The following is a 1081635-nucleotide window of genomic DNA, read 5'->3' as shown; positions in this document are numbered from 1 at the left end:
TATTAAATCATTCCCAGTGAAGAGATTATTTAAATAATTGACTTGCACTCTTCTATAGATGCAATACAGAGTATTATTGTAAAAGTCTTCACCCATGCAACCAAAACAACATTGAAATTTGATAATTAATTAAATTAATCATTATGAATAATAAAACACAATGCATGTTTAGGATTGAATTATTCATATTGACTAATCTACAATAATTACAGATATTCAATTCAATTTGTATATTATACACATGACATCATAACTTGAATATAAGCTTCAGGTTTTTATTTTCTTAATTACATTATTTAATATAACAAGATTAACATTGAAATAATTATCCAAATCATGGATACACAGCAGCTGTATCTACGCTTGTATATACATATTTTTTTTTTCAAGGGGGCCATTGTCAATGAGTTACATTTCCTTGCAGATATTTTTAGTGGACAGAGCTGGAAATATGAATTCTTCAAAATCACGAGTGAAGCTAATACTTCTGATTTAAATTTAACTTCAAAGGGACTTTACCTAATACTTGGATTTCACCTTTGCATCATAATATTTCATCTTCCAAAACTCTTGTTTGATAACAACTGTAACCTAATTTATTTGCTTTATCAAGATATAGATGTAAAAATTGTGAATACATTTAATACACATATAAAATACATACCTATGCTTTTTTTTTTTTTTTGAGACGGAGTCTCACTCTGTCGCCCAGGCTGGAGTGCAGTGGCGTGATCTCGGCTCACTGCAAGCTCTGCCTCCCAGGTTCACACCATTCTTCTGCCTCAGCCTCCAGAGTAGCTGGGACTACAGATGCCCGCCACCACGCCTGGCTAATTTTTTTGTATTTTTAGTAGAGATGGGTTTCACCGTGTTAGCCAGGATGGTCTCAATCTCCTGACCTCATGATCCTCCCACCTCGGCCTCCCAAAGTGCTGGGATTGAGCCACCGTGCCCGGCCACCCATGCATTTATATTATATGCTTTATATCTAAAATGGTTTATCTATTATATATGCAATGGTTTAGCAGTTAGCAATCCCATGTTCCTATGAATGACAAGACTACTGAATAAGGTTAAAGCTCTATCTCTTTGCAGGTCTGCTGCTGTCCAGAAGAGTTTCCATTAAGGATGGGTGGTGTAAATACTGTGTTTTAAAGTCTCTTAAAATAGCCATTTTCTCTGGGTGCATGTGTCAACAACCATACAGGTTCATTCATTTCAGTTTCTTTTTAATTTTTAAGAATTGTTCTTGCTTTTAGTATTTTAAAAAAATATATGGTACTTACCTGACCCCAAAGTCAAAATCCTATTGCACGCTCTATTGAAAGAAGCCTCCATCTCATATCCTCGTCCTCTTCACTCTGTCCCTTCCCTCCCGGGCAGATTTTGGTTTATCCTCCAATGTTCCTTTTTGTGAATACAAGCAAGTTACTAGAACGTATTCATGTTTCTCTACCTTTCTTAGCAAAAGTGAGCATCGAACACACACACCTCTGCATCTTGATTTCCACTTAGCCACATTTTGAGCTCTCCCTTTTCATCCTTGCACAGTAGTGCCTGGCCCTCCTCGGGGCCTCAGCCCCACTGTGGGTGGACTGTGGTTCACCCAGCCAGACCCCTGCTCACAAGCAGCTTTTGTGTCTACAAATGAGGCCACAATGAGCAACCACGTGCCTGAGTTATTTGGTATTTGTACCTGTGTGGCTTTAGAATCGAGTCCTAAAACATTGTTAACATGAAATTTAGCTGAAATGTCTGATAGTTAAAAGAATCTCAAAACTTAATTTTGAAACCAAAATGAGCCTAAAATATTTTCCTAGCTCTTTTCCTTCTAGGCCTGGTCTATGGCTGCACAGCATCTCGGACCCCTGCTGGGCTCTGGGCCCAGGGCCCTTGCACAAAGGGACCACAGCAGCCTGGTGATCCGGCCGGGGGGGACCACAGTAGCCGGTGATCTGGCCAGGCTGGACCACAGTAGCCCGGTGATCCGGCCGGGCGAGACCACAGCAGCTGGTGATTCGGCCGGGCGGGACGCAGCCCGCAGCCCGGTGATCTGGCCGGGCAGGACCACAGTAACCCAGTGATCCAGCCGGGCGGGACCACAGTAACCCGGTGATCTGGCCGGGCGGGACCACAGCAGCCGGTGATCTGGCCGGGGGGGACCACAGTAGCCGGTGATCTGGCCGGGCGGGACCACAGTAGCCGGTGATCTGGCCGGGTGGGACACAGCCCGGTGATCTGGCCGGGCGGGACAACAGTAGCCAGTGATCTGGCCGGGCGGGATGTAGCCCAGTGATCTGGCCAGGCAGGACCACAGTAGCCGGTGATGTGGCCGGGCAGGGACACAGCCTGGTGATCCGGCCGGGCAGGGACACAGCAGCCAGTGATCCGGCCGGGCGGGACCACAGCAGCCGGTGATCTGGCCGGGCGGGACCACAGCAGCCGGTGATCTGGCCGGGCGGGACGCAGTCTCCTCTGGAGCGAGCAGGGCAGCTCATTTCTGGAGGATGCCTCAGTGGCAAAACACAAAAACATTTCTCCTAAATACAAGAAGTAAGCTGAAAAAAATTAGAAATCAGGTTCCAACTTTTATGTAATTCACATCCTTTAGTGAGGTAATAATTATTGAAGAACTATAAATACAAAGAAGAAAACACACACTGTAAAATTCACAAAATGTAATGCATGCATATGGAGGAATATCTCATTTTCGTCACGGTGTTTATATTTGGCATGTCATCCTTACACCTGCATGTCATGAAGAGTCACGTTAAAGAAAACAGAATTTTCTTAGCTCACAGCATGACTTGGAAAATAATATTGCTCCCTTATTCCATGAAATCTCTTTCTTCCCTTTCTCTGACGGCCTTTGTTTAAAAGTCACAGGTAAAAACTACTAACTCCAGTTCCTTCCACAGTAATTCCACAGTCAGCCTCCAGGAGCCAGGCCTCCCTGCACAGTGCCTCCCACACCAACAGTAAATACGCAGTGGGTTTTTTACAGTGGCGTTGCTTAAACCCACAGGCATACATGACAGTTGTGATCAACAAACAAGGGCACCGAAGTTCAGACGGATTTGTTTTCTCCTTGCCAGAGTGTACCTGGCTCACAATTTTTCCCTGGGAGCGAGGTGAGCCTTTCAGGCACGTGAAAAGATCCATCAGGTTTCCGGGGCACGCGGGGCACTGTGTCATAGTCGGGGGGTGCTGGGGAGGGGAGAGGGGTGTGACTTCTGGGTGCTGCTCGCATCTCACCCATGGTCCAGCAGCTCTGGGCCCTTGGCCTGCGGTGAGGCAAGAATGACTGATCTGGCAGCACCCCTGGGTGCTGAAAGTTGAAGAGTTTATTCAAGGGCAATCTTTGGGATGAAGGCCCTGCGAAAACCGAAGGTGTTTTCACCTCGCACCTTCCTGTAAGTCTCGGGCTTCCTGAGGACAGGCCTTTGCATCCTGAGCCCAACTGTAGCCCTGGGCAGAGCCTGAAGCCCACTCGCTGAGCCTTTGGGCCCCAGAGCTGACGGGAGGGTCTCAGCGGGATGCGATCATCCTGGGCCAGCACTGCCTGAGGCACTGGTGGGCAGCCAGGTGGACCTACTAACCCCTACCTGTGCCAGGCCCTGTGGACACAAAAATAAAGATGACCCAGCTCTAAAGGAGCCACCAGGGCAAAGGGAGACAAGTCAGGGAGTAGCAGCTTCCAAGGAAGGGACAATGCCAGGCACAGACGGGATGCGGTGGGCCCAGGACCCCGAGGTATTAGGTGAGAGCCTCCGCCTCCCAGATGGGTTCCTTCAGCTGTGTTTTTGGGAATGTGTGGCTTAGAACTCACTTCAGGGAGACTACTCCTGTGCATCGGGGGACCATCCTGGCTGCTTGCTGTAGGAGCTGCTAGCCGCCTGTCCACGCCTTACTCTCCCTGGGCCTGGGCTGGGTGACAGAGGCCTGTCTCCTCCACTGGCCTGTACTCCACCTGGCCAGGCTGTCCCGAGACACAGCTGAGTGCACACTCGGCCATGGGCCAGCGGCTGCTCCACAGCCAGAGGATGCCTGCATGTGGCTACAGTAGAGTGGCTGTGGCCGCCCCCAGAGCCCACAGCAAGGGCAGCTGACCCAGCCAGGAGGCCTTGCTGCTGTTTGTGTCGTTTGGGTGTGTGGCAGTGCTGGCTGATGGCAGTGGAGGCTCTGCTGATTCTCCCTGCCACCTTCTGAAGCCCCGACCTTGGCAGCCCTCATTGCCAGAGGAAGGGAGGGGAGGTGCCCAGGCGGGAGCTGTGTGTTTTGGAACAGGATTGCTGATCATGACCAAAACAGAGTTGCTCAATTCCAGCTGGAATTTACGCAAATGGGTTCACCTACCTGCAACCGTTGTAACAGCAGCAAACACGCACCCAACAGTGTAGGGGCTAATGCTCTGCTTCCATGATCTTGCTCATCTCTGAGCCCAACATCTCTGCAGGTGGCACCATTCTTATCCACCCTGGTTTCACTGAAGAGGAAACTGAGGCCTGTGAGGAGATCAGAAGTGCCCTCAGGCCGCTCCAGGCTTCAGACACGGGACTGTGGCGCCAAAGCTCAGCCCAGCTACGCACAGACTTCTCTGCTGTGAGCGAAGCCTTTGGATTCTCCAGCGAGCAGTTAAGGGATCCACGTTTGCCTCTGTTTGAGTCCTGAAGGCCCCCTTGGCTCTCTGTTGTGGCGCTGCAGGCTCTCCAGTCGGTGGAAGTGCCTTCTCTTTTCCTGGATGCCTGACACCCTGCCCTTGAGGGCTCTGGAAAGCAACAGGGAAGCCAATTAGGCCCAGTCCCTGCTGCTCAGAATCCAGCCCCAGCACAGACTATGTTCCCAGTGCCAAGGATCTCACTTTGATCCAGGCACGGAGCCCGGACACCTAAGCTGCAGGGAGAGGTTGCAGCTCCAGGAAGCGCAGGCCTGGGTGCACCTTCCGGCCGCACAGAGAAGCCTCAGGGCAAAAGCCTCACCCCCCAAGTGAGGGCAGCGCAGCCTGGCGTGCCGGTCCCAGCAAGCCCCCCCACCAATTCTTACTCCACCAGCCAGGCCTCCCTGGGCCACGTGGCTCCTTGCCGCAGGCCCTTCACAGTTCTGCCTCCACCTCCTCACCTCGTGTACTGACAAGGAAATGTCCTCGCATGCTCCCAGTCTCCCGGGCATCACCAAAGGCTTAGATCCCTAAACTCCATGGCCAATTGCTCCTAGACCCTCATGCTCCTCACTGCCAGGCCCTTCTCCTGCCTTCACCCCTCCTGGAGACCCCACAGCAGTCAGCCACATTCCCATGTGAAAGATGTTCAGTGCACACCAGGCTCGCCCTCAGGAGAGAGGGCCTCACTCCCCCATCACCCCTCCTTCTGGGGACAGCCCCCATCCAACCATCTGTTGTCTTGGCAGTGTGAGGGCCAGGCCCCCTCACCATGGCCAGGATAATTCTGAAGGCCATCCACACCACGGCACTCTGCAGGGATGGGTGGAGGCCACCGTGGGGATGGCAGGTGGCCCAGCGTCCCCGGCCCACAGCGCTCTTCCCCTTGCTGAGCACCAGCCTGTTTCAGAGCCGCTTCCCAGAGAACCCACCTGGACAGTATCAGCCCTTGCTGGACCTTCTTAACTCCCAGAAGAGCAGAGCCTGTCGCCCCGTCCCGTATTCTCTTCTCACCTGACTTGACTTGGCCACCTGAATCCCCGAGGCTCACCCTGTCCCATCCTCACCAGTAACCCTGCAGAATTGCATCTGCAGCCACAGCCTTCCTCCCCAGCTCCACACGACGCACGCAACCTGTCTTCTGTGTAGGCCCAACTCGGCCCCAAGTTAAATATTCCATTCGCTCCCACTGGATGGCTAGCCGGGTTCTCCACGTTCATACCCAGTCAATGAATGCATATGAAGCATCTTCTACCTGTGGGTGATAGCAAAGTAGCCATTTATCCACATGCCCTCAAGGCCGCACGCGTTCTGAACTCTCTGTATGTGTGTTTCAGGCAGCCCTCCCCACCTCCACGAGCTAGGCGCTGTTACTCCTTCATTCTTACAGAAGAGAAATGGAGGCTCGAGGTCAAGCGCCCTGCCCACAGTTACACAGGCAGTGAGGAGGGAGGCAAGATGCCAGCCCAGACAGTTTGGCTCCTAGCCACTAACCTATGCCAGGAACAGCAAGAGGCAGCCACCCAGGGGCCAAGGACGAACTCGGCTGTCTTGTCCAACATGACACTGTCCCCAGCCTCTCAAGTGGAGGTTAACGCTGTCTGCATCCTGGTACTCTGTCATTCACTTCACGCTTTCCACTTTGCATAGAATTGTCCGAATTCTGAGGTGTGCCTCCAGTAGACAGAAAGTCCTCATGGCAGGAACTGTCTGTGTCCCGTTTTTCTTTCTATCTCCCTGAACAGGTTCTGTAGGTTCCTAGAAAAAGCACGGGTGACCATGGGCAGTCACTGTCCACATCTGTCACAAGGTCATCACGGTTTGATATGAAACTGGTGAGCTCTGAGCGGGGCTGGGAGTGTATCAGTGTGTTATCTGGCTGTGGTAGTGGACGAGTTATGCTAAATATTTCTGCTGGGGAAAGTGGGTGAGGGCATATGGAATTCTGTCTGTGTTAATTCTTGCAACAGTGTGTGAATCTACAATTATCTCAAAATTAAAAGTTTTAAAAAAATTATCCTAGTTCAAAAGATAAATTACATGGTCACCCTAATGGTAATAGCACCCTGTCTGATTCCTCCAATTTTCATCTGTCTTTCCTATTCCTTCTACACAGCAACTAATTTCATGTGTGCCTACCTCTATTCATTTTTATTTTTTACCATCTGCTTCCCCAATAAAGGATGACAACAGAAGTTGTATTTGTCTCTTTTTTTTTTTTTTTGAAACGGAGTCTCTCGCTCTGTCGCCCAGGCTGGAGTGAAGTGGCTGATTCTCAGCTCACTGCAACCTCTGCCTCCCTGGTTTAAGCCATTCTCCTGCCTCAGGCTCCCGAGTAGCTGGGATTACAGGCGCCGCCACCACAGCTGGCTAATTTTTGTATTTTCTTTTTTTTTTTTTTTTGAGACGGAGTCTCGCTCTGTCGCCCAGGCTGGAGTACAGTGGCCGGATCTCAGCTCACTGCAAGCTCCGCCTCCTGGGTTTATGCCATTCTCCTGCCTCAGCCTCCCAAGTAGCTGGGATTACAGGCGCCCGCCACCTCTCCCGGCTAGTTTTTTTGTATTTTTTTAGTAGAGGCGGGGTTTCACTGTGTTAGCCAGGATGGTCTTGATCTCCTGACCTCGTGATCCGCCCGTCTCGGCCTCCCAAAGTGCTGGGATTACAGGCTTGAGCCACCGCACCCGGCCAATTTTTATATTTTCTGTAGAGACAGGGTTTCGCCATGTTGACCAGGCCGGTCTCGAACTCCTGACCTCAGGTGATCCACTCGCCTCGGCCTCCCAAAGTGCTGAGGTTACAGGTATGAGCCACTGTGCCTGGCCGTATTTGTCTCTTTATTTCAAGCACCTACAGGCATGCGGTCACTGTTTTAGGACCACAAGAGCAGAGCGGCAACCTCCTCGCCCCCGACTCCCTCCCTGTCCCAGAAGCTGCCAGGCGTTTCCTGTGTCCCCCTCTAGGCTCTGATGGGAAATCAAGGAACTCGGTATGGAACACCTTTAAAGATCAACATATTATAGGTGGAAATATAAAGTCCTAATCATAAGCCTAAGTTAATGGAAAATAACAAATTATTCTACTAAAAGCGAACTCCTAATTTCAACTCCATTTCATTTGCGGCTGGTTCATTTGTTTTATTACTTTCTGGTAGACGGTGACAGACAAGCAACAGCTCCCACAGAAGCCATGAGAAACACACATGAGAAAGGGGGAGCATCCCCTTCAAGGCTCGGGCCTGTTTGCTTCTAGTGGAGGCGGGTCCAGGGGAGCAGCTGCAGGGGCTGTGGGGGCCGCACGCCATTGGCATATCAGCCCCACCACACGCGTGACCGTAGCCCCCCGGTCTTCGGGTCTGGGCAGCTGAACTCCAGACGCTAGCTGTGTTCTCACCGCTGGCTGTGGGGGCTACAACAAGGAATAACCACTCTGGAAGCCAGCCTGGCCATTCTCAAGAAGTTCTGATAGACCCATCTTATGACCTCACCGCTCCACCCCCAGGTATTTACCCAGGAGAAAGGAAACACACAGCAGACACCCCTTATCTCGGTTTCTGCACTTTCAGTTACCCGCAGTCACCTGTGGTCTGAAAATGTTACATGGAAACTTCCAGAAATAAACAATTCATGTCCTAAATTCCACGTCATTCTGAGTAGCGTCACTCAGCCTGCCCTGTCCCGCTCGGTCCTGGCGGGGCGTGAATCCTCCCTTTCTCCAGCATGTCCGCACTGTCATCGCCTCTGAGGAGCTGTCTCGGGATCAGATTGATGTGTGTCACGGTACCACAGTGCTTGTGCCCAAGTCACCCTTGTTTTACTCCATAGCGGCCCCAGAGTGCAAGGGGACTGGTGCTGGCAATTGGGATACGCCAAAGAGAAGACATCAGTTGCTTCCTTCAAATGAAAAGGTGAGCGTTTTTGACTTAATAAGGGAAGAAAAAAAATCACACGCTGAGGTTGCTGAGCTCTACAGCAAGAACAAAGCATCTATGTGTGACACTGTGAAGAAGGAAAAGGAAATTCATTTGAGTTTTGCTATTGCTCCTCAAATTGCAAAAGTTACTGCCACAGTGTATAGTGAGTGCTTAGCTAAGATGGAAAAAGCGTTAAGTTTGTGAATGGAAGTCCTGAGTGGAGGCGTGTCCCGATGCACGGCAGTCAGCTTTAGTACTACTGGAGGTTTCGGTCACCCACTGTCGGGGGCATCTCGGAAGGCATCCCCCATGGATAACAGGGGACAACCGCTTATCCATATAGACTTGCACACAGTTGTTCATAGCAGCTATATTTGTAAGAGTCCCAAACTGTAGGCAACCCAAATGCTCATCAACAGATGAATACAGAGACTGTGGTGTAATCAATACCGTGGAATACTACTCGGCCATCAAAAAGAACGACTTATTGACATGCGTATTGCGTACGGCCTGGAAGAATTTCAAAACAACACTACGGAATTTTAAAAGCCAGACAAAAAAGAAATACACCATATGTTTTCATTTCTATAAAAAGGCCAACGAATCTCTAATGAGAGAAAACAGACCACCAGTTGTCTGGGGACAGGGTAGGGGGCAGGGAGATGCTGGAGATTAGGACTGGGCAGGAGGGAACTCTGGGGCATGGATATTGTAAACCAAAAAGTATCTGAAACAGGTCTCAATCCATTTACAAGTTCATTTTGCCAAGGTTAAGGACATGCCCGGAAGAAGAAAAGACGGAATCCCAGAAACAGTCCGTGGTCTGTGCCTTTTTCCAAAGATGATCCTGAAGCTTTAATATTTAAAGGGGAAAAGTGGGCTGGAGGGGAAAGAGGAGGGGTGTGGTAATCCACGTGTTGCAAGAGAAAAGGAGCAGGTAGGGCAATAGTCAATTATGTACTGGTCTCCTGCTAAGTAGACCAGCACTTCACAGAAGAGACGGTGAACACAGAGTAGCTCCCTGCGGAGATGTCGAACCTGTTTTCTGCAGCTGTCTGCTCAGGAATAGGAGGAAAGGCAGCTTCTTGCAGGACTCAGCTTTCAGCTGAGTTTTGTTATTTTTCCTTTTGTCAGAGTGAACTGGGGTCCCTTTCGCAACATGTCCACTGTTTTGATTACGGCTTTCACAGGGGTGCGCCCGTGCCCGAGCTTGGGCAATTGTGCTCTTTAAATCAGGGCAGTGTGGCCGGGCGCGGTGGCTCACACCTGTAATCCCAGCACTTTGGGAGGCAGAGGCGGGTGTATCACGAGGTCAGGAGTTTGAGACCAGCCTGGCCAACACAGTGAAACCCTGTCTCTACTAAAAATACAAAAATTAGCTGAGTGTGGTGGCAGGTGCCTGTAATCCCATCTACTCGGGAGGCTGAGGCAAGAGAACTGCTTGAACCCGGGAGGCGGAGGTGGCAGTGAGCTGAGATCGTGCCACTGCACTCCAGCCTGGGCGTCAGAGCTAGACGCCATCTGGAAAAAAAAAAAAAAAAATTGGTGCAGTTTATTATATGTCAATTACACCATAAGAAAGCTAGGGGTTTTTTTGTGTGTTTTTTTAATCACCAGATTCTGCCCCTTACTGGCTAAGTGGGGGGATGTTGGACAAGCTCCTGAACCTCACTAAGCTTCCTCATGCAGAAACAGCGGCGTCTATCTAGGGCCCCTAAATGGGATGGGGCACAGAGGGCTCCGCAGAGCAGCCGTGGAGACGCGGTGGTGGTACCGGTCATCAGCACTTCTGTAAAGAACGGCTTGATCGAGCTGTAATTCACAGGCCACACAATTCACACATTTAAAGCACGTAATTCCACTGCTTCTACTGTCACACAGCTGTGCAACCAGCAACACACTCAGGTTTAGAACATGTCACCTCACCCCAGAAAGACATCCTGTGCCCTTTACCCACCTCCCTACTCCCCACCCTCCCCAATCCCCCGCCCGAGGCAACCTCGAATTTACTCTCTCTGGATTTGTCTATTGCGGACATTTCACAGAAGTGGGGTCACATAGCACACGGCCTTTGGCTTATTGACTCAAGCACGAGGCTCTCGACGTCCGTGCGCGTGGCAGCTCGTGGCCGCCCTTCATTCCTGCCCGTGGCTGAATATGCCGCAATACGGAGGCACTGCCCTTCGTTTACCCAGACACCAGCTGATGGGACATTTGGGTTGTTCTACTTTTTGGCGATCATGAATAATGCCGCTGTGAACTAAGTACAAGTTTCTACGTGGACGTATGTTTTCAGTTCTCCAGAAAAGAAACTGCTGGGTCATACGGTAACTTCACCTGTAGCTTTTGGAGGAGCTGCTAGACGGTTTTCCAAGTCAGCTGCACCATTTTCATTCCAATCAGCAGTGTACAAGCGTTCTGATTTCTCCACATCCTCACCAACACTTGTTATTACCTGGCTTTTTTTTTTTTTTTATTACAGCCATTCTGGTGGGTATGAAATAGAAACTCACTACAGCTTGGCTTTGATCATTTTCTTGTCTGTATTCCTGCAAGAGTGATCTGGTAGTAATGGCCATGAGGAATTGTGGTTTGTGTCCGTTATCATGATTGTGGTGATGGTTTCACTAGTGTATACAAATGTCAGAATTCATCAAATTGCATGCCTTACATATGTGCAGTTAATTGTTCACTTGAACCTTGAACAATGTGGGGGTTAGGGATGTCAACCTCCCACGTGGTCAAAAATCTGAGTATAACTTTTGACTCCTCCAAAATGTAACTACTCATAGCTGACTGTCACCCAGGAGACTAACCTATAACATAAACAGTCAATGAACATTCTGTATGCCATATAGATTATATGGTATATTCTCACAATAAAGTGAGCTAGAGAAAATAAGATGTTATTCGAAAATCATAAGAAAGAGACAATATATTTACTATTCATTAAATGGAAGTGGACCATCATGAAGGTCTTCATCGTCTTCGTCTTCACATTGAGTGGGCTGAGGAGGAGAAGAGGAAGAGGAGGGGTTGGTCTTGCTGTCTCAGAGGTAGCAGAGGCCAGTGAAAATCCGCATGTCAGTTGGACCTGGCCGTTCAAACCTGTGTTGTGCAAAGGTTGACTGTGTATCAATTACATCTTAATGAAGCTGTCAGACAAACAAATAACCACTCCCCCTACTCCAGAAAAGCAGTAACACCACATGCCAGGGAGCTGGAATAATTACATTTCTTTTTTCCAAAAAGTCTCTGGACTATTTTTGTCTGAGAGCCCTTTTGCCTCTATGTCTTAATACTATAAAGTGTCTCAGAAAACTTTTTGGAAATAGGCCTCATAAGAGAACCGAATGGAAGATGTGCCTCTGGGGGGTGAGGGCCTGCTGGGACCCCCTAGAAGGTGCAAGGTGCCGGGCAGTGCACTCAGGCTCTCTGTAGCCCCCTCACGGTGGGGCACCCATCCTGGGCCCCTGGAACAGGCCTCAGGCTAAGTTCTTTCTATTCAAATCAACTCCATGGTTGCAGGGACAGACAACAGATAATCTCAACCTGGAAACAAATCTCTGTCCATAACATTCACAAACCGCTGGAAGCTTTAGTCATATTTATACGTCCTCTATGGCTTGATCAATAGTCTCATATACTGAAGACACTGACAAATGCAATTAACAATGAAAGCCAAAGAATTACAACATGATAATAAGGTCAGTATTATGTATGTATTCCAATCAGGGAGATAATTATGAAACTCTAAACAAAGGAGAACACAGAAAATAGCTCATGTACACTCAATTATCTTAGTCCTACTTCAAATTAAATTCATTTAGGAAGAAACTTTTTAAAGGATGATAAAATTTAAAATGCCATCCAGGTATGGTGGCTCATGCCTGTAATCCCAGCACTTTGGAAGGCTCAATCACTTGAACCCAGGAGTTTGAGACCAGCGTGGGCAACACAGGGAGATCCTGTCTCTACAAACTATAAAAGATTAGCCAGGCACGGAGTGGCACGCCTGTGGTCCCACCTATTCTAGAGGCTGAGGTGGGAGGATCGGTTCAGCCTGGGAGGTCGAGGCTGCGGTAAACAGTGATCGTACCACTGCACTCCAGCCTCGGCAACAGAGCGAGACTCTGTCAAAATATTATAAAAATAAAAAAATTTTAAACATCATATTCTTTACAAGAAATTTAGAACTCCAGGAGAACATGCAACCACACAAACAAAATGGCCTGCTCTTCAACGATGGTACAGACCGAGTTTGTCCGTCAACACAAAAGGTGAGAGCCGCGTGCGTGACAGACGACCGACGCAGCATGAAGACGCGAGCCCTACAGATCTGCTAGGAATAGGAACATATGGATGTCTGCTGTCGAGAAAATATAACCACACGCTAAATAATAAACACATGTATTAAATATGTATGTGAAGCCTTTATATTAATTAAAGGTATAAGATGTGTACATGATTTTTTAAAGCCACTATAAATATGGCCTAGTCAAAAAAAAAATCTGCACATTGTGCTAAGTGATCCAGTCGCTAGTGTGGAGACCGCGCTGCTGACCTCACAGCACAGAGGAACGTGTGTCCCAGCCACTGGCCACAGGTGAGCATCTGTGAGACCTGCCTGTGCCCGCCTCACACAGACTAGCGGCCGGCTGGCCCCTTCCTCACGCTCCTCGTGGAATCGTGAAATGGTTTCTCATGCTGGTCATTTGTTTCCCAAGTCCGGCAGCAAATATCGCTGAGCTACAGTAACACTTTCAGTTCCACAGTGACACCTTTCAATCCACTCGCAGCGTTCAGGCGTCGCTTACACAGGCTCCGCTTTCGCCGGAGTGAGGATTGTGCCTTCACTGAGCAGAGACGCGCTCCCACCTCAGCAGGCAGGCACCAAACATGCCTGCTAAAGCCCAAACCCCTGACTCATTTTCTCAGAGTCCTTGTATTTTGATAAGATATAGTTTACATACCTAATACAGATGTAGAAACTGTCTTTCAACATCCGTGCTTAGGACAAAATCCCATCTCCTAGGGCCCGGGAACCCTGTCAGGGCCTGAGTCCAAATCCTGGCGTCTTCACCCAGCAACCCCGCAGGTCACTCAGCCTCTTGTGGCCTCTGTGTCCTCACAGTTGAATGCACAGAGATAGAGAATAACATGGTGGTTCCCAGGGCCGGGGAAGAAATGGGAGACAAAGCAGGTAAGGAGGAGGCCAGTCCGGAGGGCAGCATGAGGGCTAGAGGAATAAGACCTCACGGTATTGGGGATTTTGGCTGAAAAAGTAGATTTTAGGTGTTCTTGCCACACAACAAATGGGTAACTATGTCAGATGATGGATATGTTAATTTGTTTGACTACAGTCACCGTTTCACTATGTGTATATATACTCAATTTCTGCCAATAACCAGTTTCTCTCAGCATAATTTCAGAATAAATAACATCACCACATCATGATACGCTGCTAGGCCATGTAGATATTGTCAAAAAGTTTACAAAAAAGGATTTTCTTAAAAAAAAAAAAAAAAAAAAAAAGAGACTTCATTCTAGCAAGCAGTTTGCCAGCTGGAGAAACACAGCCTTTGGTACAAAACATCGGTGTGCGCCAAGAAAACCGGGAGAAGCATCGTCTTGTACAGACGGTTTCCACCCCGGTTCCCACTCTGGTCTGCTTATTCAAATGAGGGATGCACGCTTGCTTAGTTTTGATTGGCCAGTGCTTGTTTAGTCATGACTGGTCAACGTAGGTACCGTCTGTGGGTTAAGGTCCAGGAGGTGACATGGGATTTCCTGGCAGCTGTTGATTCGGGTGGCGTGGGAACAGGAGCAGATCCCGAAGTTCCACAAGCATGTGGGTTTTCCAGCCAATGGCCCCGTGGCTCTATTTTGAATTTAAGACCAGTCAGCCACTCAGGATCTGCCTTGAAGGACTGACTCAGGCTCACAACGTGATTTTTAAAACTCGTGAGGTATGGCAGTCGGGAGGCTGACTGACGATTTTGCTCAACTTTGCTTTCAGCCCAGCTGGGGCCTCGTAAGTCAAGCCTAGGATTACAACGGTGACTAGCGTAAGGGCTGTGCTGACTATTCGTGTCGGGAGATTGAGATGACCACGGAAGGTAGGACTCCCCTTCTCTGGCTTTCTCCTTTCCTAGATTTCTGAGCTGCCCAAATTCTGTTCTTTGGCTCTTCGAGGCAGTAAGTTGCAGGCTTTTAGTCCAGATTCTTGCTGCCTCTGCTTGGCTTGGACTGAGGCCGTCCTCTAGGGAAAAGCAGCAGAAAGAAGGCGGCTGGCCCTGCCACCCCTTCCCTCAGGTGTGGGCTCCGTCCAGGGTCAGCCTCCTCAGGGCTCCCTCCGGCGCTCCCCACAGTTGTTTTTTATTTTTGTGTCCCGAGTTTGTGACTGTTGCCTGTGGGAGGGTGGGTGGCTGAGGGGCCACCTCTCCAGGGCTCAAAGTGCCCTTGGGCGCCGGCTGAGGCTGAGGCGCAGGTGGCCCTTAGAGACGGACACTGTTCCTCTGAAACAAGTCCCCTTCTCCCTGCAGCCTCAGCTAAAGCCTCTGAGGATAAAATTACCTCATGTATAAATACATTCATTTTTCTCTATGTATCCACACGCTGGCTTTTATGTTAGTACAGTGACGTTTTCCCATTTTCCAGTTGCTTGGGTCTACCTGCCCCCTCTCTCGCAGCTCCACTGACCTCAGCCCTGGGTTTTGAGAGCACTTCCCGTCTTACGAATACTTCGACTTGGAGGATCTTTATTGGGTTCTTAACATTTCTCTGTGAAAAAGCAGGGCAGGCTTCACTGTGGCTCTTTCCCACTGCCAGAGGCTCCCCGTATGTGCTTCTGTTGGACGATGGCCTCACATGCCTGGAAAAGGGCGACACCACCGACAACGCAGGCTTTGCATCCTCTTCCAAATGGACCCTCAGAATGCAGCAGGCTTCAGAGAGCAGGATCCAAAGCCAGCTGGTTCCTCCACGCGCTGTTCCTGCAGGCGCAGCCATGAGGGACGGTGGAACCCTTTCATTTCTAACTGAGGTCAGGTGCATGGGGAGGCCGTGACTGAGTCCAGACTTGCTCTGCTGGCCACACGGCAGCCAATAATCGAGAGACACGGAGTTGGGGCAAGGAAGGAGACTTTATCTCAGAGAGTCAGAAAATTGAGAAGATGGTGGAAACTAACGTCCCAGAGATCCATCTCGGAATTATGCGGGCTTTGCCTTGCTTGTCTTCTATGTGAGAGGGAAAGAAGGCGACTGACAATCGCAATTGTCTGGGCTCCAACCAGCGTCTGGGGGAAGTTTGCAAAACTTCTTTGTCCGTGCGTAATGGTCTCTCACGTGACGGTAGCTAAACCTCCCCGTCTCTATAAATCCTTAACAAAACATAGTTAGCTGTTTACATACTTCCCTTTTAATCCCAGAGTTAGTTTCAAAAACTGCATGATTGCTGTTTTTGTGTTTTATCTCAGTGCTCTAAAATTATCCTGGCCTACGTGCAGGAGTGGGTAGAGGCCCCTTCAACAAAAATGGAGCTAGTTGTGTCCGTTCTTTAGCTGTTTCACTGTCACAGGCCCATGTGGAGAACGTGGTCAAGGAGTTCTGGAATGTTCTGCCACCTTGTAGGAACAGTCAGTGTGACTTCTTGTGTAAACTCTCAGACGCAGCTCAGCCCACCAGAAAGATATTTCAGACGAGGAACATGGGCGCGAGCTGCAGCCTCCTTCTGGCTCTTCGCTAACGAGCTCACTAAATCCAGGACACGTGTTCACTCTATATTTGTAGAAAGTTATGTTTCATCTTTTTGCAAATTTGTTTGAAGGTTTTGGGGGTCCCGCCAAGATGCCTCTGCGACTCCCCCAGCAAAGCTACAGAACTCCACCTGCCGGCCGGGCCTCGAGGTCGCTGAACCTGCTGCGGACACTGAGTCTCAGCCCACGGCGGACCCCACATGGCACAAGCCCTTTCCCTTGCTGACTCCCCGCGCTGCTGTGTTCCTTCCTGCTGTGGCGCCTGCCTCGGTTCTGGCTCTGGTTTGGCCCCGTCCAAGGTGCAAGTCCTCTCAGCAATGACTGACAGTCGGGTTTTCCGGTCTGCCCTGGGGGGATCTGTCTCTCCTGGGGCAGGAGGGGTCCATTCTCCACGGAGAGAGGACAGAAAATCCGGCTTGTTCTTTTCCTCCTGTCCTCCTGCGAGCTCAACTCCATCAAAAGAATGGATTGCGCCCCCTGGAAAAGAGAACAGGTTTTAGGATGTGGACCCATGAGTGGTGCTTCTGGGTTGGCTGAGGACGCATCACACAAGCCACACGCACTCAGCGGGTCTGGGAGCCTCCAGCGAGAAAAGCCTTTACCTCTCCTGGTGTCTGAAATCTTTTCTTACATCAACAATGTATTGATAAATTAGATTGCAAAGTTTCTTACAGCAAAGGAACTTTGTCCTGAATGGCTGATAAGTGCTTATATGAATTTAATATCCTCAAAATCCCCAGAAAATACAGAAACTGAACTTCTAATATTTTATTTTTTATTTTTATTATTTTTTTAGAGATGGGATCTCACTATACTGCCCAGTCTGGTCTTCAGCTCCTGGCCTCAAGCGATGCTCCCACCTCAGTCTCCTAAAGTGCTGGGGTTAAGGTATGAGCCACCATACCTGGCCTTCTAATATTTTAAATGTGTTAGTCTTTCAAGAAAAAATATTTCTCCTCAAAATTACTATCCCTCATAGCATTTTTTTCCATAAGAAACTAAGTTCATGTAATCAAAGTGATTAAACAAATCAGTTTGATAAATTTGGTTTAAAGACAGTGAATACACCTTTTTCTTCATTTTTTTCTATGTTGCATATAATGCAGGCATATATTTTATTTTTGATAAGATGTAAATTTGTTTGTGTTTTTAGGTTTAAATTCCCCAGTTCTTTTCCCTTTTTTTGTTTTATTTTCAAAGCTATACACAATTTCACACATATCTTTATGATCTAGATATATTTACCAAGACATTTAAGCATGTCTATTTCCTGTTTTAAAATCCCTATTAGCGGCCAGGCACGGTGGCTCATGCCTATAATCCCAGCACTTTGGGAGGTTGAGGCTGGTGGATCACTTGAGGTCAGGAGTTCGAGACCAGCCTGGCCAACATGGTGAAACCCCATCTCTTCAAAAAAATATGGAAATTAGCTGAGCGTGGTGGTGTATACCTGCAATCCCAGCTACTCGGGAGGCTGAGGCAGGAGAATCACTTAAACCCAGGAGACGGAGGTTGCAGTGAGCTGAGATCACAGCACCGCATTCCAGCCTAAGCAACGAGAGAAACCCTGTCTCAAAATAAATAAATAAATCCCATTAGCTTCCTAAATAAAATATCCATGCATCATTATTAGTAATATTTATTTGTTTTATAAATGTATTTTTATGTTTTATTTCCATAGGTTTTTGGGAAACAGGTGGTATTTGGTTACATGAGTAAGTTCTTTTTTTTTTTTTTTTTTTTTTTTTTTGAGGCGGAGTCTCGCTCTGTCGTCCAGGCTGGAGTGCAGTGGCCAGATCTCGGCTCACTGCAAGCTCCGCCTCCCGGGTTTACGCCATTCTCCTGCCTCAGCCTCCCGAGTAGCTGGGACTACAGGCGCCCGCCACCGCGCCCAGCTAGTTTTTTGTATTTTTTAGTAGAGACGGGGTTTCACTGTGTTAGCCAGGATGGTCTCGATCTCCTGACCTCGTGATCCGCCCGTCTCGGCCTCCCAAAGTGCTGGGATTACAGGCTTGAGCCACCGCGCCCGGCCAAGTTCTTTAGTGATGATTTCTGAGATTGGGTGCACCCATCACCCAAGCAGTGTACACAGCACACAGTCTGTAGTCTTTTATACCTCACCCCCTCCCACCCTTTCCTCTGAGTCCCCAGAGTCCATTGTGTCCTTCTAATGCCTTTATTTCCTCATAGCTTAGCTCCCACCTATAAGAACATACGATGTTGGGTTTTTCTATTCCTGAGTTACTTCACTTAGAATAATGGTCTCTGGTTCCATCCAGGTTGCTGCAAATGCCATTATTTCATTCATTTTTATGGCTGAGTAGTATTCCATGGTGTATACATAACACAATTTCTTTATGTTGATTGATGGGCATTTGGGCTGGTTCCATATTTTTGCAATTGCAAATTGTGCTGCTATAAACATACATGTGCAAGTATCTTTTTTGTATAATGACCTCTGTTCTTCTGGGTAGATACCCAGTGGTGGGATTGCTGGATCAAATGGTAGTTCTACTTTTAGTTCTTTAAGGAATCTCCACACTGTTTTCCATAGTGGTTGTACTAGTCTACATTCCCACCAGCAGTGTAGAAGTGTTCCCTTTTCACCACATCCACACCAACATGTATTATTCTTTTGATTTTTTTTTTTTTTTTATTGCGGCCATTCTTGCAGGAGTAAGGTGGTATTGCATTGTGGTTTTGTTCTTTTTGTTTGTTTGTTTGAGACAGAGTTGCACTCTGACACCCTGGCTGGGGTACCGTGGCACGATCTCAGCTCACTGCAGCCTCCACTTCCCAGGTTTAAGCATTTTTCGTGCCTCAGCCCCTGAGTAGCAGGCATTACAGGTGCCCACCATCATGCCCAGCTAATTTTTGTATTTTTAGTGAAGACAGGGGTTTCACCATGTTGGCCAGGCTGGTTTCAAACTCCTGACCTCAAATGATACTCCTGCCTTGGCCTCCCAAAGTGGCATTATGGTTTTGATTTGCATTTCCCTGATAATTAGAGAGGCTGAGCATTTTTTCATGTTTGTTGGCCATTTGTGTATCTTCTTTTGAGAACTGTCTATTCATGTCCTTAGCCTACTTTTTGATGGGACTGTTGATATTTTTCTTGCTAATTTGTTTGAGTTCCTTGTAGATTCTGGATATTAGTCCTTTGCCAGATGTATAGATTGTGAAGATTTTCTCCCACTCTGTGGGTTGTCTGTGTACTCTGCTGATTGTTTCTTTTGCTGTGCAGAAGTTTTTTAGTTTAATTAAGTCCCATCTATTTGTCTTTGTTGCATTTGCTTTTGGGTTCTTGGTCATGAAGTCTTTGCCTAAGCTAATGTCTAGAAGGGTTTTTCCAATGTTATCATCTATAATTTTTATGGTTTTGGGTCTTAGATTTAAGTCTGGATCTATCTTGAGTTGATTTTTATATAATGCAAAAGGTGGGGATCCAGTTTCATTCTACCACATGTGGCTTGCCAATTATCCCAGCACCATTTGTTAAATAGGGTGTTCTTTCCCCACTTCATGTTTTTGTTTGCTTTGTCAAAGATCAGTTGACTACAGGTATTTGGGTTTATTTCTGGGTTCTCTATTCTGTTCCATTGGTCTATTTGCCTATTTTTTTTACCAGTACCATGCTGTTTTGGTGACTGTGGCCTTGTAGTATAGTTTGAAGTAGATAATGTGATACCTCCAGATTTGTTCTTTTTGCTTAGTCTTGCTTTGGCTATGCAAGCTCTTTTTTGGTTCCATATGAATTTTAGGACTGTTTTTTCTAGTTCTGTGAAGAATTATGGTGATATTTTGATGGAAACTGCATTGAATTTGTAGATTGCTTTTGGCAGTGTGATCATTTTCACAATATTGGTTCTACCCATCCGTGAGCATGGGATGTGTTTCCATTTGTTTGTGTCATCTATGATTTCCTTCAGCAGTGTTTTGTAGTTTTCCTTCTAGAGGTCTTTCACCTCCTTAGTTAGGTATATTCCTAAGTATTTCGTTTTATTTATTTATTTTTACAGCTATTGTAAAAGGGATTGAGTTCTTGATTTAATGCTCAGCTTGGTTGCTGATGGTGTATGGCAGAGCTACTGACTTGGGTGCATTAATTTTGTATTCTGAAACTTTGCTGAATTCCATCAGTTCTAGGAGCTTTTGGGGAGAGTCTTTAGGGTTTTCTAGGTATATGATCATATCATCAGCAAACAGTGACAGTTTGACTTCTTCTTTACCAATCTGGATGCCCTTTATTTCTTTCTCTTGTCTGCTCTGGTTAGGACTTCCAGTACTATGTTGAATAGAAGTAGTGAGAGTGGACATCCTTGTCTTGTTCCAGTTCTCAGGGGAGATACGTTCAACTTTTCCCCATTTAGTATTATGTTGACTGTGGGTTTGTCACTGATGGCTTTTACTACATTAAGATATGTCCCTTCTATGCCTATTTTGCTGAGGGATGTAATCATAAATGGATGCTGGGTTTTGTCAAATGCTTTTTCTGCATCTATTGTGATGATCATGTGATTTTTGTTTTTATTCTGTTTATGTGGTATATCACATTTATTTACTTGCATGTGTTAAACCATCCCTGCATCCCTGGTGTGAAACCCACTTGATCATGGCGGAGTATCTTTTTTACATGCTGTTGGATTCAGTTAGTCAATATTTTGTTAAGGATTTTTGCATCATTATTTGCAAAGATTCAATAAGAATCTGTCCTCCTTTTTCATTAGGATATAATTGGACTAATTGTGTGACCAAATTGTTTGGATTTTTATGGTGTTATGTTTGAGAAAAAATTGTGTGTGATCAGGCGTGATAAATGCCTCATGGAGGACCAAAGGCAGAACTTCGGACTGGTGTCCACGCCCCTAAGGCCCTCCCTCTACCCAGAGCAGGCTGAGGGCCCACATGCCGTGGGAAACAGCGGGGACACTGGGAATGTTTAGACCTGGGAGGAGAGGCATGTGGAGGGCTCAGCAAATGTCTTCAAAGAGGCACGGCTGGAGGAACCCTTCCTGGCGTTCTCTGCCATTACATACGGGCCACACCCTGAGGCGGCTCCTTCCCTTCAGTGTTCCCCACCAGACACATCCGGGCGACCCGATTTTCTGTTCCCTTGAACTGGGCTCCTCTCCTGCAGACCCTCTGTCTGCCATTTGTGCCGGGACTCCCAGAGTGCCAGCTTCCCCATGGGGCGAATCGGATCAGCCATTTGCCTCAGAAAAACCCTTTCTCATACTCGGGAGGCTGAGGCAGGAGGATCGCTTGGGGCCAGGAGTTCAAGGCTGCAGCGAGCTGTGATCGCACTGCTGCACTCCAGTCTGGGCAACAGAGCCAGCTTGATGTGGCCTCCCGGCCTTTCCTCTCTCCTCCGGGACTCTGACGCTTCCATTGCCACAAGGTATGGGGTTTCAAACACTTCCAGGTCTCAGGGCTTGTAGTGCCCACCTCCCGCCCGGTGTGCCCCTTCCTTGGCACAGACGCTCCCAACTCCCTCACCAGGCTGCTGCTGTGGAAGGGGCTTCCCGACCCCATGGCCTCCGTGGCTGTGCTTTCACCCCGTCCCACTTATAACCATGGTGTGTGGCTCAGGCCCCTGCCTGGACGTCTTCTCATTTTGGCATCCAGCAAAGAGCACAACCTATGGAAAATGCACACAACTGTGCTAAAAAACAAATCAAATCTGGTCTAAGTCTCTCATTTTGCAACAGAAAAAGAGAAGTTGTTAAGAAGTAGCGTGACTTGCCTGAGATCCTACAACCAGTTAGTGGCAAAGCTGGGATGAAATCCTAACTCTCTCTGGGCCACTCCTACCTGCCTTCTCTTAACACCTGCAATTCCTGGTGGCTGTGAGGACCAAGCTGGAACTGATGCCCTCAGCTCCCGGCAGGTACACGGGGTCTGTGTGCGAGAGAAAGCTGCTTAAATAGCAGTGATGCCAGGGCACAAAGCCCGACAGGTGGGGGACCCAGGCCCCGCCCTCAGCCCTCCCCACTGCCTCCACCTCCTGGGATGTGTGATCTAGGCAGAGTCTTCAGTGCTGCAAGGCACAGGATGGTGCTGGGATAGGAGGAAGAGGTGGAAGTAGAGAAGAGGATGGTGACGATAGATAATAGCTATTACCCAACATCAAAATTCTTGCCTTCCAAAAGTGGGTCTCTCACTTCTGGGACTATACGGCCAAAGGCCAGGACCCCTGTGGGAGGCAGGGAGAGGATTCTTTCCTTAGGGAGAGAGCTGGGCCACGTGGACTCTGCACCCCCTTCAAAGCCAGGGTTCCCACTAGGACTGGACACACGGACCTGAGTACACTGCCGTGGGGAGGCTGCCCAGAGCTGAGAGTCGGGCTCCAAGGCCAGGCTGACTTCACGTCCTGCTGCACGGTTCCACACAGGGGTCCCAAGGAGCCCATGCCCACAAGGCTTCGAGGTCATCTCAGCACTTACAGAACAGCCACGTATCCCCGGACTCCCAAGATCTATTCTTGAGACTTTTTATGGCTCAGTGTATTTGAGCCAGCAGGCAGCTCCTTCTCTCCGTGTTTCCCTGGCACCATGTGCCGACGGTGACATGCTGACTCCCCTGGCAACCAGCACCACGCAGAGGGTCTCACTGTGAATCACAAGACTGAAGGGACAGTGCTTCCCAACAAACGGAACGCACAGAAACACGAAATTCAAACCCCTCGTCTTGACATGCTAGGCCCTGTCCTCATTGATGGCTAGAATGGAGCGGTGATACCCTGACGACAGAATGTGTGGCTCCAGTAGCTTGGAGTCCAATCACTGCTGTTAACCTGCCGCTAACCAACTCTGGAACCCTGCATTCTCAGGAGGTAATCTTGTACGTAGACCGAGAAAGAGTCGGTTTAGGGGGCAAGCCAGCCATCAAGGGGGAGAGAAAAGAGGCCTAGAGGAAGGATGTAGAGACCTGGGCTCTGGTCCTGGATACACCCCCACGTCCTGTGCAATTAGAGCCGGTCACTTAATCACACCCTCAGCTTCCTTACCTGGGAAGTGGGGATAATAATACTTGCTTATCTCACTTTGCAAGATTATTCAAGTCAAATGATCATCTCCTTAGCCAATACTATAAGCAGTGCACACTTGTTTAAGGATTTATTACCTGGTAAGCAGCCCTTTTATTTTTTTCTCTGAAAGGATTTTAACCCTTTAGCCATTGAGAGAGCCAACCCTGGATTACCTTTGCCAAAATACATCACTTTCTACTCAAAAACACACCTCACTTCACACCACTGAACTGGACACTTAAAAATGGTTAGAATGGTAAATGTATGAGGTGTATATTTTACCACCCTCGCCACACACACACATCACTTCCTATTCCCGCATCTCACCATGGAATATTCCTCCCACTACTGCACTTTTGGAGTCCCCCGGCAGCTGGCTCCAGCCCCGCCCTCCCATGGTGCCTCACTGGCCTGCATCCGGCCACAGGCCCCTCCTTCATCCCCACATCGGGACACCTCTCACCCAGTGACTGCAACTACTGGGGACCCTTTGCATCCCCAACAAGAGTGCCACCGCCAGAATGCACAGACTGGGACCCTTAGCACATCGGTCAGTACTTTATGCAAGAGAGACACTCAGTGTATGTTTGGCAATTGGCCGAGTTCTTTGTCCACAGTGAAGGAAGGAGACGAGGCTCAGGCCTGCAAAGGACATGACTCCTTAGAAGTAGTGGTCCTGTAGCTCCTCACCATGTGGGTTTTATTCACCGCTTCCCTGTGACGCTCATACTTGTTTTCTATTGCTGTCATAAAAAGTCACCACAGGGAAGTGGCATCGCCAACACGGTGGAATAAGACACCTCAAGTATCATTCCTCCCAAGACGCCGACTTAACAATATATGGTCCAAAAAGTCTGAATGAGAACTCCAGAAACCACTGAAGAAGTGGCAGCGCCCTAGGCAAACTCAAAGCCAGAACAGCCACTTTGAAAAAGGTACGAAAAGCCATTTTATTTCAACCCCGAAAGCCATTCCTCAAAGCAGCACAATCAGCAGAAAGCACCCAGTTCACAGCTTCTCCCTCAAGGGAAAGAAGAGACTGGAACATGTGTCCAACATTCCGACTTTTCAGGGAGGGGCTGCCTGAAGCAGTGGTTTTTGTCCCACTGGAACTGGACCGCCCTGGAGCTGATGACACACTTTGGACATCCTGGGAGCCACAGGGAACCAAGAGCTCAGCGGCTTCAGCAGCCCCAAGTGACCTGCGATACTTCAGGCAGACACCAGAGGGAGTAAGAGATCACAAGCTCCTGAAAGAGAAACCAGAAACCCTGGGAAATTACACACAGGCCCAGAGAGGACACATCAAAGGCTGGACAGGCCTCTGGAATCTCCCACCCAGATGACTGGTGAAAGTTTTCCCTTTATGAAGCCAGACCTAAAAGACTGCAATAGGTGGCTGGTGTTCCAAATGCACAAATCACAGCGTGAAATAACAAGACCCACGGAGAAGCAAGAAAACATGGTTGAATCAAAGGAAAAAATAAACCTCCAGAAACTGACTCTAAATGAATAGAGGTCGATGAATTACCTCAAAAATAATTTCAAATATTTCTCTTAAAGAAATTCAATATACTACAAGAGAACACAGATTAACAACTAAATTAAATCAGGAAAACAATGCATGAACAAAATGAGGTTATCAACAAAGAGATAAAAACTGCAAAAAAAAAAAAAAAAAAAAAAAGAGAGAGAGAGAGAGAACTAAGCATAAATTCTAGAGCTAATGAATCCAATAAGTGAATTGAAAAATTCCCTACAGGGGCCAGGTGCAGTGGCTCAAACATATAATCCCAGCATTTTGGGAGTCCAAAGCAGGCAGATAACTTGAGGCCAGGAGTTCAAGACCAGCCTGGACAACATGGACAACATGGTGAAGCCCCATCTCTACCAAAAACATATAAAAATTAGCCAGGCATGGTGACATGTGCCTGTAGTCCCAGGTACTTGGGAAGCTGAGGTGGGAGGATTGTTTGAGCCCAGGAGGTGGAGGTTGCAGTGCGCTGACATCATGCCATTGCAGTCCATCCTGAGTGATAGAGCCAGACACACACACACACAAAAAAAAAAGAAAAAAGAAAGTTTACTACAGAGATTCAACAGCAGACTTGATCAAGCAAACAAAGAACAAAAGAATAAGCAAACTTGAAGACAGGTTTTTTGAAATTATTAAAGTAGAGAAATGAAAGGAAAAAGAATGATGAAAAGTAAAGAAAGCCTAAGGGAATTATACAACACCATCAAGCCAACCAATACATGTCATATGAAAGTCCCAGACAGAGATAAGAGAGGGAAAGGGGCAGAGAGCTTATTTGGAAAAACAGTGGCTGAAACCTTTCCAAATCTGAGGAAGGAAACAGATATTCAAATTCAAGAAGTTCACAGGACTCCAACTTGGATGAACACAAACAGGTCCACAGTTTGGTTATAATATATAGAAGTCAAAAACAAAGAAAATTTTGAAGGTATCAAGAAAAAGCGACTTGTCATATACAACAGAGCTTCCTTGAGACTATCAGTAATTTCTAAGGAGAAACATTACAGGCCAGAAGGTAGTAGAATGATCTATTTAGAGTGCTAAAAGAAAAAAAAAACTGCCAACCAGGAATACTACAACCAGTAAAATCGTCTTCAGACTTGAAGGCAAGAACTTCCTGTTTCAAAATGGCAGTGTAGAAGCAAGCTGGCTTCACTCCCCTCAACCTCCTGCCCCAGAAAACTGAAAAATATATCTATACGGCACTGAGATTCTCCCAAGCAATATCTCAGAACTCAAAAATGAAGGTGAGACAGTTCCCACAGCCACAGATAAAGAAACTCTGAGCAGACAGAGAACTGGACTTTCACATTTGTGATGCCCCTCCCCCCATTCTGCCTATCACCAAGCACATGGAAAAATCTCCTCTCAACTCATAGTTTCTACACTGGAAAAAGTGAGATCGAGGTGGACAACCAGCTCCCCCACTGTCTTGGAATCTCTGGCACATCTGACCCTGCCTTAGCCCATGGAAAGCATTATGAGCGCCTGAAGGGAGAAATATCCTTGAGGACAGGCAGAGACAAAATAGGCAGGCAGGACAACCATCCCCAGCCCTGGAAACTCTGCTCTGTAACCTGGCTAAAGAAGACACCAAATCAGAGAGGCTGTTCAGCAGCACCACATGTAAAAGATTCACTTCACAGGTCTCCTGGGCACAAACCCTTTGCCAGCCTTCCCATACTGGCGGAACATCCTCTTTGGGGCCTCCCCCATTCAAGAAGGGCAGCATTCATGTCGTTCATTACAGCTGGGTGGACCTGGATTTAAGGCACCACCCACAACTGTAAAGGAACCAGGCAACCTAGTGGTAAAGAAGCTCTGCAGACACAAACCCAATACAAGCCAGACAAAGACGACTTACTTAAATAGCCCCTCAATGCAAAGATGTAGACTACATCCACAAGAAACAACCGTGAACAGGGAACCATGACCTCCCCAAATAGAAAAAGCAAGGAACCAGTGACTGACCCCAATAAGATGGCAATATGTGAGCTCTCTGACTGAGAATCCAAAACTGCGGGGGCTTTTTGTTTGTTTTTAGAGACAGAGCCCAGGCTAGGATGCAGTGTCATGATCTTAGTTCACTGCAACCTCAAACTCTTGGACTCAAGCAATCCTCTCAAGTAGCTAGGACTACAGGTGTATGCCACCATACCTGGCTAATTTCTTTTTTAATTATCTTTATGTAAAAATGTAGTCTCACTATTTTTTTCCAGCCTGGTCTCAAACTCCTGGCCTCAAGTAGGTCTCCTATTTCAGCTTCTCAAAGCACTGGGATTATTGGTGTGAGCCATCATGCTCAGCCCAAAACTGCAGTTTTAAAGAAACTCCATGATCTTCATGATAACACAGAAAAGCAATTGAGAAATTTAACAAAGAGACTGAAATAATTAAAAAGATCACACACAACTCTTAGAACTGAGAAATACATGTGCTGAACTGAAAAGTTATTAGAGGCTTTCAACAGCAGAATGGATGAAGCACAGGAAAGAATCAATGAGGTCAAAGTCAGCCCATTTGAAAATACATAGTATGAGGAGAAAAGACAAAAAAAGAGTGAAAGGAACAAAGATTACCTATAAAATATAGAAAATTACTTCAAAAAAACAAACTTAAGAATTATTGGTGTTCAAGAGGGAGTTGAACAAGAGTAAGGGGAGTAGAAAGCATATTCAAAAAGAAAAATAGAAAACTTTCCAAAACTTGAGAAAGATATAAATAACCAGGTACAAGAAGGTAAGAGATCACCAGATTTGACTCAACTAAGACAAACTCTGAAAGGTCAAGAACAAAGAAAAGGTCCTAAAACCAGCAAGAGAACAGACGTAAATCACACAAAAAGGAGCTACGATTTGTCCAGCAACAAACTTCTCAGTGGCAACCACACAAGCCAAGAGAGAGTGAGACCACATTGTCAAAGTGATGAAAGAAAAAAACCCTGCCATTCAACAATACTGTACCCAGCAAAGTTAGCCTTCAAATATGAAGAAGAGATAGCCTTTTTCAAACAAAACTGAGAGTTCACCACCACCACACCCATCTTACAAGAAATACTAAAGATAGTTCTTTAATCTGAAAAAAAAAAAACACTAAAATGCCAAAAGAAAAAAATAAAAAATGAAAAACATTTGAAGGTATAAAACCTACAGGTAAAATTAAATATTCAGCTCAGACAAACCCAGTATACCCTAATATTGCAATTGTGTTGTGCAGTCCACTCATAGCTCTAGCATGAAGTCCAAAAGACAAATATATCAAAAACAATAATAGTTATTATAGCAGCCTGTTAAGAAATAGATAATGTAAAAATATGTAAATAGAGACAACTAAAAGTTAAAATATGGGGGGATGGAGTTAAAGTGCAGAATTATTTTTTTTCTTTGTAATCTAAGTTGTCATCTCTTTAAAATAACTTATAAGATGCTTTTTATAAGCTTCATGGTAGCCATAATCCAAAACCTATATAGATTTCCTAAAAATAAGAAGAAACAAATTAAAACATGCTACAAGACAAAATAAGTTAACAACAAAAGAAGGTAGTAAGAAAGGAAGAAAAGGAGAAAGGATGTACAAGACAATCAGAAAACAAGCAACAGAATGACAGTAGTAAGTCCTCACTTATGATTAATAACACTGAACATAAAAGGACTCAGTCCTCTTAGATAAAAGGCATAAAATGGCTGAATCAATAAAGAAACAAGACCCAAATATATGCTGCCCACAAGAAACCACCTTCACCTATAAAGACACACATAGATTGATGGTGAGGGGGTAGGAAAACATATTCCATGGGACTGGAAACTAAAAAAGAGCAGATGTAGCTATATTTATCTCAGACTACAAATCAAAGACTAAAAAGATACAAAGAAGGTCACTGTTTAATGATAAGAGTAAATTCAACAACAGAATATAACAATTATAAATATGTATGCACCCAATACCAGAGCACCCAAGTATATAAAAGCAAACATTAACAGATCTAAACGGAGAGACAGACTGAAATGTAATAGTAGGGGACTTTAACACCCTACTCATTAATGGACAGATCATCCAGACAGAAAGCCAAAAAAATTAAAAAAATTTAAACTATACCCAAGACTTACTAGGCCTAACTGACATTTACAGAACATTTCACCCAATTATTACAGAATACACATTCTTTTCATCAGCACATGGGAATAATCTCCAAAATAAACCGTATCTTAGGCCACAAAACAAGTCTCAACAAATTCAAAAATGCAGAAATCATATCAAGTATGTGTTTCTGACCATGATGGAATAACAGTAGAAATCAATAAGAGGAACCTCAGAAACTTCACAAGCACATGGAAATTAAACAATGTGCTCCTGAATAATCAGTGGGTTAATGAAGGAATTTAAAAGGAAATTTAAAACTTTCTTGAAACAAATGAAAATGAAAATACAACATACCAAAATCTATGGGATGTGGCAGAAGCAATACTAACAGGGAAGTTTATAGCAATAAATGGCTATATCAAAAATGTTGAAAGACTTCGAATAAACAACCTAAAATACACCTCAAGGCATTAGAAAAGCAAGAAAAAACCAAACCCAAAATTAGTAGAAAGAAAAAAATAATAAAGATCAGAACAAAAATAAACAAAATTGAGACTTAAAAAAAATACAGAAATCAACAAAATGAAAAGTTGTGTTTTTTTAAAAAGAAAAGACAAAAGTCTTTAGCTAGACTAAGAGAAAAATGAAAGAAGACCCAAATAGATAAAATTAGAAACAAAAAAGGAGACATAACAACTAGGCCACAGAAATACAAAGAATCATTGGAGACTATTGTGAATAACTATATGCCAACAAATCAGAAAGCACAGAAGAAATGGATACATTCCTGGACACATTCACCCCATCAAGATTGAACCATGAAGAAATAGAAAACTTCAACAAACCAAAAATGAGTAAGAAGATTAAAGCCATAATAAAAAGTTTTCTGTGAAAAAAAGAAAGAAAGTGGTCAGGCACAGTGGCTCACGCCTGTAATCCCAGCACTTTGGGAAGCCGAGGTGGGCAGATCACGAGGTCAGGAGATCGAGACCATCCTGTCTAACACAGTGAAACTCCATCTCTACTAAAAGAATACAAAAAAAAAAAAAATTAGCCGGGCGTTGTGGCGGGCGCCTGTAGTCCCAGCTACTCGGGAGGCTGAGGCAGGAGAATGGCGTGAACCCGGGAGGCGGAGCTTGCAGTGAGCTGAGATCCGGCCACTGCACTCCAGCCTGGGCGACAGAGCGAGACTCTGCCTCAAAAAAAAAAAAAAAAAAAAAAAAAAAAAAAAAAAAAAAAGCCCAGATATAATGGGTTCACTGTTGAATTCTACCAAACGTTTTACAAAGAACTAGAGCCAATTCTACTCAAACCCCTAAAAAAAAATTGAAGTAGAGGGAATACTTCCTAACTTGTTCTCTGAAGCCAGCATTTCCCTGATACCAAAACCAGATAAGGACACAACAAAAAAAGAAAATGGTAAGTCAGTATCACTGATTGAACATAGAGGCAAAAATCTTCAACAAAATACTAGCAAATTGAATTTAACAACACAATAAAGTGATTCACCATGGTCAAATGGGATCTATCCCAGAGATGCAAGGATGGTTTAACATATGCAAATCAATAAATGTGATACATCACATTAATAGAACCAAGAACAAAAACTATATAATCATCTCAACACATCCAGAAAAAGCATTCAATAAAACTCAGCATCCCTTTGTGATAAAACCCATCATCAAACTGAGTATAAAGGGAACATACCTCAAAATAATATAGGCTATATATAACAGTTCCACAGCTTATATGGTACCGAATAGGGAAAAATTGAAGGCCCTTCCTCTAAGATATGGAACAAGTCAAACACCTACTTTCAACCCTTTCTTTTTTTGAAACAGAGTCTCACTCTGTCACCCAGGCTGGAGTGCAGTGGTGTGATCTCAGCTCACTGCAACCTCCACCTCCTGGGTTCAAGTGATTCTCATGCCTCAGCCTCACAAGTAGCTGGGATTACGGGCATGCACCACTGTTTCTGCCTAATTTTTATATTTTTAGTAGAGACGGGGTTTCTCCATGTTGCCCAGGCTAGTCTTGAATTCCTGGCCTCAAGCAATCTGTCCCCCTCGGCCTCCCAAGAGTGCTGAGATTACAGGTGTGAGCCTCTGCACCTGGCTACTTTCACCATTTTTATTCAACATAATACCGTAAGTCCTAACCAGAGCAATTAGGCAAGGGAAAGAAATAAATGACATCCAAATTGGAAAGAATTAAGACAAATTAGCATTTTTCACAGATGATGTGATCTTACACTTAGAAAAATCTAAAGATTCCACCAAAAAACTGTTAGAACTGATAAACAAATCCAGTAAAGTTGCAGGATACAAAATCAGCATACAAAAATCAGTAGGAGTTACATATGCCAAGAGTAAACAATCTGAAAAAGAAATCAAGAAAGAAATCTGGGAGCCTGCATTTTCTCCAGTACTCACTGGGGGCCAACTGCTGAGGTATTTGGCTGTTATAAATAAAGTTGTGATGAACACGTGTACAAGTGTTTGTATGGACATAAGTTGTTATATCGCTTGAGTAAATACCTAAAAGTGGGATTTCTGGAGTTTTACTATCCTTGGATGCTACTGTTGATATGGAAAAGACTGAGGAACAGTTTACTAATCTGCACATTGTTAAACATTCCTCAGCAACCAAAAAGCCCACCTAACTTCTTGGCATAGACATACCAGAGACTGTGCAAGCAGGAAAATAAAACTTGGTTGCTGTTTTATATTCTAATGGATCGATCAGAATCTGTGATAGAGAAAGATTAAATGTACTCTGAGAATTTAGTGGATATCCTGGACTTCTCAATCGAGTGAAATGTGCGAATTCCTGTGACAGTGTATATTCAGGATATACTGATGGCACTGTAAAATGTTGGGAAGCTCAAGCAGCCAGTGAAAAACCTGTCCAGCTCTTCCAATACTTTTATCCATTTTGATATTAACCGTAATGATCATATGATTTGTGCTGGTACAGAAAAGTTGATGACGATGCATGGTTGGTGTTTTGGGATGCAAGGATGAATTCTCAGGATTTACGTACAACTCAAGACGTGATTGGTGCATATTCAGAGACACATAGCGATGATGTCACTCAAGTACGTTTCCATCCCAGCAATCCCAACATGGTAGTCTCAGGTTCACCTGATGGCCTGGTAAATGTATTTGATATTAATGTTGATAATGAAGAGGATGCACTGGTTACAACCTGAAACTCAATTTCATCAGTCAGCTGTATCAGTTGGTCTGGTAAAGGTTACAGACAGATATACCGCATGACACATGGTGAAAGATTTTATTGTGGGATCTTAATCATCTGGGAAAAGGGAGAAAGGAGTTTTTCCTCAATGGGTCTAGAGTTTCAGTTTTACCAGGTGAAAATTTCTAGAACTCTGATGCACACAAGGTACTTACAGTGAACACGACTCAACTGTGTGCCTAGAAATCGTTAAAATGGTAAAATTTATATGTTTTTGTCCACAATTTTTAAAAAAGAAGTTCTATGATGACATAGAACACTACTATATCTCCAGGGTCTAACACAAGTCTGGCACGTAATAGGTGTGAACTAAATACTCGCTAAATGAAGGAATTCATAACTATAAAGCCTATGCTCTTAGTTATTGTGGAATATTCTCTTTCTAAAATAGTAATAACCATTATATATATATACATATAAAAATTGTTATTTATAGAATGAGGGAGGGAACTGGGTATTGGAAACAACAGATGGAAGTTAGACTAATCGGAATGTACTTTCCTTTGTTGTTGATTTCAATTCCTTGGTTTTAGATTTTATTTTAGAACCATGTAAACATTTTACATAATAATTAGAAATCAATATTAAATAAAAAATGTAAAAGCAATCCACAAAAATAAAAACAAAATAAATGAAACTAACATTCAGCATTTTTCTTTTTGTGACTGGCTTATTTCACTTAGTGTACTATCCTCAAGGTTCAAGGATTGTATGTTAATTCCACTTTTAATTGTTTGAGGAATCTCCATACTGTTTTCCATAGCAGCTGCACTGCTGTGGTTTGGATATGGTTTGTTTGTTCCCGTCAAATATCATGTTGAAATTTAATCCTCAATGTGTCAGTGTTGAGAGGCGGGGTCTAGTGAAAAGTGTTTGGGTGATGGGGGCAGATCCTTCATGAATGGCTTGGTGTTGTTTTTGCCATAATGAGTTCTTGCTCTGTTAGTTCCTGTGGGAGCTGGTTGTTAACTAGAGCCTGGCACCATCCCCTGTGCCCTCTTGCTTCCTCTCTCACCGTGTGATCTCTGCACATGCTGGCTGTTCTTCCCTTTCTGCTTATGGCATTCTTCCCCCTGCTAAGTTCGTTCTTAGTTTGTTTTTGTTTTTCTAATTTCTTGAAGTGTAAAGTTAGGTTGTTGATTTGAGATCTTTGTTATTTCTTAATGTACATGTTCTGTGCTATCAACTTTTTCTTTAGTACTACTTTTGCTACTCCCATAACTTTTGTTATGTTGTGTTTTTATTGTCATTTTTTCTCAAGATATTTTGCAATTTCCTTTGTGTTTCTTCTTTGACCCATTGGTTGTTCAGAGTGTGTTGTTTAATTTCCACATATTTGGGAATTTTCTCCTTGTCCTACTACTATTGGTTTCTAGTTTCATTCCATTGTGGTTTAGAAAGATGCTTTGTATGACTTTGATCAGTCTCGCTCTGTCCCCAGGCTGGAGTGCAGTGGCACGATCTCAGCTCACTGCAAGCTCCGCCTCCCGGGTTCACGCCATTCTCCTGCCTCAGCCTCCCGAGTAGTTGGGACTACAGGCGCCTGCCACCATGCCCAGCTAATTTTTTTGTACTTTTAGTAGAGACGGGGGTTTCACTGCGTTAGCCAGGATGGTCTTGATCTCTTGACCTCGTGATCCACCCACCTCGGCCTCCCAAAGTGCTGGGATTACAGGCGTGAGCCACCACGCCTGGCCCGATCTTCTCAAATTTGTTAAGAATTTCTTTTGTGGCATAACCTGTGATCTATGTACATCTGTGTACATTTGAGAAGAATGAATATTCTGCTGTTGTTGGGTGGAGTGTTTTGTATGTGTCTGTTAGGCTCAATTGGTCTACAGCGTTGTTAAAGTTCTTTCTTTTCTTCTTCTTTTTCACTTAAGATAAAGATGGGGGGGTCTCTAATACTAAGTAAGTGTGCCTGGGATGAGCAGGGCCTCTCTTAGGACCAGGGGACATCTGCCCAAGCGCATTGTGAAATTGAAGCACTAATGCCCAGTGAGGGCCAAGTCAGGACAGTCACAGTACTGCCAGCAATGGTGACCTTTCCTTCCCAAACCTCTAAGGGGCCCGCTGGGTTTACATGGGTCTGCAAGTCTGCACCGACTCGGCGATGGCCCTGGAGGCAGCCTGTGTGTCAGGGAAACGTCAGGGGCATGGCGGCCACCTGCTGTAAGAATAGAAGGCCCTGGGAGCCTAGACAGCCGGCACATCTGACAGAAGCCTGGAACCCGAGCCGCTTCTTCATGTCCTGGCAGAGACCCGGCGGACATCCATCAGGGACCTCCCACCATTAAACACTGTGCTAGCTTTTGCCTGTTTGGTTGTTTAGTAGGAAAAAAAGAAAAGAAGAAAGAAACAGAAATACATACATACATACATACATACATACTGTCTGAGGATATCCGTTAGTGAGCAGAACAAAACCCTGCCCCCACAGTTTCATTCTGTGACACAGGACCTCAGTGGGTGAAAGGTACTTTGGTGTCAAACTGGAGGGGAGAGGGATCGGGAAGAGGAGAAGAGGGAGTTCTATTCAGAGAAGTCAAGGAAGACGTCATGAAAAAGACACGTCAGGAACACACAAGGAAGGAGGTGAGAGTCAGATGCAGGGGTCTTGGGTGAGAACATTCCAGGCCAAGGGAGCAGCAGGTGCCAGGCCCCGAGGCCAGGCAGACCTGGAGCACCGGGCAACCCACGTGCTACATGGAGGTAGTGGCTCTCACCCCCATCCTGGCCTCTGGAGTCCTTCATATGAGTCACAGAAGAAAAACTTGTTATATCTGAGTATCATTTTTGTGATCTTACTCTTCAACTTAAAACATTTTTTATTGCAGACATTTTATTGATTGATTGATTGAGATGGAGTCTCGCTCTGTCGCCCAGGCTGGTGTGCAGTGGCACGATCTCGACTCACTGCAACCTTTGCCCCCAGGTTCAACCAACTGTCCTGGCTCAGCCTCCCTAGTAGCTGGTATTACAGGTGTGTGCTATCACGCCTGGCTAATTTTTGTAATGTTGGCCAGGCTGGTCTCGAACTCCTGACCTCAAGTCATTGGCCCACCTTGGCCTCCCACCATGCCTGGCTAGGTTTTAAAATTTTCTGTAGAGTTGAGGTCGTGCTATGTTGCCCAGGCTGGTCTCAAACTCCCGGGCTCGCGATTCTCCCGCCTCAGACTCCCAAAGTGCTGGGAGCCCTGGCTCACCACAACGCCCAGCCAAGAAATTTTAAAAACATTATCACTATCACGCCCAACAAAATTAACAGTACTCCCTTAATATCTAACCCCTTGTCAGTGTTTCCATTTCTCTTGTCTCAAAATGTCTTTTGTCAGGTGGCTTGTTCCAGTCAGGATTCAGACAAGGTCTTTGTGGTTGCTTCTGTTGTGTCTCCAAGTCCCTTTTGACCTGGACTCCCTCTTTGGTGACTTCCTGTCTGGTGCCGCAGCTCCTGCGTGCTGAGCGCCTCTCCTTGCCCCTGAGACAACACTCTGAAAACTTCACACACACACACAGTCTAGGGGCTGGGGGGTGACCTTGAAGATTAGACACCTGCGTGCTGGAGCAGCCAGGATGACCACAAAGCAAGACGCACAGGCACCCACACCGGGGCAGGTGGCGGCGTCTCAGGGCATGGATTCACAGCCGGCTGCACCCCAGTGTTCGGGCCGCGGCTCTCCAGGGGCGCCACTTTCTGCCCCTGCCCCACCAACTCCCACCAAACCACCAAATGAGCAAAACCAAAACAGAACACAGCGCTTCCAAAGGGCAGATCCGAACCCAGCGCAGCCCAGCCTCGCCTCCTGAGCTGCAAGAGCGGGGACGCATGAGACCCCGACGATGTGGCGGCCAGCGATGGCCATCCCTTCTAGGACTCACGGGTCTGAGTGAGGCAGAATAGGGTATGGGGGCAGGGACCCTAAAGCCGTTTCACGCCGGACTTTCTAGAACTAAATTGAAAGGAAAACTAACTTTCCACGCCTAAGTAACAAAAGGACCAGAGGTTACTCCCTCTGCAAACCCCCCACCTTCTCTGTGCGGCGGAAAAGAAATTGGCTGCCCACAACCAATCGGACTCACTGCCGCCAGTCTTCGCTCGCATATTAGCCCAACTTTGCACCTTTCACTTTAGCCTCTTAACGTCAGCTTTTTGCCACCGATCAGATGTTTGCGCAGGAGCGACCTTTGTAACTTCAGCCTGGGGTTAGCTGCTTTCTGCAACCAATCAGGCCGATTCGGGCCACCACTTTATGTACAGGAGGGAGCACGTGAGTGGCCGTGGGAAACCTCCAGCGGGTATCTGGACAGAGAAGATTCTGGGGCAGCCCTTGAGCCTGCTCAGGCCGCCCCCACACTGTGGAGTGTACCTTCGTTTTCAATAAATCCCTGCTTTCGTGGCTTCCTTCTTTCCTTGCTTTGCCGCACGTTCTGTCCATTTCTTTGTTCAAAACGCCAACAACCTGGACCACGCGCAGTCACGACCCCTTCGCTTGTATGAGCTCATTTGAGGTTCAGCACCTGCAAGGTCGGGCTAATACGAGCTCTACTTTTCAGATGAGGAAACTGAGGCACAGAGAGGTTAAAGTACCATAAGTCTGGTGGACAGACCCTTAAACCCAGGCAGCCCGGCCGCGGCGCCCTTTCTTTACCCCAGAGCTGGGGTGGGACACAGATGAAGCCCCCGGGGAAGCCCCCGGGAGAAACAGGAAGGACTGGCTTTAGGAGAGAGAGGGCAGAGGGCAGAGGGCAGAGGGCGAGGGCGAGAGGCAGAAAGCCGGGGGCGCAGCGGGGCAGCCCTGGCGCTGGAGCCAAGGAACGCGGCAGCGCGGCTGCGGCTGGGCCCGGCCTCCCCACCCGAGCCTCTGTCCGTCCGGAGCGGGCTGAACGGCTCCCCTCCGCCTCCAGCCCCTGAAAAGCAGGACTAGGCTGAGCCCGGAGCACCCGGCCGCCCCCACAACCCCCGCCAGGCCGGGCGTTTCCTCCCGAGGTCCCCCGCAGAGGGGTCGCCATTCCCGCCTCGGCCTGCGCCTCGGGCTGTTCTCGCCTCCGTCCGCCCCGCCGCGACCGCGGTTGTCCGGATCCGGATCCTCCCGGGCCGGCGCCTCCTGCTGCTGCCCGGGAACCCCGCGGACGCGCCCCCGAACCCCTGAAACACGCGCCCACGGGGACCCCCAGCTCTGCAGCCTCAGCCCCGGGCCCCGCCAGGCGGCGACGGTTCGCTTCTGCCCGGGCCTCCCTGGGGCTCCGGCCGCGGAGGGGAAGGTGCGGGCGCCCCACACCGGGGGACTGGACCCCGCGCTCCGGAAGAGGCCCTGGGGCCGCCCCGCCCCTCTGGCGTTTTCTGGCACCGAGTGCGGAGCGAGCCCCAGCCCAGCACGGCTGACTCGGTTTCCCCGGCACGGGCTGCTTGCCCGGCGCCGACTCGTTTCCCAGCGGCTGGCTCCCGAGGGGCGCGTCCCCTCGCTCGGAGCCGGCGTCCCCGCAGCGCGCCCAGGCCCGGGGTGTGGCTCCCTCCCGCGGCCGCGCCGACTCCCCCGACGGCCGTGCAGACGGCCCGGCCCTGCGATCTGGGATTCACGGCGCAAACCGGCATTTGAATATTCATTGTGCGCACGCAGCGTTTTCCAGAGAACACAAAGATCTCGCACCACAATTATCTTGCTCCAGCTTTAAAAGATGAGCTGTCACTTCTTTCACGGATCTTGTGAGAAAGGAAAGTCTTTTTTTCTTTAACTCTTTTTCCCTTGAACGCAATTACCACCTCATTCACGGCTCTTTGTGGCCACCTAATCTTGGGATTACGCCAGTGACATGACCACAAAGCGGCGTGACTGACGTACCTGACAGCTCTGGCGGTGACACGGCGGCCGCAGTGAGAGGCAGCCTTTGTGGAGTGAGGTCCACTGCCGCCCGCCTCGCAGGGAAGCCGGGCAGGAAGGTGTAGCCGAGAACCGCCCAGGGCCCGTCCCCACCCGCGGGGACGCTTGCTTTCAACTCCGAGGAGCAAGGATGCCGAGGCACACCGACCTGATTCCCCTATTGTTGGCCAACACAAAACACCTGCACCCCCATTTGATTTGTCACGTACAGTAAAGCAGCCAGGTCTGAGGACTTGTGTCCCACAGTGGAGGCCCTAGTCGGCCTTCCCCAGGCCCTCCCCAGACCGCCCCAGCCGGTACCAATGCAATCCCCCTGTGCAGGCACCGCACGTGCAGACACGCCAAGTGCAGGCACAGCACACCACGTGCTGGCAGCAGATCCACTCCATTGTGCATGCACCGGGCGCCATGAAGACCCCACACTTTTGATTCCAGCTTAGCACATGGGAACTTACCCTGGGATCAGCCATTCAGACGGCTTCACTAGCTTCTGGTGTGTTGGGTTGGTTATATTCTCTGACTTTTGGTCTCTCCCCCACCTTTTCAGACCACAGAAATAATACATATTATTCAAAAATCAAACGTGACAGAAAGACGTAACATGAACAACAAACATCCTGCCATCCGCCTTCTCAAAGGCACCCTGCTTTCTCCACCTGCAGATGTTCCCTGAAGTGTTCTCGGTGCACCTGCATCCAATATGAGTAATTTTCCTTACAGAAAAGTATCACACTTTACATACTGTTTACATCATTTTTATTTTATTCTCTTGGTCATCTTTGCATGATTCACATATTTTAGTAACTGATCTTTAATCAGTTTTAGGGGTAGCCTCAGGCTTAGGCTCTGGAAGGGAACTGGCCCACCACCCTCCTTAGCACCCTAGAAAACAATGGCTTTCTTCATGGTCTAAAGATTTAAATAACTGGAAACATTTAAAACCTCTTAAGTGGCTTAAGATTGCTATTAAACTAACAGAAGGAGGGAAAGGCAAACATTTGTCTGCAATACAGCAACCAGCAGCCACACCACTGAAGGCATCCTAGCAAGGGCGGGTGCTGGACAGCAGTACTGAGCTAAAAACGACCAGAGAAACCTGTCCAGATCTCTTTCTCACAGAGGACCTCCCGGGTGACCGGCCCAGAAGGTAACTAAACCGCTTCGCTTGCTCAGCCTCCGTTTCCTCACGGTGTACACCAAATTAGAACACACTTCATGTGCAAAGCTAACATTCCTGCGTGAAGCTACCTGGTTAATTCTGAGAACTCACATGCTGCGCTGGTGAGAGAAAACTTTAGTTTTGTTTCTGATTGGAAATGAATAACTGAAATTGTTCTCTCATATTTTCTTCAGGGACTCTTAGTTTTATTTCTAACATGTGATTCACCTGGAAGATATTTTGGGGTAACCCATCTCTTTCTCACTGAAATGTTGCCATTTACCATCTGCTAAATTTCTGTGTGTATCTGAGTCTTTCTGGATTCCATTCTGTTTCACTGATCTTTTCATAAGCCAGTCTCACTCAGGCTGCTTTACTTACTGTTAGGATTGGATGTGGCCCCACGAGTTTGCACTGAGAGAAGACCTGGGATTCCAGCAGGCAGAGGCTGACATACAAGCTTAGTTGTTGCTATGCTTCTTCCTAATAGCTTCCCTCCTGCATTAAACCCAACCACCAAGCATGGCAGAAATGGACCACCAGCAGAAGGTGACACACGTGAGTCCTGAGGACTGGTCCCTTCCAGAGAGAAAGCCTAGGAACAGGAGGCTCCCGCCATCTCTCAGAGGGAGCACACATTTCCTCACCTTGATGTCAGCACAGGAGGCTGACAATGACATCCTGTGTGGTGTGCCCGGGAGAACCAGACGCCATCAGTCTGCCTCTGCAGCACATCCTGGCTGTCCTGTCGGCACTGCCATGCCAGCCTAAGAACCACGTTTCTACTGGAATCAACACCTTGTAGGTATCAATACTGGAAAGGCATTAAATGTAGAAATTGGTTTAGAGAGAATTGACAGCTTTAGTTATTGTTATCTTCTACTTTAACACAAAATACGCATTCCTGATAAGCTTCACATTCCCCGGGTAAAATCGGGCTAATGGGTAGAGTTAGGGGCTGACTACTCAAAATCTATGCAACTTTGTAACTAACACCAAGAACTGGGCCAGACCAGTAGCTCACGCCTGTAATCCCAGCACTTTGGGAGGCCAAGGTGGAAGGATTCCTTGATTCCTTGAGCCCAGGAGTTTGAGACCAGCCTGGGCAACATAGCAAGACCCCTTCTCTACAAAAAATACAAAAATCAGCCAGGTGTGGTGGTGCACCCTGTAGTCCCAGCCACTTGAGAGGCTGAGGAAGGAGGATCGCTTCAGCCCAGGAGTTCAAGGTCCCAGTGAGCTATGATCGTGCCACTGCACTCTGGCCTGGGTCACAGAGCAAGACCCTGTCTCTCAAAAAAAAAAAAAAAAAAAAAAATTTGCCATAACAACCCTCATAAAATTCTGGCACAGTTAAAAAGACATGTAAAATCCTAATATAGATAGATGTAGACGCTAAATGTAGGATTTCTTTTTTTTTTTTTTGAGATGGAGCCTTGCTCTGTCGCCCAGTGCAGTGGCGTGATCTGGGCTCATTGCAAGCTCCACCTCCCGGGTTCACACCATTCTCCCGCCTCAGCCTCCCAAGTAGCTGGGATTACAGGCACCCACCACCACACCCGGCTAATTTTGTTTTTATATTTTTATTAAAGACGGGGTTTCACCATGTTAGCCAGGATGGTCTCCATCTCCTGACTTTGTGATCCGCCCACCTCGGCCTCCCAAAGTGCTGGGATTATAGGCGTGAGCTCTGCCAGCTAAATGTAGGATTTAAACAAAGGACAGGTGATGCTTAGACCCAGTGACAGCAGGGACGGGTGGCTGGGCCACTATCCGTGTCTGGAGAGTTCCTAACAAGCTACTGAAACAGCGTGGGAGGCTGGGCACCTGCAGAGCCCCCCCTCTGCTGGGGGAAATGCTGCCTGGACTGCTGTGGCCCCAGCCCCATCCCCACTCGTGGGCGCTGCTCATGCTATGGAAGAAGGCCCCGGTGCAGTCCGGCAAGTCACTCCAACTCAATTCTCCGATGTGCTCTGGGGGACCTGACAGCTTCCTGTGTATACACTTCACACATTTCTAAGCTTATTTCTGCTGTTTTGTCTTCCGCTGTTTTCTGGCTGACCATTATTTCCTTGTGTAGAGGAAGACCATTGATTTGTGTACATCAATTTGGCACCGTCGCATTCCTACGTACACATCTCTTACTGCTTATCATTTCCAGGAGGAATTCTCTTGGAATTCCCTATCAACAATGAAGGAAGCTGTGAATGACACGTTGGCCCCCCTCATTCAGACCTTACGCAGCTCATCTCCTCCCGTCCTCCAGGGCCAGGTGGCCATCAGAGGCCCCTCCTGTCATGTGGTACGCGGCTGTGGTGAACAGCGTCCTGGCCTGCTTCCGACTGCAGTTTTACGCCTCTCTTCACTCGCATGGTGCGCGTTTGGCTTGAGATATAAATGCACTGTTCTGTTAAACCAGTGTCCACATCCTCTTGACATTTCCATTGCCTAAAGACACAGGCCTCCTGGACGACGCGTCCGTTCTCTCACAAGGTCTGAGCCCCGCCACAATGCTGCTTCTGCTCTGGGCACCAAGGCTTCGGAGGTGACCGCAGCCCTGGTCCCTACCTCACGGTGCTTCAGGTTTAATGAGCAGAACAGACGCTCAACGGAGAATGGCCCAGCAGTTCCTCACTAGTGGGTGGACCATCTTCCCTGAGGACCTGGCAGGCAGGAAGGAGACATCCTCCTGCTGAGGAAGGTGTCCTGGTGGAAGACAGGACGTGTTGGGGCCCAAGTCGGGAAGAGGCTACCCCACTCCAGGCGTACGAGGGCGGACATGACCTAAGGAGCAAGTGAGGGGAAACGAGGCTGCAGAAACATGGGCGAGGGCGAACAGGCTCCACCAGCAGAGCACATGGAGCTCTCCAGACGCTTCCATAAAGACAGGGCCAGGGAGGCTGCTGAACACCAGCTTCCAAGACTGAGAATGTACATGTCGCACGGACACAGAGGTGGCCTCTGCAAAACTGTGATACGGCAAGGCCTGGCCTCTGCACCCTCCCCAGATCTCCCCGCAGCCTTTCTGTCCACGCTAGACACATCCTGAGGACGCCCCTGGGAGTCTGCTCAGATGATGAGGGTTCCTTCCCTGCCCTGCCTCAGCGTCTCGTGCATAGCAAGGCATAAATGACTGCCTCTCCTCACAGATTTGACAGAAGGGCGATTTCGTGGGGCAACCAAAACGTAAGCAGAATCTGGCTGCACCCAGTGGGGTTGGGGCTGGTGGAGTCCTTCCCCCTCTGAAGTCATACTGGGAAGAGGGCTGCCTGGCCTGGCTGTTTATGCCAACATGCTCGCAGAACCTACCCGCCAGTGACATGTGCTCCTGTGCATCTTCTGGGTGGGCACAGGACACAGCAGGATGAGAACAGTCATGAACACGCCAGGGAGGATTCCGGCTCCAACTGTGGCTTTGCTTGCTCAACTCTACCTTCACTCAGAGCCACTCTCCAAAGCCCAAGGCCTTGGCTGTCAGCCTCCAGAGTCGGGCTCTCTTTTGAGGGGTACTAGCATCCTCACTGCACCCCTCTCCCACCTCGACAAGCAAATCCCTTAAAGACCAGATGGGTCATGTTTTCTTTCATTTCCATAATCTCCCTTACTGTACCCTAAGTTCTGAATCCTTCTAGTCCTTTACACTGGCATGAATTTAACTTACAGGATCTTTTATCAGTGTGCCTACATTTACACTGAGGCATAAAATTAAAACTGTGGCCCGGCGCGATGGCTCACGCCTGTAATCCCAGCACATTGGGCAGCTGAGGTGGGCGGATCACGAGGTCAGGATCCAGCCTGGCCAACACGGTGAAACCCCATCTCTGCCAAAACTACAAAAATTAGCTGGGCATGGTGGCAAGCACCTGTAATCCCAGCTACTCGGGAAGCTGAGGCAGGAGAATCACTTGAAACCAGAAGGCGGAGATAGCAGTGAGCCGAGATCCCACCACTGCACTCCAGCCTGGGTGACAAAAGCAAAACTCCGTCTCTTAAAAAAAAAAAGTGAAAGTGAAACAAAAGATGGGAGTGTGTTTTTTGTTAAAGGTTAAAAGAGTTTTTAATCACAAAACATCAACAGTTGTTGGCTTGTCTCAATCTTTTATAAGCAACTATTTGCCACCAAAGTGGCCGATTTCAAAGAGCTGGTTATATCTGCAGTGATGTTTCTCTTTAATTAAACACCCGCTGTGTTAGTTATCTGATGCTGTGGAATGAATTTACACAAGTGCCAAGGCTTCAAACAACAAGCATCGATTTTCCAGCGTCTGGGATGGGGAATCCGGGCACAGCTTAGCTGGGTCCTCTGCTGTGGGCTCTCAGGCTGCAGTTGTGGTGTCACCCGAGATGGGGTCTCATCTGAGGCCCGACTGAGGAACGACCTACTTCCAAGTGCCTTCACTTGGTGCCAGCAGGATCCACTTCCTTCCGGCCTGCTGGGCTGGGAGCCTCAGTTCGCTGCCAGCTACCAGTCAATTCCAACCTCACTTGATTCCTTGCCCTGTGGCCCTCCCTGGGATGGCAGCTTGCTTTACTGAGCCCAGTAAGGGAGGGTCTGGTAGCCAGACAAGAGTCGGAGTCTTTTGTGATGGGATCAGGCAGGTGAAAGTTCCCTCAATGTGGAGGCCTTCTACTGGCTGGAAACAAGGGGCTGGAGGGAAGGACTGCACAAGGCCATGTGGGGACCATGGTGGGCCCCCTTAGAAGCTGCCTGGGCATCTGCCTATTTCTTACTCTAATAATCCTGTTTGCAAAGGAACTATTTTAGAATGGCACTGCTCTGAACATTTTCATAGTTATCTGTTCATTCTCCTATCCATGCTCAGGTAATACAGGAAATAGTGTAAAAACACAAAACAAGTCAACAAACTAATCCTTAAAAATAAATTCGTATCAAACAATTTCCCCTAACATGGTCCTGCGGGATTTTTGGACCTGGAAGGGGGTGTGGAGCAGAGTTCCAAGTGTGTATGGCTGTGACACAGACAGGTGAACTGACAAGAAGCTGGGCCTGTGTTTGTGGGGTTCGCTAAGCGGCATTTTGAAATTCAATAAAAGCCAACTAGCAAACCTAAAAACTTGCATAAAGGTTAAAGAGTGAGTAAAATTTATCAGATGCCAAGTGAATCTGCTCTGAGAGTTTAGGAAGCATCAATATGAAACTCACACATCCTAACCGAGTTGGGTATCAACAGCGTGCAGTGGCCAGGAAATGTACCTTTAAGAGAACTGACAAGCGGGTTTTCATTAATGAAAAAGACATATTAAAAAATGATCTAATTCAGGAAGAGGCTGGGAAAACAGTTTTTCACTTTAGAGCAAAGCTTTCATCAATCTTCTATGAAATAATCTATCATGTTAAGTATCAAAGTTTAAAAACTTAATACTGAATTGAAAAGGGGGAATGTTAGTTAAGAGAACAAGTTCACAGTTGTGAGAAACAGCCCAGTGTAATTCTGCCCAGAAATCTGTGTCCCATAAAATCTATGTATTGCATATAAAGAATCATCCCAACCTCAGTTTTACTGAAAACTAAAAACAGCTGCCCTCTTCCACAGTCTCGTCTCTGGACTCATTAAATCAGTAATGATGCACATTCATCATCACTGAGCTGTACAGAACTTTAAGTTTTGCCTGTGGAATGTCTTACCTGCTTGACAAGAGAAGTATCCTCACTCCTGTGGACTCCAGTAATCTTAACTGCAGGACACATTAATTTGCAATCTTAGGTCTGCTTTACAACCAAACACAAACTTTTAAAAGCAGCCGTACACCAATGCTCCATGTTTTCTATGCTGAGAACAGTTTCTACCATCTGTGACTGGGTACCTAAGTCAGAAAAAAACAAGGTTTGAATCCCAGCTCAAACGTTTTAACTGTGTGACTTCTGGTGAATTACTTAACCCCTCTGAGCCTTACTTTCTTGACGTAATAGAATTATCAACTCTGTGGGCCAGACCAGCCCCAGCCTCCTACAAATCCATCTCTGTCCACAGATACCACTGTGGACAGACCACCGTAGGAGGAAGGGCTGTGTCCCTCCTCTCCACTCTCAGGTCCCTCCGCCATAAAAAGCCCACTCTCCATAAAGCTGTTGAGAATTAAGTACCACAGCAGACACAGAGCACTTAGGACACTGCTTGGCACATTGAAGCACCAGAAAACATTTAGCTGTTACTACTAGGAAATATGTCCTGGAGACGCATAAGAAACCAGTAAGAAATCTTGGGGCAAAGGTGGAGGCTCTCTCGAGAAGAGTGTTTACTGGGAACGGGGAGAAACAGCTGGGCATCTGCAGCAGGCGGTGAGCAGACAGCCTTCCAGAACAGAAGAGTGTGGCACACGCACCAGAGCCACTCGGCCGTCAGTCACACTCCCGCAGGCCACGCGAGGCTGTCCAGGTGCTGAGGATGTGGGCGCGCAGGGTCGGCCAGGTGTCCTGTCATGCAGACCTTACATTCCACAGCAGGGAGAGCAAACAAGTAGGAACACATGCGCGGACACGAAGGCCACACCACAACGGACGGTGTGACGCGCGGAGGAGCTTGCCTTGGATGGGGCAGGAGAGCCTCTCTGAGAAGCGGAGCTGGCCACGCCAAAGCCTGGGGAAGAACCTGAGACATGAGCACTGAGCTGGCTGGAAGAGCAGGGAGGCCACTCAGCTGGAGCTCAGGGGGGATGGCAGTGGCCGGGGGTGAGGACCTCTAGACCACAGGGATGAATCTGGGCTTTATGCCATGGGCAGGTGACTAGCCTCACATATGAGCAGGGAACCTAGGCTCTGGTTTAACTCTTTCAAAAGATAACCTTGTCTTCCGTGGAGAGAAGGATCTGGAGCTAAGAGCAAGCAGATGACTGCAGTGGCCTCAGCGATGACTGAGCTGAGGCTGCTGTGGCCAGTGCTGAGATGGATGGATGAGGATTTGTCAGAGGCACCACTTAGAGGGAGCGACTTGAGGGCTTAAGGGTAAGGAAATGGGTTGGTAGAGTGAGGAAAGCAAGGCGAAGCCCATGAGGCAGGGAGAGAATCACAAGTCTGAGCCGCCTACGTGACAACCAAATGGAAGCATCTGGCTGGACCCACGAGTCCGGAGCTCAGAGGAGAGGTGGAGACTGAAGATATCAGTGTGGGAAGGGACGGGGAAGAATGGAGACAGATTTCAGATAGAAGGCTTGCTAAAGCCAAGCTTCTGCGACAACCTTGCCCGGGCACTGCTCTCACGCTGCCAGCTGTCTTGAAGACAGCGTAGTCTGCATTTGCTTTAGGAGTGGTGACTGGTTGCACAAATCATTTGTTCATACCCACCTGCTCTTCAAACACCAAGCATCATGTTTCCAAATCACGGAGGCATAGGACAAACTGCAGATCCCTAAAAGTCACTTTTAAAGAAGAGTCACCTTTGGCCAGGCACAGTGGCTCACGCCTATAATCCCAGCACTTTGGGAGGCAGAGGCGGGCAGATTACCTGAGGTCAGGAGTTTGAGGCCAGCCTGGCCAACATGGCGAAACCCTGTCTCTACTAAAAACACAAAAATTAGCTGGCACAGTGGTGGGCGCCTGTAATCCCAGCTACTCGGGAGGCTGAGACAGGAGAAACATTTGAACTCCAGGTGGAGATCGTAGTGAGCCGAGATTGTGCCACTGCACTCCAGCCTGGGCGACAAAGATAAACTCTGTCTTAAAATAAATAAATAAATAAGAGTCACCTTTACAGTTTTGTCGTTTAACCCTGTTTTTTGACCTTCTGAGTATAAACTGAAAGGCAAAGTTAACAGTTGCACAGAATTGAAACTATTATGACTGCTATGAACTGACCTTGGCAAACACTTAAAAGACCATGGCAAACAGTCTTAAAAAGCAATAGCACGGTTTTAAAACTTTTAAGGCTGAATGTTGTCCAATAAGCACAAATTCAAGCATGAGGTCATCCCATATTTGATGCACAAAATCTAGAAGTCAAGCAGTATCAGTAAAAGTACCACCTGTTTAACTTGTGAAAAAAAATGTTTTTACAAATTTGATTTCTAAACAAAAATTACTCAGCAAAAGTCAAGTGAAGTGGAAAAAGGAAAAAGGGATCTGTTTTTCTCTCGAGCTCACAGTCATTGCTCTTAAAATGTAATTGGTTTAAGTCTTCCGGCCAGCTTTCCACAAGCCCCGAGGTCTTTCTGCTCCACATAATATCCAACTGTGATCATCCCCGAGCAACTACACAAATCTGGGATTTTGTTGCTTCAGTCAAAGGCAATGAGCTGGGGCTCAGAAAGCCTCATCAGGAGACTCTCTAATAATGGTGAGAAGAGCAATTAATAACTACGTCCCTCCTGGGTAAAACCGTGTCACTGGCCGGGCGCAGCGGCTCACGCCTGTAATCCCAGCACTTCGGGAGGCTGGGATGGGCGGATCACGAGGTCAGGAGATCGAGACCATCCTGGCTAACATGGTGAAACCCGTCTCTACTAAAAATACAAGAAATTAGCCGGGCGTGGTGGCGGGCACCTGTAGTCCCAGCTACTCCGGAGGCTGAGGCAGGAAAATGGCATGAACCCGGGAGGCGGAGCTTGCAGTGAGCTGAGATGGCGTCACTGCACTCCAGCCTGGGGGACAAAGCGTGACTCCGTCTCAAAAAAAAAAAAAAAAAAAAAAAAACAAAACCGTGTCACTGCCTCGACCTCAAGCCTACCATAGACAGCTCTCGGGGCCTGCTGTTTCCCTCCCTGCGTCCCACTGGAACCTACCCCATCTGTACCAGCTTCTGCAGCAGTTGTCCTGTCTAGCTTTACATACAGTATGTGAGGTCAAAGGAGTTGTAAAGACTCAAGATACCAACGTGGGAACCTCTTCACTGTATTTGCACAGACTACGAAGGCTCCCCCTCTTGGTAAAACAATCAGCTGCTTGAAAAGCAAATTGTCCTTTCTACTCTGGGCAACTGGCTAAAAGTGGAACAGAGAAGGAATTTCTTAGGAGAAAGGAAACTGCGATGGAGGATAAAAATCACAGAACAGACACAGAAGCTTGAAAATAATTAACAGAATAAAGTGATATTTAATTTCTGTATGACATTATAGAAAAAGACAAGCTTACTGAAAAACTTCTGGATATACATTAAAATATATTCCATATTTATTCAGAATATCATAATCAGTGCAAACAGAGACTCTCTTCTCACCTGTAAAAGTTAAGTACAATACTGTAGGCTAGATACATGATATTTCAGTCAAGTCTTCAGTATTAGCTTGTAAAAAAAAAAAATCTACAATTATAGATATCCAATTTATCATACAAAATATATATACAAAAGCATAATTGTAGTGTAGAAAGATAAAGTTAACAAAATACAACTTATGTAATTTACTTTACACAAAAATGTATTCTAGTTAATTTTTTCCAAGAGCTTCACCAATTAGTCGAATAGCAATACTCTTGCCTTCATCTGTTTGAATGACAAGCAAAGCTTCAAATTTGCCTGCGGACTTCGGTTTGAACTGCACGGGCATGTTGATGTAATGCTGGGCTCTGGAAAGAGAGAGGCACATGACAACGGCATGTCGTGACAGTACCCGCAACCCTGTCCCAGGCAGCACAGCGCCTGGCTCAGGTGTTGACGAAAGAGCTCGGTCAAGCCACATTCAGCTTAAATGTATTTATAATTTCTTTGATGCTATTATTTAACGAGAAAATGACACAAAGGAGAGAAAAATCTAAAATTGGATTAAAACAGTATTACATACATATATATTCCTGGCTATCCAGCAACTATTAATATACAAAAAGGAAAATAAGATGTCTAAACTATCATATATACAGTTTTATATTCTGCCTGCAAAAGCTATCTACCTAAGAAAGGGTTCGGGAACACCATAATTGCCCGTTTTACTCAGTCCAGATAGCATATTGTACTGAAAAGATTAAAACAACTTGTCCCAACCCTATCATTAATGGGCTGTGCAGGTTTTGCTCTAAAATTCATATGAAACTTTTTTTTTTTTTTTTGAGACGTAGTTTCACTCCTGACGCCCAGGCTGGGGTGCAATGGCACCCCACTTCGGCCTCCCGGGTTCAAGCAATTCTCCTGCCTCAGCCTCCTGAGTAGCTGGGATTACAGGCGCCCGCCACTGCACCCAGCTAACGTTTGTGTTTTTAGTAGAGGCGGGGTTTCACCATGTCGGCCAGGCTGATCTCAAACTCCTGGCCTAAAGTGATCCGCCCGCCTTGGTCTCCCAAAGTGCTAGGATTACAGGCGTGAGCCACCATGCCCGGCTCGAAACTTTCATCAAAAATATTCTAGAAACTTTACTTTCAGATTACAGTATATAGAGGCAGGTAATGAGTGCCCTATGGTTAAAAATAGTATTCTGGGGGGTTTGTTTTTGTCCCTAAAACTATGTCCTAAGAGCTTCAAAATACACCTCAAAATATGCAATTTAACAAGTTATTCACAGTGTGAATGAGGCTACACACGTATTACACACAGTCCACGTGATGTCATCAACCTCAAGGCTTAGCCGTTTTTAAGTGGACATTCTGAGCTCAGGAGAAGGAACTTCACCCCTTAGTCTTGTCTCAGAGCTGTGTGTTTTAAAGCCTGGCAACCAGAAGTGATGTACATTTCGGTTCCAGCATCTGTCCTGAAAAACCCAGCAGTGTCGGCTCTTGGGTGCACGAGAGTACACCGGGCACGAGGTTTAGAAAACAGCTTCAGTATTTCAAAGCCTTTTCCTGGATATAACTGATAACACAGATAACGTATGTTCTTAAATATATCTATATAGCGCACAGGTGTGTATGTATATCTCTCTCTATTTTTATTTAAAGGCTGGGTTATTTTTCCCAAATGCATTACACTTGTTTTACCATGTCAAAGATAATGTACTTTTTAAAAAAAATCTAATCTGGCCCATGGCATTAGCTAAAATTTTCTGTTTCATGCTGGTGGTCAATACTTGGATATATATAGTACCATTTGCCTATTTAAGAGGCATTATAACGTATGAATTACTAAAAATAATAAAATATCCCAAAACAAATCTCTGGAAGAACTCATTATTAACAAATTTCATCACAGAATATAGAACTGTTCTATATTAAACTGAAAATTTAAGTCTACTGTGATTAAAATATATCATCTGCTTTAGATTTACAGATACACGGAATAAACTGGAATGCAATTTAGAAAGAACTACAACATTTAATACAGTTATAGAACACTCCCAGCAAGACAGATATACTTTAAAAAGTACTTTGTAGTACTATTATTAAGAACTAATTTAATCTACACACACACACACACACACGGGAAAAGGTAGCGGGAAAGTCCTCTGAGCCCAGTGGGGAGGTCTAGTTCAGATCCTCTCTCTAGCTATGACGGATTCACCTGCAAAGGCACGCAGAGTCGAAACACATCTGGGGAGCAGAGAGGTCATCAGGCTGTGCACACCCAGCCCCCAACTCCCTGCAGGCCCCATCTACGTGGAAAGCGCTTAGTGGAACCTACAAATTCTAGCAACTACACTTCTTTCTTTTCTTTCAAAACATTTTTTTTTTCAGATGGATTCTTGCTCTGTCGCCCAAGCTGGAGTGCAGTGGCGCAATCTCAGCTCACTGCAACCTGTTTCCCTGGTTCAAGCCCATCTCCTGACTCAACCTCCTGAGTAGCTGGGACTACAGGCATACGTTACCAGGCCTGGTTACTTTTTTTTTTTTTGAGACGGAGTCTCGCTCTGTCGCCAGGCTGAAGTGCAGTGGCACAATCTCGGCTCACTGCAACCTCTGCCTCCCGGGTTCAAGCAATTTTTCTGCCTCAGCTTCCTGAGTAGCTGGGACTACAGGCGCCCGCCACCATGCCCAGCTAATTTTTGTATTTTTAGTAGAGACAGGGTTTCACCATGTTGGCCAGGATGGTCTTGATCTCTTGACCTCATGATCTGCCCTCCTCGACCTCCCAAAGTGCTGGGATTACAGGCGTGAGCCACCGCATCTGGCCTACTTTTTGTATTTTTAGTAGAGGCAGGGTTTCACATGTTGGCCAAGCTGATCTTGAACTCCTGACCTCAGATGAGCCGCCCGTCTTGGCCTCCCCCAAAATGTTGGGATCACAGGCATGAGCCACCATGACTGGCCCGAAACATTTTTTTAAAGGAACACTTTCTACAGAAAAAAAAGCCAGTACATTAGCACATGCAAGGTGACACCATTATCAAAGAAACTGAAAAAGGTAATAAAATTTGTTCCCACACATGGGTGAGAAGTCACTGCAGCTCAACGATAACTCTGTTCCTTGGCTTGTCACTTTTCTTGGATCTGTCCTTCTCTCTCAAATGACAGGCAAGGTCTGCCAGGATTGTGCACCCTGCACTGTGCAAGGACATGAGGGCACAGCTGAGGCGAAACCTATTAGCTACAACACCTCAGCTGGGATTAGATGTGCATGAAACAATAGGTTAAGAGAAAGATGCTTTTTGGGACTAAGTAGAAACATAAACAAATTCTTTTTAAAAAGATATAAGAAAGAGATCACTTAGAACCCTCAAAAAAGAACCCTTACAAAAAAACCTGTTAGCAATGTTTCCTTTTCCCGATTACCTTACTTACAAGCTATCATACATTCGTGCTTACTGACCTCCGCACTGGGCAAAACCCCTGTGCCTTCTTGGGGGACTCTTCTGCCTCCTTCAGCTGGAACCAGTTGACAGCCTACGAGGAACAGCCACTTTCCCGGGCTAGTGCCGGGACTTACAGAGAGCAGCCCCACGGCTCCCGGGGCCTTGGAAAAAAGTGCTTCTTTGTAAGTATCTCCTGTACCCTACAGATGACTATATTCCTATTATTACTTTGGAAATGTGTAGTTAATGGTGTCATAGAGCACAGAGTGATCTAACAAATGAAAAATGTGATTAACGCAAGGCTGGGAATTGCTTCTCAGGGCTTTAAGAACACAGATTTTGTTCCACTGCCAAGGCAAGCTAACTGTTGCTCTCATCTGGCAGTTATGTTTTGTGAGCCTTTGTCTACAGTCACAGCATCTCGTGTTTGGGACAAATACCACAGCACACAATGCCGGAAGTGCCTTTGACTTCAGTTCTGTGGTAAGAACTGTCACTGGGGTTCCTGTGGCATCTGCCTCTACTGTCCTGCTGCTTCTCCAAGGTCAACACAGGCCATTCTCTGTTATAAAGGAGCCGGTGTTTCCACCTTTCTTTGCCTAAAATTTACTTAAAAAGTTTCCTGTAACCCAGAGTTTAGTTCATTTGGTTAAACAGATCACAGAATTAGTACTTCATACACACGATTTTCTTACTCATACTTTACCAAATTTACAATGAGCTGCTGCAATTAAAGCTATTGCTGAAATCAATACTATTATGCATTTACCCTATAGCCCCATAGTGACAGTATCGATGAAGATTTTCTGGAAACTCACCATAATCGGAATAACAAGTGTCTGCCACTAATAAAGTATAAAATTATTTCATTCAAATTTATCTTCAAAGCATCAAAGTTTAAAAAGATTTAAATATGTTCAGAGTACAAACTATGCACCTTGCGATACTATTTTAAATGCTAACTTAATTGAACTGTCCAAATTTTGCTTATTTTAAAAATAGTTTCTCATGTTTCTAAGTTCCTTCTGATGCCATTAACATGACACAGGCTGCACAGGAAGGCAGCGCTGTAATCTGTGACTCTTAATTTCAAGCACTGGAACGGCAAGTTCACGTCCACAAAAATGTCTCCTTTTACACATTTCATCTCTCAAAAGTGGTTTATAGAAAACAAGCTGAAGCGAAGCAAAATGTCATCTCATTTATAAATTTGAGCTTCTCATTAAAAATGTTCTAGGCATCTTTCAAAAATCCCCTTGTCTGATTCCCACTCGGCTGGTCTTGTCCCTACACTCCATGTTAGAAATAGACTCCGCCATCTGTAGCACTATTGTGATGAAATAGGTTTAGGTTCTTTCTCTGCAAAGAGTCAAATCTGAATTGGCCCACAAATTTTGGCAGAAAAGCAATTCTTTAAAAAAAATCTGTGAAGGCAAATTAAGCAAAGAATATAACATCAAAAAAGAATCTGAAATGACGACGTATTCAATAATGGAAGTTGGAAAATGAATGTTTAACTGCAGGAAAGTTTTGACTGCCTCATACCTAGCCATAAAATGGAGAACAGTGACATAAAGCTGCAATTTAACAAGTTATTTTAAATAATGATGCTTTATCAAAACTACAGATGAGGATGGGGTATATGTAAATATTCTTTTTTTAAAGTTGGTACTATTCAAGATAATTTTTTAAATGAAACTTTGTTTAGAAGCTTTGAAAAATATTTTATTTATTTATTTATTTTTTAGACAGAGTTTCACTCTTGTTGCCCAGGCTGGAGTACAGTGGCGTGATCTCAGCTCACTACAACAACTGCCTCCCAGGTTCAAGCGATTCTCCCGCCTCAGCCTCCGAAGTAGCTGGGATTACAGGCGCCTGCCACCATGTGTGGCTAATTTTTGTAGTTTTAGTGGAGATGGGGTTTCATTATGTTGGCCAGGCAGGTCCAAACTCCTGACCTCACGTGACCCGCCTGCCTCGGCCTCCCAAAGTGCTGGGATTACAGGTGTGAGCAACCACACCCGGCCTAAAAAAATATTTTTTAAGGTAAGAAGAGCTCCTTGAAATAAAAATCTAAAGTCCTTCCAATTTGTGACAGATGTATGCCAGTTTTTACAGAAGTATTCCATTGATCCACTGCATGTTTAAAAATATACCCTGCAAAACATTTTACTGGTGAAGATGTAGGATGTGACCCAATCTGAGGAAGCAGAATGAATAATGCAGTTATGATAAAATTTGAGTTTAGATAATAACAGTGTTCAGGATAATTTATTCAGTATCTATTTGTACTCAGTTACTAAAAATAGTTACAACAATTAGAAATTTAAATGATCTTTTTCTGAAAAAACTAATTGCCTCTGCAGTCGTGCTACCATGTATGTTAGTAGTTCCAACCTATTATGACGCACACTAGAGCGTTACTCACTAGTCTCAAATCAATTGGGGCAGCCTACAATAACTGGAGAGATCCACAGACTACTATGAGAGGAGAACTTGGAGAACAGAAGTTGGAAAACTTGAATTTGGCTGATTTTTAAACTTGGGCCTTTCTCTTCTATGTAGTTGTCACAGGGATTAAATGAAGACACACTGATAATAAAATGAGGTTCTATCAAAATCTGTAGAGTGAGCGTTGATGCATCCTGCCAGCCAAGGTCACCTACAGGGGAGATTTGATGACGATGATGATGATGATGATGAAGATATTGACACTGACACTTGCTATGTCTGGGCATTATTACCACATCTCTTATATTCCTCACAATTCTATGCTGTCAGTAGCTAGCACTGGCATCCCCATTTTACAAATAAGGAAATTGAGGCCAAAGAGTTTATCAAGTTTATGATAATTTTTAGATGTATTCATTGTTGAATTTTCAGAACTAAAATCTATAGTTTGTGCCTTCAGTCTCCTGGGAGCGAAAGGAAGGGTTTAGCCCTCAAGCATATTAAAATATTTTATAGTCCATAGAAGGAAGAGGTGGTGTGAGAGATAAAAGAATAAAAAGAAAGAGTAAGGTAGAAGGAACAGTCTTCAATCAAGCCATCTTTCCAGTATCCAGGGCTGTGAGTGAGCTTCAATTGTAGAGCACCACTGGTCTTAGTAAGTGAATAAATGGCAGGCCTAGAATGTTTGCAGAGTGGTCCAAATTTTCACAGAATAGAACATGTTTCTGGAATAGTCTCCTAATGCTAAAATCAGAGACTTTACAATAATTAAATGACTTAAAAGATTCAAAGATGAAATTAAAACTATTCTTCAGCATTAAGTCCAACAGAACCCTACTATTAAGTTCTAAATAACAATGACAACCAGTTCGAGAGTTCAACCTAAACGTGCATCATATAGAAAAGAAAATTAGCAAGGATGATAAGAAAATGAGGCCCTGATTAAGAATAGTAAGCGGTGTCTGAAGAATGGCAACTGAAAAACACAATAAAAGTTTTCCCAATTAACCTGGAAAGGTTTTTGTCCCAATTAATGAAAATCTAAGTCCTTGACTCTCAGCGTACCAGTGAAATAACATTTGAAACAGGAATTACTCTAAAAGTCAATCTTAAGATAATTACAGCTCTAAGATTTACGTGGCTGCAAATCCTGGGTGGGAGGAGTCACACCAGCCCAAATGCTGCACCCTGTGGCACCGCTAAGTGCACCACGGACAGTCAGGAGCTGTCCCCTGCAGGCTCCTTTTCTCTGCTTCTACTTGCGAAGACTCATTTGATTAAGGCTGTTCGGTGCTGGTGAGGAATCTGGAGGACCTACAGCAGAGGAGACCTCACAAGCCCCAACTCCCAAGAAACAAAAGTCCTGCATCGCTGATGAGAACCCTGTGATCTGCGATAAACTTACCTCAGAGAGTACTTGGAATGTTTGACTGAGAACCCTGTGATCTGCCATAAACTTACCTCAGAGAGTACTTGGAATGTCTGACATAGAATGGCTCTCTGGGACTCAAAAACTTCAGCTGGAATTTAATAGAAAGCACTTTATAAGGTTATGAAAATTAGATCTTTTAGCATATATAAGCATACCATGCATTTATTTATTACAGATACATTTCGTAAATTTAGGTATTGCCACAAAATTAGGTAGGACAACAAATGCTAATGCAATGAAAACATATTTAAGAAAATTTTAACATGAATTTAATCTAGTTTTAACTAAAGTAAAGGCTGTCCAGAAATATGGGTGTATAATAGTACAGAAGAAAAAGAAAAAGTTAAAAATTAAAATATAAAAACAAATTTTTGATTTTCAAGTAAAGGGTTATTAACTTCCAGTGAGTTTATTTTCAAATAAAACATTAAGGAACTCTGGGGGGGATGGGAGCAGGGTCTTGCTCTGTCACCCTGGCTGAAGTGCAGTGGCACAATCACGGCTCACTGCAGCCTCACCCTCCCAGGCTAAAGCGATCCTCTCATCTCAGCCCCCACCCAAGTAGCTGGGACTACAGGTACGTGCCACCATGCCCTGTTAATTTTTTTTTTTTTTGGTAGAGATGGAGTCTTACTATATCGCCCAGGTTGGTCTCAAACTCCCAGGCTCAAACAATCCCCCTGCCTTGGCCTCCCAAAGTCCTGAATTACAGGTGTGAGTCACTGCACCTGGCCTTATATTGCATTTTTAAAAATTACCTCATTACTACAACTTAAATATAGTCTATAGAATCATCAGGAAAATGTTTGTTATCTGAGTTGAATGCATTTATTTTTCCAAAACCATAGTAATATTTCCAACTTACCGAGTGTGTAATAAAAGAATTATTTCGCAGATTGACTTTGAGTGTCCGTGATTCCCCCACACTAGTCGGCAGGAACCTGTATACATCTTCTGGGGCATAAACTCCACGAGCAGTCACATCAAACTGCCTGCTTTGGGAATAGATGTATAAGTTAAGAATTTGAAATCTACAGTAACTTAAAACTATTTTTATACATTAAAATTATGTGGTATTGCCATTAATTGGTGTTTTTCCTGGCGATTTATTTTCAAATATAGGTTTTGTAATGACAACTTATCTAATTTATGTGAAGAAGATGACAGCAGGAATCCTCTCACGAAGTGTGCGGGGTAGGCCTCCCTCTCCTCATGGCCTGGGTCTCTACCGGCCAGAAGCCCAGTTCATATGAAGGTGGCCCTTTACCTCAGTTCACTTCACCTGGCCCCTCACGCTGCAGTACCGACTGTACTTCACTATCACGGGGACACAGGCTGCTCCAAGCGCCTGATGCAGGTATGGCCTCCAGGCAATGTTTGCTGGCGGTGGCACTGGCTCTTGCCTGGGCTTCCTGAACCCTGCACATCTGCCTCCCCTTTCTCCGACCACTCCCGGGTCTCCGCAGGCTCCCCTCCACCCCCAACTCTCTGCGCATCTGACCTTCTCCTCACAGTGGCACCCCCCAGCTTGGCACCCCCCAGCAGCCCTATCTATTCAGTCACTACACAATGGTCCCTCAGGATAGCTCAAACACCTTCAGTCTCCACAAATACAAAAATGAACTTGTGATTTTTGTCCCCAAACCTGATCCTCCACTTGTGTTTGCTGAATGGTATCCGGAAGCCGACCTTCTCACAGCCATCACCCTTCATCCAGTCCATCGCAGAGGCCCTCCTATCTCCAGTCTGCCCGTTCTCTTCCTATTCCTTGACACTATTTTACTCCTGGACTCCTTTAAAATAGCCCCTCCTTACCTCCATCCTATCAGTCACACCACAGCCAGAGGATTGTCCTATACACGCACACCTGATCATGTCACTCCCGGCTTCCCAGCTCTCCAGAAGAGCAACCACCTCCTAGGCCCAGCTCTGGCCTTGCCCCCCGACTCCCCTCTCACACTGAACTTCTCCTGGGAACTTCTCCCACCCTCCTCACCTAGGCCATTTCCACTCATCCTCCTCAACTTAAATGTCCCCTTTCAGGCAAGTCCTTCCCAGGTTTCACAGACCAAGCTGCCTCTGTAACTTCTCCCCGTTTCTTGTTTGTTTCCCCCCCAGCCAGTGTGAGCTGTGGGTTGGCGAGGCTGTGTCTCCAGAAGGGAGACGTGGAGGCGCGGGGCTCAGAGAGCGAGAGAGAAGTGAGGCGTAACAGCCCAGAGGGAGTGTGCCAAGAACACGCATTCTTTAAAGGGCTCTAATTTCTTCCAAATGCATTATTGGCTCCCAAAAAATAAATGACTAAATTTATATTAAATTCAGCAGATATTTAACATATATTGTCTTTCCAGGCATCTTCCTCCAGAACTTAATTAGACCTAATTACTAATTAAGGATTATAAGAAATATTTTCATTAGGTATGATACTAAATAATATTCTCATTAAAGCTATATATGCGGCTGGTATAAGTTTTACATTTTAAAGCTTTTTAAGAATCTACTTTCGGCCGGGCGCGGTGGCTCACGCCTGTAATCCCAGCACTTTGGGAGGCCGAGGCGGGCGGATCACAAGGTCAGGAGATCGAGACCATGGTGAAACCCTGTCTCTACTAAAAATAGAAAAAATTAGCCGGGCGCAGTGGTGGGCGCCTGTAGTCCCAGCTACTCGGGAGGCTGAGGCAGGAGAATGGCGTGAACCCGGGAGGCGGAGCTTGCAGTGAGCCGAGATTGCGCCACTGCACTCCAGCCTGGGAGAGGAAGCCAGACTCCGTCTCAAAAAAAAAAAAAAAAAAAAGAATCTACTTTCATATGCTGTTTATGGGAACATAAAATGGTACAACTATTTAGGGAAAACTATTTGGCAGTTTATTTTAAAGTTCAACACATGGTTATCATGTGACCCGGCAATTTTGGGTAAAATTAGGTATTTTTACTCAAAAGAAATGAAAATGTATGTCATCTTCAGAAATGCACATAGAGTAATGTTCACAGCACCTTAATTCATAATAGTTCCAAATTATAAGACATCCAAAAGTCAACAGGAAAATGAATAAATTGTGACATGTTCATTTAATGGAATACCAAACAATAAAAAGAAATGAACTATAGGTACATTCAATAACATGAATGAATTCTTAAAAATAGTATGTGGAGAAAAAGAAGCCAGACACAAAGAATATATACATACATATGTATATATGTGAAGTTCAAGCAAAACGAATCTATGATGACAGAAATCAGAACAGGACAAATCTTGACTGCAAAGGGACAGGTAAGAAATTTTTGGGCGAGAGGAATATTCTGTGTCGTGGTTGGAGTGCTGGTAACGCATGTGAACTCCGGTAAAGTCATCAAGCATTTTACTGACTCTATTCCTCAATAAAGACTGGTAAAAAACTCGTAAGAATGACAAAAACAACATACTCAGGTATGCGAGCAGAAGCCTCTGACACAGCTTGTCTTCGGGGCTTAACTAAATGATCTATTTTAATGAGGGAATCCGTGGAAAGGGGTGCGTTTTCAGGCTCATTTTCTGCTTCGATGCTCTGTACAGAAAAATCACAGGATAAGGAAGAAGAAATAAAAACTAAGAAATTATATGAACAATTACTTATTTGAACTCTACCATTTCCTTTAAAAATTTTTTAAAGGAGATTTAAGATTTTTAAATCCCCTAAATTGCAAGCTCTGTACTCTGTACTGCCTGGTTCCTCTCTCTCTCTCATGTGCCCACATGCATGCATGATGCACACGCACACAGAGTTTCTTACATGATTAAGTCAAACATGGGTTTCATGGGCTGTATGAAAAATACAGCCAAACCCAGACATCAAACATGCCAATTAATAGAGACAAACAAGAAAATTAGGATTATGGGACTATATTCTGCATTTTCAGGCCAATTTTTCTTGTTAACTTCCTTTCTGTTTTTAAAATACACACAATGATTTACTTAAATTCAGTGTACTACTCACCTGTCCAGAGAGTTGGAATCTCAAAGTGTGTTTCATGTGAGGCTCCTTAAGAGGGTGACATTCAACATCCCAAAACTGGGCATAATCCCCTCTACCTCTGGGCAAAAATGTGATGGAGACCTACAAAATACACACAGAAGAGAAACTGAGACACTGATCATTCAACACAGTGGCAGCTAGATTACCAGTTCGAAGACTTGGTATGAAAAAAATTAAACGAACAAATGCTTTTGCACTGGCTAGTTTTCCCACTAATTGAAAGAATTTGGACAATTTCATTTCTAACAGGTTACTATACCAGATCCAAAACACATTTTTGCTTAAGGCTTTATATGACATATTCCTTAAAATGTACAATAAATGCTTTACTGTGGGGGGGACATGTTATCAGAAAGCACTAAAGCTGTCAAGTACAACACCTACACGAGAAAGGTCCAACCACAGATGCACAATTGTCTTCCCTCGAATGCTTATGGAACCCTCTGCTGGCCAAGCAGTACCAGCACAAAGGCCTCACAGCGGCCAGGAGCTGTGGAAGATGGACAACAGGGAGGGCGGCGGCGGCTACAGGAGGCAGAACAAGACAAGCACCAGACACTCCACAGTGGCAGCTCACGTTATGATTAGCTTCCAAATGTCAGTCACAGCCAGTGACCCTGGGCACATAGCTCAGTGATAAACACACCCTGCATGTGTACAATCTGTAAAAAGCTCAATCATGGGACAATTGTAATGTTTAAAAGCAGCATTTTATAACAGTTACCAATATTAAGAGCCTTAGCTTTATCAAATAATTTAGTGTTGATAATACTGATCACTTAACAATCAATCAGTTAACAATGAATCAGGTTAACAATGAATCAGTATTTCTGAGTCTGGACTTAAACATTAAAATACGTAAGCGGCCTAATTTCTGCCCACGCAGAACCTTAAACGTAATAACCCAGTCAGCCTGAGCTCAAGGCTTTTGAGAGCCTGGAGGCAAAAGTAGGACTGGTCAGGGAGAGGAGAGCATCTGACTAGAGAATTACACCACTATGGACTTGGACTCTGAGAAGATGAAGGAAGGAAAGGGTAAAACCAAAGGAAAGGGTAAAAACCACCACTGGGCACTACGGGACTACGAAATCCTAACTATACCCCTTCAAATACCAAAAACACGAGAGAACAGAGGAGGGGAAAACCAGTATTACTGCATGTTACACCCTAGGCACATACTGGGAACTCTTAACACTCAGTATCTCAGCTAATCCCCTAGCAAGCACACTCCACTTTCTCTCTGTAGATCTGCACATCCTAGACATTTCACATAAACAGAATCACACATCTGTAGGCTTCTGTGACTGGCTTCTCTCACTTAGCACCATGTTTTCAAGGCTCATCCATCTGGATATAGCATGTACCAGTAACTCCCTTCCTTTTCACTGCCAAATAATGTTTCATTTGACAGAGATACCAGATTTTGTTTATCGATCCATCAGACATTTGGGTGGTTCCCACTTTTTTGTCTACTATGAACAACCTTGCTGTGAACACGTTTTTGTTTGAAAATCTGCTCAACTTTTCTAGTGTATATCCAGAGGTGGAACTGCTGGGTCATACAATAATTCTACGTTTGGCTTATTGAGAAACTGCCCAATTATTTTCCGCAGCGGCTGTACCATTGCACATTCCCTCCAGCAATGCATGAGGGCTCCAATTTCCCCACATCCTCACCAACACTGGTTATTTTCTGTTTTTCTAAAACTCACAGCCATCTTCGTAGGTGTTAACTGATACTTTATTTCTCATTTTGATTGCATTTTGCTAATGACTAGGAATTCTAAGCATCTTCTCACATGTTTATTGATCACCTGTCTTTGGGAAAATGTCTATTCAAATCCTCTGCTCATTTAAAAAATTGGGCCATTTGTCTTTTTACTGGGTTGTAAGAGTTCTTCACGTATTCTGGATACAAGTCCTTTGTCAAAAATATCATTTGCAAATTTTTGTCCCTATTCTGTGTCTTTCATTCTCTTGATGGTTTTGTTTGAAGCACAAATGTTTTTGATTTTGATAATTCACCTATTTTCTCTTTTGTGGCTTGTGCTTTACTGGTGTCAAATCTAAGAAACCAGTGCTTAACCTAAGGTCATGAAGATTTATTCCTATGTTGTCTTTTAGAGGTTTTATAGCTTTACGTCTAAAGTTTATGGTCTATGGTCGATTTTCAGTGAATCTCTGTATATGGTACTAGGTAAGTGTGATGGTTAATATTAGATGTCAACTCAGGCCGGGCGCGGCGGCTCATGTCTGTAATCCCTGCACTTTGGGAGGCCAAGGCAGGCGGATCACATGGTCAGGAGATCAAGACCATCCTGGCTAACATGGTGAAACCCTGTCTCTACTAAAAATACAAAAAATTAGCCGAGCGTGGTGGTGGGCGCCTGTAGTCCCAGCTACTTGGAGGCTGAGGCAGGAGAATCACTTGAACCCGGGAGGCAGAGGCTGCAGTGAGCCAAGATTGAACCACTGCACTCCAGCCTGGGCAAGAGAGCGAGACTCCATCTCAAAACAACAACAACAAAACCCCACAAATACTAGGTGTCGACTCAATTGGATTGAAGGAGGCCTAGATGGCTGCTAAAGTATTGTTTCTGGGTCTGTCTGTGAGGGCGTTGCTAGAGGAGACTGACACTTGAGTCTGCGAATTGAGAGAGGAACGCCCACCCTAATGTGGGTGAGCACATCCAATCAGCTGCCAGCAGGCTAGGAGGAGGCGGCTGGAAGAAAGTGAGATAACCTTGCTTGCTGAGTCTCCTGGCTTTCATTTGTATCCCGTGCTGGATGCTTCCTTCTGTTCCTCCAAGTTCTTCAGCCTTTGTGCTGTGTGTGTGGCCAGGGGCCCTCTGACAGTTTGGCCACAGACTGAAGGCTGCACTGTTGGCTTCCCTCTCTTGAGGCTTTTAGACTCAGACTGAGCTGCTACTGGGCTTCTCTCTTCCCCAGCTTGCAGACGGCCTATCCTGTGACTTCGCCTTGTGATCGTGTGAGTCAATTCTCCCTAATAACCTCCTTTTCTTTTCTTTTCTTTTTTTTTGAGACGGAGTCTCGCTCTGTTGCCCGGGCTGGAGTGCAGTGGCCGGATCTCAGCTCACTGCAAGCTCCATCTCCCGGGTTCACGCCATTCTCCTGCCTCAGCCTCCCGAGTAGCTGGGACTACAGGTGCCCGCCATGTCGCCCGGCTAATTATCTGTATTTTTTAGTAGAGACGGGGTTTCACTGGATTATCCAGAATGGTCTCAATCTCCTGACCTGGTGATCCACCCGCCTTGGCCTCCCAAAGTGCAGGGATTACAGGCGTGAGCCACCGCGCCCGGCCAGTTTACTCGAATTCTTTTGCATGTGGCTATCCAGTTCTCCCAGGCACTATTTGTTGAAAAACATTCTTTCCCCATTGAACTGTCTTGGTGCCCTTATTTAAAAAAAAAAAAAAAATCAATTGACTATAAATATCAGGGTTTATTTTGGGACTCTCAATCCTATTCCATAGTTCTATGGTACTGTCAAAACCACACTGTTTTGTATAATGTGGCTTTGTAGTAGGTTTTGAAAACACGGAGTGTAAAATCCTCCAACTTTGTTCTATTTCAAGATTGTCCGATTATTCTAGGTCTCATATATCTATATAGATTTCAGAATCAGTCTTTCAATTTTAAAACAAAAGTCAGATGAATTTATTTTTAAACTAGTTTTTCTATGTTTTATTTAACTAAATTTGGATTAATTACAACTGTGCACTAAATCTTAGAATGAACAAAGAATAAAGTGGGCTTAGATTTTGGTGCAATTTTTTGCAGGGCAGGGGAAAAAGTTATACAATGGTATAAGGTGTATAAATTCACAGGACAACCCGTAAAGACCATTTTGGAAAACATATTTGAGGGGTCTGTGAAAGAGGCATTTAAAAAATCTTTGATATTTAAGTCATTCTTTTTGTAACACATTTATTTTCCTTTAATTCTTTAAAAATATTTTTGAATTTTTGATTAATCTCATTCTGCTAAATTCTCATGTGACAGATGCTTTTTATGTAAAATTGTCTTTTTCCTGCTGTGGTCAACTTTGCCAAAGGTTTGTCTATTATTATTATTTTTTCCAAAAAAGCAGCTTTGGGGATGTTAATCTTCTCTCATTTCTTTGTTTTTAATTTCCCTATGTTTTGCTTTAGAACTTTTTTTTCTTTCTTTGGATTTATTATTTTCACCATTCTTCAACTGACTGCTTAGCTTATTAATTTCAATTTTTTTTCTTTTTAAAATAGATGTAAAGACACCTATATCTTTACCACTATGGGCCCATTGTTGTTCCTTTTTTCTTTTCCAACTTTTACTTTAGATTCAGGGAGTACATGTGCAGGTCTGTTACCTGGGTATACTGCACGACGCTCGGGTTTGAGGAATGAATGATCCCATCACCCAGGTACCCAATCGTTAATTTTTCAGCCCTTTTCCCCCTTCTGGTAGTCCCCAGTTTCTATTGCTGTCATCTTTATGTCTATGAGTACCCAATATTTAGCTCCAACTTGTAAGTGAGAAAATGTGGCATTTGGTTTTCTATTCCTGTGTTAATTCATTTAGGATAATCGCCTTCAGCTGTATCCATGTTGCTACAAAGGACGTGATTTGATTCTACGGCTGCACAGTAGTCCATGATATACATGTACCAATCCACCATTTCTTTATCCCATCCACAGGTGATCAACGGTGGATTGATCCATGCCTCTGACACTGTGAATAGTGCTGTGATGAATGTGCAAGTGCATGTATCCTTTTAGTAGAACAATTTGCTTTCTTTTGGGTATATATCCAGTAGTGGGATTGCTGGGTTGAATGGCAGTTCTAAGTTATTTGAGAAATCTCCAAACTGGTCTCCACGGTGGCTGAACTAATTTACACTCACACTAAGTGTAGAAGCATTCCCTTTTCTCTAATTTACATTCACACTAAGTGTATAAGCATTCCCTTTTCTCTGCTGACTTGCTAGCATCTATTGTTTTTTGACTTTTTATTTTATTGTTTTGAAGACAGGGTCTCACCCTGTCACACAGGCTGGAGTGCAGTGGTACAATCTCGGTTCACTACCACCTCTGCCTCCTGGGTTCAAGCAATCCTCCCACCTCAGCCTCCCAAGCAGGTAGGACTACAGGTGTGTGGCACCATGCCCAGCTAATTTCTATATTTTTTGCAGAGACAGAGTTTCACCATGTTGCCCAGGCTGCTGACTTTTTAATAACAGCCATACTGACGGCTGTGAGATGGTATCTCATTGTAGTTTTGATTTGCATTTCTTGATGATAAGTGATTGGAGCATTGTTTCATGTTTGTTGGCTGCTTGTATGTCTTCTTCTGAGAAGTGTCTGTTCATGTCGTCTGCTCATTTTTAATGGGGTGAATTGTTTTGGGCTTGTTCAATTGTTTTAAGTTCCTTATAGATCCCGGGTATTAGACTTTTGTCAGATGTACAGTTTGTGAATGTTTTCTCCTCTTCTGTAGGTTGTCTGTTTACTCTGTTGATAGTTTCTGTTGCTGTGCAGAAGCTCTTTAATTAGGTCCCATTTGTCAATTTTTTTTTTTTTTATTACAGTTGCTTTTGAGAATTTAGTCAAAAATTCTTTCCCAAGAACAAAGTCCAGAATGGTGTTTCCTAAGTTTTCTTCTAGGATTCTTACAGTTTGAGGTCTTATGTTCAAATATTTAATCCACCTTGAGTTAATCTTTGTATGTGGTGAAAGGCAGGGGTCCAATTTCATTCCTCTCCATATGGTGAGCCAGCTATTCCAGCACTGTTTATTGAATAGGGAGTCCTTTCCCCATTGCTTATTTTTGCTGATTTGTTGAAGATCAGATGGTTGTAGGTGTGTGGCTTTATTTCTGGGTTCTCTATTCTGTTCCACTGGTTTATATGTCTGTTTTTGTTTTGCTACCATGCTGTTACGGTTACTGTAGCCTTATAGTATAGTTTTAAGTCAGGTAGCACGATGCCTCCAGATTTGTTCTTCTTGTTAGGACTGCTTTTGTTATTCAGGTTGTTTTTTTGGCTTTGTATGAATTTTAGCATAGTTGTTTCCAGTTTTGTGAAAAATGACGTTGGTAGTTTGATAGGAACAGCATTAACTGTAGGCTGCTTTGGGCCCAGCTTGGGTTTTGACTGGGACTGTGTTGAACATGTAGACCAATTTAGGGAGCGCTGCTGCCTTAACAAGGTTAAGTCTTCTGATCGACTGACACGGGATGTCTTTCTTGTTGGGTTTCTTTTTGCGATACCTCCTCATACGCTGAACTCTATTCGAGCAGTGTGTTTATCCCGCCTCATACGCTGAACTCTATTCGAGCAGTGTGTTTATCCCGTTCTGCTTTGCTTCTGTTGTGGTTTGGGAAACGAACTAAACTACACGTGTAGAACTGTGTGTCTTTCCAAAAAAAGTGAGAAACCCTCTGAAAGCCTCTTATACAGACCCAGTAAAGTGTGTAGTTTGCAACAACTGCTACAGCAGCTTCAAGATTTTTTTACGGTCATTTCTGAGTTCACAGCTACATTCTATAACTTACTTTCAGTCTGAATGTCTAATAAATGAGCCAGTGAGCTTCAGCAATTAGAATGAAAAAGTATATTGCTGAGGCCAGGTGGGGGATTAGTGTTATTAGGAGACATTTGAAGGGAATATGTCAGGTATAGAAATGAATTAACATTTAAGAGGGTCATAGTAGCTGGAGCAATCTGTCACCCATGAAGATACACTGCTGACTATGCCACAAACACTGAACTGTTTTTGGGTAATGGCAGGTTTTTCTGACTACGGCTGATAGACAAAACTCTCATCTCCATCAGTGCAGTATGACTGTAAGCACTGGCAGTCTATGGTCTTTACTGCTAAGTGCGCCACTTTGTTTAGCGGACTGCTTCTTCACACTGAGACTGCCCGCTACAGCGCACTGTGAGTGAGGCAGGCTCTTCTCTCGGGTGCACACTGGCTCTGTGAGTAGCACTGCTCTGGGTGAAACAAGCTAAATGGGTGGAATCAAATGAGGCACTCCTGGACAATTTACATGAAGTTCTTACTAACTGCCTATGGAAAAAAATATCGAAACCTACTTTTTGGATCCCATGGCTTTCCAGTAGACCAGAAATAGGAGAACACCTGAATGCTGCATAGGTGGCTCTAAAAACGTCTCCACTTTCATCAACTCCCTGCAAAGCAATCATTTAAACAAATTAAAAACCATAAAGCCAACGGATCAATCCCACAGAGACACTATTACCTCTCTGGCTGCTGAGAACACACCACCACACTTAGCAGTGGAAAACGAGAACGCCAGGTATTCCCAAAATGGGAGTGCTACCTGACTGAGCTCTGCAGAAGGCCATCATGCTGACTCACATCACCAAAGGAGAGGTCACACAAGGCGACTTTTGTCACTTCCCTGGCTATAGTGATCTTTATGGTGAGGCTCACAATGTCAAACAACTATCTTTTGCTCAAAGACTCTGAAGACCCTGTTGAAAGTGCATTTTAATAACTTATGCAATACCAGTTTTTAATTTGTATTCACTTATTTTTTTAAGACAGGGTAATACCTGCTCTGCTGCCTAGGCTGGCGTGCAGTGGCGCAATCATGGCTCACTGCAGCCTCGACGGCCTGGGCTCAAGCAATCCTCCCACCTCAGCCTCCCAAGTAGTTTTAAATTTTTTCACAGTAGGTCCAGAAACTGTTTTTTGTACACATTTGTTTGGTATTATGGCTCAAAACTGTTACTATCACACAAAATATATGGCAGAGACCACAGCCCTGTTCTAAACACCACCAATGACAAACCCACTGAATTCAGGCGGTGCCCTGGTAGAGACGACTGCCACAGACAGTAGGCTACCACTCACTGGCAAAGAGCGCTCAGCTCCCTTTCCTGCACCGCTGGCTGGGAACATACGACAGCACTCAGAACATGAGGGGAAAGCCATGCATGTGTACATACAATGCTCAGAAATACGGTTTTTACGTATTTCTCAAAATAAAGTTATTTCAGATAAAATTAGAGCTAGGAGACAGCATTAAATGGAGCAAACATGTATTTCCACACATATTCTCTAATTTGACTCTCAAAACCATCTTGTGAAAAAGACTGGGCATATATCATCCTCATCCAAAGAGAAAACCAACTAAATGAATTGGTGGAACAAATAACCAGCAAGGCCAGGTGCAGCAGCTCACACCTGTAATCCCAACACTTTGGGAGGCTGAGGTGGGAAGATCACTTGAGATCAGGAGTTCGAGACCAGACTGGGCAGTGAAGTGAGGCTCCATCTCTACAAAAAAACAAAAAGTTAGCTGGACGTGGTGGTACACACCTGTGGTCCCAGCCACATGGGAGGCTGAGGCCGGAGGATCACTTGAGCCTGGGAGGTTGAGGCTACAGTGAGCAGTGTTCACACCACTGCACTCCAGCCTGGGCGACAGAGCAAGACTTTTGTCTCAGAAAACAAACAAGCAAATAACCAATAATATCAACCTATGCTCATAGTCAGTTTTTAGAACGTCCTGGAAAAAGTTTAAACATTAAAACGATTATATCTGAGGCAGTCATGACTGACCTTGACATAAGGTGGAGCTAAAGATGACAGATGCCATTTCACGTCTGTGGTGCCGTGATTCTCGAGTTCCAGACAGCTCTCTAAAAGGAACACATGTATCATAACCCAAACCCAGAGAGACTGGAGAACAAGCAGATGACTGTGACAGGCCTTACTACCTCATACTGGGGTTAAAAGAACCCAATCACTAGATCCCTAAAGGAGTTCAACAAGAACCACAGTATTTTCTTTAAAAATCAGGTATGTGAGATATTCTGTTTTAGGTTTTATTACAAGTATAATGCAAAGATACCAAGGGGCTTATGCAGAGGAGCAATAAGATGATTTACATTTTTAAAGCGTTACAGACTGCTCTGTAGAAAAGATACTACAAGGCATTGAAGTGGACGAGGAAGCCCAGGTAAGTCACGGCTGCAGCAGTTTGGCTGTGACATGACGCACAGGGTGACTGCCTCCAGCTTGGACAGTGGCAAAGGGGAGAAACAGACGTGGGCATGTGTGGCCTCTACTTGGAAGACAGGCTTCACAGGACTTGCTGACGGACTGAGTGGGAAGAGGGAGGAAGAAGAGAACTCAGAAATAACAACCGATGAACAGACAGTGGTGCCACCTACTGCCATGGTTGAGCCTGGAGGAGGTGTAGGGCTTCTCCTGGGCATACCACACCTGATGTGCCCGTGAGACGCCCACATGTGGGAGCCAAGCAGGGACCGGGGGGTGATGCCTGGGCCCCAGCACACGGGAAGTCATGACAGCCACAGGCCACAGGCCACAGGCCATCATCACACAGGGGAACACAGAGAAAGAAAGGCACAGGGAGGCCGGTCCGGGACCCTGCCAGTCTTCAGAAATCGGGGAGAGGAGTCAACAAGGGATCGGAGCAGGAGCAGGTGAGGCAGGAAAACTTGAGCCCCAGGGCATAGCAGCTGCACGGAGGAGTCCTCCAACGTGGAGGAGCAGTCGACAGTGCTGGGAAGTCAAGTCAACCAAGACACAAAACAGACCCTGGATTTGGCACATGGAGCTCTTAAGTGACCTCCACAGGATGGGGTTCCGGGCATGAGGTGATGGCAGCCAAAGCCTAAGGAAGTGAGGGCAGGGGGCTGCTGAGACGGGGGAAGCCACAAGGAAAGGGTGTGGGGGCCAAGGAAGATGCTTCTTAACCCGGTAATGGTGGAGTATGCTGGGTGCTGGTGGAGACGCATCAACAAGGAGGGAGAAGCTGATGGCTCTGGAGAGAGAGGGGACCACAGGAAGCCCCCGAAAGGTGAGAAGGGACAGGCCCGGTTCCAGGCAGAGGGTTCATCTGCGACGGAAACAGAAGCCGTTCACTGAGTCTCAGGGCCTCTGTATTTTTCATGTGTGAGGCAAAGTCAAGGGTTAGGAAGAGTGACAGCAGGAGCAGGGGAGCGGGCAGAAGCTCCCAGTGGAGAGAAGGGCCCCCAGTTGCGGGGGGTGGCGGGAGCTGCAGGACACACAGAGAAGCAGAGGCAGCAAAGCCTCAGGTGGAGGGGCACCAGGAACCCCCAGCAAGGCGGAGCAGCTCCCTCCAGCGTGGTTTCACTGCAAGGGTGGAGGCAGGAGGAGCCAGGCTCCTGGGACAAGCCAGGGCTGGGATCTTGCCAGGCAGGAACAGAGAGGGAGAGGAGCACCCTACAGTCACGGAAGCCTGGGAAACAGCAACTATGAGGATAGACTCAGGAGTCAAGGGAGTGACAAGAGGAGAGGGGCATGGGCAGGCTGGGAAAGAGCACAAAACAGGCAGGGCCCTCGGGCAGGGGGGCTCTCAGGGAGGACAGAAAACTGCTGTGAGCCCTGGGTGAGTGAGCTGAAGAGATGGGCGACAGTCAGCAAGTGCCAGGCTCAGAGTGGGGAGCTCCAGAGCTGAACAACAAGGTCTGGGAGGAAGACCATGGAAGCAGGAGGCTGAGGCTGGGGGTAGACAACATCAGTGGAGAGGCAAGGAGTTAGAGGGTCAGGCAAGAGATGCACCCATATCATTTCTAACAGGTCCCCCGACAACACTGCTCATTTAGCCTGAGCCAGCAGAGAGAGAGACAGACAGGGACAAAAAGAAATGATCTCAAGACTCTCGAGGAATGTCAGCAATACAGAGTGCCTAACGGACAACAAACAGCATGCTAACTGCTGTACATGTATCACTACCACTGAACACGAATGCTCCTCACGTCCCAATAAACCCATCCTAAGTTGCAATGAACCTAAGTGGAAAATGCATTTAATCCCCCTAACCTACCCAACATCATAGCTTAGCCGAGCCTGCCTGAAACGTCTGAGAACACTTACCTGAGCCCACAGATGGGCAAATCCTCTAGCACAAAGTTCATTTTATAACACGGGGTGGAAGATCTCAGGTCATTTACTGAAGACAGTGCACTGCAGAATACAGTATCCGCCGTTCACCCTTGTGATCGCGGCTGACTAGAAGCTGTGGCTCAGGGTTACCGCCGCTCAGAATCACAAGAGGGTGCAGCACCGTGTGTCGCTACCCAGGGCAAGGTCAAAAATCAAAGTGCGATTTTCATTGAATGCACATGGCTTTCACACCACCACTAGGTCAAAAAATGGTAAATCGAGCCACCGTAAGTCAGGGTCTGCCCATATAGGAATTACTGAATTTATCCTCGAAGGCTTCTCTGGAAGGAGTTAATTCCAAAGGCCATTTTACAAACGGGGAAACTGAGCAAGTCTACTGGACCTGTCTGGAGCCTCAAGGTCACGTGAGTCAGTGATGAAGCCGGGCTCCACCACTGGCCTGCCTTCTTCATCTGCTAACTTATTAACAACTGTGGTCAAGGATCTTGTGAAAGTTGCACAGGAAAGATTCTGACCATCAAATAAAACCTAGGATTCCTGGAATACACACAGTTAGTAAATGCCAAGATTTCACATTTCAAGATTGTTTAGATCCCAAATCCAGCCCATCATGGAAATGATTGCTAGTGACCACTTTCCCCCTGAAGGAGGAGGAAATCTGTATTTATCACCAACTTATTATGGCTAAGAATTAAGCATAGACTCAATATATCAGCAGACATTTGAATTACAAAATTTTGTGATACAATACCTGAAGTTTCACCAGGTTCTGTTGTAGGAAAAGTAATACTCTTCTTTCTTATTTCAACTTTTGTGGAAGGCGGTTTTGTCATTGGTTTCACCAAATGACTAACTGAAGGCTCAGATGCTGGGGAAAGAATTCCAAATGGTTTGGAGGTCAAACGAGTTAAAAGTTCCACCTGAGTTAAATCTTCTCGAATCTGAACTTTCACAATTTTCTGAAATGAGCCAAAGACAGGGATAAGCTACAAAAAACGTACCTATCATTTTAAACGAAACAATTCCATTTTTAAATCATGGTAGAGAAAAGAAATGCCAAACAAATGAAACATCAATAAATTTAGGAATTAAAGTTTATTTATTTAGATCTCAAAGTAAATCTGTGACTCTATCTCCTCTCTCCCACTACCTTTGTTTTTAAAGCAAATTTCGAAAATTAGTAATCACTTCTAGGCTCCAATCTCCACACCCATTCCCCAGATAACTGTTCTGATCACTGTGGAAAAATTCTATACCAATGCTCTAACTAGCTGGCCTCAGAATACAAATAATCATGCCTCGGTATCCACGGCAGATCAGTTCCAGGATCCCGAGGACGCTAAAATCCTCAATGCTCAAGTCCTGTATATCAAGTGACACAGTATTTGCACATAACCTACATACATCCTCCCATATACTTTAGTTCACCTCTAGGGTACTTATAATACCTAATACAGGGCAAATGCTATGCAAACATTTGTTATACTGTATTTATTTGTATTTTTCCCCCAAATAATTTCAGTCTGTGGTTGAATAATTTCAATCCTTGGATGTGGAACCCACAAATATGAAGCGCCAAGTATACCTCCATTTGATTTCTGAAATTAGGTGCTAATAAGGATTATGAAATTGAAGCTACACACTAACAGAACTGTCACTAAAAGAAAAACCAAACCACTTTTAAAAGTACCTTCTGTCCAGCATCACAGTGTATATAGATCAAACCACTCCACGGGAACATTGACTGTTTTGTGGATAAGGAGGAATTAGGACTCACAAGAATTTGTAGTTTACTCCTTTAAAAAAAATTAGTAAGAAAATTAGAAAGAGCCTGCATTTTAACAGCAGTAATCACAGGAGTTATAAATACTGTCTACCAGCCAATGGCCATTTCCTCACTGCTCAGGCAGAGCAGAGAACAGAGCTCACTCCACGCGGCTCCCACGCGCTCAGCCCACCTCCACCCGACTCAACGGCTAACAAGGAGCTCGCCAGTGCAAACCCATGACGCAAGGGCAAAACTCATGTGAAAACAAACCATGACTTAGGAATATCATTTTAAAAGCAACTCACGGTAAAAATTTCTAGAGCAAAAGACCAAGACTACAAAAGCTCTGAGCCACATGAGAATAAAGAAGAATGTAGGTGCAGCACGGAGAGAATGAAGCAGCTGCAGAGGAAACTGGAAAAAAGGGTGGGGGAGACGGAGAAGAAATGAAGAAAAAAATGTGTTTCTATATGACCCGGCTGCTCATATTTTCTGGGCTCAATATTCTCTTCAAGAGCCAGGGGATGCCAGAGAAGAGTTTAAAAGTGGAAAATGGGATCAGACTTGTGATTTTTTAAGAAATTACCAGACTGAAAAGCTATTTCAGTCAACATGTCAAAAATGACAGGGCAAGATTGTCTTCCCCTGACAAACACACGGGGCTACAGAAAAAGCGGCCTGTGAGGAACCTGCTCTACCGTTAGCTGAAAGGGTGTGTGGCACATGAGAAACACTTGCTGCATGCCGAATTGACTGCTCTGGTTCCCACAACGTCTCTCTGGAGTATCCCTAACCATGCCTCAGCTCAAAGTCTCAGTCAAGTAAACTCTCCTAAAATTTCAGCATATCATTTTGCAAAAACTAAATAAACTTCATGTGGTCTCTCTGCAAAGCTGCTAATCCCAGATAGAAGGGAACACGCAGCCGTGGGCGCCACGCGCTGGCCAGGTGAGGTCCCGAAACGCCGCAGAGCTGTGGCTTTCCCACCTATCGACAACCAGGCTGTGGACAGGCTGTGGCCGTGTGTAAACAGCTGGCCCCAAGAGACGTCCTTCTGTCCTAGAATACTCTACGTAGAAAATGGTCAGCAAGGTTATGGCTCATACATACTAAAAGCGAGGAAGCTTTGTCTGAAAAACATTCAGAAAAAGCTAGCAGAACACACAACCCAAACCAAGATAAGAAGCGGCAGAAGTGTTTGGGCTCGGGACACATCGCGACCCCTCATCCCATGTCCAGCTGCATTCCTTGCTTTGTCATTTTGTGGGCAGAGTCCTAAGAAGGAAACGCTCTGAAGTCTTCCACACCAGGGACTCTGTTCCACCTCAAATGTGTGTGTCCCTTTACCCTCCTGGGTGACAACATAACCAGCCGTGTGCAGATCTCTGCTCCACTAGTCCGCCTGCCGCTTGAGCCCACAGCTGACCTGCAGAACCATGCACGTGCTTTGTGCAGAGTCAGCACGGTGCAAAATTTAACTGGATAAACTACAATGACATATTATTTGACCTTTAGAAAGTCACCAAGCCAGCATCTAAGTAACACGCAGAGGAACACAGAAGTCAGACTTACTCTGGGGCAACACATCCATGCTGCGGTGTGACTGTGAGGCAATGCGCTGGCCAGCACAGCTCAAATCTCAATAACCTCACAGAGTTATTCACAATCTGAAAACATCCAGTTTTTGCCATGTCACCTATTTTGTCAGATAAATAAAATGTTACTTACATTTAACAACAGTGAAAAAGACAAATGTTAACAACTAATAAACCAGAACCCTAAATAGATACATGAGTATGCTACTGCTTTCTCAACTGTGCAATTACAGAAATTTCCAATCCTTGGTAGTAAACAAAAGGAAAAAGGAAACCTGGAAATTGTCACTGCTTGGTCTTAACCTGAGCACACACCTGCATAGCAGATTCACTCTACTCTGCACCAATGCTGTATCTCTGTGGGCAGGGGTATGGCTCTGCCACTGGGTAACTGGGAGCCTCGTTGAGGAGTGTGGCCCTGGGACAAGGACTCTGCTCTAGGCAAGTCTGAGTGGGGTCTCCAACAGTGGAAGCAGGACCTGGGCAAGGCACAGCTCAATGTGCAAGAGCCCATGTGTGTCTTGGATGGGCCATGGGTACAAAGGAAGTACAGGCCCAGACGCCAGAACAGACCTCTGAGGTATCACAGCTGACATACTCACAAGGAGAAGGAGCTACTAGAATCAAGTGCTCGGGCAGGACAGTCCACGGCTCTTCGGAGGCCAGCTGATCCGGAGGCGGGCGAGCCGCCTGTGAGAGAAGAGGAGAACCTTGAGGACCTTTGACTGGTAAAACATCCAAAGAGATGTTGCCACCATGTCTCCCAGAAGCTCCCAAGTCGCTAAAAAATTATTTAAAAATGAAAAAGTTAGACAAAAAGAGATAGAGACAGAAGTTAAAAATGATAAAAGGCCAGATTGTATCACATACTTTTATACTAATTCTTCATAAATCTAAAAACATTAAAAGTTAAAAGTGCATTATATATCAGGTATTTTTTAGCGAATAAAAATTATTCATATTGTGTATAGTTTACAGTGTGTATAGGCTGCGTGTGGTGGCTCATGCCTATAATCCCAGCACTTTGGGAGGCCGAGGCGGGAGGATCGCTTGAGGCCAGGAGTTTGAGAACAGCCTAGGCAACATAGCAAGACACCACCTCTACAAAAAGATAAAAGAAAAATTAGCTGGGAGTGGTGGCAGGTGTCTGTAGTCCCAGCTACCAGGAAGGCCGAGGCAGAAGAATTACTTGAGGCCAGGAGTCCAACCTGGGCTACACAGCAAAACCCTGTCTTTAAAAAAAATACATGAAGTATAGGGGTGACAGGCGTGGGTGGTTGCACTGGGACTTGCAGGGAACAGTTAGCCAGTCTGGGTCAGCGGCACTGAGCTCAGGGAGACAGCCGTGCAATGGAAAGATTAGTTAAAAAATTGGAGGATTAAGTAAAAGCGTAAATATGTTGAGGATAATGGGGCCAGGGTTCCCAGTACTGGAGAAAAGGGTATAAATGTGGAAAGGCACTGTGGTGTTAGACTAGAATTGGAGGCTTCAGAGGAAGCTCATTTAACATATTTATAAACACAAGTAAATACAGAAGTGTGTGGATTTGTGTATTAGTCCACATTTCCTGGGTTTGTCCACAGGGAGAGCCTAGAAGCAAGGGTATCTCAACAGCATGAGTACACCTAGTGCCTGCACCCTGGTTTCTAACACCATTCATTCTCTACTCTCAGCTTCTGAGAGAAATGGTTATTCTGGGGGGCGGGGTGGGGAGCGCAAGGAAAGTATAGGATGAGCCTAAACATCCTACTGTGCTAATGAGTAAGAAAGTGCTCAAAGAAGGACGGGGGACCCATCAAAAGGACCGCAAGCCAGAATGCAATGCAGGACCAAATAACGACAGCGAAGGACCCACACTGCACCCTGCACCCACGAGCCCACTCCAGTATCAGTGACTCATTACACAAAAAGGCCAAAAGCAAATCTCTTCCTCATAGGAAAAAGCCAATTAATACATGTAGAAAGATAGAATTAGAAATCACCCTTTGGTAACCATGATGAAAATAATTCAGGCAACAAGCATCAATGGATGCTCACAGTTTGATAAGGAACAGATAATCATGATCTTTAAGGAACTCCCTCTAAGATATTCATCAGCTTTACAGTGGAGAAATCTGGCAGGCACCGTTTTTAACTAAGTGATAGCACAAATTAGCATTGTACACTGCCTGAGAAGATGCACCGAGAAAACAAACAGCATCATTCCTGCCAAAAGTGTGAAAATTGAATCTGCAAACTGAAATTGTGGGATGTTTTACAAAGTAACTGGCCTGGACTCCAAAAAAACATCAAGGTCATTGGTAAGAAAGGGTTAGCAGTTGGCCTGCAATCTATTTTCTCCTTTCTACCAAGGAATGCTCAATAAAAAAGAAAGGTGATTTGGTGAAATCTGCTAGTGATCTTGCTAGTGACAGATCTCCTAGCAAACACACTAATGTCCTTATCTATGGAATGCTTTTCGCAAGATGTATCTGCTCTGTCTAGAATTATTTGTGGTAAAGAAACCTGAAGCTTCTGATTTTATGGGATACAGTTATTTGAAAAATTACCACATAAGTCATGTAATTATCAAAGTGCAAAATAGAACTTTCATGCTCAATACAGCTCCTCCTTTCGGGTAAGCCATGTAGCACACGCACAATTTAGAGACCTTGTGTCAAAACTGAACAAGACCTCAAGTATTAATGCGGCCAAAAGGACCTAGGAAGCGCCACCGCCAGTCCCAGACTTCTCCAGGCTTCACCTAAAGTTACTAGTAAGCTTAATTCTGGGTGAAGTCTTTGATTTCGTGGATCTGATACAATAATCGAACCTTCAGTATTATCTCAGTCAGGAAAGATAAGGAAAGGCTAAGGAACTCTATTCTGAAAGAGAGTAAGCAGACAGCGTAAGTAAATGCAGCATGTGATGTTAGATTACATTCTGGACCAGAGAGGAGGCGGCAAAGATGAAGGTTATTTTTTGTTGTTGTTTTGTCATTTAACTATAATATAAAGGACATGATTGGAACAAACAATAACGTGTGGATGGAGCCTGTGGACTAAATGATTGTAGTGTATTGCTATTAAACGTTCTAATTTGGATGAGTTTTCCAGGGCTATGTAGGAGATTGTTTTTCTCATTTTGTTTTTGAGACGGAGTCTTGCTCTGTCGCCCAGGCTGGAATGCAATGGCCTCATCTCAGTTCACTGCAAGCTCCGCCTCCCGGGTTCACACCATTCTCCTGCCTCAGCCTCCCCTGTAGCTGGGACTACAGGCACCCGCCACCTCGCCCGGCTAGCTTTTTGTATTTTTTTTTAGTAGAGACGGGGTTTCACCGTGTTAGCCAGGATGATCTCGATCTGACCTTGTGATCCGCCTGCCTTGGCCTCCCAAAGTGCTGGGATTACAGGCGTGAGCCACCGCACCCGGCCTCGGCCTCCCAGAGTGCTGGGATTACAGGCGTGAGCCACCAAGCCCGGCCTCAGCCTCCCAGAGTGCTGGGATTACAGGCGTGAGCCACCAAGCCCGGCCTCGGCCTCCCAGAGTGCTGGGATTACAGGCGGGAGCCACCAAGCCCGGCCATAGGAGAGTGTTTTTAGGACATTTAGGGCTAATTGGTTATCATGCCTGAAACTTACTCTTAGATGGTTCAGAAAAATGTTCCATATAAATAGAGGATGATAAGGTAAAGGTGGTAAAACAACGTGAGTCTGAGTGCAGCATATATGGGAGTTCTCTGCACTATTTCTAAACTTTCTTGAAAGTTTGAAATTATTTCAACTTAAATTTTAAAATAAAGGTGAAATAAAAATTTTGAGACAAAATAATAATAATAGTAAAGTACAGGAAAAAAGATCAGCTTTGCTATGAATCGAATCATCCTGAAATCAGGTCATTTATTTTACCTTGTAGATTCCAAGCTAGCTTTGGAAGAAGGCTGAAGGAATTCTCTGCTAGAAATGCAATCTCTGAATTCTCCAATTACTGAAAGTATAATTTTACACATGCTTCCATAAAAGAGCTGAACATCATTAGGCCGTTGGGGAAGATCATATACTGAAATAGGAAATAATGTTTGAAATACATTAATGTTCACACAAGCACACCACAAAGTAACAGATACATTTGCATATTTACAGCTGTAGAATATTAGTTTCCTGGGTTGGGGGAGGTAACATTAGGATTAGTAGTACACCTCCTGGCACAAAATTACAGTGAATTCAGCACCAATGGCTGACAGCTCAGACTTGGAACCTGAATTTGAACTACCTTTGCCACTCATTTACTTTGTGACTTTTGGCAAGTTACTTAACCTCTCTGAACTTAGTTACCTCAACTACAATACAGAGTAACGATCTGTATCAGGGGTTGTGAGCATTAAAATAAGAATGCTTTTGCAGATATATTCGGCAACAAACATTTATATGAAGCTTAATGTAGACATTGTTCTAATCCCTTTATATATATTAATTTAGTTAATTTTCAAAACAATTCTTTGAGATAGGTACTGTTACCCCTACTGCAAAGAGGAAGAATCTGAAGCACAGAAGTTAAGGGTCCATGATTTTTAAGTAGCAGTCTCACAGACATTCAATTTAAAGTAAATCTAGAAACCAGCACTACTAATATTGTTAGATTAGTGAAACAGTATTCAAGATTAACATCTCTAGATTAGGCCACCCAAATTTATATATACAAGAAATGTTAAATTAGATGGTCTTTGAGTATCATATATTTTGACGTGGAAATTTTAAAAGAACACAGTAACTATAAATTTAGATTTATAACTTAACCAAGACTCTTGACTGAAAAAGTTTAAATCAACTACAAAAATATGTGCCATAAATTACACATTTTGTAAAAGCAAGATTGTTACAAATCTTTGGAACAGTAACATGCTCAAGGAAATGTTACTGAAATTCATCACATAAAAGCTTCAGCTGCAGTGTCCTCACAGGTGATCTATGGTACAAACCAACAAATAAAGTGAAACTGTTTTCTCCGTTCATCTGGACAATAAATATATAATCACAAGGAATACAGTATTCCTTGAGGTGAAATTCTGGTGTCCCAAAGACCTGGCCTGAGTCCCAGCTCAACCCCATCTTAGATGGGTGATCTTGAAAGCTACTTGAGCTCTTGGTTGGCTGTGTCAACACAACTCTTCATATAATATGTGTACTTAATGTTTGGACATGCAGCTCTACCTGGAGCATTCGCCCTTATTCTGGTCTCATCTTCACCTTACCACCTCCTCCTTTTTCTTCAAGTATACCACAAGAATCATCTCATTCTAAGTGAGGTGCCCTCCCAGATTTATAAACACAGCTCTCTCTATCACAGCACTTTTCACATCACACCTGAGTCATCTGTCTTCCCCTGAGTCTGTAAGCCCCTCATGGACAAGGACTGCATCCAGTACCTCTGCATCCAGTGTCCATAGACCTACTGGCACTCTGTCTTCTCAGGATGCATCCATCATTCAACGAGAGGACTATCGTTGTATGGTGGGGCTATGCCACCTTCTGAACCACTGCAAACTCTGGCTCCCTACAGTCTTCACCACAGTTGCACCGTGTTACTAAGTGTTTGTGTTCCATCTCCACAGCACAGTTCAGCTTATCTCGTATTTGGATCCTTCCTCTGAGGAAGAGGCAGGGCTGCAGTGGGACGGATGGGTCTTCAGTTTCCACTTCAAATCCAAGGCTTTTTTCCTTTGCTCTGGTCCCCTAGCACACTCCTAACAAGACCATTTCAAGTCTTTTTGTCATTTTTAACTAACTCATCCTTGTCTTCCCTTTGAGCAGATGATCTAGACACCCACTTATTGAAAAGTTCACAGACTATTCAACATCACCCCTACCAAGGCATAAATGTCCTTTCATCACTTCATATTTCAGAAGCAAAATATAATCCATCACTAAAAAAGTAGAAAATAAAAACAGGGAAAAGCTACCACCAGAAATTTACCACCAAAACTAGCCACTTATTCTTTTGGTGTGTATATGCCTGTAATTTTACTTATGTAAATATATGTAATAATTTTTAGCAAAATAACATCTTACTATGCAAACTTCAAAAAGGTTTTGTGATAAATGAAGAGCTTTCCATGTCATTCAGAACAGATTCACATTATTGTTCTAATGGCTTCAAAATACTCTACTGTGGCCAGGTGCGGTGGCTCACGCCTGTAAAACCCAGAACTTTGGGAGGCGGAGGCGAGGGGATCAAGAAGTCAGGAGATCGAGACCATACTGGCTAACATGGTGAACCCCCGTCTCTACTAAAAAATACAAAATAATTAGCTGGGTGTGGTGGTGGGCGCCTGTAGTCCCACCTACTCGGGAGGCTGAGGCAGGAGAATGGCGTGAAACCGGGAGGCAGAGCTTGCAGTGAGCAGAGATCGCGCCACTGCACTCCAGCCTGGGGGACAGACCAAGGCTCAGTCTCAAAAAAAAAAAAAAATTCTACTGCATAATTAAATGACTCCCTATTCTTGGGCATTAAGGTTACTTCTAGCTTCTTGCTATTATAAACAACACTATGGTGAAAATCTGTATATACATTTTTACACAGTCTGTATGTCTCAATATAATTATATTTTGTAGGAATAATAAATACTATTAAATATTTGAAATGTTTAGTGTAAACAGGGCTAACCATCTAGGTTAGTGTCACCTTATTACTACCTATTTTGAAGATTTTTTGCCACCACTACATCTTCCATAAATCTTACAATAGGCACGATAGGACAGTAACCTCAAAATGAGTGCGAGTTTACAATCAAATCTAAGTAGCAATTAATTTGATTTAATAATGACCATTTACTTCTTCCTGTTTACAAGGTTGCCTAGAGAATAAGTGCAGAAAGTATTAGTAACATGTAACATTTATACAGCTGCAAAGCTCTTTCACTGAATCCTTGTTAACAACTCCGTATGGATGAAAAGCTAGATGTCGATCCTCTTCCCATTTACAAGATAAGGAAACTGACATTCAATAATGTAATTTGTTCAAACTCGTACAGCAGGGCTGTGGCTCAAACTCTGCCTGACACTGTATCTAAACTAACACTTCCTTCTTATATCACATTACTGGACCTAGATAATACTATAAATGACCCAAAAGATTTAATACATCAAGACACGCCGAAATTCTTACCTTCAGTTACTAATAGCTCATCTTGAAATGCTTCAACAAAATTGATGTTTTGAAACACACTGTGTTCTGGAAGTATCTCTTTTATCATCTCTGGTTTATGTAACAGGGCCCTGGCATGAGAGATTTATTTATTTATTTATTTATTTAAAAGTGCCATTATATATAAAATAACTTTAATTAGATTTTCACTAATGCATTTGGCAAATCCCACTAATACTGAAATATCAGTACACAGACCTTACACCTAAAAGAAAAATCTGTTTTGGAAGTTCCCTTGAAATTTACACATGGTAGTAAAATTATCAGTTTCAGTTAAATATTAACATCAAACAAGAATTCCCTAAAAGAAGAGTAAAACTAGATTCTTTTCAGGTCCTACATTTTCATTATTTGTGATAATGTGGTCATAGCTAGAAATTTGTCTCAGAACACAAAAGAACATGCTAAAAAATGGGAAGATTTGAAGGGGAACATCTCAATTACCATATAACCATGTTTATCTGGCTCCTTCCAGAGAATCTGAGGTGAGAAAACCGAAATGTAAATTTCTCTATAATACTCAGATGTCCACAAAGAAAATCTCACTACTATAATTTTATGTCAAAGAGGAGTTTGAAAACAATACGCTGACTTCTCTATCCCAATTGAGAAAAAGAAAAACATCAGAATACCTCATAATATGATTTCTCCAAATGTCAGTTTCTATTTCCAAAATACTTAAATAAGAAACAAAACCAGGTTCAAAGGCAAGCTTTTTATTTGGTCTGTTCTAACATCATGTAGCAAGCCGCCATTAAATTCCCTCTTGTAAAACATTCCAATGACCCTCAACAAATTAAAAACAAAACAATTTCCCAAATTCTGTATCAGAATAAAACACAGCCAAGCACAAAGGGTTGGAAGGAGACAGGCGTATTCCTCCACATCCCCTTTCTAATGATTTTTTATTAGCAGGTGACACACTATGAGCTGCACTCATCCTGTGTTTAGGTCCTTTAGTCTAGGAAACTACACTTTACAATGAGAGAATTCATATCTTTGAATCACACCTAAACCTAAATCAACATTCTAAATTTTCCAACAGTTCAGCATATCAAACTATGTTTAAATTATCTATTTATTTATTTATTTGAGAGGTCTGGCTCTGTCGCCAAGGCTGGAGTGCAATCATAGCTCACTGCAGCCTTGAACTCCTGGGACTGTGATTTTCCCACCTCAGCCTCCGAAGTAGCGAGGACTACAGGGGCACACCACCACACCCAATGGAATTTTCTATTTCTTTTCTAGAGACAGGGTCTCATTATGTTGCCCAGGCTGGTCTTGAATTCCTGGCCTCAAGCAATCCTCCCACTTCAGCCTCCCAAAGTGCTGGGCATGAGCCACGTAGCCTGCCCTATATTTACATTAGATAGATCAGATTTTACAGTAGTTTGTACTTTTTAAATAGCTGCAAGTTAAACATCTTATACATTTCAAAAATTCGACTTTATCCTTTCAAATAATTCACAGCATTCCCAGAAATATTACTAACTAGTCATCTGTTTATACAATATAATCATTCAGTAGTTTTAATCTTTTATAAAACTGACACGGTCACTTGACATGTCGTCAAGAGTACATTATGAAAATGGTCCTATTATGAAGTATGACGCAGCTAATGAGTAAGGGAAGAGTGGCACAATACATTCATCCAGAAAAGAAGGCACATTCTGAGGAAATATAGGAGATGAGTTTCCTACGGGTATTTTTTCCTCACATTGTGGTAGCTCATCGCCCACATAAACTCTACCATGATTTTTCATCTACCAATTCACTAATAGTGAAATGTTCTAAAAATTCCAAATCCCAAGCCACAGAAGCCTTCATCATTTCTACTGAATGGTTCCCAGCATTGTGTAAGATAAGTCAACTACCTGCGATACTGCTGTCTTGAAATTTCATCTCCACCAAATAAGTATACAGTTGATAGTTCTGTTGCAGTTTTATTATTGATTCCTCTGTCTGATGGATTATATATTAAAGTAACATCCTGATGCCAAGAAAAAAAATCAGGAGTAAATATTAAATATTTTTAAGTAATTTCATTCTGATTCAACAATCTTATGAGTCTAAAAATCTGACATAGACACAAGTGCATGTGCATGGCATTTCCAAGATCACATAAGTATGTCCACTCCTACATTATATTCAAATATTATTTTAGCTTTTGGCTTTAAAATACAAAATTATTAACTTAATTTTAAAATGAGCTGATGTTGTTAGCACAGAAACTTTTATACTTACTTCTTGTGTTCTTTCCTTGAGTACAAATTTATCTGGAAAAATCCTCAATACTTTAGGATCCAGCAAAATTTTTTTCTGAGAATCCTTAAAACCTACTGCTTTAACAAAAGCTGCTCGGGAGCCAGTGTTGCGGACAGAAAAAACAATTTTACTTTCTTTGCCAGGTACTAAGCCATTCACTGTTACCATGTAACTGTCAGATAATTTTTTAACGCCTTCCAAAATAAGATTGCTTGTTCCTCCATATCCAGACAAAGGTATCTAAAAGAATATACATATCCAAAATTATTTTAATGTTAAGCAGAAAGCAAAACACTGAATTACAGTCAGAAGAAAATTCAGAAAGATTTAATACAATTAAAAATTTTAATGTTTGTGTACTTTGAGTAGTAGTTCCTCATTTCCACTTCAGCGGTATATTAAAGACTTTGTTTTAAGGAAAAAACAAACAAAAGAGCAGCAAAATTATTTGGCTTCTGAAATGCTAAGAATTAACTATTTCAAAAGCCAAGCTTAGATGACAGAGGAATAATACAAAGATTAGTACAGATATGCTTAAGAAGTTTATAGGGTAAAATACACTAATATTTTTAATTTACTTTGAAATGCATTAAAAAGATGAACTGGGGGCTGCCAAGGTAGCCGAAACGGAAGAGCTCCCGTCTGTAGCTCCTAGTGAGATCAACACTGAAAGCGGATTATTTCTGCATTTCCAACTGAGGTACCTGACTCATCTCATTGGGACTGGTTAGAGAGTGGGTACAGCCCATGGAGGGTGAGCCGAAGCAGGGTGGGGCGTCGCCTTACCTGGGAAGCGCAAGGGGTTGGATGCCCTCTCTCACCACTCCTATTCAATATAGTATTGGAAGTTTTGGCCAGGGCAATCAGACAAGACAAAGAAATAAAGGGTATTCAAATAGGAAGACAGGAAGTCAAATTGTCTCTGTCTGCAGATGACACGATTGTATATTTAGAAAACCCCATCATCTCAGTCCAAAATCTCCTTAATCTGATAAGCAAAGTCTCAGGATACAAAGTCAATGTGTGAAAATCACAAGCATTCCTATACACCAATAATAGACAAACAGGGTCAAATCATGAGTGAACTCCCATTCACAATTGCTACAAAGAGAATGAAATACCTAGGAATACAACTTACAAGGGATGTGAAGGACCTCTTCAAGGAGAACTACAAACCACTGCTCAAAGAGATAAGAGAAGGCACAAAGAAATGGAAGAACATTCCATGGTCATGGATAGGAGGAATCAATATTGTGAAAATGGCCATACTGCCCAAAGTAAGTTACAGATTCAATGCTCTTCCCATCAAGCTACCATTGACTTTCTTTATAGAATTAGAAAAAAACTACTTTAAAGTTCATATGGAACCAAAAAAGAGCTCATAGAGATAATTGCAAGACAATCCTATGCAAAATGAACAAAGCTGGAGGCATCATACAACCTGACTTCCAACTATACTACAAGGTTATAGTAACCAAAACAGCATGGTACTGCTACAAAAACAGAAAGACAGACAAATGGAACAGAACAGAGGCCTCAGAAATAACACCACACATCTACAACCATCTGATCTTTGACAAACCTGACAAAAACAAGAAATGGAGAAAGGATTCCACATTTTAAAAATGGTGTTGGGAAAACTGGCTAGCCATATGCAGAAAACTGAAACTGAATCCCTTCCTTACAACTTATACAAAAATTAACTCAAGATGGATTAAAGACTTAAATGTAAGACATAAAACCATAAAAACCCTATGAGAAAACCTAGGCAATACCATTCAGGACATAGGCATGGACAAAGACTTCATCACTAAAACACCAAAAGCAATGGCAACAAAAGCCAAAATTCACAAATGGGATCTAATTAAACTAAAGAGCTTCTGCACAGCAAGAGAAACTATCATCAGAGTGAACAGGCAACCTACAGAATGGGGGAAAATTTTTGCAATCTATCCTTCTGACAGAGGGCTGATATCCAGAATCTACGAAGAACTTAAACAAATTTATAAGAAAAAAACAAACAACCCCATCAAAAAGTGGGCAAAGGATATGAACAGACACTTCTGAAAAGAAGACATTTATGCAGCCAACAAACGTGAAAAAAAAGCTCATCGTTACTAGTTACTAGAGAAATGCAAATCAGCCAGGCATGGTGGCTCACACCTGTAATGCCAGCACTCTGGGAGGGCGAAGTGGGCAGATCATGAGATCAGGAGATCGAGACCACCCTGGCTAACAGGTGAAACCCCTTTACTACTGAAAAAACACAACAAAAAATACAAACAATTAGTCGGGCGTGGTGGCATGCACCTGTAGTCTCAGCTACTTGGGAGTCTCGGAGGCAGGAGAATCGCTTGAACCTGGGAGGCGGAGATTGCAGTGAGCCAAGATCGCACCACTGCACCACTCCAGCCTGGGCAACAGAGCAAGTCTCTGTCTCAAAAAAATAAATAAATAAAAAATAAAATAAAAACCACAATGAGATACCATCTCACATGTTAGAATGGCAATCATTAGAGATTCTGTTCCAAGATGGCCAAACAGGAACAGCTCCGATCTGCAGCTCCCAGCATGATTGACACAGAAGATGGTGATTTCTGCATTTCCAACTGAGGTACCTGGTTCATCTCATTGGGACTGGTTGGACAGTGGGTGCAGCAGACGGAGGATGAGTCAAAGCAGGGCGGGGCATTGCCTCACCCAGGAAGTACAAGGGGTCAGGGGATTTCCCCTTCCTAGCCAAGGGAAGCCATGACAGACTGCACCTGGAAAATCGGGACAGTCTCGCCCAACTACTGAGCTTTTCCAATGCTCTTAGCAAACGGCACACCAGGAGATTATATCCCACGCATGGCTGCACGGGTCCCACGCCCACAGAGCTTTGCTCACTGCTAGCGCAGCAGTCTGAGATTGACCTGCAATGCAGCAGCCTGACACGGGGACGGGCATCCACCATTGCTGAGGCTTGGGAAGGTAAACAAAGCAGCCAGGGAAGCTTGAACTAGGTGGAGCCCACTGCAAGGCCTATAGCCTCTATAGAGCCTACCTCTGGGGGCAGGGCATAGCTGAACAAAAGGCAGCAGAAATTTTTTCTGACTTAAATGTCCCCGTCTGACAGCTCTGAAGAGAGTAGTGGTTCTCCTAGCACGGTGTTTGACCTCTGAGAACAGACTGCCTCCTCAAGCGGGTCCCTGACCCCTGTATAGCCTACCTGGGAGACACATCCCAGTAGGGACCAAATGACACCTCATACAGGCTGGTGTCCCCCTGGGATGAAGCTTCCAGAGGAAGGATCAGGCAGCAATATTTGCTGTTCTGCAATACTTGCTGTTCTGCAGCCTCTGCTGGTGATACCCAGGAAAACGTCTGGAGCGGACTTCCAGCAAACTCCAACAGACCTGCAGCTGAGGGACCTGACTCTTAGAAGGAAAACTAACAAACAGAAAGGAATAGCATCAACAACAACAAAAAGGACATCCACACAAAAATTCCATCTGTAGGTCACCAGCATCAAAGACGAAAGGTAGATAAAACCACAAAGATGGGGAGAAACCACAGCAGAAAAGCTGAAAATTCTAAAAACCAGAGCACCTCTTCTCCTCCAAAGGATAGCAGCTCCTCGCCAGCAACGGAACAAGGCTGGACAGAGAATGACTTTGATGAGCTGACAGAATTAGGCTTCAGAAGTTTGGTAATAACTTCTCCAAGCTAAAGGAGGATGTTCGAACCCATCGCAAGGAAGCTAAAATCCGTGAAAAAAGATCAGACGAATGGCTAACTAGAATAAACAATGTAGAGAAGACCTTAAATGACCTCATGGAGCTGAAAACCATGGCACATGAACTACGTGACACATGCACAAGCTTCAATAGCCGATTCGATCAAGTGGAAGAGAGGGTATCAGTGACTGAAGATCAAATTAATGAAATAAAGTGAGATGACAAGTTTAGAGAAAAGAGTAAAAAGAAATGAACAAAGTCTCCAGGAAATATGGGACTATGTGAAAAGACCAAATCTACATTGACTGGTGAACCTGAAAGTGACAGGGAGAATTGGAACCAAGTTGGAAAATACTCTTCAGGATATTATCGAGGAGAACTTCCCCAACCTAGCAAGGCAGGCCAACATTCAAATTCAGGAAATACAGAGAACACCACAAAGATACTCATCGAGAACAGCAACCCCAAGATACATAATTGTCAGATTCACCAAGGTTGGAATGAAGGAAAAAATGTTAAGGGCAGCCAGAGAGAAAGGTCGGGTTACCCACAAAGGCAAGCCAATCAGACTAACAGCAGATCTCCACAAGCCAGAAGACAGTGGGGGCCAATATTCAACATTCTTAAAGAAAAGAATTTTCAACCCAGAATTTCATATCCAGCCAAACTAAGCTTCATAAGTGAAGGAGAAATAAAATCCTTTACAGAAAAGCAAACGCTGAGAGATTTTGTCACCATCAGGCCTGCCTTACAACAGCTCCTGAAGGAAGCACTAAACGCAGAAAGGAACTACTGGTACCAGCCACTGCAAAAACATGCCAAATTGTAAAGACCATCGATGCTAGGAAGAAACTATACCAACTAATGAGCAAAATAACCAGCTAACATCATAATGACAGGATCAAATTAACACATAACAATATTAACCTTAAATGTAAATGGGCAAAATGCCCTAATTAAAAGACACAGACTGGCAAATTGGACAAAGAGTCAAGAACCATCAGTGTGCTGTATTCAGGAGACCCATCTCACATGCAGAGACATACAGAAGCTCAAAATAAAGGGATGGAGGAAGATCTACCAAGCAAATGGAAAACAAAAAAAGCAGGGGTTGCAATCCTAGTCTCTGATAAAACAGACTTTAAACCAAAAAAGATCAAAAGAGACAAAGAAAGCCATTACATAATGATAAACGGATTAATTCAACAAGAAGAGCTAACCGTCTTAAATATATATGCACCTAATACAGGAGCACCCAGATTCATAGAGCAAGTCCTTAGAGACCTACAAAGAGACTTAGACTCCCACACAATAATAATGGGAGACTTTAACACCCCACTGTCAACATTAGACAGATCAACGAGACAGAAGGTTAACAAGGATATCCAGGAGTTGAACTCAGCTCTGCACCAAGTGGACCTAATAGACATCTACAGAACTCTCCACCCCAAATCAACAGAATATACATTCTTCTCAGCACCACATCACACTTATTCCAAAATTGACCACATAGTTGGAAGTAAAGCACTCCTCAGCAAATGTAAAAGAACAGAAATTATAACAAACTGTCTCTCAGATGACAGTGCAATCAAATGACAACTCGGGATTAAGACTCACTCAAAACCACACAACTACATGGAAACTGAACAACCTGCTCCTGAATGACTACTGGATAAGTCATGGAATGAAGGCAGAAATAAAGATGTTCTTTGAAACCAATGAGAACAAGGACACATGTCAGAATCTCTGGGACACATTTAAAGCAGTGTGTAGAGGGAAATTTATAGCACTATATGCCCACAAGAGAAAGCAGGAAAGATCTAAAATCAACACCCTAACATCACAATTAAAAGAATTAGAGAAACAGGAGCAAACACATTCAAAAGCTAGCAGAAGGCAAGAAATAACTAAGATCAGAGCAGAGGAGAAGGAGACAGAGACACAAAAAAACCCTTCAAAAAAATCAATGAATTCTGGTTTTTTGAAAAGATCAACAAAATTGATAGACTGCTAGCAAGACTAATAGGGAAGAAAAGAGAGAAGAATCAAATGGATGCAATAAAAAATGATAAAGGGGATATCACCACCGATCCCACAGAAATACAAACTACCATTAGAGAATACTATAAACACCTCTATGCGAATAAACTAGAAAATCTAGAAGAAATGGATAAATTCCTGGACACCTACACCCTCTGTAGACTAAACCAGGAAGAAGTTGAATCTCTGAATAGACCAACAACAGGCTCTAAAATTGAGGCAGTAATAGCCTGCCAACCAAAAAAAGTCCAGGATCAGATGGATTCACAGCCGAATTCTACCAGAGGTACAAAGAGGAGCTGGTACCATTCCTTCTGAAACTACTCCAATCAATAGAAGAAAAGGCAATCCTCCCTAACTCATTTTATGAGGCCAGCATCATCCTGCCACCAAAGCCTGGCAGAGACACAACAAAAAAACAGAATTTTAATCCAATATCCCTGATGAATATCGATGGGAAAATCTTCAATAAAATACTGGCAAACCGAATCCAGCAACACATCAAAAAGCTTATCCACCATGATCAAGTGGGCTTCATCCCTGGGATGCAAGGCCGGTTCAACATACACAAATCAATAAACGTAATCCATCACATAAACAGAACCAATGACAAAAATCACATAATTATCTCAATAGATGCAGAAAAGGCCTTCGACAAAAAATTCAACAGCCCTTCATGCTAAAAACTCTCAATAAACTAGGTACTGATGGAACATATCTCAAAATAATAAGAGTTATTTATGACAAACCCACAGCCAGTATCGTACTGAATGGGCAAAAACTGGAAGCCTCCGTCTCAAAAAAACAAAACAAAACAAAACAAAACAAAACAAAACTGGAAGCATTCCCTTTGAAAACTGGCACGAGACAGGGATGCCCTCTCTCACCACTCCTATTCAACATAGTGTTGGAAGTTCTGGCCAGGCAATCAGGCAAGAGAAAGAAATAAAGGGTATTCGATTAGGAAAAGAGGAAGTCAAATTGTCCCTGTTTGCAGATGACATGATTGTATATTTAGAAAACCCCATTGTCTCAGCCCAAAATCTCCTTAAGTTGATAAGCAACTTCAGCAAAGTCTCAGGATACAAAATCAATGTGCAAAAATCACAAGCATTCCTATACACCAATAACAGACAGACAGACAGCCAAACCATGAGTGAATTCCCATTCGCAATTGCTTCAAAGAGAATAAAATACCTAGGAATCCAACTTACAAGGGATATGAAGGACCTCTTCAAGGAGAACTACAAACCACTGCTCCACAAAATAAAAGAGGACACAAACAAATGGAAGAACATTCCATGCTCATGAATTGGAAGAAACAATATTGTGAAAATGGCCATACTGCCCAAGGTAATTTATAGATTCAATGTCATCCCCATGAAGCTACCACTGACTTTCTTCACAGAATTGGAAAAAACTACTTCATATGGAACCAAAAAAGACCCCGCATTTGCAAGACAATCCTAAGGCAAAAGAACAAAGTTGGAGGCATCAAGCTACCTGACTTCAAACTATACTACAAGGCTACAGTAACTGAAACAGCATGGTACTGATACCAAAACAGAGATACAGTCAATGGAACAGAACAGAGGCCTCAGAAATAACATCACACATCTACAACCATCTGATCTTTGACAAACCTAACAAAAACAAGAAATGGGGAAAGGATTCCCTATTTAATAAATGGTGCTGGGAAAACTAGCTAGCCATATGTAAAAAGCTGAAACTGAATCCCTTCCTTACAATTTATACAAAAATTAATTCAATATGTTTAAAGACTTAAATGTTAGACCTAAAATCATAAAAACCCTAGAAGAAAACCTAGGCAATACCATTTAGGACATAGACATGGGCAAGGACTTCATGAATAAAACACCAAAAGCAATGGCAACAAAAGCCAAAATTCACAAATGGGATCTAATTAAACTAAAGAGCTTCTGCACAGCAAACGAAACTACCATCAGCATAACAGGTAATCTACAAAATGGGAGAAAATTTTTGAATCTACCCATCTGACAAAGGGCTAATATCCAGAATCTGCAAAGAACTTAAACAAATTTACAAGAAAAAAACAACCCCATCAAAAAGTGGGCAAAGGATATGAACAGACACTTCTCAAAAGAAGACATTTATGCAGCCAACAGACACATGAAAAAATCTCATCATCACTGGCCATCAGAGAAATGCAAATCAAAACCACAATGAGATACCACCTCACACCAGTTAGAATGACAATCATTAAAAAGTCAGGAAACAACAGGTGCTGGAGACGATGTGGAGAAACAAGAACACTTTTACACTGTCGGTGGGACTGTAAACTAGTTCAACCATTGTGGAAGACAGTGTGGTGATTCCTCAAGGATCTAGAACTAGAAATACCATTTGGCCCAGCCATCCCATTACTGGGCATATACCCAAAGGATTATAATTCATGCTAGTATAAAGACACATGCACACGTATGTTTATTGTGGCACTATTCAAAATAGCAAAAACTTGGAACCAACCCAAACGTCCGTGAATGATAGACTGGATTAAGAAAATGTGGCGGCCGGGCGCAGTGGCTCAAGCCTGTTAATCCCAGCACTTTGGGAGGCTGAGATGGGTGGATCACTAGTTCAGGAGATCGAGACCATCCTGGCTAACATGGTGAAACCCCGTCTCTACTAACAAATACAAAAAACTAGTTGGGCGAGGTGGCGGGCGCCTGTAGTCCCAGCTACTCCGGAGGCTGAGGCAGAGAATGGCGTAAACCTGGGAGGCGGAACTTGCAGTGAGTCGAGATCCGGCCACTGCACTCCAGCCTGGGCGACAGAGCCAGACTCCGTCTCAAAAAAAAAAAAAAAAAAGAAAAGAAAATGCGGCACATACACACCATGGAATACTATGCAGCCATAATAAAGGATGAGTTCATGTGCTTTGCAGGAACATGGATGAAGCTGGAAACCATCATTCTGAGCAAACTATCACAAGGACAGAAAACCAAACACTGCATGTTCTCACTCATAGGTGGGAATTGAACAATGAGAAACATCATACTTGGGGGCCTGTTGTGGGGTCGGGGGTAGGGGGAGGGATAGCATTAGGAGAAATACCTAATGTAAATGACGAGTTAATGGGTGCAGCAAACCAACAAGGCACATGTATACCTACGTAACAAACCTGCACGTTGTGCACATGTACCCTAGAACTTAAAGTACAACTAACAACAACAACAAAAAGAATGGCGATCATTAAAACGTCAGGAAACAACAGGTGCTGGAGAGGATGTGGAGAAATGGGAACACTTTTACACTGTTGGTGGGAATGTAAATTAGTTCAACCATTGTGGAAGACAGTGTGGTGATTCCTCAAGGATCTAGAACTAGAAATACCATTTGACCCAGCAATCCCATCACTTGGTATATACCCAAAGGATTATAAATCCTTCTGTTATAAAGACACATGCACACATATGTTTATTGCAGCACTGTTCACAATAGCAAAGACTTGGATCCAATCCAAATGCCCATCAATGATAGACTGGATAAAGAAAACGTGGCACAGATACACCATGGAATACTATGCAGCCATAAAAAAAGGATGAGTTCATGTCCTTTGCAGGGACGTGGAAGAAGCTAGAAATCATTCTCAGCAAACTAACACAGGAACAGAAAACCAAACACCGCATGTTCTCACTCATAAGTGGGAGCTGAACAATAAGAACACATGGACACAGGGAGGGGAACATCACACACCGGGGCCTGTTCGGGGGTGAGGGACTAGGTGAGGAATAGCATTAGGAGAAATACCTAATGTAGATGACGGGTTGATGTGTGCAGCAAACCACCACTGCTCGTGTACACCTGTGTAACAAACCTGCACATTCTGCCCATGTATCCCAGAACTTAAAGTACAATAAAAATAAGTAAATAAATAAATAAATAAATTTTAAAAAGATGAGCTGATGGATGGATATGTGGGAGAAGAAATACAGCAAAATGTTAACTATAGAATCTAAGTGATAGAGTATGTGACTGTTTACTATATAATCCTTTCAACTTTTCAGTAATTCTGAACCTTTTCATAATAAAATGTTTTTGGGGAAAACTGTATTTATAATCCTCTTAGTGTGCAGTCTAGCCAGTGTCAGAGAAAAGCATGCAAAAGGGACCAAGCTAAAGAACTCAAACAACTTTTCAATGACAGACACACTGTCAACAGGGGAAGCAGCACACTAGAGTCAGGCTTGGGGATCCATCTGCTGCTGCTTCCACAGGGCTCAATCCTTGCAGGAAGCAAGGCTTCACAGAATACATCCCATAAATTCGAATGTAAGGAAAACATTCACCCTGCTGGAAACTTTCCACACTCTTTGAAATGCACACCTTCAAAAATTATCTTTCATTCCTAATTACAGGTTGAGTATCCCTTATTCAAAGTGCCTGGAACCAGAGGTGTTCCAGATGTGGGAAGGTCTGCTTTATACTGGCTGAACATCCCTAATTCAAAAATCTAAAATCCAAAATGCTCCAAAGAGCATTTCCTTTCAGCATCGTGTCGGCACACAAAGTTTCTGATTTTGGGCCGGGCGAGGTGGTTCACACATGTAATCCCAGCACTTTGGGAGGCCGAGGCAGGCGGATCACAAGGTCAGGAGATCGAGACCAGCCTGGCTAACACAGTGAAACCCCATCTCTATTAAAAATACAAAAAAATTAGCCAGGCGTGGTAGTGGGCACCTGTAGTTCCAGCTACTCAGGATGCTGAGGCAGGAGAATGGTGTGAATCTGGGAGGCGGAGCTTGCAGTGAGCCAAGATTGCACCACTGCACTCCAGCCTGGGCAACAGAGCAAGACTCCGTTTCCAAAAAAAAACAAAAAATAAAAAATAAAAAAATAAAAGTTTCTGAATTTGGAGCCTTGTGGATTTTGAATTTTCAGATTAGGGATACTCAAGTTGTACTAAAACAGGTTGCAAATACTTCCTTGCAAACTTGAAACCATCATAACTTATTCTGAGTTGGTATGTACTAAACCAAAATAACATTTTGAAAAATAATTTTTTTCATCAGTTTGTACTGTCTTGACTTTTAGTGCAAATAAACAGCATTTCAGGCTTGGCACAGTGGTTCACGCCTGTAATTTCGGCACTTTGGGAGGCCAAGGCAGGCGGATCACTTGAGGTCAGGAGTTCGAGACATGCGTGGCCAACATGGCAAAACCCCATCTCTACTAAAAATACAAAAATTAGCCAGGCGTGGTGACGGGCGCCTGTAATCCCAGCTACTCGAGACGCTGAGGCAGGAGAATCGCTTGAACCTGGGAGGTGTTTAAGTTGCAGTGAGCCAAGATCACGCCACTGCACTCCAGGCTGGGCGACAGAGCAAGATGATGTCTCAAAATAAATAAATAATTACATAATAAACAAACAAACAAACAAACAACATTTAAAAGGGTTTCAGATTGGAAGCCCCTACAAATCCTCCCTCACTCAGTGACCTCTGGTAGTTTCAATAGCAAAAATGTTTCTAATTTTTCTTTACCCATAGAAATGTACAAGTAAATTTCATCAATGAAACTAAATAGTAAAAAACAAGGGAAAAGGTACCTTTGAAAATACTCATTATTTAAGTATTCTGCCTGTATTTTCAAAGCCTAAGAAATCACAAATCACTGCTGAGTAACGAGGTTAAGAAAAAAGAATGATTGCCTGGCTGCGGTGGCTCACACCTGTAATCCCAGCACTTTGGGAGGCTGAGGTAGGCGCACCATGAGATCAAGACCATCCTGGCCAACATGGTGAAACCCCATCTCTACTAAAAATACAAAAATCAGCTGGGCGTGGTGGCGGCGCCTGTGGTCCCAGTTACTCGGGAGGCTGAGGCAAGAGAATTGCTTGAACCTGGGAGGCAGAGGTTGCAGTGAGCTGAGATCATGCCACTGCACTCCAGTCTGGTGATGGAGCAAGACTCCGTCTCAAAAAAAGAAAAGAAAAAAGAATGATTAAATGAAACAAATCTGACTCACACCGTAAATCCACAGACTAAACAGGAAACACTATTGCTCCTGACCTCAGTACTACCGAAATGTTGAGCTGTGTGATTCTTTGTGGTGGAGCTATCCTGGGCTTCCTCGGATGTTCGGCAGCCTCCCTGGCCTCACCCAGCTGGTGCCAGTAGCACTCCTGTCCTGCCCCCAGTTACAACAAACCAGAATAACTCCAGATTCTGCCAACGTCCCCGCGGGTAACACAAGCTCTGGTAGAGAACCACTGCTCCAGATGACAATACGCCGAGCTGTTATTAGCACCCTAGAGACTGCACGGTACATAAACGTCGCTCTGCATTCAGCCAGACTGAATCTGAACCTTGTGTCTACCACTGACCAGCAAGCGAGATGCAAAATCACAGGCACGCATCTCTCGCAGCCTCAGTTTACACAAGTGCAAAATGGCAAGAGTGGTCGTATCTCGGACGGTTGTTTTGAAGATAAAAATGTGACAATCCACCATCTCAGTCTGTTTGTGTTGCTATAACAGAATACTATAGATCGGGTAACTTATAAAGCACAGAAATTTACTCTTCACAGTTCTGGAGGTTGGAAGTCCAAGATCAAGGTGCTGGTTTCTGGTGAGGGCTGCTCCCTGCTTCTTTTTGTTTGAGACAAAGTCTCGCTCTGTTGCCAGGCTGGAGTGCAGTGGCGCAATCTCAGCTCACTGCAACCTCTGCCTCCTGGGTTCAAGCGATTTTACTGCCTCAGCCTCCCGAGTAGGTGGGACTACAGGCGCCCACCACCACGCCCAGCTGATTTTTGTATTTTTAGTAGAGACGGGGTTTCACCATGTTGGTCAGGATAGTCTTATCTCTTGACCTTGTGATCCACCTGCCTTGGCCTCCCAAAGTGCTGGGATTGCAGCCGGCCGGGCGGCTCTCTGCTTCTAAGGTCTCACCTTGAATCCTGCATGTTCCAGAGGGAGAAATGCTGTGTCCTCGCATGGCAGAAGACAGAAGGGCAAAAAGGCCAAACTCCCCCCTCAGGCCTTTTTGTAACACCTTTAATCCATTCCCGAGGGCAGAGCCTCAGGACCTAAACACCTCCCAAAGGGATCCATCTCCCAACACTGTGGTACTGCAGAGTAAGTTTCCAATACAGAAATTTGGGAGACACATTCAGATTACAGCATCCACACAGTGATTGAGGGTAGTGCCCAGAATACAATCAACATGAAACAAATAATCAATACATTTTTATTGCAGTCCTATCATGTTTACGGTATTCAAAACACAGATCATTTCATTTGTTCCTCACAATCAAACTGGCAAGTTGGGACAGCAAGCAGCTTCTGATGAGTGAGGAAATGCCAAGGTGAGTGTAAGTAACAGAGACAGGGCTGGCTCCCTGGATTCTCCTGTCATGTTAACAGCTCTTCCGCCATTCTGCCAGGCTACTTTATCTTTACAAAGGCACAGCAGTGTTAATTCTGAGTCTTCTTGTGAAATAATAGCCATATTCATCCCACAGGCAAACCCCATCCAGTCCACCTCTGTGACAGGACAGGGCAGCCATCTATGCAGGGAGGAATCCCACCAGGATCCTGGTTTGTCTTCAAAGGATGCCAAACCCCTGCTTGGTTGATTATTAAATCAAATGGTTCTGCCCTAAATCACTAGAAACTTATCAGAGATTCTTCCTTGAGAACAACCTCAAAATCATGGCTAGTAAACCTAAACAAATCAGAATATATTCAAGAGGTCTGAAAAATAGAGTCCATTTAGTCCGCTCCACAAACCAAGTTTTATCCTTACACAAAATCAGATCGTCAGAGACCTTGGAGGCTCTGACAGTGTCTCTTGGGTGCACGTGGAAGGACGACAGTTGTAAAAATGACCACTAACATCTTTAAACAACTTTGTCCACCGCAGCTCATGGGGCCAATCAAGTGACTCCACAGAAAACAGAGGTCAAACTTCAGTGTCAAATAAAGCTGTATTTGTCATACATATCTAATTCTAAAAACTTTTAGATATTGTTAATCTTATAATTTATCACATCCCCTCTTTAACAGTAGGATATAGAACCAAAATGTGAGCTCCAGTCCAACTGCCGAACACCTGTGCAGTTATAAGGCACGCACAACCACGTAGCTGGAGTTTCTTCCGACTGCCTTGCCGTTGCTTCCTTTCCTCTACGATTTATCACTTTGATCTCTAATTGCTCTGAATGTGTCTACACAAATGGCTTCAAATCCTTTTTACATATTATGCTGGCAATTAAAAAGCATAAAAACTCTTGTCTTGGGGTTAGCAAATTCGGTCAATGGGTATTTGGTATGGTCTAAATGGGGATGTCCCCCAGCAAATTCACATGTTGAAACCTAGTCTCCAATGTGACAGTACTAAGAGGGGGGGCCTTTGGGGAAGTGATTAAGCCAGGAGGGCTCCGGCCCCATGCATGGGCGTGGTGCTCTTATAAAAGAGGCTGGAGGCAGCACTCTCATCCTTCTCACCATGTGTGGGCACAAAAAGGCAGAGGGCAACCCTCCCCAGACGCCGCATCCGCTGGTGCTCTGATCTTGGGCTTCCCAACCTCCAGAACTGTGAGCAATACATTTCTGTTGTTTATTATAAATTACTCAGTGGTATTTAGCTATAGCCCACTGAACAGACTAAGACAGTATTTGTGCTGATAATTGATAAAATAAAACTTAACGTGAAAGTTAGTATTTTAAACAGCTCCACGTGGATTTACCCAAAGATGTGTTCCTAAAAAGCTGGGTACATTTTTAAATGTCCAAATTAAAATGAAACTTAAGATATACCTAATGTAAATGACGAGTTAATGGATGCAGCACACCAACATGGCACATGTATACATATGTAACAAACCTGCTGTTGTGTGCATGTACTCTAGAACCTAAAGTATAATAAAAAATAAATAAATAAATAAACAAACACCCAGGAGCGCTGCTGGGCCTGCAGGTCTCTGACGAGTCTCCGTTCCACAGGATGAGGTTTGTTAAAGTTGTTGAGAATAAGGCCTACTTTAAGAGGTACCAAGTGAAATTTAGAAGATGATGATAGGGTAAAACTGATTATTATGCTCAGAAGCACTGGAGATACAGGATAAAAAAAAAATACAACAAAATAAAATGAAACTTAAAAGCATTAGAAAGACTAATACCTATAAGAATACTATGCTGGCAGCTATTATAACTTGCCAATTCTACAAAGCATATAAATTACTCCTTAACTTGCTTGTAAGTCTAGATAATTACATATTTTCACTTATAAAAGGCAGAGTATATAATTTACAATGTTAAACCAATAGTTATAACACGCCATAAACTCCAAGGGAAGGGAAAAGCAATAAAATGATCTTACTGTGAACTTTACTCCTGGTTGTGATCGGTTTCCAAGTTGTTTGATTTCTAGTCTAGCCAACATGCAAGATAATCGAGTAGGTGCAAATAATACAGAGACGACAATGTCTTCCTTTGGGTGAATTCTGATCTCACAGTTACTGGTCAATCGCTGTTCTGAACCAAAAGTGTTCTGAAGCTACAATTTAAAAACAGTAACTGCATAAAACAAAGCAGTAGCACAAATAAAACATACCATTAACACCAATTCTTAAAAGGTAATAACATAAAAGGGTCTGCATAGGTAAGTGTTGCAGACCCAGACAGAAGACACAAGAACCCACGTACTCTACGAACCTGAAAGCAGTCCTGATCTTGTCCTCTAACTAGCAGTCGTAAATGTTGCGTTGTGGATGCAGAATTATTTCTCAAAGCTAGTTTCTGAAGCCTAAAAACAATTACACATTTTAAATATAGTTTTTCTCCATAGATATTGCTATCGTTATAAGAACAAAGCCAATTAAAACCAACCACAATGTCTAGAGAAGAACTGACTATACGAGCCATGTCAGCAGCCTGCAATTGTCTCCCCACAGTCCTAGACTCTATGTTTCTGAAAATGTAGGCTCAAGACTCACCTTATAGAGGCTTTTTGGTTTAATCTCTCTCCCGATATAGCTCTGCAGCTGACCTTATTATTTATACTATGTGTATAGGTGTTATCTGTCATATCAAACATCACTCAATGAAAATCCAGGTGAAGACATTCATCAAGTCATTAAGTCAATATCACACCTAGCTGGAATACCTAGCTTATCCAAGCGAGCTTTCAGGGAAACAAGGGGGCCTAGGCTAAGAGGTTCATTTGCACAAAGTAGTCTTTTAAACAGTATATTGAATTAACTCTACTTTTAAAGAGGCTACAATGCAAAAGAATGGACATATAATAGCACCTGCCTGATAAAAACACTTCAATTGTGGAAACTATGTGAATCCTGTCTTCATTGGAGAACAGAGAATACATGAGTAAATCTCTGTTTTACTCAAAGCTGGAGAAGATCAGCAGCCAATAAACCAGCAGCTGAGGTCTACGTCTCATATACCTCGTGTTAAGAGAAACGCAGACAACTTTGGCGATTGACACCTCCAGGAAAAGCCTTCCACAGGGACAATGACTGGGGAAGAATTATCTGAAAGAAACATTATTTTGTAAAGTTTTCATTCTCGCGTATTTATTTTATAACTTGTAAAGCACTGTGGTTATCATTTTCAAGCACAGAGCTAGGGCGGGATGGGAGGGCCAGGTCTCCACAGAGTCACGTCATCAGTGAAACGCACTCGAAAGCCAAGCACAAGCAGTTACTGCTCGAGCGACGTGTGATTGCTTCTGTCACAGGCTTCCCAGAGACGTTTCTTCCAGATCCTTTTAAAGACAAACCTGTACAGTACAGGGAGTCTCAAAAAAAAACCCACCAAACAATTTTACAGTAAATACTGCCTCCCATTTCCTAAGGTGCCCCTCTCCCCTACATGCTCCATTCAGTGTGCTCGGGAAGTTTGACACCCAAGTCTGGTGCATTAAAAACACTTCTATGGGTTTTGCTAAAACCATGCGGTTGCTGACTGAGAAATTCAGACCACTCAGAAGAATGGATGTACTGCATATTCTCTGTGCAGCTCTCCATAAACCTCTCTCTCAGCTGGCTCCTGACAACTACAGAGTGGCAGTGAGTTTAAGGGGATACTCCCTCCTCAGCAGCAACTGTACTGTTGGTCATGTGTCAGGTGCTCTTTGCAGGACTGGAATATATGTGAAACAAAAGCTGAACCAGGACACGTGCCCATCTAGGAGGTTTTTCCAGTTCTGCACAATTGAGCCTGAAGAGTGTCTATTATGACAAAATTTCCCTGCAAACATTAATTTGTGGTCTGCTCCAAAATATGTATAAATAGTGGACTATTTGTCAGTCTTTGACACTTACTGTGTTCTACCAAGAGGGACGCCTCCCCAAGCCAGAAATTGTTTGTTGGACAAAATCGATGGAATATCTAAGCAAGGTCCAGGTGACAGAGGTTTACTTCCTGAAGAAATGACTTCACCTTTCAACATGACTTCATACTGAGGTCCAAATGGCTGCACAAGTATTTTCAACATCCTAAGAAAGAATTCTGAGTTGAAGGTCCTGTATTTGATTCTTTTCCCAACTATTTCCTACATGTTTCCATTGTTCAAAAGACTGAGCTAGGTGCTGGGGATATGATGCTATTCCCACCCTTAGAGTTTGTGCTGCAGAGAAGAATACAGACAAGGAGAGAGACGATCACAATGGCACCTGCACGTGGGGGGTGTGAGAAGCCATCGTGCTTTGGAAATTCTATTTATGAGACATTTGGGAACAGTGGAGAAAGTCTCCCAGAAGGCGCCAGCCCAGGGAGGCTGAGAGCAAGCATTCCAGGCAGAGGCATTCACGCTGGTGCAGACCAGACTCTTCTCTTCTGTACGGTCACAAGAACAGACTGAGCACACGGTGAAGTGTTCTATAACCCAGGCAGAGGGATAAGCCATGTGTGTGTCAGAGGAGAGTATGCTTTAAGCTAGGGTAACACAAGCAAGCTCAGTACTCATGACAGTGGGGCTCTGACTCTAAGTTGATACTCACTTATGATTTGGGTGCCAAGAAGTCATGGGCTTAGAGAAGAAATGGAGAAAGATCTTAACAGCTGACACGGTCAACTAATACTTTCGGGAGAAAAAGTGAGAAACATCAGGCCGGGCGCGGTGGCTCAAGCCTGTAATCCCAGCACTTTGGGAGGCTGAGACGGGCAGATCACGAGATCAGGAGATCGAGACCATCCTGGCTAACACGGTGAAACCCCGTCTCTACTAAAAAAATACAAAAAACTAGCTGGGCGAGGTGGCGGGTGCCTGTAGTCCCAGCTACTTGGGAGGCTGAGGCAGGAGAATGGCTCAAACCCGGGAGGTGGAGCTTGCAATGAGCTGAAATCCAGCCACCGCACTCCAGACTGGGCGACAGAGCGAGACTTCGTCTCAAAAAAAAAAAAAAAAAAGTGAGAAACATCAAATTGATCTTTTATTACTTACTTTTGTCAGAATATACCTGAAAATAATAATTTCTTCATTTCTATTCAGCTGGTTTAAAAGAAGATTTTTAGTTAAAAAAAGAGAAGACAATCTGAAGCTAAATGAAAGGAGATTAAACAGAGTCATACCATCTGTTAGGTAAGAAATATATGGACTTTGTCATTCAGGCTGTGAAATTTTGAAGCACATGTGAGTGGCTGTTTTGAGAGACGAGTAAAACTGTCATTAAAACTTTTTTTTTTCAGACGGACTCTCGCTCTGTCGCCCAGCCTGGAGTGCAGAGGTGTGATCTCGGCTCACTGCAACCTCTGCCTCCTGGGTTCAAGTGATTCTCCCGCCTCAGACTCCCGAGTAGCTGAAACTACAGGTGCACACCACCACATCCTGCTAATTTTTGCATTTTTAGTAGAGACAGGGTTTGGCCATGTTGCCCAAGCTGGTCCTGACCTCAGGTGATCCACCCACCTCGGCCTCCCAAAGTGCTGGGATTACAGGCGTGAGCCACTGTGCCCGGCCCATTATAACATTTTTGTATTACCTTTCCTCACAGGCTTCAGGATCCTTTGGAGTAAATGAAACAATAACCTCATGTTCTTCTCCAGGTTTAAGGAATAGATTCTTTGGATCCACTGAAAAGTGACTTCCTTGTTCTGGGACCTAAATATAATTATATAATCATAACTGAATGCCAACTTATAGTTACACAATCATAACTGAATGCCAACGTACAAACCTCAGCTTTCACTCAGTGCTCACTGGCTCCTGCCGTACGTGCCCTTCTCACTTACTAGGACAGGTTGTTTATCCTCTTCTCATCTGTCATGGTCTCAACTTGCCCTGTTCTCTTGGAAAGGATATTTCTTTCTCTTCTACAGCAAACCTTATCTTCCACCTCACCCCCAATTTTGGATCACTAACCCCCTCTCACTCAGCCTCAGATCTCAGAAATGATGTCAATGTGTGTGGATCACTCTCCACCAACTCCAACCAAAGGGTGACATGCGTGTTTTTCAGGAACTAATCTAAGAACTTGGTTCTCATATTCAAGACACTGGATGTGTGTGGATCACTCTCCACCAACTCCAACCAAAGGGTGACATGCGTGTTTTTCAGGAACTAATCTAAGAACTTGGTTCTCATATTCAAGACACTGGACTTCAAACTTAAAAGTGCCACAGCATACATTTTACGTTATATAACACCCAGTTTTTAAAAACTCTCAGTGATTCTTTCATCTGAGGCTCAGGGCACTCTGTTGGGCCAGGAAGGGCACAAGAGCCCTGCAGAAAGCAAGGAGCTCTCGCAGTCTGAGGAAAGCCTATCGTATGGCACTCTGATGGAAGTGCATACCTTGATATCCAAATAAACTTCAATGTTCCCAGCATTTTTCAAAGGTAAGTGCTGCTTTGTTGAGGAAGCCACTTTGGCCAAGAAATGCATCGTCTGGAGGATGGGGCAAGATAGACATTTCAACGAACTGTCACAAAGTGAAATCAGCATGAATGAAAGCAGTAACGGCAGAAAGGAGGACTGAGGCTACCTGCAAGTCCCTGGGAGCGTGGATCCTAGCTATTCCCGCTCTTGCTCGGAGACTCACACTTTTAAGAACTGGCGTAGGGTTTGGACTGTCTACTTCTATATCAACTTTTGCGGAGAACTCTTCTGCTGAGTCCAGAACCTCTAAAAAAAAAAAAAAAAAAAAAAAAAAAATACATTCTTTTGGCTCAGAGACCAGAGAGTTATTTAATTCTAAATGCCATCAGCAGTCCCACACAGTGCCCTTAGGGGCAATAAGAACATTTAGGCAAGAAGATTTTTAAGAGTTAAAAGAATAGAAATGAGTGAAGAGAAAGGTGGAAAAAGAAAGAAAACATTCAACTGGTAAATGTGATAAGATCAATTAATAGAAAACATTTGAAAAGGTTTTCAGTGCTACCTGCAGGAGTTACCCACACTTACACAGGATTGACCCAAAACAGCATGCCATCTGCCTCAATTTCAAAAAAAAAACATAAAATACTTGACAAATTTTGAGGTACTGACACTTACTGACAAAGGAAATACATCTTAAATTTGTAGTTTATTTAGCTACAGATTAAAGCAGTTCCCACACAATGTAAACATGATACCTGAAGAGCTGATCTGTTTCTTTGGACTATGGAAAAGAACCCAAATCATCAGAAATTCTGGATCCTATTAAAATTAAAAGAAAAATTTGACTTAATGTAAACTGGTGTTAAGATTAAAATCTTAATGAAAGAAAAGCAGTTGAGAAGCTTAATCTCCTCTTTAATTCTAAGCCAGTTCTCTCCCACCTGTCCATCATAACTAGCAGGCATCATGTGGTTGACCACAGAAGGGCCTGCTAGCCGGGTGACCACATCAGTGCAAGGAGCAACTTCCACAGGAGGTCGGACGGGTTCCTTGGAAAACATGAAACAGCGCCAGGCTACGGCGTTCTGTTTAGAAATACAAGAATCAGTTCAGTAAAGCCAACAGTGTAATGCTAAGCTTGTTAACAAAATCCTTAAAACAATGTACTTTCATAAGATCAGTGCATTCTGTAAACAGTTTCTTACTGTATGTTCGTACTTACAGCATTAATAATCAGTCTAATTGGCACAGTGGCATGCGTTCGGTTTATCAATTTTAGTGGGAGAGCTTTCCAGCCTCCATAAGTCAAGTCACCAAAATCAAGAACATCTTTCTTTTCTGTTTCTACCTAATTACCAAAAAAAGGGAATGATTGAAAATAGCACATCAATGTTAATAAATAGCACAACATGTATGTTCATATGACTGCCATTTCTAGCCACAAATTATGAGTTAGCATTAAGTAAAACTTACTACATTTTCCCAGGCTATTTAACAACTGCTTATTTTCTACAAAAATAAATGTTAATTTATTCTTTTGAGGTAGTTGACGTACCCAAATATACTATAGAATTCAGCTGCTGTTACTTTGAAAAGACTGTATCTTAAGATGAACTGATAATTTTATAAAATTATAGACCCCTTTTCAATGAGTTCTATTATTAGAATAATGACTTCTCAATTCCTTTCAAAAATACTATGAATATCTTGGCATTTTCAGATGTAATCTGCAAATGTTAAAATGGTATCAAAACAGACATATCAAAAGTTTAAAACAAGTGCCTATGATCATGACAGACTCACTTCCCTAAATGCGGGAACCAATCAAACTCAGACCCTCATACACCCATATGTGGAAACATGTGACACTACAGGAACCCCCACTGGATATCAAAATTCGTGAATGTCCCTGACAGGAAATGTCACAGTATTTGCATATAGCCTAGGCACATCCTCCTGTATACTTCAAACCATCTCTAGATTACTGACAGTACCTAATATAATGTAAATGCTATGTAAATAGCTGTTATACTTTATTATTAGAAAATAATGAAATAATGACAAGAAAAAAATGTCTATACATGTGCAATACAGAAGCAACTACCCCTTTTTTTATTCTGAGTATTTCTGATCCAAGGTTGGTAAAACACAAGAATGCAAAACCCACAGATTCAGAGGACAGACTGTATTATACACACACACACACACACACACACACACACACACGTGCACCCATTTTGTTTTGCGCTAGCCAAACACAAAATAAGTGGAGACCAAAGGCAGACCACTAAGTGGGAGCTGATTTCCATGGTGGCCCAGGAAGGTCTGGGTTCCAGACTTGCCCTCAAGGTGGTAGAGCTTTAATACGTTCCAGAGAACAGAAGATGTGACTTCAAGCTTGTTATGAGCAGGGCAAGGCTAGAATGGAATTTGAAATCTGCACATAAAGCCCAGAAATTCAAAGGAATGAAATGAAAAGGGAACTGCAAAAACTGTTCACATGTCTATGGAGTCAGCAAGGAACCTGTCCAGAGATGGGTGGCATAGAAGATTATTTGCAAGAACATGAAAGCCTAGGCCTAGGCCACATGGGACATGGGATCCCCAAGTTGAAAAAAATCACAAAGGCTTTTAACACCTCCAACATTTCTGCAAAAGTACTCTCTAGAGACACTTCCAAAGACTAAGACACGTCATGGGATTCCTAAAGCAAAAAGCAGCCTCAATGAATGTGAGCTCACATTAAAACTTTTTAAATATCAAAAAATTAGAAGCCACTGGAAGAAAATCAGAAAGACTCAGCAAAAGTAACTAGTAGAAGCATTAGTAACCCAAGAACTAGAAACATGAAATAAACTATGAAGTAAATTCACTTTAAATGTAGATAACAGGGCCGGGCACGGTGGCTCACGCATGTAATCCCAGCACTTTGGGAGGCCGAGGAGGGTGGATCACAAGGTCAGGAGATCGAGACCACCCTGGCTAACATGGTGAAACCCCATCTCTACTAAAATACAAAAAAAAAAAAAAAAAAGATTAGCCGGGCGTGGTGGTGGGCGCCTGTGGTCCCAGCTACTTGGGAGGCCAAGGCAGGAGAATGGCGTGAGCCCGGGAGGCAGAGCTTGCAGTGAGCCGAGATTGCGCCACGGCACTCCAGCCGGGGTGACAGAGCAAGACTCTGTCTCAAAAAAAAAATTTTAAAAACTTAGATAACAGAGTCCATAACAGAGGGAAAAGCAAGAGATTCATGAAGCAATGGTGAGCAAAAAGATGTATAAATAGCTTGATAAATCTGTTAACAATGTTAATGTTGGGACTGTAAAAACCGTTTAGAACTGAAACACTAGTCAAAGGTAATACGGAAGGAAAAGATGAGCATTTAAATGAGATGCTGTCTTCGCCTTGTTGGAGGAGTTTGCTTTAGTTAGACATCTCACTATTGAAGTTACATATTAATGTTGAAAGTGAACTATTTGAGTGAGTTCAGATGGGAACATGGCATTTTGAATACTGACTTCCTTTCTTGATTTGCCTGGTGACCGAATTACTAGTGACTAGTTTACAAACTAGGCCATTCCAGGAAGTCAAGTTAACGTAAAAGAAACATGTCACCTAAATGCACATGATGGTGTTGAAATGTCTACCTTCTTAAACTGTGTGATGAAATTAGTTCTAAAGAAGATACCAGGCCAACCCTGTAGTGCCCCCTGTTTGTTGCAGAATCTCATGTTTTAGATGTTATATAAGAGTCCTATTTGCACCAGTTAATGCCTGTCTTGTGGACTGGCTGGCTCTTTTAGAATTCTGTCCAAAGAGTGCATGGAATATAACTTGTAAAGCCTCCCACAACTGACAGTATGTATGTGGGTGTCTTTAAACCAAATCTTGAAAGCTTACAATAGAGCTGCATAGTAATAGTATTTATTAAAGAATCACAATTGTAAACATGAGCATAACTTACGGATTCTAGCTTACTTCTTTTGTAACTACAGACTATATTTTTGCTGCTGTTATATTAGAATAATTTGTAAATGTTACCTTGAAATAGAAATATGTATTTTAAGCACTCATGGAAAAAATGAATGCTTTTTAAATGTGTGTTATTTTCTCCGTAAGAAGTGTAAACATTAAACTAAACAAATTACCTGTAATGAAACTGATGAAAGTCTTCTGAGCAAGCTGGTTTGGCCAGAGAGCATACACAAACTTTTATATAGTACAGAATGCTATGACACTTGGGAAACTATCTTGTCTAACCTGAATTTATATCCCATGGTGATAACACGGTATATGTATTGTTATTAAAGTAAGTGACCATGTTTAAAAAAAAAAAAACTATTAGAACTGATTTTAAAACTTTCAGTAAAGTTACAGGATACAAAATTAATATATAAAAGTCAGTAGCATTTCTACACGCCAACACTGAACTATGTGAAAAAGAAATTTAAAAAGTAATCCCATTTACAATAGCCACACATAAAATTAAATACCTAGGAATTAACTTAATCAAAGAAGTAAAAGACCTCTATAATGAAAACTATAAAACACTGATTAAGGAAATTGAAGAGGACACAAAAAAATAGAAAAACATTCCGTGTTTACAGACTGGAAGAATCAACATTGTTAAAATGTCCATACTACTTCACAGAAATAGAAAAACAAAATCCTAAAATCTACATGGAACCACAAAAGACCTGGAATAGACAAGCTATCCCAACCAAAAAGAATAAAAATGGAGGAATCACATTACCTGACTTCAAATTATACTACAGAGCCACAGTAACCAAAACAGCATAGTACTGGCATAAAAACAGATACACAGACCAAAGGAACAGAATAGAGGACCCAAACACAAATCCGCACACCTACAGTGAACTCATTTTTGACAAAGGTGCCAAGAACATCCACTGGGGAAAAGACTGTCTCTTCAACAAATGGTGCCGGGAAAACTGGATATCCATATGCAGAACAGTGAAACTAGACCTTGTCTCTTGCCGTATACAAAAATCAAATCAAAATGGATTAAAAACTTAAACCTAAGAGCTCCAACTATGAAACTACTACAAGAAAACATTGGGTCCAGGCACGGTGGCTCACACCTGTAATCCCAGCACTTTGGGAGGCTGAGGAGGGCAGATCACAAGGTCAGGAGATCAAGACCAGCCTGGCCAATATGGTGAAACCTCGTCTCTTCTAAAAATACAAAAATTAGCCAGGGGTGGTGGTGCGTGCCTGTAATCCCAGCTGCCAGGGAGGCTGAGGCAGGAGAACAGCTTGAACTCGGGAGGCAGAGGTTGCAGTGTGCCGAGATTGTGCCACTGCAATCCAGCCTGGGCGACAGAGCGAGACTCCGTCTCCGAATGAATGAATGAACGAATGAATGAATAAATAAATAAATAAAAATTTCAGGAAAATAAATAAATAAATAAATAGATAGATAGATAGATAGATAAATAAAAATTTCAGCAAAATCTCCAGGACATTGGACCGGGCACCAAAACAAACATGGACAAACGGGATCAAGTTAAAAAGCTTCTACACAGCAAAGGATGCAAGCAACAAAGTGAAAAGACAACCCACAGAATGAGACAAAATATCTGCAAACTACCCATCTGACAACGGATTAATAACCAGAATAGATAAGGGGCTCAAACAACTCTACAGGAAAAAATCTAATAACCCAATCAAAAACTGGGCAAAATATTTGAATAGACATTTCTCAAAGGAAGACACACAAATGCCAAACGGGCATATGAAAAGGTGCTCGACATCACTGATCATCAGAGAAATGCAAATCCAAACTACAATGAAATATCATCTTACCCCAGTTAAAATGGCTTATACTTAAAAGACGGGCAATAACAAATGCTGGTGAGGATGTGGGGAAAAGGGACCCTCGTACACACTGTTGGTGAGAATGCGAATTAGCACAACCACTATGAAGAACAGTTTGGAGATTCAAGACACTAAACATTGAGCTACCATGTGATCCAGCTGTTCCACCACTGGGTGTACACCCAGAAGAAAGGAAACCAGTGTATGAAAGAAACGTGGTTGTGCAGCGCTGTTTACAATAACTAAGATACACCCAGAAGAAAGGAAACCAGTGTATGAAAGAAACTTGTTTGCTGCAGTGCTGTTTACAATAACTAAGATACACCCAAAAGAAAGGAAACCAGTACATGGAAGAAACGTGTTTGCTGCAGCGCTGTTTACAATAACTAAGATATGGCCGGGCACGGTGGCTCAAGCCTGTAATCCCAGCACTTTGGGAGGCCGAGACGGGTGGATCACAAGGTCAGAAGATCGAGACCATCCTGGCTAACACGGTGAAACCCCGTCTCTACTAAAACTACAAAAAAACTAGCCGGGTGAGGTGGCGGGCGCCTGTACTCCCAGCTACTCGGGAGGCTGAGGCAGGAGAATGGCATGAACCTGGGAGGCGGAGCTTGCAGTGAGCTGAGATCCGGCCACTGCACTCCAGCCTGGGTGACAGAGCGAGACTCCGTCTCAAAAAAAAAAAACACAATAACTAAGATACACCCAGAAGAAAGGAAACCAGTATATGGAAGAAACTTGTTTGCTGCAGCGCTGTTTACAATAACTAAGATACACCCAGAAGAAAGGAAACCAGTACATGGAAGAAACGTGTTTGTTGCAGCGCTGTTTACAATAACTAAGATACACCCAGAAGAAAGGAAACCAGTGTATGAAAGAAACTTGTTTGTGCAGCACTGTTTACAATAACTAAGATACACCCAGAAGAAAGGAAACCAGTACATGGAAGAAACGTGTTTGTTGCAGCTGTTTACAATAACTAAGATACACCCAGAAGAAAGGAAACCAGTACATGGAAGAAACGTGTTTGTTGCAGCGCTGTTTACAATAACTAAGATACACCCAGAAGAAAGGAAACCAGTACATGGAAGAAACGTGTTTGTTGCAGCGCTGTTTACAATAACTAAGATACACCCAGAAGAAAGGAAACCAGTACATGGAAGAAACGTGTTTGTTGCAGCTGTTTACAATAACTAAGATACACCCAGAAGAAAGGAAACCAGTACATGGAAGAAACGTGTTTGTTGCAGCGCTGTTTACAATAACTAAGATACACCCAGAAGAAAGGAAACCAGTACATGGAAGAAACGTGTTTGTTGCAGCGCTGTTTACAATAACTAAGATACACCCAGAAGAAAGGAAACCAGTACATGGAAGAAACGTGTTTGTTGCAGCGCTGTTTACAATAACTAAGATACACCCAGAAGAAAGGAAACCAGTACATGGAAGAAACGTGTTTGTTGCAGCTGTTTACAATAACTAAGATACACCCAGAAGAAAGGAAACCAGTATATGGAAGAAACTTGTTTGCTGCAGCGCTGTTTACAATAACTAAGATACACCCAGAAGAAAGGAAACCAGTACATGAAAGAAACTTGTTTGTTGCAGCTGTTTACAATAACTAAGATACACCCAGAAGAAAGGAAACCAGTACATGGAAGAAACGTGTTTGTTGCAGCTGTTTACAATAACTAAGATACACCCAGAAGAAAGGAAACCAGTATATGGAAGAAACTTGTTTGCTGCAGCGCTGTTTACAATAACTAAGATACACCCAGAAGAAAGGAAACCAGTACATGAAAGAAACTTGTTTGTTGCAGCTGTTTACAATAACTAAGACTTGGAAGCAACCTAAGTGCTCATCAGCAGATAAGCAGATCAAGACAATGTGGCACATACACACAATGGAGTACGATTCAGCCACAGGAAGAATGAGATCCGGTCATTTGCAATAACATGGATGGAACTGGAGACCATTATGTTAAGTGAAATACGCCAGGCACAGAAAGACAAACATCACATGTTCTCACTTATTCGTGGGTTCTAAAAACCAAATCAATTGAACTTACAGACATAGAGAATAGAAAGATGGTTATGAAAGGCTCAGAAGGGTAGGGGTTGGGGGTGAGGTGGGGACGGTTAGTGGGTACTAAACAAATAGAAAGAATGAATTAAGACCTACTATTTGACAGCACAATACGATGACTATAGCCAATAATAGTTGTGTATTATTTTTTTTGAGACGGAGTCTCGCTCTATCCCTCAGGCTGGAGTGCAGTGGCGTGATCTCAGCTCACTGCAAGCTCCGCCTCCCGGGTTCACGCCATTCTCCTGCCTCAGCCTCCCGAGCAGCTGGGACTACAGGCACCCGCCACCGTGCCCAGCTGATTTTTTGTATTTTTAGTAGAGACGAGGTTTCACCAGTTAGCCAAGATGGTCTCGATCTCCTGACCTCGGGATCCGCCCGCCTCAGCCTCCCAAAGTGCTGGGATTACAGGCTTGAGCCACCGCGCCCGGCCAACAATTGTGTATTTTAAAATAACTTAAAGTACGTAACTGGATTATTTGTAACTCAAAGGATAAATGCTTGAGGGGATAACCTATTCTCCATGACATGCTTATTTCACATTGCATGTCTGTAACAAAACATCTCATGTACCCCATAAATACAAACACCTATTTAGACACCCACAAAAAAAAAAATTAAAATAAAAGAAAAATTTAAAATTAAAAAAAATTCCATACCACTCCAGAATGATTAAAAAAATAAAATAAAATCTAACAATACCAAAGATTAGCAGTAACAGGAACCTGCATACATTTCTCCTAGGAACGTAAGTTAGACAGCAAATTGGCAATATCTAGCCAAAACAAAGGTGCACATACTTTAAACTGTAACATTTGCATTATGTACCTGGGAGACCCTTTATCACGCTGAGAAAGTATCTGACAGTTTCTATGCATGGGGTCTCTGTATAAAATTCCCGAATGCTCTCTCATAGGGAATGTGGCTCCCCAGTCAAACCCTGCTGAGCCATCAGGGCCTAATTCCTCTAGTTCCACTCCTCCAAGAAGGCAGCTTCAACTAGCTTGATTAATACTGAGCTATTCCCTACACCAGTGGTTCCCAAACTTGTCTGTTTGTTGGATTCAAAGCTCAGACACAGACATCAGCAGTGTTTGAAGTTCATCAGGGGACTCCAATGAGCACACCAGTAGGGAACCACTGCCTTCTACTACCAAACACCACTGATATGTGAGCCGCTCGGGACACGGCAATGCCAAATACCGCATAAATGTGATTTATCATGTCGGCTACAGGAAGGTAAGCTGCTTAAAGGCAGGCTCAACAGCTGGTTTAGTGAAATATACTGAAATGCAGGAGGTTAACAACAACAGTTCCCAGTGGTTCCTATCGGGGCTGGCCTGACCATGTTTGGAGAAGTTACTGGTTACCACAGTGGGGAAAGAGGTATTACTGACACCCAGCGGGTAGAGGCCAGGGCCACTGCTAAACATCCTACACTGCACAAGACAGCCCTCCCTACCCTCAAAGAATCTTCTAGCCCAAAATGGCACTAGTGTTAATGCTGAAAAACCTTGACCTAGAGAAAGGCAAGCAGAGCAGAGCTGACTGAGAAGTATATAAAACGGCATTTAGCCAAAAAGAAAAAAGATCACTAAAAGTTTATAGTATGTGCAGATATCAACGTAAGGACACAGGAACATGAAAACATGAAAAAAAAACTTTATGAGAACATTTCCAATCGACTTCCTCCTCTATGCCCTAGAAAATAAAGTTGTTGAGCTAGGTTACTAAGCATCCCCTGGAGAACGTGTACTGTGGGGAAAACGCTGGTGATTCTCACCCGTCTCCCAGAGTGGCTACCCTGTGTCTCATCCCCAATACCCACTTCTAAACTGCAAGTCACAATTACAGCTTTGCAGAATGAAAAAACTAATTAACTTTATCTTTTTTTTTTTTTGAGGCAGAGTCTTGCTCTGTCGTCCAGGCTGGAGTGCAATAGCATGATCTCAGCTCACTGTAACCTCCGCCTCTCGAGTTCAAGTGATTCTCCTGCCTCAGCCTCCTCAATAGCTGGGACTACAGGCGCCCGTAGCTAATTTTTGTATTTTTACTAGAGACAGGGTTTCGCCATGTTGGCCAGTCTGGTCTCAAACTCCTGACCTCAGGTGATCCGCCCGCCTTGGCCTCCCAAAGTGCTGGGATTACAGGCATGAGCCACGCGCCTGGCCTGAAACAACTAATTAACTTGAGGAGGATATCAGTAACACCTGTTAAGTGTGGTTAGCTAAATACGTTAAGTTCAATTCACATATTAGGAAATTAATTTTTTTTCTTTTGAGACTGGGTCTCGCTCTGTTGCCCAGGCTGGAGTACAGTGATGTGATCATTTGCTCACTGTAGCCTCAAACTCCTGAGCTCAAGTGATCCTCTCACCTCAGCTTCTGGAGTAGTTGGGATCATAAGCATGCACCACCACACCCAGCTGATTTTTAAAATTTTGTGTAGAGACGGGGGTCTCACTACGTTGTGCAGGCTGGTCTCGAACTCCTGGGCTCAAGCAATCCACCCACCTTGACCTCTCAAAGTGCTGGGATTACAGGTGTGTGCCAGTGCCCAGCTGAAATCAACTAATTTTTAATTAAAGTCACATGCTACATAATGATGTTTTGGTCAATGATGGACTGTATACAGGACAGTGATCCCATAAGATTATAATGGAGATGGAAAATTCCTAACACCTTGTGATGTCAGAGCTATCATAACATCATAGTAAAACTTTTTTACAATGAATTTGGTATAGCCTAAATGTGCAGTGTTTATAACGTCTACAAGAGTGTACAGTAATGTCCTGGGCCTTTACCACTGACTCACAGAGAGCAACTTTGAGTCCTCTGGTAAGTGCTCTATAAAATGTACCATTTTTAAATCTTTTATCATGTATTTTTGCTGTACCTTTTCTACGTTTAGCTACAGAAACACTTACCATGGTGTCACAACTGGCCTACAGTATTCAGTACAGTAACAAGCTGTATGGGAACAAGGGTGCATAGCCTAGGAACAACGGACTGTCCCAGTATTCAGCACAGTAACCAGCTGTATGGGAACAACGGTGCATAGCCTAAGAACAACGGACTGTCCCAGTATTCAGTACAGTAACCAGCTGTATGGGAACAACGGTGCATAGCCTAAGAACAACGGACTGTCCCAGTATTCAGTATAGTAACCAGCTGTATGGGAACAACGGTGCATAGCCTAAGAACAACGGACTGTCCCAGTATTCAGCACAGTAACAAGCTGTATGGGAACAACGGTGCATAGCCTAGGAACAACGGACTGTCCCAGTATTCAGTACAGTAACCAGCTGTATGGGAACAACGGTGCATAGCCTAAGAACAACGGACTGTCCCAGTATTCAGCACAGTAACAAGCTGTATGGGAACAACGGTGCATAGCCTAGCAACAACGGACTGTCCCAGTATTCAGTACAGTAACCAGCTGTATGGGAACAAGGGTGCATAGCCTAGGAACAACGGACTGTCCCAGTATTCAGTACAGTAACCAGCTGTATGGGAACAAGAGTGCATAGCCTAAGAACAACGGACTGTCCCAGTATTCAGTACAGTAACCAGCTGTATGGGAACAATGGTGCATAGCCTAGGAACAACGGACTGTCCCAGTATTCAGTACAGTAACCAGCTGTATGGGAACAACGGTGCATAGCCTAGGAACAACGGACTGTCCCATAAGGCCTACGTGTGCAGAAGGCTGTGCCGTCTAGGTTTGTGTGAGTACACTCTGCGATATTCACACAATGACAAAACTGCCTAAGGACACATTTATCGGGGCATACCCCTATTGTTAAGCGACTCATTACTGTATCAAGGCCTGCTCTGCTTTTCCTCTGCTCTGCACCCTCCCATCCCTCCCTCTCACATTCCTTAATTTTTTTCAATATGTTAGTTCTGATTTCACTATAACTAAGAGGAGATAGCTCTATAAAGCAGTGGTTGTTAACTAAGGCTATGAATTATAATCATCTGGGAAGATTTAAAAATTACCGAGAGGCAGCCACACCCTCCCTCATTCTGATTCAGTCAGTCAAAGTGGGTACTGGGGTACATTTAAGAGATCCCAGTGTTATTCCAATGTGCAGCCACGTTGAGAGTCATCATCCTAAATGAGCACATAATCTAATAACCACTTACTATCCTAACTTGGCCAGACTTAATTTCTTTGGCTCCCAGAAAATAGGTGACTAGAGAAGGGAAACTTTTCTAGCTGGCAAATAATCTCCAGGTGCAGAAATATAAAAAGAATATGAACCACTGGCACGTTGCTAAGTGGACATCGAATTATACAATAGAAATCAGTTGGAAAATACTGCTTAACCTTATACTCTGCTTTATAGATATCTTAGCAAGTATACTTGTGTTTCTGTAAAACTAAAAATAATTTTAAATTTTGAAATAAAAAGATACTAAGAACTAAAGTTGAGTTTGAAACTAATTTTGTGGCTCCTTTGTCCACAAATTTCTTCTTCCCAAATTTTACTTCTAACGTTAAACAGTCTTCTTTAAAACGCCAGGTATGACAGAGATTCATTTACAAACGGGTACCTCGATAACAGGACTCTCGGCAATGGCAGTTAGAGTGACGGTGCTGGCCAAAGCTTCCGCCTGTACGATGGTCTCAGCATCTGTCGAACATGGCCAAGAAGCAACACTGAATGTGCATCTGAAAACCCCAGGACTGGATGGGATAAAAAGCACTTTTATCTCTTCTGTGGTATGAGGCCTTATGATGGCTTTATTCTTGAAAACTAAACAACGATATGTTGAAAGATCCACCTTCAAAAAAGAGCCACAAAGTTCGTTATTAATGGCTTCACAATGAAAATCAAGTAGAATCACCTAGTTTAAGATTCCTTTTCCCAATCACTCAAACTTCCAAATTAAGACATTTATTATCCTTCAAAAATGTCAAAACCTTGTCATTCATGATCTCTAAAGTACGAGTCAAATCCTTCATGAGTTGAATGTTCTTGCTGCACCAGGGCTGTCTCCCCAGTCCATCTCCAAGCAGGCACATTGACCTGTACACTCACTTGTCTTAAAAAGGACACTGACAAGGGTCACTCTTTCACAGCCCTGTAAGTCTCTCTAGGACACACAACACAGTGGTGGGAGGGGGCTGGGGGGAAGAAGAGTCAGGCTAACCACTGAGGTCCCACAGCCCTGACTCTGCTTCAACTGCAGTGACAACTCCAGCCACCCTCCCTCCTCACTGTCGATGGGGACCTTCTTTTCTACTCTCCACTTCCACAGACAACACTGCTTCATTCACAGACTCCAGGATGCCCCTCAAAAGTCTTCACAGCCCACCTTCCACTCTCAACCCTCTCCTTCAATCACCTGCTTTTCATTTAACCTGAGGACTGGAAGTAGAGGGGAAAAGCCAAGAAGGCGTGGGGGGGAGGCGATCTTATTTTACCAGGCAAACAATGGCCAGTAAGAGGCCGGAGGGAAGAGGAAACCCATCCGCCAGTGCTGATTCACAAGTAACAGTCATAAAACTGGGACATTTCAAAACAGCTGCTGACCATATTCCCCGCTCCCCACTCACGGACGTTCAAATGTTCACTGTAACCAGGAGACATTTAGAGCCCAGAATTATAGGAACTATAATGGATCGTGTAAGGGACATTTGTCTTAGGAGTTCATATTGAAACTGCGTTTCCAGGTATTTCAAAAGCTCATGTAAGAAAATCATCAGATAAATTAGTCAAAAAGACTTCCCTTGCCAATGAAAGCATAAGCTCCAAGAGTAGCTGCTTTCTTCTTTTTTTTTTGATAAGTCATGGTTACTTATATTCAATCATCTTTAACAAAACTGACAAGTAGCAACGAGAAACTCAGAGCTTTGGATGATTTAAATAACAGCACTAAAAGCAAATTTATAGGATTTTACAAATAAATAACAATAAAATATAAACAATAAATGATGGAAAATGCAAAACACTCTTTCACTTTACACTCTACAAGCACTACAACAAAAGGGGTCTGAGAGAAAGAGAGCATGGCAATGACTGTGAGCATTAATAAAGGGGTGAAGGGAGAACCTAGCACCAGAGATGGGGGAAACCAAGCACCTAATCACCATGCAACTGTTAGGTTAAATGAGAAAGACATAGAAAGCTACCTTTTCACCATTCACACTAATGCTGAGGACCCCGATGCTGACTTGCAGCCAGCGGTCGGTTGGATTGAGCACACTGAGGAGGGTCTGGGAAGCGATCCCGACACAGCAAACATGAGGAAGCTTCAACTCCTCCGGCACTCGGACACTCCCTGGGTGAGAAGAAGGCACAAAAATGCACGTTACAGCAAACCCCTGATTATAAGCCAAACCTGTTAAATGGCAGTGAGTTCACATGACGGCCCGTTTACACTTAAGAGCCTGAGTCACGGTGCTCCAGATGAAGGAGTCCCTGATGTTGCATGAGCCTCAGAGACCTGCCAACAATTTTTTCCTGCTTCCGTCCAGCCCAGGAAAAGAAAATTAAAATTGGATCCAACTCACAATTACAGCTAATCAATTCTTTGAGGTTACTGCCTGTAAGTAATCTCCTTTCCTCTCATAAATTATAAGTCACTGCTTATCCTAAAACAAAACAAAACAAAACAAAAAACAAAAACAAAGAACTCCAGAGGCTCTAACTTTCCAGACGTAGACACTTATCAGATTTTACTGCTGCCACCTATCTTCCAACGTCCTCATGCAGTTGTTCTGGAGGGCAGAGAAGACAGTACCCCAGTGGCCGTGTGTACCGTGTCAGTAAAAGCACAGCTCCCAGAGAGAAGTTGCCCCACACATGCACCTGAGAGTGCTGCCTCTCCCCACAAAAGCCACCCAGAGACTCACAAGGTGGAGGCACTCACTCATTCTGGGATTCAACTCTAAACTGGACATTTCCTAGGTGAAATAATCACAAAACTGCAACGGCAGAGCAAAAGAGAGATGAGGAAGGCAGAGCCATAGAGAGCCTGTCAACTGCATAAGTGTAGCATTTTTCTAAGCCAACTTCAGGGACGTTTGCACAGAAATATATGGTGTTCTCAGTTTAGGAAGAAGCACAAAACTTACAAGGAATTAATGTTAACCAGTAACTCCTTGGAACAAACCAGCTTTGTGGTGTCATTTGAGAAAATAATACCAAGCAACAATAACAGAGAAAAAGCATCTTACCCAATCCTGATGTCATTCCTGAATCCCATGTTTCAATTCCACAGTTGGTACCAACAGACGGCACAGGAAAAGGTTTTGTTGCGCTTAGCAGGTTCTGATTTAAGGTATTAGAATACGGGTTACAGAGGGAAGAGGTACCCATCCATCCAGAGCCGATATTTGATCCTAGACAAATCCCCACAGCCAGAGAGTTCTGCACAGGCTCTCCTGCGACAGCTGGATAGGGGAGGCCTCCTGAGAAGCCACAGACTGTGGCACTGCCAGCATGACACTGAGGCAAGGTGTTGCTTCCAGCTGAAGGGAGCGTTCCCAAATACCGCTGAGCAAAGGGAGCTGTGCTGAGAGAGGGCTGCGTCAAGAGTGCGTGCACAGCAGCAGGCACGTGCTGCATGTCAGCCACAGAGCCGCGAACTGTGCTGCTGGGAAAAGGAGTGCACTGGTTTTCAGAGGTGGTCTGATGAGAAACCTGGCCCCTGAACTCACGGCCAGCAGTTGACTTATCTTTAGGAATTATTCTTTGATCTTCGTCTACAGGCTCCTGGCAGGACACAGGACGTGATGTGGCTGACCCCACCTGACAGCTCAGACCTGACTTGCCCAGGAGAGCCAGCCTGATCAGGTCCACTTCTTCAGGGTTTGATGTCAAACCTACCTCATTGGTTTCCAACAGATTTCCACTTTTGGAGGAGGGATCTTTACTCCATTTAAAGTCAGGTTTTACAGATTCAGCCTTGCTACTCAGAGAAGTGGTTTCAGTTGCTTTTCTTGTATCAGAGTTATTCTGGATAATAGATGATAATGTTCCTTTTCCTCTATTCTGAAATGGAACTTTTTCTCTCAATTTTTCCATAGCCCGTTCCTCCAATGCAGCTGGACTGCCTTGAATAATTGTGGTACTTAACTCGCTGGTGATATCACTCTGAGTGCAAGAAAATTTGTTTTTAATAATCCACAGATAAACTTAATACAACAAATTGAAACCATGCTGGTAAAAGCTCAAGTAACAAAGAGGTGTGCACGAGGTTTCTCTTTGAAAAAAAATTGTTTTACACAAAAATAGTAGAGTCTTGCAGTTGTGAAATGCAGACTTACATTAGAAAATGTGTGCTTGTTGTTTTGTAAAAGGAATTATACTATGAGGAAAATAGGTATACACTAAGAATATCTGAAAATTTTGCACAGATAAAGGACTAGAGTCTAGTAACTTTTTGAGGATTTAAGGGATTTCTATAAACTTTACAATAAAAATCTAAATAAATTAGTAGCGAAGGAGTGGGGGCCGAGCAAGCTTGAAATGATAATGACTTTGAGGTCAGGCGGCAGCTCAGCAGGCTGGCAGGGCCCCACCCCACCATCTGTCCATGCTACTGCCTGGGCTTGAACACTCAAAGATGTTAACCTTTTTTTTTTTTTTTTTTTTTTTTTTTGAGATTGTCCCTCTTGTTGCCCAGGTTGGAGTACAATGGCACAACATCAGCTCACTGCAACCTTCGCCTCCCGGGTTCAAGCCATTTTCCTGCCTCAGCCTCCCAAGTAGCTCAGATTACAGGGGCCCGCCACCACGCCCAGCTAATTCTTTGTATTTTTAGTAGAGGCAGGGTTTCACCATGTTGGCCAAGCTGGTCTTGAACTCCTGACCTCAGGTGATCTGCTTGCCTCAGCCTCCCAAAGTGCTGGGATTACAGGTATGAGCCGCCACGCCCGCCCAAAGATGTTAATTTTTATGTGTTCTAAGTCCTCTCCCATTTCTAAACTTGTGTGGCTCTATGAAGCATGAAGTTAACAGTCCTGGTAAATGTCCACACTCATTTCTTTGTACATAATGCATAATCTGAGGACAGACCAGCTGAAATTTACAGACTAGACAGACGTAACCTTCACTGATTGCTCTGGTACTTGGTTTATAAATTTCTCCTGGCCAAACCTTCAGAAATAAAGACACTAAGAAACAAAGACTATATTATTTGCCAAGTAATAATAACAAATAATATGTATCCCGTGGTGACTTACTAGGTGACAAGCACTGCCCTCACATACTATTCCTCCTTACAGATGAAGAAACAGGTTGAGGGAGGTTTAGTAATCTGTCTGAGGAGGCAGCAGAAGATAAGTTATCTGACACCATAACCCAGCTCTCAACCACTATGCTAAGAACACGCAGACTCAGTATCTAACAACGACATGAAAAAGACAGCTTTCAAAGGAAGGGGTGTAACGCCCTAACACTGTGCTGTGTATTCAGTAACTCTCCAGCAGCTTGGTGGAGGAAGACTACGCAGCATACCCACAGCAGTCAGTCAGCTCATTAAAAAACTGAACAATGTCACATCCACAACTTCCATACACAAAAACAGGTAACACTAGCTTCTCCCACATAACTGTCTCTGATCTTCTTCTATTCTATCCCCACTGTTACTGTCTTGGCCCAAGCATCCACTGTCTCTTGCCTAAACCACTACAGTGGTCTCATGTCAAATCTCCGATTTTAATTTTGCTCCTACTGGTCCCTCCTTCCTCATGGCTGTTGGAGTGAGCTTTTAAAACATCAAACCAGCCTGGGCTTGGTGGCTCATGCCTGTAATCCCACCACTTTGGGAGGCCAAGTCAGGAAGATCGCTTGAGGCCAGGAGTTCAAGACCAGTTCTGGCAACATAGCAAGACCTCACCTCTAAAAAAAATTTTCTTAATTAGCCAGGTGTGGTGGTAGGCACCTGTAGTCCCAGCTACTTGAGAGGTCAAGGCAGAAGGAACACCTGAGCCCAGGAGTACAAGACCAGCCTGAGCAACATGGCAAGACACTGTCTCTACAAAAAAAATGAAAAATTAGCCAGGTGTGGCAGTGCACACCTGTAGTCCCAGCTACTTGGAAGGCTGAGGCAGGAGGATCACTTGAGACCAGGAGTCCCAGGCTGTAGTGAGCTGCGATCGTGCCACCATACTCCAGCCTGGGTGACAGAGCAAGATCATCTCTAAAAAATACAAAAACAAAACGAAATCAGAACAGATTACGACAGTGACCTGCTTAAAAGCCTTCAAACTCCCAGGTTTTAAACCCAGCACCCTTCCCAGTTTGGTCCCCCCTCTTCCAGCCTCATCCACTTGTCCCCATTGACATGATTCACTGTGGCTGTTCTAAACTTCCTGGAGTGCCTCAGATACAGTTTGCATCTTACAACTCTCCACCTCCCAATGTGTTAACTCTGCTTCCCTGTTGCCTAACGCCTAGCAGTCGGGCAAAGTGTGGCTTCAGTGTATTTATCCCTGCAGAAACCTTTGCTGAAGCAAAGGCAGTGAGACTTCCAACCACCACCTTCTGAGTCCCCATGGTACACGCGCAGCATGACGCACTTCATTACACAGTGTGCCTCACCAGACAGAGCTCTTCCAGGGCAGATCCTAAAATGTTTGTACCTCTGTGCCTACCAGCATGAGTAGGGATTTAATATGTGCACACAAATACAAAAATCATTTTAAAGGTAAAAGAGTAGCACAGAAGTTATATAGGCTTGAACTGTTGTCTGAATCAAACATCTGTAACACTTTTAAGAGCTGAAAGCCTTAGTAATAAATAATCCAAGTGGCTGCCCACCTTGCGGTCCTCCAGGGCATCATCTGTGGTTGTGGCAGGACAGGAGCTCTCTGGTTCAGACACGTACGTCAGCCTGCTCACCCCAGCAGGCGAGCACGCCAAGGGAGACAACTCCTGCTTACAGGGAGGCTGCTGCTGCTGAGCTGCTGCACCAAAGGACTCTAACGCACACCTGAAAGAGAAGAGGAGCTCACACCTGCAGTTCTCCAGTCCTTCAACTATCTACATTAGCAAAAAACCATTCCTATGAGCCTATAATCTTGCAAATAACTCTACCTCAAATTCAAGGTTTACACTTAATTATCTAAAACTATAAAAAATATTCCCATTGAATGAAGCCTCTGTTAAGCAACTGTAAAATGTATTGTGGCATTTTCATTAATAAATACCATATAAAGACACACAGCAATGTTAGCTATTCATTCTATAAAAATTTACTAAGTATCTCATACAGAGAAATGAACAGAAGAATTCCAACCCTCAACAAGCAAGGAGGAAAAAAAAAATCATGCAGATAAATGCAAAGAAATGAGAACAGTCACACACCACTGTGGGACTATCAAGTGGTACAACTTTCAGTTGAGTAATTAAGCAGTATATATCAAAGGCCTCTTGACTCAAGATATTCTACATCTAGGAATTTATCCTGAGAAAAAAAATTAATGATAAATATAAAGACTTCACAAAAAGGACATGTCATCACATCACTGTGGACAATAAGTGGGAAATCTTTTTTTTTTTTTTTTTTTTTTTTTGAGACGGAGTCTCGCTCTGTCACCCAGGCTGGAGTGCAGTGGCCGGATCTCAGCTCACTGCAAGCTCCGCCTCCCGGGTTCACGCCATTCTCCTGCCTCAGCCTCCCAAGCAGCTGGGACTACAGGCGCCGCCACCACGCCCGGCTAGTTTTATGTATTTTTAGTAGAGACGGGGTTTCACCGTGTTAGCCAGGATGGTCTCGATCTCCTGACCTCGTGATCCGCCCGTCTCGGCCTCCCAAAGTGCTGGGATTACAGGCGTGAGCCACCGCGCCCGGCCTTTTAAGTGGGAAATCTTAAATCCGATTCCCCAGGAGGAAGTGAGCTACAGAAATTAGAGCACAAACATGCAATACAACACTATGCAGTCATTCAAAAGCATGCTGTTCCAGTCTTGCTTCAGAAAGATGTCCCTGCTATACAACGTGAAATGAAAAGATCAGAAAGCGACAAATAGAGAGCCTCACATCTATCTGCAAACACACCAGGCTTACTTCCTCATTATTCTGTTCATAAGCATCTTTCACAGGGCTGCCAGCCGAGACGCAAGGAGCGGGAAACAGACTGCACCTCCTGAGGGAAAGCGGCAAAGTCACAGTGCAAAAGAGCACAGGGGATAGGAAATAAGTGTCAAGCCACCTTTGGAAACAGTCTCCACACCTATGCTCTGCTGGTTAGCTTGAATTCAGCCCTTCACTTGACTGGATTCCACCATCTTTCTCTTTTGTACAAAGTTCAGAATACTCAGCTAGGCAATGGACGCACACGGAAAATTCAAATTTGAATTCTGAACTTTTAAAAAATTCCAAATTGGCCAGGTATCGTGGCTCATGCCTGTAATCCCAGCACTTTGAGAGGCCGAGGCAGGTGGATCACGAGGTCAGGAGATCGAGACCATCCTGTCTAACATGGTTAAACCCCATCTCTACTAAAAATACAAAAAATTAGCCAGGTGTGGGCTGGGCGCAGTGGCTCACGCCTGTAATCTCAGCACTTTGGGAGGCCAAGGCAAGCAGATCACGAGGTCAGGAGATTGAGACTATCCTGGCTAACATGGTGAAACCCATCTCTACTAGAAATACAAAAAAATTAGCTGGGCTTGGTGGCGGGCGCCTGTAATCCCAGCTCCTCAGGAGTCTGAGGCAGGAGAACGGTATGAACCCAGGGGGTGGAGCTTGCAGTGAGCCAAGATCGTGTCACTGCACTCCAGTCTGGGTGAGACTGTGAGACTCCGTCTCAAAAATAATAATAATAATAAATAAATAAATAACTACCCGGGCGTGGTGGCGGCGCCTGTAGTCCCAGCTACTCAGGAGGCTGAGGCAGGAGAATGGCGTGAACCGGGAGGCAGAGCTTGCAGTGAGCCGAGATTGCACTACTGCACTCCAGTCTGGGCAAAGAGCAAGACTCTGTCTCATAAAAATAAAAACAAAAATAAAAGTAAAAAGTCCCAAATCAAGACGGTATTGTCAAAATACCAGTTAGTAAGTTTCTAACCAATGGCAACAAAGTATTACTTACCAAACTGCTTCAGGCCTTCTCTAGCTCCCCCATGACATGCACCTACATGGGTTTCTGTATCCACATGCACACCCGCACAAACGCACGCACACACACACAAACACATACACACAGCATGATATAGCACGGAAAATGTTCTGAGTCACTGGATGATGTGTTGTATTCATTTGACTCCTTTGGTTAACAAGAACAAATGCATTTAGGTGAAATTACCTAAAATAATGAAAAGTGAACTGCAAGAACACATGCAAAATAAAAGGGGAGACATACTGAAAGGGTATACTGTATGATGATAGAGCAAAGTAACAATGAAGAACCAACACAGACATATAGCCTAATACAATTATTAGACTTGAAATATAAAGAATTTTGGCAAAAACTTGCAAAAACATCGAGTCAATTCAAAGCCAAAAAGAACCAGGCTAGTCTCAGATATCCCTCTAGTCTTCCATAGGGAGAGTAAAGCAATACCGGTAAGAAACATAAGGGAAGAACGTGTAAGCCAAAAATTGTAAACATACTACACCGTATCACAGCCAGATCATCTTCAAATTTGCTTTGGGCTGGATGACTAGTAATACATCTGTTAAAATATGCAGGTCGAGCACAGTTGCTCATGCCTGTAATCCCAGCACTTTGGGAAGCTGAGGCAGGTGGATTACCTGAGATCAGGAGTTCAAGACCAGCCTGGCCAACATGGTGAAACCCCATCTCTTATTAAAAATATAAAAATTAGCCAGGCATGGCGGCATGTGCCTGTGGTTCCAGCTACTCGGGAGACCGAGGCAGGAGATTTGCTTGAACCTGGGAGGCAGGGGTTGTAGTGAGCCAAGATTGTACCACTGTACTCCAGCCTGGCCCACAGAGTGAGGCTCCATCTCAAAAAAAAAAAAAAAAAAAAGCAATCAACTATTAAATAAGAAGTGACTGTGTATATGAAAGTGTTTCAAACTGAGGCATCCATAAGGAGTCATAGAAAGAACTAAACTCTCCATTGACATTCAGCACCAGCTGAACCATACCATGTCGCTTCAGATGAACATGAAAAACTTTAATGGAGCTTGGGAAATAGCTAATAGGTATCTTTGAAATCTGATATTTTGAAACAAATCAAAACTATATTTAACATATTTGATAATTTTGCTGGTTAGGCAAATTTTTCCATTTATTAGACTCTTTCAATAAACACATAAAAGATCTTTTATAAAGCCACAAAAGACATTCATAAAATTAAAATTTTATAAACAAAGTTATTCACTCCAATATCATTTAGATAGCAAAAGTTAAGATATAAAGCATTCACCAGAAGCATCAAATGAACCACGACAGATCCATTAGGTAGTCTGTAACATTACTAGTTTTCTTTTAAATTCAGAGAATGATTGTTATAATGAGTAAAAGAAAAAGCAGTATACAAAAATTTGCACAGAAAAATAGCCAGAAAGAAATTCACAGCTTACAAGAGTTACCTTTGAGAGATGAATGCATAGATGAGTAATTTTTCTTCTTTACACATTTTTTCCCCCAATTTCCTATACTGAGCACAAATTTTTATTTTTATTTTTTTAAAAAGAAGGTACACACTCACCCTGATGAACTCGTTCCGGAAATTTCACTAGGAGAAGAATGACTCAGTGGTGATGTGGAAGGTCTGAAGCTCTCCTGCTCATCCTCTGAGCCACGTCCACCATGCTCAGGAGAGAGATTTTTCAAATCTATTAGAAAGGGGTATTTTCCAGTGAGAAGAGAAAATAAACTTTGTAATTTTATGAACGTGACCAACAACTCAGACACTTACCACTATTTTTAGGTGAGACTATGCAATGGTTTTTAAAAGTCTCATGCTTCTCACTGTTGCTTATTTCACTGACACACTCACTTTGCCTCTGATTTTCTCTACTATCTCGTATTTCTTCACACTCTTTTAACAGACAAAGGGATGTTATTCTGGAGTTCCTCACTGATGAATAACTATCAGATGGAGTGGAAACTGAGGTAGTTTTTTCACTGTTACCAACATCTTGTAATTTGTCGTCAATGGAACATGTCTTCACGTCAACTACTGCACTGCTATTCTCTCTCACATTTGTAACTGAATTTGAAGAGTTTACGGTTCTAGATGACTCTTGACTCTCACTCTCTCCATTTTCAACATAAACAATAGCTGCTGTGTTTTCTTCTGGTTCCCTCACACTTACACTAGTAGCACTTAAGTCCACTGTATGAATGTCTTGAGTAATTTGTTCTTTGGGCAAAGACAAATCCCAAGTATCAGACATACCAGTCCTTGAAAAGTTTTCCAATGCACTTTCATATCTACTAACTTCAGTTTTTTTAAGGTATTTCTCCATATCAAACGCATTGGATCCATTACTTTTTTCTAAATCATAAGGTAAGAAATGACACACGTGAGAACAGTCCTTTTGTTTCTCATCTTCCTGAAAAGTCTTGTCTCTGGTTTTATTTGAAAGTGCCTTGATCATAGCAGCAAGTTGGGAAGGATCAGTATTAACTGATGCCTCTGCAATGGCTGACGCAATGGTGCTGATCCTAAGCACAGAATCACCACTATCTGGTAGCTTGTCTTTGTATCTTTGGGGTGTGTTGCTCATAAAGAAAGTGTCCTAGAAGTGAGAAAATTAAACATCAGATCAATTTACCCGCGTTTCATGAACATTCATTAGTCCCCCATTATCGCTGGGAGATGTATTTCAAGACCTCCAAGTGGATACCTGAAACCTCAGATAGTACCAAATCCAACTGCCGTAAATCAGAGCATGTTTCTGTTCCTACCTTCCACCCACAAATGTAATGCCTTTTCCATCTTAACTAAGCACTTATCACTCACTGTGGCTGGAACGTTTGAAGTCTGGAGTGCAAAGCATGAATTTCTCTATCCTTCTTTGTAATTTCACATAAAGAAGATCATTCTTACCATAGGTCTCAGCAACTTCAGCATTTTTTTTTCTTTCCTTATTAAGTCGAGAACCTTCACCTTTTCACTTGAAGAAAGCACCTGACAGCTTCTCTTTGGTGTATCCAAACTGCACGCAACACTACTCTTGCACTTTGGGGCCATTATGAAATAAGAGTGACTTTAACACAAGCACTGCAATATCACTAGAGTTGATCCGATCACCAAACACTACTAAGTGACTAACAGGCAACAAGTGAATACAGGTGGAGAAGCTGGACAAAAGAAAGACTCACATCCTACCAGGATGGAGCAAGGTGGTGGGAAGATTTCATCATGCTACTAAGAATGACATATAATTTAAAACTTACGAACTATTTCTGGACTTTTCCACTGAATATTTCTGCACCACAGTTGACCATGGGTAACCAAAACTGCAGAAGGCAAAACTGTGGAAAAGAGGGGGCTACTGTACTAATTTGATCTTTATAACCACGATGTAGGATTTAATGGCAACAAAAAAATTAAGGGCATACCAGCTAAATATCCTAATGAAAAAGACAGCTGCCATCAACTTTAATTATATAGTACCAGGTTATTTATCAAATTGATTACCTTTGTTTTTAAAAAATCATCAGGGGCCGGGCGCGGTGGCTCATGCCTGTAATCCCAGCACTTTGGGAGGCCGAGACGGGTGGATCACGAGGTCAGGAGATCGAGACCATCCTGGCTAACATGGTGAAACCCCGTCTCTACTAAAAAATACAAAAAACTAGCCGGGCGAGGTGGCGGCGCCTGTAGTCCCAGCTACTCGGGAGGCTGAGGCAGGAGAACGGCGTGAACCCGGGAGGCGGAGCTTGCAGTGAGCTGAGATCCGGCCACTGCACTCCAGCCTGGGCCGCCACAGAGCAAGACTCAGTCTCAAAAAAAAAAAAAAAAAAATTCATCAGGAATGAAAGACATGGTAAAATTGAATCAGATAATAATTTAAAACCAAAAACTTAAGATATTGAGATTGAAAAGCCACTGAGTCATTGTGACGACAAGTATAATTCTTGGTAATTTCATTCAACTGTTAGAATTATTGATAAGCAAGACATAAATAGGAACCATGAGTAAAAAACTGAAATGGGCCCAACAGTTAAGAAACATAAACCATTTAACAACAACAACAAAAATACTTGTTAACACCTCTGCCTCCAGTAATAGCAGACTAGGTAAAGCAAACCAACCTCCTGCTAGGAACAATTAGAACTGACTAGCATATGCAAAAACTTATCTTTGAAAGGACTAGCAAGCTTAAAAAGCCGTGTAAATTTATGGGGCCAAAATCTAAGAGAAGAAAGCAACCCAGAGAGGTAAGCCCAACACTGGGGATGCTGTTCCCTAAGCGTATCTGCTGCTTCAAGAAAAGGCTAGGCAAAGTTGTTCTTGTGGGAATGCAGGTATAAAAAACTGAGTCTGCCAGTCCCCCCACTGGGGGATTAGGAGGTGCGTGTGTGTGTATGTTTGAGGGAGAGAAAGATACCACAGTAAAACATCCATGCTTTGGGATGAGACGACAAAGGGCTACACTCCAGCCGTAAAGGTAAATCAGCATCTGACTGGTTCTCATAAGGATGAGGCTCAGCTCCAATCGGCTTGATTCCAATAAATGAATGAAAGTGATCTGCAATTGCTAGTGTTCCTTGCTCCCTGTCAGAAGCAGACATAAATCCAGTCTGGAAGATATCATCTCCCTTAGCCTCAAATTATTTCAAAGATTTTTCCTCTAAACTGTAGGGTAACACAAAAGCTACCCAAGCACATCACAGTAAGATGGATAAAAACCAAAGAGAAAAATAACAAAAGACCAACAGTCAACTTTTAAAATGAAATGACATGAAAAAATACATTCAAAGTGCTAAAAGTTGCTCCTAACAATTCTATAGTAAGCAAAAACACACAGCAAGAATAACAGGGAGATAAAGACATTTCAGAGAGACAACAAACAAAATTCATTATCAGCAGTACCTTACCAAAAAAAAAAAAAAAAGTAAGGATATTCTTTAAGAAGAAAACTAATCTCAGATGAAACATCAGAAATATTGGTTATTTATAAACCATCATCATATCTTAGTGGGTTAAGTATAGAAATAAAACATTAATACAAGAAAAGCTTTTAAAGTATGGAGTAAATTGAGTATTTTGTGATCCCTGGAATGCCAAGTAAGACATTTAAAAGAAAACAAAGAATTTTTACTAAACATCAGTAAGCCAAGAGACAGGTTATAATTATTTGGGTAATCATTAAAATAATATAAATATATATAATTACCAAATCAACAGAGGAGAAAACTGGAATCATATAAAACTCTTAAACGATCTCAAAGAATGCCAGAAGAAAAAGAGCAAAGTCTAGGCGAAACAAATAAAAAGCAAATAAAGTGAGCAGATTCAAACCCCCATGTATTGGAAATTCCATTAAGTGTAAGTAGAAAGACTGTGATCTAGTTTGGATGCCCCTCCAAATTTCATGTTGAGATGTAATCCCCAGTGTCGGCGGTGAGGCCAAGTGGGAGGTGTCTGGGTCACGGCGGTGGACCCCTCATGGCTTGGTGTTATCTCGCGGTAGTCAATGAGCTATCCTAAGACCTGCTTGTTTAAAGTGTGTGGCACCTTCCCCATCCCTGCTTTGGCCACGTGACGTGCCTGCTCCCGCTTCGCCTTCTGCCATGATTGCAAGCTTTCTGCGGCCTCCTCAGAAGCCAAGCAGATGCCCACACCACACTTCCTATACAGCCCACAGAACGATGGGCCAGTTACATCTCTCTTCTTTATAAATTACCCAGTCTCAGGTATTTCTTGATAGCAATGCAAGTAACAGCCTAATACAGACTGCCAGACTGGTTGAAAAACAAAATCCAACAGTATGTCCCTATAACATCTGAAATATAAGGACACAGAAAGATTAAAAGTAAAATAATGGCAAAAAATATAACATGCTAACACTAACCAAAGAAAGCTGGTATTGACATTGTTAATCTCAGACTAGATTTAGGAAACAAGCATTACTACACGCTGAGGGAGACATGCTCAATAAAGGATTTGATTTGTCAGCAACAACAATTTTTATGCACCAAAACAATTTTATGAAGAATTTAATGCAACAAATTTTATGCGCAATTTGTATGCACCTAAAAATACAGCTTCAAATGTTTAAAGCAAATGTTGATATACCTCTAATGATTAATGAACAAACCCACAATCACGGTGGGAGATTTTAAAAGAGTAGCACAATAATTTTAAGAATGCAGGCAGCTTGAGCATCCCGATTTAAATCAGTCTCACCTAAGTGAGACACACATTACGTCACATAACAGACATTCCCTACAAGTGTACAGAAAACACTTCCAAAAACTGAACAGACGCTGAGCTGTGCATCATACTTAAACGAATTTCAAAGGTCTAAAACTAAACATTCTCTGACTACAGTACATTTGGCCTAAAATCAATTATTTCAAAAATTAGAAAATCTACACGCATCCGATGCACTTACACCACTGAAAAAGCAGGAAGGCAGAAAAATAAGCACACTAGGCATCCATCTCAAAAAGTTAGAACACCGGCCGGGAGCGGTGGCTCAAGCCTGTAATCCCAGCACTTTGGGAGGCCGAGACGGGCGGATCACGAGGTCAGGAGATCGAGACCATCCTGGCTAACCCGGTGAAACCCCGTCTCTACTAAAAAAATACAAAAATCTAGCCGGGCGAGGTGGCGGGCGCCTGTAGTCCCAGCTACTCGGGAGGCTGAGGCAGGAGAATGGCGTGAACCCGGGAGGCGGAGCTTGCAGTGAGCTGAGATCCGGCCACTGCACTCCAGCCTGGGCGACAGAGCGAAACTCCGCCTCAAAAAAAAAAAAAAAAAAGTTAGAACACCACCATATTAAATCTATAGAAAGCAGAAGGAAATAAATGAAGACCAGAAAATATGAAATAGAAAGACAAAATTGAGAATAAATAAAATTGACAAATTAACAAAACTGAAAGTATCTGGTGAGACTAAGAAAAAGAGAGGCAAAACTGTCAATTATAGAAATAACAAAAGAGACATAGTTTAACAACCTAAAATATTAATCACAAGAGGATATTATGGTCAGCATGATAGTAAAATAAATTTTCAAGTGTAGAGGAAGATTATAATCTCTAGAAAACTACAATTTACTAAAACTGACATAAAAAAATTAAAACATCAGAATAGTACTACAACTATTAAAGAAAATTGAATCTGCAATTAAAGGCATTAGATAAAGAATATACCAGACTCGGCTGGGCTTGGTGGCTCACGCCTGTAATCCCAGCACTTTGGGAGGCCGAGGTGGGTGGATCACAAGTTCAGCAGATGGAGACCATCCTGGCTAACACAGTGAAACCCTGTCTCTACTAAAAATACAAAAAATTAGCCGGGAGTGGTTGTGGGTGCCCGTAGTCCCAGCTACTCAGGAGGCTGAGGCAGGAGAATGGCATGAACCTGGGAGGCAGAGATTGCAGTGAGTCGAGATCGCGCCACTGCACTCCAGCCTGGGCTACACAGCAAGACTCTATCTCAAAAAATTTTAAAAAAAGATAAAAATACACAAAAAAGAATATACCAGACTCAAGTGATTTCACTAACGTATTCTACCAAAATCTTTTAAAAAGCACCAACCTTACAAAAACTCTTCCTGAAAACAGAAAAAATGAGACCAGTAAAATCTTGATACCAAAACCAGACAAGAACATTATATGAAAAGTCATTCATCTCACTCACAAAAATGCAAAATTCTAAGCAAACTATTAGCACACCCAATCCAATGATATATCAAAAGATAACACATTACAACCCTAGTGAGGTTTATTCCAAGTATAAAAGAATAGTTTAATATTCAAAAACCATTTGATAAAATTCATCACATCAACAAAACAGAGCAAGCTCAAGTTCTTCTTAACAGATCCAGAAAAGCATCTGACACCAAAACAGAACAAAAAACTAGTGAACAAAGATTAGAAGACCACTTTGTTGATCCAGTAATTTAAAACAAAACAAAACAAAAACCTTACAGCATGCATCAAATTTAAAGATGAAATACCAAAAAAGAGTTCCCAATGAATCAGGGAAACCCAACATCATGACATCAACACTGTCCTGAGGTCCATCCAGTCAAGGAAGGCAAGACAAAGAAACAAAGGTATAAAAATTAAAAATGAAGAAATAAAACTTCTATTCTCAGATGAAAACTATGTATGTAGGAAATCCAAAGAGTTGATAATTAGAGTTAATAAGTAAATGTGCTGGATATAAGGTGAGTATATTTAAAAAACAAATACAATTGTGTATTTGTTTAGCCAAAACAAACAGAAAATAAAGTTAAGAAACATAATACTAAAATAATGTTTCATTTGATAGCACAACAGGGTCAAAATAACTGTACATTTAAAAATAACTGAGAGTATATAATTGTATTGCTCATAACACAGAGGATAAATGCTCGAGGGGATGGATAACCCACTTACCATGATGTGATCATTACGCATTGCATGCCTGTACCAAAACATCTCGTGTGCCCCATAAATATATACATCTACTATGTACCCACAAACATTAAAAATAAAAGTTTCAACAACTTGGGAAGAAATCTAACAAGATGACGTGAAAAATCTGCACAAAACTCACAATATACAAAGGGAAATTAAAACATATAAATGAAATAATATGTAAGTTTCATGGATTAGGAAACTCATTATTATAAAGATGTCAATTTTACTGTTCCATAAATTAAATTTAATCCCTAAAAAAGTCCAACAGGGTTGTTGGTGGTTAGTGGTTGGTGTGTAGAAGCTGACCACGTGACTGTAAAGCACACATGGAACTGTAAAGGGCCAAGAATAGCCAAGATACTTTTAAAGAAAAATAGGAGAGTATTTACTCTTCCAGATATCAAGACTTATTATAATAAAGTTAAAATATTCAAGTGTCATCTTGACACAAGATAAACAGACCAAAGAAGCACAACAGAGACTCTAGAAATATACCGACAATGTCATGGAATTTGATTTATGACAAAGTTAACACATAAGAGAAATAATGAAAGCATGAACTAATCAACAAATAAAAATACCACTAAAAACGTGAAAAGGCAAGCCACAGACTGGGAGAAGACACATGGAACACTCATAACTGACAGAAGGCTCCTACCCAATGTAAACAACACCTACAAATCAAATAAAACAAACTGTCCATTGGAAAAATGGGCAACAGACTTGGACAGGAACTTTACAAAATAAGCCTCCAAATGACCAGCAAACATGAGAAAGAACCAGCTTTATTAGTAATCAGAGAAATGCACATGAAGACAAGAAGGCCCCACTGTGCACCCACCAGAATAACGAGTAAAGCCAGGTGCTGGCGAGGATGTGCAGTGACAGGAAGCACACACTCCTGAACAAATCTATATGGTACAACCACTCTGGAAAACTGTCAAAACCACTGAAGTGAAGGTACGCAAGCCCTACAACATACACACACAACTCACATGAATGTGTGCACACTTCCCAGGTACTAGGCTGTTCATGGAGCATTGTTTTATAATTGTCCAGCAGTGGAAATATCCCAAATGTTCACAAATGGATTCAAAAGCAACAGAATACTCATATAACAGAATACCATACAGTAATAAAAATAAGTTTCTATTATACTCATCTAAACAAATGCACGGTGAGGTGAAAAAAGTCAAAGAAAAGGAACACATCCCACATGGTTTCTTTTATGTGAAGTTCAGAATCAGATAAAATTAATACAGGGTTAAAGGTCAGGTAACTGGTGGCGGCAAAAAAACTTGTTTCTGGGCTGTTGGCAATGTTCTTTCTTGATCTGACGTGTGCACCAGTGTATGCCTTGTGATCATTCATTGACTACAAATCTGTTTTATAAACTCATCTGTGTGTATATCACAACAAAAACTTCAAAATAAAAGTTTAAAGGACACTTGCAAGAAATTTGAAGCCAGGAAAGAAAACATGCTAAACTGCATATATTTTTCACAGGTGATCTCGTCTTGATCCTATATAAGAACTACAACAAGACAATCTTAGATTTCCTTACGAAAGGCTTAAGCTACCTCTGGTTTGCCTTTATCAGTCATTAACGTCACATCATTTTCATCCACTTGTGAAGTACTCTCCACTGCTTCAACCTGAAGTGTAATTGATCCTTCACTTAGTTGTGCCTGGGACTGTTCATTTAAATCTCCTGCAGGAAATATATAAAATTCAACTTATAAGTATACACTATTTGGCAAACACAGTCTGTGGAATAAGGATGAGGCAAAATGATTAATTACCAAGGAAGATGTCTTTGTACCCCAAATGTCAGCTGCCTTCACTGAAACGGTTTAAATGTATAGTCACTTGGACAGAGAACACCAACACAGTTAATTTGGCTCAATGCTGCAGAGTCCAAACTTTGAAGGAGGATTGTGGATTTTAATATCTCCCTTGCAAATGCACATATAAACTCATTTAATATTTTTCAGCTTTAAACATTTCACGAACATACAATAAGTTGAATCTAAAACTGAGCACTACTTGGTCGGGTGCAATTGCTCAAGCCTGTGATCCCAGCACTTTGGGAGTCTGAGGTGGGCAGATCACTTGAGGAGTTTGAGACCAGCCTGGCCACCATGGTGAAACCCTGTCTCTACCAAGAATACAAAAAATTATCTGGGCGTGGTGGCGTGAGCCTGCGATCCCAGCTACTCGGGAGGCTGAGGTGGGAGAATCGATTGACCCAGGAGGTGGAGATTGCAGTGAGCCAAGATCACGCCACTGCGTGACAGAGAAAGACTCCGTCTCCAACAAAAAAAGACAGACTGTCTCAAAAAAAAAAAAAAAAAAAAAAAAAAAAAAAAGAGAAGAAAAGAAAGAAAGAAAGAAGTGAGTGCATCTTTAGAGAAATGGAAAATGAGCTGACTTTGTATACACGGACCCCCCATCCCAACTTCCCTACTGGAATACAGGCTCTTTAAGGAATGGAGCTTATCTTATACAAGTTTATGTGATATGTAGCACAAGACATTGTACTAACAAAAGTACCTGCTTGATAATTCTAAGTTGACCAAGAACATGTGATTGAAAATATTATAGATATTCATCATAAAAATTTATCATAGATTATCACAGTCTAAATCTCAAAACATCTCTTTAAAAGTCAACCTAAATAATAAATATATCTACAATTAACTAACTCAATAATTCAACAGCCAACATTAGCCCATTTGAAATTATTTTATTTACTGTGGTTTTTACAAATTTAGGTAGATTTTGGCTGACTTGTTTCCACTTTAGATTTAAAAGGATATATGAGGTTACATATGAATCAAATCTATAACTAACACTGAGAAACTACAAAGTGTTATATACATTTTCACTCATAAAGAACATGGTCACACATTTAACCCCTAAGTTACACATTTAAGGAAAAAAAAAGATTCCTAAAAGCCCCTTCTTTGAATCCTTTACCTGAATATAGATCATGGTTAAGATGAGCCATTTCTTTTTCCAAATCACCTCTCGATACATCGGATTTTCTTATTAAGGCAATAGGTTCTGTCTTCTCTGGTGATCTAATAAAATAGCCAAATGATGGCTACAAAATAATTAAATGTAAATTATTTCTTTGATTTTCAACTGCTTTGAGAAATTCTAGACTATTTTATCTAATAGTGGTAACACAGCTAAATGACATCAAAAAACTGTTCTTCCCACTTAACCTCAAATTACTAGAGATGACCTTCAAAGGTCCAGGTAGAACCTTTCATTTCCTTAATACTAGCTACCTTTTAATCATTAGAACTCATATTGTCAAATAAATTGCCCTTACTAAGAAATTCAAATTAAAACAACACAGAAATGAGGCCAAGCACAGTGGCTCACACCTGTAATTCTAGCACTTTGGGAGGCCACGAGTTCAAGACCAGCCTGGCCAAGTTGGCAAAACTTGATCTCTATTAAAACTATAAAGACTGGCCAGGGATGGTGGTGCACGCCTGTAGTCCCAGGTACTCAGGAGGCGGAGGCACCAGAGGTTGTGGTGAGCTGAGATCAAGCCACTGCACTCTAGCCTGGGCAACAGAGTAGACTCTGTCTCAAAAAAACAACACAGAAATGATACTTTATTCCTCCAATAATTATTACTGAACACCTATTATGTGTTAGGCACTGTTTAATCATCAGTGACACATTAATGAGAAAAAAGATAAAAACTCCTGCTTCCTGGAAATTACAACAAATGTACTTTCTTTTATAGAATAAACACATCCTTGAAAAATGTGTATTAGGATTAGGGACGCTCCTACCAACTTACATGAAAGTTTCTGGAAGGTTTGCATTCCAGGAGCTTGCTAAAGAGTAGGCAGTTTCCACTTGGCTTTCTTATACAGCAGTCACCCGACAGAACTAAAATGTGACCTCATTAAATGCACTCAATTTTTTATTGGTCTCCACTTGGGAATTTCTTCCCTTGATTCAGTAACTTGAATGCAAATAAAACTTCATTACTTACACCAAAACAAAAATTCCAAATAACAGACCAATTTTTTTTCATGATCCAGTGCTCTGTCCATCTTTCCTTTCCTTACTGTAATTCCATTAATAAGGAATTCAGTTACTCTTCAACTTCTGTCATAATCTCAAAGTCACAATCAATCCAAGCAGAAAAATCTACCTTTCTAAAGTATTTATTTTCATTTTTCAGTTCACTGCACTAAGCAAGACCACAGTTCAATTTCAAAGTTCTATGAATGAGCTGTGACTTCTAACACTACGTCTATTATTTCAAAATCATACTCTTAATGAAATCCAGTTTTGATAAACACTCCCTCCAATAACCCTAATTCCCTCTGTGGAATTTATCAACAAATTCTTTGACTCTATAGAATAAATCTTGAATTATTGCCCTTTTCTCTGCTTCTACTAGGTCATCCTTGTCCCCAGCCTTCATCACGTCTCTCCCATTTCCTAAGCATTTGCTGGCTTCTTTCCCTCTTCTGTCTTTTGCTGACTCTCACTACCTGGGCACGTGACATATAGCGGCAGCCTGCTGCACTTGGAGATGGGCCAGCACCACAACGAAGTTGTCCCGGGCCTCTAAGCACTTCCCCCTAGTTCATCTGAGATAAAACCCCCTCCTACCAGGAGCCCTCATGATCTGGCCCTTGGAATCATCTGCCATTCTCCCTTCACACCCTTCCACCCTGCTCCTCAGAGCAGCTCTGCCTGCCTGCTTTCCATTCCTCCAATACGCATCCCTGGTTCCTGCCTCCAGGCCTGCACACAGACAAAGGCCAGGTCACTAAGGGAGGGAGAAGTCTTAATTCTTCTTACAAAAAAAAACAGTTTTCTTTTTTTAGATGGAGTCTCACTCTGTTGCCCAGGCTGGAGTGCAGTGGTGTGATCTCGACTCACTGCAACTCTCCACCTCCCGGGTTCAAGCGATTCTCCTACCTCAGCCTCCCGAGTAGCTGGGATTACAGCTACGCACCACCACATCCGGCTAATTTTTTCTATTTTTGGTAGAGACGGGTTTCACCATGTTGGCCAAGCTGGTCTTAAACTCCTGACCTCAAGTGATCCACCCACCTCAGCTTCCCAAAGTGCTGGGATTATAGTCGTGAGCCACTGTACCCAGCCTGCTGCCTCCTTTTCATCACTAAGATGCCAACTCAATGTCCTCCCCCAAATGTCAACCTGACCAGCACAGCTAAAGTAACTCCTTCTCCTCACTCATGCTTTATAGGACTTATCACTACCTGAATAACTTGTGTCTTTTTAATTGTACATGCATTACATTTAATTACATCAAAACACTTCTATATTTCAAAACATCTCTTTAGACAATAGTTTTTAAAAATCAATTTTAGAATTCTTCACACCAACCAACAATAATAATAGCAATGAACAACTATTAAATACTTACCACACGTTGGCTTAGCGCTAAATGCTTTACATGAACCATCACATTTAAATCTTACAAAGCCCGATAAAACTGTGCTATTAAGAAATGGGAAATTAAGGCACAGAGGAGTTAAACTGTTCGATGTCCTAGAACTAGCTAAAAGACAGAGCTAGAACTGCAGTAAAGGTCTGACTGACAATGAAACCTAAGTTTTTTACCACTCTTCTGTCCCATCCTGTTCTATCTCCATTTTAAAGTCACTCTGCCATCATAATACTCAAAATCTGAAATCTGGTGACTTTGAGTACTCCCAGCAGATTCCATACTTACTCTTTTCACATTGTTACCACCACCAAGGCAACCAAGCGCTTCAGATCTTTGAGCAAAGAACTCTCCTAAAGATAGACGTAAATAACTGGCATCATCTTTATCCAAATCTGATGTGCTATGTGATTTCCTCAACAGACTGTGATTAATTGTAGCTCCCCAGGACATATCGCCCAGTGCGACCGAAGCATTATGAGCATCTATGTTTTCTTCCTAGGGAGAAAGTTATTGTTTCGTTTCTTTCCCCCAGCAAGTCACTTTTCTGCTGTCCTAATATACAAAAACTAAAAAAGGCTTACCAAGAAAATTTTAAAAGTAATTTTTTAAAAACTAGACAAAAAAAATTGGACAAACTGAAGCGAAATCAGCTACCACAGCTAATGAAGTCCAGTAGAGGAAAATGAGTATTTCTGAACACTTGAGTTATAATACACACGATCTTGAGTTGCTCATGACAGCACTTTCCTGTAATCCCAGCTACCTGGGGAGCCAAGATGGGAGACGTGTGTGAGCCCAGGAGTTCAAGACCAGCCTGAGCAACATGACGAGACCCCATCTGAAAAATAAGAATGTTATCTTCATCTATTGCTTCATCAAACACTGTCATAAATTTTGAATCTTCAAAATAAGATTGAAATAAGATTGTCATAAATAAGAATCTTCATAAAAAACAAACAGGAGGTGGGACTGCCTCACTTTAAAACGTATTTTTAAAACTATAGAAATACAGCCTGGCACAGTGGCTCACACCTGTAATCCCAGCACTTTGGGAGGCCAAGATGGAAGGATTGCTTGAACCCAGGAGTTCGAGACCAGTCTAGGCAACGTAGCAAGACTCCATCGCTACAAAAAATAAAAAATAAAAAAACAGCTAGGTGTGGTAGTGCATGCTTGCAATCCCAGCTACACAGGAGGCTGATGCAGGAGGATCACTTGAGCCCAAAAGCTTGAGGCTGCAGTGAACTGTGATCACCACTGCACTCCAGCCTGGGTGACACAGCAAGCCTTTGTCTCAAAAAATAAACATAAACTATGGAAATATCCATTAATACCATTAAAGCAATTTTAAGTGAATTAAAGATATATTTCACCATGTCAATGATCTTCAATTAATAATTTAGAGCATGAGGGAAAAAGCAGAAGTTGTCTAGCCATAAGAAAAATATGAAATAATTCTATACTAACTGTATATTCAGAAAGAAATGAACATTTTGCCTACACTTACATAAATACAGGAAAAATTTTAAATTTTGGATAAAACAAATACAAACCTGTATAAATTGATGCTCTTTATTAAATTCTTCTTCATCTTGTGCAATCAAATCAAATGCTTCAGCTTAAAAAGAATACGTTTATATAAATAAATTACACTAATACCTAAACAAACACTAGCATACAGATACAAGTTAGGAAAATGAAATACTAAGGAAATAAAGTTGTAACAAGTATGTAAAAGCTTGCACTCATGATTGATGCATCTGTATTAAATGCTGAAGTCTACGGTTGTCAAACTTTTGCTAAAGAACACCTTGCTGCAGTTGATTGTGTCACTAACTTATCCCAATTTACTCAGGGGCTTTACAATGAAAGCTTTTTCTTTCTAAAATTAATTTTTGCTTTGGAGACTTAGGCACTCTTGCATTGAGGCACTCGTCCATGAATGCTGGTGGAATTACATCGGGAGTCATCAGACTGATAAGCCCTCTATAAGCTTGTCATGAAGATGGCTGCAAGGGTGCCCCAGGACCCGCTTGCAACCCATCCCAGGAAACCCTGGTCTGGACAAAGACTAGGAGTCCCCTAATGTCTGCCCTCAAGGTTCCTGCCGAGTACCTCAGTTCCCCCTGGGAAAGGAACACCAGCCTAAGCACACTCAACCCCAGGCAGAAGACCATCACTGAAATGCCTCAGAGGGATGGGGCAAATGGGCAAAGAGGGCGAGGGCCAGAAACACAACTGGGAGTGGTGGATTCGTAGCAAACTAGGAGGCCCAAGACCCTGCTTGAGGCATCCGAATTGCCAAGAACTTGAAATGTGTTGGTGAAATGTCTGCCAGCCAGATGCCAGACTGCCTGGCTGCAGCATTCTGGGCCTCTGCCTGGCAATGCAGGGTTGGAGCAGAAAGGAGAAAAGTGAATGGTGACCCAGAGGGCACAGTCCACTCATGGCCCAAACATGATGGAGGCTCCCCACTATCATGTGTCCATGAGGGACCAATCAGATCCACACTGCTCCTTTGGGAACCTAGACTGTATCCCACATTCACAACCTAAGACAAAAGAAAAGCAGACACACGATATTTCCGTTCAGGAAAAGCACCAAAGACTGCTGAGGCTTCCTACCTGTCAGAACAGTACTAGTTCTTCACCTTGTTAAGTGACCATTTCTTATCACACACACACAAGAAACTTTTTTTTTTTTTTTGAGACAAGGTCTGGCTCTGTTGCACAGGCTGGGGTGCAGTGGCACAATCTCGGTTTACTGCAACCTCTACCTCCTGGGCTCAAGCGATCCTCCCGCCTCAGCTTCCCCAATAGCTGGGCCTATAAGCACGTGCCACCACCCTTGGCTAATTTTTGTATTTTTTGGTAGAGATGGGGTTTTGCCATGTTTCCCTGCCTGGTCTCAAACTCCTGGGCTCAAGCAATTCACCCACCTTGGCTTCTCAAAGGGCTAGGATTACAGGCATAAGCCAAAATGCCCAGCCTAAAAAAAACCACATTCTTAACCTACAGCATAGAACCTAGGAATGAGCATCAGAACCATGAAGCCCTCAAAATAGATGCAAAATCATACATTCCACATAAATATATTTCTATGAAGATTCACTGTGGAATCTATGACTCAAGCTAAGTTAAAAACCACTGCCCTAAAAGATGAAAGGATCAACCAACCAAATCTGACAGCCAAGAGAAGGGAAGTAGGAAACTCGGCCCCAAAGAGGGGAATATGGTTTGGCTGTGTCTCCACCCAAATCTCAACTTGAATTGATCTCCCAGAATTCTCACGTTGTGGGAGGAACCGAAGGAGAGGTAACTGAAACACGGGGGCCGGTCTTTCCCATGCTATTCTCATGATAGTGAATAAGTCTCATGAGATCTGACGGGTTTATCAGGGGTTTCCACTTTTGCTTCTTCCTCATTTTTTCTCTTGCCGCCAACACATAAAAAGTGCCTTTTGCCTCCCACCATGATTCTGAGGCTTCCCTAGCCACATGGAACTACAAGTCCAAGTCAACCTCTTTTTGTTCCCAGGTTCGGGTATGTCTTTATCAGCAGCATAAAAACGAACTAATACGGAAGGTAATCCAAAAGAAACTTAATGTACTTTGAGGAGTTAAATATCACCTGGTTTTTAAATAATTAACCGAGCAGCTCAAAACAGTATTTATTATAATCCTAAGTGCTTTTTCTCTGAACTATAAGGGATTCTTCAAAGAAACATCTATATTAACACTATGCTGTCTACTCAGCAGAAATCAATCACAGCCAATAAGAAAACAGAACTTCGTATTTTACGAGAATCTATGCCAATTCTTCGGCACACCTAAACAACAAGCCTCTGGTGCTGAATGCTTCCGAGACCAAACGTGGAAGCCGCCCATTTGTGTCCCCCACTGCTGAACTCTCAGGTCACAAGCAGCAGCAACGGAGCACCTGGAATAGAGGGAGCTGAGCTATCAGCAAGGAGGAAGGCAGGCACGGGGAAGAAGAGGAGGCAGGCTCTCTTTTTTTTTTTTTTTTGAGACGGAGTTTTGCTCTGTCACCCAGGCTGGAGTGCAGTGGCGTGATCTCAGCTCACTGCAAGCTCCGCCTCCCGGGCTCAGGCCATTCTGCCTCAGCCCACCGCTGCCCCCCCACCGACCCCCAAGTAGCTGGGACTACAGGCACTGCCACCACGGCAGACTAATGTTTTGTATTTTTTTTTTTTAGTAGAGACGGGGTTTCACCGTGGGTTAGTCAGGATGGTCTCGATCTCCTGACCTTGTGATCCGCCCACCTCAGCCTGCCAAAGTGCTGGGATTACAGGCATGAGCCACCGCGCACGGCCGAGGCGGGCTGTCTTAAGGAACTGTCCTGAATAAAGTTTGTAAGGAGGCAAATTTTCATTTAAAATGACTTGGACGTTATAAGATTACACCCTTTTTTCCAACCTTCCTCTTCTGAGTATCTCCTTCTATTACATTTTTAAAGTTCCTTTCTCCTTTTCAGTACAAAGGCTCCCATTTCATTAATGCTACCTCCACCCCTATTTCCCTGGATCTAGTCCATTCCTCCCAGCACCCATCAGCTTTTTCTGTCCACCAACCTTTTTAATAGCTTTCCATCTCCCCGTCTCCCTTTCCTCCCCACCCATGCTAGTCATCCTTTCCAACCAGACTAGCACTCATTCCCTAAGCACAAGGTTGGTTTCATTCAATCTTTCCAATACCATTTTTTATTTTTTAATAGTAATACATCTAATAATTCAAATGTAAAAGGTGTATGTATGATACCACATTAAAGAGCTTTTCAAAGTTAACCAAAGACTTACAAGGGTATACACTGAAAACTGTCTCCCCATCCCTGACCCTCGTTTCCCACGCCCTCAGATGCAACCAATAGCTAAAATATTTCTGAAATGTCTATCTGAATTTTTGATTTTTGAGTTCGAGTAGCTAGAGATTCCTGTAGTCAGTATCTTGCTTTATCTTTCCATTGTATGTCTTTACAAATGTCTATATGTACATCTTCTCCTCTCCTACCTTTCTACACAAATGTTACAATACTTTATGTGCTTGGAGGTGGATTTTACATAATTTATTTTGGTGATCATTCCATTTCAGTAATTAAAGAGCTCCTTTACCATTCTGTATGGCCACAGGGTGCTTCCTTGTATGGATGCACCTTGATTTATACCCTATTTTGTCCATCTACATTGCTTCCAACCTTATTATTACAGACAATGCTGCAAGTAATGAGCTTGCACATACATCATGTACCATTTGTACAAGTGAATCTGAAGAATAAATTCCCAGAAGCAGAACTACTCGGTTACAGGACGGTGCGCGCGTAACTTTGCTGGATGCTGCAGTGTCGTTATACCCAGAGGCTGTGCCAAGCACGGACTGGTACACCTGTGTCTCTCATATCTTTGCTGAGACAGTTTTACTGCCGAACTTTTGTCACTACCACGGAAGTAACTGAAAAATACTATGACTGGGTGGATTTACACTGCATTTCTTTCCATGAGTAAAAATGAACATTTTTTGTTGTACATTTAACAACCATTTTTCTTTTTCTATAAATTGTTTCCAATTTTGAGGTAGTTGGTCTTTTTCTTATTGTTTATTAGAACTGTTTATATATTAGCAGAATGGGCTCTAAACCTGTAATATGAATTACAAATCTTTTATTCTCAGTTTGATTGCTAATTTTTAAAAACTTTTTACAACAGAGAGGTGAAGTGCACAGCTCGAGGAATTTTCACAATCTGAACACATCTGCGTAGCCAACAGCACAGATTAAGAAGCGTAACACTGTCAGTGCCCAAACCACCCGAGTCAGTTTCCCATGCTACCTCCCCATCCACACGTAACCACTGCCCTGCGGCGGGCTCTGCAGGACTGCACTGCTGAGCTGTACACAAATAGAACTACAGAGTCTGCATTCTCAGTCAGCTTCATGTCATTCCACGTTACTGAGATTCATCCAATGTTGTTACATGTAGCTTCACATCTCATTCCCACTGCAACCTAATATTCCAGGGTATGAATAAACATAATCCATTCTACGGCTGGGGGAGGGGAGGGTGGTTCCGCAGCGACTTGGAAACTTCCACTGCTAATGCGAATTTGAGAATTTGGGGCTGATACAAATAGTGCTGCTATAAACATTCTAGTATGTCTTTTGGTGAATATGTACACCCTATTCTGCTGTGTATGTACTCAGGTATAGAATTATTAGGTCATAAAGTATGAAGTTCATTAAGTTCACCTTTACAAGACACTGCCAAACAGGTTTCCAAAATGGCTGTACCAATTTACGCTCGCACCAGCAACACATGAGAATTCCATGATCTTATAAGTGATAAATATCCACCATCCAGTCTGCATCATCATTTTTAGATCAAGATATCACTGAGTAAGTCCTAACTGCAACTCAGCTTCACACTTCTCACCCCTATTTCCACTAAAGACTACTTCTGCCTCAAACCACAATCACCCAAAATCTACATGTTCTTCTGATTCCCTGCCTCAGGTAACAGTATCGCCATTGCCCCAGGTAACTCAGACCACAGACCCTCCTCTCTTCCTGCCTCTCTACCATCCCCTGAAATCCAGCCATGAAATCCTAACCATTTTACTTCTGTGTCTTTCATTAGCTACTCTCTTCATGTTCACTGGGACACCTAGATTTCGACAACATCCTAAGAACTCTCCCAAATGACCCTGACTGCCAAAAGAAGACTCACCCAGCAAGTTCCACAAGCAACAAGTCCTGTCGCTTCCCAGACAAGCCTCAATCCTGGGCATGGTCGTCAAAACTCAATCCACTCCTGGCCCACTGACCTCTCCAGCTTCACCTCCTAGCCCCTGGCCACCCTCCCTTTATCCTGCCATACAGGCTGGCCACACCGGACCATGCACCTTCTCAAACATGCCCACACTTCACCATCTCACTCCCTTCCAAACTGGGCTTTCTCTCCATCTGAAATTTCTCGTGCCTCCAAAGGATTACCTGTGAAAACTCTACCTCAAAAGTGGCTTCCTATTCTTTTGCTACCTATTCACGCAACGTTTGTTTCTTCTCTGAATTCCATTGCTTTGGGTTTGAGTTTCTCACGATGCCGATGACTGTGTACTGCATTCCTGTCTCATCATTCTGGGCTGATAAACAGTTAAGGGCTGGCATACTACCTCATTTATTGCTGTAATTCCACATCAGGAGACTTTTTGAAAGAAGCTTAGTGCAAGCAGTAAGTGGGAAAATTTCTTCCTCTGGCGCAAGCCTATGAACAAGCCCAGGCTTGACAGGCCCATGAGCAGCGTGGCTCCTTCCAGTTACCGCAGAGCTCAGCCCGGAGGGCTGCGGCACAACATCTTCACAGGCTGCGGCTCCAAATCCCGTGGCCTGGCGCCGTGTAGACCTAAACCACTTTCTATATTCACCGTCAGGGATGATGCTGATCAACAACCTAACTGCTTCTGTTAACGCTTTTATCCCTTGAGATTTCATTATCTTTTTGGTTACTCTTCTTCCATCATTTCTACCACACTTTCTACCTTTCATGGACTGGTTTTTGTAACTGCTGATTTATCAGGACATTTCCTTTGCTCGAGTCAGAAATTTTAAAGGGACAGGCAAAACCTGAAGTCCCTTCCAGCCCTGCAATACTAGGGTGTCTACACAGCAGTGTACAAAGGCTGTTCTCACTCACTGGCTTTGCTTAAGGAGATGGCTCGGCTCATTCTACAATGATTAAGACTGGCTAAAACCTGAGGTCCTATAAAAACAAGTGAAGCGCTTCCAGAATACAGTGATAGTCCAGAAGGGATCTGATGTGACTGACCAACATATAGAGAGTAATCTTAGAAAGATCAGAAACAGTGAAAATGTTATAATAAACGTTTATCCATATACTTACAACCAGATCTGAAGTCTTCATTCATCTCATCACTTAGAGACATATTTAAATTTTGTTTGCTATTAAAAGATGTGTAATAGGCAAGGTCTGTGACCCACCTACCCTCTTCATTTTGATAGACCACACTCTGTGGGAGATCTGTTTCTAAAAAATAAAATTCCCAAAATATCAAATGACACATGTAACAATTAAAATGATAAAACATTCTCAATTTTTTTTTAATTTAGATGACTACCTTAGTTACCAAAAGTACTGAAGTCTGTCAAAGCTAGTTAGAAAAAGGAAAAATCACTTCCCCAAAAGAAAAGTATCTCTTTGACAGAAGGCAAGCAGCTTTACTCACAAAAAAGTCTATAATGGAGAATGAGGAATAAAGGAAAAGAATGCTAAGACTTAGCTAGAAAGGTACGTTTTCACCAGATCTCTGAGAAAAGATACCACTTCTGAGCAATCCTCCCTGTACTAGTAGATTTAAAATTTTCTTTAAACTATAAAACACTAAAATATTTCAATAGGAAAGACTGGCCCATTTCACATGAAAATATATCCTATTAAGATGTACGAACATTTATTTCTTTCATTCTATTTTTTTAAAAGTACACTTACTGTCTTTATTCTTTTCAATGGATTCGTGACATTCACATGTTCGCCTTTCACAAGTTGGTGACCAAAGGGCATCACTGAAATTAATTCCACTGTCACTAATAGGCTTCAAAGAGGCTACATCCACAGCTTCTTGAATGGACACTGTAGAAGTCTCAGTGTCTAAACATCCATCCATGTGCAAAACTGTCTTATTTTGATGAGGACACTCCACCCCCTGTTTTACAGGGTCAGTCGGGTCAAAACCACCTCTATTGGCATTTGCATCATGAAAATTATCAGAGTTAAGTTTCAGGTCAGTAGTCCTGAGGGTCTTCACCAGAACATCTTTATTTGTACTTTCCTTTAAAAAAAAAAAAAAATTAAAAAAACAGATTTCTTCACAGAGCAACAGTAAGTCTTGTTTTTTATAACTTATTTTAAAACTTATGGGAAAAATTATACAGTTGATACAAAATGTTTATTATATGAAGGAACAGAACACACAGTATTCACTGTATTCTAGACTATATGTGAATATATGAACCATTGATAAGAAACTTACCAAAACCAGACTTTGTGATGTGGTCATCAGAAACACATCAAGAGATTTACATACCAAAAGTGGGCTCTAGGTGTGCATTACATTACAGGATGATAGAAACGTTGTCAGCTCAACTTTTATCATTACCAATAAAAGTCTCTACAAACATGGTAAGCCTATATTAGTGTGACTAGCCTCATAAAATTAATATGGATAAACAGCCCTTGATATTAATATCTTTTAATAGAAGTAAAGTAATTTATACTACAAATGTCCCTGGCCAGTCCAATAAAATTTGTATCAGACAGAGCAAATTTATCCAGTGCCTTCAAACTATGCTCTCCAAAACATTTTTCCAAGTGGCACTTCTTATTCTTTCCTACAATAACAACTGCTGAAAAGGGGCTCAAGTGTCTTCAATACTGTTTGTGGATATTTGGCTGCCACCACGGTATCACATGCCAGTGAAACTTATTAACAGCAGTCCTTTCTGCTATAATAAGACAAGCAATAAGAACAACCTGATAAGGCACAGTTTCTGAAAGTTACAACACTAAAAGGAGGTCATTCTAAATAAATGATGACTTTCAAATAAGAAAGACATAGGTTCAAATCCTAGTGCCGCCATTTATTAACTGGGTGCTTTGCCAACTTATTATATAAAAATAAACATCAAGGCCAGGCGTGGTAGCTCACACCTGTAATCCCAGCACTTTGGGAGGCCAAGGCGGGCGGATCACCTGAGATCAGGGGTTCAAGACCAGCCTGGCCAACATGGTGAAACCCCATCTCTACTAAAAATACAAAAATTAGCCAGGCGTGGTGGCGGGAGCCTGTAATCCCAGCTACTAGGGAGGCTGAGGCAGGAGAATCACTTGAACACGGGAGGCAGAGGTTGTAATGAGCCAAGATTCTGCCACTGCACTCCAGCCTGGGGGACAAGAGCGAGACTTCGTCTCAAAAAATAAATAAATAAAATAAATAAACAAACATCAAAACAAATTGCAGATGACTTAAAGATTTAGATATAAAAATACTAGGAAAAAATACAGATGGATTGTCTTTTATTCTTCAGTGAATAACATCTTCTAAGTGTAACACTCTCATGTCCTGAATTGTGTCCCCTCAAAAAGGTACATCCAGGTCCTAAGCCTGGTAACTATAAATTGTGATATTATTCTAAAACAAAGTCTCTACAGATGTAATTAACTTAAGGATCTTGAGACAAGACCATACTGGATTGGTCACAATGACCAATGTCCGCATCAGAGACAAGAGAAGAAAATTTCAGACAAAGACACAGAGGACAAGGCCGCATGAACACACAGAGAGATATCTGAGTGCTGCTGCTGCAAGCCAAGGAACACCAGGAGCCAGCAGAAGCTGGGAGGACCAGGAAGGATTCTCCTCTAAGAGCCTTAGGAGGGAGAACCACCCTGCTAACACCTTGACTTCAGACTTTCGGCCTCCGTAACTGTGAGGAAATAAATTTCTGTTGTTTTAGGCATGCCTGTGGTAATTTGCTCTGGCAACCTAGGAAGCTCATACACACATTAAAGCCTAAAACATATATAAAGATCAATATATTTCCATAACATAAAAACCTTATAAAATTAAGTTAAAATACAAATACCCCAAGAAAAAAAAACGACAAATGCCACTTAAAACGAGATAACTGCTTTTCATATACAACACTTGCAAAGATTAAAAAGAAACATAATGTGGAAAACTGGCTGTCTCATCCGTAAAGCAACTTAATCTTGAATAAAGAAGGCAGTTACAACTTCTCGCTTCCAGTTCTGCGTGCAAAGCGCTTGGAAGTCGCCACTCCATCCTGACAAGAAGTAAAAAGATGAACAAACTGACAAATCAACTCTTCGTAGATCCGTAAGAGAAGGTGACAGGATAAACTGCTGCCTCCAGAACGGGAGAGACAGGCAAACACAGAGAATTCTAACCTACAGGGGATATACTCCCAAGCAGAAACCTCCACAGCAAGCAGCAGAGAAGGAACACCTAACATGTAACTGAGGAACTGCTGCGGGCTCAGTGTGGAAAAGTCTGAGTTAAAAACTCCAGGGCATCCAGTCACAGGTGGGTCCCATGCTTTTGTGAGTTTTACCTCCAGCACGACCAAGTTCTCACAGCAAATAATGGAGAAAAATCCCCTTGGGCTTCCAGTATGGGGAGGAGAAAGGGGTCATTTTGAAATACAACAGGGCACTTTGTTCTTAGATCCGCCCTCAAGAAAACCTACCCCTGCTGGGGTTTCATCAGCGCCTAAGTAGACTGGGGAAAGGGAAATACCCAACTCCAGCTCCCTCTAGCCTCGCTGTCCATCCTAACGGGAGGAGAAACCTGAGAAACACTTGTGGAGCGCACAGTCTACAGGCACAGGCTCACTGAAAGACTGAGACCGAACCACAGAATTATGGAATACTTTCCCTCCCCAACATCTTACCACAACATAATGAAAGGCCTATTTACAGTAGTTATTTTACTTGGTACATCACGTACAGCTAACAAGAAAAAATTAAACGGCAAAAAAACACAGTTTGAAGAGACAAGGCAAGCATCAGAACCAACAGAACCAGATATGGCAGGGATGTTGGCATCCTCAGGCCAGAAACCAAAAACAATTATGATGAATATGCTAAGAGCTCTAATGGATACAGCAGACACCATGCAAGAACAGAGTGGCAATGTAAACAGAGAAATGGAACTTAGGAGAAAGAATCAGAAAGAAATGCCAGAGATCAAAAACGGTAACACGTGAGGAATGTCTATGCTGGGCTCATCAGCAGACTGCACACGGCACAGGAAAGATACTCCGAGCTCCAGGATATGCCGATGGGCTCATCAGTAGACTGGACACGGCACAGGAAAGATACTCCGAGCTCCAGGATGTGCCGATGGGCTCATCAGTAGACTGGACACAGCACAGGAAAGATACTCTGAGCTCCAGGATGTGCCGACAGACTTCTAAAACTGAATGCAAAGACAACAAAGAATGAAAAAACGATCTCAAAAAACTGCAGGACAACTACAGAATGTAGAACAGAGACATCAAAAAGAGAAGACAAACAGAAAGCAACAGAATATCTGCAACACTAATGAATGAGAATTTCTCCAAATTAATTCAGACAACAAGCCAGATATCCGGGAAGCTCACAGAACACCAAGATAAAGGCCTACCGCAACAGGGCTGCACATGGAAAAAAATCAATAAAAGCCAAAACCAATACTTCACCTAAGCCTATCATTTTCAAACTACAGAAAATCAAAGACAAAGAAAAAAATCCTAAAGAAAAACAAGAGAGGAAAACAATCACCTCACTCACAGAGAAACCAAGAGTGACATTTGGCGTCTCCTCAGAAACCACCAAGCAAGAAGGCAATGAAGTGAACTATTTTAAAGAGTTGAAAGAAAGAAACCATCAATCTCTAATTCTGTAACCTGAGAAATTATCCTTCAAACATGAAAGGGAAATACTTTCTCAGACAAGCAAAAATTGAAGGTATTTATTGCCAGTAGACCTGCCTTGCAAGAAATTTTTTAAAAAGTTACTTTGAGAGAAGAAAAATACACAGGTCAGAATCTTAAATCTACAAAGAAAGGAAGAGCATCAAAGACAGAATAAGGTAAAACAAAAATTTTATTTTTCTAATTTTTAATTGGTTTAATAACACATTGTTCAGAAAAATAATGGCAACAACGTATTCAATTATGTATGGTTACATGTGTGTATGTATAAGTATATATATGTGAGGGTGTGTGTCTATATATAGACACACATATATGCTTATATATACTTACATGTAAGTGAAATGAATGATAGCAATGATACAAGGAATGGGAGGGAGGAATTAGGAATATTTTGTTATTATCAATACTCAAACTACCTGTTAAGCAGTATAATGTTATCTGAAAGTGAATATGGATTAATTGTAAATATATATTGCAAACTCTAGAGCAACCACTAAAAAAAGTGGGACGAAAAAGAATTATATCTGATATGCTAATGATGAGAAAATACAATCATATAAAATGCCGCATTAAGACCACAAAGAGGCCAGGCACAGTGGCTGGCCCCTGTAATCCCAGTACCTTAAGAGGCCAAGGTGGGAGAATCCCTTGAGGCCAGGAGCTCAAGACCAGACTGGGCAACATAGCAAGACCCTAGCTCTACAAAAAACTTAAAAGTTAGCCAGGTGTAGTGACATGTGCCTGTTGTCCCAACTACTCAGAAGGCTGAGGCAGGAGGATCGCTTGAGCCTGGCAGTTCGAGGCTGTAGTGAGCTATGATTCTGCCACTGCACCCCAGTCTGGGCAACATAGAGACCCTGTTTCAAAATAGAAATAATAATAATAATATTCTTAAAATAAAACCACAAAGAGAATACGACTGGAAGAAAAAAATAGGGGGAAAAAGCCAGGAACAACATGGTAGACATTAATCCAACTACATCAATTAATCACTTTCAAAGTCAACGGTCTAAATGCACCAACTGGCTGGGCGCGGTGGGTCACGCCTGTAATCCCGGCATTTTGGGAGGTCAAGGCTGGTGGATCACTTGAGGTCAGGAGTTCGAGACCATCCTGGCCAACGTGGTGAAACCCCATCTCTACTAAAAATACAAAAAAAATAGCCGGGTGGGGTGGCACACACTTGTAATCCCAGCTACTCGGGAGGCTGAGGCAGGAGAATTGCTCGAACTCAGGAGGTGGAGGTTGCAGAGAGCTGAGATCGCACCACTGTACTAGAGCCTGGGCAACAGAGTGAGACTCAATCTCAAAAAAACAAATAAATAAAAATAAACAGGCCGGGCACGGTGGCTCAGGCCTGTAATCCCAGCACTTTGCGAGGCCAAGGCGGGCGGATCACGAGGTCAGGAGATTGAGACCATCCTGGCCAACATGGTGAAACCCCCGTCTCTACTAAAGATACAAAAATTAGCCGGGCGTGGTGGTGCGTGCCTGTAATTCTAGCTACTCAGGAGGCTGAGGCAAGAGAAACACTTGAACCAGAGAGTTGGAGGTTGCAGTGAGCCGAGATAACGCCACTGCACTCCAGCCTGGCAACAAAGCAAGACTCCACCTCAAAAAAATAAACAAACAAACATGCCAACTGGAAGAGATTTTCAGAGGAGAATCAAAACACAAGACCTAAGTATATGATGTCTACAAGAAACCAGTATGTAGATTAAAAGTAAATGGATGGACAAAGATATGGCATTAAAACACTAATCAAAAGAAAGCAGGAATAGCTATATTACTTTCAGACAGAGCAGACTTCAAAGTAGGAAAAGTTATCAGAGATAAGGCAGGGTACTACATAATGATATAGAGGAATCAATTCTCTAGGAAGATATAACCATCCTTAACGTGTATACACCTCCCAAGAGAGTATCAACATACAGGTAGTAAAAACCAACAGAACTACAAAGAGAAATGGATAAACCAACTATCATAACTGACGATCTCAACACTCCTCTATCAGAAACATCCAGTGAGAAGAAATTCAATAAGAACACAGCTGAACACACTAACAATCAACTAGATATAACGGATGTCTAGGGAATTCCTCACCCAAAAACAGCAGAATACACATTCTTCTTATCAGAAAAAAACTCACACAACAGAAACACAATTTGAGTAGGCCCCTATCTGTTAAAGAAATAAAGGCAATAATGAATACCCTCCCAAAATAGAACACACCATGCCCAGATAGGTTCAATAGTGAATTCCACCAAACATTTAAGGAAAACATTATACTAATTCTCTACAACCTTTTTCAGAAAATAGCAGAGGGAATACTTACTAACAGATTCTATGAAGTCAGCATCATGCTAATACCCAAACTAAAGACATCACAAAAAAATAAAATGAGTGACCAATTTCTCCCATAAACACAAATTCAAAACTCCTCAACAAAATATTAGGAAATCAAATAATATATAAAAAGAATTATATATCATAACCAAGGAGATCCCAGGTATGCAAGCCTAGTTCAACAATCAAAAACCGGCCGGGCGCGGTGTAATCCCACGCCTGTAATCCCAGCACTTTGGGAGGCCGAGGCGGGCGGATCACGAGGTCAGGAGATCGAGACCATCCTGGCTGACATGGTGAAACCCCGTCTCTACTAAAATACAAAAAAAAAATTAGCCGGGCGAGGTGGCGGGCGCCTGTAGTCCCAGCTACTCGGGAGGCTGAGGCAGGAGAATGGCGTGAACCCGGGAGGCGGAGCTTGCAGTGAGCCGAGATCGCGCCACAGCACTCCAGCCTGGGCGACAGAGCGTGACTCTGTCTCAAAAAAAAAAAAAAAAAATCAAAAAAAAAATCAAAAATCAATTAATGAAATCTATCACATCAACAGACTACCAAAAAAAAAATCATGTGATCATATCAATAGATGCAAAAAAAAAAAAATCTGACAAAAATCCAACACCCATTCATGATAAAAATTTCCAGTAAACTAGAGAGAAACATTCTCAACTTGATAAAAATAAAATAAAAGTTAAAAAAAAAACCTTAAAAAAACCATAGCTAACATCACACTTAATAGTAAGAAGCCAGAAGTCTCTCCACTAAGACCAGGAATAAGGCAGGGATGTCTCCGCTCACCACTGGTTTTCAGCATCATATGTAAGTCCTCGCTAATGCAATTAAGACACGAAAAGGAAATAAAATGTATACAGATCGGGAGGAAATAAAAACTGTCTTTTGCTTGTGGATGACATGATCACCTATGCAGAGAATCCAAAAGAACTGACAAAAAAATTCCTGGAACTAATAAAAGATGACAGCATACATATTTATTACATAAATGTTAACTGCTTTCCTATACACTAGCAATGAACTAGTAGAATTTGAAATTTAAAACAATACTATCTACATTAATACCCCTATATATGAAATAAGTTAGGTATAAATCTAACAAAATATATATAACATCTATATGCGAGAAAACTACAAAACTCTGAGAAAGAAATAAAAGAAAATCAAATAAATTGAGAGAGATTCAATGTTCATGGATAGGAAGACTCAACACTGTCAAAATGTCAGTTCCTCCCAACTTCACCTATACATTCAATTTAATACCAATCAAAATCCCAGCCAAGTTCTTAATTTAGATACTGACAAACTGATTTTAAAGATTACACACGCTGGGCATGGTGGCTCATGCCTGCAGTCCCAGCACTTTGGGAGGCAGAGGCAGGTGGATCATTTGAAATCAGACGTTTCAGACCAGTCTGGCCAACATGGTGAAACCTCATCTCTATTAAAAATACAAAAATTAGCTGGGCACGATGGCGTACACTTGTAATCCCAGCTACCTTGGAGGCTGAGGAGAGAGAATCGCTTGAACCCGGGAGGTAGAGGTTGCAGTGAGCCAAAATCATGCCACTGCACTCCAGCCTGGGTGACAGAGAGGGACTCTGTCTCAAACAAAAAAAAATAATAAATTTTTAAAAAAATAAAGTTTACACAAAGAGACAAAAGACCCAGAACAACCAACTCAATCTTGAAAAATAAGAATAAAGTGAGAAGACACTGCCCAATTTCATTACTTAATAAAGCTGTAGTAACCAAGACAGTGATGTACTGGTGAAAGAATAGACAAACAGATCAGCAGAATAGAAATTCGGAAAACTGACCCACATACATATAGTCAAACTAATCTTTGACAAAGGAACAATGGCATCACGATGAAGCAAAGATAGTCTTTTCACAAATGGTGCTGGAACAATTAGATATTTGCATGCAAAAAAATGAATCTCAACAAAGACATTACACCTTTCACAAAAATTAACTGAAAATCACAGACCTAAACGTAAAATGCAAAACTATAAAACTCCTAGAAGATAACACTGGAGAAAAATCTAGAAGGTACAAGATCAGCACACAAAAATCAGATGTTTCTAAATACCAGCAATAAACAATCCAAACTGTAAACTAAGAAAGCAATTCCATTTACAACAGCATCTAAAAGACTAAAGTACTTGGGAATAAATCTAATCAAGGAAGTGAAAGACATACTGAAAACTACAAAACACTGTTGAAAGAAAGAAGACCAAAAGACCTAAAAGAATGGACAGACAACCTGTGTCTTCATGAATATGAAGACTAACATTGCGAAGGTATCAATACTACCCAAAGTGACCCGTAGATTCAACAAAATCCCTCTCAAAATTTCAACAGCCTTTTCTAAAGAAATGGAAAAGCTGATCCTCAAATTCATATGGAATTGCCAAGGGCCTCAGACAAAAAAATCTTGAAAGAGAAGAACTAAGTTGAAGGACTAACACTTCCCAACGTCCTACAAAGACACAGTGATTAAAGCAGCGTGGCGCTGTCAAAAAGACAGACAAATAGACCAATGGGCTAGAACAGAGAAGCCAGAAATAAACCCTCACATACATGATAAATTGATTTCTGATAAAAGTGCCAAAACCATTCAATGAAGAAAGAACAGCCTTTTTAATAAATAGTGCTGAGAAAATTTAATATCCACATGCAAAAGAACGATGTTAGTTAGACCCTTACCTAACATCACATATAAAAATAAACTCAAAACAAATCAACAGGCCGGGCGTGGTGGCTCACGCCTGTAATCCTAGCACTTTGGGAGGCCGAGACGGGTGGATCATGAGGTCAGGAGATGGAGACCATCCTGACTAATACGGTGAAACCTCGTCTCTACTAAAAATACAAAAAAATTAGCCGGGTGCAGTGGCAGGCACCTGTAGTCTCAGCTACTCGGGAGGCTGAGGCAGGAGAACGGCACGAACCCAGGAGGTGGAGCTGGCAGTGAACCCAGATCGCGCCACTGCACTCCAGCCTGAGCGACAGAGGGAGACTCTGCCTGCCTCCAAAAAAAAATAATAAATAAAAAATAAAAAAATTCAACCATCGTTTTCTCTTTTTCCCTTTTTTCTTTTTCTCTCACAAAGTCACAGTTCAACAATCTAAATGTAAGAGCTAACTCTATAAAACTCTTGGAAGAAAACAGGAAAATCTTCATGACATTGAATTTGACAACGATTTCACAGACATAAAAACAAAAGCGCCGGGCGCGGTGGCTCAAGCCTGTAATCCCAGCACTTTGGGAGGCCGAGACGGGCGGATCACGAGGTCAGGAGATCGAGACCATCCTGGCTAACACGGTGAAACCCCGTCTCTACTAAAAATACAAAAAACTAGCCGGGCGAGGTGGCGGGCGCCTGTAGTCCCAGCTACTCCGGAGGCTGAGGCAGGAGAATGTCGTAAACCCGGGAGGCGGAGCTTGCAGTGAGCCGAGATCTGGTCACTGCACTCCAGTCCGGGCTACAGAGCAAGACTCCGTCTCAAAAAAAAAAAAAAAAAAAAAACAAAAACAAAAGCACAGCTAGTAATATAAAAATAGATCACACTACATCATAATTTAAAATTTTTGCACATTAAAGGACAATATCAAGAAAGTAAAAGACAATCTACAGAATGAGAGAAAAATTTACAATTCAGACATTTGGTAAGGAATTAATATCCAGATGACATAAAGAACTCTACAATTCAACAACAACAAAAAAACTCAATTAAAAAGTGGGCAAAGGCCTTAAACGAACATTTCCCCAAGGAAGACATACATGAAAAGATGTTCAGTATCACTAGTCTTCAGGACAATGCAAATCAAAACCACAACGAGATACTACTTCATACTCATTAGGATAACTGTAATTTAAAAAGGGAAAAAAGTAAAGAGTGTTAAATAGGATGTGGAAAAATTGGAATCCTAGTGTTTTGCTGGTGGATGTAAACTGGTGCAACTGCTATGAAAAACACTATGGCAACTCCTCAAAACATTAAACACAGAATTACCACACGACCCAGCAATGTCACTCCTACATATATACCCAAACAAACTGAAAGCTAGGACTCGAACAGGTATTTGTACGCTGATGTTCACAGCAGCACTACACTCAAAAGCCGAAAGACAGAAACACCCAAGTGTCCACTGAAGGATGAGGGAACAAATAAAATGTGGTATATATAATAGAATATTATTCGGCCGTAAGAAACAATGAAATGTTGATATATGCTATCACATGAACAGACCTTGAAAACCTCATGCTTAATAAAATAAGACACAGAAGGCCAAATATTGTATGATTCCACTTATATGAGCTTACCCAGAGTGAGCAAATTCATAGAGACAGAAAGTAGAATGGTAGTTGCCATGAGTTGGAAGGCAGGAGGGAATTGAGGTTTGTTGTTTAATGGGCAGAGTTTTAGTTTTACAAGATGAAGAGTCCTGAAGATTGGCTGTACAATGTAAATGTACTTAACATTATTGAACTGTACACTTAAAAATGATTAAGATAGTGGCCAGGCGTGGTGGCTCACTCCTATAATCCCAGCACTTTGGGAAGCCAAGGCAGGCAGATCACTTGAGGTCAGGAGTTTGAGACCAGCCTGACCAACATGGTGAAACTCCATCTCTACTAAAAATACAAAAATTAACCAGGTGGTGATGTGCGCTTGTAATCCCAGCTACTCGGGAGGCTGAGACAGAATTGCTTGAACCTGGGAGGCAGAGGTTGCAGTGAGCTAAGATTGCGCCATTGCACTCCAGCCTGGGCGACAGAGTGAGACTCTGTCTCAAAAAAAAAAAAAAAAAAAAAAGAGATTAAGATAGTAAATTTTATGTTATATGCATTTTACAAGTTAAAATTTAAATTAAAAATATATTTAACATACAAAACAGAGATGCACAGAATAAAGCAAAAAACCAAGCATTATTTTAATCAATACTGGACAAGTGGGTCTAAGTCAGAAAAAATTAACCCACATGCAAAATTCAAATCACAGTTTATAAAACTGTAACAACATTACTAAAAAAGGGGCATAAGGAATACATATGACTCCGAAATAACTACCAAGCTTCAGGCACAGGAGAAAGGGGGTACTATTAAGAAACAGAAAAAACTGAAACAATGAAAAACAAGTATGTTTGAGCAAAGTAAAAGATCCGTTTGCTTTTTCATTTAATGACTGGACACTGAGCTAAAGAACTTTCCAAATGACTAATCTAAATGCAAGTCATTAAATACTTAAATGCAAGAAAATGTATAATTGTATGAAAGATACTTACAAACATATTGAAACATTATCAGTAGTGAGTTTTTTACTTTTTCTATATTTTTCAAAAGTCAACAGTAACTGTTACTTTAAAAAAAAAAACATCATATAAACACAAAAGATACCTTGTTCCTTTTTTCATAGGAAATATAAGAAAAATGCATAACTTACGCTGCTGAGATCTGGAACGATACCCTTCACATTTTCTATTTCTTTCTCAATTCCCCAAGTACCAGAGGAAAATGGTAACATACCACCTGTGTGCCTTCTACTACCTCCAGCACCTACAGAATTCCCTGAAAAAATAAAGAAAAACGTTAACGGAGCCACATCAAATCTGAGGAATCTAGCATAATAACTGTTTCTTGCTAGACAAATTATTTTCTGTAAACCTAATACTTAGCACTCCTACGACAAATTTAGCCATTTTCTTAGAGAGAAAATAAGCAACAGTAAGAGGCAATAATAAACATGATAAACTGCTACCATACAGAAAGAATTCATATTTAATTATTGATGTCTGGATAGAATATAATTATTTGTAATATTCAATCCAAGAAATATATACTACGGTATTTCTAGTAACACTAATTTACTTAGCTATTATTAAAAGCTCTTCTGAAAAGTTTTAGACTGTCTAAAGACCTGAGGGACTAGAAGAGTTAATATATGCTAAATCATACCAGAGAAATTTTTTTTTTTCCCCCAGAAAAAGGTAAAGCCGGTTGGGTCCAAGATGGCTGAATAGGAACAGCTCCAGTCTACAGCTCCCAGCGTGAGCAATGCAGAAGACGGGTGATTTCTGCATTTCCAACTGAGGTACCAGGTTCATCTCACCGGAGCTTGTCAGACAGTGGGTGCAGGACAGTGGGTACAGCCCACCGAGTGTGAGCTGAAGCAGGGCAAGGCATCGCCTCACCCGGGAAGCTCAAGGGGTCAGGGAATTCCCTTTCCGAGACAAACGGCACCTAGAAAATCAGGTCACTCCCACCCTAATACTGTGCTTTTCCAAGGGTCTTAGCAAACGGCACACCAGGAGATTATATCCCACGCCTGGCTCAGAGGGTCCCACGCCCACCGAGCCTTGCTCATTGCTAGCACAGAAGTCTGAGATTGAACTGCAAGGCGGCACTGAGGCTCAGGGGGGGCAGCCCGCCATTGCTGAGGCTTGAGTAGGTAAACAAAGTGGCCGGGAAGCTCAAACTGGGTGGAGCCCACTGCAGCTCAAGGAGACCTGCCTGTCTCTGTAGACTCTACCTCTGGGAAGAGGACACAGTGGAACAAAAGGTAGCAGAAACCTCTGCAGACTTAAATGTTCCTGTCTGACAGCTTTGAAGAGAGTAGTGGTTCTCCCAGCACAGAGTTTGAGAACTGAGAACAGACAGACTGCCTCCTCAAGTAGGTCCCTGACCCCCAAGTAGCCTAACTGGGAGGCACCCCCTGAGTAGGGGCAGACTGACACCTCACAGGGACGGGTATCCCTCTGAGACGAAGCTTCCAGAGAAGCTTCCAGCAACATTTGCTGTTCAGCAATATTCACGGTTCTGCAGCCTCCGCTGCGGATACCCAGGCAAACAGGGTCTGGAGTGGACCTCCAGAAAACTCCAACAGACCTGCAGCTGAGGGTCCTGACTGTCAGAAGGAAAACTAACAAACAGAAAGGATATCCACACCAAAACCCCATCTGTAGGTCACCATCATCAAAGACCAGATGTAGATAAAACCACAAAGATGGGGAAAAAACAGAGCAGAAAAGCTGTAAATTCTAAAACTCAGAGCGCCTTTCCCCCCTCCAAAGGAACGCAGCTCCTTGCCAGCAATGGAACAATGCTAGATGGAGAATGACTTTGACGAGTTCAGACAAGAAGGCTTCAGATGATCAAAATTCTCCAAGCTAAAGGAGGAAGCTCAAACCCATCGCAAAGAAGCTAAAAACCTTGAAAAAAGACGAATGGCTAACTAGAATAACAAGTGTAGAGAAGTCCTTAAATGACCTGACGGAGCTGAAAACCATGGCACGAGAACTACGTGACGCACGCACAAGCTTCAGTAGCCGATTCGATCAAGTGGAAGAAAGAGTATTGGTTAGTGAAGATCAAATGAACGAAATGAGCAAAAAGAGAAGTTTAGAGAAAAAAGAGTAAAAAGAAACGAACAAAGTCTCCAAGAAATATGGGACTATGTGAAAAGACCAAATCTACGTCTGATTGGTGTACCTGAAAGTGACGGGAAGAATGGAACCAAGCTGGAAAACACTCTACAGGATATTATCCAGGAGAACTTCCCCAACCTAGCAAGGCAGGCCAACATTCAAATTCAGGAAATACAGAGAACGCCACAAAGATACTCCTCGAGAAGAGCAACTCCAAGACACATAATTATCAGATTCACCAAGGTTGGAATGAAGGAAAAAATGTTAAGGGCAGCCAGAGAGAAAGGTTGGGTTACCCACAAAGGGAGGCTCATCAGACTAACAGTGGATCTCCCAGTAGAAACTCTACAAGCCAGAAGAGAGTGGGGGCCAATATTCAACATTCTTAAAGAAAAGAATTTTCAACCCAGAATTTCATATCCAGCCAAACTAAGCTTCATAAGTGAATGAGAAATAAAATCCTTTTCAGACAAGCAAATGCTGACATTTTGTCACCGCCAGGCCTGCCCTACAAGAGCTCCTGAAGGAAGCACTTAACATGGAAAGGAACAACCGGTACCAGACATTGCAAAAACATGCCAAAATGTAAAGACCATTGAGGCTGGGAAGAAACTGCATCAACTAATGAGCAAAATAACCAGCTAACAACAAAATGACAGGATCAAATACACACATAACAATATTAACTTTAAATGTAAATGGACTAAATGCTCCAATTAAAAGACACAGACTGGCAAATTGGATAGAGTCAAGACCCATCAGTTTGCTGTATTCCAGAGACCCATCTCACATGCAGAGACACAAACAGGCTCAAAATAAAGGGATGGATGAAGATCTACCAAGCAAATGGAAAACAAAAAAAGGCAGGGGTTGCAATCCTAGTCTCTGATAAAATAGACTTTAAACCAACAAAGATCAAAAGAGACAAAGAAGGCCATTACATAATGGTAAAGGGATCAATTCAACAAGAAGAGCTAACTATCCTAAATATATATGCACCCAATATAGGAGCACCCACATTCATAAAGCAAGTCCTTAGAGACCTACAAAGAGACTTAGACTCCCACACAATAATGGGAGACTTTAACACCCCATTGTCAATATTAGACAGATCAACGAGACAGAAAGTTAACAAGGATATCTAGGACTTGAACTCAGCTCTCCAACAAGGAGACCTAACAATCTACAGAACTCTCCACCCCAGATCAACAGAATATACATTCTTCTCAGCACCAGATCGCACTTATTCCAAAATTGACCACATAGTTGGAAGTAAAGCACTCCTCAGCAAATGTAAAAGAACAGAAATTATAACAAACTGTCTCTCAGACGACAATGCAATCAAACTAGAACTCGGGAATAAGAAACTCACTCAAAACCACTCAACTACATGGAAACTGAACAACCTGCTCCTGAATGACTACTGGGTACATGACGAAATGAAGGCAGAAATAAAGATGTTCTTTGAAACCAATGAGAACAAGGACACAACATACCAGAATCTCTGGGACACATTTAAAGCAGTGTGTAGAGGGAAATTTATAGCACTAAATGCCCACAAGAGAAAGCACGAAAGATCTAAAAATGACACCCTAATACCACAATTAAAAGAACTAGAAAAGCAAGAGCAAACACATTCAAAAGCTAGCAGAGGGCAAGAAATAACTAAGTTCAGAGCAGAACTGAAGGAGATAGAGATGCAAAAAACCCTTCAAAAAAAATCAATGAATCCAGGAGCTGGTTTTTTGAAAAGATCAACAAAATTGATACACCGCTGGCAAGACTAATAAGGAAGAAAAGAGAGAATAATCAAATAGATGCAATAAAAAATGATAAAGGGGATATCACCATCGAACCCACAGAGATACAAACTACCATCAGAGAACACTATAAACACCTCTACACAAATAAACTAGAAAATCTAGAAGAAATGGATAAATTCCTGGACACATACACTCTCCCAAGACTAAACCAGGAAGAAGCTGAATCCCTGAATAGACCAATAATAGGCTCTAAAACTGAGGCAATAATTAATAGCCTACCAACCAAAAACAGTCCAGGACCAGAAGGATTCACAGTCGAATTCTACCAGAGGTATAAGGAAGAACTGGTACCATTCCTTCTGAAACTATTCCAATCCATAGAAAAACAGGGAATTCTCCCTAACTCATTTTATGAGGCCAACATCATCCTGATACCAAAGCCTGGCAGAGACACAACAAAAAAAGAGAATTTTAGACCAATATCCCTGATGAACATCAATGCAAAAATCCTCAATAAAATACTGGCAAACTGAATCCAGCGGCACATCAAAAAGCTTATCCACCATGATTAAGTGGACTTCATCCCTGGGATGCAAGGCCGGTTCAACATACGCAAATCAAGAAATGTAATCCAGCATATAAACAGAACCAAAGACAAAAACCACATGATTATCTCAATAGATACAGAAAAGGCCTTTGACAAAAAATTCAACAGCCCTTCATGCTAAAAACTCTCAATAAATTTGGTATTGATGGGACGTATCTCAAAACAGTAAGAGCTATTTATGACAAACCCACAGCCAATATCGTACTGAATGGGTAAAAACTGGAAGCATTCCCTTTGATAACTGGCACAAGACAGGGATGCCCTCTCTCACCACTCCTATTCAACATAGTGTTGGAAGTTCTGGCCAGGGCAATCAGACAAGAGAAAGAAATAAAGGGTATTCGATTAGGAAAAGAGGAACTCAAATTGTCCCTGTTTGCAGGTGACATGATTGTATGTTTAGAAAACCCCACTGTCTCAGCCCAAAATCTCCTTAAGCTGATAAGCAACTTCAGCAAAGTCTCAGGATACAAAATCAATGTGCAAAAATCACAAGCATTTCTATACACCAATAACAGACAGAGAGCCAAATCATGAGTGAACTCCCATTCACAATTGCTTCAAAGAGAATAAAATACCTAGGAATCCAACTTACAAGGGATATGAAGGACCTCTTCAAGGAAAACTATAAGTCACTGCTCCACAAAATAAAAGAGGACACAAACAAATGGAAGAACATTCCATGCTCATGGATAGGAAGAATCAATATCGTGAAAATGGCCATACTGCCCAAGGTAATTTATAGATTCAATGCCATCCTCATCAAGCTACCAATGAGTTTCTTCACAGAATGGAAAAAACTACTTTAAAGTTCATATGGAACCAAAAAAGAGCCCGCATTGCCAAGACAATCCTAAGCCAAAAGAACAAAGTTGGAGGCATCAAGCTACCTGACTTCAAACTATACCACAAGGCTACAGTAACCAAAACAGCATGATACTGGTACCAAAACAGAGATATAGACCAATGGAACAGAACAGAGCCCTCAGAAATATCACCACACCTCTACAACCATCTGATCTTTGACAAACCTGACAAAAGATCCCTGAAAAAAGGATTCCCTATTTAATAAATGGTGCTGAGAAAACTGGCTAGCCATGTATAGAAAGCTGAAACTGGATCCCTTCCTTACACCCTACACAAAAATTAATTCAAGATGGAATAAAGACTTAAATGTTAGACCTAAAATCATAAAAACCCTAGAAAAAATCCTAGGCAATACGAATCAGGACATAGGCATGGTCAAGGACTTCATGTCTAAAACACCAAAAGCAATGGCAACAAAAGTCAAAATTCACAAATGGGATCTAATTAAACTAAAGAGCTTCTGCACAGCAAAAGAAACTACCATCAGAGTGAACAGAAAACCTACAGAATGGGAAAAAAATTTTGCAATCTACTCATCTGACAAAGGACTAATATCCAGAATCTACAAAGAACTCAAACAAATTTATAAGAAAAAAACCACCCCATCAAAAAGGGTGTGAAAGATATGAACAGACACGTCTCAAAAGAAGACATTTATGCAGCCAACAGACACATGAAAAAATGCTCATCATCATGGGCCATTAGAGAAATGCATATCAAAACCACAATGAGATACCATCTCACACCAATTAGAATGGTGATCATTAAGTCAGGAAACAACAGGTGCTGGAGAGGATGTGAAGAAACAGGAACACTTTTACACCGTTGGTGGGACTATAAACTGGTTCAACCATTGTGGAAGACAGTGTGGCAACTCCTCAAGGATCCAGAACTAGAAATACCATTTGACCCAGTGATCCCATTACCGGGTACATGCCCAAAGGATTATAAATCATGCTGCTATAAAGACACATACACACATATGTTTACTGTGGCACTATTCACAATAGCAAAGACTTGGAACCAACCCAAATGTCCATCAATGATACACTGGATTAAGAAAACGTGGCACATATACACCATGGAAAACTATGCAGCCATAAAAAAGGATGAGTTCATGTACTTTGTAGAAACATGGATGAAGCTGGAAACCATCATTCTCAGCAAACTATCGCAGGGACAAAGAACCAAACACCGCATGCTCTCACTCATAGATGGGAACTGAACAATGAGAACACTTGGACACAGGAAGGGGAACATCACACACCGGGGCCTGTTGTGAAGTGGGGGATAGCATTAGGAGATATACCTAATGTAAATGACGAGTTAATGGGTACAGCACACCAACCTGGCACATGTATACTTATGTAACAAACCTGCACGTTATACACATGTACCCTTGAACTTAAAGTATAATTAAAAAAAAAAAAGTTAAAAAAAAAAAAGGTAAATTCAAAACTAGAACTTAAGAACAAAAGAATCATATTTCTATACTTACTAGTCCCAGGTAGACAAAAAACTTGGCTTTCCTCAGACCCTTTGTGAGTTGTTTCAGAAGAGTGTGAGTCAAGGGAAATCAGAGAGCTGTTATTTTCTGATTGAAACTTGCAGTTTAAGCTACTATTTTCATTTTCCTGTTGAAAAAAAAAAAAAATTTAATTAAAATGAAATATTTTGAGGGAGAAAATGTGGCTTTACTGAAGGATGCCAGAAAATAAATGTAGAAGGAATTAGAAAAATCGCCATTGTCACCACGAGAGCAATCAGTATTTCTACGAGTCAGCAAGGACACTGAAGCCAGCTAGTGAAGGGTTGTCGGGGAATAAGATGATCAAAGGGCTGATATCTCATCCCACAGATGACTTATTAATAACAAACAGGAAAAGCTACCTTCACAAGGAGACATACAGCTGACATCACCTTAGCCAAAATTATCAACAACAGTTATCGCCAATTGTGGGAGAGAGAAACGTCTCCTGGTGTCGGGCAATGAGAAGTACACAGCACTGCCTGGTTTACCATGAATCCACTCATGAGAAACTGTTTAATCTGTATTCTTGCCAAAATGTTTAATCTAATCCAGTTGGGAGGGAAAACAGATTATGGTTATTTTTCCCTCCTGACTAGATTATGGTTCACTCTATAAAACAAAGGGCCTAGATTTTACAAAATAGATCACGTCATGAAAGAACTACCCCAAATTAAAAGAGAATAAAGAGACAGGACAACCAAAGCCAAGGTTAATCTTTGATTAAATTGTAGACAAAAAATGGTAAGAAGAAAGGACAGTCTGGGAACAGTTGGGTAAATGTGAATATGGACTGTACAGTAATTTAAATTATTATATCAAAGTTAGGTAACAGAATTGTGGTTATGCAGGAAAATGTCCTTATCTACAAAAGATAAATGCTGAAGTATTCCAGTGAAATGTCATACTCTCTGCAACTTACTTTCAAATGATTCAGAGAAGAAAGTATTTATGGAGAGAGAAAGAAAACACAAAAGTGGCAAACTTTAGCAACTGGCTAACTGGAGGAAGATGGTGTAGCTGTCCACTGTGTTACTCCTTTAATTTTCTGTAAGTGAGGGAAAGGTACCAAGAAGGAAGAAAGGGTAGGCATATCTCATCAATTCATACCTGGGAAACACAGAGTCCAAAGAAAACCAAAGGCTTACATTTCATGTGAACATCCAAGGAGACCAATAGTAATTTTCTAATGTCAAATTTCTGAAAAATCAAAAAGACTGGAACACACCTGACTAAGATCATTTGTGGGTAACTTAAAACCTTTTTCTGGAGGTTCTGGTCCTTCTAGGTCTTCATATATCATTCCTGGAATTGCCAGTTGTTCAAAATAAGCCTCCAAATGATCATCATAAAACATTTCATCATCGATATCATCATCTATTGATAAAATCGAGAAAAAATAGAATATGCTTAAAGTGGTGACTAAGCAATAACTGGTAATTAAAAAGGCTGATAAGACATAAATGAGTCAATGGACTAAGATTTTGGTGGGTTTTTTTGACATGAGAAAACTATTGTAACTTTAGTCAATTATAAATCATTATGAACATTTTAATACAAGATAAATATTTAACCTCTTTGAGAAGACAGGACAGAAACAGACCCTGGCATGTTACCAAAAGTTAGGATACAATAAATGTGGCACCACAAATCAATGAGAAGAGAGGAGACTTTTCAGAAAATGGTGTGGCAAATGGTTACCTCTATCAAAAAAGTATACATGAGCCTATCACAGGAGAAGTAAAAGGAAAAAACGGAGGAAAGAGGGAGGAGGGAGGGAAGGCGAAAGGCCACTGCAGGGGTTTTCAATGCTGTAACACTCAGCTCAGCAAGCACAAAATAAAACATGAACTCTCAGGCCGGGCGCGGTGGCTCAAGCCTGTAATCCCAGCACTTTGGGAGGCCGAGACGGGCGGATCACGAGGTCAGGAGATCGAGACCAACCCAGTGAAACCTCGTCTCTACTAAAAAAATACAAAAAACTAGCCAGGTGAGATGGTGGGCGCCTGTAGTCCCAGCTACTCGGGAGGCTGAGGCAGGAGAATGGCGTAAACCCAGGAGGCAGAGCTTGCAGTGAGCTGAGATCCGGCCACTGCACTCCAGCCTGGGCCACAGAGCCAGACTCCGTCTCAAAAAAAAAAAAAAAAAAAAAAAAACATGAACTCTCAGTCAGTCCTGGTCTTCTAAGTCGGCAATGTCATTTCAGAGGTCAATTTTGTAATCATTAAGAGTCTCAACAACACTCATCACCTATGTCTTAGCAATTCTGTCTACAAGAATCCAGCACACTAAAGCACGCAAAGAGTGGATACATTCAGGTCAATAATTATTTATCCACTATTCCAAAATCCAAAAACGTCTGAAAACTCCTTTGGTGGCAAAACCTGCTCTCCATGAATGTGATGCTGACTCAGCTCGTCAGCCTGGCTTTCAAAGCCATGCATAATGTGGCCCCATTTCACACTTTTCTGGGCTTATTTACCAATGTGACCTCCTGTAGGTGCTGTAAACTTGCCACACAAAACCCCTGGCTGTTCCCCAAAACACAACCCGCGTGCTTACAGCAGGGCCGTTGCTGATGCTGTTCCTGCTACCTGACATGTCCTTCTCCTCCCATATCTAAGGCCTGGCACAAGCTCCATCCTTTTTCTAGAAAGCTTCAGTACCTGCCTCAATCAGAGTTAATTTCTCACCCCCTATAATTCCCAGGCACACTTGGGGCCTGTTGGGTTTATGCAACCCAATCTGACAATTGGCTCTGCATCTCTTCTCTGCACCTAAGGTGTCTGAGAGCAGAGGCCAAATATTTCATGGTTCTGACCGGGTGCGGTGGCTCACACCTATAATTCCAGCACTTTGGGAGGCCAACGCAGGCAGACCACTTTGGAGTTCCAGACCAGCCTGGCCAACATGGTGAAATCCTGTCTCTACTAAAAATACAAAGATTATCCAGACATGGTGGTGGGCACCTGTAATCCCAGCTACTCAGGAGAATCACTTGAACCCGGCAGGCGGAGGTTGTGGTGAGCCAAGATCACACCACTGTACTCCAGCCCGGGTGACAGAGCGACACCCCATCTCAAAAAAAAAAAAAAAATTTCATGGTTCCCCCAATTTCTAAACACAGTGCTATATACCAAAAGGCACCTCCAGGTGACTACTTTATACCCTAACAATGTTAAACTGAGGATGAGTATAATCATATCAGGATAGATAAATAGAAATAAATTCTTGAATTCCATCACTTAATAGAAGTGGCCATTTGAGTGCCGGCAGGTAGGAAGAAAAAGTAAGGACAAAAAACCCAAAAAGTTGGCATCATAACTACTGCAAAAAAGCAGAATAAAGTGGAGTGGCAAGGTGAAGACCAGGGAAACACAGGTTACTTGCAGTACCAGAAGAATCTTCCAAGCTTGTCGGTAACAGAAGTTTCTCATTTTCTAATAAGCTAGTGTGGCTTAGGTCACTGTTCAGAGTCTTGTCTTCAAAATGTTTTCTAGCATCAAGCACAACAATCTGTAAGAAACAAAATGGTAAGTAAGAGAAGCACATTCAAGGCTCTGAAGAGCACAGTACAAGGCTACAAAAAGGATCAAGTACGTTCTCAAGTTCCAATGTGTTCAGTTATCTATAAATCACAGCTTAGGCAATAAAGGGCTAGCAATTGTACATGTATTAATAACTTTCCTTTCCCCCATGCCACCTTCCTCACCTGACCTACCCAAGAGAGCATCCTTAAAACTTAAGGCTTCTCTCAAACTGTGCACATGCTCAGAGAGGCTTGTAATATAGTAAGTACACAAATACATAACTGAACTTCAGCAACACAAGGCTTACAAGAAAGTGAAGATAACAAAGCTAGAGACGGCAGCCTGTATCTAAGGAACTCTCTGCACCATTACATTGGAATAATCAATTTCTCTGCTCCACAACCAGGGAACATGTAACCCTAAAGGGCACACAGCCATTTAATAAGCATACTCAAGGCCCAGAATGAAAATGTAATTATATGTAATATAATGTGATTATATGTCATATATACTACATACATATATGTAAATAACACCAGCATAGGAATTATATTGCAAAATGCACACCAATTTTTAAGACAGAAACATGGAATCTTAATCCAGTTTTACATTTAGAGAGGACAGTGCTGAGCTATTCTCACAAATATTTAAGCACCAGGGGCATCAAAGACTACTATAATCAACTGTTATTTAAAATAGATGATCACTTAGAATATGGCAAACGTTAACAGCTGTGCAATGTAAGCTCTGTGCTTTGAAAGTTTTTATAATATAAAAATTGGGGAAAAACCTATATGGGAAAGAACAATATGTAAAATGTCCCTGTCTTTTTGGTCACATTGGCTAATGAGAATGCCGTGTACTCTGCCAGGCTTGGTCCCTGGAAAATGTCTCCATTCTGATAAAGTGCGCATACCTCCACAGGTGAGACGCGACCTACATGTGGTAGCAGCTCCCTTCAGTCTGCTTTCTAACACATTTATTTTCCCCTATTCTCATTTCTTCCTCTTTTTAATCAAGCATCTCATGTTTCTATACTTCTGTTGCTTTCCAGTTTTACTGTCCCTTATATTATTAATTCCAAAAATTAATTTCAACTTCACTGCACCTGCACTTCCTCTAAAGAGCATCTCTCACACTTGAAACTTACTAGGGGTCACATACAGGGTGAGCACACAGGGCAGGGCCAACCAACACTTTGTGTAAGGGCCAGACAATAAATAGTTCAGGCTTTAGGAGCTGTACAATCTCTGTCACAACTTCTCAACTCTGCTATTGTAGCACAAATAACAAAACATACACAAATGGGCACAACTGGATTCCAATAAAACTTCACAGAAACAGCCAGCAGACTGGATACAAGCCATAAACTACGGTTTGCCAATCACTGGCACAGGGAAATAACTTTTACTTTAGACCCTTTTGCAATCATTCTATAAACTTTACAACTCTTACAAAAGTAAAACAAAACGTGTACCTCTTTTTTATCAGTTTTAACAGTGTTTAGTTTATATTTTGTAAGCAAGTCTCATAAATTCATGACTGCATGCCCGAAATTCAGGTTTGGTGGTAATGTTGGGCATAAACTGTTTATCTTCTCAGCATCTCTCTTCTGAAGAGACCATCCTTTATACTTCACGTGGTCCAGTAGGGCTGTCACTTGCATTCCTCTATCTGTGCATGTATACACACTCATGCACAAGCACACACACAGAATTGGACATTAGAACCAGGCTCATCCCAACCCACCCCTTGGCACAGCGATATGCAGAGGGGAGGACATATGAGCCAAGTGAGCTCGTTAGAGCTGTCTTCTTCCTCTTTTCTGATCACAAGTGTTAAGAGTATAGGCTTGTGTTGCCAACAAATGAGACAGATGGCTTATCATTTGACAAATTATTAAGTGGCAACTAAGGGCCAAGAACCATTCGAGACACTCAGGCACTCAGGATACAATGAAACACACGCGCGCGCGCACACACACACACAGAAATGCTTGCCCTCGTGGAGCTAACATTCTAGATGAACCCAGTACAGAGTGAAGCAGAGCAAACAGGTGGACTCAGCTCCGACATCACACAAGCCCAAGAATATGGTCCCAGGCACCAGCACTACCCCTGAACCTTCTCATTACTTGAGAGAAACTCCCATTTTTACTGAAGCTGGGTAAGTTAGAGCTCTACTAGAAAAAAGTAGATGACGTCTAACTCATATTAACACTTATATATGTGAAATATGAACTTTCACTCCCCTATAATACTCCAGAAAACGAGAACAAATACATAAAAAGTTACCTTGGGTTCCTTATCATTCATCCATGACTGTAAATGAAAATCGATAGGTGAGTCTGTATAAGAAAAACAAAAACAGAGAGACCAGGTTATTTTATCAACTAAATACCCAATGATACCTAAAAATAACAACAAATATTTTTCTCTTGAAATAGAATAGAAGCACTTTTAAATGATGTATACGACTCCATCATAGGTTGGTTGAATGTTTTTAAATGTTAGGGTGGGGATTCATAAAAAAACTGTACCAAAGAATTTGAATATGTATCTAATCAAGACTTTACAGCTAACATTTGCTTTGAAGGAGATGTGGAGAGAGAAATAAGAGAAATGGCACCTCATGACTAAGCAAAGGGACAAACCCAAATAGTGGGACAAACTGCACTGTGACTGACCTACAGTATTTCAACAAGGCACTGACACATGAGACGCAACAAAGGTGCGCAGCATAACAAAACCTCTCTCAGCTCCCCATTCACACAAATCAATACGAACAACTCTATCAGATGATAAAAAAAGAAGCACTAAGTTCGTTAGCTGTGTTAATAGCACTGTGGTTATATAAGAAAATGTCCACCCTTTAGGAGACGCATACTGAAATATGCACAAATGGCAACAGAAATTTTAAAATATCAGAAAAAAGTTGGGCACGGTGGCTCAAGCCTGTAATCCCAGCACTTTGGGAGGCTGAGACGGGCGGATCACAAGGTCAGGAGATCGAGACCATCATGGCTAACAAGGTGAAACCCTGTCTCTACTAAAAAATACAAAACAAAAACTAGCCGGGCAAGGTGGCAGGCACCTGTAGTCCCAGCTACTCGGGAGGCTGAGGCAGGAGAATGGCGGGAACCTGGGAGGCGGAGCTTGCAGTGGGCTGAGATCCAGCTACTGCACTCCAGCCTGGGCAACAGAGCGAGACTCCATCTCAAAAAATAAAAATAAAAAATAAAAAAATAAAATAAAGTATCAGAAAAAAGTAGTAAAAAGGAGAGATGATGCAAGTATGACAAAATCCTATACCAATGGATAAGTACATGGGAGGTGTTTTTAATTGATACATACAATTCACATATCATTAATTCATTCTTTTAAAGCATACAATTCAGGGGCTTTTAGTATGTTCAGGTTTTAGGTTGTGCAGCCATCACCACTATTTCCATTATTCCAAAAGGAAACACTATACGCATTAGCAGTCACTCCCCATTCCCGCTACCTGCCAGCCTCTGACAACCAATAATTTACTTTCTGTTATTTGCTACTCTGTATCTATAGATTTCCCTATGGATAAACAGAGTCATACATTTTGTGGCCTTCTGTGTCCTTCTTCTTTCACTTGGCATGTTTTCAAGGCTCACCTGTATTAAAGCACGTATCAGTACTTTGCTCCTTTTTGTGGATGAGTAATACTCCACTCCTGTAGCCATACTACATTTTCTTTGTCCATTCATCAGTTTATTAACATCTGAATTGCTTCCACTTTTTGGCTGTTGTAATGGTGCTATGAATATTCACATACAAGGTTTTGTGTGAGGTCGGACACAGGGGCTCATGCCTGTAATCCCCGCACTTTGGGAGGCTGAAGTGGGTGGATTACTTGAGGTCAGGAGTTTGAGACCAGCCTGGCCAATATGGTGAAATCCCGCCTCTACTAAAACCACAAAAATTAGCTGGGTGTAGTGGTGCATGCTTGCAATCCCAGCTACTCAGGAGGCTGAGGCAGGAGAATCACTAGATCTCAAGAGGTGAAGGTTGCACTGAGCCGAGATCACACCGCACTTCAGCCTGGGGGACAGACCAAGACTCTGTTTCAAAAAAAACCACAAGTTTTTGTGTGGACATACGGTTTCCTTTCTCTTGGGTATATACCTAGGAGTGCAAATGCCGAGTCACATGGTAACACAACAGTTAACGTTTTGAGGAACTGTCAAACTGCTTTCCAAAGTGGCTGTGCCACTTTACATTTCTACCAATAATGTAGGAGGATTTCAATTTCTCCATATCCTCGCAAACACATTATTTTCCATTTTTTTTTATTATAGTTAGCCTAGCCTATAAAGTGTGAAGCAGCAGCTTACTGTGGTTTTGTTTTTACTGTTTCTTTTTTTTTTTTTTTTGAGATGGAGTCTCACTCTGTCGCCCAGGCTGGAGTGCAGTGGCGCAATCTCAGCTCACTGCAAGCTCCGCCTCCTGGGTTCACGCTATTGTCCTGCCTCAACCTCCCAAGCAGCTGTGACTACAGGCGCCCGCCACCACGCCTGGCTAATTTTTTGTATTTTCGGCAGAGATGGGGTTTCACCATGTTAGCCAGGATGGTCTCAATCTCCTGACCTCGTGATCCACTCGCCTCAGCCTCCCAAAGTGCTGAGATTACAGGCGTGAACCACCACGCCCAGACTTTTTTTTTTTTTTATCTCTTCTTGAGACAGTCTCTCTCTATCACCCAGGCTGGAATCCAGTGGCACAATCTCGGCTCACTGCAACCTCCACCTCCCAGGTTCAAGTGATTTTTCTGCCTCAGAAAAATCACCCGAGTAGCTGGGACTACAAGCGTGCACCACTACACCCAGCTAATTTTTGTAGTTTTAGTAGAGGTGGAGTTTCACCACATTGGGCAAGCTGGTCTCGAACTCCTGACCTCAAATGATCCACTCACCTCAGCCTCCCAAAGTGCTGGGATTACAGGCATGAACCATTGTGCCCAGCCTCATTGTAGTTCTGAATTGCATTTCCTGGATGTCTAATGATACTGCATATATTTTTCATGTGTTTACTGGCCATGTGCACAACTTCTTTTTTTTTGAGATGGAATTTCGCTCTTATTACCCAGGCTGGAGTGCAATGGCGCGATCTCAGCTCACCGCGACCTCCGCCTACCATGTTCAAGCGGTTCTCCTGCCTCAGCCTCCCACGTAGCTGGGATTACAGGCATGTGCCGCCACGCCCAACTAATTTTGTATTTTTAGTAGAGACGGGGTTTCTCCACGTTGGTCAGGCTGGTCTCAATCTCCCGACCTCAGGTGATCCACCCGCCTCGGCCTCCCAAAGTGCTGGGATTCCAGACGTGAGCCACTGCACCTGGCCCAGTCTTTTCCCTTTCTTGATAGTGTCTTTTGAAGCACAAAAGTTTTCAATTCTGAAGTCCAATTCACCTATTTTTTTCTTTTATTGCTTACTTGAGTTATAATACCCCTCTTTTCTTTCACATATATAACATTTTTCATCAAGAGAAACACAAACCTCCCTTAAAATTTTTCTAACATACAATGTGCACTCATTCATCAATCTTACAACATACAATCAGGCAAGTCCTTCTGAGTACTGAACTAGTTTGGAGTTATAGAATACCACTGCTATGTAAGTACATAAAATGTACTTTTCAATTTCCAGTTTTTATTTCTTTGACGAAAGAAAGTGAATGCAGAGTACTTAAGAGCAATCCGACAGCAGAAACCTATAATTTTTTTAAACAACTTTCCCTATATTTTTATTATTTATTTATTTTTGAGACGGGGTCTGGGTCTGTCTCCCAGGCTAGAGTGCAATGGCATGATCACCTTGACCGTCTGGGCTTAAGCAATCCCACCTTAGCCTCCCAAGTAGCTGGGACTTAAGGCGCACAGCACTATGCCCTGCTAATTTTTGTATTTTTTGTAGAGACAGTGTTTCACCTTGTTGCCCAGGCTGATCTTGAACTCCTGGGCTCAAGCCATTCACCCACCTCGATCTCCCAAAGGCTGGAATTACAGGCATGAGCCACTGTGCCTGAACCCCCATATTTTTGTAGGTTCTTCTCCACATCTAATTTGAGAGCAATTTTTCTTTTTGAGACAGAGTCTCACACTGTCACCCAGGCTGGAGTGCAGTGGCACAACCTCGGCTCACTGCAACCTCCACCCCCCGGGTTCACGCAACTCTCCTGCCTCAGCCTCCCAAGTAGCTGGGATTACAGATAGCCACCACCATGCCTGGCTAATTTTTGTATTTTTAGGAGAGACAGGGTTTCGCCATGTTGGCCAGGCTAGTCTTGAACTTCTGACCTCAGGTGATCTGCCCACCTCGGCCTCCCAAAGTGCTGAGGTTACAGGCATAAGCCACTGTGCCTGGCCCAAGGGTAATTTTTCAAATGCCTTACTCTTGAGTATTTCCAATACATTCAACCTAGTTTTCTTAGAAACAATAATTTCTTTTAGAACTTATAATTCACCAGTTTTATTTAAAAAAATAAGCTTAGAAACAAAATTTACTCTCAATAAGAATATAAATTAAATAGTGGGAGAAAAGTGGAAGATGCACTAAAAATAGACTTGTCTTGAATATAAAGTATGCTGTGGCCATCCGACAGCATGGTTTCCAAAGCAAAGAGAATTTCAGCTTAAATCAGTCAACAAGGTTAAGAGGAGACCTTTTCCTATAAAAGTACTGTAAACATGATATTAATAGGTACAATGCAAACCAAAGCATTTTCAGTTTACGGTATGATAGTACAAAATCAATATATCCAAGCCAGGAGTGACGATGCATGCATCCAGTTCCAGCTACTCGAGAGGCTGAGGTGAGAGAATTGCTTGAGCCCAGGAGTTCATGACCAGCCTGGGCAACACAGCTAGAATCCATCTCAAAATTAAGGAAAAGGGAAAAATAAAAAGGCCAGGCACGGTGGTTCATGCCCATAATCCCAGCATTTTGGCAGCCCAAGGCACAGCAGATCTCTTGAGCCCAGGAGTTCGAGCCCAGCCTGGGCAACATGGCGAAACCCTGTCTCTACTAAAAACACAAAAAGTTAGCCCAGCATGGTGGTGTGTGCTTTTAGATTCAGCTACTAAGGAGGCTGAGTTGAGCAGCCCAGGAAGTTGAGGCTGCAGTGAGTTGTGATCACGCCACTGCACTCCAGCCTGGGCCACAGGAGTGAGACTCTTCCTTTAAAAAAAAAAAAAAAAAAAATTCCAAAGCTCGGGAAATGAAAAAGGAAATAAAAACATATGCATTAAGAAATAATTTCCAGTAGTTCGTTACCTTGTGCTTGTTCCAGTGGTGAAGCCCTGTTGAAGAGATCTTGGTCCTGCAAGGATTCTGTAGCTCCGGCTGGCTCCTCTTCTGCTCCTCCTGTCTCCACTTGGAAAGCCGACTGTTTGCTGAGAGCATTCCACAAATGCTGACTCTCCACATAGCTCTTTTTCCTAGAGATGGAACTTTTTTATTAGGAAATAGAAGAATGATAAAATGTTACTTACCCTGGGTAAATCTACAAAATATCTATTAGTCAGTTATGTGTTTCATCTCTTAAAAAGAAAAAATGGAAGCAACAAAAAGAAACATTTGAATCTAGACAGAAAACTGCAGCTGCTAACACTGCACGGTATTCTGGGGACTGAATCAACCTTTTGGGTCCAGTGATATACAGTCTACCAAAATCAAAGAGAACGCCATACAGCTGCTCTTTCTCTCAAGCAGCAAAAAGTGGTTTTTTTATTTCCAGAATAAGTATCCTTGAAACCAGGCTACATAATACAGCTTTCTAAAATCTGCAGACTTAAAGGATATTGCTATATTTGCCAAAATAGCCAAATCTCTGAATTAATAAAGGTTTCCATTGTTTTTACTTTTATCCCTAGTCCTGGTTCTTGTCCTTATCTTTCTTTCTGCCTCTGCTGTCTTCTGTGTGGATGAAAGTATTTTTCTTACAGGCAATTTTCCTCCCACCCTACTCCAAAAGCTCTTGGGTCTAGAGCAGCTCACCACAGAAAGAGGAGGAGTGGGAATGGAACTTCAGGAAAAAGCCTCTAAATGCAACAAATTCATTACATGACATACTGATACCAAGAGCCAGACTCAAATTTGGCCAGGATGAATTTTTTTTTTTAAGCCCTTCCATATTTCTCAAATCCCAACCTTTCATGCCTGAGGCAACACTCCAACCCTAACTACAATTTACTTCCCAGTTTCTCCATCTCTTTACTGGAGCTGTAGTACATACAAAGTCACTACCTTAAGCCAAAGGTGCGCTCGTGGGTAGGTACAGGAAAATTTCATTGAGCACAGGAAAGGAAAGGTATAGATAGAAAGACTATACATAGTTACAAAGTCAAGGGGTAGCAAGGACAGAAAGGAAAAGAGGTGGGGGAGCAAGATGGTGATGGGAAAGAAATAAACAACAAGTCAGGATGTTTTGGTCCATTCCATATTTTAAAGCCCCACCCTGAGAAAAAGCATGCAGTATGACCACTAGAACTTTAGAATGACAGGGACAGTTGAGAGCAGGGCACTCTACATTCACCACCATCCCTCTAAAAAAGCTACTTCGTCAAAACTACAGATATCCTATACTTTTATTAGCTCAAAACAACTTTTCAAACTAAGTCACAAGTTTCAAGTTAAACAGGAAAGAGCAACTTCCAAGTGTCCAATAAAATGACAGCAAGGAAAGCTATAAAAGTGAGGCAATCTGGGTAAGAACTACCAGTCCTAACCCATGCTTACCCCAGATTCTGGAATCCGAAAAGCAGATGGGGTGTGCAGGGGGAAAGAAAGCCACAATCCAAGAACAGAAGGGCCCAGAAGCAGAAAAGGAAACAAATCTGCCAGGAAGAACCACAAAAATGTTCCGTGACTACAGTAAGAAGGAGGGCAGGAGGGAGTCGGGGAGGGCAGGCGAGAGGGGACTGAAAGCCCGGCATGAAGTGTGGCAGGAGCGCCCACCCTTCTGCTCCACCCCAGAGACAACAGCCATGCACACACGACAGCGAACACCTGGCAAGGGGGAGGGAAGCGCTTGCCTGCAATCAAAGTACAGAAAATGCCTGTGGAGAACGAAGTGACAGCAGTAACAACGGCCCAGAAGAAAGCATTAAACATCTGGCATAAAATTTCAGACTCTAGCCTGCGCACTCTACAGGAAACGGCCAGGAACAACGTCCCTCTTGCGGGGAAGTCAATGAGAAACGAGAGTTATATACACAACAGGTAAGGATGCCCACACTAGGCAGCCTAGAAGACAGCCACAATATCAGACAAGAAAAAAAGGAGCAGCTCAAGAGACAAAAATAAAAATGAACAAACTATACAAGCAGCGCTGGAGAAAAGGAACAGTTTACAGAACTTTCAAAATTTCTAATTAGAATCTTCAGAAGTATCCATGTAGCTGTTACAGTCAACCCTCGGTACACATGGGGGACCGGTTCCAGGACCCCCGCATCTACCAAAATATGCAATATTCAAGTCCCACAGTTAGCACGGACTACATTAAGGTTTCACATCCACAAATACTGTATTTTCCATCCACGTTTGGTTGAAAGAAATCTGCTTATACGTGGAACCACACAGTTGAAACTCGGGTTGTTGGAGGGTCAAGTGTACATCCACAAAAAGGGCACATTTTTAAAAAAAGGTCAAAAAAAGAGCTCTCATGATTAAAATTATGACTGCCAAATGATTTAATGAGCAGGAAAAAAAAAAGAAACTTATCTAGAACAATGTCTTTTTGCACTAAAACAGAAAAAAAGGGAAAAAACTAGAAATAGAACCACCCAGGCAATCCAAAACAGTAGTTCTGGAAAAAGAAAAGGAAAAACTAGAAGAAAAACCATAATTATCTAGAACTGATCTCCAAATCAATGCCAATTAGAATTTAGTGAATGGGGGAAAATAGCCCCACCCACAAGGGACTCAGACGGGATTCTAAAATTTCCAGAGAAAACATAGTTCAGATAAAAAACCAAGTATCGAGATTACACCAGACTTCACGTACAATGTAGCAATATCTTCAAAATTGTGTGAAAATTTATTTTCATCCTAAAATTCTGTACTCAGCTAAAGTATTAATTTATTCCAAGATTAGGATAAAGACATTTTGAAACACAAATTCCCTCCTCCCCAAGAAGGGGTCAAAGAAGTCACCCCTCACCAGGAGACTGGGGCTTTGCCTCTCCCGGCTGCTGGCCCTCCAGTACAGTGTCCAAGGAAGCCCTATACTCAGACCAACAACTCAGGGCTTCAGACTGTTCCAAAGCCAAGAGCTAGCTCCAAGCACTTACCTCTCCCCAGGCACTGAGTCTAAGACTCCATCTCACCAGGCCTCCCGTCTTCCATCAACAAGGACCAACAGGACCAGTTTCCAGAGCTCCTGGCCTCCAGCAAGAGTCAAGAGGATACCCTCAAGATGCCCTCCCATCCCTGACATTTGCGGTTTCCTCACAGCAACAGGTGAGTGGGACTACCTTCCCAATGCCCTTTAACCACCGATTTTCAGCTCCTAAAACCAGCCAGGATGCCTCACTGCTGGCACTCCAAGCCCCTTAAGACTGCCCAGCCCTTCTACTCCCCAACAAACAAAACCCTTCTACTGTGCCTTCTGTATTTTACAGAGCTGGGTTGACAAGATCTGCCATTCCTGAATCCCTTCTCTGAACATTCCTTTCACCTTACTGCTTTAATGAAAGTCTGAATATCCTGTGAGGACATTACTACCCCCAAGCTCTGACAAGGGGGGACCCTCATCTCTCCCACAGCCGTGACATCACCACCTGGTGTGGAGATGGAATATATACGCCCTTCTTGCCCTCAGTGCCACTTCCAGGTCACTCTCCCTAGAGCCTCACAGCTTTGAATCACCTACTACCCCTCTTGCCTCTAGTACCACAACTATATGATGCTGACCCCACCTGCACGTCCAACCCCTCTGTAGCACCACATCACTCTCCCTCCCACTGTCCATACCCTCTCCTCCTCCTTAACCTAAAGCCCATGGCCAATCTTACATCCTCAGCAACCTTGTCCCTCTCTCCTTTTATAAACTACAACCCTGGTTAAATCCAATTCTCTGCCTCCTCTTCACCGGCACTCCTAAGCTCAATGTGGCTGGAGAAACACCACAATCACCCTGAACAGTCACGCCCACGGCCCTCAAGTTGGGCCCTTGATGTCGTCTAGGAATCCTAACATTTCAACCCTGTCCATTCATTTTCCTTTGCTCCCATGTGATAATTTTACATCTTTCTTTTAAACCACCAAACTCCTCCTCCTCCACCCTCACTCTGACTTGATGATTATGCTTCCCACTTCACTAACCCTACTTTCAGCCTGAAGCACTGAAAAGGCAACTTCCACAGATTCTTACCACTACATGCACCCACCCAGGCCATCCTCCCACCTGTTCCCGCAGAGGAACTGTCCGAAGTCCTACCCAGCTAAAGCCACTCCCCGCACTGCACATTGTGGCCTACCCTCTCTTACTGACACAGACACTACTGCAGCAATTCTCTTCCCTTTCTACGTCGGCAAGTTTTACCCTTTCCAGGAGATTATTCCTGTTATCACGTAAACATGCAGCAACTTCTCCCACCACAAAAAAAAAAAAACTGAAACTTCTCTTCACCCACTACAACCATCCAGCTATCATAACCTCGTTTCTCTACTCCCTTTCACAGCAAAACTCCACACGCTGTCTACTGCCTCTAACAGTAACTCCCGTTCTCTCTGAAACTCACTCTGAGTAGGCCACCACGGTGCCTGTCCCTACTTCCACCAAACTACTTATTGGGGCTCCGAATGACCTAATCTATGCTAATTCCAAGGGTCAATTCTTTACCCTCATTTTATTTGACATAGTTGGGTAACTCTTCCTTTATACATGCTCTTGACATGGCTTCCAGGATGCTGTTTTCCTCCTGCCTCTGATCACTAACTCTTAATCTCGCTGTTGATTCCTCCTGTCCCCAGCTTCTCACCGTGAAGCATCCTGAGGACCAGGCCTGGTTGCTCTCTTCCATCTGCCTCACTTCCAGACAATCAAGACTCAGTGCCATGCTGCTCCCTCTCGCCTCCTACAGTCTCTTCCACGTAACAGCCAGAGTGGGCCTTTTTTTGAGACAGGGTCTCACTCTGTCATCCAGGCTAGAGTGCAATGGTGCAATTACGGCTCACTGCAGCCTGGATCTCCTGGGCTCAAGTGATCCTCAGAGTGGGCCTTTTAAAACAGAATTCAGATGTAGCCCTTTAGCGGCCTCCCGTATCTCTGAGTCAAGGTCCTGCTCACCACCTCGCCAGCCTCCCTGTGCTCTGTGGACCACACGGGCTACGACTCAAGGTCCTGCTCACCACCTCGCCAGCCTCCCCGCTGCTCTGTGAACCACACGGGCTACGAGTCAAGGTCCTGCTCACCACCTCGCCAGCCTCCCTGTGCTCTGTGGACCACACAGGCAACGCTCCTGCCTTAGTTCCTTCAGGCTGGCTGCACCTTTGGCCTGAAGTCCGCCTCTCCCGGTGTCCACACAGTTAACTCCCTCTCTCAAATCTTGGCTCAAATCTTTTTTTTTTTGAAACGGAATCTGGCTCTGTCACCCAGGCTGGAGTGCAGTGGCCAGATCTCAGCTCACTGCAAGCTCCGCCTCCCAGGCCCACGCCATTCTCCTGCCTCAGCCTCCCGAGTAGCTGGGACTACAGGCGCCCGCCACCTCGCCTGGCTAGTTTTTTCGTATTTTTTTTTTACTAGAGATGGGGTTTCACCATGTTAGCCAGGATGGTCTCGATCTCCTGACCTCGTGATCCACCCATCTCGGCCTCCCAAAGTGCTGGGATTACAGGCGTGAGCCACCGCGCCTGGCCTCTTTTTTTTTTTTTGAGAGAGTCTCACTCTGTTGCCCAGGCTGGAGTGCAGTGGCGTGATCTCAGCTCACTGCAACTTCCACCTCCCACGTTCAAGCAATTCTCCTGCCTCAGCCTCCCAAGTAGCTAGGATTACAGCCACATGCCATTACACTTGGCTAATTTTTGTGTTTTTGGTAGAGACAGGATTGCACCATGTTGGCCAGGCTGGTCTCAAACTCCTGGCCTCAGGTGATCTACCTGCCTCAGCCTTCCAAAGTGCTGGGATTGCAGGCATGAGCCATTGTGCCCTTGGCTCATATCTTATGTCCACAATGAGACCCATACTGAACACTGCCTTCAGCCTTCCTAATAACCCTCCTTATCATATTCTATTTTTTCCTAGCACTTTTCCCTTCTAATATACTATAAAATTAGCATGTTTTAGTGTCTTGTGTAACATCGTTTTAATCACCGGCATTTCCTAACCATCTGGAAAATGTGTGGCGCACACAGTAGGCACTCAGTCAAAACTGCACAGCGAAGGAATGAATACACTAGGGTTAACATCTTTAATACAAAGAAAGCACTTATATATAAAGACTATCAAGAGGCAATTCACAACATAAATATAAGTAATGAACAGACATTAAAGTAGGTTCAATTCCACAAATACTCAAATACAAATTTAAACACAGAAAACAAGATTGTCTATAATACTACCATTATCATTTTGGTTTTTTAGACTTCCAGACTTTCTTCCATGCATATACACGTGTATTATATAAATTATTTTTCCCTCCAAAAATCAAAGATTAAAAATAGCACCATCAAATGTTGGGCAGGGCTGGGGGAAGCTGGCATTTTCATAATATGTATACTAGGAGAATAAACTGGCACAAGTTTTCTCAAGAGCAATGTGTTAATTTGTAATGGTCTTTAAAATAAACTATTTTTACCTCAGCAATTTAAACCCTAGAAATCTTAATAATATCCTAGGTGTGAAAAATGTATATATAAATGTACATATAGGGAAGTTCATTACATTTATAATAGCAAAACTGGAATAATCTAAATGACCAACATAGACCTGAGTATACAGTCCATTAACATTATGACACAGATTCATATTGATAGTAATTGAAAGCTGAAACATAATACTGCATCTTAATTTTTTGTGTAATAAACAGAATAAGAGTTTAACTTATTTTGTTAAAAAAATTTTTTTAAATTTCATTTTTTTTGTCTCTAGCTTCATATTAGAAGTAAAAAGAAGATTTAAAGGCATAAATGCACATACAAAAATTTATAGTATGGAAGACTACAAATAAAAATGTACTAAATGGCTGTTCTCTATTTAGTGTGATTATAGACCTTTACTGTCTTCAAATAATTTTCTATATTCTCTGTTTTTTTCAATAGCACACGGTAATTTTAGAATAAAAAAAAATGTTCTGAAAGACTAAAAATGTGATTAAAAAGCATAAAGAAAACTCTTGGCCGCGTGCGGTGGCTCAAACCTGTAATTCTAATTCCGGCACTTTGGGTGGCCAAGGCGGGCAGTTCACTCAAGGTCAGGAGTTTGAGACTAGCCTGGCCAACATGGTGAAACCCCATCTCTACTAAAAATACAAAAACAATTAGCTGGGTGTGGTGGCACATGCCTGTAATCCCAGCTACTCAGGAGGCTGAGGCAGGAGAATTGCTTGAACCAGGGAGGCAGAGGTTACAGTGAGCCAAGATCACACCATTGCACTACAGCCTGGGCAACGGAATGAGTGAAACTCCGCCTCAAAAAAAAAGAAAACTCTTAAAGATTCTTAGAATTGGCCGGGCGCGGTGGCTCACGCCTGTAATCCCAGCACTTTGGGAGGCCGAGGCGGGCGGATCACCAGGTCAGGAGATCGAGACCATCCTGGCTAACACGGTGAAACCCCGTCTCTACTAAAAATGCAAAAAAAATTAGCCGGGCGAGGTGGCGGGCGCCTGTAGTCCCGGCTACCCGGGAGGCTGAGGCAGGAGAATGGCGTGAACCCGGGAGGCGGAGCTTGCAGTGAGCCGAGATCGCGCCACTGCACTCCAGCCTGGGCGACTGAGCCAGACTCCGTCTCAAAAAAAAAAAAAAAAAAAAAAAAAAAAAAAAAAAAAAAAAAGATTCTTAGAATTAATCAGAATTACTTACAGACACAATCACATTGTCACTTTCCACAAGACTGCGTAAGACCTATTTTTAACATAGTACAAGCAAATGAAGGCATGAACTTACTCGTCATCCTGGAAGCTAAGCTGTAACCTCTCTCTTGGTTCAGCATCACTCTGGCTTCCAGGAGATGACCCGGATGGAACTGATAATCTCCCTTCTACTAAGTAAGATGACTGGACATCAGGATACCTACACAAGAAAAAATTTTGTTTTAATTGTTAAGAATTAAATTACTCCTATTTAAATGTCATCATGACATAGGGCTGCACGACAGTAAAAACCACCACCAGGGACAAAAACAAACAGGGCCCCTACATTTCAAATCATCATCCTCTGTGCAAAGCTCGGAGACCTGTGGCTCAGCAACGGGGAGTTTATCTGTATTCAACAATACAGTCACAAAAATCTTAAAGCTATAAAAGCTGACAGCGTTAATAAAACCCCTTCGCCCCAAAGGTCAAGATGATGCTCCTCACTAAATGTTTAGGTTGAGAGAAGACGGAAAAGTTTAAGCATACGCAAATTTTAGACGTTACGCAAGACCCTACATGTAATGGATATATAAACTGTACACAGTCCAGTTGAAGATACAAAACAAGGTGTATTTAACCAAACATCAATCTGGTAATAAAACAGAAATTTTAAAAGTAAAGAAAATAAAAGCTGGTTGAGTTTTGGGGGTTTTTTTGAGACAGTCTCCCTCTGTTGTCCAGGCTGGAGTACACTGACCCAATCTCAGCTCACTACAACCTCCGCCTTCCGGGTTCAAGTGATTCTCCTGTCTCAGCCTCCCGAGTAGCTGGGATTAGAGGCATGAGCCATCACACCTGGCTGATGTTTGTATTTTTAGTAAACAGGGTTTCGCTGGCTGGTCTCAAACTCCTGAACTCAAGTGATCTGCCCGCCTTGGCCTCCCAAAGTGCTGGGACTACAGGCATGAGCCACGACGCCCAGCCTGGTTGAGTTTCTAAGGAAGAGAAACTTGAGTTCAGGAGATGAAAGTTGCTAGAATGACAAGAGTTACTTGAAGAGTTACTTCACAAACCTAGGACAGACTGAAAGCTGGAAGAGAAAGAGAAAGACAGCCATACAAGTCCAGTAAAGAGTAAACCTGGCTGAAATGAATTAAAAAGTGAGACTCTGTCAGACCTCTAAATAGATCCAATGACCCAAAACTCTAGTCACAGGTGACTGGATTTGGAACAGACACCTCACCTAAGATGGACCAGAAACTCATGAGACATTAGGAGACAGTTCAGTGTAGCTAAAAATGTAATTCATAGATGTCTTTTGAGAATTTGTGTTGCCATATTCTGTAACTTGAACAGAAAAGCAAATAAAACCAATGTATTGAAAAAGAGAAGAGGCCGGGTATGGTAGCTCACACCTGTAATCCCAACACTTTGGGAAGCTGAGGCATGAGGATCACTTGAGCCCAAGAGTTCAAGAGCAGCCTAGCTAACACAGCAAGACCCTATCTCTACAAAAAAATTTTTTTTAATTAGCAAAAAAAAAAAAAGAGAGAGAAGAGAATGAGTTATACAGAGAGACATAGAGTGGGATGACAAAAACCCAAGTCCTGATGGCTTCCCAAATTTCAATCCCCGTCCCTTCTTGCAGCAAAGCTCTGCACTCCTCCCCTGATGACAAGAGGTACTCCTATACCCTTACGATTAATTTTCCTTTGAACTTCGCTAACACAACTTGTTTTACATTACTAGCCATTACTATGACTGAATTAATACAAATCCAAAACACTATAGACAAAAAAAAAAAAATAGACCAAAATAGGTAACTGGTGCTCAAATCCCAAACCTACCCACTGAAAAGGCAATGCAATGGGGAAAGAGACAGTAAATTCTGTCTTTTCCATATTCATTTCACATATTTGGTCATCTCCCTCATAGACAAAACAAAAAGCTCAAGCTTGACTGAGAAACATAACGTAAGAATCAGCATGCTGTCGGCTTTATGGACCTGGAAAAAATCTGCTCAAACAAATCTTACCTGTTATCAGTGCTGGATCTATTCCTAGCAAGTGTGGAAACAGCAACTGGCAAGCCAAGATTTGAAGAAAGAGTGACATTTTCCAAAATCCCACTGTTACCAAATAATGAATTGGTGAGAAAGCTTGGAAATGATTCTTCTGCTATACCTCGAAAATCTTCCATCTCACTGCAATAACAAAAGTATTTCAATAGGTCACATATTTCTATAAAATGTTTTTAAATGATTAAAAGCATCATCTTAGAAAACTAATAAATCTTAGGAAAAAAATCCTTTTTGTAGCATCAGTGAGGGGGAAATAGGCAAATAGTCTGAGGTAAAATAAATCTCCAAATACTTTGCTACTTTATAGATGAGAATAGAAACCTTAAACACTAAACTTATCTTCTTATAATTAACATAATAACGCAATACAACACATTTTAATTTGCTCTTTGCTTGATGTAGCAAGGAAAATGAATTACTACAAACTTATCTAGTAAAGAAAGCAAAGATGGCAGAACACCGATGGTATATACAAATGATTTTAGGGCATATTTAAAAGTTTGGTAGTTACATACTCATTCTAATACAGAACAGAAAAAGTACAACTAGCAAAAATCTAGCCCGGATCTCAGAGTGTCGTTAAGAGCGAATTAAAAAGTGAACGAACACATTCAAAGAAAAATTTTCAGTTAAAGTATAGTTGGCACATGGACAAGGTAAAAGGGGTACACAAATGACTAAATCTGGAAAACACCAGCACAAAACCTATGCTATTACTAGAGGACTTGACCACGGTACTCTGAAGATATTAGCCAGTCTCAACAATTTTTCAGAGTACGTATCATATACACACTGCAAGGAAATCAGTAAAGGAAATAATGACAGGAGGACAAAAAGAGAAATAATCAGGAAAAGCTAAAAAAAAGAGAGGATATTGGCAATGTGCCTTGAAGACTGAGAAGAACTTTTAAAAGGCAGAGTATGGGATAAGAGAGTTTATTTAGGATGACAAAAATGAGCCAAGAAGGAAAAGAATTAAATTTCATTGCATATCTACTAACGTAACTCACTGAATCCACAGAAAATCTTACAATATAGGTATTACCCCATTTTACAGATGAAGAAACAAATTGAGAGACTAAATTAGCTCAATTTTCCCAAGGTTGTAATTCGTAAGATTCAAACCCAGGTCTGACTCAAAAACCAAGTGCTATGTCTACGCCGGCAGTAGCAAATACTCCAATGTATTTTGGCAGCAGGTGAACAAAATAACACAGTAAACGGAGCTAGAATGCCAGAATGGAGCCAGATTCTGAAAGTCTGAAATGGTGTATTGGAAAGTTTGAACTGTATTCTGGAACCAACGAAGGACTGGCAAAATCAACCTATAATATGGGAAGGGAGAGGACTTAAACACCTGGAAGACTATTGAAAGAGCTACTTCAGTAACACAGGAGTGTACTGGGATCAACGACAGCTTGGATTAAAGCACAGATTTTAGACAGTATGGACTAATTACTCTACAAAATATAAAAAGAAAAAGAGAAAGTCTTACGACCACTAAAGAGAGTATGGGGCAGGTGTGATGGCTCATGTCTGTAACCCTGGCATTTTGGGAGACTGAGGCAGGCGAATCACTTGAGGTCAGGAGTTCAAGACCAGCCTGGCCAAAGACGAGGTGAAACCTCGTCTCTACTAAAAATACAAAAACTAGCCGGGCGTCATGGCGGGCACCCGTTACCCCAGCTACTTGGGAGGCTAAGGCAGGAGAATCACCTGAATCTGCGAGGCGGAGGTTGCAGTGAGCCGAGATTGCGGCCCCGCACTCCAGCCTGGGCGACGGAGTGAGACTCTATCCCCCACCAAAAATAAGAACTTACTTGTTTTGGAATAGGAATTAAAACAAATTAAAGAATGTGTAAGCAGAAACTCAGTTCTATGTAAGAAAACCCAATTCCCCCTGAGAAAGAGAAAAAGCTGGAGCCCTTCAAAAATTATCTGCCTGTTTTTCTGTGGCTAGTGAGTCTTCTCTCTCCTCCTTTCCACGGCATTGTGAAGACCGTTTCTCTGGCTGTGCAGCTGCAAGGTCACTAGACAGATAAACTCAAGCCGTAAAACACGTTTTTCCTTGGAAAGTAAGAAATGATGTAACGCATGTCTCAATTAATTGAATAACTGTCCTTGTTTCTTGCTTCTGTAATACGCTATTCCCTGTACAGATCCCCCCCCGGCCGCCCCACGAAATGCTTAAAAGGTAGCTTAACTCTTTGAAGGGCTCAGACTTGTCCAGGGCTCAGACTTTTTGGATGTTAATCTGACTGGGCTGGTGCACCTAAATAATAAATCCTCCTCAATCCCTCAGTCTGATTCCTAAACTATCCCACAACAGTTTATGAAGTATCCATGCCCTGTCTGAAGCCCACCTCTCCACTTTGCACTCGATCCCAACCCCTCACGGCACTGACAACTACTCTACCAACCGGCCCCCTTTCTTAACGTGATCGAGTCTTCTGTCTGTGCAAGCCCTCCCATGCTGGGCATGCTGCTATTTCTCCCACCTTTTAAAAAAGCCTTCCTCGCCGGGCGCGGTGGCTCAAGCCTGTAATCCCAGCACTTTGGGAGGCCGAGGCGGGCGGATCACAAGGTCAGGAGATCGAGACCATCCTGGCTAACACGGTGAAACCCCGTCTCTACTAAAAATACAAAAAAACTAACCGGGCGAGGTGGCGGGCGCCTGTAGTCCCAGCTATTCGGGAGGCTGAGGCAGGAGAATGGCGTAAACCCAGGAGGCGGAGCTTGCAGTGAGCCGAGATCGCGCCACTGCACTCCAGCCTGGGGGACAGAGCAAGACTCCGTCTCAAAAAAAAAAAAAAAAAAAAAAAAGCCTTCCTCTTCATTATCCCCTGAACTGCCACCACACCTATCCATGCTCCCTTTATCACAGGCTTCCAGAGGAATCATGACTGGCCATCCAGTTCCACTCCCATCCTCTCCTGAATGCACCCCAATCTGGCTTTCATTCCACCACAGCACCAAAAAAATGCTTGTCAGCACCAGCCCTGACCTCCCTGTTGCCAACCTGTAGCATACGATAATCTACCTCCAGTCCTTTTTCTGTAACCTAACATTCAGGTGATTACTCCTCTCTTGGGGAAATATTTTCTTGGCTTCGTTTCTAAGACACAGCTGTCTGGTCCTCCTCCAACTCCACCAGCTGCTACTTTTCCTTCTCCTTGGCCAGTTCCTCCTTATCTCCTGGACCTCCGCATAGTGGAAGCCTCCAGGGCTTGATCTTCAACTTCTTCCATCAACTCGCCCTCTCTGGGTGATTGCCTTCAAAGCTTCAAATATCACGTGGAATGTACACCTCCATCTTGGGCCTTTCCCCGAACCTCAGATATTCAACCACCTAAATAACACTTCCACTTAAATGTCTAACAAGCACCTACATTTGAATCTTGATTCCAATTCATTCCCATCCCCTCAAGAAGTGCCTGCCCTTCAGCCTTCCCCACCAGCGAAATGACAACTCCAACACCTAGCTGCTTAGGCCAAAAACCGTAGTCATCTCTGAGATCCCTCTCCCACCTCGTCATGTGCAATCCCTTTGCAAATCCCTGGAGTTATACATTAACAACATGCCCAGGACCTCGTTGCATCCCCCCCACCCTACCCCTCACCCTGCTATCACCTTGGTCAGGCCACCACCACTTCCTGCCTGGACACTCACTGCAATAGCCTTTTGTCTCCAGGCCTCCTCTCTGCCTCCCCTAGTCTATTCTCCACACACGAAAGTCACCCTACATTAGTGAAATGTCCTCACTCCTTAGCTCAAACCCTCCCTCCACTGGTTCCCCACCTTATTCAGAGTAAAAGGCAGTCTTTAAGATGGCCAACCAGGGCCCACATAATCTGTGACCTCCTCTCCTCTACTCTTCTCCCTTGCTCACTCCATTCCAGCCATCCTAACCTCCCTGCTGTTCCTGAAACATGCTAAGCCAGCTCTGCTCCAGGACCTCCACCCTAGCTCTGACCTCTGTCCAGCTCCTGATGCTCCAGCTATTCACACATCTTGTACCTTCACTTCTTTCAGATCTTTATGCAAATGTTCACCTAACTGTCAGGCCTTGCCTCATCAACCTACAGATTTGAACAGGGCACTTCCCAACCCCCTTTCCCTGCTTTCTCTGTTCTATAGTACTGACCACCACCTGGCATGCTATGTAACTCACTTGTTATCTCTTTTTCTCTCCACATTAGAATGTAAGCTCTATGAGGGCAGGGACTTCACCCACTTGGTTTGCCACTGCATTCCCAGCTAGAACAGTTCTGGCACAAGACCCTCAATAAACTTGAGTGAATAAAAATTTTCAAATTATGTCAGTACACAGCAAATTCATCATCATCATATAAGCACTCTCCTCTCAGATCATGCCCCAGCATTTTCTTCTCTTTGATATTTCCAACAATTCTCTCTTCTTGATTTCTGTAACATGTTAAAAATTCTCCCATGTTAAGACGGAGGAGGCAGGTAACAACCTGCCCTGATCTTCATTTGCATGTCCTGCCACCACCTTCTCACCGTCCCTTCATGGCCAAGCATCCTAGGAGAACACTCCACAATCACACTTTCACAACCACCTGATATCCTCGTCTTTTATTTGCTCCTCATATGTTAGGGTTACCCAGGATTCTGACCTCAGACTTTGCATCATGCAATTTACTTCTTACACACTAGGGATCTCAAATCAAACGTCTCTGGGAACAAATACTGTTAGAAAACAGAATTGTAAGGACTGAGGTCAGCTGGAAATTACAGGCTCTGCCTAAAGCCAGTTAAATTCAATATAAACACTGCTGTCAAACAAAACACATGTACTGGTATAGTCCATTCCTGAGGGCAAAACATGTCTATGTTCCAAATATATCCTGAAATAGTCTATATCTTCCTATCTCCATTACTACCACCTTACCCTACTGAAAAGCCTCCTCACCCCCTCCATGTTTTTATTCTTGCCGCCCTACCATTAATTATCCAAGAAGTGAGCAAAAAGACCATTAAATATGAATCAAGTGCTGTGCCTCTTCTGAAAATTCTATGAGGCCTGTCACTCTCTCCCACCTTCTCAGGCTCATTCACCACATACTGGATTTTCTATTCTTGTAATACCCCCAAAGCCCACTCCTACCACAGGGTCTAGAACATTCTTCTCCCAGATCTTTGCCTAGCTAGCTCCTTCCTTCCTGACATTCACCTCAATTTATATGTTACCTTCTAAGAGAAGTTTATCTCTTATTAAGTCAAACAGCGCTACAGTCAATCACATTCATCCTCCTCAATCCCTCGGTCTGATTCCTAAACTATCCCACAACAGTTTATGAAGTGCCCATGCCCCTGTCTGAAGCCCACCTCTCCACTTTGCACTCGATCCCAACCTCTCACGGCACTGACAACTACTCTACCAACCGGCCCCCTTTCTTAACGTCATTGAGTCTTCTGTCTGTGCAAGCTCTCCCACGCTGGGCATGCTGCTATTTCTCCCACCTTTCAAAAAAGCCTTCCTCTTCATTATCCCCTGAACTGCCACCACACCTATCCATGCTCCCTTTATCACAGGCTTCCAGAGGAATCATGACTGACCATCCAGTTTTATCACTATTTATTCTTGCATTTATCTGTCTTCTTCCAGTGAAATAATTTCTCCCTAAGAGCAGGGGCCTTGCCTATCTGTCCATCAGTATTTCCTTAACACTTAGAACAATGCTTAGCACACAGCAGGTGCTCAGTAAGTATCTATGAAACTAATGAATGACAACATTCTCAGGCAGTGGGTAACCTCAACTTTAACTTTAACCCCTACATATTTAGAAGAGCAGCTTCTTGGGGAAATGTCTATCTTGTTTATCCATATATTCCCAGTACCTGACAGAGAAGTGGAAATACGAATTGAAAAAATGAGTCGTAAGGAAGAATCTGTAACCCCTAGTTTGCTGATACTCAGTGTCTATTATCAAGTAATGTGCTAATTATTTCACATTCATTTTTCTAAGCCCCATGTCAAATTTGTAAGGTAGCCATCATTCCTATTGTTGAGGGAAATGAGGCTGAGAGAATTAAGAGACGTTTCCAGTGCACACAGCACAAATGAGGCCAGAGGATTCCCACCCAGGCAAGTCTGGCCGCAGGGTATTCTTTCCTCTGCACTAATTCCACCTCCCAGAGGTGCCTGAAGTCCCAGCAACTCAGGAGGCCACCATGGAAGGGCAGCTTGAGCCCAAAAGTTTGAGGCTGCAGCAAGATATGATCACGCATGTGAATAGCCACTGCAATCCAGCCTGGGCAACAAAGTGAGACTCTGTCTTAAATAAATGTACAGGAGCGTATGCACCAGTCATATGCAAATACTACACCAATCTACGTAAGGAACTTGAGCACCTAGAGGATTTCAGTCTCCGGGGGCAGGAGCAGGCCCTGGAACCAATTCCATGGATAACTTGAGGAACAACCACACTTCCAAATGGCTCTCCGACATCTCCCTGACCCCCCAGTGCAATACAAAATACAAAAGCAAACTTGTTACCTTTCCTCCATTTATTCCTGCCGTTATCTTTAGTCTTCGCCCAAATCCATCCCTATTAACTGGCAATACGAGACGGACACCGAGGACCATTCTGATCCCTCCTGCTCTCTCACCAAATTCTAATGCTTCTAACGTCAAATACACCTCTGGAGCTGAGCCCCACTTCTATATTCCTAATGCCGGTTGCCCATCACTTTTTATTCTGAACTATCACACAAGTCTCCCAACTAGCCTCCCCAAGTCTAGCCTTGTAATTACTAAGTTATTCGTTCATCTACAGACATGTAAACTATTAAAATGTATACAAAACACTTCAACAGTTGTTCCTATTTAGAAGGGGCCTAATCCAAAGAAAACTCAGAAATTATGCAAAGATCATTCATGCAACAATCATTATGAAACACAAACCACGAAGAACACTCTACTTGGCCCCAAGAATGCAAAAATAAGTAAGGCAGCTCTCCTCAGGGAGCTGACAATCCCTATCAACTACGATAGTGATAAGTGCTTCAACAGACCTTTGCTAAGGGTGCAAAGGTATCAAAACCCACGGGAAGATTCCTCAAGATGTAACCTAATACCTAGTCTCTTCTCCAGAAAAGATTGCACTTGTAAACCATTCAAGGACGTAACACATTCCTGAAGGAAATTTCCTTTAATTTCTCACATTATTGCATTACCCACCCCTCCTCCATCATCTCAAGTGAAGACAATATGTTATCTCTTCTTCTACTATATTTGAACTGAGTAGCTATATTTACAACTTCTCTTGCTATTTCCTTAAAGTAGTGACCTCAAATTTCACATCTGGGTTCACTAATTACATTCCTAGGTACATTACATTCCATAGTACATATGACTATAGTCAGTAATCGTAGGTCTAGGTATACGATTAAACACATTTAAAAGCACGTGCCGTGGAACCCAAAGCCGAGCCAAACTTCCCCAAAACTCATCATTTACTCTTGGCACTTTAAGATATACTTTAAAACTAGGTAGGCATTTGGTATATTATTGTTCAAGGCTTATCGTTTTTGCCCAGAAAGCTGCAATTTGGAGAAAAAGTTGATTTTGGAGCAGTAAAAACGCCAGTCGAATGACCTCAAAATACTAACAGCAAATGGGAATACGGTCATATGAACAGCTGTTCTCCAAACGACTGCCTTGAAGAGGTTCTCACGTTTTACTAAACAATCTCTGAAATTAACAGCAAAGTACAAGCAGAGTGTATTAACATTCGTCTCATTTCACGCTCTGTTGATAATGAAATCACAGGCAAGAAATGCAGGTAAACCATTAGGAAGAAATGAACGCAATCTAGCAGAAACCAAAGCAAGCGAGTGCACGGAAGACAGGGGCATTCAGCATTAAGCTCACAAAGTTACTTCCTGGGTCAGAATTTTAAACAAAAAAGAGAAACAGAACCGCCCAACACAATGCACAGAAAGCAACCACCACCGGCCGCTGCACAGGCACCTGGCGAGACGCTCCGGAGGGAAGCACGGAGAGGGCCGGTCCCTCAACAGGTGGGAGTCCCCAGGCAGGAGGGAGGAGAGACAGACGCGATCCCCTGACAGTCTATCTCATCACGCCCGGCCAAAGCCCAGCGACACACGGGCGTGCAATTAATCCCAACCGGGCGGAGCTCGGCTCGGAGGCCGGAGGCCGGCCAGGCGTGGAGGCGCGGGGAGGGCGGCAGCCAACCCGCTCGCGCCCTGTCGGCCTCGCCGCCCCCCAGCCCGCGCCCCCGCCCGGCCCAACCGTCACCGTCCCGCCGGTCCGGCAGCCGAAACGTAGGCCAAAGGGGCATGCGTCTGCCTCCCGCCCAGGCGCAGGCCGAGCACCGGCGTCCCTCCTCACCGAGCCCGCGTCCCTCTCACCGAGCCCGCGTCCCCGACTGCGGAGGGCAGCGCGAAGCGGGAAAGTCCACAGAGCGAAGGGGTGTCCCAGGCGCTGCAAGTGCGCGTGCGCACGGCCCCCGCCCCGGCTGCGGCCCCGAACGGCCGTACCGCGCCCGCCTCTGGTTTACGTCTGTTCGCAGCACCAGGCAAGGGGAGGAGACTGAGCCGGCTTTTGATTGGACAACAGGAAGAAATGGGGCGGGAAGAAGCCCAGTGATTGGTGAGGACCGCGCGTTCCTGGATTTGAAGCGAGGAAGCCGCGCGCCCTGCGCGTCCGGGGGAGGGGGAGGAGGAGGAGCTGGAGCTCTGCGCTGCCTGGGATCCGGGGGATGCTCCCGTTGGCGCCGCCTTCAAGGTCTTGGCGAATTTGAAAATAATGCTTACTTCATTCAGTTTGGGGCTCCAGGGCACCGCCAGTCACTCTATGCGCAAACAAATCCCCCCCATAGGTTTCGTCCTTCCGTGGGCAGATGCAGACCTTCCTGTTGGTAGACCTGAGAGGCGTCGGGTTTCACCTTCAGTCAGTTAATTCCTCGGGATCCAAGTCTCATGACAGTTCGCCACATCTAGTCGCCTCTCTGTGACACAGTAGGCTTTGTCTCGATTGGAAAAAAGTGAGGTGAGGCATAATTTGTCCCTAAGTAGCTTCCTACTTTTGTCCATCCTTCTTAGGCCACAAATCCCATCCCCGCCATCTGCTCGGCACAAGCCCTTAACTACTACACTGCTTCACTGAGACCATGCCTTTCACTCAAAATGTATCTCAGTCTTTTTCAGTAAGGTCCCTTATCTCAAAATTTATTCCATAGAGTCACAGAGGGAAAAGAGTCCCTCTTTTCCAAAGCTAACCCCTTAACTTCATTCAAGTTACTGAAAGATGCCCGGCGCACTTCGGAGGAGAGAATAGGGAAAATGCAAAGTTTAGAAGTCCCTAGACCTGAGGTTAGCTCGGTGGGGAAAGACAGACGTCTGTTTACTTGACCGCTTTCTACCTCCTGCAAACATGGCTCAGCTGTCATTCTTGGATATCCTCTCCACTGGTTTCCTTCTCTCTGCCTACAAAAATGCAGCACCTCTCTATCCAAACACATACACCACACATGCCACACACACCACTCACATCAAACACACCACACACTGCCACACACACCCACATACAACCCCCCACACGCATACACACCACATCCATACACAACACACACCCACATACACCCCCACACACACATACACAAGACACACTTCACCCACACACAAATACACCCACACACCACACCCCTTCCTTGATTCTGTTTCATCACCTAATGACCATTCTTGGCTCCTTCCCTTAGTGGTCTCCACTTTTTTTTCCATAGAGGAAGCCAGGCTTCCACTTTTTACACCTGATTTTGACGCATTTCATGGTGTCTAGCTGGGTCCTGAAAACTTTAACATTTATCAGGAATAGACTCCTAGTTGTCAAACTCAGTGATTATCTCCACAGTTCTTTACACCTCTTCTTGGAACCCTGCGGCCTTGGTATTTGCAAAGAGTAATTACCTTTATTCTACCTTTGTTCACACTCAATGAGCAAAGATGAATGCAGAAAATCTCAAGATTTTCTGAATCCCAAAAAAGTAAGGCAAATGCTTCGTTAGCCCTAGAGCTGAGAGGGTATATTGAAGTGTAATGGGCCACACTTCTTTCTCAGAGTATCTTAACCTCTTTCTACAAAGCGGTCACACAGTTAACTGCTTAAATATGTCTACATGTTCCAGACTGTCACTCACACCAAGTCCTTGTTAATAAAAGTCCTTCCTCCATAAATATCCTCACGTCACCAAAACACTCCGCACAACACTCAGCAACCTGATAGGACTCTACTGACAGAGATCTCTGATTCAGAGTCTCGGCAGCAAGACAGCCTGGACTCTGACGCCAGGCTGCCTGGATCTGAATCCTGGCTCTACCTCCCTCTTCCAAACTGTGCAGCCTTGGGCAGGTAACTTTAACCTGCTGGTATCCTTGTCTGTAAAAAGGGGATAAAGCGTTTGCCTCAGAGGCTTACTGTGAGGATTTAAAGCTACTCCTGTAAGGTATCTAGAAAAGTACTGGCTCATGGAAATACTCAGCAAACATTAGCTATTATCTCATACCTCAGGATCTCACCTCACGTGCCGACTGGAGAGGAGGAACAGGACTCCCACGGTGATTTCCAAATCTCTTTAGATGCTGAGTAGAGCCTGCAAAGGCCCCATGACCAGGGTGCCTCCCAGGGAATTAGAAGTGAGGCCTATCCAGTTTTAAGTTCAGACATCTCTCAGCTCCCCTTTTACCAACTGCTTAAAGTGGTATGCCTCAGCCACCAATACCCAAAACCTTCTCCCATGTAACCACAAGGTATGATTCCATATTAACGTCCCACTAGTTCCCTAAATGAACCAGACTGTTACTTATATCCTGTTCTGTAAACATACACCTACCCTTTTACCTATTGAAATCAGACATCCCTTCCAAATTCTGCCAGTTCAAATAACTTCTTTTATGCCTACTATACAATTTCTACCATTATTACAAAGCCGAACCCATTACCTTTTGTAAATTCTAGAAATGCCTTCTCCCACGAGTGTAAATTTGTGTGCAGACTACCTTTCTATTTTTTTACATACCCCAGTGTTTGGCACAATATCTTGCACATGGTAGATGCTCAGGATTCACTACATTAAATTGGAGAATGGTCTCCATTTCATCATCCCATTCTTACCCCAGGTACCTCTATGACTGAAAGCTCAAAGACATGCCTTCTCATTCTGAGTAAGATTCAGCATTAAGATTTCTTGTTTGATCCTCCATAAGGCTACAAGCCTAGCAAGTCAATTAACCAGAGGAAGACCTTTGAGAATTATCTGAAAGAGATATTTACATAGAAATGCTAACTTTTGAGACAAAACACTTTGATGATTAGACAATAAAACTCCAATGTTCCTTAAACTAAAATGAATAGGCTAGGTGAGGTGGCTCACGCCTATAATCCCAGCACTTTGGGAGGCCAAGGTGGGATGACGGATTGAGCCTAGGAGTTTGAGACAGCCTGGGCAAAAAGTGAGACCCCCTCACTACGAAAAATTTTTAAAAAATAGCCAGGCCATGGTGGCGTGCACCTGCAGTACAAGCTACTCAAGAGACTGAGGTCGGGGGATCGCCTGAGCCCGGGAGTTCAAGGCTGCAGTGAGCCATGATCATGCCACTACACTCTAGCCTGGGCAACAGTGTGAGACCCTGTCTTAAAAAATAAAAAAATAAAATAAAATGAATAGCTCTTAATCCTTTGCATATTAAGAAGTACTAGAGATATGACAGTATTCAAGGAAAGGTGTCTTTGAAAATTAGAATAGTTATAACAATTATGTCACCTATGTGATTACCTGATAAGACACATGAAATACTGTTCAGAGCACCTCTGTCTCTCTAGCCCTGATAAGAGGTTAAACCCTTGACAATTCCTGACAGAACTGAACCAACAAGCATATTACTAGTTTTAACCATTTTATCACAATTTCTGTCAAGTACATTCTCATCTTAGAAAAGATGAGAAAATATTCTAATGTTGACTAACTAGGTTGAAAGTCAACATCTGTGCATTCTAAATGTTAGTCTACATACTGACTTTCTACCTTTTAAATAAATCTAATATTTTTGCTCACATCTCCTAATTTTTGTTTGGGTTTTTTGTGAGATAGTGAAAGGAGAGTAAGCCTTAGCAACTATCTTAAACAAAACACATTCTGTTTTTATAAGGCAAGAGATTTGTGTATTTTAAAATATATTTTATTACATAACCTACTTGGATAATAATTACAAAAGCTTTAAACAGTAATTCCAAGTAGTGAAAGACAATTTCCTTTAAAAAAAAAAAAAAAGACCAAAAAGTCCACATTGGGTTTTGCTGCTTTATACACAGGAATGATTTATTTTACATACTAGTCAGTTGCAACATTAGCCTGTAAAATGAAATCCATTTTCTAAGGTCTCAAAGACAGAATCAACTTCGTAAGAATATGCTTTCACATTAGCCAGTCCGATAAAGCATAAACAACTTAAGACTATGGTAACAGTTCAAAATAAAATTTACAAAACAGGCACTTTGAAGTCAGCTACTGTGTGTAACTTCACAGTTAACGTTACTTGGACATATCTCATTTCATCAAAGGTTATCACCCAGTGAAGCCAACGTTCCTTTGATGGAGACGCACAAACAGATTTAGGTTCGAAACACCGTATTCCAGTTGTAATACATGCAAGACAGACCCTAAGTTAGAAAAATCTTCTGAAAGAAAGTGAAGAAAAACAAAAAGCAGCCAGAAATGAAAGCATTTACAAGCACTTGAATAAGGCCTTTCAATGTTAAATCAGTGTTTTAAACCCCTTCATTCTCAGGTAAGGGATTAAGAGGCCGAGAGAGATATCGTCTGCGAGGGTGAGGATACTGGAGGTTGGCAGTGTCAGCATCGCAAGAGTGCTCTACCAGAGGAGGAGGAGGAGGAGGAAGGAGCTGGGCATAACTGGACCATCTCGATCCAGCCCGTGGGGAATCCAGAGGGGGAAAGAAATACCTGAAACAATGAAGACAGGAACAAAACACCAAACAAAACAAAAACAGGGAAAAAAAAAAAAAAAAAAAAAAAAAACACAAGAAAAAGAGAAAAGTAGTAAATACAGAGAGAACCAAAGAGGAGAAAACACATGCTAGAAAAAAAAAAAAAAAAAAAAAAAAGCTTTAGTATATTCATGCCAAAACTAACAGAACATAATAGCACAAATCAAGACCCTTACTCAAATCAAGATTGCTTAAGCAAGTATAGAAACTTGAAAGGAATACAATCTGTTAAACTTAAAATGTCAAAAAAAATCAATATAAATGTTACAAAGAAAAACATTAATTTTATAAATTCAAAACATTTTCTAATCTCTCAGAAACATCTGATGCTAGTCTGTACATTTACAAATCTAATAAGCTTTTTCTCTTAAGCAATGGTTCACTCACAACAGCAGCAAGCACACAGTTTTTTTAGTGCATACATGATACTGGGAACACAGTATGGCTGGCTACTGCAACATGCGTTTGAAGAACTACAAACACTGAACACTTATTTTTCTGCAAAAGCCTTAGAATAGCTACCAAATTTTGAGAAGTGAAAGGACTCACAGAATGACTGTGCCCTACTGTTACTCTTCTTCCATTTTGTAACTTACCAGTAATACTTACACATTTTAGCAAGCTTAAATATTTATAGCTTTGTTATCAAGGTCAGAGCTTTACAGGATATGAACTAATTTAAACAGCCAACTAAATTAAGAAAATCTTGAGACATGGAATGCTGACATTAATTTACATGCACAATTTTAGTAAAATTTTAATGGCTTCTCTTAATAGTGTGTGTCCAAACTTTGATTTGAAGGAAACTAACCAATGGAATAAACACCATAAAAATATACAAATGTATATAAGAAACATTTCTCTCTTTAGTGACTATGAATTAAAAACTTATAAAAAAGTGTTTCCATCTTACTTCCAAATTGTAAATGAAACAATACCAAATGCTTAACCTGGCTACAACTGTACAGTCAAGTTCCTTTCATTTTACTATTACTACTTTACTAATTCACTCCTTCACTAATATTCTTTAAATACTACAAGGAAATGACAGAGTTGTACTGAATATCATGTATAAAGCAATTCTACAAAAAGTAAATCACTCAAAACAATCTTTATAAAAAATATTTATTCAATCTTCAAATTAAAATTATAAAAGTTCATCATTTTAAGCTGTTTTAAGAAAGCAAAAGAAATATGTCTATATTTTCCAAATGAAATAAAGTGATATTTCCCCTCCTCCCAACTACTTAGATAAGAATGGTAACAACCCTTTTAATCTTTAAACCCAAATCAGTTTCAGGAATATTTCAAAAAATTGTTTTGGTGACAATGTCTCAACAGAAAGCCTCTCCATTTATATTTCAAAAGTTTCAAATAGTGTCAGTAAACTGACTAGTACAAAAAAATATACACTGTATTTTTAAAGGCCTTTTGGATTGCGTTTAGTAGTAAGCAGGCTGCTGGTGTATCTTGGGAGAGGTCAAACGGCGCTGGGGAAGGGGAAAAGGAGCTCGCTTTCCATTCCTGTGTGCATGCAACAAGCAGCAAAACAGCAAAGTTACTCCAGTTAGCTTGTACTCAGCTGTGCTTTCTGTTAAAGGACATAATACAAATGGAAAAGGGAAATGCATCACAGATCTAACACAGATGGTTATTGGCACAATAAGAATACAGATCAAAAAACAGAAGCTATTTACAAAAGAAAATACGCAGTACAGGCAGTGACCAAGAACCAGCCTTAAAAAATCAACTCTACTTATTTGTTTCATGAAATAATCTTTATAATCTGGTATCTTCCACGGTAACCTGAAATCGTTTTGATGCACATACTTAAAACCTCGAAATCAAAAGCAGGACTTCTTTATAAAAACATAACAATATAAAAATAGTTGAAATTTTAAATACAATTTTCTTATTTTATTTAGGATAACAACAGGATAACCACAGGACAGTCCATTAGGCTGTGTTTTGACGTTTCCTGAATTCTATTTCCAATTATTCACAAAGACATATTAAAATAATTTTATCTTACAAATTCACATATTTAAAATTTGAACATGAAAACAAAAGGATGACTCTTTAGATGACATCAAATATTCCTTATTATGATACACAAGAATGTAACATACGCTAACTATTCTAAAAATCAATCTCAAGTTTTATTATTTCCTCTTATTTCCATTAAACTTTAAACACAAAAGCCAAATAATTTAATGTACTCTCTTCTAAAAAGCCTTAATAAATGTATTTTATTTAAAATTTCAGTTTGACCTAATGCAAAGACCACATTACAAGCAGTGAAAAACACTAATGTTCATTTGGACTAAAATCCTCACTATTAAACCAGATAACTTTCCTCTCACTGTTGCAGAAGTGAAGTTGAATCTTAAACCTGTAACATTTCTACCGATAGACCCCTAAAGCTTCAGAATATAATGTAATGACCTCATAACCTACCTGCCAATATTATGACCAAGTAAGCCAAATACAGAGGTAACGAAATGAATGCTTAAATGCTAATATAATCACATGTGAACATTTCCACTCCATCTTATAATCCAGGAAATAATCCACCTTAAGTAGAGCTACCAGAATGATTTAAAACAAAGAGAATTTCCAGTTTTCCCATGAAACAGCCTACCTGCCAGCAGAAGATCCATTTAATGAATTCTGAAGACTTGGAATATTTGAACCTAGGGAAGGATTTGAGTTTCCCTGCTGAGAACTCCCACTGACTGGGCTCCCATTACCTTTCAAAATACCAGTACACTTCCAATTGTCCATATAATTAGCTGAAAGGAAAACAACCAAATACATTAACGTGATTAATACCAATGCCTAAGGGCACAAATCCGTACCCATGTCCTTAAACTACAATTAGAGAAATGAGGGAGAGGCTAGGGGCTACATTTCTTTCAGGGTAAACATTAAAGACACTTTTTAAATGAAAGACCTATTATCTTAGTTTTAACAAATTTTTAGAAGTTTTCAAAGTATCAATAACTTTAAAAATATAAAGCTTTCACCACCCATGTTACAGATATTAGCAGAGACAATTTTCTGAGCTACCGTATTATCACATTATGAAATTAATATTAAAATCTCCATTTTAATATTAAAGTCTTCATTATAATGAATTTCACTTACATATATATGTAAGGTAATGAAATTGTCTTCTTAATTATGCAAGTATAAGTTATATGGGTACCTAATGTCTTCTGAAATGGATGTAGGTAACAAAACCTTTGGAGATTGAGTGGCTTATCCAAAATGGCCTTATTAGTTTGAATGCAAAATTGGTCTCTGAAGACAATGAGCCCAGGAAAATCAAGTTAGGCAGCCTGCGGGGGAGCATGGCAAGGTGGTCCTGACTAAAGCCCAGAGGCAGAAAAGGACAGCAAAGCCCTTGAAATCAAATTACACTGAAGAAAGAACGGTCTGAGCTGGTTTTGCCAAAGCCCAAAATCGAACATGGGAGGCCCTCAAGCTTACCCAAACTGCACTTTGGGAAACAGTAACTGCTAAAGGGTAAATAAACTAAGACAGCTATAATTTTGAATGCTAAGTATGGGACACCATTCATTATGGTGGTGCACAAATCACAGAAATCTCTGCCCAACAGATAAACATCCAAAAAGCAGTGCAGAACCACACTACAGAGACCACAGTCAGTGTCAACTGTCCAGACCTTCTCACTCAGCCTGGCACTTATAAAAAACTTACAATCAGGGCCCCAAGGCTCTTAACTTTTGCAAGCTGCACAAAGCAGGGAAGATACTGGATTTTCTCCTATTAAGGAATGATTGTCTAAAGTAATTTATGTGATAAAATAAGAGCGACTATAGTCCTAGCCTGAGTTTGTAGAGCAGTCATGTAAGGTACATATAGGACAACTGGTATCTTTTTACTGGAGATACTGCATATTCTGTTGTAATTACTTTAGTTTTAAAAGTTGCTCTGTTCCATATAACTTGAAAAACAATTCAGTGATTAACTGCTATGAACTAGGTAAACTGATGTTCGAAATAACATAAATTAATATGACATTAAAAGTAACCGCAAAAGACCATTTTTAAAAAATATTTCAGAGTTTACATTTTTAAGTAAAAACTCCAGAGCAGAAATACAAACCAACAATTACCCCTCCACTGAAATCTTACCTTTCCACAATCTTACACAGCCATCATCTCCTGAAGATGCTAGCACTGTTCCTGTTATATTCCAACTCACTCGCCAGACCTGAGAATTATGATTATCAAACTGAGCCACTATATGGATTTCAAACTTTGTTGGCCCACCAGAGGAAGTCAGTTCTTTCCTGTTAATAAAAAACATTTTCTGAGGCATTCTAAGCAAAGTTTTAAAATACACACATACACACATATAAAATTCTAAATTAGTACAAGTGGTCTCACCACCACATCACTTTATAATAAGGTACTCATCTGCGTAAACCCCACCCCTTGGCCTTGAGCTGGGCCAATGTCATTTCCATTTAACTCGCCAAGACCTGGAGTGATCCCAGCACATAAACGATATTCAGTGACTGTTTGATGGAAGAAAGAAACAACAAAACAGGATGATTTTATTCTCCCACACAAGGCCGAGGAATAAACCAGATGACAATAATTAATTTAAAAAGGCAGGGCAAGGCCAGGTGCGGTGGCTCACACCTGTAATCCCAGCACTTTGGGAGGCCAAGATGGACAGATCACTTGAGGCCAGGAGTTCAAGATCAGCCTGGCCAACATGGCAAAGCCCCGTCCCTAACTAAAAATACAAAATAAAAAATTACCCAGGTGTGGTGGCGGGCGCCTGTAGTCCCAGCTACTGAGGAGGCTGAGGCACAAGAATTGCTTGAACCTGGCAGGTAGAGGTTGCAGTGAGCCAAGATCATGTCACTGCCCTCCAGCCTGGGCGATGAAGCAAGACCTTGCCTCAAAAAAAAAAAAAAAAAGGCAGGGAAGCAAGTAGGAAAGAATGAAAGAACAGAAAGAACTGAAATTCACAATTCAAAATTAAAGTTAAATATGTTATTCACAACACTATCAATACTAATTTAGTTTTCCCTAAATAGACTGCCACTTGTCATTAAATATTTATAGAATATCAGTTATATTCAAAGAATTATTAGTATTAGCCTAAATAAAGCACAATTAAGAGAATATAAATCTACTCTTTACTCAATTCCTCTTTCCAAAAAGACATATATTTATATATAAAATGTTCATTAAATAATCCATTCTTCAAAAATAACTTTAATTTAAAAGTAATTGTAAAAGACCATTTTTAAAAAATATTTCAGAATTTACATTTTTAAGTAAAACTTCCAGAACAGAAATATAAACCAAATCATAGTTACCTCTACTCTCTCCTCCACAAACAAAGGTAATCAGGAGGCAAGAGTATTTTCAAATTCATAAATGCTTCGAAAACTCACCTCACAGGTTTTAATGTAAAAATTCTCACATCTTTGGTTGCTATTGCTAGAATATGGAAAGATCTTCCCAAGTTTGGAGCGAATGCAATATCATGAACGGGATCAGTGACTGTCATAAGAGTTTCAGCTTTTGCATATTTCCTAATGGAAAAGCAAACAATTTAAACATTTTAGAAATAAAATGTACAAAGACGCACACATCACTGCATCTCACCTTTTTCATAGTCACAGCCATGTAGCGCTCACCTCTGTAGTGGGCTCAAAGTGGTCCTGACCCCCAGAACCTGTGAACGTGACCTTATTCAAAAAAAGGTCTTTGAAAACGTAATTAAGGACCTCAGAATGACATCCTAGATTTAGGGTGGGTCCTAAATCCAATGCGCAGTAAGTATCCTTAAAAAAGAAGAGGAGAGACGCACAGACACAGAGGCGGCGGCCATGTGAACACAGAGGCAGAGACTGGAGTCGTGCTGCTGCAAGGCAAAGAACTGGAGCCAGCAGGAGCCGGACTAGACCAGGAAGGGTTCCAGAGGAAGCACAGCCCCGCCGACACCTCGATTTCCGACTTCCGGCCTCCAGAACTGAGGGAATACATTCTGTGTTAAGACACCTGATTTGTGGTAATTTGTTATGGTAGCCCTAGGAAATTAATACAACCTCCCATGTTTCCTCCTCTGATAATGTACATTGAGCTTGAAATGGTTTAATAAAAATTTAACTAGAATAAGGTCTTGGCTGGCCACAGTGGCTCACGCCTGTAATCCCAGCATTTTGGGAGGCTGAAGTGGAAGAAATGCTTGAACCCAGTAGTTCAAGACCAGCCTGGGCAACACAGCAAGACCCCATCTCTACACAAAACACAAAAATAGCTGGGCATGGTGGTGCACACCTGTAGTCCCAGCTGCTCAGGAGGCTGAGGTGGGAGGATGGCTTGAGCCCAGGAGGCAGAGATTGCAGTGAGCTGAGATTACATCCCTGCACTCCAGCCTGGGCAACACAGTGAGGCTCTACTGCAAAAAAAAAAAAAAAGGAACCCGAGATGGCTGCACTCTTGCTGAGACATGTTGGTCATCATTACTTCCAAGCCCACTTTGGCCCTGAGCTATCAGAAATGCTGTTCCCTTGGGAACCACGGCAAAAGAAGAGATAAGAGCGGTTCTGGAATAAGAATATAGGTTCAAACCGTCCTGCGTCTCCCCACATCACTAGCTACAGCTGGTCTCTTCCCATGGTGACGTCCATCTGCCACCGTGGCACTGGTATTGCTTTCAGTGCAGGAGTCTCTCTTTTTGGCACGTCGGCCCTGTTACTCCCCGGGAACTTTGAGTCTTATTTGGAACTCGTGAAGTCCCTGTGTCTGGGGCCAGCACTGATCCACACAGCTAAGTCTGCACTTGTCTTCCCTCTCACGTATCACACCTGGAATGGGATCCGACACTTGATGTGGGACCTAGGAAAAGGCCTCAAGATTCCCCACCTATACCAGTCTGGAGTGGCTGTCCTGGTTCTTACTGTGTTGTCCTCTATGGGGCTGGCAGCCATGTGAAGAACGGAGGTTCCCAGCATCATCTTCCTACACGTTACATTCACCCATCTTTCTGTTTGTCATTCCTATCTCCAGCCTGGGAAAAGTTCTCCTTATTTGTTTAGATCCTTTTGTACTTTCAGATCCCCTCGGAACAGTAGACTACCTTGTAGATTATAATTGTGGAAAAGGGTCTAGTTTTCCCCTTGTTTCTAAAAATGGGGTGGCTGCAAAAACTCCCCTTTTTTGCCCACAGCTTGCCTACTCTCGGCCTAGAAGCAGTTATTCTCTCTTCATACTGGGCTTTGATTTGTGCTGAGGGTCAGCTTTTGGCTCCTTCTTCCTGAAACAGTGGAAACAACGCCAGCTCTGTGGCTTCTGCCCTGGGGATGGGGGAAGAGGCTTTGGGTGCCACTGCCTGTGGGCTGCTGGCTTAAAGGACAATTCTGTTCTTTGGTGAGAGCCCAGGCCATTAACACCTACACAGTGTTATTGAAAGAAGAGAAGTGGTGGGAGGGGAATTAGTCTGTCCCCGCTAGAGGGAGATAAAGAGGGCTAGTTAGTTCTTGGAGCAGCTGCTTTTGAGGAGAAAATATATAGCTTTTGACACAAGAAGAAAATCCAGAAAATTATCACTGAACATATTAATGGTTATTTCTTTTTCTTGGAGTTCCAGAACAGCCTCTTAATTTTATACTTTCTCATCAAAGTCATGTACCATTTTTTGAAACTGAATTAAAATACTCATTTAAAAAAAAAAAAAGAATAAGGTCTTGATTTATTAGCCACTGACATCTTTCTTACGAAAACAGTAACGCATTGCCTAAGTATTTGAGTGTAAATAAAAAAGTAAAGCTGGTAACAGGAATTGAGGTTTTCACGGTTTTCCGTTTTTTTTGAGACAGAGTTTCTCTCTTGTGCTGGAGTGCAATGGTGCGATCTCGGCTCACTGAAACCTCCGCCTCCTGGGTTCAAGTGATTCTCCTGCCTCAGCCACCTGAGTAGCTGGGATTACACGTGTGCACCACTACACCCGGCTAATTTTGTATTTTAAGTAGAGACGGGGTTTCTCCATGTTGATCAGGCTGGTCTCGAACTCCTGACTTCAGGTGATCCACCCGCCTCTGCCTCCCAAAGTGCTGGGATTACAGGCGTGAGCTGTTTAGCTGTTCTGTGAATTAAGTGATAATAAAAGGAAACTATGCAAAGGCTATTTCATCTTTGCAATTCTATTTCTTTACGTATAAACACAGAATAAGAGATAATGAAGGCAGTGGTAGATCAGAGTTTTCTACTAGGTTCTTCTAAGATTGAATATCCTGGACAGAACCGCAGCACGAAACCCTGAGTGTAGGAGACTGGGTGGAGAGATCTCCCCATCCCACCCTTCTACTACCTTCTTCTAAAATAGTGGCGCTTCCAGCGTTTTGTGCTTGACCTTCTTCTCACCCCAACATTCTTCCTAAAATATCTACCAAGCTGATACACACCTCAAGGTTCTCCCTTGACCTTTCTCACCCATCCAATCAACCTAAGCAATCTCATCCACATCCTTGCTTCTACTGTGTGGTCTGCAGTAGCCTGGAAACTTCTGGGAAATCCAGAATCTCAGCCCCTTCCCGGGGCCTATACAATCAGAATATGCATTTTTTTTTTCTTTTTTGAGACGGAGTCTCACTCTGTTGCCCAGGCTGGAGTGCAGTGGCCGGATCTCAGCTCACTGCAAGCTCTACCTCCCGGGTCCACGCTATTCTCCTGCCTTAGCCTCTCGAGTAGCTGCGACTACAGGCGCCTGCCACCATGTCCGGTTAATTTTTTTTTTTTTTAGTAGAGACAGGGTTTCACCGTGTTAGCCAGGTCTCGATCTCCTGACCTCATGATCCACCTGCCTCGGCCTCCCAAAGTGCTGGGATTACAGGTGTGAGCCACTGCGCCCGGCCAGAATATGCATTTTAACAAGATCCCCAGAAGATTCACACAGACACCGAAGTTTCTACACTCATGGTTTCAGTACCTATAAACCAGTAATTCCTAAATCTATCCCCTGCAATTCAGGATCTTCTACCAAAGGCCAGAACCAGGACAGAGGGAGCTAAGAGCACACATGCTGCAGCCAGAACGTATTTGAATCCAGGCTGTAACTTGACCTTCAGCAAGAAGTTCTCCATAAAGTGGGAGTAACACCAGTACTGTGGCAGAGAGATTCTAAGAGCCCCCATGACCCGCACCTCCTGGTGGTCACACCCTTGTAAAGGCTCCTCTCCATGAGTGTGAGTGCGGCCCACGGTTTGTTTTCTACCCAGGGGAAGGGACATGGCAAGGTGGTGGGGCAACACTTGTGTGACCACAAGGCACAAGCCTGTGACGCCTGCCTTACGAGAAGACTCTCCCGCTTTCAGGCCTTGCAGAAGCAGCTGCCACGCTGTGAGGACATAGGGAGGGTCTTGTGGCAGGAATACAAGTGCTGCCAACAACCAGGTGAGCGCCGAAGTGGACACTTTCCCAGTCTGGCCTGACTCTCGACCACAGACACTGAAATACCGAATCTGTACTGTTTCGGCCACTGGGTGATAATGCCGTCGTGCAGCAACAGACAACTAATCTCAGCTATTCTACCCATCCGCCTTTACACATTCCAACCTGGATGTTCCAAAAGCACCTCAAACGTATGTCTGAAATAACCTGTGCTGACCACATTCACTCCCCATCTCAACGAGTGGCACCACCATCGGCCAGGTCAGAAACCAAGACTCACGTGACCTACAGCTGGTGCCTCCTAGACAAGTCTCCCCGTTCCCTCTTCATCCCACGGACAGTGCACGTCCCCATTCCACATTCCACACCACCGCGGGCTACTGCGTTCACCCCGAGTCCCTGCTCCCCCGAGTCCCTGCTCCCCATCCACACGGCTGCCAAAGTCATCTCCCTAAAAGGTAAATACAACCTGGTAACTCTACTGGACCCTGCGAAAGGCCAAATGCTGCCACGATGGAGACCAGATTGGCAGGCAGCACTCTCCAAAATCTGCCTGCCCCTCCCCTGCCCCTCCCCTGCCTCTCCCCTGCCCCTCCCCTGCCTTAGCCTCACCAGCCACCACCTCACCAGGCCCAACCCCGTGCCCTTGTCTTTGTTCCTGCCTCCTCTCTGCCTGCAGAACACCCTGTCTTTCACGACTAATGCTCAAACATCACCAGCTCCCACCTGACACTTCTTGCCCTGCCAGGCAGGTACGTGCTGCCATCTCTAGCAGGTCACCATCCTCGTCCATATCCTAGGTGCTGTGAGCTCCTTCAGCTCTTAATACAGTCCCTGCTGCTTATGAAATGTTGAAAAAGTGAGATTTTTTTTTCTTACCTGAGGCAAGCTATATATTGTAATTAAGGTGGTCGGGCACGGTGGCTCATGCCTGTAATCCCAACACTCTGGGAGACAGAGGCAGGAGGATCACCTGACGTTGGGAGATCCAGACCAGTCTGACCAACACGGAGAAACCGCGTCTCTACTAAAAATACAAAATTAGCTGGGTGTGGTGGCACACGCCTGTGATCCCAACCACTCGGGAGGCTGAGGCAGGAGAACCGCTTGAACTGGGGTGGCGGAGGTTCCGGTGAGCCAAGATCGTGCCATTGCACTGCAGCCCGGGCAACAAGAGCAAAACTTCGCCTCAAAAAAAATAAAAATAATTAAGGTTATCTAAAGCTTCTCCTATCAGGAGGAGCCAAATAAGATCCTCAATAAGAGTGTATATGAAAGGAATGAACAAAAAAGACTTTGTTTCTGGTCCTGACTCTGGACCTTAGACTAGCCATTCACTCTGTTGGTCTCGGTTTCCTCATTTGTAAAACAGTGTTAATGAAAATCTGTCTCCCCTACTTACAAGGTGGTGGGTAGGGTTCAAACTTCATAATACATATAAAAATGCCCTGTAACCTATAAAAACACATGGCACTTCTATTATCACTATCAATGCTAGATCTGTTTTAGTATTTTCACTCACAAATACAAATAAGTATATCGAACATTGGCTAATTTGGCAAATGTCTCCTGTCTACTAAATGGTGATACTACTTAGAAAAAGATAAACAGGCCGGGCGCGGTGGCTCACACCTGTGATCCCAGCACTTTGGGAGGCTGAGGTGGGTGGATCACAAGGTCACGAGATCGAGACCATCCTGGCCAACATGGTGAAACCCCATCTCTACTAAAAATACAAAAATTAGCTGGGCGTGGTGGCATGCGCCTGTGGTCCCAGCTACTCGGGAGGCTGAGGCAGGAGAATCACTTGAACCCAGGAGACAGAGGTTGCAGTGAGCCAAGATTGTGCCACTGCACTCCAGCCTGGGCAACAGACTGAGATTCTGTCTCAAAAAAAAAAAAAATTAGGTAATTTCTATTTCCCTGTATTTTCTTTCAGAACTAACTGCAAGTTATTTATCTTTTTACTCCAATCTTATTTACAAAATACATTTTCTTTTCCTATGTTTTAGAATTTTTTTTTTGACACTGCTGGAGTGAAGTGGTGCAATTTTGACCTACCGCAGCCTCGACCTCCCAGGCTCAGGTGATCCTCCCACCTCAGCCTCCCAAGTAGCTGGAACTACAGGCATACGCCACCATCCCCACAACTAGTTTTTGTACTTTTTGTAGCAAAAGGGTTTCACCATGTTGTCCAGGCTGGTCTTGAATTCCTAGACTCAAGTGACCCAGCCACCTCGGCCTCCCAAAGTGCTGGGACTGCAGGCATGAGTCACCTCCCCTGGCCAATGATATACCTTTTAAGTTTCGGGCTTATGTCTACATATTCATTCTGCTCAGCTGAGGTTGAAATTTACTTAACAAGTCCAACACTTCATGAAGCCTCTATAAAATGTGCTATTAATAGGGCTTATAGCTTTCACAGCTTAAAAAACCATGAAAATCTCTAAGACCATTTCCCATCACAGCAGCACGTTCTACTGGACAGCACTGTTGAAGATCAAGCCTCTCTGCAGACATCAAAAATCCAGGAAGGCAGAAGGTGTAAGATCTCCTTGGCAACTCAGACGGTAACATTTGGAATTGCAGAGTCCACGGGAGTAACACTAGTTCCTTCTCTAATGCTGGCCCTGCCTAAGATCTGACTATTAGACCCAAGAATTTTGTCTAGTACCTGTGAAACCCATCTGATCACATGACAGGTGCTCTCTTCTCCCGTAAGACTGAGTAGTGTGCCTCTGAGACAGTGCTTTTGGCTCTCAGAAGCTTTGCAGACACTTGTATCTCAGCATGACCAAAATTAACTTACCTTCACACGCTGTTACACTCTACCCAAATCTGCCTTGTTCCCAGAGTTCCTTATCTCAAGAAATTACACACATTGAAATTACACATTGAACTCTTAGGCCACAACCTTAGAAATAAACATTTTAACGCTTGCTTCCTTCTCCTTCAATTCTCATATCCAATCAATCACCAGATCCTATTGATTCCACTTCTCAATTATTCTCAAGTTGTCCACTTACCTCCACGCCACTGCTACTACTATCCCAAAGCCACGTACTCCCCTACGTGGACTGTCTTCACAGCATCCAAGCCCTGAACCCACCATGTTTCCCTCCAACACACCTGTCACATCTATGGAAGATCCATCTGATCCCATTATTCCCTATTCACATTACCTATAAGATAAAACTGAAACACTGGACACTACTTCTTATAGATACACATCTTGCCTATTTCTCTCCACACTCACTTTTGCCCAGTATGTTCCAACCACAGTATAAATATACTCCCTCTCTGTTGCTCACGGGCCTTACCACATGCAGTTTTCTCCACCAGGAGTGCTTCTGCCCTCTGTCTGGCTAACTTCTACTCATCCTATAGGTCATCTTCTAGGTGAACCTTCCTAGTCCCTAAACCAGGTTAGGTTCCTCAGGTGTAAGCTCTTTAGCACCCTGATTCTTCCAGTTCATAAAATTCATCACTGTTTTTTACTATGATTGTTTCACTGCAAGATGGTAAGTACTGGGAGATCAATTACCTTCTCCACTTTTTTTTTTTTTGAGGCAGAGTTTTGCTCTTGTTGCCCAGGCTGGAGTGCAATAGCATGATCTCAGCTCACTGCAGCTTCTGCCTCCCAGGTGCAAGTGATTCTCCTGCCTCAGCCTCCTGAGTAGCTGGGATTACAGGCAACTGCCACCACACCCAGCTAATTTTTTGTATTTTTAGTAGACACGGGGTTTCACCATATTGGCCAGGCTGGTCTACCTTCTCCTCTTTATCACTCATGCCTGTACTATCACAGCCTAGCACAGAACTTGGTATATTATAGTAAATCAGCAAACATATGACAAATGATACATAATTCTGTAAACGAATAAAGAAATAACATTTTAAAAAACTGAAATGCAATTCTGAACAATTATTAAAACCAAAGCAGGACTAACCTGGTGTTTTCATTATATTCAAAAATCTGAACCTTGGCCATTGCGTTGGGGCTACTGTCATCACTTCCTACAGCGATCATGGGGGAATGAGCTCGAGAGCTAGAAACGGAGAGAAAGAACATTTTAGGTAACAAAAGAAATATACACTTCAGAGAATGAACACACTGGAGGCAAGCAGACACCCAGCTTACAGTCAGCCTGTCACTACTAGTGACATGTAGGTCTCTGCCACACTGCTGACATGGCCACACTGCAAGTGTGTGCACCTGAGAATGTCACACATGGGAGCTGAGGATTCCATCCTTATGAACTGGTTTTAGCATGTTCTTACGGCTCAGACAGAAAGGAGCTCTTTGCCTGAAAGAAAGCTTTCAAGCATTCAACATACTTTTAAAAAATACTTAAGAGGTCTTAGTAATTTTTCCTCCTGAAATTTCTGGTCATTAACTATGAAACAAAAAGTAACCCTACTGTGACTAACTTCATGACAAAAACATTTTAAGTGCTTTGACAAAAAGAAGAAACACTCAGGCAGGGTGGCTCACGCCTGTGATCCCAGCATTTTGAGAGGCTGAGACGAGAGGATCATTTGAGGCCAGAAGTTCAAGAAGAGCCTGGGCAACATCATGAGACCCTACCTCTACAAACAAAAAGTTTTTAATTAGCCTGTTGTGGTGGCGTGTGCCATTTATCTTAGCTACTTAGAAGCTGAGGCAGGAGGATCGCTTGAGCCTGGGAGTTGGAGGCTGCAGTGAGCTATGATCGTGTCGCTGCACTCTAGCCTGGGCAAGAGAGCCTCTTTCAGAAAAAAAAACAGCAGATGCACACCGGAAAAGCGGAAAAGCCTACCCCTGCAAAAGTCATGATCCCACATCATTCCCCCCCAGACTCATTTGTGGTCAACCTCATTTTGAAAGAGCAAAAGATAAGCAATGAAAGAATGGCTCTCCTGAACTAAAAGTTGAATGACTTTTTAATTTCTATGCCTAATGAATACAATTTCCTTTGCCTCCCTCATCCAAATTAACATCTCTGTGAACCTGGCACCCTTGTTTAATCTTTAGCTTCAATATTGTGAACTACTGACCTCTTAAAGCTAAAAACAAAATGTGGTAACTGATAAAAAATTTTAGTTCTTTATTACTAAAGCTTCAGGTAATTAGATCAAATTATCTAATTAAGAAAATTACCAGGCAAACTACAAAATGCTACAGTAATAAAATTATAAGTTATTTATAATAATTTTTGGCCATTCAAAGAGACGTAAATTCCACAGCAAATTTCTGTATCTCACAAACTTCCTTTTGCTTTTTTTGTCCTGTTTTTTTGAGACAGAGCACCGCTCTGTCACCCAGGCTGGAGTGCAGTGGCAAGATCTCTGATCACTGCAACCTCCACCTCCTGGGTTCAAGTGATTCTCCTGCCTCAGCCTCCTGAGTAGCTGGGATTACAGGCATGAACCACCACACCCGGCCACAAACTTCCTTTTTCAGTGTTCTACAAGTATGTAGTTTTGTTTTTATAACATTAGTAGTGTGAATGAGGACCAAAAGTACATTTATAGTAACATATTCTAAATTACTAAAAACGTCAGTTTTGTGGGTTTTTTTTTTTTTTTGAGACAGAGTCTTACTCTGTAGCCAGGCTGGAGTGCAGTGGCGCAATCTCGGTTCACTGCAACCTCCTCCGCCTCCTGGGTTCAAGCGGTTCTCGTGCCTCGGCCTCCCAAGTGGCTGGGATTACAGGCACGCACCACCACACCCAGCTAACTTTTGTATTTTTAGTAAAAATGGGGTTTCACCACATTGGCCAGGATGATCTCGATCTCCTGACCTCGTGATCTGCCCACCTCGGCCTCCCAAAGTGATGGAATTACAGGCGTGAGCCACCACGCCCGGCCAAGATTTTTTTTTTTTAATTGAGATTGGAGGCCAGGCGCGGTGGCTCAAACCTGTAATCCCAGCACTTTGGGAGGCCGAGACGGGTGGATCACGAGGTCAGGAGATCGAGACCATCCTGGCGAACACAGTGAAACCCCATCTCTACTAAAAAATACAAAAAACTAACCGGGCGAGGTGGCGGGCGCCTGTAGTCCCAGCTATAGGGAGGCTGAGGCAGGAGAATGGCGTGAACCCAGGAGGTGGAGTTTGCAGTGAGCTGAGATCCGGCCATTGCACTACAGCCTGGGCGACAGAGCGAGACTCCGTCTCAAAAAAAAAAAAAAAAAAAAAAGAGATTGGAGTCTCACTATGTTGCCCAGGCTGGACTTGAACTCCTGAGCTCAAGCAATCCTCCTTCCAAGTAGCTGAGACTACAGGCGTGCACCACCACACCCAGTTAAAAAATATAAGATTTAAAAAATTGTTTATCGTTTCTTTTTTTTTTCTTGGCGTGGGGGGCAGGGGGCGGGGGTACAGAGTTTTGCTCTTGTTGCCCAGGTTGGAGTGCAATGTTGCGATTTCACAACTTCCACCTCCCAGGTTCAATGATTCTCCTGCCTCAGCCTCCTGAGTAGCTAGCATTACAGGTATGTGCCACCAAATCCAGCTAATTTTGTATTTTTAGTAGAGAGCGGTTTTCTCCATGTTGGACAGACTGGACTCCAATTCCCAACCTCAGGTGATCTGCCCACCTCAGCCTCCCAAAGTGCTGGAATTACAGGCGTGAGCCACTGTGCCCGGCCTCAAAAATATTTTTAAATCCAGTCACGAAATGTCCAGACAGCAACTTGAATTGAGGATTACCTAAACTGTACAACCAGATATAAGATATTCACATTTAAACCACTTTCTAAGTATGATTCACAGCTAAACAGTAAGAAAAATCATCCAGCTTTCTGACTGAATAGTGTAGACAGATCACCTGGATCTCTGCCTCCCTCCTAAACCCCACTGAAATGATGAAAAAATATTATCATACTGGGCTAGAAATCTAGAAAGAGTGCCATCAGAAATCAAGAAACTTGGAGGGTTTCCAGGAAGTCAGGAAGCAGATCAGACTGAGAAAGAAAATACAAAGGAAGAAAGAGCCCACATCACCATCAGTAAGTAGAAAATTGCAGAAGGTTGGTCGGGCGCGGTGGCTCCCGCCTGTAATCCCAGCACTTTGGGAGGCCGAGGCAGGTGGATCATGAGGTCAGGAGATCCAGACCATCCTGGCTAACGTGGTGAAACCCCGTCTCTACTAAAAATGCAAAAAAATTAGCTGGGCGTGGTGGCAGGTGCCTGTGGTCCCAGCTACTCGGGAGGTTGAGGCAGGAGAATGGCGGGAACCCAGGAGGCGGAGCTTGGAGTGAGCTGAGATTGCGCCACTGCACTCCAGCTTGGGCGACAGTGCGAGACTCCATCTCAAAAAAAAAAAAGAGAACAAAAAAAAGAAAATTCCAGAAGATCCAACCTCCAATTAATAAATGCAAAGAATAGAAATGAGTTGGCCGGGCGCGGTGGCTCAAGCCTGTAATCCCAGCACTTTGGGAGGCCGAGACGGGCGGATCACGAGGTCAGGAGATCAAGACCATCCTGGCTAACCCGGTGAAACCCCGTCTCTACTAAAAAATACAAAAAAAAAAATCTAGCCGGGCGAGGTGGCGGGCGCCTGTAGTCCCAGCTACTCGGGAGGCTGAGGCAGGAGAATGGCGGGAACCCGGGAGGCGGAGCTTGCAGTGAGCTGAGATCCGGCCACTGCACTCCAGCCTGGGCGACAGAGCGAAACTCCGCCTCAAAAAAAAAAAGAATAGAAATGAGTTATGGACAATCATGGAGTGATTTGGTCAAAAAACACTGTCTTAGTGAGACAATTAGAACTTGAAAGAGAAAAGTTAAGAGCTGGAAATAAAGGAGTACTCCAAAACCAACGGGGAAAGGGGCAGGGAGGAAGAAAATACGTTCAAATGGTTCGTCGTGCTCAATGGAAAATCTTTCTTGCTTTGTGAGTCTGAGGGTGCCCCAGCCTGCTCTTGGCTCACACATCCTTAGGAAACGCTGCCAACCCACTCCATGCACTCCACAAAATGCAGTCACCTCCCCAGTGGAGAGGACGTTGTTAACCCAACAGAGCACCCAGCAGGAGAAAAATGCCAATACCAGTTTTCTCTACTAGCAGTAACAGTCACTCACCCATAAATAAAAATAAGCAAAGACCAGCGGACACCAAAGAAAAACAAGCAGCGCAGAAGATAAAGACCAAGGCACATGAAAAGAACTGATCTTTGAGAAAACACATATAGCCAATCCTCACTATTTAGAGATTTTGCATTTGTAAACTGGCCTAAAATTTATTTGTAACCATAAAATCCAATTCTCTCAGGCTTTCTTTGTTGTTATTTTTTTCTCTTTTTTGAGACAGAGTCACACTCTGTTGCCCAGGCTGGAGTACAGTGGCATGATCTCATTGCAACCTTCACTTCCAGGGTTCAAGCAATTCTCCTGCCTCAGCCTCCTGAGTAGCTGGGATTACCGGCGCATACCACCACGCCCAGCTAATTTTTGAATTTTTAGTAGAAACAGTGTTTTGCCATGTTGGCTAGGCTGGTCTCAAACTCCTGACTTGAAGTGATCCGCCCACCTTGGCCTCCCAAAGTGCTGGGATTACAGGCATGAGCCACCGTGCCCGGCCCAGGCTTTCATGGTCATTGATTGGCAGGTACAAAGCAGCTCTACAAAAAAATCCAGTTGCCTGATGCACAGTTTCCCAGCAGAGATGCCTTCTTCCTTTGGCTCTCATTGGTAAACGAATGTCCTTTTCACAGTCTAGTCAGTTCGCCTCACGTTTTTCACATTTTTGTGCTTTTTAAAAGTGATTTCACAGTTTAAAATCTGTGGATGCTGCTGAAGCGCTGTCTAGTGTTCCTAAACATAGGAAGGCCGGGATGTGCTTTATGGAGAAAATATGTGTATTCAGAATGCCTTGTTCAGGCCTGAGTAGTTTGTGTTGTTGGCTGTGAGTTCGATGTTAATGAATCAACAACATATAAGTTACCTTTAAAAAGAAAGACACACAAAAAGGTTATATACTGATCAGCTGACAGAAATGTAGTGAGAGACTTTTGGAAAGCCTGTATTTCCCCTAGGAGCAATTCAGTATCCAGTATTAGCTAATTCAGTGTTGATGACAACTTTATAGAACATAGCCAGGGCAAATGATAATTGAGCTAGTATCCAATATTATAGCTCAGTGAACAAATGCAAATTTTAAAAACTCTTAACTAGGAACCGCAGGGAAATAGTGTAACGCATGTAACAAAAACTGACTGGTATAAAAAAGAAGTAATCAGAGAAAAAGAAAGTCTGAACAATTAAAAATGATTGCCATTCACACAAAAATTCAATGATGGGATAAAATGTACACCTGGAGAACAAAGTGGAGATCTGGGAGATGGAGTACTAAACCTCCAAACAATTTTTTTTAAATGGAGAGTAAATCCGGGAATAATCAAATAGGAGTGCCAGAAAGACGGCATAGAGACGAGAGAATAAAAAGAAAGTATTAAAGGATCGTAAGATATCCCCAATTTGAGACAGAAACACTCATTTTTAAAGGGACCACTGAGTGTCGAGTAGGACCGGCCAAGTGCAGTGGCTCATGCCTGTAATCTCAGCACTTTGGGAGGCCAGGCCAAGAAGACTGCTTGAATGGAAAAAAAAATCTAAAGACAACACGTGACAGAAAATCTGTGACAGCTAAGTATAAGCCAGAAGTAAAAGAAATCAAGAAAGAAAACAGAGCACTCATCATAAGGTAATACCAGCTCATTCCACAGGAACAACAAAGCTTTCATGAAACAGATATTGGCATCTCGAATGAATACTTACATAATCTAGATTGTAAAGCTGGCTGCTGCTTGATTTTTAGAATCAATTTGTAGTCAAAAGACAAAATACACATGTGTTAAATGTTTACAGAATGTAAATATTATAAACCTTGCCAGTATACAAGCAATATAAGAATTAGGAAATGGACTGGGTGGCTCACGCCTGTTATCCCAGCACTTTGGGAGGCCGAGGCAGGCGGATCACAAGATCAGGAGATCGAGACCATCCTGGCTAATACGGTGAAACCCTCTCTCTACTAAAAAATACAAAAACTTAGCTGGGCATGGTGGCAGGTGCCTGTAATCCCAGCTACTCGGGAGGCTGAGGCAGGGGAATCACTTGAACCCGGGAGGCAGAGGTTGCAGTGAGCCAAGATCCGGCCATTGCCCTCCAGCCTGGGGGATAGAGCGAGACTCCGCCTCAAAAAAAAAAAAAAAAAAATGCGGAAATGGAAAGGGCAATATGAGGGGGAAGCAAAATAAACTAATTTCCTCTTTTTTAAGAGCGCAGAAGCTAGGCACAGTGGCTCACGCCTGTAATCCCAGCACTTTGGGAGGCCAAGGCAGGCAGATCACCTGAGGTCAGGAGTTCAAGACCCGCCTGACTAACATGGAGAAACCCTGTCTCTACTAAAAATACAAAAAAAACTAGCCAGGTGTGGTGGCGGCTGCCTGTAATCCTAGCTACTCGCGAGGCTGACACAGGAGAATCACTTAAACCTAGGAGGTGGAGGTTGCAGTGAGCAGAGATCATGCCACTGCACTCCAGCCTGGGCAATAAGGCAAGACTCCATCTCAAGAAACAACAAAAATAAGAGAGGGGAGTAAATAGTCTAAAAATTGATAAATATGTACAGAGATATATATTATTTGAAATTATAATAATTACCAACATAACTCAACTATCAACATCACCACAAATAAGATATCTATCTAGTCATACCTTGGGATGCGGAAAGTTGTATAAATGTGCTCTATTCATCTTTCCTATCAGTTTGGATGTTGTTAAATGATAACATAGCAAGAATATGTGGAAAAATAGAATGAAAATTTTTAAAAAAAAGATAACATAGCAAGAACCAGAGGTATAAGTAAATCCTTTAAAAATATACTAGTGACTAACAGAATTAGTCTGAAAACAGAATAAATAACAACAGCATTTGTTTTTAGGGGGTAAAAGAACTTTCCCTTTCTTTCTGTATTCTTATAGATTACTTCAATTCTTTTCTTTACCAAGTGATTTTTGTAATTGTTTAAAAACAGTTTAATAAAAAGCAACTATGGTAATACACATGCAATCATGCTCTATATGGCAGTTAAAAAGAAATGAGGTAGAACTAGATATATTAATATATGGAGAAATGCCCACAATGTATCTTTAAGTGAAAAAAACTAATTGCAAGGAAGGAAAATGTAACGGTTTCTGGCTGGGGGCAGTGGCTCACGCCTGTAATCCCAGCGCTCTTGGAGGCTGAGGTAGGCAGATCACCTGAGGTGACCAGTCTGGCCAACATGGTGAAACATGGTCTCTACTAAAAATGCAAAATTAGGTGGATGTGGTGGCACATGCCTGTAATTCTAGCTACTTGGGAGGCTAAGGCAGGAGAATTGCTTGAACTCAGGAGGTGGAGGCTGCAGTGAGCCAAGATGGTGCCACTGCACTCCAGCCTGGGCAACTGAGCAGCACTGTCTCAATCAACCAATCAATCAATCAATCAATCAAATGTATGGGTTTCAATGTCTGTGTGTTTTGTGTCTACCTGTGGTAGTAAATATCTGGGTGTGTTTGCATATATGTGTGTTTATGACTTCATTAGTTATTTGTATACGCATAGAAAAACATCCTCAAGGTTCACATGAACATATTTACAATGCTGGTTCCCTCTGTTGAGTGAAAACAGGGACAAGTGACATGCCTGGGTGAAAAATGGAGAACATATAATCTATGTATCTTGAGAAAAAGCACTTTTGAGAGAATAAATTATCAAATTATTACCTTAAAAATTACTAATTCATGGGCCGGGCACAGTGGCTCATGCCTGTAATCCCAGCACTTTGGGAGGCCAAGGAGGGCGGATCACAAGGTCAGGAGATCGAGACCATCCTGGCTAACAGGGTGAAACCCCTTCTCTACTAAAAACACAAAAAATTAGCCAGGCGTGGTGGCGGGCGCCTGTAGTCCCAGCTGCTCGGGAGGCTGAGGCAGGAGAATGGCGTGAACCCGGGAGGCGGAGCTTGCAGTGAGCCGAGACTGTGCCACTGCACTCCAGCCTGGGGGACAGAGGGAGAAGCTGTCTCACAAAAAAAAAAAAAAAAATTACTAGTTTATTTTACTAGGATGTTATCAGAGGTTTAACATGTAAACTTACCTTGAAGGGTTCCAAGAAATACAACTACAGCTTAGCTTACATGAGATCTCATGCTGCAAAGACCACTGGCTGAGATTCATAACATCTGGTGCCTCATATATTCTTACTATACCATCTGCCGAACAGGTTGCTAACATAAGACCCATGTGCTTAGGAGCAAACTTCACATCGGTAACAGACGTTCTGCTATCCACCAGAGTTGTCCTTTTAACCTAAAAAAAAAAAATTAACAATTTAAATTCCATACAAAAAGAAAGTATGGTAGAGTGGGAAAGACACACAGACTCTGGACTCACACAGAAACTCCTCTGTCATTCACTAGGTATACGAGCTTGGATATGTGTCTGGGCCACAATTTCCTACAAGTACCTGGCAAAATACCACATATATAGCTGGGAATCACTAACAAATTAGCTAGCTACAATTAATTACTCCCTTTCATGGAAAAAAAAAAGTCTACCTCCAAAAGCCTACCTTTATTATATAAGTAATCTGTCTTAAGCAGACTGGTCACAAAAAACAGAAAATGTTAGAATTTTCAGACAAGTAGTTTTGACATACAAAGCATGCTGCAGGCATTAGATCCTTTAACAGTAAATGAGTTGAGCATGATGGCTCACACCTGTAATCCCAAAACTTTGGGAAACCGAGGCAGGCAGATTGCTTGAGCTCCGGAGTTCAAGACCAGCCTGGGCAACATGGCAAGACACCATCTCTACTAAAAATTAAAAAAAAAAAAAAATAGCCAGGTGTGGTGGTGCACGCCTATGGCCCCAACTATTCGGGAGGCTGAGGTGGGTGGACTGCTTGAGCCAGTGGGACAGAAGGTGCAATGAGCCAAGATCGCACCACTGTACTCCAGACGGGGTGACAAAGCAAGACCCTGTCTCAAAAAACAAACAAACCAATCAACAAAAAAAAAAAAAACACTAAGGAAGACATGCAATTTCTTCTCTGAAGAGTAATTTTCTGTTAATCCCATTTGGACCACTATTATTCTTTCTTTTTTTTTTTTCTTAGGGACAGGGTCTTGCTCTGTCACCCAGGCTGGAATACAGTGCCATGATCATGGCTCAAGTGATCCTTTTGCCTCAGCCTTCCCAGTAGCTGGGATGACAGGCACCTGCCACCACGCCCAGCTAGTTTTTCTTATTTTTTTTAGAGATGGGGGTCTCACTATGTTGCACAGATGGGTCTCCAACTCCTGGCCTCAAGCGATCCTCCCACCTCAGTCTCCCGAGTTGCTAGGATTACATGTGTGAGCCACTGCACGCAGCTACCACGCACTTTTAAGTGAAGGCATTTAACAGGGACCAAAAGAATGGTAGAAAGCAAGTTCTGTGATCACTGTAAAATTCCAACATCACATTTAAAAGTCACCTTCTGGCACACAGATAAGATGAAACCTTACTAAAAACATCAATAAGCCCAGGTGCGGTGGCTCACGCCTGTAATCCCAGCACTTTGGGAGGCTAAGGTGGGTGACCACTTGAGGTCAGGAGCTCAAGACCTGCCTGGCCAGCATGGTGAAACCCCATCTCTACTAAAAACATACAAATTAGCCAGACGTGGTGTCAGGCGCCTGCAACCCCAGCTACTAAGGAGGCGAAGGCAGTAGAATAGCTTGAATGTGGTAGGCGGAGGCTGCAGTGAGCCGAGATCACGCCACTCACCAGCCTGGGTGACAGAGCGAGACTCTGTCTCAAAAAAAAAAAGTCAATAAAGTTTAGAAATCAACAGATTACTGTCTATGGTTACCAAAATGCCTCTTAAAGAGTCTCAATATTGGCCAGGCGCGGTGGCTCACGCCGGTAATCCCAGCACTTTGGGAGGCTGAGGCAGGTGGATCACGAGGTGAGGAGATCGAGACCATCCTGGCCAACACTGCGAAACCCCGTCTCTACTAAAAAATACAAAAAAATTATCCGGGCGTGATGGTGAGCTCCGGTGGTCCCAGCTCCTCGGGAGGCTGAGGCAGGAGAACGGCGGGAACCCGGGAGGCGGAGCTTGCAGTGAGCGGAGATCCGGCCACTGCACTCCAGCCCGGGCGACAGTTAGACTCCGTCTCAAAAAACAAGAGTCTCAATATTAAAAGGATGATATTACATACACTTCAAAGATAACACCTTAGCAAACTTTTGTCTACAGACCCCACTGAATAATACAAACACAGATGCTGAGAAAATCACCGCATGTGTCACAGTAGGTCGTCAGACACGAGCAGGGCAGCAGAGGACGCCACCCCACCGGGAACACCAAACACCCATCGGTGACGGGCAGGCCGTGGTTCAACTGTCTCTGACCTAACCACTGGCTGCAGCCACGCCCGCGAACGCAGTCTCCGAACAGACACAAACCGGACACCGGCGACCGGCAGCGCCTGCGGAGACCGCAGGAGGCGGACGAGCGGCTCACGCATGTGCACTAAGAGGCAAAATGGCGGAACCCAGCCGACGTACGACCTTCTAGGAACATTCTGGTAAGGGAAGAAGGCCTCAAGCGAGCATCTGCACAACTCCGGTAAACACCGCACACGCAGCCTCCCAAGCACGAGTGGCCACTGCACACACGGACTGCCCGCCCCAGGGGGGAATCAGAGGAGAAGAGACGCAACCCCGGGAAGCGCGCCAACGTCTGACCACCCACGTCGAAGGTCCGCTTTAACCGGCCTGCCTCTTAGCTGAGAGCCGGACAGACTCATGTCAGTGCCTTCACTTGCAGCCCACCTTACCTCCCCCCGTGAAAGGCGCAGCGAGTGCAAGCTGACTCCAGGAACGCGCTTGCTGGTAAGATACTGAGGCAAGTTCAATCAGCAGCGCCCGGGGACGCGCTCGCTGGATGGCACCTAAAGCCCCTGCATTTAGCTCTCTGTGACAGTTTCAGTCCCTGCGCCTGGAACTGTTTCTTTTTCTGTAACTGCTTCTGTAACCAATTAATTTTTTAACTTTTTGCCTGTTCTGCTTCTGTAAAAAATGCTTCAGCTAAACTCCCCCTCCCCTATTTAGACCATGGTATAAACAGAAATCTAGCCCCTTCTTCGGGGCCAAGAGAATTTTGAGCGCTAGCGTCTCTCGGTGGCCGGCAATAAAAGGACTCCTGAATTAGTCTCACAGTGTGGCATTTGTCCACAACTCGCTCAGTTACAACAGGTCAAACCTCGCATTTGACTCTCTCAAGTCACCCACTTGATCCTCTTCCAAGTGTATTTTACTTCCTTTCATTTCTGCTGTAAAATTCTTTAACAAACTTCCACTCTGGCTCTAAAACTTAGTCTCTTACTCTGCCTTATGCCCCTAGGTGGAATTCTTTCTTCTGAGGAAGCAAGAAATAAGGTTGCTGCACACACAAATGAATTCACCACTGCTGATATATTAATGAAAGGTGACTAAACTAAATACAAATAAGTATCTTGAAGTTTGAAGAAAAGTCCTTCTTATGCCACCACTCCCAAATCCAACCTATAGTATACTGAACTGACACACCTCCAATTTAATGCCAAAAAATCCTTTATAAGTCTATAAATTTCTATTCCCTCCTCCCCATAAGCAGCTGTTTGGCTTAGGGAATCCCTAGTGCAAAGGCAATCAGACATACTCCTCCCCCAGAAGAGCTGTAAAACAGTCTGAATAGCCACTCAAGCTACAAAGTTACCAGAATTAAAACAGTGCACTATTAGGACAAGGAGACATAGAGATCAGTGGTCCACAAGAGAGCCCAGAAAGCAATCCTCCATATATCTAGCCAATTAATTTTCAACAAAGGTGTCAAGACCATTCAACAGGGGAAAGAACGGTCTTTTCAATAAATGGTGCTGGGAAAACTAGATTTCAGCACCCTAGCATTTTTTAATGACTGAAACAAATAATTTTTATCAGGCCCTTGCTTGCTTGCACATGTTAATCACTCACTTTTTGCTAAATATTCCTTGTTGCAAACAATATAATGATAAACTGTTGATGTACTGCTTTTCTTTGTCAAGCAGGAAGAGATAACTTCAGGGTCACTTAAAGAAAAATGTTGCCAGAAGAAATGAATGGCTTTAGGGACACTGTTACCAGCTGCTAACAACCAGATGTCTGGTTGCTCAAGGCATTACCTGAGACTAAAAAAACACAGACTTTTCCACTAGATTCTGTGAAACTCCCCATCCCTTACTCTCTAGTCACATTAAAAACTACCCACTGCTTCCTTTTGTTTAGATGGATTTAAGAGATCTTGCCCTCCCACCTTCTTGCTTTAGCCAAATCAAATAAACCTTTCTCTATCTCCAAGTACCGGTGACTCAGTATTTGGTCTCAGCTCCGCACTGGGGATACAAGCCTGAATTGAGGATTCTACAACAATCTTAGAAGAAAACGCTGGGGAAACTCTTCCTGACACTGGATTTGGCAATGCTTTCCTGGATATAACACCAAAAGCGTGGGAAACAAAAGAAAAAAATAGATAAACTAGACTTCAAATTTTTTAAATTTTGTGCATCAAAGAAAATCATCAAGAGTGAAAAAGGCAACCCACAGAATGGGAGAAAGTATTTGTAAATCATTTACAGATTGTGCATACAAAATCCAAAAATCTGAAATCTGAAATGCTCCAAAATCCAAAACTTTTTGAGCACTGGCATGATGCTAAAAAAAAAAATGCTCACTGAAGCATTCTGAATCTCAAAGTTTTGGATTTAGAATGCTTAATTGGAGTCGGGCATGGTGGCTCACACCTGTAATCCCAGCACTCTGGGGGGGCCAAGGTGGAGGATCGCTTGAACCCAGGAGTTCAAGACCAGCCTGGGCAACTCTATTAAGTGAATAAATAAGTAGGCAAATGCTTAACTGGTAAAAGTATAAATGCAAATATTCCAGAATCCGAAATTGAAAACATTTCTGAATCCTAGCATTATGGATAAGGAATACTCAACCTATACCAGATAAGGGATTAATATCTAGAACATATAAAGAACTCCTACAACAACAAAAAACCCATTTTAAAAAATGGGCAAAGGATATGGATAGTATTTTCCCAAGGAAGACATACAATTGGTCAATGAGCACATGAAAATATGGTCAACATCAGTAATTCCTAGAGAAATGCAAATCAGAACCACAATGGAGATAACACGTCACAACACAGTCACTAGGATGGCTACAATAAAAAGCACAATAACAAGTGCTAATGAAGATCTGGAAAAACTGGAACTGTTGAGCATTGCTGGTAGGAATGTAAAATGGTGTAGCGGCTATGGAAAAGTCGGACAGTTCCTAAAAACGTGAAACACAGAACTACCATATGAGCCAGCAATTGTACTCCTAGGTATATATCCAGAATAATCGAAAGCACGGTCTCAAACGTTTATCTGTACAACAATGCTCACAGTATTCACGACAGCCATGAAGTGGAAATAACCCAAGGGTCTGTCTACAAATGAACAGATAAACAAAATGTGGTATACACACACAATGGAATATTACCTAGCCATAGAAAGGAATAAAGTTAATATATGCTACAATATGGACAGACCTTGAAAACATTTTACTTAGTGAAACAAGCCAGTCACAAATGGACAAATACTGTGATTCCACTTATATGCAGTACCTAGTCAAATTGAATGGGGGTAGAGGGAGGAGGAAGGGGGAGGCATTCTTTAACAATACGGAGTTTATGTTGGCAATGATGTACAGTTTTGGGTATAGATAACTGTGAACGTAATTAATTCTACTGAATTATACCACTTACAAATAGTTAAAATTGACCGGGCACCGTGGCTCACGCCTGTAATCCCAGCACTTCGGGAGGCCAAGGCGGGCGGATCATTTGAGGTCAGGAGTTCGTGACCAGCCTGACCAACATGGTGAAACCCTGTCTCTCCTAAAAACACAAAAAAAGTTAGCTGGGCATGGTGGCACATGCCTGTAGTCCCAGCTACTCAGGAGACTGAGGTAGGAGAATCGCTTGAACCCCAGAGGCGGAGAATGCAGTGAGCCGGGATCCAGCCTGGGCAACAGAGCAACACTCTGTGTGGGGGGCGAAAAAAAAACCAAACAGCTAAAATGAGGAATATTACATTATACATATTTTACAATAAAAAACTGCATCATAGCCCGCACAGTGGCTCACGCCTATAATCACAGCACTTTGGGAGGCCTAGGCGGAAGGACTGCTTGAGTCCAGGAGTTCAAGACCAGCGTAGGCAACATGGTGAAACCCCATCTCTACAAAATAAAAAATTAGCCTGTGGTGCACGCCTGTGGTCCCAGCTACCTGGGGGGCGAAGGTGGGAGGATCGCTTACGCCCAGGAGGTTGAGACGGCAATGAGCTGCAACTGGCTCTAATGTAGTAGTATGCATTAGGGAGGGTAGGTAAGGGGTAATAGCAGGACGCTCCCACTACATACTTCCCTTTGTTTCTTTTGAAAGTTATACCATGTGCATGATTAATTACAAGAAACAAATCATAAAAGGGGGGAAAAAAGCCTGCAGATGATAATACCTTCATATGAAAATGCTAGGAAGAGTCTTACATATAATCTAGTTCAATGTTTTCACTTTATAGATGAGGAACTTCAACAGCACACAGATTATATTATGTTCTTGCCCAAATTCAAACATCCAGTCAGGCAAAGACAGCGATAAAAGCAGATGCAGATAAGGGAGAGTGTTTTGTTTTTTTTTTTTTTTGAGATGAAGTCTCGCTGTTGTCCCCCAGGCTGGAGTGCAATGAAGCGATGTCGGCTCACTGCAACCTCTGCCTCCTGGGTTCAAATGATTCTTCTGCCTCGGCCCCCAGAGTAGCTGGGATTACAGGTACCTGCTACCATGCCTGGCTAACTTTTGTAATTTTTGTATTTTTAGTAGAGAAGGGGTTTTACCATGTTGGTCAGGCTGGTCTCAAACTCCCGAGCTCAGGTGATCCACCCGCCTTGGCCTCCCGAAGTGCTGAGATTACAGGCATGAGGAGAGTATATTTTCTCTTTTTTTTTTTTGAGACGGAGTTTTACTCTTATTGCCCAGGCTGGAGTACAATGGCACGATCTCAGCTCACGGCAACCTCTGCCCCCTGGGTTTAAGCGATTCTCCTGCCTCAGCCTCCTGAGTAGCTGGAATTACAGGCATGAGCCACCACGCCCAGCTAAGTTTTGTATTTTTAGTAGAGACGGGGTTTCTCCATGTTGGTCAGGCTGGTCACAAACTCCTGACCTCAGGTGATCTGCCCACCTCGGCCTCCTAAAGTGCTGGGATTATAGGCGTGAGCCACTGCACCCAGCCGAGAAAAGTATATTTTCTTTTTTTTTTTTTTTTTTTTTTTTGAGACGGAGTCTTGCTCTGTCGCCCGGGCTGGAGTGCAGTGGCCGGATCTCAGCTCACTGCAAGCTCCACCTCCCGGGTTCACGCCATTCTCCTGCCTCAGCCTCCCGAGTAGCGGGGACTACAGGCACCCGCCACCTCGCCCGGCTAGTTTTTTGTGTTTTTAGTAGAGACGGGGTTTCACCGGGTTAGCCAGGATGGTCTCGATCTCCTGACCTCGTGATCCGCCCGTCTCGGCCTCCCAAAGTGCTGGGATTACAGGCTTGAGCCACCGCGCCCGGCCCGAAAAGTATATTTTCTAAGAAAACAAAAGTAACCACAAAACAGAAGAAACATTTTTAAAATAATTTTATTAACCCTTGGCCGGGTGCGGTGGCTCACGCCTGTAATCCCAGCACTTTGGGAGGCCGAGGAGGGCAGATCATGAGGTCAGGAGATCAAGACCATCCTGGCTAACACGGTGAAACCCCGTCTCTACTAAAAATACAAAAAATTAGCTGGGCACGGTGGCGGGCGCCTGTAGTCCCAGCTACTCGGGAGGCTGAGGCAGGAGAATGGCGTGAACCCAGGAGCCAGAGCTTGCAATGAGCCGAGATCGCACCACTGCACTCCAGCCTGGGTGACAGAATGAGCCTCCGTCTCAAAAAAAAAAAAAAAAACAGTATTAACCCTTAAGAGTTTAAGGTTAAAAAACAAAAATAATTTTAGAGTTAGGCACAGTGGCTCACGCCTATAATCTCAGCAACTCAGGAAGCTGAGGTGGGGCCAGGAGTTTGAGACTGCAGTGAGCCAGAATATTAAAAAATCATATACGACTATCATAAAATACACTAATAGGTAAAATCAAATACAATGCAAATATCCTGGATTCATCATAAAAGTTATAAGCAATGCAATGATGCTCCTAAGTATTGCTTCAGACCCAAGTTAAAATGAAATAAACAAGAAAGAGAAAAACACGGAAGGAAGAACTTTAGAACTGGTAAAAATAGAGGGGAGTGGTGATATTTTACCAATTATCTGAGGTACCCTTGGGACTAGTGCTCCTTGGCTATTCATGTCTTCCCAGTCCCCAGAATACCAACAAATGTCTCACCCAGTGGCTCTGTCCTCGCAATTTATCGTTTGATTCTCCTACTATTTCTTCCCATACAGCAGCTGTTCGGTCAAAAGAACAGGAAGCCAAAACCTGTCCAAATTCAGGATGGGCCCATGTCACGCGCCATACAGATCCACTATGTGTCTGCGGAATCGAAAAGAAAAAGAACAGATATTCGTTATTCCAGGGCTTTTTTCCTAAAAACTTAGTTTATTCATATTTCATAAACACTGGTTTTATATGAGGAAACAGAATATGGTTTTACTTCTATAAGAGGAGAAAACTGATCAACATAACATGTAAATAAAAAGTTAAATCCAGAATGTTTTAACCTTTAGAAGACATTCTATACTTAGGATTATAGCACTTCTGGAGTTCAGTTCTTTTCACATTTTACTAATAAAACAAAAATCTAGCCAGATAAAGTTTACTACTTTCCAGTGCTGATAGTTGGAGAGTTGCTTCAGAGTTTAGTGTAACCAACCTTTAAAACAAAGATTCTACAAGTCCACCATTTTACTTGTAAATTCTTTCTACAGAAAATACCCATCTAATAAAATAAATAATATTAGATTTATTTGCTCCAAAATCCACAGAGACGGAAAGTAGACGAGTGGTCACCAGGGACTGGGAGCAGAGTGAACATGAAGTGACGGCTAAATGAGTGCTGGGTTTCCTTTAGAGGTGGCAAACAATGTTCTGAAATTAGAAGTGGTGGTGGTTTGCCAATTTAATGAATATACTTAAAATCACTAAATTGTACACTTTAAATGGGTGCACATTATGATATGTAAATTATAGCTCAATGAAAAAAATACTTTTTTAAAAAATTTGCTTCAACCAGGCATAGTGGCTCACGCCTGTATTCCCAGCACTTTGGGGGGCTGAGGTGGGCAGACTGCTTGATCCCAGGGGTTCGAGACCAGTCTGGGCAATACGGCAAAACCCCATCTCTACAAAAAATTAGTCAGGCGTGGTGGTGCAGCACTTGTAGTCCCAGCTGCTTGGGAGGCTGAGGTGGGAGGATCACTTCAGCCTGGAAGGTTGAGGCTGCAGTGAGCCAAGACTGCGCCACTGCACTCCAGCCTGGGTGACAGAGCAAGACCTTGTCTCCAAAAACAAAAAAATTTGCTTCAAAAGTCTAATAATATATAGAGATTGTAGCCATAACATGCTTAAATGATTTTAACTGACAATATAGTCTATTAATAATAGACTACTGTATGAAGAGCAGATATGGGGAAGCCCAAATCCTTACACCCTCATGTTGGCCAAGGGGTGGGAGTGGAGGGGATCGGAGAAGGGATATAAAGATCTTAAAGAATGTCACCATCAAAAGAATTTGCTAGGTGCTTCTCAGAGAAAATACTGTATAATAACAAACAACATGCAGAAAATGTGTTTCACACTCTATAGCTAACATTTTTTACATTCAACAACATAAAAATAGTTTAACCAATAACTTCAACATGGTAATGTCACCAACTAAAGGTACATTTTGCACCCTTATTTTTTAACCTTGTTTTGTCCAGTGTTTTCTGTACCATCTTCAATTCTTACTTATATAGGGCTATAAAGTTAAAAATGCACATTAAGACAGGTAAGTTTTATTAGATTTACAGTAAAATGCAGTCTAAAGAATAAGGTTTACACAAAAATGCTCATAACAATAAAATGGAAAGTTAAATATCCATTAGTTAAGTAAAATGATATTTTTATTGGCTGTTAATAAAAAGCCTTTAAAGATATAGAAAAGTACATATGAAATATGTTAGGCTTAAAAGCAAGAGATAGGGGTTTTCTTTTGGAATGATAAAAATGTTTTAGAACTAGAAAGAGGTGATAGCTGCACAACACTGTAAATTAAGTAAAAGCCAATTAACTGTTTACTGTAAAAGTATTAATTTTATGATATGTGAATCTCACCTCAAAGGAGGGGGGGAGCTTGGATAGAACTTTCACAAAAGAAGATACATGAATGGCAAATAAGCATATGAAAAAATAATCAACATGAGGTATTAAGGAAATACAAATAAAATCCAATGAAATACAAATAAAATCCAATGATTTTGTGGTTACTTCTCAACAACTAAAATGTCTATAATAAAAAAGACAGGTATCATCAAGTGCAGGTGAGGATGTAGAGAAACTGGAACCTCACACACGGCTGGTGGACACAGTCACTTTTTTTTTTTTTTTTTTTTTTGAGACGGAGTCTTACTCTGTCTCCCAGGCTGGAGTGCAGTGGCCGGATCTCAACTCACTGCAAGCTCCGCCTCCCGGGTTCACGCCATTCTCCTGCCTCAGCCTCCCGAGTAGCTGGGACTACAGGCGCCCGCCACCTCGCCCGGCTAGCTTTTTGCATTTTTTTAGTAGAGACGGGGTTTCACCATGTTAGCCAGGATGGTCTCGATCTCCTGACCTCGTGATCCACCCGCCTCGGCCTCCCAAAGTGCTGGGATTACAAGCACGAGCCACCGCGCCCGGCCCGGACACAGTCACTTTGGAAGAGTCTGGCAGTTTCTTTTTTTTTTTTTTTTTTTTTTTTTTTGAGACGGAGTCTTGCTCTGTAGCCCGGACTGGAGTGCAGTGGCCGGATCTCAGCTCACTGCAAGCTCCGCCTCCCGGGTTCCCGCCATTCTCCTGCCTCAGCCTCCCGAGTAGCTGGGACTACAGGCGCCGCCACCTCGCCCGGCTAGTTTTTTGTATTTTTAGTAGAGACGGGGTTTCACCGTGTTAGCCAGGATGGTCTCGATCTCCTGACCTCGTGATCCGCCCGTCTCGGCCTCCCAGAGTGCTGGGATTACAGGTTGAGCCACCGCGCCCGGCGAGTCTGGCAGTTTCTTAGAAAACTAAGTATACATAACCCATCAATTCCACTCCTAGGCATCTATCCAAAAGAAATGAAAATGTATGTCCACAGACTTACATGGCACGTTCTTAACATTACTCGTAATAGCCAAAAACTAGAAACAACTCAAATGTCCATCAACTAGTGAACAAACAAAACGTGGCAATATATATACAACTGACTACTCAGTATCAAAGGAACAAACTGACACATGATACAATATGGATGAACCTCAAAACATGCAAAAGGAAAGTGACCAGACACAAAGAACTATGTATTTCAGAATTCCATTTCTATGACATTTCTAGAAAGGATAAACCAGGCCGGGCATGGTGGCTCACACCTGTAATCCCAGCACTTTGGGAGGCCAAGGCGGGCGGATCACTTGAGGTCAGGAATTCGAGACCAGCCTGGTCAACATGGTGAAACCTCGTCTCTACTAAAAATACAAAAATTAGCCAAGCGTGGTGGCAGGTGCCTGTATTCCCAGCTATTCAGGAGGCTGAGGCAGGAGAATTGCTTGAACCCAGGAGGCCGAGGTTGCAGGGAGCCGAGATCACGTCACTGCACTTCGACCTGGGCGACAGAGCAAGACTCCAGCTCAAGAAAAGGGCAGAGGAGGGTAGGGGAGAGGAACCTATGGAGACAGAAAACGGATCAGTGGTTGCCTGGGGCTTGGAGTGGGAAGAGGCCACAAGCAAACGTCTGAGTTTGAGAGAAATGTTCTAAAACCGGATCACAGTGATGACTGCACCACTCTGTAAGTTGACTAAAACTCACTGAACTGTACATTTAAAATGGGTGACTTTTAAGGTATGAAAATTTCTACATGGCCAGGCACGGTAGCTCACGCCTATAATCTCAGCACTTTGGGAGGCCGAGGGCAGATAACCTGAGGTCAGGAGCTTGAGACCAGCCTGGCCAACATGGCAAAACCCCATCTCTACTGAAAACACAAAAATTAGCCGGGCATCGTGGTGCGTGCCTATAGTCCCAGCTACTCAGGAGGCTGAGGCAGGAGAATCATTTGAACCCAACAGGCAGAGGTTGCAGTGAGCCAAGATCACACCACTGCACTCCTACCTGGGCAACAGAGTAAGACTTTGTCCCCCCAAAGAAAGAAGAAAATTTCTACTTGAGTAAAGGTTTTTTTTTTTTTTTTTAAAGAGAAAACTATGTATGTAACATTACAACTATTAAAATACGTAAAGGAAAAAGGAATATTCTGAATTACTAAGATAATTATGTTAGAATGCTAATTACAGATTTTCTTACTCTCAAATTCTGAGAAACACACTTGTTACTTTAATAGTGAAAACCAGTAAAATGTCTCTCCAGGAAAAGAACTACTATATTAATTTTATCATTTTCTCAAAACAATTCATTGATAACTAACTATGAAATAAACAGTAAATATTTCTGTATTTTTAATAACTGTAAAAACAAACACTAACCTTCCAGCTAGCAGTACAATGCCAATCACCACTTTCACTTTTATCCCAGACCTACAAGAAAATAAAAGGCAGATATTTTATACAAAAATTCCTACAAATTGATACGAAAACTATAAGACTGAATCAGTGTACAAGCAAAGGGATGAACATATAATTCACAAAAGAATACAACCAGCAAGTAAACATTCATTCATTCAATTAAATATTTATTGGGAGGCCGGGTACGATGGCTCACGCCTGTAATCCCAGCACTTTGGGAGGCCAAGGCAAACGAAGTCAGGAGTCTGAGACCAGCCTAGACAACGTGGTGAAACCCCGTCTCCACTAAAAATACAAAAATTAGCCAGGCGTGGTGCCCCATGCCTTGTAGTCCCAGCTACTAGAGAGACTGAGGCTTGAACCCCGGAGGCGGAGGTTGCAGTGAGCTGAGATCACAACACTGCACTCCAGCCTGGGCAACAGAGCGAGACTCCCGTCTCAAAAAATATATATATAGAGAGAGAGAGAGAGAACCTCGAATGTGTCAAGCACTAGGCTGGGCACTGAGGGATTCAGGAAGCTGAGCTCTAAATAACAGAGATAATTAGTTCCAGTCAAATCTCCTTATTCAAAGTAGTTATTTTCTACAGTGTCGCCTCCACCACAGAAACACTGCTCCCAGGGGAAATACTAGGTTAGGTTCCTGTGAGTCTCTGGTCTACATTTTTGTCAACCAGTCAGTACATGACCTTGTTTAAAGTGTGTTTCTGTTTAAAGAGAACTTATTTAATACATATTGTTTATTCATCAATATTGAACTCACTCAACAGCACTGTAACTCACGTCTGAAGGAACCGTCTCTAACGCACGTACTATCTCTTTAACGCACATCGCCTCCTTCTGTGTTTAGAAACTAGACAGCACTTCAGCACTACACTTGGAGGCCATTTTAAACAGCGAAATCACCAATAGAGAGAACAAATAATGAAAAAACCATTGCACTAAATAGATCACAGAAAACATCTGCTTACAGTACGAGCCAAAATAGAGTATCGCCTGGTTTCACCTCAACGGGAAACGTCTGTCGTGAGACTCAAACTTTTCACCACTCTGCACACATGCACAAATGACTGCAAAAGCAGTGTGACTTCTGGGATACAAGTAAATTTCAGAGTAGACAAATTCAAAAAATACAGAATCTACAAACTATAGGCTCAACTGTACATGTAACAAATGGTAAAGCAAAAATATTGAAACCAGGCATGCTGGTGCACACCTGTAGTCCCAGCTACTCAAGAGGCTGAGGCAGGAGGGATTACTTGAGCCCAGGAGTTTGATCACGCCTGTGAATAGCCACTGCACTCCAGCCTGGGCAACATGGCAAGACTCCATCTCAAGACAAAAAAATTGAACCTTATTACCCGGAAAAAATATAGATTACAGTAAGAAGGTGCCAATTTCACCTATTAAAAATGTAACGAGGGCAATAACACTATGAAATCAATACTATCGCTGGCAGTATAAAAACGGTATGACCTGAAAAATAGCAACTTGCCAATTCTCTTCAATAGTTTTTAAAATATCCACTAATTTCTCTTCTGGAATTAGCCTAAGAAAATCATTCAAAATACATAAAATGCTAAACTAAGGAAAATTTTCAGTACAACACTATTTCTGACAAGACATATATGTATATACACACACTCTACCACGGCAATTTAAAATGTTAAAGGAAAAACAGAGGAAATCAATAAATATTAACAAACATTAGCAATAAGCCTGTAATTTTCTCACTTTCTAAAAAGAAAAATATATTACTTGCTCATTTAAAAATATATACAAATAAATACATGGCTCCTCCTTTAAAAAAAAAAAGTACTCTGGAATAAATGGACATAAGCGGGCTGGGCAAGGTGACTCACACCTGTAATCCCAGCACTCTGGGAGGCTGAGGTGAGAGGATCACTTGAGCCCAGGGGTTCGAGACTAGCCTGGACAACACAGCAAGACCCTGCCTCTACAAAACAAATTTGTAGGCAGGCGTGGTGGCGTGCATTTGTAGTCTCAGCTACCGGGGAGGCTGAGGTGCGAGATCGCTTGAACCTGGGATGTTGAGGCTGCAAAAAGCCAAGATCGCACCACTGCACTCCAGTCTGGGTGACAGAGCCAGACCCTGTCTCAAAAAAAAAAAAAAGGAAAAAGAAAAAAAAATTAAGTGAAATAAACCAAATATAAAAGGGCAAATATTCTATGATTCTATTTATCTGAGGTACCTAGAATATGCAAATTAATGGAAAGTAGTAGAAAAGAGGTTACCAGAGGGTGAGCTGGAGGGAACAGGGTGCTCTCGGGTACAGAGTTTCAGTTTAGGATGATGAAAGGTTCTGGAGATGAGCAGTGGTGACGCTGCACAGCAATGTGAATGCTGTGCTCAATGTCACTGAATTCTACACTTTAAAACGGTTAACGTAGTTTATTACAACAAAAATAAACTTGTTTTAAAAAAAAGAAACTACATCTTTTAAGAACTGCAACACTACTTATAAAAAGTTTATCTTTGAGAGATCACTGGTATCAAACTCGAATGTGAAAAAGGAAAAACTGTCCTTTAGATTTTCAGTGACTCTGGAGTTGTCGAGAACCAAAATAAGCCGCACTCCAGCTTTCATTCATCCTGCAACACATCTGGGAGGTTCCTAAATCCCATAGAGCATCCCCACATTCCTGTAATCTCAGCACTTTGGGAGGACGAGGCGGGCGGATCACGAGGTCAGGAGTTCGAGACCAGCCTGGCCCACATGGTGAAACACCATCTCTACTTAAAAAAAACAAAAAATTAGCCGGGCGTGGTGCGTGCACCTGTAATCCCAGCTACGTGGGATGCTGAGGCAGGATAATCGCTTGAACCCGGGAGGCGGAGGTTGCAGTGAGCCGAGATCGTGCCCCTGCACTCTAGCCTGGGTGACAGTGACTCTGTCTCAAAAAAAAAAAAAAAGAAAGAAATTCTGCTTGTCGGAAGTGTCTACAGACTTTTACAGGAACTTCAAGAAACAACCCCTCCCATTCCTGGGCAGCAAGCAGAGAAGTCATTGGATGTAAATGGTTTGTATTTTTCTTCCTTGGCGTAACAAAGTGAGCTTCTGCTCTGAACCCAGGGAGAAAACCATGTGCCGTAGTAAGAGAACACCGGCGGGGCACAGAACTCGACACAGCGCCGGCCAGGCAGAGTCTCCCACCAGGTCCCACTGCAGGTCCTCGGGTGAACAGTGCGGGCAAGACACGCCACGCCCAGGCGGACGGCAGGACGACCCCGGGTTCCCGCCCGGGTTCCCGTCCGCAGCCACCGCAGCGCTGCCCAAGCGAAAGCCCGGCGTCCCCTGCGGGCGGGAGCGCGCACGTCGCACCAGCTGCGCAGGCGCACGGGAGCGCGGCCCGCGAGGCCGCCGTGACCCCACAATACACGGGCGGGGAGGGCTTCCGCCCCGTCCAGCCAGGGCTCGCCCGCCACCCCACAGCTTCCCGCGGCGTCACTGAAACCCAGACACAGCCCTGTTCCCCGCACCGCCCACCCACTCCCCCTCCTTCCGGGCTCGGCCCCGCCCGCAAGCGCCGCGCGCACCTTCACGCTCTGATCGCTGGAGCAGGTCGCCATCCGCCGCCCGTGGAAGTCGAAAGAGACATCGTGGATGAGATCCTTGTGGTCCGCCGCGATGCTGCGAGCCACAAACATGGCTTCCGTCGGGCCCGCGCCTCCGAAGACGACAGTGGCGGCGGCGGCGCGCGGCCCGCAGCCTCGCCCGACCTCGCAGCCCGGGAGCGCACGGCGCGTGCTGCCCCCGCCCCCGCACCGCCCTTGCCCATCAAGCCCCGCCCCACCCACGGGCCCGTCCAGCCCCACACGGTCCCCTGGCCCCTCAAGCCCCGCCCAGGCCCCGGCTCATCGTGACTCGCCCCACCCCTCGGTCCCTCAAGCCTCGCCCCGCCCCCTGGCCCGTCAAGCCCCGCCTACTCCCCGGGCCATCATGCCTCGCCCCACCCCCCGCCCCCTCAAGCCCCGCCCTGTCCTCGGCCAGGCGCGTCCTGCGGGACGGGTGCGGGTGCCTCCGGGCTCTGAGCGTTCGGCGGCGGCGGTTGCTCTGCAAAAGGGGAGTTACCGGTGATGAGAAGCAGTGAGAGCTTATTGGTATACTGTGCAAATGAAGAAGGATGAAGAAGTGAAGACTGCTCTCGCGGTCCTCGTCCCGGAATCATTTAAGTCGACGTTTGGATGAGTTTCCCCCCAAACACGTGCGAGGCGCGCGGAGCGGGTGGAGGAGGCGAACCGTGGGCGTGGTCAGGAGCCGCGCTCCGCAGGGACGCCTGAGGGGATGACGGGCAGTCCAGGCTCAGGCTGGGCAGCCGAAGAGCGCAGGCTGGACGGGGAGGGGGGGATCGGAAGTAGTAGTTTAAATGTGTCAACGTTTTACCGGCAGACCGGGCCCGGGGGTTCCAGGAGCCACCACGGGGTAGAGAAACAGTAGGAATTGCAAGAGCCCGCCTGTAGAAACGTGTCGTCCCGGGGGAAGGAAGCGGCCGGGGAAGTGGGCCGCCTGCTCGCCGGGAGCCGGAGTCCTCGGGGAAAGGAGGTGAAGGGACCAGACCCCCGGGAGGACGCCTGGCTCAGATCACGGGTTCTGCCAAAACGGGAAAGTGGAGGAGCCTCTTCCGAAACGCCAGAGACTCAGGGGGTTTGCTTATAGGAAAAGGCATTCTGGAGGGCGTAGTGGGAAAGTTTAGGATGGAGACAGTGGAAGCTTGCGTCAGGGGAGCGAAAGTACAGAAGAAAAAAAAAACTAAAAATGAGGCTGTAGGAAATCCCTTTGGATTTTGGCCAGGAATGACAAGAATGTGAGATATGGTAAGATTAGCAGGCTGCAAAGGTTTTTAAATGATTGGTCCCAGCTGTCCCCTGACGGATTGCACAGAAACCTGCAAAGAGAAGTGGCGAAATGACCTTTTTCAACCGTAAATAAGATTGTATTGCTACTTTAAGAGGTGGACCCCACCTCTTATGATAACTGATAACAACTATAACTTTTTTGAAGGTCAAAGACACTCATATCCACAGAAAGTGCTCACTATAAAAGTCCAATCAAAATATATTGATTATTAAAATACCAAAACAGTTTAAAAATTGTTTTAATTCAATGTAAATAAAGACAGTAAACAGATCAGTGGTTGCCAGAGATTATCAGAGTGGAAGTGAAGTGTTGAATTAGGTGAAACAGTGGATTTTTAAAAATAGACTTCAGTTTTTAGAATACTTTCAGGTTCACAGCAAAATTGAGCAGAAAATAGAGTTCCCACATGTACCCGTACTGCCATACATGCACAGCATCCTCCACTGTCAACGTCCCATACCAAAGTGGTACCCTTGTTATGATAGTGAACCTACATTGACACATCATTATCACCCAAAGTTCAGGCCTGGTGGTTAAGTTACCCTGTAATCCAGCACTTTGGGAGGCCGAGGCAGACAGATTATCTGAGCTCTGGAGTTCAAGACCAGCCTGGGCAACGTGGCGAGACCTGTGTCTCTACTAAAAATACAAAATAAAAATACAAAAAAAAAAAATCCCCAGGAGTGGTGGTGGAGCTGAGATTGTGCCACGGCACTCCATCCTGGTCAACACTGTCTCAAAAAAAAAAAAAAAAAAAGGGAGACATTATCTCAAAACACTCTTGGTGTTTTATTCTATGGGTTTTGGCAAAGATATAATGACATGGATCCACCGTTACAGTATTATGCAGAATAGTTTGACTGCCCTGAAAATCCTTAGTGCTCCTGTTCATCCTGTTCATCCCTTTCTTCCGACAACACCTGGCAACCGCTGATCTGTGCACTGACTGCATGGTTTTGGCTTTTCCAGAATGGCATATAATGGGAATCTGGGAGTGGCCAGCCTTTTCAGATTGCCTTCTTTCTTTATAGTAACATGTATTTAAGCTTTCTCGATGTCTTGTCTTGATAGTTCATTTCTTTTTAGTGCTGAATAATATTCCATTGTCAGGCTGTAACAATGTTTATTCATTCACCAACTAACGGGCATCCTGGTTGTTTCTGTGTTTAGGCAATTGTCAGTGAAGCTCCTACAAACATCTGTGTGCAGGTTTTTGGGTGGACATGTTTGCAACTCCTTTGGATGGATACCAAGAAGCATGATTGCTGGATCATATAGTAACAGTAAGTTTAGTTTTGTTTTTGGGGGTTTTGTTTTGTTTTTTGAGACAGGGTCTCTCACTGTCATGGCAGACAATCATGGCTCACTGCAGCTTTAAATTCCCTGGGTTCAGATAATCCTCCCACCTCAGCCTCCCAAGTAGCTGGGACTGCAGGCACAGTGCCACTACACCCAGCTAATTTTTCTATTTTTTGTAAACGTGGGGTTTCACCATGTTGACCAGGCTGGTCTCAAACTCCTGGGCTCAAGCGATGCTCCTTCCTTGGCCTCCCAAAGTGCTTGGATTACAGGCATGAGCCACTGTGCCTGGCCTGGTTTTACAAGAAGCTTACAAACTGTCTTCCAAAGTGGTTGTGTCAGTTCAGGCCTGGTGGCTAAGTTACCCTGTAATCCAGCACTTTGGTAGGCCGAGGCAGACAGATTATCTGAGCTCTGGAGTTCAAGACCAGCCTGGGCAATGTGGCGAGACCCCGTCTCTACTAAAAATACAAAATAAAAATACAAAAAAAATAGCTCCAGGAGTGGCGGTGGAGCCAAGATTGTGCCACAGCACTCCATCCTGGGCAACATTATCTCAAAAAAAAAAAAAATGGGAGACATTATCTCAAAAAAAAAAAAAAGAAAAGAAAAGAATTTAACACGGGAAACTGGTTACAAATATATCCGAGGGGTTAATTAAGAGCAAAAAGGGAACATGTGAGATTACCCAGGGACTAGTAACTACGGGAAACTCTGGGCTGGAAGTGTGAAAGGGAAAATAGTTTTACCCAGAGCTACCATGATTGACTCTCTGAGTCTGCTGACTTTGGCACCTTTACCACCAACAAGCAGAAAGCCAGGAGCCAATACTCCAACTTACACTGCAGGCATCCAACAGAGCAGCAGCCATAGGAGCCCACAAACTCTGAACAGCTGAGGTTCCCGGAACCTCTGCTACTACTGCTGGGGCTAGGGCCGAGTGCTGCTGCTACTGCTGCTGTTCAAATCCCCTCTGAGCAGGAAGCCATGCTCACCCATTGCCACCACTACTCAGCTGTGTGAGCTGCCTCCGCAAATTGGATAAAAGGTCTTCTTCCTCTTACATCTGAATCCCCTATGTCTCTCAATGGCAGAACCCAACTAGAAATAGAGAGCTAATAAGAGTCTGGGAAAGCAAATTTGGAGGTTTCCAGTTCGTATTCGGAAAGAATGCGATCTACAATGAAGGCTAGGCATGACAGTTCACACCTGTAATCCCAACATTTTGGGAGGCTGAGGCAGGCAGATCACTTAAGGTCAGGAGTTAGAGACCAGCCTGGCCAAGATGGTGAAACCCTGTTTCTACTAAAAATACAAAAATTAGCTGGGTGTGGTGGTGAGCGCCTGTAATCTCAGCTACTCGAGAGACTGAGGCAGGAGAATCGCTGGAACCCTGGAGGTGGAGGTTGCAGTGAACTGAGATTGTGCCACTGCCCTCCAGCCTGGGCAACAGAGTGAGACTCCATCTCAAAAATATAAATAAATAAATAAATAAATAAATAACCTACAATTAGTTAAGAAGCTTCCACATTTTTTTCCTGCTCTGGGCCAGTTTAAATAGATTCCTATGAAGATTTTGTAGAAGATTCCGTGAAAATTTTGTAGATGACATTCACAAAATTTTATCAGCCTGATGCCTTTGGTGATGATAAGTATAGTTAATTTTAACTACCTTTTAAAATTATTTTATTCATGGCCTCTTCAGATTTTTTACCTTTTGTCAAGACAATTTTGATCATTTATATCTTCCTTTAAAAAATCAGCCATTTTGTTCTGGGCATGATGGCTCATGCCTGTAATCCCAGCACTTCGTGAGGCCGAAGTAGAAGGATTGCTTGAGCTCAGGAGTTCAAGACCAGCCTAGGCAACATAGTGAGACCTCATCTCTACAAAAAAAAAAAATTAGCCAGGTGTGGTGGCGCACGCCTGTATTTCAGCTACTCAAGAGGCTGAGGCAGGAAGAGGATCACTTGAGCCCAGGAGGCAGAGGTTGCAATGAGCTGAAATTGTGCCACTGCACTCCAGCCTGGGCGACAGAGTGAGACACTGTCTCAAATAAATAAATAATCAGTCATTTCACCAAAATATTTAAACTTATTTATATAGAGTTATATATGTTAATTTCTTGCAATTTGTAAAATCTCCGTATCTGATGTAAGGCTTTTTTTCTTGTTTCCATTGCTTTTTGTCTTACTATCTTTTTTCTTAACATTTTGCTTTTCAATGAAGTATAATATAGATTCCAAAATGTACACATATCATAAATGTACAGCTCACTGGATTTTCACAAACTAAACACATTCATGCAGCCATCATCACCTCAAAAAAGGGAGCATGACTCACACCCTTAAAGCTCTCCTGTGGTCCCTTCTGGTCTTTATACCCCTCCCCAAGCAGTAACTACCGACTTCCTTCCTAACAACATAGGTTGGTGTGATGATTAATTTTATGTGTCACCATGGTTAGGCTATGAAGCCCAGTTCTTCGCTCAAACACTAGTCCAGATGTTGCTATAAAGGTATTTTGTAGATGTGATTAATATCTGCAATCAGTTGTGTTCTGTGAAAGGGTCATATTAATATATACGAAGCGGGCCGGGCGCGGTGGCTCAAGCCTGTAATCCCAGCACTTTGGGAGGCCGAGACGGGCGGATCACGAGGTCAGGAGATCAAGACCATCCTGGCTAACACGGTGAAACCCCGTCTCTACTAAAAATACAAAAAACTAGCCGGGCGAGGTGGCGGGCGCCTGTAGTCCCAGCTACTCCGGAGGCTGAGGCAGGAGAATGGCGTAAACCCGGGAGGCGGAGCTTGCAGTGAGCTGAGATCCGGCCACTGCAGTCCAGCCCGGGCTACAGAGCAAGACTCCGTCTCAAAAAAAAAAAAAAAAAAAAAAAAAAATATATATATATATATACGAAGCGACCTCCAACTGCTGAAGGAGCTGAGAAACCAAAGAAAGAGGCAGACAAATCCAGTTTGTCAGTTTTGGGTGATTTATTACAGCATTCTATTTTGGGGAATTTATTAGGGGATTGTATTTATTGACTTATTAGGGGAACTTACAGACAGAAGTCTTGGGTCTTGCGGTCTTGGGTGGCTGTAAGACAGGTAGATCTCCACTCCACAACCCCCTAGACACACAGCTTACATCTTGGGAAAAAAGCATACGTGCTCTGGAAGGAATGGGTAGGTGGCTGTGGTGTCAGCCTGTGATTTCTGCAACAGCAAAGGTTGTTTTGGAGGCAACTTACAGTAAATAGGTGTTCCTACACAAAGAGTAATATATCAACTAGACATTTTGGAAGCATTCCCAAACTCAGGGTTAGTGGGAACTTACATAGTAGATTGGCATTTTAAATTGGCCAGGGGCGGTGACTCACGCCTATAATCTCAACACTTTGGGAGGCTGAGGCAGGCAGATCACCAGAGGTCAGGAGTTAAAGACCAGACTGGCCAACAGGGTGGAACCCGTCTCTACTAAAAATAAAAAAATTAGCCGGGCGCGGTGGCGGCTGCCTGTACTCTCAGTTACTCAGGAGGCTGAGCCACAAGAATCACTTGAACTGGGGAGGCGGACATTGCAGTGAGCTGAGATCACACCACTGCACTCCAGTCTGGGTGACAGAGCAAGACTCCATCTCAAAAAAAAATAAAAAATGAAAAGTCACTCTTGTCCCTGTAAGTTGCCTTTAAGTAAAGAAGATTACCCTTGATAAGGTAGCTGGGCCTCATCTATCCAATTGAAGGCCTTAAGATAAAAGACTCAGGTTTCCTAAAGAAAAAAAGAATTCTGCCTCAAGTCTGTAACACAGAAATCCTTCCTGAGTTCCTAACCTACCCTACAGATTAGAGACTCAAGACTGCAACATCATTTCCTAGCCCATGTCCAGCCCACCAGTTTGTCCTGAGAATTTTAGACTTAACAGCCTGCACAATCACATGAGCCAATTGCTTAAAATAAAACACTTTTGTATTCCTAGAAATAAGACAGAAAGATGTAAATATTGTCTTGTTTCTCTGGAGAACCCTGACTGATACAGGTTTTATACTGAGAGTGGTTCTAGAAGAACAGAATCTTTTTTTTTTTTTTTTTGAGACGGCGTCTTGTTCTGTTGCCCAGGCTGGAGTGCAGTGGCGCGATCTCGGCTCACTGTAAGCTCTGCCTCCCAGGTTCACACCATTCTCCTGCCTCAGCCTCCTGAGTAGCTGGGACTACAGGCACCTGCCACTACACCTGGCTAATTTTCTTGTATTTTTAGTAGAGACAGGGTTTCACTGGGTTAGCCAGGATGGTCTCCATCTTCTGACCTCGTGATCCACCCTCTGGGTTTACAGGCGTGAGCCACTGCACCCACCCTAGAAGAACAGAATCTTAAGGATGAGTTTTTGTAATTCGTTCTGTGGTTTCTGGAATTGGTTCTCTAATCTGGTTGGATTTTATTTGTTTTGTTTTTCTGTTGTTGTTATTTGTTTGTTCGTTTGTTTGCTTGAGAGGAGTCTTGCTCTGTTGCCCAGGCTGGAGTGCAATGGCACAATCTCGGCTCACTGCAACCTCCACCTCCTGGGTTCAGGCGATTCTCCTCCCTCAGCCTCCTGAGTAGCTAGGATTACAGGCAGGCACCACCACGCCTGGCTAATTTTTGTATTTTTGGTAGAGACCAGATTTCACCATGCTGGCCAGGCTGGTCTCAAACACCTGACCTTGTGATCCGCCCACCTCGGCCTCCCAAAGTGCTGGGATTACGGGCATGAGCCACCGCACCTGGCCAATCTGGTTGCATTATAATGCACTAATGACTACTTCCAGTGGTAAAGGAGCACCTATAGTATGATCTGGCAGAAGAGATACCCAAAATACCACCATTGGACACTCCTACACAAATATTCATAAGAGGCAAGGTTCTGGGTGGCCGTATATTTGCCACCTTAGAACATTTTTATCAACTTAATGAGTATAATGAAATTGGCTGGTGCTGTTAATTGTGCTTGACAAGATAGGAAAAGAAAGCATGAACTCAGGGTTTCAAACTCCCAGCTCAACTACTACATAACTGAATGAAACGTTTCTGTCTGCCCTGAAAAAAAAAAGAAAAAGAAAAGAGAAGAAAAACACATCTCCTGTCGCCACAGAGCTGATGTTTCTGAAAGCCAAATCCAGAGTCTCATCCTGCAAGTGGTTGAATTATGACACAAATTGAGTTCCCAACCTCACAGGAGCCTCTGCTGTTAATGTAAGGGCAGGAATTGGGAAGAACAGGGTCCTGAATTTTTTTCTCTCTCCTACTGTCTTCATATGAGAAGGACACCTAAAAATGTGAATGGGGACCTGTGGGCAGATCCTGGTGAAGCTGGGGACAATGAGCTCCTAAATTCTGTGCAGTCTTCTCTGCCAGTAGAAGCAAGCCTTCCATCCTATCTGAGGACATTGACTGACTATCACTCAGGAGCCTGTGGTGGCCTCTTCTGAGGTAGCTGCCTCAGAAGACAGTGCTGATTCCTCAGGACCTACCCTAGGAACACCTCTTTGCTTCTAGAACTATGACAAGACTCAAGTCCCTACAGGCCCCAAAAGGTGAGATCCAAAGTGTGGCTCAGGAGGTTCACTGTGCTCTGAACGAACTGCACAATGGTTCCAGTTTGTACAGACACATCTTGGGAATGAGTGTTAGGGTGTGGGATAGTGATGGAAGGAACATGAAGTTGGACTGGGGGTAATTTATTGAGATGGGCCCACTGCTCAGATCTTCTGGATTCAGTGCTGCGCCTCCAGGTCTTAGAAAAGGGCTCTGACAGTTTGGTGTGGCTGAAGCATGGACCAAAACGTGGCCCACACTAAATACAGCTGAAATGGCAGAGCTGACTTTGTGCACTGTAGAGGAAGGTATAGGGAGGTCAGAATATTAGATTTAACGTGTGACCTCCACTCACCCACCCTAGGAGCATCCGGAGGACATGGCTTTCGCCATGACTGAGAAACGCACTTGTGAGGGGAGCCCCTGCATCCCTGAGGAGTCCTGTGGTTGCGTTTCCTTGTAGGTTGGAAATTGCAGTGGGATCTACTGTCATGGAACTGGGAATCCTTAGATGCAGTGCAGACAATTGGTTTCTGGGATGGAAGGGGACAAGTGGCAACACGTAATTGCCAAAAGCAAGGAGAACATAGTCACCGTAATGGGCAGTAGAGTCAAACTGGTAATAATAGTCTGACCGGTGGAGACCTATGGCATTGGCTGTTGATCGTGGTGTCCCTAGAAGAGAGTAGACAGACAACCTGTTAAATTCTTACTTTATCTGTATAATTAGAAGAGTTCTAGGTCAAGTGAACAAACACCTAACTTGAATCATAAAAACAGAGTCGCAGCTCTTCACTCAATTCCCAGACTTGAACCAGTTTATGACCCAGAATCCCTCAAACGAAGGGAAATCAAGGTGGCCTTGAGGAAGGACCCTGCTGCACTGTCAAGAATGTTAATCTTCCTCTCAGGTGTCCCCAAAGGGACCTATGGCCTTTTACCATGGTGATTGTACATTGTGAAAAAGAAAATAATCAGACTTTTGTGTAATTACTGAACTGGCTCTGAACTCACGCTCATTCCAGGAGGCCATTCAGAGTAGGGGCCTATGGAAGTAAAATGGTCAATGGAACCCAGGTCCATCTCGCACCGGGCCAGTGGGTCCCTAAACCCATCAGTGGTTACTTTCCCAGTTCCTGGATGCATAGCTGGTATAGACCAACTAGTTCCTCAGCAGCTGGCAGAATCCCAACGCTGGTTCCTGTGGAGTGAGAGAGATTGTGGTAGGAAAAGCCAAGTGAAAGCCACTAGAACTGCCTCTTCCCAGGAAAAACAGTAAACCAAAAACTCTCCCAAATTGCTGGAGGGATTTCAGAGATTAGCGTCATCATCAAGGACTTGAACAAAGCAGGGATGGCGACTTCTACCGCATCCCCTTCAATTAGCTTATTTGGCCTGTGGAGAAAAAAGATGGGTCTTGGAGAATGACACCTGTATACTTAACCAGGTGGCCACACCAATTGCAACTGCTGTCTCAGATATGGTTTCACTGCTTGAGTAAGTTAACACATGCCTTGGTGCCCTGGTACTTGGTGTGCAGCTATCTATTGGCAAGTGCTTTTTCCTCAATATCTGTTAATAAAGATTACCAGAAGCAATTTGCTTCCAGCTGGCAAGGCCAGCAATACACCTTTACTGTTTTATTAGTCTACTCAGGCTGCCATAACAAAATACCACAGACTGGGTGGTTTAAACAACAGAAATTTACTTTTTTTTTTTTGAGACAGAGTCTCGCTCTGTCGCCCAGGCTGGAGTCCAGTGGCACGGTCTTGGCTCACTGTGACCTCCACCTCCATTCAAGCAATTCTCTTCCCTCAGCCTCCCAAGTAGCTGGGATTACAGGCGTGCACCACCACACCTGGCAAATTTTTGTATTTTTGGTAGAGACAGGGTTTCACCAACTTGGCCAGACTGGTCGCAAACTCCTGACCTCAGATGATCCACCCTCCTCAGCCTCCCAAAGTGCTAGGCATGAGCCACTTCACCTGGCCCAGAAATTTACTTTTTCACAGTTCCAGAGGCTAAAAGTCCCAGAAGGAGGTGCTGGCAGATTTGATTTCTATTGAGGACTCTCTTCTTGGCTTGTAGACAGCAACCTTTTCTCTGCGTCCTCACACGGCCTTTGTTCTATGCTTGTGCGTAGAGCGAAATCTCTGTTTTCTCTTCCTTTTCTTATAAGGTCACCAGTTGTATTAGATAAGGGCTCCACTCTTATGATCTAATTTAATTTTAACTACCTCCCTGAAGGCCCTCTCTCCAAACATAGTCAGATTAGGGGTTAGGACATCAACATAAGAATTTGGAAGCGGCCGGGCGCGGTGGCTCAAGCCTGTAATCCCAGCACTTTGGGAGGCCGAGACGGGCGGATCACGAGGTCAGGAGATCGAGACCATCCTGGCTAACATGGTGAAACCCCGTCTCTACTAAAAAAAATACAAAAAATAAGCCGGGCGAGGTGGCGGGCGCCTGTAGTCCCAGCTGCTCGGGAGGCTGAGGCAGGAGAATTGCGCGAACCCGGGAGGCGGAGCTTGCAGTGAGCAGAGAGCGGGCCACTGCACTCCAGCCTGGGTGACAGAGCAAGACTCCGTCTCAAAAAAAAAAAAAAAAAGAATTTGGAAGAATACAATTCAGTCCATAACAACTGTCTTACGTCAGGAGTAGATTAAAGTCTCCGTTCCTATCATAATATAGTCTTCAGGGATTTTGATCGCCTTTCTTTTCCACAAGACATCACACCAGTTTAGTACATTGATGACATTATGCAGATTGGGCCTGATGAGCAAGATGTAGCAACTGCTGTAGACTTATTAGTAAGAAATGTGCATGTCAGAGAATGGGAAATGAATCCAACCAAAATTCAGGGGACTTCTCCCTCAGTGAAATTTCTGGGGATCCAGTGGTGTAGGGCATGTCAAGATATTCCTCACAAAATGAAAGACAAGTTGTTACATTTGGCTCCTCCCGTAACCAAAAAAGAGGTACAATGCCCTTTTGGATTTTGGAGGCAAGACATTCCTCATTTGGGTGTGCCACTGCAGCTCATCAGCCAAGGGACCCAAAAGCTGCTGGTTCTGAGTGGGACCCTTGGCTTCTAGTCCTGCTACACAGTCTTATCTGTTCCAGCCCCATCTATGGCCTCATACAGCGTTTCCTACAATCAGTTGACTGAGGAAGACAAGACGAGATATACCAGGCATGTAGATGGTTCCACATGGTATGCAGGCACCCCAATATGGAGAACTGCAGCAGAATAGTCCCTTTCTAGGACATCCCCGAGAAACAGTGGTGAAGGGAATTCCTCCCATCAGGAGCAATCCCCAACTTCGGGCAGTGAATCCAGTGGTTTTTGTTTGGAAGGAGACATGGCAAGAGGTTTAATTGTATATTAATTTATGAGATTTTGCTTAATGGTCAGGGACTTGGAAGAAGTATTATTGGAAATTGGTGATAAGGAAATTTGATGTCTCTCTCTCTCCGAATGAGCAAAAAATGGAAGATATTTGTGTTCCGTATGAATGCCCACCAAAGGGTGACATCTGCAGAGAAGAATTTTAATAGTAGGATAGAAAAACCTGTTCTGTGGATGCCAGGCAGTCTCTTTCTGTAGCCATCTCCGTTGTGCCCGGTGAGTTCATGAACAAAGCAGCCATGGTGTCAGGGATGGAGGTTACACATGGGTTCAGCAACGTGGACATCCACCCACTAAGGCCAACCTGGCTACACCCACCACTGAGTGCCCAATCTGTCAGCGGTAGAGACCAACGTTGAGGCTTCAATATGGCACCATTCCCCAGGATGATCAGCCAGCTACAGGTGGCATGTTGGTTATGTTGGACGCCTTCCATCATGGTAGGTCGGTATTTTGTTCTTCCTGGAGTGGACACTTAGTCCGAATATGGATTTGCTTTCCCTGTACACAATACCTCTGCCAAAACTTATCCATGAATCCACAGAATGCCGTATTCACCACTGTGGTAGATTCCACAAAGCATTGCTTCTATCCTATTCAGCCTGTTCTATTCTACTCACTGTTCTGTTCTGCCTACTGCTTCAGGATGGTGGGGAACGTGGTAAGACCAGTGACTTCCATGAGCCTGTGCCCATTGCTGCACTTTTTTTTGCTGTGAAGTGAGTGCCTTGATCAGAACAGTGAAATGGCCTTTTGAAGACTCAGATACAGTGTCAGGTAGGTGGTAATGCTTTGCAGGGCTGGGGCAGTATTCTCCAGGAGGTTGTGTATGCTTCAAATTAGCACCCAAGGGGCTGGGCATGGTGGGTCACGCCTGTAATCCCAGCACTTGGGGAGGCTGAGGTTGGGGGATCACTTGAGCTCAGGAGTTTGAAGCCAGCTTGAGACACATAGCAAGACCCTGTCTCTAAAAAAAAAAAAAAAAGTTTAAAAAAAATTAGCTGGGTGTGGTGGTATGCACCTGTACTCCCAGCTACTCAGTAAGCTGAGATAGGAGGGTCACTTGAGCCCAGAAGGTCAAGGCTGCAGTGAGCCTTGATCATGCCACTGCACTCCAGCTTGGGTGACAGAGCAAGACCCTGTTTCAAAATAAATAAATGTAAGTTAGCATCCAATATAGGGTGCTGCTTCGCCAATAGCCATGCTACACAAGTCCAGGAATCAAGGGATGGAAATGGAAGTGGCACCATTTGCTATTACCCCATGCTGACCCCCTAGCAAAGTGTTTTCTTCCCGTCCTGTGACCTAATGCTCTGCTGATCTAAGTCTTATTTCCAAAGGGAAGTGCTTCCACCAGGGAAAACAAAAGTGATTCCACTGAACTCTCAGTTAAGATGCCACCCAGCCAGTTTGGGCTCCTCATGCTTCTGAATCAACAGGCTAAGAAGGGAGCTGCTGTGTTTTTTCGGATGATTGGTGCTGGCTACCAAGGGAAAATTGGGCTGCTACTCCCCCACGGAGGTAACTAAGAGTGCTTCTGGAGTACAGGCGATCTCAATATTACTCTTCACCGTGATTAAGGTCAATGGAAAACTATAACAGCCTAATTCAGGCCATACTACTAAATGGTCCAAACTCTTCGGGAGGGAAGGTTTGGGTCACCCCACCAGGTGACAAACCGTGACCGGCTGAGGTGCTTGCTGAGGGCAAAGGGAATCTGGAATGGGTAGTGGAAGCAGGTAGTTATAAATACCAGCTACAACCACATGGCCAGTTACAAAAATGCTGACGGTAATTGTTATGAGTATTTCTTCCATATTTGGTTACAAATGTGTTGTATGTGTGTGTGTGTTTAGAAAATATCTTTGTCGTCTTCTCTCTCTTATTCCCTTATATAACATAAGATATATCTTAGTATTTCAGTTATAGGATACCAAAGAGAAGAGTAAACATGACCCAAGAACCCTACGTCCTCTTCTGGGGAAGGGTTAGTGTGTCTCTGGTCTTACCCAGGATAGTTGAATCAGATGAGGCGCAAGCATGATTTTGCTGTTATTTGGAGATTAAGTATAGTTTAAGGATATATGTAGAGGTGCCAAGTTGACAAAGACTTGACTGCAGTAGTTAATTTTATTTATTTATTATTTTGAGACAGGGTCTCACTCTGTTGCCAGGCTGGAGTGCGGTGGCGTAATCTCAATATACTGCAACCTCCATCTCCCGGGTTCCCGCCATTCTTCTGCCTCAGCCTCCTAAGTAGCTGGGACTAAGGTGCACGCCACCACACCCGGCTAATTTTTGTATTTTTAGGAGAGACGGGGTTTCACTGTGTTAGCCAGGATGGTCTTGATCTCTTGACCTCATGATCCACCCACCTCGGCCTCCCAAAGTGCTGGGATTACAGGCATGAGTCACCGCGCCCGGCCTGCAGTAGTTACTTTTATGTGCCGCTGTAGTTAAGCTATGGTGCCCAGTTGTTTGCTCAAACACTAGGTCTAGAAGTTGCTGTGAAGATGTTTCGTAGGTGTGACTAATATCTATAATCCATTGACTTTCAGGAGATTACCCTCCATAATGAGAGTAGGCCTCACCCATTCAGTTGAAGGACCTGAGAGCGAAGACTGAGGTTTCCCAGGGAAGAAGAAGGAATTCTGCCTTAAGACTGTGCACAGAAATCCTGCCAGACTTTCTGCTTTGCTGGCCTACAGGTTATAGACCAGCCAGGCCCCCAATCACATGAGCCAATTCCCTTAAATAAATTCCTTTAAAATATATCCATGTATCTCCTATTAGTTCTCTGTGAAAACCTGACTCGTACAGTTAGTTTCACCTGTTTTGTGACATTTCACTTGTTTTGTATGAAATTACCTGTGCATGAAATTACACAATCTGCACTTTTCCTACCCAGCTCCTTTTGTTCTGCACGACCTTGGTGAGATTCATCCCTGCTTTCCTCAGGTTCATCCGTGAACTGTGCGTGCACTGTGGGGTAAGACCCGCCGTCTGCATGTGCAGCGTGCCTGTGAGACAGGAGCCAGCAGGTGGCACTACGACATCTCAAATGGAACTTGGAAAAGTCCTGTAACTGCAAATTCCCAGGTGTTAGCCACAGCTGAATTTTTCAGTGGTCTGTCACAGGGCAGACAGCTTATCGTCAAACTGGAAATAAAATCTTTACATTTCTAAATTTGATGTTAATTGAGTTGATAAAATTTGGCCGGGCGCGGTGGCTCACGCCTGTAATCCCAGCACTTTGGGAGGCCGAGGCAGGCAGATGACTTGAGGTCAGGAGTTCGAGACTAGCCAGGGCCAACATGGCGAGACCCGTCTCTACTAAAAATACAAAAATTAGCTGGGTGTGGTGGCGGGGGCCTGTAATCCCAGCTACTTGGGAGGCTAAGGCAGGAGAATTGCTAGAACCCAGGAGGCAGAGGGTTAGGGTTAGGGTTAGGGTTAGTGTCAACGCCCTGGAGGGGTCTGGGACTTTCCTTGCCAGCTAATGTATTGGGCTGTCACAGACTCGTGGATATGGATACTGGCAGGAGCTGTGTTTTGTTTTTTAATGTTTATTTTATAGACAGGGTCTCACTCTGTGGTCCAAGCCGGAGTACAGTGATGCAATCATTGCTCACTGCAGCTTCAAATTCCTGGGCTCAAGCGATCCTCCTGCCTCAGCACCTCCAAAGTTCTGGGACTACAGGCATTAACCACCGTGCCCAGCTAAAAGCCGTGTTATTATTTACAACAATCACTATAGCCATAGTACCCACATTTCCTTGCCCTGTCTGAGTCCCAGCATGTGGGGCCGGATGACACCTGCACAGGCAGTGGCTTGCAATTCAGGACAATCTCTGAGCGTGGGGGCCCTGAATGTTTGACAATGGGCAGTAAGGCTGCCTATCCATTTGCTCTGGAAAGAGCTGCTCTTTCTGTCTTCCAAGCAACTTCCCTTTGCCGTAAGCAGTGCAAGCAAACTGCCCATTGCTTTGGAGAAAGACACTATTGTTTGTCTTCCAAGGTTGTTCATTTCACCAACATTGTTGAAAAGGTAACCCAGAACAAAGGGAAGGCAAACATGCAAAGACTGCAAGACGTGCAAAAATGTGAAACACCCAGGGAGACTTGTCTGGCAAGAGGAGTATAGAGGATGAGGAGGGTCCTTTTCCCCGGAGGTGTGCTGGGGGAGAAAAGTGTGCTGCTAGAATGGAGAAGGTGGCTGCAGAATGGCGCCTCTAGGCTTTCTGAGGAGTCACATCAGTCCTCTGCACCAGGAGGTTGCCATCTGCACAGTAACGGGCTGCCTGGGGCCCATGGCCTTGAGTGGCATTCCCCTCTGGAACTTTTGGGCAGTGGTGTTCTTGTCTCCCCCTGGCAAGCACTGTAGACAACGTCATGCAGACGTCCTTTGCTCCTCACACCTGTGCTCTGGAGGGGAGAGCCTTTCTAAGCCGAAAGAAGCCGCGAGTGCATGTTTTCCTTTCTGATTGAGGTCCAAGGCGAGAGGAGGCTCTTGCAGAGGCAGTAGCAGTGCTGAGAAGGGCAGAGCCAGGTGGCAGGAGCCCAGGAGAGCCACCTTTCTACCTTAGGTCAACAGTCCTTCTGTTGAGGGAAACCCTTGCTATTCTAGCCACTCTCCTAGTGTATAAGCAGCAACAGTTGGGGCAGGGATGAAGGGCTCAATCTCTTTCCTGTGACGGAGTCAGAGAGCGTTTTGGATTGCCTTGCCAAGAAGGGTGTATGTTGCAGGCCTGGGACGCCTGCAGTGGCTGGGACTAGGGAAGGGCGCGTCTTCCTTGATGACTTCCCTGGGATCTTTTCTTCCCACTATAAGTTGTATTATGTATTGAAAGGACACAATTGGAGTAAAATTACAGAATTACAGACTTTCATTGGAGGAAAGGACCTCAGAGATGGCCTAGTCCAGTAGTTTCTTAGCCAAGATCCTGGGACTACTCAGGCCTTCATGGATGGGTTTCAAGTATCCAGCCTTCTTCTAGTGTGACACATTTGACTTTCCAGAAGTTTGTCAGGTGACTGGGATCAAACCATTCCTAGGTGACAGGTAAGTAACAGAACAGATGGGTCTCTGGAGTTTGGGCAGGAAGAGGTCAGTGTAGCCAGGCAGAGTCAGACGTGGCTGGCATCAGGAAGCAGGCCTTGAGCCAGAGAAGTTCTCAGGCCGTTGTGATCGTGGTGGCAATGGCAGCCACCTTGGTGTCCAGCGGCTCCAGCGTCCTCCACTGTAAACTGCAGGGCCAGAGAAGTTCTCAGGCCGTTGTGGTCGTGGCGGCCACCGTGGTGTCCAGCAGCTTCAGCGTCCTGCACTGTAAACTGCAGGGCCAGAGAAGTTCTCAGGCCCTTGTGGTCGTGGCGGCCACTGTGGTGTCCAGCAGCTTCAGCGTCCTGCACTGTAAACTGCAGGGCCAGAGAAGTTCTCAGGCCGTTGTGGTCGTGGCGGCCACCGTGGTGTCCAGCGGCTTCAGCATCCTGCACTGTAAACTGCAGGGCCAGAGAAGTTCTCAGGCCGTTGTGGTCGTGGCGGCCACCGTGGTGTCCAGCAGCTTCAGCGTCCTGCACTGTAAACTGCAGGGCCAGAGAAGTTCTCAGGCCGTTGTGGTCGTGGCGGCCACCGTGGTGTCCAGCAGCTTCAGCGTCCTGCACTGTAAACTGCAGGGCCAGAGAAGTTCTCAGGCCGTTGTGGTCGTGGCGGCCACCGTGGTGTCCAGCAGCTTCAGCGTCCTGCACTGTAAACTGCAGGGACAGAGAAGTTCTCAGGCCGTTGTGGTCGTGGCGGCCACCGTGGTGTCCAGCGGCTCCAGCGTCCTCCACTGTAAACTGCAAAAAGGAAACTTTATGGTGCTTTATGTCAAGAATTTCGTGTTTAAGCAACACAATAAAAAATGACTGGGTGTCCCTATTCAGATGGACTTTGTTGGGGTGTGAGATTCATTTTGTGAGTCCTGGGGGAGAACACTCTGCATAGACAAGATGGGACCCCAGATGCCAGACTGGAGGCTCTGGACTTCATCCTGTAAGCCAAGGAGAGCAATTGGCCATAAGCAGGGAAACTGGCAACCACTGCAAGAACTGCAGGAATTGCCTCTGGAAGACACTGGAAGAATGAGAGAGTGGGGAAGGAAGCACAAGGTCTTCGCAAGCATTCTTTGCCTAGCACACAGCAAGTTCTTAAAAATGTTTGGAGAGTGAGAGGGAGGAAGACAGAATGCTCCATGATCAGTCCTACCAACATGCTTGTAAGAATCAGCTGGGATCCACTTCAATCTTTCTGTAAAGGGAGAAATAGGAGTGCATGCCGCCACCGGTACTCCTCACTGCTATTGTAACTAACGTTTGCATGTCCTCTTCCCCTTGTCACAAAGGGCAGTTACTGTTCCCAAGTTCTTATGTTGTAATGGGGCTTGTTGTCCTGGGACCTGAGAAAGAAAATTGAGTTTTCGGTTAATGCGACCACTACCCCAGGGCCTGTTTATTTGGGACAGCTGCTGTGTAATGCTATAGTCTAGGGAGACATGGAAATTTTTTTGTAGGTCACTTTTAAGAAATAGTTTGAGATGGCTCTGGAAACTTTCTGAGCCCTTTGGGTTCCAATATTCTAGGTAGAGATTTAGTCCTCGCTCCGACATCGCAACAAAGTTCATTTTGAATGGCACAGTGTGGTGGCTGAATAATAATGGCCCCCCAAATATGTCCACGTCCCACTCCCCAGGACCTGTGAATAGGTTACTTTACATGGTAAAGGACCTTTGCAGATGTGAGCAAGTTAAGAGGCTTGAGGTGGGGAGATGGTCCTGGCTTACTTGGGTGGGCCCCGTGTGACGGAACAGTCCTTGTAAGGGGGTGGCAGGAGAGTCAGTGTCAGAGGAAATGTTATGATTGGAGTGATGCGGCCATCCTTGCAGTGAGACGCCGGCTTCCCTTCGTTCTGGGTTACCTTTTCAAGAATGTTGGTGAAATGAACAGCCATGGAAGACAGACAACAGTGTCTTTCTTTCTCCAGAGCAAAAGGCGGTTTGCTCTCACTGCTTACAACAAAGCGCAGTTGCTTGAAAGATAGGGTAGCTCTTTCCAGAGCAAATAGACAGCCCTGGAAGCTGGAAGGGGTAGGGCAGGTGCTATGGTCTGAATGTTTGTGTCTCCCCAAATTCACGTGTTTCCTTCTAACTCCCAAGGTGATGATATTGGGAGGTGGGGTCTTGGGGAGGTGATTAGGTCGCGATGGTGGACCCTCATGATTGAAATTGGCATCCTTGTGAAAGAGGCCCACCAAAAGAGCTAGCTTGCCCCTTCCAGTGAGAAGATGAACCCTCACCAGACACCAAATCCATCTTGATCTTGCACTTCCCGGCCTCCATACTATGAGCAATACATTCCTGTTGCTTAGAAGTCACCCAATTTGTGGTATTTTGTTATAGTAGCCCAAACAGACTAAAGCAGAATGGATATTCTCCAGGGCCTCCTTAAGACAAATGTTAAACTTCTGATCTTTAAAGCCGTAAGAACAAATTTGAGTTGTTTTAAGCGAAGTGTGTGGCCATCTGTTACACAGCAAGCATTTATTCTCACAAAGGATGCTCTGTCGGCCTCCCCTCCCGCTGAGAACCGTGCTGGCCTGGCACGGTGGTCTCCAGCTTCACTTTCCCTTGGAATCCTGTGGAAAATTTTGAAGATCCTCTTGCCCAGGATCTGCCCCAGATTAACTGAATGAGAATCTCTGGGAGTAGGACCCAGCATCGTCATCATCATTCCTTTTGTAAATAGAGAATAATCTACATGACATGGAAATATACATGTATTAGATGTTTACTTCAAAGACACTTGACAGTTGTAGACACCCCTGTAACCGCCATCCAAAACGAGACACAGAGTATCCCTATCACAACTGAAAGTTGTGTCTGTAATGCCCCTTGCAATGAACTCCAACCCCAAGAGGCAACCACTTTCAGACTTCCATCACAATAGATGAGTTTTATCTCTTCTTAGACTTCACATAAATGGAATCACATGGCTTGTTTTTTGGTAGGTCTGGCTTCTTTTGCTCAAAACAGTGTTTCTGAGATTCACCCATGTGGCTGTATGTTCCTTTTTATTGCTGAGTAATGTTTGGTTACATGAATATATCATGATGTATTTATCCATTTTGATGGTGATTGATTTTTGAATTGTTTACAGTTTTGGGCCATTATGAATGAGGCTGAGGTTTCGAAGCGGGGCCACAGTCCTTGACACTCTCACCAGAAATGGTTTCTACAGCCCCTCCCACTGGAGCCAGGTGGGTTTGCGATTGCTTCAACTAGTAGAGACTAGTAAGAGATTGAACTGTGTCCCTCAAAATTCACATGTCGAAGTCCTAATCCCTAGTGTGACTGTATTTGCAGGTAGGACTTTTAGGGAGGCAATTACAATTAAATGAGGTTATAAGGGTGGGGCCCTGATTCAACAGGCCTGGCGTGTCCTCACAAGAAAAAGAGGAGGCACCAGATCTCAGTCTCTCTCCCTCCCTGCACAGGTGCAGAGGGAAGGAACTGGGAGCACACAGCAAGAAAGTGGTGGCATTTTATTATGACAGCCCGAGTAGACTACTGCAGACACTATGTTGCTTCTGAGGCTATGTTTAAAAAGGCCATGCAAATAAACAGGCTGGGCAGCTTCCCAGAGCTGGGAGTTCTCTGGGAACACTGGCGTCAGGGCCCTGAGCCTGCCATGCTGGGAGGCCACTGCAGACACTCCAAACGGAAGTCCTGGTTGGCCCAGTCTTCAGCCACCCAGCCCCAGTGCTGGTGCGTGAGTGGGAGGGCCCCTGGGGACAAGCTGTGCCCGACATTGGCAGTCATGGGGCAGACAAGGGCTGCTCTGCTGTGCCCCTTCTCAGTTCCTGAGCACGGGCGGAATTGATGGGCATGAAAAATGCTGGCTGTATTTCACCATCGTAGGGGGATTTTTCTAGTCACACTGGATAAACTGGAACAATGTCGTACGAGCATTCTCGGAGGAGTCTCTTTTGGGAACCTATTCGTTTCTCTCCCCATTAAGTACGTAGGAAGGAATTTCTAGGTTGAAGATTAAAGTTGTTATAAAGATTTGCTCTAGTTCTCCCACGTGGCTGTCCTATTTTAAACTCCCCACAGCCATGTGCAAGAGCTTCCGTCGCCCACGTCTTTGCCAGCGTTGGTGTGATCATCTTTTCGATGTTGACCCTCCCAGCGAGTGTGAAAGGGCGTCTCGTGGTCATTTTATTTTCAGTCCTTTGATTGCAAATGGTGTTGAGCGTCTTTTCATTTGCTTATTGGCTATTCGTATGTTGTCTTTTCTGAAACATGTATTCAAGTCTTTTGCCCATTTTTAAACACTGTTGTTTCTCTTTTCTTTAGTTCATTTGTGGGAATTCTGTGTATTTTCCACGAACAAGACATCTGTCAGATAAATGAGCTGTGAATATTTTCCCCAGTCTACGTGACGTTAGTAGTTTTCAGAGCTCCACAGATGACTCCAGCATGTAGCCAAGGTTGAGACCATTGGCCTAGTGCTTTTTTCGTTCTTTTCCTGGAAGGACAAAGCTGGGGTCCAGTATGGAGGTTGGGAATCAAATAGCCTGGCTTTGACTTGCCTCGAACACTTGCCTACCATGTGACCCTCGGCAGGTCACTTAAAATGACCTAAAATGACTTCTCACCTCCATTTTCTCACCTCTCAGATGGGGTTGAGAATCGGGCTCTAGAAAGACTGTTTTAATAATTAAGTGATCGTAAGCAGGTGTCTCTGCTGCCACTACATGCACAGATTATGATATTTGCAGGACAGTATCACGTTTCAACTTAAAATTTCTCATAGTTACAGAGAATATCTTCTATTTTAGGCAAAATTTTCAGATCACCAATATTTACCATAGATGAAAGACTAGGAGTGTGGGGGTTATTATAACGCTTTAGATACATGAGGAAATTGTACAAAATAATATCTCCATGGGGTATTTATTTGTTTTTTAATGCCTTGTACTTCAAGTGAAAGAAAGGAATGGAGGACAGACAGTGCAGGCAGCAAGGGCTGGCAGTGGCACGGAGTCTGGCATTGCAGATACCCTAAATGCAAACCTTCGAGGCTGAAATGGGCACGAGACATGTCACATATTCAGCAATCCTAAATCAGTTCACTCTCATACTTGGATTCTCTGAGAATCGAGGCTCATGTCTGCAAGCAACTGTCTAAGCCTGCGACAACATACAGCTTCAGGTCACATCAACACAGGAATCAATCCACACTAAACGTATGTGACCTTATTATCGTCGTGCTTTAATCAGAGCAATGTACATTTATAGAGTGCTTTCATGTATGTATTTTAGGCTGATTTATAGCAACTGTGTAAGGAAATATTGGAAGAGATTATTAGGATCATCTCAGTTTTGCAGATAAAGAAGCTGAGGCTCAGAGGTCACATGGTTAGTAAGGCTCAGAGCTGGCACAAGGAGCCAGATCTTCCAACTCCAAGTCCAGCACCTTTGCACACCACACCAGGGCTTCTCAAACTGCAGCTCACTTCTACAGCTCACCTGGGGGTCTTGTTAAAATGCAGATTCTCACACAATAGGTCTGGGATGGGGCCAAGTGCTTCTTTTTCTGATAAGCTTCAGGTAGTGCTGATACTGATCCATGGATCATATTGTGAGTGGCCAGGCACTACACCACGCTCCATTTCAGTCAATCAACTAGTCGTATGCCTGGTTCTTCAATAGTTGTCATTATACACTGCCGACTGCAGAACAAAAACCACTTCCAGGTTGCCTTTCAGCTGGGTATCACCTTCCAAGGGTAAGTCCCACTGATGAGCCCAACTGCAGCTTTGTTCTCCTTAGATGTGCTCCCCTTTTCCCAGGAATGTCTAGGGGAGACAGAGCCAAAGACTGCATCCAGGTGAACAAAGGTCCTTTCACCAGCAAGCTTCCTGCCCTAATGTTCTTCAAGGGAGGCGATTGGAGAAACGGTTGTGAGTCAGCCTTTTCCTCACAGGAATTCTGTCTTGGAAGAAAGAGAAATAATATAGAAAATGTGGCTTATAACCTGGTAGCCAACTGCTTTTGTGAACGGTCAGTTACCACTCTTGTTCTGGAATCTATCTGCAAATGTGTATGTGTGCTGCTGCCACAATAGACAGCGAGTCACAAAACACACACAGTGAAATGGCACAAGGTTTCTCTAAAGGCAGAGGACACAGAAGGCTACACAGAGGAGGAAGAAGTATGGCATTTCCAGCTGGACGTGCAGGACCCTGCGTTCCCCAGATCCTCCCAGGCACGCGCATCTGCCAGTCTCCCTGGCAGAGGAACATACTGTCAGGCATATGAACACACCCTTTGGCACCCTGAAGGACTTTACCCCTTCTTCTACTCTCCTGCCTGTTCTGAGGACCATGCCCCAGGTGCAGACATGCAAAACAGCAGAGACCCTCTGACTGCCCACTGCCTGCCAGGTGAGTCGGACCACTCCAAGCTGTTGGGCGAGAGCCAGAGCAGATGGTCCGAGTCCCTGCAGACCTGGTCCAACTGCGTGTATCCCACCAGCGGGGTGTGTGTCTGTCTGTCTAGCTGCTTTTTCTTTTCTTTTTTCTTTTTAAGACAGAGTGTCCCTCTGTTGCCCAGGCTAGACTGCAGTGGCACGATCTTGGCTCACTGGAGCCTCTGCCTCCCAGGTTCAAGCAATTCTCCCACCTTAGTCTCCTGAGTAGCTGGGATTATAGGTGTGCACCACCAGGACTCTCTAATTTTTGTATTTTTAGTAGAAACGGGGTTTCTGCATGTTGATCAGGCTTGTCTTGAACTCCTTACCTCAAGTGATCCGCCCCCACTCAGCCTCCCAAAGTGCTGGGATTACAGGTGTGAGCCACCGCGCCCGGTCCGTCTCTTTTTTATTCTACTCTCTTTGGCACTTCTCTCTCTCCTACCGTCCTCCTTGAGGCTCATCCTCCCTTGTCATTTGTCCAGACCAGAATGTTGCTCCCACATGTCTTGCCTTAGGCCATGTCTCCTGACACATTTGGCTCCTCTTTGGTATCTAGAAACACTCCGAAGGGGCTGGATGGATGGAGAGCTGAGGAGGCAGGTTAGGGGTTAGGGGTCTGGAAAGGGCTGACCATTAGCTGGGAAGTCCCCGTTCAGTGACTGGTGGGCATCTGTTCTGATTCATCAGTGCCCTCACCATCCTGGCCCTTACATATTTTGAATATCTCCTCTAGGTCTGGGGACACAGAAGAAGGGCAAGCAGTTCCTGTGCGGAAGGAGGAAGAGCCATGATGAGCACAGGCTTTGAGGCAGCACTGAGTCCTCGGACTCTCCTGCAGCTGGGTGCCCTGTCTCCCCTGTGCCTCCACAGCTCTGTCTACGCTGCATGGAAAAGGGTACCTTCAGCTCCTGAGTGCAACACAGAGATGGGAACAAACCAAGCCATTAGCACAGGAAGGGCCAGGACAGCTAAACTTAGCTAATTGAACGACCAAGTTTTGGGAGAAAGATTATGGAGTCTGGGCTTCTTTCCCTTTGGCCCATCTTTAGAACGGGAGGATGCTCCTTATTCAGTCCCCTGAGGTTTTCCTGCACCGAGCTCTTGCATACAACAAGAATAGCACCAGGCCATAGAGAATAATTTGCCAGGCAATTATTAAGTGTTTTCCGAAAGTGATGTTGCTTTGCAAAATGTTTTAAAATAAATTGGATGTGCATTTCCACTTAGAGATGAAGAGAAGCATATCACTTGGCTTCATTTAATAATGATTTAGATGATGGTAAGAAGAGCAAGTAAATTCAAATTAGATTATTGATTTTCATGATTACAAATTAGAATCCAACAAAAATAAATGACAGATATTTTTCTATATGAATACATTTAATTCTTAGAAAGTTGCCTGAAAAATACATATTAGCCACTCTATGTGATGAATGGATATGCTCACATTGGTATTTATAAAGTCCTTGCAGAGTCCAGGTCTTCACAATGAATTACCAGACAGTCATTTTTCTCAGTGACGCTGGAGGACAACGTAATGGATTCTTCTGCACGGCGCCTGTTTCTGCCCGTTAGTGGCTGCCCTGCCTTATGATGGATGTTTTCCAGTCAACTTATAGAACTTGCTAATAATAACTCAATATTCATGGAGTAATCTGCAGTGCTAATGAAATTAAATTAAAAAACAAACCTTAGTCTATATTTTTAGGCCAGGTGTGGTGGCAGACGCCTGTAATCCCAGCTACTTGGGGCGCTGAAGCAAGAGGGTCTCGTTTGTGTGTGTGCGTGTGTGTGTGTGTGTTTGTGTTTCATCCATCATTATACTGATTCCATTTCTCACTTAAATTAAGGGTGTTTTCAATGTAAAAGATGGAGGTGAGAAGGGAGATTTTATCATCCACTCAAGGTTGCTTCCAGGTAAGAGGTTTGGAATCAGGAGCTCCCACCTAGAAACGATGTTTCTGCCTCTGGACAGCACAAAGGCAATTGCCAACAAGGTTTCTCATGCCTCATTGTACCCGGATCATGGTTTTGTCAAGGTAGAATAAGGGACTAATACATTTCGGCAAATGCAAGTATATTTGTTCAAATCATAAATGAATGAAAGCCAACTCATACATTCTTTTATCCTAAAGTTTTAAATCATGCTCATGTATGTGAACAGTTTATATAGTGTCTACCTGTGAAGCACGAACCATAAGACTGTGGAAAGTCCCTGTGTCATACTAAGAACATTCTTGGGATTCTCCTAAACTGCATGACTCTCAGACTGTCTACAGCCTGGAATTTAACTCAGCCACCACTTCCTTTACCTTTATCCCTTCATCCCTTATCCAGATGTACTAGAAGACTCAGAACAAATCCCAGACCTGCTGAACAGCATGGTGTCTAGCACCTCCTGGGTACCACTTAGGTCTTCTGTAGATGCAGCTGTCTCTGCAGTGATCAGCCCTGCAAGGCTCCAGCTGACTTCACACAGAGGTAACCTCACGCCACCCTGCCTGCCCGTAGTGCCCTCTGCCCAGAGTTCTCAGTAGACAATGAGGCCAGGGGTACATGGTCGTAGCCCTCTCAGTGCCCATGCATGCACAGGCCAGGCACGTGGGGCATGAACTCCCTATGGGGTAAGCTTCTGTGCAGTGGGATCCAGGGTGGCTGACCCCACACCATGCTCTCCAATGGACTCCTCCCCCTTCCCTTTTTCATTTCCCTTGGTGGTTACTCCTGCTCCCTGGGCTTCATCTCCTTGATAACATACAGCACATGAGCCTTTGCCTCAGTCTCTGCTCTCTGAGCCTCTCATGCTGAGACAAATACATACCTTTAAGGTCTGGGTCTCCCACTTTCAAATTGGGGATGATAATACCTTCCTCATAAGGTTACTTTGAAGATTAAATACAGTTTGTTTGTTTGTTTATTTGTTTTAGACACAGAGTCTTACTCTGTTGCCCAGGCTGGAGTGCAGTGGTATGATCACAGCTCACGGCAGCTTCCAACTTCTGAGCTCAAGCTATCCTCCTGCCTCAACCTGCCAAGTAGCTAGGCCTACAGGTGCGCACCCCCACGTCCAGTTACCTTTTTATTTTTTTGGAGATGGAGTCTCACTCTGTCACCCAGGCTGGAGTGCAATGGCACAATCTCAGCTCACTGCAGCCTCCGCCTCCCAGGTTCAAGCTTCAAGTGATTTTCCTGTCTCGGCCTTCCAAGTAGCTGGGACTACAGGCCCCACCACCACGCCTGGCTAATTTTTATATTCTTAGTAGAGATAGGGTTTCACCATGTTGGCCAGGCTGGTCTCGAACTCCTGATCTCAGATGATCCACCCACCTCAGTCTCCCAAAGTGCTGGGATTACAGGTGTGAGCCACTGCGCCTGGCCCCAGCTAACTTTTTATTTTGCACAGACGGGCTCTCACTTTGTTACCCAAGCTGGTCTCGAACTCCTGGCTTCAAATGATTCTTCCGCTCGGCCTCCCAAAGCGCTGAGACTAAAGGTGTGAGTCACGGAACCCAGCCCAAATGCAGGTCGTTTGGATGGCAGTACTTGCGGAGTTTAAAGTTACAGCATAGAACTGCTTTCCCCTACTAGTTCTCTCCTTCAGGTCCCGTATTTTGAATTAGGATAATCTTGGATTTCCCTGCTACCTATTTTGTTAAGTCCTCCAGTAAAGAGTGCCTTCTGCTTTCCTTGACCCTGTTTTTCATATCCTTTCAATATCCTTCAGTATCCTTCTTCACTGTCCTACTTGGCCGATTCTACTTGCGACTAAATCAGTATGCCTACCACCAACCTGTGCGTCTTCATAATTGTCACTGGTGTGCCTTTTTTCACCTTGTGATTATCTGGGACATTTCTCTCCGTTGGAGCCTATGATCTCCGAGAAGTCCTCCTAATTACCAGTTCCATTCTGATATACATGTCAAGTGATGAGAGCTCACTTTATTTTTAAACTTCTTAAGGTTTGAAGTGGGATTTGGTATATCAGGAAACAACCAAACTAATTCTAAAGCTATACCTTTATAATTATACTGAACTGAAATATAATATTGTTTGTAGAATAGAATTGGTATAAAGTGATTTTTTTTTTTTACCACATTTAATATTATATATCCATCAGCTTTTTTGGATTGCAATCATAAACAGAGACAAGATTTATTGGAGAGTTTTTGGGGCTCCCAGAATCAGCAGGAACCTAGAGAATAGGAGGGAAGCAAGGGAAGCTATTGTCATCCATGTATTCATTCAGTATGTATTTAGTGAGCATTTACTATGTGCCAGTATTTTAACCAGTCTTCTACTGCTTGGCATCCAATTTGTTGCTATTATAAACAGTGCAATCTAATGAATAAAATTTTTAAAAAATTCATTTTCTAGAAATGTAATTTTTTCCCATGAATTATTTAGCAAGCTTACTGGCATACTGTTTTTCATTTGAGGGGAATTTGAGGTCAGGTCTTTGTATATGATCTTGAGCTCTTAAGCATTATGTTAAACTTCATTGCCTTGAATGATACATTGACTTCTACAAATTAGTCATTAAGACAAAATATTTATTTATTTACTTATTTGCTTATTTATGAGATGGAGTGTCACTTTGTTGCCTAGGGTGGAGTGCAGTGGTGTGATCTCAGCTCACTGCAACCTCCACCTCCCGAGTTCAAGTGATTTTCATGCCTCAGCCTCCCAGGTAGCTGGGATTACAGGTGAGGACCACCATGCCCAGCTAATGTTTTGTATTTTTGGTAGAGACAGAGTTTCACCATGTTGGCCAGGCTGGCCTAGAACTCCTGACCTCAGACGATCTACCTGCCTCGGCCTCCCAAAGCGCTGGGGTTACAGGCATGAGCCACCGTGCCTGCTGTATTGTTTATGGAAATGTCCCATAGTTAATTTTTTTTCTGAAGCAGCTAAAACATGAACTTTGATGTGCTTATGGAAGCTTTTTTGGTAAACACCTGCCTACTTTACTGTTGAAATGCCTAAAAGATTACTGTAAGACAGGCTGCTTGATAGTATAAATGGAGTCATTTCCTCCTTTACCAATCAGTGCTGCCTGCTGGGAAACTAATAAACCTGTTACACATCAAGAGCCTTATAAGTGTGATTCAGGCAAAGCTGATGAGTAGACAGGTACTGTGGGTCATTTTCCTTGACAACACAGAGACCACTGAAGCTAACAGGAAGACATTCTGGTGCTGATGCAGAGAGGAAAGTCAACATAAAAACGCTCTCAGTGATGTGCACACTCCATCCCTGTTCAGCGTCCTCCTTGTGCTGCCCGCAGACGGCTGAGGTATCATGGCTTAGGTGCTGCACGGTGACTATTAAGCCCAGACACCCTTGCTCTCATGACAGCCCCCGAGAAAGACACCGAGAGTGTGAAAGGGAAAGTGTATTTTTCTATGACCTGTGGTTTCTTCTGGCCTCACAAAGCTTTAGGCTTGTTTGTGTTTGACTTTTTGCTGTTTTGGCACTTTCAGAGCACTGCGGTTTGGAGGTGAAACTTTTCTTTAAGGTTCTTGTTAACATTTAGTTTGGCACAAGGTTTGCAAATGGGCGTGGAAAACGCAGCACCTTTTTCACTGTGAAGGAGGCTGCGTGGTTTCAGCAGCTTTTATTTGTTTATTTTTTAATTTTTATTTCCATAGGTTACTGGGAAACAGGTGGTGTCTGGTTACATGAATATGTTCTTTAGGGGTGATTTGTGAGATTTGGGTGCACCTATCATCCGAGCAGTATACACTGCACCCAATTTGTAGGTTTGTTTGTTTATTTTTTACTGAGTCTGGCTCTGTCACCCAGGCTGGAGTGCAGTGGCACTATCTCGGCTCACTGCAACCTCCGTCTCCCAGGTTCAAGCGATTCTCCTGCCTCAGCCTCCCAAGTAGCTGGGATTACAGGTGCTTTCTACCACACCCGGCTAATTTTTGTATTTTTAGTAGAGATGGGGTTTCACCATGTTGGGCGGGCTGGTCTTGAACTCCTGATCTCAGGTGATTCACCCACCTCAGCCTCCCAAAGTGCTGGGATTACAGGCATGAGCCACTGCACCTGGTCTAATTTGTAGTGTTTTATCCCTCATCCCCTTCCCACCCTTTCCCCCGAGCCCCCAAAGTCCATTGCATTATTCTTGCGCCTTTGCATCCTCATAGCTTAGCTCCCACTTATGAGTGAGAACATATGATGTTTGGTTTTCCATTCCTGAGTTACTTCACTTAGAATAAGAGCCTCCAAGTCTCATCCAGGTTGCTGCAAATGCCATTAATTCATTCCTTTTTATGACTGAGTAGTATTCCATTGTGTGTGTGTGTGTGTGTGTGTGTGTGTGTGTGTGTGTATCACAGTTCTTTATCCACTTGTTGATTGATGGGCATTTGGTTTGGTTCTATATTTTTGCAATTGTGAATTGTGCACTGCTATAAACATGCGTGTGTAAATACATTTTTTGTATAATGACTATTTTCCTCTGATAGATACCCAGTGGTGGGATTGCTGGATCAAATGGTGATAGTTCCACTTTTAATTCTTTAAGGAATCTCCACACTGTTTTCCATAGTGGCTGTACTAGTTTACATTCCTGCCGGCAGTGTAGAAGTGTTCACTGTTCACGGCATCCACACCAACATCTATTATTTTTCAATTGTTATGGCCATTCTTGCAGGATTGTGGTATCGCATTGTGGTTTTGATGTGCATTTCCCTGATAATTAGTGATGTTAAGCATTTTTTCACGTTTGTTGGCCATTTGTATATCTCCTTTTGAGAATTGTCTATTCATGTCCTTTAGCCCACTTTTTGATGGGATTTTTTTTTTTCTTGCTAATTTGTTTGAGTTCTTTATAGATTCTGGATAATAGTCCTTTGCAAATGTATAGCTTGTGAGGATTTTCTCCCACTGTGGATTACCTGTTTACTCTGCTGACTGTTCCTTTTGCTGTGCAAAAGCTCTTTAGTTTAATTAAGTCCCAGCTATTTATCTTTGCTTTTATTGCATTTGCTTTTTGGTTCTTGGTCATGAAATCTTTGCCTAAGTCAATATCTAGAAGGGTTTTTCTGACGTTATCTTCCAGCAGTTTTATAGTTTCAGGTCTTAGAGTTAAATCCTTGATCCAACTTGAGTTTATTTTTAGCAGCTTTTATTAAAGTCACTAAAGTTTTAAAATAATGATTCTTTAATGTGACATTTTACAAACTCACAGTTCAGTGTACCTTTCTCTCCCGTAGTAGCATATATGTATGTGTGAATTTCCAAGTCAGGGTTCTCTCCAATTTATTTATTCAAATCTAATAAATTTTACAAGCATTATACCAAGCTGAAGGTTATTAACTAATTCTCAACAGAATTGGGGTAGAAATATCACTGGCTAGATTCAGGCTTTCAGTTCAACAAATGGACCTGCCTGAGTTCAGTACAATCAACCTTTCCCGTGTGTCTACGTGAACTCAAATAACTTACATGACTGGTAGACCCTATTTTAAGGGCAACTCTGAGTTGAGACTACCATAAAGATCTGTAGATTATAAACATAAGCCTGTGAGACAGAGTTGTCCTAAAGAAAGAAAGGTTATAATTTCCAAGCAGAAGGAGAAAGCACCTTTTTTGGTTACACACCTGGCATGTTATGAAAAGCTGGAGTTCAGTATTTCATTATAAGAAAAAAGAAATGATAAAATTTCTAAAAGTGTTAGACTAGGAGGAGAGAGAAAGAAACACAAAAGCTTTAGGTACCAGAAATGGGCTGGGTGCAGTGGCTCACGCCTGTAATCCCAACACTTTGGGAGGCTGAGGCAGGTGCATCACTTAAGGTCAGAAGTTCAAGACCAGCCTGGCCAATATGGTGAAACCCGTCTCTACTAAAATTACAAAAATTAGCCGGGCGTGGTGGTGTATGCCTGTATCCCCAGTTACTAGGGAGGCTGAGGCAAGAGAATCGCTTGAACCTAGGAGGTGGAGATTGCAGTGAGCCAAGATCGCATCACTGCACTTCAGCCTGGGTGACAGAGCAAGACTCTGTCTCATAAGAAACAAAACAAACAAACAAATGAAACCAGAAATGGCACCACCTCATAACACTGTCACAATCTCTGCCTGAGAATGGGCAACTTCAGGAGAATGGAAGAACATGATAGTCTCATTGCTAACAGGTCTGAGTTAATTCTAGTGTAGCTAACAAAGTGAAAATATTGGCCGGGCGTGGTGGCTCAAGCCTGTAATCCCAGCACTTTGGAAGGCTGAGACGGGCAGATCACGAGGTCAGGAGATCGAGACCATCCTGGCTAACACGGTGAAACCCCGTCTCTACTAAAAACTACAAAAAACTAGCCGGGCGAGGTGGCGGGCGCCTGTACTCCCAGCTACTCAGGAGGCTGAGGTAGGAGAATGGTGTAAACTGAGGCAGGAGAATGGTGAGGCGGAGCTTGCAGTGAGCTGAGATCTGGCCACTGCATTCCAGCCTGGGCAACAGAGCGAGACTCCGTCTCAAAAAACAAACAAACTAACTAACTAAAAACAAAGTGAAAATATTAAGGAGAAAGGTAGCATTTATGAGACACCTTGAAATAAAGCCTTAACACAACTTAAAACAGACTTTAAAAGAAAAGGCAGGCTGGGTACAGTGGCTCACGCCTGTAATCCCAGCACTTTGGGAGGCCTAGGTGGGTGGGTCACCTGAGGTCAGGAGTTCGAGACCAGCCTGGCCAACATGGTCTCTACTAAAAATACCCCGTCTCTACTAGAAATACAAAAATTAGCTGGGCGTGGCGGCGCACGCCTGTAATCCCAGCTACTCAGGAGGCTGAGGCAGGAGAATTGCTTGAACCCTGGAGGCAGAAGTTGCAGTGAGCCAAGATTGTGCCACTGCCCTCCAGGCTGGGTGCAGAGCAAGACTCCATCTTGGACAAAAATAAAAGAAAAAGAAAAGGGAAATATTAATAATTTTGAGTCTGGGGAGTGATCCATATAATTTTCTTTTGAGTTTTTTTCTCAACACACTGAGAATTTAAAGCTTTTTGAGACTCAGATAAGAAATTCACAGACTCATGGACTCAGAAGCCACCTTCAGACAACAACATCGCACCTCCTTGTCTCAAACTATAGTGAAATTATAGAGAGGAAGACGTGCATGCTAAAACCCAGGTTTTAAGAACACAGCACTGCAGAAATTCACCCACGTTGGGTCTTCCTCACTTCTCTGTATCTTAGACTATCAAAGCCTAATTACAGTCTTTTATTTTATTTTATTTTATTTTTTTTGAGACGGAGTCTCGCTCTGTCGCCCAGGCTGGAGTGCAGTGGCCGGATCTCAGCTCACTGCAAGCTCCGCCTCCCGGGTTCACGCCATTCTCCTGCCTCAGCCTCCCAAGTAGCTGGGACTACAGGCACCCGCCACCACACCCGGCTAATTTTTTTGTATTTTTAGTAGAGAGGGGGTTTCACTGTGTTAACCATAATGGTCTCGATCTCCTGATCTCGTGATCTGCCCACCTCGGCCTCCCAAAGTGCTGGGATTACAGGCTGGTACTTTCTTTAACTTATTTGTTGTTTTTTGTTTGTTTGTTTCTTGAGACAGGGTCTTGCTCTATTACCCAAGCTGGAGCGCAGTGGTGCTATCATAGCTCAGTACAACCTCAAACTCCTGGGTTCAATCAATCTTCCCACTGAGCCTCTGGAGTAGTTGGGACTTCACTCCATGCCACTGTGCCTGGCTAATTTTTTAAATTTCCTGTAGAGGTGGGATCTTGCCTTGTTGCCCAGGATTCTTCAACTTGTTAAAACAAAAAAGAGATATGCACCAGTTACAAAACATATTTACAAAAATCAATAGCTTTCCTATATCAGCATTATTCAACTAGAAAATGCAAACGGGAATCATCCCACTCAACATGGCAACAAAAATATAAATTATATAGGAATTGTGTGTGTGTGTGTGTGTGTGTGTGTGTGTGTGTGTGTATATATATATATTTTTTTTTATTTTTCCAAGTCAGGTCTTCATTGAAGTTGGCAGAGGCCTCTCAATGTTTTATGAAAACATCTTAACCTGAGAATATGTAAGGAAACAAATTCAATTGTCTTTTTTTTCTTTTAGCACTAATTAAATACTTTATTGAATAAATACAATACCAAAGGCTTGTATTTGTGCCAGTAATCACACCTGTAATCCCAGCACTTTGGGAGGCCAAGGTGGGCAGACTCCTTGAGTTCAGGAGTTCAAGACCAGCCTGGGCAACATGGTGAAACCCTGTATCTACAATATATGCAAAAATTAGCCATGTGTGGTGGCCAGTGCCTGTAGTCCCAGCTACTGGGGAGGCTGAGGTGGAAGGATCACTTGAGTCCAAGAGGTCGGCGCTGCAGTGAGCCAAGATGGCACCACTGCACTCCAGCCTGGGTGACAGAGTGGGACATGGTCTCACAACAAAAAAACAAAAAGCACAATACCAAACAAAATGCATTCAAATGCTTTCTTAAAAAACAATTTGAAAGGCCTTTCTACTCAGGCTAATGACAAACGCAGTAAAGACAGATATGGTCATGTAACATAGTTACCTGATTTTATACAGCACTTGTATCTTTTAGTCCACAAGTATATTATTAAATGATAGAGAACATTGAATACAACCATTTCTACAGAACTATGAAATAAATTTCTGAAGAAGAAAGATTTTACAGTTCCCATCTTTTATACCCATCCCGACAGTCTAACTCTAAAGAGGATAAAGCCAATGACTTTCCTCACAAGACCTCATGACTAATGCCACTTTGCTATCAAAATCTGTATTTCTGGTCCATTATGAGTATTGAGACAAGATTCAAATATTCCCAGAGAAAGAGGCATAATGCAGGTTGTGATCGCCCACTCAACAACATTGAGCACTGCATCCAAAACTATCTTATCCCAGGAATTAAATACGGCCAGCCACATTCATGGGCATTTCCTCCACTGTAGTACTGTATAGAAAGTGTCCGTGTCACCAAGAATCCTCCTGTCTTCTTCAGTAACAGTTTATAGCCACACCTTTCTTCCTAAATCAACCACCTCTGCCAATTCTGCAAATGTCGTTTTCACAATTGGTAGATGGATCATAGTTTATAACCAAAGACTTATTGCACATCAATCCCAAAAGCCAACAAATCAGTAGTGATCAGAACATGGTCTGACCCTGATTGGAATTCCCTCATGATGACATCTCTCTCCTTCTCGTCCATGTCGCCACGCGGAGCAGAAACTGTGAGGTCCGTGGCATGCATTTTCTCAGCCAGTTGACAGTGTGCTTTGTATTGAGAAAAATAACAGCCCGTGTAATGGTCAGTGTCTCGTACAAGTCACAGAGTGTCTCCAACTTCCATTACTCTCTCTCAATATTAATATAAAACGGATTCCTTCAAGGTTCAATTCTTCCTTTTTCACCAGAATTCAAATTGGATCTCTCATGAATTTTTTAGTCACTTCCACCATATCGGTTGGCACTGTGGCAGAAAGCAACACAACCTGAATACTTGTATTTAATTTTTGGAAAATCTCATTGATTTGATTCTTAAATCCTTGGTTCAACATTTCATCTGCTTCATCCAAAACACAGGTTTTGATCCATTTTGGAGAAAATATCTTCTGTTTGACAAAGCAAACACTCTCCCTGGTGTACCAACAACAGTATGTGATGCTTCAGCCTGCAGTTTTTGCCTTTCATTTCGAACGTTTGTTCCACCAACGCAAGCAAGGCAATGCAGGCTCCCATATAGTCGGTGCCGGAATTACTTTTTGGATCTTTAATGCAGAAAATACTGGCTCTCTGTCGAATAGCTGAAGGCTTCTCAAAACCATAAGCATAGATGCCCCGAAGAAGAGACTCCTTTATGTTCATATCATCAAAGTTATCAACAATCTCATCCCAGTTGCTCTAGATGACAGCATCTGAGTCCATTCCCTCTGGGCCGCCAAATCCCTCTGTCAAAATCCGACACATGATTTGGAAAACCACTCAGCACCCAACTGAAAAGACCAATTTTCTTAAAAAACAAAACATTCTGGGTGACACAGTACTTATGAGCAGACACAGCGCCTGATCCAACACCACAAGGCAAATCTATGGCCATCACCGGCGGAGAGCACTGCGGCCCGGGGCAGGGGAAGAAGGCCCGGCCAGGGCGCTCCTCTGGGGGCTGCCCTGTCGCCTCCCCAACGACCCGTGGAAGGAGGAGGCAGAGCTGCCCGATGGTTGCTGTGCTCCTTGGTCTGAGCAGTCACCGGGCCGCGCGGGTCCGCAGACGGGTCGGGCTCCGCTGCCTGGGGTGGCTGCAGCGGGGCCGGGAGGGGAGGGGAGCCGGTCGCAGGGCTCCGCGTCCCCGCGTGCAGCGCAGCACAGCGCAGGGGTGGGAGGAGACGTGGCCTGCAGGCCCAGCGCGCACGAGGCACCTCCAGGTCCGCACCGCTGTCACGGAGCTCAGACTCCCTCTGTCCCCGGCTGCGCGGGCCCACGTCGCGGGGATTCTGCCGTGTGCAGCGCCGGCTCGTGGAGCTCCGAGGCCGGCCTCGCGGCCGCAGCTCTGCCTGCACTTCTGTCTGCGCTCCCGGAGGGCCAGCCGCCAGGCGTGGACGAACACGGGGCCTCCCGCGCAGCTTGCTGCGTGGACTCCGCCGGTTTGTGAGGGACGCCGGGGTAGGGGAGGCCTGACCGCGTCCTCTGCGCACTGGCGATGTCGGGATCCCGGGAGCTGCGCTCCTCGCGGTGCCCCTGGGACTTCCAGCGCCGGCGGCGCCCGTGAACCCCGGAAGAAAGGGTGTCGGCGGAGCGCGCGGTCGCCTTGCGCTCCCGGAGCTCCTCGATAGGTGGCGGGACGCGGGTCCCCGTCTGGCCAGGCCTGCCGCCTCCTCCAAGGGCTTGCCGCGGTCCCCCGGCGCGGACGGGCTGTTCTTGGAGATCAGGCACGGGGCGCGCGCGCGGGCAGGTCGGAGGGCGAGGGCTCCTCCTTGGCCAGTCCGATGGCCGCGATCCCCAGGCGCCAGAAGCCTGCCTGGAAGCCGCAGGCCGCGGCTGGCGACCTCCGACGCCCTCCGGGAGGGGCTGCCGAGAGCTGCTCCAGTCGGCCTGCGCGTCTGTGGGCTGCGCCGCCTCCCCGGGGTCCGCCGGCTCCGCGTCGCCCTGCTCTGAGGCAGCACGCTGGCGGCTTCGCGTCTCGGGAGTTTGTTGCGTTGGGAGCGCAGACAACAGACGCCCTCCCGGACCTCCCCAGGGCCGGTCTCCTCCGGGGGCACCGAGTTCTGCGAGTCTTGCGCGCTGCCGCCGCTCTGGCCCTCGGCGGGAAACCCACACCGGGCGGCAGGAGCAGCGTGGACTGGGGGCTGCAGCACAGCTGAGCGCAGGGGTCTCCTGTGGGCGTCCTCGGCCTCCTCCGGGTCCACTGCCCTAACGGCCGTCACCTCCTTGGCGCGGGGGTCGGTGCCCTTGCGCCCCTCCCAGAACCAGCCCGTGCGGATGCAGTGGAGCGTGGTGAAGAGCTAGTCGGGCCCCACTCGCGGCTGGCAAGTCCCCGGGGGCGAGCCACGCCGCGCCTGCAGCCTGGGACGCGACTAGACCCGGCAGGAGGGCAGCGCGGGCCCGCTCCTGCCCCCGCCCACTCGCGGGGCCGCACCCGGCCTCCCCCAACCTGCAGCCTCCGTTCGCCTGGGGACGCCGGGCCTCCCCGTCTGCCAAGAAGCGGGCTCCTATGTAGGAATAATCTTAATCGATGCAACTATCTATAGGGTTGTGGATTAAAATGTTAATACACTTCAAGTACTTGAAACAGTTTCTGACATAGTAAGAGCTGAATTCGTATTGCCTGCTATTATTAAGAAAAATTCTGTAGAATTCATATGAGGAGAGTTCTATAAGCCCTGTACCTTGCACAGATGATTGGAACAAATGGAAAGGAAGATTAAATACTGTAAAGGCAATTTCCCCCAAATTAATCTATACGTTTAAAAGAGTTTCGACCAACAAGATTTTGGTGGACTTTTAAAATTTATTCTAAAGTACATCTAGATCAATAAAATTTGTACATATTAGCTAGAATTAAAAAATAGTATTGGCCGGGTGTGGTGGCTCTCGCCTGTAATCCCAGCACTTTGGGAGGCCGAAGCAGGTGAATCACTTGAGGTCAGGAGTTCGAGACCAACCTGGCCAGCATGGCGAAAGCCATCTCTACTAAAAATACAAAAATTAGCCAGGCGTGGTGGCAGGCGCCTGTAATCCCAGTTACTCGGAGGCTGAGGCAGGAGAATCGCTTGAACCCGGGAGGCAGAGGTTTCAGTGAACCAAGATTGCACTACTGCACCCCAGCCTGGGTAACAGTGGGAGACTGAGTCTCAACAAAACAAAAACAAACAAACAAAAAACCCATAAAACAGAAGGCACTCGTGTCTGGGACTTTTTCTTTTCTTCTTTTTTTTTTTTTTTTTTTTGACACGGAGTCTTGCTCTGTTGCCCAGGCTGCTGGAGTACAGTGGCCAGATGGCTCACTGCAACTTCTGCCTCCCACATGCAAGCGATTCTCCTGCCTCAGCCTCCTGAGTAACTGGAACTACAGGCGCCCGCCACCACGCCTGGCTAATTTTTGTATTTTTAGTAGAGACGGGGTTTCACCGTGTTAGCCAGGATGGTCTCGATCTCCTGACCCTGTGATCCACCTGCGACGGGGTCCCGAAGTGCTGGGATTGCAGGCGTGAGCCACCGCGCCTGGCTGGATTTATGTTTGATAGAGATGTGAAGAGAATGATTTCTGACAGTAGATTTACTGAAAATGAACTGGTGCTCCTCATCCTTATAATAGCAGAGTACCTTCTAAGCCCAGATATTCACTCATCCCCACGCAGTACTGTAATGTAAGGTGAATAAGAGTGTTAATAGCGAAGGTCTTTCTTGGCCACTAAAGTCCTGTGTCCAATTCTCTCCTTTGATGAAGCAATGAATTCTTAGAATAACAGAACTATAAAAAGACCTTTAAGGTATAACAAAATGCCATTTTATATCCCAAACATGTTGAAAATTAGGACTAGAAATATAAAGGAATTAGCCGGGCACGGTGGCTCATGCCTGTAATCCCAGCACTTTAGGAGGCCCAGGTGGGCGGATCACAAGGTCAGGAGATCCAGACCATCCTGGCTAACACAGTGTAACTCGTCTCTACTAAAAATACAATAATTTAGCCAGGTGTGGTGGCTGGCACCTGTGGTCCCAGCTACCTGGGAGGCTTGCAGTGAGCCAAGATCACGCCACTGCACTCCAGCCTGGGCGACAGAGTGAGACTCTGTCTCAAAACAACAACAACAACAACAAAGAAATAAAAAGGAATTACATACCTTTTTAAAACATCTTTCTGAGGGCAGGGAATATGCATTCCTAAAAAATGCTAACATTCTTGATTCTTCTGTATTTTTCAGTACCACCTTGCTTTTTTATGTTGCATGTGGCAAACAAACATATGAAAACCACAACTTCATGTCTTTTCCCAGCCCTACTATAGATGACATTGGTGTCATGAGATCAGGCTCTATCATTTGAAATGAATTAACTTCTAAAAGTTTTAGTTAAAATTTCAAATCTCAAGTAAATCAAGTCTTGATTAGAACAATATAACTTATAATTTGAAATTAATGTTACTGAAAAGTGGCGTTCCTGGGGGTGATGAGGAGTCTTTGTGAATGCAGCACAACTCTGGCAGTCTTCCTGGCGTGGGCCGCTGACATCAGGGCAGCGTTTAACAGGGGAATTAAGCAGCTCGGCAGTGCGGGAATTACTTCTGTGACATCATCTATGTTATGCTGCCAGTAAATGTTCTGAAAAACTCTGCTCCAGAAAAGCTATGTCTGAATGAGAGAAGTCAGTTTTCCAAACTAATTCTCACCAACTCCTGCCCTCAAACAACCTAGCCATGTAAAGCAGAGAGTAACATACAAGTAGTCTTGGCAAGGCGGTGTCACGGAGAATTCATGCTGAAAGCGTTGTCTGTTTGTCTTGTCCTTTAAACACAGACATAAAGTGGATATGGTTAGCTAGATGGTCTGTAATTATGAATCCAGAAGCTTATATTTTCTTTCTCTCCCTTCATCTCTTCTTCTTTACTTCCCTCCCTCCCTCCCTCCTTCCCTCCCTCCCTCCCTCCTTCCCTCTTTCCTTCCTTCCTTCCTTCCTTCCTTCCTTCCTTCCTTCCTTCCTTCCTTCCTTCTTTCCTGTCTCCTCTTTTTCCTTCCTTGGAAAAACATTAGAAAGGCAAACCTGCTTGCATAAAGTTTTCATTTGAAAGCTGATCCTAGAGTCTAAAAACCCAGGATGGGTAAAGACTTAAAATTTGAGCGATTTTAAAAATCCATGTAACGAAGAAACAATTACTGTTCACTCTCATAATGTATGGAAAATTTCTTTCCCACTTGTAAAAGATTTTAAAAATTAGGTTTATTTATTTATTTTATTTTATTTTTTGAGGCAGAATCTTGCTCTGTCGCCCAGGTTGGAGCGCAGTGGCACAATCTCAGCTCCCTGCAACCTCCACCTCCGAGTCTCAGCCTCCTGAATATCTGGGACTACAAGCACCTGCCGCCATGCCTGGCTAATATTTGTATTTTTAGTAGAGACAGGGTTCCACCATATTGATCAGGCTGGTCTCGAACTCCTGACCTCAGGTGATCCGCCTGTCTCGGCCTCCCAAAGTGCTGGGATTACAGGCGTGAGCCACTGCGCTCAGCCGAAAAATTAGCTTTAAACAATCCCAAGCTGCCCACAAGCAGTTCCTTAAGTCACATATTTTTGTTAATTAAATCATTACTTTCATTTTAAAACATTCCCAAAAATGTTGTAGGAAGCATCAATACAGCATTTTCCACAACCCAGATTCTGAATCCTTTGTTTAAAAAAAGTCATTACATATTTCCTGGAACTGTTATTTTAAAAAGTCATCCCTATCTATTTTGGCAAACCTTGTAAAAACATTAGCCTTCCTTAGAATAGCATTTTAAAAGTTAGTCTCAGAGCTTAGCCGGAGAGAGTCAAGGATTCAAGAGCCTATGAAGCAAATCTAGAGCTAAAAGAGTATTACTAAAAAATAAGCATTCGAAGTTATTTTTAGTGGATGAGGACGGTGTGTTCCCGAACTTCCCTTTCTTTATTCTATAAGCCATTACTGTACATTTACTAACAGTCTGGCTAAACAGAGTGCTCGGGCATCCCTGGCTGGAAGGCACAACACTTTCTACACTTGCTCCCTCCCCCAGCAGTGGTAATAAGAACAACCCCTCGCTGGGGTGAATGGACCAAAAAAGTCACCATTCAGTGACTGCTGCAGGTAGGACTCAGCCTTTAGATGCAGGTGCTGTGCCTCGGAAGCCTGCTTTGTGCCACCTTTGTAACATGTTCCAAGCCCCCACTGGGCCTGGCTGACTGGGTGGGTACCCCAGGCCCAGACCAGGACTCTCGGGGTTTCTGTACCCATTTCTCCCTTCAGAGCATACTCTGACCCTCTGCTTCCCACCCTGAGTGCAGATCCACAGCCCAAAGTGCTGGCCAGGGCTGGAGGGGTGGGAAGAGGGTGGGGAAGACTCCCTGTTCCCAGAGGGCAGTGAGTCCATGCAAGCTCTTACTGGCACATTGCCTCTCCCCCTGAATCTCAAGTGGCCGGGCCACCAGAGTGTCGCCGACACGCTGGCTTTGGTGACTCTTGATTGCCTTAGGTTCCTGGCCAGCTCAGAGCACTGAGTTACTGACAGGCATGTGTGCGGACCAGCTTGGCCCATCTGGGTGCGATGCTGCCAATGGGCCACAGCAGCTGAGGGCAGCGGGGGTGGCTGCAGTGTCCTATACCCTATGCCCCTGCCTCTGGCACCCAAAGGGGTCGCTTCGGCCCCTCTGCAGGCCACATGCTGTGTCCTCTGAGGACGTGGTGACCTTTGCTATCCACTGCTAATGGGACCTGCGGGTGTCCTCTCTTGCCTCCAGTCAATGTGACCATCTCTCATTTTACCTGGTCAGGCTCAAGTCCTTCAGGATGAGTTTCTGGCTTGCTGGGAAGGTGTGGGCTCCTTGCTACCCCCACTGCGCTGGTGGCAGGGTGTGGACAGCAGGTGGGGCTCGACCTGGAGAGAGCTCACCTTCTAAGACTGCAGTGATTATGCTAAAGAGTTCAAGGAAAGACATGGATGGAAGATTCTGTTCTACCTTCATGCTATAAAATCCCAAGTAGTGAATTTACAATGACCAGAAGAGGCACCAGCCTTTGTATTTTCCTGCATCCTACCGGTAGGACTGGCATTGGTGATCATCAAGGAAGCCCAGAAGCAGCTTTGAGAGCATCAGCAGAAGCCAGCATGCACGGCAGCAAGCGATGCTGCAGCCTCACGAGTGGGGATGCCACCAGTGGGGTATAAGTCCCAGGCAGCTGCAGAGACAGGAAGGTCGACACTGCTTCAGCACAAACGAGTTCCTGAGAGCCACAGCATGGGCAGTGCTGATAGCTTTGCTACCTTTTCCTCCTGGAGATATGACTTTAGCCGGGAGAGGCACTTGACAAAAAAGAGCAAGAAGTGATGGTGCCTGGATACTACAGAGAACCTTCATGTGCATTGGCTGGATGGTAAAATATAGAAATCCCTCTTATCTCTCTATTATTCTAAATCCATCATAATTTATCAGTAAATCTATATATATCATGTGGGCCTATGAATGTTGCAATACAGTTTAAAAACAAGTTGTGTACACATTTGTATTAGAACAAGCTGTGTGCATTTGTCCAGGATGCTGCATACCAGGAGTAGTCCTGTTGTTCAAGGCTGACTTGTATTTGCAGGCTTGGTTGCCCTAGTCACACAGAGCGCGCTGCCGATTGGAAGGGGTTGGGTCCGGTGTCTCTGTAAGGAAACTGGACAATGGGTATCCAAATGCTCTTAATTGTACTGTTATTTATTTATTTTTGAGGGGGTGGTTTTGTATATTTTTTGAGACAGAGTCTCGCCTGTCGCTCAGGCTGGAGTGCCGTGGTGCAATCTTGGCTCACTGCAACATCCACTCATGGGTTCAAGCGATTCTCATGCCCCAACCTCCCCAGTAGCTGGGATTACAAGCCCATGCCACCATACCTGGCTGATTTTTATTTTTTATTTTTTATTTTTTTTTTGAGTCGGAGTCTCACTCTGTTGCCCAGGCTGGAGTGCAGTGGAGCGATCTCGGCTCACTGCAAGCTCCGCCTCCCGGGTTCACGCCATTCTCCTGCCTCAGCCTCCCGAGTAGCTGGGACTACAGGCGCCTGCCACAGCGCCTGGCTAATTTTTTGTATGTTTAGTAGAGATGGGGTTTCACCGTGGTCTCAATCTCCTGACCTTGTGATCCGCCCGCCTTGGCCTCCCAAAGTGCTGGGATTACAGGCGTGAGCCACTGTGCCCGGCCAATTTTTGTATTTTTAGTAGAGACGGGATTTCACCATGTTGGTCAAGCTGGCCTCTAACTCCTGACCTTAGGTGATCCACCTGCCTTGACCTCCCAAAGTGCTGGGATTACAGGCGTGAGTCACCACGTCTGGCCCCCACTGGGACTTTCTAAGGAGCCTTAAGAAATGCAGCTGAGAATCGGCCACCTGGAGGCTTGGTGCAGTGGCTCACATGTATAATCCCAGCACTTTGGGAGACTGTGGCAGGAAGATCCCTTGAGTTCATGACTGCAAGACCAGCCTGGCCAACATAGTGAGACCTTATCTCTACAAAAAAACTTTTATTAAATTAGCTGGACATGTTGGCATGCATCTGTAGTCCCACCTACTCAAGAGGCTGAGGCAGGAGGATCACTTGAGCCCGGAAGGTCAAGGCTGCAGTGAGCCTTGATCATACCATTGCCCTCCAGCCTGGGCAACAGAGCAAGATCTTGTTTCAAAACAAAACACAACAAAAGCAAAACAAAACAACATCAAATAATTGCCTGCCTGGGGTGTGAAAGGGGAAATCCACACCAGTGAAGAGTGATGCCAGATGTGCTAACTCCTGTGCACATCTGAGTTAAGAATGTTTGAATGACTGGTGTGTTCGTTTAGGTGTTGCAAGTTACAGCATCAGAGAAGCCCAAGAGCGGAAAGGGAAAGGTGCTCAGAGATGATGATTCACATGGCTGTGAATTAATTAAGATTCAGGGATTTGAATGTGTCTCCTCATAACAAGAATATACAATATACTTCATGTAAATTTTTGTAGCCAAAGAAATGTTACTTAAAACTGTCTGAACTCTGTTTCACCCGGGAGAAAGTATGTTTTTGCAACAACATCAATTCTTTTGTGTTTTTTATTAACACGATAGTATTTCATTTTAGAAGCAGCCTGATATGTACTTAAGCATAAAATAGTAAGAAGTGGGAAGTAGCTGTGGATAAAAAGAAACCAGGCCAAGTGCAGTGGCTCATGCCTTTAATCCCAGCACTTGGGGAGGGCAAGGCGGGAGTGTGGCTTGAGCCCAGGAATTCAAGACCAGCCTGGGCAATATAGTAGGACTCTATTAATTTTTTTATTTTAAAAAAGAAAGCAAAAGAAAAAACAGTGAAGTACATTTGACATTCTGTTAAGAAAATTGCAACTACCAGGGTTAATAGGGATGTGGGCAAACATATAGTTCTAAATTGCTGCCTATAGCATTACGTTGGTTCTATTCTTTCATACAGCAGTTTAACAGTGGATTTCAAAAGCTACAAAAATATCTGGCTGGGCACAGTGGCTCACACCTGTAGTCCCAGCACTGTGGGAGGTCAAGGCAGGTGGATCACTTGAGTCCAGGAGTTCAAGAACAGCCTGGGCAACATGGCAAGACCCCCTCTCTACAAAAAATACAAAAATTAACTGGTCATGGTGGCACAAGCCTGTGGTTCCAGCTACTCAGGGGGCTGAGGTGGGAGGATTACTTGAGCCCAAGAGTGAGCTGAGATTGTACCACTGCACTCCAACCTAGGTGACAGAGCAAGACCCTGTCTCAAAAAAAAAAAAAAAAAAAAAAAAAGAGCAGCAGGTGCTTTAGGCACCTTTCCCGCATATCTTCAGCACGTACTTCTACACGCAGAGGCGATTTTCTGCTTTAATTTTTTTTCTGGCCATGAAAACAAGCTCAGCTTACACACAGGGCAAAGTAGGAGTGCCAGAGAGCTAACTAGCTCTAGAAATAGTCTTCAAACCATGACAGGTGGGGAGTTTGTGGCTAAAACTGAGTTTCCTTGCCCTTTGGTTTGGAAACTTTGACAATATGTTCTTTACTGCCCCCGAGAGTTTCCCAGCCTGCTGGAAGTCCTCCTGTTGCCCACAGTGCTAACTGGTTGTTAATAAACATGCCATTGGCTTTCTTCTTTTTTTTTTTTTTTTTTTTTTTTGAGACGGAGTCTCGCTCTGTCGCCCAGGCTGGAGTGCAGTGGCGCAATCTCGGCTCACTGCAAGCTCCGCCTCCCGGGTTCACGCCATTCTCCTGCCTCAGCCTCCCGAGTAGCTGGGACTACAGGCGCCCGCCACTGCGCCCGGCTAATTTTTTCTATTTTTAGTAGAGACGGGGTTTCACCATGGTCTCGATCTCCTGACCTTGTGATCCGCCCGCCTCGGCCTCCCAAAGTGCTGGGATTACAGGCGTGAGCCACCGCGCCCGACCGGCTTTCTTCTTTTCCCTGTTTCCCTTCCCCTCTCCCTTACTAGTGTTTCCTGGCATCACCTCCCATGTAGGACACATGCTCAAATCTCCATCTCAGGGTTTGCTTCTAGACAAACTGAAATGGAGATAATAACCTTTTGGACCAATAATTACACTTCTGGGTATTTATCCAAAGGAAAAATTCTTAAAAAGAAGGGAGGTGGGCCAGGTGCAGTGGCTCACACCTGTAGTCCCAGCACTTTGGGAGGCTGAGGCGGGTGGATCACCTGAGGTCGGGAGTTCGAGACCAGCCTGACCAACATGGAGAAACCCTGTCTCTACTAAAAACACAAAGTTAGCCGGGCGTGGTGGCGCATGCCTGTAACCCCAGCTACTCAGGAGGCAGAAGCAGGAGAATCGCTTGAACCCAGGAGACGAGGGTTGCAGTGAGCTGAGATCGCACCATTGCACTCCAGCCTGGGCAACAAAAGCGAAACTCCATCTAAGAAAAAAAAAAGAAGGGAGGAATTATGTCTGCAAAAGATATTATGTATTTTTTTGTAATAGGAAATTTGGAAACAATAGAACGTCCAACAAAGATTCACTGTTATTCTTGCAATCACATTGACTTTCCATCATCATAATCAGGCACCATACTGAGGCACCACACTGGTACCCAACGGTGGTACCCAAGGGAAGTTCGAGCATCGGGATACAGCAGGAGACAGGAAGAGGAGGAAATCTTTATTAAGGCAGCAGCAGGGGGAGACAGAGAGCAGAGCATTGATTTGAGAGATTTAGGAGGCAAGACGCAACAGAACCAGCGACCCATTAGACACAGAAGATGAAAGATAGAGAGATGTTGAAGATGACTTCCAGGTTTGTAGCTTGGTTGAATAAGTGATGCCATTAGCTGTGATAGGGAAAACAGGGAAAGAAGATAGTTTTATACAAAGGTCTTTTTTTTTTTTTTTGAGATGGAGTTTTGCTCTTGTTGCCCAGGCTGGAGTACAGTGGCATGATCTCGGCTCACTGCGACCTCCGTCTCCCGGGTTCAAGTGATTCTCCTGCCTCAACCTCCCTCCCGGGTAGCTGGAATTACAGGGGCACGCCACCAAGCCCGGCTAATTTTTATATTTTTAGGAGGATGGGATTTCACCATGTTGGCCAGCCTGGTCTCAAACTCCTGACCTCAGGTTATCCACTCGCCTCAGCCACCCAAAGTATTGGGATTACAGACGTGAGCCACTGTGCCTGACCTATAGACAAGGTCTTGAATTCAGATGTGATAAGCTGAGCTGGAGAAGCTTTCATTGCTTCAACACTGTTTCACTTCTATGAGCCCTCATACTAGTTGAATATGAGCCAGGGCCCCTGGACTCCTTGTGGTCGTTTGTCACGGCAGCAGTAGGAAAGGAATACAGTGTGTGTTCCTGCCGAAGTCATAGGCCTGCTGTGGCTGTGCTCCTTCAAAGAAAGCCACAGTGCCCATCGGGCAGCCCTCTCCTGCCCTCTCTCTGGGTTTTGGTAACTGCTCCTGTCCCTTGCACCTTCAGACCCATGGATTGGTAGAATTTCTGCACAGTTGCTAACCCTGAGTGTTTGGTCCTGCTTTACTGATTTATTCTAATCTTGTTCACAACTCTGTGAATCGTTCTGTCCTTAAACTCTCTAATTACCTTTTTTAGCGTGCCAACTGTTTCACAACTGTACGTCCTCTGGGACAGTGACGGATGCAGACTCAAAATTATCAAAATAAATAAAAAGCCCTAGATTTCAATAACTAAGGAGACTTGAGAACCATCTAACACATACAAAGCAATATGGTTCTAACAAAGTACTCAAGAACTTATCATTTTAGGGTCTGGCATGGTGGCACGTACCTGTAATCCCAATGCTTTGGGAGGCCAAGACAGGAGGATCACTTGAAGCCAGGAGTTTGAGACTGGCCTGGGCAACATAGTGAGACCCCGTCTCTACAAGAGAAATTTAAAAATTAGCCGGGCGTGATGCATGCCTGTAGTCCCAGCTCTGGAGGCTGAGATGGGAGGCTCTCTTGAACCCAAGAGTTGGAGTCTGCAGTAAGCTATGATCGCACCACTGTACCCCAGCCTGGGAGACAGAGTGAGATCCTTGCTCTAAAACAACAACAACAAAACACACATGAATCATTTTTAGAATCCTGATCAGAGTCACCTAGTTTTCATCTTCCTTTATCCATTATTTATTCTTCCTTCCAAGACTAATCAAGGCAAAATTGTGATATTCATCTTAACAATGTGGTAGTGTATATCTGTCACTCTCTGGTAACTTCCAACAGATTTTTATGCCACCCTTTGTCCTCTGGAATGGTTCAATGTGGCTTGATTTGCTAGGATTGTACTTCTACTGTAGAACCCCAAACTCAGACCTGTGTACCCCACGAGTAGCTGGGGCCAAACACGGGACACTGGTGCTTCTGGACGTCAGCAGCCAGTTGTGACATCCTTAATGGCATCCATTCCCTCTGCAAAAATGTTTTGTGACCTTGAAGTTATCTCCTCCTCTTGACGAAGAAACAGCACATCAGCAGTTTATCATTATATTGAGGGACCAAGAGATATTGGCAGAAAGCGGGCAGTTAACATGTGCAAGTAGGCAAGGGCCTGATCAGAATGTTCATGGTTTCAGCCACTAAAAATGCGGGGTGCTGAAATCTCAAAGGGCCCAGTTACACTCCTCGCTCTCCCAGTCAACATTCATTCACCCCGTGGGTATAAGACCCATAGCTGCTCCCCGTTTCTGCCACTCTGGTGGGGTGAGGTAATATCTCATTATAGGTGTAACTGGCATATTCTCTAGTGACTAATGAGGGTAAGGTTCATGTGCTTACTGGCCATTTAGATATCCTCTTCACAAAATGCCTACTCAAAAATATCTTGCCCATTTTCCTATTAAGCTATCTTTCACATACTGACTTGTAGGCATTCTTTGTTTTGGGCCTGAGTCTTTTGGGGATGTATTCATTGCAAAACTTCTACTCCGCAGTTCACCCTTTCCCTTCATGCTGCCATTTGCTGAACAGAAATCCTTAATTTTAAGGTACTTCAATTCAGAAGTTTTTTCACTGAGAAGCCAAAGGATTTTTTTTCATTGAGAAGCTGAGGGATGAAGCTCTAAGGAGCCTTCGACCCCCTTAGAGAAGGCATGCCTCTAGCCCACTGCATGGAGAGCCCTCCCTGTGTGGATGCATTTGTGGAACTAGCTGGAAACCCTGTACAGCTGGCTGCCATAGCAAATGACCATGGACTTGGTGGATTAAAATACCATTTATCCTCAGTTAGTTCTAGAGGTCAGAAGTCCAAAACCAAGGTGTCTGCAGGGCTCTGCTCCCTCGGAAGGGTTCAGGGAGGAGCCTTCATTGCCTCTTCCAGCGGCTGGGTGCTCCAGGTGTTCCCCGTGGCTGAGTGACTAACCTCTGCCTCCATCTTCATATGGCCCTTTCCTGTCTCGAATGTCTCCCCGCCCTTCTCCTAGAAGGACAGTTGTCATTGGATTTAGGGCTCATCCTGATCATCCAGGATGATCTGATCTTAGGATCTGTAGCTCAATCTGCAAATACCCTGTTTTCATAGAAGGTCACTTTCACGGGTTCCAGGCAGACACATTTTTGGGAGGCCCCCGTTCAATCTACTCTGTCGCCCTCTGGGTGCATGGGAGATGTCTCACGGCTGGTACTCTGCCACAGGCGCGCTGGGCGAGGCCGCTGGTCACTGGAGTCAGCCCAGCAATGTCAGCTCCCCTGTGCGCTTCCCGGGAGGCCCTTTCTCCTTAAGCGTCTCTCCACTCCCTGCAGACAAAGCCTAACACGTGTCAGCTGGCGAAGGAAAACTATCTGAAGGGCCCAGATCCAGTCTCGGGGAGAAGGTGAAAAAGGAAGCCTTGGGCTTAACGTCAACACACTGATAACTGACTAGTTAAGTACTGTGAGAGTTCATTGGAAGGCCTGCCACATATTCTGTGTGGCTGGGTGAGGCGGTTCTTTTTGGAAAGTGTTTTTTTGGAGACAGTCTCCCGCTGTCACTCAGGGTGGAGTGCAACGGCGCCATCTTGGTTCACCTCAAGCTCCGCCTCCCGGGTTCCCGCCATTCTCCTGCCTCAGCCTCCCGGATAGCTGAGACCACGGGCATGACCCACCACACCGGCTATTTATTCTTTTTTTTTTGAGACGGAGTCTCGCTCTGTCCCCAGGATGGAGTGAGCGGCGCGATCTCCGCTCACCGCAAGCTCCGCCTCCGGGTTCCCGCCATTCTCCTGCCTCAGCCTCCCGAGTAGCTGGGACTACAGGCGCCCGCCACCACGCCCAGCTAATTTTTTATATTTTTAGTAGAGACGGGGTTTCACCGTGTTAGCCAGGATGGTCCGCCCGCCTCGGCCTCCCAAAGTGCTGGGATTACAGGCGTGAGCCACCGCGCCCGGCCCCCCAAATTTTTTTTTTTTTAACAGTAATTTATTTGGTCTTTTACTAAAACCATTTTTGGAGGCTGTGGATGAAGCTGAATAAATATTAGGATTTTTTGTTAGATACATTAATTGCATTTGGTCCAAACCTAGGCAGCAGATACAACTTTGTGGCTCCAAAATATGGAATGAATGAATCCCAATCTTAATCCCATGTGGCTCGTATCTATCACCTTGTAATTGCTGGCAATTTTAGAGAATCTAGGTGCACTGTGTGGCTTTGAAGCCACACACAGTCTTTTGCTATATTCACTAGGTGATGGTAGTTTATGAAATACTGTGTAAGATAATGTGCCTGGTTTCCATTTCTAAATGAAATAGCACCATTTATTTTCATTTAAATTAAAAAAATTTTCACTCTTAGCTTGAGTGAGGATTTTTTTTAGTTTTATTGAGGTTAGTATACATATAATAAAGTCCAAAATATCTTAAATGTGGAGCTCAATGACATTTTATACACACACACACAAATATGTGTATAGTATATACAACAGCGTACCACCAACCAAATCAAGATATGGAATATTTCCAGGATGCCTGAAGATTCTCTCATGCTCCTTCCCAGCCAACACCCCCACCCTACCAGAGGCACCCCCCAGGTAACACTATTCTGTTGTCTATTTTTGAACTTCATATAAAATGGAAACATATAGTTATGCTCTTTTGGATGCTGCACCATTTATTTATTTATTTATTTATTTATTTATTTATTTATTTATTTATTTTTTTTGAGACGGAGTCTTGCTCTGTATCCCGGGCTGGACTGCAGTGGCCGGATCTCAGCTCACTGCAAGCTCCGCCTCCCGGGTTTACGCCATTCTCCTGCCTCAGCCTCCCGAGTAGCGGGGACTACAGGCGCCCGCCACCTCGCCCGGCTAGTTTTTTGTGTGTGTGTTTTTAGTAGAGACGGGGTTTCACTGTGTTAGCCAGGATGGTCTCGATCTCCTGACCTCGTGATCCGCCCGTCTCGGCCTCCCAAAGTGCTGGGATTACAGGCTTGAGCCACCGCGCCCGGCCTGCACCATTTATTAAAGACATTACTTTAGCCTTTGTGAAATACACGGGCACAAAGACACACCAGATGGCAATATGTACGAACCTGTTTCTGGACTTTGTTGAGTTCCACTGGTCAGCTTGCCTTTCATGGCATCAATACCACATATCTTTATAAGAGATCTTGATATCTGGAGCGATAATGTCTTCCAGATCTTGTGTTCTTGGCTACTTCTGGCCCTTGAGTTCATTTTTAGACTCTGTTCTGTTCCATTCTTCTATTTGTCTATCTTCACACTAAGAACACGCTGTTTTAATTATTGTAGCTTTAGAGTAAACCTTATTATCTGGTGAGGTAAAACTTCCATTTTCTTCTTCCTTAAGATTATTTTGGCTACTTTTGGCCCCTTGCATTTTTATTTGTAAATGGTAGCATCAGTTTGTCAATTTCCGCTACAAAAATATGGTGAGATTTTGATTGAGATTGCACTGAAGTCACACATTACTTTGAGAAGTATTGGCAACTTTACAATACTAAAGTTTCCAATATATTACATCATATAACCTTCCATTTATTTAGCTCTTCTTTCATTCCTCTGAGTGATATGTTGTGGTTTTCAGACTAGAGGTTTAGCTAATCTTTTGTTAAGAATTTTTCTGAATAGTTTATATTCCAATGTTTAAAAATTTTCTAGTTGCTGCTGCTATGTAGAAATACAACTGCTTTTTCTGCCGGACGCGGTGGCTCACACCTGTAATCCACGCACTTCAGGAGGCCGAGGCGGGTGGATCACAAGGTCAGGAGATCAAGACCATCCTGGCTAACACGGTGAAACTCCGTCTCTACTAAAACCATAAAAAATTAGCTGGGCGTGGTGGCGCCGAGATCGCTCCACTGCACCCCAGCCTGGGAGACAGAGCAAGAGTCCATCTCAAAATAAATAAATAAATAAATAAATGAAATACAACTGCTTTTTCTTATATTGACTTTGTATTCAAAGACATTGCTAAATTCAATTTTTTTCTAATTTTTTAATTTTTTTATTTTTAGAGATGGAGTCTCACTGTGTTACCCAGGCTGGTTTCCAACTACTGGCCTCAAGTGATCCTCTCACTTTGACTTACCAAAGTGCTAGGATTACAGGTGTGAGCCACTGCACCTAGCCTACATTCACTTATTAATCTAATAGTTTACCTGTAGATTACTTTAGATTTTCTATGTGTACAATATATTGGCTGTAACATCAACTTTGTTTCATCCTTTCCAATCATTATACCACTTCTAAATTTTCTTCACTTGTTGCTATGACTATACAGTGTAGAACAGAAGTGATGATAGTGGCCATCCTTGTCCTGTGTCCAAGCTCAAGAGGGGATGCAATCACTCAGAAAGCTGTTCAGCAGTGTATGTTGAACATACAGATACACTGCAATCCAGCAATCCCTCTCCTAGATATATGCCCACAAGAAATGAGTGTATGTCTGCCAAAAGACATGTACAAACATGTCCTTAATGGTTCTCTTCATAACGCCAAACTGGAAACAACCAAATTCAGAACAAATAAATGGTAGTAGACTCAAACAATCACATGCTATTTAGCAGCAAGAATGAACAAACTATTCCTACAACATGGATGACTCTCACTAATTTGTTGAGCAAAAGCAGTCAGACATTAAAAAGCACATATTACATAATTAAACAAAGTTCAAAAAAGGCAAAACTAACCTACAGTGTTAGAGGGCATGGGGCTGGTTACTCAAGGGGGAGGGGAGGATTTAGGATGGTGCTTCAGGGGCTTTCTGGAGGACAGATAAAGTTCCTATTCTTGGCCTGAGTATTGATGGATAGCTATGTTCACTCTGCAAACATAGCTGAGCTATACACTTGTGATTTGTGTGTATTTCTGTGTATATTTCAATTCAAAGTTTATTAAAAACTATAGATACCTAAGTTCATTCTCACTGCAATCTGTACAATCTGAATTTGTATAACAAATGTCTGCCCAGCTCTATAAATGTACAGCTCTTGTAGACACTAGGCTTTTGGGCTGTATTTTGATATGTTTGTCCCTCTGAAGTTCTAGCTATAAGGGCCGTTTTAGTCTGTTTGTGCTGCTATAATGAAATCTCTGCAACTGTGTAATTTACAAACAACAGAAATTTATTTCTCACAGTTCTGGAGGCTGGGAAATCCAAGGTCAAGGCACCAGCAGGTTTGATGTCTGCTGAAGGCCCATTCCTCATGGTGCCACCCAGGGGTCTTCACACGGTGGGACAGAAGGGCAAAAAGGGCCTAAGCTAATTCCCTCCAGTCCTTTTATGAGGTACTAATCAAATTCATGAGAGCAGATCCCTCATAACTTAATCACTTCCCAAAATGTCCACCTCTTAATATTGCCACCATGAGGATTAAGTCTCAACATGAATTTTGGAGGGGACACCATTATTCAAACCACAGGAGGGGCTGTGGGTAGTAAGTAGAGTTTTCTCTGAAAGGGTATACACTATACATCGAGGGGAGAGAGCCTCTTTAACAGGATACTAAAGTGCAGAAGGCAGGCCTTGTTCCAGTGAAGGAAGGGACTCCAAACTCTTGCTATGCTTCATTTCCTCTGGTCTAGAGCAGTGGTTCCCAAACAGGGATTGAAGGGGCCAAGGAGTGAGTTGAAGACATTGCTATGAATCTAAATATATAATCCACCAAGCATTATCTGTAAAATGAGTATCTCATACATATATGTACTATTATTTAAAAATACACATGACTAATTTCATAATTCTTTTAAATGAATTTGTAATTTTTTAAATTAACAGACTTTGTTCATTATGTATTTCCTCAAATATATAAAAAGTATGCACATAAAAGTATCCCTACTATCGGCCGGGCGCGGTGGCTCAAGCCTGTAATCCCAGCACTTTGGGAGGCCGAGACGGGCGGATCACGAGGTCAGGAGATCGAGACCATCCTGGCTAACACGGCGAAACCCCGTCTCTACCAAAAAAATACAAAAAACTAGCCGGACGAGGTGGCGGGCGCCTGTAGTCCCAGCTACTCGGGAGGTTGAGGCAGGAGAATGGCGTAAACCTGGGAGGCAGAGCTTGCAGTGAGCTGAGATCCGGCCACTGCACTCCAGCCCGGGCGACAGAGCCAGACTCCGTCTCAAAAAAAAAAAAAAAAAAAAAAGTATCCCTACTATCAAAGGAATTTGAACAATTTGGGGGCACTAGGGACGCTCGACATTTTAAAATCCTGAGAACCTCTGATCTTGACTTCAAAGGGGGCAAAAGTCTAGGTTTGGGGTCCTTCAGAAACAGCAAGCTAGGAACTCGTTGGACTGGGGTCACATATGTCAGAGAGACCAAGTCATATCTTGTCAGCAGGATATCTCAAAGCAAGTTAATCTCTGTTGTTTTCTTTTTATCCCCGGGCTTCAGTAGGTATTCTTCTGGAGCAATCGTTCTCAAACTTCGGGGAGGCATAGGCATCCCCAGGAGAGCTTGTTTAACAAGTCTCCCGGGCCCCAACACCAGAGATTCTGACTCAGTAGGTTGGGGTGAGGCCTCCAAATCTGCATTTCAAAGAAGCTCACAGCAGATGCAAATGATGCTGGTGCGAGAACCGCTGCTCTGGATTCTTTGCTGCACTCAGCAAACTAAATAGGCAAATACAGCTCCCCAACCAGACAGGCTGACAAGTGAGTTCCAAAGAGAATACTTGGCGATAAGAACTGCTGTTTTGAGACAAAGATGCCCCTCCTTTCAGGGAAACACCCCCACCATTGCCAACCTTGATTTTAGGTGGGAGACTAGCTCTCCCTTGGTAGAACACAGTATTCTTTGGTTGGAAAGCAATCTGATGAGCAGACTAATGCGAACGGTTACAGGATATTCTGTGAGATACCACGCCTTTAATCAAAACAATCAGATTCAATGACAGAATTTCAAAACCAAGGCCCATTAGACTTTGTGGGGTCTTTCGGGGGAAGCTTTCCTGTATCCCTAAATCACACTATGTAAGTAGAAAGCTTGCTGACTGCTTAATGTTTTGTTACTACGATTTCTTCTAGTTCCGTAGCCAACTTTTTTTTTTTTTTTTTTTTTTTAACCTTCTGGCTAGGGTTTTCATTCTTTTATGTGATTAAGGACATTTTTCTGCTCCAAGTATTTTAGTCCTCTTAGCCGGCTCTGTCAAAAAGAACTGTCTTTGATGATAGAAACGTTCTACATATGTACTTTGTCACATAGCAGCCACTAGCCATACAGGGTTATACCACACCTGAAATGTGGCTGGTGCCACTGAGGAATTGAATTAATATTTAAAGTTTAAATCCCAATACTGGATAGCACGGCTAAACCTCTCCTAATCCTTCACGTTTCTTACGAAGATTATATAGTAGGATATTACAAGCACTAAAAAAGAACTATCTTAAATCTGAAGCAAGATGACTTCCCCAACTAGTACGTTTGTTTGGTAAAAGAAGACGTGCTTTTTTTTACAGTTAACTCTAATTCGTAAGTTGTAGAACGTTTTCTTAACAACGTGTATTCTCCCAAATTCGGGGGAGGCTGCCTTGCCTTTTGCTCCAGCGGTTTATTTGGCATAAAATCTGCAGGCTTACAGGAGCTGACACCAGGGCAGAAAAGAATGAGGAATCTGTTCCCAAGTTGGTCACAGGCCGCTAAACTGACCTAGAAGATATTTAAAATGAAATTCAAATACCGCACTTTAAAAAAATACGAAGGCTGCGAAGAAAACGAGAAATGGGAAAGCAAGAAGGCGGAGCGTGCCGGCGACTTCTCTGGGGACTTCCTCAGGGGGTCCTATTCCAGTAACCCCGCCCCCCACACCACCACCTCCCTCGTGTCGGAAGAAGCCAGCCCAAGAGGCTGCCACCTCGTGCTGTGCGCCGCGACCACTGCCGCCCGGTGGTCCCCTGGCCCCGCCCCCTCCCACCTGGGCGTCCCGAGCCCCGCCCCGCCCCGCCCCGCCCCACCGCCGACTCCGCGCGGCGCTCGGGCGCCGAGTCTGCGCGCTGACGTCCGACGCTCCAGGTACTTTCCCCACGCCCGGCCAGGCTGGGCGTGGGGGCGGGGCGCGGCGCGCAGCGCGCATGCGTCGCAGCGCCAGCGCTCGCCCCGGATCGTGCGGGGCCTGAGCCTCTCCGCCGGCGCAGGCTCTGCTCGCGCCAGCTTGCTCGCGCCAGCTCGCTCCCGCCGCCATGCCCACCACCATCGAGCGGGAGTTCGAGGAGTTGGATACTCAGCGTCGCTGGCAGTCGCTGTACTTGGTGAGTAGCGGACCCGCGCGGCGGTCGCCGACCTCCTCCGAGACCCGGGCTCGTGCCTTGCCCGCAGGCTCCCTCCCGCCTCCCCCGCCTCTCGCCTCTCGCTCGGGGCGGAAGTGGCGGCGCGGGCCGCGTCAGGGGTGCGCCTGCGCTGACCGCTCTCTTGCTCCTTTTGGGGCAAAAAAAAAAAGGCATGCATGAGTTGAGCAGCCTCTTGGTTAGCGCAAGCGCGGTTGGTTCTGGAGGGCGGCGCCAAAGCGCCGTCTTGGGGAGCGCGTGGATACGCCACTGGCGTGGAGCGGCCCGGGTCGGGGTTGTTGGTGACTCTGTGGGGGCGCCGGACCCCGCGCCTCGCCGTCGCTCCCACGGCGCTGTGCGTGGTTCCTGCTCGCGGACAGCTCGTGGTTTTTCTCTGGCCGGGTGTTTTGTGGCCGGGCAGGCAGTCGGCGTCCCCGAGAGCGGCGAAGGCGGGGGCGGGCGAGCGGGGCCGCGGCGTCCGGGTCCCGCTGGCGCTCGCGCAGGACCTGTCGGAGCAGGCCGCCGTGGGCGCCGGTCCGGCCGCCGCAGCCCTCCGCGAGGCGAAGCCCGCTCTCCTGGCGGAGCCGCCGTGGTTGGGGGTGGCTCGTGGCCTCGGGCGAGGGCAGCGCTCCCGGCACCCTCCGACTTCGCATTCCCCAGTAGCCCAGCGGCGCCCCGCATGGGGTCTTCCCCCGCAGAATCTTCCCGGAACGAGAGAGGCTCTGCTTGTGTTCGTCCAGTGATAGCGTGCCATTCTCTTTATAGTTTTCCTTACTGAGGTATGCTTTCCCTGCAGTGAAACGAAGATCTCATGTGTGCTCCCAAACGAGTGTCACAGATGAATCCCCCCTTGCAAGCCCCCCTCAAATCAAAACAACCTTTCCTTGCCCTGAGATAGTGCCCGCGTCCCCTCGCCAGGGGCACCCTGTTCCGACGCCTATCGCCCTAATCGTGCCTGTTCAGCTCACAAAGATGCAATATGTAGTATAAACACCTGTGATTCGCCTTTTTATGTCAACTAGACTACCTTTTAATTCAAACAAAACTTTCTTTTAAAATGATTTAATTGCTTTCTCCTTCGTTTAATCCTCGCCGTATTCCCCAGATTGAATTTGGTGACGGTTAAGTTAATGCTGCTTCTGATGTTTGGTTCTCTGTGTGTAAAGTAAAAGAAAAGACGGGCTTTCCTGTAAATGTGGATGATCCTGGGTTTTTCCCCTTTCCATTTAATTAGATGACAGTGAAAAATGTGTTCAGAAAGTAACGTTTTCTTCTTGAACACATTAGTGGGAAGTATAAATATCCTGATTCCCATGATACAGAGTATGTTAGAATAGAGCTTCAAGTTTTAAAGAAATGCTGTTAAGGACTCTTCCAATTATAGACAATGTGAAACGCTAATTCTAGTAGGAATCTTAATGTGAGAGAGAGCCTGCCAGCTGCATCTTCTCCAGTTACATTTGTTTTAGCAGAGGCTGCTGTATCTAAGGCTTAGGTTATATATATCGAAATAGATTTGAAAAGAGAAAAGTGAATGTAACTTAATTCAGCTTAACATTTTGGTTTAAGAAATTTGATTTTCTTTGGTATCATTAATATCTTTGAAAATTCAATAAGAATTGTGATTCCTCTTTCCAGAAAAATAAACTTACTCGCATCCTCTGGAGTATTTCACATCCATTTTCAAAAAGATCAGGAAATCCTTCTATAGATTCTTACCGAGGAATCCTGTAGTTTAATTGGTTGGTCAATACTCATATTAGTATTTTTTCCTAGTGGAAAACAAGACCATTCGTTTGGTCATGAAACCATGACCATGCACACTGATGTTACAGTAAAAGTAGGTCACAAATCAAGAAAGTTAGTAATGGAAAGCAAGTCAGGAAGTTTGGACTGTGTGTTTTCTGTGGCCTTAGAGTTAGAACATCCATTCAGCCATTCCACAAATATGCCCGGACACCAGTGGAGTTGCAGCTTTTGCTCGTGGCCGTGGGGATTCAGCAGAGAATGCTCCTGACAAGGTTCCTGCCCTCGAGGTGCTCACACTCTAGGGCTTATTCTTTTGGGGCCTCATCGTAGTTCCATGTTTTCGTTCATTAGTTCATAACATGCTTGTTACGTGCTAGTGTTAGACACAGAGAATTCTAGTTAAAAGACAAGAGTCCCAGTTTTTCAGGATGCAGCCCTGTAAATAGGTAAGCAGATGAAAACGTTCAAGTGATACATGTAAAGCTAGCCTGAAGCACAGGGTGTTGTGGAGTTGTATACCTAGGAGTCCTGTACTTCCGAAAAAGGGGTGCACATGGGAGTTCTGGTGAAGCTTCTGGGGGGAGGGAGGACTTCACCTAAGTCTTGAAAGACATTGGCCAGGGGAACAGGACAAGGGAGGTAAAGGGAATTAGTGTTCCAGCAAGGAGGGAATGCACAAAGGCGCTGAAGGAATGCTGAGAGAACCACTGAAGGAATGCTGAGAGAACCACCCACAGTTTAGCTTGGAGACTGGTGTGAAGTTGAGATGCTGGAGAATAAGGCAGAGCCTAGAAGGCCCTTGTAGATCAGAGTAAGGAATTTGAGCTGGTTAATGGGAACTGTCTGTGGAATTGTAAGCCTGGAAATACCATGATCATATTAACGGGTTTTTTTTTTTTTTTTGACAGAGTCCCGCTCTGTCGCCCAGGGTGGTGAGATGTCAGCTCACTGCAACCTCTGTCTCCCGGGTTCAGGTGATTCACTTGCCTCAGCCTCCTGCATAGTTGAGATTACAGGCACACACCACCATGCCCGGCTGATTTTTTTGTACTTTTAGTAGAGACAGGGTTTCGCCATGTTGGCCAGACTGATCTCGAACTCCTGACCTCAGGTGATCCCCCTGCCTCGGCCTCTCAAAGTGCTGGGATTACAGGTGTGAGCCACCGCTCCGGGCTGATCGTATTTACTTGTTAGCAAAATCGTTCTGACTGCTAGCAGGCTGGATGGGGAAAGTGTAGGCACGCGGCGCGGGGCAGTAGTTGGTTGGAGTAAACCTGAACAGAAATGATGAGCTCCTGCACTTAGGCAGTGGCAGGAGGGATGGAGGGGAGATAAGAGATATGAAATGAAATGGTAAAGGAGTATATATTATGTACAAGTTTGGTTTTGAAACTGTTTAATTCAACTTGAGGTACCTGCGAGACACTGAAATTAAGCTAGTTGAATGTATAAATTTGGAGTTCGGGAGACAGGTCTGAGTAAATGTGATTTTGGAAATCATGAACACATGGGTGGTATTTGAGGTCTTAGACATTGATGAGATCATCCAGGGAAGATACAGAGCGTTTGGAAATACCAAAGGCCAAGGACAGAATCTTGACAACATTTAAAAGGATGGGTAGAGAAAGAGGAGCTTGCAAAAAAGACTGGCGAGGAACAGCCGCAGAAGTGGGGAGGAAAGCAGTGGAGGGAGTTGAGGGTGAGCAGGGCCGCCTGACAGGTAAGGGCCAACCTGAGATGGCCATTACATCAAGCAGCTAGCTTAACAGATACCTTAAAGGGAGTCATGCCAGCAGACTACACAAGACAGATACGAGGAGTTCAGGAGAGAGGGTAGGAAGAAATGCAAACCACCAAGTGTACACTGCTCTTTTTAGAAACCCAACTTGAAGAAGTGGGGAGAGGCAGCTAAAATGAAGCAAAATTGTGTGACTTCTCACTTAAACGCTTTAACGGGTTCCCGTTGCTCACAATGTAAATTCATCCCTTCCTCCAGCTCACAAGACCTCATGGCCTGCATCTCTCGCTTGATTTCCCCTGTTGCTTTCCTCCCTCTTTTCCACTGTGCTGTATTCTTGGAAGTGTGTGTGTCCATTCTCCCCTTAGGGCGTTTGTAAATGTCGTTCTCTCTGCCTTGGCACAATTTTCCCTCCTCTTTCCTTTCTTGCTTAAACTACCTCCTACTCATCCTTGAAGTCTCACTTCCTTGGCAGGCCTTCTTGACCTGCCCATGCTGGGTATGAGCCCCGGTTGCGTACTTCTCTAGCATCCCAAGACTTCCCCTTTCATAGCGGGAATTGGATGTCATACAGCAGCAAATGATTTCGGGAACACAATTTGCATTCAGCAAACCACTATCTTTAAAGTAACACAGCTTGAGTAGGAAAAAAGTGTTCAAGGTGGTTTTCTGCTTTGTTTAGCACAACAGTTTCTGATGATGTTTTATGTTTCTGATGATGTTTTTGAAGAGTTGTGCTTTTTTTTGGTAATGCTAATGAAGCTGGGAAAAGAAAGGCTTTGCTCTTGAGCAAAAACTGGATACAACTAAAAGCCAGACTTAGTAGTAGGGGAACTTGATACCTTGCTGAACTTCTTGCAGGAGAAATGAATTTAGTATTTTGAGTCTGAAACTCTGGTCCCTTACTCCTTTTTGCTCCTGCTGAACAGTGTCTTTTATTTCATGACTTTGATAATAGGAGGTTTCTTAGAAATGAATTCTTAGGTTGGAGCAGAACAGACTGTTAATCTGAGTTTATATTTTTTACTACCTCTTCAGAGCTTCGTGAAGGCAGTGCCAGTGCTTTGCACAGCACCAGATGCTTAGTAAGCGCTTGAAAATATGTGCTGAATGGATGACTTTTTACAAGGAAAGGGCAACTTGATATATTTATGTGACTGCAGGGATGAACCTAGAGAGAGAGGTGGAGGTTGAAATAGAAGGGATGATTGTTGGAGCCAGAAATCTTGGAAAGCAAGAGTCAGTGGGACCAAGAGCAACAGGTGGAAGAATTGATTGTGAAAGAGTGCTGGCCAGGCGGTGGCTGATCCCTGTAATCCCAGTGCTTTGGGAGGATGAGGTGGGAGGATCCCTTGGAGTCAGGAGGTTAGGGCTGCAGTGAGCCATAATTGTGCCACTGCACTACAGACTAGGTGACAGAGTGAGACCCTGTCTCTAAAACAAGAACAACAAAACAAAGGGTGCAATTGGAAAAGTTTAATTTGGTCTCATTGTATGAGGTTAATTCTGACTTTTTGGTTAATGTTCATGATCCTTTTTTGGCTTTTCCTTTCGTCACTACTGATTGGTGTCTGCACCAGGCTGACCTTTGAGAAAGGCAGAGAGAAGGAATGGAGTCTATGTGCCTACTGAGGAAAAGAGTAAAACTGGGGAATCGCAAAAGCCGTGTTATGGGATGTTTCTAAGAAGTGATGACTCAGAAAGAGTTTATTTGTTTTTAAATTCCTTTCTTTTTTTTTTTTTTTTTTTTTTTTGAGACGGAGTCTTGCTCTGTGCCCCAGGCTGGAGTGCAGTGGCGCTATCTCGGCTCACTGCAAGCTCCGCCCCCCGGGTTCACGCTATTCTCCTGCCTCAGCCTCCCGAGTAGCCGGGACTACAGGCGCCGCCACCTCGCCCGGCTGGTTTTTCGTATTTTTTAGTAGAGACGGGGTTTCACGGTGTTAGCCAGGATGGTCTCGATCTCCTGACCTTGTGATCCGCCCGCCTCGGCCTCACAAAGTGCTGGGATTACAGGCTTGAGCCACCGCGCCCGGCCTCCTTTCTTTTTTAAAGATGGGTTCTCACTCTTGCCCAGTCTGGAGTGCCAGTGCAGTGGTGCGATCATAGCTCACTGCAACCTCAAACGCCTGGGCTCAGGTGAGCCTCTCACCTCAGCCTCTTGGAATTTGGTTGATTAATCAGGGTTTATAAACAGTGGAACTCCGGACTGACTTCATTTTTCTTTTTTTGCAACCAAGTCTCACTCTGTCACCCAGGCTGGAGTGCAGTAGTGCGATCTTGACTCACTGCAACCTCCGCCCCCCGGGTTCAAGCAATTCTCCTGCCTCGGCCTCGCAAGTAGCTGGGATTACAGGTGCCTGCCACCAAGCCTGGCTAATTTTTGTATTTTTAGTAGAGACGCAGTTTCACCATGTTTGTCAGGCTGGTCTTGAACTCCTGACCTCAGGTGGGCCACCCGCCTCAGCCTCCCAAAGTGCTGGGATTACAGGTGTGAGCCACCATGCCCTGCCACATTTTTTTTTTTCTTTTCTTTTTGAGACTGGGTCTCACTTTGTCACCCAGTCTGTAGTGCAGTGGCATGATCTCAGCTAACTGCAGTCTCAACCTCTTGGGCTTAAGACATCCTCCTGCCTCAGCCCCCCACATCGCTGGGCCTGTCTAATTTTTTTATTTTTATTTTTTGAGATGGAGTCTCGCTCTGTCGCCCAGGCTGGAGTGCAGTGGCTGGATCTCAGCTCACTGCAAGCTCCGCCTCCCGGGTTTACACCATTCTCCTGCCTCAGCCTCCCGAGTAGAATTTTTTTTTTTGTATTTTTTGTAGAGACAGGATTTAACCATCTTGACCAGGCTGATCTTCACCTCCTGAGTTCAAGGAATCTGTCCACCTCAACCTTCCAAAGTCTTAGGATTACAAGCATGAGCCTCTGTGCCTGGCCATTTTTCTTTTTTCTTTTTCTTTTTTTTTTTTTTTTTTTTTCTTTTTTCTTTCCTTTTTTTTTTTTGAGACAGAGTCTTGCTTTGTTGTCCAGGCTGGAGTTCAGTGGCGCCATCTCGGCTCACTGCAAGCTCTGCCTCCCAAGTTCAAGCAATTCTCCTGCCTCGGCCTCCCGAGTAGCTGGGACTACAGGTGCCCACCACCACGCCCGGCTAATTTTTTGTATTTTTAGTTGAGATGGGTTTTCACCATGTTAGCCAGGATGGTCTCCATCTCCAGACCTTGTGATCCACCCGCCTTGGCCTCCCAAAGTGCTGGGATTACAGGCGTGAGCCACCACGCCTGGCCGCCATTTTTCTTTATTAGAAATTTGTAGTTCAAATATTGTTAGAGAACAGTTTTTACCATTTGTGAGTCAGCTAATTTTTAGAAGTCAGATGTCAGATGCACACTGTTCTTCTCATACTTACAGTGGGGCAGCCAGTTAGGCAGGTGAATCAAAGCTGTCTTATTCTAAAACACTTCCCTTGCCTACTAGTTACACATTCTCCTGCCTGCTGTCTGATCTCAGTGCTTTTACATGGTTGCACAAACTCTGAATTGCCTTGAAGATTGGCTGCTGTCTCACACCTTGGAGTCTTCATATGTTGGATATACTCCGTGTCTACCGTATCTATTTGGGAAACATCGTCAAGACTAGGCTCTAGTCTTCTTGGGCAAAGTTATATGCTCCTCCTTCTCTTGTTTCTTTTATTAGAATATGAACCGCATTGTTTTGTAGCTATCTACTTGTCTGTGTAGCTCCTTGAGGGTGGTCGTCGTCTTTGTTTTCCCACCACCTACCTATGGGACCTGAAACATGTTAGATTCCTGGTAAATATTCAGTAAACACAGGAAAGTTGCTCCCTTTTAAAATGTCAGCACCTTAGTTTATTCCAAACCCCTCATTTATGGCTGAGGAAATACTGAGCTAACACTGTTGTGACTTACCTGATGTTACAGTATCTGCTAGTGACATAACTGGGACTCAAATCCAGTCCTTCTGATTCTCATTTCAGCACTGTCCTAATTTACCCATGTGACTACCTATAGTGCTTTCTTCGTATAATCTATTTGAGATCAGTGGCACAGAGGGAATCATCTTAATTTTGATGGCCAGGAGGGAGTGGATGTGTTATAATAGGTAGGGTCGTTTTGGGACTTGAGGCCTTTAAAACAGTGTCTGGAATCCAGGATCAGACTTGAAAGGTATTTGCAAATCTCCTGAAACTGCTAAATTTTATGTACGTGTGTTCACAGGTATTTCGTTTCTAGGTGATTCCTTAGCTTTTGTCAGTTTCTTAGTGGATATGTCTGTGATCCCTCAAAAGGTAAAGACCACTGCTTGAAGGGAAAGCAGCCTTGGGAAGGGTGCCCCAATGGGGAATGTATACCTGGAAATCATATTGTTTTGCCTTTGACATGTGTTTTATAGATTACCGATATCTATAATTACAGAAATCCAGATAGTTGCGTTTGTCCCCTAGCTTTTCTAGTTGCCTCTTTTTTGATTTCTTGATTTTAACCAGAATCTTTTTTTTTTTTTTTTTTTGAGAAGGGGTCTCACTCTGTCACCCAGGCTGGAGTGCAGTGGCGCGATCATAGGTCACTGCAGACTCCCAACTCCTGGCTCGAGTGATCCCTTTGCCTCAGCCTCCGGAGAAGCTGGGAGTACAGGCACACACCACCATGCCTGACAAATTTCTTCCCCTCCTCTTTCCCCTCCTCCTTCCCCTCCTCCTTCCCCTCCTCCTTCCCCCCCTCCTTCCCCTCCTCCTTCCCCTTCCCCTCCTGCCCACCTCCTTTTGTTGTTGTTGTTTTCCTTGGCCAGACTGGTCTGGTCTTGAACTCCCAGCCTCAAGTGATCCGCTCACCTTGGCTTCCCGAAATGGGAGATTACAGGCATGAGCTACCATGCCCAGCCCTTAACCAGAATTTTTTTTTTGAGACAGGGTCTCACTCTGTCACCCAGACTGGAGTGCAGTGATGAGATCATGGCTCACTGCACAGATGCACCCCTCCATGCTTGGCTAATTTTTTATGTTTTGTAGAGACAGGTTCTCATCATGTTGTCCAGACTGGTCTCGAACTCCTGGGCTAAAGCGATCCTCCCGCCTCACCCTCCCGTAGTGCTGGGGAGCCACAGTGCTTGGCCAGCCAGAATCTTAAAAGCCCTTTTTACTTTTTCCAGTTTGTTACTCTGCAGAGGATTCCTGATTCCCAGTTGGAGAACCATTATAGCTCTCTCAGTCTCCTCGTGTTCTTTTAGCTGCCTTGTCTTTGTCTTCTTACCTGCCTACTCTCTTCTCCCCTTCTTTGCTTTGGTCCTCAAAATAGTCTGGGTAAACCAGAGAGATGGACAGATAAGGTCTGGGTATGCAAAGTTCAAATTAACATAAGTGTGCTCTTCACTGTCTCGAATAAACGTTCTGTATGATTTGTTTTCCTTGGAAATCCTCATCTAAATTCTCTGCTTTCTATTCCTTAACTTAATGCCCCATTAAGGTAGTTTTTTCTTAATGGAAAGCTGTTGAGAGTCAGAGGATATTTAAACCAACTAATAAACTGGAACTTTTAATAATACCAACCTTACTTTGGATAAGGGTGATTAGCCATATACTAAATCCTAAATCAGTTTAACATATAAACTTTAAGACATAGCAGATAATAACTGAGGAAGAGATACAGTTCCACAGACTAACTTTAAAGAATATAAGCTCTGACTCTCCTAAGTAGAAGAAAACTAAACTTTTCTGTTACTTTCTTTTTTTTTTTTTTATTGAGACACGGAGTCTTACTCTGTCACCCAGACTGGAGTGCAGTGGCACGATCTTGGCTCACTGCAACCTTCACTTCCCTGGTTCAAGCGATTCTCCTGCCTCAGCCTCCCAAGTAGCTGGGACTACAGGCATCTGCCACCACGCCTGTCTAATTTTTGTGTTTTTAGTAGAGATGGGGTTTCACTGTGTTGGCTGGGCCAGTCTTGAACTCCTGACCTCAGGTAATCCACCCACCTTGGTCTCCCAGAGTGCTGGGATTACAGGCCTGAGCCGTGGCATCCAGCGTGCTATGTTCTTTTTTTTTTGAGACAGAGTCTCCCTCTGTCGCCCAGGCTGGAGTGCAGTGGCGCGGTCTTGACCACCGTGTTAGCCAGGATGGTCTTAATCTCCCGACTTCGTTGTCTGCCCACCTTGGCTTCCCAAAGTACTGGGATTATAGGTGTGAGTCACCGCGCCCGGCCCAGCCTGTTATATTCTTTTTTTTTTTTTTTTTTTTTTTGAGGCGGAGTCTTCACTCTGTCACCCAGGCTGAAGTGCAGTGGCTCGATCTCGGCTCACTGCAAGCTCCGCCTCCCGGGTTAGCGCCATTCTCCTGCCTCAGCCTCCCGAGTAGCTGGGACTACAGGCACCCGCCACTGCGCCCGGCTAATTTTTTGTATTTTAGTAGAGACGGGGTTTCACCGTGTTAGCCAGGATGGTCTCGATCTCCTGACCTCGTGATCCGCCCGCCTCGGCCTCCCAAAGTGCAGGGATTACAGGCGTGAGCCACCGCGCCCGGCCTCAGCCTGTTATATTCTTAACTGGAATAACATTACCTTACAGTGCCATTGTCTGAAATAGCTTTTAAAAATGAATGTAATGCCATTTTAAATGTATTTAAACATAGTGCCGATTTAATGGTCTATATATGGTACAGTAGTACTAATGGTTCAAGAAGTTGTTTTGACTTAACAGTGAAATCCTTGCTTTTAAAGATCATCGGTGCCTTTAGACACATTTAAAATGAAACATGTTCATGAGAGGAAATGTCCACACAAATACAGTCCCCCTAGACTCAGCATGTGATGTTAGTAGGTTTACAGGCCCACCTGGTGGTCCCCAGGATAAGAAATTGTGGTCAAGAAACCGATTCCAGGGGCCAGGCTGGTGGGTCACACCTGTAATCCCAGCGCTGTTTGTCTCAGAACAGACAAACCAACAAACTGGTTCAAGGTTGGATACTTTTCAAACGAAAGGAATGGAGGAAGGGAATGCAATGAATAACTTTTCAAATCCAGGACATCTGATTTAATATGCCGTTTGCTCTATCAGTTTCATTTGGTTCATGTCACTGATCATTTATAACCTTTTTTCAAACTGCTTTAATTCCCCTAAGGAAAATCTGATACTGAATTATTTTATTTTTTCTTTCACTATATTTGAACAGTTTTATACTCTGAAAGCTATCGATTTCTCATTACAGTTTTCTTTATAGTACACAGGAATTCTTCCTGTGGTTTGAGCTAAGGCCACAGGATTCCTAGAGTTTCTACGCCTCTAGTCCCAGTAAAGGACCTTGTACGTCAGGGTAGCCCTAGAAATTTGGGGTAACTTCGTAACAGTGGGAACTGCTTCTGTTCTATTTTTTTTGTGTGGTTTTTTGTTTGTTTTGAGACAGAGTCTTGCTCTGTGGCCCAGGCTGGGATGCTATGGCATGATCTTGGCTAACTGCAACCCCTGCCTCTTGAGTTCAAGCGATTCTCCTGCCTCAGCCTCCTCAGTAGTTGGGATTACAGGTGCGCACCACCACACCCAGCTAATTGTTGTATTTTTAGTAGAGATGGGGTTTCCCCATGTTGGCCAGGCTGGTCTTGAACTCCTGACCTCAGGTGATCTGCCTGCTTCCCTCACAAAGTGCTGGGATTTAGGTGTGAGCCAACGCGCCTGGCCTACCTCATTCTTTGTACTGTAATAAAGTCCCGGTTGGGCAATAATCTAAACAAAATAAATGAAACCATAAAATTATATAAGAAAACAATGGAGAAAATTTTTTGTAATCAACAGAATGAAAAAGGATTTTTTATGCCATGTCACAGAAACCTAGAGAAAAAAGGTTTAAGTTTGATTTCATAAAAATTTAAATTTTTGACATGAAAAAATAACATAAAGATCAAAAGATAAAAATTTTTAAATATTTGCAATGTATGACAAGAACTGAATTTTCTTAATACGTAAAGAACTACATATCAAAAAGAGAGCGGAAATACAAATGGCTTTTAAAAACAAGAAAAGCTGTTCACCTTCACAATAATAACATAATTGCAAATTATAACTATAATACCATTTTTCACCTATCAAAGATGAAAAAGTTTGTTAATATAATTGGGTAGGTGAAGCTCAGGCACTTTCTTACATTATTGGTGACAGTATGCATTGATACAGCTTCTTTGAGAGGTTATTCATAGCAACATTATTTGTAATAGCTAAAACCTGGAAATAACCTATATGTCCATTATAGATGACTGGCTAAGTAATGAATACTATTCAGTTGTTAAAAATAACTTATCATCTATATGGAAGTATTTTGGTTATTTTTTTGGAGGCAGAGTCTCCCTCTGTCGCCCAGGCTGGAGTGCAGTGGCACGATCTCAGCTCACTGCAAGCTCCGCCTCCCTTGTTTACGCCATTCTCCTGCCTCAGCCTCCTGAGTAGCTGGGACTACAGGCGCCTGCCACCACGCCCAGCTAATTTTATTTTTTTTATATTTTTAGTAGAGACGGAGTTTCATCGTGTTAGCCAGGATGGTCTCAATCTCCTGACCTCGTGATTCGCCCGCCTCGCCCTCCTAAAGTGCTGGGATTACAGGCGTGAGCCACCGTGCTCGGCATATGGAAGTATTTTTAACATATACCAAGTGAAAAAGCAAAGTGCAGAACAGTATGCTAATATCTGTTTTGCGAGGGTGGGATGGATATATGGCTGGAGGAAGACAGGCAAGCAGTCTGGCTTCTATAAGGATAGAGTATCTTTCGGAAAATGTAAAAGACACCGGTTACAGTTATCACCTAAGGCAAAGGATTGAGGGAAAGGAGAAAGTGACTTAACTTTTTCACTATATACCCTTTTGTACAGTTTAATTTTTGCCATGTCCATGTAATCCATACATACATAGGGAGCATATGTATATAAATATATGTAAATATAAGTAAAAAAAATGTGCTAAAGTCTTGAATTCCTATCTGTATCTACTGCCTCACTGCAGTATAGTCTTGGAAGTCTGTTTTTTTATTTGTAACCACCTCTTAGATAACATACAGAAAGCACAGAGCACACGCCTGACACACGGTAGGCTTCAGTGACAATGAGCTATTCTGTTCTCTAAACTCTCTTCCCCAGAGAGCTTCTCAAAGAAAACAAATGTGATGAAGAAAAGAACTTATTCTACCAGAGATCTTTTCTCCCCAGCCAGTGGCAGTCATATTTAGGGCTAGAAGTAAGTGGTTATTTCACCATCCTGAAGTAATGGTGTTTCAAAGGATGCAAGATTCTTCACTGTGTCCTTTTCTGACCATCTTTATAGAGAGTATATGCACAAACATCTGACTAAAAAGGGAACATTTTTTATCATACAATTTAGGATTCACTCAGAGACCTAAAGAAAGAAACTTAGATATGTTATCCCATAAGTAGAAACTCATTATCGATTTGGGATTATTTTAAGGTCCTACCTTATAAAATTATAAAATTAACAAGATTATTCTTTTCCAGTTTCTTATTATTTGCTTCTACATTGTAGCGGTTCAAGGGAGAATATGGTCTAAGAATGTAATGTTTTCTGTATGCCATACGTAGAAGAAAGCTGTGTACGAAATATTAAAAATATGATGACATTATTTAATAAAATACTATAACCATTTTACCCCGATAATGATGGAAATTAAGTTGCAGTAATACAGATTTTATAAATAAAAACTTCAAAACCAAGTGCCATGGCTGACGCCTATAATAACAGCACTTAGGAAGGCCGAGACAGGCAGATTGCTTGAGATCAGGAGTTTGAAACCAGTCTAAGCAACATAGCAAATAAATATAAAAAATTAGCCAGGCGTGGTGGTGTGCCTGCAGTCCCACCTACTTGGCAGGCTGAGGTTAGGGGATCACTTGAGCCCCTGAAGTCAAAGCTGCAGTGAGCCGTGATCACACCACTGCATTCCAGCCTGAGCGACAAGGCAAGACTTTGTCTCAAAAATATAAGTAAAATAAAATTAAACCTTTACTTATTTTTTTGAGGCGGAGTCTGTCTGTCACCCGGGCTGGAGTGCAGTGGTGCGTTCTCGGCTCCCCGAAACCTCCGCCTCCTGAGTTCAAGCGATTCTCCTGCCTCAGCCTCCCGAGTAGCTGGGATTACAGGTACATGCCACTGCACACAGCTGATTTTTGTACTTTTAGGAGAGATGGGGTTTTGCCCTGTTGGCAAGGCTGGTCTCAAACTCCTAACTTCAAGTGATCCGCCTGCCTTGGCCTCCCAAAGTGCTGGGATTACAGGCGTGAGCCACCGCGCCCAGTCTTAAAACTGTAAAATTCAGAACATGAGCCTTTGTTTTATAGCTTCACTTGTTAAAACATAAATCAGGGGCCAGGCGTGGTGGCTCATGGCTGTAATCCCCACACTTGGGGAGGCTGAAGTGGGCAGATCACCTGGTCTCAATCTCCTGATCTCGTGATCCGCCCACCTTGGCCTCCCAAAATGCTGAGATTACAAACGTGAGCCACCACGCCTGGCCTGAAGTTTGATTTTTTAAAAATAAAGGAAGAGTTGTTAGGCATAATTGTGTAAATAGTGGTAAAAATTGACAGCAAGAAAGGCGATAGAAAACTATGACAAATGAAGATGGTGGCTCACGCCTGTAATCCCAGACTTTGGGAGGCCAAGGCGGGCGGATCACCTGAGATCAGGAGTTCAAGACCAGCCTGGCCAACATGGTGAAACCCTGTCTCTACTAAAAATACAAAAATTAGCCAGGCGTGGTGGTGCGCACCTGTAATCCCAGCCACTTGAGAGGCTGAGGCAGGAGAATTCGCTTGAACCCGGGAGGCGGAGGTTGCAGTGAGCTGAGATGGCGCCATTTCACTCCAGTCTCTCCGGTCAATCTATAGAGCGAGACTCAATCTCAAAAAAACAAAAACGAAACAAAAAAAAAACTATGACAAATGAGTATAATTTTCCAGGACCATTAAGGTCTTGTAATCCCATACGCTGGAAGCTTTTGTTGTTGTTGTTTTCTGATTTATCATTGAAGTGACCAAAGCACAGTGGTAAGAAGAAACCTTTGTGATTACTTGACACTAGAGAAGGGTCTTTCCCACATATTTGAGACTTAAGGAATTGATAGTGAACAGTGTAAGGAGCCACACAGGTGTGGGTTAAGAACTGATGTATGTATGCACTTTCTGTAAAGATGACCAAACACACGTTAGACAAATGAAAAATTCACCCCAAGATCATTGAGGGCATGCAAAATAGTGTGAGATAGAGGAAGCTGTAATTCAGGTGTCCAAATACAAGAGCAGGTGGAGAAAAGAAAATAAACTGAGAACACTAAAGAGTTTTTTTTTTTTTTTTTTTGAGACGGAGTGTGGCTCTGTCGCCCAGGCTGGAGTGCATTGGTGCTATTTCGGCTCACTGTAAGCTCTGCCTCCCAGGTTCACGCCATTCTCCTGCCTCAGCCTCCTGAGTAGCTGGGACTACAGGCGCCAACCACCACGCCTGACTAATTTTTTTGTATTTTTAGTAGAGACGGGGTTTCACTGTGTTAACCAGGATGGTCTCCATCTCCTGACCTCGTGATCCACCCGCCTCGGCCTCCCAAAGTGCTGGGATTACAGGTGTGAGCCACTGCGCCCGACCTGTAAAGAGTTTTTAAAGTTACAACACACAATTGTTAAAATGGAATATTCCGTACCAAGCTAGCAGAGTAGATAATGCGGAATACTGAGGTGGCTTGAGAAAAATCTCTCAGAACTCCGGAAAAAGGTGTGAGAAATGAGCGTGAGGAGCGAGCACTTCCCTGAGTCTGACAGACGTTCCTGAAAGGGAGCAGAGGAGACTGAAGCGAAACTCTGTTAAGTGACAAGGAAGACTCAAATGGAGAAGCTAACCCAGTTCCGATGAAGACTTGGCACATATCTGTAATGTATTTTTTTTTAAGTCAGCCGAAAGAAAATTTAAATTTAAGGTAAATTTAAATCTGAAAGAGTAAGCAATACAGAAAAATCTTGACAGCAGCTGAGGACGAAAAAAAAAAAAGAATACCGATATTGTTGAGTGTGAGGCAGAAACCTCACTTTCAGTCTTTCTTGAAAAATATTGGCAAAATATGCCCTTGATTCAGGAGTTCCATTTTTATTTCATTTCATTTTATTATTTATGTATTTTATTTTTTGAGACAGGGTCTCACTCTGTCAACCAGGCTAGAGTGCAGTGGTGCAGTCACTGCTCACTGCAGCCCTGACCTGGGTTCGAGCTATCTTCCCAGCTTTGCCTCCCAAGGCATACACCACCATGCTTGGCTTTATTTATTTTTAGTGGGTTTTTTTGTATTTTTTGTAGATGTGTGGTTTCACCGTGTTTCCCAGGCTGGTCTTGAACTCCTGGCCTCAAACAATCCTCCTGCCTTGGCCCAGAGTGTTTTTGTTTGTTTTTTGTTTTTTGGAGACAGTCTTGCTCTGTCACCCAGGCTGGAGTGCAGTGGCGCAATCTCGGCTCACTGCAACCTCCGCCTTCTGGGTTCAAGCATTTCTCCCGTCTCAGCCTCCCGAGTAGCTGGGATTACAGGTGCCCACCACCACACCTGGCTAATTTTTGTATTTTTAGTAGAGATGAGGTTTTACCGTGTTCGACAGGCTGGTCTCAAACTCCTGGCCTCAAGCAGTTCACCCGCCTCGGCCTCCCAAAATGGTAGTATGACAGACATGAGCCACTATGCCCAGCCTCAAAATTCCTTTATTTATTTATTTATTTATTTATTTATTTATTTATTTATTTATTTAGAGTCAGGGTCTAACTCTCTCATCCAGACTGGAGTGCAGTGGCAGAATCTTGGCTCATTGCAGCTGCAATCTCCCTGGGCTCCCACCTCAGCCTCCGGAGTAGCGGGGAGTACAGGTGCGCACCACCATTGCCTGGCTAATTTTTATTTTTTAGCTACAGGGTTTTGCCATGTTGCTCAGACTGGTCTAGAACTCCTGACCTCAAACGATCCTCCTGCTTCAGCTTCCCAAAATGCTGGGATTACAGATGTGAGCCACTGCACCTGGCCCCCAGACTTCCATTTTTAAAGGGTTACCAAGAGGGAATGGTTGTGGTGGCTCATGCCTTTGATCATTTCACAAGGCCAAGGTGAGAGGATCATTTGAGTTGAGCAATTCGACATCAGGCTGGGCAACATGGTGATACCTCATCTCTATTTCTTAAAAAAAGAAGTGCCAGGAAATTGAAGTATGTATAATAATGTCTAAGGATATTCACCATATTGTTTCTAGTAATCGTGAAGTTTTTGAAATTGAATTGCCGATGGAATTGGGTAAAATGATAGCATATTCTATAACAAAAGATTTTGCATTTTGTAGTTGCTATGCTCTGAATGTGTATCCCTCCAAAAATTCATATACTGGAACCTAAATCCTCAATGCAGTAGTATTAAGTGGTGGGGTCTTTGGGAGATGATAGGTCTTGAGTGCAGAGCCCTCATGAATGGGATTAAAGAGGCGTGAAGGAGCCTGCTTCCCCTTCTACCATGTAAAGATACAGCAAGAAGGCACCATCTTTGAGGCAAAGAGCAAGCCCTCCCCAGACACCCAGTGTGTGGTCGGCTTGATCTTGGGCTTCTCAGCCACAAAACTGTGAGAAATGAATTTCTGTTGTTTATAAATTACCCAGCCTAAGGTATTAATATTTTGTTACAGTAGTCCAAATGGACTAAGACAGTAGTCTTTAAAAATGATGATGAAACTGTATTGACAGGAAAAGATATCTTTTTTGTTTTAAGAGATTAAAGCAGGTATATAAATAATATGCTTATATAGTCCCATGTTTATTAAAAAAATGAAAGGTATATTGATTCAACCATAAAGTAAAAAATCCGGGAAGTTTAGGTTATCTCTGAATCTTGTGGTAGTAGACTTGACTAGTTTTCCTTTTGGCTCATCAGTGGAGTCCTCAGTTCTAACAGTGAATGTATATTAATTTATTAAAAGGTAAAGATACTGTAGAAGATCTCACACAGTTAAAAAAAAAGATGAGGGGTGAAGGTATCAGAAATTCAGTGGGCTTCCAGGAAAAAAAAGAAAAAAAAAAAGGTAAAGATACTCGTTTCTCTCCAAGGAAGTCACACGGAAACTAAAAGCACTCTGTGGCCACATAGAGATAAAGAGTTGTATTTACTTAACAGTCCCCTGAGGCTGAAATTAATGTGTGATGAAAAGGTTAAATGATACTTCTTATATTTTTGTTTTAGGAGACTGATGGGTTTTAGAAATAGTCTGTGGGCCGGGCGTGGTAGCTCAAGCCTGTAACCCCAGCACTTTGGGAGGCCCAGACGGGTGGATCACGAGGTCAGGAGATCGAGACCATCCTGGCTAACATGGTGAAACCCCGTCTCTACTAAAAAATAAAAAAAACTAGCTGGGCGAGGTGGCGGGCGCCTGTAGTCCCAGCTACTCAGGAGGCTGAGGCAGGAGAAGGGCATAAACCCGGGAGGCGGAGCTTGCAGTGAGCTGAGATCCGGCCACTGCACTCCAGCCTGGGCGACAGAGCGAGACTCCGTCTCAAAAAAAAAAAAAAAAAAAAAAATAGTTCTGTGAAAATGTAAATATTTTACACTTTAAAAAATATCATTTAGAATATTTCCTTTGTTTTTTTTTTTTTTTTAAAGATAGGATCTCACTCTGTCACCCAGACTAGAGTGCAGTGGAGTGATCACAGCTCACTGCAGCCTCAACTTCCCAGGCTCAAGTGGTCCTCCTACCCCATCCTCCCAGGTAGCTAGGACTACAGGTGTACACCACCACGCCTGGTTAGTTTTTGTATTTTTTTGTAGAGGTGGGAGTTTTTCACCATGTTGGCCAGGCTGGTCTTGAAATCCTGGGCTCAAGTGATCCTCCCACCTCTGCCTCCCAAGTAGCTGGAACCACAGATGTGTACCACCATGCCTTGCTAATTTTAAAATTTTTTAATAGAGATGGGGGTCTCTCTGTGTTGCCCAGACTGGTCTCAAGTGATTCTCCTGCCTCAGCCTCCCAAAGTATTGGGATTACAGGCATGACTCACAGTGTCTGGCCTCAGTTTCTTTAAAGACCATCCTATAACACCAAGTTAGTTTGAGGATTCTACGAATGTCTGCTTAAAGACAACCTTCTGAATTCTCTGACTCTCTTGAAAAGCTTGTTGCAATGAAAAACATATAGTGATGACTTTATGTGAAGTATACTATTGGAATTTCTTAAGCAGAAGTCCTGAAACTTTTGAGTCCCTAAATTTAAATAGTACCATTTAGGCACAGTTACTGCTTATGAAATGAAGAGTAGCTGGATGAATAGAAAAAGTCTTACTCTTACATTTCAACCCAGCATTATTTGAGCCCAGCAAAATTGCTGCTTTTTTTTTTTTTTTGAGACGGAGTCTCGCTCTGCTGCCCAGGCTGGAGTGCAGTGGCCAGATCTCAGCTCACTGCAAGCTCCGCCTCCCGTGTTTACGCCATTCTCCTGCCTCAGCCTCCCAAGTAGCTGGGACTACAGGTGCCCGCCTCGTCGCCCGGCTAGTTTTTTGTATTTTTTAGTAGAGACGGGGTTTCACCGTATTAGCCAGGATGGTCTCGATCTCCTGACCTCGTGATCCGCCCGTCTCGGCCTCCCAAAGGGCTGGAATTACAGGCTTGAGCCACCACGCCTGGCCGCAAAATTGCTTCTATAGTAAAATCAGTTTAGTTCCTTATTTTAAGCCATACATATGTATCAAGATATATATGTATCTATATATATATATAAAATTTCAAGAGGGATTAAACGGTATTATGTGAAAATATTAGGAGGTGAAATAATAGGAGAAAGTAAACACATTGAAAGTAGGTATGTTCAGACTGAGCGCAGTGGCTCACACCCGTAATCCCAGCACTTTGGGAGGCAGAGGCGGGCACATCATGAGGTCAGGAGATCGAGACCATCCTGGCTAACACAGTGAAACCCTGTCTCTACTAAAAACACAAAAAATTAGCCGGATGTGGTGGCGGGCGCCTGTAGTCCCAGCTACTCGGGAGGCTGAGGTGGGAGAATCCATTTAACCCAGGAGGTGGAGGCTACAGTGAGCTGAGATCGCACCACTGTACCCTCCCTGGCAACAGAGCAACACTATCTCAAAAAAAAAAAAAAAAAAAAAGTAGGTGTGTTTAGAATTTAAAATCTTTGGGCCTAGAGATAAGCTGTAAGGCGATTGATTAGAATGGACCATTTCATAATGTCCCAAAAGTTAGACGACTTTGGAAAAAGAGGTGGTGGGTGGTCTTAATGAAGGCAATGCACGTGTGTATAAATTTCAGATACAGCTAAGGAGCTAAATGGATTTTTTTTTTTTTTTTTTTTTTTTTTACCAAATAGCATGTATTAATAATAGCTCAGTTCCATTTACTGATTTGTTTTTCCTTTGTTTATGTCATATGTTATCTTTCCATGAGACTGTGAGTTTATGCTACTACCAGTGTGGTATGAGGGCTGCTTTTAAAAGAGCTGCATGATATTCAGTTGGATATACCACGATTTGTTCAACCAATCTTTTCTTTGTCATTAGACATTTAGTTTATTTAAAGCCTTTCAACATTATAAATAATTGTGAAAGATATCTTTGTTCTGTGAGTTGCCTACGTTTTGGATCATCGCCACTAAGAAAGAAATTAACTAGTGACTCAATTCTTCCTTGCTTTTTCTGAGCAGAAATCATATTAAAAAGAATTAGGTTTAAAATGTTTGGTTAAATTATACTTTAAAGCAAAGATTCTTGCCGTTTAGATCTAGTTTTGATTAAAGGTGTGGTTTGGCGTTAAACAAGAACCGTGGTTTTCAGCTGCGTGTTGGTGGGGGGTATGTTCGTGATTAAAGGTGTGGTTTGGTGTTAAACAAGAACCGTGGTTTTCAGCTGCGTGTTGGTGGGGGGTATGTTCGTGGTTAAAGGTGTGGTTTGGTATTAAACAAGAACCGTGGTTTTCAGCTGCGTGTTGGTGGGGGGTATGTTCGTGGTTAAAGGTGTGGTTTGGCGTTAAACAAGAACCGTGGTTTCCAGCTGCGTGTTGGTGGGGGGTATGTTCGTGATTAAAGGTGTGGTTTGGTATTAAACAAGAACCATGGTTTTCAGCTGCGTGTTGGTGGGGGGTATGTTCGTGATTAAAGGTGTGGTTTGGCGTTAAACAAGAACCGTGGTTTCAGCTGCGTGTTGGTGGGGGTATGTTCGTGGTTAAAGGTGTGGTTTGGCGTTAAACAAGAACCGTGGTTTCAGCTGCGTGTTGGTGGGGGGTATGTTCGTGGTTAAAGGTGTGGTTTGGCGTTAAACAAGAACCGTGGTTTCAGCTGCGTGTTGGTGGGGGTATGTTCGTGGTTAAAGGTGTGGTTTGGCGTTAAACAAGAACCGTGGTTTCAGCTGCGTGTTGGTGGGGGTATGTTCGTGGTTAAAGGTGTGGTTTGGCGTTAAACAAGAACCGTGGTTTCAGCTGCGTGTTGGTGGGGGGTATGTTCGTGGTTAAAGGTGTGGTTTGGCGTTAAACAAGAACCGTGGTTTCAGCTGCGTGTTGGTGGGGGTATGTTCGTGGTTAAAGGTGTGGTTTGGCGTTAAACAAGAACCGTGGTTTCAGCTGCGTGTTGGTGGGGGTATGTTCGTGGTTAAAGGTGTGGTTTGGCGTTAAACAAGAACCGTGGTTTCAGCTGCGTGTTGGTGGGGGGGATGTTCGTGGTTAAAGGTGTGGTTTGGTGTTAAACAAGAACCGTGGTTTCAGCTGCGTGTTGGTGGGGGTATGTTCGTGGTTAAAGGCGTGGTTTGGTGTTAAACAAGAACCGTGGTTTCAGCTGCGTGTTGGTGGGGGGATGTTCGTGGTTAAAGGTGTGGTTTGGTGTTAAACAAGAACCGTGGTTCCAGCTGCGTGTTGGTGGGGGTATGTTCGTGGTTAAAGGCGTGGTTTGGTGTTAAACAAGAACCGTGGTTTCAGCTGCGTGTTGGTGGGGGGATGTTCGTGGTGGATTTTGCTGTTGAAGGGCATTTGGCAATGTCTGGAGAGATTTTTGGTTGTTACAGATGCGGGGAGGGTGCCGCTGACATCTAACGGGCAGAGGCCGTGGATGCTGCTTCCTAACATCCTGCTATACACAAGGCAGCCCCCACTGGCTCCCCCCGCCAAAATCGGTCTAAAATGTCAGTAGTGCTGAGGCTCAGAAACCTTGGATTTACCGGCTTCACTGCTGATGGGAAACATTCTCTTTGTTTTTTTTGTTTTTTTTTGACAGGGCCTTACTTTGTTGCCCAGGCTAGAGTGCAGTGGCAGGATCCTAGGTCACTGCAGTCTTGAACTCCTGGGTTCAGGCAGTCCTCCTGCCTCTGCCTCCCGAGAAGCTGGAACTCCACACATGCACCGCCATCTCTGGTTAATTAACATTTTTTTTTTGGCCGAGCTGCTGTCTCACTGTGTTGCCCAGGCTGGTGTCAAACTCCTACCCTCAAGTGATCCTTCCACCTGGGCCTCCCAAAACACCAGGATTACAGATGGGAGCTGCTGTGCCCGGAAGGAAACAGTCGGAACGTCTCTGTGATTGAAGGGGAAAGTTTTAGCACCAGAAGACAAGTAGAGCTGGCTTTGCCTTATGTGATAGACCCAGCGAATAGCTCAGCTGTCTGCTTTCCCAGTGCCAGTTAGACAGACACAATATATTTTATAGCTTATGCAATGAACTTAATACATTTTTTTTTTTTTTATTTTGAAAGGGAGTCTCGCTGTGTCGTCCAGGCTGGAGTGCAGTGGCGCGATCTCGGCTCACTGCAAACTCCGCCTCCCAGGTTCACGCCATTCTCCTGCCTCAGCCTCCCGAGTAGCTGGGACTACAGGTGCCTGTGACAATGCCCGGCTAATTTTTTTGTATTTTTAGTAGAGACGGGGTTTCACCATGTTAGCCAGGATGGTCTCCATCTCCCGACCTCGTGATCCGCCCGTCTCGGCCTCCCAAAGTGCTGGGATTACAGGCGTGAGCCACCGCGCCCGGCCAGTGTGCTTATGAAATTATTTAGTTTTGTGTCTTGGGTATTCCTGAAAATGCCTCATCAGTGACAGGTCTAGTTGTTGAGATTTGGTTTTGCTGTGTATATTAGTTACAGACCTAATTTAGCTACATTGGAAAGAAAATTCATCAGTAACTGATTTAACAAATAGGAGTTCAGGATTCTCATGTGATATGAATTCTGGAGAGAGAATTCAGGGCTCTTACTGTGGCTTCTTGATGTCACCCATGACCCAATGCTAATATTTCTGCTTAGCTTTCTTAGGAATGTACATTTTACCTTGTCACAGGATGGCTCCTGCCTGTTCCCACCCCTCACCCCGACAGCAAAACCTGTGTTCCAGGCAGGCAGCAGTGAGGACAAAGGTACCTGGAGCCAGTCTTCTTTGTCAACGTTTTCCTGCAGCCCAGCCAGTGGTTTCTGCTTGTTCCCATTGGCCAGACTGTCACAGGACCTTAGAGGCTGGGACAGTTAGTTTTCAGCTGGGCTCATTGTGGTCAGAAAGCAAAAGCAGATACCTTTAGTAAGAAAGAAAGGATATTGGGGCTGTGCGCGGTGGCTCACACCTGTAATTTCAGCACTTTGGGAGGTTGAGGCAGCCAAATCATTTAAGATCAAGAGTTCGAGACCAGCATGGCCAACGTAGTGAAACTCCGTCCCTACTAGAAATACAAAAATTAGCCAGGCACGGTGGCACATGCCTGTAATCCCAGCTACTCAAGAGGCTGAGGCAGGAGAACCTCTTGAACCCGGGAAGCGGAGGTTGCAGTGAGCCAAGATTGCACCGCTGCACTCCAGCCTGGGCAACTGAGTGAGCCTTTGCCTCAAAAAAAAGAAAGAAAGAGAAAGAGCATATTGGAATAAACAGCTATTATGCATCTCTGGGAGCTGCTTTTTGAAATACTGGTTCTTCTTCTTTTTTTTTTTTTTTTTTTTTTTTTTTTTGAGACGGAGTCTTGCTTTGTCGCCCAGGCTGGAGTGCGGTGGCGTGATCTCGGCTTACTGCAAACTCCGCCTCCCGGGTTCATGCCATTCTCCTGCCTCAGCCTCCAAGTAGCTGGGACTACAGGCGTGCACCACCACACCCGGCTAATTTTTTGTATTTTTAGTAGAGACGGGGTTTCACCGTGTTAGCCACGATGGTCTCGATCTCCTGACCTTGTGATCCACCCGCCTCGGCCTCCCAAAGTGCTGGGATTACAGGCGTCAGCCACCGCGCCCGGCCCGAAATACTGGTTCTTCTAAGTTCACTGAAATTTTTTTATAAAGTAAGTAGAACAAATGATTAATGTTGGAGATTTGAAAGAATGGACTCAATGCAAGAGATCTTACTAGCTGAGAAAATAAAATATTTATGTTATGAATATATTTCTTAACCCCAAGAACTTGGCTGTTGTGTTGTGTTTTGTAAATTTTAAATCTCCCTACCACTATACTGGGGGGCCCTACCGTCTTTTGTATAGTGCACACAAAGAAGTGTGTTTCTCTGAGCTAAAAATAGAAATCTGCACCTGATAGATGGCCTTAAGTGTGGAAAATGGGTGTGTATCACAGAAGTGGAAGAAGTGGAGGGAGTCCTGTGCTGCTTGTTGTTTTAAACCTCCTCTCCCCGTAATTCAGTATCTTTCCCATACACTAGTAATGGCCAATAGGTTTTTGTTTTGTTTTAATCCCATTTACAGTAGCAACAAAGCCTATCAGGTTTCTGAGAATAAACTTTTAACATACATTTATGCTAACCTTTAGCATACCTTTATGAAGAAAACTACAAAATTAATTAAAATATCATGAACTGCAATGCAAATGGGGAAAATAAAAAGGGGACAACTTGCCTTCCAGATACATTGATTACAAAGCTGTAGTAACTAAAATTTGATACTGTCTCAAGGGCAGGCAAATGCTTCTGTGAAGTAGAATGAGGATCCAGAAACAGACCCCTGCTGTGCTGAAACTTGGTTTATGGTAGAGCAGGTGTTACTGATAAATGCAGAAACCAGTAAATGGTATTAAGTCAATTAACTTTCCATTTGAAAGGGATACAATTGAATTTCTCTTCCACATTGCAGGCTAATAACAGTGTCTTGTATCTTGCAAAAGTACCGTTACCAGTCCATTTACGTCCAGAAAAATGTATATATTAGAAATTTGTGCATCATGTTCCCTAAATAAAAACTTCAGATACTTGGCTGACAGTGATGGCTCAAACCTGTAATCCCAGCACTTTGGGAGGCTGAGGCAGGCAGCTCACTTGAGCCCAGGTGTTCTAGACCAGCCTGGGCAAAAAGTGAGACCCTGTTTCTATAAAAACAAATAAACAAAATGGCACCTAACTTTTAAAATGCTTCTTCTTACATGTGATAGTGTGAGCAAAGCACAATTTAGTTTGCCATTAAAGCATGCTTTTTTTTTGGTTTCTGTTACACTTCTGTATTTACTTTATTTCTTGGAATACTGTTTCCTGGAAGGTCAAACCTGACCATTCTGGATACCTCAGTAGTGAGAGCTTAGTGCAGATATAGCCTTACAGAATGTCTTCCACGTTGAAGTGCAGAGAACCCGAAGGCACCTAGGATGAGCCTCAGGCCTGCTGGTTGTTGCAGTGGTGCAATCTCAGCTCACTGCGATCTCCGCCTCCCGGGTTTAGTGATTCTCATGCCTCAGCCTCCTGCGTAGCTGGGATTACAGGTGCTTGCCACCATGCCTGGCTAATTTTTGTTTTGTTTTGTTTTTGCTGTCTCACTCTGTCACCTAGGCTAGAGTACAGTGATGCGACCTCGGCTCACTGCAACCTCTGCCACCCAGGTTCAAGCAATTCGCCTGCCTCAGCCTCCTAAGTAGCTGGGATTACGGGTGCCTGCCACCGTGCCTGGCTAATTTTTGTAGTTTCAGTAGAGATGAGGTTTCACCATCTTGGCCAGGCTGGTCTTGAACTCCTGACCTTGTGAACCACCCACCTTGGCCTCCCAAAGTGCTGGGATTACAGGTGTGAGCCACTGTGTCCAGCCTAATTTTTGTATTTTTGTATTTTATGTTATGTTATGTTATGTTATTTTTGATAGAATCTTGCTCTGTCACCCAGGCTGGAGTGCAATGGCATGATCTCAGCTCATTGCAACCTCCACCTCCCGGGTTCAAGCAATTCTCCTGCCTCAGCCCTCCGAGTGGCTGGGATTACAGGTGCCCATCACCACACCTAGCTGATTTTTTGTGTATTTAGTAGAGACAGGGTTTCGCTATGTTGGCCAGGTTGGTCTCAAACACCTGAGGGTGATCCCCTGCCCTAGCCTCCTAAAGTGTTGGGATTACAGGTGTGAGCCACTGCGCCCGACCAAATTTTTGTATTTTTCATAGAGCTGGGGTTTCACAATGTTGACCAGGCTGGTCTCGAACTCCTGACCTCAGGTGATCCGCCTACCTTGGCTTCCCAAAGTGTTGGGATTATAGGTGTGAGGCCTGTTGCTGAACATTTATGGCTTTAGAAATAATTTTTTTTTTTTTAAGGAGAAGTAATGACAAACATGATAGAAATAAAATTTGAGGATATTTCTGGGTTCAAAATAAAGTAACAGTTAAATAGCATGAAGATGAAGAAATAAATATTTTCAGGTAGAAACTCCAAAATTTAGGTAGATGGTATGAGTTTTCATCAGAATTTGAATGTGATGTGGCTGACCATAGATACCTCCATTGCATTAATTCTGCTTCGTAGAGAGTTTGATGCTTGCTTGTAGGGATTGAATGGAGCCTCATTAGCAGTAAGTAAACAGATCTAGAGCACAGACTTTGGCATCTGGAGGACCTTGGTTCAGTCCTGGGGCTGGCACTTACTAGCTATGGGACCTTTGGTGGATTTTTAACCTTTGTAAACCTTTCATCCCTCAGATAAAATGGGAAAGAAATCGTTTCCATTAGTATTGTGAGGATTAACTGAGGTGATGTAGACAGCGTGCTTTGCATAGTACTTGGCATATCATAAGTGCTTAATGTTATTTTATACTGGCTGGGAAGATGATGTTTTGCAGTGGAAAATTTAAGAGGGATATTAAAATATATTTTTGTTATTTTAAGGAAATTCGAAATGAGTCCCATGACTATCCTCATAGAGTGGCCAAGTTTCCAGAAAACAGAAATCGAAACAGATACAGAGATGTAAGCCCATGTAAGTACTTGTGGGTTTGTGTGCATGTGTATTTTTTGGTTTGTTTTAGGACGCAGGATGTAGTGAAAAGGAGGGCTTGGGATCAGTGTTGATAAATACAATATTTTTTTTTCCTGTTTACATAAGACACATTCTTTAAAGAAGAATTTAAAGGCGTAGAATAGTAGAAGAAAAAATAATTACCCATAATTATTTCATCCTTCAAACATAGGCACCATTATTTTGGTGTATTTCCCACCAACCTGTTTTTCTTATACACAATTTTTCTTTCTTTAAAATAATTGTAATTATAGATGTCTATATAATATCCATATATATTTCCTTTTCATATTATTCCATGGCCTTTGTAAGTTTTACTTAAAATAGTTATTGGTGTAGTTTGGTTTCTTTCCTTGCCCAAGTTATAAGAGTAGTATGTACTCACTGTAGAAAACTTAGAAAACAGAGAAAAGTATAAGGAACAAACTTATTTAAAAATAAATAATAACAGGTTTATATTCTTTGGAGTTTTTAAAAATAAACATTTTAAATGGAAAATTAGAATCTTGCACATACTTATTTGTAGCTCTTCTTATCAGTACATTGTAAACTTTTTTTATTATAGACACAATTTTTAATTGCTTTGACAGTGGCTTTGGATATACCACTCTTGCATAAGTTCCCCTGTTGTTGGACATTTAGATTATGATGTACACACATACCCACACAATTGTGCGAACAGTTATAACACTAGAGTGTTGGTGTATTTGTCATGCAGTGATTTTATTTTTTGTTCTGATTCGTGCAGCTTATGCAGATATTAAATTGGGCCTCCTTCCTGCTTCAGCATGTTTCCCTATGTTTGATTTTAGTGGGCTAAATGTAGGTTTTCTCTTTAGGGCTCCTTGTTAGTAGGGACTTGAAAAACAGTATCAGATTGATCATGTTCTGGTTTTTGCTTGTTTCTGGTTGTTCCCCTGTTGACTAGGGTATGGCGCTGCCTATTAAGATCTCCTGGCCGGGCGCGGTGGCTCAAGCCTGTAATCCCAGCACTTTGGGAGGCTGAGACGGGCGGATCACAAGGTCAGGAGATCGAGACCATCCTGGCTAACCCAGTGAAACCCCGTCTCTACTAAAAAAAAAAATACAAAAAACTAGCCGGGTGAGGTGGCGGGCGCCTGTAGTCCCAGTTACTCGGGAGGCTGAAGAATGGCCTGAACCCAGGAGGCGGAGCTTGCAGTGAGCTGCGACCCGGCCACTGCACTCCAGCCTGGGCGATAGAGTGAGACTCCGTCTAAAAAAAAAAAAAAAAGATCTCCTATGTAAGTTGAACGATTTCACTCTGTTCAAGGACACAGACTGTATACTTTTATATACTTTGTAGTCATTGGTTATAGGCAAGATATTTAGGGTCTGAATGTACCACTGAAAAATCCATCAGTTACTGGAAAAAAAAGTCCTTATTTTTATTCTTACATGAATAGAATGTTTTTCTTATGTTGACCAAGTACATTTCCAAGAAGGGTGTATTGGCTGATTTTGGGCAAATCAAATGAGAAGCAGTCTCTCAAAATAGTTCCTGTTTGTTATAAATTACTATTCAATACTATGTTTCTCTTACATGCTTTTTTCTTTACTACCAGTTAGAAGTGTTCTTAAAGATAAGTAGCTAGAAGAGTGGTTTTCCATTTTCTTTAGTTGCAGCACACTTGAAGATATGACCCACTTCCTCTGAAACGTGGCTTATGACGGTGGCAGTTCTGGTGTGGGTGTGTGTTCAGGGAATAGCGGGTGTGGGCAGTAATTCTAATACTTAGGTGCCCTTTCCCTGCCTCCAAATCTCTGAGAATCACTGAGCTGGAGAGAATAATTCTCTAATGTTACCATGAGTTTTGAAGACAGTATTTTCCAGTTTTACACCTTGCTTTGATGCTTTTAATTTTTTAAAAAACTTTTTATTTTGAAAATTGTAGATTTAGATGCAGTTGTAAGAAATAATACAGAAAGAGCGAGTATACCCCTTACCTAGTTTCCCCCAGTGGTACCATCTTGCATAGCTACAGTCCAATATTACATCTGGAAACCTGAAACAATACAGTCCGTCCAGGTTTCACCAGTTTTACATGCACTCATTTGTGTGTGTGTAAGTTCTGTGCAGTTTTATCACGTGTAGATTCCTGGGATCACCACCACAGTCTGGATGCAGACCAGTGGAGCTTTCCTGTCACAAGGTCACTTGCACAGCCTTTCTGGGGCCACAGTCTCCTTGCTTGCATCCTCCTTCCCCAACCTGGTATTGCCTTTAATTTATATATATTTGTTGTAATTGCAGTTATTGGATGTACTACACTACATTTGAGTCCTGTAATTAGTTTTATCAAATTGATCTAAATGGGATTTTTGTTTGTTTGTTTGAGAGGGCATCTCACTCTGTTACCCAGGCTGGAGTGCAGTGGCATGATCTTGGCTCACTGCAAACCCCTGCCTCCTGGATTCAAGCGATTCTCCTGCCTCAGCCTCCCGAGTAGCTGGGATTACAGGTGTGCACCACCACGCCCGGTTTATTTTTGTATTTTTAGTAGAGATGGGGTTTCACCATGTTGGCCAGGCTGGTCTTGAACTCCTGACCTCAGGTGATCCACCTGCCGCGGTCTCCCAAAGTGCTGGGATTACAATCATGAGCCACCACGCCCTGCTGATAATTTTTTTTTTAACTGGAATGGAGACCTTTTATTTTGAAGTAAAAACATTTGTAACTTAAGTTATCCTCAAGTATATACATCAATAAAACTCTTACGATTTGTCTCCTTAGCTTTTGGACTTAATTGTATTACGATTTGTCTCCTTAGCTTTTGGACTTAATTGTATTACGATTTGTCTCCTTAGCTTTTAGACTTAGTTGTATTACGATTTGTCTCCTTAGCTTTTGGACTTAGTTGTATACCTGCAGTTGAAGGCTGCAGAGAGACTGTTTAAAATGTGCGTGTCAGGCTCCCTCCATCATCGTTGGTGCCAGGCTCTTCCTGTACGCCTTCTCATTGAAAAGCACTTAGCCTTGAGAGAACCGAGCTTCCCTCCTGCGGGCCACACAGTGGTTGTCCACTGGGACTGTGCTCTACTGGGAACAGCCCGCGGTGCATGTTCTCCCTACTCTTCTTCTTCTTTGCCCCCTCCCTCCCCACACACGCCTCCCTAGTAAGCCATGTTCTGCTGATCTCTCAGATGGAGACTGCTTGTTCTTGCTTCTCACGTAGCCACAGGATTTTCTAGTCTGAGCCAATACGCTTCAGCCTGCAAATGGAAATGATCCCTTCCAAGGCTTGTGGGGCCAGCATGTCCCCACACCACCCTGGCGCCTCTCCTCTCCTGACTTCAGTCAGTCGCTGTCTTTCTCCTTCCACCTTCCTCAGTCTGGGTGACTTCATGTCTCTGGGAAAGAACTACGGCTCATTGCACTGGAGTCCTAGACCTGTTCAGCTCCAGTGACATTGACCTTTAGTCATGTTCCCCTCTGAAATCTGAAACTCTGCTGCCTCCAGGGCTACTTTCTGTCATTCCAGCTTTCACTGGCATCCCACTGCACCTGCTCTTTGACTTCAGCAGGATCCTTAGTTGACTTTTTCATGTGTTGTGAAGTTGGAAATGTACTGAATTGAAATTTCGATTAAAAAATGTAGTGTAGCATACTACGTCATCCTCTAACCTAACTATTAATAACTTCCTTGCTGTTGTTATGTTTAAAAAATAACTCTGTGGATTTTTTAATTTCACCATTTTGTGAAGCTCCAGCTTGGGAAAAGTCAGTCATTCGTCCTCTCTGCCCTTTGGGCACATGAGCGTGTGCCTTGGGTGGACTCCGGCGTCAGGTGGGCTTGGGGTTGCCTTGCTGTCCTCATGCCCTCTTCGGCTCCACTGCCACTCTGCTCCAGCTCTGCACCAAGTGAATCGTCTCTCAGAGCCCCTCACCACACTCAGAATGTCGTCCTGCTTTCAGTTCTACAGATGAAAGTTGTAAAAATCAGGAAATACCACCTCAGCTTCATGTTCTAGCACCTGGAAACTCACTCTCTTTTGCCCCTAGCCTTCCCTAAAGTCCCAGGAGAGAAGCCTCCCCTCCCTCTGTCCTAGCCGAATCCTTCGTTCCCATCCTCCTCATGGGCACTGCTCCTCGTCATCACTGCATTTTGTGTGTTTTCAGCCTCTTTCTGTCTCATAACTTCTTCCCTTTTGTATAAATGTGGTTCGCTCTCTTTTGTCTCAACCCTTATATCCCACCCCAGCCCCCACGTCCTTTCTTACCTGCATGGATGGACATTTCTTACCTGTGCACAGGCACATACAGGCTTAAAAGAATCACTGTGCCGGCCGGGTGCGGTGGCTCACGCCTGTAATCCCAGCACTTTGGGAGGCTGAGGCGGGCGGATCACAAGGTCAGGAGATCGAGACCACGGTGAAACCCCGTCTCTACTAAAAATACAAAAACTTAGCCGGACGCGGTTGTGGGCGCCTGTAGTCCCAGCTACTCGGGAGGCTGAGGCAGGAGAATGACGGGAACCCGGGAGGCGGAGCTTGCAGTGAGCCAAGATCGCGCCACTGCACTCCAGCCAGGGGGACAGAGCAAGACTCCATCTCAAAAAAAAAAAAAAGAATCACTGTGCCATTTGTGTCTCCACCTTCCCCACCATGTGTGCTTCAGCCTGTGCTGCTTCCCCAGCGTCCCCACTGAAACTTACTCTGAAAGTACTGTAGCTCCAGTTGTCAAATACAGTGAGAGACTTTCCACTGCTTTCCTTCTCTGTGACTTTTGACATTATTCTCCTGCCTCAGCCTCCCAAGTAGCTGGGGTTACAGGCACACGCCACCACGCCTGGCTAATTTTTGTAATTTTAGTAGAAACAGGGTTTCACCATGTTGGCCAGGCTGGTCTCGAGCTCCTACCTCGAGTGATTGGCCCACCTCAGCCTCTCAAAGTGCTAGGATTACAGGTGTGAACCACCACGCCCAGCCGACCGTGCCTTTTTTCCTAACCCCGTAATTTTTCCGATTTTCCTCTTTGGCCGTTCTCCTATTTTCAGGGTGTCTCCTCCTTACTTTGCCTTTATTTCTTCAGGAGTCTGTTTCTCTCTCCTTCTCACTGTAACACTTGGATGAATGATCTCTTCTGCTGTGAGTCTAGTTTCCATCTCTGCTTATAACCCCAGATCTCGTCTGCAGTCATGGACTTTTCTGTCTACAGGTCTGTGTATCCAAGTCACCATCTCTGGCCGGGTGTCCTGTAGCCACCTCGGACTCCGTATGTCTGCACACTGAGTGAGTGTTCCTCCCTGACGCACTCCACTGGCCTCAACCCCACAGCTGCCTTTTCTCCTTTTCCCCGTGTTCATAAGTGGTGCCGTTATTTACACGTCTTCTGAAGTCAGAAACAGATTCTTCCCTCATTCAGCTCCCACGTCACTAAGTAATACTAATTTCCATTTCTGTGATGTATTCTTTTTTTTTTTTTTTTTTTGGAGACAGGGTCTGGCTCTGCACAGTCTTGGCTCACTGCAACCTCCGCTTCCCAGGTTCAGGTGATCCTCCTGCCTCGGCCTCCTGAGTAGCTGGGACTACAGGTGCATGCCGCCATGCTGAGCGAGTTTTTTAGATTTTTTTGTAGAGACGGGGTTTGGTCATGTTGCCCAGGCTGGTCTCAAACTCCTGGACTAATGCAGTCCGCCTGCCCTGACCTCCTGATGTGTTTGGGATTACAGGTGGGAGGCACCGTGCTCAGCCTCCATAATGAATTTTCTTTCTTTCCTTTTTTTTTTTGAGTCGGAGACTCACTCTGTCACTCAGGCTGGAGTGCAGTGGCGTAATCTCGGCTCACTGCAAGCTCTGCCTCCCAGGTTCACGCCATTCTCCTGCCTCAGCCTCTCGAGTAGCTGGGACCACAGGCGTCACCACTACGCCCAAATAAGTTTTTGTATTTTTAGTAGAGATGGGGTTTCACCATGTTAGCCAGGATGGTCTTGATCTCCTGACCTCATGATCTGCCCGCTCGGCCTCCCAAAGTGCTGGGATTACAGGCGTGAGCCACTGCGCCCGGCCCATAATACATTTCAAATCCGTTTTCTTCTCCGTTCATGTTGGCTTGGTTCAGGCCCTGTTATGCTTTTCCTCATCATTACATTAAGCCTCCAAACCAGTCTCCTTGTTTCCCTTCTGTCCCCACTTCAGTCCATTTTCATAGTATCTGGAGTAATTTTTGTATAATGCAAGTGCGTTTTCCACTCCCCTGTCTAATAGTGCTGCACAATGTTTATGAAGAAGTTAAACTTCTTTAGTGTTATGATGCTGGGCTTTCTGGGGATTGACCCTTTACACACCTCTCTGAATCTTTTCTAGCCATTTTCCTAGAAATTATTCATTTCAGTAAAACTGAATCACTTGGAGTTCTTCCAATGTGACTGGTTTTTAATACCTCCGTGTCTTCAAATATATCATTCCCTTTTTGAAATATCCTTCCCCTCCTGTCTCTGACCCACCTCAATCGAAGTTCTCCTTCTGCAAATACCAGCTCAACACCCTCCTTCCCGTGAGTGGCGTTCTCATCCAGTGGAGGTGGTGGTTCTCATTCACTAAGTCCAGGGGGGCTCAGGAATGTGTATTTTTAGAAAACTGGGATGGTGTTGATGTGCCTTTTCTAACTGATAGTCATTATGTCGTTTAAAAATGTGTTTCTGGGCTGGGCGCGGTGGCTCAAGCCTGTAATCCCAGCACTTTGGGGGGCTGAGGCGGGCGGATCACGAGGTCAGGAGGTCGAGACCATCCTGGCTAACAAGGTGAAACCCCGTCTCTACTAAAAAAAAAATACAAAAAATTAGCTGGGTGTGGTGGTGGGCGCCTGTAGTCCCAGCTACTCGGGAGGCTGAGGCAGGAGAATGGCGTGAACCCAGGAGTCAGAGCTTGCAGTGAGCCGAGATCGCGCCACTGCACTCCAGCCTGGGCGACAGAGTGAGACTCCGTCTAAAAAAAAAAATGTGTTTCTGGCTGGGTGCTGTGGCTCATGCTTATAATCCCAACACTTTGGAAGGCTGAGGTAGGAATATTGCTTAAGGCTGGGAGTTTGAGACCAGCCTGGGCAACATAGTGAGACCCCATTTTTTCTACACAAAATTTTTTTCTACACAAAAAAATTTTTTTAATTAGCAGGGGCGTGGTGATGCATGCCTGTAGTCCCAGCTATTTGGAAGGCTGGGGCAGGAAGATCGCTCGAGATCGTTAGTTCGAAGCTGCAGTGAATTGCAATGGCACCACTGCATTCCGGCTTGGGTGACAGAGCAAGACTGTCTCTAAAAATTTTTTAAATGCGTTTCTATACATAGCACTTGACAGTTGTTGATTTGGTTCAGAAAACATTTGTTGAAAACCAGCTACATGTCTGATACTGTGCTGTGTATTGAGCATGCAATGATGAATATATGTGGTCTGCCCTTGAATAATTTACGGTATACTTGAGGAGATTAACACATAAGCACGTTACAGATATTTTAAGATATGACATGCATTGATGGAGCTGCGAAGAGGCTCTGCCCAAGGAGGCAGGGATGGCTTTTAAGAAAAAGAATGGTAGCCCCAGCTGAGTAAATAAAGGGGAATGGAAAAAGAATTTTTTAAAAATTCAGAGTCCCATATCTTTCTTTTCTAGATGTGGATTCAGCCGGTCTGGAAATGTTTATTTTTAAACAATCTTACATGATTCTTTTACACTCACCATGGCACCATTCCTCAGACTGACATATGGAAACTACATTTGGAGTTCTGAATATGAGAAACATAAAGAAAAAAGGATATTTTAAAATAGAAAGAATTAGGCTGAGTAGCAGCACTTGCTTGTAGTCCCAACGCTTTGGGAGGCCGAGGAGGGAGGATTGCTTGAGCCCAGGAATTTGAGGCTGCAGTGAGCTATGATTGTGCCACTGCACTCCAGCCTGAGCAGTGTGAGACCCTGTCTCAAAAAATGAAGAAAATTGAAAGGATTTGAAGAGGTCCACAGTCTTCATTTAATTGCTACAACCTAGAGATGCCTTAGTTGTTTCAGTTAACTGTGAGACAGTGTAGAAGAGATGGACAGGAACTTGGTTGTTTGAAAAGAGAGTAGCTTGTGATGGTTACTTTGGGAAATGTCTTTATGCTGTTAGAGACTACCGCCAAATTTTTGAAACCTTCCTATTTGCAGTACAGGTAGAAATCCCAGTTTACTATTTGGTCTAAAAGGAGTGCCAGCAATTGAGTCAACTGTCATGTCTTTTCACTGGCCATGAAAGAGTGTGTGTGTGTGTGTGTGTGTGTGTTAAAAACCCATAACATAAATTTCTTGTGGGTGTATATTAACAATATTGTTAACTGTATGAACATTGTTGTACAATAGATTTCTGGAACTTTTCCATCTTGTATAACTGAAACTAAATCCATTGAACAACTCCGTATTTTCCTCTTGCCCCAGCCCCTGACAGCCAGCATTCTGCTGTTTCTATGAGTTTGATTACTTTAGACACTGAATATATGTGTAATCATGCAGTATTTGTCTTTCCGTGACTGGTTTGTTTCATTTGACATACTGTCCTCAAGGTTCATCCTTGTGAAACAGTCAGACTTTAAAGGAAATTAACAGACTCATGGTTCTAGTGGTGTCAGGTTCCATAGTCCATGGTTTGTTGCTGCTACAAAACAAGAAGATTCTCAAATAAACATATTTTTTAAATGAGTTACTGGAGGGGGAAGAAGGAAGGGAAAACTTCTGTGCTTCCTGCCTGCTCCCCCTATGATCTTAGCAAGTGGCATAGCTACTTTGAATGCAGATGTCAGTATCAGCTCTGAGATTTGCATGCAGCTAGTAAAGTAGCCTCAAGATGTATTAAGCAAAAACGAATAGAGTTGTGGAGAGAAATTGACAAATCCATGTTCATGGGCTTCTTAATGAGACAAGATATTTGTAAATAAATAGATTTATGTAATATTATTAACATTAATATAAGAAGAAAAATACATAGAACCCTATATCCAGCAATTGGAAAATGCACATTTTTCTAGGAGTTACATGGACTATTTATAAAAAATAGACCATTGACTAGGCTATTAAGTACATCTTAAAATTTAAGAATTCCTGGCCGGGCGCCATGGTTCATGCCTGTAATCCCAGCACTTTGGGAGGCTGAGGCGGATGGATCACCTGAGGTCGGGAGTTTGAGACCAGCCTGACCAACATGGAGAAACCCCATCCCTACTAAAAATACAAAAATTAGCCGGGCGTAGTGGTGCATGCCTGTAATCCCAGCTACTCGGGAGGCTGAATAAGGAGAATTGCTTGAACCCGGGAGGCAGAGATTGCGGTGATCCGAGATCACGCCACTGCACTCCAGCCTGGGCAACAAGAATGAAACTCGGTCTCCAAAAAAAAAAAAAAAAAAAAAATTCCTATCTTATAGCTCATAATTTTTTATCTTAATGCAATTAAAATATAGGTTATTAATAAAAAGATAAACATTTCCATAAATTTGGAAATTTTAACATTTCTAAATCATGAGTCAAGACAAAATTATAATAGAAACTTAAAAATACTTAAAAATAAACAATATATAAAATACTGCTTATCAAACTTGTATAAAGCAGCTAAAACAGTACTGCAAAGAAAATATATTGTTTTAAATATTTATATTATATTATATTTATTGTTAATTTTTAGATGGAGTCTTGCTCTGTCACCTAGGCTGGAGCGCAGTGGTGTGATCTTGGCTCACTGCTCTGCCTCTCAAGGTGCCTGCCACCGTGCCCAGCTAGTTTTTGTAGTTTCAGTAGAGACGAGGTTTCACCATCTTGGCCAGGCTGGTCTTGAACTCCTGAACTCGTGATCCGCCCATCTCAGCCTCCCAGAGTGCTGGGATTACAGGCGTGAGCCACCGCACCCAGCCTCATTTTTGTTTTTTTGTTTTTTTTTTTTTTTGTTAGAGTCTCCCTCTCGCCCAGACTGGAGTGCAATGGCACGATTTCGGCTCACTGCAACCTCCACCTCCCGGGTTCAAGCAGTTCTCCTGCCTCAGCCCCTCGAGTAGCTGGGACTACGGGTGCCTGCCACCAGGCCTTGGCTAATTTTTGTATTTTTTAGTAGAGACAGGGTTTCGCTATGTTGGCCAGGCTGGTCTCAATCTCCTGACCTTAAGCGATCTGCCTGCCTTGGCCTTCCAAAGTGCTAGGATTACAAAAGATATTCTAATGTTAGCTACCCTTATATTCCTGCAATAAACTTAATGTGAACATGATGTATTATCTTTTTAATATATTGCTATATTCAGTTTGCTAAACTTTTGTTAGAATTTCTATATCTCTCTTCACTTGCATTCATTTGCATTATTACGAAACATGCCTGTAAAATCACCTGGTCCAGTGTTTTCTTTGTGGGTTTTTGTTTATTAATGTCTTTAACTGTAAGTGGATGCTTCAGACTCTGCTTCTGCTTGAGTCAGTTTTGGTAAGTTATATTTTTCTAGGAATCTCTACGATTTTTTCTAATAATCATATTTATTGCCATAAAATGGTTGGCAGTATTCAATTCACGCTTCAATTCCTTGTATACCTGTATTTATGTGCCCACTTCTTCTCCTTATATTGTTTATATGCAACTTCTTTCTTTCTTGTTTGATTGTTCATGCTCAATCTTGACAGAGTTGGTCAGTCTTAACTGAGGTCAACATGGTTAAACCCCGTCTCTACTGAAAATACAAAATTAGCTGGGCGTGGTGGCTGGCACCTGTAATCACAGCTACTCGGGAGGCTGAGGCAGGAGAATTGTTTGAACCTGGAAAGTCGAGGTGGCAGTGAGCCGAGATTGCTCCATTCCACCCCAGCCTGGGCAACAAGAGCAAAAAAAAAAACACTTCATCTCCAAAAAAAAGTTAAAAACTTCAATTTTAATCAAAGCCAAATGAAAGCTATTTATGATGTTAATAATTTATTCCTGTGAGCCATTGATGCACTGGAGTGGTTCCAAGGAAGAAGAACTAGAACTCTTAAAGAAGCTAGCATTGATTAGACAGGGAAAGAGAAAACCTAAACAGAACAGTGTGATAGCTGACTTCAGATACCTGAACTTTTATATAGAAAAAGGAGTTCTTTATCCTGTGTTAAGCCCAAAATATAGAACTAGGGTTCATGAGCAAATAATAGCATTGGTGAATATCAGGTTAGCATTAGCTCTTAAAAGCTGTTTTAAACCTACGAATGAACCCTCTGAACTGGTATACTTGTTATTGGAGGTATTCACGCAGAGGGTGGATCTTCTCACTGTCAGATCTTCTAGAGAATATTTGTGAATGAATTATAGGGGGTTGTATTAGATTACTTTGATCTGTTTCTTGTGTGCTTCATTTCTTGCCCCTATTCATCTCTTTCTCACCTTCTTCTGCATTCACCTTTTTGTCCTATTGTGTTGTTAATTCCTTAACAGGTGCAGCTTTTTTTTTTGACTGATAACAAAAATTTTATACATAGTTTTGTTATAGGGTAGTAAAGGGGGTATTAAAGATATCATTAAGCTTCTCCTTCTCTGTCCCTGAATAATTAAACGCACTTGGGCTTGGGCCCACATGTGGAAGGTGTGTAAGTAAAGGTGGTAATGTCCTTGAAGATGAAGCCTGTGGTGTTGGGTTGGCGTTAGTGAATCCAGGTACGAATGAATGCATGGTTTCAGTGAGTGTAGATACACAGATAGGTACGAACATAGGTGTATATACATGTATGTCTTATCCCTGTCCACTGAGAAATTTTGAGAGCAGTGATAGCTGATTAGCATTGGGTGTGCTTAGCTTTTGATATCCAAATTTTATTCTCCACTAGGAGGAAAATAGAGCTTTGGAGAAATGACTGGTTTCAGGTCACGGACAGGGAAAGTGTAAGAATAGCCTGGAATGTCTTGTAGTGACAGAACGTAAAGACATGCTCAAAAAATGACGACGACATATCAGAAGGATGTAGAAGCCAACTTGAGTCCACTGGCCAAATCTGGGATAATCTAAGCATGAAAATAAATAAGATTACAACCTATTGAATAAAATAGGAATTAATGAGCCTATACTGATGTAAAGAAACAAATGAATACATAAATGAGGGATAGGGAAAGTTCTACCTTTGTATAGGTTGCCAACTAATAAATATTGAAATGGATGCTAAACTTAAGTGGGTGAAAATTTGGTGAAGGACAAGATATTCACATAATCTTGAAGTATCCCTTTATAAAATACTTATTACATATGAAAAGAGGAATAGTAACTCTGCACTGGAGAAGTCTGGCCAACACCAGCCGTAAATATGTGATCATGACCAGTAATGATACCTATCACGTCAGAATCCTGAACCACCCGATAAGATGCAGTGGGCACATAGCATCCCTCTGAGATGAACATGCCAGACATATACAAACTGAACTCATCTGTAGGGAGAGAGATATCTGACAACTCAAATGGAGGAACACTGTAAAACAACTTACAGTTTTCAAAAGGTTAAAAAATACCAGGAAAGAACAGATTGTATCCTTTTGTTTAAAGGACATTATTGGGACACTTGGTGGAACTTGAATGGTGTCTGGATTAGTAAAGTATTACTGTTAATTTTATAATTTTGATGACTATACTGTAAGTAGGATTATGTCATTGTAGAAGATAAAAAAATGGAATAATCAGTTATGTTTGCAACTCGCTGTCATGACTTGGGAAGAAAATTATTTGTACTTGGAATTTTTCTGTAAGTTTTAAAATCATTCAAAAATACAAATTAAAAATATATATAAACTTGGGGTACTGAATCCTAGCCAATACATGAAGTCAAGAAAAGGAAATAAAAGGCATACACGTTGGAAGGGAAGAGATAAAAATGACCTTATTTGCAGATGACAGGTAGAAGATCCCAAAGAATCTACCCAGCAGTGTCCTGGAATTAGTGAGTGAGTTAAACCAGGTTGTGGGATACAAGGTCAGCATACAGAAGCCAATTGTACTCCTGTATATTAGCAACAAACACGTGGAAACCAAGACTAAAAACACATTGTTGTTGACAATTGCTCTAAGAAAATGGAATATGTTGGAATATATCTAACAAAGTATGTATAGGACCTGTATGTTGGAAAGCACCAAACACACTGTTAAAAGGAATCAAAAGATGACCTAAATAAATGGAAAAGGCCTACCATGTTCATGGATTGGAAGACTTAGCATAGTGAGTCGGTCCTCCCCAGATTGTTCTGTAGATCTGTAGTGACTCGTGTCAAATTGTTCCTAAGATCTAACACAGTTTCTGTCAGAATTTCAGGAAGATTTTTTTGTAGATAAAAAGCTTATTCTTTTATGTGGAAAGGCAAAAGAACTAAAATAAAATGGCTAAAATGATCTTGAAAAATAAAAACTAGAAGCAGCAGTGTACCTAATTTTAAAACTTAATGCATAGCTACAGTAATCAAAACAGTGTGGTAGTGGCAGAGGGATGAATACGTAAGTCAGTGGAACAGAATCTAGAAATGGACTTGTAAAAGTATGAACTGATGTTTTGACAGAGGTGCAAAGCAATTTAAAATGAAATCTCACACCTTACACAAAAGTTAACTGAAGATGGATCATAGATGGATCATAATGTAAAAGCTTTCATAAGAAAATGGGAGAAAATTCAGGATGTGAGGCTGGATGAAGAGTTCTTAGCTATGACACCTAGAGCGCAATTCATGTAAAATATCAGTAATTTATACTAAATCAAAATAAAAAACCTTTGCTCCTCAAAACACCCTGTTAGAGGACGAAAAGATGAGTACAGACTGGGAGAGAATGTAAATCACATATCTGACAACTTAGATCTAGACTATATATGGAACTCTCAAAATGTAACAGTAAAAAGAAACAAAAACCCCAGTTAGGAAATGGGCAAAAGATATGACACAGATGGCAGATAAGCCTATGAACATATAAAAAACCTCATTAGCCATTAGGAAAATGCAAATTCAAATCATGGTGGTGGGATGTCACTAGACATCTGCTAAAACAGCTAAAATAAAGAGATCACAAAACCCTAAAAATGCAGAGAAGCTGGATCTCATATATGGCTAGTGGGAATGTAAACTGGTCCAGCCACTCTGGAAAGTAATTTGGCCGTTTCTTAAAAAGCTGAACGTATATTTCACCTGTATGACCCAGCGCTTGCACTGCTGGGCGTTTATCCCAGAGAAACACAGTCGTCTGTCTGCACAGAAGTGTGTGCGTGAATATTCACAGCAGCTCTATTTGTAGTAGCCCCAGATTCGAAACAACCCACGTGTCCTTCAGTGGGTAAATGGTTAACTATGGTGCATTCATAACACAGAATACTACTCAGCAATAAAAAGGAAGAAACTTGATGTAACAACGTAGATAGCTCTCAGAGGACTTACGCTGGGTGAAAACAATCCAGTTCCCAGTGATGACATAGCACATGATTCCATTTATATAACATTCTTGAAATGATGAGACTTCTCGAGGGGGAGAGCAGATCGGTGCTTAGGGGTGGAATGGGGAAGAGTGTGCCTGCCAAGGAGCACACAGAACCTTTGTGCTGATGGAATAGGTATGTCTTGTGGTGGTCACGTGAATTTGTTTGTGGTAAAATGGCATGGAACTGTACACACACAAATGAGTGCCTGTAGAACTGGAGAAATCAGAATCAGGTCTGTTGATTGTAGCAGTGTATTTTCACGCTTCTGAATTTAGGAGTGGGGCTCTGTGGTGAGCCCGACGGTGTCCCTGGCTGCAAAGAGCTTAACTCTGGCAAGAAGGCTGCTACTGGTCCGGCTTGGCTGCTCCTGCTGCCCTCCCCCAGCGGAGCTGATCAGAATCTTGCCCTAAGAGGCCCCTCTTAAAAGCCACAGCACCTTGGGTGGGCTGGCCTGTCCTAGAGCACTTAACGCTGGGCTGAGGGAGCTGCGGAAGCGAGCAGGGGAGTGCTGGAGTCCAGGACAGTCAGCTGTACGTGGGATTGGGGCGAGGGGGTGGTTGTTTCTAGATTAAAATGCAGATACATGATCAAGTAGAATTTTGAAATTCCTGTAAATTTTTAAGGTAAAATAGTAATTACCAAGGAATTTTGTTCTTTAATACCCTCTTAGGGTATTAAGGAAGGTTTGTCAGTGAAAATAATCAAGAAGGACTGGTCCAGTCGGACCACTGACTTTGACAGACAAGAGAACAGACCCCAGAGTGCCCGTTATCACAGGACTGTCAGCCACTGGGATGCTGATAATGTTTCTCAAGTAGTAGTCACCCTTTTCTGGGAAATCGTGGCTCTGTGTGAAATCATGTAGGCTGGTAGAGCCAAAGCAGAGATCAGAATCCACATCTTTAGATCCCTCAAACTCCCCTCACCCGTGTTTTTCATCTGCACCGCAAAATTCCAGATACCTGTACTAAAAAGTCCTGAAGGTTTCTGCGCTGGATTAGTTTACACTTAAGAAAGTCAGTGAACGTCAATTCATTTCCTGCTTATGCTTCAGAATGGGTTGATAGTGATTTGTCATTCTAACAAAATTCTGGCAGCTGTAGGAATTTGAATATGTGAAAATCTTCTGGAATTCATCATATAAACAGTGCAAATACTTGCTGACTTAAATTGTTATGACACTCTACCAGGTAGGCACTCTGAGAAAATGGAAGGAGCAGCCCTTTTTCCCTGATAGTCAAATTTAGGAGGTGAGAGAAATGAATCAGTACAGGCTTTCTCGACTCTCCGAACCTAACTGCAGACTGCTCCTCTCCCCTTTGTCTCCGTGGCTCAAGCCACATTCTTCATGTCCCTCTGACTTGTTAGGTATGTTCCACCTTAAGGCATTGGCCGTTCTCTTTGCTTGGAACACTGTTAACTAAAATATCCGTGAGGCTGACCCCTTCCACATCTGTGCTTACATGTGACCCACCTGGGTGGTCAGTCACAAGGCCCATCCTGACCACCCTGTTTAGAATTGCAGTCTGCCCCTTTCCCCAGTGCTGTGAATCCCGTTACTCTACCTTTTTTTGTAGCATTTATTACTCATGTACTTTATGCTTAATGCTATATCACCGATTATAGATATTTGGTCCACATTGTTTACATGGTGTCTCATGGGCCTTTGGATGTGATGAAAGTAAAATCCTTTCCCCTAAGTCCCTCTACCCTCAATTTGTTTAGGTTCTATCTCTCCTAGAAGCAGAGAGTCTGAGTTTCAAAGAAAATGGTGCAATACTGCTGGGCGCTGTGGCTCACTCCTGTAATCCCAACACTTTGGGAAGCCGAGGCAGGTAGATCACCTGAGGTCAGGAGTTCAAGACCAGCCTGACCAACATGGAGAAACCCCGTCTCTGCTAAAAATAAAAAATTAGCCAGGCGTGGTGGCACAGAATTGTAATCCCAGCTACTCGGGAGGCTGAGGCAGGAGAATCGCTTGAACCTGGGAGGCGGAAGTTGCAGTGAGCCGAGATCGCGCCACCGCACTCCAGCCTGGACAACAAGAGCAAAACTCCGTCAAAAAAAAAAAAAAGAAAAAAAGAAAGAAGAAAAAATGGTGAGATACTTAACTGATTATTTTAAAGTGAAGATTAGTATGTTTTATTTTATACAAGCTACCAAAGAGAAAAAATGTCCATTTTCCAAACTAATGAATTTTACCTATTTTGTAAAGACACTTCTCAGGTATTCTTTTCATTGCAGACTCTTGGGGACAGATTAAAGAGGACTTTTTCAGTTAGGAGATTTGTGGAATCAGAATTTAGTGACATTGTCCTGTCACCTTTAGGATCCTGAAATCATGATGGATTGAAAGACACTGACAATTTCAAGGACAGTAAGCTATTGTTTGGAAAAGGTTGAACTTACAAATGTTTCCTAAACAATGTGTACGTTATTAGCAAGGTTGTGATGGTGCTGCCTTGGAAACACTCTTTCCATTCCCACTGCCACTACTTGATTCAGGCCTCATCACCTCTTGATTAAGCTTTCAGTGTATTGGTGTATGAAGTTGCCTTCCTCCTTGTTCAGTCCATCTTATAAGCTGCGGAGAGTTACTTTCGTGAAAATCAAATGTGTTTACACCAGTCCTTTAAAGAACTTCATTGGCTCACGCCTGTAATCCCAGCACTATGGGAGGCCGAGGCGGGCGGATCACGAGGTCAGGAGTTCAAGACCAGCCTGGCTAACATGGTGAAACCCCATCTCTACTAAAAATACAAAAAGTAGCCGGGCGTGGTGGTGCATGCCTGAAATCCCAGCTACTCGGGAGCCTGGGGCAGGAGAATTGCTTGAACCCAGGAGGCGGAGGTTGCAGTGAGCCGAGACCACGCCTCTGCACTCCAGCATGGCAACAGAGCGAGACTCCGTCTCAAAAAAAAAAAAATAACTTCATTGGGGCCCTGTCCAGAGCCTGTGCCTGTAGCACAGCCCACATGCCCTTCAGGGTCTGCCCTTAATGTGTTTGGGGACCCCTCTTTCTAGCTAGCTCGTCAGCCTTTCTGAATTTGCCAGTCCTGCACACTACACCATTCCCTGTCATTCCTCTTTATGATGTGTCCTCTGCTGGAATTTCCCCTTCCTGCTGATCTCACTAGGCCTATTCAGGTAGTAGTTGCTCAAGCTGCTTCCCATGGTGTTTTTTGTTTTTTTTTTTTTTTTTTTTTTTTTTTTTTGAGACGGAGTCTCGCTCTGTCACCCAGGCTGGAGTGCAGTGGCCGGATCTCAGCTCACTGCAAGCTCCGCCTCCCGGGTTTACACCATTCTCCTGCCTCAGCCTCCCGAGTAGCTGGGACTACAGGCGCCCGCCACCACGCCCGGCTAGTTTTTTTGTATTTTTTAGTAGAGATGAGGTTTCACCGGGTTAGCCAGGATGGTCTCGATCTCCTGACCTCGTGATCCGCCCGTCTCGGCCTCCCAAAGTGCTGGGATTACAGGCTTGAGCCACCGCGCCCGGCCTTCCCATGGTATTTTATGCAATAAAGTATCAGTACTCAGAGTCACCGCTTGATAGAATTTCTTTTTTCCTTTTTAAAAGCTTCAAACAAATAATATCTTACCTTTAGATCCCTATAGGTTAAAATATATTTGTTGACTAAAAATTGTGTATGATTACTGAAAGTGTTCAATGCAGGGAACACACCGGTTCATCATGGAGGCATTTCATCGGAGAGTCTAGTTAGAGAAGATATGACATGGACTGCGTCGTCACAGAAGTGGGGTTTATGTGAGAGAGGAGTTGGAAATCTCACCTGAGTGGAGAGCAGGTGAAAGGTGATGTCAGCAAGAATTTAGGATGTATGGAAAGGACGGTAAAGACACCAACTGGATGGATCAGGGAGACATGGAATGCAGAGTGCAGGAGATGTGTAAGCGCTTAACTTGCGCAAACCTAGGTTTCATTTTTGTGTTCTAGTGTGTTACACTGGCGATGACTTGACTTCCCTGAGTGGCTGTGAGATGGGTGTGGTCCGTGTTCATGTGCACCTCGTAGGGCTGTGAGGACTGAGAGAGGTGACCCAGTGACTAGTGTCACACAAACGTGACACATCGTAGGCACCAAGTGACTCCAGACAGTGGTTCTGGTTGGTTTTGTGGTCAGTTAGAAACCTTCCATCAAGTGAAACTTTCTTTGCAGAGCAAACAATTGAAAAGTTAATATTCTATATGTACTAAGGTTTGTATTCTCCATTAATATGGGGGAGTGTATGGTAACCTGGTGTTTAGTGCTAGCTATGTTTTTGGCTCATTGCTCAGTTTATGAGAGAGAACGCATAATATTTGTTGTTTGACCATTTTACTTGCAGGATTGAAGAGAGTTGACATATCTAGAAAATGCTTTGAGTTCTTGGACGTCACTATTTGAAAACGTACTGATTACTCTTAGTTGAGAATGGGAAAATCTAAAGGGGAAAAGTCACTCGTTCACGCTGTACTATTAGAATTGGTCATCTTCTTGCCTGACTTGTAAGTTAAGGATGCTTGATCTTTGCTGTGATGTAACTTGTTGAGGATGAATTGTAACCAGTTACAATGAATACAAATTCTCCTTTCTGTTTGACCTGGAAAACTTTCCAAAAGGAGATGTCTTTACAATAATGATATATTTGGTGAAATCTGTGGGTTTTTTTGGTTTTTTTTTTTTTAGAGCTTATGATGACAGTATTGAAAGAGGAAACTAATCTGTATTGTCAGCATAGCCACAGCTAGCACTAGTCATTTCTTGAGAGGTGGAGCTGTTTCTCAGAAAACACGCTGTTTAAGGGTAGGAGGTGAAGGGACTCCTTGTCAGAAATTGGCTTAATTTTTATCCAAGTTAGACACCACAGTTCTGTTTGGGTATTGCATTTCTTCGTTCACTCAGTGACAAGAATTAAGGCAGATGATGCCTGAAAAAAAAAAAGTGTATGTTCTTGATAGTTCTGCTACTGTGCTAGTAGAGGTTGAGAAATAAGATTTCCTGTGAAGTGTGGTTTGGTTGTTTTTGTGGTATCTCATGCAAAAGAGTTTGAACTATGTTCATTTTTCTCCATTTATTGGATCCTTTAAAAGATAGGAAAGGGTGAGATAACCAGACTTAAAATGATGGTAGAGTATTGTGGGCTTTGGGACTCCTGTAGCCCAAAGGTTATGGGATGCTGCTGTCACGATAATCTCATTTCAGAGGTTCCTGTGGAAGAGGAGAAAGGATGTACCTTTCTGTGTGTTCTCATTAGAAGTCAAAAGTTTTTAATGATTTTTAATGGTTTTTAATGGTTCGTTTACAGATTTGGAGCTAGCCGACTGATAGTATCTGGGCAGGGTAAAGAGGCCTGTGACTCAGGTTGTCAGGGAACAACCTGAGTGTGCGCTCACAAACTCGGAACTATGTGTTATGATCCTTAACTGGAGAAGAGGCAGTGCCCTTTGTTATCTTCACTAAAGAGTATGAATTATAAAGTCACAGTTTCTCATAAAAAGGCTTTCATAGTTTCACTTCCTGAAATGTGTATATTCACAATCTTTTGCAATAGTTATTTTAAGGTGATGTGTTTTAGTTAATTTTTGTCTCTACAGCCTCTTCTAAATCAAAAAGTTATATATGCTTTTAATTTTATATTAATCCTTCTAAATTTTTGTTTTTTGTAATTTTAATATATTTTTAATTTATTTTAAAGTTTTATTTCTCTTTTGCTTTAAGATTTTTCTTTTTAAATTGTTTTTCGTTTTTCCTTCATATGTATTTTTCTTAATAGAACAGAAGAATTAAAATAATATCTAGTGATGTAGGTATTAGAGTTTTGTTTTTAATCAGCCTTGAGAAGAAAATGTAGGCTCAAATAACATTTGTAGTTGTAAATAGCTATAGAGTTTTCCCAAGGATTACCTTTCTTAGTATTATCTGATAACAAAATTTAAAAAAAAATCCTGAGAAAATTCACTGTTACTTTGCTTTTGTTGACTCTATAAATTAATGTGAAATAGGAAGCGAGGCTGCTGCCAGGGGCTAAGCGCTGCAGACCCAGTGCCCTGCAGGTAGTGCCCTCCTCCATACTGCCCCCCAGGACTGGATCTGGGCCTTTCTCGTTTGTGGTTACTGTGCTTATAGAGCATTGAGGTAACCCCTGGTGCATATTTTACAGATTGAAGGAAAGTAACAGTGAATTTTAGTTCAGAGTCCTGAGGGTGAGGTATCAAATACTCTGGCTGAAGGTCTTTCTCTAGGTTTACTTCCTCCATAGCTGGGCAAGGGTGTGGGGTGGTGCCATGTGGGGTAACCAGATTCCCAGCACCCTGTGAGGTAGACCTTCCCGGGTTTTATGGATTCCTACCGCATGTTAGCCAAATGGCTGTTTTCAGTTGTGCAATAGATATGAGTAGCCTTTGGTTTGTGTTCTTTCTGTGATTACAACATGAGGAAATACATTCCTCTGGTGTGATATTTTAGTGGAACTTTAATTTTAAAATCATGTAGCATTCTAAAACCAGGCATTATTTTCTTGATATGTTGTCTAGGAGATACGTGGTCTTTATTTTAATTAGGTTGCTGACCTTTTTACTGTTTTACATAATATAACAGTTAAAGGGTGATTAAACTGTTAAAAAAAAAAGTGATTTTTAAAAAAAGTGCTTGTTGACATCATCTTTCCGAGAACACTAGTATATGTGATTTACTATAACAAGATCTTAGTTTTTCCTGTTGGCAAATGACATGTAATATTTACAGAGGTCTTGGGTTTAGTCCAACAGAAACATCTCAGATAAATTGATGTGTGAAACTAAAGCCATTTTACATTTCCTTTCATATGGGGATAATATAAACAGTTTTTTCGTTTAAAAGTAAAGAGAGACTGGCTATTTAGTATGGATTTCTTTGAGGGGACAACTTGTAATAGTATGCATTCTCTAGAGTTAAACATCAAACACCATGTTTTTAGTTTTATAATTCAGTGATATGCATCCGGCAGTTGTGTGTTGAGGATTCTGAGTTAATTCATGGGCTTTTTCTCCTGGTGTCATGCTTGTCTTCCTTTTCCATCTAAATGTATAAGGTCACATTTTATATTTCACATATTTAAATTAGCATAAATTCTCAATCTATGAGATTTTTACTTTTAAAAACTAGAAATATCTCTAAACTGTTAACAGAATCTAAGTAGTGAAGTATCTTCAGTGGCCTTTTAAAGAATACAATTGGAATATTCCAGCTGTCTGTAAATATTTTCAGCATTTAACCTAAACACAGTTCAGTGCTAAAATTTATTTATAGTGGAATTCTTATCTGTTGAGCAACGAAGAGGGTGAAATATAGTAACCTCGGAAATCTAGTCTCATCTGTTTGAGACCAGTTACCGTTTTGTAGGTAGACCAATCAATTCTTAGGTACCAAGAATCTGAATGATCCTTTTACTTTTAGGAAGGTAAGTACTTTATTCATTTAACTATGTTTACTTCTGTTCGATTTTTCTAGTCACAATGGCTAATGTGCTACAAACAGAAGCACTTCCCTTCCAGCACTATAGTAACAAACAAGATTACATTTTATAGTTCTTAAACAAAAGTAGAGAATAGTTTAGGATTTGTCTCAACTCTCTTATGATGCGAATCCATTTTTCTTATTTCTTCTATCCTTTTGTAAATACCTAGAATATTAATATGAAGATAAGAAAACAGTAAGTTTGAAATGACAGTTGTGGTTTATCATTCTCTGTTTTCAGATGATCACAGCCGTGTTAAACTGCAGAATGCTGATAATGATTATATTAATGCCAGTTTAGTTGACATAGAAGAGGCACAAAGGAGTTACATCTTAACACAGGCAAGTAGTACGATACCAAGGAAATGTCTGAAAATGATGTGTTTGTGGTTGTTCTGCTTTAAATCATAGGGAAAAGTATATCTTGACTTCTTTTGGAAATGAAATGGTATTTCAGTTTTTTCTGACGATGTAATGAATTTTGGACGTTATGAAGTTTTGAAGCTTTGAGTATTTAAGATAAAAGGCAAGTTATTTTTAATATTACACATTCTGTGAAGGAAAATTCTTATGAAATGGCTTAGGCCAGTTCTTTGGGCAGGTTGTTCCTTACATTATATCTGACACAGAGCCCTGCAAATGCTTCTTAGCATCTTGTGTTTCTCTTCCCGTACCCTGTGGCAAAACTAGAGGCCCCAGATGCCTCTTCTGTAGCTCCCCCTGCCTCGCATATATCTTCAGAGAGTACGCCAAGCCCTGGATGGTGTTTGGTCGTCTTTGAGGACCTGTGCAGGTGCTGAGACCAGGTGCTCCAGAGGCCCATCTGCAAGGCCTTGTGCTCCCTTTGGCCTTCTGTCCAGTTGCCTCTGAGCACATCAGCCACACCTGTGTGCAAGCATGATTTTCCTTCCATTCTGAGATAATGGGAGAGATTTTTGTGTATCCACAGCTACTCTTTATTCATCAAATAATAAAGACTTGATTAATGGTGCTGTCACTTCCCCCTAAAGATTTTTAAATATTCAAGAGATACACCATAATATTTGATATTTTTGAAAACGTAACTCGAATCAGAATGATTTACTTGAAAGAGAAAAATGTTTGATAAGTAAAAAGATAGGCAGATTAATGTAACTATGAGCTATTAGACTACATCAGTTCAAAGGAAACTAAAATGCATTATTTTACTTGAGGTAATACAGCTCCTGCAAGTCAAAAATAGAAAAACAGCCCATGGAAAAAACTGGCATAGGACACAAACTCCTAGTTCAAAGAACGAAACAAAGGTGGACACCTTGCACACGAAGAGATGCTCCCTTCATTTCAGCAACCAGGGAATGGGCCTTTCCCCTGTCAGAACAGGAGAGATTTCAAAGTGTGTAGTACTCAGTCTTCAAATACTCTGACCGATCAAGAAAGTCTACTTAGAGAAATACAGTCAGACACAAAGACATACATGGTAGGCCAGGCGTGGTGGCTCACGCCTGTATTCCCAGCACTTTAGGAGGCTGAGGCACATGGATCACCTGAGATCAGGAGTTTGAGACCAGCCTAGCCAACATGGTGAAACCCCATCTTTACTAAAAATACAAAAATTAGCTGGGTGTGGTGGCGGCCACCTATAATCCCAGCTACACAGGAGTCTGAGGCAGGAGAATCGCTTGAACCTGGGGGTTGGAGGTGGCAGTGAGGCAGGATAGCACCACTGCACTCCAGCCTGGGCAAAAGAGCAAAACTCTGTCCAAAAAAAAAAAGACATACGTGATCATGTTCATTGCAGTCTTATTTTAACGCATCAGACTCAAGCAATCTGTAAGGGACTGGCTAAAGAAGTTAATCATACATACACCATTAGTGGTTATTTTTGGAGCTGGGGAATAGAGACTTTAATTTTCCATTTTCTTCCTTTCTGTAATATTAGAAGTTTTTTAAAATGTGCATTCATATTTTAAACTACTGTTTGGAGTTAAAAATTTTATTTTCTGTTTGAAATAACTACAGTTGACCCTTGAACCACACAGGGTTGAACTGTACTAGTCCACTTACAGGCAAATTTTTTTCAACCAAAAACGGGTTGGAAATACGGTATTCATGAGATGTGAAATCCATGCATGCAGAGGGCTGACTGTGTGTATCTGCAGGTTCTGCAGGGCCACCAGTGGGGTTTGGACATGTGTGGATTTTGGTATACTGCAGTGGGTGGGGGCGGATTGGGTCCTAGAACCAGTCCCCTGTGTATATCCAGGAACAACTAATAACATTACAAAATAGAGAAGAATTACCACCCTAGATCCCTTATCGCAACACTCTCTCCCTCTGTACCATTTTTCTCCTTTTCTTTTGGTTTTTGTTTTTTGTTCTCTTCTTAGTTCTTAAAAACCCAGGTCTTTCTCAAGATTCTAAATTAGCCTTTTTTTTTTTTTTTTTCCCTTCCCTCCAGTCTGCACTACAGCCCTTTAAGACCATGGTTTTAACCTTTGTAACCTAAGATAGGGTAGACTACTGTCATGGTACCTGTGCTTGAATCTTGGTGCCAGCATTTCATTGGGTATTCACTGACCCAGCAAAGACTTACTGAGACCTACTCTGTGGCAGGCATTGTTTCAATAAAACAGACTTGTTAAAACCCTACTATTATGAATTTTACATTCTAGTGGGAAATAAAATGAATAACAGTAATTTTGTAATAGTGTTTTTACATGCTTTGTATAATTTAAACCTTAAGACAACCCTCTGTGGTAAATAGTATTACCTTTACTTTATACACAAGGAATCTAAGGAGATCCAGAGATATTAAATAACTTTTTTTTTTGAGATAGAGTCTTACTGTGTTGCCCAGCCTGGAGTGCAGTGATGTGATCTCAGCTCACTACAACCTCTGCCTCCCAGATTCAAGTGATTCTCGTGCTTCAGCCTCCCGAGTAGCTGGGATTACAGGTGCTCATCACCATTCCCAGCTACTTTCTGTATTTTTAGTAGAGACAAGCTTTCACCGTGTTGCTCAGGCTGGTCTCAAACTCCTGGCCTCAGATGATCCACCTGCCCTGGCCTCCCAGAGTGCTGGGATTACAGGTGTGAGCCACCGCGCCCAGCCTCCTAGTGATTGTTTTTGAACTTCTTGTCGCTGTGTGTGTCCTGAAGGAGCCCTGCACATTTAATGCGAGAACTCAGAAGCCTGTGTCTGGCTTTTTGTTCTCTCCTGAGTTCCTCTCTCTCTTTGTCAGGTCTCTATTGGATATTTTTACTGGATTTCAAAATCTGCATGTTTTCTATCTTTTTTACCAAGGCAGCTGCCTTCCTATTTTTCTCATTGGGATTGAAACTGTCCTCATTGTCTGCCAAGTTCTTTCTGATCTTCTGTTGCCCCTCCCTTTTTTCAGAGCTCTCTTCAGTTACACCTGTCCTATTGCAGCAGCTTTTTAAGGTCTCCCCTTGCCACCATCCTTGTCACTCTACTGGTGTAATTGCTGACTGCATCCCTCCACTTCCGCCTCACTGATCTATTTGTCTTTCCCAAATATGCCCTAAACTTTCATGCACTTTGCCTTATGCTTGGAGGGCCTGGAATGGACCCTAACTGCCTCCCATTCTTCTGCATTCCCTCTCTGTATTAGGACCTTTTTTGAGGCTCTTCAGTAGTTTCCTTCTCAGCCTTTCCTGCTCCCTAAAACCTGGGTTTAATTTACTCATATTCTTGTGGTACTTAACTGTGTCCATTAGTCATGCAAGTATTTCTCCTTGCCACCTGTACAAGCTCTTCAAGAGCCAAGACTGCATCTCAGTCTAGCTCTTGGCCTTGTACCTAGCAGGTTGTTTAGAATGGAGGATACAGAAAACTAGAGATGCAAAATACTTACTACCCCAGCTCTTCTGATTGTCCTTTGTAGATTATTGTTTCAGTCATCTTTTTCTTCTGAGTTTTATGAATTAGTATTTTTTAAAAAAATCACCTCCTTGGTGTATTATGTCTGTTTTGCAGGTGAAGAAAATTGGTAGCATTGCTAGTAAATAGAAGAGCTGAGATGTGAATCTCTGTCCCTCTGATTTAAAAACCTGTGGCTGGGCGTAGTGGCTCACGCCTGTAATCTCAGCACTTTGGGAGGCTGAGGCAGGCGATCATCACCTGAGGTCAGGAGTTTGAGACCAGCCTGGCCAACGTGGTAAAACCCCGTCTCTACTAAAACTACAAAAATTAGCCGGGCATGGTAGTGCACACCTGTCATCCCAGCTACTCAGGAGGCTGAGGCAGGGAGAATTGCTTGCATCCAGGAGGCAGAAGTTGCAGTGAGCTGAGATGGTGCCATTGCACTCCATCCTGGCAACAGAGCAAGACTCCATCTCGAAAAAAGAAAAACCAGTGTTCTTTATACTATAGCAGCTATGTTCCTGTTTATTATTTAGTCTTTAGGATCACCAGTGGAATGGCATGGGATGTGATTGTGTGTATACACCAAGGAGTGACCTCACTGGCAAATTGCTACATCCATTTTTTTTTTTTTTTTTAAATAAAGAAAAAGGCATTCATTTTACTGGGGATTTCCTCATTGCTGTTTTTACCTCTAGACGGTGTTTTGTTTTGGAAGTAGATCAAGTAATAGAAAAACAAGTTGAGTGAGGAAAACTCTATTCTCAAATATTAGGTTGTAGTTTGTCGGGATCCTCAGTAGACTTCTAGCATTTTTACAACTTAACCTCGGTTTACTCATTTAAGTAATATTTATTGAGTATCTGCTACATACCAAGGAGTACACGGGGCCTAAAGATGCTTTTAGTCGGCCAGCCACCATGGCTCACGCCTGTAATCCCAGCACTTTGGGAGGCCGAGGCAGGTGGATCACTTGAGGTCAGGAGTTTGAGACCAAACTGGCCAACATAACGAAACCCTGTCTCTACTAAAAATACAAAATTTAGCCAGGTGTGGTGTTGGGCGCCTATAATCCCAGCTCCATGGGAGGCTTAGGCAGGAGAATCTCTTGAACCTGGGAGGCGGAGGTTACGGTGAGCTGAGATCGCGACACTTCTCTCTAGCCCGGGTGACAAGAGACGCCATCTCAAAAAATAAAAAATGCTTTTAGTCTGGAACCACTTTGACGCCCTTGTTGCACGTGGGTCTGAAGCTCTGGGCAGCCCTAGCCCCCACTCCTGACTGCCCCTGACTCTTCGCACTCGGCTACGTTCCATGTGAGCTGAACGCAGGTTCAGAGTTATTTTCGGTGTAGCAAAACTACATCTCCTTTTAACCTTCTCATTTAAAACCAGTTAAAATGTGTACATAGGCTTTTCATCTCTTATTAGTCCTTTCTTTTACCCTATGCTATCATTAAAGTGTGAAAGCAATTGGAAATACATGAAATATTTTGCTTTTGTCCCCATGGCATTGTTGTAACATGGACTGTTGCCCCTTTTTAACTCTGCCCAATACTCTTCCATTGAGGCCATACATACTGTGCATTTGTAGATTAACAGTTTCATTGTGGTTCAGGTGCTTTAATGATTCCTACTTTTCCTAGAAATCTTTTTGTAGTTGACTTGAGTTGATTGGCTGGCCAGTGATAGTGGACTTTCTTCTCATGGATCTTCTATGATGTGTGGGAGGCAGGTCCTGTCTTTTGACTGTGGAAGATGAAGAGGACAGAAATTTCCTTTGTCTGCCTTCTTTGCAGCTAGAACATGATCTGTCAGATACTCCTACTTGTGATTTTGTCTCTGGTTTGCCTGTAGATTGTTTATGAATACTACAGCCACCTTCATATGGCAGTGCCAGCAAAAGCAAGGGGATAGTAGTGACAGTATCAAGAGCAGCATCCCAGGTTGACTTTCTTTGTGGCAGGACCTTGCTTGTGCCTCAACCCTTGGTTCCTCCCCAAGCTTGACTCTCTAGTCCTCAACTCTGAAAGCCACCTGATATCTTAATTCCTTTTTTGCCTAAGAAAATAAAAGTCAGTTTTGATCATTTATAACCGAAAATCCTAAGTAGCACAGAGCTGGTTTTGAAATCAGGTGGATTGGAAGTCTTGGTTTACTTCTTATAAGCCCATCCACTGTCTGTCTTGTAACATCCCAGGGGCAGACTTGACGAGGCCTTTCTGGAGCCTTGCTCTTTCTGTCTGCTTCCCTCATCTGCTCTTTCTCCTCTTTCCTCACAGGGTCCACTTCCTAACACATGCTGCCATTTCTGGCTTATGGTTTGGCAGCAGAAGACCAAAGCAGTTGTCATGCTGAACCGCATTGTGGAGAAAGAATCGGTGAGTAATATTTAATATTTACAGCTTAGTATACTGCATGTGATCATTAGCATATAAAGATTTTCGTTTTGGGGCCAGTATTCATTCCTTAGTTTTGGCCTTTAATTGCTAAAGGCTAGTGGTCAAAGTGTTTCTGTCCAGAAAAACTCATTTATCCTTTTCCTTTCTTATTTTAAGTATTTATATAACAATTGCAGACCTTTCATCTCCAAGATAGAAATATAATGGAATAAGTACTCACCAGCAGTGATATATAGATCTTTGGGATCCCTAGGAATCCTTATTGACCTACTGTCAGTAAGTCCTCTTCCAGCTTTAAGATCTTGTACTGTTCTACTTCAGATTTCTTACTTTATTCTACATTTCATAATTGCTGGTTTTTACTGATGATGAAAATTTCCTAATCCACTTCTAATCAGATGTGGCAATGACATGCCAGAATTTCCGGCAGTGTCAGCATAATCATTTACAGTGATTTTTCCTGATCTTCAGTATCATTTAAAAATTAAGGATTAGGCCAGGCACAGTGACTCAAATCTGTAATCCCAGCACTTTGGGAGGCTGAGGCAGGCAGATCACTTGAGGGCAAGAGTTTGAGACCAGCCTGGCCAACATGGTGAAACCTCATCTCTACCAAAAATACAAAAATTAGCCGGGTGTAGTCCCAGCTACTTGGGAGGCTGAGGCAGGACAACCACTTGAACCTAGGAGGTGGAGGTTGCGGTGAGCCGAGATTGTGCCTCTGCACCCCAGCCTGGATGGTCGAGTGAGACTCTGTCTCCAAACCACTGCACTTCAGCCTGGGCGGTAGAGTGAGACTCCATCTCAAAAAAAAAAAAAAAAAAAAATTAAGGATTATGACATTGTCAGTTTGAGCAGCATTGCAGACTAAATGATTTGTAAATTTCATTTCTCTCATTTTGGAGTATAATTACTGTATTAATAAGATAACACTGCCACCAGAATTTAGAAATCATGTTTATGGTGCTTGGACCTGGATGGTTAACAAGTGTCAGGTTTAATTATTTTGGGGAAGATTACTTCAGAGGTGGTGGGTAATGTGCTATTCATCAAGAGACCCCTAATGTCTGATTATTGTTCTTTTTATTTTATTAATAGCCATTATTGGTCAGTGCTCAGCTTCTTAATTCATTATGGGTTACAGATGGTGATAATCCAGTTCTGTCATTACTTCTCTTAAAAGCAGTTTTCCAAAAAAAGTGGATTCCCTATTGAGGTCATCTGTCCTCAACAGATGAACAATTAGGAGTTTTTCTGGTGGAGAGTGGCAGGAGAGGATGAATTATTATGGGTTTAGACATATTGGGTTCATTTTACTCCTTTGCAGTTATTTTCCTTATTTTTGATCAAATTATCCTGTCATTGGCTAGCAGCAATCTCTTTAGGTTGGGTCCTGAGTCCTTTTTGTTTTTGAGATGGAGTTTCGCTCTGTTGCCCAGGCAGGAGTGCAGTGGCATGATTTCGGCTCACTTCAACCTCCACTTCCTCGGTTCCAGCGATTCTCCCGCCTGAGCCTCCCGAGTAACTGGAATTACAAGCACCCACCACCATGCGGCTAATTTTTGTAGACTGTTTTACCATATTGGCCAATGACCTCAAGCTCCTGACCTCAAGTAATCTGCCCATCTCAGCCTCCCAAAGTGGTGGGATTACAAGCATGAGTCACCTCACCCAGCCCTGAGTCCTTTTTAACAAACCTTTAATAGTTTCCTTTGCTGGGTGCAGTGGCTCACACCTGTAATCCCAGCACTTTGGGGAGTTAGGTGGATTGCTTGAGCCCAGGAATTTGAGACCAGCCTGGGCAAACGGTGAAACACTGTCTCTGCAAAAAATACAAAAATTAACTGGGCGTGGTGGCGCATGCCTGTAGTCCCAGCTACCTGGGGGACTGAAGCAGGAGGATCGCTTGAGGCCAGGAAGACGGCTGTAGTTAGCTGTGATCCTGCCACTGCACTCCAGCCTGGGTGACAGAGAGACCCTGTCTCAAAAAAAAAATTTTTTTTTTCTTGCTACTGTAATGACTGTATATTGTGGGCTCATCTCGAACGCTTGCTGCCCAGACCTGGAGCCAGCCATTTCTCTGCGGAGCTTTGGTTTCTTTTAATGGGCAGTAGTATTTCAAGATCACAGCAAAAATAAGGATATGTGTTGCTACTGGACTGGTCATTGTTTTTAGGGCTTTTCAGTGGACAAAAGCTAAGGAACAATATGTATATGTTAAGATAACATACTTTAAGAGTTCATAATATTTCCAATTTAAATTTGGAGCTATAAGGGCTGCTTAGCCCCTTCCATCTTATGTCTGCTATTTCCTTTTTCATACCAGTAATCCTGGTTCTCAAAGAGATGAGAGATATAAGCTATCTTGTAATGATCATTTCCTTCTTCCCATATCACATACAAAACATAGCCATAATCATGATATCATCTACTACCAAAATAATTCCTGAAAATGGTTTACAATTTTTAATATTTTTTTTCTCTTCCTGATGTTTCTGAGTTGTACTTTACAAATGTAAGTCTCTCCCTTATATCCCTTGTAGACTCTTAGTTCTACAAGCAAGCATTAGTTAATGTTCATCAACAGTCTTTCTTGATGTCTCCCAAGTCATTCTGACTACAGCTCATTCTCTAGTGGATCCTAAGGAGGAACTTGTGAGCATTATAGTCTCCAATTTTTTTACATGTTTATAGTCTCCAATATTTTTACATGTCACTGATGGTTCATCTGCTGTCTTAATATCTGAAAGTCAGTTTGGCGGGATATAAAATCCTTGACTCCCGTGCTATTCTTTGAACAGCTTAAACATTTTTCCGTTTCCTTCTGGTCTTCCACCAAAGTCTACTGGACATCTTATTTCCTTTATAAGTCTCTTGTTCTTTTTATCTACACTACCCAATAAATTCCTTTTTTCTTTTTCTTCAGATATTATTCGTTTTACCAAAAATATGTCTTAGTGATTGACCATTCTTGGTCAGTTTTTACAGGTACACGATGTCTTCTTGAGTGTTAGACTTCGAGTACTTTTTTCTTATTTTTTTAATACTTTTTGTTAAAGAAATATTTGTTGAGTTACAGTCCTTAGTATTTGTTCTGCTCCCTTGCTTGCTTTAATGTTCCTCTTTGGGTCTTCCTATTATACATATGTTGGATTTTCTTTGCCTGTCTTTTTTGTTCGTCACATTCTCTTATCCTGTTTATCTATTTCTGTTTTACTTAAAAAAGATTTGTTTTTTCTGGCAAGGTTTGAGGGCTCACACCTATAATCCCAGGACTTTGGGAGGCTAAGGCAGGAGGGTCCCTTGAGCCCAGGAATTCAAAACCAGCCTCAACAACAAAGTGACACCCTACCTCTACAAAAAATACAAAAAGTGGCCAGGTGCGGTGACATGCACCTGGAGTGCCATCTGGGGTTGGGAGATCGCTTAAGCCCAGAAGGTTGAGGGTGAAGTGAGCCAGGTTCACCCCAGTGCACTCCATTCTGGGCTACAGAGCTCTTAAGACCCTGTCTCTTAAAAAAAAAGAAAGAATTATTTTCCTCTTAAGGCATTATTATCTATTGTGTTTAGTTCTCTCTTCCTTCTGGTTTAATCCTCATTTCTGAAATGATGTGTACTATTATTTGAACTTTTCTATCTTCTGTCTTGTTTCTGAGTTCTAATTTTTAGTCTTTTACTTCTTATATCATTTTTTGTTTGTCTTTTAGCACCTTTTAAAGAATTAATTCATATTGGTTTGGGAGACATTTTTATTGTTTGTAGCTGTTATTTGGAAAAGGAGAAATGGCCATTTTTTAAAAATATTTTTTTTCTGGTATTTTTGTCCTACCGAAATGACTATTTTGCCTTGCTTCAGTCTGCTGGCTTCATACTTTGGCATTTGGGAAGATATGCTTATTGTCATGGATTTGAATTTCATATCAGTAGTTCTGCGAAACTCTAGGTAAAAGGGGCTTATCTTCTCATTCTCTCCCCCAGTTTAATTTTAGTAAGCAAATATACAATGTTATTTCTAAATGTCATTTTTTTGTTTGTTTTGAGACTGGGTCTCACTTTTGTCATCCAAACTGGAGGGCAGTGGCACGGCCTCATGCAGCCTCGACTGCCCATGCTCAGGTCGTCTTCCCACTTCATACTCCTGAGCAGCTGGGACTACAGGGGTGCGCCACCGCACCCAGCTCACCACCGCACCCAGCTCGCCACCGCACCCAGCTCGCCACCGCACCCAGCTTGCCACCGCACCCAGCTCATTTTTTGTATTTTTTGTAGAGACAGGAATTCGCCATGTTGTCCAGGCTGAATTTCACGCTGTTGCCCAGGCCAAACTCCTGGGCTCAAGTGATCCACCCACCTCAGCTTCCCAAAGTGCTAGGATTACAGGCATGAGTCACATGTGCCTGGCCCTAGATGCAATATTGAGTAGTAGATTCATAGGCATTTGTGGAAAATACTTGTAAAATAAAGCCTCTTCAGCAACATATATATATTTTTTTTTTTTTGAGACGGAGTCTTGCTGTGTTGCCCAGGCTGGAGTGCAGTGGTGCGATCTCTGCTCACTGCAAGGTCCGCCTCCTAGGTTCATGCCATTCTCCTGCCTCAGCCTCCCTAGTAGCTGGGACTGCAGGTGCCCACCACCACACTTGGCTAATTTTTTGTATTTTTAGTAGAGACGGAGTTTCACCGTGTTAGCCAGGATGGTCTCAATCTCGTGACCTCATGATCTGCCCATCTCAGCCTCCCAAAGTGCTGGGATTACAGGCATGAGCCACCGTGCCCAGCCAGCAACATTTATTTTGAAGATAAAATTATTGCAAGAGTTTGATAATTTTAGAAACAGAAAGTGAATGTCCTGACGTTAAAATATAGGTAATCATGCTTTAAAAATGATAATTTTTATTTTATGAATATGATATCTGTGGCTTTTTTAGTTTATAAGTTACAGGAACACTTTAAAAATGCCTTATAAGACCGGATGCGGTGGCTTATGCCTGTAATCCTAGCGCTTTGGGAGGCTGAGGTGGGTGGCTCACTTGAGGTCAGTAGTTCAAGACCAGCCTGGCCAACATGGCAAAACCCTGTCTCTACTAAAAATACAAAAATTAGCTGGGTGTAGTGGCAGGTGCCTCTAATCCCAGCTGCTCAGGAGGTGAGTCTCACGACTAGCTGGGATTACAGGCGCCCGCCACAGTGCCCAGCTAATTTTTGTATTTTTAGTGGAGATGGGGTTTCACCGTGTTAGCCAGGTTGGTCTCGAACTCCTGACCTCAGGTGATCCTCCCACCTCAGCCTGCCAAAGTGTTAGGATTACAGGCGCGAGCCACACCCGGCTGTAAAATTTCAATCTTACTAAAATACCTTGAGCGCAGAATATAGTAGTGGCTTCTTAGTTTTGGGTACTTGAAAAAATATAACATGTACATGTGTGGTTTGTTTTCATTTTTTAACTTTATGGTTTCATGATGTCTATAAACTAAAAAAAACATATACATATTTCTGAATTTAGGTGAAGTGTGCACAGTACTGGCCAACAGATGACCAAGAGATGCTGTTTAAAGAAACAGGACTCAGTGTGAAGCTCTTGTCGGAAGACGTGAAGTCGTACTACACAGTACATCTACTGCAGTTAGAAGATATCAATGTAAGACCTTGCTTGCCCAAAAGTCTGGACTTTATATGGTGGTTTAAAGAATTATTCTCTATTATTAGATTTGAAGTTTGATTAAGCACATGCATTTGGATAATACCTATAGTATCTAGTCATAATCACTTTGTGTGCCTGCGCGTAGTAGCTTTCTGAGGACTCTAAAGAAACAGTAGAAACTACGAATTTCAAAGTTCAGGTTGTTATTTGGGGATTGAAAATTAATTAATAGAAATACATGGGGATTAATAGGGAGGGCTTTAGAGTCAGGCAAACCTGGATTCAGACCCAGCTCTGCTGCTTAGTAGAGGTATAATTTAGACTTGTTCCCCACCCTCCCTGAGCCCTTCCTCATCTGTAAAATGGAGATTGCCATGCCTCCCCTCCAGGGCTGTCCTGAAGGTCAGATGAAGGTGTGTATGCAGAGCGCCTGACCTCAGTAGGTGCCCAGGAAACAATAGCTCCCAGGACCTGTGACTGCCAAGAATAGCAAAATCGTTAAGAAAATAACTTACAAAGCTATTGTTAAGTGATTCATAACACAAAAATGTGTCCTGAGTTGTGAAAAATGGTGTTTTTTATATATATGTAAAACACATATGTATATGCATACGTACATATACATGTATAAATGTAGCATGTGGTCTCAAGAACATTTACTTGGGTGTTTGGTTGGTTGGTTGATGGTTTTTTGAGAGAGTCGTGCATTGCCGCCCAGGCTGGAGTACAGTGGCATGATCATAGCTCTCACTGCAGCCTCCAACTCCTGGCCTCAAGAAATCCTCCCACTTCAGCCTCCTGAGTATCTGGGTTTACAGGCATGAGCCACCATACCTAATTTTCTTATCTTTTTTTTTTTTTTTTTTTTGTAGAGATGGGGTCTTGCCTTGTTATCCAGGCTGGTTTCAAACTCCTGGGCTCAAGCGATCCTCCCACCTTGGCCTCCCAAAGTGTTGAGATTACAGTCATGAGCCACCACACCAGGCCTTACTTGCATTTTTCTTCCCCAGAAACATACGAAGTGTTCCTTGGGCCTTGGTTGAGATAAATACACATAGTGGGTTATGAACCTGCTGTTGCTGGGGTGATGATCGGGGCATTTCTCCCCTTTTGCCATTTACCTCTTTTGCCTTCTTTGTGTTATAATTAGAATAAACTAGAAAATAATGAAATGAGAGTAATTCTGAGATGCTAATAGAAACTGATAGCTTGAAAATAGGAAAATGTTTAGCCTCATATGACTTCAGGAGTGTATGTAGTCTTTAAGTGAAATACTGTTTTAGTTAACCATTAAGTAAATTAAGTGATCACTAACAACACAAAGCCTTAAAGGGAAGGGATATATATATATATACACACATACACATGTGCTTTTTAGATGTGTGGCAATCCCTTTTATGGTGGATCCCTTGAAACACTTGTGTTTTTTGCTGCATTGAGTAAGCACAGGTGCATGCTGTGTGCGTGAGGCCTAGGTTCTGGTTTTCCTTCTGTCTATCTTCCCATGACATCCATAACTAAGCTTATTATGCAGTCTCTTCAGTCACCTAAAAAGGCTCAAAATTAGGAATGATAATGCTTAGATTTATTTATAAATTCCCATTAGTATATTTATTTTGTCCCAACTCTTTCCATTTACGTGTGTCTTAAACTGCATTGAGATACATCAATAACTCTTTGATACTGGACTGAGCTGTACATTATTCATTCCCAGAAACAGAACTATATTTCCACAAGGTTCTCAAAGTTCTCTGAATCATCTTCTCTTGGTATTTATCCCAGGTAATTACTCATTTGCTTATGGCATTAAAATTGATTTAGATGAAGGGCATAGATGTGTTTCCCTATTTCTGGAACAGTCCTTATTGAGAATTGATGGTAACTGAAGTAATAATAAAATGGAATGATTTTTGTGTTTTGTTTATCAGATTCCAAAATGCTTTCACATGTATATCATTTGACCAGTAGTCTTCAGTTAGTGTGGACAGTGTAAATATTCCTATTATCCCCATATTTTACATTATAAAAATGAATAGTTACGTTAAAATCCATTCGGTTATAGGACTTTTTCCACTGATTACTTGGCTAATAAGTGACAGACTGAACTCATTAGTTCTCCTGGTCCCCTATTTTTTAAGACAGAGTCTCGTTCTGTTGCCCAGGCTGGAGTGCAGTGGCATGATCTTGGCTCATTGCAGCCTCCACCTCCTGGGTTCAAGTGATTCTCCTGTCTCCGCCTCCCGAGTAGCTGGGACTACAGGTGTGCACCGCCATGCCTGGCTAATTTTTTGTATTTTTAGTAGAGATGGGGTTTTGCCATGTTGGCCAGACTGATCTCGAACTCCTGACTTCAGGTGATCTGCCCGCCTCAGCCTCTCAAAGTGCTGGGATTACAGGTGTGAGCCACTGTGCCCGGCCATCTCCTAACTTTTGACATGGGGATAAGTCCTTTTGAAAAGATGCTAATTGTTGTAAAGAGAGATACTGATTCTGAAGCATCTTTCTGGAGTTGAGGCCGTCATGTGAGTTGGCCAGCCACCGTGTTTTAGTTGCTAGCAGCTGTGTGGTATAATGACATGATCACTGGATTTTTTATTGGCCTGGGTTTAGAACATACCATAATACAATAGCAAGAATTTGTTTGTGTTCTACTTTATAATTTTTAATTAGAACTAGGGATTCTTTATTCTTTAGAAGGATAAGGTGGCATTTCAGTATGAAAGGCAGAATTACATTTGCCTAAGTAGATACACTGTAGAATCAGATAGCCTGACTTTAAATCCTGACTCTACCACTCCTGCTGAGTGACTTGGGTCACATTACTTCACTATGGATGATGAACAGTAGCTGCTTTATCATCTATGAAATGAGGGTGATGATGTACCTACTACATAGGATTGCTCTAAAGATCAAGTGAGTTAATATCATGACAGAGTCTAAGACATAGACTCTTCACAATTGCGGGAGCCGCAATTACCTTTTTAGTTTATCAGTTTCCTTTCTGTAATAGTAATGAATTGGAAGGGACAACAGAAATGGGGAGTAGTTGAAAAGGATAAGTTTAGAGAGAAAGAAAGAACCAAGGGAGTGAGAAAAAGTGATGATGAAGTAGGGGGCTGATAGCCAACCTCAACCCGCAGATCTCTGTCTTTATTGAGGTCTGCGGTGCAGAGATCCAGCGTGCATCTCAGGGAGTCTGACTTATGTCTATTAACAGGTCCAAAGGTAAAGCTGTTGTCTAAGCAAGCCCTGCACCTCCTTCAGTCTAATGGAGCAGCACAGTGACATACCAGGAGCCCTTTACAGTGACTTACTTAAAGCTAAAAGTTTGGACTCTTGTCCCTGAACGAAGAGATTGCATCTCTGCAGTGTGGCCTGTGGCTTAAGCTATGGAGATAATTTTGAGGGGTTTTAAAAATACAAGGTCATCTAGAGTACTTGTCTTTTAGTTTTTTCTTTTTAGTTGCCCTTCACTATTTTTGTAATGTTGTTGGCCAGCTTTATGTTTAGTGAGTTCCAGGAATGCTGTTATAATGCTGACTGTCTTCTATTTCCCTGTCCCTATAGATTAAGCAAGATGAGAGTCTAATTATTATGATGCTTAGCTGGGATTTGATTCAAAATCGTTTAAACAGTTTATTCTACCTAGAATGTCCTCTCTCTTCTCTGCCTTTGTATCCTACACGTCCTTAGTAACCCCTGTGGCCCACTTCTTACTTAGGTCTCTCCTGACATAGATCTGTGACACATTTATCCCTAACAGCTGTGATTCTTATACTTTTTCAGTAATTTAAATATTATCATTCTACTGCTTGTTCAGTACTTCTCTCTGTCTAAATCTTGACTCCATAATGAGGTTTTTAACTTCCAAGGGGCTGGGAGTTATCTGCTGCCTTGGCACTCCCCGGCCATTGCACGGAGTACATTTTAAGCACATTGCACCTGAGTGATTGTTGTAAAACACAGATGCAGTCTTTCCACCGGCCTCTAAGAATTCTTCTGTAGCTTCCGTTGGTTACTAAAAAAGTGTCTGTCCAGTGCACAAGACCGTGACCCAGCCCAGCCTGGTTCTTGCCTCCTTGTCTAACTCCCTCTCCTTCGGGTATCCAGGATTTATGCATGCTAACAGACAGGCTTGTCTAATAGGTTAGTTCTTTGGTGGAATGGGTGGCATACCTTTGCATATTGCTTTCTCTCTGCTTAGAACGTGAGCCTGTCCCTAGCCGCTTCTGCCGCTCCTCCTCATCTGGTGAGTTCGATCTGTCTTTCACAATGAATTGCAGTCAGTAAATATTTATCACTGACATACTGACCCTGGCAAAAATTGATGAGAGACCCAACTAAGGCAGTGGTAGTGAAGGTACAGATTGGACATCTGGTTAGGACATAGAGTTGACAAACTTTGTCACTCTTTAGGTGTAGAGGAAATACCCAATGAAGAGGTTGAAAATGTGTTGAGTTTTACAATTGACTGGAGCTTTCTAGGGGCCACAGTAAAGGCAATTGGTGAGTATAGTTGTTTTAAAAATACCCAGTATCTGTTAAGCATTGACCATGTGCAGGGATATGGCAAGCACTTCACATTAATTGTTTCATGGCAAGCACTTCACATTAATTGTTTCATTTGTTCGTTACAACAGTTTTGTAAGGTAAGTAGTATTATTAACCCTATTCACAGATGACAGAACTGGAGCTTAGTGAAAGTCTTTTAGAAACAAAATCTTGGTACCCTCCATATATACCTAAAGTGTGAAAGTAATTGGGCCTGGGGTCATAGAGCTGTATAGATTTTTTATAATTGGAAAATGTATAATCTTATTATATATTTATGATGATTATTAACTTGCATTTGAAGGCTGTGAACAGGGCATACACTTAAATTGCTGTGGCCTAACAATACCTGTTGTTACACCTGCTCAACTCACAGGTTATTTTCCTGGCTTCATATATGCAAGTTTGACATCCCTGTAAAAAGACTTTAAATTTAGAATTCTCTTTTAAAAATGTAAATGGGATTTTGCCTTAGAACAGCAAGCCGCTGACATTTTGTGCAGAATGTAGTATACATAATGCAAAGTTTTAGACAGAAAATTTGGCAGGCATGTGTGGAACAGCTGCGGACAGGGACAGCCTATAATTGTGGGTGCAACCCGGGTGTGTGTAGGGAGTGGGGTGAAGCAGCGAGAAGGCTGGGGGGCAGCGGCTGGGGATCAGAGGAGAAGTAGTGTGACTTGGTGACCAAAGAGAAGAAAAGGGTGCTTCTGCAGTTTTGAAAATAAGGAGTTTGCCAAAAATTGTAAAGTCTAAATGCAGACCTTGTTTGGAATAAAGATGAGTTTTGTTTTAGCTCTGTATCCTTTGGCAACCCTTTTTTTTTCCCCCTCTCATTTTTTTTTTTTTTTTCCCCTGCATGAAAAAGAGGGAAAGGGGTCCATCCAGTCATGCATATGAATGTTTCTATTACCAGAGTAGTAAATATATGAATCTTATGCCTTCATGTGGTCCTTTGTAACTGTGAATTACATGATTTTGGAAAGCTGTGTTTTTTGAATCTTGTTTCTGTAAGGATAAATTAATCAAAGTTAACCTCTCAAAAAGTCCTGGTTCTGTAGGGGGAGAAGAAACAACAACTGATTTTCAAAAATCTATTAGTGGGGAAGACTTTATTATACAAACAGTCATGAGCATTTCTGGGAACTGGCTTCCAGTATCCCAGACAGTGTGACCTGGATTTGAAAAAAATTGAGACCACTAGTCTTGAGCCAAAATCATACAAGCAAAGAGAAAGCAAGCCGTTGCCCAAGACTGTAGGGTGACCATATGTTTGAGCCAGGACATGATGAAGTAATTACACACAGGACCCCATAGGAGCTCTGGGCCAGAGACCACAGAGCACTGAAGGCTCCTGCTCAGAGCGGACCACAGACAGGCCCACACAGACTGAGTCTGGTCCTGCAGATGGCCACAGCAAGTAAGAAACAAAGTGGGTTATTAATGTCACTAGAATCTTAACCTCATTTACAGGAAAACTTGACTTGGAGTTAACTCTGTCCCCCGCTGTCAAGAACCTGCCTCTAGCCCATTCCTAGTGTTGCCTTGTTAACTGCCCACCTGCTGTTCTGTAAAAGGACACTAGAGTTTACCCTTCTTATTTTAGAATGTTTTGCATTCTCTTTTTTAATGCAATAAATTTACCTTTTTTTTTTTTTTTTTTTTACCTACAGTAAGATTGACTCCTATTGGTGTACAGTTATGTGACTTTTGACAGTGCATGCAGTCATGTAGCCACTGCCCACAGCAGAAACGTAGATCGGTTGTGTCACCTCTCCCCTGCCCCAGATGTTCTTGTGTTGCTTGTGTACAGTCAGTCATGTTCTCTACCCCCAGCCTCTGGCAGCCAGTGATCTGGTTTCTGTTTCTGTGTGATTCTGCCTTTTCCAGAATGTCATATAAATGGAATAGTATAGCATATAGCCTTTAGTCTGGCTTTATTCACTTACCATAATTAATTTAAAAAGAAATGTCTTAAAACGTAGAAACCGTGATCATTTTAATTCGTAATGGAGAAATTTTTTATTGCTTTTAGTATATTGAGAACTTGTGGATCACACTGTATTTGAAATTATTAATGCTGGATGTTAAAAGGTCACTAAAAGTATGTACTTTTTAAAAAATTTTTTTCACTGTACTTTATTAGTATTATACCTTATATACTGAGTCTGGGACGTAGAAGTCAATTTCTACTGCAAAATAGGGGTTTTTTGTTTGTTTGTTTGTTTTTGAGATGGAGTTTTGCTCTTGTTGCCCAGCCTGGAGTGCAATGGCATGATCTTGGCTTACCGCAACCACTGCCTCCTAGGTTCAAGTGATTCTCCTGCCTCAACCTCCCAAGTACCTGGGATTACAGACATGCCCCACCACGCCCAGATAAGTTTGTATTTTTAGTAGAGATGGAGTTTCTCTGTGTTGGTCACGCTGGTCTCAAACTCCTGACCTCAGGTGATCCACCCGCCTCGGCCTCCCAAAGTGCTGGGATTACAGATGTGAGCCGCCACACCCAGCCAAAAATTTATATTTTTAAAGTGAAAGCTAACTTCTAATTTTGGAAATTTTTATTGGGAGCAGGATATTATAATAATAGTCTTTAGTTATTACACCATTAAACATCAAGGTTTTTTACGTTGTTTCTATGCCTCCTCCCTCAAAAAAAACCTCCTACAATAAAACTGAAAAATTGCACAAAGATATATTAGTGGAAGACCACTGCTTAATTTACACCAGTGAAGAATATAAAGCAGAGAAGTGCTCCTTGGGGCAAAAGGCAATTGGCAGAAAGCTGAAGAACATTTTCATAATGAGTTAGAAATACAGATCATCAGGAATATCCAGGAAGCGTTAGTGAATGCCAGGCAGGCCTAAGAGACAGGAAACACTTAGCATGTTGGTAAACCATTTTAGCACATCAGCAAAAGCATATAAACAGCTTTAGGACTGGAAATTATTGCCATGGGGAAAGGCAAGAATTAGAGGAACAATTCCAATTAAAAATGTAAAGATTGGTTCTTTAGATTAATTCTTGAGTTGCTCCCCTATGCCTGTGTAGCAGAATCTAACAGATAATCATGTTAAACAGGAAATTATATTTTAAAAATAAACTCTGAAATTCATAAAAAGGAAAATGTTAAAGAATGTAAAATTACACTGGTAGAATTTTTTTTTTTTTTTAAATGGAGTTTCACTCTTGGTGCCCAAGCTGGTGTGCACTGGCATGATCTCTGCTCACTGCAACCTCCACCTCCTGGGTTCAAGCAGTTCTCCTGCCTCAGCCTCCCAAGTAGCTGGGATTACAGGCACGCGCCACCACGCCTGGCTAATTTTTTGTATTTTTAGTAGAAATGGGGTTTCACCATGTTGACCAGGCTGGTCTCGAACTCCTGACCTCAGTTGATCTGCCCACCTCGGCCTCCCAAAGTGCTGGGATTACGGGCATGAGCCAATTGCGCCTGGCAGACATTTTTAAAAATAGAAATAATAGTCCATTCATGATGCATGAATTAAAGAAAATATTGGTAACGTGTATGGTAACAGATTAGTAACTGAGAACCCAAAGGCTGCCCCAGGTTGCTTCGAATCCTGGTTCTGCCATGTTCCAGCTGTGTGACCTTGAGCAAACTACTTACCCTTTGTTTCAGTTTTTTCACCAGGAAAATGGGTTTTAATAGGATTATTGTGTGGATTTAGTTAATAAGGAAAGTGTTTAGAACAGGCTTCCAAAATAGTAAGTGTTGTATGTGTTAGCTATTATTAATACATCCCAAATTTCCACTAAAGAAAATCTTCCCTAATTTGTATATGGGATTGTCAGAAAACAAATGGAAAAATCATAGTATAAACAGCCTATATGGCTGTAAAGGATTACACAAAACACATGATCTTTCTGAAGTAGTTTTTTTAGAAGAAAAAAAAATAGAACTAACTTCTCCTCCCTTGATTTTCACTTTTTAGAGTGGTGAAACCAGAACAATATCTCACTTTCATTATACTACCTGGCCAGATTTTGGAGTCCCTGAATCACCAGCTTCATTTCTCAATTTCTTGTTTAAAGTGAGAGAATCTGGCTCCTTGAACCCTGACCATGGGCCTGCGGTGATCCACTGTAGTGCAGGCATTGGGCGCTCTGGCACCTTCTCTCTGGTAGACACTTGTCTTGTTTTGGTAAGTGCTTCTTGCGATCTCATTTTAATCTCATTGATTTTTTTTTTTTAATTGCTTCCACTGGCAAGGAATATGCACTGATGTTGTATCATAGAACTGAGGTTTTTCAACTTTTAACTTCTACTTTTGGAAAAACCAAAAAATCTCATTTCCACGTTTGCAGCTGCGTCTTACTCATGACCGGTAGAAATGTATCCAAGATGATTTTGGAGGTTCCTAAGAAGATGTTTTTCTTCCTGGTAGCTTTATATTACAGAAATAATAGGTCTCTTCCCCTCATTTTTTCAAATATAAATTCATATGTAATAGTGACTTCCTCCTCAGACAAATACTTTATCTCATTTTTTTACATTTAAAAACTAGGGATCATGATAGACATATTTCACAGGGTTGCTGTGAGAATTCAATGAATTAATACATTAAGGGACACTTAGAAGAGTCCCTGGTGTTTTCTGAGCATTCCATAAATGTCAGTATTACTGTTACTCGCCTGAGGTTCCTGTCTGTGCCCCCAAGGGCTAATTCTTTCTGCACCAGTCAATCCCAGTCCCAGCCTGTATACAGCCTAAATCTTTTTTTCTCTTTTTAGGACCTTTATTTTTTCCTTACTGGCCTCTTTCTCACCATCTTTAGATGGGTGCCGTGTATCCAGACATCGTGTCTGTAGTGCAGACATGAAGGAGGCGGAAGGGCAGTGAGCAGAAAGGTTGACTCCTGCCATGACTTAAAAAAAAAAAAAAAAGTCCTTGTACTAGTCAGAACTGATTATAAATCCTTCCTTTAACCAATGACTGGCCAGAAGGAATGAGATTACTATGATTGGTTTGGAATCAATTGTGAATCAGCTGAAGAATCAAAGTCCTCCATCTACTTGAGTGGTTGAGATGTGGGGAGGGATGAGTAGGCTGGGATAGTTGCTGTGTATGTAACAGTTATAGCTGCAGGGTTAAATTATCGTTGTTCTTTCAGAGGAGAAAATGCAGAGCAAAAATCTTAGCAATGATCCTGCATTGATTCTGTTTCCTGGGTTCCAATAACAAAAGATTTGTCTGATATTTGCCTTTCTTGCAGATGGAAAAAGGAGATGATATTAACATTAAACAAGTGTTACTGAACATGAGAAAATACCGAATGGGTCTTATTCAGACCCCAGATCAACTGAGATTCTCATACATGGCTATAATAGAAGGAGCAAAATGTATAAAGGGAGATTCTAGTATACAGGTAAACTTTATACATGTTTAAAATCATATCTATTTGTTAAATACACATAGCATCAAATAACTGCACTCCACTTGAGCCCTTGTCTTTGTTTCAAAAAGTACGTTTGAATTTTTGTGGTAAATCCAGTTGGCTGTCTTAAAATTGTAAAATTTTAGCTAGCTTCCTCATATATACTCAGCCTCAGGTTAAATCCTGTTTGTTACTTAAAAGCCCTTGTAGAAACAAGATTTCATTAAAGAAACTGAATTTTTCATTTTGGGGGTGGTTAAGCTTTTAATTATTAAAGTAGCTGGAAACTTCAGATACTTTTGCCCTCATTACACACTAATACTTGGTTTATATAATATTTGACTTTATAACAAGTAACTTGAATATTTATGGCAGATATAATGAAATTCCAGCAAAATGTTACATTCTTCTGGTTGATGGCTTTATTCTCATGAAGCTATTTTTACTGCATATTTGTAGAACCTCAATTCAAAGACTGATTAGAAGTTTGTGTTATGCACTAAGTTAAAATGTAAAATAGAAACAACCACAGACTCCATTTTTTGTATGGTTTAATCACATTGTATTGGACGTAAGTAGATACTGTAAATTGATGCATAATATAAGATAGACTGTCTTTTCATTATATTTCTCATATGTGAACATATTTATTAGCACTTTCATTTCTGTGATTACTAGCCAATACAGGAATATAACTTAGACCCTTGGTGTCAGAATAAAGGTTTATTTAAAAAGATTTTTTCCAAATCTTTAAATAGCATTAAAATATTCTTAATGAACATAAACCTTAGGGTACTCAGAGCCAAAACACTCCATGTGTGGAAAACTCAGCCCACAGAACATGTCCTGCTTCAGACACTAGACTTTGGGAACACTGGGTTTCCTGGGATTACTTTGGCAGTGATCAGTGATTTAGGTGAAGTAAAAGTTATTTCAGATGTTTAAGATTAGGAAAATTTCCCTTTCTAATCACAGTGAGCTTTCACCAACTTAAATCTGGAGTTCAAAAAGAAAATCAAGTAGTTCAATCAGATTTCCCCATGCCTTCCGTGCCTGCTTCCTGGCTGTGGTGAGGTGGGTCACTGGGAGGGAAGTGTATTGTCCTTTGGATTGTGTCTTTCCTACCACTACTTTTTTTTAAGTTTTGTATCTTTAGTTTTAGAATACATGCTTTATCTGAGGATGGATCCTTTTTTATCACAGAGATCAGTTTTTCTGGACACTTTTTTGTGGAGTCTTTGACAGTGCAGTTTGTGGCTAGGAAGGATTTTTTTCTGTTAATTTATCTGGTATGGTAGAGTCCTCAGACTCTCAATTCTACAGCATTTTCTGCCCCTGCTCCAGATAGGACATTGGAAACATCTTTATCCTTCAGGTACTGAGGATCAGAAAAGCCTGCTACCCATTCCACGGGGTTAATTTCTGCAGAAATGGTCTTGGCATTCTGAGAATCTCTGTCTTTTAATTGGTGCATTTAGACCATTGGCATATGAAGTGATTACTGATAAAGTTGGATTAATACATACATACCATACCACATGTGCTACTGTTTTTTTTTCTTTTTTTAAGACACAGTTTCGCTCTTTTTGCCCAGACTGGAGTTCAATGGCGTAGTCTCAGCTCACTGCAGCCTCCGCCTCCCAGGTTCAAGTAATTCCCCCCACTCAGCCTCCTGAGTAGCTGGGATTACAGGTGCCTGTCACCACTCCTGGACTAATTTTGCATTTTTAATAGAGATGGGGTTTCACTGTGTTGGCCAGGCTGGTCTCCAACTCCTGACCTCAGGTGATCTGCCTGCCTTAGCTTCCCAAAGTGCTGAGATTACAGGCGTGAGCCAACGCACCCAGCCCAAAGTGATTGCATCTTAAGTCCGTAAATATATGTAATTATAATCTTAAAGTATGTACCCATTTACAGAAAACTTTCAATGACCTTGACATTCCTGTAGATATATAGGTTATTTGTAATTGCCTTTCAGTACAAGGTCAGGCATAAATACTTAAGCTGGTTGCTAGTATTACCACATATTGATTAGCAAATTCCCAGTATTGATGACAGTAAACCTCCCAGAGTAAATATCTAGTTTGGCAATTCAGAACTAATGTTGTAAGATCTACAAAAAATTAGCTGGGCATGGTGGCACATGCCTGTAATCCCAGTTACTTGGGAGGCTGAGGTAGAAGAATTGCTTGAGCCCGGGATGTAACAAGTGAGGGCTCAGGAAATGTAGTATTTTCTAGAGGCCGAGGTTGTAGTGAGCTGAGATTGTGCCACTATACTCTAGCCTGAGTGAAAGACGAGACTTGGTCTCATGGTGAAACCCTGTTTCTACTAAAAATACAAAATTAGCCAGGTGTGGTGGTGCCTGTAATCCCAGCTACTGATCTACTACAGGCACGCGCCACCACGCCCGGCTAATTTTTGGTAGAGAAGGGGTTTCACCATGTTGCCCAGACTGGTCTCAAACTCCCGATCTCAAGTGATCTGCCCACCTCGGCCTCCCAAAGTGCTGGGATTACAGGCATGAGCCAGTGTGCCGGGCATGCTTTTTTCTTTTTAATACCTCTGGTACATGATGACAATGAGACAAATTAGAAACTAGTTTATCCATTCTATGAATGGATTTCCCAGAGATTTTTTAAAGATCTAAATACACGCATTGCTTTTAATAGTACCATATTGTACAAGAGTAATTCCAGGGAACGAATGTTCCATAAGTTGCAAAAAACTGTAAGTTGCAATATTACATCTCTGTTTAAAATCATTAAACTCCTCGGGCAATAAGTAGAGTATTCCTTATTATTTTTTTGTTATTGTTGAGTCGGAGTCTTGCTCTGTCGCCCAGGCTGGAGTGCCGTGGTGCGATCTCGGCTCACTGCAAGCTCCTCCTCCTGGGTTCAGGCCATTCTCCTGCCTCAGCCTCCCGAGTAGCTGGGACTACAGGCGCCCATCACCACGCCTGGCTAATTTTTTTTTTTTTTTGTATTTTTAGTAGAGACGGGGTTTCACCGTGTTAGCCAGGATGGTCTCGATCTCCTGACCTCGTGATCCGCCCACCTTGGGCTCCCAAAGTGCTGGGATTACAGGCATGAGCCACCGCGCCCGGCCAAGTATTCCTTATTAATTAGATCCAAGACTCCTTGCTTCCTGGATAAGATCTTCAAAGAAGGCCATCCCTGTCCATACCGAGTCATTTGGGCCAGTGTAGTCATAGTTAATCAAAACCATGGGCTCCCACTGCTTCTACCTGTACCGCTTGCCACTGGCAGATGCGTAGATGGTGGTCATGTCCTCATCCTTTCAAGGACTGGAGAGACTGTAGTCGCAGTGTGTAGGTTATATGTGCCTTTTTCTTCTCTGGCGTGTAAGTTGTCACTGCTTTCATCTGCAGGGGCCCAGATGCACTCTTCTTCCTCTACCCTCGTCCCTAGGAATGGTGACAAGCGAGGAAACGTAGTATTTTCTAGACATGATGCTGGGCTCTTCACATGCCATCTCATTAATTACAGCTGTCTCCCAGGGTAGATGATGACATCCTCTTTCATAGAAGAAACGGAAATTTCTCTTCATTTTGGTCCGAATCCTGGTTTGGGTTACCACATGCTCCTGAAGTCCATGCTAGAGGCATGCTGGAGGGTGTTTCCCTAGCCCAGTGGGGGGCCAGCCAGCTGCCTGGAGCTGCTAGTGTGCCTGATATCACAACCCTGATAGTTAGAGTCCTTTAGCGTCATAAGGACCTACTTGGAAATCTCACTGTTGGTTCCGCCCTAGACTGAACAGTGGCAAGGAGCAAGAAGGTTCCAGATCACATTCAAGCACCACTGTGATCAGTACTCCAGTGTTACAGACCTGTGGATTAGAAATGGATTAAGATTCAAGCAAAATCTACCTTGGCTGAAATCTTTTTTAAAAAATTTGTGGTTTTCGTGCAGTGCCACTGTTTTTTTTTTGTTGTTTGTTTTTTTGTTTTGTTTGTTTTATTGAGACGGAGTCTTGCTCTCTCGCCCATGCTGGAGTGCAGTGGTATGATCTCGGCTCACTGCAACCTCCATCTCCCGGGCTCAAGTGATTCTCCTACCTCAGCCTCCCAAGTAACTGGGACTACAGGTGCCGCCACCACACCCAGCTAATCTTTTGTATTTTTAGTAGACATGGGGTTTCACCATGTTAGCCAGGATGGTCTCAATCTCCTGACCTCTTGATCCACCTGCCTTGGCCTCCCAAAGTGTTGGGATTACAGGCGTGAGCCACCACGTGCCCTGGCCTTTGTTTTTGATTGACACTTAGTAATTGTACCTATTTATGGGGTTCAGTGAGATATTTTGATACATTTATACATTATGTAATGATCAAATTAGACTATTTAGCACATCTGTCACCTCATACATTTATCTTTGTGGTGAAAACATTCAAAATCCTCTCTTCCAGCTATTTTGAAATGTATATTTCATTATATATTATTATATGCTAATATATTTCATAGTACTTGAAATATATATGTATATGTAAATATTTCAAAATAGCTAGAAGAGAGGATTTTATGTATATATAAAATGTGTATGTGTATACATTTTTTTTGAGATAGGGTCTCATTCTCTTGTTCAGGCTGGTGTGCAGTGGCACGATCATGGCTCACTCATTGCAGCCTCAACCACCTGGGCTCATGGGATCCTCCTGCCCTAGTCTCTTAAGTAGTTGGGACTGCAGGCGCATGCCACCACATGTGGCTCATTTTTAAATATTTGTAGAGATTGGATCTCACCATGTTGCCCAGGTTGGTCTCAAACTCCTGGGCTCAAGTGATCTCCCGCCCCAGCCTCCCAAACTGCTGGAATTGCAGACATGAGCCACCACACCCTGTCTGAAATATTAAATATTATTAACCATAGTCATTCAACTGTGCAGTAAAACACCAGAACTCATTCCCCTATTGAACTGTTGTTCGATTTCTCCCCGTGCCCACTCTTCCCTACTCTCCAAAGCCTCCAGTAGGTACTGTTCTACTCTCTGCTTCTATGAGGTTAACTTTTTTAGATTCCACATATGAGAACATGCAGTATTTGTCTTTCTGTACTTGACCTAATATCCTCCAGTTTCATCCATTTTGCCACAAAAGACAGGATTTCTTTTTTTTTTTTTATGGTCAAATAGTATTACTGTGTGTGTGTGTGTGTGTGTATGTGTGTATATATGTATATATAATGTATATACGTGTGTATATATAAAACATACGCATATATGTGTATCTATAACGTGTATGTATATATGTTATATATACATGTATATGTATATACGTGTGTGTGTGTGTGTGTATATACATTCCACATTTTCCTTCTCCCTCCATTCATTGATGGACATTTAGGTTGATTCCGTATCTTGACTATTGTGAATAGTGTTACAATAAGCACAAGAGTGCCAATATGCCTTTGAAATCCTAATTTCATTTCCTTTGGATAAATACCCAGTAGTGGGATTGCTGGATCATATGATAGTTCTATTTTTAATCTTTTTTTTTTTTTTTTTTTTTTTTTTTTTTTTGAGACAGCGTCTCGCTCTGTCGCCTAGGCTGGAGTGCAGTGACCGATCTCAGCTCACTGCAAGCTCTGCCTCCCGGGTTCACGCCATTCTCCTGCCTCAGCCTCCTGAGTAGCTGGGACTACAGGCGCCCGCCACCTCGCCCAGCTAGTTTTTTGTATTTTTTAGTAGAGACGGGGTTTCACCCGTGTTAGCCAGGATGGTCTCGATCTCCTGACCTCGTGATCCGCCCATCTCGGCCTCCCAAAGTGCTGGGATTACAGGCTTGAGCCACCACGCCCGGCCCTATTTTTAATCTTTTAAGGAACCTTTACACTGTTTTCCAAAATGGCTGTACTAATTTACATTCCACCAGCTGTGTACAGGAGTTCCCCTTTCTCCACATTCATGCCAGCATTTATTTTTTGTCTTTTTGATAATAGTCATTCTAATTGGGGTGTGGTAATATCTCAGTGTGGTATTGATTTGCATTATTCTGATGATTAGTGATATTGACCATTTTCTCATGTAGCTATTGGCTCTTTGTATGTCTTTTAAGAAATGACTATTCAGGTCTTTTACCTGTTTTTAATTGGATTATTTGTGTTTTCTGCTCTGCTATTGAATTTTGTTTGAGTTTCTTATATATTCTGGATATGCATCCCTGTCAAATGTATAGTTTGCAGATATTTTCTTCCATTCTGTAGATTGTCTCTTCAGTCTGTTGATTGCTTCCTTTGCTGTACAGAAACTTTTTAGTTTGATGTAATCTCATTTGTCTGTTTTTGCTTTTGGGGTCTTATACAAAAGACCCTTCCCTTGTCCAGACCAATGTCCTGAAATGTTTCCCCTATCTTTTCTTCTAGTATTTATATTTGGTGTCTTACATTAAGTCTTTAGCCCATTTTGAGTTGATTTTTTTAATATGGTGAGAGATAGGGGTCTAGTTCATTCCTGGACATCTAGATATCCAGTGTTCACAACGCCATTTATCAAAGAGGCTGTCCTTCACCAGTGTGTATTCTTGGCGTCTTTGTCAAAAATAAATTGGCTGTAAATACGTGGATTTATTTCCATGCTCTCCTGTTTTATTGGTCTTTACATCCATTTTTATGGTAGTAGCATGCTATTTTGGTTACTGTAGCTTTGTAGTATATTTTGAGGTCAGAGAGTGTGATGCCCCCAGCTTTGTTCTTTTTGCTAAAAATTGCTTTGGCTTTTGGCGTCTTTTATGATTCCATACAAATTTTAGGATTATTTATTGTGTTTCTAAGAAGAATGTCATTGGTGTTTTCACTGGATTGCATTGAATCTGTAGATCACTTTGTAGCATGAACATTTTAACAATATTAATTTTAATCCATGAACATAGGCTATCTTTCCATTTATGTCCTCTTCAACTTTTTCCATTAATGTTTTATAATTTTCATTATAGAGATCTTTCACCTCCTTGGTTAAATTTATTCCCAGGTAATTTTTTTGAAAATGGAATTGCTCTCTTGATTTCTTTTTTTCAGGTAGTTTGCTAGTGATGTATAAAATTCTACTGATTTTTATTTGTTGATTTTTTTGTATCCTGCAACTTTACTGAATTTGTTTATTATAACAGTTTTTTGGTAGAGTCTATAGAGTTTTCTATATATAAGATTATGTCGGCCGGGCGCGGTGGCTCAAGCCTGTAATCCCAGCACTTTGGGAGGCCGAGGTGGGTGGATCACGAGGTCAGGAGATCGAGACCATCCTGGCTAACACGGTGAAACCCCATCTCTACTAAAAATACAAAAAAATGAGCCGGGCATGGTGGCAGGCGCCTGTAGTCCCAGCTACTTGGGAGGCTGAGGCAGGAGAATGGCGTGAACCCAGGAGGCGGAGCTTGCAGTGAGCCGAGATAGCGCCACTGCACTCCAGCCTGGGCGACAGAGCAAGACTCCGCCTCAAAAAAAAAAAAAAAAAAGATTATGTCTTCTGCAAACAGAGACAATTCGACTTCCTCCTTTCCAGTTTGAATGCCCTTTCTCTTTCTTTTGGTTAATTGCTCTGGCTAGGGCTTACAGAATTATGCTGAATAAAAGTGTTGAAAGTAGGCATTCTAGCCTGGTGCCACACCTGGAATCCCAGCAGTTTGGGAGGCTGAGATGGGCAGATCACGAGGTCAAGAGATTGAGACCACCCTGGCCAACATGGTGAAACTCTGTCTCTACTAAAAATACAAAAATTAGCCGGGTATGGTGACACGCGCCTGTAGTCCCAGCTACTCAGGAGGCTGAAACAGGAGAATTGCTTGAACCCGAGAGGCGGAGGTTGTAGATCACACCACTGTACTCCAGCCTGGTGACAGAGCAAAACTCCATCTCAAAAAAGAAAAAAAGAAAAAAAAAAAAAATTGGGCATCTCTGTCTTGTTCCAGATCTTAAGAGGAAAAGCTTTCAACTTTTTCATGTTCAGTATGATACTAACTATGGGTTTGTCATACGTGGCTTTGTGTTGAGGCACAGTTTCCTCCATACCTAATTTGTTGAGAGTTTTTATCATGAAGGTATGTTGATTTTTTTTTTTTTTTTTTTTTTTGAGGCAGAGTCTTGCTCCGTTGCCCAGGCTGGAGTGCAGTGGCGCAGTCTCGGCTCACTACTGCCTTCGCCTTCTGGGTTCAAGCGATTCTTGTGCCTTAGCCACCCAAGTGGCTGGAATTACAGGCCTGTACCACCACATCCAGCTGTTTTTTGTGTTTTTAGTAGAGATGGGGTTTCACCATGTTGGCCAGACTGGTCCCAAACGCCTGACCTCAAGTGATTCACCTGCCTCAGCCTCCCAAAGTGCTGGGATTACAGGTATGAACCACTGTGCCCAGCTGGTATGTTGAATTTTATCAAATGGTTTTTCTGCATCTATTGAAATGATCATATGGTTCTTGTCCTTGATTCTGTTGATTTGATAGATCATATTTATTGATTTGCATATGTTGAACCATCCTTTCATCCCTTGGATGAATCCCACTTGGTCATGGTAAATGATGTTTTTAATATATTGTTGAATTCAGTTTCCTATTACTTCATTCAGGATTTTTGCGTCTATGTTCATCAAGGATATTGGCCTGTAGTTTTGTTTTTTGTTGTATCCTTGTCTGGTTTTGGTATCAGGGTAATGCTGGCCTTATAGAATAATTCTGTAAGATTTCTCTCTTCAATTTTTTGAATAGTGTGAAAAGAATTAGTATTATTTAAATGTTTGGTAGAATTCAGCCATGAAGCCATCAAGTCCTGGGCTTTTCTTTGATGGGAGACTTTTTATTACTGATTCAATCTCACTCTTTATTGGTCAGTTCAGGTTTTCTGTGTCTTCATGGTTCAGTTTTGATAGCTTGTGTGTCTAGGAATTTAGCCATTTCCTCTAGGCTTTCCAATCTGTTGGCATACAGTTGTTTATAATAGTCTCTTACAATACTTTGTTTATGGTATTAGTTGTAATGTCTCCTTTTTCATCTCTGATTTGAGTCTTTTTTTTTTTTTTAAGTCTACTATAGGTTTGCTGATTTTGTTTACCTTTTCTAAAACACAATCTTTGGTTTTGTTGATCTTTTGTATCTTTTTTAGTCACTTTATTTCCATTCTTCTAGTCTTTATTATTTTCTTTGTTCTGCTAATTTTGGGTTTAGTTTATTATTTTCTAGTTCCTTTACATCAGGTTGTTTATTTGAGATCTTTCTACTTTTTTTTTTTTTTTTTTGAGGCAGAGTTTCACTCTGACCCCCAGACTGGAGTGCAGTAGCACGATCTTGACTCACTGCAACCTCCGCCTCCCGGGTTCAAGTGATTTTTATGCCTCAGCCTCCCAAATACCTGGGATTACAGGTGCCCACCACCACGCCCGGCTAATTTGTGATAGAGATGGGGTTTCACTGTGTTGGCCTCATCTCCTCACCTCAGGTGATCCTCCTGCCTCCGCCTCCGAAAGTTCTTGGGTGTGAGCCACCCGCCTGGCCTGATTGTGATTTTTTTCTTTTTTTAATTTGTTGAGACTTGTTTCGTGGCCTAATATATGGCCCATCATGGAGAATGTTCCATGTGCTGATGAGAAAAATGTGTATTCTGTGGCTGTTGGAGGGAATGTTCTGTAAATGTGTGTTAGGTCCATTTGGCCTAGAGTGCAGTTTAAATCCTGTGTTTCTTTGTTGATTTTCTGTGTGGATGATCTGTCCATTGCTGGAAATGGGATGTAGCGTTCTCCGCTATTACCGTATTGCAGTCTGTGTCTCCCTTTAGGTCTGATAATATCTGCTTTATATTGTGTGCACCAGTGTTAGGTGCACAGATACCTAAAATCATTACATCCTCCTGCTGAACTGACCCCTTTGACCTTTGTTTCTTTTTAAACTTTTTGGCCTAAAGTCTACTTTATCAAAATATAGCTACTTCTCTTCTCTTTTTGGTTTTAATTTGCATGGAATATCATTTCTCATGCCTTCACTTTCAGGCTTAGTGTGTCCTTACAGGTGAAGTGAGTGTCTTGTAGGTAACATAGAGTTGGATTTTGTTTTTTGTTTTTTCATCCATTCAGCCACTATGTCTTTTCATTGAAGTATTTAATCTATTTACATTCAAGGGTATTATTGATAGATAAGGACTTATACCTGCCATTTTGTTAATTATTTTCTGTTTGCTTTGCATATTCTTTATTCCTTTCTTTCTCTCTTATTGTTTACCTTTGTGGTTTGGTGATTTTCTATAGTGAGCAGCTTTGATTTATTTCTCTTATTTGTGTGTCTGCTGTAGTTTTTTTCTTTGTGGTTACTATGAGGCTTACATTAAACATCTTATAGTTACAATAGAGTGTTTTAAGCTGATAACAACTTAACGTTTGTCTCATAAAATATTTTTGACTTTTACCCTCCCCTCAAACTTATACTTTTGTTGCTTAATTTACATCTTTTTATATTGTGTGATCCTTAACAACTTGTAGCTGTAGTTCATTAACCATTTTTTACTTTTAACCTTCATAATGAGGATTTGAAAGATTATATTCCACGGTTATAGCAATGGAGTTTTCTGAATTTGGTAATTAATTTACCTCTGTTGGTGAGATTAGATTATCATATGTTTTCATGATAGTAATTATACTTTTGCTTCCAGTCGAAGCAACTCCCTTAAGCATTTCTTGTAAGGCTAGTCTGTTGGTAATAAATTCTTGCAGCTTTTGCTTGTCTGGGAAAGACTCCATTTTTCTTTCATTTCTGAAAGATAACTTTGCTGGTAGTTGTTATCTTTCAGCACTTTGAATATATTATCCCATTCTCTACAAGCCGTTCTTTCTTGGCATGAACAGGTTTTCTGAGAAATCTGTTGATAGGAACCTGCCGGATTCCCTTACATGTGACTTGATCCTTTTCTCTTGCTGCTTTTAGAATTCTCTATGTCTAACTTTTGATGGCTTTATTATAATGTACCTTGGAGAGAGGACCTCTTTGCATTGAATGGATTTAGCATGCTGTGAGATTCATGGATCTGGATACCAATATTAAAATTATGTAACTATGACTAATAGTTGAGTGTGGTCCTAGTATAGTTTGCCCTCAAATAGGTAAAAGTCTACGAGATTTTATTAAGATTATTATATTCAACTATATACTGATGTACATAAATATTAAATGCTTTATTGTTATAAAATTTTGAAATTAAAATAAGCATAGTTACAAGCTACAGTATGGCAAAATGCCTTTTTCTTTTTCACTCATCTTTTAGCATCATTGGGTTTTCTTAACTTGAATATATGATTTTAATTCATAAATTTTTTTTATTTAAGGAAAATAAATTTTTAGTGTTTGTTTTTTATTTCTCTTCCCTACCTAGAAAAGATGGAAAGAACTTTCTAAGGAAGACTTATCTCCTGCCTTTGATCATTCACCAAACAAAATAATGACTGAAAAATACAATGGGAACAGAATAGGTCTAGAAGAAGAAAAACTGACAGGTGACCGATGTACAGGACTTCCCTCTAAAATGCAAGACACAATGGAGGAGAACAGTGAGAGGTAAGCTTTCTATAACTACCTGCTGAAAGATGAGGCTTTTTGATTTTAGAAATAAATTTTATGGGATCAGGTGCCATAGGATTTCAGGTATGTAATTTTTATATTAGGAAAATACAATCACGCCTGTAATCCCAACACTTTGGGAGGCTGAGGCGGGAAGATCACTTGAGTCTAGGAGTTTGAGACCACCTGGGCAACATAGTGAGACCTTATCTCTACAGAAAATAAACAAAATTAGACAGGGTGGTGATGTGAGCCTGTGGTCCCAGCCACTCTGGAGACTGAAGTGGGAGGACTGGTTGAGCCGGGGAGGTCGAGGCTGCAGTGAGCTGAGATAACCACCACTGCACTCCCACCTGGGTGACAAAGCAAGACTCTGTCTCATAAATAATAATAAATAATTATGTGGATATGATATATGATATGAAATAATATAGGCCCTTTTTTTATTGAATTAATATAACCTTTTTTTTTCTCTGTCACCCAGGCTGGAGTAGAGTGGCACAACCTCAGCTCACTGCTTCACCTCCTGGGTTCAAGCGATTCTCCTGCCTCAGCCTTTTGTGTAGCTGGGATTACAGGCAACCAGCACCACGCCCAGCTAATTTTTGTATTTTTAGTAGAGAGAGGGTTTCGCCATGTTAACAAGGCTGGTCTTGAACTCCTGACATCAGGTGATCCACCCGCCTCAGCCTCCCAAGGTGCTGGGATTACAGGCATGAGCCACTGTGCCCGGCCAAAGAGCCACTGTGCCTGGCCAAATTAATACAACCTTTGTTTCTTACCTGAGGGTATTTGATGACAAAGATGTTCTCAAGGAGCTTTCAGCCAATCCTTATAAATAGAAACCAATTCAAAAATCCTTTAAAACAATCATGATTGAGTGTAAAAGTTAATATAATTAGGTGCTAAAATATATGGTATGGTACAGAAAGTAATACGAATATCTGCCATTTGTACTATAGTTATAACGTAACTGATAATATGCCTTCAATAAAACATTTAAACATGTAAGCTTAATTCCATTACTGGAGGAAGAAAAAGGCGTTTTTAAAAAAATCCATATGAATGTGGCATCTATTCAGAATTTTAAATTACCACTACATTTCTAAGACTGTCTGTCACAGATTAGGAAGCTGGTAACCTGGTATAAGTCACATAGCAAAGTGAATGAGCTTTTTACTTGCTCTGTCCTGCATCTCTGAATACCTTTTCTTCTCTTTTTGCCAAACATACTTCTTATTGTGGGAATTTTATCTTGTGGTTATATTTGTTAGATTGGAATGAAAATAGTCAAGGTCTGCCATACATTATAGCTTCACTGCTCTATTTTCCTAATATAAAAATTAAACACGTAAAATTTTATCAGTGCTAATAACATATTCCAATACATAATACATGTATTATTATAGATTACAGTGGAAGAGTTTATTATGGTTTAGCAATGTTGTTCCTAATTTTTGACTTCAGTAGTTTTAGACTGCAAAAGATAGCATGATGTTTTTTGGTTCCTTTTTTCATCTTAAATAGAATACCTTTAAATCAGGAAGTAATAGTTTTAAATTACATTAGCTTTTTCAGTAATAAGGCTTTCAGATTCCTAGTGTTATTGCTTTTTTCCCCCTTTTATCTAGTACTATCTGCAGAATTAAATGAAAAACAGGCTTGATGACTGAAATGGCGTTCTTAGTATTTTAGAAGTGTTGAGTTTTAATCTACAAAGATTCAGACCAGCCATGTTAATCCCAGTGAGTTAAATCACTCATCCAAGGTTGTGAATACAGAGGAGACTAGAAAAACCACTCAGGAGTTATAGAGTGATTGCAAAAGGCTGTTTTATAGGGTCTGTGTGTGTTTATGTGCCTGTACATGTTGTCACATGTGGTGGCGGTGTTTTCTTCTTTCCCTTTTTTCCTTTCATGTCTGATAAATGAGACTGGTGCATGTTTGAAAGCAGAGAGAGAGTCCCAACAGAAAAGTAAGTGGAGAAGGCTGATTGCAAAAACAAGGTTACAGAAATAAAAAAGAGGAGGCCGGGCATGGTGACTCACGCCTGTAATCTCAGTGCTTTGGGAGGCCAAGGCACGCAGATCACCTGAGGTCAGGAGTTCAAGACCAGCCTGGCCAACATGGTGAAACCCCGTCTCTGCTGAAAATACAAAAATTAGCCAGACATGTTGGCACACACCTGTTGTCCCAGCTACTTGGGAGGCTGAGGTGGAAGAATTGCTTGAACCCAGGAGGTTACAGTGAGCCAAGATCATACCACTATACTCCAGACTGGGCAACAGAGCAAGACTCTATCTCAAAAAAAGATAAAAAGAAATGTAAAAGAAGAGCATAGGATCAGGGGTGTGAAATAAAGGTTACTCTGAACAGTTGTATTTTTTAATCAGTCCCAGTAATTTTTAATACCTATAGATAGCTTTGCATTAAAGATCCTAATAAGTCTTATTGAAAGAATTTCAACTTTTTTTTTTTTTTCCTCCAAGATGGAGTCTCGCTCTGTCACCCAGGTTGTTGGGGTCAGTGGCGCAATCTTGGCTCACTGCAACCTCCGCCTCCTGGGTTCTAGCAATTCTCCTGCCTTAGCCTCCCAAGTAGCTGGGATTACAGGCCCCCGCCACCACACCCAGCTAATTTTTGTATTTTTAGTAGAGACAGGGTTTCACCGTGTTGGCCAGGTGAAACCTCCTGACCTTGTAATCCTCCCACCTCAGCCTCCCAAAGTGCTGGGATTACAGACGGGAGCACCATGCCTGGCCAGAATTTCAACTTTCAAAAGAAGTAGAACACAGTACTTTCTTGTATTCATTTTCATTGTTGAATATCCTCCAAAGCAGTGTTTTTCAAATTGAAGGTCAAATCACATAGTTGTGAAGTTTATTGGATTATAAACATTTTTAAAAATTATCAGCATATCAAAAATAATAACATGAATTTAACAGATGCTGGCGAAGTTGTGGAGAAAAAGGAAAGCTTAAACGCTGTTGGTGGGAGTGTCAATTAGTTCAACTATTGTGGAAGACAGTGTGGTGATTCCTCAAAGACCTAAAAACAGAAATACCATTCAACCCAGCAATCCCATTACTGGTCTATACCCAAAAGAATATAAGTCATTGTACTATAAAGACACATGCACGCCTATGTTGATTGCAGCACTGTTCACCATAGCAAAGACATGGAGTCAATCTAAATGCCCATCAATGATAGACTGCATCAAGAAAATGTGGTACATATACAGCATGGAATGCTATGCAGCCATAATAAAGAACGAGATCATATCCTTTGTAGGGGCTTGGATGGAGCTGGAGGCCATTATCCTTAGCAAACTAATGCAGGAACAGAAAACCAAATACCACATGTTCTTACAAGTGAGAGCTAAATGATGAGAACACATGGACACATAGAGGGGAACAACACACACTGGGGCCTGTCGGAGGGTGGAGGGTGGGAGGAGGGGGACAATCAGGAAAAGTGACTAATGGGTACTAGGCTTAATACCTGGGGGATGAAATAGTCTGTACAACAAACCTCCACGACACAAGTTTCAAGCTTACATAACAAGCCTGCATGTGTACATACCCCGAACTTAAAAAAGAATTTTAACCTGTTTTTATACATGTATGTGTGATGTATAAATTCCGTATATTTCCATATACATTGTGTACATATGTAAGTGTGTGTGTGAGGGTACTCTGTTGTGAGGCTGTTTCTTACTGTAGGTTACAGGCCAGTATTCTCAATCACAGTCCAGCCCAGAAACCCACTTCACTGAGAGTGAGAAACAACTTGGACATATGAAAAGTCTGGAGCAGGCAGAGTGGCTCATGCCCGTAATCCCAACACTCGGGGAGGCTGAGGCGGGTGGATCACTCAAGCCTAGCAGTTCAAGACCAGCCTGCGCAACATGGCAACCCCTGTCTCTACAAAAAAAACAAAAATTAGCCAAATGTGGTGGTACATGCCTGTAGTCTCAAGGGAGGCTGAGGTGGGAGGATTGCTTGAGCCCAAGAGGTTGAGGCTGCAGGGAGCCATGATCACACCACAGGATCTTCTGTGGGCAAGGGTCCACGGGAGGCATAGGGTCCACCGGAGGCATAGGGTCCACGGGAGGCATAGGGTCCACCGGAGGCATAGGGTCCACGGGAGGCATAGGGTCCACCGGAGGCATAGGGTCCACCAGAGGCATAAGGTCCACGGGAGGCATAGGGTCCACGGGAGGCATAGGGTCCACCGGAGGCATAGGGTCCACGGGAGGCATAGGGTCCACCAGAGGCATAGGGTCCACGGGAGGCATTCCCATTGATTAATGGCCTAAGTTGCATAAATATAAATATATGGGAAAACCTGGGCAGGTCCCACTTGGCAAGTGATTACACAGACTAATTTCTTGAGGCCCCACTACGAAGAAAAGATTTTATCACAAATCGAGAGTAGTCTGTCATTCTCTGGAATTGTGTTCTTAAATTAGATAAAGGCATGCCTTGGTATTTGTCTCTAGTCCATTCCTGAATCATGTAGTGCACTTTTGGAAAGCAAAAACCTCCATTCCATTCTTTTAAATGAGAAAAATAGTATGTTCTCAGCCCAACCAGAAAGCATAATCAGTTCCCCCAAATATAGTACAAAACCTTTTAAACTCCTATATAGCATTTAAAGCACTAATTATGTAATCATATAACACTTAATGGACTCATTATTGGGCTTATATGGTAAATGACAAAATACTAGATACAAATTATAATTGCCTTTTATACCGCAATGAAACTAAAAAATGAAATATGTTAAAGATTATATCTAAATTGGAAGCTTGTTAACGATACCCCCAGGCTCCTGGCAAAAGCTAATAAAGGGCCCATGGGAGGCTAACCCCCTCTCTGGTTTTATACATATTTTGCCTACACTTGAACACAAATGTTTTTCACTAGCAGGTACATGCATATTTGTGATAGTGAATTTTCAATTCAGAGAGTGAATTCTGAGTAAGAATTTTTGCAAGTCATTATAGCAAATATTCAGATGGAGTTCAGACAGCCAGGGATACCTGTGTATATGATAACAAAAAGTGAAAAAGACATGAGAAAGCACCATAAGATGTACAAAAATAGCAAAACACAGTCCGTCCTCAAGTTGCGGAATATGTTATGTAGATAAAACAAGTACCCAAGTTAGCACATTATTAGTAAATTATAAATTACTTCAAATTAAATGCCATAAGAATAGAAGGGCTAGAGGGGGTGGAGCAAGGATAATTGAGTATAATTGAAATGAGAGGACAGGAGAGAAGGGAAGGTTTCTATTTTAGTGGGGAACAAATTTGGAGAACAGCAAAAAATGGCAAGAACAAAGTTCTGCATAGCAGGAGAATATTGGCAAGCACTTGTGTGGACATGTGTTCTCAGTTCTCTTGGGTACATATCTAGGAGTGGAATTGCTGGGTCATATGGTAACTCTATGTTTAACTTTTTGAGGAGCTGTCAAAAGCTGTTTTCTATGGCAGCTGAACCATTTTACATTCCCACTGACAATCTCTTGGGGAGAGAAGGTTCCAGTACACCAAAGAAGTGTAACATTGATTAAAGTATTCTAATACATAGTTCAATTCAGATTTCTCTTGTCTGAAAGGTTCACCATATAGCTTTTTTAATAAACAGTTTTATGGAAAGATAATTTATGTACCATAAAGTTTACTCCTTTAAAGTATACGATTCAATGAATTTTAATACATTTACCAAATTGTGTAGCTGGCACCACGATCTAATTTGAGAACATTTTCCTGATCCCAATTTCTGTAGCTGTTTAAAAAATATTTCAAGATTAATCAAAGATTCATACTGTATTTAGTTGATATGAGTCTTTGGTCTCCTTTAATCGCTACCTTTTTCTTCCTTCCTTGACATTTGTATTTTTGAAGCTTCTAGACCAGTTATCTTTTAGAATGCCTCATGCAATGCATTTCTTTAATCTTTATTTATCATAGTTAAGTTCAGGTTAAACATCTTGACCAGGAAAAAAGTAGTCTCAATGTAGGAGACATTGAAGAGGGATTTGAGATTTTTAAGCACTATTGTGCACTAGGCCCTGTAACCAAAAAAAAAAAGTTTTAAATCAAGCTGCATGTCTAGGAGTATGCTCTAGAAAAATTACCATGGCAATAATATTTAATTTGAGGGCAGGGAAGCTAGTTAGGCCTTTGCTGTAATACAGAAAAGTGAAAAGAGGGGATGGAAGAAATAGTAACCTACATGTTGCCATTGGCCGTTTTTTTGTTTTTGTGTGTGTGTGTGTGTGTGTGTGTGTGTTTTTTTTTTTTTTTTTTTGAGATGGAGTCTCGTTCTGTTGCCCAGGCTGGAGTGCAGTGGCCAGATCTCAGCCTCCCGAGTAGCTGGGACTACAGGCGCCCGCCACCTCGCCCGGCTAGTTTTTTGTATTTTCAGTAGAGACGGGGTTTCACCATGTTAGCCAGGATGGTCTCGATCTCCTGACCTCGTGATCCGCCTGTCTCGGCCTCCCAAAGTGCTAGGATTACAGGCTTGAGCCACCGCGCCCGGCCTTGTGTGTGTTTTTTATAGAGAGGCAAGATCTTGCTGTATTGCACAAGCTGGACTTGAATTCCTGGGCTTAAGCCATCTTCCTGAATAGCTGGGTGGCATTATTATTTATATAGAACAGGACTAAGTATCTTGGGAGTCAAGAGACTTTCCATTGAAACAAAATTTCTGAGACCAGACGCAGTGGCTCATGCCTGTAATCCCAGCACTTTGGCAGGCTGAGGTGGGCGGATCACTTGAGATCAGGAGTTCGAGACCAGCCTGGCCAACATGGTGAAACCTCATCTCTACTAAAAATACAAAAAAAAAATTAGCAAGGCGTGGTGGTGCACGTCTGTAATCCCAATTACTTTGGAGGCTGAGGCAGGAGAATTGCTTGTACCCGGAAGGCAGAGGTTGCAGTGAGCCAAGATCATGTCACTGCACTCCAGCCTGGGCAACAGAGCAAGACTCCATCCCCCACCCAATCCCCCCACCCAAAAAAAAAAAAAAAAAATTCTGTATCAACTATGAAAATGGGAGCTAGAAATGTGTATGGTCAAAGAAAAGAATAGGTGCTCCCACAACAGAACATTCATGGAAATATTAAATAGATAGCTTTTATAAGAGCCTTAACCATCAAACATGACCAGGAAAGGGGATCAGATGCAGGCAGTACCCCCTTGTGTTCCCACTCCTGCTTCTGCTGACTAGTTAACAAAGAAGGAAAGAAAACTAACAGTCATCATTTCACGTTTTCAGAAAGTTCCTTGCTTATTTTCAGGTCCCACTAAAAGCAGTTATCAATATAAAACTGTACCAGGAATGGTTGTCAAGGTACATCTCTGAATCATTAAGAATATTGAGGCTTTTCTTGGCCGGGCACTGTAGCTCACTCATCTCAGCACTTTGGGAGGCCAAGGCGGCTGAATTGCTTGAGGTCAGGAGTTTGACCAGCCTGGCCAACATGGCGAAACCCTGTCTCTACTAAAAATACAAAAAATTAGCTGGGCATGGTGGTGCACGCCTGCAATCCCAGTTACTCGGGAGGCTGAGGCACGAGAATCACTTGAGCGTGGGAGGCGGAGGTTGCAGTGAACCAAGATTGCACCACTGCACTCCAGGCTGGGTGACAGAGCAAGACGCTATCTCAAAAAAAAAAAAAACAAAACAAAACAAATTGAAGCTTTTCCCCTCGTTATTCCTGTGTTCAAGTAGGGTGAAAACTATGTGGATATGGCTGGTTTTATTTGCGCCTAGGTCCTCTGTGTTAGAGTACTCAAGTCCTGCTCTGTGTGCACTTCCTTTTACTTGTTTTCATTTCCTCATAGTGCTCTACGGAAACGTATTCGAGAGGACAGAAAGGCCACCACAGCTCAGAAGGTGCAGCAGATGAAACAGAGGCTAAATGAGAATGAACGAAAAAGAAAAAGGTGGTTATATTGGCAACCTATTCTCACTAAGATGGGGTTTGTGTCAGTCATTTTGGTTGGCGCTTTTGTTGGCTGGACACTGTTTTTTCAGCAAAATGCCCTATAAATAAACAATTAATTTTGCCCAGCAAGCTTCTGCACTAGTAGCTGACAGTGCTACATTAATCATAGGGGTTTGTCTGCAGCAAACGCCTCATATCCCAAAAACGGTGCAGTAGAATAGACATCAACCAGATAAGTGATATTTACAGTCACAAGCCCAACATCTCAGGACTCTTCACTGCAGGTCCCTCTGAAACCCAAACTGTAAATGGCTGTCTAAAATAAAGACATTCATGTTTGTTAAAAACTGGTAAATTTTGCAACTGTATTCATACATGTCAAACGCAGTATTTCACCTAACCAACATTGAGAAATCCTTTATCACAGGATTTGTTTTTGGAGGTTATCTGGATTTTAACCTGCACTTGATATAAGCAATAAATATTGTGGTTTTATCTACGTTATTAATGGAAAGAAAATGACATTTAAATAATGTGTGTAATGTATAATGTACTGTTGACATGGGCAGCAACACTTTATATTCTTAAACATTTCAGGGTAAATATATTTTATAAATATCTATTTAATCTTTTGTAGTTAACTGTACTTTTTAAGAGCTCAATTTGAAAAATCTGTTACATAAAAAAATAAATTGTGTGTTGATTCAATTGTACTGGATACATTTTCCATTTTTCTAAAGAGAAGTTTGATATGAGGAGTTAGAAGTCGGAATAAGCAATTTCTACTATACATTGCATTTCTTTTATGTTTTACAGTTTTCCCCATTTTAAAAAGAAAAGCAAACAAAGAAACAAAAGTTTTTCCTAAAAATATCTTTGAAGGAAAATTCTCCTTACTGGGATAGTCAGGTAACAATTGGTCAAGACTTTTGTAAAGAAATTGGTTTCTGTAAATCCCATTATTAGTATGTTCATTTTTCATGAAAATTTCAATGTAGTTGGGGTAAATTATGATTTAGGAAGCAAAAGAAAGAAGCAGCATTTTATGATTCATGATTTCAGTTTACTAGACTAAAGTTTTGAAGTAAACATTTTTCAGGTTCTTTCTACTTCAATAAATAGTATGATGATATGCAAACCTTACATTGTCATTTTAACTTCTTAATATTTTTTTAAAGCATACTGTTTAATGAATTTAACTGCTCATTTGAGTGCTAGCTTTCTTCAGATTTCAACATTCCATTCAGTGTTTAACTTTTTTGTCTTAAACTTGAAATTGTTGTTGTAAATTTAATTGCTAGGAGGCATGGATAGCAAACATTATTATGAATAGCATACCTTATTTCAGTGGTTTTCAAACTATGCTCATTGGATGTCCAGGTGGGTCATCAAGTTACTTTCAACCACAGCTTCTCTGCCTTGTCTCTTTATGTGCCACTTAAGGTGTCTGCATAAGGCTTAAGTATTTTAAAGGGGGCAGTTATTTAAAAACAGTTTGGTCGGGCGCGGTGGCTCATGCCTGTAATCCCAGCACTTTGGGAGGCCGAGGCGGGTGGATCACCTGGGGTCAGGAATTGGAGACCAGCCTGGCTAACATGGTGAAACGCCGTCTCTACTAAAAATGCAAAAATTAGCTGGGCGTGGTGGTGGGCGCCGGTAGTCCCAGCTACTCAGGAGGCTGAGGTATTAGAATTGCTTGAACCCAGGAGACAGAGGTTGCAGTGAGCCGAGATCGCACCACTGCACTCCAGCCTGGGCGACAGAGCGATACTCCATCTCAAAAGAAACAAAAAACAGTTTGTGGCCAGGTGCGTGGCTCACGCCTGTAATCGCAGCACTTCGGGAGGCCAAGGCGGGTGGATCACGAGGTCAGGAGATTGAGACCATCCTGGCCAACATGGTGAAACCCTGTCTCTACTAAAAATAGAAAAATTAGCTGGGCGTGGTGGCACATGCCTGTAGTCCCAGCTCCTTGGGAGGCTAAGGCAGGAGAATCGCTTGAACCCGGGAGGCAGAGGTGGCAGTGAGCCGAGATTGCGCCACTGCACTCCAGCCTGGTGACAGAGCAAGACTTTGTCTCAAAAAAAAAAAAAGTTTGAAAACCATTGGTGTAGATAGATATTTTGAATTGATTTGCATAGTCTCCTTGAATGTGTTAAATTATGTTGAAAGTACGAAAGCAGGATGTAGGTGGTACTATATATTAAATAAGATTTACATAACATGTGCCTGTGTCCTGATTCAGTATTACTGTGTCCTGTAACCTTGAAATGGAGAGGAGGTAAGAGGGACATTTTTTAATGTCTGTCTGCATTAAACATGTGTTGAGGCATCCAAGACCCTTCACATTTCAGGTTTTTATTGGTTTAAAACCTCTTTCCAGTTTGTATTGGTTTGTCTTTGCTAAATACAGTATGTTACTCTGCAAGTCAAATATAAGTAGACCTTACGACATTTCCAGTTGAAACTAGGCTTGTTTTCGGTACACAGGTGAAGATTTGAGGAAGCCAGTGCCAGGGAGGACGTGCCTCACCCCTCTGCTGGCTGAATGCGCTTCATCCGCTTACGCTTTGCTTTCTGTATGCTTTCTGTCCTTCTGGGTGGTGTCGCGTATATTTTTAAAACCACATTCAGTGTGATGAACACTTGTTGGTACACTTCTAAGGTTAGTCATCTTTCCTTCTCCACGCAGATCCTTGAGAAGGGCATTGACAGTGGATGCGTTAAATAGTGTTCAGTTTTTACCAGTAATCATATTTTTTGGTGGATGTCGTGAAAACACATGACATCGTGTTGTGCCCATGATCATTATCCTGACTTTTTATTCGGTGAGGTGTGCTGGTCAAAGAGACAGACGTGGCTGCCTTCTCTGGTAACAGCCAGAGGAAAAAGCAATTCTAGATGGGTTCTGCAGCTTTAAAAAAACTGGTTGTATCCTTAGGCCCTCATGATATTAAATATTTTCTAATTTTAACAGATTTTAAGAGTCAGATATTATACTTTGACTTGAATGAGGTAGTGTTTCTTTTTGAATAGGTTAAGGAAGAAAAAATTTTTAAAAACAGGGTTTTTTTTTTTTATTTTCAGGAGTTTTTAATTCGTATCTAACTCATTTCCACTCATATCTATTTCTGCTAATAGATTGACAGCAACCTTTGGTTTAATGCCGTGTTCTCTAACTACACCAAGAAGTTATATATTCCTTTCCAATGTTAGCCACGTATTTATTTTATGTTAGCCTATGACTGACTTTTTCTGTGCTTGCACATATATAGAATGTAAAAATATAATTCTCCATGTTTAATGTATCCATATAGAAATGAAAATACTCATTTTCTGCATTCTTAAAGAGTTAAAAAAGTAACATAATAAGTACATGGAGGACTTTAGAGCAATATAAAGGCCATTTCTTGTTAGAGGAGACTTTATACATTTGTCAGGTTTTCTGCCTTTTGGTCCTTTTATGTTCTTAGTCATTTCATTGTTGTTCTAATGTTTTTACCAAGGAATGAACAAGAAAAGGGAAAGGAAGGAAAAAAAATGTGTTAATCGTTTTCTTTTAATGGTATGTCAGTGGAAGGGGTTCTGACTCTAAGCTAATGTGCACTTGTTGTGCCTGTCCTCTTTGTCTTAAAGTTGGAGGTAAGAATCAAAAAGTGTTTATTGGTTTAAAAAGCAGTTTATGATATGAAACGGTCTTCCAGTTTTTATATCAACTCCTTTGCTTTCAACAGTCAGTTCAAAGCACCATTTATTGATCGTTTATTGTATTCCAGACACTGTATTTTTTCTTTACTTATTACTCTACTTAATCCTCAACACAATTTTATGAAGTAGGTATTGTTGTTAATCGACCTGAAACTGGCATTTCTCCATCCTTTTATGGTGCTGTCATTGAAAAGTCTCAGATGTGTAACATGTACTAGAATTAGATAATTCTCAAAGAAGGACTGCAACTGCAACTCATTTCCCTCTGAGAAAAAATACCACTGACTAGATTACATATCTAGTTCCAGACCAGAACCTACTGCAACTCATTTCCCTCTGAGAAAAAATACCACTGACTAGATTACATATCTAGTTCCAGACCAGAACCTACTGCAACTCATTTCCCTCTGAGAAAAAATATCACTGACTAGATTACATATCTAGTTCCAGACCAGAACCTGGTGGTATTAAAAGTGTTTTGGTTGACTGTTCTATACCATAATGAGTACCTACATTCCCAAATTGCCTGCCTGGTTATTGTACAGACTTAAAAATCTAGTCTGCCTTGATTTTTACTTTTCAGATACAGATGTTTAAACAGATTTTTGCTGGGCACAGTAGCTCACACCTGTATTCCCTGAACTTTGGGAGGCCAAGGTGGGAGGATTGCTTAAGCCCAGGAGTTCGATCAAGATCAGCCTGGGTCTCTACTTAAAAAAAAAAAAAGAAAAATTTTAGCTGAGTATGTTGGCATATGCCTGTAGTCCCAGCTACTCAAGAGGCTAAGGCAGGAGGATCGCATAAGCACAGAAGTTTGAGGCTGCAGTGAACTATGGTGGAGCCATTGCACTCCAGCCTGGGCAATAGAGGAGACTTGTCTGTCTCTATGTATTTGTGTCTCTCTCTTGCACGTGCATGTGCGCTGTCTCTCTATATACACACACACACGCACGCACATATAGAGAGATGTATATAAAATAGATATAAACATTTTAAATATATATATATATATATTTAAAAAAATATATTATAAGCCAGATGTCATCAGGCATGTAGTCCATTTCTTTCTGTGTTCACGCAGGAGTTCCAGTTCTGTAAACATTGGTTTATCTTTTTTTCTAGCAGGTGCACACATGGGTTCTCAGTGATGTGTAGCCAGGGCATGGATTCCTCTCAGTCTGTTGTACCCCGCAGGGAGAGGTGTCTGAGGTCCTCCCTCACCTGGCTGTGCTTGATGCACAGTGCATAGCAGAACTAAGTGCATAGCAGAAATGCCTGTTCTGCATTCCCATTTATACATCAACAGCTAATAAAGTCTCTCTTACTTTTAAGAGGCCCTTATTTGACTTTGACTTATTTAGATGTTAGGGGCCTAGAATCTTAATAAAATTTTGAAAAATAGAAATGTATTTTTTCACAATTTAAAAGCCACCTGTGTGGTTTACTCTGGAGTTGACCTGTTCCACTCATCCTTCTCCCCAGTTCATTTGTTTGGTTTCAGTTCCACTTTCCCTTATACCTATCTTCAAAGCAGTGTCTATGGGACAGCGTTACCAAGAGCCCTGACTGGGCCTGGCTTGGAACTCACTCCTGTAATCCCACCTCCCCCTAGAAGTGCAGCTACACTAGAAATTACAGCTGTCTTTGTTCCAGTGAGTATGTATAAGGGGTAACATGCCTTGGTGGGAAGCAGCTCAATCCCTGCTCTCCCGAGAGCTCCCCAGTTCCAGTACTGGACACTCAGTGGCTCTGTTCTGTGTGCCTGGTCCTAATACAGCCATTATGTTGTTCATCCAGAATTAAGAATTTAAGCTTTTCACTCCTCTTTGGGTAGTATTATTTAAGTAAGAACGTCTAGGAAAATAGTATGAGTTTGGTTATTTTTCCCTCAGCAGCAGGAATTTTCTGAATATTTAGCACATTCAGTTGCTCCAAGAACAGTATTGAGCAATGCTGCACATGTGCTTTCTCCTAAGGCTGTCTCCCCTGGCGCCTGGGTTCTGGAAAGACTCATTGTTCTTCAGGGAGGGGAGCGTTCTTCCTCACTGCCATTGCTGAGCCTTTTCTCCTGCTGTGTACGGTTTAGCCCAGGATAGAGCCATCGCTGACTGTAAGGAGTGATGGATAGAAGTGTTTACTTGGTTTGCGAGGCCTTGTCTCTAATGGGTAACAATCTGACAAGGAAAACATTTCAAAGAGCCCTGACCGGGCCTGGCTTGGTAACTCACTCCTGTAATCCCAGTACTTCGGGAGACGGAGGCTGGAGAATCATTTGAGCCCAGGAGTTTGAGACCAGCCTGGGCAACACGGTAAAACCCCATCTCTATTTGAAAAAAAAAAAAAAAAAAGCCCTGACCCTCTCTGGGCATTGGGAGAATGAAAAGTTCAGACTTTTGAACTCTTCCTACTTTATTTTTTAAAATTTTGGATGGAAGGTGGGAATTACACAATTTGGTGAGGATGTTACAGAAACTGCTTCAGGCCTTTCTGGTTTTGCGTTAGACAGTATGTTTTGAGGAGCTCCAAGAACTGCACAGGAATTTTTTTCTTTATACAGACCATTAAAGACACATCAAGTTCTTTATTGTGGCTCTAATTTGGCAGATTTTTCAGAGACAGGTTGCTCTTGATATATCAAATTTCTGCTATTAAAAACTTCAGTTATTTTGAGTTTGGTGAATTCGGGAGTGGGAACCTAGGTAAGTCTCATCTGTAGGGCATCTTTGCACCTTAAGAGAAGTTTCTGATTAACCTCAATTCAGTTTAGTAGAATATTAGTGTGGATATCTGGTGGCACCACCTATTCTTGGTGCAGTTTGGCTTTCCGTGGCCTCAGGCGTAGAGCTGACTCGGGAGTGGACCCTCTGTCCACACCCACCCGACCCTTGCGCCTTCCAGCGTAAAGCGGTGTGTGAGAGCCACCGTCTCCACAGAAAGCACCACGTTTGTTTCATTTGACTTGTTTGAACCCATTTCTCTTGCCTTTGCCTTCTTAAATAAAAATAGCAAAAATTGATTCAAGTGAATCTATTAGAATTTTTTAAAGTGGAGCCCATTTTTCTTTTCAGTCTTGCAGGTAAAGTCTTTAAAACAATTAACCCTCCCAATGATTTAACCGTATTTTCTTACCCCCCTCCCTGAATAATATTTACAAATAAATAATGTGAATTTTTAAAAACACTGTCCTTCAGCTGTTATAAATGATAGTTCATTCTTGGTAAGTATATCTGTTAACAAAATACTGGGGAAGGACATGAGGTATGGTGAACACCTACAGTTCTGCCAGCCAGCTTAAATACATAATCTATATTTAACTCACATAATACCTCTTCTAGGTAGACAGCATTCTCCCTATTTTCAGATGAGAAAACTGAGTCAAAGAATAAGTAACTTGCCCAAGATTGCACAGCTAGTACATAACAGAACTGAGATTCACTCTCCAATCTGTAGACTTCCAGTAACTCCCAACCTCATACTTTTTCTATTATGTTACACTGACTCTGTGTTGTTGTTGTTGTTGTTTTTGGAGACGGAGTTTGGCTCTGTCACCCAGGCTGGAGTGCAATGGCGCAGTCTCACTGCAAGCTCTGTCTCCCAGGTTCACGCCATTCTCCTGCCTCAGCCTCCCAAGTAGCTGGGACCACAGGCACCCGCCACCATGCCCGGCTAATTTTTTTGTATTTTTTTTTTAGTAGAGACGGGGTTTCACCGTGTTAGCCAGAATGGTCTCGATCTCCGTGATCCGCGCGCCTCGGCCTCCCAAAGTGCTGGGATTACAGGCTTGAGCCACTGCGCCCGATCGTCTCTGTTTTTAATGGAATATTTAAGTGGGAAAGTAATAGACAACCACTGTTACCTGTTAAAATCCAGAGTAATTCTGTTTTTTAAATGGAGCACATTTAAAAAACTTTGTGCACCAGTTTGAAGTACCACTGCAACAGAGAAATACTAGAACATCAGAGTATTCTCTAAACCAGATCATTATTTCATTCACTTTGATTGGTCGAATTAAGTTGTTTATTTTAAAAAAAACATGGATGCATGGAAAACATATAGTTTGCAGCACTTAGAATCAATAAAAAGTACCTTCAGCCATTTGGTTCAGGTTCTGAAGATTCATGTAATAAACATCCATAGTAGTTTTGAACTCATAGATATCTAATGAGAATGTTTTCTTGATGACTTGACATTTCTCTGTCAGTGTTGGATAATCAAAGAAAAAAATGACTGTTGAGAACACCAAGGTGCTTGATACAATTAGCCAAATACCCTGTCTTTAAAGGGAGTAGCCTAATTCTCAGCATTTGGGAGTTCTTGACTAAATGTGTGGGTATGATTTATATTTCCTATTTATTAATATATATGTGAAGATATAATACTGAGAAGTATTTAGATTTGGAGGTTTTGTGGTACTGAGGGGAGTTGGGGGAAGAATGGAAATACCATTGACCTCCTAAAAAGTTCAGTTTCTTGCAAAGTTTGTGAAGTGACATCAAAAACTCAACTGCCCTTACAATAGCCATTCCATCTGTCTGTTGCTTATTTGAACTCTCATTTATTTTTACTTTTTGGCATTAAAATGCAATAAATCTGTCAATTATTTTATGTCTTTTATATTAATAGTAGCTTAAGATTGGGTCACTTCATTTCAGTAGATATAATTGTTAGTATTATCCTTCAGGGCAAAAAGCATCTGCTAACAACCTGTGATTTAAAAATACAGGCCGACTTTATGTTCAAACATTATGTTGATAATATTTTTAGCAGTATTACACAGTGGAGGTCCAAATTGGATTAGACTTTTGCATTGAATTCCAAAGTATTGGTAAGTCTAGCACATACTATAAAGTCTTGCTAAATTCTTGTGGGTACATTATTTTTAAAACCTGTCTGTCTGTCAGTATCACATAGAGGTCACTTCTTGAGTAAAACAACATGACCTTAAAAATTCACATAATTCTTGAAAAAGAATATAAGTCACGACGCCTCCACATGAGGCCGCGCCACCCCACCCCCGTGTGATATCCGACACCTCAGCCATTTTACCAAGATAACAGTGGGGCACTTAGTGTGCTTGGATGTGGCATGTGGGGATGATTTTTGGTGACCTTTTCAGTTCACTGTTAGTCCTTTTACGTTTGTGTGCATCTGTGTTCGTCTGTGTTTGGTAAATATGAATTGAATAGATGACTTCTTATTTTATGTTTTAGGCCAAGATTGACAGACACCTAATATTCATGACTTGAGAATATTCTGCAGCTATAAATTTTGAACCATTGATGTGCACAGCAAGACGTGAAGCCCACTCCGGAAACTGAAGTGAGGCTCGCTAACCCTCTAGATTGCCTCACAGTTGTTTGTTTACAAAGTAAACTTTACGTCCAGGGGATGAAGAGCACCCACCAGCAGAAGACTTTGCAGAACCTTTAATTGGATGTGTTAAGTGTTTTTAATGCGTGTATGAAATGTAGAAAGATGTACAAGAAATAAATTAGGAGAGATTACTTTGTATTGTACTGCCATTCCTACTGTATTTTTATACTTTTTGGCAGCATTAAATATTTTTGTTAAATAGTCTTATGTTGGTTTGTGTGCATTATCTTAGGACAGCTCTGCTTCTAATAATGAATATTTTCCTGTGGGTTTATAATTTCTGTAACAAGTAACTGACATATTGCCGAGGCGGGCGGATCACTTGAGATGAGGATTTGAGACCAGCCTGGCCAACATGGCGAAACCCCGTCTCTACTAAAAATAGAAAAAAATTAGACCTGGTGGCAGGCACCTGTAATCCCAGCTACTCGGGAGGCTGAGGCAGGAGAATCACTTGAACCCAGGAGGCAGAGGTTGCAGTGAGCAAAGATCTCACCACTACATTCCAGCCTGGGCAATAAGTGAAAACTGTCTCAAAAAAAAAGGTTTTTTAGTTGCCCTTCAATAGTCTTTCTATTCTTAACCATACAGGTTAGGTGAAAGCAATAATAGAAGAGTTACGATATTCCTTTGTTACTTGGGAGAATATTAATATGGATAATGGTGTTGCCTTAAGATCGACATTAATTTCAAACCAAGTACAGCACGTTCAGTGCAGTTTTTAGAATCACAGCATCATTCCTGTGTTGGATGTTGTGCTTTCCCCAAACAATTCCCAGCACTTTGGGAGGCCGAGGCGGGCAGATCACAGGTCAGGAGATCGAGACCATCCTGGCCAACATGGGGAAACCCCGTCTCTACCAAAATACAAAAAATTAGCCAGGCATAGTGGTGCGCACTCGTAGTCCCAGCTACGCGGGAGGCTGAGGCAGGGGAATCGCTTGAACCCGGGAGGTGGAGATTGCAGTGAGCCAAGATTGTGCCACTGCATTCCAGCCTGGCAACAGAGCCAGACTCTGTCTCAAAAATATATATATAACAATTTTTTTTGTTTTGCCAACTTTGAAATTCATAAAATATTCATAAATATATCTCTTTCATATCTTTAAATGACTTAGGTTCCTTTTTGCCTTATATGCCAGGTTTTCTGGGTCTATTTTAGGAGTACGTAAACTATTCCTGCTAGGTATTTCCCGAAGGATGCATGAAAAGTTTATTATACTACAAAGTCGTATGGGAAGATGATCTTTCCGTGGTGTCAGCAAAGCTACTGGCAAGAATCATCTACACTCCGTGACCTCTGTCTGCTCTCTTCCTGCACACGCTACCCCACTCCCAAAATGACCCAGAAACGTCATTTTAGCTTGTACTATAGCTTAATAAAGCTACTGCTCTTCAGGTTTCCCTTCTATGACTTCTTGGCAGCATCATTAAGAACTCTGTCTTTGAAACTCTCTCCTTTGACTCCGAAAGACTTGTCTCTGGGTTTTCTTCATCTTAGTTCTTCTGCCTGACTCGGGATTGTTGGGGTTTCCAAGGACTCCATCTTTGGGCCTTTTATTTTAACACACTTAACCTTGGGTGATCTGATTTTTCCGCAAGTCTTTAATACCTGTAAGCTGATTACATGCAACTTCTTCAACTCCAGGCCAGATGTCACTTCAGAGTTATAAACCATATATCCAGTTCCCTAAGTGGTCATTGCATAAGCTCCTTACCCTCTAAAATTTAACATGATTTCCCTCCTTTCGTCTCTTCCTACTGTATTTCATTTATCTGGTGGCACCCCCTGGAAACCTGAAATTCATCTTTAGTTCCTCCACTTAGACTTCATGTCCAGTTTGGTTACAAAGTCCTGTCAATTCTGCACAGTGACTCTCGCTCCCACTGCCCCTGCCTTGGTTTAAAGTTCCATGCTTGTCCAACCCATGGCCCACGGGCTGCATGCCACCCAGGATGGCTTTAATGCAACCCAACACGAATTTGTAAACCTCCTTAAAACGTGAGGGATTTTTTTGCAATTTTTTTGTTTGTTTTGTTTTGTTTTAGCTCACCAGCTATTACTAGTGCATTTTATATGTGGCCCAAGACAATTCTTCCAGTGTGGCTCACGGAAGTCAAAAGATTGGACACCCCTGACTTAAACCTTCCTTGTGTGTGCGGGTCACAGCAGCAGGTTCCTGCCTAGACATGCCTGTTTGTGCCAATCCACTTAGCACAGCTCCCAACTAATTTAAGATCTGTTACCTTCCTTAAAATTTGCTTATGGCCGGGCGCGGTGGCTCACGCCTGTAATCCCAGCTCTCAGGGAGGCAGAGGTGGGAGGATAGCTTGAGCCCAGGAGTTCGAGACCTGCCTGGGTAATATAGCGAGACCCCGTTCTCCACAAAAAGGAAAAACAAAACAAAACAAACAAACAAAAAAAATCGCTTATGGCACCTTAGACAATTTCATCTTCATTTTAAATCACAAAGCCTCAGTACCCGCCTGCCCTGATAAGGCACCCTAAGCTGCAGCCATCCCAAATGATTTGGAATTAGTGAAATATTGCTCATTTGCTCAGTGAGTATGTAGTGAACACACTTATGTGCTTGGCACTATAGGAGACAGTGGATGTTCAGTGATGGGGGAAAACGACTGTAGTCTACTGTGGTCTTATGGGAGAGTTAAAACAACAAACCTGTAAATAAGTGAGATACTAGGAGTAGTTGGCACTGAATGTTCTTTTGGGATGGCCACGTAAGCCCTCAGTTTGGAAAGGGCAGTGGCAAGACAAGACTCGAGCTTTCCGGATCGGATGCGACTCTACCCTGTGGTCTGCAGGACAGGCAGGCATGTATGCCCAAGGCAGCTCTGGAAGCCACGAGAAGCATCTCTGAAATAAGCTGTGTCTGCCACCGCCCTGTGCGGTCACTTATTTTTGATGAAAAACCAGTATCTTAACCAATAGAATCAGCAACTTACATTCTGCTTGGAAAATAATGGCATCTAAGTAGAAAACTAAAAATTCTTAATTCAGGCCGGACACAGTGGCTCATGCCTGTAATCCCAGCACTTTGGGAGGCGGAGGCGGGCGGGTTTACCTGAGGTCAGAAGTTTGAGACCAGCCTGGCTGACAAGGTGAAACCCCATCTCTACTAAAAAATACAAAAATTAGCCAAACATAGTGGTGCACGCCTATAATCCCAGCTACTCAGGAGGCTGAGGCAGGAGAATCGCTTGAACCTGGGAGCCAGCAGTTGCAGTAAGCTGAGATTGCGCCATTGCACTCCAGCCTGGGCGACAAGAATGAGACTCCATCTAAAAAAAAAAAATTCTTAATTCCAATGCCCCCAGGATGACTTGATTTTAAAGCCAACAAATCTGCTTCAGTCTAACTTTGTGTGGAGCAAGTGGTAGAGACATTTACTCCTTTCCAGATACAGGTGGTTCTCCGTATTCGTGGGTTCCCCATTTGACATTTGTGGGTTCAACCCACGACAGATCAAAAGAAAACAAATAATACCACAATAAAAAGTAATACAAATAAAAAGCATAGTATAGGCCAGACACGGTGGCTCATGCCTATAATCCCAGCACTTTGGGAGGCCGAGGTGGGCAGATCACTTGCTGTCAGGAGTTCGAGACCAGCCTGGCCAACATGGTGAAACCCTGCAGGTCTCTACTAAAAATACAGCAAGTTAACGGGACGGGGGGCGCGGCGCGGGGGCGCCTGTAATCCCAACTACTCGGGACACTGAAGCACGAGAATCACTTGAACCTGGGAGGCGGAGGTTGCAGTGAGCCGAGATCGCACCACTGCATTCCAGCCCAAGCGACAGAGCAAGACTCCATCTCAAAAAATAAAAATTAATTAATTAAATAAATACAGGGTTGGGGGAGTCACTCAGTATCGTTTTCGGTTCAGTGTACCAAGAAGCACAAGGAAAAGCGTCTTTTCCCACCCTTTGGAACTCGAGCAATGATCACAGATTGCAAACGCGGAAAAATGGACGAAGCAGTTTATCCATGTAAGGATCCAGATTTCTGCGCTGAGTTTTCCATGACTGTCCTGCCCTTTCTCCAACAGCGAAAAGAATGGCTCTTTTCTAGCCAGGATTGGAGGTGGGCGCTGGTGAGCAGGCGCAAGGTGGGCATCGTATTGCAGCCTACGGGCGTTACCGTCTCAGTGCACAGTGTCTCATGAACCGATGCTCGTGGAACGCAGGCAATACGAAGAAAATTACATGAATGCAAAGAAACCACGCGCCGGAGTGTCTTTGGATGAAGTGACTAAAGCACCTGAATAGTTAATATTAATTTGCTTGTGTTTCTGATAGTCTTAATGGACTTTGAGAAAGTTTGAATAAAAATGACAGGTAATGGATATCTCTGTTTGAGCAACAATCTGCTAAGCTGGAGTTCGACATGAATAATTTTAGCCGAACATGAGTGAGGGAAGCTCAGCGGTCTCTGAGCTCTGCGAGTCCCCAGCATGGCCCTCCGCGTGGGGCTGGGTCTGCAGAGCCAGCCCGAACCCGGCCGCCCCCACGGCCTGCACCTGCGGTCCCCCCAGTATTCCCTGAGGCCGGGCCGGGGCTTCGCCCACGGCTAACGCCTAGCGGTGATTTCATGCGACGGGAGCATCTGCGCAGCGCGATCGAGAAAGTTCTCCTGCTGCCTGTGCAGTCGTCCTGCCCCAGAGGCGCCCGCACCGGCGGGTCTGGGCCCGCAGCCGTGTCGAGTGGGTCTCCGGTGTTTTACGGGAAGCTCCGAGAGCCCAATCCGCGGCCACGCATCCGCCCACGGCTCCCCTGGAGGCACAGGCCCCGGCTCACTTCCCCACTCAAAACGCCGCGGGGGCTGGTGCCGTCCGCAGCCTCCGGTCGGGAACGGCTCAGGGAAGCGGGTTACAGGAAAGGGGCCGCCTCGGAGCCGGGTGGCGCAGCCCCACGGCACGGCCCTCAGTCCGCTCAGGGGCCCCGACGGCGCCGGCACCGCGCTCACACCACGCCGCCGACTCACAGCACGCCGCCCGCGCACACCACGCCGCCGACGCACAGCACGCCGCCCGCGCACACCACGCCGCCCGCGCACACCACGCCGCCGACGCACAGCACGCCGCCCGCGCACACCACGCCGCCGACGCACACCACGCCGCCCGCGCACACCACGCCGCCGACGCACACCACGCCGCCCGCGCACACCACGCCGCGCCGTGGCCCCCGCTTTAGAAAAGTCCCAGGAAACGGCGAGGAGGAAGAAACGTTGGAAGCAGCGCCGTGAACGGTTCCCCACCCGAAGGAAGAAGCTCGTTCCCTTTTGGCTCCAGGACTATTCGGGGTGGGCCTGCTGCCCTGAAACCAGCTCCATCTCCCGAAGACCGAAAGCCGGGGTGTCGCTGGGACCAGGGGCGAGACGTCGAACACGTGGGGAGGATGAGAAGGCGCTGGAGACGGAGGGTGTGGTCGCGGATGGGAATGTACGGAAGCCACTGAGCTGTGCGAGTAAAAATGGTTGACAGTAAGTTTTATGTATATTTTACCACAATTTTGTGTGTGTGTGTGTGTAAAAGTTCTGTTTGTCTGTACATGGGAATGATATTGGTACCTATAGTTCGCAGGGTTGTTGAGAGCAAGAAATAAGATCTCAAGTGCTTATCACAGCATCTAGCGCCTGAATACGCAGGAATAGTAATACAATGAGCACCTGAAGAATGTGCTATTTATATTAAAACCAAAACTACATCAGGCCGACCCTCAGCCAGGCAGCCAAAGTTAGCACCCAGGCAGTGAGCCATGTCGGTGGTGTGTGCTTTCGCATGGGGGTGAAAAGAACGCCTTACCTCTATGGTCTCCGTCCCCGAACACAAAACCCCATCTAACCGTGAGAAGAACACCGGACACATCCCCGCTGAGAGGATAGCGGGCCAGGCCGCCTCAAAACTGACAGGCTCGTCAGCAACGAGGAAAGTGTGAGGAGTCTCAGCTCGGGAGGAGCCTACGGAGACGAAATACAACCACCAACTGCAACCGGCGTGCTCGCTAAGGCCGGGCGTGGTGGCTCACGCCTGTAATCCCAGCACTTTGGGAGGCCGAGGCGGGCGGACCATCCTGGCTAACACGGTGAAACCCCGTCTCTACTAAAAGAAATACAAAAAAACTAGCCGGGCGAGGTGGCGGGCGCCTGTAGTCCCAGCTACTCGGGAGGCTGAGGCAGGAGAATGGCGGGAACCCGGAGGCGGAGCTTGCAGCCGAGATCGCACCACTCCCTCCAGCCCGGGCGACAGAGCGAGACTCCGTCTCAAAACCAAAACAAACAGAAAAACTAAGGGAAGCTGAATAAATGATGGGTTTTAGTTATACCAGTGGATCAGCATTAGTTCATTAATTGTGACAAATTTGCCATTCTAATGTAAGATGTTAACAAGAGGAGAAACCGGGTGTGGGGCGTAGAGGAACTCTGTTAGTTCCTCTATGTTTGCAATTGTTCTGTAAATCTACAACTAATCTAAAATTTAACAGTTACTAGAAAGAAAGGAAGACTGAAAAAACAATTCAAGAGGAAGTGATAATATTGAAGATGGGGAAGAAACTGTGACATACAGATAATAGGAGTCCCTGAAGAAGAAATCCAAAGTGAACAGAAGACTGAAATTTGTAAATCAAGAGAAGTTTCCTGAGATAAAGTAATTTGAAACTAGATGCTGAGAAACTTTATATATATTTATGTATTTTTGAGAGACGGGGTCTCGCTGTCTTGCCCAGGCTGGAGTACAGTGGCCCCTTCCAAGCTGCTCCCTGAGCCTGGCTCCCAGGCATCTCACAGGCACTTGGTGCTGGCAAAAGTAGTATTTCTTTTTTTTAAAATGTAATTTATTTTTGTTTGTTTGTTTGTTTGTTTATTTTAGATGGAGTCTCGCTCTGTCTCCTAGGCTGGAGTGCAGTGGTGTGATCTCGGCTCACTGCAACCTTCCCCTCCCGGGTTCACGTGATTCTCCTACCTCAGCCTCCCAAGTAGCTGGGACTGCAGGCGCCCACCACCACACCCAGCTAATTTTTGCATTTTTAGTAGTTACGGAATTTTGCCATGTTGACCGGGGTGGTCTTGAACTCCTGATCTCAGGTGATCCGCCTACTTTGGCCTCTGAAAGTGCTGGGATTACAGATGTGAGCCACTGCGCCTGGCCTCAAATGTAATTTAATTTGTTAAACTTACTGTGGAATGTTTCCGATATACACAACGGTGTGGAGAATTGTGTCATGAACCCTGTGGGTTACCCCAGCCTCAAGCGTTTTCAACACTGCTCTTCTTGCAAACTTACCTCCAGGTGTCATGTAATGTCCTACACAGTAGTCCGATAAGGGCTCTTTACAACTTTGGCCTGGTGGCAATATCATTATCCCATTCAGCAAGATCCGTATTTATGCATTAACGTCTTCTAACACCGGGTCTGTCTTCAGTTTTCCACAGTTATCTAAAAAATGTGTCTTTGCTGTTGATTTGCTTGGATGAGGATCCAAGTTTTGTCCACCTAGTACATTTTCTGGAAATGGCAGCTGAGTGATCCTCTGTAACAGTGCCCTTTCCCTTTTGGCCCCCATGCTGCTTATTCCTGAGGAAAAACATCGGTCATTTGTCCTATAAAATCTCCCACAATTTGGATGTGGTGATGGTATCTTTGTGGTGACATTTGTCGGTCCCTCTGTCATCTATTCCCGGAAACGGATCACTATGTCCAGGTGCCCATTAGATTTCAGTGTGACGTTTGTGGCAGGAACCCTCCATGGCTGGTGCTGTGCACTTTGGTGTCACATCCGGAGACACTTCATGTCTAGTTGTCCCACTTTTCATAAAACTAAGATTGATTGGTGGACGCGGTTGGTGTCTGACCCAGCCTCTCGAAGCGCCACTTCACCCTCTCACCTGGTGGACTTCAGTAGCCATTGGTGATCATTGCCTCAATCTTTATTTCATTAGAGAAAGCAACATAGGAACTTTCTAATTCCATTTCCCCCTGCATTTACTAGCCATGGTTTCTCTTTCTACAAACAATCTGTCTTGAGCCAGGCGTGGTAGCTCACACCTGTAATCCCAACACTTTGGGAGGTCAAAGGTGAGAGAATCACTTGAGGCCAGGAGTTTGAGACCAGCCTGGGCAACACAGAGAGACTCTTTCTCTACAAAAACTAAAAAATTAGCAAGGCATGGTGGTGGCGGGCACTGTGATCCCAGCTACTTGGGAGGCTGAGGCAGGAGGATTTCTTGAGCCCAAAAGTTGAGACTGTAGTGAGCTATGATCAGACCACTGCACGCCAGCCTGGGCAACAGAGAGACCCTATGTGTAAAAATCAAAACGTACTTTCCTTCATCAACTACTAAGGTGTTCTGAAATATGGTTTATACTGTCGAAACAGGATAGATAATGCTTGATTTTTTCCTTTTATTTATCAATTTTCAGACTAGTGTCCTAGAAAGCACCAGTGGCAACCAGTTATTTATTTATTTATTTATTTATTTTTTATTTTTTATTTTTTTTTGAGATGGAGTCTCGCTCTGTCACCAGGCTGGAGTGCAATTGCACAATCTCGGCTCACCACAACCTCCACCTCTCAGGTTCAAGCGATTCTCCTGCCTCAGCTTCCTGAGTAGCTGGGATTACTGGCATGTGCCACCACACCCGGCTAATTTTGTATTTTTAGTAGAGATGGGGTTCACCGCGTTGGTCAGGCTGTTCTTCAACTCCCGACTTCAAGTGATCCGCCCCCTCGGCCTCCCAAATTGCTGGGATTACAGGTGTGAGCCACCACGCTTGGCCAATTTTTCATTTTTTAAGATATTATTTGGACTTCATATATTTTTATGCACTTAAATGCATGTAACAATTGTTATTTTTGATTCTTTCAAATGATACATTTTTGGTACATAGCAGGTGTACCAATCCTTTTGTGACAGGCAAAAGCAAATACTAGAAAGGTGAGGAAAGAGACTCAGCGGGTGGTGCTGGCCAGGTTCAGCACAGGACATGTTAATAACGTGTGGCAGCAACAGGAGGCCCCTTCCAGGAGCTTGGGGGAAAACACTGAACACTGCCTCTCTGTGAAAATGGATAAGGTCACTTAAGGATGAGGTCAGACCTACTGAATGTCGCTTAAAAAGACAAAATGGCTCCCAAACCAAAGTCTGGCTGTCTACAGTAACATACGTAAAGAAATAATGTGTTTGTCAGAAAGAGTTTAGTAATGAAGGGAGCATGGTGGCGAAGCACGGAAGGAAGTCTCTATTTTACATGGCAGAATATTCCTATCTTGGACATCTATCTAGCCAGCCAGCCAGCCAGCGCAAGGACCCAAGGCAATGAAACGTTTGAGTCCAATGACCGCCCCTCTTGCTTTGATTCCATGCCCACTAGCCAACTTCCAGATAAGCTTTCTGCCTCCTGGCATATAACATTCACGGGCCAGGTTAAGAAGAATGCACAGTCATTTTTTTCAACAAGCAAATTGGCCCAGTTGACTACATGGCTTGGCATTTTGTGAATTTAGTTATCACATGTCAGTAACCCTGAGTTACATCAATCACAAGTCAAGGACAAGGGGACATTTCTGGGATGGCAAAGACACGGACAGACCTAGAGCCAAGGTGACTCCCTTAAGTGATGTTCTGTGGGGCCTTCAGCAGTCTGTGCCCAGCCTTCCCCTGCAGAAACCCTACCTCACTGTGTTTCTTAGAAGCTTCTAGGCCAGGCGAGGTGGCTCACGCCTGTAATCCCAGCACTTTGGGAGGCCAAGGCGGGCAGATCACGAGGTCAGGAGTTTGAGACCAGCCTGACTAACATGGTGAAACCCCCGTGTCTACTAAAAAATATAAAAAGTTATCCGGGAGTGGTGATGGGCACCTGTAGTCCCAGCTACTCGGCAGACTGAGGCAGGAGAATCACTTGAACCCGGGAGGCAGAGATTGCAGTGAGCCAGATCGCACTACTGCACTCCAGCCTGGGCGACAGAGCAAGACTCCCTCTCAAAAAATAAAAAGAAGCTTCTAGCCCAGTTTTAGTGAAACAAACCCTAGCACCCAGTCTCCAAATACTACTTAATTTATAGTCAGAGTTTGCCTAACTAATATCTGTATTATTTGAATCAGAGCCGGATTTGCTGTTGATGTTTGTGACATGACCAAAAAAAGGACTGGAATTTAATTTCCTTATTGCTTCTATTATGCCTAAAATTCTCACCATTGTTGTGGGTTAAGAAGATTAGTGTCTAGGAGTCCCCATGTGAAATCCAAATCCAAGTGGAAGCACAATTAAGTCAGGACCGTGTTGCTAGGTGTTTTAGAGGAACTCATTGCTAGCCTGAGGGGCGTGATGGAGGCTGCAGATGGAGACAGATACGGCTCCTGGACCTCCTCGCGGGAGTGCAGTAGAGTCACCTGAGAGTGCCCCAGGTGAGAGATCGACAGATCCTGTACGACACACTAACGTCAGGGCAGGCGTCAACAGACCCCGGTTTTAGAAAGCAAGACTGAAAATTAATTCCTACTATGTTGGGTGACCACCAGCCAAAGTGAGTTTAAAATAGGAATGAAATTCAAGGTCTTACACAGGCATGGGAGGGACAGCGAGATGGCCACGTGGTAGGAGCATGGGCCCAAGCATCTGGGCTCCTTCCTCCAGTGCTACTGACCAATGGCATTTTGGCTCATGTTCTTCTCACAGTGGTGTCCCAGTTTCGGAATGCATTATATCTGGAAGAGATGTGCTCAGGAACTTGGAGAACCCACAATGCAACTTGTTCCTTCTTGACCTGCTCGAGCCCGATCCCGTGTATTCCACTGCAGATGGAGTGTGGCTCTGCACATCCAGTGGATCGCTCGTGAGTCAGACAGCACCCATTCATGATGGGCAGCTCAGGCCACAGGAGGACATGGTGGCCCATGGTCGTTCAGTCTCTACTAGAGCCTGGTAGCAAGCCAAAAACTGTTTCTCGAAAGGAGAGTATTCACTGAGGATAGCATATTCTAACAATCTGAGGGTTTGCACTGTCTTCAGCTGTGGAGGCCTGCCAAAGGCTCCATGCTGCTTCCTTATCCATCACTGGCAGTTTAAGCCCCATCAGTTCTGCAGGGTCACCCAGGCCAAATGCAAAGCAGCTGGTACAGCTGACCTATTGCAGAGACATCTCTTACTCTGAGCCCTACTCAAAACTGGCGGCTGGAACGGCCACTGGGTCAGTGGGCTGGAGTAGCAGACCTAGATGAGTCCCATATTGCCTCCAAGATCCCGTGAGGCCCACTCAGTGCTGTTACTCTTCCTTGGCAGTAGGAGGGACCAGTTGCCGAAACTTGTCCTTCACTTGGAAGAGATATCTTGACATGCCCCAGACGACTGGACCCTTTAACATTTTTGGAGGGCTGATTTCTCTATGTCTGGCACAAGTAGCGGCTACTCCATGTATCAAGTAGTTGTTACGTTCTGCTCAGATTTCCCAACTGCATGTTTTGCTCGATATAATGTACTAGTGGAAGGGAAAGGTGATCAGGGTTCCTGGTGACTACATTATGGCACAGGGCTAGAAAGCTGGTATAGCCAGACTTGGGGCAGTGAAGGTATATTATTGGCCTTACCAGGTGAAAGGAAACTGCTTCTGATGATATTTACTAAAGGTATAAAGAGGCATCTGTCAAATCAATAGCTCCATATAGATGCCAAGGAATATGTTAATTGGTCCGGTAATGAAACTACATCTGGAATAGCAGCTGCAAGTGGAGTCACCACCTGACTGAGGGACAATCCATTGTCATCGCCAAAGATACATCAGTCTATGTGCAGGCCAAATAAGTGACTTGGATGGGGATATGGTAGGAATCACCATGCTTGCATCTTTGACTACTTTGATGGTGGCACAATTTCTGCAGTCCTTCCAGAAATGTGATACTGCTTTTGGTTTTAAGATTTTTTTTTTTTTAGGTAGAGGCAGTCAGTGGCTTCCTCTGGGCCTCTCCTGCCATAATTGCCTTGTACCACAGGTCAGGGAACTAACGTGTGGGTTCTGCAAGTTCCTGAGCACATCTCTTCCAGATATTATGCATTCCGAAACTGGGACACCACTGTGAGAAGAACATGAGCCAAAATGCCATTGGTCACCTGCCCTCCACAAGCTCCTACTCTGACTGGGGAACATCGGTGGTGTTTTGCATCTACAGGAACTGGTGCCAATTCTGAGCCAGCATCTAGTCCTTTCACATCTGATTCTTTTGCCTTCTCCAGCACACAGTCACACTAGAAAATGGGTGCAGTCCCCTTTAGGGAAGGCTGAGATAAAGACCAACAGAGACAGGGTCTCTCTCTGGTGCCCAAGCTGGAGTGCAGTGGCATGATCATGGCTCACTGCAGCCTTGGCCTCCCGGGCTAAGGTGATCCTCCACCTCAGCCTCCAGAGTAGCTAGGACTACTGGCGCCCACCACCTCCAGCTAATTTTTAAATTTTTTGTAGAGACGGGGTTATGCTGTGTTGCCCAGGCTGGTCTTGAACTCCTGAGCTCAATCGATCCACTCGGCTCAGCTTCCCCAAGTGCTGAGATTACAGGCATGAGCCACGGCATCCAGCCAGAATCATTAGATTGTAAGCCTAATCAGATCAGACAACCAATTCCTGAAAACCCAGAATCAATTCAGAGGATTCATCTTTAAGATTCCGTTTCTCTAGGACCAGCCCGCTTCCAGTACCAAATTCTGCTGTCAGTCAGGAATGAATCAGAGAAGCGGAGCCCCTTGGAGGTGGGGGCATGGACCGGTGCACGTGATGTTATTTCTCGCAGGGACTTGACCTTCTGCAGCTGTGGGAGCTGGGTAAGCTACCTCTCCAAGGCTGTCTCCAAGGGCAGGCAGAGGTGAGGGGGATGTAAGGTGAGGCGGCAGCTCTCGCGGCACCACTGGGCCGAGTGTCCTGCAGGAGGAGCTGGCGCTGTTTGTCACTGAGCTGACCTTTACACCTGACCCAGGGCTTGGCTCAGGGAAGGTGGCGCCCTGCGCCCGCTGCCTTCCAGTACTCCTGAGGCGAGCCCACTGGCAGGTGGCAGTGTGTACGACACACATGACACCTCCTGTTTCACTTCTGCCCTCAGATCTCCCACAAGTTTGCCCTTATGACCACCCTAACGGAAACATACAAGAAAGCAAAGCCAGGAAATGTCGTTCAGCCTTGCCTAGACCACATATTCCAAAGCCACCACAACGCCTTTATTTACATACTAGGATTAGATATCACAAAGGACTTTTGGGAGCCAGATCAACAAAACCCTAAGAAAATAGACCAGTGTCTAGAGAGAGTGGAAATGACTTATTTCCTTGGAGTCCCTCTTTGCAGGGGTATCCCTGTAAGCAAGCGTATCTGTAGCTGGTCTGGCCGCTTCACAGGCGGTGCAGACTGGGCTGTGAGCCTCCAGGACTGTCTTCAGCTGAAACTCGTCAGATTCGGGAAGGCGCAGGACTGCAGGTGCTGCATGGTGTGTCGGGTGGCCTCCTGCTGAAACGTCCTTGCTCTGATGATCCTCTGATCTACAGGGGAAGGGAAGGACTTCAGCTTTTGATGGTCTGCTCGCTAGCCCCTTTCAGAGGAAAATAATCTATCTTGGGTTTTCCAGAATCCAAATCTAAATGGTTTGTAAAGTAGAAAAACTGCAGATAGGTGGGAAGATATGTTCAGGTGTGGGCACACACACATATGCGCACACACAACCCCCTCTGTGGTTTTATTGTCACTGCAGATTTCACAGGTCACAGCTTGGGCACAGAAGATTGCTACATGGGCCGGGTGCGGTGGCTCACGCCTGTAATCCCAGCACTTTGGGAGGCTGAGGCGGGAGGATCACCTGAGCTTGGGAGTTCAAGACCAGCCTGACCAATATAGAGAAACCCCGTCTCTACTAAAAATACAAAAAGTTAGCCAGGTGTGGTGATGCATGCCTGTCATCCCAGCTGCTCAGGAGGCTGAGGCAGGAGAATCGCTTGAACCCGGGCGGCGGAGGTTGCGGTGAGCCAAGATCATGTCATTGCACTCCAGGCTGGGCAACAAGAGTGAAACTCCATCTAAAATAAATAAATAAATAACTGTTACATGTTTTCCAATATTGTGGTGAAATTTTGCCTTGAGCATTCGGCCTGCCTGACAAGTGGAAAACACCAGATAGCCTTTTTCTGGTATATGTGGCTCGTCGGGGACATTTCAGGCTGGGAAGTGAAGGTTCTGCAGTGCTGGAGCATGTGAACCTCCTCCTCTCCAAAGCGGCCTCTGCATTTGCACCTGTGTCTCGGCACAGGAGGTGCTGTGGGGCGGCCCGAACTCCAGGCGACCCTCTTCTGCTGTGTCTCCCACGGGAGTCTGGGGTCCTGCCTGGTGCCCTGTTTGGCCTGTGGTGCATAGAATCAAACCCCCCGCTCTGAGGCCCCTGCAGTTCTCCCTCAGCCTCTAGGAGCCTGGGAAAAGTCAGCGTGCGGTGGGAACCCCGGGGGCTCCTTGCACCGCCCTCCTCCTGCCTGCGGTGTGGTGCCAGGGCATCTCTGGGAGGCTTAAACTCTCCCCCTCGGTAATCTAGAGAGAAGGCATGGGCCTCTTGCCCTCAGACCCTGGTCTTAGTCTGTTCAGGCTGCTGTAATAAAATGCCACAGATGGGATGGCTTATAACAGAAGTTTATTTCTCACAGTTCTGGAGGCTGGATGTCCAAGATGAAGGCACTGCCAAACTCCACATCTGGAGAGGGTGGTTTCCTGACTCGCAGACAACGTCTCCTCCCTGTGTCCTCACATGGCCTCTATTCTGTGCGCACCTGGAGAGAGAGCCCCCCTGTCCCCCCCTCTTCTGATGAGGTCACCAGCTCTATCAGGTGAGGGCCCTGGCCTTCGGCTTTCATTTAACTTTAATCGCCTCTCTAGAGGCTCTGGCACACTGGCACACGGGGCCAGGGGCCAGCACACTCCACAATGCCTGCCCGTCCCCTTCTTGGAAGCAGGGTGCAGGGTGGGTGCAGTGTGTCTTCTGAGAGAACTTTTTTTCTCCCAGAAAAAAATTTTGTCTCCTTGAGAAACATTTTAATCTATAAATGTTATGCTTTAATCCTTTTGGATTCTTAGCCTGTTGGAACTCAAAATCTTGTTTCTTTCTCAAAAGCTTACCTTCTTTCCAGATGTCTGGAAATGTTTCATACTTTAATGTGGGTAGGGGTTATATGAATGTTCATATATGTAAACATTAATCAAGCTACAGATTGAAGATTTTTGCACTTCACTATCCCTATATGTTACTACTCAATAACGTATCGTTTTTTGTTTGTTTGTTTGTTTGTTTTTGAGACAGAGTCTCGCTCTGTCGCCCAGGCTGGAGTTCAGTGGCGTGATCACAGCTCACTGCAACCTCCACCTCCTGGGTTCACGCCATCCTCCTGCCTCAGCCTCGTGAGTAGCTGGGACTACAGACGCCCACCACCTCACCCGGCTAATTATTTTTAGTAGACATGGGGTCTCACTGTGTTGACCAGGATGGTCTTGATCTCCTGACCTCATGATCCGCCCGCCTTGGCCTCCCAAAGTGCTGGGATTACAGGCGTGAGCCACTGCACCCGGCTGTTTTTTTTGTTTTTTTTTTAGACGGAGTCTTGCTGTCTCCCAGGCTGGAGTACAGTGGCGCAATCTCGGTTCACTGCAAGCTCCACCTCCCGGGTTCACGCCATTCTCCTGCCTCAGCCTCCTGGGTAGCTGGGACTACGGGCACCTGCCACCACGCCCAGATAATTTTTTGTATTTTTAGTAGAGACGGGGTTTCACCGTGTTAGCCAGGATGGTCTCGATCTCCTGACCTCATGATCCGTCTGCCTCGGCCTCCCACAATGTGGGATTACAGGCGTGAGCCACCGCGCCTGGCCAATTTTTTTTTTTTTTTTTTTTTTACCGTGAACATGTATTAATTTAAAAATAAAATCTGCAGAATTAAATAATTCTTCAAAAGATATATTTAAAGCTACATGAGCCAGGTGCAGTGCCTCAAGTCTGTAATCTTAGCACTTTGGGAAGCCAAAGCATGAGGATCTCTTGAGTCCAGGAGTTTGAGGTTGCAGTGAGCTGTGACTATACCGTTGTCCTCCAGCTTGGGTGACACAGCAAGATCTTGTTGCAAAAAATACATAAATAAATAAATTACGTGAAAGGTGTGTTTGATGTTTGATATATTGTTAATTAAAAAGAATTTACTGGGCCAGGCACAGTAGCTTACACCTGCAATCCCAGCACTTTGGGAGACTGAGGCGGGCAGAACTCTTGAGTTCAGGAGTTCAAGATCAGCCTGGCCAACACGGTGAAACCCCGTCTCTACTAAAAATACAAAAATTAGCCGGGCATGGTGGCACACGCCTGTAGTCCCAGCTACTTAGGAGGCTGAGGCAAGAGAATCACATGAACCTGGGAGGTGGAGGTGGCAGTGAGCCGAGATCACGCCACTGCACTCCAGCCTGGGTGACAGAGTGAAACTCCATCTCAAAAAAAAAAAAGAGAGAGAATTTAGTAACAGTGAGTGTAGTATGATGAACAAATTATGTGCACACACATGCACACTTGCAAACAACTGGAAAGAATCACTCCAAAATATTACCCTGGGGACTGGGATGTAAATTAGTAGGGATTTTCAGGGCTTTATTCTTTTGTTTTTACACAGGTTTACTGTTTAAAATTTTTGCAACTAGCATGTGTTAATTTTGTAAACCCCAAATATCTAGGACAGATCTCAGTTAATTTAGGAAATTTATTTTGCCAAAGATAAGGACGTGTGCGGGTAACGCAGCCTCAGGAGTCCTGATGACATGTACTCAAGGTAGTCGGGGCACAGCTTGCTTTTATACATGTTAGGGAGACAAGAGACATCAATCAATATATGTAAGAAGTACGTTGGTTGGGAGGCCGAGGCGGGTGGATCACGAGATCAGGAGATCGAGACCATCCTGGCCAACGCGGTGAAACCCCGTATCTACTAAAAGTATAAAAATTAGCCGGGCATGGTGGCATGTGTCTGTAATCCCAGCTACTTGGGAGGCTGAGGCAGGAGAATCGCTTGAACCCGGGAATCAGAGGTTGCAGTGAGCCAAGATTGCCACTGCACTCTAGCCTGGCAACAGAGCAAGACTCCGTCTCAAAAAAAATGAAATAAAATAAAATAAAAAATACAGTGGTTTGGTCCACAAAGGTGGGACAACCCAAAACGGGGAGGAGGCTTCCAGGTGGATAAGAGACAAACAGTTGCATTCTTTTGAATTTTTGCTTAGCCCTTTGCGAAGGAGACAATCAGATATGCATTTATCTCAGTGGGCAGAGGGGTGACTTTGAGTTCTGTCTGTCCTTTGTCCACAAAGAAATTCCTTGTGAGGGAGGCATGTAGCTTTTTTATCTTAGTAGCTATCTTGGTGTGGGAATAGAATGGGAGGCAGGTTTGCCCCAAGCAGTTCCCGGCTTGACTTTACCCTTTGGCTTAGTGACTTTGGGGTCCCAAGATTTATTTTCCTTTTACACTTTTATAATTACAAACCCTACCTAGCAAAAATATTTTGCCAGCATAGTGATTCTGGGTTCTGAACTTTTTCTGCCATGCTACATTTCACTCATAATTTTAAGCTCAATTTCATAGGTCATCCAAACCCTTTTAGAGTCAAGGAAATTGCAACAGTGAAGCCACACATGGGGGTGTATTAAAGAATCCAACACATGGGCACAAAAGAGAACACGTGTCACTGAGGTCGGGATGTGGAACGAAGCTGTGGAGTGGCGCTTCCTGGAGCTGCAGTTCAGATTTATTCCTTTAAGAACATGTATGGGGTTCTTCTTCACTTTCAGGAAAATTCAAGCTGTAGATGTTTAGAGCAGATTACTTAATGAGACTCAGCTAGGGAGTCTCATTAATGGGAGAAAGGGAGAATGGCAGTAACTCATAATGATAAAATATCATTTCACAGAAAATCATCATTTCAGAGAAATCACTTTGTGCCAGATACCAGCTGTGGAGACAGACATAGGCATTTTAAAGGAAAGCTAATGAAATGTTTAAACAATGTCCAGCAGATTTGAAAGGAAAAGACGTTCTGTATTCTGATGCCTTGCCTTAGAATTGACACTGAGGCTGTTTCCTGACATCTCATAGTTTCTCGTTTTTTTCATTCTTCAGCGTCTCTATCTGTATTTGTGCGTTCTGAAGCTCAGCTTAGTACATTATGCTAATATTCTGTTAATGGGTGGTGTGACCTTGGGGCTGTGACCAAGGTGTGGTTCCTCTGCGTCTGCTTAGGGAGTCGACGTTAGATCACAGAGAAGCAGCCACACACCACAGCCCGTCCGGTGGGTCCTCACTGGGCGCGCCGGGGACATGTGCGGGTCCCACCCATGCACGGACGTGCTCAGTGCACTGTGTTACTGGAAAGAAAAATGCATGGCTCATCTGGTGTCTTCTGTTCTTTCTTCATACAATTTTTAGTAGCTTTTCTTCTTTTAAAAAAAGTGGTTTTAATTAGTTAAGTGAAGCAATGGGAATGGAGAAAGAACAAAAGTGTCTGTTACTTGTCATCAATTAATTGTAAACACCACTGCACTCGGGCAAGCCTGTGGCTTTTTATGTATTTATGTTTTATTTATTTATTTTTATTCATTTTGAGACAGGGTCTTACTCCATCACCCAGGCGAGAATGCAGAGGCGCGATCCCAGTTCACTGCAGCCTCGACCTCTTGGGCTTAAACAATCCTCCCACCTCAGCCTCCCAAGTAGCTGGGACCACAGGTGTGCACCACCATCCCCAAAAATTTCTTGCAGAGACAAGATTTCACTATGTTTCCCAGGCTGGTCTGGAACTCCCAAACTCAGGCGATCCACTCGCTTCAGCCTCCAAAAGTGCTGGGATTATAGTCATGAGTCAGTGTGCTCGGCTCAGCTTGTAGCTATTAAAAAAGCCCATGACTTACATCTCTTGGCCCACCTAAAACATAGAGGAAACCCGCATGCCGAGGAAGAAAGGAGTTCTTGAGAGAGGCCGGGCGCGGTGGCTCATGCCTGTAATCCCAGCACTTTCGGAGGCCAAGACAGGCGGATCACGAGGTCAGGAGATCAAGACCAAGGTGAAACCCTGTCTCTACTAAAAATACAAAAAATTAGCTGGGTGTGGTGGTGGGCGCCTGTAGTGCCAGCCACTCGGGAGGCTGAGGCAGGAGAACGGCGTAAACCCGGGAGGCGGAGCTTGCAGTGAGCCGAGATTGTGCCACTGCACTCCAGCCTGAGGTGACAGAGTGAGACTCCGTCTCAAAAAAAATAATAATAATAACTTCTTTTTATTTATTTACTTGGTTTTTTGGAGGCAGAGTCACTCTGTTGCCCAGGCTGGAGTGCAGTGACGCAATCTTGGCTCACTGCAGCCTCTGTCTCCCGGGTTCAAGCAATTCTCATGCCTCAGCCTCCCATGTAGCTGAGACCACAGGTGTACGCCATCATGCCTGTTATGCCCAGCTAATTTTTGTCTTTCTAGTAGCCATGTGGTTTCGAATGTCGGCCAGGATGGTCTTGAACTCCTGACCTCAAGTGATCCGCCCCCTCAGCCTCCTAAAGTGCTGGGATTACGGGCCTGAGCCACCACGCCGGCCTCTCTCAAAAACTTCTTTTAACATTTCCTGCAAGGCAGGCCTACTGGCAACCATGTCCCTCAAATTTCATTTGTCTAAGAAAGTCTTGTTTCTGCTTTCATTTTTTCTATTTTTTGTTCTAGTAAAATATACACAACATAAAATTTACCATCTTCAGCATTTTAAGTGTAGAGTTCAGTGGTGTCCAGTACATTCATATTGTCATGCAACTATCACCACCACCATTCGTCCCCAGAAGACTCTTACTGAGCTCTGTACCCCTTAAGTAATTCCCCATTCCCCCTTCTCCCCAGCCAGTGCCAACCACCATTCTACTTTTGCCTCTGTAATTTTCACTATTCAAGGTACCTCATTGTATTAGTCCTTTCTCACATTGCTATAAATACCTGAGGCTGGGTAATTTATAAAGAAAAGAGATTTAATTGGCTCACGGTTTTGTGGTCTGTACAGGAAGCACAGTGCTGGCATCTGCTTAGTTTCTGAAGAGGCCTCAGAAAACTTACAATGATGGTGAAGGCAAAGTGGGAGCAGGCATCTTACACAGGGCAGGGCAGGACGGGAAGGGGAGGTACTACACACTTTTAAACAACCAGATCTCACGGGAACTCACTCACTATTTTGAGAACAGCTTCAAGGGAATGGCACTGAACCATTCATGAGAAATGGCCTCCCAATCTAATCACCTCCCATCAGGACCCACCTCCGACACTGGAGATTACAGTTCGACATGAGATTTGGGCAGGGACAGGATTCACACCATATCACTCATATACATGGAATCAAACAGTATTCGACATATTGTGACTGGCTTATTTCATTTAGCATAATGTCCTCAAGCTTCATCTATGTTGTAGCACTTCTCAGAATTTCTTTTTCTTTTTCTTTTCTGTGTGTGTGTGTGTGTGTGTGTATATATATATATGTGTGTGTGTATATATATATACACACACACACACACACACACACACACACCCCTTTTTTTTTGAAACAGAGTTGAGTCTGTCAGCCAGGCTGGAGTGTAGTGGCGTGATCTCAGCTCACTGCAACCTCCATCTCCTGGGTTCAAGCGATTCTCCCATCTCAGCCTCCTGAGTAGCTGGGATTACAGGCATGTGCCACCACGCCTGGCTAACTTTTTGTATGTTTAGTAAAGATGGAGTTTCGCCATGTTGGCCAGGCAGGTCTTGAACTCCTGGCCTCAAGTGATCCACCCACCTTGGCCTTCCAAAGTGCTGGGATTACAGGTGTGAGCCACCACACGTGGCCAGAATTTCTTTCCTTTTTCCTTTTTAAGGCTGAATAATATTCCATTGCATGCATAGATGACATTTTGTTTATCCATTTGTTCATCAAAGGACACTTGGGTTGCAACCACATTTTAGTTATCGTGAATAATGCTGCAATAAACATTGGTGTACAAATATCTTACTGAGATCCTGTCTTCTATTATTTTGGATATACCCAGAATTGGGATTGCTGGATCTTATGGTAATTCTATTTTTAATTTTTTTTTTTTTTTTTTGTGACAGAGTTTCGCTCTTGTTGCCCAGGCTGGAGTGCAATGGCGCAATCTTGGCTCACTGTAACCTCTGCCTCCTGGGTTCAAATGATTCTCCTGCCTCAGCCTCCCTAGTAGCTGGGATTACAGGCCTGTGCCACCACGCTCGGCTAATTTTGTAGTTTTAGTAAGAGACAGGGTTTGTCTATGTTGGTCAGGCTGGTCTTGAACTCCCAACCTCAGGTGATCCGCCCGCCTCTGCCTCCCAAAGTGCTAGGATTACAGGGGTGAGCCACTGCACCCGGCCTCTATTTTTAATTTTTTAAGGAATTGCTATGCTTTTTCCACAGTGGTTATACTGTTTTGCATTCCCACCAACAATGTGCAAGGCTTCCAATTTCCCGACATCCTTACCAACACTTCATATTCTGTTTTTAGTTTTGCTTTTCTTTCTGGGGTGTGTGTGTGTGTGTGTGTGTGTTTTACAGTAGTCATCCTAATGGGTTTGAGGGAATATCTTGTAGTTTGAATTTGCATTTCCCTAATGATTAGTGAAGTTCAGCATCTTTTCATGTGCTTATTGGCCATTAATATATATATCTTTTTTGGAGTAATATCTATCCAAGTCTTTTGCCCGTTTTAAAATTTTGGGTTTTTTTTTTAGTTTTTGGAGTTCATGTTCTGAAAATTAATTCCTTATCAGATACAAGATTTACAAATATTTTCTCCCATTTTGCACATTGTCTTTCTACTCTGTTGATAGTGTCTTTGATGTACAAAATTTTAAAATTTTTATGAAGTCCAATTTATTTTTTCTTTTGTTGGCTATGCTTTTGGTGCCATATTCAAGAAATAATTGCCAAATCAAATGTCATGAAGCTCTTGTCCTGTGTTCTCTTGTAAAATTATACCATTTGGGGTCTTAGGTTTAGGCCTATGATCCATTTTTTTTTCTTGACACAGAGTCTTGCTCTGTTGCCCAGGCTGGACTACAACCTCTGCCTCCCAGGTTCAAACGATTCTCCTGCCTCAGCCTCCCAAGTAGCTGAGATTACAGGCATGCACCACCACACCCAGCTAATTTTTGTGTTTCTAGTAGAGATGGGGTTTCACTATATGTTGGCCAGTCTTATCTTGAACTCCTGACCTCAGGTGATCTACCTGCCTTGGCCTCCCAAAGTGCTGGTATTACGGGCGTGAGCCACCGTGCCCAGTCTATGATCCATGTTCAGTTAATTTTATATATGGTGTGAGGTAAGAATCCAACTTTATTTTTTTCCCTTGTGGGTATCCAATTTTCCCAATGTCAGTGGTTGAAAAGACTGTTTTTCCCCACATTGAATCATGTTGGCCCCACTTGTCAAAAGTCACATGACCACACGTGATTTCTGGGCTCTAAATTCTATTTCATTGGTCTATATGTCTGTCTTTATGACAATACTGTTTTGGTTACTCTAGCTTTGTAGGATATTTTGAAATCAGAATGTGAGTCCTCCAGCTCTGTTCTTCTTTTCCAAAATGATTTTGGTTATTTGAGGTCTCTTGACAATCCATATACATTTTAGAATTGACTTTTCTATTTCTACAAAAAATGACATTGGGATTTTGATAGAGAGTGCATTAATCTGTAGGTTGCTTTCAGCAGTGTTGACATCCCAATAATATTAAGTATTCCAATTCATCAACATGAGATGTCTTTAAATTTGTTTGTGTCTTTTTACATTTCCTTCAACAATGTTTTGTAGTCTTTTTGTGTAAGTCTTTTACCTTATTGTTATCCCTGGTTATTTTATTTTTGATACTATTGTAAATGGAATTGTTTTCTTAATTTCTCTTTTTGGATTATTTATTGTTTTGTTTTGTTTGTAGAGATGGGGTCTTGCTATGTTGCCCAGGCTGGTCTTGAATCCTTGGGCTCAAGAGATCCTCCTACCTCAGCCTCCCCAGTGGTTAAGACTACAGGCATGTGCCACCATGCCTGGCTAATTTAAAAAACAATTTTTTTCTTTTGTAGAGATGGGGTCTTGCTCTGTTGACCAGGCTGGTTTCAAACTCCTGGCCTCAAGGGATCTTCCCTCCTGAGCTTCCCAAAGTGCTGGGATTATAGGTGTGAGCCACTGCACTTGGCGTATTTATTGTTATTTAATAGAAATGCAACTGTGTTTATTTATTGACTTTGTATCTTTCTAGTTTGGTGCATTTTTTTATTAATTTTAACTTTTTTGTTAAATCTTTAGGGTTTTCTACATATAAGACCATATCGTCTATGAACAGAGATCATTTTACATCTTTTTTTCCAATTTGTATGCCTTTTATTTCTTTTTCTTGCTCTGGTCAGAGCTTCCAGTACTGTGTTAAATAGAAGTGGCAAGAGTGGGCATCCTTGCCTTGTTCCCATTTTTAGAGGAAAAGCTTTCAGTCTTCCACCAGTGAGAATAATGTTCATCGTGGGTGTGTCATTATGACTTTTATTATATTGAAGTAATTTCTTCTATTTCTAGTGTGTTGAGTGTTTTTATTGTGAAATGTGTTGAATTTTGTCAAACACTTTTTCTGCATCACTTTTTTTTCTTCATTCTTTTAATATGATGTATTACATTAGTTTATATGTTGAACCATCCTTGCAATCCAGGGTTAAAAAAAATCCCACTTAGTTTTGGTGTATAATCCTTATAATGTGCTGCTGAATTCATTTTGCTAGTATTTTGTCAAGGATTTTTGAGTCAATGTTCATAAGGAATATTGGTCTGTAGTTTTGTTTTGTTTTGTTTCCTAATAGTATCTATCTGGATTTGGTATCAGTAATGCTGGCCTTATAGAATGAGTTTTGTTAGCTTCTCTTAAATTTCTTTGAAACATTTGAGAAGGATTGTTGTTAATTTTTCTTTGGGTGTTTGGTAGAATTATTCACCAGGGAAGTCATCAGGTCCAGGGCTCTTGCTCGTCAGAAGATTTTCATTAGTGATTCAGTTTCCTTACTAGTTATACATTTAATCAGATTTTCTGTTTCTTCAGGATTTAGTCTTGGTAGGTTTTGTGTTTCTAGGAATTTGTTAATCTCATTTGGATTATCCAGTCTCTTGTCATATAATTGTTCATAGTACTCTCTTTTCTTTTTCTTTTTTTTTTTTTTTTTTTTGAGATAGAATCTTGTCCTGTAGCCCAGGCTGGAGTGCAATGGTGCAATCTTGGCTCACTGTAACCTGCGCCTCCCAGGTCCTGGTTCAAGCAATTATCCTGCCTCAGCCTCCTGAGTAGCTGGGATTACAGGCACATGCCACCAACCCAGCTAATTTTTGTAATTTTAGTAGAGACAGGGTTTTACCGTGTTGGCCAGGCTGATCTTGAACTCCTGACCGCGTGATCCACCCACCGCGGCCTCCCAAAGTGCTGGGATTACAGGTGTGAGCCACCGTGCCCAGCCTAGTCATTTTTATTTTAGTACCATTGGTAGTAATTTTCCCATTTTCCTTTCTGATTTTAGCAATTTAGTAATTTAAGTCTTCTCCCTTTTTTCTTAATTTAGTTGAAGGTTTGTCAATTTTTTGTTGATATTTTTGAAGAACCAACTTTTGAATTCATTGATTTTCTCTGTTTTTTTTTTTTTTTTTAATGTTTCAGTTTTGTCTCAGCTCTAATCTTATTTCCTCCCTTTTGTTAGCTTTGAATTTTAGTTTGTTCTTTTCCTAGTTTCTTAAGTTTTAAAGATAGGTTATTGATCTGAGATATTTCTTATTGTTTAACATAATTGTTTATAGCTATAAGTTTCCCCCTCAGCATTGCTTCTCTGTGTCCAGTTATTTTGGGTATGTGATTTCTCCTTTGATCCTATTGGTTGTTCAGAAGTGCATTGTTTAAGCCGAGTGTGGTGGCTCATACTTGTAATCTTAGCACTTTGGGAGGCTGAGGTGGGAGGATCACTTGAGCCCAGGAGGCTGAAACTGCATTGAGCTGAGGTCTCACCACTGCACTCCAGCCTAAGTGACGAAGTGAGATCTCAAAAAAAAAAAAAAGTATTGTTTAGTTTTTATTGATTTGTATATTTTCCAGTTTTCTTTCTGTTATTACTTATTTTTTTTCGAGTTCTTTTTAATTTTTTATTATTTTTTCTGATTACAAATTTTACACCATTATGATCAAATAAGACGCTTTTATGATATCTATCAAAATCTACTGAGGCCGGGTGCGGTGGCTCATGCCTGTAATCCCAGCACTTTGGGAGGTCAAGGTGAGCAGGTCACCTGAGGTCAGGAGTTCAAGACCAGCCTGGCCAATGTGGTTAAACCCCATCTCTACAAAAATAAAAAAATTAGCCAGGCATGATGGCGAGTGCCCGTAATCCCAGCTACTCGGGAGGCTGAAGCGGGAGAATCACTTGAACATGGGAGGCAGAGGTTGCAGTGAGCTGAGATCATGCCATTGCACTCTGCCAGGGCAACAGAGTGAGACCTTGCCTCGGAAAAAAAAAAAAAATCTTTTGAGACTTACTTTGTGGTCTAATGTATGGTCTATCTTGGAAAATGCTTCAGGCATACTTGAGAATAACGTGTATGCTGCTGTTGTTGGATAGAGTGTCCTGTATATGTTTGTTATATCTAGTTGGCTTATTATGTTTTTCAAGTCTTCTTTTTCCTTATCTCCTTTTGGATTGTTCAGTCCATTATGAAAACAGAGTACTGAAATCTCCAACTATTTTTGTAGAACTGCCTATTTATCCCTTCAATTCTGTGCATTTTTGCTTTATATGTATTAATTGTCTGTTATTAGGTACATAAATGTTTATAATTGTTATATCCTCTTGTTGTAGTGAAACTTTTATTAATATATAAGGTCCTTTGTCTCTTGTGACAGTTTTTTACTTAAAGTCTATTTTTCTGTTAGTATAACCACTCCTGCATTCTTTTGGTTACTGTTCATGAGGAATATCTTTTTCCATCCTTCACTTTCAACCTATTTGTGTCTTTGGACCTAAAATGAGTCTCTTAGTGCTAGGCACTGTGGCTCACATCTATAATCCCAGCACCTTGGGAAACAGAGGTGGGAGGATTGCTTGGGGCCAGGTGTTCGAGACCAGCTGGGGAAACATAATGAGACACTGTGGTCTACGAAGGATTTTCTTAAATTAGCCAGGCATAGTGGTGCATGCCTGGAGTCCCAGCTACTCAGGAGGCTGAGGCAAGAGGATCTCTCTCTCTTTTTTTGTTTTTGAGACAGAGTCTCACTGTCACCAGGCTGGAGTGCAGTGGCATAATCTCAGCTCACTGCAACTTCTGCCTCCTGGGTTCAAGTGATTCTCCTGCCTCAGCCTCCCAAGTAGCTGGGACTACAGGTGCCTGCCACCATGCCCGGCTAATTTTTATATTTTTAGTAGAGATGGGGTTTCACTATGTTGGCCAGCCTGGTCTCGATCTCCTGACCTTGTGATCCACCCACCTCAGCCTCCCAAAGCGCTGGGATTACAGGCATGAGCCATCACGCCCATTTAGAAGGCTCTCTTGAGCCCAGCAGTTTGAGGTGGCAGTAAGCTGTGGTCACACCCCTGCATTCCAGCTTGGGTGGCCGAGTGAGACGCTGTCTCTTAAAAAAAAAAAAAAATAAGAGTCTCTTGTAGATAGCATATGGTTGGATCAAGATATTTTTTTTCATGTATTCTGCCAATCTCTGACTTTTGATTGAAGAGTTCCATTTATATTTAAAGTAAGTCTTGTTAAGGATGGATTTATTTCTGTCAGTTGTGGATTTTTTTTTCTATATGCCCTATAACCTTTTTGTTCTTCACATTCTACATTACTGTCTTCTTTTGTAATTAGTTGATTTTTTATAGTGGAATGTTTAAATTCCCTCCTCATTTCCTTTTGTATATATCCTATAGCTCTATTCTTTGTGGTTACCATGGGGATAAGTGTGAGTTTAACTAATTTAACACCCTAAAGTTACCACTGTAACTTGAGAGTATACCTCCTTAGCTTTAATAATGTATTAAAAGAAGAAACTTCCTTTTTTTTTTTTTTCCGGATCTCGGCTCACTGCAAGCTCCGCCTCCCGGGTTTACGCCATTCTCCTGCCTCAGCCTCCCGAGTAGCTGGGACTACAGGCGCCCGCCACCTCGCCCGGCTAGTTTTTTGTATTTTTTTGGTAGAGACGGGGTTTCACCGTGTTAGCCAGGATGGTCTCGATCTCCTGACCTCGTGATCCACCCGTCTCGGCCTCCCAAAGTGCTGGGATTACAGGCAGAAACTTCCTTTATAGCTCTGTCCTCATCTCTTTCAGTTGTTGATGTCACAAAAAGACATGTTCAGAAATTGTGTATAATATGTACAACATAAACAAATAATCATTTTCTAATGCATTAGTCTCTTAAATTATGTAGAAAAGAAAAAATGTAGTTACAAACCAAAGCTTCTACAAATGCCCGTGTATTAACTTTTACTGTGATCTTGATTTCTTCTGTTGGCTTTGAGTTACTGTCTATTTTTCCTTTCAACCTGCTGTACTCCTGTTAACATTTCTTGCAGATGAAGTCTAGTGGTAATGAGCCTCTCTCAGCTTTTGTTTATCTGGGAGTGTTTTAATTTCTCCTCATTTGAAGGACAGTTTACCTAGATACAGAATACTTGGTTGAAGGTTTTTTTCTTTTAGCACTTTAAATACATCAGTCATTGCCTTCTAGCCTCCTAAGTACCTAATGAAAAATCTGCAGATAATCTTTTGGATGATCTCTTGTGTGTGATGAGTCATTTTTCTCTTGCTGATTTCAAATATCTCAGTTTTTTTTTTTTTTTTTTTTTTGAGATGGTCTCACTGTGTCGCCCAGGCCGGAGTGCAGTGGTAGGAGTATAGCTCACTGTAGCCTCAATCTCCTGGGCTCAAGCAATTCTGTTCCCACCTCCAGCCTCCCAAGTAGCTGGAACTACAGGCACACACCACCACATCCAGATAATTTTTTTTTTTTTTTTTTTTTTTAGTCAAGACAAGGTCTTACTGTGTTGTCCAGGTTGGTCTCAAACTCCTGAGCTCAAGCAGTCCTCCTGCCTTGGCCTCCAAAAGTGCCTGGATTGTAACTGTGAATCATTGCACCCGATCTGTCTTTGGCTTTTGACAATTTGATTATAATGAGATTAATTATAGATCTACTTGCATTAGTCTTATTTGGAGTTTTTTGAGCTTCTTGGGTGTTCAAATTTGACTTTCATCAAATTTGGGAAATTTTTTGCCATTAGTTCTTCAAATATTCTCCCTGCCCTTTTCTTTCTTCTCCTTCTAGGACTTTCACAATGCATATGCTGGTCCACTTGATTGTGTCTCACCTGTTCGTTTAGTTTCTGTTTACTTTTCTGTATTATTATTATTATTATTATTATTATTATTTTGAGACAGAGTTTCACTCTGTCACCCAGGCTGGAGTGCAGTGGTATAATCTTGGCTCACTGCATCGTCTACCAAGAAATCCTCCCACCTCAGCCTCCCAAGTAGCTGTGACTACAGGTGCATGCTGCACATCCAGCTAATTTTTTGTATTTTGTAGAGATGGAGTTTCACTATGTCATCCCTAGGCTCAAGTGATCCACCTGCCTCAGCCTCCCAAAGTGCTGAGATTACAGGCATGCACACGAGCCACAGTGTCCAGCCTCTTTTTTATTATTTTTTTGAACAGAGATGAGTTTTTGCCATTTTTTAACTGTGTTGTCCTGGCTGGTCTTGAACTCCTGGACTCAAGCAATTTGTGCACCTCAGCCTCCAAAAGTGCTGGAATTACAGGCATGAGCCACCACGCCCAGCCTACTTTTCTTTAATTTTTTTTTCTCTATAGCTATCTTTAAGATCACTGATTCAGGCCAGGTGTAGTGGCTCATGCCTGTAATCCCAGCACTTTGGGAGGCCAAGGTGGATGGGTCACTTGAGGTCAGGAGTTCAAGACCAGCCTGGCCAACATGACGAAACCCTACCTCTACTCATAACACAAAAAATTAGCCAGGTGTGGTGGCACATACCTGTAATCCCAGCTACTCAAGAGGCTGAGGCACAAGAATCACTTGGACCCAGAAGGCGGAGGTTGCAGTGAGCCAAGATTGCACCACTTCACTCCAGCCTGAGCAACCGAGTGAAATGGTCTCAAAAAAAAAAAAAAAGATTCTTCTGCCTGCTCAAATTTGCCTTTGAATCCATCTAGTTAATTTTTCATTTCACTTATTGTACTTTTCAGCTCCAGAATTTCTTTTTGGTTTCTCTTTAGGTTTTCTATCTTGTTATTGATATTTCCATTTTCTTCATACATTGTTTCTCAGCTTTCTCCATATCTTATGTTAGTTCTTTAAGCATCTTTGAAACTTGTTTTAAAGTCTTTGTCTAGTGGATGTGCCATCGGGTTCTTCTCAGAGACCGTGTCTTAGTCTGTTGGAGATGTTGTAACAAAATGCTATAAATTAAGTGGCTTATAAACAACAGAAATTTGTTTTTCAGTTCTAGAGACGGGAAGTCCAAGATCAAAGCACTGGAAGATTCACTGTCTGGTGAGAGCTTTGCCTCCTGGTTCATAAACAGCTGTCTTCTACCTTCTATTGTTCTCGCTGGATAAAAGGAATGAGGGGGCTCCCTGGGGTCCCTTTTAAGGGCACTAATCCCATTCATGAGGGCTCCATCCTCATGACCTAGTCACCCCCCAAGATTTCACCTCCAAATTCCACCACACTGGGCATTAGATTTCAAGATATAAATTTTGGGGGACACAAACATTCAGTCTACAGCAATTTCTGCTGGCTCATTTTTTCATTTGGATGGGCCACATTTTCTTATTTCTGTGTATGCTTTGTGATTTTTTTGTTGAAAACTGGACCTTAAATTGTCTTTTCTTTTCTTTTCTTTTTTGTTGGAGATAGGGTTAGGTTCTGGTTAATTAGTTTCTCCTGAGAACAGACCTTGTTAAGAACAGAATGCTCTGGTGTGTTTCAAAATGGTTTCTTTTCCCTTCTCTCTGCTAGAAGCATGAGAGGGTTTTTCTCCAATATTTACTGTAGGAAGCTGATCAAGCTTGTGGGGGTAAAACTTATAAAAGTGTGGGGCCCTCCCTATGACTGGGCCCCTCTGTACTTTTAATCCTCAGACCTCTTTAACTGCAGGCCTTCCTGTTCCAGTCCCGGTTCCTGTGGGGGCTTCTGCTCCGGTGAGTTGTGGTTCTTTGTATCCGCCCATCTGTCTCTCCAATTCTTGGGGCAGCAGTTTGCCCTGTGACCTCACTTGTTCGATGGATCTAAGAGGAGTTGTTGCTTTTTCCATTTATTCAGTTTTTCCGTTGTTAGGATGGAGTGATGATTTCCAGGCTTCTTACATGCAAGGCCAGAAACCAGAAGTTCCCTTTGGTTTTCCTCTCTAATATTTTGTTGATTTTAGTGTCAATGATAAAACTAAAGAAAAAAAAAAGCTAGGAAATCTGCATATTCCTTTAACTAACTGGTTTGTTTCTGCATTCCAACCTTTTTTTCCCCAAATTCCTTTAATGAACTTGTATCAAAACTACTGCTAATAAAAGAGTATTGACAGCTGAGAACTCTCTGATAAAATGAAGCTTTCCAAAACTGAAGACAACTTAAGTGTTTCTTAAGAACAGCATGACCTGGCCAGGCACAGTGACTCACGCCGGTAATTCCAGCACGTTGGGAGGCTGAGACAGGAGGATTGTTTGAGTCCGGGAGTTTGAGACCAGTCTGGGCAATATGGCAAGACTCATCTTTAAAAAAAGGAAAAAAAAATAAGAAAGCAAACCATTAACTACTCAGTTTCATAAATGGATACATTTTTTTCTCAGTCTTAAAACCAAATGCATGTGCAATGTCTGATCTGTTCTCTCTTAGCTGGTCCCAAGGATGGCTCAATTCTGACTCCTTTCCAGGCAGTTCAGCAAATACATTCTAAAACCAAAAATGCTTTGTATTTGAAAAGTTATAAAACCCTCTAGACTTTCTTGACTTGAAACACTGATATGATGAAGAAGGAAAAAAGTAATAGTCCAGGGAATATCTTCTTGGTAGATCTGATACAAACCTGGAATTTGCATCTGTGGTCTGATATTGAGCCATTCTGTTTAAATCTTATTTCAGCATTTCCAAGGACAATTTAGCCCTTCAGAAACTCTGCAAGACAACCAGAGAATTGCCTGCTGGGAAATGCCTGGCCTAAGGTATCAGTGTAAGCTGTGCAAAGCTCTTAAGACCATGTGTACTGGGTGAAAGAGTGCCTCCCCCCAAAATTCACGTCCTTCCCAGTACCTTAGAATGGAAACTTACTTAGAAATAGGGTCACTGTGGATGTAGTTAGTTAAGATGAGGTCACACTGGAGTAAGGTGGGTGCTTCATCCAGTATGACTGGTATCCTTGTGAAAAGAGGAGGAGAGAAAAGGAGGCACAGGTGCACGCCACCACACCCAGCTAATTCTATTTATTTTTTATAGAGATGAGGTCTCACTATGTTTCCCAGGCTGGTGGAACTCCTGGGCTTAAGCAGTTCACCTGCCTCTGCCTCCCAAAGTTCCAGGATTACAGGTGTGACCCACGGTGCCTGGCCTTAATTTTCTTAACATATGAATAATTTTAGTATAGAGAATATTTTACAAATATACACCCATCAACCAGATTCATGAATTATTACTTTCCCATATTTGCTGTATCTGTTATTCATAAACTACTGTGAAAATAAATTCCATACATCACATATATACTCCTAAATACTTCAGTGTGCGGCTCTGAAAAACTACAAAAAATTCTACATAACCACAATACTATTATAAGATCTAACAAGATCAAAAGTTCCTTAATACCATCTAATACCCAATCTATGTTAAAATTTCTTCAGTTGTTCCCAAAATATCTTTTATAACTGGTTTGTTAAAACTGGGATCCAAATAAGGACCACACATCGCATTTGGGTGTTCCATCTCTTAGGCATCTTTTAGTCTTCCCGTCACCTTCATGAAATATCATTGACTTATTGAAGAGACTTATTGTTGTGAACTGAATTGTATCTTCCCAAAATTCATGTCTTGAAGCCCTAACCCCTCATTGTGACTGGATTTGGAGATAGGGCCTTTAGGGAGGTATATGGTTAATACTGAGTATCAACTTGATTGGATTGAAGGATACAAAATATTGATCCTGGGTGTGTTTGTGAGGGTGTTGCCTAAAGAGATTGGCATTTGAGTCAGTGGGCTGGGGAAGGCAGATCCACCCTTAATCTGGCGGGCACAATCTAATCAGCTTCCAGCAGGTAGAAAAACGTGAAAATGAGACACTGGCCCAGCCTCCCAGCCTACATCGTTCTCCTGTGCTGGATGCTTCCTCCCCTCGAACATTGGACTCCAAGTTCTTCAGTTTGGGGACTTGGATTGGCTCTCCTTGCTCCTCAGCTTGCAGATAGCTATTGTGGGACCTTGTGATCGTGTAGGTTAGTACTTAACAAACTCCCCTTTATATATATAGAAATGTATATATAGCGGCAACATCCCCTCCCCGACCCTGAGGCAGCAGTGATGGCCTCCCCTGAGGCAGTCGCCAGGCAAGATCATGTTGATTCTCCTTGGGAGCCACCCCCAACACCCCTGTTCGCTTCTAGACCTGTAAAGTCCCGGTGGGCCCCTGGAGCTGAGGCTGAGTGTGGCCCATGAGGAGGTGCACTACAGGCTCGAAAAGAACCTTTTGAGTTCTCTAATTTATATCAACAGAAATCTGGAGAACAGACGTGGGAATGGATATTAAGGGCATGGGATAATGGTCGAAGGAACATAGAGCTAGATCCGGCTGAATTTATTGATTTTGGCCCACTAAGTAGGGACTCTGCTTTTAATGTTGCAGCTCAGGGAGTTAAAAATGTTCTAATAGTTTATTTACTTGCTTGGCTGAAATATGGATGAAAAGATGGCACACTGTGAACGAGCTGGAAGTGCCTGATCTCCCTTGGGTTAATGTAGAGGAAGGATCCAAAGGCTGAGGGAGAGTGGGATGCTGGAGTGGATTAGTCGCTTTAGACCTCTCCCTTGGGTTAATGTAGAGGAAGGGGTCAAAGGCTGAGGGAGAGTGGGGTGGTGGAGTGGATTAGTCACTTTAGACCTACTCGTTCCAGCTGGGAGGATCCAGAACATACAATACCCTTGACCAATGCCTTGCAAAATAGATTTGTAAAGGCAGCACCTGCATCTTTGAAGAGCCCTGTAATTGCTCTTCTCTGTATATCAGGTCTAGCGGTGGGAACTGTGGTCACTCAACTACAAAATTTAAATACAATGGGAATAATTGAATCCTGAGGTGGCAGGGGCCAGGTGGCAGCACCCAGCCATCAGAGGCAAGGTGGGCGTAGCTGCCATAATGGGCAGCAGAGGCAAAGCGGCAATCAGAATAGTCTCACTTGTGTAGAGCTCTGGCATTGGTTAATCACGGTGTTCCTAGAAGTGAAACTGATAGGAAGCCTACGCATTCCTACTTAATTTATACAAACAGAAACCTTCTAGGTCGAATGGACAAAGGACTAATTTGAATTATAAAAACAGAGAATCATGGCCTCTCAATCAATTCCACGATTTGAGCCAGTTTAAAGACCCAGAACCCCTTGAATGAAGGGGAGGCTGGGTCCCCTTGAGGAAGAACCCCACTACATCACCTACAATTTATACAGCGAATCTTTCCCCCATCCTTCCCCAAGGAGACCTCCGGCTTTCACCAGGGTAACTGTGCATTGGGGAAAGGGAAATGATCAGACATTTCAGGGACTACTGGCATGGCTCTGAGCCGACGGTGGATCCAGGGAACCTAAAATGTCATCATGGTCCTCCAGTTAAATAGGGGCTTATGGAGGTCAGGTAATTAATGGAGTTTTAGCTCAGGGCCGACTTTCAGTGGGTCCAGTGGGTCCCCAGCCTCATCCTGTGGTCTTTTCCCCAATGCCAGAATGCAGAATTGGCACAGACATACTCAGCGGCTGGCAGAACCGCCACACTGGCTCCCTGACTAGTAGGGTGAGGGCTACTATGGTGGGGAAGGCCAAACGGAAGCCATTAGAGCTGCCTCTACCTGGAAAACTACTCAATCAAAAACAACATCAAATCCCTGGAGGGACTGTGGAGATTAGTGCCGCCATCAAGGACTTGAAGGACACAGGGGTGGTGATCCCCACATCCCCGTTCAACTCTCCCATTTGGCCTGTGCCAAATGGCACAAAGAAGACAGGTGGATCGTGGAGAATGACAGCGGATTATCTTAAGCCTAACCAAGTGGTGACTCCAATTGCAGCTGCCATACCAGATGTGGTTTAATTGATTGAACAAATTAACCCATCTCCTGGTACCTGGCATGCAGCCCTTGACTTGGCAAATGCCTTTGTCTCTATTCCTGTCCATTAGCCCACCAGAAGCAATTTGCTTTCAGCTGGCAAGGCCAGCACTATACCTTTCCTGTCCTACCTCAGGGATGTATCAACTCTCTGGCTTTGTGTCATAATCTTATTTGGAGAGAACTTGATCGCTTTTTGCTTCTGCAAGATATCACACTGGTCCGTTACTCTGATGACATTACGCTGATTGGATCCAGTGAGCAAGGAGTAGCAAACACACTGGACTTATTGGTGAGGCATTTGCCAGCCGGAGGACGGGGAATAAATCCGACTAAAATTCAGAGACCTTCTGCCTCAGTCAGATTTCTAGGGGTCTAGTGGTGTGGGACTTGTCAAGTTATTCCTTCAAAGTTGAAGGATAAGTTGCTGCATTTGGCCCCTCCTACAACCAAGAAAGAGGCACAACGCCTAGTGGGCCTATTTAGATTTTGGAGGCAATGCATTCCTCATTTGGGTGTGTTACTCCAGTCCATTTATCGAGTGACCCGAAAGGCTGCCGTTTTGAGTTGGGTCCAGAACAGGAGAAGGCTCTGCAACAGGTCCAGGCTGCTGTGCAAGCTGCTCTGACACTTGAGCCATGTGACCCAGCAGGTCCAGTGGTGCTTGAGGCATCCGTGGCAGATAGGGATGCTGTTTGGAGCCTTTTGGCAGGCCCCCATAGGTGAATCACAGCAAAGGCCTCTAGGATTTTGGAGCAAGGTCTGACATCTTATGCAGATAACTACTCCCCTTTGGAGAGACAGCTCTTGACCTGTTACTGGAGTTTGGTGGAAACTGAACATTTGATTATCGGTCATCAAGTCACCATGGGACCTGAACTGCCTCTCATGAACTGGGTGCTTTCTGACCCATCTAGCCATAAAGTGGGTCATGCACAGCAGCATCCATCATCAAATGGAAGTGGTATATACATGACTGGGCTCGAGCAGGTCCTGAAGGCACAAGTAAGTTACAGGAGGAAGTGGCTCAAATGCCCATGGTCTCCACTCCTGCCACCTGCCTTCTCTCCTCTCCCCAGCCTGCACTGAGGCCTCATGGGGAGTTCCCTGTGATCAGTTGACAGAGGAAGAGAAGACAAGGGCCTGGTTCGCAGACGGTTCTGCACGATATGCAGGCACCATGTGAAAATGGACAGCTGCAGCCCTCCAGCCCCTTTCTAGGACATCCCTGAAGGACAGCGGTGAAGGGAAATCTTCCCAGTGGGCAGAACTCCGAGCCGTGCACCTGGCTGTGCATGTTGCATGGAAGGAGAAATGGCCAGATGTGTGATTATATACTGATTTACGGGCTGTAGCCAATGGTTTGGCTGGATGGTCAGGGACTTGGAAGAAGCGTGATTGGAAAATTGGTAACAAAGAAATCTGGGGAAGAGATATGCGGATAGACCTCTCTGAGTGGTCAAAAACTGTGAAGATATTTGTATCCCATGTGAGTGCTCACCACTGGGTGACCTCAGCGGAGGAGGATTTTTTTTTTTTTTTTGAGACGGAGTCTCGCTCTGTCACCCAGGCTGGAGCACAGCAGCACGATCTCAGTTCCCTGCAAGCTCCACCTCCTGGGTTCACACCATTCTCCTACCTCAGCCTCCTGAGTAGCAGGGACTATAGACACCCACCACCACGCCCGGCTAACTTTTTCCATTTTTTAGTAGAGACGGGGTTTCACCACATTAGCCAGGATGGTCTCGATCTCTTGACCTTGTGATCCACCCACCTTGGCCTCCCAAAGTGCTGGGATTACAGGCGTGAGCCACCGCACCCAGCCAGCAGAGGAGGATTTTAATAATCAAGTGGGCCAGGCGTGGTGGCTTACGCCTGTAATCCCAGCACTTTGGGAGGCCGAGGCAAGTGGGTCACCTGAGATCAGGAGTTCGAGACCAGCCTGACCAACATGGTGAAAACCTGACTCTAGTAAAAATACAAAAATTAGGCAGGTGTGGTGGTGCATGCCTGTAATCTCGGCTACTTGGGAGGCTGAGGCAGGAGAATTGTTTGAACCTGGGAGGTGGTGATCCCTTAGAAAACCTGGCAGTGAGCCAAGGTTGCCATTGCACTCCAGCCTGGGTGGTAAGAGCAATACTCCATCTCAGTAATAATCAAGTGCATAGGATGACCCGTTCTGTGGACACCACTCAGCCTCTTTCCCCAACCACACCTGTCATCGCCCAATGGGCCCATGAACAAAGGGGCCATGGTGGCAGGGATGGAGGTTAAACATGGGCTAGCAACATGGACTTCCACGCACCAAGACTGACCTGGCTATGGCCACTGCTGAGTGCCCCACTTGCCAGCAGCAGAGACCAATACTGAGCCCTCGATACGGCACCATCCTCGGGGGTGACCAGCCAGCTACCTGGTGGCAGGTTGATTATATTGGGTCTCTTCATCATGGAAAGGGCAGGAGCACTAACCACTGGAGAGGGTCCAGGCCCTGAGGGCATCATTAGAACCGCAGATCCAGTTGTGTCTGAACCTAAATTGCATCCCTGTAGTGTTATTGGTCAGTTTTTCTTGTGTTATCTTAAGTCTTTTGGAGATCAACTGTCATTTGCAACCAAGGAGTCAACTGACTGTATACAATGCTATACCATGCTGTACTGTACATGCACACGTGTGCACGCATGCGTGCACACACACACAGTTACAGTGCAGCACACTGGAGGAGTGTGACGGTAGCTTCTGGAGTTTGGAGTCAGCCATGCTTCACCCATGCATGTTGCATGTATTTGCCCCCAGGCTGAAGACCCCTCTGTGTGCACTTGCTGGTGGTCTCTGGCCGCTGGCGCTGGAGCAGTGTGGGTGAATCCTGGTCTGCGCTCCGGAAACACAGCCTTGTCCACACGCTCCTGAGTTTTGGGCCAAGCACATTCTCTCAGGGCAGAGCAAAGGCGCCGTCCTGGGCTTTGCTTCTTCCAGCGCAAGCTGCTGCAAGGTTGGCGAACCATTTTCAGTTATTTATCCTAAAAAGTGCCCATGGCACTGGCACCCCCCCTCCCCCAGGCATATCTGGGTGAGTGTGGGCTCTCATTCTCTTCTCCAGCCACCCACCAGTGCAGGCAGCAGGAAGCACCGCCGAGGTGGGAGGCCCAAGGCCAGCACTGACTCGGAAAGAGGACGAAGGACCCAAGTAGAGACAGAGGGAGAATCCCCGGGAGCAGCTGAGGTGCACAGGTCTCTGTCCCGTGCCCAACGTGACACCTCCTCCACCTGGTGCCACGTCTAAGTCCTTTGTCATGAGACCTTTCCCTGAACTCCCAAGCCCAAGGCTTCGTGTTTTACTCCCAATTCCCAGCTCCAGATCCGCCTGAACTAAGCCATAACTCTACTTACATCCACTGTTGGTATCACGTGTTTTCCTGAGACTTAGAAGGTAAAGAAGACGGAAGGTTTCGGGAACCAGGAGGATGACAGGCAGATGTGGACACTGCAGCCGCCAGGGGCCGCTTCGTCTCTTCACGATTTCGCACGGGCATGGCCTTGAATGTGGGTTAAACTGACACAATCTCAGGGATTTCCATGTGTCGTCTGCAGAAGCTTCAGCTGTGCCTGACTCAGGGTGTCGGACTGATCACGGCACTGCTCTGTTGACCTTGGCATCTGACATCATTCTTTGTCCTCTTGGCTCCAGCAGGCTTCCAAATGATCATTTTTAACTTCTTGAAAAAAATAATAAATACAAATTATAAAAAAAAAAATAAAACAAAAAATACCCAACCTCGTTGGTTGGTGCTTTGGTTGTATTCAGCTTGTGTGTTCAAGTTCAGAGCAGTGTCTAGTGAGCGGTGTTCACAACAGATGGCCCCCGTGGCTGCCCTCCCTCAAGCAAACCCCCGGGTTCCCGGAGCAGGCTGTTGACTCTGCCAAGACACCTGTGCCCTTTGCGGTTTCTCCTCTGTGGCATTGGAGGGCGCCATCACTGAAAAAGCAACCCCTGGGGAAAGGCTGTTAAGCATGTCTGTTCACATTCACTGCCTCTTGGAAAAGAAGAGCTTCTCTGGATCTCCACTGTCTTGACCACATCCAAGTCCTTGCCACGGCCTGGGGATGGCTGTGCAAAGTCAGGAGCTTGTCTGACAGCCAGTGATGTTGTTTATCATGATAGAGATTTGAGTGAGTCTGGGCACGGTGGCTCACGCCTGTAATCCCAGTACTTTGGGAGGCCGAGACGGGCGGATCACTTGAGGCCAGGAGTTCGAGACCAGCCTGGCCAACACGGCAAAACCCTATCTCTACTAAAAATACAAAAAATTAGCCAGGTGTGGTAGTGGGTGCCTATAATCCCAGCTACTTGGGAGGCCGAGGCAGGACAATCACCTGAACCCGGGAGGTGGAGGCTGCAGTGAGCCGAGATAACACCAATGCACTCCAGTCTAGGTGACCGAGCGCAACTCTGTCTCAAAAAACAAAAAAACCCCAAAAAACAAAAAACAAAAAACTGATGTCTGGTAGATAGAATGACAAGCGTTCATGTTTGTTTATCTTTTCGAAGAGTAGGGGACGAGGTCTGGTAGATCTATTTAGAAGCTGTGTATGAATGCGTCTACTTAATGGTTTCTCTTCCATTTCGTTAACAGAAGAACTTTTTCTGAGAGCCTGTCATGTCCGTGGAAAGCAGCTGAATTAAATCCTGGAGGTGACTGTCCCCTGGGAGATGGCGTGGATGGGGAAATGGTCCATACGCAGCTCAGGGACCTTGAAGCGGCATCCGAGGAGGCGTGGTCACGGGGCAGGCGACCAACACCAGCGAGTCCAGAAGGCCAGCATGTGCGCCGCCGCATGTCTCCAGAAACTTCAGGAAGCAGCCACCACGCCCGAGAGGTGAGACTGATTCCAAGGGTGCAGAAACAGGAGCAAGGGCTGGGGCTGGAAGGGAGGGTGGAAGCCAGGAGAGCCAGGCCTGCCGGAGGAGCTTAGGCAAACAGCTGATCCCAGTGGAGCTTGGAGGGGAGGCTGGGTGCAGACACAAAGGCTGATGGACAAACTAAAGGAAGCATCAGAGATTGTTGAGCAAGAAAGTGACCAAAAAAAGAAAAACAATCTGGTGATGGTGACTATCCCAAACGAATCTGCTTTTTCCAGGTTACTTTTCAACATGGTATGCAGAGTCCTCCTTTTTTTTTTGATAAATAAATATTATATATATTTATGGTGCATAACATTATGTTTTAAAATATGTATTCATTGTTGAATTATGAAATCAAGCTAATAACATATGCACAGCCTCACATACTTACCATTTTTGTGTGGTGAGAACACTTCAATACTACTCTTAGCAATTTTCTTTCTTTTTGGCTTTTTTTGGTTTTGTTTTTTGAGACAGAGTCTCACTCTTGTCACCCAGGTTGGAGTACAGTGGTGCATTCTTGGCTCACTGCAATCTCCGCCTCTTGGGATCAAGCGATTCTCCTGCCTCAGCCTCCCGAGTAGTTGGGATTACAGGTGCCCCTCACCATGCCTGGCTAATTTTTCTCTATTTTTAGTAGAGATGGGGTTTCGCCATGTTGGCCAGGCTAGTCTCAAACTCCTGACCTCAGGTGATCCACCTGCCTCAGCCTCCCAAAGTGTTGGGATTACAGGCGTGAGCCACCGTGCCCAACCTACTCTTAGCAATTTTCAATTATACTATCCACTGTTATTAGCTACGGCCACCAGAGCACACTTTCCCCATCCTTGTTTATCACCTGTCTAAAATACAAGCTCCTGGGAGGGCCGGGGCCTGCCGTGCCTAGAACCATGTCTGTCATGTGAGGTGCTGAGTCAGTACGTAGGTGCTGAGTCAGTACGTAGGTGCTGAGTCAACACGTGCTGAATAACGGCTCTCTTCACGCTTCTCTCAAGACCAAAACATGCTAAAAATGCCAAATACTGAAAAGGGAGATACTGAAAAGTAAGAGTGAGTTTCTCTCTATTGAAACTCATCTGCCTGAATTTATCTATTTTTTAAAAAGTCCTGACAGTGGGAAGGGTGGTCTGGCTGGGGAGATCCTGGCCACAGCTGCACCAGGAGGAGTCACTTTGCAGTTGAAGGGAAGTGGGAAACCATCCTGGGGTGGGAGTGAAAGTTCCCTGGGGTGCTGGAAGAAACCGCGGTGCTGGCCTCTATTCAGGAACCACTAATTATTTTTTCCCCAAATAAAAGCTCCGTGAAGAATGGCCACTCAGCATGTTGAATTTAGTTTCAAACGCTGGTCATTCAGCACAGAACAAAACAGCCTTCAAAGATGCCTACCTACTGGAAACTCAGTGTATCATCTTAAATTTATTTACTGATTTTTAAAATTTTTTTGTTTTTCTGAGAGAGAGAGTCTCACTGTTTTGTCCAGTCTGGAGTGCAGTGGCACAATCTCAGCTCACTGCAGCTAGGACCTCCTGGGCTCAAGGGATCCTCCCACCTCAGCCTCCTGAGTATCTGGGACTACCAGTGCACCACCACCCCTGACTGATTTTTGTATTTTTTGTAGAGTTGGGGTCTTACTATGTTGCCCAGGCTGGTCTCAAACTCCTGGGCTCAAGCGATCTGCCCACCTTGGCCTCCCACGGTCCAGGGATTACAGGCGTGCTCTACCGCACCTGACCTCCTCTTACATTTAAACTCTGAGGCAGTGTGTATGTGCACATTTATATTGTGTGACATGTGCCACTGTCACTGACTTTATTTGTTTTTGAGACAGAGTTTTGCTCTATTGCCCAGGCTGGAGTGCAGTGGCACTGTCTTGGCTCAATGTAATGTCCACCTCCCAGGTTCAAACAATTCTCCTGCCTCAGCCTCCCAAGTAGCTGGGATTACAGGTGCCTACCACCATACCAGGCTAATTTTAGTATCTTTAGTAGAGACTGGGTTTCACCATGTTGGCCAGGCTGGTCTCAAACCCCTGACCTCAGTTGATTCACAGCTTCTCCCTTCCCACCACACATAGGAATGCCGGATGTGTCCTGTAAAGTAACAATCTTCCCAGTGTTTTTTTTTTTTTTTTTTTTGCGACGGAGTCCCACTCTTTCGCCCAGGCTGGAGTGCAGTGGCGCAATCTCGGCTCACTGCACTCCCCACCCCCTGGGTTCCCACCATTCTCCTGCCTCAGCCTCCCAAGTAGCTGGGACTACAGGCTTGAGCCACCTCGCCTGGCTAATTTTTCATATTTTTAGTAGAGATGTGGTTTCACTGTGTTAGCAAGGATGGTCTCAAACTCCTGGCCTCAAGCAGTCTGCCCACCTTGGCCTCCCAAAGTGCTGGGATTACAGGCTTGAGCCACCCTGCCCAGCCCAATCTTCCCAGTATTAAGTGGGAAATGGTCTTGTGCACTTCAAATGCATAGCACAAGTTTTATAAGAAATTAAAGCAATGACAGTCTGACTGAGGATGACACTTTATACATTGAAAAATCCCACATTATGAAGCAAGTGACCACATTCAGGCGTGCAATGCAGGGCCCAGCCCCTAGTGTCTGCTGGCGGCCCTGGGTCTCTCTCCACCTGCCCTCACCTTGTATCTGCCCAGTGACTGCCCTGCAGGGACCAGGTTTACAGGCTCCGTCGCCCTCTCCTTTCCAGGCAGCTCTAGCCTTTGAGGTCCCCCACAGGAGACCAGAGGGGAGCCAGGGCCAGGAGACAATTCTGATAAGAAATGATGGTGGCTTGGACCAGGCGACAATGACAATGATGAGACGGGCATATTCAGGAGATGCTTGGAAGGGGCATCAGGCTCAGGTGATTCTCCCACCTCAGCCGCCCAGGTAGCTGGGACTACAGTTGTCCACCACCACACTTTGTGAATATTTTGTAGTTTTTGTAGAAGCAGGGTCTCGTCATGTTGCCCAGGCTGGCCTTGAACTCCTGGGCTCAAATGACCCTCCTACCCTGGGCTCTCAAAGTGCTGGGATTACAGGTGTGAGCCATCACACCCAGCCTGATGCCTTGCTTACAATACCCTTGTAAGGATATTGTAAGGATATTGTAAGTTACACACACATTTCAAAAAGCAGTGCCCGGTCTCGGGCTGTCTGCTTCAGAAGGATGAATCTATTTTAGAAACAGCCATGGCTGACAGAGGCTCCTAAGGCCAAGTTTCTTAGGCCCCCATTTTGAGCTCCACTCTTGATTAACTCTTAATACAATTTTAATAAATACACTTGGCTATTTTGGTTTTCTACATAGTAGATTATATGTGACAAACTAAGAGGTGGGGGACTCAGGAGGGGAGGGGAGCTGGGAGAATATGAGGCCTGAATGGCCAAGTGGGCAGGGCCTGGTGCTACATGCAAAACGACAGTTGGAGAGCAGCAGTCTGGTCATCGTCATTCATTTATTCATTAAATATTCATTAAGTAAGTGATACATACAGGCACTGTGCAAACAAGCTGGCCAGCTAGGGAGAGAAAAACTGGTTGAAGAGCACACACACAATCCCATAGGGATGAAAATACAACACAGTCAACAATACCAAAACATAGGTTTTAATATCCCCTACTGTAGAAGCTGAATCTCAGGAGAGAGATTTCCTTCCAGTGGTTAAAAATTAAAAGTGTTGGCATTTAAACGAGTGTCAGTTATTTGGAAAGTTCTCATAACTAGGATATTTTATTGCCTAACCACACCATTTCAGGGTATTTTAGTTAATATGCAAATTGCTAACAGCTGTGAGAACAAACCCACCACTGCATCATCACAATAGAGACCGGGTTTTGCTGAGCTCTCTAATTAAGAACTGCTGTGGAATTAAAAAAAAAATTATATATACATATAGAAAATTTACATAAAATATTGTTGAAAATACTTATATTCACAGAATTTATTATCTTGGAAAAACAAATATTTTCAGAGCATCTAAATACAGAGCATCTCCATTCAAAGAAACTTTAAAAAAATTGTCGGCTGGGCGCAGTGGCTCACGCCTGTAATCATAGCACTTCAGGGGGGATCAAGGTGGGTGGATCACCTGAGGTCAGGAGTTCGAGACCAGCCTGGCCAACATGGTGAAACCCCGTCTCTACTAAAAATACAAAAATTAGCCAGATGTGGTGGTGGGCGCCTGTAATCACAGCTACTTGGGAGGCAGAGGCAGGAGAATCGTTCGAACCTGGGAGGTGGAGGTTGCAGTGAGGTGAGATGGCGCCACTGCACTCCAGCCTGGGCAACAAAAGCAAAACTCCATCTCAGAAAAAAATGCTCATTTTGTTTGTTTCAGTATGGTTTTAATCTGTTTAGAATTTTAAATTGAATTACTGCCAGATAAATTAAGCTTCGTCTTCACCTCTTATTTCCTTTTATCTGATTTACCTTTTCTCAAAGGAAAAAAACAATTATATTTCTGCCATCAGTCATGATTTTTTTCTCTGTGACTATATAATATCCTTTAAAAACCATGTCATCTCAAGGTCAAAGAAAACAAAAACAAACCAGTTAAAAAGTGGAAGAGGGAATGTAAGATGTAAAAATGTTATTTAGGTTAGAAACTGCTCAGCAGAGCTAACTTTATAATCTGATACACCATTCTGCATTGTGGAAATGACATGCAAGATGCTTAGACTTTCATAAAGAAAAAAGAAATAGAACTTACACATCAAAAGAGAAAACAGTCAAACAGTTCCCTCTACTGGAAGGTTTAATAGGAAGCCGGACATACCATCTTCTTTCACACTGTGAATGCACAGAAAAGTCGGAGAGCATTCAGCAATCTGGAAATGGGTCACTCAGGAGGAGGGCACAGGGCGGGAAGGACCAGCTAGGAAGCAGTTTATAGTGGGACTGTATTCATCACTTATGTAATTAAATAATTTTCAAAAGCAACACACACAATTCTATATAATTTTGTTTTTGAATGCATACATATGCATTTATATATGTATTTTCAAACGTTCGGGTAGTATCACACCGGAAGGTTAACAATTTTTAACTCTGGCTGTAAGGATTATGGGTGATATTTGTATTCTTTTTATATTATTTTGAACTATATTTTCTGAATATCTTATAATAAGCATGCATGCATCTCTCTCTCTCCCCCATCTCTCTCTCTATCTCTCTCTCTCTATCTCTCTCTTTCTATCTCTCTCTCTCTCTCTCTCTCTCTCTCTCTCTCTCTCTCTCTTTTTGAGCCAGACTCTTGCTATAACCTTGAACTCCTGGGCTCAAGCAGTCCTCCCATCTCTGCCTCTCGAGTAGCTAAGGATTATAGGCGTGCATGACCATGTCCAGCTACTTTTTAAATTTATTTTACTTTTTGTAGAGATGGGTCTCACCATGTTGCCCAGGCTGGTCTAGAACTCCTGGTCTCAAGCAATCCTCCCACCTTGGTCTTCCAAAGTACTGGGATTACAGGTGTGAGCCACCACACCAACCTCAGGCTTATAATTAGAAATTGATTCTATTTATCCAGAAAAAGTGTTAAAAGTCTGGTAAAAAATTAGAACATAAAAGTATTTTCTTTCAATGAAAAGAATCTTGTTTCAATTATTGTTAACATACTCATTATCTGCTTTTCACAGTTATTTAGATAAGAGTTTATTCCCTAAGAAACAAATATTGCAGACCAGGCACAGTGGCTCACACCTGTAATCCCAACACTTTGGGAGGCCCAGGCAGGCAGATCATTTGAGATCAGGAGTTCGAGACCAGCCTGGCCAACATGGCAAAACCCCATCTCTACTAAAAATACAAAAATTAGCTGGGAGTGGTGGAGGGCGCCTGTAATCCCAGCTACTTACTCGGGAGGCTGAGTCATGAGAATCACTTAAACCCAGGTGTCGGAGGTTGCAGTGAGCCGAGATCATGCCACTGCACTCCAGCTTGGGCAACAGAGTGAAACTGTGTCTCAAAAAAGAAAGGAAAAGAAACATATTACAAAGATGAAAATTTGATTACTCAAAATCTGCCAAACAGAATTACTGAGATAACTAATGAAATCATATGTAGGAAGTTCCCAATTTATTTGTGGATTGTGTGTTTCTATTATGTGGTTATCTAGAACTTGAAACATCGTGCCATAGGCATAATGCTTTAAATGTGCTTCTTAAGTTGTGCTTCTCAAAAGTCTGTCTTACCCAAAATTTAGCTAAACTAGTGTGTTATTACAATAAAAGTAGTAAATAATATTTGCAATGAATAACAGTGAATAATATTTCTTTAATAGTAGCATAACCCAAATTCATTGGAGCCCCTTGGCCTGTGCTGAAATAAAGTTCCTCAAACCCCATTTCTACAGTGTGGGGAAGCCCACGCTGCTAGATTTCTGTGAATTCCCAGGCACACATTCTCTCACAGACTCAATATTAAAGAATGTACTCACATTAACGCGTTAATGAGGAATGTGGGTTTGACTCAAGCTTCTTTAGGGGAAAGGAAGCAGGGCTTGTATTACTCAACTCAAAGATCCATTGTAGCTGGGCACTGTGGCTCACGCCTGAAATCCCAACACTTTGGGAGGCCGAGGCAAGCAGATCATTTGAGGTCAGGAGTTCGAGACCAGCCTGGCCAACATGGTGAAATCTGTCTCTTCTAAAAATACAAAAATTAACCAGATGTGGTGGTGGGCGCCTGTAATCCCAGCTACTCAGGAGGCTGAGGCAGGAGAATTGCTTGAACGTGGTAGGCAGAGGCTGCAGTGAGCCAAGATTGTGCCATTGCACTGCAGCCTGGGCAACAGAGCAAGACTGTCTTAATAATAATAATAATAAAAATAATAAAAAATGTCCACTGTAGATTTTAAACTTTTGTGCACCAAATGATACTATCAAGAAAGTAAAAAGACAAGTCATAGAATGGGAGAAATACTTGAAAATTATATATCTGATAAGATTCTATTATCCAGAAGGTAAAAATAATTCTTACAACTTAAAAATAAAAAGATAAATAACCCAATTAAAAAATGGGCATAGGGCCAGGTACAGTGGCTTACGCCTGTGATCCCAACACTTTGGGAGGCTGAGGCAGGCTGATCACGAGGTCAGGAGATCGAGACCATCCTGGCTAACATGGTGAAACCCCGTCTCTACTGAAAATACAAAAAAATTAGCTGGGCGTGGTGGCGGGCACCGGTAGTCGCAGCTACTCAGGAGGCTGAGGCAGGAGAGTGGCATTAACCTAGGAGGCGGAGTTTGCAGTGAGCTGAGATCGTGCCACTGCACTCCAGCCTGGGAGACAGAGCGAGATTCCATCTCAAAAAAAAATGGGCGTAGGATCTGAATAGACATTTCTCCAAAGAAGATATACAAATGGCCAATAAGCACATGAAAAGATGCTCAGAATTCTTAGTCTTTACAAAGAAAATGCAAATCAAAATGACGCTTCCCACCACAAAGAGATGCCGCATCCCAGCAGGACGGCAAGGTAGGGGGAGATGAGAGCCCTCAGCCGTTGCTGGTGATAATGTCAAATGGTGCCGCCACTGTAGAAAAAGAGTTTGGCAGGTTTTCAAAAAGGGAAGCGTAGGGTGATCATGTGGCCCATCAGTTCCACTCCTGCCAGTGTAGCTGTGGTGATTGATTTTGTGTCAACATGTGTAACCACCAGATGTTTGGTGAAACATGTTTCTGTCTGTGCGGGTGCTTCTGGATGAGACTCATGTTTGAATCAGTACACAAAGTAAAACGGGTTGGCTTCCCCACAGCCAGCGGGCCTCATTCAACCCACTGAAGGCCTGCAAAGAACAAAAAAGGTGATGGCGAAGCCCTGTAGTCCCAGTTACCCAGGAAGCTGAGGCAGGAGGGTCCCTTGAGCCCAGGAGTTCGAGGCTGCAGTGAGCTATGATTGCCTCAGCCTGGGTGACAGAGTGAGACCCTGTCTCAAAAAGACAAAAAAAACAAAACTAAAAAGAAAAATAAGAATCAGACTCAGACTGGAACTTACAGCACTGGCTCTCCTGGTTTTCAGCCCATGGACTTGGACTAGAACTTACAGCACTGGCTCTCCTGAGTCTCCAGTTTGCTGACTGAAGATCTCGGACTTCTCAGCCTCCATAATCACACAAGCCAATTCCTGATAGTAAATCGTGTGTGTGTGTACTGTATAGATGTGTATACACACACACCTATATGTATGTGTGTATATACACAGTGTGTGTGTGCATCCTATAAGTCCTGTTTTTGTTCTCCGGAGAACCCAGCCTAATATAGCATCTAAGACAAATGAAACCATACGTTCACACACGAACTTAGAAGTGTTCATAGCAGCCTTATTCATAATAGCTAAAAAGTAGGAACGACTCAAATGTCCATCAACTGAAGAATGGATCAACAAATTATGGTGTATCCATAAATGGAATATTCTTTGGCAGGAAAGAGGAATAAAGTGCTGACATGTGCTACAACATGGATGGAAGTTGAAAATACGCTCAATGAAAGAAGCCAGCCACAAAAAGCCACAGATTCCACAACTTCTCATATTCCACAACCTCTTTTCTATGGATTGCTCAGAATAAGCAAATACATAGTGTGTCAGAGAGCAGATTTGTTGTTGGCAGGGGTTGGGGAGGGGAGAATAGTTTTATAACAGCTTATAAAGTTTACCAGCTAGGCCAGGTGCGGTGGCTCACGCCTGTAATCCCAGCACTTTGGGAGGCCAAGCCCAGCAGATCACTTGAGGTCAGAAGTTTGAGACCAGCCTGGCCAACATGGTGAAACCCCGTCTCTACTAAAAATACAAAAATTAGCCGGACGTGGTGGTGCAGGCCTGTAATCCCAGCTACTCGGGAGGCTGAGGCGGGAGAATCACTTGAACCCAGGAGGTGGAGGTTGCAGTGAGCCGAGATCGCGCCACTGCACTCCAGACTGGGCAACAGAGCAAGACTCTATCTCAAAAAATAAAAATTAGGCCTGGCGCTGTGACTCACGCCTGTAATCCCAGCACTTTGGGAGGCCGAGGCAGGCAGATCGCAAGGTCAGGAGATCGCGACCATCCTGGCTCCATCTCAAAATAAATAAATACATAAAGTTTACTAGGTTAATGAGTAAGGAGTTTTGTTTTGTTTTTTTTTTTTGAGATAAAAAATATAAAATTGATTGTGGTAATGGTTGCACAACTCTGAATGTACTAAAAAAAACCACTGAGTTATGTATTTAAAAATGATAAATTTATGGTATGCAAATTGTAAAATTAAAAAGAGAAAAAGTGCACAGTTTAGACCCCAAATCATCCCCTTTCTCTTCTTAGAAATGCAGGAAGATGGACACAGGGCTGGGGAAGTACAATGAAAGGCCAAATGGATGGTCTGTTCTCTGTGGATCAGCTCCCCACGAACACTCTTACTCCTGAGGACTCATCCAACAATAATAAGAGAATGCTCTTGTTTTTGAAGAATTTTCTGAAAGCCATCCTGAAAAATTAAGTAGAGTACGCTGAAGATAGTCAGACTTTGCTTTTCAGAATTGTATGTTCTGGAAGAGGCTCTTCAGTCCAATCTTTAGTTCTCTCCACAGAGTAAATGAAGTAAACTGCTGAAGGCCTGGAGCCCGAGCTGTTCCCACATGGGCTCCAGCACAGAGTCTCACAGGGTTGCCTCAGCTAAATCTCTGATAACTGTTTCTTCTGTCTTTCTCCTAAAAATGGAATGCAGGCCGTCTATTCTAGGGAAATAAAGGATTCTGGTTACGTGAATCCAGGAGCTTTTTTTTGAGACAGAGTGTTGCTCTGTCTCCCAGGCTGGAGTGCAATGACGCCATCCCAGCTCACTGCAATCTCCGCCACCCAGGTTCAAGCAATTCTCATGCCTCAGCCTCTCGAGTAGCTGCGATGACAGGTGCCCGCCACCACTCCCGGCTAATTTTTGTATTTTTAGTCGGGACGGGATTTCACCATGTTGGCCAGTGTGGTCTTGAACTCCTGACCTCAGGTGATCCACTCACCTCGGCCTCCCAAAATGCTGGGATTCTAGGTGTGAGCCACCATGCCCAGCCGATAACTGACCTTTTATTTGACATTAACATCTAAGAAACAGCTTGTGTCCTCTTTAACCTCACTCATCCTCATGTATCTACTGGGCAGTTGGGTGCTTTTATTCTCTAAAATATGCACTCAGGGCCAGGCCCGGTGGCTCACACCTGTAATCCCAGCACTTTGGGAGGCCGAGGTGGGCAGATTGCTTGAGGCCAGGAGTTCGAGACCAGCCTGGCCAACATGGCGAAACTCTGTTTCTACTAAAAATACAAACTTAGCCAGGCGTGGTGGTATGCGCCTATAATCCCAGCTACTCAGGAGGCTGAGGCAAGAGAATCACTTGAACCTGGGAGGCAGAGGCTGCAGTGAGCTGAGATTTTGCCACTGCACTGCAGCCTGGGCGACAGAATGAGACCCTATCTCAGGAAGAAAAAAATATATATATATGCATTCAGGACAATTGAAATCAATATATTGTATAATAAGCCTGGGACCAACAAGAATGGTTTCCTGCCTCAGCCTCCTGCCACCATGTCTGGCTAATTTTTGTACTTTTAGTAGAAGTGGGGTTTTGCCATGTTGGCCAGGCTGGTCTTGAACTCCTGACTTCAGGTGATCTGCCTGCCTCAGCCTCCCAAAGTGCTGGGATTACAGGCGTGAGCCACCCCACCCAGCCCATTAAAAACATTTTTTTAATTTTTATGGATACATAGTAGATATCCTATGATACAAGAATACAATGTATAATAATATCAGGGTAAACGAGGTATCGAGGTATCATTTGAACATTTAAAAAATTTATTGTTGCTGTTATTGAGTTGTAGGGGTTCTTTATATATTCTGGATGTTAGCCCTTTATCAGATAAATGATTTTCAAGTATTTTCTCCCATTCTGTAGGTTTCCTTTTCACTGTGTTGTTTTCTTTGCTGTGCAGAAGTTTTTGATGTAGTCCCATTTGTCTATTTTATATTTTGTTACCTGTGCCTTTGGTGTCATAGCCAAGAAATCATTGCCCTTCTCCTAATGTTACGAAGTTTCTCCCCTATGTTTTCGTTTAGTTTCATAGTTTCAGGTCTTAGGTTTAGGTCTTTAATTCATTTTGAATTAATTTTTGTACATGGTGTAGAATAAGGGCCCATTTTCATTCCTTCCTACATGGATATGCAATTTTCCTGGCACCATTTGTTGAAGAGCTATCCTTTCTTCGTTGTGTAGTCTTGGCATCTTTGTTGAAGATCTTTGACAGTAAACATGAGGGTTTATTTCTGGGCTCTGTATTTTGTTCCACTGGTCTATATGTCTGTCTGTATGCCAATTCCATATTGTTTCAATTACTACAGCTTTGTAATATGCCTTGTATTTTGTTCTGGGCTCTGTATTTTGTTCCACTGGTCTATATGTCTGTCTTTATGCCAGTACCATATTGTTTCAATTACTCTAATTTTGTAATATGCTTTGAAATCAGGAAGTGTGAGGTCTTCAGTTTTGTTCTTTTTCAGGGTTGTTATTTGGGGTCCTTTTAGATTCAATATGAATTTAGGATTTTTTTTTTTCTGTGTCTGCAAAAAAAATGCCATTGAGATTTTGATACAGATTGCATTGAATCTGTAGACTGCTTTGGGTAGTATGGACATCTTACCAATACTGAGTCTTCCAATCCATGAACATGGGATGTATTTCCATTTATTTGTGTCTTCTTTAATCTCTTTCAGCAATGTCTTATCATTTTCCTTATATAACTCTTTTGCCTCCTTGGTTTAGTTTATTACTATTTTATTCTCTCTCTTTTTTTTTTTTGAGATAGAGTCTCGCTCTGTCGCCAGGCGGAGTGCAGTGGCGTGATCTCGGACACGGCAATCTCCACCTCCCAGGTTCAAGTGGTTCTTTGCCTCAGCCTCCCAAATAGCTGGGACTACAGGCACGCACCACCACGCCCAGCTAATTTTTGTATTTTTAGTAGAGACGGGTTTTCACCATGTTGGCCAGGATGGTCTCAATCTCTTGACCTCATGATCTGCCTGCCTTGGACTCCCAAAGTGCTGGGATTACAGGCGTGAGCCACCATGCCCAGCTTATTTTATTCTCTTCCATGCTATTGTAAATGGGATGTTCTTTATTTATTTATTGGATTGTTCACTGTTTATGGAAACACAACTGATGCTGGAATGTTGATTTTGTATCTTGCAATTTTGCTGAATTCATTTATTAGTTTTAACATTTTGTGGAATTTTGAGGGTTTTTTAACATATGAGTTCATGTTCTCTGCTAACAGGTAACATTTTACTTCTTTTCCAGTCTGGATGGCTTTTTATTTCTTTTTCTTGCATATTTTTCTGGGTAGGACTTAAGAAGTATGTTGAATAAAAGTGGTAAGAGTGGGCTTCCTTGCCTCATTCCTGATCTTGCAAGAAAAGCATTCAGTTTTTCACCATTGAATATGACTTTAGCTGTGTGAATTTCATATATAACCTTGACTACCTAGGTTGAAGTGATTTCCCTGGAGTCCTAGTTCGTTGAGTGTTTTGCATTGAAAGGGAGTTGAGTTTTGTCAAGTGCTTGTTCTGCATCAATTGACATAATCGTATGATTTTTGTCCTTTTTCTGTTAATGTGTTGTAGTACATTTATTCATTTTCATATGTTGAACCATCCTCACATCCGGGGATGGATTCCTTTTGGTCATGGTGTATGATCCTGTTAATGTGCTGTTGAATTTGGGTTGCTAGTACAGGCACACCTCATTTTATTGCCCCTCACTTCATTGTGTTTCCCAGCTATTGTGCTTTTTCACAAATTGAAGGTTTGTGGCAACCCAAGTTGTGTCAGGCAAGTTCTATTGCACCATTTTTTCAACACCATGTACTACTTTGGGTCTCTGTGTCACATCTTGGTAATTCTCAAGATATTTCAAACTTTTTCATTATTATTATATGTTATGGTAATCTGCGATCAGTGATCTTTGATGTTACTTATTGTAATTGGTTTGGAGCACCACAGATTGCACCCACATAAGATAAAGAACTTAACTGATAAATGTATGTGTTCCGACTGCACCACCAAGCAGCCATTTGTTATCCCTTTTCTTTCCCTCTCCTTGGGCGTCCCTATTTCCTGAGATACAGCAATATTGAAATGAGGCCTATTAATAACCCTACAGTGGCCTTTATGTGTTCAAGTGAAAGGAAGAGTCACAAGTCTCTCACTTTGAATCGAAAGCTAGAAATGATTAAGCTTAGTGAGGAAGGCATTCAAAAGCTCAGATAGGCCCAAAACTAAGCCTCTTGTATCAAACAGCTAGCCAAGTTATGAATGCAAAGAAAAAGTTTTTGAAGGAAATTAAAAGTGCTACTCTAGGCCGGGCGTGGTGGCGCACGCCTGTAATCCCAGCACTTTGGGAGGCTGAGGTGGGAGGATCACCTGAGGTCAGGATTTCAAGACCAGCCTGGCTAAAATGGCCGAACCCCATCTCTACTGAAAATACAAAAAAATAAGCCGGGCCTGGTGGTGCATGCCTGCAGTCCCAGCTACTCAGTAGGCTGAGGTAGGAGAATCGATCGAACCCGGGAGGTGGAGGTTGCCATGAGCCAAGATTGTGCCACTGCACTCCAGCCTGGGCAACAAAGCAAGACTCTGTCTCAAAAAAAAAAAAAAAAAAAAAAGTGCTCCTCCAGTGAACGCAAATGATAGAGAGCAAAACAGCGTCACTGCTGATACGGAGAGTTTAGTGGCCTGAATAGAAGAGCAAACCATCCACAGTGTTCTCTGAAGCTAACGCCTACCCCAGAGCAAGGCTGTACCTCTTCTTCAATTCTGAGAGAGGTGAGGAAGCTGAAGAAGAAAAGCTGGAAGCTAGCAGAGGTAGGTTCATGAGATTTAAGGGAAAAAAGCTGTTTTCATACCGTAAACATGCAGGTAAAGCAGCAACTACTGATACAGAAGCTGCAGCAAGTTATCCAGAAGATCCAGCTAATTGGTGAAGGCGGCTACACTAAACAAGATTTTCAATGTAGATGAACCATTATTCTACTGGAAGATGATGCCATCTAGGACTTTCGTAGCTAGAAAGCAGAAGTCAATGCCTAGCTTCAAAGCTTCAAAGGACAGGCTGGCTTACTTGTTAGGGGCTAAAGCAGCTGGGGACTTGAAGCTGAAGCCAATATTTACCATTCCAAAAATTCCAGGGCCCTTAGAATTATGCTAAATCTACTCTTCCGGTACTCTATCCATGGAACATCAAAGCCTGAATGGTAGCACATTTGTGGACAGCATGGCTCACTGAATATTTTAATCCCACTGTTGAGACCTACCGCTCAGAAAAAAAGATTCCTTTCAAAATACTACCAGTCATTGACAATACACCTGGTCCCAAGAGCTCTGATGGAAATGTACAAGGAGATTAATGTTGTTTTCATGCCTATTAATATAACATCTATTCTGCAACCCAGGGATCAAGGAGTAATTTCAGCTTTCAAGTCTTCTTATTTCAGACATACATTTCCTAAGGCTATAGGTGCCATAAACAGTGATTCCTCTGATGGATCTGAGCAAAGTACATTGAAAACTTTCTGAAAAGGATTCCCCATTCTAGACGACACTAAGTATATTTTGATTCATGGGAGGTCAAAATATCAACATTAAGATAAGTCAGTTCCAGCCTTCATGGATGACTTTGAGCAGTTCAAGACTTCGGTGAAAGAAGTAACTGGAAGATGTGATGGAAATAGCAGAAGAATTCATTTAGAAGTGGACCCTAAAGATGTGAATAAGTTGCTGCAATCTCATGATAAAACTTGAAGAGATCAGGAGTGGCTTCTTATGGATGAGCAAAGAAAGTGGTTTCTTGAGATGGAATCTACTCCTGGTGAAGATGCTGTGTACATTGTTGAAATGACAACAAAGGATTTGGAATATTCCATAAACTTAGTTGACAGAGCAGCAGCAGGGTTGCAGAGGATTGACTTCAATTTTGAAAGAATATAGGTATTTACTTTGTGGTTATCAATGAGACATCTTATACTTGTAACAATCTATTTTAAGCTGATAACAACTTAACCTCAATCATATACAAAAACCACTTTTACAACTCTACTTTTAAATTATTGATGTAGGGCCAGGTGCAGTGGCTCATGCCTGTAACCCCAGCACATTTGAAGGCTAAGGTGGGAGGATGGCTTGAGCTCAGGAGTTCAAACCCAGCCCAGGCAACATAGCAAGACCTCATCTTAAAAAATTATTTTTAAATTTTTTATTTCAATAGTTTTTGGGGTACAGGTGGTTTTCGGTTACATGGTAAGTTCTTCAGTGGTGATTTCTGAGATTTTAGTGCACCCATCACCTGAGCAGTGTACGTTATAACCAACATGTGGTATTTTATTCCTCACCCGCCTCTAAACCTCCCTGGCTAAGTCCTCAAAGTCCATTGTATCTTTTTTTTTTTGCCTGAGACAGAGTCTTGTTTTGTCACCTAGACTGGAGTGCAGTGGTGCAGTCTTGGCTCACTGCAGCCTCCACCTCCTGGGTTCGAGTTCGAGTGATTCTTGTGCCTCAGCCTCCCTAGCAGGTGGCACTACCAGCATATGCTGCCACATCCAGCTTATATATATATATATATATATATATTTTTTTTTTTTTTTTGTAGAGATGGAGTTTCACCATGTTGGCCAGGCTGGTCCCGAACTCCTGGCCTCAAGCGATTCACCCATCTTGACATCCGAAAGTGCTGGGATTACAGGTGTGAGCCACCGTGCCTGGCCTGCTAAAGTCCATTATACCATTCTTATGCCTTTGAGCCCTCATAGCTTAGCTCCCACTTACAAGTGAGAGGTACAATATTTGGTTTTCCATTTCTGGGTTACTTTGCTTAGAATAATGGCCTCCAGCTCCATCCAAGTTGCTGCAAAAGACATTATTTCATTCCTTTTTTATGGCTGAAGAGTAGTACTCCATGATGAATATACCACATTTTCTTTATCCACTCGGTTGATGGTCCTTAGGTTGGTTCTGTATCTTTGCAACTGTGAGTTGTGCTACTATAAACGTGTGTACATGTGTCTTTTTCATATAATGACTTATTTTCCTTTGGGTAGATACCCAGTAGTGGGATTGCTGGATCAGATGGTGTTCTACTTTTTGTTCTTTAAGTAATCTCCGCACTGTTTCCCCTAGTGGTTGTACTAATTTACATTCCCACCAGCAGTGCAGAAGTGTTCCTTTTTCACCACATCCATGCCAACATCTATTGTTTTTTTTACTTTTTAATTATGATCATTCTTGCAGGAGTAAGGTGTTCTCAATGCGGTTTTAATGAACATTTCTCTCATGATTAGTGATGTTGAGCATTTTTTTGTTTGTTGGCTGCTTGTATATCTTCTTTTGAGAATTGTCTATTTATGTTCTTTGCCACTTTGTGATGGGATTATTTTTTCTAGCTCATTTGAGTTCCTTATAGATTCTGGATATTATTCCTTTGTCAGATGCATCGTTGCGAATTTCTCTCACTTTGTGGGTTGTCTGCTTACTCTCCTGGTTGTTTTGCTGTGCAAAAGCTAAAAAAAAGTTATTGATGTCACAAGTTACACCTTTACATAGTGTGTATCCATTAAGATATTTTAACATATTTTTACAGTTACAGTTTTTGTTTTGCAATTTTTAGAGATGGGGCTTCACTTTGTTGCTCAGGCTGGTCTTAAACTCCTGGCTTCAAGTTATCTTCCCCAGGTGCTGGGATGACATGTGTGGGTCACCGTGCCTGGCCAGTTACAGTTATTTTTATGCTTTGTCTTGTAAATTCTGTACCAGAATTAAAAGTGCACTACCATTATAGTCCTGAAGGATTCTGCATTTGTCTGTATTTACTTTGCCAGTGAGCTTCATGTTTTCTTTTTCTTTTTGAGACACAGTCTCGCTCTGTTGCCCGGGCTAGAGTGCAGTGACACGATCTTGGCTCACTGCAGCCTCTGCCTTCTGGGTTCGAGCAATTCTGCCTCAGCCTCCCGAATAGCTGGGATTACAGGTGCGTGCCACCACGCCTGGTTAATTTGTGTGTGTGTGTGTGTGTTTTTAGTAGAGATGGGGTTTCACCATATTGGTGAGGCTGGTCTTGTAGTCCTGACCTCAGGTGATCCTCCCGCCTCAGCCTCCCAAAGTGCTGGGACTACAGGTGTGAGTCACTGCACTCAGCCACTCCCAGTCTTTGCATACTGGCTTTGTACCGGGGAGACCTTCACCAACTAGCCCAGGTAGAGATTCTGGAACCTCTTAAATGTTTTTCCAAGTTCAACTTTTTAGGACTGTGTTATTTTCCAACTAAAGGTTGCTGGTTTTTCATCTTGTAATCTCTTGCTCCCTCTGGTGTCTGTCTTCAGAACTGCACGTTCTCTGGAGCTGCAGCTGCAAGTTGCCCCTTTGTTCTCAGTGGCTCTCTGGCAAAGCACGACAGCTTCCTATAAGCACCCGAGTTAGATGAGATGGGCAACAGTCCCTTGGGCAGCACTACAAAAAGCCGGAATGCTGGTGTGTAAGTTCCATTTCTCCTGGGAGAGAAATTGCAAATTGGGTGATTTCTCTTGATGGCGTCCAGCCACCCTGGCCAGTCTGTGGTTCTACAGGCGCTGGTGGCACGGCAAGCTATCCTCCACTCTCGTGTGCTTTTAGCAGACCCCAGGCATCCAAAGGATGCCAGTTCTGTCAGTATTCTAAGTCAGACAAGACGAAAGAGCCAGAATCTTGGTCACATGCTCCAACCTTCTCCACTTCTCTCCCCCTCCGCCCCGAGTCTGCCCCCTTCAACCCAGGGAAAAGCCAGGAGCTGGTGTACTCTCACCATCATGCTGGGCTGTCATCCTTGGTGGGGTAAAGTGAAATGACTCTTCCTACTCATTTCAACGTGGCTGTTCTTAATTTTGCACTCACCAGGTGGGGATACTGCATCTTAACTGGTTTCTGGCATCTTGCTCTATAAATTGATGTCTCTGTGGGGTAACGAGGACTGGTACTTCCTATTTTGCCATCTTGCTGATGTCAACCCCCATTTCATATTTTACCCAAAATGGAAACAGATAAAGGTCACAGAATCCAGAATGATTTACATAACAAAAGGAAACCTTCACAGAGTACTGGGCAGCACCTGTGCTACAGGTGAGAAAGCCAAGGCACAGGTCAGTGAAATCGTACATCCCAAAGATTAGGGGTGAACAGTGACTGGTATGCAGCAGGCACTCGAAAATGAAAACCATTTTTATTATTTTGATTAAAATTCTTCTAAAATGGGGAAATTATCCTGGATTATTGGGGTGGGCCCAGTGCAATCACAGGGTCCTTTTATATGTGAGAGATCTGAAGATGCTAAGCTGCTGGCTTTGAAGATGCAAGGGCCCATGAGCCAAAGAATATGGCAACCTCTAGAAGCTGGTAACAGCAGAACACAAATTCTCCCTAAAGCCTTCCTCAGGAGCACTGCCCTGCTATCACCTCAACTTTAGCCTTGTCAGACCCATTTTTGGATTTCTGACTTCCAGAACTCAGAAGTCAGAATTTAAAAGCAAATTTGTGGCTGGACATGGTTGTGTAACGCCTGTAATCTCAGCACTTTGGGAGGCCACGGCAGGAGGATTGCCTGAGCCCAGGAGTTTGAGACCAGCCTGGGCAACATGGTAAGACCTCGTCTCATTTTACCTAACATACACAATGAAAATTAATTAGTTAATTAATTAAAAAATTAAACTGGTGTGTCACTAAGTTTGTGGTGATTAGAGCCGAACTAGGAAGCCAATACAGTCTGAAATTTAAAAAAAAAATACATTTAAGAGAAAATTACTTAGGAAATAAAATTTTATTGTACAAAATTCACATTTGTTGCATATGATGAAAAGCATGGCAAAGAGATCCTTAATCTTTCCCTTTGACATTTACAGTGAAGGTAATTTCCTAATACATTCTCGGATCATACGGTTTTTTTGTCTAGAATGTTTAACAGCTGTGTTGGTAGTAAGTGTTCTGGGTATAAGGTATAAAATGGAAAACAGATCAAAAAAGTGCCGGGGGAAGACCACTGCCAAACAGTAATCTCCAAGAACTTGGTATTTTCCACCGTGAGGTAGATGCTGTGGGGTCATCGCTCTGTAATTGAAGAACAAAATATTTTTATCTTTAAACTTTTACCATCAGATCTCCTTTTAAAGTGAATTATAAAACTCTCCTTTTGTGTTCCTTTTGGTTGACACTTTTATAGCCCGGTTTTATTGTTAAGGAAAAATAAAGTTTGTCTTCATGTCAACTGAAGATAAATTTCTTTAAGTTCCAAATTATAAAGATATGCCAGAAAGGCTGCAGATGAAGTTTATTATGGAAAATCACATTCAAAAAGAATATGGTATTAAAAAAAAAAATCAGTGTCATGTGATTTGTATCAATTTGTTCTTGCAAAAGCATGAATTAAAAAGCTAGTTACCCACCTTATAAAGCAGCCTTATGAGGTGTTCTGTTATGCCTAAAGGCTGACTCACTTCCCTGGGTATAATGCTCTCATTTCATAATACAGAAAAATATCAACTGTAGTATTTATTCAATAGCCACAGTATTGCTCATGTAGCAGTACTTTTTACTTTCCTAAAAAAATTCCTGAATTCCACAGAAGGCTTGTTTATTATTGCAAGACTGTGTCTGGCATGATTAATCTAACATGAATAGTAAGTACAATGAAGAACTAAGGATTTTCCTTTTTGGAAAGTCAGCTTTAATGAAACAACTGTAAATAATAGGTTGGTTAACTGTCCTTTAATTTTCAAAAGTTCACCTTAAACTAAATTTTATGTAAAGATATGTCTATATTTAATATGAACCTTCACTCATTTGGTCTACTTAGGTAGTATATAAAATGCAAGTTAATGAATACACACAACCAAAGAAGAGGCTTAGGCTATAATAAAACTTACAAGTGGTTTGATTATCTGAAGCCACTCATTAAGGTACTCAACGAGACCTAATGCATCTGGGATGTTGTCCCCTTCTGAAACAAATTTCAGCAGAACTGCCATTTGGATTTCTTTAGAACAGCTACAAGAAATGAAAATAAGAATCGGTATTTTTCACAGGTACAAGGGTTGATTCTAGTGTGTCTGTCTTCACAGCTATGATAACCTGCCTGGTTTGGGTAAGGAAAAGACGCCACATGATAAGATAACTTCATCTCCCTTCGCCCTACATAAAGTTTTCTACTTGTGAGAGCAGGCCCCTGTAACACCCACTGGGGAACACACATGATCATGCCTCACCCCACGGCTGCATGAAAAAGCTGCCTTTGTGTCCTTGGCTACAGCAGATAAGGTATGTTCTGATCTACTCCCCAAACCTACTTCAGAAGACAGTAATTTTCAGAAGCACCACAGCAGAGACTGAAAGAAAATAACTTACCTAGTGACTATCTAAAGCAGTGAGGGAAACTGTGGAAGAGAATGGAATCATTAAAGGAAAGAAAAGTTCCTACTTCTTCCAAAAACGTTGAGTGATTATTACGTGTTAAGCATTATCTGCAAATTTTATGACAATCCCTGTAATAATCCTGAGGAAGCTCTAATTAGCTCCATTTTATAAAAGAATCAGTTTGGAATAACGGGAACAAGGACAGACACCAGCATTCAGATTCTAGCTCTTCAACTTACCAGATATGTTGGGCAAGTTACTTTAACCAGGGGTGTTCCTCATCTATAAAAGGGGGATGATAATGGAACCTACTTCACAGGTTGTTGTGAGGTTGAAAGGAGGTAGTGAAGGCAAAATGCTTAAAACAGTGACCACACAGTAAATATGACAGAAGTGTTAGCTACTCTTATGAGGTAACAGGTTTAAAGATACTGAATACAGGCCAGGCACGCTGGCTCATGCCTGTAATTCCAGCATTTTGGGAGGCGGAGGCGGGCAGATCACCTGAGGTCAGGAGTTCGAGACCAGCCTGGCCAACATGGTGAAACCCCATCTCTACTAAAAATACAAAAATTAGCCGGGCGTGGTGGCGTGCACCTGTAGCTACTCAGGAGGCTGAGGCAGGAGAACCGCGTGAGACACAGCAAGACACTGTCTCAAAACAAACAAAAAAACAACAACAACAAAAATTGAATACATAGTTAACATGCCCAAAGTTCTGTATCTAGTAAGTGGCAGAGAGACGGGACATGAACTCAGGTCTCTCTAACTCCAAAACATAGCCTCCTATCATACTATAAACACCTCAAGCTAGTGATGAGATGGAGATACACCAATGCAAAAAGTTTCCTGCTTGCCAATAAACACAAAAATTATTCCTAACACCCTAAAACCAAGCTATGAGAAAAATGCCATGCCAAAACTTGAAAGCACGAGACTGACAGAGAAGAGAGCTACAGAAATAAAAGTGAGCAGAGTTCTAAGGAAGGGATTTAAGACACTGAGGAGACTCTGATGTGTACGTTCGGAAGTCGCAGCTGATACCAGGCTAACTACCACAGTTATCTGTCTCTAGAAACTACAAAGTAGAAATTGTTAGCCCCACTCACACTAGCCCAGTACTTGGTTCTCAAATACCTTAGGGGCTCTCAATCTTTGTATGGAACCACCATGAGCTCTGATGGCTCAGAAAATTCCAGTTCCTAAATGCCTCTGCTGTGATGGCCTTAGGCAAGGCTCTCGCCTGGAGAAGGCTGGCTCCCAGGCTGTGCCTGCATTTTCAAGGCTCTAACTTGGAAAGTGCAGGGGTATGCTCTTCACTTATCTCGCCTCTTACTAGTTTGTAACACACCGTGGGATAATCATTTCAATATCACCCCCTGGTCTTCTGTTAAAAAGGCAGAGGATGACTATTTTATTCTGGTTGATACAACTGAATATTTTAATATTGTTTCTTTAGGGTAAAATCTCCATTTCCCGAATGTCTGATGCTGAGTAGGTCTAACTTTTATAGTATTTTCTGTTTATCACTGCTAACTTTGTGGGCAAGCTTATAGCTATCCAGAAGCTGCTCTTTGCCTGGACTCAGTTTCACCCTATACCTATGGCTCAGAATTCAGAAAAAGACCCACGGAGACAGACCCCCGGACTCTAATGAGCACCACCCCTGCCCTCTGATTCTCTGCCCTGTATTTCGAGTTGCCTCAGCCTCCCTGTAGTCTGAACTCATTTCCTCCACTCAGCAAGACCACTGTGCTCTGCCTGGGTTCCGCTCCCTGTGCTGCAGTCCGGAAAGTATCTCCAAGCAGAAAGCTGGGCAACTGTAGACTTTTAAATTTTGCCTTCTCTTAGGGATGACAGCTGTGTGCTGCCTGTGTGTGCTTTCCAGTCCAATGTCTGGAAAACAGTTGTTTCATAAATTCTGTCAGGTTTCAGTTTTTTTTACGGCAGGAGGGCAAGTCTGATATCAGTTACTCTGTCATGGTCAGCAGCAAAAGTTTAGGAGGACTGATTTGTAAAGTAAGTGCAACAAAGTACAGAAGAGGTGGAGCGCAGTGGGAGTGCAGACGGGCAACTTCCTTGTCTAGAAGACAGGAACAGGCAAGGCTGCAGACAGGAGGTGAAGGGTGAGTTGACTCTTAGAAAGGAGGTAGGTGTGGCAGGGGCTCACGCCTGTAATCCCAGCACTTTGGGAAGCCGAGGCGGGCGGATCACGAGATCAGAAGATCGAGACCATCCTGGCTAACACAGTGAAACCCCGTCTCTGCTAAAAATACAAAAAAAAAACTAGCTGGGCGTGGTGGCGGCGCCTGTAGTCCCAGCTACTCGGGAGGCTGAGGCAGGAGAATGGCGTGAACCTGGAAGGTGGAGGTTGCAGTAAGCCGAGATCACACGACTGTACTCCAGCCTGGGCGACAGAGCGAGACTCCGTCTCAAAAAAATAAAAAAAATAAAAAATAGAAAGGAGGTAAGTGTTTGTGAGGGGGACAAGAGAGGAACAGGGAACAAAAACACAAGGGAAATGAGAAAATACTGAGATGAGTGAAAATGAAAACACAACATGTGAAATCATAGGGCATGCAGTGAACGCAGTGCTAAGATGAAATGTACAGCTGTGAACACATTCAGTACAAAAGAAAAAAACTTTTAAATCAATAACCTAAGTTTACACCTTGGGAAAGAGAAAAGAAGAGCAAACCAAATCCAAAGCGAGCAGAAGAAAATAAAGATTAGATAAGAGAGAAATAATAGAGAATAGAAAAACAATAATCAGCAAAATCAAAACTGGTTCTTCAAAGAAAAACAAAACTGACAAATCTTTAGCTAGCTTGACTAGGGGAAAAAAAAGGAAAGACTCGAATTATTAAAATAAATGAAAATGGGAACATCAACACCAATTTTACAGAAATAAAGTTGGGAGTTATTATTTACAGGTACAGTTTTTAAAATTTAATATGATGGCAAAGTTCTAGAAGTAGACAGTGCTGATGGATGCAGATGCTGTGAATTACTTAACGGCACCTGATTGTACACTTAAATATAGTTAACATGTATGTACATTTTGCAGGATGTGTATTTTACCACAATTTTAAAAAGTGTGTCTGTAGAGCTTGCAAAGAATAAGTATCAGAATCCCTAAAAAGTTACACAAAATAAAGCATTAAATATGGCTTTTTAGAAACCAGTTCTTCTATAACCAAGTTTAAATCTTTTCCCTAAATGCAAGAGCTCTAAAGTAGTACCAGTTTTATAAATACGTTTTCAAAGTTTCAGTAAGTAATCCAGTACATTCCCTGACTTAATTTCGTTGGTTGGTTGGTTGGTTGGTTGGTTGGTTGGTTGGTTGGTTGAGACGGAGTCTTGCTCTGTCACCCAGGCTAGAGTGCAGTGGCACGATCTCGGCTCACGGCATTAATTTCATTTTTAAGTGGGAAACCAATGAACAGGCAAACAAACTCACCTTTCATCGTACAGTGTTTTTGTGATGCCTCCCCCCGGAATGCGGATACAAAACTCGGAATCATCTATTTCAGGAATGCACCGGCTTTTTTCCATTTCTTGCCAGTTAAGGCTCTTTATTTTATTTTGAACACTTCTTTGCATGGAAGGTGTGAGTAGGTACCGGAAGGGAGTACTAGAAATAATCATATAGTTAAACTTTTTAAAAACTCACAAATACAAACTCTAAGGCAAACATTGGTTCTTTAGCTAAAATTCTCTTGGTCTCCATATATTCTGCTGCACAGGCAAAACACAAGTTTCAGCAGACTTAAGTAAAAAATATTGCTGATTTGCTACTTACTTACTTGGGAGACAATATAAAAAGATAGAAACACTTAGGCAAGCCCATTGCAAAAATTTCCCACAGCTTTGCTTCCTTCTGCCATGAAGCCTATAATGTCTTTTGTGAAAGTTCCAGAAATTAGCTCATTTTGAAAGGTAACTCTTGGCTTATTGGTATTTTTTCATCCTGATTTTATAGGTGTATAAGTGATAAAAGTTATGATCTACACCATCTAAAAAGGTTACAGTGAGCCAAGATTGCGCCACTGCACTCGGTGACAGAGCGAGAATCCATCCCAAAAATAATAAAAAAGAAATGATCTAAAAGCTACATCTTGGGTCTGGGTGCGGTGGCTCACGCCTGTAATTCCAACACTTTGGGAGGCAAATCACCTGAGGTCAGGAGTTCGAGACCAACCTGGCCAATATAGTGAAACCCCGTCTCTACTAAACAGACAAAACATGAGCCAGGCATGGTGGCACACGCCTGTAGTCCCAGGTACTCGGGAGGCTGAGGCAGGAAAATCGCTTGAACCCAGGAGGTGGAGCTTGCAGTGAGCCAAAATCACACCACTGCACTCCAGCCTGGACAACTGAGGGAGACTCCGTCTCAAAAAAAAGAAAAGGGAAAAAAAAAAGGCTACATCTTGGGGATGGGCGCGGTGGCTCATGCCTGTAATCCCAGCATTTTGGGAGGCCCAGGCAGGTGAATTCGAGGTTCAGAAGTTCGAGACCAGCCTGGCCAAGATGGTGAAGCCTCGCCTCTACTAAAATTATAAAAATTAGTCTGGCGTGGTGGCAGGCACCTGTAATCCCAGCTACTCAGGAGACTGAGGCAGGAGAATCGCTTGAATCCAGGAGGTGGAGGTTGCAGTGAGGTGAGATCACGCCACTGCACTCCTGCCTGGGTGACAGGGCAAGACTCCATCTCAAAAATAAATAAATAAAAGCTACATCTTGGAGTATGAGTATTCTATATGATATGTTATCAACTTTATGTGATAATGGTAGCTTATAGTTCTATTTCTGAGATACTTTGTCTTACACTGAAGAACTCACTCTGACGTGCCAGGGAGCTACACTTTAGGCAACTGGATTTCTGCAAATACAAATGGTGCATGTGGCCAGGTGCGGGGGGCTCACGCATGCAATCCCAATACTTTGGGAGGCTGAGGCAGGCAGACTGCTTGAGCCCGGGAATTCGAGACCAGCCTGGGCAACATAGCGAGACCCTGTCTCTACAAAAATTAAATGTTTTTAAAAAAATGGTTGCATATATGGAAATAACTGAAAATATTAGTCTTTCAAAAGTTATCAACCAATAAATCTTGAGTACCTTTTCTGCTCATTCTCTTAAATTAGCTGAGCTGTGATGTTGCTATGCATGTGACAGGAAACACTAAAAACATGGTTCCCAAACTCTCTCTCTCTACACGATGTTTTCCCATGCCCCAACTCTACTAAGCTCACAGGAACTGAAAAGATCTGCCTAACTGTACTCCCTCCCATCTCCTGACCTTCTCTTACCCACCTCTTTCTAAACTCCAGCGAGAAGAGGTAAGGATCTACATGGCTTTTAAAGTTCATTTTAACCTTTTAATAGAGAAATTATCACAGTATAAACCATATCAAAAATAACTTTCCAGAGGCAGGAACATACCTGCGAAGCTGCAGGTCATTGCGCTGGTATGAATGGCTGCTCGAAAGAACAATGACTCTGGCACAGCCGCTGCTTTTCACCCAGGAAAGCAGTTTTTCACAGAATGGCTTTGATTTATACTTTGCACACCATTGAGAGAATAAAATCTAAAAGTTAGTCTTAGAGCATACCAACATTCTATATACTATCTCATCAACTTTATGCAATAACGATATATAATTTATATATACTGAAATTACTTTCAGATGCACTTACTGTGCTTAAACCGAAAGAGAATGATAAACAGCAATGAATTATCTAATGCATCTTTATAATTAAGAAACCAATGGCTATGCACGGTGGCTCACGCCTGTAGTCCCAGCACTTTGGGAGGCAGGTGGATCACCTGAGGTCAAGAGTTCAAGACCAGCCTGGCCAACATGACAAAACCCCATCTCTATGAAAAATACAAAAATTAGCTGGGCATGATGGCAGGCACCTGTAATCCCAGCTACTCAGGAGGCTGAGACAGGAGAATCACTTGAACCCGGGAGGTGAAGGCTGCAGTGAGCTGAGATTGTGCCATTGCACTCCAGCCTGGGCGACCGAGTGAGACTCTGTCTCAAAAAAAAAAAAAAAAAGGAAAAGAAATCAATGAGTCATGAGGAATCCAGATTTCAAAAAAATTCTACTGTAATGGACAAGGGAAAACTTCCCAGTTCTCTACTGAAGTAATCTATCGTTACCTAATAACCAATACATGGCCATCTGTGAAGGGTTCTTGCCAGAAATTTGTGACCCAAATCTGGTCACATGGAAACAATCAGATGAATGGAGAATGCGCCACATCTGGCCCCGATTCCTCAAAGGAGTCAATTTTGTAAAGAAAGAAAGCGAGGCAGGCCAGCTTTACTCTGAAAGATACCAACTAAAAAGATGTAACAGTCAAATACAGCCTGTGCACCATGAATGGATCCAGAATTGAAGGATATTCTGGGAAGAGCTATGGAAATCTGAGTATGTTGGATGATACTCCTGAATAAATTCATTAAAATGCTGGTTTTCTTGGGGGTGGTCATGGTGTCCTTGTTCTTGAAAGATGTGTGCGGAAGTATGCAGGGGTGACACATGATGGTGTTGCTAGCCTACTTGTGGATTGTTTCGAAGAAGGAAACTGTGTGTACACACATAGCGAGAGATCAAGCAGGTATGGCAAGATGTTTACAGCTAGTAAATCTGGAATGTGGGTTATAAAATTTCAGGGGAAGCCCACTTTATGAAAATTTTTCAAAGACTGCTCATAAAATAACTATTCAATAAAATTTAAAACGCAGGTAAGAAATGCAGGCTAACTTTTAAAATAAGAAGGTAGTCTAGTATAGCAGTTACGAGAGGCAGGCTCTGGGCCAGGCATGGTAGCTCCCTCCTATCGCTCCTATAATCCCAGCACTTTGGGAAGCCGAGGTGGGCGGATCACCTGAAGTCAAGAGTTCGAGACCAGCCTGGCCAACATGGTGAAACCCCATCTTTACTAAAAATGCAAAAATTGGCCGGGTGCAGTGACACGCTTGTAATCCCAGCTGCTCGGGAGGCTGAGGCAGGAGAATCATTTGAACCCGGGAGGGGGAGGTTGCAGTGAGCTGAGATCACACCACTGCATTTGCTGAAGCATGAATTGCTTGAGCTCAGGAGTTCAAGACCAGCCTGGGCAAGATGGCGAAACCCTACCTCTGCAAAAAATACAAAAATTAGCCGGGTGTGGTGGTGCACGCCTGTAATCCCAGCTACTCGGGAGGCTGAGGTCAGAGAATGGCTTGAGCCTGGGAGGCAGAGGTTGCAGTGAACCAAGATCACACCACTGCAGTCCAGCCTGGGTGACAGAGCAAGAGAGACCCTGTTTCAAGGAGAAAAAAAAAAAAAAAAAAAGGAATAAAGGATTGTTTAAGAGGGCCTTTCTGATGAGGAAACATTTAAGAAAACACTAAAGGAGGCAAACCATTTGAGTCTCCAAGAAAATGAATTCTGGCAGAGAAATGAGTGGAGAGACTGAGGATGAGCTTAATGTCTAACAACACAGGGAGGCCAGTGTGGCTGCAGGTCAGGCTCCGCAGAGCAGCGGTCTGGCAGAGCTCCCTGTGAGCAGGACTCTTGTTCTGCCGGCTACTTGCCATGTGGGGCTCCTGAGAACTCGGAACGTGAGTAGTGACTGAGGAACTGAATTTTAAATTTAATGTGATGAATTAAACTGTAAATAGTTAAATGTGGCTAGTGGCTACTGTATTAGCACAGATATAGAGCCTCACAGGCCACAGTAAGGGCTGTGAATTTGAAACCATCCCCAAAGAGTTAAAGAAACCAATGACTAACAGAAATTCTTGAGTTTGGGCTGGGCGTGGCTTACACCTGTAATCCTAGCATTCGAAAGGCCAAAGCGGGTGGATCACTTGAGGCCAGGAGTTGGAGACCAGCCTGGCCAACATGGCAAAACTCTCTCTCTACTAAAAATACAAAAATTAACTAGTATGGTGGCGTGTGCCTGTAATCCCAGAGGCTGAGGAGGGAGGATCACTTGAACCCAGGATGGCAGAGGCTGCAGTGAGTTGAGATCACATCAGTGCACTTCAGCCTGGGCTACAGAGGAGACTGTCTCAAAAAAAAAAAAAAAAAAAAAAAAAAAAATTTGCGTTTGCAGGGTAGCAGATAAGAAACTACTTGCTACAATACTGAAACTTCCTTCCCTTATGGGATAAAAGAACCAGCTGAAATTGGCTGGAACCACTATGGCCAAGTTGAGTCTGCAGAGAACAAGCTTGCTGGTGTCACAAGCTGACTCTCCATTGCCACGTTTCATACTCACTCCCCTGAACTGGCACGTGGGCCCTATGAGTTAGCATGAAAAGATAACTGTGCAAGCCCAAGGACTTACCAGATCTACCCTTTCCTTCCATCGCTCACCCACTCATCTCAGAATCCACCTCTGAACCTTTTCTAATAAGAACACTGCCTTGAAGCCAGCACAGGGAGGCAGATTTGAGCTCGACTCCTGTCTCCTTGGGAGTCAATCTGCAATATAAAGCCTTTCTTTTCTCAAAAACCTGGTGTCACAGTGCGTTAGGAAGCAAGCCCCTTCTCCTGGATCACAATTTTGAGTGAGAGGAGAAGCTACTGGAGGGTTTCGAAGAGAGTAGCGATGTGGTGTAGGTTTAGAGGATCGTCAGTGCTGCCGCTGGCGAGAGGTAGATTGGGCAAGAGTAGAGTCGGGCATGAAGATGACAGTGCTTTGGACTCAGTGGTAGCAGTGGAGGAGGAAAGAAGTCGGATTCAGAATATTTTATGACATACATATAATTTGATATATACACAGTTTATATGTAGATGCCACCAGCTGAAATGTAATACAAATGGAATAAACCTCTAATTCTTACATTTTTTCACCAATGTTACCCGAACTGAAAATATGTAACATTCAAGATAAAAGTCCTACTTCCTTTCTATATAATCATGAAAAGACAGTAACACATCTGAAATATTATAAGATTATTTCTCTATAGAATCAGATCTTCTTAACTGTACATACGGTAAAAACAGTAATTTTTGAATCTTAATTCCTAATGTTACTTATTTTCTCATTACACTTTAATAAACAAAAAGGCAAACTACAACATACTAACCTTAATAAAAATGGATCTTAACTGAAGAGCCACCAGCTTTCTTGAAGGCAATGAATATACTATAAAAACAAGAAGAAAATGAAATCATATGATACTGAACTTATGCAAGTTGAAATTATTATGATAAACAAAAATTGAATTCTAATACCTTTTGCATTTAAATATTTTCAATAATTAAAATACAGAACATATATGTCATCTGGTTAAAATAAGACAATTTAGAAGTACCTTAAAATGAGCCAGTGGGCTTTATTCTATGGAACAATTCATTTCTGAAAAGTTTAAGAAAGTATCAAAAATTATTTTTTCTGACTTTAACTGTTCCCCTGAAAATTTCTGGTATTATGACAACTAAAATCATCCTTAAGAAAACTGAACTTTTTGGCTTTTGATATTCTTCCCTCTTGTCTCCAGAGAACAACAACACTCACTGGGATTAACAGAAGAAACAGTAAAAGGTAGGAGTATGTTAGCCATGTAATAAAATCCTGAAATAGGTACATGTGTGTTCCTTAGAACTTTCTAAAGGATCTGAAATAATAGAAAACGTCATGTGAGTCAATGTGTTTGCATTTTTTTCTGGGAAAAGGATCCATAGCTTTCATGAGATTCTACAAGGGGCCCACTCTAGAGATGCTTAAGGCTTCCCCGCCCAACTTCACTTCTAAGGATGACAAGCAGCCAGGCGCGGTGGCTCACGCCTGTAATCCCAGCACTTTGGGAAGCCGAGGTGGGCAGATCACAAGGTCAGGAGATGGAGATCATCCTGGCTAACACGGTGAAACCCCGTCTCTACTAAAAAATACAAAAAACTAGCCGGGCGTGGTGGCGGGCGCCTGTAGTCCCAGCTACTCGGGAGGCTGAGGTGGGAGAATGGCGTGAACCCGGGAGGCGGAGCTTGCAGTGAACTGAGATCGCGCCACTGCACTCCAGACTGGGCGACAGAGCAAGTCTCAAAAAAATAAAAAAATTAGAAAAAAGTTTATGAGGGGCGGGGGCGGTGGCTCATACCTGTAATTCCAGCACTCTGGAAGGCTGAGGGGGGTGAACTGCCTGAGGTCAGGAGTTCAGGACCAGCCTGGACAACATGGTGAAACCCTGTCTCTACTAAAAATACAAAAATTAGGCTGGGAGTGGTGGTCCACACCTGTAATCCCAGTACTCCGGAAGGCCAAGGTGGTTGGATCACCTGAGGTCAGTTCAACACCAGCCTGACTAACATGGTGAAACCCCGTCTTTACTAAAAATACAAAATATTAGCTGGGCATAGTGGCACGTGCCTGTAATTCCAGCCACTCGGGAGGCTGAGACAGAAGAATCGCTTGAACTTGGGAGGCGGAGGTTGCAGTGAACTGAATTCATGGCATTGCACTCCAGACTGGGCAACAAGAGTGAAACTCTATGCCCAAAAAAAAAAAAAAATACAAATATTACTGGGCATGGTGGTGAGTGCCTACAATCACAGCTTCTTGGAAGGCTGAGGCAGGAGAATCTCTTGAACCCAGGAGGCGGAGGTTGCAGTGAGCCAAGATTGCGCCACTGCACTCCAGCCTGTGTGATAGAGCAAGACTCTATCTCAAAAATAAAATAAAATAGGCCGGGCATGGTGGCTCACGCCTGTGATCCCAGCACTTTGGGAGGCGGAGGCAGGCAAATCACAAGGTCAGGAGACTGAGACCATCCTGGCTAACACGGTGAAACCTCATCTCTACTAAAAATACAAAAAATTAGCTGGGTGTGGTCATACATGCATCTGTAATCCTAGCTACTAAGGAGGCTGAGGCAGGAGAATTGCTTGAACCTGGGAGGTGGAGGTTGCAGTGGGCTGAGATCGTGCCATTGTACTCCAGCCTGGGCAACAGAGCGAGACTCTGTCTCAAAAATAAATAAATAAATAAATAAATAAAATAAAATAAAAAAGTTTATGGGGGCCAGGTGCAGTTGCTCCTCACACCTGTAATCCCAGCACTTTGGGAGGCCAAGGCAGGCGGATCACCTGAGATCAGGAGTTGGAGACCAGCCTGGCCAACATGGTGAAACCCCATCTCTACTAAAAACACAAAAATTAGCTGGGCGTGGCAGCAGGCGCCTGTAATCCCAACTACTTGGGAGGCTGAGGCAGGAGAATCGCTTGAACCCAGGAGGCGGAGGATGCAGTGAGCTGAGACTGCACCAGTACACTCCAGCCTAAGCATCCAGAGGGAGACTCCGTCTGGGGCGAGGTGGCGGGGGAAGAAACCCCATCTCTACTAAAAATACAAAAATTAGCCAGGCATACTGGTAGGCTCCTGTAATCCCAGCTACTCAGGAGGCTGAAGTAAGAGAATTGCTTCAACTTGGGAGGCGAAGGTAGAAGTGAGCTGAGGTCATGCCATTGCACTCCAGCCTGAGTGACAAGAGCAAAACTCTGTCTTGAAAAAAAAAAAAAAATTTATGGGGACAATGCCCCAAAGAAATCAGCAGTTTATAAATGGGTAACTCATCTTAAGAAGGGACGAGATAATGTTAAAGATGAAGCCCACAGCAGCAGACCATCTACCCCAATTTGAGGAAAAATTCATCCTATTTGTGCCCTAATTGAAGAGGACTGAGGATTAACAGCAGAAACAACCTTCAACACCGCAGACATCTCAATTGGTTCAGTTTACACAATTCTGACTGAACAATTAAAGTTGAGCAAACTTTCCACTCGATGAGTACCAAAACCATTGTGTCCCTTCAGCTACAGACAAGAGCACAGCTTTCAATGGCAATTTTAAACAAGTGATATCAAGATCCTGAAATTAAGGAACTGTAGCTAATGAAACGTGGCTTTACCAGTATAATCCTGACGAAAAAGCACATTCAAAGCAATGGCTACCAAGGCAGAAGTGGTTCAGCCAAACAAAAGTGGACCAGTCAAGAGTAGAAGTCATAGCAACAGTTTTTTGGGACGCTCCAGGCATTCTGCTTGTTGACTTTCTGGGGGGCCAAAGAATGATAACATCTGCCTACCATGACAGTGTTTTGAGAAAGTCAACCAAAGCTTTCTCAGAAAAGCAACTGGAAAAGATTCACCCGAGAGTCTTTGTCCATCAGAAAAATGCTGCTGCTCATTCCTCCCATCAAACAAGGGCACTTTTGTCAAAGTTTCAATGGGAAATCATTACGCCTCCACCTTGTCCTGATTTGGCTGCTTCTGACTTCTTTTGTTTCCTAATCTTAAAAAATCTGCAAAGAGCACCCATTTTTCTTCAATTAATAATGTAAAAAAGACTGCACTGACATGTTTAATTCCCAGGCCCCTCAGTTCTTTAGGGATGGACTACATGGCTGCTATCATGGCTTACAAAGTGTCTTGAACTTGACGAAGCTGATGTTCAGAAATAAAGTTTATATTTTTTGTTTTTTATCTTTTTGTTCATTTTCTCACAAACTTTTTGAAGTCTCCTCATACTATAGGTGCTGGTTTGGACAAACTAAACTTTGGGCAACATTGTGGGGTAAACTGGGCCAATTTTAATATGGTAAGATATAGGGAGATATTAATAAATAAATAATTTTGTTACAGTTCCTCATATAAAAAACTACCTTACAAAATAGTTGTAAGGCCATACGCAGTGGCTCACGCCTGTAATCCCAGCACTTTGGGAGGCCGAGGCAGGCAGATCACCTGAGATCAGGAGTTTGAGACCAGCCTGACAAACATGGAGAAACCCTGTCTTTACTAAAAATAAAAAATTGGCCGGGCGTGGTGGCGCATGCCTGTAATCCCATCTACTGGGGAGGCTGAGGCAGGAGAATCACTTGAACCCAGGAGGCAGAGGTGGCGGTGAGTCAAGATTGTGCCATTGCACTCCAGCTTGGGGAACAAGAACAAAACTCCGTCTTAAAAAAAAAAAAACAGTTGTAAGGATTAAATGAAATACACGTAAATGCGGCTGGGCGCAGCAGCTCATGCCTGTAATCCCAGCACTTTAGGTGGCCAACGCAGGCAGATCACCTGATTTCGGGAGTTCGAGACCAGCCTGACCAACATGGAGAAACTCCATCTCTACTAAAAACACAAAACTAGCTGGGTGTGGCAGCACATGCCTGTAATCCCAGCTACTTGGGAGGCTGATGCAGGAGAGCTGCTTGAACCTGGAAGGCGGAGGTTGCGGTAAGCTGAGATTGCACCATTGTACTCCAGCCTGTGCAACAAGAGCAAAACTCTGTATCAAAAAAAAAAAAAAAAAAAAGTACATGGCATTCAGTTCACAGTAATACTTAATAAAAGATAGCTGTTATCACTAGCGGAAAGTATACAAATTCTAGGGGCTTTCATTTTTTAAGATATGGTCTCACTTTGTCACCCAGGCTGGAGTGTAGTGGCATCATCATGGCTCACTATAGCCACAACCTCCCAGGCTCCAACAGTCCTCCCAAGTCAGCCTCCTAAGAGGTTGGGACCACAGGCTGGCTAATTTTTTACTTTTTCTTTTTGTAAAGATGGGGTCTCATTTTGTTGCCCAGGCTGGTCTCAAACTCCTGGGCTCAAGTGTTCTTCCTACCTCAGCCTCTCAAAGTGTTGGGATTACAGATGTGTACCAATGTACCCAGTCATTGATTCTGGTTTTAACCATTTACAGTCCTTTATCCTCTGAGGCAGTAACTAAAATTTAGTCTTGTGTTGACAAAGCCATGTGTCCTGTAGGAATTTCAATAATAAGGTCACTTCTCAAATGTACATTTCATTATCGTAAGCTAAGAACAATGATATGGTTAATAAGACACAAAAACCAAAATGCTTCTTCATTTGTCTTTCAATTCACCAAAGGCCTTTTGTGCTCTTCTGTCCCTCTGGATTTGACCTTAAAATGGTAAACAGAGGACTGAAAGATCACCAGAACAGTTAGCCATCAAAGGCAGTAACTGGTGCTCCCACGCTTCACGATCTACAGGAGCTCTTCTCTTCCTCACCAGGTGCTGTGCTGCATTATAACCAGTGTTCCCTGATTAATCAAGCCTGACAGTCCAATGAGGAATTACAAAGATTTACAGTATGGGAAAAGCCTACACCTATTAGCGGCATCAGGCAAGTCAATCTCTTTGAGCCTTATCTATACCATATTATTACGAATCCTATACTGGAAGAGGATGACTAAGAGGATGAGGCTTAGTTGACGTAACATATATTAAACCTACAGGACTGAGTCCAATGCAATCTTCTTTTTGCCTTTCCATATTATTAGTGATGGTTAGACATACCAGTAAGAACAAGAAATAAAACTGAAGATAGAAGGAAAAAAATCCATGTTGGAAAAAAAAGGAAATTTTAAATTCTACAAAAGATACAAGTATGGGCCGGGCACAGTGGCTCACGCCTGTAATCCCAGCACTTTGGGAGGCTGAGGTGGGTGGATCACGATGTCAAGATATTGAGACCATCCTGGCTAACACGGTGAAACCCCATCTCTACTAAAAAAATATAAAAAATTAGCCGGGCACAGTGGCAAGCGTTTGTAGTCCCAGCTACTCATGAGGCTGAGGCAGGAGAATGGCGTGAACCCGGGGGGCAGAGCTTGCAGTGAGCCAAGATCACACCACTGCACTCCAGCCTGGGTGACAGAGCGAGACTCCGTCTTAAAAAAAAAAAAGACACAAGTGTGATCTTATTCTCGACCTTCATAAGAGTTGCCATTTACAAGAGTCTAACAACTAAAACTAGGATGTAAAAGAATAGGACAATGTGATTGGGCTGTGAATTCTACACAAAGTTGGCACTAAGTAAACATTTGCTACAAAACAATTATCAATAAAGTCTATTTCTAACTTAAAACAACTCTACCTTGTAGCAGAACAATACAAGGTAAAATCTTACATACCTTCAGCATTTATACTAAGTTCTGTTGAATTTCCTTCCGCAGTCGCGTATGGATTGTTTCCAACCATAGGCACAAGACAATCGGTATAGAAGTAACCAATCTTAGACATATTCAGTGTAGAAATAATCAGATCCATTGCAAGCTGGCCAACATTTCCAACAGATACTGCTGGCTGAAATTATAAAAAATATGTTCAGTAAGTCACCAAAATTAGCAGTACTTTACTTTATTTTTTGAGACAGTCTGCCTCTGTCTCCTAGGCTGGAGTGCAGTGGTACCATCTCGGCTTACTGCAGCCTCCTCCTCCCGGCTTGAAGCAATTCTCTTGACTCAGCCTCCTGGGTAGCTGGGATTACAGGCGTGCACCACCACGCCCAGCTAATTTTTGTATTTTTAGTAGAGATGGGGTTTCACCATGTTGGCCAGGGTGGTCTGAAACTCCTGACCTCAGGTGATCCACCCGCCTCGGCCTCCCAAAGTGCTGGGATTACAGGTGTGAGCCAACACGACTGGTTGCAGCACTTCAAAAAGTTTAGACAGAAAACAACAGTCATAGTATTAGTACTGAAAGCGTCATAGCATCATGGCTAGATATTGATTTTCATTAACTACAACTGCTGGGGCCTCCTCCACCTTTGAGACTATTGATTTAACAAATACTTATTGAACACCAGCTATATGTCAATTGCTGCTCTAGGCACTGGGAACGCAGGAAAATAAACCAACAAAAGTTCACGCCCTCATGGAACTTCCATTCGAGCCAGAGTGGTTTACCTGTAATAAAACAGTAAAATATACAGTGGTAAGTGCTGCGGAGACAAAGTGCGAGGATGTGTGTACATGGCTGATTTCAATTTTAAGTAGAGAAATCCAGGAAAGACTCACCCTAGGTGACAAAGGACTAGAGACCTGAAAAAGGTAAAGGAGACAGCCATACAGAGAAACGGGAAAGACCATTCCAGGCAGTGGGAAAGCAAGTGTAAAGGCTACGAGGTATGAACAGAAGCTCTCGTGGGTCTTCTTACCATCTGCTTTATTAGTGCCTCTTCACTCATGCCCAAAGGTTGAAGTCAGCTTTTCACACTAAACACACACACAAACTCTCTTTTCCCCGTGACTTAAAATAATAAAGCTGCCAAATCCCTACCTATATCCCACAACATGTAGGAGCTCCACAACCTAATGATGTCTCCACATGGTTAGGTCACAGGAAACTCACATTCTGCAAGTCCAAAACTATAAACTTCTGCCCAAATTTGTCTCCATATTTTGTATTTTAGAAAAGTGCGCTGAGCATGGTGGCTCATGCCTGTAATCCCAGCACTTTGGGAGGCTGAGGCGGGCAGATCACTTGAGGTCAGGAGTTCAAGACCAGCCTGGCCTACATGGTAAAACCCTGTCTCTACTAAAAATACAAAATTAGCCAGGTGTGGTGGCGCATGCCTGTAATCCCAGCTACTCAGGAGGCTGAGGCAGGAGAATCACTTGAACCCAGGAGGCGGAGGTTGCAGTGAGCTGAGATCGCACCACTGCACTCCAGCCTAGGCAAAAAAAAAAAAGCAATACTCCGTCTCAAAAAAAAAAAAAAAGGTCAACATTATTCACTCTACCTAAACTTTTTCCCATTCCCTTACCAACTACATCTAATACATGCCTAATTTTTATTGAGGTTATCCCCAAAGTATCCTTTTAATGTAGCTCCTCCTTTGCATTCTTCCAACAAGTCCTTTGGTTTCTGTCCTTCAGGGCGTTCCCTCAGCATGTTCTCCACTTCTCACTGTTGTCACCTACCAATTGCCTAGTCACCTCCTGTAATTCCCTTCTCAACAATTTTGACACTTGGGTTAAACTCTGTACCATCCTTCTCTTCCTCACTATTGTATTATGTCCATCAGTGCATAAACATGCTCTAATATCTTTCATTCTAGAAGATCTTGACCCCACATAGCCCTCTAGCTCAGCCTCATTTCTTGTGTCTCTACATAGCAAAAATTCTCCAAGTCGCCCACAAAAACATAAGCAGAAACTTTATCTCTTATTAAAAAAATTTTTTTCTGAGACAGGGTCTCACTCTGTCACCCAGGCTGGAGTGCAGTGGCATGATTTCAGCTCACTGCAGCCTCTGCCTCCTGGGCTCAAGTGATCCTCCCACCTCAGCTTCCTGAGCAGCTGAGATACAAGTGCAGGCCACCACACCTGGCTAATTATTATTATTATTTTTTTTTGTAGAGATGAGGTATCACTGTGTTGCTCAGGCTGGTCTTGAACTCCTGAGCTCAAGAGATTCTCCTGTACTTGGCCTTCCAAAGTGCTGGGATTACAGGCGTGAGCCATCATGCCTGTCTCTGAATTAATGACTGGAGATTTATTTATATATATATATAATACAACCCAAATCTTTACTTGTTTTCTGCCATTCATTCAACCCACTCCAATATGGCTTTTCTCTTCACCACTTCACTGGTAACTGTCCAGATGACCACCGTTAAGATGTCGCTAAATCCAAACATACGCTTTCTTCACCTTACACACCTCTGGGCTACTTCTGACATGGCTACTCCCTCCTTTTTGAAACACTCTTCTCTGGGGCTGTGTGTTTTATATGTAGTGAATAAGAATGACAGTTCCAGCTCTCTCCAGCCTTACACCATCCAAAGAGTGCATTTTCCAGTGGTGCCTTCTGGGTTCACAGGGCCTACAGCTTATTCTCTCTCAATGTGTCATTCCAAATTCTTGGCAGGCTTCAAGTCCCCCATGCTTACGTGACTGTGTTACAGACATCTATCTTTCTGAAGCGCCTACTTTCCCCTACTCCCAGCCCACAGCCCCTCCGTCTTTTACATACTACCTTCTCTAGGAAGCCTTTCTTAACGCGCCCTCTGTCCCTTCCCTCCCAATTCTCTCAGGGCCTTTCCATATCCTTTCAAACTTCTATCCTAGCATTTATTACTCTTATTAATTACACATGTTGCCAACTACACTGTAAATTCCTTGAAGGCACACACCTAGTCGTATTCTAATACTCGCACATTATAGACTTTATTAAAACAATGAACGAATATGAAGAGCGATAAAACTGCTAACTACCGGCAAGAGTCAGCGTTTACTGCCCTATCAGTAGTTCTCCGGTGAACAACGATAGTATGCCAGCTTAAGACTGATCTAAAACTAGTCGCAGAAAGACTTTCTAGACAAAACTGAAGGATGCCCTGCACAACGTCAGTACAGCGTATCCAGAATGTACGAACACATCACGTTTTACAGGACACAGACTACAAATTGTAGACTTGACTACGTTTGGTTTGAGAGCCGACAAAGGTTCCATTGGGACGTCTGCCTCCGGCTACAACCTCCCTGTTTTTTCCGGCCGAGAACCTGAAATAGAAACCAGGGCCCTCTTTCTCCCGGCACCGCCGAACACCCCGCGTCGGGGGGCGACACCGCAGGGGCCTCGCGAGGCAGCAGCCCCGAGCGCAAGCGGAGACTCACCATGAGGAGGGTGAAGCCGGCAAGGTCGGGGGCCGACTCCCCGCAGGGAACGAACATGGTCGCAGGGGGGCGGCCAGCGGGGACTAAGCGTGACACTGGGAAGAACGAGGGCAGCAGGGAGGCGGAAGCCCGAGTCCCCGGGGCCTCGCGGGGCGCAGGCGGGTCCTTCGAGTCCCTGGGCGCCGGGCCCTGAGGGCCCGTCCAGCTAACTGCCGGTTCCGAGGCCGGTTCCGAGGGCAGAAGGAGGCCGCCGGGGGGCCGCGACGCGGGGCGAGCGGCACTTCCGCAGACCCTAGCGAGCAAGGCGATGGGGTGCGCTGAGGTCTCGGGGTGCGGGGCCAGCGGGGAGGTGGCGCGCCGGGCGGAAACGATCAGGCAGCGTGCGGGCCAGCCCCGAGTCCGGTTGTCCGCCACTGTTTGAAAACAGTTGGCGCCGCCGCTGCCGGGGCCTCAGTTCCAGGTCAGCCGCCGGCCTGACGCGGCGTTGCGTCCCCTGGGAGCTGCGCTCGGCGAACGGCTGCGGCGCTTTGTGCTCCAGACGCGCCTAACGCTCCCTGGCCGGGCCGGGGCCGCGCAGTGAGGGCGTCTGAGGCGGGGAGAAGCGGCGGGGAGACGCCGGCTGCCAGCATGTCGCTGCCGCCGGAGAAAGCCTCCGAGCTGAAGCAGCTCATCCACCAGCAGCTGAGTAAGGTGAGAGTCGCGGGCGCTGGGAGAGACCGCCGGGCCGAGCCAGGACCCTTCCCTCCTGCCCGGCGGCCCCGGGCCGACAGCGGCACCTGCTTGCCCAGACCCTGGCGAGGCCTGCGGGGTGGGCAGAGCTTTGAGTTCGAGGAGAGCGTCCTAGCCTCCGAGAGAGAAAACGAGCCGAGCAGGTGCTAGCAAGTCTGGGGCGATAGAACGAGCGTTTTGGCGTTTTAGGACGGCCGTGAGAATGAAGCGCTTAGCGAGCGACTTCTGGAAGTCCAATCAAGTGTGAGTTGTGTTTGGAGGTTTGTATTCTGCTGTAAGATATCAGGGTTTCTTTCTTTTTTTGAGACGGAGTCTCCCTGTCGCCCAGGCTGGAGTGCAATGGCGCGATCTCGGCTCACTGCAACCTCCGCCTCCCGGGTTTAAGCGATTCTCCTGCCTCAGCCTCCTGAGTAGCTGGGATTACAGGCACCTGCCACCACGCCTGGCTAATTTTTGTATTTTTAGTAGAGATGGGGTTTCACCATGTTGGTCTGGCTGGTTTCGAACTCCTGACCTTGTGATCCGCCCGCCTTGCTCTCCCAAAGTGTTGGGATTACAGGCGTGAGCCTCCGCGCCCGGCAGATATCAGGGTTTCTTCACCCCTGAAACGTGGGTATTAGCGAAGTTGAACCAGGAGCTTCAATCAGCAATTCTCAAAGAAGTCATGGAAGAGAAGTTACCAAAGGATTTGTAATGACGGTATTTGTTAATATTGCGGAGCTCCGGAAGAACCTGCAGTCTCTGCAGCGCTCGCTGGACTGAGTACCAGGTGATAAAAGCGATCGTTCGTGGTGCCCTTGTGTGCCAGGCTTTGTGCGAGGTACCTAGCGTCGTTTATCTAATCCTCACAACACTATTGTGAAAGGGCACTCACTACACTAGGTTTTTCCGTTCTTGTCGGTGACGAAACAGATTTATAAAGGGTAAATAAGTTGGCTTGAGGTTACACATCTAATAAGTTGAAAGCTGGTAAGAGTCTCTTATCAGTAGGCAGATCGAAGTATGAGAGTAGTAAGATCATGCTTTGGTCTGCCTACTCCCCAGTCTGTGTTCTTTTGATTGTACTATACTCCCTCTCAGAAGATTCCTTTTGGTTGAGTGTTATTTGTGGAGAAATGGTAACAAAGGTGCCAGATAACCAGTGGAGACGATTTCTAGAATTTGTACTCAAAAGATTCATTCTTTAAAAGCTTACCTTTGTTCCCATTCAATTGTGGTAACAATTGTGCATTTACTATTATTAGCTGGAGAAACCTAAAACTTCAGAAGCAGTATTTGACTGCTTTGTGATGTTATACATTGTAATATGAGTTTTCTACATAGATGGATGTCCATGGAAGAATAAGAGAAATCCTTGCTGAGACTATACGGGAAGAATTGGCACCTGATCAACAACATTTATCGACAGAAGATTTGATCAAAGCCCTTAGACGTCGAGGAATCATTGATGATGTCATGAAAGAACTTAATTTTGTTACTGTGAGTAATCTTTTAGGGAAATAAATGAGAGTATAAGTATATACTAATGTGTAACACTGTTGATAAGGTTCCGATGTGGGGCCTTTCCTTTTAGTGAAACCACTTTAAGGTCATTCTGTTTACTAGTGTCCTTGTTTCAGGTATAGGCTAGCTCTGCCCTTGAATACACCAAATAGTTTTGTGTATCAATGAAATTTGTGTTATATATCATATTCCTTCTCTACAGTGACAGAATTTTCTCTTATGTTCTAGGTCTGTTAATTTTGAATATACATACTTTAGTCAAATTAGTTAATCATAACGGAGTTCTTTTTCACTATGATCTGTAATTTTTTTAGATTAAGCATATTTTTAAAATAAGCACTCTTTTGGGATTGTATTCTCTATGATTAACGAATTACAAATTTCTTTAAGAAAATAATTGTCCATAAGAGTCCTCAGATCTTTTCATACAAATAGGTCAATAATGGGATGATAGTCTCTCAGTGCAGAATTAGTAAGTAGGCCTTCGTTTGAAAATGAGGCAATAATGAAAACTGTGACCTCAATACCTGGGTAATATAATGTGAAAATTGGATGGACTTCATAATACAACAGGGAATAAGTATTTTAATACAGTACCTTTTTTTGGTTTTTGAAGTTTTATGAACCCATTTGTTATAAAAATTGACCTAATAACAGCTTCTACTATGTGATGACACTTTATTAAAATCAGCTCATGGTGGAATTATAAGCATGTTATATAAGCATGCAGAAAGTTTAACCTTGTTGAAGGCATTAAGGATTTGTTTTTAGCTTTATGTGGATAGTATTACTTGAAGACAGTTTAATTCCTTAGCATTTGATTTTAGGAGTGACCGGTTATATCATCTTTTATGCAGGCTTTTATTTTCATTATTTTAGTTAGGCTAGGAAAATAAGGAGTTCTTTGAAAGGGCCTTATCCTGTTGTTAGGTTCAGTGCTTAGTCATGTTTATTGATATTTCCTTAACCTATAATTGTTTTCTAATTTGTTTTGATTTTTTTTTTCCTGCCTTTCTAGGACAGTGTTGAGCAAGAACTCCCTTCCTCTCCAAAACAACCTATTTGTTTTGATAGACAATCAACATTAAAAAAAAGTATGTATATTTTAACATTAATTTAGTTGTGGTTTATAGTAAATACTGATGTGCTGTAGTCTTTGGTATTTGATAGAAGACATTTCCATTTTTTCCCCCAAAATAAAATACTTAAAATTTTATAGTTAGCTAAAACATAGATTCTGTTTTGCATGAAGTATATCAGAAGAGTTAATGTATAGCACAGTAGAAGCAAAAACAGGATCACCAGTTTCTTGTGTTTTAGTAATATGTTTTATAAAAACTGTATAGCCTCGCTTTTAAATGGTAATATAATTATCTGACAAATACACTTGCTGAATTGATAATTATATGAGTTGGTTTGTGAAGGTGGAGGAATGTTGGTTAAGCAGCTAAGAAGCAAAAGTATACCACATGTTGGCTCTGATGCCTTTCCAGCTGGGAGAAAGTAGCCTGGATATAAACTCAGAAAAGAATAGCATATTATATGGGTATCTTCTCCCCAGGGTACAAATGATTCTGGTATATACAGTAATAAATTTGTTACTCTTGCTTTTTTTTAGTCTTTGGTTTTGGGTTTTTATCTGTCAAGTTTTTATTTCCTAATGATTGATCACATTCTTTTAAGTTATTTGGCAGTTTCCTCATATATATTGCTACACTTTACAGCTAATATTGATCCAACACGGAGGTATCTTTACCTTCAGGTTTTGGGTGGAAAAGCTTTCTTGGAACATCTGCAAGAACCTGAGCCTTTACCTGGACAAGTTTGTTCAACGTTTACTTTATGTTTACATTATCGAAACCAACGTTTTCGTTCAAAACCTGTTCCATGTGCCTGTGAACCAGATTTTCATGATGGCTTTTTACTTGAAGTACACAGAGAAAGCCTGGGTAAGAAACAGTAATAAATCATCATTTAATTGAGTAAATCTTTGTTATGTTTTATTGTGAAACAATAATAATGACTTTTTCTGTAAGGAGAGATTTGTAATGGAGGAATCTCTAGCCTTTCATTTCCCACTGCTCTTTTCAATTTAAACTACTATCCACCTTCTTGCAATATTCTGTGTGCAATTCATTTTCCCTGGAGATTATTTTTTGACTGTTTTCATTGTTGATTTTTTAGTAATACACACTTAAATACCTATTATGTGCATAGTGTTAGGCTAGGCAGGTGCTGGGATGATAGAGTGAAAAACGAGACATGGTCGTTCTCATTTATAAAACAACCAGATTAATGATGTTATGTAACTTTTAAAAGTCAAAGTTTAGGCTGGGCACGGTGACTCACAGCTGAAATCCCAACACTTTGGGAGGCCTAGGTGAGAGCATCATTTGAAGCCAGGAGTTCAAGACCAGTCTGGGCAAAGTGAGACATTCTACAAAAAATAAAAAATAGGCTGGGTGCGGTGACTCACGCCTGTAATCCCAGCGCTTTGGGAGGCCGAGGCAGGTGGATCACCTGAGGTCAGGAGATTGAGACCAGCCTAGCCAACATGGCGAAACCCCGTCTCTACTAGAAATACAAGAATTTCTAGCCAGGCATAGTGGCAGGCGACTGTAATGAGCCGAGATCGTGCCATTACACTCCAGCCTGGGCAACAGAGTGAGACTCTGTTTAAATAAATAAATACATAAATAAATAGTCAAATTTAGATGTGAACATATAACTGTCATTTTGGTTTTTTTCTCTTTTTTTTTCTTATTTCTCCAATAAAGCATATAATTCTCATAACTAAATTTTATGCTACTTGGTTCCTGTAATTGTTTTACACTATGCTTCTTTCAGTAAAGGTATTTTGTACATTTTAGTTGTCAATATGGAAAACTTTTTTTTTTTTTTTTTTTGAGACGGAGTCTTGCTCTGTAACCCGGGCTGGACTGCAGTGGCCGGATCTCAGCTCACTGCAAGCTCCGCCTCCCGGGTTTACGCCATTCTCCTGCCTCAGCCTCCTGAGTAGCTGGGACTACAGGCGCCCGCCACCTCGCCCGGCTAGTTTTTTGTATTTTTAGTAGAGACGGGGTTTCACCGTGTTAGCCAGGATGGTCTCGATCTCCTAACCTCGTGATCCGCCCGTCTCGGCCTCCCAAAGTGCTCTTGAGCCACCGCGCCCGGCCAACTTTATATTTTTAAACTAAGCAAAGTTTCAGAATATGTCTTCAGAATTTTAGATTTAAAGATGACTGAAACATTACTAAAATTTATTTTTTCCCCCTTTGAAAGATATCCTAATAAGGCAATTAAGAGGATAAATTGCTAGATTCAATGTGCTGTATTTTTCAGTTGTATGTTAATTATACAGTGATAATTTCTGGAGGTTAAAGGGATTTCTAGAGGTAGTTTGGGGATTAATATTGACATACTTGAAGGCGTTTTATTGTAGTAGCGTATACTTTCGTTAAGTAGTTTTAAAGAACAGACTTATCTCATGAATCAGAAAGCACTGATACGCTGTAAGTTACTGGGTAACTCATCACAATCTGCCAGTCTTCTGAAAAGTTGGTGATAGAAATAGGACTGTATTTGTATTTCCAGTTTTTTCCACGCTTTCTGAGACATTAGCAAATTGTTCTATTTGGTTTTTCATAAGCTTATTATTTAGTATATTCTTTAATAAAAGTATTATTTTATATTGGCCTAACTGAATATGTAGTGTGATATAATTTTGTTTGAATTATATTGCTAGGTGATGGAACCAGAATGGCTGATTCAACAACAATGTTATCAATAAGTGATCCAATTCATATGGTGCTAATCAAAACAGACATATTTGGTGAGACGACTTTAGTAGCATCGTATTTTCTGGAATGGCGGTCGGTTTTGGGCTCAGAAAATGGAGTGACCAGTCTGACTGTGGAACTTATGGGTGTAGGTATGATGATTAATATGTCATTGTTAACCTTTTAATAGCCACGGTTCATTTGTAAATAGATTTTATATCCTTAAAATGCTTTTATAATCCGAGAGGGAAACCTGTAAAATAGAATTTCATTAGTTACAATTGAACCCCAGCATCCTAGTCTTGAGAAATGTCTTGAAGAATAGTATCAGTATAGCACTTCACGGTCAATCTGACCTTGTCTTAGGAGAAATGGTGTTTTCTGGAAAATGAATACAGGAATTTTGAGGGTTTTAATTTCAAGTTCATTTGATATAATGTAAGGCTATAAAGAAAATTAATATTCTTGACACACATACAAACTTATGTGTGTCCAGCCAGCACACCCTGGAATACATCCCCTTTGGTACCAGTGATTCTTGCAAAATACGGAGTAGGTATTCTCCCAACCTTTTACAGTGTGGGTGAGTGAGACTTGGAAGATGTAATAATTTGCTTAGTGTCAGTATCAAGTACTCCTTGAGGGCAGAGCTGGTGCCTATCTTATTTATCACAGTCTCCTTGGAATCTTGCACACTGCCTGCTGTGTAACACATATTTGCTAATAAAATGAGAAAACAAAACCCACCAATGTTTTATCTATAACATATAATGGAATTACTTTGGTTTTGAACCTTAGTCACAGAGTTAAACCTTGCCAGTGGACAGCACAGACTTAGTAATTAGGTTTTTTTTTTTTTTTTTTGAGACGGAGTCTAGCTCTGTCACCAGGCTGGAGTGCCGTGGTGCAATCTCAGCTCACTGCAACCCCTGCCTCCTGGGTTCAAGCGATTATCCTGCCTCCTGAGTAGCTGGGACTACAGGCACACGCCACCACACCCAGCTGATTTTTGTGTTTTTGGTACAGGCAGGGTTTCACCATATTGGCCAGGATAGTCTCGATCTCTTGACCTTGTGATCTGCCCGCCTCGGCCTCCCAAAGTGCTGGGATACAGGCGTGAGCCACCACATCCGGTCAGTAATTTAGATTTTAATAAGTCATACCAGGAATGTATTTTTCTTTAAATAAAAATTATAGAAAAAGTGTTCTTTGTGTAGGAAATTTATTTTCAAAGACAATACCCAATTATTTGTCTTCAAAAATAGGCCTAACATGATAATCATAGCAGTGACCTGGAAACAAGCAGATTTCTAAAGAAGCATTCACTGAAGAAGCATTAAATCATTTTGATGTGAAGTGTATTTGTTTACTAGTTCTTTAAATCCAGGCATGGATTGAAAATTTCTACTCAGCCTGTAATTTGATAATGGGAAGTGACAAATGGGAGTTACTATAAGTGACAATATAAATTCTTTCTAATTTTTAGTGTGTGTGTGTGTAGACAGAATGAGGTGTTAACAGTTGCTTTGACTTTGAATTTAATGTAAGTCTGGTTGACATTATACATTTCATGAAGATAAAAATTAAGAGTCTCAAATCCTTTAGGTCAGAAACGTTTCTTAAACCATGTTAGAAAGGCCAGGTGTAGTGGCTCATGCCTGTAATCCCACTAGGTACTTTGGAAGGCTGAGGCGGGAATATCACGTGAGCTCCAGAGTTTAAGACCAACCTGAACAGCATAGGGAGCCCCCACCTCTACTTAAAGAAGAAAAAGAGCGTCAGAAAGCTAAGAAAATAGTTGATCTCCTTATAATTAGATAAACACCTTTGTTTAAAAAAATTGATTTGGTTCATTTTTAGTATGAATATTAAAGGTGATGTTGAATGTTATCTTTATTCCATGTAAGTCGTAAAACACCAAGTGCCTAAGTTATTTTGGTTAGACTTTGGTTGAGTAAATATATATAGTATTGAAATCTCTGAAGTTCTAAATATTTATGTTTATAGGCACAGAATCAAAAGTTTCTGTGGGAATTTTAAATATAAAACTTGAAATGTATCCACCACTCAATCAAACATTATCTCAAGAAGTAGTGAACACACAGGTAAATAGTTATGAGTTTCTCTTTTTTTGTCTGTCTGTTTTCATAGTAGTGTATTTAACTGTTGATCCTAGAAGGCACTCTATTTTTAGAAAATTACCATTTATTACTTTCTAGATGAGCACTCAGAGGTTCACAAAAAGGATGAGAAAGAAGATAAAAACAAGACTGTTTTCCTAGGAGAATCTGTATCTAGTTTGGGAAATACAATGAACGTTTATTGAGACAACATAAGAATTTTACAGAATAGGCCGGGCGCGGTGGCTCACGCCTGTAATTCCAGCACTTTGGGAGGCTGAGACGGGCGGATCACAAGGTCAGGAGATCGAGACCATCCTGGCTAACACGGTGAAACCCTGTCTCTACTAAAAATACAAAAAAAAAAAAAAACTAGCCGGGCATGATGGTGGGTGCCTGTAGTCCCAGCTACTCAGGAGGCTGAGGCAGGAGAATGGCGTGAACCCGGGAGGCGGAGCTTGCAGTGAGTGGAGATGGTGCCACTGCACTCCAGCCTGGGCGACAGAGCGAGACTCCGTCTTAAAAAAAGAAAATTACAGGATAAAGCTGAAGAGGATAAGAGTGAAGTGTAACCTCGGTGGGGTGGGATTTTAACGTTCTTTCACGGACGTTTATTGAAAGCTTGCTGCTTGTGTCTTTTCTGCCCTGCCCTCTCAGGGTGGAAGCGCTTGCCACTTCTAGAGTGTCTTTGGAAAGGCTTTTTCCCTAGTTCCACTGTCAGGTTTCTGACGAATTACTTTCTTCCTGAGTCTTACGAGATCGGCAGACGTTTTCACTCCTCTGCATTGGATTTGCCGTCCCGTTTAGTTCCTGCCAGTCTGCAGTTTGGAGGTTCTCATTATCTGCTGACTTGCTGGATGGCACTTGTGGCATGGTTCTCCTTGATTCCATACACCACCCTTTACTCCACCCTGCCTGTCATGTTGTTCCTTTTACAGACCTGTGGTTAGATGCTAGTGCTTCTCCCTCAGGCAAACAATGCCCTGCCGTTTTCTTTAAACTTTTTTTCCTTCCTTTTGTAAACTCTCATCTGCCTCTAATCTCTAGCTTCTGACATGTGTCATGGGTGGTATATATACCTGAAACCACATAGTGGAAACCAATCTTGATGTTACTCAAATAAATACCCAGCCGTTTGGGAGGCTAAGGTGGGAGGATCACTTTTGAGTCCAGTAGTTCAGGACCAGCCTGGGTCACATAGTGAGACCCTGTGTCTACAAAAATTTTGAAAAATCAGTCAAACATGGTGGTACACGCTTGTAGTCCCAGCTCCTTGGGAAGCTGAAATGGGAGGATTACTTGACCCAGGAATTTGAAGTCACAGTGAGTGATTGTACCACTGCACTCTAGCCTGGGTGACAGACTAAGACCATGTCTCTTAAATAAATGGTGGCCGGGCGCGGTGGCTCAAGCCTGTAATCCCAGCACTTTGGGAGGCCGAGACGGGTGGATCACGAGGTCAGAAGATCGAGACCATCCTGGCTAACACGGTGAAACCCCGTCTCTACTAAAACTACAAAAAAACTAGCCGGGCGAGGTGGCGGGCACCTGTAGTCCCAGCTACTCGGGAGGCTGAGGCAGGAGAATGGCGTGAACCCGGGAGGCGGAGCTTGCAGTGAGCTGAGATCCGGCCACTGCACTCCAGCCTGGGCGACAGAGCAAGACTCCGTCTCAAAATAAATAAATAAATAAATAAATAAATAAATAAATAAATAAATGGTGTATAGACACATATACATATGTGTATACGTGAGGGTTTTTATAGCTTGTTTTTTTCAGACAGTCTCGCTGTCGCCATGTTGGAGCGTAGTGGCGCAATCTCAGCTCACTGCAACCCCTGCCTCCCAAGTTCAAGCAGTTCTCCTGCCTCAGTCTCCCAAGTTGCTGGGACTACAGGCGCGTGCCACCACGCCCACCTAATTTTTGTATTTTTAGTAGAGACAGGGTTTCACCATGTTGGCCAGGATGGTCTCGATCTCATGACCTTGTGATCTGCCTGCCTCAGCCTTCCAAAATGGTATACGTGAGTTTTAATCATGTTTTCATATATTTATGTGACATACAAAGTAAATGTTTGGGCTCTACTTTTTTAGGGTAGTAGCTTGTTTTTTTTAATTAAATTTTATTTTTTTAGAGACAGCATCTCACTCTGACTCTCAGGCTTGAGTGCAGTGGTGTAATTATAGCTCACTGAAACCTCAAAGTCTCAGCCTTAAGCAATCCACCTGCCTCAGCCTCCCAAAACACTGGAATTGCAGACATGGACCACTGTGCCCAGCCAGGTTCTCCTTTTTAAACTTAACATTATTTTATATATTTTTCTCATATTTCCACTGTCATATTTATAATTTCTAGTGACTAAAACATAAGTTTATTCTGTTTCTGATAAATTGCTTCTAATTTTATCTTTAAAATTGCACTCTTAAAAATTTTAGCCAGGCTAATTAGTCTGTAATCCCAGCACTTTGGGAGGCCAAGGTAAAAGGATCACTTCAGGCCAGGAGTTCAAGACCAGCCTGGGCAACATAGGTAGACTTCATCTCTACAAAAAATTTTAAAAATTAACTGCATGGTTGGCGCATCCCTGTAGTCCCAGCTACTGGGGAGGCTAAGGCGGGAGGATCACTTGAGCCCAGGAATCTGAGGCTACAGTGAGCCATGAGCATGCTACTGCACTCCAGACTGGGTGACAGAGCAAGACCCTGTCTCTTAAAAGAAATTAAAGTCAGAAATATGTATGGATCCTAAACAGGTGTTAAAATGTGCTAGACACTGTTCCAGACACTGGGCATGTAGCTGTGTACAGGGCAGCAGACAGCTAGACAGCTTGCCCTCAAGGAGTTTAGATTGTGGTGCAGGAGAAGCAATAAGGCAGCAAACAAAATAATGAGATAGTAGAAGGTGTTTTGTGGAGAATTATTACAGCGGATATGATATAGTGGTTATTGGGTGACTGATCATAGGTCAAGTGACTAAGGTAGGGAAAGGGTCTGAACGGCAGGAAGTAACCACCCACGCAAAGATAGGGGCTGAGCTTCCAGCATTGGGAACAGCCTAGAACAAAAGTCCCTACAGAGGAACAAAGGCCTTGTGTGGCTGGAGTGTAGTGGGTTGGGGAGAGAGGAGAAAATGAGATAGTTGGGCCAGCGTTCATAGGCCAGGGCAGGTATTTTGCAATGTGATGGAGAATGAAGGGTTTTTTGTTTTGTTTTGTTTTGTTTTGGAGACAGAGTCTCACTCAGTCGCCCAGGTTGGAGTGCAGTGGTGCGATCTCTGCTCACTGCAAGCTCCGCCTCCCGGGTTCACGCCATTCTCCTGGCTCAACCTCCCGAGTAGCTGGGACTACAGGCGCCCGCCACCACGCCCGGCTAATTTTTTGTATTTTTAGTAGAGACGGGGTTTCACTGTGTTAGCCAGGATGGTCTCGATCTCCTGACCTCCTGATCCGCCCGCCTCGGCCTCCCAAAGTGCTGGGATTACAGGCGTGAGCCACTGCGCCCGGTCGAGAATGAAGTGTTTTAAACAAGAGAATGACAGTATGTTTTGTTTTGTTTTGTTGAGATAGAGTCTCACTCCATCGCCCAGGGTGGAGTACTGTGGCATGAACTCGGCTCACTGCAACCTCTTCCTCCCAGGTTCAAGCAATTCTCCTGCCTCAGCCTCCTGAGTAGCTGGGATTACAGACATGTACCACCATCCCCAGCTAGTTTTTGTATTTTTTGTTGAGACGGGGTTTCACCATGTTGGCCAGGCTGGTCTCGAACTCCTGACCTCAAATGATCCACCTGCCTTGGCCTCCCAAAGTGTTGGGATTACAGGCGTGAGCCACCACGCCTGGCCTGTATGATTTACTATTAAAACATTTCTGGGCCAGGTGCGGTAATCCCAGCACTTTGGAAGGCCAAGGCAGGCAGATCATGAGGTCAGGAGTTTGAGATTAGCCTGACCAATGTGGTGAAACCCTGTTTCTACTAAAAATACAAAAAAAAAAATTAGCCGGATTTGGTGGCACGCGTCTGTAATCCCAGCTACTCAGGAGGCTGAGGCAGGAGAATTGCTTGAATGTGGGAGGCGGAGGTTGCAGTGAGCTGAGATCACGCCACTGCACTCCAGCCTGGGTGCCAGATCCCGCCAACCAAAAAAAAAAATTCTGTCTTGGGAGGAAAAAAAGGTGACTTATGACTATTGTATGGAGACTGGCTTGGACTAGGGGTAAGCGTAGAAACAGGGAAGTCAGGAGGCTCTTATAGAAGATGATGATGACTCAGATTAGGGTGGTAATGATGTAGAGAAGTAGATAAATTCGTTACATATTTGGTAGTAATTAAGGATAATGAATAGAAATTGAAAAAAATTTTTTTTAATTTCAAGCTTGCTTTGGAACGTCAGAAAACTGCAGAGAAAGAGCGATTATTTCTCGTATATGCCAAGCAGTGGTGGAGAGAATATTTGCAAATTCGACCCTCACACAACTCACGACTCGTTAAGATTTTTGCACAGGTTTGTAAATTATATTAGAATAATTTTATGCCTGTATTTGAGATTTACTGTTACGTGTGTAAATTTCGTTTAATACTTATTTGTAAAATGTATTCCAAAAAATAAAAGTGTATTTGTAAAATAAAATGCTGATTTTGTAATATTTTCTTTAACTGCATAGGTGAGTGGCAAGATCAATCTATGTCTTATTTTACTTTCAATCTCAATTATTGTGGGTTTTTGAAAAATCAGCTTTCTCAGGTTGAATCAATTATTGTGTTTTAAACCCTTTCTGAATATATTTGATTTAAAGTAGATGAAAATCCATTTTGTGTAACTTGGAATGTGTATTTGCTTGATACTTACTGCTAAATAATTAACCATTTGGACACTTTGCAGGTTATATGTAAATCCAGCTCTTGTGTGCAGAACCGGGGGGCTCTGGGCATATATATAGTTTTTGTTAGGGTTTTAAAAAAAATTCTATATAACCATGACCTCTAAGCCAGTGACCAGTAGTAATGTTTAACTGAAGCATTTCAACTATATATCTCTGCCTCCATTTTTCCTGAGTCCTAAACCCATTTTTTCTCTTTTACAGACCAACAGAAATTATATGGTCAGGTTCACTTATTTTTTGTAACTCCTAAGGAACAGTTCAAATATTTTGTATACATTCAGCCTCATATAGATGCTTTCATATAAGTATAGTGTAGTATATTAAGTTTCGCCAATCCTGTGCATTCATCCAGCTTTACCCTACTTTCCCTAGATTTTGGAACAGGCTAAAAGTGGTTTAGTTTCCAGATGGGGAGCTTGGGAATGAGAGGTTGACTAGAGGTGGGAATAAGGGAAATGGCTTCTGACTTTCTGATAGCGTTGTTTATATATTGAATGACTGGTTGGCAAGGTAACAACAATATCAGGACAAGGGCAAGGAGAAACCAATCAAAATATAACTGGCTTCCTGGCCAGGCGTGGTGGCTCACGCCTGTAATCCCAGCACTTTGGGAGGCTGAGGCAGGGGGATCACCTGAGGTCAGGAGTTCGAGACTAGCCTGGCCAACATGGCGAAACCTTGTCTCTACTAAAAATACAAAAATTAGCCAGGTGTGGTAGTGCGCGTCTGTAATCCCAGCTACTCAGGAGGCTGAGGCAGGAGAATTGCTTAACCTGGGAGGCAGAGATTGCAGTGAGCCGAGATCACGCCATTGCATTCCAGCCTGGGTGACAGAGTAAGACTCTGTCTCAAGACAATAACAACGACAAAAAATATACACACATATATAAATAAATACAGATATATGTTTTAAAAACTGGCTCCGTGCTGTCTATATAAATGAGGCATTTCTTCATTGCCACATGGAATTAGGAACCAGAGAGGACTCAGGATGGAGTAAGGCAGTGAATCAGAGAAATGGTGGGATCGAAGAGGAGGAAGAAGTTGCGACGCACTAAGGAAGTCAAGGAAGTGGGGTTTTCTCTTACGAAATATTACTTAAGTGAATTCCTCTCTCTGAGAATTCATTGTAAGATTTGAACCATAGAAAGTAATTTAGTCTCATAGTAACCATATAAGATTGTCAAGTGGCCAGGCATTGGCTCTTTTTGTAAACAGTATGAAGGTTAGAGAAGAGAACACTCTTTTCAAGGCCAAACAGCAACTCAGTCATGGCAAAGTCTGTATTAAATTGGAGTTTCAACTGGTGCCACCTCTTTCCATACACAGAGTAAATAAAATGCTGATTTAATTTAGATTTGCCAGACCTGTTTCTTGCTGCTGCTTCCTGTATTTGACTAGTTATGAAATTAAAGAACAACAGTATAAAGCAATCTAATTATAAAAACAATATTGTTTTTATAGATGAAATATATATTAAAAAAGATATATATAGATGATATACAGATATATCCTGCCTTTAGAATGTAAAACTTTTTCTAGAGTGTTTTTTTGAAATTTTGCTTTCAATTGACTTGGTTAACAATTTTTTATTTTTTAGCTTGTGGGGATATATTTAGATAATATTAGAATATTGCTATAACAAAACGATATATCGGGCCGGGCGCGGTGGCTCAAGCCTGTAATCCCAGCACTTTGGGAGGCCGAGATGGGCGGATCACGAGGTCAGGAGATCAAGACCATCCTGGCTAACACAGTGAAACCCCGTCTCTACTAAAAAATACAAAAACCTAGCCGGGCGAGGTGGCGGGCGCCTGTAGTCCCAGCTACACGGGAGGCTGAGGCAGGAGAATGGCGTGAACCCGGGAGGCGGAGCCTGCAGTGAGCCGAGATCCGGCCACTGTACTCCAGCCTGGGCGGCAGAGCGAGACTCCGTCTCAAAAAAAAAAAAAAAAAAAAAAAAAAAAACGATATATCTTACATTCTAAGATGCTACTGTTGATGATTGACTTAGGCAAATGCTTCCACTTCTTATGTGCTCATCTTTTCTTGCCTGTTAGTGGATTTGTAAGAATAGGAGTAACAGTCCTACACCAAAGATCTGTAGATTCACCATGGCCATCATACTTAATAATTCATTATTCTTTTTATCCTTTGTTAGCTGGTTTTGCTATAATATAATAGTAATTCATTGATGCCTTTTGAACTTTTTAGTGCAAAAAACCTTAAAATAAGTTACAGAAATTGAACTTTAAGGCCACTAGGTTTTAAGAAAATGTTGTAAATCACTTGAGGATTGAGGATATCCTTTTAATATTTAGTTTGTGATTTCAGGACTTAGTATTCTTATACAATACTAGATTATTAGTAATGCTAAGTTCATGTAAAAGAAAACCATAGTTCTCTATATCCCCCCAAATTTAGAATAATAATCCTCTGTTTTAAAAATCAGTGCCCTCTAGGCCAGGCAGAGTACCTCATGCCTGTAATCCCAGCACTTTGGGAGGTTAAAGCAGGCAGATCACTTGAGGTCAGGAGTTTGAGACCAGCCTGGTCAGCATCGTGAAACCCCATCTCTACAAAAATACAAAAATTAGCCAGGTGTGGTGGTGCACACCTGTAATCCCAGCTACTCAGGAGACTGAGGCACAAGAATCGCTTGAACCTGGAGGGGTGCAGGTTGCAGCGAGTTGAGATCACGCTACTGCACTCCAGCCTGGACAACAGCGAGACTGTCTCAAAAAAAAAAAAATTGATGCCTTCTACTGTTGAGAACTATAGGTATGAGAGGAATCTATAGCCAATTTGCTCTGCAACATAAACATTCATGATCTTTCTCACTAAAATCAAATGTAAATAAGTGAGATTTTTTTTTTTCCCTTGCTGAAGTATGGGACTATATTGGAAAAAGATGTTTTGGTTATGGAGAAAGACATTAGTGGTTCTGATCATTCAGACAGATGGTGTTTCTGTTGGCTGGATTAGATCTTTTGTCCTGAGGAGCCCTATCAGAGAGGGTAGGTCATCTCCAAATGTTGAAGAGTAAGTGGCCCTTTTACAGTACCGTGTCAGTAACCAGGAAGGTAAAGAGATTGTGGGCTTTGGTCATACTGACTGTAAAATCCCAATGGTAGACAGTCATCAGAGACCTATATATGCATACAAGTTATTCAGCACCAACACCAAGATATATCCTGTTTTTAGAACGTAAAACTTTTTCTAGAGTGTTTTTTGAAATTTTGCTTTCTGTTGACTTGGTTAACAAATTATTGTTTCCTGTGGATCTCTAAATTTGAGGCCCTAACGGAAACAAACTAGAACCAAGCTATGATCATTTCTGTTATATGAGCCAATCAGAAGAGTTACTTGTTCTGTCTGGCTATATATTGTTAAATTCTATATGGTAATATGAAAGAATACTTCAGCTTAGAGCACCTCTCCCTCCCCTACATACCTGCCCACACGTTTCTCAGAGGAGTTCTTACTGCCACAGCCTTTGGAGTAAAACCGCTCAGAGCTAGATAGCTGTAGCTCCTCAGTTTTCATCTATAAAATGAAAATAATAGAGATGAGGATTAAGGGAAATTATATACACAGCACTTTGCAGCCTAATACCGGATACAAGGTAAGCACTCAATCAATGGTATGCTGAATTATTTTATCCTACTTTAATGTATTTGAAAAAAACATATTATAATTGGGGATGATTAATATGTCATTATAGATGTTTTTCCCCTTTTCCCTAGGATGAAAATGGGATAAATAGACCAGTCTGTTCCTACGTTAAACCACTTCGAGCTGGACGGCTTCTTGATACTCCAAGGCAAGCAGCAAGATTTGTTAATGTCCTTGGTTATGAACGAGCCCCTGTTATTGGAGGAGGAGGTAAACAGGAGCAGTGGTGCACTCTGCTGGCCTTTCTCTGTAGAAGCAAGGTATTATACACACATAATAGAATTAAGTAGCAGTATATCATAGTTGCTCTGAATTTGTAATCCATTTGTAAAATAATGCCTTAGGAAAATGTACATATAGTCAACCCTCTGTACCCACAGGTTCTGCATCTGTAGATTCAACCAACTGCAGAGCAAAAATATTTATAAAAGTGAAAAATAACACAATAATAAATAATAGTACAAATATAAAACAATGGAGTATAACAACTGTTTATGTAGCATTTACATTGTATTGAGATTTTTAAGTAATTTAGAGGTGATTTAAAGTACACAGGAGGATGTGCTTAGGTTATATGTAAAATACCATTTTGGCTGGGCGCAGTGGCTCATGCCTGTATCCCAGCATTTTGGGAGGCTGAGGTGGGTGGATCACCTGAGGTCAGGAGTTCAAGACTAGTCTGGGCAACATGGTGAAACCCTATCTCTACTAAAATACAAAAAATTATCTGGGTGTGGTGTCACGTGCCTGTAATCCCAGCTACTCAGGAGGCTGAGGCAGGAGAATCGCCTAGACCTGGGAGGTGGAGGTTGCAGTGGGCCAAGATTGTGCCATTGCACTCCAGCCTGAGGACACAGCAAGACTCCATCTCAAAAAAAAAAAAAAAAAAAAAAAAATACTGTATACCATTTTATATAAGCCTTGAGTATCCATGGATTTTCTTTTGCAAGGGTCCTGGAACTAACCCTTTGGGTACCGTGAGACAGCTGTGCTATCAACTTGACCACGTCAGAACCTTGTTCTGTTTTTCATAACATTTAAATATCAGTACACAAAAAACTCAGCATCTTTATTTTCTCATGTGGTTTCTTATTTAACTTGTTGTGATTTCTGTGATGTAGGGACCTACAAGTACTAAAGTGTCAGAAATCAACTTACAGAATGAATTAGAGACAGCACCAGGACCAGACCATGGCTTTCTGGTACTATTGATGTGTTGAAATTTGCTCAGATAATACATCTTTAAAAAAGAGAAAATGGGGCCAGGTGCGGTGGCTCATGCCTATAATCCCAGCACTTTGGGAGGCCTAGGTGGGCGGATCACCTGAGGTGATCGAGACCAGCTTGACCAACATGGAGAAATCTTGTCGCCACTAAAAATACAAAATTAGCTGGGCGTGGTGGCACATGCCTGTAATCCTAGCTACTCAGGAGGCTGAGGCAGGAGAATTGCTTGAGACTGGCAGGCAGAGTTTGCTGTGAACTGAGACTGCACCATTGCATTCCAGCCGGGCAATAAGAGCGAAACTATCTCAAAAAAAAAAAAAAAAAAAACAAAAAGATAAAATGGCAGTACAAAATGAATATAGAAAAGAAATCTTGAATGGCATGCTATTTTGTTTAGTTTTACATACAAATGTATATTTAATTACACTTTTTGAATGACTTGACTTCAGTAAACTAATTTTATAGATTATGGGATATTTCCTAATCTGTATTCTAAAAATGTTGATAGTATGATAACAAACAAGTAAAATTATCTTTAGGCTGGGTGTGGTGGCTCACGCCTGTAATCCCAGCACTTTGGGAGGCTGAGGCGGGCGGATCATGAGGTCAGGTGATCAAGACCATCCTGGCTAATACAGTGAAACCCTGTCTCTACTAAAAATACAAAAAATTAGCCAGGCGTGGGGGCATGCACCTGTAATCCCAGCTACTCGGGAGGCCGAGGCAGGAGAATTGCTTGAACCTGGGAGGTGGAGGTTGCAGTGAGCCGAGATCGCGCCACTGCACTCCAAATGGGGCGACAGAGCAAGTTAAAAAATATATATACACATATATATGTGTGTATGTATATGTATATAACAACAGCATTAACAGTAATGGTGAAACTTTACCCATAATTCTATTCCCAGTTTATCATTTTTTATATTTTTTCTCCCGTATATGTATCATTTATTCCATAATTATAATTAATGTAAATAAATTTTTGTATCTTGCTTTACAATTAAGCATTATGCTATGAACATTTTTCTATGTGTTGCTACAATCTTTCTGATTTCCTTTTTTTTTTTTTTTTTTATTAAATGAGACGGAGTTTTGCTCTTGTCGCCCAGGCTGGAGTGCAATGGCACGATCTTGGCCCACTGCAACCTCCGTCTCCTGGGTTCAAGTGATTATCCTGCCTCAGCCTCGCTAGTAGCTCGGATTACAGGTGCATGCCACCACCCCCAGCTCATTTTTGTATTTTTAGTAGAAATGGGGTTTCACTGTGTTGGCCAGGCTGGTCTCGAACCCTGGCCTTAGGTGATCTGCCCGCCTTGGCTTCCTGAAGTGCTGATTTCCATTTTTTTAATGAGTGTTTAAGTTTTATTGAGTCAATATACAAAATATACTTAACTATTTCCCTATTGTTAAGTTCCCTAACTGCCAAGTTAGGGTCGTTTTTTTAATTCAGTGGTTTTGTTGTTGTTGTTTGTTTTCTTATGTTTTGTTTGGGACGGGGTCTCGCTCTGTCACCCAGGCTGTAGTGCAGTGGTATGATCTCGGCTCACTGCAACCTCTGCCTCCTGGCCTCAAGCAATTCTCCTACTTCTGCCTCCTGAGTAGCTGGGACTACAGGCATGGAGCCACCATGCCTGACCTTTTTTTTTCTTTTTTTGGTATTTTCAGTAGAGATGGGGTTTCTTGGCCAGGCTGGTCTCGAACTCCTTGCCTCAAGTGATCTGCCCGCCTCAGCCTCCCAAAGTGCTGGGATTACAGGCAAAAGCCGGCACACCTGGCCATAAAGCTGAGCTCATTTTTAATTTTTCGATGTTATCATGAATGAACTTTTACATTGACTATCTTTGCAGATATTATTATTATACTTTTGAGTTTTCTTTAGGACAAAATCTCAGAAATAATTGGGTCTAAAAGGTTGATTGGCCACATGCAGTGGCTCATGCCTATAATGCCAGCACTTTGGGAGGCCAAGGTGGGCGGATCACTTGAGGTCAGGAGTTCGAGACCAACCTGGCCAAAATGGTGAAACCCCGTCTCTACTAAAAATACAAAAATTAGCTGGGTGTGGTAGTGCACACCTGTAGTCCTAGCGTGTAGTCCTAGCAACTCTGGAGGCTGAGGCAGGAGAATCGTTGGAACCTGGGAGGAGGAGGTTGTAGTGAGCCAAGGTCACGCCACTGCATTCCAGCCTGGGTGACAGAGCGAAACTCCATCTCAAAAAAAAAAAAGTAAATTAAAAAATAAAAGATTGGTTATTACATTTTTGTAAAGTCACTTTAAGAATTATAAAATGCTGTTTGTTTTCTTACAGTTAATTTAAAAAAAAAAAAAATTAGCACCACCAATGCAAATTTTTTGGAGAAAGAAATTTCTTGGCCAGGTAAGGTGGCTCATGCCTGTAGTCTCAGCACTTTGGGAGGCTGAGGCAAGCAGATTGCTTGAGCCCAGGAATTCGAGACCAGCCAGGGCAACTTGGCGAAACCCCGTCTCTACAAAAACATAAAAAATTGCTGGGCCTGGTGATGAGCGCCTGTGGTCCCAGCTATTCAGGAGACTGAAGCGGGGGAATCGCTTGAGCTAGGGATGTCAAGGCTGCAGTGAGCTGAGATCACCCCTACTGCACTACAGCCTGGGTGACAGAACTAGACCCTATCTCGAGAGGAAAAAAAACCAAAGTTCTTCATTCTGAAACTCAACTCAAATAGTTATTTTTGCTTTTGCCTGTAGTTTTCGTACACTTAAATACAAAATTGTAGCCATACTGTTTAATAGCTTAGTAATTTTTTTCACAGAACACAGTATCAGATATTTTCTTTTCTTTTCTTTTCCTTTTTTTTTTTTTTTTTTTTTTGAGACAGAGTCTCACTCTGTTGCCCAGGCTGGAGTGCAGTGGCACGATCTCAGCTTACTGCAAGCTCCGCTTCCCGGGTTCAAGTGATTCTTCTGCCTCAGCCTCCCGAGTAGCTGGGATTAAAGGCACACACCACCATGCCCAACTAATATTTTCTGGTTTTTTATAGGTCTTTATAACTTTTAAAATTGAAAGTAATAAAACCACCTCAAAGAAAATCTGGAAAATAGAGTGGAAAATTATATATAACCTCCCCAGTAGTAACCATTGTTGGCATTTTGTTGTTCTTGCCAGTCATTTTTCCTATATATATATATTTTCTTGAAATTATCACATATAGATACTATCAGTCATTGGTTGAGTGCTTTCCATTTATTTGCATTTCTTGCTGTATGACTTGTTTGCTTGTTTGTTCATGTCCTTCAGCTATTAATCTATTAAAATATTCCAGGCTGGGAACAGGAGCTCATGCCTATAATCCCAACACTTTGGGAGGCTGAGGCAGGAGGATCACTTGAGCCCAGGAGTTCAAGAGCAGCCTGGGTAACACAGTAAGACCCCCGTTTATACAAAAAATTAGCTAGGTGTGGCAGTGCACACCTTTAGTTCTAGCTACTTGGGAGGCTGAGACAGGAAAATCACTTAAGCTTGGGAGGTCAAGGCTGCTGTGAATCTTGTCACCAGCCTGGGTGACAGGACAGGCAAAAGGCTGTCTCAAAAAAAAAAAAAAAAAATTCTACTTTTCTTTCTATGTTGTGTGAGTTCTTTATAAAACTTTTTTTTTTTTTTTGGAAACAGAGTCTCACTTTGTTGCCCGGGCTGGAATGCAGTGGCACGATTGCAGCTCACTGCAACCTCTGCCTCCCGGGTTCCGGTGATTCTCTTGCCTTGCCTCCCGAGTAGCTGGGACTATGGGTGTGCACCACCACACCCAGCTAATTTTTGTATTTTTAGTAGAGACGGGGTTTCCCTATGTTGGCCAGGCTGGTCTCCAACTCCTGACGTCAAGTGATCCACCCGCCTCGGCTTCCCAAAGTGTTGGGATTACAGGCGTGAGCCACTGTGCCCGGCCAATAAATTTTTATTATAACTTTGTATTTAAGTAAGTAATGAGGAAACAATATGGAAGAATGAATACTTCATTTTAATTTGTCTTATCTTCCAGGGTGACTGTGAAGATCACGCTAACCTTCTGTGCAGCCTTCTTCTTGGATATGGATTAGAAGCCTTTGTTTGTGTTGGGACCAAGGCAAAAGGCGTACCTCATGCATGGGTTATGACTTGTGGAACTGATGGGACCATCACTTTTTGGGAGAGTTTAACAGGACACAGGTTAGTCTACTAAGTGTATAAGGATATTAAAATGAAGTTATAAGTTTTTTTTTTTTGAGATGGAGTCTTGCTCTGTCGCCCAGGCTGGAGTGCACTGGCACAATCTCAGCTCACTGCAACCTCTGCCTCCCAGGTTCAAGCCGATTCTCCTGGCTCAGCCTCCCAGTAGCTGGGATTACAGGTGCACGACACTGCACCTGGCTGATTTTTGTATTTTTAGTAGAGACAAGTTTTCACCATGTTGGCCAGGCTGGTCTCAAACTCCTGACCTCAGGTGATCCACCCACCTCAGTCCCCCAAAGTGCTGGGATTACAGGCCTGAGCCACTGTGCCCAGCTTAAGTTTTAAGTATTTTAAATTATAAGGGTTTTTTGTCCATATTGATGGTACTTGAAGGTACGTGTTGATGATTTTAGTTAGAGCCTTTTTAGTGATTACGTAAAAAAGTACTTCAATTATGGCAGCTAAGTAAGTGAACTCTAAGAAAACTTTTACCTCAAATATTCTTTACCAACATGATGTTGGTAAACAGTAAATTATATTTACTAGTTGTGTATGATTAGCATCTTTTTTTTTTTTTTCAGTTTTCTCTCTTTTTTTTTTTTTGGCAGTGTCTCACTCTGTTGCCCAGGCTGGAGTGTAGTGGCACAGTCACAGCCCACTGCAGCATCCCCTTCCTGGGTTCCAGTGGTTCTCCTACCTCAGCCTCTTGGGTAGCTGGGACTGCAGGTGTGCACAGCCATGCCTAGCTAATTTTTTTGTAGGGATGAGGTTTTGCTGTGTTGTCTGGGCTGGTCTTTAACTCCTGGGCTCAAGCAGTCTGTCCGCCACGGCCTCCCAAAGTGCTGAGCCACCACACCTGGCCAGCATATGTTTTTTTCTGATGATCATCCCTAAGCCTGAAAATAAGTTCAAGTTGTAAATCATTATTTCTTTTTAAAATTTGATGTGGTTACCATCTCCATGTTGGCAATCCACTGGACACATTTTTTGAAGTACTTTAGCCTGTCATTAGATTTTGAAAGAGCTGAGTACCTCTGTTGTAGGACTTCCTCATTAGTTCAGCTAAGAGCTGGGTCTTTGTCACACGGCCACGAAAAATTAGGCTCGTAGGCAATTCGAGGGGGGAGAAAAATGGAATTTATTGGACAAAGGAAAAAAACTGGGAAACAGGGACCCTCCACAAAGCCAGAGTGCCTGCTAGTGTGCTTCCTGCCTCGCAGATTCACTTCCAGGGTCCACTCAGGAAGAGGAGGGGCCAGGCTCCTCCCCATTGCAAATTGCTCGAACTTGTGTGGCTCCACCCCAGTGTGCGCTCCTCCCAGTGCACAGGCTGGTTGGAGTTTCTCTGGGGACCCCTTTCCACCTGGCTGTCTCACTTCTCTTCCTGGAATATTCTCTTTCCTTAGCTTACTTCTTATAATTGTCTTTCAATATTCATTATTCCTCTCTGGCTGTTCGCAGTTTTTCCTTCATCTTGTCTTCAAATGTATGTGTTCTAGAGGCCCAGCCATGGGCCCTTTTTCATTCCCTGAGTCCTTTTTCTCCCTGGTTGATAATCATGCCCAGTGATGTTTTGGTTAGTTGTGCCTAAAAAATGCATAACCAGATTATTTTAATTATGTTATCTGAGGCAAACTTTTTTGATTTTTTTTTTTTTTTCTTGGAGACGGAGTTTCACTCTTGTTGCTCAGGCTGGAGTGCAATGATGCCATCTCGGCTCACTGCAACTTCCGCCTCCCAGGTTCAAGCAATTCTCCTGGCTCAGCCTCCCAAGTAGCTGGGACTACAGGCACGCACTCCCACGCCCAGCTAATTTTTGTGTTTTTAGTAGAGATAGGGTTTCACTATGTTGGTCAGGCTGGTCTCAAACTCTTGACCTCAAGTGATCTACCTGCGTTGGCCTACCAAAGTGCTGGTATTACCGCACCTGGCCTTTGATCTTAACAGTATACATAGAATGTATTCTGTTGTTTAGAGTTGGTTTCAGTATTGTAAGATGTACCGTACAATTAATACAGAGTAATCAAATTGTGGAAATGAAGAAAAACAAGTATTAAACTCTAGTTCTGAAAAGTAGTTATGGCCTTAAGTGTTAGAATAATTTTCTCAGTAAGATGCTGCCTTCTTAATTTTTAAGTTCTCATATATAAAATTATTTAATTTTTTTAGGTACATCCATAAACCTACCAATCCTGATGAACCTCCAGTTGCTGAACAGCCCAAGCCACTGTACCCATATCGAACAATTGGTTGTGTTTTCAACCATCAGATGTTCCTGGGAAATTGTCAACCCTCTGATGCAGTAGAAACCTGTGTATTTGATTTGAATGATGAATCCAAATGGAAACCCATGAGTGAGGAAGCAATTAAATCTGTGTGTGCTCCTGGAGCTACAACATCCCTTCCTCCCTTTCCACCTCTGTGTGCGTCCACAATTGACGCATCAGTAACAAGTAATGAAATTGAAATGCAGCTGAGGCTCCTAGTATCAGAACACAGGAAGGTAATTCACACTGAAACAGTGGTAGTTTCCTACTTCTTTTCATTTGTGTATTATTGTATTTAACTATTTTTTGGTGTGTGTGATAGTGCCAGTCATTATTCTAGACCTGAACAAAACAACTACAGTCCCTACTATTACGAAGCTTATAATTTTGAAAGTCGTGAGAGTTTTTCTGAGACTCAAAAATCTCCAAATTAATTAATATTTATAGAATGAATTACTTCCTCTTAGAAATGAAGAATGGTGAACTTGTTCACATCCCTTAGAGTCAAGATTTTTGCTGAACACCACTATTTGGATTTCCTCTTTGTGAAATGCTTATTCACATATTTGCCCCTTTAAAAATCCTGGGTTAGGCTGGGCTTGATGGCTCACGCCTATAATCCCAGCACTTTGGGAGGCTGAGGTGGGTGGATCGCTTGTGCCCAGGAATTCAAGACCAGCCTGGGGAATATGGTGAAACACTATCTCTATTATTTTTTAAAGAAAAAATATGTATACTGGGTTATATTTTTTTCATATTCATTTTTCTCCCCAGGTTGGTTTCTGTTTGTTTTCATATTATACTCAACTAAGTAGATGTCTGGCTTTAATCTGCATTTCCCTGATTACTTATGAGATCAAGCCTCTTTTATTTTTATTTTTTATTTTTAAGATGGAGTCTCTCGCTCTGTCACCCAGGCTGGAGCGCAGTGATGTGATCTTGGTTCACTGCAACCTCCACCTCCCAGGTTTAAGCAATTCTCCTGTCTCCGCGTCCTGAATGACCAGGATTATAGACATGTGCTACCATGCTGCCAATTTTTGTATTTTTTGTAGAGATAGGGTTTCACCATGTTGGCCAGGCTGGTCTCGAAGTGATCTACCTGCCTCAGCCTCCCAAAGTGCTAGGATTACAGTTGTGAGCCACTGTGCCCAGCCAGATCAAGCCTCTTGTCAAATAGCATGTAGCTTTCCTTTGTAAAGTGCCTTTAAGAAGATATAAAAAGTATTAAGTCATAAAGGAAAAGATTATATCTTAAAGACTTAAGTTCATCAAAAGAAAACATTAAGAGATTGAAGCTGTGGGGTGGGAAAAGTTATTTGTAACACATATCACCAACAAAGGACTAGAATGCAAAATTCCTACAAGATTTATTTCTAATTCGCCTTTTAGGGTTCCCTGTTCCAGTCCCCACCTTGGGTGAGCCCTGTTTTCTATGTTCTTTGAGGCTATCAAAGGCAAACTGATTTATCAAACATGTTCTCTGGGTTCCCAGTTACTCTTAGCTTTGGCCTCTAATATATTTCTTACTTGTCAACTTATCAAAGCATTTAAATATATATTTTGGAAAACTTGGCATTTGTAATATGGTTTCAGCAAGAGTTGATCAGGATACCTCTGGTCCATTATATTGCTGGAAATGAATGCCCCTTATTACTTTTTCTTTCCTTCCATCACTTGTATTGCCTTTAGCTTTCTTTTCTTAGGTTCTGCTTACAAATAAAAGCAATATCTTATAAGAATTACTTTTGGCCAGGCACGGTGTCTCACGCCTGTAATCCCAGCAGTTTGGGAGGCTGAGATGGGTGGATCGCTTGAGCTCAGGAGTTCAAGACCAGCCTGGGCAACATGGTGAGACCCTCTCTCTACAAAAAGTACAAAAATTAGCCGGGTGTCGTGGCACATGCCTCTAGTCCCAGCTACTGGGAGGCTGAGGTGAAAGGAGCCAGGGAGGCAGAGGTTGCAGTGAGCCGAGATTGTGCCACTGCACTCCAGCCTGGGTGACAGAGTAAGACCCTGTCTCAAAAAAAAAAAAAAAAGAAAGAAAGAATTACTGTTTATAGAAAAAGAAAACGAAACTGTGACGGATGCCAGTGTTGATCACTATTTAAGTTAAGGTGCCTGTAAATCAGCAAAAGTTCACATTTTGCCTCAGGAGAAGCATTGTTAATCATGGACCTTTGAGACCATTTGTGACGAGTTAAAACCTTGAATGTGAAATGAGGAAATGCCAGAGATCCATTACGATAATCAAAATATCTAGAATTTTGAGAATTTTTTGTATTTGTAACAATATTATTTTTAACTTCATATGTCTAGATATCAATAGATATCATTTGGTGTTACAAATGGAATCATGGGCTGGGTGCGATGGCTCATGCCTGTAAATCCTAGCACTTTGGGAGGCCAAGGTGGGTGGATCACTTGAGGTCAGGAGTTTGAGACCAGCCTGGCCAACATGGTGAAACCCCGTCTCTACAAAAAATGCAAAAATTAGCCGGGCTTGGTGGTGGGTGCCTGTAATGCCAACTACTCAGGAGGCTGAGGCAGGATAATCACTTGAACCTGGGAGGCAGAGGTTGCAGCGAGCCAAGATCGCGCCACTACATTCCAGCCTGGGCAACAGAGTAAGACTCTGTCTCCAAAAATTAAAAAAAATAAAAAATAAGTGGAATCATGTGTTTTTAACATTGCACAGAAATATGTTTTAAGCTCCCTAGGGGCCTGTAAAATGTGTTCATCTTTTTATCTCTTACAGTATATAAGTTTTATAGAGTACATGTTCAGTAAATATTTGTTTAATCACATATAGAATTAATTTGTTGACTTTTCTCACCTCTGCAGTTCAGTTTATGGTAGGAAGAGTCAGTCTTTAGTAAACAGATTCATTCTTACTAAGCTCTTTTTTTTTTTTTGAGACAGAGTCTCGCTTTGTCGCCCAGGCTGGAGTGTAGTGGCATGATCTCGGCTCACTACAAGTTCTGCCTCCCGGCTTCACGCTATTCTCCTGCTTCAGCCTCCTGAGTAGCTGGGATTACAGGCACCCGCCACCTCGCTCGGCTAATGTTTTGTATTTTTAGTAGAGACAGGGTTTCCCCATGTTAGCCAGGATGGTCTCAATCTCCTGACCTCGTGATCAGCCCATCTTGGCCTCCCAAAGTGCTGGGATTGCAGGCGTGAGCCACCACGCGCGGCCTAAACTCTTTAAAGTTAAGTAAAATATCTCAAAATATCTCAAAATGTAAGAATTATACCTGTCCTCCATATTAAGACTATTTCATATAGTATTTTGTAGTAGATATTAGAGTACTACAGGATTTGGGGACCTCGTGAACGTCATTGTTTTGAATTTTTTTTTTGGTTATTTCTCTAAGAAGTAAAATCTGATCACCTGTAGTTCCTTTTATCTGATTTTTATTTCTATGCATCCCTATAATTATTATTATTAAAATATTATGATAGCTTTTAAAAATCTTTTCTTGGTATACATTAAAATGATCAACATTTTTATTTAGTTGGTTTTGAAAATATTTTTGTATTTCACTTTTTCTTTTTCTCTTGATTGCTTATAGGATCTTGGCCTCACTACTGTTTGGGAAGACCAGCTCTCCTACCTTTTATCACCAGCTTTGGCTTCTTACGAATTTGAGCGTACAACAAGTATTTCAGCAGGCAATGAAGAATTTCAAGATGCCATAAGAAGGGCTGTGCCTGATGGTCACACATTTAAAGGGTTCCCAATACATTTTGTGTATAGAAATGCAAGACGTGCATTTGCCACATGTCTTCGGTAAGGTGTAATTTATGGAATCCTTTTTTCAGTTTAGGAATCTTAGAGATCAGTCTGGCACGGTTTTTTTTATTTCGTGTTTTTTTTATTTTTTTAACTCAAGGTCTTGCTCTGCTGCCCACGCTGGAGTATAGTGGCACAGTTATGGCTCACTGCAGCCTTGACCTCCTGGGCCCAAGTGATCCTTCCACCTCACTCTTCCAAGCAACTGGGACCACAGGCACGTGCCACCATACGTGGCTATTTTTTTAAATCTTTATTTTGTAGAGATGGGGTCTTCCTGTGTTGTCCAGGCTGGTCTTGAACTCCTGGGCCCCAGCAGTCTTCCCACCTCGGCCTCCCAAAGTGCTGGGATTGCACGTGTGAGCCATTGCACCCAGCCTAATCTGGTAGTTATTTAGGAATGACATCCGAGTCACATGGGAGCTTTTACAGTGACTTACCCTCCTTGCCACAGATTTTGATTCATTTGGTCTGAAACGTAGCCCTAGATAGTCTGGGATTATTTTCCCAGTGATTTTGGTGCAGTCTCAGGTATCTCTGATTTTGTTTGGACTATAAGGAAATAGTCTATAATTTGAATAGCTTGACCAAAATTATAGTGTCTTTGATAGCAGAGACAGAATTTGAAAAAAAAATTTTTTTTATTTATTTTTGAGATGGAGTCTCAAGTCTGTCACCCAGGCTAGAGTGCAGTGGCACAATCTTGGCTCACTGCAACCTCTGCCTCCCGGATTCAAGTGATTCTCCTGCCTGAGCCTCCCAAGTAGCTGGGATTACAGACACTTGCCACCATACCTGGCTAATTTTTGTAATTTTTAGTAGAGATGGGGTTTCACTATGTTGGCCAAACTGGTCTTGAACTCCTGACCTCAGGTGATCCACCTGTCTCGGCCTCCCAAAGTGCTGAGATTACAGGCATGAGCCACCATGCCTAGCCTGAAAAAATTATTTGAAATACTGATTTACTTGCAAATAAGGAAGTAAAGTGTATGGTCACTTCTTAATTGAATAATTTTTTTTTCTTAAATAGATCTCCTTTCTGTGAAGAAATAATCTGTTGCCGTGGAGACCAAGTGCGACTGGCAGTTCGTGTCCGAGTGTTTACTTACCCTGAATCTGCATGTGCTGTTTGGATCATGTTTGCTTGTAAATATCGCTCTGTATTATAGGGCCAATATTTATGTAAGAATTACACCTAGAATTTTACACATTGTACATTACTTAGCTATTTAGAGGTTTGTTATTTTAAAATCACAATCTGGCTTGAATGGCATGTTTCAATTTTGTATATACTTGACTAGTAATGTTTAAAAAAAAATCATGTGTTCCTTTAAAAATTAAGGCTGAAAAACTTGTATAAATCTCCCTGGAATTTAGTATAAATTAAGTGTATATTTTAATAAATGCTACTTTGTTTACAGTTACCAGTAGTTTAAATATTAATATAAAATGCATTCAGTTTTCTTTACACTAACAGGTAATCAAAGAGATATTTGTCTAAGGGTTTGAGCCCTAGAAAAATCAATATGATCATTACTTTTCACAGGTTAATGGGATTATTTTATACAAATTAGGAGAAATTAACTTCATGACAGATTTATTTATTGCATTGGTAAAAATAAATGTTGATGAATTATCACTTTTGTGGTTTATTCCTAGCCCTTGGGATATTTGAGACTGTCCAGAAATTTATGGTTGGACCTTGAAGCAAGAATAGGAAAAAACTAATACCAGAAAAGCATAACTATTAATAACCTCATATGAAAGTACATGAATCATTTAGAAATATTTATCAGTGTGATTCGTTGTAAAAATGAACTGGGTATTTTAGAAAAAATTTATTATACCTTTTTGTTACGATACTGATAAATTGTGATCTTGCAGTCTATCACTGATTTTCTGTGGTCAGAGGATTCATTACTAGCCTCTTCATGGATTCTATCTTCTGAAACCCTTTTTTCTTTCTTTTCATTGTGATAAAAAAATCAGCATATATGTGACTAATCTAAATGAGAGACTGTGTGAGACCACAGAAAACAAGCATATGTGAGTGACTCCATACTGATTTTTGTTTTAAGATTGAGCACGTTTTAAAAGTTTTTTAAGGCTTGGCACAGTGGCTTATGCCTGTAATCCCAGCACTTTGGGAGGCCGAGGTGGGCGGATCACTTGAGGTCAGGAGTTCATGACCAGCCTGGGCAACATGGTGAAACCCTGTCTCTACTAAAAATACAAAAATTAGGCTGGGCGTGGTGGCTCACACCTGTAATCCCAGCTACTCAGGAGGCTGAGGCAGGAGAATCGCTTTAACCTGGGAGGCAGAGGTTGCAGTGAGGTGAGATTGTGCCACTGCACTCCAGCATGGGAGGCAGGGCAACACTGTCTCTCAAAAAAAAAAAAACAAAAGGGCCAGGCATGGTGGCTCACACCTGTAATCCCAGAACTTTGGGAGGCTGATGTGGGTGGATCACAAGGTCAGGGGTTCGAGACCAGCCTGGCCAACGTAGTGAAACCCTGTCTCTACTAAAAATACAAAAATTAGCTGGGCATGGTGGCATGTGCCTGTAGTCCAGCTACTCAGGAGACTGAGGCAGAAGAATCGCTTGAACCTGGGAGGCAGAGGTTGTGATGAGCCAAGATTATGCCACTGCACTCCAGCCTGGACAACAGAGCAATACTCCATCTCAAAAAAAAAGTTTTTTAAAAATTAATTTTAAGTAGCTAGGCATGGTGTCACACACCCATAATCCAAGCTACTCGGGAGTCTGAGGTGGAAGGATCGCTTGAGCCCACAGAGGTTCTGGTGAGCTAAGATCACATCACTGTACTCCAGCTTGGGTGACAGAGCAAGACTCTGTCTCAAAAAAAAAAAAAAAAAAAAAGGGAAACCTGATTCCTCAACTTATTTTAACATTTTATATATTAAAAAAAAGTTTTAAGTGAACAAAAGCAAACATTAAAAAGAGTAGCAATTCAACTTTTTGCAAGAAGCTGCATAATACATGATATGAGGGGTCTGACTGCCTATTTAGCACCTCTGTGCATAGTTCTTTTTATTTTTTTAAGTTTTTTTATTTTTTCAAAGAATCTTCGTTCACTCTGATGTGTGTAATTCTTAATTTAGTTGCTTCATCCATTGATCTTAAGAAAGTAACTCTATACAAGTTGGCTATCCAAGTTATTATTTTAATCACTTTAACTCACCCCTACAAATAAAATGATTTTGTTTTTCAAAAATTAAAATCTAAAAGTGTCTTAAAATTTACTTTTTGGGCCAGGTGTGGTGGCTCACACCTATAATCCCAGCACTTTTGGAAGCTAAGGCTGGAGGATGGCCAGGAGCTCAAGACCAGCCTGGGAGCATAGAGACCCCCCAACTCTATAAAAAAATAAATCTGCTTTGTTTTATTTTTATATATAATAAATACTTGTGCCGGGCGCGGTGGCTCAAGCCTGTAATCCCAGCACTTTGGGAGGCTGAGACGGGCGGATCACGAGGTCAGGAGATCGAGACCCTCCTGGCTAACACGGTGAAACCCCGTCTCTACTAAAAATACAAAAAACTAGCCGGGCGAGGTGGCGGCGCCTGTAGTCCCAGCTACTCGGGAGGCTGAGGCAGGAGAATGGCGTAAACCCGGGAGGCGGAGCTTGCAGTGAGCTGAGATCCGGCCACTGCACTCCAGCCCGGGCTACAGAGCAAGACTCTGTCTCAAAAAAAAAAAAAAAAAAAAAAAAACTTGTGATTCAATTTGTTTAAAAAGTCTGAAAATATTACGATCCCTATTCTACAATTTTCATCAAAAATGGTACTCAGATGTTTCATGTGAAACTGACATGACTGTAGAAAATTAGCAAAATAATAATTAAAGCTTTTTTTAAAGCATAATGGCTCACACCTATAATTCCAGTACTCTAGGAGGCTGAGGCAGGAGAATGTCTTGGGTTCAGGAGTTTAAGACCAGCCTGGGCAATATAGCAAGACCCCATCTCTACAAAAAATTTTAAAAATTAGCATGGCGTGATTGTGCACACCTGTGGTCCCAGCTACTTGGGAGGGTGAAGTGGGTGAATCACTTGAGCCCAAAAGATTGTGCCACTGCACTCCAGCCTGGGTGATAGAGCAAGACCCTATCTCAAAGAAAAAAAAACTTTTGCCAAAATTACAGATGAAGCTATCAACAGAAAATTGCTTGTAATTTTCAACTTTTGAGACAAACTATGAGGTATGCACTAAGAGACAGACTATATTAAGATCAAGGCTGAATTAACATTGAGGCTGAGTTTCCCACCTTATTGTACCAGAGTAATGTGTATTTCAAATGCGCTTTTGGTATAAACTGTGTAATAAATATGCTTTTTATGCACCAAGAGTCTGGCATTAATATTTTTCTCTAAAGACTTATAAGGTTATTTCAGTGCATGTACCACTAGAAGTCTGCCATTATTATTTTTTTTTTCTTTTTTTTTTGAGACAGTCTCACTCTGTTGCCCAGGCTGGAGTGCAGTGGCGCAATCTTGGCTCACGGCAACCTCCGCCTCCCAGGTTCAAGCAGTTCACCTTGCCTCAACCTCCCAAGTAGCTGGGACTACAGGCACACGCTGCCACGCCCAGCTAATTTTTTTGTATTTTGTTAGAGATGGGGTTTCACCTTGTTGCCCAGGCTGGTCGCGAACTCCTGAGCTCAGGCAATCCGCCCGCCTCGGCCTCCCCAAGTGCTGGGATTACAGGTATGAGCCATCACACCTGGCCTGTTCTTACTAATAATTTTTCTTTTTCTTTTTTTTTTTTTGAGACAAGAGTTTGGCTCTTGTTGCCCAGGCTGGAGTGCAACAGCGCAATCTCAGCTCACCGCAACCTCTGCCTCCTGGGTTCAAGTGATTCTCCTGCCTCAGCCTCCCAAGTAGCTGGGATTACAGACACCTGCCACCACACCTGGCTAATTTTTTTTTTTTTTTTTTTTTTTTAGTAGAGATGGGGGTTTCTGCATGTTGGTCAGGTGGGCCTCAAACTCCTGACCTCAGGTGATCCACCCACCTTGGCCTCCCAAAGTGCTGGGATTACAGGCAGGAGCCACCATGCCTGGCCAATTTTTCTTTTTAAGAATTAAATTTACCTTGTATATTTAGCTGTCATAAAAGTTGTTTTTCTATTAAAAATGTAAAATTTAAAAAACAATGTCTCTAAGGTGTTGTTCTTGACAATATGTATACCGACAGTCCCCTCTATATTATATGTGTATATATATGTATTTTTATGTCTCTCTATTTAGTTAATAGAAAAATATCAGAAACCCAGAAACTTCATTTTTCATTAGTCAAGCATAAACCTATTGAATAAAAATTTGAGCCCATCCAAGTCAACATAGTGAGACTGCATCTCTATGAAAAATAAAAAAATTGGGGCCTGGCGTGGTGGCTCATGCCTGTAATCCCAACACTTTGGGAGGCCAAGGTGGGCGGATCACCCGAGGACGGGAGTTTGAGACCAGCCTGACCAACATAAAGAAACTCTGTCTCTACTAAAAATACAAAATTAGCTGGGTGTGGTGGTGCATGCCTGTAATCCCAGCTACTCGGGAGGCTGAGACAGGAGAATCGCTTGAACCTGGGAGGTGGAAGTTGCAGTGAGCTGAGATCACATCACTGCACTCCAGTCTGGGAAACAGTGTGAAATTCTGTCTCCAAAAAAAAAAAAAAAAAACAAAAAAAAAAACAAGGCGGGGGGCAGTGGCTCAAGCCTGTAATTGAAAGGCTGAGGCGGGCAGATCACCCGGGATCAGGAGTTCAAGACCAGCCTAGCGGCCGGGCGCGGTGGCTCAAGCCTGTAATCCCAGCACTTTGGGAGGCCGAGACGGGCAGATCACGAGGTCAGGATATCGAGACCATCCTGGCGAACACGGTGAAACCCCGTCTCTACTAAAAACACAAAAAACTAGCCGGGCGAGGTGGCGGGCGCCTGTAGTCCCAGCTACTCGGGAGGCTGAGGCAGGAGAATGGTGTAAACCCGGGAGGCGGAGCTTGCAGTGAGCTGAGATCCGGCCACTGCACTCCAGCCCGGGCGACAGAGCAAGACTCTGTCTCAAAAAAAAAAAAAAAAAAAAAAAAAAAAAAAGACCAGCCTAGCCAGCATGGTGAAACCCCGTCTCTACTAAAAATACAAAAATTAAAAAGGAATAAAGCATATCTTGCTCGGCAGACAACATATAGTTGAATTTTCTTTTTTTTTTTTTTTTTTTTTTTTTTTTTTTTTTGTGAGATGGAGTCTCGCTCTGTCGCCCAGGCTGGAGTGCAGGAATTTTCTTTTTTTAATCCAGTCTGACAGTTTCAGCTTTTTTATTTGATTAAGTCCATTCACTTCTTTTTTTTTTTTTTTTTTTGATTATTTGGATACTCAGATTATATATATGAGATACTCAGTTTTGATACTCAAATACTTTCAATACTCAGATTAACGCAAGCTCCACCTCCCAGATTCAAGTGATTCTCCTGCCTCAGCCTCCGAAGTAGTTGGGATTACAGGCCCGCACCAACATGTCTGGCTAATTTTTGTATTTTTAGTTGGGACAGGGTCTCACCATGTTGGCCAGGCTGGTCTCAAACTCCTGACCTCAGGTGATACGCCTGCCTCGGCCTCCCAAAGTGCTGCGATTACAGGTGTGAGCCACTGCGCCCAGCCCCATTCACATTTAATGCTATTATTGATATGGCTGGATTTGTGTTTGCCATCTTACTTCTCTTTTGCCTCGTGTTTTTTTTTCCCCCCTTTATTTCTCCCTTACTGCTTTGTTGTTCTTTTTTTTTTTTTTTTAAGATCAGAAAGCACTTGCAGGTCTATTGCTTTCTTCTGTGTTAAGTGAATATTATACTTTCTTTTCCTTTTTGTTTTTGAGACAGAGTCTTGCTCTGTCACCCAGGGTGGAGTACAGTGGCACGATCTTGATTCACTTGAATTTGCATCCCAGATTCAAGCAATTCTCCAGCCTTAGCCTCCCGAGTAGCTGGGACTACAGGTGCGTGCCACCACGCATGGCTAATTTTTATATTTTCACTAGAGATGGGGGTTTCACCATGTTGGCCAGGCTGGTCTTGAATTTCTGACCTTGCGATCCACCTGCCTTGGCCTCCCAAAGTGCTGGGATTGCAGGCATGAGCCACCGCGCCCGGCCGAATATTATATTGTCTTAATTTCAAGAGACAGTGTCTCACTCTGTCTTTGGGGCTAGACTGCAGTGGTGTGATCATAGCTCACTGCAGCCTTGAACTCCTGGGCTCAACAGATTCTCTGGCCTCAGCCTCCAGAGCAGCTGGGACTATAGGCATGTACCACCACACTCAGCTAACTTCTAAAATTTTTTTGTATAAACAAGGTCTCACTCAAATACAGGTCTTAAACTCATGGCCTCAAGTGATCCTCCTGACTCAGCCTCCCAAAGTGTTGGGACTACTGGTGTGAGCCACCACGCCCAGCCCAAAAGAATACTTTCTAATTTAATGTTTTAATTTCTTTAATGATTTTTATCACTATTTTTTGTCTTTTTTTAAATCACTAATTTTTGAGGGGTTTTTTAGTGTTTGCTTTAGGGTTTCCATATACATATTATTTGTGTTTGGTGATTGTTTTCCATATACATCTTAATTTATCAGAATCAGATTGAGATTTATATTAGCTTAACTTCAGTAATATATGGAATTTTAAATTTTAAACTCAAGTTATGAATAAGATTTACTTTTTTTGTCAATATATTAATAAAACATGTTTGTATTAAAGATGTTAAATTGGAATCTTCAGTTTTGATAAACCTGATTGGAAGAATCAAATAGCCTGTCTATGATAAGCAGCGGTTGTTCTAAATGTGGTAGAATAAATCGATTCAAAAGTTTATTGTGTGTTTTTGTTTTTTTTTTTTATTTTCAGGCCGGGTATGGTGGCTCATGCCTGTAATTCCACCCCTTTGGGAGGCCAAGGCAGGTGGATCAATTGAGCGAGGAGTTCAAGATCAGTTTGGGCAATGTGGTGAAACCCTCTCTCTACCAAAAATACAGAAACAAAACAAAACAAAAACGAGGCATGGTGTGTGCACCTGTAGTCCCATCTATTTGGGAGGCTGAGGTGGGAGGATCAATTGAGGCGGGATGTCACAAGGCTTCAAGCCATGATTGCACACTGCACTCCGGCCTGGGCAATAGAGGGAGACCCTACCTCACACACACACACACACACACACACAAAAGAATACCACAAAATTTTGTTAACCCTGAAAACATCCATGGCATTATGACAACATCACAGTTGAAGAATGACCATTACTTAGCAAATTTTGCAAGATAATACTTTTTAAATTTTTTGAGCTGGGGGTCTCACTCTGTCACCCAGGCTGGAGTACAGTGGCATGATCACAGCTCACTTTAACCTAGAACTCCTGGGCTCAAGTGATCCTCTTGCCTCAGCCTCCTAAGTAGCTAGGACTATAGTTGTATGCCACTGTGACTGGCTAATTTTAAACCTTTTTTTTTTGTAGTGATGAGGTCTTGCTATGTTGCTCAGTCTGGTCTTGAACTTCTGGCATCAAGCATTCCTCCTGTCTCAGTCTCCCAAGATGCTGGGATTACAAGTATGAGCCACTGTGCCCAGCCACAAAGGAATAATTTTGATACCATTAAAATAGTGTTGGGCTAGGCACGGTGGCTCATGCCTGTAATCCCAGCACTTTGGGAGGCCAGGGTGGGCAGATCACGAGGTCAGGCATTCAAGACCAGCCTGGCCAACATGGTGAAACCCCATCTCTACTAAAAATACACAAATTAGCTGGGCGTGTGGCGTGCATCTGTAATCACAGCTAGTCGGGAGGTTGAGGCAGGAGAACTGCTTGAAGCCGGGAGGCGGAGGTTGTAGTGAGTAGAGATTGTGCCACTGCACTCCAGTCTGGGTGACAGGGCAAGACTCCGTTTCAAAAAAAAAAAAGAAAAAAGAAAATTAAGTTTCTTTAAAACACTCTCTTACAACTTTAGGTTAAGCTCTGGGATGTCATGTTTTTATGAATTGCAATGTCAATAATTTTTCTTCCAACATCTCTTAAGAAGGATTAGATTGCTAGGTCGAGAGTGGGAGCAAGGGTTACACTTCTGTTCCTGAGAGGTATGAACAGGTATGGCACGTAAGGGAAATACACAGTGTTCCATCAGTGGTTCTTTATACAAAAGATCGGGAGGACAGGAATTGAGGTTAACAGAACAGTTCAGGGGAAATCCTAAGGGAAAAGCACAAGTAACATATAAGGCATGAACTCGGCTCACTGCAACTTCTACCTCCCGGGCTCAAGCAATCCTCCCACCTCAGCCTCTGAGTAGCTGGAACCACAGGCACATACCACCACGGCTATACCTTTACCTATACCCTTCTACACAAATTACTAAGGCAAAGCTTAAAGACTAGCTTTTTAGCACATCTGGAATGTGCAGAATTCATTAAATATCTAGTTGAATTAAAGGGAAGTCATATTTTATGTTGGTTACACACTCACCTTGGAAGAGAAATGAGGATCTCCTTGGGTCAAAGTAGAGTACAAGAGCCAGGAGCAGCTCTAGACCTCTGCCTGTACATGAGGGAAAAAACACCTTTTTTGAGCAACAAGAAAAGGCCATATTTTCTCGATAAAGATTAGGATAAGTCAGGTGCAGTGGCTCACACCAGCACTTTAGGAGGCTGAGGTGGGTGGATCACTTGAGGTCAGGAGTTCGAGAGCAGTCTGGCTAAAATGGTGAAACCCTGCTTTACTAAAAATACAAAAGTTAGCTGGGCATGGTGGTGGGCACCTATAATCCCAGCTACTCAGGAGGCTGAGGCAGGAGAATCACTTGAACCTGGGAGGCAGAGGTTGCAGTGAGCAGAGACTACACCACTGCACTCCAGCCTGAGCCACAGAGCAAGACCCTGTATTAAAAAAAAAAAAAAAAGTCAGGACAAATTAGCCAAGCATAACGGTTCAAACTTGTAATCCCAGCACTTTGGGAGGCCAAGGTGGGAGGATACCTTGAGCCCAGGAATTTGAGACCAGCTTGGGCAGCAGACTGACACCCTTTCTCTACAAAAAAAAATTTTTTTGAGACAGAGTCTCACTCTGTCACCCAAGCTGGAGAGCAATGGCATGATCTGGGCTCACTGCGATCTCTGCCTCCCAGGTTCAAGCGATCTCTTGCCTCAGCCTCCTGAGTAGCTGGGACTACAGGCACATGCCGCCATGCCTGGCTAATTTTTGTATTTTTAGTAGAGATGGGGTTTCATTGTGTTAACCAGGATGGTCTCGATCTCCTGGCCTCGTGATCCACCCGCCTCGGCCTCCCAAAGTGCTGGGATTATAGGCGTGAGCCACCAGTCCAGCCTACAAAAAGTTTTTAAACATTAGTGGGGTGTGGTGGCACATCCCTGCAGTCCCAGCCTACTCAGGAGGCTGAAGTGGGAGGACTCTTTTTTCTTTTGAGATGGAGTTTCGCTCTGGTTGCCCAGGCTGGAGTGCAATGGCAAGATCTCAGCTCACTGCAACCTCCGCCCTGCTGGGTTCAAGCGATTCTCCTGCCTAAGCCTCCCGGGTAGCTGGGATTACAGGTATGTGCCACTACGCCTAGCTAATTATGTATTTTAGTAGAGACGGGGTTTCTCCATGTTGGTCAGGCTGGTCTTGAACTCCTGACCTCAGGTGATCTGCCCACCTCAGCCTCCCAAAATGCTGTGATTACAGGCATGAGCCACTGTGCCCGGCTGGGAGGATTCTTTTGAGCACAGGGGTTAGAGATTACAGCGAGCTATGATTGCACCACTGTACTCCATCAAGCCTGGGCAACAGAATGAGATTCTGTCTCTTCACATACACACACTCAGGAAAAATTAAATAATGGAGGCTTGAAAAAATATTTTTGCATTGTCTCATCAGCAAAGTGTGATTCAGTCTAAAATTTTTCTTTAATTTACACAACACAAAAACTCTGGTTAAGATTTTATTGAGAATTCTCCACTTTTAAGCAATCATTGTCAAACATCAAACTTTGCTACAAAACAAAGGTATTTTTGTGGCCGGTTGTGGTGCTTACACCTGTAATCCCAGCACTTTGGGAGGAAGAGGTGGGTGGATTACCTGAGCTCAGGAGTTCCAGACCAGCCTGGGCAACATGGTGAAACCCTGTCTCTTTTTTGTCTCTGCAAAAAAGTACAACAGTTAGCCAGGTATTGGTGTGCACCTGTGGTCCCAGCTACTTGGAAGGTTGAGGTGGGAGGATTGCTTGAACCTAGCAGGTGGAGGTTGCAGTGAGCTGAGATCATTCCACTGCACTCAAGCCTTGGCCTCAAGCGACTGTCTCAAAGAATAGATATTTCTGGGCCTTATTTTGTTTTTAATTTCCCACTGGAATTAAGGAGTATGCTACTGCTTATCCTAACATTTGAAATCTGATCAGAATTATGTAATACGGCTATAAAAGAGTATTTGGAAAGTTTGTGTTATAGGAAATATATTTGAATTATCTCAGGCCAACTAGCAGTAATTTGGGATAAGTCACTTAACCTTTACAGGCTCCAATTTCTGTAAGCATAAAATAGTGGCTTGGCCTAAAATTCATATTTATGAAGTCTTTTCGAAGACAAATCTTCTTAACTAGTTGAAGCTAATAATTACACTTATATTCAGATCAGAACGTCATACATCTATAATGGTTTAAAAATAATTATCTTAAAGGAGAATCAATCACATTAAGTAGGTGAAACATGATTATTGCTTAGCCTAGTATTTTCCAAGGTCTCTCATGAACCCACTGATATACTATTGTTAATACATTTTATCTTAATCCTGTACTTTTCCTCAAAACATTTTTTTTCTTTTTTTTTTTTTTGAGACAAGGTCTCACTGTATTGCCCAGGCTGGAGTGCAGTGGCATGATCTCGGGTCACTGAGATCATGCCTCCAGGGTTCAAGTGATTCTTGTGCCTCAGCCTTCTGAGTAGCTGGGATTATAGGTGTGCACCACCACACCTGGTTAATTTTTTGTATTTTTTGTAGAGATGGATTTTCATCACATTGCCCAGGCTGGTCTCAAACTTGTGAGCTCAAATGATGCTCCCGCCTCAGCCTACCCCAGTGCTGGGATTACAGGTGTGAGTCCCCACGGCCAGGCTCAGGACTTTATTCTCGCTGTGTGTGAGTGTACACGGACATTGTAATGTAGGAGAAAGAGCTGAGCTGGTCAGGAGGCCTGAGTTCCAGTCCCACCTGTTTCATTTACTGCTTCTGCATTTTGTCCTATGACTGTATTTTCTCCTCTGTAAGACAGAAATAACAATATCTGACCCTTCAAGTTGTATAACTGAAGAGCACGTTTTGAAAGTATGAAGTATCACTATAGATGTATAAAGTATTACAATTGTAGGCAATGAAAATTTAAGTTACAACATTAAAAAATAAGCTGTTTTTTTTCCTTTCTGGTGCACTTTTCTAGGTGAATGTGCCCCTTAGGAGCACCTGTCCCAAAGTGTCTGGGAAGAGCTTGGGCTGCACAGTGGTGGTGCTCCCTGAAAGACTCAGAGCAGCGTGGCCAGCACTTCCAGAGTATAAAGCATGAAGTACATTTATTCTACAAGAATAATAAGTAAATATAAAAAAAGTCAAGGATTCCATTTTTAATAAATAACAAAATCAACAAAAACAAAACCATATTCAGAGTAACACATCGGACTTCACAGCACTTTGAAAAAGACATTTAAATGTTGATTTGAGTTGTTCAGACATTTTAAATGTGAAGTCACAGAGTAAAAATACAATCAATGACTGAAATTGGGAACAAAATATCCTGAACATAAAGGCATTTGAATCTTTGGATTTTTTTTTTTTCTCTTTGAGATGGAGTCTCACTCTGTCACCCAGGCTGGAGTGCAGTGGTACAATCTTGGCTCACCGCAATCTCCGCTTCCTGGGTTCAAGCGATTCTCCTGCCTCAGGCTCCCGAGTAGCTGGGATAACAGGCATGCATCACCATGCCGGGCTAATTTTCTTTGCATTTTTAGTAGAGATGAGGTTTCACCATGTTGGCCAGGCTGGTCTCAAACTCCTGGCCTCAAGTGATCTGCCTGCGTTGGCTTCCCAAAGTGCTGGGATTGCAGGCATGAGACACTGCGCCTGGCCCCAAATATGAATTGAAAATGAGAAAATGGGACGGTGCTGTTATTCCACAAGGCTGCTTGAACTCCACTGAGAAGATATTAACTGCTGGTAGCCTTTGAGTGGTCAGCAGTCACTTTCAGAGTGTTGTGATGATGGATAACAGTAAGGCTTATCAATTTTTTTTTCTGCTTTTTTGAGACAAAGTTTCGCTCTTGTCCCCCAGGCTGGGGGTGCAATGGTGCAATCTTGGCTCACTGTAGTCTCTGCCTCCCAGGTTCCAGTGATTCTCCTGCCTCAGCCTCCCAAGTAGCTGTGATTACAGGTGTCTGCCACCATGCCCAGCTAATTTTTGTATTTTTAGTAGAGATGGGTTTTTGCCATGTTGGCCAGGCTGGTCTCGAAGTCCTGACCTCAGGTGATCTGCCTGCCTTGGCCTCCCAAAGTGCTAGGATTACAGGCGTGAGCCACCACACCCGGCCAGCTTATCAAAACTTTAAGGAGTACTGAAAATCATTTAGAAGTTAGTAAGTTATGGTCTTTACACAAAAAAGAGTCAAGTGTTCATGTTGTATAACTAAACTTAGAAGACTGCTAGGATTTTAAAGATTTTCCTTTATTTTGTGTAGAGAAGAAACATCACACAATATTCTACTTGTCGTCTTTCCTCAACTTAATTACATATATGCTCACACAGGCAAAATATTTAAGTATATCATAGCCATGAATTGTTACTTGACAAAAAAAAAAGCTCTTCTGTTGAATATAACCGTCCTGTGATACAGTGCAGTAATGTCTCCTTCTCAAAATGTGTATATATTTAAAAAATCATCACTCAAGGAAAATCCCAGTGTTGCAAATTTGTTTTTAAGAATGCATCTTTTGGCCAGGCACAGTGGCTCACATCTGTAATCCCAGCACTTTTCGAGGCTGAGGCGGGTGGCCTACTGAGGTCAGGAGTTTGAGACCAGCCTGGCCAACTTGGTGAAACGCTGTCTTTACTAAAAATACAAAAATTAGCCAGGCATGGTAGCGTGTGCCTGTAATCCTAGCTACTCCAGAGGCCGAGGCATGAGAATTGTCTCAACCCAGGAGGTGGAGGTTGCAGTGAGCTGAAATCACAGCACTGACCCTAGCCTGGGTGACCAAGTGAGACTCTGTCTCAATAAAAAAAAAAGAGAAACTGCATCTTTTTCCATTGATTAGAGGGATGACTAAAAAAATAACGCATCTTTTAAAAAATAAAGTTCGGATTTCCTTTACTCACTTCCTCCTTCCCTGTATTGTTGTCTTCAAGATTTATTTACTGCCCTATGCCAGGATTAGCAGGTTAATGGCTCATAGATTCCCCAGCTTATTAACCCATTTATCTTGTTTACTGGTGGGAAAGGCAAAGAAAAAAATGTTTTTGGCTGTAGTTGTCCAAGTGCAATGGGCAGCAGTATCCCATAAGGCCAGAAGGTGGTAGTGTTGTCCATAAAAGTAGATCATTTTTTTCCCTGACTTGTTCAAAATATTTTAAACCCGTTTCTATTTTCAAAATTCACACAGGATACACTTTTGAAACAGCAAAATATGGTAATGTTTGTCTGTTTTTAATCAAGAGGACAGAGATATATTTATATATATATATAGTGTCACACATAAGGAATTATATGTTTGCCTCTCCCGGCTTTGGCAGGCATAGATACTGCCTTGTTACAAATGAGATTATGAACCTATAATTAAGTGATACTACTTTAAAGGGTTGTTTTGTATCTCTCGTACTGAAATTATAATAAATTGCCTGGAGAGCTTTCTTCTCCTCTTCCAATTTATTTATTTATTTTTTTTATATATTTTTTTTGAGACGGAGTCTCGCTCTGTCTCCCAGGCTGGAGTGCAGTGGCCGGATCTCAGCTCACTGCAAGCTCCGCCTCCCAGGTTTACGCCATTCTCCTGCCTCAGCCTCCCGAGTAGCTGGGACTACAGGCGCCCGCCACCTCGCCCGGCTAATTTTTTGTATTTTTAGTAAAGACGGGGTTTCACCGTGTTCGCCAGGATGGTCTCGATCTCCTGACCTCGTGATCCGCCCATCTCAGCCTCCCAAAGTGCTGGGATTACAGGCTTGAGCCACCGCGCCCGGCCCAATTTATTTTTTACTTATTTATTTATTTTTGAGACTGACTCTTGCTCTGTCCCCTAGGCTGGAGTGCAATGGTGTGATCTCGGCTCACTGTAACCTCCATCTCCCAAGTTCCAGCGATTCTCCTGCCTCACCCTCTCGGGTAGCTGCGATTACAGGCGTGTGTCACCACACCCGGCTAATTTTCTTTGTATTTTTAGTAGAGACAGGGTTTCACCATGTTGTCGAGGCTGGTCTGGAACTCCTGACCTCAGTGATCGGCCCGCCTCAGCCTCCCAAAGTGCTGGGATTACAGGCCTAAATTACTGCGCACGACCCTCTTTCAATTTCTTAATCTTCCTTTTCGTCCTGTTGCTTTTCTCCCTCCTCCCCATCCCAGCTGTATGTAAGATGGTATCTTATTTTCATAGACGGTTGTAATTTAAATAGACTGTTGTAGTTTCTGCCGCAAGATACGATTGTTGAAAGCGTGATTTCTAATATTTCACATAAAACTGCCGTAAAAGGTGACAGGAACTTAATACACATTGCCTATTTGGTTGATGCTTTCAACACTCTGTAGGGCTTTCACACAGGACTAGCCTCAGGGGAATTTTATCGATTAAATTCATCTACCAATGGGCGATTAATAATTATCCGTTTTATTGCATATTTAACAGGTGGGGGGGGAATTCTTTATTTCTACGGCTAATTGCCCTCGGTTCAATTTTACCACTGTGATATTCATTCCACACGCTCTGATGAGTGTGGTACTTGAGACATTACCTTAGTGAGGGAACGGACGAATGTGACAAATGAATCCGGAAGGACGCTGAAACGAACGCCCGCAAATTATGTACGACATGTTTATATTCCAGGCCCTGGTTTAGCTTTTGGGAGACGTCAGTGAGGAAAACCCGTGAAGATCCCCATCTTTACGGTGCTTACCCTGAAGTTGCAAGTGGAGAAGGAGGCATTCAACCAGCAAGAAATCGGACAAGGCGCAGAGCCGCCGCGGGGTCAGGGGAAACTGCGGGAGGCTTTCGGGGCTCAGGGCCGGCGGGCGGGTTCAGCGGGCCTGCATTTTCTAGGCCTCCGCCTCAGGCGGGTTCAAGTTCTCAACCAGACCTTCGGCCGCCCAGCGCCCTGGGGAACGTCAGTGCGGTGACTTCTCCCGCCGTGCAGGGCGGTGACCCGCGCTGGCGCCCTCAGTTCCCTGCCAGAGTCGGCTGGGGGCTTCCGTGATAAATGCGACCCCCTCTTGCCCCTGCGCCCCCCGACCGCGCGTCCGACCCCGGCCCGCGTGTCCCCCACGCCCCACTACCCTGCACGCCCTACCCGGCCGCGCGCCCCCTCCCGACCGTGCGTCGCCGCCCTCACCATCGCGCCCCGAGCTGTGTGTCCCCTGCGACCGGGCCCCCGACCGCGCGTCACCACCTGCGACTCTACGAGCCCTGCGGGTCGCGGCCCACTAGAGACCGTGCGGCCACCTCGCCTCGAGGCCAGGCCGTCCTGCCCGGTCCTCACCTCCAGAGCGTGCATCCCCGGCCCGTGCGGCCCCCTGAGGGGCGGGCGCTGGGCGGCGCCGGACTGCGCGAGGCGAGGCGGGGCGGGGCGGGGCGCCGGACGCCATCGCGTCGCTACCGGCCGGCGGCGGTCTGCTCCGGACTGCAGCCGGGTCCTCGCCGCCCTCCTCTCGCCCACGCCTCCCGGGCACTCGCCTGGTCCCGGCGGCGGCGCGCGCGGCCGCGTTGGGCGGTGGCGGTTCCGGGGATGGTGAGGCGGCGGCGCGCGGAGACGATGCTCCCGGGCTGAGGAGACGCCGGCACACGGCGCGACTGCCGAGCGCAGCGCCCACCCGCGGGATGGCTCAGGCGGCCGGCCCGGCGGGCGGCGGGGAGCCGCGGGCTGAGGCGGGGGGCGGCGAGGGGCCGCGGGAGCCCGAGGCAGCCGGCGGCGCGGCCGGGGGCTCGCAGGACGCGCTGAGCCTGGAGGAGATCCTGCGGCTCTACAACCAGCCCATCAACGAGGAGCAGGCGTGGGCCGTGTGCTACCAGTGCTGCGGCTCCCTGCGCGCTGCCGCCCGCCGCCGCCAGCCCCGCCGCCGTGTGCGCTCGGCCGCGCAGATCCGCGTCTGGAGGGACGGCGCCGTCACCCTGGCGCCCGCGGCCGACGACGCGGGAGAGCCGCCCCCCGTTGCGGGTGAGGCCGCCGGGCCCCTTTCCCTCGTAGTCCTTGGAACGCCCCCAGCTGGGCCGCCTTACCCTCAGCGTCCCCGGCCCTTCCGCCCCCTCCGCCCGCCGTTTGCCACGGGATACCCCCGGGAGGATCCGGCCGGGACCCGCAGGGAAGGGCGGCGTCAGGCCGGGGCGGGCCAGGGCCCCCCGGAGGTCAGAGCCTCGTGGCGGGCGGCGGCGCAAATCCGTTGTGCGGAGGGCGTTGGGGCGGCCCTGGGTGGGCCTGGGCCTGCGGGCCGCGGGGCGCTCGTCATTGTGCAGCCCGCGCGACAGCTGCCCGCGGCGCGTTTGGGAGCGGTGGGCTGGGCCCTGCTCCTGGCCCGCGGCCTGTGCGCCTCACGCCGTGTTTGCTGCGCACGGCCGGGTTCGCGGGGTGGGGAGGGCATCGCAGGCTCCACGCGGGGGCTCCGCGCGGATCCTCAGTGCCGCAGTCGGGAAGCCCGCACTCCTCACGGGAGGCTGGCAGTGTTCCGCGTTAGGCAGCCTTTCCTCCGTTCAGAAATGTACAGATTCTGAACCCTGAGGAGAATTCTGCTATTTGGGGAGAGATGGAAAAATAGACTAAATAATGATTTTTGGCTCTTGGACGTTGGAAAACACGATTACATTCCTGTGTGTGAAAATTGGTTGTGATGAAAAACAGGTTTGTAAAGCAAAAAGTTGACAGGATGTCCAGATACAAAGAGAAAATGGGCCTTAGTTACGTCATTGTCTAAGGCAAATTTTTCAGGATTATGACCTAAACAGTAATTTATAGCCAGGGTTTACTCAGATGCTCATTGAAGAGGAGGAGGAGGTTGAGGAAAGGTTTCTCTCATCAGTTTTTATCTAATTCATTCTTTTGAGAGGCAAGTCTATTAAAAACATAGGAAAACAATCTACCCTCACTTTTACAGAGTTGATGGAAATGTCAAAATGCTTAAGGTGAAAGATGTAATTTCGAATTAATAAAATGACATTTAATGAAAACCCTTGTCTAACTTGTTTAAAACAATATTCCAGGTTATACTTACTCTTTCAGTTCCGCCAGAACATGTTTTTAATCTTTTGTTTTTTAGTGTCAGGTAAACACATTTTTATTTACGTGCTTTTATCTTTTATTTTTTAGCGTCAGGTAAACAAGTTTTTATTTAAAGTCATCTTTTTAATTATTCTTTTGAAGCTATTTCAAATAGTTTTTTGTTTATTTGATTGGCTTATTGCTTTTAAACCTGGACTTAATCTTAGTGAGAAGCACTTGCAATTATAATTTATAGTGTATTAATTGGTACAAAAAGATACATTTATAAAATACAGCAATGTCTGCCGGGTGCAGTGGCTCATGCCTGTAATCCCAGCACTTTGGGACGTCGAGGTAGGTGGATCACCTGAGGGTCAGGAGTTCGAGACCAGCCTGGCCAACATGGTGAAACCATGTCTCTACAAAAAAATACAAAAATTAGCCGGGCGTGGTGGTGTGCCCCTGGAATACCAGCTACTTGGGAGGCTGAGGCACGAGAATTGCTTGAACCTGGGAGGTGGAGGCTGCAGTGAGCTGAGATTGCACTACTGCACTCCCGCCTGGGTGACAGAGCAAGACCCCGTCAAATAAATAAATAAATAAATAAATAAATAAATAAATACAGCAATATCGTGCCTTGGGATTTAGCTGTTTCCAGAGGAAAAATGGTTGTGTGCAGCCTGCTTTCAGAAGCAGCATTGGTAGTGGTGATTTCCGGAGAGAACAAGCCCCCAGTTTACGTTGTCTTGTCATTTAAACTTAATCCCCAAATAGTGTAGTTTTGTTGTCAAAGATAGATAGATTCTCGTGGATGGGTTTTTTGTTTTTTGGTCTGAACCTTATGTTGAAATGGATTATTTTTTACATCACTAGTGTGAGTGATAACATGTTGATCTCAGTGTAATAAACTGCCTTTATGGAGAAAATAGTGAGTGGAATTGTTCTCCACAATTCGTAATAGGTTTATAATTCTCTTTCTCAGTTCTGCTCATGACCTGCGCTACCAGTTATGGAGAAGGCCTGATCAAAGTTGTTAATAGAGACTTGAGCATTTTCTGTTGACTAAAATTATTTAAGAAGTTCATACTAAAGTATTAGTTTATTTCCTCATGGGATTTAAGAATAGTTGCATGGCTCAGGAGGATACACAGTCTTCTGAAGATGTTATCTTGATTCTTAAACTTGATGAATAATTTGGTGTTGTGCCCACTTAAAAATTCTTTTCTTTCTTTCTTTCTTTCTTTCTTTCTTTCTTTCTTTCTTTCTTTCTTTCTTTCTTTTTTCTTTTTTTCTTTTTCTTTTCTTTTTTTTTTGACAGGGTCTTGCTGTATTGCCCAGGCTGCTCTGGTATTGCACCGCTGCTCTTGCTGTATTGCACCGCTGCAGTGCGGTGGTGTAGTCATAGCTCATTGCAGCCTGGAACTCCTGGGCTTACGTGATCCAACTGCCTTGGCCTCCCAAAGTGCTGGCGTTACAGGTGTAATCCACCTTGCCCAGTCTCTCTTTTTCTTTTCTTTTTTTTTTTTTGAGATGGAGTCTCCCTCTGTCGCCCAGGCTGGAGTGCAGTGGCGCAATCTTGGCTCACTGCAATCTCTGCCTCCCAGGTTCAAGCAATGCTGCTGCCTCAGCCTCCCAAGTACCTGGGACTACAGGCATGCACCACCATGTCCAGCTAATTTTTGTATTTTTAGTAGAGACGGGGTTTCACCATGTTGGCCAGGATGGTCTTGATCTCTTGACCTCATGATCCTCCTGCCTCAGCCTCCCAAAGTGCTGGGATTGTAGGCGTGAGCCACCACGCGTGACTTCTTTTTTCTGTTTTTAAGGAATGTTTGTATTCATGAGACTTCCATTGTAGAAACGAGTTGAGGAAAATAAGTAAAAAAAATTTTTTTTTTTTTTTTTTTTTTTTTTTTTTTTTTTTTTTGAGACGGAGTCTCGCTCTGTCACCCGGGCTGGAGTGCAGTGGCCAGATCTCAGCTCACTGCAAGCTCCGCCTCCCGGGTTCACGCCATTCTCCTGCCTCAGCCTCCCGAGTAGCTGGGACTACAGGCGCCCACCACCTCGCCTGGCTAGTTTTTGTATTTTTTAGTAGAGACGGGGTTTCACCGTGTTAGCCAGGATGGTCTCGATCTCCTGACCTCATGATCCGCCCGTCTCGGCCTCCCAAAGTGCTGGGATTACAGGCTTGAGCCACCGTGCCCGGCCTTTTTTTTTTTTTTGAGACGGAGTCTCGCTCTGTTGCCCAGGCTGGAGTGCGGTGGCGCGATCTCGGCTCACTGCAAGCTTGCAAGCTCTGCCTCCTGGGTTCACGCCATTCTCCTGCCTCAGTTTCCAGAGTAACTGGGACTAAAGATGCCCGCCACCACACCTGGCTGATTTTTTTGTATTTTTTTTTTTTTTTCTTGAGACGGAGTCTCGCTCTGTCTCCCAGGCTGGAGTGCAATGGTGCGATCTTGGCTCACTGCAACCTCTGCCTCCCAGGTTCAAACAATTCTCCTGCCTCAGCCTCCCATGTAGCTGGGACTACAGGTGCTGGCCGCCACTCACAGCTAATTTTTGTATTTTTATTAAAGACGGAGTTTCACCATGTTTGTCAGTCTGGTCTCGAACTCTGGACCTCAGGTGATCCGCCCGCCTCAGCCTCCCAAAGTCCTGGAATTACAGGCGTGAGCCACCGCGCCCGGCTGATTTTTTTGTATTTTTAGTAGAGACGGGGTTTCACCGTGTTAGCCAGGATGATCTTGATCTCCTGACCTCGTGATCCACCCATCTTGGCCTCCCAAAGTGCTGGGATTACAGGCGTGAGCCACCGTGCCCGGCCAAATTTTTTTTTTTTTTTTTTTTTTGAGCACTTCTTTTTTTTTCTTTTGAGATGGAGTCTCACTCTGTTGCCTAGGCTGGAGTGCAGTGGTATGGTCTCGGCTCACTGCAACCTCTGCCTCCAGGCTTCAAGCAATTCTCCTGCCTCAGCCTCCCAGGTAGCTGGGATTATAGTTGTGTACCACCATGCCCGGCTAATTTTTGTATTTTTAGTAGAGATGGGTTTTCACCGTGTTGGCTGAGCTGGCCTCGAACTCCTGACCTCAGGTGATCCACCCACCTCAGCCTCCCACAGTGCTGGGATTACAGAATTGAGCCACTGTGCCAACCGCACTTTATTTTTCATTGTATTTATCATGATTGTATGTAGTTAGCAATCTGCAACATTTATGTTTTCACATCCATTGATTTCTTTGTTTTTTTTTTTCTTTTTTGTTTTGAGACGGAGTTTTGCTCTTGTTGCCCAGGCTGGAGTGCAATGGTGCAATCTTGGCTCACTGCCACTTCTACCTCCCGGATTTAAGCAGGTCTCCTGCCTCAGCCTCCCGAGTAGCTGGGATTACAGACATGCGCTACCACGCCTGGCTAATTTTGTATTTTTAGTAGAAACAGGGTTTCCCCATGTTGCCCAGGCTGGTCACAAACTTCCGACTTCAGTGATCCACCAGCCTCGGCCTCCCAAAGTTCTGGGATTACAGGCACAAGGCCCTGCGCCCAGCCTGATATATTTTCTAAATGGACGTTTAGGGAAGTTACGTGATTAGTAACTCTTTGAATCAAATCTCCATCTTTTAGTCTCTAGGCTTTGTAGTGTTGTGGAATTAAGCATTTGGTTTGAGTTTGTATTGTGATTCTTCCCCTTAGATAAGTGACAGTGAGTAAGTTCCCCAATCCCCCTAAGTCTAGCCTTCTGTGTAAAATCAGAATATATTGTTGTTTTCATAGGGTTGGGGCATAAGTGAGGATAATATGTGTCAAGTGGCAAGACTTGCTGTATAGCAGGTACTCAGTAGATTTTAGTTTCCTTCCTCCCCTAATCCTGTGGTCCTTTCTCCACCATACTGTCTCTAGTCCGTCTGTTTTATGTTTTTACCAAGAATTGGGGTAAATGTCAAGGTCAGAGTTTCTTAACTTTAGCACTGTTGGCATTTTTGGCTGAATAATTCTTTGTCGTGGTGGCTGTCCTGTGCAGCATCCGTGATCTGATCTCTAACAGTGGATGCCAGTAAGCCCCTCCCCTGCAAATTGTGACATTAAAAAAGTCTCTATCCATTGCCAAATGTTCTGTAGGGTGCAAAATCGTCCCCGTTGAGAACCACTGCTCTAGCAGATGGTGCCCAGGATTGTGTTCAGGGTGGAGAAATGGATTCTTGCTGTAATCCTCAAGTGAGTGAATCCTTCTGCAGGCCATTATCACTCTGTTGTTGAGCTGAATGAGTCCTGCTGATTCTTGCCAGTACCAGCAGTATCACTCCATTTAGTCCTTTTAGAATAAATAGTACTTCATAGACTTGACTGACTTTTTGGGGGAGTGAATGTAGTAGTAATTAATTTTAATTCTTTTTTACTTTTAACAGTATTGATATATCTGAGAATGGTTAGATTCAGTTTGAATGAAATAAATAGAAATACGCTGTAAGAAAAATAGAAAAATGTGAAAGGTGTGAGAGGCATGGAAATGAGACTAATGAAGGAAAAAACAAGAAGAATTAGTAAGTTTATTTAGCATTCAGGTAAAACTTAGAGCCATATTGCTAGCATGGCCATAAAAGCAGTGGGATACGGGACGCAGGAAGATAAATTCAAGAAAAAGGAAAGACTAGCTTTTTAGAGGATCTCTTGAAAGTAAAAATGATTATGTATAATGTCTTGAAATGAGCAGTATGGTTAAGATGTATTTCTGTGATGACAGGAGGATAGATTGCTTAGAATCAAGAGAGTTTATGATTCTTGTTAGGTGGCTTAACATTTTATTTTCTGCAGTGTTTATGTAGTCGTAATAAGACTTTGTTGTTTGGGAAAGTTTATTAGGTACAAGTTGATGAAGTTTTAACTTTCACACCCTTAATTAAGGGGTTAAATACACGCAGGCTCTTCATGTACTCATAAGTATACCTGACTGGCAATTAGAGTACATTTTGGTATACAGGGTCTTTAGAAAGTAGTGACTGATGCAATTTAGGTTATAGTCTAGATCTTCACATGGTTAAAAAGCATTGGCTTTTCTGGGATGCCACAAAGAATTATTTAATAGCAGTGGTATTAGAGATTAGAATCGTGTGTGGTCTCATCATAGTCTTTCAGGACTTAAATACTCATCTGACAACAATCATTTATTTTAAATTTTGGTTTCAAAATTTTTGATGTACCTTTAGTTTAGATGTATAAAGCATAATTTAAAAATTATGGCCATATATTGATTTAAAATAATCTTAAGGTTGGTGGAAGGTTTTCCTGAGAGGAACAATGAATGCTTGTGTGCATACTAATAAAGGGATCCCTTGAGAATGGTTTCTTGGTATAGGGAACATTCAGGCTTTGTTTGGGTTTTGAAAAGAGGATATGATCAGTCAAGCTTCTCAGCAAGGTTCATGCTAATTTGGAGGGGAAGACGGTCTTGGAATAAAATCCTGTTTGATTTTAAAGAGAGAATATTTGTGGGAAAAGATTGAAATAGTGAAAAAAATGTTTTTTTTTTTTTTTTTTTTTTTTGAGACAGAGTCTCACTCTGTGGCCCAGGCTGGAGTGCAGTGGCTGATCTCGGCTCACTGCAGCCTCCGCTTCCTGGGTTCAAGCGATTCTCCTGCCTCAGCCTCCAGAGTAGCTGGGACTACAGGCATGTGCCACCACACCTGGCTAATTTTTGTATTTTTAGTAGACATGGGGTTTCACCACGTTGGCCAGGATGGTTTCCATCTCCTGACCTTGTGATCCGCCCACCTCAGCCTCCCAAAGTGCTGGGATTACAGGCGTGAGCCACCACACCCAGCAAAAAAATGTTTAAAAACATTTTTTTTGGTCCGCTCTTTCTGTATTTCTTGTGTTCCCTTCCTGATCATTAAAGGAAAGAAATATATGAAGTATATGTGTAGGTTTCCAGAGTAGGTAGTGGGGGTGAATGGTAGAATTAGAGATTGGTGAAATGCCTTATCAGTTACAGTAAGATAAAAATTGTTCTCTTTGAATAATAAGTTCAAATATGTTAAGTTAATTCAATCTAACAAATATGCTTTGAGTTCCTACTATGTACAAGTAATGTTCTAGTTTTACCTGGGTGATGTAAGGGTAAATAGTTCTAGTCATTATAGAAGAGAAAATAAAACAGAAACACAGTGGTAAATATACCATGAATCTAATGTAGCTTAAACTTCAAGTCTCTTCATTTATGCAGGCCCCTTGTAAGTGTGTGGGAGGAGCCTTAATAGTATGTTTAGATGTTCATTTGCAAAATTAAGATTTTAGCTGTAATTGGGTAAGATTGCTATCCCCCCCTTTTTTATTTATTTATTTTTTTGAGACAGAGTCTCGCTCTGTCACCCAGGCTGGAGGACAGTGGCTTGATCGGCTCACTGCAAGTTTGACCTCCCAGATTCAAGCAATCCTCCCACCTCAGCTTCCCAAGTAGCTGGGACTACAGGCATGTGTTACCATGCCTGGGTAATTTATTTTTATTTTTATTTTTTTGAGACAGAGGCTCGCTCTATCACCAGGCTGGAGTGCAGTGGCACAATCTCAGCTCACTGCAACCTCTGCCCTCCGGGTTCAAGCGATTCTCCTGCCTCAGCCTCCCGAGTAGCTGGGACTACAGGCATGTGCCACCACGCCAAGCTAATTTTTTGTATTTTTGGTAGGGACGCAGTTTCACCATATTAGTCAGGATGGTCTCAAACTCCTGACCTTGTGATCTGCCCGCCTCAGCCTCTCAAAGTGCTGGGATTCCAGGCGTGAGCCACCACACCTGGCCCGTGCCTGGGTAATTTTTATATAGTTCTTTAGAGACAGGGATTTTGCCATGTTGCCCAGGTTTGTCTGGAACTTCTGGGCTACCAAAGTGCTGGAATTGCAGGCGTGAGCCACCATGCCTGGCCTGCTGTCACTTTTGTTTGTTTGTTTGTTTGTTTGTTTGTTTTGAGACAGAGTCTCACTCTGTCACCCAGGCTGGAGTGCAGTGGCACGATATTGGATCACTGCAACCTTCACCTCCCGGGTTCAAGCAGTTCTCGTACCTCAGCCTCCCGAATAGCTGGGATTGCATGCACATGCCACTGAGCCTGGCTAATTTTTGTATTTTTAGTAGAGACGGGGTTTTTCCATATTGACCACGCTGGTCTCAAAGTCCTGGCCTCAAATATCTGCCTGCCGTGGCCTCCCAAAGTGTTGGGATTACAGGTGTGAGCCACCAAGCCTGGCCTGCTGTCAGTTTTGGTTCCAATTTACCATGTATTATATTTCTACTTGTGTTGGGTTGTAAGAGAGGGGTCACAGGAGTTTTGGAGAGAAATTTTGCAATAATGCATTTGTGGTTTTGTATCTGTGTTTCTACTTTTGCAGAGGGAAACAGTAGAAAGAATTTAGTCATCTACAGATATTAGTCCTCGAGTAAGTTAGGACTTTTAGGAAACCATTGGCCTCACTAAGAGTTTTGACTAAACTTCAGAAGAAAAAAATCATTGAGCTATCAAGTACTGTATGTTGGTAAGAGATGATGAGTTGCATTCTGCTTGTTATATATGGAAGGTCAGATTCACTCTCCTGCATCGTTGGTCCTAAATAACAGCAGTTCTCATCCTCCTTTGGTAACAGTGTCATTAGAGCTGTATATATTTCCCTTTTAGTTCTTGTTGGCTAAGTAGAAAAAAGGAAAATACCTTCTTTCAGATATTTGTTTAAAACTATGAAGGAAATATTGTGTTACCAAATGTAGTGGGAATGTTTAGTGAATTTTTTTTTTTTTATTTTTAAGAGCCAGGGTCTTTCTCTGTCAAGAGCCCAGGCTGGAGTGCAGTGGTATGTTCACAGCTCACTGCAGTCCCCAGCTCCTGGGTTCAAGCAGTCTTCTTCCTACCTCAGCGTCCCAAGTAGCTGGGACCACAGGAGTGTGTTGCCACTTCTGGCTAATTTTTTATTTTTATTTTTTTGTAGAGAAAAATGTTGCCCAGACTGCTCTTGAACTCCTGACCTCAAATGATCCACCTTTTTCAGTCTTACAAAGTGCTGAAATTGCAGGTGTGAGCCACTGTGGCTGACCAAACTTTATTTTGGGATAATTTTAGACTTGCAGAAAAGTTGGAAAGATAATGCAGCTAATTCTTATTTGCCCCTCACCCAGTTCCCCTAATGTTAACATCTTATATTATGGTGGTGTATTTGTCAAAACTAAAAAAGCAGCATTGATGCATTGCCATTCACTAAACTCCAGACTTTGTTTGGGTTTCCCCAGTTTTTCTATTAATGCCCTTTTTCCTTCTTTTTTTTTTTCTTTTCTTCTTCTTTTTTTTTTTTTTTGAGACGGAGTTTTGCTCATGTTGTCCAGGCTGGAGTGCAATGGCGCGATCTTGGGTTGCCACAACCTCTACTTCCTGAGTTCAAGGGATTCTCCTACCTCAGCCTCCTGAGTAGCTCAGATTACAGGCTCCAGCCACCACGCCTGGTTAATTTTGTATTTTTAGTAGTTTCTCCGTGTTGGTCAGGCTGGTCTCAAATTCCTGACCTCAGGTGATCCGCCTACCTTGGCCTCCCAAAGTGCTGGCGTGAGCCACCGCGCCGGGCCTTGGTGTCCTTTTTCTATTGCAGAAATCCCATCCGAGATACCATATTGCATTTAGTCATCATGTCTCCTTAGTTTCTTCTGGTTTGTGACAGTTTGTCATGACCTTGACAGTCTTGGCGAGCACTGGTCAGCTGTTTTGTCAAATGTCCCTCCATTTGGACTTGCCTGATACTTTTATGGCTAGACTGGGTTATAGTTTTGGGGGAAGAATACCAGCGAGGTGGAGGGCTCCCCTGATCACATCATGTTGGGGCACATGATAACCAGTGACATCAGTGGTTACGATAACCTGGACACTTGATAAAGACAGTGTTTGTCAGGTTTCTGCACTAAAAAGTTACTATTTTTACTTTTTTAAAATATGTTGGTTTTTAGAAAGGAGTCATTAATTCCAGCCTGCATTCAGGGATCGGGACAGGTAATTAAACCACTTCCTGGAGACATGAATATCTTCTTAAAGTTATTTTGAATTCTGTGAAGAAGATTTGTGCCTTCTCCTCCATTTACTTACGTATTCAATCATTTGTATCAGTCTGGATTGACATACATTTTGTACTTTGGTTGTTTTGTTAGTCAGATTGTTACCACCATGGCCGCCGTTGGGTGCTCCTTAGGCTTGGCTCCTGTGTTCCTTTGATATGCAGCCCTCCTTCTGTCTGGTGGAGCACGTCCTTGCTTTCTGGCACTACAAGATGTTTCAAGGCTATCTTATATATATATTTCCTGCCCCATCCCTAGAGTCATCCATATTTCCAGGGAGCTCTTGTTTCTTTTATTGGAGAATCATGTTTAGAAACCATGATCTTAGCACTGGGTATGCTTGTTGCTTACTGTTTTGTTTTTATTTATTTATTTTTTAAAGTTGTAGTCTTGTTCTGTTACCCAGGCGGGAGTGCAGTGATGTGATCACAGCTCTCTGTAACTTTGAACTTCTGGGTACAGGTGATCCTTCCACCTCAGCCTCCTGAGTAGCTGGGACTATAAATGCACAACACCACTCCTGGCTAATTGTTTTGTTTGTTTTTTCTAGAGACAGGGTCTCTCACTATATTGCCCAGGCTGGTCTTGAACCCCGTTCAAGTGATCTTCCTGCCTCTGCTTCCCAAAGTGCTAGGTGTGATCCACTGTGCCTGCCCTGTTTTTAATATAGAAGAAGAAATGTTAAAGAGTTTATTTTTGATGTTCAAACTCTGGATGGATATTTGGGTTTCAAATATCGACTTACTGGATAGTAGGAATAATACCACTATGAACATTACTGCTTGTGTCTTTTGGTGAACAAATGTAGCATTTTTGTTGAATATGTGCCTAAAAGTGCAATTGCTAATTCATGACATATGGTCAACATAAGTAGTATTGTCAGAAATTTTCCAAAGTGATTGTATCTCACAAACTTTTAAAATTAAAACCAATATGAGACATTAGTATAAATTTAAAGAGGATTTGATTAGGGTTAGGTATATGGAGGGGTTATATTCCTAATAATACCAAACTGGTGGCTTCTGAAAACCGTGACTCTTAGGTGTTTTTATACTAATTGTGCTAATGCTTTTTTTTTTTTTTTTGAGTCAGAGTTTTGCTCTTGTTGCCCAGGCTGGAGGGCAATCCTGCGATCTTGGCTCACTGCAGCCTCCACCTGCCGGGTTCAAGTGATTCTCCTGCCTCAGCCTCAGTGGTAGCTGAGATTACAGGCATGCACTACCACGCCTGGCTAATTTTGTATTTTTAGTAGAGACGGAGTTTGAGCATGTTGATCAGGCTGGTCTCAAACTCCAGATTTCAAGTGATACACCCCCCTCTGCCTCCCAAAGTGCTGGGATTACAGATGTGAACCACTGTGCCGGGCCTAATGCATTTTTTAAAATTGAGTCTATGGTCTTTTTCTGTCATATTTCCCGTTTTCTCTCCCATCCCTTAATTTAATTAGAAGTTAAGTTCCTATCTAATATACTCCTTTAATATCTTGTATTTTGGAGAGAGAAAAATATAAATAGAGATAATTGATGGGTAGTGCTAGAATGTCGCTAGCAATCCCCATAGGTTGCCTGGTCCCAGGGTTTGGTCATGTCTTCCTGGATTTTTAGTGAAAATACCATATTAGAAATATTTCCATTGCATGATTTCATGTATTCATTTCACCAATATTTGAGTGCCTTCTGAGTGCACTGGGCCGCATGTTGATGATACCAAGAGGCATAAAGTGCACTCATACCTTCAAGAAGCTCATAGATGCAGAAACTAACACAGTACCATGCAGTAATTCTAAAATAGTGAAGATGTGCAGAAAAACTGTAAGAGCCCAGAGAACAGAGTGGCTGACCCTGCCTGGTGACAGGAGGTGAGTGTTACAGAGGAGATCTGGTTTCTGGAGGTCTCCAGGATGGGGCTGTAGCATAAAAGGAAGGCTGTGTGAGGCAGAAGCAGCAGCGATTGGAAAGGCTTGGATATGTAGAGGATGTTACATGGTGCTCAGAGAGCAGCAGTACATGGATGGCAAGTGCGACATTTGTGCTGCCACCCACTTCCGCATGCCGAAAGCAGATAATTGCTAATCAGTTACCGCATTTTTTGCTGCCGAATTTATAAGCAGCCTCAAGAGTTCTCAACAGGATGCTTCAGGTGGCCACTACCAATTACTTGGAGTTGGCACGTGAGGTTAAACCTGTTTGTCTTCTTTGTGGTGGGTGTTCACTGTGCCTGGAGCAGAGGATGTGTGTGGGAGTGGGGGGAGTGAGAAGGGCTGGAAAGGCACGTTGGCTGGGATCAGATGATGAAGGACTTTTTGCCAGCCACATGGTCGAGTGTATATTTATAGTCTGTACAGGCAGTGTAGAGCCATGGAAGGGTTTTAAGCAGGAAAATGATGTAAGCAGATTACTCTTTTTAGAAAGATAAATGTAGGGGCTTTGTAGATGTATTGAATTGGGTAAAACGGAGGGCAAGACGCCAGTAGGCATTTTATACTATCTTTAGATCTTTGTAGCCTTTAAGTTGCTAAACCAGTTAGGAGTGTTATGGCTGTTCAAACAGGAGATGATGGAGGTCTGAATTAGGGCAGTAGGAATGGAGAGAAAGAATCAGATTGAGAGTGATTTAGGAAATAGGACAGGGTATAGCTCTTCCACTTATTATGTGTAGGTGAGAAAGAGGAAGGATTGTTCAAAGGCTCTGACTTCTTGCTTGGGTGCTTGGGTGACAGGGTAGGCAGGAGGGGCAGGTTAGGATGGGAAGATAGATGATGATTTATACTTGTTGGAAATTAAATTGGCCTGGAAAATATTTTTTCCTGTGGAGTCATGTTGATTCCCACCATGTTCCTTTGCTGCCTTCCAGATAGTTGCAAATCAGCTAATTGAATGTCACACCATAACATGGAGAGAACTAAGAGCTGGCTACAGAAGATGCGGTTTTGATTCTTTTGGCTCTGATGCTTACTATTGAAGAGTTATAACCTCAGGGAAGCCATTTAACTATTTCTGATGCTGATACTGTCTTTTTTTTTTCTTTCTTTTATTCTTTTTTTGTGTGTTTGTGGAGACCAGGTTTTGTCATGTTCCCCAGGCTGGTCTTGAACTCCTGGGCTCAAGCCATCTACCTGCCTTGGCCTCCCAAAGTACTGGGATTATAGGTGTGAGCCACGGTGCCCGGCCGCTCTCTTTCTTTATTTGTAAGATGGAAGTAATATTTGTCCAGTCCTTCTCGTGAAATTGTTATGAGACTCAAATGAGGAAATATATGTGGGGCGTTTTGTTATCTTGTATGTGCTGCACAGATACATTTTTACTGAGCCATTGCTATCCTTTGTAAAAAGGTGAATACTTCCAAATTATCAGAGTCAAGATTGATAAAGGAGTTCTAAAACAATACTAAATATATGTTTGGAAGTCTATAGAATGGTTCTTGAGGTTGAAAAAACTGGAAATGTGGGTATCCATAATGTGATTAGACCTTTGTGGTCTCAGGTGCTCCACCAGGTTTTAGAATGGACTATGGAGGGTTACTTGCAGAATATCAGGGAAAGGTAATTAGTGCTTGACCATAGTTTATATTTTTTAATGATTTCCATATATTTTATATTATCTTGAATTTGGTTTTTTCCTTCTTCTACCACTTTCTGACTTGTTTGATACTCATTTATTGATGGTTTAATTTAGCTCCTTTCAATCCTTTGGGGAGTGTTAGGAGGGCTTATTTATGTAAATAATAAAACAATGTAACTATAACTTTCCCTATAAACTCTTGGAACAAATTTCATCTGAGACCTATAAGATAAGCCATAGTTTTGATGAAATATTTGAACTGTTCTGTTGCCTGATGTGTATAAACTTAAATGTTTTTGATGGGAAATTGTTAAGTTCCTTAAGTTCATGATAGTTGTGCCCTAACTCCGCCCCCCCCCCCCCTTTTTTTTTTTGAAATGGAGTTTCCCTCTGTCACTAGGCTGGAGTGCAGTGGCTCGATCTCAGCTCACTGCAACCTCCGCCTCCTGTGTTCAAGCGATACACCCTCCTCAGCCTCCCAAGTAGCTGAGACTACAGGCATGTGCCACCATGCCCAGCTATTTTTTGAGTTTTTTTGGTAGAGACAGAGTTTCTCCATGTTGACCAGGCTGGTCTCGAACTCCTGACCTCAAATGATTCGCTCCCACGCAACCTTCCAAAGTGCTGGGATTATAGGCCTGAGTTACAGTGCTCAGCTTGACCTTCTTTAATTAATGATCTTTTCATTATATTTTTATTTAAAGAATAGTACTTTATTTGTAAGTATAATAAAAATGTGTAACTTACAAAACTCATTACAAAAAGATATTTGACTATATATATATAGTATATGTAGTAAAGGTTAAATAGCTGAAAATGTTTATAGTGAAGGTTAAATAGCTAAAAATGGCAAAGTGTAGTCTATGTCAAGCCTACGTTGTTTTTATAGTTTTTAAATCAGATCTCCCAAATCTTGACAGAGGGAAGGTAACATATTTGGGTAAATGGATATGGATGGTAGAGTTGTGATATATCTAAAGGGAGTTAGGGCTTGGAAGATAGAAGTTCTTGGGATGCCTCTCTGCAGGGCTCTTGTTGGCTAGGTTGTCTTGTACTCGATCAGATGCCACAGAAGGACAGGAGATTCTAAAGAGAATGGATACAGATGTGTATGAAATGCATGAAAACCAGAACTGTTCAATTGATAGAGAATACTAGAACATTTGAGATTGTCACCTGCTACAACTCTGTTTATGTTGACGCCTGTAATCCCAGCACTTTGGGAGGCTGAGGTGGGTGGATCACGAGGTCAAGATATCAAGACTATCCTGGCTAACGGTGAAACCCCATCTCTACTAAAAATACAAAACTTAGTTGGGTGTGGTGGCGGGCGCCTGTAGTCCCAGCTGCTTGCAGGGCTGAGGCAGGAGAATCTCTTGAACCCTGGAGGTGGAGGTTGCAATGAGTCAAGATCGCGCCACTGCACTCTAGCCTGGCGACAGAGCGAGACTCCATCTCAAAAAAAAAAAAAAAAGAAATTCAGGTATGATTAGGCTGTAGAAATTTTTTTATTGCTAAATTTCAGTCTGTTAACTTCAAAACTATGAGGTTTTTTTTTTTTCCCTAGTAGTAACACAAAAATTGTCCCGGAAGCTTATTTAATATACTCCTTTCTTTCTTTTTTTTTTTTTTTTTTTTTTTGAGGCGGAGTTTCGCTCGGTCGCCCAGGCTGGAGTGCAGTGGCCGGATCTCAGCTCACTGCAAGCTCCGCCTCCCGGGTTCCCGCCATTCTCCTGCCTCAGCCTCCCGAGTAGCCGGGACTACAGGCGCCGCCACCTCGCCCGGCTAGATTTTTGTATTTTTTAGTAGAGACGGGGTTTCACCGGGTTAGCCAGGATGGTCTCGATCTCCTGACCTCGTGATCCGCCCGTCTCGGCCTCCCAAAGTGCTGGGATTACAGGCGTGAGCCACCGCGCCCGGCCACTCCTTTCTTATAAAAGTATTATAGTTCTTAAACTAACGGTTGTTGTTGATCAGTTTCGGTCAAATGTTTGAGAATATTACTTTTGAAAACATGCAGCATGTTCAGGATGTTGTTTGTTAGTCCGTTAGCAAATCCTGTTCCACTTCCAAATTATTTCACGAACCCTCTCCCTTTCACCCTCCTTACTGCCGTCACCCTGCCTGGCTGCCCCCGTGTAGTTCTGCAGGACGGTGACAGTAACCTCCTTGCTGGCCTGGAGCTTCCGTCTGGTTCTCTCCACTACATTCTTCACGTTATAGCAGGACTGACCTGGAAACTACCCGGACTCAGCTGACCCTCTTGCCTAGTATCCTTCAGTAGCTTCCCATTTTCTTTAAAATCAAATCTGAACTCCTCATACTATCCTTACAAGCCTGTGTGATCTGCCCCCTGCCTGTCTAAACACAGTTGACGTTAGTCATCCACCAAACACTTCCAGGGCCTGTCACACGCCACCTCCTGCTTCCGGAACAGGTTCTTCTTCCCACCCTGCAGTTGGTTCTACCCAGCCTCAAGGTCTCTGTTTAAATATCATTTTTTGGAGGAATCTTACCTGGCCACCCCAAATGGGGTCATTTCTGTTACTTTCTCCCCCTTTTGGATCCATTTATCACTAGTTGTGTTGTGTTTGATTGCTTTTTTTGGGCTGTGTTCAATAAAATGTAAGTCTTATGAGGCAAGAACTGTGTCTAGCTTGTTTACTATGACAGTACGTCATCAGTGCTTATGAGTAGTGCTTAGTAGGTGTTGAATAAATATTTACTGAACAATTGAAGGTGGGAGAGGTATGCTGGCAGGAGGGCAGGGTGTACTCATTGGTATCTCTCAGTTTTAGCATGAAAAAACATAATTTCATGTGGTTGGAGGGACTGAAACATTGTCTAGAATTTGGTCACATAGTAAAAAGCTGGAGAATAATTCTGAGAACCATTTATCTTAGAAGTTCCAGAGATTCTGTGTTTTTGGTAGGTATAGTTTGCCTTTTGCTTTTTCAGGTAATTTGAATCATATTGATAATATGACTGCATGATAATTCAGCCATATGCTGAGGTTTCTACTTTAAAGATAAGTAGCTACTTTAATTTGAAAGTATTATTTTCATTCTCTCTGAGCAGATGCGTGGTGAAATGATCTTATTATCAATATTTAAGATTTATAATGTCTGCTGAAGATGACAGTGTTGTCTTAGTTATGAATTCTTTGTAACAGACATTTTATATCAGGACTGGTTTGTTTCTTAAAGCCGTTCTGTATCAGTTTATAGGAAGGTGTAGGCTTTTGTTTCCTGGGACATAAGGGGACTCGTCTAACAATTTCTTTCTTTCTTTTTTTTTTTTAAAAGACAGTGTCTGGCTCTGTTGCCCAGGCTGGAGGACAGTGGTACCATCTCAGCTTATTGCCCACCTCTTGGGCTTAAGCCATTCTCCCACCTCAGCCCTTCTTGCTTTTTTCCTTTCTTTTTCTTTCTTTTTTTTTTTTTTGAGACAGGGTCTTGTTCTGTCGCCCAGGCTGGAAGTGCAGTGGTGCGATCTCTGCTCATTGCAACCTCCGCCTCCTGGGTTCAAGCAATTCTCTGCCTCAGTCTCCCGAGTAGCTGGGATTATAGGCGCCTGCCGCCATGCACGGCTGATTTTTGTAGTTTTAGTAGAGACAGGATTTCACCATGTTGGCCAGGCTGGTCTCGAAGTCCTGACCTCTGTAATCCGCCTGCCTCAGCCTCCCAAAGTGCTGGGATTACAGGCGTGAGTCACCACGCCCGGCCGAATTTCAGTAACCTAAGATAATGGTAGCCTTAAAAAGGCTTCAGATGATTAAATATGGTAAATTAGTTCCTTCAAATAACAAGTTTATTAGGATGTGTTTAATTAGAAGGATAGAGTAACTGTGATGATGTAAAAGAAAATATCTGAAGTAGTATTTAAACATTAAGTTTTGAAAATACTTCAACATTATCAAAAAAGTACTTAGAGGAAGAGAAATTATTCTGTTCCATCTCAAAAAAAAAAAAAAAAAGAAATTCTGGGTGAAGTCGTAGGATTTGTAGGTTTTAGAGGGATTCATTCCTTAGGTCTGGTGCAGTAAAACAGAAGTGGCCAACCTTTGAAGAAAGACTCAAAACTTGTCAAATGTAAATCCCCTGATGCTATGCTGGTAGTTTCTAATTGAAGAAGGTGTTGTTAAATTGAGGAATGCGGCCAGGCGCTGTGGCTCAGGCCTGGGGATCCAGCAGTTTGGAAGGCTGAGGTGGGTGAATCAGGAGGTCAGGAGATCAAGACCGTTCTGGCTAACACAGTGAAACCCCATCTCTACTAAAAATACAAAAAAATTAGCTGGGTATGGTGGCAGGCACCTGTAGTCCCAGCTACTTGGGAGGCGAAGCCTCCGCCAGGAGGCAGAGCTTACAGTGAGCCGAGATCATGCCACTGCACTCCAGAGCAAGACTCCGTCTCAAAAAAAAAAAAAAAAAAATTGAGGAATGCTTTTCCCCATTCCTTAGAAACAGTAGTTAGCCTGGACAGTACCCCTGCAGTCCCTCTCAATCCCAACAGCCTCTGGAAGTGGGAATGGAGATGTATTAGTCCATTCTTGCATTGCTATAAAGAACTACCTGAGACTGGATAATTTATAAAGAAAAGAGGTTTAATTGGCTCACTGTTCTGCAGGCTGTACAGGAAGCATGGCTGAGGAGGCCTCAGAAAACTTACAATCATGGCAGAAGGCGAAGGGGAAGCCAGCATGTCCTGGATGGCTGGAGCAGGAGGAAGAGAGAGAGGGAAAGAGGAGGTGCTACAGACTGAAACAACCAGATCTCATGATAACTCACTCTCACAGGACAGCACTAGGGGGATGGTGCTACATCATTAGAAACCATCCTCATGATCTAATCAATTCCCACCAGGCCCCACCTCCAACATTGAGAATTACAATTGAACATGAGATTTGGGTGGGGACATAGAACCAAACCATATCAAGAGGATTAGAATAAGAAAACCACACCAATGTACATGAGGAGGAATCAGGAGCCTTAGAGTATGCTCTTCACTCTGTCACCAACTCCGTGTCATGTGCAAGTCATTTGACTCCTTGAGCTCTCAGATTACTCATCTGTTTTTAATTAATTAATTAATGGTTTCTGAGGCAAGGCCTTGTTCTGTCACCCATTCTGGAGTGCCGTGGCACTATCACAGCTCACTGCAGCCTGGACCTCCTGGGCTCAAGTGATCCTCCTTCCTCAGCTTCCTAAGTAGCTGTGACTACAGGCATGTGCCAACATGCCTGGCTAATTTTTTATTTTTGATAGAAACTGGGTCTCACTATGTTACCCAGGCTGGTCTCAAACTCCTGAGCTCAAATAGTCCTCCCACCTCAGCCTCTCAAAGTGCTGGGATTATAGGCACAAGACGCCACACCTGACCAGATTACTCACCTATAAAATGAATGGATTGTGCAAGATCATTTCCAAGATTCCTTTAAGCTCTCATGTCATGTGATTGGGAGTTTTGGATTCCTAGGTTAGCTTTTGAGCAGGAATTTGGATGGCAGAGCTGTGTAGGTGGTCAAATACTTTGTCCTTACAGCCTTTTCATAGTACCGTGAGTTACTCACCAGTTCAAATTGAATGACCAAGAGCTGTTGCATTCTCACAAAAATGTTTAGCACTTTTACAGCATTTTCAGTTTTATAATGCAGGTCATTGAAAATAATCTTATTTTATAGACTCTTGTGCCCCTTTGACACCCCTCTATCATTCTTTTTAAGCATTTCATTGTTTTCTGGTACAAAAAGATGTTCGAGGCTTGTCTTGTAATTTCCCTGTCCCAGTCCTGAAGTCAGCCAGTTTCCCAAGGAATCCTGATTCTCTTGAGGGGGAATGGGCTTGGCGTGCCCCATGGGCTTCTCCCACTTTTGATGGGCAGAGCTAGGAAGTGTTTTGAAGTTGTGTAATATCTCTAGTTACAGTTTGCCACCACAAAGCTCCTTTTCTTCTTCTCACGTTAGGTTTGTGTATTCCTTCTCCCATAGTGTAAGTCATGACTCCCAGCAATATCAGTGTATTTACTCATGTGTTCATTGCTGCAATACATTAGTTTCAGAATTTTATACTACCAACAAGAAACGAACTATGAAAAATTTTAGATTTCTTTGTAATTCTCTTTATCTTCAGAATATATCCTACTGAAGATGTACTCATCTCCTTTTTTTTTTTTTTTTTTTTTTTGAGACGGAGTCTCGCTCTGTCTCCCAGGCTGGAGTGTGTAGTGGCACGATCTCAGCTCACTGCAAGCTTCGCTTCCCGGGTTCACGCCATTCTCCTGCCTCAGCCTCCCGAGTAGCTGGGACTATAGGCGCCCGCCACCACGTCCGGCTAATTTTTTGTATTTTTTATAGAGATGGGGTCTCACCGTATTAGCCAGGGTGGTCTTGATCTCCTGACCTCATGATCCGCTCGCCTCGGCCTCTCAAAGTGCTGGGATTGCAGGCAGGAGCCACCACACTCAGCCAACTCATATACTCTTGAAGAGGCTACTCTTTGTTCCAGTTTGCCTGAGTGCTCCTTTCTTCCTCCCTCCCTCTCTTCCCCCCTATGCAGAGTAGGCGCTCAGTAAATGTTTGCTGAAAGACAGTCTTTACCCTTCCTTGAGCTGTTTCTGTCCAGTAGTACTTTGTTGAGTAAAATTAATTACCAATTTTATGGGAGTTAAGTCTGCTTAACTACCAAAAGCATTAATGGTCTGAACAAACAATCATATGTATAAATAAATAAAATATGTTATAAATCACTATTGAATATAGAGTTTTACATAACAGTAAATAAATATATAAGTACAATAACAGTCTTATACTTATCAAACCCTATTATGTAAACCCTTAGATAGTAAGCTCATTTTATATATATGTTCACGTAGTCTTTATTGCTTATATATAATTTTTAATTTAATTCATAGAACCTTAGGCCCCTTATTTTCTGGTCTCAATTTCAGCCAGTGTTTCTCATTAAGATCATTAAGAGATAAGGAGTTGTGGTTTGTCTTCTTTTATTTTTTCATTTTTGGTTTTTTCAACCAACTCATTTCAAATAAATTGTGGTTTCAATTTTATTTTTTATTTTAAGAATTGGGAGGCATACAAAAGCTATTGTTTGTGATTTTTCTTTTGTGATGTCATAATAGATTCTAAGGTGTTCAAATTCTAGTTAAGCACTAAAAAAATAACAAGGCTGATAGAATAACCACTGTGGGCTAGGTGTGAGGGTAAACGCTGGGGAGAGGAAGAAGTGGGAGGATAGTATTGGGTGGAGGGAAAGGTATAGAGCTAAATGCATATTTGAATTTAGGTCAGTGAAATCTAAGTGTATTCTGAGGAAATTAAATTTTGTAGTACTGACCGGGCATGGTGACTCACACCGTAATCCCAGCCCTTTGGGAGGCTGAGGCAAGTGGATCACTTGAGGTCAGGAGTTCGAGACCAGCCTGGCCAACATGGCGAAACCCCATCTCTACTAAAAATACAAAAATTAGCAGGGCATGGTGGCGGTTGCCTGTAGTCCCAGCTACTCAGGAGGCCGAGGTGGGAGAATTGCTTGAACCCGGGAGTGGGAGGTTGCAGTGAGCCAAAATCACGCCACTACACTCCAGCCTGGGTGACAAGAGTGAGACTCCATCTCAAAAAAAAAAAAAAAAAAGGCAGTTTTCTAGTACCCAGTATAATTGTGTTATTCGTTCTTTTTGATAAAACTATTTAATAAATGATTCTTTAAAATAGCTGTTTTTGTTTAAAAAGTATGTTTTAGTCAGCGACATTGACAGAAATATATTAATTGTTCATGTTCTTTGGTATTATGTGTCAGTGATAGAGAAAAATACTAATGTTGGTGCAGCCAAATATTGTTCAGTTCTCATTATTCTTTAGATGAACCTCTGTTGGAAAAATTACTAAATTGTATGGTTTTGCCTAATCATGTATTAAAGAAAAACAGTCATATATTAAAGAAAATACGAGTTTAAACATTATTCCTTTCATGGAAATGGTCACTGTATCTTTAAACTGGAAGTGTATTTGGAGACAAGCCTAGGAGTCTTGTAAGATTTCCTAAGGCATACGTAAAATACCTTTAAAGTATTTAAAGGTGTTTCTTAAAAGAAAGCAAGACTTTCAAATGTTTTTATTTGATTGATTTATATATCTGTATTAAATATGCATATACATTTTAGATTTTATTACAATTAACCATTTTTTCTCACTTTTTTCTTTGTTATTTTTTAATGAGCCTATTTAAACTTAAATCTCTAACTAGGACCTTCAGGGATATTTGGTCATTCTAGCATCTTTCATTTGCATAGATAGTCTCATAGACATAATAAAACCATAGCCAGAGAAGCTCAAATATTTTTGTCAATGATTTGAAAAAAGCTGAAATCCTTTGAAAGTAATCCTTTTCATTTTTATTACAGGTAAATTGGGATATTCACAATGTACGGAAACAGAGGTAAGTGAAATACTCAAGTATTTCTTAGTAAAGCAACTTTGCAATCCTGTTTAGACTAACTTGAGTACTGAACTATCTCACTATAGGTTCTTGGTCTTCTGATAAGGTTTCTTTTTTTTTTTTTTTTTGAGATGGAGTTTTGCTCTTGTCGCCCAAGATCGTGCAGTGGTGTGATCTTGGCTCACTGTACCCTTCACCTCCTGGGTTCAAGCGATTCTCCCACCTCAACCTTCTGAGTAGCTGGGATTATAGGTTCTCACCACCACGCCCAGCTAATTTTTGTATTTTTAGTAGAGATGGGGTTTTACCATGTTGGCCAGGCTGGTCTCGAACTCCTGACCTCCAGTGATCCACCCGCCTCAGCCTCCCAAAGTGGTGGGATTACAGGCGTGAGTCACCGCACCTGGCCCTGATAAGATGTTTTGAGAACAGGTGTGTATTTTCTGGGTTTAGGAAGAGTAAAATGTGAAGAAAAATTAGTTGTGTTGTCCATATTTTTATAACATCAGGTTGTGTTATAAAGAATAGCTTAATTATCGTTTTAAAATTTAACTGTATTATTATTTGCAGAATTGAGTTAGCTAAGAACCAGAGCCCTTAGTAATTTCAGTTTTTTTTTTCATAATTCAGTGCAATGTGTGATATAATAAATACAGCATTTAAATGTGTTAGACTCCATTGGAGCTGCTTTAATTTAAGAAAAAATAGGGACTTGGAAACAGTGTTTTAGTACGATTAATGATAAATTTGGTGCTTTGTTATTTATACAAGTAGGTTTATTATTTTTTAATAATTTAATTTCATTCAAATTTCTGATTGTGAAATTTAAGAGGTTTCTATGTGTTTGTTGTAGGGATTTCAAGCATAATACTGAAATACCAGGTCAGCATATATGTGTGGTGGTCTTTTCAGTAGCAGTTTCATCATCCTTAGATGAATGTTCTGTTAGTGGCAGTGCCAAAATAAAGGATTTAAGAAGTTGTATTTCAAATTTTTTAATGCATCTGCATATTGATGTAAGTTTTAGTAAGTTTTAACTGTTGTTTTAAATGAAATGTAGGCTTCCCAAGGGATTATATAGTATAATAGAGAAACAAAAATAATTTATCCCGTTTTGCATTAATTTTTGTATTTTCTTTTTTTCTTTGAGACAGAGCCTTGCTCTGTCTCCCAGGCTGGAGTGCAGTGGCACAATCTTGGCTCACTGCAACCTCCACCTCCCAGGTTCAAGTGATTCTCCTGCTTTAGCCTCCCAAGTAGCTGGGACTATAGGTGCATGCCACCATCCCGGCTAGTTTTTGTATTTGTGGGGACGGGGTTTCACCATGTTGTCCAGGCTGGTCTCAGACTCCTGGTCTCAGGTGATCCACCATTACAGGCGTGAGCCACTGCGCCCAGCCCATTTTTGCATTTTCTATTCAACTTTGAAAGGAGGGACAATTTTTTCCAAATTAGATCTAAAAAGGCAAGAACTTAATATTTTTATATTGGTAGAATTTTTGATATACTATTCAACATGACACAAAGGGGTGGGATTTGGTTTGAGTCAGAAGAGATAAGTTTTGTGGTTTTTGGGTATGCATTTTTCTAGCTATGCAATTTTGAGTAAGTAATTTTTTCTTCCAGAACTTTGTCTTTCTTATCTATAAAATGTTAATGGTGGCCATGCGCAGTGGCTCACGCTTGTAATCCCAGCACTTTGGGAGGCCAAGATGGGCGGATCACGAGGTCGGGAGATCGAGACCATCCTGGCTAGCATGGTGAAACTCTGTCTCTACTAAAAATACAAAAAAAAAAAAAAATTAGCCGGGGGTGGTGGCAGGCACCTGTAGTCCCAGCTACTCGGTAGGCTGAGGCAGGAGAATGGCATAAACCCGGGAGGCGGAGCTTGCAGTGAGTCCAGACTGCGCCACTGCACTCCAGCCTGGGTGACAGAGCGAGACTCCGTCTCAGGAAAAAAAAAAAAAAAAAGTTAATGGTAATTTGTATTAACCTCATAGCTTATGAAATTTTTTTTTTTTTTTTTTTTTTTTAGACGGAGTCTGGCTCAGTCGCCCAGGCTGGAGTGCAGTGGCGCGATCTCGGCTCACTGCAAGCTCCGCCTCCCGGGTTCACGCCATTCTCCTGCCTCAGCCTCCCGGGTGGCCGGGACTACAGGCGCCGCCACCTCGCCCGGCTAATTTTTTGCATTTTCAGTAGAGACGGGGTTTCACCGTGTTAGCCAGGATGGTCTCGATCTCCTGACCTCGTGATCCGCCCGCCTCGGCCTCCCAAAGTGCTGGGATTACAGGCGTGAGCCACCGCGCCCGGCAGCTTATGAAATTTTTAAAGAGATACTATATATTAAAATGTTTCATAAACCTTAAAGACACTATTGTGAATTAAGATGATCCAAATATAGTCAGCATTCATCTGTGTTTAAGTAATGAAATATGAAAATTTTACATAGAAGGCACAGTTATCTCATTATTATTTTATTATATTGTCATAAAATCCACATGATCTTAACATTAGTTTAGTACTCACTTTGTAAAGAAGCATTCATTCATTTTATCTCCTAATTGACAGCCCTTATAATTTGATCCATAACAAAGGTCACCAAAAGAATTGGAATCTAACTAAATAGAACTCTTTCAGAATTTAAAAAAAAAATTATTATTATTATTTGAAGAGGACAAAACACAAGGAAACAAAAATTTCAATCTGATATTGATTTAATTCAGAAAAACAGGTTCAGGGTATTTTCTAGGGATAACAGTGGTTACCAGTGGGGGGGAGATTGGGATTGTGGATGGTCATTTATCCATATTGTTTGATTTAAAAAAAAAATAAGAGTATCTGTGCATTACTTTGGTAATTAAGATAACAAAAAACAGAGTGGTGAGGTGGTAGAGGCAGTGGGAACTACTTTTTTTTTTTTTTTTAGAAGTTTGGTGACATGAGAGAAGGAAGAAAACAGCATAAGGAAGAAGTTTTCTGTTGTGTTTTAGGTTAGAGACAATGGTCCATTTGGCGGTGGTGGTGTGAGGGAGCCTGGAGAGCGTGAACCAGGTTCAAGAGTGGTTATCTAATGAAGCAGACCCAGGAACACGTGGGAGACGATGGTTGTCTGGAGTAGTGCTGCTCAGAACCAAGACTGGTCTAGGGCTCTGTGTTCTCTGAGACCCTCTCAGGGGATCTGCAAGGTCAAAACAGTTTTCATAGTACTACTAAGATATCATTTGCCTTTATGCTTTCATTCTCTTAAGACCGTATCATGGAATTTTTGGAGGCCATATGACTGCATGAGGAAGACTGTCAGAATGACTGCAGAAGCCGATGAGATCTGGCTTTTTTTTTTTTTTTTTTGCAGACAGGGTCTTGCTCTGTCACCCAGGCTGGAGTGCAGTGCCATGATAACGGCTCACTGTTGCCTCAACTTCCTGGGTTCAAGTCATCCTCCCACCTCAACCATCTGAGTAGGTGTGACTACAGCTGCATGTCACCATGCCTGACTGGTTTTTTATTTTTTACTGTATTTTTTGAGACAGAGTCTCGCTCTGTCGCCCAGACTGGAGTGCAGTGGCGCAATCTCAGCTCACTACAACCTCCGCCTCCCAGGTTCAAGCGATTCTCCTACCTCAGCCTCCCGAGTAGCTGGGACTACAGGCATGTGCCATGATGCCTGGCTAATTTTTGTATTTTTAGTAGAGACAGGGTTTCACCATGCTGGCCAGGCTGATTTTGAACCCCTGACTTTGTGATCTGCCTGCCTCGGCCTCCCAAAGTGTTGGGATTATAGGCGTAAGCCACTGTGCCTGGCCTGTTTTTTAATTTTTATTTTTGTTTTTTGTAGAGATAGGGTTTTGCTATGTTGCCCAGGCTGGTCTCCAACTCCTGAGCTCAAGCAATCCTCATGCCTTGGCCTCCCAAAATGTTGGAATTATATATGTAAGACACTTTGCCCAGCCTCTCTGGCTGTCTTTCATTGAGCCTGACATTAAAAGGTTTTGTAAAATGTAAAAAATTCCACCCTTCTAATTTTTTTTTTTTGAGATGGAGTCTCGTTCTGTTGCCCAGGCTGGAGTGCAGTGGCGTGATCTCGGCTCACTGCAAGCTCCGCCGCCTCCCGGGTTCACGCCATTCTCCTGCCTCAGCCTCCTGAGAAGCTGGGACTACAGGTGCCCGCCACCATGCCCGGCTAATTTTTTTGTATTTTTAGTAGAGACGGGGTTTCACCATGTTCGCCAGGATGATCTCGATCTCCTGACCTCATAATCTGCCCGCCTCAGCCTCCCAAAGTGCTGGGATTACAGGCGTGAGCCACCACGCTCGGCCTCTGATTTTTTGTTGCAGTTTTTTTTTCCTCCATGAAATGTTATTAACATTTAATGGGCTTAAATTAATTAATACATAATTTAAACATGTTTTGGTTTTAATTTCTAATATAGTAAATATTGATAGAATATAGCCCACATTAAAAAAAAAGCTCTTTGGGCTCCTCTAATTTTTTAGTGTGTAGAGAGGTTGTAAAACCAAAATTTAAAGGTTTGAGAGCTGTGGTATAGGAGCACAGATGGCAGAGGTACTTCTTCCTGAGAAACAGAATCAGGAGGTGGGAGGAAGCTAGAGTCCTGGGGTAGGCAGCAGGAAGCTCAGCCATCCTTGCCATATGGGTTTCAGCCTCTTTTTGTCAGCAAGAAGGCAGGCTCATTTCTGAGACTGTGGTTACACTGGGTCACAAAGGGGACTGACTGCTAGAGCCTCTCTTGGCTCTTAAATTGTTTTTCTATTGAGCAAAGCAAATTGTTTTTTTACTTCTACCATGCCCTCTGTAAACCCCTCACCGAACTCTTGCTAGCATAAGCTGCCTGAAGGATGAGGCTGGCTGCCATTCTGGAGCAGCCTGTTCAGCCTTTCTGAATTCAGAGAGGCCTTGTTAGGTGGCCCTTGTGCCCAGGCTCAGCTCATGGGGCCTCCCTTTCCTTCTGTGCCTCAGATTCTCCATTGAGGGTGGATAGTTGCAAAAATTATTATTATTTTTTAAGACACAGTCTCGCTCTTGCTCAGGCTGGAGTGCAGTGGCACAATCTCAGCTCACTGCAACCTCTGCCTCCCAGGTTCAAGCGGTTCTCCTGCCTCAGCCTCCTGAGTAGCTGGGATTACAGGCATGCGCCACCACACCTGGCTAATTTTTGTATTTTTAGTAGAGATGGAGTTTTGCCGTGTTGGCCAGTCTGGTCTCGAACTCAGGACTTCAGGTGATCTGCCTACCTCAGCCTCCAAAGTGCTGGGATTACAGGCATGAGCCACTGTGCCCACCACAAAAATTATTTACAGTTTGTTTAGCATCAAGCCTAGCTTTATATGTGCAGCATATTATGTGTCATTCCTGGTTGGGAAGTGTAAGGTTTCCTGGGAGCAAGAAGGAAGTCCTTCTTAAGCAAGGCTTACAGACGCCCAGGGAAAACAAAATCCCTTTGTCTCTCTGGGGTTTTAGGACCCTCATCAATTCATATAATTGAAATAGAGAACATCAGTTGTTCAACTGTTTTTTATTTTAATAGTTTTTGTAGTACATAAAAATCATGTTATATATTATTTTGTAGTTTTACTTATAACTCTTTTTTAGCACTTTTACTATATTCATAAAAATTAAAAATTATGAGTTCTGAGAAAGCAGTGAAATAATATATAGGTATTTGATTAACTTTTATGTGATCTTTTACCTCAAGCTAATGTTTCTTAAAATCAAGTGTTTTACCTTATTTCTTACTGTTTGGAAAATGTTTTAATATACTTGATTATGCTAAGTATTTTCCAGCATTTGAACTCATTAAGGGAAATCTTTCATATGATTTGTTTTAAATGACATGCAATTTTTTTTACTTTAATAGGCAATTTAATTTTTCCCTATAACTTTTTGTTTTTTGAAGGTGTAATTTACATACAGTAAAATTTATCTTTTTATTTAATTCTTTGAGTTTTGACAAGCATATTTTGTTGTTAACTATCCCTACAATCAAGTTTTGTCACCCCCTTTGTCCCCCATGCCACTTTGTAGTTAGCCCTGCCCCTCCTCCCAGCCCCTGGCAGCCACTGATCTGTATGTTGTCCTTACAGTTTTGAGAAGGACGTGTAATTTAAACAGCGTGTGACCCGTATTTCTCCCTTCCTAGTAGTGACTCACAGCTCAGACTACTAATTTATAAACTCTTGAATGACTAACCTTTACTCATGGGCACTTGCCTATAAAGGAAGCAGTTCAGACCCAGATTTAAGGGTAACTTTTATTTCAGTTTTACAGATTTTTCCTACTGCCATTGTTTAAGTAGTTTTGTGGATTATACTCTTACTTTTGAAGAAAATTGCTAAATATTTGAAAATACTAAAACAGAACTGATTTGAATTTCCGTGTATTTTAATGGAGGCTTTTACATTAGTTTTTTTTCAGCTTTCCAAATTTCATCACATTCTTGTCTCCTATTAATTACCACTAATTATGTAGCACTCAGAGGCCCTTTCCCTTTAGCAGGAAAGAAGGTTAAATGAATAACTGGAACAATCCTGTTCCCTTGGGGGATTAACTGTATTTTAAGTGGAATAGGTTAAAGTATTATATAAAGTTAAATGAACTTTTATCATTACTTTAATCTTGATAGAACTGGTTTGTAAAAATTGTACCATAGAATCATTTAAACTTTAGTGAGGGAAATGATTAAAAAGACTCATGTTCACATCTTAGAAATAAAGTTCTTATGTACTAGGCATAAGTACCTGTTCTGTATTTCATTCCCACATGCATCTTTAAGAAATATTTTACAGCTTACTCTTTCCTATACACCAATAACAGACAAACATAGAGCCAAATCATGAGTGAACTCCCATTCATAATTGCTACAAAGAGAATAAAATACCTAGGAATCCAACTTACAAGGAATGTAAAGGACCTCTTCAAGGAGAACTGCAAACCATTGCTCAATGAAATAAAAGAGGACACAAACAAATGGAAGAACATTCCATGCTTATGGATAGGAAGAATCAGTATCGTGAAAATGCCCATACTGCCCAAGGTAATTTGTAGATTCAGTGCCATCTCAAGCTACCTGATTTGAATTCAATGATTGTCTTCACCAATGACTGTCTTCACAGAATTGGAAAAAACTACTTTAAAGTTCATATGGAACCAAAAAAGAGACCACATCGCCAAGACAGTCCTAAGCAAACAGAACAAAACTGGAGGCATCACACTACCTGACTTCAAACTATACTACAAGGCTACAGTAACCAAAACAGCATGGTACTGCTACCAAAACAGAGATATAGACCAATGGAACAGAACAGAGGCTTCAGAAATAACACCACACATCTACAACCATCTGATCTTTGACAAACCTGACAAAAACAAGAAATGGGGAAAAGATTCCCTGTTTAATAAATGGTGCTGGGAAAACTGGCTAGCCATGTGTAGAAAGCTGAAACTAGATCTCTTGCTTATACTTTATACAAAAATTAATTCAAAAGGGATTAAAGACTAAAATGTTAGACTTAAAGCTATAAAAACCCTCAAAGAAAACCTAGGCAATACTATTCAGGACATAGGCATGGGCAAGGACTTCATGACTCAAACACCAAAGGCCATGGCAACAAAAGCCAAAATAGACAAATGGGATCTAATTAAACCAAAGAGTTTCTGCACGGCAAAAGAAACTACCATCAGAGTGAGCAGGCAACCTACAGAATGAGAGAAGATTTTTGCAATCTACCCATCTGACAAAGGGCTAATATCCAGAACCTACAAAGAACTCAAATTTACAAGAAAAAAGCAACCCCATCAAAAAGTGGGCAAAGGATATGAACAGACACTTCTCAAAAGAAGACATTTATGCAGCCAACAGACACATTAGAAAATGTTCATCATCACTGATCATCAGAGAAATGCAAATCAAAACCACTATGAGATACCATCTCACACCAGTTAGAATGGCGATCGTTAAAAATTCAGGAAACAACAGATGCTGGAGAGGATGTGGAGAAATAGGAACACTTTTACACTGTTGGTGGGAGTGTAAATTAGTTCAACCATTGTGGAAGACAGTGTGGTGATTCCTCAAGCATCTAGAACTAGAAATACCCTTTGACCCAGTGATCCCATTACTGGATATATACCCAAAGGATTATAAATCATGCTACTATAAAGACACATGCACACATGTTTACTGCGGCACTCTTCACAATAGCAGACTTGGAACCAACCCAAATGTCCATCAATAATAGACTGGATTAAGAAAATGTGGCACATACACACCATGGAATACTATGCAGCCATAAAAAATGATGAGTTCATGTCCTTTGCAGGGACATGGATGAAGCTGGAAACCATCATTCTGAGCAAACTATTGCAAGGACAGAAAACCGAACACCACATGTTCTCACTCATAGGTGGGAATTGAACAATGAGATCACTTGGACACAGGGCGGGGAACATCACACACTGGAGCCTGTCAGGGGGTGGGGGCCTGGGGGAGGGATAGCATTAGGAGAAATACCTAATGTAAGTGATGAACTAATGGGTGCAGCAAACCAACATGGCACACGTATACATATGTAACAAACCTGCACATTGTGCACATGTACCCTAGAACTTAAAGTATAATTAAAAAAATAAAGAAATTTTTCAATTAGAAGAGTGTTCCTCTGTCCACTTCTGAAGCAAAAGAATGTTTAGTTTGAATTAAGAGGCATTAATTACTCTCAGTCAAAATATTTTGTTTTATTTATGTAAAGAACAAAAGAGTTCAGACCTGTTACAATCTTTCTAAATTAAAAATGATTATTCTCTGGGCAAAAAAAAAAAAAAAAAATTTACAGCTTACTATATGCTAAGTACTGTTATAGACATTAATTAATCATCACAACAAATGTATGAAGTAGGTCCTATTATTTGCATTTTAGGGATGAGAGCTAAGTATAGAGAGGTTAGTAATTTGCCCAAGCCGACATAGCCAGAAAGTTGCAGAACCACTTATCTCTTTACTTTTCATTTATTTGTCTTTCCTTTATTCAGCCTATATCTGCAGTGTAAAGTATCTACATAATGCTGATGGTTAATTTAGTGCCTCATTTGGAATCATGAGATGCCTTTGTATCTCCTTATATGCCTCTTAACTGCAGCTACTTCAGTTCTTGGCATTTTGTAGCCAACGGATATAGTCCTTTTAGATGTAACCTGGGCAGAAGTGTAAACGCAGTCCACGAACCTTCAACCTCTTAGGTGAGGACAGGGTCTGTACTGTAGGAACTTGTGAAGTAGTCTGATTCCAAATTACTCAAAATGATTCAAGAATTGTTCTATATAGTTGAACCTCCTGGGAAGTCAAATCTGCTTTAGGGGATCCAGAGATCTTGAGATGAGCCAAGAAATGCATCATAGTTAGTATCTTGGACTTCATTCTGGTTATGTACAGGTTTTGACCCAAACAGGGCTATTCCAATTTTTAGTGTTTTCTGAGCATCCTAAAATAAACTACGAAAGGCTGTACATGGGGTTTGCTGCTTTTTACTGAGTATAACATTTTAAAATGTCTTTTTTGTCTTTAGCTAAATCAGCACAGTACCTGTAATTGATTCCACCCTCTGGCTCATTTGGGTGACAATTAGATGTGTATTGCCTCTTTTTTGGGGGATGGTGAGGGGGGTGCGGGGAAGGGAGTCTTGCTCTGTTGTCCAGGCTGGAGTGCAGTGGTGTGAGCTCAGCTCACTGTAACTTCTGCCTCCTGGGTTCAAGTGATTCTCCTGAGTAGCTGGGATTATAGGCAACTGCCACCACGCCCAGCTAATTTTTGTATTTTTAGTAGAGACAGGGTTTCACCGTGTTGGCCAGGCTGGTCTCGAACTCCTGACTTCAGGTGATCCGCCCGCCTTGGCCTCCCAAAGTGCTGGGCTTATAGGCATGAGCCACCGTGCCCCACCCTGTATTGCTGCTTTTAATTGACAGTGGGTCCAATTGATTTCAAAAGTTGCTAAAAAGTCTCACCTGAAAGAGGAGAGTAGTATTTGTGCATACATGAAAATATTTGCATGCATGCACAACTTTAGCTTCATAAATGAGGCTGTTTTATGTGACTGAGAAATAATATTTGATACCAAACTAATTAAATCTTAGAATAATCTTGTAGAAACAACAAGGCAATTATTATTGAGTCTACTCTTTTAGCAGATGGCTTTGCCTAATCTTACATTTTATGGGTTTGTAAATGGAATTGCATGACAAGAAATTAAAATGATGAAATGTATTGTCCAAGAGGACTGGGAGAATAAACTCCAGTAACTGCTGGTAACAACATCATTTTCTCCGTGGTCAGCAGGCTAAGAGGAATGTTTAGGGATGCTTGCATTCTACTTTCTGTCTTTTTAGATTAAAGACCCCAAACACACCTGAATTCCCAGGGCCGCTACACAGCGTGGAAGTCAGTTTGTACGTCCTCAGAGGAAATTGTGTCTGTACATGAGTTGCTGCTTCCGAGTGTCAATTTTAGTAGATGTTTTGGAAGAGGGATAATTATAGTGTGATAAATAGATAATCGCCACTTAGATTTCATGTATCAGCATAGATGAGGACATTATGACAGTCACTTAGCATATTTGAAATTCAGTCATCCTTCCCCCACCCCCACCCAGACAGCATTTATTACTAAAATGACCTCTCTGGGTTGTAGGCGGATCACTTGAGGTCAGGAGTTCGAGACCAGCCTGGCCAATATGGTGAAACCCTGTCGCTACTAAAAGTACAAAAAATTAGCCGAGCATGGTGACGGGTGCCTGTAATCCCAGCTACTTGGGAGGCTGAGACAGGAGAATCGATTGAATCTGGGAGGTGGAGTTTGCAGTGAGCTGAGATCATGCCATTGCACTCCAGCCTGGGTAACAAGAGTGAAACTCTCTCAAAAAACAAAACAATTTGCCTTATCGGGGTCATATCAGTCTGTCTTAATGAAAAATTAAAATGTTTTAAATAAAAGAAAACCAGTATTTTTTAGCACACATAATACAATGCTGACAGGATCTGTGTGGGAAGGGGCTAGATTTTTATTTAGTTTTTCAAAATACATTTATTCTTTTGTAGCATTTGTAGAAATGATGTTGGCCAGGCGCGGTGGCTCACACCTGTAATCCCAGCACTCTGGGAGGCCGAGGTGGGCGGATCTCAAGGTCAGGAGATTGAGACCATCCTGGTTAACATGGTGAAACCCCATCTCTACTAAAAATACAAAAAATTAGCCGGGCGATGTGGCGGGCACCTGTAGTCCCAGCTACTCGGGAGGCTGAGGCAGGAGAATGGCGTGAACCCGGGAGGCGGAGCTTGCAGTGAGTGGAGATCCGGCCACTGCACTCCAGCCTGGGCGACAGAGTGAGACTCCATCTCAAAAAGAAAAAAAAAAAAGATTGGGCATAGCTCCGTTTTCCCTTCAAGGGAAGAAACATTTCAGTCTGAAATTTTTTTTTAATTCCTGTAGTCATTCTTCTGTTGATATGTATTGTTCATCTGCTGTTTTCTTACATGCTTTATATCTCCCATGCTACACAGATGTGTTTTACACACTCATTTCATCAGTTTATACATTATTTAATTAATTGGTACTGTAATAATAGTGGTGCAGTTGTATAAATAGGTTTGGGAACAAACCGAGCTGACCCATGGTAAGCACAGGAGCAGAAGTGCCTGGTGACGGAAGGAGTGGCTGGCCTGTGACGTGGAGAGAAGTCAGTATGATAGATCTGAAGATTAGGGAGTAGAAATGGATGAGTCATTTAGGTGGAGGCTAATTGAGCTTCTGCAGTTCAGTATGGTGTCTCGACATATTCTCTCAATTTGGTGGAGATTTTACTGTATTTAGCAGATATTAAAATAAGGTTTTCAAAAAACCCATTATCAGCAAAATCAGGTAATTTACTTGGTTTTATGACCATTACGTAATTTTTTGATGATGATGTTTCTTAGTTTTTAAAAAACAAATTTTTTTAGGATATAATTCACAAACCATATAAGTTACCCGTTTATCCAATTAGCGTTTTTTGAGATATTCAGAGTTGTGCAGCCATCACCACAATTTTAGGACATTTTATCACCTTATAAAGAAATGTAGTACCTTTTAGCTATCACCTCCTAGCCCCAGCAATCACTTATCTACTTTCTATATGTATAGATTTGCCTATTCTGGACATTGCATATACATGGACTCATATTTTTTTTTAGGACTGGCTTCTTTAGCATAATGTTTAGGTTTCATCCATGTCATGCATGTATCAGTACTTTATTCCTTTTTATTGCCAAATATTCCGTACTATGGATATACTGTATTTTGTCACTCATTCATCAGTTGATGGACATTTGAATTGTTCCTACCCTTCGGCTGTTATGAGTAATGGTACTATAAACTTTCACGTACAAATTTTTGTGTAGACATGTTTTCATTTTTCTTGGATACATACCTAAGAGAAGAATTTCTGGGTAAACTGGTAACTCTGTATTTTAACTTTTTGAGAGCTTCCAGACTTTCTCAAAGGAACTCTTATCCTTTGACATCTCAGTATATAAGGGTTCTAATTCTTCCACATCCTGCCAACACGTGTTTGTATCTGACTTCTGGATTCTGGCCACCCTAGTGCATGTGAAATGGTATTTCATGTGGTTTTGCTTTACATCTTCCTGGTGACTAATGATGTTGAGCGTATTTTCTTGTGCTTGTTGACCATTGTAGAAATGACTATTCAGATCCTTTGCCCCCCTCTCCCCCTTTTTTTAAGAGACATGGTCTCACCCTGTCACCAGGCTAGAGTGCAGTGGCACAATCACAGCTCACTGCAGCCTTGACCTTTGCCCATTTTAAAATTGGATTTTCTTTTTATTATTTTAAGAGTTCTTTATATAGTGTAGATAAAATTTCTTATCACTTATATGATTTGCAAATATTTTCTCCCATTCTGTGGATTTTCATTCCAGTTTCTTGATGGTGTCCTTTAAAGCATGAAGTTCATTTCAATCAAGTCCAGTGTATTTGTTTTTTATTTTATTGCTTGTGGGTTTTGGTGCCATATCTAAAAATCCATTGCCAAATCCTAGATCATGATTTATGCCTGTTTTCATCTGAGAGTTTTATAGTTTTGGCTCTTACATTTAGGTCTTTGATGCATTTCAGTTAATTTTTGTATATGGTGCAAGGAAAGGGTCTAACTTCATACTTTTATGTGTGGATATCTAATAGACACATCACCATTTCTTGAAAATATATTTTACCTGTTGGATGGTATTATCACCTTGGTTGAAAATCAGTTGATCATAGATGTTTGGGTTTATTTCCGGACTGTCAGTTCTATCCTATTGCGTCAGTGCTATGCTGTCTTGATTACTCTTGCTTTTTAATAAGTTTTGAAATTGGTGTGAGTCCCCCAACTTTGTTGTTCCTTTTGAAGATTGTTTGTTTTGGCTCTTCTAGGTCCTTTGCATTGTCATATGAATTTTAAAATTAGCTCAAGTTCTGACAAAGAAACCAGCTGGGATTCTCATAGGGATTGCCTTGAGTCTATAGATAGATTTGGTTATTATCGCATTTAACAGTGCTAAGCCTTAGATCCATGAACATGGGATGTCTTCCCATTTATTTAGGTCTTTGTTAACTCCAAAAAAAGGGAAATTCCCCCCCTTTTTTTGAGAACAGGGTTTCTTATGTTGCCTAGGCAGGTCTTGAACTCCTGGGCTCAAAGTGTCCTCCTTTCTCTGCCTCCCTGAGTGCTGGAATTACAGGTATGAGCCACTGCACTCAGCTGATTTTTGTTTATTCATCATGTATCCTGCTACCTTGCTGAATTCATTTATTAATTTTAATGTCTTTTTAGTAGATTCCTTAGGATTTTCTTTTTCCAAGATTATGTCATCTGTGAATAGAGATACTGTTAATTGTTCCAATTTGGGCACCTTCTCATTTTCTTGCTTTTTTTTTTTTCTAAGATGGAGTCTTGCTGTATTGCCCAGGCTGGAGTGCAGTGCCGCAGTCTCAGCTCACCACAACCTCCGCATCCTGGGTTCAAGAGAGTCTCCTGCCTCAGCCTCTTGAGTAGCTGGGACTACAGGCGCACACCACTGCGCCCCGCTAATTTTTGTGTTCTTAGTAGAGACAGAGTTTCACTATGTTGGCCAGGCTGGTCTTGAGCTCCTGACCTCGTGATCCACCCACCTCAGCCTCCCAAAGTGCTGGAATTACAGGCGTGAGCCACCGTGCCTGGCTCTCTTTCTGTTTATTTTTTAATTTTTTATTTATTTATTTATTTTTAATTCTTATTTATTTTTTGAGATGGAGTCCCGCTCTGTCACCCAGGCTGGAGTGCAGTGGTGCGATCTTGGCTCACTGCGAGCTCTGCCTCCCAGGTTCACACCATTCTCCTGTCTCAGCCTCCCAAGTAGCTGGGACTACAGGTGCCATCACCTCGCCCGGCAACTTTTTTGTATTTTCAGTAGAGATGGGATTTCACCATGTTAGCCAGGATGGTCTCAATCTCCTGACCTCATGATCTGCCTATTTCGGCCTCCCAAAGTGCTGGGATTACAGGCATGAGCCACTGTGCCCGGCTTGCTTGCTATTTATTTTTAAAAATTGTTTTTGTGGACCTGGTGTGGTGGCTCACGTCTATAATTCCAGTACTTCGGGAGGCTGAGGCGGGTGGATCACCTGAGGTCAGGAGTTCAAGTGGGAGTTCAAGAACAGCCCGACCGACATGGAGAAACCCCCTCTCTACTAAAAATACAAAATTAGTTGGCGTGGTGGCAGGCGCCTGTAATCCCAGCTACTCAGGAGGCTGAGGCAGGAGAATGGCTTGAACCTGGGAGGCGGAGGTCGTGGTGAGCCGAGATCGCACCATTGCACTCCAGCCTGGGCAACAAGAGCAAAACTCCATCTCGGGGAAAAAAAAATGTTTTTGTGGGTCTCATTGCTGGAGGGTGGAATAGATCCTCCCGAAGCGTTTAAATAATTTATTTCAAATGTATTATATGAGAGAATATTTAAATATTTGAATGTTAAATACCAGTATTACAAGAGAATGTTTATATAATTTATATTTCAAGTGGAAATATTTTTGTGTGCGTGTTGAAAAACAGTTTTTTTGTGTGTTGAAACAAACTTTTCAGTTTGGCGCATTGTAACTGAATTTGGAGCTGTTTTTGTTTTCCCTGAGGATAATTTTCTCTTTAGAAGAGCAGCATTCTAGACTATAAGGTTAAAAAGTATAGATAAGCTTTCAAACTAGTTGACTGATTTTAGCTGTTGAACTTCCCTGTTTTTATTTCTAGAGGTTTCATTTGACATAACTGCTTATTTTTCTTCAGCAACAGAAAGTTCATGACATAGTTTATAGATAGTGGCCTTGGCATCTGTGAGTAATTAATAAGTACCTTACAGTGGCTGGGCACAGTGGCTCACGCCTGTAATCCCAGAACTTTGGGAGGCTGAAGTGGGCACATCACAAGATCAGGAGATCGAGACCTGGCTAACACGGTGAAACCTTGTCTCTACTAAAAATACAAAAGTTAGCCAGTTGTGGTGGCGGACGCCAGTAGTCCCAGCTACTCAGGAGGCTGGGCTTGAACCCGGGAGGTGGAGGTTGCAGTGAGCCGAGATTGCTCCACTGCACTCCAGCCTGGGTGACAGAACGAGACTCCCGTCTCAAAAAAAAAAAAGTACCTTATAGTTTGGACCTGTTATCTAGGGGGAAATTCTCATGGATAAATAGGAACTCTTAGGAAAATAAAGAGTTGTAAAAGGAAGATGGAACTACAGGTAAAAATATAAATTTTTTTTTTTCATCATTTGTTGAGGACTTGCTATTTATAGACCCTCTACTAAGCATAGGCAATACGGTTCTGTCCTCTAAATTTTCAGTTTTGCTAGAGTGTTACCATGATAAAATGAATAAAAAGAAGCCGGACGCGGTGGTTCATGTCTGTAACCCCAGAACTTTGGGAGGCTGAGGCTGGTGGATCACTTGAGGTCAGGAGTTTGAGACCAGCCTGGCCACCATGGTGAAACCCTGTCTCTACTAAAGGTATAAGAAAAATTAGCCGGGATACTGGGTGTGGTGGCTCACACCTGTAATCCTAGCACTTTGGGAGGCCGAGGTGGCGGATCACCTGAGGTCAGGAGTTCGAGACCAGCCTTGCCAAAATGGCGAAACCCTGTCTCTACTAAAAATACAAAAATTAACCAGGCTTGGTGGCGGGTGCCTATAATCCCAGCTACTGGGGAGACTGAGGCAGGAGAATCACTTGAACCCAGGGGGCAGAGGTTGCAGTGAGCCGAGATTGAGCCCTTGCACTCCAGCCTAGACGAAAAAGTGAAACTCTGTCTCCGAAAAAAAAAAAATTGCTGGGCGTGGTGGTTGGTGTGTATAATCCTAGCTACTTGGGAGGCTGAGACAGGAGAATTGCTTGAACCCAGGAGGTGGAGGTTGCAGTGATCTGAGATCACACCACTGCACTCCAGCCTGGGTGACAGAGCAGTGGTTGCAGCGATCTGAGATCGCACCACTGCACTCCAGCCTGGGCGACAGAGCAAGACCCCGTTTCAAACAAAAAAAGGCTGAGCAAGGTTGCTCATGCCTGTAATCTCAGCACTTTGGGAGGCCGAGGCCGGAGGATCACTTGTGGTCAGGAGTCCGAGACCAGCCTGGCCAACATAGTGAAACCCCATCTCTACTAAAAATACAAAAGTTAGCTGGGCGTGGTGGCGGGTACCTGTAATCCCAGCTACTCGGGAGGCTGAGACAGGAGAATGGCTTGAACCCAGGAGGTGGAGACTGCAGTGAGCTGAGATTGCACCACTGCACTCCAGCCTGGGCAACAGAGTGAGACTCCATCTAAGAAAATAATAATAATAAAATAAATAAAATGAATACAAAAAATTTTTGGTTTACCAGTAATCTTAATGAAATGTAACACATGAATGTATTGCATTGCTGAATAAGATGACAGAATCTGAGCTTGTTTGATTAAACTGCTCTCTTGCCTGACTTTTCTCTCTTCTTCCTGTAATTTATGAATTCAAACATTGGGTCAATTATGAGGCAAGGCTCCACCTTCGCACTACCCTGCCTGTAAGTAAGCACAGTATAGCAATAAAAAATATCTCTCAAAGGATCTTAGTAGATCCATTTTATAGGTTGTTACAACACTTAATAAAATTATCAAAATTCCCTTTTAAACATTCTTCAACTTCCTTATCTCTTGTGGCTGCTCTGGAACCTTCTACCTTCCACCTGCCTGCAAGTAAAACCTCAACACCTCACGCCAGGTCACACCACCCACTTCCCTGGATCCTGGCCTGTCTTTTATCCTGCCTTCTCTCTGCCCTTTGCTTTTCCATTTTAGCTGATAGCTAGATTCTCCACTCCAGATGGAGTCCAGGATTGGGTGGCTTATGGCCTTCTTTTTCCTTTTTCTTTCCTCTCTTCACCTGATCCCAGGGCTTTCTTTTCATTTTCTCCATTCTACACCACAAGCAAACTTTAATAATGACTGCCAGATATCTTTGGAAGAGGCCACTGTTATTTTTACAGAGGATGTGACTTTACCTTGGGAAGGGAAGAGGGAAGAATGCTTAGAGGGTAGGAGCTGGCAAAAGAATTGAAGGAGATTGTGAGACTGCCTTAAAATTTCTATTCAAAGAGCTTGTTAATACCTCTATTCCTGGAAAAAAACAAAGAGCTTGTTAAGTTTTCTGTTTTAAAATACTTTTTTCTAGAGGGGACACAGGCCATTTGAAGAATGGAAGATTGAGAGAATTCTGCAACTCATGACAAGCTGTAAAAGGTTGCTAAGGAGATTCTTATGAGAAGGAGTAGTATTTAAATAATCCGTAGCTGAACTCTGACTTCTAAAGGCAGGAAATGAAAGGAGGGTACTCTTTTTCTTCCTTTAACATTTTAGAAAGCAAGCAAGAGCAAGAATTTTCTTTTTCTTAAAACACAGAAATAATTTGGTTTGTGTACAATTAATTTGGCATTAGCATATTTTTAAACATTTTATTGAAGTACAGAACACTGAGAAAGTATACAGATCATTAAGTTATTTTAGCTTGATTAATTTTTACAAGTGATAATGTTATATTATAATGTCGTTTACACATACCAAATTTCTTGTCTTTGAAAAATGTAATCTTAAAATTTGGGATTTTTTTTTTCTTTTTTGTGGAGATGGAGTCTTGCTCTATCACCCAGAGTAGAGTTCAGTGGTGAGATCTTGGCTCACTGCAACCTCCACCTCCCTGGTTCAAGCAATTCTACATATATATATATATATATGTTTTTTTTTTTTTTTTTTTTTTTTTTGAGACGGTGTTTCACTCTTGTTTCCCAAGCTGGAGTGCAATGGCACAATCTCGGCTCACTGCAACCTCTGCCTCTCGGGTTCAAGCAATTCTGTTGCCTCAGCCTTCTGAGTAGCTGAGATTACAGGTATACGCCACCACACCCAGCTAATTTTTGGTATTTTTGGTAGAAACGGGGTTTCACCATGTTAGCCAGGCTGATCTTGAACTCCTGACCTCAGGTGGTCCGCCCTCCTCGGCCTCCCAAAATGCTGGGATTGCAAGTATGACCCACTGTGCCCGACCAATTTTTTGTATTTTTAGTAGAGATGGGGTTTTACCATGTTGCCCAGCCTGGTCTCACACTCCTGAGCTCAGGCAATCTGTCCGCCTCGGCCTCCCAAAGTAGTAGGATTACAGGCGTGAACCACTGGGCCTGGCCATAAAATTTTGGATTTTATGTGAAGATCAAAGTGAAAATTTCAAAGCAATACAGATATTTTATTTAGTTTCTGTCTTTTTTTCTTTTTTCTTTTTTTTTCCCAAGACGGAGTCTTGCTCTTGTTGCCCAGACTGAAGTGTAGTGGTGTAATCTCAGCTCACTGCAACCTCTGCCTCCTGGGTTCAGTTGATTCTCCTGCCTCAACCTCCTAAGTAGCTGGGATTATAGGCGCCCGCTACCATGCCCAGCTACTTTTCTTGTATTTTTAGTAGAGATGGGGTTTCATCATGTTGGCCAGACTGGTCTTGAACTCCTCACCTCAGGTGATCTGCCCGCCTTGGCCTCCCAAAGTGCTGGGATTACAGGCATGAGCCACTGCGTCTGGCCTAGTTTCTGGTTTTAATTGCATATTGCATTACCTTCCCTTTCCCAGTCTCCTGCTTATTAAAATAAAAACCAGGGAAAGAGTTTCGTGCAGGGAGGAAGGAGCCATTTTGTTTGGAACTGATCTAGAGCTGCACTGTCTGGTAAAAATACAGGGGGAGCCATAGACATAATTTGAAATTTTCTGGTAGATAGATTAAATAAGTAAAAAGAAACAGGTAAAATCAACTTTCATTTTATATATGTATCCTTTTTTTTTTCCAGTTTTTATTTATTTATTTTTAGAGATGGGGTTTCACTGTTGCCTAGGCTAGAGTGCATAATACGATCATAGCTCACTGCAGTCTCCACTTTCTGGGCTCAAGCAGTCCTCCTGCCTCAGCCTCCCAACTGGCTGGGACTACAGGTGTGTACTACCACATCCAGCTAATTGTTTTTTGTCTTTTGTAGAGTTAGAGTCTTGCTTTGTTGTTCTGGCTGGTCTTGAACTCTTGGCCTTGAGCAGTCCTCCCACCTTGGCCTCCCAAAGTGTTGGAATTGCAGTATGTGAGCCACCGTGCTTGCCCTCATAATATATTTTATCTAACCCAGTGTTTCTAAACCACTATCACATCAAATGTAACAGATATGAAAATTATTATTATTGTTTTTTTTTGAGACATGAATCTCAATTTGTCGTCCAGGCTGGAGTGTAGTGGCGGAATCTTGGCTCACTCTAAGCTCCGCCTCCTGGGTTTAAGCGATTCTTGTGCTTGTGTAGCTGGGATTGCAGGCGCATGCCACCTTGCCCAGCTAATTTTTGTACTGTTAGTAGAGATGGCCTTTCACCGTGTTGGCCATCCTGGTCTCAAACTCCTGACCTGAAGTGATCCTCCCACCTTGGCCTTACAAAATGCTGGGATTACAGATGTGAGCCACTGTGCCTGGCCAGATACGGAAATTATTAATGAGCTATTTTATTTTCTCTTTTTCTTACGAAGTCTTTCAAACCTGATGTGTATTTTGTGCTTCTGCACTTCTCAGTTTGGGCTAGCCACATGTCAAGTGTTCTGTAGCTACATTTGGCTAAAGGAGTAGAGAGAAGGAATAGAACTATTTAAGAAATGAGATGTTTGAAGGAACAAGAGAAGTTTTGGTCTTGAATTGTCTTTAAAAATTATGAGACTTAGTGGGGAGTCAGGAGCAGCATGTCGAGGGGTCTGGTTAAAGGCTAGTCAGAGTGGATGGATATTCTCACAAACATGCAGTAGATTCCAGGTAGACACAGGGAGAAAGATTTATGAGAATAGCCCTGCTAATGAAGAAAATAGATTTCAGTGGCACGTTAGTCAGAGACTTGGTTACTAAGTCCTTGAAGAAGCAATTGAAGACAAGACTTTAAAAAACAAAAGTTTATTGCACACATACTGTGTCCAGGCTCTCATCTAGGATGTAGGATATATCAGTGAACACAACAGATAAAAATCTCAGCCCTCAAGTGTTTGTAATATAGTGGGTGGAGACACAATAGATAGGATAAATAAGTGAACTGTAGTATGTTAAAAGGCTCTGAGTGCTAGGGAAAGTAAAATAGGGCCCTGTGATGGAGAGCGTAATGGTGGTAGTGATGGTGGTGGGTTTGCAGTTTTTAACAAGGTGGTCGAAGTACACTTCCCAAAGTGGTTATAGATTAAAAAGGTCTTGAAGGAGATAAGGAAAAAAGTATTGCGCTATCTGGGGGAAAAGCGTTTCAGACAGAGGGATCAGTATTGGCAGGCCCGGAGGTGGGCATGGACCAGCAGTGGTGAAGAGGTCAGTTCAGTTAGAGGCAGGTGAGTTAGGGGATGTAGTCAGGGGAGGAATGGGGTAGCAGATCACAAAAGAAGTGCTTCTCAAACTTTAATATGCATACAGATTTCCTAGAGATCTTGTTAAATTTAGATTCTGATTTGGTAGATCTTGAGTTGGGTCAGAGATAACAAACCCTCAGGTGATGGTGAAGTTACTGGTCCTGGGACCACAGTTTGATTAGTAAGGATATAGGGCCTTAAGGGCAATGTAAGACTATATAAATATGAAACTAGTTGAAATCACCAAGGGAATGAGGGTAGACAGAGAAGAGGAAAGGGCTAAGGGCTGAGCCCTGGTGCACTCCAGCATTAGGAGGTTGGTGAGACAGGAGGAGCCAGCAAAGAAGCCTAAGAAGGAGTGGCCACAAAGTGAGAAGGAAACCCATAGGGCCCGTGAATGTAAATGAATTTCAGGCAACATCAGTCAGTATAGTTTTCTGTGTTTTCTCCAGGTAGCCAAGTAAAGTGTTTCATGGAGGAAGAAGTGATCAACTGTGTGAAATTTTGGTTGATGGGTCAAGTAAGAGGAAAACTAAGAATTGATTATTGAGTTTGACAACATAGTGGTTATTGACAAGCAGGTTGCTGGGTAGTATGAGGGCAAAGGCCCTATTGGAGTGGGTTTTGAAGGGAAGAGACGAGAGAAATCAGAGACAGTGAATACATGAAAGTCACTGAGACATTTTCCTGTGAAGGGTGGGTATGTTAGGTATCTATTGCTACATAACAGATTAAGCTGGGTACCGTGGCTCATGCTTGTAATCTCAGCACTTTGGGAGGCGGAGGCAGGAGGATCACTTGAGCTCAGGAGTTTGAGACCATCCTGGCCAACATAGTGAGACTTCTTCTCTACTAAAATACAAACAGTATTGTAGTTTAGTGTGGTGGTTCACGCGTGTAGTCCCAGCTACTCCAGGGGCTGAGGCAGGAATAATCACTTGAGCCTGGGAAGTTGCTGCAGTGAGCCATAATCGTGCCACTGCACTCCAGCCTCGGCAACGGAGCAAGACCCTGTCTCAAAAAACAAAATCAAAATAAAACGCAGAGTCACTTAAAATAACGAAGATTCACTATTTCAGTTTCTGTGTGTCAGGAATTCAGGAGCGGCTTAGCTGGGTGATTCTGGCCCAGTGTTTTGTGAGGTTTTAGTCAATTGATTGACCAGGGCTGCAGCCATCTGAACACTTGACCTGGGCTGGAGGACTCGTTTCTGAGATGACTCACTTCATCTGGCTCTTGGCAGGAGGCCTGTTTCTCACTCACTCTACAGGCTTCTTCTCCATAGGAGTGCTTAAGTATCCTCCTAACAAGGCAGCCAGCTTCTTTCAGAGAGGAAGATCCAAGATTATGTAGAGAGAAGCTAGCATGTATGGAAGTGACATTCCGTTACTTCCGCTGTATTCTGTTGATCACATGGACACAGTGTGGGAGGGTACTTCATAAGAACCTGAATACCAAGAGGGTGCGGGCCGTTAGGCGCTTTCGTGGAGGCTGGCTAACCCAGAGAGCAGGAAATTTGAGGGTAGCTGGAGTGGAAAATGGGACCCCAGCGAGTCTTTTTGTTTTGAATTGATGGAAATAATAACATATTTGTTTGTTGCACCAGTAACCATCCAGTATAGAAGAGAAGATTATTGATGCAGAATGGAGAGTATTGTTGGAGAGTTGTCATTGCTTTGGTGAGAGGGGGTATGATGTGGAGCATAATTGGAGGAATGGGTACTTGGCTTTGCACAGGATGAGGGTAGTTCACTTAGAGTGGCAGGAGGGAAGACAGTACGTGTGTCAAAAGATGCTACGAGGTGCTGAGATGGGATGGTGGGAGGTTTGGGGATGTTCTCTTCCGGTGACTTCAGTTTTCTCAGTGAAATGGAAAGCAAGGTCATTGAGAATGAGGATGGGAGAACAGGTGTCAGGTTTCAGGAGGGAAGAAGAGAAGTTATAGTCACCAAGGACAGTGGGAGAGTGAGTGGGCCAAGGAAATGCATGGGTTTGGGGGGAACATTAATGACCCACCCAAGATTCAGGGCCATACATTTAAGGCAAGATCAGTCAGTGCGGTTTTCTGTGTTTTACTCTAGCCACATTCAGCTGTACAAATGCAGGTGGGGAGTCAGTGAAGAGGTGGATTTAACCACTGTGTGGTTTGTCCAAATGAGTACAAAGAGAGAAAAGGCAAGGGATTGAAGGGCAAATTATTAAAATGCTTGAATAACATTGAATCTGTGAGGAGCAAGAAGTACCTCCTCCCAGCTCGAGGTTCAGCAACCTGAGAACTGTGACAGAAAGAACAGCGAGGACCAACATTGACCCTGGGGAGATTCAGGTTTAGGCTGGAGCAAAAAGGTGGAGGAGTGGCCTTCAGAGAAGTTAAAGATCTAGGGAACTATTACTTCTGGAGGGTACACCGGAAGCCTCTCAAGAAGTGGGGAAGGGTGGGCAGTAGGCATAGAAGAGTAGGGGGAAGAAGAGGCATAGCCTTCTGGGAGATGGGCAGTGAGAGCCTCTGGCTTCTGTACTGATTTATGTCAGTGAGGACACAAGGTAAAATGATATTAGCCCTAGTTCCGATAGGTGCTCAGATAGGGTGGTGAGGCTTTGGATGCTGGAGAGCAGGGAGAGTGGAGCTTCCTTTTGACTCTTGCAGACAGAAGTACCCAGAAATAGGTCTCAGATCGTTGAGACTGGAACAGATTCTACCTAGCTTATAGCGAGAGAAGACTGAAGCCAGGCCTTTCTTACCAGGGTAACGAAAGGGAGAAATGGCTGGGAAAACGGAAGACAAATGTTACTACTTGAATTTGGTGTGCTGGTAAACTGGCTCTCAAAAAACCCCGCAAACACGAATTTCTCTGATACAAGTACTCCCACCTTGCCAGTTTCAGGCTGTCAGAGGTTTCATCAGCCAGCTTGTAAGATTCCTGAATATTGGACAACTTGACTCTGGATAGTCCTCGATACGAGCTCTCTAGCACACCACACACTTTAGAGCAGACTCTGTTTTCCTTAAAATATTTGTGTACCATTTGGGTGCTTTAGAGCAGGGGTGTGCAATCCCCGGGCCACAGAGCAGTACAGACACAGCCTGTTAGGAAGGTGAGTGGCGGCTGAGTGAGCATATTACCACCTGACCCCTGCCTGCCGTCGGATCAGCAGTGGCATTAGATTCTCCCAGAAGCTCGAACGCTGTCGTGAACCGTGCATGTGAGATATCCAGGTTGCATGCTCCTTATGAGAATATGATGCCTGATGGTCTGAGGTGGGACAGTTTCATCCTGAAAACCATCCCTACACCCCACCCCCATTTGTGGAAAAACTGTCTTCCATGTAACCATCTCTGGTGCCTGAAAGATTGGGGACTGCTGCTTTGGAGTTCTACTTGTAATCCTCAATTTTGCTTCTTTGTAACTCTTTACCTTATGGAACCTCAGTTTCTTTGTAAACTGAGGGTATTAGCACCTGTTCCTTGGGCTGTGGTTAAGGATTAGAGAATAAGTAGAGCAAGAGTTCCTGGAATGGCAGACACTATTGCTATTATTATTGCCATCCCCTTAATGTAAAGCTTTATTACAAAGGAACTCAGTCACCAGAGGATGATACCTGTGTTTTCATATGCAAAGGCTGGAGTGGAGATTGGAGTTTGACTTTTTAGAGAGCAGTTGGGTAACACGGGTCACACGTCTAAGAGCATGGGTTTAATCCAGTCGTTTTACTTCTGGGACCTTTTCCAAAGAAAATAACCAAGAATATGTGGGAAAATGCAGCAAGAAGATACTTGTTTACAGCTTTGTTTATAGGAGAGGAAAGGTGGAATCTACCTAAATGTCTAACTATTGTGCAACAAAAGACTTTACCTTACTAGAAACAAATGGATAGAATGGAATTTATTATGTGGAATAATGGTTCATTGTAGTATAAAATAGGTTACAAAAAAAGTAGGTACTGAATGATCCCATTGTATTAAGAATGCAAAGAATATGATCTGAAGAACAAAAATAAGTGATTGTATTCACAATTACTAGTGATTGCCTCATAACATTTAAAAAAAAATTTGGGGGTACATAGTAGGTGGATATATTTATGGAGTATGTGAGATATTTTGATACAGGCATGCCATGTGTGATAATCACATTAGGATATGGGGGTAGCCATCACCTCAACACATTTCTCTGTGTTATAAACATTCCCAGGTAAGTTTTTAAATTTTCTTTTAGATTGCTTGTATTTTCTGAGATTATAATGAATGTGACTTACTTTTGTAAAAAGAAAACAAGAGACTGTGTGTGTGTGTGTGTGTGTGTGTGTGTGTGTGTGTGTGTGTGTAGTGCTGTGAAGTAGAAAACCCTAAAGGTGGAGACATATATTTAGCTTTCTCATTAGTCATGAATGACTGTGTAACTGTCTGTTCCATTCTGTTGTCAAAACCCACACCCAGTCCCATGACTGTAAGGGTACATGAAGGGCAAGGGAGGCATAGAACCAAGCTCATTGCCTTAGGAGCCTGGCAGCAACTCAAGAACTATGGTTTTGCTGATTCCCATAACTTTGAGTCTGTTTAGGGATCTCAATAATTTTTAGCTAGGAGAGAAAATCAAACTAGAATTGAGATGGAAAATGTCTGTTGAAGGCCGCTCAAAAGAAAAACATGTAAGATATACGGGAAATTTAGCAGTTACAGGTCCTTCTAAAAAAATGAACTACTATTTCTTTTAAAGCCTTTCTATGAATATTGGTGACTTAGCACAATGCATTTTCAAAAAAACAGGACCTTGTGATTGTCACAAGTTCCTCAAGAAATTAGAAACCAGGAAATTTACTCTTGTGTAAAACAGTCCATGAGTCACAGTTAAACAAGCATAGTAATGAACATTAGCTGTCAGATTCAGTGCTATTCTTACATCAGATAGATAACTTCTCAGATAATTGAAATATTTTCTGAAATTTGTTTACCTTGAGCTAAGTAGAAAGCAAGTTGTATGTCCTTAACAAAATTATATTTTATTCCATTGTTCAGCAGGTATGAGAGTAAGTCAGCTGTTTAATTATGTGTATAATACTAATAAAAGGGAGCATTAACATTGTTAATTTAAAAATTTGACTGGGTGTGATGGTTCACGTCTGTAATCTCAGCACATTGGGAGGTTGAGGTGGGCGGATCACTTGAGGCCAGGAGTTTGAGACCAGCCTGGCCAACATGGCGAAACCTGTTCTCTACCAAAAATATAAAAATTAGCCAGGTATGGTGGTGCATGCCTATAATCCCAACTACGCGGGAGGCTGAGGCAGAAAGATCGCTTGAACCTGGGAGGTGGAGGTTGCAGTGAGCTGCACTCCAGTCTGGGTGACAGAGTGAGACCCTGTCTCAAAAAAAAAAAAAGAAAAAAAAGTCAGATAATTAAAGAGAGAAAATAATTCACTGGTTTTAGGAAAGTGAGCAGCCTTAGGAACAAAGACCAGGAGAGTAGCCCTGAGTTAAGTTATTAGACACCTTCCCCTTTTCCTTTTCCTGTGTTTCTTTTCTATTCTTCTTCTGTATCCTCTTTACCTCTCTTTTTTCTTCTTCCTTTATTCTTTCCCTTCTTTGTACAAAGAGAGAACCTAACGTGCCAGACAGTTGTTTTAGGCACTGGGGGGTACGTCAATAAACAAAAGTGACAAAACCTCTGCTTGCATAGATTTTACATTCTAGCACTAACAGATAATATATAAGTAAATGTATATAAAATACTCTATGGTGTTAAGTGCTGTGAAGAAAAATAAAGGAGGGCAGGGGGTAGAGTATAACTGGGCAGGGGGTGGGGTGGACAGAGAGAAGATGGTTCATTTCAATTCCATTTTTCAATTTTGTTTAAAAACTGAAGGCTTGTCATTAGAGGTGACATTTGAGCAGAGATCTGAGTGATATGAGGGAGTAAGCCAGGCAGAAGCAGCAGCACAAAGGCCCTGCAATGGGAAGATGCCTAGGTGGACCAAGAACACGAAGGAGGCCAGTATGGCTGGGGGAGGTGTGGTGGTGAACGAGGGAGGCCAAGCAGCAGGGAGCTAGGTCATCTAGGGCCCTGCTGGCTACAGTAAGCTCTGAGTGAATCTGGAAACCTTTGGAGAAGTTTATTACAGCAGCTGGTAGTACTCTAATACAGATATTCATGTTTTTTTGTGATCATTACGTATTTAATTCCCTTATACCTAGGAGTAATTCAAGTAGCGGATAATATGACTGTGTTATTACACATAGGTTGCATTTCAATAATCAGTAGTACATGTGGTAATTTTTTTAAAACCACGTTTCTGAGATTTTCTCTTATTGCTGGCCTGCTTGGATAATTAATTTTGTTCTCTAGAATTTGCTAGCAAGTAAGTAAGGTGAAAAGGATTTGTTTTATTTTTATTATTATTATTATTTTTTTTTTGAGACAGTGTCTTGCTCTGTTGCCAGGCTGGAGTGCAGTGACAGGATCTCAGCTCACTGCAACCTCCGCCTCCTGGGCTCAAGCGATTCCCCTGCCTCAGCCTCCTGAGTAGCTCGGACTACAGGTGCATGCCACCATGCCTGGCTAATTTTTTTTTATTTTAGTAGAGACAGGGTTTCACTATGTTGGCTGGGACGGTGTCAATTTCCTGACCTCATGATCCACCCACCTCAGCCTCCCAAAGTGCTGGGGATTACAGGGTGTGAGCCACTGCGCCCAGCCCTTTATTTTAAAATTATGATGAAAAATTGATCATCTTACTCATTTAAGTTTATAGTTCAGTAGTGTTAAATATATTGTTGTGAAACAGATCTCCAGAACCTTTTCATTTTGCAAAACTGAAACTCTACCCACTATATAACAACTCCCGTTTTCCTTTTCCCCAACAGCCACCATTCTCCTTTCAGCCTCTGTGCATTTGACCAGTTGCTCGTAGAAGTGGAATCACCAGTATCTGTCCTCTTGTGACTGCTTATTTCGTTTAATAATGTCTCGAGGTTAAACCATGCACTAGCGTGTTAGAGCGTCTTTCGTTTTATAGACTGGGTCATGTTTTGTTGCGTATAAACATCGCATTTTGTTTATCTGTTCATCTGTTTGGTGGACAACTGGTTGCTTCTGCCTGTTGGCCATTGTGAACACTGATGCTGTGAACCTAAGTGTGCACCCACTAGAGAGCTTTGAACAGATTGACAGGATGTGATGTCATTTATGTCCAAAAATGTTCACTCTGCCCCTTCCCTTCCCTCACTAAGTGAGACTTGGTGTTTTTTTCTGCCGTGTTTCTAATGCTCACAAACAGTGTCTTGCACCTAGTGGTCATGCAGATACTTGAAGAAATGAATGACAGAACTGAACACAGTGAGGCAGACTCTGGAGGCCATCATGTCAACTCAGATATATATTAGGGCAGTGGGCCTTTACTATTTGCGGATCATAGACCTCACTGAAAATTTGATGAAAAATATGGAACTTTCCTCTGGAAAAAAACAGTTTTTTTCTCCTTGATTCTCTCAATACAGAATACTTCTGTGGTTTCTGCTCACCAAGAAGTGTGTGGGGATTTCTCCCCACCAGCAGCCAGTTCTCTGGTGGATTCTTTAGCAGACACCAGCTGCATGTCCTCGAATTCAGTTCCATTCTGATGCTCTGTTGCTGGAGAGAGCATCAGACCCCACAGAGTGAGAGGGCTCAGCCTCACATGACTGACCCCCACTTTGAGCACCAATCGCAAGTAATAGGTTCTCACCTATGCTTCTGACCCATCTGCTCTAAATTGGGGTTCCCCCTACTCCATACTCTGATTTGACTGATTTGCTAGAGTGGCTCTCAGAACTCAGGGAAACACTTAGGTTTACTGCTTTATTATAAAGAATACTACAAAGGGTACAGGTGAGGAGATGAAGAGATGCATGGGAAAGACACATGGGAAGGAGTGTGGAGCTCCGGTGTCTCCTGTATCTGGGTCCTATATCTGGGTTCCTACCTCCTGCCTGCTTCTGGATACAGAAACAGGGAGACCAGGCTCACTACCTGCCAGGAGCCACCACGTGTTCAGCTCTCTGGAAGCTCCCCAAACCCAGTCCCTTTGGGGTTTTAGGGAAGCTTCATTATGTTGGAATGACTGCATACATCATTGACTACTGGTGATTGGCCAGGCGCTGTGGCTCACGCCTGTAATCCCAACACTTTGGGAGGCCGAGGCAGGCAGATCACAAGGTCAGGAGTTCAAGACCAGCCTGGCCAATATGGTGAAACCCTGTCTCTAGTAAAAATACAAAAATTAGCCAGGCGTGGTGTCGAGCACCTGAAGTCCCAGCTACTTGGGAGGCTAAGGCAGGAGAATCGCTTGAACCCAGGAGGCGAAGGTTGCAGTGAGCCGAGATCGCGCCACTGCGCTGCAGCCTGGGCAGTAGAGCGAGACTCCGTCTCAAAAAAAAAATGGCTGCTAGTGATCAACTCAGACGTCAGCCTCTCTCCCCTCTTTGGAGGTTGGGGTTGGGGCTGAAAGTCCCAGTCCTCTAATCATGCCTTTATCTTTCTAGTGACCAGCCCTATCCTGAAGCTACCTAGGGGTGGTCCAGCCTTCAATCATTGTATACAAAAAGACACCCATCACTTCGGACATTCCAAGGATTCTAGGAGTTTTATGGCAGGAAATAGGGATGAAGACCAAATATATATTTCAAAATATCACAGTTCCCCAGAAAAGGAAACACACAGTTACAGACGGTTCAAGTTAAGATTTTTTGACTTTATGATGGAGCAGAAGTGATACATATTTAGTGGAAACTAAACTTTTTGAGTACCCATACAACCATGTTGTACTCAATAAATTATGTAAAATGTTCAACACTTATCATAAAATAGGCTTTGTGTTAGATGATTTTGCTCAACCATGGGCTAACTTCAGTGTTCTGAACAGGTTTAAAGTAGGCTAGGCTAAGCTATGATGTTTTGTAGGTTATGTGTATTAGATGCATTTTCACTATATGGTATTTTCAGTGAGCTTATCGGGATGTAACTCCGTCATAAGTCAAGCAGCATCTGTATACTAAAATGTTTACCTACCAATCAGTGGGTTGTTTACCTGATATCCATAGAAGGACTTCATACGTAACTAGGCCATTGACCGTTCTTATGGGTGGATTGGAGTATTCATCCTACAGCGGTATTAGAGATACAGATCCAATCCCTGAGCAGGCAGTGTTGCTTCCTACAAATTGTAATCTGCACAGCCTTCACAATTTTCATCAGCCTTGTTTCACAGTAGGAAAGGTTTGCCCCAGCCTTACACAGTAGACCTGATTCCATGTCTCCTATATCTGGGTTCCTACCTCCTGGCTGCTTCTGGATACAGAAACAGGGAGACCATGGCTTCAGCCCTTTTATTATACTGCAGCATTTTTCTGTTCTGTTTCTGAGCCACAGAGTTATTGATCTCTTTAAAGTGGCTATATGTCAAAAACACTTAAAAATTCGTATCTGACATTTTTCTGGATTGTGTTTAGTGTGGGATGACAGTCTCAATGGGTGAGCTCCCGGCACCCTGGGACTGCGCAGCCTCTCCTTGCTGGCTACTCACTAAGCCAGTATATGAATTGATAGAATAAAAATTAAAAATGAACATCAAGCATTTGGGATCATTGCTTGGAAAAGATTTCTTTTGCCAAAAGGCTCAAGTGAAACCTTTTGAGTATACCTTTCAGAGTTCTGAAGCAGAATGAAACTACAACTGATCTGTTTTTTACTACCATTTCCTTCCTAGAGAAAGAAAGGAATTTTTATCTGATCGCTGATGTTGCTGTCTGTTAGGATGCTTTCAACTACAAGCAAAAAAAAAAGTAACTCAGCCCTTTATGTGTATATGTGTGTGTGTGTGTGTGTCTGTGTATTTATATAAACATAGTGCACACGTGCAGACGTGCACACACACTGTAAAAGGGCCTGGAAGCAGTGGCACCCCAGTCACCGAAGTGAGCACATCTAGTCACCCAAGTCTTTGTTTCTAAATAGCCTTCCCGGCTACCAGTAACCAGGGCTCCCCAGGGAAGTAGCTGATTCCAGGGCTGGGGCAGGGGAAGGACTAGATGAGGCCAAATCATCTTGTTGTGCCAGGTATAAGGAAGCATGCAAAGCATGAGGAGGTGGTGCAGCCATGCCATGGACTACCATCTGCAATAAAAAGGAACAAAATATTGATATAGCCACATGGATGAACCTTGAAAATAGGCATTGTGAAAAACTCCAGAGACAAAGGCCACATTATGTGATTTCGTTTATATGAAATGTCCAGAAAAGGCAAAACTGTAGAGACAGAAAGTACATGAGTGATTTCATGGAGCTGGGGGGTCAGAAAGGGAGTGACTGCAAATGGGCATGAATTTTCTTTCTGGAGTGATAAATTCAAATTCTAAAATTATGTGGTGGTGATGGTTGCATACTTTTAAAAATTCACTGAAAATCATTAAATAATTGTACTTTTTGAATCAGCAAATTTTAGGGTAAGTAAATTATACCTCAATAAAGCAGTTTTTTGTTTGTTTGTTTGTTTTAAATGGAGTCTTGCTTTATCGCCCAGGCTGGAGTGCAGTGGTGCCATCTCGGCTCACTGCAACCTCCACCTCCTGGGTTCAAGTGATTTTCCTGCCTCAGCCTCCTAAGTAGCTTGGATTACAGGTGCCAACCACCATGCCTGACTATTTTTATTTATTTATTTTTTAGTAGAGATGGGGTTTTACCCTGTTGGCTGGACTGGTCTCGAACCTTAAGTGATCTGCCTTCCTCGGCCTCCCAAAGTGCTGGGATTACAGGCATGAGCCACCGTGCCAGCCAATAAAGCAGTTTTTTAAAGTTACGGGAGAGGTCACAAGGACTCAGGAGTCAGCTTGCAGAACCGCCCACTGATCAAATCTGGAAATACGTGAGCATCAGAATAACTAATGATAATGGGCAAGGCACAGTAGCTCACGCCGGTAACCTCAGCTCTTTGGGAGTCCGAGGCAGGTGGATTGCTTGAGCCCAGGAGTTTGAGACCAGCCTGGGCGTCGTCTCTACAAAAACACAAAAATTAGTTGGGTGTGGTTGCATACACCTGTGGTCCTTGTACTCTGGAGGCTGAGTTCGGAGGAACACTTTTGAGTCCAGGAGGTCAAGGCTGCAAATCACTGAAATGGCACCACTGCACTCCAGCCTGAGTGACAGAGTAAGACCCTACCTCAGAAAACAAGAGAATAATGATAATGGATTAAATTAGTTACTGAATAAAATAAAACTGATGAAATAATACAACCCACAAGCCTCTTTAAATACATGAATAAATGGGGAGAAAGGAAAGTTCTTCCTTACAGTGCCAACTCACAAATACAGAATGAGAGATGATGGATGGAATGTTCTTTTTCAGTCATCATAGTAATAGCTGACTTAGGTAAAAATCATCAATGATTATTAAAACTAGTCAATGAAGGTTTCATGAGGACCATGATATTAACAGTTTCAAAAGAGTTCACCATTAAATACCTGTTGATTTCAAAGGCAAAAATAGTATACCAGAGTAATCTAGCAGGACCACCTTAAGTGACTGAAGTAGTTTTGTATTGCTGTGTAACATTACCACACATTTAGAGGCTTAAAAAAGCCATACATTTATTATCTCACAGTTTCTGTTAGTCAAGAGTCTGACCTGGCTTGGCTGGGTCCTCTGTTCAGGGTCTCCTGAGATGCTAATTCAGGTGTCAGCCGGGGCTGCGTCATCTGGAGGCTTAGTCTGGGAAGGATTCACTTTCTGCTCATATGCTTGTGGCCACATTCAGCTCCTTGTGATGGTGCGACTGATGGCTTCATTTTTTTTGCTGGCCATTGGCTAGAGAATGCCCTCAGCACATGAGACTATCTATCTGCAGTTCCTTTGCCATGTGGGTTCCCAACATGGCCACTTGCTCCCTCACAGCCAGCAAAGGAGAGGAGATGCCAGCAAGATGGAAGCTGTCTAATGTAATATAATCATGTATTTGTAATAGTGAGCATCCCGTCACCTTTGCTGTGTTCTGTGGGTTAGAAGCACTTCACAGGTCCACCTAGACGCAAAGGGAGGAGTCACACAGGGCGTGAACACCAGGAGGTGGCGATGACAGGGGAATCTTAGAGCCTGTCTGCCACGGTGATAAAAGTTGACATCACCCGTGTTAGGACAAACCATGTGCCTCCTGACTCGCCGAAATGGGCATGTATCTCTGCCAGGTATCTCCGCCAAGTGTGCATAACCTGCAGAAACATGAGACAAACCAAATACCTGAGGGGCCATGTACCTGGCCTGTATTCTTCCAGTGTCATTGTAATGAAAGACAAAGGCTGAACAACTGTTCTGGATTAAAGGAGACTAAAGAGGGACGTGGTGGCTCACACCTGTAATCCCAGCACTTTGAGAGGTCGAGGTGGGAGGATCACTTGAGGATAGGAGTTTGAGACCAGCCTAGGCAACATAGCGAGATGCCATCTCTATAAAAATTAGCCAGCTGTAGTGGGGCGTACCTGTAGTCCTAGCTATTCAGGAGGTGGGAGAATCACTTGAGCCTGGGAATTCAAGGTTACAGTGAGCTATGGTTGTGCTCCAGTCTAGCTGACAGAATGAGACTCTGTCTCAAAAAAAAAAAAAAAAAAAAGACTAAAGAGATAAGACAACAAATACAACGGATGAGCCTGGGTTAGGAAGGATAGTACAAAGAGCATGTTTGGGGGACAGTTGAAATTTGAATATAGACTGTGGATTAGATGTTAAATTTCCTGATTTTTAAAATTATATCGTGGTCATCTAAGACATGCCCTTATTTTTAGGTATTCGGAGAAGAGATGGGCATAACGTTTGTAACTTACTCTCCAGCAGTTTGTGAGAGAAAATGTGAATAAAGAAAATGGGGTAAAATGTTACTCCTGATAAATGTGGTCAAAGGATATACAGGAATTCCTGATAAGTTCTGTATATTTTTGAGGATTTTCTATAAGTTTAAAATTATATCAAAACAAAAAAAATACCAAAGAACTTAAAGTGACATGAAAAGTGGCTCAGAAGCTAGAACTCCAGAGGGGTGGGCTTCAGGGTTGGCTTTATTTAGCAGCTCCACAGTCTGATCAAATGCTCAGGTTCTTGTTGTCTTCTGGCCTTCTAGCCCTCAGTGTGTGCTTCATCCAGCAGCCACTTTCTCTTGAGGTTTTAGGTGATTGCCAGTGACAGTCAGGGCTGCATATGCTTTCCCACTGAGCCATCGACGTCCTTTTACCTTTTCAGTCACTTTAATTCCGAGACTTTTCTGTAAGTTTTAAAGGATATCAAAGGTAAGGACCTGTTAGAAAAGTCTCGACAACAGTCCAAGGAAGTCATTAAAATCGGTTTTATTGATAATATTTAAACATTTCTTAAATTGACAGTTAATTTGGTCTGATGAAGTTTCATTGTTATTAGAAAAAAAAAACAGTGTCAACAGTTGCATATGCTAAAAATATGTTAGGACAGATACTGCCAGAAAGCCAGTTGTTATAGAAGCATAGTTTCTACTGTATAGTCATTAAAATGTAATTTGGCCTTTCATGTGACCTCTAAAGGAAATCTTAGGCAGAATTCAAAATATTGTTTTTAATAAAGAACCAGGAATTTAGGGAGTGTTCTTGAAAGAATCATTTCTTCTGACAGAATTAAAAAAGAATTTTAGATTTGAGATATCTTATAATAATTGTACATTTCTAATTTAGTTTAAAAATAAATGTGTATAGGAAGAAGTAATTATGTCAAATAAGTATAAGAAAAATATTAGGAGTAAATGGTTTTCTTACATCATACATCTGGGAATTTTGAAATGTCAAAGATTATGTGCCCTCTAGTTGGTGATTCAAGCTAGTCTCTTGTATAAAAATCCAAAGCATGTGAACTCTGCCGCCTCTGCACATGCATCCCTGGCCAATGCAGTCCCAGCTGTTTGCTCACCCACACCTTCGCTGTAGTTTTCCTCAGCTTTGTATCTAGACATGAGTGGATGGCGGTGAGCTGGGGCAGTCCAGGGGCCTACACACCCAGCTATGCAGTCATGTGGGCATCTGTGCCATTTGATTCCACTCTTCTTCCTCCAGCCTGCATATTTAATTATGCCCCAGGAGAGCGGAGCAAAGAAGTTAAGCAGCTATTTTAGGTAGTTGGGCAGCTCTAAAAAACAGTGGAGACCATATCTACTTCTACTTGTTTTTTTGAATACTCTTAGTACAAGAGAAACCAGCAGTTGAGGCTGTTAGTATTTAATTCTCAGCAAATTATTACTATGCAGCAAATTATTTCTTCTTCCAAACATTTCTTTGAAGCAGTTGAAGTATTCCGGGGCGCTGAGATGAAACCATTCATTGGCAAATGTTAAAAAAAGTGGCAGGCCCAGAGATACAGTTAAAATACAGTCTCCCCGATAGCTGCTGGTATGAGTTAGGCACAGGAAAGCTGTTCTGGCTCATGCCTGTTTGGTGGCCTCTTCAGTGCTTGTCCATACGGAGTAAAGTGACACCCCTCTCCCACCAGGCTTTCCTTCCGTGTGTGCCCTGGAGCCCTCTAGCTCCCCTTCAGGCCGGCTGCACTCCACAGGCCCAGAAAAGTCTGGCCAGAATGGCAGAAGAGGGGATCACTTTCAACTTTGGGGGTATAGATAAACTCTTAATGGATTATTGAGAGTGGTTCTCTCTCTCTCTCTCTCTCTCTCTCTCTCTCTCTCTGTCTGTCTCTGTGTGTGTGTGTGTGTGTGTGTGTGTGTGGGGAGAGAGAGAGAGAGACACTAGAGGGAAGTTGCAGAAAGAAAACCGTGAATAGAGGTTTTGAGGTAAGATAATGAAAGGGTGCTTAGGCTATCAAAGAGCACAGGAAGAGAAGGCGGCATTTGTCAGAGATGTGATGATTGGCCAGAATAAAAGTAACAGGGCAGTGGTGATTGGAGCAGGCTTTTGAATGGGTTGCTCATTCTTAAGGTGCAGGAGGAAACAGGAAGGGGGTTAGCAGGACAGTGCAGGGCTACAGCTGAGGTATTAAGTTCTATCTGCAGTGACTTCTTGAGGAACATGTAATGAATTAAGGTAAATTACAAATGTTGAATTTCCCAACTGTATTTTGTCAGTTGATAGTCATTTCTTAAAAATTAATTTTATTTATAATTGATGTATAATATACACATTCATTTTAAATATTAGGATTAACCATAAAACAGTATTTAAAAAATTAGGTCCAATGCTGTAATCCTTGTAATATATGGAATTTCATATGAGCCACAGATTTCTCCTTCTAAGGAAATTTCACAGTGAGGATCTTGTGTGGGTAATTACAATTACTTATGTGGCCTACACTATCAAAATGTTTCTCATTCCCCTTTCAACTTTGTGGGAAAAAATAATTTTTTCCTGATTTTCTCTATAATAGAGGTTTAAATACCTAAAGTGACCAGATTGATATTTTATATTTGATTGTTCCTACTATATTTAACTAGAATGGTGAAAAAGAAAATTAAATGTCTATGAAATGACAGGCAAAATAAGGGTAGGAAATTAAAGCAAGTGTTTCAAGAGCTGGTGAAGAGTTGTTAAGAAGAAAGTAGAGGGGGAAGTTAATTGTTTTGATTTATTTGACAAATGAAACGAGCAGACTCTAGTTTTCTTTCTTGGCTTTTATTTTGCCCTTCATTTTTGTTTTCTTTCACTAAAAGATGGGTAATGTATATGGCTTCCTCTTTTCTAGCTATTTCACTTTACTTAAAAACTCCATTCATTTACAGTCAGACGTGATTGCAGATCTGCCCTTGACAACCTAGAGTGCTAGAGAACAGGAGCAGACCATCCGATAATGTGTCTCTTGGTCTGGTCATTGTGTAATTCCTACAACAGGCTCCTTGTAGAGCAGGTTTAGTACATCAATACTGCATTGTGCATCTAGCTTGTATAATTAGTGTAGTGCCTCTTCCAATCCCCCCTCCTCCCTTTTTTCTTGTGGCAAATAGGTCAAGGTGATGTGGGATAATTGTGACTTTCTAAATACACCTAGATACCTGTGTGTTAAATAGCAGCTTCTGAAATGCTGGAGGTCTCTGTCCTCAGTACTTCCGTAGTACTTTGTGATATTTCCGTTAACAGTTACCTCACCACGTCACACATGGTATGTATATGTATTTGTCTGTTCCACTTGGCTGTGAGCCCTTTGAGGGCAAGGACTATGCCTCATTTATTTTTGTATCTATATTTTGGTGCCTGATACAAAATAGGTACTCAATAAAGTTTAGTTGGATAATTGTCTAAAAAACACAGATACAACTTTAGATGTCTGCCATTTGCCAGAACTTCTGGTAGATGAGCCACACGTATAGTTTTCTTTTAATAGCACTTGGTCCTATGAAAAGTTCTGTAAACTCCTTTGGTTTGTTTATACAGTTGACCCTGAACAACATGGGGGTTAGGGTCACAGACCCTCCTGTGCAGTCAAAAATCTGAGTATAACACATTTGACTCTCTCAAACTTAAGTTTTGATTGGAAGCCTTACTGGTAACATAAACAGTTAACACATATTTTATATGTATTATATCCTGTATTATTATTATTATTGACAGGGTCTGGCTCTGTTGCCCTGCCTGGAGTATAGTGGCACAATCATAGCTCACTGCAGGCTCGACTTCCCGGGCTCAGGTGATCCTCCCACCTCAGCCTCCCAAGTAGCTGGGACTATAGGCACCCACCACCATGCCCAGCACATTTTTGTTTTGTTTTGTGTTGGTAGAGACGGGATCTCACTCTTTTGCCCAGGCTGGTCTTGGACTCCTGGGTTCAAGCAGGTATCCCGCATCAACCTCCCAAAGTGCTGGGATTGCAGGCATGAGCCACCACACCCAGACCTGTGTTTTTAAAGTAAGCTAGAGCAAAGAAAATGTTATTAAGAACCTCATAAGGAAAATATATTTACTATTCATTAAGTGGAGATTGATCATCATCTCCAGATCAAGACCAGATCAAGATGAGGTCTTCATCCTCATCTTCACATTGAATAGTCTGAGGAAGAGGAGGGATTGGTCGTCTTGCTGGGGGGTGTCAGTGGCTGAAGAGGTGGAGTAGATGGAAGAGGAGGCAGGAGAGACAGGCAACACACTCAGAGTAATTTTTGTTGAAAAGAAAATACGTGTATAAGTGGGCCCATGCAGTTCGAACCTGTGCTGTTCCAGGGTCAACCATACTAGTTTTTATCATAGGAGGGAAAGATTAGAAAATAAAGATAAGCAAAAGAAAAAGAAAAATCACTTGCAACCCCATTCCCCAACAATAATAGCTGTTGTTAGCATTTTATATTCTTCTAATCTTTTTTTCTTATGGACATGTATGTGGTTTTCCTAAGAATTATATCACATGTGTACATGGTGGTTTGTAACCTAATTTTTCACCTACCTAGCTTAGTGCAGTAACAGATTATCAATAAAGACTTGTTTTAATGAACATTTTCTGTATTATCAAATATATTTCAACATCATTTTTAATGATTGCTTAATATTCCATTGTACGGACATTATTATTTAACTGATCCCCCATTGCCTAATAGGCTGTTTATTTATTGATTTAACATAGTTGGTTTGATCACACATATCTCTGGTTCATCCCTTTCCCCTCCCAGGCTTTACTTTGCTGGTATCGATCCATATTTAAGGCTTTGAAAGCTTCATCTTCTCTTTAGCTTCTAGGTATTTGCAGTACTGTTCCTTTTGCCCATAACACGTTTCCTACTTTGCCTAGCGAATACATATTTGTTAAAGCCTGGGCTTATTTTTTCTTCTTGGATAGTTTCCCGGACTATATTAGTTGTCCTTCCAGTGTGCCTCATAGGTAGCCTTTTGTACTAATTCCTAGGGAAAAACTCAGTCAGCTTTATTTTAATTGCATGCCTTCTTCTTTCTTTCTTTCGTTTTGTTTTGTTTTGTTTTTGCGATGGAGTTTCGCTCTTGCTGCCCAGGCTGGAGGGCAATGCGTGCCATCTCGGCTCACCGCAAGCTCCGCCTCCCGGGTTCAAGCGATTCTTCTGCTGCAGCCTCCCAAGTAGCTGGCATTGATTACAGACATGTGCCACCACACCCGGCTAATTTTTTTTGTATGTTTAGTAGAGACAGGGTTTCTCCATGTTGGTCAGGCTGATCTTGAACTCCTGACCTCAGGTGATCCGCCTGCCTTGGCCTCCCAAAGTGCTGGGATTACAGGCGTGAGCCACCGTGCCCGGCCAACTGCATACACTTAAGAAAGTGTATCTCCCACTGAACCATAAAATGCTTCAGGAGAGGACCTATGCTTTGTTTCCGTTGTATTTCCCAGCCCTGTGCAATGCTGGGTATATAGCGGGAATTTAGTAAATTTATATTTAGATTTATATATATCAAATAAATCGAATGCATGAAACATTTCCTGGTCTTCAGCGTGGATCATTAAACGGTGACCTTTAACAGTCTCATCTTTTTTATCAGATAAGCATAGTAACAACATTTATTTGTAAAGTGCTTTATAGAACATAAAATGTTTAAAAATTATTGTTTCATATTGGCAAGGAAACGAATTCTTAGTAAATTTATGCTGCATTATCAAATGAATTGGTCTGCTATTTAAATTCCTTAATATGTTGCTGTTTATTGATTAGTTAAGTGATAGTAATTCTTACATCTGTATGGCCTTAAATTTTTAAGTAGAGACAGTTAATAGGTTATATTTTTTATTAATATTTTAAGCCTCTCTTAAGCAATAATTAGGCATCAACTCTGGTGAGGGTTTTGTAACCACAGTTTAAACCAGTTTAAAACCATAGCATGAAGCTAAAAGCTTTTATTTTTATTTTGTAACAAGAAGAGTAATCTACAGCTAAGACTTAGGGACCAGAGAACCTAGCAGTAACATTAGACAGTAAAACCACTTAGCTAGGTGTGGTGGCGTGTGCCTGTAGTCCCAGCCACTGGGGAGGCTGAGGTGGAAGAATTGTTTGAGGCCAGGAGTTGGAGGTCATCCTGGGCGAGATAGACTCTGTCTCTAAAAAAGAAAGGAAAAAAACCACTGGATTAGTCTTAGGAGGTAGAAGTTAATTATCCAGAGCTCTCTATATTGTCAGTAAGTGACAAGTATCCTTTCTTTTCCTTGGACATGGCACACATGAGGGTGAGGGTGGGGTGGTTGTCACAGTCACCTAAGGAGCTTTTTCAGATGCTTTGTCCTTTCCCTAACTCTGCAGTTACTGCCATTGTGGTGATATTGAATGATAATCAGTTATATTAAGATAGAGACAGGGTTTGCAAGATTATTATTAACTGGAACTCCTTAACCTGAAAAGCCAGTAGTGACACAGAGGACAGAGAGTCTGCAGACCAGGGCTGTAGTTTACCGTGGGTGAGCTGTGTGAATTCAAGCAGGTCACTTAGCCTCTCTTCACCTTCACCTTCCTTCACTTCCTTTTTATAAAACAAAGGGATTGGATTAGATGATCTGTAAACCCACATTTATAAATCTTCTCGTTTTTGATGCACAAACATAGAAAAAGAATTTTGCTCTTCAAAGAAGAAATGAAAAATGTGAATGAAAAATGTGATTATAACTTTGTCTAAAATGTGACATTACATTAGTTTAATAGATACTAATATTATAATACACTTTAAAAGCCCTTCAAATGAGTCTTCAGCTAAGTAAAATACCGACAATTTCTTTATTATCTCAGAAAAAAGAAAATCCTGGTGAACTGTTTTTTTCTTCTTGAGACTCAAACTCAAATCCAGGACAGTGATCTCATCTGGTTTCATTGTTTTAAATCTCATCTCTGTGCTGATGACTTAACTCGGTATCTCCCCTGAATTATTTACTCCTCTGAAATTGACTGCCAACATACTGGTCCACTTGGATATCAATGGAATATCTCAAAGTTAAAGTTAATTCCTGATTTTTTCCCCCCAAACCTATTCTTGATTTTTATTTTTTTTCTTTTTGAGACGGAGTCTCACTCTGTCACCCAGGCTGGAGTACAGTGGCTCAATCTCGACTCATTGCAAGCTCCGCCTGCCGGGTTCACGCCATTCTCCCGCCTCAGCCTTCCAAGTAGCTGGGACTACAGGCGCCCGCCACCTCACCTGGCTAATTTTTTGTATTTTTTAGTAGAGGCGGGGTTTCACCGTGTTAGCCAGGATGGTCCTGACCTCATGATCTGCTCGCCTCGGCCTCCCAAAATGCTGGGATTACAGGCCTGAGCCACCTCACCCCACCCATTCTTGATGTTTTCTATATCTGACCAAGCCAGAAACCGTGGGGTTGCCTTTGATTCTTAATACCTAACAGTCAGTCTATTAGCAAATGTGTTTGGTTGTGCTTTGAAACTGTAGCCGGAAACTGCCCGTTTCTCATCAGCACTCCTTCCTACTGCTCTTACTCCACTAGAGCTATTCTCAGTCAGGAGCCAGAGGCCACCAGTTTTTGTCACGTCATGCCATGTGTCACTCCTCTACTAACCTGCAGTGGCTCCCCCCTTCTTCAGTGTAAAAGTCACAGCCCTTCCAGTGGTCAGCAAGGCCCTGTGTGACCTGGTGCTCCATTACTTCTTATTTCATGCTCGCTCTCGTTCGATTCCTTCAGACACACTATTTGCCGTGCTATTTTCATAACATTCCAGGCACACTCCCTTCTCAGGGCCTTTGCACTGGCAGTTCCTTCTGCCTGAAACTCTCTTTCCCTAGATGGTTGCATACTTTAGCCTCTCACCTCCTTCTGTTCTGCTCCTGTGTAACCATCTGATGTGAAGGCTACACTGAACTAATGTGCTATTTAAAACTGCAGACTACTACCACAGCCACCTCTGCATGTGATGTTATTTTCTTCCATAGCATTTAGTGCCTTCTAATGTACTGTAATTTATTAATCTTATTTATTGCCTCTCTCCCTCTTCTAGAATGTATGCTTTGGAGGTCAGAGACCTTCTCATATGTAAAAATAGTGAGGATGAAATGATAATAAATGACTATATATTATTTATAGATACTATTTTGGCTAAGTACTACCTCAGTGAATTTGATTAAGGCCAAAGAAATCATGACAGTTGCATAACCCATTTTACAAACTATACACAGTAACATATGCACGTGGGAAGTCCTGGACTCAAGAAAAGGTGACTCTCCCGCCAGCCTTCCTGCCCAGGAGCCTGTAGTGCTCTGCCGCCACTTGAGAGTGGCTTCCTGGGGGTCTTCATGCCTGTGTCTTCTCACTGCTGCTCTTCACATCTGGCCCTCAAGGCCTCCACAGTGCTGATGCCACCGTGCTGCTGCTCAGGGCTCAGGGGTTACCCTAGGCCTCCACAGTGCTGATGCCACCGTGCTGCTGCTCAGGGCTCAGGGGTTATAAAGTGGACATGAGGTTCAGGACACTTTAATACTCGATTTTCAATTTAAATAGTCTATTGTGGCCCAATATTGGAACATCTTATAACTTTCTCTCTTTTTGTTTTTTTCCTTTGGCTTTCTTCTTTAGGCCAGACATCTTTTTCTGTGGGAAAAATTAAAGTTTTCAGATTGCATTGAAAGGGAACTTCGGGACACAACTCATTCAGAAATTAGATGTGGCCGGGCGCAGTGGCTCACGCCTGTAATCCCAAGACTTTGGGAGGCCAAGGCAGGTGGATCACCTGAGGTCAAGGAGTTTGAGACCAGCCTGGATAACATGGTGAAACCCTTTCTCTACTAAAAATACAAAAAAAATGAACCAGGCATGGTGGCACCTGCCTATAATCTCAGATACTCAGGAGGCTAAGGCAGGAGCATCACTTGAACTTGGGAGGCAGAGGTTGCAATGAGCCAAGACTGCACCATCCCACTCCAGCTGGGCGACGAGAGTGAAACTCCGTCTCAAAAAAAAAAAAAAAAAAGAAATCAGGAGATGGCATTTTAGGATGACTTTTCAGTTACTGCATAGGAAAAATGTTACTAGAAGAGGCAAGATTAAAATATTCTTGTGTCCCAGCTAGTCCTGAAAATATATTTATTATATATCTAAGCCTTTAAAAATTGCAAACCTCTGTTCTTATCAATATAAATTTGTTTTATAATAATGAAGTTTGTATGAACAGACAGTGGATATCATTGTTGCATTAAACTATGCTGTAGCAAAGAATAAGTTAATTCTTAAAAACATTTGGACCCTGCTTCCCTGTTTTGACATAGATAAAATGAGCAATGAGTCAGTGGCTGTCGTTGAATTAGAACCAGAAGGAGCTGGCGGTTGGACGTTAGCTGGCGTCTGTCCTTGCCCCAGTTCTTCTCAGGTTGGGTTTTTTTGTTTTTTCAGCTTGGCACAGAAGATTTTTTTAGAAGTGATGAAATGTAAACCACTCAGAACAGGCTTGTTCTGTCTAAGAGCACCTTTTATCTAAGGGCACCTGGTACTGAGGGAAAACATTTTATGTATCCTGGCAATTTTTGTGCCTTTTCTTTCCTGTTGATGATACTTGTGTGTTTGAGGAAAGGTCATAGAGTACGCCTGCTTTCTCCACTGGACGCCCTGGCAGAGTGGGCAGCCTTCTGACCTCCTCCCTTGGTACCTGGGTGGTGGTCCAGGGTCAGGGTCTCCTCCCTCACTTGCTCTTTCTCTCTTTAGCTCTGTTGCCTTTTACTTTATATGAACGGAGCTTTATAGTGGCCAACTTCATGGGCTATGGAGAAAGACCTGGGTTTGAGTTCTGGCTCTGTTGCTTACTTAGTTTCTAGTTACTTTACCTAATCTTAGTTTCTTCATCTCTGAAATTGGGTACAGAGGTGTTAATATGCATAATACCTATTTAATAGTATTGTATGAGAAATAATTCACATTAATAATATGTGCACAGGACCTTGCACATAGAAGCTCAGTAGATGTCAGCTATTAGGAAAATTACCTTTAAGCTGCCTTTAAAAATTCTTTCTATCTCTATATGTATCTGTATGAATAACTACCCATGACCTCTCCTAGGTTCTGAGAATACAAGAGTGACCAAAACAGACATGTCTCTGACCACACGGAATCCAAGTGGGAAAGATGTTTGTGCCTTGAGAGTTGTCAATTATTGGAAGAAAACTTCTGACTATATCTAAAGTAGGAAAAGAAATTTAAATTGAAGCAGGGGTAAAGTATTAAAGGCTTAATAAAAGAACCCTGAAGTTAAAAGAAAAATATTTAGGAAAATCTGTATAGTTTTCCAGAGTTTTTAATAGAAGCTGACATATTTGCCCGTAAGGACAATTAATAGGTCAGCACTAGCAATGTAAGAAAGGGAGTAGTAAGAAATAAGGTCTGTGAAGTAGACTGGAGCAAGTCCACGGAGGTTTTTTTTAAAGTGAGACAAGGAGAGCATTTGTGAACTGGAAGGTGAAGTCAGTAGTTTTCCAGTACAGAAGAGATAACCTTTGGTGGCAGAACCAGAATTTAACAACTGGTTTTGAAAGAAACAATATTTGGTTTAAAAAATATAAACCTCTACTATTTAAACATGGAATGATAATCGTATTTATATTTTGGCAGCCTATTTAATATCAGTAAATAACATGTGAAAGCTACTGTTAACTGTAAGTAGTACATTTTTATACTGCAGTAAGACTTATTATAGTGAATAGATGACGTTGATATATTTACCTGGAAAAATTCTAATGCAGTTTTTTTAACCTAATGTACTTTTTAAAAAACTAAAATTAGGCAATTTAGAAACAACTAAATATCTATCAACTGATGAATGGATGAATAAAATGTGATATAGCCATATAACAGAATATTATTTGACAATAAAAAGATATGAAGTACTGCTACATCAACATGCTAAGTTGTAGAAGCCAATCACAAAAGACCACATACTATATTATTGCATTACATGACATGCCCAGAATAGATAAATCTATAGAGCTGGAAAGTAGATTAATGGTTGCCCAGGGCTGAGGGGAGGGAGTGCGGTTGGAGAAAAATGGGGAGTGACTGCTAATGGGTATGGGGTTTCTTCTGGGATGATGAAAATGATCTAAAATCGTGATCATGAATGTACAACTCTGCGTGTATTAAAAAGTATTAAAATGGGTACTTTGGGTGCATTGTATGGTGATTGTATTTTAAGAAAGCTCTGCAGAGTTTTTTTATTAAGCGATTTGAAAGAATTCTTAATTTCAAGAAACAGAAGGGGTGGAATATATCCTTTACATTGAGCTCTGTTCTCTCTAATGCCTAAATCAGTGGGTAGGAAAAATCAGTGTAGTTGTTAGACCAGTAGTTCTCAGTATGTGTCACTTGTGGAGCTGTGAAAAATGTGGAGTACCAGATCCTCCCTCTATGGTTTCTAATTCCGCAGGCCTGTGAAGGGGGTTGGGACTGATTTCTAACGCGCACCTGGATGAATCAGCTGTTTTGTTTCAAAAACTGAGAACCTCTCTGGGTTCTCTTAGAATATGCTCCTGAGGCAGTTGATCCAGCCTTTATTTTCATTCTCTTGCTTTGGCTACCTTGTCAGTGCTAAAATATATATTTAGCAGTATATTTAGAGCTTGAGATTACATGAGAATCCCTCTGGCATTGTCTTATTCAGAGCAGGTAGCTGATGCTGGAGAGGTTAAGTTTTTTTTTGAGTCTCAAAATTCTGAAATTAGGGAAGTGGAATCCAGATTTAAGTCAGCTTGTGTCCAGTCCAGTACTCTTTCCACTTCATCACACCGTCTGTCAGAATTTTATTCTATGTGTGATAATCCCTTACCACTCCTTGACCTCCACAGGTGTAGGTGCCACCTACTTTGTGGTGCCTCTACCTGTTCATTGGCTGTGTGACTTTGAGCAAATTATGTAACCTCTTCATGCTTCAGTTTCTTGATCAGAAGGAGATAGGGTAAGGATCATACCTGCTTGATAGAATTACTGCAAGGATTTACAATAACATACAATAACATACAAGTGAAGTGCTTGACACAGGTAACTGCTGGCACATAGTACATGCTCAGTGAATGTCAACTTATTTCTAGTAATAGACTGTTTCAGATACTTGCTTTCTTTAAGTGTCTAGAGTCATGAAATATTTTTAAAAGGACAGTTAAGTGTTTTCTGAAAAATCCTACATTATAATTTTCCTGCAGGGGCTCAAAGGTGAATTTAGAGCAATGAGTTTCAAATTTGTTCAGAGCTTAGAGTTACCATGCTTGAGTTTCCAGACACATGATGATCTGTCTTATAAATGAAAAACAGTTTTACTAGTAGAGAATGACTTTATTGGGTTTATATAATATAAATTCACTGTAAGCGTACACATCCATAAAAAAGCTATATAGAAGTAAGCCTAATAAACTTGTAAATGGATGTTATTTTTAATTTTCATATTGTTAGTTTCATCATTTGCCAGTAAAAGTATAGCAGATGCCATGACTGAGAGAATATTTAGAGAGAGTTGTCTCATTAGTTTAAGTATTTACGTGACTTGAGAAAAGCTATTATTCTTAGGCCTTAGTGGTCTGATGCTCATTGCAGCCTATGGAATACCATGGTAATCTGGCAACTTGGTTTGAGAACCATTGTTTTATGGGCAAAGGAACGAATGTAGAGATGGGACAAACCAAACTATTTATGGCAGTAACAGTTTTAGGCTTATTGTTTTAGGATTATGGTGGCAAAATAACTCAGTTGTGAAATGTGATTTTTACATTTTTTGTAATTTAAAATATATGAAAGAGGCCAGATATGGTAGCTCATGCCTGTAATCCCAGCACTTTGGGAGGCGGAGGTGGGAGGATTGCTCGAGGCTAGGAGTTTGAGACCAGCCTGGGTAACATAATGAGACCCTGTCTTTATTTTAAAAATTTTAAAAATTAGCAGGACATAATGGCACACACCTGCAGCCACAGCTACTTGGGAGGCTAAAGTGGGAGGATCACTTGAGCCCAGGAGTTTGAGGTTAAAGTGAGCTATGATTATGCCACTACATTTCCAGCCTGGGTGACAGAGCAAGACCTTGTCTCTAAATACATACATACATACATACATACATACATACATACATACATATGTAACAAATGTATGAAAGTAATATAGAAACAAATTCACACAATATAGAAACAAAATGTTTGTCCAGCTCTTCTGGTCCCACTTGCCAGAGGTAACTGTTAACAATTTGTGTATTCTCCTAGACAAATATATATGTATATGGGTTTATTATTTATGTATTTTATTTTTATATAAACGTTTTCATGCATGGTTTGCTTAGCATTTTGCAACGTACCTTTTTTAATCCTAATACATATTGAGCATCTTTTTACATGTTAGTACACATAGAGCTACCTCATTGTGTTTAATAGCATACTAACATTTTTTAAAGCTAACAGTTTACTAGACACTGTTGTAAGCTCTTTTCATGTATCATTTAGTGTTCACAAGAACCTTATGAAGCAGGTACAGTTATTTTCCCCATTATATAGACACACTAACAGCTATAGAGAGAGAAAGTTTCTCAAAATCATGCAGCATGTGAGTACTGGAGCCTAGATGTGACCGTAGGCGGCTGATTTCAGAGACTGCCTTGACATGACATTGCGACATCTCTTAAATTATTGCCACTGTTGAAAGCCTTTTGTCTGCTGGGATCCTACCTGTAGGTTTCTCGGCCTTTCCTGTCATGAAGTTTTTTGGTTTCTCAATTCCTTAACTTTTGGTTTTCTAATTAAAAATTATGCTTAACCTTTGAAAGATGAAATTTTGTAATATTCTGTATGTCATACAAAAGTATATGTGTATGTGTAAATGTTCCATTTGGCTTATTCATATAATTCAGACAGTCTTCATCCAGTTTTTTGGTCTGATTTATAAGTTTTATTGGGAGGAGGTATTGTTTTAAAAAAATTATTTATTGTCCCGGCACGGTGGCTCACGCCTGTAATTGCTGCACTTTGGGAAGCTGAGGCAGGCGGATCACGAGGTCAAGAGTTCGAGACCAGCCTGACTAACATGGTGAAACCTCATCTCTACTAAAAATACAAAATGTAGCCAGGCGTGGTAGTGCATGCCTGTAATCCCAGCTACTCAGGCGGCTGAGACAGGAGAATCAGTTGAACCCAGGAGGTGGAGGTTGCAGTGAGCTGAGATCGTGCCACTGCACTCCAGCCTGAGTGACAGGGCAAGACTCCGTCTCAAAAAAAAAAAAAAAAAAATTATTTATTTTTAATTTAGAGACAGGGCCTTACTATGTTGCCCAGACTGGACTCAAACGCCTAGGCTTAGGTGATCCTCCCATCTCAGCCACCAAGTAGCTAGGAGTACAAGTGAATGACACTATACCTGGCTAATTTGAGGGGAGGTGTTCATAATTTTCCTATTGTGATTATGGATTTATTATTTTCACCTTGTAATTCTGACTGCCGGTTTTAGGTAAAATTTTCAAGTTTATATTTTGAGACTATATTATTTGGTACAGGCAAGTTCATAATCATTATTTTTTGAAATACTTCTTTTGGTTCTTTTAATACTATTTTTCTTAAATTCATTTTTCTTTCTTCTTTTTTTTTTTCTTGAGATGGAGTTTTGCACTGTCACCCAGGCTGGAGTGCAGTGGCACCATCTCTTCTCATTGCAACCTCTGCTTCCCGGGTTCAAGAGATTCTCCTGCCTCAGCCTCCCAAGTTGCTGGGACTACAGATGTGCACCACCATGCCCGGCTAATTTTTGTATTTTTAGTAGAGATGGGGTTTCACCATATTGGCCAGGCTGGTCTCAAACTCCTGACCTCAAATGATCCGTCTGCCTCGACCTCCCAAAGTGCTTGGAATATAGGCATGAGCCACTGTGCCCGGCCCATTTTTCTTTTTGATATTTCTTCTGATTTGTTTTTTCCTGGCATGTATTATATGTTTCCATCCTTTTATATTAACCTTTCTGTGTCTTGCTTTAAGTCTATTTTTAATGAACAATATGTTACTAGATTATCTCTTCTGTATCTCATTTGAGAGTCTGTCTTTTAATAAGCATGTTTTACCAGTTTATTTTCTTTTTTTTTTTTTTTTCTTTTGAGACAGGGTCTCTCGCTGTCACCTAAGCTGGAGTGATCCTCCCATTTCAGCCTTTCAAGTAGCGAGGACTACAGGTGTGCACCACCACGCCCAGCTAATTTTTTTTGTTGTATTTTCTAGAGATGGGGTTTTGCCATTTTGCTCAGGCTGATCTTGAACTCCTGGGCTCAAGCAATCCGTTCACCTCAGCCTCCCAAAAGTGCTAGGATTACAAGCATGAGCTACCTCGCCTGGCCTTCTTCTTCTTCTTCTTCTTCTTCTCCTCCTCCTTCTCCTCCTCCTTCTCCTCCTCCTTCTCCTCCTCCTTCTCCTCCTCCTTCTCCTCCTCCTTCTCCTCCTCCTTCTCCTCCTCCTTCCCCTCCTCCTTCTCCTCCTCCTTCTCCTCCTCCTCCTCCTCCTCCTCCTCCTCTTCTTCCTTCTCTTCTTCTTTCTTCTTCCTTTCGTCGTCTTCTTCCTTTCGTCATCTTCTTCCTTTCTTCTTCTTCTTCCTTCTTTCTTCCTCTTCCTCCTCCTCTTCCTCCTCTTCCTCCATTTTTTTTTTTTTGAGATGGAGTCTCGCTGTGTCACCCAGGCTGGAGTGCAGTGGTGCGATCTCAGCCCACTGCAAGCTCCGCCTCCCGGGTTCACGCCGTTCTCCTGCCTCAGCCTCCCGAGTAGCTGGGACTACAGGCGCCGCCACCACGCCCGGGTAATTTTTGGTATATTAGTAGAAACGGGGTTTCACCATGTTGGCCAGGATGGTCTCGATCTCCTGACCTCGTGATCGTGATCCACCTGCCTTGGCCTCCCAAAGTGCTGGGATTACAGGCGTAAGCCACCGCGCCCGGCCTTTGTTTGTTTGTTTGTTTGTTTTTAGAGACAGAGTCTTGCTCTGTCACCAGGCTGGAGTGTAATGGTGCGATATCGGCTCACTGCAACCTCCACCTCCCGAGTTCAAGCGATTCTCCTGCATCAACCTCCTGAGTAGCTGGGACTACAGGCACTTGCCACCACGCCCAGCTAATTTTTGTATTTTTAGTAGTGACGGGGTTTCACCATGTTGGCCAGGATGGTCTCGATCTCTTGACCTCATGATCCACCTGCCTCGGCCTCCCAAAGTGCTAGGATTACAGGCTTGCACCACCATACCCAGCCTTTTTCTTCTTTAAATATAAGAGATCATCGTCTGTTGCCCATGTGTGGTCTCGAACTCCTGGGCTTAAGCAGTCCTCCTGTGTCTGCCTCTCGGAGTGGTGGGATTACAGGTGTGAGTCACTGCACCTAGCCCCTATGTACATTTATTATGATTTCTGATATATTTGGACTGTATAATTACTGTATAATTATACAGCAATCTAGATACCGTAATCTATTTATCTACTTAATATAGGGCCATGGTTCCCCTAAAGCAGGGAAACATACCACGGTTTAGCTTTATTTTTATGTATTTTTTTAAGTTGGAGATAGCTGGTCATTATCATTTGGGTGACATCGGAGCAGCAATATTAAATTTTTCCTTTTCTCAAATACTAATTTCTACTTTTTTTAATCTGCTCTACAAGAGACAGTTTTCTGAACGTGCCTCTCTGCCTTTTCATTAACCATATAAATAACTGGAAATAACCAAAGGGGACTGAAGCATAGAATGACTGGCTGAACTACAGACCTTGGGCTTTTCCTGTTTTCTAAGATACTGATTCTCTTAGTAGAAATTTACCATGGTTTATAGTTTATGAAACTGACTGGCATACAAAGGACTCAATTTGGATTTTGGTCTGCTGTGTTGTACCCATGATGTTTTGTTTGAGTTAAGTCATCTGTGGAGTTAGGAAATTCATTTGCCTTTAAGGAGCAAACTTTATAGGAATGTGAACCTTTTAGGGTTGCAGACAGTTGTTAATGAAACCTATGATTGAAAAAGTAGTTCATCAAGTTCCTTGTCTGTGTTCCTGAAACTAAGCATTTTAGAACAACAGTCTCTCCTAATGATTTTTTTTTCTTTTAAACAGTCTCATTCTGTTGCCCAGGCTGGAGTGCAGTGGTGTGATCCTGGCTCACTGCAACCTCCACCTCCTGGGTTCAAGCGATTCTCATGCCTTAGGCAGCCAAGTAGCTGGGATTACAGGTGTGTGCCACCATGCCTGGCTAATTTTTGTATTTTTAGTAGAGATAGGGTTTTGCCATGTTGGCCAGGCTGGTCTGAAACTCCTGATCTCAGGTGATCCACCCGCCTTGACCTCCCAAAGTGCCGGGATTACAGGCATGAGCCACCACGCCTGGACTGTCATAATTAATTTGGACTCGGTAGGTATAGTTAAGGAAGAATGTTAGCAGGAATGATATTTTTCAGATTTAATCAGGATAGAGTAAAAATAGTGTGGCTTTTTTACTTCTAAAAGTTTCGTCTTTTAATCTTGGTTTTTTTAACCTTTTAGTGCCTTGTTTTTACTGTTTTCAAAATGGAAATTATACATTGTATAGAGTGAAACCTTAATTAATGGTTACTAATCAAGTGCTGTAAGCAACTTAGATGAAAGTCACTTTAGTTCAAAGTACTATAGTAATATTTTAAATAAGCAGTTTGAGAACTTTCTGTGGAAATGACTAACACAGGATTATTGACTTAAATGCCGTGATTGCTTTGCGCTCTTTTGATGACGTGGGGTGTGTTTGTTCCCCTTTCTTGGGGATTGCTGGTGTCACCTGTGAAATTCTCAAGTCCTTTTCTATCATTACTTGGCCTGGAAACTCAATAAAGTGTTTGCTTACTTCAGTAGTTCAGTGGGTATTAAATAGAGCGCCTGTCGTGTAAGGCAGTGTGCTGGGAAAAGGCAGGCCTAATGATACATACTCTCCACCCATGGGGATAAGTGGAATCATGTGGCAATAAGAAAAGGGAAATTTTTTCCCTTAGAAAATATCTCCAGTATTGAGGGACAGGCTGGGGTCGTCCGCACCACACCAGGAATAACTAACTCTACTGCTTTCTCTCCCACTGGAGAAAGCGTTTGTCGAACTCCTAAACCCAAGCAATCCACCTGCCTCCCAAGTGTTGGGATTACAGGCGTGAGCCACCACCATGCTTGGCCCTGAAGACAGTGTTTCTGCAGATGACTGAGAGTTATGAGGAAATTCTTTGCTGTAGTGTAGTTCATTTTTAAAAAAGCAGTGAAGTGTTTTAGCAAGAGAGGGACATGATAAAATTGACATTTAAAAGAGAATACATTACTAGGCCGGGTGTGGTGGCTCACACCTGTAATCCCAGCTCTTTGGGAGGCCGAGGCAGGTGGATCACCTGAGGTCAGGAGTTTAAGACCAGTCTGGCCAACATGGCAAAACCCCATCTCTACTAAAAATGCAAAGATTAGCCAGGCGTAGTGGCACACACCTGTAACCCCAGCTACTTGGGAGGCTGAGGCAGGAGAATCGCTTGAACCCGGGAGGTAGAGATTGCAGTGAGCCGAGATCTCACCACTGCACTCCAGCCTAGGTGACAGAGTGAGACTCCATCTCCAAAAGAAAAAAAAAAAGAAGAGAGAGAGAATACATTATTAGATGGCTAGGATACTATTTCAAACCTCTTCTCTCCGACCTTCTAACACCCTCTTCTCCTTTCTCAACCTCATTTATGTTTTTTTACTCAAGAAAATAGAAGCAGCCTGAAGAGAACTTTCACATGTCCCACTGCCAAGTCCACCTGCCCTGCGTCTTTACCAAATACCTTCTCAGGGACATGACTTCAGAAATAACCAGAAGGAACTGTTTCTGTCCTGTTTCCACTTCCTCTTACCGTGTTCTCACCAATACCCACTCTGTGAAAGCATCTCTTGTCAAGGCCATCAAGCTAGACAGGAAGAAAATTAGAAGAATGTAGAATCAAGAGAAGAAAGTATTCAAAAATAAGATGAGGTCACCTGTGTCAAATGCTGGTGACAGGTGGTTTAAAGGCTTGATGATTCAAGCAAACTGGCCTATGCTCAGGGCTCGAAACAGAGTGAAGTGGTAGAGTGAAGTACAGTGGTAATTCCAAAGCAGTTCTAGTTCTGATGCAAGAGTAGAGAGATAACTTGATTCCTGGGACCTTTATTTTGTTTTGGAAATTTTCATAACCCCTGGCAAGTAAGGGGAATCATACCTTTGTCAATGTTGCTGCATGGTAATGCTCCCCAAGAAATTGTATTAGCCTCTATATGTTTGTGATAAAATACATATAACATTCACCATTTTTACAATCTTGATTGTACAGTTCAGTGGCATTTGCTATATAACCATTGCCACTGTTTCCCAAACTTTCTCATCATTCCAAATTGAAACTCTGTATTCCTTCAGTAGTAACTCCCAGTCCCCTTTCCTCCTCTCCCACTGCTAACCTTAAATCTACTTTCTGCTTCTCTGAATTTCCCTGTTCTGGATAGTTCATGTAAGTGGATCATATAACAATTGCCTTTTAGTGTCTAGCTTCTTTCACTTAGCATAATGTTTTTAAGGTTCATCCATGTTGTAGCATGTAACAAATTTCATTCCTTTTAAAGGCTGAGTAATATTCCATTGTGCGCACAGCCCCACAGGTTTTAAAGTAGGCTTTATTACTAGTCAGTAGCGTGTGTGTGTGTGTGTGTGTGTGTGTGTGTAAACTTTTTCCTCTCAGTGGAAAATTCCTGTCTTGTTCATAGCTTGGTTCAGATTTGATTGTCTTTGATGGTTTTGGGGTTTTTTTTTCCCTCCCCTTCTCTTAAAAGCCTTTAAGGCCTAACTTTAAAAAAAAAATTCAAAAGGACCCATTTCCAAAATTGTATGTTTCTGCAAAGCAAGCCAGTCGAGTTCCTGTGATGATTGCTGAGGTTTTTCAGAGGCAGTTGATTATCGCCGCAAATTTTCTTTACTTCTGTTGAAGTACAATTTACTCTGAGGCTTACTTATAGGAAAAAAGTCAAAACCTCTGTGGTTCTTCAACTGTAACATTTGCATAAGCAGAACTCCACATATTTATAGCCTGTGTATTTCTTTTAGTATTTGGATTCTGTATTTTCTTACTGTCTTAGTCTTTTTGGGCTGCTATAACGGAATACCATAGACTGGGTGACCGAAGAGTAAGAGATTGATCCAGGGCTACACATTGGATAGTGGGTAGAGTCTCTGCTCATGATTACTAGTCTGGTAATCTGTTCACAGTGGAAGTACTTGTTCAGTTTTTTTAAAAATCAACCTTGAAGTATAATTTAAATATAATAAAATGCCGATAATTTAAATGTACAGTTTGATGAGTATGTAATCACTGCTCCAATCATTTCATCACCCCAGAAAGTTTCCTGTGCAGTCAGTCTCCCAGCTCCAACTTCATATCAATTGAACTGTACAGAACGTGTTTTTTGTGCTGACTTTTCTTGCTAGCAGTGTTTTTGAGATTCTTCTGTGTTGAGTGTGCAGTAATAGTGTCCCTTTGTATTACTGGCTATTATTCCATTGTGTCAATATATTGCAGTTTGTTTATCCATTCCTCTGTTGATGAATAGTTGGGTTAGTTACAGTTTTGGGTGATTGCTGCTATGAGCGTTTAGGTATGAGTCTTTTTATGGATATGTGCTTTTTATTTTTCTTGGGTAAACAGGAATGTAATTGGTGGGTCATATGGTAAATGTATGTTTGAGTTTTGTAAGAAACTCCTAAACAACTTTACAGTGTGGTCGCATTGTTTTGTATTCACACCAGCAGAGTACACGTTCTAGTTTTCCACATCTTCACCAACATTTATTATTGTCAGTCTTTTTAATTTTAGTCATTCTAGAGGATGTAAAATGGTGTCTCATTGTATTGTGCTTTTCCCTAATGACTAGTGAGGTATAGCATTTATTCACATGCTTATCAGCCATTTGTATATCTTCTTTTTGCAAGGTATATGTTCATATCTTTTGCCTACTTTTTATTGGGTTGTTTATCTTATTGAGTTCTGTTTTTTTTAAAAATACATTCTAGACTCAAGTTCTTGATAAGATAAATATACCTATATGTAAAATAGATATTTTTGCCCAGCATGTGACTTGTCTTTTTATTGCTATTATTGTCTTTTGAAGAACAAAGCTTTAATTTTGATCAATTCTAATTTATCAACTTTTAATTTTATGTTTAGTGTTTTTATGTATCTTGTGGAAGAAGTATTTGTCTACCTCATTGACAATGACTATGTAGAAATAGAAAACATTTAAAAATATGCAAACGTTACTAGTGTCATACAGATTTTCAACTTTTTTTCTAGAATATTCCTAGATTTAGCTTTTATATTTCGATATATGATCCATTTAAAAATAATTTTTGTATATGGTATGAGGCAGGGGTCTGGGTTATTCTTTTTTCAGATATATATCCAGTTGTTTCAGCACCATTTGTTGAATGATATCCTTTCCCCATTAAACTACCTTGGTACTTTCATTAAAAATCCATTTATCATGTAAGTGTGGAACTGTGGATTCCCAGTTTATCTGTTGACCCTTAGGCCAGGCCAGTATTAAACAGTGTTGATTACTGTAACTTTACTGTAAGTCTTTTTTTTTTTTTTTTTTTTTTTTTTTGAGACGTAGTCTCACTCTGTGCCTAGGCTGCAGTACAGTGGCGTGATCTCGGCCCACTGCAACTTCCACCTCCCAGGTTTGAGTGATTCTTCTGCCTCAGCCTCCCGAGTAGCTGGAACTACAGGCACATGCCACCATGCCCGGCTAATTTTTTTGTATTTTTAGTAGAGACGGGATTTCACTATGTTAGCCAGGATGATCTCAATCTCCTGACCTTGTGATCTGCTCCCCTTGGCCTCCCAAAGTACTGGAATTACAGGCGTGAGCCACCGTGCCCGGTCTTCTTTTTTTTCTTTTTTGAGATGGAGTCTCTCTCTGTTGCCCAGGCTGGAGTGCAGTGGCACAATCTCGGCTCACTGCAGTCTCCGCCTTCTGGGTTCAAGTGATTCTCCTGCCTCGGCCTCCCAAAGTGCTGGGATTACAGGCACCCGCCACCACACCTTGCTAATTTTCGTATTTTAGGTAGAGACGGGATTTTGCTGTGTCTGCCAGGCTGGTCTCAAGCAACACCCACCTCAGCCTCCCAAAGTGCTGGGATTACAGAGACGAGCCACCATGCCTGGTGATTGTAAGTCTTAAAATTAGGTAGTGTAAGTCATCCAGCTTTGTTATTCCTTTCCAAAATTGTTCTGGCTATTCTAGATAATTTGCATTTCCATATACATTGTTTTTTTTTTTTTTTTTTTTTTTGAGACGAGTCTCACTCTATCGCCCAGGCTGGAGTGCAGTGGCACGATCTCGGCTCACTGCAACCTCCGCCTCCTGGGTTCAAGTGATTCTCTTGCCTTAGCCTCCTGAGTAGCTGGGATTACAGGCATGTGCCACAACGCCTGGCTAATTTTTTTATTTTTAGTAGAGACGGGGTTTCTCGATGTTGGTCAGGCTGTTCTGGAACTCCTGACCTCAGGTGATCCGCCCACCTCGGCCTCCCAAAGTGCTGGGATTACAGGCATGAACCACCGTGTCCGGCCTCCATATACATTTTTAAATCAGTTTTTCAGTTTCTCTAAAAGTCTTAACTAGGATTTTAAGATTGCGTTGACTTTAAGTCAGTTTGGAAAGAGCTGACATTGTAACAGTATTAGTCTTTCAATCCATAAATTTGGTATATTTCTCCATTTACTTAGACCTTTACTTTCTTTCAGCAATGTGTAGTTTTCAGTGTTAGGATATTGCAAGTTTTTGTAGGCAGGATTAACTCTTACGCAGATGCAAATACATATGCCTATTTACCACTTAAAAAAGGCAGCAGAAGCATATCTAAATTTTAGGGAAAGGCCAGGCTCAGTAGTTCATGCCTGTAATCCCAGCACTTTGGGAGAATCCCTTGAGACCAGCCTGGATAACATAGCAAGACCCCATTACTACAAAAAAATACAAAAATTAGCTGGGCCTGGTTGTGTGCATCTGTAGTCCAGCTATTCAGGAGGTTGAGGCAGGAGGATTGCTTAAACTCAGGGATTTGAGGTTATAGTGAGCTATGATCATGCTACTGCACTCTACCCTGGGCAACAGAGTGAGACCCTGTGTCTAAATAAATAAATAATTACTAGGGGAAGATTTTTCTTTTTTGAGAAATGACTAGCTTTTTAATTTTTAAATTATTTTTTACTTTTTGTTCACTGAGTCATAACTAGCCATTTTTGAGGATCTAGTTTATCAGACTGAAGTCATGAATAATTGCTGTATCACTGTCAATAACTTTGATCCCTGTCTTTCTATCATTTTCAACTTTTTCCTCTCTACCTTCTTTTCATCACCATTCAAAACATGCTTAAAACTCTGGTCTTAAAAGACAGACTAAAAAGCACCTACCTCTGCCCTGTCTTATCTCTAGCTACTGCCATGTATTTTCCCTTTTTTCATAGAATTTTCTGAGACTGCTGTGTACAAGTTTCTGTTTACTCACCCAGATTGCCCTTGCCAAAGTCTCCAATGACGTCCACCTCACTGAATCCAGTGGACGTGTGGTAGAGTTCCTCTTCTTACTCACATTCAATACACATGACGATGCCTTCCTTCTTGAAATATTTTCTTTCTTTGGTTTTTGTGATACTACAGTTTTTGGATTTCATCCTTTTCTCCCTTTCCCAACCCTGTTGCTCCTTTACAGTCCAGTCTCTTGGTTTGTCATCCTCTGGCCAGCCACTGAATGTTTAGTTCTTCTCCTGTCTGCATTCTCTCCTTAGGCTGTCTCATACACTCTGTGAGTTCACTAACCAATGATACGCCAGGGAATCGCACTGTATGTTCCTAGCCCATGGCTGTCCTTTGCCACCCACACAGCTGCCTATCTAGTGTCTGTGATTATATTTCCCACAGGTATTTAACTTGCCATCTTTCTCGTCCAAACTGTTTTTCCTCCAGTTTTCCATATCAGTAAATTCTACCACTATCCCTACTAGCTCAAGCTAGAAACCTGGGAATCTTTTTTTTTTTTTTTTTTTCCTGCCTACATTTAATGCATTGTGAAGTCCTGTCTATTTTACCTCCTAAAGACTCTTTCTCTGTCTACCTACTATTATTACCCATCCCAGGAAACCATCAGCCCTATGTTTGACTCTACTGCAGTAGCCTCCTGTTTGATCTTCCTGCATCTGCTGTAGCCCATTTCTAATCCATTCTCCAACACTGTATTTTTTAAGCCACATTACCTGTATATATATTTTTTAATTAATACTTTATTTTTTTAGAGCAGTTTTAGGTTTACAGAAAAATTGCTCAGAAAGTACAGAGAATTCTCACATAATCTTAAGTCACTTTCTCCTGTTATTAATATCTTGCATTAATGCAGTACAATTGATGAACCAATATTGATACATTAAAAATTAAAAGTCAGCTGGACGCGTTGGCTCACACCTTTAATCCCAGCACTTTGGGAGGCTGAGGTGGGCAGATCATGAGGTCAGGAGATGAAGACCATCCTGGCTAACACAGTGAAACCCCATCTCTACTAAAAATACAAAAAATTAGCCGGGCGTGGTGGCGGGCAACTCGGGAGACTAAGGCAGGAGAATGGCATGAACCCGGGAGGTGGAGCTTGCAGTGAGCCAAGATTGCGCCACTGCACTCCAGCCTGGGCGACAAAGCAAGAATCTGTGTCAAAGGAAAAAAAAAAAGAAAAATTAAAAGTCGATAGTACATAAGGGTTCACTTTTTATGTTTTATATTCGATGGGTTTTGACAGATACATGATTACACATGTCCATCATTACTGTTACATAGATAGCTCATTTCTTTTTTATCTTTGAATATTATTCCATTTTCTGGATTTACCACAGTTTGTTTACCCATTCACCTATTGAGGAACATCTTGGTTGCTTCTAAGTTTGACTATAAACATTCATGTGCAGGTTTTTGTATGGACATGGTTTAAACTTATTTGGGTAAATACCAAGAAGCATATTTGCCGGATCATTTGGTAATAGTGTGTTTAGTTTTGTAAGAAACTGCTAAATTGTCCCCCAGTTTTGCATTCCCGAGAGTTTCTGTTGCTCCACACCCTTGCTAGCATTTGGTATTATCAGTATTTTATATTGTAGTCACTCTCGGAGGGGTGTAGTAGTATCTCGTTGTGATTTGCAGTTCCTCATTGGCATATGATGTAGAGCATGTTTTCATATGCTTATTTTCCATCTGTATATATATCTTCCTTGGTGCGGTGTACATTCACATTCTTTGCCTATTATATAATTGGGTTGTTTTCTCACTGGATTTTAATAATTCTTTATATATTTTGGATACCAGTTTTTCATTAGATATGTGTTCTGCAGATATTTTCTTCCAGTCTGTGACTTGGTCATTTTATTCTCTGAAAAATGTCTTTAATAAAGTCCAGCTTGGTGTTTTGATGTTGTATCTAAAACATCATTGTCAAACCCAATGCTACCTGTCTTCTAGGACTTTTATATTTTCGGATTTTACATTTAGTTCTGTCATCCCTTTTGAGTTAATTTTTGTGAAAGGTTTAAGGTCCATGTCTAGATTCATATTTTTACTTGTGCAGGTACAGTTGTTCCAGAACCATCTGATGAAAAGACAATCTTGGCTTCATTTTGTATTGCTTTTGCTCCTCTGTGAAACATCAGTTGACTCTATTTGTGTGAGTACATTTCTCGGCTCTGTACTCTGTCCCATTGATCTATTTTATTATTTCTTTTGCCAGTACCACAGTGTATCTTCTACGTAAAAAAAATTTTTTAGCAATTTTTTTTGTTTTGTTTTCGAGGCAGGGTCTCATACTGTTACCCTGGCTGGAGTTGTTTTGTTTTCGAGACAGGGTCTCATTCTGTTACCCTGGCTGGAGTGCAGTGGTGCCAACATGGCTCACTGCAGTTTTTTCTGGGCTCAAGCTGTCCTCTTGCCTCAACCTCCCAAATAGCTGGGACCGTAGGTGCATGCCACCACGCCTGAGTAATTTTTTAATCCTGTGTAGAGACAGGCTGGGTGTGGTGGCTCGTGTCTGTAATCCTAGCACTGTGTGAGGCTGAGGCAAGAGGATCAGTTAAGGCCAGGTGTTTGGGACAGTTTGGGCAACATAGTGAGACCCTGTCTCTTGGAAAAAAAAAAATGAGGTGAGATCATCTTGGTCCACAAAACATATCAGTATCCTGTATTACTTTTATTTGATAAAGACCCATATCCTTGAGATAGCCTGTATGAGACCCTATATGACTGTGTAATTGACCCCCCAACCCCGAACTGCTGGTCTAGCTTCATCCTCGCTCTTCCTCTAGTCCTTAGGATCTTTCTCAGTCATTCCATGTTCTTCTTGACCTCTGGTCCCTCATACTCAGTACTTCCTGTTTCTGGAACTCTACTATAACCCCTTCTGCTCCTGTGTAACTCCTACTTATCTTTCAGGTGTCTGTTTAAACTTTACTCTCTTAGTGAGGGCTTCCGTGACCCCAGACTGGGTTGTAGTTCCCTGTTATATGCTCCCATGACACCTCGTTATGTTAATGTTTAAATTGGTTATATGAGTCAGTTTATTATCTGTTCTCCCCAAGTCAAAAGCTCTGTGAAGGCCATAGACCTCCTCTCTTTTCTTCATTGCTGTGTCTCCATTGCCACATACACTTTGCTCTTAGGAAATGTCTGTTGACTGAATTAGTGAAGGGAACTATGCATAGTGGACATTAGCTAGGTTAATAGAAAATTATGCTTTTGAGGTATAGAGTTACTAGATGTGGGATTACGATAGTATTTAAAGATTGTGACAAAGTATTTTATTAAAGCTTTATAGTATTTTTGTGAACACAGTGGAAAAATGTGAGATCATTTTATGAAGTTAGGTTGCAATCAGTGTCAGCATGGGGAAAATGTCTCTGGTATTCTTATGGGCTTCTTAGTTGGGACTTATCTTTAAATCAATTTTCTAAAGACTCAGAATGCATACCCAGATTGGCCAATTTTGGTCTGGGAGTGATGGAGAATGTGTTAGGTGGCAGACTCTAGATTTTACATGATTCTACCAAGCTAAAATGATTGTTCAAAATAAATAGGGGCCGGGCGTGGTGGCTCACACCTGTAATCCTAGCACTTTGGGAGGCTGAGGCAGGCGGATCACTTGAGGTCAAGAGTTTGAGACCAGCTTGGTCAATATAGTGAAACCCCACCTCTACTAAAAATACAAAAATTAGCTAAGCGTAGTGGATGGCACCTGTAATCCCACCTACTCAGGAGGCTGAGGCAGGAGAATTGCTTGAACCCGGGAGGCGGAGGTTGCAGTGAGCCGAGACTGTGCAACTGCATTTCAGTCTGGGCGGCAAAGTGAGGCGCCATCTCAAAAAAATAAAATTAATAAATAAATAGGATAAGATGGATTTATGTAACCTTTTACCAGGTCTGAAAAACATCTTTCACAAGCTAAAAAAAAGAAACACACATTAAAAGAGAAGTATGCTTAACTATTATGATGTGTGTGACTTGGCCATTATGGTTGACTATAAACCCAAAGAGTTGATAATTTAATGAGCTTACCGGAAATCTGAATACTGAAGTGGTTGTATTTATGTGGTGTGGAACAAGGAAAGTCCTCATTTGGTGTGTTCTCTGATGATTATACAGCACATGGAATAGGATTTAATTCTTGATGCCACGTTTTAGACCAAGAATGGCAGAATGGGAGATGTCCAGGTGTGCAGTTCTGTGGGAGAGGAGAATTCTGGATATGGAATTCCATAAGTCAGGAGGACTCCAGCCTGACTTTGTTACATATTAACTGCCTCAGTTTTCTCATGTTTAAAATGAGAAAAATTAATGTCTGCTTCCTAGGATCATTTAATGTATAGAGGAGAACATACTCCTAAAGTGCTATACAAATACAAGGAAATCACAGTGTTTGATTGACAAGGGGACTTGAAGAAGCTTTTCTGGTTTTGGTTTTAAAATTTTTAAGCTGGAAAAGAGGGGATTTTGGTAATGAAGCATGACGACAAAGGCAGTAGCAGTTGCTGTTTGTTAGATGAGGACTGAAAGGGCTGGGCGCCGTGCTCAACAACCTTGATATTTGATATAGGTCATCTCCATTTCAGCAGATTTGACATTTAAGACTTATGCTATCTATTGCTATTTACACGTTAAACAAAAATTTTAAAGCACATACTCCATGTAGAGCAAAGTGCTGCATTCTAGCAAATACCAAGAAGAATCATACTTGATCACGCCAGCAAAGGAGACAAATATGGACTCCAATACTTTTAGGAAGTCAAAGTCAGCACAAAGAGGGGCTGGATGAAAGGGAATAACACGGTGACGGGAAGACTTGGTTATGGGATGGGTGGTGGGTGCTCTGCACGAAGCATTGGTGTTAGTGTGTGTGCTGCTATTCAACAGTGAGGCTGCCCTCAGTGGTCGGACCTGGCAGCTAGAGAACAAGCAGTTCCATCTGTGTGTCTGTTGACCCCACACAGGATAAACAAGTAGATATGACATTGGAGTAGCCTTAAATTTTAGAATACGTGGTTTTATTGAGTACCCTCTTTTCTTCTACCCCATATCAATTGGTTGGGCTTTAAAACCACTTGTTCCATTTAGCTCTAAAACTTTACACTGTAATTCATGTTCATTTTAACGAATGTCAGAGGCCCCGGAAATGTCCAAGGGGTTAAGGGGGCTGGTGCTACTGTGATAGCACATGAGCAACGGTTTTCCATCGGCCTCGAGACTAGTAACTCAGATGAATATTTTAGATCTGATGCTGTCTTTTCTCTCTCTCTTTTTTTAAAAAGCATTTCCACATGTTTTGGCCAATAATCTCCTATAATTTGCATAAATAAGTATATATCTATGCAAAGTCACCTGTCCAGGTACTCTTACATTTCAGTCATTTTTCTGGTAGTCCCCTCTTGTCTCCAGTTCAAGACGGTGTCTGAAGAACTAGGTATATGCTTCTCTGGCAAAATATTAGACATTCCCTCAATCCAATGAAAGTGATGAGTCAGCTGGTGCACATGCCAGTGTAATAATGCCAAGTCTTTTTATGCCTGTTTTTTTTTTTTTTTCTTTTTTTGAGACAGAGTCTCGCTCTGTTGCCCAGGCAGGAGTGCAGTGGCGCAATCTCAGCTTACTGCAAGCTCTGCCTCCCAGGTTCACGCCATTCTCCTGCCTCAACCTCCCAAGTAGCTGGGACTACAGGCGCCCGCCACCATACCCAGCTAATTTTTTTGTATTTTTTTAGTAGAGACAGGGTTTCACCGTGTTAGCCAGGCTGGTCTCAATTTCCTGACTTCGTAATCCACCCACCTTGGCCTCCCAAAGTGCTGGGATTACAGGCGTGAGCCACCACACCCGGCCATGTTATGCTTGTATTTCTAAGAGTATGGGTTAATTTTAGAACTGCTTTCTGGCTCAGGGTTAAGTTAGGAAGGGTGAGTAGACTTGGGACGTTTAACCAGACCAGATATCCTTGGGCTGGCAGTTCCTCCAGGATGGTTCAGAGCTGTTCAGGCTGGATCACCACTACAGTGATCTGCTGGAATGACAAAGATGGAAGTAACAGGTATTTCTCCTATATTCATAAGTTCCATATCTAACTTTAAACCATATATGTCTGAGAGGAAAGAATTTATATCTTGGCTCATGCACTCATTAACTTTTGAGTCCTTACTGTTTATAAAATAATATGAAGATATAAAGAGGAATTACGGAAGGATTTTGCCTTCAAGGAGCTTAGTCTTGTTGGAGAATTAAGATAGGTATATAATTAGCCATAATCCAAGGTAACAAGTGAAATGTACCACATAAACATGCAAATTAACATCATGAAGATTCTGAGGAAAAAAATAGTTGTTTTGATTAATTCATAGAGATTGTGATGTGATGGTAGAATCAGGGATACCAAGGCATCATAGAGGAGATTCTTTAGAGAAAGGGAATGGAAAGATGAGTAGAGTTGGACATACAAAATGCAGGAGAAAGGCTATACAGAAAATAGAAACGATATTGAACAGTGGCCTAGAGACGAGAAAGTGTAGAGCATATAAAGGAAAGAGTAAGAAATCAGTGTAGCTGGACAGCTGTACAATAGTTCTATCAGGAGCAACATTAGTACAATTGTCTGACCTCTGGGAAGGACTGTGAGTTAATGAGACTGACAATAACAGTATCCCAGTTAAGTTTACAAAGTTTTCTTTTTGTAACCAGAAAACCTGCATTCAGTTTGATTTATTCTTTCTTATCAATGGGAGAGCAAGAGAAACAAGAAGGATGGCGATGACTCTATATCCTACCCACGTTTTCATCCACTAAAATGTTCTAACATCAGAGATTTATAACCTTGTTTGTACTAGTGACCTCTTTAGTATTCTGATGAAACCTATTAATTTCCTCTCATAATAATGTATTTGTTTTGTTTTTGAGACATGATCTCACTCTGTCACTCAGGCTGCACTGCAGTGGTGTAATCACGGCTCACTAGAGCCTTGACCTCCTGGGCTCAAGCGATCCTCCCATCTCAGCCTCCAGAGTGGCTAGGACCACAGGCCACCAACACCTGACTAAATTGATTTTATTTTCCTAACATTTTATTTTATGTATTTTTTTGTTTTATTTTATTATTTTATGTTCCAGGATACACGTGCAGGATGTGGAGGTTTGTTACATAGGTAAACATGTGCCATGGTGGTTTGCTGCACCCATCAACCCATTACCTAGGTATTAGGCCCAGCATGCATTAGCTATTTTTCCTGATGCTCTCCCACCCCCTACCCGCAATGCCTGGCTAGTTTTTAAAAAAATTTTGTAGAGACAGGGTCTCACTGTGTTGCCCAGGCTGGTCTTGAACTTCTGGGCTCAAGTGATCCTTCTGCTTCTGCCTCCCAACGTGCTGGGATTACAGGCATGAGCCACCACACATAGCCTAATGTCTTTAAATGCATACAGCACAACTTCTAAGATTATAAAATAAACTATACTAAAATATAGTTACCACAATAAAATTATAATATAGTTTTATGTATATGCTTCTTCATATGTACCTTAAATTACATGATATTGGCAGATGCAATTAATTTTAGAGTGGTAATGAGTATTATTTGAGACATCTGCAACTACTGTAATTTAACATGAAAAGATCTGTTTTCTATTGGTGACAACACAAATATGCTAATACTATTGTGGTTTAGCACTTAGATTCACAGTTGAATGAAATGTTTAATTTCAGTTACAGAGTAGCCAAAGAAGGAAGGGGTTTATTCCACCGGGAGCATCGGCAAGACTTCCTGTCTCAAGAGCCAAGCTCCCCGAGTGAGCAATTCCTGTCCTTTTTCAGGGCTCACAACTCTAAGGGGGTCTGTGTGAGAGGGTCATGATCGATTGAGCAAGCAGGGGGTATGTGACTGGGGGTTGCATACACTGGTAATTAGAAGGGAACAGAATAGGACAGGGATCTTCACAGTGCTTTTTTAATGCAAATAACCTATTAGGTCAGGGGTTGATCTTTAACTACCAGGCCCAGCGTGTGGCGCCGGGCCGTCTGCTTGTGGATTTCATTTCTGCCTTTTAGATTTTACTTTTTCTTTCTTTGGAGGCAGAAATTGGGCATAAGACGATATGAGGGGTGGTTTCTGTCTTACTGTGGCTGAAACTGGTATCCGATATGCAAGACATAGTCCTCTTTATTCTTCCCTCTCCTCTCTTCAAGTGGAAAAAAGGGGCCTCTTTCGGAGCTGCGGACTGTGCTGCCTGGCGTTGGGAGAGGGGTAGTGCAAGCACTCTTTTAGCCGTCCTGGCTGGTGTCTCAGTAGGTCACGTACCACACAAGTCCACTGGCTCTGAGCCCAGCTCAGCACCAGGACTTGCCAGGAGTTGCAGTCCTTGTGGCTTAGAGTGCCTTTCAAGTTCGTTGAGAGCCCCAGAGCACTTAAGCTCACAGTGGTAAGGCTTGCCAGAACTCAAGTTCCCACTACTGGGATAGGCGTTTGGGCGATTCCTCTCTGGCTAGGGCTGGTCTAAATGTTCCCTTTGTAAGTGGGCATTGGCCTCAGCCCGATTTACTTTCCCCTGTGACAGGACAACACTGAATTCGGTGCAAAGTCTCACAATTGCTGTGCTTTTCTTCTCCCAAGCACATAGATTCTCTCTCTGCGGCCCATGGCCGAGGCCAGGAGGTGGGGGAGGGGTGGCGTCAGCAATTCAAGACTGTCTTTCCTTCCCTCTTTGGTGCATCTTTCAGTGATCTGAAGTTAAAACCGGGTACTGATTTCTGGTTCTTATGAAGGTGCCTTTTTTGTGATAGTTGTTAAATTTGGTGTTCCTGCAGGGCTGATGATCAATAAAGCCATCTATTCTCTCCCAATCCAGATTTTTTTTTTTCCTGAGATGGAGTCTCAGATGGAGTCTGAGATGTCGCCCAGGCTGGAGTGCAGTGGCGTGATCTTTGCTCACTGCAAGCTCCGCCTCCCGGGTTCACGCCATTCTCCCGCCTCAGCCTCCCAAGTAGCTGGGACTACAGGCGCCCCTCACAACGCCTGGCTAATTTTGTGTTTGTATTTTTAGTAGAGATGGGGTTTCACCGTGTTAGCCAGGATGGTCTCAATCTCCCGACCTCATGATCCGCCCGCCTCGGCCTCCCGAAGTGCTGGGATTACAGGCGTGAGCCACCGTGCCTGGCCACAACCCAGACTTTTAAGAATAAAATTCTATAACTTTTTGAAAAGATTGCTACTACATATTTTATTTTATATATACAAAAAGGAACTCAGAAGTAGATGTATTACTGTTATAAAGCATCTTATCAATTTAATTATGAGATATTTAGTATCTGCTATCAACCAAAGTACTGTATAACATACTGTGAACAAAATAGACAAGATCCAAGGCCTCTTGGAACTTACATTTTAGTGGAGAAAGTAGACCATAAACAAACATTATGGTCTGAGGTGCTTATTATTCACATGGAAGTATTAAGTAGACCATATGATATATTGCCTGCATCCCAGAGACAAACCGTAGATTAGTAATATAAGTTAAGGAAAGATCAGAATACATACTGTATTTATAGCATTGGCTGTGTATAAGAGCACTTTGCAAGAGATTGTGGAAGCAAGTAGAGTGCATGAGCTCTGAAGAACTCCATCAATTAAACAGTTGTAGGAGGAAGGATCTATAGACAGATTGAGAAGTAATTGTTGAGAGAAAATCTAGAATCCAGAGTGTTTGTGACTTTAGTATTTGTGTTTCAGTGGTTTCAGAAGGAAAGACATTAGATGGAAATGAATTAAACAGTGAATGGAAGGAGAGAAAGGAGAGATGGGCTCGTTACAGATAGTGGCTCATGTCTGTAATCCTAGCACTTTGGGAGACCAAGGCAGGAGGATTGCTCGAGCCCAGGAGTTCGAAACTAGCCTGAGTAACATAGTAAGACCCCATCTCTGCAAAAAATTTAAAAATTAGCCAGATGTGGTGGCATACACCAGTAGTCCCAGCTACTCAGGAGGCAGAGACTGCAGTGAGCTGTGATCGCACCATTGCACTCTAGCCTGGGTGACAGAGCGAGATCCTGTCTCTCTAGAAAAAAAAAAAAGAAGAAGAAATAACAACTCTTGAGAAAAACAAACACTACATAAACTGCTGTCTTACCTTCATGATTCTGTATAAACGAATAGCTGAGATTTTTCTCTTTTCATCTTCATCTTCCAGGCCTTCTTCTCCAGCCTCATAAGATCATCATTGCTACCATGAGCATTGCTACCGCCTTTTCGGGAGGTTTGCTTGTAAAGGGAGCACAGAAATGAGATTGCACTGGAGGGTATGAGGGGTTAGGAGAGTGGGGCTGACCTTTACACTAGAATGGAAAACCTACTCCTCCACTGTGAAAGGAAGGAAGTACAAATAAGTATAGATTCCTGTAAGTTTGTACATTTGAAAGTGGGAAAATGATTGTTTTATTTGGAGCTGAGCCCTAGAGAGGTAGAAAAGAGTGTTGGATTAAAGAGAAAGATGATATAAAATGAATTCTTGAAGAATGGATCCACTCCTGTAGGCAAAGTAACTGAGTAGAGAAAAGAGCAAGCTTGCTGAGTGATTCTTGGGTCTTTGCTATGGTTGGAAGCCGTTGCTGGTTTTGATATTTGCAATGGTTTTGTGATTTTTCTCCCCCCAGCTCTAGAGGGAGGGATAGGGTTATACAAGAGGGTTTTCCCCCCTCCCTAGGAAGAAGGGTAGGGTTGGCTGGGCACAGTAGCTCACACATGTAATCGCAGCACTCTGGGAGGGAGGCCGAGGCTGGGTAGATCACGAGGTGAGGAGATCGAGACCATCCTGGCCAATGTGGTGAAACCCCGTCTCTATTAAAATACAAAAAAGTGCCCCGGCGTGGTGGTGCACACCTGTACTGCCAGCTACTCAAGAGGCTGAGGCAGAGGAATCGCTTGAACCCAGGAGGTGGAGATTGCAGTGAGCTGAGATCACACCACTGCACTCCAGCCTGGCGACAGAGCAAGACTCTGTCTCAAAAAAAACAAAAAGCAACAAAAACATACCAAAAAAAGCAAAACAAAAAAAGAAGGATAGGGTTATATAGATGGTTAGAGTCATCCAATCATGTAAAACTCAGTTAATTGTGATTTCTCACTGGGAATAATTGCAACAAGACCTTCTCAGCCTTAAAAAGTTGTATACAGAATGTAATCTAACTTTTTTATTTCTGAGACTTTCATTAGTAGGATGCTCTGATTGTTAAAGTGACTGCTCTAGGTTCAGTTTAACAAGTTTTTTCCTAATGCCCACCACAGTGTTAGGCTTTGCCATCTTTGAAAGTTAAAATCCTTGCCCTAAGCAGCACCTGCCTGTGGTGAGAATGGTACATGCTATGAGAGCAATGTGTACCCTGTGTCAGGGAAGCACTGAAATGGTACCTTCTCCTGAACAGGCTGGTGGACAAATTTGGGGTTGTCCTGGGACTCTGCCAGGAGGGATGAATAAAGTAGTCAATTGCCTTGGAACTTAGAAGATCCATTGTTTAAATTCATTCTTGTAGTAGAAAACAGTGCATGGTGGCTCATTCCTGTAATCCTAGCACTTTGAGAGGCCGAGGCAGGCCGATTGCTTAAGTCCAGGAGTTCGAGACCAGCTTCGACAACATGGTGAAACCCTGTCTCTAAAAAAATTACAAAAAAAATTAGCCAGGCCTCGTGGTGTGTACCTGTTTTCCCAGCTACTAGGGAGTCTGATGTGGGAGGATCACCTCAGCCCAAGGAGGTTGAAGCTGCAGTGAGCCGTAATTGTACCACTGCAGTCCAGCCCAGGTGACAGTGAGACCTTGTCTCAAAAGAAGAAAAAAAAAAAAAGAAAAGAAAAGAATGGCTACAGTGCCAGGTCAGACCATTAAAACCAGTGAAAATATTACATATTTTCAGTAAGAAATATTTTTAAACAGTATTGTTTAAACACTTAGAAGTTAAGAATTTTTAAGCATAATATTCATTTTGAATGCTAGGATTGAGAAAATATTATTTCATTGGTAAAGTAGATTTCAGATTTTGTAGAGAATTTTTGAATTTTTGTAGAAAATTTTGAATGTGTGAGTGCTTTTAAGGGCTACAGTCAATGATTCTCTTATGTTTAACTTGTTAGAAACTTATGACTTTATTTTTTATTCGTGATGCACTTTTTTTAAAATGTGGTATTACCAGCTATAAATGAAATAATGAAAATGAACGATTTTATGTATTTATTTTGGGAGTAACTGATAAACATTGGAAAAGAGTGGGCTGAAGGAAGGAGAGGGCAGTGAGCACATTATTGAGTCCCTGTAATAAGTCAGATACTGTACCAGGTACTTCCATGCATAGTCTTGGCAGAATCTTAGTAAATGTAGGTATCATTGACATCCCCGTTTAACAGATGAGAAAAGTCATCACTAAAATGATTTGCCCTGAGGCAGCTGGCTAGTGTTGTAAAAGTCAGGATTTAATTTTAATTCTTTGGCTTCATTGCCTGTTGTTGTTGTTGTTGTTGTTTTTGAGATAGAGTTTTGCTCGGCCACCCAGGCTGAAGTGCAGTGGTGCAGTGTCGGCTCACTGCAACCTCCGCTTCCCCAGGTTCAAGCGATTCTCCTGCCTCAGCCTTCCAAGAAACTGGGATTACCAGCACATGCCACCACACCCAGCTAATTTTTGTATTTTTAGTAGGGATGGGCCACGTTGGCCAGGCTGATCTCAAACTCCGGACCTCAAGTGATCCGCCCGCCTCAGCCTCCCAAAGTGCTGGGATTACGGGCATGAGCCACCGTGCTGGCTGCCAGTGTTCTTTGGAGAGAGAGCAAGAGTGAGAGAGAGAGAGAGAGAGAGAGAGAGAGAGAGAGAGAGAGAGAGAGAGAAACAATAAAATTAAAAGGTTTTATATGTGATTTTTTTGTTTAATAGCAGAAAGGCAGTATTGAGAAATAAAGTGGGATTTCCTGCATTGGCCAAAGTCTGGAGCAGCTGTCAAGGTAGTATGCAACAGCGGTGTATCTACTGTTGATACATGAGGTTCATTTGCCCGGTAGTAATGTTGATGGAGGTGGGTGGTAGGGAGAACTATCTGTGAGCTACCTTGAAAATTCAGGGTTTGTAAAAGGTCTCTCATTTGTTTGCATCGAGTGAGAGAGATGTGTTTTCAGTGATTGAATGGAACTAGAGAAGTGTGTGTATGTGGATATAATAGATTTTTGTTGTTGTTTAGGCTTAAGTTAATTGCTACCCATAACTGAGTTTTCAGTCTTTCAGATACTTGGGATGTCTGTGAATATCTAAATAGATAAACGTTGGGATAAGAGTTTTGAGAGGATATATTTTTTGATAACTATATCTGTTCTCAGAAATACCTTTTGGACATGTGGAAAATCAAAATCATACTAACCATTTTATGCCTCACAATTAGTCCTAGAAAGCTCTTCAGTCATCTCCACTAACCACTTTTTTAAATGTTTCTAGGTCATTGAATCTTTGGGAATTATTATTTATAAAGCACTGGACTATGGTTTGAAGGAAAATGAAGAAAGGGAATTAAGCCCTCCCCTAGAGCAGCTCATCGATCGCATGGCCAACACGGTAGAAGCTGATGGCAGCAACGATGAGGGCTATGAGGCTGCAGAAGAAGGCCCGGAAGATGAAGAAGATGAAAAGAGGAAAATCTCAGCTATTCGGTCGTATAGAGATGTCATGAAGGTAAGGCAGCGTTTTATGCAGTACTTGTTTTTTTTCAAGAGTTACTATTTCTTCTTTTTTTTTCCCCCCCTGAAGAGATGGTCTCACTCTGTCGCCCAGGCTAGAGTGCAGTGGTGGGATCATGGCTCACTGCAGCCTCTGCCTCATGAGTAGCTGGGACTACAGGTGTATGCCACCACACTTCGCTCATTTTTAAATTTTTTGCAGAGATGGGGTCTTGCTGTGTTGTTCAGCTTGGTTTTGAACCCCTGGGCTCAAGTGAGCCTCCTGCTTTGGCCTCCCAGAGTGTTGGGATTACAGAAATAAGCCACTGTGTCCAGACTGTTATTTTTTAAAAACTGAATGGTTGACACATATCTGTATTTATTTAAAAATAGTAAAGAAAGAATGGTGATTCAGCATTTAATAATAGTTCCCAGACTTGTCAGCAGCCTGAACATGGACATTTGTGATTGAATCATAACTTAAGAAACCGCTTTTAGATATTATATGCCCCTTATCATTACATATCATGTGTCAGCTTGACTGGGCATCATGTCTTCAGTTGACCTCTGTATGGCCTTTTTCTAGAGTAAATAACAACTGTGATCCACTTACTTACATGAAGATTTGGCATCTCAAGTATAACAACTGATTGTTTTAGGTTTTCTTGACTTACCTAGTGGTATTTATATGTAATTAAGCAAGTTTGGTTGGTTATACTTAATTTTTCTCTTTTAAATTTTGCTGTGTACTTGAAGGTCATAAAATCTACCATGCCAAATGTGCAGAGATTAACATCAAACATATTTGTCAAATTAACCATAAAAGTGTTCTGTTTTCAGTTGCTTATATATGATATTTACTAGGTTTTATACTTATATATGATATATCTACTTACATATGATATTTACTAGGTTTTATAAGCAGGGTCAACGGTGTAGCTCTTATTTTCCAGCTTTTCATAAAGTGTTTCAGAGACAGGAATATAGAGGCACTGTGACAATGGCAGTTTTCAAGTGTGCTGAGTGCTCCTGTGCCTTAGGCCTCCTCCAGTGGCACAACTCTCAAAGACTGTGTAAAGAACGATACAAGTTATTCTTCTTAAGAAATTCGGATATATTATTTAGGTCTTTTAAGATGTGTAGTGCTTCTCATTTTAAATCAACAGGCTATACACATAAAATACATACATATAATACACAAACAAATAGAAATTTGATGTGTTTTATTTATTTTATGTTTTCTAGATGTTAAGGTTTATTTTTAAAAAATATGTAAACATACTTAAAGGCCAGTTAAACTTTCTGCAGACCACAAATGACCTGCTTGTTCTGTGGAAGACCATTGATAAATAGTGATTGAAAACATGAAGAGTAAAAGGTTTTACATTAAGAAGCAAAACCACTCATACATCTGAAAGTGAGCTAACAGTATTTTGGTGGTGTGTATGTTGGCGGAAGTATGCATAAGAAGTGGTGAAAGAGGAAAGGAACACCTACCTAACCAACTAGATCTGTAAAATCAGCCCTGGCACCAGTAATGGAACATGTCATAGCCAGATTGCTGTCTTAAACTACAGGTTTGGAAGATGAGGTCCAGAGAGTAATTGCAATTTTAAAGTTTTTATTCAATGACATTAAATATCTTAACTTTTAAAAAATTATTGGACATTTAGAAGTTTGAAGGGATACCTTTTATTTTTTAATTTGAGCTACTGTGGTTCCCTAACTTATTGCTATCGTTATATGAAAAATGAATAGTTAAAAGGGTACTTATGAAGACAGGTTATTGGCTTGGCATGGTAGTTCACACCTGTAATCCCACCACTTTGGGAGACCCAGGTGGGAGGATCACTTGAGCTCAGGAGTTTGAGACCAGCCTGGGCAACATAATGAGACCTCGTCTCTATTGAAAAGAAAAAAAAAAAGGCTGGGCACGATGGCTGATGCCTGTAATCTCAGCATTTTGGGAGGCCGAGGCGGGTGGATCACTTGAGGCCAGGAGTTCAAGACCAGCTGGCCAACATGGGGAAACCCTGTCTCTACTAAAAAAAAAAGTACAAAATTAATCAGGTGTGGTGGCGTGTACCTGTAGTCCCAGCTAGTCAGGAGGCAGAGGCATGAGAATCTGTTGAACCTGGGAGGTGGAGGTTGCATTAAGCCGAGAGCGCACCACTGCACTCCAGCCTGGGTGACAGAGCAAGGCTCTGTCTCCAAAAAAAAAAAAAAAAAAAAAAAAAGAAAGAAAAAATTTTAAAGGTTTTACAGATTGAAGGAAAACTGAAGATTACCGATTCTATTAGAAATTTTATTGGAGAATATCACAGCCTTACCTGTTGTTCCTTGGTTTCCATGCTAATCAAAACTGACCCGTAAAATTATCCACATCTGTAACTGTTCTGAGTGTTCCATGTAGCTGAATGAGAAGAAAAATAATTGCTGAAACATTTTACAAGTAAATGGACATTTTAAAATATCATAAAACCCATGATTCCTCATCATATAGTGCAGATATGAGTTTGTGGTTTGGTTAGCAGGTTGAAAACCCCAATTCATAAATTGACTCATTGTTTACTTTGTTGGAAGACAAGACGAATTATCTGAAGAATTGTAACTCTCCTTGTTTGAAGTAGAAATGTGAAACTAAGTTTGATTGATACAAATAATGGGATGTTTAAGAACTCGAAACAATTTGTTTTCAATTCTTAGCAAGCAAGATCCTCTTTAATGTGTAACTTTTGTCCTGGATAGTCTTTTATTCCAACTAATCTATTAATTTGTTGTGTTTTAATATGGTACATTGTAGTTGAAAAATGCCTTTATATCCCCCTTCTATTACTGGAGCCTGATGATAACACTGTGAGGTAGATTGGGCAGGCATTCTAGTGCCCGTTTCAAAAAGTAAGTCAGGGGAAGAGTAATGTTAGAGTGGAATGCCAGCTTCAGAGTTCTAATATTAAATCTAGAATTATTTATCCAGTATAATGCCTCAACAATAAAGGTAAAATATCAGCCAGGGTGGATCACTTGAGCCCAGGAGGTTGAGGCTGCAGTGGGCAGTAATGGTGCCGTTGCACTCAAGCCTGGGTGTTACAGTGAGATCTTTTTTTGTTTTGTTCTGTTTTGTTTCTTTTTAAAAAAGGCAAAATATCTTCTCTGACAGTCAAACACAGAAAATGTGTCACCAGCAGACCTTGACTAAAACGTCAGGCAGAAGGCAGTCCACATCCGGTGGAAATTAGTATACGTCAGGCAGAAGGCAGAGTCCACGTCCGGTGGAAATTAGTATACGTCAGGCAGAAGGCAGAGTCCACATCCGGTGGAAATTAGTATACGTCAGGCAGAAGGCAGAGTCCACGTCCGGTGGAAATTAATATACGTCAGGCAGAAGGCAGAGTCCACGTCCGGTGGAAATTAGTATACGTCAGGCAGAAGGCAGAGTCCACGTCCGGTGGAAATTAATATACGTCAGGCAGAAGGCAGAGTCCACGTCCGGTGGAAATTAGTATACGTCAGGCAGAAGGCAGAGTCCACGTCCGGTGGAAATTAGTATACGTCAGGCAGAAGGCAGAGTCCACGTCCCGTGGAAATTAATATACGTCAGGCAGAAGGCAGAGTCCACGTCCGGTGGAAATTAGTATACGTCAGGCAGAAGGCAGAGTCCACGTCCGGTGGAAATTAATATACGTCAGGCAGAAGGCAGAGTCCACGTCCGGTGGAAATTAGTATACGTCAGGCAGAAGGCAGAGTCCACGTCCGGTGGAAATTAATATACGTCAGGCAGAAGGCAGAGTCCACGTCCGGTGGAAATTAGTATACGTCAGGCAGAAGGCAGAGTCCACGTCCGGTGGAAATTAGTATACGTCAGGCAGAAGGCAGAGTCCACGTCCGGTGGAAATTAATATACGTCAGGCAGAAGGCAGAGTCCACGTCCGGTGGAAATTAGTATACGTCAGGCAGAAGGCGGTCCACGTCCGGTGGAAATTAGTATACGTCAGGCAGAAGGCAGAGTCCACGTCCCGTGGAAATTAATATACGTCAGGCAGAAGGCAGAGTCCACGTCCGGTGGAAATTAGTATACGTCAGGCAGAAGGCGGTCCACGTCCGGTGGAAATTAGTATACGTCAGGCAGAAGGCGGTCCACGTCCGGTGGAAATTAGTATACGTCAGGCAGAAGGCAGAGTCCACGTCCGGTGGAAATTAGTATACGTCAGGCAGAAGGCGGTCCACGTCCGGTGGAAATTAGTATACGTCAGGCAGAAGGCGGACCACCTCCGGTAGAGATTAGGAGATGCAGAAGATTTGAAGAGCAAAGAAAATTAAACATGGGCCGGACACGGTGGCTCACACCTGAAATCCCAGCACTTTGGGAGGCCGAGGCAGGTGGATCACTTGACGTCAGGAGTTCACAACCAGCCTGGCCAACATAGTGAAACCCCATCTCTACTAAAAATACAAAAAATCAGCTGGGCGTGGTGGTGCATGCCTGAAATACCAGCTACTTGGGAGACTGAGGCAGGAGAATGGCTTGGACCTGGGAGGCAGAGGTTGCAATGAGCCAAGATTGTGCCCCTGCGCTCCAGCCTGGGCGATAGAGCAAGACTCCATCTCAAAAAAAAAAAAAAAAAGAAACATGAAAACAAATCTAAATGAATATTAACAGCAAAAAATAATAATGTCTTACATGATGTAGAATATATTTAGAATTAAAATATATAACAGTAGCATAAAATTGTGTGGGAGTAAGTGGAGTTAGTGTTCTAAGACCTCGGCATTGACTGGAAAGAGTTGTTAAAGCACTAATTTATTAGTGCTAACCTTTATTAGGAAAGCCACTAAAGCCTAACCTTTATTAGAAAAGCCACTAAAAATAAATAAAAGAATTCGTAAATATCAGGCCAATAGGGAAGGGGGCAGGTGAAGCTAATAAAATTACTGGTAATCCAAAAGAAGAGATGGAAAGAATTGAAAAGGAATATAGAACAGGGAAAACAGATAGAAGATGGTAATTGGACACCGAAATATATTGGTAATTACATTAAATGTGAATATTCTAAATGTATACTGGTCAATACAGTAATTACTAGCCACATGTGACTGTTAGTCACTTGAAATGTGTTTCATCTGAATTGACACGGACTGAGAGTACAAAATCTATGCTGGATTCCAAATGCTAAGTACCGAAAAAAGGATGTAAAATGCCTCGTTGACGGGGTGCGGTGGCTCATGCCTGTAATCCCAGCACTTTGGGAGGCTGAGGTGGGCGGATCATTTGAGGTCAGGAGTTAAAGACCTGACCACCATGGTGAAACCCCGTCTATGCTAAAAAGACAAAAAACTTAGCCAGGCATGGTGGTGCATGCCTGTAATCGCAGCTACTTGGGAGGCTGGGGCAGGAGAATCACTTGAACCCGGGAGGAGAGGTTGCAGTGAGCCAAGATCACGCCAGTGCACTCCAGCCTGGGCAACAGAGTAAGACTCCGTCTTGAAAAAAAAAAAAAAAGAAAGCCTCATTAATAATTTTTGTATTGGCTATAATTTGAAGTATTACAATAATATATATTATTGTATTGGGTTAACTAAAATCTATAATCAAAGTTAATTTCACTTGCTTCTTTTTACTTTTTTTGATGTGGCTACTAGAAAATGTAAAACTACGTACACGGCTCACACTGTATTTCTGAGGATTGTACTAGCCTAATACTCTAATTTTTAAAAGACACAGATTTTTATACTGCATTAAAAATACAAAATCCAGTCATATGTTGTTTACAGAGTAGACACTATAAATAGAACATAGAAAGCTTGAGTAAAAGAATAGAAAAATACAACATTCTAACCAAAAGAAAAGTATCACAGATATTATTTTAATATAAAATGGACCTAAAGGCAAAAAGCATTACTAGAGATAAAAAAGGATGCTTACTTATAAAAAGTTCAATTCACTAAGGAGAAATAGCATTCATAAATTTATGTGCACCTAATAACATAGCCTATAACAGTAGCATTGAACAACATTCAAACAAATAAATCAAAACTAAAAGGGGAAGTAGACAAATTTACAACCACAGTGGGAGGTTTAAAATACCTCTCTTAGTATCAGTACAAATATAGAATGTTTGGACAATGAGAATGACAAACCTGACTTAACATTAATAGGACATGCCACCCATCCACGGCAGAGTACACATTCTTTTCAGGTATACATGGAACACTTAAAAATTTCTCCATATTCTAGGCCTTAAAGCAAGTCTTAACAAATTTCAAAGAGTTAAAATTACATAGGAGATGTTCTGTTACCATAGTGGAATTAAGCCAGATATGAATAATAAAAAGATTTTGTTATTTCCACATATACTTGGAAATTAAGAAACTACTTTTAAATGCCCGAAGAGTCAAAGAGGAAATCACAATGGAAATAAACTGAATAATAACGAATGTCTGGATGCAGACCAGGCTCAGTGGCTCAAGCCTATAATCCCAGCACTTTGGGAGGCCAAGGCAGGTAGATCGCTTGAGGCTAAGAGCAAATATGCTGCATAAAGGGGTGATTCACATCCCGGGCAGGACAGTGCAGGACAGTGTGAGATTTCACCATGCAACTCAGAACAGCATATAATTTAAAGCTTAGGATTTATTTGTTTCTGGAATTTTCCATTTAATATTTTCGGACGCAGTTGACCACAGGTAAATGAAGCCATGGAAAGTGAAACTGTGCATTAGGAGGAACTACTGTACTTTAAATCCTAATAATTGCTAAGAAGAAAATGCAGAATGCAGTGATTAAAAAGTAACAGAGAGGCCAGGTGCAGTGGTTCACACTTGCAATCCCAGCATTTTGTGAGGCCGAGGTGGACAGATCACCTGAGGTCAGGAGTTTGAGACCAGCCTGGCCAACATGGTGAAACTCTGTCTCTACTAAAAATACAAAAAATAGTCAGGCATAGTGGTGTGAGCCTGTAATCCCAGCTACTTGGGAGGCTGAGGCAGGAGAATCACTTGAACCTGGGAAGTGGAGGTTGCAGTGAGCCAAGATCACGCCACTTCACTCCAGCCTGGGCAACAAGAGTGAAACCCCATTTCAAAAAAAAAAGTAACAGAGAAATTAGAGGTTAGTAGTGCATCTAGAAAGGACAAACGGGGAAGACGTTCTAAGGAGGTGACATTGAAATCAACATGGAGGGTGAAGAATCAGCAAAAAGATTGGTGTGTTTTAAAGAAACAAGTCTAGGATTACCAAAACAAAGTGAAAAGAAGAGCCACAAATGGGATTTGAGAGGTAGGTGTGAGCTATAGATGATGGAGGACTTGAGGAACACAGAAGAGATTGGGATTTAAGTTCAGTGGGAGTCACTGGCCCTCCCATATCTGGGACATTCTTTCCTTAGGTCTGTGCATGGCTCACTCCAATCTTCATTGAGCTCTCTGCTCTGGTGCCACCTACTGACCAGTCTTTCCAAATTATCGCCCCTCCCCACCACTGGCCTCATTTTCTACCTCTCACCTGCTTGCTTGCTTGCTTGCTTGCTTGCTTGCTTGCTTTTCTTTTTCTTTCTTTCTTTCTTTCTTTCTTTCTTTCTTTCTTTCTTTCTTTCTTTCTTTCTTTCTTTCTTTCTTTCTTTCTTTCTCTCTCTTTCTTTCTCTCTTTCTCTCTTTCTTTCTCTCTTCTCTTTCTTCCCTTTCTTCTCCTTCTCCTTTCTTCTCCTTTCTTCTCTTTCCTCTCTCTCTCTCTCTCTCTCTGAGTGCAGTGACGTGATGGCGTGATCTCGGCTCACTGTAGCCTCCACCTCCCGGGTTCAAGCAATTCTCCTGCCTCAGCCTCCCAAGTAGCTGGGATTACAGGCACCCACCACCATGTCCAGCTAATTTTTGTATTTTTGATAGACACAGGGTTTCACTATGTTGGCCAGGCTGGTCTCAAACTCCTGACCTCAGGTGATCCACCCACTTCAGCCTCCCAAAGTGCTGAGATTATAGCCGTGAGCTACCACATCTGGCCTATTTTTCTTAATAGTAGCTGTTATTCCCAACGTGTGTGTGTATGTGTGTGTGTGTGCGCGTGTATGTTTAAGGGTCTGAGATACCCATTACTAGTTTTGAGAGGAACAGGACATTGACTTGCTCAATACTGTATTAGTCCTTTTTCACACTACTGATAAACACATAAGCTGAAACCAGGAAGAAAAATAGGTTCAATGGACTCACAGTTCCATGTGGCTAAGGAGGCCTCACAATCATGGCGGAAGTCAAGGAGGAGCAAGTCATATCTTACATGGATGGCAGCAGGGCAAAAAAGAGCTTGTGCAGGGAAACTCCCCCTTGTAAAACCATCAGATCTCATGAGACTTATTCACTGTCATGAGAACAGCACGGGGAAGACCTGCCCCCATGATTCAGTTACCTCCTACCAGGTCCCTCCTACAACACATGGGAATTCAAGATGAGATTTGGGTGGGGACACAACCAAACCATATCAAATACTGTGTCTTCTTTCTGCCACCGTGCCTGGGACATAGTCGGCACTTGGTGAGTATTATTTGAATGAATGATTGGATGCTTTTAAGCAGGGGATGAACATAATCCAAATTACATTTATAAAAGATTTTGCCTGTCAAGTGGAGAACCGTGTAGATGAGTGAGAGAGGAAGTTAGGAGTCCTCTAATGAAAGAAAACGGTGGCTGTGACCGTGATGATGGTGGAGGAGATGGAGAAAAGTAGAGAGCTGTCAGGTGGTATATTTTGAAGGTAGAAACAACAAGACTCACTGATGGATTGGATATGAGTGGTATGGGAATAAAGAATAATTGGCCGGGCGCGGTGGCTCACGCCTGTAATCCCAGCACTTTGGGAGGCCGAAATGGGCGGATCACGAGGTCAGGAGATCGAGACCATCCTGGCTAACACGGTGAAACCCCGTCTCTAGTAAAAACACAAAAAAATTAGCCGGGCATAGTGGCAGGCGCCTGTAGTCCCAGCTATTCAGGAGGCTGAGGCAGGAGAATGGCATGAACCCGGGAGGCAGAGCTTACGGTAAGCCGAGATTGCACCACTGCACTCCAGCCTGGGCGACTGAGCAAGACTCCGTCTCAAAAAAAAAAAAAAGAATAATCAAGGATGAGTCTCAGCTGGGCATGGTGCCGCACACCTGTAATCCCAGCTACTCAGGAGGCTGAGGCAGGAGTATTGCCTGAGCCCAAGAGTTCAAGACCAACTTGGGCAACATAGCAAGACCCTATATTAATGGGGGGAAGAAAGGATGACTTTTAGAGTTGTTTGAGCTGTCTTTGTGACTTCTGAGTGGAAATGCTAAGTACATAGCCATACGTTTTCAGCATAAAGGGCTGGCCTGGAATAGGGATTGAGGAGTTATCAGCCTACAGGTGGCATTTAAAGCCATTAGACTAGACAAGGGCAGCTACAGTAAGCAGAGGATACCCAAAGATCCAAGACTGATCCTTCAAAAACCTCAGCATTTCAGTTTAATTTAGAAGTCTATAGTGGAGCCAAGAGGAGAGACAGATTTATATAACAGGTTACATAAACCCGTCCTCTCTTTTTAGAGGTAAATGGAAACCCAGCAATGTTAAATAACTTGTCCAAGGTCATATAACCTAATTTTGTCCCCCAACCCCTGATGTCCCTTTTCTGTAACTATGAAAATGATTTTGTTGCATGCTTACTGTATACCATGCTCTATGCTTTAAGTACTTTAAGAACATTATTCTCTCTAATATAAAGGTAATTACATTTATTTTAGAGTAGAATGGAAAAGAACTTGGGCTCCAAAGTCAGCCTACCTGGTTTCGGTTCCGTTTCTGCCATTGACTAGCTGTGTAACCTTGGGCAAATTACTTACCTGGTCTAAATCTCAGTTTCCTGATCTCTAAATTGGGTTTTTGCAAGAGGCCCCTTGCAATTCCATGTGAATTTTAGGATCAGCCTTTCCATTTCTTAAAGAAAGGCTGTTGGGATTTTGTTAGGGATTGCATTCAATCTGTTGATCACTTTGGGTAATGTTGTTGCCTTCACTATATTGTCTCCCAACGTATGAATACAAGATGTCTTTCTGTTTATTTAGGTGTTCTTTAATTTCTTTTACAATATTTTGTACTCTTCAGTGTGTAAGTCTTACACCTCCTTAGCAAAATTCCTTAGCAAAATTTCCTTAGCAAATTCCTTAGCAAAATTCCTTAGCAATTCCTTACAATTGATGCAATTGTAAATGGAATGATTTTCTTGACCTCATTATCCAATTGTTCTCTGGCCGTGTGTAGAAATACAACTGATTTTGTTTGTTAATCGTGTATTCTGCAACTGCTGAAATTGCTTATTAACTCTAGTAGTATCACTTTAGATTTTCCGTGTGTAGGATTGTCATATGTATTTTAAAAAGCATTCTTTAGACGTAGCTATTACCTTTACACCAGTGTTTTTAAAGTTGCAGTTTACAACCAGTGAATGGGTTCTGAAATCCCAACAGTGAATGTGCAAGTTTTGTTCTGTGAAGCTTTTGTATGTATAACATGCACATATGCATGCGTTTTGTATAATATGTAAATATATATAAATTTATTTCTTACTGTGGATAGCATTTGAAAACTTTGAAACCCAGTGGCTTTATGCCATTTCATTATATAACTGGAATATAAGATTAGGGTAAGTTACATAAGGTAAAGCCTTAGTAGTTGTCTTTCATTACCTTGAATGGCAATTCTGTATTGCAAGGTGTTTTCTAAACACAAAAATAATTGAGCAAAAAATATACTGTTTATTAGTGGCTCTGTGAGTAATAAACTTGTGAGATTTCTGCTTTTAATGCTTCTGGATAAATCAGTTTTTAGCTTTTTTTGGTACTGTGAAGAAGGTTTCCTATTCGTACTAGAGATTTTCTTGAGAATGTATTTTATGAAAGATAGTGATCTATTAGATTGTATAAGATGCTTACTATACATGAAAACAAAAAGCCACATTATTAAGGATATTACAAACTACAAAGATGTCATTTATTCTTTAATTAATAGAAATTATTAAAAATAAGATGTATATTTTTAGTTATTGTATTAGTGTCCAGTTTACTGACTGTAGTAAGAAATTAAGAGAACTTAGAGCTTGTTAGTGCAAATGAAGTGCTTTAAAATGTAATGATTGTACGTGGATACAAAATTATTTTATAGAAAGATAAAATTCTTCCTGTGTATGGGCCTCTTAATAGGATGTCTTTCCAGTCTGATACACTCAATGGTGTTTGATTTTTCTAAATTGCTTTGCATGATATTAAGTTGCACCTTTTACCCACAAGTAGTTGTATGGGGATTACTGTAGGCAGCACCCGTGGCCTGCCTTTGCCCTCTGCCCTCTTTCCTCCACTCCCCATCTACTGATGAGGCAGCTTCCCTGAGGTCCACATGTTTTGTTGACATTCTTTTTATTTAACTATGTTACAAAATTGAACATGTATTGGAATGAGCCTGGCTTCAGAACCCAGTAGGGACTGTGTTTGAATTCTCCTTCTCCCTCATGGTAACCATGTGACTATGGACAGACAAGTCAAGTGACTCCTCTTAACCTCAGATTCTTTTTCCGTAAAATGAGGATAATTCAGCATTACATTGAAGAGTAAATGGTATTATGTCGTATATATGACATGTCAAATACTGTAGCTGGCATGATAATTGCTTAATAAATGGTAACTGTTTAAAAACTGGAGCCATCATCAGTACACAGTAAATGATGGTTCCCTTTCTGTTCCCAACCAAAACTTTTACATATGTCCTATCATTTTCAAATAAAAGCTAATTCTAGTAAACTCATCTGTGCTGTTGGGTCTGTTAGTTAGTGGACCACTTTTCCCATGTAATTGTGTAGACTTTACGATGGTCTGGTAGTACATGAAGCCCTGGATGATGGGAATTGCCTGGCTGTCTAATATGAAAATACAGATGTGGGGGTGTGTCTTTTTTTTTTTTTTTTTTTTTCCTGAGGTGGAGTCTCACTCTGTCACCCATGCTGGAGCGCAGTGGCATGATCACCGCTCACTGCAACCTCCACCTCCCAGGTTCAAGCGATTCTCCTGCCTCAGCTTCCTGAGTAGCTAGGATTACAGGCATGTGCCACCACGCCCAGCTAATTTTTGTATTTTTAGTAGAGACAGGGTTTCAGCATGTTGGTCAGGCTAGTCTTGAACCCTTGACCTCATGATCCACCTGCTTTGGCCTCCTAAAGTGCTGAGATTACAGGCATGAACCACTGCGCTCTACTCGTGTCTGTTCTTAGGTACAAAAAAACCCAAATATTAACGAAGCACCATTATTTTATTTTCCCCTTCTGTAGTTGTGTGCTGCTCATCTCCCTACTGAATCAGATGCACCAAATCATTATCAGGCAGTATGTCGTGCACTGTTTGCAGAAACAATGGAGCTCCATACATTTCTGACCAAAATTAAGAGTGCAAAGGAGGTGAGTACTACTGCTTTGATATTTATTGGCATTGTCTGATTGGCTTGGCATGCATTTGATATTTATTGGAAGAGGAACCTAAATCTTCAACATTGTCCACTCTATTGTTTTAAAAGATTTATTACCATCCTTTAGATGAGTGCTGAAAGTCATTCAGTAAAGAAGCAACTTAGGTAAAATTAAATCTATTCTATTAAAATATCAACAGTGTGAACCATTTAAGAAACAGATTTTCAAACAGATTCCTTGCAAATGGAAATAAATGCTACTGAACTAGTTCAGTGCATTCCCATGTGACTTGCTTTCCACCCCCCTTTCTCTTCTGTCCATTCTGAAAACATGTTAGGACCTCTTCCAGAAAGGGAGAAAGGCTCAGAAAAGAGGTGACACTCACGTCTGATCATTTGTTTTGTTTATTATTTATTTAAAAGGTGAGTCACCATGTGTTACATAGGTGGTTGTGAAGATTCATTGAGATCTTATGTAAAATAGCACAGCATCTGGCAGAAAGTGAGAGCTCAGTACATGTTAGGTAATGGATGTCCATATTAGTCGGGGTTGTCCAGAGAGACAGAGCCAATGGGATATATAGATATATGGGTATATGAAAGGGGGCCAGGTGCAGGATCATGCCTATAATCCCAGCTACTTGGGAGGCTCAGACAGGAGGATCACTTGAGGCCAGGTGTTCAAGATACATGAGAGGGGGTTTATTAGGGGAATTGGCTCATGTCATTATGGAGGCTGAGAAGTCCCATGACAGGTTGTCTGCAAGCTGGAGACCCTGGTATTCCAGCAGCCCAGCTCAGTCCAAGTCCAAAGACCAAGGGTAGGAGAAGAAAAGTATATCCCAGCACCAGGAGAGAGAGAGGCGAATTTTCCTTCCTCTGTTTTTATTCTATCCAGGGCCCCAGCCAAATGGATGGTGTCCACCTAAACGGAGGGCAGCACTTAGTCCACTCAGACTCATACACTAGTATCCTCTGGAAATACATTCACCTAAATACATGCCTAAAAATAATGCTTTACCAGTTCTCTAAGTATTCTTTAATTCAGTCAAGTCGACACCTAAAATTTACTATCACAGTATCCTTTCTTTTATAACTAACATATAGGGTTTATCAGAAGCACTAGGCTAAAACTTACCATGACCTACAGTTTGGGGAAGAACACATGCTGGATGTGTAAGCAAGAAAGGAAAAACTAAACTATTTGCCCAATAAGATGTACTTAGCCCTGGTAATAAGTAGGTGATGGATGTCTCAGGCAGATCACCTGTAATAAATCACCCTTAAATAGATCCGTTGTATGTATATGAATAAGAGCTCTAAGCATCCCTCCTCTGCTCTAGCTAGGGTACTGCTTATAGTCTGTCTTTTTATGATAGGGCAGTGAAAAACTTTGCCTTTTTCTTGTTTTAATTTTATTAAATTGGATCAAGGAGGAAAGTTGTCAACAGAGTGGAAAAAAGGTGAATTATATGTTAAGAATAAATTTGTGTGTGTGTGTGTGTGTGTGTGTGTGTGTGTGTGTGTGTAATGGATTAGCTGTTCTCCTGGAACAGAACCAGAGGAAGTGGGATCTGATTAAAAGCTTCAGAGTGAACATCCAAAGGCATGTCCTCAACTAGGTTTTCTCAAATGGTAGAAAAGATTACTTTTTAAGGCTGTCATTACCTTTCCCAGCTTGTTAAGACTGAGATTGCCTTCCCCAGAGCATTATTTTTAGGGTGTACATGTACGATCCTGTGGGGTTAATAGAGGAAATTAAATGAGCCCTTAAAGTCCTTCCAACACTGGCATTCTTAGAAACTGTTTCTGAGCTTAAATAGAACAATGTTAGTATTTTTGCTACTCTACTGCAGTGAGCATTTAAAAAATGTTTGCTCTTGATCCGTTTGCAGTTCCAGAGCGTGATGATTGGATATTCACACTTGTGTGTGAGATGTTCCTTTTTCTAAACATTGTTCTGTCAGCACATTACTCATCTGATATAAAAAAATATAAATTTTTTTGCTCTTGATTAAAATTTTGCTTTGCCAGATATGCAAACACACTCTCAAAAAGAGGTTCGAACATTATTAAAGTTTATTTAAATAAAAAGCTGACAGGTGGAGTGAAACTGCCGTGTGGCAGTGCCTGCAGAAACTGGCCAGGCGGACCGAGGTTGGGCCCTCACAACTGGTTGGAGTTCTAGCCACATCTCTCACCTGTCACCACCCCAACACTAGGACTTTATAGGCATTAGTTCCATCCTGTTTTCGTATCTCCTTCTCCTCTGTTTCTACTCTGTTGATCTCCGTATCACCCTTTCCCAGTATTCTCTGGAAACTACACTCCATTTTGAGAAGAGTCCCCTCAGGCTCTTCTCACACTTGTTCCCCTAAGGGTAGTGCTTTTTCTTGCTTTCCTCCTGTGGGAAGCTGGTCTCTCCTCTACATCTCCCTGTTTTGATTGGGGTGGGTTTGCTAATATTCTGTCTCTCCTCTGCTGCCTGCCAGTAGTCAGCCTTCGTCCTCGTTGAAACACCCTTCTTCCTTCGAAGCTCCTGTCACCACTTCTCTCATTTTGAGTGATTTCCTAGACAAAGAAAGCACATAAATTGCCTATCAACACTAAGGTTTCAGGAATGTAAGTTTCTTTTACCTCTACAATGTATAAGGTTTTCTTGAAATGATAGAACATCTTTATACATGTTAGTTTATGTATGTAAATGGTTTCAACCTTTTCTCAAAAATACTGTTTTCATACTAAAAAATATTATTCATTAATTTGACTTTTTTCTGAAGATCCCAAAATAAAAATATATTTTAAGACTCACTCTTTATACCTATGAGTTAGTGTGTACCAAGTGGAATTTTTGAAACAATAGACTCTGATTCAACAAAATTAAAAACTGGGTTATCAGCAATGTTTCAAACTACCTTGTATCTGTGTATATGTGTGTGCATGAATGCATATAAATTGGGGTGGAAGCATAGTGTCAGAACATTTGAGCTAAGTTGCTGATAATGTATCTGATTTGATAGTCCAAAAGTACTTTAATTATACTAAATTTCTTACATGCCAAATTGGCAATTTTATTAAAATATAAAATCTACCATCTGTTTTCCAATGTTATACTTGTTCTGTAAAGTGTTAAGTGAATTTACTGAACCTGGCTACTTTATGAAGCACAGCGCCTGGTTCATCATCTATTTATTTTGAAAGCAAATTTGTTTATTTTCGAATCCCTTTCATGGTGTGATGATTTTCTTCTTAAACAACCAATGAGCTCCTTTAAGGTTATTCTTTGAATGATAAAGATTTGGGTAGGCCTGCTGTTACTTTGTCTCTTAAGCAATGTGATATCCTTGAAAGTAAGTACACATTACTGTGTCTCCTAAGCAATTGGATATCCTTGTAAGTTAAGCATAGCTGGAGGCACTGTCTAAGCAATCCATCGAGTGCATCAAGTTGTGTGAAAGAAGAGCCACCCTGCCCTGCTGCCAGTGACCATATTCCAGAGCCATACCGCAGGGGTAGCTGGTGAGCCTGTGCTGTGCTCAGGGGGCAGTTACAATGTAAAATTTTTTATTGGAGAAAATGAAATTGTATTAATGGTAGTATCCTTTATTGTGGTCCAGGTAATTTTTTTGATCATCAGTCCCCAGTTTTGTTATTGTTACATAAAATTATTTATCATTATCTAAAACTTTAACCCCTGTTACTTTACTGTGTTATATTCATACAGCTCCTTTATAAAATGCCTTCTCTTCCTTACTCCATTTGATTCTTGTAACAATTCTGTGGCTCTTTGTAAATTAGTAAACTAAGGCTTTGAGAGATTAGAGATTCACATAGAAGTAAGTTCTCAGTGCTGCTAACAGCATTTTCATCCTCATCACACCCTTTAGTCCAGCGAAGGTGTTCCACTACATAGAAGTTATTGCTGTTTTCCTCTAAGAGTGTCACATAAAATACACTGTTAGACGAAACTAAAGAGAGAGTTCCGAAGAAAATGGAGATAGATACTTTGATGTAGGTTTCTGAGCAGTCTTGGAGACAGATTACGTGAGTCAGAGAGACTAATATTTGGCTTTGGAGAGAAGAGGGTTGATGAGGGAATGCGTGGGCACGCACATGCTGGTGTTAGGGGTTGATGGTCCTGCATATGCACATAAATGGGATGGCGGGGGCTACCATGTGAAGTTCAGGTATGAAGTAAGAGGGAGGCCAGGCACGGTGACTCATGCCTGTAATCGCTGCACTCTGGGAGCCCAAGGCAGGAGGATCGCTTGAAGCCAGGAGTTCAAGACCAGCATGGCCGGCAAGGCAAGACTCCATCTATTAACTAACTAACTAACTAACTAAGTAAATAAATAAATAAATAGGGAGATGTGAAATGGGAAAAGATAGAGTATCATAGAAGTGCCAAAGACTGAGATAAAATAATTTTAAGACTAGAAAGTCAGTTGATTTTTTTCTGATACATTCCTAGCATGGTCTAGCCATCATTGCTTCCATGTTGAGAGTGTGCAGTATGCTCGCCAAATTCTCCAGTAACTCATTGTTTCATAGTGGGGGTATAATGATATTATAGTAGAAACTTGATGTATCATAGAAGTACACTGGTTTAGAAGAATTTTTTGAAAGCTTTCTTTAAAGCAAATAACTCATTTTTAAATTTATTTCATAATTTGAAATATTTGTATTAACACTGATCTTTTTAAAAATCCCCTTTATTGGTGCATCATACCATTCATTATTCATGTAACTTCTTAAAATCAAATAGCATTTGCAAGACTTCTGTTTACTCATCTTTAAAAATGGGGAGGAAGGCCTGGCACTCAGTGGCTTAATTCTGTAATCCCAGCACTTTGAGAGGCCGAGGCCAGGTGTTTGAGACCAGCCTGAGCAGCACAGCAAGATCCTAAAATCCTGGAATCCTAGCTCCTTAGGAGGCGAGACAGGAAGATCTTTTGAGCCCAGGAGTTTAAGGCTGCAGTGAGCTATGATCTCACAACTGTGCTCCCGCCTTAGTCATAGAGTGAGACCCTGTATCTAAAAACATAAAAATGGGGGAGGGGGCAAGACATGTTAAGCTTCCATCTAGTCTTAAAATTTTATGCAGAAAATACAATTTGTGTGACTAAATTTTTTGTTCTATTTATTCAACAAGCTTTTCCTCATTTTTGTTATTAGTCTTATAGTGTAGGCAAAGTGTATACAGATAAATAAGTCCTTTCCTGGTAAAATTTTCTATGAAATTATTGTATACTGTTTTATTTTATATCTTAAATTTGAGATAGATCTTACAGAAAAGCAGTTCAGTGTTGTAGATAAATTAATCAAAATTGAGGATGCTCTAGGCCTTTTAAAAACACAAATTTAACTTTTTAAAATTGGTAAGCTAGCTGTAATATTCAATACTGGCATTACTACTATATTGATGTCAGTATAGGCTAAAAATAAAATAATTTTCACAATCTACTGGTAGAAAATCCTTGTACAGAATAAATTCCTAATACAGTAACATTAGTCATCAATGAATGAACAGTGAAAATAATTGCGCATTGTATAGCATGTGTTCATGATATCGCAGCAAGAACTTTATAAGGCATGTAAAATAGATTTTTAATGTCCTAATTTCTGTTCTCTAGATTATGTACTCAAAGTGATGAAAATTTTCTCTCCTCTTGTACTTTCTTGTGTCATTCATACACATAAACATCACCCAAACTAAGGTAGAATATTTCAAACATTTTGATCTTTGAGAGATAAGATGTCTAATATCGTTAACTCATCTTGGATTTCTTCAGCAGTAGGCTCTACAGGTGTGGATTGTCATTTCTGATTATCTGATTATAATGATCTTTACACTTGTCTCAAGTGTGGCTGTACCCGTGGTGCTTAATTAGTTTCTTCACATATTAAGTTCTTCTTATAAATGTTGTCTTCATTGACCCTTTCTTTTTTTTTTTTTTTTTTTTTTTTTTTTTTTTTTTGAGACGGAGTCTGGCTCTGTCACCCAGGCTGGAGTGCAGTTGCCGGATCTCAGCTCACTGCAAGCTCCGCCTCCCGGGTTTACGCCATTCTCCGGCCTCAGCCTCCCGAGTAGCTGGGACTACAGGCGCCGCCACCATGCCCGGCTAGTTTTTTGTATTTTTTTAGTAGAGACTGGGTTTCACCGTGTTAGCCAGGATGGTCTCGATCTCCTGACCTCGTGATCCGCCCGTCTCGGCCTCCCAAAGTGCTGGGATTACAGGCTTGAGCCACCGCGCCCGGCCGACCCTTTCAAGTATGATTCTTCACTCACACCCTTCATACCTCATCTGAAAGGACATCTCCTCAGGCCACCCCAGACACCTTTATGTATTCAGCACACACTGCCCTTTTTTTTCTTTTTTTTTTTCTTTTTTTTTTTTTTTTTTTTTTTTTTGAGACAGAGTCTCTCTCCTGTCGCCCAGGCTGGAGTGCAGTGCTGCAATCTCAGCTCACTGCAAGCTCCGCCTCCTGGGTTCCCGCCATTCTCCTGCCTCAGCCTCCCGAGTAGCTAGGACTACAGGTACCCGCCACCACACCCAGCTAATTTTTTGTATTTTTAGTGAGACGGGGTTTCACCATATTAGCCAGGAATAGTCTTGATCTCCTGACCTCGTGATCCACGTGCCTCAGCCTCCCAAAGTGCTGGGACTACAGGTGTGAGCCACCGTGCCCAGCCTGCCTTTTTTGTTTTAATCGCATTGCCCTGTTATCTCTTTTTTAGCAGCCATCATGGTCTGTAGTTGTTTCGTTGGTCTCTTTTCTTATTCATTGATGTCTGCCACTAGAATATAATCTCATTGAGGGCAGAGACCTTTTCTCTCGAATTCACTGTTATATCCCAGTGTAATGGGGACTCCGTAGATATTTGATCATTGTTAAGTGAATTAAGTAATCTGTGGTTTAGCTATTGTGGTCTAGTTTCTCACCATCTGTGTTGCATCTTGGTCCCCTGATGCTCTTCAATTATCTCCAGAATGCAGAGCCTCCCTCATGTTCTCACTGTGTCTACCTTACCCTGCCTCACGCAGTGGTTTGACATCTCTTGCCTGGGCCATGACATACCCTCTAATGTTATTTCCCTTTTCATGACTTCTTGATACTTGTAGGTGGAAAGTATAAACCCCTTAGCATGGCATGGGCAGCTGTTCACAATCTGGCCCAGTTCTGAACTCTCTAAGCTCTTGATTGACCATTCATCACCGCCCCATGCGTGCTGATTCTACCTACACTTCCTTCATTCCTGAATGTCCAGGGCCTCTGCACGTACCTGAAATGTCCCTTTCTCCTCTTTGCTACCTAGAAAATGCCTACTTCTCCTTAAGACCTAACTCAAATGTCTACTATTCTGAATTGCTTTTTTTGATCAAAGTCTTTCTTTTTTCTCTATGTTCATTCAATGAGCACTCCACTCTGGCGTCTTTCTGTCACTTACAACAGTGACACTGTGTTGTAATTACTGTATACTTACATCTATCACTAGACAGTGAACTTCTTAAGGGCAGGGACCATGTTTATACTGGCAGCCCTGTCATAGATTTAGGGACCCAAGACAGTGTATCTTGTATGTTTGCTTTGCTGCCTCCTAAGCTTAGGGTAACACTGGGGCATCCATCAGCGAGATTAAGTTTTTTTTAACCTAATAAATATTAGCGTTGGAGTCTCCTAAGCCCTTAACCTTTTTTTTTTTTTTTTTTTTGAGACGGAGTCTTACTCTGTCACCCACGCTGGAGTGCAGTGGGGCAATCTCAGCTCACTGCAAGCTCCGCCTCCTGGGTTCATGCCGTTCACCTGCCTCAGTCTCTTGAGTAGCTGGGACTGCTGCAGGCACGTGCCACCATGCCTGGCTAATTTTTTATATTTTTAGTAGCGACGGGGTTTTACCGTGTTAGCAGGATGGTCTCGATCTCCTGACCTTGTGATCCACCCGCCTCGGCCTCCCAAAGTGCTGGGATTACAGGCGTGAGCCGCCATGCCCGGCCAACATATTTTTATTCAAGAAGAAACAGAGGAGAATAGAATCAACCTTAAGAGGCCGATTATGGAGTTATCAGGAGCCAGGAGCAGCCAGGAGTGGTGCACAGCTGATGCACACCTGGGCCTCCTGGACACACAGCTGCCTCTTCATGTTCATTCTGCTCTCCAGAAGTGGGAACCTGAGGGCTGGGGGTTGAAATTGAATGCTGCTTTATTTTCATTAATTTTTAAAAGATTTCTAATGTAACTTATGTACTTGGGGGAAGAAAGATCGAAAGCCTTCTGCAGCAGCTCTAAGCCCAGACAACCTACATCAGGTTTACCAAAAGGCCTATCCTTGTATATAACCGCCGCGTATCTCATCCTTTGTTTATATTAATACTTTAATCCTTGTGATGTTCTTGTGAATTTGGTAGTATTACCCTTCACCGCCCGACTCATTGTGTAGAGAGAAAAACTGAAGCGTGGTTCAAGAAACTTTAATAAAGTAGCTGCCCATGATGATAAAAGGACTTAAAATTAGACCTAATTTTTAACTTGGTACAAATAATAGACAGTAAAAGTTGATCTTGAGATAGGAGGTCAGGATGTGAAGGAGGTGCCTACAAACCTTAATGTAGAAGAAACAGTGGAGGAACTTGGGATTTTGATGAAGACTTGACAGAACATAATAACCATATGGAGACATCACAAAGCCTACTGAATGGAGAGATGCTGGCTGTCAGAGGAACTAGGATCAGCTGGCAGAATCATTTTATTTATACAGGTTATTTAAAATGTCTTCCATGGCCGGGCGCGGTAGCTCACGCCTGTAATTACAGCACTTTGGGAGGCCGAGGCGGTGGATCATGATGTCAAGAGATCGAGACCATCCTGGCCAACATGGTGAACCCCGTCTCTACCAAAAATACAAAAATTAGCCGGGCGTGGTGGCGTGCACCTGTCATCCCAGCTACTCGAGAAGCTGAGGCAGGAGAATTGCTTGAACTCAGGAGGCAGAGGTTGCAGTAAGCCAAGATCATGCCACTGCACTCCAGCCTGGCGACAGAGTGAGTCAGACTCCTCTCACACACACACAAAAAAAAATTAAATTAAATTAAAAAAATAAAATGTCTGCCATATGATGGGTACTACTATGATTAATACTGCTAACGTTTATTCCATACTTACTCTGCGCTAAATGCTGTTCTAAGACTTTATGTGCATTAATATTCATCGAGTCCTCACAGAAGTCATGTTTTAAGTGCTACTCTTACTGCCTTTCTCACTGTGGGTACGATGGTGAATGAGACAAACCTGATCTCTGCCTTCACAGAGCTCCAGAGAGCAGGGAGGACAGTGTAGGAGCAGGTCATCCAGCACCATGTTCGAAGGGCCGTGGCCAGTGGGCACAGGGTGCTATGGAAGCAACCAAGGGGACCATGCCCAGCTTCCCAGAAGTAACTTCAAAGCTGAGACCCAAATGCTGAGGCAAAATGGTGGATGGAAAATGCGTTCCAGGCATAGTAAACAGCACACATGAAGGCCAGGAGACAAGAGCAAGCAAGGTAGAAGGGCAGCGGGAGAAATGGCTTCTCCAACACTGGGACCACTGCCTCAGAAACGACTATGCAGGGATGCTATACAAGCATCTGATGGGACGACGCACCAGAAGAGTCTTTGGTTTGTGACTACCCGTGCTCTGAATGGCTTTCTGCCGGCATCACACACATCTGCTTGTGTATGTGTGTATCTTCAGTATTCTGACCCTAGATTCTGTACTGCTTTCATCACTTGTTTAGCATATATTACTGAACACCTCTGTGTTCCAGGTAGTGAGTTTCGGAGCATATGGTAATCTCTAAGTCTCATTGCTCAGGGAGCTCTGTAACACCCCTAATGAGCAAGGCATCGTGGTAAAGAAAATGAACTGCATCCTGGGGGGAAGATCTTCTTTATGATGCTAGGAATGAGTAGATGGAGTTACAACATACTAAAAGCTAGTCTTTAGTTCTTCAGGTTTCAAGAAATAGAACTCCTTTGTTTTAAAGATAGTTTTGCTTTAAAACAGAAATCTTGATAAATCTGTGGCTACTGGGGGGCTTTAATCCAGATGAAGCTGGTATGAGCAAGGAAGCAGGTCCTGTGCGGATAGTCACGAAGTTCTGTACACGTAGGATCTGATTTTAATTACTAATGACGTTCATTTATTGTTTCCTCCCCACTCCAATCCCCCATAAATGCTTGATGTGAACCTTTTTTTCTTCTAAAAGCAGCAAGAGAAAAGAACTTCAGGGGTATAATTAAACAGATGAAATGACAACAGTGTTGAATTAAATATTAATTTTTTAAAAAATGTATAACATAAGTGGGTTTGTTTTTTCTATATTGATGTATTATCTTATATACTTTAACTCCCATTTCTACTTAACTAGCATCACGATAAACAATTTTTATTTATTTATTTTTTTTTTTTGAGACGGAGTCTCGCTCTGTCACCCAGGCTGGAGTGCAGTGGCCGCATCTCAGCTCACTGCAAGCTCCGCCTTCCGGGTTTATGCCATTCTCCTGCCTCAGCCTCCCGAGTAGCTGGGACTACAGGTGCCCGCCACCTCGCCCGGCTAGTTTTTTGTGTTTTTTAGTAGAGACGGGGTTTCACCATGTTAGCCAGGATGGTCTCGATCTCCTGACCTCGTGATCCACCCGTCTCGGCCTCCCAAAGTGCTGGGATTACAGGCTTGAGCCTGCCCACGATAAACAATTTTTAACCTTATTTTTAAGGTGCACCCAGCCCACAATAAACAATTTTTAACCTTATTTTTAAAATTTTAATAATAGCCTTTATTACTTTTTTTTTTTTTTTTTTTTTGAGACAGAGTCTTGCTCTGTTGCCCAGGCTGGAGTGTGGTAGGCTGATCTCAGCTCACTCTGCAAGCTCCGCCTCCTGGGTTCACGCCATTCTCCTGCCTCACTATAGGCGCCCGCCACCATGTCCCGCTAATGTTTTTGTATTTTTAGTAGAGACAGGGTTTCACCCTGTTAGCCAGGATGGTTTCGATCTCCTGACCTCATGATCCGCCCACCTCGGCCTCCCAAAGTGCTGGGATTACAGGTGCGAGCCACCGTGCCCGACCACTTTTTTTTTTTCTTCCTAGAGAGACACGATCACACTCTGCTACCCAGGCTGGTGTGTAGTGGTGTGATCATAGCTCTTTAGCTCCTGGACTCAAGTGATCCTCTTGCCTCAGCCTCCCAAGTAGCTAGGACTACAGGTGTTCACCATGGTGGTTGGCTGATTTTTTTATTTTTATTTTTGTGGAGATGGGGTCTTCGTATGCTGCCCAGGTTGGTCTGAAACTCGTGGCCTCAAGTGATCCTCCCACCTTACCTTCCCAAAGCCCTCAGATTACATGCATGAGCCACTGTGCCTTTCCTGTTATTACTTCAATGTGTAATTCTGCACAATTGACCAGGCATGGTGTCTCATGCCTTATAATCCCAGCATTTTGGGATGCTGAGATACGAGAAGCACCTGAGGCCAGGAGCTGAAGAGCAGCCTGGGCATAGTGAGACCCCTGTGGTTGGGACTAATCGGGAGGCTGAGATAAGAGGATCACTTGAACCTAGGAGGTGGAAGGTACAGTGGGTCAGAGTAGTGCCACTGCACTGCAACCTGGGTGACAGAGTGAGACCCTGTCTCTTAAAAAAAAAAATCTGCACAATTTAGGTTGAATTTTAAGAAAGTACATTTTTAAGGATGTATATTGTTAAGATATTAATTTAGCTATTTTGGTTTTAAATTAAAAACTTAGAAAAGTACAAATTAGGTTTAATGATTTTGTTGTGAAAAACTTAATGTTAAATTATTCAGCTTTGCCTTCCAATCTGTTTTACTGACTTCTTTGATCTTTCATTTCCTAGAATATTTCTGAAGTTTTCCTAGAGAGAAGAAAACATTTTCCCCCCCTCTATCGGTATAAATAGCTATGCTGTTTAAAAGTAGTATTTTGCCAATGTTGTGATTTTCTAAATGTTTAAATGATTCTCACTTACATGGGATTTTGGTTTAAACCTCATTGGCCAAATTCTTCTGAATGGTTAAATCTTATCCCAAATTTAATGAAATCCTAGGATGGGAGGATGAGTTATTAGAGTCAGTTTATCTTTAGCTGCTAATATTTGACTAGACATTACAATTATAGGGTAAAACAATGAACTGGAAATAGGCATGGCTTATGAATTTTTCAAAGTATTATATGAGTATGTTTTACGCAATATAATCCAATACATATAGAGAAACTTTGTTAAGTGAGTTATAGGCATACCTCAGAGATATTGCGAGTTGGGTTCCACACCACTGCAATAAAACAAATATTGCAGTAAGGCAAGTCACACAAATTTTTTTGTTTCCCAATGCATACAAAATTAATAATCTTTACATATATTATAATCTATTAAATGTGCAATAGCATTACATCTGAAAAAAATACACAGTTTAATTAAAAAATACTTTATTCCAGCCAGGCGCCATGGCTCACGCCTGTAATCCCAGCACTTCGGGAGGCTGAGGTGGGCGGATCATGAGGTCAGGAGATGGAGACCATCCTGGCTAAGACAGTGAAACTCCGTCTCCACTAAAAATACAAAAAACTAGCCGGGCGTGGTGGCGGGCGCCTCTAGTCCCAGCTACTCAGGAGGCTGAGGCAGGAGAATGGTGTGAACCCGGGAGGCGGAGTTTGCAGTGAGCCGAGATTGCGCCACTCACTCCAGCCTGGGCGACAGAGCAAGCGTCCATCTCAGAAAAACAAACAAACAAACAAAAACTTTATTCCTAGGAGTTTGAGACTAGAGTGGGCAACGTAGTAAGATCCTGTCTCTGCAAAAAATATTTTTGAAAAAATTCTTTTAAAAATTAACCTGGCATGGTGGCTCATGCCTGTAGACCCAGCTACTCAGGAGACTGAAGTAGGAGGATTGCTTGAGCCTGGGAGATCAAGGCTGCCATGAGCTGTGATTACTGTGTTTTGCACGCCAGCCTGGGCAACTAAGTGAGACTATGTCTCAAAAAAAAAAAAAAAAAAAAAAAAAAGAATAAAGTACTTTATTGCTACAAAATGCTAGTGATCCTATGAGCCATCAGTGAATTGTAATCTTTTTGCTGGTGAAGTGTCTTGATCCAATGTTAATGGCTGCTGACTGATCAAGGGGTGGCTACTAAAGGTTAGGGTGGCTTTGGCCCTTTCTGAAAAATCAGACAAGGGAGTCTGCTGCATCACCTGTGCTTTCTTTTCACAAAAGACTTCTTTGTAGCGTACAGTGCTGTTTGATAGCACATTACCCACAGTAGAACTTTCAAAATTGGAGTCAGTCTTCTCAAACTCTCCTGCTGCTTTATCAGCTAGGTTTATATAGTTTTTGAAATCTTTTGTTGTCATGTCAACAATGTGCACAGCATCATCACCAGGAGTCGATTCCATGTCAGTAAACCACTTTCCTTGCTCATCCATAAGAAACAACTCCTCATTAGTTGAGGTTTTCTCATGAGATTGCGGTAATTCAGGCACATCTTCAGGCTCCACTTCTTATTCTCTTGCTGTTTCCACCACATCAGCAGTTACTTCCTCCACTGAAGTCTTTTTTTTTTTTTTGAGACGGATTTTCGCTCTGTCGCCCAGGCTGGAGTGCAGTGGCGCGATCTCGGCTCGCTACAAGCTCCGCCTCCCAGTTTCACGCCATTCTCCTGCCTCAGCCTCCCGAGTAGCTGGGACTACAGGCGCCCGCCACCGCGCCCAGCTAGTTTTTTTGTATTTTTAGTAGAGACGGGGTTTCACCGTGTTTTGCCAGGATGGTCTCGATCCCCTGACCTCGTGATCCGCCCGCCTCGGCCTCCCAAAGTGCTGGGATTACAGGCGTGAGCCACCGCGCCCGGCCTCCACTGAAGTCTTAATCCCCTCAAAGTCATTCGTGAGGGTTGGAATCAACTTCTTTCAAACTCCTGTTGATGTTGCATTTTGACCCCCTTTCATGAATCACCAGTGTTCTTAATGGCGTCTAGAATGGTGAATCCTTTCCAGAAAGTTTTCTATGTGCTTTGCCCAAACCCATCAGAGGAATCATTGTCTATGACCACTGTAGCCTTACAAAATGTAGTTCTTAAATAAGACTTGCAAGTAAAAATTACTCCTTGATCCATGGGCTGTACAATAGATGTTGCGTTAGCAGGCATGAAAACAACATTAATCTTGTATATTTCCATCAGAGCTTTTGGGTGACCAAATGCATTGTCAGTGAGCCGTAATATTTTGAAAGGAATCTTTTTTACTGTAAACAGATTTGCTGTCATCCAGTCTTTGTTGTTCCATTTGTAGAGCACAGGCAGAGTAGAGTTAACATAATTCTTAAGGGCCCTAAGATTTTCAGAATGGTAAATTAGCATTGACTTCAACTTCATCACCCACATTGGCCCCTAACAAGAGAGTCACCCTGTTCTTTGAAGCTTTGAAGCCAAGCATTGATTTTTCTCTAGCTATGAAAGTCCCAGATGGCATCTTCTTCCAATATTAAATTGTTTTATCTGCACTGAAAATACGTTGTTTAATGTAGCTACCATCATCAGTTAGCTACATCTTCTGGGTAACTTACTGCAGCTTCTACATTCAGCCCTTGCTGCTTCACCTTCTACTTTTATCGAGTGGTGACAGCTCTTTCTCTTAAATCTAATGAACCTATCTCTGCTAGCTTCAAACTTTGCTCCTGCAGCTTCTTCACCTTTTTCAGACTTTATAGAATTGAAGAGTTTGGGTCCTGCTTAGGATTAGGTTTTGGTTTAAGGGAATGTTGTGGCTGGTTTGATCTTCTACCAGACCACTAAAACTTTCTATCTGGAATTAAGGCTGTTTTGCCTTCTTATCGTTCATGTTCGCGGAGTAGCACTTTTAATTTCCTTTAAGAGCTTGTCCTTTGCATTCACAACTTGGCTGTTTGGTGCAAGGAGCCTAGCTTTCGGCCCGTCTTTGCTTTTGACATCCTTCCTCACCAAACTTAATCATTTCTAGCTTTTGATTTAAAGTGAGAGACTTGTGACTCTTCCTTTCGCTTGAACACATAAAGGCCATTGTGGGGTTATTAGTTGGTCTAATTAAATTATCATCGTGTCTCACGGAATAGGGAGGCCCCAGGAGAGGAAGAGATGGGGGAATGGCTAGTGAGTGGAACAGTCAGAACACACATTTATCAGTTAGGTTTGTTGTCTTATATGGACACTATCATGAGCACCCCAAAGCAATGACAGTAGGAACATCAAAGATCACTCCTCACAGATCTCCAGAACAGATTTAATTTTAAAAACATGAAATATTGTGAGAATTACCAAAATGTGACAGAAAGACATGTAAATGAGCCCATGCTGTAGGAAAAATGGCACCAACAGATTTGCCGAACTCAGGGTTGCTGCAAACCTTCAATTTGTAAAAGCACAGTATTTTGCCAGGCATGGAGTGGCTCACATCTATAATCCCAGCACTTTGGGAGGCTAAGGCGGGCAGATCACTTGAGGTCAGGCGTTCGAGACCAGCCTAGCTGACATGATGAAACCCCATCTCTACTAATACTACAAAAATTAGCCAGGTGTGGTGGTGCGCACCTATAATCCCAGCTACTCGGGAGGCTGAAGCACAAGAATCCCTGGAACCTGGGAGGCAGAGGTTGCATTGAGCTGAGATCATGTGCCACTGCACCCCACCCAGGCAACAGAGTAAAACTATGTCAAAAAAAAAAAAAAAACCCCGCAGTATCTGCTATGTACAACAAAGCGAAAGGCAGTAAAATGAAGTATGCCTGTACATATATTATTTCAGTTAGCCCTATGCAAGAAATCATAACTTGATGAAATTACTGAGCTCAGTTTATCTTAAATAAAACTAAAAAATATTTTACCTAAAATGAAAAATTACATACATGTATATAAAGTATCTTCTGTTGCTGGGGGGAAAACAGTGTTTTTTTAAATTGACTAGGCTGTTATGAATTGGTTTTTGTCTGTTTTTAAAATCTTATAGCCACACTTTATAGTCTGTAAATTGGTTGAAAAATCAAATGTAAGTATTTCCCACCCCGTAATCTCTTACCAAGCCAGTAGCCAAATCCACCGGTGTCATAGGGCCAATTGCACATTAACTAACTCACACTGAGACACCTGTTTGTGACATGTCTTCAGCTTGTTTTCTGCTTGAATAGGCTTGCAAAGACAAAGCCCCAAGACGTCTTTCTCATTCACAGATTGAAGGGTATTTTAAACAGCTTTCTCATATTCCTTGCCTATTCCTCACCTCATGCCAACACCTCCAATAATAAAATTCTGGCATTTAAGTTGGCTGGAAGTTTCTTTCTAGACCTAAAATAGGTTTATATCCCTCCAAGTGCTGAACATACCACTTTTTGACAGAAAATCCACCACCAGATGTCTTTTTGTAAGTGTGCCATGTGTTCATTTTAATGAGATCATTCATCATTTGTAATGTTCAGGGTCCTTGCTGCTGTCTGTCTTTTTTCTGTTTGATCTGTTAGTTTTGTTGTGAGTGTTGGTAACATGCCGAGCACTCGTCTCATCAGTGAGGAATAAATCTCTCTTCCCTCCGTGTCATTGCTCTTAGCGCTGCTCTCCCTGTTAGAGTGTTCACAAGAATATTTTACTGAAAGCTCATGGAAGAACTCTGCCACCTTTCAGATCCTGCAGCTTTTAAAACTTAATTTATTTTTAACAAAAAATTTCACATGGTTCAAAACCCAGGAGGTATAAAAATATTACATTAAATTGTACCCTTCTATTTTTGTCTCCTACCCACACTCTCCCTATATACACAACAAATATTATTTCTTTTTTATCTTTGCAGAGAGATTTTATGTATAACAAGTGCGTATCAGTATTTTCTTCCTCTTTTCACTTTTAAACTTTCCTTTTTTATTTAATTATATGTCTTAGAGATCATTTCATATGAGTAAATAGTTTTCACATCTGTAGGCCTTTATAATCTGTTATGTGGGTATGCTGTAATGAGTTTAACCAGTCCTATATTGACAGCTATTAAGTAATTTCCATTATTTTGCTATTACAAACAGTGGTGTCATGCATAATTTTTAATCTATTTTTCGTGAGTGTGAGCGTAACTGTAGGGTAAATTCCTGTAAGTAGACTTGCTGAGTCAAAGGAAATGTGCATTTATAATTTTTATAAAGTATTACAATATTGTCCTTCATAGAGGTTTACTAGTTGATACTGTCCTTAGCAATGTGTGAGGATGTCTGTTCTCCTACATCTTCACAATGTGTTTTCACAGTGGTAAGTGAACATTAGTACCTTAATAGTTTTAATTTGCATTTTTCCTATTATAAATTAGATCAGATATCTTTTCATATACTTAAGAATCATTTGTCAATTGCTTGTTCATTTTCTTTGTCCATTTTTCGTTTGTTTTTTTTTTTTTTTGAGACGGAGTCTCGCTCTGTCGCCCAGGCTGGAGTGCAGTGGCGCAATCTCGGCTCACTGCAAGCTCCGCCTCCCGGGTTCACGCCATTCTCCTACCTCAGCCTCCCGAGTAGCTGGGACTACAGGCGCCCGCCACTGCGCCCGGCTAATTTTTTTCTATTTTTTAGTAGAGACGGGGTTTCACCATGGTCTCGATCTCCTGACCTTGTGATCCGCCCGCCTCGGCCTCCCAAAGTGCTGGGATTACAGGCGTGAGCCACCGCGCCCGGCCTTTCTTTGTCCATTTTTCTAATGAGTCGTTGGTCTTACTAATTTGTCTTTACTAGGAAAATATCTCTTTGTGATATAATTTGTAAATATTGTCAGTGATATTTTAATGGTGATTTTTATCATCATCACTGCATTTCTATAGGTGTGAAGAGCTGATGAGTATAAAAACAGAAAAGGCGGATGTGTATCAGGAGACAATGTCAGTCCAGCTATGTGGAGCAGAGACATTCGTTAAACAGAGAGAGTGTATGTGTGCGTGCACGTGTGCAAACATATGTGTATAGGTACAAAAATACTGGAAGAATAGAGAAATTCTAGGAATTCTTTCCTAGAACCTAGAAATGAATTGCTTTCATTTTTATGACTTTATAGTTTTTCTAATTTCTGTAGTGAACCATATAAATTCGAATTAAGTAGTACAGAATATCAATTTATAGTTTATCTTAACATTTTACATTTTTTATTCAATAAAATGCTCTTGACTTTTTTCATAATTGCTATAGTTGTTATTTGGCCGCCGTCCACCAACCCCTCAGGGAGGAGAAGCGTGTTGTATCTTTAAGAATGCGCCATAAAGCTTGACACAAACATAAATCATATTCTTTTTTTTTTTTTTTTTTTTTTTAATTCTTTTTTTTGAGACGGAGTCTCGCTCTGTCACCCAGGCTGGAGTGCAGTGGCCGGATCTCGGCTCACAGCAAGCTCCGCCTCCCGGGTTCACGCCATTCTCCTGCCTTCGCCTCCCGAGTGGCTGGGACTACAGACGCCCGCCACCTCGCCCGGCTAGTTTTTTGTATTTTTTAGTAGAGATGGGGTTTCACCGTGTTAGCCAGGATGGTCTCGATCTCCTGACCTCGTGATCCGCCCGTCTCGGCCTCCCAAAGTGCTGGGATTACAGGCTTGAACCACCGCGCCCGGCCCATAAATCATATTCTTTAGTACTTATCCATTAACTCTGCATGGGAGACTTCCATTTATCAGAACAACTGCTATAACTTTCTACTGGGTTTTTGTACCCTAATTTCTGAAATATTAATTTGCGACTAGTCAATATGATAAAATATTTTTTCCCTCTTTTCAGATAAAATATATTTGAATTAAAAAGTCATAGCTCATAATCTGCGTGACTGATATTCATTTTTTAATTTATTATAGACAATATTGTGAAATAATGTCAGTCGTGAAATGTATTTAATAGTATTTAAGTATTTCTTTGGTTTTTTTGTTTTGTTTTTGTTTTTGTTTTTGTTTTGAGACAGGGTCTGGCTCTGTCACCTATGCTGAGGTAATCTCATGCGGTGGTGCAATCTCAACTTACTGCAACCTCTGCCTCCTGGCCTCAAGCAATCCTCCCACCTCAGTCCCCCAAGTATCAGCCCCCCAAGTAGTTGGGACTACAGGCATGAGCCACTGTGCCTGGCAGGAATTTGTTGCTTTTCTTTTCTCTCTTCTCTTCTCTTCTCTTCTCTTCTCTTCTCTTCTCTTCTCTTCTCTTCTCTTCTCTTCTCTTCTCTTCTCTTCTCTTCTCCTTTCCTCCCCTTCCCTCCCCTCCTCTCCCCTCCCCTTCCCTCCCCTCCCTTCCTCTCCCCTCCCCTCCCATCTCTTTTCTTTCTTTTTTTTTTTTTTTGAGACTGGGTCTTGCTCTTTTGCCCAGATTAGAATGCAGTGATGCAGTCACAGCTCACTGCACTCCGAACACCCAGGTTCAGGCAGTCCTTCTGCCTCAGCCTCCCAAAGTGCTGGGATTAAAGTTGTGAGCCATTATACCTGGCCTGCATTAGCATATTTTAACTGAGTTATTACAAACGTTTGTTGCCCAGTGTGGTTGCTCACGCCTATAATCCCAGCACTTTGGGAGTCTGAGACGGGCAGACCACTGAGCCCAGGAGTTCAAGACCAGCCTAGTCAACATGCAAAACCCTGTCTCTACTAAAAGTACAAAAATTAGCTGAGTGTGTTGGTACATGCCTGTAGTCCCTGCTACTCAGGAGGCTGAGGTGAAAGGATGGCTTGAGCCCAGGAAGTTGAGATTGCAGTGAGCCATGATCACACCATTGCAGCAACTTGGTCAACAGAGTGAGACTCGGTCTCAACAATTAATTAAAAATTTGTTCCAGGAATTTTTGAAATACATTCCTTATTATACATTTTAAAATTTCTAACTGAAAACATGTACACATGGCATAGGGAAGTAAGATAGTTTAAATGGTGGAAATGGTGATCATTAAAATGCTGTCATAAAAATACTTTATTATTATATTATTTTAATATGTGAATATATATGTGAATAAGAAGGATTTAATTAGTAAAGGGGTACTTATATGTGAGCTGATATTAGACCTACACAAATGGATTAAAATTATTCTCCGAGCATTTGACATACTTCTGATTCACAGAGTGGATTTTGTTTAAGTTGCCAGGAACTGAAAATGTTGGCATAGAGCAGTTCTAATTGCCAGCTTGAGAATGGTCATGTCAGAAATGGGAAGCATAATTGCCATGTGGGTTCTCCCAATTAGAACTTTCTCACCATATCTCAAGCACAGGTTGACATCTGTTATTACATTTCTGCAAGCAAAAAAAAAAAAAAAAAATCATTCAGAAGCTAAAGTATAATTGGCAGAAGCTTGAATCTAAAACAAGAAAAATCTGTAATTTACTTTCAGATAACTCATTTGTTTTTGCTGCTCACTAGAAAAATTGAGCTTTCTAGCCACATATTTGATCAAGCTTGTTTGATTACAGTATTTATAGATTCTAAGCTATCTACATTGATTTATTGCTGAGTCAGGATTTTGATTTGATGAAGAGGCTGAGGAGAGGTATCATTTTGTGAAACAAATTCACTTAGAATAAAACATTTTTGTGATGGAGTAAAAGTATTCACAATCAAATCCTCATAGATATTCATTGACTTATAATAACTAATACCTACTGAATGTTCACTATGGTCTGAGCTGAATGCTGTGCTTCATCTGTATTCTGGTGTATTTCTTCTATAAAATCCAAAAGATAGCTATTATTATTTGCACTTTAATATGTGAGAAAATCAAACAGGATCACAGCAATTAAAAAATTTGCCCAAAGTCACGCAGCTGGAAAGTATCTGAGCTACAGTTTGTGCTACTGTTCAGAAAAACAAAGAAACGTGAAATTCTTGGACCATTTAAATTACCTTCAATGTTATAAAGAACAAACAGATCGTTTTTCTTAGTGGCAAAGAGTGAGGGATTTGATCACAGCACAAATAACGGTAGAGATGTGGGCAGGCCTAACAGTGACATCCTCCTGACTACATTTAGTCAGGGATGTGTTGGAGAATAGTAAAAATTAACGTTGGGTGGAAAAGGGGCCCTGTTTTGGTGGGCATTGAAGCAAAAGAGTTTGGATTGAATATATTTTGCTGCTTCTCACACTATTCTACCAAAGTACCCCTAAGACATAAAAGCATGAACTCATATTTGTAGACTATGAGGACATATTAAATCATAACTTTCAGTTGCAAATGACAGAAACCCACTCAAATAAGCATGGGCAGAGTAGGGGAGAGATGTATTGGCTCACGTAATTGGGAAGTCTAAGGGTACAGCTAGTTTTAGGCATAGTTGGATCCAGAATCTCAAAAGCTGTAATTAGGGGTGGCGTGCTCCCTCCCTTTCCTCTCCAGCCCTTTCCAGGACAGTCTCTTACTACCATCTACAGCCCTATTCTCACACTCTACCAACTGAGCAACTCTAGCAGGAAATCTTTTCTGTTAATTGGGGCAAAAAAGTCTTAGAGGAAGATTTGGGGTCACATACCCACTTAGTAACCAGTCACAGTGGCCAGGAGATAGGCTGTGCTGGCTGGTCTGGGTCATGTTCTTAAGCTTGTAAATAGGAGGTGAGGTACTGGGTCAGCTCTCCTCAAACTGTATGGGATGCATTTCTCAACAGAAGGATCTTTATCAGAGGAAGGAGCAATAAGGGTTTCTTGACAAAATTAATGCTGTCCACTGAAGGATATATAATCTAGTGCAAGTTAAAATGTCTTTGAAATAGTGGATTTTACCTTTGAAATTAATGTAAGTTTTGTCTGAGATGTCTGTTGTAATATTTTTTTAATGTTCCATGCTGTGGATTAAGTTCCCCTAGGATTTCCTTGGGGGACTCCTAGGGGTAAAATGTGAATTCAGGAGGTTTTACTGGGGCATGCTTTTGGGAACACCTATAAGGGGTAAGGAAAGCAGGATTGAGCAGAGGGAACTGTTGAAATGTGATACAGATGCAGCAGAGGCCTCAGCCGATCCCACAGGGAGCTCAGCAGCTGGGAGTAGTTCTTCAGAGATGTCCCAGATTGAAGCAAGGAGGCCTGATCTGTATACTTCCTCACAGACCAGTAACTGGACACAGGTTACTCTAGGGAGGATGTAACTTTGACAAAGCAGCTTCCTTTGGCCAAGGGCAGTTCCTGAGGAGGGTTAAGTAGTGAGCCTTTAGCAGACATCCCTAGCCACTAGTGGAAGAGCATGCTGTTCCTGAAACAGGGCAGCTTACTGCAGCTTTCATTACATTAATTCCAGGAAAATGTGTTGTGTTTGTCTGTTGTTTTATTAATATTTTGTTTTATTTTATTTTTTTGAGACAAGGTTTCTCTCTGTTGCCCAGGGAGTGCAGGGGTGTGATCTTAGCTCACTGATAGCCGCAACCTCCCAGGCTGAAGTGATTCTCCCACCTCAGCCTCCTGAGTAGCTGGGACTACAGGCAAGCACCACCATACCTGGCTAATTTTTTGGTTTTTTTGGAGAGACACGGTCTTACTATGTTGCCCAGGTTGGTCTTCACATCCTGGCCTCAAGCATTCCTCCTGCCTCAGCTTCCCCAAATATTGGGATCATAGGCGTGAGTCACTGCACCTGGTCTGGAATTAAAACAAACAAACAAACAAAAAAAACCTCACACACACAAAAAACAGTATAGGCTTATAAAGATGAGTTTATTCATCATGATTTCAGCTTTTTTCATTTTTTTATGGTTTATAAACTCCTGGGTAAACAGTGTATTGCTTCTGTGGGATCAGCCTTTGGGTGACAAGGGAGAATATGGCAGAAAGAACGTGTTTCCAAGTGGGCGTGCGTCAGCCCCACCCTACATTCCATTATGTCTAAGGAAAGGAGGGTTATTAGAAGGTTGATCCATTTATGCGTACTTGATTTTCTCGGGCGCTAAGGTTTCAAACCAGCTTATTTGTTGCTGGTTGAATCTTGTTGACATGTTTAATACTATAATTACTTCTTTTCTTCTGTATGGTGTTAGAAATGAATTTCTTTTTCTTCTTTATTTTATTTTATCTATTTATTCATCCACCTATTGACTGAATGAGACACTTAAATGTAATGTGAGCCTGGGGTGAAGATTTATTTTCCTAAAATGCAGAGCATGTGTTTCTCTGTGGCAGAGAAGATACTTCTCCCCAACTTCCCTAGGGGATTCTGAATTTCGAGGAGAACGTAGATTTTTCTCTGAATATTACTCCCTCTTATTGAGCTTCCTCTTATTAAAGTTGACCTGGTAAGGGCTATTAAATAGGTTTAAGTATTTAAACATGCATGGTTGAAAGTGTCTTAGTCTACTTAATGAAGAAATATTTAGTAAGCACCTATTCTATGCAAGGCACTATTTTGGAGATTTGTGAATCCCATCAGTGAACAAAATACAAAAAAAAAAAAAAAAAAAAAAATTCTTCTTTCCTAAAGTCTGAATCCAGCAGGAGGTGGTAGACAGTAAACATATGAAATAAATATGTCATATAGACCACTAAAAAGGTAGGAGGAGATATGGGAAAAGACGTAGGCTAGAGTAATTGGGGATGGGGCTTGGAATTTGGTCAAGATAGACCCCGCTGAGATGTGAGGTGACTCAATCTGGGTATTTGAGATGTAAAGCATTCTAGGAAGAAGGTGGCAGCCAGTGTAAATACCCTAAGGCTGTAGTGGGAAGAAATAGTAGGAGATGAGGTAAGGTGTGGTGACTCAAGCCTATAATCCGAGCACTTTGGGAGGCTGAGGCAGGGGGATCGCAAGCCGAGGAGTTTGACACCAGCCCAGGCAATATAGTGAATATCTGTAGAAAATACAAAAATTATCCAGGCATAGGGGTGCATACCTGTAGTCTCAGTTACTTGGGATGCTAAGCTGGGAGGATTACTGGAGCCCCAGGAATTCGAGGCTGCAATGAGCTGTAATTGCATCAGTGTACTCCAGCCTGAACAACAGAGGAAGACCCTGTCTCTAAAAATAAATAAATAAATTTTAAAAATTAATATTTCAGACCAAGAATGGTGGCTCATGCCTGTTACCCAGCTCTTTGGGAGGCCGAGGCGGGCAGATCACCTGAGGTCAGGAGTTCGAGACTAGCCTGACCAGCATGGAGAAACCCCGTCTGCACTAAAAATACAAAATTAGCTAGGCGTGGTGGTGCATGTCTGTACTCCCAGCTACTCAGGAGGCTGAGGCAGGAGAATCGGTTGAACCAGGAGGTGGAGGTTGTAGTGAGCCAAGATTGCACCATTGCACGCCAGCCTGGGCAACAAGAGCAAAACTCCATCTCAAATAAATAAATAAATAAATAAATAAATAAATAAATAAATCAAGTTAAGTATTCATTATTTTCATATCAAACAAGCTAGATTTCATACAGTGCATTTAAACAGTCTTGATCAATGTGGGGATTAGGGAGAAATTTTTTAAAAACTCAGTTTTAGTGCAGGCAGGCCCATAGCTCATCAAAAAGTAAATATATTAGTGTTGAATTACTCTAAGTAGAATTAGTGTACCATAAACTTAGAATTAATATGTGAATATATTTTAGGAACCAAGATTTTCTTAAAGTTGCAAGTATTGAATTGATGCAGTTTTGAGGCATTTTTATCAATTAAAATTTACTTATCAAATTACTTGATAAATACATATTGAACATTAGCAAGTGCCAGTGCTTATGTGGCCTCTGAAGATGGGATTCTGCCTCATGAAGTCTAGAGGGAAGGCACTAATATGTGTAAAATTACAATGTTGATAAGAGCTCTAGAGGTATAATGGTGCTGTAAAATTTTAAAATAGGAGGATTTTGACGTACTCAGGGAGGAAAGGAAGTCTCTGAAGAATCGGTGATTCTGTTGAGTCTGATATCTGAAGGAAGAATGAAAGTAGACAATGACAGAGACCAGCCATGGGGTGAGGAGAGGAGAGCATCCAGGATCAGATTGCTGCAGCAGCCCAGGCAAAATATGATGGTGTTTAGAGTAAGGAATTTGTAGTAGAGATGAAAAGAAGGAGAGCTTACGTTAAAAAAAAAAAAGGTTGGGTTGGCAAGACCTGAGCAATCTCAGTCCATCCTCAGTAAAATGGATCCTCAGGGTTCCATTTTAATTGGCCCTAGAGTTTACAAAGCAATAGATTCTGTACTATCTCCTTCACTGACACTTGAATATATGTCTTATCTGAAGATATGTGTTAGGAATTTTAATTTGAGAAGGTAAGTTAATGAAATTTTTATGCCTGTTTTATTTTAACCTGTAGAATCTTAAGAAGATTCAAGAAATGGAAAAGAGTGATGAATCTAGCACAGATTTGGAAGAGCTGAAAAACGCTGACTGGGTAAGAGCTGGAAATGCTTTCTGATCTGTTTACTGTCTAAGAAATAGTATAATTTTTTTTTCTTTTTTGAGACAGGGTTTCATTCTGTTGCTCAGGCTGCAGTGCAATGGTGCAATCTCGGCTCACTGCAACCCCTGCCTCCCGTGTACTGCAGCCCCCACCTCCTGGGTTCAAGTGATTCTCCTGCCTCAGCCTCCCAAGTAGCTGGGACTTCAGGCATGTGCCACCACGCCTGGCTAATTTTGTATTTTTAGAAGAGATGGGGTTTCACCATGTTGGCCAGGCTGGTCTCAAACTCCTGACCTCATGTGATCCTCCCACTTTGGCCTCCCAAAGTGCTGGGATTACAGGCATGAGCCACTGTGCCCAGCCTGTATAATGTTTTTTAAAATGCTAGTTATTGGCCAGGCATGGTAGCTCACACCTGTAATCCCAGCACTTGGGGAGGCCGAGGCAGGAAGATTGCTGGAGCTTAGGAATTCAAGACCAGCCTGAACAACATAGTGAGACCCTATCACTAAAATAGGAGGATTTTTATTATTATTAAAAATAGTAATAATAAAACAATTAACCAGGCTGGTGTCATGTGCCTGTGGTCCCAGCTACTTGGGAGGCTGAGTTAGAAGGATCACTTGAGCCCAGGAGGTTGAGGCTGCGGTTAACTATGATCACACCACTGCACTCCAGCCTGGTCAACAGAGTGAGACTATCTCAAAAAAACTTTAAAAATACTCTTTATTAAGGACTGTAGTATGAATTGATATATAAATATGAATGCTTAGTCTTACATTTGAGGAAATATCTATTCCCCATTTTAAAAAGCTTTCTGGTTTTATTAAAACCACCCCCAATGCCTCTGAGAATTTTAGTGTTTTAAAATATTAATATTTCTATTTATGTTAATACCTTAACACAGTGGTCCCCAACCTTTTTGGTACCAGAGACTGGTTTTGTGGAAGACAATTTCAAGGATTGGGGGTTGAGGGGTGGTTTCAGGATGAAACTGTTCACCTCAGATCATCAGGCATTAGATTCTCAAAGGAGAATACAACCTAGATCCCTCATGTGTGCAGTTCACAGTAGGGTTTGTGCTCCTTTGAGAATCTAATGCCACTGCTGATCTTACAGGAGACAGAGCTCAGGCATAATGCTTGCTCATCCACCACTCGCTGTGCAGCTCAGTTCCTGACAGGCCACAGACCAGTACCAGTCAGTGGACTGGGGGTTGCAAACCCCTGCCTTAACATATTCTTGTGTATAAAGTTTAAGCTATGTTTTCAGGATTAAGTGTGAAACTAACGGCGTTGTACATTTATTTATCCAATGAACAGTTATCTGGATGAGGACCCTGGGAATGCAGAATAAACAATATGGAGTCTCTCTCCCAATAACACTCAGTCCTAAACAGAAGACAGATTTGTAAAACAGATAATGTGGTTTATTCACGTGACACACTTTGAGTATCTACAGTTTTTCAGGCATAGTACTAAATCCTAGTGACTCCAAAAATCTCTGCTCTCATATAAAACTTAGAGTTGGTAGGCATGACAGCCTTGGGGACAGAACAGTGAATGTTGCAGAGTGTGTTTGATTGTGGAAGTCCAAGGCCAGGCATGGTGGCTCACGCCTGTAATCTCAGCACTTTGAGAGGCTGAGGTGGGCGGATCACTTGAGGTCAGGAGTTCGAGACAAGCCTAGCCAACATGGCCAGCCATGTCTACTAAAAAATACAAAAATTAGCCGGGCGTGGTGGTGCGCACCTGTAATCCCACCTACTTGTGAGGCTGAAACAGGAGAATAGCTTGAACTTGGAGGCGGAGGTTGAGGTGAGCTGAGATCGTACCACTGCACTCCAGCCTGGGTGACAGAGGGAGACTCTGTCTCCAAAAAAAAAAAGATTGTTGAAGTCCAGGTATCAGGAGGAAGGCACATTTCAGGATTCTGACTTTTTAGGTTAAGAATGCTAGATAAATCATGCCATTATTATATGAATGGGTTGCTTTTGACCTAATAGGTTTTGTTTGTCACATTATTTTCTGTTTTATTGAGATACAGTAGATATACAGTAAGCTGCACATATGTAAAATGCATAACTTAATAAATTTTTTGACATATGTTTTGTACATATATATATATTCACCCATGAAACCATCACTGCAATCAAAATAATGAGCCTATTTACCACACCCAACGTTTCCTCATACCTTTTTGTAATCCTACCTCCTGCCTCCCTCCTCCCCAGTTTCTAGGCAACTAGTCATGTGCTTTCTGTGACTATAGATTAGTTTGCACTTTCTAGAATTTTATATAAATGTAATCATATGGTATGTACTGTTTTGGGGGTTTATTTTTATTTTTTTAGATGGAGTCTCTCTCTGTTGCCCAGGCTGGAGTGCAGTGGCGTGATCTTGGCTCATTGCAACCTCCACCATTTGGGTTCAAACAATTCTCCTGCCTCAGCCTCCTGAGTAGCTGGGATTACAGGTGCATGCCACCACGCCCAACTAATTTTTGTATTTTTAGTAGAGATGTGGTTTCACCATGTTGGTCAGGCTAGTGTCGTACTCCTGACCTCGTGATCCGCCCACTTTGGCCTCCCAAAGTGCTGGGATTACAGGTATGAGCCTCCGTGCCCAGCTGGTATGTACTGTTTTTGGTTTGGCTTCTTTCACTCTTCATAATTGTTTTGAGATTTCATCCGTGTTGTCTGTATCCGTAGAGTATTGAGAAGTATTCCATTGTGTGGATATATCGCAGTTTATCTATTCATCTGTTGCTGGTCATTTGGGTTGTTTCTTGTTTGCAATATTCTTAATTTATTGATAGTTATCTTCAATATATTTGGAACTTTCAAGACAAAACAAAAAATACTTGCCTCCGTTGTCTTAAAAGCTGGTATTGTCATTTTAGAATAACATTGATTATTGATTTTCCTTTATGTAGAATACTTGGACAGTGCTGTTCTAGGTGTATATCATCTTGGCCAATAAATTTTAAATTGGTTTTCCAGTTGTTGAAACCAGATAAATAACTTCCAGTGTTCAAAAGTTAGCAAACAGCTAGTATAAACTTAAAGTAAAAATTTAATTTCTTACTGTAAGCCACCTTCATTTGAAAACAGTGTCATGCCTGACAAGAGAAGCACTAACTCCAGAGGGAGTTATATTTCCGTAGATCACCAACTTCCTCCTCATAAGACCACTAAGTGAATTACCTAGAAAGATTAGAATGAAAAGAGCAGAGTTGAGAGAGAATTAGAATGTCTTTAGTAGCAGATTCTAGTTTCAGAATCTTCCTAATGGGATAAGGGATAAATGATAATCTCCAGGAATGCATATGATGACAGTTGTCTGTTATTTTATATAATAACTGTGACTTTAATTTCTGAAAAGTAGTACGTAAGATTTTTTAATTAAACAATTATACACACAAAACCGACTATATAACAAAGTATGGGCCAGGCATAGTGCCTCATGCCTGTAATCTCAGCACTTTGGGAGGCCAAGGTGGGTGAATCACTTGAGGTCAGGAATTCAACACCAGCCTGGCCAACATGACGAAACCTGTGTCTACTGAAAATACAAAAAATTAGCTTGGTGTAGTGGCGGGCACCTGTAATCCCAGCTACTCAGGAGACTGAGGCAAGAGAATCCCTTGAACCCGGGAGGCATAAATTACAGTGAGCCAAGATCACACCATTGCACTCCAACATGAGGCCACAAGAGCAAGACTCCATCTCAAAACAAAAAACAAAAAGAACAAAGTGTGTTTGAATCCTTTTATAAATTATAGCAAAAGCTTCTAATGTGGGTAACTGTCCCCTGTCCCCTAATTTAAAGCCCGAAGGGAGACTTTTAAAAGATGAGACGATATTTGGACTGCATCTTAAAGGAATGAATAAGAGAAGTGTGGAAGTTGGGACAAAAGCATTCCCAAGAGAGAAATACGGATATTTTAGGGATATTATTTTAGAACATCTTTAATGGCAGAATCTAAGAATCTTTGTAAATATGAATATTTTAGGAGGTGTCTAATGGTACACCATAAGTACCTCAAATCCTTTTTGGAACAAGAGGATGGGAAATGGTATGCTTTTTATATTTTTTGGTAGCTTCTCATTGTCCAAACCCAACTTTTTTTTTTTTTTTTAATTATGAATCATTATTGAGGATGTTTTGAGAAATTTAATCAGTTATTTTACATAGAAGATTCTTATGAAATATTTCACTTGATTTTACAGTAAATTAGTAGAGACAGGGTTTCACCGTGTTAGCCAGGATGGTCTTAATCTCCTGACCTCGTGATCAGCCCGCCTCAGGCTCCCAAAGTGCTGGGATTATAGGTATGAGCCACTGCACTCAGCCATGTCACTTGTTAATTTTAACAAGTTACAGGTTTTTAGCTAAATATTGTGATGCACTTCACTCAAGTAGAGACTTTGGCACATTATAGGCAGGAGAACAAAAGACTTAAAGTATAATAAGATAAATATAGATAGATTTTGTATTATTTTATGTTTTTTATTTTATTTATTTACTTATTTATTTGAGACAGAGTCTCACTCTGTTGCCCAGGCTGGAGTGCAATGGCACGATCTGGGCTCACTGCAACCTCTACTTCCTGAGTTCAGGCAATTCTCCTGCCTCAGCCTCCTGAGTGGCTGCAATTATAGGCACACACCACCACACCCAAAAAATAAAATTTTTTGTATTTTTAGTAGAGACGGAGTTTCACCATATTGGTCAGGCCAGTCTCGAACTCCTGACCTTGGGTGATCCACCTGCCTTGGCCTCCCAAAGTGCTGGGATTACAGGTGTGACCCATTGCACCCAGCCTTTTTTAGTATTTTCTATGTACAGAGCACCATCCACTGATTCTGATATTCTCAATAAGTAATAAAAGTACCACTTCTTTTATTGATAAGGAAACTACGGCTCAGAAAGGTGCAGCAACTTGCTCCATGTCAAATAGCTGGCAAGTGGCTGTCTGTCAGTCAGCTGTGACCACAGTAATACTGTGTAACTCACCACTACAAAATCACAGCTGCATAAAGCAAAAGCACTTACTAGCTCATGGGTCTCCAGATCCTCTATGGTAGCTCCACTTTACAGGTATCTCATCTTTATCCTGGGACCACAGGCTAACCCAGGCTTGACATTCTCATGGCCACAATAGAAACACAAGGGACAAGCCCATTGTACATACCCTTTTGAAGCCCTTGGTCTTATCACACCTACCACTGTTCCAGTGGCCAAGCAAATCATATAGCCAAACCCAAAGTCAGGGTGTGGGAAATGTAATCTCCTTTAGTGAGCAGAGTCACATAACGGCATAGATGCAGGAAAGCATGAAGAACCTGAGCCCTTAATGAAGCCTACCACAGTGGTGGAGCTTAGGTTTAAAGCCATGTGCCTCAGCAGGTGGAGCCTGTGGATTCTCTACTTTCTTTCCACCCATCTTTTATTAACCAAAATCTAATTTTTAAAATAGTTTTTGGTTGGTTTACTCGTTGTTTTGTAATCCAGGCTCTTCATTTATTCTGTATGACTAACTGTTTAGAAGAAACTAGTACTTTTATTCATTGATGTCTCTCTATCCTTGGTTCTTTCAGGCACGATTCTGGGTACAGGTGATGAGGGATTTGAGGAATGGGGTAAAACTCAAGAAGGTCCAAGAGCGGCAGTACAACCCTTTGCCCATTGAATATCAGCTCACCCCTTATGAGATGCTAATGGATGACATTCGCTGCAAAAGATACACCTTGCGAAAAGTGATGGTAAGTAACCAAACTGTCAGGCGGGGCGTGGTGCCCCACTCCTGTAATCCCAGCATTTTGGGAGGTTGAGGTGGGTGGATCACCTGAGGTCAGGAGTCAAGACCAGCCTGACCAACATGGTGAATCCCCGTCTCTACCAAAAAATACAAAAAGTAGTTGAGCGTGGTGGTGCACGCCTGTACTTCCATCTACTAGGGAGGCTGAGGCAGGAGAATTGCTGGAACCCAGGAGGTGGAGGTTGCAGTGACCCAAGATGGAACCACTGCACTCCAGCCTGGGCGACAGAGTGAGACCCTGTCTCAAAAAAGAAAAACAAAAAACTATTAATGGACTCAAATAGTTATTCATCCATAATTGCATTTGTTGAAAATAATTTTAATATTAAATTTTAAAAATTATTTATTTTTATACAAGTAATACTTGATCGTTGTAGAAAATTTGGAAAGCACATTAAGCTTAAAGAAGGAAAGTTACAAACATGTAATTCCATAACCCAGACAGAAATTTTGTTAACATGTTGATCAATAACCTTTAGCCTTGTTTCTATGCACTTTATTTGGGCATACTGAGTTAATATAGAATGTTTTGTTTTATTACTGGTTGTTTTGCTTAACATATCGTGATTATTTTTTTCATGTCATTATATATTCAACATTATTTCTAAATGGCTGTCTCTTTTCTAGCTTATGGCTATTTTGGAGTTTATTAAACAAATGACCTTGTATCCCTTTATAAGCAACATATCTTGGGTTTCCTTGTATGTAAATCTTTTTAAATGTCCACCATGAAATCCTTAAGTTCCTAGATGTGGAACATCTAGTTCATTAGCAAATTCTGACAGCTCTCCCTTTAAAACATACCCTGATTCTGACCACTTCCCTCCATCTCCACTTGAGAGATTTTTTTTTTTTTTTTTGAGACAGGGTCTTGCTCTGTCACCCAGGCTAAAGTGCAGTGGCACAATCACAGCTTCATTGTAGCCTCAACTTCCCAGGTTCCAGTGATCCTCCCACCTCAGCCTCCTGAGTAGCTGGGACCACAGGTGTGTGCCACCACGCCCAGCTAGTGTTTTTTATATTTTTTGTAGAGACAGAGTTTCGCCATGTTGCCCAAGCTGGTCTCAAATTCCTGACTGAGCTCAAGTGATCCACCTGCCTCCGCCTCCCAAAGTGCTGGGATTATAGGCATGAGCCATGGCACGTGGCCAAAATATCTTCTATTCCAAGCCACCATCATCTCTCATCAGACTATGACAGTAACCTCTAAGTGGCCTTCCTGCTTTCACCCTTGCCCCTTGCAATCTGTTTTTCCCAAAAACAACCAAGTAGGCTTCTTAAGTAAAAAATATGGTCATGTCACTGCTCTGCTCAGAACCTTCCACTGGCTTTTCATCACACTTGGAAGAAATTCCATGTCCTTACCGGGGCCGGCATAGCCCACACAGCTGGGTCCAGGTTACCTCTCAGACCTCATCTTCTGCTGTGCTTCCCTGCAGGGTTCTTCTTGTTCGCCACCCTGATCTCTGCCAGTGTCTCAGCAGTGCCTAGTGTGCTCCTGTAACAGAGCCTTTGCCTTGGATATTCCTTCTCTCAGGAACTCTCCTCTCCCACATAGCCGCATAATTTGCCTCCTTACTTTTCAGGCCTGTGCTCAAGTTTTCTCCCTCATTAGAAAAGTCTTCTCCATCTCTTTACTCTCGTGTTTCACTAGCTGACATTGCCATATATTTCCAGATTTATTGTCTGTCTCCCTCACAAAGACAAGAACTTAGTTATTCTCACTGTTTATCCCCTTTGACAAGAACATGGGCCTGACATGCAACGAAATACTGAATACCTTGCTCAATAAATAGTTACGGAATGGATTAATGAATTCTGTCCACATTTTTGAGGAAATTTAATCAAAGTTATTTTATGTTAGAAGGTTCTTATGAAACATCACTTTGTTTTTTGTTTTTTATTTTTGAGACAGTCTCACTCTTTTTGCCCAGGCTGAAGTGCAGTGGCGTGACCTTGGCTCATTGCAACCTCCGCCTCCCAGGTTCAAGTGATTCTCGTGCCTCAGCCTCCCAAGTAGCTGGGATTGCAGGCACGTACAACCATGCCTGGCTAATTTTTGTATTTTTAGTAGAGATGGGACTTCACCATGTTGCCCAGGCTGGTCTCAAACTCCTGACCTTAGGTGATCTGCCGACCTTGGCCTCCCAAAGTGCTGGGATTATAGGCGTGAGCCACCATGCCCAGCCATGTCACTTGGTTTGAGAGTTAAGTGGCTATTTGAGCTGCTCGTTAATTTTAATAAGCTAAACATTTCAACTAAATATCAAATCTGATTTACTTTACAGATGAGGAAACTGAAATTTAAAGATGCTCAGTAGTAACTTTCCAAGTTCAGACAGCTGGTTACAAGGCATAGCTGAGGCTCAGCCTCATTCTCTCTGACCCCAGTGCTCTGTGCTCTGTACATATTCCCCAGCTGCCCTCAGAAATACTGTGATGATGATTATTTATAACAGAAAGTTTTGCCCATTGCTTCACATCCTTATACAAATGGGTGTCCTTTGTGGCTGACCAATTTGACTGAAAGAAAATATTCTTTCATTTTTAACATCTACATTTATTTCATGCTTTTAAACATTTAAAAATCTATGCTAGCTGATTGTATTTGTTAATTTTATTTTAATTTAAAAAATATTTGTTAAGGACTTTTTATGTGCTAGACCTTATTCTGACTCTGGAAGGACATATTACAGTCTCTGTTCTCTCAAAGCTTCCACTATTTTGGGAGCCACTGATAACCTGTAGGGAAGCAACTAAGTAGGGGTTAAAAAAAACCCGACATACACAAAGACCAAGAAACATGAGAACAGCAAAAACAACTTGCCATCATTAGAGGACAGAACAGAATGCAGGAAACTGGAAACGTGAGAAGAAAAGATGACTCAGGACAGAACCCGTGCGGCCTTGGACCTGAAGTAGGGGAATCTGGCAGAATAACGACGGACAAGGCATAGCCAGAGAGAAGGCTGGAAAGACAGGGGAGGTGGAGGCGCAGCTGCAAAGAGCAGGTGGTGTTTCAGAGAGGTCGGATGAGCACTGTGAAACGGTTAACAGATTTAGCAACATAGAAATTGTTTGATCGGTTTATTAAAGTAAGAGAAACCACGTTTTATGGTAGTAGGTGAAGCAATGGTGACAGTGAGCAAGCAGTATGAGTTTCGTGGTTTTTTTCTTTCCTTTTTTTTTTTTTTAAATTTATTTATTATTATTATACTTTAAGTTGTAGGGTACATGTGCATAACGTGCAGGTTTGTTACATATGTATACTTGTGCCATGTTGGTGTGCTGCACCCATCAACTCGTCATTTACATCAGGTATAACTCCCAATGCAATCCCTCCCCCCTCCCCCCTCCCCATGACAGGCCCCGGTGTGTGATGTTCCCCTTCCCGAGTCCAAGTGATCTCATTGTTCAGTTCCCACCTGTGAGTGAGAACATGCGGTGTTTGGTTTTCTGTTCTTGTGATAGTTTGCTAAGAATGATGGTTTCCAGCTGCATCCATGTCCCTACAAAGGACACAAACTCATCCTTTTTTATGGCTGCATAGTATTCCATGGTGTATATGTGCCACATTTTCTTAATCCAATCTGTCACTGATGGACATTTGGGTTGATTCCAAGTCTTTGCTATTGTGAATAGTGCCGCAATAAACATACATGTGCATGTGTCTTTATAGCAGCATAATTTATCATCCTTTGGGTATATACCCAGTAATGGGATGGCTGGGTCATATGGTACATCTAGTTCTAGATCCTTGAGGAATCGCCATACTGTTTTCCATAATGGTTGAACTAGTTTACAATCCCACCAACAGTGTAAAAGTGTTCCTATTTCTCCACATCCTCTCCAGCACCTGTTGTTTCCTGACTTTTTAATGATCGCCATTCTAACTGGTGTGAGATGGTATCTCATTGTGGTTTTGATTTGCATTTCTCTGATGGCCAGTGATGATGAGCATTTTTTCATGTGTCTGTTGGCTGTATGAATGTCTTCTTTTGAGAAATGTCTGTTCATATCCTTTGCCCACTTTTTGATGGGGTTGTTTGTTTTTTTCTTGTAAATTTGCTTGAGTTCTTTGTAGGTTCTGGATATTAGCCCTTTGTCAGATGAGTAGATTGCAAAAATTTTCTCCCATTCTGTAGGTTGCCTGTTCACTCTGATGGTAGTTTCTTTTGCTGTGCAGAAGCTCTTTAGTTTAATGAGATCCCATTTGTCAATTTTGGCTTTTGCTGCCGTTGCTTTTGGTGTTTTAGACATGAAGTCTTTGCCCATGCCTATGTCCTGAATGGTACTACCTAGGTTTTCCTCTAGGATTTTTATGGTATTAGGTCTAACATTTAAGTCTCTAATCCATCTTGAATTAATTTTCGTATAAGGAGTAAGGAAAGGATCCAGTTTCAGCTTTCTACTTATGGCTAGCCAATTTTCCCAGCACCATTTATTAAATAGGGAATCCTTTCCCCATTTCTTGTTTCTCTCAGGTTTGTCAAAGATCAGATGGCTGTAGATGTGTGGTATTATTTCTGAGGACTCTGTTCTGTTCCATTGGTCTATATCTCTGTTTTGGTACCAGTACCATGCTGTTTTGGTTATTGTAGCCTTGTAGTATAGTTTGAAGTCAGGTAGCGTGATGCCTCCAGCTTTGTTCTTTTGACTTAGGATTGTCTTGGAGATGCGGGCTCTTTTTTGGTTCCATATGAACTTTAAAGCAGTTTTTTCCAATTCTGTGAAGAAACTCATTGGTAGCTTGATGGGGATGGCATTGAATCTATAAATAACCTTGGGCAGTATGGCTATTTTCACAATATTGATTCTTCCTATCCATGAGCATGGTATGTTCTTCCATTTGTTTGTGTCCTCTTTTATTTCACTGAGCAGTGGTTTGTAGTTCTCCTTGAAGAGGTCCTTTACATCCCTTGTAAGTTGGATTCCTAGGTATTTTATTCTCTTTGAAGCAATTGTGAATGGAAGTTCATTCATGATTTGGCTCTCTGTTTGTCTGTTACTGGTGTATAAGAATGCACAGCCAATATCATACTGAATGGGCAAAAACTGGAAAAATTCCCTTTGAAAACTGGCACAAGACAGGGATGCCCTCTCTCACCGCTCCTATTCAACATAGTGTTGGAAGTTCTGGCTAGGGCAATTAGGCAAGAGAAAGAAATCAAGGGTATTCAGTTAGGAAAAGAAGAAGTCAAATTGTCCCTGTTTGCAGATGACATGATTGTATATTTAGAAAACCCCATTGTCTCAGCCCAAAATCTCCTTAAGCTGATAAGCAACTTCAGCAAAGTCTCAGGATACAAAATTAATGTGCAAAAATCACAAGCATTTTTTTTTTTTTTTTTTTTTTTTTTTTTGAGACTCTGTCGCCCGGGCTGGAGTACGGTGTCGCGATCTAGGCTCACTGCAAGCCCCGCCTCCCAGGTTTACGCCATTCTCCTGCTTCAGCCTCCCGAGTAGCTGGGACTGCAAGCGCCGCCACCTCGCCCGGCTAGTGTTTTGTATTTTTTAGTAGAGACGGGGTTTCACCGTGTTAGCCAGGATGGGCTCGATCTCCTGACCTCGTGATCCACCCGTCTCGGCCTCCCAAAGTGCTGGGATTACAGGCTTGAGCCACCGCGCCCGGCAAGTTTCTTTTAAGCAGTGTTTAAAAGAAGATGAAAGATAGCATCTGGAGGAACACACAGGGCATTTTCTCTTTTTTTGAGACGGAGTCTCGCTCTGTCGCCCAGGCTGGAGTGCAATGGCGTGATCTCTGCTCACTGCAACCTCCGCCTCCCGGGTTCAAGCCATTGTACTGCCTCCACCTCCCAAGTAGCTGGGATTACAGGCATGCACCACCACACGCAGCTAATTTTGTATTTTTAGTAGAGATGGGGTTTCTCCATGTTGGTGAGGCTGGTCTTGAACTCCCAACCTCAGGTGATCTGCCCTTCTTGGCCTCCCAAAGTGCTGGGATTACAGGCGTGAGCCACCATGCCCAGCGAGGTACTTTACTCCTTCTTATGGCTGTACAGATGTATCATATTTTGTTTATTCATGACCCAAATAGACATTTGGGTTCTTTCCAGTTGGATTCTTTCATTTTCACTAGCATAAGTAGTGCTGCATTGTATAGTAGTGTACACATTTTTGTTTGAATACCTGTTTTCAGTTATCTGGAGTACGTACCTGGGAATGGAGTGACTGGATCATATAGTAATTCTATGTTTGGCTTATTGAGAAAGTACCAAACTGTGTTCCACAGCAGTTGCACCAATTAATATTCCCACTAGCAATGTATGAGGGGCCCACTTTCTCCCATCCTTGCCAACACTTGCTATTGTTCATTTTGTTTTTAATTATGACTCCCCTAACAGTGTGACACGATATCTCATTGTGGTTTTGATTTGCATTTCCCTGATGACTTACAATGTCATACATGTTTTCATGTGCTTGTGGACCATTTGTATATTTTGGAGAAATGTCTGTTCAGATTTTGAATTCATTTTTTAAAATGTTAATTTAGATTTGGGTGTGCATGTGCCTGTTTGTTACATAGGTATATTGCATGCTGGTGGAGATTGGGTTTCTAGCGTACCCATCACCTAAGTAGTGAACATTGTACATGATAGGTAACTTTTCAACCCTGACCCCCCTCCCAACCTCCCCACTTTTGGAGTTCTCCAGTGTCTACTATTTCCATCTTTGCGTCCATATGTACCCGTTATTAGCTTCCACTTATAAGTGAGAACATGCAGTATTTGGTTTTCTGTTTCTAAATCGGTTCACTTAGGATAATGGCCTTCAGCTCCGTCCATGTTGCTACAAGAGACATGATTTCATTCTTTTTATAAGGCTGTGTTGTACTCATTTTTTAATTGGATTGTTTGTATTTTTGCTGTTAAGTTGTAAGAGTTCTTTATATATTCTGGATAGTGGACCCCTGACAGATACATAATTTGCAAGTATAGAAAAACACCCATTCTGTAGACTGTCTTTTCACTCTCTTGATAGTATCCTTTGATGCACAAAAGGGTTTAATTTTGCTGAAATACAGTTTATCTATTTTTTCTTCTGTTGCTTGTGATTTTGGTGTCATATCTAAGAATTCATTACCAAATTCAGTTCATGAAGATTTTCCCTTATGTTCTAACCTGAGACACTTATAAATAGTTTTAGCTCTTATATTTAGGTCTTTGATCAGTTTTTTTAGTTAATTTATATATATGGTGTGAGGTAAGGGTCAAACATTATTCTCTGTCAGAATTCCAATGACAATTTTTTTTTGGGCAGAAATGGAAAAATTGATTCTAAAATTCTTACAGAATCTCAAGGAATTACAAATAATCAAAACAATCTTGAAAAAGAAAAAGTTGGTGGGCTTGCACATCCCCATTTTATAACTTACAACAAAGCTGTAGTAGTCAAAACAGTGTAGGATATAAAAACAGAATTCACAGTACAAAAACAAACTCATACACCTATGTTCAATCCATTTACAACAAGGGTGCTGAGACCGTTAAATAGAGAAAGAATAGGTCTTTTCACCAATTGATATTGGGACAACTAGGTATCAACATACAAAGAATAATGTTTGGCCCTAACCTCACACTTCTTGAAATTTCATTAAGGGACCAATATCAATCACTAAACTGTAAGTTGGTTTTGTAGATTATTAGCTGTGGTCTTACCCCATCATTAATGGTTCTGTTTCATTTACGATAAAAATAAAAGGCCAGACACAATGACTCATGCCTGCAATCCAACACTTTGTGGGAGGCCAAGGTAGGAAGATTGCTTGAGCCCAGGAGTTTGAGAGTAGCCCGGGCAACTTAGTGAGACCCCATCTCCATATAAATAAATAAATAAATAAATAAATAAATAAATAGGCAGGGTGCAGTCGCTCACACCAATAATCCCAACACTGGGAGGCCAAGCGCTGGGATCGCTTGAGCCTAAACATTCAAGGCCAGCCTAAGCAACATAGACCCCCATCTCTACAAATAATTAAAAACTAGCTGGGGATGGTGGTTCACACCTGTAGTCCCAGCTACTCAGGAGGCTGAGGTGGAGGGATCACTTGAACCTGGGAAGTCAAGACAGCTGTGAGCACGCCACTGCACTCCAACCCGAGTGATAGAACAAGACCGTGTCGCAAAGAAAGAAAATTATTTCAGAAACAAGATTGAGTACAGGGTAGACATTTTAAATTTTTCAAAGGAGATCATTTTATGTATTAGAATTTTTTTGTTGGGCCGGGCGCCCTGACGCACGCCTGAAATCCCAGCACTTTGGGAGGCTGAGGTGAGCAGATCACCTGAGGTCAGGACCAGCCTGGCCGACTTTGTGAAACCCTGTCTCTACTGAGTAAAATACAAAAAAGCTTTTTATTTGTTTCAGGCATTGTTGCTCAAAAATAATACCAAGTTTCTATAACTGATCTTATTTACTTAAGCATCTACTATTTGTGTTCATCCAGGAATCATTTCTCATTTCACTTCAGAGAGCTTGTTTTCTTATAGGAAAATAATTTCACTGAGCCAGCAGCAGAATGGTTTTCACACAACCACTTCTCCTTATACAGGTTTAGCATCACAAACCTGAATATCTGAAGTGCTCCAGCAAACTTTCTGGGGGCCAGTATGATACTCAAAAGACATTCTCATTGGAACATTTCAGATTTTTTGATAAGTATAATGTAAATATTCAAAAATCTGAAACACTCTGGTCCCAAGCATTTGGATAAGGGAGCTTCCTCCACCCGTACGTCATGACTTAGGTCCATAATGGCCTGCTGCCTCCCTCAGGAGCATTGTCCCACATCTGTAACTGGGACCCAGGATACAGCTTCTGACTACCGAGGAGACTACAGTTAATATGCTTGTTTTGGGAATGGAACATATAGCCTTGGCCTCAGTTAATCCATTCTCATTCCTGCTCTTAGGATACAAAGAAAGCATGTGAAAATTAGCCAGAAAGATACATGTTATTCAGGAGTAGTGAGTAATGTAAAAGCCTGATTAAATTGTTTTATAAAATAAGGGTTTTTTTTAAATCTACATAATATGAAATCCACAAGTAGTGGGTGGTGCCATGTTAGGCCACTGGTTCTACTTCTCAGTCACCCTCGTTAAACTAGCAGTCATATGCCTGGTTTGGCTCAAGCAGCAGCAGTTATTCCTGAAGCTTGCTGTGGGCCGTCTTGCCCTCATTCAGGGCTGGGGGAGAGGGAGGACCAGCACAGGGAGGAAGAGGAGAGTGGATGTTGAGTTGGCCCCAGCAGGCTTGCCACACACTCTGAACTCAATATGGTGGTCACGTCTGGGGAAGGCACTGGGCATGGGAGTGACCATTGAGGTTCTATTTTGTTCAAACAAGACCAGGAAACAAATAGGACAAACTGGTCATGACTGTGCTTTCTAAGTGGTCAGAATGGGAATTTAAGTTGTTACTTCTTGTGGTTTTCTGGGTTTAAAAAAAAAAATTCTAAAAAAAATGGTTTTTAACACATTGCTTTAAAAAGAGAGGACATTCGAGTACAATCAGAGTCAGACTGGTCCTCCACAATAGCTCTTCTACTTAAAAGTTTTGTGGATGTAGGCAGATGTCCTCTGCTCTGCACTTGAGTTTCATTTACAAAGTGTGAATCTTATCCCTGGTTTTTTTCTATTACCTAGGTTTTTGTGGGGTTTTTTTGGTTGTTGTCGTTTGTTGTTTTTGTTTTGTTTTGTTTTTGTTTTTTTGAGACGGAGTCTCGCTCTGTTGCCTAGGCTGGAGCGCAGTAGCACAATCTCAGCTCACAGCAACCTCTTCCTCCTGGGTTCAAGCTATTCTCCTGCCTCAGCTTCCCAAGTAGCTGGGATTACAGGTGCCTGCTACCACGCCCAGCTAATTTTTGTATTTTTGATAGAGACAGGGTTTCACCATGTTGGCCAGGCTGGTCTCAAACTCCCGACCTCAGGCGATCCACCTCCCTTGGCCTCCCAAAGTGCTGGGATTACAGGCATGAGCCACTGTGCCCGGCCTACCTACATTTTTTACAAGGAGGAAAATAAGAGGTAAAAGTTTTTTTAATCATAAAATACTTAATAAGTTCAAGTATTATTTATTCCATTTACATTCATAATTTTAGAAACTTTTTGTTGAAATTTCCGAAAGTGATAGAATTAAAGTAACTTGGATTTTCTTCAATTTCAGAGTTTTTCCTCTGAATCACTCAGCCATTTCCTCCCCACTTTATTGATTTGAAATGTATCCTTGATAATTACACTTCACTAATTTTGTGGCATACTTGAGATAACAGCTATACCCAGAAATTCATGAGAGTCTTAGATAGTCACATGAATCTTCTACTTTTTGTCTCCTTTTAGGTGAATGGTGATATTCCCCCTCGGTTAAAAAAGAGTGCTCATGAAATCATCCTCGACTTCATCAGATCCAGACCTCCTTTAAATCCAGTATGTAATTCGACATAGTTCTCTAGACTGGAGATACCATAATGAATTATTCTACTCTAGGGTTGAGTCATCTCTAGAACTCAGCTTTCCTAGGTGGTTTTTCCTCTGAGCGTTTTATTCTAAAGATGAAGCCCAGCTGTAAATTATATTCTTTTTGTTTTTGAGACAGTCTCACTGTGTCACCCAGGCAGAGTGGTCATGGTAGGATGGTAGGTCATGGTAGAGTAGAAAGACCTTGGACCATATGAACCTGGACTTGAACACTGGCTTTACAATTTAGCAGCCACACGTCTCTGAGGGAGCTCATCAGCCTCCCAGGGCCTTTATTTTCTCAGTTATAAAATGAAGATAATAACAATCTAAGAAGGTTATGGTGGGTTACTAAAAAATGTTAGTTTTAAAAACAGTAAAGTGGGATGTTCACAGCACTTTGGGAGGTGGCTCACACCTGTAATCCCAGCACTTCGGAAGACCAGGATGGGAAGATTGCTTGGGTCCAGGAATTCAAAACCAGCCTGGGCAACATAGAGAGACCCTGTCTCTACAAAGAAATTAAAGGAAAAAAAAATTAGCTGTGTGCAGTGGCACACACCTGTTGTCCCAGCTACTCAGGAGGCTGAGGTAGAAGGATCACTTGAGTGTAGGAGGTCAAGACCACAGTAAGCCATGATTGTGCCTGCACTCCAGCCTGGGTAACAGAGCAAGACCCTGTCTCAAAAACAAAAAACACACAAAAAACAGCAGTAGTAATAGCCTGCACTGCAATTGATTACCTATCACGCTAGCATATAGGGAACATAATAACTGCTTAAAATTAGTTGAGCAAGCCAGGCTCAGTGGCATGTGCCTGGAATCCCAACCACTTGGGAGGCTGAGGCAGAAGGACCCCTTGAGCTTAGACATTCAAAGGTGTAGCCAGGCACAGTGGCTCATGCCTGTAATCCCAGCACTTTGGGAGACTGAGGAGGGTGGATCACTTGAGATCAGGAGATCGAGACCAGTCTGACTGACATGGTGAAACCCCATCTCTACTAAAAATACAATAATTAGCTAGGCATGTTGGCACGCACCTGTAATGCCAGCTACTCGGGAGGCTGAGGCACGAGAATCGCTTGAACCCGGGAAGCAGAGGTTGCAGTGAGCTGAGATTGCACCACTGCACTCCAGCCTGGGCAATAGAGTGAGACCCCTTCTATAAGCATAAAATAGAATTTGAGCGGCTGGGCGCGGTGGCTCACGCCTGTAATCCCAGCACTTTGGGAGGCCGAGGCGGGCGAATCACAGGGTCAGGAGATTGAGACTATCCTGGCTAACACGGTGAAACCCCGTCTCTACTAAAAATCCAAAAAATTAGCCGGGTGTGGTGGCGGGCACCTGTAGTCCCAGCTACTCGAGAGGCTAAGGCAGGAGCATGGCCTGAACCCGGGAGGCAGAGCTTGCAGTGAGCTGAGATTGCACCACAGCACTCCAGCCTGGGCAACAGAGCCAGACTCTGTCTCAAAACAATAAAAATAAATAAAAATAAAATAAAATTTGAGCATGTATAACCAAATCACTCTGATATCCAGTAAGCTCCCTATTGCTTTAGGAACCTTAATATTTAGTGACTTGAAAGTAGTCTTTTATCAAGCAGTGTTTCAATCAATGAAATGTAGTTTATAATACTGTACTGTATGACTGGACTTCAGTAAAAATTACATAATTACTCAAGTCTTTAGCCATTTTTCTTACTTTCGAGGTCTCAGCCAGAAAACTGAAACCAACTCCACCACGGCCACGGAGCCTCCATGAAAGAATATTAGAAGAAATTAAAGCAGAAAGAAAGCTGCGGCCTGTCTCACCAGAGGAGATTAGACGTAGCAGATTAGGTGAGTCTGCTGCTTCCTGTACTCAATCTAGAGTCATCCCCTGGGAAAAGGATCTTTATACACCCAGTCCTATTAACGTAAAGAGTTCTCATTCCTTGTTCATTTGTCTGTATCTCACTCACTCGTTCTCACTCTCACTCTCTCACATACATACCCCCTCACACTTACTTAAAATTGATAGGGTGGGAGATCCTTCCCCCTCTCTAATATTGAACTATATGAGAACATCATGCCATAATTGAAAGAGCTCTGCCAGTCTCTAGACTGAGGTTTTAGCAAAGTTTCTTTACCTCTCTGAGCATCATTTTCTTCATTGGCAGAAGGGGGATAAAAATTCCTCTTAACCTACATTATGACTTTTATGTAAGAATTAAATAGGATTATGGTAAAAATACTTTATAAATTGTATTGCGTATACAAAGATAAGGTATTATATTTTAGAAATATAGATGACAGATATATAGTTTTACCTTATGTTTCTTTATTATGGGTTTAAAGATATGGTATTATGTCATGAAAGCATGTTATTACCTGATAACCACTTAACTTATTTCTAAACTTCCTTTATAGTTATTATTTTTTATTTTTTAGTATATACTATAAGCACATACTAATTTTGATTTATAGAAAGGCCGTATTATAAGATGTTTGTAAACATTTTTGTTTATACGACTGTCTTTCCGTTTGTAAGACTAAAAATGCCCAAAGAAACCAGAGAAACTGCCTTTAGGAAAACAGTCTATAGTGATACCTTAACAGGAAAGGATCTGGTTCTGTGACTCCCACTCTGCTAGCTTTCTCCTCTGATCTCTTCTTCTGCCTCTTTCAGACTCTTGGACTTTTAAGTTTCTATCCTGGGTTCTGTTCTCCCTGAGCAACCATACCCTCTTCCATGGTTTTTGTTTCTGACTCCTTCCAGCTCACAGTCTACATTGCAGGTCTCTAAAAATTCAGACTCATACGTCCAGCTGTCTGCTAGATAGAGCCTTCTCATATCCTACAAGCAAGACAAACCCAACATGTCCACAAGTGAACTCATCCTGTCTCTCCCCAAACCATCTCATTTTGTTTTCCCAATGTAGAAACCTTAACATAATCTTTGACTCTTACCTGATGGCCAACTCCTGTTGATTTTACTTTCTCTGGATCTTTCTCATCTTCCACTCTTCTCAACCCAACAGCCACTATCTTAGCTGAGGTTGTCATCTGTCGCAGCAGCCCTGACTCTCCTCTTGCTTCCAGTCTTGAACTCTCCCACCACTCCATATTGATTTTTCTTGTTTAATCCTGGCCCTTCTGTTTTGTGACCTTTGTGATGACAGGGCCCATGTCTGTCTTGTTCGTTGTTGTGTCCATAGTACAGCACTGGGCTGTACAGAGTACTCTCATGGGTTGAAATAATTAAATGTACTTTCTGGTGACAAAGCTTCAGAGTGGATCACTTGAGCCCAGGAGATCAAGGCTGTAGTGAGCTGTGATTGCACCACTCCACTCTAGCCTAGGTGATAGCAAGAAAGAAAAACAAAAAAAATCAGTTGACTGTATATATGTGGGTTCATTCCTGGACTCTTTGTTCTGTTCCACTGTTGTTTGCCAGTACCATGCTGTTTTTTTTATTGTAACTTTATAATATATTGTAAGATCAGGAAGTGTGATGTCTCCGGCTTTGTTATTCTTTCTCAAGATTGGTTGGCTATTCATTGTCTTTTGTGGTTCCATAGGAATTTTAGGATTATCTTCTATTTCTGTAAAAAATACCATTAGGATTTTTGTGGGGATTCTGTTGGATCTGTATATAGCTTTGGGTAGTATTCACATGTTAACAGTAAGTCTTTCAATTCATGAACATTATTCTTCCATTTATTTCTGTCTTGTACTTTTTGTGTATAAATCTTTTACCTCCTTAATTAAATTTACTCCTAGATATTTTATTCTTTTTGGTGGTGATGTCAATGGGATTGTTTTTCTAATCTCCTTGATAGTTTGTTAGAGATAGAAAACTCCATAAATTTTTTTTTCAATACACTATCTACAAGATCATGTCATCTGCAAACAGGGATACTTTTATTACTTTCTTTCCAGTTGGATGCCTTTTATTTCTTTTTTTGCCTAATTGCTCTGGCTAGAACTACCAGTACTATGTTGAATATAGAAGTGGTCATCTTTGCCTTGTTCTTGATTTTAGAGGAAAAGCTTTCAGTTTTTCCCTGTTGAGTGTGATGTTAGCTGTCAGCTTTCCATATGTGGCCTTTATTATGTTAAGGTAATTTCCTTCTGTTCCTAATTTGTTGAGTGTTTTTATTACGAAAAGGTGTTGAATTTTGTCACATGCTTTCTCTGCATTCGGAATGATCATGTGATTTGTATTCTTTATTCTATTATGGTGGTATATCGTGTTAATTGATTTTCAGGTCTTAAGCTATCCTTACATCCCAGGGATAAATCCCACTTGGTCATGATGTATGATCCTTTTATTGTGCTGATGGATTCAGTTGGCTAGTATTTTCTTCAGAATTTTGAATCTATATTCATTAAGGATTTTAGCCTGTACTTTTGGGGGTTTTGGCCTCGTAAAACAAAATTAGAAGTGTTCTCTCGGCTGGGCGCGGTGGCCCAAGCCTGTAATCTCAGCACTTTGGGAGGCCGAGACGGGCGGATCACGAGGTCAAGAGATCAAGACCATCCTGGCTAACATGGTGAAACCCCGTCTCTACTCAAAAATAAAAAAAACTAGCCGGGCGGGGTGGCGGGCGCCTGTAGTCCCAGCTACTCGGGAGGCTGAGGCAGGAGAATGGTGTAAACCCGGGAGGCAGAGCTTGCAGTGAACTGAGATCCGGCCACTGCACTCCATTCTAGCCTGGGTGACAGAGCGAGACTCCGTCTCAAAAAAAAAAAAAAAAAAAAAGTGTTCTCTCGTCTTCAGTGTTTTGAAAGAGCTTGAGAGGGATTGGCATTAATTCTTCATTCAGTATTTGGTAGAATTCACCAGTGAATCCTTCTGGTCCTAGGCCTTTGCTGGGGAGCTTTTTGATTAGTGATTCGATCTCTCATAGCAAGCCTTTGTCACATACATATTCTTCAGTTTCACTTTTTAAAATTATATGTAGTTGCTAATGGAAATGCTACTTTAGAATAATTAAATATCATTTTTATGTTAAGTATGTCTTTATTTTAACCTTGACAGTTGGTATTTCACAACAACCAGAATTGAGCTGTTATAGAAAGATACTGTTCTGTAAGAGTGTTACTTCTAGAATTCTGAGTTCAAATTGATATTAAACCCTAATTGTAAAGTAAGGGATTTTGGTCATTTTTTCCTACAGAGCTACATTGGTTCTTACTATACAGTTTTGCTTTGGGGAATTCAGTTATGATAATATCGGCAGAATTAACTTGAAGAAAAGTTTCCCTAAATATTTGTATCACTTTTCCCCTACATGTAATTGCAAGTAGGAGCTCACTGCAGCAATGGCAAAAATGTCTGAATGTTTAAAGAAGAAAATGTTACCCATAATGACAACAGCCAGAGGCATCCACTGTGAATTTACTTGTGCATTACAAAATGAGGATGAAAACTGTATATACAGTACTCTGTTCTCTGCATCTAATGTTTTATTTGGCATGACCATCTTCCTATGTCATTAAATATGACTCCAAATATGATTTATAAGGTTGTGATCTCCTAACAGATGGCTACTTGGTTTTATTTACCTATTTTCCTGATTTGCTGGCTTTTTCCATTTTTTCCTAGTAAGTCTGAAATTACTATTCTTGTACATCAGTCTTTGTTCATGTCTCTGATTATTTTCTTTCTTCTAAACATCTTAATTGACATGATCCTCAATTTTTATTCTCTTTTTGGTATAGAGATTGGAAAATATATAAATGTCAATCTCCCAAGAAATAATTGCATCCCCTTCTTAACACAGTAGTCAACCTTATTTCAAAAGATATATTAATGTGCTAGAGAAAAAGAGAGCAGAATAAGAAGATACTAGAGAAGATGGAAGAGTGCTGTGGCAATATGTAATACTTTATTTGCTTTACATAATTAGGAAAATCTAGAGTAGGTAATATAGGAGTTTAGAAGTACAGGTTTTTGAATGGTGAGTGGAAGTTTTTTTTTTCTTTTTAGAATACTTTTCTGAGATAAGTTCAAGGAAGATTATTTTTGTCAACACAAAATCCCTAACCAATCTCCTGTGAGATAACTAAAACACAGTAAAATGCCTTTTAAAACATACATCCTAACTTACACATTAGGATAAAGACATTCAGTGAGGCATTGCTTTGGCTCCAGCAGTTTTGGAGAATATGGGCAGTCCTGGTAGATTTCGTTTTTGGAATGGAAAACAAAGACTATGCTTTGTTGGAGAGGAAGGGAAGAATGGCCAATGGATATCTGAAGTCCTGTGCTTCAGTGTCTGATGTGGTGGTTTCTGAACAATCCTAGGAAGGCTGAGGAGCCTGGGTCACAGGAAAGATGTTCTCTCTTTGAGGCACTCTTCTAAAGGCACTGGTAAGAGCTTTGGACCACAGCAGTGAAAATAGATAATCTTCATTGTCCTGAATCATCGCATCTCTGCAGTAACCATTTTAACAGCTTTACTGAGCTATATGGCATTGATATACCATAAAGTTCACTCATTTAAAGTATACAATTTAGTGGTTATTATATGCAATAAATTTTAAAAGTAGCGTGCTTCAACAGGAAATACATAATAATTTCATTTTTAAGAAATGATGGGCTGGGCACAGTGGCTCACGCCTGTAATCCCAGCACTTTGGGAGGCCAAGGTGGGCGGATCATGAGGTCAGAGTTCAAGACCATCCTGGCCAACATGATGAAAAACCCCATCTCTACTAAAACAGCAGTCAGCTGGGCCTAGTGGCAGGCACCTGTAATCCCAGCTACTCAGGAGACTGAGGCAGGAGAGTCGCTTGAAGGCTGTAGTGGCTGAGACTGCACCACTGCAGCCCCTGCATTCCAGCCTGGCAGCAGAGTGAGACTCTGGCTCAAAAAACAGAGAGAGAATTACAGCAGCCTTCTTCTATCTGAGGGGAGATATAGTCCAGGACCCCCATGGATAGTACCAAACTCTATGTGAGACTCTGGCTCAAAAAAACAGAGAGAATTACAGCAGTCTTCTTTTATCTGAGGGGGGATATAGTCCAAGACCCCCATGGATACTACCAAACTCTATGTGAGACTCTGGCTCAAAAAACAGAGAGAGAATTACAGCAGTCTTCTTTTATCTGAGGGGAGATAGATTCCAAGACCCCGAGTAGACGCTTGAAACCATGGATAGTACCAAACTCTATGTGAGACTCTGGCTCAAAAAACAGAGAGAGAATTACAGTGGCCTTCTTTTATCTGAGGGGAGATACATTCCAAGACCCCCATGGATAGTACCAAACTCTATGTGAGACTCTGGCTCAAAAAAAAAAAGAGAATTACAGTAGTCTTCTTTTATCTGAGGGGAGATAGATTCCAAGACCCCGAGTAGACGCTTGAAACCATGGATAGTACCAAACTCTATATATGCTATGTTTTTTCCTTTACATGCATACCTGTGAAAAAGTTTATTTTATAAAATAGGCTCAGTAAGAGATTCACAATTACTAATAATAAAATAGAAAAAGTAATATTCAGGAAACATGCAATTTAAAACTTATGAATTGGCTGGGCATGATGGCTTACGCCTGTAATTGCAACATTTTGGGAGGCCGAGGCATGGTCAGCTGAGATCAGGAGTTCGAGACCAGCCTGACCAATATGGAAAAACCCTGTCTCTACCAAAAATACAAAAATTAGCCGGGCATGGTGGTGGGCACCTGTAATCCTAGCTACTCAGGAGGCTGAGGCGCAAGAATCACTTGAACCTGGGAGGCGGAGGTTGCGGTGAGCTGAGATCACACCACTGCCCTCCAGCCTGGGCAACAGAGCGAGACTCCATTTCAAAATAAATAAATCAATCTTATGAATTATTTCTGGGATTTTTCATGTGATATTTTTGGATCATGAGTAACGGAAACCATGGAAAGTGAAACTACGATAAGGAAGGACTACTATTTTCAGTTTTTACTGTGTGTCAAGCACTATTCTAAGCACCCTTTTTACATGAAGTTATTTAATCTTTATAACAATTCCGTAAGATAGGATTATTCTCATTTTACAGATGAAGTAACTACAGCACAGAGAGGTTAAGTAACTTGCCTGGGGTCACACTGCCAGTAAGTGGCAGAGCTGAGGTTCAAACTCAGGCAGTCTGACCGTCCTTCAACTACTAGGTTATACGGTCTACAGTAGGTAGTTTATTGACACATAGTGGTGATACTGCTGAGCTAACTGAACTGAGAATTTTTTACAAACTGTTTCGCCTTTATTCCGAGAGCCAAATTTTCATCCTGACATAAATTATTGAAGGATAGATTTAGTCTGAAATTTTAAAGATGTTATATGTTCCCCAAAATCATGTTTTAAAATGTGACTTTTAAAAAAATCTGTATTTAAGTCAGAAATCCTATTCTGTGATTATTTAAAATGTTTGTATTTTTATCATGCTTTCATTTTTAACTTGTTTTTAAAAAAGTTACTTTTTCCTTTTATTGTTCCTCCATTTCAAGTCTTAGTGATGTAATTGAAACTAAGACTCTTGCATGGTTTTAATATATTTGAGATTTTCATTCACTAGCGTCTGCCTTAGAGTCTGACATGTAGCCACTGAGGGTCTTCATTAATCCGTTCCCTTTTTTGTCCTCCTTGTATATTCCTAACAGCTGAATTATTTTCTTTTTATTGTTTGTTTTCTTTTTTTCAGCAATGCGGCCACTTAGCATGTCTTACAGTTTTGACTTGTCAGGTAAAAAAAACAAAAACGCTTTTACACCTGACGTGGCTTTTGTGGTTTCTGTGAAATACATTTCATTCATCTGCTTGTTCAAACATGTTAAAAAAGAAAATGGAAAGGCTTCTTCTAAGCCGTGGTCAGTAAAATAAAACATTCTGCTTATTTGAAAGCAATATACGTAAAAAAGATACAAGACTACAGTAAATCTGTTTTCTCCCAAGCAGTTTTGGAAGAACCATCACACCATACTCATGGTTCTAGAAAATGGTGCCCATCTTATGGTGGCTGTCACTGCCCAGGCTCTTCTAGAGCAATGAGGTTAAAGCCTACAGCAGACCTTTGCCCTAAGAGAATAGAAAAAAATTTCGTAGAAACAAAATTCTGATGCATCTACTTCCTGTTCTCTAAAGCATTCAGTTATTTAAGTAACTAAACTTAAAATGGTTATCTACTTCAGATGACAGCACCTCAGTTGATGGGCAAGAACTGTCTTTTGTATGTTTGTGCTCAGTGGATAAAGCCTAATCACGAATGAGTTTGAATCATGATTACGAGTATAAAAATACAGGCCAGGCACGGTGGCTCATACCTGTAATCCCAGCACTTTGGGACGCCGAGGTGGGCAGATCATGAGGTCAGGAGATCGAGACCATCCTGGCTAACATGGTAAAACCCCGTCTCAACTAAAAATACAAAAAAATTAGCCGGGCGTGGTGGCATGCGCCTGTAGTCCCAGCTACTTGGGAGGCTGAGGCAGGAGAATTGCTTGAAGCTGGGAAGCGGAGGTTGCAGTGAGCCAAGATCGTACCACTGAACTCCAGCCTGGGCAACAGAGTGAGACTCAGTCTCCAAAAAAAAATAAAAGAGTATAAAAATACAAGAGCATTGTAATGGCTTTGGTTGTAATATATAATTACGTGCCTCAGATTTGTAGTGCAAGTTTAGACCTTTCTGTTAAACAGAGATTAATAGTGAAATGACTAAATTTGGTCTATAAAATCAACCCTTTTTAAATTAAAACTTTAAATATATATGAGTGAATTTTCTTTTATTTATTTATTTATTTTAGGAAATAGAGACAGGGTTTCACCATGTTGCCCAGGCTGCTCTCGAACTCCTGGGCTTAAGCAGTTCACCAACTGGCCTCCCAAAGTGCTAGGAATACAGGCGTAAGCCACCTCACCCAGCCAGTTGAATTTTCAAAGCCAACTTAATCCCAGTAAAATATTTTGCAAGTTAGAGTTTTTAATTTTGGAAGCTACTGTTTTAAGTATAAGATGAGATGAGATGTTGGCACAAATATTTTCTTTCAGGATTTTCTGTTAAATGCCGTTGAATGCCTCAAGATACAAAGAATTGATGGCATACCTTACTTACAAATTCATGTTTAAAGAGTTCTAGTATATTCTGTATATGAATATTTATTGAGTATCTTCTAGCTACAAAGCTAGTTTCCAACTGTTTTTAAATCTTCTGCTTATTTGTGTAGGTATCAGACGTGACTATAATATTTTACAATCACTCAGTTACTATTTTTGGCTGACCACAGAAGAGCTTTTCCTTTTTTCTTTATTCACTTGGAATTTTTATTTTTTCAGCCATTTGCAAAGTGACCTTGTAAAAAATTTGATCTGGAAAATAAATGCAGAAAAATAGTAATGCATATGTCAATACTAATCCCCAAAAGTTGGCAATATACATTACAGATACTCTATCTTTTTTGAATATCTACAAAAGATGCTTCTATTAGTTGGACCACAATAAGGAAGGGAGTGGTTGGCTGCCTAAACACATTGGCCATTGGCTAATCTAAATTAGGCACACATTGCTGATTTTGACAATATGCATGCTCACACACCTCATGTATAGGTATGTTGTGTGTTCTGTGTTCTTGCAGCCTATACGATGGGTTCTATTTGGAAAGAAAACTCTTGGTACTTAAATTTCTTAGTGTAAAAGGGTAGCAGAGAATTTTTATTTGGTTTCACTGCTTATCATTTGCTGTAATTTATTTCATGTCTTCGTGTACTTTGTGACTTCCTAATGCTTCATTCTTGATTTCTTGTGCTGCTTTTATGTTTTTCATTGTTGCATTTTAACTATTAATTAAAATTGCCCGAATTATAAATAGAAAAGATTGATTCATTCTTCTAACTTAAATGCAAAGATTGGAGTGCATTTTCTGAGTTAGAAAATGAACAAACTAGTGAGAAACATTGTAAACATATAGTGTAGATGATAACTCTGAACTTAAGTACAAGATAATGAAGTATATTCTACTGCTTAAGTATATCTTAGAAATATTAATTATTAGTGAAAATCTTTATTCAACATCACTTATGGTAAGTATAACTTGTTTTTCCTATACAGATATTAAGTATATAATCTATATGTCAGTCACATTTCCTCACACTAAATAAGGCAATAGACACATATTTAATATCATGGGTATGCATTTTAGGTTCTAAACCTAAGGTATGTGATTTCTAAAGCCATATCTAAATATTTCACCTCTTAAATATTTTGCTTACATATAAATATCACCAGTTTTTTTTAAGAAATGCCATCTTATGTATAAGAAATACAAAGCCTATCCAAGTGTTTTGCTTTTCTCATGTGATACATTAAAGTAAAAATGATAATTTATTCATTTAAACAGAAAAATATAAGTAATCAAACTTCTTTAAAATACATTTTCTGGGCACAGTGGCTCATGTCTATAATCCCAGCACTTTGGGAGGGTAAGGTGGGAGGTTTGCTTAAGCCCAGGAGTTTAAAATAAGACCAGCCTGGGCAATATGGCAAAACCCTGTCTACACACACAAAAAAAAATACTAAAAAATTAGCTAGGCGTGGTGGTGCACACCTGTAGTCCCAGCTACTTGGGAGGCTGAGGTGGGAGGATTGCCTGAGCCCAAGAGGTCAAGGCTGCAGTGAGCCATGATTGCACCACTGTACTCCAACCTGGGCAACAGAATGAGACTATGTCTAAAAAAAAAAAGTTCAATTAAGTCTTTTGCAGATCTGTGAGATAAAATCATTCAGTGTTTAAATCATCTTGAAACCTGGCTGTTACATAACCCATTTTTTATTTATTCAGTTTTTCTCAAAGCTTTGAATTTAATACAGATATTTTCTTTCACTACTCTCAGTCAATTAGCTAAAATGACAGTTATCAATCTCATAGCACAGGGTTCAGGCAATTAGAGAGCTGTTGGACAATTTCTCAAATCCCCTGCACTGAGAATGGACTGAACTCAGGGCAGTCACTGTCATTTGACAGCATTCCCTAAACTTCAGTTCATATACCATCTTTATAATTTTCTGCCAGCCTTAAGTGTCACCAGTACTATTAAAAATTTTTAATGCGCCATAAACAACTTTAAACATTTCTTAAGCAGTAAAATCATGGATCTTAAAATACAGTATGTTTTTCTGTAGCAAAAAAATAGAGTATTTTTTTTTCCAGCACATTAAAATAAATATGGGCCAGGTGCGGTGGCTCACGCCTGTAATCGCAGCACTTTGGGAGGCTGAGGCGGGAGGATCACGAGGTCAGGAGATTGAGGCCATCCTGGCCAACATGGTGAAATCCTGACTCTACTAAAAATACAAAAAAGTTAGCTGGGCATGGTGGCACGTGCCTGTAGGCCCAGCTACTTGGGAGGCCGAGGCAGGAGAATCACTTGAACCCAGGAGGCGGAAGTTACAGTGAGCCGAGATCGCGCCACTGCACTCCAGCCTGGTGACAGAGTGAGACTGTCTCAAATAAATAAGTAAATAAATAAATAACTGCCAAAACTATTTGAGTGTTCCTCTGTGCAATGGTATGCATGCAGTGCTATTCTTAGGGAAACTCTGACTTTGTCGATTGGAAATGTGGGGCCAGCGTGGAAAGCTGGTTGTGTTTCTCTTATTATAACTCCAGTTGTAATAATTAGAAAGTGACCTGCTGCCAGGTCAACAGTGGGAGCCTCTGTGAGTACGTGGCTAGGAAAGGTAGAAGGTGTGTGTGTTTGAAATACTTGTGCTTTCTCTTAAAAAATTCCTACAAAATGTCAACAATTCTATTTCTCATTATATCTCCTTTTAGAAGATTCCTATAAAATATCAACAATTCTATTTCTCTTATCTCCTTATTGAAATATTTATTTTAAGATTTTTACATTTATAATTTGTATAAAACCTTGCTGCTTTTTTCCTTTTGTCCCTTTCAGCACTCCCCACCACCATCACCAATTCTTTATTTGTTCTAGCTATGTAATGCCTGGGAAGGTAACAATAAAATAAACGCATGTGTTGTCAAGTTCTCGATTAAAAATTTTATGTAAAAATTAATAGACAGCTGTTCTTCCTTCTTTCCTTTCCCCCTCCCTTCTCTTTCCCTTTTTTCTTTTTCTTTTCCTTCCATTATTCCTAGCTTGTTCAAACCCTTCAAAAATAAGCAGAAATCATAAATATTAAATAGGATATATATCATTTGTAGTAAGAAATAATTTACATGGTTCTTATAAATAATGTCAGGGAAAGCTGCACTAGAACACACTTGTATACCACATGTGTCTTGGAGCTCTACCTCTCATCCTTAAGGTGTGTAAATATTACTTGCTTGGGGGGAAATATCCTACTATAAACAGCACATTCTTGGAGGGGGGGGTTGTTCTTTTTTTGAGACACAGTCTCGCTTTGATTCTCCTGCCTCAGCCTCTTGAGTAGCTGGGATTACAGGCGTCCACCACCACTCCCAGCTAATTTTTGTATTTTTAGTGGAGATGGGGTTTCACCATGTTGGTCAGGCTGGTCTCAAACTCCTGACCTCAATTGATCCCCCTGCCTCAGCCTCCCAAAGTGCTGGGATTACAGGCGTGAGCCACCACGCCGGGCCACATTCTTGTGTTTATAGTAACCTCGTTTACAGTGCTTTCCCCTCTAAAAGAGCATCAGTCAGTCTTTTTCACTTTAGTACTTAACATGCCCTTTGCCCCATTTACGGCAGCCTCACAGACTGTCCGCATGCAAAGAGCAGTTGAGTGTGCTGGTCTATAAATTGCATCATGCAGTAACTGCTCTTTTTCACTTCTAAATACACTGATTTTATAGTTACTAAATTTAGCCCATTTTTAACTCTTCATTTGAAATACTGAAGAAAAGTAGTTCCATTTGCCTTCAAGGATTCCAGGCTATGGTACCAAAAAGCAGGCCATCAGAGTCAGTACTGACAAAGACTCACAGATCAGCTGTGGCATGACACCATGGTGCCACTCTGGCCGAATCCATCTGAGCCTTAGTTTATTTATTCACCAATAGAGATCAAAATCAGTAGGAATAATTGCTAACATTTATTGTTCACTGCCTGTACTAGGCACAGAATTTTATATGCAATTACTAACCTGTTTAATGCTCACAACAAGCCCGCCTCTGTTAGTATCCGCATTTTACAGACGAAAGGAGAGCAGATAGCAGTAGAGACCCAAACCATCCCCATCACACCACACTGTAGACTGCTTCATTGTCTTTCATTTGTCGTATTGCCTTCTCATCCAAATTTGAGCTCTTAGTAATATAAATCAGACACATCAGAGGAAATGTATCCCAGACTTTTTGTGTTCACATTAAATATGTTTATATGAATATAGATTATTAGCCATTTTTATTCTTAAACCAAAACATTTTCAGATCTTACAGCCATGTGTCTGGTAAGGCTTTGTGTGTGTCCTTTCTTCATCCATATATCACTAGATCCTTAGAGGCTGTGAAGTAAACTAGCTTCTCTCAGCCCCAGTTTCTTCATCTGGAAAATAAACAGGTTGGAGTCAGTTATCAGTTTTAACTCTAAATTCTCATCTACACGTATGAATATGTAATTATTCATTTTAAAGTTTCTTTTAATTGAATTTGACAGTCAATATCCAACCAGAAAAAGTTTTCTATACATAGGCAAGGTGTTACTGAGTCAAGCCTCTGTGTTTTTGTGTGAAATGCTGTGTTACCTGGTATGCTTTCAACACAGATAACCTGTCTTGGCTCAAGAAAAGGTAAGCTTTTGCTTTTTTACCAGATGTAACTACCCCTGAATCTACAAAGAATCTTATGGAGTCATCTATGGTGAATGGAGGTTTGACATCACAAACAAAAGAAAACGGGTTAAGTACTGCACAGCAGGTGCCTGCACAGCGGAAGAAGCTCCTCAAAGCCCCAACTCTGGCCGAACTGGACAGCTCTGAGTCTGAGGTAAGGCCCCAGTTCACACAGCTTGACTCCAAGATGAGGGTGCTTAATGCTCTCTGACCCAGTTTACTGATTATCTGGCTTCAGTTGTTGCTTAATCTCTTCCCATTTTTCAACCAATAAAGCTAGGATTAAAATTAATTTGATTTGCAGGAAATTAAATAGTAGATTACTTTCTGTTATTAGTAAAGACCAATATAGTGGCTGTAATTTATGGAATACTAAAATTTTTGTCGGGCATGTTGGCTCACATCTATAATCCCAGCACTTTGGCAGGCCAAGGCAGGAGTATCACTGAGCCCAGGAGTTTGAGACCAGCCTGGGCAACATAGCAAGACCCTGTCTCTATAAAAAATTTTAAAATTAGCCATGTGCAGTAGCGCATACCTCTGGTCCCAGCTAGTTGGGAGGCTAAGGCAGGAGGATTCCCTGAGCCCGGGAGTTCGAGTCTGAGGTGAGCTGTGATTGCGCCACTGCATTCCAACCTGGGCAACAGAGTGAGACTCTGTCTCAAAAAACAAAAAAAGAGAAAGAAAAAGAAAAAAATATAAATACACACACACACACATATATACAGTCTTAAATTATAAGTGGGGTTAAAACAAGTCAACAGTTTTGCAACTTACATTACCTTAATATCTTCCCGTTTGGGGAACAAAAAAATAAAGTTAAGAAAAACATTTTGCATAGATTCTTCCTCTAAAATCCACACACTCATACTTAGGACTGTTCTTTTTGTGATCATAATACCAACAGATAAAACTCAGAAAATTCTAATAGTATTCTCCAGATTTCATCTTCCACCTACTGCCCTTTTTGGAGGGGGAAAGATCTCATATCCTTCCTGATGTCAACATCCACCTATATGCTAATGCTTCCCGCACCCATCTCAAGCCCCCATCTGCAATATCAGTATTGTATACGTCATTGCCTGTATTATATACAGGGTTTCCACTGCCCCTTCCTCAAAATCAACTTAGGTAAAATGACATTCTCTTCTTCCCTCCCTTCTCCCTCACCCACTTGCCAAATCACACACACACACCCTAGCTACATATGCATGCACACGCACACACACATACACACCCTAGCTACACATGTACACACACACACCCTAGCTACACACTCACATACATAGGCATCCTAGCTTTACACCCACAGCCTAGCTATGCACGTACATGCACACACACACCCTAGCTTCATACACACCTCCCCTAGCTGCACATGCGTGCATGCACACACACACCCTAGCTACACACACCCCCCAGCTTCACACAAACCCTAGCTACACACATGCACATACACACACCTGCGTGCATGCCCACACACCCCCTAGTTTCTCATCTTCTGCTTGCTGTCCTAGTTGCTGGCTCCACCCAAGGTAGAATCTGAGGAATTATTCTTTAATTCTCCTCTCATTGGTCTCCACCCCATTCTAAGCAATACCAATAATAATTTTGCTACTAAATTTTTCAAATATTAATAACAATAAGAAATATTTGTATTACCAATGTCAGTTGGTCTCTCTCTCTCACTGTCTCTTCAGTCTATCTGACTTTTCTTCTTGGCTCCCCAAATTCCATGTTGCACTCACTGCTCTTTGTAACTCCTGCTTAAAACCTTCGGAAGGCTCCCTGGCACGTGCAGAATAAAATTTGCATCCCCTGATCACACGCCTGCAGACACCTATGGCCTAATGTCACACCTTCCCTGCCTCTGGTTTATGCCTCAGCCACGCGCAGCCGTTGACTCTTCCTGCACAGCCCATCGGTGCTCAGCGTGGTGCTTAGCCGTGTCTGCGATCTCCCCTCATGTCCTTGTCAGAGTCAGCACGGCCTCGCTTTGTCTTAGGAAGTCTCCCGGATACCGCTAGCCTGCCAGGACCCCTTCTTTGTGATTCTGTCATAACCCATTCATCCCTCTGTTTCGCTGGAACACTTAACACCCTGTCATGTAATTATTCACTTATTTCTGTGTCCCACCAGAGTACATGTTCCCTCAGAGGAGGAACCATGATAAATTTACTTTATATCTCCAGTTTCTAACACCCAGTAGATACTCAAATATTTAGATAAATTCATACTAACCTGTAAGAACAGCAATTTACATTTTAAAAGCATCTAGCTCAGGTATCTAGACAGAGCTCCAGTTTGGGAGCCACTCCCACATGTGGCTATTTAAATTTAAGTTATAGTAAAATTAAATAAATGAAGAACTCAGTTTCTCAGTCATAGCACTCAAAGGCCCGGGAACCTCTGTGGCCATGGCTACACAGATCACAGTCCCTTCACAGAGAGTTTGGTTGGGTGGCACCAATCTGCAGCTGCCAGGAACCACCTTCCTGCACCCCACAGGCCTGCTTTTAACTCCTTTTCTAGTCCTCATCCATCACCTCATGAGGCAAGACCACACAGCAAGGCATGATCAGATAAATTTGCAGCCTCTGTAACCTTCTTTGTGGTCGTCTTTTTGAAGATAAAGTGGTAATGCCCCAAATCCACATCTTGAGATGATTTGCTGGGCACACTATTCTTAATCAAAGAGAGGTCATTTTCATCAGTTAGATTATGAAGCAAGCAATACATTGCCGAAAAGAGAAATGTGAGATCTGGATTCCAGCTACCTCTGACTTTTGTCACTAGCTACTGGTTTAAACCTGGATGAATCATAGTTCTTAAGTTGTGGTGGTAGAAATCTCAAAGATTTATGGAACAGAGTGAATGATCTTAGACAAGGGTATGGAAATAAGCATATTCCTCCCTTCCTCTTCAATCTAAAATTGATGTTTTTAAGTATAAGAAAAGAACAAAGGTATTAAATGTGGGAATGCCTTATGTTCCTTTTTAAATATATATATAATTCCTTTTTGATATATATAATATATATTTAGAAGTTTTAAAATTCATATATATATTTTGTTGTTGTTGTTGTTGTTGTTGTTTTTGGTTTTTTGTTTTTTTTTTTTTGAGACAGAGTTTCACTCTGCCACCCAGTCTGGAGCACAATGGTCCAATCTCTGCTCACTGCAACCTCAACCTCCCAGGTTCAAGTGATTCTCCTGTCTCAGCCTCCTGAGTAACTGGGATTATAGGTGCCTGCCACCATGCCCAACTAATTTTTTTATGTTTTTATTAGAGATGGAGTTTCACCATGTTGGCCAGGCTGGTCTCAAACTCCTGACCTCAAGTGATCCACCCGCCTCAGCCTCCCAAAGTGCTGGGCTTACAGGCATGAGCCACCACACCCAGCCAAAAACTTCTAAATGATATTCAAATGTTAACATTTAGAAAACACAGATAAACCGAAGTCTTTATTTTTAATCAACTGTTTCAAGTTTGGGGTTTGTATTAATCAAAGTTTTAATAAACTTTCTATTGATGAGACAGTAGTTCTCTTTAACAGTGGTAGATGAATTGTGTTTATTCTAAAACACTCTGTTAACATTAGCTGATTTCAGATCATCAGCTGGTTAAAGCCAGCTCAGAAGAAGGTCTGTTTTAAAGCCATTTAATGAACTGACATTTATATAGACATGAATGAACACCTGGAAACTCAAACTGTGTTTCCTTACAGTGTGAATTAGTAAAGAACAGTTCTCCGTGTCGCACCTGCCCTGGGCCAGCTCAGGGTGTATGGACTGGGTGCTGGAATGGACACTTGGCCTTGTCGGCCACCAGTGTATTCTCCCTCTGATGAGAGGAGCTGATTCTGTGATCTCTAGGTCTCTTCCAGTTCCAAAACTTGGTAGCTCCAGAAGCATGAAACTGGAAAAGATGTTGAGGAATTCTATCTATTCCTAAACCAAGATTGACTTACCTCTGGTCATATTTGCTGTCTTACAAATGGCCACAAATACAGAGACTGTTAAATACATCCCATATCACATTACAGGGTTTTTTTCATTCACATCTTATAGTAATTTTTCGTTCTCTACTTTTTAGTGCATTTTAAAACTCTTCTCCTGTTCTTTTCACCAACTTCTTTTTTTTTCCCAGCACCACTCCTTTTTTTTCCAGTCAAATATTTATTGAATGCCTTCAGTAAGTACTAAAAGTAGAGACAGAAATATGATGGTCTTTGCCCTCCTGTTGTTTATAATTTAAATAGAATATAAAAAACATACCTGAGAATCATTCCAAGTGCTGAGTGAGCACAGTGTCTTCCAGACACTGTCTTAGGCTGTGTACAGTGTGACTGGACACTACAGAAGGCCAGAGGCTGCAGAGGTCAGTTCAGTCAGTGAGTAAACACCACAGGGGCTGAAAAGGCTGGAGAAGCCACATGGAAGAGTAGAAGGACTTAGGTTTTAGAATGAGTATAAAAGACAGCAGAGGGCTTTCCATTTTGTTGTGGGATGTGAACCGGGCTGTGCCACAGCATGTTGATGTATTTCTCCTGTGCCTTCCCAAGAGCAGAGATGCTCTTACTCAAACCTCTGCTCCTTACTGCACGTCTGGCGTCTGGTGACTCTGCTGACTTGTCTAGTGAATTCCTGGCTGACGCTGCACCATGAGCAAAGAGCAAGTGAAGACTCAGGGCTGTAGAAGACAGTAGAGAACAAATAAAGGGCAGTCTCAAAAAAGGTTGACTTTATTCTTTTTTTCTTGCCTCTCAGTTGTATCAGCTGTTTCCCCATTTTCCCTCTCCTCAAATTTAATGACTGGCTTCCAAACATGGTTTTTTGGGGTGTTTTTTGAGATGGAGCCTCACTCCATTGCCAAGGCTGGAATGCAGTAGAGTGACCTCAGCTCACTGCAACCTCCGCCTCCTGGGTTCAAGCAATTGTCCTGCTTCAGCCTCCCGAATAGCTGGGATTACAGGGGCCCACCACCACACTCGGCTAATTTTTGTATTATTAGTAGAAACAGGATTTCACCATGTTGGCCAGACTGGTCTCGAACTTCTGACCTCAAGTGATCTGCCCACCTCGGCCTCCCAAAGTGCTGGGATTACAAGCGTGAGCCTCTGCACCTGGGCCCAAACATGTTTTTAAGTGCCAAAACTTTTTCTTCACACCAGACTTACACAGAAGTACAGTGTCAATCAGCTAGAAATGGAGATGGAGACCAGAGCCTTCCCACCCACCACCTCCCATCCTTCTTATCCTTCAGGGCCTCCTGAAGGCCTCATAGAGCAATGTGAAATTTCTTTTCCAAGAGGGAGTGGCCCACTACTGAGTTAGTACTCAGCTGGTACTGAACTCACCAGTGGAGTCCACCTGCCTCTGCTGCCCCTTGCATGAGCCTCTTTGCCTACCCTCTGTAATGAAATCCACAAAACAATTGAAGGAGATACCAGAATTTCCCCGTGAGGAGGAAGCAGTGACACTTCCAACTGCAAACTGAACACTTTATTCACCCCGATACAGGAAATGCTGTCATGTGTATGTAAATTTCACCTGTTAACTTATCAGGACTCATTCTAGCAACGTTTTTTTGTTTGTTTGTTTTACATTTTAATAAATGCTTTCTAGCCACCAAAATACCTACTATATGGTAAACTCTGTATATATGTGATCTTATTTAATCTCCCTTTCCATAGAGACTCCATATTCTTTTAAGAGGTGCCTTCCACCATTCCAGGATATGACCTGTGCTCCCCTGCAGAGTTTTCATTTGATGACATTGTGCACCAGAAATTTCTTACCACTCATTGCTGTCTTTCGGGTTTAACTTAAATGTAGGTCCAGATTATCACAGAACAGTGTACTGTTGAAGTAACCATAATGTAGCTCTGAATTGCTTTGTAATCAGCTAACATATTATTGTAGATCAAATACTCATGAAATTAGAATGATGCTAATTATTTACATTATCAATTACAAACTGTTTTATAGAAAAAGAAAAAGCTCCTTAATTATTTTAAGAACAACACACAGACTTGCTTTTTAATTAACAAAATATGAGCAATTTCCATTTGATTGACTGTCCTTTTCCAACATGATGCCCAATAGCTGTGTGGTATTCCACAGTAATAACCTACTGTATTTTATTTACTCAGTCCTCTATTTTTTAACATGTAGGCTGTTTCCAGTATTTTACCATTATAAAGAGCAACACTATTGTGAACATTGTGTTTTTGCTTTCATTTTCCAGTTTTCTACCATTATAAAGAGCAACACTATTGTGAACATTATGTTTTCGCTTTCATTTTCCAGTTTTCTACTATTATAAAGAGCAACACTGTTGTGAACATTATGTTTTCGCTTTCAAGTTTTCTACCATTATTAAGAGCAATACTATGTAAACATCGTTACATTTTTGCTTTCGTTTCTTTCTCGATTTTTTTTTTTTTTTTTGGCCAGAACTGAATTTTCTGAGTGAAAGAATGCACATTTGTGTAGCTTTTGATACATATTGCTAAGTGCCTTAAAGAAAGCTGTAAGAGCCAAGTGGGTGGCTCACAGCTGTAATCCCAGCACTCTGGAAGGCCAAGCCAGTCAGATAGCTCGAGATCAGGAGTTTGAGGCCAACCTGAGCAACATAGCAAGACCCTCATCTCTACAAAAAAAAAATTGGCTGAGCGTGGTGGCTCACACCTATAATCCCAGTACTTTGGGAGGCTGAGGTGAGTGGATCACTTGAGTTCAGGAGTTGGAGACCAGCCTGGCCAACATGGCAAAACCCCATCTCTACTAAAAATACAAAAAATAGCCAGGCTTTGTGGTGCATGCCTGTAATCCCAGCTACTCGGGAGGCTGAGGCAGGAGAATTGCTTGAACCCGGGAGGTGGATGTTGCAGTGAGCCGAGATCACACCACTGCACTGCAGCCTGAGCAACGGAGTGAGACTTCATTTGGTGCACACCTGTAGTCCCAGCTACTGGAAGGCTGAGGCAGGACGATCACTTGAGCCCAGGAGTTCAAGGCTGTGGTGAGCTATAATCATTGCCACTGCACGCCAGCCTGGGTGACAGAGCAAGTTCCTTGAAAAAAAAAAAAAAAGACCAACCACAGTGGCTCACACCTGTAATCCCAGCACTTTGGGAGGCTGAGGCAGGCGGATCACTTGAGCCCAGGAGTTCAGGACCAGCCTGGGTGACATGGCAAAACCCGTTTTTACTAAAAATACAAGAACTTAGTCTGGCATGGTAACACGTCCCTGTAATCGCAGCTAGTTGCGAGGCTGAGGTGGGAGGATCACCTAAGCCCAGGAGGTCAAGGCTGCAGTGAGCTGTGATTGTACCACTGCACTCCAGCCTGGGTGGTGGAGTAAGACCCTGTCTCAGGAAAAAAAAACACTGGGCATGGTGTCACTAGAATGGTTATTTTGTATTGAGCTAACCCTGTGTTAGACTTTCATTGTTGCTGGGGTTTTTGTTGTTTGTGTGTTAGAGACAGGGGTCTTGAACTCCCAGTCTCAAGCATTCCTCTTGCCTCGGCCTCCCAAAGTGCTAGGATTACAGGCATGAGCCACCATGCCCAGCCTATGTTAGACTTTAGATATAAATCAGTTTGTCTTCACAAAGACCATAGATAGCAGCTATGATCCTTGTATAAAAGATAAGAAAACTGGCCGTGCGTGATGACTCACACCTAAAATCCCAGCACTTTGGGAGGCCAAGGCAGGTATATCACTTGAGGTCAGGAGTTAAAGACCAGCCTAGCCGACATGGCAAAACCCCATCTCTATTAAAAAGACAAAAATTAGCCCAGTGTGGTGGTGTACACCTGTAATTCCAGCTACTCAGGAGGCTGAGGCATGGGAATAACTTGAACTCCAGAGGCGGAGGTTGCAGTGAGCCAAGATTATGTCATTGCACTCCAGCAGGGGTGACAGAGCAAGACTCTGTCTCCAAAAAAAAAAGAAGATCATGCCTGTAATCCCAGCACTTTGGGAGGCCAAGGTGGGTGGATCACGAGGTCAGGAGTTCAAGACCAGTCTGACCAACATGGTGAAATGCCATCTCTACCAAAAAAAAATACAAAAATTAGCCAGGTGTGATGGCACTCACTTATAATCCCAGTTACTCAGGAGGCTGAGGCAGGAGAATCGCTTGAACCCAGGAGGCGGAGGTTGCAGTGAACTGAGATCGCGCTACTGTACTCCAGCCTGGGCGACAGAGCGAGACCCCATCTCAAAAAAAAAAAAATATATATATATATATATAGAGAGAGAGAGAGAGAGACACTAAGTAGAAATTACAAGTAAAAGTTTATCTCACATAGTATTTAGTAAATATTTCAGAAATAAATATTATACTTCATTTGTGTTTAGTCTAAAACAAGTCAGGATCTCTTCTCTCTGGTAATAGGAATTTTACTTTTATTTGGCACAATGTAGACATTTTTCTTTTTCTTTTCTTTTTCTGGGACAGAGTCTTGCTCTGTCACCCAGGCTGGAGTGTAGTGGCGCGATCTCAGCTCACTACAACCTCTGCTTCCCCAGGTCAAGCGATTCTCCTGCCTCAGCCTCCCAGGTAGCTGGTACTACAGGCACACGCCACCACGCCCAGCTCATTTTTGTATTTTTAGTAGAGATGAGGTGTCACCATGCTGGCCAGGCTGATCTCGAACTCCTGACCTCGTGATCTGCCCATCTCGGCCTCCCGAAGTGCTGGGATTACAGGTGCGAGCCACCATACCTGGCCCACGATGCAGACATTTTTCTAGACTCATATGACATTTCATGAGATGTTTATTTTTTTCATCCATTCATTCAACAAACACTCATTACTTACTAAGTGATGGGTTTGGTACTGGACATACATCAGTGAATAAGACAGACCCAGCATCTGCTCCTATGGGGCTCTCAATGTATTACTTTTATAAATGTATTAAATGTTTCCCTAATAATATTAACCACTGTTTTATTATGTGCCAGGTAATGTGGTAAGCATTTTGAATGCATTACCTCATTTAATCTTTCCAATAACCCTATGGAAAAAGTGATATTAAATACCCTCTTTCACAATGATGAAACTAAGATAAGAAACATGCTCCGGCCAGGTGCACCGGCTCATACCTGTTACCCCAGCACTTTGAGAGGCTGAGGTGGGGGGATCGCTTGAGCTCAAGACCAGCTGGGCAACATAGGAAGACCCCATCTCTACAAAAAATTTAAAAATTAGCTGGGTGTGGAAGTGCACACCTGTGATCCTGGATACTGGAGTCTGAGGTGGTAGGATCACTTGGGCCCAGAAGGTGGGAGCTGCAGTGAGCCAAGATCACACCACTGCCCTGCACCAGAGCAACAGAGTGAGACCCTGTCTCCAAAAAACAGAAAGCAGCATGCTCAGTTTCACATCACTCTAATCAGGGCAGAGCCAAGGCACAAACCCAGACCTGTCTTGTTTTAAAACCCCTTCTAGTTTGTCTTCTGCTTGCCTTGAACCTTTAACATAATTTGGTGCCTCATGTTAAAATAACTGTTTAATAAGAAAATGTTATTAAATAGCATGAGAGCACAAATGTCTAAGAAATCAATTTCTCCGCCTGTATTTTGCTCAGGAAGAAACCCTGCACAAGTCGACCAGCAGCAGCAGCGTGTCTCCCTCTTTCCCTGAAGAGCCAGTCCTGGAGGCTGTGTCCACAAGGAAGAGTGAGTAGTTGTGGTGCTAAGAACTATAGTCGGATATCTTATTACAAAACACACTTGACCTGGAGCAAAGATCCCAGAGTGCCCTGTGATCATTTGGGGTAGAAAGAACTAACCCAGGCATTTCACTGATCGGGAGATGAAATACTTATTTTCCAAGTGTGGCATCACACCAGACCTCGGGGACTTACGACAGAGCAGGCACATTTGTGTTTATGAACAGTAGTCATGGGAAATAGTATAAATCAGTTGTGTGTGTAGTGTTCTGTTATGTTTTGTTTTAGATAGATTACCTCCTTGGCTAAATTTAAACCGGAAGCCGAAAACAACCATATTTATTATCACGCCACCTACCACCCACACACACCCATCTCCAAAAACCTGTGTAGACAGTGAAAACACCTTTGTAACTCTTTAGGAGATAGATTCTGAACACAGAGATCTAAAGTTAAGGGATTTCTAAAGGCTTTTAATAATCCTTTTCATTTATAAGAACATTATGAAGTATTATATATTGGCTTGATTTCTCATACATAAAAATTCTTTAAGTAGTGTTTTTATTATTTACACAGATTATATCAAAAACAGTGGGTGCTGACTAGTTATCCACAATTGGTATTTGGCCAGACCCATTAAATATTATAGGGACCCAATTGAATCACATAATGGATTTCTGTATCTTTTCTTGACTGTGGAAATTATATCTGTGTTTTCCTTTAGTGGTTTCTCTTGGTGGGACAGTCTAAATAGATGGATCATATGTAACTTTGTGTTGACTCTCACTCTTCACACCCACTACATTGAAGCAGCTCTACTTCGTAGACAGAGTAGGAAGAAGCACTAAATAAAACTCTGGCACCATAATTTATTTCTAATGTTCTTATGTTTTCAAAATGTGAATCCAGAACCATTCAGACACTAAAGCATTCTCCTTTTAAACACTATCTTAAAATATTACTAGACAGAGAAGGACAATGGTACAGTATTAACATCAAAGCTGAAGCTTCCTTTTTCTGTTTAAATACGGTTTAATTTAAACCTAAGGACAAAATGTCTTGGTAAACATGTAGAAAGAAGGGTTTTCCTTGTTTTATCTTTAAAGAGTAGAATGTAAAAAAAGGGTACACTTGAGAATTTTGGTATGATTTGGGAATCTTTCTGGCCACCACCTAATATTTTTCCTTTTTTCTTGCTATTTCTGTAGCAAGTTTACTTTGCAAAGATTCTTCTGTAACAGCCCTCAGAGTCTGCTCCTAAGGATTACCATTACCATCTTAAAATATCTATCCAATGAAATAAGTAACTCATCTTTGAATACAGTGTTTGTCACAAATGTCAAAGGGCTTTGTGTTAGAAAATTCACATTAAGTTTTATTTCATTTGGTTGAATCTTTAGAGCCTCCCAAATTCCTCCCCATATCATCAACACCCCAGCCAGAGAGACGGCAGCCGCCCCAGAGACGACATTCCATTGAAAAGGAAACGCCTACTAACGTGAGGCAGTTCCTGCCGCCTTCCAGGCAGAGTTCCCGCTCTCTTGTAAGTACAGGAAAGACTTCGTAGTAACTTAGGGATCAGCTAGGAGACCAAAAGAATCCTTAGCTTTCTTACGAAGATGATAAGGAGAAAAAAACTTGCAAAAGTTAGAATGAACTTTGAATAATTTAATAGCTAAAGAAAACAAAACAGCCAGGCATGGTGGCTCATGCCTATAATCCCAACACTTTGGGAGGCCAAGGTGGGAGGATTGCTTGACTCCAGGAGCTCGAGACCAGCCTCAGCAACATTGTGAGATCCTGTCTCTGCAAAAAAAATAATAATAATTTGTGGTAGTGCACACCTGTCTGTGGTCCCAGCTGCCTGAGAGGATGAGGTGAGAGGATCACTTGTGCCCAGTAGGTTAAGGCTGTAGTGAGCTATGATTGCACCACGCACTCTAGCCTGGGCAACAGAGTGACACCTTCTCCAAACGCTATCCATAACTTAAATGAAACTTGACCAGTGTTTGTTCATTTTGAGCTCTTTTTTTTTTCCCCAGAAAATTTATCACTGGTTTAAAATATGGATTATTATTAGAGAAATGCTTTCTTTTAAAGGCTATTAATCCATTTAAAAATTGTTAAAACTTGACTCAAAAAACTGTTACAAAGTGACTACAGTAGGTGATCTCGTTGAGGCAGAAGTATAAAGCGAGGGAGAATTTTGATCCCTTAATAACTACTGTACATTGTTTTCTAGTATGTTTTGTGATATTTGGGGCCAGTGGTGTTATTTTGGTTGAACTGGCTAACAGTTTTTGCTGTTTTCCAGACACTTGCAGGCTCTTCTAGTGGGTGCTTATTTCTCAGCACGGTGGGCAGCACACAAGGGTCTGCCAGGAGGAATTAAGAGATCTCCTGGCCAGTGGAGGTCTCCAGAGACTCTTCTGTAGCCCTACTTGGCTTCTGAAGTATTTGTAGGCAAGATGCACAGCTGTAATTAATATTCTACCCACAGTCAAATATCTAATGTGTTTTCAAATATTAATGAATGAAAAATAATAGAATATATTGAATACATAAGTCCATTTTTTTAAGGCTGTGACGAATTATTAGAGTTTCAATGAAAATAGTAACAGATGGGAGATAATGTGGTTATTGTGAAGACAAGGATTTTGAACAGAGCTTAGAAGGTGAATATTTGGTCATTCATCTCTATTCCAAAACAGTGCAGTTAAAGAACTAATGATTTTATGGCCATTCCTGATAGGATTCTTCTAGCTCCGGAATAATCACTAAAACACAGCTATTTGATTAAATATAGCCTTGTCAGTGATTTACCAACAGGAAAACAGAAAGATTCAAACTAAAAAAATCTAAAGACTTGTTTTCATGTGAATAAGTTGTTGCTTTTACCAAAACATACAGTTGTTATCACAACTTTAAAATACGTAAGAGGGGCCAGGCGCAGTGGCTGACACCTGTAATCACAGCACTTTGGGAGGCCGAGGGAGGAGAATCGCCTGAGGCCAGAAGTTTGAGACCAGCCTGGGCAACTTAAGAAACCCCTGTCTCTAAAAATTTTTAATTAAAAACTTAGTTAGATGTGGTGGCACATGCCCGTAATCCCAGCTACTCAGGATGCTGCAGGGGTAGGATCCCTTGAGCCTAGGAGTTTGATGCCACAGTGAACTAAGAATGTGCCACTCCACTCCAGCGTACGTGACAGATATGTGTCTATGTGTGTATATTTGTGTGTGTGTGTATATATGCGTATACACACACATACACACACATATATATATAGGTAAGAGGGAACTTGTGGTTTTTTTTTCATAAGTCTAATCGTTAGGGTATTCTCTTCTTCACTCAGCTTTTCCTAGAAGTCAGTCTGTCATTCAGCTGGTAACTGGCCTTTATGTGATCATACAATGTCATTACTGAGGTTAGACTTAAAAGTTTAAAATTATCAATGTAAAGGAACTATCAGATAGCTATAAAGTAGTTTCAGCTTATAACAGAAGTTATGCTAAGACCTTCAGCTGACACCAAAGGCCAATGAACGTGTCTGTTTCCTGCTAAAGCAGAGCTCTTAGTGTGTGCTCGGTCAGGCTGTGCACTGTTTTTTTGTGGAGCAGGAAGGAGAGCACGATAAACTAGCTTGCAATCGCTGAGGAAAGTCTCAGCGAGCAGGCAGTGGGAGAGCCCCTCTGGTCAGCACTCAACAGTGGTCAGATTGAGGGCAGGGAGCAGAGTCCACGCAGGCCTCCGAGCACCAGCAAAGACAAAACGAAATGATCTTTCTTGCTAATAGCTTATCTTGGGAAATCCATAAAATCATACCTTGTAGTAATGCCCTGTAGCTTGGTAAGTATTGTTTTTATAAGTGTAATTAATTTTAAAATGTAGCTGCATTTTAGAAAACAAAGAATCATTTTGTATTTGTAACTCCTTAACTAAAAATGGCAGGAATGTTTTTATTGTTGATAATTTTTTTTTTTTTTTGAGATGGAGTTTTGCTCTTGTTGCCCAGACTGGAGTGCAATGGCGCGATCTCGGCTCAGCACAACCTCCACCTCCCGGGTTCAAGCCATTCTCCTGCCTCAGCATCCTGAGTAGTTGGGATTACAGGCATGCGACACCACACCCGGCTAATTTTGTGTTTTTAGTAGAGACGGGGGTTCTCCATGTTGGTCAGGCTGATCTCTAACTTGTGACCTCAGGTGATCCACCCACCTCGGCCTCCCAAAGTGCTGGGATTACAGGCGTGAGCCACTGCGCCTGGCTGATAATTTTTATTTTTATTGTATCTCCCTCCCTTTTCTTGTGATGTTTAAAATTTTTTTTTTTTTTCATCATTTGGTCAAATAACTGAGGGTAAGTACCCATCCAAGGCAGGCGCAAGTGGCTGCCTGGGACATGTCCCCATGCTTTCTTGGGCACAGTAACGAGTTGCCTCTGTCCTTTGTCACAACAACCCCCATTGAGAAAACTTAGAGTGTTCACAGGACCCTAAATTAGATAAAAATCCTTGCTGTGTGAACGCTGAGATTCTCCAGGAGGGACTTCGTGGTTTCATCACTGATTTATACGTGTGGATGCAGATGTTGGCACGGACCGTACCATCCTCATGGTGTTTTTTGTTCTGTTTTCCTTTTGTGATCTGTAATCACTATGTGTAGGTCACTTGTGTTCAGCATTATTTTCTCCTTTTCTTTTCCCCCTGCCATTTTCTTTTTCCTTTATCTGTTGTTCAGGTTCCTAGGATAACCAGTGTATGGCCAAGGACGCCTTTTCGACCACTTTTTTCTACCATACAAACAGCTTCTCTGCTCAGCTCTCATCCTTTTGAAGCAGCCATGTTTGGGGTAGCAGGGGCTATGTATTATCTGTGTGAGAGAGCTTTTACCAGCAGGTGGAAATCCTCAAAGGTTGGCCTCTTTCTGCTGGGTCTGGGATTATTTCATTCTCTGTATCTCTGATGGTGACACCTCAACTGTTGCACTCTCTGAGAATTAACCGCTTAGATAGCACTTTGCTTCCAATCATTGATTCCACTCTTGTGCAGGATGCACCGATCATGCCGTGGTCTCAGTTGAGAGGGAAATACCTAGGAAAGGACAACAAACTCAAAATGCAGCATCTGATGAGAGGGACCTGTGGGTGTTTGTCTCCTCGGGTGACCTAATCGTATAGCAGAGTCGGTGCTGCCACCTTTCTCCATGTGCAGCAGGCACTCTGAGCCCGTGGGGTGCATTCCTTCTAGGGCCTGCCCCCACCATCAGAAGAGTATTTGCTCACTCATTCCATGGGCAGAGCGGCCTTCTGCCAGGCCAGGTAGCCACGGTGGATTCCACCCACCCACAGACACCTGCACAACCAGGGCATGGGCTCAGGAAACCTGTGTGCTCCCAGCACCTGTCATGAAGCTGTGTTTTGACAAGCAGGGTGTGCATTACTTCTCTGCAGAGAGAAATTCCAAGTTTCCTTTTTATTGATGTAGCTACTTTAAATAATTCTGCATTATATTACTGTTTTTTGAGGTTTTTTTACACAGAATAATGTATCATTACTTGAACTTTCACATTTCTAAGTGAAATAAAAAGCTCTAGGACCATATTGAAGCCTCTTCTGCCACCAGGCAGCAGGTGCTCAGGGCAGCCTTTGTGCCACAGTAGGCAGGGCCCGGCTCTCCAAAGCCCTGGATTTACTAACCTTGTCCTTGACAGATGACCCCGCAGCTGGTTTCTTTGTTATTCTTTCTTAGTCATCTTGATATGGAAAGGAGACTCAGTGTAAATAAGACATAACACAGCCCTTTCTCTGACCTTTGTCATGAAATGCAAGAAAAACCTCTGTCCTTTTTCCCGTTTTACATGTGCCCTTGGGCAGCATGTGGTCAGGTGCCAAGGTGGGTTTTTAACTCCTGTCACTGCTGCCTCTACTGAAGACCTGCTGGCATTTGATTATCAGTTCTCCCCAAACAGAGATATCTCAACACTAAGGCCATATACCACTTAGGCAGAGAAAGGATTCACTTTCAGTTTTGTTTGTTTGTTTTTGGGTTTTTTTGAGACCGAGTCTCACTCTGTCGCCCAGGCTGGAGTGCAGTGGCGCGATCTCGGCTCACTGCAAGCTCTGCCTCCTGGATTCACACCATTCTCCTGCCTCGACCTCCCGAGTATCTGGGACTACAGACACCTGCCACTATGCCTGGCTAATTTTTTTTGTATTTTTAGTAGAGACGGGGTTTCACCATGTTAGCCAGGATGGTCTCAATCTCCTGACCTTGTGATCTGCCCACCTCGGCCTTCCAATGTGCCGGGATTACAGGCGTGAGCCACCGCGCCTGGCCTTCACTTTGAGTTTTATAGTTGATTAAGAAGAGTAAACTTAACAGTTGCTGTTTTTATTTAAATTTGCCTCTCTTTGGTTTATTAAAAACTCAAAAAGCAACTGTTATTTTTGGTAATTTTCAAATACTGGTTAGTTTATGAAGTTTTTACTAATTATGAACACTGTATAAAAGATGACTACTTGGCCGGGCGCGGTAACTCATGCCTGTAATCCCAGCACTTTGGGAGGCCGAGGTGGGTGGATCATGAGGTCAAGAGATAGAGACCACGGTGAAACCCCATCTCTACTAAAGATAAAAGAATTAGCAGGGCGCGGTGGCAGGCACCTGTAGTCCCAGCTACTTGGGAGGCTGAGGCAGGAGAATGGCGTGAACCCGGCAGGCGGAGCTTGCAGTGAGCCGAGATTGCGGCACCGCACTCCAGCCTGGGGGACAGAGCGAGACTCCATCTTGAAAAGAAAGAAAAAAAAAATGAGTATTCCCATTTCTCTCTGTGGCACAATAACCGAAATTTTACATTATGCTGCCTAATCTCCGTGCTGCCTAATGACCCCTTTTGAATGGTAAAATATAGCCAGAATAATCATCAAAAAACCTCGACAATTTTAGTGACATGCATAGAAGTGAGTTTAAAGTCTTAGAGCACATTGTTATCTTCATTAATGCTAAGATTTAGCTTCCCTTCCCTGCATCTGGGAGTCCCGCTGACACATGGGCAAGCCAGGGAACTAGAATTGTGCTAGTGCGGTTCTTCCCCTGGCCACATCTGGCCACTCACATGGGCCAAACACTTGCTGTCGGAGCCACAGGCAGTGCCGTGGTGGGGAAGGGCTCCTGGTCTCACTGGGGCCTTAAGTGCCCCCCACACTCCAGAGCGCTAATAGCTCTGCGAGGTCTGTGGAAGTTTAATTTGGCTTTGAAGATGTCAAATTAATGTTTGTAAACTGAAAAAAATAAAACTATTTTAGTAACTATTTATCATTTTCTTTTATGTTGCATTAAAGTTTTGTTGTCCTTGGGAAGGCTCCAAGATTTAAACATTAGCATTTGACCAGATGGAAATTATTTCACTAAAGGGTAGTCTGCTTGAAATTTTTTATAAAAGAAAAAGAAAACAAACAAAAATCTACTATTTTTAAATTATATCTCATGATGGCCAGGCGCAGTGGATCACTTGAGGACAGGAGCTTGAGACCAGCCTGGCCAACATGGCCAGGTATGGTGGTACACACCTGTAATCCCAGCTACTCAGGAGGCTGAGGCACGAGAATCACTTGAACCCGGGAGGCAGAGGTTGCGGTGAGCCAGGATCATGCCACTGTACTCCAGCCTGGGTGACAGAGTGAGATCTTGTCTCAAAACAAAGCAGAAACAATTATATCCCATGAAGTACTGGATTTTCATGTGGGTCAGTGAGTTGAAAGTATGCTTTACTAAGCCCTTTTGTGACTCAAGACTGAAGAGAGGGAGGTGCAAGCTGCCTAGCTGGTTGTGCCGTGCTAGCGTATCCCTACAAATGCAAAAAATCACCATCTGCCTGAAGGTTTTCCAGCCCAGTTATCCATGTTATAAAGTCAGTTAAGTTGGTACCATTCGCTGCCTTCCTAGCACACACAGTAACAAATCTGGCTATCTGGTTATTTGCTACATAATAAATCTAGTAGTGTTTACCTGGTTATGTGCTAGATCCCCACATTATTTTGTTGCAGCATAGCCATTTTGTCATATAGTTAGCCATCAGAAGGTATACCCTACTCATACTCATACTCATCACCGATGAATAAAAATAATAGCAAAACTTCTGAAACACATTAAAAGCTGAGAAATGCCATCATTTGGATGTATTCAGCCAACACTACTTAGTACACAGTTTTAATGGCCTAACCCTCAAAAATTCAGTTTATTGTTCCCACTTAACACTACTCTTTTTCTGAGAGTGGAGCAAAACAGAGTAGGTATCAGGCATGCTGATTTAATTCTGTCATCTCTGAAAGTAGTTCCTGTTGAAAGAAAACTCTGATCGCTGATTTTTTAAATGAATATTTTAGGCACCTTAGAGCAAATGATACGATCTTTCTGAATAAACTCACCCCCCTGTTCTCTTATACTAATAAGCTCCTTATCTTAAAAATTCAATTGCAGGATTTTTCTGAAAGCATTTTTAAGCAAATGTAATCTTCCTTAAGTTTGCTTGAACAGAGATGGTTTTGTATTGATTTTTAGTAAGAAGCAGTAGTTCTTCAGACTACTTTTTTAAGCAAAATGCTAATGTTTGACAAGTTTGTAACCTAGATTGAGTTTTGTTTTTCTCTGATTGAAAGACAGAACTGATTGTTAAAACTCCATAAACTGACTGCATTCATGGTCATGTGCTTTCTCACTGGCGTGTTGGATTCCAGACTGCCTGTGAGTGGTGCTGTGTGTGTGTGGGAGTGAATTATAATGTGTTTGTGCTGAGAACATTGTTTCAGTGTCACTGCACCACAATGGCCCCTGGCAGCCTGGCAGGGTCCAAATGCACAAGACTGTTCTGTCTTTCTCTGAGATCCACCAATCAAGTGCGGGGCCGGCTGGGGAGCGGATGGGTGTGAGGCTCTTATTCAGTGAGATCAGTTACATCAACATCTTCCGCAGCTGCTTGTAGGGAAACCATTACCACAAGACCGCCAATATAAGTATTTATTACGAAATTATTTTACATTCCTCTAGTCTTTCCAGTGCTGACTGTACATTTAGCAGTTGTTGAAAGTAACAACAAATCTAGAGAACTGTGTTGCAGCCTGCAGAGACTGCCTTTTGGGTATAAACGCTCCGGTAGTTTTGTGTTCCAGTTCCGCTCCTACCATTAGGATTTGTAAAGGTGTGCTGATGTAACTGATCACTAAATAATGCTTGTCAGTAAAAATTACTAACCACCTTCTTTTGGCTATTCTGGGTACCACAAACGAGTTTTAAAAACAGGGCCAGGCTGGGCGTGGTGGCTCACCCCTGTAACCCCAGCACTTTTGGGAGGCCGAAGTGGGCAGATCACTTGAGCCCAGGAGTTCAAGACCAGCCTGGGCAACATGGTGAATCCCCATCTCTGCAGAAAATACAAGAAAATTAGCTGGGCATGGTGGGGTGCACCTGTAGTCCCAGATACTTGGGAGGCTGAGGTGGGAGGATCACTTGAGCCCAGGAAGTCAAGACTGCAGTGACCCATGATTGCGCCACTGCCCTCCAGCCTGGGTGACAAAAGAAGGACCAGTGTAGATTTGTTTTTTATCTACTGGTATATAATGTACAACACAACACTAAGTAATGTCTTTTTCATAAGCATAGAAGAAAACTGACCACAAAATTGGTTTAGAATAAAATTTTTTTTCAATATTTCAAGCCCTGCTTAACGGAATAGAGTTACTTGAGTCAAAATACCTGAGGAAATGTGAGGAACTTTCATTTATTGGACATTTCAGTAGATCACTTGGTCCCCGCATGTTTTCTGCCATCTTTAGTCTTAGTGTAATTAGAAATGATGTGGTCCCCAGAGGGAGCCAGCTCTGTCCCAGTGGTCATCGGGAAACCTCTTTTCTTCTCTGAAGCTACTAATCAGGTGTCTGATCTGAAGGGAAATTTTGCACTTCCAGAACAGGGGGTAGGAATCTCTTATTCATGTGACATTTTGAATTTCAGGAGGAATTCTGCTACCCAGTGGAATGCCTCGCTCTTACTGTGGAAGAAGTGATGCATATTCGCCAGGTCCTGGTGAAGGCAGAGCTGGAAAAATACCAACAGTATAAAGACATCTACACCGCCTTGAAAAAAGGAAAGGTAGTGCTGCTTAAGGTTGATTGATCAGAAGAGTAGAAGAATGGCCAGTCCCATGCATGGTCTCCTGGGAGAGTTATCTGCTAGCCAGGTGGCACAGACTTTGAGGGGATTTGGGATGTGTGATGTTCATATCGTAGTAGACAGTACCTGTGCTGCCTCATTCACAAGAGGGGGCATTTTCGTTTCTCCCTTAGAAATAAAAACTGGAAGGTTTTCAAGCAACCATAACAAATAACAGTATGTCTTCATAAAACTATGTGTGTGGCCGGGCGCGGTGGCTCACGCCTGTAATCCCAGCACTTTGGGAGGCCGAGGTGGGCAGATCATGAGGTCAGGAGATCAAGACCATCCTGGCCAACATGGTGAAACCTCGTCTCTACTAAAAATACAAAAATTAGCTGGGCGTGGTGGTGCATGCCTGTAATCCCAGCTACTCGGGAGACTGAGGCAGGAGAATGACTTGAACCCAGGAGGTGGAGGTTGCAGTGAGCCAAGACACCACTGCACTCCAGCCTGACGACATAGTGAGACTCCGTCTCAAAAAAAAAAGCATGTGAGCATTTAGTCATTATGCTTTTAAAGGATCTGTAGGCCGGGCGTGGTGGCTCAAGCCTGTAATCCCAGCACTTTGGGAGGCCGAGACGGGCGGATCACGAGGTCAGGAGATCGAAACCATCCTTGCTAACCTGGTGAAACCCCGTCTCTACTAAAAAATACAAAAAAACTAGCCGGGCGAGGTGGCGGGCGCCTGTAGTCCCAGCTGCTCAGGAGGCTGAGGCAGGAGAATGGCGTGAACCCGGGAGGCGGAGCTTGCAGTGAGCTGAGATCCAGCCACTGCACTCCAGCCTGGGCAACAGAGCAAAACTCCGTCTCTAAATAAATAAATAAATAAATAAATAAATAAATAAATAAATAAAGGATCTGTAAAGAAAATGTATCTGAGAAGGCCGGCGCAATGGCTCACGCCTGTAATCCTCGCACTTTGGGAGCCCGAGGTGGGTGGATCATGAGATCAGGAGATCGAGAGACCATCCTGGCTAACACAGTGAAACCCCATCTCTACTAAAAATATTAGCCGGGCGAGGTGGCGGCGCCTGTAGTCCCAGCTACTCGGGAGGCTGAGGCAGGAGAATGGCGGGAACCCGGGAGGCGGAGCTTGCAGTGAGCTGAGATCGTGCCACTGCACTCCAGCCTGGGCAAAACAGCAAGACTCTGTCTCAAAAAAAAAGAAAGAAAATGTATCTGAGAATCAGAGGAGGGTTTCAGAACCTTCTGCAGATTCCTTCCATGATGAGGAGACACTTATTATCTTTTGAAATAGAATTCTAATTAAATACAGAGCCACATTGTCAGCATCACAGAGCCAGCTGTTTTAAACGGCATTTCTGAGTTCTCTTCCTCCTCTTGTCTGTTCAGCTTCCCCCATAATAGAGATGTAAATCATATTCAGACATGGATATTAGGAAATTTGCTGTTGGCAATGTTTCTTCTTTCCTCTTAAATTTGTATTTTTTAGCTCTGCTTTTGTTGCCGAACCAGGAGGTTTTCCTTCTTCACTTGGTCTTATACCTGTCAGTTCTGTAAGAGGTAAGGTATTTTGTAACTGATGAAAAGATAAATGTAACAGTCGTAAGAGAAATACCAATTACCTTCCTTATGTCACCGTCTTTCTACACAGGAGTAAAGTTAGAAATGACTCATTCTGCGACGTTACATTGCGCTGTCCTTGTAGGTTAGGAATACTGATTTCTTCAAGAGAGTGAGCCAAATGTTTATTTGATATTGAACCTAGAAATGTTTCTCTGTATGTTACTTCTTTTACGTAACTAAGATCATTCTAATAATCTGTCATGTTTGAACAGAAAAAAATAAGATATGATTATCATATGATCCCTGGATAGACAAATAAGAAAATTCCAAACAGATGTAAGTTGATCCTTTATAGGAGACAGTGTAAGACTTAAGTTCTGTAGATTATCTTTTTGGCAGTTCGCAGTGTGTCAATGTGTTACTTTCTAATAGAAGGGAGAGTTTTGCAGTTTATTGTAGAAACTTACAACTGTACTGCCTTAAGCTTCTCTAACTCCCAGCTGTATCCCCTGTATCACGCCAAGTAACATTTGTGATTTTGTGTACAGGCCGGTGTGTTCACAGTGTTGCAAAAAGGTAAGCTAAGCTTGGTCCATTTATACTTGTGCTGGTTTTAGTGATCTCCTGTTTAACAGTACTGCTCATTGTCAGTTTTATTTGGGATAACAGATGCGGCTGCCGTCCAAGCCATACTCCACTCTTCCTATCTTTTCATTGGGACCTTCTGCTCTGCAAAGAGGCGAAAGTAGTATGAGGTCAGAAAAACCCTCCACTGCCCATCATCGGCCACTTCGGAGCATTGCCAGGTGAGCAAGGGGCCTGGGTTGTCAAATCATCCTTTGCAAAAGAAGAGTTCTACTCTTGAGGACTGGGGTGGGGTGTTCGGGTTTTGGCTCAAGGGGTTTTTGTTGGTTGGTTGGTTGGTTGGTTGGTTTTAATACAGTTTTACACACAAATCTCCAAAACTTCCCCAAAGGTAACTTTTCAAGGAATAATGGCTAGCTACTTGAAAGATACTTTAGTTTATGTTTTTTTCTACTTTAGAAAAAACTATTTTACTGTGTCCTATAAGAGTCATCTTTAAAACTGACCTTGTTTTCAATGGAGTTGGAAATTGGAATGTAATAGTCTTATCCTTCTTTCCTCCTTGTCTAGTTTTGAAAGGAATCTGTTTAAATCCTGTTTACAATGTTCTGCCATAGCTTTGACTGACTTTACTATTATTCTAAAGGCAGAAATAAAGCTTTATGCCAAAAGCTGATAATTTAAAAGAAAAAACATCACCTGAGTATCAGTCCCTTTGCATTTAGTGCAGGGTAAGTTTAGTGTTGGGCTGGCCTTAAGAAAGATGGAAGGAGGTAGGCCAGCTCGAGCCTCAAGCTGGCAGGGCCGAGAGGCTGGGCTTTGATGCACCAACCACATGTCATGGCTCTGTGGACAGCAAGGCGAGGAAGCTGTGAGCCCAGCATGAACCTTGTGCCTGAAATGTCTCCCTCTGTGCTTGGGCTCCCTCCTCTGAGACCTCTGGGTGTGAACTGTCAGTGAACTCAAGGCAGTGCATCTAACAGCTGCTGCAGTTTTCCATACTTACTGTGAACCTACTATAGACTGCCTATTTATATCCTGTTTGGTTTAGTTAAAATAGTAAATAAGGCTGGGCGCGGTGGCTCACTCCTGTAATCCCAGCACTTTGGGAGGCCGAGGCGGGCGGATCACGAGGTCAGGAGATTGAGACCATCCTGGCTAACATGGTGAAACCCCATCTCAGACTAAAAATACAAAAAATTAGCCAGGCGTGGTGGCGGCGCCTGTGGTCCCAGCTACTCGGGAGGCTGAGGCAGGAGAATGGCGTGAACCCAGGAGGCGGAGCTTGCAGTGAGCCGAGATGGCGCCACTGCACTCCAGCCTGGGTGACAGAGCGAGACTCCGTCTCAAAAAAAAAAAAAATAGTAAATAAGTAGACAATTCCTGGTTATCTCAGACATTCCTGGAAACATTTATTATGATGTTGGTCTGGTTAACTCCATCTCCTTGGAATCCCAATAAATAATTGCCCAAATACAGGGAATTGTTGGGGAGGGAAGAGGCTTGTTTGATAAATACATAAATGATGAGAAAACTGGTCAAAAGATAGTTTTTTAGGATGTGTCATGGGATTAAGGTAAATTTATTTAAATTTCCTATTGTCTGATCTGCCATCTACAGTTAGCTAATGTTCACTGGGAATCAGGTGAATACCCTATTTTCCAAGAATTCTAGAAGGGTGGTTAAGAGTTTTTAGTTTTTTTGGCCAGGCGTGGTGGCTCACGCCTGTAATCCCAGCACTTTGGGAGGCTGAGGTGGGCGGATTACCTGAGGTCGGGAGTTTGAGACCAGCCTGACCAACATGGAGAAACCCCGTCTCTATTAAAAATACAAAATTAGCCGGGTGTGGTGGCACATGCCTGTAATCCCAGCTACTTGGGAGACTGAGGCAGGAGAATCGCTGGAACCTGGGAGGCAGAGGTTGCAGTGAGCCGAGATCACGCCATTGCACTCCAGCCTGGGCAACAAGAGCGAAACTCCGTCTCAGGAAAAAAAAAAAAAAGAGTTTTTAGTTTTGTTTTGTTTTCAGATAAACAGTTTCTTTATTCATCTTCCTCCTCCTCCTCTCCTTTTTCCTTTTCATCTTCTTCATCTTCATCTTCCTCTTCCACCCTTTTCTGGGCAACTTTAGCAGGACCCTTTTTTCCATCAAACTTTCCTTTCGAATTATAGTCAGAAACATCCTTCTCACACTTTTCCTTCAGCTTTGCCGCCTTAGTGGTGTAAGGCTCCTTTTCACTGTCATTTAAGTTATTCCACATCTCACCCAGCTTTTTTGCCACGTCTCCAATAGAGATGCCAGAGTTTATGAATTTGATCTCGGGGTGGAATTCTGAACAGAGCAGGAAGAATCCAGATGGTGGCCTTCTCAGGGCATTAGGATCCTTCTTCTTGCCTCCCTTAGCTGGTCCATAATCCTTCATTTCTCAGTGGTACTATACTTTATCCACCTTTGCCATTTCATCAAATTTAGACTTCTCTTTCCCAGACATTGTCTTCCACCTTTCAGAGCACTTGGAAAATTCTGCAAAATTGACAGAGCCCTCTGGGCTTTTCTTATGTTCTCTGCACATCTGCACAAAGAAGGCATAAGCAGACATCTTGCCCTTTGGTTTCTTGGGGTTACCTTTAGCCATCCTGACTGTATTGTTCGATAGTCTGGGCAGCGCTTTTTTTTTTCTTTCTTTTTTTTTTTTTGATACGGAGTCTTGCTGTGTCGCCCAGGCTGGAGTGCAATGGCGCTATCTCGGCTGACTGCAAGCCCTGCCTCCTGGGTTCACACCATACTCCTGCCTCAGCCTCCTGTGTAGCTGAGACTACAGGCGTCCGCCACCTCGCCTGGCAAATTGTTTTTTGTATATTTAGTAGAGACGGGGTTTCACCATGTTAGCCAGGATGGTCTCCATCTCCTGACCTCATGATCCGCCTGCCTGGGCCTCCCAAAGTGCTGGAATTACAGGCATAAGCCACTGTGCCTGGCCTGGGCAGCGCCTATCTTATAAGACATGTTTCCTGCTTTCTTTCATTTTTCTGTCTTTTTTTTTTTTTGGAGACAGTTTCGCTTTTGTCACCCTGGCTGGAGTGCAGTGGTGCCATCTCAGCTCACTACAACCTCCACCTCCCAGGTTCAAGCGATTCTCCTGCCTCAGCCTCCCGAGTAGTGGGGATTACGGGGCCTGCCACCACGCCCAGCTAATTTTTTTTTTTTTTTTTTAAGTAGAGACTGGGTTTCACCGTGTTAGCCAGGCTGGCCTCAAACTCCTGACCTCAGGTGATCCGCCTGCCTCGGCCTCCCAAAGTGATGGGATTACAGGTGTGAGCCACCACACCTGGCCTCCTACTTTCTTTTCTAAGTAATATTTTTTAGCCTTGTCTCCAATAAGAAATTTTTTTAGAAGGACGTATGATTAAATCACTCATCCATTCCATGATGTTTTGACAACAAATTTACTTTTTATTTCACATACTTTCTTCTTATTGCAGTAGACCTATAAGTAACGATGCTGGGCTTCTGTTTGGTTTTCTGTTGTTTTGCCCCAGGTTCTCCTCAAAATCTAAGTCTATGGACAAATCAGATGAAGAACTCCAGTTTCCCAAAGAGTTGATGGAGGACTGGAGCACCATGGAGGTGTGTGTGGACTGCAAGAAGTTCATTTCGGAAATCATCAGTTCAAGCCGGCGCAGTCTGGTGTTGGCCAACAAACGGGCCCGATTGAAAAGGAAAACGCAGTCTTTCTACATGTCCCCGCCAGGCCCCTCGGAGTACTGCCCTTCGGAGAGGACGATCAGTGAGATCTGAGCCTCGTGCCTTTCAGCTGCTTTTGTGCTTAGAGTCAGCGTCCGTGCGCGAGAACACTGAGCCGGGCTGGCTCTCCTTTCTGTGGTTTTATTTAATGGGCTTGAATTTGCATTAGATCAGATTTTTGCTGCATCACATTGTTCCACAGACTGAATGCTGTGTTCATATCAATTGATGAAACGTGACAGGTCCGCCAATTGCTCGTTTGCACTGAGAGAGGACAACAGTTTGAAACTTATTTTTGTGTCTGTGTGGCTTTGGGAGCCAGTAACTACTTCCTTAGTTCAGTTCTTTACTGTTCCTCGAATAATCTCCTGACTAAGGCAAAAAAATCAAAAGCTTCTCCTGTGAGAATCAGTCTAGCAGAGACGCCGATGTCAGCACAGCCCTAAGCAGTAAGTCATATTGGCATTTCCACGTGACCGTGTTTCTATCCCGTGTACAGAGAGATCCAGAGCCCTACACTCCAGGACCTGGGGGCTCGCCGCACAGAACCTAGAAGCACCTGCTGACACTCTCCAACTGATTTTTAAATTATTGTTGCTTGGAGATAAAAATTACATAAGGGACTTTATGCCTGCATTCTAGTGCAAAACATCTGAAGAGCTGTACACCCACAAGGGTGCCTATTTCCCCTGAGTGGCCGTGTCGTCCCAGTCCCTGGATCAGTGTCTCCTGAGTGGATGACAGGTCTTCATTCTCTATCTTGAATGTATTATGGTTACTAATAGTTTTATAATGGAGGTCTAAGAATTGAAGTTTTGTGGGAGTTTCAGGACAAAGGAAGGCTAAAAGTTTGTCAAGAAGTTGCGCATATTTTGGTTACCTATGAGAAGGGTTGTGACCGCGTACAGTGGCAGCTGTTGGCCGCGCTGCAGAAATGAGCTGGAGCTCATGCGTTTTCAGCTACATTTTTCATCACTTTATAGTACGTCCATCTTGAGTAAATTAAGCCACAATTTGGTACCTAGGGTCCAAAAACTGAAATTTATTTTTATAAATGAATTTTAAAAGAAAAAATATCTACTTCTTTTAAAGTTAGAAGAAAATTAACCTGCCAACAGGCAACATTTTTGGGTGCTTTCTGCACTAGTTTTCCTTGTAAATGATTTGAGTGAGTAGGTTGGGTTTCTGACGAAAGTAGACTGGAGGGTAGCACTGTATGCCTCAAACGTCTCAGTGTGTTTGACTCATACCATGGGCTATACTTTATTATTCTGGTATGCTTACAAATGACCAACCAATCAAATTGCCATTAAAGTTTGGAAAATCTGTTAATGCACATGCACAGTAATTTCCGGAAAGCCATAGGACATGTCTGCAGTCAGCACCATGACAGCACCGTGTCATGAAAGGCATGGCGGCTGCATTTCATACCACATCAAATACAGTAACATTTCTCTACTAAATTAACAGCAATACCTCAAAACTGCTCCGGTAGTAGTTTTTAATGGGTTGAAATTTACAGTTTAGTAAATGGCTTAAAATTACTTATGAAATAAACTTTACCAGCTGACTAAAATAATGCATGTTAACAGTTGGTCTGTATTTGCATGTAAAAGTGGGCCACCAGAGAACCCTTATTGATTACTTAATTTAAGTGTTTAAATTATTTTAAAGACTCCTGTTTAAGAGCTTTAAGAATTGTACTGGGCAAATCTCATTTATAAAACTTCCTAAGAGCCTATCTGAACTCTAGACTCCAGACAGTTAGGTGGGAGTAGAAATCTACCCCCTTTGATGACCCCAGGCTTGAGTTTTTAAAATGACTACCCAGAAGGGCACAAGGGGGAGGAAGTGGTATTTGTATATGTATATAAATATGCACCTAGGAGAATGTGCTTTTTAAAATAATGACTACTGTTTTTATTAAAACATCAGAAACTACACCCCCAAAATAAGACTTTCATTCACATTCACAAAGCAAACATCTAGTAAATGTCTTTCATTTCACTTTATGATACTGTATGGGATGATTTGGGCATTACGATCACCTCTTACCACAGCATAGAACATCCATTCTTCAACAGCATTAACGGAGTTTGCCAAGTGCATTAAAGAGGTCACGGGGAGGGTACGTTCATATGAAACAATCTGCAGAAACTGGCGTAAGAAAGGGCACATGGCGCAAAGTTGTAGAAATCAAATTACTATCATTTTTTGTTGCCAAAACAAAGTCTTACATTTAACCCCCCTTTGTACCACCCCCCTCAACACTTCACCTAAGCTAGATAATTTCCATAGAGTAATTCACTAAGAACTTGTGGAGCTTGGTTTTAAAATCCTTAGCCTAGTCTGACTTTAGGCATAGCTTCCAGTTCTTCCTTCCTTGTCCTGGTTTCTTGTTCAGCTTTTACTTCTAATCCAACAACAAAACAGATGTCTGGCTGGTCTCAGAGCATGTGTGCATTTCTGAACCATCATCCCTGCTCTCCTCTCAGCTCCCTCCAGGCCTGAGCACCGGTTCCTTTTGTCCCGTACGTCATAAAGTCACACTATTGGGAAACCTGTGCTTCCCTCTCCATGGCTTAACTCCCTGTCAGTGTCGGAGTGTATAAGAATGCTTGTAAATATTGTAATATACTTATTAATATTTGAAAGACATTCATTCAGTGGACAGTGGGAATTAACTCTCCCAAGGCAAGTGAAAAGAAATGATCAACATGTACATTGATTTAACAGTCTTACTAGATTTTATTTCTTAAGTATTTCAAATGAAACCAGAAGGTGGTTATGTAGGAGGCTTAAAATGATCTTATGTCTAAAGAGATTCTGTTATTAGCACCATGAACTCATACTATGAAATTTTTAAGCCTTTTATTTTTCTAACTATATTAATATAGGACTGGATTTTAGGCATCATATAGGAAACACAAAAGTTGTTGCTGTTTGCTAAAGCAATATAGCAGAAAATTTCGTACATGCAAAACTGCTGAAGGACCGCAGAGAAATGTGTACTACTGACAGGGCTTTTACTAGGCTTCCTGCGTGTGTAAAAGTCAAGGTATTGCTGGCATTCAGGGTGACATGATGGTACTAAATGTTTTCCATTAAAGTCTTCTATTTTAAAATTTAGGGAAAAATAAAATGGCTTTCCATCATACGTTCTGTGTTGAGTTCCTATCGTAAGACGGTGATGTCTTTTGTTAACTAACTGTCAGAAATCATCTCGACTGGGAATGCAGGGTACTTTTATCAGCAGCCTGTGAAGAAACACAGTCTAGGCCGGGCGTGGTAGCTCAGTAATCCCAGCACTTTGGGAGGCCGAGGCAGACGGATCATCTGAGGTCAGTTCAAGCGATTCTTGTGCCTCAGCCTCCCGAGTAGCTGGGATTACAGGTGCCTGCCACCACACCCAGCTAATTTTTGTATTTTTGTACATGGTGGCCTACATAGTGAAACCCCATCTCTACTAAAAATACAGAAATTAGCCGGGCCTGGTGGTGTGCTGCTGTAATCCTGGCTACTGGGGAGGCTAAGGCATGAGAATCGCTTGAACCCAGGAGGTGGAGGTTGCAGTGAGCTGAGATCGTGCCACTGTACTCCAGCCTGGGCGACAGAGCAAGACTCCCCCTCAAAAAAAAAAAAGAAATACAGTCTACGAGGACCGCACTGGAAAAATTAACCACCACAGTGACAAGCCACCACAGGTGACAAGCAGCCATGAGTTAGCAGAGTATGTAAAGAGTACATAACATTTTATTATGTGTCACCAATATGGAGACAAATCCTGTGGGAGATGGATGAGGCTTTCTTTGACAGCTTCCTGGTGGCATAATTGATAAAGCAGAAAAGCCCGCACAATAAGCAGTAAGTCATGTTGGCATTCCCACGTGACCGTGTTTCTATCCCGTGTAAAGAGACATCCAGAGCCCTACGCACCAGGACCTGGGGGCTCACCGCACAGAACCTAGAAGCACCTGCTGACACTCTCCAGCTGATTTTTAAATTATTGTTGCTTGGAAATAAAAATTACATTAAGGGACTTTATGCCTGCATTCTAGTGCAAAACATCTGAAGACCTGTACACCCACGAGGGTGACTATTTCCCCAGCCACGCCCAGGCGTGTCCCACCCCATCATGTGGGGCTTGGTGGCGCTTCACAGGTGCTGCATTTTTAGTTTGTGACAGCCCTGCAGCAGGCAAGTCAGTCGGCAGCGTTTTTCCAACAGCTTGTGCGCACTTTGTGTCTCTGCATCACATGTTGGTAACTCTCACAACATTTCAAGCTTTTTCATTATTACTGTATCTTTTATGGTGATCTGTGGTCTTTGATGTCACTATTGTAATTGTTTTGGGGAGCCATGAACTGGGCCCATATAAGATGGCAAACTTAATCGATAAATGTTGTATGTGTTCTGACTGTTCCCCCATCTCTCTCCCTCTCCTCGGACTCCCCATTCCCTGAGAAACAATATTGAAATGAGGCCAGTAACCCTACAGTACCGTGGCTTCTAAGTGTTAAGTGAAAGAAAGAGTTGAGTCTCTCATTTTAAATCGAAAGCTAGAAATGATTATGCTTAGTGAGGCATTCAAAGCTGAGATGGGCCAAAGCTAGGCCTCTTGCACCAAACAGCCAAGCTGTGAATGCAAAGAAAAAATTACTGAAGGAAATTAACAAGTGCTACTCCAGTGAACACTAATGATAAGAAAGCAAGCTGTGTGTGGTGCATGCCTGTAGTCCTGGCTCCTCAGGAGGCTGATGCAGGAGGATCGCTTGAGCCCCAGGAGTTTGAGGCCGCAGTGAGCTATGATCACACCACTGGATTCTGTTCTGGGTGAGAGTGAGACTCCATCTCTTTAAAAAAAATGATAAGAAAGCAAAACAGCCTTATTTCCTGATACGGAGAATGTTTGAGTGGTCTGGATAAAGAACCACATTTTGAGAACATTTGGGTGGTCTGGATAAAGACCAGCCACATTTCCTTAAGCCAAATCTAATCCAAAGCAAGGCCCTAGCTCACTTCAATTCTTTGAAGGCTGAGAGAGGTAAGGAGGCTGCAGAAGAAAATCTGAAAGCTGACAGAGGTTGTTGGTTCATGAAGTTTAAGGAAAGAAGCCATCTCCGTAACATAAAGTACAAGGCAAAGCAGTAACTGCTGATGGAGAAGCTGCAGCAAGTTCTTCAGAAGATCTAGCTATGATCTTGAAGAACGTGGCTACACTACACATTTGCAATGCAGATGAAACAGAAGATGCCATGTAGGACTTTCATAGCTAGAGAACAGTCAATGCCTGGCTTCCCGGCTTCAAAGGCTGACATGCTTGTTAGGGACTAATGCAGCTGGTGACCTTAAGTAGAAGCCAGTGCTCATTTACCATTTGGAAAATCCTAAGGCCCTTGAGTCTGAAGCTAAATCTACTCTGCCTGTACCCTGCCAATGCCCTGCCAATGACTAACAAAGCCTCGACAGATGACAGCAGATCTGTTTACAGCAAGGTTTACTGAATGTTTTAAGCCTACTGTTGAGACCTACTGCTCAGAAAGAAAAGATTGCTTTCAAAATATTACTGCTCATTGACAAATGCACCTGGTCACCCAAGAGTTCTGATGGAGATGTACAGGGAGATTGTTGTTTTCATGCCTGCTAACACAACATCCATTCTGTAGCCCATAGATCAATAAGTAATTTTTACTTTTATTTAAGAAATACACTTCATAAGGCTTTAGCTGTCACAGGCAGTGGTTCCTCTGATGGATCTGGGCAAAGCATATTGAAAACCCTCAGGAAAGGATTCACCATTCTAGATGCCATTAAAAACATTGGCGATTCATGGAAGGAGGCCAAAATGCAACATTAACAGGAGTTTGGAAGAAGTTCATTCCAAGACTCCAGTAGAGGAAGTAACTGCAGACGGGGTGGAAGTAGCAAGTGAGCTAGAATTAGACATGTAGCCTAAGGATGTGACTGAATTACTGCAGTCTCATGAGAAAACGTAAATTACTGAGGCATTGGTTCTTGTGAACAAGCAATGTGGTTTTTTAAGAGGAAATTGCTGGTGAAGATGCTGTGAACATTGTTGAAACAATCAAAGATTTAGAATAGTGCATACTTAGTTGATAAAGCAGCGGCAGGGTTTGAGAAGACTGACTCAGATCTTGGAAGTCATTCTACTGTGGGTAACCTGTTATCAAACACCATTGCATGCTACAGAGAAATTTTTCATGAAAGGAAAATGCAGTTGACACCGAAAACTTCATTGTTTTGTAAAATGTGTCCCTCAACGGACACACTCCTAAAATGTGAGCAGAGGAAGGTTCTTGTGTTTTTGTGTTAACTAAGAATGCGTGGTTTACCTTCTAAATATCTTACACATTACATAATGTTGAATTTTATATTAATCCATTTACATAAGCTCTTCCCTCAGTTGCCAGACATTTTTAGGAGCCCCTTCCTCTGAAGTTACTCTGTGATACGTATGTCAAGATACTTGTGTGTATGTGTCCAACTCATAATCCACATGTCCAGTGACTAAGTCCAAGTCATAATCTTTGACTCCTGCTTCCTGTATTGAAGATACACAAAGAATTTGGATAAGTGGGAAAAGCTTTGGGTAACACATATTTAACTTATTTTTCTCACCAGCTCCAGTTGAGGAAAAGATGTACAGTTGTAAATCACAGTCTACAGTTTCATGAAGAAAACTACCTTTAGGAAAGGACTTGATTACACACGTGAGTTATTTAAAGACTCCTTGGCCAGGCATGGTGGCACATGCTCGTAATCCCAGCATTTTGGAGGCCAAGGCGAGTGGATCAGGAGTTTGAGACCAGCCTGCCTAACATGGTGAAACCCCATCTCTACTAAAAATACAAAAAGTTAGCCTGGCGTGGGGGTGGGCGCCTGTAATTCCAGTTACGCAGGAGGCTGAGGCAGGAAAATCGCTTGAACCTGGGAGGCAGAGGTTGCAGTGAGCTGAGATTATGCCACTGCACTCCAGCCTGGGCAACAAGAGAGAAACCCAGTCTCAAATAAATAAAGACGCCTGATATAGCTGCAGAATGTGCATGTGCTCACACCATGCACACGCACACATACATTCATTATAGCTTATAATAAAGGGTATGGTACTTCCCTCCTGTTAGCCAAAGGCATGTGAATGTAAAACCTCTCCCTTTGCCCACCCAAAAAAGTTTAAGAGCTAAGACCTGCTTAATATAAAACCCAGCCGGGCACGGTGGCTCATGCCTATAATCTCAGCACTTTGGGAGGCCAAGGTGAGAGAACTGCTTGAGTCCAAGAGTTCAAAACCAGCCTTGGCAACATGGCGAGACCCCCATCTCAAAAAAAAAAAAGCCTCTGCCGACACGAATCAAATGTTCAGATGCAGGCTGGGCGTGGTGCCTCACGCCTGTAATCCCAGCACTCTGGGAGACTGAGGCGGGCAGATCACTTGAGGTCAGGAGTTCAACCTGGCCAACATGACGAAACCCCATCTCTACTAAAAATACAAAAATTAGCTGGGCATGGTGGCGCGCACCTGTAGTCCGAACTACTCAGGAAGCTAAGGCAGGAGAATCGCTTGAACCTGGGAGGCAGAGGTTGCTGTGAGCCGAGATTGCGCCACTGTACTCCAGCCTGGGTGGAAAAAAAAACTTCAGATGCAGTTACCTGGAGGACTGAATTTTTACTATTTCAGCTCATCCTGTTAACATACATGTGGTGTCTAATATGTTAGCCATTGCTGTGCAGGGCACTGCAGCTGTGCTCCTGATACTGGTGGCTGCCTCGGAGCCCATCTGATGGAAGCAGTGACACCAAGCATTCCAGAACTGACAGGACAGCGCTCCGGAAATGTGGGGCATCTGGAAGCTTATGTCCTCAGGGCTTGAGAGCGGAAGAAACATCTGCATGTTTGACACAGCCTAGTGTTCAGGTTTCTTCTGGCACCAAGAGGGTCAGACACTGTGAGTCCCGTGCTGGGAACGGTTGCAGCTGCTGCAGTGAGGCAGGTTGTCTGTGAATTTGAGGGGATGCGGCTCCCTTGACGCTTGCCCGTCTTGTACGCATTCTTCTTTGCTTTGGGGCTCCCTTCTGACTACAGCAATCATCTGTTGTCCCTGATCTGCCTCCATCCCTAACCCCCTTCCCAAGGGTGACAGCAGAGAACGTCACATCCCAATTTCTCCCAGCAGCAAGAGTTTGTGGGAGAGTAGAAAGCCAACGATGAGGATTTCTGCAGCTCTAACTTGAACCTCAGGCTCCTGAACAGACACTGTGTGGAACCTCCAGGGAAGCGTGTGGAAGAGAAAGGAGGGACAGCCCACGTCTGCACAGGAGAGCCTTCCGAGCAATGCAGCTTCTACAGAAAAACAGTCAGTCCTTTTTCTTTTCTTTTTTTTTTTTTTTGAGACGGAGTTTCGCTCTTTTGTTGCCCAGGCTGGAGTACAATGGCACAATCTCGGCTCACTGCAACTTCCGCCCCCCTGGGTTCAAATGATTTTCCTGCCTCAGCCTCCTGAGTAGCTGGGGACTACGGGCACCTGCCACCACGCCCAGCTAATTTTGTATAAAGAGATGGGGTTTCTCATGTTGGTCAGGCTGGTCTCAAACTCCCGACCTCAGGTGATTCGCCCGCCTCAGCCTCCCAAAGTGCTGGGAATACAGGTGTGAGCCACCATGCCCGCCCAGTCACTTCTTTTTCTAAGAGACAGGGTCTCACTCTCACCAAGGCTGGAGTGCAGTGGTGCAGTGGTGCAAAGCGGCTCACTGAAGCCTTGAGCTCCTGGGCTCAAGTGATCCTCCCACATCAGCCTCCTAAGCAGCTGGGACTACAAGTGCATGCCACCCACACCTGGCTAACTTTAAAAAAAAAAAAAAAGAAGCGACAGGGGTCTCCCTATGTTGCCCAGGCTGGTCTGGAACTCCTGAGCTCAAGCGATCCGCCCACTTCGGCCTCCCAAAGTGCTGGAATTACAGGTGTGAGCCATCGTGCCCAGCCACTTTCTGTGTCTGTTTTTTGGTGGGTTTTTTTTGTTTGTTTGTTTTTTGAGATGGAGTCTCGCTCTGTCACCCAGGCCGGAGTGCAGTGGCACAATCTGGGTTCACTGCACCCTCCACCGCCCGGGTTCAAGCGATTCTCCTGCTTCAGCCTTCTGAGTAGCTGCGACTACAGGCACCTACCACCAATGCCCAGCTAATTTTTGTATTTTTACTAGAGATGGGGTTTTGCCATATTGGCCAGGCTGGTCTTGAACTCCTGAGCTCAAGTGATCTGCCCGCCTCGGCCTCCCAAAGTGCTGGGATTACAGGCATAAGCTACTGTGCCAGGCCTTAAAAGTGATAAAACTTTCATCTAAGACATCCCAAAGGGAAAAGAAGCCTAAAAATTCAGCTTGCCTACCAAGGGGAACATGAGGTGAGATAAGAAGCCACTAGGGGGTCATCCACCACAATCTCAAGGTTGCCGCAGAAGGCAGATGCACAGAATGTCGGCTTGGACCAGGGGCTCTGGGTGTGACTGGTTGGACACTGCTCTATGTGCAGCAGCTGCAGTATGGATGCCTCTCTACTCCAAAGTAGTACTCAACTAGCAAAAAGGCTTTTTCAGGATCCAGAACCTTTTGTCCTGATGACTGAAAAAAACTAGTCTGTAATTAGCAAAGTAGATTATTTCTCAGCAATACCTAGTTTTCAAGTACCTGGAATGGTTCTAACTCAACTGTGCTCCAGCATGGCAACAAAACAGCTACCTAACACTGGGACGGCTCCTGAGCATATAAGAATTTGTCTCTTCGATTTTAAAGCAAGGGTGTGCCGGGCGCAGTGGCTCACGCCTGTAATCCCAGCACTTTGGGAGGCTGAGGAGGGCAGATCGCCTAAGGTCAGGAGTTCGAGACCAGCCTAACCAACATGGAGAAACCGTCTCTACTAAAAATAGAAAATTAGCTGGGCGTGGTGGTGCATGCCTGTAATCCCAGCTTCTGGGGAAGCTGAGGCAGGAGAATCGCTTGAACCCAGGAGGCAGAGGTTATGGTGAGCTGAGATCGCACCATTGTACTCCAGCCTGGACAACAAGAGTGAAACTCCGTCTCAAAAATAAATAAATAAATGAAATAAAGCAAGAGTGTTAGAATAGGTGTTCTCTAAGGTCACTTTCAACTAGGAGAGAGATTCAGGATACTGTGTGAAACAACCAGTACTACATAGGCATCAAGAAGTAAAAACACTTGAAGCCTGAGCCAGTGTGACTTGAGAAGCAGCGTGTAATCCAAGCCAGCCCTTCACTAAAGTGAAGTGTGAAGTGACCGAATATTATGAATATTACATGAAAGCAAGAAAAGTGCAAAATGTGCTGCACTTCCTCGAAACTAGAGACAAAGGCAAATTCAGTTTTACTATTTGCTATAAAGAACGTGGCTCCCCATCTCTCAAAATTAAAGAGAAAAACCTCAGAAAGATGAGTTGACTATTTTAAAAAAGGACACAGCCCCTTATTTCAGCTGTTTCGTGTTAGTACCAGTGGTTCACCTCTGGATCCTGTTGGAGGGAAAGACCTTATCTGCCTTGGCCATAGCAGGCACCTGGCGTTTTTGTTCCCACAGCATAGTGTGCGCTTCCTATTGGAGATGTAAAGAGAAGCCAGTGACTGTCGGGTGCGCGCACACAGCAGGCTCAACACTAGTTGCGCTAAAAGGAAACACAAGGAAAGACAGCTCTTGTTCTCCAGCTTGATCAAGGATAGCGAGCACCGCTGCAGGGAGTCCCTGAGATATGCACCTCCCATGTATCTAAATGAGATCCCAGCAGGGAGACTTCTCTCTCTGGCTCTCAGTGCCAAAGGCTCCATCGCTGCCTGAACTCCTCACTCAATTTGACCTCTATGGCGGCCAGCTTTTATTCAGAGCTGATTAAGACACATGGCCACCCTTTGGCAGGAATCGCCCACAGTCTCTCAGCTGACAGGCTGTCTCAGCTCTGTTCAAATGTGTCTAGGACAAAGCAGAGCTGATTCTCCACAAAGTTCCATCTTTGAATAGGTCAAAGAGTTGGGAGCTGTGCCCTCATGTCACTTCCTCCCATCGCTGACTCGCTGGAGCTGCCCACGGGGCTCTGGAGATTACGCCTGCTCCCCCTGCCAAGTGGCTCCCTCACGTCACCTCTTCCTGCCCACTCCTCCCTGCAACACATCCCACTACTTATGCCTTCTGCATTTTATTTTTTCCGTTGTACCACCTAACATTCTACTACATTGTTCCATGAACACAGGCATCTTTGTCAGATTGCTTCACTTGCCGTATCCCCAGCTTCTGAAAATAATTCCTGGCATGTAACAGGTGCTTAATAACTGTGGAGGGAATTACTGACTGAATGAGCAGGCTTACTACAGACATGAGAATAAGTGATAAATATAAAGATGGAACCATCAAGATGTCTTCAACTGACATGGTGTGTTAACTGTGCAGTTCAAGAGATAAATGCAACATACAGCCCTGTGTCTTTAAGTCAGGAGTACAATTCTAAGTCAACAAATTACTGCAGCCCTAAAACAGCTCATTAGAATAGAGAAGGCCAAGTCAGCAGCTCATGCTGTGAGCATGGTTGACTTGTGCCAGTCTGCGCTTTCTACGTCCCCCTTGAAAACGCCACTTGTCACACATTTCTCTTGACTCTACCCACCACTAGAACCCAGGTCGGGTGACCTGCACAGCCCTGCCTCCCGACCTGGCTTTTCCCATTAGCAAAGTGATGTGCAGAAGAACAGGGATCCTGAAGACCTGTCATCAAAGCTGCTTTATGAATGCAGAGGGATTTACTAGTACAGAGCTTGTACTCATTAATTTTTTACTACTTGCCTCTTTTGAGTGTGGTAGTTAACTCTTAAGAGTAATCATACAGCCGGCTGGGCGCGGTGGCTCACGCCTGTAATCCCAGCACTTTGGGAGGCTGAGGCGGGCGGATCACAAGGTCAGATCGAGACTACCCTGGCCAACATGGTGAAACCCCATTTCTACTAAAAATACAAAAAATAACTGGGCATGGTGGCAGGTGCCTATAATTCCAGCTACTCGGGAGGCTGAGGCAGGAGAATCGTTTGAACACGGGAGGCGGAAGTTGCAGTGAGCTGAGATCGCGACACTGGACTCCAGCCTGGGCGACAAGGCAAGACTCCGTCTCAAAAAAATAAAAATAAAAATAAAATAAAATAAATAAAATGCTCAACATCACTATTATCAGAGAAATGCACATTAAAACTGCAATGAGATGCCATCTCAAGGTAGTCAAAATGACTATCATTGAAAAGTCAAGGCCGGGTGTGGTGGCTCACACATGTAATCCCAGCACTTTGGGAGGCCAAGGCGGGCGGATCATGAGGTCAGGAGTTCAAGGCTAGCCTAACCAACATGGAGAAACCCTGTCTCTACTAAAAAAAAAAATACAAAAAAATCAGCCAGGTGTGGTGGTGCATGCCTGTAATCCCAGCTACTCAGAAGGCTGAGGCAGGAGAATAGCTTGAACCCAGGAGGTGGAGGTTCTGGTGAGCCGAGATTGTGCCATTGCACTCTAGCCTGGGCAACAAGAGTGAAACTCCGTCTCAAAAAAAAAAAAAAAAAATGTCAAAAAAATTAGATATTGACAAGGATGTGGAGAAAAGGGAATGCTTATATACTGTGGGTTGGAATGCAAATTACTACAACCTCTGTGGAAACCAGTATGGAGTTTTCTGGTTTCTTCTGTTTTAGCTTTTTTGAGACAGGGTCTCACTGTCTTGCCCAAGCTGGAGAGCAGTGGTTTGATCATGGCTCACAACAGCCTCTAATTCAGCCTCCTGAGTAGCTGGGACTACAGGCACACATCACCATACAATGCAGAAGGTATAAGTAGTGGGATGTGTTGCAGGGAGGAGTGGGAAGGAAGGGGTGATGTGAGGGAGCCACTTGGCAGGGGGAGCAGGCGTGCTCTGCAGAGCCCCATGGGCAGCACCAGTGAGTCAGCAATGGGAGGAAGTGACACGAGGGCACAGCTGTCTCTCCGGCTAATTTTTGATGCAGCAATCCCACTTCTGGGTATCTACACAAAGGAAAATAAATCATAAAAATACCTGCAATTTTGTTTATTGCAGCACTATTCACAATGGCAGAGACATAATCAACCTGAATGTACATCAGTGGACAAATGGCTAAAGAACATGTGGTATATGCCCATTGGAAGACTCCGAGGGTGAGAGGGAGGTGAGGGGTGAGAAATAACTTAATGTGTAATGTACACTATTTGGGTGATGGGTACACTAAAAGCCCAGACTCCACTACGTGACAGATCCATGTATCAAAACTGCATTTGGCCAGGCTCACGCCTATAATCCCAACACGTTGGGAGGTCAAGGCCAGGCAGATCACTTGAGGTCAGGAGTTCTAGACCAGCCTGGCCAACATGGTGAAACTCCATCTCTACTAAAAATACAAAAATTAGCCTGGCATGGTGGCGGACACCCGTAATCCCAGCTACTTGGGAGACTGAGGCAGGAGAATCGCTTGAACCTGGGAGGTAGAGGTTGCAGTGAGCCAAGATCATGCCACTGCCCTCCAGCCTGGATGACAGAGTGAGGCTCCATCTCAAAACAAGACAAAACAAAACCAAAAAACTGCGTTTGTACCCCTTAAATTTAAACAAAAATTAGTGTTAAAGTTTGATTAACTTTATAACAGTTAGGCTGAAGTAAATATTAAACTTTCAAATGTGTCATGTTATTTGGCAAATAAATAAGGAAAAATATGAAAATAAACTTTATGATGTTATTCTATGCTTATGTTACTATTAATACATAGTTTTAGAAACTTTGCTTTTCAGTAGCTGACCACTGCCGGTTTTCCAGGGCTTACAGTACAGCAAGCATCCTGCTCAGCATCCCATTCTCTCCTCCCACACTCACCTCTCACACAGTTGCTATTAACGGCCTTTTACAGATGCAAAACTTGGGAATAAGGTGGTTATTTGCTTAAGGTGAAACCACTAGCCCGGCATCAAGCTGAGGCTGCAGCTGCCCTCTAGCCGCCTTCGGGCAGCTCTGACTCCAGGCGGTTCTCCAGTCACCAAAGCCCCTAGAGAAGACCCAGGACCGTGAGGGCAAAGCAGGACATCGGCCCTGGCACGGAAGAACTTTGAGCCCAGGCTGGTCAAATACATATGCGAATAGTTTAAAAAAATAGTTGAAGGCAACATAAATCTCTAGGAATTGATGGTGACGGTGGGCGGGCGCCGGCCAGGGACAGCTCCGCAGAGCTGAGGCTGGGCTCGGAGCGGCCACAGCCGACCGCTGCATCAGTCACCCGTGCCAGCGCCTCGGCCTTGCTTTTGACCTTTTTCAGAAAGGGACGAGAATCCTCCCTAGCTTTCTTTCCTTTTCTCTTTCTTTTGTTTCTTTATTTTTTGAGACGGAGTCTCGCTCTGTCCCCGGGCTGGAGTGCAGTGGCGCGATCTCAGCTCACCGCAAGCTCCGCCCCCCGGGTTCCCGCCATTCTCCTGCCTCAGCCTCCCGAGTAGCTGGGACCACAGGCGCCGCCACCGCGCCCGGCTAGTTTTTTTTTTTTTTTTTTTTTAAGTAGAGACGGGGTTTCACCGGGTTAGCCAGGATGGTCTCGATCTCCTGACCTCGGGATCCGCCCGCCTCAGCCTCCAGCCTCCCAAAGTGCTGGGATTAAGGCGAGAGCCACCGCGCCCGGCCCCCTCCCTAGCTTTCTAATCAGGGACATGATGACGGGAATATTTCTGGAGCAGTGTAAGAAGTGGGACAGCGTGAGAGCGAGGCCAGAGGGAAGGTGACTGCAGACAAGTAGGAGGCGACGCGTTCACCGCCTGAGTAACAGACGGTCATGAGCATTTGTCATCTCGCGGGTTTGGTGGGTCAGGCCCTCGGGGGCAGCTCTGGCCGGGATCCCGGCCCGGGCCTCGCACGAGGTGGCAGCGGAGACGGCAGCGGGACCCGCAGCCTCCGGGGGCTGCACCCGGCTGGAGGATGGCGTCCGCGGTGGCCACTCTGAGGGCCCCTCCAGGGTCCTCCAAGCCTGGCAGAGGGACACGTGCGGCCGGCGGGGCTCGCGCCACGCATCTCTGGACTAACCGCCCCCAGCCCCCAGGCCCCGCGGCCAGGCCTCCGCAGCGGGCACGCGACACGTGGGCGAGGTCAGGAGTGGCAACGCCAGGGACGAGTACGCGCAGCAGAGCAGGGCAGGGAAACCCAGAACTCAGCCGAGACGCCGGAGGAAGGTGCGATGTCCCAACAGCCCCAGGGGAAAGGCAGGAGGAAGACGTCGGCCGGGGACTCGGGCCTGTGTTTGGAAAATGGGGGCAGCACTCACCAGAAACCGGGAAGGACAGCAGTGCGGCGGGACGGGAGACGCAGGGGCGCCTCTGGGAGAGGCTGCGACCCCAAGAGGTGGCACACACCTGTGGTCCCAGCATTTGGGGACAAGGCTGAGGTGCAAGGATGGCTTGGGCCCGGGAGTTTGAGACCCCGCCGTTAAGAAAAAAAAAAAGAAAATACTGGCCGGGCGCGGTGGCTCACGCCTGTAATCCCAGCACTTTGGGAGGCCGAGACGGGCGGATCACGAGGTCAGGAGATCGACACCATCCTGGCTGACACGGTGAAACCCCGTCTCTACCAAAAACACGAAAACTCAGCCGGCTGTGGCGGCGCCTGTGGGCCCAGCTCCCCGGGAGGCTGAGGCGGGAAAATGGCGGGAACCCGGAAGGGGGAGCTTGCAGTGAGCCAAGATGGCGCCGTTCACTCCAGCCTGGGCCACAGAGCGAGACTCCGCCTCAAAAAAAAAAAAAAAAAAAATTAGGTGTGGCGGCGCGCGCCTGTGGTCTCAGCTACTCTTGAGGCTGAAGCGGAAGGATGACCTGATCCCAGGAGGCGGAGGCCGCGCGCTACTGCACTCCAGAGCGAAACCCTGTCTGAAAAAAACAAAAGACTGAGGCCGAGAGGCAGCGAGTTCACTGCCATCCATTCCTGCCGGCGGGAGTCCCGGACCCCGCGCACGAGCGGCACCGGCCCTCAGGGCCGCGGCCTGCGGGCTTCGACGGGAGCAACAGGCCGCCCGAGGGGGCGTTTCTTCCCAGTGCGGGGCGCGGCGCCCCACAAACACCGCTGGGCTACGGAGGCCAAGCCCTGCGCAGTTTTCCCAAGCGAGCTCCCTGCTGCCTGATCAGACCACACTCACCTCCGTGCAGATGCGCGTTTCGCGGACAGAGCTGCACGTCCGCCCTGAGTCCATTTCTGGCCAGCGGGGCAGGGCGGCCTCTGGCTGCTGTTCAGTCGCGGCTGGAGCCGCCTGTCTCCTCTTCCTCTTCTCACCACTGCGCTTGACTCCTTTTCAAAACAAAGAATGAACCTATTTCCAACCAACACAGACGTTACGAAGACGAACAACTTTACACTAATTAAAATCAACTACTACTACTTCCTCGGTTTAAGAACTGACCACCTGGCCGGGCGCGGTGGCTCACGCCTGTAATCCCAGCGCTTTGGGAGGCCGAGACGGGCGGATCACAAGGTCAGGAGGTCAAGACCATCCTGGCTAACCCGGTGAAACCCCGTCTCTACTAAAAAGTACAAAAAACTAGCCGGGCGAGGTGGCGGCGCCTGTAGTCCCAGCTACTCGGGAGGCTGAGGCACGAGAATGGCGGGAACCCGGGAGGCGGAGCTTGCAGTGAGCTGAGATCCGGCCACTGCACTCCAGCCTGGGAGACAGAGCGAGACTCCGTCTCAAAAAAAAAAAAGAACTGACCACCTCAAGAAAAACTTCTTAAAATTTATATATAGTGCATATATATAATATATATATATATATAAAAAAGAATAGCCACAACGCACGCAGGTGCTTGTTTTTACCCCACTTTGGTCACCAAAGGTTTGAAGTGGCTGAAGTCTGACATTTAAAACTGTCTAAAAAATGTGATCGTACCCCCAAAATATGCAGGGACCTGTGCGTGCCCCACCCAGTGTGCGACCCTTTCTCTCCAACCCTGCTTCAGAGACGGTTTCCAGATCCCACGTTTCCTTGTTTCCGTCTAGGGCAGAACCACCAGGTTGACAAGTTCTAGACCATTCTCACTGGGACATTACAGAGCTGCTGCGGGAGCAAGAGGGGCCGCTCAAGGGCGCTGCGTTCCGGGGAGGGCGGCACAGGGACGGCGCACGGGCACCCTGGCCAGAGGCCCCGCTGCCTTCGGGACCAGGGAGGCAGGGGCCGCACAGCTCCACTCAAGATGACGCTGCTTAAACGCAGAAAAAAGACACGAAACGGCTTATCCAGCATGAGCCTATCTGTGTTTAATAAAGGAAGGGAAGAGAAAGGCCACACATACACTTTCATAAGCACAGAAAACTTCCGGCAGGCTTTGCGAACAAGAGCCACTGGCAGCGCGGGAGTCCTTTACCCTCCAACGGACTCCAGACTCCTGTACTTTCTTTTTTAACCATAAGCATGGGTTGCTTTTATATATTTTTTTTAATTAATGTTGTTTTAAACAACTTTGATTTAAACATGGTGGGAAAAAGAACTTTGGCGTTGTGCCTGCAAGGAGAAAAACAGGAACTCAAACCTCGGATGCTGTGAGGGATCCAAGGCCTCCAGCCCCAGCAGGTGAGGCTGGCCAGCAGCGAGGCGGGGCCTCCAGCCTGGGCGCAGGATGTCCCCAGGGCAGGGATAGGCTGGAGGGGGCCGGCACAGCCTGCAGAAAAGGCCCGGAGACCCCTGGACCCCAGCCCTCTCCCCGCGTGAGGAGCCTCGTCAGAAGAGGCTTAGCCACTCGAGGAAAGGCATTTGGAGGCCAAGAAGAAAGCCATGGCCCCAGGCCCGGTGAGCCCCACAGTGAGAGCCCGCCCGAGGCCAGCAAAGGCGGGGGTGGGGGAAAGGCCGGAGGGCGGCAAAGGCGGGGGTGGGGGAAAGGCCAGCGTCTGTGGACGGGCCTGAGTGGAGGACAACGCGGGCGGGCGGGGGCGGCACGGGCCACCTGCAGGGAGAGAAGGGCCGGGGCCACCATGGCAGGCAAGGTGATGGGCGCCACACCTAAGGGACATAGGCGAGGGCCTCGCGCCCTCCATCCACGCAGACGGCGGCGGCGGGGCTGGCTGGGGCAGCTCCCTGTTGCACGCTCATGAGGGGAGGGACGTCCAGTGCCGGGGTCACCTGCGACCCGCGATGAGTCCAGCCCGATCCTCCTCCCCGGCCCTGCGCGCCCTCGCAGCCAGACGCGCTCTTCCGTCCGGTCATTGCTCGTCCTCTCCTCACCTTCTCACCTGCTTCTTTCCTTTCTTCTGGGAAGCATCTGCGGAGACACCGGGGTCAGCTCGCAGACGGTCAGAGGACGCACCACACACCACACTCAAGACACAAACCACACTCATGACACACCACACACACCACACACATGCATATCTTACACACATGCACACACCACACACATACACATCACACATATTACACACATGCACATCATACAGACATGCACACAGCACACAGCACACAATACACATCACACACATACACAGCATACACACATGCACACTCACCACACATACACATCACATAACAGCACACACAAATCACACATATGCACATCATACAAACATGCACACACGACACATACCACACACATATACACATCACATACACAGAGCACACACACACCACACATATACACATCACACACAGCACATACTTCACACCACACACACCCCACATACCACACACATATATACACATCACACATACCCCACACCTATGCACATCACACACAGCATACACACACCACACACACACATCACATATATACATACAACACACATAGTACACACAGCAAATGCAACACGCCACACACAGCACATGCACACCACACACACGGCATACACACACCACACCACATACACTTATATACATACCATGCACACTCCACATACCGCACTCACCACACACACATATATACTCACCACACACCACACACCACACAGACACAGGCCGCCAGGCAAGGGAGCGCCCTACAGCCGCTGAACCCAGGATACGGCCACGAAGGAGGCGAGACCCAAGGCCGCCCCCTGGCTCGGGTTCAAGGAGAGCAAAGCGTGGCTTCAGTGATTCGGGCAAAATCAGCACGAAGTTCTTAAGGATCCCTGGAGCCACACACACAGGGGACAGATGGGGACGAGCGGCCCAGAGCAGTGCAGCGCAGCCTCTGGCAGGAGGTGCATCCTCCCCAGGGAGCAGGCCCTGGTGGCTGCTGGTCATCAGGGCAGGGCCACTAGAAGTCCAGCCGCTGATGGCCCAGGACGCCAAGCAATGTTTGTGAAGCTCAAGGAAACGCCAGAAAAGGCTTTCACTGCTAAAAGGAAATGGCCTTGGAATCTAGATCCTGCCACGAAGCAAGGAATGAAATAGAAAGAAGATGAACTCAGTGATTCTGTGTCACCGTGGAAAACTAAGGAGCTCTGGGCTGAAGAGCCACCAGCAGCTGCATATTTCCGGCGTCCCCTCGCCATGTGCACCATGCACACGGGTCACAAGGGGCTGCAAGGCCTCCCTGGGTGAGTGAATACTGTACTCACCACCATTTATCACAAGCACAGGCGCAGGCCTCCTTAGCTCACAGCGCTTTCAGAGTGTTCGATTATCCACTCGATAGCCGCCCACCCCTGCAACACAGAAAGATTTCAGCACTGAGTGGGCCGTCCCGCCTCCCGCTGCAGACAGCAAGGGACAAGTCCACGGGCTAAACTGCAGAAGGGAAGCGCTGCAGTTACAAGGAGACACAGCAGTGACCTTTCCAAGTGATCTTCACACAGGCAGGCAGTTCCTCCAGCTCAGAAATGGGAAGGAAAACAGTGCCTAAGCGTCACTGCTGTTAGCAAACCAGCGCCCTGCTTAGCTCAGTACAGCAAGTCCTGTCCCTCGCCTCCCAAATCCCAGTGCTGAGGCTGCCCCAGGAGGCCAGGAAAGCCCAGGGCGACACCTCCACACACCCCCAACCCCATCCCCTGCACCTGCCCTCAGGCCGCTCTGCTGTTTCCAGGCACAACACCTCTCCCACTGTGCTAGGGGAAGCAGTGATTCTCTCCTAAGCCTTCAACACAACCCCTAATAAAGTGAAATAAAGGAAAGCCAGTTTGTCCTCACTGAGTTTACCCCAAGTTTTTCACATAAAAGGTCTAAGGTAGCTGTGGCCTCACTGAATATTCCCTTCCTCTTATAATATTTTGTTTGGCAAACATTTAGGGCTTCTGCCCTAAACCGAGCACTGGAAACGATGGATGAGACCCGGGCTCCTACCTCCAGCATGGACAAAGCTCTCCCGCTTTGACCTTCACGGCCCTGCCTCCTCTGAACTGAGCTAAGCTGCTCAAATCACTACTTCTCACATCTGGAGTCCACAAAATTAGATAGACAGGCTCTTCTGTTGGTGATGAGACTAAACGCAAGCCATAAATGGTTTTCCACTGGTTGGCGAGTTAAGCACGGAAGGACATTGGAAAGGGAAGTACAGCCTTAGGAATCACCCACTGATCCCAGAAATGAAGACTCACTTCTGACCCCCAAAAAGGGGGGAAGAGAAAGAGGGAGGGGCACGGGGGACAGACAAAGGGAAGACATGAGCTTGTCAGGTGGGCCCAGGTGAAAAGCAAAGGCCCTGCTCTGGCAAGTGGCATCCTTTAAATGTAAGGAACATCTTCCTCCCAAACATTCAAGCTCTTTCCATCAACTCTGCTGGAGAGGAGGGCAACCCGGACTTCTAGAACATCTCTGCCTCCATTCCAGTGCCTGGGACACAAAGGGAGTGCCATGGATGGCCTCCTGGGATCCATCCTTTCTCCTCTCACCTCCACAAAGCTCACTGCCAAATCCTGCCAGAGACGAGCTGTGAAGACGGCGGCAGGCCCCACGGAAGCATCACCGCTGGACAGGTTCAGCCAAAGCCACGTAATGCCCATCAAATAGGAAATGACTCTAAGTCCTGAATAGCCTACCTGACACTGTTAACACCTGGTATCTCTGATGTTGTGGGTTAGTTTGCTTTGGTAACTGAGCTTATGACATTTGGGCTCTTCGAAGTGGTAGTTGCCTTGGCTGGGTTTATGCTCCAGGTTTACCCCATACTTTCTCTACTGAGAAAGGCTCCCTTGGCTTTCACAGATGCACTTCCCTCAGAGCTGGGTCAGCCTTTCCCTACCCGAGTTTTGAAATGCTGTAGCATTATGAGCTCAGCACAAATGGAGAGCCCCAGCACTCTGGATTTTATTTATTTATTTATTTATTTATTTATTTATTATTTTTTATTTTTTTTTTTTAGACAGAGTCTCATTCTGTTACCCAGACTGGAGTGCAGTGGTGGCTCAGCTCACTGCAACCTCCACCTCATGGCTCCAAGGAATTCTCATGTCTCAGACTCCTGAGCAGCTGGGACTATAGAGGTGTGCCATCACGCCCAGCTAATTTTTGTATTTTTAGTAGAGAGGGGGTTTCAGCATGTTGGTCAGGCTGGTCTTGAATTCCTGGCCTCAAGCGGTCCGCCTGCGTTGGCCTCCCAAAGTGCTAGGATTACAGACATGAGCCAACATGTCCAGCCAGGAAGACTTATGAGACTAAAAATGTCATCTTCTTAATCTGGCACTTAACAACTAGAGCACACGCAGGACTTCTAGGATTGAGGTGCATACCTTCTTTGCATTGGATGATATTGTGTTGGCCATTAAACTTTCCAAATAACTACCGAGGCTAATGCCCTTCACGGTGATGATGGCTTCTTGTGTGAGCACGGTCCTGCAAAAGAGCAAGAAGAAAAGGGGCTGACCAGCCCTGAGAGAGAGGAGGGTCTGCCTTGCCCTCACCCTTGGCATTCAAGGTGTCAGTCCCACAGGAGATGACTCACATTTCTGGGTTCTCTGGATGAGGTGTGTACACCAACCTCTCATTAACTGACACCAAATTTGTGAGTGTGATCTTAAAAAGAAAAAAAGGTTTAGATTGTATTTCTCTTGCATTTCTTCCAAAACTGCCTGCCCATACTCTTCCATCCCAAAATTAGCACTTAGTGGGGTCAGAACAGAAGAAACTTTTAGGCATAGGAGATATGACCACATTAAGTCCTAGCAAACCATGGCTTTGCTGTTCCTTCTGGCAACTGTCATCTGTCTTCTTCCCATGTCCCACTCCATACGTGAGCAGGGCTCTGGCCTTCAAGGTACAGTCAAGCTGCCAAAACTACCAGAAGTTGTATTATAGAAAAGGACAAAAAGTCCTGTGTGTTCATATAAGTGAGAGAAAGCTTTTCACCTACCCACGGCAGCCCACGGAGCACTGTCTCCTAGGACTGGATGGGACAGACTCTGAATCTACATGGAGATTGCAGGGTTCTTTTCTCCTCCAGTACCACTTCCTATAAACAGACTAACTCCCTATGAATATTTATACTTTCTTTTTTTTTTTTTTTTTGAGATGGAGTGTCACTCTGTCGTCCAGGCTGGAGTGCAGTGGCGCGATCTGGGCTCACTGCAAGCTCTGCCTCCCAGGTTCACACCATTCTCCTGCCTCAGCCTCCCGAGTAGCTGGGACTACAGGCGCCGCCACCACACGCGGCTGATTTTTTTCCCATATTTTTAGTAGAGATGGGGTTTCACTGTGTTAGCCAGGATGGTCTCGATCTCCTGACATCGTGATCCGTCCGCCTTGGCCTCCCAAAGTGCTAGGATTACAGGCGCGAGCCACCGCACCCAATCTACCTTTTCTATCAAAAGCAATGTAAACACTGGAGCTCTAGAGCCACGCTAACAGAATTTTCTGTGGTAACAGTAATGTCCTATGCATGCTGTTTGATGTGATAGCCACAAACATATGCAGCTAATGCACCCCTGAAATGTGGCTCACGTGACTGGGGAATGGAATTTTTAATTTAATTATATCCTAATTAGTTTAAATTTTTTTTTTTTTTTTTTTTTCAGATGGAGTTTCACTCTTGTTGCCCAGGCTGGAGTGCAATGGTGCGATCTATTTATAGTAGAGATGGGGTTTCGCCCTGTTGGCCAGGCTGGTCTCAAACTCCTGACCTCAGAGAAGTCAGGTGAGCTGCCCGCCTCAGCCTCCCAAAGTGCTGGGATTACAGGCGTGAGCCACCGGGCCGGCCATAAATAGCTTAAAATTAAATAGCCATGTTTCTGGTGGCTGCCACACTGGACAACAGAGCCCTAGAATTGCTTCATTGTTTAACCCAATTCACCCTCTTCTTGAAATGCCACTTCTGATAAAAGACCATGTTTTAAAAAATTTAAGCAGTGAAAAGCAAATTAACCTTTCTGTAGTGACACTCATTTTTTTCAGTCATCTCTCACTGAATCCCTCCCCCAGCCTCACTGTCCCAGTGCAAATGGTTAGTAGGAAATCTCTCTTCTACTGAGTGCCAGATTATCAAGAGTCTCACGTGTATGGGCATTTCATGCTACAGAAATATCTAACAATATCAATTACAAATTAAACTCTGATTAGCTGTTGTCATTTTATGTGCAATATTTTATGGAAGTCACTGTGTTGCATAAACCTTACTTCTCTGAGGTTTGTTCTTTTCTTTTTTATACGAGAAATGTGAGACTCAGAAAATGCAAATAGCATCCCCAAGTCATCGGGTCATCCAGCGACAGCTTCAGGATGCAAGCACATGGCTTGCTCCAAACCCCATTTCCTTTCCATCAGATTTCACTGGAGCATAAACTGTTCCTTTTTACATACAACTGAGTTTTCTGAAAGCATAAGGTGGAATTTCATAAGTAAATACTGATTTTGGGAGCAGAGAGAACAGAATACATAAGCTGTGAGGAATAGCCAGGGGGCCCCAACAGGCTCCTGTGACTTCGTGCAGCCTGGGACAAGGAGCCAGGAGGACCGGGGACACTGGCAGAGGTCCGGGTAGTACACTAAGGAGCTAGGCTCTATCCTGCAGGTGGCTCAGAGCCTCATCTCAGTACACAGGGACGCACCCACTGCCTTCTACGGAAGGTGCCCCCAGCTGGGCAGAGTGTGGCTGGCCGACAGCACCAAGCATCCTGGCGGGCTACTCCCATGGCCACCTGAGAAGCTCATAGGAGCTCCTGAGGCCCTCGGGTTGGGGCAGGGGAGCTGCGGGACCCAGAGCAGCTCCACTTTGTTTCAAACACTGGGCCTCCCACAAGATGCTGCGAAGATGGGGAGCTGCCCAGGTACCAGTTTGGGTACTTGCATATGGCCGCCTGGATGACCTGCTCCTCAGCCCTGTCCCTACCCACTGTGCCCACCAGCCCTGCCTGCCCCTGGGCCCAGTCGCCCCTCCCTCACTGCAGCGCTGCTGGCCGCACCTTCAGCTTCAGGCTGGACACTCCAGGGCCTGCTGTGCAGGGGCTGTATACTCGGGATGTGCAAAGCAAGCTTACCTCTCTCTTCTCACACCTGCCCCTGATGGGCCACCATTCAGCCTGGTGCCCTAACCAGAGAGTGGAGCTGCACCATGAGCCTGCCGTTCCTCACTCACCATGTCTTGCACCAGGTGGCCTCTGTTACCTCTCACCTGGACAATTACCTGCCCGGACTACTGGTCTCCCTGGCTTAGGTCCCAACATCCCCCCCGCCCTTCCTCCACAAGCCTGCTAAGGTATTCTTCCCAACACACACCCCGGCTACCTCACCTTCCTGCAACAAACTCTCAGTGCTTCCTTCTTACCACAACAATGACCTCCAGCTCCTCTGCCTCTTCTGTGGTCTCGTCCCTGCCCCTCTCCAGCCTCCTCCCTCCCACACTACCTTCCCCTCTTAGTCTCCAACGCCATCTGTTTGTGGCTCTCTAAGGCTCAAGGGTACCCACTGCCAGTGTGTCTGGAGAAGTCCTGTCAGGCTCCCTGTCACCTACCTTCACACAGCCACTTAGGGGGCTCCTGCTCGCTGCCACCTACACAGGTTGTTTAGATGCCGACCGTGGGATGACAGAGCCAGTCAGGAGGGAATATCTTTTAATCCTTGCATTCCCCATCCCTAGCACTGTGCTGGGTACCTGGTAGGCACTTGACACTGTTGGCAGAACCAGTAAATGAGTGGTGGCTAGAGCCAACCGTGGCACTGGGGACAGAAAAGGGAGGCCAGATGAGGGCACGGCTGACTTCACCCAGCATAGCCCATTTCTATATTTGCTGAAAATAAGGATTATTTTATGAAATAATTTTCCTAGCCCATGCGTATTCCCCAATATGTTCTTTGCATTTGCATTAGACCAATATACTTTTTTTTCATTGAGAGAAGTGAGAGAGGAATGAAGGGGGGAAGTAGCTTTAAAAATGCCTGTTGGGGCAGGGAGCGGTGGCTCACACCTGTAATCCCAGCACTCTGGGAGGCCAAGGGAGGCAGATCACGAGGTCAGGAGTTCGAGACCAGCCTGACCAACATGGTGAAACCCCATCTCTACTAAAAATACAAAAATTAGCCAGGTGTGGTGGCACGCAGCCGTAATCTCAGCTACTCAGGAGGCTGAGGCAGGACAATTGCTTGAAACCAGGGGTGGAGGTTGCAGTGAGCCGAGATCGCTTCACGGCACTCCAGCCTGGGTGACAGGGCAAGACTCCGTTTCAGGGGGAAAAAAAAATGCCTGTTGGTGGTGCACACCTGTAGTCCCAGCTACTTGGGAGGGTGAGACAGGAGAATCGCTTGAACCCATGAGGTGGAGGTTGTAGGGAGCTGAGATCCACTGCACTCTAGCCTAGGTGAGAGAGACTCTGTCTCAAAAGAAAAAAAAAAGAAAAAAGCAGGTTGGGAGGCATCACTTGAGACCAGGAGTTCGAGACCAGCCTGGGCAACAGCGAGATCCCATCTCTACAAAAATTTTTTTTAAAAAGTAGCCAAGGGTGGTGGCATGTGCCTGTGGTCCCAGCTATCTGGGAGGCTGAGGCGGGAGGATCACTTGAGCCCAGGAGTGTGAGGCTGCATTGAGCTATTGACTACACCACCGCACTCCAGCATGGGTGACAGGGGAAGACCCAATCTTTAAAAAAACAAAAACGTCTGCTGGTTGTCAAGACAGTGGTTATCCTGTGGGGGCTGCCCAAGGGGTCTCAGGGGCTAGTCCATTCTGTTGCTTGACCTGCCTGCTAGTTAAGAGGTGTGTTCTTTGTGACAATTCATCATTATGTGCATTTTTCTATATACTTATTATACTTGAATAAAAAGATAAACTGCTAAATAAATTCAGCCTTTCTATTAAAAATATCAACACCTAGGCCAAAGGTGGGCTGGAAATAGAATTAAACGAAGGCCTTACGCACCACCACCCAGACACACTGAGCCCCTTTCTCATCTGAGGCCATTGCTTACATTGGTGGAACAAAGTTCCATTTTCTTTTCCACTGGATCCACCACAGAATGTTCTTGGATGTATGTCAAAGTCCTACTGGTTCCCAAAATCTAAAAAACAAAGCAAAACTAGCATAGTGGAACGTTAAAAATTCTATTTCATATCACCACCGAATACCACTGCATTTACTAATTAGTTCACTATTCAAGAAATGGTATCATGGGATGCAGCAAGGGACAGAGACAAAACCCCTGTGTCCAGGGCGCTTCTGCTCCAGCAGGTGAGCCACTGAGCAAAGAAATGAATTCCAACAGAGTGGAGCGTCCGGCAGCACTATGCTCCCGGCAAAATACAACAGGCTGCGGGCAGTGGAGCCGGGAGGCCCCTCTGCCGGGTGGGGTCTGGGCAGAGCCCCAAAGAGGAAGGTGCCACCATAGTGCTGGGGTGGAGGTGTTGGGCTGGGGGCGGCAGGTGCAGACCCTGCAGCAGGAGCTGGGCTGACTGAGGGGACTGCGCCAGGCAGGGTGTGGACTGCAGGTGGAGGCGAGATCCGGGCGCCGGGTTGGGGTGAGCCGTGCTCAGACTCGCATTTCCAGTGACCTCTGAGGAAGAGGCCGCGGGGGGCTGAACCATGGTGAAGCCTAACCCCGGTGCCCGAGGATGAGGCTGGCTGCGGACGCTGGGCTTTAGAGGCGATTAAGCCACAGGAGGGGCGTGTGGCGGTGCTAATCCAGCACGCTCGGGCCCTTTGGGAGAGCAGATGGGGATGCCAGACGCCAGGCGCCTGGCAAGCCTCCCGCGCCACCCGATCTTGAGGAAGCCCCCCACTGCCCCCCACCCTGTGCCCCCTAATCTCAAGGAAGAACCCCCTACCGATCCCCCACCCCACGCCCCCCGATCTCGAAGAAGACACCCTCACCGACCCCGTAACCCAAGCCCCCCCCCATCTCGAGGAAAACCCTGCCACTGCCCCCCTACTCCGAGCCCCCTGATCTCGGGAAAGGCCCCCGCCGCCCTCCCACCGCGATGTCAGCCAGAGCAGCAGACGGACCGACGAGGGGAGGAGGGACGCGGGGGAGGGCGGGGGCGGGAGTGGGGGGGTCAGGCGCGTTCGGAGCCGCAGCCCCCGCCCCGCTCACCGCTCTCACGAGGCCGGGCAGCCCCCACTCGGTGCTGAGCAGGCGCAGGCTGTGCAGGCGGCCGCGGCCGTCCACGCGGCGCTGCAGCACGTCCACGCCCAGCACGCTCGGGTTCATCGGGTTCGGGTACTTGCGCATGGCCGCCTGGATGACCGTGTCCCACGGGTGGCTGCGGGGAGAGCACAGGCGGCGGTGAGCAGGCGCCGGGCCGGGCCAGGGCGCAGGGTAAGGGGGAGGGAGGCAAAAGCCGCCGCCAGGCCTGCGTCTAGTCTCCTCACTTTAATGAAAGGCTCATCCGACAAATCAGAGGAGTCGCACGAGCCTTCCCCGACCGCTGTCTCCGCACCTGCACGCCGCAGCACCTGGCAGCCCCTTGGCTTTTGTCTGTCTGAGTCAGGGTCTCACCCGGTCGCCCAGCAGGCAGGAGAGAAGTGGTGCCATGAGGATCGCTGCAGACTCAACCTCCCGGGCTCAAGTGAACCTCCTGCCTCAGCCTCCCGCTGGGACTAGGACTACAGGCGTGTGCCACCACACCTGAATAACTTTTTTAATCTTTTTTTTTTTGAGACGGAGTCTTGCTCTATCGCCCAGGCTGGAGTGCAGTGGCAGGATCTGGACTCACTGCAACCTCCGCCTCCCGGGTTCAAGTGATTCTTCTGCCTCAGCCTCCCTAGTAGCTGGGATTACAGGCACCCACCAGCACACCTGACTCATTTTTTTTTTTTGGTTTTTTTTTTTTTTTTGAGACGGAGTCTGGCTCTGTCTCCCAGGCTGGAGTGACTGGCGCCATCTTGGCTCACCGCAAGCTCCGCCCCCCGGGTTCCCGCCATTCTCCTGCCTCAGCCTCCCGAATAGCTGGGACTACAGGCACCCGGCAGCACGCCCGGCTAATATTTTTAGTAGAGATGGGGTTTCACTGTGTTAGCCAGGATGGTCTCTCGATCTCCTGATCTCATGATCCACCCACCTCGGGCTCCCAAAGTGCCAGGATTACAGGCGTGAGCCATTGCGCCGGCCTTCTCAGATACATTTTCTTTACAGATCCTTTATTTATTTATTTATTTATTTATTTATTTATTTATTTATTTATTTATTTTGAGACGGAGTCTCGCTCTGTCGCCCAGGCTGGAGTGCAGTGGCCGGATCTCAGCTCACTGCAAGCTCCGCCTCCCGGGTTCACGCCATTCTCCTGCCTCAGCCTCCTGAGCAGCTGGGACTACAGGCGCCGCCACCTCGCCCGGCTAGTTTTTTGTATTTTTAGTAGAGATGGGGTTTCACCGTGTTAGCCAGGATGGTCTCGATCTCCTGACTTAGTGATCCGCCCGTCTGGGCCTCCCAAAGTGCTGGGATTACAGGCGTGAGCGCCCGGCCTGTATTTTTAGTACAGGCAGATTTCCCCATGTTGGCCAGGCTGGTCTGGAACTCCTGACCTCAAGTGATCCGCCTGCCTCCGACTCCCAAAGTGCTGTGATTACAGGCATAAGCCACCACGCCTGGCCAACCTTTTTTTTTTTGAGACGGAGTCTTGCTCTGTCACCCAGGCTGGAGTGCAATGGCGCTCTCTCGGCTCACTGCAACCTCCGCCTCCCGGGTACAAGCGGTTCTCCTGCCTCAGCCTCCCTAGTAGCTGGGACTACAGGCGCCCGCCACCACACCCAGCTAATTTTTTTGTATTTTTGGTAGAGACAGGATTTCACTATGTTGGCCAGGCTTGTCTCAAACTGCTGACCTCATGATCTGTCCGCCTCAGCCTCCCAAAGTGCTAGGATTACAGGCGTGAGCCACTGTGCCCGGCCCAACTTTTTATTTAAAATAATTTTTTAGGTCTCATTATGTTGCCAGGTTGGTGTTGAACTCAAGGCCTCAAGCAATCCTCCTGCCTTGTCCTCCCAAAGTGCTGGAATTACAGGCATGAGCCACCACACTCAGCCTCCCCTTGTTTTATTTCCTGCCATCAGAGTGGTTGCAAGTTACCCATTGCTTTCCAGAGCTCTGCACTTATTTAGGCCTGAAACCTGCAGGGGTCAGATGCACGTCTGATGGGAGCCAAGTAAGGAGCCACCACACCTGTTCAGCATGGACCTTCCCCTGGGCTGCTGAGGGGTTGCTAGCAAGTCACTTCATCGCCCTAATTGTCCTAATCCGTCCTTTCTTCAGGGCTTGCTCTCTCCCAGGAAGCCTCTGAGCCTCCTGCAAGGACATTCTCTGACAAGATCATTATTTCTTCAGAGGTGCCCAGAGAGGTCTGTCCAGCGTATGTGTAGACACAGCCCAGAGGCAAGCCCGGATGTGTGCACACACATATGTACCATCACATTCACACATGTGTGCACATATGCATGCAGACACATATACATGCACATGCACACATATCTTCGCTCTATCGCCCAGGCTGGAGTGTAGTGGCGCAATCTCGGCTCACTGCAAGCTCTGCCTCCCGGGTTCACGCCATTCTCCTGCCTCGGCCTCCCAAGTAGCTGGGACTACAGGTGCCCGTCACCCAAACCCGGCTAATTTTTTGTACTTTTAGTAGAGATGGGGTTTCACCATGTTAGCCAGGATGGTCTCAATCTTCTGACCTCGTGATCCGCCTGCCTCGGCCTCCCAAAGTGCTGGGATTACAGGGGTTGAGTCACCACATCCACCCTACCATCCACTTTTTATAACTGCTGATAAACATTTTCCTATATCATGAAACCATTTTCAGAAATAGGATTATAAACGGCTGTACACTAGGTCATCTTGTGGCTATGTATATTTCACCAGTCCTCTATGGTGGGTTATGTTATGTCGATTGCTTCCACTTTTACATGATAAATTATAACAGTAGAGAACATTTATGTACATTAGTCTTTCAACATATCTAATTCTTCCTTAGGAGAAAGTTCTAGAAATGAAATCTCCGAATAAAATATGAAAGATTATGAGGATACTGAAGTTTTTTGTTCCATACTTGAGGTCATTTTTTAATATAACTGAGTGATCATTAATTTACTTTACCCTCATCCCTCATCAAACTCTTGTCCTAGGTGAAAGTCAGCAGCAGGGCCCAGATGAGAACCAGGTCTCACAGGTCCCTAACCTGTTCTTTCTATTACATTGGGTGGCCTCTAAATTATCAGGGCCTGGCCTGGAATCCTCTCTCAACAACAGAACATTTATGTTCAGTTTTTCAAACCATGCAATTGTGTCACTAAGTTGACACATTCCACTGGCAACATAAAGAGAAGAAAGGGGTGAAGAAGCCAAGCCTGGGTGGTCCTGATCACTCTAAGAATTCAGTCGGAGCGGAGCCCTTTCGTCTCTCTCAGGTTTAGGCAAGAACTGTCAGGGACATGGTAGACCCCAGATCTATGTAAGGAAAGAGAATCTAGAGATACATGAGAAGCAGAAAGGGTCCCAGTCTCCCAGGAGAGCCTCCTCAATGAATAATCTGAAGGCTTCTCAGTTAAATTGCTTAAACTTGTTCCCATAGAAATCATTACTTTAAGCAGAATAGGCTATGCCTTCTAACATTAAGCTTAAAATAATCTAAACATTGAGAGATTTTTGCATTAAGCTTATCTCAAATAATGCTTCTTTCATATAAAATTCTTGCATCTTAGGGCTGGGTGCAGTGGCTCATGCCTGTAATCCCAGCACTGTGGGAGGCCGAGGCGGGCAGATCACTTGAGGTTAGGAGTTCAAGACCAGCCTGGCCAACATGGGGAAACCCCATCTCTACGAAAAATACAAAAATTAGCCAGGCATGGTGGCAGGCGCCTGTAATCCCAGCTACTTGGGAGGCTGAGGCAGGAGAATTGCTTGAACCCAGGAGGTGGAGGTTGTAGTGAGCCGAGACCGCCCCACTGCACCCCAGTCTGAGCGACAAAGCAAGGCTCCAACTAAAAAAAAAAAAAAAAAACTTGCATCTTTCTGGCTGAGGATTTAAACTAAATACAACCTGCTTAAAATATGCACATAATAAATAATTTTACAAATTACAGCAGGATGACCACACAAGTTAGTACCTATATCAACAGAACAATGGAGGAAAATGATAAACATAACATCTCAACATCTCTAAAATGATAAAGTCTAAGCACAGCAAGTCAATAGCACACACCTTGGCAAAAGAAAATAGCCTTGTCTGGGCACGGTGGCTCATGCCTGTAAATCCCAGTACTTGGGGAGGCTGAGGCAGGAACATTGCTTGATGCCAGGAGTTCAAGCCCAGCCTGGGCAATATAGTAAGACCCCCTCATCGCCACAAAAAATAAAACATTAATCAGGCATGGTGGCACGCCCCTGTGGTACTAGTTATTTGGGAGGCTGAGGCTGAGGCAGGAGGATCACCTGAGACCAGAGGTCAAGGCTGCAATAAGCCATGACTGCACCACTGCACTCCAGCCTGGGTGACAGAGCAAATCCCTGTCTAAAACAACAACAACAACAACAACAAAAAACAGAACAAAAATAGCCTGACATACTTTCAATGGGCAAAAATAGACAAGTCTGGCAATGCTGAGTACTGGAAAGGGTATAGGAAATAGGAAAACAGAAATGCTGCTGGTGGACACAAACTGGCACAGGCACTAATGGGAGCAGTTTACCCAGAGAAGCTGAAAATGGACACCCCGCCCCTGCTGAAATCAGTCAGGGTTCTCAGCTGCCTGGTTTAGGCAGAAGAGGAATGTGCTGAAGTTTATTTTCAAGAGGAGCAGAGAACTGCCTACTCAGGGATCCCCAACCAGGCGGCAGAAGCCTCCTCTGCTGCTGTCAGGGAGACCTCTGGGGAATCCGGTCCCCCAGGGGCAAGAGGCCTCTGCTGCCGCCCAGCAAGGATGGTTCCCCAAACACAGGAGTCCTAAACACTCCGACTCCGACGCCACGTGTGTGGTGGGTCTGCCTGCGGGCTAAGGGAAGCTGGTTTCTGTGCTGGGGACTGGAAAGGAATAACAAAGGACTCTCTAAGCACCAACAGTGTCGGGAAGATGAAGGAGGAGGAAATCACAAGATGTCTGGGATTTGCCTAAAATAACTCAGGGGAAGGGGCAGTGGCTGGGGACACAGAGGACCCTGGACTGGCTGCCTGAGGGTAACTGTTAACCTGGGGGTGGCACCGGCTCTCAGTATTCTAGTCCCTCCATGTTTGCATAGTTCTGAAATTTCCATAGTAAAAAAATTGTCTTAAAAAGATTTAAGGCCAGGCACGGTGGCTCACGTCTGTAATCCCAGCACTTTGGGAGGCCGAGGCAGGCGGATCACTTGAAGACAGGAGTTCTAGAACAGTCTGGCCGACATGGTAAAACCCCATCTCTACTAAAAATATAAACATTAGCTGAGCGTGATGTCACACGCCTATAGTCCCAGCTACTTAGGAGCCCGAGGCAGGAGAATCGCTTGAACCTGGGAGGCAGAGGTTGCCGTGAGCCAAGATCATACCACTGCACTCCAGCCTAGGCAACAGAGTGAGACCCTGTCTCAAAACAAAAACAAACAAAAAAAAGATTTAGGCAGGCCAGGTGTGTTGGCTTATGCCTGTAACCCCAGCATTTTGGGAGGCCAAGGCAGGAAGTTCACTTGAGACCAGGAGTTCAAGACCAGCCTGCGCAACAGAGGAAGATCCGTATGTCAAAAACCACCAAATGGTGGCACACAACTGTAGTCCCAGCCACTCCAGAGCCTGAGATGGGAGGATCACTTAAGCCAAAGAGTTTGAGGCCACAGTAAGTCATGATTGCGCTACTGCACTCTAGCCTAGGCAACAGAGCAAGACCATCTCTTAAAAAAAAGAAAGAAAAAAGAATGTAGGCAGCCAAAAACAAGATAAAGAGCCTGCTACAGCCCACCACCAAGTGACCCAAGGCCTCCATCAGCTGCTCCCTAGCGTGTGGGTCAACACCCTGGGGGCTCCAAGACCTTTTCCGGCCACAACTGTTGTCACAGTGCTACTGAGACATGACTGGCCTTTTTTGGTGGTGGTGGGGTGGGGAGGACCGAGTCTCACTCTGTTGCCCAGGCTGAAGTGCAGTGGGTGTGATCTTGACCCATTGCAACCTCCACCTCCCGGGTTCAAACAATTCTTGTGCCTCACCTTCCCGAGTAGCTGGGACTACAGGCATGAGCCACCATACCCAGCTAATTTTTGTATTTTTAGTAGTGATGGGGTTTCATCATGTCGACTAGGCTGGTCTCAAACTCCTGACCTCAGGTGATCCACCCACCGCGGCCTCCCAACGTGCTGGGATTACAGGCATGAGCCCCCGCATCCAGCCGATGACTGGCCTTTGTTGCTGTATTGACATTTGTACTGATTCTGCAAAAGCAATGAAGGCACAGAGCCAGTGTCTTCCCAGCAGTGAGGCAGGGCTCCAGACCGCATGTGGCCGCCACAGTCCTCACTGCTGTGCACTCAGGAAACAATGCCAGTTTCTCTTAGGGACATCTGTCATTACATGGCCAAGTGATTAATTTTATGACTGCTTGACCCCTGAGTACTCTTCTCTTTGATAATCTGTGTGAGGGAACAGAAGTGCACCAGAAGCACTTCTGCTGCTGCGGCCCAAGTCCCTCGACTATGGGGTGTCTGGGGGCGCCGGCACCTGCTCACTGTGAGTGACAGCCCCTGTCTCTCTGCTGCTTTCCACTCACTGCCTGCCTCTTGTTCTTGAAAGAGCAATCAACAGAAAGAAGAATAAACAGATAAACTTTGCTTATTCAGACTTGGAGATCTGGCAGATGATTTCTTGAATGTTAACAAAGTAAGCCTGTGCTTCAGGGAAGACAACTGATAGCATTTGCTGCCAAAGATAAAATTTGAGCTTTAAAGTGATAATTTGGCCAGGCACGGTGGCTCACGCCTGTAATCCCAGCACTTTGGGAGGCCAAGGCAGGTGGATCGCCTGAGGTTAGGAGTCCGAGACCAGCCTGGCCAACATGGCAAAACCCCTTCTCTACTAAAAGTACAAAAACTAGCAGGCCGTGGTGGGAGGCGCCTGTAATCCCAGCTATTTGGGAAGCTGAGGCAGGTGAACTGCTTGAATCTGGGAGGCAGAAGTTGCCGTGAACTGAGATCATGCCACTGCACTCCAGCCTGGGTGACAGAGTGAGACTCTGTCTAGAAAAAAATAAATAAAGTGATCACTGAAATTTCAGAAAACTTTTATCTGCTACCAGGAGCTGGATGACTGCTACACGCTCAGTGGAAGCCTATATTCCAGACGATTCCAAGTCATACCTGGGTTAAAGACTCATTTATATACAGGACAGGCCAATGGGTTTGTTGTTGTGGTGGTTGTTTTAAGAGATGGTATGGTCTGTCACTGCAGTCTCAAACTCCTGGGGTCAAGCAATCCTCCTGCCTCAGCCTCCTGAACAGCTGGGACTACAGGCACAAGCCACCACACCTGGCTAATTTTTGTATGTATTTTTTGTAGAGGCAGGGCCTACTATGTTGCCCAGTCTGGTCTCAAACTCCTGAGCTTAAGCGATCCCCCCACCTAGGCCTCAGAGCTCAATACTCTATTCATTATAGTTTCAGGTGTTGTATTCCAACTAAGTGTTAAGAAGCTACCGTTTGTTTTGTCATAGTAGGAAAGAATAGTCATAATTACTTAAAAAGACTACTAAGATACGCCCACCTTTTCCAGCTGCGTATTTGTGTGAGGCTGGGGTTTATCCATACACTTCAACCAAAACTATGTATTGCCAAACACAGACTGCAAAAGCAGATATGAGAATCAAGTTATCTCCTATTAAGCCAGATACTGTAGATATTAGTAAAAACAGAAACAGCGGCCAGGCACGGTGGCTCATGCCTGTAAACCCAGCACTTTGGGTGGCCGAAGTGGGTGGATCACGAGGTCAGGAGATCGAGATCATCCTGGTTAACACGGTGAAACCCTGTCTCGACTAAAAAATACAAAAAATGGGCCGGGCGCAGTGGCTCAAGCCTGTAATCCCAGCACTTTGGGAGGCCGAGATGGGCAGATCACGAGGTCAGGAGATGAAGACCATCCTGGCTCACACGGTGAAACCCCGTCTCTACTAAAAAATACAAAAAATGAGCCAGGCATGATGGCAGGCGCCTGTAGTCCCAGCTACTCAGGAGGATGAGGCAGGAGAATGGCGTAAACCCGGGAGGCGGAGCTTGCAGTGAGCTGAGATCGCGCCACTGCACTCCAGCCTGGGCGACAGAGTAAGACTACGTCTCAAAAAAAAAAAAAAAAAAGAAAAGAAACAGCACCACTCCTTTCACTAATTTTTGGGAATACAGTTTTTTATTCAGAAACATTATGTTAATATATTAGGTTTATTAGTGTTAAATTTAATGAATTAACTCTTTCAATTTCTCATTTTTAATTTCTAATATGGTAAATCCTGACAGATATAACCCACATAAGCAAAACTGTTTAGGGTTTTGCTAAGTCAACAGGTCCTGAGGCTGAAGAGCTTGAAATCCACGGGCCTAAGTGGGCCCTTGATTGAGTGGGAAATAGACACAGGGCTGGTCACTGCAGTTCGATCTGTAATAAGGGGAAAACTTAATGTCCTCCAATAAAAAAAAGAATAAATGGTGGCACATTCATACAGCTATTAAAATCTATATCTACATATATTTACATAGGCATCTATAGACATCTCATATGGATGGATTTTCGAAAAACAATAGGGCTAGGCGCGGTGGCTCACGCCTGTAATCCCAACACTTTGGGAGGCCCAGGTGGGTGGATCACTTGAGGTCAGGAGTTTGAGACCAGCCTGGCCAAAATGGTGAAACCCTGTCTCTACTAAAAATATAAAAATTAGCTGGGCGTGGTAGCAGGTGCTTGTAATCCCAGCTACTCGGGAGACTGAGGCAGCAGAACTGCTTGAACCTGGGAGCCAGAGGTTGCAGTGAACTGAGATCCTGCCACTGCACTCCAGCCTGGGTGACAGTGTGAGACTCCATTTCAAAAGAGAAAGAAAAGAAGACAATATGACACACGTGATAATGACACATACATATACACAGATGCAGTAAAGTGAACCTCTGGAACATACACCCCCTCAGAAGGATGCTCACCAAACTCAATCCTCATGGCTACCTGCTGGGAGGGAAACACAGTGGAACAGCAGTGGGGAGGGAAAAGAGCAGGCTTCAACTCATCTGTAATGTTCAATTTCTCTTCCTTGCTCCTGGCTGGAAGGCAAGCCTGCTTTAAGCATGACTCCCCGTGCCCCAAAGCCCGTCCTGCCCTAAGATGGACATGGCCAGACATTCCTGGCAGATGTAAGAATCAAAGGTGTGTGCAGCCTTGAACTCTGCTGGAAATCTATCTGTGATGGGCTTTGTTATTGACTATTTTGTTACAGGTCTGCCTGAAACCTCATTCAATTCTGGGAGGAAAACTTTATTTTTTTGAGACAGAGTCCTGCTCTGTCACCCAGGCTGGAGTGCAATGGTGCAATCTCAGCTCACTGCAACGCCCGCCTCCCGGGTTCAAGCAATTCTCCTGCCTCAGCCTCCTGAGTAGCTGGGTTTACAGGCGCATGCCACCATGCCCGGCTAATTTTTGAATTTTTAGTAGAGACAGGATTTCACCATGTTGGTCATGCTAGTCTTGAACTGCTGACCTCGTGATCCGCACGCCTCAGCCTCCCAAAGTGCTGGCATTACAGGCGTGAGCCACTGCGCCTGGCCCTTTTTTTTTTTTTTTTGAGATGGAGTTTCGCTCCTGTTGCCCAGGCTGGAGTGCAATGGCGCCATCTTGGCTCACTGCAACCTCTGCCTCCCAGGTTCAAGCAATTCTGCTGCCTCAGCCTCCCAGGTAGCTGGGATTACAGGCATGCACCACCACACCTGGCTAATTTTGTAATTTTAGTAGAGACGGGGCTTCTCCATGTTAAGGCTGGTCTCGAACTCTTGACCTCAGGTGATCGACCTGCCTCGGCCTCACAAAGTGCTGGGATTACAGGTGTGAGCCACCGCGCCCAGCAAGGGAGGAAGACATTTTAAACCCTGTTCATGTTTAAATGTCCCTTTCTATACTTTGGTCATATATTTTTAATTATATTTAAACTACTTTCTCCCCTGTCTAGGTAACACACATGTTAATCCATGGGCTTTCCCCAGGCTGTTTTTGTCCGAGTGTTTACACTGCTGTCTGCTGTGAGTGATCTCAGGGCCTGCAGAGTTTCTTCTCGATGTGGACACAGGAAGAAAACTTGGTAAGATCAAAAGTATGCCTAATTATTTATTCATTTCAAAAGTACTGTAATCCCAGCACTTCAGGAGGCCAAGGTGGGTGGATCACTTGAGGTCAGGAGTTCGAGACTAGCCTGGCCAATATGGTGAAACCCTGTCTCTACTAAAAATACAAAAAATTCACCAGGCGTGGTGGCACCCGCCTGTGGTCCCAGCTACTTGGGAAGCTGAAGCACAAGAATAGCTTGAACCTGAGAGGCAGAGGTTGTGGTGAGCCAAGATCGCACCACTGCACTCCAGTCTGGGCGACAGGGCAAGATTCTGCCTCAAAAAAAAAAAAAAGGAAAAAAAAAAAAGGAAATTTATTAATTTCCAATCAAATGTTCACCTAACAGTAAAACAAACATTTTTTTTTAAATATAGAAAGAAAGAGAAAGGTCTATAATCCTCAAAGGAAAAAAAATCAGGGATTTCAATGGATGAAACAAGGGGAAAGCTACACAGTAAGTCCAGCCAGGAGGCCAGACTTCCAATTTGTACTGTCATTTGGATGCTATGCCACCTCATGGTACCACATCATTCATAACCCGTCCAGCCACAGGCCAATGACAGCATCCTCAGCCAGCCACATTCCACATTTGTCAGGCTTCATTACAGCCCTTTGCTTTTAAGTTCAAAAGTCTATGGCAGAGAATTAGCACCTAGTCCACAGCAGCTCCAGGGACGACCAGGATTCCTTTGGTGGATAGCTGCCCCCGTCCTGGAAGGGCATCTGAGCTCCGTGTGAGATTCCTCACCCCTTCTGAGTATCTGCTAAGCACCAGGCCCTGGCGGGGTGCCAGGAACACAAAATGAATGATGGGAGAAATGAGATACTGACACTCTACCACATGGGGAGCCTCCAGAAGATGACGGGAAGCGAAAGCAGCCAGACACAAAACACCCCATATTGCAGGATGACATTTACATGCAACGTCCCAACAAGGCAAATTCATAAAACAGAAAACAGATTCCTGGTTGCCTGGGGCAGGGGTGAAAATGGGGTGAAATGGGAAGCTAATGCCCATGGGGCACCTCTGTAGGAGGATGGAAGTGTTGTAAGACAGGACTGTGTGATGGTCGCACTTAGTCAAACTTAATGAATTATACACTTAAAATGTGTATAATTTTATGGTATGTAAAGTGTACTTCAGTAAACCTTAAAAAATAAATGGGAGTTAGCAGCTGCAACAATTTTCAAAAGCATCAACTGCGATTTTTCACAGCTGGCTATTCATTTGTGCTTGTCCACAGACAGTTAACAAACCTCTAGGGCAGACCCCAGCCATTCCATGAGAAAACGGAGCCCCAACCACCTGGGCACCCCTGGTATGCAACGACTTAACTGTCCACGGCATCCAGACCTACTTGAGAAACACTGCAGGCCATACCAAAAAGTAGATCCCATCAAGTCTAAAGACTTCATGAAAAATAATTTCAGAGGTTTTGAAACCACTTGATATATTTTTATAATAATTTTACATGTTTAAAGTCAGGCCAGGCACAGTGGCTCACACCTATAATCCCAGCACTTTGGGAGGCCAGGGCGGGTGGATCACCTGAGGTCAGGAGTTCGAGACCAGCCTGGCCAACATGGCAAAACCCCATCTCTACTAAAAATACAAAAATTAGCCAGGCGTAATGGCCCATGCCTGTAGTCCCTGCTACTTAGGAGGCTGAGGAAGGAAAATCACTTGAACCCGAGATGGGGAAGTTACAGTGAGCCAAGATCGCGCCACTGCACTCCAGCCTGGGTTACAGAGCAAGACTCTTGTTTCCAAAAAAAAAAAAAAAAACCCTCCAGCCTGGGTGACAGAGCGAGACTGTCTCAAAAAAATAAAAAAATAGTCAAAGGATGACAATTTCCTTCCACGCAGTACTTTTTTTCCCCAAAAAATAAAATGCTTAATGCTTAAGTGAGGTCAGATAATTTAAAAATCTTTATTGCTGTAAATAAATATTAAAGAATAATTTCAGTGTGTTATAGATCACTGACTTAAGAAGATACCACTTAGGTTAGGAGGGCACTTTTTTTTTCTTTTTATTTGCACAATTTTATGGAGTATACATGCAATTTCGTTACATGCATAGATTTCGTAGTAATCAAGTCAGAGCTCCTAGGGTATGCATTAGCCGGGAAGGTGCCTTGCACCCATTAACCAATTTCTCATTATCCTCCCTGTTCCCACCCGCTCACCCTTCAGAGTCTCCATCGTCTGATGTTCACTCTCTACATCCATGTGAACACATTCTTAAGCACCCACTTAGGAGAGAGAACACACGATACTTGTCTTTCTGGGCCTGGCTTCACTTAAGATAATGACCTCTACTTCCATCCGTGTGCCGGGGGGGCACTTTTAAAGTTCGGGGTTTTCCACGCTGGCTTGGAGGCCTTCCGTGCCTAAAAGTGAGTTCAGGGCCAGGGCCCCCCAAATGCCTTCTTTCCCTTCAGCTTTCTCCAGAGCTCACAGCCCGCCGTGGGCCCTCAGTGAAACGCGCGGAAGATTTATGACAATCTCAGCAAAGGCGCCAGTTTGCAGGCCTCTCCCCTGCCCGGCTCCCGACCCAAAGGAGAGCAGCTAGCGCCAGGCCCCCGCCCCCTCCCCCGGCTCCGGCCGCCCCAGCCCCCGCCGTCCCCGCTCCGGCCGCCCCGCTCCGGCTGCCCCCGCCCTGGTCGTGGACCACCAGCGGGGCCTCTCTGCCTGCAGCCAGGCCCCTGCGCACGCCGGGGGAGAGGCCGGACCGGGCGCAGCGCCTCGCCCAGACCGCGGTCCCGGGGAAGGGCGCGTGCCCCTCTCCGGGACGCCGAGGTCGCGGTCTGGGAACGGCCGGCGCAGGGCAGGGGACTCCGCGAGGCCCGCTGTGAGGTCCGGCCTTTCCCGGACCGCTCCAGCCGGGCTCGGGAGCAGGAGCCGGCGTCCGGGCGGCCCCACCGCGGCCTTCAGCCAGGCCTCACCCGAACACGTGCTCCGAGCTCCAGATCTTCATTGCCGCCGGCGCAGGGCGCGGGCTCTGGGATGCGGGCCGGGTGCTCCGGCCCGCTCAGCTCCCGGCGAGGCGTGGGCGGGGCCTCGATGGGCGGGGCGCTCTTGGGTGCCGCCCACCCCGTCTGGTGGCCGCGCAGGCTGCGGCGGCTAAAAATAGCTCTGCGGGCGCGGCTGTGGCGCAGCCCGAGACCTGCGCTGCTACCCGGAGGTTCACGGTGCGCGCTTGCTGCAGATGCGGCGGGCGTAGGAGGCGACGCTCGTCTTTATTCCCACTGTCCAAATTCTCCCAAGGCCCTGTCCAGCTACGCCGGTTTCTACTGTCGGGGACGTGTGATGAAAAACGAACCTGTCAACCCTCAAAACTCCACTGCAGTTTGGGTCTTGAACAAACATTAAACCAGCATGTGATGTGCATCACAAGCAATCCGCAAATAGGCTGCAATGACAGAAATCTCAGCCTGTATCAAACGGCCGGGAGGATGCCACCTACCCCACACATGCTCCCGAGGTAAACGAGACAGCCCTCCGGGGAGGGGACTCCACTGCACCATTTGTCACAGAGTTCATCTTAAATTCGCCTGATGTTGGAGTGGCCATTAGTAAATGCAGTGGCCATTTGCGTTTGCTAATTGCCTTTATCCAAAGGAAAAATGAATTTTTCATATCTTTACTACAGGAGGTAGGTTTACAATTTGAAGCCAGGGGCTCTCTGGTAGCTGGACTCCTACCCTCCCACGGAACTGGGAGATGGGGATGACATTTCAAAGAGAGGACTCTCAAGTCCTTGAGAAAATACATTCTTGAGTTGTAAAACTGGGGGGAAATATTTAGCTTTAAAAAAATTTACGTATATCTCAAAAAGAATTTGTGATTACAAGTTTTCTAAAGCAAATCCTGTAAGGAAAAAGAGTCTCCCTTTGCACCAGGATAAACTCCTTTATAGCTTTGTAAAGTACCCTGCACTGCCGCAAACGAAGTTAAAGTGCAAGGAAGTGACATGCTTGTTCTGAGAAGAGGGTACTCTTCTCCAGGATGAGATGGGGTGAGAGGACAGGGCCCTTGTCTGAGTCGGCTGAGTCCCAGCTTAGAGCAGGGCCTGGCGCCCCGGGGACGTCTGTGGCCGTGGGGACAGCTCTCCAGGAGATGCTGACAGTAAAGGAGACCCCTCCCCGTCCTAGGTGCACTGGCCTCAGGCTACCTGAGCTATGGTGATTCCTGCACACGCCCTCGCCTTCTTCATCCCAGGCACTGGTTCAGTTTCCTCCACCCAGAGAGCCCTGCTCCCTGCTGGTCCTGGAGGTATCCTCCTGGGAGGAGAGCAGAATACACAAGGCCCAGAAGCTAGAGGCTGGACCGTAGGGTCCTGTGGCAAATGGCAAGAGTTGAGGCCAGAAAGGGAGACAGGAGCCATAGCTCATGGCATGAGTTGTCACATGAATTATAAAAGGCTTTATAATTCATGGTGAGCTCAGACAGATTTGAGAATTTGAGGTTTGTGAGGCAAAACCGTTTAACTCAAGCTAGATCCAGGAAGTAGGCTTGGCCGTCTATGGGAGGCCAAAGTCAGGTGGAGATGAAGATGGCGAAGCTGGAAAGGGCCTACTTTCTGGGAAGGCTTCTGGCCTCCTCCCCACCTCAGGTTTAGAGATGACTACTGGATGCCATGGAGCTGTTCTCTGCCATAGCACCTATCACAATGCTGTGTATACTTCTGTCCCCTGAGGAAGTGTTTTTGTTCGACTTTGTTGTGGGGGACACTCATGTATTTTTCATCTTTGTATTCCCAGTGCCTGGAAAATATTAGGGACTTGAAAACTTTTTTTCTTTTTTCTTTTCTTTTCTTTTCTTTTTTTTTTTTTTTGAGACAGAGTCTCACTCTGTCACCCAGGCTGGAGTGCAATAGCGCAATCTGGGGTCACTGCAATCTCCGCCTCCAGGGTGCAAGCGATTCTCTTGCCTCAGCCTCCCGAGTAGCTGGGATTACAGGCAAGCACCACCATGCCAGGCCAATTTTTGTATTTTTGGTAGAGACAGGGTTTCACCATGTTGGTCAGGCTGGTCTCACACTCCTGACCTCCTGATCCACCCTCCTTGGCCTGGCATTACAGGCGTGAGCCACCGTGCCTGGCCTTTTTTCTCTTTTTAAGAGGCAGGGTTAGCCGGATGTGGTGGCTCATGCCTATAATCCCAACACTTTGGGAGGCCGAGGAGGGAGGATCACTTGAGGTCAGGAGTTTGAGACCAGCCTGGCCAACATGGTGAAACCCCGTCTCCTACTAAAAATACAAAAATTGGCCGGATGTGGTGGTGCATGCCTGTAATCCCAGCTACTCGGGAGGCTGAGGCACGAGAATCGCTTAAACCCGGCAGGCGGAGGTTGCAGTGAGCCAAGATCACGCCACTGCACTCCAGCCTGGGTGACGCAGCGAGACTCTGTCTCAAAAAAAAAAAAGAGAGAGAGACAGGGTCTCACTCTGTCACCTAGGCTGGAGTGCAGTGGTGTGATCATAGCTCACTGCAGCCTCAACCTCCAGGCCTCAAGTGATCCTCCCTCCTCAGCCTCCCAAGTAGCTGAGACCACAGGCACTATGCCCGGTTAATAAAAACCAAATATATTGTAGAGACAGGGTCTTGCTATGTTGCCCAGGCTGGCCTTGAACTCCTGGGCTCAAGCAGTTCTCCTGCCTTGGCCTCCCAAAGTGCTGGGACTACAGGTGACAGCCACAGTGCTAGCCAGACAACTGTTTTTTGAATGAATGGGAATGACTTGCTCCTACTGCCTTTTTACTGTTTTTTCCTTTGGAGGATTTTCCAGTAAAAACAAGAAGACCTGCCAGACAAATTCTAAAAGAATTGTACCACTTCCACCTGGCTTTTGAGAAGAGAATGGGCAGTGTGGGAACAGGCAGAGGTGTCGTTCCAACCCGGGCTGCGTAATAATGGATAACCTGAGGAGTCCTGGCAAGCGCTGGTGCTTGGAAGCAGCTGTAGGGACTTTCCTTCAACTGGACTGCAGTGTGGCCTGGGCATTAGGCTTTGAGAAGCTCCCTGGGGATTCCGGAATGCAGTGAAGCTTGGAAACCAGGGAGTAGAGGGAGTAGGGGCAGGCAGGGAGGCCAGGGAAGAAGCTTGCCCTAGATAGGAAAGACATGGGCACCTGCCCAGAGCAGTAGGACGAACCCTGCTCAGAATTAAGGTGCTTATAGTCAACAGGGTTCAAGGAGAAGGAAAAGAAGCACACCCCACCCCCTTTCCTCTTTGTCTGTCACCCGCTCCTCTCCGGTACCGCTGCACTTACGGGGTCTGGCAGGTTGGCTTGCTGTGTCCCTCTCCATGCCCTTGCCACCTTGTGCCATAATTTTGGGTGATGTCAATATCCTCAAGAATGACCTACCCAGAGGCCTGTGGTCCCTGGGCCTTCCTATCATTTTTTTTTTTTTTTTAAGATGGAGCCTCATTCTGTCACCCAGGCTGGAGTGCAGTGGCACGATCTCGGCTCACTGCAACCTCCACCTCCCAGGTTCAAATGATTCTCTGCCTCAGCCTCCTGAGTAGTGGGGATTACAGGTGCCCAACACCACGCATAGCTAATTTTTATATTTTTAGTAGAGAGGGAGTTTCACCATGTTCGCCAGGATGGTCTTGAACTCCTGACCTCAGGTGATCCACTCACCTTGGCCTCCCAAAGCTGGGATTACAGGTGTGAGCCACTGCGCCTGGCCTTTTTTTTTTTTTTTTTTTTTTTTTGAGATGGAGTTTCGCTCCTATTGCCCAGGCTGGAGTGCAATGGCGCGATCTTGGCTCTTGCTCACATTTTGAACTCTTTCACCTCAAAAATCTCAAACTCCAGTATCCCACTCTGAGGACCTTCTTCCTCCCTAACAGAACCTTGACTTTGTGGTGGTACCCATCTCATACTCAGTGCCTCAGGGAAGCCACCCCCTTGCTGCAAGGCTGCCTTGTGGTCTGAGGGTCTGAGGTTCATTTAGGAGCCTACATGTGACCCAGCACAGGCCTGGGAGACAGGAGGGTGTCTGCTTAGAGACTGCCAGGAAAAAGGCCCTTGGTCCAAAGCACAAGTTTTTTTCATTGGTTAGCTTCTGGAACTAGTGTGGCCATCTCAATGCCAACAGGAGGGTAAAAGTCACCAGCAAGAAAGAAAATGTAAAGCCAGGCATGGTGGCTCATGCCTGTAATCCCAGCACTTTGGGAGGCTGAGACGGGCGGATTACCTGGAACCAGGAGTTTGAGACCAACCTAGGCAACATGGCGAAACCCCATCTCTACTAATAATACAAAAATTTAGCCAGGAGTGGTGGCAGGCACCTGTAATCCCAGCTACTTGGGAGGCTGAGGCAGAAGAATCACTTGAACCCAAGAGTCAGAGGTTGCAGTGAGCCAAGATCACACTATTGCACTCCAATCTGGGTGACAGAGTGATAGTCCATCAAAAAAAAAAAAAAAAAAAAAGAACAGAAAGAAAAAAAGAAAGATGAAAGAAGGAAAGCAATGAAAGAAAGAAAAGAAAGAGAGAAAGAAAGGAAGAAAGAGAGAAACAGTAAAGAAACAGTTCTCAAGGACATAGCCAGCCACTCCCTCATAGGCTGCGCTGGCTGCCACAACAAAATTCCACAGACTGGGCAGCTTAAATCAATTTATGCCTAGCGTTCCATTATCGGAACGCTAAGCATGTGGGAGCTATTTATATCCTACTGCTCAAAGTAATTGCCAAGGTCTGATAGCAAAAATTCAAAACATTGCAACTTCAGGCATAAATGGGTTTAAACATCAATCAGTTCTCAGGGTGCTGGAGGCTGAGGAGATCAAGGCCCTGGCAGATTTGGTGTTTGGTGAGGGCTGGCTTCCTGGTTCTTAGATGGTGTTTTCTTGCTGCGTTCTCACGTGGCAGAAGGGGTGAGGGACCTCCCTGGGGTCCCCTTTTTTTAATAAGGGCAGTCATCCTGTTCATGAGGCTCCACCCTCACGACCTGATCACCTCCCAAAGGTACCATCTCTGAATACCACCACACTGGAAGTTAGGCTTCGACGTATGAATTTGAGGAACACAAACATTCAGTCTAGAGCAACTCAGCCCACCAGAGACCCTCCTTAGCCTTGGTCATGGTTCTTTATTATAAATGTTGAATTTTTTTTTTTTTTTTTTTTTTTTTTTTGAGACGGAGTCTCGCTCTGTCGCCCAGGCTGGAGTGCAGTGGCGGATCTCAGCTCACTGCAAGCTCCGCCTCCCAGGTTCCTGTCATTCTCCTGCCTCAGCCTCCCGAGTAGCTGGGACTACAGGCGCCCGCCACCTCGCCCGGCTAGTTTTTTGTATTTTTTAGTAGAGACGGGGTTTCACCCTGTTAGCCAGGATGGTCTCGATCTCCTGACCTCGTGATCCGCCCGCCTCGGCCTCCCAAAGTGCTGGGATTACAGGCTTGAGCCACCGCGCCCGGCCAAATGTTGTTGAATCCCATCTGAATGTACATGTATCTTTAAGCCTTCACTGGTCCCCCACACTCTGAGCACTGCCTCCAGTCCTTCCCTCTTTGCCACCTCACTCAAGTGGTACCTTCTCTTTAACCTCACAGCCCCCAAACACTCCATTAGCTCCTATTCCCAGCCCTCCTATCCTGCCCATCCCACCTGTCCTGCACCTCATCAGGGCTAATCTGAGCTGCTCCTGCTCTGGTTTTTCCATTCTCTCCCTCCGTACTGCAGTCGGCCCTCTCTGGTAGGAGCCCAAATGACTCTGTGCTGCTGGAGAAAAGGCATGATCTTACTTGTTTTATCCAGGTCCCCTACGGGTAATACATTCATCCTTGGTCATCACCCTCCCCCATCCTGGACCATGCTCCCCACACCTCCTTGTCAGTTCCCGGCCCCTCTCTCTCTGGGCTGATGACTTTGCTTCTTGCCACGTAGAGAAAATTAATCCAAAAGTGTGATCTCTATTGCCTTTGGGCCCTTTGGTTAGATACGGTGGAGCTGTATGTTGGTTTGTGCTGGTTAAGGGCACAGGCTCTGGAGCGGGGCTGCTGGGGCCCACACTGGGTCACCACTCATTCATGGCCTTGGATGGCCCACAAGTGGTCGTGAGTACTGACGCGGTGTCAGACACAGGGCGAATATCCCATCTGCAGGAGATGCTGTCACGATCTGGACCCAGGCCAAGCTCCCCACTGCCCTCTGTCCTCAGATGACACTGACTTCACCAACTCTCCGCGGTGCCGGGGTTGGGGGGATCTGCTCTGCCAGTCCTCTACTCAAATTTCGGTTTCTTCCACCCTGCATCCCACCCTGGATTATAAATATAGCCAAGTCTTTTAACTTGAAAGAAAGAAAACTCCCCTCCCAGCCCTTGCTTCTGTCTGTGGTTCCCCAAAGGAGTGACACCATTTCCGTTGTTTCACCCACCTGGACCCTGCCCACCCCAAACCCGGTGGGGATTGCCTGGGCTTTGTGGGAAACAAAGGAGCAATCCCCAATCGCCAACCACTCCAATAGAAAAAGATGTACTGTTTTTAAGTAAATAGTAAGTGGAGCCATGCCCTTTGTTAGAGGGGCACTCCTGCAGAGACAGACCTGGCCCACCCCTCAGCCCTTGCGGAGAGTTAGCCGCAGGGCGGCGCATGCGCCCTGGACAGCAGCCCAGAAAGGCCCTCTAGGCAGGCATGGGGTGTGCGGGCGGCCAGGTGACACACGGGTCTGACTCAGCGACGCCCAGCAGTCCCTTTGTTGTTGTTTCAGTTTTATAGTTTCTGTAGAACTGGAAAGATGCCACCCAGAAGGGCGGGTGGCCACCTGTTGGCTGGCGGAACAGCACCAGGATGCAGCTGTTCCTTTGGACCCCGGCTGGGCCTCTCAGGCAGGGAAATCAGGACTGTGTCTTGTCACCAGCAGGTGTGGGAACTAGGAGTGAAGACTTCCTGGAAATGGAGAATTTTGAAGAAAAATTCATCCCTAGCCCTTAAGGCTGCGATGCCTCTTCTCCATTTCTTTGGCTTGAGAACCACAGTCATCTGCCTGGTTGCAAAAGCCCATTTTCACAAGGCAAAGGATGGATTACTCTCGCCATCCTAGCAGTTTATGCTGGCAAATGCCAACCCGTGCAGAGAAGCACCGGGAGTCTGTCTTCCAGGCTGCTCCACCTCCTGTCATGTCCTGCAATTGTTCCCCTCACTTCTCATTCTAGCCATTCAAAAGACTGGTCTATGCCTGCTCTCTCCAGCTTGCTGTTGACCCACTTAGTTTTTCTGCGACGTGCTATAATGGGGTCCTGAAACTTGACTCCTTAATAAGGTCGTCAATAACCATCAAACGTGCCAATCGGTGGGTACTCTTCAGTCCTCATCTTTCTGGACCTCTCTACGCACTTGAACTCAGGTGACTCTTCCTGAAACTCCACTCCCTTGGCTTCCGTGACACTCCCTTTCGCTGCCTCCTTTGCACATTCTACTTATCCTCCATTTTTCTGTTCTTCTCACTCAATACCTCTCTTTCTGAGTAAACTCATTGAGTTTCACAGTTTCCACTGATTCCCTAACTAACATCTCTATCTCAGATTTCTACCCAAGCTTCATTCCCACACATCCAGCTACTTGCAGGCATTTCCCTAGGCAGCTAGCAGACTCTTCCTTCCTCAGCACACTCCTCTTCCACAAATCTTTCAGGTTGGTGGCATCACTTAGACACCCCAGGCTGGAGAAGAGGGAGTGACTGCTCACTCCTTATAGCCAACCAATCCTCAAGTCCTCTGGAATTTACCTCTTACAGATTGTTTTGGTTCATTCCCTTGTCTACATCCTTTAAGAGGCAATAGGGGCCGGGCACAGGGGCTCATGCCTGTAATCCCAGCACTTTCAGAGGCCAAGGAGGATGGATTGCCTGAGGTCAGGAGTTCAAGACCAGCCTAGCTAATATGGTGAAACCTGTCTCTACTAAAAATATAAAAATTAGCCAGGCATGGTGGGGCATGTCTGCAGTCCCAGCTACTTGAGAGGCTGAGGCAGGAGAATTGTTTGAACGTGGGAGGCTGAGATTGTAGTGAGCTGAGACCATGCCATTGCACTCCAGCCTGGGTGACAGAGCAAGACTCTGTCTCGAAAAACAAAACAAAACAAAAACGCTGGTCGCGGTGGCTCACTCCTGTAATCCCAGCACTTTGGGAGGCTGAGGTGGGCAGATCACGAGGTCAGGAGTTTAAGAACAGCCTGACCAACATGGTGAAACCCCATCTCTACTAAAAATACAAAAAAATTAGCCGGGCATGGTGGCACGTGCCTGTAATCCCAGCTACTTGGGAGGCTGAGGCAGGAGAATCGCTTGAACCCAGGAGGAGGAGGTTGCAGTGAGCAGAGACCGTGCCACTGCACTCCAGCCTGGCAACAGAGCGAGACTCCGTCTCAAAAAAAAAAAAAAAAAAAAAAAAAAAAAAGAGGCAATAGGATTTAATAGTTAAAGACATGGGTTTGGAAAGGAACAAACCTGGGTTCCAGTCCTGGTTCCCCTTCTGCAAGTCACTTAATCTCGCTAAATGTCAACATCATTCATGAAGTGGTAATACTAGTAGCACTACCTGGTGGGACTTGTGAGAATGAAATGAGAACATGTGTGAAGTCCTTAGCACAGTGACGCGAAGCAGTGCACCATATGAGCGAGCTCCTCTCAGGTTGCTGTTGTATGACCAGCCCTACTGTGCGGCCCTTTCAGGTCTGGCTCTGGCTCACTCCTCTGGAAGACTTTAACAGCCAGGCAGTTGGGACTTGCCCCTTGGGGCTCCCTCTGCTGGCATGCCCTCCCTGCCTCATGATGCCTGCCTGGGTGCCTGTCACGCCCCTCCGTCATCCTGCAGTCCTCCTGCTGCCTCCGTTGACACCCAGCGCATTGGTTCCTCATTACTGCACTTATGTTTGTGTTTCTCCCACTAGATTAAAGATGCAGCTTTCTAGGCTCCCCCATACCTTTCGAATGGGCATTTCTGGGGTGAAAACCAGAAACAATACATATTAATGAGCAGCCCAGGCAATTACAATGCTCCCTAAAGTTTAGAAAGTAGTTCTGCATGGACTCTGAGCTCCTCAAGGATGAGACCTGAGCCTCCTTCATCTTTGTGTACCCAGGGTCTAACCCAGGTGGTGGTAAACAGTAGTCACTTGAACATTGCTTGTTCAGTGAGTCAAGGGTGACTCCTAGTGGTTGTAAACTAGCTATTGTAAACATGGCTTGGCCATGGGGCGGCGGGGGCTCTGTCTAGTGTAATTACTGACAGAGCCGTCTAGTCTAGTGTATTTCGAGCCGTATCCGGGAAGCCCTATGACCTTATTGACCAGCTCGGGGGTAAACTGAGGAGTTTTTCAAGCAGTGGTCCTACTTTTTGCTTGCATATATTCAGATTCTATACACTGAAATTCCATGTCAAATTTTCATTTTTTTTTTTTGAGACGGAGTCTGGCTCTGTCGCCCAGGCTGGAATGCAGTGGCCAGATCTCGGCTCATTGCAAGCTCTGCCTCCCGGGTTTATGCCATTCTCCTGCCTCAGCCTCCCGAGTAGCTGGGACTACAGGTGCCCACCACCTCACCCGGCTAGTTTTTTTTTTGTATTTTTTAGTAGAGACGGGGTTTCACCGTGTTCGCCAGGATGGTCTCGATCTCCTGACCTCGTGATCCGCCCGTCTCGGCCTCCCAAAGTGCTGGGATTACAGGCTTGAGCCACCGCGCCCGGCCCAAATTTTCATTTTTATAAAAGACTGCTGCTAAAAATAAATAAGTTTGAAAACTGCTGTATCAGAAAGTTTGCTTTAACTTAGAGAGAAAACCATTCTCCCAATAGGTAAGAAGATTCTGAGGGGATGTTTCCCATTTGTCATAGATATTTGCCTCATCTATTACCCCAGGACTATAACAAAACTCAGGCTGTAGTGTTTCGCTGATCCGTAAATACAATGGTAGTGAAGATCTTATTTACAGAGACTTCAACCTGCCTCGGTGTCAGAGCAAGGTGCAGAAGTAGCTACCTGCTAGTGCCTAGCTACCTGCCAGCACCTAGCTATTCTAAGAACTTACAGAATATTACTGGAATCCAAGGACATCTTCTCTTACTAAATTCACAACCACCTTGAGACTCAAATGGACAAGATGTACCAGAGTATTATGAAAACAGGGCAGGACAGGCATGTGGCTCATCCCTATAATCACAGTGCTTTGGGAAGCTGAGGGAGGAGAATAGCTTGAGGCCAGAAGTTTGACACCAGCTTGGACAGCATAGCCAGATCTCATTTCTAAATTTTTTTTTTTTCTTTAGACGAAGTCTCACTCTGTCACCGGGCTGGACTGCAGAAGTGTGATCTTGGCTCACTGCAACCTCTGCCTCCCGGGTTCAAGCAATTCTCCTGCCTCAGCCTCCTGAGTAGATGGGACTATAGGTGCCCACCACCACACCCAACTAATTCTTGTATTATTTTAGTAGAGACGGAGTTTCATGTTGGCCAGGAAGGTCTCAATCTCTTGACCTCAGGTGATTCTCCCACCTCGGCCTCCCAAAGTGTTGGGATTACAGGCGCGAGCCACTGCCCCGGCCAAAAGAAAATTTTTTAAAATAGAACAATTAGCTGGGTGTGGTGCTGTGAGCATGTTGTCCCAGATACTCAGCAGTCTGAGGTGATAGGACCACTTGAGCCCAGGAGTTCAAGGTTATGGTGAGCTATGATCACACCACTGCACTGCAACCTGGGCAACAAGTGAGACCCTGACTCTGAAAAAACAGAGCACATCCCTTTTAGTTTGTGTGGTATATGTCTTCTTTTCAACACCTATATAGAATTGCTGAGGTAAGGTGAGACGTGGTAGCTCACACCTGTAATCCCAGCACTTTGGGAGGCTGAGGCGTGTGGATCACCTGAGGTCAGGAGTTTGAGAGCAGCCTGGCCAACATGGTGAAACCCCGTCTCTAATAAAAATACAAAAAATTAGCCGGTGTGGTGGCGGGCACCTGTAGTCCCAGCTACTTGGGAGGCTGGGGCAGGAGAATCACTTGAATCCAGGAAGCAGAGGTTACAGTGAGCCAAGACTGCACCACTGCACTCTAGCCTGGGCAACAGGCTCAAAAAAAGAAAAAAAAAAAAAGAAAAAATTGCTGAAGTAAGTCTTTTCAATACACATCTTACATTCTCCTCCTTACTTCTATTTCTGGGCACTTTAATTCTATCCAATCTAGCTTACAGAGCTTCTCACTAGGCTCCTCACAAACCATTTCCTTCTCAGCTTTCAAATGCCTTCTCACATAATGCCTTCTGGGATTGTGGTACTGTACTCAAAAGATGGCTTATACAAGGAGTTTGGTGTACCAAAGCAATCATCACATTTTTTTACAAGAAGACACAATTGGGAAACATCTAGAAACTTTATGATTTGAGTATACTATTGTGGTCAACACTTCTAGAAAAATATTTGATCACTACCAAGTAAAAGGGTGATAAAGAATCTTCTAAATGTTCTGCAATTGTCATTCATGCAACATGCATTGGTAGCACCCTGGCATCGGTGACATAATTCATGGTTTTATTCATTATCATCTGGAAGATAGCAACTGGACATTGTGTCTTTTCTATTCCTTTACCTGAGGCCAGTTGCCAGGAATAGTAGCACAAACCAAGACCACCACTGGAAAAGATTATGTCAGCTTCACTTTAGAGAAAACACAGCATTAGGTTGTTCGTGGAGATAAACTACGAAGAATAGAAAAATTATTTTTTGAAAAATCCAGACCAGCCTTGTGAACACATTTGAAGGATTTTTGGAAATGCATGGCGTTGTCTAGAGATTCATGGGGCTCTCCTGACGCCTAGTGGGCAACCATATACAGTACAACTCTGGGTGAGCGAGCTCAAGCCCTAGCCATAAAACACACATTATTTTCTAAAAAACACTGTTTACCAAGCAGTCTCTCTGCTAGGAAACCATCCTCTGAATGGACGCTGGCACATATGTATATATGCATGTACCAACAAGAATACTTGGCTAGGTGCGTGGGCTCATGCCTGTAATCTCAGCACTTTAGGAGGCCAAGATGGGAGGATCACTTGAAGCCAGGAGCTCAAGACCAGCCTCAGAAGTATAGTGAAACTCTGCCACAAAAAAATTTAAAAATTAGCCAGCTGTGGTGGTGCAGGCCTGTAGTCACAGCTATTTGGAAAGTTGAGGCTTGAGCCTGGGAGCTCAAGGCTGTGGTGAGCTATGATCGTGCCACTGCACTCCAGTCTGGGTGACAAAGCAAGACCCTGTCTCAGAAAAAAAGCTCACGGTGGCTTCTGAAATAAAAAGAAATGAGAAGTAGTCTAAATGACGCTTGGTGAGAAAACTATTAAAACTTTACAAGAGAATACAATAGAGCTTATTAATGACTGGGGGGAACTATATGTTATTAACATACAAAAACATATGTTAAGCAAAAGAAAAAATCAAGGTGCATAAAGTACATGTTCATTCATGTAAACATAAGTTTTTTTGTTTGTTTGTTTTGCAACAGAGTCTCGCTCTGTCACCCTGGCTGGAGTACAGGGCACCATCTTGGCTCACTGCAACCTCTGCCTCCTGGTTCAAGCAATTCTCATGCCTCAGCCTCCCTTGTAGCTGGGACTACAAGCACATGCTACCATGCCCAGCTAATTTTTTGTATTTTTAGTAGAGGTTGGGTTTTTACCATGTTGGCCAGGCTGGTTTCAAACTCCTGGCCTCAAGCAATTCACCAGCCTTGGCTTCCCAAAGTGCTGGGATTACAGACATCAGCTACCACACCTGGCCTAAAAATTAGTTTTATATGCTTGCAAATACATATAAAATGTATGGACACACACACAAAAAAAAAACTACCTAGAAAGTTACCTTTAAAGGCTGGGCATGGTGGCTCATGCCTATAATCCCAGCACTTTGAGAGGCCAAAGCAGGTGGATCACTTGAGGTCAGAAGTTAGAGACCAGTCTGGCCAACATAGTGAAACACTAAAAATACAAAAATTAGCCAACCACAGTGGCAGGTGCCTGTAATCTCAGCTACTTGGGAGGCCGAGGCAGGAGAATAGCTTGAAATCTGGGAGGCAAAAGTTGCAGTAAGCCAAGATCAGTCACTGCACTCCAGTTTGGGTGACACAGTGAGACTCTGTCTCCAAAACAAAAACAAAACAAAACTAGGCTCCATGGCTCACACTTGTAATCCCAGCAATTTGGGAGGCCGAGGTGGGTGGATCACAAGGTCGGGAGATCGAGACCATCCTGGCTAACCTGGCGAAGTCCCACCGTCTCTACTAAAAATACAAAAAAATTAGCTGGGCATGGTGGCAGGTGCCTGTAGTCCCAGTTACTTGGGAGGCTGAGGCAGGAGAATGGTGTGAACCCAGAAGGCGGAGCTTGTAGTGAGCCAAGATCAGGCCACTACACTCCAGCCTGAGTGACAGACTGAGACTCCATCTCAAAAAAAAAAAAAAGAAGAAAGTTACCTTTAAGATGTGAACATGAGAAATGAAGAGGCTTTTACTTTTCATTTTGTGACTTTGTTTCCATCCACACTGATGAAAAAAAATATACTGAACTTTTTTTTTAATTAGAAAGACAGAGTCTTGTTCTGTCACCTAGGCTGGAGTGCAATGGTGTAATCACAGCTCACTGCAGCCTTGAATTCTGGGCTCCTGAGTAGCTTGAACTACAGGCATGTACCAGCACACTGAGCTAATTTTTAATTTAATTTTTTTTTTTTTTTTGAGATGGAGTCTCGCTCTGTCACCTAGGCTGGAGTGCAGTGGCGCAATCTCAGCTCACTGCAATCTCTGCCTCCTGGGTTCAAGCAATTCTCTGCTTCAGCATCCCAAGTAGCTGGGATTACAGGTGCTCATCACCACACCCGGCTAATTTTCTTTTACTTTTTTTTTTTTGAGACAGAGTCTCGCTCTGTCGCCCAGGCTGGAGCGCAGTGGCGCGATCTCGGCTCACTGCAAGCTCTGCCTCCCGGGTTCATGCCATTCTCCTGCTTTGGAAAACTGTCAATTTTCATAGGTTAAACATAGTCATATGACTCAGCATGTCCACTCCTGGGCATCTTCCCAAGATAATTGAAAGGATATATCCACACAGAAACCTGTACATGTGTTCATAACATATGTACATATGCTGTGTTCATAGCAGCATTATTCATGATCGCCAAAAACGAGAAAGAGCCTAAACATGTTATCAACCGAATGGATGAATGAAATGTGGTGTATTATTACAATGGAGTCTCCCGAGTAGCTGGAACTACAGGCACCTGCCACCATGCTCAGCTAATTTTTTTTATTTTTGGTAGAGACAGGGTTTCACCGTGTTAGCCAGGATGGTCTTGATCTCCTTAACTCGTGATCCGCCCGCCTCGGCCTCCCAAAGTGCTGGGATTACAGGCATGAGCCACTGCACCTGGCCTTTTTTTTTTTTCTTTTTTTAGACAGAGTCTCACTGTGTCTCCCAGGCTGGAGTGCAGTGGCTTGATCTCGGCTTACTGCAACCCCCCACTCCCGGGTTCAAGCAATTCTCCTGCCTCAGCCTCCGGAGTAGCTGGGATTACAGGTGCATGCCATCACGCCTGGCTAATTTTTGTATTTTTAGTAGGGATGGGGTTTCGTTATGTTGGCCAGGCTGGTCTCGAACTCCTGACCTCAAGTGATCTGCCAACCTCAGCTTCCCAAAGTGCTGGGATTACAGGCATGAGCCACTGCACTTGGCCTAATTTTTAAATTTTTTGTAGAGATGGGGATCTTGCTGCGTTGCCCAGGCTGATCTCAAATTCCTGGCCTCAGGTCATCCTCCCTGCTTGGCTTCTTAAAGTGCTGGGATTCTATAATCCACTGCACCTGGCCCCATCCTTATCCTGAACCTTTTATATTTCAACGTTTTACATTTTCTTGCTCTTAAAACTATTACATATTTATTACAGGATATTTGGAAAATATACATAGTCATAAAATTATTTTTTCAAAGTACTTGTAATCTCAGCACTGAAAAAAATAGCATCCTTTAATAGTCTTAGATTGTGTTATATTTTATTTGAATAGGTAATATTTTCACATGGTTCAAAAAGGTAAACACTGTGTAAAAGCACACACCGAGAAACTCAGATGGTCCACACCATCCTGCCTGCTGCTGGCAGCCACCTTCATTAGTCTTGCACACTCTATCAACCACCCCCCCAGCCCCTGGCAATCCCTAATCACCGTCTTCTGTCTCCCTGGATTTGCCTATTCTGGATATTTCATATGTATAAATGCAATCTTATAATATGTGGTCTTTTATCTCTGATTTCTTTGTTTCCAAGGTTTATCTATGCTATAGCGTGTATCAGGTCTTCATTTTATGGCTAATAACAATCCATTGTAATAATACACCACATTTCATTCATCCATTCAGTTGATAACATGTTTAGGCTCTTTCTCGTTTTTGGCGATCATGAATAATGCTGCTATGAACACAGCATATGTACATATGTTATGAACACATGTACAGGTTTCTGTGTGGATATATCCTTTCAATTATCTTGGGAAGATGCCCAGGAGTGGACATGCTGAGTCATATGACTACGTTTAACCTATGAAAATTGACAGTTTTCCAAAGCATTTTATAGTCCTACTAACATGAGGGTGCCAATTTCTCCACACTCTTGACAATACTTAATATCTATATTATTTTTTCCTATCTAGTATTTTTTATTACAGCCCTCCTAGAGTGTGAAGTGGAATCTCGTGGTTTTCTTTTTTTTTTTTTTGAGACAGCATCTTGCTCTGTCGCCCAGGCTGGAGTGCAGTGGTGTGATCTCAGCTCACTGCAAGCTCTGCCTCTTGGGTTCACACCATTCTCCTGCCTCAGCCTCCCAAGTAGCTGGGACTACAGGCGCTCGCCACCACGCCCGGCTAATTTTTTATTTTTTTAGTAGAGACGGGGTTTCACTGTGGTCTCGATCTCCTGACTTCGTGATCCGTCCACCTCTGCCTCCCAAAGTGCTGGGATTACAGGCGTGAGCCACCACGCCCGGCTTGTAATTTGTTTTTTTGTTTGTTTGTTTGTTTTGAGATGGAGTCTGGCACTCCAGGCTGGAGTGCAGTGGTGCGATCTCGGCTCACTGCAATCTCTGACTCCCGAGTTCAAGTTATTCTCCTGTCTCAGCCTCCCGAATAGCTGGGACTACAGGTGCTTGCCACTATGTCTGGCTAATTTTTTTTTTTTTTTTTTTTGAGAGATGGGGTTTCTTTCTTTCTTCTTCTTCTTTTTTTTTTTTTTTTTTTTTTTTGAGACGGAATCTCGCTCTGTCACCCAGGCTGGAGTGCAGTGGCACAATCTTGGCTCACTGCAACCTCCACCTCCCAGGTTCAAGCGATTCTTCTGCTTCTGCCTCAGCCTCCTGAGTACCTGGGACTACAGGTGTGTGCCACCATGCCCGGCTAATTTTTGTATTTTTAGTAGAGACGCAGTTTCACCATATTGGCCAGGCTGGTCTCCAACTCCTGAACTCATGATCCACCCACCTCGGTCTCCCAAAGTGCTGGGATTACAGGCGTTAGCCACCGTGCCCAGCTCCTCCCTCCCTCTCTCCCTCCCTCCCTCCCTCCCTTCCTTCCTTCCTCTCTTTCTCTCTTTTTTTGAGTGGAGTTTCACTCTTTTTGCCCAGGCTGGAGTGCGATGGTGCAATCTCGGCTCACTGCAACCTCTGCCTTCCGGGTTCAAGTGAATCTCCTGCCTCAGCTTCCCGAGTAGCTGGGATTACAGGTGTGCATCACCATGTCCAGCTAATTTTGTATTTTTAGTAGAGATGGGGTTTCACCATGTTGGCCAGGCTGGTCTCAAACTCCTGACCTTAGGTGATCCGCCTGCCTTGGCCTCCCAGTGTTGGGATTACAGGCGTGAGCCACTGCACCAGGCCAATTTGTGTCATTTTCTTTTTTCCTGATTGGTCTGAGTATTGATCTTCTCAAAGAATATCCTTTGATTTCATTCATTTCTCTCTTTTAGTTTTTAATTTTATTGATTTTTGTGCTTATCTTCTTTCTCTTCTTTGGTTTTACTTCATTTTCTTAGTCTGGCTTTTTTTCTTTTTGAAGATGAGGTCTTTCTGTTTTGCCCAGGCTTGTCTGGAACTCTTGGGCTCAAGTGATCCTCTCACCTCAGCCTATTTCTGATACTGATTTCTAATTTAATTTCATTGTGGTTAGAAAATAAGTTTTATAAGACTTGATTCCTCTTAATATTTTTATGGCCTATAATATGGTTTATTTTGATAAGTGTTCCGTGAAAACTTGAAAATAATGTGTATTCTGTTGTTATGAGTAGTTTTCTATAAATGTCTATTCGATTTATTTGGTTGATTGTGTCTAAGTCTTTTATATACTTACTATTTTCCTGTCTAATTGTTCTATCAATTATCAAAAGAAGGATTTGAAATCTCCAAATATAATTGGAAGTTGTTGTTCTGTCAGTCTTTGCTCCCTGTATTTTAAGCTTCTGTTAATGGGAACAAAGATGTTTACGTTGTTATGTCCTATTAATGAATTGACCCCTTTATTATAATAAAAATCCTCTTGGCCAGGTGTGGGTGGCTCACATCTGTAATCCCAGCACTTTGGGAGGCTAAGTCAGGAGGATTGCTTAAAGTCAGGAGTTTGAGACTAGCGTGAGCAACAAAGTGAGACTGCATCTGTACGCAAAATAAAAAAAGTCGAGTGTGGTGGCGAGCGTGTGTAGTCCCAGCTACTTGGGAGGCTGAGGCGGGAGGATCCCTTGAGCCCAGGAGTTGGAGGCTGCAGTGAGCTACGATTGCACCACGGCATTCCAGCCTAAGTGACCGAGTGAGACCCTGTCTCTGGAAAAGAAAAGAAACCCAATCCTATTCATCCTTAGTGATATTCTTTCCCCTGAAATTAATTTTGTTTGGAATTTCCTTGCCCTAAAATCTGTCTACTCAGTTTTCTTTTGTGCGAGCATGGTATGATGATGTTTCTGGTATATCTTTTTCTTATTGTTTTACTGCCATTGGGGTAATCACAGGACTCACCTGGTTTGTCTCCCGTCTCTCAAGGATTACTGTCCTTTGCCTGAGGTCCAGCGTCGCAAACCTGGGCGATAGAGCGAGAGCCCGTCTCAGAAAACCCCCCAAATCCCCCACCTCGGTTCAAAGACCTCTCTTTTTTTCCTCCGCTGTCACGGTACAGGAAACAATGTGTAGTTTCCACTGCCTGAAAGACTCGACTTGCTCTCCGAGAACCAGTTCCCCGACAGGGCTCCTAGAGCGCAGGCTGCATGGACCCAACACTCCCTGCTGCTTGTGAATCTTCGCATTGACTTCCCAGGGTCAGGAATGTGTCCTTCGGTGTCTCCAGAGCGTAGCAACACCCGATGACTGAGCTGGCGCCGCTGGGGCCTTCGCTACTTCCATCTCGCTCCTAACTGGCTGGCCCACCCAGCTGCCCAGGCTCGGGAGCCCAGGATCCCAGGCGCGCGTCTCCCCTTAGTCCCCGCCTCCAGCCACGCCCCCCCACTCCTCCGTCGGCCTCGCCTGTAGCTCCCGCTCGCCCTCCGGGTTCTTCCTTGGCCCCGCCTCCAGCCACGCCCCCCACGCACGCCATCGGCCCTGCCCCCAGCTCTCGCTCGCCCTCCCCTGTCTGCCCTCGGCTCCGTCCCGGCTTCGCCATCGGCTCCGCCTCCAGCTCCCCGTAGCCCTCAAAGGTCCTTCTTCGGCCTCGCCTCCAGCCGCGCCCCCAACGCCGCTCCGTCGGCTCCCGCCTCCGGTCCCGCCCCCACGCTCCTACCATTTGGTCCAGTCTCCTGCACTGGCTGAGGTCGCGGCCGGCCTCGGAGAGAAGACGCCGACGTCAGCGCGCCGGGGCGGGGCTGGCGGCTGGAGGCGCCGCGTTGAGAGCTGGGGCTCCTCCGTGAGCCGCGGGCGCGCTTCGCTGCCTGGCGGCCTCTCCCCGGAGCCTGCTTCCCGAGGCCACCAGTCGTCGCCTGCCCGCGCCTGCGCAGCGTCCCGGGCCGAGAGGGCCACGGCGGCGGCCATGGCGCACCGCTGTTTGCGGCTGTGGGGCTGGGGCGGCTGCTGGCCCCGCGGCCTACAGCAGCTGCGCGTGCCTGGCGGCGTGGGCCCGGGCGAGCAGCCCTGCCTCCGGACGGTGAGTCCTACCTGGGCGCCCGGCGCCCTCCACCCGGCCTCGGGCCCACTTCCGGCTCGGAAGAGCGGGCGTCAAGGTCACTGGCCCCCGCCCTGCCGCCGCACGCGGGCCGTCCCTGCCGAGGGCCCCGGCCCCTAGCGCTGTCTCTTCGCCGACCTCTGAGCGCCGGTTTGCGCCCAGCCCTGCCGGTGGGATTCGAGTTTTGAAAACGCGCAGCTCCAGTAGAGCCGGGTCTTGGCGCTTCACCGGGGCGGCTGAAGCCTCGAAGGTCATGTTGGCTTGGTGGCCGTCCTTGTCCCCGCGTTCGTGTCCCGGGAGCACGGAACGAAAGCGTCTGTAGTTTTGAGTCAGCAGCACGAGCACGATGTTGTCGCAAGGACGGGTTTTGGAGTCGGGCTGCCTAAGCTCTCCGAGTCTCCGTGTTCCCGTCTGCTGAATGGGGCCATTGCGGGCATTCCAGGACTGGCACAATTAGCTATTATTATTAAGAATGTCACATTTTCGGAGCAGGGACTCTGTGTTCGTTGCATATTAGAGCCTGCTGTCAGCGGGAGGCTCTTCCTCTGTTGGTAGCCATCCCTCTAGATACACACACAGGACCTGATACATGTTGCTGACATAATGATAGTGTGTGGACAGAACCATGGCCGTGATCTGTCTCAAGGAAAGGTTCACGTGTCCAATAATCGCTCTCACTGTTTAGGTGACTCTGTTCCTCAGCCTCACGGTGGTGTACGGGTGGTGGTTGAGGTCCCTGGGTCGGCCACGGGAACCTGGCTTGGCCTCCTGCTATCCCAGCGCCCTTGAAGTAGTCAGCTCAGCGTCTTCACTGTGAGGGGAGATAGGCCGGTGCGGGGACTCACGCCTGCGATCCCAGCACTTAGGGAGGCCGAGGCGGGAGAAGCTTGAGTCCAGGAGGTGGAAACCAGCCTGGGTAGTGTAGCAGACCCTCCGATCTACAATTTTTTTTTAATTTTTTTTTTTTTTTTTTTTTTAGCTACGGGCTTTTGCGTCGTCGCCCAGGCCGGAGTGCAGTGGTACAAACACAGCTCACTGCAGCCCCAGACTGAAGCAATCCTCCCGCCTCAGCCTCCCAAGTATCTGGGACTACAGCACCATGGTTGATTTTTTAAAATTTCTGGAGCGGCCGGGCGCGTTGGCTCACACCTGTAATCCGAGCACTTTGGGAGGCTGAGTTGGGCGGATCACCAGGTCAGGAGATGGAGATCATCCTGGCTAACACGGTGAAACCCCGTCTCTACTAAAAATACAAAAAATTAGCCGGACGTGGTGGCGAGCGCCTGTAGTCCAAGCTACTCGAGAGGCTGCGGCAGGAGAATGGCGGGAACCTCGGAGGCGGAGCTTGCAGTGATTCGAGAGTGGCCACTGCACTCCAGCCTGGGCAACAGAGCGAGACTCCATCTCAAAAAAAAAAAAAATTTTCTGGAGAGGTGGGGTTCATCGTCTTGCCCAGGCTGGTCTTGAACTCCAGGACCCAGGCGATCCTCCCACCTCGTCCCCTTAAAGTGTTGGCATTACAGGCCTGAGCCACAGCTCCTGGTCTCTACGAATTTTTGTTTTCTTAAATTATCTGGGCTCAGTGGTTCACGACTGTAGTCCCAGCAACTCGGGGGACCAAGGTGGGTTGCTTGGTGCAGGAGGTTGAGGCTCCAGTGAGCTGTGAGTGCACCGCTGCACTCCAGCGTGGGTGACAGACCCTGTCTTTAAAAAAAAAAAAAAAAAAGGGCGTGGAAGGGGGGAATAATAGTGCCTGCATTCATGACTTTTACTCTTTGAGGCTCCCTTGCCAGTCTTAGATCAATTTCTTCGCTCTGGTCATGCCACGCTGCCCTGCGGTAGGTCCTTTTTCAGTTTCCTACATTGTATCCATTTCCCTGTTTTGCCAAGCTCTGATCCCTTTTCTTCTTTTCTTTCTTTTTTTTTTTTTGAGACAGGGTCTCTCTCTGTGGCCCAGACTGGAGTGCAGTGGCGTGATCTCAGGTCACTGCAACCTCTGCCTCCAGGGTTCAAGTGATTCTCCTGCCTCAGCCTCCTGAGTAGCTGGGATTACAGGTGCCCGCCACTATGCCTGGCTAAATTTTGTATTTTTAGTAAAGATGGTGTTTCACCATGTTGGCCAAGCTGGTCTCAAACTCCTGGCCTCAAGCAATCCACTTGGCCTCCCAAAGTGCTAGAGCCACCCCCGCCTAGCCTGACCCCTTTTCTTTTGCTGCTTGTGAATATTGGACTCAGACGTACAGTTCTAGGTAGGGATCTGCGTTGTGAGCTTGCAGTTTTATGTCAGAAGTGTTACCCAGAGGCCTTCCTTTGGAGTGACACTATCGTCCCTGTAAATGTCACTCAGATGCTGATATATGAGGAAGTTCTCTGTGCTGACAGCTGTAGCTGATTAATTTGTGAGGGGAGGCGGGGGCAGTGGTGGTACATACTCTTTGGTACTCTGAAGATTTGCCTGGTGACACCTGGGCATTATTGTGCTGTGAGGGAGTCTGACAGGACAGGTGTTCCTTTCTGTTCCTGCTACCGTTAAAGATCAGAGACAGAAGTACTGCTTTCACGATGAGGTTCCTGGGAAAGAGATTCTCATGTGTTGAGAGATGAGTTCTCAGGTATTATGCCCGGAGGAATAAGGCTGATGATAAAGCAACTGAAAAGTGCTCGTGTTGTCAGACATAAAGGCTAATTCTCCAAGATGCGGAGTACTCAACTTAAGTGTTGTGAATTAGTATCTCTTACATTATTCCTTGAATGATAGACACGCAGAGCTTGGATTAGATATGCAGAGGAGAAGAAGTTTCATTGATGGTTTCTTCATAGAATACAACCTCGGTGTTAAATTCAGTCACTGATTATTGCTAGGGATATTCCATGTCAGCACAATTTGAAAATAGAGCCTGAAAAGGGCTCCTCAGTCAGTATTTATGGAGTGCGCACAGTGCCCAGTTCTGTACTAAACTTTGTGGTGATGAAGACTTGCTTTATATGGTACTCTGGTTTGAGTTTGGCCTCACCAAAACTCAGGTTGTGTTCCCCATGGTGGTGGTATTGGGAGGTGGGGCCCAGTGGGAGGTGTTTGGGCCGTGGGGGCGGAGCCCTCGTGAGTGTCTTGGTGCCATTCTGGAGGTAGTGAGTGAGCTCTGTGAGCTGTGGTGAGACTGGCTTAGTTTCAGAGACCTTAGGTTGTTATAAAGTGGAAGTTCCTCCCTCATGGCATGTGGCCGCTTTGCCATTGACCTTCTCCCACCATGTTTTGATGGAGCACCTTCTCCTGCTGTAATTTGACTTAGCATGTGACCCTCACCATAAGCCCAGCACCCTGTTTCTCATGCTTCCCGTCTTGCAGAACTGTGAGCTAAATAAACCTTCCTTTGTAAATTGCCCAGCTTCAGACACTGTGTTACAGCGAAACAGAAAGGACTAACACTAAGATGTGGCAATATAAAGACCCCTTCATATTACCTTTGCGCCACCCCTGTTCCCTGTACTCAGACCTTTTGTTTGGTTACATTGTTATGCCATAGTGTAACTGATTTGTCCCCATGACTTTCTTCCCTATGTGCTTCTTAGGGGTGGGAACTGGTTCTGATTCCCCTTTGGACACCCCACTGCTTGACAGCACCTGGGCTGGAGTTGTTGACTTGTCTAGCTTGAATAACATTTCATTTTAATCTACACCCTTAATGGATTTGACATTGGAAAAAACTCTTATGTTGCATTCTTATCTGTTATCAGTGGTTATTTCATAGGCCAAGTGTTCCGGTGGTTGGGCAGGGTGTAACACAACATAAGCTCCAGAGTCTCCCCGGCCAGTATTGCACTCAGACAAAATCATTGTTGGTGTTCCTGTCCTGTTTTGCTGTGTAGAGTTGTGTATTTATTTGAAGTTAAATCATCTCATTCTGTTTTGTTTCTTATTGGCATTTATATTTACAAACCATTCCTCATCTTAAACGTACAGTTCATTGGCTTTTAACATACAAAGTTATGCAACCATCATCACTGTCCCCAATTCCAGAAATTTTCAGCACTCCAAAAAGAAGCCCTATGACCATTAATAATCACTTCGCATTTCTCTGTAACCATTCCCCCAGCTCTAGGCAACTACTGGTATGTATCTCTCTATGGATTTGCCTATTCTAGACGTTTCATATAAATGGAATCATAATGTGTGACCTCTTGTGTCTACCTTCTTTCACTTAATGTTTTCAGAGTTCATCCCCGTGTCAGTGCCTCTTTCTTCTGTCTGAGTGACTAGTATTCTCTTGTATGGGTATACCACGTTTTATTTATCTGTTCATCATCAGGTGGTGAACGTTTGGGTTGTTCCTACTTTTTGACTGTTATGAATAAGGCATCTGTGAACATTCGTGTGCATATTTTTGTGTGGATGTGTGTTTTCACCTTTCTTGGGTAGGGGTGGCATTGCTGGGTCATATGGTGACTTTACGTTTACTATTTTGATGATCTGTCAAACTGTTTTCCAAAGTGGCTACACCATTTTACGTTCTCACCAGCACAGTGTACAAGGCTCCAGTTTCTCCACATTCTCACCCACACTTGTCTGCCTTTTTGATTATAGTGGGTGTGATGTGGTTTTATTTGGTTTTGTAATTTTTATAACTATTACTTTATTTTTATTTTTTTGAGATAGAATCTCACTCCATCACCCAGGCCAGAGTGCAGTGGTGCGATCTCGGCTCACTGCAAACTCTGCTGCCTGGGTTCAAGCAATGCTCCTGCCTCAGCCTCCCGAGAAGCTGGGATTACAGGCAGCTGCCACTGCGCCCGGCTAATTTTTGTATTTTTAGTAGAGACGAAGTTTCACCATCTTGGCCAGGCTGGTCTTGAACTCCTCAGCTTGTGATGCACCCGCCTTGGCCTCCCAGTGTACTGGGATTACAGGTGTGAGCCACTGCGCCTGGCCAGGTTGTCTTTTGAATGTTACAAATTAAACAAACATCATCAAAGTGAATGTGTTGTCACATAATTATAATTGGACTGCAATTCTACATTATGTCTGATTTTGAAATATTCTTGTTTTCTGGATAATAATGTGTGTCTCCTGGTTCTTTTTCTGGAATAGTGGCCTAGTGCTAGGTAACGCTAGTCCTCACTAAGGGAGTCATTCTCTGTTACTTCATAACCACCTGTGGAAGAGAGAGACCTTTAGTCTACTTTATGACCAGGAAATGAAGCTCTTGTAAATTTTTTATCTTGATATAACCATGGTTTTATTTTTATGTCATGTTGCAGCTTTACCGATTTGTTACAACTCAAACAAGGGCCAGCAGAAATTCTCTTTTGACAGATGTAATTGCTGCTTATCAAAGATTCTGTTCCCGACCCCCAAAAGGTAAATGCTTAGGTGTCGCTGTAGTGTTCTGCGTTCTTAGATTCGGTCTTCTGTCTCCTTCTGTAATCCATTCCCCTGCCTCCAGCTTATGTCTGATTACAGCGATGAAGATATGTCATCTTCAAATGTAACACATTTGTAGATAATGAAATTGATATGTAAAAAGGAGGCCTTTTCCTTTAACACTTCTGGGTTGTGAACTATATTATTTAGACTTTGATGTACTTGTACACAAGAAATGTTATGCTTGTAGCTTGTGCTTTTTTTTTTTTCTTTTTTTGAGACTGAATTCGCTCTTGTCACCCAGGTTGGAGTGCACTGGAGTGATCTTGGCTCACTGCAACCTCCGCCTTCCGGGTTCAAGCGATTCTCCTCCCTCAGCCTCCCGAGTAGCTGGGATTACAGGTGCCCACCACCACACCCGGCTAATTTTTTGTATTTTTAGTGGAGTCGGGGTTTCGCCATGTTGGGCAGGCTGGTCTTGAACTCCTGACCTCAGGTGATCCGCCCACCTCGGCCTCCCAAAGTGCTGGGATTACAGGCCTGAGCCACCGCGCCTGGCCAGCTTGTGCTTTTCAATGATACATCAGCTGCTTTGAAAACAAAATGGACACGAAATCTGATGAATTTTAGTTTGACAATATGTATTTTTTTCCTTTTCTAACAGGATTTGAAAAATACTTTCCTAATGGAAAAAATGGAAAAGAAGCTAGTGAACCTAAAGAAGTTATGGGAGAGAAAAAAGGTACCTTTTGACAAGATTATATTTTAATTTTGCGTTTTCCCCTCATGTATTATGGTGATGGTTTCCACTGAACAAAGAAAAGAGTTATCAGGCTGGGCAGTGTCTCACGCCTATAATCCCAGCCCTTTGGGAGGCCTAGGCTGGTGGATCACTTGAGCCCAGGAGGTTGAGACCAGCCTGGACAATGTGGTGAAACTCCGTCCTTACTAAAAATACAAAAAATTAGTTAGACATGGTGGTGCACACGTGTAGTCCCAGCTACTCAGGAGGCTGAGGTGGGAGAATCACCTGAGCCCAGCAGTGAGCTGTGATTGTGCCACTGTACTCCAGCCTGGGCAACAGAGAGACCCTCCAGAAAAAAAAAAAAAAAACAGAAAGAAAGTTATAGTAAGTCAGTTGTGACGCTGTAGGTTGCAAGTACATATGAAATTCTACAGACCCTGTGTTTCATTTCACCTTAATTTTCTGTTGATATTTTCCTGTCATTTTGCAAATTGAAGTAATTTAAGGCCACCTTAGAGGTTTTGGCTTGTCAAACTAAGCATATTCGGTAGATACCTGGGACATAATTTAAAACATTGAGAAAAATCTTAGAAATCTAATACATGCAACTAATTTGATACATGTCCTGTTGTAGGACAGTGTTTTCAAAATTGCTCCTCAGAGCATTACCTCACCTTAGGGATTCGGAGAAACTTCATTAGAGCTCGGTGGCTGGGGGACTGAGTGGGCCTCCTGTACCCATTTCGATTGACATCCTTGCTTTTTAGGGAAATGTAAAGAACACTGTAATTCAGTTCTTTTTTTTTTTTTTTAGAAGGAGTCTCACTCTGTCACCCAGGCTGGAATGCATTGGCGTGATCTCAAGTGCCTCTTGGGTTCAAGTGATTCTCCTGCCTCAGCCTCCACAGTAGCTGGGATTACATCCGTGCACCACCATGCCTAGCTAATCTTTAAGAGAGAGGGTTTCGCCATGTTGGCCAGGCTGGTCTCGTACTCCTGACCTCAGGTGATCCACCCATCTCAGCCTCCCAAAGTGCTAGGATTATAGGCATGACCACTGCACCTAGCCTTAGTCCGTGTTTTTAAATTTGCTTGTCATCTAGTTAGAGAGACAAATACACGCCCAAAGAATGCAAAGGAGTAAGAGCCACGGGACATGGGGAGGGAGAAGTGCTGGTGTGGGCTGGTGACAGCCCCGGGGCTCTACATTGGAGCAGCACCTAGAGTTCTCCCAGTGCATGCTGGGTAGTCTTTGAGTCTTGGTGTGGGGGCCGAGTAATGATAACCTATACAACCGTTAATGATAACCTATACAACCGTTCGGGTGGCTTTTGTGTGGACATTCCTTTCTCCCTGAGTGGTTTGGAGTGTTGCACAGCTTTAGTGGTGTGCTTACTGCGTGTTTCCCAGTCCTGGGCCTCATTGAGGGGGCTGAGGCTTGTGTACATCATACCTGTCTCAGACTCCACGTGAGACAGAGGTGCAGAAGCCCCTTGTATGCAGCACATTGGGGTGAATGTGTCATGAGCCACATGTTAACATAGCCACTGAGGATGACCGGGTGCCTGTAGCCTCCCATCCTGCTACACTAGAGGGGCTGCTTCATGGTCACTGAAGACATCAGAAGTGTATTCGGGCCGGGTGTGGTGGCTCAACACCTGTAATCCCAGTAGTTTGGGAGGCCGAAGCGGGTGGATCACCTGAGGTAAGGAGTTGAAGACCAGCCTGGCCAACATGGTGAAACCCCATCTCTACTAAAAATACAAAAATCATCCAGGCATGGTGTGCGCCTGTAATCCCAGCTACTCAGGAGGCTGAGGCATGAGAATCACTTGAACATGGGAGGCAGAGGTTGCCGTGAGCTGAGATCACACCATTGTACTTCAGCCTGGGAGACAGAGTGAGACTCCATCTAAAACAACAACGGCAACAACAACAGGGACTGAATTACAGTTTTCCTTACATACATTTCCCTAAAAAGCAAAGATGCCAGTTGAATACCAACTGTGGATGTGTTTTTTTTAGCCATTTGTCAAAACCATGGGCTTTCCTGCAGAAGAAAGTGTTAACAATATACTTTGTGGGAGTGGGAAGGGGAGTACTTACTTTTGTTGTGTTTTGTTGTTGCTGTTGCTTTTGAGATACGGTCTTCCTGTTGCCCAGGCTGGAGTGCAGTGGTACAATCACAGCTCACTACAGGCTCAAACTGTAGGACTCAAGCGATCCTCCTGCCTCAGCCTCCTGTGTAGCTGGGACCACAGGTGCACACTACGATGCCTGGCTAATTTTTTTTTTTTTTAGACAGAGTTTCACTCTTGTCACCCAAGCTGGAGTGCCATGGCACCATCTCAGCTCACTGCAACCTCTGCCTCCTAGGTTCAAGTGATTCTCATGCCTTAGCCTCCTGAAGTAGCTGGGATTACAGGTGCCCACCACCACGCCTAGCTAATTTTTTTGTATTTTTGGTTGAGATGGGGTTTTAGCATGTTGGCCAGGCTGGTCTTGAACTCATGACCTCAGGTGATCCACCTGCCTCAGCCACCCAAAGTGCTGGAATTACAGGTGTGAGTCCCCGCGCCTGGCCATGCCTGGATAATTTAAAATTTTTTTGTTTTTTGTAGAGGCAGGGTTTTGTGGGTTTTTTTTTTGTTGTTTTTTTGTTTTTGAGATGAAGTTTTACTCTTGTTGCCCTGGCTGAAGTACAATGGCATGATCTTGGCTCACTGCAACCTCCACCTCCCAGATTCAAGTGATTCTCCTGCCTCAACCTCCTTAGTAGCTGGGGTTACAGGCATGTGCCACCACGCCCAGCTAATTTTGTATTTTTAGTAGAGACAGGGTTTCTCCATGTTGATCAGGCTGGTCTCAGACTCCCGACCTCAGGTGATCCACCCGCTTCGGCCTCCCAAATTGCTGGGATTACAGGCATGAGCCACCACATCTGGCCAGAGGCAGAGTCTTGCTTTGTTGCCCAGTCTGGTCTTGAAATCCTGGGCTCAAGGGATTCTCCTGCTTTGGCCCCCCAAAATTCTGGTATTACAGGCGTCAGCCACAATGCCTGGCCAGAACACACTTTTAAACTTTGAGTGAGGACTGAGGAATTGGCATCCCAACTCTGTGACTTACTCACTGTCCCGTAACACTGCCACCCATTATCCAACAAGTTAGTTAAGCTATTCTTTCTCCGTCTGTGAACGGTATAACAGTCCTATAATTTCTTGGGTTATTGGGTTATTGTGCATGTTTCATGAGATGATGCAAGTATAGCCCTTGGGAGCCTCCCTGATTGGTAAGCTTTGTATTTGTATTCCTTCTCATAGTGCTTCGCTTAGTAACTGATCAGTTGCCACAGTGTATTCTGCAATAAGTCTTTTATTAAACAGTATACATGAAGACATTGCTGAGAGAGCTAAAACCTTGCCGTGCTTCTATGTGTGCTCTTTGTTTAGGAACAGAGTCAAAGCCAGCTGCTACCACACGCTCTTCTGGAGGAGGAGGAGGTGGTGGTGGTGGAAAACGAGGTGGCAAGAAAGATGATTCTCACTGGTGGTCCAGGTTCCAGAAGGTTTGATGCTATACATTGTGTGAATTTTGAGGTTACGATAGTGGCCCAGAGAAGGTTGAGAGGCATTAGTAGTGTTGGAGGGATTTGTGTCTCACAGAGCATAGATCGTATTGTGGAATTTAGTTTTTCACAGAAGCTGTCTCCTTCTCTGCCCAGGGTGACTTTCCATGGGATGACAAGGATTTCAGGATGTTCTTCCTCTGGACTTCTCTGTTCTGGGGTGGAGTCATGTTTTACTTCCTGCTCAAGAGATCCGGGAGAGAAATCACTTGGAAGGACTTTGTCAATAACTATCTTTCAAAAGGAGTAGTAAGTATTTTATGGGATTGGTGGCTGTTGTGGTTCAAAGGTGAAATTAATCAGATTAGATGAAAGAAGTGACAGTCAGCAGGTTAACCTGGCTCGTCCATTGTAAAGTTGTTATTTTCACTCAGATTTTTCTAATGCTGAGAAGTACTGCAATCAGAGAACCCGTGTTTTGACCTGGTGTCCTCACAGTTACACCCAAATTCTTTTATTTCACTATCTCCCAGAACTGGGTTTTGGCACCACTGCTTCTGACCACGGTCTTGGCAGTCCTCTGCTTGCGTGCTTTTCTCTCGTGCCCTCAGCTGCCTCTGCCCTGTGCTGTCGTGTGCCAGCCTCTTTGGGCTCTTTGTGGGTCTTTACTACGTTTAGTCACCTGCAGGCTTGGTGGCTAATCAGTGTGTGTCAAGTCAGAGCAGATGGGGCTCTAAGGGAGGGCCAGGTGGGCGTGTGGCCCCTGCCATTTCTCTGTCTGCGGAGCAGCCTTTGTTACTGCTTGCTGGGCTTGCCCACGTGTGACTATATTCACCACAACCAATGGGAAATAAGTAAGACCATATTTCAGCATATTTAAGATGCTATTGATTGTAAGACACATGATATTTTATAAGTTGCTAAGACAAATCTAATAAGATGCTGATGAAATTATGACATGCCGGGCCGGGCGCGGTGGCTCAAGCCTGTAATCCCAGCACTTTGGGAGGCCGAGATGGGCGGATCACGAGGTCAGGAGATCGAGACCATCCTGGCTGACACGGTGAAACCCCGTCTCTACTAAAAAATACAAAAAACTAGCCGGGCGAGGTGGCGGGTGCCTGTAGTCCCAGCTACTCGGGAGGCTGAGGCAGGAGAATGGCGTAAACCCAGGAGGCGGAGCTTGCAGTGAGCTGAGATCTGGCCACTGCACCCCAGCCTGGGTGACAGAGCCAGACTCCGACTCAAAAAAAAAAAAAAAAAGAAATTATGACATGCCATCAGTTATAAAATGGATCTGCATTTCTGATGTTAAAATATGAAAAATGTGTGTCTTAGAATTGATTCAGTATAGTGATAGACACCAGGATTAGGCCTGCTGTGTAGCCTTGGGGAAACCCCTTAACCTCTTAATACTTGGGTTTTCGTCCATGAAATGGATAAAGTAAGACGACATTAATACTTACTGAGGTAGTGTAAAGAATTTAAATGCGTTCTAAAGGTTGTACAGGAAGGTAGAAATGTAAGAAATGGTGATCTACTCAGATGGGCAGCTGCCACTGTGCTCAGAGCTGAAGTTGACTGAGATTAACTTCAGTTTATGTTTCACCTGGAAGTTGCAAACCTTCAATGGACTCCAGAGTTCCAAAATGCTTACATTGGACAGATGCTGCCCGTACTGTTGTTCTGTGTGTAGGGAGATGGGTTCCTGGTGCTTCCTATGCCACCATCTTCCCAGAATCCTCTTATCTAGTCGGATTTTTGAAACGTGTTTATCTCGTGAAAGTGAGAATCTTTTATGTGTAATTCTCAGATGTAGTGGGGACTGTCACTCAGAAGCTGCTCAGCAGCAGTGGTCATCGCATGTGGACTGGGCTGCAGCCGTCCTTCGGATTGGGATGGCAGGTCCTTGAGGCGGCTTTTACATAGTTCCAGCTCCTCCTGACCCTCTGGCTCTTTGGCATTAGTCTGCTGTCTTCCCATCAGGTGTCTGTGGGATGGAGCAGTGCCAGTCATTCCTCTCTGACAGGGACTGCCTTTAAGAATAGTTACTCCCCGATTCCAGCCCCTCTGGGATTGCTCTGGGGCTTCCTTGCTTTTTGTCATTCTTGCCTTCCAGACTTGTTGACAAAGCAAGTAGTGGGAAATAAGCACATCCCAGAGTGTGCATGCTCCTGAATCAGTTACAGTCCTTGGGGTGTGGTGTTTAACAGTGTTATTAAGAATCCTATGTAGGCTGGCCGTGGTGGCTCCTACCTGTAATCCCTGCACTTTGGGAGGCTGAGGTGGGAGGATCACTTGAATCTAGGAGTTTGAGACCAGCCTGGGGAATGTAGGGAGACCCCATCTCTACAAAGAAATATAAAAAAATTGGCCACTGGTGGTGGCTTGCACTCTTGGTCCCAGCTACTCAGGAAGCTGAGGTGGGAAGATCTCTTGTTCCCAGAGAGGTTGAGGCTGCAGTGAGCTATGATTGCACCACTGCACTCCAGCCTGAGTGAGATCCTGTCTAAAAAAAATTTAAAAAGGATCCTATATCATTAGGTGATTCAATTAAAAAAAAACTTAAACTATTTTATATTTATAGAGTGACAAAAATTAAAAAGTCTTATACTACCAAATGTTGGTGTGTCCTATAGAGCAGTAGTCTATGTCCTGTAGAGCAATAGTCTATGTCCTGTAGAGCAATAGTCTGTGTCCTATAGAGCAATAGTCTATGTCCTATAGAGCAATAGTCTGTGTCCTATAGAGCAATAGTAATATTTTGCTCATGGCAGTGTGAATTCAGGAGCCATTTTGGAGAACAATTTGGCAATATCTGGTAAAGTTGAAGGTACGTATACCCTGCAACCCAGCGTTAGTGTGTCTATCTACAGGTATGTTTCCTGGAGAAATTTTTTAAGATGTGCCCACAAAGGTAGATATGGGAATGTTCATGACAGCATTGCTTGTGAGAAATGTGTAACAGCCTAGCTGTCTATTAACAGGAGGATGGATCAGTAACTTGGGTGTGGTCATAGCATGGCATACCCCACAGCACGGAAGTGTCAGCTTGCGTAAACCTCACAAATGCAATGTTGAAGGGAAAAAGAAAGTTGTAGAAGGATACGTATATATAAAACAAGACCATTTTTAAAGTTTAAAAACAGGCAGAAGGGAATGTGCGTGTCGTGTAGGGTTACCTTCGTGTGTAGTGCAAGTGTAAGGATGTGGTTTGGGCAGTGCAGCCTCTAAGTGAGAGCATAGTCCCCTTTGGAAGGGGCCGTGCCTGGAGCTTCCGCAGAATTAGAGGTGGGAATGTGGGGGCATACTTATCTGATTCTTTATTCTTTCCTTGTATGGCTGAAACATCATATGCGTTTTAAATGAGCTTAAGAGTATCTCAAGTATTTTCTGTGAATTTATGTGTGAACTTATTTTTAAAATTCTAGGTAGACAGACTGGAAGTCGTCAACAAGCGTTTTGTTCGAGTGACCTTTACACCAGGAAAAACTCCTGTTGATGGGGTAAATCATTTTATTAATTGATGTGAATTAGTTGTAAATTAACTTTCCAGATTTAAAGCTGAAAGGAAAACCTGCCTCACACCGTAGGAGTTATACGCACCAGATCTATCAGAACTGGGCAGTGTGGCAGGGGTAATCTCACTAACATCAGTGGAAATGGAAATGTTGTGTATGGATTAGTGATACAGGGATTGGGTCAGTGTTTTGTTTTGTTTCTGATAATCATTTTGACTACATTTAGGAGACAGTGAATGAAATCCTGGTTTTCAGTATTCCAGAATAGTCTATAACTTTTCAAGACTGAGAAGTAGTTATTTGATTAGGAAAAAAATTTAAAATCTCAATTGCCTGTGTTTTGAGACAGCTTTTATCAAATTAGTTTAAAAGCATCCCCACCATCTCCTAACCATTTTGTGATATTATTTTAATTTCCATTTGATTTCCTATTTTAAAAATAATTTGTATTTCCTCACCAACCAGTCTGGAGTATACTTCCAGAGACCCCAGAGCAAACTGAATGCATTGAGGGAATTCTGAAGAGAGGGGAGAGAGGTGAAGCTGAGGCTCCCAGGACTTGCCAAGCTCTCTTAGGATAATTGCGTTTAACCATTTTCTAGCCATCCCACCTGGACAGGGCAACGTTTAAGGACAACTAGAAGTGATGGTGACCATATCTCTGTTTAATAGCGTGTCAGCAAATAGCAGGGTATCTGTAAGGTCATAGGGCTCTGGTGGTGCCCTGTGTTGAGGAAAGGCATTTTAACTGTCTTGATTTCCCCCGTTCTCTCTACCTACTTATGCAACACCTATTAATAACCATGCTTTATCTTCAGACTTCAGTGCTGGGATTTAAGTTGGAACTTTGTTATGAGGCCAGTGGGCAACGTGTGTTCTAGCACTGTGGGAAGCACGGACACACCCATCCGTCTGCTTCTAGGAAGGGAGCCTAGGGAGAATGTAGGGATGTGTGTGAGATGTCTCTGCAAGGACGTCCCCTCACACATTGTATATACGTAGCAAAAAATGAGAACTAACCCAGAGGCCCATGCCAGGCACCGGGTTAACAGGGAATCCTTGTTCCGTGTCTGTTTCCATGTGAGCAGTTGTCTTTGGGGGCAGGGCTGTCCCTGGGGGCAGTTTTGACATTGGCGGGAACTTGTTTTCCAGCGTTGGCATGAGCATTTTTGTGTTGAAATTCATACCGTTGTATATAAAGTGCTTTCTTTGTATTTCTCTTTTATATTACAGTTAAGGTTTATGTTGATTTCTTTTCAAAATTGTATTTCAAGATTGTAAAGGTTACCACCAGTCTTGAGGGACAGGCCTGAAATGCTGATGCTGTTTGTGTCTGAATGTTGGGGTTATGGATGTCTTTGCTTTCTTTACGTGCATATCCCGAGTTTTTACAGAGAATGTATATTACCTGCTTACTAAAGACTTCTTGTTTTGAGCTTTCAGAAACAGATTTTCAGTGTCCTGCTGTGAATGGAGCAGCAGTGCTGCACACACACAGGCTTTAGCCTCACATCAGTTCTACTCTTGACTGGTAGATGGCTTACCTTCTGTATGACAGTAGAGGGCTTAATGCTTAAATAAGATAGGGTCAGTCAGTGGTGGTTTTCAGATTTTAGTGTGCATAAGAATTACCTGGAAAGCTATTAAAACTTGAGTCCTGGGACCCCACCCCCGCAGAGGTTCTTATCTGGATTGTGTTCTGAGAATTTGCATTTCTAACATGCTCCTAGGTGGTACCCTGCTGCCGGTCCTGGGTTCACACTACTTCTGTGATGGGAGCCAGGCGTTTGGCCTGTTTCCCAGTTGATAGCAGGGGCTGAGTTAGGGAGTGTTCCATCCTTTGTGGTTAATCTATTCTGAGCAGGTTTTGGGGCTTTGTAACCATGTGAATTTTGTATCTTTGTCAGTGAATAATTTACCAAATAATGTTATGTTGTTACATAATATAAAACTTACTCTTCATCTTTTATTTTTAGATTCTTGGAGAGAAATACCACAGTAGTGTTCCTCACTCAGTAACACTGGTGGGAAGGTTATGTGATGACATGTTGCTCTCTTAGGAGGATTTTGCTTTTTTGTTTGTTTTTTGAGATGGAGTCTCACTTTGTCGCCCAGGCTAGAGTGCAGTGGCGCGATCTTGGCTCACTGCAATCTCGGCCTCCCAGGTTCAAGCAGGTCTCTGCCTCAGCCTCCCGAGTAGCTGGAATTACAGGTGCCTGCCACCATGCCTGGCTAATTTTTTGTATTTTTAGTAGAGACAGGGTTTCACCATCTTGGCCAGGCTGGGCTTGAACTCCTGACATCGTGATCCACCCGCCTTGGTCTCCCAAAGTGTTGGGATTACAGGCATGAGTCACCACGCCTAGCCTTGTTTTTTGTTTTGAAATGGAGTCTCACTCTGTCGCCCAAGCTGGAATGTAGTGGCACAGTCTTGGCTCACTGCAACCTGTGCCTCCTGGGTTCAAGCCTCCCAAGTAGCTGGGCCTATAGGCGGATGCCATCATGCCTAGCTAATTTTTGTATTTTTAGTAGAGACAGCCCGAGACCATGGTGGCCAGGCTGGTCTCGAACGCCTCACCTCGGGTGATCTGCCGCCTGGGCCTCCCAAAGTGCTGGGATTACTGGCCACTGTGCCCAGCCTCTCTAATGAGTTTTATATCATAGACTTACTGTTTTGATTTTAAAAATACTTTTTTTAAAAAAGATGATTGCAGGTTAAAGGAGAAACAGTTTTTTGTACTATAAAATGGAGCTAATACATGCGCAATGCTTGAAATGGGGTCTTCTAGCTGGTAAACTCTGTAAATGTGAGCTGTTAACATCAGTGTCCTCATGATTGTGCAGAGGCAATGTGACGTTGTGGTTAGGACACTAGTTCAGGAGCCAGACTGTCTGGGTTGGTTCAGATCCCAGCCGCTTATTTTGTGTGTGACCATGAGCAAGTTTTCTCATCTGTAGAATGGGAGCAGGAGTCAGGGCTCACATTCACTCAGTACAATAGGAAATAGTTACATGCTGGTTGGTAGAATAGCCTTGACCTGGCCCCTCAGGCATCCCTGTGCTGGGCCCTCTGGGTCTCTGCAGCTCCAGGGAATAAAGAGGGAGTGCCTGGCACAGCAAGGCTCATCTGTTCCAGTTGCACAGTGGAGGTGCGGTGTTCGGATTTTGAACATCATCCTCAGTGATGGCACCTGCTTCTTTGGATGGTCTTCAGGATTAAATGAACTAATGCATCTAAAGAGCCCAGAACAATGCCTGGCACTTAGTAAACACCCAGTAAACTTTAGTTCTTATCACTTTCACAGTAGTTTTAAATTTGGGAATAGGGAGCTAAAATAAAATACCTAGGGAATGGAGGAAGAGGAAAATAATGCGTGTTTATTTTTAAAAGGATTATGTTTTCAAATAGGTTTTTCATTCTGTTTTTTGAGTTTATAATTTTAGAGCCACTGGGATACTGCTGCTAAGGAAATGCTTATTTGCCAAGAATTGCCAAGTGTTCTCAGTGAGTGACGTTTAATCACCACATTATTAAAGCCAATTTTTTATTACTGTTTTTTGTTTATACATTTTCAGTGTTTCTGAAAAATTCTTAAAAAGTTGAACCCTTCGGTGAATTGAACCTTTTAGTTTCACTTCATTCTTAGGGTATTTGTTTTTTTGTTTTTATAGCAATACGTTTGGTTTAATATTGGCAGTGTGGACACCTTTGAACGGAATCTGGAAACTTTACAGCAGGAACTGGGCATAGAAGGAGAAAATCGAGTGCCTGTTGTCTACATTGCTGAAAGTGATGGGTAATCTCAAAGATAATATTTTGGAGACTGTTTACTGTGCTGGTATGGTTCACTGTGTTCTGTCCCTGGGTGCGGGGCTACACATTATATTCTCAAACAGGCCTTTCTCAGTTTGGCCAGATTTTAAAAAAGCTATTAGTAACTCACTAGTTTTTGCATATGACTCATTCATTTTCTTTTTTTTTTTGAGATGGAGTTTCGCTCTGTCGCCCAGGCTGGAGTATATGGTGTGATCTTGACTCACTGCAACCTTTGCCCCCACCCCGGTTCAAGCAGTTCTCCTGCCTCAGGCTCCCGAGTAGCTGGGTTTATAGGCCCTTGCCACCACGCCCAGCTAATTTTTGTATTTCTAGTAGAGACAGGGATTCACCATGTTGGCCAGGCTGGTCTCTAACTCCTGACTTCAGGTGATCCACCCGCCTCAGCCTCCCAAAGTGCTGAGATTACAGGCGTGAGCCACCACACCTGGCTTTTTATTTTTATTTTATTATTATTTTTTTATTCATTCATTTCTACACATTTATACTTACCTTGATTAAGCAGTGGTTTGGGGTATTAACATTCCATGCATTGACCTTTGGAAGGATTTTAGCATAAAGAACCCCTTTGTATCAAAGAATGGCATTCCCATCTTTGAACTGTCATTTATGTTTATATTTCACAGAGTTTTCCGGGATTTTTAGGTGATTCTTCTCTCATCAGAACTTCTTTGGGGGTTGTCTTTAATAAGACCATGCTAGTTACCCCACTTAAAGTCTGGGCAGATGCTCCATTTATTTCAAGAGTTGGTTGCCATGGAATTTATTTGGGAATTCTGTTGCCTTGGCAAGTTACCCTCATTTGTATTAAGTGCGGAAGGTATACCTTGATGTAGCTATGTATGTTTATATTGATACCTTGCAGCACATGTGAAAGCTGGAGGCGAGCAGCCGGTCCTAACCCGTGTTGCGCTGTGTCCCCAGCTCTTTTCTGCTGAGCATGCTGCCCACGGTGCTCATCATCGCCTTCCTGCTCTACACCATCAGAAGAGGGCCTGCTGGCATCGGCCGGACAGGCCGCGGGATGGGCGGACTCTTCAGTGTCGGAGAAACCACTGCCAAGGTCTTAAAGGATGAAATTGATGTGAAGTTCAAAGATGTGGCTGGCTGTGAGGAGGCCAAGCTAGAGATCATGGAATTTGTGAATTTCTTGAAAAACCCAAAGCAGTATCAAGACTTAGGAGCGAAAATCCCAAAGGTAAAATGAACTTTTAGCAGATTAACTTTTTGAAGTGTTTCTTGATCTCTGAAGTTACAATTTTGTGAAGTTTGATTACTTATTATAGATAGCTGTTTTCCTGTCCTTCCTCTTTCTCAGCTCACTAGGTTAGCCTCTGCCCAACTCGAGGATCGTGTTGGGTCAGTTTTTCTGTGTGAATGTGTCTTGTATAGTGTATGTATTCCTGAAAATATCTGTGTTACCTCCTCTTGGAAGACTTTTCTTGATTCATCTTCCCTCTTCCTCCAATCTGATTTAGATGCCCTATCTCTCAGCAACTGTAGGGCCGCAGTAGCTCACTGACCATGTCACACGCTGCTGTCACCCAGTGTCCCTTCGAGGGATGAATGTGGACTCTGCTAGTGGTGGGCTCTACCCTATAGGGCTTGGTGCCCATAGGGCTAGGCGTGGGGCAGTAACTTCCTATTTGTTAAAATGGATCAGCTGTTAATTAAATAAATAAAAAGTGAATGAATAAAAACTGGCCGGGTGTGGTGGCTCACGCCTGTAATCCCAGCACTTTGGGAGGCCAAGGCGGGCTGATCACAAGGTCAGGAGATCGAGACCATCCTGTGAATGGTGAAACCCCGTCTCTACTAAAAATACAAAAAACTAGCCGGACGAGGTGGCGGGCACCTGTGGTCCCAGCTACTCGGGAGGCTGAGGCAGGAGAATGGCGTAAACCCGGGAGGCGGAGCTTGCAGTGAGCCGAGATCGCACCACTGCGCTCCAGCCTGGGCGACAGAGCGAGACTCCGCCTCAAAAAAAAATAAAATAAAAATAAAAAATAAAAATAAAAATGTATATGTATACTCCCAAAGTGCTGGGATTACAGGCGTGAGCCACCGCGCCCGGCCTTTAAAGTCCATTAATAAATTTTACTTTAAAGGAATCCTTTGAAAGGTAATCATTATTTCCTTGATTTTTATGTCTCGCTTCTATGGATAAAAAGTCATATTTTATGAATTTATAACTTTCTGTTACTTAGTATCCATTTACATCACACCTAGCTATTATTTTAGTTGTGTATGGCCAGGTGTGGTGGCTCACACCTGTAATCCCAGCACTTTGGGAGGCCAAGGTAGGTGGATCACCTGAGGTTAGGAGTTCGAGACCAGCCTGGCCAACATGGTGAAACCCCGTTTCTACTGAAAATACAAACAAGTAGCTGGGCATGGTGGTGTGTGCCTGTAATCCCAGCTGCTTAAGAGACGGAGGCAGGAGAATCGCTTCAACCTGGGAGGCGGAGGTTGCAGTGAGCCGAGATCTTGCCATTGCACTCCGGCCTGGACAACAAGAGTGAAACTCCATCTCAAAAAAAAAAAAAAAAAAGTGTATTGTTTGAGCAAACACATTCTTTCTTTGTAGTTAAGTTCGTCATTGGTCGTTAGATTTCTACTTCATTTGTGAAACTTTTAAAGACGAAAAGCAAATTTTAAAAATACTTTAAGGTCTTATTACAAAGCCTAGAAAAAATATCATTTGACCATATTATCTGCCTCCTCACAGTATGTGGATATGGTAGTGTGGTAGTATGTCTATTTATAAATAAGAGAGAACACTGTTTGTGGGTGGTCAGTGGAAATAAATTCACAGTTAGGTTTTAAGTTGCATGTCCAACCATGCTAAAAATGTGCTGATTTGTACATGAAAGTTAAGTCAGAAGTTGAGTTCATTAATTATTTGAGCTCAAAAACTAATTTTACTTGTAAAGAGTAAAAGAATTACATAAATCAGGAGTGTGGTGTTTGTGTCTTCTTGAATTATTTAAGTAAACCTTAGCGGGTTTATTAGTATATTCCTAGCCTAAGTCGCCCTTTACATACCGTTAGATTAAAGGTCTAAAAATCAGCACTAGGAAAAAAAGGAAATATTTTAAATTTCACATTGTTACCAAATTTTTTGTAACAAAATATTTTTGATAATCTTTTTCTTATTCTTACTAATATAAAAATGTTCTACCATAGCACAAATGTTTAATATTTAATGTATATCAATAAGATTTAGAGACAGAATAATACCTTGGAATTATTTGCGGATACACAATTTACTTTTCTGAAATTCTCATTAAATGTAATTTCTTTTTTAATATCTGAAGGGCGCCATTCTCACTGGTCCTCCAGGCACTGGGAAGACGCTGCTAGCTAAGGCCACAGCTGGAGAAGCCAATGTCCCTTTCATCACCGTTAGTGGATCCGAGTTTCTGGAGATGTTCGTTGGCGTGGGCCCAGCTAGAGTGAGTCTCATTCTGTTCTGATGACAGCTTCCTGATACCCACCACTTCCCCACAGATGGGGGGACTTGCTAGAGATGGCCCTTCCCCCTAGAGTGCTAGAGTGACCTCTCACCAGTCCATGGCCTGAGCTCTCCTCCAGGCCTAAGCCTTCAGCAAGGCCTGCGACTTCTACCCCACCTTCCCTCGCACCAGCTAGGACTGCAGTCTGCTACCTATATTAGACCAATTTCAAGAATTGATGGCTTGGCGCGGTGACTCATGCCTGTAATCCCAGCACTTTGGGAGGCTGAAGTGGGCGGAACGCTTGAAGTCAGGAGTTCGAGACCAGCGTGGCCAACATGGCGAAACCCTGTCTCTGCTAAAAGTAGAAAAATTAACCAGGCGTGGTCATGCGTGCCTATGATCCCAGCTATTTCGGAGGCTGAGGCAGGAGTATCTCTTGAACCCAGGCGGCAGAAGTTGCAGTGAATCGAGATCACACCACTGCATTCCAGCCTGGGCGACAGAGTGAGACGCTGTCTCAAAAAAAAAAAAAAAAAAAAAAAAGAATTTGCTTTATTGGTGGATTTTTTTTTTTTTTTTTTTTTTTTTGGTGACAACGTTTATTGAGATATAATTGACATACCAAACAATTGATGTCTGTGACGTATATGATTCAGTAGCTTTTAGTAATTCACAGATTTGTGCAGCCATCACCACAATCAGTTTTACAACATTTCCATTACATCAAGAAGAAATCCTGACCGGGCACGGTGGCTCATGCCTGTAATCCCAACACTTTGGGAGGCCGAGGCGGGCGGATCACAAGGTCAGGAGATCGAGACCATCCTAGCTAACACGGTGAAACCCTGTCTCTACTAAAAATACAAAAACAAAACTAGCCGGGCGTGGTGGCGGGTGCATGTAGTCCCAGCTACTCGGGAGGCTGAGGCAGGAGAATGGCGTGAACCTGGGAGGCAGAGCTTGCAGTGAGCTGAGATCTCACCACTGCACTCCAGCCTGGGTGACGGAGCGAGACTCCATCTCAAAAAAAAAAAAAAAAAATGTAAATTGGGAGTCCTAAGCAAACTACACAGCAGAGTTTCCTAGTACAGACATTCTATGTAAATGAAATTATACAATATGTGGTTTTTTATGCCTGATTTCTTTCACTTAACACAATGTTTTCGAATGGTAACTCTATGTTTAACATTTTAAGGAACCACCAGACTGTTTTCCAAACTACTTGCCCATTTTCCATCCTACCAGCAGTGTGTAAGGGGCTCTGATGTTTCCCTGCCCTCACCAACACTGGTTATTGTCTAATTTTTAATGACAGCCTCCTTAGTGGGTGTGACATAGTATCTCGTGGCTTTGATTTGCATTTCCACGATGAGGAGTGATGTTGAACATCTTGTATGTGCATATTGGCCATTTGTATATTTTTATATCTTCCTTGGAGAGACGTCTATTCAGATCCTTTGCCCATTTTTTAATTGGTTTTTTTTTTGGTTGTTGAATTGTAAGAGGCTTTTTTTTTTTTCCTGAGATAGAGTCTTGCTCTGTCGCCCAGGCTGGAGTGCAGTGGCGTGACCTCTGCCTCCTGGGTTCAAGTGATTCTGCCTCAGCCTCCCTAGTAGCTGGGATTATAGGTGCCTACCACCATGCCCAGCTAATTTTTGTGTTTTTAGTAGAGATGGGGTTTCAGTATGTTGGCCAGGCTGGTGTTGAACTCCTGACTTCAGGTGATGCACCCGCCTTAGCCTCCTAAAGTGCTGGGATTACAGGTGTGAGCCACCATGTCCGGCCTCACCTTCAAATCTATTTCACACTTTGCTGTTGTTGTGCAGGTAAGTCATAGAAAAATAGGGAATGATGGGGAGTTGGGCATTTATGATGATGGGCCGTGAGATATAATATGGATGGGGGGAAATTGAAGACAGGAGAGGAGCTGTGGGTGGTGGTGGGGAAGGGTGGGCCTGGTGGGTTGGAGAGCTGAGAAGTGGTAAAGAGTTGGCATGAGATACCTGAGTGTGTGTGTGGGGCCAGATGATAGGAGGGGTGCTCAGAGAGGAGATGACTTGAAGATGGTGGTTTAAAAGGCAACCTTGTCAGTGCTGTTCTTGTCAGAGTGAAATAAAAGGTGAATGAAGAGGTGGCCAGGGAACTGAGAGACCGGGAGTCACATGGATGGAAATCACTGAGGACATAGTGATGTCCCACGGGGAGACCCACGGCACAGCGGGGTGGAGTGCCTGCCACGAGGCCTGAGCCTCAGCAAGCAGGGGCTTTTCCAGCAGTCATTTTGGTAGCAGCAGTGGGGTGTGAGATGGACTCCAGCCCCAGCCAGCCTGTAGGGGAAGATGCAGACTCCTGCTTAAGACTTGCTGGAATAGCTGAGTTCCTGTTCATGCCAGGACAGGATGGATATAGTTTGAAGGTGTGGGTCTGTAGATCACAGATCTGGGGTTCAGAGGGGAGGCTGGAGAAGGATGCGAGTTATTTTAGGAGATGTGTTCAGAGCAGTGTAGGAATGAACATCCAGAAATCCAGGCAGGAAGACCTGGACTTCTGGCCAGTGAAGTGGGGGGTGGGGGTGGGGGTGGGAGTGGGCGGGTGGAGAGTTGTCTCTGACGCTCCCTAAAGGGGCAAGTGACGGATGGTGAGGCACTCAGTGGCTCTTCCTCCTCCCGACTGCAGGTTTGTCTGAGGGTATTGTGCTATCAGGATGGTCTGTGGTGGGGTGGGTGGCGGACGAAGCTGTCACCCCCTCTTTGGGGATGAGCTGGTGAGCTTGGATGGTCTTTGGCTTCATTGTACGTGTGTGATTGCGTAGACCCCTTAATAGTCCCAGCTTGTTAATAACTGCCTTAGGCGTGAAATGTGAACCCTAGAGAAGTCTGAACTTTTCAACTCAATGTAAAGTTTACAGCTCTACTGTATTGTCTTTGTGTAGGCATATATGTAATGTTAATTTGTTGGTATTACAAAAATAGCAGATATTATCAGTGTTTATTACATACACAGTAATTTATGGGATCTGAGAAAGATTTGCTTACCTTAAGTCAGTTACCCCGGTTACTCCTCATTTGCCGCCGCTTTGCTACTTGTAACTCTTTAAAAAAATGTACCTTACAGTGTGTATCACAGAAAGATTGTCTGCACATGGAAGCTGAAGATTTATTTCATTTCTTTTTGTTGTTGTTGCTGTGTTTTGAGACAGAGTTTCACTCTTGTCACCCAGGCTGGAGTGCAATGGCGCGATCTCAGCTCACTGCAACCTCTGCCTCCCAGTTCAAGTGATTCTTCTGCCTCAGCCTCCTGAGTAGCTGGGATCACAGGCATGCGCCACCATGCCTGGCTAATTTTGTATTTTTAGTAGAAACGGGGTTTCTCCATGTTGGTCAGGCTGGTCTTGAACTCCTGACCTCAGGTGATCCACCCGCCTCGGCCTCCCAAAGTGCCGGGATTACAGGCATGAGCCACTGTGCCCGGCCGATTTATTTCATTTCTTATTCAGAGGATAAATAATATTCTCTGGTCAAATGACTCTCTTTCTGTTTTTGCCAAGGTTCGAGACTTATTTGCCCTTGCTCGGAAGAATGCCCCTTGCATCCTCTTCATCGATGAAATTGATGCGGTGGGAAGAAAGAGAGGAAGAGGCAACTTTGGAGGGCAGAGTGAGCAGGAGAACACACTGAACCAGCTGCTGGTGGAGATGGATGGTGAGTGGTCAAGGCTTTTGTATCTTTAACTGCACTTTTTGTTTTTTTTTTTTTTTTTTGAGATGGAGTCTGGCTCTGTCGTCCAGGCTGGAGGGTAGTGATGTGATTTCGGCTCACTGCATCCTCTGACCGCTGAGTTCAAGCGATCCTCCTGCCTCAGCCTCCTGAGTTTAAGCTGCACTTTCTTATGCCTTTCATGTGCCCAAAATGAGAGTCCTTATTCCAATATTGAGTATCACAAACAAAAAAAAGCATTCCCTAAAACAAACAATTCTTTTACAAGGCTCTTTTTCACTAATATAAATAATAGCAAGATATTTTTTTCCTGGCAGCCTGCATAACTTAATATTGGTGTTAACATGCTGTTTGTGTCTGGTGTTTGAATAAGAGAAGAATTGGTGAAATGAGTCACAAAAGAATTACCATCTCATTCTCTAAATCATCACCGTTTCTGAAGCACAAGGAAAATCTAAGCCTAACCCAGTGTGAATTTAGCAAATTTCAAATACTTTTTTACTAAGAGAGTAGCCGGCTTTCCATGCTAGCAAGCTTTTCTTTTATTTAGGTAAGGCACTTCTCAGGATGTCATGTGTTCTTCCTGCTGGAAGATAAAAATGTGGATGCTTGGTTGGTTGTGCAGAAAGGGGAAGCACAGTGCCAGAACTGAACTGACTTCAATGACGAAGCCAGGCATAGGGTCAGAATAAGAAGGTAGAGATCCTCCTTCCTCCCGCAATGGTCAGCCCATGTTGCGTTCACATTGGAGCACCACATCTGAGGGAAATTCACCCAGGAGATCCTGCCGTGCCAGGGTCCTGAGGGTGAAGGGCCTGGGACCATGGCATTTACATTGAGAATGGGCAGTAACACGGAGCCGCTTGAGTGTGGAGAAGAGGTGGGAGGTAGAGGTTGATCTCTGCCTTCAGATAGGCAGTTGGTTGTCCTGTGGCCCAGTGTGTCAGAGACATCCTTTGCAAATTTAATCTGATTTTAAGACATTTTTTAAATTGACGTTATCTTCTAAATTTGTAGTTAAATAAATTTAAATATTTGGTCATTTGTCTTTAGGAAATTTACTCTTAAAATTTTAAGTCTAACATATGATTATTTTCAAGGACAAGCTGAATAGTAAGAAAAATAATTCAAGTTTGTAACTTAAAAAACACTGGATAGGCCGGGGTGGTGGTTCACACCTGTAATCTCAGCACTTTTGGGAGGCCCAGGCAGGTGGATCACCTGAGGTCAGGTGTTTGAGACCAGCCTGACCAACATGGAGAACCCCTATCTCTACTAAAAATGCAAAAATTACCTAGGTGTGGTGGGGCACGCCTGTAGTCCCAGCTACTCGGGAGGCTAAGGCAGGAGAATCGCTTGAACCCGAGAGGCAGAGGTTGCAGTGAGCGGAGATCATGCCACTGCACTCCAGCCTGGACAAGAGTGAAACTCCTTCTCAAACAACAACAACAAAAACCCACTGGATAATGAATAGAAAATGTGTTTACTGTAGCTATGAATTTGCGGTGCTCATATGTTCCTGATGGTGCACTGTTGCTTTCTGCCTCTTGTCATTTAATAGTGTTTGCATTTTTGTTACCTTTCAGGTTTTAATACAACAACAAATGTCGTCATTTTGGCCGGCACTAATCGACCAGATATCCTGGACCCTGCGCTGCTTAGGCCGGGGCGTTTCGACAGGCAGATCTTTATTGGTGAGATGATGTTTGCTGGGGCAGGTCCAATGCTCATGAGTATAGGTGTGACTGTTTCAATATGATTTTCTTTTCCTTAAAAATGGTTTCTAAAGGACCACCAGACATAAAAGGAAGAGCTTCTATTTTCAAAGTTCACCTCCGACCACTAAAACTGGACAGTACTCTGGAGAAGGATAAATTGGCAAGAAAACTGGCATCTTTAACTCCAGGGTTTTCAGGTGAGTGGAAAGTAACGAGGACTCTATTTAGAAGTGTATTAAAATCGGGAACAGTTACCAGGTACCAGTTTACTTTCTTACCTTTTCACTTCTTTACTGTGGGCTACCTAAGTTTATATTCCCAATTTTATTTTTTTTGAGACAGGATCTTGCTTTACTGCACAGGCTGGACTGAGTGGTGTAATCATAGCCTACTGTAGCCTCAACCTTCTGGGCTGGAGTGATCCTCCTGCCTCAGCCTTGCGAGTAGCTGGGACTATAGGCATGTACCACCATGCCCAGCTAATTTTCTGATTTTGTGGAGACAGGGTCTTATTTTGCACAGACTGGCCTGAAACTCCTGGCTTTAAGTGATCCTCCTGCCTCGGCCTCCCAAACTGCTGGGATTATAACCATGAGCCACGGTGCCTGACTATTTTTACTTTGTTATTACAGGAAATTTCAAACGTACACAGATTTTGAGGGAATGGTGTAATGAAACCATCTGTACCTGTCACCTGGTTTCGGGAACAATTACTAATTCCCATCCACCCTTCCTTTTACCTATGCCCTCGTCTCTTTCTGCTTCCTCTGGAGTATTTTGTGACAAATTGCTGACAGTGTGTCATTTTTTTCTATAAATATTGTAGGAATTATTCCTAAGTGTTTTTTTAAAAGCTCTATTGAAATAAAGTTAACTAAAAATCACCTGTGTAAAGTGTACAATTAATGGTTTCTAGTATATTTACAGGGTTGTACAACCATCACTATAATTTTAAAACATTTTGGGCTGGATGCGGTGGCTCACACCTGTATTTCCAGCACTTTGGGAGTCCAAGGCAGGTGGATCACCTGAGGTCAGGAGTTCGAGACCAGCCTGGCCAACAGGGCAAAACCCCGTCTCTACTAAAAATACGAAAATTAGCTGGGTGTGGTTGGGGTGGGGGCTTGTAATCCCAGCTACTTGGGAGGCTGAAGCAGGAGAATTGCTTGAACCCAGAAGGTGGAGGTTGCAGTGAGCCGAGATTGCGCCATTGTACTCCAGCCTGGGCGACGAGCAAAACTCCATCTCCAGTAAAATAAAATAAAATAAAAACGTGGTCTTTTGTGCCTGGCTTATGTTCACTTAACATAATGAACAGGATTGATCCAAATCATGGCAGGTATCAGAACATCATTCCTGTTCGTGACCAAGTAAATGTGCCATTGTTTGGCTATTCCACATCTTGTTGATCCACCCATCAGTTGATGGCCATGTGGGCTGTTTCCAGTTTTTGGCTATTATGAATAATGCTGCCATGAACTTTGGTGTACAGATTTTTCGTGGTCATGTTGTTTCTCTTGGTAAATACCTAGAAGTGGAATTGCTGGGTCATATTGTATCTCTAACTTTTTGAGGAACCGCCAGGTTGTTTTAATTACCTGTGCCATTTTACATTCCCACCAGTAACGTGTGAGGGTCCCAGTTCCTCCACATCCTTGCCAGCACTAGTCACTGTCTTTTTTTATTACAGCCATCTTAGCTGGCGTGATTTGGCATCTCACTGCTGTTTTGATTTGCATTTCTCTAATGACTGGTGATGTTGAGCATTTTTTCATGTGCTTATTCCAATAATTTTTTAATGTAAAATATGGTCCTTTCCTATTCCCTATTTCTCTCCTTCTTTTTTCTTTTTTTTTTTTTTTGAGACGGAGTCTTGCTCTGTCACCCAGGCTGGAGTGCAGTGGCCGGATCTCAGCTCACTGCAAGCTCCGCCTCCCGGGTTCACGCCATTCTCCTGCCTCAGCCTCCCGAGTAGCTGGGACTACAGGCGCCCGCGACCTCGCCCGGCTAGTTTTTTGTATTTTTAGTAGAGACAGGGTTTCACCGTGTTAGCCAGGATGGTCTCGATCTCCTGACCTCGTGATCCGCCCGTCTCGGCCTCCCAAAGTGCTGGGATTACAGGCTTGAGCCACCGCGCCCGGCCTTTCTCTCCTTCTAAACACAAAATGAAATAGAACAGTTTGAGAAGTATGAAAAGATTATGTACAATAGTATGGTCACAAGATGATCATCTTGTTTCAGGGGTCCTAACTTTTTACTTGTCTTTGAAATTTATAATGTTTTAATATTTGTTTAATTAACACAGATGGTGTGCTGTGGCTTATTTGTGCTACCATATCCTTAGCTGCAAAGTTAAAGAGATGGATCTAAAAAGCATTTGACAAGCTTTTAGCTATATTTAAATTTAGTTGTTTCACTGAGTGTACTAGGTGATTATAAAAATTAGGTTTCTCATCATACATCAGTACTTCACTTAATATCTATGCAAGCCATTTTCCCAACACAGGTGATAGAACTCAGTTATTTAAATGAGCATTTTTAGATGCTATCTTAGTTTGCTATTATGTGAGCCATATTGTCTGTTAAGGTAAATAGTTGCCTGTATTTATCTATTGACTACTAATACTTTCATCTTAGTTCAGAGGGCCAGAATTATACCAGGCTTACATTAAATGCTAGAATAGCTTAGGGTTATCATGAGTCAAACAATTATATTTACACAAAACCCATTCATTGTACTGCTGACTTAAAAATTAACTATGGATTTGACTGATCAGTTTGGGCGTATTTCGGTGGGTAAGCTGTTCTATGTTCATTTTTTAGGTGCTGATGTTGCTAATGTCTGTAATGAAGCTGCGTTGATTGCTGCAAGGCACCTATCAGATTCCATAAATCAGAAACACTTTGAACAGGCAATTGAGCGAGTGATTGGTGGTAAGGAAACTGAACATAACTCAAGTAGAAAGGCTGATAAAATGAATTTGAGGCCAGGGATTTCTCTGGGCAAGAACTGAAAGCAAAGAAAGTGTATCCGCCCAGCCCTGGGGCTCACCATACTTGTGTTCTCTTGGTGTCACGGCCCCTCCCATGCCTCCCCTGCCTCTCTTCCTTCTTTCCCCACCATCCCCTGCCACCTGCCCTCTGCATGGAGGTCTGTGGTGCTGGGTGAGTTTGAGATGGCAGCTCACAAATGCTTTGCTTACACAGGCAGCCAGCGGTGAGGTGTCTACCCATGAATTATACCAATCAAGTTTGTTAAAAAGCTCACAACCTTCCTGTTTACAAAAGTTTCATCACATGAGTTAGAGGTGCTCTGTGCTAGATACAGGTGATGGTTGTAAAATACTGTAACAGCCTGGCCCGGTGGCTCACGCCTGTAATCCCAGCACTTTGGGAGGCCGAGGTGGGCAGATCACGAGGTCAGGAGTTTGAGACCAGACTGGCCAACATAGTGAAGCCCTATCTCTATTAAAAATACAAGTGCAGGTGGTGGCGCGTACTTGAAGTCCCAGCTGCTTGGGAGGCTGAGGCAGGAGAATTGCTTGAACCTGGGAGGCAGAGGTGGTGGTGAGCCAAGATCACACCATTGCACTCCAGCCTGGGCAACAGAGTGAGACTCCGTCTCCCCCCCAAAAAATAAATAAATAAATAAATAAAATAATAATAATAATAAAATAACTGTAACAGGCGTGGAGCTGGCAGTGCTTCCTCAGGCAGCACAGGGGGAGCACGCGTTTTCTTAACATTCCGTAAGGCTTCTGATTATAATCCCCAAAGGCACGTAGCAATTCAATTCCTCCGGCATTCAAAGGAGGGGGTGCCCTGCGCCAGGCAGAGTTCCACAGAAGAGGAGGGGTGTGCCCCGGCCCAGGACAGAACTGGGTGTGGCCTGGAAGTGACCTGGCAGAATGGACTTGAGGCAGGCTACCTACCCTGTGTGTAGAGAGGGAGAGTAAACTGGTCAGTTTTGGAAAGCCTTGAATGTTAAGCTCAGAGGCTTTTACAATTTTGTCCTATGGCCAGTATTGAATTAAGGTGGGTTTTTTTGGGTTTTTTTTGTTTTTTTGAGACAGGTTCTCATTCTGTCACCCAGGCTGGGGTTCAGTGGCACAATCTCGGCTCATTGCAACCTCCGCCTCCAGGGTTCAAATGAACAGCCTTCTGAGTAGCTGCTATTACAGGCACCTGCCACCACGCCTGGCTGATTTTTGTATTTTTAGTAGAGATGGGGTTTCACCATGTTGGCCAGGCTGGTCTCGATCTCCTGACCTCAGGTGATCTGCCTGCCTCGGCCTCCCAAAGTGCTGGAATTACAGGTGTGAGCCACTAAGTAACATAATGACCAGTGGTATTTTAGGAGAATGAATCTAGCTTTAAAGAGGAGGGTAGCATCTAGAGGCAGAGAACCTTGCAGTCATCACTGTGAGTACCGTGAGCCCACCGCTTAGCATGGGGGAGCACCAGTGACAGCCGTAAAAGAAACGAGGACAGACTTGAGAGACTGCAGGAGCGTGGGGCACTCACAGAGGCAGCTGGCTCGTAAAGAATGAGCAGTCCTGCCTGTGAGCCGGGGTAGTGTATGCGTATGTGACTTGGGAACAGTCAGTGGTGGTCCCAGGGTGTGCCAAGTGGAGTGAGGTGGGCGATTAGGGCACTCGGAGCCACTTCCCTGGGAGAGAGGGAGTTGCAGAGGAAATGTTACCCAGTGCCCACATTTGGTACGAGGGGAGAGGTGTGTCAGCAGGGTCACAAGTGATCATGGTGTACCATAAGCACTGAAGGTGCGTCAGCAGACAAGCGAGGAAGATGTGCCAGTAACAGGGACCTGTAGGCTGGAGGGGACAGGAGATGAGGTGCCAGCAGCAGGGCGAGGCACAGGGGTGTGGAGGAGGAAGAGGAACTTTGGATTTGGCAGTGAGGGTGTTAGGGTGACTTTTGACAGTTCAGCTGAGTAGAGGGTACAAAACCAGACTAGTGGGGCTTCCAGTGAGGACGTAGAGGCTGGTAGAGCAATGTGGTTCGCTGGGGATAGGTGCTCAGTAAACAATGATTGAATGAATGAATCACCAGACCTCTTATTTTATAAATTTGTTATTGAAAAGAAGAACCTCAGATGATAAGAGTTGTGAATGGAATGAAGCAAAATATAATAATTCACTGTAGAGACAGGTGAAAACTGTGTATGCCTTTTTTTAGGTTAAGGAGAATGATCAGAGGGGTGGGGAGCAGAGCAGGCAGCCACCCAGTCGCAGGTTTCGCTCTGAGGCAGTTGCTGGCCCCGCAGGCAGCGTTGTGTAGTGAGATAGGCACTGAGAAAATGAATGACTCCTGAGGTGAACTGTGGGGAAAGGCTTCTGTTTTTACAGATAAGCCAGAAGTGCTCATCAGGCAGACAGACTTAACTCCTGTTTTGTAACTCCCTGCCCTGTGGCATGTGTTTCTGTTGGGTTGTGTCATTGGGAACACAGCTTTTGTTTTTGTCTTCCAGTTTCCTTAACATCAGCTGAGAAATTTTTTCAGGTGGATTACCATGAACACGGCAAAACTACTTTTGCCACTGTGTGATGATTTGTTTAGTACAAATAGCGCAGGTAGTTTTTACAGCACAGAGGTACGGATCCAGGCCAGAGAAGAACCCTGCTCAGACTGGAGTCCGGCCAGCACTGTGGTGGACGTGGGCTCCAGCATGGGTCGTGTGGGCCCTGTGTCTCTGGGGTTTGCCCTCTGGGTCTGCTCTGCCACTTCTGTGGCTCGCTGTGCGCCCCAGGGCCGGCTGGTTAGGTGAGGGTGCGCCAGCATCAGCCTGGCTGGCTCCATGTGGGGTAGCTCCGGGTCTTGAACTGGCTCCCTGCTTTCTCAGACTCTTCTGCCTTCCAGCAGAATGGACAACAGGTAGTGTCTTACGGCAGGCATCTTCATGTGCCCAGTATTTGATAATTCTGAACACCTAGACTATGCACTGAAGACCTTTCCGGAGTTTTGGTTTCTGTAATTTTGTGTGTTTTAAAATGACCTCAATGCTGAATTTTATTTTACATTTCAATTTGTTTCCCAAAACACAGGGTGTGTGGCTTAAAAGTGAGAAAGCAGGCCTGGGGATGGGGGAGTGAGTGCATTTTTGCTGTAGTTGTATTTTGAGCTTGACCTTTTGCTTTTATTCTGACATTGGGAATTCTATTTGATTTTTTTTTTTTAATTTTAACTTTTTTTTTTTTTTTTTTTTTTTTTTTTGAGACAGAGTCTCATTCTGTAGCCCAGGCTGGAGTACAGTGGCATGATCTCAGTTCACTGCAACCTCCGCCCCCTGGGTTCAAATGATTCTCCTGCCCCAGCCTCCCTAGTCGCTGGAAGTACAGGCACTCACCACCACGCCTGGCTAATTTTGTATATTTAGTAGAGACGGGGTTTCACCATGTTGGCCAGGCTGGTCTCAAACTCCTCACCTCAAGTGATCGGCCCACCTCGGCCTCCCAAAGTGCTGGGATTACAGGCGTGAGCCGCTGCGCCCGGCCTTCATTAGGAATTTTTGGATTGTGACAGGCAGACTCTCTTTCTTTGAAAGACAGTTAAGAAAATAAAAAGGCAAGCTACACCCTCTGAAAATACTTGCAGTACATATAAAGGACAATATATATGTACTGTGCATATATATATATATATATAAAGGACAATATATGTGTACTGCATATATATATATATATATAAAAAATATTGTCCTTTATATGTCCTGCAAGGACTTATATCTCCAAACCCCATTTTAGGTAAGGCAATGTATAGCACTGTATAACTGTCTTTTAATGTCAGTGTCACTAAAACAGTGGCTTGGGTTTTTTTGTTGTTATTTTGTTAGGCTTAGAGAAGAAAACGCAGGTTCTGCAGCCTGAGGAGAAGAAGACCGTGGCATACCATGAAGCAGGCCATGCGGTTGCCGGCTGGTATCTGGAGCACGCAGACCCGCTTTTAAAGGTGAAGCAGGGTGGCTGCACTAGGCAGCCAGAGCACGTGTGAGCAGCTGGTCGCTGCAGCCACTCAAGAAGCAAGATATACTCCTGCGAAGGAGAAAGAAATGGTATTTAGAAGGCTTTAGCCAAAACTTCTGGTAACCGTGGTTGCACAAACCGTCCCATAGATAAATATAAAATTTGGACAGAAAATTATTTAAAGGGACTACAGAGTATCCAAAAGCAGGCCAGAGCTGGAGGAGAGTTTGCTCCTATAAAGCAACAGCTACAGTGGATTTGAACTGGGAGCCTGTGGCTTTCTTACCTGAGGGTTTTTCATAATCTCCACACTACAGTGGTATGAGACATAGGCTTTACTATCCTGAGGTGGTAGAGGAGATAGTCCAGGACTTGAAGAATACTGGAAATTTAACAGGAAAATCCCAGAAGCAAACTACCAAGGGGCAAGGCCCGAATCTGAGTAGGAACTGCCCAAATCCCAGGCCGACCACTAAACTACACATGCACAGTGTATCCAGAGAGCCTGGCAAAAGGGTTGTAGGGACCAGCCCTACAGGGTCTGTGGGTTTTTCTCCTCGTGTGTGGAGATGAGATCGTAGAAATAAAGACACAAGACAAAGAGAAGAAAAGACAGCTGGGCCCGGGGGACAACTACCACCAAGGTACAGAGACTGGTAGTGGCCCCAAATGCCAGGCTGCGCTGTTATTTATTGGATACAATACCAGGGGGCAGGGTAAGGCATGTGAGCCATCTCCAGTGATAGATAAGACGTGAGTCACATGTCCACTGGACAGGGGGCCCTTCCCTGTTTGGCAGCCGAGGCAGAGAGAGAGAGGAGACAGCTTACGCCATTACTTCTGCATTTCAAAGACTTTTAGTGCTTTCACTAATTCTGCTACTGCTGTTTAAAAGGCAGAGCCAGGTGTACAGGGTGGAACATGAAAGTAGACCAGGAGCATGACCACTGACACACAGCATCACAGAGAGACGGTCGGGCCTCCGGATAACTGCGGGCGGGCCTGACTGGTGTCAGGTCATCCACAAGAGGTGGTGGAGCAGAGTCTTCTCTAACTCCCCCAGGGAAGGAGAGACTCCCTTTCCCAGTCTGCTAAGAAACGGATGCCTTTTCTAGGCGCTGATGCTACCGCTAGACCAAGGTCCTCTAGGTAATGGGTGGAACAGTGTAAGTTACTCACCCCAGTAGTGAGACTGTGTGCAGCTACAGCGATGAGAGTGTGGTGCTGATAGGAGGACTGGCACACAGGCCAGTGGCCAGTGGGATGGAGCCTGGAAAGTGAACCACAAACTTTTGGTTCATTGATTTCCAACAGAGGTACCAGGATGATTCAAGGGGGAGGAATTGTCTTATCTGCAGGTGGTTCTGGCAACAGAGTATTCATAGGAAAAATGGTGACCATTAACCCTTGCATCATATGCAAAAAATTATTTGAAATCATAAAAACTAAAACCATAAAACTTCTAGGAGAAAATACAGGTAAAAATCTTTGTGGCCTTGAGTATGCGGAAATTTCTTGGGACACAAAAAGCATGAGCCACAAAAGAAAAAGTTGACAAATGGGATCTCATCAAAATTTAAGACTCTCTTTCTTTGAAAGACCAGATTGAGAAAATAAAAAGGCAAGCCACACCCTCTGAAAATACTTGCAGTACATATATAGGACAATATGTGTGTGTGTGTGTATATATATATGCAGTACATATATATATTATATGTACTGCAAGGACTTGTATCTAGAACATATAAAGAACTCTTAGAGTTCAATAATAAGAAAACAACCCAGTAAAACAGTGGGTGAAAGATTTAAACATGCATTTCCCAGAAGGTATATGAGTGGGCATTAAGCACACACAGGGTATATCATTATTCATCAGGGACATGCAAATTCACCCGTAATGAGCTATTGAACATACTTCCTGGAATGGTTAAAATGAAAAAGAGACAGTCTTCATTGTTCATAAGGATATGGAGCAGTTGAAATGCACGCATGTTGTTGATAGGAATGTAAAATGGGGCCGGATGCAGTGGCTCACGCCTGTGATCCCCGCACTTTGGGAGGCCGAGGCGGGCAGATTGCTTGAGGTTCGGAGTTTGAGACCAGCCTGGCCAACATGGCAAAACCCGTCTCTGGTACAAATAGAAAAATTAGCCAGATGTGGTGAGCGCCTATAGTCCCAGCTACTCGGGAAACTGAGGCAGGAGAATCACTGGAATCTGGGAGGATCACTTGAACCCAAGAGGCGGAGGCTGCAGTGAGCAGAGATCGTGCCACTGTACTCCAGCCCAGGGGACAGAATGAGACTCTGCCAAAAAAAGGAATGTAAAGTGGTACCATTGTTTTGGAAAACAGTTTGGCAGTTTCTTATAAGTAGACAAACACTTCCATGTGACCAAACAATTCGACTCTTATTTCCCCAAGACAAACAAAAACCTGTGTCCACGCAAAGACTGTTACTACTTTATTTATAGTATCAGTAAACTGAAAATAACCCTGACTTGCATCAAGAATGAAATGGATATTTGGTATGTTTGTAGCAGTGGAGTGCCACACAGCAGTAAAAATAAAAATGAATGACTATTAATACACACAACAGTATCTATGGATCTCAAAAACAGGGAAAGAGACCAAACACAATGAAGTATGTGCCATACGATTTCATTTATTTGCAGTTCTGGAAGCTAAACTAATCTGTAGGGACAGAAAGCATGTCTGTGGTTGTCTGAGGTTGGGTGTGGAGAGAAAGACTCTGCCAATGGGTGCAAGGGAACTTTCTGGGCATAATGAGAATATTCTGTATCTTAATTGTGGCTTGACATTATGTTTGTCAAAACTCATTGAACTCTACACTTCACATGGGTGCATTTAACCATATATGTCATCTCTCAATAAACTGAATTTTTTTTTTTTTTTTTTTTTTTTGAGACGGAGTCTCGCTCTGTCACCCAGGCTGGAGTGTATTGGTGCCATCTCCGCCCACTGCAAGTCCACCGCCTCCTGGGTTCACACCATTCTCCTGCCTCAGCCTCCCTAGAAGCTGGGACTACAGGCGCCCACCACCACGCCCGGCTAACTTTTTTGTATTTTCAGTAGAGACGGGGTTTCACTGTGTTCGCCAGGATGGTCTCGATCTCCTGACCTCATGATCCGCCCGCCTCGGCCTCCCAAAGTGCTGGGATTACAGGCGTGAGCCACCGCACCTGGCCAATAAACTGAATTTTTTAAAAATTAAAGGAATTTACGTAATTGGAAAAGAGGACTGGAAAGGCTGCCGAGCATCTTGGCCTGCTGTACCCTCCTTCCTTTGAAGGAGGATGTGGCCACGTCTGACAGTGGAGTTGAATGAAGCCCGCACGCTTGCACAGCATCAGAACTGTCAGAATGTCAAGATAGAATACTTTCAATTGAGTTTTACAAAAAGACAAGAAATTGGGCTGGGCGCGGTAGCTCACGCCTGTAATCCCAGCACTTTGGGAGGCTGAGGCGGGTGGATCACAAGGTCAGGAGATCGAGACCATCCTGGCTAACACGATGAAACCCCGTCTCTACTAAAAATACAAAACAATTAGCCAGGCATGGTGGCGGGCACCTATAGTCTTAGCTACTTGGGAGGCTGAGGCAGGAGAATGGTGTGAACCCGGGAGGCAGAGCTTGCAATGAGCCGAGATCGTGCCACTGCACTGCAGCCTGGGCAACAGAGCAAGATTCCGTCTCAAAAAAAGAAAAAAGGAAATTTGCTGGGTGTGGTGGCGCATGCCTGTAATCCTAGCACTTTGGGAGGTCAAGGTGGGAGAAATGCTTGAAGTCAGGAGTTTAAAGACCATCCCGGGTAGCAAAGTGAGACCCTGTTTTTATATTTAAAAAAAAAAAAAAAGCCATTTAGAACTCGAAGGTGAAGCTGGGCACAGTGGCTCATGCCTGTAATCCCAGCACTTTGGGAGGCTGAGGCAGGAGGATCACGAGGTCAGGAGTTCGAGACCAGCCTGACCAACTTGGTGAAACCCTTCTCCACTGAAAATACAAAAATTAGCTGGGCCTGGTGGTGGGCACCTGTGATCTGAGCTACTCAGGAGGCTGAGGCAGAAGAATTGCTTGAACCTGGGAGGTGGAGGTTGCAGTGAGTTGAGATCCTGCCACTGCAGTCTAGCCTGGGAGACAGAGCAACTCAATCTCAGAAACAAAAACAGCAACAAAAATCTAAGGTGAAACTATCCTGAGAGAGAATATCCCTCCTGAGCAGTCACTGCTACTAGATCACATCCCACCAAGGCTGATGGACTGTGTGGCTCTTGTGCTTATTTTTAGTCACTGAGTTTATCTGTTTATACACAGATGTTTTGATCAAGTCTTCATCTGTAGTAGGATCTTCAACACTGTGTTTTCTACTTACCAGGTATCCATCATCCCACGTGGCAAAGGACTAGGTTATGCTCAGTATTTACCAAAAGAACAATACCTCTATACCAAAGAGCAGCTCTTGGATAGGATGTGTATGACTTTAGGTGGTCGAGTCTCTGAAGAAATCTTCTTTGGAAGAATTACAACTGGTGCTCAAGATGACTTGAGAAAAGTAACTCAGAGTGCATATGCCCAAGTGAGTATATGAAGGAGGGCATTTCCTCCTCATTTGTTCATATTTGCATGAGAAATTGACATTCCATGAATGGCTCTGAAACAATATTATTGTTGCTTCACTGTTTGAGGCTTTTTAGGCAAGGATTATCTCTTAAAAGAAGTCCATTTTTAAAGCAATTGAAACTTATGAAGAGAAACCTTTTTTTTTTTTGGAGACACAGTCTCCCTCTGTCACCCAGGCTGCAGTGCAGTGGCTCTATCTTGGCTCACTGCAACCTCGGCCTCCCGGGTTCAAGTGATTCTCCTGCCTCAGCCTCCTGAGTTGCTGGGATTACAGGCACACGCCACCATGCCTGGCTAAATTTTTTTTTTGATACAGAGTTTTGCCCTTGTTGCTCAGGCTAGAGTACAGTGGTGCAATCTCGGCTCACCGCAACCTCCACCTCCCAGGTTCAAGCCATTCTGCCTCAGCCTCTCGAGCAGCTGTTACTACAAGCATGTGCCACCACACCCGGCTAGTTTTGTATTTTTAATAGAGACGGGGTTTCTCCATGTTGGTTAGGCTGGTCTTGAACTCCCGACCTCAGGTGATCCACCCTCCTCCGCCTCTCAAAAGTGCTAGGATTACAGGTATGAGCCACTGCGCTTGTCTGAGAAACTTTTTTTTTGAGACTGCGTCTTGCTCTGTTGCCCAGGCTGGAGTGCAGTGGCACCATCTTGGCTCACTGCAAGCCCCACCTCTTGGGTTCATGCCATTCTCCTGCCTCAACCTCCTGAGTAGCTGGGACCACAGGCGCCTGCCACCACGCCCAGCTACTTTTTTGTATTTTTAGTGGAGGGGTTTCACTGTGTTAGCCAGGATGGTCTTGATCTCCTGACCTCGTGATCTGCCTGCCTGAGCCTCCCAAAGTGCTGGGATTACAGGCGTGAGCCACTGCGCCCGGCCCTGAGAAACCTTTTTTTAGTACAATATTTAAAGTTTATTTCAGGCCGGGTGTGGTGGCTTTGATACGTATTTCTTTCTAGCACCTCATTGAAGCTTTTCTAGCTGTGATTTAAGTAGATCTTTCATATCATGTGTCATTTCCCTGATTTCTTTTAGCCTATTTTAAAGTACTAAGATATGAATTTCCTCTGTAGTATTGACACATCTTTTCATCCCACTTTTCTTATCTGGAGACATTATTCAGCTGATTTTTTTCTTATAACTTTATAAGGGATTTTTCTATTGCGTATTTTTACATGAAATTTGTTTTGCTGCTCTCAGGCAGGAGGAGGTCCAGGAGTTTTTCTGGCTGTGTTTGTGAAGTGTTAGGAATGTGGTTTCCTCCCTTCGAGCACCCCTGGCTATTTTTGATCCCCACTCTTATCTGGGCCTTCTCTTTTTTCCAATCAGTTTGGGTCTTACTTTCAGAAGTCTCCTCCTATGTGGTGCTGATTAGTTTTGGGGGCTCATGGGTCCACACTGGATGAGCCTCTTCAGACTGTCCCCTGGGCCCCATGGACTCGGTGAACGGGGAAATGCAGGTGCCCTTCCGGTCTCTCGTGTTCGCAGCGTGAGTGGCATACCACCCTTCCTGGGAAGAACGTGTTGGCAGCTGGGGGTTCTGTTTCTTCAGGTCCGCAGATGCATCTTGCTTCTTCTCTTGTTTCCCTTGTACAGATAGTAATATCAGGCCAGGCTCGGTGGCTCACGCCTGTAATCCCAGCACTTTGGGAAGCTGAGGTGGGAGGATATTTTGAGCCCAGGAGGTCAATGCCGCAGTGAGCTATGATCATGCACTGCATTCCAGCCTGGGCGACAGAACAAAACCCTGTCTCAAAACAAAAACAAAAAGAAACCAGGTAGTGGCTGGGCAGGGTGGCTCACGCCTGTAATCCCAGCACTTTGGGAGGCGGAGGTGGGCAGATCACCTGAGGTTAGGAGTTCAAGACCAGCCTGGCCAACATGACGGAAACCCATCTCTACTAAAAATAGAAAAATTAGCCGGGAGTGGTGGCGGATGCCTATAATCCCAGCTACTTGGGAGGCTGAGGCACGAGAATTGCTTGTACTCGGGACGTAGAGGTTGCAATGAGCCAAGATGGTGCTGCTGCACTACAACCTGGGCAACAGACCAAGACTGCCTAAAAAGAAAAACAAAAGAAACCAGGTAGTAATGTCATACAGTTGTTGGGATCTGCATCCTAACTTTGTTGTGGGTGTTATGCCTGGGCTTCTGGCTCTGTTTCTAGTTGTGAGTTTAAAGCACCGTGCTGCTGTGGCTGGCTACACGGAGAACCCTTGTGCACTTTAGCTGGCTCGGGCTGCTGTGCAGGGTTTGTCTGGTTGAACAGCAGTCATATATAACCACTGCTAATCATGTATTTTTCAGATTGTTCAGTTTGGCATGAATGAAAAGGTTGGGCAAATCTCCTTTGACCTCCCACGTCAGGGGGACATGGTATTGGAGAAACCTTACAGTGAAGCCACTGCAAGATTGATAGATGATGAAGTACGAATCCTTATTAATGATGCTTATAAAAGAACAGTAGCTCTTCTCACAGAGAAGAAAGCCGACGTGGAGAAGGTAGGTGCCACTTGTGGGAATAATTCTTTACAGTTTTGCAAAAAAAGATTGAAGTGATAGATGGACTGTTTTGGTTGGATTGTGGACTGCAGAATTCCCTCTCTCTCGCTCACCCATAGGTCCATTCATTCTGATGTTTCATTGTCTGCTCTGTCTTCATGGGGGGGTTGCAATGTGGTGGTGAGCAGAAGTTGACACTGTCCCGGCTCCTGTGACTCTTAGGAATATGACTGAATGGTTAATGAAGTCTGTCAGTAACCACAAAGTAAACAAATCAGGACTCCCTCACCAGATAGTTCACAGTACTCCTAATGAGAAGCATGATTGCCTGGTTTACCATTGTTTTTCACCTCGAAAATAAATAGGTAGTGAAAGATGAAAGGGCAAGTAAAAGACGCAGCCGAACTGATAAGTAGGAAATTGGTGCGTGAACATCACCTTGTGGCTTGCTGATTAGTTTCCACGAGAAAGCATTGTGTTTGTCGTTGTTGTGCCTCGTTTGATAGCACCTACAAAAGTAAAGGACCCTTTCTGAACTCAGTGGATTTCTCGCATTTGGTAACCTCTTAATTTTCCAGAGTCCATGTGGAAAAAAAACTAGAATTTTAAAAAGCTTTGAATATTCTATACTCTAATGAGAAAAGCACAAATGAAAAAGCCTTTTATAAGGGATTGACACAGCTACCTAATAGATTCATTTTGCCTGCAGCCCAGGTACAGCCAGTTTCTCAAGACAGGGGAATTGCAGTAGGGAAAGAGCTTAATTCATGCGGAGCTGACCGAATGGCAGCCTGGAGTTATTATTATTACTCAAATCAGTCTCCGTGGAGACCAGGGCTTTTCAAGAACAGTTTGGCGGGTAAGGGCCAGGGAGTGGCGAATGCTGTTTGACTGGGGCGGAGGTGTGGAAGCTGTCCTCCTGTGCGAGTCAGATCCTGGGGGGGGCCACAGGACCAGTTGGTGAGCCCAGGTGGAGCCACTGGTTGTCAGAAATGCAAAAAGCTGAAAAGCTATCTCAAAAGGCCAAGCCTTAGTTTTACAATAGAGATGTTATTATCTGCAGGAGTCATTGGGGAAGTTGCAAGTCTGACCTCCAGAATAATGGCTGGTAATTACTTAACCATGCCTACATCTTAGTAGAATTGAGACTCCTCTCATCCTCCTAACTTGGTGGCCTTTCATTAGTTTTACAAGGGCAGTTTAGTTTTGGGGAAGTGTTATTATCATTTAAACTATAAATTCCTCCCGAAGTTAGTTTGGCCCACAACTGGGAAAGAGCGAGGGCAGCGTGTGAGGCTAGAAGCAAGAGGCAGTCAGCCATGCCAAATTTCTCTTCCTGTTATAATTTTGCAAAGGCAGTTTCACTAAGATTGTGCTGTTCAGTCAGCAAGTCTTCAAGAAGCTATGTTAGGCGATGCAGAAGAATCCATGCTGTCAGTTTACAAAAGTGTGCAGTGAAATGAGTGGGCGCCGGCATCCCCAAAACACCGGAAAGCAGCAGCAGGGCGTTGAGGAAGGAGAGTCCAGCGTGGGCAGAGTGGTCCAGGCAGGCTCTGTAGGAGATAGGGCCGAGGTACCCAGAAGGATGAGCAGGTCACAGAGCGGAAGGAAGGGGAAGGAGGAGTGTGCGGCGTGGAGCCCGGGGGCAGCCCTGAGCCTGCTGCAGTTGCGGGTGGTGGACCCTGTAGACCCAAGAGGGGCTGAGACAGAGCTCTGTCAGCTTAGAGGTTTGTTTTGTCAAAGTTGAGGATATACCCAGGGAAAAAGAAACACCAGTTACAGTGGGCTCTGTGGCCTTTGCTTTTTCCATAGAGAGCTTTGAGGGCTTGAATATTTAAACAGGAAAGAGTGGCAGGAAGGGAAGGAGGAAGGGGAAAAAGGGGAGGGTAGGCGGTGAGGTGAGTGGTCGCATTCTTGATTTTCGCCCACTGAACCACGTGACACGTGAAAGGAGGGGTAGAGGGATGTCAGTTACGCATGCATCTCTTGTTCAGTAAATCCACATTTTACATGCAATAAAGTAAACATAGAGTAGAAGGAGGAGTCAAATACGCCTTTGTCTCAGGTTATTAGAGGGTTGATTTCTGGTCTGGTCTTTGTCTGTTCCTGTGAGATAAGCTGTTAACTTACATTGTCAGGGTGAGGTCCAGCAGAACTTTGTTTCAGGGTAAAGGTTTTAGGGCCCACAAGGAATTTCCTTATGAGCAATGAGTTGGGGAGGACACCTGGGGAGATAAATGGTTTCTGTCTTTGCAACCGTCTCTTTAGGAACAAAAGGAAGGCAGTTCTTGTGCAGTTTCCAAGCTTAACTTTTCCCCTTGGCATAATGAGTTTAGAGTCCCGAGATTTTATTTTCCTCTCACAAGTCCCAGGCCCTCCAGAGCTAGGTAGAAAGCTGAGGCATACAGCTTTAGAAGTAGAAGTGATCTTAAAAATGATTGCTGGGCGCAGTGGCTCACGGCTGTAATTGCAGCACTTTGGGAGGCAGAGGCGGGCAGATCACGAGGTCAGGAGATCGAGACCATCTTGGCTAATACGGCGAAACCCCATCTCTACTAAAAATGCAAAAAAAATTAGCCGGGCGTGGTGGCGGGCACCTGTAGTCCCAGCTATTTGGGAGGTTGAGGCAGGAGAATGGCATGAACCCGGGAGGCGGAGTTTGCAGCGAGCCGAGATCACGCCACTGCACTCCAGCCTGGGCGACAGAGCGAAACTCCATCTCCAAAAAAAAAAAAAAAAAAGATCTAACCCAGCCTCCTTATTTTATAGTAGTTCTTAAAGGAGTCCTTAAAGAATCTTGAGCAGAAATGATGAAAGATAATTTCAGGAGAGTGTGGCGTCAGCATGCCAGCGAGATTGGAACAGGAACACAGACCAGACCAGCTTGGAAGCAGCGGAGCATCTCAGCACTCCTCAGGTGGTGCCTGCAGGGATGGTCATGGAAATAAAAAGGCAAAGGCAGAGCTGGAAAACCAGGACTTCATAGAGAACAAAAGAGAAGAAAGCCTGAGAATGACTCCAAGGCATCCCTGGGCACGGGGAGGAAAGGGAGTGATAAAGGGTTTGGTCTCAACACCCAAGAGAATTTGAGCAAGGCGCATTTGAAATCGAAATATGAACAGGGGTCAGGGTTGCCAGATAGCCAGGTGCTGAGCTGTGAAGGACAGGAAGGCAGAAGAACCCAGTGCGGATGAGCTCTCTGTGAGGCACTGAGGAGGTCTGCAGTGCTGTGAGAATCTCTCCAGTTATCCTGCCCATCCACAGTCCCAGCGCCTATACTCACACGACTCACGCAGCACAACCAAGGTCTGTTTATTGAAAGGACAATTGGGTTAGCATGGTGAGGCTCTTGAAACACTAAGTTTTGAAGTACTTTCTGGTCCATCAGAGAAAATGAGCCACGTGCAGAATACTGCAGAGCCAGCCAGGAGATAGGGAGGCTATGGAGAAGAGAGGGGCTGGGGCCTGTGCTCCTGAAACCATTACCTTGCAGACTCTGCGAGGGCATGGAGTGCGCACCTGAGGGCTTGCCAGCATTCACCCAGCACCTGTGTACCAGGCACTGCCTGAGGCTTCCTTTCTGAAAACCCTGTGACCTCATGAGGTGGCTAACAGAGACCTCTTACATGAGTTTCAGGTGAAGAAGCTGTTACGGAGAGAGAGCAGTAGCTTTGCTTAGGGTCATACAGTGGGTAAGCGGCAGAGCCAGGGTCTGACCCAGGTGTCCTGCCTGCGAAGCCCTGGTGGTTCCCCTCTCCTTGAGCCTGTGCGGCCCTGCTAGGCAGCTGCAGAGGGCTGCGGAGCCCGTGGTGGCCACTGTGAATCAAGACCTGTTATGTGTCAGGTGCATGCTGGTTACTGAAGATTCAGCATGAAGAAAGGAATGTTAAAAAACCTCGATCATGTTTTGTATCATCACATGTTGAAATAATATTTTGGCCAGGCACTGTGGCACATGTCTATAATCCCAGCATTTTGGGAGGCTGAGGTGGGTGGATCAGTTGAGCCCAGGAATTGGAGACTAGCCTGGGCAACATGGTGAAACCCCATCTCTACTAAAAATATTAAAAATGAACCTGGTATGGTGGCGTGTACCTGTAATCCCAGCCACTTGGAGGCTGAGGTGGGAGGATCACCTGAGTCCAGGAACTTGAGGCTAGAGGCTACAGTAAGCTGTGATCACACCACTGCGTTCCAGCCTGGGTGACCAGTGAGACCCTGTTTCAGGGGAAAAATATATATATACACATATATACACACACACATATATGTGTGTATATATATGTTTTCGATATATTGGATTAAATTATTGAAATTTAAGTGATTACCCACAACTATGGTGTGTGTGCGTGTGTGTGTGTATAAGCAAATTGAGAATTAAAAATTGTCTAAGAAGGAATCCTAAAGCTTTTGTTTTCTTACGTATATGCAGACAATATATTTTAAAAATCAGAGCATTATAGTATTCTGGTTTTGTAAACAATCCTAACCTTTTAGAGATGTAGATTAAAAAAAAATATATATATATATATGGATAAAATGATATGACATCTGGGATTTTCTTAAAAATAATCTAGACAGTTGAAACAAGAATGTTTCTAAATTGATCACTGTTGATAGTGGTTACATGGGGATTATCCATTTCCAGTTTTATAACTATTTGAAGCACTTTATAATATTTTTTAAAACTGAAAAGATAAGAAAACTTTCATAATTTTATATCTTTAAAAACATAACATTTATTGCAAACTACAGATAGATTAAATTTCAAAGTAAGGGGTTATCTCAAGAAATAAGTCCATACCTGTAATCCCAGCACTTTGAGGGGCTGAGGCAGCGGGATCACCTGAGGTAGGAGTTCGAGAACAACCTGGCCAACATGGTGAAACCCCGTCTCTACTAAAAATACAGAAAATAAGCCAAGCATGGTGGTGGATGCCTATAATCCCAGCTACTTGGGAGGCTAAGGCAAGAGAATTGCTTGAACCTGGGAGGTGGAGGTTGCAGTGAGCCAACGTTGCACCATTGCACTCCAGCCTGGGAGACAGAGTGAGACTGTCTCAAAAAAGAAAAAAAGAAATGTTATTTTATGAGATCACCTTATAATTTAAACTGCTTAATTTTCTTTACAGTAGGCAGATGATCTAACATAAACACTGTTCCCTCCTGTCATGATACCGTCACACCTCCGTGTGTGTAATCCAGTAGAGGTCCCTTTTCTGTAGCCTGTAAAACATGTGGTGTCAGATTTATGGTGCAGCTATAACAAATGAATAGAACTTCGAAGTAAACTATTGTCACATTAACCTTCCTGCCTTCATTTTGTATCTCTGCCTTTGTTTATAAATATATATATATATATATTTTTAGACGGACTTTCCCTCTGTTGCCCAGGCTGGAGTGCAGTGCCTCCATCTTGGCTCACTGCAACCTCCGCCTCCTGGGTTCAAGCAATTCTCCTGCCTCAGCCTCCCGAGCAGCTGGGATTATGGGCAGGTGCCACCACGCCCGGCTAATTTTTGTATTTTTAGTAGAGACAGGGTTTCACCATGTTGGGCAGGCTGGTCTCGATCTGCTGACCTCAGGTGATCCGCTGCCCCAAAGTGCTGGGATGACAGGTGTGAGTCACTGCGCCTGGCCATATATTTTTTTATGTACCGTTTAAAAGAAACTTTTGACAAAATAAATTTAACAAACAAGTTTATTTGAGCAAAGAACAGTTTGGGAATCGGGCAGCGCTCAGAATTAGAAGTTCAGAGCTCTGCTCTGGCAGCATGAGCAGCAAGCTTTTATAGGCTGAGCATAGAAGCAAAGGAAAGGAACTGCAGTCACATGTTGCTTAAAGATGGGGATGCGGTCTGAGGAGTTTGCCGCATCGGAGTGCACTACGCCTGCTACACCCCCCTAGGCTCTGTGGTACGGCCTGTCGCTCCGAGGCTGCAGACCCGCTCGCATGTGACTGTACTGAATGCTTCAGGCCATTGTAACACAATGTATTTAAACACATCTAAACATAGAAAAGGTACAGTAAAAATAATGTATTATGATCTCACGGGACCACTGTCCCATCGTTGACTGAAACGTCGTTAGCGGCGCATGACTGCTTGAGTGGCTGCTGCTGGGCGTTTGCCTTATTTGTGTGGTCTAATGCATGGTCCCAAGTTCTGCCACCGGCTGGCTGGTTGGCTGTTCATGATTGGTAGAAGCTTAATTTGAAATTAGTTACAAAGAATGCGTCTAGGTTAAGTTCCAGTTTGTTTGTTTGTGTATGGATGGGTTCTGGGTACAGAAAAAGCCCTAAGCTAATGGCTGCTGCCTAGTCTGGTTTTTGTGTTTTTTGTTTTTGTTTTTTGAGACTGAGTCTTGCTCTGTTGCCCAGGCTGGAGTGCAATGGCGCGATCTCGGCTCACTCAACCTTCGACTCCTGGGTTCAAGCCATTCTCCTGCCTCAAGTAGCCGGGTTTACAGGCACCCACCACCACCTGGTTATTTTTTTGTATTTTGAGTAGAGACAGGGTTTTGCCATTTTGGCCAGGCTGGTTTCGAACTCCTGACCTCAGGTGATCCACCCGCCTCGGCCTCCCAAAATGCTGGGATTACAGGTATGAGCCACCGTGCCTGGCTGCCTATTGTGCTTTAACGCACATAAAAAGATACATTCCTGTTGCCTCAGAAAAGCAAACGTAAGATGCTGCGCACACTGAACATCTTTGTTTTTTTAATTGAAGAGTGTGTCTCTGAGATGTATACAGAACATGCACAGCTTCCTCCTTTTTTTTTTTTTTTGTGAGAAGGAGTCTTGCTCTGTCGCTAGGCTGGAGTGCAGTGGTGCAATCTTGGCTCACTACAACCTCCGCCTCCCAGGTTCAAGTGATCCTCCTGCCTCAGCCTCACAAGTAGCTGGGACTACAGGTGTGCGCCACCATGCCCAGCTATTTTTTCGTATATTTAGTAGAGACAGGGTTTCACCATGTTCGGCAGGATAGTCTTGATCTTGTGATCTGCCCGCCTTAGCCTCCCAGAGTGCTGGGATTACAGGCACGAGCCACCACGCCCAGCCAGCTTCCTCCTTCTTTATTATAGATGGTCAGCATTTATTGTGCAGATGTATGGAAATGTGTCTAGTATGGAAATGTGTCCCTTACAGATGGACATTGGTTGCTTTGATATTTTGCACATCTTACTCTAAAACTATGCAACTTTATGAGATATCTTAAATCCTTTTTTGGTCTTAAATCCTTTTGTGGAATGGGGTCACTCATTTTAATAAATTAATATTTCTGAATAGACTTTGCTGAGTAACTGTATTTAATGGAAATTGTTCATATTTCAGGTTGCTCTTCTGTTGTTAGAAAAAGAAGTATTAGATAAGAATGATATGGTTGAACTTTTGGGCCCCAGACCATTTGCGGAAAAATCTACCTATGAAGAATTTGTGGAAGGCACTGGCAGCTTGGACGAGGACACCTCACTTCCAGAAGGCCTTAAGGACTGGAACAAGGAGCGGGAAAAGGAGAAAGAGGAACCCCCGGGTGAGAAAGTTGCCAACTAGACACCCAGAGGGAGGCCGTCTCAGTCTGTCCGCTGTGGTTTCAGCTGGTGCATTATTTCGGCTGTGGCTTTCAGAAGGATGGAAAGGCTGCGCTGATTGGAGCCAGCCACTGGCCCAGCTGAAATGATGGGGAGAGGAGTCCTTAGTCCTTTCAGCCTCGGAGGTCACAGTGGGTGGCAGGTGACTTTCCGGAGGCCTCGAGGGAAATGCACACTGTCCCACAGCCTTATTGGCTCCCAGATGGGCTGGAAAACTTGAGCCCAGAGTGGCCGAGGCTGGACCCTGGGGCACCAAGTTGGGTCGGCTGACCGTGCGGCAGGGATCCTTGCACTGGACTCTTAGCGTGTGGGAAGATGCTTTCTCTTTGTCGCCCACTCTTCATTCCTGTTTCTCCTCAGTTCCCCTGTGCAGATGGGCTGTGAAATTAAATTGGAGTCCTGATAAGAACATTTTAATTTGACTTAATATTTTAAAGATTGAATCCAGATCACCTGTTGCTGTCTTAATGGAATGGTTTTCTACAGGAGCTGTAACATACTTAAAAATATGAATGTATTATGTAAATATGGCTTCTTTACATAATAAAATGTCCACACTGTACCTTGTTTCAGAACACATAAAGGATCCCTGTTCATGCTCTGGATATTTTTAGAAAACATAATGGCAAGAAATTAAATTCTCTTGCTTTTTAGAGGAGAGTCCTTCAAAATCTCAGCCTCGCTGGTTCTCATCAGTTCCCACAGGAGGTTGGAACCTTCTAGAGTTATATGTCCTGCAAAGATGCACTGAGCTCTGGATATAAAGTACATGGGTCCTGAGGGGTTGGTCCTGGCCTGAATTCATGATAACCACCCAGTGCAGTCCTCAAGAGGCCAGCCATGGCCAGATGTTGGCCACACTTCCTGGGTCTAGAAGTTAACGCATAACTGTAGCGGGCCTGGCAGGCTGACCTGAGCCGTCACCTGGGTTTCAGAGAAGGAAAAGTGGAACTAAGCTGGAGTCCCCTGGGCCCTGGCTCTCTGGGGACATCTCAGGAGTGGACTGAATGGTAACCTGCTCCTATTGTCTATTAGAAGGGAGTTATTGGTTATGTGCTTCCAGAAAAGTGAGTCTGTAGTGTTGCAAACCTATTATCATAATTCCTAAAAAAAGATGGCATGAGGAAGATTTGCTGAGTCTTCTATCAATTGCTGCTATTTGGACATGGAGGAGACACTGGCATTTTTAACTGTTTACATTTTTAGCAGTCTAACAGCACTCCAGCTTTTTAACATTACTCCAGCTTGCCTTGTGTGGTGTTGATGTCAGAACAGTGGCTTTAGAATTAACACAATCTAGTGGCATCCCTGCCATGGCCCCAGGCCATGCATGCTCCATCCATGGCTACTTTCCAGCATCCTGAAATGCCCACCTGTCCCCTGGCAGGCCATGGAAGCAGCTGTTTGGACTCCATAGCTCAGCATGCCAGGAGAACAGGCGTCCCCTGCTTGACCTCTGCACCTGCAGGCATGCCACACTGGCCACTTCCTTTCCTCATGGGGTGTTTTTGGGAGGTGCCCAATGAAGCATGGTTTCCAGCTGAGGCTCACACAGTTGTGAGGGTGCCGGGTGTGCTTTTCACCACACAGGCAGTAGATAATTAGGTAGGAGTCACTCTCTACTCCTTACCCAACCACTGCAAGACGTGGAGCCAGCGTGGGCTGCCCTCTCACAGGTCTTGGCTGTGAGGCCTCCCAGGGGGTGAGAGTGGGGCCAATGAGATGTGTGTCAGGCTTGATACAGTAAGAGTGACAAAGCCAGACAGCACTTTGTCACCCGTGTTTCTGGGTGAGGTGAGCCACCTTAAGCTCTGGGCCCTAGACGACTGCCAGCGTGGCCTAGAGCCACTGCTCAGCCTGCGCAAGTGGCCCTCTGTGCTAGGAGTAGCCGTGGCTACCTGTGCCACCACCACGTGGGGCCTGCTCATGCATGGATCTTTCCTCTCCACGGTCACACAGAACGTGTTTTCAGGACAGATGTAGGTGGTGAGCTGGTAAGATTTATTTTTACTGTGGTCTCAGAATAGTTCAATTTCTGCAAAATGATCTGTAATCACCTCAAGTCATGCTGCTGTGTTCAGTGATGAAGTTTCCATCTTCCCAAGGCTGGGAGTTAACAAAATTGCTAGTGAATGTAATGCCTGGGATCACAGACCACGGGTGTTGTGGTTGTACTGTGGGGCACCCTAACCCTCAGTGGCCCTGAATGACAAAGCTTTGTCTGTCTTTCATTCCCTATCCAACACAGGTCAGAGTGGGCTCTGCCCAGGATGGTCACTCAGGAACCCAGATTGGTGGACAGGAGGGATTGGGGGGGCTGCCCACATGGGAGGCAAAGCAGGAGGGCTGTCACTGGCACGTGACGCTTCCACCCGGGGGTGACACGCTATACTCAGAGCAAGTCCCATGTTCACAGCTTCAAGAGGGCAGGAAGAAGTAAAGCGGAAATATTGTCAACAGCGAGGTCTGTACCAGGCACTAGCGGGGCTACCATGCGTGCCCCACGGAGTCTGTCTTTGGAAACTCCAAAGGCGTGGCCGGTGGTAGAAGCCATCAGGTGTGATGCGCCACAGCAGAAAAGGACCCATCCCTTCCACGCAGGGCTGGCTGTTGGTACCCCAGCTCCCACCCAGCACCCCTGGCTTTGTCTAGAGGCCAAAAGGCCTTTCCTGTGGCTCCTTTGGCTAGAAGGTTGGGAAACCCTAGCCCAGGACCTGACTTGGGATTCTGTGGGCATCTAAAAGGTGGCTGCCAATGGGAAGAGGGGCTTTTGTTTGTGCTACATTGCCTTCCAGCTATCAACAGTTTTGGCTGCCCCACTTAAAGCCTCCATTTAAAGAACAGCCCTTTCCTCTGTTTTCGTGAAGTAGGGAGGAGTTCACCCCAGGGAGAGACCAGTGACCCGAGTAGCCAATGTAACCATACAAAGTAACTTAAGTCATTTATGCACATGGCTAGAGAGATGAAGACACACGTTTAGTAATTTATTATGAATCAATCATTTCACAGTCCCATACTGCATTTTCATATAAGGCAACACGGCACAACCTCAGGCTTCATCACAAAGGATGAAAAAGACTGTTTCTAACTCCCCTGCTAATTCTCAGACATGCTTGAACACTTAATGGAAGGTGAAGTTTATTTCGTGGCCCCTCAGTTCTCTTTCAAGTCCTCTAGTAGAAAGTCTCCATGGTGTGATCTTCTGACTGGGTAGAACCCGCAAGTAATTCTCTGCTGTTTTAAAGTATTGTCTTTGTTCCAGATGACTAATTACATGACTTGGCTGCATTTGTGAGGGGCCGACACCAACACAACGGATCAGTGCACCGTTCAGGGCCATGGGGTAGGAGGCACCAGGGTTCAAGAAGGAACTTGCGTGTTGTAGGATCTGAGCTGGGGCGGCTCCTCTATTCCGGCTATCCGTCTATCTCCTCCTCTTCATCCTCAAAAGCTTCCTCCCCGTCATTGGCGGTGGCGTCCTGGTACTGCTGGTACTCGGATACCAGGTCGTTCATGTTGCTCTCGGCCTCGGTGAACTCCATCTCATCCATGCCCTCGCCCGTGAACCAGTGCAGGAAGGCCTTGCGCCGGAACATGGCTGAGAACTGCTCGGAGATGCGCTTGAACAGCTCCTGGATGGCCGTGCTGTTGCCGATGAAGGTGGAGGCCATCTTCAGGCCGCGGGGCGGGATGTCGCACACGGCCACCTTCACGTTGTTGGGGATCCACTCCACGAAGTAGCTGCTGTTCTTGCTCTGGATGGCCAGCATCTGCTCGTCCACCTCCTTCATGGACATGGGCCCGCGGAACACGGTGGCCACGGTCAGGTAGCGGCCGTGGCGCGGGTCGCAGGCGGCCATCATGTTCCTGGCGTCGAACATCTGCTGGGTGAGCTCGGGCACCGTCAGGGCCCGGTACTGCTGGCTGCCGCGGCTGGTGAGCGGCGCGAAGCCGGGCATGAAGAAGTGCAGGCGCGGGAAGGGCACCATGTTCACCGCCAGCTTGCGCAGGTCGGCGTTCAGCTGGCCCGGGAAGCGCAGCGAGGTGGTGACCCCGCTCATGGTGGCCGACACCAGGTGGTTGAGGTCCCCGTAGGTGGGGGTGGTCAGCTTGAGGGTGCGGAAGCAGATGTCGTAGAGCGCCTCGTTGTCGATGCAGTAGGTCTCGTCCGTGTTCTCCACCAGCTGGTGCACGGACAGCGTGGCGTTGTAGGGCTCCACCACCGTGTCCGACACCTTGGGCGAGGGCATGACGCTGAAGGTGTTCATGATGCGGTCCGGGAACTCCTCGCGGATCTTGCTGATCAGCAGCGTGCCCATGCCCGAGCCCGTGCCGCCGCCCAGCGAGTGCGTGAGCTGGAAGCCCTGCAGGCAGTCACAGTGCTCGCACTCCTTCCGCACCACGTCCAGCACCGCGTCCACCAGCTCCGCGCCCTCCGTGTAGTGCCCCTTCGCCCAGTTGTTCCCTGCGCCCGTCTGGCCTGCAACAGAGAGAGTCCCGTGCCGTTTAAACAGGAAGGGGCTGCGCCATCACCGTGCCTGGGCACCGACAAGGAGGGCGTGAAGTGATTCCATGGTGTGCTGTTGGCCAGAGGGAGGGGCCGGGGAAACAGGCACCCACCAACGGCGCAGGTGAGCAGGTGCACTGGTACGTTTTTAGGCAAGTCAGAGTAGCTACTGATCAATTTTAAAGATGTATATACATTTGGACTGGCTGTTCCATGTTAAATAGGTTAATTCATGCACATGGTAGAATTCAAAGGGAACAAAAGGTGTACATTAAAAAAATAAGTTACCTGCTGGGCGCCGTGGCTCATGCCTGTAATCCCAGCGCTTTGGGAGGCGGAGGCGGGTGGATCACTTGAAGTCAGGACTTAGAGACCAGCCTGGGCAACATGGGGAAACCCCATCTCTACTGAAAATACAAAAATTAGCCGGGCGTGGTGGTGGGGAGCCTGTAGTCCCAGCTACTTGGGAGGCTGAGGCAGGAGAATTGCCTGGACCTGGGACCCGGGAGGTGGAGGTTCCAGTGAGCTGAGATGGTGCCACTGCACTCCAGCCTGGGTGTCAAGAGTGGGACTCCATCTCAAAAAAACAACAAAATAAAGTTCTCTCCTTTGGGCTTTCTGAATTTTGTACTATGTATTAAGTATTTTATTTTCAAAACTGACACTTTTTCATGTTAATGGAGCCCCTCATTCATCAACCAGAATTACTGTTGCAAAATGTTTGCAGATTCAATTATTTATTCTGCCCCTATAATTAAATACTAAGCACAGGAAGTAATTCCTGCCCTCAAATTCTTTCCAGGCCAGTTGAGAAAAGGAGCTTAATATGCCTGAAAGACGTCTGTATTTTATGCAGAGTTCAAGTAACAAGAAAGAGACCTAGTTAGTCTGTTTTCTGCATAATGGTGCATTTTTGCCAGACAGGCTTATGTATACCTTTACCTAAAAAATATTTGAATCTGAAAGATTGGCTCTTAAATTTAAAATCCTATTTTTCTTTTTTTTTTTTTTTTTTTTTTTTTTTGAGGCGGAGTGTAGCTCTGTCGCCCAGGCTGGAGTGCAGTGGCCGGATCTCAGCTCACTGCAAGCTCCGCCTCCCGGGTTCACGCCATTCTCCGGCCTCAGCCTCCCGAGTAGCTGGGACTACAGGCGCCCGCCACCTCGCCCGGCTGGTTTTTTGTATTTTTTAGTAGAGAGGGGGTTTCACCGTGTGAACCAGGATGGTCTCGATCTCCTGACCTCGTGATCCGCCCGTCTCGGCCTCCCAAAGTGCTGGGATTACAGGCTTGAGCCACCGCGCCCGGCCTAAAATCCTATTTTTCATTTTATCTCATTTTAAAATGGAGTATTTCACTAGCGGAAGCATTTTTTCCCAGCTGTAAAAATTACACAGGTTTGTATGTCCATATGAACAGATGCACTTAAAGAGGAGTGGGAGGAACTAATTTTTGCTTTTGCTTTTCTGGCACTACAAGTTTCACATAATGCAATGGCTTTCATACACTGCTGTCAACATTTGTATTTATTTATTTAGAGACAAGGTCTCACGCTGTCACCCAGGGTGGTGAACACTGGCACCACCCTAGCTGACTGCAGCCTTGAACTCCTGGGCTTAAGTGATTCTCCCACTTCAGCCTCTTGAGTAGCAGGGACTACAGGCACATGCCACTACACTTGGTTAATGAACATCTGAAAAAACTAGATACTAGATACTTCTCATTCATTTTAAAGTTAACATTATTATTTTTCATAAATCAAATAGTTGCATATAATTTTATTTTCTGGAAATAATATAATCACTTTAAAAAACACTTATTCTGTTAAATATATCGATAGAATATATTTAAAAATCAGAAATGATTCCAATCAGTTGAAGTTCTTTTTAATTTCCTGTGATTACAAAGTTTTAAATAATGTTATCTACATATATATATATAAATATATATATATTTTTTTTTTCCTATTAGTTCACTTATCCAAGGGTGAATATTAAATACTGCCAGAATGGGCCAAGGCTTGGGATCAACTCTATTCCTCTTAATTTTTACATATATGAGAAATCTTCTCTACAGATACATGTAAATGGGAATGAATTATGTTCTACAATGTCATTCAGTTCTTTGTCTTCAGAGTTACATCCCAAAATTCAAATAGTGACCTGTTATCAAAAAGTATTTTCAAGCCTGGGCAACATGGCAAAACCCCATCTCTACTAAAAATATAAAAATTAGCTGGGTTTGGTGGTGCATGCCTTTAGTCCCAGCTACTTGGGAGGCTGAGGTGGGAGGAATCACTTAAGCACAGAAGATGGAGGTTGTAGTGAGCCAAGACTGTGCTACAGCACTCCAGCCTGGGTGACAGAGCAAGACCCTGTCTCAAAAAAAAAAAAGTATTTTCAATCATCTGTCACGTAATAACTCAATTTTGTTTATTGATTTGTTTGAGATGGAGTCTCACTCTGTCACCCAGGCTAAAGTGCAGTGGCACAGTATTGTCTCACTGCAACCTCCGCCTCCCAGATTCAAGCAATTCTCCTGCTTCAGGCTCCCGAGAAGCTAGGATTACAGGTGCTGGCACCACACCTGGCTAATTTTTGTATTTTTTAGTAGAGAGAGGGTTTCACCACGTTGGCCAGGCTGATCTCGAACTCTTGACCTCAAGTGATCCGCCCACCTCGGCCTCCCAAAGTGCTGGGATTACAGGCCTGAGCCACCGCGCCTGGTCAACAACTCAATTTTGAAGAAAGCAGAATTGGAAACAACCTGACTTGCAGGTCATGCCATTTTATATCAGTCATTCTTTTCTTGTTTCTGAATGTAAAGCAAAAAGGCTTAACCAAGACTTACTAAATACACTCTCACTCTTTCACTTTAAGGCAATTTACTTCAGTATACTTAGAGTTGGGAAAATTGAAATACTAATTTCTAATATGACTTTATCAATTTAATTTTTAATAAAATGTTTTAAATATTTTCATGAAATTTTGGGCTGCAGATTTAACTAACTCAAGTCATAAAAACTTGCATTGCATTATACAGACCTCTCCCCACTTACTCCACCTTGACTTTTGTCTACACACGGCTGGTGGCAACAATTCACACCACTGCCCAAAGACCAGCTTCTCTGCTGTCACGTGGGCAGGTCCATCCCTGATGCTGCACAAACCCTGTGGGCACTGAGCTATGAAGCAGTGAAACCACCAAGGCTGCCTCTGAGAGCTGCCAAGTGCTATATCGGGTAAGCAAGCTGCCTTCCACTTGTTGATCTTTAATTAGTGGACAAGGGGCTCCCATGCAGTTGGGGACACTGGCCTACTCACAGTGAGGTCTACTGGTGGCACCCCTGGATTCTGCAGTGCATAGCAAGTGCAGCCTTACACAGTGGTCCTACTCTTGGAGGGAGAACGAAGCATTTATCAGTGCTAAGCACTGTAGGTGTTCAGTGCAAGAAAAATTCCGTGATTCGTCATTCAGTGTATTGAACTTAATGTTAAAATGTACTGGACTGTTAATAACTCCTATCACATACAAAGGATACCCTCCTTAAATATCTAAAGAAGTCCTACAAAATCAGTAAGAAAAACAACAGCCATTAGGAAAACAGGCAAAGGCTCTAAACATACAGCTCACAGGAAAGGAAATTCCAATAGCTTAGGTGCTGGAAATAATGCTAAACCCTTCTCCTAAGGAAAAGGCAAATTAAAACAAGGAGATTCTGTTTTTCTGCTATGAAACTGACAGAGATCAAAACACCTGAGTTGCACTGGTGAGGGTTTGGGGAAGGCCACTTCCCACAGAAGCTGCTGGAGATAGCCAAGGGCAGTGGCCTCTGGAACAGCTATCAAAATTATCCCCCTAGACACAGCAATTACACTTCTGTAGACCCATACATGTGCAAAATGACATATATACAAATGTTTACTAAGGAACAGTTTATAATAATAAAAAGGGGAACAACCTACATATTACCTGAAGACTGGTTAAATCCATGGCAGTATCTTTGCAGAGGATACTCTCAGCCATCAACAGGAATGAGGCAGCCATAGTTGTGAAATGGAAAGATTTTCAAAATATGTTGCTGGGGAGCCAGGGAGGGACACTAAGGTACTGAACAGTGTATACAGTTGGCTCCACTGTATGTATGTGAATATATGTGTCTGCCTGAACATATCTGAAAGGACATTCAAGAATCTTAACACTAGTTTGGGGTAGGAAGGAGATCAACTTTTCACTGTATACCCTTTTGTTCCTTTTAAGTCCTACGCCATGGAAATGTTTTACCTAGCTAGCTAGCAAAATGAAAAACAAAAATTACTTTATTAAAACATGTACAATGCAATTAAGAAAGCACAGACAGTTGTCTTTGAAGGATGGGGTCCTAAGGGAGTTCAGTTCTAGCTTTATATATTGCTTGTGACATTTTAACTGAAACATGTATTTTATGATAATCAAGTGAAGATTAAAGTATAAAGGAATTTATTATTATTATTATTTTAGAAATGGGGTCTTCCACTGTTACCCAGGCTGGAGTGCAGTGGTGCAATCATAGCTACTGCAGCCTCCACCTCCTGGGCTCAAGGGATCCTCCTGCCTCAGCCTCCTGAGTAGCTGGGACAATTAAACATTCTTTTTGGCCGGGCGTGGTGGCTCACGCTTGTAATCCCAGCACTTTGGGAGTCCGAGGCAGGCGGATCACAAGGTCAGGAGATTGAGACCATCCTGGCTAACACGGTGAAACCCCGTCTCTACTAAAAATACAAAAAAAATTAGCCGGGCGTGGCAGCGGGCGCCTGTAGTCCCAGCTACTCGGGAGGCTGAGGCAGGAGAATGGCATGAACCCGGGAGGCGGAGCTTGCAGTGAACTGAGATTGCGCTACTGCACTCCAGCCTGGGGGACAGAGCGAGACTCCGTCTAACAACAACAACAAAAATTTGTAGAGAAGGTCTCCCTATGTTGCCTATGTTGGTCTTAAACTTTTAAACTCAAGTGATCATCCTGTCTTGGTCTCCCAGAGTGCTGGGATTGCAGGTGTGAATCCCTGAGCCCAGCTCTTCTTTAATGAAAAATTTTAAAATGTCATCAGTAAGTGGGAAATTACTAAATGATGACACATACAATGGTAGGCCCTGTGACTGTCATGGAGGATGTCTGAGATACATTAGTGAACTCTTCAAAAGGCTGCAAAATGGTGTGTACAGCAGCATCCCATTTTCCCCAAACAAAATCAGCTTTGTGTGTGCTCGCCCAAGTGCACGAGGACACAGAAAAAAGTCAGCAGGGCTGGGTGCGGTGGCCCACGCCTTAATCCCAGCACTTTTGGCAGACAGGTGGATCACCTGAGGTCAGGAGTTCAAGACCAGCCTGGCCAACATGGGGAAACCCTATCTCTACTAAAAATACAAAATATTAGCTGGGCGTGGTGGCAGGCGCCTGTAATCCCAGCTACTCCAGAGGCTGAGGCAGGAGAATCACTTGAACCCAGGAGGCGGAGGTTGCAGTGAGCCGAGATGGTGCCATTGCACTCCAGCCTGGGTAACGAACGAAACTCTATCTCAAAAAAAGGAAAAATGCCAACAGGACACAGCCCAACTGTCTACACACTCAGTTATGCCCCTAGGGAATAAAACCTCAGGGGCCACTAGTAGAAGGCATTAGAGCATTCCCTTTTTGCACTGTATACACAATCTATGTGTACTGTTTGAAAAAACATGTACCAGCAGTTTGTTTTAACTTTGACATGGAAACATTAAACACTTTTTTTAAGGCCAGCTACGATAATCCTAGCACAGGAAGGTGAAGTGGGAGGATTGCTTGAGCCCAGGAGTTTGAGGCTACAGTGAGCTATGATCACACCACTGCACTCCAGCCTGGGTGACAGGGCCAGACCCCATCTCAAACAAACAAAACCACACATTTAAATATTAAACCCTGAAGTTTCCAGAGAGCAGAACTGGCCAGCCGAAACTGACCGCAGTGGGCCCTAGCACTTGTCTGCAGCGTCAGCCTCCCTAGATCTCCGTCTCAGTCCCACTGAGAAGTCAGCTCAGCCTTTCTCTCCTATTGCCTTTGCCCCATTTGGCAGTCCAAAGCCCAGTGCCACTGGCACAGGAGGACCCTGTGGCTCTGCAGAGCGGCCGGGCTAGGGAGATGCCTGCTGCGTGCTTGCCATGGGCCTGGCCATTTTAGTACTCTCAGGTGGCCATTTCCTTGTGTTTTTCACAAGCCATAGACGGCGTCTAGAATGTGACTGTTCTCTTACAAACAAGGGATTCTCTTTCTTCCTGCCCAGCTGTGTTGCACAGTGAAACCTAGCTGACTGCCTTCTCTTAGTAGACAAAAAAACAGTCACTGTCCTTCCTAAGCCCCCACCAACTTCTCTCCACCCCTTCCCCACCCAACCTCGCAGGCAGCACCTGGCAAGACTACAACATAGGCATTGGGAGGAACAAGCTCGGGGCTGGTTCACACTCAGTGCTAGAACTGTCCCATTTTACAAAGGAAAGACCCAGGGCAGCTGTCAAAATAGCCTAGGACCTATTTCATTAAAATAGCAGAAACCAACAACTGAAAATAGTAGGTGGCTTTTGGCAAACATAGAACCCCAATCAATCAGACCTTGAGCTAGCTGTAAGTGGACGGAGACGCTGAACTTGACTCCCTCTGCAGCTCACACCATTTACCCAGCTTCCTCAATACTTATAGCATGATTAGCCACGAAATTTTCTGTGCTCTTGATGAAAGTAGGAAGCTGGTGACTTCTGAAAAATATTTTGCCACTGTCTCCTAGCAACAGATGTTCCAGTTAAATATTTGGGAGCTGTGAACTGAACATCTTCTGTACTGATACGGTGTGGTGTTAGTGACTTCAGACAGTTAGCAGGAGGCTGCCAACTCTAAGCTTTGGCAGTGGGGCTGCAATAGGTACCCAGGGTTTTCTGAGTCCCCCCTCCGGTTTCGAGCTCACACTGGGTGATGGAGTAAGTGTCAAGGGTCTGTGCACTCCTGCCCCCTCTTCTAGCCCTGAATCTGGAAGAAAAAGAAATACAGAAAGAGGCTGGAAGAATGTTTACCTTTCTGATGCTTCATTCTTTTCCCATAAAACTTTCCAACAATCAAATAGGCATGACTGCTATGCAACCAGCAATTCATTACAGAAAAGTTTTTCCTTCTTTTTTTTTGAGATAGGGTCTTGCTCTGTCGCCCAGGCTGGAGTGCAGTGGCATGAACACTGCTCACTGCAGCCTCAACCTCCGTAGCTCAAGTGATCCTACCACCTCAGCCTCCTGAATAGCTGGGACCCCAGGTGCACACCACCATGCCTAGCTAATTAAAAAAAATTTTTTTGTACAGAGAGGATCTCACTGTTGCCAGGCTGACCTTCAGCTCCTGGGCTCAAGTGATCTACTTGCCTCAGCCTCCCAAAGTGTTGGCATTATAGGCATGAGCCACTGTCCAACCGCTAAGTTTTTTCTTTCTTTCTTTCTTTTTTTTTTTTTTGACAGGGTCTCACTCCATCACCTAGGGGGCAGTGCAGTGGTTCGATCTCGACTCACTGCAACCTCCGCCTCTCAGGTTCCAGCGATTCTCCTGCCTCAGCCTCCCGAGTAGCTGGGATTACAAGCGCCTGCTACCACGCCTGGCTAATTTTTGTATTTTCAGTAGGGACAGGGTTTCACCATGTTGGCCAGGCTAGTCTCGAACTATTGCCCTCAGGTGATCTGCCCGTCTGCGCCTCCGAAAGTGCTGGATTACAGGTAACTTTCACTCTTAAAAGTGTACACTACTAATGTGAGTGAGTGTTCCTAAATAATTTCAAACTCTATTTGGAAATGGAATGACACTGGTTTATTGTAATTTAGCAACTCTAACTGAAACAATATGGTATAAAGCCAGTGAGGATAGATCATCTCCAGTTCACAGACAATTCTGCCTCTTTTACTGGAGAACGACTTAAAAACTATTTAGCTAAACAATATAGAATGTTTATATATTCTGGATACTTCTTCATTCTCCATAATATGTTATTTTAACAAATAAGCATATTCATTTAAACAAGTCACAATTCTTAAAATGGTGTCAACTTGCTACAATTCCTATTAAAGACGTATCATATCAGTACAACCTGTTGAAAACTTAAAATATTCTCAATCAAAAATAGGGTTGCATGTCAAACAAAGCAAAGATGCAAGAAGCAATTTCGGGGAAGTTTTTATGTACCAAAGGTCATTTCTAATGTTTTTGAAGGCTTACAGGGACAGTTAGACAACTAAATGGGCACCGTAGGTCTGTCTTAATTTGTCTTAATCTTCGCGACCCCATTTGTCAACAGCTAGAAAGACCTTACACTCTCCCAATGTTCAATTCAAATAAACCAAAGAAAACTTCACAATTGCTCAAGTGGCAGCTATGAGAAACTAGCTTCTCACCACTTCAGTAGTTTGTGATCACTCATTTCATAAAGATCAGTTCATGGCTTTGACTCTCTTGAGGCCTGGCCAGGTCCGGGCTGCACTGCGCTGACAGCTGGTGGGTGAGGCCTCCTCGGGGCACCCATCCAGACTGGGTTGGGTCCCTCAGTTGCTGCCAGGCCTGGGGCAGACTGGGCCAGGGCCAGACAGCCATGACCTGCTGAAACCTTCTCCATGAAAGCTGCCTTTTCCGTGACCACACCTTTTAGACTACTGACATCTTTCTTTTGACAGAGATAAGGCATGCAAAAGCATACGAAAAATAATACCATGAATCTCTACACACCTACTGCCCTTTTAAGAAATAAAACCAGCCACTGGTACATGAAGCCCTGTGTAACAAGTCTGAGTGTGAACATACTAAACTATGTAGAATTGGATACTTTTTTCCTATTTTATGTCAAAAAGCAGTAATGGGTGTAGCATGAGTTTCAGCTAACCACCCTTCCCCTGGGGAACAGTGCAGTGTGCGCTGAGTTGCATTTTAATATCCTGTCTTCCGGCTCCTGTGTGTGTGAGTCCTGCGTGACATGTGTGCAGGTTTCTGTTTTACACTGACAATTTATGTCAGCATAGAATAGAAGGGCCAAATTCAGAGCTGTTCTTACACTTCCTATAAAGTAGTTTGTAAAGCTCTGAGTCTCTCATAAAATAAGCATTCAGTTGCTACGTTTCTTTGAAAAGTTTAATTTCGCCGGGCGCGGTGGCTCAAGCCTGTAATCCCAGCACTTTGGGAGGCCGAGACAGGCGGATCACGAGGTCAGGAGATCGAGACCATCCTGGCTAACACGGTGAAACCCCGTCTCTACTAAAAATACAAAAAACTAGCCAGGCGAGGTGGCGGCGCCTGTAGTCCCAGCTACTCGGGAGGCTAAGGCAGGAGAATGGCGTAAACCCGGGAGGCGGAGCTTGCGGTGAGCAGAGATACGGCCACTGCACTCCAGCCTGGGTGACAGAGCCAGACTCCGTCTAAAAAAAAAAAAAAAAAAAGAAAAGAAAAGTTTAATTTCAGGCAAAAGTGCAGCAAAAACTATGCTCTCAGACACTGCTGGTGGCATTAATCCAACTGGAAGTGTGTAAAAAGGGCTTAAATCTCTTCACTCTTTGACCCAGTAATTTTACTTTTTGAGAATCTATTCTGAAATCAAAGTCAGAAACAGACAAATTTAAGTGAATCAAGATGTTCAATATTCATTTTAAGAACAAGTTGGAAAGAAACAGCTTCCTGATTATTGGCCATTATATAGTTGCATAAGGAATTAATTACACATTATGGAGCTATTAAAAATTATGGATTTTAGAAACTGAGTATGGTTTATAATGTCCAATGGAAAAACATATAAATGATACCATGATTACAACTAATGAAAGCCAGCAAAAAGAAAGAAACAAAGATGAAAAATATACCTCAGTGCTGACAATGATTATACTAAGGTGATGGGCATACGGAATTTTTTTTTAACTCTAGTTTTAAACTTTCTAAGACTGTGGTTATATTAGTTTTTGCTGAAAAAAAGCAAAGTTTAGAAAGCAAAGCAAAGTAAAAATTAAAAATAAATACAAATCACTCAGGATGGTGGGGAGATCTCCCTTTTAAATATATTCCCCTTTATGAGACAGTGTCAGCTGTGTCACCTGCTGTGCTTCCTTTTTTGGATTTAGTTGCCAGAAACCCAGAGCTAAAATTAATTCTCAGCCACAGCTGAGCTCACAGTTGACTCTGTGTTGTAAACTGCTACATTTATGCCTGTCTTTTACTGTTGTTTCATATCCTTCTTTGAAGAAGGTATATATTTGACATAACTAAGACTTTAAGATCTTCTTTATCTATAAAAATTCACAGATGTGCTTGTAACTATTTCCCTATCTCAGGAAGGACTCCCGCGGGGGAGGCAGGCAGGCAGTGGGGGAGGCAGGCAGCGGGGGAGGCAGGCAGGCAGCGGGGGAGGCAGGCAGTGCGCGAGGCGGGTTTTCACTGCATGGCCTTTCCAGCTGCACCACGTGCACACACTGCCTATCAAAGAAGAGGTGTGATTTCTTTTTTTTTTTTTTTTTTTTGAGACGGAGTCTAGCTCTGGAGTCACCCAGGCTGGAGTGCAGTGGCCGGATCTCAGCTCACTGCAAGCTGTACCTCCCGGGTTTATGCCATTCTCCTGCCTCAGCCTCCCGAGTAGCTGGGACTACAGGCGCCCGCCACCTCGCCCGGCTAGTTTTTTAATATTTTTTAGTAGAGACGGGGTTTCACTGTGTTAGCCAGGATGGTCTCGATCTCCTGACCTCGTGATCCACCCGTCTCGGCCTCCCAAAGTGCTGGGATTATAGGCTTGAGCCACCGCGCCCGGCCAAGAGGTGTGATTTCTAAAAGGTGTATTAGTTGGAAATATAGGAATTGTGTCTCATAAGGCTTACTGAGACTACGGTAGACTCAGCCAACTGTAATTCAGACTCAAGAAATCTTAGCTGTCCGCTCAGATTCTCACCAAAAATCCACTGAACCTCACAAGACTGGGCAGAATTCTACAAGGAGCAGGGGAGACAGGGCCATTTCTTCTTGCAGATTCTTACAAGGGTCTGTGAACCCAAGATGCTTGGGGGTCCTTCCTTTCAGACAGTGAAGTGAAGACACCCAGAGAAGGGAACTGATGCCCCCAACGGGCACAGAGCTAAGGTCAGCTGCTCAGTTTCCCTCTCCCAGTGCGGTGCTTTCTTCCTGGCTACGTTAACTCTGTGACTTGGGAATGTGGTCCAGAAAGAAGCTGTGGCTGCTGAGTCTATACCTACTTAGTAAGTGAGTTATTCAATGCTGATCTGTATAAAGTAGGGTCGTCCTTTTTCCTTCCTCACAATACAGAATATGAATATTATCCAAGTCAAGTTTTTATTACAGTACTCAGAGAGCAGTCCCTCCAAACTGACAAGGATGACACTGGGCAAGAGGAGCTCTCAGACACCCACCGTGGGCATGCACATGGATTCGGCTCTTCTGGAGGCCAGTCTGCAATCTCTATGTGTGAGCATTTCTGCAGGACAGATTCCGTGAACTGGAACCCTTGGATGGAAATTACTGATTTGCTCAATCTACTAAGTAGTTCTCTGAACAGCTGTTATTTTCCCAAACACATTCACCAACAGTAGGTCTTAGCAGCTTCTAAAATACTGGCCAATCTGGTGGGAGAAAAATATTTTGTTTTAATTGCCCCTCACCTCTAGTTACTAGTAAATTTTGTCTCCAGGTATTTATAGTTTTATTACAATTGTGAATAGGATGTGTTTGCCAGTGATTATTGCTTTTGCTGTGATTCATCTGTTCCAGTTTGCTGGGACCCTGACAGTTTTATCACTCAAAGTCTAGTGTCCCGGGAAACACCTCCTCCCAGTTCCAGGCAAATCAGAAAGATTGGTAACCTGATAGCAGAACAATTAATTTCTGAATATTTTATCTTGTGTCTGGCTCCCTTACTAAAGTCTTGTAAGTGCTAGTCATTTTTCAGCTGATAGTGTATCTAGAAACTCCAAGAGAATCATTTCATCAACAAATAACACTTTTGTCTTTTCCTTTACATGATTTGCATATTTTCTTTCTCTGGTTTTTGTGCACTGGCTAAAGCCTTCAGAACATGGAACAATTGTAGAGACAATGGACATCTGTTTCGTATACCTAATTCTGCTGGGAATGCGTCTAATGTTTCACCAGGGAGTATAATGTTGCTATGGGTTTCTGGTAGATAGTCTGTAAATAAAGGAAGTTTCTTTCTATTTCCAGCTTACACAGAAGTTTTTTGTCCTCTACAAATCGGGAACACATCCAAAACTTTATCTTTTTTTTTTGAGACAGAGTTTCACTCTTGTTGCCCAGGCTGGAATGCAATGGCGTGATCTTGGTTCACCGCAACCTCTGCCTCCAAGGTTCAAGTGATTCTCCTGCCTCAGCTTCCTGAGCAGCTGGGATTACAGGCATGCACCATCACACCGGGCAAATTTTGTATTTTTAGTAGAGATGGGGTTTCTCCATGTTGGTCAGGCTGGTCTCGAACTCCCGACCTCAGGTGATCCACCCACTTTGGCCTCCCAAAGTGCTGGGATTACAGGCATTAACTACTGCTCCTGGCCTCCAAAACTTTAATCTCTTTAAAAAAATTGTTTCCTGCTGGGAGTCAAAAAAAACCCCACTTTTTTGGGGGCATCTATTAAGATGTTGTCTTTAATCTATTAGTAGACTTCTTAATGTTGAACCATCCTTGCATTCCTGGGATGTTGCTAGTATTTCTCAAATACTTATTTTGTAGTAGGCATTCTAAGTGTTTATTTAATCCTTACATCTTACTAAGAGGTAGACAGTCCCACTTACGATGAGGAAATTAAGTCACAAGTAAGTTAAGTAAGTCTAAGGCCACATAGTGAGTGGAAGGGCCAAAATTTTAACCCAGGGAGTGTGGCAGCAGAGCCAGAGTCCTAACCATTACACTATCTGCCTCTCATTGTGACCAATAGCACATTGGTCACAATGTGCTACTAATATATTTTTTTAAAAATGCAACTGCATTTGATATTCTAAGTATTTTATTTTGGATTTTTGCAGTAAGTTTGATACACAGCTTTTACTTGTATGTTCTAGTAGAAGCTACCTAGCCTCATAGGAAATGTTGGAACTTTTCCATCATTTTCTCTCCGGAATGGTTTGGATAATGGGGATTGTCTGTTATCCTCAAACTGTCTCTTCCTGGTGCCTTTTGAGAAAGGGGTTGGAATGTAGATTTTTCATGATGTATTTGATTCCTACACCATAGTGCTTTTAAGCCAGAATCAGTCTTGAAATTCTTCACATTTTCTTGGAAGACACTGCCTTTCACAGGTATTGGAAATGTTTGATTGAGTGAGGTATTTTTTTTTTTAAAGCAATAATGTAAATAGATATGTGGTCTCTAACATTAAAATAGTCAGGTGGGAAACTTCCAAATCTGCCACCTATCCTGTGGGTTCTACTTGATAACACTAATGATACCACTTCATTTAATTTTATATAATTTTCTTTAGAAGTCTGCAGAAAGACAGGTTTACCATCATTTTTTAGGTAGAAGAAGCGAGGAAAAAAAGGATTTACCTAATTCTGATAAAACCAATATAGGAACCAAAAACAAATGGCAAATAACTTTATAATGATGGGGAGAAATAAGCTAATGTCTAAAACTGTTGCTTAGTTTTTGTTTTTTTGTTTTGCTATTTTTGAGACGAAGTCTCACTCTGTCGCCCAGGTTGGAGTGCAGTACCGCAATCTTGGCTCACTGCAACCTCTACCTCCTGGGTTCCAGCGATTCTCCTGCCTCAGCCTCCTGACTGGCGTGTGCCACTACACCTGGCTAATTTTTTGTATTTTTAGTAGAGACGGGGTTTCACCGTGTCAGCCAGGATGGTATTGATCTCCTGACCTCGTGATCCACCTGTCTCGGCCTCCCAAAGTGGTGGGATTACAGGCATGAGCCACCATGCCTGGCCTGGTTTTTGTTTTTTAATCAAGAACTACTAGTAGAAGAATTTCATTTAGAGATATAGAGGTTCCTTCCCACCAAAAAAGTCAAGATTAAAAAAAAAAACTTCCTTGTGATGAACCCAGCTAGGTATAGGAGGGGTGGGGCTGGGAACCACTGATTTCCATTCACACTTTTTCTATGACACGTGATGCTTTAAATCTGGCATATAAACTAATTTGATTAAAAAAAAAAAAAAAAAAAAGAAGAAAGTGAGAAAGATGGAACATACCAAAGATGAAGTTGTCAGGCCGGAAAAGCTGCCCGAAAGGCCCGGACCGCACGCTGTCCATGGTGCCTGGCTCTAAGTCCACCAGGGCGGCCCTGGGCACATATTTCTGAGCTGGAGGAGAAAAGAACCACCCACAAGAGTTACTTTCAGGTTTCTAAAGGAATTGACTTCCCCCTTTCAAGTCCCACCAGTTCTAGCTGCCTGAAATGGATCAACCAGGGTCTTTTCAGAGAGGGTACAGGAACTTTCTTAGAATCACAGAATTGGCTGGGCGCACTGGCTCATCCCTGTAATCTCAGCACATTGGGAAGCCAAGGTGGGCAGATTGCTTGAACCCAGGAGTTCGAGACCAGCCTGGGCAACAGAGCAAAACCCTGTTTCTAAACACAAACAAACAAAACGAAAAAACAAAAAAATTAGCTAAGTGTGGTTGGTGGTGTGCACCTCTCTCTAGTCCTAGCTACTCTGGAAGCTGAGGTGGCAGGATCATCTAAACCCAGTTGTGCCACTGTACTCCTAGCCTGGGGCTACAGAGTGAGACCCTATCTTTTTTTTGAGATGGAGTCTTGCTCTGTCACCCAGGCTGGAGTGCTGTGGCCCGATCTCGGCTCATTGCAAGCTCTGCCTCCCATTCTCCTGCCTCAGCCTCCTGAGTAGCTGGGACTACAGGAGCCCGTCACCACACCTGGCTTATTGTTTGTATTTTCAGTAGAGATGGGATTTCACCATGTTAGCCAGGATGGTCTAGATCTCCTGACCTTGTGATCTGCCCACCTTGTCCTCCCAAACTGCTGGGATTACAGGCATGAGCCACCGCGCCCAGCCGAGACCCTGTCTCTTAAAAAAAAAAAAAGAAAATCCCAGAACCTTAATGAGGAACGAGCCCAGGCATGACCTGGCAGAGGAGGTTCCAGGAAGAGGCAGGATGAGAAATCAAGTCCCCTGACTTCCTGGCTACTGTATTTTCCAGCTCACCCTGACACCTCTTTCCTGTTAGGAAGTTTTAGGACTTTAGCTCCATGGAAATAAACTATGTATTACAGAAAATTGCCAGGTTTGGATGAAATTCTCTGCTTTGTGACACCTCCCCCATGCATACACATACATGTGCCCATGTGCCGTCTGAGCACCTTGCTACTGGGAGCACTCCACTGGCTCTGTTTCCCCAGAGTCACTCTCATTTTGAGTCAGAGTGTTCTTGTGTGGAATTTTCATGCCAACTGGGCTAGAACTTGTTCCCAGTGAGGACAAGGTTAATGATTCCAAATAGGACCTGCTCTTCAACTGCTGTCCTGCAGTGCACACACCCAGATCGAAAATGGATGTACCCAAGCTGGGCGAGGGGTTAACAGGAAGTGCAGTGTATACTGGAACTGTCTTTAGTGTCCTCTAGAAATTTCATCTTCCATGCCCTGATGTTCCCGGCCACTCATTGCTGCATAAATTAATAAAACTCCACTAGTTGCTCAGAACTGCCTGCAGTTTCAACTTCCAGGGAAGTTAAAGTCTTTTTAGAGGTCTGCAAGGGACCAGAAGAGTCACTTAAGAGAGCGTTTCTCAAATTTGTAGCCAAGAATCCCCAATAAGAGATACATTTTAAACTGGGGATTAAAAAAAAAAAAAAAAGCTTTGTTTTTCCCAAGGATCCTTGAGAAACGCTCTAATTGACTCTAACAGGTCTTGCTCTGTCGCCCAGGCTGGAGTGCAGTGGCACGATCACGGCTCACTGCAGCCTCGACCTCCTCGGCTCAAGCCCTCAGTTAACTGGTACTACAGGGCGGGCCACCGCGCCCGGCGAATTTTAAAATTGTTGGAGATCGGGGCGGGAGGGGGCCGGGGTGTGGACAGCCCAGGCTGGTCCTGAACTCGTGGGCCCAAATGATCCTCCAGTCTCGGCTTCCCAAAGCGCTGGGATCAGAGGCTTGAGCCACCGCGCCCGGCCAGACAGAGAAGGCTGGACAGGAACCGCTGCGCCGATTTCATAACGCGAACCAGCGCTCTGGCCCTCGGGATAGGCCGAATCCAGCAGCTTGAATAATAAACTGACGGCGGATTTCCCGCCCCGGAGGAGCGAAGGGAGTGGCCGGGCCTCCCGCTACGTCCCGGGAGAACTTTTCCCGAAGCAAACGAGCCGCGCGCAGAGGCGGCGCCCGAGCGTCCACGCGGGTCCCGGCCGGGCAGGGCGCGGCGGCCGCGATACTCACACGATGACTCATTGTAGTAGACGCTGATTCTCTCCAGCTGCAGCGCCGAGTCTCCCACGTAGCCCCCGGCCGGGTCGATGCCGTGCTCATCGCTGATCACTTCCCAGAACTTGGGCAGGGCGAGGCGAGGGGGACACACGCTCAGAACCCAGAGCCCCGGACGCCGCCATCCGCGCCCACCCCGGGCGCCCCGGCGGCCGAATTCCAGACGCGCCGGAGCCGCCGGCAGCCGCTCCCAGTTGGGGTGGGGGCGGGGAGCGAGGAGCGGAGGTTCCCCGGCCGGCCACGCCCTGGGCGCTCCCTCCCTGCGGCCCGCGCGGGTCCGCACCGGGCTCCGAGGACCCAGGGGCGCAGAGCTGGTGCGCGCCCGTGGGGGGTCGCGCCGGGAGACCCGGGGCCCTGCAGCCGCCCACCCGCGGGGAAGCCCCGTGCAGCGCCAGGCCCACCTTGGTGCCGATCTGGTTCCCGCACTGGCCCGCCTGGATGTGCACGATCTCCCTCATGGCGGGCGCGGCTCTGCGCTGGGCACTGGCTCTGCGGACGACGGCGGCAACTGCCGGCAGCCTGCGAGCGTCCCGGGGCCGACTCTCCGCGCCCCCGCCCCCGCCCCGCCGCTCGCCAATGGCTGTGGGCCCCGCCCCGCCGCCCCCGCTCGACGCCGCGGCCCAGCCTGCAGCGGGCGAGGAAGGACGCGGCCGCCAGTCGGGGACCCTTGCCGGGAGCCGGGCGGAAAAGGACGGGCCAGGGGCTGGCGGGGAGGAGACGGGAAGGGGCGCGGCGCCCGCCCCCACCCCCGTTTTGCTGCCCCTCGCGGTGCCGCGCCCGAGGGAGACGCGAGTCGGGTCGGGGCGTCGGGGCGGCGGAGCCGACGTGGCCCGCGGGGTCCCAGCGCTGCGCCCGGAGCCCTGCAGCCGCCCGCGCCGAGTCCAGCCCAGCGGGGAGACGGCCCTGGGGCGCGGCGGTGGAGCTTTTCGGGGTCTCTGATCCCTGCGCCCCCGGCCGCACCCCGGGCGCACGTTCTTAGGGCCTCCCCGTCTTACTGTTTCCGTCTCCGGAGATACAGGGGCCCTTCCGCTCCGACGACCCCCACCCCTTTGGAACGGGGTTTAGCTCAAGTGACTACAGGGCTGGATCCGAAAATGAGCACCCTCTGCGCCGGTCTACGCAGCCGACCCCTCACGCGTTAGCGAAGAAATGCGCTTCGGCCTGGGAGGGCGCGCGCGAGTCCGTCTTCCCGGCCAGTTTTGCGTGGTGGAAAGGAATGACCGCTGGTGCGGGCCGGGTGACCTGGATTTTAATTCTAGCTGTTTTTAGTTGGCTCTGCGCTTCAGCGGACTCCTCTGTTAACGGAAAAGGTTACCGTAGGGGAGCGCCGAGAGCCTTTCAGCCTCCAAAATGCGGGATGCTCCGGCCTCTGCGGTCGCAGTGTGCATGCATCAGGGCTTTTGCGGGAGTTTCCTCACTTGAATGCTTCAGACTGGGACCTCCAGGGGAGCCTCTGCGTCCCCTCCCAGGCCCTTGGAAACGCCGCACGTGAGGAAGCGACGATGTTCTGTAATTTGCACTGGCACTTTCTTTTTAGATAGATGAAAACGTTGGGAAAATCCTAATTGTTTGTGTACATGTTTGCGTGTTTGGAAGGGAGTGGAGAACTTTAAAAGTTTTTCTTTTGGAGTTTTGCAAATGTTTCCAAATTAAGGAATATTTTTTAAGGCTTAGGTCCCCGCCTTCCCACTGCTCTCTCCACGCCAGTGCTGCTCCTCGGCCTTCTTACGGGTCCCCACACCTCTTTACACAGCCACACGCCCAGGTAGCAGAGGAGGCGGCCACAGCCCAGCTCCTGCGCTCCCATTTCAAACTTTGAGCCTGAGATTACCCAGCCACCTTTTCCTGAGTCCTCAATACCCTTATTTAGGCTGTTTGTTTCCATTGCTTAATTATTGACTCCAACGAGTGCTACCTTAACCCATCTGGCCGGCCCGAAGTCTAGTGTGGGGAGCCCGAGAGCGGAGGGCCTGTGCATCCCTGGAGGAACCCTTCCTCCAGCTTTAGTCTCTCTCTCTCAGAAATCCAGCCATCAAGTGGTTTAAAAGAGTCTACTTTAAAAGCTTTGGTCGTTTGCTGAAATAGCCACCCTTTCAGTGCTAGTCCTTGGGCTGGAATTTAAGTCCAGGGGTCTGATCGAGCCAGAAAGTAGGTCTAGTTAGCGTGGCCTCAGGAAGTCCGTTGTCACTTGGATTTGACAAGGGACAAGCCGACCTGCTGGTTTCTGGGCTCCTGCTCGCTCTGCGCTGTCTGCAGGGATTGGTACCCGCGGAGTGCGCTTTGTCTGGAGCAAAGCGGTGCTGGAGGATGAGGAGACCGGGAGGAAACCTTCCCCCTGTAAAGCTTGTCTCCCTTCCCTCCCATCAGAGGGGAGACACAAGGGATTCCCCGCAGAATGAACCAAGGCCTCCCCAGGAAGGACACGGGGACAGTTCTGCTGTGCAAAGCCTGAATTCACGTTTCTTTCCTAAAATGGCTCCAGGTCTCTCTGCAGCCTTGGCCTGTCTTTGAATCCCAGCCCTGACTTCCCTGGTGTCTGTTGGCCGCTCCCTTCTGCGAGCCAGCAGGTGAAGCCCTGACCTGTCCGCCTGGCCTGGGGCGCTCCAGGCTGTGGTCCCCCTACCCTCGCTCCCCCGGGGCGAGGCTGTTTGTGACGCAGTGTGGCCAAATGCACACAAGCCGCAAAAGTCGTAGAGGATACATTCTCTCCTCCCACCTTAAAAACTACACCGTGGTATCTGGAAAGCCAGGTTCCAGTTTGGAATTCTCAGGCTAGGCCGGGCACAGTGGTTCACGCCGGTGATCCCATTACTTCCCAAAGCTGACATGGGAGGATTGCATGAGCCCAGGACCTTGAGACCAACCTGGGCAATATAGTGAGACCCCTGTCTCTACAAAAAGTTAAAAAATTAGCCAGGCATGGTGGTACATGCCTGTACCCAGCTTGCTTCAGAGTCTGAGGTGGGAGGATTGATTGCTTGAACCTGGGAGGCGGAGGCTGCAGTGAGCTGTGATCACGCCACTGCATTGGAGCCGGGATGACAGCGTGAGACCCTGTCTCAATAAAAGAGAGAGAGAGAGAAAATAAAAACAAGAAAGAAATCGGAATTCTTGGGCTCCTCGTTGATTTGCATCAGGACATGGAAGTGGGGCGGCTGGTCTGAGCCTGCAGTCTTCACTTTCAACAGCCGCCTTTCTCCCCACCTCCGGTTCTGTCCCACAGAGAGATGGGTCTCCCGGTACACGCCTGTGGACACTTCAGTCCTCACCCACTCACAGCCATCCCAGGCCACCCTGCAGGAGGAAGGGGCCGTAGGAGTAGGTTTGGGGAGGTCTGGGCAGGGACTCCTGAGGTCTGGGGGCTGAGGTGCCATCTAGGAGCTGTGGGCACATCCCAGTGGCCCCACAGGGAGGGGGCAGGCCAAGGACAGGGCTCCTCGCCTGAGTCGAAGGCAGTGATGGCGTTCATGACTTGGTGCTCTGGGTGAGCCACGTTACCCATGCACTCCTGTCTGCCCGCTTTCCTCCTCCTCTTGCTGTCTCTTCCATGCCTTTGATCACAGTCTTATTTCTCAGAACACCTGCTTCTGTTTCATGCACATATAGTGAGGGTTCCAGGCTCACTGCCCAGGTTTGAGTGCTGGTGTTTACACACACCTGGACCGTGGGAGATGGCTGATGGGTGTCTCTTCCTCTCCCGCCCTTTTCTGAGCTACACTGAGGATGAAGACAGGAGGGTCTCATCCTCTCCAAATGCTGAGAAGTCCCTGGGGAAGGGGAGCCGGAGGGCCGATCTGGCTCTTGAACTGGGCTGGTAATGGCCATGGGTGGTGTCATTTTCAACTAAACCCCCAAATCTGGAAAAATGAATGACAGCAGACCCTGGCGTTTTTATGCGACGTTCTTCTTGGTGGATAAAGGATGGAGTTTCTCCAGAAAGAAGTGGGCATTCCACCTGCCAACTGTGCAGGGAGAGGCAGAGGCCGGGACAAGAAGTGGAGAGCGGGAGGGTGCCGTGGGGAGGCTGGGAAGGCTGGGGTGCCCCAGTGTTGACCTCTCTCTGGGCCCTGGGTGTTGCCACGTGGACTTCAAGGACAGAAACACACTTGCTCCTCCTCACTGCCTCGCTGAGGAAAGGAACCTGCGGCTCCCAGTGGCAAGCCAGGCGAGCAGGCATCAGTTCTGAGTTAGGCTGGGAGTGAGCTGTCCTGCTATCTGGCACCTTCAGCGAAGCGTTGTCAGAATTTACCCTCTGCAGGTTCTGGGAAGGGCAGTCACAGTCCTCCTGATCTGGCGAGTGGGCACCGGGGCCAGTATCGGTGGGTGGGTAAATGTAACCCTGACCCATGGTATTCTGAGGTCAGTCGGCCTGAGTGGTCTTGGTTACAAATGGGGGCGTCAAAGTTTATTAAAGCGGCCTGGGTACCCGCTAAACGCTAGACTGTGTTTGCGCAGTTGAGTTAATGTATTCTCTTGGGTTCTAATTCTTTTGAAAAATAATATTTCGTACTTGCTTTGGCAGCATGTATACTAGAATTGGAATGATACAGAGAAGACTAGTGTGACATTGCACAAAGATGACATGCAAATTCATGAAGCATTTCATATTAATTTGTTTTTTTGAGACAGTTTCATTCTGTCACTCAGGCTGGAGTGCAGTGGTGCAATCTTGGCTCACTGAAACCTCATCTCCTGGGTTCAAGTGATTCTCTTGCCTCAGCCTCCCAAAGTGTGGGATTACAGGCGTGAGCCACGGTGCCTGGCCTAAAAAAAAAATTTTGAGATGGAGTCTTGCTCTGTCACCCAGGCTGGAGTGCAGTGGCGTGATCCTGGCTAACTGCAAGCTCTGCCTCCCAGGTTCATGCCATTCTCCTGCCTCAGCCTCCCAAGTAGCTGGGACTACAGGCATCTGCCACCACGCCCGGCTAATTTTTTGTATTTTTAGTGGAGATAGGGTTTCACCGTGTTAGCCAGGATGGTCTCGATCTCCTGAACTCATGATCCACCCGCCTCGGCCTCCCAAAGTGCTGGGATTACAGGCATGAGCCACCGTGTCCGGCCAAAATTTTTTTTTTAAAGAAAAATATTTCACATAGAGTATTTAAAAATATATATGTGGGCCGGGCGCGGTGGCTCAAGCCTGTAATCCCAGCACTTTGGGAGGCCGAGACGGGTGGATCACGAGGTCAGGAGATCGAGACCATCCTGGCTAATACGGCGAAACCCTGTCTCTACTAAAAATACAAAAAACTAGCCGGGTGAGTTGGCGGGCGCCTGTAATCCCAGCTACTCGGGAGGCTGAGGCAGGAGAATGGCATAAACCCAGGAGGCGCAGCTTGCAGTGAGCTGAGATCTGGCCACTGCACTACAGCCTGGGCGGCAGAGCAAGACTCCGTCTCAAAAAAAAAAAAAAAAAAAAAAAAAAATATATATATATATATATATATATATATGTGATCAACCAGAGAACCATGCTCACAGGCCAAATGGATGTGGGAGGAACCTGTTCCAGAGCGTCCCAGGGAGTGATGTTATTAATAACAGTAATAATATTAGTAATAATTGATGTTGTTATTATTTTTTGAGATGGAGTTTCGCTCTTGTGGCCCAGGCTGGAGTGCAATGGCATGATCTTGGCTCACCACAACCTCCGCCTCCCGGGTTCAAGCGATTCTTCTGCCTCAGCCTCCCGAGTGGCTGGGATTACAGGCATGTGCCACCACACCCAGCTGATTTGGTATTGTTAGTAGAGACAGAGTTTCTCCATGTTGCTCAGGCTGGGCTCGAACTCCTGACCTCAGGTGATCTCCCGTCCTCAGCCTCCCAAAGTCCTGGTATTACAGGCGTGAGCCACCGTGCCCAGCCTTGCATTGAGCTATTAATGTATGCATTACCTCACATACTTATTCTTTTGTGACGAGAACACTCAAACTCTATTCTCTTAGCAATTTTCAGGAACATGATACATTGTTACTAAGCACAGTCACCATGCTGTAACAGCTCTCAGCGACTTATTCCTCCTATTACTGAAATTGTGTTTCCTTTAACCAACATCTCCTCGCCACCCCATTTCATCTCTTATAAGACAATAGTGAGCATCTATCCATGAAGTACACAATGAAGAATAAATATTTGTGTAGAGAGTTAAGTGCAGCAAGTCCAGTCTGCAACGCATGTGATCTAACAACTGTCTCATGCTAAGGGGCTGGCTGTCCTGTACCGCAGTTCAGCATACGGGGTGCATATTCCACACACAGCTGTGATGGGGTGCTTTTCCCTGTGGAGCATGACCCTTCTGTCTTCAGTGCGTTTTAGTAGGAAGGGCTCTGAGTGAGGTGACAGGACCCTTGGCTTAGTCCCTGATGAACCCCTAACTAGCTGTGTGGCCTCTGAGCCTCAGCGTCTTCCTCTGGAACACTGGGGGGTTGAATCAAGCCACATGTAAGGAGCCCAAACTCCTGGGCTGCCCCAGAGCCCCACTGTCACATGCCCCAACACATTTGTGGACCTTCAACCTCCCCCCAACAAGCCTGGCCCCTGGTCTTGAACACACGCTGGCAGGGACTGATGGCTGAAGCAGGAGCTGGGAGGAGGGGAGACAAGCTCCAGGATGGGCAGGGGGAGCCAGGTGAAAACCAAGTCTGGAGTCTCCCAACCCGAGACTTAGGGTGGGAGCAGGTGAAGTAAGGAAAGGCACCCTCACCCTGGGATTTTTGAAAGCAGCAGAAACAGAACAACTCTCTTACACATGTTTGAAAATGTTCTTTTATTACCTTTGGGGCTCACGTGTTTGAAAATACTCTTTTATTACTTTCCATTAAAAAGTAATAGATGAGGTTGGGCGCGGTGGCTCACGCCTGTAGTTCCAGCACTTTGGGAGGCTGAGGCGGGCAGATCACCTGAGGTCAGGAGTTTGAGACCAGCCTGGTGAACATGGCAAAACCCCATCTCTACTAAAAATACAAAAATTAGCCAGGCGTGGTGGTGGGCACCTGTCATCCTAGAATCTGGGGAGGCTGAGGCACGAGAATTGTTTGAACCTGGGAGGAGGAGATTTCAGAGAATCTGGGGAGGCTGAGGCACGAGAATTATTTGAACCTGGGAGGAGGAGATTTCAGAGAATCTGGGGAGGCTGAGGCACGAGAATTGTTTGAACCTGGGAGGAGGATATTTCAGTGAGCTGAGATCGCGCCACTGCACTCCAGCCTGGGCGTCAGAGCAAGACTCTGTCCCAGGAAAAAAAAAAAAAAAAAAAAAAAAAAGGAAAAAAAGTAATGGATGATAATAGATGAGTCTTGTAAGATGAAAAAATTCTGGAGATCTGTTGCAGAACAATGTGAATATGTTTAATGCTACTGACCTATACGTGTAAAAACGGTTAAGATTTTATGAGACATATATATAGATATATATGAGATATATAATAATGTATTATATGTAATTATTATTTTTTTGAGATGGAATTATGCTCTTGTTGCCCAGGCTGGAGTGCAATGGCGTGATTTTGGCTCACCACAATCCATCCACAGGGGTAAAAACAGCTTTAAAAAAACGCCCATCCACCTCTGGACTTCTGCCCTTCACCTCTGAAAAGACCCTCACCCACTTCCCTCCCCTCCTCCTGGCCCCTTCCCCATCTCTGGATCTTTTGGATCTGCTCATCTTTCTTCCTGCCCTTCCTGCCACCAGCTGAACTGTTGCATAATGAACAGCTGCCAGCAAAGATATCCAAAACTGTGTTGCACTTTCTCCGTTAAAAGCACCAATGGAATGTTCATTCTTTTTTAAAGCTATTTTTACCCCTGTGGATTGCATTAAATCAACTTGATCTTCACTGTCTGCACCTCCAGGCTAGGATGAGCCCATGTGCTCTTTTTCAGGTCCCGGGTCCCAGATTCCAAGTGGGCAGGACATCACCATATAGCTCTGTGAGAGCTGAGCGACCGCCTCCTGTCTGTACCTGTCATGCGCGTCAGTGTGAAGAGACCACCAAACAGGCTTTGTGTGAGCAACATGGCTGTTTATTTCACCTGGGTGCAGGCGGGCTGAGTGCGAAAAGAGTCAGCGAAGGGAGATAAGGGTGGGGCCGTTTTATAGGGGCCGTTTTATAGGATTTGGGGAGGTAAAGGAAAATTACAGTCAAAGGGGGGTTGTCCTCTGGCGGGCAGGAGTGGGGGTCGCAAGGTTCTCAGTGGGGGAGCTTTGTGAGCCAGGATGAGCCAGGAAAAGGACTTTCACAAGGTAATGTTATCACTTCAGGCAAGGACCAGCCATTTTCACTTCTTTTGTGGTGGAACGTCATCAGTTAAGGCGCGGCAGGGCATTTTCACTTCTTTTGTGATTTTTCAGTTACGTGCAAGTCACGGGGGATGTGGTGGCTTGGCTTGGGCTCAGAGGCCTGACAGTACCCACCACAGCCTCTGCACTCACCAAGCCCTGCCCCAGCAGAGGATCCCGCCTTTCGCTTTCGGAAGTCCCACCTCCGGTACTAGAATGTACGTTCCTGATGGTTAAAGAGGACATTTCCTGTGTGTTGTGCATGAGACTCAGCGTGTTACTTCCTATGCCAATGCCCTTAGCGAATGATTGTGAATGTAGAGAAAAGTCGGCAGAAAACTTGCCGTGCAGGACTTTCCCTTTCTGAGAGGAGGACCCAGAATATTATGATAGGAATAAGGAAAAATTGAATAATGCCTGCCTTAGCAAAGTGGCTCTCTCTAGGCCTTTCTCAGAGTTCAACATATGATAAATTAGGATGGCATTAAAAAATAGAGTCAGAATGGTTTGCACCTGACTATGATGGGCCAGGTGTTTGCCTGGATTCCATTCCTAGTCATCCCCGCCAGTCTAGCTAGGAACCCACCTTTGTAGCGAGTCCTAGGCTTGGTCCTGAGTGCTTCCTGGAAGGAAGGGTAGTAGGGGGCAGGGACGTGGGTGGCTGGGTCCCCCCGGCCTTTCTCTTGGACAAGCCTGCAACTCGTCCTCTCTCAGGCTCCAGGGCAGGGCAGGCACCTTCTCTAGCTAACAGCCTTGCTGGGAAAGCTACTGTGATCATGTAGGTAAAAAACGCCTTGTCAACCGCAAACTTCCAGACAAAAGTCCCGTGAAATTCTTATCGTCTGATCTGGACAGTGGCGCGAGGGCTATTTGGAAAGTTGAACTCAGTGTGAGCCCAGCACGCCCCGCCCCAGCTGTCTCAGCTGCACCCAGGAATCCTGCGGCGGCCACTCCCCGCTCCAGCTGGCCCCGTGATGCAGAAAACATTTTCCCCACCCATCCCAGCAACGCTCGCCCTTCCTAAGTCACACTTGTGCCTGACTCCCAACAGGACGCTTCACGCCCACGCGTGGAATCGAGGGAGAAACCAGCAGATCCGCGCTCGTGGCCCTTGCCTGGCCCGGGCACCTCTCGCGTCCGCGGTCCTGTCCAGGGCGGACATCGTCCACCTTCTTACAGATGAGGGAGCCGAGTCTGGGAGAGGCCAAGAGACGTGCCCGGGCGCACACGTGGCCCCCAGCTGCCTGCAGTAGAAACGGGGCCCCGGAGGTCCTGGGGGGTCTGCTCGGCGGGGTGCCCGGGCCTGCAGCTGCGGCGGACTCGCTCAGAACCAGATGCAACCACGTTGTGCAATGCCCGTTCCTGGTAGGGGAGTTCTGCCCCGGGAGACAGGGGGTCACCAAGCTTTCCTTGTGGGATGAGGTTTTTCTCCCTCCATCCTCGCCTCCTCACCTGGCGTCTGCTCGGAGGAGCAGCTGGGTCGGCAGCTCGGGCTGGCCCCTGCCTTGACCTGAGCGCCTGCGTCTGGGGCAGCCTGGCTGGCAGCAGCAGGCCAAGGAGCGCCCCTGCAGGGGGTTGCGGCCGGACAGCTGACGCGCGCCCGGCCTGTGCCGGCTGTTCCGAGGACGACGGAATGTGGAGTGGGGACACCGACAGGGAGGACGCCTCTGCACCATCCCCTGGGGCAGCGTGGGGAGCTCGCGTCCTTCTCCACCTTCGGGGCGGGCGGAGGTCGGGGCGCGGGGCGGGCGGGGCGGGCGGTGGTCCGGGCGCGGGGCGGGCAGAGGTCCGGGCGCGGGGAGGGCGCGGGGCGGGCGGGGCGCGCGGCGGGCGGGGCGGGCGGAGGTCCGGGCGCGGAAGGGCCGGGCGGGCGGTGGTCCGGGCGCGGGGCGGGCAGAGGTCCGGGCGCGGGGAGGGCGGGGAAGGCGGGCGGAGGTCCGGGCGCGGGGAGGGCGGGGAAGGCGGGCGGGGCAGGCGGAGGTCCAGGCGCGGGCGGGCGGGAGCTCAGTGCACCGTGTGACGCTGCTCATTCGGGCCGAGCCGGTGCTGCTCCCCCGGCTGCCAGCACTGACCCTGCGTGAGCGCTCTGCGGCCACCTGCATCCGAAGAAAGCCTGGACGGCTTGCCATAGGGAAGCCCTGCGGGTCTTGAGCTCACCTGGAGGAAGCCCAGCGCAGTCAGGAGGCCGTTCCCTCCGGAAACCCTGGCAGCCCGGTCGCCCAAGCGGCAACGCTGTCTCCAGAGCTGTGGTTAAAGGAAGCCTTGACCGGGATCGTGCCTGTCATCCAGCGCTTTGGGAGGCCGAGGTAGGAGGATCACTTGAGGCCAGGAGTTCAAGACCAGCCTGGGCATCATAATGAGATCCCCATATCTGAAATATATACATATATATATTTATATATATATAAAATTTATTTTTTAAAGAAAGGCTCCATTCACAGTTCCCTGGGAGGGAGGAAGCATTTTTAAAAATCAATCAATAGGCCGGGCGCGGTGGCTCAAGCCTGTAATCCCAGCACTTTGGGAGGCCGAGGCGGGCGGATCACGAGGTCAGGAGATCGAGACCATCCTGGCTAACACGGTGAAACCCCGTCTCTACTAAAAAATACAAAAAATTAGCCGGGCGAGGCGGCGGGCGCCTGTAGTCCCAGCTACTCGGGAGGCTGAGGCAGGAGAATGGCGTGAACCCGGGAGGCGGAGCTTGCAGTGAGCCGAGATCGCGCCACTGCACTCCAGCCTGGGTGACAGAGCAAAGACTCCGTCTCAAAAAAAAAAAAAAACCCAAATCAGAGACTAGAATAATGAACGCTCATGTATCCATCACCCAACTTCATTTGAAACAGATCTTAACAACTGTGCCTGTTTCTTAAAAGAAACAAAAGGGTGTGGTAGTATCTGATTTATAGTAAATATTTTCATTCACTCTTTTCAGGAAAAAATGGGCAGGATTGGGGTGAGTTCAGGGCAGAGCATTGGAGAGCCCTGTTTGTGGACTTGAGAGGTCTCTACGTGTTGGCTTGTGGAGGAAGTGGGGTGGGGCCCTTTTGGGGAGATGCTGGATCAAGCACAAAAGGCACTGCCCTGCGGTAGGGAAGCTGGACAGGAGGGATTTTTTTTAAAAGTAACGCAAGAGGATAGAATTATAACCTGTGGGTAGAAGTTTTAGAGACCCAGATATTTGGCTAAACCCCCCCAGAATTAGCTGGGCCTGGTGGACCTGTAGTCCCAGCTACTTGGGAGGCTGAAGTGGGAGAATCTCTTGAGCCTGGGAGGTCAAGACTACAGTGAGTTGTGATCATGCCACTGCACTCCAACCTGGGCAGCAAAGCAAGACTTTGCCTTAAAAAAATAAAATACACCCTAACACAGACGAAACTGCACAAAGTTGAATGAGCTCCTGTTGCAGCGGCTGCCATGTCTAAATGTTACAGCCAAGGATGGTGAACAGCACGGGGGTCTGGAGGAGGAGGGTATCTGTGCACATTCATAACACCTGAGACTCAGCTCCCAACCCTGGCGCATTTTATCCTTTGAGGAGAGAGATGATTTTTTCCTGAAATATCATTTGGAGTAAATCCTAAGTCAAAGCATGACTCCTAATTCTTCTGTTAGGTATAGGAGTGAGTCGAACCTTTTAGGTTTTTATTTTGTTTGTGTGGCAGGTGAGCAGTGACTCACTGGGCCAGTGGTGCAGTGGTAAAATAATTTACCAAGACAGCTGTAGGTAAAGAAAATAAGATGTATTAGAGAAAGTAGGAAAATGTGTGGCAAGGTTGCAGTGGGCGGAATCAGCAGAAGAGGAGCTGCCTGCCGGGAGACCAAGGCCGGCTGGGAGTTTATAGAATGGAGCTTGGGGTGATTGATAACTAACTTCCATTTTTCTATCCGCCTAGGTGTTTGATAAATTGAGATGTTTGTTGATAAGCAGGAAGTTTGTGAGCTCTACGTATTTTCTGCTCGGGAGGGCCACATGTCCTGGGCCCTAAAGAAAAACAGACCCACAGCGTGCGGCTTCCTCTCTTTGTTTATCTGTCCTGGACCATGGAGAAAGGCAGACCCATCGCTCATCTGCTTTATCTCTGCTTTCACCTGGTCCCACCAGCCTGGCTCCTTTTTCCTAATTAGGACTCCGCAGTTTGCATGGTTTCCTTTTTTGTTTTTTTAAAAAAGAGATAGAGTCTCACTGTGTCACCCAGGCTGGAGTACAACGGTGTGGTCATAACTCACTGCAGCCTCGACCTCCTGGGCTCAAGCGATCCTCCTGCCTCAGCCTCCCAAAGTACTGGGATTACAGGTGTGAGTCACACAGATGAAGACAGCCTTTGTAAGTCTGAGGTCTAAGCACGTACCACTGAGGCAGGTGTTGGTGTGTGGCTGGAAAGTGATCCTGCCTTGGTTGTCTTCCCACATGTCTTTCCCATGAGCCGTGTGTACAGATGTGTGACTGTGGGGGCTGGGAAGTCTGAAATCTGCAGGGTGGCTGCAGGCTGGAGCGCCGGAAGAGCTGATGTTGCAGCACCACCCGCAGGGCCGTCTGCGGCAGAATTCTTTCTCTGAGGGGATGCTGGTCTTTTCTCTTAAGGCCTTCAATCCACTGGATAAGGCCACTCCCTAATGGGCAACCTGGAGGTCGTCTGCTTTAGGTAAAGTCCACGGCTTTACATGTTAATCTCATCTTCAAACACACCTTTCACAGCAGCATCGGGATTGGGGTTTCACCAGCAACTGGGTGCCGTGGCCTGGCCAAGCGGACAATCAAGTTACCATCACAAGCAGTAACGTCACAATGGCTGGGTGCGTGAGGGGCTGTGGAAAAAACACTGCTTTTTCTCTCCACTCTCACTCTCCATACAGAATATTTCACCTCAGGTCACCGAAACATGTGGGATTCCTCTCCACAGGCAACCCGTACTCCAGCAGACACCAGCAGGGTGTCCTCTCATTTAATTCCACTCTGATGCTGTCCTCTTGGAGACGGCATCGAACACCACAGGCTGAGGGCTCAGACCTCAAGGCTGCCCTCACTTTTCATGCCCATTGCAAGCCCCAAGCTGTGACAAATCTCAGTTCCCCTGATCCCCGGCTTAAGGGTGGTTAATTTGCTAGGGTAGCTCACAGAACTCAGGGAAACACTTTATATATGTTTACCGTTGTGTTATGAAGGATATTACAAAGGACACAGATGAAGACACTCATGGGGAAGGCATGTGGGGCAGGGCGTGGAGCTTCCATGGCCTCCTTGGACACCACCATCTCAGAGCCTCTACGTGTTCTCTCTCTGGAAGCTCCCAGAGCCCTGTAGCTTGGGGATTTTTCTGGAGGCTTCATTACATAGGCATAATTAATTACCTCACTGGCCACTGGTGATCGACTCAACCTTCAGCTCCTCTCCCTTCCCTCAAGGTTGGGGGATGCAGCTGAAAGTCCTGACTCACTAATCACAGAGCTGGTTTCCCTGGCAACCAGCCCCCATCCTGAGGTCATGCAGGAGCCCACCAAGAGTCTCCTCAAAAGATGCTCCTGGCCAGGTGCAGGGGCCCATGCCTGTCATCCCAGCCCTTCGGGAGGCCAAGGCAGGTGGATTGCTTGAGCCCAGGAATTTGAGATCAGCCTGGACAACATAAGGAGACTTCATCTCTACAAAAAATAAAAATGATTAGCCGGGTGTGGTGGTGTGCAGCTGTAGTCGCAGCTACCCAGGAGGCTGAGGTGGGAGGATCACTTGAGCCCAGGAAGCTGCAGTGAGCTGTGATCACACCACTACACTCCAGCCTGGGTGACAGAGCGAGATGCTGTCTTGAAAAAAAAAAAAAAAAGGTGCCCCCATAACCCAGGAAATTCCAAAGGATTTAGGAGCTCTGTGTCAGCCATTCCTATCACTCAGGAAATACAGATTTTAGGACATCTATGTCAGGAATGCGGGCAGAGGCCAAATATGTATTTTTTATTATATCGAAATATCACAGGGGTCCTGGTGCCTGGCCTGGGCTTGGAGTGGTGGGGAGAACCCGGCTCCCAGCAGTGGTGGCCTGAAGATGTCTCACGGGTGGGCTGCGGGAGTTGCTGCAGTGACCTTCACAGACTGGCCTCCAACAGTCACAGCCAGTGGGCATCTCAGGCGAGACCTGGGTGGAACACAACTCCCCATAGTCGGGGTGTATCCCCCAGCACCTTGGCACATGAGCCCCTGGGGCATGAAGCAGAGGAGACCACTCAGTGGAGTGGAGGCTCAGAATAAAAGGCACTGCACTGACCATCAGATTTTTAAAGCAATAGCTCATGCCCATAATCCCAGTCCTTTGGGAGGCTGAGGTGGGAGGATTACTTGTGTCCAGGAGTTGGAGAGCAGCCTGGGCAACATAGTAAGATCCTGTTGCTGAAAAAAAAAAAATCTTAAAAAAAAAAAAAAAGATGAGCTGGGTGTGGTGGTGTGCGCCTGTAGTGTCAACTCCTTGGGAGGCTGAGGTGGAAGCTACATTTAAAAAAATGTTATGTTGGCCAGTTATGGTGGCTCATGCCTATAATCCCAGCACTTTGGGAGGCCAAGGCGGGTGGATCATCTGAGGTCAGGAGTTCGAGACCAGCCTGGCCAACATGGTGAAACCCCAAAAACACAAAAATTAGCTGGGTGTGGTGACGGGTACCTGTAATGCCAGCTATTCAGGAGGCTGAAGCAGGAGAATCGCTTGAACCCAGGAGGCAGAGATTGCAGTCAGCCAAGATCACGCCATTGCTCTCCAGGCTGGGCAACAAGAGCGAAACTCCATCTCAAAAAAAAAAAGTTATGTTGATTTTGCCGCAATATCATAAAAGATCTGTCCTCCTGGTCCACTGGGTCGGGCTGTCAGATCTGGAGTGCGGGCAGGTTGCCCCATGGCCTCCGCTGCTGGAGGGGCCTGGTAATTGTAGCAAGGAACAGCCGTCCCCGTGGAGGTGGTGGTAGGGAAAGGTGCTGCCACAGTTTTTCTTTCCCTACCGTTTATTTATAACACAGGAGAGAGTGGGAGCCAGGAAACCCTGCATGGGGACAGTGCCATCCCGGGTGGAGGTCGACCCCCATGTGTGTCTTGATGAGCAGCCCCCACCTCATCGCATGAGGAGAAAGGAGAACTTCCTTTGGGGAAATGGACCCCAGTTTTAGAATCCTGGTCCTTAAGAGGCCTACGCCATGGCTTTGAGCTGGGTTCCTGGCCTGGCGGGTGGCAACACCTTCCTTGTGGTGCAGGAGAAGGGCAAGCTGTGGTCAGCCGGCTGAAACGTGCTGGCTGGAAGAGGGGCCGTGTTTACATTTTTAAAATCTGGGCCAAGAAAATCTGTCTGGGAATGGAGTTCCTGGGCCAAGTTGATTTGATCCTGATTTTATGGATGAAGACAGCAGCTTGGGCTGCGAAGTCTGGTCACTGTGGGTGATTTTAGCCAGAGTCTGTCTCTGGCCATGAGGTCATGGCTCTTAGAGCATTTCATTCTGATGTCCCCAGTTCATCCCAGGCCTGCACCCTGTTCCCTGCTCCTGGCAGAAAGCGCTCCTTGAATCCAGCCTGGGGATGGTGTGGCGGAAACACACCCGGACGCGCGTGTGGGGGATGCTCATGGCAGCTACCTGTGTTTGTGCGTCTGAAACAGGGGACACAGGAGTGACGTCCAGGCCCATGCAGTGACTGCAGGAGTGGGGAACCTGGGCTCATGGGAACCATTTGTTTTTTTCTGAAATGTGATTCTAGAAGTGAATAATTTCCAATTCGAGCTCTTCAGCTTGGCCCCATCCAAGACACACAGACGAACACTCAGCCCCTGAACGGAACACACACTCCACCCTGGGGAATTCAGCTGAAGGCTTAGGTAGTGGTGGTGTCCAGGCCCCGCAGAATCCAGGCCCCAGCGCCCGCTGGAGCACCGTGGCTCCCCCCACCCACCCCCACCCGCGTGGGGCACATCCTGGTGTGAGCTAGCAGGCTAAACGCAGATGATAGAGAAACTAAAATGAGAACAAGAAAGTGTCACATTTGGAGTGCCCGTCATCTAATCAGAACCAGAGACAAGAGAGAGCCACGCCTGCTGGGACCCTTCCCCTGAGGGAGTGGGTTTCAGTTCTGCCAGTTTCCTGGCCAAGGGCCCCCAGAAGCCTTTGACGACAGCAAAACCAGCCTTTGCTGCCTCCTCCCTGAGGCCTGGAGCCTCCCTGAGGGTTCTGCAAAGAGGCTGCTCCATCCCAGGCCACCCCGTGAATCATGGGCACAGGAGACAGGGAGGAGGTGGGCCGCAGCTCCTTCAGAAGTTCCCAAATGCCAAGGGGTCCTTCTGAATTTCCTCCCCCTTCCTATGGGGAGAAGGCCAGGCCTGTCCCTTCCTCAGTTCCTCCCTTCAAACAGGTTGGGCCCCACCATCTGGACGCAGGCCTAGGGCCTCCCAGCGAGTGAGGGCAGTGGCTGAGTCAACGGGATCAGGCACTGGAGTGAAAATTCCTTTTTTGGAAGCCAGGCAGTCACTGCCCAGGCTGGTGGAATCCTTGGGAAGTGACGCAAGCCCAGAGTCAGTGAGAGGCAGGAGTGAGCGCCCCTCGGCCAGGCCAGCCACACGCCTGGCTGCAGCCCTCCTCCTCACCTCCTCTCCTGCTGGCCCGAGGGGGCAGGGCCGTCAGGAGCTCCTTATATAGGAAATGTTTTGAAATCACAGCAGACGGCTGTCTGAACAGTCTTTGTAACCCTCGCTCTACCAGCAGCAGCAGCTCATTCTGGAAGGAAAGAAGGGACAATACTGGAAGTGCCTGTTTTTTGCGATGTGAAAGAAGAGCCTGTGCTTCGAGGAACGCCACCTCCTTTCCTTTTGTCTATCCTGCTGTGGGGCCTGGCCCAGCTTCTGCAAGAACTGGCTCAGACACAGTGAGAGCCCAGGACTCAGGCAGACGCTGGTCACGGGGCCTCTCAAAGGGGACTGCAAACTGTCGGTGAAGGGAGGACCGTCCAGGCTGGGAACGGCTGAGCAGCCGCTGGGAGCCCCGGGAATGGGGGAGGGGAGGGGAGGGGAGAGTTTATCTTCCTCTAGGGTTCCAGGACACACTGTGGTGTCTTTCCATGGCCAGAGCTGATGGCTAGGGAAGGAAAAGGACTCCAAGGCATCATTTCTTAATCGGGAAAGATTTTTCTCCTAGCATCTGCTAGAGCCACCAGCTGCTGTGTCTGCAGCATGAGGTGTAAACCAGGGCATCCAATGAGGGGATAAGGTGTAGCCCAGAGCTTCCTGCTTCGGGGCCTGAGGTCCACTCTTGCTTCCATATGAGGGGGTCCCCCCTCCCCAGCCAGGAGGATTTCTTGAGTCTAGGAGTTTGAGACCAGTCTGAACAACATAGCAAGACCTCATCTCTACAAAAATTAAAACACTAGGCGTGGTGGCATGCACTTGTAATCTCAGCTACTCAGGAGGCTGAGGTGGGAGGATGGCTTGAGCCCAGAGAGGTCAAGGTGGCAGTGAGCCGAGATCACCCTGTTGTACTCCAGCCTGGGCAACAGAGCTAGACCCTGTCTCAAAAAAAAAAAAAAAAAGAAAAGAAAAAAAAGGAGGCTGAAAAAGTAATGTCCTTTCATTCTCGCAAGTAGAAAGTAAAAAAGTCCTTGAAGACCTCCAAAATTTGAGTCCTTCAGTATGAGGGCCCCTTTGAGCCCACTAAAGATTCATATGTGAAAAAAACATACAATAACATTTTGCAGCTTGTTATTTTTGTAGCACTAATAAAGACTTATGAGGGATTATATCTGTTAGAATATTCCTGGATGAGTTTTGCTTCTACGTAAGATTTTTTTTTTTTTTGCTGTTCTGATAGGTTTTTTTTTTTTTTGCTCTTTTGAGAGATAAAGGAGATGCAGGAAGTATCATACACAAGGTCATTCTTGCGATGGGTTTATTGCAGGAGATGACAGACCAAATGGCTCTGACACGTGCACACTGCTCCTGGGCACGCCTGCTGCGTGGTCCCTTCCCATGGCCCCCGGGGTCCTCCATGCTTCCCCCCAGGGTACCCTGCCCACTGCCCCTACTTCATGTACCACCAGATCCTTTCCTTTCCCGGGCACTGCTCCTGAGGGGCGTGACCAGTGCCTACAAGTGCATGTGGCTCAGAACATAAAAGCATCTTCAACACTCATCATTGAGCCAAATGAAACCCAGTGTTTGGCTCAAGAGCGCGGAACAGCCTGCATCCCTATCCACATGTGAACCGGCCCTTGGCTTGTGACCTGAGGGATGGTCGCTCTTCCTTGTCATCCAGCACCCGCAGCATGTATGTGCCCATATAGACGAGAAACTGTCCCGTCACCTGGGCGGAGTAGGACAGGAACCGCAGCAGGCTCCTGTGACAGAGGGAGATCGGGAGGCTTTAGCTTGGGATCTGGGGCCAGTGAGAAACAGACAGGATGGGGAAACTTCACTCCCCCACCAAAAGGCACTCGGAGGAGGCCAGGCTCACATTTAGAGCGTGGCTGTCTGAGCACTGTCAGGACGCACGCGTCCCAAGGCTGGCACAGATGCAGCTGCCACAGCAGTGGGTCTGGCCGGGAGCAGGTCTCTGTGAGCTCCCTGGGGACCCCCTGCTGCTGGCCCAAGACCACCCCAAGAAGCACGGCTCCCACGAGCCAGCTGAAGTGTGGCCTGCTTGTTGAGTGGCCAGCAAGCTCTGTGCGGAGCAGATGGCCGCACCTGCACAGGTGTGCTGTGTCCTGGGCTTCGGCTGCGGGGCTGTTCTAGGGACCCTGATACTGAAACCCCTTCCCTTCCTAAGGTAGTAGTGGCTGCTGGGCTGTTCTAGGGACCCTGATACTGAAACCCCTTCCCTTCCTAAGGTAGTAGCAGGACATTCAGCAGTGGCCGAGCCCATGGGGATGTGATAGCCGAGCCTGGGCAGCTATCTCGTCAGGAGCGCCCACTGCTCCCACCACCCACAACAGGGTCCCCGCTGGCGGTGCCTCCAGTGTGGGGGCTGTTGTGAGTTCCATGGCTGCTTGCAGTGTCATCAGATCCGTCAGAGAATACAAATTAGTGACAAGAAGGCTGAACTTGTCTTTCGAGAAAGACTTCGTGGCCAGGTGTGGTGGCTCATGCCCATAATCCCAGCACTTCCAGAGGCTGAGGGGGGAGGACCGCTTGAGCCCAGGAGTTGGAAGCAGGAGTGAGCTATGATTGTGCCACTGCACTCCAGCCTGGGGGACAGTGTGAGACCCTGTTTCTTAAAAAAAAGAAAAAGGGCCTGGCACGTAGTTAACGCCTATAATCTCAGCACTTTTGGAGGCAAGATGGGTGGATCACCTGAGGCCAGGAGTTTGAGACCAGCCTGGCTAACACGGTGAAACTCCATCTCTACTAAAAATACAAAAGTTAGCTGGGTGTGTGGTGCGTGCCTGTAATCTCAGCTACTCTGGAGGCTGAGCCACGGGAATTGCTTGAATTTGAAAGGAGGAGCTTGTCATGAGCCAAGATCGCGCCCCTGCACTCCAGCCTGGGCAACAGAGTGAGATTCAGTCTCAAAAAAAAAAAAAAAAAAAAAGAGGCCGGGCGCGGTGGCTCAAGCCTGTAATCCCAGCACTTTGGGAGGCCGAGATGGGTGGATCACGAGGTCAGGAGATTGAGACCATCCTGGCTAACACGGTGAAACCCCATCTCTACTAAAAATACAAAAAAATTAGCCGGGCGAGGTGGCAGGCGCCTGTAGTCCCTGCTACTCGGGAGGCTGAGGCAGGAGAATGGCGTGAACCCAGGAGGCGGAGCTTGCAGTGAGCCGAGATAGTGCCACTGCACTCCAGCCTGGGTGACAGAGCAAGACTCCGCCTCAAAAAAAAAAAAAAAAAAAAAAGAAAAGAAAAGAAAAAAGAAAAAGAAAAAACAAAAGAGAGAAGAAAGAGAAAAAAGACTTTGCTGAGGTGGAATTTTAGGTGAGGTTAGCTTTCTTCATTATGCCTATTTCAGTTGTAACTCTCTTGCTTGCCTCACTTTTAAAATCCAAGTGTCAAGCTATTTTCTCCTATCCCGGCAAAAAGAAAAAAACAAAGGAAACTCTCCTGGGAGTCAAGACTCCAACACATGACAGTGACTGTAGTTTAGAGTCAGTCACTGATGGCTCTGAATGGGAAACTGAGGCCACAGAGAAGCCACACACTCTGTCCCACCTCAGGTAGGGCCGGGAGACCCCTGAGAGGAGAGCATTTCCCCTTTGCTGTGCTCAGCGCAGATCAGGGCAGTTGTCAAGGCCACGGGGCACGGAACCAACACCCTCAAAGAGAAACGGGCGGCCCTGCCCAGGGGGATGTGCAGGGGGCACTGGAATGACAGCAGTTGCAAAACTTTTCAACTCGAAGACCTTTCTACTGCAGTCAGCCGCTCTCCCGTCCACTCCCTCCAGAGATTAGTTCTTTAAGGATCAACGATCAATTTACTGGAGTAGAAATAGGTGTATTTAGAGCCTTCGCAATCGTAAAGAGCTTGGAAGCAACCTTCTCATTCTATTTATTTATTTAATATTTATTTATTTATTTATTTGTTTGTTTATTTATTTATTTTTGAGACAGAGTCTTGCTCTGTCACCCAGGCTGGAGTACAGTGGTGGATCTCAGCTCACTGCAACCTCCGCCTCCTGGGGTTAAGCGATTCTCCTGCCTCAGCCTCCCGAGTAGCTGGGATTACAGGCACCTGCCACCACGCCCAGCTAATTTTTGTATATTTAGTAGAGACAGGGTTTCACCATGTTGGCCAGGCTGGTCTCAAACTCCTGTCCTCAAGTGATCTGCTAGCCTCGGCCTCCCAAAGTGCTGGGATTATAGGTGTGAGCCACCACACCTGACCAACCTTCTCATTTAAAGATAAAAGCAAGGCTCAGAGAAGTTAAGGAGTCTGTGAAAGGTCACACAGCTGATTCTTTAGAGCAGGGACTGCTGGTGTCTGTCTCAGTCCCAGGCTCAGTGGCAGGGGTGCCACCCGGTTATGGAGTAGGAACACCCAGGAAGGCTCCTTTTGATCACACGGAATTCGTCTGAATGGGTCTCGGGTATGGTTGGATCGGGAATCTCTCTTCTAAAAGTTCTCTCTCCTGGGATGCTGTGCAGCTAGCCTGGCCCTCGTCTTTGGGATGACGGTGCCCTGGCATTATGTGGAGAAGACACATGCCCATGCCGCGTTACTGGTGAGGCTGAAGTTATCAGGAGTACAGGAAGCGTGTGATTCGCCAGGGTCTAGGTGGCCGCTCTGTACAAACCCGGCACGACCTCCATGGCTCAGATTTTAGTTGTCATCACCTAGAATTAAGGGCTCTAGTTCTTTTTGTTAGGGTTTTTTTTTTTTTTTTTTTTTTTTTTTTGAGATGGAGTCTGGCTCTGTCGCCCAGGCTGGAGTGCAGTGGCTGGATCTCAGCTCACTGCAAGCTCCCTCTCCCGGGTTTACGCCATTCTCCTGCCTCAGCCTCCTGAGTAGCCAGGATTACAGGCGCCCACCACCGTGCCCGGCTAGTTTTTTTTTTTTTGTATTTTCTTAGTAGAGACGGGGTTTCACCGTGTTAGCCAGGATGGTCTCGATCTCCTGACCTTGTGATCCGCCCGTCTTGGCCTCCCAAAGTGCTGGGATTACAGGCTTGAGCCACCGCGCCCGGCCTAGGGCTCTAGTTCTTAAAATGAATGTGGTTTCTCTTTATATTTATTATTTAGCTTTTGTTTCTAATGAATAGTTAATGGTCTTTGGAAGAAACAAATCTGTTTTGGCTTGAGACTTCCTGTTGTGTGAAATGAGCCTGTGGGATAAGGGGTGACCTGCTCCAGACAACATGACTTCAAGTGCCCCTACCAGTGCTAGCTGGCCTGGGAGCCCAGAGGAACAGGGTGGGGACCCGCTGCCCGTGCTGCACCTGTGCAGTCTCCAGACCCCCGGAGGTGACCCCTGGAGTGTGTTACCTCAGCAGGCCCTTGAGTCCCGTGCACCGGATGTCGTAGGACACGGAGTACATCTCATACATGGTGGCCTTCACGTTAAGACAGCCGATGAAGTCCTTGGGGTTCAGCCTGTACAAGTCGAAGGTGACTCTTGCTATTCCCGACCTCTTTGGTGGTGAGCAAGCGGGGACGTGCTTGCTGCCCTGTGACAATGGGGGGAGGGGCAGGTTTCAGGAGCCTTCCTAACCCTCCCACGTCATCACTCTGTTCTTATGCCAGCTTCTCCAGCTTCAGGTTCTCCTATATGACTGTTTAAGGTCTGTGAGCATCTCCGTGGCTAATTGATGGAGAGATGCTTTCAGCAGGACCCATTTGCACACACTATGACTGTGTTCGATTAGCCACGAGACATCTCTCCCTAATCTGCCTGAGGGACTCAAGGTGACTCTGGTGTGGCATCAGGGCCTGGATTTTAGGACCCCGTTGCTCAGTGGATAGTTGTGCTCTGATGAGTGGTGGGGACGGACATGCCCTGGAGGCCACCATGGTTACCTGGTGACAAGAGAATCTCATCTCATCACCATAACACAGTGATAGTAATGGAGAAGCAGGCAGCGTTGGTTCAATTTTACAGGGGCTACTGGGTGGAAAGTACCAGAATCATATGGCTGAAGTGAGGGGGGAGTGGGGACCTTCCCAGAGCACCCCTGTGTTTTAATAATCCTCCGGGATGACAGCGGACTCCATGGGACAGCCCAAAACCATGCAGCAGACCCCCCAGGTGGGAGGAGACCCTCTGGGTGGAGGGAGACCCCCTGGGTGGGAGGAGACAGTGACCTCTACACATCCCCAGGTTTATAAATAGCACCGGAATAGAATTTTCCCCACAAAATGCTTTACAAATATGAGAGCAAAGCCGCCCCCAGTACAAATGCCAGGCCGGGAGAGGTTCTTCCTGAGTGGCTTGTGCCACATACAGATCTTGCAGCACTCAGGATTCGGGTCTCGTGACCCAAATTCGGGTCTCGTGAGCCTTTGGGGTTGGGAGCCACTGAAGCTGTGAATGGTAAATTCACTAATGACAGTGACCTCGTGAATAGGAACTTAAAACGTAAACACCCTTAAAATTACCCAAACCCTCCTCACTGTGGCCAGCCTTCTGTATTCCCATTCCACCATACAGACAAACCCACCTGTGGTTCCAGCTGCAGCCTCTAATTCGGATCATACGGAATTTGTTTGAATAGATCTGGGGTATGTGTGGATTGGGAATCTGTCTCCTAAAAGCTCTCTCTCCTGTGACACTTTAAAAATATAAGAGAGCAAAGCTGCCCCAAGGTACAAATGCCAGGCATTTGTCTTTGACTTGAATTTGTCGTTCAAGAAAAATTTTGTGGCCAGGCGCAGTGGCTCATGCCTGTAGTCTCAGCACTTTGGGAGGCTGGGGCAGGAGGACCCCTCGAACAGGCCAGGAGGTTGAGGCTGCAGTGAGCTATGATTGCGCTACTGCCCTTCAGACTGGATGACAGAGCCAGACCTTGTCAAAAAAAAAAAAAAAAAAAAAAAAAAAAAAAAAGAAGGAAAAAGAAAATAAGATTTTGTGAGGTGGACTCTTGGGTGAGGTTGACTTCCTCATCTTTTTCTAAGCAGTTGTAGCTCCCTCTTCTCACTTTAAAAATCAAAGCTGAGGCCTGGCACAGTGGCTCACGCCTGTAATCCCAGCACTTTGGGGAGGCGGAGATGAGCGGATGACCTGGGGTCAGGAGTTTGAGACCAGCCTGGCCAACATGGCCAAACCCCGTCTCTACTAAAAATATAAAAATTAGTCGGGCATGGTGGTGCACGCCTGTAATCCCAGCTACTCAGAAAGTTGAGGCAGGAGAATCACTTGAACCAGGGAGGTAGAGGTTTCAGTGAACCAAGATCACGTCACTGCACTCCCGCCTGGGCGACAGAGTGAGGCTCCATCTCAAAACAAACGAACAAACAAACAAAAAAACCCAAACAAACAAAAAACCCACCACCACCACCACCACCGGAAAAACAAAAAAACAAAAAAACAAACCCCAAAAAACCCTCCCCCCGCAAAAAAAAAAAAAATCAAAGCTGAGGCTGTTTTCTCTCGGCGGCCTCTTGGGGGCGCCAGCGAGCTCTCAGCCGGGAAACGCGTTTGGGAAGCTCAGACCATCCTGGCCAACATGGTGAAACCCCATCTCTAATAAAAATACAAAAATTAGCCGGGCGTGGTGGTGGGTGCCTGTAATCCCAGCTACTTGGGAGGCTGAGGCAGGAGAATCGCTTGAACCTGGGGGGCGGAGGTTGCAGTGAGCTGAGATCGCACCACTACACTCCAGCCTTGGTGACAGAGCGAGACTCTATCTTAAAAAAAAAGAAAAAGAAAAAATGTGAGTTCAGTTAATCTGTATTGGGTTATTACTTTTAATGAATTAATACCTATTTTAAAATTTCTGAATTTTAATTTCTTTCAAAAAATACGCTTATTAGTAACTTCCAAACAATTTAAATTTTGAATATCGGCTGGGCGTAGTGGCTCACACCTGTAATCCCAGCACTGTGGGAGGCAGAGGTGGTGGATCGCTAGAGCTCAGGAGCTTAAAACCAGGAGTTTGAAGCCAGCCTGGCCAGCATGGCAAAACTCTGTCTCTACAAAAAGATACAAAAATCAGCTGGGCACGGTGGCACATGCCTGTAGTTCCAGCTACTTGGGAGGCTGAGGTGGGAGGATTACTTGAGCCCAGGAGGTCCAGGTAGCAGGGAGCTGAGATTGTGCCGCTGCACTCCAGCCTGGGCGACAGAGCAAGACTGTCTCAAAACAAAAAGCAAACACATTAAAAACAAAACAAAACAAAATCCCACTGGGGGCGGTGGCTCATGCCTATAATCCCAGCACTTTGGGAGGCCGAGGCAGGTGGATCACCTAAGGTCAGGAGTTCGAGACCAGCCTGGCCAACATGACAAAACCCCATCTCTACTAAAAATGAAAAAAAAAAAAAAAAAAAAAAAAAGGCTGGGCATGGTGGCAGGTGCTTGTAATCCCAGCTACACAGGAGGTTGGGGCAGGAGGATCCCTTGAAGCCGGCAGGCAGAAGTTGCAGTGAGCCGAGATCATGCCATTGCATTCCAGCCTGGGCGACAGAGCGAGACTCCATCTCAAAAAACAAACAAACAACAAAAAACAATTTTGACTGCTGGGAATATCTATATCTATCTATAGCTTATAGTTTCTCGCCTTTGACACTGCTGACACTGGAGGCTGGAGAAGTCTTTGCTGTTGGGGTTGTCCTGTGCATTGTAGGATGTTTGGCAGCGTCTCTGGTCTCTACCCACTAGATGCAATAGTCTAACATGTCTTCAGACATTAACAAATGTCCCCCAAGGGACAAAGTCTCTGGAGTTCAGAACCTCTGATTGGCAGATGTCTATAGAGTTTATTGATACAAGCTGGGTGTGGTGGCTTACGCCTGTAATCCCAGCACTTTGGGAGGTTGAGGCGGGTGGATCCCTTGAGGTCAGAAGTTCAAGATCAGCCTGGAAAACATGGTGAAACTCTGTCTCTACTAAAAATACAAAAACTAGCCGGGCGTGGTGGTGGCTCGCCTGTGATCCCAGCTACTTGGGAGGCTGAGGCACAAGAATTGCTTGAGCCTAGGAGGCAGAGGTTGCAGTGAGCCAAAGGCTGTTTGGTGTCCTCATTAATTTTTAGGAGCGTAAAGAGGTCCTGCGATAAAGTTTGAGGACGCCTTGTTTACTGTATGATCCTGTGATCTTTTGCTCAGCATAGCTGATGTGTATCCACATGGATGCCTGTAGCTGAACTTCACGCATTTCCACAGCTGAAGAGCGTTCTGTTCAGGGACCACATTATAGTTTATTAGTGTCTATTTACTTAGAAGTACGCTGTTGGGCACACGTGTGTACTGCAGGGGTACATGATTTGTTTCCAGTGTTTGCTCTCACCACTTGCACTACTGCCGTGGACACTCTGACACACACCTGCTGACGTGGCGGTGTCGGAGTCTCGGGTTCATGCCCAGGAAAGCTGCCGCTGGGTCATGGTCTGTGCCTCACTCTCTGAGATGAAGCATATTGTTGTATTAAGTGGCTGTTGGCAGTAGTAGAGGAGTGTGTTGTCCTATATCTTAAAAATAAAAAAATCAAGAAGTCTGGCAATACCGCATCTAATGGTGTAAAAATGGTGTCATTGTTTATTGTGGAGATGCCTGTCTCTGTCTCTTGCTCCCTCCTTGTTTTTTTTTTTTTTATCTTGAAACTTGCTCTGTCGCCCAGGCTGGAATGCAGGGGCTTGATCACAGCTTACTGCCACCTCAAACTCCTGGGCTCGAGTAATCCTCTTGCCGCAGCTCCCAAGTAGCTGGGACTACAGGTGCGCACCACTGCGCCTGGCCAATTTTTTTTCATTTTTAGTAGAGACAAAGTCTTGCTATGTTGCCCAGGCTGGTCTCGAACTCCTGGGCTCAAGCAATTCTCCGGCCTTGGCCTCCCAAAGTGCTGGGATTGCAGGTGTGAGCCACCGTGTGTGGCTTCTTTAGCTCATTTTTAAATTGGATTACTTGTTGTTTTCATAATTTATTTATATGAGTTATTTACATTTACTGAATACTAATCTTTTATCAGGTTATGTTGAAAACACCTTCTCCCCATTTCGTGGCTTATTTTACTTCCTTTATAGTGTCTTTTGATGGACAACATTCTTAAATGAATTGATTTCTTTTTAAAAAAAAATGACTTGCGCATTGTGTTGGCCCGGTGTGGTGGCTTACGCCTGTAATCCCAGAACTTTGGGAGGCTGAGGCAGGTGGATCACAAGGTCAGGAGATCGAGACCAGCCTGGCCAACATGGTGAAACCCCATCTCTGGGGCTAAATTTTGTAAAATACAAAAATTAGCCGGGTGTGGTGGCACACACCTGTAGTTCCAGCTACTTGGGGGGCTGAGGCAGAAGAATCACCTGAACTCAAGAGGCCGAGGTTGCAGTGAGCCGAGATCGCGCCACTGCACTCCAGCCTGGGCAACAGAGTGAGACTCTGTCTCAAAAAAAAAAGAAAAGAAAAAAAAAAAAAGAGAGAGAGAGAGACTTGCGCATTGTGTCTTGTTTTAAAAAAATCCTTCCCTACCTGAGGATGCCAAAAAGGAAGAGATTAGATTTCAGTCTGGTCTCTAACATCCTTCGTGTTCCCCACCTCTACTGCTTTGTGTTACATCACAGGCAACATCTTTCAGATCTTTTAACGTAACCTTCAGCTCTGTCTAACTTGAGTCTCCATTTACTTGATTTTAGTTGTTATATTTTTCATTTCCAAAAATTCTATTTGATTATTTCAAATCTGTGTAGTCAGTTCTTATTATCTCTTGTTCCTTTTTAATTTACTTTTATTTTTTGACAGGGTCTCCCTCTGTCCCTGGGGCTGGAGGGCAACGGTGCAATCATGACTTTCTGCAGCCTCGGCCTCCCAGGCGCAAGTGATTCTCCCACCTCAGCCTCCTAAGTAGCTGAGACTACAAGCATGCACACTATGCCAGGCTAATATTTGTATTTTTTGGTAGAGATGGAGTTTTGCCATGTTGCCCAGGCTGGCATTTTCTTATTTTTTATTTTTTTGGAGATAGGGTCTTGCTCTGTCTCTCAGGCTGGAGTGCAGTGGTGCGATCATAGTTCATTGCAGCATCCAACTCCCTGGCTCAAGTGATCCTCCCGCCTCAGCCTCCTGCGTAGCTAGGACTTCAGGTGTGTACCACCTTGTCCAGCTAATCCTTAAATTTTTTTTTTTTTTTTGGTAGAGATTGGGGTTTTGCTATGTTGCCTAGGCTGGTCTTCAATTCCTGGCTATTCTTACTTTAGATTACTTTTAATGTTTCTTTGAGCATTTTATTTATTTATTTAGTCAGTCAAATTTAGCCTTAGGTGAGCATTTTCAGTACACTAATTTTATACATTGTATCTGATGATTCCAACATCTGCCGTCCTGGCAGGCCTGACTTTATTGCTTCTGCTTACTCTCATGAATGTGGTGCCTGAGTCCTTACATTCAGCGTTTTGACTGTGAACTTGCATTGTGAGAACATTAGGAATGAAAACTCTTTGGGGCCAGGATGGAAGTTCATCCCAAGGGAACTGCCTGAGCTCCTGCTAGTTACCTGGGGCACTTCCACCCTGAAAATGGGGCTGGAGCAAAGAGAATCCAATGAGCAAACCCCTCCATTGACGCTACTCCCCCAGATCTCTGAAAACCAAACTCTCAGCTTAGGGGTTTGGGACTCGGCAATGCCTGAACCCTCATGAGGGCAGCTTGTGGCTGAAATTCCCAGGAGAGAGCTCTAAGATCCCGGGCTTTACGCAGACCCTCGAATCTCACCCCCGACTTTGTGTCAGCTGGAGGCTGTCTGTGTCCTCCCAGCATCTGTCCCTGAGGTCAGTGGGTGCTCACAGGTGGGGGAACCCCAGAGGAGATGCCAGGGGAGCTGCCAGCTTCAGTGTTCGTGTTCCTCTCTGGATGTTGGCCTCACAAAATTTTACCCACTGAGGATTTCTCTTTCTTGGAGATCAGTTTATTATATGAAGATATATTTTGATATTGTGCTTTACATTTTTAGGCATTTTATACTGAGAAAGTTTTTTCAGCCATATTATCTATAGTTTTCCCAGAGACCGAAGTCTTCATTCTGTCTCTTTATTTTCTAAATCTCCGTACTCACACATGCGCACGATGCACACACACCCCTCTCCCTAACTTCCTTAACGGTGTTTACTTTTCCAGCCTTCTAAGAACAGAGATGATGAAGAGTTGCCAAGTCAATTCTGTGCATTTTACAGGATCTGTAGCTACTCACTGGCCAAAACCTGTTCCTTGGAATTATTTGCTTTATGTCAAATAGCCTCAGTTCACAGAGAGACTAAGTTTCCTAGAAACACTTGTAAGAATTCCTTTGAGGGCATGGATCCAGTTGTTAGGTGAATACAAAGTGCATATTTAGAAAGTGGACAAGTTGGCCAGGCGCGGTGGCTCATGCCTGTAATCCCAGCACTTTGGGAGGCCGAGGTGGGCGGATCATGAGGTCAGGAGATCAAGACCATCCTGGCTAACACCGTGAAACCCCGCCTCTAGTAAAAATACAAAAAATTAGCTGGGCATGGAGGTGGGTGCCTGTAGTCCCAGCTACTCGGGAGGCTGAGGCAGGAGAATGGCGTGAGGGGAGGTGGAGCTTACAGTGAGCCGAGATCACGCCTCTGCACTCCAGCCTGGGCAACAGAGCGAGACTCCGTCTCAGAAAAAAAAAAAAAAAAAGAATGTGGACAAGTCAGCAGCCGAGTAGGGTGTGAACTTTTGTAGGTAAAAAGTCTACCGAGTAGCTGTTTGGGTGACAGTGCTTTTGCTTACCAGCATCCACTTCTGTCCTTTTTCCAGGATCATGAAATGCGTGTTGTCTCCCAAGGTCTGAAAGAACTCTTCCGTGTCCACCACGGTGCCATCTTCCTCCAGCACCAGAGTGACCAGTCCAGTGGTGATGACCAGGGCATCCAGAGTCTAGGTGGGCAACGTATCAGAGAAATGGAGTGAAGCCAGATATTTCCATGTGACCATCCAATGACATTTAGTAAGTTACAGTTTTCAGAACTGTTGGCTGATTCTGACAAAATTTTAATGGTAAAGGTAACCTTGACTTGTGTCTATGACTCAGTCTTTGCTCAGAAGCAGGGAAGTGAAGAATGCTCTTTTTAAGATGCGGACCCACTATGCCGCCCAGGCTGGAGTGCAGTAACTGTTCACAGACACAACCATAGTGCATCACAGCCTCGAACTCCTGGGCTCAAGCAATCTTCCTGCCACAGCCTTCAGAGTGGCTGGGGCTACAGGTACATGCCACTGCATGCGGCCAGGAAGTTAAGATTTTTAATGGATCTGTCTTCTTAAGATACATGAGATAATGATTACATTAAATAATATTTGTAATTTCTAAGATTACCTATTTATTTAGATGAATAAAAACAAAACTCCTGCATGTTTGCTGCTGTAAGAGCCACAGCCTTATGTGCATAGCTGAGCATCTCTCTTGCTTCAGAGACTGTGTGTTGGATGCTTGTTTCTCGTTTCCATGGGTGCCTGAGTCTGAGTTACGCTTCTCTGAGAGGCCGGGATTCTTCCTTATTTGGTGGTCTAGGATCCGTTCTAGATCCCGGCCTTTACAACTAAACCTAGACTTCCAAAGTCGGCTCCATCCCTGCATCCTCCCTTGTCAAAGAAACAAAGTGACATTCTCCAGTAGTGACTGTTTTAAGGTTTTTGTCTCTGTACCTCAATGTTTCATGGTACAGAGATGTAATGTTCCCCTTGATCATTTATATCTAACCTTTACTCTCAGAGTCTCTGAGGCCAAGAGGTCTGATGAGTTTAAGTTGCTGTTTCTCCTTCTTTCTTTTCCTCCCCTTTTAAAACCAGCTTTATTGATATATAATTCACATATCATACGATCCACTCACTTAAAGTATACAGAGCCTTGGTTTTGGTATGCTCACAGAGTTGGACCACTGTCACCACAATCAATTTTACGGCACTTTCACCACCCAAGAGAGAAACTGGCAGGCACTTGGGAGGCTAAGGTGGGAGGATTACTTATGCCCAGGAGTTTGAGGCCAGCCTGGGCAATATGGCAAGACCCTGGCTCAAAAACAGAAAAAGAAAAAGAAACTCCATAACCACCAGCAATCATTCCCAATTTCTCTCCCCGTTTCTTCCTGGTGAGATGCAGCTTTTCTTGACCTTTCTGTGCTGGCCCTGGCTTAGAGTCCAAGACCATGGCCCTGCGTGAGTGCAGGGCGCCCCCCTGTGGACTGCGGGAGAGCTGCGGGCTCTGTAGCACCTTGCTGATGAGCTCCTGCAGGCTGCTTGCCATCACCCCACGCCGGCTGCTCCTGTCATGGTTGGAGACCCGGAAAGGGCGAGCTGGGTGCGTGAGCGGGCTGAGCAGGACTCGCTTAGTCTGTGATCCCATAAATGTCAGGGGCCTGAAAATGGAGGTGAAAAGTAAAACTTTTTAAAAAGAGTCTCTCATGAGAAGTGTGAAAGTACATAAAAATAATGCATTTTTAATATTTGCATCTAAAGTAAAGCAATTCAGTGGTTGGGATTACTAAAAATTATATATACACATGTACACATAATTCCAAAGAAGAAACAAGTAGCGCATCAAGCCAAAAACACAACCATCTTTATTCCTATTTTACTAGAGCATCCAAAGTCCTTGCCGAAACTCTTTGAGAAGGAATGGTTAGGGCATTCGACTCCAACAAGAAATAAGACTTATATTCTGTAAATATGCATGGGTTTTAGAGATTTAAAAAATCCAAAAGAATGATTTCTAGTGACCATGAAGCAGTTACACAGAGTTAGCAAGGCCCTCAGACACGTGCATACAGCTACCTGTTTATACGGTAAGGGTGAGCCAGAAATCAATTCAAAAGTGTGATATTGGTCACTATAGCAATCAATGAAGTTTCTGAAATCAACTTGGGATGAACCAAGAACAGCAGAACCACTCTCAGAACTGTGGCTGGAATCACAAGAAAGAAAAGACCCACAGGGCTTACATCACAGGACACTTTGGAGTAAGTCCTCATTTATCAAAAAATTAATTCAAACATTTACCTTTTTTTTTTTTTCCTTTTAGATACAGGGTCTTGCTCTGTTGCCCAGGCTGGAGTGCAGTGGGGTGATCTCAACTCACTGCAGCCTTGACATCCTGGGCTCAAGCAATCCTCCTCCCTCAGCCTCCTGAGTAGTTGGGACTACAGGTGCAAGCCATCATGTTCCTCTGAGTTTTGTATTTTTGTAGAGACAAGGCCTTACTTTGTTGCCCAGGCTGGTCTTGAATTCCTGGGCTCAAGGAGTCCTCCCTCCTGCCTCAGCCTCTCAGATGAAACTTTTGATAGCAATGCAAAACCTGCTGGGCATGGTGGCTCACGCCTGTAATTCCAGTACTTTGGGAGGCTGAGGCAAGAAGATAGCTTGAACCCAGGAGTTCGAGACCAGCCTGGGCAACATAGTGAGACCCTGTCTTTACAAAAAAATAAAAATAAAAAAATTAGCTGGGTGTGGTGGTGCACCTATACTTTCATCTACTCGGGAAGCTGAGGTGAGAGGATTGCTTAGCCCTGATGAACCTAGAAGGTCAAGATTGCAGTGACCCAAGGTCGCACAACTGTACTCCAGCCAGGATGACATAGTGAGACTCCAAATGAAAAAACAGAAAAAGAAAAGCAAAACTGCTTTCAACACATGATTACACTGCATGCTTTTATTTTTTATTTTTATTTTTTATTTTTTTTGAGATGGAGTCTCGCTCTGTCGCCCAGGCTGGAGTGCAGTGGCCGCATCTCAGCTCACTGCAAGCTCCGCCTCCGGAGTTTACGCCATTCTCCTGCCTCAGCCTCCCGAGTAGCTGGGACTACAGGCGCCCGCCACCTCGCCCAGCTTAGAGACGGGGTTTCACCGTGTTAGCCAGGATGGTCTCGATCTCCTGACCTCGTGATCCGCCCGTCTCGGCCTCCCAAAGTGCTGGGATTACAGGCTTGAGCCACCGGGCCCGGCCACAATTTGTTTTCAATGAGGCAAGCCGGAGGGAAATGTGCTGGGTTGGGGTCTGGACCTGTCAGAATGACCTACACACCGTTGCCAGGGGCCCACCAAGTCAATCAGAGCCTTGCCCAGCCGGGCTGTGCCCCAACGCGGCCCCAGGACTGGCACACGGCCTCTGAACTGTCACCTGGATTAAGAGACTGACGCAGGGCTCTCAGTTACACAATGCCACGAACAACACTGCTGTGCTGGCACCACGGGGAATTCTCGTGCACTCTCACCCCTGGTGACCGGGGGGACAGGGCGACGAGGACCGGCCGTGTTACATTTCACATTCAGAACCCAGGAGTCGCCTCCACCTCATCACAGCAGCTGAGACTTAAATGAGCTGAAGTCCCCGCAAGGAGAGAGAGAGAGAACGGCCCGAGGGCCACTGGATGCCAAACCTTCATGTGTGAGAGCTAGCGACTTGCGTTACCACTCCTTGGGATCCACCTTACAGACAGTGAAACCTAGGCCTGGAGAAAGCAGGAAGCGAGTCGTCAGGGCAGCAAAGGCTAGACCAGAGTCTGAGCCCAGCTCTAGCTTCCACCCAGCACCTGGCCAGAAGAGGCGGCTCCCGCAGGAGAGAAGGGCCCGGCCTCAGCAGCAAGAAACACCCTCTCTTCGCCCCCAAAGCAGGAGGTCAACGCAGTCTTGCACAAGGCTTCTAGCATCTGTCTCACGGGGTCTGGCGGTGCATTTCCTGCTTTCACGAAGAACATATCAGCACACCATCTATTTACTGAGTTAAAGATGCCTGGCCAAAATCAGAGAAATGAGAGAACACGGTCCATGTCTTCCAATGCTAGATGCAGCCCCAGTGATCAAAGGCGCAGCTTTGACCTAGTTAGCCCTGGCCCTGCATTTCCTCATTGGACGAACATGCTCACGCCTTCGTAAGCACCTGTGCTCCAGTGACCTGGCCCAAATGATTAATTCCAAGTTCCTGCAGTCTTTACCTGTCTGACAAGATAAGAGCTGGCAACCATTTCTGGTTCTCCCTGCCTTCACCTGCCCTCAAGATCGCCATTGTCAGTGAAAAAACACCTATTGTTCTCACCTGTAGCATTTCCCAACCAAGAGCTGGGTCATTGCTGGAGGAAAGGCTGGTGGGGGCACTGAGGACAGGAAATTTACCCCCACCTTCTTGTCAAAGAGGAAGGTGAGTGATTTCTGAGTCAAATTATGTAAAATCAAGACCATCTCATATGTAACACAGAAAGTGGTTAAATGAGATGTTCTGCACGCCAGGCCTACAGGTACCAAATCTGTTGCTACGTGAACAAGCCACCGTCTCCACCCAACTCACCTCCAGCCTGCTTAGTAGAGTCATCTCTATCACTGGCCATCAGCACCGTGCCTAAAAGCAGGGCCACTGAGCAGCCCTAGGATCCTGCGTTTAGACACACCACATGTGAGAACCGCCGCTCCCAATTCCTGTGAAAGTGGGGACAGACAACCGCAGGAAACGGAAAGGGAAATAACCTCTAACAGGGAAGATACAAGGAAACAGGTTGTTTAAGGAAATAGGCTGTTTCAGAGAAATCCAGAGAGGAAAAGTCAGACTTCATAGAATGCTGTGAAATGGCATGTCTTCCAGGAACAGGCAGGAAGGGAAGATTTTGTATTCCGCCCTGAGGGAGGCGAGGCACCGCCAACTTCCAAAAGTGTGTGAAATACACCAACAAGCCACAGACTGACAGTAGACCTGAACTCTTCTCCAGTAAAACAAACCTGAGCTGTACAGAGAATTAAAAAGCTTTCTTTATATGCCACCTATGGAGGAAAAGGGCCCAGGCTTAAGGTCTTCCTCAAAGCAAATGTTTTGGTGTCATGGGTGAGGGGCAGCAGTACAGGTAAGATGGTGCCCGGGAATATTCGGGGGGCAGTGATGGCTAAGGGAACCCTGCGTCTCATCATTAGGAAGAAAAGGAGAAGGAAGGGAGGGCTGGGAAACTGCTCCACAGGCCTGGAGAAGAGTCCCTGAGCTGTAGGGACAGCGTCAGAGGGTGGTGGGGTCAATGGCAAGAGGCAGAGAAGTGAGTGCTGCCTCGATGAGGCTTCCTGCTGCCTGGCTGCCCTAGGGCTCTTGGATGTGACATACACAGGTGGGAGCGCACCTGCCCCCCCAGATGAACTCGCCCCGACAAGGACTGCCTGGCTCATGGCTCAGTTCTTCGCAAGCTCCCTAAAAAGGCTTGACGTTATCAAGTTTTCAATACATGACCATGACGTCTTTGAACACTTTGCAGCTTCATTAAAATAAGAATTTAGATTCAAGAAGCAGAAAGATGAGATTCACTTGCAGCAAACTTAATTCCTTAGTAATGTCTCTAAGAAGACTGTGGTGAAATTTGTACTGAAATAGCAGCACCAAACCTAGAGTTCCTTGTTCAAGGAAAGGAAAGATGTGCTGGATGGCTATGAAAGCAGCCATTTCACACGAGGTTTATAATAGGTATCAGCTTCATAACAACTTCAGCGTTTGGCAGGAATGTTATCACTGGCAGGACACATGAACAGAGCAGACTTTGTCTGTGACCGTCAACCTGCACGGGGACCTCCTTGATATCTGGAGCTTTGCTGTAAGACCTCAGGCTGCTTTCCTCAGGACCAAGGCACCTAATGATTCCAGCTGACTAACAAATTGTTGGGTTAAGGTTTCACCACTGACTACAAGTACCTGATTTTTAGAAATTGTGCACATTGATTAAGTTATTTCCTTGGCAAAATGTAGTTACTGATAAAGACAGAGTTATGATATCCTGGACCTGGTTTAAATTAAGGAACCCTGAGAGGAGGCAGAAGTCCAGCAAGAGCACAATTAGCAAATGTGTTAGGACCTGGCCTCTGGCTCTTTTGCCCAGACAGGGTTTTTTGAGAAGGGCAGGGAAGAAAAAGCGTCTTCCCTTCAACAAGAATTACAGATTGTTTTCTTCCAGTTTAGTTTGGAAACAGGTAGATTTCACAGAATGACAGTAGTTCAGCCTGGAAGCAGGTGGATTTCAAAGAGCTGCAACAACAGTTCATCCCTAACAGGTGAAGTCATTCACTCCTGGGAGGAGCCAAGCTAGAAGGAATGTGTCCTAGGAGACTCAGGGTTTCCCATTGTTTCATTTGTTAACAGCTCATAAGCAAATCACTTCCACTTCACACTTGACCTCACGGAGACCCCATACAGATGCATTTTGGATTTTGATGAGTTGTTGTAATAGTCAGAGGCAGGGAGAGGCTCAGCCTGAATCCTGCTCAGAGGCCACCCAGGATTGGTTAGTGCAGAGTCAGCCCACACCTCCTTCCCTCATGCCCCGGGAGAACGTCGGTGTGTTGTGAATTCACTGGATAAGCGGTTGGAAGGACGCATCCAAACTGCTAAGTCCTCACCTCCTGGAAGTGGGACTGTGGCCTGGATGGTGCTGGAAGAACGCAAAAGAAACAGGGCCCTGACCTTTAGGCCTAAGCGTGTTAACGACCACACACGAAGCAGGTATTTCTCAGCTCCCCCTGCCACCGCCCAGACTTGTACCGTGGGCTTGTTTTAAAAGAGAAAGATGCTTCTAACCTGCAGTGTCTACAACAGCTCCCATTTAAGAACCCGGGATCGGAAGCTCACAGATGGCGTTTTGTAGCCGGACCGCTCCCTTCCCCCGGTGTGGTCTCTCTGCCCGCCACACGTAGCACACAGTGGGATCCGGCGCCGCCCAACGCCTGCACCTTCAAGCCCGCTAGCGGGTCTCCATCCTTTTTTCAGGTACTCGATCTTCAGAGAAACACGGTCTCCCTCTCAGACCTATACTTTACAGTTGCTGCCACGCAACGACTTAGGATTTTACCAAGAATTGGCTTGGGTCTGCTGGGATATGAAGATTTACCCAAGCAGGAAAATAGCCTGTTCCACCGCGAGCCGGTGCGAAGCGCAGGGAAGACTCCGCAGGGTCCACCTGCCCCTTGTCCCCCTGCTCCCCAGGCAGCGTCTCCGCCCTTGGACCCGGAGGCAGGAGGAGCTCTTCTCCCAGCACCACCAACCCGGCGGGCTCCACCGGCCGGTCGGGGCCTCCCCTCGGAGACCGGAGCCTGCGCTTCCAGGAGGGGCCAAGCCTGGGCCACTCCCGCGCCCAGCTCCCGCTGCGATTTCCAGGACCCCCAGAAGTCCGCTCCCCTCGCACCGTGGAGGCTTTGCTCGGGGTTCCTGGGCCCGGACCCTCTTCTGCGCCCGCGACGGCAGCAGCGGCCAGAGATGCAGCCACTCGTCAGCTGTCACCCGGTCTGCAGACGCCCGCGCACCTCGCGAGAGCCACCCCTGGTACCTGCGCCCAGCTGCAAGGGGGTGAGGAGGCGCGGGACGGGCTTGGGCTCTGCCCGCGGGCGCGGCTGGACGGCTTGGGCACCGGCGGGGCGGATGGGTGTGTGCGCGGGGTCCGGGAGCGCAAGAGAACGCGGGGAACGGGGGGACGCGGGGAGCGCAAGAGAACGCGGGGAGCGCAAGAGAACGCGGGGAGCGGGGGGACGCGGGGAGCGGGGGGACGCGGGGAGCGGGGGGACGCGGGGAGCGGGGGGACGCGGGGAGCGGGGGGACGCGGGGAGCGGGGTACGGCACGAGAGGCGCACAGGGGAATGTGAGGGCCTGAACGCGGGGCCACTGGAGGCGCGTGGGAACGCGGGGCTCAGGGGACGGGGGGCACTCGCCTGATGAGGGCTCCTGCATAGTCCCGGGCGGCCTCCATGGCGCGGATCCCTCGCCGGCCTGGGGGCCTGGCTGCCTGCACCGTCTCTTAAAGTGCGGCGGCCCCGCCCTCGCCCGCCCGCCCGCCAGCCCGGCGAATGCCTGCCAGGCGCAGGGGAGGACGTTGGCACCGGCTGTCACCGCCCAGGCTCGCGGCTTCGCGCTCTGGAAGCCCGCGGTGGTCTCTGGCTCCTGCCGCCTGGAGCCGCGTGTCCTTCGCTGCCTCGGGCGGTACCGAGGACCTTGGAAGCCCAGATGCTCCGCGGGTCTCTTTTGGTCACGGGTCAGCCTGTTTGGTTTGCACTTCTAGGGGTCGGGGCAGTTGGGGTCATCACCAATCCCGGCAGCATCGCTTTGGCCGCGGAAAGACCGGTGCGTGGATTTTAAACCCAGGCCACGGGTGGGGCGAGTGAGGAGACGGGTGTGAGCGCCGCTTGCCCCCAGCGCTGGAGCGCCCCGGAGCCCAGCCCCAGGCTCAGCGAGCCGCTGGGTCCCTGCAGGGGTGCGGACGCTGCCGCAGACACCCCGACCTGCAGCCCTTCAGGTTCTCCGGGGCGCCTGGGCTTCCTGCCCGCTGCGCTGCTCTCAAGGCCGTGCCACGAGCATTTGGGGACAGTGGGAAGGGCGTGCGGAACGGCAGGGAAGGGAACCTTTGGACGGCATGAATTGCCTTTTAGCTGTGGTAAGGGACCTTCGCAGAGTGAAGAGGCAGAGAGCGAATCTCGCTGGGGCTGGAGGATTTCCGTCCACACCCTGCTCTCATGGTTGTTCCCATCAGAAGATGCTACTGGGGCCTCTGAGACCTCCGAGGAAGGCGGGCAGTCACAGGCGTTCCCAGAACCCCTCACTACAGAACTGAAGAGGTGGGCTCTGTGTTGAGGGGTGGGACTCCGGCAGTAAGAGGTGTAACTTTCTGGGTTGGAGGCTTGTTCGGACATCCTCTTGTGCCCAACTGCTGACTGCCGCCTGGGAACTGCGTTTCTGGAGCTGCAGCGGGATCCCTGCCGGCTCCTCCTGACCCCACCTGGTTTGAGCAGGCTGACCTGATCTCTTTAGACCTGACCCTGTGCCTCTTCCTCGCTGGCTCTCAGAAAGTGATCAACAAGCCTTGTGACTTGCAGGACTGTTGAAGCCAAAGGCAATTGCCTTCCAGAGTCTAGGACTCCGCCTGTTGGGAACCCCCAGCCCCAGGCTCACAGGGGCAGTTTCCCCCAGAGGCACTGGGCCAGACACAGCCTTGGGAGGCCATTCACTGCCCCTCCCTCTCACAGCCCCAATTGGATCGATGAGAAAATGGGTCCAATCAATTCAGGTCAACTTACCTCCAACCTTTTTATTGTGAAAAAGTTCATTTTCTAAATATAGAGATATATAGAAAGAACAGGGCTGAGGGTGGTGGCTTGTATTTGTAATCCCAGCATTTTGGGAGGCTAAAGCAGGAGGATGGCTTGAAACCAGGAGTTTGAGACCAGCCTGGGCAACACAGTGAGACTACCATCTCTACACAATAATAATAATAATTACCCAAGCATGATGGCGAGCACCTGTAGTGCCAGCTACTCAGGAGGCTGAGGAGGGAGGATCACCTGAGCCCAGGAGTTTGAGGTTGCAGTGAGCTGTCATCATGCCACTCACTCCAACGTGGGCAACAGAGTGAAACCTCCTCTCTAAAGAAAGAAAAAAAAAATATACATACACACACACACACACACACACATGTACATAGATAAGAGAACAGTACAATGAGCACACTTACACCCAGCCCCTGGATTCAACCACTGTTAACATTTTGACATATTTGTTATTTATCTCTATTTTTATTTGAACCCCTCCAAATTAATTTCTTCAGCTTGCATCTCTGAAGAAACAAGGACATGATCTTATACATAACCATAGTGACATTGTCACTTCTAACAAAATATAAATAAAGACCTGTGCACTGAGTGTGGACATGGGGGTGGGGTGGGTACTAGCAAACATTTCCAGGCATGGTGATGGCAGAAGGGACCCAGTGGGAGATCACCCTGGGTTTGAGCTTGGGAGACTGGAGAGATGAGGAACCCTGGACGGGAGCAAGTCTGTGGTGGAAGTGGAGATGGTGGTGAAACCAGGCCCTGGGGACCACTCGGTCAGGGAGGCGGCACAGACCTGGTGTGCATTGGTTCTCATGCAGATCTTTGGGCTGGGAGTAAAAGCTGGTCACTGCCCCGCTGCTGAGTGGGAATCCTGGAGTGCTGCACTAGGAGGGTGGGGACAGAGGGCAGAGGGCAGAGGGCAGAGCGCAGACTGAGCTCCAGGGGACTTGGCTGCAAACGCAACAGACAGTGAAGAAAATGGTGAGAGTCATGCCCAGCCTTCCAGCACATTCCCATCTCCAGCACACAAGTTCATTCTGCTCTCACTCGGCAGGTGTCATCCACCCGTGTTCAACAACTACTGTGTGCCCGGGCGACCATGATTGGGAACCTAGCTTTTTAGTTCAATTCACCAAATGTTTGTTGTCACAGTCTGTGCAGCTGTGAACAGTGGGCTCCGCCTGACACCCACACCCTCAGGGAGGGACCTCAGCATTGCCTTCCCTGGGCTCCCAGCAGTATCTGTGGGGTGATGCCACTGTGGGCTCTGCTCTTTCTCGGAAGTGTGGATGCCTCCTCACTCCCCGAGTCTCAGCATGTGCTGGGCACAGCTGAGACCTAGTTTCCTAGCCTGGCTTTACCTCCTCTAGCTGGGTGACCTTGAGCGACTCACATAACTATCCCAAGCCTTGGATCTTAATCTGTCACAGGGCAGCAGCCTGTCTGTCTCACAGGGTGTGTGAGACTCAAATCCCACGAGGGAAGGGCCGGCCTGGTCAGCTCCAGCAGTGTGAGTGGGACAGACCACGACAGAAATGAACGGCTTCACCCCCTACTCCCAGCCAAGAGCGAGTGCCTGAGACAGAAATTGAGTCCCACTTATAGGAATACGTTATAAACATCGGTGCTTAGGGATCAAAGAAACTCCAGTTTCTAATCCAATTTCTGTTTTTTTTGTTTTTGTTTTTGTTTTTGGTGGAGGAAACAATCATCCCTGAACTTTGGCCTTGCTACTTTCAATTTCTGTCACTGTCGGGAACTTTTCTTTTTTGAGCTCCAGTTTCTTTATTCCTAATGATCCCTGATGATATATACTCCTTACCAAGTTTCAGTGGGTGCAATGCGAGTCGAGTGAGGTAATGCTTTTGAAATACATTGTGAACTGCCAAGCCCTGGAAAAGGACTAAAGCCAGGGCATCTTCAGCAGAATGGTCAGAAAGGCAAATAACTTACTTCAGTTTGCTCTGCTGTTTGCCAAAGCCAAGTGTCCTCCTATTTCCAAATAGCTTCCAGTCTCCCTGTTTGAAAAAACTTTTCTATATTGATTCATACTAAGGTGTAAATGATTGCTGTCCCACTCAGTACACATTTTCTGAGCATCTCACTGGTTATTTTCCACCAGGTCCATTCCCCGCCCCTCTTTCTCCAACCCTGTGCTCAGGAGGCTGCCCCAGGGGCTGCTCCTTGCCCTTGGGCTACCAGTTGGTTCATGCTGGGCTTTAAAAAATTAAGAATAATTGTACTGCAGAATAATGTGCACATGCTAAAATGCACAGATATTTGTGTGAATGTTTATGTTCATAAACTGCTCAGATCAGGACAGAATATTTGCAATGCCCATTAGGCTCCCCTTGCCCCTTTAAGGCAGTGCCACCCACCCCACACTGAAGATCACACTGTTTTGCTTTCTGTTACAACAGGTTCGTTTTGCGTATTCTTGAACTTTCTATGAATTGAATCACACAGGTTCTCATTTGTGCCTGGTTTTGTTTGCTCCTCATTGTACCTGTGAAATTATTCATTTTATTGTCTATGTTATTTGTTCGCTCATGGTTGCTGCCAAGGAGAACTGCATCGTGCGGTATTTATGTTCCATTCCACAGTCCATGGCTATCTGGCCAGTAAGAATCCACAGGGCTGCAAGGCACTTTTGTACATGTTTCCTGGGTACACACGTGTGTTGCTTTCTCTTGGATGGAGGGGCCATGGGGACGTGGACACATCTGAATGGAGTGGCAGAGGGACAGATGACTGTGGGTACAAACTTCCTCTCCCAGGAACAGGTGTGGAAGGTGGGATTTGAGGCCTGACCAGGAGGTCTGCCTGGGCATCTGCATTTCCAGCAGTTCAGGTTTGGGTTCTAGTGCCTCAAATCTATGCAATGATGCCTTGGTCATGAGCTGGGTTACAGCAAAAGATTAAGGTGAATTTTCACAAAACCGAGGAGCATTGCTTGCAGTGGACTAAGATGTCTTTCTTCCCATTGTTGACTAATGAGGTCAGGCATGTCTGTTAGGAAAGTGAATGGGTCTGTAGTCAGAAGGGCCAGGGCAGCAGATGGGGCTTTAGTGGGTTCACACTTGATGGCCCAGGGCTGGTGAGCCCCGTGGTGTGGGAAAGATTACGCAGGAAGTCAGGGCACCATCTCTCCTTGGGATTCCAATTCCAAGCCTCAGTTCCACACACAGAATAACCATAAACAGGGAAAGTCAGCTCTCTGCATTTGCTGTGTCCGAGGTTGTGTATGCAGAGAGCTGGGTTTGAGAGGGCAGCTGCAGCACATTCAGAACAGGAGTTGAAATTCACCTGCCCTCAGCGTTGCCCGGTTTGAAGCGCAGGTCCTGGGTTTCAGTGTCGGTACCCAAGGTTGCCAGGGGTGAGGGCGGTCAGGAAACTTGTGTGAGGGGCTCTCAGTGTAGACAACTGCTCGTCCAACTAGGTGAAAAGCAAAAGATCCTTTTAATTCTGGAGTGAACATTAAGATTTTCTTGATTTCTTGTGCAGCTTACATTAAAAACTCGATGTGGTGGGCTGGGCGTGGTGACTCACACCTGTAATCCTAGCACTTTGGGAGGCCAAGGTAGGAGGATCTCTTGAGGCCAGGAGTTTTAGACCAGCCTGAGCAGCATACTAAAACCCTGTCTCTACAAAAATGAACTAATTAGCTGGGTGTGGTGAGGGATACCTGTGGTCCCAGCCACTCTGGATGCTGAGGTGGGAGGATCACTTGGGCCCAGGAGTTCAAGGCTGCACTGAGTTACAACTGCATTGCTGCACTCCAGCCTGGGCAACAGATTGAGACTCTGTATCTAAAAAATAAAAGAAAATTTAACAAAACTCAATCTTGTATTATTTCATGCCTACGATATTTAATGGGGCCCCATACACTGATTCTTAACCTTTTGGGACTCAAGATCCCTGAAACGTCTGAAGAGAGTGATAGCCCTTCTCTCGGAAAAGACTCATATAACCACCGACATTGTGCTCATACTCTGGGGGTCTGCAGGCTGGGAAGCCTGCTCTGAGGGGAGGCTGGTCTCTGCAGGCTGCAGCCCACCCCTCAGTGCTTTGTAATGTTAATAAGCTGGGCACTCCGGACACTTGTTTTGGTTGTGGCTGTTGCTGGGCTTGGATGTTTATTTTCCTTCCAAATATAAGAACAAAGGTGATGTTCTTTTCACTGACTTCCATCTGCATTTTTCTGTCCAAAAAAAGTGGCCAAAGAAGCCTGTGTTCGGGGCTGATTCCAGGACTTTCCCAACTGGGCAGGAGGGCAGAGCAGACTCTGCTTTGCGCAACGGGTGTGTCAGCGTCAACAGCAGCACATCCACGACCCCAGCCCAGGCTCTCCGTACAAAATGTCCTGATCGGCCGGGCGCGGTGGCTCAGGCCTGTAATCCCAGCACTTTGGGAGGCCGAGACAGGCAGATCATGAGGTCAGGAGATCGAGACCATCCTGGCTAACACGGTGAAACCCTGTCTCTACTAAAAAATACAAAAAAACTAGCCGGGCGAGGTGGTGGGTGCCTGTAGTCCCAGCTACTCGGGACGCTGAGGCAGGAGAATGGTGTGAACCCGGGAGGCGGAGCTTGCAGTGAGCTGAGATCCGGCCACTGCACTCTAGCCTGGACGACAGAGTGAGACTCTGTCTCAAAAAAAAAAAAAAAAAAAAAAAGTCCTGATCTTCCAGAAAGGTTTTAATAACATCTTAGCTCTATAAGGAATGGGTAAATACTATGTCATTGTGAATTATTTTTATGTAAACGTTATGGAGAAGGCAGGATCTTCTGGAATCACGGCCTCCAATCCTGCCCCTCTCCTGCCCCGTCCTCAGCTCCTGTGCCTTGTCCCGTGGGTGACAGCCACACGCCGCAAGTGGGATTCTGCGCTGTGGGTGGTCTGCACAGTGGTGTCATATTCCACGGAATGTTCATAGCCTGCTTTCTCACCCAGCAGTGTGCAGCTCTTCCCGTCCCCAGACACGGGGACCGGCCCGCTGTTGTAACTGCCTGGGGTTCCCAGCACGTGTGCAGCATGTCACAGCGAACATCTCCCTCTTGCTGCCCTCTGTGCTGTTTCCAGTTGGCCCTTGGCATCCACAGGGCTCTCCTGAGCATGCTCACGTGCATCCTGTCTCCGTGGGTGCCTCGCTGGGGGTAATACCAGGAAGTGGAATCGGCGGATTTTAGGGTATGTCTATTTCATTTATTTATTTATTTTGTTATTTCATAACCGTAACTCTGCAGTCCAGCTAAATGCGGAGGGGAATAAGGAAACTGTGGAACCCAAAGAACTGCAGCGAGAGCACAAAGACGATGGGACGCTGTGAGCAATGGGGTGGAGGGGGCGCTCCTGAGCTAGGGAAGGAGTGGGCTGAGGTTAAGAGAAAACACAAGTCCAGTCGTCAGCGCTGTCCACAGTCGGCAGTGGTGATCTGCTGCTGGTTTTGCCATTCCTGGGCTCAGGCGCTCTGTGGCTTCCACTGTGTCCATGAACCTTGCCAAAGACCACGTGCTTGCCACCCAGACACTCAGTCCTAGCTTCACTGGTGAAATACTGGGACCCGTTTGTGTTAGGTCCAGCATTTGCCATGGGCAAGGCACCAGGACCCGGATGAATCAGGATGAAGTCCTTGTCATCAAATTTCTCCTTGCAGACTTGCCGCCAGTGTCATTATGGCCTGTGAAGTCGCCACCTGGGCAACAAGCCCTGGAATAATTCTGTGGAAGCAGGAACCCTCATAGCCAAATTCTTTCTCTTCAGGGTTCAGAGCATGAAAGTTTTCTGCTATCTTTGGAACTTTGTCTGCAAAATCTGGAAGGAGACTAGCCCAAGGGCTCACCACCAATGGCAATGTCAAAGAACACGGTGGGGTTGACCATGGCTGATGGCAGGGGACTCTGGGAGGCAGCAGCATCTGCAAAGCTGTGTATTTTAAAATTTCAATAGATCCCACCTTGCTTCTCTTTCCTCCATGTATGCAGACCCTTTCCCTGTGCTGACCATGAAGCTGGGCTGGACGGTGTCTCTGCAGTGCTCTCCTTCCCCTTTCTATGACATCAACATCATACTAATGATAATGTAGTGACTGCTGTTTATGCCTTCCTTCAAACCTTATTCAAAAACTTACCTTTTCAAAGAACAGAAAAATAGAAAAACGGACGGAAATGGCTGGCAAAAAATGCCCTTGAGGAAATATCCAGGATGACAAATAATCAAAGGGAAATAAAACAGTTCCTGATGCCACCTTTTGCCTGTCCATTTAGTAAAGTTTGTTTAAAAGAACCATCCACGTTGGGAAAGGTGCAATAAAATAGGAATTTGTACTCTTACTGCTGGTGGGAGGATAACCTGTTCTATTCTTTGGAAAGTAATTGGGTAAATATGTATCAAAACTTGAACAAATGAGCCTCACCTTTCCTATACCAGTTCCACTTCCGAGAACCGGTTCAGGCAGCCGCGGCACCCCTGTTGTGTATTTGGTCCGCTCAGTCGACAGGTCTCTGCAGAAAAGGCAGGAAGGAGGTTGACGGCAGCTGTGGGGTGGCAGCGGCTCTGCACCCGGCTGGCTTTGCATCGTCACTCCTCATGCCCGGGTTTGCCATCTTCGCCTCCAGTCTGGAGCTCCAGCCTCTGCCCTCCCTGGTACCTCCCTTCAGCTCATGGAAATGGTCCTCTTTTGACTCTGCTGGGTGGGGTGGCCCTGACCAGAAACATCCAGTGGCTACTCAGCCTGGCACGGCCATGGTCTGAGAGGCCCCAGCAGAGCACAGTGACCTGGCGCCAGGGCCCCCTTCAGCACATCACAGGATAAGGACAGCACATCACAGGATGGGGAGTGGGTCTGAGGGCTGAAACTGCCTTCTTTTTTTTTTTTTTTTGGACAAAGTCTCACTCTGTCACCCAGGCTGGAGGGCAGTGGTGTGATCTTGGCTCACTGCAACCTCTGCTGCCCGGGTTCAGGCGATTCTCCTGCCTCAGCCTCCTGAGTAGCTGGGATTACAGGCATGCGCCATGACATCAGGGTAATTTTTATATTTTTAGTAGAGACGGGGTTTCATCATGTTGGTCAGGCTGGTCTTGAACTCCTGACCTCGTGATCCACCCGCCTCAGTCTTCTAAAGTGCTGGGATTACAAGCATGAGCCACTGAGCTCGGCTGATTTTTTTTTATTTTTTATTTTCAGTTTTACTTTTTGAGACAGGGTCTGGCTCTGTAGCCCAGGCTGGAACTCAGTCACCCAGTGTCAGCTCACTGCAACCTCTGCCTCCTGGGACTCAAGCCATCCTCCCATCTCAGCCTCTTGTGTAGCTGGGACCCCAGGCACTTGCCACAGTGCCTGGCTGATTTTTGTATTTTTTGTAGAGATGGGATTTCACCATGTTGCCAAGGGTGGTCTTGAACTGAGCTCAAACGATCTGCCCGCCTTGGCCTCCCAAAGTGCTGGGATTACAGGCGTGAGCCACCAAGTCAAGCCAACATTTTTTTTTTTTTTTTTTTTTTTTTGGAGACGGAGTCTCGCTGTGTCCCTCAGGCTGGAGTGCAGTGGCGCGACCTCGGCTCACTGCAAGCTTCGCCTCCCGGGTTCACGCCATTCTCCTGCCTCAGCCTCCCGAGTAGCTGGGACTACAGGCGCCCACTACCGCGCCCGGCTAATTTTTTGTATTTTTAGTAGAGACGGGGTTTCACCGTGGTCTCGATCTCCTGACCTTGTGATCCGCCCGCCTCGGCCTCCCAAAGTGCTGGGATTACAGGCGTGAGCCACCGCGCCCGGCCTAAGCCAACATTTTTTTTTACACACTAGTTTTCAGCAGCTGTGGCAAGTGGCCCCTGCGATAATCCCCACTCCTCAGTATTTTTGCCCTTGTGTGGTGAGCTGGACCTTGAGTGTGAGCTGGACCTACCGACTTGCTTCTAAGGAATGGAAGACAGCAAAAGTGACGGCATGTCACTTTCAGTCCTGGGTTATAAGAAGACAGTGGCTTCCATCTCAGGCGCTTTCTCTTGCTCCCCCACCTGCTTGTGCTGAGGGGAGGTGGGCTGCCTTCTTGTGAGTTACCCTCTGTGGGGTTCATGCAGTAAGGAACTGATAGAGTTTGGATGTGTGTTCCCACTCAAATCTGATATTGAAATACAATCCCCAGTGTTGCAGGTGGAGTTCTGGTGAAGGTGATTGGCTTATGCGGGGAGTGGATTTCTCATGAATGGTTTGGCACGATCTCCCTGGGCACTGTCCTGATAAGGAGTGAGTTCTCATGAAATCTGGTCATTTAAAAGTGTGCAGTGCCTCTCCCCTCATCCTCCTGCTCCTGCTTTCACCCTGTGATGTGCCTGCTCCCCCTTTACCTACCACCACGATTGGAAGCCTCCTAAGGTCTCCCCAAAAGCAGATGCTGCTATGCTTCCTGTACAGACTGCAGAGCTAGGAGCCAATAAAACCTCTTCTCTTGGAAGTGACTTCGTTTCAGTTATTTCTTCCTAGAATTGTGAGAATGGACTAATCCAGCAATGGAACCAGCAGCTGGTGAGAAAATATGGCCTGCATACAGCCACGCGAGTGAGCTTGGAAACATTTCTCTGAGTCCAGACTTTTCATGGGACCACATCCCCAGCTCACGGATTGATTGCAGCCTTGGGAGAAACCTTAAGCCACAGGCACCCAGTTAAGCTTCTGACCCACAGATAATAAACGTGAGTTGTTTTAAGCCCTTAGGTGGGGTGAGGCAATAAAAGCTCGAAAGGCTACTGCGTGCATTATCGATAACTAATGCAATTATTAACTGTGATTATCGATTAGTTATCGATAAAGCACGCAGCAGCTTTGTGAGCTCTGATTGCACTGGCGAACTGACAGCACATCCTAAACCAGGCCCAGAATCTCCACCAGGTGCCCAGGTGCCAGAGGCGAGCTTTACTCCCTTGAAGAGGACTGCATCAAAGGTGTCATGGAGATGAAGCTTTCTTTGGCATATAAATAGTTCGCGATTATATTTTTTCCTCAAAAGATGTATTAATGCAAAAGCCTGGGAAGAAGTCTCCAGTTGGTCACTCATTCCAGCAACTAGTCCTTCACGGTATCAAACTAGGTCAGGAGTTTCCACGAACTGGGTTGGTCCAACTCTTGGATCAATAAACCCTGATTTGTTTTTCCAGAGAATGAAAACTCTTTACATCAGAAGGGCTATGGTGGAAAAGAAGGGTTTGACTTATTTTTGAGGTCCCAAGAGATCAGAAAATTTCAGTTTCAGCTGGGCATGGTGGCTCACACCTGTAATCCCAACACTTTGGGAGGCCGAGGCAGGGGGATTGCTTGAGCTCAGGAGTTTGAGACCAGCCTGGGCAACATGGCAAGACCCTGTCTCTACAAAAGAATTAAAAACAAAAAAATTAGCCGGGTTTGGTGGCATGCACTTGTAGTCCCAGCTACTCCGGAGGCTAAGGTAGGAACATTGTTTGAGTCTGGGAGATGGAGGCTGCAGCGAGCCATATTCATACCACTGCTCTCCAGCCTGAGTGACAGAGTGAGCCTTTGTCTCAAAAAAAAAAAAAAAAAAAAAAAAAAGAAAGAAAAGAAAAGAAAAAAAAGAAACAGAAAAAGTCAGTTTCATAAGAGGAAAAACATTCCGCTAATCAGAGCTGTCAGACTCTGCCTGGACTGGTTCATTGGGTAGTTAGCTTCTTCCTAGTAGACATAGACCTGGATGTCTCAGCAGGAATGTGGTGAGAGGTTTCCAAGTACGTGTTCAAGAATCAGGCCGAGTTTATTCATTTACTAATTCAACACATACTAATTCTACATGCTTCAGTTATAGAATCCTGTGAGTAAGTGTAGAATTGATGACCAGAGGCTTCGATAAAAAGGGATTTGTTTTTTCTACCCAACAGAGGATCTGGGGGTCAGTGGTGGCTGGTGTTGTTTCACTGGGTCAGTAGTGCAAGGTTCAGAATCCCTCTGATTCTCTTGCCTGTAGTGTCTGAGATGGCTGCACAGTGGCCAATATAGCTGCAGATATCACACCCGTGCTCGTGATCATAATCCCTGCTGCTGAGAAAGAAAAAGGCAGCCTCCGCTGTGTCTTTTCCTTTTCCATGAGAGCAAACACTTCCCTCAAAATCAGGGGTGTGCTGGTATGTTGGGGGAGAGGAGGAAGAGGGAAAGTCCTGATTTGTAACAGTTGCCATGTTATGTATAAATTCTCCTGATTTTATACATGTCTGATTCCAAGCTACCGCCATGACATTGCTGACTACGGAGTTGGGGAGAGAAGTCAGCAGCACACCATGATTTAGGATTTCCACCTACTGACGCGGGAGATGCAAATCTTCAAGAACTTAGTAAGAGTAAAATAATCAGGCAATAATGCATTTTGATGAGTTATTATCTTTGTTTTATATTAATATTTATATATAATTATATAAAATTAATATACGTAATTATAATATATAAATATATAATATAGGCTGGGCACGGTGGCTTACACCTGTAATCCCAGCAATTTGGGAGGCCGAGGTGGGCAGATCACCTGAGGTCGGGAGTTTGAGACTAGCCTGACCAGCATGGAGAAACCCCATCTCTACTAAAAATACAAAATTAGCGAGGTGTGGTGGTGCATAACTGTAATCCCAGCTACTCAGGAGACTGAGGCAGGAAAATCACTTAAACCCAGGAGGTGGAGGTTGCGGTGAGCCCAGATCGCATCATTGCACTCCAGCCCAGGCAACAAGGGTGAAACTCCATCTCAAAATAAATAAATAAATAAATAAATATTTATGTCTAAATATATAATTATAATACATAAATGTATATGTAAATATACATTTATTATACATTTATTAATATATAAAATGTTTATTTCTTTTTTTTTTTTTTTGTCAAATGATCCTTTATTGAAATGCTTTCCTTTGTGCTTAACTAGCTGGGCATTCCACAGCACCACTGTTGATGTCATCTATGATGTCATGAGGGTGGCGGCCATCAACATTACAGCCCACAGACTGGGCAGTCCCCAGGATCTCTTTAATGGTTCCAGAGAGTTCTCTGGCTAAGGATCGGTGCCGCATCTGTCGAACAATGTTGATGATCTCATCAAAAGTGATATTCCCACTGTGTTTAATGTTTTTCTGTTTCTTTCTGTCTCTTGGTGGTTCCTTGAGGGCTTTGATGATCAGCGCAGAGGCAGAAGGCACCACCTCAATCTGGGCCTGTCTGTTCTGGATGGTCAGTTTCACTGTAATCCTCAGGCCCTTCCAGTCACCCGTTGCCTTGGCAATGTCATCACCAACCTTTTTCGGAGACAGACCCAAGGGGCCGATCTTGGGGGCCAGCGCAGAAGTGGCGCCGACTTCACCTCCGGTGCACCTCAGGTATACGACTTTGATCTCGTTGGGGTCGAACTTCGGCGGCATGATGGAGGCGGCTGGTGTCCGATGAACCCGGATTCGGGACGACCGAAGAGAGTTGCACCTTAGCCCCCTCCGAGCCGAAAGCCTAGAGCATAAAATGTTTATTTCTGAGACAATGTCTGGCTCTGTCACCCAGGCTGGAGTGCAGTGGCACTATCATAGCTCATTGGAGCCTTGCACAGATGGTTCAAGCGATCTTCCCACCTCAGCCTCCTGAGTGGCTAGGATTGCACACACACAACCATGCCTAGCTAATTTTAAAATTCTTTGTAGAGACAGGGTCTTCCTTTTTTGCCTAAGCTGATCTTGAACTCCTGGGCTCAAGTGATCTTCCTGCCTCAGCCTTCCAACGTGTTAGACATGGGCCACTGTACCTGGTCTAATGCATTTTTTTAATTTGGGAGGTTATATTATTTAATATTTTTAAGTACTGAATGTGTTGAACAACCAACTTGCAGAATTCCTGAACACTGGACGGTCAGCTCTCACGTCCTGGTTCAAATCGCCCCAGCACACCACAGCTAAAAACCTTTCAGCCAACTTCCACTTATGTCTCCCAGGGCAGGACAATGTCACTTGGCCAATCCCCATTAAGAGGGGCTCTGGAAAGGCAAGAAACTATTCTGTTCTCTATAATGGAACGTGACCAGGGAGAAGGCAGCTGGGAGGGCCAGCTGGGCCCTCCAACCAGCAGCGTCCACCATTGACCAACTGCCCTAGAACTACACCGTGCTGGGCATTGGGGCACTGTTATGAGCAAGAGTTCCCGTTTTTCTTCTCATGGGACCTTCATGCTAGTGGCAAGAGACAATTTTTTTTTTTTTTGAGACAGAGTTTTGTTCTTGTCACTCAGGCTGGAGTGCAATGGTGTAATCTCGGCTCACTGCAATCTCTGCCTCCTGGGTTCAAGCAATTCTCCTGCCTCAGCCTTCCGAGTAGCTGGGATTACAGGTATGCACCACCACGCCTAGCTAATTTTTGTTTTTTTAGTAGAGATGGGGTTTCACCATGTTGGTCAGGCTGGTCTGGAACTCCCGAGCCACTGCGCCCAGCCAAGAGGGAGATTTTAAATCAATAAGTAGAACTGTGATGAATGCCAGAAAGAAGAATGTGTGTGATGGGGAGGGGACCTAAGTTATTGTCTCATATTTTAACACTTTCATAGGCAATAACTAAAAACTTAAAAGCTTAAAACAACACACACCTTTAAGCCAATTTTGGCAAGCTAGGAGTTGGGCACATTTTAGCGGGTCCTGTGCTTGGGATCTCACGCTAAGCAGCTGGGCTGCATCCTCATCTGAGGCTCCACCAGGGCAGAATCCATTTCCAGGTCCGCTGAGGTTATTGGCAGAATTCATTTCCTCGGACCCGCTTGGCAACGGCCCAGCTTTTTGCTTCCTTGCCTAAGGGGCCCTCCAAAGGTCCTTTCTTAGCACAGCATCTCCCTCCAGCAGCGCCTGCAGGTGAAACCTCTCTCTCTAGTGTGCGAAGGTGATGCACCAGACAGTGACATCCCATTGCTTTTGCCACGCTCTGTGGGTTAGAAGCCAGTCACCGGTTTTGCTCGTACCCAAGGTCAGGAAGACCATGCAAGGGCATAGGTCATTGGGGGGTCAGTCACTTTAGGGTGTGGCTGCCACCACTGAACTTGGTGAGACTTTAAGGGTTAGTAGGAGCTGGCCAGGTATAGGGGTGAGGGTGTGTCAGGCAGGGGTGAGGGCATGGAGGGGGATGCAGAGGCCTGCACCCTGGAATGTCCTTTCACTTCCTGAGGTTTTGTTCTCCTGATCCCTGAGTACATCCCAGAACACGGTGGGGCCCTAGCAGGGGAGAGGTAAGGAAGCATGTGATGTTCATCCGGGGACCTTGTTAGGCAAATCAGATTAGGGGCCAGGCTTTCAGTGGTGGGTGCGAGTGTGGGAGTGAGTGAGTGTGCAGGTGTATGTGGGAAGAGTGATGGGGATGGGGTCAGCCCCAGCCACCATGAAGACCTTAACTGTGCATCCACCCATCCCAGCAGCATCCCTGAGTGAGTGCCTTTGGGGTGCAGGTCCTGTTTTGCACAGGGAAGTGAATCAGAGTGGGACATTTCTTTGCCTTAGAGAGGTCACACTTCTTCTTCTCCTTCTTCTTCTCTCCTTCTCCTTCTTCTTCTTCTTTTTTTTTTTTTTTTTAAATTTGTGACAGAGTCTCGCTCTGTTGCCCAGGGTGGAGTGCAGTGGTGTGACCTTGGCTCACTGCAACCTCTGCCTCAGCCTCCTGGGTAGGGTAGCTGGGATGATAGGCATGCATTACCATGCCTGGCTAATTGTTGTATTTTAGTTTCACCGTATTGCCCAGGCTGGTCCCAGTCTCCTGGCCTCAAGCGATCTGCCCGCCTCAGCCTCCCAAAGTGCTGTGACTACAGGCGTAAGCTACCACACCGGGCGAGAGGTCACACTTCATGCCACGTGGGAGGCAGCCACTCAGACAGCACCCCAGCTGGTGCTGGGAGTGAGGGGTGCTCAGCGTCCTAGGAAGGCAGAGGGCTGCATGAGAGGTTCGGGGAGGAAGGACTGGAGGAGGATTTGAGATTTTCACCTGAGCAGCTGGGTGGATGGAGGGGCTGTTCACAGAGAATCACAAGAATGTGATGAGCAGGTTAGGGCACTAATAAAGCACTCTGTTTTGGCCCGCGGAAAATTTGAGATGCTTCCCTGTGTCCAGCTGGGGCTTTGGGAAAGGTCAGGGCTTATCTGACTGGGATGGATGTCTCTGGCAGGCAGCAGAGCATGTGGATGGTTTGTGAAGCCCAGAAGGGCATGAGATTTCCTGTAGCAGTGCCCACTGCAAATGGAAGGGTATTTGGCCTGAGCCCAGACATGTACAAGTTGGGCAGAGAAGGGGGTGGGTCCCCGGGACCCACCGAGGAGCAGCTCTGGAAGTACAGGGAAACCAAGGGTGTGGGATCACATGATGCAGGAAGCTCAAATAAGATGAGGAAAGAGGTTTTAAAGACCATCAGGGCTGGGGACAGTGGTTCATGCCTATAATTCCAACACTTTGGGAGGCTGAGACGAGAGAATAGCTTGAGGCCAGGAGTTTGAGACCAGCCTGGGCAACATAGGGAGACCCCATTTCTATCAATCAATCAATCAATACCATTGGTACTTGGCATTTCAGGCGGGGAACAGCAAACACATGAAAGCTCTGAGGCAGGAAAGGGAAGTGATTAGTGCTCGCTCCTGGTTCCTTTATCAGACCTTAAAGAGATGCAGAGACATTTCAGGTATTCCTTGGCCGAGCTCCTTTAGGGAAGGCCTAAGTTCGCTTCTACTTCCCATCTATTAATTTTTTTTTTTTGGAGATAGAGTCTCACTCTGTTGCCCAGCCTGGAGTGCATGCAGTGGCACGATCTCAGCTCACTGCAACCTCCACCTCCCGGGTTCAAATGATTCTCCTGCCTCAGCCTTCCCAGTAGCTGGGACCACAGGTACGCACCACCACGATCGGCTAAGCTTTTGTATTTTTGATAGAGACGGGGTTTCATCTTGTTGGCCAGGCTGGTTTCGAACTCCTGGCCTCAAGTGATCTGCCTGCCTCGGCCCCACAAAGTGCTGGGATTACAGACACTAGCCACCGCGCCCGGCCGTATTTCACTCCTAATGCCCACCATACGTGCTTCCAAATGTTTGCTGAATGACAAGGTGAACGAGTGAATGCGACTACGTGACTTCGGGCAGCAGGCAATCCTATTCCTTGGACCTCAGTTTCCCTTTCTGTAAAGCAAGCCTGTCTCTCGCTCTCTGCCCTAAAAGCCTGAGTTCTGGGCTTGAGATGAGCGCGTCCTGTAGAGCAGACTCCAAGTGGACGTTGAGCTGGGTCTTCTAGGAGGCCACGATCCGGCCAGCTCATGGGTCCGGTCCTCCCGCGGGACCCCGCACGCCCCGTTCCAGCGCCCCGCCGCCCCGCCCCGCCCCGCCCCGCCCCGCCCAACCTCCCTTTGTTCCCCAGGCCCCGCCCTCTCCGCGCAGCTCGCTCCCCATTGGCCGGGGGGCGGGCCCTGGGCGCCCGGCTCCGCTGGGGGCGGGGCGGCGGGCGGCGGGCGGGGCCCTGTGCGCCTGCGCGGTGTGTGTCCCAGCCGCAGCCCCGCGCCAGCTGCAGCTCCTTGATCCAAGCCGGATCCTGAGCGGGGAACACGGGCTGAAGCTGCGGTGGCGGCCCCGCCCCGGGGCTCCATTGTTGAGGCTGCCGCGGCTCTGTCGGCTGCTCAGCTGCGCTCCAGTTGGCCCAGGCGCCGCGGCGAGGAGCGAGCACTGCGAGGCAGCGGCCTGAGGTGAGACGGCGTGACGGGCGACGGGGTCTCCGGACCGGGCGGGGGTCTCTGCCCCGGGCGTGGCGGCTCCGAGCTGGGCTCCGCAGGGTCCGGGGTCGGGATCCGGGGTCCGTGCGCCTGGGCTTTGTCTCGGCCTCGGGTGGCACCGGGGGCTTCGCGCCTGTTGCGACGCAGCGTGGGCCCGCGCGGGGGTCCCGGTCGCCCTGCGGGTGGGGGCCGGTCCCCACTGCTCCCCGGCTCCCCGCGTCTGCCGCGGAGGGGACTGCATGGACCCGGGCGCTGGCTTCTGCCCAGTCCCTCCGCGGCATGGCTGGTCCCCGTGTGCGGCAGAGGGGTCCCTGCGAGGACCCACTAGTGGGGCGGGGTCCGGGTCACCGCGAGTGGGAGACTCCGCCGCCCTCCCCGCCCTCCCTGGCAGCGAGACAGCTTCGCCAGACTCACCGAGGGGACTACGTGGACCCTCGGACGAGGGGGTCCGTGACTCTGGGTGGGGGCTCTTTCCTGTCCCCGCATGACGGCTTCCTGAGTGTTTTGTCACCTATAGGTCCCTGCGTGGACCCGTGCGCGTGGGTCCTGGCCGCCCTGCTAGTGGGGCTGTGCGCCGCCCGGTGGCTTGTCTGGGTCGACCCCGCCTGGGACGCGCGGGTAGTGGGGGTCCGTGCGCTGGGGGCGCGGTTGGTGGGGGCGCACTGCCCCCGCCCGTGATTTATCCTCTCACTTGCCCGGCGGGAGGAAGCGAGAGGCGCGGGCCCGGAGCTGTCGCGCAGCGGCCGCACCGACCTCTGCCCTGGCCGGCGAGTCCTGGGGGGCAAGGGGCTGTCACCGCGCGTCCCACCGCCGCGCTTCCTGCTCTGGCCCCGGGCTGGGCTCTGATTGGAAGGAGCAGGGCCCTTCTGCCCGGCGCTTCTTGGTTTCTTCCGTTAGTAATGGGGAGGAAAAAAAAATCTGGAAAGCCAGATTGAACTTTGTAGCTCTCAGTCCCAAGAATTTGGCGGGCTGGAAAATGCGTTTCAAGCAGGAGCATCCACACCCACGGAATGAGGCCAAGGCAGTTACAGTTAGAGGTCAGATTTATGAGGGGAGAGCGAGGGTGAGGTCCGTGGGTGGGGAGACTGCGACCTCAGCTTGATGGGAAGACCTGATGCTGCCCCTCAGACGCTGTATTTCTCAGCCACCAAAGGAAGTGGAATCACTCCTTCGTGAATGCTTTCATCAAACCTTTGAAAAACCTGTCATGTCCCAGGAAGCAAAATCGAACTGGACAGTTTTCCCCTTTTAGGAGTGATAAACGTCCTGGAGACAAACAGCAGAAGGCTCAAGGAGTCCAAATACTCAGCCTGAAGTTCTTTCTGAACAAGAGATGGTGTATAAGTAACAGGCATACAAGAGAAAACTGAACTAATCACCGCAGCTGTGGCTCCTAGCCCTGTAGCGTGTCATGCAGGCCCTTTTGCCTTCTCTGCCCTCTGGTGTCCCAGACCCCAACACTAACGCCCACCTCCAGTCATCAGCCTCTGCCTACCCATTGCTGTGAACTCTGTTTAGGTGGCTCCCTTCTCTCTGAAGTTTTGCTTGTTCTCCTGAAGTCCTGGTCTTTAAGAGCTTATGATCTGCAGGGACAGATTGGCTTTGGGCAGTACATAGTTAACTGTAGCACAGCTTGAAAAATGCTCTGATAGAGCTGGGCAGGCAGTTTGTACATGCGGGTAAATGCGAGGTCCTTTTTCAATACCATGAATCCAAGTATTCATGCTATTTTAAATCTACAATTCTTTGACTCTCCAGAGGGTTTTTAGATTAATTTTTTTCCTATTATTTCCTAGTGTTTGTTGCATAGTTCAGAGTAATTGATTAAAACTTACCAGGTCGGCCGGGCGCGGTGGCTCACGCCTGTAATCCCAGGACTTTGGGAGGTCTAGGCGGGCGGATCACTTGAGGTCAGGAGTTCGAGACCAACCTGGCCAACATGGTGAAACCCGGTCTCTACTAAAAATACAAAAATTAGTCGGGCGTGGTGGCGGGCGCCTGTAATCGCAGCTACTCAGGAGGCTAAGGCAGGAGAATAGCTTGAACCCAGGAGGCGGAGGTTGCAGTAAGTTGAAATGGCTCCACTGCACTCCAGCCTGGGCCATAGAGTGAGACTTCCTCTCAAAACAAAAACAATGTGCTGGGTCTCCCTCTGGCTCTGAAATTTTCCTGGAAGGCCTTCTCTTCTGGGCTTCATTTTTCTCACCTTTGAGGATCGTAAACTACATAATTTCCAAGAATCTTTGCCCTACACCTTTAATTCTTTCAAGCAAATATAGCAGAGAAAAATTCTCTTCCCGGCAATGGTGTAAATAATGGAGGCCTTTGAAAATGTGGATTCTGGCCGGGCGCGGTGGCTCACGCCTGTAATCCCAGCACTTTGGGAGGCCGAGGCGGGCGGATCACAAGGTCAGGAGATCGAGACCATGGTGAAACCCTGTCTCTACAAAAAATAGAAAAAATTAGCCGGGCGAGGTGGCGGGCGCCTGTAGTCCCAGCTACTCAGGAGGCTGAGGCAGGAGAATGGCGTGAACCTGGGAGGCGGAGCTTGCAGTGAGCCGAGATCGCGCCACTGCACTCCAGCCTGGGCAACAAAGCGAGACTCCGTCTCAAAAAAAAAAAAAAAAAAAAAGAAAATGTGGGTTCTAAAGTGGAAGTTCTTTTTCTTCTTCCCCCCCTTTTTTTTTCCTTTTAAACAAGTTTAGTTACATGAGTATATACTGTATCTCAGAGTTAAGGACAAGTATCTATGATGAAACCTTAAGAATATCTTGCATATTCTTCACAATTGTGTTTTATGTGCGGCATCTTCACTATGTCCAGTTGGTTTGTTTTTTCTCATTAATGGGGTTGTTGAGCTCAGAACTTTTCAGGAGCATTTTGTTGATCTTTTAAGTGTCATGTGAAATATGTTCCAATTTAACATTTTATTTTGGTGAGTAAAATGGGAGTAAATGGAAATTTGAGAGTGCCTTGAGTAGATGTACTTGGCTTTGTGTAACGGTTTGAAGGATAGTTTAAAATTACCACTTGTGGCTGGGTGTGGTGGCTCACATCTGTAATCCCAACACTTTGGGAGGGCGAGGCAGGCAGATCACGAGGTTAGAAGATGGATACCATCCTGGCTAACATGGTGGAACCCGGTCTCCACTAAAAATACAAAAAATTAGCCGGGTGTGGTGGCACACGCCTGTAGTCCCAGCTACTCAGGAGGCTGAGGCAGGAGAATCACTTGAACCCGGGAGGTGGAGGTTGCAGTGAGCTGAGATTGCACCACTGCACGCTAGCCTGGGCGACACAGTGACACTCCATCTCAAAAAAAAAAAGAAAAAAAAATACCACTTGTAAGAAATTGCGTCACATGTTGAATGACCTATAAAGGAGCTACAATTCTAAGGAATACGGTAATTAATTCTTTAAAATAGTAAGGCCGGGTGCTGTGGTTTACACCTGTAATGCCAGCACTTTGGGAGGCTGAGGTGCGAGGATCACTTGAGCCCAAGATTAGAGGCTGCATTGAGCTATAATCATGCCACTGCACGCCAGTCTGTGTGATGGAGTGAAACCCTTTCTCTAAAAGATAAAAAGGTAAATAGATAATTTAAAAATAAAATACTAAGCTCCTTTCCAATTTATCTGTTTGGTAAGGTGGGAATTTGATGTGCTTGAGTTTCTTAAAGCCATGTGTCTCTGTAGAAAGGAGACACAATTTTCTCTGCTATTCCTAGTTATTTGGATGATTATAAGGATTAAAAATAGCCATTTGGTCAAGTTGTGAGCTACTGAATTACCATTTTTGCTTCACTCAGTAGGATTTTGCCTTTATTTTGATTTGCATTCTTATCTTAATTTAGGAAAAGATCTTTGTTATATGCCTCATGCACTTTGTTCTTTTGGGGAATCTGATCTTAGGAGAGGGCTTCAAAACGTGACCAGATTTTCTTTATGGTTTTCTAGATTTTATTAATGTTTTAATAAAACAACTAGTTAATGCTGCTTCTGTGTCGAGGTATTTTTCATTTAGAGTAGGCTTGATTTTTATGTGGATTAAATGAAAGGAAGTCTCTCACGGAAGGGGACACATGGGTATGGAGAAGACAGAGGGCATATATATATATATATATATATATATATATATTTTTTTTTTTTTTTTTTTTTTTTTTTTTTTTTTTGAGACGGAGTCTTGCTCTGTCACCCAGGCTGGAGTGCAGTGGCAGGATCTCGGCTCACTGCAAGCTCCGCCTCCTGGGTTCACACCATTCTGCTGCCTCAGCCTCCCAAGCAACTGGGACTACAGGCGCCTGCCACCACGCCCGCCTAATTTTTTGTACTTTTAGTAGAAACAGGGTTTCACTGTGCTAACCAGGATGATCTCCTGACTTCATGATCCGCCTGCCTCAGCCTTCCAGAGTGCTGGGATTACAGGCGTGAGCCACTGTGCCTGGCCGACAGAGGATGTATTTTTGAGCTCTACATTTCAGAGTTCTTTTCTCTAGCCGTGGCCAGGGTCCCAAACAGGGAACTTAATTGACTCTATCACTGAAGTATACTCTTGCTTTGATGCCATTGGTATGTTGTCCTAGAGATTTGCTGTGGCTGCTAGGAGTGTTTCATAGTTAAGAACTGATGCGACTTCTCTTTTGTCAGCTTATGAGTCTATAAACCATCTTGTTTCCTTTAGTATTATCTCCCTGGAACTGGAAGGTCAGAGATGAAGTTTTCTTAGATTATAAGTCTCAGTCTTTGCTATCTACCTTCCTCTGTCTCCCATGTCACCTGCTGTTTTTTTTTCCCCTGTTTTTCATTTTAATGTTTTTATTGGATAGGTGTCTATTATTGCAGGCTGCCTCAAAACATTTTTGGATATTGACAGGATTTAAGTATGAATAATATGTAAAAGATAACTTACTCTAGTTCTTTTGAGCAGAGGATTTGGTTTCGATATGTGGCCCTATTAAAGCTTTCGTTAAGTTCAAGTACTTTCTGAACTTCAGTTCCCTTACCTGTAAAATGGAGTTAGTTATTAGTAATATCTGTTCTGCCTAACTCAGGAGATTGTTTTGAGAATCAAATGAAATTGTGAATTTAATGAAATTTTGTAAATTTTAAATGAAATATTGTATTACCTAAGATTTTTTTTTTTTTTTAAAAAACACCCTATTAAGAATGGAATGAATCTGAGTTTTCCTTTGAAATCCCAAATGTTTAATGTACAGAGAAGTTTTAATGTGTCTGTTGGGGAGCTTCATTAGGATTGTTTTCTATCTTTAATTGGCCAATATTGTTTTATATTTTAGCATTTTTAGGGAACATCAAAATTTGTGTTTCAGTTATCATTAATATTTTACAAAGTTATTGAATGTGCATGATTTCATCTTTAACAATCTCTTCAATTATTTACATTCCCATGTAAAAAATGCAGTAATGAACGTCCATGTAAATAACATTCCCATGCTTTAATGAAGCATAATTTCTTGACATTGCAGTTTCTAAGTGCCCTGTCTTGAGGTTGGGAAAGCTAAAGGGCAGTCAGAGGTCAAGGTCAGCAAAGCGTCACCTTTGACATTTGAAATCCAGCAGCAGGTATCACAGTGAACCCCATTCCAGCATCCAGGAAGTTTCTCTGCCCTGCCTCTCCTCCAGCCACTTCGGAATCTGTGTCTGCAGTGTTGGTCCTGCTTTCCTCTCTCTCCTCTGCCTTTTCTTTCTCTTCACCAACTTCTACCGAGTGCGTCTGATGTCCCAGACAGTGGCAGTGGGAGTATAAAGGCTAATAAACCCGGCCCTGGTCCTCAAAGAATTTTTGTTTTCTGTGCAGATATTAAGTTATACTGTCATATATAGTGTTGACATTGATACAGATTTCCTGTGAAGTGCAGAAGCACCATCCTAGAAGCAGAGATGCAGAGGCAGCACTGGTGACTCACACATCGAGAGCTGGAGTTCTTGGTCTAGTGCGATAAACTGATGTGGACCTCATTTCAGTGCAGCGGAGTGAGTGCTGGGATGGGCTCCCTGGGGGCATCTGGGGCTGGGTTTGTCTGGTGTTTAGTCTCTTGCGTGGTACTTAGAGTTTATCAGTAAGATGAGCATTGGGAGGTTTCTAAGTGAAAGGAAAGGCAGTCTTTACCTGAAACCTAAAATCTGTAGGTGTTCTGGGCCATTTATAATTCACTGAATCTGTTTTGTCAGAACAAGTCTATCGTCTCTTGTTTTGGATGGAGTGTGGCCAGCCCTGCCTTGCGATGTGAGGAAATCAGGAAACGCTTGTCAGGTGTCAACACCGTGCCAGACACTCTTCTAGGGGTTTCCACGTAAATCACTGTATTCATTTCTGTTGCTGCTTTACCACATTTCCACAAATTTCGTGACTTAAAACAATTGAAATTGTATCATCTCACAGTTCTGTGGGGCAGAAGTCTGATGTGGGTGTCACTGGGCAAAAATCACCACGTGGGCTGGGCTGCATTCCTCACTGGAGAATTGTTTCCAAGTGCTTTTGGCCAAATATAGTTCCTTGTGGTTGCAGGACTGAGGTGTCTGTTCCCTTGCTGGCCATCTGATGGGGGCTGCCCTCAGCTCCTGAGGCCTCTATCTGGTCTTTGCACGTGGTCCCATCAGCTCAGGACTAGCTAGGCCAGGGACCTGGTCAGGCTCTCCAGTTCCCCTGTGTACATTTCTCTTTCTCCACTCGGTGAAAGTTCTATGCCCTTTTTTTTTTTTTTTTTTTTTTTTTTTTTGAGACGGAGTCTCGCGCTGTCGCCCGGGCTGGAGTGCAGTGGCGTGATCTCAGCTCACTGCAACCTCCACCCTCCCAGATTTGAGTGATTCTCCTGCTTCAGCCTCCCGAGTAGCGGGGACTACAGGTGCCCGCCACGACGCCCGACTAATTTTTGTATTTTTGTAGAGATGGGGTTTCACCATTTTAGCCAGGATGGTCTCCATCTCTTGATCTCGTGATCCGCCAGCCTTGGTCTCCCAAAGTGCGGAGATTATAGGCGTGAGCCACCGCGCCTGGCCAGTTCTATGCTCTTCGAGGCTCCTGGGATTAGATTGGACCTCCCTGGATAGCCCAGGATACTCCTCCTAAGGCCTGTGGCAAAGCCCTTTTGCTGTGTGACATAGTCACAGGTCTCCGGGGTTGGAATCTCCCACTACAGTTACCAATCCACTTACTACAGCAGCCTGGGAGGTGCTTTTCATTGCCTCTGGTTAACAGATACCAATTTTTTTTTTTTTTTTTTAACAAATTGGCAGGAACATGAAGATCCCTCTTTTTTTTTTTTTTTTTTTTTGAGACGGAGTCTCATTCTGTTGCCCGGGCTGGAGTGCAGTGGCGCGATCTCGGCTTGCCAGAACTTCCACCTCCCGGGTTCAAGCAGTTCTCCTGCCTCAGCCTCCTGAGTAACTGGGACTACAGGCACGTGCCACCAAGCCCGGCTAATTTTTGTATTTTTAGTAGAGACGGGGTTTCACTATGTTGGCCAGGCTGGTCACAAACTCCTGACCTCGTGATCCGCCCACTTTGGCCTCCCAAAGTGCTGGGATTACAGGCGTGAGCCACCGCACCCAGTCATGAAGATCCTTCTTAAATGCAAAAACCGTTCCTCTGACTTAATGTGAGGCTGTTGGTGAGACTGATAGCAGTGGAGACAGGTCCATCAGAAACGGAGCTAAACTTTGTGTTCTGGAGTATTTTGATGGCCTGCCCTGATTATGTAAGTTTTGCTAAGAAGTCATTAGAGTAATTCCTCTACTGGAAGAAACACCCATATGGGGAATTTGGGACCTTGCCTTTTCAAGTTTTACACAAAGGACTCTTCATGGGTGAAAAGTACATGATTCCAGGTCCATTTCTAGAATGGAAACAGCTGCATCCACCCAACAGCGATTCACATTCCTGAGTTTGAGAGAATCCGATTGTTTCAAGGCTGAAGCCAAAAGCCCAATAAACAGTGTTTGTACCTTTGTTCATAGTTAGGAATTAGGTGCATCCTGTGGTCAAGAAAACAACTGATGGTGGTCACCAAGTAGTTTAAAACCAAGCAGGACCTCATTTTATCATGTGGCTGTTTCTGATTTTTTTAATGAAGTTTTAATTTTGCTGTGCAATAAATGACAAGCTCTGACTTGAAATACATTTCCTTTAATAAACCAGAATCTAGGGCCGGGCGTGGTGGCTCATGCCTGTAATCCCAGACTTTGGGAGGCCGAGGAGGGCAGATCACGAGGTCAGGAGATCGAGACCATCTTGGCTATGGTGAAACCCTGCCCCTACTAAAAATACAAAAAATTAGCCGGGCATGGTGGTGGGCGCCTGCAGTCCCAGCTACTCAGGAGGCTGAGGCAGGAGCCGAGATCACGCCACTGCACTCCAGCCTAGACGACAAAGCGAGACTCTGGAAAAAAAAAAAAAAAAAAAAAAAAAAGAGAAACCAAAATCTATAATCCTAAGGTTTTTAACCTGGCTTTCAGAAATGTATGAAGTCCCCAAAATCCTGTGCAACATTTTTTTGTATATGCATCCAGGTGTGTTTATGGGGAGACGATTTATAGCTCTCCATACATTTTCAAAGTGGTTGGATTCCAAAAAATTTCAGAATACACCACTTGGGCCTGGTATGGTGGCTCACACCTGTAATCCCAGCACCTAGGGAGGCTGAGGCAGTAGGATCCACTGAGGTCAGGAGTTTAAGACCAGCAACATAGCGAGACCTCCACCTCTACCAAAAAAAAAAAAAAAAAAAAAAAAAAAAAAATTGCTGGGCGTGGTGGTGCACACCTGTGGTTCTAGTTGCTCAGGAGGTTGATCACCTGATCCCAATAACTTGAGGCTGTAGTAAGTTAGAATTGCACCACGGCACTCCAGCCTGGGCAACAGAACGAGACCCTCTCTCAAACAAAAACAAAAACAAAAAACCATGTCACTTAATATACTATTGTTGTTGGTCAAGTATCAGATTTTGTTTAAAAATTAAATACTCATTTTTTTTTTTTTTTTGAGATGGAGTCTTGTTCTGTCACCCAGGCTGGAGTGCAGTGGCGTGGTCTCAGCTCGCTGCAAGCTCCGCCTCCCGGGTGCACACCATTCTTCTGCTTCAGCCTCCTGAGTAGCTGGGACTATAGGCGCCCGCCACCATGCCCGGCTAATATTTTGTATTTTTAGTAGAGACGGGATTTCACCGTGTTAACCAGGATGCTCTCGATCTCCTGACCTCGTGATCCGCCCACCTTGGCTTCCCAAAGTGCTGGGATTACAGGTAAATACTCATTTTTAGCACAGGTGTACAGGCATACAGCTCCAAGAGTCAGAAATTAACAAGGCTTAGAACAAAACCCAGCAATCCCCTACTTTACCCTTCTCCACCCTGATCCATGCTCCTTGGAGGTTACTGTGTTTATGTTTTAGCTCGTTCTTCTAGATTGTGTGAAAGACAGGGAGATGTCCTACTGTGGAAGACAAGGATTCAGGTTGCTTACCCTCCCCGCTCCTCCTGTTGCCCACGTTTTTCTCCCCCATCCTCTCAGTATAATTATTGTGATAGTGTGGCCAGGCATGGTGGCTCGTGACTTATCCCAGATTTTTGGAGGCTGAGGCGGGCAGATCACTTGAGGCCAGGAGTTGAAGGCCAGCCTGGCCAACACAGTGAAACCCCATCTCTACTAAAAAATACAAAAATTAGTCACTTGTAGTGTCGCATACCTATAGTCCCAGCTACTCAGGAGGGTGAGGCACAAGAATTGCTTGAACCTGCGAGGTGGAGGTTGCAGTGAGCTGACACCGTACCACTGCACTCCAACCTGGGCAACAGAGGTAGACTCTGTCTCAAAAAAAAATTATTGTGATAGTGGGATACATACAATATTGTGTCTATTTAGTATTCTTCCTGGTTTTTGGCCCAGAGCTTCTAAAACCCTTGTAATTTCCTGAGTGATAGGAACATCATTGCTTATAATATTTGGTCTTAGGTTTCAATACCTGACACAAGAGCTTCTAAGACTTTTGGAATCTCTGGGGTGATAGGAGTGTCTTTTGTATGATAATGAGATGACAGGTGGCTTCGGGCCCCTAGACAGGTTCAGGATTGGGGCTGGTTGCCAGAAAGATGAGTCATGAGTAAAGAGTTGGACGTATCAGCCTCACCCCTACCTCTGGGAGGGGAGACGAGACAGGCTGGAGATTGAGCTAGTCACGGGTGGCCAATGACTTAATCATGTCTATGTTATGAAAGCTCCATAAAACCCTCTAAATATTGGGTTTGGAGAGCTTCTGGTTTGGTGAACTCATTTGGTGCTGGGGAGGTGGCACTTCCAGGGACGGCATGGGAGCCCCGACCTCTCTGCCCCATGGTGTGCCCTGTGCATCTCTTCCATTTGGCTGTTTCCGTGTTCTCTTCTTTGTAATAAACCAGTAAGAGTAGGTAAGTGCCAAGCACTTTGCGTCTGTCACCTCTCTTACTTTTTCAGCAACACGGTGTGGCAGATAATGTCCTCATTTTGCCGGTGACAAAATGAGACTGATGCATTAACTTGCTCAAGGTCACGTAATAAGTGGAATTCAAGCTCTGACTTCGAAGCCTGTGCTTTTAACCAGCATGCTGCATACGCGGCCTCTTTATTTGTTAGGATTTTTGGTGTCTCTAGGGCCTGACACCAAGTTGACCATTGTGGCCTAGAGCTGTTTATAACGGAGCTTTTAGCGGCCCTGCTGAGAACAGAGCCAGCATGTCCGGACTGGCAGGGCAGGGGCTGTTCCTGCTGGGAGCTGCCCGCCACTCCCTGTGGCCCTTGGCTGATCTTGCTCATCCACTCCCTCCCTCATTCAGTAGTTCCTGAGTGCCGCCTCTGGGCGGAGGAGAAGGAGGCAGCCTTCCAGCCCAGGTGGGGCCTGCAGGTACACACAGGGAGCGGCAGCTGTGCACTGAGCTGGCTGTAGGCTGGGACAGTGTGGCTCCAGAGGTGGCGATAGAATGCTCCGGGACTGCAGAGGGAGCACGTGCTTGTGAAAGGGAGGAAGGGGCAGGCACCGCAGAGGAGGTGTACTTGAGTTGGACTTTGAGGGAGGAGTTGGATTTCCACAGTGGAACCGAGCAGCTGAGGCTTTCTCAGCAGCTGAAGATTACAGCCAGCCAGCCTCAAATGTTCATCTTTTCCTGAATTCCCTTTTTTAGGACAGTGCAGTAAGTTTTCAACAGAGAAAAAGCAGTCACCTCCATGTCATTCATGTTCTGCAAATCCTGTGTGTAGTTTTCAATGCTTAGCAGATGGGGGCAGCCTGGGCCATAAGAGAAGAGCCTGTGTGTCCAACTGCTGGGACATCAGTCAGGTGTGGCACAGGGCAGTGATCACTGCCTGCCCCTGAGGAACTCAGTGGTACTTTTATGTGGAGAGGACAAAGAAAGCTGTTGTACAGGGGGCAGGAGACATTTCACCTGCAGAGTAAGGCACAAAATACATAGTCTGTGCCCTGCATGAGAAACCTAGCAGAACTGTGTGCTGATTCCCACCCCGCTTCCCCTCCTGAGAGCGAACCGTCCATTGTACCATGGTGGAAGGCATTTCTGAAGCCTCTGCAATCGGAGTGATCTGTTACTTGCCCACTGAGCCTTAGGGGCAGCAACCAGGTGGTGTGGCTGAAACACAGGCTTTGGCCAGACCTGCTTGGGCATGTTGGTTCTGCCACTGATTGTGAATTACAGAACCTTGGAGAAGTCATTGTTTTTCTCTGTGCCTCTCATGTAAGATGGGGAACACTGTGGCCATTGCAGAAGAGCACACAGGTGGAGCGAGTATGAAGTGTTTTGTACGTGTATGGCATACGGTGAATGAAATGGCACTGATTGACATTATTGATAGTAATAACAGGTTTCATTCAGGAATAAAACTGGTAAAGTAGGCCTGGCGCGGTGACTCATGCCTGTAATCCCAGCACTTCGGGAGGCCGAGGCGGGCGGATCACGAGGTCAGTAGTTTGAGACCAGCCTGGCCAACATGGTGAAACCCCATCTTTACTAAAAATACAAAAATTAGCTGGGTGTGGTGGTGCACGCCTGTAGTCCCAGCTACCTGGGAGGCCGAAGCAGGAGAATCGCTTGAACCTGGGAGGCGGAGGTTGCAGTGAGCTGAGATGGCGTCACTGCACTCCAGCCTAGGTGACAGAGTGAAACTCCATCTCAAAAAAAACCTGGTAAAGTATTTTACTCAGCCTAGGTACATGTGGTAGAGCCGAATGAAAGAGCTTAGAAAAAGATGACTTGAGAACTAGCCCATCAGAGGAATCAGGCGGGATGTGTTGTTACTGAGTAAGTGAAATCTGCACCTGCTTTCTCCCAGGCCACGTTGAGTTGTGTACAACAGAGAGCTCAGGTGTTGGGGGTAGTTTACATTTAGCCAAAGGTGCTGGTTGAAGAATGCATTGCTATTATGTGAGGAACACTGGGCTTTGAAAAAGCAGAACTGGATCTACGTTCTTGCCTGGTAACTCTTAACTGTCATCTAGTTTGTAAACGGGAATACAGTTCACTGAAAAATTCTTATGACAGTGGGGAAAGGATTGGGGTGTCTGCATTGCTTTATGTAATATAGGTCATATGAAAGAGCATTTAGGCTGGAGACTTTTCGTCTCTATAACTTTACTTTCACAGAACAATTCCATCATGATTTGAAGATTTTTGAGTCAAAACTACATTGTTCTGCTATGTGTTTTGGGGCAAATTTATACCTACAATTTGCTTAAATATTTCAGATGATACAAGAATTCTTATGTGTGGGGTAAAAAGCTGAAATTTGCATTCCCTCTTCTCTAGAAGTAACCATTGTGAATAGTTAAGTCTGTATTTCAGCTATTTTGTATATTATAAATACACAGTGAATATATGAGTGTATATATACATATATGTTACACAAACACATTTTTAGAGACGGAATATTGCTGTGTTGCCCACACTGGTCTCAAACTCCTGGGCTCACGTGGTCCTCTCGCCTCGGCCTCCCAAAGTTTTGGAATTACAGGCGTGAGCCACTGCGCCTGGCCTGCATGAGTATATTTACTAATTGCTAAGTTACTGTGTTCAGTACGTGTCTGTTGAACTCTTCCATGTGCCAAGCATTGTTCTGAATACCATTTTTTTTTTTTTTTTTTTTTTTTTTTGAGATGGAGTCTCGCTGTGTCTCCCAGGCTGGAGTGCAGTGGTGTGATCTCGGCTCATTGCAAGCTCCGCCTCCCAGATTCACGCCATTCTCCCGCCTCAGCCTCCCAAGTAGCTGGGACTACAGGCGCCCGCCACCACGCCCAGCTAGTTTTTTGTATTTTTAGTAGAGACAGGGTTTCACCATGTTAGCCAGGATAGTCTCGATCTCCTGACCTCGTGATCCACCCGCCTCAGCCTCCCAAAGTGCTGGGATTACAGGCGAGCCACTGCGCCCAGCCCTGAATACCTTATATGCACTAATTCACTTAATTTTTAGAGCAGCTCTATTATTGTGACCCTTTTACAGTGAGGAAACGGAACCACAGAGAAGCTGGGGATGTCGTCTAACATCACACAGCCAGTGCTGTTGGAATTGAGGTTTGAACCCAGACAGCTGGCTTCAGATCTCTTAGCTGTTATAGATGGCACACCCAAACCTTAGGGCCGCCTCCCAAGCCTTGCCTCCGATACGGGCTCGCCTGAGCTCTGCGAGAGCCATGTATGTGAGGTTTCTTTCCTCTTTCAGAGCACAAGTCTTGGAATTGTCCCAGACCCTGGTAGGACCTCTTGAGGACCAAAAACAGGGATTCTTCAAGCCTGCCCCAAGGCCAGATCTCTGATTTAGCTACTTGGAAGGTAGACATGGAAGAGAGTAATTTTGCCAGAACAAAAAGTCAGGATGGCTGGGCTGACTGGGCCAGACACGGTGGCTCACGCCTGTAATCCCAGCACTTTGGGAGGCCGAGGCAGGTGGATCACCTGAGGTCGGGAGTTCGAGAGCAGCCTGGCCAACAAGTTGAAACTAAACTCTCTACTAAAAATATAAAAATTAGCTGGGCGTGGTGGTGGGCGCCTATAATCCCAGGTAGAGGCTGAGGCAGGAGAATTGCTTGAACCCTGAAGGCGGAGGTGGCAGTGAGCTAAGATTGCGCCTCTGCACTCCAGCCTAGGTGACAGAGCGAGACTCCGTCTCAAAAAAAAAAAAAAAAAAAAAAAAAAAGGGGAAGGGGAATGGCTGGGCTGACTCATCCTAGGGAAGAGGCCCTACAGCAGCCGTAGGACCTTGGCCACTTGGGTGGAAAAGGAAGGAAGGAAGAGCTTCACCCATGGTGGTGACCTGGACTGCAGAAACCACACTAAACAGTCCACATTCTGGAGCCTGGCCACCCCATTTGCTTCTCTTCTCCTTGGGTAGAGGGTGTGGGGAACTTTCTACCCTGGAGGCTGAGCAGCGCAGCTTCTAACCAGGGTAGACATTTGTCTGTCCCTGGGAATACAAACAGCATTCTCATAAGCAGCCCAAATACTCCTGAACGGCTTTTTGTAGGGCGGGGCGGGGTGGGGCAGAGGGTCATTTTGACTCATAGGTACCTTTTCCACTTTCACTGCTGATAACTGTGTTACAGATTAAAGTTTTGTTTTTGATACTGAAGAGGGCTTAAGAGAGTGAGATATTATGGCACATCTAAGTCTGCTAAAATAGAACCGTGGGGTAGTGCGGAAAATCTCTTCTAAATTATGGATCATATATGGTGAACCTTAGAAGCCATGTGTACCTAAGTTGAAAAATCAAAACATGTCTTATATTTGGGTGACCCCGGTAAGTCTGGATACCACTGCGCCTTGTGTGAACACAGGATGCTGAGGTGTAGGGATCAACAGGCTTTTTCTGGACGTCTTGCGCTTCTCCCTTGGCGTAAAGTGGGGCGGCAGTAGGAGCACACAGCTGTTGGGCCCCTAATATTTGTCAACTGTTTTACATATGGGATTCCATTTAATGCAGTCTTGGAGGTAAAATTATTTTACTGAAGCTGAAGATAGAGGTTTAGAGAAGTTAAGAAAATTGTTCAAGGTCACATCATTTCTTTTTTTTTTGGAGACAGAGTTTCGCTCTTGTTGCCCAGGCTGGAGTGCAATGGCGCGATCTCGGCGCACTGCAACCTCTGCTTCCCAGGAGTAATTTTTACCCAGTAAGAAATGTATCCTAGTTATTGTCTTCCTGAGCTCCTCTACCTTTTCCTCTTAAATTTGCAATTTCTGATGTTCCTACAGGGCATGGAATCTGATGGGTTGGTCCATAAATATTGACAAAACAGAAAGAAGAAAAACGAAAGAAACAAGCTTACCACTTCACCTTATGTGTGAACCTAAAACTCAGTCATACAATATTTCTCTTTACCGGCATAAGATGGAAAGAGAGAATTAAATAAGCCCTTTTAAAATTCTTAGGCACTCCTTATAATGTCTCAGGTGAGTCCCTGAGGATGAGCTGGAGTTGTTTGCAATACCTACCTCGTACTTTGCACCTTTAACACACACACACACTCCCAGACTCTCAGGCCTCAACCAGAACCTCAGTATTGGGTTTTATGGAGTCTGGCTTTTTAAGTTGCTCCAAAAACTGCCCACAGCATTTGCCTTGGTGGACGGCACTGGGAATATGAAACAGAAATGGAAAGGAAATTGAAAAGTTTTAATTTTGAAAAGTTTTAATTTTAATTAAAACCACATGTATATATTACCAATATAAGGTATTAATTGATTAGCTATCATTCAGTATCAGCTCAGAATGCTCTTCAGTTACTTCTGTGTAATTATATAGACATAATTGTGAAGAATTATTTTTTTAAAAAAGGAATACTGACTGAGAGTCTAAGTTAACCCAGTGGTGACACTCGGGGCTGGAACTACTAGATATTCACATAGAAAAACATGGACCTCAGCCCCCTCTCACACCACCTGCAAAAGGAATTCAAGATGTGTCATAGGCCCCCATAAAAGAGCCAGAACCATAAGGCTTCTAGAAAAAAAGAAGGAACTGTCCTTACAACTTAGGGTGGACACAGATTTCTTGGAGATGGTGCAAAAAACACTGGCTGGACGTGGTGGCTCACGCCTGTAATCCCAGCACTTTCGGAGGTGGAGCCAGGAAGATTGCTTTAGCCCAGAGGTGTGAGATTAGCCTGGGCAACAGAGACAAACCTCATCTCTAACAAAAAATAAAAGGTAGCTGGATGCAGTGGTGCATGCGACAATGGTCCCGGCTACTTGGGAGCCAGAGGCAGGAGGATCAGTTGAGCCCATGAGGCCAAGGCCGCAGTGAGCAGTGACTGTGCCACTGCACTCAATCAAGCCTGGGGGACAGAGTGAGATCTGTCAAAAATAAAACCAAAAAAGAAAAAGCCACTATTGGTAAAACAAAAAATTGATAAATTGGACTTCATTAAATTTTGAAATGTTTTGCTTACCAAATAATCCAACAAAATGGAATAGGTAAGCTACACACTGGGGGAAATATTTGCAGAAAACATATCTGAAGAAGCATCTTTAGAGAGCTTCTGAAAGTTAACAATAAAAAGATGAACAACCAAATCAAAAGCAGACATGAGACTTGAATGGCCATGTGACAAAAGAAGCTACACAAATGGCCAGCCAGCACGTGAAAGGTGCTCATGTTAGTGGTCACTGCTGGGCAAGGCAGGTTCAGCAGGTGAAACTCCATCAAGATAATTCACCACATCAACAGACTAGCTGGGACTACAGGTGCCTGCTACTATGCCTTGCTAATTTTTGTCTATTTTTTAGTAGAGACGGGGTTTCACCATGTTAGCCAGGATGGCCTCAATCTCCTGACCTTGTGATCCGCCCGCCTCAGCCTCCCAAAGTGCTGGGATTACAGGCGTAAGCCATCGCGCCAGCCGGATAATTTTTTTAAAGGAAAATAAGTGTTGACAAGAAATTGTGACTGTGATACATTGCTGGTAGAAATGCATAAAGTTGCAATCACTGTGAAAAACAGTTTGCAGTTGCTCCAAAGGTTAAACATAGAACTACCATTGGACCCAGGAATTCTACTACTAGATATATAACAAAAAGAATGGCAAACAGAACTCAAACAGATAGTTGGATTATTTCCATCTTTTGGCTCTTGTGGAATAGTGATGCTATAAATGTTAGTGTACAACTATCAATGAACAAATGAATGTATACAAACAAGGTGGTACATACATGCAATTGTACATCATCCATCTTTAAAAACAATTTTGAGACATGATATGATGTGGATGGACACTGAAAACATTATGCCTAATGAAATAAGCCAGAAACAAAAGGAATATATTGTATGATCCTACTAAAATCAAGTGCCTAGAATAATCAAATTCATACGCAGAGAAGATGGGATACAAATCACTATGGGCTGGTGCTAATCAGTCTTGTAAGGTGCAGTTGGAAACTGGGGACATGGCAGCACCCGGCCTTTTGGACATTGATGGGACCCTGACCACCCCGCAGCAGCAAATTACCAAAGAAATGGATGACTTCCTACAGAAAGTGAGGCAGAAGCCCAAAATCGGAGAGGTAGGCAGGCTGGACTTTGAGGAAGTGCAGGAGCAACTGGGAAATGATGTGGTTGAAAAATATGATTACACGTTTCCATAAAATGACTCGGTACCATACAAACATGGGAAATGCTCGTGTAAATGTCACGAGCATTCAAAGTCACCTGGGTGAGGTCCTAATCCAAGATTTAATCAACTACTGTCTGGGCTACAATGTAAAAATTAAACTCCTGAAGAAGAGGGGTACTTTCACTGAATTCTGAAATGGGATGTTAAACATGTCCCCTATTTGGAAGAAGCTGCAGCCAAGAGGAACGCATTGAGTTCTACGAAGTCAATAAAAAAGAAAATATAAGAGAAAAACTTGTAGCAGATCAAGAAAGGAGTTTGCAGGAAAGGGTCTCACGTTTTTCACAGGAGGCCAGATCAGCTTTGATGTCTTTCCTGATGGATGGGACAAGAGGTATTGCCTGCAACGTGTGAAAAATGATGGTTATAAGGCCATTTATTTCTTTGGAGACAAAATCATAGTAAGGTGGCAGAGACCTTGAGACCTTCACAGACCCCAGAACCGTGGGCTACTCCATGATGGTGCCTGAGGACACACACAGGATCTGTGAAGAGTTTGCCTAACGTGTGAGTGGGAGGGGCAGGGGTCCCGGCTGACTAGCCAGCAAGGGGCATTCGGTGGCCCAAGCCCAGGGCCCTCCCGCACATGCTAACCCCCCCCGCAGCCCAGCCAGGCTCTGCTCACTGTGTCAAGCACGTGTGGTCTTGACCTCCACCGCTGATATGCCATGCCTCCACCTCCAGTGCCAGAAGCTTCCAGAAGGGAGGAGAAAAGACTTGTCAAGAATTGCTTAGAGGAATACCTCCCATAAAAGATTTTCCTCACCCATCCGCAGCCCCCTAGTCTAATATACCCATGCCAATACATGCAATCACAGTACACGTGGTTTCCCCATCATTCCAGGGTGATACAGAAAGAAAAAATGTGCCTGGACCCTCCCTCTTTGTCGTTCTTGTGAAAACGTAAGCATTAGGCCAGGCGCGGTGGCTCAAGCCTGTAATCCCAGCACTTTGGGAGGCCGAGACGGGCGGATCACGAGGTCAGGAGATCGAGACCATCCTGGCTAACACAGTGAAACCCCATCTCTACTAAAAAAAATACAAAAAATAGCTGGGCGAAGTGGCGGGCGCCTGTAGTCCCTGAGACTCGGGAGGCTGAGCCAGGAGAATGGCGCAAACCCGGGAGGCGGAGATAGCAGTGAGCTGAGATCCGGCCACTGCACTCCACTCCAGCCTGGGCGACAGCACGAGACTCTGTCTCAAAAAAAAAAAAAAAAAAAAAAAAAGTAAGCATTAGTTTTAATGTCTGGACCTCTGTGTCAGCACCAAAAACAGAGATTTGGTGATGAGAAAGCAAGGACAGGCCATCTGCAGTGGTCTACCCCAGGAGAGTTCACAGACACCTCCTGGAACCAAGCTCCCACCTGCACGTTGCCTCGATGCAGGTGGTGGCTGTGAGCGGGGGCAGCGTGATGCCCAGTGAGTAGATGCACTCCTTCTGTTTTCCTGTTTGTGAAGCTGAGGCCTGCTGGACAGATGACTGGCAGAGTGACAGTAAACCCCGTGGAGTTTGCACCTCAGCTGGCCCTGACTCAGCCAGCTCTGTATTTACTACACTTGGAATAACCCGGCTGCTTTTCTGTATCCGTGATGGGAGGCAATGGGAACCAACAGCTCAGCTGGAGTTGGCACTGTCAAAACAGTCCTTCCGCTGGGGGCCGGTTCTCACCCAGGTCCAGCAAAACTAATGTTAGATGTCAGACTTCACCAAAAGGCCCTTCCGGTTGGCCCTGGCTGGGCTTCCCAGAGGCATTCCTCTCTAGTTCCTCAGGGACTGTGTGAGAACCTAGCTAGGGAAGAGGAACACGGGCTGCTCTCCTGTCAGTGCCTACCCAGCCTCTCACCCGGACTTTATGACTGAGGGGCCTGAGTGCAGCCGCAGCTGGGCCTGCGTCCCTCACTCTTTCCACCTTCTGCACATTCTTTGTGAAACTGGAAGGAGCTCACAGACCTCATCTAGAACACGGTGGAAGAGAACTTGCCTAGGAAACAGTTCACATGTCACTTTTCAGGATGTGGAAATGCTGGGACCCACAGACCCTACAGTGGTTGGTGCTGGGGCCATGTGGCCTCTGCTGGGCACTTGCTGACCTGCGTATGGGGCCAGGGGAAGCCCAGGCTTCCCTGCACTCCCACCTCCCAGCCCATAGCAAGGTGCTTTCATCACAGCTAAACCTGGTTCCCTCCCAACCTCCCAGCCACTTGGGCCTGTGACTGTCTGAGCCCCAGATGAAGTTGGCTGAAAGCAGGCAGTACCTCATCTCAGTGACTCCCAGAACACGGCCACCCACGGGCATCTTTCCTTGTTGAGTTTTGCAAATGATACTGTAATGACTTTTCAAAATGAAAAGTAGCACATTAAAGTGATTTTGTTGTTTCCTAATAAAAAAAGAAAAATAGAAATAATCAAAATTTCAGGTGTAGATAATAGTGTTGGTTATGCAACACTGTGAATATATTGAATGCCACTGAGTGCACCCTTTCGTTAAAAGGTTAAAATAAACATTGTGTTATGTATATTTTCCCAGAATAGAAAACATGCACAGCCAAGTCCAGATGCCAGTCTTGTTAGGTGCTTTCCTTTACCTTCAAGAGTTGGCCAAGGCTCATCCAATCCCTCAAGGCAGCTGGCAAGTCTATGACTGAAGTCTGCATTGGAAGAGAAATTAATGGAGGGAGGAGAAAACTTAAGAGTCCATACTACCCGCTCCCCAGGGCCAACAACTCTCTCTCCTGCACTTTATTGATCCAGCTCAGTATCTCCTGTGACCACCTCCTTTTTTCAAATGAAGACTTTGCACCTGAAGAGACTCCCAGGTCTTTTACCTTGCCCCTTGTCAAGGCTGATCCTCTCAGCTACTGTCCATTTAACCTCCATTCATGTCCATGCCACATCAGGCGGAATGAATCCACTGTGAGAGAGGAGCCATTGGTGCTACCCCAAATGTCCCTTTCTGGAGGAAGCCACCATTATGCTGTACCTCCAACATGTCCATAAACACCGAGGCATCTCATTCACGCAAGGTGTGTGTCCTCCGATGAAGTTTCACGCTCTAAACCCAGAAAACTTTTGAAATCCAAGTTTTGTTGATTCCCCTTAAGCTGTTCATTTGTCTACAAAACACTGCCCTGATTAAACTGCCAAAAATGTCATGCAGAATTTGTATGTTAATTCTGACATTTTGTTATTACAAGTGTTTTTCTCCCTTAAAATTTATGTCTTGGTTACTGATAAAAGTATACAACTACTAATGCTGTTTTCAGCTATGTTGCCAAGCACATTTATGTAAAAATGTATTCTTAATTATTTTGAGGATTTGACAAAGACAATAACAATAATAATCTCATTTGCTTTATACTAATCTTTACATGTGTTACTTTATTCATTTCTTACATGCTGGGGCTTACCATACAGTGTACAATGAAATTGGTACTATGCAGCATGGTAGGAATGTACATTGGCACAGCTAATTTAGAAGACAGCTTTCTTGTTTCTTAAAAAAAATTAAATTTGAACTTACCATTTGGTCCAGCAAATCCGCACCCAGGAAATGCTCCAAGTGAACTGAAAGCATATTCTCCAAAGTCATTTGTACAGACATGTGTCTCTCAATGACAGTGACGTGTTCTGAGAAATGCATCATTAAGTGATGTAGTAATTACACAGACATCATAGAGTGTGCTTACATAAACCTAGATGGCAAAGGCCCCTACACGCCTAGACTGTATGATACAGCCAATTGCTCTGGGCTTCAAACTGTACAACGTGTAACTGTACTGAATACTGCAGGCACGGGTTACAACACGGTCTAAAATCTAAATATAGAAAAGCTACAACAAAATATGGTATACGATATAAAAATTAGCACATCTGTATAGGGCACTTTACCATGAACAGAACTTACAGGACATTGCTGCGTGATTCGGTGAGTGAATGGTGAGTGAACGTGAAGGCTTAGGACCTTACTGTACACTACTATAGACTTTATAAACATTGTATCTTTAGACTACCCTAAATTTATATGAATATATTTTTATTTATTCAACACTTAACTTTAGCCTACTGTAACATTTAAAATGTATAAACTTTAAAAATTTAAAAAACAACTCTTGTAATACCACTTATCTTAAAACATAAACATATTGTATAGCTGTGCAAATTTTAAAAATATTATTCTATATTTTTTCTACTTTAAAATTTAAGTTTTAAATTTTAAACTTTTTTTGTTAACAGCTGAGGCTCAGACACACACATCAGCCTAGACCTACACAGGATCAGGATCATCAAGGTCACTGTCTTCCGACTCCACATCTTGTCCCACTGGAAGGGGCAGAAACACACACGGAGCTGTCATCTCTTATGATAACAACACCTTGCGTACATCCTGAAAGACCTACTTGAGGCTGTTTTACAGATAAGTGGTTTTCTTTAACATGCAGATAGAATATATTCTCAAATAATTATAAAAAGTATAGTACAGTAAATACATAAACCAGGAACACAGTCATTTATTTTCACTACCAAGAATTATATACTCCACATAGTTGTATGTTCTATATAGTACTTTAACATAACTGGAAAACCAGTAGATTTCTTTCCATCAGCATCATCACTGATGCCAGTGTAATGTGTTACACTACACACTTGTGACAGCTACAAGACACTAGGTGATAGGACTTTTTAAGCTCTAGTATAATCCTATGAGACTGCCATCAGACACGCTATCCATCATTGACCAGAATGTTATTATATATTACATGACTGTATTATGAATGCTCAAAGCAGCATTATTCATAATACAAAAAACAGAAATAATTAAATGTCCATCAACTGATGAATGAATAAACACTGTTTATATATCCACACAATGGACTATGAATCTATGAAAAGGAAAACACATGACCGGCACATGCTAAAGTAGCAATTAACTTCAAAAATAGTATCTTAAATGAAAGAAGTCAGGCTCCCAATATAATATGTTGCATGATTCCATTTCTATTACACAGATGGGAAATTTATACAGACAGAGTATCAGAGCAGTATTGCTTAGGGCTGGAGATGGGAGTAGGGATGGACATGGGCAGGAGGGGACTTCAGTGAGAGAAATATTTTTAAGTGAGATCATGGTGATGGCTGCACACAGTGTCAATTTAATGAATCATCAATTATATACCTTTATAGTTGGGTGAACTTTATGATAGGTTCACACCCAATATGGTGTGTGCACCATGCAATAATGTTATGGAAATTCTTACGTGGTTTTTAACCAGCCAAGATATATGCTGTTTAAGCAACATTAATTCAGATGGTTGCGATAAGTCATTTAAAGTTTATAAGGTAGTTGTCCTATAAATATATGGCGAATGTTATTCCATGAGTTTCCTGTATCTATTGCAATAATCATATTTTTTCTCTATTAATCTCTTACGGTGGCTAATTTTATTTATTGCATTTACAATGTTAATCTACCATGTCATATTTTGAAATCATATTGGTCAGAATTTATGGTATTAAGTCCTCCTTGAATTTTTTTTTTTAGAACTTACTTCTAGGAATTTATATGAGGTACAGTCCATAAAGAATTGTTTTAATTCCTCATACATGTCTTCAATGGGTATAGAATTGGTCATACTTTTCTGCTTGGATTTCAACAAGAAACTTACCTCTTATCTCTTTGGCAGGTAGGCAGACGTGACTTTTCCTATTTTCTAAATGGAGACTGTGGGCAAATGCAGGTAAGTTCTTGGGGTATGTGAAGGGACCTCTCTTGCTCTCAAAAGACAACCTAAGAAGGAGGGCAGTGCCACAGCAGAACTGCTACTGATGCCACCTCAGCTAGATTCCAGAACAGATATTTACCTGTAGACAACTGAGGTGTAGGAAAACAGTGAAGCACCCAGCACCCAGCAGAGAAAGCAATGCCTGGGGACAGGGAGGCACTGATTGTGGCAAGGGGAAAAAACAGCTGCCAGAAGGCTGTTCACACAAGGGTCTCAGGCTGCACAGACACCCACACCTGCTGAGGGGGTCTGGTTTTCATAAAGGATATGGCTCAGCCAGGCCACCAACAAGCAGTTAATAAACAGTAATACGACACTTTCCAAAGACCTTACATGAGTAATGCGTTGATCCTCACAAATTTCCAAACAGGATGGTAGTACAATGCCTCCTGAACAGGGTGAGGAAACTGATCCACGAGGTCATGGAGCCTGCCCGTGGTCACATGGGATGGGTGCAGAGCTGGACGTTGGGCCTTCCGCCGGGACTGAGTGCCATCTTCTGAGCTCTGTCTACTGAGTGCCTCTGTCCTGTCTGCTGACCATGGGTCAGAGGTGCAGACTGCACCGGGGAGTAAAAATGTCACCTTCTCAGTGTTGGGAAAACTCCCTGCCAGAACTGCCAATGGCCCTTTCCAAGCAGTGGGCAAACTCAGACTAAAGAAGGAGGCGGCAGACCATGTGAGCCTGGCAGATTGCCAAAGATTCATTCAAGGAGAACCCACATCCTGGGCCATCCTGGGTGATGGGCAAGATAAGGTAGATCACTGCTTTTGCAACACATCCCTGTCCAGCCTTTTCTACCATGAAAACAAAAGGGAACAGGGAAAAAAAGAAACAAAAGTCACTGTTGGGCTCGCTAACTCATCTGGCTACTTTCTTAATCTATTTGCTTTCTGCCTGAAAAGGTTGTTTGGGTTTCCTACAGTCTGGTTGACATTTCTAAGGTAAGGACAGTGTTCCAGGCAGCAGCAGTTAGCTTGGTCCTTAGGTCACTGTTTTGGTGAAGATTTGCAGGTGTATCTTCCACTGTAGTGAAGAACTGCTTTGGGTAGTGTCTGGAGAAATGTTTTAAAGGACATAGTTAAAACAGTGTGCTACAAACCAACACTTGAACGCCAACTGTTTTGTCCTACCCCTCTGTCACAGGGGAGGGGGCTGTGTTCATGGCAAAGGTCATCTCTCCGTCATGATTCTGGATCTCCTTCTGTTCTCCTGATTATCTGCCACTCAGTTATCCCCACTCTCTCCCACAACTTTAACCTCGGCTTCTCTATTTTAGGAGCCTCTTCTCTCAGGCTCAAGGCTCTCCTGTCCTCCACCGTTCCTCCCTCCACCCCAAACACCCTTCCAGCATGTGTCCCAGCTGATCTATCCTTTAGCCAAACTTCCTCAGAAGAGGCCTCACCCTGCCGTCCCTGCCCATCTCCTCTCTGATTCACTCATCAACTCCGTATCTGATTTCCAGTTTCTTTTCCTTGCCTGTTGTGACTTCCTGTGGATGTGGCCAAAAACCACATAGTCCTCCTGTTGTGCAGCGTCCCCTCAATCTTGAGATGTCCTCTCCTTCAGTTCCTACGTCACCACACATGCCTGGCTTGACTTTTCCCTCTAGTTCTTCCTTCCCTGTCTCCTGTGGACTCCTTGTCTGCTCTCCCCGCTTCAGTGTCCTCACAGGGGCTTCCTTCCCTTCTCAGCCGACACCATCACCTGGGGGATCATGCTCACCTGGCAACCTGGGGCCTCTCTATCTCTATGCTGGTCATGCCCATGTCTGAGCTGCAGACCCACAGGCACTTCCACTCGTGCATCCCATGCCCAGTACACACTTCTCCTGTCTCAAACGCAGCTGTTCAGCCCCACCTCACCCCTCAGACAAGTTCCTCCCTGTGGATCACCTTTTTCATTGATTAGCACTGTGTTGCCCAAATCAGAAACCTGGAAGTGATCTAGACTCCTCACACATCCAGTCAATCACTTACCACATCTATTGATTCTGTCTGCTAAATATACCTCGATAATATTTACTTACATATATTCATATGTCTCCTTCTCCACTGCATTTTTTATTGTGGTCCACATTTACCCTTCAGGTAACAACACCGGCCATTCTGGCCCTTCCAGTCAGAAGTGCCAAAACAACTGTTCTAAGATGCAAATCTGATCACATTACTACTCTGGGTGAAACCTTGCAATGGCTTCCTGTTGATTTTAGAATACTGCCTGGCCTCCTGTCTTCAGAGGTCCCCGTCACCAGCCCTCTGCAGACTTCTCACTCACACTCCATGCTCTGGTTGTGGGGATCACTTCAGTTCCTGGAGTTCCTTTTCTCTGTCCCACTGCTCCCCTCAATACGCTATCTGCCTTTCTTGGAACACCGGTCCCTCTTCCTTCCCCACCTCCCCAGGTAATTGGGTTTGTCTTTCAGGTCTTGCCTTACATGTCACTTTCTCCAGGAAGCTCCCGTGGCCTCTCAAAAATGTCACCTGGATGGAATTTCCACCCATTCTAATGCTGCTTATGCTCATGTGGATCATTCTGTTGGCACGCCTCTGTCTCACGGTGCAATGAAAGTTGTGTGGCAGCAAGGTCAGGCTTTCTTGTCTCTCATGAAAGCATATTCCTGCCTATAGCCCCAGCACCTACCAGTGTCTGGCTCCCAGGATGATCTCAATACATTTTGGTGGACAGAAAAAATGAAAGGACAGGGGGAAGAAAACAACCAGCCAAAGTCTAAGAGCCTATGGCTGGGCTACAGCAAAGTCTTGGCATGTTCTACAATGCACGTCGCCACATTTGCGGAAACACACAACTGCCTCTTCTGTTCAAAGATGACCCTTCTTATGGGAAACAAATGGAAGTTTCTCCCCATGTGCAGGTAAAGACACAAACACTGATGTCATAGCTGCCACCCTCTCCTCTCACTGCTGCCCATGCCCAGCTGGTGCTGAGGGGACATCTTAAACTGTTGTGACTCCATGGCCCCCAAAGCCCTGGAGCTCAGAGCTGCTCCTCAAGGAATGTCCTCCCCATTTCCTTCTCCCTGGCTCCTCTCCTTGCTGTGTCCACTGGTGCCTCCTCCTGTGGCTTCTCAAACATCATCCTCTGTGCCTCACTGTTTCGAACTTTGCTTTCCCCATAGAATGTTCTTTTCCACATCCCTGTCACTGGATGCTCAGGAGAAGGCTGATGGGGTAATTTTTTGTCAGGACAAATAAACTGTGTAAAACCTACCTGAAGCACACTAGCACTTCTGAAATGAAGGTTAAATATTTTGTAGCCCTGTGGAGTCAGATTCATGGTAAAAATATGTACATGTGTGTCCCATTTTTGCAGTTTTCAGAAATTTAATGTCCCATATAAGCCAATGTTCCAGGTACCTGAAGTTAAGCTCATAACTGCTGGACTCATTTTAACTATTTTAGTTAACATCCTTCAAAAACCTTTACATCATTTTCCTACCTTCTCAGACCATACGAAAACCTAGTTATATTTTTTCATGACAATGAAGAGTCATCTTAATAGTTATAAGTACATCATGATATAAAGATGTCATGCTTTCAAAGTTTACAAAGGCAGGACGGACTACATTATACAAGATCATTATGCTTTTACAACCACAGGACTGTCAGAAGATCATTTCTCACAGCACTATTTCTGCCCACTCTTCTCTAGATGGTCAAGTTTGTTGAAAATGTTGTTAAACACAAGAGTTATTGATTCACATCAGTAAGTTGCAGTAGGCAAGGCCTTTTGCTTTCCTGACCCTGAAGTCAGAGGCTGTGTTAGCCACACCCTTCTGGGGGCTACTTCTCAACTATGCTCTAGATGGCAGGCAGGAGAAGCTGGACAAGCAACTCCAATGTGTTATGTAGTATTTCCAAGTTCTGGCTCAGAAAGTTGAACTTTACTGAACTTTCAAATGTAGCAACTATTTTTGCTGTAAAGCCATAACAACTGAGTGTGCTCTGTTTTGTTTTTTTAAAAATTTCAGTGGGATAAAGTTGCACAGAGATTTTTAAGGTTCTGTGTTTAATTTTCAAACATAGATTTTAACTACTTTTTTGCAATTATGATTAGAATGCACTCTCAAACACGTTACAGAAAGTTTAGTCCATTGAGAGATCTCTCTTAGAGTAACTTAGAGGTTTACTCAGTTTGGGTGCATGCTTTGGAGGACACCTTGTCCTGCCATTTAGGTTTAATTTAAAATCCTGCTTAATTTTATTTTCTTTTTTGAGACGGAGTCTCGCTGTGTCACCCAGGCTGGAGTGCAGTAGCACAATCTCAGCTCACTGCAACCTCTGCCTCCTAGGTTGAAGTGATTCTTCTACCTCAGCCTTCCGAGTAGCTGGGATTACAGGCATGCACCACCATGCCCAGCCAATTTTTCTATTTTTAGTAGAGATACGGCTTCACCATGTTGGCCTGGCTGGTCTTGAACTCCTGACCTCAAGTGATTCATCTGCCTTGGCCTCCCAAAGTACAGGGGTTACAGGTATGAGCCACCGTGCCTGGCCTAAAATCCTGTTTAATTTTTAATTAAAGAGTATCCTGAGATTGAAAAGTGAATTATTGGGGGAGAATACAATTTGCAACTTCCTCACTATGTGTGCATAAGTTTCCTCCACGCTAGGCAAAAACAAATTCTATTTAGATGCTAATGAACTTTACTTGCTGCCCATTCCACTAATTTTGAATCACCATTTCAGGGAAATAAATTATTCTGACCATTTGACTTTACAATCTGAAAATCCTGGGGCCCCAGCCTGGTCATGCCTGCTTGCAGGGCAGCCTTGGGTCATAACTTCTGTGCTGGTGGACCCTGCCTTACTGGAAGACGGCTCCAGCACAGCGAAGCACCAGCCCACATACTCCCTCCCCAAACTGTAGCTTAGCCTGGGCCCACAGCAACTCCCCACGTCTCTTGGCTGGAGCACGTCTGTGGGGGCAGGTTTTGCTTTCCTTGTCCCACCCACACACGTGTGCATACACCCCACCCTGTTACTGCTGCACCAAGAGTGCAGTCCGCCCCCTCCCCCGGCGGACCACCATTGTAGAAAAAGCCTTGGTGGGCACAGAGCCAGCGAGCTCCACTCCCACCACCAGTGCCCTGCCCTTGTGCCAACACTGCCTTGGGAGTGAAACTAGGTACAGAGAACAGCAGATCGTCTCCTGCCCTGAGCTCCTGCTCATGCAATACAGAGAAGGCACAGACCTGCGCCTGCCAGTGCCCCCAAGGCAACACCATCACCAATGCAACCACATACACAGTTGCCAGCAGCAGCCCCCTGCCCTTCCCTGAGCTGTGTTGTCTCTGCCACTGTGGTGAATGCCCACAGGGGGAAGGCACGCTGGCACCCACTAGCACCCTGCTGCAGTTGATGACTGTGCACCCCACTATGCTGCTGCTACTGCTGCTGCTGGCACATGCAAATGAGGACAGATCGTGCTGTCACTGCACTATAAAACTCTTTGGCTGACACCACCCACTGGAGTGTAGTGACCAACATTCTGTGAGCACCTCAGACCCTCCCAGAACAGTGAATTCTTAACCTCAGGGAGCCAGAGAACAAAGTCTGGGCCCAATACAAGTTCCCCAGAGTTAACACAGCTAGTTCAGGAGTTGGGAGTTGAATATTGGCCCCATAAAATCTCCCAGAAATGAAGCCAGTGGGCTGAAGCCACCTTATACCACACTCAAACCCTTAAGGTTATCAATAAGGATAAAAGGAAAAAAAATGAAAGGTCAGCAGCCTCAAAGATTGAAGGAAAATAAGCCCATAAAGATGAGAAAGGACCAGTGAAAGAACCATGACAACTCAAAAAGTCAGAGTACCTTCTTTCCTCCAAATGACCTCATTACCTCTCCAGCAAGTGTTCTGGACTAGGCTGAAATAGTTGAAATGACAGAAACAGAACTCAGACTATGGATAGCAACGAAAACCATTGAGCTACAGGAGTATGTTGAAACCTAATCCAAGGACTCTAGGAATCACAATAAAACAATGCAGGAGCTGACAGACAAAATAGTCAGTATAGAAAAGAATGTAACTGACCTGATAGAGCTGAAAGGCACATTAAAAGAATTTCATAATGCAATCCCAAATATTAATAGCAGAATAGAACAAGTGGAGGAAAGTATCTCATAGCTTGAAGACTGGCTTCTGAAATAAGATAGACAAGAACAGAAAAAAACAAGAATAAAAACGAATGAACAAAACCTCTGAAAAAATAGGATTATGTAAGGATACCAAATCTATGACTCACTGGTGTCCCTGAAAGAGATGAAGAGAATGGAAGGAACTTGGAAAACATATTTCAGGATATTATCCATGAGAACTTCCCCAACCTAGCTAGAGAGGCCAACATTAAAATAAGGAAATGTAGAGAATGCCAGTCAAGATACCTCACAGGAAGACCAACCAAAATACACATAATTATCAGATATTCTCCAAGGTCGAAATGAAAGGAAAAATGTTAAAGGCAGCTAGAGAGAAAGGTCAGGTCACCTACAAAGGGAAACCCATCCGACTAATGATAGGCCTTTCAGCCAGAAGTCCTACAAGCCAAAGAGATGTGAAAGCCAATATTCAACTTTTTTTTTTTTTTCTTTTTTTTGAGACGGAGTCTGGCTCTGTCGCCCGGGCTGGAGTGCAGTGGCCGGATCTCAGCTCACTGCAAGCTCCGCCTTCCGGGTTAACGCCATTCTCCTGCCTCAGCCTCCCGAGTAGCTGGGACTACAGGCACCCGCCACCTCACCCGGCTATTTTTTTGTATTAGTAGAGAAGGGGTTTCACCATGTTAGCCAGGATGGTCTTGATCTCCTGACCTCGTGATCCGCCCGTCTCGGCCTCCCAAAGTGCTGGGATTACAGGCTGGAGCCACCGCGCCTGGCCTCAGTATTCAACATTTTTAAAGAAAAATATTTCCAACCCAAAATTTTATACCCAGTCAAACTAAGCTTCATAAATAAAGGAGAAATAAGATCCTTTTCAGATAAGCAAATGCTGAGAGAATCTGTCACCACCAGACCTGCCTTACAAGAGCTCCTGACAAGAGCACTCAATATGAAAAGACTGTTACCAGCCACTACAAAACACACTGATGTACACAGTGATATTATAAAAAGCAACCACAAAAACAAGTCTGCAAAATAACCAGCTAACATCATGATAACAGGATTAAATTCACAAATATTAATACTAACCTTGAATATAAATGGGCTAAATGCCCTACTTAAAAGGCACAGAAGGGCAAGGTGGATAAAAAAGCAAGACCCATTGGCATGCTGTCTTCAAGAGACCCATTTCACATGCAGTGACACACATAGGTTCAAAATAAAGGGATGGAGAAAAATCGACCAAACAAATGGAAAACAGAAAAAAGCAGGGGTTACAATCTGAGTTTCAGGCAAAACAGACTTTAAACCAACATAGATCAAAAAGTACAAAAAGACATTGTCAGCAGGAGGTTCCAAGATGGCCGAATAGGAACAGCTCCAGTCTACAGCTCCCAGCGTGAGCAACAAAGAAGACAGGTGATTTCTGCATCTCCAACTGAGGTACTGGGTTAATCTCACTGGGGCTTGTCAGACAGTGGGTGCAGCCCACGGAGCATGAGCCGATGCAAGGTGGGGCATTGCATCACCCGGGAAGCACAAGGGGTTGGGGAATTCCCTTTCCTAGCCAAGGGAAGCCATGACAGACGGTACGTGGAAAATCGGGACACTCCCACCCTAATACTGTGCTTTTCCAACGGTCTTAGCATATGGCACACCAGGAGGTTATATCCCACGCCTGGCTCGGAGGCTCCCATGCCCACGGAGCCTCAGTCACTGCCAGCACAGCAGTCTGAGATCAAATTGTAAGGTGGCAGTGAGACTGGGGGAGGGGCATCTGCCATTGCTGAGGCTTGAGTAGGTAAACAAAGCTGCTGGGAAGCTCGACCTGGGTGGAGTCCACCACAGCTCAAGGAGGCCTGCCTGCCTGCCTCTGTAGACTCCACCTCTGGGCGCAGGGCATAGCTGAACAAAAGGCAGCAGAAACCTCTGCAGACTTAAACATCCCTGTCTGACAGCTATGAAGAGAGTAATGGTTCTCCCAGCATGGAGTTTGAGATCTGAGAAATGGACAGACTGACTCCTCAAGTGGGTCCCTGACCTCCGAACTAGCGTAACTGGGAGGCACCTCCCAGTAGGGGCCGACTGCCACCTTATATGGCCAGGTGCCCCTCTGAGAGGAAGCTTCCAGAGGAAGGATCAGGCAGCAACATTTGCCGTTCTTCAATATTTGCTGTTCTGCAGCCTCTGCTGGTGATACCCAAGCAAACAGGGTCTGGGCCTCCAGCAAAATCCAGCGGACCTGCAGCTGAGGGTTCTCTGACTGTTAGAAGGAAAACTAAGAAACAGTTAGGACATCCACACCAAAACTCCATCTGTACGTCACCATCATCAAAGACCAAAGGTGGATAAAACCATAAAGATGGGGAGAAACCAGAACAGAAAAGCTGAAAATTCTAAAAATCAGAGTGCCTCTTCTCCTCTAAAGGAATGCAGCTTCTCGCCAGCAATGGAACAAAGCTGGATGGAGAATGATTTTGACAAGTTGAGAGAAGAAGGCTTCAGACGATTGGTAATAACGAACTTCTCCAAGATAAAGGAGGATGTTCGAACCCATCACAAAGGAGCAAAAAACCTTGAAAAAAGATTAGACGAATGGCTAACTAGAATAAACAGCATACAGAAGACCTTAAATGAACTGATGGAGCTGAAAATCATGGCATGAGAACCACATGTCACATGCACAAGCTTCAGTAGCCAATTCAATCAAGTGAAATAAAGGGTACCAGTGATTGAAGATCAAATGAATGAAATGAAGCAAGAAGTGAAGTGTAGAGAAAAAAAAGTAAAAAGAAATGAACAAAGCCTCCAAGAAATATGGAACTATGTGAAAAGACAAATCTATGTCTGATTGTTGTACCTGAAAGTGACAGGGAGAATGGAACCAAGTTGGAAAATACTCTGCAGGATATTATCCAGGAGAACATCCCCAACCTAGCAAGGCAGGCCAACATTCAAACTCAGGAAATATAGAGAACGTCACAAAGATACTCCTCAAGAAGAGCAACTCCAAGACACATAATTGTCAGATTCACCAAAGTTGAAATGAAGGAAAAAATGTTAAGGGCAGCCAGAGAGAAAGGTCGGGTTACCCACAAAGGGAAGCCCATCAGACTAACAGCAGATCTCTCAGCAGAAACTCTCCAAGCCAGAAGAGAGTGGGGCCAATATTCAACATTCTTAAAGAAAAGAATTTTCAACCCAGAATTTCATATCCAGCCAAACTAAGTTTCATAAGTGAAGGAGAAATAAAATCTTTTACAGACAAGCAAATGCTGAGATATTTTGTCACCACCAGGCCTGCCCTACAAGAGCTCCTGAAGGAAGCACTAAACATGGAAAGGAACAACTGGTACCAGCCACTGCAAAAACATGCCAAAATGTAAAGATCATCGATGCTAGGAGGAAACCGCATCAACTAACGAGCAAAATAACCAGCTAACATCATAATGACAGGATCAAGTTCACACATAATATTAACCTTAAATGTAAATGGGCTAAATTCTCCAATTAAAAGACACAGACTGGTAAACTGGATAAACAGTCAAGAACCATCAGGGTGCCGTATTCAGGAGACCCATCTCACATGCAGAGACACACATAGGCTCAAAATAAAGGGATGAAGGAAGATATTCCAAGCAAATGGAAAACAAACAAAAAAGCAGGGGTTGCAATCCTGGTCTCTGATAAAACAGACTTTAAGCCAACAAAGATCAAAAGAGACAAAGAAGACGCCGTTACATAATGGTAAAGGGATCAATTCAACAAGAAGAGCAAACTATCCTAAATATATAGGCACCCAATACAGGAGCACCCAGATTCATAAAGCAAGTCCTTAGAGACCTACAAAGAGACTTAGACTCCCACACAAAAATGGGAGACTTTAACACCCCATTGTCAACATTAGACAGATCAATGAGACAGAAAGTTAACAAGGATATCTAGGACTTGAACTCAGCTCTGCAACAAGGGGACCTAACAATCTACAGAACTCTCCACCCCAAATCAACAGAATATACATTCTTCTCAGCACCACATGGCACTTATTCCAAAATTGACCACATAGTTGGAAGTAAAGCACTCCTCAGCAAATGTAAAAGAACAGAAATCACAAGAAACTGTCTCTCAGACCACAGTGCAATCAAATTAGGACTCAGGATTAAGAAACTCACTCAAAACCATACAACTATATGAAAACTGAACAACCTGCTCTTGAATGACTACTGGGTACATAACGAAATGAAGGCATAAATAAAGGTTCTTTGAAACCAATGAGAACAAAGACACAACATACCAGAACCTCTGGGACACATGTAAAGCAGCGTATAGAGGGAAATTTATAGCACTAAGTGCCCACAAAAGAAAGATCTAAAATTGACACCCTAACATCACAATAAAAAGAACAAGAGAAGTAAGGCAAACACATTCAAAGCTAGCAGAAGGCAAGAAATAACTAAGAGCAGAGCAGAACTGAAGGAGATAGAGGCACCAAAAAAACCCTCAAAAAAACAATGAATCCAGGAGCTGGTTTTTTGAAAAGATCAACAAAATTGATAGACCGCTAGCAAGACTAATAAAGAAGAAAAGAGACAAGAATCAAATAGACACAATAAAAAATGATAAAGGGGATATCACCCTTTATTACCACAGAAATACAATTCCATAGAAATACAAACATACAAACTACCATCAGAGAATACTATAAACACCTCTACGCAAATAAACTAGCAAATCTAGAAGAAATGGATAAATTCCTGGACACATACACCCTCCCAAGACTAACCCAGGAGGAAGCTGAATCGCTGAATAGACCAATAACAAGCTCTGAAACTGAAGCAATAATTTTTTTTTTTTTTGTGAGACGGAGTCTGGCTCTGTTGCCCAGGCTGGAGTGCAGTGGCTGGATCTCAGCTCACTGCAAGCTCCGCCTCCCGGGTTTAAGCCATTCTCCTGCCTCAGCCTCCGGAGTAGCTGGGACTACAGGCGCCCACCACCTCGCCCGGCTAGTTTTTTGTACTTTTTAGTAGAGACGGGGTTTCACCGTGTTAGCCAGGATGGTCTCGATCTCCTGACCTCGTGATCCGCCCATCTCGGCCTCCCAAAGTGCTGGGATTAGAGGCTTGAGCCACCGTGCCCGGCCAACTGAAGTAATAATTAATAGCCCACCAACCAAAAGAAGTCCAGAACCAGATGGCTGAATTCTACCAGAGATACAAAGAGGAGCTAGTACCTTTCCTTCTGAAACTATTTCCATTAATAGAAAAAGAGGGACTCCTCCCTAACTCATTTTATGAGGCCAACATCATCCTGATACCAAAGCCTGGCAGAGACGCAACAAAAAAAGACAATTTTAGACCAATATCCCTGATGAACATCTATGCAAAATCCTCAATAAAATACTGGCAAACCGAAACTAGCAGCACATCAAAAAGCTTATCCACCAAGATCAAGTTGACTTCGTCCCTGGGATGCAAGGCTGGTTCAACATATGCAAATCAAGAAAAGTAATCCATCACATAAACAGAACCAAAGACAAAAGCCACATGATTATCTCAATAGATGCAGAAAAGGGCTTTGACAAAATTCAACAGTGCTTCATCCTAAAAACTCCCAATAAACTAGGTATTGATGGAATGTATCTCAAAATAATATGAGCTATTTATGACAAACCCACAGCCAATATACTGAATGGGGCAAAAACTGGAAGCATTCCCTTGGAAAACTGGCACAAGACAGGGATGCCCTCTCTCACCACTCCTATTCAACATAGTGTTGGAAGTTCTGGCCAGGGCCTAGAGAAAGAAATAAAGCGTATTCAATTAGGAAAAGAGGAAGTCAAATTGTCCCTGTTTGCAGGTGACATGATTGTGTATTTAGAAAACCCCATCGTCTCTGCCCAAAATCTCCTTAAGCTGATAAGCAACTTCAGCAAAGTCTCAGGATACATAATCAATGTGCAAAAATCACAAGCATTCTTATACACAAATAACAGACAAACAGAGAGCCAAATCATGAGTGAACTCCCATTCACAATTGCTTCCAAGAGAATAAAATACCTAGGAATCCAACTTATAAGGGATGTAAAGGACCTCTTCAAGGGGAACTACAAATCACTGCTCAGTGAAATAAAAGAGGATGCAAACAAATGGAAGAACATTCCACGCTCATGCATAGGAAGACTCAATATCGTGAAAATGGCTATACTGCCCAAGGTAATTTATAGATTCAAAGCCATCCCCATCAAGCTACCAATGACTTTCTTCACAGAATTGCAAGAAAACTACTTTAAAGTCCATATGGAACCAAAGAAGAGCCTGCATTGCCAAGACAATCCTAAGCAAAAAGAACAAAGCTGAAGGCATCATGCTACTTGACTTCACACTATACTACAAGGCTACAGTAACCAGAAGAGCATGGTACTGGTACCAAACAGAGATATAGACCAATGGAACAGAACAGAGCCCTCAGAAATAATGCCACACATCTACAACCATCTGATCTTTGACAAACCTGACAAAAACAAGAAATGGGGAAAGCATTCCCTATTTAATAAATGGTGCTGGGAAAACTGGCTAGCCATATATAGAAAGCTGAAACTGGATCCCTTCCTTACTCCTTATACAAAAATTAATTCAAGACGGATTAAAGACTTAAATGTTAGACCTAAAACCATACAAACCCTAGAAGAAAACCCAGGCAATACTATTCAGGACATAGGCATGGGCAAGGACTTCATGACTGAAACACCAAAAGCAAAGGCAACAAAAGCCAAAATTGACAAATGGGATCTAGTTAAACTACAGAGCTTCTGCACAGCAAAAGAAACTACCACCAGAGTGAACAGGCAACCTACAGAATGGGAGAAAATTTTTGCAATCTACTCATCTGACAAAGGACTAATATCCAGAACCTACAAAGAACTCAATCAAATTTACAAGAAAAAACCAACCCCATCAAAAAGTGGGCCAAGGATATGAACAGATACTTCTCAAAAGAAGAGATTTATACAGCCAACAGACACATGAAAAAATGCTCATCATCACTAGCCATCAGATAAATGCAAATCAAAACCACAATGAGATACCATCTCACACCAGTTAGAATGGCGATCATTCAAAAGTCAGGAAACAACAGGTGCTGGAGAGGATGTGGAGAAACAGGAACACTTTTACACTGTTGGTGGGACTGTAAACTAGTTCAACCATTGTGGAAGACAGTGTGGCGATTCCTCAAGGATGTAGAACTAAAAATACCATTTGACCCAGCCATCCCATTACTGGTATATAACCAAAGGATTATAAATCATGCTGCTACAAAGACACATGCACATGTATGTTTATTGCAGCACTATTCACAATAGCAAAGACTTGGAACCAATCCAAATGTCCATCAATGACAGACTGGATTATGAAAATGCGGCACATATATACCACGGAATACTATGCAGCCATATAAAGGGATGAATTCATGTCCTTTGTAGGGACATGGATGCAGCTGGAACCATCATTCTCAGCAAACTATCGCAAGAACAGAAAACCAAATACTGCATGTTCTCACTCACAGGTGGGAATTGAACAATGAGAACACTTGGACACAGGAAGGGGAGCTTCGCACACTGGAACCTGTTGTGGGGTGGGGGGATGGCGGAGGGATAGCATTAGGAGATACACCTAATGTAAATGATGAGTTAATGGGTACAGCACCTTAACATGGCACATGTATACATATGTAACAAACCTGCATGTTGTGCACATGTACCCTAGAACTTAAAGTATAATATTTAAAAAAAGGATACAAAAGATTAAACAAAAAGTTGTTTTTCTCAAAGGATAAACAAAATTGACAACCTTTAGCTAGACTAACAAAGAAAAAAAGGGAGAAGACCCAAGGTAATAAAATCAGAGATGAAAAAAAGACATTACAAGTAATACTACAGAAACTTAAAAGATTATTAGTGGCTACCATGAGCAACTATATGCTGCTAACTTGGAAAATGTAGGGGAAGTGGATAAATTCCTAAGCACATAGATCTACAAAGATTGAATCATGAAAAATATCTACAACCTAAACTTACCAATAACAAGTAATGGGATCAAAGCCATAATAAAAAGTCTCCCAGTAAGGAAAAGCTGAGGTCCAGTGGTTTATGAATTCTACTAAACATTTAAAGAATTAATACCAATCCTACTCAAACCATTTCAAATAATAGAGGAGGGAATACTTCCAAACTCATTCTATAAGGCCAGTATTAAACTGATACAAAAAGCAAAGAGGTATCAAAGAAAGAAAACTATGACAATACCTGTGATATACATTGATATAAAAAATTTAAGAAACTATTGGAAACCAGAATTCAACAATACATTAAAAAGATCATTCATCATGACCAAGTGAAATTTATCCCAGGGATGCAAAGATGGTTCAACACATGCAAATCAATCAGTGTGATACATCATATCAACAGAATAAAGGACAAAAACCATATGATCATTTCAGTTGAGGCTGAGAAAGCATTTGGTAAAGTTCCCTTCAGCATCCCTTCATGAGAAAAACCCTGAAAGAACCAGGTATAAAAGGAACCTACATCAACATAATAAAAACCATGTATAACAGACCCACAGCTAGTATCATACTGAATGAAGACAAACTGAAAGCCTTCCCTCTAAGATGTGGAACATGGCAGAGATGTCTACTTTCACAACAGTTATTCAAAATATTACTGGAAGTTCTGGCTAGAACAATTTGACAAAAGAAAGAAATAAAGCGCATTCAAATTGGAAAGGAAGAAGTCAAATTATCCTTATTTGTAGATGATACAATCTTGTCTTGGGAAAAACTTAAAGACTTCACACACAAACAAAAACCTATTAGAACTGACAAACAAATTGATTTAAGTTGCAGGGTGCAAAATCAATATACAAAACTCCATAGCATTTCTATATGCTGACAGCAAACAATCTGAAAAAGAAACCAAAAAGGTAATCTCATTTTCAATAGCCATAAATAAACTTACATACCTAAGTGTTAACCACAGAAGTGAAAGATCTCTATAATGAAAACTATAAAACACTGATAAGAAGAGAACACAAAAAATGGAAACATATTTAATGTTCTTGAATTGGAAGAGTCAATGTTGTTAAAATGTCCACACTACCCAAAGCAATCTACAGATTCAATGCAATCCCTATCAAAATACCAATGGCATTCTTCACGGAAAAACAAAAAAAATTCTAAAATTTACATGGAGCCACAAAAGACCCAGAATAGCCAAAGCTATCCTACGTAAACAGAACAAAACTGGAAGAATCACATTTCCTGACCTCAGACTATGCTACAGAGATATAATAACCGAGAGAATGGTACTGGCATAAAAACAGACACACAGACCAATGCAACAGCATAAAGAACCCGGAAACAAATCCACACACCTACTGTAAACTTACTTTCAACAAAGGTGCTAAGAACACACACTGAGGAAAAAGACAGTCTCTTCAATGAATGGTTTTGGAAAACTAGATATTGATATGCAGAAGCATGAAAGTAGACCCCTGTCACTTGCCATATACAAAAATCAAATCAAAATGGATTAGACATAAATCTAAGACCTCAAACTGTGAAACTACTACAAGAACACAGGGAAACTCTCTAGGACATCGGATTAGGCAAAGATTTTTTTGATCAATGCCCCACAAGCACAGGTAACCAAAGCAAACATGAACAAATAGGCTGGCAACGAGTCAAAAAGCTTCTGCACAACAAAGGAAACAACAAAGTGACCAGACAACTGACAGAATGGGAGAAAATATCTGCCAGCTACTCATTTGACAAGACATTAATAACCAGAGTATATACCGAGCTCAAAAAACACGAATAATCCAACGTAAAAATAGGCAGAAGATTTGAACAGACATTTCTCAAAAGAAGACATAGAAATGCCAAACAGGCATAGAAAAAATGTTCAACATCACTGATCATCAGAGAAATGCAATTCAAAAGTACGGTGAGATATCATCACCCCGGTTAAAATGGCTTTTATCCAAAGGACAGGTAATAATAAATGCTGTTGAGGATATGGAGAAAAGGGAACCCTGTACACTGTTGGTGGAAACATCATAAAACTACCATGGAGCACAGTTGGGAGGTTCCTCAAAAAGCTAGATCTACCATATGATCCAGCAATCCCATTGCTAGGTATATTCCCCAAAGAAAGGACATTAGAATATCAGAGACGTCTGCATTCCCATGTTTGTTGCAGCACTGTTCACAGTAGTCAAAATTTGGAAGCAACCTAAGTGTCCATCAATAGACGAATGGATAAAAATCATGTGGTACATATACACAATGGAGTTGTGTATATTCAGCCACAGAAGAGAGTGAGATCCTGTCATTTGCGACAACATGGATGGAACTGGAGGTCATTATGTTAACTGGAATAGGCCAGGCAAAGAAAAACAGTGTATGTTCTCACTTATTTGTGGGATCTAAAATTCAAAAAGATTAAACTTGTGGAGATAGAGAGTAGAAGGATGGTTGCCAGAGGCTGGGAAGGGTAGTGGCAAGGAGGTGGAGATGGAAATTGGTTAATGGGTACAAAAAATAGAAAGCATGAGTAAGACCTAGTGTTTGGTAGCACAACAGGGTGACTATAGTCCATAATAATTGCACATTTTAAAAGAACTATAAGACTGTAATTGGATGGTTTGTAACACAAAGGATGAACGCTTAAGATGGATACCCCATTCTCCATGCTGATTATTAAGCATTACATGCCTGTACCAAAATATGTCATGTACTAAATAAGTGTATATACCTACTATATACTCACAAAATAAAAATTTATAAAAAGAACTGTTAAGGAAAATGGCATATTATATGAGAGAATAAGATAGGCTGGAATTTTTCCCCTTGAATAAAAAAGGATGTTTAAAAATTTAGGGGCCAGGGTGGTGGCTCATGCCTCTAATGCCAGCACTTTGGGAGGCTGAGGCGGGAGGATCACGAGGTCAGGAGACTGAGACCGTCCTGGCTAACATGGTGAAATCCTGTCTCTACTAAAAATACAAAAAAAAAAAAAAAAAAAAAAAAAAAAAAAAAAAACCCGGGTGTGGTGGCCAGTGCCTGTAGTCCCAGCTACTCAGGAGGCTGAGGCAGGAGAATGGCGTGAACCCGGGAGGCGGAGCTTGCAGTGAGCCGAGATCGCGCCCCTGCACTCTAGCCTAGGGGACAGAGCAAGACTCTGTCTCAAAAAAAAAAAAAAAAAAAAAAAAAAATTAAATAAAAAATTTCTAAGAAATTTTGTAAGGTATTAACAATTTGCAAAAGTAATCCTATTTGCATTATCTTTTCAGGTGTGTAAAATCGTTTAAATAAAAAAATACATCAAATGTTTTAAGACTCAGATGGTAACATGAGTGCATCAACAACTTTACACATTTCCACTGATTTCAGTTTGAGGACTGCCTGAGGAATCACCATTTATTAGGTAGGCACATTTTAAGATAGCACCTTTCTTACATGTTAGGGTAAACCTGGGTATTTTCTACCAAATGGAATCACTTAAGTAAAAACTTGTTAGTGTGTCATGAGCACTTTTCAGTGTCAGCCACAGACATATCATAATTATAATTATCATGAGCCTGACATTCTTCCAGGATCTTTGGGTCTAACACGCTTCTTGAGCACATCTTCCTATGGCACTGAGGCAATGTCTATTCATGAATTTCCTTCCACCGCCATTGTTTTGTTCTTAATTTTACCACTAATTTTCTTCCCTGTAGCACCTCCATAAACAACTTACATATAATGCCTCTGGTTGCAAAACATCAATTTTATGATTAAAGAAATAAAGATGGTGAATGACAGCAAGTAAATGGGGAATACCCTTCAGAAAGCAGCCTTATAAGAGCTGCTGATAGACAACATAAAAACAAAAAATGGATTATGATAATGTAGCCCTCTCATACATGAAATATAAGCCCGAGCTGAAAGGAGTTACAAAAGTTCTAAAGGGCAGTCGGTAACGTGTCTAAAAACTTACCAAATTCTCTCTCTGGCTCGAAGGCTCAAACTACTTGCCCCCTGTTGATCTACTTCCTCAGCAGGACTCCACTGAAACTTCTCTCACGTATTTATAAAAGAAGGCATTATCAAAGGCATTACATGGTAAACCTGACCTACTACACTATGAAATGCTTATCAGCTATTGGAACATGTCACCTAGATTTTGAATTATGGTATAAAAGGTGAGAAATTAACACACACCTACACATGCACACGCGCACACACACACACACAGTTTAAGAAAAATATGAATATGAGCTTATTGTAAAGGCTGTATTCCTTATGCTGTTGATGGCATTGATCAAGGGAATATACAAACAAGGAAATGTGTGACATTGAGCATCCCTATGATTTGTGCCCCAGAACACCAGACAGCACTGTTAATTACAACCAAGAGCAACACAGGCAGATTTGGAACTCAAGTATCTAAGCCATGATTATAGTCTGAAAAATATCAAAACTAAGTCCATAAGAAAACAGAATATTTGAAACACAAGAAAGATCACATTCCATCCCTTTGTTAAAGGTAGTAATAAATATTGTACCTATAGTAAGTGTGCAAGGTGACTAAAATAATTAAAACCTAAAGAGTGGGTGAAAGCATAAAATAATTCTATTTTTTAAAAAAGACCTACACAAAATAAAAATGTAGTAATTTATTCAGCTATATATTTTCCATAAAAATGTCATAGTCTCACAGATACATTTATGGTAAAAAAATAATAACCTAAATAAATTCTGAGAAAGTAGTAGCTAATAACAGTAATTTCAAGAACCACCACCACCATTGGCATAATGATCTGTGCTTAGCTCAAGTGCTATCTAACGTGCTCAGGGCAGACATTACTCATCACATTTCTCTGCAGAGTCCAGAAAAGATCCAACATTCTTCTCAACACAGATATCCAGGCAACTGCTACCAAACATCTTGAACTACAGGACAAATCTCTTTGTAACCTATAGACACTACTTACTGGACAATTTGCAGATGAGTTCTTCCTAACTTTCTGTATAGGAAAGCAAAGTCAACAGATCAAAATCTCCACTATGGAATTAGAAAGCTATCCTTGGGGAGAGGGAGAAACTGTCTAATGCATGTCAACTTGTTAAGTACCAAATTTTGTACATTAAATTCATTTAAATATGATTTTTCAAGATAGACAGAATGAGGGCGGGGGAGAAAATTACCCCCAAATCAGCATCTTTTACACCAGTATGTGTTAAAGAAAATTGAACTAAGTATCATGAACAACAATGCCAACTACTGTACCCCTGACTATTCTCCTCACCTCTTCCAAGCAACTCAAATCACTTTTCTTCCCTAGATACCTCAAAGCAGGGTCTAACTACAAAATGTATGCACTCTTCTTTAAATATACATTTTCCTGGTCATTTATTATATAATTAAACTAAAACTCAATAGGTCGTTATACTTCTGCTGTGCTCAGTGTCTTGGACGAGGAGAAAGATGTCCAGCTTTAAACTTTTTCCATCACAGGTTAATGGCATAAGAAGAATTTTGTGGAAGGTCTGAACTAGTCACCATATTTTAAAAGAAATATACTTATTACTTTTAACATCATATATATTCACTTCCAACACTAATGGCAAATGAAGCACCTCCCACTCAAAGCCCAATTGAAATATTGTTAAATGTGTGTTAAATAAAAATTTCTAAAGCAATTTTGTAAGGTATTAACAATTTGCAAAAGTAATCCGATTTACAATATCTTTTCAGGTTGCACGTACAGAGGAAGAGAGATTGTTGTTTAAAATAATAAAAGCATTGATGGTAGCGAGAAAAGAAGGAAGACACCTTGGCTGATAGTTAACAGAAACACAATGATCAAAGAACACAACAGTCAAAAGTACCAGACAGAAGGGGGCTCTGGAAATGTCATCAAAGCCACAATGACCAGGCTATTCAAAGAAGTGTGATCAGCATCAGCTGGCTACTCAGGTCCCTTGCCCTTTCATTTACTACCTCTAAACAAATCACGTTTCTCTGGTAGGAGAGGTATTTATAACCCAGCATAGACCTAGGCCTGCCTCTGAATAGAGTGAACAACCTGTCTATGTGGGGACACACCTTGTCTTGTGGCCTGAGATGAGGAAGCCAGGCCTGGAGGTGACTTGTGGATCTCCACACCTGACGCTGGAAGCGGGAGCCAGCACTACCCAAGGGTAGGATGTTCTAAAGCTCATGACCCCAAAATACAGCCTTCCTGCTTTTGTTTGTTTGTTCCAAGAATATGAGGGGTTCACCCTAGCCACTCCCACCTATGCACCGCAGGGAATCTGCTCTGTTGACACCCCTGGCCACTGACAGCATCTGTAGAAGCCCACACTTGGCCATCCCAGCCAAGACCTTTAAGACCTGCTCAGGAATCAGACCTTTCCGGTTGCAGCAGAAACCCATTTGGCCACCTATACTATTCAGCCTCCTCCTTGTTCATAAAAATGGACAGCCAATGACCACCCAGTCACATAAGGAAATGCAACAGCAATAAAGGAAAGGACAAAGATGTAAATAGAAAGTGAGGCAGAATCTGAGCACAAGAGAACACACTAGCCCTGGGAGAAACAGATAATTCATGGACGAGAAACCTTCAAACAGGTAATTCATGAACAAAAAACATTCAAAGGATATTACATCATATTATGTTAAATATTACAACATAGTCTAGTTCAACAAAGAACAAATTGGCAAGACAAAAAGTGGAAATCAAAAATGTCAAAGAACTACTGAAAAAGTAAAAATAATACCTGTTGAAATTAGTAATTTACATGGGCCAGGGGTGAGGATGGGGGCAGGTTCATCACAAAGGGGTCAGTTTGAGTGATGAAATGTTCTACATTTTGATCATGGTCGTGGTTACTTGACTACAGGTGTTTGTCAAAACTCATAGAACCATATTCTAGAATAAATTTTACTCTAGAAAAAGTTTGAAAAGTGATTTTAAAAAATGCTTGTTGAAATAAGTGCCCAGCAGAACAAGCAAAATATCTTTAACCCAGGCCGGGCGCGGTGGCTCATGCTTGTAATCCCAGCACTTTGGGAGGCCGAGGGAGGCGGATCACTAGGTCAGGAGATCAAGACCATCCTGGCTAACACGGTGAAACCCCGTCTCTACTAAAAATACAAAAAAATTAGCCGGGCGTGGTGGTGGGCGCCTGTAGTCCCAGCTACTCGGGAGGCTGAGGCAGGAGAATGGTGTAAACCCGGGAGGCGGAGCTTGCAGTGAGCCAAGATCGCGCCACTGCACTCCAGCCTGGGAGATAGAGCGAGACTCCGTCTCAAAAAAAAAAAAAAAAAAAACAAAAACCTTTAACCCTAGAGAGATTTCAGCATCCAAAAGTAGAACTTCAGAAAGCTTCTGGAGAGGGAGAAAAAGTTTGCCTATAAAGTTATCTTGGTCTGGGCACAGTGGCTCATGACTTTAATCTCAGCACTTTCGGAGGCCAAGGTGAGCAGATTGCTTGCCTGGGCAACATAGTGAGATGCCGCCTCTTAAAAAAAAATGAGAGAGAGCGAGCGAGCAAGTGAGAGAGTGAGGGAGGAAGTTATATATCTTATCAGCAAAACTATGCCTTTAAAATTTAGAGGAAAAATAGTTTTCTACCCTATGAAGACAAAAATGTGACATTTTCAATCAAGCAATGACTCAAAGTTACAACCCGTGTACACCATATTTAAAAAAAAAATTAATATAGGATATTTCCTATGAAAACAAAAATATTCAAGAGAGAACTAAATGGTATAGCAAATTCAGTAACAGCTAAAAATGCCCTAAAATGGTGTTTTTAAAACTTTGGTTAGAGCCAACAGTAAGAGATGCATCTCCTCACAGCTTAGAACACACACAGATGTGTATAAAATGCAAGCCTCAAAGTAATATCTGGATTTATATTATATGATGCTCTATAAGTTTTCCTATTCTAGTATATTCCTTTTTAAAAATACTGTTCTTTACCCACTAAATCAACATCCTGACTCAGTAATGGATCCAATCCACAGATTGAAAAATAGATTTCACAGAAGCAAGCAAGCAAAAACAAAACCAAGAATATGAGGATCTACTAGTCCATGACATGTACGAGACTCCTTTTGACTGGCAGAGGTTTAATGGAATGGATTATGGAGCTAGAGAATATTTTTGAAATACCTATTGTGTTAGTTCTTCTTATGTTGCTACAGAAAAATACCTGAGATTGGTTAATTTATAAAGAAAAATGTATTTGGTTTATGGTTCTGCAAACTGCACGGGAGGCGTGGCACCAGCATCTGCTTCTAGTGAGGCCTCAGGAAGCTTTCAATCATGGTGGGAGGCAAAGGGGGAGAAGGCAGTTGTGTCACATGGTGAGAGAGGAGGGAAGGAGAGGGAGAGAGAGAGAGAGAGAGAGAGAGAGGGAGGGAGGGACAGGGAGGGAGGGAGGGAGAGAGAGAGGGAGAGAGAGAGAAAGGTAGTGTCAGGCTCCTTTAAACAATCAGCTTTGGCCTGAACTGACAGAGTGCGAACTCACTCATTACCACAGAAGGGCAAATCTCCAACACTTGGGACCACATTTCAACATGAAATTTAAAGGGGACAAATATCTAAGCCATACCACCAACTGACCTTTTCGTCCTCCCAGTATTTCCCCCTTTCTCTCTCCCCAGTGTCTCATTCAAGGAAGTACTCTTTCCAGGGTTCACAGTCTTAGGAGGGATGACACTGTAGAAAATGGAAGTGGTCAGCTAGGTTCTGCTTTGGTATTTCCTAACACCTGAAGACATTAGGTAGAATACACTAGGAGCTCCTTGTGGGGAAATCACTATAAAGAAAATGGTTCTAAGAGATTATCATTTAGATTAAGAGAGGAAGGGAATAAACAGAATAAAGAAAGGGGATCTTTGTACACCTAGGCCTGGCTCAGATCTCCCAAGCCCAGGCAGATAGGTCACTGACAGCCTCGAGAGCAGTGGCCCATGGGGACCAGGAAGCACATGTCCACAGGAACTTCATGTGTGCTCCATGGCAGAAGTCCAGAACCACAGGAGTCAGAAACGAGAAAGGCAATGGAATCAGGAAGAAGGAATCTTTCACAATAAACTATGTAGGCTTGGGATTGAGAACCAGGCGATAAAACCAAGATGTGGCCTCCTGTAAGGTCCTGGCACCACGCAAGGCCCCAGTGATTTAGCCACTATTTAAAGGAAAATAATGTGGAGACTCACATTTACTCATATTAAATTTTCATAAAACAAACATATTAAGTTTTCAAGCCAGAATAAGCACTAGAATAAAAATCATTATGGGAAAATAAAGTTACATTTCTGGTACATCTTAGTCCAGGACTGAGAGTTACACTTCAGACAATTACATTTTCTTTTGTTGTTGTTAACATCTATTTTAGGTTTGAGGGTACATGTGAAGGTTTGTTCCACAGGTAAACTTGTGTCATGGGGGTTTCTTGTACATATTATTTCATCACCCAGGTATTAAGCCTAGTACCTGATAGTTATCTTTTCTACTCCTCTCCCTCCTCCCACCTTCCACCCTCAAGCAGACCTTAGTGTTTGCTGTTCCCTTCTCTGTGTTCATGAGTTCTCATCATTAAGCTCCCACTTATAAGTGAGAAGATGTGGTATTTAGTTTTCTATTCCTGCATTAGTTTGTTAAGGATAATGGCCTCCAGCTTCATCCATGTTCCCACAAAAGACATGACCTTATTCTTTTTTGTGGTTGCATTATATTCCGTGGTGTATATGTACCACATTTTCTTGGGCCAATCGGTCACTGCTGGGCATTTAGGTTGATTCCATGTCTTTGCTGTTGTCAATGGTGCTGCAACGAACATTCACATGAATGTGTCTTTACGGTAGAATGCTTTATATTTCCCTCGGTACGTACACAGTAATGGAATTGCTGGGTGGAATGCTAGTTCTGCTTTTAGGGTGGGATAGTAGTTCTCCTTTTAGCTTTCTAAGGACTCACCATACAGCTTTCCACAATTGTGGAACTAATTAACACTCCCACCAACAGTTTATGTGTTCCCTTTTCTCTACAACCTTGCCAGCATCTGTTGTTTTCCGACTTTTTTATAACAGCCATTCTGACTGGTGTGAGATAGTATCTCATTGTGGATTTGATTTGCATTTCTCTGATCATCAGTGATACCGGGTTTTTCTTATATGCCTGTTGGCTGCATGTAGGTCTTCTTTTGGAAAGTGTCTGTTCATATCCTTTGCCAACTTTTTAATGGGGTTGTTTTCTCTTGTAAATTTGTTTAAGCTCCTTATAGATGCTGGATATTAGAGCTTTGTCAGATTCATAGTTTGCAGATATTTTCTCCCATTTTGTAGACTGTTTGCTCTGTTGATAGTTTCTCTTGCCATGCAGAAGCTCTTAATTTTAATTAGACCCCATTTGTCAATTTTTGATTGTGATTGCTTTTTGTGTCTTTCTCATAAAATCTTTGGTTATTCCAATGTCTGGGATGGTATTGCCTAGGTTGTCTTCCAGGATTTTTATAGTTTTTGGTTTTACATTTAAGAGTTTAATCCATCTTGAGTTGACTTTTATATATGGTGTAAAAAAGTATCCAGCTTCAATCTTTTGCATATGGCTAGCTAGTCATTCAAGAGACATTTACTGAATAGGGAATCTTTTCCCCAGTGCTTGTTTCTGTTAGCTTTGTCAAAGAATAGTTGGAGGTATGTGACCTTATTTTTGGGTTCTCTCTTCAGTTCCATTGGCATATATGTCTGTTTGGGTTACTGTAGCCCTGTAGTATAGTTTGAAGTCGGGTAACCTGATGCCTCCAGCTTTGTTCTTTTTGTTTAGGATTGCCTTGGTTATCCCAGCTTTTCTGATTCCATATGAACTTTAAAACCGTTTTTTTCTTTTTCTTTTTTTTTCCAGACAGAGTCTCGCTCTGTCATCCAGGCTGGAATGCAGCGATGTCATCATGGCTCACCGAAACTTCAGCCTCACAGGTTCAAGCAATTCTCCTGCTTCAGCCTCCTGAGTAGCTGGGGTTACAGGTGTGCACCACCACACCCAGCTAATTTTTGTAGTTTTAGTAGAGATGGGATTTCATTGTGTTGGCCAGGCTGGTCTTGAACTCCTGATGTTAAGTGATCCACCCTGCTTGGCCTCCCAAAGTGCTGGGATTACAGGCATGAGCCACCAGGACTGGCCCGTTTTTTTCTAGTTCTGCAAAGAATATCATTGTAGTTAAATATAAATAGCACCGAGTGTACAAACTGCTTTGGGCAGTATGGCCATTTTAATGATATTGCCTCTTCCTATTCACGAGCATGAAAGTTTTTTGGGTTTTACATTTGCTTGTGTCATCTCTGATTTCTTTAAGCAGTGCTTTGTAGTTCTCCTTGTAGAGCTCTTTCACCTCCCTTGTTAGCTATATTCCTAAATATTTTTCTGTGTGGGCATTGTGAATGGGATTGAATTCCTGATTTGGTTCTCATCTTGACTGTTGTTGGTGTGTAAGAGTGCTAGTTATTTTTGTACATTGATTTTGTATATTGAGACTGCTAAAGTTGTTTATCAGCTTAAGGAGATTTTTGGCTGAGGCTATGGGGTTTTCTTTTTTCTCTGGAAACGGAATCTTGCTCTGTTGCCCAGCTTGGAGGGCAATGGCCCGATCTCAGCTTCAACTATGGTTTTCTAAATATAGAATAATATTGTCTGTAAACAGGGATAGTTTGGCTTCCTCTCTTCCTGTTTGGATGCCCTTTATTTCTGTTTGATTGCTCTGGTGAGGGCTTCCAATACTATGTTGAATAGGTGTGGTGATATAGTGCATCCTTGTTTTGTGCTGGTTTTTGAGGGGAGTGCCTCCAGCTTTTGCCCATTCAGTATGATCCTGGCTGCAGATTTGTAATGAATGGCTCTTATTATTTCAAGACATGTTCCTTCAACATCTAGTTAATTGAGAGTTTTTAACATGAAGGGTGTGGAATTTTGTGGAAAGTCTTTTCTGCATATATATTGAGGTAACTGTGGTTTTTGTCTTTGGTTCTCTTTATGTGATGAATCACATTTATTGATTTGCATAGGTTAAACCAGCTTTGCATCCCAGGGATGAAGCCTACTTGATCATGATGGATTAGCTTTTTGAAGTGCTGATGGATTCAGTTTGCAAGCATTTTGTTGAGGGTTTATGCATTGAAGTTAACCAAGGACAACAGCCCGAAGCTTTATTTTCTGGTTGTGTTTCCGTAGGTTTTGGTATCAGAAGAATGCTGGCCTCACAGAATGTGTTAGGGAGGAGTCCCTCCTCTTCAGTTTTTTTGGAAGCATTTCAGCAGAAACGGTATCAGCTCTTTTTTGTGCATCTGGTTGAATTTGGCTGTGAATCCATCAGGTCCTGGGCTTTTTTTTTTTTTTTTTGGTAGCTTATTTATTCTGATTCAATTTTGGAGCTCATCATTTGTGTGTTAAAACATTCAATTACTTCTTGATTCAGTTGTGGGAGGGTGTATTTGTAGAAAAATTTCCCTATCTCTTCTAAGAAGGTTTTTTAGTTTGTGTGCATAGAAGCATTTGCAGTAGTTACTCATTTTACTTGTATTTCTGTGGGGTCAATGGTCACATTCCCTTCATCATTTCTAACAGTGTTTATTGGGATCGTCTCCCTTCTCTATTAGTCTAGCTAGTGGTCTATCTATCTTATTAAATTTTTCCAAAAATCAACCACTGGATTTGTTGAACTTTTGGATAATTTTCTGACTCTCAATTTCCTCCTTCAGTTAAGCTCTGACGTTGGTTATTTCCTGTCCTCTGCTAGCTGTGAAGCTGATTTATTCTTGCTTCTCTAATTCTTTCAGTTGTGATGTTAGGTCATTAATTTGATATCTTTCTAACACTAGTTTTTGTTGCATTGTGGTTCAAGAGTATGTTTGGTATGATTTCAGTTCTTTTCATTAGCTAAGGATTGTTTTATATCCAATTATGGGGTTGATTTCAGAGCATGTGGCATGTGGCAATGAGAAGAATGCATATTCTGTTGTTTTCAGGGACAGAATTACGTAGCGGTCTATCAGACCCACTTGGTCCAGTGTTGACTTCATGTCCCATATATCTTTGTTAATTATCTCCCTCAATGATATAACATTGTCAGTGGAGTATTAAAGTCTCCTACTATTATTTTGTTGGAGTCTGTGTCTCTTTGTAGATCTCTAAGAACTTGCTTTATGAACATGGGTGCTCCTGTGCTGGGTGCATATTATTCAGAATAGTTAGGTCTTCTTGTTGAATTCAACACTTTACCATTATTAATGCCCTTCTTTGTCTTTTTTGATCTTTGTTGGTTTGAAATGTGTTTTGTCTGAAATTAGGATTGCAAGCCCTGCTTTTCTTCTGTTTTCCATTTGCTTGGTAGATTTTCCATTTGCTTTGTAGATTTTCCTCCATCCCTTTATTTTGAGCTTATGGGTGTCATTATGTGTTAGACACATCTCTTGAAGACAGCATACGATTGGTTCTTGCTTTTATATCCACCTTGCCACACTGCCTTTTTAGTGAAGGGTATTTAACCCATTCATTAACATACTATGGGCCCACAGCACAGACCTTCCATCCTGGGCTGATTGCGCTGAGCAAATGCTGACCTGCACCTCTCTGGGTGGAGCCCCCAAGAGACACGCAAAACACCCTTGGCCACAACCACTACTAACGTCCCTTTCTCTGGGCCTCCAAGTTGGGGAAGGAACATAAACACTGAGATTGCCCCAGAGCTGCAGTGGGCAGCCCAGGAGTGCCAAGCCACAATCTATAGCCAGCACTCAAGGGGGAGAGGAACCCATACTTTCAGAGTACTGGGAAGGAACACGGCTGCAACTGTGGTTCAGCATAGAGGAGCCATACAAGCGAGCGAGAGTTTACCAACTGACCAGTATTCTTAAGTACCACCTACTGGATCACACCCCAAAACCTCAACACCAAAGATACCTTGCTAACATACCCACCTCTGAAACCAAGGACAAGAAGTCAGCTTCAAATTAAGACCTGAATAAAGTGTCAGCTCTGTGAAAACATCCTGAAAAGAAGTCTATTGACTGTACTCAGTCTACACTGAAGTTAAAGGAACACCCACATGTAGAGATGAGAAAGAACTAATACAAGAACTCTGGCACCTCAAATGGCCAGAGTGTCATATATCCTTCAAATGACCACAACAGTTCTGCAAGAAGAGTTCTTAACCAGATGGAGCTGGCCTAAGTGATAGAAATAGAATTCAGAATATGGGCAGGAATGAGGATTTCTGAGATTCAGGTAGCTGGCAAAACGTAACGCAAGGAAACCGAGAATCACAATAGAATAATACAGGAGCTGACACAATAGAATCATACAGGAGCTGAAGGATGAAATAGCCACTATTAAAAAAAGAAAAAACCCTAAGAGACCTGACAGAGTTGAATAACACAATACAAGAATTTCACAATGCGACTGCAACAATTAAGAACAGCATAAATCTAGCTGAGAAAAGAATTTCAGAGCTTGAAGACTGGCTCTCTGAAATGAGACAGTCAGACAAAAAAATTATAAAAACAATCAAAAGACATGAACAAAACCTCTGAGAAGTATGGGACTATGTAAAGAGGCCAAATCTCTGAATCACTGGCATCCCTGAAAGGGACAGGGAGAAAGCCAACAACTTGGAAAACCTATTTCAGTGTATTGTCCATAAAAACTTTTCCAACCTCACTAGAGAATCAAAAAGATTGAGGAAATATGGAGAGCTCCTGCAAGATTTTACACAAGAATACCATCTCCAAGACACATAATCATCAGATTTTCCAAGATCCAAATGAAAGAAAGAATGTTAAACGTGGCAAGAGAGAAAGGGCAAGTCACCTACAAATGGAACCCCATAAGGCTAACAGTGAAACTCTTAGCTGAAACCCTACAGGCCAGAAGAGATTGGGGACTATATTCGAAATTCTTAAAAGAAAAAAATCCTTCAACCAAGAATTTCATATCCAGCCAAAGTATACTTCCTGGGTGAAGGAGAAATAAGATCCTTTTCAGACAAGCAAAAGTTGAGGGAGTTTGTTATCACCAGACCTGCCTTACAAGAGATCTTGAAAGGAGCACTAAATATAGAAAGACCGCTACCAGCTAGTACAAAAACAGAGTTAAATACACAGACCACTGACACTATAAAGCAACCACAGGAACAAGCTGGCATAACAGTTGGCTAATAACACAACATCAGAATCAAATCCACAAATATCAACACTAACTTTATATGGAAATGGGTTAAATACCCTTCACTAAAAAGGCACAGTGTGGCAAGGTAGATATAAAAGCAAGAACCAATCGTATGCTGTCTTCAAGAGATGTGTCTAACACATAATGACACCCATGGGCTCAAAATAAAGGGATGGAGGAAAATCTACCAAGCAAATGGAAAACAAAAAAAAAGCAGGGTTTGCAATCCTAATTTCAGACAAAACAGATTTCAAACCAACAAAGATCAAAAAAGACAAAGAAGGGCATTAATAATGGTAAAGTGTTGAATTCAACAAGTGCTCCAGCACAGGAGCACCCAGATTTATAAAGCAAGGAGATATGTTTATATATAATCTATCTCACATATATGTATTATATATATCATGTTTGTGAGAATAAGTTATATGGACATAAAAGTAATTATATAGAAAAATGTAAAACATTGCAATACTAGTTATTTTAAAGTATTAAAACACTGTATATTTGAAAAACTTCACTACCATCTTCTTCCATTTACCAAGCTTACTATTAACCACTACCTGAAATATTTGGTATTAAGCCCATCTGAGATGGGCAGCCAGAGCACCCTAAGTATATGTCTATCTTTGCACCCTAAGTATATGTCTATCTTTGCTCTTACTATGTTGCATGGATTATAGATGCCATTTTCTGGGTCCCCTCCCACCGTTTCATGTCCTCCTTATGATCTTTGTCATCTGTGCTGGGTGCAGATACTACATCTGTGAAATGTTGAATAAAGGTCCCAGGGTAAAAATGTTAACCTTGACACAAGCAGAATTGACAAAAATCTGAGAATACTCAAGGGCAAGTCTCATTCTACCTTGTTTTATGTATGTTTAGAGAAACTCCAGAAGATACTTTCTAGTATCCAAAGGCAATTCAAATCCTTTTAGACTTCTTTCAAAGGAGAATGAGAAAAATGACCTTTTTTGAAAATGTAAACCTCAGAGAATGTTAAGAAACTTAATAATCTCACACTTTTTACCAAAGAATGCAAAATCAGTATTCTCAAGTTAATTTAATAGCTAGCAAAGCATGTTTGTGGTAGTCAAACATTTATTTATAGTAAGTTATTTTACTAACACTCAAGGCAGTTGCTACTTTGATTAAAACTCTCTTGTCTCAACTTTTTTCAGTCTTCTAACATTAGGAAATTAAAGTCTACTTTAATTGACTTCAGAAAGAAAGTATGGCCATTTCATTGCTAACTGCATATTTTAGAATAAAGAGGGGTCAAGAGTAATAACAGTGTGGTGATTATGCCAATCTACAACTACAGTTTATAAGAAACAAAATAAGGTCATCAGATGGCCAGATATTCCAAACTGCAGATTCTTTTTTGGATAAAATGTCAATGGAAATACTAGGTTGTGGCCGGGCGCGGTGGCTCACGCCTGTAATCCCAGCACTTTGGGAGGCCGAGGCGGGCGGATCACAAGGTCAGGAGATCGAGACCATGGTGAAACCCCGTCTCTACTAAAAAATAGAAAAATATTAGCCGGGCGCAGTGGCGGGCGCCTGTAGTCCCAGCTACTCGGGAGGCTGAGGCAGGGGAATGGCGTGAACCCGGGAGGCGGAGCTTGCAGTGAGCCGAGATTGCGCCACTGCACTCCAGCCTGGGCGACAGAGCGAGACTCCGTCTCAAAAAAAAAAAAAAAAAAAAGGAAATACTAGGTTGTGTCTGATTTATTGAAAAAATCAGTAAGATAGGCCACTAGCTAGACTAATAGAGAAGAGAGAAGATCCAAATAAATACAAAGAAACGTGATATTAAAAATATCTGATATAAAGTAATTTGGGTATTTGAATATTAACGTGTTATACAGCATTTGACACCTGACAAACACAACTATTTCAAGTCTCCATGACACTTCCTTCACTCTACAAGGGTGTGATGCATGGTCATCTAAAAACAGCAGCTGGAGATACAGTCAGGTCTCCCAGGCACTGCTCAAGAGGCACTTCTCAATGACAGAAATTGAAATTTACAGAGACAGTCCAATGGATTAAGCCTCTTCAGAGTAAAGCACAAATGGAGAACTACCGTCTCCTACACACATCTCTCTGTAATATGTACAGTCACGTTCCATTTCAACTTATTATTTGTACACATGGGGCAATAATCATCATTTGAAACAAAAGGAGGTTTCATTTTCAGCTAATGGGATAAAACATATCATAAGACACAGAATTTTGTAGTGTCCTGAAGGTCATCATCTTAACGGTGGCTCTCAAACCTGAGTGCACATCAGAATCCCCTGGATGGCTTGTGAAACCAGCCATCTTCTGCACAGCTATTAGATCCTACACCCTCTTACAAAAGACATCACTCTACAAATTGTCCCCTTTTACTGTCATATCTTCCCCCTCTGCATATAAACATGCTTTTATTTCTCCTATTGTTTTAAAACCCCTTAGAACTCTGGTTTCTGCTCCACCACCTCCCCGTTTTCTCGTGCCCTACTTGCAAACCTCAATAAAATGTCTACACTTGCCTTCTCATCCTTCCTGCCTAAAGCACATTCTTCGCTTGGCTTCTAGAGCATCATGTGTCTGTGGTTCTGCTACTACCAGCTTACTGGCTTTTAAGGGTTGAATTGTTTCCAAGGATTTGTTGAAGTCCTAACCCAGAGCGCTTAAGAATACGACCTTAGTTGGAAACCGGGTCTTTGCAGATTTAACCAACCTAAGAAGAAGTCATTAGGGTAAGCCTTAATCCAATATGACTGGTGTTCAGATTTAAAAAAGAAAAATGTGGAGACAGATATGCACAGAGGGAAGATGATGTGAAGGCATACAGGGGGAAGACAGCTGCATGAGTGGAGTGAGGACTCTACAAGCCACGGAATGACAAGGGTTGCCAGCAAACTCCAGAAGTCAGAGAGCTGAGGAAGGATCTCCCCTAGAGCCACCAAAGACAGCATGGCCTTGCCAGCACCTTGATTTCAGACATCTGGCCTCCAGTACTGCCATGAACACATTTCTGTTGTTTTGGGTCACCTGGTTTTAGTAGTTTGTTATAGCAGCCCTAGGAAGCTAACACCCTGGCTAATCTCCTTTGCATCAATGGACCATTTCTTATAGGGCTCAGTGACAGCACCTCTCTGCTTTTCTGCATCACACCCACACTAAGTTGATGTCAACCATTCTAAGGTTTAAAGCCATGACTCTGGTCCAGGCTTCTTCCCTGGTTTCCAGACTTCATGCATCCACCTGGCTTCATGATGTTTCCTCTTTGGTGTCCAACAGACATAAAAAATCTAACAACTCCCAAACCAAACTCCCGATTCTCCCGCAGAAAACCTGTGTGCCCCAGTCTCTCCAACTGCAGTGAATTAATACTCACTGACCTATTGTTCAGACAAAAAGGAAAAAAAAATAAAAAGAGTGACATTTGAATTCCTTCATTTTCTATATCCCACACCCCAAAGAAAAATCGGGCTCCTCCTTCAACCTGTGTTCACAAGATGACCTCTTCCAATGTCTCCTGCTGTCCCTACCAAGGAGCAAATCCTACCATTTCTTGCCTGGATGACCACAATAGAACCCGATGGGTCTTCCTGCTTCCACCTTTGTCTCCTGCATCCTAGTATCCACATGACTTCCTAACAGAGCTTTTAAAATACAAATCAGGTACACAATTGCTCTTTTCCTTTCACACTGAGGAAAAGCTAAAATTCTTAAAATTTCCCAAAAGACACCACATGATCCCTGCTTCCTCCAAACCCCTTGACTTCATCTCCTTTTCCTGTACCCCTGCTCCCTTTCCCTGTAGTCTCCCCATTCACTGCCTTTTTACTTTTCTCTAATGCACCTGCGTGCTGTTACTCCTACATCGATACTTGCTCTTCCCTCAAACGTGTCCACAGCTTGTTCCAGTTCCATCAGGTCTCCTCTACTCAGATGTCACCTCATGAGAGAGGCCATCACTGACCATCCTGTACGAACTAGTAACTCCCCCAGCCTGGCATTCTCTCACCTGCCTTATGGTTTCATAGCCTCCATCACCATGTGACCTATTAGCTATTTTCCTGTTTTAGATTTTCAATATGTGTTTATTTATTTAGAGATAGGGTCTCACTCTGTCACTCAGGCTGGAGTGCAGTGGCAAGATGGCAGCTCACTGCAGCCTCAACCTTGGGGCTCAAGCTATCCTCCCACTTTAGCCCCCCAAATAGCTGGGATTACAGGCATGTACCACCACACCAGGCTAATTTAAAAAATTTTTTGTAGAGATGGGGCCCCACTATGTTGCCCAAGCTGGTCTCAAACTCTTGGGCTCAAGTGATTTTCCTGTCTCATCCTCCAAAAGTGCTGGGATTACAGGCACCCAGCCTACATTTTAAAAATATGTTTCCCCCCACTAGAATAAGTTCCATGAGAATGGGGAACTAACTGCTATATTCTGTTCTTAAACTGTGCCTTGCCTTTGAGGGCACATGATATGAATTTTTAAAATGCATTAGTTAAAAAACAGGTAGAAATTCCTAAAATCAAGTGAATATACATATACACACACACATATATACATATATACACACACACACACACACACACACATACATATATATATATATATATATATATATATACACTGTCTGAAGTTTGTCGAAATTTCTCTGAAATTGGGACAAGCACAACTTTATCTCAGCATTGCAAACATTATGGTCATAAAAATTTCAAAAATCCTGTTAAGAATTAAAAAGAAAAAAGCCTGTTGATAAGTTCTTCCTTTAAATGATATTTAAAGGAAGCCCTAAAGAGGGCTGGGACCTCCTCTAGCCTCACAGAGTTGATGAGGACTGAGCCACCTAAATGATGTGACTACTTGGCTTGGGTTTGTCCTGTGCAGTGGTTGAACGTGGGTCAACTCTGTAGTTGAAGCTGCAACACTGCCCTAGAGACAATAATCTGTTCATTGTTACACTTTATATTAACATAAGATATAGACGTGGCCAGGTGTGGTGGCTCACGTTTGTAATCCAGGCACTTTGAGAGGTCGAGGCAGGAGGATCACCTGAGGTCAGGAGTTCGAGACCAGCCTGGTCAACATGATGAAACCCATCTCTACTAAAAACACAAAATTTAGTCAGGCATGGTGGTGGGTACCTGTAATCCCAGCTACTCAGGAGGCTGAGGCAGGAGAATTGCTTGAACCCAGGAGGGGGTAACTGCAGTGAGCCGATATTGCGCCATGGCACTCCAGCCTGGACAAGAGTGAGACTCCATCTCAAAAAAAAAGATACGGATGCAAGCACATAAAGCACATAGCCTCATGAGTCACATGTCTACTTCTATAGGATGGAAAAATCCTGAAATTTCTTTTCCTACTGCCCAACATGCAAAATGCAAGCCCAGTGAAAGAGCCAAGATGTAAAACTAGAATATCTAAGCAGTCAGCGATGAAGATTCTTGTCCTGTTCTGTGCATACACAGCAGCTGCAAAGCTTGTGAAGTTGAATTTTATCAGACTGACTTATATTTCATGTGCCAAAGTTTTGCCTTTAGCATTTCAGCAGGTGCAATGGGATAAACCAATATAGCAAAATTCTTAGCTACTGAGCTAAGAAAACTCCCTTTCACAACTCACAGTGTGAGAGACTGCAGAAGCTTTTGGGGAGGGGGAAGAAGAAAAAGACAGAAGAAGAAAAAGGCAGAAAGAGATGAGACTGAAAAAAGAATCTGTTGTCTATGCCTAGGAATGCTGTTAGAAACTCCATTCCTTCTGTTTTCCTACCTGAAGGGTCAAGGATGGGGTCCACTCAACCCTTTGAATTCTGCACCTGTCTAGTTTTTACTACAACACACCAGCATTAGGACTTGGAATAAGGTATTTAGAAGGTAACAAGCTGTGATATCAACTAAAAAAATGTTTTAAGCATTTGAGTCTAGAGAAAGAGCGTAACCAAAAAGAAAACAGAGGGGAAAAAATGGTGCCTAAGCTGTGGCAATGAGTTAAGTAGAGAATAGTGATTTTCCTGCAAAAGAGACCTGGAGAGGAAGTTTAAAATGCAAGAGATGGTGTAACAGAAATAAAGGTTGTAAAAGGGGCCTCAGGTATTTGAGGACCAAAGCTATGTCAGTCTGGGGACGCCTCAACATAATTGTGTGCACTCTTATTGCTCTGAGGACTGAAAAGAGACACAACAAGACCCCAGGCATTTAAATGGGACTCATAGCCACACATACATATATCTTGCTCTCCCATAACCACCTGTCAGCCTTGCTTCCGACTTCCCCAGATGCCCATGTGCTCAGCTGCTACATTCATGGCAGTGTTTAGAGAGCATTCCATGTGCACCATCAAGGACACAGGCTGCATCTTCTTCTTGTATGACACCTAATGCCCTAAATTCCCAATTGTTATTAAATTAGTAATAGTCATGAGATACCTAGTATTTTAGACTAACATTAGAAGAACATATTTGATCCAATTTAATAAGAAAGTCAGAATGAGTAACCTGAGGCTGAAATGCCTCTTTAATAAAATCCACATAGGAGTACTATAGTATATTCATTATGTATATAAAAATATACACTACTGTATTAGTGTTTTACATATGGCATTAAAAACTATGAAGTAAGTACTTTATTATACTCATTTTACAGGAAAAGATATTATAGACACAGGAATATTGAATGACAGCTAAAGTCCCCTTCTTATATGAGGCAAAATCTGGAATTGACAATGTACATAACCACTGTGTGTCATAAACTAAGATGTAATTAGGTTTTTCTAATACTCTGCTGTTTTCAATGTCTATTTACATTTTTGTCAGAGTTTTAAAGAATAATTGTACTTAAAAATATAATACTAATTTCTCCTTTAAAACTAATTGCTTAATTTATAGGCAAAAATCATCTATAATGATTCAGAGATCCAAGCAGGAAAAAAGATGCCTTAATTTTGGTATAATTCTAAAGCAATAATCATACTATACCAAATGGAATTTAAATGCTTTCATATTGAAATTAAAATAGGAGGCTCTTTTTAAATCTTAACCAAAGAGCACACAGTGAAATGACTGTGTCCAAAGCCAGAGATATGGAATGTAAATGACATAAAATATTGTAGAATTGTAACTAAGTTACCATTAATTATAGAGAAAATTGTATGTATTCATGAGTGCAAAAATATCCAAATTATTTCAATGACAACATTGTTAAAAGTTTTAAACATGTCTATCATGCAAAAGGAAAACTGGCAGAAATATTTAATTGAATTAAGTTAAATAATACCAAGGCAAGTATTGAGCTTGGAAATAAAATTAGAACTTTTTTGAAACTACTAAAAATATCACAATATAAGGCAATTCTGAAAACTGCTGATACAAAAACCTAAGGTGATCAAATTATCTTTCTTAAATTTTTTTCTTTTCTGACATCAAAAAAAGTCTAATCATAATTTGCAGACATCAACTGTTTTCTGTCATCACTAGATCACTGTCTCCACTCAACACAAAATATATACCAAGTAGGTACGAAGCCTATACATATTTACTATTTCTGAATAGAATAAGGTAAATCAACTGGCTACATCCTATACATTATTACTGGCATGGAGGTATTGTAGAAATACCTCTGCTAATCCTAGAAATGTTCTGACTCTTGTAGGAAAGATAGAGCAGCTAGCAGATTAATTTCCAAATTATACCAGAGAACTTTAAGAAAACATTATGGCTTCATACATCTCAATCTGACTACGATGAACAGTGAAAATTACACAAAATTAATTTAGGAGCACTTATAGATTGGCTTGTGGTCTTGGATATCCATTACTTCTCTACAAGTTAAGTTCATGATTCAGTAATTATTTCCTCTTTCCTGCATGGCTTTGCTACTGGTCAGCTTGCAGCCCAGAAAACTCCCTTTTCCAGAAAACAGTACTTACTCTGTCTATTGATCCACATACTTCCCTTCCTTGCAGACCCCATCTCATGGATTGAAATATAAACTACTCACTTGATTTCTTTCTGCTGCTGGAACAATGGGCTCTGGTTTATAGTCACTACACCCAGTGAGTCTGTAGGAGGTCTGAGATGTGGGTTTGTGATCCTGTAACTTCACTTCCCCAGAAAACTACAATTATCCCTTCACCTGTAGATACAACGGCAGTACATATTTGAGGAAGTTAAAGTTATTTTCAGAAAACCAATAACCAAAAACAGTAATGTTCTAATGTGCATCTCCAGGAGACATAAAAATGTTTGGGAGAGGCTCTATTTTTCCACAGTATCTGGAAGAAAACAGGGCCTCCCATAATGGAAGTAGGAAATGCTGAGTCTGAGATATGAGAGACTGACAGCAAAGCATGTGTGTCTTACTGAATTCTGTGCTTCCTTGAGTTATGCATCTGCTGAAAATCTAATTTTCAGGTAATCTCCAAACTGCTGAGCCAAACTATTCTTTAAAAAGATGGGATCACACAAAGAGCTTGAGAAGGAGGTGTCAACAGTTGACACTGCAGAGAAGAACTTACACTCAAACATTAATATAAGGAATAAACAGAAAACTAATTGTACAATTCAATGCAAATTAACATTAAAATGCAGATAATATGTATTCTAGGAATATATATTTTATCAACATTTACCCCATAGAGGCAGAGATTCTAAACTAAATATTTATAGAAGAAACAGAACATTCGTTAGAGACCCCTCCTACCCATAAAAATGTACCAAATTTATGGATTCCAGAAGAAAATTCTACTCACATACTAATGAATATTCCAATATATCCTAAACTATATAAAAGCTATACTCATTCTTCCCAATCATTTTTAGGAAGGATAAATTGATATGAAAACTGTTTGCATGAGCAATAGAGAATATTACAAATAATTAAAAATACAAATATGAAAGTAACATTTTTACGTATTAGAAACCATTGTGTTAACACATTAAAATATTATAGCATTACTAAGTGCCCTTTATGCCAGAAAGGCAAGTGAGATTCATTCTCAGGAAATTCTTTAATTACATTAATTGTATGCATAATTACATTAATTAATGAGAATGTCATGTGCTCATGTTCATAAATGCAAACAGATGTCAAAATGTCAAAGAAAATTATATTTTCAATAATTTAATCAATAAGAAATTACCAGAAAATTTTTTTAAAACATAAAAATAGATTTGTACAAATGAAGAGTAATGACATTACATGATTAGGCAGCAAGAGTCAACATTAGTAAGAAATCAAAAATAATTTTTTTTTAAGATAGGGTCTCTCCCTCCCACCCATGCTGAAGTGGAGGGGTGCGATCTCAGCTCACTGCAACCTCCACCTCCTGGACTCAAGCCATCCTCCTCTTTCAACCCCCCAAGTAGCTAAGACTACATTCATGCGCCACCATGCCCGGCTAATTTTTTTACTTTTTGTAGAGCCGGGGGTTTGTCATGTTGCCCAGGCTGGTTGGGAACTCCCGAGCTCAAGCGATCTGCCTGCCTCAGCCTCCCAAAGTACTGGGATTACAGGCCTGAGCCACCATGTCCAGCCAAAAAGTAAAAAAACCCAACACATTGATTTTAACTCCAATATAGCTATCATCTGTTTGTATTCTGGAGCTAGAAAGTTTATTCTGAAGAAGAATAAACAAAAATATACATGAAAAGTCTGAAAAGAGAGTGACTTCTGTAAAATGTTGGAGACTTTGAAGTTAAAATTGTGTTGTGTTAATTCATAAACAGAATGAGAGGCCAATGGCATGTAAAATTCAATAGTGGACTAACACATATATGAAATGCACCGTGCAATATAAGCAGCAGTGGTGAAAGAAGTGACGCAAGCTCGGCGTGTCTCCCTCAGGACTGATGCTCACAGACACGCAGCACAGACTTTGTCTCTCTCAGTGTTTGCTCTCTACAGGTCTGGTGTTCCTACATGTGCAGGAAGGACACTTTGCCTTCCTGCAAGAGCATTTTGGGCTAATATCCAATGAATGTGATTCCTACTGCCTCAACACTCATTGTGACCTGTTTTCAGAGCCCGCAATATGCTTCCTGGTGAGCTGTCACTGCCATTACTAAAACTTTATTACCTGCAGGTGACCCAGGTCTACGTTTGTGAATTATGGAAACAGTCAGACATTACTGGAGTAATTCTGTAGTTGGTGACTTGCCTGGTGCAGGACTATTGGGGGGCACCTTTCTTTACTGGGTCTGCAGGTGAAGAGTGTGGGAAGTGTTCAGAGACACTGGGATGGGCCACTCCAAAGTGTGATGCTCTCAAACTATACCCCAAACTGACACAGGCAGAAAGTTCATGTCCCTTTAGAAGAAGGAAAAACATATTTGGAAAGAATAATCATCATTGGTTGTGAAACAAAGTCTTCTTCAGAGCATGTGCTAAAATAAACACTAACAGATGTTCTATGGCCAGAATAAAAGTGTTTATTTGTTAATAGATGCTGGTGAGGCTGGACAGAAAAAGGAGCACATATGGAGTTAGTGGGAATGTAAACTAGTTAAGCCGCTGTGGAATGTAAACTAGTTCAGCTGGAGATTTCTCAAAGAACTTAAAACAGGTATCATTTGACCTGGCAATCCTATTACTGGTGCCGGGTGCGGTGGCTCATGCCTGTCATCTCAACACTTTGGGAGGCCGAGGCAGGTGGATCACCTGAGGTCAGGAGTTTGAGACCAGCCTGGCCAAAATGGTGAAACCCTATCTCTATTATAAATACAAAAATTTGTTGGGTGTAGTGGTGGGCATCTGTAATCCCAGCTACTCAGGAGGCTGAGGCAGGAGAATCGCTTGAACCCAGAGGAGGTTGCAGACAGCCAAGATCACGCTACTGCACTCCAGCCTGGGAAAGAGAGCAAGACTCTGTCTCAAAATAATAATAATAATAATAATAATAATAATAATAAAAATAAAATAAAAATAAAGATCCCATTACCGGGTATATACCCAAAATAAAATACATTATTTTACCAAAAAGACACATGTAAACCTGCACATGTACCCCTTCTATCTAAAATGCAACTTGAAAAAATATTTTTAATAACATTTGTGAAAAATGTTATCTAATTGTAGGAATAAAGACGGACTTTCTAACTAGGTTCAAGAAGCACACAGCCAAAAGGAAGGACTCAGAGAAGGGCCAAGGAAAGCCAGAAGTGTCAGCATGCTTGGCACAAGCTGGTAGGTATTTGCTGGACTGACAGCTGCTCTGGGGAAATGAAAAAGTGTTACTCAGACACAATTATTGATTCTTTAATTTCTTGATTTTCCTAGGACATCTTTATCATTCTTCTCTGACCCTCCTGTGTGTGTTCAGACATCTGTCCCTTAGAGGTGACTTGTTGGCTGCAGAATGTGGCACTTATTACTGTCCTTTGCTCAAGGAAGAGGGACCTCTCTAATCCCAGAAATGTCTCTATCTGACGGAAGAAATCAAATAACAAATGAAGAGATATACCATATTCATAAACAGAAACACTCAATATTGTTAAGATGCCAGTTTTTCCTAATATACAGATTCAATGCAATTCCAATCAAAGTGGAAGCAAGTAAGTTGGAGAATATAGAAAAACTAACTCTAAAGTTTATATGGATAGGCAAGAGAACTTCAATAGTAAAACATAATATTGAAGAAGAACAAAATTGGAGGACGGACACTAATCAACTTCCAGACTTACTATAAAACTACAGTAATCAAGAGTGTGGTATTGATGAAAAAATAGACAAACAGATTGACGAAACATGATAAAGTTGAGAAATAGACACAAATCAACATATTCAGTTTGTCTTTGGAAAGGAAATAAAGGAAATATGATGATGAAACAAAGATAGTTTTTCAGGAAGCGGGGCTGGAACAACTGAACATCCACATGCAAAAAATAGAATCACAGACCTTACACCTTAACAAAAATTAACTCAAAATAAAGACCTAAAATATAACAGAAAATTATAAAACTGATAAGGGTTTGATAATGACCTTTAGAAAAAAAAAAGAGTTGCAGTTCATAAAAGAAAGAAGTGATAAGCTGGATTTGATTAAAATGTATTACTTTTCCTCCGTGAAAGACACTAAAAAGAAAACCCACAGACTGGAAGAAAATACCTGCCAAAACATATCTGATTAAGGGCTGTCGTAAAAATATATCAGTATTCTTAGAATAGTAAGAAACAACCCAATTTAAAAATGAGCTAAAGGGCGGGAGCGGTGGTTTATGTCTGTAATCCCAGCACTTTGGGAGGGCAAGGCAGGTGGATCATTTGAGGTCATGAATTCGAGACTTGCCTGGCCAACATGACGAAACCCTGTCTCTACTAAAAATACAAAAATCAGCCAGGTGTGGTGGTGCATGCCTGTGATCCCAGCTACTCGGGAGGCTGAGGCAGGAGAATAGCTTGCACCCAGGAGGCAGAGGTTGCAGTGAACCAAGATTGTGCCACTGCACCCCAGCCTGGGTAATGGAGCAAGACCTTGTCTCAAAAAAAAAAAAAAAAAGGCGCTAAAGACCTTAACAGGCACCTCGCCAAATGAAATATACAAATGAAAAATAAGCATATGTAATGATGCTACACAAAATATTTCCTCAGGGAAATGCAACAATGAGATGCCATTGCACACCTATTAGAATGACCAAAATCCAGAATACTGACATCACCAAATACTGGCAAAAATGTGGAGAGGAACTCTAATTCAATGCTTGTGGGAATGCAAAATGGTGCAGTCATTTTAAAATTGTATTTATAATTTCAACTTTTATTATGGATTAAAATGCATACATGCTGTCACATGGGTAAACTGCATGACACTGAGGCTTGGGGTCCCAACAATCTCATCACCAGGAAGTAGGCATAGTACCCAATAGGTGGTTCTTCAGCCCAGACACCCCTCCATCCTTTCCTTGTCTAGTGGTCCTCAGTGTCTAGTCTCATCTTTATGTTCATGTGTATTCAATGTTTCGCTCCCACTAATAAGTGAGAACACATGTATTTGGTTTTCTGTTTTTGCAGTAATTCACTTATGGTAAGTTACCTCCAGTCCCATCCATGTTGCTGCAAAGGACATTATTTCATTATTTTTTATGACTGCATAGTATTCCATAGGGTCTATGTGCCACGTTTTCTTTATCTAGTCTACCATTGATGGGTGCTGCCATGAACATGTATGTGCATGTGTTTTTATGGTAGATTGGTTTATATTCCCTTGGGTATATGCCTAATCATGGGATTGCTGAGTCCACTGGTAATTCTGTCTTAAGTTCTTTGAGAAATTGCCCAACTGCTTTCCACAACTGCTGAACAAACTAACATACCCTCCAATGGTGTGTAAGTATTTCCTTTTCTCCACAGCCTTGTCAGCATGTTATTTTTTTTACTTTTGAGTAATAGCCATTCTGACTGGTGTGGGATGGATCTCCTTGTGGTTTTGATCTACATTTCTCCAATCATTAGTGGTGTTGAGCATTTTTTCATATGCTTCTTGGCCTTGCATATGTCTTCTTTTGAAAAATGTCTGTTCATGCCCTTTGCCCACCTTTTAATGAGGTTGTTTTTTGCTTGTAAATTTAAGTTCCTTTTAGATTCTGGATACTAGACCTTTGTCAGCTGCACAATTTGCAAATATTTTCTCTCATTCGGCTGATTGTCTGTTTACCTTGTTGATAGTTTATTTTACTGTGTAGAAGCTCTTTAGTTTAATTAGGTCCCATTTGTTGACTTGCTTTTGTTTCAATTCCTTTTGGCATCTTCATCATGAAATCTTTGCCAGGTCCTATGTCCAGAATGATATTCCCTAAGTTATCTTTGAGGGCTTTTTTAGTTTCAAGTTTTACATTTAAGTCTTTAGTCATCTTTAGCTGATTTTTGTATATGGTGTAAGGAAGGGGTCCAGTTTTAATCTTTTGCATAAGGCTAGCCAGTTATTTCAGAACCATTTATTGAATGCACGAATACTTTCCCCATTGCTTGTTTTTGCTGATTTTGTCAAAGACTAGATTGTTGTAGCTGTGCAGCATTATTTCTGGGCTCTCTATTCTGTTCCATTCATCTGTAAGTCTGTTTTTGTACCAGTAGCATGCTGTTTTGGTTACTGTAGCCTTGTACGATAGTCTGAATTTGGGTAATGTGATGCTTGCTTCCACTGTATGTATACCACATGTTAAAATCCATTTGTCTATTGATAGACACTTAGGTTGTTTGTTTTCACATCTTGACTACTGCAAATAATACTGCAATAAACATGGGAGAGCATACATACATCTTTTTCAGATTCTGATTTTAATCCCTTTCTGTATATTCCCAGTAGTGGAATTGCTGGATCACAGGCAATCATATTTTTAGTTTTCTGAGGAATCTTTTGTTTTCCAAAATGGCTGTACCAATATACAATACCCCTAATAGTAAATAACAATTCCCTTTTCTCCACATCCTCTCCAAAACTTATCTTTCATCTTTTTGCTAATTGGCAATCAAACAGATACGAGCTGACACCTAATTCTGGTCTTATTTTGTATTATCTCATGATTAAAGATGTTGAACAGTTTTTAATATATCCATTAGCCATTTGTGTGTCTTCTTTGAGAAATATACATTGAGGTCTTTGCCCTTTTGAGAGAGGGTGTTGCTCTGTCACCCAGGAGAAAGTGCAGTGCTGTGATCAAGGCTTACTGCAGACTCTACCTCCCAGGATCCAGCAGTCCTCCTCCTTCAGCTTCCTGAGTGACTGAGACAAGAGGCACATGCTTCACACTTGACTAATTATAAAAAATTTGTTTTGAAGATGGGGAGGTTTCCTTATGTTGCCCAGACTGGTCTTAATCTCTTGGTCTCAAGCAATCTTCTCAGCTCAGCCTCCAAAAATGCTGAGATTATTTATAGGCATGAGCCACACTGCGTCCGGCCCTTTGCTCATTTTTTAATTGGGATATGTTTTCTTATTATTCAGTAGATTGTGTTTCTTTTAAATTTTGGTTATTAGGCTCAATGTATAATTTTCAATGTTTTTTTTCTAATCTTGTCTGTTGTTTCTTTTGCTGTGCAAAACTTTTCAGTTTGATGCCATCATATTTGTTTACTATATCTTTTATTATCTATGCCTTTGAGGTTATTAAAAGAAAATACTTGCCCACAGCATATCATAAGATTTTTTCTATGTTTTCTTCTAGTACTTTCATAGCTTGAGGTTTTAAATTTAAGTTTTCAATCCATATTTAGTTGATTCTTGTATAAGGGTAAGATAATGGTCCATTTTTATCCTTCTGTATATAATTACTCCATTTTTCTAACACCATTTGCTTTTTTCCCTAACACTATTTGTTGAAGAAAACATTGAGTATTTTCAATGGGGAAAAGGCAGTCTCTTCAACAAACAGTGTTAGAAAAACCGGATAACCACATACAGAAAAAGAAAATTTTTGTCAAACATTAACTAACTGCAGATGCATTGATTCATTTCTGGCCTCTCTTGTTCCATGTTGGTATGTCTGTTTTGATGCCAGTGCCATGGAGTTTTCATGCTAAAGCTTTGTATTATATTTCAAAATCTGGTAGTGTGATGCCTTCAGCTTTGGTATTTTTGGTCAAGACTGCTGGCTATCCAGAGTTTCTGTGGTTCCTTACCATATTTTTTCTATTTCTGCAGAGCGAAATTAGAATTTTAATAGGGATTGCACTGAATCTGTAGATTGCTTTTAGTATACACTTTTAAACAATATTAATTCTTTCAATTCATAAGCATGAGATATCTTTCTCTTCATTTCTGTCATGTAGAATAACTTTTATCAATGTTTCATAGTTTTTAGTATACAGATCTTTCACATTCTTATTAAATTTACTCCTATTTATCTTATTTTACTTCACTGTGAGTATTCTTATTTTTTAGTCAGTTTGTTTTTAATGTGCAGTAACACTTTATTGTTGAGTGGGCATCCACATCTTGTTCCTGATAAAGAGACACAAGAAAAGGCTTCAACTTTTCACCAGTGAATATAATGGGAACTGTGAACATGTCATATTTGGGCTTTATTGTGTTGAGAAACATTCCTTCTATACCTAATTTATTGAGTTTTTATCATAAAAGCATATTAAGTTTTGTCAAATGCTTTTTATGCATCAATTAGAATTACTGTGTTGTTTTTGTCTCTCATTCTGTAAAAATGGTAAATCGCACTTACTGATTTTAATATGTTATGCCATCCTTGCAACCCAGGAATAAATCCCACTTGATCATAGTGAACGATCCTTTTTAATGTACTGTTGAATACAGATTCATATTATTTTGTTGAGGATTTTTGCATCTATGTTTACCAGTAATACTGGTTTGTAGTTTTCTTTTATAGTATTTTCTTTATCTGGCTTTGGTTTCAGGGTGATGCCGGCCTTATATAATTAGTGTTGAAGTCTTCCCTCCTCTTCAACTCTTTGAAGGAGTTTGACAACAATAGGAATTAGTTCTTCTTTAAGTGTTTGGTAGAGTTCAGCTGTAGAGATACCTGTTCCTGGAATTTTCTCTGGTGGGAAATTTTATTTACTAAATCAATTTCCTTACTCCATTATTCTGTTAAGATCTGCACCTTCTTCATGATTCCATCTTGGTAGGTTTCTAGGAACGTATGTACATCTAGTTTGTCTGATACCTTTCTGCATAATTGTTCATAGTAAGTCTCGTGGGCCTTTATATTGTCTTATTAATGGTAATATCCCATTTTACATTTATGAATTTGAGTCTTCTCTTTTTTCATACTCTAGCCAAACATTCATCAATTGTTTACCTTTTCAAAATACTACGCATCTTAGTTTCATTGATATTTTCTATTTTTTCTAGTCCAAATGTATTTCTGCTCTTTGTTACTTCCTTTCTTCTGCTAAATTTTGACTTACTTTGTACATTTTTTTTCCTAGTTCTTTAAGATGTAACTTTGGGTTATTTGAGATCTTTCTTTTACTTGATGTAAGCATTCATTGCTATAAAATTTCCCCTAAGAACTGCTTTTACTGTATATAACATATATTCATAAGTTTATCCATTTTCATTTCTCTCATAGTATTTTGTAAATTTCTTCTTTAATTTCTTCTTTATGCAGTTTTCATTAGTAGTTCAGGAGCATATTATTTAATTTCTACATCTTTGTTAACATTTTATGATTCTGTTGTTAATTTCTAGCTTTATAATATTGTGGTCAGAAAAACACCTGATATAAACTCAATACTGTCAAATTTCTTTTTTTAAAAAAAATTTATTTATTATTATTAAACTTCAAGTTGTAGGGTACATGTGCACAACGTGCAGGTTTGCTACATATGTATACTTGTGCCATGTTGGTGTGCTGCACCCATCAACTCGTCATTTACATCAGGTATAACTCCCAATGCAATCCCTCCCCCCTCCCCACTCCCCATGATAGGTCCCGGTGTGTGATGTTCCCCTTCCCGAGTCCAAGTGATCTCATTGTTCAGTTCCCGCCTATGAGTGAGAACATGCGGTGTTTGGTTTTCTGTTCTTGTGATAGTTTGCTGAGAATGATGGTTTCCAGCTGCATCTATGTCCCTACAAAGGACACAAACTCATCCTTTTTTATGGCTGCATAGTATTCCATGGTGTATATGTGCCACATTTTCTTAATCCAATCTGTCACTGATGGACATTTGGGTTGATTCCAAGTCTTTGCTATTGTGAATAGTGCTGCAATAAACATACGTGTGCATGTGTCTTTATAGCAGCATAATTTATAATCCTTTGGGTATATACCCAGTAATGGGATGGCTGGGTCATATGGTACATCTAGTTCTAGATCCTTGAGGAATCGCCATACTGTTTTCCATAATGGTTGAACTAGTTTACACTCCCACCAACAGTGTAAAAGTGTTCCTATTTCTCCACATCCTCTCTAGCACCTGTTGTTTCCTGACTTTTGAATGATCGCCATTCTAACTGGTGTGAGATGGTATCTCATTGTGGTTTTGATTTGCATTTCTCTGATGGCCAGTGATGATGAGCATTTTTTCATGTGTCTGTTGGCTGTATGAATGTCTTCTTTTGAGAAATGTCTGTTCATATCCTTTGCCCACTTTTGGATGGGGTTGTTTGTTTTTTTCTTGTAAATTTGTTTGAGTTCTTTGTAGGTTCTGGATATTAGCCCTTTGTCAGATGAGTAGATTGCAAAAATTTTCTCCCATTCTGTAGGTTGCCTGTTCACTCTGATGGTAGTTTCTTTTGCTGTGCAGAAGCTCTTTAGTTTAATGAGATCCCATTTGTCAATTTTGGCTTTTGCTGCCGTTGCTTTTGGTGTTTTAGACATGAAGTCTTTGCCCATGCCTATGTCCTGAATGGTACTACCTAGGTTTTCCTCTAGGATTTTTATGGTATTAGGTCTAACATTTAAGTCTCTAATCCATCTTGAATTAATTTTCGTATAAGGAGTAAGGAAAGGATCCAGTTTCAGCTTTCTACTTATGGCTAGCCAATTTTCCCAGCACCATTTATTAAATAGGGAATCCTTTCCCCATTTCTTGTTTCTCTCAGGTTTGTCAAAGATCAGATGGCTGTAGATGTGTGGTATTATTTCTGAGGACTCTGTTCTGTTCCATTGGTCTATATCTCTGTTTTGGTACCAGTACCATGCTGTTTTGGTTACTGTAGCCTTGTAGTATAGTTTGAAGTCAGGTAGCGTGATGCCTCCAGCTTTGTTCTTTTGACTTAGGATTGTCTTGGAGATGCGGGCTCTTTTTTGGTTCCATATGAACTTTAAAGCAGTTTTTTCCAATTCTGTGAAGAAGCTCATTGGTAGCTTGATGGGGATGGCATTGAATCTATAAATTACCTTGGGCAGTATGGCCATTTTCACGATATTGATTCTTCCTATCCATGAGCATGGTATGTTCTTCCATTTGTTTGTGTCCTCTTTGATTTCACTGAGCAGTGGTTTGTAGTTCTCCTTGAAGAGGTCCTTTACATCCCTTGTAAGTTGGATTCCTAGGTATTTTATTCTCTTTGAAGCAATTGTGAATGGAAGTTCATTCCTGATTTGGCTCTCTGTTTGACTGTCACTGGTGTATAAGAATGCTTGTGATTTTTGCACATTAATTTTGTATCCTGAGACTTTGCTGAAGTTGCTTATCAGCTTAAGGAGATTTTGGGCTGAGACAATGGGGTTTTCTAAATATACAATCATGTCGTCTGCAAACAGGGACAATTTGACTTCTTCTTTTCCTAACTGAATCCCCTTGATTTCTTTCTCTTGCCTGATTGCCCTAGCCAGAACTTCCAACACTATGTTGAATAGGAGTGGTGAGAGAGGGCATCCCTGTCTTGTGCCAGTTTTCAAAGGGAATTTTTCCAGTTTTTGCCCATTCAGTATGATATTGGCTGTGGGTTTGTCATAAATAGCTCTTATTATTTTGAGGTACGTTCCATCAATACCAAATTTATTGAGCGTTTTTAGCATGAAGGGCTGTTGAATTTTGTCAAAAGCCTTTTCTGCATCTATTGAGATAATCATGTGGTTCTTGTCTTTGGTTCTGTTTATATGCTGGATTATGTTTATTGATTTGCGAATGTTGAACCAGCCTTGCATCCCAGGGATGAAGCCCACTTGATCATGGTGGATAAGCTTTTTGATGTGCTGCTGAATCCGGTTTGCCAGTATTTTATTGAGGATTTTTGCATCGATGTTCATCAGGGATATTGGTCTAAAATTCTCTTTTTTTGTTGTGTCTCTGCCAGGCTTTGGTATCAGGATGATGTTGGCCTCATAAAATGAGTTAGGGAGGATTCCCTCTTTTTCTATTGATTGGAATAGTTTCAGAAGGAATGGTACCAGCTCCTCCTTGTACCTCTGGTAGAATTCAGCTGTGAATCCATCTGGTCCTGGACTTTTTTTGGTTGGTAGGCTATTAATTATTGCCTCAATTTCAGAGCCTACTACTGGTCTATTCAGGGATTCAACTTCTTCCTGGTTTAGTCTTGGAAGAGTGTAAGTGTCCAGGAAATTATTCATTTCTTCTAGATTTTCCAGTTTATTTGCGTAGAGGTGTTTATAGTATTCTCTGATGGTAGTTTGTATTTCTGTGGGGTCAGTGGTGATACCCCCTTTATCATTTTTAATTGCGTCGATTTGATTCTTCTCTCTTTTCTTCTTTATTAGTCTTGCTAGTGGTCTGTCAATTTTGTTGATCTTTTCAAAAAACCAACTCCTGGATTCATTGATTTTTTGGAGGGTTTTTTGTGTCTCTATCTCCTTCAGTTCTGCTCTGATCTTAGTTATTTCTTGCCTTCTGCTAGCTTTCGAATGTGTTTGCTCTTGCTTCTCTAGTTCTTTTAATTGCGATGTTAGAGTGTCAATTTTAGATCTTTCCTGCTTTCTCTTGTGGGCATTTAGTGCTATAAATTTCCCTCTACACACTGCTTTAAATGTGTCCCAGAGATTCTGGTATGTTGTATCTTTGTTCTCATTGGTTTCAAAGAACATCTTTATTTCTGCCTTCATTTCGTTATGTACCCAGTAGTCATTCAGGAGCAGGTTGTTCAGTTTCCATGTAGTTGAGCGGTTTTGATTGAGTTTCTTAGTCCTGAGTTCTAATTTGATTGCACTGTGGTCTGAGAGACAGTTTGTTATAATTTCTGTTCTTGTACATTTGCTGAGGAGTGCTTTACTTCCGATTACGTGGTCAATTTTGGAGTAAGTACGATGTGGTGCTGAGAAGAATGTATATTCTGTTGATTTGGGGTGGAGAGTTCTATAGATGTCTATTAGGTCTGCTTGCTGCAGAGATGAGTTCAATTCCTGGATATCCTTGTTAACTTTCTGTCTCATTGATCTGTCTAATGTTGACAGTGGAGTGTTGAAGTCTCCCATTATTATTGTATGGGAGTCTAAGTCTCTTTGCAAGTCTCTAAGGACTTGCTTTATGAATCTGGGTGCTCCTGTATTGGGTGCATATATATTTAGGATAGTTAGCTCTTCCTGTTGAATTGATCCCTTTACCATTATGTAATGGCCTTCTTTGTCTCTTTTGATCTTTGATGGTTTAAAGTCTGTTTTATCAGAGACTAGTATTGCAACCCCCGCTTTTTTTTGTTCTCCATTTGCTTGGTAAATCTTCCTCCATCCCTTTATTTTGAGCCTATGTATGTCTCTGCGTGTGAGATGGGTCTCCTGAATACAGCAGACTGATGGGTCTTGACTCGTTATCCAGTTTGCCAGTCTGTGTCTTTTAATTGGAGCATTTAGTCCATTTACATTTAAGGTTAAGATTGTTATGTGTGAACTTGATCCTGCCATTATGATATTAACTGGTTATTTTGCTCATTAGTTGATGCAGTTTCTTCCTAGCCTTGATGGTCTTTACATTTTGGCATGTTTTTGCAATGGCTGGTACCGGTTGTTCCTTTCCATGTTTAGTGCTTCCTTCAGGGTCTCTTGTAAGGCAGGCCTAGTGGTGACAAAATCTCTAAGCATTTGCTTATCTGTAAAGGATTTTATTTCTCCTTCACTTATGAAACTTAGTTTGGCTGGATATAAAATTCTGGGTTTAAAATTCTTTTCTTTAAGAATGTTGAATATTGGCCCCCACTCTCTTCTGGCTTGAAGAGTTTCTGCCGAGAGATCTGCTATTAGTCTGATGGGCTTCCCTTTGTGGGTAACCCGACCTTTCTCTCTGGCTGCCCTTAAGATTTTTTCCTTCATTTCAACTTTGGTGAATCTGGCAATTATGTGTCTTGGAGTTGCTCTTCTCGAGGAGTATCTTTGTGGCGTTCTCTGTATTTCCTGGATTTGAATGTTGGCCTGCCCTACTAGGTTGGGGAAGTTCTCCTGGATGATATCCTGAAGAGTGTTTTCCAACTTGGTTCCATTTTCCCCCTCACTTTCAGGTACCCCAATCAGACGTAGATTTGGTCTTTTTACATAATCCCATACTTCTTGCAGGCTTTGTTCATTTCTTTTTCTTCTTTTTTCTTTTGGTTTCTCTTCTCGCTTCATTTCATTCATTTGATCCTCAATCGCTGACATTCTTTCTTCCAGTTGATCGAGTCGGTTACTGAAGCTTGTGCATTTGTCACGTATTTCTCGTGCCATGGTTTTCGTCTCTTTCATTTCGTTTGTGAGCTTCTCTGCATTAATTACTCTAGCCATCAATTCTTCCACTTTTTTTTCAAGATTTTTAGTTTCTTTGCGCTGGGTGCGTAATTCCTCTTTTAGCTCTGAGAAATTTGATGGACTGAAGCCTTCTTCTCTCATCTCGTCGAAGTCATTCTCCGTCCAGCTTTGATCCGTTGCTGGCGATGAGCTGCGCTCCTTTGCCGGGGGAGATGCGCTCTTATTTTTTGAATTTCCAGCTTTTCTGCCCTGTTTTTTCCCCATCTTTGTGGTTTTATCTGCCTCTGGTCTTTGATGATGGTGATGTACTGATGGGGTTTTGGTGTAGGTGTCCTTCCTGTTTGATAGCTTTCCTTCTAACAGTCAGGATCCTCAGCTGTAGGTTGTAGCTGTAGGAGATTGCTTGAGGTCCACTCCAGACCCTGTTTGCCTGGGTATCATCAGCAGAGGCTGCAGAAGATAGTATATTTCTGAACAGCGAGTGTACCTGTCTGATTCTTGCTTTGGAAGCTTCCTCTCAGGGGTGTACTCCACCCTGTGAGGTGTGGGGTGTCAGACTGCCCCTAGTGGGGGATGTCTCCCAGTTAGGCTACTCAGGGATCAGGGACCCGCTTGAGCAGGGAGTCTGTCCCTTCTCAGATCTCAACCTCCGTGTTGGGAGATCCACTGCTCTCTTCAAAGCTGTCAGACAGAGTCGTTTGCTTCTGCAGAGCTGCTGCGTTTGTTATTGTTTACTGTGCCCTGTCCCCAGAGGTGGAGTCTACAGAGACAGGCAGGTTTCCTTGAGCTGCTGTGAGCTCCACCCAGTTCGAGCTTCCCAGCAGCTTTGTTTACGTACTTAAGCCTCAGCAATGGCGGGCGCCCCTCCCCCAGCCTCGCTGCTGCCTTGCTGGTAGATCACAGACTGCTGTGCTAGCAATGAGGGAGGCTCTCTGGGTGTGGGACCCTCCCGGCCAGGTGTGGGATATGATCTCCTGGTGTGCCGGTTTGCTTAAAGCGCAGTATTGGGGTGGGAGTTACCCAATTTTCCAGGTGTTGTGTGTCTCAGTTCCCCTGGCTAGGAAAAGGGATTCCCTTCCCCCTTGCGCTTTCCAGGTGAGGCAATGCCTCGCCCTGCTTCAGCTCTCGCTGGTCGGGCTGCAGCAGCTGACCAGCACCGATCGTCTGGCACTCCCCAGTGAGATGAACCCAGTACCTCAGTTGAAAATGCAGAAATCACCGGTCTTCTGTGTCGCTCGCGCTGGGAGTTGGAGACTGGAGCTGTTCCTATTCGGCCATCTTGCTCCGCCCCCCAGTGTCAAATTTCTTATTACTTGTTTTGTGGTCTAGCATATAGATCTATCCTGGATAATGCTATGTGTGCACATGAAAACAATATGTTTCTTTTGGATGGTATGTTCTACATATGTTTGTTAAATTCATCTGGTCTGAAGTGTAGTTTCAGCTCCGTGTTTCCTCATTGATTTTTGGTCTGGATTATCTGTCCAGTGTTGAAAATGGGGCACTGAATTTCTCTAGTATTACTGTGTGGCAGTGTATGTCTCCCTTCAGATCACTTAATGTTTGCTTTATATGTTGAGATGCTCTGCTGTTGGGTACATATATATTTACAACTGTTATATCCTGTGGCTGAATAGACCCTTTTATGACTGTATAATGACATTCATCATCGTCTTTTTACAGTTTGTGACCTAACATCTATTTTGTCTGAGATAAACATAGCTACCTCTGTTCTCTGCTTTTCTTTTCATTTGCATGAAATAACTTTTTCTATTTCTTCACTTTCACTCATGAACATCATTTAGTATTAAGTGAGTCTGTTGTATGCAGCATATATTGAGTATTGTTTTATGTTATCCACTAAGCCACTCTCTACATTTTGAAACTATTAGTTTGTTCTTGCACTGCTAAAATCAAATACCCAAACTAGGTAATTTATAAAGAAAAGAGGTTTAATTGGCTCATGGTTTCAGCAGGCTGTAAGCATGGCTGGGGAGGCTAGATCTTACAATTATGGCAGAAGGCAAAGAGGAAGAAAGTACGACTTACATGACTGGAGTAGGGGGAAAACAGAAAGAAGGGGGAGGTGCTACACACTTTTGCAAACAACCAGATCTCATGAGAACTATCACAAGTAACAGCAAGGGAGAAATCCACCCCCATGATCCAATTATGTCCATCCAGGCCCCTCTTCCAACACTAGGGATAACTGATGCATGAATTCAGTAAAGTTGAAGGATACCAAAATAAGCTAACAAAAGTAAACAGTGTTTCTATATACCAATAAACAAACTATCTGATGAAATTTTAGAAAACAATCCCAAGTACAATAGCAACAAAAAATTAAATACTTAGGTGTAAATTTAATCATTTTATCTTTTATAAAAAGATAAAAAGCCCTCTATATGAAAAACCTATAAAAAACCAATGCACTACAGTTTAAAAACAAAATAAAAAGATATTCTATGTTCATGAACTGGAAGAATCGATATTGTGAAAATGTACAAAAGGTAACATATTTAATGCAATCACTATCAAAATTCCAATGTCATTCTTTTTTTTCTTTTTCTTGAGACGAAGTCTCGCTCTGTCACCATGCTGGAGTGCAGTGGCGTGATCTCAGCTCACTGCAACCTCCGCCTCCCCGGTTCAAGTGATTCCCCTGCCTCAGCCTCCCGAATAGCTGGGACTACTGCCACCACACCCAGCTAATTTTTGTATTTTTAGTACAGACATAGTTTCATCATGTTGGCCAGGATGGTCTCGATCTCTTGACCTCATGATCTGCCCACCTTGGCCTCCTAAAGTGCTGGGATTACAGGTGTTAGCCACCATACCTGGCCTCCAATGTCATTCTTTTACAGCAACGAAAACAAAATTTTGACATTTGTATGAAACAAAGACTCCCAACTAGCCAAAAGAATCTTGAGCAAAAAGAACAAAGCTGGAGACACCCTACTACCTGATTTCAATACATATTATAATACAATTGTAATCCAAATAGCATTGTACTGGCATATAAATGGACACATTGGCTAAATGAACAGAATGGAAAACCCAGAAATAAACCCACATGCTTACAGTCAACTTATTTTTAACAAAGATGCCAAGAACACACAATGATGAAGAGACAGTCTCTTCGATAAATGGTGTTGCAAAAATGGAATATCCACCAGAAAAATAAAATCAGACCCTTAACTTACATCATATTAAAAAATTAACTCCAAATAAAGACTTAAATACAACACTTGAACTGGAAAACTACTGGAAGAAAACATAGGGCTAAAGCTCCATGACATTGGTCTAAGCAATATCGTTTTTAATATGACACTGACAGCACAGTCAACAAAAGCAAAAACAAGACAAATTTCTTGTGGCTCGTGTTTTGAATTTCTGGTCATTACTTAATCTGGTCATTACTTTCTGGCACTTCATGGCGCTTTCTGGCACCAAGAGGTGCATCCACCTTCTTACCTGCAGGGTCTGCAAATAATTGCCTGTTTCATCCTCTGCTTGGTGCTCTCTGGAGTTCTTGGGATCTACATCCTGATGGAAATGTAATGATCTGGAACCCTGGACATGCGTGAACCAGCACATAGACTCTACTTACGGGCAGCAACACAGCCGGAAGTATAATAATCACAGTTAGACAGGAATAAATATTTTATATCTGCTTCTTAGAGATCTGAATTCCATTAAAATGGATTCATGGGTGTTGGTGAATTAGGGTTGTGATTTGATAACAAATCTCTCCCCTTTCAGTTATAAACCAACTTGGAAATAAAAACAAGAGATTATATCAATATTCAAAGACATCATTCCTGGTAAAGCTGATTTGGGAAATATGGCTTAATGCCTTGACCAAAAAAAGGTTTTCAAATATTTCTCCCAGTCTTGACTTTGGAACCTGAACAAAGAAAAATTTCATCAACCCAGTGCAGGGAAGGTCTTCACCTGCCTTCCACCTCTCTCCTGTGCAGAGTCCAGAGGAGAGAGATCAGATGAGCTCACTGAACACTGACATATCAACCTTTCTGACAGGCAAACATGGACCAATGGATGTAAAATTTCCCAGGCACCAAATAAGTCAACATCTCCTGACTGTGGGCATGAGCCAGATCAAGGTGAAGAGTTGGCAGTGTTTCTACTCAACACTTGTGAGAAAACAGAAGGTCTTGTCAGCGGGTAAACAGAAATGCCGTTGGGGCTGGGGGATGGTATGTGTTTCTCATTAGTGACATTTTTTCATTCATCTAGTATATGCTGAGTGTTTCCCCTAAAATAACTGACCTTCAGAAAGATGATTCCCCTCACAATTGCTTTGAGTATTTTTCTTTTTGTGTTGAAAAACTGATGTTGATTTGTGGTTCAGATAGTGTGCGCTGAAATAATGGGGGGAGTCTCTGTATCAAAGGAAAAGAAAGTTTCTTTCCTCCTCACTGTTTCCAGAGACATCTGCTCAGGTTATGAGATTTCCCATTCATGGGATGAGTCCCCTCAACAAACTCCACAATTCTGTGTATGATCACTTGAAGTATATATCAGAGTGACACTTGGAAGCATGATTATAAAAATATGCATTTGTCAAATAAAAATGTAAAAAAATGTTAAAAGGGGAAAACAGATAAGAAAGGCAGTGACTATAGTTATGTCAACAGCGACAAACACTGGAGTTTTAGTCAAATATGTGCCATCTTTGTAATAGATTTTGACATGTAAATTCTAAATTATCTTCTTCTTTATAAGTAAATGTGAAGCTTAATGACATGGCATCTGTTAGTATCTTAGGCCATTTATTGAAGGTATGTGAGCTAAATCCTTTCAAGGCACGTGAGCCAGTGCTCCTGAGGAAAGCAGTGACATACATGCTTTCTCCTGATGTCTCCAACTATGTAAAACTTCATTAAAGCTACTCCTGAACAATATAAAGGAAGTTCCCTCAGTAAGATAAATCCCAGTCTTTTGCCCCAGGAGACAGAATGTGGATTATAGAAAAATAGTGGGTGTGAGTAAAGCGGGAAATTATTTGGATAATGAGAGTATATCTTTTTCTTTGGGGTAAGGAAGCAAATCATGAAAACAAGACTGGAATATAGAAATATGATACTAATATATATGGTAAATTCTTGAGAAAAGAGCCTGATAAAACAAAATTTTAAAACACACAAACAATGAAGAATACAAAATTTAGAACAAAGTTTATGAAAAAAGTGTAAAAAAAAATTCATGTTCAGAATATATAAAGAACTCTTACAAATCAATAACAAAAAGGCATCAATTAAAACATGGTCAAAGGAGGATAATGACCAGGTTTTTCATCCAAGAACATAGACAATGTCCAGTAACCACAAGACAAGATGCTCAACATCAAAGGGAAAGGCAAATCAAAACCAGTGAGGTACCACTTCACAGCTCTAGAATGCCTATAATAAAAAAGATGAAAAATAAATACTGGAAAAGATGTGGAGAAACTGGAACCCTCATACACTGCTGGTGGAAATGTAAAATTGTACAGCTGTGTTGAATAGCAGCCTGACAGTTCCTTGAGATTAAACACAGTTACCATTTGACCTCGATTCCCACTCGAGTATTCACCCAAGAGGAACATATGTCCACATATGTGTCCACAGTACATTATTCATAATAGTTAAAACCTGGAAACAATCCAAATGTCCATCAACTGTTAAATAAAATGTGGTATTTCTCTGCAATAGAAAATTGCAAATAAGAGGAAATAAACTACCGATACATGCTGTACAATATAGATGAGCCTTGAAAACATTATGCTAAGTGAAATAACCCAGACAGAAAAAGCCAATGTTTTATGATTTCAGTTATATAATATACCTGGCATAGGTAAATTCATAGAGACAGAAAGTAGAATAGAGGTTACGAGGGATGAAGAGAGGGATTATGGGAAGATGTTTAATGGGTACAGAATTTCTGTTAGGGATGATGAAAAACTTATAGAAATGGATAGTGATTGTTGTATGACATTGTGAATGTACTTAATGCCACTGAACTATGGAGTCAAAAATTGTTAAAACGCGAAATTTTATGTTATGTATATTTCACCAGAACTTTCAAAAAGAATTGACAAAGTTTAGAGCATTTTAGACAGAATACAAGATTTAAGCTAAAAAATTCAAGAAAAAACTACATTTAAAAATTATTTTAAATTAAATATCAACTTAACTTTCTCCCCCAAATCAATTAATCCTTTAATTATATTAACAACATAATAAACCATATGATTATGTATTAGATGCAGAAAAAGCATTTGAGAAAACTGAACATTTTTCATTAAAAAAAAAAATCTCAGCAAACTGGGGATACAAGAGAATTTCCTTGACATGTCAAAGGGCATCTTTAAAATACCTAATGCTAACATCCTACGTAATGATGAAAGACTGAATGCTTTCCCCTAAGATTGAGAATAAGACAGGCGTGTCAGCTCCTACCACTTCTATTCAACACTGTACTGCAGATTTGAGGCACCGTAACCACTTTTTAAAAGGGAGTTGGGAGAAGGAAGAAAGGAAGGAAGGAAGAAAGGAAGGGAGGAAGAAAGGAAGGAAGGAAGAAAGGAAGGAAGAAAGGAAGGAAGGAAGAAAGGAAGGAAGAAAGGAAGGGAGAAAGAGAGAAATGGAGGAAAATAAAAAGCATCTAGACTGAAAAGAAATACGTAAAACGGTCTTTATTCGCAGACATAATCATCTATGTGGAAAACCAAGTGAAATCAATTATAATGTTACTGACACCAGTGAGTTTTGCCACATTGCAGGATACATGATCAATATACAAAAATCACTTATAATTCTATATGTTAGAAATAAACAGCTAGGAATTGAAACTTTAAAAATAATACTATTTATAATAGCATTAAAATAAAATTCTTGGGAATATATCTGACACACTATGCAAAATATCTGTACAATGATAACTAAAAAGTATTGTTGAGAAAAATCAAAGAAGATCTAAGAAAATACCTTATTCACGGGTTGAGAGACTCAACATTGTTAAGATGTTCATTCTTTCTCATGACGTAATGTAATCGCAGCCCAAATCCAAGCAGGTATTTTGTAGAAATTGACAATTGGTTTTAAGACTCACATGGCATGTAGACGACACAGAAATGCACAATAACTCTGAAAAAAACAAAAGAATGAATTTAGAGGAAAATACAATCCAGTTTGAAGAATTATTACAAAGCTACAAAAATTGTAACAGTGTGATTTTGGCATAAATATAAAGAGATCAACAGAACAGAACAGAGTCCAGAAACCAGGTATACATAAAACGCGCGCGCGCGCGCACACACACACACACACACACACACACACACACACACACACACAATCTCTCTCTCTCTCTCTCTCTCTCTCTCTCTCTCTCACTCTCTCTCTCTCTCATATAATATGACTGGTCAAGTGACTGCTTATGAACTGTACTTGCTTGATACATGGGTCTAGCATCTCTTGGCCTTAAATCGCTACCATAACCTTGAGAAGCTGATGATACCTTTGTTTTCTGAGAACAGTTGCAGTGTGCAAGCTGACAGTTCCACAGAGATGGAACAAGTGTAGAGCCAGGGAAAAAAAGGGATACACACAGACTTAAGATTTTTTTAAAAGCTATGGAAGATGATAAACTAATGAGGCCTAAGTATACTTTTCATTATGAATGTTTATGTTGTCACATCTTTCAGTAATGTGTATAAGTATTTAATGGGGTATTTGTTAACCAAGCAACCCATTCACTATTTACATTTACTTCAGAAATCCATGATTTAAATTTAATTCATAATTTTTGGCAACATACCTTCATCTACTTCTGCAGTTATGTTTTCTTGCACACCTGTTGCATCTGAAAAAGTATTAATAATGTTTAAGTTAAACAAGAGACATTATCATGTAGTCCTTTTGTAAGTCAAGGAGCATCTCTAATCTGGGTTGATCATTCCTAACTTGAAAATCTGAAATCCAAAATGCTCTACAATCTGAAACTTTTTGAGCACATGCATGATACCACAACTGGAAAGGTCCACACCTGACCTCATGTGACAGGCTGTGATGGAAACACAGTTAAAACTTTGTTACATGCAAAACATTTTTGTAAAACATTGTACAGGCCAGATGTGATGGCTCACGCCTGTAATCCCAGCACTTTGGGAAGCTGAGGCGAGTGGATCACCTGAGGTCAGAAGTTCGAGACGAGCCTGGCCAACGTGGTGAAACTGTCTCCACTAAAAATACAGAAATTAGCCTGGTGTGGCTGCACGCACCTGTAGTCCCGGTTACTTGGGAAGCTGGGGCAGGAGATTTGCTTGAACCTGGGAGGCGGAGGTTGCAGTGAGTTGAGATCATACCATTTCACTCCAGTCTGGGTGACAGATCAAGACTCTGTGCCCCACTGCACCCCCACCCCGGGCAAAAAAAAAAGAAAATCATTATGTAGAATTATCTTCAGGCTATGTGCATAAGGTGTATATGAAACATAAATGTATTTTGCATTTACACATGGGTACCATCCCTAAGGTATTTCATTAGGTGTATACAAATATTCCAAAATCTGAAAAAATCCACTTTTGGTCCTCCCAAACATTTTGGACAAGGGATATTCAATCTGTCCTATGAGAAAAATAAAATTCCTTTTCAGTGTGACAGAAAATAAGAGATTGACTTATCGAACTTGAACTTACCAAAATTTTCTGAAGCTGCTCAATTTTGTTCGCTCGCTTTTTCATTCTAATTTTTAACATGGCATTTTCTATTTTAAGCCTAAAATATATATTTTAAAATAATTATTGTCAGACATAATTTTTTAAAAAATCATATAAATTGTGAACAAACATCTGAAGGAATAATTACATAAATTCTGAGCTATTTGAAAAGTAGAAAATTGAGCAACTGTTGTTATTTTTCACCTTTGTTTTGTGGATGATGTGTAAAATTAAAAATAATGTAGAAAATTTATGCATTTCAAAATAGCTTAAAGCTGAAATTTTTCCTTGGCTTCACACAGACATACTTATTATCTTAACTGATATAATTCTCATACTACACTACTCATTTGCTTTATAAATACTCAAGATATTTTGTATGCTGCTTTAAATTGTACTTTTGCACGTGGTCTGGCATCTCCTCAGCACATCTTAGAGTCTCTGTGTGTTGATCCTGCATTTCTTGCAACTAAAACAAAGAATTAAAAACAACCTTTAGGTGTGGAAATAACCCAAATGCCCATCAATAGGTGAATGAATGAACAAAATATGGTTATATATAAAATACTGTTTTAGACTATCACAATCTATTTTATTAAAAAATGATCATCTAGGACAAATCAACCTATTACCTGTTTTAACTAAATTTTACTGGAACGCAGCCACACCCCTTCAGTCTGCATATTGTTTATGGCTACTTTTGTGCTGTAACTGTAGTGTTGAGCTGTTACAACAAGGATCTTATGGCTCACAAAGTCTCAAATAATATTACCTGGCCCTTTACAGAAAAGTTTACTGACCTATGCTCTACGATTAAAACACAGTATTTTTCTTTTATAATTTATATTTCATCAAATACTCACATTTACAAAATGGGTAAAATGGGGAAATATAGGAAATTACTTTATAGTAAGCATTTATATTTTTCAATTCCAAACACCACTATATCAACTATAATTTCATTTCTTTTTTGTCTATATCCATTTAATTTTGTTATAGCAAGAAAACTTGCACTTTTTTTTTGAGACGCAGTCTCACTCAGGCACCATCTTGGCTCACCGCAATCTCCACCCACAGGGTTCAAGCGATTCTCCTGCCTCAGCCTCCCGAGTAGCTGGGACTACAGGCATGCGCCACCACCATGCCCAGCTAATTTTTGTATATATTTTTTAGTAGAGACAGGGTTTCACCATGTTGGCCAGGATGGTCTCAAACTCCTGACCTCAGGTGATCCACCCGCCTCAGCCTCCCAAAGTGCTTGGATTACAGGCGTGAGCCACGGCATCTGGCCCATTTTTAACATTTAAAACTAAGCACCATCTTTCCTTTCCAGGGAAACCACAAGAAAATTTTAAAATAAACAGAAAAATAATTAAAATAGACAAGATAAATTTCAGGTAAGATCCTACAGGTTCCGTTGATTCTCCTATTGAGTGGCAGGGCTCACGTCATCATTAGGAGATAATTTATTTAAAAGTGTCATCTTAAACTGCAGCAATGTCCATTGAACATGCCAAAGGAGAAGCCATGTTGTCAAAATGCCCACTTGACCCACCCAAACATCTCAAACCTACCCTTTGCTGACCTCCTACAACCCCATTTGTAAATTTTTGTGTTTTTATTTTTTTAAACAAGAGAAAGTAGACACATACATGTTGGCAAATGCTAACTGTCCAAAGTTCTATGACTATGACTACAGCCCAATATAAAGTAGGGATTTTCATCAAAATACTAATTTATTCTGTAGAATGGCCTTTCTGTACAAGTTAACCAGAAACCATGAAATAAGTAAGCACAAGTCTTTATTCACACAGAAAAGTAGAGATTAAAAAAAGAAAATTTTCTGAAACATTCCATTAGACATTATCCACTGAATTAACCTGGCTTGTCTCCACGTGGCAATGAAAAAAATCACTAAAAATATACTGTAAAAAGAAAAAATAATTCTCTAATCTTCTGTGAGAAATGATGTGTAATTCTCAACTTTCATAAGGGGAAATACTAAGAAAAATATTTGTAATTATAAAACATGGCAGAGATTGAGAAATGGGTGTATTATAATCAAATTTTAACAAAATTAATTATAATGAAAATACAAAAGAAAGCTCTCCACTGAAACTAGTGTCCTGAAACACTTGATATTATTTAACCAGCTACAGAGTAACTGTTGACATGCTAAGTTTCATACATACTTGACTTCTCAGCTGGTCTAATTTCTTTTTTGAATCTCGTGTCTCATCTTCTAAATTATGGTGACATTGTGATGAAATCTCTAGCATAGCTTCTGACAGTGACTGTTTGTTCAGGGTATCCCCCACTTCTCGCTGAAGCTGTCTCATGACTACCTGGTAAGATGTTATTTTTGTTACTGATTTTACATATCACCTTATTATTAAATTTTGTTAATAGTATTTAACTCTAATGTATACATTTTGAGAAATATCAACACACACATTGATTCTTCTTCTTCATGTGTACACATTCATATTTATTTCTGAATCCAGTTAAGGACAAAGAAGGTGTTATCTTTGTGCCAAACTGGTGCTGTGTTACTCATACAACAGATTCAGTCCACTGATGAATGTGCAATGCTTAAAAACCTTCTGAGGTCTCAAAAAGAAACAGGCATGTGGTTGGGACTGGTGGTAGTGAATTTTACACTGTGCAATGTTTTCCCTCTTTTTTATAAGAAGAAGCTCAAACCAACCTCAGAGTTCCTCACATATTCAGTCACCAGCTCAAATCATTCCAATAGATTTCCATCTCAGAAGAAAAGTAACATGCCAATGGCCTTAGAGGCTCTAGGTAACCTGGCTTCCACTTCCCTCCCTGACCTCAGCCGCTGTGTCTCTCTTCCCTACTCCCACCATTCCTACCAGCCCTCATTAGTCTAACAATGAGGATCCAATGTGAAACCAATAAATCATAGACAGCTAAGCTTATCTTTGTACTGGACAACATTATATCCAAATGAGAGTCACTGAGCCTTGAAATAAAAATGACCATATTATGACTGAAAAATTGAAAGTAAGTTATAAATACCAGTGGGAAGATTAAATCAAATATGGTTTGGCTAACATTTACCACATTTTCCCCACACTATAATGTAAGAAAGATGTCTTTAAAGAACGGAATGGTTGTATCAATACATAATTTGAGACTGAATTATTTTCAGATTTAAGTCAAATTGACATGAATAAAAATAAAATTATATCAAGTAAGATACATTAAAAGCTATTGAGGAAGAATAATTATAAAATAGGAAATACACTTTAGTTCATCTGGGAAATGTGGAATTAACTGTGAAAGTAATCCAATTAATTGAATCAATTTCAAAATAACACTTTAGGTATGAATATTTCTTTATATCTGCTTTATAATCCTAAAATGTGGCAACACACAGACATTAAAATTATTTCAACAGTCTAAGACTACATTATAAATGTTAGTCTATATTAATATTTTGTAACTGAAATGCTTAAATTTTCCTAAGAGTCACATTGTCTTTACTCAAAGGAAAGCATCTCCTAGCTCTAACTTTTATTTGCTGGAAACAAGTTATGTTTCTAAGGTGATATAGCAGAACTGTTGATCATGTATGTATTTTAGTATTCAACTTGATTCAGTGTTTAGCCATAACCAAATATACTTTAAATTTTACTTCAAAAAGATTGAAAAATACTTATTTTTCTTGATACTTACTTCTCCTTCTTCTTTCTCTTTTTCATATTGGCATTGTCTTTCTTTTAAAAGAGTGCATTCCTTCATCAACTCCTTATTGTTCTCTTCTAGCTTTCTACACTCAGCTTGAAGTTTTTCTACAGTATCTTCACATTTGGCTCGGATATTAATTATTGTTTTTTCCTGATTGTCAGCTTTCTTGTGAGCATCATTACACTGCTGTTGATACAACAGATTTCGGCTTTGTAGTTGAAATAGTCCATCCTCTACAGATTGCTGCTTTCTCACGTATTTTTCAAAAATAGGTTGGTCATTTTGGTACATGTGCTCAATGTCCTTCAGTCGACACTGTGTTTGGCTTAGGACTCCTTGCATGTGTTCTATAGCCAATGTCTTTTCTTTGAGAGCCTCTCTTTCATAATGGAGCTCGGTTTCCAGGCCACTGGATGTACTCTCAACTTCAGAAAGTTGCTGAGAAAGAATGTGAATGTGAGAATTAATATTTTCTTGTAAATGACACCATTCATTTACTGTGCTCTGGAAAGCAAGCTGTTGGTCTCTTTTTGCTGACTGACATTGATCGTGATCATGTAGGGCAGCAGCCAGTCTACAAGGGTATAATTCCATTTCTGTTTTCAGTCTTTGTGTGCTTTGTTTTTCCTTCTCTAGCTCCAAATTGAGCACTGTATTCTCATCCATCAGAGCACTAAGCTCTTTACTGTAACGGGTTATTGTTTTTGTTAAAGTTTCCTCATTCAGCTTTAGAGTCTTTTCAAGGTCTTCGTTGTTTTCCTTTATAATTTCAATATCCTTGAAATATTTCTTTTCTGTTTCCTGGTTCTGATATTTAATTGTGTCTATTTCCAGCCTGAGTCTGGCAATTTCATCCCGCATCAAGTGATTTTCCTGCCACAGGTCTCTTTCTTTTTCATGAGTATGAGAACTCTAAATAAAACAAAGAAAACTTTCAACTAGCACCCAATGAAATGACATATTATGATTTCTTCTGAAACCAAGTAAGTAATAACCTGTTACATTTATACAATGAAAGAATTGCCATCTGGATATCCAACTGGAAAAAAAAAGTTGAATCAAAACCTCAAACCTTTTAGAGCATAAATTCTCAAAAGTTCAAAAATGTATTTGAAGACAATGGATCTATAAAAGAAAAAAAAAAAAAAAAAGAAACCACTAGAAATTACTTAAGAATCTCAGAATTTTTTTTTTTAAAAAGGCTTTTACTGAATTTCAACAAACCCAAAAACATAAATGATTAAAAACTATGATTACATTTAGAAACTGGGTTTACACACTAACATCTAACCTTTACTTTCCCTATAGTAAGAGCCTTAGCTCTGCAGATATCTGGACAGATGAAATTTTCCAAATTCCTTAAGTTTATTTTTTCTGTGAATATTTTATAGATAATTCTACTTTTCTTACATTTTTAGAGTCAGTTTTAACAATGACATGTATTGATAAATGACAGATCTGGGCATTGTACTAAGCACTTTTGGATGCATACATCAATAAATTCATTTAGTTATCACAATTCTGCAAGGAAAGGTCAAAAATAGAAGCAAGTTCCTGGATTTTTCCTAGGTCCTCTGACTCTGCTTCTAGTGCTCCTCCACCAGATCACAGTTACTTCCATGGGGTAGACATGCAAATACAATAGAAACCTTTTCTTTCAAAACACCAAAGAAGAAAAAATTTATAAAGCTCTTCTTAGGAAATCCTGAGATCATATACTATTATGATAACTTTTATTTCCTTTTCACAATGTTTGAAACCATAATTAATGTGAAATAGGGAAAACTACACTGAACTATGTCACTAGGAACAAATTACTTATCAACAAAATATCACTAAGTATATATTATGGGTTATCATTGTTTTCCAAAGGTCTTTGAGCTGAAATAAAATATAACTTTGAAGCCAAGATGTATAATAAATAATTGCAGTTGTAAGTTTCATTTATTTTTAAGATGAAATAAAATTTGTAGTTTGTTTTCGAACTACATCATATATATAAAGTCAAAGGGATATTCTAAGTCATATTAATAAAATAATATTAGAAATGTAAAAGTTTATCAAACATTAATTTACCTCATTTGAGTTACTTCTTACAGTCTTCAGTTCCACTTCCAATGATTCGACAGTCAGTTGAAGTCGTTTTTTCACTTCAGTTTGTGTCCTATACTGGTCTTCCATTATTTTTAACTCTTCTGTATCTTTTTCATACAACTCTTCAGCCTTTCTTCTTTCTTCTTCTTCTTCTTGTAAGACACAGCTGTAGTTAAATATACTTATCTTAAAATCCTCTAAAAACAAAACACTCATATGCTGGTTTACTATCCTAATAAAGTGCCAATGTTCTTGAATATTTTTTCTTTCTAGTTTTCATGTTAATATCTCACTTCGATATCTTCCAAAGAACATATATAAATTGAAAGGTAGTAAGGAATGAACATCCTGCTAATTGATTAGCTTCTGTTATTATTAATTCTAGTAAATATTATGGAAAAGGATGTTGAAAATTATTAGGTAAAGCTACAAGTTAAAAATTACCTTTTCTTCACACAGTAATAACTACTCCTCAGTCAGGATGAATCATTTAGAGTTAGCTAATTTAAAAAAAAAGGTTTTTTTTATAAACAAGTTGATACCTTCACTAGAAATAAATTTGCATCTTCCTGAAATATTGCAGGTGTCCCTAAACATGATTTACATTGTAAGATAGCACCTTCAGATGTCTTCTTGCAACATATATCTCCAGATGACAATAATCCAAGACTAAGCTAAGGAATCTAAGATGTTACCCATACGTTTTATGTTTCTTTTTCTGGTAACACTTTTGACTTATTCTGTTGATTAGTATGTATTTTACAAGCAATTTAAAAATCCATTCTCAAACAAGACAACATCTAATATTTAAACAATAAAGAATAATATCTGCCTTCCGCATAGAAGTTTGAATTAATTTAAACTCTGTAGCACAGACAGATGTTGACTAAGCTAATCAGTAATCACTTTCCATTTTACTTTTCATTTACTGCATATTAAGAGTAAAACTGGGCCCGGCGTGGTTGCTCACACTGTAATCCCAGAACTTTGGGAGGCCAAAGCCAGGGGATAACTTGCAGTCAGGAGTTTGAGACCAGTCTGGCCAAAGTGGCAAAACCTCATCTCTACTTAAAAAAAAATTAGAAAGGCATGGTGATGCGTGCCTGTAATCCCAGCTACTTGGGAGGCTGAGGCACAAGAATCACTTGAACCCGGAAGCAGAGGTTGCAGTGAGCCGAGATTTCACCGCTGTACTCCAACCTGGGTGACAGAGCAAGACTGTCTCAAAACGACCAAAAAAAAAAAAAAAAAGAAAAGAAAAACAGATAAAACTGGTTAATTTTAAAAATAATTACTCTGGGTGGAGAAAAGTATACATTTCACACTCAAATTATAAATTATAAACTTTCTTAAAAACAACTTAGTAATATTTAATCAAAGATCTCTTTTAAAAAGCTCCTATCTATACTCTAACCAGATAGCTCTATTTTGAAAAATTTATCCAAAGTAAAGAAATAGAAATGTAGAAAACTATGGATATATAAGATATTTCTTATAGCATTAATACAAAAAATTAAAACCCCCAATTTCAATTTATTAAATAATGAAATTTCCATAGGGTAAAATTCTATATAGCCATTAAAATAATGATTTAAAGGAATATGCAATTAATTATTAGAGAAGTATTCACAATTAAGAACTTGTGATATCTTATCCAAAAATTTCACATCCCACAATTTTAAGTTTTCTTCTCTAGTAAACCCTAGAAGGTAAGTCAGCTATTACAAAAATTATCCTACATATCTTTAGTATAAATAGTTCAAATATTTCTTTAAAACTAGAATGTGATACCTGAAATTACAGAGCTTTTGTTTACATTCCAGATTCTGATGCTCTAACTGTGATTTGGTTTTGTCTGTTTCAGTTAGTTCCTTTTGTAGCATGCTAATCTTATTTTTCATTTTTTGAAATTTTACTTTAAGTTGTTCACAGTTACATTTTTTATGTTCTCTTGATCTTTCACATGCAGCTATTGCATTCTTGATTTTCAATAGGCTAACAAAATCTGTAACCGGGAGAAAACAAAATAGAGATAAAATACATGAGTAGGTTTTTAAATATAAAGGACTGTGCATTTCAACATGGCACTGATTCATACACTGAATGGATATGTATTTATTAAGTGCTTGCAATGTGGAAAATATTTTAAAAAGCTCTTCAGATAAAACAGACAACACGTCTGATCTTGTTTAGCTTAAAGTGTAGTAAAGAACACAGAAAAAAAGTGACAATTACAAATTCAGATAGATGCTATAAGAATACACAGTTTTTCAGTCACGTAAGAGAATCTGACCTATACTTGGCCCAGGGAATAGTTCTCTGAGGAAGAGAAGGCTACATTGAGAAATAAAAAAAGAGAAGGAAGCAGCTGAGCAAAGGAGGAAGCAAAGCACTCTGGCTAGTCTGCTGCAATCTGCTTCCAGCCAAGAGGGAGCAACGGGTGCTGATTTTCCTCCTTCCCTGAAACAACCAACACAGACAAAATATATTAAACAATGATTTTCAACACAGTGGACTCCAGATAATGAAGATGGTCATCACTGTAAGACAGGAAACAAATGTAGGCCTTTTTGTTGATAGAGCTTCTTTTGTTGCCAGAGCTCCCAGGCCATGATAAAGCGAGAAAATCTGATATAGATTCCCTGAGCTGGGGCAGTGACGCTAAGAATCTAGTAAAACAAAAGCAGAAAGAAATCACAGGACAGAACATTGGAGAGGATACAGCAACAGAGGAAACAAACGCTGGAGATCTGCAGAGGTCCCCTCTAAAGTATTTAGTGGAATAATTTAAAAAATGGATGTGTGCTAGGAAACTTCCCAAGACCAAGGGGTGGCGAGTGGTGGGGGGACACAACAGAAAAAGATTAGGAGAAACCATGCCTGGTGTTCACAAAGTGCCCAGAAGAGGGTCCATTACCCAAGAGCCAGGCCCAAAAAACTCATACTTCACAGGATGATAAATAATCCAAAAACTCTTGCCTCAGGAGTGGCAAATTACCCAGAATCTAGAAGCAAGAACAAAAAGAATTCTGTTTACAAGTAAATCACTGTACCCCAAATAAAGCTTGAGACAGTAAGTGGAGGCATGAAAGGTATTTAAAAAAAAAATCAAACCACACCTGTAGAAATGCAAATTACAATGTCAGAGGTAAAAACTACAATAGAAAATAAACACAGATCACAATCATAAATTTGTTGTGATGAACCATGAGAAACCTTCAAGCAACTAATATATAAATCTCCAAATAGAAAACAACAAAGACAGAAAAGAAATTTGAAAAATAATTGGCCAAAAACATTCTAAACTTGGCAAAATCTATATTCCCACAGATCCAGGAAGGAACTGTCTGGGACAAAAAAATAAATAAAACGGTGGCTCAAGCCTGTAATCCCAACACTTTGCAAGGCTGAGACGGGCGGATCACGAGGTCAGGAGATCGAGACCATCCTGGCTAACACGGTGAAACCCCGTCTCTACTAAAAAAAAAAATACAAAAAAAACTAGCCGGGCGTGGTGGCGGGTGCCTGTAGTCCCAGCTACTCGGGAGGCTGAGGCAGGAGAATGGCGTAAACCCGGGAGGCGGAGCTTGCAGTGAGCTGAGATCCGGCCACTGCACTCCAGCCTGGACGACAGAGCGAGACTCCGTCTCAACAACAACAACAACAACAACATAAATAAATAAATAAAAGTGTACCATTGTCATTTTCTTATACCATCTATGATGTAGTATAACATTACTTGAAGGTAGACTGTGATAGGTTAAAATTATATACTATAAATCCTAAACAAGTCACTGAGATAGCAAACAAAGAGTTATATATAATAAACCAAAAAAGAAATACGAAATTAAATCATAGAAAATAGCTGATTAATCTAAAGGAAAGCGGAAAAAGAAGGGGAACAAATAGCAGCGAGACTAACAGCAATCAAACAGCACAATGACAGACAAACTTAACTATATTGAGTATCACATTATAAATGAAACTGGTCTACGAGCCTCAATTAAAATGCAGACTGACAGACTTGATAAGAAAGCAATACCCAACTACATGCTGTCTATAAGAAATGCATGTTAAATGTAAAGAGACAAATCGGCCGCAAGAATAGAAAAAGATACATGCTAACACTTGACAGAAGACTACTGAGAAGAAATGGTTCAATTAATATCAAAGTAGATTTCACAGCAAAACAATTTCCAGCAATAAATAAGGTCATGTCATAATGATGAAAGTTTCAGTTAATCAAGAAGATATAATAATCCTAAATGTTTATGCCCCTAATAACATAAGAAATTCAAAATACATGAGGCCAAAGTAGATAGAACTAACTACAAAAGGAAATAGACAATTTCTAAGTAATCTGAGATTTCAATACCCTTTACTCAGGAAGTGATAGAACAAGGAGGCAGAAAATTAGCAAGAATAGAGCAGACTTAAAAAACAGCATGCCTTTCAAGTACCTATGGAACACTTACCAAAATAGACAATGTTTTAGGCCATACAATAAATCTCATTAAAAAGATTAAGTAAAAAGAATGTAAGTACATATCCTGACCACAAATCAATGATATTAGAAACCAATAACAAAAATAATGCTAAGAAATACTCAAATACATGAAAACTAAGAAACACACGTCTAAAAAACCCTGGTTCAAAGAGGCTATGAAAAAAGAAAATATTTTGAACTGAATAAAAATGAAAAAATAACGTATCGGGGTTTATAGAATGCAGCAACAACTGCACTTAAATACACATTTTTAGCACTAAATATCAATATTATAAGAGTCTCAAATCAATAACCCTGACTTCTCCCCTAAGAAAATGGAAATAAATAAATAAATAAAAAATAAAATAAAATGAGAGAATTAAACCCAAAGCAAGCAGAGGGATAAAAAACAAAACCATCTGCTGTGGTCTGAATGTTTGTGTTCCCAAAAGTTTATCTGCTGAAACCTAATCACAAGGGCGGATTTTTCGAGGTACTGAAATCATGAGAGCCAAGCCCTCATGAATGGGATTAGTGTTCTTACACAACACACCCCAGAGAGCCCCTCCACCCCCTTCTGCCATGTGAGGACACAGAGAAAAAGAATACATCTATGATCCAGGAAGGTTCCTTACCACACAGCAAATTTGACAGCACTTTGACCTTGGACTCTGCAGACTCCAGAACTGTAAGAAATCATTTTCTACTGTTTATAAGCTACCCAGTCTATGGTATTTTGTTATACTATTGGTTTCAGGAAAAAAAGGAAGATTAGCAACACCAAACACTTTGGGAGATTGATAAATGTGAGAAATGTCTATTTACCCTGGCTGATCAGGAAGAAGAGAAGATACAAATTACTAATTTCAGAAATGAGTAATGTCACATGATTACAGACTGTACGGATACAAAAAAAGAAAACAAGGTGACATTGTAATTTTTATGTGTAAACATGACAAAATAGATAAAATTAACAAATTCCTTAAAAGGGAAAATTACTAAATCTCAACCAAGAAGCAATAAATTACCTGAATTGCCCTAAATATAAAAAAATAAACTTCATAAGCTGAGGACCATCCTACCAAAAGAAATTCAAACTCAGTTAGCTACGGCAGTGAACTTCACTAAACATTTTCAGAAGAAACAATACAATTCAACACTAACTGTGCAAAAAGAAACAAAAAGGAGTACATCTTAACTCACTGTATAATGTTAGCATTATCCTGAACCAAAACCAGACAATGATATTACCAGTTAAAAAAAAAACTCCCTCATGAGCATGAATGTAAAAACTGAATCAATTTGTGAAACAACCAAGACATCCTCCAGGAGGTGAAAGAATAAACTGTGGTTAAACAGCCAAACAATGGAATATTATTCTATGCTAAAAAGATATGACAAATCAAACCATGAAAATACATGAAGGAACCATACATGCATATTACCAAGTCAAACAAGCCAACCTAAAAACGCTACTTTTTTTTGTTTGTTTGTTTTGAGACAGAGTTTTGCTCTGTCTCCCAAGGTGGAGTGCAATGACATAAGCTTGGCTCACTGCAACCTCTGCCTCCTAGCTTCAAGCGATTCTCCTGCTTCAGCCTCCTGAGTAGCTGGGATTACAGGCGCCTGCCACCACACCCGGCTAATTTTTGTATTTTTAGTAGAGACAGGGTTTCGCCATGTTGGCCAGGCTGGTCTTGAACTCCTGACCTCAGGTGATCCACCCATCTTGGCCTCCCAAAAGTGCTGGGATTACAGGCATGAGCCACTGTGTCTGGCCTTAAAATGTTACTTTCTGTATGATTCCAACTATATGACTTTTTGGAAAATGTAAAACTACGGATATAGTAAAAAGATCAGTGGCTGCCAGAGGGTGAGGGATGGCAGGAAAAGATACACAGGTAGAGTACTGAGGATTTTTAGGGAGGTGAAAATAACGTATATGACACGCATTCATGTCAGTCTACCTTGGGACTAAACCCATACGATGTACAGCACCAGCGTACAATGCACACTACGGGCTGCAGGTGACTCTGATGTGCCAATGTAGGCTCATGCATTATAGCAACTGTACCACTGTGGGAGGGTTACTGATAAGGAGGGAGGCTACATATGTGTGCAGGTAGAAGGTATTCAAAAAGTCTCTGTACCTTCCTCTCAATTTCGCTGTGAACATAAAACTGGTCTAATAAATAAACTCTTTATAATAAACCAATACAGACTTTATCATAACTTCTTTAGAAAATTGAACCCAACAGTATAATAAAAGGACAATACATCATAAACAAATGGGTTTTTTTCCCAGGACTGCAGGGTTGGCTTAACATTCAAACATCGTTGTTATCTGCCAGATTAACAACGGAAAACAGTAGATCCATAGAATCATCTCAACAGACAGAGGCATTTGATACAAGTCAACACTCATTCCTGATTTTGTAAAAATGAAAAAGTCTCAGCAAAGTAAGAATCCAGGGACCTTCCTCAGTAAGATAAAGAGCATCTATGATGAACCTACAGCTAACATGTATCACGGTGAAAAACTGACTATGTTCCCCAGAAGATGAACAACAACACAGGAATGTCTGCTTTCACTGCTTTTATGCAGCATTGTTCTGAAGACTCTAGCTAGCGCAGTCGGGCAAGAAAAAGAAATAAAAGTCATCCCAGTTGAAAAAATAAATAAAACTATCTTTATACACAACCATGACCACACAATAGGTTTGAGTAAACTCTAACCTGTGGACCAGCTTCTTGTCTTCGTCAATGAGCACAGCTGTGTTCATTAACGTACAGGTTGTCTATGGCTGCCCTCACACTACAGTGGCAGAGTCTATCGGCTACAACGGAAACCCCTTTTGCCACAAGTCTTTAATAAGAGGGTACTTTGAGAAAGAAAAGGTTTGACAATCTTTGGTCTATGTAGAAAATCTGATCAAATCTACCAAGAATTAATAAGTGAGTATTATTAGTACCAGGACTAATAAGTGAGTTCAGTAAGATTGAAGTATACAAAACTGACATACAAAAATCAACTATATTTCTATACACTCATGATAAACAATCAGATTAAATGTTTAAGCATATCATTTACAACTACATCAAAAACTGAAACAGATAAATCTGATAAACTATAGAAAGACTTATACACTAAAAACTACCAAATATTACTGAGAAAATTAAATATGACTTATATAAATGCAGACATCCATTTTTTTAAAGAGTAGGAAGATTCATTATTAAGATGTCCACTCTCCATAAATTAATCTATAAATACAACACAATTCTAGCCTAATGTCCAACAAGCCAGTACTTGTTGGACATTTTTAAATGACAAGGTGATTCTAAATTTTTTTTAAATTGACAAGCTGATTCTAAAGTTCATGTGGAAATGTAAAACTAGCATAGGCAAAACACAACGAAGAAGAGAAAAATCAACTTCAACAATTATTATACATCAACAGTAACCAAAACAGTTGGCCACTGGTACAGGATGAATATCCCTTATTAAAAATGCTTGAGACCAAAAGTGTTTCAGGTTTTGGATTTTAGAATATTTGCATATACATGATGCAATATCTTGGTGATAGGACCCATGTCTAAACACAAAATACTTATTCACAAAGACAGATGGTAATTAAAAAAATACTTTCAATAATTTTGTGCATGAAACAAAGTTTGTGTATATGAGGTGAACATGTTTAGTCATTAGGATCATGCGTATTAACCACACCCATAAGAATGGCTACAAATAAATACTGCAATACTTAGTGTGACAACACAGTAACCACAACTGTCCTGTTGTGCTGATGAGATGGAAATGGTACACTTTAAAAAAAAAAAAAAAAAAACATTTGGCAGCTTTTTCTAAAAAGGGAACATAAAGCTGCATAGGACACTCTTGCAGGTTATGGATAACTACCTTGGTTTCACACGTGTATGTATGTGTCAAAACTTATCAAACTGTACATTTTACATATGTGCACTTTAACATGTATCAGTTATACCTCCCTGAAGCTACTGATTGTAGGAGCAAACACCTGGGACACTGGCTGTGACACAGAGAAACAAGGGTGTGAAATGAAGTAGTATAAAGCTAGAGCATTGTCATCTTTACCTTATAGCAATGATAAGTGGCAGCTGAGTGTTAAGCAAACAGGTAACATGATCAGATGTGAATTTTAAAAATGTATATAATTATGATTGCAGAACAGACCATGGTTTTGGAAGGTGGGGTAGTAGGAAAAAGAGTTAAATAAGGTTATCACAGTATTCCAGGTATGAGATAATGATAACCTGACCCTGGGTAAAGGCATAGAAGAGAAGCAGAGTCAACAAATAGATTTGAGAGTGTCATTCACACTGGGAAAGGTACAGTGGAATGATCACAGCTCTTTGGCTAACAGTATACAAGATAGAGTAGTTCTCATTCTATGTTCACAAGAAGCATACTTCCGAAATGAACATCCCTATAACACATCTATGGTACGGTGCTAAGCAATATCTGCATACATTACTATAGGATAGGGAAAGAGCCTTATATTTATGCATTGGTCCTACCTTTACACTCCATTCCATGTTGTTCAATGCGTAACATAAAATTCTTATCATCAGAGTAAGGCAAGTCATCATCCTCTGAGGTTTTTTTAGATGACCCAGTTACGTCATTAAGGTCATCCCTGAAATATATTTGGCTTTTAACCTATAAAATAAATAACACTGTTTCAAAATGCCCTCAAAATATTTATAGCATATACTAAATATACACCAGCGGAAATTATTCATCTTTTTATATGAGCAAAAACACAGCTACTTCTTAAAATAACTGACTTTGGTTAAAAGGGTGCTTTTATGAATGGTTAACGCTGCTTTATCAAAGTCAATGTCTTTACAACCAAAGATTTTGTTTTTTTACCATGATCTTTTATAAGGTATTTTCAACAACATTCTTGATAATTTACTTTTACAATACCTTGTTCTTTTCATTAGAGGTTTTCCTTGCAAGCCTAAAAAAAAAAAAAAAACAAAAAATTCCAAATAGGCAATTAGTAAATATGTAAAATACAAAGAATATCTAAAACTTTTTTATATAAAACTGCTGTATTTGTAATTTCTCTCTCTTATTCATAATGTTTACAGGTAATGTTTTTACAGGTGATGCAAAATATATTTTTTTACAAGGGGAAAAACTATAAATGGAAAGGGTAGTGCTACGGGACAAATGAAATATACTAATGTCAATATGTTAACTTTAAATCAAGCTTTCTGATCATCAAAGACAGAAAAAAAAACATTATTTGCAGTATTTGATAGAAAAATATGTATCCTGGGGTTTTCTCTCTTCGCCCTTTTCAATACAAACAAAGTTTTACTGGTACTAAGACCTATTTGATAAATATTACTTACGTAACAGAATCCCTTTTTTAATGATAACATTAGCTAGTCTTTCCAGGACACACTGTGCAAGTACTGTGTACTATTCTAAACACTGTACATATATTTAAGTCATTTAAATCCTCCCAGCAATTCTGTCAAGTAGGTAACATACTAGATATTTTATAAAGAAAGAAACTAGGCACAGAAAGGCCACATAACTTGCCCAAACACATAAAACTGTTCAATAGTAGACTAAGCATTCAAACCCAAGAACTCTGGCTCCAAAACATATGTTTCACAATATGCTATGCAAGTAATATTTATTTTCAAGTAATATGATAGCAGATGAATTCATATTATCTTTCAGTTTCTGAATATAAGTAACAATTTCTGAATCTTGCAATATTTTTAAAGTAAGATTTTAAGTTTGGCATTTTTTTTAAGTTCAGTGGTACAACTGCAGGTTTGTTATGTATGTAAACTTGTGTCACGGGGGTTTGTTGCAGATTATTTCATCACACACGTATTAAGCCTAGTACTCATTAGTTATTCTTCCTGATCCTTTACCTCCACTCATCCTCCACTCTCCACCTTCCAAAAGGTGCCAGTGTGTGTTGCTCCTCTCAATGTGTCTACGTGTTCTCACCATTTGGCTCCCATTTTTGAGAAAGAACATGTGGTATTTGGTTTTCTTTTACTGTGTTAAATTGCTAAGGATAATGGCCTCCAGCTCCATCCATGTTCCCGCAAATGACATGATCTCATTTTTTTATGGCTACCTAATATTTCCCGGTGTATATGTACCACATTTTCTATATACAGTCTATCAGTAATAGGCATTTACTTTGATTCCAGGTCTTTGCTATTGTGAATAGTACTGCAATGAATATATGCATGCATGTGTCTTTATAACAGAATAATTTATATTCCTTTGGGTATGTACCCAGTAATGAGATTGTACGTTGAATGGTACTTCTGTCTTTGAGGAAATGCCACACTGTTTTCCACAATGGCTGAACTAATAATGTACACTCCCACCAACAGTGTATACGCATTCCTTTTTCTGTGCAACCTCACTAGCATCTGTTATTTTTGTACCTTTTTTTTTTTTTGAGACGTAGTCTCACTCTGTCGCCCAGGCTGGAATGCAGTGGCGTGATCTCAGCTCACTGCAACCTCTACTTCCCAGGTGCAAGCAATTATCCTGCCTTAGCCTCCTGAGTAGCAGGGATTATAGGTGAATGCCACCACACCAGGTTAATTTTTGTATTTTTAGTAGAGACGATGTTTCACCAATATTGGTCAGGCTGGTCGCAAACTCCTGACCTCCTGATTCATCTGCCTCGGCCTCCCAAAGTGGTGGGATTACAGGCGTGAGCCACCATGCCTGGCCTGGACTTTTTAATAATAGCCATTCTTACTGGTGTTAGATGGCATGTTATTGTGGTTTTGATTTGCATTTCTCTAACGATCAGTGAAGTTGAGCTTTTTTTCCATGTTTGTTGATCTTGTGTATGTCTTTTGACAAGTATCTGTTCTTGGCCTGGAGCAGCGGCTGACATCTGTAATCACAGCACTTTAAGAGGCCAAAGTGGGCAGATTACTTGAGGTCAGAAGTTTGAGAAGAGCCTGGCCAACATGGCAAAATACCATCTCTGCTAAAAATACAAAAATTGGCAGAGTGTGGTAGGGCATGCCTGTAGTCCCAGTTACTCGGCAGGCTGAGGCATGAGAATCACTTGAACCCGGGATGGGGAGGGAAGTTGCAGTGAGCCGAGATCACAGCACCGCACTCCAGCCTGGGAGACAGAGCAAGACTAAAATAAAAAGAAAAAAAGAAAAGTATCTGTTCATGTCCTTTGCCCAGTTTTTCTGGGGTTTTCTCTTGTATTTACGTTTCTTACAGATGTTAGATATCAGACGTTTGCCAGATGCATAGTTTGCAAAAATGTCTTCCTTTGTGGAGGTTGTCTGTTCAGTCTGATGACAGTTTCTTTTGCTGTGCAGAAGCTCCTTAATTTGATTCCACTTGTCAATTTTTGCTTTTGTTGCAATTGCTTTGGCATCTTCATGATGAAATCTTTGCCGGTGCCTATGTCCAGAATGGTATTGCCTAGATTGTCTTCCTGGGTTTTTATAGTTTTCAATTTTACAGTTAAATCTTTAATCCATCTTGAGGTAATTTTTGCTTATGGTATAAGGAAACGGTGAACTTTCAATCCTCTGCATATGGCTAGCCAGTTATCCCAACACCATTTATTGAATATGGTCCTATCCTTGTTGCTTTTTGTCAGGTTTGTTGAAGATCAGAGATTTGCAGCTGTGTGGTCTTATTTCTGGGTTCTCTTTTGTTCCACCGGTCCATGTGTTTGTTTTGAACCAGTGCCATGTTGTTTGGTTTCTGTAACTCTGTAGTATAGTTTGAAGTCAGGTAGTGTGATTCCTCCAGCTTTGTTCCTTTTGCTGAGGACTGCGTTGGCTATTCATGCCTTTTTCTGGTTCCCTATGAATTTAAAAATAGTTTCCTGTATTTCTGTAAAGAATGTCAGTGGTAGTTTAATAGGAACAGCATTGAGTCTATCAAATGCTTTGGGCAGTATGACTTTTTTTTTTCTTTTTCTTTTTCTTTTTTTTGAGATGGAGTCTTGCTGTTGTCGGCCTAGGCTGAAGTGCAATGGCATGATCTCTGCTCACTGCAATCTCCGCCTCCTGGGTTCCAGCAATTGTCCTGCCTCAGCCTCCCGAGCAACTGAGATTACAGGTGCCTGCCATGATGCCTGGCTAATTTTTGTATTTTTAGTACAGATGAGGTTTCACCATGTTGGCCTAGCTGGTCTCAAACTTTATCTTTGAGCAGTGTTTTGTAGTTCTCCTTGTAGAGATCTTTCCCTTCTCTACTTAGCTGTATTCCTAGGTTTTTATGTTGTTGTTGTTTTGGTGGCAATTGTGAGTAAGAGTTCGCTCTTGGTTTGGCTCTTCACTTGACTATTGTTGGTTTATGGGAATGGTAGTAATTTTTGCACATTGATTTTGTATCCTGAAACTTTCCTCAAGTTGTATCAGCTTAAGAAGATTTTGGGCCCACACTATGCGGTTTTCTAGTTATAGGATCATGTCATCTTCAAACTAAGATGGTTTGACTTCCTGTCTTCCATATTTGGATGCCCGTTACTTCTTTCTCTTGATGGATTTCCCCGGCCAGAACTTACAATACTATGTTGGAAAGAAGTGGTGAGAGAGGGCATCCTTGTCTAGTGCCACTTTTCAAGGGGACGGCTTGAAGCTTTTGCTCATTCAGTATGACGTTTGCTGTGGGTTTGTCATATATGGGGTCTTACTATTTTGAGGTATGGTCCTTCAATAACTAGTTGAGAGTTTTTAACATAAATGTATGTTGAATTTCATCAAAAGACATTTCTGAATCTATTGAGATGTGATTATCTCAATAACAAACAATAATTCTGTTTATTTGATTAATCACTTATTGATTTTTTTTTTTGAGACTGAGTCTCACTCTATCACCAAGGCTGGAGTGCAGTAGTGCAATCTTGGCTCACTGCAACCTCTGCCTCCCGGGTTCAAGCGATTCTCCTGCCTCAGTCTCCTGAGTAGCTGAGACTACAGGTGCGTGCCAGCACGCCTGGCTAACTGTTTGTATTTTTAGTAGAGATGGGGTTTCATCTTGTTAGTCAGGATGGTCTCGATCTCCTGACCTCATGATCCGCCCACCTCGGCCTCCCAGAGTGTTGGGATTACAGGCGTGAGCCACTGTGCCTGGCCTATTGATCTGCACATGTTGAAACAACCTTGCATCACAGGGATGAAGCTAAATGCTCACATCAAAAAGAAAGATCTCAAGTTAACAACCTAATGTCACAACTAAAACAACTAGAAAGGCAGGAGGAAAATCTAGGTGAGTGAGTGACATTCTGAAAGCCAAGTGAACAAAGTGATACGGAGGAGAAAGTTCTTCATGGGGTCAAATATTGCTGATAGGTTAAATAAAATGAGATCTAAGAAATTATGTCTAGATATATCACAGTGAAAAAATGACAAGCTTGAGAATAACAAGTTTGGAGGAGCGGTGAGAGTGAAAATTATGACAGTGAGTTCAAGAGTGAATGGAAGGGAAAGTTGAGTCCATGAGTACAGATGGTTCAATTACAAGGATATCATACCTAAGTGGCATTATCGTGTATGACCTAATATTCTTCTTGTTCAACTGTATTTCCCAATCCTTTTAAAATGATTAGTTACATAGTATGTTCTAACACTTAAGCATTTTAAAAATTATATACATATGGCATTTTTATAAGCCAGACCATGGTATAAATGAATAAAGCCATAAATTTATAGAACTAGAAATCACCTTGAGCATTTCTAGATTATATAAAAGTGATTAACATTTTGCTCATGCTTATAAAGACCACAGAAAGACTAATGATTTCAAGGACAGTATTTTTTACTTGAGAAAACTCACCCAACTCTGAGACATTTTAAACTCATCAAATACACAAAGCAATTAGTCATACTAAAATACTCAATTCTGTAACAGGAATAAAAAGTGACAATGCAAAAATATCTTATTTTGTAAACTTAATTTTTGTAAATTATACAATATGAAGTCTACTGAAAATATGGTGTGGTTCATACTTTCAAAGGAAGAATAATGACATGCATTGAGAGTGCCTCTAAACAGGAGATATACTCCATTGGCAGCACCTTGGTTTTAAGCACACAGGTCAGCAAATTATATAAATAGTGTATGCCAAATAATAAATAGTGTGTGCCAAATTCAGCCTACTACCTGTACTACCTGTTTGTGTAAGGGTTTTTTTTTTTTTTTGTAACAGTGAAACCTATTCTTTCATTGAATGACAAGGGGATCTATTCATTTATTGAATGACAGTAATTCACTTATCAAGTGACAGAGTGACACCTATTCATTTATTGTCTATGAAAGATGTTGGGACTACAAAAACACAGACCCTCTGGTCCTTAAAGCCTAAATGTTATTATCTGGCCAACTCCTGGCTTGGTAGATCAAAGGTCCTTTGATATACTTCGATAACTTTTAGCAATATTGTAAATCTTTGTATAAAATATGGTTCCCCATGTGCAATCCCTTGGCAATATTCAGATTATTATAAAGGTCTAATATTTGAGCACTTTTGCATTGAGAAAAACAATAATTTTATAACTAACGATTCTGTTGGTAACAAAGTAAAGTGCCAATGTAGCATGTAGCTTCCTCTTCTAACTCAGTCAACACTGTAAGTATTAAGATCATACAATATTGTATTCTGACAAAATTTGCTTAGGAGAATTGGTACTTGCAGAGTGGGGTACTGCTATAAAGATAATCTGAAAATGTGGAAGAGACTGGAACTGGGTAACTCACAGAGGTTAGAACAGTTTCGAGGGCTCAGAAGATGACAGCAAGATGGGAAAAACTGGGAATTTCCTAGTGAATTGCTGAATGGTTTTGACCAAAATGCTGATAGTGATATGGACAATGAGGTCCAGGCTGACACAGTCTCAGATGAAGATAAGGAAGTTATTGAGAACTAAAGTAAAGGTCACTCATGCTATACTCTAGCAAAGAGACTGGTGGCATTTTGCCCCTGCCCTAGAGATCCGTAGAACCTTACACTTGGGAGAGATGATTTAAGTATCTGGCAAGAGAGATTTCTAAGCAGAAAAGCATTCCATATGTAACCTAGCTTATTCTGAAAAGCATTCATGTGGTCACAAAGATGGTTTGGAATTGGAACTTATGTTTAAAGAGGAAGCAAACCATAAATGTTTGGAAACTTTGATGCCTGACTACGTGGTAGAAAAGAAAAACCTGTTTTCTGGGCAGAAATTCAAGCCTCCTGCAGAAACTTTCTTAAGTAACAAGGAGCTGAGTGTTAATAGCCAAGACAATGGGGAAAATGTCTCCAGGGCATGTCAAAAATCTTCCCAGAAGACCCTCCCATCACAGGTGCAGAGGAAAAAATGGTTTCTTGGGTTGGGACCAGGGCCCCGCTGCTCTGTGCAGACCTGGGACATGGCACCCTGCATCCCAGCTGCTCCAGCTCCAGGCATGGTAAAAAGGGCCAAGGTACAGCTCAGGCTGTTGCTTTAGAGAGTGAAAACCCCATGCCTTGGCAGCTTCCATGTGGTGTTGGCCCTACGGGTGCGCAGAACACAAGAGGTGAGGTTTGGGAACCTTTGCCTAGATTTCAGAGGATGTATGGAAATGCCTGGATGTCCAAGCAAAATCTGCTGCAGGGGCAGAGCCCTCAAGAAGAACCTCTGCTAGGGCAGTGCAGTGCAGAAGGGAAATGTAGAGTTGGAGCCCCCACAAAGAGCTCCCAATGGGGCACTGCCTAGAAGAGCTGTGAGAAGAGGGTGACCATTTTCCAGACCCCAAAAAGGAAGATCCACTGACAGCTCATACCGTGCACCTGGAAAAGCTGCAGGCACTCAACAACAGACCATGAAAGCAGCCTGTCCATGGTCAGGACAGAGGGGTGTCCCCTGCAGAGCCACAGCGGCAGAGCTGCTCAAGGCCATGGGAGCCCACACTTTGCATCAGTGTGCCCTGGATGTGAGACATGGAGTCAAAGGAGATCATTTAGGAGCTTTAAGATTTAATGACTGCCAAGTAGAGTTTCAGACTTGCATGGGGCCCATGGCACCTTTGTTTTGGCTAATTTCTCCCATTTGGAATGGGAACATTTACCCAATGCAGGTACCCTCACTGTATCTTAGAACTAACTAGTTTTTATTTCACAGGCTCACATCCTTGTCTCGGATGAGACATTTTGGGTCCCAACTTGGACTTGTGGGTTAATGCTTGACTGAGTTAAGACATTGGGGGCACTGTTGGGAAGGCAGTACTGGTTTTGAAATGTGAAAAGGACATGAGATTTGAAAGGGGCCAGGAGTGGAATAATATAGTTTGGTGCTGTGTCCCCACCAAAATCTCATCTCAAATCGTAATCCCCACCTGTCAGAAGAGAGACCTGGTGGGAGGTGACTTGGTCATGGAGGCTGTTTCCCCCATGCTGTTCTTGTGATAGTGAGTGAGTTCTCACAAGAGCTGATGGTTTTAAAGTAGGGGACTTCCTTGCTCTCACTCTCTCCTACTGCCTTGTGGAGAAGGTGCTTGCTTCTCCTTTGCCTTCTGCCATGATTGTAAATTTCCAGAGGCTTCCCCAGCCATGAGGAACTGTGAGTCAATTAAACTTCTTTTGTTTATAAATTACCCAGTGTCAGGTAGTGTCTTTATAGCAGTATGAAAATAGACTAATACAAGATGTGTTATCAAACCAAATGCTTTAAAGATACTTTACTGGTGAAATAATCACTACACTATAAATGCAACTTCATTTTTATAAGAGGGTTGCATACTACATTATTTTATGGGTATGACTATTTCCTTATTAATAGACTTTTACGCAATCTCAAATATTTTGATACGACAATGTTATAATGAAAGTTCTTACCATATATATGTATGCATGCAACAATTTCATATAAAGAAATAACTATACACACACACATATATATGTTGGCCTATTGCATGTTATATATATGATATATAATATATCATATATATAATAAATATATAATTAATGACTTTAACTGCTTGTGTGTATGTGTAAACTCATATTTTCCTGTAGAATCTAGTCCCAGAAGTAAAGCTGTCAGGTTAATGAAATGACATATTTAAAATTTTGATGCATGCTACTAAACTACCCTTCAATAAAGATTTACCAATTTCATTTAGCAACAGTGTATAAGAGCATGTCTTTCTTCACATTTGTCTAGTTATTTTTTTGTTTTTATTTTTTTATTTTTTTTGAGACGGAGTCTCGCTCTGTCGCCCAGGCTGGGGTGCAATGGCCGGATCTCAGCTCACTGCAAGCTCCGCCTCCCGGGTTTATGCCATTCTCCTGCCTCAGCCTCCCGAGTAGCTGGGACTACAGGCCCCCACCACCTTGCCCAGCTAGTTTTTTGGATTTTTTAGTAGAGACAGGGTTTCACTGTGTTAGCCAGGATGGTCTCGATCTCCTAACCTGGTGATCCACCCGTCTTGGCCTCCCAAAGTGCTGGGATTACAGGCTTGAGCCACTGCGCCCGGCCGTCTAGTTATTTTTTAAATAAAACATGAATATATTGGAAAGACCGTAACTCATTGCTTGTTAATTTGCATTTTATGATTACCAGGCAAGGCAGAATATTCCTCCTAAAAGTATAAAATTTGTTAATTGTACATATTAACCCAAATTAGAATTCATTTTATAGAACAATTAACAATGATCTGCTGTTAAATATTGCTATAGGATTACCTATCAAACTTGTCATTCTCCTTCCTGGGTAACTGATGATTATCAGGTTTTCTGTTCTTTATTTTATGAGTTAATTCATCAACATCATCATTATAATTGTCACTGTCATCAGCATGTACATTTCTTGAAACTTCCATTTTCTTATTTCTGCATTTCTTCATTTTTTCTTCAACCTTCAATGAAAGTTTCATACTGAGAATAACTGTCATTATTTTATCTAACAGAAAGAACTTTTTTGTGTTCATTTAATTCTTGACTCTGTCATATTAGTCATGACATGATAAAATACCTTGTGCTTACTTTTATCATTATATATAATTATACATGTTATAATTTTTATTGAAATTCATATAAAGTCTTATTTCTGTTTGAGTGAATACAATTTTCAAAACTTTCAAAATGGGCCCATTCCAAATTTGTGCTTTTATTCCCATTGCTGTCTAATATGCATTTTCTCACCCCCTGGTGCCCTTGTGACGAGCAGAAATAGAGAAATAAAAAGAAAGCCATGAAATCTGTCCTCTTCTATCTTTACCTCCTGGAGTTTACACTAAACGGCCAGATTTAGAGGATGTGACATTGTGGAGCTTCAAGAACAGAAAGGAAGCTTTCCCCTTTCTGCGGTTAAGCTTTCTTTTCCCACTGTCATTTATTTCACTTTTTCCATTTGGATCCTAGGATATCAAAAATGTGAAGGTGCTTGCTGAAATACAAGAACTAAAATTTGAAACCACACAAGACACAGAGTGAAACTGCTAACATGCTACTTTAGGGTTCTGGAAAATGAGATGCTTTCCAAATTTCACATTCAGTAACCACGACATTTTATAGCTGGAGGATATACAGTGTAAGAAATTATCTGCTTTAGTCCCATTATCAAAAAAGATTAAATGATTCATATCTAAAGCCCCTGGCATTTCTGAGCATTTTATTGCACAAAACCTGATAATACTGTTTCATAATGCTGAATCAGATAAATTACCTGATAAATTCATCAAATTAATCAGAAGAATTAAAAGTGTAACTCTGGGAAAGTAACTTAATGCCTCAGAAGGGGCTGAGAGGCCTCATCTACTTTTACTTTTAAAGGTGAACATCACCAGATTTTTGTCTATCTTTAAAACTCGATGTACCTAAATCAGGTTTCTACTTTGGAGTCATATACTAAATTTTTGGCTGAGAATCCATGGTACTGACATAATAAAGTTATACATGCTAAAACTTATGCTCTATTAAACAAAATCACATTAAGATCTGCTTTGACAGAAACATGTGGAAGTTGTGATTAAAAATAGATGGAGATATCTATATACATTTGTTTTCAAACATATTTAAGGTTGTCATGATGAAATTATAAGCCCTAACATATTGAGTGAAATGGATCAACTTGCACACCTGAAAGCACAACACACAGATTCCTTTGCCTATGAATATTTGTTCCAACTCTCAAGGATAGATACATTTTTATAGCACTTCTCTAGTCATTGCTTCCTCCCCATTGATTTCCCACTTTATTGTTTAAGTGCAATTCATCGTAAAATCAATAGGGAAAAATTAAACCCTAGAGCTTATTAAATTTTTAAAGCAATTTCATATAGGCTAACCCTAGTTTAGAAGTGGCTATATCCATGATACATGAATAGATTAGTTTTTTTCCCCCAGTCCCTATGCCACTTGGAAAATGGACAGATTTGGGCTGATTAAACAATGAAGATAGAATGTTTTCCTGAACTATCATTTATTTAAATTGAGAAATAATCTATTTCTACACACAATTATGTATATAGATAACCCCATTTGGCGTAAGAGCTTTTCATAAGTAAAAAAATTAGAATGCACCAAATAACTGGTCAAGAGAAAGAAAAACAAGTAGCAGCAAGTGACCCTGTAAACCCTGTAAATCTTTCTGAAGTTGAACTTTTCTTTCTTCTTTCTAAGAAGAGCTGTGGGAAGATAGCGACCATCTTCCAGACCCCAAAAAGGTAGATCCACTGACAGTTCATACCGCGCACCCGGAAAAGCTGCAGGCACTCAACATCAGACCATGAAAGCAGCCACAAGGGCTGGAACTCTAGTTGTAATATGCCTGCCTCATTCTTAAGTCTTTGTATATTGTGCTGTCACTATTCTTCTAGATGTACTTTTGATGCTCTGTCACTGTGTGGTGGAGAAGAATGCACATTTTCTAACCCACGTTCTATTCTTTTACAGTTATTTGTAGTGTAATTATGATACAATGGTTTCTGGAACAAGTTCTGTATGGGTTTTCTATTCTTACTAAGTGTCTGTAACAGCAGAAACACTATGCTTTTTTTCTTTCTCACATACTTAATTTATCTGGAGCAGGTAAGCCACAAATCCAAAAGGCGTATTGGATCACTAAACTGAGGCACATTTCTGATGTCCAATTTGCAATTAATGTTATGTTGGTGATTTTTTTCATCATGGACCTATAACACTCTTGGTCTTCTTTTATTTCAGTGGTAATTACTTCTGGGTTCCTTGCTTTTGTACTTTTTGTGTCATTATAAAATTCTCCTGGTCAATGTTAAAAGCATGTTCTGTGTCTGGTTTGTTACTATTTTCACAGTATGCTTTATTTTCATTTAAATAAAAATTAGAAGATGACTGGCAAGCAAATTCTGGAGACCAAGAATATAAATGAGATCAAAAGACATTTATGAGGCTGCACTATTTCTAAACAGGAAATATTAGGAATACATATTAGATGAACACTCCAGATACATCTTTTCCTGACAATCAGGTGCATTATTTGTCAAATTTGAGGGTATTTTCTTTAAGTTTGCTATTCCTGTAGGATTATCATGGAGTGGCTCTTCCTAAAAACAAGGCAGTAGTTTTGTATTCTTCACAAATTTCACCCAAATTCTGCTTTAACTCAATTTTGATGAGTTTTAAAGTTTTTTTCCACCTCATTTGTCTTGTTTGATCCATATTTTCCTCATACTTTTGCACATAAGGGAGTCCTGCATATACAGATTTATGCTATAACAATACTTGTTCACTTATGTTTGCTGAGACATTTTTTGCAGATGTGAAAGTGGAAGATTATGAGTTTTGTTTGTCAGATGTCTTTTCTGTCAGGGTATATGTTTTAGGAATAACTTTGTCTTTAAATAATGAAGTATGAAAAAATGAAAATTTAACTGTTAAATTTCTTAATATATGTTTACCTAATCCCAAATCACTTTTTTGTAACCAAAAAGTGAAAAATAGTTTGCATAAGCCTAAAATATAAGAAAAACACAAACCATCAAACTTCACTTTGACAGTGTTTGGAGTAACATTAATTAATTGTGTGATATTTACCAAAAACAAAATAAGAGATTATTTTTAGTAATACAAAGTCATTTTCACTTAACAAGATTTTATCTCACTGTGCTGGAAATAGTGATGCCCAACAGTGGACATTTGAGTGTTTTTTCAAAGATTACTAACTGGTGAGTAGGCAAACTTTAAATTATTAGGAGTCAAAATCAACACCAATCAAAAGAAAAGCAAATTCTTACATTTTAATTCAAATTATATACTGTAAAATAATAGTGCTAGATAGCTATATAAACTATAGGCTTAAGTCAGTTCTAATAAATTTTCAGGCCTATGAATGACAGTTGATTTAAAAGATTTAAAAATATTTGCAGATTTCCTATGTTGAAATAAGTTGGGAACATTATTGCTCGAACCCAAACACCAAAAGTGCCATTTTGCAAGGTCTGATTCTCTTGATAGGTAGTTGGGTTGATTTTATGACCCCATTCTGCCCTGAACATAGATATTGAAATTAGTAAGAGATCACAATGGAGAATGCATGTTTAATCTTGGTATTAGTCATCAGTAATATAAAACTGCAAATTTTGGACCACTGGCAATGATTACTCCTTTAACAGGAATCCAACTCAGCAGCCATCACTGTTAAATTATTCCTAATTTTTTACTGCTTAAAATTATGATTCAATATTTGATATTACCTTCTTTATTATATTAGGTTATAAAAACGGAACAGCAAACAATACTCAGGAACTTTTTGCCTCAGTTCCAAGGTTAATATTAGCTGTAAATCACTGTAGATTCTTAGAACACTTTAAGTTTTAGAAACAGTTAAAATGTTTTTAAAATTAACTGTTAAATTATATTCAATTGATTCTAAAAGGCTAGTCCAAAAGTAATTTCATTTGGATTATGCTACATTACCAAAGAAAACCAGAAATTTGAAATTAAATTTTGACATACCTGTGGCTGGCTACTTTCACATCCTTCAAGGCTCTCTTGCTCTCCCTCTGATGTCATTTCTAAGTCTTGTTCTGCTCACAAATCCATATATTTAGTTAAAATGAACTACTTAGAACAATTAGATAAAAACTTTAGTCTTTATAAAAATGAAAATAACATATATTTTTCTTTTATAAATTGAGAATTTTAATGAAGCTTAATCTTTAGTGATATATCTACTTCTTAAGAATTACTTCTAGTTCTCCAAAACTTCAACAAACTACTTGGCAAGACACCAGATGTCACCAGATTCAAGCCATAGACCAACACCTCAAAGATTTGCTCACAAATTAATCCACCCAATATAAATGAATGAAACTATCAGAAAAACAAAATGTGAAAATCCAGTATTAACAGATAAACTAACACTATATGATTAACAGATAAACTAACACTATATGTTGTTCTTTACTTCCTAACATTACCTTTTTAATAACACACTAAGCCTGCTGCTTCTCATTATGAATAACTTCCAATATGACTGTTACTGCTTATATCTGCATCCATATACACCCCGTTCATTATATCTGAAATGTTTCCCTCTACTATTCTGACAAATTTCATTTTTCAACAGACAGCTATGTAAACTCTTCTTTGATTTTGGTTCTTTCCCCAGATAAACAGTTTTATATAATACAGGTTTCATAAAACATGCAGTTAAGGTTTCAAAAGTGGGTTTATGTTTTAACTGACTATAACTAAAACAGAAAGTGGGGGTTGGTGGATGACCCTGAGCTATCAAGAATGAGATGATGCCTTCGCGGTGCCCAAGGAGGCTGAGCTCTGTTGCTGTGAACCCCAGTGGTCAGACCTGCTCATATCTCAGCATTACTTCAGAACTGACCTACCCCAGAATGGTGTGGAGTGCAGCACATTTGCTTGTCACCGAGCCACCATTCTGGTTCCCAGGTTGCATCTCTCCACTGGACTAGGGAGAGGGTTGTCAGTGTTTTGCTCCTGGGCCTGCTTCTAGCTGCTTATTTGAATCCTTGGCTCTGTGACGGACTACTCCTGGTTGCAGCTCTCACTCTTCATAGTTACTGGGGCCTTGGACAAGTTGTTAATGACCATGTTCACGGGGATGCCTTGCAGAAAGCTGCCAAGGTAGAGCTTTTGGCACTTTCAGTTTTAACCTTTGCTGGGCTTTGCTATTTCAACTATCACGATGTGGGCATCTGCAAAGCTGTTGCCATGCTGTGGAAGCGCTGACCATTCTGACTTCATACTTTGAAGAATTGATGTATACCTCTTTGTCTCTGCTTTGTCATGCCATTCAACTCAGAATAAGGAAGAAATAACAGGTAAGTCCATTGGTGGACAGCCTTCTTCTCTTAATCGCAAGATTATTTTCCAAATTTAATATTTGAGGAAAAGATTTGAGAAGAATTATGACTAAGAAATTGTGAGACTGAGTTTTGTATTCTGGTGAGTTAATGGGGTTGCCTCCCAGCTTCTCTTAAGAGTCACAGTATAACTAAACATGATATATGAGCTTTTGCCTTTTATCAATCTCTTAAAGAGAATCCAGCTTTATTACTATCAATATATGATCAAACTTCTGCATTTGCCTTGTGAATAATGGACAAAGGGAAATACTGTTAATTCATGAATAAAAACTGTGCAGAAAATTAGACAGTGTTTAGTTTTTGAAAACTTCCCTCTCTATTCAGTAGATACCACCTATTGATGGTTACATATACCAGAGAAATTTTAAAATTAGGAAATGCTGTATCTCACATTATGAATTTCTAAATCTTAGGAAGAAAAGCTTGGAGTACTTCTGAATATAGAGAAGTTCCATTTAAGAGCAAGGTTCCTCTTGTAGACATATCAAAATATTATAAATTCTAAACTGACACTCAATTCTCAAATGTGTTTTACTTGTTCTGAACCAATCTGTCAATGAATATAAAACTATAAGTAATAGTTATTTTCCCACTATGGGAATCCCTAATGTGAAAATGTATTCTATGAACTGTTTTTAAATAAAATGTTGTATAATTAAAAAAAGAAAAGTGCACATATTCCAAAATTAACCTACTGGCTTGCAAAAAAAAAAAAAAAAAGTGTTTTTCAGTAAGAATAGCAAATCATGATCCTGAGAGGATAACTGTCAAAGCTTCTGGGAGAGTGCTGTGGTATATTTTTAATGCAACACATCGTACTTAATTATACCATTAACCTACATGTATTTTTCATGTTCAACCATGTGTCCTATATTTTAATAAGTACTTTTATTTATTAAAATATTAATATATTTTAATAAGTACACAGTTGTGATGACAGCATAGTTGAACATATAGCTACTTCCTCATGAAAGAAAATGTTCTGAAATGACCTTCTTAGAGAGACAGTTGTAGAATAACATTTGATAAAAATATTGACTGTTTTCCAACCTCAGGTGGGCTACTGTTATGCCTCCATTACTTGGATCCAGTAGTTGGGCCCTTTATTAAAAATTCTTAACCCACTCATGGAAGAAGATATATAAAACACACCAACAATTAACATAAAATAAGCTTTTGATGTATAAATATTTATGAAAAAAATTTAATTTCCACAGACTTATTCATTATTAATAACATTCTATATTTCAAAATCAGCGCGATGTTTATTGAAAGTATTAGTTTTGTTATTTAAGGAACGAATCCTATAATCGTTTTGTTTCTAAAATTAGTTTGACTTGGCATACCATGCTAGTCTCTGAAAAACAGGTTTCTGATCACAAAAATAACTTGCTTAAAAAAAAAAGCCAATATTTCTTAGTTCAAATGAAATTTGATTAACTAATATCAACAAAACCTGTATCTCTGATGTGTGATATGGAGTAGAGAAATGAGTCGCTGTGGTTTACGCCAATACTTGCACTCCCTTGCAATGCTTACAGTAATCTTTAGGGGCAGTGATAATCTAATGTCCTGATTAAGTGCAAATATACAGAAGCCATGTCAAGTAAGTTCTCTCAAGTGTCCTCATCATTAACTCCAAAACGACTAAGATAGTTTCTTTCCTTCCTCCCTCCTTCCCCCTTCACAATCCTTCTGCTCTGGCAAAAGTCTCTCAATCTATGGTCTTCATTCTTCCCCTTGTATTATATCCCTCATAAATTATCCCCACCACTTCTTTCCTCTCCATTTAACACTAGTATCTTACATTTTGATAACTTCTATTTCTTAATCTTTTTGCTATTTCCCCTGTGAGGAGAAACATGATCAGAAATAAAAGCACAATGGCACTTTCCCTTGGCCTTGTTTTGTCTTGAACTACTATCCAATGACAATCCAATGCCAAACAGGCATATGGAAAGGTTCTCTATATCACGGATCACCAGAAAAATGCAAATCAATACTACAGTGAGATATCATCTCACCCGTTAAAATGGCTTTTATCCAAATGAATTACTAATAAATGTTAGTAGAATGTGGAGTAAGGGGGACTCTTATACACTGTTGCTGAGAATGTAAATTTAGGACAGCCACTGTGAAGAACAGTATAGAGGGCCCTCAGAAGGACTAAAAGCCACCATACCATCTAGCAATTCCATTGCTAGGTATATGCTCAAAAGCAAGGGAACTGGTATATTGAGGAGATGTCTGGCTTCCCATGTTTATAACAGGACTCTTCACAATAGCCAAGATTTAGAATCAATCTTTTTTCACAAACAGACACATGGATAAGGAAAATGTGGTATATATACACAATGGAGTGCTGTTCAGCCATAAGAAGACAATCAGATCCTGTTACTTGCAATGACATGGATGGAACTGGAGAACTTTATGTCAAGTAAAATAATATAGGCACAGAAAGAAAAGCTTCACTATTAACTGAATGCTTACAATTCTAAATACTGGGAATACAATGGTAACCATAAACCTGAGATTCCTGCTCATGTAGCTGACATTCTAGTGAATGAGGGGAAGAAAATAAATTAACAAGTAAACAAATACATAATTTTAGATAGTAATGAGTTTTGAAGTAAACACAACTAGGAGTATTAGAAAGAGCCTGACTAAATGAGGATCTACTTTACATGGTGTGTTCAAAGAAAATCTCTCTGTGTTGTGATATTCAAAATAGGCACTAAGTGATGAGTATGAGACAGCCATTCAAAGCAGAGTAGCATTCTAAGTGGGAGGAGCAGCTAGTGCAGAGGCCCTGGGTCAGAACAAGCTGGGCGTGCTTGAAGAAATGACAGTATGACTAGATAATTATGAGGGAGGGACGGGTTTTTAGGAGAAGAAATTGGGGAGGCATGCAGAGAACAGGGTTTCTAGGTCTTCAAAGGCATATCATAAGTTTGGATTTTATTTGCATAAGAAGCCACTAGTGGGTTTTATGGAAAAACATGGTTTATATTTCAAAACAATTACCCTTGCTACTAAATGGGGCATGGACTATAGATGGGGAAGCACGGAAACGAGATCAGTTTGGAGGTTGTTATATTAGACCAAGTGCAAGAAGATGGTGGTTGGGAGTAGTTCTGTATCAGTGGAGGTACAGATCCTACTCGAATGTATCAGTCTGAATAAAAATAAAGCTGTACAAAATTAAAAAAAAAAAAAAGAAAAGCTTCTCATGTTGTCATTGTCACTCACGTCTGGGAGTGAAAAATTAGAACAATTATTTTCGTATGATTAGTGAGTAGAAGAATTGTTACCAAAGGTTAGGAAGAATGTAAGGGTGGTGGAAAATGAGAATGCTTAATGCAAACAAAATATAACTAGATGTAGCACATAAAATCTAGCATTTGATAGCATAATAACGTGATTATAGTCAGTGATAATTTGTTGTACATTTTATGATAACTGAGGAAGTACACTTGGAATGTTCATAAAACAAAGAAATGATGAATGTTTGAGTTAATGGATACCCCAATTAACCCTGATGTGATTATTACACATTGTAAGCCTATGTCAAAATGTCTCATTTATCCCATAAATATAAGCACCTATTAAGTACCCATAAGAATTAAACACAAAAATTACACAAAATCAAAGGACATATATAGACACACACACACAGTGTACTAATTAGAACATCGGATTGGCTTAAGATCATCAGCGTAACATAATTGACATGAGGCAAATAAAGTTATAGTAGAAAATCTTCCAACAAAGAAAACTCCAGGCTCAGCTAGCTATGCTGATGAATTGTACCAAATATTTTCAGAAGAAACAATACAATTCAACACTGTGCAAAAAGAAACAAGAAAGAGTACATCTCAACTCACTGTATAATGTTAGCATTATCCTGAACCAAAACCAGACAACGATACTACCAATTAAAAAAACCTCCCTAATGAGTATGAATGTAAAAACTGAACCAAATTGTGAAACAACCAAGACATCTCCAATAGGTGAATGAATAAACTGTGGTTAAACAGTCAAACAAAGGAATATTACTCCATGTGAAAAAGAAATGACCAATCAAACCACGAAAATACATGAAGGAAACATACATGCATATTAACAAGTCAAACAAGCCAACCTAAAAAGGCTACTTTATGTAAGATTCCAACTATATGACTTTCTGGAAAATGTAAAACTATGGATACAGTAAAAAGATCAGTGGCTGCCAGAGGGTGAGGGATGGCAGGAAAAGATACACAGGTAGAGTACTGAGGATTTTTAGGGAGGTGAAAATAACGTATATGACACGCATTCATGTCAGTCTACCTTGGGACTAAACCCATACGATGTACAGCACCAGCGTACAATGCACACTACGGGCTGCAGGTGACTCTGATGTGCCAATGTAGGCTCATGCATTATAGCAACTGTACCACTGTGGGAGGGTTACTGATAAGGAGGGAGGCTACATATGTGTGCAGGTAGAAGGTATTCAAAAAGTCTCTGTACCTTCCTCTCAATTTCGCTGTGAACATAAAACTGGTCTAATAAATAAACTCTTTATAATAAACCAATACAGACTTTATCATAACTTCTTTAGAAAATTGAATCCAACAGTATAATAAAAGGACAATACATCATAAACAAATGGGTTTTTTTCCCAGGACTGCAGGGTTGGCTTAACATTCAAACATCGTTGTTATCTGCCAGATTAACAACGGAAAACAGTAGATCCATAGAATCATCTCAACAGACAGAGGCATTTGATACAAGTCAACACTCATTCCTGATTTTGTAAAAATGAAAAGTCTCAGCAAAATGAGAATTCTTCAGCAAGATAAAGAGCATCTATGATGAACCTACAGCTAACATGTATCACGGTGAAAAACTGACTATGTTCCCCAGAAGATGAACAACAACACAGGAATGTCTGCTTTCACTGCTTTTATGCAGCATTGTTCTGAAGACTCTAGCTAGCGCAGTCGGGCAAGAAAAAGAAATAAAAGTCATCCCAGTTGAAAAAATAAATAAAACTATCTTTATACACAACCATGACCACACAATAGGTTTGAGTAAACTCTAACCTGTGGACCAGCTTCTTGTCTTCGTCAATGAGCACAGCTGTGTTCATTAACGTACAGGTTGTCTATGGCTGCCCTCACACTACAGTGGCAGAGTCTATCGGCTACAACGGAAACCCCTTTTGCCACAAGTCTTTAATAAGAGGGTACTTTGAGAAAGAAAAGGTTTGACAATCTTTGGTCTATGTAGAAAATATGATCAAATCTACCCAGAATGTACCAGAACTAATAAGTGAGTTCAGCAAGATTGGACTATACAAAATCAACATACAAAAACCAACTGTATTTCTGTATATTAGCGATAGAGTAAAATTTTAAAAATATCATTTATGACTATATCAAAAACTGAAGTAAACAGCTGATAAAACATAAAAAGACCTATATACTAAAAACTACAAAATATTACTGAGAAAATTAAATATGACCTATATAAATGGAGACATACACTTTCTTCAGGAGCAGGAAGATTCATTATAGTTAAGATGTCCATTCTCCATAATCTAGAAATACAACACAATCCTAACCTAATCAATCCCAACAAGCCAGCAGACTTTTTTTTTTTAATTGACAAATCGATGTGGAAATGCAAAGGATCTAGCAGAGTCAAAACAGAACCAATAACAAAATCTGAAAACTGATTTTGAGAATTATTACAAATCAATAGTAATCAAAACAATGTGTCACTGGTATAGGATGAGTATCCCTTATTAAAAATGCTTGTGACCAGAAGTATTGCAGATTTTGGATTTTGGAATATTTGCATATACATAATGAGATCTCTAGGACACAGGACCTAGGTCTAAACACAAAATACACTTATTTTTCATATACACCTCATACACAAAGCCTGAAGGTAATCTTATTTTATTTTATTATTTTAATTTTTGAGACAATCTTGCTCTGTCACCCAGGCCAGAGTGCAGTGGTGAGATCACGGCTCATTGCAACCTCTGCCTCCCAAGCTGAAGTGATTTCTTGCCTCAGCCACCTGAATAGCTGGGAATACAGTGTGCATCACCATGCTCAACTAATCTTTGTATTTTTAGTAGAGATGGGGTTTTGCCATGTTGGCCAGGATGATCTTGAACTCCTGACCAAAAGTGATCCTCCTGCCTCGGCCTCCCAAAGTTCTGGGATTACAGGCATTAGCCACCACGCCTGGCCTCTAAAAGTAATTTTAAATATTTCATAATTTTTGAATGAAACCAAGTTTGCACACATGAGCTCAGTTATGGAACTTTCCACTTGTGAGATCAGGCTGACAATGAAAACATTGTGGATTTTACAGCATTTCAGATTTGGGATTTTGAATTAGGGATGCTCAACCTATATAAAGAAAGTCAAATACAGACAGTCCCCAACTTCAGGTGGTTTAACTTATTAATTTTACAATGGGTAAAATGAAGTATTACTTAGCTTTTGACTGAAAGGGTGGATTTATCAGGAAGTAACCCTACCATAATTTGAGGAGCATTGAATTAATAGAATTCAATAGAAAGTCCACAAATAGATGACATATAGGCAACCAGTTTATTTCTGACAAAGGCAGGATGGCAATGTGGTAGAGAAAGGATAGCCATTTCCACATATAGTGCTCAAACAACTGGCTGTTCAGATCCAAAAAGTTAATTTGAATCTATACCTCATTCTATATACAAAAATAAACTCAAAATGAAACATGCATTTAAATGTAAGACCCAGAACTATAAGACCTCTAGAATGACGCACAGAATAAAATTTTTGAGAAAATTACTTGTGCTAGGCAAAGTTTTCTTAGATACGACATAAAATGCAAACTCTGTAACTAAATAAGTTCTTCAAAATTTAAAACTCTTCAAAAGACACTATTAATAAAGTCAACCTACAAACTGGAAAAAAAATTCTTGTAAAGTAATAGTATCCAGAACTATTAAAATTCAACAAGCAAGAAAACATCAATCTAATTTTGTAAATGGAAAAAGATTTGAAAACATAGTTCACCAAAGAGGATATACAGATGGCAAATAAAACCATAGAAAGATGTTTAACATGTTTAGTCATTAGGATCATGCACAGTAACCACATCCATGAGAATGGCCACAAATAAATACTGCAGTACTTAGTGTAACAATTTAGCAACTGCAACCGTCCTATTCTGCTGATGACAATACAAAATGGTACACATCTTTTGGAAAATAATTTAGCAGTTTTTCTAAAAAGGGAACATAAGGCAGCAAAGGACACTTTTGTGGGTGATGGATAACTGTGTTGATTATGGTGACAGTTTTACAGGTGTATACACCTGTCAAAACTTGCTAAATTGTACATCTTACATATGTGCACTTTAACATATATCAACTATATTTCACTAAAGCTAAGGATTGTAGGAGCAAACACCTGGGCACTGGCTGTGACACAGACAGAAACAAGGGTATGAAATGAAGTAATATAAAGCTAGAGCATTGTCATCTTTACCTTATAGCAATGACAAGTTGCAGCTGGGTGTTAAGCAATCGGGTAACACGATCAGATGTGAATTTTAAAAATGTATATAATTATGGTTGCAGAATAGACCATGGTTTTGGAAGGTGGGGAAGTAGGGAAAAGAGTTATAAGTTTATCACAGTATTCAAGGTATGAGATAATGACAACCTGACCCTGGGTAAAGGCACATTTCTGAGATGAACATCCCTGTAACACATCAGTGATCTATGGTACGGTGCTAAGCAATGTGTGCATACATTACTATAGGATAGGGAAAAAGCCTTATATTTATGCGTTGGTCCTACCTTTATGCTCCATTCCATGTTGTTCAATGAATAACATAAAGTTTTTATCACTGGAATAAGGCAAGTCATCATCCTCTGAGGATGTTTCAGGTGACCAAATTATGTCATTGAGGTCATCCTTGGAATATAGATCTCTTTTAACCTATAATAAATAACACTGTTTCAAAATGTCTACCAAATATTTATGGCAAATACTAAATGTGCACCAGTGGGAACTATTCATCTTTTTCTATGAGCAAAACCAAAGTACTTCTTAAAATAACTGACTTTGGTTAAAAGGGTACCTTTATGAATGGTTGCTGTTGCTTTTTGAAAGCCAATGTCTTTATAACAAAGGATTTTCTGTTTTTAAGTGAACTTTAATAAGGAATTTTCAACAACATTCTTGACAATATACTTTTACAATACCTTGTTCTTTTCATTAGAGGTTTTCCTTGCAAGCCTAAAAAAAAAAAAACCAAAAAATTCCAATCAGGCAAATAGTAAATATGTAAAATACAAAGAATATCTATAACTATTTCTTAAATAAAACCTCTGTATTTGTAATTTCTCTCTCCTATTCATAAAGTTTACAGGAAATTTTTCACAGGTGATATAAAATACAATTATTTTCTACAAGGGGATAAAACTATAAATGAAAAGGATATATTATAGGACAAATAAAATATATTACTACTAATATAAAACAATTAAGTTTAGATCAAGTTTTCTGACAGCCAAAGAAAAAGAAGAAACATGTTACTTGTATTACTTCATAGAAAAAATATATATAACACACTAGTTTTTTCTCTTGTTGCCCCCCCCCGTTTTTTTTGTTTGTTTGTTTTGTTTTATTTTTTAAAACAGAGTCTCACTCTGTCACCCAGGCCAGTGTACAATGGCGTGATCGCGGCTCACTGCAACCTCCATCCCCAGGGTTCTAGTGATTCTCCTACCTCAGCCTCCTGAGTAGCTGGAATTACAGGCACCTGCCACCACACCCAGCTTATGTATTTATTTATTGTTTGTATTTTTAGTAGAGATGGGGTTTCAACAAGTTGGCCTGGCTGGTCTTACCACGTTGGCCTGGCTGGTCTTGAACTCCTGACCTAAGGTGATCCACCTGCCTCGGCCTCCCGAAATGCTAGGATTACAGGCGTGAATCACTGCACCAGGCCCTGTTGCCCTTTTATATACAAACAAGCTTTAATTGGTACTAAGACTTATGAGATAAATATTAATTATGTAACAGAAACCCTTATTTAAATGATGACATTGGTGAGCTTTTCAGGACATACTGTGCAGGTACTGCGTACTATTCTAAACACTGTACAAGTGTTTAAGTGTCTTGAATCCTCCCATCAATTCTGTGTAGTAGGTAACTTACTAGGCATTTAATACAGGAAGAAAGTAGGCAAGGAAAGGCCATATAATTTGCCCAGGCCCATAAAACTGGTCAATAGCAGACTAAGCATTCAAACCCAAGAATTCTGGCTCCAAAATATGTGTTTCAGGATACTTTATAATACGCTATAAAAGTAATATTTCTTTTCAACTGTTTACAAGTAATATAATAGCAGATGAATTCTTATTATCTATGACTACAAATAATCTCTGAATCTTGCAATTTTTTAAAGTAAGATTTTATACCTATGCAGTTTTGGAAACCTGCTTTTAGTAATCTGAAAACTTGGTTTCTCTAAAGAAATTCACCAAAAAACATTCATTCATCCTTTCAACTATTCACGTATTCCACCAACACTTACTGAGTGTACAATACATGTCAAAGAGGCTGCTGATTGGTCCAGGGAAACATTTTTTTTTTTTTTTTTTTTTTAACCTTTGAACTATACAATCCAAAAGTAACAGTCTGCAATGAACTTTTTCAGGAGTTTGCTTTTCTATTATTCATTAGAAAGCCTCCGCCTCCCCACAATCTGAAAAACCATAAAGGTGACACGCCTGTTATTTTAGAACACCTTGCTAAAGCACAGCTATTCGTGATGCTACTTTCAAAGGTACTGTGATACATAAATCATCAAGGAATGTTTAAATTCTATTCAATATGACTCAAGTGTTTGTATGTTTATTATTACAGATTCTAAAAATATATGCCTGTGAGTTTAACTTTTAGGTCATCATTTTCACGTACCATTATATTAAAATATTCCATTCCTGAACCAATTCTGAAAGAAAAACCTCTTCCAATAAAATGATACATGAATAGAAATTGTAAGAATTGATTTACTATAAATATTTAAAAAAGAATGGATCAAACTTTCCAAAGCTCACACATAAAAACAAAACTAAATTCCAAAAACACATTTCTTCTCTACTGGATTATTCCAAACAACAAACAAAAATACTCTAACAGTTTCCATTTTAAAATTGAAAATGAAACAAAAGTCTCTTGAATCTCACATTCTTCTTCTTTACTTGTCACCCATTTCTCTACTTCCTTTTGCAGTCAAAGTTCTCTCAGGAGTTGTCTGTGTTTAGCACTACAGTCAGGGTTCCATGGCAACCAGCTGAAACTCCTCCTTGACAAGGGCACTCATCATCATCTTAATCGGTCTTCCAGCAGCATTGATACAGTTGACTATATTCTCTAGATTAGGCTGTCTACACTAGTTTATTTCTAGATAAAGTAATCACTGCTAGTATTCCTTCACAGGGAGACAAGAAAATTAGAGATTTTATCTTCCTTCATCCTTAACCATTTCACTAAAACTGCTGTTATTTTTATAGAAGACTACCAGTCTCCTAGACTGGGTAGAAGACCAGTAAGTACACTGGCCTTCTCAAACACTGGTGTAACGACAGGTTCTTCTGAAGTGTATTTTTAAAATTTTCATGTTTCTTTACTTCCTTCACATGCAAGGGATGATCACTACTTTAAAAAATCCATTAAAAAGCCAATGTTTTCTAATAATTCTACTTACAAAGAATAAAAAAATTATTGTGAAATTCATACTCTTCTCCATCTCAATTTATTTACTAATTCAAAAACCAATTTGAACTACCAACATATCCAAAGAAATGTATATTCCCAGCTTTAAATAAAAAAAGGTAATCAGCCGAGCGCAGTGGCTCACGCCTCTAATCCCAGCATTTTGGGAAGCCAAGGTGGGTGGATCATGAGCTCAGGAGTTCAAGACCAGCCTGGCCAAGATGGTGAAACCTTGACTCTACTAAAAATAAAAAAAAAAAATTAGCCAGGTGTGGTGGCGGGTGCTTGTAATACCAGCTACTTGGGAGGCTGAGGCAGGAGAATTGCTTGAATCAGAGGTTGCACTGAGCCAAGATTGCACCACTGCACTCCAGTCTAGGTGACAGAGCAAGACTCCATCTCAAAAACAAAACAAAACAAAACAAACAAAACAAAAACAGGTAACCAAGCCGGGCGTGATGGCTCACAACTGTAATCCTAGCACTTTGGGTGACCAAGGCAGGTGGATCACTTGAGGCAAGCCTGGCAAACATGGAAAAACCCTGATTCTATTAAAAATACAAAAACTAGCTGGCGTGGTTGTGCACGCTTATAATCCTTTGGAGCTGAGGCATGAGAATCACTTGAACTTGAAAGGTGGAGGTGGCAGTGAGCTGAGATAGTCCCACTGCACTCCAGCGTGGGCAACAAAATTAGACTTTGTCTCAGAAAAAAAAGCAGAACAGGTAACAGCTAGTTATGACACGATGCAATATGTAAGAGCTGATCTAGAAAAAATTATATCTGAGCATGAGGAAGACTTTATGGAAGAGGCAAAAGACAAGAGGAGCTCACCAGGCCAAAACAAACAAACAAACAAACAAAACAAAACAAAACCAGAAACAGTAGGAGAAAACCATTCTACATAGAGAATAGAATGTGAGCACAGGGATTAGGCACGTGGCATCCAGTTGTTTCCTGGGAACTTGAAAGGTAAAGTGTAAAACACATGAAAGTAAACACTGAGAGAAGAATGCTACACTAAACTTGAATGCTACGCTAAAAGGCTGGAGCTCACTGCCTGTAAGCAATGACTCTTAGACATGGGGTCATAGTTGGATTTGTGCCACAGTTTTTAATATGTTTCACTGAATTAAGTTTTCAAAATACCATGAGCTACATACAACCTGAAAGAAACTGTGAAATTACCTTAAAGGGAGAAAACACTTTTAAAATACCCGTATGTCTTTACATATAGTTCAAATTGGCATTATTCTGATTAGATAGAATTTTGTTTGAAAATAGAATGATTTTATTAGAAACTTTTAGCATAGTATCTATTTCTAATAAGAAATGCTGAGTGACCACAATATTGGGGTTTGCTCCCGAATTAGAAAACCATTTATACAGAGAGTATAGCTCATTGAAAAGAGCCCAAAGAATCCAAAAAGGGCATATAATTGCCAGGTAAAATTGTCAGAATGAACCCATGTCAAACTGTATTTTAAGTGAGTATTAACATTTAAAACTATACACCAGAATAAACTCTATTCACTCATTCAGTAAACATTTATTGAGTTGCTACTTACTATATGCTAGGTCCCTTCCTAGGCAATGAAAAACACAGTGATGACAAAATCCTACTCATGAGCGCCAAGTAAACAAAACAACTAACAGCAGAAGCAAAACACATAGTATGTTAGAGAGGAACAACTCAAGCAGGAAAAAGGAATGTTTATGTGCAGGAGGGGCAAGGTGGCGAAAATATTAGGATGACTAGATAAGACTTTGCTGAGAGAGTGGCTTTTAAGGAAAGAACTGAAGAAATGGAAGGAGTAAGCAAGGAGGATATCTAACTCCATACACAGTCAACCGCCCAGTACAGAGGGATGCAGAGTGTGTTCACAAAATAGAAAGAAGTTCCGTGTGGCTGCAGCAGAGTGGGAAGAGTAGAAAGGCAGAAGCGTAAGTCAGGAAAATAAGAAGTCAGATCCTGTGGTTCCTTTGAAGTATTAGGAGAAAATCTGGCATATGTTTTGAGTGAAATGGGAGGCAATTAGAAGTTTTTAACCAAAAGAGTGACATAATGTGACATGTTTTAATAGGTTCACTGGGTAAAGAATTGACGAAAAGAGGATTAAACATGGAGAAACAGAAAGAGCTATTAGCAGTCTATGACACTACTCTAGATGGCCAATCAGATGATAGTGGAGTGGCTTGGACATGAAAGATGTGACTGGCTTCTGGATATATTGTGAAGTTAGACCTGATGAGATCTGCCAACATCTCGGCTGTGGAGTGTCAGAGATGGGGGTCGGAGGAGGGAGACAGAGAGAATGTGTGAGTCAAGGAGGACACCAGGGTTTTTGGCAGAGCATTTGCAAGAGTTGTTATTAATGGAACAACAAGACTACATAAGGGGCAGGCAGGAGGAAGAACATCAGTAACCAGATTTTGGATCTGATAAATTTGACATATCCCATAGCTAATCAAGGAGAGATGTCAAGTAGACAGGCTGATATATAGGTCTGAAATTAAGGAGAGAAATGGGCTGGAGATATAAATTTGAAAATCATTAGCATATACAAGCTGGTGAAAGTCAGAAGAAAAAACCTCAAGAACTGAGTCCTGGGTCACTTTAATCTGTGAAAGGTAGAAGACGAGGAGATGTAACCAAAACAGGCTAAGATGGATGGACTAGAAAGTCAGGAGGAAAATCTAGGCCAGAGAGTGAGATTCTGAGAGCCAGTGAAGAAAGTGAAAGTATTGTTGATAGGTTACATAAAACGAGATCTAAAAAATTTTATCTAGATGTGTTACAGTGAAAAATCAGTGACAACACTGAGAATAACAATTCTGGAGAGTGGTGAGAATGAAAATTATGGCAGTGAGTTCAAGAGTGAATGGAAAGGAAACTTGAGGCCATGAGTACAAGCAGTTTAATTTTAAGGACATCATGCCCACGTGGCATTATCATGCATGATCTAATTTTCTTCTTGTTAAACTGTATTTTTCAATCCTTTCATAATGATTAAGGATTAATTACATGGTGCGTTTTAACACCTTAATAGTTTTTAAAAATTACATTTATATGGCATTTTAAAAGCCAGACAAAGGTAATAAATAACATCATAAAATTATAGAACTAAAAACCCCTTGAACGTTTCTGTATTATAAAGCTGGTTATCATTTTGCTCATGCTTATAAATAAAGACCACAGAAAGACTAAAGGGCAGTATTTCCTACCTGAGAAAAATCACCCAACTCTGAGATATTTTACACTCATCAAATATACAAAATGGTTTGTCATACTAAAATATTAAATTCTATGAGATGAAAAAAGATGAAAATTCAAATAATCTTGTTTTGTCAACTGAATTTTTGTAAATTATATCATAGGAAGTCACTGTGGTAAAATATGGTGCCGTGCATGCTGAAATGTCTTTTAAAAGGATAATGGCAGGCATTCAGAGCGCCTCTAAACAGAAGGTTCACTGCATTAGCAGCACCCTGGTTTGGCACAGGAGTCAGCAAATCAGTACTTGTGGGCCAAATTCAGCCCACTGCCTGTTTTTGTAAGTAAAGTTTTTTTGGAACACAGTGCCACCTATTCATTTATTGTCTGTGAAAGATGTCAGAGAACTTCTGGTCCAGAAAGCCTAAAATAGTTACTATCTGGCTCTTTACAGGAAAAAACTGGTCAACTCCTGACTCGGCAGATCAAAGATCCTTTGATATAGTTTAACAAGTTTTACCAACACGCTGAATATTTACATGGAATACAGATCCCCATGTGCAATCCCTTGGGAATATTCAGATTATTGTGAGAATTCAATATTTGAGCACTCATGCATTGAGAACAAAAAAGCAAATGTCGTAACTAGCAATTTTGTTGGTAATGTAAAGTGCCAAGGTAGCATGTAGTTTCCTTTTGCAACTCAATAGATATTACAAGTATTAAGAAATTACAACATTATATTCTGACAAAATTTACTTAAGTTGTGTTATCAAACTAAATGTAAATATACTTAACTGATGAAATAATCAGTATATTATAGATCCAATCTCATTTTTAAAAGAGACTTGCATACTACATTATTTAATGGGTATCACAATTTACCCATTTCCTTATTAATAGGATTTTAGACTACCTCCAGCTTTTTGATATGACAATGCTGTAATGAAAATCTTCAATATGTATGTAATATATATTACTATCCTTAACATACTTTTGTTATACTTAAGATGTTTCATAAACATGTTACAAACATACACATAGAAATACATAAGACATATATGCGTGCATGTATGTATATCTATATGCATGTAGCCAACATATATATATAAAACATACAATAGGCCAACATATATATGTAACATACAGTAGGGAAACATACACACATACACACACACACAGATACATATATCAGAATATATATGTTGGCCTATTGTATATTATATATAACATGTAATAAATGTCCATAACTTGTGTGTATGTGTAAAGTCATATTTCCTGCAGGATCCAGTCTCAGAAGTAAAGCTGACACATTAAAGGAATGACATATTTGAAATTTTGATACATGCTATTAAATTACCCTTCAATAAAGATTTACCAAATAAGTGTATGAGAGAACTTTTTTCACATTTGCCCACACTAGTTATGTTTTAATAAAATACCAATATGCTTGGAAAAACTGTATCTAATTGCTTGTTAATTTGCATTTTTCTGATTACCACGCAAGACAGAATATTCCCGGTGAAGGTATAAAATTCATTAATCATGCATATTATTTGAAATTAGAATTCATTTGATAGTACAATAACAATAATGTACTATCAAATAGTGCTATAGGCTTACCTATTGTACTCTTCACTCTTCTGCCTGGGACATTGATGATTATCAGATTTTCTGCCCCTTCTTTCTTGAATTAATTCATCATCATCATCATCACTGTCACTGTCATCAGCATGTAGGTTTCTTGACACTTCCATTTTCTTATTTCTGCACTTTCTCATTTTTTCTGCAACCTTCAATGAAAGTGTGACACTGAGAATAAATGTCATTATTTCATCCAAGGGAATAAACTGTTCATTCATTTTGTCACTTGACTCAGTCTGTCATGATAATAGTCATTATTTTGGACTTCCATTTTATCGTTATATAATTATTAGCATAAGTTATAATTTTTCCATTGAAATTCATATAAAGTCTAATTCATTTCTGTTTGAGTGAATACAACAAAATTTTCCAAACTTTCAAAAAGGGTCCATTCCAAATTTGTGCTTTTATTCCCATCCACTCTTTGCTAATATAAATTTTCACCATTTTGTGACGAGCAGAAATAGAGAAACAAAAGGAGAAAGGCATGAAATCTGTCCTCTTCTATTTTTACCTCCTGGAGTTTACACTGAATGGCCAGATTTAGAGAATGTGACATTGTGGGGCTTCAGGAACACAAAGGAAGCTTTTCCCTCTCTGGGTAAGCTTTCCCCACTGTCTTTAATCTTTCTTTATTCATTCGGATCCTAGGACTTCAAAAATGTGAAGGTGCCTGCTGAAATGCAGGAACCAAAATTCGAAACCACAGAAGCAGCAGAGTGAAACTGCTGAGATGCTAGTAGAGTTCTGGAAAATAAGATGCTTTCCAAATTTCACATTCAGTAACCATGACATTTCATAGCTGGAGAACAGACAGTGTAATTATCTCCTTTAGCCCTGTCATCAAAAAAGATTAAATGACTCATCCAAAGCTCCTAAAGTGGCATTTCCTAGCATTTTGGGGCACAAAAACCAATAATGCTATTTCATAATGCCGAGTCAGATAAATTATCTGATAAATTCATCAAATTTATCAGAAGAATTAAAAGTATCACTCTGGGAAAGTAACTTAATGCTTCACCAGGGGCTGAGAGACCTCATCTACTTTTACTTTTAAAGGTGGGTATCACCAGATTTTTGTCTATCTTTAAAACTTGATGTACAGAAACCAGGTTTCTACTTTGGAGTCAAAAACTAAATTCTTGGCTGAGAATCTATGGTATTTATATGATAAAGTTATCATGCTAAAATTTATCATACTCTATTAAACAAAATCACATTAAGATCTGATTCGACAGAAACATGTAAAAGTGGTGATTAGAAAAATAGATGGAGGGAGGTGGCCAGGTGCGGTGGCTTACACCTGTAACCCCAGCACTTTGGGAGGCTGAGACGGGCAGGTCACAAGGTCAGGAGATTGAGACCATCCTTGCTAACACAGTGAAACCCCGTCTCTACTAAAAATACAAAAAATTAGTCAGGCGTGGTGACGGGCACCTGTAGTCCCAGCTACTCGGGAGGCTGAGGCAGGAGAATGGCGTGAGCCCGGGAGGCGGAGCTTGCAGTGAGCCAAGATCATGCCACTGCACTCCAGCCCGGGCGACAGAGGGAGACTCTGTCTCAAAAAAAAAAAAAAAAAAAAAAAAAAAAGAAAAAGAAAAGAAAAAACAAAAATAGATGGAGGTATCTATATATATTTGTTTTCAAACGTATTTAAGGAGTTCATGGTGAAATTATAAGCCCCAACATAATTAGTTAAATGAATCAACTTGCACACCTGAAAGCACAACATACAACATACATCTTTGACTATGAATATTTGTTCCAACTCTCATGGATAGGTAGATTTTTATATCATTTCTCAGTCATTACGCTTCCTTCCCACTGATTTCCCACTTTATTAAGTAAGTGCAATTCATCCTCAAGACTATAGGGAAAAATTAGGTCCTAGAGCTTATTACATTCTTTAAGCAATTTCCTATATGCTTACTCTACTTCAGAAGTATCCATATCCATGGTGCATGGATAGATTAATTTCCCAGTCCCAATGCCACTTAAAAAACTGATAGATAGACTTGGGTTGATTAAGAAACAAAGACTATAGAATGTTTTCCTGAACTTCTAACATTTAGATAGAAAAACAATCTATTTCCACAGAAAATTATGTATTTAGTAGCCCCAATTTACACAAGAGCTTTTCATAAGTAAAAAAGTAGAATGCACCAAATAATTGATCAAGAGAAAAAACCACGTAGCAGCAAGTGACCCTCTAAGTCTTTCTCAAGTTGAACTTTTTCTTTCTTCGAAGTCAGGAACTCTAGTTTTAATATGCCTACTTCATTCTTCAGTCTTTGTATACTGTGCTGTAACTATTCTTCTCAACGTACTTTTGATGTTCTGTCACTATGTGGTGGAGAGGAATGCACATTTTCTAATACAGTTCTATTCTTTTATAGTTACTTGCACTGCAATTATGATATAATGGTTTCTGGAACAAGTTTCTGTAACAATAGAAACACCATGCCGTTTTGTTTACTCACATGCTTCATCTCTCTGGAGGAGGTAAGTCACAAATCTAAAAGGCTTTTTGGATCACTACACTGAGGCAGCACATTTCTGATGTCCAATTTGCAATTAGTGTTGTTTTCATCATGTGCCTATAACACTCTTGGTCTTCTTTTATTTCAATGATAACTACTTCTGGGTTCCTTGCTTTTGTATTTTCTGTGTCATTATAAAAATTCTACTGCTCTGTGTTAAAAACATGTATAGTGTGTGGTTTGTTACTTATTTTCATTTTTAAAATAAAAATCAGAAGGTGACTGGCAAGCATATTCCAGGGACCCAGCATAGAAATGAAATGGAAAGACATTTATGAGACTGAACTATTTTTGTTCAGAAAATATCTGGAATACTACACATAGGAATATTCCAGATGCATTCCTTCCTGACAATCACGTATATTATTTTTCAAATTAGAGGGTATGTTCTTTATATTTCTTTCTTCCTGTAGTGGCTCTTCCTCTGAACAATCCAAAGTTTTGGATTCTTCACAAATTTTACTCAATCTCTGCTTTAACTTAATTGTGATGAGTTTTAAAGTTTTTTCCACCCTCATTTGCCTTGTTTGATCCACATTTTCTCCTATTTTTGCACACAAAGGAGTCCTGCATATAGAGATGTATGCTCTCTATTACAGTACTTGTTCACTTCGGTTTGTTGAGACATTTTTGCAGATGCAAAAGTGGAAGATTAATTTGCTAGTTTTGTTTGTCAGATGTCTTTTTTGTCAGGGTGCATGTTTTAAAGATAACTTTGTCATTAAATAATCAAGTATGGAAAAATAAAATTAAAAAATAATAAAACTTTAACTGTTAAACTACTTATTCTATGTTTATCTACTCCCAATCACTGGACTGTAATTAGTTAAAACTAATTTACATTAGCCTAAAATAGGGGAAAAATATCAACCATCAATCTTAACTTTGTAACTGTTTGTTTGGACTAAGATTAATTCATTATGTGTTTAATTTACCAAAAATGAATTAAAAGGTGATTTGCACTATTACAAAGGCATCTTCACTTAAGAAAATTTTATCTCAGTGTACCTGAAATAGTGATACTCAACAAACAGTGCACACTTGAGTGCTTTTTTCCAAAGATTACTAACTGATGAGTAGGCAAACTTTTAACAGAAATCAAAATCAACACTAATCAGAAACAAAGCCAAATTCATAAAATTTAATTCAAACTATAAACCGTAATACGATAGTGTTACGTAGGATTCTATATAGACTATAGTCTTAAGTCAAGTTTCAGTATATTCTAAAGTCCACTAATGACAGTAGTTAAAAAAAATTTTAACAATAGTTACAGATTTGCTCTATGAAATAAGTTAGAAAGTTACTGTTTGTACCCTCACACCAAAGCTCCCATTCTGCAAGTCCGGTTCTCGTGACAGGCAGTTGGGTTGACTTTATGACCCCATTCTCTCCCTGAACACAGATACTAAAGTCAATTAAAATTTACAATGGAGAATACATTTTTAATCATAGTATTAGTGACCAGTAATATATAAAGTTGCAAATTTTGAACCATTAGCAATTATTACTCCTTTAACATGAACCCAAGTCAGCAGCCATCACTGTTAAATTGTTCATAATTTTGACTGCTTAAAATTATAATTCATTATTTGATGTTACCTTATTATATTAGGATGTTATAAAAATGAACAGCAGGCCGGGTGCGGTGGCTCACGCCTGTAATCCCAGCACTTTGGGAGGCCGAGATGGGCGGATCACAAGGTCAGGAGATCAAGACCATCCTGGCTAACACAGTGAAACCCCGTCTCTACTAAAAATACAAAAAAAAAAAATAGCCGGGCATAGTGGTGGGCGCCTGTAGTCCCAGCTACTTGGGAGGCTGAGGCAGGAGAATGGTGTGAACCCAGGAGGCGGAGCTTGCAGTGAGCCGAGATCGTGCCACTCACTGCACTCCAGCCTGGGAGACTGAGCAAGACTCCATCTCAAAAAAAAAAAAGAAGAAGAAGAAAAAAAAATGAACAGCAAACAATATTTAGGAACTTTTGGCTTCATTTTCAAGAGAAAAGATTAGCTGTAAATCAGTATAGATTCTGAAAATATTTTCAGTTTTATAACCAATTAAAATGTTTTTAAATTAAATATTAAATTATAATCAACTGATTCTAAAAGGCAAGTCCAAAGGTAATTTCATTTAAACTATGTTACCAAAGCAAAGAAAACCAGAAATTTGAAATTAAATTTTTACAAACCTGTGGCTGGTTACTTTCACATCCTTGAAGCCTGTCTTGCTCTCTCTCTGATATCAATTTTAAGTCTTGTTCTGCTCAAAAATCCATATATTTCATTAAAATGAATTACTTAGAACAGTTAGATAAAAGTTATAGTCTTTATAAACATGAATAAAAACATATTTTTCTTTTATAAAATGAGAGTTTAAATAAAGCTTACTCTCTAGTGGGGTATCTGCTTCTTTAAAAAATACTTCTAATTCTCCAAAACTTCAACAAACCACTTGGCAAGACACTAGATGTTACCAGAGTCAAGCCATACATTAATCTCATAGATTCACTCACAATTTTATTCACCCATCATCAGTGAACAAAACCACCAGAAACAAAAAAATTAAAAATCCAAAAGAAACAGATAAAGTAATACTGTATATTTTCCTTTACTTTATAATAGTACCTTTGTAACAATACACTAAGCCTGTTATTTAGTACTAATAATTTCCAATATGACTTTCTCTTTACCCCTTCATCAGGGTACACTCTGTTCTTTTGTATCTGAAATGTTTTCCTCCACTATTCTGACAAATTTCTATTCATCTTATAAGATTAACACACCTATGTGATGTCTTCCCTGATTCTATCTTTCCCTAGATAAAAGTTTTATATAATGTAAATTTCATAAGACACGCAGTTAAGGTGTCAAAAGCGAGGTTATATTTCAACAGACTATAACTAAATTACAAAAGTGCACATACTCCAATGACAAGAAAAAAAAAAAGATCTTCAATAAGAATAGCAATCATGACCCTGAAAGGATAAATGTCAAAGATAATGGGAGAGTGGTGTGGCGCATCGTTACTGCAACACATCAGATTCATTTATACCATTATCCTACAAGTATCCATCATATTCAACTATTTGTCTTGTAACTGAGGAATTACACAGTTGTGATGAAAGATAAGCTGAACATATTCAATTCTCATCAGATAAACTGTTCCGAATTAATCAGCTCAGATAGTTGTAGAATAAGTTAATATGAATATACATCTTTTTAAATTACAAGGTGAGATACTGCTATGTGTAAATTGATTGTATTGTGTGGTTTGCCCTGTCTTAAAGTTTCTTGATCCACTCATGCAAGATGGTATATAAAACACATCACAAAATAATGTGTGAGCAACTTTCAATGTGTAAATATTTATTGCAAAAAATAAAAATTTCACATTCATTGTATTAAGCTTTTATATTTCAAAATCAGTACAATGTTTACTAAAAACATTAGTTTTGTTATTCGAGGAATAAATCCTGTACTTTTTTTGTTTCTGAAACTACTGTGATTGGGTATACTATCCTAGTCTCTCAAGTACTTTTATGGAACAGCTATCTAATAAAAAAAATAGCTTTCTTAATAAAAAAAATAGCTTTCTTAACAAAAGCAGTAAAAGTTCTTTAGTTCAAATGAGTTTCATTTGATTATCTAATATAAATTTAACTTGTATCTTTGATGTGTGATATAAAGTACAGCAATGAGTTGCTATGGTTTACCCCAATTACTGCACTCCCTCCTCCTTCCAATAATTTCAAGGGCAGTAATAATCTAATGTCCTGAGTGCAAACATACTGAAGCCGTCTGAATTAAGTTCTCTCAAGGGTCCTCATCACTAACTCCAAAACTACGGAGATAGCTTATTTATTTCCTCCCTCATTCCCACTTCACAGTCCCCATGTCTTTGGAAAAGTCTCCCAATGTGTGGTCTTTCTTCTTCTTGCATATACCTCTCATGGATTATGCCCACTTCTTTCCTCTTCATTAAGCAGTAGGATCTCACATCAATAATTTCTATTTCATAATTTTACCCTCTGGCTGGAAACATATTCAGAAATAAAAGCAATACAACACTTTCCCTTGGCCCTTTTATGTCTTGAACTGCTATCCAACAGCAATCCACGGGCAAACAGGTATATGGTTGAGCGCTCAACAGCACTGATCACCAGAGAAATCCAAATCAAAACAGTGACAGATGATCTCACCACCCCAGTTAAAATGGCTTTTATCCAAATGACAGGGTATAATGAGTGCTGATGAGGATGTGGACGACGAGGAACCCTCCTACATTGTGGGCATGTAAATTACTACAGCCACTACGGAGAATGCTATGGAGAGTCCTCAAAAAACTAAAAGTAGGCCAGATGTGGGGCTTTTGCCTGTAATTCCAGCACTGTGGGAGGTCAAGGTAAGAGGATTGCTTGAGCTCAGGAGTTTGAGACGAGCCTGGCCAATAGGGTGAAACTCTGTCTCTACCAAAAATGAAAACAATTAGCCAGGCATGGTGGCATGCACCTGTGGTCCCAGCTACTTGGGAGGCTGATGTGCGAGGATCATCTGAGACCAGGAGGCTTTTTTTTTATTTTGGCATCTTAAAAAAAAAAAAAAAACCCAAAACTAAAAATAGAACTACCATATGATCCCAGCAATCCCATTGCTAGGTATATACTTAAAAAGCAAGGGAATCAGTAAATTGAAGAGATATCTGCCTTCTCATGTTTGTTGCAGCACTCTTCACAATAGCCAAAATGTAAAATCAACCTATTTGTACACCAACAAATGGACAAAGAAAATGTACATATACACAATGGAATACAGTCCAGTCATAAAAAAGAATGAGATCCTGTCATTTGCAATGGCATGGATGGATATACGTTTTCTCATTAGAAACTTCAAAATTACCAGCTCACTTCTTTCTTTCCCCTCTGTCCGTGCTCACAATCTATCTACTTTGTGAAAGATTTTTACATCTGCAGTCATGATTCTTCCCACTCCACATTTTTTATGGATTACTACCACCACATCTCTGCTCTTGTTTTAGCAATAGTATCTTACATCTATAATTTCTATTTCTTCACCTCTTTCTACTTCCCCTCTGGCTAGAAACATGATCTGAAATAAAAGCAAAATCATGCTGTCCTCTGAGCCTGTTATGTCTTAACTGCTCCCCAGTGGCTCCTTTCCAATTCCTATATAGGAAAAAAGTCTATAAGACTCAGAGTGTGGCTCGAGGATCAGCAGCGTCAGCATCGCCTGAGAACTTAATAGAAATGCAGAATCCCAGGCCTGCTGAATCAGAATATGCATTTTAACAAGGCCCCCAGATGATATATTGAAGTGTGAGAAGTTCTGTTCTACACTCACTGTATATGACTTTAAATTGTATACATGCATAGATGACCACACATGCTTATATTCACTTATGGTAGATAAAACATAGAACTGCCTGGTCAGGTTCTTCCATCAATGAGGAAGACAGGAAGACAGGAAGAATTAAAAATTTTGCTCCAATTCTCCGACAAGTTTTGGTGCTAGAAGCCCACTATATCTTCTTCCCACTTTTCTAAAACCCTTTTCTTCCTTTTTCTTGAGACGGAGTCTCGCGCTGTAGCCCCGACTGGAATGCTCATTGCAAGCTCCGCCTCTCGGGTTCGTGCCATTCTCTTGCCTGGGCCTCCAAAAATGCTGGGATTACAGGCGTGAGCCACCGTGCCCAGTCCCCTTTTCTTCCTTTTTCTAAGGAATTATTCTGTTTTGCCATGTTCTATGTACCTTCTTTTTCCTTCATTTACCCCTGCACTCACTGCCTTTCTCATTCTTCATTCCCTCTTCTCTCCTTTCTTCTTACTTCCTGACTTTCCTCAGATCTTAGAATACCTTGAAATGCAGCTATTAATTCAGCTCCTTTAGTGGCACTCTCAATTTACTCTCCTGTGGATTTCTGTTAATATATAAAATGTATCACCTTTTCACTTTTCTTTTTTCTTACTGTGCATTTAGTAAGTGACCTTCCTTTGCTTGTTGTAATACATAAGTGATGGTGTTTTCAAGTAAATATTATGTGAAATGCATTTTTAAAAAAAAATACACAATACCATCTACATTTCCATTTACTGCATTTTTCCTCTGCTGATCAGCAGCCCCAGATGAATGACCACCATGCTTCTGGAGAAGATTCTTGGAGATACTCTGTTAAAATTAATATCAACAATGAGTTTCAATATAAAATAACAATAGTTGCACAAAAATGTCCTAATCACTCATTTTAAAAATCCAAATGTCGCCGGGCGCGGTGGCTCAAGACTGTAATCCCAGCACTTTGGGCGGCCGAGACGGGCGGATCACGAGGTCAGGAGATCGAGACCATCCTGGCTAACATGGTGAAACCCCGTCTCTACTAAAAAATACAAAAAAATAGCCGGGCAAGGTGGCGGGCGCCTGTAGTCCCAGCTACTAGGGAGGCTGAGGCAGGAAAATGGCATGAACCTGGGAGGCGGAGCTTGCAGTGAGCTGAGATCCGGCCACTGCACTCCAGCCTGGGTGACAGAGCGAGACTCCGTCTCAAAAAAAAAAAATTCAAATGTCTTATATTAAAAGCAGTTAGACTTAAAAATAAGAGAAGTTGGTATTGAAAACCAAAACATTTCTTTTTTTTGTTTTGAGAGCCAAAGCTGGAGTGTAATGGCACGATCTTGGCTGACTGCAACCTCCCATTCCTGGGTCCAAGCGATTCTCCTGCCTCAGCCTCCTGTGGAGCTGGGATTACAGGCGCACGCCACCAGGCCCAGCTAACTTTTTTATTTTTATTAAAGATGGGGTTTCACAGTGTTGGCTAGGCTGGTCTCGAACTCCTGACCTCAGGTGATCCACCCGCATCAGACTCCAAAAGTGCTGGGATTCCAGGCATAAGCCACTGTGCCCAGCCTGAAAACCAAAACATTTCAATAGAGAACCTCACATACACTGTTTAGATGGAGCTTATTTTTTATCTTCATTAGGCTATTGACTCTGTAAAACTGAGTATGGAAGGCAAAAGGAAACCTATTTACAGACGAAGTATTAACTTAGGTGCATATTTCAACAAGACACTTACTTCAGAAGACCTAACTCTAATTTGCAATCTCCATCAAAACTAAGAGGGCACTACAAAAATAAATTTGCTACATTAGGGCACTTAACATTTAATTTATTCCCAATTATTGAATTTTTTATTATTAAAAGAAGATAACTGGCATGATAAGAAACTTTGGAGTACTCCATGTTGTAAAAGAACACTGATGAAACTACTTCATTTAGGTAAACAAGGGCTTGAAAAAATTAAAGTATTTCTTGATAAAATTTTTACTGATAAAAAAATGGTTGAATAAAATTACAAAGTAGTAAGAAAAACTTCTGTTTATGTTTAAATAAATGCAAGCAAGATATATTCTGCCACTCTTTTCCAATTAAGAAATAACTTCAAAAACTAGAGCAAGCCTTAATAAAAAGGGAAGAATAAGAACATTTATTCACAAAGCATCTAAAATGTTCCAGATTCTCATTTGCACATTTTCTTTTCTACACATTGCAAATGATGATGATGATGGTTACCCCATTCCCTGCTTTCTGGTCATTCGAGGATGTTTAAAGCAAAATGAACAATTGTTATCCATTTTTCTCTCTGTTCACAATATCCTCCCCTTTCAGACTTTCAGGGGGCTTGGTTTTTCTCAGCCTCTAGATGGCAGCTTAAATGGCACACAGAAAGATCTTCTCTGACTACACAATTCTACTCCCACTCCCACCCCAATCCTAACTACAGATTTCCTCAATTTTCTGTAATTGAACATTTTCTGTTTTCTTTATAGGAAGCACTTGTAGTGACTTATGTGTTTGTTGTTTCCTTGTTTTTGTGTTCCTACTACTCTAGGATAAGCCCTCATCCTGTGTATTCATTGTCTTATTGCCTAGCACACAGTCCGTACACAATGACAGAAATTTATTTGAGGTCAAAACATTTAAAATCTTATTAGGAGGTCCTGGGCGCTAAATCACCCTATTCCCGTAGGATATCACCAGTAATAGACCACTAAAACTTACCCTACTCCAGTCTGGAAATCCACATACCTATGCTCTACTTTCTCATTGTTCTCCTGTCAGTACTGGCTACTTGACAGTACTCGCTAAAGGTTAAAAAAAAAAAGACTCGCAGTATGTATTAAGGCACTGAATCCCACTGTGATTCATTTTGTCCCATATTTGCATACACATATTCCAGTTTACAAAATGTTTTCACATTTCTTGCCACATTTGTTCATTACATATACCTAAGAGCTAGATATCAGTACCATCTTTATGAAAAAGGGTACTGACATTCAAATAAGTTAAATAATTTTTCCCAAGGTTCCATAGCTAGTAAGTGACAGGACCAGGACACCAACCTATCTTTTGACTTCCACTCAGTGCTGGTACCACTATGCACCAGCTGCTTCTACCTAAGAGGTCAGGCCGTTCCCATCTCTTTCCACAGCTGTGGCCTTGGAATACATCATTATTATTTTTTACTTATGTTACTACAAGCATGACTGCCACAAAGAAACTCAAAGCATTCTACTGTTAAAAAGAATTAAAACACTATTAAACCAAATTGTTGTTTTTATACCTCCACACGTAGACTATTTCCCATGCTTTTCCTTCTCATAAAATGTTCCTTGCAGATCTACACTGATGATCCAAACATTACAATACTTTCAAGTCCTAGGCACTATCGTTTCAAGTTCCAAGTTCTAAAAAAAATCCTTACAGCTTAAACTCTTTATCTCTGCATCTCATTAGGATATTTACACATCCAGATATGCCATAGAATTGTACATTTGCTCCTAGGTTGACCTGGAATAATTCTTTAGTTTTTAGACAAACTTATCTTCAGAACCTGAAGTGATTCCCTGTATTTTCTTTTTCATTATACTATGTTGGCTTCTTAAATGGATCCTGCAAATTAGCAGAATTGTACTATGCAGCAGTAATCTACTTAGCACATAATTATTGTATTCATCATACACTGAAATGTGAGAAAATAATTCCTTTATGGGCATACGCACAGGTGAGAAATTAAAGCTCAAGCATCCTATTTTATGACTTAACATCACTTGATATTTATGACAGTAGACAGTACCTTAGAACTACGGGATGATCCTGTATCTTCCTCTTCCGATCCTGATGATGACGTATCTATAAAATGTTATTCACAGACACATTCATGAGACTATGAGTTACTGTAAATTTCAAATACATATAACAAAGTCTATCTCCATTCATGAGTATTTAAATAAAATAAAAATAATAAGAAAAAGTAACTTCAGGTTTGATGTAGTTTCAGGAAAAAGGAGTTTGTAGTATCGGAAAAATAGCAAAAAAATAAACATATTATATTTGGTTCTGTGATTTTTTTTTTTTTTTGACAGGGTCTTGCTGTGTCACCACGAATGGAATGCAATGATGTGATCACAGATCACTGTAGCCTCAACCTCCTCAGCTCAAGTGATCCTTCACCTCAGCCTCCCAAGTAGTTGGGACTACAGGCCTGTACTACCACACTCAGCTAATTTTTGTAGTTTTTTTTTTTTTTTTAAGAAGAGACCAGGTTTTGCCATGGTGCCCAGGCAAGTCTCAAACTCCTAGGCTCAAGTGATCTGCCTACTTTGACCTCCCAAAGTACTGGGACTATAGGCATGATCTGCCACACTTGGTTTCCTTTTTTTTAAGTAATACCATTAAATACTTTTTTTCAGAGATATTCACTAACTTACCACCTCTAATTTTTATACACAAAAAAATAAAATTATTACAATTTGTTTGCTCTCGTGGGGCACTTTAAATAATACCATTTTTGTTTTTTCCAGTTGATGGTTTTGTTGCTTCCTCCTATTAAAAAACAAACAAACAAAAAAACAACTTTACAAAACATTGTATTTCTTAATTCACTGTGCGTATAAAATCATGGCATATCCTGAGAGAAGCCAAAAATATAAACAAAAGACAGATTCCACCCTCTATTCAAGTGGGGATATATCAAAAGAAACAAGAACAGAAACATGTAACACTAGGTCTTCAATTAAAATGAATAAAATATGGTGAGGGCTTAAAGAGAGAAGAGTCAGTTCTACTTGGAAAGCTCTGTAAATGCTGCAAAGTCAGGGCCATATTTTAAAAGACAGACAAAGTAAAGAGTGAGGGTATAAGGGGTTTCTAGGCAAGGTAGCATGCGTAGAAGGATGGGACATGAAACCACATGGCAAATGAGAGGCATTAAAGTAAAACTGGCATGCAGTCAGAGGGAATGGGATGGAGAGAGAAAACAGGACAATCAGGCCAAACTACAAAAGATATGTGTCATGCTGGAATGTAAAATTCCCCCTTCATGCAATCGGAATCCACTCAATGAGCAGAAGAGTTAGATCATTACAAATATATTTCGGGAAGGTTACCCTGGCAGCAATGTAAAAAGGAGTGAACATGGTGAGGCAGGGGCCCAACTATAAAAGAGTATTCTAGAATTATAGGTCACAATGTGAACTACAGTAATAAGATATGAAAAGTGGGAAGTAGGTAAAAATACAGAACTTGGTAAGAGAATGCATTGGTGATGTGAGACCTGGAGTGCAGCATTTTTCCTCTTTCAATGTTTCAGTGCTATTTACCAGGTGTTACGTACTAGGAGGGGGAAGCCAGATGACAGAGTAGATTACAAAGGGCCAGAAGTCAGGAAAGAATCACGAACAATGTGTTCAGTTTAGGACCTACCAAATTTGAGGCACCCAGGAAAGTTACAAGACAGATAGGGATAAATACATTTGGAAATGAAGTAGATGGCCTTACTCAGGAAAAGGACACAGTGTTGATAAGACAAATATTTTACAAATATACTAAACTAGTAGAATTAAATAATGCAAACCTATATAGAACTCTGAACTTTTGAAAATAAAAACATGAGGGAAAAACATGGAATTCTACTTTTCAATTATATATTTCCACATTTGTTTCAAGAGTACAAAATATTCCTTAATCTATGCAGACACTTATTTCTGGAATGTTATGGCAATATGCATTTTTGAATTGCATGGAAAGATTTAATTCTTGTTTTTTTGGAGACAAATTCTCACACAGTCACCCAGGCTGGAGTGCAGTAGCATGGTCTTGGCTCACTACAACTTCCACCTCCTGGGTTCAAGCAATTCTCATGCCTCAGCCTCCTGAGTAGCTGAGACTACAGGCATGCGCCATCACGTCTGGCTAATTTTTTGTGTATCAGTTAAGACGGGGTTTCACCATGTTGCCCAGGCTGGTCTCGAACTCCTGAGCTCAGGTGATCTGCCTGCCTCGGCCTCCCAAAGTGTTAGGATTACTGGCGTAAGCCAATGTGCACAGCACATACTGAGCTGTTCTTTATGGTTGCTTTCTACTTCTTTCCTTCCATAAAGGCAAACCTAAGAACTGTTTATTCCCACCATTTTTCATAAATCTCAAACCCATGCATCTATCTCTCTGGTAAGACTTGTTTTCTGTTATCATCTTGAGGGCTTATATTTCTTTCTAGGATCTCTGTCATCATTATTAAGATTGAGGGGATGTATGTGAAAAAGCATGGGGAGGGGAAAGATTTCAAAAAAAACCAATCTACCTTTGTAACACCAGGGTTCACTATAGGATTGAGGGAAGGTTTCAGACCAGGGTGTGTAGGTCGACGAGGCTGACCATTGATGATTTCAGGATGGATTTTAACCCCATCTTCATTTTCGCTGTCAGAACTGCTGCCCTCAAGCAAAGTTATATTTCCTGTTCTCACAGTACCATATGTCGTTTTCACTATAGTTAAAGCAAAGAGTATATAAAAAATGTGTAATTAACTGTCAGTGAATAACACAAGAATAGGCAGTCTTCAGATAGCTTACGATTCTTCCTTGTAGAGAAGATTGCTTGTTGAGAAATAGTCCTTGTTGGTTGTTGAGAAATAGTTCTTCGCTTCATTAAGTGTTGTTCTGGAACATTCTACAAAGAAAACAATAGCTTTAAGAGAATAACATGTATCACGTTTAATAACACAATATTCACCAGTACTACATGATCTAACACAAAGAATACAGGTCTTAGAGTCACTCAGATGTATTAATAGATTCAAACCTTAAATCTGCCATTTACTAATCTACATGCTCATGGGGTGAGGATTATGAGAGATGATACAGATATCCTCAAAACGTTACTCTTTTGCCCCTAGTTCATTATTAGACAAATACTGTATCGATTATTTTCTTAACCAAAATAACCTAGAAGAAAGCTTACCCATAGGGAGTTTTGAGTATTACTGAAAAAATGCATATATTCGAAAATATAAATTAAATATGTGATAATATTTTGTGTATTTTCATAAATTCCATCTTATGGGGAAAATGTGAGAACTTAGTTTTTAGTGGTATCTGATTTAAATGGGTAGGCACTGCAAACAGTACAAGCAACTTCTATGCTGTTTATAAAAAAGCTGAAACAAATTATCATATTAATTCAGTTCCTTCCGAGACAGAGAGAAAAAAAAAACAAGAATAAAGCTTGTAGGGCAATGACTGATGACTGAAATCCACACACAGCTACTAAAGAGGAAGCTGTCACTAAATACGCTGACAACAGAGACAGAAGTGTAATAAAAGAACAGACACTAAAACGTGTTGTGCAAGGGAAAAGGCTGAGGTAAATCATTTTTAAAAGGAGAGGCGGGACAAAGAAACATCAAAACAAAAAAGAGACACAGCCAGTTAATCAAGCATGAGCTTAAGCCAAGGAAAGAAATAATTTTAAGCACAATAATGTATGTGGAGAAATCCAGACACATAACAAAAACTTGTGTTCATAATGGATCCCTGTAGTGACACTTATTAGAATTTGCTCTACAATAAGCTTTTTGTAAAAACTTGTCTAATAAAAGAGTTAATTTTATTAAACTAAAATACATCTATCACTACCTGAAAGCTGGAACACTGTTACCCCAGAGACAGAAAAATAGAAAAAGAAATATTTCATCAACTTTCCACCTGGAGAAAGAATAAGCAAGCAGAATTTTTAAGAGTAATGTGTGGCTAGAAAATATGTATTTAATAGAACATGAGTTGGGGCTTTAAAAAGTTTAAGAAATTGTATCCTAAAATCGAAACCTAACCTTCCACTTGAAGAATATTAGAAACTATACTGAATCTATCTTTCCTACTTAAGACATATTTCTAATTTCTTTCCTTCTTATTTTGACATGTTTTCTCAACACAACTCATCTGAACTTATATATCTTAAACATTACAAGAGGCCAGGCATAGGGGCTCATGCCTGTAATCCCAGCACTTTGGGAGGCCAAGGCGGCTTGATCATTTGAGGTCAGAAGTTCACGACCAGCCTGGCCAACATGGCAAAACCCCTGTATCCACTAAAAAAAAAAAAAAAAATTAGTCAGGTGTGGTGATGGGCACCTGTAATTACAGCTCCTAGAGAGTCTGAGACATGAGAATCGCTTGAACCTAGGAGGCTGGAGGTTGTAGTGAGCTGAGATCACGCCAGCCTGGTGACAGAGCAATCCTCTGTCTCAGAAAAAATAAATAAATAGAAGGGAATATAAATTGAAGCCATAGTTTAGAAATGAGAGATTTAATTATTAGAACATATCATGTGTATTATATTACTTATAGCGTTCCATTATATAGAAACTCATTTGTGTGTTCATTTATTCATATTGAAAACTATTAAAATACTTCTTACACACAAGTCACAATTATAGGTACTCCAAATACACAAAAATATGTTTCCTAACCTCCACTCCCATAGCTCATAGTAATATAGTAGCTTTGCAATTATTATTTAAATAACTAAATAGAAAAGTCTGAGATTTAAAATTTTAGAATGAGATACAAGAATTCTGGGTAGGTATTTCTGAAAATTACACTTACAAAAACCTTCTGAAATTAAAGTCTTACCATATGAATACTAAAGTCTCTGCTTGCTTCTGTAAGTTGTTATTTTGAACAAAACATGTATTCTTCAGTTAGAGTAAGGCTTTAAAATAGACTCTTAGTGACTTAGAAAATATAGTGGAATCCCTTTGTAATATAGGTTTTGAGGAAGAATTTAAATTTCGAGTCTTTCACAATTAAAAAAAAATTAGATATGGAGTCTTGTTACGTTGCCCAGGTCTCAAACTCCTGGGCTCCAGCAATTCTCCTGTTCCAGCCTCTTGAATAGCTGGGATTGCAGGCACACGACCTCACACATAAATAAATTCTCATAATTTCCAATATTATTTTAGGCTAATTAGAGAACAAAGGATAAAATTATTTTAAAACTCTCTGCTAAAAACTGTATAATAAAAAAATAACAAACGTCCAAGAAGAAAAAAGTAAATATATACTTCAGGCAACAGGGAAACCCCATGATTACTATAACAAGTAATTGGATCCATTGAGCTTCGTTTAACAAGTAAGTAGTATAAAAGTCACGTTAGTATGATTTAACACAGTAAGGATCTTTATTCCAATAAATTTTGACCAAATTTCACATCTCCTCTATTGTGGGAAAGCTTTTGTAATATAATTTTCCTGCCATTATGTAGTTTCTAGCCCATTCTCTTTTTCAGTTCCCATTCCCTCAAAGTATTTACCAGTTATCTATTACTTACCAAAGTAAAAAAAAGAAATGTACCTAGTCATAGTTCTATAAAATGGTTTTCTCTAACCAAATTTCTATTACACAGATAAAACAAAGGTAGACCACTGTTAAATTTTAAAAGTAAATACTATATAAAACTAGATTCAGCGTGAGAATATTAATTTCACGAGACCACTTTACCTTGGATTTAAAATTGAAGTCACCATCCTTTTTTAGTCGCATACGCACTAAAAAAGTATCCCGTCTGCAGGAAAGCCTATAGAGAAAAAACATACAAGAAAAAAAAAATGAGCAGGTTCATTACTTACCAAACAAATAAAACAAAAATCCCAGTCTATATCTGTATGCCCCCTCCAAAAAACAAAAAGAGAAAAACAAAATCTAGGAAAAAGTCAGCTATCAATATATCAAATAATATATCTTGGTGTAAGTAAAGCATGACCTTTGTTTTAAAAAATATTTGTTACCTATTTCTGCCTTCAGCTCTCCAAACTTTTTGTTTGTTTGTTTGGGACTCTGTCTTCTGTTGCCCAGGCTGCATTGCAGTGGCCGGGTTCACGCCATTCTCCTGCCTCAGCCTCCCGAGAAGCTTGGCTACAGGAGCCCGCCACCACGCTTGGCTAATTTTTTTTATTTTTATTTTTTTAGTGGAGACGGGGTTTCACCGTGTTGGCCAGGATGGTCTCAATCTCTTGACCTCATGATCTGCCCGCCTAGGCCTCCCAAAGTGCTGGGATTACAGGTGTGAGCCACCGCGCCCGGCCCAAACCTAGGAGATATCCAATGCCTACCCAGTCTTACTTCCATAGCAAACAGTGTCAGCCGATACACTGGCAGAGACCCACAGTAATTTGTCCTGAAGGCTGGACTGAAAGCTCAATTAACCCAATCATGCCTTAGGTTGCAATTTTTGGAATTTGAAAAAATCAGACCTTGGCAATGGCCTTGAGTGGTAAGCTATAAATAATTGTCACAGGTTTAGCATTTCAATAATGGAATACTAGGTATACATGGGTTTAGCTGATATAACTGAGTCCTGGTAGTTGTACCTCTATTTCCCTAAGTACTATATCTAAATATCTTCCTTCCCATGGGCTCCCACTTCCAGATCCTTCTTCTGCAGGGCTCCATGGCAGTCTCCAAACTTTAAATCTTCACCCTAGGAAAGCACAGCTTCCTAAAAGAATGAACTCAAATAATCAAGGGTAGGAGCTCTCTGTTTCCCTGTTCCTGGAAAGTAAGCTAAATGAAGTTTCAATCATCCACCTCCAGCATAGGCATATGAACAACTACCCCACTGAAGCTCCATGACTGATTTGCCAGCCTTAAGCCTTAAGCCTACACAGATATGAGAAGAACATTAGTTAATTGGGAAAAGTGGCAGGGAAAAGTGGCAGAGAAAAGGGGATGCCTGGCCTGGACCACAGATCCATGCAGTTCAGCAACCTCCAGTACCCTAGCACTCGATGGGCTCCAAGCTACCCCTCTGTAAGTTGGGGTGGAAGATGATACACATTTCTATATGCTCTAAGACTCTTCCCAGTGGCTCAAATTCTCTTAACATCTTTCCAAACAGACAAACAAACAAAACTTTGATATCTGTCAGTTTTTCCAGTTAGAGAACCAAAAAAGCAGCAACCTGTTTAGGACTCTCTTAAACTCACTACTTTAACTTACTTAACATGTCTTTCTTGCTAACTCCCAACGTCCTGTGTTTTTCATTCCTCTAATTTATCACAAAGCCCGCTATTCTGATCTCTTTTCTAAAACCCTTACTCTTATCCAACTCAGTGTCTTTGGCCTTCCCCTGCTAATTCCACTCTTATCCGCTTCCATTAAGGTTCACCAGCTCATTCCATTCTCATCCTCTTCCATTTGGATCACTAGACCCACTCTCCCTTTTCTATTATTAAAACACTCACCGACAGGGTGATACACAAGAGCACTAGGCTTTGAATTAAGGAATTTGAGTTTGAATCTCATTTGTGCTACAAAGTGTACCCAAAGAAATCACTTACTCTCTGTGAGTTTCAGGTTCTTCACCTGAACAACCACTTGACCCAGACGTTCAACACAGAGAGAAATACTAAAGAATAGTTTGTTTAGTCTCTAAGATCCCTTAAAATCCTGAAATTCTATGTGCTTTTGATTCTGTCTATTGAAAAATGAAGAATATTTAGCTGGCATGAGCACAGTAATAGAAGAAAAAACCACCAAGAAAAGCAGAGAAGAAACAAACAAACAAACAAAAAATCAAGAAAAGAATACAGAAAACTCATGAAAAAAAAAAGGACTCCAGAGAAAAAGAAAAAGCTTCATGGAACTAGGCAAGGTACTTGCCTAAAGGGAAAACCACATAGAGAAGTCAGAAAGTAGAGAAATCAATTAACATTTCCTTTGAGTGTGAGCAAAATATAAATAACATAACATAGTCTATATGCAGACTACCCGCAGCAAACTATTCCTCTCCAGGACTTGCCTGATGTTGCTTATGGAAAACCTGGGCCCTGTAGCCCAGCTGAGTGAGATCTGCCTTAAAAACGATGATGGTAAAAATAAGGTGCTGGTTACCACTGCAATTGTCAAGTACGTTAGGACAAATTTCTGAACTAACCAAGCTTCTAAGAAGGACTCTAAAGAGTGTTAACGTAAAACAAAATGTGACTTTCTGAACTGATCTGATTTGGACCCGTACCTTGATCCCATTGCTGCACAGGTCTCAAGAGAAGTGATTTGGGGGCCAGGCAGGCTCATGTTCAAATCATGGGTTGGCTACTTGTTAATTAACGGGATCATGGGCTAATTATCCAACCCTCTGAATCATGGTTGCCTAATTATTTAAAAAGTAGGTGATAACAGCACAGATACTTGCAAAGCAATGTGAGGACTACAGGAAATGATAAATGTGAAGCACATAAGAGTAAAACAACCAACAGTTATTAGTTTCTTTTCTCTGCAGTCCCTTAGAAGACATATCACTTTTCAGAATCTGTGAAATCCTACCTGTTCATGCAGTCTTCAATAGTAACAGCAGGCGCTACTAAAGAAAAAAAATACATTTTAAATCAACAATAGAAAACCATAAAATATCAGAATCATAAGGGAGCATGGCAGCAACTGCCTGTAATTCCACACAGGAAAATAAGATCACAGTCAATTTCTCTTTTTTTTTTTTTTTTTTTTTTTGAGACGGAGTCTCGCTCTGTCGCCCAGGCTGGAGTGCAGCGGCCAGATCTCAGCTCACTGCAAGCTTCACCTCCCGGGTTTACGCCATTCTCCTGCCTTAGCCTCCCGAGTAGCTGGGACTACAGGCGCCCCCCACCTCGCCCGGCTAGTTTTTTGTATTTTTTAGTAGGGACGGGGTTTCACCATGTTAGCCAGGATGGTCTCTATCTCCTGACCTCCTGATCCACCCGTCTCGGCCTCCCAAAGTGCTGGGATTACAGGCTTGAGCCACCGCACCCAGCCAATTTCTCTTAATAATGACTGTATATCAAGCCAGGTGCCATGTGTGCGCATGTAGTCCCAGCTACTCAGAAAACTGAGGCTGAAACATCACACGAGGTCAGGAGTTGAAGGCTGCAGTGCAGTATGACTGTGCCTATGAATAGCCACTGCACTACAGCCTGGGCAACATAGCAAGACTGCCATCTCTTAAGAAATAATAATAATAAGGCCAGGCGTGGTGGCTCACGCCTGTGATCCCAGCACTTGGGGAGGCCGAGGTGGGCAGATCACTTGAGGTCAGGAGTTCAAGATCAGCCTGGCCAACACGGTGAAACCCTGTCTCTACTAAAAATACAAAAATTAGCTGGGCATGGTAGCGGGTGCCTGTAATCCAGCTACTTGGAAGGCTGAGGCAGGAGAATCGCTTGAACCCAGAAGGCGGATGTTGCAGTGAGCTGAGATCAGGTCATGCCACCGCACTCCAGCATGGGCAACAGAGCAACTCCGTCTCAACAACAACAATAAAAGAAATAATAATTATTATTAAATATATGTGCATTCACTCAACTGTGATAATTATAGAAGTATATATAGCCACTGGATATAGTATAATACTTTAGTACTGACCATAGAGTTCCTTTTGTTTCAAAACTTTTTCTTAATTGCATATAAAGCTAAAAACATGGTTCACCTATTAAAGGTACTTCTTCACAGAACAAATCAAAAAGTCAAATACTACATTCAAAACATAGGATGAGTTTCTATTTCCCTCCTCAAACAGTGGATTTTTATCATTAATGGTCAATAATACTTTAAACTTCTTTAGCAAAGAAAAAAGCCTTGTAGACTGGGCAGGGTGGCTCATTCCTGTAATCCCAGCACTTTGTGAGGTCAAGGTGGAAGGATTACATGAGGCCAAGAGTTAGAGACCAGCCTGGGCAACAAACATAGCAAGACATTCATTACTACAAAATGAAACATAAAAAATTAGCTGAGCATGGTGATGCATGCCTGTAGTCCTAGGTACTTGGGAGACTGAGATGAGAAGATTGCTTGTGCCCTGGAGTTCAAGGCTGTGGAGAGCTATGATCATACCACTTCATTCTAGCCTCAGCAACAAAGCAAGACCCTGTCTCAAAAAAAGGAAGTTATATATAGATGACTAAAAGTATGATCAAGAAATGGACTTCATATTCTAGTTAAATCACAGATCACAAATTTCTGAAAAATATAATACCAGAAAAGCACTTCACTTTAAAACTATGTCAGATAAAACAACTTGAATTTGACGATCCAGAAGATACTTAAAAAATTCTTGGCAGACCATCATCAGTGACACTGCCATTGTGATAGAAGTTTAGCATTAGAGACTAACAGAATACCAGATATACTTTAGGATAGGTAGCCAATTCTCTTGAAATAATCCACATTTGTCAAACACACATCTGTTAGAAATGTGTTCTGAAAGTGTTTTCTTTAGGGATGAAATTCAAAAGGAAGCAGTAGAAGTGCAGATATCAGAAGAGGCAAATGAAGAGGGAATTGCACTAAGAAAAAGAACCAGGTACTGGGTTTTCTACTGATGTCATCAGAATTCCCAGAATTCTGAGAACTAGTATATTCAGCATATCACCTTATATTTTTCTCCATATTATACAAAAGATGTCAGTTTCTCCAAACTCCTCATCTGTAAACTACACTTCTGATCAAAACTTGAAACTGTCGAAACATGGCTGTATTATAATTCCATGACAGAGGGAGGTATGTGTCTGACAGCAGGTTCCAGTTGTTGCTACCAGATTTTAGTTTCAAAATGTACCCAGAAGAATTTATCAAGTACTTGAGTGTAAATCAAGTTTTTCCACAAGAAGCAGATAAGAAAGACAATACTTTTCCTCACACGTGACCTTTAGGTTTTGACAATTCTGGAAAAATGTTGGCACGTGTACTCATCAGTCTAGATTATTTTCCCTGACCCTTTGTACATAGCTGCTGTAGTTACCAAAAAGCTAGGTAGGATCTCGGTAGATTTATTCTTTCATATTTGAACACCAGAAGTATGAATCACATCTATAGTAAACCTTACAACTCTAAAATCATTCTTTTGAAAAGGGTACCACTAATGAGCTTGTAAAAGTTAAATCCATTTTACTTTTTAGTAATCTTATTTGTTAGAATTGATATTCCCTTCTTGAAATTCTCACTTTTTAAATTTTTGCAACATCACTTCCTCTGACTCCTCTCCCACTTTTCTCTAGCTACTGCTCATTCTCCTTTGTCACCTCCCTTTTCCTTCGGGAAATCTTGCTATGCCTAGGGTTCTGTTACTGGCTTTCTTGTCATTATACACCTTCTACATGATGGACAAGCTCATTGAGATCTATGACTTTGCTTAATAATTATAACAGGACCATTCTATGTCTGCAAATCCAACCTTAGAGTTTTACCTGCAGCTAGAAATCCCATTATCCGATTTCCTACAGAAAATATTCCTCCACGGTTGTTCCATTCAACTCAACATGTATTGGAAAAACATTCGTCTTCCCTATTCCCTACACATCTCTATTCACCTGAGATTCCCTGTTCAAATTCAGTATAAACGCTAGTGCACAACCTCAAAACTTACGATCTAAGATTTCTCTCTGCCACCTAACTTTTTACTTTCAACAATCACTAAATCATATTAACTGCACCTCTTCTCTGCCTCTGCTTTATATTTCCACTGCCACAATATAAATACGTTTATATTTCTGAGTTAAACATGGCCTCTTAACTGATGTCTTTCACAGGAGGAGAAAACCCTACCAACTATTAATATTTCTTAAATTGAAAAAACTAAGACAGCAAATGAAAAGGGCATAAGGCCAAGAAAATAAATGAACATTTTTAAATGAATAAACTGAGCTTCTTATAATTATTTCACCTTGCATGGGTGAAAACATCACAGTAGATTGAGACTAGTACAAGGACTGGAGATAAGGAAACTATAGCTTTGACTACAGACAAAGTTTCCTTTGTCTCCCAGTCTACATGGTTACCTTTCATCTACCTTCTAAGTGAGGGGTCAGCAAACTACAGGTCACAGGCCAACTCCAGTCTGCCATATGGTTTTGTACACAAACTGTTTATGGAGCGCAGTCTGTCTATGCCGGCTTTCACACTTCAGTGGCAGTGTTAGTAGCTATGACAGAGACTACATGACCTAAAATATTACCCATCTAGCCCTTTACAGAAAAAGCTTGCCAATCCTTGTTTGTACCATAACCAGAATGCCCTAATCCTCCTCAAATCTCATCTTGAGACTTCCCTGTTGAAAAATTTCTAGTGAATGCCTGCAGCAAACATTGCTGGTTCCCTACCTAAGAGCCATTCTTTATTCTTTCTTGCTGGAGAAATGCAAGTCTACTTAGATATTTATCATCCAATATCCCTCCTAGCTCCAAAAAGAGAAATGATTATTCTAAGGAAATCACAGTAATTACATTTGCTTTTCCAGTGCCTGGTTTAGGAACGAGCAGCTGGTGTAATCAAGTCAATAAAATGTCACAGGAAGTCCAACACAAGCTTCTGACTTTTCTCCATTTTCTAAAAGAAACACGTGACAAATAAACAACCCTTCCAGCCTTTAGATATTGTCTTGTGAGAACATGGTGTTTGAAACTGTTGCTAAGTAGCCAACCATGAAAGGAGGTATCAACAAAACACCGTGAACAGCGCAGCTGAAAGAGGGACGAGTGAGATATGATGATATCGCTGAACCACGAAAACATCTTTGGCTCCCATTGTTTTAGCTATTGTTAGTTAGGTCATCTAATGTTTGCAGTCAAAAGCACCCTACCGAAGAATTTTTCTGTGGCCTACAGATAAGATCTACACATTTCTAGATGTTTAAAAAGTCTTTCCTAAGCTTGACTTAGCTAGGTATTCAAATCATTTCCAACCACTCTCATAGCATACTTTTTTTTTTTTTTTTTTTTTTTGCGCTAGCAAAACTGAACCAACTGCTCATAAACTCTGCAAAATTCCCTCAAGCATCTTACCTTTTGCACTTGCTTTTCCTTTTGGCAAAGGGGTGATCCTGTTAGCTGTTCCTTCTGCCAAAGATACAATCTTGTGAGATATTCCTTTTGACAGGGAGCATTCTTCTGCTTCTTTACCTGGCAAATGTCTACTCGCTCTGCATGCTTACCTTAAATCCTACCCATGTTTTAAAATCTTTCATTCCCCACCATGGACATAACATATTTGGCACATACTGAATGCGATAAATACATAATAAACAATAATTATAAACTCCCAGAGGGCATCTGACACACAAAAAGCACTGAATAGAGTAGTAAATAATAAAAATGACAATAATAACCATGGCTTCTGACTATTTTTAAATGTTTGCATTCTGTACTTATTAGAAAAATGCTTACTACCTTAAAGACACTTGATATTTATTAAGTGGACATGAGAATGAAAATGTTTTCTTTGAAAACTCTGTTGTATAAGCATAAAAATTATGAGCACCTTAAAGGCCAAAACTATGTCTATTCTACTTTTGTCTTCTGTAACCTGGAAAGCCTAACCTACAGGCATTCTTTCACAAATATACATTAAATCAAAGGTGTCCTCATACCCTTCAGATTGTACAAGTGCATTAGGTGTCACATCGAGGTAGGAAAGTAGCATCTTCGTTCTTCTGAACCATTTTTGTATGAAGAAAATTACCAAGCAAACCCTCTGAAAAATGGCACCCAATCACACCTCTATTTTGGGAGGGAATGTGAAGTTGTAGGGCTGTGTGGCAGAGCACGTATCCTACCTCAAAGAGGCAGCCCCTGCTCTGTTCTGGTAATGGTTGCTGTACTTTTACTATGATGTGTTGAGCCTAGAGTTGGGTTATTCGAATATTATTATAATAATCTTTTAGCTAATAGTAACAGTGTGTCTTCTTCTAATAAAATTGATGTTACTATGACAATTAACTAGCAGATAGAACAAATTTCACCCTAACGAGGTAAATATATCTCATTTTATTTCCACTTGGGGGGAATTAAGTCAATACTAGTGAGACTTTCTTGGTATAAGACTATGTAACATGGCCTGTACTTCTCAATAAGGAATTTATTTTCTGACTTCTCCACACACTGGGTATCTTTAAAAAATAACATCCTATTGGTATTGGTACAGTTCTTATTGTTTGTTTGTTCATGGTACCAGAAAGGTCTCATTGAAATTCTAGTTTTAAGGAAAGTTACTTTTTTATGACACAAATCACCATGTCAGAGTTGACCTCTGAATAACACAGGTTTGAACTGCAACGGTCCACTTATCTGCAGATTTTCTTCTGCCTTTGCCACCTGAGATGGCAAGACCAATCTCCCTCTACCTCCTACTCCTCCTCAGCCTAGTCAGCTTGAAGACTCTGAGGATGAAGAGCTTTATGATGATGCACTTTCCACCGAATGAAAATATATTCTTTCTTCATTATGATTTTCTTTATAAGTTTCTTTTTCTCTAGCTTACTTCAGTGTAGTAACAATACAGTATATAATACATACAACATAACAAATATGTCTTAATTGACTGTGTAATCAGTAAGGTTTCCAGTCATCAGTAAGCCACGAGTAGTTAAGTTTTAGGGGGGAGTCCAAAGTTATACACAGATTTCAAACGGAATGGGGGACTGGTACTCCTAAATCCCACACTGCTCAAGGTTGAGCTGTAATACGTATTTATTAAATGCAAAGCATTTATTTTATAAATTAAAATACCCAATTTTATACAAGTCCAATTCATCATAAGGTGACTATAAGGAAAACATACCACATACTAACTTAAAAATCTTTTTTCTTATTTACACAAAAATATCATCTAGAATTTCAGAAACTATGATAATGAATTTTTTTCAGATAATACTGCTTGAGATTATAAATTGCCTACAAGTAACCTTTTAAATAATTCTGAAATCTAGATTACTAAGAAAGTAATTAAAAAATATACATTCAATTTATACAGTGGTTTTTTTAAACTGCTGTTTTGTGATCAAAACTTCCTTCCTCTTACTTTTTTTATCTATGTCAGGACCATTAAGAGAAATTCACTATCAGAAGTCGTACCTGGATTTCTATTTTGAAGACGTTTACGTCTCTTGTTTGCTTTATATTCAGAAATTAGTCTGCGAATGCTATGTGTAAAAATGTAGTAAATACAATTACTATTTTAATACTGATATGAAAAACATTTACCAAATACATTACATTCTTAAGAGTATATCAAACAATATCAGAACTTTAATTATACACATTTAGTTTGTAAGCTTACAAAATTCTTACTAAGCTTCTAATTAAAGAAGAAACAAGTAAAGTATTTATGAAGTGAGGACAGTATAACTCAGTAAATTAACTCATGTGAAGTTGACATAATGGAAAATGATCTGACTCATAATAAGTCCTAGCTCTGTAACCAACGGATATTTGTTCTTGTACAAGTCGCTTCTCTTAGGCTCAATGTCTTCTTCCAAAGAAAGAAGGTTTTACCACCTTATTCGCTAGGTTATTATAAACATTTAATGAAATCACATTTTAATGTGCTCAGAGAAAGAGTAAAGCAATGGAATAATTTGTTCTTGAACATTTTGCTGAAATTATTTTGGAATCCCAAATGAAACCCAATGTGTATTTTCCCATATGTTCTAATATTAAAATATTATGATCTTTTGAAAATGTTGTTAAGTCCTAATTTTGCTTATTACTTATTCCATTATTTGTAGCTTATGATTTAGGACATCTCAACTATTTCATAGTTTGTAACTAAATTTATAAATAGATTATCTCATTAAAATAGATAACATGATTATCCATTGTTATTTATGTCAACAATCACACCAAAGGCAGAAAACTAACAGATGTCAAGACCTGGCTTGGACTACTACTATTTTTCCTCTATAGACTCTAACTCTGAACCAGTGGATCTTTGTTAGAATGATGCTTCCTCTCCATGGTCATCTCCAACTGACAAGGAAGACAAAAACCCTCATATTTTTGAAGGGTCATGAAGGAGATGCAAGTGGTTATTTTCTCATTTCTGAGATACATACTAAAAATATATTTGCACACAACACACCATGGGTTGCTCAGCTCTATTCTCATTTCACAGATTACCTTACCCCAATGTTCTTGTAATGAAAATGTGTAATTTCATTATTGGCTAGCACCTGTTTTGCTTTGACTCACACAGTTTTCGGGAACTTGTCAGCAAACTAGTCAAATGGCCCTCTTGTAACTGTGTAATATGGACTGCTTCACAGATTGGTGCGTCATGCTTATGCAGGGGTCATGCTAATTTTCTCTGTGTTGGTCCAACTGTAGCATATGTGCTGCGAAGCAAGCACAAAGCCCTACTTTTATAAATGGATGCTGATCAGTCATGGATGAAGCTTGGCTCTGTTCAGTCCAACTCACCTACTTGAGACTTAGATAATTCTGACAAATGGCTTTCTATGAGGTAAAATTTGAAGATACTTTAAAAACTTGAGGTAGAGGGGCAAGTGGGCTGGGAGATGTTTATTATTATGGAAAACAGATCACTCGAGGGGTCAACCACAAGTTGGTGCCCACTGCTCTGAGGAAGGATAACATGGGACCTTCCTCTCTCTAAGAAAAACTGCTACATAAGATATAAAAGACCTTGGGGTAAAAATCTGGTAACAAAGAAGAAAAAACTTTGGTATCTTCCTGCAACACTCTCTGAACATATCTAACAGCTTAGAACTATCCCAACGAATATTTGCTAGACAGAAGACAAACAAGGGACTCAAAGAATGACTTACCACGGAGGTCTAGGATTCCAGGCTAAGATGTGGGCTCCACATGAGGTTATGAGTATGGGGGGAAGGGTCAACTTGCTCACTATGTGTGTGGGTAAAGCTAGGATGTCCAGCAGCCACAGCAGGGTACTGGTGCTTTGGAAACAATGGCTGGGCATATAAGCATATTTATGTGAACTACAAGTTGTGACTTGGAAACCTACGTATAGATTACTATAAAGACTGAGGATCTGAATCAGAAGGGGCAAAGGTCAATCTTTACCAGACTGCAGGAGCAGTTTCAATGACAAAAAAACAGTAACAGAATCCATATAAACAACAGAAGAGTTAGAATGTCCTTTCCTCAACCCCCACTCCCTGCACCCCACTGACTTGTAAAACATGATTGTCTTCCTTGGACTTAGAACCTCTTAGTTTCTTGAAAAATTCAAGGTGGAGGGTATATGAGATAGCTCCCAGGAGATAGTCCAACATTTTCTGATACACTGGACGTTTCAAGACTCAAATAACTAATTATAAAAATCGAGGATGTGAAACTATTTTATCTCATGCGTAGGGGTTATACTTGGAATGAAATGGAAAACATTAGGATCCCTAAGCATAAAAGTCTTAAGAGTCTTGAGTTAAAGAATCCTACACTCACTGCTACTTCTAACTTGTCTAGTCTTATGCTTGATTTCTGGCTGATGAAGTGGACTAACTCACTGCCACTCCAAAACTACCTGAACCCAACTATGAAATCTCACCTGATGTATAAGATGCAATGGTTACAATTACTTTAAACCTCAATTTAGCGTTCACTAGCCTTTTAAATACTTACGCTTGAAAGTTACAAGCAACGGCGTAGTCTTCTGCAGTCCATCCAGATATATCTCGGCAACAGACATCAACATTGTGCTGAAGAAGCTGGAAGACTACACCTGTTGATCCATTACAAGCAGCAAGTATCAGGGCTGTTCTAAAATAACAGAGAGATTGTTTCACGCTTACGAACTTTAGCAAAGTTATATTAAAAGCTAAATTTATACACTTTACCAATTTAATATGCCTGTCCATGTAGAATTAACCAATTATATGTACTAATAAACACAAGCATCTTGGGTGCTGAAGGGGTCATCTTTGTAAATTGCCACCAAAGCCAAATGGAAGGAACAACAAGGAAGCCTCTTGTCCTACTGGGATATGACATAGCAGAAGTTGCTAAAATAAAGTCTTTGGATGGGCAGGATACTATGCTTAGGTCAACTATCTAAAGTAGCTAAAAATTTAAGCGAAGAATTATCCATTTCTTCCCTAGTCTGACATAATATATTGTAATTCAAAATCAGCTTGGGGTCAATAAGTAAGAGCTATCTGCAGGTTTAAAACAATAACAATAATGCTAATAATAGACATAGTAGTTTCAGTTAATAATGCTGATAATCGTATGCGAGGCACTGGATTAAATGCCATATATACACACATTACTTATACACAACCACCCTTGAAGGATATATTATTCTCTTTTTTCATATAGGAAAACATACTTGGTGATAAGTAATGTTCCCAAGGTCACACATCTCGCAAGTAGAAAAGCTAAGAATTAAACCCAGTCTTGTGTGAATCTACAGCCTATCTCTTTTTTTCTCATTGTCACCCATGGCTTGTATTCATTAAAAGAAAAGTTTACCCATTTAAAGCTATCTTTTTTCCCTCTGCCCATACTAATCAAAAATAACAACAAAATACGTTAGAGATAAAAAGAAGAAAAAACCCAATGAACCCGCAGTATCTGGCAAGAGCAATTAATAGTTACATAGGAATAACCTAACATTAATATTCTTGAAAGAAAGCAAGCTAAAGCAAAGAGTCACCCAAAAGACAAAGTGATTTTCGACTCTAATTTATCTTTAACATGGTATTTTTAAAGGAAAAGCAGGTAAGAAGCAGAGGTTGAAACTACTATAGAAGAGTTAAGAAATTTCAATATTGAGTCACAAAGTGAACTAAAAGTTGAAGTCCATACTTTTAAAACAAATAAAACCAATATGAAATCCCTTTAGTTAATATAAGATGACTTAAAATATCACCTCATCCATCAACAAACATCAGTCAATATAATGAGATGAATCCTGCAATACACCATTTTTATGCTGCCCAGTCCAAATAATTTTCTACCTAACTGATGATTCGTGTTATTTCTCTCTACCCCAATAATAATAAGTTAATCTCATCAATGTAATATTTCTGAAAAGTGACTGTTACCACTCTAGAACAACACTCAGGTTTAAAAATGCACAAAAAAGTACTACTGTACCTTCCAAAATTATCTATTGCAGTTAAATCTGGTTTTTTCTTCAACAAAAATGTCACCATTTGCTCTTTTTTCCTATTTATGGCAAGTAAAAGTGATGTATATTCATCCTGCAAAACAGCAAAAACAATTTATAATTCACAAAATTACATACTTCCCAACTGAACTGAAAATCTTATGTTAAGATCCTATGAACGTAAACACGAAGCAGAAAGCAAATTAAAAGCAATCCCTTCCTTCTCACTCCACTGTGCTCGCCCACACGCTGCTCCTTCCCTTTCAGATACCCCTCCTAGGGTGTCTGGAAGGCACAGCAGCAGACTGGAGCACCTATGCCTCATATAAAGGGGTAACCACTGCACAGCATACTGAACAGTGATATGAGCTCAACAGAATCCAGATGGATCCTTTAAGAGAAGCCTGAAATCTAGATCTGTGCATGTGTTTCCTAAATTTTACATGTTGACACAACTTATGGAAGTAAGCTAAACTAAATCTATGGGGGCACATTTAGACTACAGACCTCGTGTTTTCATATTTGCTATGAATGTATTTTTAAATAGCTGTATGTAAAGCCAATATTTGCATGTAACATATTTCCTTCTAGTTTCAGATGTTTTACTAAAAAAAAAATCATGTTAACGGTAAAACAAATACACTTGAAATACTTTGAAAAGAACATTGGTTGATCTATACCTGGCTTTTTGCTTCAATATCTGCACCATATGCAAGCAGTTTTCCTGCCATCGATATATTCTCATTATCAATGGCATAGTGCAGAGCAGTGTTGCCATATATATCTCTAACATTTGGGTCAGCGCCATGTTCCAGCAGGATGCATGCACAAACTTCTTCTTGACATTGTACAGCCTGTCAATATCAGAACAAGAAATAGACTGTAAATTCTAGGAAATCTTCCACAGGATTCACCAACTAATTATATTTCAGTGAGGTGAATTAGTTTTATTCTGTGAATTTAAATTAAATCCATCCCATGCTGAAAGAGTTGGCTACCACATACCTTGATCAGAGCTGTCCTGTTTTCACTGTCAGTGAGGTTAAGCTGGCATTTTCTGGCCACCAAGTCAGCTACCACTCTCGGATGGCCGTGGGCACATGCCAAATGTAGAGCAGTCCTAGGAGAGGGAGAGGTCATTTTAGGCAAGTGTAGTGCACAGTCCCAACATACAATGATACATGGAATTGTAAACATCAAATAGTATGTTATCCCACTGCCTTCAGAACAAATAGTTACTCTTTTTGTCAAGAAAGGCAAGGTTTCCACATCCCAGGTGCTGCTGAGCCTGCCAGGGTAGAAAGCTCAGTGCCCTTGGTGACAGCACTCACCCCACCCCCACCCTTGCAGCCTACCCACATCCTAACCAACTCTGCCCCCTACCAGTCCCCTCACTCCATCCAACCCCCACCACAGTCCTCTACCCCATCCAACCCCCACTCCACTCTACTTCTCACCAGTCCCCCACCCCATCCAACCCCCAACCCACTCTACTTCTCACCACAGTCCCCCACACCATCCAACCCCCACCCAACTCCACTCCCCACCACAGTCCCCCACCCCATCCAACCCCCACCCCATCCAACCCCCACCCAACTCCACTCCCCACCACAGTCCCACATCCCACCACAGTCCTCCACCCCATCCAACCCCCACTCAACTCCACTCCCCACCACAGTCCTCCACTCCATCCGACACCTACCCAACCCCACTCCCCACCACAGTCCTCCACTCCATCCGACACCTACCCAACCCCACTCCCCACCACAGTCCTCCACTCCATCCAACCCCCACCCAACTCCACTCCCCACCACAGTCCCCCACCCCATCCGACCCCCACCCAACCCCACTCCCCACCACAGTCCCCCACCCCATCCGACCCCCACCCAACCCCACTCCCCACCACAGTCCCCCACTCCATCCGACCCCCACCCAACCCCACTCCCCACCACAGTCCCCACTCCATCCGACCCCCACCCAACTCCACTCCCCACCACAGTCCCCACTCCATCCGACCCCCACCCAACTCCACTCCCCACCACAGTCCCCCACCCCATCCGACCCCCACCCAACTCCACTCCCCACCACAGTCCCCCACCCCATCCGACCCCCACCCAACTCCACTCCCCACCACAGTCCCCCACCCCATCCGACCCCCACCCAACTCCACTCCCCATCACAGTCCCCCACCCCATCCGACCCCCACCCAACTCCACTCCCCACCACAGTCCCCCACCCCATCCGACCCCCACCCAACTCCACTCCCCACCACAGTCCCCCACCCCATCCGACCCCCACCCAACTCCACTCCCCATCACAGTCCCCCACCCCATCCGACCCCCACCCAACTCCACTCCCCATCACAGTCCCCACTCCATCCAACCCCCACCCCATCCAACCCCCACCACAGTCCCCCACACCATCCGACCCCCACCCAACTCCACTCCCCACCACAGTCCCCCACCCCATCCAACCCCCACCCAACTCCACTCCCGACCACAGTCCCCCACCCCATCCGACCCCCACCCAACTCCACTCCCCACCACAGTCCTCCACCCCATCCGACCCCCACCCAACTCCACTCCCCATCACAGTCCCCCACCCCATCCGACCCCCACCCAACTCCACTCCCCACCACAGTCCTCCACCCCATCCGACCCCCACCCAACTCCACTCTCCACAGTCCCCCACCCCATCCGACCCCCACCCAACTCCACTCCCCATCACAGTCCCCCACCCCATCCGACCCCCACCCAACTCCACTCCCCATCACAGTCCCCACTCCATCCAACCCCCACCCCATCCAACCCCCACCACAGTCCCCCACACCATCCGACCCCCACCCAACTCCACTCCCCACCACAGTCCCCCACCCCATCCAACCCCCACCCAACTCCACTCCCCACCACAGTCCCCCACCCCATCCAACCCCCACCCAACTCCACTCCCCACCACAGTCCCCCACACCATCCGACCCCCACCCAACTCCACATCCCACCACAGTCCTCCACCCCATCCGACCCCACCCAACTCCACTCCCCATCACAGTCCCCCACCCCATCCGACCCCCACCCAACTCCACTCCCCACCACAGTCCCCCACCCCATCCGACCCCCACCCAACTCCACTCCCCACCACAGTCCTCCACTCCATCCAACCCCTACCCAACTCCACTCCCCACCACAGTCCCCCACCCCATCCGACCCCCACCCAACTCCACTCCCCACCACAGTCCTCCACCCCATCCGACCCCACCCAACTCCACTCCCCACCACAGTCCTCCACTCCATCCAACCCCTACCCAACTCCACTCCCCACCACAGTCCCCCACCCCATCCGACCCCCACCCAACCCCACTCCCCACCACAGTCCCCACTCCATCCGACCCCCACCCAACTCCACTCCCCACCACAGTCCTCCACTCCATCCAACCCCTACCCAACTCCACTCCCCACCACAGTCCCCCACCCCATCCGACCCCCACCCAACTCCACTCCCCACCACAGTCCTCCACCCCATCCGACCCCACCCAACTCCACTCCCCACCACAGTCCTCCACTCCATCCAACCCCTACCCAACTCCACTCCCCACCACAGTCCCCCACCCCATCCGACCCCCACCCAACCCCACTCCCCACCACAGTCCCCACTCCATCCGACCCCCACCCAACCCCACTCCCCACCACAGTCCCCACTCCATCCAACCCCTACCCAACCCCACTCCCCACCACAGTCCCCACTCCATCCAACCCCCACCCAACCCCACTCCCCACCACAGTCCCCACTCCATCCGACCCCCACCCAACTCCACTCCCCACCACAGTCCCCCACCCCATCCGACCCCCACCCAACCCCACTCCCCACCACAGTCCCCACCCATCCAACCCCCACCCCATCCAACCCCCACCACAGTCCCCCACCCCACCCACCTCCACCTGACTTCCACCCCACCCATGCCTTCACCCCGCACCATATCTCCCCTACCCCGGAACCAGGAACGGGGGCTTCTCCCATATCCCCAGGCCTCCTTCCGCAGCCCCCAGCGCCGGCTTCCAGTTCCCCTGACCTGTTCTTGTTGTCTCTGTCGTTCACGTCATTCAGCCTGAGCAAGATGCTCTCCTGCGCCTTGTTCATATCACCCGCGATGGCAGCTTTGTGGATCATGCCCAGATCCTTCTGCCGGACTCGGTACCCGGGATTTGAGAAGCCATCCTTGCCACGATTCTCCCTCCAGGGAGCCATGCATCCCCCGCAGGTCCTCAGGAACGATCCCCCAACCCCCATCCTGAAGCCAAAGATCTTCTCCCAGGCTGAGGGACCGGCTTCAAGACACCTCAGCTCCCACTCGCTTTCTGCCGCTCTGGAGCACAGCACCAGCACGTAACCAGGTCCAGCCGCCACCTCCGTCAGGGACACTCCGGTCTCCAGCCGCTCGGAGGAGCACCTAGCCCAGCAGAGCCGTTAGGCACCAGCGCGCATGCGCACCTCAGCCGCCCCACGAGGCCCTCCTCAGAGAAACCGCTAGCTCTCGCGGGCGCCACCTGCTGGCGGCACCCTCTGCCCGAACCGTTAGGCACCAGCGCGCATGTGCACCTCAGCCGCCCCACGAGGCCCTCCTCGGGGAAACCGCTAGCTCTCGCGGGCGCCACCTGCTGGCGGCGCCCTCTACCCAACCCGTGAGGCACCAGCGCGCATGCGCATCTTAGCCGGCCCACGAGGCTCTCGGGAGAAAGAGCCCTGGGCCACGCGCATTCTCGCAGGCGACCCGCGTAGGCGGCCCCCTACCCAGCTAGTAGGCCATGCTCCCCAGAGTGGGCAGGGATCCCTGGCGCGCACCACCCGCCCTGCCCCAGGGATCCACTGACTGCTCTGCCCATGCCTGCTGCTAGGACATGGCCTGGGAAGCTCAGCAGCCTCCTGGATGAGGGGTTTGCTGCCGTCACGGGGAGACTTCAGGACTTAGTTGGCTCCGGGCAGCCGGCAATGCAGTCCTGCTATTGGGGAGGGGGTGGCATAAAGAGCCAGGCATTTGATACCCAGCAGGGACTCCGAAGAGGAAGCCGCAGAGCCGTAGATCTGCCCTGGTTGGCCCTGCCCTGCCTTTGCCCTGTGCTACCCTGGGCCTGCTCTACCCTACCTTTGGCCCTGCCCTGACCCCACCTTGGCCCTCACACTGGCCCTAACGCAGACCTGGCCCTAGTCCTGGCCTTGGCCCAGCACTGACCCTGCTCCTGGTCCTGGTCCTGCCATGGCCCTGGCCCTGCATGGCCATAGCCCTGGCCCCCTCCAAGACCACCCCATTGCGAGTCGCAGGCCCTGGAGATGCAGTGGCGAGCCCGAGAGTACAATGATCTTTGGCCTGGCACAGCGTTTTAAATAATATTCTAATGTAATCTGTCAGGGTCAGGACTAAGACGGGGCCAGGGCTAGAGCTGACAGGATCATTGGCAGGGCCACGGCAGGACCAGGGTCAGGAGCAGGACCAGGGCCATGGCAGGACCAGGGTCAGGAGCAGGGCCAGGGCCACGGCAGGACCAGGGTCAGGAGCAGGCCCAGGGCCATGGCAGGACCAGGGTCAGAAGCAGGGCCAGGGCCACGGCAGGGCCAGGGTCAGGAGCAGGGCCAGGGCCAGGACCACGGCAGCGCCAGGGTCAGGAGCAGGGCCAGGGCCAGGGCCACGGCAGCGCCAGGGTCAGGAGCAGGGCCAGGGCCACGGCAGGACCAGGGCCAAGTCAGGGTCAGGGCTATGGCAGGACTAGTAGCAGGGTAAGGGCCATGGCAGGACCAGGGGCAGGGCCCCAGCATGGGCAGCCTTGGGCAGGGCAGGGCCAGGGTAGTGCAGTGCCTAGTCAGGGCTGGGCCAGGACAGGACCAGAAGCGGGGCAGGGCCAGGGCCAGGTTAGAACCAGGGCAGGTCATGGCCAGGGAAAAACCACGGGCAGGGTAACAGCCAGGGACATGATAGGACCAAGGCCAGGGCCAGGATAGTGCCAGAAGTAGGGCAGAACCAGGGCCAGGGGAGGGATATGGCAGGGCTGGGTCTTGGGACAGGGCCAGGTCATGGCCAGGGCCATGGCAGGACCCAGGCCAGTGGAGGGCCAGGGCAAGGCTAGGGTAGCACAGGGCCAAGGCAGGGAAGGGCCAGTGAAGCGCGAGGACTGGGCCAGGAGATGGAAGGGCAGGGACAAGGAAGTCCAGGGCCAGAGCCAGGTCTGGGATATAAACAGGGCAGGGACACCCACATGGCAGGACCAGAAGGGACCAGGGCAAGGGCATGAACAGAGAAGGACCAGGGAAAAAGAATGGCAAGGGAAGGGCCCGGGCAAGGACAGGGCCAGGGCAGAACCAGAGCCAGGACAGGCCAAAGGTAGGGCCAAGGCAGGCAAGGCCAGGGGAGGGCAGGGCCAGAGCAGGGTAAGGGTAGGGCCAGGGTGAGGTCACGGCCAGGGCAGGACTAGGATAGCAAAGGGCCAAGGCAGGGCCAGGGCAGGGCGGAGCCAAGGAGGGGCCAGGTCCAAGGCGTGGCCAGTGTGTGGCCCGGACATTGTCAGGGCCAGGGCCAGGACAGGACCAACACAGGGCCAGAGGCTGGGCCAGGGTGAAGGCTGGGCCAGGGCCAGGGCTAGAGCAATGGCAGGGCCAGGGAGAAGGCAGAACCAGGCAGGGTCCAGAGCAAGGGGACGGCCAAGGCCAAGGCAGGGCAAGGCCAGGGTAGGAAAATGACAGGGTAGGGCAAGGCCAGGGAAAGGCAAGGCCTGGGAAGGGCGAGGCCAGGGTAGGGCCAGGGCCAGGGCCAGGTCAGGGCTAGGATAGCATAGGGCATGGCCAAAAGCAGGGCAGGGCCATAACATGGGCAGGATTAGAAAACAGGGCCAAGTCAAGATCTAGACCAGGGCATGGTGGGGACAATACAGGGCCATGACAGAGGATGGCAAGGCAGGTCCTGTGCTATGTCATGGACAGGGTAGGCCCGGGATCAGGCCAGGGCAGGGACAAGGCCAAGGCAGTGTCAGGACAGAGCAGGGCTAGTGCAGGGCAAATGCAGGGTGAGGGCAAGGTCAGGGAATGGATGGGCAGGGCAGGATCAAGGAGGGGCCAGGTCAGGGCCAGGGCAGGGTCAGGACCAGACAAGGGTATGGCCAGGGCAAGGAATATGGTAGGACCCAGGCTGGGCCCAGGCTGGGATGCTCAGGGCAGGCCATGGCCTGGTCAAGGCAGGGCCAGAGCCAGGCCATAGAGAGGGGAGGGTCAACACCGAGGCAAGGTCAGGGCAGGTCCAGGGTCAAGGCAGGGCTAAGGCCCAGGCAGGTGCGCAGTAGTACAAGGGCAGAGTAGGGCACAGCAATGGCAGGACCAGGCCATGGCAGTGCCTGGTCAACTCCAGGGAAGGGCCAGGGCAGTGGCATGGGCAGGGCCTGGATAATGGCAGGGCCAGGGATATGGCAGGACTAGGACCAGGGTCAGGGTCAGGGCCCAGGCTGGGCCAGGACAGGGCCAGAGCCAGGCCATAGGGAGGGCAGGGCAAAAGCCAAGACAGGGTCAGGGCAGGTCTGGGGAAGGGACAGCACCAGACAGGGCCAGGACACAATCAGGGCAAGGTAAGGCAGGGCAAGAGCACCACTGGGCCATGGCAGGATGAGGTCATTTCTGGGAGAGGGCAGAACAGACAGGGCCATGGTGGGGCCAGGGCAGGGATGGGCCAAGGAAAGGCTGGGACAAATCAGGGTCAGGACATGTCCAAGTCCAGGTCAGGGACAGAACAGGACCAGGACCATGACCACTGGCAGGGCCAGAGCCATGGAAGGACCAGGGTCAGGACAAGGGGCAGAGCCAGAGCCAAGGCCAGGCCAGCACAGGTACAGGGACAGTCCAGGGCAGAGGCAGGGCCAGGGCCTGAGCCAGGGAAGGGCCAGTGCAAGGGTAGGGACATAGTAGTACAGGGCCAAGACAGGGACAGGGTGGGGCCAGGGCAGGGCAGGGCTGAGAGAGGCCAGATAACAGTAGGGCAAGTGCAGGGCAGAGCAGTGCAAGGCAAGGTCCATGGCAGGGGCAGGGCAGGACCAGGCCGAATGCCAATGCACCGGCCCTCCCTACAAGGCTCCTACCACCTGGCCACCGCTGCAGGCCTGCCCCCACTCTGGCTGCAGCCACCTGCCCTCCTAGTGCAGCCGCCCTCCTAATGCTCTGGCGTGCTGCAGTCTCTGTCACCGCCACCAACCTACAGTGGGGTGAGCCGCAGTCTCCCAGGCTCCAGCCTCCAGTGTATGGCAGGTGTCTCCTCCTCACCCTGACACAGAGCAGCTGGGCAGGCAAAGCCAGAAAAGTCTGCCAGAAAAAGAGGAAGATGCAAGGGGTGGTAGCGTCAGAGCCTCACCTTGTCATGTCAGCCACTGGGTGGCAGGGACCAGTTTCAGTGAAGGGACTCACACCCACCCTCCAAAGTCCAGCCTCTCCTTTTGGCCCAAGCTGGCCAGGAACTGGAGCCTGAGGTGGGTGCTGGAGACACCACAGCACCCAGCTCCTCACCCCACAGGAACCGCTGGGCCCACTGGGGCTGCACTCCTCGGGGAGCAGGAGTAGCACAAACTCAGACCCAGTCAACCCTCCACACCCAAGTGCCAATTCCTGTTCCAGACGCCTCCACGCACAGGGCACTGTCCCCTGTGGTGTCCGCTACTCCATACCTGGGGGTGCCAGACAGTCTCTGTGGCACAGACCCAGAGTGCAAGGGCTCAGTAGCCACAGCAGGTGTGGGGGCTCTGCCATGCTCAGGATTCCCATGGAAACACTGTGCACCTGCCATGCTCCAGTATGAGCAAGAGGAGGTCGCCCTCTGAAGTGTGGAGTCCAGGGAGAAGAGAACTGCTCCTTCCTTGGATGCCACCACTGTCGCTGCCACTTCTGCCTACCGCCGCCAGCAGTGCAGCCCCTGATAACCCCCAACTCACCCCCCTCCACGACGAGTCCTGCCCTCAATAGTGCCCCCCACCTTCACCCTCCCAACGCTGGCAGCAGTGTAGTACCCAATAGTGCCCCTAACCTGTCCTCCTCCATGGGCAGTGTCAATAACCCACTCCCCGCCATGGGCAGCACAGCCCCGTATAGTGCTACCAACCAGTACCCCCAGTGCAGGCAGTGACACCCCAGACAGTGCCCCCAAACCACCCCCCACTGCAAAAAAGTGCAGCCCCAGATAGCCCCCGTCCTACCACACTGGTCGGACTGCAGTCTGTCGCCACCAACACCAACTGCAGTGGGGCAAGTTGCTGGGCCGCAGGCTCTAGCCTCCAGCAGATGGGCATGGAGCAGCACTCACTGATGGCTGCCTCCTACCAGTTCAACCACAGTGCTGTCTCTGTGGTCATCCTCTTTTTGAGTACAAAGGAATAAAACTAGCTGTCAATAAGAAGAGAAATTTTGGAAACCTTACAATCATATGGAAGTGAAACAATACACTCCTGAATGAATCACTAGTGGATCAATGAAGATTACTAAGATGAAAATTGAAAAATTTCTTGAAACAAAAGGTAATGAAAACACAATATATCAAAACTTATGATACACAGAAAGCAGTACAAAGGCATACATTTATAGCTTTAAGTGACTACCATCCAAATAGAAGAAAAACTTCAAATAAACAATATATCTTAAAGAACTAGTAGGCCGGGCGCGGTGGCTCACGCCTGTAATCCCAGCACTTTGGGAGGCCGAGGCGGGCGGATCACAAGGTCAGGAGATCGAGACCATGGTGAAACCCCATCTCTACTAAAAAATACAAAAAAACTAGCCGGGCGAGGTGGTGGGTGCCTGTAGTCCCAGCTACTCGGGAGGCTGAGGTAGGAGAATGGCGTGAACCCGGGAGGCGGAGCTTGCAGTGAGCCGAGATTGCGCCACTGCACTCCAGCCTGGGCGACAGAGCGAGACTCCGTCTCAAAAAAAAAAATAAAGAACTAGTAAAGAACTAAACCTCAAATAAGAAAAGAAATAATAAAGATCATAGCAGAAATGAAATCGAAATGAAAAAAAAAATACACAAGATTAAACCAAAAGTTGGTTTTCTGGAAAGTTAAACAAAACTGACAAACTTTTAGCCAGGCTAACTAAGAAATAAGAGAGAAGATTCAAATAAAATCAAGAGATTAATAAAAGGAGATATTACAACTGACACTTCAGAAATTCAAAGGATCATAACTGGCTATTACATGACAATAAAGTCGACAGCCTAGTAGAAACTGACAAATTCCTAGATGCATACAACCTACCTAGGTTGAACCATGACAACATCCAAGACCAGAACAGATCGGTAACAAGTAATGACATTGAAGCCATCAGAAAAAGTCTCCCAGTAAAGAAAAGCCCAGAAACTGATGGCTTCACTGCTGATGATTTCCCACCAAACATTTAAAGACCTAGTACCAATCCTACTCAATCTATTTTGAAAAACAGGAGGGAGGGAATACTTCCAAACTTATTCTATGAGACCATTATTACCCTGATACCAAAATCAGACAAAGACATCAAAAAAGGAAACTCAACAAAATACCAGCAAATCAAATTCAACAATACATTAAAAAGATAATTCATCATGATCAAGTGGGATGTATCCCTGGGATGCAAGGGCCATTTAACACACAATCAGTGTGATACACCATATCAACTGAATAAAGGACAAAAACCGTATGACCGTGTCAATTGAAACTGAAAAAGCATTTGATGAAATTCAATATCCCTTCATGCTATATATCCTCAAAAAACCGGGGACAGAAGAAACATACCTCACTGTAATAAAAACCACACAAGAGAGACCCACAGCTAGAATCACATGGAATGGGGAAAAATGAAAAGCCTTTCTTCTAAGATCTGAACCATGATAAGGATGTCCACTGTCACCAATGTTATTTAACACAGTACTGGAAATGATAGCTAGCGCAATCAGTGCAGCCCCTGCTATGGCCCCCAAGTTACCCCACTCCCCTGCCACCAGCAGTGTAGCCCCCCAGTAGGGTACCCAACACACCCAAACCGCTGCCCTCCCCACACCATGGGCATTGCAGCACCTGATAGTGCCCCCAACCCAAATCCCCCCTATCCGTCCCTGCACACAGTGCAGCCCTCAATAGCATTCCCAACTCCTCTCAGTGCTGCCAGCACTACAGTCTGGGATAGTGCCTCCAACCCACTCCCCGCAGAGGGCAGTGCAGCCCCGGACAGTGCCCTCAACCCACCCCTGGTGCAGGCAGTGCAGCCCCAAATAGCACACTCAATCAGCCACCCAAGGTGGGCATTGACGCCTGAGATAGCACTCCCAACCTTCACCAGGCCACAGGCAGTGCGGCCCTGGACAGCACACCTACCCTGTTGCCTTTCTACACTCTGGCCGGCTGCAGAGTCCATTGCTGCCACCAACTGCTGCGAGGTTAGCCAGTGAGGCGATCCAGGGAGGCCAGCCGCAGTCCTGCAGGCTTCAGCCTCCAGCGTGTGGCAGACGACGCCTCCTTCTCCCAGCTGGGTATGGAACAACTGTGCAGGCAGACGCAGAGAAGCCTGTAATTGCACGACTCCCACCCTTAGCATGCTTTATATACCGAGGTTATAGACTACATGTTCTGACTGGATGAGAGAAAAACCTCTAGGCCTCTAATTGGACTTTATATTCTAATACTCTTTTTACATTCCAACTTTATATTTTATATTCCAACTTTATATTCCAACCTCAAACCTCTGATTGGACTTTATATTCATATTCTGATTGGATGAGAGCAACTCTTAGGATAACCAATCAGAATGTGAAGAAAAATTCCAATCAGTCTAACTTTGTTCTTTTCATTACACATTTTCTTTGCAAGGCCAAAAAAATTTCGATCAGGCAAATAGTAAATATGTAAAATACATGCTGGGCATGGTGGCTCACGCCTATAATCCCAGCACTTTGGGAGGCCGAGGCAGGCGGAACACGAGGTCAGGAGATTGAGACCATCTTGGCTGACATGGTGAAACCCTGTCTCTTACAAACAAAACAAAACAAAACAAAACACGCTGGGCATGGTGGTGGGCACCTGCAGTCCCAGCTAGTCAGGAGGCTGAGGCAGGAGAATGGCGTGAACCCGGCAGGTAGAGTTTGCAGTGAGCCAAGATCGCATCACTGCACTCCAGCCTGGGTGATAGAGCGAGACTCCATCTCAAAAAAATAAAATAAAAAAAAAAGCAAATATGTAAAATATAAATAATATCTATAACTATTTTTTATATAAAGCCTATTTGTAATTTCTCCTATTCATAAAATTTATAGGTAATTTTTCACAGGTGATATAAAGTACAATTATTTTCTACAAGGGGATAAAACTATAAATGGAAAGGGTAGCATTACAGGACAAATAAAACATATTACTACTAATATAAAAAAATTAAGCTTAGATCAAGGTTTCTGACAGCCAAAGAAAAAGAAAAAGCATGTTATTTGCATGACTTCATAAAAAAACATATATAATACACTAGCTTTTTCTCTTCTTGTCCCCCACCCTCGGTGTTTTTTTGTTTGTTTTGTTTTTTGAGACAGAGTTTCACTCTGTCACCCAGGCTGGAGTGATCTCAGCTCACTGCAACCTCCATGCCCAGGGTTCTAGTGATTCTCTTACCTCAGCCTCCTGAGTAGCTGGGATTACAGGTGCCTGCCACCATGCCTTTTTTTTTTTTTTTTTTTTTTTTTTTTTGTATTTTTGGTAGAGATGGGCTTTCACCACGTTGGCCAGGCTGGTCTTGAACTCCTGGTCTTAAACTGCTGACCTAAGGTGATCCACCCGCCTTGGTCGGGCTGCACCAGTTGACCAGCACCAATTGTCCGGCACTCCCCAGTGAGATGAACCCGGTACCTCAGTTGAAAATGCAGAAATCACCCGTCTTCTGTGTCACTCACGTTGGGAGCTGGAGGTTGCAGCTGTTCCTATTCGGCCATCTTGGGTACGCCAAATTTGCATTTTTCTTTACTTACTTCATATGCAAGGGATGATCACTACTTTGAAAAATCCATTAAAAAGCCAATGGTTTCCAATAATTCTACTTATAAAGGATAAAAGAATTATTCTGAAATTCATACGCTTCTTCATCTCTATTTACTAATTCAAAACCCATTTTGAAGTTCCAACACATACAAGGAAATGTATATTCTCAGTTTTAAAAAAAAAGGTAATCAGCTGGGCACAGTGGCTCATGACTGTAATCCCAGCACTTGGGGAGGCCAAGGCAAGTGGATCAAGAGGTCAAGAGTTCAAGACCAGCCTGGTCATGATGGTGAAACCCTCTTTTGTATTTTGTGAAAATGCAAAAATTAGCCAGGTGATATGGCAGGTGCCTGTAATCCCAGCTACTTGGGAGGCTGAGGGAAAGAAATGCTTGAACCCAGGAGGCAGAAGTTGCAGTGAGCTGAGATCACGCCAAGCACTCCAGACTGGGTGACAGAGTGACACTCCATCTCAAAAACAAAACAAAACAAAAACAGGTAACCAGGCCCAGCGTGATGGCTCAACCTGTAATCCCAGTACTTTGGGAGGCTGAGGCAAGTAGATCACTTGAGGCCAGCCTGGCCAACATGGCAAAACCCTGACTGTGTTAAAAATACACCAATTAGCCAGCGTGGTGGTGCATGCTTGTAATCCTTGGGAAGCTGAGGCATGACAGTAACTTGAACTCGGGAGGTGGAGGTTGCAGTGAGCCAAGATCGTGCCATCACATGCCGGCTTTTTGTCTCAGGAAAAATAGCAAAACAGGTAATCAGATAATTATGACATAATGCAATATGTAAGAGCTGATCTAGAAAAAATTGTATCTGAGCATGAGGAAGACTTTATGGAAGAGGCAGAAGACAAGAGGAGTTCACCAAGGCCAAAACAAACAAACACACAAACCAAAACAAAACCAGAAACAGTAGGAGAAAACCATTCTACATAGAGAATAGAATGTGAGCACAGGGATTAGGCACGTGGCATCCACTTGTTTCCTGGGAACTTGAAAGGTAAAGTATAAAACACGTGTAAGTAAACACTGAGAGAAGAATGCTACACTAAACTTGAATGCTATGCTAAAAGGCTGGAGCCACTGCCTGCAAGCAATGACTCTTAGACATGGGGTCACAGTTGGATTTGTGCCACAGTTTTTGTTTTCATATGTTTCATTTGAATTAAGTTTTCAAAATACCATGAAGCACATATAACCTGAAACAAACTGTGAAATTACCTTAAAGGGAAAACACTTATTTTTAAAATACCCGTATGTCTTTACATATAGTTCAAATTGGCATTATTCTGATTAGATAGAATTTTGTTTGAAAATAGAATGATTTTATTAGAAACTTTTGTATACTTATAGTGTAGTATCTATTCCTAATATGAAAAGTTGGATTTACCAGTAGAAAATTGTAATTACTTTCTCTATAGTAAACACATGCAAAAGGATATCACTATCATATACCTACATAGATTTACAAAAAGGCTAAAATTTCCCATTGGAGATTATGTTAGTTATGAGTTCAGTCTGAGCCCTTAAAAACACAATAAACAAAAATAAATCCAGCAATAATTTACCAAAAATACATGTAGATGAGTTTAAGTCTTAGCCTTCTATTTAAAACTAAGTTTCTAAAAACTCTTTCTGATAGCATTTATTAAACAACTCCTCTTGACCCAAACTTCAAAGTATATAACTCTGGAATATGAAATATTGTTCATTTTGAGCATAGTTGATAGAAGGTAACTTTCAAACAGAAAACATCTGATTAACATTGCCACACTAAGGAAAATGGTGACCTGTAGCCATGCTAACAGGTAGCCAACCAGAATCAATTATAAATCTAGTTGATCAATGACACTGGCCTCACTAACACCAACCAACGAATGCCAGCCACTTGTCTCTGAAAGACATCCAGAGACAAACTCACCCCCATCAGCATGCCTGGAAGTGCTAACTAATCCACAACAGTCTCATGCAGACAACCACATTGCTCCAGATGACGTCAACCCAGTTATGCCTGTGAGAGTTGGCCAAGCCTTCAACTCCACCCTTCCACAAACCTTATACAAGGATCAGCAGCTGCTCCATCACAAGAGACTGTGCCTGACCAGCACAGATCTCTTACTAGAGAAGACAATAAATCCAACTTTTTTTTTTCAGACAGTGTCTCACGCTGTCACCCAGACTGGAGTGCAGTGGCAAGATCGCGGCTTACCACAATGTCTGCCTTCCAGGCTCCTGGAAGGCAGGATACTCCTACCTCAGCCTCCCAAGTAGCTGGGATTACAGGCACGCCACTACCGCCAGCTAATTTCTGTATTTTTTGTAGAGATAGGATTTCACCCTTTGGCCAGGCTGGTCTTGAACTTCTGACCTCAAATGATCAACCCGCCCTGGCCTCCAAAGTGTTAGGATTACAGGTGTAAGCCACTGCGCCTGGCAAAATTCAACTTTTCTCTATTTATTTCAGATGCTAAGGGCTCATAATCCTTTGGAAATAATTTTTACATCCATTGCATTTACCACGCTGATATTTTCTTATTCCTAACAAACTACTAATGAAGTTTGAAACTCCTGTGATCCCTTGAACCATTATTAAAATGATCATAATTATCAGTAATAGAATAGTGAAAAACCGCACAGCATTGGGGGTTTCTCCCTAATTAGAAAACCATTCACATAGAGAGTACAGCTCATTAAAAAGAGCCCAAAGAATCCAAAAAGGGCATATAATTGCCAGGTAAAATTGTCAGAATGAACTCATGTCAAACTGTATTTTAAGTGAGTATTAACATTTAAAACTATACACCAGAATAAACTCTATTCACTCATTCGGTAAACATTTATTGAGTTGCTACTTATTATATTATATCCTTTCCTAGGCAATGAAAAACACAGCGATGAAAAAATCCTACTCATGAGTGCCAAGTAAACACAAAACGTCAGAGGCAAAATATATAGTATGTTAGAGAGGAACAACTCAAGCAGGAAAAAGGAATGTTTATGTGCAGGAGGGGCAAGGTGGCGAAAATATTAGGATGACTAGATAAGACCTTGCTGAGAGAGTGGCTTTTAAGGAAAGAACTGAAGAAATGGAAGGAGTAAGCAAGGAGGATATCTAACTCCATACACAGTCAACCGCCCAGTACAGAGGGATGCAGAGTGTGTTCACAAAATAGAAAGAAGTTCCGTGTGGCTGCAGCAGAGTGGGAAGAGTAGAAAGGCAGAAGCGTAAGTCAGGAAAATAAGAAGTCAGATCCTGTGGTTCCTTTGGAGTATTAGGAGAAAATCTGGCATATGTTTTGAGTGAAATGGGAGGCAATTAGAAGTTTTTAACCAAAAGAGTGACATAATGTGACATGTTTTAATAGGTTCACTGGGTAAAGAATTGACGAAAAGAGGATTAAACATGGAGAAACAGAAAGAGCTATTAGCAGTCTATGACACTACTCTAGATGGCCAATCAGATGATAGTGGAGTGGCTTGGACATGAAAGATGTGACTGGCTTCTGGATATATTGTGAAGTTAGACCTGATGAGATCTGCCAACATCTTGGCTGTGGAGTGTCAGAGATGGGGGTCGGAGGAGGGAGACAGAGAGAATGTGTGAGTCAAGGAGGACACCAGGGTTTTTGGCAGAGCATTTGCAAGAGTTGTTATTAATGGAACAACAAGACTACATAAGGGGCAGGCAGGAGGAAGAACATCAGTAACCAGATTTTGGATCTGATAAATTTGACATATCGCATAGCTAATCAAGGAGAGATGTCAAGTAGACAGGCTGATATATAGGTCTGAAATTAAGGAGAGAAATGGGCTGGAGATATAAATTTGAAAATCATTAGCATATACAAGCTGGTGAAAGTCAGAAGAAAAAACCTCAAGAACTGAGTCCTGGGTCACTTTAATCTGTGAAAGGTAGAAGACGAGGAGATGTAACCAAAACAGGCTAAGATGGATGGACTAGAAAGTCAGGAGGAAAATCTAGGCCAGAGAGTGAGATTCTGAGAGCCAGTGAGAAAGTGAAAGTATTGTTGGTAGGTTACATAAAACGAGATGTAAAAAATTATATCTAGATGTGTTACAGTGAAAAATCAGTGGCAACATTGAGAAGAACAATTCTGGAGAGTGGTGAGAATGAAAATTATGGCAGTGAGTTCAAGAGTGAATGGAAAGGAAACTTGAGGCCATGAGTACAAGCAGTTTAATTTTAAGGACATCATGCCCACGTGGCATTATCATGGATGATCTAATTTTCTTCTTGTTAAACTGTATTTTTCAATCCTTTCATAATGATTAAGGATTACATGGTGCGTTTTAACACCTTAATAGTTTTTAAAAATTACATTTATATGGCATTTTAAAAGCCAGACAAAGGTAATAAATAACATCATAAAATTATAGAACTAAAAACCCCTTGAACGTTTCTGTATTATAAAGCTGGTTATCATTTTGCTCATGCTTATAAATAAAGACCACAGAAAGACTAAAGGGCAGTATTTCCTGAGAAAAATCACCCAACTCTGAGATATTTTACACTCATCAAATATACAAAATGGTTTGTCATACTAAAATATTAAATTCTATGAGATGAAAAAAGATGAAAATTCAAATAATCTTGTTTTGTCAACTGAATTTTTGTAAATTATATCATAGGAAGTCACTGTGGTAAAATATGGTGCTGTGCATGCTGAAATGTCTTTTAAAAGGATAATGGCAGGCATTCAGAGTGCCTCTAAACAGGAGGTTCACTGCATTAGCAGCACCCTGGTTTGGCACAGGAGTCAGCAAATCAGTACTTGTGGGCCAAATTCAGCCCACTGCCTGTTTTTGTAAGTAAAGTTTTCTTGGAACACAGTGCCACCTATTCATTTATTGTCTGTGAAAGATGTCAGAGAACTTCTGGTCCAGAAAGCCTAAAATAGTTACTATCTGGCTCTTTACAGGAAAAAACTGGTCAACTCCTGACTCGGCAGATCAAAGATCCTTTGATATAGTTTAACAAGTTTTACCAACACGCTGAATATTTACATGGAATACAGATCCCCATGTGCAATCCCTTGGGAATATTCAGATTATTCTGAGAATTCAATATTTGAGCACTCATGCATTGAGAACAAAAAAGCAAATGTCATAACTAGCAATTTTGTTGGTAACGTGAAGTGCCAAGGTAGCATGTAGTTTCCTTTTGCAACTCAATAGATATTACAAGTATTAAGAAATTACAGGCTGGGCACGGTGGCTCACGCCTGTAATCCCAGCACTTTGGAAGGCTGAGGCGGGCAGATCACGAGGTCAGGAGATCGAGACCATCCTGGCTAACATGGTGAAGCCCCATCTCTACTAAAGATACCAAAAATTAGCCGGGCATGGTGGCGGGTGCCTGTAGTCCCAGCTACGTAGGAGGCTGAGGCAGGAGAATGGTATGAACCTGGGAGGTGGAGCTTGTAGTGAGCCGAGATCACACCACTGCACTCCAGCCGGGGCGACAGAGCGATTCTCCGTCTCAAAAAAAAAGAAATTACAATATTATAGTCTAACAAAATGTATTTAAGATGTGTTATCAAACGAAATGTTTTAAATATATTTTACTGATGAAATAATCAGTATACTATAGCTCCAACCTCATTTTTAAAAGAGACTTTCAAACTACGTTATTTAATGGGTATGACAATTTACCTATTTCCTCATTAATGGGATTTTAGACTATCTCCAGCTTTTTGATATGACAATGCTATAATGAAAATTCTTAACATATATAAGCATGTAACATATATTAATATCCTCAACACACTTTTGTTATACTTGAGATGCTTTATAAACACGTATGTAGCCTATATATATATATATAACATACAATAGGCCAATATATATATATAACATACAGTAGGGCAACATACGCACATACACACACAAATACATATATCAGAATATATATGTTGGCCTGTTGTATGTTATATATAACATGTAATAAATGTCCATAACTTGTGTGTATGTGTAAAGTCATATTTCCTGCAGGATCCAGTCTCAGAAGTAAAGTTGACACGTTAAAGGAATGACATATTTGAAATTTTGATACATGCTACTAAATTACCCTTCAATAAAGATTTACCAAATAAGCATATGAGAGAACTTTTTTTTTCACATTTGCCCACACTAGTTATTTTTTTTTATAAAATACCAATATGCTTGGAAAAACTGTATCTAATTGCTTGTTAACTTGCATTTTTCTGATTACCACACAAGACAGAATATCCCTAGTGAAAGTATAAAATTCATTAACCATGCATATTACCTGAAATTAGAATTCATTTGATAGTACAATAACAATAATCTACTATCAAATATTGCTATAAGCTTACCTATTATACTCTTCACTCTTCTGCCTGGGAAACTGATGATTATCAGGTTTTCTGCTCCTTCTTTCCTAAATTAATTCATCATGATTATCATCACTGTCACTGTCATCAGCATGTAGGTTTCTTGACACTTCCATTTTCTTATTTCTGCACTTTTTCATTTTTTCTGCAAGCTGCAATGAAAGTTTGATACTGAGAATAATTGTCATTATTTTAACCAACAGAAAGAACTTCTTTGTCTTCAATCATTTTATAACTTCAGTCTGTCATGATAAGTCATTAAAATACTTTGTGCTTACTTTCATTTTATCATTATATAATTACTAATATGTTATAGTGTGATATTTTTCCTTTGAAATTCATATAAAGTCTGATTTATTTCTGTTTGAGTGAATACAACACAATTTTCCAAACTTTCAAAAAGGGCCCGTTCGAAATTTGTGCTTTTTTTCCCATCCACTCTTTGCTGTCTAATGTAAATTTCACCCTCTTGTGACGAGCAGAAGCAGAGAAATAAAAGGACAAAGCCATGAAATCTGTCCTCTTCTATCTTTACCTCCAGGAGTTTACACTGAATGGCCAGATTTAGAGAATGTGACATTGTGGGGCTTCAGGAACAGAAACGAAGCTTTTCCCTCTCTGGAGTAAGCTTTCCCCACTATCTTTTATCTTTCTTTTTTCATTCGGATCCTAGGACTTCAAAACTGTGATGGTGCTTGGTGAAATACAGGAACCAAAATATGAAACCACAGAAGAAGGAGAATGAAACTGTTGAAATGCTAGTAGAGTTCTGGAAAATGAGATGCTTTCCAAATTTCACATTCACTAACCAAGACATTTTATTGCTGGGGAATAGACAGTGAAAGTAATTATTTACTTCAGCTGCTTTATCAAAAAAGATTAAATGACTCATCCAAAGCTTCTAAAGTGGCATTTCCTAGCATTTTATGGCACAAAAACCAGTAAGACTATTTCATAATGCTGAGTCAGATAAATTACCTGATACATTCATCAAATTAAATCACAAGAATTCAAAGTATCACTCTGGGAAAGTAACTTACTGCCTCAGCAGGGGCTGAAAGGCCTCATCTACTTTTACTTTTAAAAGTGGGTATCACCAGATTTTTGTCTATCTTTAAAACTCGATGTACAGACATCAGGTTTCTACTTTGGAGTCAAAAACTAAATTTTTGGCTGAGAATCTATGGTACTTGTATGATAAAGTTATACATCCAAAAACATATACTCTATTAAATAAAATCACATTAAAATCTGATTTGACAGAAACATGTAAAAGTGGTAATTAAAAAATAGATATACCTATATACATTTGTTTTCAAACATATTTAAGGTGGTCATAATGAAATTATAAGCCCCAACATATTGAGTGAAATGAATCAACTTGCACACCTGAAAGCACAACATACACTATACTGATTCCTTTGAGTATAAATATTTGTTCCAACTCTCAAGGAGAGAGAGATTTTTATGTCACTGCTTCCTTCCCATTGATTTCCCACTTTATTAAGTAAGTGCAATTCATCTTCAATAAGGGAAAATTAGATCCTAGAGCTCATTACATTGTTTAAGCAATTTCCTATATGCTTACCCTAGTTTATAAGCATCCATATCCATGGCATATGAATAGATTAGTTTCCCTGTCCCTATGCCCCTTGGAAAATTGATAGACAGACTTGGGTTGATTAAGAAACAAAGACTGTAGAACGTTCTCCTGAACTTCTATCACTTAGATAGAAAAATAATCTATTTCCACAGAAAATTATGTATTTAGTAGCCCCATTTTACACAAGAGCTTTTCATAAGTAAAAAAGTAGAATGCACCAGATAATTGATCAAGAGAACAAACCACGTAGCAGCAAGTGACCTTCTAAGTCTTTCTCAAGTTGAACTTTTTCTTTCTTCAAAGTCAGGAACTCTAGTTTTAATATGCCTACCTCGTTCTTCAGTCTTTGTATACTGTGCCGTAACTGTTCTTCTAGATGTACTTTTGATGTTCTGTCACTGTGATGGAGAGGAATGCACACTTTCTAATCCAAATTCTATTCTTTTATAGTTATTTGCACTGCAATTATGATATAATGGTTTCTGGAACAAGTTCTGTATTGGTTTTGTATTATTATAAACGTCTGTTAACAAGAGAAGCACCATGCCTTTTTGTTTACTCACATGCTCCATTTCTCTGGAGGAGGTAAGCCACAAATCTAAAAGACTTTTTGGATCACTAAACTGCGGCAGTGTATTTCTGATGTCCTATTTGCAATTAGTGTTATTTTGGTTATTTTTTTTTTTATCATGTGCCTGTAACTCTCTTGGTCTTCTTTTATTTCAGTGATAACCACTTCTGGGTTTCTCGCTTTTTTACTTTCTGTGTCATTATAAAAATTCTCCTGGTCTGTGTTAAAAACGTACACAATGTCTGGTTTGTTGTTATTTTCACAGCATACTTTTCATTTTTAAAATAAAAATCAGAAGGTGACTGGCAAGCATATTCTAGGGACCCAGAGTAGAAATGAAATGGAAAGACATTTATGAGACTGAACTATTTTTGTTCAGAAAATATCTGGAATACTACACATAGGAGTACTCCAGATGCATTTTTTTCCTAACAGTCATGTATATTATTTGTCAAATTAGAGGGTATGTTCTTCGCATTTCTTCTTCCTGTAGTGGCTCTTTCTCTGAACAATAGAAGCTTTGGATTCCTCACAAATTTCATTCAAACTCTCCTTCAACTCAATTGTGATGAAGTTTTAAAGTTTTTTCCACCCTCATTTGCCTTGTTTGACCCATGCTTTCTCCTATTTTTGCACACAAAGGAGTCCTGCATATAGAGATGTATGCTCTCTATTACAGTACTTGTTCACTTCGGTTTGTAGAGACATTTTTTGCAGATGCAAACTGGAAGATTAATTTGCTAGTTTTGTTTGTCAGATGTCTTTTCTGTCAGGGTGCATGTTTTAAAGATAACTTTGTCATTAAATAATCAAGTATGGAAAAATAAAAGTTAAAAAATAATAAAACTTTAACTGTTAAACTTCTTAATCTATGTTTATCTACTCCCAATCACTGGATTGTAATTAGTACGTTAAAAATAATTTGCATTAGCCTAAAAGAGGGGAAAAATATCAACCATCAATGTTAACTTTGTAACTGTTTGGACTAAAATTAATTCGTTATGTGTTTAATTTACCAAAAATGAATTAAACGGTGATTTGCAGTATTACAAAGGCATCCTTCACTTAGGAAGATTTCATTTCAGTGTGTCTGAAATAGTGATACTCAACAAACAGTGCATACTTGAGTGCTTTTTTCCAAAGAGTACTAACTGGTAAGTAGGCAATCAAAATCGACACTAATCAGAAAACAAAGCCAAATTCTTACAATTTAATTCAAATCATGTACTATAAAATGATAGTGTTATATACCTGTTCTGCATAGACTATGGTCTTAAGTTTCAATATATTCTAAGGTCCACTAATAATAGGTTAAAAAATTTTAACAATAGTTACAGATTTGCTCTATGAAACAAGTTAGAAAGTTACTGTTTGTACCCTCACACCAAAGCTCCCATTCTGCAAGTCTGGTTCTCGTGACAGGCAGTTGGGTTGACTTTATGACCCCATTCTCTCTCTGAACACAGATACTAAAGTCAATTAAAAATCACGGGCCAGGTGTAGGGGCTCACATTTGTAATCCCAGCATTTTGGGAGGCCAAGGCCGGCGGATCATGAGGTCAGGAGTTCAAGACCAGCCTGGCCAACCTGGTGAAACCCCATCTCTACTAAAGATAAAAAAATTAGCTGGGAGTAGTTGTGCACACCTATAATCCCGGTTACTCGGGAGGCTGAGGCAGGAGAATTGGTTGAACCCGGGAGGTGGAGGTTGCAGTGAGCCAAGATCCAGCCACTGCACTCTAGCCAGGGTCACAGGGCAAGACTCTGTCTCGGAAAAAAAATAAAATAAAATAAAAAATCACCCTGGAGAATACATTTTTCATCATAGTATTAGTGACCCATAATATATAAAGTTGCAAATTTTGACCCATTAGCAATGATTACTCCTTTAACATGAACCCAAGTCAGCAGCCATCAGTGTTAAATTGTTCATAATTTTGATTGCTTAAAATTATAATTCAATATTTGATGTTACCTTTTTTATTATTTAGGATGTTATAAAAATGAACAGCAAACAACATTCAGGAACTTTTGGCTTCATTTCCAAGGGAAAAGATTAGCTGTAAATCACTACAGATTCTGAGAATATTTTAAGTTTTATAGCCAATTAAAATGTTTTCAAATTAAATATTAAATTATAATCAACTGACTCTAAAAGGACAGTCCAAAGGTAATTTCATTTGAAGTATGCTATGTTACCAAAGCAAGGAAAACCAGAAATTTGAAATTAAATTTTTACATAACGGTAGCTGGTTATTTTCACATCCTTGAAGCCTGTCTTGTTCTTCCTCTGATGTCATTTTAAGTCTTGTTCTGCTCAAAAAGCCATACATTTCATTAAAATGAACTACTTAGAACAGTTAAATAAAAGCTATGGTCTTTATAAACATGAACAAAAAAACATAATTTTCTTTTATAAAATGAGAGTTTAAAGCTTAATCTTCTTGAAAAAATACTTCGAATTCTCCAAAACTTCAACAAACCACATGGCAAGACACTAGATGTCACCAGAGTCAAGCCATACATTCATCTCATAGATTCACTCACAATTTCATCCACCCAACATCAGTGAACAAAACCATCAGAAACAAAAAAAAATTAAAAATCCAAAAGAAACAGATAAATACTGTATATTTGCCTTCACTTTATAATAGTACCTTTGTAACAACACACTAAGCCTGTTATTTAGTACTAATAATTTCCAATATGACTTTCTCTTTACCCCTTCATCAGTGTACACTCCAGTCTTTATATCTGAAATGTTTTCCTCTACTATTCTGACAAATTTCTATTCATCTTTTGTTTTGTTTTGTTTTGAGACAGAGTCTTCCTCTGTCGCCCAGGCTGGAGTGCAGTGGCGTGATCTTGGCTCACTGCAAGCTCCGCCTCCCGGGTTCATGCCATTCTCCTGCCTCAGCCTCCTGAGGAGCTGGGACTACAGGCGCCTGCCACCACGTCCGGCTAATTTTTTCTATTTTTTAGTAGAGACGGGGTTTCACCGTGTTAGCCAGGATGGTCTCGATCTCCTGACCTCGTGATCCACCTGCCTTAGCCTCCCAAAGCCACCGCGCCCGGCTTCTATTCATCTTATAAGTCAAACACATCTATGTGATATCTTCCTTGATTCTATCTTTCCCCAGATAAAAGTTTTATGTAATGTAAATTTCATAAGACATGCAGTTAAGGTGTCAAAAGTGAGATTATATTTCAACTGACTATAACTAAATTACAAACGTGCACATACTCCAATTGTTATCCATTTTTCTCTGTCCAGAATATCCTCCTTTTAGACTTTCAAGGGGCTTGCTTTTCCTCAGCCTCTAACAGGAAGCTTAAATGGCACACAGAAAGATCTCTGACTACACAATTCAACTCCCACTCCCATCCCAATCCTAACTACAGACTTCCTCAATTTTCTGTAATTGAACATTTTCTGTTTCCTTTATAGGAAGCACTTGTAGTGACTTATGTGTTTGTTGTTTCCTTGTTTTTGTGTTCCTACTACTCTAGGATAAGCCCTCATCCTGTGTATTCACTGTCTTACTGCCTAGCACACAGTCCGTACACAATGACAGAAATTTATTTGAGGTCAAAACATCTAAAATCTTATTAGGAGGTCCTGGGCGCCAAATCACCCTATTCCCGTAGGATATCACCAGTAATAGACCACTAAAACTTACCTTACTCCAATCTGGAAATCCACATACCTATGCTCTACTTTCTCATTGTTCTCCTGTCAGTACTGGCTACTTGACAGTACTCGCTAAAGGTTAAAAAAAAAAAAGACTTGCAGTATGTATTAAGGCACTGAATCCCACTGTGATTCATTTTGTCCCATATTTGCATACACATATTCCAGTTTACAAAATGTTTTCACATTTCTTGCCACATTTGTTCATTACATATACCTAAGAGCTAGATATTAGTACCATCTTTATGAAAAAGGGCACTGACATTCAAATAAGTTAAATAATTTTTCCCAAGGTTCCATAGCTAGTAAGTGACAAGACCAGGACACCAACCTATCTTTTGACTTCCACTCAGTGCTGGTACCACTATGCACCAGCTGCTTCTACCTAAGAGGTCAGGCCGTTCCCATCTCTTTCCACAGCTGTGGCCTTGGAATACATCATATTATTTTCTACTTAGGTTACCACAAGCATGACTGCCACAAAGAAACTCAAAGCATTCTACTGTTAAAAAGAATTAAAACACTATTAAACTAAATTGTTGTTTTTATACTTCCACACGTAAACTATTTCCCATGCTTTTGTTTCTCATAAAATGTTCCTTGCAGATCTACACTGATGATCCAAACATTACAATACTTTCAAGTCCTAGGCACTATCGTTTCAAGTTCCAAGTTCTAAAAAAAACCTTACAGCTTAAACTCTTTATCTCTGCATCTCATTAGGATATTTACATATTCAGATATACCATAGAATTGTACATTTGCTCCTAGGTTGACCTGGAATAATTCTTTAGTTTTTAGACAAACTTATCTTCAGAACCCGAAGTGATTCCCTGTATTTTTTTTTTTTTTCATTATACTATGCTGGCTTCTTAAATGAATTCTGTAAATTAGCAGAATTGTACTATGCAGTAGTAATCTACTTAGCACATAATTATTGTATTCATTATACACTGAAATGTGGGAAAAAAATTCCTTTACGGGAGTACACACAGGTGAGAAAGTAAAGCCCAAGCATCCCATTGTATGATTTAATATCCCTCGATACTTACAATGACAGTAGACAGTACCTTAGAATTGCAGGATGATCCTATGTTTTCCTCTTCTCCTGATCCTGATGATGACTTACCTATAAAATGTTATTCACAGATACATTCAGGAGAGTATCAGTTACTGTAAATTTCAAATATACAAAGTCTATCTCCATTCATGAATATTTAAATAAAAATAATAGAAAAAAATAACTTCAGGTTTGATATAGTTTCAGAAAAAAGGAGTTTGTAATATGAGAAAAATAGCAAAAAAAAATTATATTTGGGTCTACAACTTTGTCTTTTTCTTTTTGTTTTGCATTTTTTTTTTTTTTTTTTGAGACGGGGTCTTGCTCTGTCACCTAGAATGGAGTGCAGTGATGGGATCACAGGTCACTGCAGCCTCTACCTCTTCAATTCAAGTGGTCCTCTCTCCTCAGCCTCCCAAGTAGTTGGGACTACCGGACTGTGCTACCACACTCAGTCAATTTTTGCAGTTTTTTTAAAAACAGAGACCGGGTTTTGCCATGTTACCCAGGCAAGTCTCAAACTCCTGAGCTCAAGTGATCTGCCTACCTTGACCTCCCAAAGTGTTAGGATTAAGGCATGAGCTGCCACACTTGGATTTTTTTGTTTAATAATAGCATTTAAGCCAATACTTTTTTAGAGATATTCACTAACTTACCACCTCTAATTTTTGTACATAAAAAACTAAATTATTATTATTTGTTTGCTTTCATGGAGCACTTTAAATAACACCATTTTTGTTTTTGCTAGTTGATGGTTTTGTTGCTTCCTCCTATTAAAAAAAAACACAACTTTAGAAAACATTGTATTTCTTTATTCACTGCACCTATAAAATCATGGCATATCCTGAGAGAAGCCAAAAATATAAACAAAAGACAGATTCCACCCTACATTCAAGTAGGGATATGTGAAAAGAAACAAGGACAGAAACATGTAACACTAGGTCTACAATTAAAATGAATAAAATACGGTGAGGGTGTAAAGAGAGAATAGTCATAGACTGCTAATTCCAGTCTTATATGCTTCCATTAAGGTTCACCAGCTCATTCCATTCTCATCCTCTTCCATTGGGATCACTAGACCCACTCTCTCTTTTCTATTATTAAAACACTCACCGACAGGATGATACACAAGAGCACTAGGCTTTGAATTAAGGAAATTGAGTTTGAATCTCATTTATGCTACAAAGTGTACCCAGATAAATCACTTACTCTCTGTGAGTTTCAGGTTCTTCACCTGAACAACCGCTTGATGCAGACGTTCAACACAGATAGAAATACTAAAGAATAGTTTGTTTAGTCTCTAAGATCCCTTAAAATCCTGAAATTCTATGTGCTTTTGATTCTGTCTACTGAAAAATGAAGAATATTTAGCCAGCATGAGCATAATAATAGAAGAAAAAATCACCAAGAAAAGCAGAGAAGAAACAAACAAAAAATCAAGAGAAGAATACAGAAAACTTATGGGGAAAAAAAAAGGACTCTGGAGAAAAAGGAAAACCTTTATAGAACTAGGCAATGTACTTGCCTAAAGGGAAAACCAGAGAAGTCAGAAAATAGAGAAATCAATTAACATTTCCTTTGAGTTTGAGCAAAATATAATTAACATAACATAGTCTATATGCAGACCACCTGCAGCAAACTATTCCTCTCCAGGACTTGCCTGATGTTGCTTATGGAAAACCTGGGCCCTGTAGCCCAGCTGAGTGAGATCTGCCCTAAAAACGTTGATGGTAAAAATAAGGTGCTGGTTACCACTGCAATTGTCAAGTACGTTAGGACAAATTTCTGAACTAACCAAGAAAAATGACTCTAAAGAGTGTTGACATAAAACAAAATGTAACTTTCTGAACTGATCTGATTTGGACCCGTACCTTGATCCCATTGCTGCACAGGTCTCAAGAGAAGTGATTTGGGGGCCAGGTAGGCTCATGTTCAAATCATGGGTTGGCTACTTGTTAATTATGGGATCATGGGCTAATTACGCAACCTCTCCGAATCGTGGTTGCCTAATTATTTAAAATGAATGAAAAAAAAAAAGAGGAGAGATAATGTGCTGACACTCACACCTGGCTCATGCGCCAGCAGGAGGAGGGTGCCCTGCAGAGACTGCAGGAGAATGAGGAGGACTCCTCCTTGCCCTGGCTGTTCCTCCCTCGCTTCCACTGAGGCCCTTGGTACAGCACCCAAAGCTTCCTACTCACCCAAGGCCCGGCCGGGCAGGTCCCGCAGTGCTCCTACTCCCCCTTCCTGGCCCCCGGAAGTGCTGCTGCTGCCACCACTAGCGCAGATGTCAATACAACCATCGCTGCTGTTGCCCTCAATGCACTAGCACACCCTACAAAGCTCCTACCACCTAGCCACCCCCGCAGCCCTGCCCCTGCCATGGCCGCAGCCGGCTGTCCTCCTACCACTCTGGCACGCTGCGGTCTCTGTAGCCGCCACCAACCACAGCAACGCGAGCGGCAGCCCCAGGCCATCTGCAGGCTCCAGCCTCCAGTATGTGACTCTTCCTCCACCTGGCGCGGAGCAGCTGGGCAGGCAAAGCCAAAAAAACCTGGAGAAGAATACAGGGAGTGGTAGCGTTAGAGCCTCACCTTCTCATACTGGCCTGGGTGGCAGGGGCCAGTCTCAGGGAAGGCACTCATATCCACCCTCCAAGTCCAGCCTCTCCTTTCGGCCCAAGCTGGCCAGGAACTGGGGCCTGGAAACACCACATTGCCTGGCTCCCCAGTCCACAGGAACCGCTTGGCCCACCAGGGCTACGCTCCTCGGGGCGCAGAGCTAGCAGGAACTCAGACCCAGCCACTCCTCCCACCCACGTGCAGGTTCCTGATCCTGATGCCTCCACCCACAGGGCCCTGTGCCCCTGTGGTGTCTGCTACTCCGTGTCCAGCGTGCCTGGGGGTCACAGGCGGTCTCCGCAACGCAGCGCGAGAGCCAGGAACCAGCCGGCCCCGCTGTGCTCCGGGTTCCCGCGGAAATGCTGTGCTCGCGCTGCGCCGGAGCAGAGCAGGCGCAGGCGCAGGCGCAGGAGGAGGTCGCCCTCTAGAGTCCGGAGTCTGGGGAGAGGAGGAAGCCTCCTACCTCGGAGACCGCTGCTGTTGCTGCAACCTCTGCCGTCACGAGCAGGGCAGCCCCTGAGAGTGCCCCTAACCCACCGCCCGCTGTTGGCCCGGGATGGTGCCCTTAACGCCCCCGCTTCGCCACTGCAGTGTAGCACCCAGTAACGCGCCTAACCCGTCCCCGCCTCGGACACTGCAGCACCAGATAACTCCCCCAACCTGCCCCCTGCCGTGAGCCATGCAGCCACGGACTGGATCCCCAACCCACCCCCTGCCGCGGGCAGTGACAGCCCGGAGAGCGCTGCAACCTGCTCCCGGCCGTGAAGAGTTCAGCCACGGATCTTTAAGGTCCCCAACATGTTCCCCACAACGGGCAGTACAACCCCAGATAGCGGACAGCACCCCCACCATCCCCCAGCCGTGGGGACTGACGCCCTGGATAGCGCACCCAGCCCGCACCCCGCCGCAGGCAGTGTAGCCCCCGACAGCACCCCTAACCCGCACCCCGCCGCTGGCAGTGTAGCCCCCGACAGCACCCCTAACCCGCACCCCGCCGCAGGCAGTGTAGCCCCCGACAGCACCCCTAACCCGCACCCCGCCGCAGGCAGTGTAGCCCCCGACAGCACCCCTAACCCGCACCCCGCCGCAGGCAGTGTAGCCCCCGACAGCACCCCTAACCCGCACCCCGCCGCAGGCAGTGTAGCCCCCGACAGCACCCCTAACCCGCACCCCGCCGCAGGCAGTGTAGCCCCCGACAGCACCCCTAACCCGCACCCCGCCGCAGGCAGTGTAGCCCCCGACAGCACCCCTAACCCGCACCCCGCCGCAGGCAGTGTAGCCCCCGACAGCACCCCTAACCCGCACCCCGCCGCAGGCAGTGTATCGCCCCCAAACCAGCCCCTTGCCGCGGACAGTGTAGCCCCCAATAGCGCACCCAACCCGCCCTCTACCATCGGCTTTAACCAGGATCTCCAGTACTGTGTTAAATACCAGTGGTGACAGTGGCATCCTTATCATGGTCCAGATCTTAGAGGAAAAGCTTTCCATGTTCCGCATTCGGTCTGATTCTAGCTGTGGGTCTCTCTTGTGTGGTTTTTATTATGGTGAGGTATGTTTCTTCTGTACCTGGTTTTTTGAGGATTTATAGCATGAAGGGATGTTTAATTTCATCAAGTGCTTTTTCAGTTTCAATTGACACCATCATACGGTTTTTGTCCTTTATTCAGTTGATATGGTGTATCACACTGATTGTGTGTTGAATGGCCCTTGCATCCCAGGGATACATCCCACTTGATCATGATGAATCATCTTTTTAATGTATTTTTTTGAATTTGAATCAAATATAATGAATTTGATTTGCTGGAATTTTGTTGAGGATTTTTGCACCAATATTAGAGATAATGGCCTGTAGTTTCCTTCTGTGATGTCTTCGTCTGATTTTGGTACCAGGGTAATAATGGCCTCAGAATAAGTTTGGAAGTATTCCCTCCTGTTTTCAAAATAGTTTGAGTAAGGTTGGTACTGGGTCTTCAAATGTTTGGTGGGAAGCCATCAGCAGTGAAGCCATCAGATTCTGGGCTTTTCTTTACTGGGAGACTTTCTGATGGCTTCAATGTCATTACTTGTTACTCATCTGTTCTGGTCTTGGATGTTGTCATGGTTCAACCTAGGTAGGTTGTATGCCTTCGGCCTGGCCCTGCCCTCGACCTGCCCTACCGTTACCTGGCCTGTCCCAGCCCTGCCCTGCCCTGGCCCTACCCTTGCACTGGCCCTTCACTGGCCCAGGTCCTGGCCCTGCCTCTGCCCTGGACCTTCCCTGAATCTGTGCTCGCCCTGCCTTGGCTCTGGCCCCGCCCCTTGTCCTGACCCTGGTCCTGCCAACGGTCATGGTCCTAGTCCTGTTAGGGCCCTGACCTGGCCTTGGTCATATCCTGGCCCTGATGTATCCTGGTCCTGCCTTGGCCCATTCCTGCCCAGGCCCTACCATGGCCCTGCCTGTTCTGCTCTCCCCTGGCACTGACCTCGCTCTGCCATGGCCGAGTGGTGCCATTGCCCTGCCTTACCCTGCCCTGGTTGTGCCTTGGACCTGCCTGGCACTGGCCCCTCCCTGGACCTGTCCTGACCCTGCCTTGGCTTTTGCCCTGCCCTCACTATGGCTTGGCTCTGACCCTGTCCTGGCCAAGCTGGGGCCCTGGCCCTGCCGTAACCCTGGTTCTGGCCCTACCCTTATCCAGGCCCTGCCCCTGCCACTGCCCTGGCCCTGCCAAGGACCTGCCCTGACTCTGCCATGGCCCTGCCCCTGCTCTGCCTGACCCAGACTCTTTCCTGGCTCTGCCCTGGCCCTAGCCTTTCCTCGGCCCTGAACTGACCCTGATCAGTCCCTGGTCTTGGCACCACCCTGCCCTGCCGTGCTCTGGCTGTGTCATCACCTGCCCTGACCCTGCCCTTACCCTACTCTGGCTTTGACCCTGCCCTGGTCCTAACTTGGCCCTCACCCTAGCCTTGGCTAGGCCTTGCTCTGGATCTGGCCCTAGCCCAGACCTGGCCCTGGCCCTGGCCTTTCTCCAGCCTTAGCCCTTGCCCTGAACTGGACTTGGAGGTGTCCTGGCCCTACCTTGGCCCGTCCCTGCCCTGCTCCTACCATCATCTTCCCCTGTTCTGCCCTGTCCCAGCACGGACCCAGCCATGCCATTGCCCTGCCCTACCCTGCCTTGGCCGTGCGCTGGCTTGGCTCTGGCCCTGGCCCCGCCCTGGACGTGCCCTGACACTGCCTCCACCCTGGCACTGGCCTGGCTCTGCCTTGGCCTCGGCCCTGCCCTCTCTGTGGACCAGCTCTGGTCCTGTCCTATACTGGCCATAGCATGCCCTGCCCTGACTTTGGCCTTTCCCCTGGTCCTGCCATATTTCTGGCCCTGTCCCTACCCTGACCTTGGCCATGACCCTTACCCTGCTCTTGCCCTTCCCCTGTTCTGGCTGTGCCCTGGTCCTAACCCAGCCCTTGGCCCTGGCCCTTCCCTGCTTGAAACCTTACTGTAGCTCTGCCCTGGCCCTGACCCTGAAATGCCTGGCCCTACCTTTGCCTTGCACTGCTCTGGCCCTTCCCCTGATTCTGGCCCTGTCACTATCCTAGCCTGAGCCCTGTCTCTGATCTTGCCATGGCCCAGACCCTGCCTTGGCCCTGCCCTGACCCTGTCCTGGACCCTGGTTGTGCCATTAACCTGCATTGTTCTTGCCCGTGTTTTGCTCCTGCCCCAAACCTGGTCCTGTCCTTGCCCTGGCCATTTTCTGGCCCTGCCCTGGTCTTGGCAATGTCCTGGCCCTGCCCTGCCTTGGCCTTATGCTTCCCTGGCCCTGCCCTGGCCCTATGCTTGCTTTGACCCAGCCCTGGCCCTACCTTGGCCCTCACCCTAGGCTTGCCTGGGCTCTGTTTCTTGTCCTGCCCCTATTATGGCCCTGCCCTGTTTTTCGCCATACTCTATGATACCCTAGCCCTGTCCTTGCCTTGGCCCTGCCCTGGCCTTTTCCTACCCTGGCCTTGCCCTGCCCTGGCCTTGGCTTTGCCTTGTCCTGGTCCTGGTTCTGCCCTGATCCTGCTGTTGTTCTGGCCCCTCCTTGGACCTGCCCTGCCCTAGCCCTGCCTTGGCCCTGTGCTATCCTAGTCCTGCCCTGGCCCTGACCTTGCCCTGGCCCTACTCTCACCCTACCCTGACCCTGCCCTACCCTGGCCTTGCCCTGCCCTGGCCCTGTCTTTGGACTGCCCTTGTTCTGGGCCCTCCCTGGCCATTCTTTTTCTGTGGTCCTTCTCTGGCCTTGACCTTGCCTTGGCCCCTTTCTGATCCTGCCATATTTCCGTTTCTGCCTTGTCCATGTCCTGGCCCTGACTCTGGCCCTGGACTTCCCTGTCCCTGCCCTGCCATCCCCTGGCCCGGTCCTTGCTCTACAATGGCCCTGCCCTGTCTTGGCCCTGTGCTACCCTAGCGTTGCCCTGGCCTCCACGGGCCCTGGTCCTGCCCTGGCCTTGGCCCCAACCCTGCCTTGTCCCAAGCCCTTGCGGTGCCATATTCCTGCCCTGACCTTGGTTCTGCCCTGCTTCTGGCCCTGTCCTGGCCCTAGCCTTGGTCCTGTCATGTCCCTGGCTGTGACCCTGCCTCTAGGTTTTTTTTTTCCTGGCCATGACCCTGCCCCGGTTCTGGTCCTGCCCTGGCCCAGCCCTGACTGGGTACTGCACTACCCGGGCCCTGCCCTGCCCAAGCCTGCCAATGCTGGGGCCCTGCCTTGGCCCTGGTACTGACCTGGCTCTGGCTCTGTCCTGCTTCTGGCCCTGTCCTGGACCTGGCATTTCCTTGGCCCTGGCCCTGTTCTGGCTCCTACCTGCCCTGGCCTTTCCTAGTCCCTTTGCTACCTTGGCTTTGCCATGCCATGGCCCTGCCTCTTCCTTGGCCCTGCTCTGGACATGGCCTAGGCCTGCAGCCTAGCCCTGCTCTGCCCCTGTCCTGGACCTGCCCTACCATTACCTGTCCTGCCCTGGCCCTGCCCTTGCACTGGCCCTTCCGTGGCCCAGGCCCTGGCCTTGCCTCTGCCCTGGACCTTCCCTGAACCTTTGCTGACCCTGTCTTGGCTCTGGCCTTGCCCCTTGTGCTGACTCTAGTCCTGCCAATGGTCATTGTCCTGGTCCTGTTATGGCCCTGACCTGGCCTTGGACCTGTCCTGGCCCTGATTTGTCCTGACCTTACCTTGTCCCGTTCCTGCCCTGGCCCCACCATGGCCCTGCCTGTTCTGCCTTCTCCTGGTGCTGACCTTGCCTGCCATGGCCCAGTGGTGCCGTTGCCCTGCGTTACCATGTCCTGGTTGTGCCCTGGCCCTGCCTGGCGCTGGCCCCTCCCTGGACCTGCCTTGACCCTGCCTTGGCTTTTGCCTAGTCTTGGCCCAGCCTGAGCCCTGGCCCTGGCCGACCCTGGTCCTGCCGTATCCCTGCCCCTGCTGTTATCCAGGTCCTGTCCCTGCTGCTGCCCTGGCCCTGTCCTGGAACCTGATCCTGACAAGGACCTGCCCTGACTCTGCCATGGCCCTGGTCTGCTCTGCCTTGGTCCTGGCCTTGACCCAGACCCTTTTGTGGCTCTGCCTTGTCCCTGGTCTTTCCCCGGCCTTGAGCTGGCACTGGTCTGCCCCTGGTCTTGGCAACATCCTGCCCTGCCATGCTCTGGCTGTGTCATCACCCTGCCCTGGTCCTGCTGTTGCCCTACTCTGGCTTGGCCCTGCCCTAGCCCTACTTTGGCCCTCATCCTAGCCTTGGCTAGGCCCTGCTCTGACCCTCGCCCCGGCCCTGGCCTTTGTCTTCCCATAGTTCTGGCCCTGGCGGGGTTTTTTTCCCCCATGCTCATGGGTGGCTGAGGGGCTGTGCAGGGCTGGGCCTGTGAACTCTCCAAAGTGACAGGTTGAAGCTCCCTCCCAGGACCAGGCCCCATGCCGCATTGGCCCTGAGAAGAAGCTGCTGGGGAGAGTCAGTGCGGTGCAGACGAGTTGCTACTGGGAAGAGAGGGCTCAGAGTAGGCGGGGGGACAGAGCGGAGGTCTCAGGAAGGAAGGGCGCACTTGGGAACCAGCGAAAACCACAGTGGAGGGGCCTCCAGAGCTGCGAAGCTGGAAGAGCTTCCTACCCTAACGTCAGGGAAACAAACGTCCCCTGCAAAGGAGTAAGAGAAAAGGACTGTGCATCAATCCAACACCGAATGTGGCTGGTGAAAAAGAGTAAGGGGCAGGCTTGTGGCCTTTGAGACTGTCAAGGTTTGCCAGAAAGATATGCTCACCAATGGGTGGAAACCATAATCCAGTGTTTCAAAATGCAGTAACATAAATTCAGAAAAAATAGAAGACATGAAAGAACAATAAAAATCAGAATTAGAAAACTCAGAAATGAGTTAGCATTCAGGAAATTAGCGAAAAAGTAAAACATGGTTTCAGAAGGGATGACTCAGTCAGAAGGACAGTAAAGGAACAAATGCCACAGATACGGCAAGGCAAGGGGTCACCTTACTGACTGGGCTAATCGACCCAGGTCAGCAGAACGAGGAGGCTGTTGCCACCCAGCCAGGCAGGGAAGAATATGTTGGTGCTCAGGGGATCACCCCTCTTTGGTGCTTGGTGCCTCGTGTGAATGACAAAGAGGCAAAGCTGCAGCCAGGACCTGAAGAGAGCTTGAAACCAGGACCTTGGGCCCCTTAGCTTCAGGGTCTAGCTGACCCCGCCAGGGCTGCTGGCCAAGGGAGAAGGGATCTCGTAACGGTGCCGGAGGGATGGGTGATGAGTCTCACTCTGGCCTTGAAACCAGCTGTAGGCGGGCCTGTAGCTCCTTTCCCTTTGCTCTTCCCTTGCAAGAGAGGTAAGGCCTCACAAGCTTA

The 1081635-nt window shown here is 43.4% G+C and overlaps 13 protein-coding genes, 5 long non-coding RNA genes, 4 other non-coding genes and 6 pseudogenes across 67 annotated transcripts; 13 read left to right on the top strand and 15 right to left on the bottom strand.

The window, feature by feature from the left end:
- The first annotated feature begins 30043 nt into the window (after positions 1–30043).
- LOC103222825 (WD repeat-containing protein 89-like) lies at positions 30044–35960 on the top strand (annotated as a pseudogene).
- A 12320-nt stretch (positions 35961–48280) lies between these two features.
- Positions 48281–194233, bottom strand: CEP192 (centrosomal protein 192). 10 transcript variants are annotated; one of them, XM_073006497.1, is made up of 46 exons: positions 194107–194232; positions 185661–185828; positions 183717–183842; positions 175886–176061; positions 170876–170928; positions 168447–168567; positions 166280–166428; positions 165022–165157; positions 158306–158430; positions 146493–146832; positions 145887–146030; positions 139532–139596; positions 138264–138473; positions 135500–135626; positions 134101–134231; positions 125850–126675; positions 125640–125766; positions 121776–121947; positions 118839–119105; positions 118187–118280; positions 117140–117288; positions 115558–115788; positions 104297–104422; positions 104016–104159; positions 103830–103893; positions 103241–103380; positions 103051–103143; positions 102239–102357; positions 100580–100753; positions 98955–99045; positions 98620–98796; positions 83478–83738; positions 83108–83223; positions 81195–81304; positions 77939–78089; positions 74653–74831; positions 74028–74151; positions 72378–72483; positions 71439–71646; positions 68351–68430; positions 66856–66951; positions 59722–59841; positions 59171–59292; positions 56616–56745; positions 55780–55838; positions 48281–48781 (listed from the first exon to the last, which is right to left on the bottom strand). In XM_073006497.1, exons 2-46 carry the CDS (start codon positions 185822–185824, stop codon positions 48643–48645), a joined length of 7062 nt encoding a protein of 2353 aa, XP_072862598.1. In that variant the 5' UTR covers positions 185825–185828; positions 194107–194232; the 3' UTR covers positions 48281–48642. The 10 variants fall into 10 exon arrangements, with proteins under 10 accessions (XP_072862598.1, XP_037838450.2, XP_037838449.2 ...); XM_037982522.2 differs by having other exon boundaries at positions 118187–119105; positions 194087–194232; XM_037982521.2 differs by having other exon boundaries at positions 118187–119105.
- Positions 194234–198039: 3806 nt separating this feature from the next.
- SEH1L (SEH1 like nucleoporin) lies at positions 198040–236845 on the bottom strand. Of its 2 annotated transcripts, XM_007974732.3 has the most exons (9): positions 236627–236844; positions 233029–233079; positions 228721–228867; positions 220329–220540; positions 212151–212249; positions 204201–204341; positions 202921–203078; positions 201402–201552; positions 198040–200351 (listed from the first exon to the last, which is right to left on the bottom strand). In XM_007974732.3, exons 1-9 carry the CDS (start codon positions 236735–236737, stop codon positions 200339–200341), a joined length of 1083 nt encoding a protein of 360 aa, XP_007972923.1. In that variant the 5' UTR covers positions 236738–236844; the 3' UTR covers positions 198040–200338. The 2 variants fall into 2 exon arrangements, with proteins under 2 accessions (XP_007972923.1, XP_072862599.1); XM_073006498.1 differs by lacking the exon at positions 233029–233079 and having other exon boundaries at positions 236627–236845.
- Positions 204884–205746, top strand: LOC103222821 (succinate dehydrogenase cytochrome b560 subunit, mitochondrial pseudogene; annotated as a pseudogene).
- A 108-nt stretch (positions 236846–236953) lies between the features above and the next one.
- On the top strand, positions 236954–278420 carry LOC103222820 (uncharacterized). 18 transcript variants are annotated; one of them, XR_012089359.1, is made up of 9 exons: positions 236975–237632; positions 239118–239230; positions 248876–249007; positions 249571–249751; positions 256421–256520; positions 259119–259712; positions 260475–262222; positions 262669–262792; positions 263145–264145. XR_012089359.1 is itself a non-coding variant. In XM_073006489.1 (5 exons), the coding sequence occupies exon 5, from the start codon at positions 253430–253432 to the stop codon at positions 254132–254134; it is 705 nt and encodes a 234-aa protein (XP_072862590.1). In that variant the 5' UTR covers positions 236961–237294; positions 237480–237632; positions 239118–239230; positions 248876–249007; positions 251139–253429; the 3' UTR covers positions 254135–254172. The 18 variants fall into 18 exon arrangements, 5 of the variants coding, with proteins under 5 accessions (XP_072862594.1, XP_072862593.1, XP_072862591.1 ...); XR_005234853.2 differs by having other exon boundaries at positions 236981–237632; positions 260475–261658; positions 262079–262222; positions 262669–264143; XR_005234852.2 differs by having other exon boundaries at positions 236966–237632; positions 257620–259712; positions 262669–264161.
- Positions 270646–271707, bottom strand: LOC140709026 (eukaryotic initiation factor 4A-II pseudogene; annotated as a pseudogene).
- A 13518-nt stretch (positions 278421–291938) lies between the features above and the next one.
- On the top strand, positions 291939–391438 carry PTPN2 (protein tyrosine phosphatase non-receptor type 2). 7 transcript variants are annotated; one of them, XM_007974724.3, is made up of 11 exons: positions 291955–292133; positions 318743–318833; positions 341033–341133; positions 346938–347036; positions 352561–352695; positions 361204–361413; positions 362485–362637; positions 374004–374185; positions 382050–382151; positions 382970–383062; positions 391072–391438. In XM_007974724.3, exons 1-10 carry the CDS (start codon positions 292065–292067, stop codon positions 383019–383021), a joined length of 1194 nt encoding a protein of 397 aa, XP_007972915.1. In that variant the 5' UTR covers positions 291955–292064; the 3' UTR covers positions 383022–383062; positions 391072–391438. The 7 variants fall into 7 exon arrangements, with proteins under 7 accessions (XP_007972920.1, XP_007972915.1, XP_007972917.1 ...); XM_007974726.3 differs by lacking the exon at positions 382970–383062; XM_007974723.3 differs by lacking the exons at positions 382970–383062; positions 391072–391438 and having other exon boundaries at positions 382050–382956.
- Positions 391439–449416: 57978 nt separating this feature from the next.
- PSMG2 (proteasome assembly chaperone 2) lies at positions 449417–514337 on the bottom strand. Of its 4 annotated transcripts, none has more exons than XM_073006485.1 (9): positions 514234–514337; positions 507129–507200; positions 485917–486008; positions 465964–466135; positions 460118–460176; positions 456468–456586; positions 454485–454658; positions 450538–450658; positions 449417–449722 (listed from the first exon to the last, which is right to left on the bottom strand). In XM_073006485.1, exons 4-9 carry the CDS (start codon positions 466097–466099, stop codon positions 449630–449632), a joined length of 702 nt encoding a protein of 233 aa, XP_072862586.1. In that variant the 5' UTR covers positions 466100–466135; positions 485917–486008; positions 507129–507200; positions 514234–514337; the 3' UTR covers positions 449417–449629. The 4 variants fall into 4 exon arrangements, with proteins under 4 accessions (XP_072862586.1, XP_007972908.1, XP_072862587.1 ...); XM_007974717.3 differs by lacking the exon at positions 514234–514337 and adding an exon at positions 513802–513979; XM_073006486.1 differs by lacking the exons at positions 507129–507200; positions 514234–514337 and adding an exon at positions 513802–513996.
- CEP76 (centrosomal protein 76) lies at positions 469807–500020 on the top strand. The gene is made up of 12 exons (XM_007974718.3): positions 469807–470142; positions 471505–471660; positions 472703–472778; positions 473409–473633; positions 475430–475615; positions 477471–477568; positions 481955–482083; positions 486209–486397; positions 491378–491544; positions 493717–494050; positions 497387–497604; positions 498638–500020. The coding sequence occupies exons 1-12, from the start codon at positions 470080–470082 to the stop codon at positions 498774–498776; spliced, it is 1980 nt and encodes a 659-aa protein (XP_007972909.1). The 5' UTR covers positions 469807–470079; the 3' UTR covers positions 498777–500020.
- Positions 514338–514474: 137 nt separating the features above from the next.
- On the top strand, positions 514475–706164 carry SPIRE1 (spire type actin nucleation factor 1). 7 transcript variants are annotated; one of them, XM_037982988.2, is made up of 19 exons: positions 514475–515055; positions 537139–537173; positions 596734–596829; positions 608147–608380; positions 620693–620818; positions 646107–646184; positions 651796–651960; positions 662375–662461; positions 664200–664329; positions 671151–671192; positions 677239–677411; positions 686857–686947; positions 688341–688483; positions 691680–691853; positions 696950–697087; positions 698604–698674; positions 699226–699253; positions 699347–699483; positions 702803–706164. In XM_037982988.2, the coding sequence occupies exons 1-19, from the start codon at positions 514719–514721 to the stop codon at positions 703059–703061; spliced, it is 2544 nt and encodes an 847-aa protein (XP_037838916.1). In that variant the 5' UTR covers positions 514475–514718; the 3' UTR covers positions 703062–706164. The 7 variants fall into 7 exon arrangements, with proteins under 7 accessions (XP_037838916.1, XP_037838918.1, XP_037838917.1 ...); XM_037982990.2 differs by lacking the exon at positions 596734–596829 and having other exon boundaries at positions 514476–515055; XM_037982989.2 differs by lacking the exon at positions 671151–671192 and having other exon boundaries at positions 514476–515055.
- On the top strand, positions 622710–622811 carry LOC119618707 (small nucleolar RNA U13). Its single transcript, XR_005235076.1, has one exon. It is a non-coding gene; the product is annotated as a small nucleolar RNA U13 (small nucleolar RNA).
- Positions 671777–681861, bottom strand: LOC140709025 (uncharacterized). Its single transcript, XR_012089358.1, has 3 exons — positions 681532–681861; positions 677796–677913; positions 671777–676971 (listed from the first exon to the last, which is right to left on the bottom strand). It is a non-coding gene; the product is annotated as an uncharacterized lncRNA (long non-coding RNA).
- LOC140709024 (uncharacterized) lies at positions 691843–718788 on the bottom strand. The gene is made up of 3 exons (XR_012089357.1): positions 718361–718788; positions 694510–694607; positions 691843–692032 (listed from the first exon to the last, which is right to left on the bottom strand). It is a non-coding gene; the product is annotated as an uncharacterized lncRNA (long non-coding RNA).
- LOC140709023 (high mobility group protein B3 pseudogene) lies at positions 699947–702017 on the bottom strand (annotated as a pseudogene).
- A 2266-nt stretch (positions 718789–721054) lies between the features above and the next one.
- On the bottom strand, positions 721055–762196 carry PRELID3A (PRELI domain containing 3A). Of its 2 annotated transcripts, none has more exons than XM_037982987.2 (7): positions 761747–762196; positions 730496–730664; positions 729377–729466; positions 724926–724996; positions 724714–724816; positions 722608–722694; positions 721055–721334 (listed from the first exon to the last, which is right to left on the bottom strand). In XM_037982987.2, exons 2-6 carry the CDS (start codon positions 730631–730633, stop codon positions 722641–722643), a joined length of 456 nt encoding a protein of 151 aa, XP_037838915.1. In that variant the 5' UTR covers positions 730634–730664; positions 761747–762196; the 3' UTR covers positions 721055–721334; positions 722608–722640. The 2 variants fall into 2 exon arrangements, with proteins under 2 accessions (XP_037838915.1, XP_037838914.1); XM_037982986.2 differs by lacking the exon at positions 761747–762196 and adding an exon at positions 743659–743798.
- On the bottom strand, positions 746492–746553 carry LOC119618671 (U7 small nuclear RNA). The gene has a single exon (XR_005235041.1). It is a non-coding gene; the product is annotated as a U7 small nuclear RNA (small nuclear RNA).
- Positions 762197–762521: 325 nt separating the features above from the next.
- On the top strand, positions 762522–811087 carry AFG3L2 (AFG3 like matrix AAA peptidase subunit 2). Its single transcript, XM_007974712.3, has 17 exons — positions 762522–762860; positions 768135–768234; positions 768902–768979; positions 772432–772547; positions 772704–772856; positions 775979–776053; positions 779741–779865; positions 780828–781101; positions 783221–783358; positions 786909–787062; positions 788664–788771; positions 788867–788992; positions 791619–791729; positions 795646–795761; positions 800169–800369; positions 802726–802920; positions 810254–811087. The coding sequence occupies exons 1-17, from the start codon at positions 762747–762749 to the stop codon at positions 810470–810472; spliced, it is 2403 nt and encodes an 800-aa protein (XP_007972903.1). The 5' UTR covers positions 762522–762746; the 3' UTR covers positions 810473–811087.
- TUBB6 (tubulin beta 6 class V) lies at positions 808604–832043 on the bottom strand. 2 transcript variants are annotated; one of them, XM_037982984.2, is made up of 4 exons: positions 831893–832026; positions 831447–831555; positions 829243–829353; positions 808604–810888 (listed from the first exon to the last, which is right to left on the bottom strand). In XM_037982984.2, exons 1-4 carry the CDS (start codon positions 831947–831949, stop codon positions 810851–810853), a joined length of 315 nt encoding a protein of 104 aa, XP_037838912.1. In that variant the 5' UTR covers positions 831950–832026; the 3' UTR covers positions 808604–810850. The 2 variants fall into 2 exon arrangements, with proteins under 2 accessions (XP_037838912.1, XP_007972905.1); XM_007974714.3 differs by lacking the exon at positions 808604–810888 and adding an exon at positions 813474–814990 and having other exon boundaries at positions 831893–832043.
- Positions 832044–836001: 3958 nt separating this feature from the next.
- On the top strand, positions 836002–836103 carry LOC119618648 (U6 spliceosomal RNA). Its single transcript, XR_005235023.1, has one exon. It is a non-coding gene; the product is annotated as a U6 spliceosomal RNA (small nuclear RNA).
- Positions 836104–838978: 2875 nt separating this feature from the next.
- LOC140709022 (uncharacterized) lies at positions 838979–841504 on the top strand. Its single transcript, XR_012089356.1, has 3 exons — positions 838979–839495; positions 839841–839986; positions 840820–841504. It is a non-coding gene; the product is annotated as an uncharacterized lncRNA (long non-coding RNA).
- Positions 841505–841749: 245 nt separating this feature from the next.
- LOC103222800 (uncharacterized) lies at positions 841750–930709 on the top strand. The gene is made up of 6 exons (XR_012089354.1): positions 841750–842074; positions 861115–861304; positions 908041–909542; positions 912013–912462; positions 927054–927187; positions 929504–930709. It is a non-coding gene; the product is annotated as an uncharacterized lncRNA (long non-coding RNA).
- On the top strand, positions 842081–849349 carry LOC140709021 (uncharacterized). Its single transcript, XR_012089355.1, has 2 exons — positions 842081–844562; positions 845735–849349. It is a non-coding gene; the product is annotated as an uncharacterized lncRNA (long non-coding RNA).
- Positions 848463–869089, bottom strand: CIDEA (cell death inducing DFFA like effector a). Of its 2 annotated transcripts, none has more exons than XM_073006484.1 (5): positions 869011–869089; positions 862568–862712; positions 861088–861234; positions 853691–853872; positions 848463–848499 (listed from the first exon to the last, which is right to left on the bottom strand). In XM_073006484.1, the coding sequence occupies exons 1-5, from the start codon at positions 869046–869048 to the stop codon at positions 848478–848480; spliced, it is 534 nt and encodes a 177-aa protein (XP_072862585.1). In that variant the 5' UTR covers positions 869049–869089; the 3' UTR covers positions 848463–848477. The 2 variants fall into 2 exon arrangements, with proteins under 2 accessions (XP_072862585.1, XP_037838911.1); XM_037982983.2 differs by lacking the exon at positions 848463–848499 and adding an exon at positions 849650–850111.
- Positions 881251–881892, bottom strand: LOC103222806 (large ribosomal subunit protein uL11). The gene has a single exon (XM_007974711.3). It carries the CDS (start codon positions 881806–881808, stop codon positions 881311–881313), a length of 498 nt encoding a protein of 165 aa, XP_007972902.2. The 5' UTR covers positions 881809–881892; the 3' UTR covers positions 881251–881310.
- Positions 885696–887212, bottom strand: LOC103222859 (uncharacterized; annotated as a pseudogene).
- Positions 901594–904789, top strand: LOC103222803 (phosphomannomutase 2-like; annotated as a pseudogene).
- Positions 930710–962155: 31446 nt separating the features above from the next.
- Positions 962156–1050304, bottom strand: ANKRD62 (ankyrin repeat domain 62). The gene is made up of 14 exons (XM_073006483.1): positions 1049936–1050304; positions 1046875–1046989; positions 1046550–1046723; positions 1045857–1045963; positions 1044381–1044518; positions 1041852–1041919; positions 998061–998131; positions 993810–993982; positions 985064–985097; positions 984652–984793; positions 977400–977613; positions 975591–975774; positions 973503–974426; positions 962156–972145 (listed from the first exon to the last, which is right to left on the bottom strand). Exons 1-14 carry the CDS (start codon positions 1050151–1050153, stop codon positions 971954–971956), a joined length of 2754 nt encoding a protein of 917 aa, XP_072862584.1. The 5' UTR covers positions 1050154–1050304; the 3' UTR covers positions 962156–971953.
- LOC119618636 (U6 spliceosomal RNA) lies at positions 1043020–1043125 on the bottom strand. The gene has a single exon (XR_005235013.1). It is a non-coding gene; the product is annotated as a U6 spliceosomal RNA (small nuclear RNA).
- Positions 1050305–1081635: the final 31331 nt, after the last annotated feature.

Source organism: Chlorocebus sabaeus, chromosome 18, assembly GCF_047675955.1.
Source record: "Chlorocebus sabaeus isolate Y175 chromosome 18, mChlSab1.0.hap1, whole genome shotgun sequence".
Lineage (NCBI taxonomy): Eukaryota > Metazoa > Chordata > Mammalia > Primates > Cercopithecidae > Chlorocebus > Chlorocebus sabaeus.
Note: the sequence above shows the minus strand (reverse complement) of the source record. Positions and strands in the feature narration are given on the sequence as shown.

Excerpts from the sequence above, each read along its gene's own strand:
- CEP192 (XM_037982522.2), bottom strand. The coding sequence starts at position 185,824 with ATGGAAGATTTTCGAGGTATAGCAGAAGAATCATTTCCAAGCTTTCTC. Across the intron at positions 135,627-138,263 it reads GTGGTAACAATGTGAAAAGA|CCATCATTTGGCTATTTTAT; the intron begins GTAAGTATGGAA and ends ATTATTTTGTAG. Across the intron at positions 55,839-56,615 it reads ATTCTTTTATTACACACTCG|CTGAAGTTTTTGAGTCCCAG; the intron begins GTAAGTTGGAAA and ends ATTAAATTCCAG.
- SEH1L (XM_007974732.3), bottom strand. The coding sequence starts at position 236,737 with ATGTTTGTGGCTCGCAGCATCGCGGCGGACCACAAGGATCTCATCCAC. Across the intron at positions 203,079-204,200 it reads TTTACATTAAAACCTGTGAG|GAAAGAACTGACTTCCTCTG; the intron begins GTGAGTTTTCGA and ends TTTTATTAACAG. Across the intron at positions 201,553-202,920 it reads CTGTGTAAGATTGTGGAAAG|CTAATTATATGGACAATTGG; the intron begins GTAAGATTTCAG and ends TTTTCCTTTCAG.
- LOC103222820 (XM_073006493.1), top strand. The coding sequence starts at position 253,430 with ATGGCAGCCACCTTGGTGTCCAGCGGCTCCAGCGTCCTCCACTGTAAA.
- PTPN2 (XM_007974723.3), top strand. The coding sequence starts at position 292,065 with ATGCCCACCACCATCGAGCGGGAGTTCGAGGAGTTGGATACTCAGCGT. Across the intron at positions 361,414-362,484 it reads TAGACACTTGTCTTGTTTTG|ATGGAAAAAGGAGATGATAT; the intron begins GTAAGTGCTTCT and ends CCTTTCTTGCAG. Across the intron at positions 362,638-374,003 it reads AGGGAGATTCTAGTATACAG|AAAAGATGGAAAGAACTTTC; the intron begins GTAAACTTTATA and ends TTCCCTACCTAG.
- PSMG2 (XM_007974716.3), bottom strand. The coding sequence starts at position 469,509 with ATGTTCGTTCCCTGCGGGGAGTCGGCCCCCGACCTTGCCGGCTTCACC. Across the intron at positions 454,659-456,467 it reads AATGACCTGCAGCTTCGCAG|TACTCCCTTCCGGTACCTAC; the intron begins GTATGTTCCTGC and ends GATTATTTCTAG. Across the intron at positions 449,723-450,537 it reads TTCAGATAATCAAACCACTT|AGCGATGACCCCACAGCATC; the intron begins GTAAGTTTTATT and ends CTTCAATTACAG.
- CEP76 (XM_007974718.3), top strand. The coding sequence starts at position 470,080 with ATGTCGCTGCCGCCGGAGAAAGCCTCCGAGCTGAAGCAGCTCATCCAC. Across the intron at positions 471,661-472,702 it reads AAGAACTTAATTTTGTTACT|GACAGTGTTGAGCAAGAACT; the intron begins GTGAGTAATCTT and ends CTGCCTTTCTAG. Across the intron at positions 477,569-481,954 it reads AAGAAGTAGTGAACACACAG|CTTGCTTTGGAACGTCAGAA; the intron begins GTAAATAGTTAT and ends TTTAATTTCAAG.
- SPIRE1 (XM_037982988.2), top strand. The coding sequence starts at position 514,719 with ATGGCTCAGGCGGCCGGCCCGGCGGGCGGCGGGGAGCCGCGGGCTGAG. Across the intron at positions 651,961-662,374 it reads ACACCTTGCGAAAAGTGATG|GTGAATGGTGATATTCCCCC; the intron begins GTAAGTAACCAA and ends GTCTCCTTTTAG. Across the intron at positions 677,412-686,856 it reads TGGACAGCTCTGAGTCTGAG|GAAGAAACCCTGCACAAGTC; the intron begins GTAAGGCCCCAG and ends TATTTTGCTCAG.
- PRELID3A (XM_037982986.2), bottom strand. The coding sequence starts at position 743,690 with ATGAAGATCTGGAGCTCGGAGCACGTGTTCGG. Across the intron at positions 729,467-730,495 it reads TGCCCGGCCTCGTGAGAGCG|ATTTTGGGAACCAGTAGGAC; the intron begins GTGAGCGGGGCG and ends TTTGTTTTTTAG. Across the intron at positions 724,817-724,925 it reads CATCCAGAGAACCCAGAAAT|GACCGTGCTCACACAAGAAG; the intron begins GTGAGTCATCTC and ends GCTCTTTTGCAG.
- AFG3L2 (XM_007974712.3), top strand. The coding sequence starts at position 762,747 with ATGGCGCACCGCTGTTTGCGGCTGTGGGGCTGGGGCGGCTGCTGGCCC. Across the intron at positions 795,762-800,168 it reads ACGCAGACCCGCTTTTAAAG|GTATCCATCATCCCACGTGG; the intron begins GTGAAGCAGGGT and ends TCTACTTACCAG. Across the intron at positions 802,921-810,253 it reads AGAAAGCCGACGTGGAGAAG|GTTGCTCTTCTGTTGTTAGA; the intron begins GTAGGTGCCACT and ends TTCATATTTCAG.
- TUBB6 (XM_007974714.3), bottom strand. The coding sequence starts at position 831,949 with ATGAGGGAGATCGTGCACATCCAGGCGGGCCAGTGCGGGAACCAGATC. Across the intron at positions 831,556-831,892 it reads GGAACCAGATCGGCACCAAG|TTCTGGGAAGTGATCAGCGA; the intron begins GTGGGCCTGGCG and ends GCCCTGCCCAAG. Across the intron at positions 829,354-831,446 it reads CTACTACAATGAGTCATCGT|CTCAGAAATATGTGCCCAGG; the intron begins GTGAGTATCGCG and ends TTTCTCCTCCAG.
- CIDEA (XM_037982983.2), bottom strand. The coding sequence starts at position 869,048 with ATGGAGGCCGCCCGGGACTATGCAGGAGCCCTCATCAG. Across the intron at positions 861,235-862,567 it reads TGCAGGAGCTCATCAGCAAG|ACTCTGGATGCCCTGGTCAT; the intron begins GTGCTACAGAGC and ends TTGCCCACCTAG. Across the intron at positions 850,112-853,690 it reads GGACTCAAGGGCCTGCTGAG|GAGCCTGCTGCGGTTCCTGT; the intron begins GTAACACACTCC and ends CCTCTGTCACAG.
- LOC103222806 (XM_007974711.3), bottom strand. The coding sequence starts at position 881,808 with ATGCCGCCGAAGTTCGACCCCAACGAGATCAAAGTCGTATACCTGAGG.
- ANKRD62 (XM_073006483.1), bottom strand. The coding sequence starts at position 1,050,153 with ATGGGGGTTGGGGGATCGTTCCTGAGGACCTGCGGGGGATGCATGGCT. Across the intron at positions 1,041,920-1,044,380 it reads GTTGCTTGTAACTTTCAAGC|CATTCGCAGACTAATTTCTG; the intron begins GTAAGTATTTAA and ends TTTTACACATAG. Across the intron at positions 974,427-975,590 it reads TAAGAAGTAACTCAAATGAG|AGTTCTCATACTCATGAAAA; the intron begins GTAAATTAATGT and ends TGTTTTATTTAG.